The sequence below is a fragment of the Corythoichthys intestinalis genome, chromosome 13 (assembly GCF_030265065.1).
Source record: "Corythoichthys intestinalis isolate RoL2023-P3 chromosome 13, ASM3026506v1, whole genome shotgun sequence".
NCBI classification, from domain to species: Eukaryota; Metazoa; Chordata; class Actinopteri; order Syngnathiformes; family Syngnathidae; genus Corythoichthys; species Corythoichthys intestinalis.
The window spans coordinates 14,894,414-16,047,846 of NC_080407.1; the positions used below are offsets into that span (position 1 = coordinate 14,894,414).

A 1,153,433-nucleotide genomic window follows, 5' to 3' on the forward strand; every position below is an offset into this window, starting at 1 on the left:
GTCTAGAGTCGTTTCTACAAGTTCCAAAAAAGCAATGCGTGATCGGCATGTTCGTTTTTGAAAGATTACCGGAGAAAAGTAGCACTTCTTACGTTGTGTCCATGCGAGGGCGGGTCCATAATGTCCCACTTCGGCTTTACTTCCGCTTTACGATGCGATGTCACGGTCTAAAAATAGCCTGCGTGCGGTACGCCATTGTGGCTAGGCGGGTCAACCTCCTGTTTGTCCCCAATAGTAAATGGAAATACTGTAGTGTACCAACGAGATGTTTACTGAGCTAAACCTACCAATTCTGTGTGAAAATGATGTCCCTGGTGCCAAATTCACTGGTAAAGATGTGGAAGAACATAGAAATGTTCAGTTAAAGAGATGGCTTGAGTGTCAAGGGCTGAAAAAGACAAGCTGACCTGATCCAGAATTAGCTTTTTTTATCGCCACCTTTTTCTTCTTTGCCTTGCCTTACGCCACTGTCAATGACAATGACATTCTCCTATTTCAACACTCGATCCTTTACCACCATATGCCCTGTCTTTGTTATATATTATATCCTCTGGTTGTTATACGTCTCTGACTATTCTTGGGGGCAAGTTACATTGCTAATTTTGTGTAGCGATCATAAATGCTACTCAGTGACAGCCAACGAACACTTTTAATTTTTTCATGAATAACAAATCTTAATTCTATAATTTATTTACACTTACCCCTTATTAAAGTTGAAAAGAAACAACATAGAAGGTAAAAGTGGCAGTCAGATACCTTTTTTTTTTTTTCAGGTCATTAATTGTCAGACAGAAGCAACACGGCAAAACGCCACGCTAAAAAATAAGTTAAAAAATATCAAAATGGCTTACCTTCTCGAGGAGAGGACCATGACCCCCAACAAAATGTTTACTGCATATGAAATGTGAATGGCTTCACCTTGTTGATCAATTCTTCACATTTTTTCCTCCGAGTTTTTGGTTTCGGGAAACGTATGAAGAAAACATACTTTATATGTGGTAATGTCTAAAGTCGTTTCTACAAGTTCCATCGCAGCAGTGTTTGATCGGCAAGTTCTTTTTTGAAAGATTACCGGAGAAAACAAGCAGAAATAACGGATTGTATGCGAATGCGTGTCTATAACGACCCAGTTCCATGTTACGATGGTGACGTCACCGCCTAAAAATAGCATTCGTGCGGTATGCTATTCAATAAAGATCATTCAAAACGTGTACTTTCTCTAAAACAAAAACAGAAGTACAGTATATGTATTTTTTTCAGTTTGAAATTATAGTGCCACACTTGCCAAGTCACTTTATTTTTCAACCAATCAGCACTTGTCACTCCTCTGGTGTCTTGTCCTGCCTCTTGTGTCTCAGCCAATCAGTCTGCAAGGATAGAAAATTAATCATTTAAAAAATGTTTTCGTAGTTAAGATAATACCTCAAATATTTCTTAAATCACCTGTTTAATAAAATTCAATTATATGAATAACAAAGTACTTTGATTATCTTGAAAGATAACAACATTGAGCAGCCATCAATCATTTTTCATGTTGCTCTGGTTCATAGTACAAAAAGTTTTTATAAGAGTTTTTATACAACCACCATGCTGGGGTGGGGACTTTACAGTGGCATGAAAAAGTATCTGAACCTTTTGGAATTTCTCACGTTTCTGCATAAAATCACAATCAAATCTGATCTGATCTTTGTCAAAATCACACAGATGAAAAAACTGTCTGCTTTAACTAAACCACCCAAACATTTATGTTTTCATATTTTAATTGGGGTTGCATGCAAACAATGACAAAAGGGGGGAAAAATAAGTGAACCCTCCGCCGAAGGAGACATAAAGGGCAATTGAAACCAATTTTCACCAAACAATTTAAGTCAGGTGTGTGCCTAATCACTGGTGAGTGGTTTAAAGCTGCCCTGCCCACTATAAAACACACACCTGGTAAGAAATGTCTTGATGTGAAACATTGTCTGATGTGAATCATGGCTAAGTCAAAAGAGCTGTCTGATGACCAGCGATCAAGGATCGTTGATTTGTATGAAGCTGGGAAAGGATACAAAACCATCTCTCAAAGTCTGGATGCTCATCAATCGACAGTCAGAGAAGTGGAGAGTATTTGGCACTGTTGCTTCTCTCCCAAGGAGTCGCCATCCATCAAAGATTACGCCAAGAGTTCAGCGCAGAATACTCAGAGAGGTTAAAAACAACCCTAGAGTGTCTGCCAAAGACTTATAGAAATCCGTGGCACAATCCAATATCTCTGTTTACAAATAAAGTATATGTAAAACTATGGCCAAGAATGTTGTTCATGGGAGGACTCCACAGTTGAAGCCACTGCTGTCTAAACAAACAGTGTTGCTCGTTTAATGTTCGCAAAAAGGCACTTGGACACTCCACATAAGTTTGGGCAAAGTATTTTGTGGACTGATGAAACCAAAATTGAATTGTTTGGGAGCAACACACAACGTCATGTGTGGAGGAAAAATGGAACAGCTCACCAACATCGACACCTCATCCCCACTGTGAAGCATGGTGGAGGCAGCATCATGATTTGGGGCTGTTTGCTGCCTCAGGGCCTGGACTACTTGCAATCATACATTCAAGAATGAATTCAAAAGTTTATCAGGATGTTTGCGGGTAAATCCTGACGCCGTCTGTCAGACAGTTGAAGCTAAAAAGAGGATGGATGCTGCAACAAGACAGTAACCCAAAACATCAACACTTCATCCCCACCGTGAAGCATGGTGGAGGGGGCATCATGATTTGGGGCTGTTTTGCTACTTCAGGGCCTGGACAACTCACAATAATTAATGGAAGAATGAATTCAACCGAAGAACAAAATACACGCTCTGGAGTGGCCAAGTCAAGGTCCAAACATGAACCCCATTGTGATGCTGTGGCATGACCTAAAGACAGCGATTCATGCCAGACATCCCAGGAATTTGACTGAACAGCAGTTTTGTCGAGAACAATGGGCCAAGATTAGTCCTCATCAATGTGCCAGACTGATCTGCAGCTACAGGAAGTGCCTGGTTGAAGATATTGCTGCCAAAGGGAGGGCCACAAAATATTAAATTTGATGGTTCACTTACTAATTTTTCCCGCTTCTGTCATTGTTTGAATAGTATCCTCATTAAATGTTTGGGTGGTTTAGTTAAAGCGGACACTTTTTTCATCTGTGTCATTTTGAGAAAGATCAGATCACATTTGATGGTGATTTGATGCAGAAATGTGAGAAATTACAAAAGGTTCAGATACTTTTTCATACCACTGAATTCACATGAAAAACAGAGTAATCTGATAAAGGCTAAAACAATCAGAGCGAGGCACAAATGTTGCAAGTAAACAGCAATACTGTAAGCATGAATAAAGCTCAGACAGATGATTTATTGCACGCTTGCACATTTGGCAGTTTTTACCAAGAAACAAAGCCGTTACACTTCAATTATTCACAAGCTATAATAAGAGAGGTACAGATGAAAAGACTATTTTGTTCAAAGCGAATTTCTCACTCGGATGGAAAATGTCAGTTAAAGCATAAGTGGAATTCCGCATTATTTTCGCCTCGACTCGCTACGGGCACCCTGTTTGTAGTGCAATGTTTTTCTAGCTGCTGGATATGTGGTATTCCTCCATAGCAACAACACACACAAATAACCTTGCAGTGCTTGTGTGTGCAGAGGCAAGGCCTTCAAACAGCACATCCAACTTTTTTCTGGTCACAATGTATTCACTCAGTCATGTTCAACACCTCACCTTTTCAATATGCTGCTCACATGTTCTTCTCTCAGGAAGTATTTGATTACAGCTTCCGCCCGAGGGTCAGCGCGTTCGCTCATACGTTGATGGCGTCAGGTGAGCGACAGCTGTCTGGCTTTAAAAGCTTCTGGTGTAATAACAATACGCTGTTACATGCTGCTGTCACTGAGGAGCAATGTGACGCTAATATAGCGGTGATAAAAACAGGATGAGGACCTTTTCACGACCACTTTGAACGAAATTTAAAGGACAGCGTGCATGAAATTCCATTTTCCCCACTGGGTAATAGTTGAATTCAAGATTTTGTATCTTCACCAGAGGCGGGGCAAGTGGACAGGCAAGCCAAGCAGTTGTTTGAGGCCCCCGGCTTACAAAGGGGCCCACCGAGGGCTGCCAGAATGTACTCCACAGAAACAACAAAAATGTGGGTATAGTAGCCAAATGTTTTACTCAAGTAAGAATAGTGTTACTTCAAAAATAATATTACTCAAGTAAAAGTCATCCAAAAAATGTACTCAAGTGCAAGTAAAAAAGTATGCGGTGAAAAGAATACTCGAATATTGTAATTTTCGGCCTATAAGCCGCTACTTTCCCCCCCATCATTTTGAATCCTGTTTAGCAAATACTAAAGATGTCCCGATCGATCGGGTCCGATCACGTCATTTTCAAAGTATCAGAATCGGCAAAAAAATATCGGACATGCCTTTTTTTAAATATATATATTTTTTAATTAAATCGTTTTCTATTTGTATTTAACGTTACAGACAAAATGTCTTACACTCATCCAGAGTCTTTAGTTTTGGCTGAAAGTAGGGCTATCAAATTTATCGCATTAATGGCGGTAATTAATTTTTTTTTCATTAATCACGTTATAATATATAACGAAATTAACGCATGCGCTGCACACGAACCACTCACGCATTGTCGCGTTCAATCTATAATGGCGCCGTTATACCTAAATATAGAGCTAAAAGGCAGCGTAAAATGAGTAGAGTGAATTTTGGCAGCCTTTGTAGCCTTTTATTAATTGGCTAAAGCCTTACAATCCCTCTCTCAACAATTGGAAATATCGTGCCTAGCAATGTGGGGAAGAAAGGTAGTAGTTGATCTTTTACTTAACACCCTATGTTATTTCCCAACGCAGAGAAGATATATCAATTGGTGCCACTACGCACGGTCATGGTTGCACTTCCCATCATGCATTTGGGCAGAACAGTTAAATGGCCACAGTATTATTTACTGAAAGCTCAACAAATACACGAGATGGCAATATTTAGTCACAATATACAAAGTCACATTTATCCTTTAAGAATTACAAGTCTTTCTATCTGTGGATCCCTCTCACAGAAAGAATGTTAATAATGTAAATGCCATCTTGAGGATTTATTGTCATAATAAACAAATACAGTACTTATGTACTGTATGTTGAATGGATATATTTGTCTAAGTTTTATTCATTTTTTTTCTTAATGCATTGCCAAAATGTTTATGATCGGGAAAAATTATCGGGAATGATTGGAATTGAATCGGGAGCAAAAAAAAAAAAAAAAAAGCAATCGGATCGGGACGTATCGGGATCGGCAGATACTCAAACTAAAACTATCGTGATCGGATCGGGAGCAAAAAAACATGATCGGAACAACCCTAGCAAATACCATAACTAAAAATTAATGAAACAACTGAAACAGTAACTGAAGAAACAATGAGCACAGAACATGAATTTTGATTGTTATTTACATCTGTAGTGCTGCAATGCATGCTAAGAGGCATGTTGGATGACAACAGTGTGAACAGCAGAGGTTGACTGTCTCCCTCAAGGGAGCAGTGATGGCAAAATGAAGCTTCTTGAAGCAATGAAGCTTTTCAGCCAATGGTTCAAAGCTTCATGTGGTTCATTTGGTCTAATGACAGTCGTATGATGCCGCTGTCAAATAAAGTGTTACCGGTTAATATCTTTTGGTGTAAATACTAATAATTTGGTGGGTGGCGGATTATAGTCAGGTGTGCCTTATAGTCCGAAAATTACGGTAACTTTATAACTGCTGATAGTATGATTTTTTTTTAAACAATAGTACATTTTTCTCAGGCCAACTTCATTTGTTATTATTAGACTGTACTATATAACCTATTACTTGACTAAATTAGGCCAACCAAAACCAAAAATCACCCAATTCAAACTAGAAAAATGAAACATGACCCGTCCAAAGAGCAAGCGTGCCCTCTAGTGGAGAAAAAACATTTCCTTCCATGAATTGAAAACAAGTCAACGGTGTCAAATACATCGCTGCTAAATAGAAACTAGGAGAAAGGTTCCAACAAATCCGCAATTTCTAGTCAAGTGTACTCTATGTCAAACAGTTTTTCATGACAATTTTCATGACGTGATTGAACAGGCTGGCTTGATTATTATTATACAGTGGGGCAAATAAGTATTTAGTCAACCACTAATTGTGCAAGTTCTCCCACTTGAAAATATTAGGTAAACCTCAACCATGAGAGACAGAATGTGGGGGAAAAAAACACAAAATCACATTGTTTGATTTTTAAAGAATTTATTTGAAAATCATGGTGGAAAATTAGTATTTGTTCAATACCAAAGTTCATCTCAATACTTTGTCATGTACCCTTTGTTGGCAATAATGGAGGCCAAACGTTTTCTGTAACCTCACAAGCTTTTCACACACTGCTGCTGGTATTTTGGCCCATTCCTCCATACAGATCTCCTCTAGAGCAGTGATGTTTTGGGGCTGTCGTTGGGCAACACGGACTTTCAAACTCCCTCCACAGATTTTCAATGGGGTTGAGATCTGGAGACAGGCTAGGCCACTCCAGGACCTTGAAATTCTTCTTACGAAGTCGCTCCTTTGTTGCCCTGGCTGTGTGCTTGGGATCATTGTCATGCTGAAAGACCCAGCCATGTCTCATCTTCAATGCCCTTGCTGATGTAAGGAGATTTTCACTCAAAATCTCTCGATATAGGCTCCATTCATTCTTTCCTTTACACAGATCAGTCGTCCTGGTCCCTTTGCAGAATAACAGCCCCAAAGCATGATGTTTCCACCCCCATGCTTCACAGTGGGTATGGTGTTCTTCGGATGCAATTCAGTATTCTTTCTCCTCCACACACGAGAACCTGTTTCTACCAAAAAGTTCTATTTTGGTTTCATCTGACCATAACACATTCTCCCAGTCCTCTTCTGGATCATCCAAATGTTCTCTAGCGAACCGCAGACGGGCCTGGACGTGTACTTTCTTCAGCAGGGGGACACGTCTGGCAGTGCAGGATTTGAGTCCCTGGCGGCGCATTGTGTTACTGATTGTAGCCTTGGTTACTGTGGTCCCATTCACTGTAGGTCATTCACTACGTCCCCCCGTGTGGTTCTGGGATTTTTGCTCGCCATTGTTATCATTTTGACGCCACATGGTGAAATCTTGCATGGAGCCCCAGATCGAGGGAGATTATCAGTGGTGTTGTATATCGTCCATTTTCTAATAATTGCTCCCACAGTTGATTTCTTTACACCAAGCGTTTTACCTACTGCAGATTAAGTCTTCCCAGCCTGGTGCAGGTCTACAATTTTGTATCTGGTGTCCTTCGACAGCTCTTTGGTCTTGGCCATGGTGGAGTTTGGAGTGTGACTGACTGAGGTTGTGGACAGGTGTCTTTTGTCCCGATAATGAGTTAAAACTGGTGCCTTTAAGACAGGTAATGAGTGGAACCTCGTTAGACCTCATTTGAAGAAGTTAGACCTCTTTGACAGCCAGAAATCTTGCTTGTTTGTAGGTGAACAAATACTTATTTTCCACTCTAATTTGGAATTTTTTTTTTTTTTTAAATCAAACAATGTGATTTTCTCTTTTTCCCCCCACATTCTGTCTCTCATGGTTGACGTTTACCCATGTTGACAATTACAAATCTCTCTAATCTTTTCAAGTAGAACTTGCACAATTGGTGGTTGACTAAATACTTGATGTGGCCATTGTTTACTTATCGTGTATGTGTGCAAAAAAATTTTTTTTACAGCATGCAAAGTTGGGGTGGGGGTCTCAAAAATATCTTGCCTTGAGCCCTAAGAAACCTTGGCAACGCCACTGGTCTTAATCTTATCAAAAATAGTGAAAAAAAGTTGAAGTGAAACACAACTGAACAGTTTATTTTACCACTAGAGGGAGACTTTTCAAATCACTGCTCACAATTGATGTGCAGACGCAGTGCCCAGACCGGTGCCCTTTTTACCCGGAGTCACGGCATGAAAGATGCAGCCCGCTGTTGGATGGATCCTGCATAACCTCCGCGCACAGACGGGATACGTCTGCCAGTACGCCCGCCCGCGGCAGAATGGGTCAGAGGACAATCCTGATTACAGACACAGCCTCTTTTTCTCCATTTTTTAGTTTATATTTTTGCAAAAAGGAGGGGGGTAAAAAAGTCATGCTGAATTCATCAGGAGCGCACGGTCAGGAATCACCGTATGCTGATGCGAGGTGACGTTAAGTGAAAAGCTGGAGAGTTTACCGCGCGGAAAGGTGGAAAGAAGCGGCGGGGAGCACGCAGGCAACCTGAGCCTGAAGTGAACTTGCAGATGGACTTTATTTTTTGATGTATAAAATGAAGAAAAACATGCCTAATGATGGTCAGATTTAAGTAATTATACAGTAAAAAGGGGCAATGTGTGATTTATTATTACATTTAAAAAACATTCAAGGCTATTATAAACAGTATAAAAGATGATCATACGAAGAAAACAAAATTAATCAATTACGAATACAACCCTGTCCTCAAAAAGTTTCATTTCAATTACCGTAATTTTCGGACAATAAGCCACTACTTTTTCCCCTCAGTTTGAATTCTGTGGCTTATAGTCCAGTGCAGCTTATTTGTTGATTTATTTGGGTTAATAGGTAACGCCTTATTTGACAGTGGCGTCATAAGACTGTCATAAGACCGTCATAACTATGACATGACACTGTCATGAGCATTAATGAATGCTTATGACAGATGTCATTAAGTGTCATCTGGCAAATTATGTCACTTACTTTTACATCCATTCAAAAGTGAGAATATTTGCCAAATGACACTAAATGGCATCTGTTATAAGCATTCATTAATGCTCATGACAGTGTCATGTCATAGTTATGACGGTTTTATGACAGTCTTATGGTGCCACTCCCAAATAAAGTGTTACCAAATATCATATGAAGCAATTAATGAAACAACTGGAACAGTGATTGAAGAATTAGCACAGAACATGAATTTTGATCGCTCTTCACATCTGTAGCGCTGCAATGCATGCTAGGAGGCATGTTGGACAACAACAGTGTTGACAGCAGGCGGCAGCAGAGGTTGACTGTCTCCCCCAATCGGAGCAGTGATGGCCAAATGAAGCTTCTTGAAGCAATGAAGCTTCATGGTGGTTCATTTATAGTCAGGTGTGCCTTATAGTCCGAAAATTACGGTAATCTATCTATGTCAATTGTACCAGTAAGTTATTCTTAATTATGCAAAAACAGTAGTGACTAATTTGTTTTATGAATATGTATAATAAAAAGCCCAACTATTCAAAATGTACTCATCAAAACTTAATAAAATTGCAGGTGATCCAACTAAATAGTATTTAGTTGTATCTAGATATCTAGTATCTAGTAACTCTTAAACGTGCTTACTTTTGTCAAAACTGAGTACACAAAACTCCATGTAATAAGGCACTCCCAAACAGCAGGGCCAAGAACAAAAATTGCTATTTGGTATCTGGCAAAATGGATTTTGCCATGTGGCATTTTTTTTTTTTTTCGGTATGTGGCAAAATGGATTTTGGCCTTTTGGCATGTTTTGGGGGGTATATGGTATTTTGGGGGGGGTGAGGCATAATTGATTTTGCCATGTGGCATTTTTTTATGTAGCAAAACGGATTTTGGCATGTGGCTTTTTTGGGGGGAGTATGTGGCATTTTTATTTTATTGTTTTTGGTATGTGGCAAAATGGATTTTGGCCTTCTGGCATTTTTGGGGGTATGTGGCATTTTTTGGGGATGTGGCAAAATTGATTATGTCATGTGGCTTTTTTTTTTCCATGTGGGATTTTTTTTTTGTATTTGGCAAAATGAAATGTGGATGTGGCATTTTTTTCGTATGTGACAAAATGGATTTTGGTATGTGGCTTTTTTTTTTTTTTTTTTTTTTTTTTTTTGGTATGTGGCAAAATGGATTTTGGCCTTTTGGAATTTTTGGGGGGGGATGTGGTATTTTTTGGTGGGGATGAGGCATAATTGATTTTGACATGTGGAATTTTTTTTTTGTGCCATGTGGCATTTTTTTATGTAGCAAAATGGATTTTGGCATGTGGCTTTTTTGTGGGTTTACGTGGCATTTTTTTTTTTTTTTTTTTGGTATGTGGCAAAATGGAATTTGGCCTTCTGGCATTTGGGGGGGGGGGTGGCATTTTTTGGGGATGTGGCAAAATTGATTATGTCATGTGGCTTTTTTTCCCATGTGGGTTTTTTGTATTTGGCAAAATGAAATTATGATGTGGCATTTTTTTCGTATGTGACAAAATGGATTTTGGTATGTCGCTTTCTTTTTTTTTTTTATATGTGGCATTTTTGCAGGCCATCCACGTCCATGCCATTGTTGGCTATGCACCTTCAAATTTTCCATTCATTTTAAATGGCCGAAAAAGCTGTGATAATTGACTATACACTGACCATTACAGAGCATTGACATTCAACAGGCATCCAAACCAGGCTATGCCATTGACAGCTATGAATGTCCACGTGGCAAAAAATGCCACAAGGCAAAAAAACAAAAATGCCATATGACAAAATACATTTTGCCACATGCAAAAAAAAAAAAAAAGCCAAATGACAAAATCCATTCCAGTTACAAAATGATATGCCGAAAACAAGTCATATGTCAGAGTTACTAAAAACACCATTACAAATTATGCCTCCAACTCCCAATTTTAGATCATGTTCTCATCAAAACAAACAAAGAAAATAAACAATTCACCTCAATGGAACTTCCTCCCCTTCTGGAGCATGTCAGTCCCTATAAATAGCATCCTAGTGATTTTAGTGCAGGGTAAAAAAAAAAAAAAAAAAAAAAAAACGAGGTAAGAGTGCCCTCTATGTGCAGCAACTTCCTTCAAAAAAAAAAAAAAAAAACGCACCTCCAATTAAAAAACCTAGGTCTAAGTAACATTTTATGTGCAAAAAAAAAAGACGCTAAGTCTTTAGAAGGCACCAGATCAAAGCCGGAGTGCGAATCTACACTGTCGAACTCCATCCAAGCCTTTTTTTCCTGTTCCTAATTCCCTTCCAAACAGCAGTCACGCTTACCCGGGCCAAATGAGAAGTGTTCCGTTTGAAGTCCTGTTCAGTTAATAAGACCATTACAGAGCATAAAAACCACAATTAGATGGAAAATTTGCAGTTAAGAGTCCAAAAAAAAGGGGGAAAAAATCCCTGATGATTTGCCATGCGAAACAATATTAGTCTATCACCTGCACTGAAGTAATTAAGAGTCAAAATGAAATGATGCTGTGTACGCGCCGCCGACACCAGCATGTGTAATTATGTCGGGTGTAAATGAGATTAAGCAGGCTCATTAGGTTATCGGTGGCATGACCGTGTAGAAATGGATGACAGGTGGAACAACACATATTCGGAGGATCTTTTGCTTGTGATTCTTATTACCTTAATTTTTGCACCACTGTCATTAGACCAAATGAACCACCATGGAGCTTTGAACCAATTGGCTGCAAAGCTTCATTGTAGGGCTGCACCTATCGATTATTTTAGTTGTCGATTAATCGATGAACTAGTTAGTTCGATTAATCGAGGAACCGGATAAGGAACATGAAAAATTAAAATACCTGAGCTGAGCCTCAAATGGTATTAAGAAAATGAGGATGTATGTACAACAAAAGAGCAATTGGCTAACTTAAATAGCAAAAGTCCGCTAGCCTAAATGCTATAAAATGCTAAGTTTTATTAAACAATGCTCTTAACAAATGGTTCAGACACATATTCGCACAAAAATATGCCTATGAACTAAATTATGAATGCATAAACAAACATTAACTCAAACAAAAGCTTATGTTGGTCTTAAGAGGGAGCAGTTGGATTCAGCCATGTTAAATGAAGCAGACCAGAGGGCAGGGTGACCAAAGCACACGGTCCCAGTTGAACCTTGGAACCATGTGTATTGAGCTTTTTGGCAACAAACACTCTAAGTGGGTCTGGCGTGCAACGAAAGATGGGCATGCTGAAAAGCACCTCATACCCACTGTGAAGTATGGGGGTGGGTCAGTGATGCTGTGGGGCTGTTTCGCTTCCAAAGGCCCTGGGAACCCTGTGAGGGTGCATGGCATCATGAATGCTTTGAAATACCAGGACATTTTAAATCAAAATCTGTTGCACTCTGCCCGAAAGCTGAAGATGGGTCGTCACTGGGTCTTTCAGCAAGACAATGACCCTAAACATATGGCCAAATCTACACAGAAATGGTTCATCAGACACAAAATCAAGCTCCTCCCATGGCCATCTCAGTCCCCAGACCTTGTTTTGTTGGCAAAAGGGGGTTGTACAAAGTATTAACACCAGGGGTGCTAATAATTGTGACACACATTATTTGATGTCAAATAATTATTTCTTTATGTGGGGTTTTCCCCCACTGAATACATGCACTTGTATTGAAGGTAGGATTTTTCTTTTTTTCCCATTAAGGTCCCATATTATTTGATTTTTTTTTTTTTAATTATTAGAAGCTAAAAAACACATCTTAACCAGGGGTGCCAATAATTATGGAGGGCATTTTGTTATTTAAAAAAACTACCAAAAAGTAAATGTTTACATTAACTTCAACTTTAATATACATCCTGTGTTCTTAAGTAGCTAAAATTGAGATTTGGCATTTAGTATGTGAGGAAATGAGGGGAAATAAAAATTAAGAGCTGGAGGTTTGGGTTATTTTCATTTTTTTTTTTTTTAAATACAATTTTGAATGAAAATCAGTTTTTGTATGTGTTATAGAAATAACTAGGGTTGTTCCGATAATGTTTTTTTGCTCCCGATCAGATCCTGATCGTTTTAGTTTGAGTATCTGCCGATCCCGATATTTCCCGTTCCGATTGCTTTTTTTTTTTTGCTCCCGATTCAATTCCAATCATTCCCGATAATTTTTCCCGATCATATACATTTTGGCAATGCATTAAGAAAAAAATGAATAAAAATCGGACGAATATATACATTCAACAAACAGTACGTCAGGAGTGTATTTGTTTATGACAATAAATCCTCAAGATGGCATTTACATTATTAACATTCTTTCTGTGAGAAGGATCCACGGATAGAAAGACTTGACTTTGTAAATTGTGACTAAATATTGCCATCTAGTGTATTTGTTGCGCTTTCAGTAAATGATACTGTAGCCATGCCCAAATGCATGATGGGAAGTGGAACCATGACTGTGCGTAGTGCTACCAATTGATATATCTTCTCTGCGTTGGGAAATAACATAAGGTATTAAGAAAAAAGATATCTTGCTACCTTCGTATCTTCGTAGGGGAGAGGGATTGTAAGGCTTTAGCCAATTAAAAAAAGGCTCCAAAGGCTGCCAAAATTCACTCGACTCATTTTACGCTGCCTTTTATCTCTCTATATAGGTAAAACGGATCCATTACAGATTGAGCGCCACAATGCGTGAGTGGGTCGTGCAGTGCATGCATTAATTGCGTTAAATATTTTAACGTGATACATTTTTTTTAAAATTAATTACCGCCGTTATCGGGATAAATTTGATAGCCCTACCTTAAGCCTAAAGACGCTGAATGAGTGTAACGTATTATGTCTGTAATGTTAAATACAATTAGAAAACGATTTAATTAAAAAATATATATTAAAAAAAGGCATGGGTGATATTTTTTTGCCGATTCCGATACTTTGAAAATGACGTGATCGGACCCGATCGATCGGCATAGAAATAACTGCTAAAACAGTTTTCTTTGCATTTCAGTAGTGTAAGAGGTTTGACCCCCCCCCCCCCCCCAAATAAAAAGAAAAAATATTAAAAAATACAATTTCTGGCTCCGTGGCAACCTTCGCGTCGGGGAGTTCCGGCAAGAAATTCTAGCCACTTTCACCCCTGGTAATGACTGAAACGCTACAAGATTTCGACAGCTAAAACTCTTCTAATTCACTAGAATTCAAGGCCTTACCCAATCATCCGACTTGTTGCTTCGTCTTTTTCCCTCCGATGCAGCAGAGCGTCGTCGGAAGAACAAACCTGGCCACGGCGCTCGACAGACAGATGTGCTGATATGCCATCTATAGCCGCGGGCCTTTTGCTGACTTCTAAAGGCTTCGGCTGTCAGAACGGCCCACTCGGGAGCGCATGACACAAAAGTTAAATGAAGGTTAAATGGAGGCACTTCAAAGTGGACGATCTTCGCAGGAGGAGAAGAAAAAAAATAACGGAGGAAAGGTTAATGTGTGTCTTGTTGCGACGCCGCAGCAGCTTGTAGCTTTTGGGCATAACAGTCTAAGGTCCACTTTGGGTCAGAACACCTCGGGGCCGAACGTTTATTAGCTCGCACGGAGAAACGCGCGACCATCACGGGGATGTGAAGGGATGCTTAGTGAGCATTTTTCCTTTCTCTATTATACTCGATGCGTGTCAGCTACAAGCTCAGTGGAAAGATTCAGTTCTTATCCTCGGAATTAGATTCGACACTGGAGTAGAAAAGGGAAAATCAGACTGGTTTGCATTGGTGAGCTCACAGTAGGACTGCCACAAATGAATTAAAAATAAAGTAGAGTTGGGAACCTTTCAGTACCGTATTGGCCCGAATATAAGACGGCCCTGATTATAAGACGACGCCCTCTTTTTCAAGACTCAAGTTTGGAAAAAAGACTTTTTGAACACCAAATTTTTTCATACAGAAAATAATTACAGTACATTTGAAACAAATGATTATAACAATATATTTGAGAGAAAATGCTGTTATTTTGCCTCATTCAAATCTTAATATCTAACATTTAAATACCTAAAGTGCAATGACATTCGTAAATGAATGGCTTCTGGTTTTTGAAATGTAAATAAACCAATTTATTGTGATAAAACAACAAAATTGCAATAACTGTATTAACCATTAAAGTGAAGTCTAACTAACTGTAGTCTTGAAACAAATCTGAATAAGGAAAAACATTGCAATAAAATAAGCAAACTGGTTAAACTTGAGAGTAGCTGAGATCTGTCATGACAGAACATCGCTTCCATGATATCTGGCGCCATCTTGCGTCATGAATGGGTATAATGTCTAGACCGCAAATAGAAGACGACCCGCTCTTTTTCAGTATTATTTCAATGAAAAAAAAACACTGTCTTATATTCGGGCCAATACAGTACTTCATTATACGATACAAGGAAAATATATGAACAGCTAACACATTATTTGACGGCAGTAGCATCATACAACTGTCATAAGACCAAATGAACCACCAAGCTTTGAACCAATTGGCTGTAATGCTTCATTGCTTCAAGAAGCTTCATTTGGCAATCACTTGGGGGAAACAGTCAACCTCTGTTGCCACCTGCTGTCAACACTTGTATCTTCCAAAATGCCTCCTAGCATGCATTGGAGCACTATAGATGTAAATAACAATCAAAATTCATGTTCTGTGCTAATTATGTCTTCAGTTATTGTTCTAGTTGTTTCATTAGTTGCTAGTTATTAAGAGCTGGGAATCTTTCTTCCCCACATTGCTTCCCATGATATTTCTAATCGTAGTGAGAGGGATTGTAAGGCTTTAGCCAATTAAAAGAGGCTCCAAAGGCTGCCAAAAATCACTCTACTCATTTAACGCTGCCTTTTATCTCTCTATATACAGAGGCATTGGCAGTATTTGATACACTGCCAATGGGTTTTCCCATTGACTGTGTATCAAATACTTGTTCTCCCCACTGTAGGTAAAACGGCGCCATTACAGATTGAGCGCGACAATGCGTGAGTGGGTCGTGCAACGCATACATTAATTGCGTTAAATATTTTAAAGTGATACATTTTTTAAAAAATTAACTACCGCTGTTATCGGGATAAATTTGATAACCCTACCTAAAGCCTAAACTAAAGACTGAGTGTAACATTTTATGTCTGTAATGTTAAATACAATTAGAAAAGGTTTTAATTAATATATATATATATATATTAAAAAAAGGCATGGCTGATATTTTTTTGCCGATTCTGATACTTTGAAAATGACCTGATCGGACCCGATTGATCGGGACGCCGATCGATCAGGACATCTCTACCCGTAATATATCCCTTGTCTTGTATTAGAAATATAATCACTAATTTTGCTAGTTAATTAAATTTGATCTGTAAATTAACTTGACCTGAAATTATGAAATCGAAATTGTTTTCGGGTCAAGATTGACCCATTTTCAAGATTTTTGCATATGAATATAGGGTTAATTCTGACCCCAACACAATAAGAGGGTGAAAGTACAGTGTATCACAAAAGTGAGTACACCCCTCACATATCTCAAAACTCAAAATATAGCGATTATTAGCTAAGCCCCTGGCAACAAAAGTGAGCACATCCCTTAGAAACTACGTACATCCCTAAATGTCCAAATTGAGTACTGCTTGCACACCAATTTGATGTAGAGTGCGGCATATGGTCTGAGCACTAACAGGCGGACGCCCCACCTCTTCATTCTCTGCAGCAATGCTGGCAGCACTCCTGCAACGAGTCACATGACATTTTGGAGGGAAAATGACAAGCAGTACTCGATTTGCACATTTAAGGATGTACATAGTTTCTAAGGGGTGTACTCACTTTTGTTGCCAGGGGTTTAGATATTAATAAGATAGATATTATAAGCTGCACACAGACTACTTTTCATTGTGTCAAAGTGTCACTTTAGCAGTGTTGTCCCATGAAAATTTGTGATACACTGAAGATGAAAATAAAAATAGTCGGCTCACATCAAATTCAATACATTTTCGTTAAAAAATCTGACAAAGATTAGTTTTTTTATGCTCCCTTGATTAATGTGGCTCAGTCAGTATGCCCACCAAAAGACAAACAACATGGTGAGGTGTGTTTACATTGTTTTTCCATAATCCATATTTCAACATTCTCCTAGGCTCTGTTGTAAGTTGATTAGCCCTGTTATTATAATCGCTGCCTCGCGGGGAAGAGATGCTGTTTTGAAGGTCATATTTATGCACCCCAAGCCCCCCGAGGGTCGGTGGTCCGGCCGATCACATAACCCTGCAGAGGCTTATTGTTCTCTCCTCCCCGGTTGACCCTTACTGTCCTATTAAAATCTAGCCTCCAACTCCGCCTGAGGGTCTCCAGCCATCATCGCCGCGCCCGGGCAGCGCATACAGATGAGGAAAGAAAAGAGGTGGGATTTTTATTCTTGGCGTCTTTTAAAATGTTAACTGTGGCTCACGGAGGTGAGGGGTGGTCACCGGGCAGAATTACCGACAGACTCGCGCTTGATTATTCGCCAGTTTAATGCAGCCAAAGAGCAAGAGGAGTCACACTTTGAGCCTAATGAGCGACGCGAGTGACATCCCGATGAGCGTGTGCGCCGACTATTGATAGAGATCTACAGCCACATGTTAGGACTAACAGTGGTGACTTACCCTTTCACCACTGACTTCAGTGTGATGGCAAAAAAACGACATTTTGGTGAAATTTCAAGTCAAAAGACTTAAGAATATATACAGACATGACTGACTGGACACATACTTTATTGAATTGTGATGATATGAGACTTACAAAAAAAAAAACACACAAGAAAACTGTCGACACGTTGGCTACATATTTTCATCCCCAGAGGTAGTGGAACGATACAATCCGAATAAAGTTTTCGATGCTATACAGAAAAAATGCTTTGTTGCCTATTTACGCACGTTGTGAAACTGATGAGATTTCCATAAGGCACCAAAGAGTCAAGTGAGAGCTAATTTGTTCACAATCATCCTTAAAATCTGGGCTCTTCGTGATCCTGCTAATTCAACCCAGGAAAATGAAAACATCAAAAAAATAACACACTAAGTAAGCTTCTAGTTACATATTCTACCATCTGTTTGGTTCGGAGAATAAATATGTGAGCTCAAACATCAAGAAATGTCTGACTTACTTCATCGTACAACATGGAATAAGATGAGAGTCATCTCCAGCAGCAACATTTTTGTTTTGTTTTTTTCCCAAGCGCATCTCAGCATCAACAACTCTTTTCGAACTACTTAGTAACCTAAAACGACAGCAGGGGGCAGTGTTACGAGGTGAACGTGTGATTGCACAGTTTATTTTTGATCCCCCCTCTTTGAAAATCAGCATGGAAAAATTAGCAGCAGGGCCGAGAACGAAAAGTGGTATTTGCCATGTGGCAAAATGGATTTTGCCATGTGGCTTTTTTTTTTTTGCCATGTGGCAAAATGTAGTTTGGTCTGTGGCATTTTGGGGGGGGGTACGTAGCATTTTTGGGGGGTAAATAACATTTTTTGCAGGCCATACGCGTCCATGCCATTGACGGCTATGTCCAGATTTTCCATTCAAAATGGATTTTGCCATGGGGCATTTTTTTGTTATGTAGCAAAAATGATTTTGCCATGTGTTTTTTTTTTTTTTTTTTTTTTTTTTTTTTGCCATGTGGCAAAATTTATTTGGACACGTTGCATTTTTTGGGCGATGACATTTTTGCAGGCCATACACGTGCACGTCCAAATTTTCCATTCATAGCCGTCAATGGCTTAGTCTTACTAGGGTACCAGTTGAACGTCAATGTGCTGTAATGTAAAGTGTATGGTCAAAAATAACACCCACACATTCTGCCATTTAAAATGAATGGAAAATTTGAATGTGCATGGCCCGCAAAAATGCCATACAGACCCAAAAAAGGCCAAATGGCAAAAAAAAAAAAGAAAAATGCCACATGGCAAAATCCATTTTGCCACGTGGCAAAAAATACCACACGGCCAAAAAAAAAAAAAAAAAAAAAAAAAAAAAAAAAAGGCCACACGGCAAAAAATGCCACATGGCCAAAAGAAGCCACATGGCAATATCCATTTTGCCACATGGCAAAAAAACTTCACATTTCCAAAATAATGTCACATGGCAAAATCCATTTTGCCACATGGCAAAAAAATGTCACATGGCAAAATCCATTTTGCAACATGGCAAAAAAATGCAACATGGCAAAATCCATTTTGCAACATGGCAAAAAAATGCAACATGGCAAAATCCATTTTGCCACATGGCAAAAAAAATGACACATGACAAAATCCATTTTGCCACCTGGCCAAAAAAAAAAGGCCACATGGCAAAAAAAAATGCCACATGGCAAAATCCATTTTGCCACATGGCAAAAAAATTCACATGTCAAAAATAATGCCACATGGCAAAAAAATGCCACAAGACAAAATCAATTTTGCCACATGGCAAAAAAAAAAAAAAAAAACAATGCCACATGGCAAAATCCATTTTGCCACATGGCAAAAAAAAAAAAAAAAAAAAACAATGCCACGTGGCAAAATCCATTTTGCCACATGGCAAAAAAAAAAAAAAAAAAAACAATGCCACATGGCAAAATCCATTTTGCCACATGGCAAAAAAAATTCACATGTCAAAAATAATGCCACATGGCAAAATCTATTTTGCCACATGGCAAAAAAAATTCACATGTCAAAAATAATGCCACATGGCAAAATCCATTTTTCCACATGACAAATAAAAGCCACATGGCAAAAAAATGCCACATAGCAAAACCAATTTTGCCACATGGCAAATACCACTTTTGGTTCTCGTTGTCTCTCAAAATTAGTTTGCATAGTGAATTTCATAGATTGAGTGAGAAAACATTCAAAGTCATACAAACCACAGTGATGGTGGATTTGGCTAAGGTATAAAAAATACAGTTGAAAACTGAAAAAAATGTCAAAAATTTAACACTATATATTTAAATATATATATATTTTTTAAATATAGGAAGTAACTTGACATAAAAGCTTAATTTTATTATTAATTTTGGGTGGGGGGTACGACATTAATACATGGACATTTTGGTCAACATTAGCGTGATTCCTTCAATTATATTTAAGGCAAAAAAAGACTAAATAAATATTATCTGCTGATGATTTTGGTCATTATTGCCTTAATATTAAGGCTGGTATAGTAGAGTACATTCAGTTTTGCTTTTTTGGAATAATTACAGCTTGTACAGTGAAAGCAGTAATGCCCGAGGGGTCTCTGGAGGGCACCAGAGGGGGACGTGGAGGCTGCCAATGAGGAGCTGGCATTTCTTTTTCCTGCTCGGCGACATTTTAAAATGACGCCGTTGACACGGACAACTAGTTGGAGCCGTTTGAAAGCTGAAGCCGTCGTCCACGCCTTTCTGCGTGAGCGACTTCGAGACAAAATCAAGGACAGGCGGACTTTGCAACACTGTTTAACACCTTTGAGGGGAAAAAAGTGCAACACAAAAGTTAGTTTACATCGGAAGACGTGTTAATAGCTACACTGGCATGTTCGGTTTGGGGAGATATTTGTGGAAAGCTTTTTTTTTAATTCATATTTACAGTTAATTCAATGTGAGTCAAGTATCTTACACTTTTGTTCTGCACGTTTGTTGCTTTGGCAGTTTTGAAGAGTTGCAGAGGACCCTGAATGGAGCCAGGTGGAACACCGCGAGGCACTCTCTCGGCTTGAAGCTCAGTTTGTTAGAAGACAAAAAAACTCTTACATATTGGTTTCTCGTTGCATGGGCTCCTGGGCTTTCTCTTCGTCCGGTTGTTTCGCATCACCGGCCTCGGGTGCAGCCCGTTTTTGCACCGCGTCTGGGTCCTCTGAACCGGCGGGCTTATACTGCTCTAGTTTACGCTCACGGTCTAGAAGTCTGTAATTGATGAAGTTACCGATGAATAGCCACAAGGCAGCCAAGATTACTACGGCGCCGCAGCAGAAATACATGATCTTGTAATTCCCGCTCACGTCGACCAGTTTTCCTGAAAAAAACAACAACAAAATGCGTAAGTGTTTGAATAAAACAGTAAACCTGATAGATTCACGAGTCCATTGTGAGAAGATACCCATGCTCAAGTTGTATGTTGGAATGAGGGATGGGCGTATTGGTGCTTTTGAAAGCTAAGCAATTATTTCCAACTTCATTCCAAGGTCATATATCAGAAAACTGACACCTGGAGGAGTTACAGTAAAGTGAATGATGTGGTTTTGTTTCCCATAGCTCAGCCTGTCAATATACTTGATGATATAATCAAGGGCTGATTGATTGCTATGACCATCTCTCATTAGTGTTTATATGAAACACTAACAAGACAAACAATCTACCATAATTTTCGGACGATAACCCACACCTGGCTATAAGCCGCCACCCACCAAATTTGACACAAAAACAGCATTTGTTCATAAATAAGTTGCACTGTACCATAAGACGCAGCTGTCCTCACTGTGTTATGGCATATTTACACAAAAATATATTAACCGGTAAAACTTTATTTGACAGCGGCATCATACAACTGTCCTAAGACCAAATAAACCACCATGAAGCTTTCAACCAATTGGCTGCGAAGCTTCATTGCTTCAAGAAGCTTCATCTTGTCATCACTGCTCCCTTGGGGGAGACAGTCAATCTCTGCTGCCACCTTCTGTCAACAGTGTTGTAATGCAACATGCATTGCAGCACTACAGATGTAAATTGCAATCAAATTCATGTTTTGTGCTAATTATTTCTTCAGTTACTGTTTCAGTTGTTTCATTAATTGCTACTTATGATATTTGGTAACATTTGAAAGCAGCGTCATAAGACTGTCATAAGACCATCATAATTATGAAATGACACTGCCGTAAGCATTATTGAATGCTTATGACATGTCAATTTGTGCAATCCGGCAAATTATCTCGCTTTTTGAATACATGTAAACCATCCGAGCTGGACGTCAGTGACATAATTTGCCAGATGAAACTTCATGACATCTGTCTTAAGAATTCATAATGCCAATGATAGTGTCATGTCATTATTATGACGGTCTTATTGCAATGTTATGATGCCGCTGTCAAATAAATTGTAACCAAATACCATAACTACACATTCATGAAACAATTGGAAAGGCTACTGAAGAAATAATTAGCACAGAACATGAATTTGATTGTTATTTACATCTGTAGCACTGCAGTGCATGCTAGGAGGCATGTTGGACGACAACAGTGTTTACAGCAGGTGGCAGCAGAAGCTGAACGTCTCCTGTCTCTCAAAATTTGCCGGATGACACTTAATGACATCTGTCATAAGAACTCATAATGCCCATGATAGTGTCATGTCATAATTATGATGGTCTTATGGCAGTATTACGATGCCGCTGTCAAATAAAGTGTTATCAAATACCATAACTACCAATTCATGAAACAATTGGACCAGCAACTGAAGAAATAATTAGCACAGAACATGAATTTGATTGTTATTTACATCTGTAGCACTGCAGTGCATGCTAGGACGGATGTTTGATGACAACAGTGTTTACAGCAGGTGGCAGCCAAGGTTGACTGTCTCCTGTCTCTCATAATTTACCGGATGACACTTACTGACATCTGTTATAAGCATTCATAATGCCCATGATAATGTCATGTCACAATTATGATGGTTTTATGGGAGTCTAATGATGCCTCTGTCAAATAAAGTTACCAAATACCATAACTACCAATTCATGAAACAATTGGAACAGCAACTGAAGAAATAATTAGCACAGAACATGAATTTTGATTGTTATTTAACATGAATTTTGATTGTTATTTAAATCTGTAGCGCTGCAATGCATGCTAGGAGGCATGTTGGATGACAACAGTGTTTGCAGCAGAGGTTGACTGTCTCCTGTCTCTCATAATTTGCCGGATGACACTGAATGACATTTGTTATAAGCATTCATAATGCCCATGATGGTGTCATGTCATAATTATGACGGTTTTATGGTAGTCTAATGATGCCTCTGTCAAATAAAGTTTCAAAATACCATAACTTCCAATTCATGAAACAATTGGAACAGCAACTGAAGAAATATTAAGCACAGAACATGAATTTTATATTGTTATTTACATCTGTAGCGCTGTAATGCATGCTAGGAGGCATGTTGGATGACAACAGTGTTTACAGTAGGGGGCAGCAGAAGTTGAACGTCTCCTGTCTCTCATAATTTGCCGGATGACACTTAATGACATCTGTTATAAGCATTCATAATGCCCATGATAATGTCATGTCATAAATATGACGGTCTTATGGTAGTCTAATGACGGCTCTGTCAAATAAAGTGTGTCCTATTAAACTAAATGAATCAACAAATTAACTGGACTATAAGCCGCAGGATTCGAAATGAGGGGAAAACAATCCTTGCTTCTAATCTGAAAATTACGGAACTTTATGATATTGTCAAGGGCTGACTGATTGCTATGACCATCTCTCATTAGCGTTATTATGAAACTAGGGCTGTCAAACGATTAAAATTTTTAATCAAGTTAATTACAGCTTAAAAATTAATTAATCGTAATAATCACAATTCAAACCCTCTATAAAATATGCCATATTTTTCTGTAAATTATTGTTGGAATGGAAAGATAAGACACAAGACGGATATATACATTCAACATACGGTACATAAGTACTGTATTTGTTTATATATTAACATTCAGTTAAAGCGATCTATGGATAGAATGACTTGTAGTTCTTAAAAGATAAATGTTAACACAAGTGATAGAAATTTTATATTAAAATCCCTCTTAATGTTTTCGTTTTAATGAAATTTGTAAAATTTTCAATCAAAAATAAACTAGTAGCTCGCCATTGTTGATGTCAATAATTACGCCATGCTCGTTCATAGTGCCGAAACCCACAGTCGCACCCAAGCGCCAGCAGAGGGCGACAAAACGCCCAAAAACACAAATAACAAGTGCACATTACACTGTTTTGTCATTTTCATCTGTTTGAGCGGGGCATGTGAGTTAATTGCGTCAAATATTTTAACGTGATTAAAAAATTAATTAACGCCCGTTAACGCGATAATTTCGACAGCCATATATGAAACACTAAAAAGACTAAATATAATCTACCGTATGTTTCGGACTATAAGTCCCACCTGAGTATAAGTCGCACCAGCTATAAATGCCCAATGAAGAGGAAAAAAAACATATATAAGTCGCACCGGAGTATAAGTCGCATTTTGGGGGGAAATTTACCTGATAAAATCCAGCACATAGAACAGATATGTCATCTTGAAAGGCAATTTAAAATAAAAAATACAATATAGAACAACATGCTGAATAAGTGTACAGTATGATAATGTTACATGATGCATGAACAACAAAATGCGAACGTGGCCGGTATGTTAACGTAACATCGCTATTAAGAGTTATTCAGATAACTATAGCATAAAGAACGTGCTAATAAGTCGGGTTGTTGTTTTTTTGTTGTTGTTTTTTTGCTCCCGATCCGATCCAGATCATTCCCGACAATACTTCCTGATCATATACATTTTGGCAATGCATTAAGAAAAAAATGAATAAAACTCGGACCGATATATACATTCAACATACAGTACATAAGTACTGTATTTTTTTTATTATGACAATAAATCCTCAAGATGGCATTTAAATTATTACTATTCTTTCTGTGAGAGGGATCTACGGATAGAAAGACTTGTAATTCTTAAAGGATAAATGTGACTTTGTATATTATGACTAAATATTACCATGTAGTGTATTTGTTGAGCTTTCAGTAAATGATACTGTAGCCATTTAACTGTTCTGCCCAAATGCATGATGGGAAATGCAACCATGACTGTGCGTAGTGGCACCAATTGATATATCTTCTCTGCGTTGGGAAATAACATAGGGTGTTAAGAAAAAATCAACTACTACCTTTCTTCCCAAAATTGCTTCCCACGATAATTCTAATTGTTGAGAGAGGGTTTGTAAGGCTTTAGTCAATTAAAAAAAGGCTCCAAAGGCTGCCAAAATTCTCTCTACTCATTTGACGCTGTGTTTAAGCTCTATATATAGGTAAAACGGCGCTATTATAGATTGAACGCGACAATGCGTGAGTGGGTCGTGCAGCGCATGCGTTAATTGCGTTTAATATTTTAACGTGATTAATTTTTTAAAAATTAATTACCGCCGTTAACGCGTTAAATACAATTACAAAACTATTTAATTTAAAAAATATATATATTAGGGCTGTCAAAATTATCGCGTTAACGGGCGGTAATTAATTTTTTTAATGAATCACGTTAAAATATTTGACGCAATTAATGCACATGCCCCGCTCAGACAGATTTAAATGACAGTACAGTGAAAGGCCCACTTCTTAATTTTGTTTTATGGAGCTTTGCCGCCCTCTGATGGTGCTTGGGTGCGACTGATTTTATAGGCTTCAGCACCCAAGAGCATTGTGTAAGTAATTATTGACATCATCAATGGCGGGCTACTAGTTTATTTTTTTGATTGAAAATTTTACAAATTTTATTAAAACAGAAACATTAAGAGGGGTTTTAGTATAAAATTTCTATAACTTATACTAACATTTATCTTTAAAGAACTACAAGTCTTTCTATTCATGGATCGCTTTAACAGAATGTTAATAATGTTAATGCCATCTTGTTGATTTATTGTTATAATAAACAAATACAGTCCTTATGTACCATATGTTGAATGTATATATCCATCTTGTGTCTTCTCTTTCCATTCCAACAATAATTTACAGAAAAATATGGCATATTTTATAGATGGTTTGAATTGCGATTAATTGCGATTAATTAATTTTTAAGCTGTAATTAACTTGATTCATCATTTGACAGCTCTAATATATATATATATATATATATATATATATTAAAAAGGCATGTCCGATATTTTTTTTGCCGATTCCGATACTTTTAAAATGACGTGATCGGACCCGATGCCGATCGATCGGGACATCTTTAAGTTTATCAAACCATCAGTGTCAATCTTAAATACCAAAATAACATGTGAAATGATATAATAATGTGTTAATAATTTCACACATAAGTCGCTCCTGAGTATAAATCGCACCCCCAGCCAAACTATGAAAAAAACTGACTTATAGTCCGAAAAATACGGTAGACAGAAAAGTTGATGGCATCATATTGACAACATTGATTGTTATGTCCTTTCAACAACAACTTATTAAGTATAAAAAGCATCATTGCTGTCATGGTAGATGAAACCAAACATGGAAGTACCTGCTATCGGTGGTCCGAGGAGAACCGGGCAGCACTCCACAATCGTGGTGAGTCCGACTGCACTGGAGAACCTCTGAGCCCCGACCAGGTCCATGAGACTCTCAAACAACACTGAGCTGACCATGCCGAAGGCAAATCCGAAAAAGACGGCGTAGACCACCAAGCCGGTGTAGGTGCTAGCCAACGGGCAGAGGATGTGACAAACGCCGTTATAGAGCACGGCGAAGCTAAAGAAATACTGAATCTTGGGTCGAATCCAACGCGTGTTGGCTAGAAGGCCCATTGAGGGTCTGGCAAACATGTCCACAAAAGCCAGTATGGAGAGGAGGAACGCGGCGGAGTACTCATCCACGCCCATGTCTTTGGCGTAAGCGGCCAGGAAAACAATCGGCGCGAAAAAGCCCAGAAACATGATGACGTTTCCGGATAGGTAGATGAGAAAGCCGCGGTGTTTGAAGAGCGTCAAGTCCAGGTACTTGTTGACCAATTGCCACGCGGTGCGCTTTTCCTTGGCGCTTACCACTTCCTCCTTTTTCAGCTTGGACGGCGGCGGTCCGAGAGGCCGCATGAGCGAGCCGGCCACGCAGCAGTTGAGCAGCAGGCCGCCCAGGATCAGGAAGCTTCCTCTCCAGCCAAACTGGTTGAAAAGGTACTGGTTGAGCGGCGCCAACGAGCTGAGGAAAACCGGGCTCCCGGCCATGGCTAGCCCATTGGCGATCGGACGCTTCTTGTAGAAGTATTTGCCAATCATGGTAAGAGCTGGTTGCAGGTTGAATGCCAATCCAAGTCCTTTGTGGAAACAATACAAATGTTATTAGCTCATCCAGATTTTTCAAAACAAGTCTACAGGTATTAGCGGGTAAAAAATGAAAATATGGTAATATCAACTTGTTTATTGTTAAAGCAACATACATATGGAGGTAAATTTGAATGAATGAATGAATGAATTTATTGTCATTGTCATCATCATCAGAATCAGTTACAGAGTGTGGGATAGTTTGGCCAGAAAGGAGAAACATTGACACAGACTATGGAATAATTTGCCCGAAAAAGACGATGACAAAGGAAGACGGGAAAAAAGCAAATGCTTATCGATACCCAAATTTGTGTCTTTATTCAATCCAAAAAAAGTTGTGTCAATCAAAATATATATTTTCAATCGAAGAAACAGTCACTACAATAAAAAAAAATTGTGTATGAATGCAAAAATAAATTTGAAACTCAAAAAAATGTATTTGAAAACTATTTTTCTTTGAAATTTTGTTTTTTGGGATTAAAGTCAAGTTTTGTTTTGATTGAAGTCATGTAAATTTGCGTTTGGACCACATTTTGGCTAGGACATTTGTGTCTTTATTATTCAATCAAAAAATAAGTTGCTTCGAAAAATATAATATATATTTTCAAAAGAAAAATCACTTCAATCCAAAATTTAAAAAATTCAATCGTAGAAAAAAAGGTTTGAATGTGAAAAAATATTTGAGACTCAGAAATTCACATTTGAACACTTCATTTTTCATTGAAACTGTTTTCTTTGATTGAAGCAACTTTTTATTTGATTGAAGCAACTTTTTTTTTTTTTTTTTGATTGAATAATAAATACACAAATCTACCTCCATACATACTCACATTAACCTAACAGGTCAACTCTCTTCCTTCTACTTCATTTCCGCATGCTATTTAAAGGCAGAAGCTAATTAAGGCAACTTCCTTAAGTGGATTGCGCTGGACTTACCACCGATAACGCCGATGCAGAGGTAAAGCTGCACCACGCTGTTACAAAATGAAGCCAGGGTCATGCCGACAGCGCAGAGGCAGCCACCCATCATGACGATGGGCCTGCAGCCGTAGGTGTTCACCAGTATACTGCTGATGGGACCTGTGGCCAAGACATATCAGTATAAGCGGAAAAAAGTTCCCCTCATTTGCATGTGCAGCAGTGATCAGAATTCACAGGAGGCTCTGAAATGAGGAAACCCATCCGAGTCTGCATATTGGAAAAAAGCTTATCACCCCCTGTCCAGACACACTGCGGACAGAAATTTCATAAACCACCTGGAAAGCCAAACAGGGGGTGACCTGACTAAAATGTGTGTAATAGTTTATGCGCGCCACAATTTAACAGGAGGTAACTTTATAAACTGTGAATGATTGTATTTCAGTGTCATTGAATCAAAATTAGAATGCCATGTTGTAGAAGCATAAGCGGATTTTAAGGGGGGGGGGGGGGTGCAGGGGGTCCAGGCCCCCCTTGGTGGCCGAAAAATGTCATTGCATGTAATAGACGTTCCTATATACAGTATATATTAAAGTTGTAAAGCAAAAAAACTTCAACAAAAATGAACAAAAAGAACAAAAAAACATTTTTAGAATGGGTTGAAATTATTTTTCAAGCACCTTAGACAGCCATTTGCTTTGCATATAATTTAAAAAATGTATATTTTAAAAAAAAAAAAATTCTATGATTTTTTTTTTTTTTTTGATTGAAGCAACTTTTTGGGGGATTGAATGATTTAGACACAAATTTCTTAATCATAATATGGCCAAACACAAAAAGGATTGCTTCAATCAAATAAATCTTTTTCAATGAAAATTTAAGTGTTCAAATGCAAATTTTTCAATCTCAAATATTTTTCCGCATTCAAAACCTTTTTTTTATGATTTTTTTGGATTGATTTTTATTTTTGAAAATCTATGTTTTTTTGTTTTTTTTTAAGCAACTTATTTTTTGATTGAATAATAAAGAGAACTAGCACTGCGCGCAGGACTCAACGGGCCCAAGGGGGAGCGTATCGATTTCTCCAGTTTCTTTTCGGCGAACTTATCGATTTCTCCAATTTATTTTTGGTGATCTTTTTTTGGATGAATACATTTGGCTTATTCTTCAACGTAATGTCAAAAAAACAAGGGCCCTTTTCATTTGCCATGAAAAAAGAATAATACAAGGAAATAAGACATAACAACCACCCAATAATAATAATAATAATAATAATAATAATAATTAAATTAGCCATTTTCATTTGCCATGAAGAAGCCCTAAACCTAAGCCCTAACCCTAAACACCAAAAAAAGCCCAACTTTGGTACCCCGCACAGGTCAGGCCCGTAAATGAAAACTCACCATTTTGATATGTGCAAATTTTGTTGAGTTTTTATGGATGTTCAGAACTTCAAATTGGCCATTTTCATTTGCCCTGAAGAAGCCCTAACCCTAAACTCTAACCCGAAACCCTAAATAAGCCTGACTTTAGTACTTCGCCCAGGTCAGGTCCATGAATGAAAACTCACCATTTTGATAACTTAAGCTCTCATATGTCTCATGAAGAGTCTCACCAATTTTGAGGAGGATCCAACTAACTGCCTCGGCGCAATGGTCTCAAACGTGCACCCTGGTTTTCAACAAAAATGGCATGTTTTTAAACATTCAATCCAAAATACCCGATTTCCTGTTGGGTTTGGAATATGAGTGCAAGAGACTTTTTGAAGCATTTTTGCACAAGGTATCGACTCCCCAAATTTCATCGCTCTACGTTGAAAAAACCTAAATGGAGAGGCCTTTTTTCAAAAATTCCAGGGGACGCCACTGAGCCATTTTTTGACATTTTTTCACAACGTTGCCAAATTATTGAAATTTTTGAGAAGACGCATGTGTGTGCAAATTTTAGTGAGTTTTTGAGCATGTTAAGACCTCCAAATTGGCGATTTTCATTTGCGCTGAAAAAAAGAATAATCCTTTGCAGAACAATAGGGCCTTCGCACCTGTTGGTGCTCGGGCCCTAAGAATGTACTAGCCAAAATGTGGCCCAAACACAAATCAACATTACTTCAATCAAAAAGTTGCTTCAATCAAAAAAAAATTAAAAAAAAATTTTTTAATTAAAATTAATCAAAGAAAAAAAGGCTTTCACGTGTATTTTTTAGTTATAGTTTTTTTAGTTTAAAACTTATTTTTGCATTCAAACATTTCTTTTTTTGATTGAAGAGACTTTTTTGGGTTGAAAATATATATTTTGATTGAAGCAACTTTTTTTTTTTTTTTAATTGAAGCAACTTTTTTTTGATTGAATAATAAAGACACAAATCTACCTCCATATTGCTCCGCCCAGGAGATACAATTTTTGAATGGTGTAACTACATTGGAACGACACCGGCGGGCGTACCAAATTCAATGGATGACGATCTTGGCGAAAAGTATTGCCTAAGCAGCCTGATTTAGAATTCCCCTCAAGAATGATGGGAAACAAAAAACGCTCGTTGTCAACTTATTATTTTAAATATTCTTGTTAATGTTAATTTTATTGCTGACAATGTGTTTTGGGGTATTCAACATGTTGTGCCCCCCCTGCCCCAAAAGTCAAACTCCGCCTATGTGTAGAAGTACTATTTTTAACTCCCATAATTTTCGGACGCACCTGACTAAAAGCTGCGACCCACGAAATTTGGGACGAAAATGGCACTTTCTCATAAATAAGCCGAACTTGACCATAAGCCGCAGCTGTCCTCACTGTATTATGGGATATTCACACCAAAAGATATTAACCAGTAACACTATATTTGACAGTGGCATTTTAAAGCTATCACAAATGATCAAATGAACCACCATCATTGCTTCAAGAAGCTTCATGTGGCCATCACTGCTCCCTTGGGGGAGACAGTCAACCTCTGCTGCCACCTGCTGTCAACACTGTTGTCGTCCAACATGCCTCCTAACATGTATTGCAGCGCTACAGATTTAAATAACAATCAAAATTCATGTTCTGTGCTAATTAAAGCCTCAGTTATTGTTCCAGTTGTTTCATTAGTTGCTAGTTAAGGTGTTTGGTAACACTTTATTTGACAGTGGCATCACAAGACCATCATACAGTGGTATGAAAAACTATCTGAACCTTTTGGAAACTAACATTTCTGCATAAAATCACCATCAAATGTGATCTGCTCTTTGTCAAAATCACACAGATGAAAAAACACTGTCTGCTTTACCTAAAACCACCCAAACGTATATAGGTTTTCATATTCTAATGAGAATGCAAACAATGACAGAATGGGGAAAAATAAGTAAGTGAAGCCTCTGCCTAAGGAGACTTAAAGAGCAATTGAAACCAATTCTTACAAAACAATTTCAGTCAGGTGTGTGCCCAATCACTGATGAGTGGTTTAAAGCTGCCCTAGCCACTATAAAACGCACACCTGGTCAGACTTGTCTTGATGAGAAGCATTTTCTGATGTGTATCATGGCTCGGTCAAAAGAGCCGTCTGAAGACCTACAATCAAGGATTGCTGATTTGCATAAAGCTGGGAAAGGATACAAAACCATCTCTAAAAGTCAGGTTGTTCATCAATTGACAGTCAGAGAAGTCGTCTACAAATGGACATAGTTTGGCACTGTTGCTTCACTCCCAAGGAGTGGCCGTCCACCAAAGATGACTCCAAGAGTTCAGAGCAGAATACTCAGAGAGGTGAAAAAGAACCCTAGCGTGTCTGCTAAAGACTTACAAAAATCACTGACACAGTCCAATATCTATGTGCACAAACCAACTATATGTAAAACTATGGCTAAGAAAGGTGTTCATTGGAGGACTCCACAGTGGAAGCAACTGCTGTCTTAAAAAAAAAAAAAAAAAAAATGTTCGTTTAATGTTTGCAAAAAGGCACTTGGACACTCCACAGAAGTTATGGCAAAAATATTTTGTGGACTGATGAAACCAAATTTGAATTATTTGGGAGTATCACACAACATCATGTTTGGGCGGGGGGGAATGGAACAGCTCACCAACATCAACACTTAACCCCCACCGTGAAGCATAGTGGAGGGAGCATCATGATTTGGGGTGGTTTGCTACCTCAGGGCCTGGACAACTTGCAATCAAATAATGGAAGAATGATTTCAAAAGTTTAACAGGATCTTTTTCAGGAAAACCTGAGGCCGTCCGTCAGACAGTTGAAGCTAAAAAGAGGATGGATGCTTCAACAAGACAATGATCCAAAACACAGAAGTAAATCAACTTCAGAATGCTTTCAGAAGAACAAAATAGGCGTTCTGGAGTGGCCAAATCAAAGTCCGGAGTTGGACCCCGGTGAGATTCTGTGACATGACCTAAAAGACAGCGATTCATGCGAGACAGCCCAGGAATCTGACTGAAGTACAGCAGTTTTGTGGAGAAGAATGGGCCAAGATTAGTCCAAATCGATTTGCCAGATTGCTCTGCAGCTACAGGAAGCATCTGATTGAAGTTATTGCTCCCAATGAGGGGGACCACAAAATATTAAATGGGATGGTTCACTTACTTATTTTTCCCCCTTCTGTCATTGTCTGCACACCATTCTCATTAAAATAGGCAGACGCTTTTTCCTCTGTGTGATTTTGACAAAGATCAGATCACATTTGATGCTGATTTTATGTCGAAATGTGAGGAATTACAAAAAGTTCACTTTTTCATACCACATATTTTTCCCCCTTCTGTCATTGTTTGCATACTATCCTCATTAAAATAAGCAGACAGTTTTTTCATCTGTGTGATTTTGACAAAGATCAGCTAACATTTGAAGCTGATTTTAAGCAGAAATGTGAGAGATTACATAAGGTTCAGATACTTTTTCATACCACATATTTTTCCCCCTTCTGTCATTGTTTGCATACTATCCTCATGAAAATAAGCAGACACTTTTTTCATCTGTGTGATTTTGACAAAGATCAGATCACATTTAATGCTGATTTTATGCAGAAATGTGAGGAATTACAAAAGGTTCAGATACTTTTTCATATCACCGTCATTATGACATGACAGTTTGTGCCATCCGGCAAATTATCTCACTTTTAAATGGGATGTAACGATTCGAGCTGGACATAAATAAGCAGACACTTTTTCCTCTGTGTGATTTTGACAAAGATCAGATCACATTTGATGCTAATTTTATGCAGAAATGTGAGAAATTACAAAAGGTTCAGATACTTTTTCATACCACATATTTTTCCCCCTTCTGTCATTGTTTGCATACTACTCTCATTAAAATAAGCAGACACTTTTTTCATCTGTGTGATTTTGACAAAGATCAGATCACATTTGATGCTTATTTTATGCAGAAATGTGAGGAATTACAAAAGGTTCAGATACTTTTTCATACCACCGTCATTATGACATGACACTTTGTGTCATCCGGCAAATTATCTCACTTTTGAATGGGATGTAACGATCCGAGCTGGACATAAATGGAGTTAGTGCCATAATTCATCATGTCATTCATGCCCATGTCATGTCATAATTATGACGGTCTTATGGCAGTCTTATGACGCCGCTGTCAAAGAAAGTTCCCTATTAACCCAAATAAATCAACAAATAAGCTGCAGGATTCAAAATGAGGGGAAAAAAGTAGGAGTTTATAGACTGAAAATTACGGTATTTGCTTCAATTCAATGGACATTGTGCTGCTCGCTCTTGTAATCTCACATTGGCCACAAGAGGCGGTATAAACCACACTATTACAAATCCTATCCTAAATCTCACCACTTTGGCCCAAATATTTGGTTCAATGTTGCCTCACCCAAGGGCAACTCTCACTGTCTCTGTCACTCTCTCTCTGGATTAACTCGGTTGATCCCATGCAAGCGTGCAGTCTGCAGCTTGAACACGTCACTAGTGAGCAATGCTTACCTCAGAAAATTCCCACATGCAATACTAGGGAGGTATTGCATGCTGAAATGTGCCCTACCCTTTTTTTTTTCTTACTCTTTTACTACTTTCCCAAACTACCATGCTGAAACTATCAGGCTTAGGTTTATTACCTGAGTGCGCAGTCATTTATAACAACATTGATAAGAAAAGGATTGCTTTGACTAAGATATAAACAAGTTTTGTTGTGTTTTTAATCACAATCTACAATCTTATTGTTGGTATTGTACGGCAAGTCCATGTCTATCACTGCAATTTGTGCAAGCTACTTGGTACTCATTTCAGAGACAGAAGTAGGGCTGCATCTATCGATTAATCAGAATTTTTTTTTAGGAGATGTAAAGCAAAGGCTTGCTAAGATTGCACTTTCAAAAGAGAATTAAATGCAAATACAAAATACCATAATTTTTGCACAATAAGGCGCACCTGACTATAAGCCGCCACCCACCAAATTTGGCATATGAAATGGCATTTGTTCACAGATAAGCCCCACTGGACTATAAGCCACCGCTGTCCTAACTGTATTATGGGATATTTACACAGATATTAACCGGTAACACTTTATTTGACAGCGGCATCATAAGAATGTTATAAAACCAAATGAACCACCATGATTCATTGCTTCAAGAAGGTTCATTTAGCCATCATTGCTCCCTTGAAGGAGGCAGTCAACCTCTGCTGCCACCTGCTGTCAACACTGTCGTCATCCAACATGCCTCCTAGCATGCACTGCAGTGCTACAGATGTAAATAACAATCAAAATTCATATTCTGTGCTAATCATTTCTTCAGTTACTGTTCCAGGTGTTTCATTAATTGCTAATTATGGTATTTGGTAACATTTTTTTTGACAGTGGTGACATAAGACTGTAATTAGACGTATTCGTAATCATGACATGACACTGTCAAGTGCATTAATTAATGCTTATAACAGATGTCATTTAGTGTTATCCAGCAAATTATCTCACTTTTGAATGGATACACAAGATCCAAGCCGGACATAAATGGAGTTAGTGACATAATTTGCAGCATTCAGTGATGCCAATGATAGCGTCATGTCATAATTATGATGGTTTTATGACAGTCTTATGACGCCGCCTTCAAATAAAGTGTTACCTATTAACCCAAATAAATCAATAAATAAGCCGCACTGTACTATAAGTTTGAAGGATTCAAAATTAAGGAAAAAAGTAGCGGCTTGTAGTCCGAAAATTACTGTAAAATTCCCGAGTATTTCTTCAAACTGTGCAAAAATGCACTTTAATTTAAAAATAAAATACATGATCTTGGCCTCAAACGGTATAAAAAAAATAAAGTACTAAGTAAAACAAAAAGAAGAATTGGCTAACTTGCATAGCAAAAGTTCGCTAGCTTAAATGCTATAAAATGCTAACTTTTTTTTTTTTTCGGAACAATGCTCTTAACAAATCACTCAAAACATATTCCAGCAAAAAAAAACTGCTAAATATACCTATAGTTTATAGGTAAATTACGAATGCATAAAAGAAACCATTTGCTCAAAGAAAAGAACTAACCTTATATTGGTCTTAACAGGGACCAACTGGATTCAGCCATGTTAAATTTGAGTTCACTGTTGCCACTAGAGGGCAGTGTATCCCCCCAAATCAATAAAACGAATTGCAAACACTTTCAAAACAAACCATTACATGAATCCTCGAAGCAGCAATATTTGATTCTAAACTTTTTTTTCAAATTATTCGAGTTAATTGATTCATCGTTGCTTTAATGGTATTGGCTTTGCGTTGCAACTCATACATCTCGTTAGTGTCATAAAACAATGACCTCCATTTTAAAACAGTTTTACGTGACTGAGCAAACCGTAATCCATTTAGAATTCAATTCACTGATGTACCACTCTACAATTCCTTCTGTTCTTCTGATTTTGGTCAAAATATGCTTAGGGTCGGTCTTGCTCTGTTCACTTTCTCTATTTCTAACTTTGGCTGAAGGCCTGGAGCATTGTGTGAGGCACCAGCACAGCTGCCATCTGGCCACATACTAATCCTCCTGTCACTCTATCTACTGTGGTTATCAACTTATCACCATCTGTACTGATCAACAACAAGGGCCCTGAAAGACGATTCCCCCCATTGTGGATTAGCATCAGCTTCACATGTCGAGTAATAGCGTCAATGAGTGTAGCCGTCCATTTCTGACTGACCTGCGGCGTACATGACGGCGAGCATGATGGAGGAAATCCATGCAATTTCACTGTACGAGGCACCGAAGATGATCTGGATGTCCTTGAAGAAGACTGTGATCGCTTTGGGGAAGGCGTACGAGAAGCCGATGGAGATGAACGACGCCACCACCACGGCCCAGCCCCAACCGCCGTCCGGCGGGGGCACGGCTGGTGGGCCGGTGACTGGGGGTGGCATCACTGGACAGACACTGGCTCTTCACTGCAATGAGAACAAAGAAACTTGTGGAATCAACCATTGACGAAAATTCATTTTACATCACAGTATTCAAAGGACACAAATAGCTAGCTGCGACTAAGACTTTTATTGCCCTCCAGGAAACTGCCAGCCCGGTCACATACCAGCAGTTCCACATCCTGGTGGAAAGCATGTGCAAACACTGACCCACACTTTTTACAGCTCTCTTATTCACTCCTACCTGCGATTCAAGGTTGAGCCCCACCCACCATTCACCTTGAGCCCGCCCCACGAGCCCTGAGGGACGTCAATGGAAACCGGGCGGAGGCTCGGCATTCACACGTGTGCGCAGAGAACAGGATCGCAAGCTAGTGACAAAAGCTAGCAAACAAAAACAACAATTGACAGCCCCGCGTGCCATTGCGGTGAAGCACAATGAGCCGGCGTATATTTACTCCCCCCACAGCTGAACACAAAGTTCTGTAACAGCAATTTGACTAAAACGACACCGGTGTCAACCGGAATCAGATATGTTGCAGCACAAGCTAATAAGCCATAGACGGGAATCAAGTTAGCATGGTTGTCAAACTTGATCTTCAACATCCAATCATTAGAAAAGTGCGACTATTATGAGGGTGAAAATCTGAAAAAAAAATCAGAAATTTGATCTCGAAAGGAAGTTAACATTAAACAACGTTGGACTATGAAAAACAGGAACTAAAGCTTTGCATGGGTATCTTTGAGCTTATGTGTGAGAATACGGAGGAGGAGTGTTAGCAATTCCAGTTGCCAAAATTACTGTATAGCGTAGTCTACACATGGCATTTGAACCAGGACGCCGAGACTTTTCAGACAAATGACTTCTACCAGAGTATAAGAAGTACTCACAGTCTCACATTAATCTAGCATGAACCCTTTAAAAGATGGTAAGCACAATCGCCTCCCGATATTTAAGGAGCTTAAACTGATAGATTTTGCCTACGAACACATTTAGAGGCACAAATTTGGATTTTGGTTCCTGATCACACATATCCCTTAAGCACATAAGCGAACAAGGGCAGGCAATGTCAGAGTCTCCTCAGTAACAAAGTCAACACTCACATTGTGCAGTCGTCCGCTACTGACCACAAAGTCAAACCACTCGTAATCTACAAGACGGAACACAAAGATTTTGCAGAATTTATGTAAATGAATAGACCACTCTTCTGTGTTAGCTCTTGAAGGAGATAGACAGTGCCTACGGAAAAACATACTGTTTGCATTTTTCTAACACACTTAAAATAATCCAATCAGAAAATAGTATTGTTTCTTGTATTTACTGTTTGACTGTTTGTATTACTCTAACACACCCAATATAAAATAAATAGCACTTATACCATAGTTTAAGGAAAACAAGCAGAATATAGGGCATATGAAATAAAAGCCTTCTTATCACGGAAACCCAGTGAGTGTGTCATGCAACTGACACACCAACTCTCGCCATCAGTTCTCTCGGACAGTCCAGAACAAATGGCGGGACGCTCCGTCTCAACACAAGGAACACCGGAGAACTCCTGATATCCAACTGATAACACGACTGACAAGACTCCAAAAGGCCCTTTGACGCTGAGGTGGGAAAATCCACAATCCTCGTTGCCCGGACAACAGTAACTCTCGAATCCTGTCCAATCCACAGACAATAATCGTAAACACACCCTTCTTCCTGCCACAGCCCGCCCCGCAAGAGCCTTCAAAAGACTGAATGTTTCACTAAGTGTTGTTATTTTTCTTGGGAACTTTTTGCGACTTCTGATATAGTGACCCTGGAACGAGTTTGCCTCCTCGCCTTAGTCTGTGTCTGTTTTGCCTTTCTGTTGATCGCTGTCGACCCGAATAAATCAACTTGTTCTTGGTGAGCCTCCTTTAAACCTTTCAAAATGGAGTCATTACAAAGAGTTAAAACTAGGGTTGTTCTGATCATGTTTTTTCGCTCCCGATCCGATCCCGATCATTTTAGTATCTGCCGATCCCGATATTTCCCGATCTGATTGCTTTTATTTTTGCTCCTGATTCAGTTCCAATCATTCCCGATAATTTTTCCCGATCATATACATTTTGGCGATGCATTAAGAAAAAAAATGAATAAAACTCGGACAAATATATACATTCAACATACAGTACATAAGTACTGTATTTGTTTATTATGACAATAAATCCTCAAGATGGCATTTACATTATTAACATTCTTTCTGTGAGAGGGATCCACGGATAGAAAGACTTGTAATTCTTAAAGGATAAATGTGACTTTGTATATTGTGACTAAATATTGCCATCTAGTGTATTTGTTGAGCTTTCAGTAAATGATACTGTAGCCATTTAACTGTTCTGCCCAAATGCATGATGGGAAGTACAACCATGACTGTGCGTAGTGGCACCGAATTGATATATCTTCTCTAAGTTGGGGAATAACATAGGGTGTTAAGAAAAAGATCAACTATTACCTTGCTTCCCCACATTGCTTCCCATGATATTTCTAATTGTTGAGAGAGGGATTGTAAGGCTTTAGCCAATTAAAAAAAAGGCTTCAGAGACTGCCAAAATTCACTCTACTCATTTTACGCTGCCTTTTAGCTCTATTAATAGGCAAAACGGCGGCATTATAGATTGAACGCGACAATGCGTGAGTAGGTCGTGCAGCGCATGCGTTAATTGCGTTAACGTGATTAATTTTTTAAAAATTCATTACCGCCGTTAACGCGATAGATTTGATAGCCCTACTCAAAGCCAAAACTAAAGACTCTGGATGAGTGTAAGACATTTTGTCTGTAACGTTAAATACAAATAGAAAACGATTAAAAATATATATATATATTTAAAAAAAGGCATGTCCGATATTTTTTTGCCGATTCCGATAGTTTGAAAATGACGTGATCGGACCCGATCGATCATCTTTAGTTAAAACTAAGGTGAACACGTGGAGTTTGGCCTTCTGGCCCGGTTGCCGGATCCAGGGTTCGGCTGGCGCGATTCCGGCGGTCTAGCTGGAAGGTCAGATTCCTTCACTCTGCAGTAATAGACCAACTACTAAGCCTGTTGAAATATGCAATAATTAATCGCACGGTAAATAAAACTGAGGGTGGTAATTTTCCCGACTGCGTGCGTGTTTATTGAAAATGAGACTCCAGTTCCTTTCACAGATGTTTATTGGTCATCAACACAATGTATAATTAAAGTTTAGACATACAAAGTAAGGAAACACATCTACTGTATATTCAACATTTTAAACCTTACTATTGCTACATTAAGGCTAATGGAAAACAGAACGTACTAACCACTTTAGCCAGCTATAAAACTGTTAGCGACTTAGCGAGTGTACTTCCGGCGAACAACTGAAAAGCATGTAATGTTGAACATAAAATTAAAAATTTCTGGAAATCTCGCATACTTCACATTCTACACGAAGAATAAACTTAAAATGACAGGCATTATGAAAAATCTGATTCGCAATGAATAATTTGGCTTCAAATTTGCCAACATCAGGGGTTAATTTGTGCCGGATTATAAATTGTAATCTTTTATTTTTTTGCTTGTTTTACAAGTTAGACCTGTTGAGAAACTAATTGCTGACTGTGTACTGTAAGTCCCACCTGTGGTTATTTGGGCAATTGCTCGTGCTGTGCAGAGAATAGCCTAAATAATTGTAAATTGTTGTCAGAACATATACCATGGGTATTAACTGAAATTGAGGCTTGTAAATCCCACAGAATGGCAAGTGGACATTTGCGTAATGTTTTCAGTAGGCCTGTCGCCTTTACAAATTTTAGCGATATGCGCTATTATTGCACCCCCCGCCCCCATTTTTTTAAAAACAAATTTACAATAACACAGTGAGAATACAGTACGCGATATTTACTCTTAAATTCAAAAATACTTTTTAAGAGATCACAACTAAAAACAATAGACCATGCCTCTTAATTAAAAGACAACAATATTAATACCGTACAGAAACAGAATAAATAAAATGTGTTTTCCAGGAAAAAATAACTCCCCAAACTTTTCCTGTGAGGGCCACATAACTTTTTCCTTCTCTGGCGAGGGGCTGGGTCAGTTTGTAACACAAAAAGTGTGACGATTGCAGGAGTGCCTAAATGTAAAAATGTATTGTTTTTCAGAAAGCCACAATCAAATACCCCCTTTCTGAATTCTTCACGGAACATAAGTAAATAAAATAAAAATAATAATATAATATATAGGGCTGTCAAAATTATCGCATTAACAGGCGGTAATTATTTTTTTAAATTAATCACGTTAAAATATTTGACGCATTTAACGCACATGCCCCGCTCAAACAGATTAAAATGACAGCACAATGTCATGTCCATTTGTTACTTGCGTTTTTTGGAGTTTTGTCGCCCTCTGCTGGCACTTGCGTGCGACTGATTTTTATGGGATTTTATGACATCAACAATGGCGAGCTTCTGGTTTATTTTTTGTTTGAAAATTTTACAAATTTTATTAAAACAAAAAAATAAAGAGGGGTTTTAATACAAAATTTCTATAACTTGTACGAAAATTTATCTTTTAAGAACTACAAGTCTTTCTATCCGTGGATCCCTTTAACAGAATGTTAATAATGTTAATGCCATCTTGATTTATTGTTATAATAAATACAGTCCTTATGTACAATATGTTGAATGTATATATCCGTCTTGTGTCCTATCTTTTCATTCCAACAATAATTTACAGAAAAATATGGTATATTCTATAGATGTTTCAATACCGATTAATTACGATTAATTAATTTTTAAGCTGTGATCAACTAGATTAAAAATTTTCTTCACAGAAAAAAGCCAGGAAATAAATAACACTATTAAAAAAAAAAAAAAAAAATGTTCATGGGGCCGGACCAAATGTGGAGGCCTCATAGCTTCTGCTATGGTGTTCCATAGGGATGCAACGATACAGTTAAGTCACGGTTCGATACGGGGGACTCGAATGTCGTTCCGATTCAATACATTTAATGCTCTGAAAAAAACAACAATTGTATTTTTTATTATTTTTTTGTTTTTATTTTTTTATTGCCATTATATAAGCATGCATTTTAGTGCATAATATTTATGTGCTTACTTCTTACTGATCTGAAGAAATTTTGGATAAAAGTGCTGAGAACAATCTTTACTGTTTGTAAAGTGAAGTGCTGAGAACAATCTTTACTGTTTGTAAAGTGAGGCGGGGCACACTGTTGATTGCTACAGCTCTCTTAGCAGCTAGGTTTACTACATGAGCAAGAAATCCTATTTGTGGTCCGAATCCATCTGTGTCACGTACTGAATTAACAATATTTGAAGCATTATCTATAGTCACTGGTATGGATTGATTTGGCCTGCTTAACTTCCATTCATTCATGGCGGTTTATAATTAATCGATGTAGTATATGGACTACGTGTCCCATAATCACTCTGGGCTCATGTAGCCATTGGCATGGGACGTAGCACATCTAGTTGGCTATTTCATGATATCTAGTGTGTGCGCGCATTAAAAAAGTTAGCAAACGCCACAGAAGTCACGTTTGCTCATTACTGCACAACGCCAGCATATGACAATCGACTTTCATAAACAGGACCAGTTTGAAGCACAGCGCTCTTAATTTGCCACTCAATGTTCATCATGTCCATTCAGCTGTCCGTTGTCAATGCGAGGTTGTTGGTAGCAGGCAAGTCCGTAACAATGTTTTGGTGGACTTTCTTTTAAATATCTGGTGTTGTGCCGAAAAATAGCCACCCCGCGTGAAATGTCACCCCTGACGGGAGCGCCCACACGTCAACAACACCGGCACGCCGGAGATGGTCCGCAGTCAATCCGGAGCACTGACGCGAACAATAGGATAGGTTGAACAATAGGATATAAAGGGAAGGATTGGCTCTGGCGCCATTTTTTGACGGACCTAGAACGAAGATGCATTTGAGGTGATAAATCGCAGCGGAAAAATTACCGCCTTCATTTTTATTTATTGTGCGACAAATGGAATTATTGCATATTGCGACAGGCTTAGATTTCAGCACCATTTTCTACGTATGTTCCGGGACCTGTGCCAGTCTCGTCATCCCTGTGCTGTCTTATGTACTTTACGTTCTGGCAACTTATGATTTACAAATTACCGTAAGCACTGGTCTAACATGCACACTTCGCAGGACAAGATGACAGTCATTTTGGATCAAATCGACACTTTTGATGGGCTCTAATTGGCCGAGAACAAAAATTTATCACCTATTTTATATTCTGCACTTAGCTAGCTAGCTTTCAAATAGCACATCATGCATTGTTATTCATTTAAATTTTCAATATAGTTTTTGTTTTATTTAAGAATGACAGTTTATTGCAGTGAACGGGTGATTTATGAGAATGAATTGTCAGTACATTAGTGGTTGAATTGGCTAAATAAATGCAATTATATTGCATATTGACAATAATTTATGAGACGATATATCGCCTCCTAAAATTTGTGATCGCGACAAACCTACAAACTACTCGTGACTCACTGTGACTCAATAAAATGAATCATAACAGCCTCTTGAATACTAAATCACACAGAAGCCAATCTTGGGCACCAATCCAAAACAGTGCACCAGTGTTTGTCTACCTTACAAGGACATCTTTGAAGAACCGGCAGAAAGTTTAGCCTGCTGCTGCATTTTTCCTTCAAATCGTGTTGGTTAACTTTTTCACTCCAGTCTACGTAACACAGTTCGTGGGTGTTTGGCACTTCATTTACCTGACGCAATTGCGAGCAACCCAACTTTCTGGAGTAACTCGATAACCTTGAATTATGTATGTCCTTGGTTCCTCACGTGAGATACTGAACGGTTATTAAGGTTGAAATAAGGTGTATAGCTAAACAAGCGCCATGGCGACTAAATCCTAACAAAAGACACGACTTATAAAAATATTTATATACTCTTTGTGAACGGAACATATAAATGGCATCCAAACAAACAGGTGTTGTAAACCCTGTCAGAGTCTACAAAAGGAAACTCGACCTCTGACAGTGCACGCCGGTCATCATGACACTCATCAACCCTCGCATGGTGATGAAAGTTATGGCATGCTGTCTTGAAGGTAATCTCAAAGTTGCCTTGGCCCTGCGGTAGAAATAACTGACTACTAAACCTATTAGCAACTGGAGGAACTTGTATCAACATGACAGCTTAGCTTGGAAATGCAGTCGGACATAAGAAACCAAATAGGATTACTGTCCACTGTTAAAATCCCTGTGCTGAGCCTCAAACAGTATAAAAATTTAATAAATGAGGATCCAAGTACAACAAAAGAACAATTGGCTAACTTACATAGAAAAAGTCCGGTAGCTTATATGCTATAAAATGCTTTTTTTTCTCTTCTTTTTTTTTTAAACTGCTCTTAACAAATGGTTCAAACTCATATTCCCACAAAGATCTGCAATACCTGTAAACTAAATTACGAATGCATCTCCGAAAAAAACAGCTCAAACAAAAACTTAGCTTACATTGGTCTTAACAGGGAGCAGCTGGATTCAGCCATGTAAATAACTTATGTCATATCCACTGCTGCCATTAGAGGCCAGTGTATCCACCAAAATCAATGACACTAAATGCAAACACTTTCAAAACAAACCATTTCAACACCATGTTTCATGTTATGTGCTAATTATTTCTTCAGTTACTGTTGTAGTTGTTTCATTAATTGCTAGTTATGGTATTTAGTAATACGTTATTTGACAGTGGCTTCACAAGACTGTCAAAAGACACTATCATGGGCATTACTGAACGCTTACGCAGATATCATTAATTGTCATCCGGCAAATTATGTCACTAACTTCTACATCCATTCAAGTGAGATAATATGCCGGATGACATTAAATGGCATCTGTTATAAGCATTCATTCATGCTTATGACAGTGTCTTCTCATTATTATGATTGTCATGACAGTCTTATGGCACCACTGTCAAATAACGTGTTACTAAATACCATAACTAGCAATTAATGAAACAACTGGAACAGTAACTGAAGAAATTATTAGCATAGAACATGAAAAAAATTAATGAGAATCCAAGTACTAAAAAAAAGAACATTTGGCTAACTTACATAGCAAAAGTCTGCTAGCTTAAATGCTATAAAATGCTATTAAAAAAAACAAAACAAACAATTAACAATGCACTTGACAAATCGTTCAAACACATTCCCACAAAAAAACGGCTAAATATACCTATAAACTAAATTACGAATGCATTTAAAAAAAAAAACATTAGCTCAAACAAAAACTTAGCTTATGTTGGTCTTAACAGGGAGCAGCTGGATTCAGCCATGTTGAATGAGTTACGTAGCGCTTCAACGATTAATCGATTAATTCAACTATTCGATGAGAAAAAGGATTCGATTTAAATTTTGCTGGTTGGAATATTTGTTGAGTTAAAGTGGCGTTGTAATGGTTTGTTTTGAAAGTGTTTGCATTTAGTTTTACTGATTTGGGTGGATACGCTGCCTGTTTCATTTCACGAGGCTGAATCCAGCTGCTCTGTGTTAAGACCAACATAAGCTAAGTTTTTGTTTGAGCCGTTTTTTAATGCATTCGTAGTTTATAGGTATATTTGGCAGTTATTTATTATTATTGTGCAAATACGTGTCTGGACCATTTGTTAAGAGCACTGTAAAAAAAAAAGAAAAAAACATTAGCATATTATAGCATTTAAGCTAGCGGACTTTAGTCAATTGTTCTTTTGTTGTATATAAATCCTCACTTATTTATCTTTTATACTGTTTAAGACTCAGCTCAGGTATTTTAATTCTTTATGTTCCTTATCCGATGACTCGATTATTCGAACTAAGTACTTCATCAATTAATCGACTACTAAAATAATCGATAGCTGCAGCCATAGAGTAATGTCATATTCACTGTTGCCACTACAGGGCAGTCTATCCACCCAAATCAATGACACTAAATGCAAACACTTTCAAAACAAACCATACAACACGACTTTAACGGAACAAATACTCGAAAATTTAATCAAAATTCCAACAATTCAACAAAAATTCGACAAAATTTAATCCGAATCGTTTTTCTAATGGAATTACTCCAGTTAATCGATTAATCGTAACAGCACTACACACAACCCTGTTCATAAAGCTCGAAACAAAGTGACTGGACTGATTTGGATAGATGAAATCAGATGAAAACCAAAGTTCTTCTAAGACAGTAGCTAATGAGCAGTGATGTTTGTACGTAGCTGATTTGTGTTCACAACAAACTTTCCGCAGGGGACACGGAAAGGGGTCCTAACACGATAGCCTGGAGATAAACTCTGCTGACAGTCAGCTGCCTCATCAGGGAGTCAACACATAAACACAATTTACAGTAAATAACAGCGATCACGTGGCTGGAGTCTTGCGTGATCAAGGGCGTAGGTTTGCATAGGGACGGTAGTGACAAAACACTACCAACTTTTCAGGAATCTCAAATTGTCCCCACCAACTTTTAAGCAACCTTATTTGCGTTATATAATGACTTCAGTTATATAGGTCATTTAGATTGTCTTCCCATATGTTATAATTGCTGTAATTGACCCCACCATTATTAAGTTAATTATTTTCATTATGTTCAAACTTACATGTACCGCTTTCCACTTCCTGAATGTGCCGGTCCATTTAAAAAAAAATTTTTTTTTTTTACTCCTGAACACATATTTGATTGGCTGATGACTTGACCCCCCCAGCACACACACATTAGATATTATAAATATTAGGGATATAAGATGTTTGTTTTTTTTTCATCCAGCAGCAGCCACTGTAAGAAATGTAACAATACGTCAGTGTTGTGGAAGTGGGGAACACACCACTAATTTTGCTACTGAAAGTCCGACCTGCATCAGAGTTAGTATAAAACTGTGAACTTGCTAACCTGCTAAACTTGAGTAGGAAGCGGCTTAGAGAGAAGTGTCCTCCTGTATGTATTTTTTACTGTTAACGTTAAATTAACTGTGAGAAATGTAGTGAACCGAGGTTTACCCCCTTATCCCCAATTTGACTTTTTATGTTATATGTGGTCTTAACAGGAGCTTTCATTTTATTGTTAAGTTTGGATGTGCTTGTGGACAAAAGCTGAAGTGTTTTACCTGAAAGTCGGCTCCATTTTCATTTATTTTTGTTATTCCTTGTCAAAGAAGTTTTTTCAGCTATAATTTCTTTATTTAGGCAATGTTGAGGAGTCTTAAGAAATTTTTTAATTTTTTTTTTTTTTAAGTTCCTGGAGAGCTAAAAGATGATTAACAAGCTTATATTTATTGTGTATGTTAATATAATTCAAGTGATGTTCAAATAATTAAATTTAAATTTGCTCATTAAATCTGGACATTTTTTCTGGAAGTTTTCAAAATATTTCTTTAGTAGTTTTTGAAAACAAATGTTTGGATTGAACGGTGTAGGCTGAACCAATACACATAAAAGTTAGTATGCAGATTTATTTTGAATTGATCATTATGAATGTCCCGTCCCCAGCAAAAAGTGTACATGGAGGTTATGCCATATTGTCCCTACCAATATTGAGACCAAACCTACGCCCTTGTGATTGTTACATTTAAGAGAGGAATCCAGACAGAAATGACAAAAATGCATCCTCATATCAAAGCAAAGTGTCAAAGTGTTTTTTTCGGGAGAAAAAAAAAATCATCATATACCAATAAAAACAGTCAATAGTAAGCTTTACGTTGACACCACAGACAAATCTGACGTCAAAAAGATTAGTGACGTCACCATGCGATGCTGCTAGCGACTCAACCGAGGCCGAGTGGATGCAAACTCCCTTAATAGCAACATTTAATCAAGTAACCCCATAAAATGATGCGCACAGTTGGAATTTCCGACACGAGTAACACGTGAACGCCCCATCCCGTGTTCCATGATTTCCATCACACACGTACAGAGCGACACGACACTCGATCCTTCACTGTTTTGGATTCATTCCTCATCCGTGCCGACACATGTGGCCTACCGGCGAACAAAAAAACGCGAAATCCCGATTAGAACATCGCGATCCAATTTACCTTGACGTGAGAAGAAAGACTCGCTTGTGCGTGTCCGCAGACCGGACGAGGGGCCGCAGGCTCGGTGACCTTGGAGGAGAACGATGCCGCCGACAGTGCGTGCTTCTGTATATGCGTGTGTGTGGAGTGTTTGAATTTCCTGAGTGGCGTGACGTCGTGGGCTGATGGCGTTGCAGAGGGCGGTGCTGTTGCCTTCGTTGCCAAAGGACAGCCACGCCATTGAATAAGGAGTTCTGATCTACTGTACTGCGTCTAATCTCAAGTAGCGCGCATTTCTCAATATAAAGCAACTCTTACAAAAAATGAGTACTTGATGCCATTGTTTAAAAAATGCAATAAAAATCAGTTCAGCAAAAACACATAAGATCATAAAAACACTACAAGAGTATTAATATGCTAAACAAATCTGAGTACTGCATATCATAGCCAAGGGTGACCAAACGTCCTCTTTTGCCCGGACATGTCCACTTTTAACATCCTGTCCGGGGCGTCCGGCGGGGTTTTCTAAATTCATGAAAATGTCCGGTTTTTTTGGTTTGTTTGTTTTTTACTGGCGATTTGCGCAGAATACTACGGTACTGTGCTGCCTGCGACGTGTTCCCAAAGAACCTGCCCGGTCGCAAGACTTGTGTTCAATACCTATACAAGACAGTTTAATTTACATCATTTCAAAAGCCTTTTTCCGAAAACATTATTCGTTTTTTTTGTTGTTGTTGTGTTTTTTTTTTTTTTTTTTTTTTTGGCGTTATTTTAGGAATAACAAAGCCTCTTAGGCAGACATGTCCAAAGTCCGGCCCGGGGGCTAAATGCAGCCCGTGGTCAAATTTCATCCGGCCCCCAGCCTCTGTCATAAAATCAATAACGTCTGACCCGCACACAGACTTAATAAATTGGTCAGCAGTACTGCTACCAGCATATGGAGTAGCTTACACACTAAATGCTGCTCCTCATTTACCCACTAAAAGGCAGCAGCACCCTAAGCAACATTACCCCTTGTGACCTTCACTTCCAATTTTCTAAAATGGCGACAACAGAAAAAAAAGTTGACTGCGACGGCCGATGTTTCAAGAATAGGTGTAAATTGGACTATTTCTTCACTAAGATACACAACATCTGTGTCTGCCTCATTTGCAAAGCGACAGTCGCTGTTTTTAAATAGTTCAATGTGAGGCGATATTCCCAAACAAGACACGCTGACATGTACGACAAGATTAGAGGGAAGGTTGGCAGCGAGAAATTGAAGCAACTTGAAGATAGTTTAATTTCACAGCAGCAGTATTTCCCAAGAGCCTGAGAGTCGAAAGAACGTCACAAAGGCTAGTTGCGCAATTGTTGAAATTATTCATTCAAAAAAATGATAAAGCAAATGTGACACACAGAATGGCTTGCTAAAATTTGCTTAAACATATTGTTCTACGTAAAGGACGTCAGCCAAGGTCGGCCACCCACATTTTTACCACACCAAATCTGGCCCCCTTCGCAAAAAGTTTGGACACCCCTGCTCTTAGGTAACCTCTGCAAATTATATAGCTTTTTTTTTTTTAAATACCGTATTGGCCCGAATATGAGACGGCGTTTTTTGCATTGAAATAAGACTGAAAAGGTGGGGGTCGTCTTATATTCGCGGTCTAGACATTATACCCATTCACGACGCTAGATGGCACCTGGATATCATTGAAGATATGAAGATGACAGATGAAGATGACAGATCTCAGCTACTCTCAAGTTTAACCAGTTTGCATTATTTTATTGCAATGTTTTTCCTTATTCAGATTTTTTTCAAGACTACAGTTACAGTTAGACTTCACTTTGATGGTTAATGCAGTTATTGCAATTTTGTTGTTTTATCACAATAGATTGGTTTATTTACATTTCAAAAACCAGAAGCCATTTATTTAGGAATGTGATTGCACTTTACATATTTAAATGTTTAGATATTAAGATTTGAATGAGGCAAAATAACATGCTTTTTCTCTCAAATATGATGTTATAATCATTTGTCTCAGATGTATTGTAATTATTTTCTGAATAAAAATGTGGTGTTCAAAAAGTCTTTTTTCAAACTTGAGTCTTGAAAAAGAGGGGGTCGTCTTATAATCATATATTCGGGCCAATACGGTATATATAAAACAACTATACAGATGGAGGAGGCGCACTTTAAATATATTAAAGTGATAAGGCATCTTTGAGTGAACTTCAAGTCAAATTTAAGTATTTCGACGCCAGAGATCAAAATATGGTCACCCTATCATAGCCATCCTTGCATACAGTGAAAATGTGTCCCCTAGTGGCAGTGAGGAGCGCACTCACAGCACTTGCTATTAAAATGGATGAACATTTTAAAACAATTTATGTTTAACACTCAATAACTGAAATGTACCATGTTTTTCCAGACTATAAATCGCATTTTTGGTGAAAATGTATTTGATAAAATGCAATACCTAGAACAGACATGTCATCTTGAAAGACAATTTAAAGCAACACTAGGTAACTTCAACATTTATAAAATATTTTCAGAACATTTGTGATAGGGCTGTCAAAATTATCGCGTTAACGGGCGGTAATTAATTTTTTAAATTAATCACGTTAAAATATTTGACGCAATTAACGCACATGCTCCGCTCAAACAGATTAAAATGACAGCACAGTGCAATGTCCACTTGTTACTTGTGTTTTTTGGAGGTTTTGCGCCCTCTGCTGGCGCTTGGGTGCGACTGATTTTATGGGCGTCAGCACACATGAGCATTGTGTAATTATTGACATCAACAACTGCGGGCTATTAGTTTATTTTTTGATTGAAAATTTTACAAATTTTATTAAAACGAAAACATTAAGAGGGGTTTTAATATAAAATTTCTATAACTTGTACTAACATTTATCTTTTAAGAACTACAAGTCTTTCTATCCATGGATCGCTTGAACAGAATGTTAATAATGTTAATGCCATCATGTTGATTTATTGTTATAATAAACAAATACAGTACTTATGTACCGTATGTTGAATGTATATATCCGTCTTGTGTCTTATCTTTCCATTCAAACAATTTACAGAAAAATATGGCATATTTTATAGATGGTGTGAATTGCGATTAATTACGATTAATCAATTTTTAAGCTGTAATTAACTCGATTAAAATTTTTAATCGTTTGACAGCCCTAATTTGTGATGATACGTCAACTGAAGACTAGGCCTGTCGCGATAACAAATTTTAGTAGGCAATACATTTTCTCATAAATTACTTCCGATATGCGATATTGTCTTTTTTTTTTTTTTTTTAACCAATTGAACCACTAATGTAGTGTCAATACATCCGAATGAATCACCCATTAAAATGCAATAAATTGTTATTCTAAAAACACAAAGTATATTAAAAATAATAATATTAAAACACACACACACAATGCCTAACTTGTTATTTGAAAGCTAGCTAAGTGTATGTAGAATCTGAAATAAGCGTGAAACCCAATGCCATATTTGTTTTCTGGCAATTAGAGCCAATGAAAAGTGCTGATTTGATCCAAAATGGCTATCATCTTGCTGTGCAAAGTGCACTTTAGCAAATTTAAGGCCAAATTAGTTATTGCCAATCAGATTTTTCATAATGTGTGTCATTTTAAAGCTATCTTAGGGTTGAATTAGAAGTATGTGAGAATAACTTCTTTATGACATGCTTTTATTTTGAAATGTTTACCGGAAGTAAGTTCGCAAAGCCGCAACCGTAAGCTTTACACTCAGTCAAAAAAAAAAAATCACTTGTTTTCTATTTTCGTCATGCGTGTAGTCTCAGTTGTATATTTCCATATTTTTCACTTTGTTTGCAAATGCTGTAAACAAGCGAGTTTTCATGTTTGAAGTTTCACCTTTTAACTGCAAATTTGTGTTCTGTAGAAGACTTCCAATGTTTTATAGCAGGCTAATGTGGTCTTTTTTCCATTAGCCTCAATGTAGCAATGCTAACGTTTTACAATGTTTAATATAGTACAGTATAGTATATACAATATAGTATAGTATATAATACTTTAGTTCTACGGTGTGTTGATGAACAATAAACATCTGTTAAAGGAACTTGAGTCTCACAGGCAATCGACACGCACGTGTGCCGAGTGCACATCCAAAAACACCACGCGGCGATATATCGCAGCCTGGAAAATTACTGACCTCATTTTTATTTAACATTCGATTAATTGGCTTACTGCATATTGCGACAGGCTAACTGAAAACCAGTTAAATGACACCTCTTTTAGATCTTGAAGGGGTCTGTATCGCGACAAGTACTAATTAACTTTGAGGAGGGTGGCAGGAACCCTACTACAAATGTGCGGACTGCTTTACAGCATACGTCACTCTCCCCTTTCCCCATTCATGATATAGACAGAAGTCGATGCAAATGCAAAGATGGCAGAGAAAGTTTTGTCCCGGTTTGGGGGAAATAAAAGAGAAGCTACCAGGATAAAAGGATACTCACAAATAAACATTGGCCCGGCTTTCACTCGCTGGCAAAACACCCACCCCACCGAACTCATCAGCGCTGGCAACATTCTTGCTAACCGTCATATTCTATTGTATAACCACAACTGGATTCATTACCTTTCACTATTCATCCTTCATACAGTCGGTGCAAACAGTGATGTCGTCTAATCCATCTGCAGGCGACTGGGAGATGATGATTTTACAACACTGTGCGGATGTACGCTAGTCTTCATGGGAAACACTTCCTTAAGGCAAAACACCATTTTTTTTTTTTTTAACCCTGTCCTGTTCAGCTGTTTGACACGGAGAATGGAAGTCTAAGTGCCCGGTTGGTCTGAACAGTTTTAATGTTTCACATTGAGAGTATGACATACTCCCATTGTGATCATTCAACATACCTCGTTTATTACGACAAAGCAGCGAACAGGGAGGTGTTATGGGGGAACAGAAGAAACACAAGAGCAAAGAAACACAACAACAAGAAATACATTGAACGTCCACACTAACTACTAATATGTTGGTGCTATCGTCAGCTAGATGTGTGTGTGTGTGGGGGGGGGGGGCTTTTGACCAGGGAACGAGGAGGGCGGGGGTGGGGGAGTCTATAAGCTAAGTGATTGAAAGGGGTAGAGAGTACACAAATCAGCTCTGTGATCTAGAACCCAGTAATTGTGTGACTCCCTTGTAAGTGTAAGCCCGTTGGCGACCGACCCTACGCTGCCCCATCGCCAAGCTCAGCAACGGGATCCCACACCCGAGCGCGCCCTATCACATCCAGCCGCACACGAGCCTCACCAAGCGCGCGACAGCCACGTAGACGAGCGGAGACGCCACGCGAGCGTCAACCCAGGGGAGGGAGGGCAGGCGGGGGGAGGTTTGGCGCAGCCCATCCCTCCTCCCGCAGCAAAACACTACCATTTTTGTCCACCGGCATCACTAAAATCGACCAACACTGAAAAATTACCTAATGTTGCTTTAAAATAAAAATATAATAGAAAACAGCAGGCTGATAATAGTATGCTAACATGCTTACATGACGCATAAACAACAAACTGAGAACGTGCCAGGTATGTTAACGTAACATAGCTATTAAGAGCTATTCAGATAATTATAGCATAAACTGCAGTTTAGTGTGAAATTAACATGTGAAATGAGAGAATAATGTGTTAATAGTTTCCCTCATAAGTCGCACCACAGTATGGGAAAGAAAACTGCAATTTATAGTCTGAAAAATATGGTATATGGTTTTAAGTTTTTTTTTTTTTTTTTTTTAATGAATATATCCAGTCGAAATTTAGCTTTAGTTTAATGATAAAAACCACTGACAATATAATTTTTCTACAGCTATTAAGCCAAATTTAAGCCAAAAAATAGGTTTTTATCAGTAATGCCATACTGTGCATATAAAACCAAATAAAAAAATAGACCAAAAGTAGGTTAAGTATAACTTTGTGTTTGTATTTTTTAGTAGGATACTTCCTGTTTGATGCAGGATGACTTATGCGACAACAGTTGTCATTTCAAAATCTAGGACAATAGTTATATTTGTGGCCTAGACTTGTCTATTTTTGTTCTTCCTGTTCTTGGGCTCATTTTATCTCTTAACTTATTGGCTGCCATTGACTGCAATAGACTTCCAATCTATTTTCCCATTCCCAGAAGGATGATTGGGCGCCACATGATTGGACGTCTATCATCGTAAATAAAAGCAGTGTGAAGAGATAACATTTGGATTTAAATGTTGTTATCCATCATATCTTATATTTCACATTGAGAAGGCAGCTATGGATTTTTGCCCAGATTTGTTGCTCTCATTCCCCAGCATGTTCTACTGCCTTTAACCGAGATTTAAAATGACAACACGGTGGAAATGGGAATAAAAGTGGTCATTAAATAGCCACAGACGTGTTTTTATGCTTGCTGGAGACGGGTATACATTCCATTCTTGTAAAATGGATAACACAGGCGTGCCTGGAGGGATGTTCATTACAATAAAAACTCCATCTTTAAAGTTGAAAGCTCAAAAACATGTCTCGTGCGAGTTTTTCCATACGAATCCGTGATGAATAGATGGTATTTATTGTATAAAAGGTCACTCGAATTCAACCCTTTTGCGATTTCATCTTGGCAGGCGCTTTAAATCTAGTGATCCTTCCCACGCGCCTCACTGTTAACGTCACGTTTAAATATGATAGCTTTCACGCTGCGAATAAAAACACAAATGTGAGAGTTGTCGGAACCCCGCTGTTCCAAAACAGTTCAATCAGAAACATAAGAAGGGCTCTCACTGGCGGAGGTCAAATTGGGGTCTCGCTCCAGGAACACGTAATTGTTGTTTTTCTCACAGTTGAGAGAGTTAGCGTAACATAGGAAGTTAAAAAAACAGTTTTAAGTAAACATTCTAATCTGTTTCATCAAAATAGCTAAACATTCAACTTAAGGTCAGAAGACGTGTTATTTAATTTTTTTGTTCACAACAGCTATTTTAATTGCATAATCAATACAATTGAATGGTAAAAAAAAAAATACCTTACATTAATTGTGCAAATTTATGTAGTTTTGTGTTAAAACCTGAGCTCTAATGAAGTAATATTAACATTTTGAAGTAGTTATATGATGATAAAGAGAAGCAGTTTAAATACAGTGGGGCAAATAAGTATTTAGTCAACCACTAATTGTGCAACTTCTCCCACTTGAAAATATTAGAGAGGCCTGTAATTGTCAACATGGGTAAACCTCAACCATGAATGTGGGAAAAAAAAAACAGAAAATCACATTGTTTGATTTTTAAAGAAATTATTTGCAAATCATGGTGGAAAATAAGTATTTGGTCTATACCAAAAGTTCATCTCAATACTTTGTTATGTACCCTTTGTTGGCAATAACGGAGGCCAAATGTTTTCTGTAACTCTTCACAAGCTTTTCACACACTGTTGCTGGTATTTTGGCCCATTCCTCCATGCAGATCTCCTCTAGACCAGTGATGTTTTGGGGCTGTCGTTGGGCAACACGGACTTTCAACTCCCTCCTCACCCCGTGGCGTCAAAATGATAACAAGAACGGCGAGCAAAAATCCCAGAACCACACGGGGGGCCTAGTGAATGACCTACAGAGAGCTGGGACCACAGTAACAAAGGCTACTATCAGTAACACAATGCACCACCAAGGACTCAAATCCTGCACTGCCAGACGTGTCCCCCTGCTGAAGGCCCGTCTGCTGTTCGCTAGAGAGCATTTGGGTGATCCAGAAGAGGACTGGGAGAATGTGTTATGGTCAGATGAAACCAAAATAGAACTTTTGGGTAGAAACACAGGTACTCGTGTTTGGAGGAAAAAGAATACTGAATTGCATCCGAAGAACACCTTACCCACTGTGAAGCATAGAGGAGGAAACATCACGCTTTGGGGCTGTTTTTCTGCAAAGGGACCAGGACGACTGATATGTGTAAAGGAAAGAATGAATGTGGCCATGTATCGAGAGATTTTGAGTGAAAATCTCCTTCCATCAGCAAGGGCATTGAAGATGAGACGTGGCTGGGTCTTTCAGCATGGCAATGATCCAAAACACACAGCCAGGGCAACAAAAGAGTGACTTCGTAAGAAGCATTTCAAGGTCCTGGAGTGGCCTAGCCAGTCTCCAGGTCTCAACCCAATAGAAAATCTGTGGAGGGAGTTGAAAGTCTGTGTTGCCCAATGACAGCCCCAAAACATCACTGCTCTAGAAGAGATTTGCATGGAGGAATGGGCCAAAATAACAGCAACAGTCTGTGAAAAGCTTGTGAAGAGTTACAGAAAACGTTTGGCCTCCGTTATTGCCAACAAAGGGTACATAACAAAGTATTGAGATGAACTTTTGGTATTGACCAAACACTTATTTTCCACCATGATTTGCTAATAAATTCTTTAAAAATCAAACAATGTGATTTTCTGGGGGTTTTTCCACATTCTTTCTCTCATGGTTGAGGTTTACCAACTGTATGTTGACAATTACAGGCCTCTCTAATATTTTCAAGTGGGAGAATTTGCACAATTAGTGGTTGAATAAATACTTATTTGCCCCACTGTACATATACATATATATATATATATATTGATTATTGCCCATTCTACGGAGCCCCCTGGGTGGTAGAAAAAAAATATTTTTCAAAGCTAATCTATCCCCACACTTGAGTCATCTGTGAGTGCATTTCAGTATTCTGTACCCTTAGCAATCTGAGGGTACAGATTACTTAACTGTGGGTATGGTTTAGTAATCTGACAGTAGAAAGTACTAAATTTACTAAAAGTTTAGTATTCTTAACCCACAGTTTAGTAAACCTCCATAATACGGAGCTCCCCGGGAGCCAGGGTAGGAAAAAAAAATTCTGAGCTTATCTGTACCAATAGTTAAATAATTTGTGGGTACTTTATGGTGGATACAGAATACCCACCTTTTAGCAATATTAAGGTAGAGACTACTAAACAGTGTGTACAGAATCTGAGGGTAGAGAATACTGAACAGTGGGTACACATTACTATACTGTGGGTCAGGGTCGGCCCAGCCTATACGCAGACTATGCAGCTGCTTAGGGCCCCTGACCACTAGGGGGCCCCCAATCTGGCGATTGTTAATTATTATGTATGTTTATTTATTAATTTATATTCTATTTTGTTTAGTACTGTTTGCTTTATTTGACTATTGTGAGTTTTGAGACTTAATTTCAAGCTTAAAAAATAAAAGTTCTTCCTTAACTTCTTTTCCTCTTTTAGAAAAAGGTTTGGCACTATCTACTGTAAGTACTGACAATCATTTGGGGTGAGAAGTTTGACGTATGCAGTGCAACAAAATCTGATTAATATAAAAAAAATATGGACGTATGGGTTGGATTGCATGTATGGGTTTCACAGTACACTGTGACAAAATGGTGTGCCAAAAATATGGGCCCCTTGGCATTATTTTGCTTAGGGCCCCCAAATGGCCTGGGCCGGCCCTGCTGTGGGTACAATTTAGTAATTTGAGCATAGAGATTACTAAACAGTGGGTACAGAATCTGAGGGTAGAGGTTACAAAACAGTGGGCAAAAATGACTGAAATGTGGGTACAGTTTTGTAATCTGAGGGAACAGATTACTAAACGGTGGGCATAGTTTAGTAATCTGAGGGTATATATTACTAAACAGTGGGTACAGATTACCCTACTGTGGGTACAATTTAGTAACCTGAGGGTTGAGATTACTAAACAGTGGGTAGAGAATCTGAGGGCAGAGATTACAAAACAGTGGGTAAAAATTACTGAAATGTGGGTACAGTTTAGTAATCTGAGGGCAAAAAAATACTAAACAGTGGGTAAAGATTACTAAACATACCCCACAGTTTAGTAATTTCTACCCACAGTTTCATAAACCTCAGTAATACGAGCTCGCCAGGAGGCAGGGTAGGAAAAACATATTTTTCAGAGCTAATCTGTACCAACAGTTAAATAATCTGTGGGTAGTTTAGTGTGGGTACAGGATCCTCACCATTTAGTAATCTGATGGTAGAGATTACTAAACAGTGTGTACAGAATCTGAGGGTAGAGATGACCAAATTTTTGGTACACATTTATTCATCTGTACCCACTGTTTGGTGAGGTCATCTCTACCCTCAGATTACCATACTGTACCCAAAATTTAGTAATCTGTACCAATGGTTGAGTAATCTGTACCAACAATTTAGTAAACCTCTGTATTGCGGCGCTCCCAAAGTAAAAGGGTAGGAAAAAAATATTTTTCATGGATAATCTGTATCCACAGTTTAGTAATGTAATCTTAGTGTAGTTTTTGTGGGTACAGAATACTCACAGTTTAGTAATTATGAAATCTGTACCCGAAATCTTGTAATCTCTACCCTCAGATTACTAAAATGTACCCATAGTAGGTACTGATTACAAAATCTATACCCAAAATCTAGTAAAATTACTACAGATTACTAAACTGCACCCACAGTGGGTACAAATTACTAAATCTGTAACCAAAATTTAGTAATCTGTACCAATGGTTGCGTAATCTGTACCCACAGTTTAGTAGACCTCTGGAATACGAAGCTCCCCAGGTGCCAGGGAAGAAAAAAAAAAAAATTCATGGCTAATTTGTACCCAAAATTTATTAATCTAATCTGTGGGTATTTCAGTATGAGTACAGAATACTGATGTAATCTCTTCCCTCAGATTCTGTAAACACTGTTTAGTAATCTCTACCCTCAAATTACTAAACTGTACGTACATTGGGTAATACGGAGCTTCCCAGGAGCCAGGGTAGGAAAAAAATATTTTTAGAGCTAATCTGTACCAATAGTTAAGTAATCCGTGGGTGGTTTAGTGTGGGTACAGAATACCCACCATTTAGTAATCTGAGGGTAGAGATTACGAAACAGTGGGTACAGAATCTGAGGGTAGAGATTACTGAAAAATGGGTACAGATTATTAAATGTGAACCCAAAATTTGAAAAGTGGGTATATAGTATTAAATGTGTGCCCAAAATTTAGTAATCTCTACCCTCAGATTCTGTGCCCACTGTTTTGTAATCTCTACCCTCAGATTACTTAATTTTTTGGTACAGATTAGCTCTAAAAAAAAATTTTTCCAACCCTGGATTTTGGGTACACATTAATAGGGTAGAGATTACTAAATTATGGGTACACATTTAAAATTCTGTACCGACTTGTCATTAATCTCTTCCCTCAAATATTGTACCCACTGTTTCGTAATCTCTACCCTCAGATTACTAAATGGTGGGTATTCTGTACCTACACTAAACTACCCACAGATTACTTAACTATTGGGACAGAAAAGTGGATGCAGATTATTAAATGTGTCCCCAAAATTGAGTAATCTCTACTCTCAGATTCTGTACCCACTGTTTCGTAATGTCTACCCTCAGATTACTAAATGGTGGGTATTGTGTATCAAAACTAAACTATCCACATATTACCCAACTATTGGTACAGATTGGCTTTAAAAATATTTTTCCTACCCTGGATTTTTGGTACACATTTAATATGTACCACTTTTTCAGTAATTTCTACCCTCAGATTACTAAACTGTACCTACAGCGGGTACAGATGACTAAATCTGTACCCAAAATTTAGTCATCTGTACCAATGGTCGAGTAATCTGTACCCACAGTTTAGCAAACCTCCGTAATACGGTGCTAAAAAAAAAAAAATTCATAGCGAATTGGTACCCACCGTTTAGTAATCTAATCTGTGAGTAGTTTATTGTGGATTCAGAATACCCACCGTTTCGTCATTTGAGAGTAGAGATTACTGAACAGTGGGTACAGAATCTGAGGGAAGAGATTAATACATTTTGGGTACACATTTAATAATCTGTACCCACTGTTTAGTCATCTCTACCCTCAGATTACGAAATTTTACCTAGTCGGGACAGATTACTAAATCTGTACCCAAAATTTAGTAATCTGTACCAATGGTTTAGTCATCCGTACCGACAGTTTAGTAAACATCCGTAATACGGCGCTCCCGAGGTGCCAGGGTAGGAAAAAATATTTTTCATAGCTATCTATACCCACAGTTTAGTAATCTGTGAGTAGTTTAGTGTGGGTACAGAATATCCAAAAATTGATAATACGAGGGTGGCGATTACTAAACAGTGGGTACAGAAACAAAGGGTAGAGATTACTAAACAGTAGTTACAGTTTAGTAATCTGAGGGTGGAGATTACTAAACAGTGAGTACAGAGGACTAAACTGTGGGTACAGATTATCTTTGAAAAATATTTTTTGTGCCCTGGCACTGCTACCTATAAATAGCTACAAGGGCCCTTATTTACATCATAAAATGACTATCAAAAAGAGTACTAGTCAACTGGCATATCCTGACAGCAGGGGTCGCTATAAGGTCACCACTATATGAAGAAAGTTGTCCTTGAATGGAGCCACTGAGGAGTTCTCGCCCACTCTTTATTAAGGTAGTAAAAAAATTCCAAATGGACCGTAAAAACATACAATTCAATTTATGTTTAATTTTTATGTTAGGGATCTTTATGGTTTAATACCATTTGCCAATATAAATGAATAATCTTGGGGAAATGTGGTTATTGTTGCAGAATGAGGATCAATAAAGATGTCCACTATGCATCAATGACAGAATAGAAGAGGTTTTTGTTCACGTCATATATACATTTTCATTTTCCTTTCGGTGTGTTTACTACCTGTGTGTTATTTTTCTGCCTGAGTGACAAGACCACCGAAGGAAGAAGCTCTTTCCACACCTTGATGTTTACCTCTGCTGTCAGCTTGTTTCCACAAGAGCCCAGCTGCTTGCGGTCGAGGAGCGACTGCACCTCAACACCTCCAGACCTTCCAGGGTAAGCATGTCAGCACATCCTGCAAATGACAATAAAAATACAACATTCTTACAAACAAAAAAAATACTTCACATTCATTGTGGAAAAGGTGCTCACTTTTCTTCTTTTGAGTCCTTTTATGCTTTTCAGGTGGTCCCTTGACATGCAGAGATCATTGATTTAAATATGTTGATGTGTCCTCGACCACCCCTACTGTGTTCTGTCCCATTGTTTGAACAGCTGTGCTTTCTTTATCACTGCTAGGACCCACCGCTGCTCCGAGTTGGCAGGAGGGGTAAAAGCGAGGAGAGAACCAGAGGGTGCGAAGGTGGGGGGTCCCAGCGTTTTGGAGGCTCTCAGCGGGGAGAGGTGGTCCTGCCGCGGTGTGACTACCACCTTGTTTATCAGAACTCAGCTGTAGTCGAGGCAGAGAAATGCACTGTTGCCATGTGTCAGAAGATCTAGAAAAGAGTTATAGTTTAGTTGTAAAGAGCCTCCATGACATACAGTGGGGCAAACAAGTATTTAGTCAACCCCTAATTGTGCAAGTTCTCCCACTTGAAAATATTAGAGAGGCCTGTAATTGTCAACATGGGTAAACCTCAACCATGAGAAACAGAATGTGGAAAAAAAAAAAAAAAAAACGGAAAATCACATTGTTTGATTTTTAAAGAATGTATTTGCAAATCATGGTGGAAAATAAGTATTTGGTCTATCCCAAAAGTTCATCTCAATACTTTGTTATGTACCCTTTGGTGGCAATAACAGAGGCCAAACGTTTTCTGTAATGCTTCACAAGCTTTTCACACACTTTCACTGGTATTTTGGCCCATTCCTTCATGCAGATCTCCTCTGGAGCAGTGATGTTTTGGGGCTGTCGTTGGGCAACGCGGACTTGCAACTCCCTCCTCACCCCATGGCGTCAAATTGATAACAAGAACGGGGAGCAAAAATCCCAGAACCACACGGGGGGACCTAGTGAATGACCTACAGAGAGCTGGGACCACAGTAACAAAGGCTACTATCAGTAACACAATGCGCCGCCAGGGACTTAAATCCTGCACTGCCAGACGTGTCCCCCTGCTGAAGAAAGTACACGTCCAGGCCCGTCCGCGGTTCGCTAGAGAGCATTTGGATGATCCAGAAGAGGACTGAGAGAATGTGTTATGGTCAGATGAAACCAAAATAGAACTTTTTGGTAGAAACACAGGTTCTCTTGTTTGGAGGAAAAAGAATACTGAATTGCACCATACCCACTGTGAAGCATGGGGGTGGAAACATCATGCTTTGGGGCTGTTTTTCTGCAGAGGGACCAGGACGACTGATCTGTGTAAAGGAAAGAATGAATGGGGCCATTGAAGATGAGACGTCGCTGGGTCTTTCAGCATGACAATGATCCCAAACACACAGCCAGGGCAACAAAGAAGTGGCTTCATAAGACGCATTTCAAGGTCCTGGAGTGGCCTAGCCAGTCTCCAGATCTCAACCCCATAGAAAATCTGTGGAGGGAGTTGAAAGTCCGTGTTGCCCAACGACAGCCCCAAAATATCACTGCTCTCGAGAAGATCTGCATGGAGGAATGGGCCAAAATACCAGCAACAGTGTGTGAAAAGCTTGTGAAGAGTTCCAGAAAACGTTTGGCCACCGTTATTGCCAACAAAGGGTACATAACAAAGTACTGAGATGAACTTTTGGTATAGACCAAATACTTATTTTCCACCACGATTTGCAAATAAATTATTTAAAAATCAAACAATGTAATTTTCTGTTTTTTTTTTTTTCCCCACATTCTGTCTCTCATGGTTGAGGTTTACCCATGTTGACAATTACAGGCCTCTTTAATATTTTCAAGTGGGAGAACTTGCACAATTAGTGGTTGACTAAATACTTATTTGCCCCACTGTATACAGTCACATAAGTGGGGTAGGATATTCTACAAAACAACTAATAAACAGAAAAACGACCCAATTTCATCCTTCTGTGAATTGGAGTTTATCATGAGTGGATGTCCAACTCGTTTGAACTGGGAGGGTGGCAGTGAATGAAATGCCATCCCTATCACTTCAAATGGATTTGAGGCAAGGGCGTTGGTAGAGGCGATATAACAGCATAACTTGCATGTACACATTTTGCTGGGGACGGGACATTAAAAAGACGAAACAGATTGGGTGAAAGGCGGTCAGGGCTACAGTGTATCACAAAAGTGAGCACACCCCTCGCATTTCTACAGATATTTAAGTATGGGGCCTGGGGCCGCACTGACACAATGATAAGTAGTCTGTGTGCAGCTTATACAATAGAGTTAATTTATTTCCCCCTTCAAAATATAGCCATTAATATCTAAACCCTTGGCAACAAAAGTGAGTACACCCCTTAGAAACGACATCCCTAAATGTCCAAATTGAGTACTGCTTGTCATTTTCCCTCCAAAATGTCATGTAACTCAATGTTACTAGGTCCAGGTGTGCATAGGGAGCAGGTGTGTTTAAATTTGTAGCGCAGCTCTCACACTCTCTCATACTGGTCACTGAAATGGCACCACATGGCCAAGAACTCTCTGAGTATCTTAAAAGACGTATTGTTGCTCTACGTGAAGATGGCCAAGGCTACAAGAAGATAGCCGACACCTTGAAAGTGAGCTGCAGCACAGTGGCTAAGATCGTCCAGCATTTTAAAAGAGCAGGGTCCACTCAGAACAGGCCTCGGCTTGGTCGGCCAAAGAAGCTGAGCGTGCGTGCTGAGTGTCACATCAAAACGCTTTCTTTAAAAGTTCGTCGCAGGAGTGCTGTCAGCATTGCTGCAGAGATTGTAGCGGTGGGGGGTCAGCCTGTTAGTGCTCAAACCATATGCCACACTCTACATCAAATTGGTGTCGAAAGAAACCTGCAAACCAGCGCCGGATGTATAGGGGGGGCCGGGTTGGGCACGGCCCACCCAGACATGAGTCGTGCCCACCCAATCAAAATGTTGGGAATATCTATTGTAGCATCGCACTGGATATAGAGAACGCACGGAGAGTTGGTCTCACCTACTTTTTGTTATTGCAGGATTAACCGTTACTATTGGCCACAACCATGCCGAACAAGCAATCACCAAAACAAGCTGTTTTTCCAACCTCGTTTGTTATCCACGTGCTTCCTCTCTCTCCTCCAGACACATTCTCGCAGTCGGACATCCTAGCATTAATGACGTCACCAGCCACAACAAAGCGTCGACATATTGAAAACTGGGCTAAAGACGAGTCACAAGCAGTTGCTCTGTCGTGCATTGTATTCCAAACGCGTTGAACTTTTGTCTTTTTTTCCGTCGGAATGACTAAAAGTTGCTGTGTTGCGGGTTGTAACACAAGGAAGAGTTTGGAGCCGCATTTGAAGTTCTTCATTCTTCCTCGTATGAAGAAAAGGACAAGCAAATGGCTGACAGCAATCAATCGAGGAACAGTAAAAGAAGACTGTTCCGTAGACCATTCTCACCAGTGGGAACCTAAATCCAGGCACATTGACGTTTGCAGCAGACATTTTATTGCTGGTGAGTAAACTTTAATCGATTTTTTTTGCCCCAATTAGCTGCTAGGATTCAATAGACTAGGCAGTGGTTATTATTACCGTAACCGACAACTCACAAAGCGTTATTTTTCTTTTACCGTGAACTGCTCTGATCGGTGAGTCGGTATATTATTGGCCTGATGGGAAATGTTTATTTTGCCGTGGCGTTTTCACGGCTAAATAACGCTTGGAGACGAATTACCGGTTATGGCAGATATAATCACTTCGTATATACTACCAGTTTTCTTAGTTCCACACAGTAGTAGAAGTAATAAGTAGATTGATGAATGAAAAAAAACACACAAAAAAACAAATAAACCCCCCAAAAAATTAATGCAGCCTCAACGAGACACAAGCCAGTGTCCTACTTGCGCCAGTCCCAAGCCCGGAGAAATGCAGAGGGTTAAAAAAAAAAGCCTGCATTGGGGGCACCCCTCAAGATTTCTTAGTGCCCACTCAGGTGGGTAAACCTAGATCCGGGCCTGGTGTGTGTACTGCCATTGTGTACGCCTGTCTGGAGAAAAGGCGCTAGGATCCTCAGCATAAGCTTATCATTTTCCCGTCCCCCCCATAGAGCTGAAGACGCACAATCAGACATGGTACAGTTACATACATCACATGGCCACAAACTTTACAATAACACAATCAACAATCTGGGTTTACAATAACTCAGCGTCCAGTCAAGCAGCTCTCGTGCACAAGATTAGTGGTCTAAGTTTCAGGGCGTACGAGGTTATGGCTTAGTCATTGTCCCTGACATTCTAGCATCGATTTGTTGTGGGAACATTTTGTTGTGGCTATGTGTGTGAACATGGTGGCAGCAATTGCCGCACACAAAGATCACTGTAACAGTTCCATCAGACATGAATGTATGATGAAAAATCAAACAACAACATACGCCATACTCTACATCAAATTGGTGTCACCCCAGGAGGAAGCCTCTTCTGAAGACGGGATACAACAAAGCCCGCAAACAGTTTGCTGAAGACATGTCAACAAAGCACATGGATTACCGGAACCATGTCCTATGGTCTGATCATACGAAGATTAATTTGTTTGGTTCTGATGGTCTCAAGCATGTGTGGCGGCGACCACGTGAGAAAATATAACAGCATGGCAGTCCCCCCCACACACACACACACACAAAATCCCAAAAATCAAGACTTTGTGTGAACACTTTGAATACTTTTAACTTCAAACTACCATTTAATTGATGCCTGATGTCCGAATGCCACAGACGCCTTTGAGACACGAAAATGGGATTTGAGTGCGACCATATGAAAAAGGTGTAAACACTTGTGCTTTCACTTGAATGTGTCGTTCTAAACACTTTGAGACCTTCTGTTCTAAATTTGAAACCAAACAGATTCTTAAGTAAAGACGAAGTGCACTCCATGCTCTTTTAAGATGATTTATTAATGATTTGGAATAAATAAACAGTAAACGTTCCGCCTTGCCTTTTTACGACAATGAAATATTAACTGGAATGTGGTTTTTTATTATGCTTCGCGGAAAACGACGCACTCGTGTTGTTAAGTAAATGAAGGTAAAGTCCAAGAGGTTAATTGGGAAGTTAATTAGATATTGAACATAGAGTTTGGTGCGCTTATGAGTAAATAAAATGTACAATGGAGGATAATTAGCTTACAAATGAGCTCCAATTCTAGCTTGGGGTGAATGGTAATTCCAATCAATACTAACCTCAATCTAATGTCCTATATTTTCTGACCTAGACCCTCAACTAGATGCATGCATGCTGATTTTTAGTCCTATTTTTTTTCATGAACGGGTGTTTACACGGACTTGAAATTATGGGGTGAAAAGCCATATGTTGACAAATTATGGCCATCAGTCTGTCGGTCGGCCCACTCGGTGCCTAAGTCAGTCATCCCATTAATTATGAGAGGCAGACGTCCTGCGTGAGTCCCACACACTGCCTCATTTATGAGCCGTTTGCACAGCAGACATTTTGTTTCTGACTCAGGGACGCGTAATTGGCGGCGGGCGCACAATGCCTACCTTAACACGGGCCACTTTGGAGCCTCTCAGCTGCCCATCAAAAAATCAACCACACACAGGCTGAAGTTTTGACAACAGCATCACTGTTCTCTCGGGGTCAAACGCGGCCGTGACGCTCTTTTCGGTAAATGCGTATTTGCAACCCATGCAAAAAAAAGAAGAAAAATTAAATGTCTTCTAATTTCACAACCCTTAATAATATAGAACTGGACTTAAACAATATATAATTTTATGTAAAACGCATACCACTACTACTATTAACAGGGTTTCCCCAAGGATTTTTTGAAGCTCTGGTGGTGGGCTGCATCAGAGTCGAACAGCCTCACCATGTCGTGCCACGACGAAATTTTTGTTTTTTCACTTTTTTTTCCCAAGAGAACCATAACAAAGACATATTTGAAATATTTCATTAGCCAGGCTAATGTCCTAGCTCTCAGCTACCGTACATGTACATAAAACGCGTAGTCTCTTAAGGGGGCCGCGCTTAGTTACGGGCATTACATTTCGCAATGAATAGGTTGCCGCTGAACTCTTTCCACTCGGCTGGAGCTAGTTTTAAACAGCCTTAAAAGATTAAAAAACATCTCATTTGCAAGTCGTGGCGGCTTTTATTTTGGTGTCGTGGTGTGCCACAATCTTTTATATGTAGGGGAAACCCTGTAATAATACCAATTTGTTTAATATTAATGGGCAGCAAGAGTAAGAGAACGCGTGTGTATGACTCGTATCTTTATTTACACATGATACACACACCCTCTCTCAACACAGAAAGTCGCCAGAGAGAAACAACACCACAGGCTGTGTTATTTTGAACAGATGTTTACAATGGCGGAAGACTTTACAAAAGTAGGTGAATGGTAGACAAAAAACTAGTTAGCCATCTTGGCATGCTAACTAGCATGTTATCTGCATCGTTAACAAGCTTACGTTATAGTATTTCTTCTAGAATCGCTAGACACACTAAACACGCCGGAGTGAACTCTCGTAGCTAGTGAGAAATGTTCCTGTGTTTACTTACCTAAAATTTTGTGTAAAGTGATGGTCACGTGAAAGTGAAATCATTTTGGAGGTCCTCCAAGCCACGGACGTCTGTTTCTTTTCGGTAGCCGACGTACACCCATACTAGCGACTTTGTCTTTTTTGAGGGGGGGAAAGCTCAGGTGTAGTTTCGCCGACAGACATAGGACAGAGCAACAACCGGAGGAGGAGGGGTGAGCGCTGCCGCGACATGCCACGGATTTCTCGCTGCATTTTTGCGACATAAAAAAAAAGTAAAAAAAAAAAAAAAAAAAAGTAACTAATACCGTACAACAGTATGACGGAAAAAAATTGTGGTTTTGAAACAGTGAGGTTTTCATACAACGGTAAACCTTGACACCGGTAACCGGCACATGCCTATTATGAAGTACTTCTAAAATGTTTAACATGCAATATTAACAGACTTTTGTTCTGCAATGTTCATTCATGTTCATTCATTTGTTCATTTTTCAAGCAATTTACCGGTTAATACAGCATTTCTTGGATTATAAACCATACTTTTTTCCTCCATAGTTTGGCTAGTCCTGTGATTTACAGTGGTTTGAAAAAGTATCTGAACCTTTTGGAATTTCTCACATTTCTGCATCAAATCACCATCAAATGTAATCTGATCTTTGTCAAAATCACACAGATGGAAAAACAGTGGCTGCTTTAACTAAAAACAGGTTAGGTTTTAATGAGAACAGTATGCAAACAATGACAGAAGGGGGAAAATAAGTAAGTGAACCATCACATTTAATATTTTGTGCTAACCCCTTTGGCAGAAATAACTTTAACCAGACGCTTCCTGTAGCTGCAGATCAGTCTGGCACATCAATCATCAGGACTAATCTTGGCCCATTCTTCTTGAAAAAACTGCTGTAGTTCAGTCAGATTCCTAGGATGTGTGGCATGAATCGCTGTCTTTAGGTCATTCCACAGCATCTCAATGGGGTTCAAGCCTGGACTTTGACTTGGCCACTCCAGAACGTGTTCTTCTGAAACCAGTCTGAAGTTGGTTTACTTCTGTGTTTTGTATCATTGTCTTGTTGTAGCATCCATCCTCTTTTTGTCTTTAACTGTCTGACAGAGGGCCTCAAGTTTTCCTGCAAAACATCTTGTTAAACTTTTGAATTCATTCTTCTATTAATGATTGCAAGTTGCCCAGGCCCTGAGGCAGCGAAACCACCCCAAATCATTATGCTCCCTCCACCATGCTTCACGGTGGGGATGAGGTGTTGATGTTGGTGAGCTGTTCCATTTTTCCTCCACACATAACATTGTGTGTTACTCCCAAACAATTCAACTTTGGTTTTATTAGCTCACAAAATATTTTGCCAAAACTGGCGTGTCCAAGTGCCTTTTAGCGAACATTAAACAAGCATCAAGGGTTTTTTTTTAGACAGCAGTGGCTTCCTCCGTGGAATCCTCCCATGAACGCCACTCTTGGCCATAGTTTTAATGTGTGCAGAGACATTGGACTGTGCCAGTGATTTCTGTGAGTCTTTAGCAGACAATCTAAGGTTCTTTTTTATCTCTCTGAGTATTCTGCACTGAAATCTTGGCGTCATCTTTGGTGGACGGCCACTCCTTGGGAGAGAAGCACCAGTGCCAAACACTCTCCACTTCTCTGACTGTCAACTGATGAACAACCTGACTTTTAGAGATGGTTTTGTATCCTTTCGCAGCTTTATACAAATCAACAATCCTTGATCCCAGGTCTTCAGACAGCTCTTTTGACCGAGCCATGATGCACATCAGACAATGCTTCTCATCAAGACAATTCTTACCAGGTGTGTGTTTTATAGTGGGCAGGGCAGCTTTAAACCACTCATCAATGATAGGGCACACACCTGACTTAAAATGTTTGGTAAAAATTGGTTTCAATTGTTCTCGAAGTCTCCTTAGGCAGAGGGTCCACTTACTTATTTTTCCCCCTTCTGTCATTGTTTCATGCTATTTCATTAAAATATGAAAACCAATCATGTTTGGGTGGTTTTAATTAAAGCAGACACAGTTTTACATCTGTGTGATTTTGACAAAGATCAGATCACATTTGATGATTTTATACCACTGCACGTATATATTGAAATATATTATTTAACATGATCATGTAATCCTGTTTTTTCTTTTTTTTAAATTAAAATTAGGCTTTAATGTGCGATGTTACCAATATTTTCTGAACTGTTAGTGAGGTTTACACAAGCCAGAAAACACATATACACTCACGCATACCTTCCCTGACACTCCACCCCAACTCTGTATGTTTATACTGGAAGTCACCTGGAGCGAGGCATGCTGGGTAGGCATTTTTGCGCGCAGTTTCTATTCTGAGTATAATTTCTGGCAGTCGGCCACGTGCGGCATTAGTCGCCGCCGACATCTGCGTGTGTGTACGTGTGCTTCGCATAGACTGCGAAGACTCTGGCACACTTTGGAAAAGCGTTTAGGGGTGTATGGGAGGTGCTTCACAGCCAGAAAAGCATCTATCAAGTAGGCGCCGCTGTGACCAAACAAATCCGGCGGCAGTGAAGACGTAAAATTTCATCAAGAGAGCTCACGCAAAAGATCTGAACGTACCCCCTAGCTACTGTACCCCGATTTCTAATTGCAAGACTTAAAGCAGTTAAAAAAAAGCCTTACTTGAAACAGGCTGTCGTCACTCTGATCTTGCCAGGGTTGAAAGCAGCATTGGACGGGGAGGCCATGAGGAAGCAATCCGTGGGGATGTTCTCCAAAATGTTTGAAAAAAAGTCCACAGAGATCAAATCAATCACCACAAACAGGCAAAAAAAAACTCCCTCATGCAGCATTTTAAATCATTGGCTGCCATTAATGGGAGGACAGTAAAGACTAGAGTATGACAGGGAAATGCGAGTGCGACATTTTAACTCATTCGCTGCTAATTCAGCAGCTATCAAGTAGGGCAATAAACCATTCAAAAGACCCCCACCATGACAAAAGAGCAGTTTATCACTTGTTTTGTGATATCAAACAGGAGATTTTGCGGAGGTGTGAAGTCAAAATGTCGTAACAATGATGTGTGAATCTATTGTGTTTCACTAATGTGGAAAACAAGCTATTATAGGGTACACTTGGGTATTAGCATAGTGAGTAAGATGAAGGTTCTTTGAATGTTTAAAGTATTAGGTGAAATTTATTGTGTTTGATATGTAGAGTACATAATATTGTATTAGAATGATTTAAAGGCCTTAAAATGAATGGTAGCAGGTATTTTAATGATATTGTCTCATGTTATTGGTGATTTACAACTAAAACCCTTAGATATATAAGTAGGTCAAAAATGACCCGGTGAGGATGTTATCTTGAAATATCTTCGTAATGAAAAATTGTTTTCATTTTTATATTATAGGGTATTCCTCAAAAACATGTTATTGATAGAATGAATGTAGCGAGCAGCTTCCTGATGTAAACAGAGCTTTTCCGGTAAAAACGTCTTGTGAATATGGATGAAAAACAATCTCGGTTCTTGGTTAACAGCAAAAATAAAAAATACAATAAAATAAAAATTAAAAAAACGTGCAGTTAGCATTTATTTTATGTAAATATGTCAAAGTATGATGCTAGTCTGTTAGTCAATGTGGTGGCTGCCATATGTAAACATAGCTTTTCCGTTGAAAATTCTTGTGAATAAATGCTTAAACCCCCAAATTCTTTATAGATATGGACACAAAACGGTCTAAATTTTTGGTTAAACGCAAAACAAAATTAAAAAAACGTACAGTTAGTGTTTATTTTTTGTAAATATGTCGAAGTACAATGCTAGTCTGTTAGCCATTGTGGCAGCCCCCTAATCACAAGAAAGAGCTTTTCCGGTGAAAATTCTTGTGAATAAATATTTAAATGCTCGAATTCTTTACAGATATGAACGTAAAACAATCTCGGTTCTTTATTAAAACAGCAAAAAAACGGGCAGTTAAACATTTATTTTACGTAAATATGTGGAAGAATGATGCTAGTCTGTTAGTCAAGGTGGTGGCTGCCATATGTAAACAGAGCTTTTCCTGTGAAAATTCTTGTGAATCAATGCTTAAATCCTCAAATTCTTTATAGATATGTACGTAAATGGATCTTGATTCTTTCTTAAAAGAGCAAAAACCGGGTAGTTAGCATTTATTTTTAGTAAATCTGTCGAAGAGTGACGCCACTGTCATAGCGGTTAATTTCTCCCATGTATTTCTTTCACAACGTTTCAAAATGCATGCATGGTACAAAAAATACAATAATTACCTTGAATCCTCGAACAAATTACTCCTGAGACAATCCTTCCTGTTTATATGCGGTACAGCTTTCATACTTATTCAATAGAAATCCAGCGTTAGATCGCTACTTGCGTGTGTTTGTGAAAAGCTCCTCTTGATGTGGGCGGCCCCCTACTTGAATGTGAGGCGCAGTGCATGACAGATCTGAGCCGTCAATAAATTATGAAGTCTATTGTAAAAATAAATAAAACTAATTTGATATTGCATGTTCATGGACTTCGAAACTCTATTGACCTGACACTTCGTCATTCTTTGCGTCAAGCCTTTCCATAGGGGGCTGAATTTCATTTAGTCATAGTCATTCGAAGACCGCACACGCTCATGTCCAAGCCGGATTTAAGCTTGGATTTTTGAAGAAGTACGAAAGCTGTACCGCATACAAACAGGAAAGATTGTCTAAGGAGTGATTTGTTCGAGGATTCAAAGTAATTATTAGTATTTTTCGTACCATGCATGCATTTTTAAACGTTGTGAAAAAAAATCCATGGGAGAAATCAGCTGCTACTGCATTGGCATCATAGTTCACCATATTTACGTAAAATAAATGCTAACTGCACGTTTTTTTTTGTTTTCTTTTACCCTCAACCAAGAATCGAGACTGTTTTGCATCCATATCTATCAAGAATTGGAGGATTTAAGCATTTATTCACAAGAATTTTCACCGGAAAAGCTCTATTTACATCAGGCGGCCGCTCGCTACATTGACTTGACAGACTAGCATTGTACTTTGACATATTTACGTAAAATAAACGCTAACTGAACTTTTTTTTTTTTTTTTGCTTTTAACCAAGAATCGAGATTGTTTAAGTCCATATCTATAAAGAATTAAGGGATTTAAGCATTTATTCACAATAATTTTCACCAGCAAAGCTTTGTTTACATCAGGCGGCCGCTAGCTACATCCATTAACAAACTAGGAATATACTTTGACATATTTACGTAAAATAAATGCTAACTGCACTTTTTTTTTTTTTTTTTGCTTTTAACCAAGAATCGAGACTGTTTTATGTCCATATCTATAAAGAATTCAGGGATTTAAGCATTTATTCACAATAAGTTTCACCGGAAAAGCTCTGTTTACATCAGGCGGCAGCTAGCTACATCCACTAACAGACTAGGAATGTACTTAGACATATTTACGTAAAATAAACGCTAACTGCACATTTTTTTGCGTTAAACCAACAATCGTGTTTGCTTTTAACCAACAATCGAGACTGTTTTACATCCGTATCTATTAAGAATTCAGGGATTTAAGCATTTATTCACAAGAATTTTCACCGGAAAAGCTTTGTTTACATCAGGCGGCCGCTAGCTACATCCATTAACAAACTACGAATGTACTTCGACATATTTACGTAAAATAAACGCTAACTGAACGTTTTTTGGGTTGTTTTTTTTTTTTTTGCTTTTAACCAAGAATCGAGACTGTTTAAGTCCATATCTATAAAGAATTCAGGGATTTAAGCATTTATTCACAATAATTTTCACCGGAAAAGCTTTGTTTACATCAGGCGGCCGCTAGCTACATCCATTAACAAACTAGGAATGTACTTCGACATATTTACGTAAAATAAACGCTAACTGAAGGTTTTTTTTTTTTTTTGCTTTTAACCAAGGCTCAAGACTGTTTAACTCCATATCTATAAAGAATTCAGGGATTTAAGCATTTATTCACAATAATTTTCACCAGAAAAGCTTTGTTTATATCAGGCGGCTGCTAGCTACATCCATTAAAAAACGAGGAATGTACTTCGACATATTTACGAAAAATAAACGCTAACTGCACGTTTTTTTTTTTTTTTTTTTTTTTTTGCTTTTAACCTAGAATCGAGACTGTTTTACATCCATATCTATCAAGAATTCGAGGATTTAAGCATTTATTCACAAGAATTTTCACCGGAAAAGCTCTGTTTACATCAGGCGGCCGCTCGCTACATCCACTAACAGACTAGGAATGTACTCAGACATATTTACGTAAAATAAACGCTAACTGAACGTTTTTTTTTTTTTTTGCTTTTAACCTAGACTCAAGACTGTTTAACTCCATATCTATAAAGAATTCAGGGATTTAAGCATTTATTCACAATAATTTTCACCAGAAAAGCTTTGTTTATATCAGGCGGCTGCTAGCTACATCCATTAAAAAACGAGGAATGTACTTCGACATATTTACGAAAAATAAATGCTAACTGCACGTTTTTTTTTTTTTTTTTTTTTGCTTTTAACCAAGAATCGAGACTGTTTTACATCCATATCTATCAAGAATTCGAGGATTTAAGCATTTATTCACAAGAATTTTCACCGGAGAAGCTCTGTTTACATCAGGCGGCCGCTCGCTACATCCACTAACAGACTAGGAATGTACTCAGACATATTTACGTAAAATAAACGTTAACTGCATATTTTTTTGCTTTTAACCAACAATCGTGTTTGCTTTTAACCAACAATCGAGACTGTTTTACATCCATATCTATCAAGAATTCGGGGATTTAAGCATTTATTCACAAGAATTTTCACCGGAAAAGCTCTGTTTACATCAGGCGGCTGCTCGCTACAGTCGCTAACAGACTAGGAATGTACTTCGCCATATTTACGTAAAATAAACGCTAACTGCACGTTTTTTGCTTTTAACGAAACAATCGAGACTGTTTTACATCCATATCTATCAAGAATTCAGGGATTTAAGCATTTATTCACAAGAATTTTCAACGAAACGCTCTTTGTCTGTGATTCCACTTGGTCAGCTTTTACGGCCTTGCCAACAATGCAGGCCCCCTATTTATGGGCCCCGTGTCCCGTCAAAACATTATGAAGTCTATGGCCTTTGAGTTTCGCGTCCAGTCTTTTGTGCGTCTAAACCAGGGGCGTCCAAACTTTTTGCAAAGGGGGCCAGATTTGGCATGGTAAAAATGTGGGGGGCTGACGTCCTTTACGTAGAACAATATATTTAAGCAAAATTTAGCTAGCCATTCAGTGTGTCACATTTGTTTTATTATTTTTTTAATGAATAATTTCAACAATCTCCCAACTAGCCTTTGTGGCGTTCTCTTTCGACTCAGGCTCTTGCGAAATACTACTGCTGTGAAATTAAACTATCTTCAAGTTGCTTCAATTCCTCACTGCGTATCTTCCCTGTTATCTTGTCGTACATGTCAGCGTGTCTTGTTTGGTAATATCGCCTCACATTGAAATCTTTGAAAACAGCAATGTCTCTTTGAAAATGAGGCAGACACAGTTGTTGCATATTTTAGTGAAGAAATAGTCCAATTTCCACCTATCCCTGAAGCGTCGGTCGGTACAACTTTCTTTTTTTTGTTGATTTTCGCCATTTTAGAAAATGGAAGTAATGGGTCACACGGAGTAATGTTGCTTAACCCTTAAATACCCGCAACATGAAGCAATTATCAGAGAATCCCAAAATTTGAAAAATAAGGTCCTAATGAAACCTTTTTTTCAAATTTGTAAAACGAAATGTCAAAATGAATATGTGTAATAAGCGGTCTAATATCTATAACCCATGCTAAATCATGTTTTTTTTCTCATGGAACCTGCAGATGCATGTGTTGACTTGCATCCATCATTTTTTTTTTTTCATAAAGAAATGTCAAAATTCTAAATCTCAAAATCATGAAATTTTAGGTATATCAAATCTGATACATTTGGCGATAAAGGGTTAAAGTGCTGCTGCCTTTTAGTGGGTAAATGAGGAGCAGCATTTCGTGTGTAAGCTACTTCATATGCTGGTTGCAGTACTGCTGACCAATTTATTAAGTCTGTGTGCGGGCCAGACGTTATTGATTTTATGACAGAGGCTGGGGGCCGGATGAAATTTGACCACGGGCCTCATTTGGCCCCCGGACTTTGGACATGTCTGATCTAAGCGGTAATAACATTGTATATAAATTGACAATCTACTTTTAATCATCTTTCAAATTAAACATCCAAAATATCCGCTGTAAATGCAATTTTTATATGTAAGAAATAAATAAATTTGATATTGCATGTTTAATCACAAATGCATGGAATTGAATGTGTAAAAAAAATGATACGTGTTTTATTTTGTCAGCCAACAACTTTTGCACTACATTACCCACACTCCTCTGCAGGCCCGTTGCACCCCGCCCCCGCATACCTCTACTGAGCTTCGAAGCGCCCCTGTGAGTAACCTCACTCGTCCGCTCAGCGCAACAGCAAGACAAGAGGAGCGCTCACTAAAGAAAAGTTGGACCTGAGGAATGGGCAAGTGCGAGACCACCGCTTTCCTCCCAATATTCACCATCATGACCGGCAAAACAACACGAAAGAGGATTTAAAAGGATCTACTCTGGATTGTTCGCACTTTTAGAGGGATTTGTGGCACGAAAAAAAAAACTTCACGAGTGTTTCTGTATCGGAGGAAGAGCGAAAATGTATTCCCACAAGTATTCCTCTACTTTTGAGATGTTTTTCTTATTATTATGGGGCACATTTTACGGGGTTCAAGCGACCACAAGGACGTGTCCCGCTCCGTGCGCTTGTTTGGGGGATCTAGTAGATTGCAGTCGACTGAAAAGGGGACAAATGCCAAACTTTCTCCCAGAATGGACAGTCCAACTGTAAGTATATTAACTACCCTCATTTTTAATCCTTAAAACTCTTCTTTACAATACATATTTAATGAGTTTTTCACTTTTAATAAGCAGTTAAGAACGAATTTGGCACTGAGATGATCCACATTCCTCTCCCAGTGGCTTGTAAACCACATGAGGAGCATAGTATTGCAAAGACTGGGAAATTTGCCCCTTTATGTTACTCCAGCTCTTAAACTTGTGCTCTCTGCTTATATTTTTAAACCTCTCGTTAATCTATATCTAGGTTTAATAGGTTGTTATTTATGTATGTCCCTCACAGCAGTAAATGGGGCTCCTGGGGGCCCGAAGAAGTTTTTACACATCAATGTGCCTTTTGTTTAAGGGGGTAATTGTAAACTAATCCTCTCAGTGCTTAGTGGGTTGTTATTGTTATGGTTATAAAGGAGATAGTGGCAAATTTAAAGTCATACGTGTTATATTTGGGATTAAAAATCCAACATAAATCAAATGTAGTGATTTCCCAACTTGTTTCTAAAGTCTCAATGTGGAAGTAGCCAAAAATCTTTACAGATTCTTATTCCTACAGGATTTATTTTATTGATCTACATGAAGCCAGATTATTTTTATTAGTTACATTGCATCTCAGAAAAGCTTCTGCATTTGAATTCTTCACTTTAACAGACTGAGTTGTAATCAAGACCAAAGAAAATACAAAAAAATAGGAGAAGGGACAGAAAGGTTGGACATGGGGGGAAAATTCTTTGCAGTCAGGCACGCTAATTTACGAGTGGCTCTCCGGCACATCTTAAACCCCTTAAACTGGCGGGCCCTTTGTTTTCCAGCACCCCATTATTTCTGCTGAATTAGCAACACCAGAGCCATGGTACTGATTAAGGAGGGGCATGTTGGATTAGTTTGCAATACAAGGGGGGAGTAGAAAGGGAAAATCCATGGAAACGGGCTCAAGATTCCCTATTCTCGTGTTTCAGCGCCATTGACTGCGATCGACGTCCACTTAGTTTGAACTGGCGGCGATTGCTTACATATTTTTGAGCTTCATAATAGTAAATAATTTTTCGTAGATATGAAAGTTGTCCGATAAAAGCATTTTACAAAAACTGGACTGACAAGAAGGCAACGCTCAAACATGGCATATGATAAAGCAACTAGACACTCTTCGTGAATGAAAATGTCAGGCTCGAAGGACCGGATTGTTGGGACGGAAAAGCTACTGTGCTCAGTGAAATCAGTCCAAGATCTTTCATTGTTGAGACATTAAAATGATATCGGACAATATCGAAATCGGTTTTGGGCCAATATGTACGTTGCCTTCAAAGTGAATGTAGAAGCCTTCAGCCTTTGTACAAGGCCTGGTCACAGCTTAGCACAGCAGTTATGGTTACTGACCATTAGATGTCTCCAAAGATGCTTTGGGTTTATTATGTGAAAAGACCATTTGCATTCATAGTGCAAAACTTAAATGAACACTAAATTATTGAAAAATAATGACTATGTCCAGTCCACGACCACATGTATTGATATCGGTTTGATATCAGATTTGAGTTGGACAATATCGGGTAATCTATGAAAAAGTAATTATCTGTCAACTCGAGAATCATGATCGCCAACTATCGCAAATAGGTTGCAACTAAAGATTATTTTCATAATCGATTAATCGTATGATTAATTAAACGATTAATCGGATAAATGTCACTTTTTCCCAATTACCGTAATAGTCGGACTATAAGCGGCTACTTTTTTTCTCTCATTTTGAATCCTGCGGCTTATTTGTTGATTTATTTGTGTTAATAGGTAAAACTTTATTTGACAGGGGTGTCATAAGACTGTAATAAGACCGTCATAATCATGACATCACACAATCATGAGCATTAATAAATGCTTATGACATATTTTATTAAGTATCATCCGGCAAATGATGTCACTAACTCCATTTATGTCGAGCTCGGATCTTTTACATCTGTTCAAACTTGAGATAATTTGCTGGATGACACAAAATGACATCTGGCATAAGCATTCGTTAATGTTCATGACATGGTCATGTCACAATTATGATGGTCTAATGACAGTTTTATGGCGCTACTGTCAAATAAAGTGTTACCAAATCCAATAACTAGCAATTACCGTAATTTTCGCACTATAAGGTGCACCTGACTATAAGCCGCCACCCACCAAATTTGACACAAAAACGACATTTGTTCATAGATAAGACGCACTGGACTAGAGGCCGCAGCTGTCCTCACTGTATGATGGGATATTTTCACTAAAATATATTAACCGGTAACACTTTGACAGCGGCATCATACGACTGTCATAAGACCAAATGAACCACCATGAAGCCTTGAACCAAGTGGCTGCAAAGCTTCATTGCTTCAAGAAGCTTCATTTGTCCATCACTGCTACCTTGGGGGAGACAGTTAACCTCTGCTGCCACCTGATGTCAACAGTGTTGTTGTCCAACATGCCCCCTAGCATGCATTGCAGTGCTACAGATGTAAATAACAATCAAAATGCTTGTTCTGTGCTAATTATTACTTCGGTTACTGTTCCAAATGTTTCATTAATTGCTAGTTATGGTGTTTGGTAACTTTATTTGACAGTGACACCAGAAGACTGTCATTAGACAATCATTAGTATTACATGACACTGTCATGAGCATGAATGAATGCTTCTACCAGATGTCATTTAATGTTTTCTGGCAATTTATCTCACTTTTGAATGGATGTAAAAGATACGAGCTGGACATAAATAGTTACATAATTTGCTGGATGGCACCTAATGACATCTGTCTTAAGTGTTCAGTAATGCCCATGATAGTGTCATGTCATAATTATGACAGTCTTTTGATGCCGCCGTCCAATAAGGTGTTGGATGACAACAGTGTTGACAGCAGGTGGCAGCAGAGGTTGATTATCGCCCCCAAGCAGTGTTGGGAATAACGCCATTATGTAACGGCGTTATTTTTTTCAGTAACGGGGTAATTTAACTCATTATTTTTTCCGCCGTTACAATGCCGTTACCGTTACTGACGGTCAAAAGCGGTGCGTTACTTACTTTGAATAAATTGAAGAAACTACCAGCCGTAGCGAGTCTACTCTGCTCTGTTTATTTGTCATCCAAGACTTGGGGTGCGTTCACGTTCATGGCAATTAAAATAGTAAACACACATAGCCTACCTTTGCAAGAACGACGGAGTTGCTGTTTGATACGGTCATAATGTGCAGGTCCTGCACCCATCCGCAGCAAAACTGTTCGTAGCTTTGTAGGGATTTGTAATTTCGGAATCGCTGATGAGTTTAGTAACATACACCAAACAATAAATACAGCAGAATGTCCATTTCGCGTAAATGTGGAAGCCCGTCGACATGTTTACTCCATTTGTCTTCGGTTTGCTCGTAAGGGTCAACATTGTTCACATTCTTAAGTTTGATCACATATCTGTTCTTCGCCTTAGTAACGAATTTGTCTCTTTATCGAACTGCGAGTTAAAGTTTAATGTCCCGCGAGCCAGACCTGCTTCTAATATGGCTGCGTTGTTGTCAAATCTCATGTTATCCCCCCATTCTGTGACGTAAACGCTGAAGCCTAATAGCGCACGTGTATTTGTTGTTGTTGTTTATTTTTAATTTAATTGTATTTTTTTTTACAAACAAACTTCATAGCCGGTGTTTTCACACACAAACCGGAACAGCGCGTGCGGCAAACACACACACGCAAAACAGATGCAGAGGGATATGATGGCAGAGCATTCAGAGGAAAATTTGTCCTTTACGAGGTGGAGATATTAACACTATTTCAAGTTGGTCAAAATTAAAGGAAAGAACGTGCATGTAAAGTGTAATTTATGTCCCAGGGAAAAGCTTTTGTCGACATCTGTGGTACGCAATTCAAATCTGTTTATTTTTGTTGCACTTCAAATGTAGGATAAATCTGTTGCTGGTGAGGTGCAATAAATATTACAAGGTTCTATAACACAACTACCTGTCTGTTCTCTATTCAACTGACTCGCATACTGCTCAGAAAATTTCAAATTCTTTGACATACAACAACTTCTTTTTAAAGTAACGGAAATAGTTACTTTCCCTGGTAACTAGTTACTTTTACTATAGAGTAATTCAGTTACTAACTCAGTTACTTTTTGGAAGAAGTAGTGAGTAACTATAACTAATTACTTTTTTAAAGTAACGTGCCCAACACCGCCCCCAAGGAAGCAGTGATGGGCAAAGTAAGCTTCTTGAAGCAATGAACCTTGGAGCCAATTGGTTCAAAGCTTCAAAGAAGTTCATTTAGTCCTGAAATCGAAAATAATATTTTATTACACCTTCATAACTAAAACTGTAGTCTACAACAGTATCGATTATCAAATTCATTGGCAACTAATTTATTAATCGATTAGTTGTTGCAGCCTTATTAAGATGTCCGAAAATTGGCAAAAATGTGAATTGAGCAGATTTTTGTTCATGTCCAACTTTGACTTAACAAAAATACAATGAAGAAATCTGATAATATTTACAACTGGCAAGTTATATGTACGTTATAATTTCAAGAATTTAGACAAGTTTAAAGTAAACAAGGTCCTAAACGACTACTTATCGAAATAGTTGTCGATGAATTTGCTAATGGATTAGTTGTTGCACCGCTAATCGCAAGATTAATCGACTATCAAAATTAGGGTTGTTCCGGTCATGTTTTTTTGCTCCCGATCCGATCCCGATCGTTTTAGTTTGAGTATCTGCCGATCCCGATATTTCCCGATCCGATTGCTTTTCTTTTTCTCCCGATTCAATTCCAATCGTTCCCGATAATTTTTCCCGATCAGATACATTTTGGCAATGCATTAAGAAAAAAATGAATAAAACTCGGACGAATATATACATTCAACATACAGTACATACACAATTGTTTATTATGACAATAAATCCTCAAGATGGCATTTACAATATTAACATTCTTTCTGTGAGAGGGATCCACTGATAGAAAGACTTGTAATTCTTAAAGGATAAATGTGACTTTGTATATTGTGACTAAATATTGCCATCTAGTGTATTTGTTGAGGTGTTAAGAAAAAGATCAATTACTACCTATCTTCCCCACATTGCTTCCCACGATATTTCTAATTGTTGAGAGAGGGATTGTAAGGCTTTAGCCTTTTAAAAAAAGGCTCCAAAGACTGCCAAAATTCACTCTACTGATTTTACACTGCCTTTTAGCTCTATATATATAGGTAAAATGGCGCCATTATAGAATGAACGCCACAATGCGTGAGTGGGTCGTGCAGCGCATGCGTTAATTGCGTTAAATATTTAAACGTGATTAATTTTAAAAAATTAATTACCGCCATTAACGCTATAAATTTGATAGCGCTACTTCAAGCCAAATCTAAAGACTCTGGATGAGTGTAAGACATTTTGTCTGTAACGTTAAATACAATTAGAAAACGATTTAATAAAAAAATAATATATAATAAAAAAAGGCATGTCCGATATTTTTTTGCCGATTCCGATTCTTTGAAAATGATGTGATCGCCGATCTTTAATCAAAATGATGATTCACATTCAGAAGCTCATACGTGAATAATTTACAACTTGAGTGATCTCACGCTATCATAAAGTGTCCCACTGCCATGCATCAGCTGTCATCTGCACCCGCAAACATTAATGAAAGCGCTTTCAACTGATTTGTAACTCCTTCATTCACTTTTCAACTCCTGATAAGAGCGCCAAGTCGCTCGTTCTCGCATATTACGCAAGCTGCGGCCTGTTTATGCGTCGTTATCTCGCCTCGCTATGAGAGGGAAGTGGAAGTGTTGGAGCTACTCGGGGTTTATCTACACCTCGTGATAGGACACCTTGCCCATATGGCTCCCACTGCTTCTAGCCAAACAACAACAATGCACAGCTGCTTTCTTTGAAAGGAGTGCTTGGATTTAACAGCAAAACACCAAAAGCAGGCCACCTGAAATCCCAACAGAGGTGTTACAAACCTATGAAAGTCTAGCTTTTCCCGTCATTCTGAATACGTTATTAGGTTCCTCCCCTCCTCCAAGTGAAACGTGATGGATTCCAGATGAGGGAGGCAGCACAAAAGGGAGGAGGTGTCAAGAAAAAAAGCGGGTCTGGCACCGTAGCGTTGATCGTGGCGCAGCCGCGTCAATAACTTTACAGCGCACGCTTGGCAGAACGCTCGCGCCGGTTTTCAGGCGCCTCTTCAAAATAAGGCCACAAAAAAGTAAAGAAGCTAAACTCGCACTAATGAGGATGAATATCAGCTCCGAAAGAGGTTAAAGCCAAAATCTAGATTTCATAGAACGTAATTCAAGGCTGAAAACGGCGACCAGGTAGCCTGAAATTACAAGAACTTGACCTATTGTCTCCAACCTGAAACATGAGACGAGCAACCCCGGCCAGGACCAAAACCTCAACTCTAGCCTTAGTCCGAACTTATCGCCAGGTTTCGACTCCGAGTAACGGATCAGTTTGTTGGTTTTGGACAGATTTGTCGGCGCAGGACTGGAGATGAGGCGAGTTGCTTGGCGCGTGTTCTCTTTTTTTGTCACAAAGACAGAAGGAAAAACATGAACAGCGTTTACTACTTTGGGTTTAAACATAGACTTCACGATCAGTTGACGGGACACGGGGCTCGGGGCCAATCCGTAGGGGGCCTGTTTTCCAAAACCAAAGCTAGCGACCTAAAACAAAACTTAAAATGGCGATAAAATTCTCAAATTTTACGCCAGATGCAGACAAATCACCAAATGCAGAGATAATCACCTATATTTCCAGGATCAATAGCAATATTTAACATATCATTAGTTTTTGCCCAAAATAGCAACTTACTTTATTTTTTAAATTTAGTACAAGTTTTCAACAGCTAATAAATCACTCAATTTTCACATCAGAAGCATAATACTTGAGGAAAGCATGCAGAATCAACTTAAGTTTACTCAACAAAAGCAAAATTTGCATTTTTCTATGTACAATCACAACTTATTTAGGTTGAATTCCACTATTGTGTGTATATACAAAATCCAACATGGCGGCCCTCACAAAACAGATCTTTTTCAGTGGAAAATTCTTATGAATAAATGCTTAAATCACGAGATTTTGCATAGATATGGAACATTAAACAGTCTAGATTCTTGGTTAAAAGCACACAAAAAAAATAAACGGGTAGTTACCGTTCATTTTACGTAAATATTTCAAGCAAAAGTTACAGTACTGTGTAATCCAACATGGCGGCCGTCACGAAACAGAGCTTTTAAAGTTGAAATTTTTTTTTCAATAAATGCTTAAATCGTGGAATTTCTAAAGATATAAACATAAAACAGTCTAGATTCTTAGTGAAAACCCAAAAAACGAGCAGTTATCGTTCATTTTACGTCAATATTTCAAGCAAAAGTTACAGTATTGTGTAATCCAACATGGCGGCCGTCATGAAACAGAGCTTTTAAAGTTGAAAATTCTTATCAATAAATGCTCAAATCGCAGGATTTTGCATAGATATGAACGTAAAACAGTCTAGATTTTTAGTGAAAACCAAAAAAAACGGCAGTTATTGTTCATTTTACGTCAATATTTCAAGCAAAAGTTACAGTATTGTGTAATCCAACATGGCGGCCGTCACGAAACAGAGCTTTTTAAGTTGGAAATTGATGTGAATAAATGCTTAAATCGCAGTATTTTGCATTGATATGAATGTAAAACGGCCTAGATTCTTGGTTTAAAGCAAAAAACGGGCAGTTATCGTTCATTTTCGTCAATATTTCAAGCAAAAGTTACAGTATTGTGTAATCCAACATGGCGGCCGTCATGAAACAGAGCTTTTTAAGTTGAAAATTTTTGTAAATAATTACTTAAAATCGCGGAATTCCTACAAATTTGAACGTAAAACGGCCTAGATTCTTCGTTTAAAGCAAAAAACAGGCAGTTATCGTTCATTTTACGTCAATATTTCAAGCAAAAGTTACAGTATTGTGTAATCCAACATGGTGGCCGTCATGAAACAGAGCTTTTAAAGTTGAAAATTCTTATCAATAAATGCTCAAATCGCAGGATTTTGCATAGATATGAACGTAAAACAGTCTAGATTTTTAGTGCAAACCAAAAAAACTGGCAGTTATTGTTCATTTTACGTCAATATTTCAAGCAAAAGTTACAGTATTGTGTAATCCAACATGGCGGCCGTCACGAAACAGAGCTTTTTAAGTTGAAAATTATTGTAAATAAATGCTTAAATCGCAGGATTTTGCATTGATATGAATGTAAAACGGCCTAGATTCTTGGTTTAAAGCAAAAAACGGGCAGTTATCGTTCATTTTACGTAAATATTTCGAGCAAAAGTTACAGTATTGTGCAATCCATCGTGGCGCTGTCATGAAACACAGCTTTTTAAGTTGAAAATTCTTATCAATAAATGCTAAAATCGCAGGACTTTGCATAGATATGAACGTAAAACAGTCTAGATTCTTTTTGAAAACCAAAAAAAAAAACGGGCTGTGATCATTCATTTTACGTCAATATTTCAAGCAAAAGTTACAGTATCGTGTAATCCAACATGGCGGCCGTCAAATTCTTGTAAATAAATGCTTAAATCGCGGAATTTCTGGATATATGAAGATAAAACACTCCAGACGACTGTTTAAAAGCAAAAAAACGGGCAGTTATCATTGATTTTACATAAATATTTCAAGCTAAAGTTAAGCTATTTTTTTCCATTCATTTCAATGTATTTACCAGGTTTCAAAGTGCATGCATGATTCGAAAAATATCACCTTGAATCTTCGCCCAAATCACTCTTGAGACCCCCCTGCCTGCTTGTATGCAATAAAAGATTTGTCCTATTTCCACTTAAATCCGGCGTTAGAACGCAGCGTGTGTTTGAGTTGATCACTGTGAAAGCCAATTCAGCGCTTTGCCTGGGTCGGCCCCCTACAGGAAGGCGTGGCGCAATGTCTGTGGGAGCTATCTTGTCAACTGATGGTGGACTCTGGTTTAAACATAAAAATGTTTTGTTGGGGAATTAGGAAATATAGCTTTAAAAAAGCTTAAAAATCTGTTGTTCTGTCATTAGAAGGCGCCTAGTTTTACAACTGTAAACAAGACTCTTCTACATTATTCCATTCTTCACTCGTCGGCAGAAGATTGGTAGTTTTCACCAAAATGACGTGTTTTGAATAGAAAAAAACGAAATCAGGCATGAAAATGGGTCAGGGGTTAAAAAGGTGAGAAGGGTGTGGAGGAAATATGTTCCGGTACACTGTACAACTAGGACCGTCCCAAATGCCTAATTTTCTCACGATTAGTCAGCTGACTTTTTACGATTAGTTGACTAATCTAATAATTTTCTTCTTCCTTTTTTTTTTTTTACAAATTTAGCAATGAAATTCTTAATGATGCTTATTAATTCACAAAAACATTTTGGAACACTTAAATTCTTTATTAAAGTACAAATAAACACGTAAATAACAACTTGGTCAAATGCTGATAGCATTAACTAGTGCAAAAGAATGGAATGTAAACAGATTCAGAACACTGACTTCGCCTTTCCAACAGGATTCAAAACAATTCTTAAAAAAATATCTAGCATTAATATTATAGTATACTACTATATATAATAGTATTATAATCATTGCCAATCAGATTTTTCATAAAGGGTGTCATTTTAAAGCTATGTCTGAGTGCAGAATCCGAATTCTGAAGTACCGTATTGGCCCGAATATAAGACGGTGTTTTTTTGCATTGAAATAAGACTGAAAAAGTGGGGTCGTGTTATATTCGCAGTCTAGACGTTATACCCATTCACGACGCTTGATGGCGCCAGATATCATTGAAGCGATGTTCTGTCATGACAGATCTCAGCTACTCTCAAGTTTAGCCAGTTTGCATATTTTATTGCAATGTTTTTCCTTATTCAGATTCAAGACTACAGTTACAGTTAGACTTCACTTTGATGGTTAATGCAGTTATTGCAATTTTGTTTTTTTTTTCTCACAATAGATTGATTTACATTTCAAAAACCAGAACCCATTCATTTACGAATGTGATTGCACTTTACATATTTAAATGTTCAGATATTAAGATTTGAATGAGGCAAAATAACATGCTTTCTCTCTCAAATATATTGTTATAATCATTTGTTTCAAATGTACTGTAATTATTTTCTGTATAATAATTTGGTGTTCAAAAACTTTTTTCAAACTTGAGTCTTGAAAAAGAGGGGTAATAAGGTATGTGGGATTAACTGCAGAAATCGTTATTCATATGACAAACATGACATGCTTTTATTTTGAAATGTTCACCGGAAGTACGTTCGCTAAACCGCTAACAGTCAGCTTTACTCTCTGCAAAAAAAACCTCTTTTTGTCATTGCATGTGATGTCAGTCATCTTTTTTTTTCCTTTTTTTTTTGTTCGCAAATGCTGTTAACCAGTGATTTTTCATGTTTGAAGTGTCACCTTTTAACCGCAAGTTTGCGTTTTGGAGAAGACTGCCAGTGTTTCATAGCAGGCTAAAGTAGGTTGTCTTTTTTCCCCTTTAGCCTCAAAGTAGCAATGCTAAAATTGACAGTGTTTAATATAGATGTGTTTCCTTATTTTGTATGTCTGAACTTCAATTCTATGGCGTGTTGATGACCAATTAACATCTGTCAAATGAACTGGAGTCTCATATGCCATCAACACGCACGTGTACACGCACGTACGCGACGATAAAACGCAGCTGTGAAAATTACCGGCCTCATTTTTAGTTACCGTGCGATAAATGGACTCATTGAATATCACGGCAGGATTAACAAATTCAATAAAACATGTTGTCAGTTAGTTAGATGAACTTACAATCTGCCAACTTGTAATTGTCTCCTGTCATCTTCCAAAATTACAACTGGTTGACGGCGCTTTAGGTGTTCTTTCACGACTGACGTACAGCCAAGCTTGGCATTGAAAAGACAGGACACAACAGTGTGCCCTCCTTTGTTTTGTTGAAATAAGTCAATGTTTTGGCCACTCTGGTACGCTGTTTTTGCCTTTGTGCCGCTTTCCCCGCTTGTATACCAAGCGTCCGACATAAAAAATAAAAAAAAATCTCCCAACCCCCTCCCCCCCTTAAAAATGTTCTCTTCGGATCTACACAATTCACGTAGGTCACCCTTTTTGACTTCAAAACGGCGAATTTCCGTGCCTGAACAATTGTCAATGACACCAGCCCTCCCAGTCAAATTGGACTTGGATGGCATCCAATGAGTTCAAATGTCTCACTACTCACCCTGCTCTGTCATAGTCTAGTCTTTCCTATTCTCCCTTTTGGACTGAAACATGATCAACTACCATCATTTTTTTTGCCTTACTCCTTTACAATGTTTTCATTGTAAGTCCACTTACTTAATATATACTTCTCCCTTTTTGCAGAGACCTCAGCCATAACAAATTGCAAGTACTCGATGGCACTTTGTTTTCCGAACTGAAACATCTCACTGAACTGTAAGTGTGGCACATGGATTGTCTTAGAATAAACACAAAACTTCCGTCACCGTCTTCACCACGACCAGTTGTATTTTTAACCACCTCCTTTTCTCCGTTTCGCAGAAAGCTGAACCACAACGAACTGGACACGGTACCAGATTTGGGACCGTACGCGTCAAACGTCACAACGCTGGTTCTGTAAGTCAAACAGTCAAGGGGGCTTGTTCAGGGTTGTGTAAAGTAAAGTTGTTCTGGCGTGAACCATTTTTGGCTGAGTCGGTTCCCAGACTGGGCAGTGGCATACATGGCAGCTGGCCTCAGACGGGTCACGTGATCCGAAACAAATGCCAATGGAAATGTTTTGTTATGTGGCTCCTTGCTGCTAGTGTATTTTTAACCAGAAAAGATGGGAATCAGTGGTGGCGGCTATTCTGGACTCAATTATTTTCATTACGGTCCGAGTTATCACCAAGAGATACCAGTGCGTGCTTTGTCAACAACAGGCGATATTATTGCGTGAAACCTCAACAATCTGCTTTGCTTTCTTTGGCACGTCTCAGCCGACCGACCGGCGTGCAGTTATTTCTGAAGAATGTATCATTCTCCTGGCTTGATGAAGAGTGATCAAGCCCTGACAAGACAGCCGCCGTATGCCGGCGGGCGTTCACTTATCAATTTGTATTCACGTTTATGACCCGTTTTCAGTCAACATAGAAGGACAAGATACCTACAGTGGTATGAAAAAGTATCTGAACCTTTTAATATTTCTCACATTTCTGCATAAAATCACCATCAAATGTGATCTTATCTTTGTCAAAATCACACAGATGTAAAAACAGTGTCTGCTTGAACTAAAACCACCCAAACATTTAAAGGTTTTTCATATTTTAATGAGGATAACACGCAAACAATGACAGAAGGGGGAAAAATAAGTAAGTGAACCCTCTCCCTAAGGAAACGTAAAGAGCAATTGACACCAATTTTTACCAAAAATTAAGTGTGTGCCCAATCACTGATGAGTGGTTTAAAGCTGCCCCGCCCACTATAAAACACACACCCGCTAAGAATTGTCTTGATGAGAAGCATTGTCTGATGCGCATCATGGCTCAGTCAAAAGAGCTTTCTAAAGACCTGCGATCAAGGATTGTTGTTGATTTGTATAAAGCTGGGAAAGGATACAAAACCATCTCTAATAGTCTGAATGTTCGACAATCGACAGTCATAGAACTTGTCCACAAATGCAGAGAGTTTGGCACGGTTGCTTGTCTCTCAAGGAGTGGCCGTCCACCAAAGATGATGCCAAGAGTTCAGCGCAGAATACTCAGAGAGGTAAAAAAGAACCCTACAATGTCTGCTAAAGACTGACAGAAATCACTGGCACAGTCCAATATCTCTGTGCCCACATCAACTATATGTAAAACTATGGCCAAGAATGGTGTTCATGGAAAGACTCCACGGAGGAAGCCACTGCTGTCTAAAAAAAAAGTTGTTGCTCATTTAATGTTCGCTTAAAGGCACTTGGACACTCCACAGAAGTTTTGGCAAAATCTTTTGTGGACTGATGAAACCAAGTCATGGGTGGAGGAAAAATGGAACAGCTGACCAATATCAACACCTCATCCCCACCGTGAAGCATGGTGGAGGGAGCATCATGATTTGGGGCTGTTTTGCTACCTCAGTGCCTGGACAACTTGCAATCATTCATGGAAGAATGAATTCAAAAGTTTAACAAGATGTTTTGCAGGAAAATCTGAGGCCCTCTGTTAGACAGTTAAAGATAAAAAGAGGATGGATGCTAAAACAAGAAAATGATCCAAAACACAGAAGTAAATCAACTTCAGAATGGTTTCAGAAGAACAAAATACACGTTCTGGAGTGGCCAAGTCAAAGTCCAGAGTTGAAACCCCAGTGAGATTCTGTGGCATGACCTAAAGCAGGGGTGGGCAAACCGGTCCTCGAGGGCCGCGGTGGGTCCTGGTCTTTGTTCCAACTGACCCAGCACAGATAGTTTAACCAATGTGGTTTCAGCAGAAATGAGAAGCACCTGACTGGAATCGACTGATTGCACTTGTAAAACAGCAGATTGGTGAAAAAGTGTCCTCTTAATGGGTTGCAACAAAAACCCGCACCCACTGCGGCCCTTTGTGGAATAGTTTGCCCACCCCTGACCTAAAGACAGCGATTCATGCGAGACAGCCCAGGAATCTGACTGAACTACAGCAGTTTTGTAGAGAAGAATGGGCCAAGATCGATGTGCCAGACTGACCTGCAGCTACAGGAAGCGTCTGGTTGAAGTTATTGCTACCAAAGGGAGGGCCACAAAATATAAAATGTGATGGTTCACTTACTTATTTCCCCCTTTTGTCATTGTTTGCATATTATCCCCATTAAAGAAAGTGAAATTCTGCATAGTTTGAAGAAACACTCAGGAACTTTATTTAGTATTCGCATCTTCCGTAATTTTTGCACCTGACTATAAGATGCCACCAAATGTGACACAAAAACGGCATTTGTTGTAGATAAGCTGCAGCTTTCCTCACTGTCTTATGGAATATTTACACCAAAAGATATTAACCAGTAACACTTTATTTGACAGTGGCATCATACTGTACGACTGTCATAAGACCAAATGAACCACCATGAAGCGTTGAATCAATTGGCTGCAAAGCTTTATTGCTTCAAGAAGCTTCATTTGGCCACCACTGCACCCTTGTGGGAGACAGTCAAGCTCTGCTGCCACCTGCTGTCAATACTGTTGTCGTTAAACATGGCTCCTAGCATGCATTGCAGTGCTCCAGATATATATATCAATCGAAATTCATGTTATGTGCTAATTATTTATTCAGTTAGTGTTACATTTGTTTCATTAATTGCTTGTTATGGTATTTGGTAACACTTGTTGAAATTCGCCTCCCTCAGTCAAGCCGCACGGAAACAGCAACAGCGAAACAAAGTGCTGCTCTGCCGATGCTGCCTCGCGCGCGCCAACCGGGAAGGCTGAATTTCGCGCGTTCATCTCTGATGTTAACCCTTCGTACTGACTCCATGTTCCAAAAGTTTGAAACAGACTCGCCGAAAGCAGGTTGACAATTTATTCGTCGACAATTGTCAAAAACAAGGCAAAAACAGACGACGGAGGGACAATTCTATTTATTTTTATTTGAGTGGCACCCTAAGACTGTCATTAGACAATCAGAATTATGACATAATACTGTCACGAGCATTAAGCATTTAGTGTTATCCGGCAAATTATCTCGCTCTTAAATGGATATAAAAGCTCCAAACTGGATATAAATGGAGTTAGTAACATAATCTACTGGATGACACTTAATTACATCTGTCATAAGCATTCAGTAATGCCCATGATAGTGTCATGTCATAATTAATACGGTTTTATGATGCTGCTGTCAAATTAAGTGTTACCAAATCCCAAAACTAGCAATCAATGAAACAAGTGGAACAATAACTGTATAGATAATACGCACAGAACATGAATTTTGATTGATATTTTCATCTGTTGCGCTGCAACGCATATTAGGAAGCGTGTGTTCCCTATTAACCCAAATAAACCAACAAATAAGCAGCAATGGACTATTAGCCGCAGCATTGAAAATGAAGGAAAAAAGTAGTAGCTTACAGTCTGAAAATTACAGTAATATTCTTTTGAAAGTGTAATCTTAGCAAGCCAAAAAAATAAATATTTTTGCAAGCATAAAAACTTGTTTATGTGTATTACATATCCTAAAATTTATTATGCAACCCATTTAATGTTCGTAATCTAATTACGCGATTATTCAAACTGACAGATTAATCGATTACTCGATAAATCGATAGCTGTAGCCCAGACATGTCCAAAGTCCGGCCCGGGGGCCAAATGCGGCCCGCGGTCAATTTTCATCCGGCCCCCAGACTCTGTCATAAAATCAATAACGTCTGGCCCGCACACAGACTTAATAAATTGGTCAGCAGTACTGCTACTAGCATATGAGGTAGTTTACACACTAAATGCTGCTCCTCATTTACCCACTAAAAGGCAGCAGCACTCTAAGCAACATTACCCCGCGTTACCCTTTATTCCCCATTTCTAAAACAATCAACAAAAAATAGAAAGTTGACTGTGACGGCCGACGCTTCAAGGATAGGTGGAAATTGGACTACTGTATATCTTCTCCAAAATATGCAACAACTGTGTCTGCGTCATTTGCAAAGAGACAGTCTTTGTTTTTAAAAAGTTCATTGTGAGGCGATATTAACAAACAAGACACGCTGACATGTACGACAAGATTACAGGGAAGATATGTAGCGAGAAATTGAAGCAACTTGAAGCTAGTTTAATTTTACAGCAGCAGTATTTCGCAGGACCCCGAGAGTCGAAAGAGAAACAAAGGCTAGTTGAGAGATTGTTGAAATAATTAGTTTAGGGCTGTCAAACGATTAATATTTTGAATCAAGGTAATCACAGCTTAAAAATTAATTAATCATAATTAATCGCAATTCAAACCTTCTATAAAATATGCCATATTTTTCTGTAAATTATTGTTGAACTGGAAAGATAAGACACAAGACGGATATATACATTCAACATACTTTACATAAGTACTCTATTTGTTTATTGAATAACAATAAATCAACAAGATGGCATTAACATTAACATTCTGTTAAAGCGATCCATGGATAGAAAGACTTGTAGTTCTTAAAAGATAAATGTTAGTACAAGTTATATAAATTTTAGATTAAAATCCCTCTTCATGTTTTCGTTTTAATAAAATTTGTCAAATTTTGTAAAAAAATAAACTAGTAGCTCGCCATTGTTGATGTCAATAATTACCCAATGCTCATGGTGCTGAAACCCATAAGATCAGTCACACCCAAGCGCCAGCAGAGGGCGACAAAACACCAAAAACACAAGTAACAAGTGGACATGACACTGTGCTGTCATTTTAATCTGTTTGAGCAGGGCATGTGCGTTAATTGCATCAAATATTTTAACGTGATTAATTTTAAAAATTAATTACCGCCCGTTAACGCGATAATTTTGACAGCCCTAAATTAAAGAAAAAATAATAAAGCAAATATGACAGACAGAATGGCTTGCTAAAATTTGCTTAAATGTATTCTTCTACGTAAAAGCTAAGGTTGGCCCTCCACATTTTTACCACACCAAATCTGGCCCCCTTTGCAAAAAGTTTGGACACCCCTGCTGTAGCCCTAGTTGAAAGCAAAATGAAGTGCAAAAGCGGCCAAAAAAGGGGAAAAAATATCTAGCGTTCTCACAGTCTGTATTGCGTGACACCCTTTTCTCTCCAGTGGAACATTTTTCCTGAATTTTTCTCCCTCCTTCAATTTCTCTGAGCTGGGAGGGTAGTAAAGGGGGAAAAAGACCTCAGGGTATCAAATACCACCTATTCAAACAGCCAGTCAGACATAGCGGCAGCTCTCGTCGACATCCTTGACCTCGCCGCTTCGAGTAAAAACAAACGGCAATAACCTTGCAGCTGGTAGTAATTGAGTCGTGATCATCTTAATTAATTGAACCATTTCCTTGGAATTTATGGAGGGGCTCTACCCCACCGCCCCGAAATCCCCAAGACCGTGTAGCAACAAATGATCAGGAGATCTCAGGTCTGATTAAAAGTTCAGGAGGGTCCGTACTAGCATTTCTAGATTCAACCTCCGAAAACTGCAACTGTCGTGAGATACATGCCGAGAGAAACATTTCAACGGCAAGTCCTGGTTTTCATTACAGGCGCCACTGCAGCGAGAGCGAGTCGTCAGATGACTCCTCAAAACTCAGTTCTCCGTCCAATAGGAAATACCATACACGCACACACTCCACCACCACATATGCTGCTTGCGCACACACAATCATAGATGGACAGTTTTAGCAAAAGCCACCTCAGTTTGAAAGCGCTCCCAGCAACTTCTAGTTTCCCTCGTTTGGGGCGAGGACGCAGATAACCCCGAGTTCCAAACTGGAAAGACTGGTTTTCTTGAGCTTCCGTCTCTCAGCAGTCAGTCAAAGGAACATGAAAACTGAGATACAGGTGGTGTGCGGCGCTTTTGTTTAGCAGCCGGGGGCTTTGGTGTGTGCAAAGCCCTTTGCAAATCTCCCAACAATGGGACTGCCTATGTGATTTTATTGGTGACAACGATCCTATTTTGGGGGGGAGGGGGATCAGTAGATCACCTGATCTTCAGGAATCTTAGCTGGTCTCCACCGCATCTTGCCAACCAACCACTAGCTAGCTCTACGCTTCAATTCATACTCCCAGGGGAAAGACGAGGCTTGCCACCCGTCCCTTGAAATACGGAATCGTTCCGTAATTGGGAGTTAAAAGTTGCGTTCCGTATCGAACCAATACGGAACGCAGTTTATTCCGTATTTCACAATTGTCCCATGGGGCGACCCCGTGCGACCCGCGGCTCCGGCGGTGGGGAGCTGGTACTCGGGGTGTAAATCACTAATTTCGTGACAATACGAAATTGACGCTTTGGACAACGATGCAATTGCAACGATTTGAGTAATTCGATTAGAAAAGATTTGCTGCTTTGAGTATTCGTGGATTTGGGTGGATACACTGCACTAGTGGCGGCAGTGATTATGACATAACTCATTTCACATGGCTAAATCCAGCTGCTCCCTGTTAAGACCAACATGAGCTAAGTTTTTTTGAGCTAATGTTTTTAAATTCAATCGTAATTTAGTACATTGGTATATTTAGTCGTTTTTTTGTGCTAATTTGTGTTTGAACCATTTGTACCAAATTATCAGGAACGATTGGAATTGAATCGGGAGCAAAAAACAACAATCGGATTGGGAAATATCGGGATCGGCAGTTACTCAAACTAAAACAATCGGGATCGGATCAGGAGCAAAAAAACATGATCGGAACAACACTATAAAAAAGTGCTTTTAAACAAAGTATATAAACCAATACACGTCTCTCACCATCAATGAGTTAATGCACTTCTCCCACTTGTGCAAAATAGTCTATCCTGTAGGTCACTTGATTAAAATATTCCCACAATTAAACATTAACGACACCACATCCCGAATCAAACCGACATTGTAAAACTGTCCTCGCTTTAGAGAAAAGTAAAAAAACTAACAGCGCTCTGGTCAGTAAGGTGTATCTAAAGGAAGGGGGGGCCCGCAATGAATACTGAAAACGAGGACTGTCGTCTGGCGCATCTGAGGGAATTCCTGCCTCCCCCCTTTTTCGCTCGCTCTGCAGCCGAGCACGATGCACAAAGGGGGCACTGTACAGCCTCTGTTTATAACCGAGCCGTCCCTGCACTGCAATTTAGGAGGCGTGCAGCTCAGGAAATTGCTGGCCTCTGCCAAGGCATGCTTTCACTGAGGGAATGGTATTCATCAGCCAAGTAATTGGCAGGTTACTTTTTTTTTTAATACCTTGTTAGTAATGACCTATAAACAAAATAACACATCTCCAAATAGAGCGCAACGATATTGATCAAGTACTGTCAAGTTGGGTGGTAAACATCTTCATCGCCGGTGACGCTTTGTCGTTTTTGCTAATAACCGCTAGCTAATTGAGGAACTTTACTGTTTGTGTACGCGGGAACGCGAGACGGGCACACGCCGCTAGTCAAATACACAGCGATCCTGTCATTTATTGGAGCGATGGTGTCTGTGTTTTCAGAGCAAACAACAGGTTCTCCAAGATCGCCACGGAGCAGCTCAGGCCTTTCCTCGCCCTGGAAACGCTCGACCTCAGCAACAACATCATTGTGGAAATCAAGGCTAACTCCTTTCCTGCTTTGCCTCTCAAGAACTTGTGAGTCCTTACAAATCGGCAGTGATTTTTACATTTAAATACAGTGAAACTCTTAAATCTGCATCAGAGAGACTACATATCCTAACTTTTTCTACTCAGGTTCCTCAACAATAATCGCATCTCCTTACTGGAGACAGGCTGCTTCACCAACCTATCCAGCAGTCTTCAGGTTCTCCGACTCAACCGCAATCGCCTCTCATCCATTCCGGCTAAAATCTTCCAATTGCCCAACCTTCAACACCTGTGAGGGCCTTTTTTAGCTTCATATGTGACATTGGACTAAATTGAGAAACTTCTCTTACAGTGTAGCATTGAGATTGAGATGAGTCTATTTTGCTGCGTTTCAGGGAGCTAAGCAGGAACCGAGTGCGCAGAGTAGAAGGCTTGACATTCCACGGTTTGCACGCTCTCCGCTCTCTGAAGATGCAGAGGAACGGACTCAGTCGCCTCATGGACGGCGCCTTCTGGGGCCTCAGCAATATGGAAGTCTTGTAAGTGCTTAAAACTACCAAGGGTGGATCAGTTGATACAAATCACTTTTGTAACCAGAGAAGAATCATCTGACCATAATCAGCATATCTTTTGTGAGCACTATGGTCCTCATTAGTCATTCATTACTCCAATTAGCATCTTGAGTGTTTGCAGGTCAGGGGTGCCTTGGCTAATGGGGTAAGGGTAAACTGGTGTTATTCTAGCTGACCTGTTTTCCCTTTCAAGCCCAGAAGACAGGTTGTGCTGAAAAAAAAGACCATAAAATTGACCAAACTACTGACAGAATATGACTTTTCTTTTTATGTGTTTACTTGTCCCTTCAACGCTTCCAGTTTTATCCTCTGTGTAAAACAAATGAAACATACTAGTCAGGTTTTCTTTTTTTTTTTCCTCCAACTTCATGCATGGAACCATACTGTGGTCAGACTTACAGTATGTCTCACTTATACTGTATGTGTGTATAAACTGTTTGGGGACAGAAAAGTGTCATTGGATGGTTGTCTGAGGCAATGAACACCTTTAGAGTTCATTTTCTCTCCCCCTTCCGAATAGGCTTGTCCAGTTGGATAAAACAGTGGTTGCTTGTCAGACAGTGGACCGCTCAGGCAGTCAATCGGGTGGACAACCTTTGTACATCTTCCAAAAGCTGCAGTTTGCCAACTGCAAAGGACGGTGTACTAAAAATTAAAACATTTTTCATGTCGTGACATACGACACTTCGCCCTTTTCCAGGGGCTAGGTGTTGGAGGTTGTTGCTGAAGCAATTTTTCATTCTGCGCCTTCTTTGCGCCCAAATGAGAGTGAGCCAATTCCTTTGCAAGACCCACCAAGAAATGCACCCGTCTATCTCAGGGGCCGTTTACATGGTGACTGTCCGAGAAGACGAAAAATTTCAAATGTGCATTTACATGGTTTCGTTTCCATTCGAACAATGTCGCAATTCCGCATGAAAACGATGTAGTATTCAAGCCAAGCCCTTGGGGGCAGTGCAGATTTACAAGGCGACAGCGAATGATGCACTTTGACCCCACGGGGCTCCTCAGCCCGGAAGAAAACATGCCCGCCCATTCGAAGCAATGGCATTTTCCTTTTGTTCCAAAAGGCACAAAAATGGAAACATTCAACATATTTAAATTTTAAAATATTATTATAACAGTAAATTAAAGCAGACGTTCCGCCATATGCAATTTTTAATGTTAAATAGCACCGCTGCACATGCCCAATGTGACGTGTACGAGTGCTGACGTTATCGGCGCGGGTCCGGCGCGGCAGTAGCCTTTGATATGCATGCGAAGCAAGCCCCCCTCAATCCCCCGCAATCGAATTCTTCCACTTTCGAGGCAGGATTCAGAATTTTTCGTCTTCGCCGACACCATATGCACGCGAGGCAATTCCGCTACTCAGTCATTGCGTCTTTGTGTGGCAGAGTCACCATGTAAACTGCCCCTCATATTCAAGATGCTAATTGCAGCTATTCAGAGTGAACCCTCCACACCTAGGCAGTGACTCAACGGGAGTGTGTGGTGGGGGTGTGGGGCTTGAATGCTTTTTGAGTGGTCTATTGCTTGACAAAGCCCAGTAGTCAATTTGGTATGGGGGTCATTTGACGCCTTTCTGGTATTTCTTTATAGCCCCAAAAAACACACACAAAAAAAACGGGAGTTCCGGTGTTAAATGAATCGTTTTGTCTTTGCAAACGTCCGAGCAGAGTTTTGCGTGTGGTCCTGCAGGCAGCTGGACTACAACAACCTGACTGAGGTGAGCAAAGGCTGGCTGTACGGCCTGCTGACTCTGCAGCAGCTCCACCTCGGCCACAACGCCATCAGCAGGATTCGACCTGACGCCTGGGAGTTCTGCCAGAAACTCAGCGAGCTGTGAGTCCGGCCCCTCGTTTAACCCTCCCTCCCTTCCTCACTTTCCATTCACTCTCTGAACTCCCAACACTTCTCTGTGTTGGCCTCTCCTCCTCTCTCGCACCCCCGCCTGCCCTTCCTAACACTGCGCCTCCTCCCGACGCCAAGAACCGCGCGCACGCACAAATACACAAAAACAAAAGCGCTGTCTCTTCTGTTTGGTCGCTTGTTCTCCAAATTTTTAGCACTTTTAGCACGTCGCAAAAAATATTACACCACTTTTTAACCACATTGCACTCCCAAGCAAGTCCCAATTTACGACACAATGCCACCGAATTAGATTACAATTCCTTTGTTGTGACTCTTGTTTATAGCAGCAGTCTCTGGGGCTTTTTTGTTTTTTTACAGCAAGTGGTGATGGTTTTCGTGCCCCCCCCCCCTTCCTTTCTTTTCACTGTCTTATCACAAACCAACAAGTAAACAAGCCGTCAGTCGGCTGGGAACATACCCAGCTATCAGATTTGCTTTCGGCTTAACTTCGGATAAAAAAAAAAAAAAAAACTCATGAACTTTGATGTAGGGCTGCAGTTATCGATTATTTTAGCTGAGCCTCAAACGGTTTAAAAAAAATGAAAGAATGAGGATCTAATTACAACAAAAGAAGAATTGTCTAACTTACATTGGGGCAAATAAGTATTCAGTCAACCACCAATTGTGCAAGTTCTCCTACTTGAAAAGATTAGAGAGGCCTGTAATTGTCAACATGAGTAAACCTCAACCATCAGAAACAGAATGTGAAAAAAACCAGAAAATCACAGTTTGATTTTTAAAGAATTTATTTCCAAATTAGAGTGGAAAATAAGTATTTGGTCACCAACAAACAAGCAAGATTTCTGCCTGCCAAAGAGGTCTGACTTCTTCTAACGAGGTCTAACGAGGCTCCACTCGTTACCTATATTAATGGCACCTGTTTTAACTCATTACGGTATAAAAGACACCTGTCCACAATCTCAGTCAGTCACACTCCAAACTCCACTATGGCCAAGAGCTGTCGAAGGACACCAGAGACAAAATTGTACACCTGCACCAGGCTGGAAAGACTGAATCTGCAATAGATAAGACACTTGGTGTAAAGAAATCAATTGTGGGAACAATTATTAAAAAATGGAAGACACACCATTGATAATCTCCCTCGATCTGGGGCTCCATGCAAGATCTCGCTCCGTGGCTTCAAAATGATTACAAGAACGGTGAGCAAAAATCCCAGAACCACACGGGGGGACCTAGTGAATGACCTACAGAGAGCTGGGACCACAGTAACAAGGGCTACTATCAGTAACACAATGCGCCGCCAGGAACTGTAATCCAGTCCAGGCCCGTCTGCAGTTCGCTAGGGAGCATTTGGATGATCCAGAAGAGGACTGGGAGAATGTGTTATGGTCAGATGAAACCAAAATAGAATTTTTTGGTAGAAACACAGCTTCTTGTGTTTGGAGGAGAAAGAATACTGTATTGCATCCGAAGAACACCATACCCACTGTGAAGCATGGGGGTGGAAACATCATGCGTTGGGGCTGTGTCTCTGCAAAGGGACCAGGACGACTGATATGTGTAAAGGAAAGAATGAATGGGGCCATTTATCGAGAGATTTTGAGGAAAAATCTCCTTCTATCAGCAAGGTCATTGAAGATGAGACATGGCGAAGTCTTTCAGCATGACAATGATCCCAAACACACAGCCAGGGCAAAGGAGTGGCTTCGTAAGAAGCATTTCAAAGTCCTAGAGTGGCCCAGCCACTCCAGTCTCCAGATCTCAACCCCATAGAAAATCTGTGGAGGGAGTTGAAAGTCTGCGTTGCCCCAAAACATCACTGCTCTAGAGGAGATCTGCATGGAGGAATGGGCCAAAATACCAGCAACAGTGTGTGAAAAGCTTGTGAAGAGTTACAGAAAACGTTTGACCTCCGTTATTGCCAACAAAGGGTACATAACAAAGTATTGGGATGAACTTTTGGTATTGAACAAATACTTATTTTCCACCATGATTTGCAAATAAATTCTTTAAAAATCAAACAATTTGATTTTCTGGGTTTTTTTTCCCACATTCTGTCTCTCATGGTTGAGGTTTACCCATGTTGACAATGACAGGCCTCTCTAATATTTTAAAGTGGGAGAACTTGCACAATTAGTGGTTGACTAAATACTTATTTGCCCCACTGTACATAGCAAAAGTCCGCTAGCTTAAATGCTATAAATCTTTTCTTAACAAATGGTTCAAACACCTATTCCCACAAAAATGCATAAAAAAAAACAACAACAACAAAAAACATTAACGCAAACAAAAACTTAGCTAATGTTGGTCTTAACAGGGAGCAGCTGGATTCAGCCATTTATTGGTTTAAATAGTTTGTTTCAAAGCACTTTTTTATGATATGGCCTGGGTTATGCACACCTTTTTGGAGTAGAGGTTAGATATGGTGCATAGGGATCCAATCAAATCATCGTTTCATTTAAAATAATGGTTTTCATTCAAATGTCTGACATTTTAAGATCAGCAAATATCATACTGTTCAAATTAGCAATATGGTAACATCATGAACTAGGTTGAGGTACCCATTTAGTAGATAACGGTTTAGTAGAAACTAGAAGGTGTAACATTGTTATATTGTATCAAGGGCTGCAGCTCTCTATTCTTTTAGTCGTCGATTAATCGATGAACTAATTAGTTTGAATACTCTAGTAATCAGTTAAGGAACATAGAAAATTTAAAATACCTGAGCTGAACCTCAATATGTGTAAAAAAATAATAATGATAAATTAAGTACAACAAAATAACAATTGGTTAACTTGGCAAAAGTCCGCTAGCTTAAATGCTATAAACAGCTAACTTTATTTTAGGCTCTTATCAAATGGTTCGGACACGTATTTCCACAAAAATCGGCGAAATATACCTGTAAACATAAATTACGAATGCATTAAAAAAACATTAGCACAAACAAAAACTTAGCTTATGTTGGTCTTAACAGGGAGCAGCTTGATTCAGCCATGTGAAATGAGTTATGTCATATTCACTGTTGCCACTAGAGTGCAGTATATCCACCCGAATCAATTAAACTGTATGCAAACACCTTCAAAACAAACCATTACAACGCCAGTTTAATTAAACGAATACTCTAAGCAGCAAAATTTAATTTGAATCTTTTTTCTCATCGAATTACTCGAGTCAATAGATTACCGTAATTTTCGGACTATAAGCCGCTATATTTTCCCCTTATTTTGAAATCTGAGGCTTATCGTCCAGTGCAGCTTATTTGTTGATTTAGTTGGTTAATAGTCGGGCTGTCAAACGATAAAAATTTTTAATTGAGTTAATTACAGCTTAAAAATGGATTAATCAGAATTAATCGCAATTCACACCATCTATAAAATATGCCATATTTATCTGTAAATTATTGTTGGAATTGAAAGATAAGACAAAAGACAGATATATAAATTCAACATACGGTACATAAGTACTGTATTTGTTCATTATAACAATAAATCAACAAGATGGCATTACCATTATTAACATTCTGTTAAAGCGATCCATGGATAGACTTGTAGTTCTTAAACGATAAATGTGAATACAAGTTATAGAAATTTTGTATTAAAACCCCTCTTAATGTTTTCGTTTTAATACAATTTGTAAAATTTTCAATCAAAAAATAAACTAGTAGCTCGCCATTGTTGATGTCAATAATCACACAATGCTCATGGGTGCTGGAACTGATAAAATTAGACGCACCCAAGCACTAGCACAGGGCGACAAAACTCCAAAAAACACAAGTAACAAGTGGAGATTACACTGTGCTGTCATTTTAATCTGAGCGGGGCATGTGCGTTAATTGCGTCAAATATTTTAACGTGATTACTTTTAAAAAATTAATTACCGCCCGTTAACGCGATAATTTTGATAGCCCTAGTTAATAGGTAACGCTTTATTTGACAGTGGCGTCATAAGACAAGATGAGATAAGACAAGATAATTATGATATGACACTATCATGAGCATTACTGAATGCTTATGACAGTCATTAAGTCTCATTAAGTGTCATCCGGCAAATTATGTCACTAACTTTTACATTCATTCAAAAGTGAGATAATATGCCAGATGACACTCAATGGCATCTGTTAAAAGCATTCATTAATGCTAATGGCAGTGTCATGTCATAACTTTGATAGTCTTATGGCGCCACTGTCAAATAAAGTGTTCCCAAATACCATAACTAGCAATGAATGAAACAACTGGAACAGTAACTGAAGAAATAATTAGCACAGAACATGTTGGCACAGGCATGTTGAACGACAACAGTCTTGACAGCAGGTGGCAGCAGAGGTTGACCGTCTCCCCTGAGGGAGCAGTCATGCCCAAATGAAGCTTCGTGAAGCAATGAAGCTTTGCAGCCAATTGGTTTAAAGCTTCGGATTGGTTCATTTGGTCTTATGAAATTCTTATGATGCCGCTGTCAAATAACGTGTTACTGGTTAATATCTTTGATGTCCTTTCACTCGCTTGATAAAACGAAATTGCCATAACTCATTGGGAGGACAGGAAAGACTATGGTATGATAGCACAATGTGACATTTTAAATAATTGGATAAATTGATTAATCTGTCTCTTTTCTTTACAGCAACCTCTCTTCCAACCACTTGTCCCGACTGGAAGAATCCAGCTTCGTTGGACTCAGCCTGCTAGATGAGCTTCACATCGGGAATAACCGAGTTAGCTTCATCGCCGACGGAGCATTTCGAGGCCTCTCCAGCCTGCAGACCTTGTGAGTTAGCGCTTTATCTTGAAGATTTTCTTTTAATACACTACCATTCAAACTTTCTCATAACCACAAAAATGCAAGGATTGCTCTTTTGAAAGTTTCCTAGTCTTGCTAGCTTTTAAATCAGTTATGTACTGCTCCTCCCCCATTCCAACCAGCACCATCAATCCTCTGCCTGAGTGGAAATATCCTGCCTGATTTGTTTTGGGGACGTGAACTAGATTACCGTGTTGAAGTCTCTCCATATACATTTAAAAAAAACTCGAAAAGGCGCAACCCCCGACCTCAACACACTCCCACCCCCTTCTTTTCCTCTACTCAATCCCACATCCATCCACCCCTCCCCCTCCACCGCTGCCTTTCCCACAGTGGGACTTCTTAGCATTTCGCCTGGTTGAGATTTTTGAACGAGAAACAACTGTGAGCCGCGCTCCTGAGGTCAACATAGGGCAGGTGTGCATCTAGGTGGACACGCATTGCTTCAGGGCGACTCTTTGCATGAGTAAAGATGCAACTTCTCTTGAAGAAAACCAGCCGCAAAGAACGAGATTTATCATAAATTGTATTGTTTTTTAATGATATGGACATTTTTTATTTTTTTCTGGAAAGGGATCTCCAAAATAATGAAATCTCGTGGACCATAGAGGACATGAACGGGCCCTTCTCAGCACTGGACAAACTGAAGAAAATGTAAGTTGACAATAAATCTATGGTTGTACGATTTTTCAACTTAAAGGTCATGTTTTGATGAGTATCATTTTCTTGCATAGATTTCTCCAAGGAAACCAAATTCGTTCAGTTACCAAGAAGTCATTTTCTGGCCTGGATGCATTACAGCACCTGTGAGTCACTCGCTTTGTTTCCATATACAGCAAGTCTACTTCTAGTGTTTTGTATTGATTACCGACAGCTGCTTTCGATTGCTTAAAACCTCTACTCTTCTTCTCTACAGGGACTTGAGCAATAACGCCATCATGTCTATCCAAGCAAATGCTTTTTCACAGATGAAGAATCTACAAGAACTGTAAGTTTTTGTTTCTTTTTGTTCATTCCGCGCAATTTAAACTTTTTTTTTTTCAGGCGTCTGAACACCTCGAGCTTGCTGTGCGACTGCCAGCTCAAGTGGCTTCCAGTCTGGGTGGCAGAACAAACCTTCCTCCCCTGCATTAATGCCAGCTGCGCCCACCCGCAGATGCTGAAGGGCAGGAGCGTGTTCGCCGTCGGCCCCGAGGAGTTTGTGTGCGGTGAGCGACCCGTTTACACTGGAGAGCGGCATTGCCCACACGCCGTCACGCCTCAAAAACAGCCATTTATACACCCCCCTTTTCCATTTCGGAACTGACCCAGATTGTTCAATATTTTCCCCTGACTCCCGGATGAGCAAATGAGTGCTGATGGAAATATACTAACCTTTCCGCTTTGCCGGTTCCCATTTTCTCCCCCCCGAGAGGCTCATTGGCCTCGGGTTTCGTATTAAAAACCAGATTAAAACCCAGAGTTTTAATACAGCAAATTAAATCTGTCTTGTTTCTCCCGCAGATGATTTCCCCAAGCCTCAGATCACCATTCAACCGGAGACGCAGTCGGCTCTGAAAGGAGCTAACGTAACTTTCGTGTGCTCGGCCGCGAGCTCCAGCGACTCGCCAATGACGTTCTCCTGGAAGAAAGACAACGAAGTCCTAAACGATGCAGAGATCCACAACCAGGCCCACTTAAGAGTACAGGGAGGTTCCGGTGGCGAGACTGAGGTGACGGAGTATACAACCACCCTGCAGCTGCGAGATGTGCAATTCTCCAGTGAGGGAAAATACCAGTGCGTCATCTCCAACCACTTTGGATCCTCTTACTCCACCAAGGCCAGGCTGACTGTTAATAGTAAGTATGGTATGCTTAGCTAGGAATCCAAATAAAGGACACCTAGAATTGGACTTAAATATAAACTTCTGTTCCCAGTGCTTCCATCCTTCACCAAGATGCCGATGGACCTGAGTATCCGTGCCGGAGCGACGGCCAGGCTGGAGTGTGCCGCTGTGGGTCACCCGTCGCCTCAAATTGCCTGGCAGAAGGACGGCGGCACGGACTTCCCAGCCGCCCGCGAACGGCGAATGCACGTGATGCCTGAAGACGACGTGTTCTTCATAGTCGATGTCAAGACGGAGGACATTGGCGTTTACAGCTGCACCTCTCAGAACATTGCTGGGGCCATTTCTGCCAATGCTACGCTAACAGTTTTAGGTAAGACTTGACAGCAAAAAAAAAAAGTTTTCTTGTTTTAATATGGTTACTTCTTCTCTTTTGACAGAAACACCCTCTTTCCTGAGACCCCTCATGGACCGAACGGTAGCCAAGGGTGAGACCGCTGTCCTCCAATGCATAGCCGGCGGCAGCCCCGCACCGAGACTGAACTGGACCAAAGACGACAGCCCGTTGTTAGTGACCGAGCGCCATTTCTTCGCCGCCGCCAATCAGCTCCTTATCATCGTGGATGCCGCAGAGGCAGACGTTGGGAAGTACACTTGTGAAATGTCCAACGCTCTGGGCACCGAAAGGGGAAATATCAGGCTGTCCGTCATTCCGAACCCCAACTGCGACTCTGGAGGAGGCGTCGGGGTCGGGATTATTGGCGGCGCAGGCTCGGATGATGACGGCTGGACCACAGTGGGCATAGTCATTATAGCTGTGGTGTGCTGCGTAGTTGGCACCTCGTTAGTGTGGGTAGTAATCATCTACCACACCCGTAGGCGTAATGAGGACTGCAGTGTTACCAACACAGGTGCGTACCACAGTCCCTAGCTTTTTGTGAGAAGTGTAAATCGTACCAGATCATGGTGACCAAGATTGATTCACCTGTGCCACAGATGAGACGAACTTGCCAGCAGACATCCCAAGCTACCTCTCCTCTCAAGGCACGCTAGCAGACCGCCAGGACGGCTACATACCGTCTGAAACCGGGAGCAGCCATCAGTACATGGCGTCGTCCATTAGCGGCTTCTACCTGCAGTCTAAAGACATGAATGGTGGAACACCCTTCCGTTGCTTGAAATTATCTCTAGTATTTCGTGTTATTTCCCTGACGTGATAATCTTCTGTCCAGGTCTTTGTCAGCTGGATACAGGCAGTGAAGCGGAGATGGAAGCGGCATCCATTGATCCCCTGCTCTGTCATTACCAAGGTCCAATAAGCACACTGCTTCGGCGAGACCTGTACCCCGCTGAACTGTCTGAGGTCTACACAGGTCTGCTTGGCTTTTAAAATTCTAAAGAAATACCACAATATGAATCACTTCTTCACTTAGTAAAATCCAATTTCTCATTATCAGGGTGTCCTGTTGACTCGAGACCTGTTTGCACTGAGAACTACAACGGAAGCCTGACCAGGTCCAAAAGAAGGGACTGCCTCCTCTCAGAGCCCTTTGACCTTTGCTCCTCTACAATCCTGATGCAACTTCCCAATGCTGGTCTTCATCTTGGCCCCTCCCACCAACAAACTGGTCGCCGCCCATCCACGGAGGAGGCAGAAACGGCAAACTATGGCCGACCAAATGACTGCCCCCCTCCTTACAACAGCTTCATGGGTACGTCTACAACTGAAAACATCCTTTAAGGAGTTCCACAGGGTTCTTTTCTCATCCCACTGTAGAATTAATTTGTTCTCCAAACAAATTTCATTCTTTGAGTAATTATTTAGTGATCAAATTAAGCTAACTTGTTCACTTTTACCATTTAGGTACATTTGGGAAATCTCCCTGGAGACCTCAACAGGACTTGCACTTGAGATATAGCCCACCTCCAGCGACCAGTCCCCATGAGAACCCCTACACTGCTCCCGATGTGGATTCAGACGGCGAAGAGGGCAACCGCAACAAGGACTCCGACTCGGAGCAGAGTCACAGTGTTTACGAACAGCCGTTTGACAGCAACAGGACTGAAGACGTTTCTCAAAGCGGAACAAGCTGTTAGCCGAGTGACTTAGCGCCTGTTTTTTTCCATGAAGGGAGGACCAAATATTTTAAAATATTACTTCTACCTCACTGAGTCGACACCTTTGGAATGAAAGACTCCTGAAATGTGCAACAAGTGAATGTAAAAGAGGACATTCCGACAAAAAGAGTACAAGCATCTCTATGAAGGCTCGTGCTTTTAGGAAACAACTAGATGACTATAAACATTTTATATAAATATTTTATATTTTGTAAATTGTATATAAACAGATTATTTTTGCTTAACATCTTTCATATACGGGAATGTTGCAGCTCTGCCAGTTCAGTTACAAGTTTTGTTTAGTTTTTTTTTTTTTTTTATTACATGCTTTCAATGAAGCAATGTCTTGCACATATGTACACAAAATAAAAACACCTGAATGTGTGCTGCTACATTCACTGGCGAGTATTTTTTTTGTTGCTTGCAAGGTTGGTTTTGAGAGTGCTTTGGGTTCAGACCACCAAGGAAGACGGAGGTGTGTCCGCTTTTAAAACTATTTCATTGTAGGGTTGGCGTACTTTAATGGAATGTTATTTGCTGACTTACTGTTTAAGAAAGTACAAAATATCGCTTTAGCTCTTTAAAACTACGTAAAAATTTTGTTTTTGTGCGTCCAGTTTTCTAGTACGCCAATGATCATCATGTCAACCATAGCTAAGATTAGTTTCCCGTGTCATACTATTTAAAGTTAATGATGTAATTCCTACCAAGCAACATTTTTAACCATACTTACCATAATTTTCGTACTATAAGGCGCACCCGAGACCAGACTATAAGCCGCCACTCACCAAATTTGACACGAAAACGGCATTTGTTCATAGATAAGCTGCACCGGACTATAAGTCGTGGCTGTCCTCACTGTATTATAGGAAATCTACACCAAAGATATTGGACAACAGTAACTCCCGAATCCTTCAGTCCAATCCACAAAAAGCTTCATTTGGCCATCACTACTCCCTCGGGGGAGACCGTCAACCTCTGCTGCCACCTGCTGTCAACACCGCTGTCATCAAACATGCCTCCTATCATGCATTGCAGCGCTACAGATGTAAATAACCATCAAAATTCATGTTCTGTTCCAATTATGTCTTCAGTTACTGTTCCGGTTGTTTCATTAATTACTAGTTTTTTGTTGGCACCGTCTAACTGCTTGCATTACTCTAACACACTTAATATCATAAATCAGGGAATAGTAACGTTTCTCGTATTTACTGTTTGACTGTTTGTATTACTCGAACACACCCAATATAAAATAAATAGCACTTATACCATAGTTTAAACAAGCAGAATATAGGGCATAAGAGATAAGCAATGCCTTCTTATCACAGAAGCCCAGAACAAATGGCGGGACACTCTGTCCTAATACAAGGAACACCGGAGAATGCTCGATATCCAACTGATAACACGACTGACAAGACTGACTGACTCCAAGAGCCCCTTTGACGCTGAGGTGGCAAAATCCACAACCCTCATTGCCCGGACAACAGTAACTCCCCAATCCTCCTGTCCAATCCACAAACCGACAATAACCCTAAACACACACTTCTTCCTGCCCACAGCCTGCCCCGCGAGAGCCTTCAAAAGACTGAATGTTTAACTAAGCATCGTCATTTTTCTCGGGAACCTTTTTGTGGACGTGTGATAGATTGACCTTGCCTCCCCGCCTTAGTGTTTCTGTTTGGCCTTGCTGTTTTAATCTTTGTCGACCTAAATAAATTGTCAACTTGCTTTCGGTGAGCCTTCTTTAAACCTTTCAAAATTGAGTCAGTACAAAGGGTTAAGACTAAGGTGACTGCGCGGAATTTGGCCTTCTTGCCGGATTGTCGGAGTCCCGCCAGCCCGGGTCGTTGGAGCTCGCGAGAAGGTCAGATTCCTTCACTAGTTATGTTATTCTGGTAACACTTCATTTTACAGTGGTGCCATAAGACTGTCCTAAGACCATCATACTTATGACATGACACTGCCATGAGCATTAATGAATGCTGATAACAGATGTCATTTTGTGCCATCTGGCAAATTATCTCACCTTTGAATGGATGTAAACGATCCGAGCTGGACATCAGCGGTCTCAAACCGACTCCACAAAGGGCCGCAGTGGGTCCTGGTTTTTGTTCCAACAGATCCAGCACAAACAGTTCAACCAATGAGGTTTCTACTAACATAAGCAGCACCTGATTGCAATCAACTGATTACACTTGTAAGAAACCAGATTGGTGAAAAGGTATTTGTCTCGTTTGGTTGGAATGAAATCCAGTACCCCCTGCGGCCCTTTGAGGACCGGTTTGAGACCTGTGCTGGACATAAATGGAGTTGGTGACATTATTTGCCGGATGACACTTAATTACCATATTGGCCCGAATATAAGATGGTGTTTTTTGCATTGAAATAAGCCTGAAAAAGAGGGGGCCGTCTTATAATCGCGGTCTCGACATTATACCCATTCACGACACTAGATGGCGCCAGATATCATTGAAGCGATGTTCTGTCATGACAGATCTCAGCTACTGTCCCCATTCACGATGCTAGATGGCACCAGATATCATTGAAGCGATGTTCTGTCATGACAGATCTGAGCTACTCTCAAGTTTAACCAGTTTGCATTATTTTATAGCAATGCTTTTCCTTATTCAGATTTGTTTCAAGACTACAGTTCCAGTTAGACTTCACATTGATGGTTAATGCAGTTATTGCAATTTTGTTGTTTTATCACAATAGATTGGTTTATTTACATTTCAAAAACCAGAAGCCATTGATTTACGAATGTGATTGCACTTTAGTTTTCATATTTGAATGTTCAGATACCAAGATTTGAATGAGGCAAAATAACATGCTTTTTCTCTCAAATATATTGTTATAATAATTTGTTTCGGATGTACTGTAATTATTTTCTGTATAAAAATTAATTTGGTGTTTGAAAAGTCTTTTTTCAAACTTGAGTCTTGAAAAAAAGGGGGTTGTCTTATAATCAGGGCCGTCTTATATTTGGGCCAATAAGGTACACTTGTCATAAGCATTCATTAATGGCAAAGACAGTGTCATGTCACAATTATGATGGTCCTATGGCAGTGTTATGATGCCTCTGTCAAAGTGTTACCGATTAACCCAAATAACAAATAAGCCGGATCCAATAAAATGGATCCAATCTTTAAGCGCAACGAAAGAGTTGAGGAGGCCTATTTCTCATATTTAGTTTTACTTGCTCTGATGGGGAGGTTCAGAACATCTTAGCTGTCAATGTACACTTTGGACTTATATTTGTTCATTTATGTTAGGCTACTTATTCGTTTCCTTATGATTTAAAAAAGTCAATGTTTGCGCGATCTTCAAAATATATTCCATTTCACTCTGCATAATATAAGTCATTTGTACTTATTGTTCTGAAAGTATGTTACCTATATCTTTATTATTAAAAGAAAAAAAATAAGTAAATGTTTACATGAACTTCACTTTTAATTAGGGTTGTTCCGATCATGTTTTTTTGCTCCTGATCCGATCCCTATCATTTTAGTTTGAGTATCTGCCGATCCCGATATTTCCCGATCCGATTGCTTTTTTTTTTTTTTTTTTTGCTCCCGATTCAATTCCAATCATTCCCAATAATTTTTCCCGATCATATACATTTTGGCAATGCATTAAGAAAAAAATGAATAAAACGAATATATACATTCAACATACAGTACAAAAGTACTGTATTTGTTTATTATGATAATAAATCCTCAAGATGGCATTTACATTATTAACATTCTTTCTGTGAGAGGGATCCACGGATAGAAAGACTTGTAATTCTTAAAGGATAAATGTGACTTTGTATATTGTGACTAAATATTGCAATCTAGTGTATTTGTTGAGCTTTCAGTAAATGATACTGCAGCCATTTAACTTCTGCCCAAATACATGATGGGAAGTGCAACCATGACTGTGCGTAGGGGCACCAATTAATATATCTTCTCTGCGTTGGGAAATAACATACGGTGTTAAGAAAATGATCAACGACTACCTTTCTTCACCACATTGCCTCCCACGTTATTTTTAATCGCTGAGAGAGGTATTGTAAGGCTTTAGCCACGTAAAAAATGGCTCCAAAGGCTGTCAAAATTCTCTCCACTCATTATTCACTGCCTTTTAGCGCTATCTATAGGTAAAACGGCGTATTTATAGATTGAACGCGACGATGCGTGAGTGGGTCGTGCAGCGCATGCGTTAATTATCTAACGTGACTAATTTTAAAAAAATTCATTACCGCTGTTAACGCAATAAATTTGATAGCCCTACTTTAAGCCAAAACTACTCTGGATGAGTGAAAGACATTTTGTCTGTAACGTTAAATACAATTAGAAAACAATTTAAATAAAATATATATATACATATTAAAAAAGGCATGTCCGATATTTTTTTGCCGATTCCGATACTTTGAAAATGACGTGATCGGACCCGACATCTTTAATTTTAATATGTATCCTATGTTCTTAAGTAGTTAAAATTGAGATTTGGCATTTAGTATGTGAAGAAATGAGGGAAAATAAAAATTAGGAGATGGAGGTTGGGGTTATTGCTGTTTTTTGTTAACTTTTATTTTGCAAATCATTGAAAAAATACAAATTTGAATGAAAAATAAATTAATAAAATTTCTGGCTCCGTGGCGACCTTCACATCGGGGAGTTCCGGCAAGAAATTCTAGCCACTTTCACCCCTGGCTCAAACCCCCCAACTAGAACATCACGGCACCTTAGCTGAATTCAACTTTGTTTAGCCAATGACTCATCCCCTCTCACCCTCATCTGCCAGTCTCCCTCTTACTCTGTGGTTTGTTGTTTCAGGCCTCCCTCTTTTTCTAAAGGTGTGCTCGTGCGCCGTTGAAACTTGCTCTTAGAAAATATTCTTTCTCGAGTTTAAAGCTTCTTACCTATCTGAAACGTTTTGTCTTTTTGTTTTGTGTTTGGATTCAGCTAGTTTCAATGGAAATGTACACAAGAAGGGCTGCAGCACGTCTCATTTCGCTCGCCTCCTCATAGTTTGTTTAAGTCCACCTGGCTTTGCTGGCTCTTTACCCCAGTGTCAAGGAATGAGGGGAGTTTGTTGGAACTCCTGCCAGTGCTTTGGAAAGGCTCCGATTAAGGCAAGATGGTGGAGAAACACATACACCCCGACACCTGGGAAACATCTGCTGGCTGAGGAACACTCCAACACCCATCAATTTTGGGTCAAGAAACCAAATTTGGTCCAAAGTTTCAGATTCAAGACCAAACCATTCCAGAAGAAAAGGGGAACTACACCAAAAGACTGATAGGGCGGTTAATCGCGGATATCACAGTTAATAAAACAAACAACTTGCTTTCAGGGCCTAACTGAGTTATAGCGCTATTAAAAAGTCATTTGTGCGGACATGGCCTCAGTCTGGAGACTGCTAACTAAAATGGCCCCGCAATTATGTAATTAAATTGATTTTCTGCGTTTACGTACTAGCCGAATCCAAAACGCTCTTTCATACAACGCACGACTGCATTTATGTTCGCTGTTTGCGCACGACAAACTGTGCATGTTACAATTAAGAGGGCGGTTGTTATTCCGTAATAGTTTATTTACTCGTCCGGGAGACTGGAGGGTGCATCAAGTTGACGAGGTTTTCTGCACCCCGAGGGGGGAGATTGCTGAATAATTTCCCCTCTTTGATTGTGCGTCCAGACAGGAAGTTGACCAATGACTGGCAGATGACTGATGGGAGTCCCGGTCACAGATCAGTGAGCAATCTGCATGTTTCACAGCATCCAGTCCGGTCCTAAGGCTATCCTATCCCAGCCAGGACACGAATGCGGCACGCTCTCACGGCCAGACGCTGAATTTTTGCAGCTAATTTGTCTTTATTACTGCCAGATGTGGTGACACACATACAGATGTTTATGATATCAAATAGCTACAGGCCGCTCGCAGAAATGAATATTTCTCAGTTCTGACCCTCGGGAAATCGACTTAGTGTGACTTTTACGATTTCTGAACTAGTTACGACAGGTTTTTCGGTCGTGAAATACCGATTTTGAAAAAAAAAAAATTAAAAACGAGGTCACGCTCGCTTTGAGTCCGAAACGATGACAGATAAATCAGCAGGATGTTTACGATTTGGGGTTTTCGCTCATAAGCGACAAAGCATCCGAACTAGGACAGCATCGGAACATTTAATGCGTTATAGAATATATTTTAGGAGATTTAAATATTTCTTCCAACCATAAAGAATTGCTCTTTTATTTAAAAATAAATAAAAATACTTGAGCTTAGCCTCAAATGGTATTAAAAAAAAATAGATAAATGAGGATCTAACAAAAGAATAATTGGCTAACTTGCATGGCAAAAGTCAGCTAGCTTAAATGTTTTTTTTTTACAAAGCTCTTAACAAATCATTCAAACTAATTCCCACAAAAACAGCTAAATATACATCCAAACTAAATTGCAAATGCATAAAATAAAATTAGCTCAAACAAAAACTTACAACCTTATGTTGGTCTTAACAGGGAGCAGCTGGATTCAGCCATGTTACATTAGTTTAATCACATTCAGTGTTGCCACTAAAGGGCAGTGATTTTCTGACTGTAAGGTGCATCTGACTATAAACCACCACTCACAAAATTTGACATGAACACTGCATTTGTTCATAGGTAAGGTGCACTGGAGTATAAATCGCAGTTGTCTTCATTGTATCATAGGATATTTACACCAAAAGATATTAACCGGTAACAATTTATTTGACAGCGGCATCATAAAACAGTCATAAGACCAAATGAACCAATATAAAATAAAATAGTACTTATACCATACTTTAAACAACCAGAATATAGGGCGTAAGAGATAAACAATGCCTTCTTATCACGGAAGCGTCATGCAACTGACGCACCGACTCTTGCAATCAGTTCTCCCGGACAGTCCAGAACAAATGGCGGGACGCTCTGTCCCAATACAAGGAACACCGGAGAATGCCCGATATCCAACCGATAACATAACTGATAAGACTCCAAGAGCCCTTTTGACGCTGAGGTGGTAAAATCCACAACCCTCGTTGCCCGGACAACAGTAACTCCCGAATCCTCCAGTCCAATCCACAAAAAGCTTCATTTGGCCATCACTAATCCCTCGGGGGAGACAGTCAACCTCTGCTGCCACCTGCTGTCAACACAGTTGTCGTCCAACAAGCCTCTTAGCATGCATTGCAGCGCTACAGATGTAAATAACAATCATAATTCATGTTCTGTGCTAATTATTTCTTCAGTTACCGTTCCAGTTGTTTCATTAATTGATAGTTATGATATTTGGTAACACTTTATTTGACAGTGGTGTCATAAGACTGTCATAAGATCATCATAATTATGACATTACACTGCCATGAGCATTAATGAATGCTTACGACAGATGTCATTTTGTGCCATCCAGCAAATGATCTCACTTTGGAATGGCTGTAAAAGATCTGAGCTGGACATAATTTGCCTGATGACACATATGACAGTCTTATGACGCCGCTGTCAAAAAGTGCTATTTTTTCACCCCAATAAATCAAGTAGCGGCTTATCGTCCGAAAATTACGTTAAATGCAAACACTTTCAAAACAAAAGCATTACAACGCCACTCCAATTAAACGAATACTTGAAACAGCAATTTTGAATCGAAGCTATTTTCTCATCGAATTACTCTAGTAACTCGATTAAATGTTGCAGCACTTATCGTAACTATTCGGAGGCAGTGTTGTCAGCAGCGCGTTAGTTAGTAACGCGTTACTGTAATCTGATTACTTTTTTCAGTAACGAGTAATCTAACGCGTTCATTTTTCTACACCAGTAACCTGATTAAAGTTAGTTTTCTTAGTGTCTCTGTGTTACTATTTTTTCATTGCCTCATAAAGTATGTAAAATGAAGATTATTGTAGTCATGTACGAAGAGCATTTTGGATAGAAAATGCTCAAATAAAAGGTTCCCGGTACGTGTTTCCATGACAACCACTTGGCTATTTCCTGTTTTGGTCTCGTGTCACATGTGTTGTGGAACTGAAAGCGTGGGCCAGGCGGGTGGACATTGGAGCCGAGTGTTGACACGTTGCGAGGGAATGTTGATCTGTGGATATCCATGAATGAAAGTGAGTATTTGTCCTTCATTCTGGAGGGTATCAGCAAAAGGTTGGACTTCCTCCATGCGTGGCCGTTTGGTAGCTTTGCTGTAGCAACGACGGGCAGTCATCGCTCCAAGTTGGCAAGCTTTGTTTACATCATATGCGTGTTGCACATTTATGCCGTGAGGTGATGTGTTCGTTTAGCATCTGTGGGATGTGTTGTAAGTCCGATTGAGTGTAAAGTGCTTAGTTGCCGCCACGTTTTGTGGCCAAATTGACCGCCTGTGTGTTGAGAGGAGTACTTCTGGGCTGTGGACGCGCATCCGCGCCCGCCACCACCTTTGCAATTTTGTGCAGTCAGTTTGCATTGTTTTTAGGGCTGTCAAACAATTAAAATTTTTAATTGAGTTAATTACAGCTTAAGAATTAATTAATCGTATTAATCGCAATTAATCGCAATTCAAACCATCTATAAAATATGCCATATTTTTCTGTAAATTATTGTTGGAATGGAAAGATAAGACACAAGATGGATATATACATTCAAAATGCGTACATAAGGACTGTATTTGCTTATTATAACAATAAATCAAGATGGCATTAACATTATTAACATTCTGTTAAAGCGATCCATGGATAGAAAGACTTGTAGTTCTTAAAAGATAAATGTTAGTACAAGTTATAGAAATTTTATATTAAAACCCCTCTTAATGTTTCCGTTTTAATAAAATTTGTAAAATTTTCAATCAGAAAATAAACTAGTAGCCCGCCATTGGTGATGTCAATAATTACTTACGCAATGCTCATGGGTGCTGAAGCCTATAAAATCAGTGGCACCCAAGCGCCAGCAGAGGGCAGCAAAACTCCATAAAACACAATTAACAAGTGGGCAGGTCACTGTACTGTCATTTAAATCTGTCTGAGCGGGGCATGTGCGTTAATTGCATCAAATATTTTAACGTGATTAATTAAAAAAATTAATTACCGCCCGTTAACGCGATAATTTTGACAGCCCTAATTGTTTTACATTGTCACTGATATGCTGTTAACCATAACCCGAAATTCAAAAGTTTTGACATTAGGCTTAATCTTAGAGTTAGCGTGGTTTAATTGGTCGGTGGAGTTGATTTCAACAAATTCCAAGCAGTTTGTCAGATATTTGTAAGTTTTAGGGCTCCGGAGTGGCTAAGCTAGCACGAAATTCTGATATTCCCCTTTAAATTCAATCATCGGAAAGTCAATTACATGTGATGACATTTTTCTGTTGTCATTCTTATGTTGAGGCAGCAAAGGGAGAAAAATGGGTAAAAAGTAACTAACAGATTACTTTTAAAGTAACTTAGTTACTTTGATAATGAAGTAATCAGTAACTAGATTACTTTTTTGAGGCGTAATCAGTAATTAAATTACTTTTTCAAGTAATCTGTGACAACACTGTTCGGAGGTTAGCGTCGACCACGGGAGACGACAGAAATAGCCTTCATTGGTTCCAAACGCCAGCTGACTTGTGAGTCCCACGGTCGTATACTACGTTCACGCAAGTTGTCATAGAAAAGATTCCGAGCGCAAACCCCATCGGACCATCTCGTTTTCAATCCCTACTCTTTGCATGATTAAAAGCACATACGAGGACTTTGCATCTTGCAGATGTTGCCATAAATCACCACTTGGCCCTGCCTCTGCAACTGGCTGCCTGACAAATGTTCCACAATAATTCCAACCCCCGCCCCGTCCTTCCAGTAAAGAGTCCGACAAGAAAGAGTACTTCTCACCGGCTGCTTGTAACTCTTAAGAACTATTGTAAAGTCTCAGTCAAGTCAGCACAGGTGGAAAACTTGGGGGCTATAAAACTGGAATAAGGGGGAGAAAACAACTTTCTCTTTTCCAATCATGTCCGAAGCTCCTTGCAGAAAGGAGGGGGGGCTCTCCACTGTGACTAATTCCACACAAATCTGAAGAGCTAAATCACTTGGGCTGCCTGTGTGTCTGCAACCGACTCCCCCCGCGGCGAAAAAAAAAAAAAAAAAAAGCGAAACATAATGGCTGCGAATGAGTCCAAGCTGTGAATCATACTCTCAAGGGCACCGAAGAAAAAACGCTGTCTGCGCTTTCAAAACTCCGCCTCACGATAACTTCGACGTTGCTAGCTAGTACCGTGAGATTTTCATGATCCAAATATCTTTGGCATTTCTGTGGTGTTTCGAATGTCGAAAAAAAGAGTGGAAAAGAGACTCCGAGTAAGTTGGAGCTCTGAATGGAACGCAGTCAGCTTTTGAGGTTTGGGGGAGGGGGGAGTGCGTATTTAGAAGGGTTGCACCGAGGTGCGAGGCCTTGAAGTGATGAGATAGGAGATTTATGAGGGAGAAGTTGACAACGAAAGGCCCGAGGCTTTGCAGTTTGACTGCACCTGGTACAATTTACATCTTTGTTTTTATCTTATCTACGTAGATTGACTTCACTTTCTTTTAAATACTTATGGGATCGGTATTCCTGCAATGCAGTCATATTTAAAATGCCAAACCGAGAAACCACAAGATTTTCCAGATGCTGCCCTTCTTAAATAGAAATTCCTTCGGAGAGATGCCAGAATATGAACAGTATACGAGTTTCAAGTTAACAACATAGCTACAGGAAAGTAAAATACAGTGAAGGAAATAAGTATTTGAACACCCTGCTATTTTGCAAGTTCTCCCACTTGGAAATCATGGAGCAGTCTGAATTTTCATCGTGGGTGCACGTCCACTGTGAGAGATATAATCTAAAAAGAAAAATCCGATATTTGCAAATAAGTATTTGAACACCTGTCTATTAGCTAGAATTCTGACCCTGAAAGACCCGTTAGTCCGCCTATTAAAAGTCCACCTCCACTCACAGTATTATCCTGAATCAGGTGCACTTGTTTGAGGTCAATGTCATCATAAAGACACCTGTCCACCCCATACAATCAGTAAGACTCAAACTTGTAACATGTTCAAGACCAAAGAGCTGTCCAAAGACACCAGAGACAAAATTGTTCACCTCCACAAGGTTGGAAAGGACTACGGAGCAATTGCCAAGCAGCTTGGTGAAAAAAGGTCCACTGTTGGAGCAATCATTAGAAAATGGAAGAAGCTAAACATGACAGTTCAATCTCAATCGGAGTTGAGGCCCATGTAAGATATCACTTTGTGGGGTCTCAATGATCCTAAGAAAGGTGAGGAATCAGTTCAGAACTACTCAAGAGTAGTTGGTCAATGACCTGTGAAGTAATCTGACCTTTTAGCCAGAGTACCGAAATCGTGCAAGACGAACCGCTGGACCCACGCTGGCGGAGCTCCAACGACCCGGGCCGGTGGGATCCCGACATCCCGACCAAAAGGCCAAACTCCACTCATTCACCTTAGTCTTAACCATTTGTATTGACTCAATTTTGAAAGGTTTAAAGAATTTATTCAGGTCGACAGCGATCAAACAGCAAGGCGAGACAGACAGACTCAGGCGAGGAGGCAGACTCATTCCAAGGTCAGTCAGTGTTGGGAATAACATAACGACATTTTTTCAGTAACAGGGTAATCTAACTAATTACTTTTTCCGTCGTAACAACGCCGTTACCGTTACTGACGGTCAAAAGCGGTGCGTTACTTACTTTGAATAAATTGAAGAAACTACCAGCCGTAGCTTGTCTACTCTGCTGTTTATTTGTCATCCAAGACTTGGGGTGCGTTCAGGTTCCCGGCAATGAAAATAGTAAACACACATAGCCTACATTTGCAAGAACAATGGAGTTGCCATTTGATACGGTCATAACGTGCAGGTCCTGCACCCATCCACAGCAAAACTGTTCGAAGCTTTGTAGAGATTTGTAATTTCGGAATCGCTGAGAGTTTAGTAACATACACCAAACAATAAATACAGCAGAATGTCCATTTCGCGTATTTGTGGGAGCCCGTCGACATGTTTACTCCATTCGTCTTCGGCTTGCTCGTAAGGGTCAACATTGTTCACATCCTTAAGTTCTATCACATATCTGTTCTTCGCCTTAGTAACGAGTTTGTCACTTTATCGAACTGGCAAGTTAAAGTTGAATGTCCCGCGAGCCAGACCTTCTTCCAATATGGCTGCGTTGTTGTCAAATCTCACGTGATCCCCATTCTGTGACGTAAACGCTCGAAAGTGTAATTTATGTCCCGGGTCAAAGCTTTTGTCGGCATCTGTGGAAAGCAATTCAAATCTGTTTATTTTTGTTGCACTTTAAGTGTAGGATAAATTTGTTGCTGGTGAGGTGCAATAAATATTACAAGGTTCTTTAACACAACTACCTGTCTGTTCTTCTCTATTCAACTGACTCGAATATTGCTCAGAAAATTTCAAATTCTTTGACATACAACTTCTTTTTAAAGTAACGGAAATAGCTACTTTCCCTGGTAACTAGTTACTTTTACTATAGAGTAATTCAGTAACTAACTAAGTAGTGAGTAACTATAACCAATTACTTTTTTTAAAGTAACGTGCCCAACACTTGTTAGGTCACCATATCACAAGTCAACAAAAGGTTCCCGGGAAAAATGACAAAGCTTAGTTAAACATTCAGTCTATTGAAAGCTCTCGCGGGGCGGGCTGTGGGCAGGAAGAAGGGTGTGTTTAGGATTTTTGTCTGTTTGTGGATTGGACAGGAGGATTCGGAGTTACTGTTGCCAGGGCAACGAGGGTTGTGGATTTTGCAACCTCAGTGTCAAAGGGGCTCTTGGAGTCTTAGCAGTCATGTTATCAGTTGGAAATTGGGTGTTCTGCGGTGTTCCTTGTGTTGGGACAGGGCGTCCCTTCATTTGTTCTGGACTCTCCGGGAGAACTGATTGCGAGAGTTGGTGGTGTAGACGTGAGCTTGTCAGCGTCAATGTTGCTCAGTCAGTTGCATGACGCACATGTTGGGCTTCAATGTGTCAATCGGTAAATACGAGAAAAGATATTATTCCCTGATTGATTATATTAAGTGTGTGAGAATAATGCAAACAGTTAGACGGGAAAAGGTACTATCTCCTTCACCTGAAAAGATCTGGGACCACCGTTTCCAAGGTAACTGTTGGGAATACACTTGACGTCACAGTTTGCATGGCACTGAAGGTTCCTCTGCTTAAAGAAGCACATGTCAAGGCCCGTCTTAAGTTTGCCTATGACCATTTGTATGATGCAGAAGAGTCAAGTGAGCATGTTTTGTGGTCAGATGAGAGTAAAACTGAACTTTTTGGTCATAATTCCACTCAACGTGGTTGGAGGAAGAAGAATAATGAGGACTATCTCAAGAACACCATCCCTACTGCGAAGCACGGGGGTGGTAGCATCATTAGTTTGGGGTGTTTTTCTGCGCGTGGGACAGGACGAGTGCACGGTAGATTTTTGGAAACAACCTCCTTCCTTCAGTCAGAGCATTGACAATGGGGTCTGCCTGGGTCTTCCAACATGACAATGACCCGTAGCATACAGCCAGGAAAACCAAGGAGTGGCTCCGTAAGAAGCATAACAAGGTTCTAGCATGGCCTAGCCGGTCTCCAGACCTAAACCCAATAGGAAACCATTGGAGGGAGCTAAAACTCTGTTTCTCAGGGTGTTCAAATACTTATTTTCTTCAATGTAGCAACAAATACAAGTAAAAGTGCACTATTATCAAAATTAGCAGTGGTTAAAATGTTTACATTGAAAAAGAATGCGTCTTTAAGTGACGCCGTCCTTGGGAATGACGGGAAAAGCCTGGTGTTGACAATATGCAAACAAACACAAAAGGTTTTTCATTTCAGGCCGACTCGCCTGTCGACAGCTCGAACAAATGAAAGCAAAGAGGAATGGGGGTGCGTTGCTGAGGTGAAACATCAACATGACATGGTGCTAATCAAGCCTCTTTAAGGAGGGAAAAAATATCTCGGGGCTTTTGTTGATGCCTGAGAGCTCTTTGTAGAGGCTCGAATCTGATAAGAGAGTATGAGTGGACCTCTTTGCCGTTTCAGTCGATCTGGAACTTAGCAAACGGAGGTCTGAAAAGATCAATTTCGTGTGAATTTTGATGATTCTGATTTGGATTTTTGCGGGGGGAAATCAATCAAAAGAGGAAACTGATATTTATTTCACTTTGCAGTCTGGATTTGATTTGCCTTGGACAATAAAATGGCAAAGACAAGATATCAGCAGAGCATATATCAAAGCACTAACATAATGGCTGATTCATCAGCCAAAAAATGTCAAATGGAAACTGCTGAGGAATACAAAAGTAATCCGTCGCAGATTTCGCATATCTGTTGCGTTTAAGGGCCCACCCAGAAGAGCAGTACCAGCCGTTTGTCTTATTGTCTCACTTCTTACACTTCGCTGCTCTCTAACAGTTGAGAATATGGAGCCATCGTTCAAAAAAAAAATTTCCACAACGGATGCCAGCATCTGCCTTGTGGTGGCTCCATCGGCGTCTCGTGTAATGTCTCGGCAGCGTTAGCGAAACATAAACAAGCTACTTCTTCAATGGGGCGCAGCTTTTTCTACATATTTGCATGCCGGTTGTTTGTTCAAATTCAATAAACAGCGTCACCGTTTCAAGCCTGAAAACGCCATATATTTTACGGCAACATGTGTGCGACGCTCATGGGGTGGGTGGGAAATACGACTGATTTATGGTTCTCATCTGGTATTTGTATGCTGACTTTGAAGGAGACCGAGTTCCGAGGGGGTTGAATTGAGCACGCAAATGCTGAATACAAAAGGTTTGAAGGTATAGTATAGTATATTAAAGGAGGAGAAGGCTTGCCGTGGCTGTGTCTATCCCAGCCAGAATTACTATCATTATTGTAATGACTCTGTAATGTTTGCTTTCCTGGCCTTGTAATTGTTAGCGAGCCTGCCGTTCAGTCGAGCAGGTGGACAAATTGCTGCCGAGGATCACTTTCCATGATCGGGGAGGGGAAACATAATCACTGCCATCGTCGAGGTGGAAAACAAGACTTAGTTGCTTGTGTTGTACATGAACACATGAAAGGACTCTTTGAAACAAGCGCGTAGGTTTGATTGGCTGATGACTTGACCCAATCACACACGCACATGCACATACACAGAGACATTTGACAATAGGGATATTAAACGTTTTTTTTCGGCCAGCAACAGCCACTGTAAGAAATGTAATAAGACGTCAATGTTGTGGAGGTGGGGAACACGCCACTAATTTTGCTACTAAAGTCCGACCTGCGTCATAGTTAGCCTAACATTAAACTGTGTGAACTTGCTAACCTGCAAAACTCGAGTAGGAAGCTGCTTAGAGATAAGTGTCCTCCTGTATGTGTGTTTTTTTTTTTTACTGTTAACGTTAATTAAACTGTGAGAAATATAGTGCACTCTACTGCAGAACCAGAAAGACGTGAGCAAGAAGCTGATTCGAGAGAGGGGTCCCCAGTCTGTGTGTGCTAGCCAATTTTCAATTATATTTATGTGGTCTGAAAGCAGCCCAAAGGAGCGTTCATTTTTTGTTGCATTTGGCTGTGCTTGTGGACAAAAGTAGGACTGTTGTACCTGAAGGAAGGTTCCATTTTTATTTATTTTATCAGTTATATTTATTTAAACGAGACATTGTTGAGTGGTCTTCAGAAAAAATATCGTTTTTGCATTCCTGGATACTTAAGAGATTATTAATAAGTTTGTATTTATTGTCTATGTTAATACAATTTACGTTGAAATATTGATATTTAAATTTCCTAATAAAATCCAGACATTATTCTGCAAGTTTTCAGAATGTTTCTTTCGAAGTTTTTGAAACGAAAGTTTGAATCGAACGGCGTACCACCTGAACCAATACACATGAAAGTTAGCGTAAGTCAATACGTACGGATTTAAATGTTGACATCCAGCTTTAACAAAGTACTGCAACACATACTGCGAACAACTGTTTATCCTTTTAATTGGAACAAGAGCTTCCTAAATTTGGCCGACTTACAACATGCCAGAATTTCTTTACTTCATAAAAATAAAAATTGAAATGTACCTGTTGTTAGACTGCTAATGCCACAACATTGTCATATGCATCTCACACAGTAATATGTTATCACCCATTTGTCTCAATCTGGGGACTGCATATGCTATAGCATTTTTTCACTGTCGCATCAATATCTACAGTGATGGCCAAAAGTATTGGCAACCCTGCAATTCTGTCAGATAATGCTCAATTTCTCCCAGAAAATGATTGCAATTACAAATGCTTTGGTAGTAATATCTTCACTTACTGTATTTTGCTTGCAATGAAAAACCACAAAAAAGAAAGGGGGAGGGGGGGAAATTAAATCATTATCGTTTTACACAAAATTTTAAAAAATGGGCCGGCTGACGATAACTAAATCACACTTGCAGCCAGTTAAAATGGATCAAAGTTGACTAGACCTCTGTCCTTGTGTGTACCACATTGAGCATGGAGAAAAGAAAAGACCAATGAACTGCCTGACGACTTGAGAAGCAAAATTGTGAGGAAGCATGGGCAATCTCAAGGCGACAAGCCCATCTCCAAAGACCTGACTGTTCCTGTGTCTTCCGTGCGCAGTGTCATCAATAAGTGTAAAGCCCTTTGCACTGTGGCTAACCTCCCTAGATGTGGACGGAAAAGAAAAATTGATGAGAGATTTCAACGAAAGATTGTGCGGATGGTGGAGAACCTCGACTAACATCCGAACAAGTTCAAGCTGTCCTGCAGTCCGAGGGTACAACACTGTCAACCTGTACTATCTGTAGGCATCTGAATGAAAAGGGACTTTATGATAGGATACCCAGGAAGTCCCCACTTCTGACCCAGAGACATAAAAAAGCCAGGCAGGAGTTTGCCAAAACTTAACTGAAAAAGCCAAAAACGTTTTGGAAGAATGTTCTCTGGTCAGATGAGACAGAAGAAGAGCTTTTTGGGGGAAAAAAGTTCAACATAGAGTTTACAGGGAAAAAAACGAGGCCTTCAAACAAAACACGGTCCCCACGGTCCAACATGACAGAGGTTCCCTGATGTTTTGGGGTTGCTTTGCTGCCTCTAGATCTGGACTGCTTGACCGTGTGCATGGCATTATGAAGTCTGAAGACTACCAACAAATTTTGCGGCATAATGTAGTGCCAGGGTGAGAAAGCTGAGTCTCCCTCAAAGGTCATGGGTCTTTCAGCAGGACAATGACCCAAAACACACTTCAAAAAGCACGAGAAAATGGTTTGAGAGAAAGTGGCCAGCAATGATTCCAAACCTGAATCCCAAGAAAACCTGTGGAGAGATCTGAAAATGGCAGTTTGGAGACGGCACCCTTCAAATCTCAGAGACCTGGAGCAGTTGGCCAAAGAAGAATGGTCTAAAATTCCAGCACAGCATTGTAAGAAACCGGAAGCGGTTCTTCGTAGTCATTTTGTCTAAAGGTTGTGCAACCAAGTATTAGGCTGAGGGTGCCAATACTTTTGTCCGGCCCATTTTTGGGGAGTTTTGTGTAAAATGATAATGATTTTTTTTTTTTTAAGTATTCTCTTTTGTGTTTTTTCATTGCAAGCAAAATAAATGAAAGCTCTTACTACCAACGCATTTGTAATTGCAATCATTTTCTGGGAGAAATAGTTATCTGACAGAATTGCAGGGGTGCCAATACTCTTGGCCAGCAGTGTACTACAATATTATGTTTTTAGTTATTTACCATTTTTTTGCCAAGTACATAATTCCACACGTTTATTCATAGTTTTATTACCTTCAGTGAGAATTTACTAGTCATGAAAATAAAAGAAAATGCACAAATGAGAAGGCGTGTCGAAACTTTTGGCCTGTGCTGTACATACACACTCATATATATACGCATATACAGACATATGATTTTTTTTGTACTATTATTTGAGTAATTTTTTTCTTAGATACTTTTACTGAAGTAATTTTTTGCCCCTATATCTGTACTTTTACTTATTAAAAGTTGTTTTTTTGCCCCAAAAAGTGCGTACTTCATCCACCACTGTTAATATTAACAACCCTCCCCTCGAATATGAATGCACACTATTTTCCACATGACATTAAAGCAGTAAAAGAATCCCTTGTTATTTCTTACCGGCTAATAAATGGCATATGGCTGAATGCAGACCTTTTCAAACATTCGCCCTTCAAATGAATGACCCGCATGAACCTACCACCCACTAACACCTGTGGCAAACTGTCCATGACTCCAGCCAGATGTTCCTTTATGTAAGTCAAAGCAACCTCACACAATACATGCAAATGAGCCCTTATGATTGCGTGTATCTACTCAATGTAAAATGATACTCCGGACGGAATCGCTGGACTGAAAAGTGGAAGAGAAAAACTTCCTGGCTGTTGCTTAACAGAACCTCTCATCGCCTCCTTTTTGGTCATACATTTCCCACAATGCTTTTCAAAGGGAAAACGCCCGGACTTGTTGCTCTCAGCAGTTTTAGAAGTAGGAGGAGAAAATGGCAACCATCCCGCAAGACAAAACCGTTCCGTCAGATTTATGGCTGCAGCTGCGCGCTCAGTCCTCACTAGCGAAAAACTGAGTTTTCATCACCCTTTGTTTTCGTTAGCTTATATTACATTTCCCTCTCATTTCTCACTGAATAATGCATCTCATTCCCAGTGGGTGAAAATCGAAGATTATTTGGCACTCTCCTGAATGTCACAGACATCAAAGTTCCAATACTGGGCCTCGCTAGACACATCCCCAGGCACACTTTCACCCCATTAACATAGCTCCAGCCCGGGTATGTCATCTATATGGTAAACGGCTTGTTTACCGACATGTCAGTTCATCAATACGAAGCCAAGTTATTACCCTACATTCCTCCAATAGACTTTTAATGGAGCACGACTGGATGAAATAGGCCATCAAAACGAATTACAGCAAGTTTTAAGCACTGAAAGACTCCCAATCAAAGTCAAAGTGAAACGAAACAACACATTTCCGGCCATATTCATGTAAAACTATTCAATTCTGCTATACCTGACGCACAACACGCACCCGTTGTAGCGTTATTGAGTCAATATTGTGACAAGTTTCATTGGCGCTAAGATTTCTAGCCCAGATGGAGCTTGGATGACTTCCTAAAACGCCTTTGAAAAGCAGAAAATTCCACGTCTTTGACTGTGCAGTAATTACTAACATGAAAGCAGCACAACATATGTGGCGCATACACACGACATCCATCATATGCCCAATTTGGATCATGTGACGACCAGAAAAAAAAAAAAAAAAACTCATTGGCTGCCATTAACAACGATAAACGCTCATTTAATTGGAATTTGGTTGGCAGTGATCAAATTAACTGTGAGGCATCTCTATAGGTTTCCGGTCAGGTTTTTTTTTAACATGGCAAATTCACCAACCTCATCTAACCTACTCATGCAAACCCACAATTAATGTATATATGGTGGAAAACACAGACAAGGCTGCGAAAAACAGTTTCAGCTCTTGCACCCCTCTTTAAAATAAACTGCTGTATTTTAAGCCAAAAGAACTGTTGTGTTTAATCGAACAATACGTCTGTATGCTGCCATAGCAGTTTCATGGTGCAATAAGCCCCCGAACTATTTTTAATTTGACCTTACCCCGGAAACCCCCGTTTACAGACACCAGCGCAACCACTTTTGTTTCAACCCAGCCATAAAAAGAATTATATTTATTACAGATTGTCTATCATTTTTAGCTTAGAATCATTAATTGATGTCAAATATTTCATAACAAAAAAAGACTTTAAAAAATTATTCACTCACATATTTTAAACTTTTAAAATATATTAGGGCTGTCAAACGATTAAAATTTTTAATCGAGTTAATTACAGCTTAAAAATTAATTAATCGTAATTAATCGCAATTAATCGCAATTCAAACCATCTATAAAGTATGCCATATTTTTCTGTAAATTATATATATATTCTGTAAAATGTTGGAATGGAAAGATAAGACACAAGATGGATATATACATTCAACATACGGTACATAAGAACTGTAGTGGGCATTTCACTCTACTGTCATTTAAATCTGTCTATGCTGTCCTCACTCCGAATCGTCTACTTTTTCCAAAGCTAGACAGCTAGTGAACGACGCCTTAATAATTAGACTTCTTCCTTTTTCATCTGATTTATTAATAAAATGGCCTCAAACCATTGTCCTCTTTAGACCGTCGTAAAACTACAAAAAAAAGTACACAAGCATTGCATTAGCAACAATGTTAGCTTAGCACGCTATACAGGTTCACTAAACATAAACAAAAAGCGTCTCATACAAAAAATATAACATTTCGCTTACTAACATAATATGTACATTCTTTACAACAACCATACTTACGGACAAATCTTGTCCAAGGATCATATAAGCACAACATTATCAGCCTGAGACGTCGTGCAGCCATATTGAACTGGACTGAAAACAATAAACCATGTCGCAAAGCGACCACAAGAGTTCGCTGTTGGACAGCACAAAAAGCCTTACTGCAAAACTTACCAAAAGGCAGAATACTTTCTGAGCGGGACATGTGCGTTAATTGCGTCAAATATTTTAACGTGATTAATTTAAAAAATTCATTAGCACGCGTTAACGCGATAATTTTGACAGCCCTAAAATATATACGTCACAATGAAATAAATACTGGTTGTAAATAGGTCACCGAAATCTACCTCATAACTGTCGCTTAATTGTAATTTTATGTTACTGTCACATTTTCCCCGATATTTTAGATGATAATCGATCCAAACAAAGAAAAATTGGAAGAAAAAAAAAACGTTTAAAAGGGTAAATATTTGAAAAAGAAAATCTTGACCACTCCTTGATGTCTGCGATTTCTGCATTGCGACCCTTGTTATATTACCGTGTTTCACCCATAAAATCCACACAAAGTCTGGCTGTGGCCAATCACAGCTGTGTCTTGACACTCGGAAAGACATGCTACACCGAGTTTTTGGATCGAAAGAGGATGGCATGCAAACAATGACAGAAGGGGGAAAAATAAGTAAGTGAACCATGGCATTTAATATTTTGTGACCCCCTTTGGCAGCATTAACTTCAACCAGACACTTCCCGTAGTTGCAGATCAGTCTGGCACATCGATCAGGACTAATCTTGGCCCATTCTTCTCTACAAAACTGCTGTAGTTCATTCAGATTCCTGGGATGTCTGGCATGAATCGCTGTCTTTAGGTCATGCCACAGCATCTCAATGGGGTTCAAGTCATGACTTTGACTTGGCTACTCCAGAACGTGTATTTTGGTCTTCTGAAACCATTCTGAGGTTGATTTACTTCTGTGTTTTGGATCATTGTCTTGTTGCAGCAACCATTCTCTTTTTAGCTTCAACTATCTGACACATGGCCTCAGGTTTTCCAGCAAAACATCCTGATAAACCTTTGAATTCATTCTTCCATGAATAAATGCAAGTTGTCCAGGCCCTGAGAAAGCAAAACAGCCCCAAATCACCATGCTTCAAGGTGGGGATGAGGTGTTGATGTTAGTGAGATGTTCCATTTTTCCTACACACATGACATTGTGTGTTACTCCCAAACAATTCAACTTTGGTTTCATCAGTCCAAAAAATATTTTGCCAAAACTACTGTGGAGTGTCCAAATGCCTTTTTGCGAACATTAAACAAGCAAAAATGGTTTTTTTTAGACAGCAGTGGCTTCCTCCGTGGAGTCCTCCCATGAACACCATTCTTGGCCATAGTTTTACAGATAGCTGATGTGTGCCAGTGATTTCTGTCAGTCTTTAGCAGACACTCTAGGGTTGTTTTTGACCTCTCTGAGTATTCCGCGCTGAACTCTTGGCGTCTTCTTTGGTGGACAGCCACTCCTTGGGGGAGAAGCAACAGTGCCAAACCCTCTCCATTTGTCGACAACTTAACTGACTGTTGATTGATGAACATCCAGACTTTTAGAGATGTTTGTATCCGTTCCCAGCATTATACAAATCAACAATCCAAGATAGCAGGTCTTCAGACAGCTCTTTTGAACGAGCGATGATGCACATCAGGCAATGCTACTCATTAAGAAATTTCTTACCAGGTTTGTTACCAGGTTGTTTTATAGTGGGCAGGGTAGCTTGAAACCACTCATTCGTGATTGGGCACACACCTGACCTAAAATGTTTGGTAAAAACTGGTTTCAATGTCTCTTTAAATCCCCTTAGGCAGAGGATTCACTTAATTATTTCTCCCCCTTCTGTCATTGTTTGCATGCTATCCTCATTAAAATATGAAAACCTATCAATGTTCGGGTGGTTTTAGATCAAGCAGACACTGTATTTTCATCTGTGTGTATTTGACAAAAATCTGATCATATTTGATAGTTATTTTATGCAGAAATGTGAGAAATTCTAAAAGGTTCAGATACTTTTTCATAGCACTGCATATTTATACATATACACACCAATTGTGCAAGTTCTCCTACTTGAAAAGATTAGAGAGGCCCGTAATTGTCAACATGGGTAAACCTCAACCATGACAGATAGAATGTGGGGGGACAAAAAAACAGAAAAATCACATTGTTTGATTTTTAAAGAATTTATTTCCAAGATTTCTGGCTGTCAAAGAGGTATAACTTCTTCTAAAGAGGTCTAACGAGGCTCCACTCGTTACCTGTATTAATGGCACCGGTTTTAACTCATTATCGGTACAAAAGATACCTGTCTACAACCTCAGTCAGTCACATTCCAAACTCCACTATGGCCAAGACCAAAGAGCTGTCGAAGGACACCACAGACAAAATTGTAGACCTGCACCAGGCTGGGAAGACTGAATCTGCAATCAGTAAAATGCTTGGTGTAAAGAAATCAACTGTGGGAGCAATTATTAGAAAATGGAAGACATACAAGACCACTGATAATCTCCCTTGATCTGGGGCTCCATCCAAGGTCTCCCTCCGTGGCATCATAATGATAACAAGAACGGTGAGCAAAAATCCCAGAACCACACGGGGGGACCTAGTGAATGACCTACAGAGGGCTGGGACCACTGTAACAAAAGCTGCTATCAATAACACAATGCGCTGCCAGGGACTCAAATCCTGCACTGCCAGACGTGTTCCCCTGCTGAAGCCAGTACACGTCCAGGCCCGTCTGCAGTTCGCCAGAGAGCATTTGGATGATCCAGAAGAGGACTGGGAGAATGTGTTATGGTCAGATGAAACAAAAATAGAACTTTTTAGTAGAAACACAGGTTCTCGTGTTTGGAGGAGAAAGAATACTGAATTGCAGCCGAAGAACACCATACCCACTGTGAAGCATAGGGTAGGAAACATCATGCTTTGGGGCTGTTTTTCTGCAAAGGGACCAGGACGACTGATCTGTGTAAAGGAAAGAATGAATGGGACCATGCATCGAGAGATTTCGAGTTAAAATCTCCTTCCATCAGCAAGGGCATTGAAGATGAGATGTGGCTGGGTCTTTCAGCATGACAATGATCCCAAACACACAGCCAGGGCAACAATGGAGTGGCTTCGTAAGAGGCATTTCAAGGTCCTGGAGTGGCCTAGCCAGTCTCCAGATCTCAACCCCATAGAAAATCTGTGGAGGGAGTTGAAAGTCCGTGTTGTCCAACGGCAGCCCCAAAACATCACTGCTCTAGAGGAGATCTGCATGGAGGAATGGGCCAAAATACCAGCAACAGTGAATGAAAAGCTTGTCAAGAATTCCATAAAACGTTTGGCCTCTGTTATTGCCAACAAAGGGTACATAACAAAGTATTGAGATGAACTTTTGGTATTGACCAAATACTTATTTTCCACTATGATTTGCAAATAAATTCTTTAAAAATCAAACGATGTGATTTTCTGTTTTTTTCCCCAACATTCTGTCTCTCATGGTTGAGGTTTACCCATGTTGACAATTACAGGCCTCTCTAATATTTTCAAGTGGGAGAAGTTGCACAATTAGTGGTTGACTAAATACTTATTTGCCCCACTGTACATATACACACAAAAATGACGTTCAGACATTTTTATAACATGTTTAGTAGGCACAAATGCAAGCAGTTCACATTAATAACTGAACATAGTTTTGTGGTTTGAGGTTCGTGACCAATTCACACCATGAAAATGCATTTGAAGTAGCACTAGTGATCTCTAGTGGTCAAAACATGTAAAACAAGTTGGAATCTGCGACCAATTTGGTTTTACAAATATACTTTTTATGACTGTGCGCTCAAGGTCATACTGACTATTCCATAAATCAATTTTGTGACCTTGTAACCTCTGGAGATCAGGCCCTATTTCTCCAACCACTGCGCCACTATGCCGCATCATCTCTCATCCACAGTGGTTGGCGTTAGGGACAAACCATGCCGATTGCTCCGACACTAATCTGGATTTGCAAACACAGGAGGGTTCGAGTTGGAGTGACTCACCTCCGGGCGAGCGATGGCTCCTCCCCTCGGTGGGCAGGTAGTCCCAGCAGCTGCCAGTTTGGGCCACACAAAATGGGGCATCAGTGAAGGGAAATGTCTCTGGCGTCCTTGGAATTAGAGAAAGGTGACATTTTAATATTTTTTTGGTTCAGTCCCCAGATCCCTAATCGGCTACTTTTGCAATATTTTGATCATTTTATCACTTAGTGAATGATGTGACGTATGAAATTACTTGACCGTGCACAAATTATGGCAATTATACATTTTTTTCTTATTGGAAAGTCCTTGAAAAAGGAATGTTTTTATCTACTAGGTAACTTTGAGTACTGGTATGAGCATTCTTCTTTAAAAGAGTCATTTCCGGCAATTTTGCGGCAACTGGTTCCATGGTGTAATGGTTAGCACTCTGGACTCTGAATCCAGCGATCCGAGTTCAAATCTCGGTGGAACCTGATTTTTTTTTTCCCCCCGATTGCCCTTCCTACTTCCTAAATGAATCTTATTTCAACAAAAAATCATATAAAATATTTCCACCCAGAGGCGCTGGGAGACACTACCAGCAGGGGGAGCTGAGGATCCTAGTGCCATACAGGCGTGCACAACGGCAGTACACACACATGCTGAACAGTTTACGAACTATTACTAGGCTACCACAAAGACAGCGTTCTATTTCACCTACAGCGTGTGTTGGAGTTTTTGTCTTGGAAATCAAAGCGCCCATATATTTTAATACAAATCACCGCAGCTAGACAACGCAATGACACAAAAACAAATTTGACAACTAAAAGGTCCAATGAGCCTCAGTTGAAAACTCCCTTTTCACAACACTAAAATTGCACACGAATATTCAACAGCGCTCTGCACCGCGGCAGCTCAACAGCAACAACAAACAATAATATGGCTACAATGCAAGTATCATAATCATCTTAATTTTCAACCTCGAATTGAATTTTAGAAAATTGTAGTGCTGCAACGATTAACTAACTCGAGTAATTCCATTACTAAAAGATCCTAAATTTTGCTGCTTCGAGTATTCTTTTAACAAAAGTGGCGTTGTAATGTTTTGTTTGTAAAGCGTTTGCATTTCGTGTCATTGATTTGGGTGGATACACTGCCCTCTAATGGCAACAGGGAATATGACAACTCATTTCACATGGTTGAGTCCAGCTGTTCCCTGTTAAGAGCAACATAAGCCAAGTTTTTGTTTGCGCTAATGTTTTTTTTAATGCATTCGTAATTGCGTTTATAGGTATATTTAGCCGTTTTTTGCGGGAATATGTGTTTGAACCATTTGTTAAGAGCAATGTAAAAAAAAATCTTTAAATTTTTTTAAAAAGTTGCCATTTTATAGCATTTAAGCTAGCGGACTTTTGCTATGTAAGTTAGCCAATTGTTCTTTTGTTGCACTTATATGCTCATTTATTTATTTTTATATCGTTTGAGGCTCAGCTCAGGCAAGGGCGTAGGTTTGGTCTCAACATTGGTAGGGACAATTTAACAGCATAACCTGCATGTACGCTTTTTGCTCAGGATGGAACATTAATAAGATCAAACAGATTGGTTGAACGGGGGGCAGGGCTACCTTTTTCACGAATATGAACCTAATTAATTGATATGCTAAATCAGGGGTCGTCATTACGTTCATCTCGATCGACCAGTCGATCGCAATGCTAGTGTGGGTAGCTCGCCTGAAAACATGAGGTTATGCAGGACCCATATCTCTGTAAGCAGCTTCTCTGTAAGCAACTTCTTGCTCACGTTTTTTTGGTTATATAGTTTACAGCAGAGTTCACTACATTTCTCACAGTTTAATTAATGTTAACAGTAGAAAACACAAACAGTATGACAGATTACTCTAAGCAGCTTCCTACTCGAGTTTTGCAGGTTAGCAAGTTCACACAGTTTAAAGTTATGCTAACTCTGATACAGGTTGGACTTTCAGTAGCAAAATTAGTAGTGTGTTTCCTACCTCCACAGCATCGCTGTCTTTTTAAATTAACAGTGGATGCTGCCGGCCAAAAAAAACTTTGAATATCCCTCCTGTTGTCGACATGTATTTCTGTCGGGGCTGTGTGAGTGTGCATGTGTGTGTCGTGGGTGGGCCAAGTCATCAGCCAATTAAACGTGTGCCAGCAAGTGAAATGGGTAAATGTAAGTTTGAACATAATCAAAATAATTCACCTAATAATTGTAGGGTCGATTTTATCCTTACGACATATGGGAATACGATTTAAATTATCTATATAACTTAACATATTATATAATGCATGTAAGGTTGCTTAAAAGTTGGGGACAATTTGAGCATCCTGAAAAGTTGGTAATGGTATGTCCCTACCGTCCCCATGCAAACCTACACCCTTGAACTCAGGTATCTTAATTTTTTATGTTCCTTACCAGATTACTCGAACATTCAAACGAAGTAGTTCGTCGATTAATCGACTACTAAAATAATCGATAGCTGCAGCCCGAGAAAATTTTGCCGTTTTTGTCAAGAAAAAAAAAAACACAAATTCGTTTTTGCACCATGTTAACACCTCCTCTGTCAAGAGTTAACTTTTCCAATTGCGACTTATTCAACGTAACCCGGTAGCAAGTAAGGTGGTGGTTTTTCACCAAAAACATTTAACAAATGTATCTAATCCCCAAAGATATATACTCTATCGTTTCAATGTTTACTTGTTTTTTAACAACAACAACAAATAAAATCTACCAAAACACTTTTTCCCCCAGACACCAGGGGGTGCTGCAGTACTCTCACCCCACTGTTTCTGCCTCCTGAATATTTTGTCCTTGCGAGCGTTTTATGTTTGCTGGTGTCTGTACCAGTACAACCAGTACAGTAGTTTTTTAAACAAACGTTTTGATATTGGTTTGTGTCTGTACAGAAACCAGCAAATGCTGGATTTCTTGGCGGAAAGCTTTTTCTGTTATTTTAAGTTAGCTGCAAAATATGCTCTCGGGGACTTACTAATGATCCCAAAAAACTCTGCTGCTCCCTTTAGACATTGTCCAGCAGCAGTTGTTATGCTAATCACATTGCCTCTAATTAATACCATGCATATTATTAGCAGAAATAAGAGTCAAATGCCAATGTACTTTCAATCAACGCACTTTAAAAGTCATCTACTGCTATTTTGTTCTAGCAGAGTTCTACCAATCTTCAAAAAAATACTTACTTGGGAAGTGGTATGATTTAATGACTTAAAAACACCATTTAAAATTCGTCGTGTTATTTATATACATATATATACATACATATATATATATATATATGTATATAAACGCCAGAATAGTTTGCAAGACGCTCATCAATGCACGTTTGGCCACAACACTGTTAAAACAACTTAAAGTACACATGACATGTCACTAAATTCCTCCAATAAACGCGAAATAATTTTTAAAAACAATATCAGATCGTTTTTCCTTACCTTCTTGGTGTTTTTTTGGCGTTAAATCCAAGAAAACAACGAACTCGTCCACAGCTGTTTTGCGTTACTCATTATCATTAGGTTGCCATCTTGTGGCCATATTGAGGTACTACAATACAGCACATTGACCTTTCGGACACTGCTGAAACGTGATTTAAAAAAGAATCAAATAATAAACAGTGAACTTATGTTTAAAGTTGTATTCGTGTATTTCATATTAAATTGGACATATAAAACAAGAAAACTTGACTGTGTTTCACTACCATTGACAATGACAGACGTCCAATCATGCTGATATTTTTCATGATTCTGCAGCCAATGAGTTACAGCTGTTTCCAAAAATTACACACAAACCTCTCAAAGCCACTCTGTGCCAACTTTCAACGCCTCCTTAATTAATCCTCAACTGGCACTCATAATTACCTCATTTGCATGCCCGGCCCTCCGACGGCGGGGCCTCACGATCTCCCCTGCCGCGGAAGTTAATTGTCAGGTTCGATGGCTGATTTGGGGCATGCAAATCAAATCCCCCTCTGGAGAATTAGCGCTGTGAATTCTAATGATTTCCATTTTTTGGGGGAAGAGCAGTCTAATGAATTAGATCACTTTACTTAATTGTTATACTTGCCTATACAGTATACATGTTTGCATTATTTAACTGTTGTATCTAATTTCATACCATCTCTGTGCAATAATTGCTAGGATATGTTTAAATCATGACTGTAAAATAAATTAGGCAGATTCATAAACGGTAATTCGAAAAGAAAAGGGGCTTAGATCTGTGCCTTGTGGGACTCCTTCATCTGCTTCTTTAACTGAAGGCACTTTATAAATTATGCAAATGCAATTTTAAGGGTCAGAGCAGGGGTTAATTTGTGCCGGATCCTGCCGGAACAAGATACGGCACCTCTTGATTTTGGCCTCTCTGTGTTCCGGGACTTATTTGGGCAGATCCAGCACCTCTCGTGTATAGAAACTAACAATAATAATTAGGGCTGTCAAACAATTAAAAATTTTAATCGAGTTAATTACAGCTTAAAAATTAATTAATCGTAATTAATCGTAATTAATCGCAATTCAAACCATCTATAAAATATGCCATATTTTTCTTTAAATTATTGTTGGAATGGAAAGATACAAAATGGATATATACATTCAAAATACAGTACATAAGGACTATTTGTTTATCATAATAATAAATCAACAAGATGGCATTAACATTATTAAAATTCTGTTAAAGCGATCCATGGATAGAAAGACTTGTAGTTCTTCAAAGAAAAATGTTAGTACAAGTTATAGAAATTTTATATTAAAACCCCTTTTAATGTTTTCGTTTTAATAAAATTTGTAAAAATTTCAATCAAAAAAAAAAACTAGTAGCCCGCCATTGTTGATGTCAATAATTACTTACACAATGCTCATGGGTGCTGAAGCCTATAAAATCAGTTGCACCGAAGCGCCAGCAGAGGGCGGCAAAACTCCATAAAACACAATTAACAAGCAGTTCACTGTACTGTCATTTAAACCTGTCTGAGCGGGGGGAGTGCGTTAATTGCGCCAAATATTTTAACGTGATTAATTATAAAAAATAATTAACGCCCGTTAACGCGATAATTTTGACAGCCCTAATAATAATTAAATATGTCCCGATCGATCAGGATGCCGATCGATCGGGTCCGATCATGTCATTTTCAAAGTATCGGAATCGGCAAAAAAATATCGGCCATGCCTTTTTTTAATATATATATATTTTTTAATTATATCGTTTTCTAATTTAATGTTACAGACAAAATGTCTTACACTCATCCAGAATCTTTAGTTTTGGCTTAAAGTCGGGCTATCAAATTTATCGCGTTAACGGTGGTAATTAATTTTTTTTTAATTAATCATGTTAAAATATTTAAAACAATTAACGCATGCGTTGCACAACCCACTCACGCATTGTCACGTTCAATCTATAATGGCACCGTTTTATCTATGTATAGAGCTAAAAGGCAGCGTAAAATGAGTAGAGTGAATTTTGGCAGCCTTTGGAGCTTTTTTTTAAATGGCTAAAGCCTTACTATCCCTCTCTCAACAATTAGAAATATCGTGGGAAGCAATGTGGGGAAGAAAGGTAGTAGTTGTTCTTTTTCTCAACACCGTATGTTATCTCCCAACGCAGAGAAGATATGTCAATTGGTGCCGCTACGCACAGTCATGGTTGCACTTCCCATCATGCATTTGGGCAGAACAGTTAAATGGCTACAGTATCATTTACTGAAAGCTCAACAAATACATTAGATGGCAATATTTAGTCACAATATACAAAGTCACATTAATCCTTTAAGAATTACAAGTCTTTCTATCCGTGGATCCCTCTCACAGAAGGAATGTTAATAATGTAAATGCCATCTTGAGGATTTATTGTCATAATAAACAAATACAGTACTTATGTACTGTATGTTGAATGTATATATTCGTCCGAGTTTTATTCATTTTTTTCTTAATGCATTGCCAAAATGTATATAATCGGGAAAAATTATCGGGAATGATTGGAATTGAATCGGGAGCAAAAAAAAAAAAGTAATCGGATTGGGAAATATCGGGATCGGCAGATACTCAAACTAAAACGATCCGGATCGGATCGGGAGCAAAAAAACATGATCGGAACAACCCTAATAATAATGTAAAAACATTTTCTTTAAAAATGTAATAGCCCCGAATGGGGAGAAAGATGGAGATGAGTCTTTGATGGTTTTCTCCACCTTGTTGTGGCAACAAAAAGAACACAATAAACAAAATAACAGTGGACTGCCGCCACATTCGACCGCTAACTTTTGCTTCTTGCCAGTCTCCCCCTTGCTTCCTACTAGCTCACAGCTCTCCAGTCCCAGCGTCTCTTAAACGGACCATGAATAGTTACGGACATTACAGTATAAAACAAAATTACAAAACATAATTGCCAAGAATTGCCTGTTGTGAATAAACATTTTAATTAATTTTAAAGATTTTTGGAGATTTGTTGATGAACTGAAAAGTTGGACCAACAAATCACGCCTCTGACAAAAAAAAAAAAAAAAACAACTTTGCTGCATCTGTGGAGCAAGCAGCCAGGATCAAACAGTATTTCAACATGCCATAAAGACAGTTGCATTTACTGTCGTTTTTCAAAATGAAGATGGTTCAAAACGATTCAGAAAAGCAACACGATGAGGGCAGCTGCAGCGATTATGCTAACGGGCAGGACCGGGTGCAGCAGGAGGCTGGCGCCGCAGCAGCTAGCCAGGTTCACGGATAGCCAGCATAGCCGGGGCAGGAGGCTGCTACCGTGGCAGCAGCTGGTGAGGTTCAGCGCCACCTGGAGTGGGGACGAGCTACATACAGCGTCAGCAGTCAGCCAGATGGACCACCAACAACCGGTGCAACAGGCCAGTACTCTTATGGGAAATTCGGGTTTTGGCTGCACAATTTGTAAGGCGGTGGGAACTTTTGGGCCAGAGGAAATGGAGGGAATGAAACTCGCAAAATAATGGGTTTGTGTTATTTATTGTAATCTCAGATTTTTTTTGTTTGTAGTTTTACAAGTTAGACTGTACCTTACTGTAAGTCCCACCTGTGGTGATGTGGGCAATTGCCCGTGCTGTGCAGAGTATAGCCTAAATAATTCTAAATTGTCATTAACATTTATACCACGGATATTATCTGAAATTGAGGCTTGTAAGTCCCACAGCATGTGGATATTTGTGTGTTGTTTTCAGCACCATTTTCTGCGTATGTTCCGGGACCTGTGCCAGTCTCGTCATCCCTGCGCTGTCATATCTGCTTTGCGTTACAGCACCTTATGATTTACAAATTAAGCACTCGGTCAGAGTAATAAAAAAAAAAAACAACAACAAAAGAAACATCAGGACACGAAAAATAAGAGACCGTGAAAATCCTCCATTGACACAACACAAAAAAAGCTTCCAAGCTTTAAAAAGTGAACAAAAGAGACAAAATGACATGAATCAGTACTAAATAACATAGGAATCGACTTCAACACTTGTAAATAACGCTACTTCAATGTGACGCGACGGTCCCAAAGCTTTAAAAAACAAAACAAAACAATGCCTAACAAGACATACGAATAAAACGAATGTAATTAATAGCAAGCATTCGAGTTGTAAATCTGTTGTTTAGTCAACTAATCCAAATGCATGGGAAGAGCTTGTCGTCATCTTCTAAGTTCCCCAAAATAAAAATGATTTGTTTTTTTCTAACGAGAGCACCATTTGGAATCCTCCCACAAGTGACATTGCAATTAGAATGCGGAGAATGTCGTCTTTGAGATAGAAGGATCACGGCGGAGGATTATGAGGCTAATACCGCCAGATAACTTTTTTTTTTAGTCTGCTCGGAAGGATATGGGATTTTTCAATGACATTTACAGCATGATTGGACCAAGACATTTACAGCATGATTGGACCAAGAACATTAGTGGCGAGCAAAAACAAGGCTCGTTCTAGACTTTGGAAAACTTTCGTCTTGAAATCCAAGAATTGGGACTTAAATTCATATGGTGTGGCTTTAATAAAAGTGCTGAACCTATTCAACAGAGTGATAATTTGCTTCCAAAATCACTATTGATGATCCCTTTATAGAGAATTAATGTCCAAAATGTGACAGAAAACGTTCCAAGGACAAGTCCCATCCTTTCAAAGGGATAAAAAAATCGGCATCGACAAAATCCATCAGAACGACTAAAGATTTGGTTAATACCGATTTCCGTTCTCATAATCCCTGTAGGCGAACTTGGCGTCCTTCTTCCCGTGCGGGATTCGTCCGAACGGCGCGTGGTCGTTGAAACACGAGTCGAACACCTCGTCGACGATTTTCTCCGCCTCCTCGCGGCTGATTTTTCTCACCGCTAGGATTGAGCGGAGGGCGCGACCTCGGACGCATTCCTGTTTGAAGAGAAACAAATTAGAGAGGGAACGCGGTCGAGTTATAAAATTATACCTGTTGGTGTCGCTTCACGCCGAAGTGGAATCTGGCCAGTTCGTTAGAGAAGGAGCAATCGCCGCTGAGGTTGGCGGCACGAATCTGCCACGGTGAGAAACAATTAGGTTATAAACAACACATTGACTGCAATAGCGCTCACCTCTGAACACGCTAAATGCCGAAAGTTGTTAAACCAGTCCACGTGGGCTCGACAGTGGTCAAAAGCATGTATGAGCTCGTGCGTGACCACTCGGTTCATGTGGGACTGCTGGTGGATGTTGTTCTGACATAGGACAATCTGGAAAATTAATAAAAAAATATTTAGATTTTTTTTGACGGGTTAGAATTACAAATAATAGGGGTCGTCTTACTTGGGACGTCGCTGCGTCAAAGCCGCCGCTGACGGTTCCGTCGCAATCTTCGCAGGCAAAATGGCGGTCTTTAAATACTTGACTGGATCAAATTGTATAGTCACATTAATAATAGTTTTTTTTTTTTTTTTTTAAAGCAAACTCATAGACTTCATAATATATTGACATGACACGGGGCGCAGGGCCAATCCGTAGGGGGCCTATTTTCAAAAACAAATAATCAAATAATTTCAGAACCAAAGCTGCTACCGACCTAAAACCAAAACAGGCACCTACCTTAGCCATATATGAGTCTCCATGAGTGGCGGCATCAAAAAATTCAAAGTCGTTCCCTTATAAAATCCCGATTAATTATTTTTTTTATAGGTACAACAAAACTTGAAAAAAATGTCTATAAAATTCTCAGATTTTACACGAGATACACAAAAATCACCAGATGAAGAGATAATCACCTATATTTTCAGGATCAGTAGCAATATTTAACATATCATAAAGTTTTGCCCAAAATAGCGACTTAAATTTTTTTCAACAGCTAATAAATCACTCAATTTTCACATCAGAAACTTAATACCTGAGGAAAACACGCAGAATCTATTATAAATAATTTATAAATACATAATTAATAAATTCTATATGCAATCACAACTTATTATAGAATAGAATAGGCCTTGTCATTATCTAGTTGTATAGTTAGTTATATAGGTGTAGTGAATGAGGCTAGGGGCCGCCTGACGTAAACAGAGCTTTTCTGGTGAAAATGCTTGTGAATAAATGCCTAAATCCCCGAATTATTCACAGATATGGACATAAAACAGTCTCGATTGTTGGTTAAAAGCAAAGAAACTGTGCAGTTAGCATTTATTTTACGCATATATGTCGAAGTACAATGCTACTCTGTTAGCGAATGAGGCTAGTGGCTGCCTGAAGTCAACAGAGCTTTTCTGGTGAAAATTCTGGACGCAAAGGAGTTGATTCTTGGTTAAAAGCAAAAAAAAAAACGTGCAGTTAGCGTTTATTTTACGTAAATATGTCGAAGTACAATGCTACTCTTATCGAATGAGGATAGCGGCCTCCTGACGTAAACAGAGCTTGTCTGGTGAAAATTCTTGTGAATAAATGCTTAAATCCCCAAATTCCTCATAGATATGGGCGTAAAAGAGTTGATTCTTGGTTAAAAGCCAAAAAAAAAAAAAAAAAAAAAACGTGCAGTTAGCGTTTATTTTACGTAAATATGTCGACGTACAATGCTACTCTGTTAGCGACTGAGGCTAGCGTCCGCCTGAAGTAAACAGAGCTTTTCTGGTGAAAATTCTTGTGAATAAATGCTTAAATCCCCGAATTCCTCATAGATATGGACGTAAAAGTTGATTCTTGGTTAAAAGCACACACACACAAAAAAAAGTGCAGTTAGCGTTTATTTTACGTAAATATGTCGAAGTACAATGCTACTCTGTTAGTGAATGAGGCTAGCGGCCGGCTGACGTAAACAGAGCTTTTCTGATGAAAATTCTTGTGAATAAATGCTTAAATCCCCAAATTCTTCATAGATATGGACATAAAACAGTCTCGATTCTTGGTTAAAAACAAAGAAAACGTGCAGTTAGCGTTTATTTTACGTAAATATGTCGAAGTGCAATGCTACTCTGTTAGTGAATGAGGCTAGCGGCCGGCTAGTGAATGAGGCTAGTGGCCGGCTGACGTAAACAGTGCTTTTCTGGTGAAAATTCTTGTGAATAAATGCTTAAATCCCCAAATTCTTCATAGATATGGACATAAAACAGTCTGGATTATTGGTTAAAAACAAAGAAACCGTGCAGTTAGCGTTTATTTTACATACACCTGTCAAAGTCCAATGCTACTGTGTTAGCGAATGAAACTAGCAGCCACCTGACGTAAACAGAGCTTTTCTGGTGAAAATTCTTATAAATAGATGCTTAAATCCTCCAAATTCTTCATAGTTATTTTATGTAAATATTGCTAACTACAATGCTAGTCAGTAAATGTAGCGGCCGCCTTATGAAAACAAAGAGCTTCTCTGGTGAAAATTCTTGTGAATAAATGCTTAAATCCCCAAATTCTTCATAGATATGGACGTAAAACTCTCAATTCTTGGTTAGACGCAAAAAAAAAAAAAAAAACTGCAATTCGTGTATATTTTAAGTAAATATGGCGAACTATGATGCCAATGCAGTAGTGGCTAATTTCTCCCATTGATTTTTTTTTTTTTCACGTTTAAAAATGCATGCATGGTACGAAAAATATACTAATTACCTTGAATCCTCGAACGAATTACCCCTGAGACAATCCTTCCTGTTTGTATGAGGTACAGCTTTTGTACTTCTTAAAAAATCCAAGCTTGGACATGAGCATGTGCTGTCTTCGAATGACTATTACTAAACGAAGCTCGGCCCCTTATGGTAAGGCGTGAGGCAAAGAATGACGAAGTGTCAGGTCAATAGTTTTGAAGTATATGGCAACCTGGTGACACATATTGGGTGTACTATGTTTTGTGCTGTTAAAATTTGCGCGTACTATTGTATTACACTTTGCTGCTATGGTCAATTTCTAATTAACATTGCGGTTTTATTTTCAAGTGAAAAATACTTATAAAAGCAACTTACCATCCAGAATTTTTCATGGCACTCAGGAGTAGTTTGGCATATGGACCTAAGTAAAATACATCGAGCTGTAAGGACAACAAACTTCAAATTCGCCTGTTTTTATATTAACGTCATGCGAAATTGAAACGTCCCCGTTGATTCAAATGAGTAAAAATATTGACGAAAGTGCTACTCACTGGTTTCCACGGCTAACTGTAACATAACCTGACACTTGTGGTTGAAAGTGAACAGACTCTCTCCGACGGATCCCTTCTTGTATTTTCCCGTGTTTCTTTCGGGGAATAAGTCATATCCGTAGCCTTCCTCTTGTTTCGTTTGCCCCATTGTTGAAATTTAGCTGGCTTCGTTAAGAAATGATGTAGTTTATCCCGGTTAGCCAGCGTTAGCTAGCAGGAGAGGTCATTGCGGGGTTGTGACATCACGTGACGGCGTCGGTTGACAGGTTAAAAGCTATCATTAAAAAAAATTATAAAACGTTATTTAATGGCTTAATAAATATTTATAAATGTATTTGAAGCATAAAATGATACTCACAAACCATAACTACATTAAAACAATATTTATTTATCAGGTTTGTGACAACAAAGATCGTTGTAATGAGGTTCGGTGCTAGTTTCCTTCACATTAATCACAATGTGTAACCGTAAATAAATATAACCCCGTATTAATTATCTTTATTTTATATATATTCAACTATTATTGGACACGAAAACACACAAAATATATCCGAAGAATGTGACAGTTTTCGCGCTCTTCACACACTAAACGATCTTTGACTCTTTATTTTCGCAAAGCACGTCGGGATTCCGCTGTCATGGCTCCAAATAACAACATGAACACATGAACTTACGACTACTTAATAACCACATCTTTATTTGAATCGCGGTTGTACGCCGGAAAAAGAAAAAGAAGGTACTTTTACAACATTTTATTTCGTTCGATCCCATTATTTAAAGAGACAGTCGGAAGTGAGCATCACTCCAAACTCGTGTTTTCTCGGGAAATGAAACGAAATTCTCATCCGCAGTGAGGAAATAATGGCCGGACCGAACAAAGCACTCGAATTACAGATGCAAATGCGGCAGAATGCAGAAGACCTGCAAAGCTTCATGAAGGATCTGGAGACCTGGGAGAGTGACATGAAGACCAAAGATGAGCAATTGAGGCGAGGAATCCAAGGGGACACACGGGTTGGTCCCGAAACTGGAAATCCCATGCGCAATCATTTCGATTTTAGATGAGAATATTTACAAAATTGCTCGTTTTGTAGGCAAACCTTCCTCCTGTGCGAAACAAGGACTACAAAGCAAAAATGAAGGCGAAGAAGATGAAGATGGCCAACGGTGACTCCAAAGCAGATGAGACAGATGCCACTAAACCGCCGAGGATCAAATCGAGTGATTATCACTCATGGGACAAGTTTGATGTGGTCAGTTATGCATTATGAGTGATAAAAGCAGCCATGATGACAAAAACTAATTGGACTTTTGCATTTTAGGACAAGGCTTTGGAGGAGGTGGATAAGGAAGAAAGTCCTGATTCAGACTCAGAAGAAGCTGATGTAGAGCGTGCTTTAGCAGAGAAGGAGAAGGTAACAGCCAAGTTAAGCAATTAAGAATTCCTGCAAAAATAACACAATTTTATCATCAGGGTAATGCGTTTTTCAAAGAAGGCAAATACGACGATGCCATTGAATGTTACTCCAGAGGAATGGCCGCCGATCCTTACAATCCTGTTCTTCCTACGAACCGAGCCACTGCTTTTTACAGACTCAAGAAGTAAGCATTCACATTAATAGTACTTTGGCCAAAAGTATTGGCACTAGGGTTGTTCCGATCATGTTTTTTGCTCCCGATCCAATCCCGATCGTTTTAGTTTGAGTATCTGCCGATCCCGATATTTCCCGATCCGATTGCTTTTTTTTTTGCTCCCGATTCAATTCCAATCATTCCCGATCATATACATTTTTGGCAATGCATTAAGAAAAAATAAATAAAACTCGGACGAATATATACATTCAACATACAGTACATAAGTACTGTATTTGTTTATTATGACAATAAATCCTCAAGATGGCATTTACATTATTAACATTCTTTCTGTGAGAGGGATCCACGGATAGAAAGACTTGTAATTCTTAAAGGATAAATGTGACTTTGTATATTGTGACTAAATATTACCATCTAGTGTATTTGTTGAGCTTTCAGTAAATGATACTGTAGCCATTTACCTTCTGCCCAAATGCATGATGGGAAGTACAACCATGACTGTGCGTTGTGGTACCAATTGATATATCTTCTCTGCGTTGGGAAATAACATAGCGTGTTCAGAAAAAGATCATCTACTACCTTCTCCCCCACAATTCTTCCCACGATTATTCTAATAGTTGGGAGAGGGATTGTAAGGTTTTAGCCATTTAAAAAAAGGCTCCAAAGGCTGCTAAAATTCAAACTACTCATTTTACGCTGCGTTTTAGCTCTATATACTGTATGGGTAAAACGGCACCATTATTGAATGAACGCAACAATGCGTGAGTGGGTCGTGTAGCGCATGCGTTAATTGCGTTAAACATTGTAACATGATAAATGTAAAAAATACTAATTCTCGCTGTTAACACGATAAATTTGATAACACTGCCTTAAGCTTAAATTAAAGACTCTGGAAGAGTGTAACACATTATGTTTGTGACGTTAAATACAATTAGAAAACGATATAATTAAAAAATCTACTGTATATATATTAAAAAAAGGCATGTCTGATATTTTTTTGCCGATTCCGATACTTGGAAAATGACGTGATCGGACCCGATCGATCTGCATTTCTAATTGGCACCCCTACAATTCTGTCAGATAATGCGCAATTTCTCCCAGAAAATGATTGCAATCACAAATACTTTGGTAGTAATCTCTCCATGTATTTTGCCCGCAATGAAAAAACACAAAAGAGAATGAAAAAAAAAAAAAAGAATGAAAAAAAAAAAAAAAAAATCATGATCATTTTACAAAAAACTACAAATGGGCTGGAAAAAAATATCAGCAACCTTTTGAAAAATCATGTTATTCTTCTCTAATTTGTGTAATTAACAGCACCTGTTGCTAACCTGTGGCACATAACAAGTGGTGGCAATAACTAAATCACGCTTGCAGCCAGTTAAAATGGATTAAAGTTGGCTCAACCTCTGTCCTGTGTCCTTGTGTGTACCACATTGAGCATGGAGAAAAGAAAGAAGACCAAAGAACTGTCTGAGGACTTGAGAAGAAAAATTCAGAGAAAGCATGGGCAATCTCAAGGCTACAAGTCCATCTCCAAAGACCTGAATGTTCCTGTGTCTACCATATGGCACTGTGGCTAACCTCCCTAGATGAAGACTGAAAAGAAAAATGGACGAGAGATTTCAACGAACGATTGTGTGGATGGTGCATAAAGAACCTCGACTAATATCCAAACAAGTTCAAGATGTCCCGCAGTCCAAGGGTACAACAGTGTCAACCCGTACTATCCGTCGGCGTCTGAATGAAAAGAGACTCTATGGTAGGATACCCAGGAACACCCCACTTCTGACACAGAGACAAAAAAAAAAAAAAAAGAGTCTGGAGTTTGACCTGAGAAAGCTAAAAACATTTTGGAAGAATGTTATCTGGTCAGATGAGACAAAAGTAGAGCTTTTGGGAAAAGGCATCAACATCGTGTTTACAGGGGGAAAAAACTAGGCCTTCAAAGAAAAGAATACGGTCCCACAGTCAAACATGGCGGAGGTTCCCTAATGTTTTGGGGTTGTTTTGCTGCCTCTGGCACTGGACTGCTTGACTGTGTGCATGGCAATATGAAGTCTGAAGACTACCAACAAATTTTGCAGCATAATGTAGGGCCCAATGTGAGAAAGCTGGGTCTCCCTCAGAAGTCATGGGTCTTCCAGCAGGACAATGACCCAAAACACACTTCAAGAAGCACTAGAAAATGGTTTGGGAAAAAGCACTAGAGACTTCTAAAGTGTCCAGACCTGAATCCCATTGAACACCTGTGGAGAAATCTGAAAATGGCAGTGGAGAAGGCACCCTTGATATCTCAGAGACCTGGAGCAATTGGCCAAAGAATAATGGTCTACAATTCCAGTAGAGCATTGTAAGAAACTCATTGATGGATACCAGAAGCGTTTGTTCGCAGTTATTTTGTCTAAAGGTTTTGCTACAAAGTATTCGGCTGAGGGTGCCAATACTTTTGTCCGGCCCATTTTTGGAGTTTTGTGTAAAATGATCATGATTTATTATTATTTTTTTTTCATTCTCTATTATAAATGAAGATATTACTACCAAATCATTTGTAATTACAATCATTTTCTGGGAGAAATAAAGCATTATCTGTTTTGGCCAGCACTGTATAACATTTGATTTGGATGCATTTAAAAAGGACTAAAAACGTAACTTTTTGAAAAAGCTGACTCTGGCTAATCAGATTATCTTACTTTTATCTGATTTGTATCCGATTTTATCTGTGTTTCTGACTGTTTTTGCTTTTACTCCTTTATTTCTAGTCTTTTTATTATTATTATTATTTTTTTTAACACGATAATGTGCACTTTGAGATTTGTTTTTCAAATGTAAAGTGTGTTATAAATAAAATGTATTATTGTTATCATTATTAACATTTTAAATGACCATATTAGGCCAAAAACATGACACAAAACCCATCGAATTGACACCAGAACAACACTATCAAACGTCACTCGTCCAAAAAGCATGAGTGCCCTCTAGTGGAGAAAAAACATTGTTACCTCTGATTGGTATCATGGAGTCATGTGGTTATTGTTGCGACGTCTCATTGGTGAAACTGAGCAGCCACTATCGGCATCTTTGGCAAAACTAATATGTAGAATAAAGAGGAAACATGTAACGACTCTAGCGTAGCCCCAAAAAAAAACTACCCTCAAAAGTACATTTTTCTCAGAAAGTTACTCAAGTAAATATAACTGAGTAAATGTACCGTGTTACTGCCCACCTCTGTGTATCAAATGGGAGTTTGATATATTATGCTACCTACAGTGGGGAGAACAAGTATTTGATACACTGCCAATGGGAAAACACATTGGCAGTGTATCAAATACTTGTTCTCCCCACTGTATGAAAATAGTGGTGCTACTGTTAGCTAATTAAATTGACTTCCTATTCTATGCTACGTGATCGCTAATCCTGGCACCAACAATCTCTCTCCGAGTGTGTCTAATAGCATACCGCAAGCAACACGTCACTTTTGCTCATTAATATTCATGACGTAAGCAATTAGTGCTAGGCGGGTAAACCTCCCGTTTGTCCCTACTAGTAAATGAATGGAAATAGTGTACGAACGAGATATTTACTGAGCTAAACCTACCAATTCTGGCAAAACGCCACGCTAAAAAATAAGTAAAAATATCAAAATGGCTTACCTCTTCGTCCTCTGTAGAACCATGACCCCCAATAAAATGTTTATTGCATATGAAATGTGAATGGCTTCACCTTGCTGGCGTTAAACTGGTCTTTTGGACGTCCAGTTGATCCATTCTTCACATTTTTTGGTTTCGGGAAACGAATGAAGAAAGCATCCGTCATATGTCGTAATGTCTAGAGTCGTTTCTACAAGTTCCAAAGCAGCAGTGTTTGATCGGCACGTTCTTTTTTGAAAGATTACCGGAGAAAAAAACCTGAAATAACATGGATTGTATGCAAGGGCGTGTATATAATGTACCACGTCCGCGTTACGATGGCGACGTCACCCTATTGCACCGTTTTCCACTTTCTTTAGGTTCGCCGTGGCCGAATCCGACTGCAACCTAGCCATCGCTTTGGACGGCAACTACTTCAAAGCATACGCGCGACGAGGAGCCGCCCGATTCGCGCTGAAGAACTACGACGCAGCTTTAGAAGGTGGAATTTTTGTACACATCAAAACTGATCCGGAGATGTAAAAACGCACATTTTTGCGCAGATTACCAAACTGTTCTCAAGCTCGACCCGGGCAACCTCGAAGCACAAAATGAAGAGCGGAAAATCAAGGAGGTGCGAGCTCGTTCAGAGTTTAGATTTCAGGGAAGATGTACTAGCGAAATCACTTTGACAGATACTTGGACTCCGAGAACCGAGGGACGAAACGCCGCCTCGGTCAGATTCCGTCATTGAATGTGAGCGGCGAAGAGTGACGGAGGAGCAGCAACAACGACAGGAAGCAGTCGTGCAAAAAGACAGAGTAAGATTCCTCGCCGAGTTTAATTTTAAAGCAAAAACTACATGCATCGTCTTACAGGGGAATGCGTACTTCAAAGAAGGCAAATACGAAGCAGCCGTGGAATGTTACAGTCGAGGCGTGGAAGCGGACCGTACCAACGTGCTGCTTCCCGCCAACAGAGCCATGGCCTATCTCAAGCTGGAAAGGTAAGAACGTTCGTAGTTTTGTTGTTTGATGACGAAAAAAAATGCGTCCGTGTATCAGATTCAAAGAAGCGGAAGAAGACTGCACAACGGCGATATCTTTAGACGACACGTACTCCAAGGCGTTCGCAAGACGAGCTACTGCTAGAGTGGCGTTGGGGAAACTGGAGGAAGCCCGAAAAGGTAATAGAGAGAGACAGCGAGAACCAAAAGTGGTATTTGCCATGTGGCAAAATGGATTTTGCCATGTAGCATTTTTTTTTGCCATGTGGTAAAATAAATTTTGCCATGGGGCATTTTTTTGCCATATGGCAAAATAGATTTTGCCATGCAGCTTTTGCCATGTGGCATTTTTTTTGCCATGTGGCAAAATTGATTTTGCCATGTTGCATTTTTTTGCCATGTGGCAAATGGATTTTGCCACGTGGCAAAATTAATTTTGCCATGTAGCAAAATGGATTTTGCCCTGTGTGGTTTTTTTTTGCCATGTGGCATTTTTTTCCCATGTGGCATTTTTTCTTTGCTATGTGGCAAAATGGATTTTGCGATGTAGCATTTTTTTTGCCATGTGGCAAAATTGATTTTGCCATGTTGCATTTTTTTGCCATGTGGCAAAATGAATTGTGCCATGTACCATTTTTTTTGCCATGTGGCAAAACTGATTTTGCAATGTGGCTTTTTTTTTTTTTTTTTGCCATGTGCTTTTTTTTTGTCATGTGGCAAAACTGATTTTGCCATGTGGCATTTTTTCTTTGCCGTGTGGCAAAATTGATTTTGCCATGTGGGATTTTTTTTTTGCCATGTGGCATTTTTTGGGTATGTGGCAAAATTGATTTTGCCATGTAGGATTTTTTTTCCATGTGGCAAAATGGATTTTTGACATGTGGCATTTTTTTTCGTATGTGGCAAAATGGACTTTGGTTTGTGTCATTTTTTGGGGGGAGAATATGGCAGTTTTGCAGGCCATTAACGTCCGTGCTATTGACGGCCATGCACATCCAAATTTTCCATTCATTTTAAATGGCAGAAAAACATGTTTAGCTGTGAATTTTGACCATACACTTTACATTAGAGCGCACTGACATTCAACTGGCGACCAAGTTAGGGCCAGTGGTGTCCAAACATTTCCACATAGGGCCGCAGTGGGTGCTGGATTTCATTCCTACAAAACAAGAAGTCATCTTTTCACCAATTTGATGTCTCACAAGTGTAATCAGTTGATTGCAGTCAGATACTGCTTGTTTTAGCACAAACTTCATTGGTTAAACCCTCTGTGCTCGATTGGTAGGAACAAAAACCAGGACCCACAGCGGCCCTTGCGGACAGGTTTGGACACCCATGGGCTATGCCATTCACGGCTATGCACGTACAAAAAAAAAAAATGCCACATGGCAAATACATTTTGTCACATTGATTAATTGAACTGAAACAAATTAACCTGATGTGTTAATAGCGCCATCTTGTGGCCTTTATTGTTAATCACACTAGGCAACAATTAGAAAGTTTTTATTACACAATTTTGATAAGTTTTGCTGTATTTTTAATGATTTTTGACAAATTTGCCCTCAAAATTTAGATTTCCAAGAAGTTTTGAAGCTCGAACCAGGGAACAAGCAGGCCCAGACTGAGCTCCAGAAACTTCCAAAAGTACATTTTCACTTTCATTGATATTTTTGACGTACTTGCAAGTCTTGTATTTCGCTAAATCCAGTTGTTTGAACGCTCAGGACGTCGTCCTCCAAATATCCGACAGCTCCCAAAGGCGAACGGTGCAACCTGTGGACAAACCGGCTCACCTGCGCTCCACTGTAAGTACGCTCATTTCTGATAAATTCGCAGTATTGACTTGTTTCCACGTTGCTTAGAAACCCATGAAGAGAATCGACATCGAGGAAGTGAGCGGGAAAGCGCCGTCCCCTAATGTGAAGATGATTGAAATCGAGGAAATAACAGACCCACCACCCGAAAACACCACCGTAACAAATCTCCCACCTCCACCAAGCAAAGCTTTCCAACTGGAAGCCGACCTGCGCGCGATCGGAAACCAGCCGGAAGTGCTTTACGCGTACCTCAAGCAGATCAAACCTGAGTCGTACGCGCTCATTTTCCAGAGCTCCCTCGAACCTAACATCCTCAGTCAGATCCTGCAGACAATCCGGGATTTTTACACCAAGTAAGTTGCTTAAATCACTTCAAAATAAGAGCAACGCTAACACCTCGCTCGCGTAGGAACGAATCTGCAACCGTCACTGTGGACATCCTCGAGAGTCTTTCAAGCGTCAGGCGCTTCGACACGGCCGTCATGTTTATGTCTGCCTCGGAAAAGAAAGGTGGGTTTGGGTTAATAGAACAAATGAACCATCATGAAGCTTCGAACCAATTGGCTGCAAAGCTGCATTGCTTCAAGAAGCTTCATTTGGCCATTACTGCTCCCTTGGGGGAGACAGTCAACCTTTGCTGCCACCTGCTGTCAACAATGTTGTCATCCAACATGCCTCCTAGCATGCATTGCAACCCTACGGATGTAAATAACAATCAAAATTTATGTTCTGTGCTTATTATTTCTTCAGTTACTGTTCCAGTTGTTTCATTAATTGCTAGTTTTCGTATTTGGAAACACTTTGGGCCAATAGAACAAATGAACCACCTTGAAGCTTTGAACCAATTGGCTGCAAAGCTTCATTGCTTCAAGAAGCTTCATTTGGCCATTACCGTTTCCTTGAGGGAGACAGTCAACCTCTGCTGTCAACACTGTTGTCACCCAACATGCCTTCTAGCATGCATTGCAACGCTACAGATGTAAATAACAATTAAAATTCATGTTCCGTGCTAATTATTTCTTCAGTTACTGTTTCAGTTGTTTCATCAATTGCTAGTTATGGTATTTGGTAACACTTAGGGTTACTCAAACAAATGAGCCACCATTCATTGCTTTAATAAGCTTCATTTGGCCATCACTTCTCCCATGAGGGAGACAACTTCTGCTGTCAACACTGTTGTCATCCAACATGCCTCCTAGCATTCATTGCAACGCCACAGATGTAAATAACATTCCGTGCTAATTATTTCTTCAGTTACTGTTCCAGTTGTTTCATTAATTGCTAGTAACACTTTATTTGACAGCGGCATTATAATACTGCCATCAGACTGTCATAATTATGACATTACACTGTCATGGGCATAAATAAATGCTTATGACAGATATCATGAAGTGTCACTAACTCCATTTTTATCCAGGTCGAATCTTTTACATTCATTCAAAAGTGAGATAATTTGCCGGATGGTACAAAATGACATTTGTCATAAGCATTCATTGCATTGGATGAAGCATTGAACATTTAATTCATTGATTCATTCATTATATGTCTCCTGAACAGTCTCACCAATTTTGAAGATGATCCAACTGACTCCCTCGGCGAAAAGGTCTCAAATGTGCACCCTGTAAATCGATAAAAATTAATCCAAAATACCAGATTTTCTGTTGGATTTGGAAAATGGGTGCAAGAGACTTTTTGGAGCAGTTTTGCTTCAGGTATTGACTCCCCAAATTTCATTGCTCAAAGGCCTTTTTTAAAACTCCAATGACACCGATGATGATGACAATAAATATTTCATTCATTCATTAATGCTCATGACAGCGTCATAAGTATGATGGTCTTATGACAGTCTTATGTTACCACTGTCAAATAAAGTGTTACCAAATACCATAAGGAGCAATTCATGAAACAACTAGAACAGTAACTGAAGAAATAATTAGCACAGAACATGAATTTTGATTGTTATTTACATCTGTAGCGTTGCAATTCATGCTAGGAGGCATGTTGGATGACAACAGTGTTGACAGCACGTGGCAGCAGAGTTTGATGAAGCTTTTTTAAGCAATGAAGCTTTGCAGCCAATTGGTTCAAAGCTTCATGGTGGTTCATTTGGTTGTATGATGCCGCTGTCAAATAAAGTGTTCACGGTTAATATCTTTAGGTGTAAATATCCCATAATGCAATGAGGACAGATGCGGCTTAAACTCCAGTGCCGCTTATCTATGAACATATGCCGTTTTCATGTCACATTTGTTGGGTGGCGGCTTATAGTCCGAAAATTACCGTATCTCTCTTTTTTCCTTCACTCAGTGCTTAGAGACGTGTTCGACTTCCTCCACCAAGCGGACGTGGACGCATCATCTGTTGCTACGTTACAGAAGAAGTACGGCGTGTGATCCGGAATGCTGTTATACATATGAATAATGTCAAACATGAATAAAAGTGAATTTTGCAGCTTACTTACTAATGAAAACCACTCACTCTGTTCTGTTATGATATAAAATGACATTTATTCTGAATCAGCATACTAACATGTTCCTATCTCTGCTTTGTAACTTGCCTCGATGTGTTAAAGTGATGTTTCCTTGGAAGGTCTGAAGGTCAGAATCTCGGTGACTGTGTGTCCTGTGTAAAAGGAAAGTTAACCATTTGGGTTTCAGAGCACAAACAAAACAGTCTTGCCGACGTACGTTTCCACTGATCGAGCGTCAAGTCTGTGTTGTCTATGGTTTGGTCGTACGGTTGCGCCTCGGTTTCTTCTTCCGTGTCGCGGAAGTCGGCGAAGAAGGGCGAGTCGAGGGATTCCGAGGCGCTGACCCGCTCCTCGGGGTCGAGGAGGAGCATTTTTTCTAACACTGACACCGCTGCGAAGACGTCATAAAGGATTAATGCAGGAATACTGACTGTCCAGAAGAGTGCTTCTTCGTACCGTGTGAGCTTGTTTTGGAGAAGATGGAGTGCAGATCCTTTTTAGGGACTTTGGACAAACCCTTGAGGTAGTTTTTAGCCTGGTGGGATAGGAAATGTTCGTGTCAGTCAGGTTATAATTTGCAAATTATCTTCTAAACTTACATCTTGGCTTTGGAGCTTCATTACAAAGTCTGCAGCTGGCGTTCCTGTGATTTTCATGATTTCCCGGAGCTGGTCCAGGTCTGGCACGAACTCTAGTCAAGGTTCACATTCTTCTCACTTTGCATTCCGTTTTATAGGTATAAAAGAAACCTAAAAAGCACTTGGATACGATCGTTGCCCTTGAAGAGCGGCTTCCCCAGCAGCATCTCTGCCATTATACAACCGGCGGACCAGATATCCACTAAAAAAAAGAACAGAAAATTGTATCACAAACCAGGGGCGGAACAAATGTGAACAGGCCCAGGGTGCAATGAGCTTCTAGGGGCCCCCCAAGTTTGACATGTGGTGTTCGTGGTACTTAATTCAGTTCAGATATATCAACCTATTTTCGTTAATTCTACATTTATAATAAAGTTCTCAGTGTCAATGTACAGTGGGGTTCTCAAGTTCTCCCACTTGAAAATACTAGAGAGGCCTGTAATTGTCAACATGGGTAAGCCTCAACTATGAGAGAAAGAATGTGGAGAAAAAAAACAGAAAACCAGATTGTTTGATACTTTGTTATGTACCCTGTGTTGGCAATAACGGAGGCCAAACATTTTCTGTAACTCTTCACAAGCTTTTCATACACTGTTGCTTGTATTTTGGCCCGTGCTTCCATGCAGATCTCCTCTAGAGCAGTGATGTTTTGGGGCTGTCGTTGGGCAACACGGACTTTCAACTCCCTCCACAGAATTTCTATGGGGTTGCGATCTGGAGACTGGCTAGGCCACTCCAGGACCTTGAAATGCTTCTTACGAAGCCACTCCTTTGTTGCCCTGGCTATGTGTTTGGGATCATTGTCATGCTGAAAGGTCCAGCCACGTCTCATCTTCAATGATTTTCACTCAAGATCTCTCGATACATGGCCCCATTCATTCTTTCCTTTACACAGATCAGTCATCCTGGACCCTTTGCAGCAAAACAGCTCCAAAGCATGATGTTTCCACCCCCATGCTTCACAGTGGGTATGGTGTTCTTCGGATGCAATTCAGTATTCTTTCTCCTCCAAACACGAGAAGCTGTGTTTCTACCAAAAAGTTCGATTTTGGTTTCATCTGACCATAACACATTCTCCCAGTCCTCTTCTGGATCATCCAAATGCTCTCTAGCGAACCGCAGATAGGCCTGGGCGTGTACTTTCTTCAGCAGGGGGACACGTCTGGCAGCTCTCTGTAGGTCATTCACTAGGTCCCCCCGTGTGGTTCTGGGATTTTTGCTCACCGTTATTGTTATCATTTTGACGCCACGGGGTGAGATCTTGCATGGAGCCCCAGATCGAGGGAGATTATCAGTGGTCTTGTATGTCTTCCATTTTCTAATAATTGCTCCCACAGTTGATTTCTTTACACCAAGCGTTTTACCTATTGCAGATTCAGTCTTCCCAGCCTTGTGCAGGTCTACAATTTTGTCTCTGGTGTTCTTCGACAGCTGTGGTCTTGGCCATAGTGGAGTTTGGAGTGAGACTGACTGAAGTGGTGGACAGGTGTCTTTTATACCGATAATGAGTTAAAAGAGGTGCCATTAGGGCAGGTAACGAGTGGAGCCTCGTTAGACCTCGTTAGAAGAAATTAGACCTCTGACAGCCAGAAATCTTGCTTGTTTGTAGGTGACCAAATAGTTATTTTCCACTCTAATTTGGAAATAAATTCTTTAAAAATCAAACAATGTGACTGTTTTTTTTTCCACATTCTGTCTCTCATGGTTGAGGTTTACCCATGTTGACAATTACAAGCCTCTCTAATCTTTTCAAGTAGGAGAACTTGCACAATTGGTGGTTGACTAAATACTTATTTGCCCCACTGTATTTCAATCACAATACAATACAACAATAACAGTAATAAACAAAAAAATGTGCTTTTGCAGACCAGTTGCATTACTTGAATGATCACCTTCAGCCTCAAATTTGGAAGTTATCATCACGTTCCCCAACTTTTTGAGGTGGACCAGAACCTTCCTTCATGACTATTACAACCCGCATCATTTTTCTGAATCGGTGAAAATGCCCGAAAAGAATTTATAAAAGAAGTCAGAATCTAGCCCCTCTCAAAAATAAGAACCTAATTAATTAAGATAAATTAGAAGCTAAAACCCAGCAAAGGGCTGTAATAGCACAACCATAGACTTCATAATGTATTGACGGGACACGGGGCCGATTCATAGGGGGCCTATCTCTGTCAAAACCCACACAAAGAGCTTTTTCCGTTGAAAATTATTGTGAATAAATGCTTAAATCCCTGAACTCTTGATCAACATGGGCGTAAAACAGTCCCGATTCTTGGTTAAAAGCAAAAAAAAAAAACTTGCAGGTCGCATTTTACGTAAATATTGCGAAGTATAATGCCAATGCTGTAGCGGCTAATTTCTCCCATTGATTTTTTTCTTTTCAAAATGCATGCATGGTACGAAAAATATAAGCATTACCTTGAATCCTCGAACAGATCACTCCTGAGACAATCCTTCCTGTTTGTATGCAGTACAGCTTTCGTACTTTTTCAACATAAATCCGGCGTTAAGATCGCTGCATGTGACTGATTGCTAATAAATGAAGCGGAGTGTTGGAAGGCGTGATGCAGTGAATGGGGAATGTGTCATGCCAATACATTATGAAGTCTTTGGCGAAACATACCTAAAATACAAAAAAGGATTCAAAACCAACTGTAATACTTGTAAAAGGCCTCTCTTACACCCCCTGTTGACAGATTTCTGTCACTACAACATAGAACTTTCCTCATTAAAAGTGCGAGTCAACCTTCCACTGAGCAAACCAGTTTCTCCTCCCATTAGATAGAGGGCTAGCAGTTAAAAAATTTAATAAAGCCTGTAAATTGGGGGCAAATGAGTCCAAAACATTGTCTTTAGTAAGCGTATGCTAAGCTCCGCCCCTGTCTCAAACTATTGCACATTGTTTTTGACGACTATCCTACCTGCTTGCGTGTAGCGCATCCAGTTCAGAATAACCTCAGGTGCCCGGTACCAACGGGTCACCACGTAGCCAGTCATTTCCGCGTCGGCCTGCCTTGCTAGGCCAAAATCGAGAATCTAAAATTGACAAAATAATCGTTCATTCCACAAAAAGTCCACTTGACGTGTGTACGTACCTTTAATTCACAGTCTGGATTGATGGCTAGATTTCCTGGTTTTAGGTCCTGAAATGATTTCAATCACAAATTAGATGCTGTTTTAACAAATTTAACATGATAATCCACCAAGGAATTTAACCCCGCCCCTTAAAAGTGCCGAAAGTGAAAGGTCACGCACCCTGTGGATGATCCCTGCGGAGTGGATGTACTGAAAAGAGGCAAGGATAAGACGTTAAATGTATTTTCGAAGTGATATTATGATTGAAATCATCTTACTTTGAGTCCTTTCATCATCTGGTAGACAAGAAACTGAACTCTGTCTTCTGTCAGTCTCTCCAGTTTCATTAGTTTGCCAAGGTCGGTACCCATGAAGGGCATAACCAAATAGCTGTGAGTGTTAAAATTCATTAATATAGCATTTTTAGAAAAAGAGAAGGACGAAATGAATGCTTACAAGTCTCGAAGACGGTCCACGGAAATTTCCGCTGTGAAAACATCAAGTAAGCCGATCACCTATTTAGAGAAGGTGACATTTAATAAAAGCACCTTGTTTTGGGTATTCAAGTGATGGAATTCATCTCACGTTTTCATGCTTCATGTGTTTGAGAAGGCGGAGCTCCCGGTAGGCCCGCTTGGCGAAAAGTTTGGACTGAAACGGTCGGTGGAGCTTTTTAATGGCAACTTGCGAGTTCGTCCGACGATCCCACGCTGAACTGAAACAATATTTTTTAGAGTAAACTACATTTTACGTTTACTTGGGCGATGTTTATAACATTTTTTTCATCCTGTCAAACCAAGAAACTAACTAAAGTGTTAGTAATGTTGTTAATTAAAGCTTTACCCTCCCTGCGGTTAAGTGTGAAAGTCAGCTGGGGGGAAAACTTGTTTGACTTTTAACAACAATGAGACTGGGGGTGCTTTTCTTTGTGGACCACCTCATCCACACAATGCAAAGTGGGGGTCCGTGACGCCAGCTGTGGGGGTGTAAATGATCCCAAATATCTCAAAAAGTTCCAAAAAAAGCTATGCAATAAACCAACAAATGCTGCTTTAATCCCTTTGTGCAGACATACAATGAAAATTTTCATCAGTGAATATGAAAAGCAGTTCTCACCAGACACTTCCATAAGCTCCAGTTCCAACCTGCCTCAGTTCTCTGTACCTTTCCGGCACTTCCCACACGGTTCTGTTGATATCCTGCCGGTAAAATCCTGTCCTGGACCCTCGCAGAGCCATCCCCGAGAAGTTAGAGGCCAGGACATTGATCCGCTTGGGTTCTGGTGCGTCGGGGATGCTCATGTTTGATGAAAACTCCCAAGAGAAGAAGTGCCGTCTGTCCTGCAGGGAAGTTTGGGGTCTCGCAGCTTGACCCCACCCGCCCCCCACACACACAAACGCGTCTATTGTGGTTGTCGGTCGCCCCGGGCAGTCTATGGGTGGGTCTGTAATGTGGGACAAACATCTGTCCTGTCTATTCTGCTAGAAATCAGTGATAATCAACTTCACAACATAGTACTACACAATGTAGTATAGCATGCTTTAGATAACTGTAGTTTAACGTGACATATCATAGAATAATACGATGTCATAATATATGAGTATACCAAAGTGTAGTATTACAGTAATTGTTATACTAGTATAATAAAGTGAAGCCGGCAAAAACTATGACTTGACCGCCATCTAGTGGCTTTGTAATATTGAGGAAGTATGCTTAAGGGAGGAGAGACAGTGAGAACCAAAAAGTGGTAAAATGGATTTTCCCATGTGGTATTTTTTACGGGCCATGTGGCAAAAAGAGGCAAAGTGAATCTTGGCATGTGGAAATTTTTATTTTTTTTTGTATGTGGCAAAATGGATTTGGATTTCGAAAATCTGGATGTGCAAAGCCGTCAATGGCATAACCTGACTTGGTTGCCAGTTGAATGTCAATGCGACGTAATGCTAAGTGTATGGTCAAAAATCACAGCCACGCATGTTTTTCTGCCATTTAAAATGAATGGAAAATTTGGACGTTCATAGTCGTCAATGGCATGGACGTGCATGGCCTTCAAAACTGTCATATACCCCCCCAAAAGGCCACCCCCCACCCCCCCAAAAATGCAACAAACCAAAATCCATTTTGCCACATACCCCCAAAAAATGTCACATGGAAAAATCCATTTTGCCACATGGCAAAAAAAATGCCACATGGCAAAATCCATTTTGCCACATGGCAAAAAAAAATGCCACATGGGTAAATCAATTTTGCCACATGGCAAATACCACTTTTGGTTCTCAGCCCTGCTGTAAGGGAGTGACTTGCTGCAAATCTTTTTTCATAATAAAACAATGTTATCATGTATTGTTTTTAAAGATGTCCCGATCAGTCGGCATCCCAATCGAACGGGTCCGATCACGTCATTTTCAAAGTATCGGAATCGGCAAAAAAATATCGGACATGCCTTTTTTTAATATATATATATATTTTTTTAATCTAAATTGTTTTTTAATTGCATTTAAAATGACTGACAAAATGTCTTACACTCATCCAGAGTAGTTTTGGCTTAAAGTAGGGCTATCAAATTTATAGCGTTAACGGCGGTAATTAATTTTTTTAAATTCATCACATTTAATAATTCACGCATGCGCTGCACGACCCACTTACGCATTGTCGCGTTCAATCTATAAAGACACGTTTAATCTATAAAGACGCCGTTTTACCTATAGATAGCTCTAAAAGGCAGCGTATAATGAGGAGAGAGAATTTTGACAGCCTTTGGAGCCATTTTTTATGTGGTTAAAGCCTTACAATACCTCTCTCAGCGATTAAAAATAACGTGGGAGGCAATGTGGGGAAGACAGGTAGTAGTTGATCATTTTCTTAACACCCTATGTTCTTTACCAACGCAGAGAAGATATATCAATTGGTACCACTACGCACAGTCATGGTTGCACTTCCCATCATGCATTTGGGCTGAAGTTAAATGGCTGCAGTATCATTTACTGAAAGCTCAACAAATACACTAGATGGCAATATTTAGTCACAATATACAAGGTCACATTTATCCTTTAAGAATTACAAGTCTTTTTATCCGTGGATCCCTCTCACAGAAAGAATGTTAATAATCTAAATGCCATCTTGAGGATTTATTGTCATAATAAACAAATACAGTACTTATGTACTGTATGTTGAATGTATATATTCGTCCGAGTTTTATTCATTTTTTTCTTAATGCATTGCCAAAATGTATATGATCAGGAAAAATTATTGGGAATGATTGGAATTGAATCGGGAGCAAAAAAAAAAGCAATCGGATCGGGAAATATCGGGATCGGCAGATACTCAAACTAAAACGATCTGGATTCGATCGGGAGCAAAAAAACATGATCGGAATAACCCCAGTTATCATGTATTGTTTTAATGTAGAATGAAGGGTATTGCATCCTTTCTCGTATTTACTGTTTGTAGTACTCTAACCCAATATAAAATAAATAGCATTTAAGTCATAGTTTCAGAAAAAACAAGCAGAATATATTTGATAATATGAACAGTTGGACTTGAAATGATTAGAATTTGCAGCGCCAAGTGTCAGGGAAGCTCAAATTTGAACTCCAAGACAAGTGTTACCTCGATAGCTCAATTAGAGAAAGGAATTCGACCCCAACCATGGATTGCTTTTCTTCGAAGACTTTATGAACAAGAGCTCTCGGGTACAAAATGATGTGACCCAAGACAAAGGGCAGATAAGGGCAGAACAGATACAGGGCGACTCCTGACTACAAAAGCTGACTGAGCAAGATTGGCGCTGACATGCAGGTGATAGGAAAGACATCTACAAGCCCACGTCTGCACCACCAAATCCCGGAATCTGCTCTTCTGGACAGTCCAGAACAAATGGCGGTACATCCTGACTAGCCACAAGGAATATCTGATAACGAGGAACCCACGACTGAGAAGTTGACACCCAGCAATCACGTGGCGCTGAGGTAGCAAAATCCTCAACTCTTGTTGTCCTGACAACAGTAACCCCCAAAACCCCTCCTGCCTAATCTACACAGAGAATAATCCTAAACAACGCCCAAACAAACCTTTCTTTCGGACCACGCCTCACCAGAGCCTTTAAAAGACTAAATGTCTAACTAATCGTTGTCATTTTTATCGGGAATCTTTTTTTGACTTGTGATATGGTGACCCCGGATCCAGTTTGCTTCCTCGCCTGGGTCTCTCTGTGGTGAATGATTGCTGCTGACTTGGAATAAATATTCAATTTGTGGAGTCAGTACAAGGGGTTAAGACTAAGGTGAACGTATGGAGTTTGGCCTTTTGGCCAGGTTGCCGGTTTACCGCCGGCCTGGGTCGTTGGAATTGCGCTGGCGCCGTTCCAGCGGTTTGGCTGGCGTGATTCCGGCAATCTGGGTAAAAGGCCAGATTCCATCAAGTATTATATCTATCTGATTACAGTATATCTCACTTTATACTATAAACTAAACGGAACTTTGACTGTGTGTTTGATTCCTATGGACTCTGACACGGCTGGACGGATTTTGACGAAATTTTACACAGTTGTACTTAGTTTCTATTCTTAGATGCGTTTGATCTTTGTAGGTCTCCATCTTGTGCGGAAAATTAATTCGAAACTCCAGAAATTAACACAGAAAATCCATGATTGTGGAGGTAACAGCGCCGTCTTTTGGGCAAAAGACGCGTTTCTTGCGATTGCAATCTTGCATTTGGCTTTCGAACTTTATGGTATGTGCTGTGATGACAACAAATGTACAATTTTCCAGAATATTACAGGGATTCATTTCGGCTGTATGTGCATACTGTTGAGACTGTTATTTATTGTGTGTTACGCCCACAGTGGTTCATGGGTAGTTGTGGCAACCATGACTGAGAGCGGTGGTTGCCGTTGTTATGTTCTTGTGTTTTCTGTTCATTACTGGTGCACGACAATTATTGGTCCGACAATAGGAATTATGACGTCGTCCCAATAATTCCAATAACATTTATAATAGGACCTTTAATATGTACTGTTCTGGCTTTACAGTTTACACACTTGTATGGGAATCGGTTAACCATTTGCGGGGAATTGCTCCCACCTGCTGGTCAGAATAATTCACTGTATCTATTTTTTGTTACAGTAGTTTGGTTCAATCACTTACACATTGCGGTGTCTAGCGGTAGCATTGACAGTCGTGAATGCTTTGTTACGTTTCCACCTCGGAAATATATCTCAGTATTTTAAGTTTACTATAATATATGGATGTGCAATATATGTTTACTTCTGTGGTGAAGGGTCATATGTACAGAACTTCATAAGTTGTGTTATAGAAACCAGCCAATGCTTTAGTAGCTCAAGCTAGTGTGCAATGGTATACATATAATAGTTGTGTATATAAGTGTATTTTGCAGTTTGTTGTATATTGAGTATTGAATATGTGTATTTTTCTGTTGTACCTTAACAATATTAAGACGAGTGTCTTCCCATAAAAGCAAAAAAAGACCAAGCCTTGTGGTTTATGGAAGTGCATTCATTCTTAGCTGGCTGTCGGGCAGTGCAGAAGTGAAACGCACTGTTTCGTTCATGTCATTATAAAAAATCTGGTGAGCTCAAAGGCAAATCTATGTTGAATCAACCACTAGTTGTTGTTTTTTTAAAACCTCCAGGTGTTCAAAAACTCAAAAAATTATATATTTATTATTGGTTATCGATATCGGTATCGGCTCTGAGGAGCAGGAAGTTATCGATATCGTTTTTTTAAAAAATGGATATCGTGCACCCCCACTGTTCATAAAGGCGCCGTCTCTTGAGGTCGTGTGGTATATGGGGCACAAGAGCAGCAAGTGTGAAACATAAAATCTCATTCTTCTCTGCGATGCTCAAACAATAGTGAGTACACACGTGGTGTCATTTTACTATTATAGCTGCATCTCTAAGGAAAGTGTTTTATCTGCCATTCGGTTGTATTGCATTCATGTTACACAAACCTGAGCAAAGCTAGGCCATACTGCTAGTTATTGTTATAAATATGGTGCATTTTTCTTTAAAATCCCATGAAATATCACTATATTCATAGACTTCATAAGGTAATTAAGTCTATGCTATATTATAAGTCATGATAGTACTTTGCTACAACATTGTGGTTGCGCTCATGATCAGAAAAACACACTAAGGAGATGATAACAACCTTCATTGCTGATGATGTCATCAAATGAAAATAGCGTGGCATAACTTTGGTCATACAAAGAACAGAAATACAGAATAAAAAGAAGAACAAATATAAAATAGTACATTACGCTACCTTTGTCATCACGGCTCTTCCATATTTTATCACGTCATCGATCCTGAAAACACTGCTCAATCACGACAGCACTTATATACAATTTTACATTCACTTTTGTGGCAAGACATTCACCCATTACAACCTTCACCTTGAAAATGGAAGGTCTCGCTCTTTGCATTTCTCAAAAACTGATAAAAGACAGAACCCGGTGAAGAATGGCAATTACTGTAAATCATAGCAAGGATATCTGTAAACACAGACCATTTGGCATATACAGTGGGGCAAATAAGTATTTAGTCAACCACTAATTGTGCAAGTTCTCCCACCCGAAAATATTAGAGAGGCCTATGATTGTCAACATGGGTAAACCTCAACCATGAGAGACGGAATGTGGAAAAAAAAAAAAAACAGAAAATCATATTGTTTGATTTTTAAAGAATTTATTTGCAAATCATGGTGGAAAATAAGTATTTGGTCAATACCAAAAGTTCATCTCAATACTTTGTTATGTACCCTTTGTTGGCAATAACGGAGGCCAAACGTTTTCTGTAACTCTTCACAAGCTTTTCACACACTGTTGCTGGTATTTTGGCCCATTCCTCCATGCAGATCTCCTCTAGAGCAGTGATGTTTTGGGGCTGTTGTTGGGCGACACGGACTTTCAACTCCCTCCACAGATTTTCTATGGGGTTGAGGCCTGGAGACTGGCTAGACCACTCCAGGACCTTGAAATGCTTCTTACGAAGCCACTCCTTTGTTGCCCTGGCTGTGTTTTTGGGATCATTGTCATGCTGAAAGACCCAGCCACGTCTCATCTTCAATGCCCTTGCTGATGGAAGGAAATTTTCACTCAAGATCTCTCGATACATCGGCCCATTCATTCTTTCCTTTACACAGATCAGTCGTCCTGGTCCCTTTGCCGGAAAACAGCCCCGAAGCATGATGTTTCCACCCCTATGCTTCACAGTGGGTATGGTGTTCTTCGGATGCAATTCAGTATTATCTCTCCTCGAAACACGAGAGCCTGTGTTTCAACCAAAAAGTTCTATTCTGGTTTCATCTGACCATAACACATTCTCCCAGTCCTCTTCTGGATCATCCAAATGCTCTCTAGCGAACCGCAGACGGGCCTGGACGTGTACTTCAGCAGGGGGACACGTCTGGCAGTCCCTGGCGGCGCATTGTGTTACTGATAGTAGCCTTTGTTACTGTGGTCCAAGCTCTCTGTAGGTCATTCACTAGGTCCCCCCGCGTGGTTCTGGGATTTTTGCTCACCGTTCTTGTTACCATTTTGACGCCACAGGGTTAGATATTGCATGGAGCCCCAGATCGAGGGAGATTATCAGTGGTCTTGTATGTCTTCCATTTTCTAATAATTGCTCCCACAGTTGATTTCCTTACAATAAGCGTTTTACCTATTGCAGATTTAGTCTTCCCAACCTCGTGCAGGTCTACAATTTTGTCTGCTCTTTGGTCTTGCCCATCGTGGAGTTTGGAGTGTGACTGACTGAGGTTATGGACAGGTGTCTTTTATACCGATAATGAGTTAAAACAGGTGCCATTAATACAGGTAACGAGTGGACCCTCGTTACACCTCGTTAGATGAAGTTAGACCTCTTTGACAGCCAGAAATCTTGCTTGTTTGTAGGTGACCAAATACTTATTTTCTACTCTAATTTGGAAATAAATTCTTTGAAAAACAATAAGATTTTCTGCTTTTTTTCCCACATTCTGTCTCTCATGGTTGAGGTTTACCCATGTTGACAATTACAGGCCTCTCTAATCTTTTCAAGTAGGAGAACTTTCACAATTGGTGGTTGACTAAATACTTATTTGACTACTATATGTAACACAATTAAAAGCACAGTTGGTGTTTACGTCTCTGTAAACTGTAGATTATTTTCAGTTTCTATGATTTAATATGGTTACAATTTCCCTTTAATGTATTATATGGTACCGTTTGAATACGCTGATAAGGTACACTCATGCAGTATGCAGGCTAAGTACTAAACTGCAGTCAGGCATTTAAACATGAATGGAAAAGGGCGCAATCGTGAGGAACCAGATGGTGTCGTATTCTTACTTTGGAAATCCTAGCGTGCGTTTTGTCTTTGTGTGTAGTCCGTAAACACTGATGGAAAGTTGCTTTCTTGTATGAATCACCAGCGGGAGTTCCTCTTTTCAGTCTCGCAGAAGGGAATCATAAGAGGAAGCAACTTTCGGATTGAACCTTAAATTTTGTAAAATGTGCCGACTTGTGCATTCCGTCACTGCTCCACTTGAAGGCTATCAGTCTTGCCGGCGGCGCCTTTGAAGCTGTTTGCTTCTGTAAACACCAACTCTGTTGAAAGTGATGACAAATATATGAAGAAATGTGGTACAATGCGTGTACGCTCACTCGGAAATCTCACCTTTCCATTCCTCTAAAGTACGGTCTTTACTCTCCAGGGTTTGGTCGTAAGGCGGCGCTTCGGGCTCATCATCCGGGTCGTGATACTGCGAGAAGTAAGGGTGGGCCAGAGCCTCACTAGCTGAGATTCTCCCATCGCAGTCGAGCACTAGCATACGCTTCAAAAGGTCGACGGCTGTTTTGACAATAAAGACAAGCTACTTTTGCGAATGATAGGTATACACTATCATACAAAGTAACGTAACGAAGTCCTGACCTAGTGGATTTGCTCCCCGGAAAATCTTTTCGAGATCTTGCTGAGGCATAAAAGGCAGAGACTGGATGTACTTCTGTGCCTGTGAATAGAAAGTCAAGTTTAGTTGCATGTGATTTTATATTGAAACAAGTGTCGCCTTGTCTCACATGCTCGGAGCAGATTTTCTCCAGCAGGTCCGGGGTTGGAGTTCCGACCATTTCCATGATTCTCTTCAGCTGGTCGATATCTTTTTTTTCCCCATAGGTTAAAGACAAAAGAAAAGCTCCTAACATTCATTGATTATTATTTTTATAGGGTGCCATTTGGACGTGACAGAGTGGACACTAACAGAGGGACATTTTGTGCTAAAGTTAGCCCACAGCATAGCATAAAAGAAACATGCCTTTAGATACTTGACGAGAAATCTATAAATTTACCAATAAACCTTTTTAAATGATTCAATTCAATTCAATTCAATTAACAGATGACAGAGTGGACACCTTAGGATTAAACACACTGAACGTATGTCATAAAACATAAAAATTGGATTTTTAAAGGAGTTGAAAAATAAAATTGTTTACCACAGTGGAATTTCCGCCACTGATTGAATTCAATAAATTAAAAAATGGCAAAGTGGACACGTTAGGATTAAACACACTGAACGTATGTCATAAAACTGCAAAATTGGATTTTTAAAGGAGTTGAAAAATAAAATTGCTTACCACAGTGGAATTTCCCGCCACTGATTGAATTCAATTAAATAAAAGATGGCAGAGTGGACACGTTAGCCTTAAACATAAAAATAAAAAATAAAATTCCTTCCCGGAGTGGAATTTCCTGCTACTGGTGTGACGTTATCGCGGAAGAGTGAGCTCATTAATAAATGGGGAATTTTCTTAAAGGGACACTAACACAACTGAACAGAGTGGACACTGATACTGGAGACTAATAGAAAACTTTTTTTTTTTTTTTTTTTTAAACAACACAGGATTAAAGATAGTTTACCCAGGACAATAACATCATAACAATTATCTTAGACATAACAGAGTGGACACTAACAGAGGGAACATTTTGTGCTAAAGTTAGCCCTCAGCATAGCATAAAAGCTAACATGACTTTAGATACTTGATGAGAATTCTATACTTTTACCAATAAACCTTTTAAAATAATTCAATTCAATTAATTAACAGATGACAGAGTGGACACATTAGGCTTAAACACACTGAACGTACGTCATAAACTGAAAAATTGGATTTTTAAAGGAGCTGAAAAATAAAATTGTTTACCACAGAGGAATTTCCCGCCATTAGTGTGATGTTATCGCGGAAGAGTGATGTCAATAATAAATGGGGAATTTTCTTAAAGGGGTACTAACACAACCGAACAGAGTGGACAGTGACACTGGAGACAAATAGAAAACTTTTTTTTTAAACAACACAGGATTAAAGATCGTTTATCCAGGACAATAACATCATAACAATTATCTTAGACGTAACAGAGTGGACACTAACAGAGGGGACATTTTGTGCTAAAGTTAGCCCTCAGCATAGCATAAAAGCTAACATGACTTTAGATACTTAATTAGAATTCTATACACTTACCAATAAACCTTTTTTAAATGATTCAATTCAATTAATTAACAGATGATAGAGTGGACATGTTAGGCTTAAACACACTGAACGTACGTCATAAAACTAAAAAATTGGATTTTTAAAGGAGGTGAAAAATAAAATTGCTTACTACGATGGAATTTTCAGCCAATGGTGTGATGTTATCGCAGAACAGTGATGACATTAATAAATGGGGAATTTTCCTAAAGGGACACGAACATAACTGAACAGAGTGGACATAGACATTTTTTTTAACATAATACATTTGATTTTAAAAACAACACATGATCAAAGATACTCTAGTGAAAATACAGCTTCATTTAGACCTAGGACACAAATGGCACCCTATTAAAAAATGACCCGCATACCCTAGTCTTTCCTGTCCTCCCTCACGGAGCCAAAGAGTTAATCAAATGGCTTTTAGTCCCGCTCCCCGACACCAAAACAACAAGTTGGGATCATTCCAGCCCTTTGTGGCGGCTCCTATTCATTCCCTGCGTCTTTTCTGTGCTCGAAAGAAATTGTCATGCTAATCCAAAAGACCGCTGTAGATCACGTTGCCAAGATAATGGAGGCTGGAAAAAAAAAAAAACGCTGAGGGCTCTTCCGACAGTGATAAAGGATACAATCAGTGCCGGGAAAAAGGACTTTTCCCTTCAGCAGCTCTCCCATAATGCATCCCACTGACCAAATATCAACTGGAAGACAAACCCACAAATCAATCGATCAATACACATTGTAACAGATACTTTAGAATGAAAAGGCAACTCACCATTTTGATTGTAGTGCATCCAGTTCAGCATGATTTCCGGCGCCCGATACCAGCGGGTCGCCACGTACCCTGTCATCTCGTCGTCAGTTTGCCGGGCCAACCCGAAGTCAAGAATCTATCGTGATGCAAATTTACAAAAAAATGCTGAAAATTAGCATTTAGCATTTTATAAGCTAGGACTTACCCTCAGCTCGCAGTCCTCATTTACTGCCACATTACTAGGCTTCAGGTCCTGGAGAGGAAAAATAAAATTGTGTGAAACTGAGAATCGTAGACAAGTACTTTGATAGTCAAATTAAGAGGAAGTGGAGATACTCACTCTGTGAATCAATCCGGCTGAATGGATGTACTGTTCGTCGCCATGCAAGACAGGATAAATAATGAGACAGGGGTCAACAGTGCAGTTCACTGCACACCCATGCCATATATCCTTGCATCGGGGAGGCTGCTTTTGGCAGTTTCTGTGGTAACGCGCTAGACTGAACAGCTGGAGTATCTATTTCTAGCACGCCTCGGACACAAATCGGTTAGTTGAACAATCATTTTGGCGATAGGGACCACTAAAGGATTTGGTTTTTCATTTTTCTTCAAGGAATGCATTTCAAATGCATTTTAAGTACACTATTTTTTGTAAACGATTCAAGTACAATCCTTTTACATTGTGTTAGCTATTTTATAAATAGCGTAAGAGCCTGATTGTATTGTACTGTAATTACTGCTGCAACGATTAATCGATGAACTCGAGTAATTCGATTAGAAAATTATATTTTGCTGCCTCGCGTTTTCGTTTAATTAAAGTCGCATTGTAATGGTTTGTTTTGAAAGTGTTTGTATTTAGTTTTATTGATTTGGGCCCATACACTGCTCTCTAGTGGCAACAGGGAACATGACGTAACTCATTTCACATGGCTGAATCCAGCTGCTCCCTGTTAAGACCAACATAAGCAAAGTTTTTGCTTGAGCGAATGTTTTTTTAATGCATTCGTAATTTAGTTTATATTTATATTGAGAGGTTTTTTGAGGGAATATGTGTTTGAACCCTTTGTTAAAAGCATTGTAAAATGCTTCCATGCTTTCCATGCTGCGGTCCCACTGCCCCAAGCCAAGATCTCCTATTTTAATGCATACATAGTACTACCCTTCCCTCACAATCCCATCACGGTGCTGGGTTATGGCTGCCAGCCGGGAACCTGGCACCCACAGTAATAGGGTGGTCGGTGGGTCCCACACGTTTTTCAATGGCATGGCTCCCGAGGCGTGGCCTCCTCTTTGCCTGGGCTGCCGGCAGCGGGAGTGGGGGGAGGTCGGGGGTCCAGTCTGGCGTCGCCCCACGGCGGCTCCTCGGCGTTCTCCTGCCTCCGCCTTCCCCTCTCCTCTCTAACTGGGTATCCGCCCTGTGCTCCGGCGTGGATCGCTGGCTGGGCGGCAGAGTATCGGCTGGATGTTGCCTGCTACGGCGAGGGACCCTGCCCTGGGCTTTGTGGGCCGCTGGGGGTCCCGTGGCATGCCGTATCGGCTGGGGGGCTGCGGCGGTGGCTCATGGCCTGGGTGGGCGGACAGGGTTGGGGACGGGTGTGGGGTCGGTAGTGCGTCCCCTCTTGCCATACCCGAGGGCCGGTGGACGGGCGCGCGGGTGGCCCAGGCGACCACCCTGAATTCCGGGGGGGGGGGGGGGGGGGCGAGTGCTCCTTTGCTGGGCTGCGGGAGGAGGGATGGGCTGTGCTGCCCCCCCCTAGGGCCGGCCCTCCCTCCCCGGGCTGGCTGGGTGGGGGCCGTGGCCCTGTGTCAGCGTCCGCGTGGCGTCTCCACTCGTCTGCGTGGCTGCTGCGTTCCCGGCGGAGCTCACGTGCAGCTGGATGTTGTTGGGCGCACTCGGGAGGGGGGTCCCAGTGCAGGGATTGGCGATGGGGCGGCGTAGGGTCGGTCGCCAACGGGCTTACACTCACAAGGGATTCACACGATTACTGGGTTCTAAATCACAGAGATGATTTGTGTACACTCTAACACTTTCCATCATTTAGCTTATAGACTCCCCCACCTTCTTTCCCCTCTTTCCCTGGTCAACAGGCCCCCCACATAGTGTCAACCGGAAATACATTTAGCTGACAATAGCACCAACATATTGGTAGTTAGTGTAGTTAGGCGTTCAATGTATTTCTTGTTGTTCTTTGTGTTTCTTCTCTTTCTTCTCTTGTGTTTCTTTTTTTCTGTTCCCCCAAAACCCTTTCCTGTTCGCTCTTTTGTCATAATCATAATAAATGAGGTATGCTGAATGATCACAAAGGGAGTATGTCACACTTTCAATGTGAAACATTAAAACTGTTCAGACTATCCGTGCACTTAGGCTTCCATTCTCCAAAAAAAAAAAAAAAAAAGCATTGGAAAATAAAAAAATAAAAAGTAAAAGAGTTAGCATTTTAGCATTTAAGCTAGCAGACGTTTTCTATAAAAGTTAGCCAATTGTCATTTTGTTGTACTTAGATCCTCATTTATCTATTCATTCATACCGTTTGAGGCTCAGCTCAGGTATTTGTTTATATTCCTTATCCAATTACTCGATGATTCGAACTAACTAGTTCATCGATTAATCGACTAAAATGTTTAAATTTTTCATATGCAATGGACTTCACAGCAGGGGCGGAACATAGGGGGTTGCTGGAGGTGGGGCGGCGCCCAAGCCCAGGCCTCTAAGGCAGTGTTTTTCAATCACTGTGCCGCGGCATACGATTGCGGCGTGGAAAATCATGCACTTTCACCTAATTGCTGTAAAGGGAAGTAATATCTATCTTATTTTTTACTTTAGTTTATCAATGTGACATTTAATACATGTTTTTTGGATGGTTATTTTGAGGTTTAGCGGGAATTTGGGGGTACTGAAAGGGATAATTCTGACTTAGGCGGAAATTCGGGTGACGTCGCCAGCGTTCGAACAGAAACTCGCTCGTAACCCAGGGACTACTTGTAGTGCGATGATGCGCGGAGTTATAATATAGTATTTAAGTGTTAAAATATATCAATTATTAGCATTGCCTGACACAACAAAATAATAATCATTCCCTACCTAGCAGACGTTCCGCCTCGGGGGGCCTGTTTTCATGTATTGCACAAGGGCCCTTGTGACATTTGTTCCGCCACTGCCTCACAGGCACATCATCCCCCCAATTCAATTTCCAATGGGTACCAATTACATGCAAATATTGAATGTCCACTGTACATGTTAACGTGGAACATTAAGATCAACATTTCTGGCAAAAGAACCCACCTTGAGGCCACGTAGTAGCTGGTAAATCAGAAACTGCACGTGCTCATCTGACAACCTCTGGAATTTCACAATGTTATTAAGGTCCGCGCCCATCAGGTTTGTCACCAGGTAGCTGAAGAAAATTGAATCATTACTAAATACATACAGTGCTGGCCAAAAGTATTGGCACCCCTGCAATTCTGTCAGATCATGCTCAATTTCTCCCAGAAAATGATTGCAATTACAAATGCTTTGGTAGTAATATATTCATTTATTTTGCTTGTAATGAAGAAACACAAAAGAGAATGGGAAAAAAAAACATAATTATTTTACACAAAACTCCGGAAAAAAGTATTGGCACCCTTTGAAAAATCATGTTATTCTTCTCTCGTTTGTGTGATTAACAGCATCTGTTACTTACCTGTGGCACATAACAGGTGGCGGCAAGAACTAAATCACACTTGCAGCCAGTTAAAATGGATTCAAGTTGACTCAACCTCTGTTCTGAGTCCATGTGTGGACCACATTGAGCATGGAGAAAAGAAAGAAGACCGAAGAACTGTCTGAGGATTTGAGAAGCAAAATTGAGAGGAAAGGTGGGACATCTCAAGGCTACAAGTCCATCTCCAAAGACCTGAATGTTCGTGTGTCTAGCGTGAGCAGTGACATCAATAAATGCAAAGCCCACGGCACTGTGGCTAATCTCCTTAGATGTGGACGGGAAAAAAAAAATTGACAAAAGATTTCAAGGTAAGATTGTGCGGATGGTGGATAAAGAACCTCGAGTAACATCCAAACAAGTTCAAGCTGTCCTGCAATCCGAGGGCACAATAGTGTCAACCCGTACTATCCGTCGACGTCTGAATGAAAAGGGACTCTATGGTAGGATACCCAGGAAGACCCCACTTCTGACCCAGAGACATAAAAAGCCAGGTTGGAGTTTGCCAAAAACTACCTGAGAAAGCCAAAAACATTTTGGAAGAATGATCTGTGGTCAGATGAGACAAAAGTAGAGCTTCAACATAGAGTTTGCAGGAAAAAAAAAACGAGGCCTTCAAAGAAAAAAACACGGTCCCCACAGTCAAACATGGCGAAGGTTCCCTGATGTTTTGGGGTTGCTTTGCTGCCTCTGGCACTGGGCTGCTTGATCGTGTGAATGGCATTATGAAGTGAGACGACCAACAAATTTTGCAGCACAACGTAAGGCCCAGTGTGAGAAAGCTGGGTCTCCCTAATAGGTCATGGGTCTTCCAGCAGGACAAAGACCCAAAACACACTTCACAAAGCACTAGAAAATGGTTTGAAAGAAAGCACAGGAGACGTCTAATGAGTCCAGACCTGAATCCCATAGAACACCTGTGGAGAGATCTGAAAATGGCAGTTTGAAGAACGCACCCTTTAAATCTCGGAGACTTGGAGCAGTTGGCCAAAAAAGAATGGTCTAAAATTCCAGCAGAGCATTGTAAGAAACTCACTGATGGATACCGAAAGCGGTTGTTCGCCGTTATTTTGTCTAAAGGTTGTGCTACCAAGTAAATTTTTCCGGCCCGTTGTTGGAGTTTAGTGTAAAAATGATAATGATTTTTTTTTTTCCCCCCATTCATTTTTGTGTTTTTTCATTGCAAGCAAAATAAATGGAGATATTAGTACCAAAGCTTTTGTAATGGCGTACCGCACGCAGGCTATTTTTAGACCGTATCGTCGCATCGTAAAGCGGAAGTAAAGACGAAGTGGGACATTATAGATCCGCCCTCGCATAGACACAACGTAATTTGTGCTACTTTTCGCCGGTAATCTTTCAAAAACGAACATGCCGATCATGCATTGCTTTTTTGGAACTTGTAGAAACGACTCTAGACATTACGAGTTTACGACACATGAAGGATGTTTTCTTCATACGTTTCCAGAAACCAAAAAGTCGGGAGTTACAAATGTGAAGACTGAATCAACTTGCGCGGACTTAAACACCAGCTTGGTGAATCCATTCACATTTCATATGCAGTAAATATTATCTTGGGTTGGCATGGTCTTTCAGAGGACAAAGAGGTAAGCCATTTTTATATTTTTAACTTATTTTTTAGCGTAACGTATCAAGTTTAGCGTAACGTTGTGCCGTACTGCTTCAGTCTGACAATGAATGACCTGAAAAGAATTACTGTACAATGGTATCTGACTGCCACTGTTACCGTTTCTGTTATATATATATATATATATATATATATATACATATTAGGGCTGTCAAAATTATCGCGTTAACGCGCGGTAATTAATTTTTTAAATTAATCACGTTAAAATATTTGACGCAATTAACGCACATGTCCCGCTCAGACAGTATTCTACCTTTTGGTAAGTTTTACAACAAGGTTTTTTTGTGCTGTCTAACAGCGAACTCTTGTGGTCGCTTTGCGACATGGTTTATTGCTTTCTTGCCAGTTCAATATGGCTGCACGATGTCTCGGGCTGACGCCTACGTGGTAATGTTGTGCTTATATGATCCTTGGACAAGATTTGTCCGTAAGTATGGTTGTTGTAAAGAATGTACATATTATGTTAGTAAGCGAAATGTTATATTTTTTGTATGAGATGCTTTTTGTTTATGTTTAGTGAACCTGTATAGTGAACCTGTATATAATTTATTTTACAGAATATATATATAATTTACAGAAAAATATGGCATATTTTATAGATGGTTTGAATTGCGATTAATTGCGATTAATTACGATTAATTAATTTTTAAGCTGTAATTAACTCGATTAAAATTTTTTATCATTTGACAGCCCTAATATACATATATATATATATATATATATATATATATATATATATATATATATATATATATATAAACAACATTAGTAAACGGGAAGTGTAAATACATTATAGGATTAGGATGTGTTATCATGAAAAAATTAAAAGTGTTCGTTGGCTGTCACCGAGTAGCATTTGCGATCGCAACACAAAGCTAACTAAATTACCCCCAAGAACGGTAAGAGACGTAGGACAACCAGAGGTTATATAAGAAAGACAAGGCTGATGGTAAAGGACAGCTTGTTGAAACAGGAGAATGTCATTGTCAGTTGCGTCGATAAAATAGCTAAAGCTAAGCTCAGGTCGGCTAGTTTTTTTCATCTTTTTCAGTCTTCGACACTAAAGCCATCTCTTAAACTGAACATTTTTATGTTCTTCCACATCTTTGCCAGTCAATTTGGCACCAGGCACATCATTTTCGGAGAGAATTGGTAGGTTTAGCTTCGTAAACATCTCCTTCGTACACGATTTCCATTTATTTCCTATTAGGGACAAACGGTTGCCTGTCCCTACTTAGCAACAGTAGCTAATGTCATGAATATTAATGAGCGGAAGTGACGTGTTGCTTGCAGTACGCCATTGCAATCATTTTCTGGGAGAAATTGAGCATTATCTGACAGAATTGCAGGGGTGCCAATACTTTTGGCCAGCATTGTAGCATATTCAATTAAAATACTTACAGTTCATTGAATTCTTCCAGTGTAGCAGCAGGTGTGAATACATCCAGCAGCCCTATTACCTAAAGGAAATATGGATCAATACAGTGCAGGCAAGCAGATTGCTGAGCTGCTTATTTCACATTAAGATGCACTAACATTCTCATGTTTCATGTGCTTGAGTAGCCGGAGTTCCCGGTACGAACGACGACTGTGGATGAGCGACTGGAACGGACGCGACAACTTCTTCACCGCAACTTTCTGTCGCAGGATGACGTCGTAGGCGGAACTGGAGGGGAAAAGAAAAAAAATAATAATGTTTGAGTAAAGTAAATACTTGGATGGCTGACTGCACTTGAACTCGTACGTTCCAGAGGCTTCAAGTGACACTCCAGATGCCCCGCCATCAGATTTCAGCCAACCATCCGACATGACGTCCGCACATGCCATGTTTCTACCATGATGCCATTTTCCACACACAGAGCATTAAGCTCTTTGCAGTCATCATCTAGCGATTCTTCACATTCAATATGCATTCATTTTTGATCTGCTGCATTTTTCAATCGCTATAATAAAGCATACTATTAACCCCCGTCAAGTTAAAGGCACTCAACAGCAAATATGACAAATGGAACTTTCAGAGCGGAGATGACAAAATGTTTTATGCAGAGTCGTCTAAATGAGAAGCATATAATGCATATTCCTCGGTTCTAAAGTGGCCCTGCGGTAAAACGAGATGAAATCCAAACGGGAAAATAACAATCAAGGGTGTTAATACAGTGGTATGAAAAAGTATCTGAACTTTTGGAATTTCTCACTTTTCTCCTTAAAATCATCATCAAATGTGATCTGATCTTTGTCAAAATCACACAGATGAAAAAACTGCCTGCTTTAACTAAAACCACCCAAACATTTTTAGGTTTACGTGTTTTAATGAGGATAGTATGCAAACAATGACAGAAGGGGGAAAAATAAGTAAGTGAAACATCACATTGAATATTTTGTGGCCCGCCTTTGGCTGAAATGACTTCAACCAGACGCTTCCCGTAGCTGCAGATCAGTCTGCCACATCGATCAGGACTAATCTTGGCCCATTCTGCTGTAGTTCTGTCAGATTCCTGGGATTTCTGGCATCAGTCACTGTCTTTCGGTCATGCCACAGCATCTCAATAGGGTTCAAGTTTGAACTTTGACTTGGCCCTTCCAGAACGTGTACTTTGTTCTTCTTAAACCATTCTGAAGTTGATTTACTTCTGTGTTTTGGATCATTGTCTTGTTGCAGCATCCATCCTCTTTTTAGCTTCAACGGTCTGACAGACGGCCTCAGGTTTTCCTGCAAAACATCCTGATGAACTTTTGAACTCATTTTTCCATTAATGATTGCAAGTTGTCCAGGCCCTGAGGTAGCAAAACAGCCCCAAATCATGATGCTCCTTCCACCATGCTTCACAGTGGGGATGAGGTGTTGATGTTGGTGAGCTGTTCCATTTTTCCTCCACACATGACGTTGTGTTACTCCCAAACAATTCAACTTTGGTTTCATCAGTCCACATAATATTTTGCCAAAACTTCTTTGGAGTGTCCAAGTGCCTTTTTGCAAACATTAAACGAGCAACAATGTTTTTTAGATAGCAGTGGCTTCCTCCATGGAGTCCTCCCATGAATACCATTCTTGGCCATAGTTTTACATATAGTTGATGTGTGCACAGAGATATTGGACTGTGCCAGTAATTTCTGTAAGTCTTTAGCAGACACTCTAGGGTTCTTTTTTACCTCTCTGAGTATTCTGCGCTGAACTCTTGGCATCATCTTTGGTGGACGGCCACTTATTGGGAGAGAAGCAACAGTGCCAACTTCAGACAACTTCTCTTGACTGTTGATCGATAAACATCCAGACTTTAAGAGATGGTTTTGTATCCTTTCCCAGTTTTATACAAATCAATAATCCTTGATCGCAGGTCTTCAGACAGCTCTTTTGACCGAGCCATGATGCACATCAGACAATGCTTCTCATCAAGACAATTCTGACCAGGTGTGTGTTTTATAGTGGGGAGGGCAGCTTTAAACCACTAACAGTGATTGGGCACACACCTGACTTAAAATGTTTGGTAAAAATTGGTTTCAACTGCTCTTTAAGTCTCTTTTGGCTGAGGGTTCACTTACTTATCTGCCCCCTTCTGTCATTGTTTGCTTGCTATCCTAATTAAAGTATGATCCTATAAACGTTTGGGTGGTTTTAGTTAAAGCAGACCCCTGTATTTTCTTCTGTGTGATTTTGACAAAGATCAGATCACATTTGATGGTGATTTCATGCAGAAATGTGAGAAATTCCAAAAGTTTCAGATACTTTTTCATTTCACTGTATCTCGACAGTGCTGCTAATTTCCCATGAAAACCAATGAAGGAAAACGCAAAACCTATTGTAAAGAACTAGGGCCGCAGCTATCGATTGTTTTAGTAGTTGATTAATCGATAAACGAAGTAGTTCGAATGATTGAGTAAATGGATATGGAACAGAAAAAAATTAAAATACTTGAGCTTTGCCTCAAACTGAATACAAAATAAATGAGGATTGAAGCGCAACAAAAGAACAATTGGCTAACTGACAAAGCAAAATTTTGCTAGCTTAAATGCTACAAAATGTCAACTTTTTTTTTTAACAATGCTCTTAACAAATGGTTTTCAGACATTCTCACAAAAAATGGCTGAATATACTGTACCTATAAACTAAATGACAAATGCATTAAAAAAAATAGCTCAAACAAAAGCTTATGTTGGCGTTAACAGGGAGCAGCTGGATTCAGCCACGTGAAATGAGTTATGTCATATTCACGGTCACCACTAGAGACAGTGTATCCGCCCAAATTAATAAAACTAAATGCAAACACTTTCAAAACGCCACTTTAATCAAACGAATACTCAAAGCAGCAAAATTGAATTTGAATTACTCGAATTCATCGATTAATTGTTGAAGCACTATGAAGTACAAAAATACACTAAATTAAACAGCTTTTAAAGATAAATTATAATACAGCAAGAACAGACACTAACACCAGTGGGTCAAATAAGTATTTAGTCCACCACCAAAGTACAAGTTCTCCTACTTGAAAAGATTAGGGAAGCCTGTAATTGTCAACATGGGTAAACCTCAACCATGAGAGACAGAATGTGGGAAAAATAATTTAAATCACATTGTTTGATATTTAAAGAATTTATTTCCAAATGAGAGTGGAAAATAAGTATTTGGTCACCAACAAACAAGCAAGATTTCTAGCTGTCAAAGAGGTCTAACTTCTTCTAACGAGGTCTAACGAGGCTCCACTCGTTACCTGTATTAATGGCACCTGTTTTAACTCATTATCGGTATAAAAGACGCCTGTCCACAACCACAGTCAGTCACACTCCAAACTCCACTATGGCCAAGACCAAAGAGCTGTCGAAGGACACCATAGACAAAATTGTAGACCTGCACCAGGCTGGGAAGACTGAATCTGCAAGAGGTAAAACGCTTGGTGTAAAGAAATCAACTGTGGGAGCAATTATTAGAAAATGGAAGACATACAAGACCACTGATTATCTCGATCTGGGGCTCCATGCAATATCTCACCCCGTGGCGTCAAAATGATAACAAGAACGGTGAACAAAAATCCCAGAACCACACGGGGGGACCTTGTGAATGACCTACAGAGAGCTGGGACCACAGTAACAAAGGCTACTATCAGTAACACAATGCGCCGCCAGGGACTCAAATCCTGCCGGGCCAGACGTGTCCCCCTGCTGAAGCCAGTACACGTCCAGGCCCATCTGCGGTTAGCTAGAGAGCATTTGGATGATCCAGAAGAGGACTGGGAGAATGTGTTATGGTCAGATGAAACCAAAATAGAACTTTTTGGTAGAAACACAGGTTCTCGTGTTTGGAGGAGAAAGAATACTGAATTGCATCCGAAGAACACCGTACCAACTGTGAAACATGGGGGTGGAAACATCATGCTTTGGGGCTGTTTTTCTGCAAAGGGACCAGGACGACTGATCTGTGTAAAAGAATGAATGGGGCCATGTATCGAGCGATTTAGAGTGAAAATCTCCTTCCATCAGCAAGGGCATTTAAGATGAGACGTGGCTGGGTCTTTCAGCATGACAATGATCCCAAAAAAAACAGCCAGGGCAACAAAGGAGTGGCTTCGTAAGAAGCATTTCAAGGTCCTGGAGTGGCCTAGCCAGTCTCCAGATCTCAACCCCAGAGAAAATCTGTGGAGGGAGTTGAAAGTCTGTGTTGCCCAACGACAGCCCCAAAACATCACTGCTCTAGAGGAGATCTGCATGGAGGAACGGGCCAAAATACCAGCAACAGTGTGTGAAAAGCTTGTGAAGAGTTACAGAAAACATTTGGCCTCCGTTATTGCCAACAAAGGGAATATAACAAAGTATTGAGATTAACTTTTGGTATTGACCAAATACTTATTTTCCACCATGATTAGCAAATAACTTCTTTAAAAATCAAACAATGTGATTTTCTGTTTTTTGTTTTTTTTCCACATTCTGTCTCTCATGGTTGAGGTTTACCCATGTTGACAATTATAGGCCTCTCTAATATTTTGAAGGGGGAGAAATTGCAAAATTAGTGGTTGACTAAATACTTATTCGCCCCACTGTACATTGCTGTAAAATGTTCAAGGTGAGCAAACAGTCTTGCGAAAGAGTCGAAATCGTGAGTCAAATGCCTTTCGCAACAATTTAAGAGGAAGTCTAATCGTGTCACCCAATCGCGAGCACCGGATTTGCACTTTGAAGAAAATAACAAACGGGGAAATTACACATTATGAGGACACGGCATGAAAATAAAAAGTCTGTAGCGTTATTAACCGTAAAAAATGGCTCATACTGTAAAAATCCCAGTTTTGTCCCTAGGCTACAATACGCCTAGAATGGAATCTGCCATTATGTCTTCATCTGTTTTAATTGATGCTGTCAGGGCTGGGTATCACCATAGCAACCATTAGATCGAACTAGCACATACATGCACCATTGGTGAGGAATGCAAAGATGACTTTTATGATTGAACGCAATCTTGATCATTAATTTTGTATGAAAAACATGGCCAATACAGCTTGAGTTTTGATGATGCAGGCATCTTTTGGCTGCAGCCTCGCCCCTTTCGCACAAACACTCCCAAAAACTCACCACACTGAACCGTAGGCTCCGGAGCCGACCGGCGTCAGGTTCTGGTACCGTTCGGGCACCTCCCAAACCGTCTTATTCAGCTCCTGTCGATAGAACCCGGGCCTGGCTGACATCTTTTGTGGCTGACAAGGCAACTAAATAAAAGAGGGGAAGGAAAAAGGAGAACGGAAAATGAGAACAGTAGTGCGGGCTGTCGTTGGCTGGCTCGCCGAGCAGCAGTGATCATGCGCCGGCCACTGGCAGCCTGTCTCCCCGCCCCTCTGCTACCCTTTGTTTGTCATTCTGTATTGCGTCTCTTTGGCGCCATCTCGCGGCGTAAAAGAGTAAACACACACAAGCAACAACCAAAACTTCAGAAAAATCACTCTAGCGCCATCTAAAGTCGTTTTGCGGTAATAGCAGGCAACAAACGGAGCCCCCCGCCTCTATAATTAACTACTGACACACCCCCAATCCCACGTTCAACACTGCATCTTTCGGCCTCCTCTCACTCCTTGACGCAATCAGACAACGAGTTGATGAACTTTAGCCATGTTTGACTTGAAGAAGAGAAACAGTTTGACCCTGAATAACAGCAGCCGGGAGGTGGAAGAGTTTAGACGTGTGGCGGTCCGAAGGAAAGCCAAAGGTGCTGCACCGGATTCCCACACAGGTGAGCTCCACAAACTGGAAAAAAATGCGGATAACTCGCTAGAACTCGAAAAAATACAAAATGCTTATCTGCCTTTTACAATCACTGAGTCAATTAACAACTCTGAGTAGGCGTTAATTAACAACTGATGTCACAATCCGTAGAACCCATTAAATTTTTAAATAGCCTCAAATTGCTGCTGTTCTGTCAATTTCCAAACACAATGACATCATGTGTTCTCGGCGCCGACATGCATTGTAAATGGTGTTAATTGGTGCCTGTTGGATTATTGAGACAAATCCCTTTCCCCTGATTCAGCCTGGACTTCGCTCTTTTGCTGCTTTTTGTTTGACAATCACACTCACAGCGACACACATACTCTCACAAAGGCCCAGTGTTCCTCTGCTGAAGAGTTCGTGTTACTGCCTAATGTCTAATTCTTGCTCTGATGGTACTGATAGACTTAAGTCAACAATGCCAACTATGACTTGGATCTACACAAGAGAAAATAAATGGAGCTTTCCTCCATAATGTGTTATTTTTCTGGAAATTGATTTTTAAATGTAATTTGCAGTGGAAAATGTCACCCTTTCAGATGCTGACATGGTCAATAACAACGTGAGGCAACACAGAAGTGAGAAAGCAGAAGTGTGACATAGTTGAGGCACCGATGTATTCAGTAAAGCCTTTGGGAGCGAGTAGCATTAGCCTTTACTAATGTAATCTTTACCCATGTACGTTAAGAATATTATAGATGACGTCATAGGAAAATGATCGCAACAAACGAGGTCAGTAAATTTGTTTGCCTGTTAATCATATTGCTGATTTGAAGTTTTGTCTCGAGGTTTTAAACGCAACATCGAATTGATTCAAAAACATCAATAAGTTCTCAAAATGTTCTGAAGCAAAGGGTCAAAGTCAGTTTCACTGTTTTCTTAACAAGTTTAACCCGACACAGCGTAATGGTTAGCATGTGCATTTCATTAGGGAAATGTGGCTGTGAAGGCTCTTGCGACAAGACCTGCGGATCGGCGTCTAAATCCAAACATGAAGTCAGCAAGACCAGCCCAACCAAGAGAAGCCCTTACAAGCCACAAGGTGAGCTCAAGTCCGCTTAGATGTCAAATTAGTACTAGTAATTTTGATTTGAATTCTCGTAGTGCCTCCCAAACCTGCGCATCTCCAGAGTCCAATGACGACAGGATCGTCGTCTTCATCCAGGTTACTCCCACCACGTCAATTGAATGAAGATAAGACTCAAATCACAGTGACTTGCTGTTACACGTCCCCGAGTTTTCCAAATGAGGCGTGTGTAAGCCCCGCCAGGCTGTCACCTTCTCAGAAGATCCCAAAATTGGCAAGCAGTCCAACGTTGGGGTCCCCGAGTCCGGGCAAGAGAGGCATACACAATTGTAGCCCCTTAAAGGAGGGAGGCCACAGCCCTGCCAAGTTGTCCCCGAGAAACCGAAGCCCTCTCTTGGGACTACTGAAGACTCCTAGCCCTATTCAGGGTAAGATGGGCAGCTACAGCCCTGCGAGTACCTCCAAATCCTGGCTCGGTTTGCACAAGATCCCAAGTGAGAAAAATTTAGTGCAAGAGAAGCATGCAGGGAAATCTTTAAGTGTTCCCAACTTGATTGTGTACTTAGACGAAAGGTTAGTGTTAGTCCGCCGTGATTTAGTCCAACTTAGAATTACAAGTAACTCAGTGTGTTCTTGCAGAACGCCGTCGGATAAACCAGAACGTAGTAGGTCCCCTGTCAAGGCGCCAGTGGACCTCGGAATGAACTGCACCGTGGAGGAAGTCTCTCCTCGACGGGAAACCGATCCAATCCCAGGGGCCAAGATCCGTGCAGGATCTAGGTTCTCCTGCAAATGGGCCGAGGCTGCTCATGAGGACAAACGAGAGGAGCGAGTTGAGAAGATTACAGAGAAAGTAAAGGAGGAGAACACTGAGCAGAAGTTGTTCAAAATAGCCAATGAACTTCTACACACAGAGAGGGCCTACGTGGCTCGCCTCCACCTCTTAGACCAGGTCAGTGTTGGTACGGTTTGGACCACGCCGTTAAGATATTTAAACAAATCCCGTTTCAGATTTTCTGTCAGCGCCTAACTGACGAAGCTGGACGTGGCTCCTTTCCAGCCGAAGTGGTGCGAAACATCTTCTCCAACATCTCATCCATCTACTCCTTCCACAGCCAGTTCCTGCTGCCTGATCTTGAGGACTGCATTGCACACTGGTCAGTCTTGTGATGTAACCTTCTTGATACTCGTGGTTTGGCACTGATGATTCTAGATTGTCATCATCTGTGTCAATCTCATCCAGGCATGAGCGCCCAGGTTTGGGCAATGTCCTCCTGCAGCACGCCCCTTTCCTTAGGATGTACGCCGACTACGTCAGGAACTTTGACCAGGCCATGGAGCTGGTGAGAATATGGACTGAGCGCTCTTCTGCTTTCCGAAACATCATTGAGGACATCCAGGTAGGATCAGAAAAATGTCGGCAGTGGAATACCAAGTTTCAAGTAATCCATTTTCCATGTAGAGTCAGGAAGTGTGTGGCAGCCTGACTCTGCAGCATCACATGCTGGAACCGGTCCAGAGAATTCCTCGCTACGAGTTGCTGCTTAGGGATTACGTAAAGAAATTACCACCCACTTACCCAGACTTTGAGTTTGCTCATAGTGAGTATCGCGACTACATATTCAGTAGATCTGTTTGGACAATCATTGTTTATCTCTGCACAGAATCCCTGCAGACAATTTCCATGGCTGCCAACCACTCAAACAGTGCCGTCCACCAAGCTGTATGTCACTTTATAGACATTTTTAGATGCCGAACGAGGCACAATGACTTTGTCTCACGTAGGAGAGCATCAAGAGGTTGCTGGAGATCTACGAAATGGTCGGCGAGGAAGAAGTGGTGAATCCCACCAACGAATTTCTCAGAGAGGGTCGTCTGGTCAAGCTGGCCGCGAGGAACACTTCGGCAATGGAGCGCCACCTTTTTCTGGTACTACAAAACTAGGAATCCAGTCTGAGAATGGCTTGGTCACTAGGGTTGCCCATGAACTCCTTGCCAGTCACGTTGGTCTTTTGTCTTTCAGTTCAACAACTTTCTTCTGTGCTGTACGCCAAAGTTCAGCCTGGTTGGCCAGCGCTTTACGGTGCGCTGCCGTATAGGAGTGGACGGCATGCAGGTGCAGGAGACTGCAAATGAGGACCACCCGTACGCCTTCCAGGTGTCGGGAAAGGAGAAAACCCTTGAGCTGCAAGCCAGGTATATCTTTAAAAACTACTTTGGTGTGGTATTTATATATGTAAAAACATAATTATCTGCTGTGTCTACCGAGCTCCTGATTCAAATGTCTAGTTTACTGAGTATATGGAAAAGATACTGTATAAAACGAATAATCAGCATGTTTTCGTTGTGGAGACATTCATCTTGGGATAAAATATGTACAGCATGTTGTTTGATTTTATACATTAATGTCTAATGAAACTGTTACAGTGACCTTTGTGTGCGCCAATTGTTACAAGAAAACCATTTTCAGTCGCTACTCACACCAGCTGTGATAAGAAATAATCACTTTTGCAACACACATAGCCACAACAAAATGTTCCACAGCAAACAGATGCAAAAATGTCAGGGACATGACAAAGCCCTAACCTTGTACGCCCTGAAATTAATCGAGCTGCTTGACAGGACGCTATGTTACTAAACCCAGATTGTTGATTGTGTTATTGTACAGTTTTGATGTATGTTCCATGCCTGAATGTGCGTCTTTAGTTGTATGGGGGACGGGAAACTGATAAAGCATATGCTTCATCCCGTCCGCCTTGGTCTTCGGTTCCTTCGGGCAAATCATATCACATTTTGTAATTGTCAATGATTGTCAATGATCCCGATGATAATAAAATTCCATTCCAAATTCAATTTAATGCTTAAATGTATTTTTTAACTCTTTCTAGCTCTGAACAGGACCGAGATGACTGGATCAAGGTATTGACATTTTATTTTTTTGCGATTCTTACCTGGAGAAATGATACGCTTCTTGTTCTCCAGGTTATCCAGGACGCCATCGACGTATTCCAAAAGAAAAATGAGACGTTCAAGTCCGCGTCAAAGGAGCTAAATGTAGAGGAACCGGTAAGTACGAGAGTACCTGTATATAATGGAAGATCACTTGGTTGAGGATCTGGTCTACTAGGCAGAAGAACTTGGTCGACGTGCCCCTCGCTGGATCCGTGACAACGAAGTGACCTTATGCATGAAGTGCCAGGAGCCTTTCAACGCATTGACCAGACGGCGACATCACTGTCGGGCTTGTGGCTGCGTGAGTGTCAAACGCGCACTCCGCGTCAGGTAAACTCCACGTCAGTTCGTTCTAACGTGGGGCGTCCCCACTAGGTGGTGTGCCATAAGTGCTCCGACAACAAGGTGGCACTGGCATACGACGGAAACAAGCTGAACAAGGTGTGCAAATCCTGCTACTCCATTCTAACGGGACAGAGAGCGGGGAGCACCAAGAGGCCGACATCTGAGGTGGAACAATCTACAGTAAATCTACATATACAGTACATGTCTGTTAAAATTCAAACTGTTTCTCAGTTGGAGTCTTATCCATCTTCCTGTGTCATCAACGGATTCCTGCAATATGGCGACAATCCTAAAACATGGCAGCGGGTCTGGGCTGTCCTTACCAAAACAGAACCTCAGCTTCTCTCTTTGTATGCTGCTCCACAGGTAATTATTAAACACATGAACAAACAAAACAATGACTTGAAGTTGACTCCATCAAACTCTCCAGGATATGAAGCCCCTCTCAAGTATTCCTCTGCTGGGCTACACCATCAACGATCCCTCTAAGGACCATTCCTACTTCAATTTAAGACAATCCAAAATCAACCATACCTTTACCTGTGACGACACGGACACCAAACAAGCCTGGTTGGCTGCTCTCAAACTAGCCGTGACGGGCTCTGATGACTGCACCAGCGAATCCAGCGGGGAAGAATTAATTGTTCTTTAGAAATAGGCAACGTGTATTTTCTCACAGGAAGTGGAGTACTTTATTTCTGAAATGGTTTACAGTAAAATAAATAAAAGGTTTTAACATGAGATGGAATGACTTTAAAAAAAACACATTCATTTTGTCATTCAAAATCTACACGAAAACACTGGACTTAAACCTGATGACATCACATTTGGGGGGTCACACTTGGACACCAAATGTTATTTTTGTGGCCTGCATGACGCCAAATCTGATGTTAAGGCTACGTTCAGACTGCAGGCATATCTGTTTTTTAGGACTGACTGTTCACACTACTTTTACCAAGTGTCCAAATCGGATCTGGACAACATTATAGACACATTGTTGTGGCAGCAGAGTACTGTCGCTGACAGTAAAAAATCAGATTTCTGTGCTTTGTGACTACAAAAAAAGCTATCCAGTTTCAATAGGGATGGGATAAAAATTAGATTTTAGCTGCCAGTCTGAACAAGCAAAAAAATGACTTAGCTTCCTCCCTGCAGGCATGTGCTTGTCTGGATTAGCGTTCAACCCCCAACTGGACATTGTATGCAGAGGCTCAGCTGGCAGCGTGCAAATAAGTCCGCACGGACGCCACTTTAGAAAAGATTGCAATTTGGTCTCAGCTCCGGCTAAAAAAACCCCAAATAGGATCCATCCTTTGAATACAGTTAAAACGACAGTTCACATGAAGAGGTGATTTGTACATAAATGCTTCAAATAGGCTTTCACCTGAAAAACAATAGTATTTACAGGAGGCTACTTTTACCAGGCTGTTTACTGGTTATGTCACAAAGCCTCCAGTCTCCGCTGTGGGGGATTTTGCTGACCCACTGGCACCGGAGAGAGACTCTAAAACGAAAATCAAGCGGATATTTCTGGACTGGAAGCAAGTGTCTCAGCTGCAGCAAAGCTGGTCGGACACCAGCAGTGTGTCGAAACCATAAATTTCCAGCAAGTGGAGGAGAAAGAGACGGTCGCCATGCGGGTCCAGACCCATTGCTCGAACGCTTTCGGCGGTCAGCGTCGGGTCAGGACTGGCCGCCACCTCGCTCAGGGTCTGGAAAATTCGGTTGTTCTGCTCTAGAAAAAACCTTGAAGACAAATCATCGGGTCCATTTAGCAGTAAAGAGGGGGCTTGAGATATAAATTTCGAGTGATGACGCTGGGATCGAAGGGTCAGTGACTGATCAATTCCTGGCTATGACTGCCCACTGTCGAAGTGCCCTTAGGCAAGGCACTGAACCCTAATTTGCCCCCAATGGGTTGGCATGTAGAGCACTTCGGGCATGGTAACCATGTAGATAAATGCGCTATATAAATACTCTTCATTTACCAGAACTAGGGTTGTTCCGATCGTTTTAGTTTGAGTATCTGCTGATCCCGATATTTCCCGATCCAATTGCTTTTTTTTTTTTTTTTTTGCTCCCTATTCAATTCCAGTCATTCCCGATAATTTTTCCCGATCATATATATTTTGGCAATGCATTAAGAAAAAAATGAATAAAACTCTGATGGATATATACATTCAACATACAGTACATAAGTACTGTATTTGCTTATTATGACAATAAATCTTCAAGATGGCATTTACATTATTAACATTCTTTCTGTGAGAGGGATCCACGGATAGAAAGGCTTGTGACTTTGTATATTGTGACTAAATATTGCCATCTAGTGTATTTGTTGAGCTTTCAGTAAATGATACTGTAGCCAAGCCCAAATGCATGATGGGAAGTGGAACCATGACTGTGCGTAGTGCTACCAATTGATATATCTTCTTTGCGCTGGGAAATAACAAGGTGTTAAGAAAAAGATCAATTGCTACCTTGCTTCCCATGATATTTCTAATTGGAGGGAGAGGGATTGTAAGGCTTTAGCCAATTAAAAAAAGGCTCCAAAGGCTGCCAAAATTCACTCTACTCATTTTACGCTGCATGACGTCATCAGTTTAAATTAATGTCTAAATGAATATGGTGGAAAACACTCAATTGACTTGAAGTTCTGCTCTGAGACCCCCAATTTGGCCAAATTTCAAAATTGTCCTATATGAATATGTGAGATATCATTGGAAATCAGTGTTGTTAATGAAGTAGTGGGGAGGAGGCAAGGGAGTGTGACACCGTTGCAAATGCGATGCTACTATGCTAGGTGGCTCCAATAATACCTGGCTGTCGCCGATAGCCTACAAACTACGCCCACGTGATGTTTCAGTAGATATCACATATATACAGAACTAGATGCAAATGACAGACACGGCCGCATGAGCAACATGTATAATAAAGAACTAGATGCGTTAGTAACAGCCGCCATCTTAAAGCAGTAGACTTCTCTGGAAGGCTCTGTTGTAGAGAACCTTCCTAGCGAACCTAAGTAACTTTTTATCTAAAATGCTCCTAAATTGGCAAAACTTAACTTAAATCTTTAAATGATAAAACAGTTTTGAAACTTACACATGTCGAAAATAGACAGAAGGGAACTAATGCAATAGCGGGAGCAATTTTAACAACTTTAACGGCTGATTCACAACATTAAATGACTTCCACACATAGCAAAGGTTACTATCTAGTTTTCGCAATATCCGCAATACCCCTGTGTCTAGTTAAGTTAATTGCGCTGGGCCAATTGTCCCAAAAACCCTTTAAACTTCACATTGTGTGACCCGTTCTTATTTTTATTTTTTTTTTAGAAAAAACATGAAAATTATCACCAGTTACTTTGCCAAGTAACTCATTACTCTTACATTCAGGTAACTGAGTTACTAACGCGATTACTTTTTGGGAGAAGTCATTTGTAACTGTAATTAATTACTTTTTTAAAGTAAGATTAACAACACTGTTGGAAAGCTTAAAATCTCAATTTTCTGGGGGAAGAAAAATTTTGAACAGGAGTTTTTTTTTTTTTTTTTTTAAATGTTTTTTAAACACCAAAACCTTATCTGGAGGTGAGAGCACGCGAGAGCAGAATTACAGACACCACGACTTTAATGAGATATTATCGCGTACTTACCTTGTTTCGATCCAAAAACTCCATGTAGCATGTATCACTGAGTGTCAAGACACAGCTGTGAATGGCCACAGCTGGATTTTGGGGGGGATTTTATGGGTGAAACATGGTAATATAACAAGGGTCGTGATGCAGAAATGGCAGACATCAAGGAGTGGTCGAGACTTTCTTTTTCATATATTTACCCTTTTAAATTTTTTTTTTTTTCAATTTTTCTTTGTTTGGATCGATTATCATCTAAATATCGGAGAAAAATGCGACAGCAACAAAAAAAAATACAATTAAGCGATAGTTATGAGGTAGATATCCTGGACTTTTTTTTACAGACGCCAATTTTTTCATTGTGATGTAATTTGTTTAAAAGTTTAAAATAAGGAGTGACTAATTTTTTAAAGTCGTTTTTTCATCAATTAATGATTCTAAGCAAAAAATGACATTTCGAATAATAAATACGATTACTTACCTTCTTTTTATGGCTAGGTTGAAACAAAAGCGATTGCGCCGACATCTGTAAACGGGGGTTTACAGGGTAAAACGGACAAATTAAAAATAGTTCGGGGGCTTATTGCACCATTAATCTGCTATGAAAGCATCTAGACATATTGTTCTATCAAACACAATAGTTCTTTTGGCTTAAAATACAGCAGTTTATTTTTAAGAGGGGTGCAAGAGCAGAAACTGCTTTTGTAGCCTTGTCTGTGTTTTCCGCCATATATTAAAAACGATAGCAGCGCAAACGATTGACACCATTCTTAGTCATCAAAATGGTGGGCTGGTTGACCTCAGACTGACCTATAAAAGAATTGTAAATATCTCAAAAACGATGACAGCACAAACATGCACAAACGAGTGACATTTTTATATACATTTGCGTCTAATGGGGGGCCAACTTTGACATAAAATATTAGGGCTGCAACGATTAATCAATTAACTCGAGTAATTCGAATCAAATTTTGCTGCTTCGATTATTTGTTTAATTAGATTTGCGTTGCAATTAAAGAGGTCCCGATCGATCGGGTCCGATCACGTCATTTTCAAAGTATCGGAATCGGCAAAAAAATATCGGACATGCCTTTTTTTAATGTATTTATATTTTTTATTTAAATCGTTTTCTAATTGTATTTAACGTGACAGACAAAATGTCTTACACTCATCCAGAGTAGTTTTAGCTTAAAGTAGGGCTATCAAATTTATTGCGTTAACGGCGGTAATTAATATTTTTTAATTAATCACGTTAAATAATTAACGCATGCGCTGCATGACCCACTCACGCATTGTCGCGTTCAATCTATAAAAATGCCGTTTTACCTATAGATAGCGATAAAAGGCAGTGTATAATGAGTAGAGAGAATTTTGACAGCCTTTGGAGCCATTTTTTATGTGGTTAAAGCCTTACAATACCTCTCTCAGCAATTAAAAATAACGTGGGAGGCAATGTGGGGAAGAAAAGTAGTAGTTGACCATTTTCTTAACACCCTCTGTTATTTCCCAACGCAGAGAAGATATATCAATTGGTACCACTACGCACAGTCATGGTTGCACTTCCCATCATGCATTTGGGCAGAAGTTAAATGGCTGCAGTATCATTAACTGAAAGCTCAACAAATACACTAGATGGCAATATTTAGTCACAATATACAAAGTCACATTTATCCTTTAAGAATTACAAGTCTTTCTATTCGTGGATCCCTCTCACAGAAAGAATGTTAATAATCTAAATGCCATCTTGAGGATTTATTGTCATAATAAACAAATACAGTACTTATGTACTGTATGTTCAATGTATATATTCGTCCGAGTTTTATTCATTTTTTTCTTAATGCATTGCCAAAATGTATATGATCGGGAAAAATTATCGGGAATGATTGGAATTGAATCGGGAGCAAAAAAAAAGCAATCGGATCGTGAAATATCGGGATCGGCAGATAATCAAACTAAAACGATAGAGATCGGATCGGGAGCAAAAAAACATGATCGGAACAACCCTAGTTGCAATGGTTTGTTTTGAAAGTGTTTGTATTTAGTTTTATTGATTTGGCTGGATTCACTGCCCTCTAGTGGCAACAGTGAATATGCCATAACTTGTCTAACATGGCGGAATTCAGCCGCTCCCTGTTAAGACCAACTTGTGTTTTTAATGCATTCGTAATTTAGAGATATATTTAACAGTTTTTTATGTGAATATGTGGATGAACGACTTGTTAAGAGAATTGTAAAAAAATAAAATAAAAAACGTCAGCATTTTATAGCATTTAAGCTAGCGGACTTTTGCTATGCAAGTTAGCTAATTGTTCTTTTGTTGTACTTAAATCCTTTTTTATAGCGTTTGAGGCTAAGCTCAGGTATTTTAATTTATTTTTAAATGAAACTTTAATCCTGCATGGTTTGATGAAATACAGTAACTTTATTATAATCAATACTTTGTATTCACATTTAACGTTGAAATTTCAATCTTAGCAAGTCTATGTTTTGGATCTCCTCAAATTTATTCTGCAACACATTAAATGTAAACTAATCCAATTACTCGATTATTCGAACTAACTAGTTGATAGATTAGTCGACCACTAAAATAATCGATAGATGCAGCCCTAAGTAAACGTGTGCTAATGTAAAGTGCTTTGGACATGGTAACTAGATAAATACACTATATAGGTACTCTTCATTTGCCATTTAACATAAACGAATGGGACCATTTTGCAATAAATGTGGGGATCCGTGACGTCATCACTCAAAATTACTATCTCAATAGTGTACATAAAAAAACGACAGCACATACGAAGCGTAAATGATTAAATTTTTTGCCAACAATATGGTGGGCTGGTTGATCTCAGATTGACCTATGAAAGAATTGTAAATATCTCAAACAATAGCAGCAGGAACGATTGATGGTGGGGCCAAATTCACGGAGGTGAATATTTGACAAATATATACAATAATTCCAAATATTTGGAAAATAAGCCTGTAAAACTCACAGAATGAAGAGATCTTCTTCACTGGATACACAGTCACCATTCTCCTCTTGAGAGTACAGCAGCATCTTCCTGTTTCAATGCAAACAACACAATCAAAATCTGTCAACTCCGTCTATTTCTTCCCAACGTACCTCTGCTCCGTCAGCTTGCGATACTTCTCGCGGTCGGCGTTGCTTATGCGCAGCAGCGGTTTCAAACCCTCCCTGTAGGTCTTGACGTTCTGATTGTCCACATAGACGTCATACAGGTCGCGCTTCTCCTCGAAGATCTTCTCGGTCGTGCCTGCGTATCCGCAATTAAATCGGCTAATTCACAAGACGGCGTCAAACGTTAAGATTGCGCGCTTACACGCGACGTAAGACAGCTCGTTCTCCAAAGCGCCGATGTCGGCCACGTTGACGTAAAAGAAAGGCCTGAACTCGGGCACGGCCGCGCCCACCCCCGGGATGGAGATGTTTGCCAGGCAACAGCAGCAGTATACTAAGAAATAGGAGGAATGGGAGTCATAAAACACGAGCCGTAAAAGCCCAGATGTTTTCCCCCGCACCTCTGTAGCAGACGACGCCCACGGGCGGCGGGGAGAAGATGAGGATTCTCCGCCGGAGCAGCGCGAGCTTCCATAGCACCATGATCTGCTCGCCGAAGAAGCGGATGAACTGGGACATGCAACCCGCCGGGTGGGTAATCTACATCCCAGACATATAAATGTACCATTTATTTGACACAAAAATCTGATTAAATAACCGAACCTTCATTTCCGGGTGCATGCTGTGGTTGATGGCAGCCCCCCAGACATTTATGGGGCAAACTGAGACCACGTCATCCCCGCTAGGAAGCAGCAGTGCCCTCTTGTCCTCGTAGAAGGCCTCCAAGGGAGAGTAGTGACCAGGGGATTGAAGCTGAAGCCTGGGTCAAAAAACAGCACATTCAGGGGAAAAAAAATGACATCCCTACCGCAGTGTAACACAAACAGGGTGGAGATGCGTGTCAATTTGATGTGCTGAAATTGACCTCTGGTTTCATCATATGCAAATGTTTTGAGAGAGAGCGAGAACGAAAAGTGGAATTTGGTATATGGAAAAATGGCTTTTGGCATATGGCATTTTTTGGGGTAATTGGCAAAAATGGCTTGTGGTATGTGGCATTTTTTGGTATGTGGATTTTTTAGGTATATGGCAAAATGGATTTTGGAATGTGGCATTTTTTTGGGTATGCAACAAAACGGCTTTTGACATCGGCCAAAAAAGGTACAGTATAAGGCCCTTTTTGGTATGTGGCTTTTTTGTATATGGCAAAATGGATTTTGGAATGAGGATTTTTTAGGTAAATAGAAAAATGGATTTTGGAATGTGGCATTTTTTTGGGTATGCAACAAAATCGCTTTTGGTATCAGCCAAAAAAGGTACAGTATGAGGCATTTTTTGGTATGTGGCTTTTTTGTATATGGCAAAATGGATTTTGGTATGTTGCATTTTTTGGGTGTGTGGACTTTTTTGGGTATATGGTGAAATGGATTTCGGTAAGTGGTATTTTTTTGGTAAGTGGAAAAATGGATTTTGGTTCGTGGCATTTTTTTGTATGTAGCAAAATGGCTTTTGGTAAATGGCTTTTGGTACGTTTATTTTTTTGGTATATGGCAAAATTGATTTTGGAATGTGGCATTTTTTGGGTATGTATGAAAGTGGCTTTTGGCATAAGGCTTAAAAGGCATAAAGCATTTTTTTTTGTATGTGCCTTTTTTGTATATGGCAAAATGGATTTTGGTATGTGGCATTTTTTTGGTATGTGGATTTTTTGGGGTTTACGGCAAAATTGATTTTGGTAGGTGGTACTTTTTTTGCTATGTGGCAAAATGGATTTTGGTATGTGGCATTTTTTATGGTATGTGGTGAAATGGCTTTTGGTATGTGGCATTTTTTTGGGTATGCAACAAAATGGCTTTTGGTATCGGCCAAAAAAGGTACAGTATAAGGCATTTTTTTGGTATTTGGCTTTTTTGTATGTGGCAAAATGGATTTTGGTATGTGGCATTTTTTGGGTAAGTGGATTTTTTTGGGTATATGGCGAAATGGATTTCGGTAAGTGTTATTTTTTTTGGTATGTGGCAAAATGGATTTTGGTATGTGGCATTTTTTTGTATGTAGCAAAATGGCTTTTGGTATATGGCATGTGGCAAAATGACTTTTGGAATGTGGATTTCTTTGGTATATGGCAAAATTGATTTTGGAATGTGGCATTTTTTTGGGTACGTAGCAAAATGACTTTTGGTATAAGGCGAAAAAAGGTATAAGGCATTTTTGGTATGTGGCTTTTTTGTATATGGCAAAATTGATTTTGGTATGTGGGATTTTTTTTTTGGTATGTTGATTTTTGGGTATATTTCAAAATGGATTTTGGTATGTGTTATATATTGGAATGTGGTATAATGGATTTTGGAATGTGGCCTATTTTGGGGTATGTCGCAAAATGGCTTTTAGTATAAAGCAAAAAGGTATAACGAATTTTTTTGGTATGTGGCTTTTTTGTATATGGCAAAATGGATTTTGGCATGTTCTTTTTTTTTTTTTTATGTGGCAAAATTGACTTTTGTATGTGGCATTTTTTTGGCATATGGCAAAATGGATTTTGGAATGTGGCATTTTTTGGGTATGTAGGAAAATGGCTTTTGGCATAAGGCAAAAAGGCATAAAGCATTTTCTTTTTTGGTATGTGGCATTTTTTTGGTATGTGGATTTTTTGGGGTATACGGCAAAATTGATTTTGGTAGGTGGTACTTTTTTTTCCAAGTGGCAAAATGGATTTCTGTATGTGGTATTTTTTATGGTATGTGGCGAAATGGCTTTTGGTATGTGGCATTTTTTTGGGTATGCAACAAAATGGCTTTTGGTATAGGGCAAAAAAGGTACAGTATACGGCATTTTTTGGTATGTGGCTTTTGTTTATACTGCAATATGGATTTTGGTATGTGGCATTTTTTGGGTATGTGGATTTTTTTGGGTATATGGCGAAATGGATTTCGGTAAGTGGTATTTTTTTGGTATGTGAGAAAATGGCTTTTGGTATATGGCATGTGGCAAAATGACTTTGGGTATGTGGATTTTTTTGGTATATGGCAAAATGGATTTTGGAATGTGGCATTTTTTTTGGGTGCGTAGCAAAATGGCTTTTGGTATAAGGCGAAAAAAAGGTATAAGGCATTTTTGGTATGTGCCTTTTTTGTATATGGCAAAATTGATTTTGGGATGTTGATTTTTTTGGTATGTGGCAAAATGGATTTTGGTATGTGGCATTTTTTTGGCATATGGCGAAATGGAATTTGGAATGTGGCATTTTTTGGGTATGTAGGAAAATGGCTTTTGGCATAAGGCAAAAAAGGCATAAAGCATTTTTTTGGAATGCTTTTTTTTTTTTTTTTTTTTTTTGTAAATAGCATTTTTGGGACGTGCATAGCTGTCAATGGCATGGACGTGCATGGCTTACAAAAAATGCCACATACCAAAATACATTTTAACACATACAAAAAAAGAAGCCGCTTGCCAAAATCCATTTTGCCATATACCACTTTTCATTCTCGGCCCTGCTGAATGTTTTAGACTGACGTTCAGTGCTTATCAAGCTATTATCATTATTATTGAAGCGAGTCCTGCCTTATTTAAACGGCCACAGATAATTGTCTGGAGGCCAGTTGGGTTAGTGCATGTTATTGTTAAGTCGACCTCTTTTGAGCCGGGCAGAAGAACTTTTGTTAAACTTCTTTTTTGTGACTTTATTAAATTGATTTTTTTCCTCTTAAATTGAAACACCAATATGGTCAACTACAAGTATTGATGACTTCATTTTTTTAAAAAAATGTAAGAATTGTACCCCAAAATTTGAAATTGTCTTGATATCCACAAGATGTCAAAACACTACTCATGTCTAAAAGAAACTCCTCATTTCACTTCCATATACTGCAGTTTAGATCATATTATTGCTTTGGAATCTCTACCTAAGCCGTGTGACAGCAGAGTGAACCGTCACCGGCAGTCAAAGTAGCTTGGCATTCACGAGATGTAAACTATCTTGTGACCCACAGGGAGCTCTTTGTGAAAACAGCAGTAGAAGTTGATGAGTAAAGCGCATGAGTTTAGGAATCAGACTACTCCAAATGGTGTTTTGTGGAAAAATAAGGAAACTAATGAGTTCAGCTACCTGACTTGGTGCTCCAGGAAGCTCATGTAGCGGTAGAGCAAAGTGTAGGACGGCGACAGGATGCCCACAGACTTCATCCGGGCACCGCGCTCCGCCGTGCTTTCCACAGCCATGTTGGCGAAGCAAGCCAGCCCAAAGTAGGAGCCTTTCCGGAAGTATCTGGGCATGCCGTGGAAGGGAGGGGGCAAAGGAGAGGCAGATAAAGCCTTTGAAACATGGAAGTGATGGCACGGACAGATGGCTGAGCTGCTTTTTTATTTATTTATTTGTCTTTTTTTTTCCTGGACTGGCGGCATATTTTGCCAAGAGGAACAAACAGCAATACGAATTGCACTTAGTCAATAGATATTATGATGTACATTGTACAAAAGGGATAAGTAATCAAATATAAATGAACTGTTAATAAAATATTAACACTAAAAAATTGTTAATGAAATGGACAACCACTTACATGAAATCTGTGGTAACTCTGTGGGAGCCGCTGGCTATGGCTTTGAACTCCACACCTTCCAGGTCCATATCCTTGGGCAGACACCACTCCAGCATGTTGCCTATCATAAATTGAACAGCATAATTATTGGTTTTCATCCCTCACTCATTTCCTTTGGACAATAATTGGGCTTTAAATGAGCTGAGATTTGCCGTAACTACATTGTGGAAAATTCTATTACGCCCACTGTCCTCTGCCAAAATGGGGTCCGAGCCCATCAGCCAAGTGTCCCTGCTGTCCTTTGCATGAGCTGCTGATTTATTCATTATTTCTGTGGATCAGTGAGCTAACTTGGCGATACTGTTTCACAAGAAGCCATAGAATACTACAAGACAGCGTTGAAGTCACAAAACATCACCGGTTTTGTATATTCAAGGCCAGGTCATAAAACAGGGCCACACCTGTTTGAGACATGGATGCAGGCAGATTGTCGTCTCAATGCAGTCATTTTGTGGAAATAGAAGTGATTTGATTAGGTTATATGAAATAAAATAAAAGTGAGCATTAAAGCAGTTTTCTATATATATTTGGTGTACAAAATGAAGTGTCTGCTAGTTGTGTGTCGCATATTTGATGTCCCACCTGTTCTAGTGTTGAAGGTAACCACGAAAACAGACACGATTTGGTCCTTCTCCTCCCACGTCACCATCCGGTCTTCCAGCGGCACATCCCCGGGTCCTGAATCCGAGGGATGCTCCACCGCGTCGGGGCGCAGTGTTCCGTCCGCTCCCGACTGGGTGATGGAGGTCGCGGGCGGGGCGCCGCAGCCGTCTGGAACCCCAAGACCGCAGCTCCACCCAAGCACCGGCGATGTTCCGAGGCTGTTGGACGGACTCGAAAGCCGGTCCTTGGAGTCCGCACCGGTGGGCTTCTCCGCGGACGGAATCTCCTCCCAGTCCAGCAGAGGGGCTCGGTCCGACCGCTCCCCCATCCCGTCTGCGTCTCGCCGGGGAATGCAACTGATGTCTCAGGCGATAGGCACCACCAGACCCATCCGTGGAGGATTAGCCAGGGCCTCACAAACGCATGGTCAACTTGTTCAGAAGGACTCAAAACGTGTTCATTTTGTTCGAAAATTCACATACCGAATATTCCTCCCAGAGAGATCATAAATTTGATGCTGTTGCGAGAGGGGCAACTCCTTCGCAACAGCTCGAGTTGCGTTCACAAGCATTCGGTTGAGTCCCGTTTAGGTCAAATTGGATATTTTTATACAAATACACAGGCCATTAATATTTTTTAAAAAGTATTTATTTCATGTGATACTGTCTTTAATTTGTAATACAGATAATTGCGTGGATATAAATAAAACAAAATTGTTTTAACGCACAAATCTTGTCAAACGTTCGTAAACGCCTCGGTTGCTTGAATGCGCACCAAAAGCGCAACTTTTGCTAACCAGCCGCAGTTTCGACGAAAAAAAAAATCTTATCTTTAAACACTTTATACTAATGTAAATATCATAAATTAAATACTTTTAATTTTTATGTTATTTGACATTTTACGTCGCATTAAATCGTGTCAGGAAGCCAACGAGGGGGCGGCTGACGTCATCCAGCGACACGTCATCTCACGGAAGCTTTCAGACAACCTGCGAGGCGTCCAGCTTCATTTAATCAAAAATGGGTGATTATTCTCTTAAATATCACCTCATTCATATTTATTGAAAAATCCTAGAGCGATACCATGTTGGAAATCCTTAAAACCTACGTTCGTTTGTGTTTTGTCCTGCTTGTCTACTTCTAAATCGCCTTCGAACAGTGATTTAGCCAAACTAGCTAAAGCTAAATCTCTTCGTACAGTGTTTTGATGCGGAGTATAGTTAAAATATAATAGGTCTAGCCTTGTAATGTTAAAAAAACGTATGTTAATGTTCTGGAATTTAGCAAGACAATGTCATTTTGTAGTTTTAAACTCCCATAATGCATGGCTACCGTTGCTAAGCTACCTGTAGCTAACCAGTCGAGCTATCTTAGTTTCCTGTATATGACTCATGTTGACTTGGTCAAAAATGTCTTCCATTTCCTTTGCATTGGATATAAGCAGTTAAAGTAGGATTGTGATTATTGCCATTTTTAAAAGAAAAAAAAACCTGCAAATGTTCATGTACTTCCAGGTGGCTTCTTCTCCAGCCTCTTCTCAGGCCTGTTTGGAACCAGGGAGATGAGGATTTTGATCCTGGGTTTGGATGGTGCTGGAAAAACGACTATTTTGTACCGTCTGCAGGTTGGGGAAGTGGTCACCACAATTCCAAGTGAGAATTACAATAGTGACTCTTCAGAAAAATCCTATTTTCTGTACTAAATGTAATTTCCACTTGTGCAGCAATTGGCTTTAATGTGGAAACGGTCACATACAAGAACTTGAAATTCCAAGTGTGGGATCTAGGAGGCCAAACAAGTATCCGGTAGGTATATTGCATTGCTTTAATAAACATGTGTAGCATTTTATAATATCTCGGTCTTTTCATAGACCTTACTGGCGGTGCTACTACTCCAACACTGACGCAGTCATCTACGTGGTCGACAGCAGCGACCGCGACCGGATGGGTATCTCCAAGTCTGAGCTCGTGGCCATGTTGGAGGCGAGTCCATTCGTCAGGTTGTGTAAAATTAACCGCACGCCAGTCTAATCTTTTATTTTTTGATGAAGGAGGAGGAGCTGAAGAAAGCCATCCTGGTGGTGTTTGCAAACAAGCAAGACATGGACCAAGCAATGACGCCAGCCGAGGTGGCCAACGCTCTGGGCCTACCTGCTCTCAAAGACAGGAAGTGGCAGATCTTCAAGACTTCGGCGACCAAAGGGACTGGCTTGGATGAAGCAATGGAGTGGTACGTTTTGTTTGTTTGAAAACAAAGACTTAATTGCATCATTCATAATTGTTTTTCCTTTGCAGGCTGGTGGATTCACTCAAGAGTCGACAGTAAAATAACAAGAAAAACACTCAACTCTTTGTAAATACGAAGCCTTGTGACTGACCTCGCTTCCCGTCTATTCCGGCCAAACCTGGGACTGAAAAGCCGAGGCCTCGTTTCTCCTCTGATGGACAAGGTTACTACTTTAAAATAAAACAAAGTAACCTCGAATGACATTCAACCTGGGTGCCTTTGGTTGGCTTAATCACTCCTCCCGCCCAGAAAGTTGCAAGAAACTCAGTCCCACAGCCAATTGTTGAGGCCACCAAGTGTTAATGCAGTCTCTTTTTGTACTTCATTAAAATGAATCCTCCCTGCACTAATCATTTGTATTGCATATGGTAATTTTCTCTTTCATTCATGGAACGCTCTTGCTATAAATTGTATGGTTGCATATTTATATCTGCTTGTACAGTGAATCAGTAAAGAATTTTGGTGATTGTAATTTTGTGTTGATAGTTCTTTTTATAGGAGTTAAAAAAATGCTATACAAACAACAAAAATAGCAGGGAAATCTTGATCCGTTGACATGATAATGGATGAACTTATTCGCTCCAATTGAATGGCAGAGAATGAGTTAATCCTTGATCCACTCACTGCACCATGGCCAGGTCTTTGAGTGCGTGGCTGCGGTGTTTCTTAGCTTTATAGCCAGGCCGAAGCAGCTCGATCTTGCGTTTTCTGGCCTCGATTTTATTGAGGTGCTTCTTTAGTTTCTTCTTAGCCGCAATGTCGGGATTTGTCACCGCCTGTAAAACCGTTACGGTGAATCTCAACTTTTCTAAACCTGAATTAATGTGTTAATCTACAATTTACAGACCTGCGTGGCTCGGTGTCGCTTGCGCGCCGCCCGCCTTGTCGCGAACTGCTTCTGTACTGCCGAGAACGCAAGCGAGAACTTTTCCAGTCCTACTTGTTTCTTCATCAGCTCTATTAACTCCTGAGCGAGGTTCTTCAGGGTCGGATCTGAGGACGAGAACTTCTTAGTTTTTTCTTCATGGGTTAAGATCATTTTGTGGTCTTACCTTGCTCCGCGTAGGTACTGTCCAGTTCTCTGTAGAGCGGAGCGATGATGGTGGTCAAATAGGGGCCGAGTCGCTCCTTGCCGAGATCCATGGCGATGGCACCGAGGAATTTAAATACGCAAGTTCTCTGGAAGATTAAAAAATCAGCTTGTATACAACAGTTTGTCACTAGGAAACCCAGAGGTTCACACTCCTAGTAAAATAACGCAAAAATACCTTGAGAGGAATTTTAGGACTGTTTGCCGCCTCCCTTTTCGCCATCAGTGACAGCTTGTTTATCAGCCACAGCAACGATGGTGGTTTCTCATCCTCTTTTTCCTCCTCAACTGCATTCTCCTCCTCCTCCTCCGCCATTTCCTCATCAGCGTCGGCGACGTCCGACTCCGGGGAAAGGAGGTAAATGACCTTCCCGACAAATAGGAGGTTTTTGATCACCTGCTCGCCGGACGCCGTGTCCAAGAATTTGGACTGGAGTTGATGGCAGAATGATAACGCCAGCTCTCTCATCTGCAGACGAGAACGTTCCGTTAGAATGTTACGACTTTTCTCTTGCCGAACTCAAACTTGTATTACCTTTTTGTCCAAATTGCTGGCAATAAAAGCAACAGCCACTCGCGATTTCCCGCCTTCATCTCCTCTCCACGCCGCTACGAGCTCATCTGGCTGGTGGGCCGCGAAAAGCTGGCCGAACAGCTGCGACGCGGTCAGCCACACCCAGCAGTGAGGGTAACGTAGATGCTCCTCGACGTGTCCTGAACAATGACGGATTAATGCGATTCATACAGTGGGGAAAAATAAGTATTTAGTCAAACACCAATTGTGCAAGTTCTCCTACTTGAAAAGATTAGAGAGGCCTGTAATTGTCAACATGGGTAAACCTCAACCACAAGAGACAGAATGTGGAAAAAAAAACTAAAAATCACACTTTGATTTTTATATTATTTCCAAATTAGCGTGGAAAATAAGATTTAGTCACCTACAAACAAGCAAGATTTCTGGCTGTCAAAGAGGTCTAACTTCTTCGAACGAGGCTCCACTCGTTACCTGTATGAATGGCACCTGTTTTAACTCATTATCGGTATAAAAGACACCTGTCCACAACCTCAGTCAGTCACACTCCAAACTCCACTATGGCCAAGACCAAAGAGCTGTCGAAGGACACCAGAGACAAAATTGTAAACCTGCACCAGGCTGGGAAGACTGAATCTGCAATAGGTAAAACGCTTGGTGTAAAGAAATCAACTGTTGGAGCAATTATTAGAAAATGGAAGACATACAAGACCACTGATAATCACCCTCGATCTGGGGCTCCATGCAAGATCTCCCCCCGTGGCGTAAAAATGATAAAAAGAACGGTGCGCAAAAATCCCAGAACCACACGGGGTAGTGAATGACCTACAGAGAGCTAGGACCACAGTAACAGGCTACTATCAGTAACACAATGCGCCGCCGTGTCCCCCTTCTGAAGCCAGTACATGTCCAGGCCCGTCTGCGGTTCGCTAGAGAGAATTTGGATGATCCAGAAGAGGACTGGGAGAATGTGTTATGGTTAGATGAAACCAAAATAGAACTTTTTGGTAGAAACACAGGTTCTCGTGTTTGGAGGAGAAAGAATACTGAATTGCATCCGAAGAACACCATACCCACTGTGAAGCATGGGGTGGAAACATCATGCTTTGGGGCTGTTTTTCTGCAAAGGGACCAGAACGACTGATTTGTGTAAAGGAAAGAATGAATGGGGCCATGTATCGAGAGATTTTGAGTGAAAATCTCCTTCCATCACCAAGGACCACCAATAGTACATAACAAAGTATTGAGATGAACTTTTGGTAGTGACCAAATACTTATTTTCCACCATGATTTGCAAATAAATTCTTTTAAAATCAAACAATGGGATTTTCTGGGGGGTTTTTCACATTCTGTCTCTCATGGTTGAGGTTAACCCATGTTGACAATTATAGGCCTCGCTAATATTTTCATGTGGGAGAACTTCCACAATTAGTGGTTGACTAAATACTTATTTGCCCCACTGTATATAGACGCCGTCAAAACAGTGTTTTTACCCCAAATTTGCTCCAGAGTCTCATGAGGTTTCGTGAGCTCAAGTAGTCTGCAGTGTTGGATTAATTTGCTGATTAGCATAAGGTACGTGAACAATAATCTGTCTGCCGCGCGCTCGTCTTCTTCTTCTTCAATCTGTCGTGACAAAACAATATTCAGTTTTACTTTCAAAAATATTACTCAACAAAAATCTTACGTCTTCGTAATTGTCCGGGTTGAGCTCCTTCTCCAACAGTGGCAAAAGATCGTCAAGTCGCTTCCCAAAGTTCTCCTCTTCGACTTCCACGAATAAACCGCACAACTGAGCGCCGAGACGCCTCAGGCTCACCTGCGCGACATTGGATTAAATGACATCCTGAATTTTTAACTAACTGAATTCTGAACGCTACCTTCTCTTCAGTCAACCAACTGCTAACTAGAGAAAACAGGGAGTTCTGCTCGTCCGTGTCCAGCTTAGCCACGAGCTCCTTGATCGCCATGGCGGCCATTTTCCTGCAGCGCGCAGAGTCGTCGTTGACCACTGCTAACGCCAGCGGGGCGAAGAAGAGCTTACTGTACTTTTTCAGTAAATTCTGAGGATTAAAAACACATTTTTGAGAACGGGTAGCACAAGAACAATTGGCTAACTTGCATCGCAAACGTCCGCTAGCTTAAATGCTAACGTTTTGTTACAAAGCTTTGAAATCGATCAAACACATATTTCAACAAAAAAACCTGCTAAATATACCTCTAAACTAAATTACAAATCCCTAAACAAAAACTTACAACCTTACATTGAAAAAGTATCTGAACCTTTTGGAATTTCTCACATTTCTGCATAAATTCACCATCAAATGTTATCTGACCGTTGTCAGAATCACACAGATGAAAATGCAGTGTCTGCTTTAACTAAAACCACCCAAACATTTATAGGCTTTCATAAAATGAGCAATGAATAAAATGAGCAATTGAAACCAAACATTTTAAGTAATCTCTAAAAGTCTGGATATTCATCAAACGACAGTCAGAGAAGTTGTCTATAAATGGACAGTTTGGCACTGTTGCTTCTCTCCCAAGGAGTGGTCGTCCACCAAAGATGATGTTCAGCACAGAATACTCAGAGAGGTAAAAAAGAACCCTAGAGTGTATACTAAAGACTTACAGAAATCACTGGCACAGTCCACTATCTCTCTGCACACATCAACTATATGTAAAACAATGGCCAAGAATGGTGTTCATGAAAGGACTCCACGGAGGAAGCCACTGCTGTCGAAAAAAAAAAACATTGTTGCTCGTTTAATGGACGCAAAAAAGGCACTTGGACAGTCCAAAGAAGTTGTGGGAAAATATTTGGTGGACTGATGAAACCAAAGTTTAATTGTGTGGGAATAACACACATCGTGTGTGGAAAAATGGAACAGCTCACCAACATCAACACCTCATCCCTACTGTGAAGCAAGGTTGGAGGGAGCATCATGATTTGGGGCTGTTTTGCTTCCTCAGGACCTGGACAACTAGCAGTCATTCATGGAAGAATGAATAAAAGTTTATCAGGATGTTTTTCGAGAAAACCTATGGCTGTCTGTCAGACAGTTGAAGCTAAAAAGAGGATGGATGCTGCAACAAGACAATGATCCAAAACACAGAAGTACATCAACTTCAGAAGGGTTTCAGAAAATACACGTTCTGGAGTGGCCAAGTATAAGTCTATACTTGAACCCCATTCAGATGCAGTGGCATGATTTAAAGACAGCGATTTCTGCCAGACATCTTAGGAATCTGACTGAACTACAGCAGTTTTGTGGAGAAGAATGGGCCAAGATTAGTCCTGATCGCTGTGCCAGACTGATCTGCAGCAACAGGAAGCGTCTAGTTTAAGTTGTTGCTGCCAAAGGTGGGGCAAAAATATTAAATGTGATGGTCCACTTACTTATTTTTTCCCCTTCTGTCACTGTTTGCATACTATCCTCATTAAAATATGAAAACCTATAAATTTTTGGGTGGTTTTAATTAAAGCAGACATTGTTTTCCATCTGTGTGATTTTGACAAAGATCAGCTCACACTTGGTGATTTTATGCAGAAATGTGAGAAATTCCAAAAGGTTCAAATATTCAAAGTTTTTTTTCTAATCGAATTACTCCAGTTATTCGATTCGTTGCAGCACTAATCACGAGTAGACGTCCAACCAGTTTGACGTGGGAGGGGTGGCAGCCAATGAACAAGTGTTCATTGGCTGCCATTCTTCCCTCTAAAAAAAACAATTGAACGTCTATCAGGGTCAATGGCAATCAATGAGTTTAGTTTTGGGGGCATTTCAGGTCAAATGCTGTTTATTTTCAGTCACTTTATGTTCATTTGGGGGCATTTGTAGGCCCCCTCCTGTTGATTTGGGGTCACAGAACAGGATGTGACCCCGGAATCTCCCCAAATGAATAGGCAGTGACCTGTAAATGCCCTAAAATGACCAGAAAATGACCTATAAACGCCGTGAAAACCGGAAAGATTGGCTATGGATGCTCTGGCCCCTCCCAGTCTAAATGCATTGGACGTCTAGCGTTGTCAATGGCAGCTAATGAGTTAACATCAACACTTTTGGAGTGGAACATTTCTGTAGCAACCTCTTGGTTCCTTTTAAAACAATATATCAATTCTTGGTGCGAGGATATCGAAAACTGTATTTGATTGTCACACCCCTATTGTTGAGAAGCTTGAATGAATAAGTACCTGAGGGAAAGTCTGGAAGATGCAGGCGAGCATCTCCAACGCGGACTCCCTGCCTGTATCGTGTTCGTATGTTAGCTGCGCGACAATAAAGTCCAAGTGCTGCTGCAGCTTCTTCCCCAAAGGATAGTCCAGCAGGTACTTCAGATAGATCTGGAATAAACACAAGCTTTAGCAAAAAGTCATCATTACCTTCCAGGTTTTGACGAATACCTGTCTACAATGAACTCGGATCATGGAGTTACTCCCGTTGATTGACAGCTTGGCTACTTTCCCCATAAGCGGTTTCATCTCAGGAACGATGAGCTTCCGAGATAAAATTGCCTGCGACGAATTCAAGGGGTTGTAACTTTGGAGGAATGTTGGGGGAAGGTTGCAACTGAGTTATGTCATATTCACTGTCGCCACTAGAAGGCAGTATATCCACCCAAATCAATAAAACAACGCAAACACTTTCCAAACAATTACAATGCCAGTTTAATTAAATGAATACTCGATACAGCAAAATTTAATACTAATCACTCGAATTAACCGTGTAATCGTTGCAGCACTAGTTCTAATTCGCTGTAGATAGGGATTTCGTGACGTCATCACCACAAATTAAAAGCAAAACATCTCTGTTTGACCTTGGATTGATTTATAAAAGAATTGTAAATTACTCAAAAATGATAGCAGTACGAATGAAGCCTTTTATAGTACAAGCTGGCTGAAACGATTGACATTTTGATATAAATTTGCGTTTGATGGTGTAGCAACTTCACGGAGGTTATACCTTTAGGAGGCCGAAAGCAGTCGCTTGTCGAGACTGGTCGTAAATGTCCTCCTCTGCGTATCCGAGCAACACCTGAAGCTGGATCTCAGATATTTTGCTGTTCTTGACATTTTTCACAAGTATCGTGATAGTCTGCCAGAGAAAAAAGTATGATGATAACAACAGTCGATTTTGTTTCTGGTGTAACGACTGAAAATAGTTCAATTTCCGACCTTGAAGCAATTCTGGACTAAGTGGTAGTTCTCCCCACGAGCCGCTCCAGCTTTGGAGTAATCCTTCAACAGGACGAAAAGCTGCTTGGTCAGGTTACTGATATTCTTCTGTACGCTTGGTAGAGGGAACTTCAGCACCCACGTGAATGCCAACAGAGCTTCTGTGATCACCTGAGAGGAGCGATGAAGAGAATTCGAGAGGATTCTACGAGTTTCTATCAGATTCTCTTACCTTGACATGCATGGAGGAGAGACATTCAAGTAGGAGCGCCACAAAAGGGTCCAACATCTGAAGCGCAGACTCTTCAGATGACGTCACTTTGCCTTTCTTTAGACTCAAATGGAGTAGCTGTAAAAGATTAATTGATTAGAATAGCAAGCAAACTCTTACAGCACAGTATTACAAACAGGAATCTTACCTTAAGACCTGCATCCACTAGGATGTGCATGTTGGTTCTTCTGCTAACCTGAGCTTTAACGCCACCCCTCTTGGGAGTCGGTGGTAGGAGAAGGCAGCTAGGAGGGGGTAGTCGAGGGTCCGGCGGTGGTTGTGCTAAAGCTAAAGCCCTGCAAACATGCGTAGTCATGTAAAAAAAATCAAAATAAAACGTAGTTGTCATGCATTTTCATGCATACCTGTCATTTTTAGTAAGCAGAGGCAAGCTCTGACTGATGAGACCATGACTCAGCAGCAGAATATCAGACGAGCGCATTCCCGTGTTAACCAGCAAACCCAGAACGAGTCGCCGCAGAATTGCGGTGACCCGATTGCACACTTTAAGACTTGACGAGTTCTCCAGAATCTGAAATGAAACGATTAATTAACCATAAACTTTGCATTGCGGAAAAATATCACATTTTCTGGACTCTTCTCACCTCCTTCAACGGCAGAACTAGCTTAGTAATGCTTTCCTTGCTGCAGAACTGAGCCAAGAGCTGATAGGAATCCATACTCTTGCTATGCCGCGCCTCCATCAATTTGGACACGATGCCCTTCACCTCCTTCTCCTCGGCGATGGCGCCAAACAGCTCGTTGTTGAAAATCTGAATGGAGTAAAACGCAGAGAATAAAACTACATTCAAAAATGCTAAATGAAACGCAACGTCTTACATCTATGAGCATGCTCATGCATGGGTCGAGGTCACCGCTTTTTAGAGTAGGACTGAGAGCCGACAGCAGCTGGTAGACTGTAAATGTCAGAACGTGGACCTGCATGACAAATATACAAATTTTGTTTAACGCTTGGCGAACTGATGTCAAACCTGCTGGAATTAGCTTTTACCTGATAGCCTTTAACAAGCACGCCTTGCATTTCTTTTAGCAAGTACTGAAGGTAACGGAAGCCCAACGTCTCGATGATCTTCACCAGCGTTCCCCGCGCGACGTCGCGGACCTCCTGGAATCGGTTCCTCAGTATAATGCACACTTTAATCAAGATCCTGGAAAGTGAATTAAGTTGAACGTTTTTGAAGACTAGACAAACAGCACAAATTGTGAGAGACAGCGAGAACAAAAAGTGGAATTTGCCACGTGGCAAAATGAATTTTGCCATGTGGCATTTTTTTTGGGTGTGTGCCAAAATGGATTTGGATTTCGGAAAATTTGGACGTTCATAACCTGACTTGGCAGCCATATGAATGTCAATGCGCTGTAATGCTAAGTGTATGGTAAAAAAAAAAAAAAAAATCATAGCCACACGTTTTTCTGCCATTTAAAACAAATATAATTTGGACGTGCATAGCTGTCAATGGCACAGCCTTACTTCGGTGCCAGTTAAATGTCAATGCGCTCTAATGCTAAGTGTACAGTGGGGCAAATAAGTATTTAGTCAACCACTAATTGTGCAAGTTCTCTCACTTGAAAATATTAGAGATGCCGGTAATTGTCAACAAGGGTAAACCTCAACCATGAGAGAACGTGGAAAAACCCCCAGAAAATTACAGTGTTTGATTTTTTAAAGAATTTATTTCATGGTGGAAAATAAGTATTTGGTCAATACCAAAAGTTCATCTCAATACCTTGTTATGTACCCTTGACAATAACAAAGGCCAAACGTTTTCTGTAACTCTTCACAAGCTTTTCACACACTGTTGCTGGTATTTTGGCCCATTCCTCCATGCAGCTCTCCTCTAGAGCAGTGATGTTATGCGGCTGTCGTTGGGCAACACGGACTTTCAACTCCCTCCTCACCCCGTGGCGTCAAAATGATAACAAGAACGGTGAGCAAAAATCTCAGAACCACACGAGGGGACCTAGTGAATGACCTACAGAGAGTTGGGACCCAAGTAACACAGGCTACTATCAGTAACACAATGCGCCGCCAGGGATTCAAATCCTGCACTGCCAGACGTGTCCCCCTGCTGAAGAAAGTACACGTCCAGGCCCGTCTGTGGTTCACTAGAGAGCATTTGGATGATCCAGAAGAGGACTGAGAGAATGTGTTATGGTCAGATGAAACCAAAATAGAACTTTCTGGTAGAAACACAGGCTCACGTATTTGGAGGAAAAAGAATACTGAATTGCACCATACCCACTGTGAAGCATGGGGGTGGAAACATCATGCTCTGGGGCTGTTTTTCTGCAAAGGGACCAGGACGACTGATCTGTGTAAAGGAAAGAATGAATGGGGCCATGTATTGAGAGATTTTGAGTGAAAATCTCCTTCCATCCGTGAGGCCATTGAAGATAAAATGTGGCTGGGTCTTTCAGCATGACAATAATCCCAAACACACAACCAGGGCATCTAAGGAGTGGCTTCTTAAGAAGCATTTCAAGGTCCTGGAGTGGCCTAGCCAGTTTCCAGATCTCAACCCCATAGAAAATCTGTGGAGGGAGTGTAAAGTCCGCGTTGCCCAATGACAGCCCCAAAACATCACTGCTGTAGAGGAGATCTGCATGGAGGAATGGGCCAAAATACCAGCAACAGTGTGTGAAAAGCTTGTGAAGAGTTAAAGAGTTACGAGAAAACATTTGGCCTCCGTTATTGCCAACAAAGGGTACAAAACAAAGTATTGAGAGGAACTGTTGGTATTGACCAAATATTTATTTTCCACCATGATTTGCAAATAAATTCTTTAAAAATCAAACAATGTTGATTTTATGTTTTTTTTTTTCACATTCTGTCTCTCATGGTTGAGTTTTACCCATGTTGACAATTACAGGCCTCTCTAATATTTTTAAGTGGGAGAACTCGCACAATTAGTGGTTCACTAAATACTTATTTACCCCACTGTTCAAAAATCACAGCCACACGTTTTTTTGACATCTAATATGAATGGAAAATTTGGACGTGCATAGCCATCAATGGCATGGACGTGCATGGCCTTCAAAACTGCCATACACCCCCCCCCTAAAAAAAAAATATGGCTAAACTAAATCCATTTTGCCACATACCCAAAAATATGCCACATGTCTAAATCCTTTTGCCACATGGCAAAAAAAATGCCACATGGCAGAATCCATTTTGCCACATGGCAAATACCACTTTTGGCTCTCGGCCCTGCTGCAAATTGTCATACCCGGGAAGGTTTGCCTCCATGACGTTCGGTGGAAGAGTCTGCATGAGTTTGACCATGGCGAAGGCTATCGGTATGCGTGCTACTTCTTCTTCTTTGACTTCCTTGGATTTCACAGCTTTGTGCTCGTCATCACGTTTCACCTGAAAACAAACAAAAACATTTTGACACCATTCACAATGCTTTCCAAATGCTTCTCAATCACACCTTTGCATTGAGACATTTATGAAGCCGAGGCAAAACGGCGCCAGTGACGCTCTCCTGAATGGTGCTGATGAGCAACTCTAGCTCTTCCCTGCTTTGCGGTAACCCACGGGAAACCGGGGTGGGCTTGGGAGCGGGCGCTTTTTTCGCTTTCTTGACTTTTTCATCAGACGTTTCAGCTTTTGAGGGAAGCTCTCCGTCGATCTCCATGGCCTCGTCGTCGTCGCTTGCTTCGGATTCTTCAGCCGCTTCTTCCTGCTCCATATCCGTTACTGTGCTCGCAGCTTCACAAAAATTGAATCGTGAACTTTAATACAGAATAGCGGGACCAAAAATACATCTAGAACTAAAAGGTACACTCTTAATTGCCTCTAATAAATGTGTTTACATGGACACTTTTATTCGGATTATAAACCTGGTCGGAATAAAAATGCTTCATGTAAAAACCCCGTTCGGAATATTTTAACCCGTATAACACCAAGAAGAAAGCACGTGCGCACACACATTAGCTAACAGCTGCAAGCCTGCGGGCACATTTATTGCTTGTGAAGCCTCCACAGAGGCAACGCCTGTATTCATTTAATTAAAGTGGCGTTGTAATTTAGTTATATTGATTTGGGTGAGGCGGCACGGTGGCTGAGTGGTTAGCACGTCTGCCTCACAGTTCTGAGATCAAGGGTTCAATCCCGGGCTTCGGCCTTCCTGTGTGGAGTTTGCATGTTCTCCCCGTGCCTGCGTGGGTTTCCTCCGGGAACTCCGGTTTCCTCCCACATCCCAAAAACATGCATGGTAGGCTGATTGAACACTCTAAATTGTCCATAGGTGTGAGTGTGTGCGTGAATGGTTGTGTGTCTCCTTGTGCCCTGCGATTGGCTGGCAACCAATTCAGGGTGTCCCCTGCCTACTGCCCGAAGTTAGCTGGGATAGGCTCCAGCACCTCCGCGACCCTCGTGAGGAATAAGCGGCATGGAAAATGAATGAATGAATGAATGATTTGGGTGAATACATTGCCCTCTAGTGGCAAGAGTGAATATGACAACTCATTTCACATGGCTGAATCCAGCTGCTCCCTGTTCAGACCAACATAAGCCAGTTTTTTTTAGCTATTTTTTTGATGCATTCGGAATTTAGTTTATAGGTATATTTAGCTGCTTTTTGTAGGAATATGTGTCTGAACTATTTGTTAAGAGCATTGTAACACAAAAAAAACTTTAGTATTTTATAGCATTTAAGCTAGCGACTTTTGCAATGTAAGTTAGCCAATTGCTCTTTTGTTGTCGCCTACTTAGATCTTCATTTATTTGTTTGAGGCTCAGCTCAGGTATTTTAATTTTTTATGTTCCTTATCTAATAACTCAATTGTTTGAACGAACTAGTTCATCGATTAATCGACTACTAAAATAATCGATAGCTGCAGCCCCACTGTGTAAAACACCTTTGTATTGTTTATTGTGCATTTTCAATCGTGGTTGAATATTTGCGGCGAGTTTATGTGATTGTTTTTGATGATGTAGTGACGCTAACGGATACATGCTAATTGTTTGTGTGGATTGTATCAGCAGCTAGTTCTAGACGCAAATTTGAATTGCTGTTATTGAAGATGAAACGAATTTCATTTTTATTGTAGTTTCATTCTGCAAGTGTTGACGTCACGAGCAGCTGAAACAAGTCAGCAAAGCAAACGGCCGTCTGACATCGTTATTTGGAAGCTTAGCTCCCTGTTTAGCTAGGACTCAACTCCAACGTCTTGCCAAAGACAGTGCAATGACGTATAATACAAGTTTTTGGATACTTATTTTGAGATTTAGGGGTACTTAAAGGGTTAGTTCCGACTAACGTGGAAATTCGAGCTACGTCGCCAGCGTAGAAACGGAACTCGTTCGTAACCCAGGGAATACCTGTATTTGGTGATGCTGCCTTCAAATGCATTGGGAATGATGAACCTTCAGACATTGGTAATTACAAGTACGTCCTGTTTGTTGCGTGGGGTAGGGGGAACTGTTTTAAACATATGAATTCATCTACAACAACGGGAAGAGAATTAATCGAAATACAAACGTTTTTTGTTCTTAACGGAACATTTTAGCGAACGCTTGGTTCAAAAATCAGATTTTATACATGTGTACAGTACGTTATCATGATGGAGTAAAAAAAACATGCGACATGCGAGACCTAATTGGATCAATATTTTTCGTGTTCACAGTGTATCCAATCCAATCATAATTTTAATCCAAAAGCTGAAGAAATTTTGTCCATGTAAACATACCCAACGTGGCAACTTTCACTTTACACTTTTACCTTCTCGTGCTTTAGCCGCTTCCATCTCCTTGGTGAGAGTCTCGTGATCGAAATGGAACGCGTCTAGAACTTTGACCAGCAAACTGGAAACGACAATATAACCGAATGTCAATCTGAATGCTGACTAGATTTCACCTCATTTCCGTTTACCTCACGGCCAGTTTCTGCTCAGCCTGCGAGGTCTGCAGGATGTGAATGAAATGCTTCAGGTAGAACAAGTACTTGGACCAGGTCAGGCGGAGACATACAGCGCCCACAATGTCCACGCACGCCGTCGTCATGTTCTCATGCTGCGATAGGCGAAAAATAAGTTTAGTAAAGCATTGTATCTTGAGCGCGAAAACGCGAGCCTCACCTTCAGCAATTTGTCATCCATCAGGGCCGTCAAGGCGTACGGCATGATGTAATTCTGCAGCGAACGTGGCGACATCACCACGGTGCCCTCGGTTAGCTGTTTGGCTAACTTCCTGAGAGCTCGCCCTCGACGGTGGATCTAAAGATAAGCGCGTCAAGCGAGTATTCGAACTGAAAGTGGTCGTTGCGAAAATGCAAAACCGCCATACTTGGATGTGCTTCATGTGCTGGAAAAAGTCCGACTCGGGGTCATTGTAGTCGGTGAGTTGCACCATGTCTCGGAACTCTTTCTTGGAGGGGAAGACCTTCACCAGCTGGGCGAGTACGTTGGTGTATTCGTGTTGCACACTCTAGAAAGCGTTTATCAACATTCAAAAGTTGTATTCAATACCGATCATGACCATGGTAATATGTACCTCCTTCTTGCTTCGAAGCCCTCTGTGTACAGCAGCCAAGATGGTGTGTTGGATGACCTCTTTGTAGACCTTCTCTCCGGCGCCGACCGCCGCCAGCTGCTCGATTATTGCCGCCAGACACAAGGTGGCGTTGTCACCTAGCGACATATCGCCAATCTGCCAGGATTAAAAGCATTGTTAATCCTACTGATTAAAACAGTCAAAGATGTTAACGATGTAAAATGAGTTGGTAAACAATGGCAACCATTGAGCTCAAATAACTAGACAGCGTCACCTCGTAAGTATGGAAGCAGTTATGGATGACTGTTCCGATGTAGTCCAGGTCCAAGGACTCCATCTCCCTCACGCGCTTGCTGGCGTCCTGGAAAGCCGTCAGGCGAACGTCGAAGTAAATCTCGTCCAGGTGGCGACTGTCAAAGGCGTTGAGCTGGGGAGGCGTGGTTATAAATTGCAATTAAGTTGGTTGATGTTGAGATATCAAAGCGTTACCTTTGTGGCCATATTGGTGATGTACGTGAGGGAAGGATCAAGGTCTGACAGTGTCTAAAATGACAAAAAATTCATTGACATTAATATTCAACAGACATGTTGAAAATGTGAACTGCATCAAGTAAAAGTGAGGCACCACATGTTTGTGAAGTATGGTGATTTATCACACATATACCGTAATTTTCGGACTATAACACGCTACTTTTTCCCTCACTTTGAATTATGCAGCTTATTTGTTGATTTACGGGGTTAATAGGTAACACTTTATTTGACCGCGGCGTCATAAGACTGCCATAAGATAGTCATAATTATGACATGACACTATCATTGGCATGAATGAATGCATATAACAGATAGTGGTGTCAACAATAAACGATGCGGCGATGCATCCCGATGCGGGGCATGGCGGATTCGATTCGATGCGTGCAACAAGCTGAATCGATTCAGCGCATTTTGAAATATACAAGTACGTTCAAAAATCTTCCCTGCGCAATTCCGGTGATGCAACGGATTTGGTTTCCCCATTTGTATTATTATTCTCATGTTTCATTTTTTACACCCCGCATAACTCTGGTCAAGTTTCCCACCAACCTCGTCTAAGCCAAAATGTCTCCAGATGTCTGCTTTCAATGTCTTAGGTGCATCAATAATCTTTCTCGCTCCCTCTTTCTCCGCTTCAGCCATTGTTATTTCTGTCCTATCTCTTAGAGGTTAGATCTTGTGCCCGAACCCGATTAACATTTTGGGCCCGACCCGACCCGAAATGTTAAGCATTCACGTTCGGGTCGGGTTGGGCCGCTGCGCCAGATAATAAATTATTTTAAAAATAAATAAAAATGGGATAAAACCAAGAGCAGGCTCTCTGTATTGTGCATTTGCTTGTGCACGCACATGAATGCCGTGGCCCGCATGTTTTTTTTTTTTTTTATATTAAACTTTCCCAGTGTTATTTCACTGTGTAAATGCTTTTATAATGATCATAAAAATATGTAGACTATTTAAACATGAAGAAAACCTGCGTTTTTTCTGCCAACTGAGAATTCGTTACGAAGGACACTTTTATTTATGCACACAAAGGCAACAGAAATGTGATCCTTTTGAATCTTCTCTCGTTTTTTTTATTTTTTTTTTTTTATATAAAACTTTCCCAGTGTTATTTCGCTGTGTAAATGCTTTTATAATGATCATAAAAATATGTAGACTATTTAAACATGAAGAAAACCTGCGTTTTTTCTGCCAACTGAGAATTCGTTACGAAGGACACTTTTATTTATGCACACAAAGGCAACAGAAATGTGATCCTTTTGAATCTTCTCTTTTTTTTTTTTTTTTTTTTTATATAAAATTTTCCCAGTGTTATTTCGCTGTGTAAATGCTTTATAATGATCATAAAAATATGTAGACTATTTAAACATGAAGAAAACTTGCGTTTTTTCTGCCAACTTGAAGAAATGAAAAATTGCTGCTGCTGCTGCGGGTTTTTTTTTTTGGCGTCACTAAAAAAAAATTTTTTTTTAAATTCGGGTTTTTCAGGCTGGGCCTGCAAATCTACTTAACTGATCGGGCTTGGGCCGGGTCGGGTCGGGCTGGATTTTTTAGGCCCGATCTAACCTGTATTGCACATATATTGTGGGCTAGGCCTACATTTTACTTTTGTTCTACATTGCAATTTAGTTGATGTTTTGCTTGCAACTGAACTGATCCCTGGATTGATATTGCGATAAAGATGCTGCTGCACTCCAATATTTTCTTTGTCGTTTTCTTTAATATTTAATTGAATATTTTTATTGATGGGCCATTGTGACTAAAATACAGTGACTGTTATTACTGATTTTGCACAGGAGTTCAGATGTTGCACTGTGTGAAAGGCTGCTACTGTGTGTGTAAAAAAAAAAAAGAGAAAGCCCGGGTCTCATTCAAAGCACTAATTAAATGCTGTGATCTGTTTTTTTTTTAAAAATACATATATCTGAAAGTATTTTCATTTGACTTCAACCAGGAGTGACAGAAGAGCCAATAAAATGTTGTTTAATGTCTGACCGCTTGTGGTGCCTCATGATTCACGAAAAATATGCTTTCCTTTAGAATTTTAATGCATCCCAGGCTTTAATGCATCGCGATGCATTGCCGAATCGAACCGAATCGAATCGTGACCCTCTGAATCGAATCGAATCGTGGCCCTCCGAATCGTAATCGAATTGAATCGTGAGGGCAGTGCCGATGCACACCTCTAATAACAGATATCATTAAGTGTCATCCGGCAAATTATGTCACTAACGCCATATTATGTCCAGCTCGGATCTTTTAAATCCATTCAAAAGTGAGACCATTTGCCAGATGACACAAAATGATATACGTCATAAGCATTGATTAATGCTCATGGCAGTGTCATGTCATGATGGTCTTATGACAGTCTTATTACGCCACTGTCAAATAAAGTGTTCCCAAATACCATAACTAGCAATGAATGAAACAACCGGAACAGTAACTGAAGAAATAATTAGCAAAGAACATGTATTTTCATTGTTATTAATATATGTAGCGCTGCATTGCATGCTAGGAGGCATGTTGGATGACAAAACTGTTGACAGCAGGTGGCAGCAGAGATAGACTGTCTTCCTCAAGGGAGAAGTTATGACCAAATTAAGCTTTGCAGCCAATTGATTCAAAGCTTCATTTGGTCTTAATACAGTCTTATGATGCCACTGTCAAATAAAGTGTTACCGGTTAATGTCTTTTGGTGTAAATATCCTATAATACAGTGAGGACGATTGTGGCTTATAGTCCAGTGCGGCTTACCTATGAACAGAGGCCGTTTTTTTGGTCAAATTTAGTGGGTTGCAGCTTATAGTCAGGTGTGCCTTATAGTCCGAAAATTACGGTAGTTTGCTGCTAAAGCGATATCTAGTGGTCGATTAGACTATCCAATTGTATTTTCCAGATGACAAGTTGCACTTATTTTCATAGTTTGGCTGGACCAGCGACTTATACTCAGGTGCGAGTTATACATTGATACTTATGCCTGAGGCGTTCCCTCCACTTCAAGTTAGTGCAGTGCTTCAAAAGTGATGCTGAAGATGAAGACTTCAATAGATTTGTCAGTGATTTGGAGAGAGATCGAGAGTTTGTTAGCTTATCGTTATCTGAATGACTGTATTATTTTGTATGAATGTATGTAATAAATGTATGAATAACACTAACTAGGGCTGCAGCTATCGATTATTTTAGTCGTTGATTAATCGAGGAACTAGTTAGTTTGAATAATCGAGTCATTGGATAAGGAACAGAAAAAAATTAAAATCCCTGAGCTTAGCCTCAAACCGTATATAAAAAAAATAGATATATGAGAATCTAAGTCCGACAAAAGAACAGTTGGCTAACTTGCATAGCAAAAGTCCGCGAGCTTAAATGTTGTAAAAAAGTTTTTTTTTTTTTTTTTTTTTTTTTACACAATGCTCTTAAAAAAGGGTTCAATCACATTCCAACAAAAAATGGCCAAATATACCCATATAATAAATTACAAATGCATTAAAAAAAACATTAGCGCAAACAAAAACTTTGCTTATGTTGGTCTTAACAGGGAGCAGCTAGATTCAGCCATGGGAAATGAGTTGGATCATATTCACTGTTGCCGCTAGAGGGCAGTGTATCCACCCAAATCAGTATAACTAAATGCAAACACGTTCAAAACAAACCATTACAACGCCACTTTAATTAAACGAATACTTGAAGCAGCAAAATTGAATTTGAATCTTTTTTCTAATCGAATTACTCGATTAATCTTTGCAGCACTAATATTAACATATGTCAACAGATAGCTATTTAGCTGTTTGTTCTCAATTTTATTACTACTATGTTAGTTCTCCGATTAAGTAAAATGACCTCCCCAAAATTCCAGTGAGACTTACAGTTCGAAAAATACGGTGAATTTTAGGAGACTGTGCACCTGAAAAACATTCGTGAGGGCCTGCCTAGGCAGCTTGTTGTGGATAATGCTGAATAGTTTGCTGAGTGGCTGCAGGAAAGCTGAGGGCTGCACACATTGTTGGAGTAAATTCTGCACGGTGGCTAGAATGTCGAGTTCAGTCTCCTGCAAAAAAAAAAAAAAGTTATTAACTGATGAAGGAGATAGTACCTTTTCTTACCATAGTTTAAGGAAAGGAGATAAACAACGCCTTCTTATCAGGGAAGCCCAACGTGTGCGTCATGAGCAAGATTAAAGCACCAACTCTCGCAATCAGTTCTCCCGGACAGTGCAAAACAAATGGCAAGACGCTCTGTCCTAACACAAGGAGCACCGGAGAACGCCCAATATCCAACTGATAACATGACTGAAAAGACTCCAAGAGCCCCTTTGACAGTGAGTTGTCAAAATCCACAACCCTCGTTCCCCGGACAGCAGTAACTCCCAAATCCTGTCCAATCCACAAACAAACAATGATCCTAAACACATCCTGTCCACAGCCCGCCCTGCAAGAGCCTTTAAAAGACAAATTTTAACCACCGTAATTTCCCGAATATAACGTGCACTTTTTTCTCCCCAAAATCAACTTGTAAAATCATGGTGCGCATTATAAACGGGTACATGGATGGAGACAGAAATATATATATATATATATATATATAAACCTTTTTTTTTTTTATTGACACGGCCACGTTGTGTTGAAAAAAACGTATGCGGCGACCGGTTGCCGACCATTACGGTACGCGACGTCACCATTTTGTTTCAGTAATACTTCACTCTAATCGGCCGAATGATTTTGTCTGTGTTAAATTCTGCTTTTTTCACTCTTCATAAAGCACAGAATTTAGTGTCTTGAACTCATTTGAGTCGACGTTTATTGCAGCTCCGCAACTCGGACCATAACAAACGTAAGCATACACACTTCCTGTGTCCGTCAACTAAATTGGTCCGTCGGGAAACTCAAAACCCAAATAATAATAGTTCCTATTGTTACTGTCGTGTTGACAGCAATGAGCTCTCACGGGTTTCCGACTTACATTCTCACTTTCATTTTTCCGTATCAATCCATGGAAGAAACATTTATTCATCATGATGAAACGAGCAAGTTATACCGTAGCCTTTAAAAGAAATTCACATCTGTTTTGTTTTCTCCTAGATTCTGGTAAGTTGAAGAAGTTGTCAAAATATTATTACCGTAAATATTGTCAGTTTATGGTAATGTTTTGAACTACCAATGTGCGATGCTTGTGCTGTGTTTCACCAGTCAGTAAAATGACATTTCTGTATCTGTACTCGAGCTCTGTTTTCTTGTATTCTTCTATCTATTGGTGCTAAAATTAGGATGCGCGTTATAAACGGGTACGATAATTTCCCCTAGATTTTACAAGTAAATTTGGGGTGCGCATTATACCCGGGTGCGCCTTATATTGGGGAAATTATGGTAATCGTGGTCAATTTTTCTCAGGAACCTTTTGTTGACTTCTGATATGGTGACCTTGAAATGAATTTGCTTCCTCGCCTGAGTTTGGGTCTGTTTCGCCTTTCTGTTTGATCGCTGACAACCTGAATAAATTGTGAATTTGTTCTCGTGAGCCTTCTTTAAACCTTTCAAAATGGAGTCAGTACAAAGGGTTAAGACTAAGGTGACCGCGCGCAGTTTGCCCTTCTGGCTGGATTGCCGGGAGCCCGCTGGCTTGGGCCGCTGGAGCTGCGCCAGCGTGGGTCCGGCGGTTTGGCTACTGCGATTCCGGCAGTCTGGCTAGAAGGTCAGATTCCTTCACAGAGATAAAACAATTCAATGAGCTTAAATAAAGCTTTACCTGAGGGTTTTTGCCTTTCAACAAGTAAGGCAGCAACAGCTTGATGAGAGTGGAACTCTGTTCTTTGTCACTCACGAATCGACTAATTCTGTTAAGATTAATTTGAAAAATAAATAATCTCAGATGCCGTGCAAAAAAAGTGGAAATGAAGGGCCAGGCGATAACTTGCTTGGAGAGGATGTTTAACTCCTTTGACACCTGCTGGCGGAATTTCTTCTTTTTCAGCCTGTCGGTGTTGCGGACAATGTTGCTGAGGTAGTGCAGCAAAGTAGTGATGTGAGGAAGCAACAGCCTGGATCCTTGTGTTAATGATTCTGGGAAATAATGTGTATGTTATTTTTTAACGTTCATGTTTCTGTCAAAAACAGATGCCTGAATAGTCTTCTAACCTGCATCGAGTGTGCTTTCCACAGGCTGCGGGAACACACTGCCGCCCACGCTCAACTCTGCCTCTGTCTCCGTGGCGACAAAATCCTGCGTGGTCGCCAAGGACTCGGCGATGTCCATGACCATGGCGGTGGTAGCGACGGAGATGTTTTTATTGGAGAGTAAGGCGAAGACGTTCAAGAGTATATCACACTCCGGGTGGTCGGGTCGCTGCTTGGACAAAAGCGGGAAGTACCTGGGATATAAAGTGACAAAAGTCAATTCAGGAACTAGGCTAGGTAGATTGAAAACAATCGACTAGAACCTGGCATGTTTGCACCACACGTGGATGAGCTTCAGTAGCGGAGTTGGCGAATACGGACTCTCAGTTGGAAGGCGTTGCACCTAAACGAATTAAGCACATGAATAAGCCTTCTCATTTTAAATAAAGCTATGTTTTCAATACACACCTGAGGCCAGACAGCTGCCATAAAAACACCATCTAGCTGATCAGGGCTAAAGCTAAAGCTCTCAAAGTTGTCAAAAAAGTCCTGAATCCTCAAGATGCCAAGACGTCTGAGGTTCTTTAGAGGATTGAGGCAACCTGGACGCAGCTGTCGACGAAAAATGGAGTTACAGTCGAGTCAAAAACGCACAAAAAATGAGAAAATCATACCTGTTCCCGGATATCAAGCACAGCAGACACAGACGCCGTGACGCACAGCAGAATCTGCAGCACTTTAGGTAGATAGCCTTCAATAAGATGACCAAGTTTTTGGAGAACCACATTAATGATGTTCAAAAGGCTGTGCTGACGCCCGAGCGGCAGCACGGCGCCTGCGTCTGTTTCGGCGACAGCTCGTTCCACCGCTTCCCGGCAGAAACCTAAGGCGTAAATTTCTCAAATAAATAAACACTATAAATCAGCATGTTTTTTTCCATTTTTAAGCTGAATCACCTTTGCTGTGGTGGCAAACAGGCTCCAATAGAAGATCTATGAACATTCCAAGCTCCGCCTCCTGACATCCAGCCAGGAAACGCAAAATAATGGAAGAACGCGTGGAAGCGCTAGCTTTGCTCTGGAAGCGACTGTTGCCTTTACTGCGCATTCGGCCGAAAAGGATCCTTTTTCAGAAAATAAATAAATAATAAATGTCAGTTTTGTTGTCCCGTTATCATAGGCGCCCGTTAAAAAAATATAAATACTGTAATTTTCTGACTATAAGCTACTTTTTTCCTTCATTTTGAATCCTGTGGCTTACAGTTCAGTGCAGCTTATTTGTTGTTTTTACATCTGTATGATTTTGACGAAAATCAGATCACATTTGATGTTTTTATGCAGAAATGTGAGAAATTCCAAAAGTTCAGATAGTTTTTCATACCACTGTACCAGTTCAGAAACACTGATTACATAACAGTCACAGAGATATACGGTATATCCCCATTTTTGCCCAAAGTAGAGCTGCAGAGTGTAAGAAGAGATGAAGGAGATGGAAGTTGATGAGCATGAGCAGAGGTGAATTGACTATCAACACGGAATGTTCCAGTTTTGATTTTGAAAAACCTTTTTTACAGAAACATGTATTTTGGTTTGATTAAATATAAATTAAAGCGAATTTTCATGATAGATAAGTGCTAAAAAAATTTTTGGGCATCCTCGCCAGAGCCCCAGAATTGTATTGGGTCTAGTGACACCACTCTGCATTATAACAAAAAAATGGTACAATATGACCAACAACAAAAAAAGACACCTCATGAGTAATGGAATTAGTCCATCTCTGTGCGACGCATCCACGACTCCAGTCTCCTCAGAGATGTTAAAATGGACAATTTCTTCTTTGAAATGCTTGTCATCTAACAGCTTCTCCAGATTCTCCCTAAGACATAGAGACATGTTATTTTTCTCACGTAAACATGTCCTTTACAGTGGGACAAATAAGCATTTAGTCAACCACTAATTGTGCAAGTTCTCCCACTTGAAAATATTAGAGAGGCCTGTAACTGTCAACATGGGTAAACCTCAAACATGAGAGACAGAATGTGGGAAAAGAAAACAGAAAATCACATTGTTTGATTTTTAAAGAATTTATTTGCAAATCATGGTGGAAAATAAGTATTTGGTCAATACCAAAAGTTCATCTCAATACTTTGTTATGTACCATTTGTTGCCAATAACGGAGGCCAAACGTTTTCTCTTAACAAGCTTTTCACACACCTTTGCTGGTATTTTGGCCCATTCCTCAATGCAGATCTCCTCTAGGGCAGTGATGTTTTGGGGCTGTTGTTGGGCAACACGGACTTTCAACTCCCTCCACAGATTTTCTATGGGGTTGAGATCTGGAGACTGGCTAGGCCACTCCAGGACCTTGAAATGCTTCTTACGAAGCCACTCCTTTGTTGCCCTGGCTGTGTGTTTGGGATCAGTGTCATGCTGAAAGACCCAGCAACGTCTCAACTTTAATGCCCTTGCTGATGGAAGGAGATTTTCACTCAAAATCTCTCGATACATGGCCCCATTCATTATTTCCTTTAAACAGATCAGTCGTCCGGGTCCTTTTGCAGAAAAACAGCCCCAAAAGCATGATGTTTCCACTTCCATGCTTCACAGTGGGTATGGTGTTCTTCAGATGCAATTCAGAATTCTTTCTCCTCCAAACACGAGTGCCTGTGTTTCTACCAAAAAGTTCTATTTTCGTTTCATCTGACCATAACACATTCTCCCAACCCTCTTCTGGATCATCCAAATGCTCTCTAGCGAACCGCAGATGGGCCTGAACGTGCACTGGCTTCAGCAGAGGGACACGTCTGGCAGTGCAGGATTTGAGTCCCTGGCGGCGCATTGTGTTACTGATAGTAGCCTTTTTTACTGAGGTCCCACTTCTCTGTAGGTCATTCACTAGGTCCCCCCGTGTGGTTCTGGGATTTTTGCTCACCGTTCTTGTTATCATTTTGATGCCACGGGGTGAGATCTTGCATGGAGCCCCAGATCAAGGGAGATTATCAGTGGTCTTGTATGGCTTCCATTTTCTAAAAATTGCTCCCACAGTTGATATCTTTACACCAAGTGTTTTATCTCTTGCAGATTGAGTCTTCCCAGCCTGGTGCAGGTCTACAATTTTGTCTCTGGTGTCCTTCGACAGCTCTTTGGTCTTGGCCGTAGTGGAGTTTGGAGTGTGACTGACTGAGGTTGTGGACAGGTGTCTTTTATACCGATAATGAGTTAAAACACGTGCCATTAATACAGGTAAGGAATGGAGCCTCATTAGACCTCGTTAGAAGAAGTTAGACCTCTTTGACAGCCAAAAATCTTGCTTGTTTGTAGGTGACCAAATACTTTTTTTCCACTCTAATTTGGAAATTCTTTAAAAATCAAACAACGTGACTTTCTGGGTTTTTTTTCCACATTCGGTCTCTCAAGGTTGAGGTTTACCCATGTTGACAATTACAAGCCTCTCTAATATTTATAATATTTTCAAGTAGCAGAACTTGCACAATTGGTGGTTGACTAAATACTTATTTGCCCCACTGTATCGGGTTCAAAAACAGCCAGCTTACTTGTAGGGGACGATGTAGAGATCTTTATATGTAAGAATACACTGGAGTGCCACTTGTTGGATTTGTGGGTCCTGATGGCAGAGAAGCTGAGAAGCCAAACAGAAGGATGTTAGCGTGAAATATGGCTAACGGATGAATGAGGATGAATTTTAGCATTACTTGGTTGTAAAGCTCTCTCAGGTTGCTCTCCAGGTAGAGCGAGCGAGGGTTGGCGAATTTGGCGAAAACGTTGAGGTGAGCAATGAGTTGCCTGCAAAAAAAAAAAGAGGGACGTTTTTGTTTTTTGTCAAAAGACAAAATTAAAAAAAAAAAGGTAAATATATGAAAAAAAAAATCAAAATTTAAAATATATACAGTAAGTGACACTGAGATAGCCCAAAATGTTTAAAAATTACGTAATAACTAAGTGAAATTCAAACACTATACAGTGATCCCTCCCTACTTGGCTGCTCATAGTGCATCGCGGATTCAAAAAATATATATATAAAAGTTGTGAAAACATTTATATACACTTTACTTCCATCTACGTACATACTTACACACGTATCATATGAGAGTGAGAGAATGTTGAAGGGAGAGAGAATGTTGAAGGGAATAATATCTTTTCTGGTATTTACCGATCAACTGTATTACTCTAACGCAGGGGTTTTCAACCCAGTCCTCAAGGCACACTGTGGGTCCTGGTTTTTGTTCCAGCCGATCCAGCAGAGACAGTTGAACCAATGAGGCTTCTGCTAAAACAAGCCACACCTGACTGCAATCAACTGATTGCACTTGTAAAACACCAGATTGGGGAAAAAGTGTTGTCATCTTGTTTGGTAAGAATGAAATCCTGCACCCACAGTGTGCCTTAGTGGAATAGGTTGGGAACCCCTGCTCTAACGCACTTAATATAATCAATCAGGGAATAGTATCGTTTCTCAGATTTACTGTTTGGTTGTATTACTCTAACACATCCAATATAAATTAAATAGCACTTACACCATAATTTAAGGAAAACAAGCAGAATATAGGGTTTAAGGGATACAGGTACATGACGCCTTCTTATCATGGAAGCCGCAACGTGTGCGTCATGCAACTGACTGAGCAAGATTGGCCCTAGCAAGCCCACGTCTACACCACCAACTCTCGCAATCAGTTCTCCCGGACAGTACAGAACAAATGGCGAGACGTCCTGTCCCACCACAAGGAACACCGGAGAATGCCCAATATCCAACTGAGAACACAACTGACAAGACTCCAAGAGCCCCTTTGATGCTGAGGTGGCAAAGTCCACAACCTTCGTTGCCATTACAACAATAACTCCCGAATCCTCCTGTCCAATCCATGAACATACAATAATCCTTAACAACCCCCAAGCACACCCTTCTTCTGCACAGTGAGAGCCTTCAAAAAGACTGAATGCCTAACTAATTGTTGTCATTTTTCTCAGAAACCTTTTGTTGACTTGTGATATGGTTACCTGGGAACGAGTCTGCCTCATCGCCTGAGTCTGTTTCGCCTTGCTGATTGATCGCTGTCGACCCAAATAAATTATTAAGTTGTGTTTCAAAGCCTTCTTCCAGTTTTCAAAATGTAGTCAGAACAAAGTTTAAGAATAAGGTGATGGCGCAAAGTTTGGACTTTTGGCCGGGTTGTCAGGATTTCGCCGGCCGGGCCAGCCGTTGGAGCTGCGCTTTGCGCTCACTTTGTCCAATGCAGATTCTTGACTCTTTACACCTTGTCAAATACATATTCTTGACTCTTGACAAGGTGATGATGAGGGAACTTTGGTTAGATGCTGGAACTTTGGTTTGGTCCTGTTCCAGTGAGATTTACAAAGATGACAGCCTGAAAAAGTCATCAAAATTCCCTTAGTCCTTGACTATATGGGGCTGCATGTCAGGCAAAAGCACTGGGGAGATGGCTGTGGTTAAATCTTTAATAAATGCACAAATTTACATTAAAATTTTAGACCGCTTTCTTATCCCTTCAATTGTAAATATGTCATTTTCCAAGATGACAATGCCTCATGCCACAGAGCTCAAACTGTTAAAGCATTCCTTAGAGAAAGCCTCATCCATACAATGTCATGGCCTGCAAATAGCCCAGATCTCATCCCTATTGATAACCTGTGGTGGAAATTGAAAAAAAAAAAGGTCCACAGAAAGGCTCCGACCTGCAAGGATGATCTGGCAACTGCAATCAAAGAGAGTTGGCACCAAATTGATGAAGAATACTCATCAAGTCCATGCCTCAGACACTGCAAGCTGTCATAAAAAAACAGAGGTGGTGCTGCTAAATACGAGAGATGTGTTTTGTTATTTCTTTGTTTGTTTCTCATGATTCCATATATATTTATCCTCAGAATGGAGTGATTCCATACATTTTCCCTGCACTTGCTCTATAAATTAAACATTTACTGACCACCACAATGTTTTTATTCATTTCTTTTAGTGTTTCCGAATGCTAAAGAGTTGCACTCTTGAACTAATTCATTATTTTTTTCAAGCTTTTTATCCGAGTTTGTTCTACATGATAAAATGCCCGAGACTGCTGATTCCATACTTTTTGCTAGGGGTTGTAAAGACTCAGTAGGAAAACAGTACATTATTTTCAATTAATTAAACCCGCCTGTATGCCATCCACTGTATGTTAAAAAATTCTTTCTGAGAGTGTAAGAGGATGCTCGCCGTTAGCATTAGCCTATTGCTAACGCGAATAGTACGCTAATGCTACAAGTTACATTGAAGCGTGTGTCCGATCACTCAGCACAGACCTTTAAAGTCTAAAGCAACATTGCATATTCTCTCTTACCAAGAAAACAAATCCTACCGCATGTAGATTGGAAATGACACATTTGTGATTCGAATTCCATTTGAAGCGAGCGGTTCTAACAGTTCATTCGCTAACATCCGTCATATTTCAAATGGATTGGACATCTACTAGTGATAAATACTTTAGTTTTAGTAATAAATGACAAAAAAACGTATTATGATCAGCATTATTACTTTGCTGCCGCTCTCCGTGGTGGTCCCTTCATCTGCGGTTTGCTCTCATCTTCTTCTTTATCCTCATCTTCCGCTTCCTCCTCTTCCTCATCTTGAACAGCATCGTTCTTTTTCCTCAAGTCTTGAGTCGGAGCTACCAGCAGGTCAGCTGGGTAAAACTCATTCCTGGGAACGAGACATCCGAAAGTGAGGTTATTTGTGGGGAAGTTGAACCAACATAGTCCGCTAAACACTTACCGGATAAACCTTAGAAGCAGCGGGCTGAGTTCTCGACTACGGGGTTCGACTCGATCTGGAAACCGGGCCATGGCGCGCCACATCAAGCTACGAAAGTTGGAAAAGTCTGTCCTTTCGGCGAGATCCGACGTCGCTTTGAGTCGATTTAGGAACAGCGACCCGACGTCGCCGCTTTCTACGACGTCGCACCCTGGCTCGACGCGGACGTCGTCGCAATCGTCGTCGTTGTCCTCGTGTAGCTCATTTTCTACGATGTTCAGAAAAAGTAGGCAATCACTACTCAACGTAATTTGAAACTTTCCTTGGGAAAGAGACCTCTGGCACCACCTGCTGTCAACACTGTTGTCGTACAACATGCCTCATGCCTCCAAGCATGCATTGCAGCACTACAGATGTAAATATTTAAACTTCATGTTCTGTGCTAATTATTTATTGTTCCAGTTGTTTCACTAATTGCTAGCTATGCTATTTAGTTTGTTGTCATGTGATAATTTTTGATTCGTTTTGAAACTGCGCGTTTCAATGACCTTTGATTTGTCATTTTTCATGATGTGAAAATGCTTGCCTACTGTAAACATGGACTATTACTCCCTGCCTCATATGTACCACAAAATAGCAGGTGCCTAATGCAACCCAAGTTATAAACAGCTAATATTTTTTAAATGTAGCCTCTTTAAATTTACTTGATATGTTAGAAAACGTTCTGGAAGTGTAGCGAAAAACTTTCCCAGGGTATTTTTTTTTTCCACAAAGCAATTTGCCAACCCCGCCACTAGATGGCGCCCTAGGCAGCGGATGCATCCCTCCCACTTCGAACATATATTATGTCAATGAGTTAATTTTGGGACATTTTAGGCAATTTCATTTTGTTTTTTGGTCGATTTTTGTTGATTTTTTGATTAATTTAAAGGTCACTACCAGTTGATTTTAGGATATTTGTGAGTCCACTGAACAGGAGGCGAGCCGGGAACGGCCAAAATAAATATTAAGAGACTCAAAATGAACAGGAAAAGACCTATAAATGCCCCCAAAACCAGGTTTCAGTGCCATTGACGGCGCTAGACGTCCAATACATTTTGATTGCGAGTCCCGAGCGCTTTCAATACCACCAATGAGTTACAGACACTATTCTCATCGGAATTTTTTACGAGCACCAAATTCTCTGAAACACACCTACTAATCCTGCCACCTTCTCCAGATGTTCATAATACACAACCCAGAATTCTTTGTTGTCCATCTCCCTTGCGTGGCTCCTGCACAACATAAACACTCAATGTGGATTTTTTTATTTTTATTTTTTTTAATTTTCATATTGACACTTTTACTCACCCAAGTAGTTCAATCACAACATCCCACAGTAGCTTAAAGTTGACAAACAGCATTGCTAGGAGGTAACGAAGCGCCACCTGGGGAGAGATTTCGTGTGGAGAACCAATTTCCAAGTGAAATTTCATCATTTCAACATCAATTTATAATCGTTTCTTCCATACCTCATGAAAGGCGCCATGCTGCGGCAAGCAGTTCTGCACCAAGTCGTAGCGTAGCTTGCGCAAGTGTAGCAGTTTTTCTCTGTAGTTCTGAACCGTGGCGGGCACCAGCTCAGCTTGCAGGCACACTGCAAAAACAGGCTGCGTCTCCATGTTCTCGTCGGACTACGACAAAAAAACAACAACTCTTAAATCACTTTGATTGCATACAGTGGGGCAAATAAGTATTTAGTCAACCACTAATTGTGCATGTTCTCCCACTTGAAAAAATTAGAGAGGCCTGTAATTGTCAACATGGATAAACCTCAACCATGAGGGACAGAATGTGGAAAAAAAAAAAAAATCACATTGTTTTATTTTATAGAATTTATTTGCAAATCATGGTGGAAAATAAGTATTTGGTCAATTCAAAAAATTCATCTCAATACTTTGTTTTGTACACTTTGTTGGCAATAACGGAGGCCAAACGTTTTCTGTAACTCTTCACAAGCTTTTCACACACTGTTGATGGTATTTTGGCACATTCCTCCATGCAGATCTCCTCTAGAGCAGTAATGTTTTGGGGCTGTCGTTGGGCAACACGGACTTTCAACTCCCTCCACAGATTTTCTATGGGGTTGAGATCTGGAGACTGGCTAGGCCATTCCAGGACCTTGAAATGCTTCTTACGAAGCCACTCCTTTGTTGCCCTGGCTGTGTGTTTGGGATAATTGTCATGCTGAAAGACCCAGCCACGTATCATCTTCAATGCCCTTGCTGATGGGCATTTCCACCCCCATGCTTCACAGTGTGTATGGTGGTCTTCGGATGCAATTCAATATTCTTTCTCCTCCAAACACGAGAACCTGTGTCTCTACCAAAAAGTTCTATCCTGGTTTCATCTGACCATAACACATTCTCCCAGTCCTCTCCTGGATAATCCAAATGCTCTCTAGCGAACCGCAGACGGGCAGACATGTACTGGCTTCAGCAGGCGGACACGTCTGGCAGTGCAGGATTTGAGTCCCTGGCGGCGCATTGTGTTGCTGATAGTAGCCTTTGTTACTGTGGTCCCAGCTCTCTGTAGGTCATTCACTAGGTCCCCTCGTGTGGTTCTGGGATTTTCGCTCACCGTTCTTGTTTAATTTTGACGCCACCGGGTGAGATATTGCATGGAGCCCCAGATCGAGATAATCAGTGGTCTTTTATGTCTTCCATTTTCTAATAATTGCTCCCACAGTTGATTTCTTTACACCAAGCATTTTACCTATTGCAGATTGTCTTCCCAGCCTGGTGCAGGTCTACAATTTTGTCTCTGGTGTCCTTCGACAGCTCTTTGGTCTTGGCCATAGTGGAGTTTGGAGTGTGACTGACTGAGGTTATGGACAGGTGTCTTTTATACCAATAATGAGTTAAAACAGATTCCATTAATACAGCTAACGAGTGGAGCCTCGTTAGACCTCGTTAGAACTTAGACCTCTTTGACAGCCAGAAATCTTGCTTGTTTGTAGGTGACCAAATACTTATTTTCCACTATCATTTGGAAATAAATTCTTTAAAAATCAAACAACGTGATTTTCTGTTTTTTTTTTCCCGCATTCTGTCTCTCATGCTTGAGGTTTACTCATGTTGACAATTACAGGCCTCTCTAATCTTTTCAAGAAGGAGAACATGCACAATCGGTGGCTGACTAAATACTTATTTGCCCCACTCTATTTGAAATCTACTCAACTGATTGTACCTTCGGCAAAGGAAGTTTTGGTTCAAAGTGCGAAAGGATCCTCAAAGTCAGCAGGCGCATCTAGAAAAAAGATCAAGTCATGCTAGACATAATAACGCATCAAAGGCTAAAAACTAAAAACACACCTTGGATATGTTGGAAGACAGGTTAGCGTGCAGGATTTGGTAAATATCCACAAGCGCGTCATGCGATAAGTGCTCGGAAGCGCCGTTTAAGGACAGGCGGGTGTAGTAGAGGTCTCCTAAAAGTAGGGCCGATAAATCTGTAGGGAATTTCCTAAAGGCGCATAATGTAAAAACCTGGTTATTTGTGGCTGAGTTTCCAGATTCATTTTTTCCTTTTCCACAAATACCTTAAAACGTTGATGATTTTGTCTACAGGGACTAGCGAGTAGAGCTGGGCAGAACCGTCCAAAGTCAGGAGACAGCTGAGGGCTTGCGTGGCGACAAACAAACCAGCTGCGTTGAAAGAAATAGCAAGAGTTAGTTTTCATTTTCAAACATTTAACTTTGTACTTCTACTCCAAAAAAAAAAAAACCTTTTCCCAATTTTTCCTTCTCAATTTCACATAGAAGATGGTTGAAAAAGGACGTCACAATGGGGATGACGTTAGCTGGAACTTGAGGCCTGCAAAACAAAACACGCAATGTTGCTCTAGTTCTTTCTAGTTGTTCTACATGTGTCGAGTGTGTTTACCTGAGGTGTGGTAGAAGCACCAGCGCGCTCCAAGGAAGCGACAAGTCTGCGATGGGCTCGTTCTGTTGCTCAGGAATTGTAGTAAGAGACAAAACAAGCTCCGGCACTGCTCTTTGTTCTGCTTCTCCTTTATTACTGAACACACTGGTGAGGAACACAATATTTTAAAATACTGAAGCTATGCAAGCTCGGACTGTTTTAGCTTACCCGGTGGTTTGTCCCGTAAAGAGCAGCGGGTAGGTTTCCAAAGCCATGGCGCCGTCGGTCGGAGGCGGGGCTTTAGCTAGGATGAGGTTGACGAGAACCTCCAAGGCGCACTGGCGGGACACGGGGTCGCCGCATGCGAACAAGCCGGCGGTGAAGCGAAGGAGGGTTGGTAAGAAGAGCTGGAGGTGAAAATAGAGAGGAGTTAACCAACGCAAGACAGTCAAAATAAATGAATAAAAGTGTAGTGTAAAACTCACCTGCTCAAACTGCTTCATTGTGAACATCTCTTTAGTAAACTCAAGGATAAGATCTTCTCCCACAGAGCTGCTAAACACCTGAATGAGAATGGGAATTTCTAAATCTGAGCACCAACCAGGAAGTCAAATCAACTCGCAAGCAAACCTTCTGGACTATTTCCTGGATGAGCGTGTTTGGAAGTTTGACGTTCTCTCCGAGGAGCAGAGAGGAGATGATTTGAAGGAGCAGTCGCGAACAGGAGTTGGGAAGCGTCGAGCTTTGAATGAGGCGCAACACGGTCTACGAGATAAAAACACATAGTGACAACTTGGAACTACCTTATTTTTCGGACTATAAGTCCCAGTTTTTTTTCATAGTTTGGCTGGGGGTGCGACTTGAAATTATTAACACATTACTACTGTTGTGGTCAAAAGTTTACATCCACTTGTGAAGAACATAATGTCATGGCTCTCTTGAGTTTCCAGTTATTTCTACAACTCTGATTTTTCTCCGATAGAGTGATTGGAACAGATACTTCTTTGTCACAAAAAACATTCATCAAGTTTGGTTCTTTTATGACTTTATTATGGGTTAACAGACAAAGTGATCAAATCTGCTGGGTCAAAAATATACATACATGGATCTGAAAAAGTGAATCATTGACTTGAACAAGTCAGGAAAGTCACTTGAAGCCATTTCAAAGCAGCTGCAGGTCCCAAGAGCAACAGTGCAAACAATTGTTTGTAAGTATAAAGTGCATGGCACTGTTTTGTCACTGCCACGATCAGGAAGAAAACGAAAGCTATCACCTGCTGCTGAGAGAAAATTGGTCAGGAGGGTGAAGATTCAACCGAGAATCACCAAAAAGCAAATCTGCCAAGAATTAGAAGCTGCTGGAACACAGGTGTCAGTGTCCACAGTCAAGCGTGTTTTGCATCTCCATGGACTGAGAGGCTGCCGTGCTAGAAGGAAGCCCTTGCTCCAAAAGCGGCACCTTACGGCTCGACTGAAGTTTGCTGTTGATCACATGGACAAAGATAAGACCTTCTGGAGGAAAGTTCTGTGGTCAGACGAAACAAAAATCGAGCTGTTTGGCCACAATGCCCAGCAATATGTTTGGAGGAGAAAAGGTGAGGCCTTTAACCCCAAGTACAACATGCCTACCGTCAAGCACGGTGGTGGTAGTATTATGCTGTGGGGCTGTTTTGCTACCAATGGAACTGGTGCTTTACAGAGAGTAAATGGGATAATGAAGAAGGAGGATTACCTTCAAATTCTTCAAGATAACCTAACGTCATCAGCCCGAAGATTGGGTCTTGGGTGCAGTCGGGTGTTCCAACAGGACAATGACCCCAAAAACACATCAAAAGTGGTAATGGAATGGCTAAATCAGGCTAGAATTAAGGTTTTCGAATGGCCTTCCCAAAGTCCTGACTTAAACCCCATTGAGAACTTGTGGACAATGCTGAAGAAACAAGTCCATGTCAGAAAGCCATCAAATTTAACTGAACTGCACCAATTCTGTCAAGAGGAGTGGTCAAAGATTCAACCAGAAGCTTGCCAGAAGCTTGTGGATGGCTACCAAAAGCGCCTAATTGAAGTGAAAATGGCCAATGGACATGTTACCAAATATTAGCGCTGCTGTATGTATATTTTTGACCCAGCAGATTTGATCACTTTTTTCTGTTCACCCATAATAAAGTCATAAAAGAACCAAACTTCATGAATGTTTTTTGTGACAAAGAAGTATCTGTTCCAATCACTCTATCAGAGAAAAATCACAGTTGTAGAAATAACTGGAAACTCAAGAGAGCCATGACATTATGTTCTTCACAAGTGTATGTAAACTTTTGACCACAACTGTATATCATTTCACATATTATTTTGGTGTTTTTGAGTGACACTGATGGTTTGGTAAATTTGTTATGTTATTTATGCTATAGTTATCTGAATAACTCTTAATAGCTATGTTACGTTAACATACCAGCCACGTTCGCATTTCGTTGTTCATGCATCATGTAACATTATCATAATGTACACTTATTCAGCACGTTGTTCTCTATTGTATTTTTATTTTAAATTGCCTTTCCAGATGACATATCTGTTCTATGTGTTGGATTTTATCAAGTAAATTTCCCCCAAAAATGTGACTTATACTCTGGTGCGACTGATGGAGAAAATATTATGTGACCCGAAGTGAATTAGCACTTTATGCCTTATGATAATTCAATCCGGGTCAAAGGGCTGAATGATGGGGGAAAATATTACATTAGGCCTTCGTGATGTATGATTGCTTCTGTGACATAGATTGTAACAACTTCTTTTGTTTTTCATCTTGTTCCCATAGTTCGGAGAAGCGCCTGAGTAGGGAATCTCACGAGATAACTTGTTTTGCACCATAGTACGCGCTTGAGTCCCATAAGTTAGGAGGGAATCTCACGAGATAACTTGTTTTGCGGTAAATATTTACCGTGGGAACACAACATCTGCTAACGGACAGCACAACCTGGGAACCACGCAAGGAAAAGCCCCTTTTTCGAGGGGCTGAACCAAAAGTAGCTTTGTCATTGGACAGGGCCGTGCCGCCTGGGAGCGGAGGTTGGCCCCCGTGTGGCGCGTCCCTACAAACACCGGACATTTCCGGGCGACCCGTGAAGTCCGCCAGCGGGTCACGTACGGATCGCCTGGCTTTGTTCCTTCGCCGCCTTACCGGAGCGTTGGCTCCCGCTCATTTGTCACAGTAAGCGATTTTCATTGCTAAAGGAACACCTGGTTGTGATGTAACGGTTTTGCGGGGATTCTGGGATTGACAAACTCGATCTTGCGTCATCGTTACCCTTGTTATGCTTGTTTTTGATACTTGTTTGCTTGCCTTTGTGAGATTGTAATCAATAAATCTCATTTATTCTGCATTTTCTAATCAATAAACATTGTCTATTTTGAAAAAGTGTGCCTGTTACTGATTCACCGCGAACCCGTAACTTTTCGTAAAACAGCGACTTATATGTCTTTTTTTTTCCCTCTTCATTGCACATTTTTGGGCTGGTGCGACTTATAGTCCAAAAAATACAGTACTTTTTAAAACTAGTGTATTTTCAGATTATACTGCAAGTCACACCAGCCAAAAAATGCTTTATGAAGAGGAAAAAAAAAGTGGCATTTTTGGGTTTCAATAAAACTATATGTTCTTATGAGGCCCATACATCTAAAAGTTGGCCATTTTTCACCTTCATCAAGAAAAAATTGCTGACAAATAATGATTTGCACAATAGCTATTTTTGAATTAAGAACATTTCTGACCTTTCAAAGCTTTTTAAAGATTAAATTATATACTAATTTATTGCTTAAAATAAGCATTTTAAGCTTATTTTCATTAATTCGTTCATTTCCCGAGCCGCTTAGGGGTTCAGCTAGCTATTTTTGTTCAAGAAATCTGAGTAAAAATTACTTGAAGCACTGGCAGATAATTTCACTTTTTTCTAGTAGATTTACCGATACACTGAAAACAAGGGAATTTAACTAGTTTTAAGGAGGTGTTTTTTTGCAGTGTAGCTGCTCAGACAGAGAACAGTTTTAATGTAGGAGTTTGACATACTGTACTCCCATTGTGGTTGTTCATTTTGTTTTATTCATTAACTCACCCATGCCACAACTGGACCTTACCCAGGCCAAAGCAGGACTCTTGCTATGGTGAAAGCAGGACTCTCACGTATAACAAAGTACACATCTCCTGAACGAGATTTTGGTCTTTTTCATTTTAAGTGGGCCAAATCAATTATATTCAAAGTAAAATCATGAAAATTGCATCAATCAATCAAGGGAACATTGGTCGCACGCCCTGGCAAAACTATGAAAAAATACCTTGCAACTTAGAGCCCGCAAAATACGTTAGTACTTTCCACTTACCTGGCAGACAGTCTCAGGCTTTGTGATTTTCACGCCGTTTTTGTACGACACCAAAGTGTGGAGGACAAACAAAAGCCTTTCAAGCTGCTCCCCTGCAGGTACAGACTCTTTTTCATTGGACTCCAGAAAAGTGAACACCTCGGTAACGCTAGCCTGTGAACCAGAACTCGATTAACGAGTTGTATTATTTCAAAATTAGAGCTATTTTCAAAAACTTTTTTTTTTTTACCAGTATGGACTCCCAAAAAACTAAAAAGTGTTCTTTTTCCACATGACTGGTCGCGGCCTGGGCAGTGTGATCTAAAGCATCCCGCACCAGGTCGAATGGCAAAATGGCTCCGGGGTTGGTTATCGGTCCAATCTTCCGCAGAACTGTAGGCAGAGCCTAAAGAAAGACGATTTTTTTAAACTTATATGTTAAAAGCAGTGTTGTTTTTGGCAGCCTTTTTAATTTTCATTTGAATCTTTTAGACAAAAATACTTATTACTCTTCGTCATATTTTAGTCATTTCGAAATGTGTTCGTCTTAGTCTAGTTTTAGTCAACGAAAACTCAAAATGTTTTCGCCTGAAAACTTCAAATGTTTTAGCTCATGATTAAATAAATGAATAGATGATTTCCAACAATTTCAAATGAACATTGACAGACGAGCACATAATTGTGGAGTCTACAAGGACATTATCATCTTCAGGACGATATTGCACATTTAGCAGGAAAATACAGTGGTATGAAAAGTATCTGAACCTTTTGGAATTTCTCACATTTCTGCATCAAATCACGATTAAATGTGATCTGATCTTTGTCAAAATTATTATAAAATAATAAATGTATTGGTTCACTCACTCTTTTTTCCCCTTCCGTCATTGTTTGCATACTATCCTCATTAAAATATGAAACCTATAAATGTTTGGGTGGTTTGCGTTGAAGCAGACACTGTTTTTTCATCTGTGTGATTCTGACAAAAATCAGATCACATTTGATGGTGATTTAATGCAGAAATGTGAGAAATTCCAAAAGGTTCAGATACTTTGCCATACCACTGTAGTACATTATTTCCAATTAATTAAACTCCTCTAGAGACCACAAACTGTATGTAAAAAGTTTCCCAAGAGTTTAAGATGATACTCACCATGCTAAATGCGAATGCTTAAATTAACGCAATGCTAATGCTACAAGTTACATTGAGTGTGTGATGATGACTCAGTTCAGTCACAGACTTTTAAAGGCTAAAGCAACATGGCGTATCTCACCAAGATTAGAATACTAAACTTACCAATCAGCACCTGACATGTGTTTCATAAAATGCCAGTCTGGAGCAGCACATCACATGAGTGACACAACTAAACAATGCTTCGACGCGTGCTAATTACACATAACAGTAAAACAATTTCACACATTGTGAACTTATGACGGAAACTGGCGAATTTCCATCTCGTGTTCATCTTTTAGTCTCCCAAGACACATTTTTAGCTCGTCATCATCACGTCCAAGGCTGCAACTATCGATTATTTTAGTTGTCGATTAATCGAAGATCTAGTTAGTTCAAATCATCGAGTAATTGGATCAGGAACATACAAAAATTAAACACACGAGCCTTGAATGGTATTTAAAAAAAACAAATAAAAGAGGATCTAAGTACAACAAAAGAACCATTGGCATAGCAAAAGTCCGCTAGCTAAAATGCTAAAGTTTTTTTTTTTTTTAAACTTTCCTAACAAATGGTTCAGACTCATATTCCCACAAAAAAAAAAAAAACGGCTGAATATACCAATAAACTAAATAACGAATGCATTACAATAACATTCTCTCAAACAAAAACGTATCTTATGTTGGTCTTAACAAGGAGCAGCTGGATTCAGCCATGTGAAATGAGTTGTATCGTATTCACTGTCGCCACAAGAGGGCAGTGTATCCACCCAACTCAATAAAACTAAACGCAAATACTTTCAAAACAAACCATTACAACGCCACTTTAATTAAACGAATACTCGAAGCAGAAAAATTTAATTTGAATCTTTTTACAAATCAAATTACTCGTGCTAATCGATTAATTGCTGCGGTACTAGTCACGTCGTCATGAAAAAATTGTCAACGAAACATTTTCATTATTGTCATCCTTGCCGAAAACAACACTGGTTAAAAGCCATTCAAAAATGTATAGACTTACAGTCGCAGCACATGAGTGAAACATGTGCCTGACTCCTTTACACATCTCAAAAATCAGCTGCCCGATTCCTTCCGCCTTATCGGGGTGCTGTTGCAGATCGGAAAACACAAGAGACAGTAGTGCATCCAGATCCGGAACCTACAAAATGAAGGTTCAGGCACTCATATATAATAAAAGAACACTTAAAATATCATGTCACGTACCTTTCTCATCAAAAACGCAAAGCTTTCAGCTGCAAACCTTCGGATGTGTTCCTTTTTGTGTTCTAAAAGTGTGCTGTACAAGCTAGCAGGACGAAATACAGATATTAAAATACACTGATAGTAATACTTTTTATCAGCAATACCAAACTTACTTGTAAATGTTGTCCATGTCTTTCACCATGAGCCGCCATAGATACTTATACAAGTAGGAAAGGCACGTGAAAGCCCACTCTAGCACCTCTGTGTCCTTAGTGTCCAGCATGGAGGTGATAAGCGTGAAAAAGTCAGAGAAGTGAGGGTAGAAGTCAGTCTGCAGGTCTCGGGCCAACTGCACCACCAGGCTGGAAATGAAGTATTAGGTTAGGGATGTTTCAAGAAATAAAAGCTGCAGCTCAGTCGTAAGAAGCTATTAATAATTTTACTCCAGAAGGGGTTGGTAAGCTAGACTGCTCTCGTCCGCCAAGTGTGTTTTCAGACTCTCCACGATGGACTTTTGATGGAAAACTAGCATGTTGAATGATTGACACTTGTTGGAGACCTCCTTCACAAATGTCGCTGAAAAATAGGAGAAAAGATGGTAAGGTAGTGCAAAATGAATGAAAATGGCAATGTATCACTCATATTAATGCGTACTGAAGTTTTCCGTCAAGTTGAGGTCTCTCCATTTTGTCAGGCCTTCATAGAAATAAGTTTCGACTTCCTAGATTTAAAAAAACAACACTTTAGCAGGAATATGCACATGAAACAATATTTTGTTCGTCTATAACAACATACCTCTGCATAGGATCCAGTTCGGTCAATCCGGTGAATGACGTTAATGTTGACATTTGAAAGTCTCTCGGCAAAAGTGAGAAACTGCAAATATAAAATAAGCCTATAACTCTCGGTCTTTAGGTATTTAAACACGTGGGCAGTGTTTTTAATTGTAAAAACATATCAGTTTACTTGTCTAATTGTCCCTGCTTAGGAGAGTAATAATGAATTAACTTGAAAACAATGACATATAAAAACAAAGACAGTTTTAAAATGTTTGCACGTGCATAAACTGCTTATAATTGTGTTCTTACCCTGTAGGTGTTCTCAGATCTATGATAAGAAGACTTGGATTTGACCTTCATCTTTGTTTCGTAGCTCGTCTTCAAGTCAGATGTAAACGGAAGACGCTGCGGGTGTAAAATATTGCATTTTACACTTTTATTTCATTAATTTTTTAAGAGAAGTTGTTCAGTGTTTACAAGCACGCCGGATAGTACAGCGCGGCCATGATGAACACAAGGAATCATGGGGGATAAAATACAAAGAGTACTAATGCATAACAGTGTATTTTCGCTTAGTTCCGCTGTCGTGTGTTCACTCACTCGAACTTGTTTCCGGTTTCGTTTGTAAAAAATAAATGCTGGATTCTTCGTATCCATAAATTATTTACTAGTTGTAGCAATAAATAATTAAATAAAAAAACAAAGATTAATTAATTAAACGTTTACAGTTATTGGCTCAAGCTGTTAGCTTGTGCTGCTGTTTTAAATGTTTAACCCAGCTGACTTTTACGAACAATTTAGAGTATGCAATGAATTTTAAAAACTTGTATCATGGTGAAAAGTAGAATAAGGTTTGTGTACTTTTCAGCCATTCGTTATTTCTTCAAATTTTCGGGAAAAAAACAAAAAAACCCGCGCCGTTTCTTTTGTTTTCAATGGGTGTCAAAAAAAAAAAAAAAAAAAAAAAAAAAAAAGAGAGAAATGAATTGTTGCCCGGTTAAAAACAGAGAATTAAATCCCTGAAAACGAGAATTTTTCGGTTTTTTATTTACTACTTGACGCAATAATATTAATAATAAATATCAGTAATGAATTAAACGTTTACAGTTATTAGCTCAAGCTGTTAGCTTGTGCTGCTATTCATCCTATATCATCCTAGCTGACTTTTATGAACAATTTAGAGTCTGAAATGAATTAAAAAAAAACATTTTTAAGTGTTTTATGGTGAAAAGTAGAATATGGTTTATGTACTTTTCAGCCATTCATTATTTCTTATATTTATTTTGGGGGGGGGGGGGGGGGGGGGGGGGGGCGAGCCGTTTTTTCATTGTTTTCAATGGGTGGCAACAAAAACGAGAAATAACGTTTCCCGTTCAAAAACTGGGAATTCAATACTTGAAAATGAAAAATAAATTTCTCGTTTCTTTTTACACACACATTAAAAACAAAAACCGGAAGGTGTCTTTGTTGTTTGTTTTTTTAGAAATTAGAAGGGGAAAAAAACGTGGTAAAAGTGGACAGGTCACGTGCTGAGCCTGTCGTCGATTCCGTCATTGACAGCGACGACTTGACGACAATTGTTTGAGTGATAGAGATTTTAAAAACAAAATGGAGTGGGTGGCCTCTCAAGACTTCACAATCGAAATCGGAAAAGAACAAATCGTCGAGTTTATCCGAACATGGCAGTTAAATCCCTCTTGGATTTATAGTTTGAACTTTCTATACTGCACTGAAAAGGAGGAAAAGACATCCTACCATTACCTGGCGAACTTTAGCACTCCGTCGCCGCAACAGCCCATTCCTACTGCGGCTGGCGTTTACTTCGTGATGGACGTCTCCAAAATTGAACCGCAAACCGATCCAATTAATGTGCACTTTTTCGTCGAATCCAACAGGCTAAGGCACACACCTGGAAGGACACAATTCACCGAAAAGTGGCTGTTGGACATTATTGAATGCAAGATTGCGGCGAGTGAAGCCATGCGTAAATTATGATGGACCCTGAAATTTTGCATCAGTGCAAAAATACCTGATCAAGTGTCTGAGTACTGCAAAAATCAACACTACTGTGTAACGTGAACTATGTTGTCTATATTAACTTTCAAGATGGATGTCAAGTAAAGTTGTATTACTTTATTGTACTCTATCACATAAATCATTGTGACTCACTTGCATATAATTAAAACATTCATTCGACAGAATGGCGTTTTTCTTGTCATAACATCACATTTAACCAAATAATCGATACCAGAGGTGGGTAGAGTCGCCAAATATTTTACTCAAGAGCAGGGGCGGACTGGTAATCTGTGGGTTCTGGAGGATCACAGAACGGCCGGTGCCCTGGACGGCCGGCGGCCGCCATTCATTATGCATCACTGTTTTTATCCCCCCTATCCTCTGATTATCTACAGTTCGCATCCAATCCGACAGGTGGCAGCAATGCGCCTGGCTTTTCACCGCCAATCTGATAGACTAGGAACGACGAAAGCACAGAGTAGCCTTCATTGGTTCCTTCCTTGTGGAAGCAAAATAGCGACGAGTGTTAATGCACAATATGGATGGTGGTGGCAAAAAAACTGAAAAGAGCAGGGTGGCGCGGAGAAGGTTAGAGAGAAAAAATTAAAGAAACTGGAGAGTGAAGCATTAAAATGTCATAAATCGACAAATATTTTCGCAAGCAGCAGTCTGGCTGCAACGGCCACGTCGGGTAACAACAGCTCAGCTCCCGGCGATGGTGAGAGGGAGCTGCAGCCGCTCTGACGTGCAGACGGTGCTGGGAGAGAGAAAAGAAGAGGGAGGGGGCAACGATAAACTGTTGGAAGTTCCCCAGACAAGCGCAGGGCAAGTAAATTGGGATGAAGAGGGTTACTTGCTCTGTAAACTGGCAATTGTTATCCATCAGGTAGCTACATTTTAAATCAAATAAATGACAATTAAAGGGTTAGTGCCAGCTAGTCGATGTACCCGTTTGCAATCGTGTCAAGTTACAGTATGCTAGTCCTACTATCCCTCTCCTAAGAAAAAATATTTTAGCCGTAAAACAATGTATGCACACGCAGCATAGCAATATTAATTCAGAAGAAATATAACAAAATATTAATAAAATGAATGGTTTTACTTTAAAGTTTAGGTAGTTAAATTGATGTTATATACATTATTAATCATTTATATATCGTTTTGTTTTCTGGTTAATACTTTCCAATGAAGTTTATGTATACAGGATTTGTCTTGAAATGTGTATTGTATTTTCATTGAAATTTATTATTTGTATGGCAAGATTAATTATGGCAGGGGTCTCCAAACCGGTCCTCAAGGGCCGCTGTGGGGCCTGGTTTTTGTTTTAACCGATCGAGTACCGACAGTTTAACCAATGAAGTTTCTGCTAAAACAAGCAGCACCTGACTGCAATCAACTGATTACACTTGTAAGACACCAGATTGGTGCAGAGGTTTTGTCTTGTTTTGTTGGAATGAAATCCTGCGCCCGCCGCAGCCCTATGTGGAATAGTTTGGAGACCACTGAATTATGGCATAAACAATGAAGTCATTTTATAGACAGAGATCTATAGAGATATATTATAATTAATTGGATACGTAAAACTTGCTTTGAAAAATAAATTCTTTCATTTGTTTATTCAGGTTGATCATAGAGCTAGTACAGAAAATGAATCCAACTCCAGTTCAGCCTTGCAGTACTTTGAGCGCCCGTAGTCAGACAGTCACAGTCTCGACACATTTTCTTCATTTTTCTCTCAAAGTGCACGAAATTGGTGCATTTTACAATAAAATGTAAAAAAAAAAAAAAAAAAATTCTCCCGGGAGGGGCATTTTCCCGGACCCCCCTATGGGGTCTGTGTTTCCCTTCGTATAGCGATTCTTATGGGCTGGGCTGAGTCAAAGTCCAGGGCTGCTTTTTAGTCCCAGTCCGCCCCTGCTCAAGAGTAGTCATCCAAACATTTACTAAAGTACAAGTAAAAAAGTATTCATTGAAAAGTATACTCAAGTTTTGAGTAACAGTGTGAGTAGCTGCAAACGATGTTTGATTTTTAAAAAAAGTTGTTTTTCTTCCTCAGCACAATTTCACCGATATGAACTGTTAACTTATTACATGACATTAGGCCAAAATGACACAAAAATCATCGAATTCAGACCAGAACAACAATATGAAACATCACCTGCCCAAAGAGCATGAGTGCCCTCTTGTCGAGAAAAAACATTATTAACTCTCATTGGTATAATGGAGTCATGTGGTTATTGTTTTGACATCTCATTGGTGAAACTGGGACGGCAACTGTCGGCAATTATAAAGTCAATATGTAGAATAAACACGAAAAATGTAACAACATTAGTGTAGCCCAAAGCAGTAATAGTGTTTCTTCACAAATCTATTCAAGTCAAAGTAAAAACTAAGTGCGTGGTAAAACTACCCCAAGAGGTAAATTTTTTTCTAAAAGTTACTCAAGTAAATGTAACGTTACTACCCACTTCTCATCGATACAAGAGAGACAAAATGTTATTTGCAGATAAACATGAGTTGCTGGGGCTATTAATATAAATCACAAGGGTGTAGGTTTGCATAGGGACGGTAGGGACATAACACTACCAAGTTTTCAGGGTGGCCAAATTATCCCCACCAACGTTTAAGCAAACTTATATGCATTATATAATGGATTCAGTTATATAAGTCATTTAGATTGTATTCCCATATGTTGCAAGAAAAGCATTGACCCTATCATTATTAAGTGAATTATTTTCATTGTTAAAACTTACATTTACCCCTTTTCACTTGCTGAGTGCGCCAGTCCACTTTTCCCCACCTCAAACACACGTTTGATTGGCTGATGACTTCACCCGCCCCCGACACACATGCACGCTCGCACTTGGACAGCCCCTATGTCGACGACATGCCACTTCCTCCACCCCCTTCGTAGAGGAGGGGAATTAGAAGGTTTTTTTTCGGCCAGCAGCAGCCACTGTAAGTAATTTCAAACGATGCCAATGTTGTGAAGGTGGGAAACACACCACTATTTTTGCTACTGAAAGTCTTTACCTTCATCAGAGTTAGCCCAACATTAACCCTTTAACACCGAACGCGTTTGCGCATGTCGTCTTTGAAGCTTCGTCACGCTGTAATTACGTCACCCACGTGCCGCTGGTTGGTCTCATTTGAAAGTGCGGAAGTTGATGTCCACACCAGTTTTTATATGAAGTCAATCGACCAAGAAAAACGGGACATAATGTCATTTGAGTTTTATAGTTTTTTTGCACTCATGAATATGCATTAAAACGCTGCATGGACCATGTCTCTATCTCCATATTTCCATCATTTGTCCTTTTTCAAAATCGAAAGTAGCACAAAAGACTACATATCCCAAGAGCCGTTGTGATGTCAAGAAGGACGAACCGAATTTGGACATTTTTAATAAATTTCCGAGCGAGACGCCAAATAAGGAAAAGGAGGCATGCGAAGCAAGCAACGGCCGGTTGGATTGAGCGAGCGACTTGAAACGTGCAGAATGAATCTAAAACTAAATTTAGCGCAAGCTAATGCATTATTTCATTAACTCAAGGAAGAAGACAAGCCGTATTTGTCGTTGTTTTCCTGGGATGAGTCGGCGTCTCGGCGAGTAGAAGTGACAGCAGCGCGCAAACGGCGAAAGAGTAGGCTGTGTGACGTTCTGTGTGATGCAGCTCCGTGACCTGTTCATGCAGAAGCTTAATTGAGTGCGCAAAAAAAAAAAAAAAAAACTTTATTGGCTCGTATGCCAGAAAAATTTGAATTGAACTACTTGTCAATATTTTTTGAAAACACTTTTTTTAATGTTATATATATTTTTTCTTCACTGTAATCTTCAATTTTTATAAAGATGAGTGTTTGAGAAGCTTGATTGCATGTACTTATATACTTTAGATAAGGTGATGGGTATAATACCTAACTTCACAAAGAGATATCCTCCAAACCCTTTTTGTGTTAGATGATATATATTATTTTTTTTCTCACTATTTTGCACTGTATATAACCTGTTTTGACCATAGTATGTGTAAAGGCCAAAAACGCCTATGATCATACTTGTTGTTTGTGTTGAATTGTCAAACATAAAACTATTCAATCTTATTTTTTTCTATTCAATGTTTATCCTAACAAGTTGAATAAATATTATCAAGCTTCAAAACGGTTGGTCGAGCATGTTTGTTTGTCAATGGGACATCAACATTACAAATTTTGAAAAAATATTTTGGAATTTTTTTTGTCTTTTTGGGTCCAAAATGTGGATTATAATTGGTCAGTGAAGAAAACAACAGTTTGGCCATTAAGTTCAAGGTGTCCTTCAAAAAGGGACCCAACTTGGCCATTGTGAACATTTTTTTCTTTGAAATATAAAGGCAACATCAAATGCACGCAAATTCGGCCAAAATAGGTTTAGGTGTTAAAGGGTTAAACTGTGTGAACTTACTAACCTGCAAAATTCGAGTAGGAAGCTGCTTAGAGAGAAGTGTCCTTCTGTTTGTTTTCTACTGTTAACGTTACTTAAACTGTGAGAAATGTAGCAAACTCTGCTGGAAACTATCCAACCAGAAAAACGTGAGCAAGAAGCTGCTTAGAGAGAGAGGAGTGCTGCATAAACTCATACATTGCTCACACAACATAATTATAATTAACACAAAAAAAAAAAAACTAAAAAATCCTGGGATGCCGCAAGTTACCCATACTAGCATTGTGATCGATTGGTCGATCGTGATCGACGTAATGAGCACCCCTGATTTAGCCTATCAATTAATTAGGTTCATATTCATGAGAAATCAATTCATCCGATCTGTTTGGTCTTATTTATGTCCCAACCTGAACAAAAAGTGAATATGCAGGTTATGCCGTTACGTCGTCCCTACCAATGTTGAGATCAAACCTACGCCTTTGATAATCCGGTTTATTAGTCTGCAAAAATATTGAAAATAGACGAGCTAATGAAAACTTTGATCGTTTATTCCCAAATATTGATGAATATGGATCAGGAAAACATTAAAATATCAATTGTTTTTCCATTTTGATTGACTGGTCACAATTTCTTTTCAATTCCAACCATTTAAAGCTATTATTTCCCTGATTGCTTTTGAGTTTTTGTGTTAAAACGTTCAACTTGTAATGTGTGCACATACGTATAAATGTGCATAAAGTATAAACCACGTATTTTTCGAAGAGAAAAAAATAGAATTTAAGACGAAAACAGAAGTGCGCAACTCTAATCCTCTTGAGTCAATCGTGTATAACGCTACGTGGACTATTTCAGCCAATCACAGGGCTCTGTGTCATTGCTTACGGGGAATGGACCAATGGCGTTGCGAGTCGTGGTGCTCGGCCTCAGGAATGCGTTTCGTCAACAAACGTTAGCTTGCGGTTTCGTATCAGCTGGACCTGTCAGCGGAGCCACCGGCTTCTTTGTTGATCCAGGTAAGTCTCCTTTTACTAGATCTATTCCTTAATTTTCTCTCTAGTGTTAGATTTAAATGAAGACGATAGGTGAAGGCGTTTATCAGCTCTTTCTAGCCAAAATGGCTACTCACAATACAATGTTAAGTAAGGCTTCTTGCATGTCAGTACTATGTGAGTACTGCCTTCATTATTTACTTCCTTTTACCTCTTCTAAGTCGTCCATCCATCCAGTTTGTCCCGCTTATCCGAGGTGTTATTAAAGAATGAACATTTTTAACATCCCCTAAAGGTGCCCAAAAGAAGCCCCAGGAGTCATGGCAACGGTGCAGTGCGTGTTGCTGCTCGCCCTTCATATTTTGCTGATTTCCGAGTTCATACTGGCCAAGAGGGACTACTACGACATCCTCGGGGTCCCCAAAGACGCCTCGGAACGTCAGATCAAGAAGGCGTTCCACAAGCTGGCCCTCAAGTACCACCCGGACCGGAACAGAGGCCCGGACGCCGAGGCCAAGTTTAGAGAAATCGCTGAGGGTAAGAACTGAGGAATGCAAAACATTCCTGAGAGGATAAGGATTGTTGTAGTCTCTCAAAGTATTTTAGGGATAATAATAAAATTTCATATACAAGAGATACAAATTAAACACAGATTAAAAGTGAAGTAGATAAAAGGTGCCTAGAAGTGTAGTAGGAATGTTCATGCAACATTGCAGCTATGCTTATGTTTGGGTCTTGACATTATGAATGCTCATAAATATGAATACACATATCAATGTTAATATGCTAATCTAGTAATCAGTTAATTCCTTGACTGACCTCTGACCTCATTACCTGAAATGTAATTACCTTTCGTTGAATGTTGCAAACATCAAACTTTATGAGGGAATTCCTTTACTGACCTCTGACCTTATTACCGAAAATGTAATTATCTTCCGTTTTATGTTATTAGGAAATTCCTTTACTGACCTTTGACGTCATTACTTGAATGTAATTATCTTCCGTTTTATGTTGCAAACATAAAACTTTATTCAATATGTATGTTCATAACTATGAATACACATAAAATATTCATCTTAATAAGCGAATCTAAAATCAAGTTACCGGGAAGTTCCTTTACTAACCTCTGACCTTATGACCTAAAATGTAATTATCTCTTGTTGTATCTTGCAAACATCAAACTATCAAATATAAATAAGTATTTATACACATGAATATCGATTTTAATATGCTCATCAATTATCAGGAAATTCCTTTACTGACCTTTGACCTCATTACCTAAAATGTAATTATCTCCCGTTTTATACTGAAAAAAACATCAAACTAATCTTAATATGCTCATCAATATCCGGAAATTCCTTTACTGACCTTTGACGTCTTTACCTAAAATGTAATTATCTTCTGTTTTATGCTGCAAACATCGAACTTTGTTCAATATATATGTTTATAACTATGAATACACTTAAAATATTCATCTCAATATGCTATTCTATCATCAACTTACCAGTAAATTCCTTGACTGACCTCTGACCTAATATGTAATTATCTCTTCTGTTGTATATTGCAAACCTCAAACTATGAAATATATAGTAATTCATTTACTGACCTTTGACCTTATTACCTAAAATGTACTTTTCTTCCGTTTTGTATTGCAAACTTTAGTATAATATAAATTATAAGTATGAATACAAATACAGATTTTAATATGCTTATCTATTATCAAGTCCTTTACTGACCTCTGACCTTATTACATAAATTGTTATTATCTCTTCTGTCATATCGCAAACATCTCTCACAAGTTTGACAATCATTTTATTCATTCTTTAGTTATCTTGGTAAGCGCGTCCGTTTTTAACATTTCCATTTCGTCTTACCTCAGCGTACGAGACGTTATCAGACGAGAAGAGACGGCGAGAGTACGACCAGTTCGGCCACGGCCCGTCATCCGGCGGCAGAGGAGGAAACTCCGACTTCAACTTCAGGCAGCGCTACCAGTCGTTTAACTTTGAAGACATCTTCAAAGACTTTGACCTTTTCGGTCAGCAGCAACACTTCCAAAGCCATCATCACGCCCACCAAAAGAGGTTCTTTCGGGAGCCGGCGGGGAAGCAGCAGAGGCGGCCGTTTGGAGGAGGAGGACTGTTTGACGACATGATCGAGGACTTGGAGAAGATGTTCTCCTTTAACCCTCACAATTCCCGGAGCGAAAGCAGATTCCAGGGCTCGCCCAAGCTTCACTGCAGGACAGTGACGCAAAGGAGGGGCAACATGGTAAACACCTTCACCGACTGCTCCTAAGCTGAAGGACAAACTCAACGGACAAAGGCTGGGTTTAGTTTTGACGTCGAATGCTAATTTATCGAGGCTTTCGGTGACTTTCGCGACGAGAATGATCAAGGAACAAAGTTGGGTTTAGGTCAGCTCAGGAATTGCTCTCAAAAAAGCTGCTCGAGCGTGTTATTTTTTGAAAACAAGTCTCATTTGAATACAAAAACAAGCACTTAAGTTATATTTTCTGGAGATTTGGAGTTGAACATTTTCATGTTAGAAACAAAAACCTCAAGCTGATCACGTGCAATATTCAGCACCTTTCTCCTCTTCATGTTGCCTATTTCTCAAAGACAGTGCTTTTGAATAATCATTGTCTAAACGTCTGCACTTTGTTTGAATGAGCGTGTTTTTTTTTGACTGCGGGATGTTTGAAATTAGAATAAAAATGTTGCAATACAGTGTGTTAATTCAAGTCATACAGAGTTCATTTCAACACTTTAAAACATTTATACAATTCAACATGTTAGCACTGACAGTCGGAAAAATGCTGTGAATAATTGAAATTGAACACTTGTCAGTGTTGGATTTACACTACGCTTGTGTGAAGCATTAACTATCAATACTCGGAGTGTAGTTTTTAACATGAAATAAGATTAAAATTACATCGAGAAACGAAAAAGCTGATAGCTCCCGCCGCTAGTGTGCTAACTTGAAGGCATCGGTATTGTATTATAAAAAAAAAAAAAAAAAAAAAGCTAGCAGCTAGCGCGGTGGGAGACCATGCTAAGACCGCAAGCTAGCAGCTCTGCCTGCTAGCGTGCACTCTTAAAAAAAGGAATGTTTCTTGCATCCGTTACATATGCACGCTATAAGGCGAGGTTGGGAAATGCTTAAGGGCGCAGCAGCGTCCAAAAGGGCGTCAAGAAAAATATTCAAATTATATTTGATGATAGCAGTATTTAAAAATTATACAAAACAAAAGAACAGAACCGTAATAAGTCGTTAAATCATAATAAAATTGGGGCTGTCAAACGATTACAATTTTTAATCGAGTTAATTACAGCTTAAAAATTAATCGTAATTAATCGCAATTCAAACCATCTCTAAAATATGCCATATTTTTCTGTAAATTGTTGGAATGGAAAGATAAGACACAAAATGGATATATACATTCAACATACGGTACATAAGTACTGTATTTGTTTATTATAACAATAAATCAACAAGATGGCATTAACATTAACATTCTGTTAAAGCGATCCATGGATAGAAAGACTTGTAGTTTTTAAAAGATAAATGTTAGTACACGTTATAGAAATTTTTTAATGTTTTCGTTTTGATAAAATTAGTAAAATTTTCAATCAAAAAATAAACTAGTAGCCCGCCATTGTTGAAGTCAATAATTTCACAATGCTCATGGGTGCTGAAGCCCATAAAATCAGTCGCACCCAAGCGCCAGCAGAGGGCGACAAAACTCCAAAAAACACAAGTAACAAGTGGACATTGCACTTTGCTGTCATTTTAATCTGTTTGAGCGGGGCATGTGCGTTAATTGTGTCAAATATTTTAACATGATTAATTAAAAAAAATTAATTACCGCCCGTTCACGCGATAATTTTGACAGCCCTAAATAAAATCATTTTTCTAATGTGCCTTCTGCCCGTTTCACTTTTTCCTGTGATGCGATAATTTCACCACAGACCCTAGTCTCACCAACCAGCAGACCAGCGAGCTACCTGAACGTGCTATTTTTAGCCTCCGCAATTGAGCGACGTTACGGTGACAAGTCAACTTCATGAAAAGACAAAAGCCCTTCGGGTCAGAAGAAAAAGAAAAGAGCATGAACAAGAAGTATTTTTTGTGATGATTTTTTCAACAGCATAAGCATGTACAGTATACTTAGCGCAACTGCAAGCTAGCGGTTATTTACATAGTTTATATGATTTACTGCTAAAGCAAAATTATACTGTATCATTAGCCAGGCTGTTGTTTTAAAAATATTTTCAGTATTCAGCCAGCTGTGGATTAGTTTCAGTTAAATCTACTCCCCATCCCATTTTAGGGAAATTTGGACAAGGTGTATGGGGGACCAAAATTGTATTATTTTCATGTGATGTTAACCACTTTTACCTTGTGTTAAATTGTGCTTTTCAAATAAATTTGCCTTGCCTAAAAGTGCCAAGGTTAATTAAATAAATACACTATTAAATATGCGATTAATAATTTCAAAGTTCTGTGGAATGGGGGACTAAAAGTGCCACGGATTTAAATGTAAACATTTGTTATTAAATGTGTCATTAATTCATTAAAATGGCGATCACGTTCATGTAAAAAAAAAAAAAAATTCAATTTATTTTTTGGTATCATATATTATTTCATTCATTATTGTTGGATAATCCTGTGTCGTTGCAGTGCTTCAAGAATTAATTTTCTTTTAACTACGCCCATCAAAGATAGTGGCTGGATCAAATAGACAGGTACAGTAGGCTGCAAGAATTTAGGCGCTATTCTGGTTATGTCATGCTGGTTTCACAATCAATAGCTATTTGACTAATATAATGTAAAATTCCACTTTCTACTCTTTGTAGATGCTCTTCTGAAATATTTTCCTTCTACCACTGTACATCCTGGGCCATCTTTTACAGCGAACTTATCCACATCAGCACCAAGTCCAAGCCCATCAAGCCCAGGAAAGAAGTGCACCTTCCAAAACAACTGTCATATGAAAGTGCAATAGATGCTTTTACATCAGTGAAGACAATGTGAGTAAGGTTATAGGTTAAGGTGGGAAAAAAATTGCATTTTAAAGTGTTCTGTGTGTCTTTATATAGGTTTGTGTGGGTGGGTGTTAATCATATTGTAATAACAATTCTAATTTATTCATTTGTTTTTTAAGTGTTTTTTTTTTGTTGGTTGAACAGTTATTACAGCATTTTTCTTTTAATTTCTGCACTTGTTTGTTGTTGTCTTTTTTTATATAATAGATTACAAAGAGATAATGTGCTTTTTCAGTGTGTTTAATATACAGTGAGGCAAATAAGTATTTAGTCAACCATTAATTGTGCATGTTCTCCCACTTGAAAATATTAGAGAAGCCTGTAATTGCCAACATGGGTAAACCTAAACCATGAGAGACAGAACGTGGGGAAAAAAACAGAAAATCACATTGTTTGTTTTTTAAAGAATTTATTTGCAAATCATGGTGGAATATAAGTATTTGGTCAATACCAAAAGTTCATCTCAATACTTCGTTATGTACCCTTTTTTGGCAATAACGGAGGCCAAACGTTTTATGTAACTCTTCACAAGCTTTTCACACACTGTTCCTGGTATTTTGGCCCATTCCTCCATGCAGATCTCCTCTAGAGCAGTGACGTTTTGGGGCTGTCGTTGGGCAACACGGACTTTCAACTCCCTCCTCACCCCGTGGCGTCAAAATGATAACAAGAACGGTGTGCAAAAATCCCAGAACCACACAGGTGGGACCTAGTGAATGACCTATGGAGAGTTGGGACCACAGTAACAAAGGCTACTATCAGTAATGCAATGCGCCGCCAAGGACTCAAATCCTGCACTGCCAGACGTGTCCCCCTGCTGAAGAAAGTACACGTCCCGACCCGTCTGCGGTTCGCTAGAGAGCATTTGGATGATCCAGAAGAGGACTGGGAGAATGTGTTATGGTCAGATGAAACCAAAATAGAACTTTTTGGTAGAAACACAGGTTCTCGTGTTTGCAGGAGAAAGAACAGTGAATTGACTCCGAAGAACACCATACCCACTGTGAAGCATGGGGGTGGAAACATCATGCTTTGGGGCTATTTTTCTGCAAAGGGACCAGGACGACTGATCTGTGTAATGGAAAATATGAATGGGGCCATGTATTGAGAGATTTTGAGAGAAAATCTCCTTCCATCAGCAAGGGCATTGAAGATGAGACGTGGCTGGGTCTTTCAGCATGACAATGATCCCAAACACACAGCCAGGGCAACAAAGGAGTGGCTTCGTAAGAAGCATTTCAAGGTCCTGGAGTGGCCTAGCCAGTCTCCAGATCTCAACCCCATAGAAAATCTGTGGAGGGAGTTGAAAGTTCGTGTTGCCCAACGACAGCCCCAAAACATCACTGCTCTAGAGGAGATCTGCATGGAGGAATGGGTCAAAATTCCAGCAACAGTGTGTGAAAAGCTTGTGAAGAGTGACAGAAAATGTTTGGCCTCTGTTATTGCCAACAAAGGGTACATAACAAAGTATTGAGATGAACTTTTGGTATTGACCAAATACTTCTTTTCCACCATGATTTGCAAATAAATTCTTTAAAAATCAAACAATGTGATTTTGTGTTTTTTTTTTTTTTTTTTCACATGGTCTCTCATGGTTGAAGTTTACCCATATTGACAATTACAGGCCTCTCTAATATTTTCAAGTGGGAAACCTTGCACAATTAGTGGTTGACTAAATACTTTTTTGCCCCACTGAAAATCTGACGTTAGTGGATTGTTCGTATTGGAGATGCGCGTGTGGCGTGGCTGGGTTTTGTTCAAACATGGGGTTTTGACAGTTCCGCCTGAAAAGTTTATCCCGGCCGGTACGCCGTCTGGTTGAGGGTGAGCCTAAGACAAGGCTTTATAGTTTATGGATTAAAAACAATTTCGGTGGGTTTCATTCGCTGTCACTGCTGTAAATGTATACGACAATAGATCTATTGTTACCCTACAATGGTAGGGTCAAAACAATGACTTTGCTATATTGGTTGAAATCAGTCAGACGCAGAACTGACTCAAATTAAAATACTCCACGTACTCCTTTGACCTTGTTAATCTGCGATGTGTCATTCTTTTGTCTTAGTACATTCACCCTGTCAAATTGCCATGAACATCAATGCACTGACCGTGTGCTGCTGGTTTGGAATTTGAATTGCAAGTGGATTGTCAATATAATGGATTGCTAATATAATGTAATGTCGTGAAAATTCTTTGCGCACGTGTAAGGTTCCACGGTTTCGTCCCTCAATCTCTGGGTTGAAGGGTTTGTCATGGGCAGGGTTCAGATAGAAATTTCAACAAATTAGTGGCATTTAGAAAAAAAAATGTCATTCATTTTGTATCTTAAAATGAGACCCAGGATAAATAAGTTTTGTTTTTCAAAAATACTTTTCAGCATTTTTTTTGTGCATTTTCCATACAAAGTTCAGAAATAAATTTCTTTTGAGACTGGTGATTCCATCATTTTTGCTGGGGTGGAATCAACATTAGTCTGAAACTACAGCAAAGTTTCATGCGCATAATGCACCGTTTAAATGACTAAAATCTCCGCCTCTGGGTCAGCAGCCCTTCTCTGGCGGATATATAGAGCCACACATGATGAGTATATTATGGAATCCTTCCTTCCAGATATTTTGGCCACAGAAATGAAGGGGAAGAAGATCGAGATTCCTGCTATTACGCTCAACAATGGAGCTAAGATGCCTTTTGTTGGACTTGGGACATGGAGGGTAAGTCTGGAAATTTGGGTACTAAACTATTAAAGCCTCCAAAATGTATGAACGGTTGTTTTTTTTTAAGATAGAAGGTAATTTGTAGGCTTTTTAAATTCAATAGCTTAGTGAGGAAACGAGATGTTTATATTATTGTAACTGAGCAGACAATGAACGATTTAAGCGTTGAAACCTGTAAAAATGTTTCCAGTGGTGGAAAAAGTTTATTAGGGAACCTAGAATTGTTGGGGTTAATGTACAGTATCAAAAAATAGACATTAGCATACTGACAAAAACAAGTTATTTGTCAAGTCAGTCCCCAAACTTAAACCCTACAGACGAAACGAGTACCGTCATTCTAGTAAATGTGGAGTTTTAGATTGTCCAGAATTAAACCCCGTAAAACATACATTCTACCTGCTAAAACTAGATAGTAAGCCGACCAAAACAGTAGTTTTGGATAAGAGTACAATCAAAATGTTACTTTGGCTACTATTCTAATAAAAACTTCCGAAATGTACAGTCATGTGAAAAAAAATTGTTACTTTGTGTAAAAGTTAATTTTAAATCAATGCAATGACATGGCTAAAATCACACACAGGTGTATCATATCAGTTGCACATGATTAGAACATCATTACCCAGTGTTTTGAAGGAGGCTTGCCTTATTTCAACCTCACATTTGGTTTGGTGTGACCCTGACTGTTGAAGTGAGAGAAAACACCATGTTGAGATCATAGTTTGGTGCGCCCCTGACTGTTGAAGTGAGAGAAAACACCATAGTGAGATCAAAAGAGCTGTCTGAGGCCTTCAGAAAGAAGATTGTCGACGCTTATGAGTCTGGTAAGGGATTTCAAAAGAATATAAAATCAGCCTTTCTACTGTCTGTAGAAAATAGTTTACAAGTGGAGGGCATGCCCCAGGTCTAGCCGTCCAAGCACGTTCAACCCAGAGCAGACCGCAAGATGCTAAAAGAAGTCTCCAAAACCCCTAAAATGTCATCACGGGACCTACAGTCGGCTCTTGCAACCTTCATGAGAGGTGTGCAAGGAGGAAACCTTTGCTCTCCAAGAACAACATAAAGGCCAGACTGAAGTTTGCCAGAGTGAATGTAGAAAAAGACCAGGACTTCTGGATTAATGTTCTTCGGACAGATGAATCTAAAATTGAAATATTTGGACACCAGAACAGAGGACATGTTTGGCGTAAACCCAATACATTATTTCAGGAAAAGAACCTCATACCAACTGTGAAGCATGGAGGTGGAAAGTGTCATGGTTTGGGGATGCTTTGCTTCAACAGGACCTGGCCAGCTCCCCATCATAGAATCCACAATGAATTCTATCGTGTATCAGAGGGTGCTTGAGGAAGATGTGTGATCATCTGTGAAAAAATTAAAGCTCAAGCGAGACTGGACACAGCAACATGACAATGACCCAAAACATACCTGAAATCCACCAACGACTGGCTGAAAAGGAAGAAATGGAGAGTCCTGGAATGGCGTCAAAGCCCAGATCTTAATCCAATTGCTGTGGAGTGAAACGGGCTGTACATGCAAGAAACCCCTCAAACGTCTCACAGCTGAAAGTATTCTGCGTTGAGGAGTGGGGCAAACTTTCTTCAGACCGATGTCAAAGACTGGTAGTTATTTCAGCCAAAGGGGGGTAACACTAGCTGTTAGGTGGTAGGGTGCTCTAACTTTTTCCTCAGTTAGAATATACATTTTTGTTGCTGTATTGTATGGTTTAATGAGTAAAACAATGTTAATTTTTGTTGTTTACCTGCAATTAAATCACTTTCTTTTCCAGGGATAAAGAAAAACAAGAACAGGCATTGCTATGTGAAGATTTCTTAATAAAGAACTGAATATGTCATGGAGTGTCCTAGATCTATTTTTAAAGATACACATTTATAGGCATTTTAAATTAAGATAATATGCAGTATAGCCAAATAGACATTAGCATGTTGACAAAAAAAAAAAGATATTTGACAAGACACTCCTCGAACTTAAACCCTAGAGAGCACACGAGTACCCTAATTTTGGTGAAAGTGTATTTTTAGATCGTCCAGAATTAAACCCTGTAAAACATTCTACCTGCAAAAAACAAACACTACCAAAACAGTACTTTTGGATGAGAGTAGCGTGAAAATGTTACCTGCTTTAACATCCTCTGACAACAGGCTGACGCAGGAACAGTCATCGAGGCGGTGAAAGTGGCAATTGGCGCTGGCTACCGCCACATTGACGCTGCACATGTGTACCAGAACGAGGACGAAGTCGGTGCTGGAATTCAAACCGTAGTTGAGAACGGCGAGGTGGAGAGGGAGGAGCTGTTCATTGTCAGTAAGGTATACCATATATGACCAACCAGGGTTTGAATTCACATTTTTGAGTTTTAGGTTTTTGTGTTATGGCTGATTGTTTTCTGCAGTTATGGTGCACCTTCCATCTACCGTCTTTGGTGAGGAAAGCCTGTGAAAAGACTCTACAAAACCTTAGATTGGATTACTTGGACCTCTACCTCATGCACTTCCCAATGGGTGCCAAGGTTATCCCTCTTTTCTCAAAATAAATCAGGAAAATATTCCAGCAAAATTGTTTAATTTTGCAGGCTGGGGACGAGCTTTTTCCATTGGATGAGCACGAGCAAGTCATCCCTGATGGTAGCAGTTTCCTTGACACTTGGGAGGTAATCGGAGCAGCTGGTAGCAAAGAATAGAACCAGAAATTATGCACGATACGGTACTAATGTTCATTGTACAGGCCATGGAGGAGCTTGTGGACTCCGGTTTGGTCAAGGCTATCGGTGTGTCCAACTTCAACAAGGACCAAATCGATGCCATTCTCAAAAAGCCGGGCCTCAAGTACAAGCCGGCCATCAATCAGGTAATCAAAGGAATGTGGAAATACCGCTAATCTCAGCAGTTCATTTAAATTCGTATGTTTATAGATCGAGTGCCACCCGTTCCTGATCCAGGAGAAGTTGATCAATTACTGCCACTTGAGGGGCATCTTCGTTACAGCTTATAGTCCGCTGGGATCGCCTGAGAGACCCTGGTAAGACAAAATGTCACAGACAAAATAAAGAGCGTAGGTTTGTTCTTAATATTATAGGGACAATATAACAGCATAACCTGCATGTCCACTTCTTGCTTGGTGAATGGGGGTCAGGGCTACATTTCTCACCTATATGAACCGAAATAATTGATAGGCTAAGTGATCAATGCAAAATAAATCTGCATTGACCCATACCAACCTTTACACTGCAAATTTATATAATAATTTAATAAAACCTAATCAAATAATTTTCTGCCATCTTTTTTTTTGAGTGTTAAAGGCTAGTTAACAGATTAATGCGTCAGATTCTTCCACTTACTATAACTAAATATTACTATTTGTTCGTATTGAGCCCATACATCTAAAAGTTGGCCATTTTTCACTTAAATCAAGAAAAAAAATTCTTTCAAATAATGTTTTGAACAATATTCTTGAATTAAGAACATTTCTGACGAACAAGTTTTTCTTTTAAGACTAAATATGCCAACTTTTTTGCTTAAAATAAGTCTTAAGCTTATTTTCAGCTAGCTGTTTTTATTTCAAGAAATCTAAGCGAGTAAAATCGACTTGAAGCACCGTAGCAGAAGCAAAATTAGTTGTGTGTTCCCACCTCCACAACATTGACGTCTTTTTACACTACTTACAGTGGCTGCTGCTGGTGGAAAAAACTTCTAATATCCCTTGTCTTCGAAGGGGGCGGGGGAGGCGGCATGTTGTATTTCTGTCGGGCTGTGAATGCCTGTGTGTGTGGGTGGGTGGGGGTTCAAGTCATCAGCCAATTAAACGTGCGTTTGATTGAAAAAAATGGACTGGCACATTCAGCGAGTGAAAAGGGGTCAGTGTAAGTCTGAACATAATGAAAGTACTGCAATTCACTTAATAATGGTAGGGTCAATTCTATCCCTACAGCATATAGGAAGACAATCTAAATGACCTATATAACTGAAGTCATGATAAATGCAAATAAGGTTGCTTAAAAGTTGGTGGGGATCATTTGAGCATCCTGAAAAGTTGGTAGTGTTATGTCCCTACCGTCCCTATGCAAACCTACTGTACGCCCTTGGACAAAATAATCCTGAAATCCAAACAGCTTCAAATCTAAAAAAAGCACCACAGCAGCTTGAAACAAACACATTTAGCATTGATTTTCCAGAAAATTGTCTTGTGACTACACATTCCACGTGTGACAATCGATTTTTTCTACTTGTGAAGGGCATTTTCTGGTGAACCTTCGCTCATGGCTGAGCCAAAAGTCAAAGAAATTTCTAGAAAGTACGGCAAGACGGCAGCACAGGTAACACACTGCAGTGCAATTTAAAGAGCATTCGCTTCCATAACGCCGTATCGTATCACCAGGTTCTCATCAGGTTCCACATTCAGAGGAACGTGACGGTTGTTGCCAAATCGGTGACTCCCCATCGGATCAGGGAGAATCTGCAGGTATTCAAAACAGCAAGACAACAGCAAAAAAAAAAAAAAAAAAAAGCGATGTGACAACTACCCGATTGATTTACCTGGATAGCCCGGTGGTCAATACATAGACATGGCTAATATTCCGTTGCGACTTATAAAGGTTTTCATATTTTAATGAGGATAACATGCAAAAATGACAGAAGGGGAAAAATAAGTGAACCTTCTGCCTAATTTTTACCAAACAATTTAAGTCAGGTGTGTGCCCAATCACTGATAAGTAGTTTAAAACTAACCTGCCCACTATCAACCACAGACCTGGTAAGAATTGTCTTGATGAGAAGCATTGTCTGATGTGCAATATGGCTCAGTCAAAAGAGCTGCCTGAAGACCTGCGATCAAGGATTTTAAATTTGTATTGATCTGGGAGAGGATACAAAACCATCTCTAAAAGTCAGGATGTTCATCAATCGACAGTCAAAGAAGTTGTCTACAAATGGAGAGTTTGGAACTGGTGCTTCTCTCCCAAGGAGTGGCCGTCCACCAAAGATGACGCCAAGAGTTGAGCGCAGAATACTCAGAGAGGTAAAAAAAAGAACCCTAGAGTGTCTGCTAAAGACTTGGCACAGTCCAATATTTCTGTGCACACATCAAGTACATGTAAAACTTTGGCCAAGAATGGTGTTCATGGGAGGACTCCACAGAGGAAGTCAGTGCTGTCTTAAAAAACATTGTTGCTCGTTTAATGTTCGCGAAAAGACACTCGGACACTCCACAGTAGTTTTGGCAAAATATTGAGCATCATGATTTTGGGCTGTTTTGTTGCCTCAAGGCCTGGACAACTTGCAATCATTCATGGAAGCATGAATTCAGAAGTTTATCAGAATGTTTTGCAGGAAAACCTGAAGCCGTCTGTCAGACAGTTGAAGCTAAAAAGAGGATGCTGCAACAAAAAAATGATCCTAAACACAGAGGTCATCAACTTCAGAATGGTTTCAGAAGAACAAAATTCTGCAATGGCAAAGCCAAAGTCCAGACTTGTACCCCATTGAGATGCTGTAGCATGACCTAAAAACAGCGATTCATGCCAGACATCTCCGGAATCTGACTGTTTTACAGCAGTTTTGTCGAGAATAATGGGCCAAGATTAGTCCTGATCGTTGTGCCAGACTGATCTGCATCTACAGGAAGCATCTGGTTGAAGTTATTACTGCCAAAAGGGGGGCCACAAAATATTAAATGTGATTGTTTGCATACTATCCTCATTAAAATATGAAAACCTATCAATGTTTGGGTGGTGTTAGTTAATGCAGACACTGTTTTTTCATCTGTGTGATTTTGACGAAGATCAGATCAAATTTGCTGGTAATTTCATGCAGAAATGTGAGAAATTCTAAAAGGTTCAGATACTTTTTCATACAACTATATTTTTTCTTTCCCCTTAATTGCACATTTTTTTTGGCTGGAGCGACTTATAGCCTGAAAAATACAGTACTTTTAAAGTACAAACAGTAAAAAAATCAATATGCAATAGTGGACTTACTTTTCTTTTGAGTGTGGCAGCAATAAATTCTGCATGTCAAACTGGACAATATTTACTGGTACGTCTCCGCAGCATTGCTTTTCTGTCAAATATCACTTCCATTTTACTCCTGTAGGTGTTTGATTTTGCTCTTGATGATGACGACATGAAGATCCTGCTCGGTTTGAACAAGAATTTTAGAGGTTTCCCTATTTTATGGTAAGTATAATGTACCTGTCATCGGATTATGTTCTTGTTAAGTTAACCTGCTCTTTTTTCAAACAGGGCATCTAAACACAAAGATTACCCGCTCAACACTGAATATTAACTCATCATCTGGAATGGAATTCTTCATTGTAAGAAACTTTCATGTATTAATAATAAAAATTCTCCACAATGTTATCATTTCAGCAGTTTACTACTTTATTGTAACAGTCGTTCCATTTGTAGTTGGGTAATACTGAACTCTAGTGTTCATCAGTGCACTAACAACGCTCAATCCCAGAGTAGTAAGGTTTTGGCACACAACTGCACACGGGAGAAGTGAAAACAAAGGAAAACGGATCACAAGTGACACACATGACGGGTCACAAGCGCCGCGTATGACTTGTCAATAAGAGGAAATGCTATTAATGTTACACAAAAAGAGAACATTTTTACAGCTACATGTTGATTTGTTGACCTTGCCAAAGTGATACACACAGAACATATAATACGAGTGCTTTATGAAACAAAAAGTGACCGCTCTTTCCGCGATTAATCAGAATTCAGCGTGGAAAGGGTAGTCCTTGTGCTTGATGCTCCTAGAGAAACATAACAGATGCTGTCAACCAAAGCAAATCGAAACATAATTTCTCTTCACTCACCACTGCATCGCACAGACTCTCCAATTCCGATTAAATCCCAAAATAGTTTTCATATCCTCATCGCTGAGTTGGAAGTCAAACACCTACAAGTATTTGAATCAAGCAAACGTCAGAACAATTTGAAGGATTGAATCAAGCGAATGTCAAAAACAAAAAAAACAACAACTTTACAAGCTTTTCAATCAACATTGTTTGTAAAGATTCAAGACTGTTTTTAGCTCATTACCTTGAAATTCTGCTGGATGCGGACAGGCGTGACCGATTTTGGAATGACAATCACATTCCTCTGGATTTGGAAGCGGATCAGGACCTGATTTTACACTGGGAGTTAATGCCATTTATCTACAGTGCAGGTTTTAAAATGGCTGCCCGAAGTGCCAGATCCGGACCGGCATGTCGTTCTGTTCGGCCCGCGAAAGTGAGTCTTGTGTATCGATTTCGTGTTTTGTTTTTTTGTCTCAAAAAATCTTTAAAAAACAAAACAAAACAGCCCTTCTCAGTTGTTTTTATCAGTTACCGCCAATGTTAAAACACAGGCCTTGAGCACCCTCTTGCGTTTTCAAGTGAAAATAACGTGAAATGACATACCGTAATTTTCAGACTATAGGCAGCTACTTCCCTCATTCCCTCATTTTGAATCCTGCAGATTATAGTCCAGTGTTGCTTATTTGATTTCTTTGGTTTAATAGGTAACACTTTATTTGACATTGGCGTCACAAGACAAATGACAGATGTCACTAATTGTCATCCGGCAAATGATGTCACTAACTCCATTTATGTGCAGCTCGGATCTTTTAAATCCGTTCAAAAGGGAGATAATTTGCCGGATAACACAAAATGACATCTGTCATTTAGCATTCATTAATGCTCAGGGCAGTGCAATGTCATATTTATGACGGTCTTATGACATGACTGTCAAATAAAGTGTGACAAATTCCATAACTAGCAATTACTGAACCAACTGGAACAGTAACTGAAGAAATAATTAGCACAGAACATGAATTTTGATTGTTATTTACATCTGTAGCACGGCAATGCATGCTAGGAGGCATGTTGGATGACAACAGTGTTGACAGCAGAGGTTGACTGTCTCCCCCAAGGGAGCAGTGATGGCCAAATGAAGCTTCTTGAAGCAATGGAGCTTTGCAGCCAATTGGTTAAAAGCTTCATAGTGGTTCATTTGGTTATATGACAGTCTTATGATGCTGCTGTCAAATAAAGTGTTACCGGTTAATATCTTTTGGTGTAAATGTCCCATAATACAGTGAGGACAGCTGCTGCTCATAGTCCACTCAGGCTTATCCCTTGACTTCATCATATATTGACATGACATGGGGCGCAGGGCCGATCCTTCGGGGGCCTATTTTCAAAAACTTCAAGTTCTAAAATTTTTTAAAACCAAAGCTGCTTCCAACCTAAAACAAAAACAGGCACCGACCTTAGCCATATATGAGTCTCCATGAGCAGCGGCATCAAAAAAATTCGAAGTCGTTCCCTTATAAAATCCCGATTAATTATTTTTTTTATAAGTATAACAAAACTTAAAATGGCTATAAAATTCTCAGATTTTACACTAGGTACACAAAAATCACCAAATGAAGATATAATCACCTATATTTTCAGGATCAATAGCAATATTTTACGTATCATATAAGTTTTTGCCCAAAATAGCAACTTAATATTTTTCAACAGCTAATAAATAACTCAATTTTCACATCAGAAACTTAATACTTGAGGAAAACGCGCAGATTCAATTCTAAATAATTTATAAATAGATTACTAATAAATTCTCTATGCAATCACAACTTATTATGGAATATAATAGCCCTTTATTATCATTATACAGTTGTATAGTTAATTATTTAGTTGTAATCAATGAGGCTAGCGGCCGCCTGACGTAAACAGAGCTTTTCTGATGAAAATTCTTGTGAATAAATGCTTAAATCCCCAAATTCATCATGGATATGGACTTAAAACAGTCTCGATTCTTGGTTACATAAAAAAAAAAAAAACAAAAAAAAAAAAAACGTGCAGTTAGCGTTTATTATACGTAAATATGTCGAAGTACAATGCTACTCTGTTAGCGAATGAGGCTAGAGGCCGCCTGACGTAAACAGAGCTTTTCTGGTGAAAATTCTTAGGAATAAATGCTTAATCCCCGAATTCTTCACAGATATGGACGTAAAACAGTCTCGATTCTTGGTTAAAAGCAAAAGAAACCGTGCAGTTAGTGTTTATTTTACGTATTTATGTCAAAGTACCATGCTACTCTGTTAGCGGATGAGGCTAGCGGCCACCAGATTTAAACAGAGCGTTTATTTTACGAAAATATGGCGAACTATGATGCCGTGGCATGCAGTAGCGGCTGATTTCTCCCATTGATTTTTTTCACAACGTTTAAAAATACATGTATGGTACGAAAATCGGATGCCGATATGGGCAAAAAAACGCATCGGTATCGGATCGATTGATGTCCGGTCCGGGTCCAGCGCACCGATTTACATAATCCATTCCAGTTTTTGCTTCGGTTTCCCTAAAATCCGGTCCGCATTTTACGGCACACCTTCAACACACTACATTTACATTACCGTCTCCCAATTTACCGAGAGACTTTATCGGTAAAAATTTCAGCTGTGTGGGATCATTTCACCTTAAAGGACAATAAAGACGAAGAGCATATGCCACAATAAAGTCAAGCGTGGTGGTAAAGCTGTAAGAAGTTTTAATACAACCAACCTAATCAAGCATTTAGCGAAATACCACCACAAACAATATAAGAAGTATGTTAAGAAAACCGAAGACAAAAAGAAAGGTCCTACGCAACGAACACTGGCAGAAACTTTTGCTATGCGTGACAAACTGGCACTCGACAGTCCCAAAGCCCAGGGAATAACAAGAGTCATTGCCGAAGAATTCATTCTGGATGACGAGCCATTATCTCTCGTGAGTAAAGACGCACCATCCAACACTTAGAACCACGGTACAACATGCCCAGCCGTCATTACATCCTTAAGCGATTCGGCCGTGGAAGATTCGAGAACGGTTCTCAAACATCCAAATTCCGATTATTGAAATATGTCAAGTAAAGCGGAACTAATACACAGCGCGGTCTTCGGGATACAAAGAGAAATGGACCACATTGCGTCCCGAGAGTAAACATCATGCTTGTCATAGACCCGGGTAATGCCAATGCTCAACTCACGACTTTAGCTCAACTCATGCCGCTGGATAAAAAAACACAAGAATACCTGACTGCTGCTGACAGCCGCTACAAACTACGTCAACATCGTTTTACTGTAGATAATAGATATCATACAGTAGGGAGAACAAGTATTTGATACACTGCCAATGGGAAAACCCATTGGCAGTGTATCAAATACTTGTTCTCCCCACTGTATGTATTTAGAACTAGATGCAAAATGACAGACTCGACGGCGTTAGCAACATTGAAGTATTGGAAACTAGTTGCGTTAGTAAACAGCCGCCATCTTAAAGCAGGAGACTTCCATAGTAGGCTGTTGTGAACCTTCCAAGCGAACCTAATTAACTTTTTATCTAAAATACTCCTAAATCGGCAAAATCATGACTTGAATCTATCTTCAAAACAGTTTTAAAACTTTCACACATGTCGAAAGTAGACAGAAGGGAAATTATGGAATAACGGGAGCTGTTTTAACAACAGTTGATTCGCAAAATTAAATGAATTGAATGTAGTTTAAAGCTGCTAATACAGAATGAGGACTTGAGTATTTTATTTACTGTTTTAAACTGTTAACTTGATACTGAAATAATCGTTTATTTAAACCTAAGAGGCTTTTTATACAATTTTTGTAACTAATGCACGAAACATTAAAAACATCTAATAGCTTGGGGGGTTTGTGGGATTTTCCACTGAGTTTGTTCGTGTGTTTTGCTTTTTTAAGACAGTTTACATTATTATTTGCACGTTTTACTGACTGACTATGCCATTTCTGTTTGTTATTTATAATGTTTTGTGTTTGTCACTGAATAAACCGGTCAGTTTCTTGTTACCAACCGTTGTGTGTTATTCAAACTCACCTAATTCAGCTGGCGAGTTGTTATCAAGAGTACTAAAACCTTTTTCAACATGAGTCTGACAACTAAGTAAGGAGGCTAAATAACTTTAAACTTTAACACATGCTCAGATAGGCCGGTATCGGCCAGTATCGGTATCGGATCGGAAGTGCAAAACAATAGCGGTATCGGATCGGAAGTGCAAAAACCTGGATCGGGACATCCCTACTAATTACCATGAATCCTCGAACAAATCACTCCTGAGGCAATTCTTCCTGTTTGTATGCGGTACAGCTTTCGTGCTTCTTCAAAAATCCAAGCTTAAATCCAGCTTGGACATGAAAGTGTGCCGTCTTCAAATGACTATTACTAAATGAAGCTCAGCCCCTTATAGTAAGGCGTGACGCAAAGAATGACGACATGTCAGGTCAATAGAGTTTTGAAGTCTATGGCTTATCTATGAGCAAATGAAGTTTTCGTGTCAAATTTGGTCAGTGGCGGCTTATAGTCAGGTGCGCCTGATAGTGCGAAAATGACGGTAATCATGTTTAAATAATTTCACACACAAATCGCACTCTCGGCCAAACTATGAAAAAAACTAACAAAAAAACAACAACTTATAGTCCGAAAAATACGGTATATAAGATTTCTATCATCCTCAGTTATAGAAATACATACATTTAGATTTAAAATAAATGGCTCAACAAGCATTAAACATTTCCTTCAAGCATATTTACATTGTTTTCCTTCTTCCCTGTCAATGGCTTAACTTCTACTGTACCTGCGCTGAAGTTTTATTGTATTTCTCAGCTATGGCCTTGATATCAGGATGTTCCAAAAGTGACGGGTCGTCCGGTTTTGCCCTGCAATATACAGTCATTCTCACAAGACTACAGTACAAGCAATCTGCCTTTGAACATACGCAAACCCACCAGGGTCTGTCAGGTGAGCCAAGCGGGCTGTATGCTGTCATGGTGATGCCCTTGGAATGGCAGTAGTTGATCAGATTCTCCTGGCACAGGAACGGATGGCACTCAACCTTCAGGCAGAAATGTACATTGATTTTATAAACCTGGCGGGCTCGAATGGTTGAGCTCAAACCGCATAACCTTTCTGAAATGTATCATTAGTTTTCTTTCTCGAATGAACAACTCAAAATGGTGGATGTTTGACATTTATGCTGCCTGCTTTTTTGCACTATAGCTGCAGGGCGGAAGGGAGAATGGCAGTTTAATCTAATATGTTAGCAAGATTAAGCCAAAACAGAGCGATGGTAAACAACAGGCTAAACATATTAGCCTGGCCTGAAGGAGATTCAAGAAAACATTTACAGACATATCCTTTAAGGCATACCTGGTTATTTGCCGGCTTGTATTTGAGGCCCGGCTTGTTCAAGATAAGCTCAGTTTGATCCCGATTGAAATTGGAAATGCCTATGGCTTTGACCAGACCGGCATCTACTAGTTCCTCCATCCCCTGGAACAGAAAAATATATTTTCCCCCCAAGATTTTTTCAGGGTTTCGGCAACTGGCATTTCTGAACTCACCTCCCACGTCTGAAGGAAGTCAGACTTATCAGGAATTGTTTCTCCGTTGCTGTCTAAAGGAAATGTTTCGTCACCAGCCTATTAAATTCCAAACAGACAATTTTTAAAACCTACCAGAAAAATACGGAATAAACTACAGCAATTACCATGAATCCCATAGGCCAGTGCACCAGATACAGGTCGAGATAGGACAGTTTTAGATCGCTGAGGGTCTTCTCACAAGCTTGCCTAACCATGGACTTGGCATGGAAGGTGCACCACAGCTAAGGGAGGAACAGTTTTGCCTCTGTACTCACTTTTGTAGCAAGCAAGTGCGTAATACCAAATTTTTACATCACGGCGGCATACCTTACTAACGATAAAAAGGTCCTCTCGCTTGACCACTCCATCGTTGATCATGTCATGGATTCCCTCGCCCACCTCCACCTCGTTCATGTAGATGAACGCCCCATCGATGTGCCTGTAGCCTGCCGCGATGGCTGCTTTCACTGCTTCTTTCACTTTTCCAGGCTCAGACTAAAAAGGGATATTTACACCAGAAGATATTAACCGGTAATACTTTATTTGACAGCGGGATCACAAGATTTTCATAAGACCAAATGAACCACCATGAACCTTTGAACCAATTGGCTACAAAGTTTCATTGCTTCAAGAAGCTTCATTTGGCCATCACTGCTCCCTTGGGGGAGACAGTCAACCTCTGCTGTCAACACGGTTGTCATCCAACATGCCTCCAAGCATGCATTGCAGTGCTACAGATGTAAATAACAATCAAAATTCATGTTCTGTACTGATTATTTCAGTTTAGTGCTGCAACAATTAATCAATTAACACGAGTATTTGATTGGAGAAAAATATTCAAATTCAATTTTGTTACTTCAAGCTTTCGTTTAATTAAAGTGGCTTGTAATGGTTTATTTTGAATCATTTAGTTTTAATGATTAGGGAGGATACACTGCCCTCTTGTCTGCTTCTTATCACATGGCTGAATCCAACTGCTCCCTGTTAAGACCAACGTAAGCTAAGTTTTTGTTAGAGCTAATGTTTTTTTTAATGCATTCATAATTTAATTTAGAGGTACATTTAGCCGTTTTTGTGGGAATATGTGTCTGAACCATTTGTTAAGAGCATGATAACAAACTTCAGCATTTTTTTAGAATTTAAGCTCGCGGACTTTTTCTATGTAAGTTAGCTAATTGTTCTTTTGCTGTACATAGATCCAAAAAAAAAAAAAAAAAAAAAAAGAATTATAACGTTTGAGGCTCAGCTCAGGTATTTTAATTTTTCATGTTCCTTATCCGATTACTCGATTATTCAAACTAACTAGTCCGTCGATTAATCGACTACTAAAATATTCGATAGCTGCAGCCCTACTTCAGTTACTGTTCCAGTTGTTTCATGAATTGCTAGTTATGGTATTTGGTAACACTTTATTGGACAGTGGCGCCATAAGAATGTCATTAGACAATCATAATCAATGCGTGTCATTGTCATGAACATTTATGAATGCTTATAACATCTCATTTAGTGTTAGCCGACAAATTATCTCACTTTTGAATGGACGTAAAAGATCCGAGCTGCACAGAAATGGAATTAGTGACATAATTTGCCGGATGACACTGAATGACATCTGTCGTAAACATTCAGTAATGCCTATGATAGTGTCATGGCATATGTATGACTGTTTTATGACAGTGTTATGACGCCACTGTCTAATAAAGCAGTACCTATCAACCCAAATAAATCAACAAATAAGCCGCACTGGACTATAAACCGCAGAGTTCAAAATGAAGGAAAAAAGCGTTTTTATAGTTTATAGTTTTATAATTACGGTAATTCTACTTTTTTTATTATTTTTTTTAACAAACTTTATTTACACAAAAACAAATACACATAATAGGCGAACAATTCACATAAAATCAACAGATTTACAACAACAACAAAATAATAAATAAAATGGTCGGGGTCATTTTTAACACAAGCCGTACTGTTTGCAAAGTCTTTTGGTCCTTATAGCTTTGGGATTCAAAAAGGAACTCAAACCGTCCAAATATAAAGAAAACATTTTCCCCAAAACATGAAAATTTGGTCTTTGATGAGCATATTTTACACAGTGAATGTGAAATTTTGCCAATATTAAAATAAGATTTACAACATATCTTTTATCCATTTCTGGTTCTTCAATGTTGGATAGGCCAAACAAAATATGTCTAAAAACAATTTTCAATGATGGCACAACTTTGGAATTAATATAATTGTTCAGGTCAACCCAAAAGATGTGGGAGTAAATTCCCAAAACAAATGGTAAATAGTTTCCTCTGCATTTGCACAAAAAGAACATAATGTCTCAATACTAATTTTAAATTTAACCATTGTCGTCTTTACAGGATAACACCTGTGAAGTAATTTGAGTGTGATTTCTTTTACTTTATTTCTTAATAAATATTTTCGAGGCAAGAGCCAAGTATGTTTCCATTCAATATTTTCGTATAAATTATTCCAATCGGTAATTCTTCTAGTTTCTCGTTTGTCCTGACAATAAACGTCAGTTGAGAATGGCATTAAAAAACTTGAAGACTCTTAAACTGTCCAGAAAATACATAAAATAGAATCATTTCATTTGAAGTTTTAGTATTTTGCAATACTGAACTGAAAGGTTTTATTTGTACGCTAGTCTGCATTAGTAAATGAAGTAAACCCTTATCACTTTAACAGAAAAGTTCAGCAGTTAAATTATGTAAATTTAAAAAAATAATATAATAATCGTCGTGTTATGAGCATCCATAAATGCATATAAGCCTCATATCTATTTATTCATTATTTTATGTATAATGTAGCGAGACCCGCACGAATCTGCGAATCTTAATCTAAATGTACTTTTATCTCGAAGGTGGACTAGCATTAGCCACGGTTAGCTCCAAATACCAAAACGATGAATTCACACTCACTCAAGTGAATTAAATTACAACACGTTATGCAACTCGCTGGTGTCTAAATTTAATTTCAGAATGGAGCGCCTCTGACTTGACTCCCGCTCATAGAAATAAACCGTTATTTTCTATCGACGAGAAAATAAGGAATCGAACACTCACTTTCCATGTCCCTAGCCCGATTATAGGCATTTCTGCACCTGTGTAGAGCTTCACGGACGTTGCCATTTCTTGCTAAAGACGAGCGAACCCTTCACTTTGACTGGAGTGAGCAACAAGTGGGGAAAAAACGGGTCCAAGCCAAGAGGAGGTTTCTAAAAAAATAAAAAAAAATCTAGTCGGCATCGATTAGTCATGCCTGCAGGTGGCTGTGAGCGTGAAAACAAACAGAGCAATGATTTCATTCAGGGGGAAAAAAAGAAACACGTTTAGACTATAATCATATAGGTGATATAATGATTAATAATGACACAAATTCTTCTTAAATTATTATCAAATACGTCAAGATGATGCGACGATTTCTCACGCCTGAAACACTTGTGCTGGATTTCTTTCTTTCGCCACGAGAGGGAAACGGTACACCGTCCTTGCTTTGCAGTCGCTAATTATATCACTGTATTTTAAGTACATTGGGGCTGAAAAAGCCTTTTTATTTGATACAGGCAGAGTAGCCAAATATTTTACTCAAGTAAGAGTAGCGTTACTTCAAAATAATAAAACTCAAGTGAAAGTAAAAGTAGTCATCCAAAAAATGTACTCAAGTACAAGTAAAAAAGTCGTGAAAAGAATGAGGAAGTTGGCGTGATGTCACGATGACGTCACCTCGCTTAGCAACGTGTCGCCATTTTGTGAAGGGGGAACGCACAGCTAAACATTCCATAGACAAACGTCTGAAATTAATATATTTCAGGTGTGTTTTGCGTCTTTTTTCCTAAAAACGTATTAAAAGTGGCTTACTATTATCACGAGTCACTGCCGACAGACGATGCAAGGACGGAGGCGATGCAATTTAAAATTAGCGTTTATAGCTTCCTGTTCGCTGCTTTGTCATAATAAAAAGGTATTTTGAATGATCACAATGGGAGTATATCAGACCCTCAATGTGAAACATTAAAACTGTTTAGACAACCCGGGTACTTAGACTTCCATTCTCTGTGTCAAACAGCTGAACAGGACAGGTTAAAAAAATAAAAAGATAAAAAATAAAATTAGCGTTTATTGGCTTACAAAACTGCCGATACAAAGTCGCAGCTGATAGCTGGATAAACAAAGGAATGGCCTGCAGTGGAGTTCGGAAACTTCTACAACTACCTCATAAAGTCACCCAGTAAGTTTACCTTTATCAGTTACGTGGAATATGTACTGTGTGGAACTCAGAAAATTGGTAGTATATACGAAGTGATTATTTCTGCCGTAACCGGTAATTGGCCTCCAAGCGTTATTTAGCCGTGAGCACGTCACGGCAAAATAACCAATTCCCACCAGCTAATTGGGGCAAAAATTAAAGTTTACTCACCAGTAATAAAATGTCGGCTGCAAACGTAAATGTGCTTGGATTTAGGTTCCCACAAGCGAAAATAGTCCACAGAACCGTCTTCTTTTACTGTTCCTCGATTAATTGCTCTCAGCCATTTGTTTCTCCTTTTCTTCTCACGGGGAAGAATGAAGAACTGCAAATGCGGCTCCGAACTCTTCCTTGTGTGACAACCCGCAACACAGCAACTTTTGGTCATTCCGACGGAAAAAAGACCGCAACTAAAATGAAAGTTGAACGCGTTTGTACTTCAATGCACGGCAGAGAAACTGCTTGTGACTCGTCTTTTGCCCCAACGTCAATATGGCGATGCTCTGTTGTGGCTGGTGACGTCATTAAATGCCCGGATGTCCGACTTCCCCTATACTCAAGTAATTAGAAGTCTTTTTTTTTTTTTCTCAGCACAAAGTTGTCAGTATGAAATGTTATTTGAAGGAGATAGTAACTTTTCTCGTAGGCACCGTCTAACTGTTTGTATTACTCTAACACACACAATATAAAATAGCACTTATCCCATAGTTTAAGGAAAATAAGCAGACTATAGAGCATAAAAGATACACAACGCCTTCTTATCACAGAAGCCCAACGTGTGCGTCATGAGCATGAATGACGCACCAACTCTCGCAATCAGTTCTCTCTGACAGTCCACAACAAATGGCGGGAGGTTCTGTCCCAACACAAGGAGCACCGGAGAACGCCCGATATCCAACTGATAACATGACTGACAAGACTCCAAGAGCCCCTTTGACGCTGAGGTGGCAAAATCAACAACCCTCGTTGCCCTGTCAACAGTAACTCCCGAATCCTCCTGTCCAATCCACAAACAGACAATAATCCCAAACACACCCTTTTTCCTACCCACGGCCCGCCCCGCGAGAGCCTTCAAAATAAGTTTAACTAAGCGTTGTCATTTTTCTCTGGAACCGTTTGTTGACTTCTGATATAGTGACCTTGGAACGAGATTTCCTCTTCGCCTGAATCCGTGTCTGTTTCGCCTTTCTGTTGATCGCTGTCGACCCGAATAAATTGTCAACTTGTTCTCGGTGAGCCTTCTTTAAACCTTTCAAAATGGAGTCAGTACAAAGGGTTAAGACTAAGGTGAACGCGCGGAGTTTGCCCTTCTGGCCGGATTGCCGGGGTCTTGCCAGCCTGGATCGTTGGATCTGCGCCGGTCTGGGTAGAAGGTCAGATTCCTTCAATTCATTATACTGTACTATAACACATTACATAACCACATTAAGTCAAAGAAATACAACAACAAAAAAACATTGAATACCAGCGAGAGAAAAAAAGTCGAAAGAAATTAAGCATTATTCGTCCAAAGAGCATGAGTGCCCTCTAGTGGAGAAAACATTTTCTATTATGAAATTAAAAAGATCATATCTCCAGTTTTCCGTTGTCAGCCGGTACCAAATAAAAACGTGGAGAGAGATTAAAATCTGCGCTTCCGTGTCATGTTGATGTCAAATACTTTCAAAAAAATTTTTTTACAGTGCTTTAACAGAAAAAGTCGCTAGATTTGTCGCAAGTCGCTTTTGACCAAAATGTCACCAGACTTAGCGAGAAAGTCACTGCGTTCACTGCACTTCATCTCCTGCTCTTTGCAGTGTGCTCTTGTTTGGTTAAAAAATACCGAGCACACTCTAAAAATTACAGCGCCACTGCCACCCAGTGAGGAGATGTGCAATTACACTTTGTTCTAGTACGGCAAAAAAACAGTATGTTCACCGAGGTCACATGCGCCCACCCCTGGCATCGCTTTGCGACCCCCAATATTTGAGAAGGACTGGTTTAGACAAATGTTTAAGCCAGGGGTCCCCAAACTTTTTCCTGTGAGGGCCACATAACTTTTTCCTTCTCTGATGAAAAAGTGTGACGACTGCAGGAGTGCCTAAATGTAAAAATGTATTGTTTTTCAGAAAGCCACAATCTAATAACCCTTCCTGAATTTTTCACGGAACAAAAGTAAATAAAATAAAAATAATATAATATAATATAATATAATATAGTATAATATAATATAATATAATATATAGGGCTGTCAAAATTATCACGTTAACGAGCGGTAATTAATTTTTTAAATCAATCACGTTAAAATATTTCACGCAATTAACGCACATGCCCCGCTCAAACAGATTAAAATGACAGCACAGTGTCATGTCCACTTGTTACTTGTGTTTTTTTGGTGTTTTGTCACCCTCTGCTGGCGCTTGGGTGCCACTGATTTTATGGGTTTCAGCACCATGAGCATCGTGTGATTATTGACATCAACAATGGCGAGCTACTAGTTTATTTTTTGATTGAAAATTTTACAAATTTTATTAAAACGAAAACATTAAGAGGGGTTTTAATATAAAATTTCTATAACTTGTACTAACATTTATCTTTTAAGAACTACAAGTCTTTCTATCCATTGATCCCTTTCACAGAAAGAATGTTAATAATGATAATGCCATCTTGTTGATTTATTGTTATAATAAACAAATACAGTATTTATGTACAGTATGTTGAATGTATATAGCCGTCTTGTGTCTTATCTTTGCATTCCAACAATAATTTACAGAAAAATATGGCATATTTTATAGATGGTTTGAATTGCGATTAATTAATTTTTAAGCTGTGATTAACTCGATAAAAAATAGTAGTTGTTTGACAGCCCAATACGATACGATACGATACGATACAATACAATATCATATAATATCATATAACATAATATAATATAATATAATATAATATAATATAATATAATATAATATAATATAATATAATATAATATAATATATAATTAGGGCTGTCAAAATTATCGCGTTAACGGGCGGTAATTAATTTTTCAAATTAATCACGTTAAAATATTTGACGCAATTAACGCACATGCCCCGGTCAAACAGATTAAAATGACAGCACGGTGCAATGCCAACTTGTTAATTGTGTTTTTGGGAGTTTTGTCGCCCTCTGCTGGCGCTTGGGTGCGACTGATTTTATGGGCTTAAGCACCCATGAGCATTGTGTAATAATTGACATCAACAATGGCGGGCTACTAGTTTATTTTTTGATTGAAAATTTTACAAATTTTATTAAAACTAAAACATTATGAGGGGTTTTAATATAAAATTTCTATAACTTGTACTAACATTTATCTTTTAAGAACTACAAGTCTTTCTATCCATGGATCGCTTTAACAGAATGTTAATAATGTTAATGCCATCTTGTTGATTTGTTGTTATAATAAACAAATACAGTACTTATGTACCGTATGTTGAATGTATATATCCATCTTGTGTCTTATCTTTCCATTCCAACAATAATTTACAGAAAAATATGGCATATTATAGATATCATATTTTATAGACGGTTTGAATTGCGATTAATTACAATTAATTAATTTTTAAGCTGTAATTAACTCAATTAAATTTTTTATCCGTTTGACAGCCATAAATAAATATAATATAATATAATATAATATAATATAATATAATATAATATAATATAATATAATATAATATAATATAATAACACTATTAATTAAATAGATAATAACCAAATAACCCTCTCTGGGTTCTTCACAGAAAAAAGCCAGGAAAGAAATAACACTATTGGAATAAATAAATAAATAAATGAATAAATAAATAAAATGTTCAGGGGGCCAGACCAAATGCGGGCGCGGGCCGTAGTTTGGGGACCCCTGGTTCAAGCCAATGTCAAGTATAACACATTGCTGCACATTGTTGCAAAAAAATATATAAAATATTCATATTAAATTTGATGTACATTGTCGAGTGATTTGACTTCAATGTGTTAAAGATGAGCTGTATATTCATTTTGAGCTTCCTCTTTTGGTGTCACTTGCTCTCTCTTCACCAACACACCAACTGGCTTTCAATCAGATAAACCCTCAAAGCTCTTAAAAAGAGCCTTGAGGACAAGATAAGCGCTGTAGAGAAAACTCCAGTACATATATTTGACAAAAAACACACAAAGGGAAAAGTTGCAGGAGCCACTAGTGCTGTGTACCTCACAATGTCTCCTGTGATCTTCTCTCCCGGCTGGACGTCTGCTTCTCCGGGCCCTCTTGCGCCTCTGATCTCACTTCAGACGGCCTCCGAGCTGTCAAAGTGGCTCCGGAATCAAACGTTGTCGCACGCTGCCTTCATCAAAAGACTGAGACGCGACAGTTTTTGTGCCATCTATTAGACAAAAAGGCAGAGGGGAGAATGACCACATATTTGAACATGGTGTGTGAAATAAAGTGGCTCTTCGAAAGAGTTTGAGCAGAAGTCACATCACCTTTCAAACATAACCCTTATAGCCCTTTTTGGGACTGTAACAACAGGAAAGTTGTAAATTTATTTACTTACTGTTACTGTTTGGTCAAAGTATAAAAAAAAAAAAAAAAGTTAATTATTCGAGCACCTCTGCTTCTTCAGCCAATAAGTTAATGACATCAAACCTATTTTGTTGGACTATTAACGTCTACTATAGTCAAATGATTCATATTATTGCAGTTTACAGAGTTACAGTATTTATTTATCCATAAAACAATTTACAATTACCGTAATTTTCGGACTATAAGCCGCTACTTTTTTCCCTCATTTGTAATTCTGCGACATATAATCCAGTGCGGCTTATTTGTTGATTTATTTGGGTTAATAGGTACTGCTTTATTAGACAGTGGCATCATTACACTGTCATAAAACAGTCATAATTATGACATGACACTATCATGGGCATTACTGAATGCTTATAACAGATGTCATGAAGTGTTATCCGGCAAATTATGTCACTAACACTATTTATTATTATTATTTAATACCATTTACTTTTACATACATTCAAAAGTGAGATAATTTGCCAGATAACACCAAAGAACATCTGTTATAAGCATTCATTAAAGCTCATAACAGTGTCATGTCATAATTATGATTGTCTCACGGCGCCACTGTCTAATAAAGTGTTACCAAATACCATAACTAGCAATTAAAGAAACAACTGGAACAGCAACCGAAGTAATAATTAGCACAGAACATGAATTTTGATTGTTCTTTACATCTGTAGCGCAGCAATGCATCCTAGGAGGCATGTTGGGCGACAACAACAGTGTTGACAGCATGTGGCAGCAGAGGTTGACTGTCTCCCCCAAGGGAGCAGTGATGGTCAAATGAAGCTTCTTGAAGCAATGAAGCTTTGCAGCCAATTGGTTCAAAGCTTCATTGTGGTTCATTTGGTCTTATAATGCCGTTGCCAAAGTGTTTTTGGTGTAAATATACCATAACATAGTAAAGACAGTTGCGGCTTATAGTCTAGTCTGGCCTGTCTATGAACAAAGGCCGTTTTCGTGTCAAATTAGGTGGGTGGCAGCTTATAGTCAGGTATGCCTTATAGTCCGAAAATTACGGTATATTATCATAACTGAGTAGACGATGAGCGATTTAAGCGTTGAAATCTGTAGAAAATGTTTCCAGTGGCGGGAAAAAGCCATTTTTCCCCTTAAGGGTTAATCAAATTTGCATTAACAGCAATGCATGCTAGGAGGCAGGTGGCAACAGGTGGCAGCAGAGGCTGACTGTCTCCCCCAAGGGAGTAATGATGGCCAAATGAAGCTTCTTGAAGGAATGAAGCTTTGCAGCCAATTGGTTCAAAGCTTCATGGTGGTTCATTTGGTCTAATGACATTCTAATGATGAGGCTTTAAAATAAAGTGTTACCAGCTCATGTATTTTGGTGTAAATATCCCATAATACAGAGACAACAGTGGCAGCCTATAGTCCAGTGCGGCTTATCTATGAACAAACTTTGTTTTTGTGCCAAATTTGGTGGGTGTCGGCTTATAGTCAGGTGCACCTTATAGTCCGTAAATTACGGTAGTTTAGAGTAGTAGTACTCAGAAGTGTGTAGTAATATGTTACAATTACTTGAGAAACCTTTTGAGAAAAATGTACTTCTTATAGTAGTTTTACAACCCAATTCTTTTGACTTCTACTTGAGTAGATTTGTGAAGAAGAGAAAATACACTTACTCCGCTTCTTTGGGTTGCACTAGAGTTGTTATATTTTTCCTCTTTATTCTATATAGTGGCTGTCTCAGTTTCACTAATGAAGGAGATAGTACCTTTTCTTGTAGGCACCGTCTCACTGTTATATATTATATATGTGTATCACAAAAATGAGTACACCCCTCGCATTTCTGCAGATATTTAAGTATATCTTTTCATGGGACAACACTGACAAAATGACACCCTGACACAATGAAAAGTAGTCCGTGTGCAGCTTATATAGTAGTTAAAAATTTTCCCCCTCAAAATAAATCAAAATATAGCCATTAATATCCAAACCCATGGCAACAAAAGTGAGTACATCCCTATGAAAAAAACATACATCCCTAAATGTCAGGCATGAAATGTCAGGGGTTAAAAAGGTGAGAAGGGTGTGGCGGAAATATGTTCCGGTAGGGCTGTCCCAAATGACTAATTTTCTCCTGATTCATCAGCCGACTATTTTTACAATTAGTCGACTATTACTAATACTAACTTAGAAATGAAATTTTTGTTGATTTATTCCTTCACAAAAACATTTTGGAACACTTAAATTCTTTATTAAAGTACAAATAAACATGTAAATAACAATAATTATTCACACAAACAATGAGGTCAAATGTTGATAGTAGTGCTGCAACGATTAATCGATTATTTCGAGTATTCGATTAGAAAAAAAATATTTGAATTAAATTTTGCTGAGTCGAGTATTCATTTATTTAAAGTGATGTTGTAATGGTTTATTTTTAAAGTGTTTGCATTTAGTTTTATTGATTTGGGTGGATACAGTGCCTTCTAGTCTGCCTCAATTCACATGGCTGAATCCAGGTGCTCCCTGTTAAGACCAACATAAGCTAAATTTTGTTTAAGCTAATGTTTTTTTTGCATTTGCATTTTTATGCATTTGTAATTAAGTTTATAGGTAGCCTATATATAGCATATTTTTGTGGGAATATGTGTCTGAACCATTTGTTAAAAGCATTGTAAAAAAGTTAGCATTAGCAAGTTAGCACCAATTTTTCTTTTGCTGTACATCGATCCTCATTTATTTATCTTTTTATACCATTTGAGGCTCAGCTCAGGTAATTTAATTTTTCATGTTCCTTATCCGATTGCTCGATTATTCGAACTAATGGTTTATCGATTAATCGACAACTAAAATAATCGATAGCTGCAGCCCTAGTTGATAGCATTTACTACTGCAAATGAATGGAATGTAAACAGATTCAGAACACTGACTTCGCCTTTCCAACATGATTCAAAACAATTCTTAGAAAAAATATCTAGCATTATTTTTATAGTTTACTACTATATATAATAGTATTATAATAATATTTCAAAAAGCGTCATTTTAAAGCTATTCTTAATGTAGAATTTGAACTCTGTAGTATTATAGTATTTACATATTATAGTATTAATTCTGAAGTATCTGGGATTAACTCCAGAAATCGTTATTTATATGAACGCTACGTGTTATTATTTTGAAATGTACACTGGAAGTACGTTCCGTACACCGCTAACAGCTTTGCACTCTGCAAAAAAAGGACTTTTCTTATTGCTTGTGGTGTCACTTACAGATTTTTTTTTTTGCAAATGCTGTTAACCAGCTATTTCTAATGTTTGAAGTGTAACCTTTTAACTGCAAGTTTGCATTTTGGAGAAGACTGCCAATGTTTAATAGCAGGCTAAAGTAGGTTGTCTTTTTCCCCCATTAGTCTCAGTGTAGCAATGCTAACGTTTACAGTGTTTAATATACATGTGTTTCCTTATTTTGTATGTCTGCACTGTAATTCTAAGGTGTGTTGATTACCAATAAACATCTGTGAAATGAACTGGAGTCTCACATGTCATTTAGACGCATGCACAAATGTATGCATGCACGCGGTGATAAAACGCAGCCGTAAAAATGATCGCCCTCATTTTTATTTACCTTGCGACAAATTAACTCATTGCATATCGCAACAGGCTGAGCAACGTCAATAAAACATATCGTTAGTAGTTAGATGGAATTATGACCCCCCCCTTAAAATTTTTCTCCTTGGATCTACACAATTCACCTAGGTCACCCTTTTTGACTTCAAAACGGCGAATGAAAGGTGAGTGATTTTCATGTCTCAAATGTCCAAATTGAGTACTGCTCGTAATTTTTCCTCCAAAATGTCATGTGACTCGTGACAGGAGTGTTGTCAGCATTGCTGCAGAGATTGAAGAAGTGGGGGGGTCAGCCTGTTAGTGCTCAGATCATACGCCGCACTCTACATCAAATTGTTGTGCATGGCTGTCACCCCAAGAGGAAGCCTCTTCTGAAGACGGTACACAAGAAAGCACGCCCGTCTCATCAGACCATAGGACATGGTTCCATCCATGTGCTTTGTTGACATGTCATCAGCAAACCGTTTGTGGGCTTTCTTGTCAAGGGCGTAGGTTTGTTCTCAACATTGGTAGGGACGCTATGAAACAAGTTACAATAAAATTATTTTCATGGGAAAAAGTAATTTTACAAAATGCTAGCTTCATATAAAGGAAATTCACAGTAGTTGTGTTTTTTTTCGGTGGGGGGTTTAAAAAAAATTGTGAATCGGCTGCAAATAGAAATATATTTTTTAATGAAAAAGAAAATACATATGTTTTAATTAGGGAATAAATGCACAAAATGCAGTTGGATTAACATTAAAAGTAGAAAAAGTACAGTAAGACACATCTCTAAGCAGCTTTCTACTCAAGTTTTACAGGTTAGGAAGTTCACACAGATTAATGTTATGCCAACTCTGATGCAGGTCGGACTTTCAGTTGCAAAATTAGTTGTGTTGCTGCTGGCCGAAAAAAACGTCTAATATCCCTCCTATTCAAAAGGGGCGGAGGAGGCGACATGTCGACATGTATTTCTGTCGGGATTGTGTGAATGTGGGGCGTCATCAGCTAATCAAACGTGCATTTAAAGGGGAAAAAAATGGACCAGCACATTCAGCAAGTGAAAAGGGGTAAACGTAAGTCTGAACATAATGTAGGCTAAATTCTAGGGGTGTGACAAAATGTCGAAATGGTGATATATCGTGATACTTTGTATCCCAAAAGGTTATCGATACGCTCCTGTCAAGAATCGAGATATCGTTTTGAAAAGGTGTCAATTAAAAACAAAACAAAAAACAATTAAAAAAAAAAAAAAAGGCTGCCATTGACAATGCTCGACGCCCAATCCATTTAGACTGGGAACGTTCGTTCATTCAAAACCAGAGCATTCACAGTCATTCGGTCCGATTTTCGGGGCATTGACAGGTCACTTGCTTTTCATTTTAGGGCATTTACAGGTCATTTCAGGTTGAGTTTGAGTCACTGCCTATTCATTTGGGTGATACCCAGGTCACTTCCTGTTCTGTAACGCAAAATAAACAGCAAGTGACCCATAAAATACCCCAAAATCAACATGAAGTAACTGAAAATCAACAGGTAAATGACCTTAAATGGCCCAAAATTATTCATTGCCTGGCATAGACGTTCAATCTGTTTGAAGTGGGAGGGATGGCAGCGAATGAACATCGTTCACCATCCCACTTCAAATGGATTGGACGTCTACTAATGATAAACTCATTCCAATTCAAAGCAGAAGCTTGTTTTTCTGTTCATTAGTTCTTTGTAGAAAATCCTAGAATTATTTCCTGACCAATGTATCGAAAATCGTTTTATCGCTATTTTGTCAGATCAGCGTTATCGTGAGCTTTGTATCGCAAATCGTATCGTATTGTGAGGTACCAAGAGGTTCCCACTCTTAGTCATACCTACAAAACTGAATTCATTATATAATGCAAATAAGGTTGCTTAAAAGTTGGTGGGGACAATTTGAGCATCCTTAAAAGTTGGTGGTGTTCCGTCCCTACCGTCCCTATGCCAACCTACGCCCTTGTTTCTTTAGTATAATTTATCAACCATTCTATCTGCTTTGGTGGACCAAAAAATGTTGTCGTTTTCTTTAATACCACAAGAGGGCGACAGAACATAGTGAAAGACGCGTTGAGGCCTTTTCTCTCCACAAAGACTCTTTACATTGACAATTTTTAACATCATTAACATTTTACTGACTGTGATGAAATGAATTAGGATATTTAGTCTCTGTTTAAATTCAATATCGACTTAAATTTCATGAATAATAAAGAATAAATAATGTGGGTGTTATTAGTGCTTCTGTTTTAAAATAATTCCAAAGCGAGGCTCTTCAAATCAGTTTTGCTCTTCATGGAGCACTTCGCTCTTTCGAACACTGTTTGAAGAAAACAACTCACGGAGTGCTTTTGAATTTGCATGCGGACACGCCTGTTGCACTTTTGGTCCATCCGGCTTTTTCCATTTGACACCCTCATCAACCTTAACTGCTGTGAACAAACATCATGGCGCCTATTATGCAGATGACGGTGCCCTCGTGCACAAAGACGTCACCCGAAACACAAGTTGAACAGCTCTAATCAGCCGAATTGAGAGTCAAGTTGTTATTTTTTGTCACAACAGTACTAGTGTGATCCTTTTAAAGTAGCGTCACACTGTCAAAACGTGGTGGGAGGAAAGTTTATCAATAAATGGCCTCAAAAATAGCTAGCCACAGGATTCAAAAGTAGCATCTTACATAATTTTACAAATACTATAAAAACAAAAACATAAAGAGAGGTTTTATTATCAAATTATAACTGATACGTACAAATTCCTTTCACAAATATACTGTAGAAATATCAGTGCTGAACATTGCAGTGTCATATACGCGAGCCCTTCTGCTAGTACTGTGCAGACGACGCGCCCACGATGACTTGCCAAATTGACAGCGATTTGGTCAGGAATATGGGTCAGTTGACGCAATCGTTCGTCTTTGCACCCAGCTCCAAAAGATGCCCAAAAAGAGGAAATTCACATTGCTTTAAATCTCCATGCCCTTTCACTTGCCCATACGTCTAGGAATCAGCAAACGTAAACAGTAGGGCTTTAAGAAAGATCGGAAAGGAGCACACACGGAAAAACGACAGGTAACTCATTTTTATTCTTTAATGGAATGATGCTAATATTAGCTAATAATATAATTTTTCATCGTTTTGCTGTGAATTGGAATGAGTTTATCACTAGTAGACGTCCAATCAATTTGAACTGGGAGGCTGGTGTCTAGCGCCAACGATGGCAAAAAAAAAAAAAAAAAAAAAAAAAAAAGACATCACTGACAGTACTTGAATTTTAAACAGACTGTAATCTTAAATCTTATTCGGAAAAGTTGAAATCATTCGAAAAAAAATAAAAAAAATAATGAGGCATGAGTCGACGCGAGGTGATTTGACGGACTTTAAAATAAGCAGGAAACCAAAGAAAAAACTAGTAAGAAACCAAGAAACCAATAAAAGATGAAAATCAGCAAGATAATTATTGAAGATAAACAGGAATAAAATCTTGGTTTAATTTATTTTTTGAATTTAATTCTTTAAATTAAAAAAAAGGAAATTATGTATATCTCATCGCGATAATTTGGACATTTTTTAAAAATGTGTTTACTTCTAATTAATAGTTTTCATTTACACTTTAAACTAAAAATACTTTTTAAAATTTTTGTATTAGTTACACATTTTAAAACTAATATATATTTAATGAAAAAAAATCCTATAAAATACTTGATTTTTGAACTGCATTAATTACACATTTAATACTACATTATTACATATTTAAATATTTACAGTGGGGCAAATAAGTATTTAGTCAACTGCCAAAGTTCTCCTACTTGAAAAGATTAGAGAGGCCTGTAATTGTCAACATTGGTAAACCTCAACCATGAGAGACAGAATGTGGAAAAAAAAAACAGAAAATCACATAGTTTGATTTTTAAATAATTTATTTCTAAATTAGAGTGGAAAAGAAGTATTTGGTCACCTAAAAACAAGCAAGATTTCTGGCTGTCAAAGAGGTCTAACTTCTACTAACGAGGTCTAACGAGGCTCCACTCGTTACCTGTATTAATGGCACCTGTTTTAACTCAGTATCAGTATAAAAGACACCTGTCCACAATCTCAGTCAGCCACACTCCAAACTCCACTATGGCCAAGACCAAAGAGCTGTCGAAGGACACCAGAGACAAAATTGTAGACCTGCACCAGGCTGGAAAGACTTAATCTGCAGTAGGTAAAACGCTTGGTGTAAAGAAATCAACTGTGGGAGCAATTATGAGAAAATGGAAGACATACAAGAGCACTGATGATCTTCCTCGATCTGGGGCTCCATGCAAAATCTCACCCCCTGGCGTCAAAATGATAACAAGAACGGTGAGCAAAAATCCCAGAACCACACGGGTGGACCTAATGGATGACCTACAGAGAGCTGGGACCACAGTAACAAAGGCTACTATCAGTAACACAATGTGCCGCCAGGGACTCAAACCCTGCACTGCCAGACGTGTCCCCCTGCTGAAGAATGTACACGTCCAGTCCCGTCTGCGGTTCGCTAGAGAGCATTTGGATGATCCAGACTGTGAGAATGTGTTATGGTCAGATGAAACCAAAATAGAACTTTTTGGTAGAAACACAGGTTCTCGTGTTTGGAGGAGAAAGAATACTGAATTGCATCCGAAGAACACCATACCCACTGTGAAGCATGGGGTGGAAACATCATGCTTTGGGGCTGTTTTTCTGCAAAGGGACCAGGACGACTGATCTGTGGAAAGGAAAGAATGAATGGGGCCATGTATCAAAATATTTTGAGTGAAAAAAATCCTTCTATCAGCAAGGGCATTGAAGATGAGACTTGGCTGGGTCTTTCAGCATTACAATGATCCCAAACACACAGCCAGGGCAAGTAAGGAGTGGCTTCGTAAGAAGCATTTCAAGGTCCTGGAGTGGCCTAGCCAGTCTCCAGATATCAACCCCATAGAAAATCTGCGGAGGGAGTTGGAAGTCCATGTTGCCCAACGACAGCCCCAAAACATCACTGCTCTAGAGGAGATCTGCATGAAGAAATGGGCTAAAATACCAGCAACAGTGTGTGAAAAGCTTGTGAAGAGTTAGAGAAAATGTTTGGCCTCCGTTATTGTCAACAAAGGGTACATAACAAACTATTGGAATGAACTTTTGGTATTGACCAAATACTTATTTTCCACCATGATTTGCAAATAAATTCTTTAAAAATCAATGTCATTTTCTGTTTTTTTTTCTTCTACATTCTGTCTCTCATGGTTGCGGTTTACCCATGTTGACAATTACAGGCCTAATATTTTCAAGTGGGAGAACTTGACTAAATACTTATTTGCCCCACTGTACATGTTCTAATATATCATTATTATGTACTATTAATTCATGATCACTTCACGGAACACTTGTGCAACCATTAGAATATCCAATACACGCGAACGCCAGTTTGTTTTTGTTTGCCTTTCTCAAGTCGTGGAAGGTCAGGATGACACGGCAAGAAAATCCTCCCCCGCAAAGTTCCTCATGTGCCACTTCCTCATATTGAGTCACCTGATTGGATACAATTTCGCTCCTGAACTTCTCCATTAGGGGCATCCACAAAGACATTTCATCAGTGATTGGGTATTGCGTGAACGTGTGCATGTGACTTTGCATACATGCATGCAATGTATGTGCACGGGGCGCACGCACGGGTGTTTTGAAATCTGGCTTGATCACTCGTGTCTGAGTCAGAGCTTTTTTGCCAAGTCACACAGGGAAGCAGAGCATGCGGCACTTGAAGCGTACGGAGGACTGAGAGTGACAAATTTAATCGTGAAAATAAAGACGATGCTTGAATTGACATTTTGCAAATACAGTGGTATGGTATGAAACCTATTACAATTTCTCACATTTCTGCATAAAATCACCATCAAATGTGACCTGCTCTTTCTCAAAATCGCACAGATGAAAAAAAGGTGTCTGCTTTAACTAAAACCACCCAAATATTTATAGGTTTTTATACTTTAATGAGGATAGTATACAAACAATGAGAGCTGGGGGAAAATAAGCGAACCATCACATTTAATATTTTGTGCCCCCCCCCCCAACAATAACGTTAACCAGACGCTTCCTGTAGCAGCAGATCAGTCTGGCACATCGATCAGGAGTAATCTTGGGCCATTCTTCGCTACAAAACTGATGTAGTTCAGTCAGATTCCTGGGATGCCTAGCATGAATCACTGTCTTTAGCATCTCAACGGGGTTCAAGTCTGGACTTTGACTTGGCCACTCAAGAACATGTATTTTGTTCTTCTGAAACCATTCTGAAGTTGATTTACTTCTGTGTTTTGGATAGTTGTCTTGTTTATCCTCTTTTTAGCTTCAACTGTGTGACAGACAGCCTCTGGTATTCCTGCAAAACATCCTGATAAACCTTTGAATTCATTCTTCCATTAATGATTGCAAGTTGTCCAGGCTCCGAGGCAGCAAAACAGCCGCAAATCATAATGCTCCATCCACCATGCTTCAAGGTTGGGATGAGGTGTTTGGTGTGTTGGTGTTGCCTGGTATACCAGACTCACCGCTGTTCCAGCGATTGAGTCTGGCGACCGTCCGGTGGATCAAATTCCGAGGGCGGAGCAAGCCACAGCAAACAGACAGCGGAGTGGACCAATCAGCGAGGGGCAGACGTGACGTTGTTAAAGCGACAAGTATTTAGCGTGAGCATAGAATGGAGAAGTTTATTCAACATGGCTAGCATGAGCCATGTTGACTGTTGTCAGTGACTTGTTTCGATGTGTTTTTGGTAATTTAAAACTGGTGTTTACCGCGGATTGGAACATATTCTCGGCTCTCCCGTTCGCCATCTGTGTTGTTGGCGAGACGACTTGCGGCGCAAGAGTGACGTTACTCGTTAAGAACACGTCAAGCAAATAAACGAATCTGATTGGCCGGTTGATTTTGTACCTTGCTCGAGAGGCCGTTAATGGGCTGGGTCCCAGACTATTTCTCACAGTGTTTGAAAAATACAGGGAAAATAGTGTGGCTGTGTTGGCAAGCGTTGGTGAGTTGTTTCAATTTTCTCCACACATGACGTTATGTATTACTCCAAAATGATTCCACTTTGGTTTCATCAGTCCACAAAAAAATTGCCAAAACATCTGTAAAGCGTCCAAGTGCCTCTTTGTGAACAATAAACGAGCAGCAGTGGCTTCCTCCTCTGTCCTTCCATGAACACCATTCTTGGCCATAGTTTTACATATAGTTGATGTGTGCACAGAGATATTGGACCGTGCCAGAGATTTCTGTTTGTCTTTAGCAGACACTCTAGGGGTTCTTTTTTACCTCTCTGAGTATTCTGCACTGAACTCTTGGCGTCATCTTTGGTGGAGGGCCTTTCCTTGGGAGAGAAGCAACAGTGCCAAACTCTCCATTTGTAGACATCGATACTTTTAGAAATGGTTTTGTATCCTTTCCCAGCTTTATACCAATTAACAATCCTTGATCGCAGGTCTTCAGACAGCTCTTTTGACCGAGCCATGATGCACATCAGACAATGCTTCTCATCAAGACAATTCTTACCAGGTGTGTGTTTTATATTGGGCAGGGCAGCTTTAAACCACTCATCAGTGATTGGGCACACACCTGACTTAAATTGTTTGGTAAAAATCTGTTTCAATTGTTTCAAAAGTCTCATTAGGCAGAAGGTTCACTTATTTTTCCCCCTTTTGTCATTGTTTGCATACTATCCACATTAAAATATGAAAACCTACAAATGTGTGGGTGGTTTCAGTTAAAGCATACACTGTATTTTCATCTGTGTGATTTTGACATGGATCAGATCACATTTGATGGTGATGTTATGCAGAAATGTGAGAAATTCCAAAAGGTTCAGATACTTTTTTCATACCACTGTATATAGAATTTATTAGGGCTGTCAAATGATTAAAATTTTTAATCGAGTTAATCACAGCTACAACTAATTAATCGTAATTAATCGCAATTCAAACCAACTACAAAATATGCCATATTTTTCTGTAAATTATTGTTGGAATGGAAAGATAAGACACAAGACGGATATATACATTCAACATACTGTACATAAGTACTGTATTTGTTTGTTATAACAATAAATCAACAAGATGGCATTAACATTATTAACATTCTGTTAAAACAATCCATGAACAGAAAGACTTGTAGTTCTTCAAAGACAAATGTTAGTACAAGTTATAGAAATTTTATATTAAAACCCCTCAATGTTTTCGTTTTAATCAAGTTTGTAAAATTTTCAATCAAAAAATAAACTAGTAGCTCGCCATTGTTGATGTCAATAATAATTATGGTGCTAAAACCCATAAAATCAGTCGCACTCAAGCGCCAGCAGAGGGCGACAGAACACCAGAAAAACACAAGTAACAAGTGGAAATGACACTTTGCATGTGCGTTAAATGCGTCAAATATTTTAACGTTATTAATTAAAAACATTACCGCCCGTTAACGTGATAATTTAGTCCTAGAATTTATACACAGTTTTTGGAGCAATACATAATACTAAATATTGAGAATTAAATGGGGAAATTACAGCAAAAATCCTAAAATAAAATAAGGTAAAATAAATCATAAAAATGATCAAAAGTATATTGAAAATTAAAAATAATATAGACTCTAAAATAAGTGCATTTAAAAATATATTGTTTATCAAAATAAAATTTACTTAAATTAAAAAATATATATTTTTCATGGATTTTCTATATTTTCTTCGACTTCAACTTAGTTTTAAATGATTTCTTTTTGTTTTCTTTAATTCAGGATTTTTTTAGTTGTATTTTTCCGATTTAATTTTTTTATAATTAGATTTTCATTTTCATGCCTTAACTGAGATACAAAATGGAAATAAATTTACAAATGTTGAATTGTTGAAATAATAAAAACAAAAATAAATAAACGCTGAAACAATATTTTAATGAAATATTTGTTTGACTGTTCAAGATATGGTTGGCTATAGCACCATCTGGTGGTCAATGTTGATATTGCATTCACTGCTAAAATTACAAAAATCTTCATAACAGTTCCACTATCAACTCCAACCATAACTATGAATAAATGTTTATGAGCATTATCATTGGAATTCCTAACCCTACAACACGTCTGAAAACCATGCATAAAAGTTTAGTTTAGACAGGAGCATATCGACAGGGCGTTCAGGAGCAAAAGCGATGCTCGGGAAGAATGTCAACATTGTCTGCTCGGAGGCACGGCTTCAAAGGTGGGGAGCGCTAACCTCCTCTCAGCGGTGGGGTGCACTCTTGACCGATGCAAAGTGAAAACGAATGCTCATCCACGGTCTGGAGCTTCTTTCAAGTCCCAAAATGGAGCCAAATGACTGGCGATGAATGCTCTGTTTCAGTTCCATTGACGGCGCTAGACATCCAATTCATTTTAGCTAGGAGGGTCGAAGATACATTGGACATCTAGCGCAGTCAATGGCACTGAAACAGAGCTCGTTATTGACGAAGGAACTAAATCTCATTCTAATCACATTCTGCTTTGTCTGCAATATTCCAAAAATATATTCCAATTTTTTCGAATTAGTGGGAAAAAGCATGAGACACCAATTAATTAGTTTAACCGAACGGCAGCACAGTTGACTACGATTCACAGACAAAAATAAATCCCATGTTTGCAAAAATAGACATCGTCCGGAATACAATTTTTGATGAAAGGATTTGGGTTCAATCGCCTCCTGTTTGTCGGTATTTTTTTATCCAATTTATATAATCAAACTCGTTCATCCACAGAGATGCAATTAAGCTAATTGGACTAATGGAGATTGGCTGAGTTGACTTCAGGTAAATCATAGTTGAGCAAAGAATCCCAAAGAGTCACAATTAGCCATAATGGTTACATCTGAAGACCAGGATCAGGAGGCTCCTGACCATTTATGATGGATTAAAAGATAATAATGGGTTTCTGTTGCATTGAATTCAACGTTCCTTTTCAGAAATGTTCCCATCCAGCCTAGATGACCAGTGGATGATCAGTCGGCGTGACGCCAGTCGAGCTTTGCGGAACTCTGGAGCGCAACCACATAGCTTACTGCAGTTCTGCACCACATGGCCCGGCGGCCGAGCTCATTTTCCCTATGATGGTGCCTACAGAAGCGTACCCTCATCTGCTTTGTACCACTCGCAAAACACATGGAAGGTAGGCTGGTTGATTTACAGCTTAAAGAACCTCCTGTCATGACCATGCTAGCATTCTCCTACCCATCGTTGTGTACTGTTCCACCAACACCAACAGGAACAAACGGAACAAAATAACACACACCAAGATCATTAACCACTCCACATACATACAACCTCACAGAGCTCATCACAGACCAGTCACACATCTTGCACTGTCAATAACCAAGGGCCTGGACAGTCCTCTCACCTCACACTGCTGCCCTCTAGTTGCAGATACCAGACCCTGAAATGGAGACGAGCCTGTTTTCGTAAAAGTTTTGTCACATCCGTCATCTCAGCACTCAATATCCTCCCACGATAACACTGTAGGGGCCAGTTTTCTGAGTGTCCTCGCCTATCTTTCTTAAATGTTGGCGATTATGAAGTGAATGTTCGTGATTACAGTCAAAATGAATTTCCCTATGAGACAATCAAGGCTATCTGTCTATAGTACCTATAGTTATCTATCTATCTATAGTATCTGTAGTTATGTATCTATAGTTATCTACTGTATAGTATCTACAGTTATCTATTGTATCAATAGTGTTGTTGGCGACGACAGTCACAATGAATTTCCCTATGAGACAATCAAGGACATCCATTTATATTATCCATTAGAGGTGTGCGAAATTTCTGATTTAGATTATTCGCGATTCGGCCGTGGAAGATTCGAGAAAGATTCACAAACATCCAAATTCCGATTATTGAAATATGTCAAGTAAAGCGGAAGTGAACCACACTCGTCGCGCCGCGCGGTCTTCAGGACGCAATGAGGAACGGGGCGAGAGTAGCTAAACATCATGCTTGTCATTACCCGGCCCCTCGGGTAATGCCAACGCTCAACTCACGGCTCTAGCTCAACTCATGCCGCGAGATAAGAAAACAACAACATACCTGACTGCTGCCGACAGCTTCTACAAAGTACGTCCACATAATGGTATGGTAGATATCTTATTTATGTAGGACTAGATGCATTTATAGACTCGGTGGCGTTAAAGGCACATGGACAAAAAGCTAGATGCGGGCGTCAGTAAACGGCCGCCATCTTAAAGCAGTAGACTTCCCTGCAAGGCTGTTGTAGCGAACCTTCCAAGCGAACCTAATTAACTTTTTATCTAAAATACTCCTAAATCTGTAAAATATTGACTTGAATCTATCTTTAAAATAGTTTTAAAACTTTCACATGTCAAAAGTAGACAAAAGGGAAATTATGGAATAATGGGAGCAATTTCAACAACTTTAACGGTTGATTCACATCATTAAATTCATTGAATGTAATTTAAAGCTGCTGATACAGAATGGGGATTTGAGTATATTATTTATTGTTTTTAACTGTTAACGTGATACTGAAATAGTCGTTTATTTAAGCCTGTGAGGCTTTTTTTTTTTTTTTTTCCCAGTTTTTGTAATAACTAATGTACAAAACATTAAAAACAGCTAATAGCGGGAGGGTGGGGGGTCATCAATAATCGATTTATAATCGAATCGTAGCCTCTGAATCGTAATTGTAATCGAATCGTTAGGTGCCCAAAGATTCCCACCTCTGGTATCCATAGTTATCTATCTATAGCAGGGGTCCCCAAACTACGGCCAGACTACCTCCACATTTGGTCCGGCCCCCTGAACAATAACAGAGAGCATTTTGAATTTTTTTTTTTTTTTCTCAATAGTGTTATTTATTTCCTGGCCTCTTTCTGTGAAGAACTCAGAGAGGATTATTTGGTTATTATCTATTTAATTAATAGTGTTATAATTATTTATTATTATTATATTATGTCATATTATTATTTTTATTTTATTTACTTTTGTTCCGTGAAGAATCCAGAAAGGGTTATTTGATTGTGGCTTTTTGAAAAACAATACCTTTTTACATCTAGGCACTCCTGCAATCGTCACACTTTTTCTGTTACAAACTGACCCCGGCCCGTCATCAGAGAAGGGAAAGGTTATGTGGCCCTCACAGGAAAAAGTTTGGGGACCCCTGATCTATAGTATCTGTAGTTATCTATCTGTAGTATTTATAGTTATCCATCTATAGTTATCAATCTAATCTATCCATCCATCCATCCATCCATCCATCCATCCATCCATCCATCCATCCATCCATCCATCCATCCATCCATCCATCCATCCATCCATCCATCCATCCATCCATCCATCCATCCATCCATCCATCCATCCATCCATCCATCCATCCATCCATCCATCCATCCATCCATCCATCCATCCATCCATCCATTATCTGTAGTTATCTATAGCTATCTATCTATGGTATCTAGTTATCTATCTATAGTATCTATATAGTATGTGTAGTATCTACAGTGGGGCAAATATGTATTTAGTGAACCACTAATTGTGAAAGTTCTCCCACTTGAAAATATTAGAGAGGCCTGTAATTGTCAACATGGATAAACCTCGACCATGAGAGACAATGTTGAAACCCCCCCCAGAAAATAACATTGTTTGATTTTTAAAGAATTTATTTGCGAATCATGGTGAAAAATAAGTATTTGGTCAATACCAAAAGTTAACCTCAATATTTTGTTATGTACCCTTTGTTGGCAATAACAGAGCCCAAACGGTTTCTGTAACTCTTCACAAGCTTTTTACACACTGTTGCTGGTATTTTGGCCCATTCCTCCATGCAGATCTCCTCTAGAGCAGTGATGTTTTGGGGCTGTCGTTGGGCAACACGGACTTTCAACTCCCTCCACAGATTTTCTATGGGGTTAGGGAACTTTTGGTATTGACCAAATACTTATTTTCCACCATGATTTGCAAATACATTCTTTAAAAATCAAACAATGTGATTTTCTGTTTTTTTTTTTTTCTCTCCACATTCTGTCTCTCATGGTTGAGGTTTACCCATGTTGACAATAACAGGCCCCTCAAATATTTTCAAGTGGGAGAACTTGCACAATTAGTGGTTGACTAAATACTTATTTGCCCCACTGTATCTATAATATCTATGGTTTCTACCTATCTACCTACAGTATCTACCTAAATTATCTACCTATCTACCTACGGGATTTAAAGGGCTTGGAATAATGGAAACAACATAATCATCATAATGGCATCATAATCATTGAACATAATAGTTAAACAATGAAATGAGGATCTTGTAAGGGCGGCATAATCCCCAGACCTCAACATCATTGAGCATTTATGGTTAGTTTTAAAGATTCAATTGAGACGTCGATTTCCACTGCCATCCTCTCTAAAAGAGTTAGAGGGTTTTCTAACTGAAGAATGGCTTAAATTTCCTTTGGAAACAATTCACAAGTTGTATGAATCAATACCTCGGAGAATTGAGACTGTAATTGCCGCAAAAGGTGGACCTACACCATATTAAGTTGATTTTTTTAGGTGTTTCCATTGTTTTGTGCAATGCCTTTACCTATGTATGAGTCAATGCACATGATTTACTTTCGAGGGACACGAAAAATTACGTGGCGGGCTGGATCTGACCCCCGGGCCTTGAGTTTTACACCTGCGGTGTCAACTGTAACTTCCCGAGTATCACCGCAGGTATATAATTACTAAACTAGTCTACTCAAATGTTGTCACATGTGTAATTATAGAGTGGCAAACAAATGCATAAGCTACCGTCAACATGCGTCGTAAACACAGCAGGCCCTCAACAATTACGTTACCATGACGCATTGTCCCTTGTCTCAAGGGATTAAAAACGCTAATAAAGACATATAAGGGTCATTTTTTAAAATAGGGTGCCATTTATTTCCCCTGTATAAATGAAGCTGTATTTTCACTAAAGTTGAGACAAATATTTTACTTTAATACAGAAAAAAGGTTTTCTGTTTGTCCCTACTGTCACTGTCCACTCTGTTAAGTTCGTGTTAGTGTCCCTTTAAGAAAATTCTTTTTTTAAAATTTTTTTTATGACATCACTCCAGTGGCGGGAAATTCAACTGCAAAATTCAACTGCAAAAGCATTTTATTTTTAACCTCCATTAAAAATCTAATTTTGCAATTTTATGAAGTACGCTGAGTGCGGTTGATCGCAATGTGTCCACTCTGCTAAAGCTGTACAAGCTATACAACAAAGAAATTAATTGAGTTGAAAAATTTCAAAATATTTATTTGTAAAATTTAGGGGTGTCAAACGATTAAACATTTTAATCGAGTTAATTACAGCTTAAAAATTAATTAATCGTAATTAATCGCAATTCAAACCATCTATAAAATATGCCCTTTTTTCTGTAAATTATTGTTGGAATGGAAAGATAAGACACAAGATGGATATATACATTCAACATATGGTACATAAGTACTGTATTTGTTTATCATAACAATAAATCAACAAGATGGCATTAACATTATTAACATTCTGTTAAAGCAATTCATGGATAGAAAGACTTGTAGTTCTTAAAAGATAAATGTTAGTACAAGTTATAGAAATTTTACATTAAAACTCCTCTTAATGTTTTCGTTTTAATAAAATTTGTAAAATTTTCAATCAAAAAATAAACTAGTAGCCCGCCATTGTTGATGTCAATAATTACTTACACAATGCTCATGGGTGCTGAAGCCTATAAAATCAGTCGCACCCAAGCGCCAGCGGAGGGCGACAAAACTCCAAAAAACACAATTAAAAAGATGACATTTCACTGTGCTGTCATTTTAATCTGTTTGAGCGGGGCATGTGCGTTAATTGCATCAAATATTTTAACGTGATTAATTCAAAAAATTAATTACCGCCCGTTAACGCGATACTTTTGACAGCCCTAGTAAAATTATATTATTTCTTAGTTTCTCAAGTCATGTTACGCTATTATGCTTACAAAGGTAGGCTGAGAACGAACATTAGCACAAAATGTCCACTCTGTTACGTCCAAATAGCACCCTATAAAACTAAAAATGAGTCATAATAATCGTCCAAATTAGAAATCCTGCCCTCTACTTATCAAATAAAGGATCTGCAAATAAACTCTCACCCCAGAAACTTTCTCTTCAAGTTTTGCATAAAGTTGTGTACCTCTCCACTGAGCCACAACTATAGCCGCAAGCCATTTTCCACATGTATTGATGATGAATGTAGGCAAATGTACACCATTGGAGACGAAAACAGAGAATTTCCTGCTTTGATGCAAAATTCAAGCAGAATTCCACAAGCTCTAGTTGAAAAAAAAAGCACCAAATGACTCCCAGACTGACCACGGCAAGAAGGGAATAGAAGATGAAGATCCACATGGCCGATATGAATCAGATTTGTAAAGGAGGAGGAAGAGAAAACATCCCGATGTTAGACGGGTGACTGATAGACTTCAAAGCATTGTTACGTGATGCGTTACGCTTCTGTAGGAGGTCTTTCATGTGGTAAAGTCGCTCTGGTGAGGGTGAGCGTGTGTTTGTATCAGCCTCGAGGTACAAGCGAGGAGCTTTCAAGAGGAGGAGAGGATGGGCAGGACTCGTGAGAATTTGCTCAGGTGCAAACGTCCTGGAGAAAGCTATGAAGAATTCATTTGACATTTTTTTTCACCCCTTTACTATAGAAATCCCCGTAGATCTTGCCGGCTACGGTGGGAAATGTGGCCACTCGACAAAATGGCCAACAAAAAAAATCATATGTCGATATTAGGGGTGTAACGGTACATACATGTCACGGTGTGTTTATTGTTCTGACATTCTATAACTCCTGAGATCCTGCATACTTATATTAGGACATTAGCTTTCTGCCTCTAGATCCATAAACTCATTTGCTCCCAAAAACGTATAAATACGTTCTATTTTCAATTGTTTCAGTGTCCCAAAGACGTTACGTATTTTACTTTTTTTTTCAAAAGAGACATCTCTGGGTTCTGATTCAGTTTAGCTCCAAAGCACAAAGCTGAAAATCCATTTTAAAGCAATAAAGCTGGCCACTGGAGGGCAGTAGCGCATTTGGTAATACCCACAACCCGATTCAACGGCAACGAATTGCCAAGCCGCAAGGCTGGGTCGCTGGCGGAAGACGACCGAAAGGATGCCAGGCGGCAGACGACCGAACAGAACAACCGGGACCACTAGTGCAGCTGACGATGCCTTTGAGTCTGTGCTGCTTGCGAGAATAGCCCGCAGAGACTCAAAAAAATTCATCTTTATGAGACAAGCGGCGATGAGGGAAAAGTTTAACCGGCTATCGCGGCCGGAACAGCATCATCTTTCAGTTAAGTTATGTGTAAATAAATAGTTACTTTGCGATCAAAAGCTGTATTTGTCTTGTTGTTTATCTTATTTTGAAAAAGGAAAACATTATTTAGATGTTTGGGATGTAACTAAAGCAAAAAATAGCTGTGTTAAAGTCAAAGTTATGTTTGAAGTGTATGCTTTCACTTGCTCCGGTGAAAATGGCTGGGAGTGAAGGAGTTAAATGTCATTTTTTTTAAACCTTTGACCAGTTGGGCGCATTCTGGGATGTTGTCAGCACCCTCTTGTGGTATCTACACGACTTCACACCTATTTAAATGAATGAAGAAATGGCGTCAAAATCCCAGAAGGCTTCTCCAGTTGCTCACCAATGAAAACTCGAACCTTTACACAGTGGAAAGTGAGGTGCTTCAGCACCCCCTGGTGTTGGGGGGAAAAAGGTGTTTTGGTAGATTTTTTGGGAGGTAGAAATTAATAAAACGTATTGAAACTATCGCATATCTAAGCACACTCTCTTGTATGACAATTTAAAGTTTGAATGGGAGTTTTGCGTTGAAAAGAGACTTATTTGAATGGGTTTATGTGTGTGATTTCTTTATAAAGAGAAATGAGACAACTTTACGATCTAAGAAATATGCTTCTCCAAAACACAATACAAACGGACACTTAAGAACCTGATTAGCATGGTCTCTAACCAGCTTCGGCTCCATGCTACGTAGTATCATCTCGTCGACAAAGAATACAATTGGCTTCATTTACTCACCTCTGACGACAATCTAACGCTCGCGTTATAGTCATTCTGAAATTGACGCTGTATTTTTTTATTTCTCAAAATCAAATCGTGGCAAAGTGTACGATCGGAAAATATTGTATTGTATGTAAAGATGTCCCGATCGATCGGCGTCCGATCATGTCATTTTCAAAGTGTCGGAATCGGCAAAAAAATATCGGACATGCCTTTTTTAAATATATATACAGTATATTTTTTATTTAAATCGTTTTCTAATTGTATTTAACGTGACAGACAAAATGTCTTACACTCATCCAGAGTAGTTTTGGCTTAAAGTAGGGCTATCAAATTTATTGTGTTAACGGCGGTAATTAATTTTTTTTAATTAACCATGTTAAATAATTAAAGCATGCGCTGCACGACCCATTCACGCATTGTCGCGTTCAATCTATAAAGACGCCGTTTTACCTATAGATAGCGCTAAAAGGCAGCGTATAATGAGTAGAGAGAATTTTGACAGCCTTTGCAGCCATTTTTTATGTGGCTAAAGCCTTACAATACCTCTCTCAGCAATTAATAATAACGTGGGAGGCAATGTGCGGAAGAAAGGTAGTAGTTGATCATTTTCTTAACACCCTATGTTCTTTCCCAACGCAGAGAAGATATATCAATTGGTGCCCCTACACACAGTCATGGTTGCACTTCCCATCATGCATTTGGGCTGAAGTTAAATGGCTGCAGTATCATTTACTGAAAGCTCAACAAATACACTAGATGGCAATATTTAGTCACAATATACAAAGTTACATTTATCCTTTAAGAATTACAATTCTTTCTATCTGTGGATCCCTCTCACAGAAAGAATGTTAATAATGTAAATGCCATCTTGAGGATTTATTGTCATAATAAACAAATACAGTACTTATGTACTGTATGTTGAATGTATATATTCGTCGAGTTTTATTCATTTTTTTCTTAATGCATTGCCAAAATGTATATGATCGGGAAAAATTATCAGCAATGATTGGAATTGAATCGGGAGCAAAAAAAAAAAAGCAATCGGATTGGGAAATATCGGGATCGGCAGATACGCAAACTAAAACGATCGGGATCGGATCGGGAGCAAAAAAACATGATCGGAACAACCCTAATTGTATGAGCCCTCACCACAATGTGGTGTCCACGGGTAAATCATAATTTGCTAACGGTAGCACCAACTATGTTCACAGATAGCATAGGCTTATCATAATGTATTTCTTTTTGTTTGTTCTTCTCCTCTTTTGTTTGATTCCTTCCTTTCCGTCCCCTCATAAGGTAAATATTGTATTATATCATCATGTAATTGTTGATACATTTTATACTGTATATATGTTATACATATATAAATGTATATACAGTGGTATGAAAAAATATCTAAATAATAATAACATCAAATAAATAAAATCACCATGAAATGTGATCTGATCTTTGTCAAAATCACACAGATCCAAAAACAGTGTCTGCTTGAACTAAAATCACCCGAACATTTATAGGTTTTCATATTTTAATGAGGATAGCATGCAAACAATGACAGAAGGCGGTAAAATAAGTAAGTGAACCCTCTGCCTAAGGAGACTTAAAGAGCAATTGAAACCCATTTTGACCAAACATTTTAAGTTAGGTGTGTGCCCAATCACTGATCAGTGGTTTAAAGCTGCCCTGCCCACTATAAAACACACACCTGGTAAGAAATGTCTTGAAGAAGAAGTATTGTCTGCTGTGCAAAAGAGCTGTCTGAAGACCTGTGATCAAGGATTGTTGATTTGAATAAAGCTGAGAAGGGATACAAAACCATCGAAATCAAGTTTGGATGTTGATCAATTGACAGTCAGAGAGTTGTCTACAAATGGAGAGAGTTTGGCACTGTTGCTTCACTCCCAGGGAGTGGCCGTCCACCAAAGATGACGTCAAGAGTTCAGTGCAGAATACTCAGAGGTAAAAAAGAACCCTAGTGTGTCTGCTGAGGACTTACAGAAATCACTGGCACAGTGCAATATCTGTGCACACATCAACTACTGTATATGTAAAACTATGGGGAAGATTTGTGTTCATTGGAGGACTCCACGGAGGAAGCCACTCCCGTCTTAAAAGAAAACATTGTTGCTCATTTAATGTTAGCAATAAGGCACTTGGACACTCCACAGAGGTTTTGGCAAAATATTTTGTGGACTGATGAAACCAAAGTTGAATTGTTTGGGAGATGTGTGGAGGAAAAGTGGAACAGCTCACCAACATCAACACCTCATCCCCACCGTGAAGCATGGTGGAGGGAGCATCATGATTTGGGGCTGTTTTTCTGCCTCAGGGCCTGGACAACTTGCAATGATTAATGGAAGAATGAATTCAAAAGTTTATCAGGATGTTTTGCAGGAAAACCTGAGGCCGTCTGTCAGACAGTTGCAGCTAAAAAGAGAATGGATGCTGCAACAAAAAAATAATCCAAAACACAGAAGTAACTCAACTTCAGAATGGTTTCAGAAGAAGAAAATACGCGTTCTGGAGTGGCCAAGTCAAAGTCCAGACTTGAACCCCATTGAGATGCTATGGCATGACCTAAACACAGCGATTCATGTCATCCCAGGAACCTGACTGAACTACAGCAGTTTTTTAGAGAAGAATGGGCCAAGATTAGTCCTGATCGATGTGCCAGACTGAGTTATTGCTGCCAAAGGGGTGGACCACAAAATATTAAATGTGATGGTTCACTTACTTATTTTTACCCCTATGTCATTGTTTGCATACTATCCTTATTAAAATATGAAAACCTATAAATGTTTGGGTGGTTTTAGTTAAAGCAGACACTGTTTTTTCATCTGTGTGATTTTGAAAAAGGTACTTTTTCATACCACTGTATATATATATATATATATATATATATATATATATACAGTGCCTTGCAAAAGTATTCGGCCCCCTTGAATCTTGCAACCTTTCGCCACATTTCAGGCTTCAAACAGAAAGATATGAAATTTAATTTTTTTGTCAAGAATCAACAACAAGTGGGACACAATCGTGAAGTGGAACAACATTTATTGGATAATTTAAACTTTTTTAACAAATAAAAAACTGAAAAGTGGGGCGTGCAATATTATTCGGCCCCTTTACTTTCAGTGCAGCAAACTAACTCCAGAAGTTCAGTGAGGATCTCTGAATGATCCAATGTTGTCCTAAATGACCGATGATGATAAATAGAATGTGTGTAATCAAGTCTCCGTATAAATGCACCTGCTCTGTGATAGTCTCAGGGTTCTGTTTAAAGTGCAGAGAGCATTATGAAAACCAAGGAACACACCAGGCAGGTCTGAGATACTGTTGTGGAGAAGTTTAAAGCCGGATTTGGATACAAAAAGATTTCCCAAGCTTTAAACATCTCAAGGAGCACTGTGCAAGCCATCATATTGAAATGGAAGGAGCATCAGACCACTGCAAATCTACCAAGACCCGGCCGTCCTTCCAAACTTTCTTCTCAAACAAGGAGAAAACTGATCAGAGATGCAGCCAAGAGGCCCATGATCACTTTGGATGAACTGCAGAGATCTACAGCTGAGGTGGGAGAGTCTGTCCATAGGACAACAATCAGTCGTACACTGCACAAATCTGGCTTTTATGGAAGAGTGGCAAGAAGAAAGCCATTTCTCAAAGATATCCATAAAAAGTCACGTTTAAAGTTTGCCACAAGCCACCTGGGAGACACACCAAACATGTGGAAGAAGGTGCTCTGGTCAGATGAAACCAAAATTGAACTTTTTGGCCACAATGCAAAACGATATGTTTGGCGTAAAAGCAACACAGCTCATCACCCTGAACACACCATCCCCACTGTCAAACATGGTGGTGGCAGCATCATGGTTTGGGCCTGCTTTTCTTCAGCAGGGACAGGGAAGATGGTTAAAATTGACGGGAAGATGGATGCAGACAAATACAGGAACATTCTGGAAGAAAACCTGTTGGTATCTGCACAAGACCTGAGACTGGGACGGAGATTTATCTTCCAACAGGACAATGATCCAAAACATAAAGCCAAATCTACAATGGAATGGTTCAAAAATAAACGTATCCAGGTGTTAGAATGGCCAAGTCAAAGTCCAGACCTGAATCCAATCGAGAATCTGTGGAAAGAGCTGAAGACTGCTGTTCACAAACACTCTCCATCCAACCTCACTGAGCTGGAGCTGTTTTGCAAGGAAGAATAGGCAAGAATGTCAGTCTCTCGATGTGCAAAACTGATAGAAACATACCCCAAGCGACTTGCAGCTGTAATTGGAGCAAAAGGTGGCGCTACAAAGTATTAACGCAAGGGGGCCGAATAATATTGCACGCCCCACTTTTCAGTTTTTTATTTGTTAAAAAAGTTTAAATTATCCAATAAATTTTGATCCACTTCACGATTGTGTCCCACTTGTTGTTGAGTCTTGACAAAAAATTACTTTTGCATGGCACTGTATATACATATATGTATATATATATGACGATATAAACAATAGAATACAATAATAGATTTGGATAACGATACGATACTACTACGATACTATCTAATAGAAATCATTCAAAGGCTCTAAGTAGCTTCCTTGGAGTGTCGCTTCCACACATTTGATTGTATATACTTGTCTGTATACACATTTTTTTGTATTTCTCATGATTAGCCTTCCAAAATTGTCTCTTAAAATACAAATATTTATTCTTTGTACTCCTGTAATACCGTTGCGTCACTCAGTGTACTAAATCCTTCTCGTGAGAACCATCTCTGTCAGTTTCACGCTGCCAAGTGCAAAAATCGGTTTGAAAACAGTATATATCTTCTTGCCTGGCATGCTGGGCTGCCACTTTGAGGTATAAAAACCACAAGTAAATGGCGCTGCTATGCTGGGGACAAGTCCGAGTTTGTTGCGTTGAGATGCGTGGCCGAGCTTGTGAGTCACGGTGGGAAGTCGGCGTGTCATCGGGTGCCGTGGGACAAACCGAGGTTTTTCAACAGATTTAACAGTGTCTTAACATACTCAATGTATCAGCAGATAGTATGAGATGGGCCTTTAGAAAATCTTTGAAAGCCTGTTTTAACTCATTTTTACCATATTTGACGGTTTACGCAATACAAAAATCTGTTTTAGCTCAGAATGATTAAGTTTTCGCACTTTTTAGGCTAGAGCACGACCTGTTCAGACCACCCATCTGGACTGGCTGAGCGCCTGAGCAACTGGACGGTCTGAACCAGAACGGATGAATGGAGGCGCTAGCACCGTGCAGGAATCCTGCGCAGTGACTCAGATAGAGCAAAGCTTAAATATAGGAATTCAAAAAAAAGGAACAAGAACAAATAGACATTTTGTTTCACAAACTCACACACAAACAACAGACTTGTGCAACCGTCCAAGTCCACAATAAAGGCTCTACAGTAAGTTTACTAGTCAGATTGTTGTATCAAATTAAATCAGTATCAGAACAAATCCTTCTCATGGTTTCTGACCCACAAGTATCTGGCATGCACTGCATACTGTCAATTTAATTAGACAATTAAATCAGGCTTCCAGCTTAAATTGTCTTGTCTGCTGCTGACCTTAGGTATCCAAGGGACAAACGGCTATTCTGTTTGCTCATCTCTATAAAAAGAAACAACTAAATGTAGCAACGTGCTAAAATTAGTTCGCTTGATGAGTATCTTCCTTTTTCGTCCTGGTTGTAAAAACATATATTTTCTTTTCCGCTAAATGCAATTGGCAAGCCCACGATTAAAATGTTTTAAAAACACTAACTGGATTAGTTAGAAAACGGTGCCTTACATAGTTCACCCTTTCTAAAGTTGAGGCCAACCAAACGGGGGAAAAAAACACAGCACTTCTGGATAAAACATATTATAATCCCTCATAGTTGCGGTGCTTGGAATGGGGCGATGCAAGGCCACCAAGATAGCTATTCACAGTGGCCAGACACACGGAGAGACCTCCGGGGAGGAGGGATGTTGTGAGGTGTTGGTATGAGACCCCGTATGACACCCATGGGAAGAATGGTGATTAGCAACAAGGAGGACGGATGATAGCGTTTTAAAGCCTTCGTGAATGGTCTTGATCTTGGTGTGGAATCCCAACAGGCTTGATCTTGGCACTAGTGCTAACGTAAGCTTCCCTGTTATGCTTTTGCTTCGGGGCGCCATACACAGTGTACTCTGCTTAGACCCTACGCCGTGTGGTTGGTACACACAAAACGTCATTTCCGGGATTGCTATGCTGTGTTGAATTCTACGAAGAAGACAGTCAAATTTGCCCTATAACATCCAAAAATATCAGAGTGCATCCGTTTGTCCATGCCACTCAGTGGGTGAACAAGTGTGGCAAAGTCACCCGTTCTCTGCCTTGTGAAGCCCAGCACAAGCCCACGAAACCACACAAACACCAAGGGTGACCCAGGGTTTCCCCTACAGGTAAAAGATTGTGGCGTACCGCCACACCAAAATAAGAGTGACAGCCATGTGGCAAAATGGATTTTGCCATGTGGCATTTTTTTTGCCATGTGGCAAAATTGATTATCCCATGCGGCATTTTCTTTTTGCCATGTGGCATTTTCTTTTTGCCATGTTACAAAATTGACTTTGCCATGTGGCATTTTCTTTTTGCCATGTTACAAAATTGATTTTGCCATGTGGCAAAAAGGATTTTCCCATGTGGCAGTTTTTTCCCATGTGGCAAAACTGATATTGCCAAGTGGCAAAATTGATTTTGCCATGTGGCATTTTTTTTTTTGCCATGTGGCAAAATGGATTATCCCATGTGGCATTTTCTTTTTGCCATGTGCCATTTTCTTTGCCATGTGGCATTTTCTTTTTGCCATGTTACAAATTTGATTTTGCCATGTGGCATTGTTTTTGCCATGTGGCATTTTTTTTGCCATGTGGCAAAATGGATTTTGCCATGTGCCATTTTTTTTGCCATGTTACAAAATTGACTTTGCCATGTGGCATTTTCTTTTTGCCATGTTACAAAATTGATTTTGCCATGTGGCATTTTTTGTCATGTGGCAAAAAGGATTTTGCCATGTGGCATTTTTTTTTTTTTTTTGCAATGTGGCAAAATGGATTATCCCATGTGGCATTTTCTTTTTGCCATGTGCCATTTTTTTTTGCCATGTTACAAAATTGACTTTGCCATGTGGCATTTTCTTTTTGCCATGTTACAAAATTGATTTTCCCATGTGGCATTTTTCTTGTCTGGTGGCAAGAAGGATTTTGCCATGTGGCTTTTTTTTTTTTTTTGCAATGTGGCAAAATGGATTTTGCCATGTGGCATTTTTTTTTTTTGCAATGTGGCAAAATGGATTATCCCATGTGGCATTTTCTTTTTGCCATGTGCCATTTTTTTTGCCATGTTACAAAATTGACTTTGCCATGTGGCATTTTCTTTTTGCCATGTTACAAAATTGATTTTCCCATGTGGCATTTTTCTTGTCTGGTGGCAAGAAGGATTTTGCCATGTGGCAGTTTTTTCCCAGGTGGCAAAATTGATATTACCATGTGGCAAAATGGATTTTGCCATGTGCCATTTTTTTGCCATGTGGCAAAATGGATTATCCCATGTGGCATTTTCTTTTTGCCATGTTACAAAATTGACTTTGCCATGTGGCATTTTCTTTTTGCCATGTTACAAAATTTATTTTGCCATGTGGCAGTTTTTTCCCATGTGGCAAAATTGATATTGCCATGAGGCAAAATTGATTTTGCCATGTGGCATTTTTTTTGCCATGTGGCAAAATGGATTATCCCATGTGGCATTTTCTTTTTGCCATGTGCCATTTTTTTTGCCATGTTACAAAATTGACTTTGCCATGTGGCATTTTCTTTTTGCCATGTTACAAAATTGATTTTCCCATGTGGCATTTTTCTTGTCTGGTGGCAAGAAGGATTTTGCCATGTGGCAGTTTTTTCCCAGGTGGCAAAATTGATATTACCATGTGGCAAAATGGATTTTGCCATGTGCCATTTTTTTGCCATGTGGCAAAATGGATTATCCCATGTGGCATTTTATTTTTGCCATGCGCCATTTTCTTTTTGCCATGTTACAAAATTGACTTTGCCATGTGGCATTTTCTTTTTGCCATGTTACAAAATTTATTTTGCCATGTGGCAGTTTTTTCCCATGTGGCAAAATTGATATTGCCATGAGGCAAAATTGATTTTGCCATGTGGCATTTTTTTTGCCATGTGGCAAAATGGATTATCCCATGTGGCATTTTCTTTTTGCCATGTTACAAAATTGAGTTTGCCATGTGGCATTTATTTTTTGCCATGTTACAAAATTGATTTTGCCATGTGGCAAAAAGGAGATTGCCATGTGGCAGTTTTTTCCCATATGGCAAAATTGATACTGCCATGTGGCATTTTTTTTTTTTTACGTATGTGGCAAATGGATATGTATTTTGGAAAATTTTGACGTGCATAGCCGTCAATGGCATAGCCATACTTGGCTGCCAGTTGAATGTCACTGCGCTGTCATGCTATGTGTATGGTCAAAAATCACTGCCACACATGTTTTTCTGCCATTTAACATGAATTGAAAATTTGGATGTGCATACCCTTCAATGGCATAGCCTGACTTGGGTGTCAGCTGAATGTCAATGTGTTGTAATATGAAGTGTATGGTCAAAAATCATAGCCACACGTTTTTCTGCCATTTAAAAATGAATGGAAAATTTAGACTGCCATAAACCCCCCCCAAAATGCACCCCCCCAAAGTGCGACAAACCAAAATCCAATCCAAAATTTTGCCACATACCAAAAAAAATAAAAAAAAAATAAATGCCACATGGCAAAATCAATTTTGAGTGGTGGAGTGGAAACACAGACAAAGAGCGTTATACCTTGAAATTTTTGGGAATAAATGCTTAAATTCCTGAATTCTTAATAGATATGGACGTCTTGATTCTTGGTTAAAAGCAAAAAGAATAACCGGGCACTTAGCATTTATGTTACGTAAATATGTCGAATGTGCTGCTAGTCTTTAAGCCACTGTGGCGCCGACTTACCACCACAAAGAGCTTTTTACGTTGAAATTTTTGTGAATTCCTTAAATCTCTTCATTCTTAATAGATGTGGACGGAAAACAGTCGTGATTCTTGGTTTAAGCAAAAAAAAAAAAAAACCAAACAAAAAGAACAAAAAATGGGCAGTTAGCATTTATTTTACTTAAATATGTCGAAGTACAATGCTAGTCTTTAAGCCACTGTGGCGCCACCTTATCACCAAAAAGAGGTTTTTACGTAGAAATCTTTGGGAATAAATGCTTAAACCCCTGAATTATTTATAGATATGGACGTAAAACTGTCCCGATTCTTGGTTAAAAGCAAAAAAACAGCGCAGCTAGCATTTATTTTATGAAAATATTGCGAAGTATAATGCCAATACTGTAGCGGCTATTTTCTCACATTGATTTTTTTCACAACGTTTCAAAATGCATGCATGGTACCAAAAATATAATTATTACCTGGAATCCTCGAACAAATCACCCTTGAGACAATCCTTCCTGTTTGTATGCGGTACAGCATTCGTACTTTTACAACCTAAATCCGGCGTTGCAGAATAACTGCGACCGACTTCGACCGACTGAAGAGGAGTGTAGGACGGCCCCGCAGTGTCTGATGAATGTGACCCGTCAATATCATTATGAAGTCTATGGTTAAATATTGCTATTGATCCTTAAAATATAGGTGATTATCTCTGCATTTAGTGATTTTTGTGCATGTAGTGTAAAATCTGAGAATTTTACAGCCATTTTAAGTTTTGTAACACATAACTAATGAAAACTAATGAATCAGGATTTTATTCCAGAACGACTTTGACGTTTTTGATGCTGCTGCTCATGGAGACTCATATACAGTGGGGCAAATAAGTACTTAGTAAACCACTAATTGTGCAAGTTCTCCCACTTGAAAATCTTAGAGAGGCCTGTAATTGTCAACATGGGTAAACCTCAACCATGAGAGACAGAATGTGGCAAAAAAAAAAACAGAAAATCAAATTGTTTGATTTTTAAAGAATTTGCAAATCATGGTGGAATAAGTATTTGGTCAATACCAAAAGTTCATCTCAATACTTTGTTTTGTACCCTTTGTTGGCAATAACGGAGCCCAAATGTTTTCTGTAACTCTTCACAAGCTTTTCACACACTGTTGCTGGTATTTTGGCCCATTCCTCCATGCAGATCTCCTCTAGAGCAGTGATGTTTTGGGGCTGTCGTTGGGCAACATCTGCCTCCACAGATTTTCTATGGGGTTGAGATCTGGAGACTGGCTAGGCCACTCCAGGACCTTGAAATGCTCCACTCCTTTATTGCCCTGGCTTTGTGTTTGGGATCATTGTCATGTTGAAAGACCCAGCCACGTCTCATCTTCAATGCCCTTGCTGATGGAAGGAGATTTTCACTCAAAATCTCTCGATACATGGCCCCATTCATTCTTTCCTTAAGACTAGGGGTGTCCAAACTTTTTGCAAAGGGGGCCAGATTTGGTGTGGTGAAAATGTGGGGGACCGACCTTGGCTGACGTCCTTTACGGAGAACAATATATTTAAGCAAATTTTAGCAAGCCATTCTGTGTGTCACATTTGCTTGATTTTTTTTAAATTAATAATTTCAACAATCTCGCAACTAGCCTTTGTGGCGTTCTCTTTCGACTCCCGGGCTCTTGTGAAATACTGCTGCTGTGAAATTAAACTAGCTTCAAGTTGCTTCAATTTCTCGCTGCGTATCTACCCTGTAATCTTGTCTTATATGTCAGCTTGTCTTGTTTGATAATATCGGCTCACATTGAAGTCTTTAAAAACAGCGACTGTCTTTTTGCAAATGAGGCAGACACAGTTGCATATTTTAGTGAAGAAATGGTCCGATTTCCACCTATCCTTGAAGCATTGGCCGTCGCAGTCAACTTTTTGTTGTTGTTGATTGTCGCCATTTTAGAAAATTGGAAGTAAAGGGTCACATGGGGTAATGTTGCTTAGAGTGCTGCTGCCTTTTAGTGGGTAAATGAGAAGCAGCGTTTAGTGTGTAAGGTACTTCATATGCTGGCAGCAGTACTGCTTACCAATTTATTTAGTCTGTGTGCGGGCCAGATGTTATTGATTTTATGACAAAGGCTGGGGGCCCGATGAAATTTGACCACGGGCCGCATTTGGCCCCCGGGCCAGACTTTGGACATGTCTGCTTTACACAGATCAGTCGTCCTGGTCCCTTTGCAGAAAAACAGCCCCAAAGCTTCATGTTTCCACCCCCATGCCTCACAGTGGGTATGGTGTTCTTCGGATACAATTCAGTATTTTTTCTCCTCCAAACACGACAACCTGTGTTTCTACCAAAAAGTTCTATTTTGGTTTCATCTGACCATAACACATTCTCCCAGTCCTCTTCTGGATTATCCAAATGCTCTCTAGCAAACCGCAGATGGGTCTGGACGTGTGTTTTCTTCAGCAGGGGGACATGTCTGGCAGTGCAGGATTTGAGTCCCTGGTGGCGCATTGTGTTACTGATAGTAGCCTTTGTTACTGTGGTCCCAGCTCTCTGTAGGTCATTCACTAGGTCCCCCCGTGTGGTTCTGAGATTTTTGCTCACCGCTCTTGTTATCATTTTGACGCCACGGGGTGAGATCTTACATGGAGCCCCAGATTGCGGGAGATTATCAGTGGTCTTGTATGTCTTCCATTTTCTAATAATTGCTCCCACAGTAGATTTCTTTACACCAGCGTTTTACCTATTGCAGATTCAGTCTTCCCAGCCTGTTGCAGGTCTACAACTTTTTCTCTGGTGTCCTTTACAGCTCTTTGGTCTTGGCCATAGTGGAGTTTAGAGTGTGACTGACAGAGGTTGTGGACAGGTGTCTTTTATACCGATAATGAGTCAAAACAAGTGCCATTAATACAGGTAACGAGTGGAGCCTCGTTAGACGATGTTAGATCTCTTTGACAGCCAGAAATTTTGCTTGTTTGTAGGTGACCAAATACTTATTTTCCACTCTAAATTGGAAATAAATTCTTTAAAAATCAAACAATGTGATTTTCTGTTTTTTTTTTCCACATTCTGTCTCTCATGGTTGAGATTTACCCATGTTGACAATTACAGGCCTCTTTTCAAGGAGGAGAACTTGCACAATTGGTGGTTGACTAAATACTTATTTGCCCCACTGTATGCCTAATGGAGGTACCTGTTTTTGTTTTTTTAAAATAGGCCCCTATGGATCGCTCCTGAGCCCCGTGTCTTGTCAACTGATAGTGAAGCATAAACCATGCGTTACAGCACTTCAAATTTCATCGTCTTTCACTCGCAGTTTTGCCATACACTCAGCTCGTCGACTGTCCCGTTAGCTTAGCTTAATGAAAGTAGTTTTGCCTACATCGCGTTAGCTTTGAATTTGATGACAACCCTTTTTCTAGCCCATTGATTTGCTCAAACACAACTAGCCTCTTCAGCAATGACCTTTCTGTAACAACCCGACTTAAAGTAGTCCGAAAATAAACATTGATTTGAACTTTGAACTCAGCTACCTTTAATAGTCCAGCTTGACGTAATGCAAAAAAAAAAAAAAAGGTATGGATTTGACTTTTTGACCTAAATGAAATCTTGAAACTTCATCTGCACCTTGACCGTGCTGTCCATTTCACAGCTTTTTTTTTGTCTAGTTATTAATTCTCTTATCTGTCCTGATCCAGTTCCATTCACAGTTTAGCTTTCTGTCTTCCACCACTGTCTCAAATGTTATCAGATTGAATATGATCCCTGTATCGCCCACAGTTCTCGGTCGCTTTTGCGCGCTTTTCAGCACGACAATAAAACCATGGATGATAATTGTCATTTCACCCATCTGACCCCAAGCCCTGCAAATCAGACATATTAAAAAAATAAATAAATAAGTAAATAAACATGCATCTTTTGTGAAATTAAGTTACATGCACACAGACTGTTTTGTTCGACCGGATATTAAGAATGGAATGTTAAGATTTGAGATGGTCATAACCTCGTGGAAAAAAAATATGATCTGATCTTGGACCAGATGTGCAGAGGCAACGGGACAACAATAACTTTAAGAAATTGGAGATTAAAAAAAAACCTCAAAAGACAATTTGGTGAGATTATTGCCGCAAATGGAGCAGGTGTCTGCAAAAAAAAAATTCCATTGCCATTTGAAAAACTCCCGGCCCATACTGGCATCCTTTAATCCTATTATGCCTAATTGAGTGAAGTCGACAGTCTTTTGCAGTTAAACTATGTTCACAGACTAATAGGATTCAAAGGAAACGGGGTGGGTGGGTGGTAGGTTAAGGGACAGAAAGGTACAATGCGTGGAGAGTAGTAAATGGTGGCGCTGGTGAAGTGGACCGTGCGCGGCAGAGGCCATGCTGATTCGGGGGTTCTGTGTTTACCAAGGGCTGTGGGTAGTGGGCCGGAGGTCTCCCTGGAGGCTAGATAAGCTTAGACTGAAGTGGGAGGGTAACAAGATGCACATAATTGGTATTCAGGGGACCCCTGCAGTGTTTGTGTAGGTTTATGTGTATTACAAAATGATTGAATGGGGAAACATATACCGTAATTTTCCGACTATAAGTCGCTACTTTTTTCCTTCATTTTGAATCCTAATCGTCCAGTGCGACTTATTTGTTGATTTGTTTGGGTTAATAGGGAGCACTTTATTTGACAGCGACGTCATAAGACTGTCACAAGACCTTCATAATTATGACATGACATTATCATATGCATTAATTAATCCATATGATAGATGGCATTAAGTGTCATCCGGACAATTATGTCACTAACTCATTTCTTATCACTCAAGTGAGATAATTTGCTGTAAAGCACACAAATGACAGAACATGAATTTTGATTCTTGTCTGCAGCGCTGCAATGCATGCTAGGAGGCATGTTGGAAGACAACAGTGTTGACAGCAGAGGTTGACTGTCTCTCCCAAGGGAGCAGTGATGGCCTATTGAAGCTTCGTGAAGCAATGAAGCTTAGCAGCCAATTGGTTAAAAAATTCATCGTGGTTCATTTTTTCTTATGAGAGTCTTATAGCGTCACTGTCAAATAAAGTGTTACCAAATACCATAACTCGCAACTAATGAAACAACTGATTTGTTAAGAGTATTGTTTAAAAAAAAAAATCATAGCATTTAAGCTAGTGGACTTTTGCTATGCAAGTTAGCCAACTGCTCTTTTGTTGTTGCCTACTTAGATCCTCATTTATTTGTCATGGTTTGTTTGGAAAGTATTTGCATTTAGGTTTATTAATTTGTGTGGATACACTGCCCCTCTAGTGGAAACCTGGAATGTGACACATCCCATTTAACATGGCTGAATCCAGCAGCACCCAGTTAAGACCAAAATCAATTAAGTTTTTGTTTGAGCTAAAAAAAAAAAAAAAATCTGCATTCATAATTTAATTTACAGGTATGTTCAGTTATTTTTTGTGGGAATATGTGTTTGAACGATTTGTTAAGAATATTGTTGTAAAATTTCTTTAGAATTTTATAGTATTTAAGCAAGCAGACTTTTGCTAAAATTTGCCTTGCCTTGCCTTGCCTATGCAAGTTAGCAAATTGCTCTTTTCTTGTCGCCTACTTAGATCCTCATTTATATGGAATGGTTTGTTTGCAAAGTTTTTGCATTTATTTTTATTGATCTGTGTGGATACACTGCCCTCTAGTGGCAAAAGTGAATATTACATAACATAACCAATTGGTTCAAAGCTTCATCGTGGTTCATTTAGTCTTATGACAGTCTTATAGCGCCACTGTCAAATAAAGTGTTACCAAATACCATAACTAGCAACTAATGAAACAACTGGAATAGTAACTGAAGAAATAATTAGGACATTAATTTTGGTTGTTATTTACATCTGTAGTGCTGCAATGCATGCTAGGAGGCATGTTGGATGACAACAGTACTGACAGCAGGAGGTTGACTGTCTGCCCCCAAGGGAGCAGTGATGGCAAAATGAAGCTTCTTCAAGCAATGAAGCTTCGCAGCCAATTGGTTCAAAGCTTCATTTGGTTCATTTGGTTTTATGATACCGCTGTCAAATAAATGTTACCAGTTAATATCTTCTGGTGTAAATACAGTGAAGCAAATAAGTATTTATAGTCAACCACTAATTGTGCAAGTTCTCCCACTTAAAAATATAAGAGAGGCCTCTAATTGTCAACATGGGTAAACCTCAACCATGAAAGACAGAATGTGGGGAACCCCCCCCCCCCAGAAAATAACATTGTTGGATTTTTAAAGAATTTATTTGCAAATCATGGTGGAAAATAAGTATTTGGTCAATACCAAAAGTTCATCTCAATACTTATTTATGTACCCTTTGTTGGCAATAACGGAGGCCAAACGTTTTCTGTAACTCTTCACAAGCTTTTCGCACACGGTTGCTGGTATTTTGGCCCATTCCTCCATGCAGATCTCCTCTAGAGTGTGATGTTTTGGGGCTGTCGTTGGGCAACACGGACTTTCAACTCCCTCCACAGATTTTCTATGGGGTTGAGATTTGGAGACTGGCTAGCCACTCCTTTGTTGCCCTGGCTGTGTGTTTGGGATCATTGTCATGCTGAAAGACCAAGCCACGTCTGATCTTCAATGCCCTTGCTGATGGAAGGAGATTTTCACTCAAAATCTCTCGATACATGGCCCCATTCATTCTTTCTTTTACACAGATCAGTCGTGCTGGTCCCTTTGCAGAAAAAACAGCCCCAAAGCATGACGTTTCCACCCCCATGCTTCACAGTGGGTATGGTGTTCTTTGGATGCAATTCAGTATTCTTTTTCCTTCAAACAGAAGAACCTGTGTTTCAACCAAAAAGTTCTATTTTGGTTTCATCTGACCATAACACATTCTCCCAGTCCTCTTCTGGATCATCCAAATGCTCTCTAGCGAACCGCAGACAGGCCTGGATGTGTACTTTCTTCAGCAGGGGGACACATCTGGCAGTGCAGGATTTGAGTCTCTGGCGGCGCATTGTGTCACTGATAGTAGCCTTTGTTACAGTGGTCCCAGCTCTCTGTAAGTCATTCACTAGGTCCCCCCGTGTGGTTCTTCTAATCATTTTGATGCTACGGGGTGAGATTTTGCATGGAGCCCAAGATCGGGGGAGATTATCAGTGGTCTTGTATGTCTTCCATTTTCTAATAATTGCTCCCACAGTTGATTTCTTTACACCAAGTGTTTTACCAGTTGCAGATTCAGTCTTCCCAGCCTGGTGCAGGTCTACAATTTTGTCTCTGCTGTTCTTCGACAGCTCTTTGGTCTTGGCCATTGTGGAGTTTGGAGTGTGACTGACTGAGATTGTGGACAGGTGTCTTTTATACCCATAATGAGTTAAAACAGGTGCCATTAAGACAGGTAAGGATTGGAGCCTCATTAGACCTCCTTAGAAAAAGTTAGACCTCTTTGACAGCCAGAAATCTTGCTTGTTTGTAGGTGACCAAATACTTATTTTCCACTCTAATTTAGAAATAAATTCTTCAAAAATCAAACAAGGTGATTTTCTGTTTTTTTCCCCCCACATTCTGTCTCTCATGGTTGAGGTTTACCCATGTTGACAATTCCAGGCCTCTCTAATCTTTTCAAGTAGGAGAACTTGCACAATTGGTCGTTGACTAAATACTTATTTGCCCCACTGTATCTCCTAATTCAGTGAGGACAGCTGTGGCTTATAGTCCAGTGCAGGTTATCTATGAACAAATGCTGTTTTCGTGCCAAATTTGGTGGGTGGCGGCTTATAGTCAGGTGCGCCTTATACTGCAAAAATGATGGTACAAAACAAAACAAATAAAAAAAAAACAATCTACGTAAAAAAACAATTGTGTGTTTCATCATGTACAGTAACTTAACTGGAGTCGATGATCAGTTAAGCGTGGCAAGCACAAAAAAAAAAAAAAAAAACAGGAAATGGAAACTTATGTGGATTAAATGCATCAGGAAGTGGAACAATGTATTTGTTCCTCTGCTAAAAACAGATAGCAGTTTGAAAGGTTTTAGTGGGTCAAACAACAAGATCTACATGGACAAGATCCTTGAACTACCTCTAATCGGAACTCTGCTTGTGGCCTTGTGCTGATGACTTGACTCTATTAGGTCTAGTCTTGAACATTAATTGAGATTCCACGCTTGTTTAGAGGCTTGTGATCCCGATGCGACTATCAGGCCTCTTTGTTCCTGCTTGTGGGATGAGACGCAAGGCCGGCAGGGTTTTCACGCATGGTTAAGGGAGGTCAGAATGACACAGACGTGGCCCTGGGCACTAACCTTACTGGGTTGTCCATGGCCAGGGGTGCTTGGCAGGGTATCGCTTTGAAGAAAACAGGTTCGGCGAGACAAAAGGGAAGGAATAGTGTCGGCTTGTGACCTTATTTGGCCTTCCTTATTGATGTGACACCAGCCTCAAATGACACCCAGTAAGTCTAGCTATTAATTCATTTATAGTAATTGGAGCTCCACGACCATAAGTGGTGTTGTTTCTGAAAACAGACAGTACATACAGTGATATGAAAAAGAACTTTTCGGAATTTCTCACATTTCTGCATAAAATCACCATCCAATGTGATGTTTGTCAAAATCACACAGATGAAAAAAACAGTCTATCACTAAAACCATCCAAACATTTACAGGTTTTTATATATTTTAATGAGGATAGTATGCAAACAATGACAGAAGGGGGAAAATACAAAAGTGAACCATCACATTTAGTATTTTTTGCCCCCCTTTGGCAGCAATAACTTCAACCAGACGCTTCTTGGAGCTTCAGATCAGTCTAGCACATCGATCAGGACTAATCTTGGCCCATTCTCCTCTACAAAACTGCTGTAGTTTAGTAAGATTCCTGGGATGGCTGGCATGAATCACTGTCTTTAGGTCATGCCACAGCATCTCAATGGGGTTCAAGTCATGACGTTGACTTGGCTACTCCAGAACATGTATTTTGGTCTTTTGAAACCATTCTGAAGTTGATTTATATTTGTGTTTTGTATCATTGTCTTGTTGCAGCATCCATCCTATTTTTAGCTTCGAGTGTCTTACAGACGGCCTGAGGTTTTCCTGCAAAATATCCTGATAAACTTTTGCATTCATTCTTCCATTAATGATTGCAAGTTGTCCAGGCCCTGAGGTAGCAAAACAGCCCCAAATCATGATGCTCCTTCCACCATGCTTCACGGTGGGGATGAAGTGTTGATATTGGTGAGTTGTTCCTTTTTTCCTCCACACATGACGGTGTGTGTCACTCCCAAAACAATTCAACTTTGGCTTCATCAGTCCACAAACTATTTTGCCCAAACTTCTGTGGAGTGTCCAAGGGCCTTTTTGCAAACATTAAACGAGCAGCAATGTTTTTTTTAGACAGCAGTGGTTTCCTCCGTGGAGTCCTCCAATGAACACCATTCTTGGCCATATAATTGATGTGTGCACAGAGATATTAGACTGTGCCAGTGATTTCTGTAAGTCTTTAGCAGACACTCTCGGGTTCTTTTTTACATCTCTGAGTATTCTGCGCTGAACTCTTGGCGTCATCTTAATGGACGGCCACTCCTTGGGAGAGAAGCAATAGTGCCAAACTCTCTTCATTTGTAGACAACTTCTATGACTGTCGATTGATAAACATCCAGACTTTTAGAGATGGTTTTGTGTCCTTTCCCAGCTTTATACAAATCAACAATCCTTGATCGCAGCTCTTCTGACAGCTTTTTTGACCGAGCCATGATGCACATCAGACAATGCTTCTCTTCAAGACAATTCTTACCAGGTGTGTGTTTTATAGTGGGGCAGGGCAGCTTTAAACCACTCATCAGTGATGGGCGCGCACCTGACTTAAAATGTTTGGTAAAAATGGGTTTAAATTGCTCTTTAAGTCTCCTGAGGCAGAGGAATCACTTACTTATTTTTCCACCTTCTGTCATTGTTTGTATGCTATCTAGTGCTGCAACGATTAATCGATTAACTCGAGTATTCTATTACAATAAAATATTCGAATTACGTTTTGTTGCTTCGAGTATTCGTTTAATTAAAGTGGCGTTGTAATGGTTTATTTTGAAAGTGTTTGCATTTAGTTTTATTGATTAGGGTGGACAAACTGCCCTCTGGGCTGTCTCATTTCACCTGGCTGAATCCAACTGCTCCCTGTTAAGAACAACATAAGCTAAGTTTATGTTTGAGCTCATGTTTTTTTAATGAATTTGTCATATAAGTCATTGGTATATTTGGCCGTTTTTTGTGGGAATATGAGTTTGAACGATTTGTAAAGAATATTGTTAAAAAAAGTTAGCATTTTTTAGCATTTAAGCTTGTGGAGTTTTGCTTTGTAAACTAGCCAATTTCTTTTTTGCTGTCGCCTACTTAGATCCTCATTTATTTGTATTGGTTTGTTCGGAAAGTGTTTGCATCTAGTTTTATTGATTTGTGTCGATGAACTGCCCTCTAGTGGCAACAGTGAATATGACATAATTCATTTCACATGCCTGAATCCAGCTGCTCCCTGTTAAGACCAACATAAGCTAAGTTTATGTTTGAGCGAATGTTTTTTTTTAACAAATTCGTGATATAATTTATTGGTATATTCTGCTGTTTTTGTGGGAATATATGTTTGAACGATTTGTTAAGAGAATTGTTTAAAAAAAAAAAAAATCATAGCATTTAAGCTAGCTGACTTTTGCTATGCATGTTAGCCAATGCTCTTTTGTTGTCACCTACTTTCATGTAGTTTTACTTGCATTTAGTTTTATTGATTTGTGTGGATACACTGCCCTCTAGTGGCAACAGTGACACAACTTATTTAATATGGCTGATTCCAGCTGCACCCTGTTAAGACCAACCTAAGGTAAGTTTTTGTTTGAGCTAATGTTTTATGATGCATTCGTAATTTAGTATATAGATATATCAAGTCATTTTTTGTGGCAATAGGTGTTTGAACGATTTGTTAAATGTTAGCATTCTGTATCCTTTAAGCTAGCGGACTTTTGCTATGCAAGTTAGCCAACTGCTCTTTTGTTGTTGCCTACTTAGATCCTCATTTATTTGTAATGGTTTGTTTGGAAAGTATTTGCATTTAGGTTTATTAATTTGTGTGGATACACTGCCCCTCTAGTGGAAACCTGGAATGTGACACATCTCATTTAACATGGCTGAATCCAGCAGCACCCGGTTAAGACCAACATGAGTTAAGTTTTTGTTTGAGCTAAAAAAAAATTCTGCATTCATAATTTAGTTTACAGGTATGTTTAGTTATTTTTTGTGGGAACATGTGTTTGTGTGTTAACGATTTGTTAAGAATATTGTTTTAAAAAATGTTAGAATTTTATAGTATTTAAGCTAGCAGACTTTCGTTATGCAAGTTAGCAAATTGCTCTTTTCTTATCGCCTACTTAGATCCTCATTTATATGGAATGGTTTGTTTGCAAAGTTTTTACATTTAGTTTTATTGATTTGTGTGGATACACTGCCCTCTAGTGGCAACAGTGAATATTACATAACTTATTTCACATGACTGAATCCAGCTGCTCCCTGTTAAGCCCAACGTAAGCTAGGTTTTTGTTTGAGTTAATGTTTTTTTAATGCATTCGTAAATTAGTTTAAAAATATATTTAGCCTTTTTTTGTGGGAATATGTGTCTGAACAATTTGTTAAGAACAATGTAAAAAAAAAAGTTAGCATTTTACAGCATTTAAGCTAGCAAACTTTTGCTATGCAAGTTAGCCAATTGTTTTTTGTTGTACATAGATCCTCATTTATTTTTCTGTACTGTTTGAGGCTCAGCTCAGGTATTTTAATTTTTCATGTTACTTATCTGATTACTTGATTATTCGAACTAACTAGTTCATCGATTAATCGACTACTAAAATAATCGATAGCTGCAGCCCTAATGCTATCCTCATTAAAATCTGAAAACCTAGAAATATTTGGGTGGTGTTAGTTAAAGTAGACAGTTTTTTCATCAGTGTGATTTTGACAAAGGTTCAGATACTTTTCATACCACTGTAGACAACAATGTAGGGAGTAGATATATACACGTTGTTGAGCGGGGTATTATCACATTTTAATGCGACACGCTAACATGCTACTCACAATTAGTAAGGTGTCATTTTCATGCGTTATTATGACAAAACCTGACTATTAATAAATAAGACATAGAACCATGGATGAGATGAAAAGATTAAAAGAGTCTAATGGATAATTAAACACTAATATGCCGTCTTTCCTATAATCGCATTAGAGAGAAATTGACATCACAGACATCTTTTCCTAATGTGATTACGCCGTTATCGCTCGGAGAAATTGAATTTCCTTTTGTTTCCTGCTCATCCTGTTTGAATGTCACTCTTTATGAAATACACCAAGGACATATCACAGTTAAAATGTCACCGACGCGACTCCTCTTCCTGTGTGAGACAATGTGACCAATAGTCTTCCACGTTGACCCTAAACTCAGCAATGCGTTGCCAATGGCCCGTTAAAACTGGGCCAGACTGTGAAAAATCCTCAGGCACGAACTCGCCTCTGTAGTTCTGGGAACCTGACTAGCTTGATGTGCGAAAATAAGCTTCTAGTACTTCAAATCCAAAAAATGTGAACCGAAATTGATCAAACGGTTGGCGAAGATGAGCAGAGCCTCATTAAAACATGCACAGAGTATGCGTACAACTGCGAAGATCTGACAGGAGGCCTTCGCCATCCCGGTTCCACCCGACATTCGTGGAATCGTCTTGAAACGTGACGTCAACGACAGGTTTAGGGGGGATTTTCCGATGCGATCGAAGGTGGCGCGGAAGGGGCATTCGAGTGCCATCCTGGTAAAAAAGACACGGAGACGGTTTGCGCAATTAGCCACGCGACCCCCGACCCTGCTCGGAATAATTAATGAATAACAGAGGGGATAAAGACAAAAGGCGCAAAGTGGTCTGCCTGAGCGGCGGGCTTGGCGTAATACATCCAAGAATGCTGTTAATTGGCCCTGCGGCTTTCATTCCTTGCCCTATTTCTTTCAATTCATTGACTCAAAATAATGGGTTCAGGTTCATTATCAACAGGTCAGAAGCTCTGGGAGTGCCCAAATTCGACGGCAAGTCTTGCCAATCAGAGCTCGCCGGTGCATGTGGACATGCGTGAGCCCCAATACTTCACCCCCCCCGAACTATTCTGCAACTTGGCCGTGTTTATTCCCATATCTTCTTCCAAGTGGAGGCGCATGTTTCGGTGAACTGACACGATGTTGGAATATCACTGGTATGGGCAGGTACGTCACCATCACGCACTTACTACTCTATTCTTTCGCTTACCATGAAGAACATACAACACCCAGCGAAATAATCATGTTGGCGCCCTGGTTTGTTTTTACGATTCCATCTCAGAATGTCAAACTTTACGAGTTTGTCATGTGGCTGTTCCAGATAAAGATTAGGATTGTGATATATGGTGCTGTTTTGTTTACTGCTCATGGTTTAACATATTGGAATTGAATAGAATTTGATGCAAAGTCATATAGAATTTATTTCTGCGCCGAGGTTTTTGTACAATTAGATAACAGTCACACGCAGTGGAATAGTTTATGATTTATTGACTGTTTAAGATTACACTAATCTACAATTAAGATTAGGCATGATCATTTCGTGCGTATTTACACGCTGGAAATTGAACACTACAATTCAATAATTATGCTATTGGTATAGGCTTACTCAAAATGTTTTTGTCTGTAAAATCAAAAAATTAAAATTTCCAACTATTTCAGATGAACATTGACAGACGAGCATATATTATAGCGTCTACAATGCCAATTTCCTGGTGATAATTAGGGCTGCAGCTATCGATTATTTTAGTAGTCGATTAATCGATGAACTAGTTAGTTCGAATAATCGTGTAGTCCGAGAAGGAACATAAAAGAATACAATACCTGAGCTGAGCCTCAAACGGTGAGGATCTAAGTACAACAAAACAATAAATTGGCTTAAATACAACTTACATAGTAAAAATCAGCTAGCTTAAATGCTATAAAATGCTAACTTTTTTTTTTTTTTTTTTTTAACAACGCTGGTTCCAACACATTCTCACAAAAAACGGCTGAATGAATGAATGCATTGCAAAAACAAAACATAAAAAAAAAAACATCAGCTAAAACAAAAAAGCTTATGTTGGTCTTAACATTGAGCAGCTGGATTCAGCCATGTGAAATGAGTTATGTCATATTCACTGTTGCTACTAGAGGGCAATGTATTCGCCTCCAAAGGTATAAAAATGGGGATCTAAGTACAACAAAAAAACAATTGGCTAACTTACATAGTAAAAGTCCGCTAGCGTAAATGCTATAAAATGCTAACATTTTTTTTTGTGTTACAATGCTCTTAAAAAATGGTTCAAACACACATTCCCACAAAAAACGGCTAAATATAACTATAAACTAAATTACGAATGCATTAAAAAAAACATTAACTCAAACAAAAACGTACCTTATGTTGGTCTTAACAGAGAGCAGCTGGATTCAGCCATGTGAAATGAGTTATGTCATATTCACTGTTGCTACTAGAGGTTAATTTATCCGCCTCAAACAGTATAAAAAATGAGGATCTACACTAAGTACAACAAAAGAACAATTGGCTAACTTACACAGCATAAGTCCGCTAGTTTAAATGTTCTAAAATGCTAACGTTTTTTTTCTTTGTTCAACAATTCTCCTAACAAATGGTTCAAACACATATTCTCAAAAAAAAAACGGCTAAATATACCATTAAACTAAATTCAGAATGCATTAAAAAAACATTAGTTCAAACAAAAACGTACCTTATGTTGGTCTTAACAGAGAGCAGCTGGATTCAGACATGTAAAATGAGTTATGTCATATTCACTGTTGCCACTAGCCTCAAACGGTATTAAAAAATGAGGCTCTAACTACAACAAAAGAACATTTGGCCAACTTACACAGCAAAAGTCCACTAGCTTAAATACTATAAAATGCTAACTTTTTTTGGTTTTTGTTTTACAATGTTCTTAACAAATGGTTCAAACACATTCCCACAGAAATGGCTAAATATACCTATAAACTAACTTACGAATGCATTAAAATAAACAGCTCAAACAAAAACGTAGCTTATGTTGGTCTTAACAGGGAGCAGCTGGATTCAGCAATGTGAAATGAATTCATTCATATTCACTGTTGCCACTAGTGGGCAATGTATTCACTTCAAACGGGATATTAAAAAATGAGGCTCAAAGTACATCAAATGAACAATTGGCCAACTTCACACCAAAAGTCAGCTCGCTTAAATGCTATAAAATGCGAACGTTTTTGTTTTACAATGCTCTAAACAAATGGTTCAAGTGCTTATTCCCACAAAAAAACGGCTAAACATACCTATAAACGAAATTACGTATGGATTAAAAAAAACATTAGCTCAAACAAAAAAATTTGCTTATGTTGGTCTTAACAGTGAGCTGCTGGATTCAGCCATGTGAAATGAGTTAGGCCATATTGACTATTGCCACTAGAGGGCAATGTATCAGCATCAAACGGTACTACAAAAATGAGGATCTCAGTCCAAAAAAAGAACAAGTGGCCAATTTACACAGCAAAAATCCGCTAGCTTAAATGCCATATAATGTAAACTTTTTTTTTGTTTTGTTTTACAATGCTCTTAACAAATGGTTTAAACACATATTCCCATAAAAAACGGCTAAATATAGCTATAAACTAAAGTATGAATGCACGAAAAAACCATTAGCTTAAACGAAAACGTAGCTTATGTTGGTCTTAACAGGGAGCAGCTGGATTCAGCCATGTGAAATGAGTTATGTCATATTAACATTTGCCACTAGAGGGCAATGTATCCACCTCAAACGGTATTAAAAAAAAATGAGGCTCTAACTACAACAAAAGAATAATTGGCCAACTTACAGAAGCAAAAGTCCAATAGCTTTAAATGCTATAAAATGCTAACGTTTTTTTTGTTTGTTTTTGTTTTACAATGCTCTTAACAAATGGTTCAAACACACATCCCCACACCCCCCCCCAAAAAAAACGGCTAAATATACCTATAAACTAAATTCCAAATGCATTAAAAAAAAAAAAAAAAAAAAAAAAAACATTAGCTCAAACTAAAATGTACCTTATGTTGGTCTTAACAGGGAGCAGCTGGATTCAGCCATGTGAAATGAGTTATGTCATATTCACTGTTGCCACTAGAGGGCAATTTATCCGCCTCAAATAGTATAAAAAAATGAGGATCTAAGTCCAACAAAAGAACAATTAGCCAACTAACACAGCAAACGTCCACCAGCTTAAATGCTATAAAATGCTAACACTTTTTTTGTTTTTGTTTTACATTGCTCTTAACAAATGGTTCAAACACACATTCCCACAAAAAACAGCAAAATGTACCAATAAACTAAATTATGAATGCATTAAAAAAAAAAACCCAGCTCAAACAAAAACGTACCTTATGTTGGTCTTAACAGGGAGCAGCTGGATTCAGCCATGTGAAATGAGTTATGTCATATTCACTGTTGCCACTAGAGGGCAGTGTATCCACCCTAATCAATAAAACTAAATGCACACACTTTCAAAACAAACCATTCCAACGCCACTTTAGTGAAACGAATACTCGAAGGAGCAAAATTTAATTTGAATCTTTTTTCAAATCGAATTACTCGAGGTAATCGATTAATCATTGCAGCACTACTAGTAATAATACACACTCAGAAGCAAAACAGTACATTATTTTCAATGAACTGGACGCCACATACTTGCTGTAAAAAAAACGTTGTCCGAGAGTTTTAGATAACGTTCATCGTTAGCACTAGCCTGATGCTAACGCTACAAGTTACATTTAGTGTGATGGTCACTCAAAACTGACTAGCAGTATTTGAACACTCACTTTTTTTCAAATGTATACGCAAAACTTTACCGTAGACGCAACTATTGTGATGTTACGTTATGTATTATTAATTTCTCTTTGAGTTATATCTTTTACTTGCGTACAGTACTTGTCACTTCTGTTAACTTAGCGTAACTTCGTATGCCCCCGACACGTGATTCGTGCAGACGTTGAAGTATTTCAACTATCCACACCCCTCGCCCCCACCAAGTCTGTTTAATTGCCGCACATGCAAGGTTTCCCATACCTGGGTGAGCCATGTCAAGCAATTAATACCCTGAAACACGCCTTTTAAGTGAGTCTTTTGGTCTCTCGGGCTCCCCATTGTGATGAAAAAGATTGGTGTCGTCTCACGTTAGCCTCGCGCAGGTGTCCGCGCAGATGAAGAGATAGACGGAGGCGAAGCCGATCAAGAGAGCGACGGAGACAAACATCAAGGCAGTGGAGATGAGAAGGAGACGGAGTAAAGTGTGCAAATATGTAAATGGAGATGTATTTTTAAGAAATGACTGATGAGAGGGAAAGTTTGAGGTTAGTTGAGGTTGTTTTTTTGAGCTTAGCTGAGCTTTGGAAAAAAAAGTGCTTACTGTTTTAATGTCAATTTTCCAAACATCAGACAAGAAAATTAGGAGAAACTGGGATTTAACTATTGTCGGCAGAAATTGAACTCAGGCACAGTTCGTTATTCACTTAACCCCACTGACAGACTGACTAGTGGATGTGAGAGTACATTATTTACATGCATTGTCCTTCTTTGGTAACATCAGTTAAGTATACTTTGTTTTCAGTACAAAAATAGATCGACAATTTGGAAAATAATCTATACTAATTTATTTTCCCCTTAAAATATAATCATTAGTATCTAAACCTCTGGCAACAAAAGTGAGTACACCCATTAGAAACTACGTACAACCCTAAATGTCCAAATTGAGTACTGCTTGTCATTTTTCCTCCAAAATGCCATGTGACTCATTACAGGAGTGCTGTCAGCATTCCTGCAGCGATTGAAGAGGTGGGGGGGTCAGCCTGTTAGTGCTCAGACCATACGCCGCACTCTACATCAAATTGGTGTGCATGGCTGTCACCCCAGGAGGAGCATCTTCTGAAAATGATACACAAGGAAGCCCGCCAGTCTCATCAGACCATAGGACTTGGTTCCAGTAAATCATGTGCTTTGTTGACATGTCTTCAGCAAACTGTTTGCATGCTTTCTTGTGTACCGTCTTCAGAAGAGGCTTCCTCCTGGGGTGACAGCCATGCACACCAATTGGATGTAGAGTGCAGCGTATGGTCAGAGCACTAACAGGCCAACCCCCCACCTCTTCAATCTCTGCAGCAATACCGACAGCACTCCTGTTACGAGTCACATGACATTTTGGAGGAAAAACAGTTTGCATGTGGTGTACTCACTTTTGTTGCCAGAGGTTTAGATATTAATGGCTATATTTTGAGTCATTTTGAGGGGAAAATAAATGAACTCTATTATATAAGCTACACACAGACTACTTTTCATTGTGTCAAAGTGTCATTTTGTCAGTGTTCTCATGAAAAGATATACTTAAATATCTGCAGACATGCGAGGGGTGTACTCACTTTTGTGATAGATTGTAGATGTGAACTTTTGAGCTGTAGTACTTAGTGGCCTAAGATTGATCAATATTGCAGTAATCGGAATGAGGAAATGAACCACCATGGTTCATGGTTCCAAATGAAGCTTCAAGAAGCTTCATCACTGCTCCCTTGGAGGAGACAGTAAACCTCTGCTGTTAACACAGTTGTTACCCAACATGCCTCCCTTGGGGGAGACAGTCAACCTCTGCTATCAACACTGCTGTCATCCAACATGCCTTCTAGCATGCATTGCAGCACTACAGATGTAAATAACAATCAAAATTCATGTTCTGTGCGAATTTCTTCAGTTACTGTTCCAGTTGTTTCATTAATTTATAGTTATGGTATTTGGTAACACTTTATTTGACAGTGGCGCCATAAGATTCGCATAAGACCAAATGAACCACCATGAAGCTTTGAACCAACTGGCTGTAAAGCTTCTTTGCTTCAAGAAGCTTCATTTGGTCATCACTGCTCCCTTGGGGGAGACAGTCAACCTCTTCTGTCACCTGCTGTCAACACCGTTGTCATCCAAAATGCCTCCTAGCATGCGTTGCAGCACTACAGATGTAAATAACAATAAAAATTCATGTTCTAATTATTTTTCCAGTTACTGTTCCAGTTGTTTCATTAATTGCTAATTATGGTATTTGGTAACACTTTATTTGACAGTGGCGCCATAAGATTGTCATAAAACCATCACAATTATGAAATGACTCCATGAGTTTTAATAAATGCTGATCACAGATGTCATTTTGTGTCATCCAGCAAATGATCTCACTTTTGAATATGTGTAAAAGATCCAAGCTGGGCATAATTTGACATAATATCCCGGATGACACGTAATGACATCTCTCATAAGCCTTCATTAATGCCCATGATAGTGTAATGTCAAAATTATGACGGTCTTATAGCAGTTTTATGACGTCGCTGTCAAAAAAAGTGTTACCTATTCACCCAAATAAATTAACAAATAAGCTGCACTGCACTATAAACCGCAGGATACAAAATGAGGGTAAAAAGTAGTGACTAAGAGTCCGAAAATTACAGTATTTATTTTATTTATTTATTTTCAGTCATGACGGATTTGATCAAAGTTGGAACTCGCTAATGGATGCTGGCTTGTTTGCGGATACGAACTTGTATGAGTAGGAATGTTTTCCACTACTACTTTGTTATATAAAACTAATATATCCTGTCAATTCTGCCTTGTTTCCGAGTAACAATGGGTGTGTGGGGAGCATTTATTTGGTGCTAAATGGGATTTTGTGGCCTTTTACAAATATCCACCAGACAGTTATGGTGTTAGAAGGTTGTGGAAAAAAATGTTCTGAGAGTTTAATGCGAATACTGTAGCAACACCACCCAAGAATGACCCCCCCCCCCCCGCCCCCCCCTTGTCCTATATCCATTTTATGAGGTGTTGTAATTGGTCCGTCATACTTTTGTGTAGATCACTAATTCACAGCTTTCTTATTCTTGGAATAGAAATTTATGATTGCAGCTGTTTAATGTGGGTTTAAATGCAGTAAGTGCGAGTACGCATACCTTTGAGGTCGTGAGCTTCATTTGAATAATGGTTCATCACGTTGTAGTATGGAAACCGGCTTGATAGGGACATGTAATCTGTGTAGAAAAAAAAAGATTACCAATATTATTAACATTATTAATCGATGCGTGGGTCAGGAAATCATTATACAATATACAACATATTGATTTTTGGTCAGTGCATGTTGATTTCGGGGCATATCTGGGTCATTTTCAGTTCATTATGGGGCATTTACAGAACATTTCCTATTTATTTTGGGTTACTGAACAGCAAGTGACCCGGGTATGTCCCCAAATGAATAGGAAGTGACTCAAAATCAATAGGAGATGACCTGTAAATGAACACAAAGTTACCTGTAAATGTCAAAATGGATTGGATGTCTAGTGTCGTCAATAGCAGCCAATTAGCTAACACAAACACTATGCTAATAGAAGATAATCTTTTACAATACAAAGTATCGTGATACATCACCATTTCGATATATTGCCACATCCCTATTAAATTAAGTTTGTCAATGCTAGCTAAATAGCTAGCTTCTACTCCTGAGATAAAGCTAACATTAGTATCGAAAAGCTAATTTTTAAGCTAATTCTAGCCAAAAACACATTCCACGAACAGTTTAACAGCTTGTATTCCTGAGAAGCTAACGTTAGCACGTTGTTGTCATTGTAAATATCGAAATATTCATTAAGCTAGGTAGCAGAAGACCACACAATTAGAGAATTCCGAAGCTGAAATGTTCTTAATTCAGGAATTTACCCTTGACATTTTTGATTCATGTTGGTCTTTTGGAACTCTCACGCTTGTTCATCATCTGCTGGGAAGAGACGTACTGGCCCGCTCGCGTTCAAGGAGGACTAAGATAGCCGAGCGGAGCCAAACACAAGACGCTCTTTGTATCCACTGCACAAAACCGTATAATATTAGTTCGGGTAAGGTCAAAGCTTGATCTAATTTTCTGCTTAGTTCTCATTAAAAAGCTATTGCATTATTTCATTTTCCACAATTAAGTTAAAAGCGGAGTAACGGGGAGGGGTAATCAACATATGCCCACCAAAAAGCTTTTGAACAGTGCTTCACAAATGCGGTTAGGTTGAGTAGGATGCCCTTTTTGATGCCACATTAAACTTCAAAGTTTCCACTTTCAACATTCATTGAAGTGAATTTTTCTGTTTCAAATGATTCAAAGCTGGCATAGCCCAGAAATGAACCAGTATTGATGTCCTCCCCTACATTTTGGCTCTTCCTTCAAATTCTTCCTTTGCTCTCATTGCTTGTTGGCAAATATTACAACAAACACTTCCGTGTGGTATCGTTAGATCTTCTCAGGTTCTCACATCTCTTATTATCTAATCTGATTTTTCTACTCTTCTACTTTCTCACACCGGACGATTGCATATTCTGGGTGGCCAGGGTGGGCCATGGCCCCCCTGAAAATTTGACTGACCACTCCACCGGATAGGACTGTATCTTGATGTGATACATTATATCATTAGTAACATTGAATATCACACAATCAACCAAATTATACCAGTAGGCCTTTCTTTAAAGGGTCAAGAATCCATATATCGTTTTAATCAGTTTTACTCAAATTTTATCGTATCTTGAGTTATCCAGCGGTTCTCACCCCAACTGGTGTGACAGATTTGCTTCTACTTGGAACACCAATTGCAATCGAAATACATTTCCCAGAATGCACTTTGGAATCGGCTCTGGAATATAGACCCTACCCACGTGACGTCACAACTCCTTCCTCCTGACTGGTGCCGCCCAATTGTCCGTCAACACATGATGTTTCCCTGTTACGGCTACGTACATTCCTCCTATTTATGACGTGTTTTTCTGCTCGTTAACATTAATAATCAAAATGGTGAAGGCGTGTGTGGTGGTCGGTTGCAATAACAGAGAAGATAGACGGAGAAGACGGAGAGACTTGAAGTTCTACCGGATTCCGAGAGACCCGGAGAGAAGAGAGCGAGATGGGCTGCTGCAATTCGACGAGAAAACTGGGCTCCAAACGATTACCACAGATTATGTAGTAGTCATTTTATATCTGGTAAGATGCATTTAATATATATTTAGAGGGTTTTGGGCTGACAACCACAATTAAGATCATTGCTAGGCTAATCGCCGACAACATACACGTATGTATGTAGTGAGAGTGCTATCGCTAAACCATATAAACATTAAAAGCCCGAACTCCATTGACAAACGACATGAAATACATTAGACTTGACAGTGGATGTTAGCAATAACAAAAGATTTTGAATTGAAAATTTCGTAACTCACCTTTCCAAGCACAAGGTAGATTCCTGCCGAATTTTCGTGGACCTGTTTCACCCAACCAGCAACTAAGTATTTATAAGCCTCCAAGCTCTTAAAGTTTTTCAAACTTTCGTGAGAATAGGCTGATTTTGTGTGGACAAGATAGTTGTACAGTTCAGGGTAGCTAGCAGATGTCAGGCAAATACGGCGGAGACAGCGGGTCGAAAAACATCGATTTAGGCATCAAATATGGATCTGGCGAATGGATAAACTGAAGCTTTTCCACATAACGCCTTTTATGCAACGCATCAAGTGAGTTTACGGCATCCAAAAGCACCGGGTCTTCCATGAAATGCATTATAAATTGCTCGAACAATTGAGACCATTGATAATACAGACACAAAATGACGGACAAGTGGGCGGAACCATACAGCGAGCACGTGATTTTGTGACGTCGGTGGGTAGGGTCTATACCGCCAAAGTTGTACTTGTAAAGTACCATCATTTTCGCACTATAAGTCACACCTGACTACAGCCGCCACCCACTAAATGTGACACGAAAACGGCATTTATTCATAGATAAGCCGCACCGGACTAGAAGCCGCAACTCTCCTCACTGTATTATGGGACGTTTACACCTAAAGAGAAACACATTAGTGACAGCGGGATAACATCAAATGAACCACCATGAAGCTTTGAACCAATTGGCTTCAAGCTTCATTGCTTCAAGATGCTTCATTTGGCTATCACTGCTCCCTTGGGGGAGACAGTCAACCTCTTCTACCACGTGCTGTCAACACTGTTGTTGTCCAACATGCCTCCTAGCATGCATGGCAGCACTACAGATGTAAATACCGTATTTTTCGGACTATAAGTCGCGGTTTTTTTTATATTTTGGCTGGGGGTGCGACTTATACTCAGGAGCGACTTATGTGTGGAATTATTAACACATTATGATATAATTTCACATATTATTTTGGTGTTTTGCAGTGACACTGATGGTTTTGTAAAGTTGTTAGCATGTTCTTATGCTATAGTTATCTGAATAACTCTGTATAGCTATGGCCACGTTCGCGTTCTGCCTTTGGCAGTGTATGTTCAATTGTATTATTGACTTTTTTATCTTGAAATGGATGTATTTAGTTTGTGGCGCTTTCACGCCCACGTGAGGGCGCTCTCGCACTTGTTTACGTGACACGCCAGAAGAAGACGGACAGCTACGTAGCTCTGAGTGAGTGAGGGGCGAGTTAGCGAGAGAGAATAGACGGCTGCGAACCTACTTTCATTGTTTATGCTTTTAAATCATCTCTACAGAGGCAACGCCTGCGTGTATCATCTTTTCTGTTGTTGTTGTGTGTTTTCCACCCGCGATCGGACACTTAGAGCCAGTTGTGTGGTTGTTTGAACGATGTGCTAATGATAGCGAACGCATGCTAACCTGTTACTTATAATATAGTACCTAATTATCATTTATTTACGTTGATGCGAACCTGTTTTCTATCGAGGACCAAATTGATTCAGCAAATTATACGGACGTCCAGCATTGTCTTTTGGGAGTTCGCTGTATAGCCAGGACAGGCCGTAGCGTAGGACAGTATATTCACATTTCGTTGTTCATGCATTGTACACTGCACATTTATTTAGCATGTTGTTCTCTATTGTATTTTTATATTAAATTGCCTTTCAAGATGACATGTCTGTTCTATGTGTTGGATTTTATCAAGTAAATCTCCCCCAAAAATTCGACTTATACTCCGGTGCGACTTGTATATGTTTTTTTTCTCTTCGTTGGGCGTTTTATGGCTGGATCGACTTATACTCAGGAGCGACTTGTCGTCCGAAAAATACGGTAATCAAAATTCATGTTCTATGCTAATTAGTTCTTCAGTTACTGTTCCAGTTGTTTCATTAATTGCTAGTTATGGTATTTGGTAACACTTTATTTGACAGTGGCGCCATAAGACTGTCAAAAGACCAAATGAAACACCATTGCTTCAAGATGCTTCACTTGGCTATCACTGCTCCCTTTGGGGAGACAGTCAACCTCTTCTGTCACCTGCTGTCAACACTGTTGTTGTACAATATGCCTCCTAGCATGCATGGCAGCACTACTGATTTAAATAACAGTCAAATTTCATGTTCTGTGCTAATTATTTCTTCATTTATTGTTCTAGTTGTTTCATCAACTGCTAGTTTTGGTATTTGGTAACACTTTATTTGACAGTGGCGCAATAAGACTGTCATAGGACCGTCATAATTATGACATGACACTGCCATGAGCATTAATGAATGCTTTTAACAGATTTCATTTTGTGTCATCCGACGGTCACTGTTCGAACATCAAAATGACTGGAATTTTCAAGCGAAACGGAGTTTTTCAAAATCTCAAATTCAACCCCGCAAAAATGTCAGTTTGCCTGTAAACGCGGGCTGTTTTAAAAATTAAAAATAAACAAATTCAAAAGGTTACTTTCCTACAATTTTTGACCAAATCACATAATTTACTCATCAAAAATTCCAGGACGGTAAGGGGCATAAAAGTTGTATACAGACTTTGGCAAAACTTTAAGGTTTCCCCAAAATTCGCCAAAAACTGTCCCATTCATTTCTAATGGGATGCCATTGACAGCCATGTACATCCAAATTTCCCATTCATTTTCAATAGAAAACATAGGTCCTCGTGATTTTTAACCATTTACCATTACCGCCCATTGACATTCAACTGGCGCCCAAGTATGTCAATGTCATTGACAGCCATGAGCGTCCATGCCATTGACGGCCGTGTACGTCCAAATTTCCCATTCCTCTCCAATGGCTTTTACATTGCATTGACACCCATGTACACAGATGCCAATGAGGGCCATGCCATTGACGGCCATGTATGTCCATTCTATTGATGCCAATGTACTTGGACTACATTGACGTATATGGAAGTCAATGCCATTGACGTCCAAATTTCGATAGAAATTCATGTTCTGTGCTAATTATTTCTTTAGTTACTGTTTCAATTGTTTCATTTTTGCTAGTTATGGTATTTGGTAACAAATTATTTGACAGTGGTGCCATAAGACTGTCATAAGACCAAATGAACCACCATGAAGCTTTAAACTAATTGGTTTCAAAGCTTCATTGCTTGAAGATGCTTCATTTGGCCATCACTGCTCCCTTTGGGGAGACAGTCAACCTCTTCTGTCACCTGGTGTCAACACTGTTGTTGAAAAACATGCCTCCTAGCATGAATGACAGCACTACAGATGTAAATAACAATAAAAATTCATGTTCTGTGCTAATTATTTCTTTAGTTACTGCCCCAGTTGTTTCATTAATTGCTAGTTATGGTATCTGGTAACAAATTTGACAATGGCGCCATAAGACTGTCAAAAGACCAAATGAACCACTATGACGCTTTGAACCAACTGGCTTTAAGGCTTTATTGCTTCAAAATGCTTCATTTGGCTATCACTGCTCCCTTGGGGGAGACAGTCAACCTCTTCTGTCACCTGCTGTCAACACTGTTGTTGTCCAACATGCCTCTTAGCATGCATTGCAGCACTACAGATGTACATAACAATCAAAATTCATGTTCTATGCTAATTGTTGCTTCAGTTATTGTTCCAGTTGTTTCATTAATTGCTGGTTATGGTATTTGGTAACACTTTATTTGACAGTAGCGCCATAAGACTATCATCAGAACAAATAAACCACCATGAAGCTTTCAACCAACTGGCTGCAAAGCTTCTTTGCTTCAATAAGATTCATTTGGCCATCACTGCTCCCTTGGGGGTGACACTCAACCTTTGCTGTCAACACTGAGGTCATCTAACATGCCTCCTAGCATGCATGGTAGCACTACAGACAAAAATAACAATCAAAATTCATGTTCTATGCAAATTATTTATTCAGTTATTGTTCCAGTTGTTTCTGGACTGCCATGAATGCTTTTGACAGATGTCATTTCGTGTCATCCGGCAAATTATCTCACTTTTGAATGGATGTAAAAGATCTGAGCTGGACATAAATGGAATTAGAAACGTAATTTGCCAAATGTCACTTAATGACATCCATCATAAGCATTCAGTAATGCCCTTGATAGTGTCATGTCATAATTATGACGGTCTTATGACAGTCGTATGACGCCGCTGTCAAATAAAGTGTTACCAAATTCCATAACTCGCAATTAATGAAACAGCTGGAACAGTAACTGAAGAAATAATTAGCACAGAACATGAACCTGAAAACCTGAAAAAAATGAACAAATAAGCCGCACTGGACTAAAAGCCCACAATAGTTCTAACCGTTTCGAAGAAGTTTCGAAGATCTCCCATAATCCTTATCAGCAAATTAGCATTGTTAGCATTATTGGTAGTCAATGTAGCATGTACCGAGAAATAGTTATAAATTACTTGTTTTTTCATAACAATTAGACATACAGTAAATTAACAGCATACTTCAAAATAATTACACATATATTTTCCCAACATCCACCCTGAATCGTCGCCTTGTAAATTCAGCTTATCCTAAAAACCAATCTATGTCGAAATGCATCTAATATGTACGGTTTCAATGGCATTTATTATTATGAAAAAAATAGCATCTTTTTGTTTTTTATTTTTGCATTTTCTTGATAATCTGAAAAACGGAACCGCAGACCGTGCAGGTGTATCAATAAAATGCGTGCGTGTGCACGTGCAAGCAGCACAGTGTGAGAATGCAGACTGAGGCACGTGTGCGTCGTTGACAATTCCAACACAGGGCTCTTGTGAACAGGCCTAACCGATTTAGCTGCAAAAATTGTATTATTCCATTTGACTAATCGCATCTGCTCGGCACTGACAGAAGACTGGCCGCACGAATCCTCATCCACTTTTTTACTCTCGGTTGGCACAAATTGTACAACGGGAGGTGTACTACGACGACAATCCTTAAAACGTGAAATCCTGGCTGCGTACTTGGAACAAATAGCACACACTATTCCTCTTGTCACATTGCGGTGTGATTTGTGATGAGGAAATGACATTAGGAGACGGACAAAGACACTTATGTTTCCTTAGCCAGCAGCGGAGTTTAAAGTTTATTTTAAACATCAATGGTTTGTGTTGAATCCACTTGGATTCACTGCAAAATCAGATACTGTAGGTATTCAGGTTGATTTTGTTGTCACAGGGATTTAATCGGAAATAGTAGGTAAGTATGCTTGTGATTAGCCTGAATTTGTTATAAATTTAGATGATCTTTAAAGCTTAGTATGGAAAAATAAGTTTTAGCATTCAAAACATGTCACTTTTTTTGCACTGTAATTAATGGTAAAATGAGTTTTAGCATATTACAGTGGTATGAAAAAGTATCTGAACCTTTTGGAATTTCTCACATTTCTGCATAAAATCACCATCAAATGTGATCTGATCTTTGTCAAAATCACACAGATGAAAAACCTGTTTGAACCAAAACCACCTACACATTTATGGGTTTTCATATTTTAATGAGGATAGTATGCAAACAATGACAGAAGGGGGAAAATATATGTTAACATCACATTTAATCCTTTGTGCCCCCCCACCCCCCGCCCCCTTTTGGCTGCAATAACTTCAACCAGACGCTTCCTGTAGCTGCAGATCAGTTTGGCACATCGATCAGGACTACTCTTGGCCTATTAATCTCTACAAAACTGCTGTATTTATGTCAAATTACTGGTATGTCTGGCATGAATCGCTGTCTCAATGGGTTCAAGTCCAGACTTTGACTTGGCCACTCCAGAACGTGTATTTTGTTCTTTTGAAATCATTCTGAAATTGATTTACTTTTGTGTTTTGGATCATTTTCTTGTTGCAGCATCCATCCTCTTTTTAGCTTTAACTGTCTGACAGCCTGCCTCAGGTAATCCTGCAAAACGGATAAACTTTTAAATTCATTCTTCCATTAATGATTGCAAGTCGTCCAGGCCCTGAGGGAGCAAAACAGCCCCAAATCATGATGCTTCCTCCACCATGCTTCACTGTGGGGATGAGGTGTTGTTGTTGGTGAGCTGTTCCATTTTTCCTCCACACATGACGTTGTTGCTCCCAAAGAGTTCAACTTTGGTTTCATCAGTCCACAAAAGTTTTTGCCAAAACTTCTGTGGAGTGTCCATGTGCCTTTTTGCGAACATTAAACAATCAACAATGTTTTTTTTAGACAGCAGTGGCTTCCTCCGTGGAGCCCTCGCATGAACACCTTTCTTAGCCATAGTTTTACATGTAGTTGATGTGTGCACAGTGTTAGTCTTTAGCAGACATGCAAGGGTTCTTTGTTACCTCTCTGAGTATTCTGCGTAAACTCTTGGCGTAATCTTTGGTGGACAGCCACTCCTTGGGAGAGACGCAACAGTGCCAAACTCTCTCCACTTCTCTGACTGTCGATTGTTGAACATCCAGACTTATAGAGATGGTTTTGTATCCTTTCCCAGCTTTATACAAATTAACAATCCTTGATCGCAGGTCTTCAGACACCTCTTTTGACTGAGCCATGATGCACATCAGACAATGCTTCTGATCAAGACATTTCTTACCAGGTGTGTGTTTTATAGTGGGCAGGGCAGCTTCAAACCACTAAGCAGTGACTGGGCACACACCTGACTTAAATTGTTTGGTAAAAATTGGTTTCAATTGCTCTTTAAGTCTCCTTAATCAGAGGTTTCACTTAATTATTTTCGTCCCTTCTGTCATGGTTTGCATGCTATCCTCATTAAAGTATGAAAACCTATAAATGTTTGGTTGGTTTTAGTTAAAGCAGACACTGTATTTTCATCTGTGTGATTTTGACAAAGATCAGATCACATTTGATGGTGATTATATTCAGAAATATGAGAAATTTCAAAAGTTTGAGATACTTTTTCATACCACTGTAAAATGAAGACGTGACCCCAAAATGCCCCCAAAATCAATTGGTAGCATCTTAGGTGTTCACAGACCATCACAACAAAGTTACCAACGCATGTTCTCCAGAAATTGAATTTTCTAGTAATTATTATGATATAAATATTATTTTTACATGAAACACATTTCTGAAGAATGAATACAAGGATCATCAAACTTGCGGGATAACTTTGCAAAATAAAACGGAAGAGGTGATGACAATTTGAGGTCAAAGGTCATACAGGTCCTAAAACGGAATTTCATTATGATATAATTATTTATTCGTACATAAAACACATTTTTAAAGAATGAATACAAGGATCATCAAACTTGCGGGATAACTTTGCAATATAAAACAAAAGAGGTGATGACAATTTGAGGTCAAAGGTCATACAGGTCCTAAAACGGAATTTCATTATGATATAAGTATTAGTCGTACATAAAACACATTTCTAGAGAATGAATACAAGGACCGTCAAACTTGCGGGATAACTTTGCAATATAAAACAAAAGAGGTGATGACAATTTGAGGTCAAAGGTCATACAGGTTCTAAAAAGGAATTTCACGATAACTCAAAATGAATATTTGTAAGTATATCAGTCTACCTCATGCAACCATGTTAAACATAGAGTGGTACCTCTACTTATGAAATGAATTGGTTCTGGAAGTAGTTTTTTAACTTGAAAATTTTGGATTTAGAGAGATGTTTTCTATGTAAATGCCCTAATCCGTTCCAAGCCCTTCAAAATTCTGACATAAATCTGCATCTGTATTGCAAAATAAACATTAAATCTGAGTTGTGCATGATGCAAAAAAACAAGAATAAAGCATAAAAGTAAAAATAAAACACTAATTTAAAGCAGTCAGAACACAAGGGGTGAATGAAGAGGATGCTGGGATACACAAACACACATACAGTAGAGGTCCCTCTTAGCCAATTGGATGCCAGGAATGCTCGGCAATAGCCAGTGGCAGAGCAGCTAGACGTTACGTTCAGTTAACTCTGGGAGCTGTGAATACTAACCACACTGTATTTTTGCCTTTCTTATCTAGAAATTTCAGGCGCTATTTTCCCATTGATGCATGTCTTAACCTGAAAATTCTGTATGTAGAGACGTTCTTAAGTAGAGGTACCACTGTTTTTTCATATGTTTATGTTCAGCTAATTCCTTAACCTGAGAAAAAGCGATCATTCGTACAGATTTGAAATGAAGAATCAACAGAAAGTGACCTGATATCATATTGCTGACGCTACTGAACTATTATTACTTTGTCTGTTCTTGCCCCCTTTGCATCAGTCCGGCCATATTAATTAGAACATAAACAATAAACAGTTAGTTTACGGCGCAATTCAATTAAAATGGCAGCAATATTTAATTCATACGTGGATCATTAAAAGTGCAGTGCTTCCACGTGTCTATTATACATTCCTTTTCTAGCAGGATAAAACAGTCCTCAGATGTGCGAGGCGCACTTTGATGCGTGGCCTCAGAAGCTGGGCCGGCTGTTACAAGAAGTCCCTGATGTTTAAAACATTGCACGTGCGGCGGGCGACTACCAAAGGTGAGCACTTGTGGCTCCCTATCACTCCTGAAAAATTGAATTTTCACTCACAGCGCTTCGAATGACGGCGCAACAGCGGAAAGAAAATGCACATTCGATGTCAACATGTGATCCAGCGTCACGAAGATCGATCAAATGCGATTTACAGTAAGAGGCGCTAATTGCGAGTCACGTGGACGCGCGAGTCCAACGTGAGCCTCAGATGTTGGCGTGAAATCTCTTTGGTTCTGTTGGCTAAAATAATGTTGCGCGTTTAGCCTTTAATGAGAACCTCAGTCAGTGGAACATGTGGAGCAAATGCTGACAGACATTTCAGCTCGCTTTGTATTAAACGCTAAAATCTTTAAAAAGCAGCAACTGTTCAACTGGACTTAGATTCATTTTTAAGATTTCATTTGCTTTATTAAGTTTTGCATTGATTATTACAGACGTTAAAATCCAAATGTTATTAGGTGGAACTGCTTTACTGAATATTTACAGTAGCAGTGGCAGAACAAATGTGGCAAGATGAGCACCGGGCCCCTCCAGACCAGGCGGCTAGTTGATATCAGGTCACTTCCTGTTGATTTGAGCACAGTTTTTTTTTCCCATTGAAAATGAATGGGAAATTTGGACGTACATTGCCGTCAATGGCATTGACTTACATATACGTCAATGGAATCCAAGTACATTGGCATCAATAGAATGGACATACATGGCTGGTAATGGCAAGGACGTGCATAGCCCTCATTCGCATCTGTTTACATGGGTGTCAATGCAATGTAAAAGCCATTGTAAATGAATGGGAAATTTGGACGTACATGGCCGTCAATGGAACGCAAGTACATTGCCATCAATAGAATGGACATACATGGCCGTCAATGGCATGGACGTGGACAGCCCTCATTGACATCCGTGTACTGTACATTGGCTTCAATGCAATCTAAAAGCCATTGGAGATGAATGGGAAATTTGGACGTACACGGCTGTCAATGGCATTGACTCACATATACGTCAATGGAATGCAAGTACATTGGCATCAATAGAATGGACATACATGGCCGTCAATGGCATGGACGTGCATAGCCTTCATTGGCATCTGTGTACATAGGTGTCAATGCAATGTAAAAGTCATTGGAGAGGAACGGAAAATTTGGACGTACATGGCCGTCAATGGCATGGACGCTCATGGCTGTCAATGACATTGACATACTTGGGCGCCAGTTGAATGTCAATGGGCGGTAATGGTAAATGGTTAAAAATCACAAGGACCTATGTTTTCAATTGAAAATGAATGGGAAATTTGGACGTACGTGGCTGTCAATGGCATCCCATTAGAAAGGAATGGGACAGTTTTTGGCGAATTTTTGCCAAATTCTGTAAACAACTGACTGGGTCAAAACTTGTAGGAAAGTGGCCTTTTGAATTTGTTTATTTTTAAAACAGCCCGCGTTTACAGGCAAACAAATTTTGGGGGGGTTGAATTTGAGATTTTGAAAAATTCCCTGTTTCGCTTGAAAATTCCAGTCATTTTGATATTTGACCGGTGACCGTCAGTCAAACGGTTTGCGTCGTGCAGCAAATTTTGTCACGAACACTTTTACATCTATTCAAAAGTGAGATAAATTGCCGGATGACACAAAATGACATCTGTCATAAGCATTCATTAATGCTCATGGCAGTGTCATGTCGTAATTATGACCGTCCTATGACAGTCTTATAAAGTGAATAAATAAATAAAGTGATACCAAATATCACAACTAGCAATTGATGAAACAACTAGAACAGTAACTGAAGAAATAATCAGCACAGAACATGAATTTTGATTGTTATTCCCATCCGTAGTGTTGCAATACATGCTAGAAGGCATGTTGGATGACAACAGTGTTGACAGAAGGTGGCAGCAGAGCTTGACTGTCTCATTCCAAGGGAACAGTGATGGCTAAATGAAGCTTCCTGAAGCAATTAAGCTTTGCAGCCAATTGGTTCAAAGCTTCATCGTGGTTCATTTGGTCTAATGACATTCTGATGGCGCCACTGTCAAATTAACTGTTTCCAAACACCATAACTAGCAACTAATGAAACAATTGGAACAGTAAATGAAGAAATAATTAGCACAGAACATGAATTTTGATTGTTATTTACATCTGTAGTGCTGCAATGCATGCTAGGAGGCATGTTGGATGACAACAGTGTTGACAGCAGGTGGCAGAAGCAGTTGACTGTCTCATTCCAAGCGAGCAGTGATGGCCAAATGAAGCTTCGTGAAGCAATGAAGCTTTGCAGCCAATTGGTTCAAAGCTTCATTGTGTTCATTTGGTCTTATGATGCCGCCATCAAATAAAGTGTTACCGGTGAATATCTTTTGGTGTAAATATCCCATAATACAGTGAGGAGAACACACTAAATCCTGTGCTGTAATCTGAGCAAAGGCCTTACCGCTAATCACAAGCATGTAAGATTCAAGTAGTGCTTTGGAAAAAAAAAAGGCCTAACAAGGGAAGCGACTGTCATAGAGATAACCTGGCAGAATGTGCTGAATTTTCTGCAGGAAGGAAAAGTGCGGCGATGTGCATGCAGAAGCAACTTATTGCCTGTTTCTCTTTCACCCACGCGAGCAGACCTAACCGCCGTCTGTGTTTCTGCTTCTGTCAGGTTTTTCCCTCTCGGCCGGGTGCACACACACACACATAAACAGACAGAGGAAGCGGCCCGTGTTGCTCCCCAAATAAGCTGATGTGTCATGCCTTCCTTTCCTCACTGATATTTCTCGTCCTTCCTCTTCTCTCGTCTCCTACGGTGAGACACAAAGCTCCGAGAGATCGGCTCCCAATTTGGCGCTTTCCCCTGCGATGGGAGAGGCCGCGGGCGCCATGAGTCGGTGTTGCGTGGTCAAATTGGTCACTCTGACGGAGATCCAGCTGCTGCAGGTAGGGGACGAGGAGGTGGGGATGCTGGGAAACGTCAATAAATAACGGGGGGTACTATTAGGTTCTCAATGTATTCCCATTTTGAATTTTCGCTACGAAACATTCGATTGGTTATCGCGCGAAACATAATTATACCACATTTAGCTGTGCGTCTATGCAATATTGTTGTATTTTTCTGCCCTTAAGCCGCATCTTTTTTCTCCACCTATATTTCATTGATACTTAGCTATGACTTATATCCTGAAAAGTATGGAAAACTCTTATGATTACAAACGCACTATTAATCGTATCACAGTTTTATTATAAGCGGCCCTCGTTGGACACCTGTCCGACTGGGGTTTGTCCATTGTGTGCTCATGTTAACCAGTCTTTCATAAGCAGCTGGATTTTTCTGAAGTGAAAGGAGAACTTGAGCAAGACTGAAACTTTGTTGCGCAACTTTGTCTTTTAAAGGGACTTCAAAATTGAATAGAAGTTACACCAACTTAAAGATTTTTTTTAAAATGAAACCTCAAACCAACTCAGAAGCCAATAAAATTTGGGAAGAAAGACTCAACTCATCCCAGCTGTGAAATAGGGGCAGGTAGCATCATGTTATGGGGTGTTTTGCTTCTCAAGGGACTAGTGCACTGCACAAAACTGTTTGGGTGCTATGACCAAACTGGTTACAAAGTGACTGAAGGAGAACAAAACCGGATTTCATGTCAGATATTAAAGTATCTGGTTTATACTGCAGATGAATACAAGGGATATTCACTTAGCAATTAGCAGAGGAATGCACTGAATTGCCCTCCCATGCATGATACGGGTGTTTTCTGGAAAACTTGGCGTTATATGCTTTATGCATAGTCAGTATCTGCTAGCACGACTCACATTTTTAAAAACTGCAGATGCGGCTGAGGGGGGGGGGGGGGGGGGTTATGTCACTGACGACTACTCAGGATGTTTTGCAAGATCACTGTCAATATTATGAGTAAGGTTTTAGTTTAAACCTGCTGTAAAATCCAAGGATTTAATAGTTTGGGATTTTTTAAATTATGTGTATTATGTACTTTCCTATGTACATACAGTGGTATGAAAAAGTATCTGGACCTATTAGAATTTATCACATTTCTGCATAAAAACACCAAATGTAATCTGATCTTTGTCAAAATCACACAGATGAAAAAACAGTGTCCGCTTTAACTAAAACCACCCAAACATTGAGTGGTTTTAGTATTTTAATGAGGATAGCATGCAAACAATGACAGAAGAGGGGAAAAATAAGTAAGTGAACTATCGTATTTAATATTTTGTGCCCCCCCTTTGGCAGCAATAACTTCAACCAGACGCTTCTACTAGTTGCATATCACTCTGGCACATTGATCAGGACTAATCTTGGCCCACTCTTCTCTACAAAACTGCTGTAGTTCAGTCAGATTCCTGGGATGTCTGGCATGAATCGCTGTCTTTAGGTCATGCCACAGCATCTCAATGGGGTTCAAGTTCGGATTTTGACTTGGCCACTCCAGAACGTGTATTTTGTACTTTTGAAACCATTCTGAAGCTGATTTACTTCTGTGTTTTGGATCATTGTCTTGTTGCAGCATCCATCCTCTTTTTAGCTTCAACTGTCTGACAGACGGCTTTAGGTTTTCCATCGAAACTATAAGCTGCCACCCACCAAATTTGATACGAAAATGGGATTTGTTCATAGATAAGATGCACTGGACTATAAACCGCAGTGGCTCTCACTGTAGAATGGAATATTTACACCAAAAGATATTAACCGGAAACACTCTATTTGACAGCGGCATCATAAGACTGTCATAAGATCAAATTAACCACCATGAAGCTTTGAACCATTCGGCTGCAAAGCTTAATTGCTTCAAATAGCTTCATTTGGCCATCACTGCTCCCTTGGGGTTGACAGTCAACCTCTGCTGCCACCTGCTGTCAACACTCGTTATCCAACATGCTTCCTAGCATGCATGGCAGCGCTACAGATGTAAATAACAATCAAAATTCATATTCTGTGCTTATTTTTTCTTCAGTTACTCTTCCAATTGTTTCATTAATTGCTAACTGTGATATTCTGTAACACTTTATTTGACAGTGGCTCCATAAGACTGTCATAACACCATCATAATTATGACATGACACTGCCATGAGCATTAATGAATGCTTATGACAGATGTCATTTTGTGTCATCTGGCAAATTATCTCACTTTTGAATCGAAGTAAAAGATCCGAGCTGGACATAGATGGAGTAAGTGAAATAATTTGCCGGATGATACTAAATGACATCTGTCATAAGCATTCAATGAAGCCCATGATAGTGTCATGTCACAATTATGACGGTCTTATGACAGTCAAATAAAGTGCTACCTATTAACCCAAAGAAATCAACGTTCAAGCCGCACTATAAACCACTGGATTCAAAATAAGGGCAAAAAAGTCGCGGCTTACAGTCCGAAGATTACGGTATGTGTTTTTCTGTACTCCAACCCCGAGCAAAAAGTATGGAATCACCAGTCTTGGACGAGCACACACTCAGACATTTTATCATGTTGAACAAACTCAGATAAAAAGCTTGAAAAAATAATGAATGAGTTCAAAAGTGCAACTCTTTAGCATTCAGAAAAACTAAAAGAAATGAATAAAAAACATTGTGGTGGTCAGTAAATGTTACTTTTAAAGAGCACGTGCAGGGAAATATATATGGAATCATTCCGTTCTGAGAAAAAAAAATGGAATAATCAGAAACAAACAAAGAAATAACAATCAAAACAGTCTCTGAGGCATGGACTTGATGAGTATTCTTCATCAATTTGGTGCCAACTCTCTTTGATTGCAGTTGCCAGATCATCCTTGCAGCACAGCCTTGCTGTGGACCATTTTTTTCAATTTCCACAACAGGTTTTCAATAGGGTTGAGATCTGGGCTATTTGCAGACCATGACATTGACTGGATGAGTCCTTCTCCAAGGAATGCCTTAACAGTTTTAGCTCTGTGGCATGATGCATAGTCATCTTGGAAAATGACAAACATAATTTCAATTGAAGAGATAAGAAAGCTGTCTAAAATTTCAATGTAAACTTGTGCATTTATTTGAAGATTTAACCACAGCCATCTCCCCAGTGCCTTCCCTGAAATGCAGCCCCATATCATCAAGGATTGAGGGAATTTTCATGTTTTCTTCAGGCAGTTATCTTTGTAAATCTCACTGGAACCGCACCAAACAAAAGTTCCAGCATCATCACCTTGTCCAATGCAGATTCTTGACTCAGGACACCTTGTCAGATGCAGATTCTTGACTCTTGACAAGTTGATGATGCTGGAACTTTTGTTTCGTGCTGTTCCAGTGAGATTTACAAAGATGACTGCCTGAAGAAAACATAATAAATATGTTTTAAATATGAAAATATGTCATTTTCCAAGAAGACAATGCTAAAACTGATAAAACTGTTAAAGCATTCCTTGGAGAAAGACCCATCCAGCCTGCAAACAGCCCAGATCTCAACCCTATTGAAAACCTGTGGTGGAAATTGCAAAAAATGGTCCACAGCAAGGCTCCGACCTGCAAGGATGATCTGGCAACTGCAATCAAAGAGAGTTGGCACCAAATTGATGAAGAATACTTTGAAGAATACTAATTTTGTCATGTAGAACAAACTCAGATAAAAAGCTTGAAAAAAAATAAAAATAAAATAAAATTAGTTCAAAAGTGCAACTCTTTAGCATTCAGAAACACTAAAAGAAATGAATTAAAAACATTGTGGTGGTCAGGAAAGGTTACTTTTATAGAGCAAGTGCAGGGAAATATATATGGAATCACTCCATTCTGAGGAGAAAAAAAAATTGGAATCATTAGAAACAAACAGAGAAATAATCAAAACACATCTCTAGTATTTAGTAGCAATTTGGTGCCAACTCTCTTTGATTGCAGAAAAGTCCAACGTTCCAGCATCCTCACCTTGTCAAGAGTCAATAATCTGCATTGGGCAAGGTGATGATGCTGGAAATTGTGTTTGGTGCTGTTCCAGTGAGATTTACAAAGATGACTGCCTGAAGAAAACATCAAAATTCCCTCAGTCCTTGATGATATGGGGCCGCATATCAGGCAAAGGCACTGGGGAGATGGCTGTGGTTAAACTTCAATAAATGCATTGAAATTTTCGACACCTTTCTTATCCCTTCAATTGAAAATATGTCATTTTCCAAGATGACAATGCATCATGCCACGGAGCTAAAACTGTTATAGCATTCTTTGGAGAAAGACTCATCCAGTCAATGTCATGGCCTGCAAATAGACCAGATCTCAGCCCTACTGAAATCAAAGAGAGTTGGCACCAAATTGATGAAGAATACTCATCAAGTCCATGCCTCAGAGACTGAAAGCTGTCATAAAAGCCAGAGGTGGTGCTACTAAATACTAGAGATGTGTTTTGATTGTTATTTCATTGTTTGTTTCTGATGATCATTGGCGGATCTACTATTCAGGCGAAGTAGCCGATTGCCTTAGGCCCCCAACCAGTAAGGGGCCCCCAACCAGCTGCCCTTACCCCAACGAGCAAGGGCTTGGGCCACCGGAGCCAGCAACACGCCCAACTATTGGTCATGTATAACTATGTCAGCATACCAAACAAACAAATAACAAAACAAAAAAGAAAGCAATTCGAATGCTGCATTTATATTATCTCTCCCCCACACACACGCACTACAATGGACTGTTCCACGTCGACGGACTGAGTATTAGTCGCTGAGCTTCATTTAGCGCCGTTTAGCTTCGCTTAGCTCCGTTTAGCATTGCTTAGCTATTCGTTAGCTTCACTGAGCTCTCTATTTTTGCAGCATACTTGCTACTTTGCACGTCGGCTATCATTTATTTCGAACACATGATCGAAAGTGCTCTCCATGAGAGCCAAAGTGCAGTGAGTGAGGGAGAAGTTGAGAACAGGCCGCTAATGCCTCTTTTAACTTTTTTCTTCTTCACACCAAACATAAAATACACGACAGCACACCCTGTGGCGAAAGAATGCTCCATTCAGTCATACAATAACACTCAACAGCTGGCTAAAAAAATCTATTAGTGACACCACAAGCAATGACGAAGAATGTTTTTTACGGAGTGAAAAGCTTTCGGTTAGCGGTCATATAAATAACGATTTCTGAAGAAAATCCCACATACCTCAGAATTAATATTATAATATGTAGAGTAAATACAGGGCAGGCCCAGGCCATTTGGGGGCCCTAAGCAAAATAATGCAAAGGGGTTCATATTTTTGGCCCACCATTTCGTCACAGTGTACTGTGAAACCCGTACATGCAATCCAACCCATACATCCATATTTTGTATGTTAATCAGATTTTGTTGCACTGCATACTTCAAACTTCTCACCCCAAATGATTGTCAGTACTTACAGTAGATAGCGCCAAACCTTTTTCTAAAAGAGGAAAGAAAGAAGTTAAGGAAGAACTTTTATTTTTTTAAGCTTGTAATCAAGTATCAAAACTCACAAAATTCAAATAAAGTAAACTGTAGTAAACAAAATAGAATATAAGTTAAACAAATGCCAGATTGGGGGCCCCTTAGTGGTCAGGGGCCCTATGCAGCTGCATAGTCTGCGTATAGGCTGGGCCGGCCCTGAGTAAATACAACAGAATGCAGATTCTACACTAAGAATAGCTTTCAAATGACACTTTATGACAAATATGATTGGCAATTAATAATTATTATAATTATTATACTACTATTACACATAGTAGTATACTATGATAATAATGCTAGATTTTTTTTAAAGAATTGTTTTGAATAATGTTGGAAAAGCAAAGTCAGTGGTCTGAATCTGTTTACTTTCCATTCTTTTGCAGTAGTAAATGCTATCAGCATTTAACCTTGTTGTTTATTTGTGATTAATTATTGTTATTTACATGGTTATTTGTACTTTAATAAAAAAATTAAGTGTTCCAAAATGGTTTTGTGTATCAATAAGCGGCAACAAAAATGTCATTGCTAAGTTAGCAAAAAAAAAATAAATTAAAATAAAATAAAATTCGTAGATTAGTCGACTAATCGTAAAACTAGTCGGCTTACTAATCAGGAGAAAGTATGTCGTTTAGGACAGCCCTAGTGTACCGGAACATATTTCCTCCACAGCCTTCTCACCTTTTTAACCCCTGACCCATGAAGAGGGCCCCTGGAAATGTCCGCCTAAGGCCCCAAAATTGCCAAGTCCGCCACTGCTGATGATTCCATACATTTTTCCTCAGAATGGAGTGATTTATTTCCCTGCACTTGCTGTATAAAAATAACATTTACTGACCACCACAATGTTTTTTATTCATTTCTTTTAGTGTTTCTGAATCCTATAGAATTGCACTTTTGAACTAATTCAAAATTTTTCATTGGAATTTGTTCTTCATGATAAAATGTCTGAATGAGTGCTCGTCCGAGACTGGTGATTCCATACTTTTTGCCCCGGGTTGTATTATACTCAATCCAAGATTTGCTTTCACGATGCAGCATCCATCACTGTTGTTGTTGTTGCTGAACGGGATATTTGAGGCGATACTACACTGCCTCGATTGTTGCGGCAGGTGCCAGCACAGCTCAGCATCCCCAAACAGAAACGCTCAAGTGTCTCAAACTAAACAATCAAGACGGAGGGGAAAAAAAAAAAATCCCAAACTTGACTCTGGATTGATCGGAATCTTCTCCCATTCCTGTGCATGCGTGTGTAGGGCCATTGATAATCCCCCAGCATGTCCTCTTCACACATGCACAGACGCACCATTGTAGAGTCCAGCTTTAGTGACTGAAGCAGCGTAACCTCTCCAATCTAATCAGATTCCTTTAAGTGGATAACAAGCGCGTCTCCGTCATTTACAGTAGCGAAAATGGCAAAGTGAAACCAGAACAGGGAGCTATCACACACAAAATCGACCGCTGTGCGAGTATCTTGGCTCGCCCGTCGGAAAAACAAAATTGATTGACTAACAACTGGCATCTTGTTGAGGGAGATAAGAGGTCTCAGTGACGACTGACAAGATGAGTATTGTGGCGAGATAGGTGAATACGAACTCCACTTACTAACTGTCTATTACCGCTTGCTCATGTTTTTGTTTTATTTTCAAAATGCATGCCAAAATCCCAAAGTTCTGAAAACTGAAACGTGGTGTGATGATTTAAGGAAGTCCGTTTGGGCTCCAGTGAGGAAGCTCTAAAAACGAAGAGTACTTTATGCAGGAGTGTCAAACTCCTCATAGTTTCGATTCATTGACAACTATCAAATATGAAATGAATTTTTGTGTCATGAAGGCATATGTGAAACAAAGACAGTGCCACCACAAAGCAATAACAGGTAAAAATATCATCAACTTGACTATAATTCTGTGTGTTGCGTCACAACTAAGACATCATTAGCTTTGCGTTAGTTTAAACCAGTGCTTCTCAATTATTTTCTGTCACGCCCCCCCAAGGAAGACGTAAATGTTTCGCGCCCCCCCCAAACTCTCTGCCGCCACTGTAAATAGTATCATTTGTCTATAAAATTACTATTATAAATACGCATCTGCCTAACATTGTGTCCTTTTTTTTCTAATAAAGAGAAAAAGTAACAGATCAACTTATAATAAAGTATAACTTTATTAACATTGTTTTGTTTGTAACAGAGAAGACTTGACGTGCATCAATTTGCCTGAATTAAAAAAAAAAGTCACATCCAAACTGTAAAAAATACACTCAAGGTACATTTTTGACCATACAGAAAAATAAAATGTAATAAAATCAGTAAATAATAACAAATTATAAAATTGATTAGAAACATTCACTCATGAGGACAATATGCCAAAAAATTTGACCGAAAAAACAAAACTGAATAAAAGAAGAAAAAAAAAGTGTCCTTGGACAGGACAGCTTTTATTTTTGCGGCTCACAGTATTGACCTCCTTTGCATTGGTGTGGAGTTATTCTGCAATTAGCATGCTAACAATGCTCACTGGATTACTGATTGATATAACACTGACAAAGCAGGACGATTGTTGGCAATATTCGGCACGTTTTCACTGAAAAACAATCAAGCGTCTTATCAATGAGATTGGGGTCTAATGTCTTTAAGTGGCGTCTTAATTGATTTGGCTTCTGGCTGTCCGCTATAATTATTTTTAGACACAGTAAACAGTGGTCTTTCCTCATCACCCACTATATTAAAAGTCAAAGCTAAAAGGCAAACGGCACGAAAAAAGCGCATTCTCGGCGGCCGAGGTAGAACCGTAGGTGAGGGCGGTCGTCGTGACGATCCCAAGCCGAAAATGGCACTTTTCGGGCGGCGACGTGAGAACCGGACAAGACAGCGGGTCGCTGCGTGAGTGAGTCCGGTCGGAAAACGGCTTTCGAAAACGGCGGTGGCACACTGCTCTTCATATCTGTTGTCTGTGTGTGCTGAGTGCTCTTCCTTAGTTCAAAAATACTGCGCGCACTCTGAAAATGAGAGCGCCACTACCACCTACTGAGTGGATGTGCAAGTACACGTTATTCCAGTACGGCAAAAAAACAAAAAATGCATGTTCCCCGAGGTCACATGCGCCCCCCCTGGTATCGCTCTGCGCCCCCCCAGGGGGGCGCGCCCCACTATTTGAGAAGTACTGGTTTAAACTATAAAGAAATTGAAAACAAACACTCATCCACCACAAGTCAGACACGGGCTTTTTACGCTTAATGCATAAAATTCAAGTGTTGCACGTTTTTTGGTCATTTGTTAACAGGTGGAAAACGCTGTTAGGCAAGGGAAGACAAATTGATGTGCCTCACAACAACACTTACAGTGGTATGAAAATGTACCTGAACCTTTTGGAATTTCTCACATTTCTGCATCAAATCACCATCAAATGTGATCTGATCTTTGTCAAAATCACACAGATGAAAATACAGTGTCTGCTTTAACTAAAACCACCCAAACATCTATAGGTTTTCGTATTTTAATGAGGATAGCATGCAAACAATGACAGATGAGGGAAAAATAAGTAAGTGAATCCTCTGCCTGAGGAGACTTAAAGAGCAATTGACAGCAATTTTTACCAAACATTTTAAGTCAGGTGTGTGCCCAATCACTGATGAGTGGTTTAAAGCTCTGCCCACTACAAAACACACACCTGGTAAGAATTGTCATGATGAGAAACAGTGTCTAATGTGCGTCATGGCTCGGTCAGAAGAGCTGTCTGAAGACCTGTGATCAAGGATTGTTGATTTGTATAAAGCTGGGAAAGGATACAAAACCATCTCTAAAAGTCTGGATGTTCATCGATAAACAGTCAAGTAGGGATGGGAATCGAAATCCGATTCCAATTCCGAACCGGTTCCTAGTGTTTCGACGCCTCGACATCACAATGAAAAAGCCTTAACGATCCCTTTAAGGATTCCTAAAGACGCATATTGCGTCGTGACGTGTCTTGTTGTCCAGACGCATCAAACTAGCATGGCGCCAAGAACCACTCGCTCCAAAGTTTGGCTACTCTTCACCAGGAAAGAGGGTGAAAATGAAAGGTTACGATGGTGTAGCACGAGCATTGCAGCCGTAAACATAACAACGACAGCACGTTGGTTCAAAAACTTCAATCGCTCGAAAGTGTGTCTTCACTTCACGAGAAAAAAATCCTGTCCTCACCGAGACGCTAAGGCTCAGTCCTGGCTATACAGCTAGCTAAACTCCCAAATGACAATACAGAAGACGTTGGTATAACTTGCTGACTTTATTCAACCATCACTTGAAGAGTGAAACTAAAAATAGGAATGAAACAAATCAATTTCGTCCCTAATAACAAACAGGTTTGCATCAACGTAAATCAGCGATGATTAGCTGCTAATACATTAATAACACAAACTGTTAGCATGCGTTCGCTAGCATTAGCACATAGTTCAAACCACTACACAACTGGATTTAAGTGTCCGATCGCGAGTGGAAACACACAACCACAACACAAAAGATGATGCATACAGGCATTGCCTCTGTAGATATTTTACAAACATTAACAAACAACGTAGGCTCGTAGCAGTGTTTCCCTCTCTCACTAACTCGGTCACTTGCTTGGATGCGCCACTTCTTTATTTATTTCCTGGCCTTTTTCTGTAAAGAACTCATAATTAATAGTGCTTCTATTATTTATTTATTATTATTATATTATATTATACTATATTATCATTTTTATTTCATTTACTTTTGTTACGTGAGGAATCCAGAAAGGGTTATTTGATTGTGGCTTTCTGAAAAACAATCATTTTTTTTACATTTAGGCACTCCTGCAATCGTCACACTTTTTCTGTTACAACAGACAAGGGAAAAGTTATGTGGCCCTCACAGGAAAACGTTTGGGGACCCTTGCTTTAACACATATTGCCAAAGGCAGAACAACGACCTATATGCCAATATATACCAATATTTTTTATTTCTGTCAGAAAAATGTTTCAGTAAAATGTTACACATTCTTGTGCATTTGCCACTTATTGCCACAGTTAACACTGAGGCATTGGGCCTCTTTTGACCTCGTTGTGAGTTTGTAAGGTTGTGACTTTTGATTAAACAAACTCGATGCCAATCAAAATGTTTGTTCTTCTTTTTCCCCAAATTAGAATCGATAAAGAATCGAATCGTTAAGCAATATCTATAATGGAATCAGAATCGTAAAAATCGTATCAATTCCCATCCCTAAGTCAGACCAGATGTCTACAAATGGAGAGTGTGGTGGCACTGTTGCTTCTCTCCCAAGGAGTGGCGGTCCACTAAAGATGAGGCCAAGAGTTCAGCGCAGAATACTCAGAGAGGTAAAAAAAGAACCCTAGCATGTCTGCTAAAGACTTACAGAAATCACTGACACAGTCCAATATCTCTGTGCACACATCAACTAGATGTAAAACTATGACCAAGAGCAACTGCTGTCTTAAAAAAAAAACAAAAAAAAAAACCATTGTTACTTGTTTATGTTCGCAAAAAGACACATGGGCACTTCACAGACGTTTTGGCAAAATATTTTGAGGACTGATGAAACCAAAGTTGAATTATTTGGGAGTAACACACAACGTCATGTGTGGAGGAAAAATTGAACAGCTCACTAACATCAACACCTCATCCCCAACGTGAAGCATGGTGGAGGGAGCATCATGATTTGGGCTGTTTTGCTGCCTCAGGGCCTGGAAAACTTGCAATCATTTATGGAATAATGAATTCAAACGTTGGTCAGGATGTTTTGCAGGAAAACCCGAGGCCGTCTGTCTGACAGTTGAAGCTAAAAAGAGGATGGATGCTGCAACAAGACAATGATTCAAATCACAGAAGTAAATCAACTTCAGATTGGTTTCGGAAGAACAAAATACACATTCTGAAGTGGCCAAGTCAAAGTCCAGGCTTGAGCCCCATTGACCTTAAGACAGAGATTCATGTCGGACATCCCAGGAAGCTGACTGAACTACAGCAGTTTTGTAGAGAAGAATGGGCCAAGATTAGTTGTGATCGATGAGCCAGGGTGATCTGCTGCTACAAGAAGTGTCTGGTTGAAGTTATTGCTGCCAAGGGGGGGGGGGGGGGGGGTACAAAGTATTAAATGTGATGGTTCACTTACTTATTTTTCCCCCTTCTGTCACTGTTTGCATACTAGCCTCATTAAAACATGAAAACCTATAAATTATTGAGTGGTTTTAGTTAAAGCAGACATTTTTTTCATCTGTGTGATTTTGACAAAGATCAGCTCACATTTGATGGTGATTTCATGCACAAATGTGAGAAATTCTAAAAGGTTCAGATACTTTTTCATACCACTGTACGTTGATAGACATACATCGAGACTATGTGCCTTCTACCTTGATGATGGAAGGCTGGATTTATGCGCCACTGTCGTTAAAATTTTATAAATTTTGATTTATTGACCTGTTTTGCACATGCACCAATTGTTTTAAATCAAACAAGAAACTGAATCATGCTGTCCAAAAGCTTTATTGCGATCAATATCTGCAATAAAAAAAGAATATAACATACTATTTGTGTTTATATGTACATGTGCAATGACCTCATAATACCATAACTATATAATCTAACCAGATGAAAATTACTTTATATTATATCCTTGTAACAACGCAATCCATGTCAGCCCTTCTGCATTCGGCAACTGTAATATTATTTGTAATTTCGCCTTATTTTGGTCACTCATGTTGCCGGCGTATCAATCCACCTCCTATGTTAAGACAGGCTGCACAGATTGGTGGAATTCCATCCACGAACGATCAACGAAGTAATAAGAACAAACATGCAATCTTTTGGGTGTATCCTTTAGCTTTAAAGCTCGATTTAAGCCGTATGGCAAGATACAGTGGGGCAAATAAGTATTTAGTCAACCACTAATTGTGCAAGTTCTCCCACTTGAAAATGGGTAAACCTCAACCATGAGAGACAGAATGTGGAAAACCCCCCAGAAAACCACATTGTTTGATTTTTAAAGAATTTGTTTGCAAATCATGGTGGAGAAATAAGTATTTGGTCAATATTAAAAGTTCATCTCAATACTTTGTTATGTACACTTTGTTGCCAATAACGGAGGCTAAACGTTTTCTGTCACTCTTCACAAGCTTTTCACAAACTGTTGCTGGCATTTTGGCCCATTCCTCCATGCAGATCTCCTCTAGAGCTGTGATGTTTTGGGGCTGTCGTTGGGCAACACGGACTTTCAACTCCCTCCAACGATTTTCTATGGGGTTGAGATCTGGAGACTGGCTAGGCTACTCCAGGACCTTGAAATACTTCTTACGAAGCCACTCCTTTGTTGCCTTGGCTGTGTGTTTGGGATCATTGTCATGCTGAAAGACCCAGCCACGTCTCATCTTCAATGCCCTTGCTGATGGAAGGAGATTTTCACTCAAAATATCTCGATACATGGCCCCATTCATTCCTTCCTTTACACAGATCAGTCGTCCTGGTTCCTATGCAGAAAAACAGCCCCAAAGCAGGATGTTTACACCCCCATGCTTCACAGTGGGTATGGTGTTCTTCGGATGCAATTCAGTATTCTTTCTCCTCCAAACACGAGAACCTGTGTTTCTACCAAAAAGTTCTATTTTGGTTTCATCTGACCATAACACATTATCCCAGTCCTCTTCTGGATCATCCAAATGCCCTCTAGCGAACCGCAGACGGGCCTGGACGTGTACTTTCTTCAGCAGGGGGACACGTCTAGCAGTGCGGGATTTGAGTCCCCAGCGGTGCATTGTGTTACTGATAGTAGCCTTTGTTACTGTGGTCCCAGCTCTCTGTAGGTCATTCACAAGGTCCCCCCGTGTGGTTCTGGGATTTTTGCTCACCGTTCTTGTAATCATTTTGACGCCAGGGGGTGAGATCTTGCATGGAGCCCCAGATCGAGGGAGATTATCAGTGGTCTTTTATGTCTTCCATTTTCTAATAATTGCTCCCACAGTTGCAGATTTAGTCTTCCCAGCCTGGTGAAGGTCTACAATTTTGTCTCTGGTGTCCTTCGACAGGTCTTGGCCATAGTGGAGATTGGAGTGTGACTGACTGAGGTCATGGACAGGTGTCTTTTATACTGATAATGAGTTAAAACAGGTGCCATTAATACAGGTAACAATCAAACAATGTGATTTTCTGTTTTTTTTTTTCTCACATTCTGTCTCTCATGGTTGATGTTTACCCATGTTGACAATCACAGGCACAAAACTTGCACAATTGGTGACTGACTAAATACTAATTTGCCCCACTGTAAATCCACACTGGCGCTTTGAAACTGGACGCTGTTCAAAACATTTTACTTCCAAGCATATACAGTATACTGGCACTTCCAGGAGTTCACGCACAGCACAGAAAGTCTTGGAGTCTCATCTACGTCGTGCTGAATCCATTTTTGGAATTTCCGAGGGTTCCTCTAGTTTGATTTGCCACTTTAAAACTTTGTCTGCATCAACCGCAATTCATGGTGTTCTGCCTGTAGCAGAGAATGTCAAAGATGGTGCCGCCTAATTTTGGCTGGGGAAACTTTTTCAGGCAATACTTAAAAAAAAGACTTTTCATATGATATTTGCTATTATTAATCTCGGAATTTCTTACGCTACTCCCAACATTTCCGACTCCCCGGAACAAAAGTCGCATTGATTACCCCTACGAAATATGGCGACATCAATGCAATGGCTGGACAAAATTGAATTCGTCTGAAATATTGGTGCTCCACCCTTGGAACATAAGGTCAAGCGGCAACTAAATAGTTCTACTTATAATTGATTAGCTCGGTTCGGTCAAGGAGAATTATCCGAACAGAGATAAAGAAGTTCAGAAAAGTTCATTTCATGCGTTTTTTTTCCTCCATTCCACCTTTGAATAGAGCTCTAAATATGTTAAGGACAATGTTTTCCAAATTTGCTTACACTATACACATTATTGAATTGTCTCAAAATAGTTACTACAAGCTACTAATTGACAACAAAGAGCGTCCTTGTCAGCTCAACAGACGTTTTGTGTGAAATATGGAAATGATTGTCACTGTATTGTAGCTTCAGACTTCTAAATAGCGTTATTGACGCCATTGTTGGCGTAACCGATCGTTTTAATCGGTCTGCATTGACGGCGGCCAGTGAAGAGAAGTGAGAAAGGCCGGTTAAAAACGGCATTAGTTGAGTTATTTAAAACCGCGATTGGAGAACAAGGGTCATTTGTGCAGACGCAAACCCTAGAGCAGGCAGAAGTGGACCTTGGGAGCTGCGCGCCAATTGGTGGTTGAGACAGAAAGGGGCGGTCCCAGTGAATTAGTGATAGACGGTAAAGGCAGACGTCCTGCAGTGATCAAACCCTGGGTGATCTGACAGGCAGCTGTTTGAAGTGATTGTCTTGCTATGCAACATGAAGGCTTACCCCCAGCTTTGGGCCTAATTAGTTCACTTAAGGGCCCTTTATAAAGACACTACTTGGACAGCGCAAGGGACACCAACTCAATAAGGAGTCAGAAGAACAACAGGAGCGCTCTGGCAGCAGATTCGGACCCTAAACAAAGCTAAACTGAGAATGCCACACTTATCCGACTGCGGCTACTACACAATGCGGGATGCGACCAGAGCTTCGAACGTAAGACCGGGTTGACCGTTTGTAAGCAATTTCGAGAAAACGCTGTGCGACTGTTAGCTCTGACTCACCAGTTCTGCATCCTGAGTGAGATCATCTTCTCGCAATAGCTTCCACACCTGCGGTGCGTTACTCAGAAACTGTCCGCGCTCATGTCTTTCTTGTCCCTCTCGCAGGTACAGAACCAACTGGAGAACTCAAAGTTCCACCTCCATCAGAGCCAGAGCCAGCAAGTCAAGCAGTACCTGACGCTAGGCTCCAAGTTGGCCTCGTCGACCGCGCAGGGACACGCGGTGCCTCACCCCCACGCACCCGGTCAACCGCTGGCCACCGTCCCCATCATGAGGAACGGACACATGGCTTCAGTCAACGACGGTAGCAACCCTGAAAGTCCCGTCACCCTGATGACAATGGCTAACCACGAAAACGAGGTGAGTGCCTTACAGAGAAACGCTCTTTCGTTTTCCTGATTGTAAGGAAGTGAAATTCAAAACAAAAACCATGACTGGGGAAAAGTTGCAAGACACCGTCCGGGAATAACTCCCGATGACACGCTTTCTCGTCACATTCTGATCCACGGTTATTTCCAAACGGTTGTCATTCCTCCCACATTCTTTTATTCAGATAAGGACTCTCAACGTTTACTGTATCTCTTCTTCCGGATGCGCCTCATCAATACCTTTAGACTTTGTCACGTCCGATGAAACCTTCTTGCAGGACTTTTATATTTCCCACAACAAACCACGCACTAACTTAGAACTTTTGCGTTATTAGATTAGTTGTTTGGGACTCGGTATCTTCAGTCTGTCCTTGATCCACTCAATGTCTTTCTGTCTTTTAGTTTCCGATGGATGAAGTGATCGATGACCTCATCAGCCTCGAATCGGGCTTCAAAGATGGAGGCCTGGATTGCATGGAGTCTAACATCCTAATGCAAAACAATGTAAGTGTACTTTCTCTAACCATGATTGAATTTGCTCAGTTCACATTACAGACTTCTCCCACTTTTTTGGAACATGAATAGGAACGTCAGAAGCATAATGTGGCAGCTTGGGAGAAAAAAAACGTAGGAAGGTTGTGGAAGGGCCCTATCTTTGAGGTCAGCTTAAGTCGAGAGATGAGTCAAAGTTCACCAGGGCTTAAGAACAGTTCTCACATCAGTCAAGAAGCTCCCAAACTTGATTCCGACACCGATCACAAAACCTTTCTGTCAAAAAAGGCATCATACTCATTAGGGGTGTAACCGTACATGTATTTGTATTGAAACCGTTTCGGTACGTGGTGCTCGGTTCGGAACGGAGGCGTACTGAACGAGTTTCTGACGTAATATAACCCTTACTTTTTGAGGCTGTGAGTCGATCGGGTTACAGTTTTTTTATGTAGATTATATTTACTCCGTCTTCTCTACGATAATGAGGATCAACACGGTAGGACAGTATATAACCCAGAAACGTCAACGGCGCGACAACGTGGCCTTAAAGTCGTCAAAGTCAATCAGCCAATGCACAACAGTCGCAGTGCGGCCGCGTGTTAGACGCGTCCCAGAACCGGCTCAACACGACGCACGCGAAAAGAACGGCAGAGCTTATTATTTGACGCGAGACGCGACCATCCTGCGTCAATACTACTACCGGTAGCTAGGATCGGGCAGACCAGAAGTCACTCGTGTAAAAATTTCGATTTTCAAACTAATATGCAATTGTAACCCACTTTTTGAGTCCATCAGATCTCTTGAGTGGTAGATCGGGGCACAGTTGACTTGTCTTTGTTGATTTACTGCTGTCTTCTCTGCTATAATAATAACCAACATGGCCCCGTGTTCAATACAAAACTCTCGTACCACAACAAAACAAGTAGGAACTAATATTCACATAGGAACTAAAGTTATACAAAATAAAATATACAATATAAATGAATACTATATCACATTTGTAAAATATAAACACATAATAAAATAAACTAGCCCGGCAAGCAGGACTCAACGGGCCTGAGGGCGAGCGTATCGATTTCTCCAAATTCTTGTCAGGGAACCTATCGATTTCTCCAATTTGTTTTCGGTGATTTTTGTGGGGGGATGCTAAATACATTTGGCCTATGCTTCGACATAATGTCAAAAAAGCAAGGGTCCTTTTCATTTGCCATGAAAAAAGAATAATACAAGAAACCTAAACCTAACCCTAACCCTAACACACACACACACACAAAAAAAAACGCCCCGTAAAGGTCAGGCCCGAGAATGAAAAGTCACCATTTTGATATGTGCAAATATTAGTGAGTTTTCGAGCATGTTCAGAACTTCAATTTGGCCATTTTCATTTGCCCTGAAGAAGCCCTAACTCTAAACCAGACATGTCCAAAGTTCAGCCCGGGGGCCAAATGTGGCCCGTGGTCAAATTTCATCCGGCCCCCAGCCTCTGTCATAAAATCAATAACGTCTGGCCCGCACACAGACTTAATACATTGGTCAGCGGTACTGCTACTAGCATATGAGGTAGCTTACACACTAAATGCTGCTCCTCATTTACCCACTAAAAAGCAACATTACTCGAAGCAATATTACCCCGTGTGACCTTTTACTCACAATTTTCTAAAATGGCGACAATCAACAAAAAAAAGTTGACTGTGACGGCCGACGCTTCGAGGATAGGTGGAAATTAGACTTTTTCTTCACTAAAATACGCAACAACTGTGTTTGCTTCATTTGCAAAGAGAGAGTTGCTGATTTAAAAGCGTTCAATGAATGGCGATTTTACCAAACAAGACACGCTGACATGTATGACAAGATTACAGGGAAGATACGTAGCGTGAAATTGAAGCTAGTTCAATGTTACAGCAGCAGTGTTTCACAAGAGTCGAAAGCTTAGCCACAAAGGCTAGTTGCGAGATTGTTGAAATTATTAATTAAAAAAAAAATAACGAAGCAAATGTGACACACATAATGGCTCGCTAAAATTTGCTTAAATATATTGTTCAACTTAAAGGACGTCAGCCAAAGTTGGCCCCCCACATGTTTACCACAGCAAATCTGGCCCCCTTTGCAAAAGGTTTGGACACCCCTTCCCTAAACTCTAACCCTAAACCCTAACCCTAATCCCCAAATAAGCCCGACTTTGGTACTCCGCCCAGGTCAGGCCCGTGAATGAAAACTCACAATTTTGATAACTTAACATCTCATATGTCTCATGAAAAGTCTCACCAATTTTGAGGAGGATCCAACTAACTGCCTCGGTGCAATGGTCTCAAAAGTGCACCCTGGTTTTCGACAAAAATGGCATGTTTTTCAATATTCAATCCAAAATACCCGATTTCCTGTTGGGTTTGGAATATGGGTGCAAGAGACTTTTTGAAGCATTTTAGCCCAAGGTATCGACTCCCCAAATTTACGTTGAAAAAAACCTAAATGGAGAAGCCTTTTTTAAACGTTCCCAGCGTTGCCAAATTATCGAAATTTTCACGAATCGGCATGTTTTTGCAAATTTTGGTGGGTTTTTGAGCTTGTTAATTCCTCCAAATGGGCCATTTTCATTTGCAAAGAAGAAAGAATAATAATAATCCTTTGCAGAACAATAGGGCCTTCGCACCATGTTGGTGCTCGGGGCCTAATAATAGCCCATTTAAATAAAATAAATTGAAATGAGCTAAAAGACCTGTAATTAAATAATAAGAATAATACAGTTCCTGCTTACACAATTAAAATTTATTAATTTCTGTGTGGCGCGTTAACTTGAGAAAATCCACCAATAAAGCTTTTGAAAACTGTTCATAAGAAAAAAAAAAAATCATTGAGGTATTTCATTTGTAAAATACATGTTAAAATCTTTGTCATTGGGATTGCTTTTCTCTTTAGAACTGAGATTTTTGTGTACCGTTACACCCCTAATACTCATTGATAAAGTGACACGAACTAACCCCAAAAGCATGGGAGGCGGAGATAAGACCTTCAAACCAAGATTGTTTTGTCGTGTTCTTGCTCCTAATGGAATTGCTTCGGAATGACACCGTGCCTAAATATATTAGCTCAGCCAAGTTAGCGTCGATGACTTTGTGAACACATTCAGGAATGCATACAAAAGTAGGAGGAAGGAGGAGTCATTACGAATTGTTGGAATCTTCTTTGATAAGCTCTCCTCTTAGATAACCGAGAAAAAAAACAGCACTTCTGTTTTGTTTCTTCTTACAACGCACACACACGAATTGTCTCCAAACCCTAAGGGAGGGTCTTGCCGGATGTTCCCACACGTCCCCAAATGGGAATTGGACACACGTGGTGGGCTAGCACGCTACATCTTGACATCCATCACGATTGAATGGCGCGCACGCTTTCTCGAACAAAAACGACAACTCGTATGAAAACAGTTTTGTCTCTGTTTCAAGCGTTTGACCTAGCGTGGCCTTTTCATCTAGAAGGATGCTATTTCCAACACAGAGACAGTCTCTGTTTGGGGTGAAAGGGTTTTTGAAAAGGTCGGATGAATATTGGTGTTAAGCGTGTCTTGGTTACTACTAAAAATGTGCGATCATCTGACAAGTTTCGTTATCCCTGTTCCCAACAGGTGTCCCTCAGTAGCAGCATGCTGGACGTGTATGGGGGTGAACAAGGTACGAACCCTCCTAATGGTGGACTGAGTCCCACATCTAACCCCACAAAGCTCACAGTAAAAAGGGAATACACAGGTATGCACCCATACCATTGTGTTAACAAGATTAGAAAATACCTTAAATAAAGAGGACTAAAATCACAGTATACCACCAAAATGATGTTCTAAATATTGCGGGAATAAACGTAGTGGGGTCAAATTATTGTTATTTTTAAAAAAAAATGTAAAAAGGTATCTGTTGACTTAAAAAAACAAAACAAAAAAAGAACTGTTTTGAGCCTTGTGGTAGCAAATATTCACTTTATTTTTCATTTGAAAAAATTCAATTAAAAAGACAAAACAACAACAAAATATATTCTCATTAAATTAATTAATTTTAAGACAAATACGAAAAACATTTTAATATTTAGTATTTATTTTTATATAGTTTTAGTTTTCTAATTTTTTTAAACTAAAAAAATGAAAGAAAAAACAGTAAATATTCAGTTTTTGTTTAAACATTAAAATACGTTTAAAAAAATATGTAAACATTTTATTTGCATTATTTTTTATTTCGAAATACATTAATAAAAAAGAAAAGGAAAAAAACATTCAATATAGTCCTATTTTAATTAATTATCAAAATCTCTTATTCACTTAAAAAAAAAAAATACAAACAATGAATAAAATGAAACATTCTCCTCTATTTTTGGTTAATAAACAGTAATTATTCTCTTCATATATATTTTTTTGAATTTATATTCATTTTTTCAATTATTTATTATTCCCCAAAATCACACAAAGAGGAAAAACTTTTTTTTTTTTAAACCGGGTTTTATGTATTTTAAAAAAAAATTAAAAACAAGACAGAAAAAACAGTAAATATTCATTTTTTAAAAATACATTTAATAAATTCAGTTTTGAGCTTTGTGATAGCAAATATTCACTTTATTTACATTATTTTTTTAAATATCAATATACTTTAATAAAAAAGAAAAAAAAAACATTAAATATACTCTTATTTTAATTAATTATTTAAAATCTCATTCACATTTGAAAAAATACAATGAATAAAAACGAAACATTCTCTTTATTTTTTGGTTAATAAACAGTAAATATTCTCTTTATATATATTTTTGAATTTATATTCATTTTTTAAATAATTTATTATTCCACAAAATCACACAAATAGGAAAAACATTTTTTTTACCGAGCTTTTTATATATATATATATATATATATATATATATATATATGTATTTTATTTAATTAAAAAAAGAAAAAGAAAAATAAGCAAATATTCATGTTTAAACTTTAAAATATATTTAATAAATTCTGTTTTGAGCTTTGTGATTGCAAATATTCAATTTATTTGCATTATTTTTTATTTCAATACATTAAATATAGTGTTATTATTTTATTTATTTAATTTTTTAAATTATTAGTCACATTTAAAAACAAACAAATAAAATACATGGAATGAAAAACTATTTATTCTCTTTATTTTTGGTTAATCAACAGTAATTATTCTCTTAATATATATATTTTTGAAATTTATATTCATTTTTAAAAAATAATTAATTATTCCCCAAAATAACACAAATAAGAAAAACATTTTTAAAAATTCTTTACAGTTTTATATATTTTTTTAATAAAAAAAAAAAAAAAGAAAAACAGTAAATATTCAGTTTTGTTTAAACTTTAAAATATGTTTGATAAATTCTGTTTTGAGCTTTGTGATAGCAAATAGTTACTTTATTTGCATTATTTTTATTTCAATATATATTCAATTAAAAAAAAGAAAAAAAAACATTAAAGATACTCTTATTATTTTAATTAATTATCTAAAATATCTTATTCACATTAAAAAATAATAAATACAAACAATGAATAAAAACGAAATATTCTCTTTATTTTTTGGTTAATAAACAGGAATTATTCTCTTAATATTTTTTCATTTATATTCATTTTTATTATTATTTATTATTGCACAAAGTAACACAATTGGAAAAACTAAAGTTTTTTTTATTTTTTAAATTATTATTTTTTCAAATTAAAAAAATAAAAGATGAAAGAACAGAACCACAAAATATTCTGTTTTTGTTTTAACACTAAAATACGTTTGGCCAATTTTTTTAAGCAACACTAGGTAACTTTTCAACCTATAAAATATTTTCATAACATTTGTGATATGTCGACTGTCAACTAGTTGTCACCTCTTTTATATCTTAATGGCGTCTGTATCACTTTCACCGGCTCTAACTTTGAGGAGCCACACTAACCCACAGGGTTGCTAACTGTCAAATGCTATTGTTTAGCCACAACTTAAGTCATTCCCTTTAGTGCTGCAACGATTAATCGATTAACTCGAGTAATTCGATTTGAAAAACGATTCAAATTAAATTTTGCTGCTTTGAATATTCATTTAATTAAAGTGGCATTCTCGTGGTTTGTTTTGAAAATGTTTGCATTTAGTTGCATTGATTTGGGTGGATACACTGCCCTCTAGTGACAACAGTGAATATGACATAAATCACCTAACATGGCTGAATCCAGCTGCTCCCTGTCAAGACCAACATAGGCATAAGTTTTTGTTTGAGCTAATGTTTTTTTTTTTTTTTTAATGCATTCATAATTTAGTTAACATTTAGTCATTTTTTGTGGGAATATGTGTTGAACCATTTGGTAAGAGCATTGTTAAAAAAAAAATAGCATTTTATAGCATTTAAGCTAGCAGACTTTTGCTGTTGTAAGCTGGCCAATTGTTCTTTTGTTGTACTTAGATCCTCTTTTTTTAAATATTGTTTGAAGCGGATACAATGCCCTCTAGTGGGAACCGTGAATATGACATATTTTAAATGGCTGAATCCAGCTGCTCCCTGTTAAGACCAATATAAGCCAAGTTTTTGTTAGAAAAAAAAGTTAGCATTTAATAGCATTTAAGCTAGCGGACTTTTGATATGCAAGTTAGCCAATTGTTCTTTTGTTGTACTTAGATACTCATTTATTATTTTTTTTTATACCATTTGAAGCTCAGTTCAGATATATATATTTTTTAATGTTCCTTATCCACTTACTCGTTTATTCGAATTATTTCATCGATTAATCGACTACTAAAATAATCAACAACTGCAACCCTAATTACCTTATTACTATTCATCCTTCACACATCCGCTGGAAACAAATGTTGTTTAATCCATCTGCAGTCGACCGGGAGATTATGATTTTACGACACTATGCATATGTGCGCTAGTCCTCATGGGTAACAGTCTTCCTTAAGGCAAAACACTACCGCTTTTGTCCACCGGCGTCGCTAAAATCGACCCAAACTGAAAAGTTATCTAGTGTTGCTTTAATTGAAAAAAATAAAGAAATAAAAAGGAAAAATAGTAAATATACTCAATACAGTGGGCAAATAAGTATTAAGTCAACCACTAATTGTGCAAGTTCTCCCACTTGAAAATATTAAAGAGGCCTGTAATTGTCAACATGCGTAAACCTCAACCATGAGAGACAGAATGTGGGAAAAAAGCCAGAAAATCACATTTTTTGATTTTGAAAGAATTTATTTGCAAATCATGGTGGAAAATAAGTATTTGGTCAATACCAAAAGTTCATCTCAATACTTTGTTATGTACCCTTTGTTGGCAATAACGGAGGCCAAACATTTTCTGGAACTCTTCAGAAGCTTTTCACACACTGTTGCTGGTATTTTGGCCCATTCCTCCATGCAGATCTCCTCTAGAGCAGTAATGTTTTGGGGCTGTCGTTGGGCAACACGGACTTTCAACTCCCTCCACAGATTTTCTATGGGGGTGAGATCTGAAGACTGGCTAGGCCCCCCCAGGACCTTGAAATGCTTCTCACGAAGCCACTCCTTTGTTGCAACTGGCTGTGTGTTTCTCGAAAGACCAAGCCACGTCTCATCTTCAATGCCCTTGCTGATGGAAGGAGATTTTCACTCAAAATCTCTCGATACATGGCCGCATTCATTCTTTCCTTTACACAGATCAGTCGTCCTGGTCCCTTTGCAGAAAAACAGCCCCAAAGCATGATGTTTACCCCCCCCCCATACTTCACAGTGGTTATGGTGTTCTTCGGATGCAATTCAGTATTCTTTCTCCTCCAAACACGAGAACCTGTGTTTCTACCAAAAAGTTCAATTTTGGTTTCATCTGACCATAACACATTCTCCCAGTCCTTTTCTGGATCATCCAAATGCTCTCTAGCGAACCGCAGACGGGCCTGGACGTGTACTTTCTTCAGCAGGGGGACACGTCTGGCAGTGCAGGATTTGCGCATTGTGTGACTGATAGTAGCCTTTGTTACTTTGGTCCCAGCTCTCTGTAGGTCATTCACTAGGTCCCCCCGTGTGGTTCTGGGATTTTTGCTCACCGTTCTTGTTATCATTTTGACGCCACGGGGTGAGATCTTGCATGGAGCCCCAGATCGAGGGAGATTATCAATGGTCTTGTATGTCTTCTATTTTCTAATAACGGATTTCTTTACACCAAGCGTTTTACCTATTGCAGATTCAGTCTTCCCAGCCTGGTGCCAGTCTACAATTTTGTCTCTGGTGTCCTTCGACAGCTCTTTGGTCTTGGCCATAGTGGAGTTTGGAGTGTGACTGACTGAGGTTGTGGACAGGTGTCTTTCATACCGATAATGAGTTTAAACAGATGTCATTAATACAGGTTACGAGTGGAGCCTTGTTAGAAGAAGTTAGACCTCTTTGAAAGCCAGAAATCTTGCTTTTTTGTAATTGACCAAATACTTATTTTCCACTCTAATTTAGAAATAAATTCTTTAAAAATCAAACAATCTGATTTTCTGTTTTTTATTTCCACATTCTGTCTCTCATAGTTGAGCTTTACCCATGTTGACAATTACAGGCCTCTCTAATCTTTTCAAGTCGGAGAACTTGCACAATTGTAGGTTGACTAAATACTTATTTGCCCCCACTGTATATCCTTATTTTTTATTGTTTATTTAAATTAAAAAAAAAATAGTAATAAATATTTATTTTCGGTGTCCGTGATTAACTTGAGTTTGACCCCCGTGTTATAACTAGTCAAGACAGGGAGATTTCAGAAAATTATTCCTTAGTATAGTTGCTTTTTTGTGAACTTTGTGAACTGATTACGCTCGTTTTGCTTCCAAATAAATAAACATTAGGACCGTCTGAGACATCTTATTAATAGCGAGGCCTAAATGATTCAGGAAACGGAACGTATCGCCTGCGTTCTCAGTGAAGCGCGGGCACGGCGAGGACAATGTGCACCTCGGCAGACTCCAAATTGTCTTGATTGAATCAACAGAGACAAATTGGCAAATTCAATTTCGACTTAATGATGTAATTTGGAAGAATGCGAATACAAATATAAATGCAGTGGCATTTTCTTGCCCCTCTCCAAGGCCGCTCGCTAAATCCGCTTAATTACGGAGTACGCCGCTCGAAAAAAGCCAGCGCTTTTTTGGCCACAATGAGCTGTAGACGTGCGGCGGGAGATAAACTGGGCTCTCTTTCATTCTGCGTGCCTGCGAGAGGTCAAGCTGGTTGAGGCGAATGCACGGATGGAAACGGGACAATCACGCTGACCTCGCCGTCTTCCCCTGACTGGACCTTTTTGTCTCAATCGGACTGCGTTGCTAATCAATTTGTAATATCGTTTTTTTCTTTCCCACCTCTCTCCTGAACAGAACACGACACACGAGTCATGGCCAAGGAAAGACAGAAAAAAGACAACCATAATTTGAGTGAGTAACCAATAAACCAACAAAGTTTTGCTAGCAACTCGGAGCTTAATTTGGACTTTTTGGTGCTTTTCAGTCGAAAGACGACGACGATACAACATCAACTATCGGATTAAAGAGCTTGGGACGCTCATACCCAAGTCAAATGACCCGTAAGTTGCTCATCTTGGTCTTTACGATGTCGTAAATTTTTTTTGATGTGACGTGAGCAGAAATGCACTGGTTTTTAGTGCTGTCAACTCTGGAAATAAAAGTTCAAGCTTGAGCCGCCACCCACCAAATTTGACACGAAAACGACATTTTTTCATAGATAACCTGCACTGGACTGTAAACAGCAGCTGTCCTCACTGTATTATGGGATATTTACACCAAAAGATATTAACCAGTAACTCTTTATTTGATAGCGGCATCATACAACTGTCTTAAGACCAAATGAACCACCATGAAGCTTTGAACCAAATGGCTGCAAAGCTTCATTGCTTCAAGGAGCTTCATTTGGGGGAGACAGTCAACCTCTGCTGCCACCTGTTGTCAACACTGTTGTTTGTTGTCCAACATGCCTCCTTGCATGCATTGCAGCGCTACATATGTAAATAACAATCAAAAATCATGTTCTGTGCTAATTGTTTCTTCAGTTACTGTTCCAGTTGTTTCATTAATTGCTAGTTATGGTATTCGGTAACACTTTATTTGACAGTGGCGCCATAAGACGGTCATCTGTTTTTGTTTTTTTTGCCATGTGGCATTTTTTTGGTAAGTGGCAAAATGGATTTTGCCATGTAGCTTTTTTTTTCATGTGGCAAAATCGATTTTGGCGTGTGGCATTTTTTTCATGGTGCAAAACTGATTTTGCCATGTAGCATTTTTTTTTGGTATGTGGCAAAATAGATTTTGCCAGATGTGGCAAAACTCATTTTGCCATGTGGCTTTTTTTTGGAGGTATGTGGAAAACGGATTTCAGCAAGTGGCATTTTTTGTTCATGTTGCAAAATTCATTTTGCCATGTGGCATGTTTTTTTGCCATGTGGCAAAATAGATTTTGCCATGTGACATTTTTTTTGCCATGTGGCAAAATTGATTTTGCCATGTGGCTTTTTTTGGAGGTATGTGGAAAATGGATTTCAGCATGTTGCATTTTTTTGTTGATGTGGAAAAATTCATTTTGCCATGTGGCATGTATTTTTTGCCATGTGGCATGTTTTTTTTTGTCATGTGGCAAAATTGATTTTGCAATGTGGCATTTTCTTTGCCATGTAGCAAAATTGACTTTGTCGTGTAGCATTTTTGGGAGGGCTGTGGAAAATGGACTTCGGCATGTGGCATTTTTTTTTGGCATGTGGCAAAAATCGATTTTGGTGTGTGGCATTTTTTTCATATGGCAAAATAGATTTTGCCATGTGGCAAAACTCATTTTTCCATGTGGCTTTTTTTGGAGGTATGTGGAAAATGGATTTCAGCACGTGGCATTTTTCTGTTCATGTGGCAAATTTCATTTTGCCATGTGGCATTTTTTTTTTTGCCATGTGGCATGTTTTTTTGTCATGTGGCAAAATTGATTTTGCAATGTGGCATTTTTTTTTGCCATGTGGCAAAACTCATTTCGCCATGTAGCCTTTTTTTTGCCATGTGGCAAAATTGATTTTGCCATGTGGCTTTTTTGGAGGTATGTGGAAAATGGATTTCAGCAGGTTGCATTTTTTTGTTGATGTGGCAAAATTCATTTTGCCATGTGGCATGTATTTTTTGCCATGTGGCATGTTCTTTTTGTCATGTGGCAAAATTGATTTTGCAATGTGGCATTTTCTTTGCCATGTAGCAAAATTGACTTTGCCATGCAGCATTTTTGGGAGGGATGTGGAAAATGGACTTCGGCATGTGGCATTTTTTGTTCATGTGGAAAAATTGATTTTGCCATGTAGCATTTTTTTTGTTTTGGTTTGTGGCAAAATCGATTTGGCCATGTAACATTTTTTTTTGTTTTGGTACGTGGCAACATTGATTTTGCCGTGTAGCAATTTTTTTTTTTTTGGTGTGTGGCAAAATAGATTTTGCCATGTAGCAATTTTTTTTTTTTTGGTGTGTGGCAAAATAGATTTTGCCATGTGGCATTTTTTTGCGATGTGGCAAAATTGATTTTGGTATGGAGCATTTGTTGTTTTTTGGGCATTTTTGCAGGCCATGCACGTCCATGCCATTGACAGCTATGCAAGTCCAAATTTTCCATTCATATTAAATGGCACAAAAACGTCTTGCTGTGATTTCTGACCAAATACTTACCATTACAGCAGTCAATGGCATAGCCTGACTTGGGTGCCAGTTGAATGTCAATGCGCTGTAATGGTAAGTGCGTGGTCAAAAATCACACCCCCATACTTACTCACAACATACTTTTCGTTCTCGGCCCTGCTGGTATTTTGAGTGAACAACTGGTGGACGGGGTTAAATTCAAATTCACTGGCCATCTCCTGCAATCGAACCTTGACGTACATTTAAAAGCAAGGTCGGCCTTGTCCCGGCGGTGCCATTAATGCGGGATAAAGGAGATTATTAGCTTGATCCAACGTTAAAAAAAAAAAAAGACCATTTCACTACCTTGCCTTTAAAAAAGGAGGTAATCTCGCACCTTGAGTTCCCAATTCAGCTCATTTCCCTCCACCTTTTTTTCCTTTGGATTAATTTTAGACACCGAGGAAGTCCGAGAATGGACTTCCCACTTAATTATTCTATTAAAATCCCCTTTCAGAATTCCGTGTAACGTCTGAGGATGAATAATTGCCTTGTGTGAAATCGCCAAAGTAGAGGACACTCATGTTCGACGAGTATCCTGAACATTTGTGTATGTGTGTGCAGCGACATGCGCTGGAACAAAGGAACCATCCTGAAGGCCTCGGTGGAGTACATCAGGTGGCTGCAGAAGGAACAGCAGCACGCTCGCGAGTTGGAAAGTCGCCAGAAGAAGCTGGAGCAGGCCAACAGGCGGCTGATACTCAGAATTCAGGTAATGCCGAAGATGGGTGTACGTAAAGATGGAGAACTTTTGCAAACTAGCCCTCTTTTCCACCAGAATCGGAGTCATCTCCCGTAAATTTCATTTTGAATCCTGTGGCTTATACTCCAGTGTGGCTTATTTGTTGATTTATTTGGGTTAAAAGGTCACACTTTCTTTGACAGCGGTGTCATAACACTGTCATAAGACCGTCATAATTATGACGTGGCGCTATCATGGGCCTTACTGAATGCTTATGTCACTAACACTCTTTATGTCCAGCTTGGATCTTTTACATCCATTCAAAAGTGACATAATTTGCAGGATAACACGAAATGACATCTGTTACAAGAATTCATAAATGCTCATGACAGTGTCCTGTCATAATTATGATTGTCTAATGACAGTCTTATGGTGCCACTGTCAAATAAAGTGTCACCAAATACCATAACTAGCAATTAATGAAACAACTGGAACAGCAAATGAAGAAATAATTAGCACAGAACATGAATTTGGATTGTTATTTACATCTTTAGCGCTGCAACGCATGCTAGGAGGCATGTTGGACAATGTTGACAGCAGGTGGCAGCAGAGGTTGACTGTCTCCCCCAGTGATGGCCAAACGAAGCTTCTTGAAGCAATAAAGCTTTGCAGCCAATTGGTTCAAAGCTTCATGGTGGTTTATTTCGTCTTATGACAGTCGTATTATGCCGCTGTCAATTTTTTTTTACCGGTTATGTATATAAATTACATAAATTATGTGAAATGCCCCCAAATTAACATATATGTGACTCGTAAATACTCCGAAATCAACAGAAAGTGACCCGCAAATGCCCTCCAAATCATCAGAAAGTAAATCGGAAATAGTGCTGCAGCTATCGATTATTTTAGTAGTCAATTAATTGATGAACTGGTTAGTTCGAATAATCGAGTAATTGGATGAGGAACATAAAAAATGAATACATGAGCTGAGCCTCAAACGGCATAAAAGATAAATAAATGAGGATCTAAGTACAACAAAAGAACAATTCACTAACTTACAAAAGTCCGCTAGCTTAAATGCTAACATTTTTTTTACAATGCTTTTAACATTATATAAATATTAGGGCTGTCAAAATTATCGCGTTAACGGGCGGGAATTAATTTTTAAAATTAATCACATTAAAATATTTGACGCAATTAACGCACATGCCCCGATCAGACAGATTTAAATGACAGTGCAGTGAAACTTGTTAATTGTGTTTTATGGAGTTTTGCCGCCCTCTGCTGGCGCTTGGATGCGACTGATTTTATAGGCTTCAGCACCCATGGCCATTGTGTAAGTAATTATTGACATCAACAATGGCGGGCTACTAGTTAATTTTCTGATTGAAAATTTTACAAATTTTATCAAAACGAAAACATTAAGAGGGGTTTGAATATAAAATTTCTATAACTTGTACTAACATTTATCTTTTAAGAACTACGAGTCTTTCTATTTATGGATCGCTTTAACAGAATGTTAATAATGTTAATGCCATCTTGTTGATTTATTGGTATAATAAACAAATACAGTTTTATGTACCGTATGTTGAATGTATATATCCAACTTGTGTCTTATCTTTCCATTCCAACAATAATTTACAGAAAAATATGGCATATTTTATAGATGGTTTGAATTGCGATTAATTGCGATTAATTACGATAAATTCATTTTTAAGCTGTAATTAACTCGATTAAAATTTTTAATCGTTTGACAGCCCTAATAAATATACCTATAAACTAAATTACCAATGCATTAAGAAACATTAGCTCAAACAAAAAAATAGCTTATGTTGGTCTTAGCAGGGAGCAGCTGGATTCAGCCATGTGAAATGAGTTATATTATATTCACCGTTGCCACTCGAGGGCAGTGTATCCACCCAAATCAATAAAACAATGCAAACACTTACAACACAAACCATTACAACGCCACTTTAATTAAACGAATACTCGAAGCGGCAAAATTTGAATCTTTTTTTTTCTCATCTAATTACTCAAGTTAATCGATTAATCTTTGCAGCACTAATCGGAAATTACGTGTAAATACCCCGAAATCAACAGGAAGTGACCAATGCCCAAAATCAACAGGAAATGACATGAAACTGCCTGGGATTGGCTGCCACTGATGGCCATAGACGTCCAATCTGTTTGAAGTGGGAGGGATGGTAGCTGGTTCCTACCCCTAGCTAGAATAACTGTACTTTGGAAAGCTTTGTTAGTTAACATTTTGGTTTTTTTTCGACAGGAACTTGAGATCCAGGCTCGAGCACACGGCCTCCCTAACATGGCGACCTCTTTGGGGACAACAGATCTGTCCTCACACCTCCTCAAACAACAGCAAACATCCCCTCAACCCCAGCAGCCCCCTCTCTACCAGGAAGACCCCAACGGTGATTACTTACCCAGGATCACGGTGGTCACCGGTGTCCAGTCTATCCCGGCGTCGTCCGTCCCGCAGGACCACATGGCGGGCGCCGACGGCTGCACCACCTTCTCCGACCCATTGTCTCACTTCACCGAGATTTTCAGCGCCACGCTCAAGGGAGAGCACCGACTGGACGAGATCCTGATGGACGACGCGCTGTCCCCATTCGGGGCCGACCCGCTGCTGTCGTCCGGCTCGCCGCAAGCCGCGTCCAAGGACAGCAGCCGCCGCAGCAGCTTCAGCTCAGGGGAAGGCGACGACCTATAATGCAAAAAGCGTACAGGGTTAAAAGGGGCTTGAGACATTTCAAAAGACTGACCGAGCCCCCTTTTTTGTAAATATTGTACAGTTTGAGGAGCTCCCAGACTTTCCAGAAAAAGAGCAAAAACAGACTCGTATGAAAAAAAGGGAGAAACTTTCATTTGGTCTTTTGTTTTTTTGCTAACACTGTAGTCGCTGTACACTGAATTCTACTCCAAACAACTGCTGAAACCTGACGACACACTGTAAAAACTTTTTATTTGATAAATTGTTTGAACTTGGCATTAACCTTACTCTCAATGCCTTCAAAAGAGCATGCTAGCATCTGGGCAGTTAGCTAAGGTGTTTAGCTCAGGTGTTTGTGCACTCCGCTACCACTGATGTCCAGTTTACTAAAAATGTTGCGTTCAAACTACAGTTTACTTAGAATGTTAAACCGCTAACTTGTTTTTATAACGTTTTCCAGAAAAACTAGCTAACCAGCACCACGCTAGCACCTGTGTATTCAGCTGGGGTGTTTAGCTCAAGTGCCTCCTTGCAACTTTACTACTGAAGTCCAGTTTTCTTCAAATGTTGAGTTCAAACTTCTTAACTAAGGAATGTTATGGCCTTATTTTTTGGAGTTGACCATCAAAACTAGCTAACCTGCAGCATGCTAGCACCTGTGTATTCAACCGGGGTGTTGAGCTCAACTGCCTGCTTGCCCCTTTACTACTGAAGTCCAGTTTTCTACAAATGTTGAGTTCAAACTACTTAACTGAAGAATGTCATTGCCTTATTTTTTGGAGTTGTCTATCAAAACTAGCTAACCAGTAGCACACTAGCATCTGTGTATTCAGCCGGGGTGTTGAGCTCAAGTGTCTCCGTGCGGCTTTACCACTGAAATCCAGTTTACCTCAAATGTTGAGTTCAAACTGCTTAACTGATGAATTTTACTGTCTTATTTTTCGCAGTTGTCCATCAAAACTAACTAACCTGCAGCATGCTAGCACCTGTGTATTCAACCGGGATGTTGAGTTCAAGTGCCTGCTTGCCCCTTTACTACTGAAGTCCAGTTTTCTTCAAATGTTGAGTTCAAACTCCTTAACTGAAGAATGTTATGGCCTTATTTTTTTTTAGTTGTCCATCAAAACTAGCTAACCAGCAGCACGCTAGCACCTGTATATTCAGCCGGGGTGTTGAGCTCACGGGTCTCCATGCCCCTTTACTACATAAATCCAGTTTACTTCAAATGTTGAGTTCAAACTACTTAACAGATGAATGTTACCGTCTTATTTTTCGCAGTTGTCCATCAAAACTAGCTAACCAGCAGCACGTTAGCATCTGGGCAGTTAGCCACGATGTTTAGCTCAGGTGTCTGCTCACTCCGCTGCCACTGAAGTCCATTTATCTTAGAATGTTATCGTGTTAAATTATTTTTAGGCAGTTTTCAAACAAAACTGGCTAGCTGCATGCCACCATCTGGATAGTCAGCAAGGGTGTTTAGCTCAGGTGTCTGTGCACTCCGCTACCAACTCCAGTTTACTTAAGATGTTGAGTTTTAACTCAATACTTGTTTTTTTGAGTTTTCCATAATTTTTTAACTTAAAACTTCAAGTTCAGCCAATGTTTTTGTTTATTTTAAACAGTGCACTGTTTTGTTTTTTATACCCGATGTGCCTTATTCAGTTTAATTCAAGTCTACATCGCTAACACTGTGCCTTTTCCATGTTTTTTGTATTTATACTTGCTTAATCCATGTAATCATAAAGTATATACAGTATATATGATCTAACATGATACTTTTTTATTCTAAGTAGGGGTGGGGAAGACTATAATAAACCCCTTTTTTGATATGATTGGCTTCCTGTCGTTATCTGATGCGCAAATCGGTCTGCAAAATTGGACGGGAAGTTTCACGGTAAAAAGTAAAGGTGGCTGATTGGAAAGGAGAAAAGAGTAGAGTGGACAATAATGATAAGTAGTACGAACACTGATGAGTACTAAGAGCTGATGAGCCCTCGAGTGTGTATAATGACGAGGAAAAATGAGCGTGATCAGCGCTGGAGAGTTTGCTGTGAGGTGTGTTGCTAATAAAGTTGGCAGAAGTACGAATGATTGTAAATTGCCACAAAAGATGAGGGTACCACCATTATTAGCTTGTTTTCTGTTGTTTAGTTATGTACAACATAATTGTTAGTATATGACACTACACTACTATGTATAAGAGTATAGTAGTGTGTGTCAGAGACAATACTAATATCTGTGGGGGACTGTACATATGTGTTTGAGAGACTATATTCGTGTGTGTCAGAACAGTATAGTACAGTAGTACATCTACTTACGAAATAATTGGTTCTGGAGTAGTTTCGTAAAGTGAAAATCCCCTAAGTAGAGACACATTGACACATGAAAATGCCCTAATCCGTTCCAAATCCCACGAAATTCGGACAAATTGTTAAGTATCAATACATGTAACAAATACGTTACGATTAGATTATTGCACAATAACGATAAAATGAGGGTTGCGCATAATGTAAAAAAAAAAGATAAAGAATAAAAATTAATACATTCACGTGAAACTGACAGAAGACGAGGGACGAATGAAAAGGATGCTGGGATACACATACAGTAGAGGTCCCTTTTAGTCAATTGGAATGCTAGGAATGCTAGGCAATTGCCAATGGCAGATCAGCTATAAGTATGTTACACTCAGTAAACTCTAAGCTGTGAGTAGCAGCCCATACTGTATTTTTGCCTTTCGTATACTGAAATTTCTTCCGTAACAAGAGGCAATATTTTCCCGTTGGGGCGTGTCTTTCCCTGAAAATTCTGTATGTAGAGACGTTCGTAAGTAGAGGTACCACTGCAGTGTGTGTAATAGACGATACTACTACGAGTGTATAGTAGTATGTGTGAGAGAGAGAGAAAGTAGTGTACGTGAAAGTGTACTACAAAGTGTGAGAGTATTGTAGTGTGTGTGAGGGTATACTATTACATGTGAGAAACAATAGTAGTGTGTGTGAGAGTATAATATCAAATGTGAGAAACAATAGTAGTGTATGTGAAAGTATACTAAGTGTGAGAGAGTGTACTACTGTGAGAGAGAATAGTAGTGTGTGTGAGAATATACTACGAATTGTGAGAAAGCATACTAGTAGGTGTGAGTGAGAATAGTACTGTGTGAAAGTATACTGCTAAGTGCAAGAGAGTGTCGTCGTGTTTGTGAGAGACTGTACTACTGTGAGTGAGTGTATACCACTAAGCGTGAGAGATTATACTACTAAGTGTGAGACAATAGTGTGTGTTTGAGATTATACTACTAAGTGAGAGAGAATATACTGTGTGTGTGAGATAGTATACTGTTAAGTGTGTGAGAGAATAGTGCCTATGAGAGTGTATTACTGAGTGAGAATTGTAGTGTGTGCGAGTCTACTACTAAATGTGAGAGAATATAGTGTTGCGTGAGAGTATACTACTAACAGCAAGAGAGTATACTACTTGGTGTGAAGAATAGTCCTGTGTCAGGGAGTATACTAATACGTGTGAGAGAGAATAGTAATGTGGAAGAGTATACTACTAAGTGTAAGGGAGAATAGTAGAGTGTGAGAGTATACGACCAAGAGTGAGAGTATACTAGTAGGTATGAGAGGCAATAGTTCTGTGTGTGAGAGAGCATACTAGTGTGTGTTAGTCTGTACTGCTATGTGTGAGAATATACTGTGTGTGAGAGAACATACTGTGTGTGAGTCTGAGAGAGAAAAGTAATGTGTAAGAGTATACCACTAAATGTGAGTATAGCAGTGTGTAAGAGACAATAGTACTATGTGTGAGATAGTATACTGCTAAGTGTGAGAGAATATACTGTGTGTGTGAGATAGTATACTGTTAAGTGTGTGAGAGAATAGTGTCTATGAGAGTGTATTACTGAGTGAGAATTGTAGTGTGTGCGAGTCTACTACTAAATGTGAGACAATATAGTAGTGCGTGAGAGTATACTACTAACAGCAAGAGAGTATACTACTTGGTGTGAAGAATAGTCCTGTGTCAGGGAGTATACTAATAAGTGTGAGAGAGAATAGTAATGTGGAAGAGTATACTACTAAGTGTAAGGGAGAATAGTAGAGTGTGAGAGTATACGACCAAGAGTGAGAGTATACTAGTAGGTATGAGAGGCAATAGTCCTGTGTGTGAGAGAGCATACTAGTGTGTGTTAGTCTGTACTGCTATGTGTGAGAATATACTGCGTGTGAGAGAACATACTGTGTGTGTGAGTCTGAGAGAGAAAAGTAATGTGTAAGAGTATACCACTAAATGTGAGTATAGCAGTGTGTAAGAGACAATAGTACTATGTGTGAGATAGTATACTGCTAAGTGTGAGAGAGTATAGTAGTGTGTGTGTGAGTCTGTACTATGTGTGAGAGAATTTACTGAGTGAGAGTGAGAGAGTATACTATTAAGTGTGAGAGAGACTAGTAGTGCCTCTGAGAGTGAATTACTAAGTTAGAGAGAATAGTAATGAGTGAGAGCATACCACTAAATGTTAGAGAGTAAAGCAGTGTGTGAGAGTATACTCTGAGGTATGAGAGAATAGTCCTGTGCATGAGAGAGTATACTACTAAGTGTGAGAGGGAACAGTACTGCATGTGAGAGAGTATACTACTGAGTGTGAGAGAGAATAGTAGTGTGGAAGAGTATACTACTAAGTGTAAGAGACAATAGTAGTGTGTGAGCGTATACGACCAAGTGTGAGAGTATAGGTGTGAGAGACAATAGTACTGTGTGTGAGAGAGTATACTGGTAAGTGCGCGAGAGTATAGTAGTGTAAGAGTCTGTACTACTATGTGTGAGAGAATGTACTGTGATGTGTGAGAGAGCATACTATTTAGAGTGAATACTAGTGTGTGAAAGTATACTACTAAATGTGAGACAGTATCGTAGTGAGAGTATAGCGGGCGTATACTACTTGGTGTGAGAATAGTACAGTGTGTGAGAGAGTATACTACTAACTGTGAGAGGGAATAATTCAATTCAATTCAATTTTATTTGTATAGCCCTGGATCACAACAACGTTGTCTCAAAGGGCTTTGCAGAGGCAATATGATACACAATCAGAAACAGCAAATGAAGCAACAAAGATGAATAAATAAATTCAAGTCCTGGGTTTCCCTCATCCTTAGACCCTCCATGTCGGCAAGAAAAAACTCCAAAAACTCCAGAGTCTTCGGGAGTATAGAATAGAAGTGTGTGAGAGAGTATATGACTAAGTTTGTGAGAGTATAGTAGTGTGTGTAAGAGTCTGTACTACTATGTGGGAGAGAATGTACTGCGTGTGTGAGAGAGCATTCTATTTAGAGTGAGAGAGAATAGTAGTTCCTGTGTGAGTCAATTATTATTCATTCATTCATTAGTCATTATTATTATAGTATACTACTATATATAATAGTAGTATAATAATTATAATAATTATTCATTGCCAATCATACTTGTCATAAAGAGTGTCATTTGAAAGCTATTCTTAATGTAGAATCTGTATTCTGTAGTATTTACTCTACATATTATAATATTAATTCTGAAGTATGTGAGATTAACTCCAGAAATTGTTATTTATATGACCAACATGACGTGCTTTTATTTTGAAATGTTCATCGGAGGTACGTTCGCTAAACCGCTAACCGAAAGCTTTACACTCCGTAAAAAAACATTCTTCGTCATTGCTTGTGGTGTCACTCATAGATTTAATTTTTTTTTTTCGTTAGCAAATGCTGTTAACCAGCTGTTGAGTGTTAATGTATGACTGATTGGAACTGTACTGCATTGTTTCGCCACAGGGTGTGCTGTCGTGTATTTTATGTTCAGTGTGAAGAAGAAGAAAGTTAAAAGAGGCATTTGCGGCCTGTTCTCAACCTGTCCCTCACTGCACTTTGGCTCTCATGGAGAGCACGTTCGCTCATGTGTTCGAAATAAACAATAGCCGACGTGCAAAGTAGCAAGTAAGCTGTAAAAATAGCGAGCTTAGTGGCGTGAAAAACGCTGGAGACGTAAGTGAAGCTAACTAACAGCTAAGCGGAGTTACAGTGCCTTGCAAAAGTATTCGGCCCCCTTGAACCTTGCAACCTTTCGCCACATTTCAGGCTTCAAACATAATGATATAAAATTTTAATTTTTTGTCAAGAATCAACAACAAGTGGGACACAATCGTGAAGTGGAACAAAATTTATTGGATAATTTCAACTTTTTTAACAAAAAACTGAAAAGTGGGGCGTGCAATATTATTCGGCCCCCTTGCGTTAATACTTTGTAGCGCCACCTTTTGCTCCAATTACAGATGCAAGTCGCTTGGGGTATGTTTCTATCAGTTTTGCACATCGAGAGACTGACATTCTTGCCCATTCTTCCTTGCAAAACAGCTCAAGCTCAGTGAGGTTGGATGGAGAGTGTTTGTGAACAGCAGTCTTCAGCTCTTTCCACAGATTCTCGATTGGATTCAGGTCTGGACTTTGACTTGGCCATTCTAACACCTGGATACGTTTATTTTTGAACCATTCCATTGTAGATTTGGCTTTATGTTTTGGATCATTGTCCTGTTGGAAGATAAATCTCCATCCCAGTCTCAGGTCTTGTGCAGATACCAACAGGTTTTCTTCCAGAATGTTCCTGTATTTGGCTGCATCCATCTTCCCGTCAATTTTAACTATCTTTCCTGTCCCTACTGAAGAAAAGCAGGCCCAAACCATGATGCTGCCACCACCATGTTTGAGAGTGGGGATGGTGTGTTCAGGGTGATGAGCTGTGTTGCTTTTACGCCAAACATATCGTTTTGCATTGTGGCCAAAAAGTTCAATTTTGGTTTCATCTGACCAGAGCACCTTCTTCCACATGTTTGGTGTGTCTCCCAGGTGGCTTGTGGCAAACTTTAAACGAGACTTTTTATGGATATCTTTGAGAAATGGCTTTCTTCTTGCCACTCTTCCATAAAGGCCAGATTTGTGCAGTGTACGACTGATTGTTGTCCTATAGACAGACTCTCCCACCTCAGCTGTAGATCTCTGCAGTTCATCCAGAGTGATCATGGGCCTCTTGGCTGCATCTCTGATCAGTTTTCTCCTTGTTTGAGAAGAAAGTTTGGAGGGACGGCCCGGTCTTGGTAGATTTGCAGTGGTCTGATGCTCCTTCCATTTCAATATGATGGCTTGCACAGTGCTCCTTGAGATGTTTAAAGCTTGGGAAATCTTTTGGTATCCAAATCCGGCTTTAAACTTCTCCACAACAGTATCTCGGACCTGCCTGGTGTGTTCCTTGGTTTTCATAATGCTCTCTGCACTTTAAACAGAACCCTGAGACTATCACAGAGCAGGTGCATTTATACGGAGACTTGATTACACACCGGTGGATTCTATTTATCATCATCGGTCATTTAGGACAACAGTGGATCATTCAGAGATCCTCACTGAACTTCTGGAGTGAGTTTGCTGCACTGAAAGTAAAGGGGCCGAATAATATTGCACGCCCCACTTTTCAGTTTTTTATTTGTTAAAAAAGTTTAAATTATCCAATAAATGTGTTTCCACGTCACGATTGTGTCCCACTTGTTGCTGATTCTTGACAAAAAAATTAAATTTAATATCTTTATGTTTGAAGCCTGAAATGTGGCGAAAGGTTGCAAGATTCAAGGGGGCCGAATACTTTTGCAAGGCACTGTAAGTGATGCTAAACAGAGCTAAGCGAAGCTAAACGGTGCAAAATGAAGCTAAGCGACTGATACTCAGTTCGTCGTCGTGGAACAGTCCATTGTAGTGCTGGTGTGTGGGGGAGAGATAATACAAATGCAGCATTCAAATGGCTTTCTTTTTTGTTTTGTTATTTGTTTGTTTGGTATGCTGACATAATTATACATGACGAATAGTTGGGGGTGCTGCTGGCTCCGGTGGCCCAAGCCCTTGCTCGTTGGGGCAAGGGCAGCTGGTTGGGGGCCCCCTACTGGTTGGGGGCCTAGGGCGACCGCCTACTTCGCCTGAATAGTAGATCCGCCTATGCCCATAGATGACGTTCAAACAAAGCAGAAACGAGCTTTTAAAAAATGATTATTATTTTTTTGCAATGTAATCATTCGGCGACGTGAGGATATCATCATATTTAGTAGCCCCCTCCGAAAATATTGAAGTCCTTTTTTTCAAAGCGTTCTTATTATCATTACGCAATTGTTGCCACATAATATTCTCGTGTCAACTTTGACTCCAGTGCTCAAATCAACTTCTCACATATTTGAATAATACTCCGCAGACAAAAGCATATCCTAACTTCGTCCTGTATATCAAAGGCGACGCCTGGACAAAGTTCAAGGCTCGTTACTCGCAGGGGCTTCAAACAGGAATTGTGGTCGGATGAGGCAACGCTGACATCACAACGAAGCGCTTTTTATTTGGAATATCACACATCATCAAGCGCACGTCTAATGAGAAAGCAGCACAAATAGCACGTCAGCCTTTAAAAAACACTTGGGAGACTTTGTGGTCTTATGAGAAAGTACGTTTCAATCAAAAAATATGCTATGTGTCAATTCATTTTTGAATCAAATGCTTTATATTGTGCAGAAAATATTAGTTGCAGCATAATGTTCAACAGCAGGTGGCAGCAATGTACTGTGTTGTACACAAAGTCAAGTGGGTGCGGTTTAAATGTCTCATCCAAAATGGATTGTTGTTAAACAACTATGCTAAAGCTAAAGAAAATATCTTTTTAAAAATGAGTGTACTAATGAGAAAGCATAAGCATTTTATACCAAAACAACCTGAAAATAGTAGATATTTGGCTGCTTTTCGCCTATACTGATGCTTGAACTTGTTTACAAAAATGTCATGCTTTAATACAATACTGTATATACGTAAACAAAAAAAAATCCTATTGAAACTAAATGTGTGGAGTTACGTGTATGTACAAAAATATACATAAATATGTATGAATAATCATGTATACACTTACATATCGAATGTATTGTTGAAGCTATTTAAAAAATCAGTACACAAAGTCTGTCAAAAAGTTTGAAATAACTATTTATAAAAGCGTTTTAAACCACTAAAAGGATTTTATAAAAATAAAGCACCTTAATTTAAACCAAAAACAAAAAAAAAAAGAGCATTGAATCCCCCAGCGGAGGGGTGTCCTGTCACTGAAACGACGTTGTCAGAGCCCCCGTGCCGCCCCTGTGCTACCATGCTCTCACCTGTCGAGCCTGCCATCGCTTCCACTTAATCACCTTGCGCATATGCACGTGTACGCGCGCGCGTGTCAATGCGTGTCAACACACGAAAGCAACCTAAAAGGCCCTCGTCTGGATTTCCAATGACACGTCTTATGCGCAAATTAGGTGCAGCACGAGTGGAAATAATGATATAGAGAGGCACTAAGCAGCACGTGTCATATCTATTTCCAGGCACGAGTCAGAGATTGGTGACAAACAACAATATCCTGCCTCTCAATTGGCCTATTAAATGTGGAAATGTGAAAAATCATGACGCAAAGGTCATTAAAAGCTTTATAAGTGACTATTTTTAGATAAATAAACTTTATCCATTGATATTTATGTTACTTTCTGTTCTTTTGGGGTTATTTTCTGTTGTTTTCAGGGAGATTTTTAAGTTTGGGTCACTATTTAATTTTGAGGAATTTTTGAGCCACTTCCTCGTTTTCTCGGGAAATGACTCTGTTTATGACCCTCAATAACAAATTGAATATTTTCAAAGATATTTTTCGTTGTATAAGTCGCACCCGAGCAGTGTTGTTTTTGGCAGCCTATTTAATTTTTGTCTTATACTTATTAGTCTTAGTCCTATTTTAGTCATTATATGGGGCTTAGCAAAAGGCCCAGATAACAAAATTCCTCAACTTTATTCGTTTTCTTAGTGACATCATCTTATTTGCCGCGTTTTTTCAGCGTGCCGCACAGCCCGAACCCGTTCGAATATCAAAACGACTGGAATTTTTGCGTGAGGCAGGAATTTTTTTCGTTTGCCCGTAAACGTACGTTAAAAACAAAGTTTAAAAATATATCTAGTCCTAGATTTTTTTTAACCTAATCACATAATTTGGACATAAAAAACTCCGGGGTGGTGAGGGGCATAAAAGGTGTATACAGAATTTGGAATGAACTTACGGTTCCCCCTAAAATTTGCCAAAAGCTGTACCATTCATTTCTAATGGGATGCCACTGACAGCCATGTAAGTCCAAATTTCCCATTCATTTTCAATGGCATTTACATTGCATTGACGCCCATGTACACAGATGCCATTGACGGCCATGTATTTCAATTCTATTGATGCCAATGTACTTGAATTCCATTGACGCATATGTAAGTCAATGGCACTGACGGCTATGTAAGTCCAAATTTCCCATTCATTTTCAATGGCATTTACATTGCATTGACGCCCATGTACACAGATGCCATTGACGGCCATGTATGTCAATTCTATTGATGCCAATGTACTTGAATTCCATTGACGCATATGTAAGTCAATGCCACTGACGGCTATGTACGTCCAAATTTCCCATTAATTTTCAATGGCAAAAAAACGGTGTATCCCCCCACAGCAAAGCCCCATAGTAATTTCTCCAGAAATTGCAGTTTCTAGTTTGAAAATGTGTTTGTCTTCGTCTAATTTTAGTTGACGAAAACTCAATATATTTGCATGTAAAACTTAAACGTTTCACTCCAAAAATAGATAAATATAAAAAGGTTTCCAATTATTTTCAATGAACATTGTCAGAAAAGCACATATTGCAGCGTCTACATATCTATCATGTGATGATACACATTAAGCAGGATAACAGTGTTATTTTCAACTAGAAACTGCAATTTCAGGAGAAATTACGATCGGGCTTCGATGTGATGGATACAGATCTATCAGGTCACTTCCTGTTGATTTGGGGACATTTCTGGGACGCGTCCTGTTGATATCAGATAGTTCCCTGTTCATTTGGGGGCATTTCCGGGACATGTCCTGTTGCATGGCGGTCAATGGCATCGACTAACTTGGGCGCCAGTTCAATGTCAATGGGCTGTAGAGGTAAGGTTTTGGTAAAAAATGACAAGCACATACGTTTTTCCGCCATTGAAAATGAATGGAAAATTTAGACGTATATGGCTGTCAATGGCATGGACGTGCACAGTTGTCAATAGCATCTAAGTACTTGGGTGCCATGAATGAACTGTCATGGTAAATGATCCAAAATCATAAGAATCTATAGTATGTCTTCCTGCCGTTGAAAATGAATGGGAAATTTGGACGTAAATAACTGTCAATGGCATCCCATTGTAAATGAATGGGACAGTTTTGGGGGAATTTTTGGGGGAACCCTAAGTTTTTGCCCAATTCTGTGTATAACTGTTATGCCCCTTACTCCTGGAATTTTTTATTGGCAAATTATGAGATTTGGTCAAAAATTGTAGGACTAGATAGTTTGAAAAAATATTTTTTTTCAATAAACCCACATTTGCGGGAAAACAAAAACTTGGGAGGGGGGGGGGCAATCGAAAAATTCCCTGCGTCGCGCCAATATTCCAGTCATTTCGATATTGATACAGTGACGGTCGTTCAAACGGTTTGGGCTGTGCAGCAAGCTGAAGAAACGCCATTCAAAAAAAAAAAAAAAATCAATAAATAAATAAAAGGAATTTTACTATCCGGGCCTTTGCTTTGCAAAGCCCCATCGAGTTAATTATACACACCTGGACGCCACCAACTGTATGGAAAAAAAAAAAAAAAAAAAAAAAAAAAAGAGTTGTAGAGTTTAAGAGGACGCGGGCCGTTAGCAATAGCCTAATTCTAATGCGAACATGAATGCAATGCTAAAGCTACGAGTTATATGCGTGGTTATCATTTAAAACAGACCTTTTAATGCTAAAGCAACATTGCATATTCTCTCTTGCCAAGCAATGAGGAGACTGGAGAGGATACTAGTGGATGAGCTGGGGGTGCACAGCACGTCACATGAGTGACACAAGCAAACACTGCTACGATGCAGGCTAACTACACATAAATGTCACATGTGATGCATTTTTGTCCAGTTCTGGTCTTGTCAGACGAAAACTGGTATTTGTTTTCTTGCTATGTTTTAGTTTTAGTCTCCCAAGACACGTTTTTGGCTCATTATTGTTCTCAAAAATGGAGAAAATAATGATATCAAGCGGTACTAAACAGCAACCGTCCTATCTATTTCCAACCATGACACAAAGAGTAGGGTCACTAAAGGCCTTTCAAGGTAAGTGACTTTTTTGGTAAGATAAATAAACTTTATCAATCGTTATTTTGTTTTTCAAATATATATATGTATATATCAATTTTCTATTTATTTTTTGGTCATTTTCTGTTGTTTTCAGGGCGATTTTTAGGACACTCCCTATTGAGTTTAGGTCACGTGTTGATATTGGGGCATTTTCATACAAAATAAACCCCCAACAACGAATGAAATGTTTTTTAAACGTATTTTTCGTTGTATAAGTCGCACCTGTGTATGATTTGCACCAGCCAAATAATGCACAATGAAGAGAGAAGGAGAAAAACAACATTTATAAGTCGCACTTGTGTATAAGTTGCGTTTCTTGGGGGTTAAGAACTAAGTACCATATTGGCCCGAATATAAGACGGCCCTGATTATAAGACGACCCCCTCTTTTTCGGACTCAAGTTTGACAAAACTTTTTGAACACCAAATTAATTTTTATACAGAAAATAATTACAGTACATCTGAAACAAATGATTAAAACAATATATTTGAAAGAAAAAGAATGTTATTTCGCCTCACTCAAATCTTAATATCTGAACATTTAAATATGGAAACTAAAGTGCAATCACATTCATTAAAGAATGGCTTCTGGTTTTTGAAATATAAATAAACTAGGGCTGTCAAAATTATCGCGTTAACGGGCGGTAATTAATTTTTTAAATTAACCACGTAAAAATATTTGACGCATTTAACGCACATGCCCCGCTCAAACAGATTAAAATGACAGCACAGTGTCATGTGCACATGTTACTTGTGGTTTTTTTGTGTTTTGTCGCCCTCTGCTGGCGCTTGGGTGCGACGGATTTTATGGGTTTCAGCACCATTATGTAATTATTGACATCAACAACGGCGAGCTACTAGTTTATTTTTTGATTCAAAGTTTTACAAATTTTATTAAAACGAAAACATTAAGAGGGGTTTTAATAAAAAAAAAATTCTATAACTTACATTTATCTTTTAAGAACTACAAGTCTTTCTATCCATGGATCGCGTTAACAGAATGTTAATAATGTTAATGCTGTCTTGTTGATTTATTGTTATAATAAACAAATACATTACTTATGTACAGTATGTTGAATGTATATATCCGTCTTGTGTCCTATCTTTCCATTCCAACAATAATTTACAGAAAAATAGGGCATATTTTAAAGATGGTTTGAATTGCGATTAATTACGATTAATTAATTTTTAAGCTGTGATTAACTCGATTAAAAATTTTAATCGTTTGACAGCCCTAAAATAAACCAATCTATTGTGATAAAACAACAAAATTGCAATAACTGTATTAACCATCAAAGTGAAGTCTAACTGTAACTAGTCTTGAAACAAATCTGATTATGGAAAAACACTGCAATAAAATAATGCAAACTGGTTAAACTTGAGAGTAGCTGAGATCTGTCATGACAGAACATCGCTTCAATGATATCTGGCGCCATCTAGCGTCGTGAATGGGGAGAGTAGCAGAGATCTGTCATGACAGAACATCGCCTCAATGATATCTGGCGCCATCTAGCGTCGTGAATGGGTTTAATGTCTAGACCGTGAATATAAGACAACTCCCTCTTTTTCAGTCTTATTTCAATGCAAAAAACACCGTCTTATATTCGGGCCAATACGGTAATAACTAAAGATGTCCCGATCGATCGGGTCCGATCACGTCATTTTCAAAGTATCGGAATCGGCAAAAAAATATCGGACATGCCTTTTTTTAATATATATACTGTATATTTTTTAATTAAATCGTTTTCTAATTGTATTTAACTTTACAAACAAAATCTCTTACAATCATCCAGAGTCTTTAGTTTTGGCTTAAAATAGGGCTATCCTATTACTGCGTAAACGGCTGACATTAATTTTTTAAAAATCAATCACGTTAAAATATTTAATGCAATTAACGCATGCGCTGCACGAACCACTCACGCACTGTCGTGTTCAATCTATAATGGCGCCGTTTTACCGTTTTATATAGAGCTAACAGGCAGCATAAAATGAGTAGAGAGAATTTTGGCAGCCTTTGGAGCCTCTTTTTAATTGACTTTAGCCTTGAAATACCTCTCCCAACAATTAGAAATGTCGTGGGAAGCAATGTGGGGAAGAACGGTAGTGGCTGATCTTTTCCTTAACACCCTATGTTACTTTCCAACGCAGAGAAGATATATCAATTGGTGCCACTACACACAGTCATGGTTGCACTTCCCATCATCCATTTGGGCAGAACAGTTAAATGGCTACAGTATCATTTACTGAAAGCTCAACAAATACACTAGATGGCAATATTTAGTCACAATATACAAAGTCACATTTATCCTTTAAGAATTACAAGTCTTTCTATCCGTGGATCCCTCTCACAGAAAGAATGTTAATAATGTGAATGCCATCTTGAGGATTTATTGTCATAATAAACAAATACCGTACTTATGTACTGTATGTTTAATGTATATATTCGTCCGAGTTTTATTCATTTTTTCTGAATGCATTGCCAAAATGTATATGATCGGGAAAAATTATCAGCAATGATTGGAATTAAATCGGGAGCAAAAAAAAAAAGCAATCGGATCGGGAAATATCGGGATCGGCAGATTCTCAAACTAAAACGATCGGAATCAGATCAGGAGCAAAAAACAAGATTGGAACAACCCTAAAAGTAACATGTTAGCATGTTAGCATGACCTATTAACATGTTTAACTATGGCCGAAACAACTACAACAAAAAAACATAATTTTCATCCGAGTGGCAGGCCCAGGCAAACTAAAAAAAAGTGCGACTTAAAGACCAGAAAATACGGTATTTAAATTTCACAGAGTTTAAATGTGTTCCCTTGTCCCCTGATGTATCCAGGGAAGCTACAGTAAATGAAAAAAAAAGACCATTCCAAAAGAATTAAAAACAAAGAGGTGGGCCGGGCCTTTCCCAAATGCTATAAAATTAATGCGATTTCCAGAGTTTTTTATGAATCGCGCCAGATGCCAAATCCATAACTTCAAACAAATTGACTTCCAATTATTGGTCGTGGCGCACCACTTCCAGATGTGCAACAGATGGGGCCGGGGCGACCCAAGGTGTCTCGCCCTGCGTTTTGTGTTATTGTGCAGTAAAACAGCGGTGTGTGCGAGTGTTTTTAATCACCGTGTGGGCTGGAGGTGAAGGGAAGGACAGCGGACAAAAAAAGTCCCAAGAAATGGCCATCATTAACTAAATCTACACAGCAGAGACAATGTAAGCAGTAATAGAGGCAGGAATTATGTAAAGACAGATGAGAAATGGAAATCTGCTCGGTTTTATAGTGTTGGGATTAAATAGGAGGGAAGTAGGGTTGCCAACTGTCCCTTGAAAAATGGAATCGCCCAATATTGAGCTTTCAAGGAATGTTCTTTTGTTCCATATTATCATGATACTTTAAAAAAGTGTCTTATTCGTAGAATGAAAAAATGATGGTATGGTCATTTACAAGAGGGAAACGTATAGAGGCTTCATTTGGCCATCTCTGCTCCCTTGGTGGAGACAGTCAACCTCTGCTGCCACCTGCTGTCAACACTGTTGTCATCCAACATGCCTCCTAGCATGCATTGCAGCACTACAGATGAAAATACAAATCAAAATTCATTTGCTGTGCTGATTATTTCTTCAGTTACTGTTCCAGTTGTTTCATTAATTGCAAGTTATGGTGCTTGGTAACATTTTATTTGACAGCGGCACCATAAGACTGTCATAAGGCCAAATGAACCACCGTGAAGCTTTGAACCAATTGGCTGCAAAACTTCATTGCTTCAAGAAGCTTAACCCTTTAACACCGAACGTGTCGGATGCGACACGTTTACGCATATCATCTTTGAAGCCTCGTAACGCTGTAATTACGTCACCCACGTGCCCCTGGTTGCTCTCGTTTGAAAGTACGGAAGTTGATGTCCACACGAGTTTTTATTTGAAGTCAATCGACCAAGTAAAACGGGAGATAATGTCATTTGAGTTTTATAGTTTTATTGCACTCATAAATATGCATTAAAACGCTGCATGGACCATGTGTCAATCTCCATATTTCCATCATTTCTTGTCCTTTTTTCAAAACCGAAAGCAGCACAAAAGACTACATATCCCAAGAGCCGTTGTGATGTCAAGAAGGACGAACCTAATGTGAACATTTTTAATAAACTGACGAGCAAGGCGCCAACTAAGGGAAAGGAGACACGCGTAGCAAGCAACGGCCGGTTGGATTGAGCTAGCGACTTTGAAACGTGCAGAATGAATCGAAAACTAAATTTAGCGCAAGTTAATGCATTATTTCATTAACTCAAGGAATAGGATGAGCTGTATTTGTCATTGTTTTCCTCGGATCAGTCGGCGTCTCGGCGAGTTGAAATGACAGCAGCGCGAAAACGGCGGATGAGTCGGCTGTGTGACGTATGTGACGCAACTTAGTGACATGTTCAAAAACAAACTTTATTGAGCGCGCGCGCGCAAAAAAAAAAAAAAAAAAAAAGCTTTATTGGGTCGCATGCCTAAAAAAAAATTGAATTGAACTGAACTACTTGTCATTATTTTTGAAAATACTTTTTTTTTCAATGTTTGTTATTTTTTCTTCACGATGAATCTTTTCAATTTTATATTGATGTGTTTGAGAAGCTTGATTGCATGTACATACATACCTTTGATAAGGTGATGTGTACAATACCTAACTTCACAAAGAGATATCCTCCAAACCCTTTTTGTGTTGGATAATATATATAATTTTTTTTCTCACTATTTTGCACTGTATATAACATGTTTTGACCATAGTATGTGTGAAGGCCAAAAACGCCTATGACCATAGCTGCTTTTTGTGCTGAATTGTCAAACATAAAACTATTCAATCTTATTTTTTTCTATTGAATGTTTATCCTAGCAAGTTAAATAAATATTATCAAGCTTCAAAACGGTTGGTCGAGCATGTTTGGTTGTCAATGGGACTTCAACATTACAAATTTTGAAAAAAGATTTTGGGATTTTTTTGTCTTTTTGGGTCCAAAATGTGGATTAAAGTTGGTCAGTGAAGAAATCAACAGTTTGGACATGAAGTTCAAGGTATCCTGAAAAAAGGGACCCAACTTGGCCATTGTGAACAGTTTTTTCTTTGAAATATAAAGGCAACATCAGAGGCATGCAAATTCGGCCAAAATAGGCTTAGGTGTTAAAGGGTTAATTTGGCCGTCACTGCTGTCTTGGAGGAGACAGTCAACCTTTGCTGTCAACACTGTTGTCATCCAACATGACTCCTAGCATGCATTGCAGCACTACAGATGTAAATAGCAATCAAAATTCATGTTCTATGCTAATTATTTCTTCAGTTACTGTTCCAGTTGTTTCATTTATTGCTATTTATGGTGTTTGGTAACACTTTACTGGACAGTGTTACCATAAGACTGTCATAAGACCAAATGAACCACCGTGAAGCTTTGAACCAATTGGCTGCAACGCTTAATTGCTTCAAGAAGCTTTATTTGGCCAATACTGCTGCCTTGGGGTAGACAGTCAACCTCTGCTGTCAACACTGTTGTCATCCAATATGACTGCTAGCATGCATTGCAGCACTACAGATGTAAATAGCAATCAAAATTCATGTTCTGTGCTAATTACTTCTTCAGTTACTGCTCCAGTTGTTTCATTAATTGCTAGGTATGGTGTTTGGTAACACTTTATTTGATAGTGGCACCATAAGACTGTCATAAGACCAAATGAACGACCATGAAGCTTTGAACGAATTGGCTGCAAAACTTCTTTGCTTCAAGAAGCTTCATTTAGCCATCACTGCTCCCTTGGGGGGGGGCAGTCAACCTCTGCTGTCAACACTGCTGTCATCCAACATGCCTCCTAGCATGCATTGCAGCACTACAGATGTAAATAACAATCAAAATTGATGTTCTGTGATAATAATTTCTTCAGTTACTGTTCCAGTTGTTTCATTTATTGCTAGTTATGGTGTTTGGTAACACTTTATTTGAAAGTGGCACCATCAGACTGTCATAAGTCCAAATGAACCACCATGAAGCTTTGAACCAATTGGCTGCATAGCTTCATTGCTTCAAGAGGCTTCAGTTGGCCATCACTGCTGCATTGGGGAGACAGTCAACCTTTGCTGTCAACACTTGTCATCCAACATGCCTCCTAGCATGCATTGGAGCACTACAGATGTAAATAGCAATCAAAATTCATGTTCTGTGCTAATTACTTCTTCAGTTACTGTTCCAGTTGTTTCATTAATTGCTAGTTATGGTGTTTGGTAACACTTTATTTGATAGTGGGACCATAAGACTGTCATAAGACCAAATGAACCACCAAGCACCAACATTGCTTTAAGAAGCTTCATTTGGCCATCACTGCTCCTTTGGGGGAGACAATCAACCTCTGCTGTCAACACTGTTGTCATCCAACATGCCTCCTAGCATACATTGGAGCAGTTCAGATGAGTGCAAGGAACAAATATAGTACTTTTTTTTCAAATGTTAGAAACTGTGATTTTACATCAAATTTAATGTACTCAATATGAATATCATTTCTCGATATGAAGGTCATTTTGAGGCATTTTTTCTTGACTGCGCTACATCAAAATTCAAGTGCTTTAAAAATTTTACAGCTTTAAACTTGAGTCGTGTGTCTTTTTGTACCACTAAAAATGTTTCCTGACCCCCGCACACATACCAAAACACACACAGAGTAGTTAAGAGGTGGTCTTTTACTAGCATAGCCCCCGGCTGGTGTCGCACACACACCCTCACACATATTTTACTCCTGCGTTATCTGCTTGACCTTGGACTATCAGCTCAGACGACGACCCTGATGGAATTATTTCCTTGAGTTTGTTTTTCATCCCTCAAGTTCGCTGGTGTTCATTAGCCGAGTTAGCTAACGATACCCCCGACCGCTGCATTTAGGTGCTCTGATGGCCATCTCTCCTGCATTATTCATTCACCACTGCTGTAACTCTGCCGTGTTACACTCTGGCGACCCGCTTGGAGCTTGCGTTCATCTATTATAGATGGGTAATTGTTTATTAAATGCAGGCCTGACCCTATTATGCCTATTACCGCAGCGCCTGGCACGTGGTTGTCCTCCATATTCCCCTGTCAATCCTGTTACGCGAGTGCGGAAAACGCTGAAAGAAAAAAAAACTCTTAATCTACCTCTGCCCTTCGCGGGCCAATCCCCGCTTCAGGCGTCGGGATGGCTAAAGCTTCCCAACTCCAGAAGCGGATTTATCACCTCAGATAGGAACTAAAAAAGCATTGAAATGTCTCTTTTTCCAAACTCGGTTTGACACTAGAGGTCAGTGTCGTAACAGAGTTGTGACTGGAGCGGCTTCGGGCTACAAAATGAATTGAAATGGGATGATTAAGTTCACTTAATTACTCGCTGGCTTAGGCAAATCAGCTTGGTTTATATCAAAATCTGAGTCAAAATAAAATGCATTAAGGTGAGGTGAGAGCAGTGCTTGCTGGGATAGGAGTTTTGTGGTGGTCAGGGTGATAACCTGTCACTTGTTACTGACCAGATTGGAGTGAAATGGAGATTTTATAGATATAATAGTTGCATTTAAAAAAAAAACAACACAATATTGCCAAATGATTGATTATTATTTGTAGTATTTAAAAAAAAAACAACAACCTTACAAAGACCTGGAGTTTAGATCACGTAATAGTCGCACGCACATTTCAATGATAATAATGTAGATTGTTATTATCATTTTTGTAATAAAATGAAAACATAAAAACATAAAAAACACTGTTATATTGATAAATAACAAATAGCATTACAAATAATTAAACATTTAAAACTCCCTTTTTTGTTTTTAATACCATAAAATGAATAAATACTTTCAATAAATAAAGACAATAACTGTAGTGTTATCCATTTTATTTAACATGCATAATAGGGTTGCAGCTATCAATTATTTTAGTAGTCGATTAATCGATGAACTACTTAGTTCGAATAATCCGAGTAATCGGATTAGGAACAGAAAAAATGAATTACCTGAGCTGAGCCTCAAACAGTATATATATATAAAAAAAATGAGGATCAACGTACAACAATAGAACAATTGGCTAACTTACATAGCAAAAGTCTGCTAGCTTAAATACTATAAAATGCTAATGTTTTTTGTTTTTACAATGCTCTTAATGGTTTAAACACATATTCCCACAAAAGAATAAACTAAATTATGAATGCATAAAAAAAAACAACAAAAAATATTAGCTCAAACAAAAAAGCTTAACAATTGGCTAACTAACATAGCAAAAGTCTGCTAGCTTAAATGCTATAAAACACAAACTTTTTTCTATTCCCGCAAAAAACGGCTAAATATAAACAAAATTGCGAATGTATAAAAAAAAACAAAAAACAAAACAAAACAACATTAGCTCAAACAAAACTTAGCTTATGTTGGTCTTAACAGGGAGCAGCTGGAGTTACGTCATATTCACTGTTGCAACTAGAAGGGCAGTGTATCCACCCAAATCAATAAAACTGAATGCAAATACTTTCAAAACAAACTATTACAACGCAACTTGAACAACCGAATACTCGAAGCAGTATCATTTTATTTGAATATTTTTCCTAATTGAGTATTAATATTATAATAAATAAAAAAATAAAAATAAGGAGGACTTAAGTACAACAAAAGAACAACTGGCTACCTTGCATAGCGTAAGTCCGCTAGCTTAAATCCGATAAAATGCTAGTGGTTTTTTTTGTTTTTACAATGCTCTTAATGGTTCAAACACATATTCCTACAAACAACGGCTAAATATACATATAAACGAAATTACGAATGCATAAAAAAAAAAAACATTAGCTCAAACAAATACTTAGCTTATGTTGGTCTTAACAGGGAGCAGCTGGATGAAATGAGTTATGTCATATTCACTGTTGCAACTAGAGGGTGGTGCATCCACCCAAATCAATAAAACTAAATGCGAAAACTTCCAAAACAAACCATTACAATGCCAGTTTAATTAATCGAACACTTGAAGCAGCAAAATTTTACTTGAATATTTTGTAAAATCAAAAGAAATCTCATAATAAATATTTAAAAAAACATGAATGAGGACCTATGTACAACAAAAGAACAACTGGCTAACTTGCATAGCAAAAGTCCGCTAGCTTAAATGCTATAAAATGCCTTTTTTTTTTTTTTTTTTTTTTTAATGGTGCTCTTAACAAATCGTTCAAACACATATTCCCACAAAAACAGCTAAATATACCCACAAAATTAAATTATGAATGCATTATAAAAGCATACTGACTCAAACAAAAAACTGCCTTATGTTGGTCTTAACAGGGAGCAGCCATGTTAAATGAGTTTTGTCATATTCACTGTTGCCACGAGAGGGTACTGTATCCACCCAATCAATAAAAATAAACACAAACACTTTTAAAACAAGCCGTTTCAACGCCAGTTTAAGCAAGCAAAATTTAATTCAAAGCATTTTTCGAATCAAATTACTCGAGTTAATCGACTAATCGTTGAAGCATATATATATTATATATATATATTATATATGGCGGAAAAAACCGACAAGGCTAAAAAAGCAGTTTCTGCTCTTGCACCCCTCTTGAAAATAAACTGCTGTATTTTAAGCCAAAAGAACTGTTGTGTTTGATACAACAATATGTTTATATGCTGCCATAGCAGTTTCATGGCACATGAAGCCCCCGAACTATTTCTGATTTGTCTGTTTTACCCTGGAGACCCCCGTTTACACACAACCACTTTTGTTTCAACCCAGCCATACAAAAAAGGTAAGTAATTATATTTATTATTCAAATTGTCAATCATTTTTAGCTTTGAATAATTGATGTCTCATATTTCTTTCAAAAAACAAAAAACGATTTCATAAAATTATTCACTCACATATTTTAAACTTTTAAACAAATTACGTCACAATGAAAAAAATAGTGTCTGTAAATAGGTCATGGATATCTACCTCCTAACTATTGCTTGATTGCATTTTTTTTGTTACTGTCGCATTTTCTCTGATATTTTAGATGATAATCAATCCAAATAAAGGAAAATTGACAAAAAAAAGTTTAAAAGGGTAAATATTTGAAAAAGAAAATCTCAACCACTCCTTGATGTCTGTGCTTTCTGCATTATGACCCTTGTTATATTACCGTGTTCAACCCATATAATACCTCAAAAGTCCAGCTGTGGTGTTTTTGGATCGAAACAAGGTAAGTACGCGATAATATGTCTTTAAAATTATGGTGTCTTTAATTATGCTCTCACCGCGAGTTCAGGTTTAGGGGTTTATTAAAAAAAAAAATTTTTTTAAATGCACTGCTGTTCAAAATTTTTCGTCCCCCAGAAAATTGAGATTTTAAGCTTTCTAATTATATATTACACATGAATTTAGGACAATTTTGAAATTTGGCCAAGTTGGAGCAGAACTTCAGAGAGGAACTTCAAGTCACCTAAGTGTTTTCCGCCACAGATATTTTTGAATAAAAGAAATTAAAAATGAATAAAACTTTTTCCGTATTTTCCCCCCTTTGTTTTTGTAATTCAAAGAAGATGCAAAAAAAAAAAAAAAAAAAAAAAAAAAAAAAAAAAAAAAAAAACCTTTATTAAATATTTAAAAAAATAAAAAATAAAATGAAATATTTACGATTAAGTCATTGCCTGCCATTGACAACGATAAACATCCAATTCATTTAAACTGACTGCCGAACCACCAAATCCAAAGGGATTGGCCCTAAAAAAGGTGATGCTCATTGATACCCGACCCTTTTCGATCTAATGCAGTGGTCTCCAAACTATTCCACATAGGACCGCAGTGGGTGCAGGATTTCATTCCAACAAAACAAAACCACACCTTTTCACCAATCTGGTGTTTTATAAGTGTCATCAGTTGATTGCAGTCAGGTACTACTTGTTTTAGTAGAAACCACATTGGTTAAAAGGTCTGTGCTTGATCGGTATGAACAAAAATCAGGACCCATAGCGGCCCTCGAGGACTGGTTTGGAGACCCCTGATCGAAGGAGTTATTTTCATATCAAATCATGGTAACGCTTCATCTTACTTGGCGTTATAAGACTGTCATAAGACCATCGCAATTATGACATGACACTGTCATGAGCATTAATGAATGCTTATGACTGGTGTCATAATTATGATTGTCTAATGAGTCTTATGATGCCACTGTCAAACAAAGTGTTACCAAATACTATTACTAGCAATTAATGAAACAACTAGAACAGTAACTGAAGAAATAATTAGCACAAACCATGAATTTCTATTGTTATCGATACCAGTAGTGCTGCAAAGCATGCTTGGAGGCATGTTGGAAAGCAACAGTGTTGATAGCAGATGGCAGCAGAGGTTGACTGTCTCCCCCAAGGGAGCAGTGAGGTCCAAATTAAGCTTCTTGAAGCTTTGCAGCCAATTTGTTCAAAGCTTCATGGTGATTCATTTAATCTTATGACAGTCTTATGATGCCGCTGTCAATTATAGTGTTACCGGTTAATATCTTTTGGTGTAAATATCCCATAATACAGGGAGGGCAGCTGCAGTTTATTGTCCACTTTTGCTTATCTATCAACGTCGTTTTCATGTCAAATTTGGTGGGTGGTGGCTTATAGTCAGGTGCGCCTTATAGTGCGAAAATTACGGTATTCATTCATGCTCATGACAGTGTCATGTCATAATTATGATTGTCTATTGACAGTCTAATGGCGCCACTGTCAAATAAAGTGTTTCCAAATACCATAACTAGCAATTAATGAAACAACTAGAACAGTAACTAAAGAAATAACTAGCACAGAATATGAATTTTAATTGTAATTTAAATCTGTTGTGCTGCAAAGCATGCTAGGAGGCATGTTGGACAACAGTGTTGACAGCAGAGGTTGACTGTCTCCCTCAAGGGAGCAGTGATGGGCAAATGAAGCTTCTTGAAGCAATTAAGCTTTGCAGCCAATTGGTTCAAAGCTTCATGGTGGTTCATTTGGTCTTATGACAGTCGTATGATGCAGCTGTCAAATAAAGTGTTACCGGTTACTATCTTTTGGTGTAAATATCCCATAACACAGTGCTGGAGCTTATAGTCCAGTGTGGCTTATCTACGAAAACGTCGTTTTCGTCTCAAATTAGGTGAGTGGCGACTGATAGTGCAAATATTACGGTATTCATTCATGCTCATGACAGTGTCATGTCATAATTATGACAGTCTTATGTCGCCACTATCAAATCAAGAGTTCAAATCATTAACGTGAAATATGGCCGGTCTTAGATGAACAAAAAAAAGTAAATATTCTGTTGCATTTCAAATAGAAAGAGGTAATTTTTATCTACATAGCATAGAAAACCACATTTTCCACCATTCATTTTAGGTCAATGGCATAAATAGATCAACAACAAAAAATATTTGTAATTGTAGTTAATTTAAAAAAAAAAAAAAATGCAGATTTCTGCCTTAGCAGCCAAATTCAAAGCATCACATTTCTGACCTCTGTCACCTTTGACCTCTTGACCCCAAAATTGAATCACCACTTCCATTTCGTATTAGAAAACATCCTAAAAGTTTGCTAATCGTCCCTTGTCAAACAACACACAAACTCACATTTCTGACCTCAGTCACCTTTGACCTCTTGACCCCAAAATTGAATCACCACTTCCATTTCGTATTAAAAACATCCTAGAAGTTTGCTAATCGTCCCTTGTCAAACGAACGACACACACAAACTAAAATGCAAATATTGTCTCGTAGATCCAAACGCTAGCTATTTCTGCACATTACGGAATTTGTCATGTTCAGCCGGAGCTGTCATTGCTAGAACAGTGTGCGCTAATGTGTGTAATCTGCTTTGCAACACATCAATTATGATGGATATTGCTCTAGTGCCACGCTTCCAGGTTTTTTTCCTCCCCTACACCAGCCTGCAGGGGAATCAGTCTTCTCTTGTTAGGCAACCTGTTTAGTAAATAATGATCCACTTTGAGCCCGGCTGATGCCGTATAATGGGATGTGTGTGTATGTGTGTGTTTGTGGCGCTCCAGTGCACACGGATCATGCCGACTCCATCAAAAATAACGCTTAACGTGAAACCTGGAATTCAATCACGCCACCGCCGCGAACGCCGCGACACCTTCAGAGACGAGGCCATATGTAAAAAGTATAAATATTATCTGTGGCTTGTTCAAGTATTTCCCGAGCTGTCTGAGCTAACAGAGACATTGCAAGTTAAATATTTAGATCTTGCACTTTGTCAAGGAAAATTGATATGCTGTTCTGCCCAACTCAAGACTTTATAGGATGTCTGCAAGCTTTTCAGTCAGCACAGTGTGATTAGTTGTCTTTTTTTGTTGTCGCTGAGATCATCAAGGATATGTATTGAACCGTTTCGGTTTTGTTTTATGCGTATTTTTTCCTCATAAAATTTATTATAAGTGTGGAACCAAAGTCCTGTTGGGGTTTCCGCATCGAGAAAAATATGAGATTGCGAGAGGGTGCTTTTTTAGAGTGCCAAATATTTCATGATGGTATAATACAGTACTTCTTAAATAGTGGGGCGCACGTGACTTCGGGGAACATATCATAATTTTCACACTATACAGTGGTATGAAAAAGTATCAACCTTTTGGAATTTCTCACATTTCTGCATATAATCATCATCAAATGTGATCTGATCTTTGTCAAAATCACACAGATGAAAATACAGTTTTTGCTTTCACTAAAACCACCCAAACATTTCTAGGTTTTCATATTTTAATGAGGATAGCATGTGAACATGATAGAAGAGGGAAAAATAATTAAGTGAATCCTCTGCCAAAGGAGACTTAAAGAGCAATTAAAACTAGGGTTGTTCCGATCATGTTTTTTTTGCTCCCAATCGTTTTAGTTTGAGTATCTGCCAATCCCGATATTTCCCGATCCGATTGCTTTTTTTTTTTTTTTTTTTTGCGCCCGATTCAATTCAGATCATTCCCGATAATTTTCCCCGATCATACACATTTTGGCAATGCATTAAGAAAAAAATGAATAAAACTCGGACGAATATATATATTCAACATACAGTACATAAGTACTGTATTTGTTTATTATGACAATAAATCCTCAAGATGGCATTTACATTATTAACATTCTTTCTGTGAGAAGGAGCCACGGATAGAAAGACTTGTGACTTTGTAAATTGTGACTAAATATTGCCATCTAGTATATTTGTTGAGCTTTCAGTAAATGATACTGTAGCCTGACCAAATGCATGATGGGGAGTGGAACCATCACTGTGCGTCGTGCTACCAATTGATACAGTATATCTTCTCTGCGTTGGGAAATAACATAAGGTGTTAAGAAAAAGATCAATTGCTACCTTGCTTCCCCACATTGCTTCCCATGATATTTCTAATCGTAGGAGAGGGATTGTAAGGCTTTAGCCAATTAAAAAAAGGCCCCAAAGGCTGCCAAAATTCACTCTACTCATTTTACGCTGCCTTTTATCTTCCTGTAAAGGTTAAACGGCGCCATTACAGATTGAGTGCGACAATGCGTGAGTGGGTTGTGCAGCGCATGCATTAATTGCGTTAAATATTTTAACGTGATACATTTTTAAAAAATTAATTACCGCCGTTATTGGGATAAATTTGATAACCCTACCTTAAGCCTAAACTAAAGACTCTAGATGAGTGTAACATTTTATGTTTGTAACGTTAAATACAATTAGAAAACGATTTAATTAAAAAATAAAAATAAAAAATTTAAAAAAGGCATGGCCGATATTTTCTGCCGATTCCGATACTTTGAAAATGACATGATCGGACCTGATCGATCGGCATCCCGATCTGCTTGCTTGCTTTTTAAGCACTTCAAATGTAATAATTATGATCAGTTTTAAACATAACTGTCCCACTGAATCATTTTGAAACGAGAATAAAGTCCTGTAGGAGAAAAATTCTTGGCTTTATTAAATGCTTCTATTTACCTAACATGGCTGTGACTCTTGGAGTGACATGTAGAAATCACAAACTCCTCATAATCACTTCTGCCGTTTATTTTATATGTCTCGAACGTCTCCATATCCTCCCTCCCCCACAGACACACACATTCATTCCTGTCCGCGCTTCCTTGCAGAAACTGTTTAACAAGTTAAACGATGATTGACAGGTTGCTGCCCGGCTTCTTTGGCCAGATCAAAGCCATCGTTAACTTTAATAAGCAAGTGCCGCAGTGACTGAGAGCTGGGAAAGGGGCTGAGAGAGGCTGTGCAAGCGAATGAAGGAGAACAAAGGTTTGTGGATTGGAAAAAACAAAACAAAAACTATCGCACGTCCTTGCGATGGGACTATCGCGCATGCGCACATCGCGATGGCGGTGTTTAAACGATATATCGTTCAGGCTTAATTTTGATTGTTATTTACATCTGTAGCGCTGCAAAGCATGCTAGGAGGCATGTTGGACAGCAACAGTGTTGACAGCAGATGTTGACTGTCTCCCTCAAGGGAGCAGTGATGGCCAAATGAAGCTTCTTGAAGCAATGAAGCTTTGCAACCAATTGGTTCAAAACTTCATGGTAGTTCATTTGGTCTTATGACAGTCGTACAATGCAGCTTAGACCTAAAACTTAGACCTTTTCCCGAACCCTCTAAAACACCTTCCAGGCTTGACAAGTGACAGCAAGTAGGTCTGCCAAATAGAGTAGAAGCTCTAAAAGTAGAAGCGGTGTAATATTTCTATAGGCGGGATGGCCAAGTGTTTTTTTTTAAATTTCTTTTATGATCTTGTTTTTTTAACATACTGCACTTTTGAAAAAGCCCAGGCCTTTTCAAACAATCCCAACATTTAGCTTGGCTCGGATTCCTCCACATCCTGAATTGCGCGCAGGCCCGGAATAAAAGACAGGCGTTCAATTAACACACACAACCTCCGATGAAGCCAACTCACACATTGCAGCAGCATATTGACTAAACATCCAAGTTCTTACGAATTTCTCTTGAAAAAGCGAGTCTCCCTGGGCCTCAGAGGCCACCATGTAAGCTGGAGAAAGACTGGCTTCGGGCCCCTTCGGGAGCCGATCACATGGAGATCCTTGTCAGATCTCCACTCCATTTCGCTTCAGTCGGTAAGTCGCTCCATCAGCATAGCAGCTGGGCAGGTAACACAGAAAAAGCTTGAGAGAGAAGTAGGCCCCTTTAGTCCAAACATTTTTTTCGCGTCAGCATAAAACCCCTGAGCTTCCTTGAGACCTGCTTCCTCCTATGTGTGTGTGTATTTTCTTGTTTGCCTGTCAGACACACCGAAACTGAGATTTCGCCGGCTTTGTGTCAGATTGGGACAGACACCGATGGGTATTCTATTTACTCCTCGCAAGCTGCTCCCCAATGTCCCATAAAGCCCCTTTGCCTCGAAACTAAGCCGACCAGGGTTAAAGCTCCCCAGCAGCCAGCAAGACTGAATAACTGCAGACTGTGTGTGTGTGCGTGTTTACACCACCTCCCTCCAATGTAATGGCTTTATTTATGAAGTGGCGGCAGCAGTAACAGCCAGGCGATAAAAGGAGGACGTAACGCCAAAAGCTGGCCATGTTAGCGTTGCGGCTTTGCTAAGATTGATACCAGTTGACCGCATAAACCGATTCCAGAGAGACAATGGTGGTATATCAATCATATAAAAGTCTGACAGAACCTAAAGTAACCACAATATCAGTAATAGCACTTCCGTAGTCAAATACAGTGGGGCAAATAAGTATTTAGTCAACCACTAATTGTGCAAGTTCTCCGACTTGAAAAGATTAGAGAGGCCTGTAATTGTCAACATGGGTAAACCTCAACCATGAGAGACAGAATGTGGGAAAAAAAAAAGAAAATCACATTGTTTGATTTTTAAAGAATTTATTTCAAATTAGAGTGGAAAATAAGTATCTGGTCACCTACAAAGAAAAGCAAGATTTCTGGCTGTCAAAAAGGTCTAACTTCTTCTAACGAGGCTCCACTTGTTACCTGTGTTAATGGTACCTGTTTTAACTCATTATTGGTATAAAAGACACCTGTCCACAACATCAGTCAGTCACACTCCAAACTCCACTATGGCCAAGACTAAAGAGCTGTCGAAGGACACCAGAGACAAAATTGTAGACATGCACCAGGCTGGGAAGACTGAATCTGCAATAGGTAAAACGCTTGGTGTAAAGAAATCAACTGTGGGAGCAATTATTCGAAAATGGAAGACATACAAGACCACTGATAATCTCCCTCGAACTGGGGCTCCATGCAAGATCTCACCCCGTGGCATCAAAATGAGAACAAGAACGGTAAGCAAAAATCCCAGAACCACACGGGGGGACCAAGTGAATGACCTAGAGAGAGCTGGGACCACAGTAACAAAGACTACTATCAGGAACACAAAGTGCCGCCAGGGACTCAAATCCTGCACTGCCAGACGTGTGCCCCTGCTGAAGAAAGTACATGTCCAGGACCGTCTGCGGTTCGCTAGAGAGCATTTGGATGATCCAGAAGAGGACTGGGAGAATGTGTTAAGGTCAGATGAAACCAAAATAGAACTTTTTGGTAGAAACACAGGTTCTCGTGTTTGGAGGAGAAAGAATACTGAATTGCATCCGAAGAATACCATACCCACTGTGAAGCATGGGGTGGAAACGTCATGATTTGGGGCCGTTTTTCTGCAAAGGGACCAGGACGACTGATCTGTATAAAGGAAAGAATGAATGGGACCATGTATTGAGAGATTTTGAGTGAAACTCTCCTTCCACCAGCAAGGGCATTCAAGATGAGACGTGGCTGGGTCTTTCAGCTTAACAATGATCCCAAACACACAGCCAGGGCAACATCGGAGTGGCTTCGTAAGAAGCTTTTCAAGGACCTGGAGTGGCCGAGCCATTCTCCAGATCTCAACCCCATAGAAAATCTGTGAAGGGAGTTGAAAGTCAGTGTTGCCCAACGACAGCCCCAAAACATCACTGCTCTAGAGGAGATCTGCATGGAGGAATGGGCCAAAATACCAGCAACAGTGTGTGAAAAGCTTGTGAAGAATTACAGAAAACGTTTGGCCTCCGTCATTGCCAACAAAGGGTACCTAACAAAGTATTGAGATGAACTTTTGGTCTTGACCAAATACTTATTTTCCACCATGATTTGCAAATAAATTCTTTAAAAATCAAACAATGTGATTTTCATTTTTTTTTTTCTTCCACAGTCTGGCTCTCATGGTTGAGGTTTACCCATGTTGACAATTACAGGCCTCTCTAATATTTCTAAGTGGGATAACTTGCACAATTAGTGGTAGACTAAATACTTATTTGCCCCACTGTATGTTGAAATATTTTCGTGTATGTTACATTTATGAGTGTTGGAACGATTAATGGATTAACTACAGGCTTGAAAATGGGTCAGGGGTTAAAAAGGTGTGAAGGATGTGGAGGAAATATATTCCGTTAGGGCTGTCCAAATGACGCCTTATTTTCTCCCGATCAGTCAGCCGACTCTTGTTACAATTACTCGACGAATACAGTGCCCTCCATAAATATTGGCACCCCTGGTTAAGATGTGTTTTTTAGCTTCTAATATTTTTTTTTGAATTCAAATAATATGGGACCTTAATGGAAAAAAGAGAAAAATCCAACCTTCAATACAAGTGCATTTATTCAGTGGGGGAAAAAATCCCACATAAAGAAATAATTATTTGACATCAAATAATGTGTGTCACAATTGTTAGCACCCCTGGAGTTAATACTTTGTACAACCCCCTTTTGCCGACAAAACAAGGTCTGGGGACTGAGATGGCCATGGGAGGAGCTTGATTTTGTGTCTGGTGAACCATTTCTGTGTAGATTTGGCCATATATTTAGGGTCATTGTCTTGCTGAAAGACCCAGTGACGACCCATCTTCAGCTTTCGGGCAGAGGGCAACAGATTTTGATTTAAAATGTCCTGGTATTTCAAAGCATTCATGATGCCATGCACCCTAACAAGGTTTCCAGGGCCTTTGGAAGTGAAACAGTCCCACAGCATCATTGACCCACCCCCATACTTCACGGTGGGTATGAGGTGCTGTCTACACGCTAACAAGCTGTTTGGGAGACATGCACGGAGAAAACCTTTCCTCACTCACAATCATAAACGCAAACGTCTGGAGTTCGCCAAGCGGTATTGGGGTTCAACTGGGACCGTGAGCTTTGGTCAGATGAGACCAAGAGTGAGCTTTTTGGCAACAAACACTCTAAGTGGGTCTGGCGTGCCACGAAAGATGTGCATGCTGAAAAGCACCTCATACCCACTGTGAAGTATGGGGGTGGGTCAGTGATGTTGTGGGGCTGTTTCGCTTCCAAAGGCCCTGGAAACCTTATTAGGGTGCATGGCATCATGAATGCTTTGAAATACCAGGACATTTTAAATCAAAATCTGTCGCCCTCTACCCGAAAGCTGAAAGATAGGTCGTCACTGGGTCTTTCAGCAAGACAATGACCCAAAACATATGGGCAAATCTAAACAGAAATTGTTCACCAGACACAAATTCAAGTTCCTCCCATGGTCATCTAAGTCCCCAGACCTTGTTTTGTTGGCAAAAGGGGGTTGTACAAAGTATTAACACCAGGGGTGCTAATAATTGTGACACACATTATTTGATGTCAAATAATTATTTCTTTATGTGAGATGAAAGTTGGATTTTTCTCTTTTTTTCCATTAAGGTCCCATATTATTTGAATTAAAAAAAAAAAATTAGAAGCTAAAAAACACATCTTAACCAGGCGTGCCGATAATTATGGAGGGCACTGTATATATTTATATATATATATTTTTTAACTAATTTAGCAATGAACTTTTTGTTGACGCTTATCAATTCACAAAAACATTTTGGAACACTCAAATTCTTTATTTAAGTACAAATAAACATGTAAATAACAATAATTAATCACACATGAACACTGAGGTCAAATGCTGATAGTAGGCCTGAACGATATTGGAAAAAATCGATCATTGCAATTTTTGGGGAGTTTGCGTTATTATATTGCGATATTAAAACGACAAAATTTTAACCAAATAACTTGAACAGCTCCGTTCGGGACAGGTGCACTGTTGACGAAGAAAAACAGTTTGGTCGCGCTGCCTAGCAGGAGGGAGAGTGTAAGATATGCTTGATTGTATGACCATTATACTCTGCGGGTTATACAAGTTTTCTCTCCCACAGCTATTATACGCGCTCTCCCAAGCTATTATCAAGAATATAGTTATAGCCCATAATCATGTGCCTACATTTTTATTATCGGCAATTGCTCACATTCTGCTGATAAATAGATACACACACATATGTTGATTCATCACGCAACGTCTCAGTACTTTTCCACCAAGCTACTTCGAGAGCAAATGTGTGTTCAAAACAAAGTTGTCTTGCTCGCTCAAGAGTGTGACTGTTAATTTAATCAATGAGTGTGACTGTTAATTTAATCAATGACTAGAATAAGGAACTTTCCTGATCGAAACTGCCACGTTGGACAACAGTGTTGTAACTTTATTCTGCCCAGCAACAAGCCCTCAATAAGTCAGCAGCGCGGGGAGCTCTGAGAGAGACTTCGATGAGACGCTCTTAGTCACGTTGCCCGATCTCAGAACTCTCCCCAAACTGCAGTTGGTAAAACTCTACTCTCTGACTCCTGCCTCCTTGTGTCCTGCCTTTGTCACCTCGCTCTGGGTCAACAGCTAAATTGAAGAAGGTGTTTTAGACCAGGGGTTCCCAACCTATTCCACTAAGGCACACTGTGGGTGCAGGATTTCATTCTTACCAAACAAGATGACAACACTTTTTCCCCAATCTGGTGTTTTACAAGTGCAATCAGTTGATTGCAGTCAGGTGTGGCTTGTTTTAGCAGAAGCCTCATTGGTTCAACTGTCTCTGCTGGATCGGCTGGAACAAAAACCAGGACCCACAGTGTGCCTTGAGGACTGGGTTGAAAACCCCTGTTTTAGACCCAACAGAGAGTGAGACACTGTATGAGCATGAAGCAGAAAAACATGAATGTATGTTGTATGTATGAAAGTATGGTATTATTTCACGTAAACGTACCTCATAAGTATTACTTAATCTTAATTAACCATTACTGAATGTTTTTGGGACCCTTATTGTAAAGTGTAGCACATGTGTCCCTTAACTAAGAAATTATAAATGCTAAGTTAACAAACCCTAACCCAAAACCCTAACCCTCATCCTATGTCGGCCTATATATGTTTTTAATTTTACCAAACAATTAGTGACTGTCTGGTTATGAATTAACGAATGCATTAGCTAATGTTTTAACTCATGTTAATTAATATATTAATAAATGTTAGATAAGCAATCATATTAATGATTGTAATGTTACTTAAACATTAGTTATTGTCTAAAAATGCATTAACTAATGTTAATTAAGAGACCCTTATGTTATGACAATGTTACTCATTGCTTGAGTATTCTTTTCACCAAATACATTTTACCTGTACTTGAGTACATTTTTTGGATGACTACTTTTACTTGAGTACATTTTGAAGTCACGCGACTGATTTGAAGAATTTTGGCTGCACCACCTACCACTGGATGTAGCACATAGCACAAAGAGAATCTTTTGAAATCCTTAAGACTGTTAAACTAGCCTGTCAAAGGCAATACTAAACAACCTCCGTGCAAAGGAGTACGGCAAAGCCCAGCTGTCATCGTCATCACAGAATGCGTAAAAAGAAGAGAAGGTAAAAACTCCTCGAGTATAAATAGCGTCTGGCTTTCGTGGCCTCTGCTAGATGCCATATTTCAGTCTGACCCCGATCCCCGCCAACCTGAATTTACAGCTAAAACAACAAAACCGGTCAGATGCATCATCTGCGTAACCTGCTCATTTGTTAGCCGCCTCGTTATAATCACCATCGCGACGAGGTTCCCGTCATGTTTTGCCAGGTGGACGCGCTCGATACGACTGCTCTGATCTGAAGCAGCTGCCGTATTCGTCTGAGAAATCAGCCTGTGCAAACAAACACCCATCCCTGCACAGGATGGCGCATCTGCCGGCCATTAGAAGCTTGTATCTGTCTTGAATCAGTCTCAAAATAAGCGGGAGTGAATAAACAAAACAGACCCGGGGCATCATTATTCATTATTACGCAAAAAAAAAAGACATCTGCAATACTTTAAACCCCTGAAAACAATCACATCCCATGGGTCACGCTAAGGTAATGCTTCAACTCACTGGGAGGTTAATATGTCATTGAACTGTACATCATATTTTCATTCAAACGTTCAGCCTGACTGCAAAGTTTTTCGAAAGTTCTGACCTATGTTTTAAATTCATCCCACTCAAAATAATACCGTGCATTTTTGTGCTTGTCAGTATTTCTGTGGTCGAGATGACTCAAGAACCAATAAAAGGCTCATTATATAGAATTTTCAGGGTGTGTTTTTAATGATTCGAAAAAGGTGGTTAAATTTGGGGGTCATGAGGTCAAAGGTCACAGAGGGCTGTTTGTCTCTATCTTCAAGATAACTTATGAATGAACAAAGGGTTCATGATCAATGAAATGACAGAGGATGAAAATTTGAGGGTTTACAAGGTCAAAGGTCACTACAGCTCAGAAAAAGAATTTGCTGGTAACTTGAGAATATTAAGTGAATATTTACTGTTTGTCCTTTTTATGAAATACCATTTTGTATATTATAAATATCTTTGACCATTTTCCTGAACTTTGCCATCTACTAGCGTGATGCGTAACCTACGGGCAACAATAATTCCGCAACTAATTACAGTGATTTTCGGATTATAAAATGCTACATTTTTCATTCATTTTGAATTCTTATTCGTTGATTTCTTTGGGTTAATAGGGAACACTTTATTTGAGAGTGGCGTCATAAGACCGTCATAATTATGACATGGCACTATCATGGGCATGACCGAATGATTATGACAGATGTCACATAGGCTACGTTCATACTACAGGTCTTAATGCACGAATCCGATTTTTTCGTGTTTTTCCGACTCGAGTGAGGCATTTACTTGACGGTCTGAACGTGACAAGTCGCATAGAACGGGACCATTTCAAATCCGATCTGGGTCACTTTCGTATGTGGTCTAAATCCGATCTGGGCCACATTTTTCCAGACTGTCGCGGCGGTCTGTACTGTCCAGTCCCGCAAATCGGATTTAATGCAGCATTTACGTCATCAAATAGCGAGAGAGTCGTTACCGTAGCGATGCACCTGTGCGTTATTAGCGCCTAGCTTGCAGTGAACACGGCTTTTGAGGAAGGGCTGAGCTTGACAACAGTCATAAAAAATAAAAATGGGTTGAGGATAAGCCTGAGAATGCTCAGTTTTCTCTCTGTTCCAAGTGAGCAATATTTCAACATTGCCTCCACGGCCGAGAGTCGGGACAAACTGCCCGTATGTGTGTGTGACGTGCACGGACCGTTCGTGCATGCTATCGATCCATATAAACTTTGAATATAAGCCTAAACGGGGATTATTTATGTCTGTTATTTGTGTCCACCTTTTGAAAAGCAAAATATGATATCCCTGGAATGACGGATGACGTCTGTCATTTGTTTTGATGCTTCTGCGCATGCGGGTCTTCTTGCTTAGCGCGTGTCGGACTGCGAATTAGTGCGCATGCGTAATACTTGAACGGTCTCAATGGATAAAGGCAGTCTGAACGGGCACGCCAAAAAAACGGATATGACAAAAAATCGGATTCGTGCATTAAGACCTGTAGTATGAACGTAGCCTAAGTGTCATCTGGAAATTTATGTCACTAACTCCATTTATGTCCAGCTCAGATCTTTTACATTCATAGAGATAATTTGCCAGATAACACTAAATGACATCTGTTAGACACATTCACAAATGCTCATGGCAGTCTCATGTCATAATTATGATAGCGTTATGACATTATTATGGCACGACTGTCAAATAAAGTGTTACCTAATACCATAACTACCAATTAATGAAACAACTGGAACAGTAACTGAAGAAATAATTAGCACAGAACATGATTTTTGATTGTTATCTACATCTCTAGCACTGCAATGCATGCTAGGAGGCATGTTGGACAACAACTGTGTTGACAGCAGTGGCAAATTATGTCACTAACTCCATTTATGTCCAGCTCAGATCTTTTACATTCAATAGTGAGATAATTTGCCAGATAACACTAAATGACATCTGTTATAAGCATTCACAAATGATCATTAGTCTCATGTCATAATTATGATTGTGTTCTGACAGTCTTATGGCACCACTGTCAAATAAAGTGTTACCAAATATCATAACTACCAATTAATGCAACAACTGGAACAGTAACTGAAGAAATAATTAGCACAGAACATGATTTTTGATTGTTATCTACATCTGTAGCACTGCAATGCATGCTAGGAGGCATGTTGGACAACAACTGTGCTGACTGCAGGTGGCAAATTATGTCACCAACTCCATTTATGTCCAGCTCAGATCTTTTACATCCATTCAAAAGTGAGCTAATTTGCCAAATAACACTAAATGACATCTGTTATAAGCATTTATGAATGCTCATGACAGTGTAATGTCATAATTATGATAGTGTTATGACATTCTTATGGCACCACTGCCAAATAAAGTGTTACCAAATACCATAACTACCAACTAATGAAACAACTGGGACAGAAACTGAAGAAATAATTGGCACAGAACATGAATATTGATTGTTTTTTGCATCTCTAGCGCTGCAATGCATGCTAAGGGGCATGTTGGACAACAACTGTGTTGACAGCAGTGGCAAATTATGTCACTAACTCCATTCATGTCCAGCTCAGATCTTTTACGTCCATTCAAAAGTGAGATAATTTGCCGAATAACACTAAATGACATCTGTTATAAGCATTCACAAATGCTCATGACAGTCTCATGTCATAATTATGATTGTGTTATGACAGTCTTATGGCACCACAGTCAAATAAAGTGTTACCAAATACCATAACTACCTATTAATGAAACAACTGGGACAGTAACTATAGAAGCAATTAGCACAGAACATGAATTTTGATTGTTAATTGCATCTCTAGCGCTGCAATGCATGCTAGAAGGCATGTTGGACAACAACTGTGTTGACAGCAGTGGCAAATTATGTCACCAACTCCATTCATGTCCAGCTCAGATCTTTTACATTCATAGAGATAATTTGCCGAATAACACTAAATGACGTTATAAGCATTCACAAATGCTCATGACAGTGTCATGTCATAATTATGATAGTGTTATGACAGTCTTATGGCACCACTGTCAAATAAAGTATTACCAAATACCATAACTACCAATTAATTAAACAACTGGAACAGAAACTGAAGAAATAATTAGCACAGAACATGATTTTGATTGTTATCTACATCTCTAGTGCTGCAATGCATGCTAGGAGGCATGTTGGACAACAATTGTGTAGACAACAGATGGCAAATTATGTCACCAACTCCATTCATGTCCAGCTCAGATCTTTTACATCCATTCAAAAGTGAGCTCATTTGCCGGATAACACTAAATGTCATCGGTTATAAGCATTTATAAATGCTCATGACGGTGTCATGGCATAATCATGATAGTGTTATGACAGTATTATGACACCACTGTCAAATAAAGTGTTACCAAATACCATAACTACCAATTAATGAAACAACTGGGACAGTAACTGAAGAAATAATTAGCACAGAACCTGAATTTTGATTGTTTTTTGCATCTCTAGCGCTGCAATGCATGCTAGAAGGCATGTTGGACAACAATTGTGTAGACAGCAGATGGCAAATTATGTCACCAACTCCATTCATGTCCAGCTCAGATATTTTACATCCATTCAAAAGTGAGCTCATTGACCGGATGACACTAAATGTCATCGGTTATAAGCATTTATAAATGCTCATGACGGTGTCATGGCATAATCATGATAGTGTTTTGACAGTATTATGACACCACTGTCAAATAAAGTGTTACCAAATACCATAACTACCAATTAATGAAACAACTGGGACAGTAACTGAAGAAATAATTAGCACAGAACATGAATTTTGATTGTTTTTTGCATCTCTAGCGCTGCAATGCATGCTAGGAGGCATGTTGGACAACAGCAGTGTTGACAGCAGGTGAAAGCAGAGATTGACTGTCTCCCCCAAGAGAGCAGTGATGGCCAAATGAAGCTTCTTGAAGCAATAATGCTTTGCAGCTAATTGGTTCAAAGCTTCATGCCGCTGTCAAATAAAGTGTTCCCGGTTACTATCTTTTGGTGTATCTATCCCATAATTCAGTGAGGACAGCTGCGGCTTATAGTCCAGTGCGGCTTATCTCTGAACAAATGCCGTTTTCGTGTCAAATTTGGTGGGTTGCGGCTAAATAGTGCGAAAATTACGGTAATCAGTTCATAAAATACACAAATCGGGCTCTGAGGATCAATAAAAACTGACTTTTTAGTGCCTATGTAAGCTTGCGTACTACTTCTACTTCAAGTCTAGACCAGTGGTACTTAACCTGGGTTCGATCAAACCACAGGGGTTTGTATGGAATCACCAGTCTTGGATGAGCACTCACTCAGACATTTTATCGTGTAGAACAAACTCAGAAGGCTTGAAAAATAATGAAGTAGTTCAAAAGTGCAACTCTCTAGCATTTAGAAACACTAAAAGAAATGGATAAAAAAATATTGGCTAACACTTTATAATAACTATCCGTTTTACTAGTTAATACATAATTAGTAAACTGCTGATAAATGATTTATTGTTGATTTGTGAAGTATTTGTTTACAGTTTGCTAAGCATTTACAGGGTGTTCCAATATGGTTGACCCCATTCTAAATGCCCATGCTAGTTGATGGATCTTAATAAAACTATATACACTTTATGTTGAAGGACATAAGTTTTACTGGTTAAATATACAAAGAAAAGTACAAATATTTGTTGGTTCTAGGGTAGATTTTCATAAATGCGCAACATGAGCGCTGCCTACAAAATGCCCTATCAACATGCCTTTTCAAGTGAACGGCATTTCTTAACCTGAAAAGATAGAAATGCCAAACGTTACACACAAAAAACTTGAAACGTTTCTACACAAACTGTGTTTCAGGTTAGGAACACCCTGTTAATGCTTAACAAACTGTTAACAAATACTTCACAAATCAACAATAAATCATTTATCAACAGTTTACTAATGATCTATTAACTACTAAAACGGATAGTTATTATAGTGTTACCAAATATTGTGGTGGTCAGTAAATGTTACTTTTAGAGAGCAAGTGCAGGGAAATATAAATGAAATCATTCTGAGGAAAAAAATATGGAATCATGAGAAACAAACAAAGAGATAACAGTTTTAGCTCTATGGCATGATGCATCTTGGAAAATGACATGTTTTGAAATGAAGGGATAAGAAAGCTGTCTAAAATTTCAATATAAACTTGTGCATTTATTGAAGATTTAACCACAGCCATCTCCCCAGTGCCTTTGCCTGACATGCGGCCCCATATCATCAAGGACTGAGGGAATTTTGATGTTTTCTTCAGGCAGTCATCTTTGTAAATCTCACTGGAACAGCACCAAACAAAAGTTCCAGCATCATCACCTTGTCCAATGCAGATTCTTGTCTCTTGACATCATCACCTTGTCCAATGCAGATTCTTGTCTCTTGACAAGGTGATGATGCTGGAACTTTTGTTTGGTGCTGTTCCAGTGAGGTTTACAAAGATGACTGCCTGAAGAAAACATAATACATATGTTTTAAATATGAAAATATGTCATTTTCCAAGAAGACAATGCATCATGTCACAGAGCTAAAACTGTTAAAGCATTCCTTGGAGAAAGACTCATCCAGTCAATGTCATGGCCTGCAAACAGCCCAGATCTCAACCCTATTGAAAACCTGTGGTGGAAATGGCAAAAAATGGTCCACAACAAGGCTCCGACCTGCAGGGATGATCTAGCAACTGCAATCAAAGAGAGTTGGCATCAAATTGATGAAGAATACTTTGAAGAATACTAATTTTGTCATGTAGAACAAACTCAGATAAAAAGCTTGAAAAGAATAATGAATTAGTCCAAAAGTGCAACTCTTTAGCATTCAGAAACACTAAAAGAAATGAATAAAAAACATCGTGGTGGTCAGGAAATTTTACTTTTATCGTGCAAGTGCAGGGAAATAGATATGGAATCACACCATTCTGAGGAAAAAAATATGGAATTGTTAGAAACAAACAGAAAAATAATCAAAACACATCTCTAGTATTTAGTAGCACCACCTCTGTTTTTTATGACAGCTTGCAGTCTCTGAGGCATGGACTTGATGAGTATTCTTCATCAATTTGGTGTCAACTCTCTTTGATAGCAGAAAAGTCCAACGTTCCAGCATCCTCACCTTGTCAAGAGTCAAGAATCTGCATTGGGCAAGGTGATGATGCTGGAACTTGTGTTTGGTGCTGTTCCAGTGAGATTTACAAAGATGACTGCCTGAAGAAAACATCAAAATTCCCGCAGTCCTTGATGATATGGGGCCGCATGTCAGGCAAAGGCACTGGGGAGATGGCAGTGGTTAAACTTCCATAAATGCATAAGTTTACATTGAAATTTTAGACAGCTTTCTTATTCCTTCAATGAATGATGACAATGTATCATGCCACAGAGCTAAAACTTGAAGATTCAACCACAGCCGTCTCCCCAGTACCTTTGCCTGACATGCAGCCCCATATCATCTAGGACTGAGGGAATTCTGATGTTTTCTTCAGGCAGTCATCGCTGTAAATCTCACTGGAACAGCACCAAACAAAAGTTCCAGCATCATCTTTTCCAATGCAGATTCTTGACTTTTGACAAGGCGATGTAGCTTAGACATCAGTTTTTGAATTAGCAAGAAATTGCTTTATTATCAATTTCGAAGGGTTTGATGAATCCACAATTAAAACTTCGGTACGTAACCACTGGTCTCGATCCTGATAGCGATCCGTCCATCACATCTGGACAATAACACAGTCCTAACGTCTCCCCCTTGTTCAACATTGTTTGCGAGAGACATTGGCTCACCACTCAGCGTGTGAAAGTGCGCTCAGATGATCATCATGAGCCCCTTCGCATGAGTGCTGCCTTCAATCCCCCCGCAAATTAATCTTCATCACCCCCAACACGCCCGCACGCACTGCTGATGATAAATAATGATGTCGGGAGACGCAGTAAATAATATATTTACAGGCCAGTGCGAATGGGTGTCCCCGGCACCTTTCTATCCCAGTGGCTTTACAGTTCAAACCATCATTCAAGGCTTAATTGTACCCAATCACCACTGAAGGTCACTCTGTAATACACCCCTATACTTTATCTACCCTGACCAGTGATAGATGCCCCCTTAGCACTCCTCTTTGCTCATCATTAATAAGAAAAAAACTGAATGAGCCAAAGGAATGCTTGTTATTCAAAGGCGAGCTGCTGCCTCCCACGTAAGAGAGATGGACAGACACAAAGAGATACGGCAAAAATGTGACCCCAGAAATCAGAAGTGATAATCCCGTGCGCGTGTGCGAGTGAGTGTTAAAGATGGCTGAAGGTCATGCAGACATTGAAGCAATCACCCTAATGAAAACAAACGAGGGATTCGGTCAGAAGAAAGGGGGCACGGAAGCCACGCAGGAAGAGAAAAGTCCACATATCTGTCAAACGCGGAGAAAGGACAGACGCCGGGAAATTCCCGAAGTCTGCCTTGTACTGATCTTTTATTTACACGGCCTCCTAACCTGACGTCTGGCTGGAAGGATGCACGCGTGCAGAGCGCTGTACACAAGCAAACACGCATGGCAGTCGCAATATGTGAAGGTTATTCCTGCAGAGGGATGACAGTGTTTATTCAGGGCGAGCAGGCACACTCCGTGACATTCAGCACGGGGAGCATGATTAATGCGACCGTATGCATACTGTAGAAGAAGAAAAAGAACCTTCCATGAAAGCATGGTAGGGAACATGACACTAATCTGCAAAACATATCTAAAACCGGACATTTTCTATGACAAAAAAGTGAAAAAAAAAAGTGAATAAAATCAGAGCTTTATAAGCCTCATGGGCCACCAGCAGTGTTGTCACAGATTACTTAAAAAAGTAATTACTGATTACTCCTCAAAAAAGTAATCTAGTTACTTTACTGATTACTTTATTATCAAAGTAACTAAGTTACTTTAAAAGTAACTGATAAGCTACTTTTACCCAGGCATGAAAATGGGTCAGGGGTCAAAAAGGTGAGTAGGGTGTGGAGGAAATATGTTCCGGCGTCCTGCCAAAATGTCCTCCGTCAGCGAAACGTCCTACATGAGGCGAATTTGAAAATTTAAATTTTTCACATAAGGCTTAATATTCGAGTTAGCAGGGGTTTATTAATTGAAGGAGTTGATTTCAACCACCATTGACTCGCGCTAGCTTAGCCACTCCGAAGCCCTGAAACTAACAAATAACATGCAAACTGCACAGAATTTGTTCAAATCAACTCCAACGACTAATTAAACCCCGGCTAACTCAAAGATTAGGCCTAATGTAAAAAATTCTGAACTTCCCCTTTAAAATAAAGACCATTGAATATGGCCATTAAAGTGTTGTCTATAAAAGTTTTAGAGCAATAAAACAAACAACAAAAATGAATGAAATGAACAAGAATAGTTCAAAGTATTTCATAATGGGTCCAAATTATTTTTCGAACAGATCATGTGACTAAAGCAACTTAGAGACAGCCGTTTGCTTTGCTTAGCCAAAACTACAGCTGAAGAGGCAAGATGGATATTTAGAATTTCTTCAAACCTAAACTTTCAAAACCTTCAACAACAACTGAGCTTGAACTGAGGATTGAGCACGAGCAGTATCAAAAAGTCCTGGCTGTCTTGTTACCTGTTGTGCTGTCATTCCAAGTGGTGCTTGAATAGGATGCTTTTAGCGGTCGACAGTCTTTTTGAGCCAGCGCAAAGTTTGCAGCGCACAGAGATATTTTTGTCATCTTTACTGGACAAAAATGTGAAGTAATGGCTGTGTTTCCAGTGTGCAAATGCAGCCATTTGGAGTATATCTCCTGCCTATTTCATTGCATCCCGGCGAGGTAGCAAGGCTATGTTGTTTTGGCCACAAACTCCCAGCGCTCACGGCTCATGCATCATGGTAATACACGTGACCCGTTTTTTTTCCATCCCCGATTAGAAAATGTGGCATGTGATGTCACTCCCATGACTACAGTATTCTTCTTTCTACATACATTATGGGGCAATAACAAAATAGTAACGCACAGGCATCAAGGAAAGTAACTTTAATCAGATAACTGATTTAGAAAAATGAATGCGTTAGATTGCTCTTTACTGAAAGAAAGTAATCAGATTACAGTTACGCATTACTCACATAACGCGTTACTGACAACACTGCTTTTATATTGCCGTTAAATACACAAGCTTGACGCTAACTTAATGGGAGCTATTTTTTCACCGGAGATTTGGCTAGCTCTGGCAGTGATCAACGCAAGCTGCAACGAATGGCAGTCATTTTGTCATACCGCAAAATATGAAAACGATTGAAACCATTACTCATAAAATTCAATATGCTGGCAAATGCATTCATCTAAAAAAAATTGCGAGTAAGACCTCTTCTCGTCCAGCGAACGTGAATTTGTGCTTAGGACAAGATCATCTGTCGCAATTAGCGATTTTTGACGCTCTCTTTTTTCCCCCCTGCATTCAAACTTGTTTCTCTCTCAGCGGCTGTGATTAACCTCAATGAAGTTGCTCTCCTATCTAAGCCTTGCCTATCATTCGTCTTTGTAAGTTTTTAGTAACTTTGTGTTTTGAATTTGAAAGGAAAATGTGTGTTTTGTTTTTGGCGAACTTTTTCATGAAGCTAAACTGTTGAAGCTACTCACACGTGGAAAAATACGATTGTACAACGTTTTAAATGTATTCATTTGGTATATTTCAGTTACCACGATTTGAGAGCTCAATAAATTGAAGAAAAGTACGCCTTGTGTTTGGAGTGTTTGTTTTTGGGTTTGCTGGAATAGTGTCACTGACACACGCAGCATCAAACATGGGAAGGTGTAAGCGCTGCTGCGCCAAGCCACTTCTGGCTGCATTTTAGAGACATGACAAATAACGGATACGTACGTATGACAGAAACTTTTAGTGGTTTTGTAACCGCGACGTTTTCATAGCATGGTAAACCGTGAAGGTAACCGGCACCTGACCCCCTCCTTAAAAATGTTCTCCTCGGATCTACACGATTCACGTAGGTCATCCTTTTTCACTTCAAAACGGCGAATTTTGCCGAAAGATGAGAGATTTTCATGCCTGTAAACATTTTTCTGCTTTGTTGCCTCAACATAAAAATAACAGACAAATGTCATCGCGTGTAATTGAGTTTTTCACATAAGGCTTAATCTTTGAGTTAGCGGGGGTTTAATTAGTCGATGGAGTTGATTTCAACCACCATTGACTTGCCCTAGCTTAGCCATTCCGGAGCTCTAAAACTAACAAATAACTGACAAACTGCACGAAATTTGTTTAAATCAACTCCAACGACTAATTAAACCCCCGCTAACTCCAAGATTAAGCCTAATGTAAAAAATTCTGAACTTCCCCTTTGAAATAAAGACCTAGCCGTTAAAATGTTCTCTATAAAAGTTGTAAAGCAATAAAACAAACAACAAAAATTAATGAAATGAACAAAAATCCTACAACGTAAAGTTTTCATAATGGGTCAAAATGAATGAATGAAATATTTATTGTCATCATCATCGGTATTATTGACAATCATTGACAATTACAAAATGTGATATGATTTGGATCCGAAGAAGGAGACAAAGGCAGACGGGAGGAAGCATATGCTTATCAGTTTCTCGTCCCCCAACACAACTAAAGACGCACATTCAGACATGATACATACATCAGATGGCCACAAACTGTACAATAACAAATCAACAATCTGGGTTTACAATGACTCAGCGTCCAGTCAAGCAACTCGATTAATTTCAGGGCGTACAAGGTTATGGCTTTGTCATGTCCCTGACATTTTTGCATCTGTTTGCTGTGGGAACATTTTGTTGTGGCAATGTGTGTGGCAAAAGTGATTATGTGTTATCAGAGCTGGTGTGAGTAGCGACTCAGCTTTTCTTATAAGTCTCTTAAAATGATACATTCCTAAGGTGCACATGGTGGCAACAATTGGCGCACACAAAGATCACTGTAACAGTTTCATCAGACATGAATGTATGAGAAATCAAACAACATGTTGTACATACAGTGCCTTGCAAAAGTATTCGGCCCCCTTGAATCTTGCAACCTTTCGCCACATTTCAGGCTTCAAACAAAGATATGAAATTTCTTTTTTTTTCAATAATCAACAAGTGGGACACAATCGTGAAGTGGAACAACATTTATTGGATAATTTAAACTTTTTTAACAAATAAAAAACTGAAAAGTGGGGCGTGCAATATTATTCGGCCCCTTTACTTTCAGTGCAGCAAACTCACTCCAGAAGTTCAGTGAGGATCTCTGAATGATCCAATGTTATCCTAAATGACCGATGATGATAAATAGAATCCACCTGTGTGTAATCAAGTCTCCGTATAAATGCACCTGCTCTGTGATAGTCTCAGGGTTCTGTTTAAAGTGCAGAGAGCATTATGAAAACCAAGGAACACACCAGGCAGGTCCGAGATACTGTTGTGGAGAAGTTTAAAGCCGGATTTGGATACAAAAAGATTTCCCAAGCTTTAAACATCTCAAGGAGCACTGTGCAAGCCATCATATTGAAATGGAAGGAGCATCAGACCACTGCAAATCTACCAAGACCCGGCCGTCCTTCCAAACTTTCTTCTCAAACAAGGAGAAAACTGATCAGAGATGCAGCCAAGAGGCCCATGATCACTCTGGATGAACTGCAGAGATCTACAGCTGAGGTGGGAGAGTCTGTCCATAGGACAACAATCAGTCGTACACTGCACAAATCTGGCCTTTATGGAAGAGTGGCAAGAAGAAAGCCATTTCTCAAAGATATTCATAAAAAGTCTCGTTTAAAGTTTGCCACAAGCCACCTGGGAGACACACCAAACATGTGGAAGAAGGTGCTCTGGTCAGATGAAACCAAAATTGAACATTTTGGCCACAATGCAAAACGATATGTTTGGCGTAAAAGCAACACAGCTCATCACCCTGAACACACCATCCCCTCTGTCAAACATGGTGGTGGCAGCATCATGGTTTGGGCCTGCTTCAGCAGGGACAGGGAAGATGGTTAAAATTGACGGGAAGATGGATGCAGCCAAATACAGGAACATTCTGGAAGAAAACTTGTTGGTATCTGCACAAGACCTGAGACTGGGACAAAGATTTATCTTCCAACAGGACAATGATCCAAAACATGAAGCCAAATCTACAATGGAATGGTTAAAAAATAAACGTATCCAGGTGTTAGAATGGCCAAGTCAAAGTCCAGACCTGAATCCAATCGAGAATCTGTGGAAAGAGCTGAAGACTGCTGTTCACAAACACTCTCCATCCAACCTCACTGAGCTTGAGCTGTTTTGCAAGGAAGAATGGGCAAGAATGTCAGTCTCTCGATGTGCAAAACTGATAGAAACATACCCCAAGCGACTTGCAGCTGTAATTGGAGCAAAAGGTGGCGCTACAAAGTATTAACGCAAGGGGGCCGAATAATATTGCACGCCCCACTTTTCAGTTTTTTATTTGTTAAAAAAGTTTAAATTGTCCAATAAATTTTGTTCCACTTCACGATTGTGTCCCACTTGTTGTTGATTCTTGACAAAAAATTAAAATTTGATATCTTTATGTTTGAAGCCTGAAATGTGGCGAAAGGTTGCAAGATTCAAGGGGGCCGAATACTTTTGCAAGGCACTGTATTTTATCCCAAGATTAATGTCTCCAAAACAAAAAACATGCTTATTATTCATTTTATACAGTATCTTTTCCATATACTCAGTAAACTGGACATTTGGAGCCTTTGTTATCTTTAGTAGATAATCCTTACTGTGTTCAAGATTCTTGTAGAGACTCCTGCTGTTGATAAGTTTAAGCTTACTGTCCACATCCACGAGTTGTTATACTGGTCCGCTGTGTAGTATTTACAGTTATCCAGCTATTGGAGAAGTTGTGGTCCAGAAGTGTGGTTTAAGATGTCATCATTAATTTTCAAGTGAGGTCAGCTGGTCAAGACTCCTAATCGCTATAATCTTCTTATCTTGCATCTTGACAAGGATCCTGCAATCCGAGACCTAGGTGTTGACTATTTTCCCAGCTTTCTTGAGTTGACGTGCTTTTCTTGCAATTTCGGCGAGTCAAGTTGTCATTCAAAAAAATCTTCGACCCTTTCAGGTGGCGGCGCTGGTTAAGCAGGGCAGTCTTGGTCTTGTGGTCTGCCAGCTTCATGAGCACTGTCGCCGGTCCTCTCGCCCCAGATGGGAGCAGAAAGCAGCGACGGATGTCCAGCGGTTCCATGTTTATTCCATACTCTTTAAGCTTAGCAATTGCCAGTTGCCCCACTGTATCACCTGGGCTAGGCGTCAGTTGTAATCCAGAAATAATGAGCTCATTTGCGCGTCGGCACTGGTCGAGATCGTCAGCCAAAATTTCCAGCCTCTTGATGCGGACATCTCTCTCCTCGACCGCCTGCTTGAGTTTCTCGTTTTCAGCGCGAATTATCTGGAGATCTCTGACGATTTCTTGATTCTGGTTTTGAATCAAGCCAGTCAAGGAGACCTCCAACTTCTGTAAGGAGGATTTTATTTCATCCAAGTCTCCAGGTTTCTAATTCTTTGGAGCCATACTGGGAGTCAAGCTTGCTGGCCCTGAGCGCTTATCGGTTAAGATAAGAGAGTGCTTCAGGAGCTCAGAGAGTGCGTCTGTACACGGTGAAGGCTGGAGCAAGAATTTTATATCAGGTATGGCAAGACAAGTTGGTTTTCAGTCTAAACACCTCAGATGGGATATGGCTGTCCGTGACGTCATTCTATGTGCCCAGTCTGAACAGTCCCAGATCTGATTTGAGGAAGTATCCGATTGGAATCTGAACAGTCTCAGACACTTCAAGGATTTCCTTTTTAAAAAATTGCTTTATTTTCTACTGTATAACATTTTCACTCAGTATAAGAAACCAACCCGCCCCAAAACAAGTCTAACAGCACAATCTACAAATAAACACTTTTCCACCTTCAACTGCAGAGATGCTGACACAGCTATTCGAATGATTTCCTCGAAAATCAGTCACTTCGTAGGCTAAACGCAAGCTTAACGCGGCTGATGAGCCAAGTCAAACAAACAAACCACCCAAACAGCGGAAAAAAACCCAGAGTCAGCGCCTCTCTCTGACAGCCCGAGTGCTTCAGAGGAAGCCCTCCAGTTTATTTTTCATATGGAGGGGATTTGGCAGCTATCAAGTGGTGGCAGGCCAGTATCAAACACATGTCTGGCTTGTAAACAGACTGCTGGCGCTTCTCCAAGCTCCCCGCGGCGTCTCGCGCCAAGTGACACTGATCCCGCCCCAATAGTAAAGGGGCTAATGGAGCCTTTAAACATCCTCGCCGCTATCTATATTGTATGTAAAACGTGCCATGTTGTGTTTGTGTTGGCACGCGTGCGCGTCCCTGACTTGTTGTTGACACGGAGCCTTTTAGCCCCTAACAGGCGGGAAAGCGCTAAGCTGCTTCACACACATACACAAACGCTACTTCACCAGTCAAAAAGCATTATTCAGCAGGTCAACAAGCACTTTCCCTGCTCGCGGAGGCACAGCGAGCGCTTCAGGCTACGCTACTCCCAGAGAAATGATGTTCTCAGACTCGCTCCGTGTTGCCCTCTTTATCCTGACAGGCCACAAATAAATAAGCAGCTCTCTTGCTCCCCCGCAGACGTGACCGCCATGCCTTACGAGAAGCGTGAAGAAAACACAATTGCATTTTACCGCGCAGGCGGCGGGGGACGCCGAGGCGATAAGCACGGTGCGTTTGTTGTATTTGTGCCACCGTGGGAACTGCTCAAAGGCCATGTGAGGACACAACATGCATTCTCAAAGCCGATTTATGCCTACGCGCAGCGGTGACGGCGGACCTACGGCGTTAACGAACACCTGATTTCGGAACAGACGCTGAACATTGCTGCCCAAATAATGTCCGATAATGCTCAATTTCTCCCAGAAAATGATTGCAATTACAAATGCGTTGGTAGTAGGGTTGTTCCGATCATGTTTTTTTGCTCCCGATCCGATCGTTTTAGTTTGAGTATCTGCCGACCCCGATATTTCCCGATCCGTTTGCTTTTTTTTTTTTTTGCTCCCGATTCAATTCCAATCATTCCCGATAATTTTTCCCAATCATACACATTTTGGCAATGCATTAAGAAAATAAAATGAATAAAACTCGGACGAATATATACATTCAACATACATACATAAGTACTGTATCTGTTTATTATGACAATAAATCCTCAAGATGGCATTTACATTATTAACATTCTTTCTGTGAGAGGGATCCACGGGTAGAAAGACTTGTAATTCTTAAAGGATAAATGTGACTTTGTATATTGTGACTAAATATTGACATCTAGTGTATTTGTTGAGCTTTCAGTAAATGATACTGTAGCCATTTAACTGTTCTGCCCAAATGCATGATGGAAAGTGCAACCATGACTGTGCGTAGTGGCACCAATTGATATATCTTGTCTGCGTTGGGAAATAACATAGGGTGTTAAGAAAAAGATCAACTACTACTTTCCTTCCCCACGTTGCATCCCATGATAATTCTAATTGTTGAGAGAGGGAATGTAAGGTTTTAGCCAATTAAAAAAGGCTCCAAAGACTGCCAAAATCCACTCTTCTCATTTTACGCTGCCTTTTAGGTCTATATATAGGTAAGACGGCGCCATTACAAATTGCACGCGACAGTGCGTGAGTAGGTCGTGCAGCGCATGCGTTAAAATATTTTAATTACCAAGCCCTACTTTAAGCCAAAACTAAAGACTCTGGATGAGTGTAAGACATTTTGTCTGTAACGTGAAATACAATTAGAAAACGATTTAATTAAAAAAAATATGTATACTAAAAAAAGGCATATCTGATATTTTTTTGCCGATTCCGATACTTTGAAAATGACGTGATCGGGACATCTTTAGTTGGTAGTAATATATTCATTGATTTTTCTTGCAATGCAATGCAAAAAAGAATTAAATCATTATCATTTTACACAAAACTCCAATAATCGGACAAAAGTATTGGCACCCTTACAAAAATCATGTGATGCTTCTCTAATATGTGTAATTAACAGCACCTGTTACTTACCTGTGGCACATAACAGGTGATAGCGATAACTAAATCCCACTTGCAGCAAGTTAAAATGGATTAAAGTTGACTCAACCTCTGTCCTGTGACATTGTGTGGACCACGTTGAGCATGGAGAAAAGAGAGAAGACCAAAGAATTCTCTGAGGACTTGAGAAGCAAAATTGTGAGGAAGCATGGGCTCTCAAGGCTACAAGTCCATCTCCAAAGACCTGGATGTTCCCGTGTCTACTGTGCGCAGTTTTATCAATAAGTGTAAAGTCCATGGCACTGTGGCTAACCTCCCTAGATGTGGACAGAGAAGAAAAATTGAAACTTCAACGAAAGATTATGCGGATGGTGGAGAAAGAACCTCGACTAAAATCCAAACAAGTTCAAGCTGTCCTGTAGTCCGAGGGTACAGGAGTGTCAACCTGTACTATTTGGCGGCGCCTGAATGAAAACGGACTCTATGGTAGGATACTGATGGAGAAAATATTATGTGACCCGAAGTGAATTAGCACATTATGCCTTATGATAAATTCAATCCGGGTCAAAGGGCGGAATGATGGGGTAAAATATTACATTATGTTTTTGTGATGTATGATTGCTTCTGTGACATAGATTGTAACAACTTCTATTGTTTTTATGTCTGTGTAACTACTTATGTACTGTTTGTTGTGTGTTTTCAATTGCGGTCGAATACTTGAAGCGAGTTGATGTGATTGGTTTTGATGATGTGCGGATGCTAACTGATACGTGCTAATTGTTGGTTATTGCTGTATCAGCAGCTACTTGTAAACGCAAAATGGAATTGCTGTTATTGAAGATGAGACTGATTTAATTTCATTTTATTTTAGTTTCATTTTTCAAGTGTTGATGTCATGAGCAGCTGAATAAAGTCAGCAAACCACACAGACAGTACAATGACGTACTGTATAATACATGTTTTTGGATAGTTTTTTTTTTTTTTTTTTTAATTTAGGGGGTGTTTTGAGGTATTTAAAGGGTCATTCTGATTTACGCGGAAATCTGAAATCAGGGTTACATCTCCAGCGTAGGAAGGGAACTCGTTCGTAAACCGTGGACTACCTGTATTTAAGTCATTATTCGTGATGTTGATGAAGGTTTTATTCAAAGGTTTCGAAGCAACGAAACGGAGTAAAATAGGGGCTGTTTAAATTACGGCTGATGACAAAGAAACCCCTCCCATGCATGAGACTTGCGGAAAGACATCTTTGAAGGTTCTCCTTCAAAAACCCGCTGTGCCCCAGCTGCCGCATCAGGGGATTTCGGTTATTAATTGAAGTTAATTTTCTGGGATATCAGTTTGCCGGGCACGTGGGGGAAGATTGATAGCCCCCACGCGGTTCCAAAGAGGAGTGATGGGGGTGGCAAGCCACTGTTCCCTCACCCATCCCACACGCCTGCTTTCACTTTTATCCTAGCCCAAATCAAATTACAAACATTGGAGGCCGACGTTTGGCTGGAGGAGATTTCCATAAGATTAATTAGGCCAAAGACAGAGTGGGCAGGGCAAATATAAAATAATAAATACGGAAGGTGATGGTGGTGACAGGGATGGTAGGGGGGTTGGTAGAGTCATCAAGAAAAAGGGGGGGGGGGGGGTGGATGAAACATGAAGTCAATTGGACAATGGGTAATTAGTGCAAGCAGAAGCATTCTCAAAGGCACGGGGAGGACAGCAGCAGCCAGGCGAGGGCTTCTCAGTTGGCCCCGGTGATGCGGAGGGCCGTACGGCGGGGCCCGCATTTAATTAGCACCACTTTGATACCCGCAGGAGTGCCAGGGGCCCTGAGGGCAACTGAAACAGTGACTGACAAGCGCACACCTCCGGACAGCTCCCTCCTCTCCAATTATAGATGCACCAAGCTGCGAGGACGCTGCGTTAAATCCAAATCTATATTTAAAATAAAACAAGCTTCTTCCTATTTGCGCGCTCTAAATTGGCATTCGGATTAAATGGAGCTTGAGATGCCCCGAAGGCGGCGAGAGACGACAATCTCTCACCTGGCTTGAAAATGAGGAGAAACATCACATGAGCGCGTACACACACAAAAAGACAGCAGGGCCGAGAATGAAAGGTGGTATTTGGTATGTGGCAAAATTGATTTTGCATTTTGGCATTTTTTTCATAGGTGGCAAAATGTATTTTGGCATGTGGCATTTTTTCTTGCCATGTGGCATTTTTTTGTGGTATGTGGCATTTTTTTTTTCCAATAGCAAAATTTTGTCACATACCCCCCAAAAATGCCACATGCCAAAATACATTTTGCAACATGGCAAAAAAATGCCACATGCCAAAATACATTTTGCCAAATACTCAAAAAAAAATGCAAAATGCCACATGGCAAAAAATTTTTAAAAAAAAATGGCACAGGTCAAAATCCATTTTGCCACATTACAAAAAAATGCAACATACCCCAATAAATTCCACATGCCAAAATCCATTTTGCCACATGGCAAAAAAATGCCACATGCCAAAATACATTTTGCCACATGGCAAAAAGAAAAAAAATGCCACATGCCAAAATACATTTTGCCATATGGCAAAAAATGCCACATGACAAAATCCATTTTGCTACATACCCCCCAAAAATGCCACATGCCAAAATCCATTTTGCCACATACACAAAATCCATTTTGCAACATACACACAAACAAAATGCCACATGGCAAAAAAATGCCTCATGTCAAATCCATTTTGCCAGATACCAAAATCCATTTTGCCACATACACAAAAAAAAAATGCCACATGGCAAAAAAATGCCTCATGTCAAATCCATTTTGCCACATGGCAAAAAAAATGCCAAATGCCAAAATCCATTTAGACACATGCCCAAAAAAATGCCACATGGCATAAGAAATGTCAGATGCCAAAATACATTTTGCCACACAGCAAAAAAATGCCACATGCCAAAATACATTTTGCCACACAGCAAAAAAAATGCCACATGCCAAAATCAGTTTTGCCACATGGCAAAAAATGCCACATGCCAAAATCCATTTAGCCACATACCAAAGAAAATGGCACATGGCAAAATACATTTTGTCACATGGCAAAAATATGTCAGATGCCAAAATCCAGCTTGCCACATACAAAAAAAAAAAAGCCGCAAGGCAAAAAAACGCAAGGCAAAAAACATACCAAAATTCATTTTGTCACATGGCAAAAAAAATAAAAATGCCGCATGGCAAAAAAAATGTCACATGCCAAAATCCATTTTGTCACATGGCAAAAAAAAAAATGCCACATGCAAAAATCCATTTTGCCACTTACCAAAACAATGGCCAATGGCAAAAAAAATGGCATCTGGCAAAATCAATTTTGCCACATACAGAACACCACTTTTTGTTCTTGCTGTCTCTCCAAAAAGACGCGCCGGAGCACGATGTGCAAAATTGATGAGCGCTGGTTTTATTTTTAATGCGGCGGGGATGCGCTTACCAACCGGCGCGTTTTGCGGCGAACAAACAAACGCGAGCGGCGCGTGAATTATGCAAGCGCTGCGTTTTCATCCGGGCCCTAACACATGTTTAGTAAACAAACTGCTTACTCTATAGCTAACAGCCTGTTTGTGTAAATAATAGATATTCAAAATGTTTTCTGTTTGTTATTTGTTGTATTATTTAGCGCTTTATCGCTTCTCTGATGCCTTGCGAACAAATAAATGAAAAGGAATAAGACTCCAGCACTGTAGTCCGATTCCCAACTGTATTTTTCCATGTGCTTTTGTGACTCTTTTGGATACAAACATAAAAAAGGGTACCAATCAATTTCGACTGAGTTTTGACTGGGGTAAACGGTTAGCATCTCCTTGGCTAGTTGGGTGGCATTACCCAGGCTGAGAAGACCTACGAGTTGTTGCTGTTTCTTCTCAACAATCTATAACTAAAATGTTAATTACCTTCACCAAAAACTGCTATTGTCTCAGCTTGGATTGTTCAAATCAAACCGAATCAATAAGACAAATATCCCGCGTAACAATATGGCAACTAATCATATGTCTCTTGTTTGTGCTGCCAAAGGATAATCCCTGTTCCCGTTCTTGACAATTTGGCGTGCGTGTGGTTGTGTTGTTTGCATCGTTAAAGTCTGTTTGACTGCGGCTCTCCGTGAAATCGAATGCCGGGGGATGAGACGAGCACAGACTGCTAATGGCTGCTAATCTGTGACAAGGGGCTCAGTACAGAACGCTTGATCCACTCCACAACTGGTAAGACACATGCGCAAATACTGTACGTTAGGCTTTAACGCGAGGAACTGACATGCTAAAAAAAAAAGCTTGAACAGGTTACGAATGGTTCCAGACCTTGTTATGAATTTCATACTTGCATTACATTCCAATAAAGCTGAGACGGGAGCATCAAAGGACTGAGAGAGTTGACAGGTTAATTGAAACAAATGAGTCATAATTGGAGCATCGCCAAAAGACTGAGTGTTGTGAGGTTCCCCATTTTGCGAGCAACTGTGTGAGCTGATAGTCCAATTGCAATTAGGGTTGTGACAAAATATCGAAATGGTGATACAGTGGGGCAAATAAGTATTTAGTCAACCACCAATTGTGCAATTTCTCCGACTTGAAAAGAGTGGAATTAGAGTGGAAAATAAGTATTGGTCACCTACAAAGATTTCTGGCTGTCAAAGAGGTCTAACTTCTTCTAACTAGGTCTAACGAGGCTCCACTTGTTACCTGTATTAATGGCACCTGTTTTAACTCATTATAGGTATAAAAGACACCTGTCCACAACCTCAGTCAGTCACACTCGAAACTCCACTATGGCCAAGACCAAAGAGCTGTCGAAGGACACCAGAGACAAAATTGTAGACCTGCACTACGCTGGGAAGACTTGGTGTCAAGATATCAACTGTGGGAGCAATTATTAGAAAATAGAAGACAAACAAGATCTCCCTCGAGATGAGGCTCCATGCTAGATCTCACCCCGTGGCGTCAAAATGATAACAAGAACGGTAAGCAAAATTCCCAGAACCACATGGGGGGACTTGGTGAATGACCTACAGAGAGCTGGGACCACAGTAACAAAGGCTACTATCAGTAACACAATGCACCGCCAGGGACTCAAATCCTGCACTGCCAGACGTGTCCCCCTGCACAAGAAAGTACACATCCAGGCCCGCCTGCGGTTCACTAGAAAGCATTTGGATGATCCAGAAGAGGACTGGGAGAATGTGTTATGGTCAGATGAAACCAAAATAGAACTTTTTGGGAGAAACACAGGTTCCCGTGTTTGGAGGATAAAGAATACTGAATTGCATCCGAAGAACACCATACCCACTGTGAAGCATGGGGGTGAAAACATCATGCTTTGGGGCTATTTTTCTGCAAAGGGACCAGGATGACTGATCTGTGTAAAGGAAAGAATGAATGGGGCCATGTATCGAGGGATTTTGAGTGAAAATCTCCTTCCATCAGCAAGGGCATTGAAGATGAGACGTGGCTGGGTCTTTCAGCATGACAATGATCCCGAACACACAGCCAAGGCAACAAAGGAGTGGCTTCGTAAGAAGCATTTCAAGGTCCTGGAGTGGCCTAGCCAGTCTCCAGATCTCAACCCCATAGAAAATCTGTGGGAGTTGAAAGTCCGTGTTGCCTAACGACAGCCCCAAAACATCACTGCTCTAGAGGAGATCTGCATGAAGTAATGGGCCAAAATACCAGCAGCAGTGTGTGAAAATCTTGTGAAGAGTTACAGAAAACCTTTGGCCTCCGTTATTGCCAACAAAGGGTACATAACAAAGTATTGCGATTGGTATTGACCAAATACTTATTTTCCACCATGATGTGCAAATAAATTCTTTAAAAATCAAACAATGTGATTTTCTGTTTTTTTTTTTTTCCACATTCTGTCTTTCGTGGTTGAGGTTTACCCATGTTGACAATTACAGGCCTCTCTAATATTCTGAAGAAGGAGAACTTGCACAATCAGTGGTTGACTACTCATGCACGACGCCCAATCCTTTTAGACTGGGGGTTTTCAGGGCATTTACAGGTCATTTCCTGTTGAGTTTGAGTCACTGCCTATTCATTTGGGTCACTTCCTGTTCTGTAACTCAAAATCAACAGGAAGTGACCCATAAAATACCCCAAAATCAACAGGAAGTAACTGAAGATCAACAGGCAAATTACCTAAAATAGCCCAAAATGACCTGATTGCCTGGCATTGGCTGCCACTGACGGCCATAGACGTTCAATCCGTTTGAAGTGGGAGGGATGGCAGCGAATGAACGAATGTTCATTCGCTGCCACCCTCCCACTTCAAATGGATTGGACGTCTACTAGTGAGTACGTAGATTCATCGAATGTATGAAATTTATTCATACATACATTCATGTACTCTGTGTTTCGTTTCATTTGTGTTCCCACTCCTAATTGCAATTGCAAGGAATTTAGGTGCAAGTTGCAAACGTTTGGAGTAAAAATTCAAGTACAATCAAATAGTTCTCTTGAAAAAGAAACACAACACAGCAGGGAAACACTCCACCACTACAGGCCCTCCCAAGTTGACCACAACCACATTAGCCCACTTGTCACACACTGCCTAGCCCCGAAGGGAGAGCAAAAACCTCCTGACCCAGACGCTACACACTAGCTGGAGGTGCCCCCTCCCACATGACCGCCACCACCCTTCCCCAACCACTTCACACAAGGCCTCGGGAACCGAAAGCAACGCCAGATGGGCCCACCGACCCTATTCCTTTTCATCACAAAACTCAGCGACGCGTTTATTCGCCTTCTCTCGCCTCTTAGATGTACCCGTATTGACGTGTGCAAACTTTTGCACAAGTTGACCAAATACGTGCGTCCGCTCCCGACAGCTGTCAGACATTAAATCCAATCAGTTTGGCTCTCGAGCGGCCGTTGGGCAACGTGCCCAGGCCTCTGAGCGTCGATGGCCTTTATTGGAGATGACAAATTGGAGCCTCTCAAAATACTCGGCCATTTGCAGCGTAATGCAATTTGTCAGAGCTACGCTTGCATTCCGGAGAGGAGATCACCTTTCCTTGAGCGCGCTGGAGAGCTGTCAAAGTTACCCTTTTTACCCCAAATCACGTCACCGGACTTCTTTCAAACTCTTGAGTCCCTCGGGAGAAAAATACATCATTTTAAACTCAAGAGGGGTCTTCCTTTGATCTGCTGAAATCTTACCTACACATTTAAAAGAGACTTTAGATGAACTCAATAGTGTTCTTTGTTTACGTTGAATAATCAAGATTAGGGCTGCAGCTATTGATTATTTTAGTAGTCGATTAATCGATGAACTAGTTAGTTTGAATAATCGAGTAATCGGATAAGGACCATGAAAAATTAAAATACCTGAGCTAAGCCTCAAACGGTATAAAAAAAATAAATAAACAAGGATCTATGTGCAACAAAAGAAAATGGAAAAAAGTTTTTTTTTTTTTTTTTAAACCGAGACATGATAGATGAGATAAATCAGCAATTCTCAAAGTGTGGTAAACGTACCGCAGCTGTGCATGGGCGCCCTCTTGTGGTACGTGAAAGACTACAACAGCCAAATACGATATTTTATTATTATTATTTCATCAAGTCATCCACTAACAGACACCTTATTTATCCCACAGCTGCAAGGCATTATCATTTGTTACCGATTCTGTATACCGACCAGAAAAACATGACATAAAAGCTTCCATATGCTTTTTTTGAAATTCCATTCGGAGTGTTGGACGCTAAATGCTTCGGAGTCATTTAGCATGACAGCGATTCCCGAAACCCCCGCTGACTCTACACCGCCGTCACTCCCAACAAAAGCCAGAGGAGCATGTGGTGCTGATACATGCCAGTGGAATAACGTTTACTCTGCAAATCACAACCATATTGGCCTGCATTGTATCAGGTATGCTGACAAATTAGGACCCAATGAGCAAATCAAGTAATAATACACATGTTGGTCTGTAATTGATAAATACTTCCAACAACAGGGGCAGGACAGGCGCTCCTGCGATGCTACATTAAGGCTTTAATGGCTTTCTGCTCATCATTTAGCGGTTGTAAACACACTGTTGGTGAGCTGTGAGCAGCATATTGTTGGTAAATTAATGAGGAAGAGGAGGAGGAAGTGTTTTCCCACACTCTTGACTTGGCTCTCGGCCAAGTTTAGACTGTGTGAAGTAACAGGTTGTTGTACATATGCCAAATCTAATGAATTGGGTGTTGTGTTAAATGCAAATAACAACGTACAGTTGAAATTCAATTAAATCCACTTCAGATTATGAGTTTTTATTGGAGCTCAGAGACATCGTAACGCTGCGGTAAAGAGGAAAAGGACCATCCAGGTTGTTATCAGTGACAACTGAAAAAAAAAAAACTGCATCTGTAATGGTATGGAAGGGCATTAATTCCCTCGGCATGGCGATATATATAAATGTCTGACGGCTGTATCTAATGTAGGGCTGCAGCTATCGATTATTTTAGTAGTTGATTAATCGATGAACTAGTGAGTTCAAATAATCGAATAATCGAATACGGAACATGAAAAATTAAAATACCCGAGCTGAGCCTGAAACTGTATTAAAATAAATAAATAAGGATTTATGTACAAAAATAGAACAAGCACAAACCCTTACACAGCAAGTCTGCTAGCTTAAATGCTATAAAACGCAAACTTTTTTTTTTTTTTTTTTTTACAATGCTCTTTACTAGGGCTGTCAAAATTATCGCGTTAACGGGCGGTTAAATAATTTTTCTAATTAATCACGTTAAAATATTTGACGCAATTAACGCACATGCCCCGCTCAAACAGATTAAAATGACAGTGTCATGTCCATTTGTTACTTATGTTTTTTGGTGTTTTTTTCGCCCTCTGCTGGCGCTTGGGTGCAACTGATTTTATGGGGTTCAGCACCATCCATGAGCATTGTGTAATTATTGACATCAACAATGGCGAGCTGCGAGTTTATTTTTTGTTTGAGAATTTTGCAAATTTTTTGAAAACGAAAACATTAAGAGGGGTTTTTCATCTAACATTTCTATTACTTGAACCAACATATATTTTTAAGAACTACAAGTTTTTCTATCCATGGATCGCTCTAACAGAATGTTAATAATCTTAATTCCACCTTGTTGATTTTTTGTTATAATAAACAAATACAGTACTTATGTACAGTATGTTGAATGTATATATCCATCTTGTGTTTTATCTTTCCATTCCAACAATAATTTACAGAAAAATATGGCATATTTTATAGATGGCTTGATTTGAGATTAATTGCGATTAATTAATTTTTAAGATGTGATTAACTCAATAAAAATTTTAATCGTTTGACAGCCCTACTCTTAAATGGTTCAGACACATATTGCCACAGAAAATGGCTAAATATAACTATAAACTAAATTACAAATGCATTAAAAACATTAGCTCAAACAAAAACTTAGCTTATGTTGGTCTTAACATGGAGCAGCTGGATTCAGCCCTTTGAAATGAGGTAGACTACAGGGCAGTGGAGCCGCCCAAATCAACAAAACTAAATGCAAACACTTTCAAAATAAACCATTACAACCCCACTTTAACTAAACGAATACTCGAGGCAGCAAAATTTAATTTGAATCTTTTTTTCTAATCGAATACTCAAGTTAATCGATTAATCGTTGCAGCAGTAATCTAATGATAGCTATTACCGTATTTTTCATACGATAAAGCGCATTGGATTATAAGGCGCACCTTCAATGAATGGCTTATTTTAAAACTGTTTTTGATAGATACGGCACACCACATTATAAGGCATAGTAGTAGTAGTAGTAGTAGTAGTAGGGAATGTCATGCCATAATTAACCAATATTGATCCATATAGTGGTGCAAATAAGTATTTAGTCAACCACTAATTGTGCAAGTTCTCCCACTTGAAAATATTAGAGAGGCCTGATTACACCTCAACCACGAGAGACAGAATGTGGGGAAAAAAAAAAGAAAATCACATTGTTTGATTTTTAAAGATTGTATTTGCAAATCATGGTGGAAAATAAGTATTTGGTCAATACCAAAAGTTAATCTCAATACTTTGTTATGTACCCTTTATTGGCAATAACGGAGGCCATACGTTTTCTGTAACTCTTCACAAACTTTTCACACACTATTTATGGTATTTTGGCCCATTCCTCCATGCAGATCTCCTCTATAGCAGTGATGTTTTGGGGCTGTTGTTGGGCAACGCGGACTTTCAACTCCCTCTACAGATTTTTTATGGGTTGAGATCTGGAGACTGGCTAGGTTACTCCAGGACCTTGAAATGCTTCTTACGAAGCCACTCCTTTGTTGCCCTGGCTGTGTGTTTGGGATCATTGACATGCTGAAAGACCCAGCCACGTCTCATCTTCAAAGCCCTTGCTGATGGAAGGAGATTTTCACTCAAAATCTCTCTATACATGGCCCCATTCATTCTTTCCTTTACACAGATCAGTTGTCCTGGTCCCTTTGCAGAAAAACAGCCCCAAACCATGATGTTTCCACCTCCATGCTTCACAGTGGGTATGGTGCAATTCAGTATTATTTTTCCTCCAAACACGAGAACCTGTGTTTCTACCAAAAAGTTCTATTTTGGTTTCATCTGACCATAACACATTCTCCCAGTCCTCTACTGGATCATCCAAATGCTCTCTAGCGAACCGCAGGTGGGCCTGGACGTGTACTTTCTTCGGCAGGTGGACACGTTTGGCAGTGCAGGATTTGAGTCCCTGGCGGCGCATTGCGTTACTGATAGTAGGCTTTGTTACTGTGGTCCCAGCTCTCTGTAGGTCATTCACTAGGTCCCCCCGTGTGGTTCTGGGATTTTTGCTCACCGTTCTTGTTTTCATTTTGACGCCACGGGGTGAGGAGGGAGTTGAAAGTCTGTGTTGCCCAACGGCAGCGCCATTGCATCACTGCTCTAGAGGAGATCTGCATGGAGGAATGGGCCAAAATACCAGCAACAGTGTGTGAAAAGCTTGTGAAGGGTTACAAAAAACGTTTGGCCTCCGTTATTGCCAACAAAGGGTACATAACAAAGTACTGAGATGAACTTTTGGTATTGACCAAATACTTATTTTCCACCACGATTTGCAAATAAATTCTTTAAAAATCAAACAATGTGATTTTCTGTTGTTTTTTTTACCACATTCTGTCTCTTGTGGTTGAGGTTTACCCATGTTGACAATTACAGGCCTTTCTAATATTTTCAAGTGGGAGAACTTGCAATCAGTGGTTGACTAAATATTTATTTGCCCCACTGTAATTTACAGGATGACACTTAATGACATCCATCATAAGCAATCAGTAATACCCATGGTAGTGTCATATCATAATAATGACGGTCTTATGACACCGTTGTCAAAGTGTGACCTATTAACTCAAATAAATCAACAAATAACCTGCACTGGACTATTAGTGGTTGACTAAATACTTATTTGCCCCACTGTATGTTTTCCTGCAAATAGTATAAGTATAAGGCACATTGGATTATAAGGGGCACTATCGGCTTTTGAGAAAATTGAAGACTTTTTGGTGCGCCTTACCGTGCAGAAAATACGGTACTTTTATTTTTTTTGCCCACAGCAAAATATGTGTGGGCATCACCAATACAACATTTGGAGGTCAAATGGGGGCTGCAATTGGTCCCTGGGCCGCAAATTTTGAGTCCCCTGTCCTATATGAATGAAATTAAAAAAAAAAAAAAAAAACACGCTTTTACTACTGTGTGTGTATTTCAGTAGTCAGTCACTACACTAGGCAGAGAGCTAAGAGGCATTTTAACAGTTGAAAATGCTTACATTTTAAGTGTTTCATTTTCTTGAAAGCAAAATAAAGGCAGTGTTTTGGAAAGTCGGACTTGTTTTTTTTTTTTTTTTAATTTTATATGCAAAACGCAAACCAAATCGAAACAGTGATCCCAAAACCGAGGTTCAAACCGAACCGTGGGCTAACCGAACCGTTGCACCCCTAACCGAAACAAGCATTATCGAAACAAAATGGTGACGTCATGTACCGTAAATGGTCGGCAACGGATCGCCGCATACGTTTTCTTCAACAAAACATGGCCCTGTCAATAAAAAAAAAATCTGTCTTTAGATATATAAATAATATATATATTTTAGGGCTGTCAAAATTATCGCATTAACGGGCATTAATTCATTTTTTAAATTAATCACGTTAAAATATTTGATCCAATTAACGCATGCAATGAATGACCCGCTGGCATATTGCCTCAAACAGATTACAATGAGGCCGTTTATGGACATTAAGAGTGAAGAGAATGCCACCGGCCGCTTGGGGGCAGCGCCGTTCCATACTCATGTTATTTCTTCTAAACGTGGGAGAATTATTAGTTGTGAGACGTTTATGCTGTATTCACAATGCAATGCAAATTGCTATTTGTGCTCCACACATATTCCGGTAAGTTTTCTTTCTTTTAGTGGCAATTATGTGTCTCTTGTTGTATTTTGGGTATGTTATGTACAGATACAATATTTGATACACTGCCAATGGGTTTTCCCATTGGCAGTGTATCAAATACTTGTTCTCCCCACTGTATATGTTATACAGTAAAGGCAAGTGGACACAGGCGTTCTTTGGACAGCGCCGTTTATCGGCATAAGCTTCGGCAACTCCTTCACAACAAACATAAGTATCGTTCAGTGAAAGCACAACAAAAATAATATTCCTATCTCTCAAAAAAAAAATAATGTTCACAAAAATAAAAGCACTTCAGTCTATAGTAATGAGGCCCTATTCTGACACAGTTAAACAACAATGCAAAATGAACTGGCATTCCATATCAAAATAGCTATGCAAAATACACATAAAACTTTTCACTCTATTTTTATTATTGTTATTTTTATTCTTCTTCTTATTATATTAACTCTACTTTTGATTGAAAATTTTACAAATTTTATTAAAACGAAAACATGAAGAGGGGTTTTAATATAAAATTACTATAACTTGTAACTATAACATTTATCGTTTAAGAACTACAAGTCTTTCTATCCGTGGATCACTTTAACAGAAAGAATGTTAATAATGCCATTTGTGGATTTATTGTTACAATAAACAAATACAGTACTGATATACAGTTATGTTGTATGTATATATCCGTCGTGTGTCTTATCTTTCCATTCCAACAATAATTTACATAAAAATATGGCATATTTTAGAGATGGTTTGAATTGCGATTAATTGCGATTAATTACGATTAATTAATTTTTAAGCTGTAATTAACTCGATTAAAAATTTTAATCGTTTGACAGCCCTAATATATTTCTGTCTCCATCCATGTACCCATGTATAATGCGCAGCCATGATTTTACATGTTGATTTTGGGAATAAGAAGTGTGCGTTATAATCGGAAAATTACGGTCGTAATTTCCACCACCTGTTATGCTCCACAGGTAAGTAACGTGCTGTTAATTACACAAATTAGAAAAGCATCACATGATTTTTCAAAGGGTGCCAATACTTTTCTCCGGTCCGTTTTTGGAGTTTTGTGGAAAATGATAATGATTTATTTTTTTTTTCCATTCTCTTTTGTGTTTCTTCATAACAAGCAACATAAATGAGGATATTACTACCAAAGCATTTGTAATTGCAATCATTTTTTGAGAGAAATTGAGCATTATCTGACACAATTGCAGGGGTGCAAATATGTGAATTCAGTCAATCCCAAAGCTAGACATACGCATCAATTTCAATGACACGTATATCAATTAATATCAATTAGGGCTGCAGCTATCAAATATTTTAGTAATCGAGTAATCGACTGAAAATTCTATCGATTAATCGAGCAATCGGATAAAACAAATATATGTTTAGGTGAAGAGCAATTATAAATATACATGAGAAAACAAGGCATTTCATCTAATCTTGAACCATTTTCAGCCAATCAATGTCTTTATTTTCCATGTATATTGTTGAAAACAGCCAACAATTGCATCTCAGATGTAACTAGAATAAAAAAAAAAAAAAAAGGCTAATTCACTGTTTTCACTCAAAAAACGTTTAGATCTTATTAAAAAAAAAAAAAAATATATATATATATATATATATATATATATCTTACCTGAAAATGTCGTTACGCTTGATTACACACATCACTTCAAAGTTAGGATTTTTCCCACGTGTTTCAATTAAATTTCTATTTGTGTCAAGCCATTTTTAAGTTCTTGTTAAGTTTTAAGTTAGTCTAAACTAAGTCCTGATAGGATTTTGAGTTTTTGCAGTGTTCAAAATAAATGTACGATACAGGCTGTATTGGAGCACATTAGGGACCAGTGCTACTTGGTGTTTTATCCAGCAGTGACTACTGAGCTAAAATTGATAGTTAGCATTATTAAGTTTTTATTTTACACCCTCATCACTCCACAATGCTACGTTAAAGCCTGTATGTAAGACACGTTAGCCACGCATGGACAGTGGTCATAATTAATAGAAACCTAGCCCTCCGCAGGGCTAACGTTACGTGAGCTAGTAGTGACAGTCACGTTAATCTGATTTATTAGCGCTTAGCGCTCTTTATTAGCACTTAGCGCTCTACTGCTTTAAGATGGCGGCTGTTTACTAACGCTGCCCACACGCGGCCGAGTCTGTCATTTTGCATCTCGTTCAACATACATGTGATCTCTATGAGACGCATCAAACGCTACCTGCTACCAACGTAGCATCGTGAGGGCTAGTATTTAGCAACGTCGGCGTCGTTTGTAGCGGCTGTCGGCTGCAGTAAGTTTTTTTTTTTTTTTCCCCTCCTTCCTCTCCGCACGTGACATCAGCGCGTTGTCCCGCATTAAAAGTAGTCCGAGCAAAACATGATGCTTAGCGCTGTCAAAATACCCTAATTCGGACTATAAGCCGCTACTTTTTTTCCTCATTTTGAATCCTGCGGCTTGTAGTCCAGTGTGGCTTATTTGTTGATTTATTTGGGTTAATAGTTAACATTTTATTTGACAGTGGCATCATAAGACTGTCATAAGAACATCATAATTATGACATGACACTATCACGGGCATTACTGAATGCTTATGACAAATGTCAATATGTGACATGTGGCATATTATGTCACTAAATCCATTTATGTCCAGCTCAGATCTTTTACGTCCAGAGTGAGATAATTTGCTGGATAACACTAACTGACATCTATTATAAACATTCATTAATGCTTATGACAGTGTCATGTAATAATTATGACTGTCTTATGACAGTATTATGGCACATCTATCCAAGAAAATGTTACCAAATACCATAACTAGCAATTAATGAAACAACTGTAACAGTAACTGAAGAAATAATTAGCACAGAACATGACTGTTATTTACATCTGTAGCGCCGCCATGCATGCTAGGAGGAATGTTGGATGACAAAAGTGTTGAGAGCAGGTGGCAGCAGAGGTTGACTGTCTACCCCAAGGGTGCAGTGATGGCCAAATGAAGCTTTTAGTGACAATAAGGCTTTGCACCCAATTGGTTCAAAGCTTAATGGTGGGTTATTTGGTCTCATGACAGTCTTACGGTGCCATTGTCAAATGAAGTGTTACCAGTTAATATCTTTTGGTGTAAATATCCCATAATACAATGAGGACAACTGTGGCTTATAGTCCAGTGCGGCTTATCAATGAACACATGCCGTTTTCATGTCAAATTTGGTGGCTGGCGGCTTATAGTCAGGTGCGCCTTATAGTCCAGAAATTACGGTAAACGATTACTCAAGGTGAATAAGATTACTCGGATCAGTTTTTTAAACTCGAGTTACTCGAGTTGCTCGAGTATTCGTTTCAGCTCTAATATCAATGCTGGCATATCCGTCGATTACAATGATAGATCAAAGCTTCCTCACGACTAACATTTTAATAGAACAAAATTCATTTTTTTACTAACTAATAAACTGAAGGTGCAAATTAAAAATAATTAAATACGCCCTAAAGTAAGCATCCAACACGGCGCCGTGATGGATGAGTGTGCTAACTACCCCACTTTGAGAATGGCGTCGGTACTCATTTCCTCAATAGTCTGTGTGAACAACCCCTGGCCCCACTCCAAAGTAACTTTATTAGGGTGCGAAAGTGGAGCCCACTTAACCCCTAATGACGCATTTATTTGATAGTTTCAGTATGAAGAGGGCGGGAGGATGAAGGATGACAGCGCTGGCTGCATAAAGCAGGCCCGCTCCGCCTCTTCCTCCTCCTCTTCTCGGATGATGTACAGCTGTTTCCTCTCTATCTCTTTTGTCTCGAGCATCCTCTTTTTCCTCGCTATAAGAAAAAATAGGGCAAGGTAACCCCCCCTTCTTCACGTCCCTCCGCCTCTCCCTCCCCAGGGTCTTACGTGATATTTAACTACGGCTACAGTGGCATTTACTAATTTTATATGTGCAGAATTTATGTCAGATTCTTATTCGGCGAGAACAGGGGAGAGGAGCAAAGGTGGCTGCCTGCGTGTCCGCTGTGTATACACTGGTATTATGTGAACTATTCACAACACGTCGGCTGACACGGGCGCCACTGTTTTGTCTCGCGTTCCCAGCTCGATGCCACAATTAAAGCCTAACCTCAGCATTTGGAGAGGCAGACGAGATGGGGCCAATTTGTTGTCCGGAGCGCCTGCAAGAGTGGGCAGATAAAGGTGAGCTTCACTTGAGAGAGCTGCTTAGGCATGAAAGGTGACGTCTAGTCATTACTAGGGTTGTGAAAATATATCGAAAAGGTGACGTATCATGATACTTAACCCTTTAACACCTAAGCCTATTTTGGCCGAATTTGCATGCATTTGATGTTGCCTTTATATTTCAAAGAAAAAATTGTTTACAATTGCCAAGTCGGGTCCCTTTTTTCAGGACACCTTGAACTTCATGTCCAAACTGTTGTTTTCTTCACTGATCAATTTTAATCCACATTTTGGACCCAAAAAGACAAAAAAATCCCCAAATCTTTTTTTCAAAATTTGTAATGTTGACGTCCCACTGACAACCAAACATGCTCGACCAACCGTTTTGAAGCTTGATCATATTTATTCAACTTGTTAGGATAAACATTCAATAGAGAAAAATAAGATTGAATAGTTTTATGTTTGACAATTCAACACGAACAGCAGGTATGTTCATAGGCGTTTTTGGCCTTTACACATACTATGGTCAAAACAGGTTATATACAGTGCAAAATATTGAGAAAAAAAATTATAAATATCATCTAACACAAAAAGGGTTTGGAGGATATCTCTTTGTGAAGTTAGGTGTTGTACCTAACACCTTATCAAAAGTATATACCTACATGCAATCAAGCTTCTCGAACACACATCTACATAAAAATTGAAAAGATTATAGTAAAGAAAAAACATATATAACATTGAAAAATAGTATTTTAAAAAATATTGACAAGTAGTTCAGTTCAATTCAAAATTTTCAGGCTGGGACCTAATAAAGTTTTTTTTTTTTTTTGCGCACTCAATAAAGCTTGAACAGGTCACGGAGCTGCGTCACACACAACAGCCTACTCTTTCGCCGTTTGCGCGCTGCCATCACTTCTATTCGCCGAGACGCCGACTCATGCAAAGAAAAAGACGACAAATACGGCTCATCTTCCTCCTTGAGTTCGTGAAATAATGCATTAGCATGCGCTAAATGTAGTTTTATATTCATTCTGCACGTTTCAAAGTCGCTCGCTCAAACCAAACGCCGGCTTGCGTCGCATGCCTCCCATTCATTAGTTGGTTCCTCGTTCGGAAATTTATTAAAAATGATTACATTCGGTTCGTCCTTCTTGACATCAGAACGGATCTTGGGATATGTAATCTTTTGTGCTGCTTTTAGTTTTGAAAAAGGACAAGAAATGATGGAAATATGGCGATAGATAGATGGTACATGCAGCGTTTGAATGCATATTTATGAGTGCAATAAAACTATAAAACTCATATGACAGTATCTCCCGTTTTTCTTGGTCGATTGACTTCAAATAAAAACTGCTGTGGACATCAACTTCCGCACTTTCAAATGAGCCCAACCAGCGGCACGTGGGTGATGTAATTACAGCGTGACGAAGCTTCAAAGACGATATGCGCAAAAGCGTCGCTGCCGACACGTTCGGTGTTAAAGGGTAAATCCCAAAAGCATAGGCGGAGTTTATATGTTGATGACCCCAAAACGCAGTGTCAGCAATAAAATTAACTTACAAAAATATTTAAAATATTAAGTTGACAATTAGCGTTTTTTGTTTCCCATCATTCTTGAAGGGAATTCTAAATCAGGTGGCTGAGGCAATACTTTTCGTCAAGATCGTCATCCATTGAATTTGGTACGCCCGCCGGTGTCGTGCCAATGTAGTTACCCCAGTCAAAAATTGTATCCCCAGGGCGGAGTAGTATGGAGGTGGATTTGTGTCTTTCTTATTCAATCAGTTGCTTCAATTAAAAAAAAAAAAAGTTGCTTCAATCAAAATATATATTTTCTAGTGCTGCGATGATTAATCGATTAACTTGAGGATTCGAATTTATTTGAATTAAATTTTGTTGCTTCGAGTATTCGCCTAATTAAAGTGGCGTTGTAATGGTTTATTTTGAAAGTGTTTGCATTTAGTTTAATTGATTAGGGTGGATACACTGCCCTCTGGTCTGCCTCTTTTCACATGGCTGAATCCAACTGCTTCCTGTTAAGGCCAACATAAGCAAAGTTTTTTAATGCATTGATAATTTAATTAATTGGTATATTTAGCCATTTTTTGTGGGAATATGTGTCTGAAACATTTGTCAAGAGCATTGTGAAAAACTTTAGCATTTTAAGGCATTCAAGCTTGCAGACTTTTCCTACGTACGTTGTTCTTTTGTTGTACATAGATCATTAAAAAAAAAAAAAAAAAAAATTATACCGTTTGAGGCTCAGCTCAGGTATTTTAATTTTTCATGTTCCTTATCCGATTACTTGATTATACGAACTAACAAGTGCATCGATTAATCGACTACTAAAATATTCGATAGCTGCAGCCCTAATATTTTCAACCAAAAAAATGTCGCTTCAATAAAATAAATGTGTTTGAAGGCAAAAATAAATTTCAAACTCAAAAAAATGCACGTGAAAGCTATTTTTCTTTGATTTTTTTCATTCATTTCTTTGATTGAAGTCGTTTTTTTTTTTTTTTTTTTTTTTTTTTTTTTTATTGAAGCAACTTTTTGATTGAAGTAATGTTAATTTGTGTTTTGGCCACATTTTGGGTTGGACATTTTTCTCTTGATTATTCAATCAAAAAAAATAACTTGCTTCAAAAAAATATTAATTTTCAAAAAGAAAAATCACTTAAATCAAGAAAAGAAAAAATTCAATCATAGAAAAAGTTTTTGAATGCAAAAAAATTTTGGAGATTGAAAATTTTGCATTTGCTCCCACCCTGCTGGGAAGACTGAATCTGCAACTTGGTGTAAGGAAATCAACTGTGGGAGCAATCATTTGAAAATGGAGGACATACAAGACCACTGATAATCTCCCTTGTACACTGAATTTTTCATTGAAAAAGTTTTCTTTGATTGAAGCAATCCTTTTTGTGTTTGGGCCATATTATGATTAGGACATTTGTGTCTAAAATCGATCAATCACCCAAAAGGTTGCTTCAATTAAAAAACACATTTTCAATCAAAGAAAAAAAAAAACATCTTTAAAAATATTGTTTTCCTCATATACATATATATATTAAATTATATGCAAAGCAAATGACAAAGCTGCTCGAAAAATAATTTCGACCAATTATAAAAAAATTTTTTTTTTGTTAATTTCATTCATTTTTGTTGCAGTTTTATTGCTATATATATGTAGAAATATATAGGAAAGTCTATTACATGCAATGACAATTTTCGGCCACTGGGGGGGGGCTGCCTCCCCTGGCCTCCCCTTAAAATCCGCTTGTGCCCAAAAGGTAATCAATATGCTCCCATCAAGAAAAAAAAAGACCAATAGGTTGCTACTAAGCTTGAGAACGATAAACCGATACAACCGGATATCCGGTTTTACAGGTGAGAGATACAGCTGTATCAATAGTAAAGTTACCATTCGACAGTAATTAGCCATTAAATATTCAATGAACCGATAGTAGAGAAAGAATTCGGCTATCGCGAGCACAAAAATCAGCTTCTAATGCCCAGTTCAATGCGTTGCTTAATATGATAATAATTTAGCTTTAACCTCACATGCTGCGCTTGAGTCATTCACCACACAGCGCACTTACAGTGGGGCAAATAAATATTTAGTCAACCACTAATTGTGCAAGTTCTCCCTGGCCTGGAATTGTCAACATGGGTAAACCTCAACCATGAGAGACAGAATGTTGAAACCCCCCCAGAAAATCACAATGTTTGATTTTTAAAGAATTTATTCGCAAATCATGGTGGAAAATAAGCATTTGGTCAATACCAAAAGTTCATCTCAATACTTTGTTATGTACCCTTTGTTGGCAATAACGGAGGCCAAACGTGTTCTGTAACTCTTCACAAGCTTTTCACACACTGTTGCTGGTATTTTGGCCAATTCCTCCATGCAGATCTCCTCTAGAGCAGTGATGTTTTGGGGCTGTCGTTGGGCAACGCGGACTTTCAACTCCCTCCGCATATTTTCTATGGGGTTGAGCTCTGGAGACTGGCTAGGCCACTCCAGGACCTTGAAATGCTTCTTACGAAGCCATCCCTTTGTTGCCCTGGCTGTGTGTTTGGGATCATTGTCATGCTGAAAGACCCAGCCACGTCTTCAATGCCCTCGATACATGGCCCCGTTCATTCTTTCCTTTACACAGATCAGTCGTCTAGGTCCCTTTGCAGAAAAACAGCCCCAAAGCATGATGTTTCCACCCCCATGCTTCGCAGTGAGTATGGTGCAATTCAGTATTCTTTTCCCTCCAAACACGAGAACCTGCTGAAGAAAGTAAACGTCCAGGCTCGTCTGCGGTTTGCTAGAGAGCATTTGGATGATCCAGAAGAGAACTGGGAGAATGTGTTATGGTCAGATGAAACCAAAATAGAACTTTTTGGGTAGAAACACAGGTTCTCTTGTTTGGAGGAGAAAGAATACTGAATTGCATCCGAAGAACACCATACCCACTGTGAAGCATGGGGGTGGAAACATCATGCTTTGGGGCTGTTTTTCTGCAAAGGGACCCGGACGACTGATCTGTGTAAAGGAAAGAATGAATGGGGCCATGTATCGAGAGATTTTGAGTGAAAATCTCCTTCCATCAGCTAGGGCATTGAAGATGAGACGTGGCTGGGTCTTTCAGCATGACAATGATCCCAAGCACACAGCCAGGGCAACAAAGGAGTGGCTTCGTAAGAAGCATTTCAAGGTCCTGGAGTGGCCTAGCCAGTCTCCAGATCTCAACCCCATAGAAAATCTGCGGAGGGAGTTGAAAGTCAGTGTAGCCCAACGACAGCCCTAAAATATCACTGTACCAATAGCAGCAACAGTGTGTGAAAAGCTTGTGAACAGTTACAGAAAACGTTTGGCCTCCGTTATTGCCAACAAAGGGTACATAACAAAGTATTGAGATGAACTTTTGGTATTGACCAAATACTTATTTTCCACCGTGATTTGCAAATAAATTCTTTAAAAATCAAACAATGTGATTTTCTGTTGTTTTCTTCCACATTTTGTCTCTCATGGTTGAGGTTTACCCATGTTGACAATTACAGGCCTCTCTAATATTTTCATGCGGGAGAACTTGCACAGTTAGTGGTTAACTAAATATTTATTTGCCACACTGTAATTTACCGGGTGACACTTAATGACATCCATCATAAGCAATCAGTAATGCCCATGGTAGTGTCATATCATAATAATGACGGTCTTATGACACCGTTGTCAAATAAAGTGTGACCTATTAACTCAAATCAACAAATAACCAGCACTGGACTATAAGCTACAGGATTCAAAATGGAGAAAAGTAGTGGCTTATAGTCGGAAAATTACGGTACATAGATGGTATACAAAATACAAAAATTGGTAAAATTCTTCATTTTTAAGGCTTGAATCACAGTAGGTATGAAGTGGTAGTGATAGACGGAAAATACTTCATGACTAGAAGAAGAAAAAAAAGCAAGTTGAAGGTTGAGTAGAAGGGGAATAGTGATAATAGTGTTGAAAAAAAAAAAAGCATTTGAACAGATTGACCTGTGGGGGCTTAAAAAGAAGACGAATGGGGGAAAAAAAAAATCAAATTTCGACAGCATTGTATTCCCTCCCATTTCCAGTATGACTATTAAGCTGCTTATTGATAGATGGGAGATGAGACCACCCATACCTGGGGCTCATCCTGGAATGGGCACCGAGGGGGAGGGAGTGCACATCATACACGCCGGGGGACCCTTTTTTAGTATTTTGCAGCCAAAGCCAAATCCCCCCGGGTGGGATCCCGCCTCGTCGCCCTGCTCAATAAAATAATTAGCTTCTGCTCGGCCCGGCCGTTAATCAAGTTGCTCAACATATGCAAAGGCGAAAAGAAAGAGGCGGAGTGACTAGAGAGGATATATTCCTTTTTTATCCGCCTTTTCACACGCACTTTTATCTGGGAAAGTCGCTGATGCCAGTTCTTTTTTTCCTCTTCCTCTTTTCTTTGCCAGATTACTATAAAACATACAGAACAGCCTTTTTAATTTTGTGTTTAGTCTACAGGAAGCCAGATTAGAGTGGGAGACGGGGGAAGGAATCGGCACAAACGGTTTAAATAAATCTCGAGGTGATAGAGAAGGCACTCATCACATTCAGCTTATTTTAAATAAACTTTCACTGCATGTAGTGGGGAGGTGAAACAGCTGGTGAAAAGCAGAGTTTGAGTTTCGAGGATTGGAGGATATTTCGTTTTTCTTGAAAAATAAGCATTCACAATAAGACTGCAACAACTAGCTTAATTTTCAGACTTTTAGCTGGTACTTTTTTTCCTTGATTTTGATACCTGTGGCTTTTCGTCCAGTGCAGCTTATTTGTTAAATTAGTTGGGTAATAGGTAACACTCTATCTGAAAGCTGCGTCATAAAACCGTCATAATTATTACATGACATTATCATGGGCATCTGACATCTGTTATAAGCATTTATAAATGCTCATGACAATGTGATTTCATAATTATGATTGTCTAATGACAGTCTTATGGAGCCACTGTCAAATAAAGTGTTACCAAATCCCATAACTAGCAATTAAAGAAATAACTGGAACAGTAACTGAAGAAATAATTAGCACAGAACATGAATTTTGATTGTTATTTACATCTGTAGTGCTGCAATGCATGCTAGGAGGCTCAAACACAGACAGAAAATATCATATGATAAAACAACTAGATGCTTGACACGAAACGGGGCGCGGGCCAATAAATAGGGGGCCTGAATTGTTGGCGAGGCCGTCAAAGCTGACAAAGTGGAATCACAGACAAAGAGCTTTTCCGTTGAAAATTCATCTGAATAAATGCTTAAATCCCCAAATTCTTGATATGGGTGTAAAACAGTCTCGATTCTTGGTTAAAAGCAAAAAAACGTGCAGCTAGTGTTTATGTTACGTAAATATGTCGAAGTACAATGCTAGTCTGTTAGTGAATGTAGCTAGCAGTCGCCTGATGTAAACAGAGCTTTTCTGGTGAAAATTCTTGTGGATAAATGCTTAAATCTCCGAATTCTTTAGAGATATGGACGTAAAACAGTCTCGATTCTTGGTTAAAAGCAAAAAAAAAAAAAAAAAAAAAAACTGCAGTTGGCGTTTATTTTCCATAAATATGTACAATGCTAGTCTGTTAGTGAATGTAGCTAGCAGCCACCTGATGTAAACAGAGCTTTTCCGGTGAAAATTCTTGAGAATAAATGCTTAAATCCCCAAATTCTTTGTAGAGATGGACGTAAAACAGACTCGATTCTTGGTTAAAAAAAAAAAAAAAAAAAAACATGCAGTTATCGTTTATTTTCCGTAAATAAGTCGAAGTACAATGCGAGTCTGTTAGTGAATGTAGCGAGCAGCCGCCTGATGTAAACAGAGCTTTTCCGGTAAAAACTCTTGTGAATAAATGCTTAAATCCCCGAATTCTTTATAGATATGAAAAAAATTTGAAAACTACGGTCATCATTTAATAAATTAGTTGCTCACGAATTTGATAAATGATTTTTGCCTGAAGCTACGACCAGTCGTGTTCGAGTCATTGTTTGTGTGTAATGTTAGGCTGCGCGCACACACGCTAGTGATTAGGGCAAGAGAGAGAGAGTTCACTGCTACCCTCAGGTTGGGTTGCTGAATCAATAATATTACGAAGTGTCAAGAGTTATAGACTGCTTTTTTTGTTGTTAGATGCAGTGTGGCCCCGTCAGCTATGATTAAATGAATGTTTGCAGTCTTTGTTGATGAGATCTTACGACTTAGCACGGCACGCTAAGCTACAGTGCCTTGCAAAAGTATTCAGCCCCCTTGAATCTTGCAACCTTTCGCCACATTTCAGGCTTCAAACATAAAGATATAAAATTTTAATTTTTTGTCAAGAATCAACAACAAGTGGGACACAATCGTGAAGTGGAACAAAATTTATTGGATAATTTAAACTTTTTTAACAAATAAAAAACAAAAGTGGGGCGTGCAATATTATTCGGCCCCCTTGCGTTAATACTTTGTAGTGCCACCTTTTGCTCCAATTACAGCTGCAAGTCGCTTGGGGTATGTTTCTATCAGTTTTGCACATCGAGAGACTGACATTCTTGCCCATTCTTCCTTGCAAAACAGCTCGAGCTCAGTGAGGTTGGATGGAGAGTGTTTGTGAACAGCAGTCTTCAGCTCTTTCAACAGATTCTCGATTGGATTCAGGTCTGGACTTTGACTTGGCCATTCTAACACCTGGATACGTTTATTTTTGAACCATTCCATTGTATATTTGGCTTTATGTTTTGGATCATTGTCCTGTTGGAAGATAAATCTCCGTCCCAGTCTCAGGTCTTGTGCAGATACCAACAGGTTTTCTTCCAGAATGTTCCTGTATTTGGTTGCATCCATCTTCCCATCAATTTTAACCATCTTCCCTGTCCCTGCTGAAGAAAAGCAGGCCCAAACCATGATGCTGCCACCTCCATGTTTGACAGTGGGGATGGTGTGTTCAGGGTGATGAGCTGTGTTGCTTTTACGCCAAACATATCGTTTTGCATTGTGGCCAAAAAGTTCAATTTTGGTTTCGTCTGACCAGAGCACCTTCTTCCACATGTTTGGTGTGTCTCCCAGGTGGCTTGTGGCAAACTTTAAACGAGACTTTTTATGGATATCTTTGAGAAATGGCTTTCTTCTTGCCACTCTTCCATAAAGGCCAGATTTGTGCAGTGTACGACTGATTGTTGTCCTATGGACAGACTCTCCCACCTCAGCTGTAGATCTCTGCAGTTCATCCAGAGTGATCATGTGCCTCTTGGCTGCATCTCTGATCAGTTTTCTCCTTGTTTGAGAAGAAAGTTTGGAAGGACGGCCGGGTCTTGGTAGATTTGCAGAGGTCTGAGGCTTTTTCCATTTCAATATGATGGCTTGCACAGTGCTCCTTGAGATGTTTAAAGCTTGGGAAATCTTTTTGTATCCAAATCCGGCTTTAAACTTCTCCACAACAGTATCTCGGACCTGCCTGGTGTGTTCCTTGGTTTTCATAATGCTCTCTGCACTTTAAACAGAACCCTGAGACTATCACAGAGCAGGTGCATTTATACGGAGACTTGATTACACACAGGTGGATTCTATTTATCATCATCGGTCATTTAGGACAACATTGGATCATTCAGAGATCCTCACTGAACTTCTGGAGTGAGTTTGCTGCACTGAAAGTAAAGGGGCCGAATAATATTGCACGCCCCACTTTTCAGTTTTTTATTTGTTAAAAAAGTTTAAATTATCCAATAAATGTTGTTCCACTTCACGATTGTGTCCCACTTGTAGTTGATTCTTGACAAAAAAATAAAATTTCATATCTTTATGTTTGAAGCCTGAAATGTGGCGAAAGGTTGCAAGATTCAAGGGGGCCGAATACTTTTGCAAGGCACTGTAGTTAGCGATGATGCTAATCAGTGTCTTAAGTGTCCATTTGTATTGTGCTTTGGAGAAGCTTACAAGCACTTGAGTTATTATTAGATTGTCAAGTTATCTAATTTCTTTCCATAAAGAAAACACACGCACATAAATTCATTCATATAACAGCTTAGTCTCCTCTCAAAACAAACTCCCATTCAAACTGTAAAGTGTCTTACAAGAGCGTGTGCTTTGGACAACTGCTTGATAAAGAAAACATTCATTATAGTCTGCCTCCTCCATATTCGATTTTGTAAATTATTTTTTATGTTTTACACTCAGAACCTTTATTTAAAAAAATTATGTCCTTAAACAGTATAGTTGGAGACAACAGTTAAGTCAGGAGGCTGCAATAAAATATTATTTTTGAAGGAAGTAGTCATCCATTTTGTCGTCTTACTTACAACATGCCTAAAACAACTTCAAGTTAAATTGTGAAGGAAATTGAAAAAAACAACATTTATCCGATGATAGAAATAATGGTTAGTTGCAGCCCTAATCCACAAGTAATTCCACCTTTAAAAATAAAGGCATACACCTCCGCTCTGATGCAAATGCGCGAGAGGTGTAGCAAAGGTGAGATGCCACACGTCTTGCCTCAGCACTAAAATATGGAGCGCTAATTTAACGGCCGACACGCATTCGGTGTGTCATTTTCATATTGCAACGTGTAACAGCTAGAGGGTGTTTTATTGTCTCCCCTTTTGGGGGTTAATCAGTATTTTCACACCGGCGTACACAAAGGGCAAATGGCATTCGATACATATAAAAAGAAATGAAACCTTTATACATTTTAGTTCTAGGATAAAGGTCATAGATGAGTCATAAAGTTAGCTCAGTAAAGCTATGAAGTGCAGACTTCGACTAATTTGGACCTCCGTATCAGACAAAAATTTACTGTATGTTTTTGTTGCAGTGATTGCAAATTTTTTTTTTTAAGGGTCCTCAAAAAGTTAACTAACACCCCCTTTCACTCCTACTTAGAGGTGCAACAATTTATCGATTAATCAACAACGAGAGAATTAATTTTGATAACCAATTCTTCACCTTAAACATGTCTAAATTATTGAAATTATAACATACATATATATTCTCAGTTTATCGGATTTCTTCATGATACTTTTGTTAAGTTAAAGTAGAGCATGAAAAAAAACTGATTTTACTTTGGGAAACTGCAATTCACATTTTTGCCAATTTTCTGACATCTGTCCAAACTAGTTTCTTGATAAGGCTGCAACAACTACTGCATTGGCCCGAATATAAGACGGCCCTGATTAAAAGACGACCCCCTCTTTTTCAAGACTCAAGTTTTGAAAAAAAGACTTTTTAAACACCAAATTAATTGTTATACAGAAAATAATTAAAGTACATCCGAAACAAATTATAACAATAAATTTGAGAGAAAAAGCATGTTATTTTGCCTCATTCAAATCTTAATATCTGAACATTTAAATATGTAACCTAAAGTGCAATCACATTCGTAAATGAATGGCTTCTGGTTTTTGAAATGTAAATAAACCGATCTATTGCGATAAAACAACAAAATTGCAATAATTGCATTAACCATAAAAGTGAAGTCGAACTAACTGTAGTCTTGAAACAAATCTGCGTAAGGAAAAACATTGCAATAAAATCATACAAACTGGTTAAACTAAAAAGAGTGAGATTTTTCATGACAGAACATCGCTTCAATGATATCTGGCGCCATCTAGCGTCGTGAATGGGTATAATGTCTAGACCGCGAAAATAAGACGACCCCCTCTTTTTCAATCTTATTTCAATGCAAAAAACACCGTCTTATATTCGGGCCAATACGGTAATTGATTAAATCAATTCATAAATTAGTTTCCAACGAATTTGATAATCGATACAGTTGTACACTACTATTAAGTCAGGAAGCTGTAATAAAATATTACCGTAATTTTCAAACTACAAGCCGCTACTTATTTCCTTCATTTTGAACCTGCGGCTTATTTGTTGATTTATTAGGGTAATGGGTAAAACTTTATTTGACAGCGGCGTCATAAGACCGTCATAATTATGACATGACACTATCATGGGCATTACTGAACACTTATGACAGATGTCATTAGGTGTCATCCTGCGAATTACAGTGGGGCAAATAAGTATTTAGTCAACCACTAATTGTGCAAGTTCTCCCACTTGAAAATATTAGAGGCCTTTAATTGTCAACATGGTTAAACCTCAACAATGAGACAGAATGTGGGGAAAAAACCCCCAGAAAACCACATTGTTTGATTTTAAAATAATTTATTTGCAAATCACAGTGGAAAATAAGTATTTGGTCAATACCAAAAGTTCATCTCAATACTTTGTTATGTACCCTTTGTGGGCATTAACGGTGGCCAAACGTTTTCTGGAACTCTTACACTGTTGTTGGTATTTTGGCCCATTCCTCCATGCAGATCTCCTCTAGAGCAGTGATGTTTTGGGACTGTCGGTGGGCAACACGGACTTTCAACTCCCTCCTCACCCCGTGCCGATCATCCCTCACCCCGATCATTGTCATGCTGAAAGACCCAGCCACGTCTCATCTTCAATACCCTTGCTGATGGAAGGAGATTTTCACTCAAAATCTCTCGATACATGGCCCCATTCATTCTTTCCTTTACACAGATCAGTCGTCCTGGTCCCTTTGCAGAAAAACAGCCCCAAAGCATGATGTTTCCACCCCCATGCTTCACAGTGGGTATTAGAGGTGTGCGTAATTTCCGATTCTTAGATTATTCGCGATTCGGCCAAGGAAGATTCGAGAACGATTCACAAACATCCAAATTCCGATTATTGAAATATGTCAAGTATAGCGGAAGTAAGACACACTCAGCGCGCCACGCGGTCTTCGGGACCCAATGAGGAACGGATCGAGAGTAGCTAAACATCATGCTTGTCATTACCCAGTCCCTCGGGTAATGCCAATGCTCAATTCACGGCTCTAGCTCAACTCATGCCGCGAGATAAAAAAACAACAACATACCTGACTGCTGCAGACAGCTGCTACAAAGTACGTCCACATACTGGCCCTGTAGATATCATATTTATATAGGACTAGAGGCAATGGACAGAAAGCTAGATGTGGGCGTTAGTAAACAGCCGCCATCTTAAAGCAGTAGACTTCCCTGCAAGGCTGTTGTAGCGAACCTTCCAAGCCAACCTAATTGACTTTTTATCTAAAATACTCCTAAATCGGTAAAATATTGACTTGAATCTATCTTTAAAATAGTTTTAAAACTTTCACATGTCGAAAGTAGACAAAAGGGAAATTATAGAATTCAATTTTAACAACTTAAACGGTTGATTCACAACATTAAAGTAATTGAATGTAGTTTAAAGCTGCTGATACAGAATGGGGATTTGAGTATATTATTTGTTTTTAACTGTTAACTTGATACTGAAATAGTCGTTTATTTAAGCCTGCGAGGCTTTTTAAAAAAAAAAAAATTTTTTATTTTTTTTTTATTTTTTTTTTACAGTTTTTGTAACTAATGTACAAAACATTAAAAGCAGCTAATAGCGGGGGTGGGGGGCGGGGGTCAGCAATAATCGATTTATAATCGAATCGTAGCCTCTGAATTGTAATCGTAATCGAATCGTTAGGTGCCCAAAGATTCCCACCTCTAGTGAGCATGGTGTTCTTCGGATGCAATTCAGTATTCTTTCTCCTCCAAACACGAGAACCTGTGTTTCTACCAAAAAGTTCTATTTTGGTTTCATCTGACCATAACACATTCTCCCAGTCCTCTTCTGTATCATCCAAATGCTCTCTAGCGAACCGCAGACGGGCCTGGATGTGTACTTTCTTCAGCAGGGGGACATGTCTGGCAGTGCAGGATTTGAGTCCCTGGCTGCGCATTGTGTTACTGATAGTACCCTTTGTTACTGTGGTCCCAGCTCTCTGTAGGTCATTCACTAGGTCCCCCCGTGTGGTTCTAGGATTTTTGCTCCCTGTTCTTGTTATCATTTTGACGCCATGGGGTGAGGAGGGAGTTGAGAGTCCATGTTGCCCAACGACAGCCCCAAAACAGCACTGCTCTAGAGGAGATCTGCATGGAGGAAAGGGCCAAAATACCAGCAACAGTGTGTGAAAAGCTTGTCAAGAGTTACAGAAAACGTTTGGCCTCCGTTATTGCCAACAAAGGGTACATAACAAAGTATTGAGATGAACTTATGCTATAGACCAAATACTTATTTTCCACCATGATTTACAAATACATTTTTTAAAAATCAAACCATGTGATTTTCTGTTTTTTCTCCACATTCTGTCACTCATGGTTGAGGTTTACCCATGTTGACAATTACAGGCCTCTCTAATATTTTCAAGTGGGAGAACTTGCACAATTAGTGGTTGACTAAAGACTTATTTGCCCCACTGTACATCGAAACACGAAAATGACATCCGTTATAAGCATTAATTTATGCTCATGACAGTGTCATGTCATAATTATGATTGTCTAATGAGTCTTAAGGCACCACTGTCAAATAAAGTGTTACCAAATACAATAACTAGCAATTAATGAAACAAATGGAACAGTAACTGAAGACATAATTAGCACAAAACCTTGAATTTTGATTTGGTATTTACATATTTAGCGCTGCAATGCATGCTAGGAGGCATGTTGGACGACAACAGTGTTGACACCAGGTGGCAGCAGAGGTTGATTGTCTCACCCAAGGGAGCAGTGATGGCCAAATGAAGCTTCTTGAAGCAATGAAGCTTTGCAGCCAATGGGTTCAAAGCTTCATGGTGGTTCGTTTGGTCTCATAACAGTCGTATGATGCCTCTGTCAAATAAAGTGTTACCTGTTTTGTTGTAAATATCCCACAATACTGTGAGTACAGCTGGGTCTTATAGTCAGGTGCGCCTTATAGTGTGAAAATTACAGTATGTACAGTATTTCTTTTATAGAGACTTTTTTTCCCACTAATTGTGGCAAGCGACCCTGATCTCCACTATCTGTTTCAGGCCATATTGGCCGAATAATCCCACATTAGAGTGCACACGCTTCTGTGGGATGTTGAGACAATAAGATAGAGCAGTGTGTCTGCAGATCATCATGTATCACAATTACCCTGAGCAGAAATTAGGACTAAAGGGGGGTTAGGCGTGTTGAAATTTCCATCATGAGTGTTTTTCTTGGACCCGTGCACATCTAATCACCTCCAAACGGAACACCCCTGTCAATCATCCGGCAACTCCTGTCATCGATCCAGAATTCTGGAACCCCCCCGGACGAGCGCGGACAACAAGCGCACAACCGGTATGCACAATTAAACCCGCACCAAATGGATAAATAAAAGAAATACGGCACTCTCATCCATTTTAGATGAAAGGCCTCTATTGATTGGGGTGTGTTTGAAACTAAACAAGCTATATCCACGGCCCAGAGCACTGAACATGAGCTTGCTAATAATTATTTATGATCGATTTGGAGAAGCGCTGTTTTGGCATAACAAGATACCTTCAGACTCCTGAAAACCAAGAAATTGAACTTTCCTTGCGCATAAATTTGCAGAATATCCTCACACGTCACGCAATAATATGTGTTTGATCGGCTTATTTGAACGTCGACCGGATCCTCAGTCGCTAACGTGTTCAAACGCTAACGGCCATCATCACATCGCAGGGAAAATGCATGGCGCTAATCTAATCAAGTGCGGGACAAATACGCCTTCGCATTTAACCAGCTTACACTTCAGTGTGTCGGTACATAAAAACAGTCCTTAAGCAGCTTGGAAATCAATGACCAGGCTCACTACTCACCAACTCCTATAAAAAACCATAGAAGCTGCTAATCTATGTTTCATATCACGGCAAGACCGCTGTCAGATTTCCAATCAGAATCAAATAAAAAATTGAAGAGTCATGTAACACTAATCAGGAGCTGTTGTTTATATGGCCTTGAACTCTGACCTCCTTGAATAGAGGGGGGATGTTTTCCCAAGATGCCTTCCCGACGTGTACTTCTACTGTATGTCTATGATTAGATGACACTCAGCTGCCTTTGCAATTGCTAAATTTATATTAACTAGAATACGTATTTGCATAGGTCACAGGTAGCGTATAAATTAACAAATATTTTTCGGACTATAGGCCGCTGTTTATGTTTTTTCCATCGTCTGCCGCGGGTGCGACTTACGCTCTGGAGTATGCATGTGCTGGTATGAGATTTTGATGGTATTCAATTCAATACAATAAACTCAGCAACGAAGAGAAACAAGCTTCTGCTGTGAATTGGAATGAGTTTATCACTTGTAGACGTCCAATCCATTTGAATGTCTAAGGCCGGTAGTGGCAGCCAATGAGGTAATTTTGGGCCATTTAAGGTCATTTACCTGTTGCTTTTCAGTTATTTCCTGTTGATTTCGGGGTAATTCATTGGTCACTTTGTTTATTTTGAGTTACAGAACAGGAAGTGACCTGGGAATCACCCAAATGAACAGGCAGTCACTCAAACTTAACCTGTAAATGCCCTAAAATAAACAACAAGCGACCTGTAAATACCCTGAAAATCGGACAGAATGACTGTGAATGCTCTGGTTTTGAAAGAACAAACGTTCCCAGTCTAAATGGATTGGGCGTCGAACACCGTCAATGCAGCCTTAGAGTTAACCGAGACACAATTATGGAGGAAGATTTTGGTAGCAACTTGTTGGCTAATTCTTATTTATTTTTTGAGACATTGCCACCTTTTTAAAACGATATCTCGATCCTTGGCAGGACCATATCGATAACCTTTTGGGATACAAAGTATCACGATATATCACCATTTCGATATTTTGTCACACCCCTAGTTGAGATTGCCCATGATTCCTCACAATTTTGTTTCTCAAGTCCTCAGACAGTTCTTTGGACTTCTTTCTTTTCTCCAAGCTCAATGTGGTACACACAAGGACACAGGACTGAGTTCAAGTCGACTTTAATCCATTTTAACTGGCTGCACGTGTGATTTAGTTATTGCCGCCAGCTGTTATGTGCCACAGGTAAGTAACAGGTGCTGTTCATTACACAAATTAGAGAAGCATTACCTGACTTTTCAAAGGGGGCCAATACTTTTGTCCAAACCATTTTTGGAGTTTTGTGTAAAATGATCATGATTTGTTTTTTTTTTCCCATTCTCTTTTGTATTTTTTCATTGCAAGCAAAACAAATGAAGATATTACTACCAAAGCATTTGTAATTGCAATCATTTTCTGGGAGAAATTGAGCATTATCTGACAGAATTGCAGCGGTGCCAATACTTTTGGCCAGCATTGTATGTGTCTTTTCATCATCATAGCGCATTTTTCTGGCTGGTGCGACTTAAAAGTCTGAACAATACGGTCAGTATTGTTTTAAAAACCCAATATATGTGCGCTGTACTATTTGTATTTATATCTGCATTTTGGCAGCAGAACCATGGCTAGCATGAAGTAAAACCCAGTTCTAAATTAGCCAAGGTATTTATCTTCCGCGGTGTTATCTGCTCTCCACGCCGACGACAATAGAAGCGCTCGCTCAAATGCAACTTTCCGACGTTTTTACTACGCCATTAGCGCCATTAATATTGGGCAGACAAAAGACACAAAGCCCCAACCAAGACAAATGAAAGCGGGAACAGAGAGTGCTACAACAAATGTGCCCTTTTCGCCGCCACCAGGCAAGACAGTCGTGACAGTCGACAGGAAGAATGGAGCAGATGCACTGGGAACGCTCGATCCTGGGATCTTATACTTCATTATACAGTATTTTCACCAACGCAATCAATAATCAGACGCTTATTCTAGCTTGTCCTTCAGACTCTTCTGCTACTACTGTCTGGGAGTACATGAATAATAGAAACGCATCACAGAATTAATTTTTTGAAGGTAGCAGATCTTAAACCTGTGAAGGCCATTAGTTTGAGAGAAGCTAGCACTTCCTTTTGGCCTTCGTCACCCTTGCCTGAGTGAGGACTGTCCGACGGTCTGGTTAAATATCAGCTCGGCTCCTACTTGGTGGACGCCTTTGTATTATTAATCTAGGGAAAAATAAGAAGCCAGAGGTGATTCCGAAGAGGCTGGCCATTGGAGAGGAACCAGGCGAGGTTTTGGAATAATTTGGAAGCCACAAATGGATGAATAGCGAGTAGGACAGGGACATTGTAGCGCAACTTAAAACCAGGACAGGTTCCTATATAATGCCCATATAGTAAAATTTGCAGGAAAACATACAGTGGGGCAAAAAAATATTTAGTCAACCACCAATTGTGCAAGTTCTCCTACTTAAAAAATATCAGAGAGGCCTGTAATTGCCAACATGGGTAAACCTCAACCATGAGAGACAGAATGTGGGGAAAAAAAACAGTAAATCACATTGTTTGATTTTTATTGAATTTATTCACAAATTAGAGTGGAAAATAAGTATTTGGTCACCTACAAACAAGCAAGATTTTTGGCTGTCAAAGAGGACAAACCTCTTCTAACGAGGTCTAACGAGGCTCCACTCGTTACCTGTATTAATGGCACCCGTTTTAACTCATTATTGGAATAAAAGACACCTGTCCAAAATCTCAGTCAGTCGCACTCCAAACTCCACGATGGCCAAGACCAAAGAGCTGTCGAAGGATACCAGAGACAAAATTGTAGACCTGCACCAGGTTGGGAAGACTGAATCTGCAATAGGTAAAATGCTTGGTATAAAGAAATCAAATTGTGGGAGCAATTATTAGAAAATGGAAGACATACAAGACCACTGATAATCTCCCTCGATCTGGGGCTCCTTGCAAGATCTCACCCTGTGGCGTCAAAATGATAACAAGAACGGTGAGCAAAAATCCCAGAACCACACGGGGGGACCTAGTGAATGACCTACAGAGAAGTGGGACCTCAGTAAAAAAGGCTACTATCAGTAACACAATGCGCCGCCAGGGACTCAAATCCTGCACTGCCAGACGTGTCCCCCTGCTGAAGCCAGTACACGTCCAGGCTCGTCTGCGGTTCGCAAGAGAGCATTTGGATGATCCAGAAGAGGACTGGGAGAATGTGTTATGGTCAGATGAAACCAAAATAGAACTTTTTGGTAGAAACACAGGTTGTCGTGTTTGGAGGAGAAAGAATACTGAATTGCATCCGAAGAACACCATACCCACTGTGAAGCATGGGGGTGGAAACATCATGCTTTGGGGGTGTTTTTCTGCAAAGAGACCAGGATGACTGATCGATGTAAAGGAAAGAATGAATGGGGCCATGTATTGAGAGATTTTGGGTGAAAATCTTCCATCAGCAAGGGCATTGAATATGAGACGTGGCTGGGTCTTTCAGCATGACGATGATCCCAAACACACAGCCAGGGCAACAAACGAGTGGCTTCGTCGGAAGCATTTCAAGGTCCTGGAGTGGCCTAGCCAGCCTCCAGATCTCAAACCCCATAGAAAATCTGTGGAGGGAGTTGAAAGTCCGTGTTGCCCAATGACAGCCCCAAAACATCACTGCTCTAGAGGAGATCTGCATGGAGGAATGGGCCAAAATACCAGCAACAGTGTGTGAAGAGTTCCAGAAAACTTACGGCCTCCGTTATTGCCAACAAAGGGTACATAACAAAGTATTTAGATGAACTTCTTTTATTGACCAAATACTTAATTTCCACCATGATTTGCAAATAAATTCTTTAAAAATCAAACAATGTGTCCCCCCTCCCCCACATTCGGTCTTTCGTGGTTGAGGTTTACCCATGTTGACAATTACAGGCCTCTCAATTTCACACATGTCATTTGATGCCACTGACAGCCATGTAAGTCCAAATTTCCCATTCATTTTCAATGGCATTAAAATGTGTTGTTTTGATTTTTGGCCATAAACATACCATTACATTCCACTGACATTCAACTGGCGCCCAAGTAAGTCAATGCCACTGACAGCCATGCATGTCCATGCCATTGAAGGTGAAGGAGATAGTACCTTTTCTCGTAGGCACCGTCTAACTGTTTGCATTATTTTAACACACTTAATATAATCAATCAGGGAATCGTATCTTTTCTCATATTTACCGATCGACTGTTTTTATTACTCTAACACACTTAATATAATCAATCAGGGAATAGTATCATTTCTCGTATTTACTGTTTGTATTACTCTAACACAACCAATATAAAATAAATAGCACTATTTCCATAGTTTAAGGAAACAAGCAGAATAACGGGCATAAGAGATACATGACACCTTCTTATCACAGAAGCCCAACGTGTGCGTCATGCGACTTACTGAGCAAGATTGACGCTGACATCTACAAGGCCACGTCTGCACTACCAACTCTCGCAATCAGTTCTCTCAGTCCAGAACAAATGGCGGGACGTCCTGGCCCAACACAAGGAACACCGGAGAACGCATGATATCCAACTGATAACACAACTGACAAGACTCCAAGAGCCTTTTTGACGCTGAGGTGGCAAAATCCACAACCTTCGTTGCCCGGACGACAGTAACTCCCGAATCCTCCTGTCCAATCCACAAACACACAATAATCCCAAACACAATTTTCTTCCTGGCCACGGGCCGCCCCGCGAGAGCCTTCAAAAGACTTTTTCTCGGGAACCTTTTGTTGACTTGTGATATAGTGACCTTGGATCCTCGCCTGGGTCCCTCTGTGCTGTATGATTGCTGTTAACTCAGAATAAATTGTGAACTTGTGTTTCGAAGCCTTTTTTCCAGCTTTCAAAATGGAGTCAGTACAAGGGGTTGAGACTAAGGTGAACGCGCAGGGTTTGGCCTTTTGCCTGGGTTGTTGGTGTCGCGCTGGCCCGGGTCATTTGGGCTGAGCCCATCCTAATTTCTTCAGAAATAGCATTTCTGTGTATTTTTGTTTGTTTTTTTCCCCCCAGACTGTTGTATAATGAAGCTTACTTTGGGCCTTTAATATATTGTATGTTTTCAGTCATTGATTCCCAACCTAGGGGGTCACCAAAGAGCCACTAAGGGATTGCTAAGCCATCTTTATTTTAAGGGTTTTAATTTTATTATATGGACACATCAATTCAGATTGATCGGAATTAAAATGCTTTGGAGAATATTCTGTTCCAATCAGTGTTGTTTTTGACAGCCCTTTTCATTTTTGTCCTAGTCTTTTGGACGAAAATAGTCATTTCAAAATGTGTTCGTCTTCGTCAAGTTTTGCTCAACTGAATCTCATACACATTTTGTCTAGTATGTTTTAATGCGAATTTTGAAGGACGATAACAAGAAGAATTTCAGAAAAAAATCAGCGAGACTTCAGCGTGTTTCCATGCCGTTTTTCAAATTCACTGCTGTGAATTCACAAAAACAGATAGGTCCAAATACTCATTGTGGGCAGGTCTGGAACGCAACTGTACACTGAGCGAGTTGTGAGAGACAATTTATCGTGTTAGATTACCGTATAACTTCTCTTTATACAAAGCCTTGAATTAGACTATTTATAGAAGTGCTTTGGGAGATTTTCTTTGTAAATGCAAATAGCATACTCGATACGAGGGTGAAGTCATGAAAGAGCCTTGCAATAATGAACCAGTAGGACACGTTCACCATGATCTCGTAGAACAATGGCTTTGGTTCGTAGACAATTACAACAAAGACCAAAGGGGGGTGTTGGGGAGGGTCTATGGCATAAATGTCCTTTATGGCGCGTGCAAATTGTCCCACTTTTACTGCGCTCGGGCACCCTCGACCTTAAGGGTGACAGACGCCCCTCCGTCGTGCTCATTAGCGACGGATGCCCATATGCGTGACACCTTTTATCCACCTTGCCATAACGAAAGCTAACTAAAAATTATTAAGACACGAAGAAGTGATGTATTTCTAGTGAATACGAATGTAAACATTAGCTAGAAATGCAGTGTGTTCTCCTTTAGCTAGCTCAACGAATATGAACGAGATACCATAATTTTCGCACTATAAGGCGCACCTAACTAAAAACAGCCACCGACAAAATTTGGCACGAAAACGGCATTTTTTCATAGATAACCACACTGGACTATAAGCCGCAGCTGTCCTCACTGTATTATGGGATATTTACACCAAGAGAAATGAACTGGTATCACTTTAAGATCAAATGAACCCTCATGGCCGGTTCATTGCTTTGAGAAGCTTTATTTTAGCCATCACTGCTTCCTTGGGGAAGATAGTCAACCTCTGCTGCCACCTACTGTCAACACTGTTGTTGTCCAACATGCCCCCTAGCATGCATTGGAGCATTATAGATGAAAATAACAATCAAAATTTATGTTTTGTGCTCATTACTGTAATTTACCGAATATAACGCACACAAACCCCCCCCCCCCCAAATCAACTTGTAAAATCATGGTGCGCATTATAAACGGGTACATGGATGGAGACAGAAATATACTGTATAACAGTGGGGAGAACAAGTATTTGATATACGGTCAATGGGGAAACCCATTGGCAGTGTATCAAATACTTGTTCTCCCCACTGTATAATATATATATAAACTGATTTTTTTTTATTGACACGGCCATGTTGTGTTGAAGAAACGTATGCGGCAATACATTGCCGACCATTACGGTATGTGACGTCACCATTTTGTTTCGGTAATACTTCACTGATCGGCCGAATGATTTCGTCTGTGTTAAATTCTGCTTTTTTCACTCTTCATAAAGCACAGAATTTAGTTTCTTGAGCTCATTTGAGTCAACGTGTATTGCAGCTCCGCAACTCGGACCATAACAAACGTAACACATCACAGACTTCCTGTGTCCGTCAACTATATCTGTCCCTCGGGAAACTCAAACCCAAATAACAATAGTTCCTATTGTTGCCGTCGTGTCGACAGCAATGAGCTCTCTCGGATTTCCGACTTACGTCTCACTTTCATTTTACCGTATCAATCCATGGAGGAAACATTTATTCATCATGATAAAACGAGCAAGTTCTACAGCAGCCTTTAAAAGAAAAGTCACATCTGTTTTGTTTTCTCCTAGATTCTGGTAAGTTGGATAAGTTGTCAGATCATATTATTACCGTAAATATTGTCAGTTTACGGTAATGTTTTGAAAAACCAATATGCTATGCTTGTGCTGTGTTTCACCAGTCAGTAAAATGACATTTCCGTATCTGTACACGAGCTCTGTTTTTTTTGTATTCTTCGATTTATTGGTGCTAAAATTAGTGTGCGCATTATAAACGGGTACAATTATTTCCCCTAGATTTTACGAGTAAATTTGGGGTGCACATTATACACGGGTGCGCCTTATATTCGGGAAATTATGGTATTTCTTCAGTTACTGTTCTAGTTGTTTCATTAATTGCTAAATTTGGTAACACTTCATTTGACAGTGGCGCCATAAGATTGTCATTAGACAATTATAATTATTAGAGATGTCCCGATCGATCAGCATCACGTCATTTTCAAAGTATCGGAATGGGCAAAAAAATATCGGACATGCCTTTTTTTAATATAAATATAAATTGTTTAATTAAATCGTTTTCTAATTGTATTTAACGTTACAGACATAATGTGACTCTTCCAGAGTCTTTAGTTTAAGCTTAAGGTAGGGTTATCAAATTTATCGTGTTAACGGCGAGAATTAATATTTTTTACATTTATCACGTTACAATATTTAACGCAATTAACGCATGCGCTACACAACCTACTCACGCATTGTCGCGTTCAATCTATAATGGCGCCGTTTTACCCATACAGTATATAGAGCTAAAAGGCAGCATAAAATGAGTAGAGTGAATTTTGGCAGCCTTTGGAGCCTTTTTTCAAATGGCCAATGCCTTACAATCCCTCTGCCAACGATTAGAATAATCATGGAAAGCAATGTGGGGCAGAAAGGTTGGAGTGGTTGATCTTTTTCTTAACAACCTATTTTATTTCCTGACGCAGAGAAGATATATCAATTGTTATTACGACACACAGTCATGGTTGCACTTCCCATCATGCATTTGGGCAGAAGTTTACTGAAAGCTCAACAAATACACTAGATGGCAATATTTAGTCACAATATACAAAGTCACATTTATCCTTTTAAAATCACAAGTCTTTCTATCCGTGGATCCCTCTCACAGAAAGAATGTTAATGAATGCCATCTTGAGGATTTCTTGTCATAATAAACAAATACAGTACTTATGTACTGTATGCTGAATGTATATATTTGTCCGAGTTTTATTCGATTTTTTCTTAATGCATTGCCAAAATGTATATGATTGGGAAAAATTATCGGGAATGATTGGAATTGAATCGGGAGCAAAAAAAAAAGCAATCGGATCGGGAAATATCGGGATCGGCAGATACTCAAACTAAAACGATCGGGAGCAAAAAAAACATGATCGGAACAACCCTATATATTATGATATGACACTGTCATGAGCATTAATAAATGCTTAGAACGGCTATCATTTCGTGTTATGTAGCAAATTATCTCACTTTTGCATGGATGTAAAAGATCCAAGCTGGACATAAATGGAGGTAGTGACATAATTTGCCGGATGACACTTAATGACAGCTGTCATAAGCATTCAGTAATGCCCATGATAGTGTCATGTCATAATTATGACGGTCTTATGACAGTGTTATGACTGTGTCAAATGAAGTGTTACCTATTAACACAAATAAATGAACAAATAAGTCACATTGGACTATAAGCCCCAGGATTCAAAATGAAGGAAAAAAGTAGCAGCTTATGGTCCGAAAATTACGGTTAGTGTTAATACATCCTATGTTTCACTTATTATCAAATCAAGAGAAACAATTGTGGGAGTCAGTAACTTTTAATGACCGAGCAGAGGGGATAAAATTATGGAATCACTCAATTCATCGGGAAAAATATAACTTTTATAGCAGCTTGCTGTCTCTGAGGCATCGAATTAATGAGTGCTCTTCATCAATTGGGCTCCAACCCTCTCTGATTGCTGTTGCCAGATTAGCTTCGCATGTTGGACCTTTGTCGTGGACGATTTTCTTCAAATTCTTCATTTGCCTTGAGATCTGGGCTATGCACATACTGACCATACATTCATTTCTTTCCGTATACAAGAAGACGAAATGTATCTGAGGAGGGTGACATCTGCGTGTACTTCCTGTCACATTCGGCCGAAAAACGTGACCCAAAAAGGTGCCTCGCAGTCACTCTCGAAAGCCGCTTAATTAAGGACGACGCAGTTTAAGGCCTCGCTAAAGAGCCTCGGTATTAGAAATCAAACCGAGGGGATCTGACAGGCCGCGATACAAGCGACTAAGCAGAAGCTGTTGGTTGGGGAGAAATAATTGTGCTCGGCGTGGCTTATACAGGGTGTGTTGTAAAGAGATGACTTTTTGCCAGACAATAGGACATCTAATAGTCACTATGATCCAAGTCTCTTTCCTGTTGTGGGTAAGTCCAGTCGAGACATAAGGTTAGGTCGAGTCTAGGACTGAAGCTATCAATTATTTTAGTAGTCGATTAATAAACCTATTTGAATAATCAAGTATCCAGATTAAGAACATTTATTTTAGTAGATGGAAAACAAAGGCTTGCTAAAATTGCACTTTCAAAAGAGCATTAAATGCAAATAAAAAAATAATAATTCCTGAGTGTTTCTTCAAACTATACAGCATTGCACTTTCATGTGAAAATTAGGGCTGTCAAATTTATCGCGTTAATGGCGGTATTTTTTAAATTAATCACGTTAAAATATTTGACGCAATTAACGCATTGTCGGAATGACCCGTTCATGCATTGCCTCAAACTGTTTACAATGAGACCGTTCTAGCACATTGAGACCGAAAAGACAGAGAAATGTGAGTGGACACAGGCGTTCATCGGACTGCGCCTTTTATTGGCTTATATATATTATTGCCACCACTGACAGTCATGGTTGCCTAACTTCCCATCATGCATTTGGGCAGAGCAGGAGACGTTCTTTTTCTTAACAAGTCTAGTTGAACCCAACACAGAACATACTGTATACCATTTGCAGCCATCACTGACTGTCATGGTTGCCAACTTCCCATCATGCATTTGGGCCAAACAGTTTAAGTCGCTACAGTATCATTTCGTGAAAGCTCAACAAAAATAATAATCCTATCCCTCAAAAAAAAATAATGTTCACAAAAATAAAAGCGCTCAATGCAAAGAGAACTGCCATTCCCAATCAAATAGCGATACAAAATACACATGTTAATCATGTTAATGCCATATTGTGGATTTATTGTTATAATAAACAAATACAGTACTTATGTACAGTATGTTGAATGTCCGTCTTGTGCCTTATCTTTCCATTCCAACAATAATTTACAGAAAAATATGGCATATTTTAGAAATGGTTTGAATTGCGATTAATTATGATTATTTTTAAGCTGTGATGAACGCGATTAAAAATTTTAATCGTTTGACAGCCCTAGTAAAAATAAAATACCTGAGCTTAGCCTCAAACCGTATTAAAAAAATAATGAATGATAATCTAAGTACAACAAACGAACAATTGGCTAACTTGGATAGCAAAGGTCCGCTAGCATGAATGCAATAAAAAAAAAATTTTTTTTACAAGGCTCTTAACAAATCGTTCAAACACATATTCCCACCAAAAAATGGCTAAATATACCTCTAAACTAAATTACGAATACATTTTTAAAAAATTACCTCAAACAAAAACTTACCTTACGTTGGTCTTAACAGGGAGCAGCTGGATTCAGCCATGTGAAATCAGTTATGTCATATTCACTGTTGCCAATAAAGAGCAGTGTCTCCACCCAAATCAATAAAACTAAATACCAACATTTTCAAAACAAACCATGACAACGCCACTCTAATTAAACGAATACTCGAGCAAGCAAAATTTGATTCGAAGCTTTTATCTAATCAAATTACTCAAGTTAATCGATTAATTGTTGCAGCACTAGTCGAGTCGAGTCGAGTCTCGAGGTCATGTCAAGTTGAGCTGAGTCACAAGGTTGTACAGATAAGTCGTGTTAAGACAAAAGGTTGTCGAGTCAAGTCACCAGGAGTTAATTTGTGCCGGATCTTTTGGCCTCCCTGTGTTCCAGGACTTATTTGGGCAGATCCGGCACCTCTCGTGTGAAGTCAAAAAAAAAAAAAAAAAACTTTCATCTTTCAAAGAAAGTGGTTTCTTTGCCTCGAATGTTACACTAAACCATCTTGTCCTAGCAACCGTAAACAAGCTGCGGTCTTCACACTTATTTTCGATTTATTTGCTTACATGGGCCTATACTATAATTACATCTGTGTTATTGGAAAAATTATAGAAGTATAATGAATTGACAGATAAATATGTTTGTAAACCACAGACTCAAGTCACAGATTTAACGGTGTAGTGATACATTTGGTGATGAGGCCCTAGCCATGTTATATCGTGATTAATACACGGCGACGGACCAGTCAGAGAGCTTCCTCAAACCCATCCGTTATTATAATATTGAAGGAATTCACCCCCCCCCCCGGCCAAGCTGCACGGAAACGGCGACAGTCGAACGGAAATGGTGCTCAGCTGCTCAGTGCTTCCGCGAATCAACCGGGAGGGTTGAAACTCCGTGCGTTCACCTCTTGTGTTAACCCTTTGTACTGACTCCATGTTCCAAAAGTTTGAAGAAGGCTCACCGAAAACAGGTTGACAATTTATTCGTCGACAATGGTCAAAAAACAAAGCAGAAACAGACAACGGAGGAACAATGTTGGATCCAAAACAAGGCAACATAGAAAAGTTTCCGAGCAGCGAATCTGTTTGTTATCCAAGTGTTCATTGTTTTTGAAGGCTGCTGTGGAGTGGGATGGGCCGAAGGGAGTTGTTTCGGGATCATCCCTCTGTGGCCGGTTTTGGGCAGTTAGGTTCGTGCGTGGATGGGACGTGGTTGCCACAGCGACCGACGCTGGTCTCGACGTCCAAGCGCCCGCTATCAACTTTGTTATCCTTGCCGGGCGAGACGCTACTTGTTTTAGGACAGAGCGCCCTGCTCTTTGTCCTTGGAGTGGCCAGAAGAACTGATTGTGATAGGTGGTGCGTCAATCTTGTTCGTGAGGCAGACGTTGGGCTTGATAAGATGGCCTTGTGTATCTATTCTGCTTCTTTTCATTAAACTATGGTGTGCTTTTTATTTAAGTGTTTTAGAGTAGTACAAACAATTCTACAGTACATATGAGAAATGATACTATTTCCTGATTGATTGTATTACGTGTGTTAGAGTAATACAAACAGACGGTGCCTACGAAAAACAGTACCGTTTTTCTATTTCCCCCTCATATGCCCCGATAAGGTGATTCACTTTACTGTGTCCAAGGGCATGGAGTGAAGTCTGCCTAAACTATAGTTAGAAGAATGTGTTAGACTAATGCAAACAATTATATGGTGTGTGCGAGAACGGTACCTATTCCCTTCATTCCCCCTCACGAGCCCCAACAGGGGATTGTAAAAACATGGATGTGGCCTTAGAACTTAGCCTTGATGAACAGGTTAAACAGGGATGGGTGAAATTTGCAAGTCCCCCTCAGGACTCCTATTAAATACTCTTAAAAACAATTTAATTTAATAATGGGAGATTTGTTTTAGTTATTGTAATCTCAGATATTTTTATGTTTTACAAGTTAGACATGTTGAGAAACTCATTGCTGACTGTGTACTGTAAGTCCCACCTCTGGTTATGTGGGCAGTTGCCTGTGCTGTGCAGAGTATAGCCTAAATAATTGCAAATTGCTGTCATAACATTTATACCATGGATATTATCAGAAATTGAGGCTTGTTCGTCCCACAGCATGGCAAGTGGGCATTTGCATGTTGTTTTCAGCACCATTTTCTGCATATGTTCCGGGACCTGTGCCCGTCTCGTCATCCCTGCGCTGTCATATGTACTTTGCGTTCCAGCACCTTATGATTTACAAATTACGCACTAGTATTTGGTAACACTTTATTTGACAGTGACGCCATAAGACTGTCATTAGGCAATCATAATTATGACATGGCACTGTCATGAGCATTTATGAATGCTTATAACAGTTGTCATTTTGAGTTATCCGGCAAATTATTTTGCTTTTGAATGGATCTAAAAGATCGAAGCTGGACATAAATGGAGTTTGTGACATAATTTGCCAGATGACACTTGATGACAAAAGCATTCAGTAATGCCCATGTCATAATTACGACGGTCTTATGAAGTCTTATGACGCCGCTGTCAATAAAGTGTTACCTATTTACCCAAATAAATCAAATTAATTAAGGCTTGTAATTCCCACGGGATGGCAAGTGGGCATTTGCGTGTTGTTTTCAGCACCATTTTCTGCGTACGTTCCGGGACCTGTGCCCGTCTTGTCATCCCTGTGCTGTCATATTTACTTTGCGTTCCGGCACCTGAAGATTTACAAATTAAGCACTGCGAGTCACAGATTGTTCGGTGAAGGCATGGCGAGAGTGGCCAAGGCGACCAAGCCAAGTTTTTTGAGTCAGCTTAAGTCATTGTCTCACAAGTCAAGTCGAGTCTCGAGCATAAGCGGATTTTGCCAGGCCCCCCCCCTGGTGGCCAAAAAGTGTCATTGCATGTAATTGACTTTCCTATATCTATATATAAAAGCTGTAAAGCAATAAAACTGCAACAAAAATGAATGAAATGTTAACTTTTTTTTTTTTATCATGGGTCAAAATAATTTTTCGAACAGATCATGTGACTAGTAACTTAGACTGTCATTTGCTTTGCTAATAATTAAAAGAAAAAAAATTAGAGGAGGGCAATTTTATTTTTCAAATGATTTTTTTCTTTGATTGAAAATATTTTTTTTGGGATTGAAGCAACTTTTTTTTGGGACACAAATGTTCTACCCAAAATACGGCCAAAACACAGAAAGGATTGCTTCAATCAAAGAAAAGTGCAAATTTTTCAATCTCAAATATTTTCTCGCATTCAAAAACTTTTTCCTTAATTGATTTTTTTTCTTTTTTTGATTGAAGCGATTTTCTTTTCGAAAATTAATATATATATATATATATATATATATATATTTTTTTTTTAAGCAACTTATTTTTTGATTGAAAAATAAAGACAAAAAAATGTCCGAGCCAAAAGGTGGCCCAAACACAAATCAATATTACTTCAATCAAAAAACAAACAAACAAACAAAAAAATCAAATAAAAATAGCTTTCTCATGCATTTTCTGGAGTTTTAAATTTATTTTTGCATTCAAACACTTTTTTTTTTTTTTTTTTTTTGATTGAAGGGACTTTTTTTTTGGGTTGAAAATATATATTTTGATTGGAGCAACTTTTTTTTAATTGAAGCAACTTTTTTTTGATTGAATAATAAAGACACAAATCTACCTCCATATGGTGCCGCCCAGGGGATACAATTTTTGACTGGGGTAACTACATTGGCACGACACCAGCGGGCATACCATATTCAATGGATGACGATTTTGCCGAAAAGTATTGCCTAAGCAGCCTGATTTAGAATTGACGGGAAACAAAAAACGCTGATTGTCAATTTATTATTATAAATATTCTTGTAAGTAAATTTTATTGCTGAAACTGCGTTTTGGGGTCATCAATATGTTGTGCACCCCCTGCCCCAAAAGTCAAACTCCGCCTATGGTCTCGAGTCTTGGGCACCCCTGCTCAAGTGAGTCAAGTCCAAGTCTGCGTTTTTTTTGTTAAAGTTGCGAGTCATTAAATTTGCAACTTGAGTCCGAGTCCCTGTGACTCGAGTCCAATTGTCTGCTTTTTGGCACCCATCACTGGTTTATCGTTATCTACCTATGTAGGACGTATTTACAAAGAATGACCCCCCCCCTCCCAAAAAAATCCCATTTTGAAACACCCTACTACATTGCTTGGTTGAATTGTGCCTTTGTAGACATGAAAAGGTTACTTCAGAAATCCGATTCAACCGCATTAATATCACCCCCACAGAGCAGAATAAGAAAATGAATGCTCCAAATATATATATAAATATATAATACGACAATTTAGCAAAGTAATTACAGCGTTTTACTGTGAACCCGCCCGCACCTCCGTCACTAGAAAAAGCAAATAATTCAGGCTCTCTGTGGCAGTAATTGTCAGCGGTGTGCACCAAAAGGTCATATCAGTCAGCTTGAGAGAAAGGGAAGGAGAACAAAAAAGGAGAGCGCACCATGACAGAATCGCATGAGAGCAATTTAACATGAGAGCTAATGGGATGAGAGCACATGGGGAGCGTCAAGAGATGTTTACATGCTGAGAAGTCAGGAAAGTATTTGTTTCTAATAGAATGTTCAAAGTCAAATTCTCAAAGAGGGGGGGTAAAATAATAAAATCTGTTCTTTTCACGATATTTTTCTCTATGCAAAAACACAGTAAAAATGAAAATAGCTGAGAAAATAACGACGGCAAATGCAGTGGAAGCCAACGAGAGGGCACCCGAGCCTTTGAGGTAATTGACTAATACAGTAGCGGGTATTAAAGTCATTGAGTGCCAACAGGGAGCAGGCAGACGCTTGACCCTGAGCCACTTTGGACTAATCTAGCATTCAATCCAGCGTGTAATGACTGCCAGAGCTGTCAATCCTCCAGGCACTCTCTCACACACACCAACGTACGCACACATGCAACGGGATTGCGATTCACTGCGCTCTCCAGTGACAGGCGGGAGTGACCTGACGGATCAAGTCGAGGATCACGCACCATCCAGGCCATCGGAGAGAATCATTCTCCCTTTTTCGTGGTGCCACCCACGATAAAGAGTCCGTAGCTGGCTATAAGGAAAAGTTTGGGACGAGAAAGAAGGCTATTTGTGAGCCAAACTAAAATTTTGGTGTGTAATTGTTATGCTTTTTGATGATCTTTTCAAAACTGCAAATATATGTGAATAACTAAAAAAGTTGTCCGCCCGATTGCCTGCCTGAGCGGTCCACTGTCCAACAAAGCCAAGGCAGCCCACCTCCACAAACACTCAAGATGCTAATTGGAGCAAGCCAACCATGTGGTTTTACGAGTGTTAATGGGAATGACTAATGAGGACCATAGTGCTCAAAAAAGAAATGCTGATTAGGGTCAGATGATCCTTCTCTGGTTACAAAAGTGATTTTTATCAACTGATTCACCCTTGGTCGTTCTAGTGTTAAAAACTACTGCCTCAAAAGCATGCTCAAATTCAACTTCAGAATGCAAAACTTGAAGTGAAACTTTCTGGTGTAGGTGGGTTTATACATATATGTTTTCGGAAAGGTGAACAGAAATTCTGATCTGATTTCTGTTAAAAATTATATTTAGTGTTATAATTACCTATCCATTTTAGAACTTTGTCGTCATTTTTCGGCACCCAATACTTTACTGTGCAGTATCGGCCAAAGCCGATACTATACTAATACCACAGTATCGGCCAAAGCCGATACTATACCGATACCACGAAATAGTAAGAAGAGAGTAAAATTTTCATTTTTTTCTTGCAATTTTTTTGAGAAACAGATCCAGATTCCAATATCTGTTCAGTATCCTATACCACTTAATTTGAATATTATTTTTGTGTCTCTCGGTATTAAATAACTCGATATTTGTTGCATCAGTGTCGATATATTATATAAGCATGCTATTTGCAGGTAATCGTCAATACAGATGCCAGCATTTTAATGCTGTATCGTATAAAACTACTGTGATTTTAGAAGACTAGAAGCCGCCATGCACCAAATTTGACACGAAAACGACATTTGTTCATAGATAAGCTGCACCGGACTATAAGCCGCAGCTGTCCTCACTGTATTATGGGATATTTACACCAAAAGATATTAACCAGTAACACGTTATTTGACAGCGCCATCATACGACTGTCGCAAGATCAAATGATCCACTACAAAGCTTTGAACCAATTGGCTGCAAAGCTTCATTGCTTCAAGAAGCTTCATTTGGCCATCACTGCTCCCTTGGTGGAGACAGTCAACCTCTGCTGCCACGTGCTGTCAACACTGTTGTCATCCAACATGCCTCCTAGCATGCATTGCAGCTAGGAGGCACTCATGTAGTGATATATTTCTAGTGAATATGACTGTAAACATTCGCTAGAAATGCAGGGTGTTCCACTTTAGCTAGCTCAACGAAAATGAACAATATACCGTATATTTTCGCACTGTAAGGTGCGCCTGACAAAAAGCCGCCACCCACCAAAATTGACACGAAAACAACATATTTTTATTTACATCAAAAGATAACAACCGTTAACACTTTAAGACCAAATGACCCACTATGAAGCTTTAAACCAATTGGGTGAAAAAGCTTTTTTGCTTCAAGAAGCTTCATTTGGCCATCACTACTCGCTTGGAGGAGACAGTCAACCTCTGCTGCCGCCTCCTGTCATCCAACATGCCTCCTAGCATGCATTGCAGATGTAAATTACAATCAAAATTCATGTTCTGTGCTAGTTATTTCTTCAGTTCCTGTTCCAGTTGTTTAATTAATTGCTAGTTATGGTATTTGGTAACACTTCATTTTACAGTGGCGTCATGAGACTGTCATTAGACAATCATAATTATGACATGACACTGTCATGAGCATTAATGAATGCTTATAACAGATATAATTTAGTGATATCCGGCAAATTATCTCACTTTTGAATGGATGTAAAAGATCCGCCCTGGACATAAATGGAGTTAGTAACATAATTTGCCAGATGACAGTTAAATACATCTGTCATAAGGATTCAGTAATGCCCATGATAGTGCCATGTCATAATTATGACGGTCTTGTGACGCCGCTGTCAAATAAAGTGTTACCTATTCACCCAAATAAATCACCAAATAAGCTGCACTGGACTATAAGCCACAGGATTGAAAATGAAGGAAAAATGTAGCGTCTTATAGTCCGAAGATTACAGTACTTGTCAAGTGGACCGATAACAAAACAACTTTGTACTCATTTTCGGTACCGAAACGTACTGCAGTTTAGTCAACGAAACAATACCATCATTGAAAATGACAATGGCTAACGTAGCACATGGTGTGTGACACATTAGCGTAGCGGCGGTGCTTCACAACACTGTCATTGCCATTCATAATACACATCGGCGTATAAAGAGGGCCCATTAGGCCCCCCGACCTGGGAGCCATTAAATCGTTTCGAAGCAATGTAACATCCTATTAACGTCAGTTCTAGGACCATACTACTGTGTATTAAAGAGATAACCGCTAGAAACGTCCTGCTTTCCAACCATCACCTCTGTTCCCGGCGACTGAGGGGTCACTAGTGTCTACATAAGGGAGCGGAGTATTGGGGGTGGGAGGTTGCCGCTGCTTTGAATCAGGAGGCGGCTGCTGAATAAGGAGATGCGCAGAGATAGCGGGCCGATGAATTAGGCATGATGCAGGTAGCCTGTAATAGGCCCATTATGCTGCCTTTAGCAGTGTCAAAAGGAGACATGGGAATTAAACTTTGGTCTGCTGTGTCTACAGGGAGCAAATCAGCATCCCTTTTTGCAGCGTGTGTACTATATATCTGTGCTCTAATACGGCGAGTCCATGCGAGAAAACGCCAACCCGGGTACGGAAGAGAGGCACTCATAAATAAATGCAGGTGGATACTTCCGTTAACTCCCTCTGCCGTGCAAGGACACCGAACGAGGGCACATGTTCTGGAAGGAAATAACTCTTGAGAAGGGCTGATGAAATCAGCTTAAGGTCGTCAATCGCAGGGGGGAGGGTGCAGCTTGGCCAGCAGGTGTACGACTTTGTATCACCCGGTATTGTTTTCGTCAATAATGACGATATATTATACAAATATTTCGTGGACGAACAATTTTTTTCATAACGATGACAAGCCAAAAACGAGACCAATGCAAGTTTTCGTCGGATGAGACGACGAGACGAAAATGTGACATCGTAACTCATCTCGTTAGCATTAGCATCAACTTTAGCATGGGGAGCATCCTCTTCAACACTCAGACAACTTTTATACGTGCAGTTCTTTAGTCTTCTAAGTGGGTTGAATTGAAAATAATTATCATTTATTAATTATCAACACAAAGTTGGCATATAGTAGGGCTGCAGCTATGATTAAGTAACAGATTAATCCATCAATTAGTGCATTCCAATAATCAAGTCATCAGATCAGGAACATTTAATGCGTTGCAGAATGAATTTTAGGAGATGTAAAACAAATGCTTGCTAAGACTGCACTTTCAAAAGAGCATTGAACGCAAATACAAAATAAAATTCCTGAGTGTTTTTTTTCAAACTATGCAGAATTGCACTTACATTTCACAAGGGCAATAACTGAATTTAAAAATAGATGAAAATACCTGAGCTAAGCCTCAAACAGTATAATTAAATAATAATAATAATAAAAATGATCTTAAATGCTATAAAATATTAACATTTTTCATAATGCTCTTAACAAATCGTTCAAACACATATCACCACAAAAAAATGCTAAATATACCTCTAAACTAAATTACAAATGCATAAACAATCACATGAGCTCATACAAAAACTCACAACCTTATGTTAGTCTTTACAGGGAGCAACTAGATCCAGTCATGTTAGATGAGGTATGTCATATTAATTGTTGCCACTCGGGGCTGTGTATCCACCAAAATCAATAAAACTAAATGGAAACACTTTCAGAACAAACCATTACAACACCCCTCTAATTAAATGAATCCTCGAAGCAGCAAAATTTGATTCTAAGCGTTTTTCTAATCGAATTACTCGGGTTAATCGATTCATCATTGCAGCACTACAATATATGCTCGTCCGTCTATGATCATTCAAAACAAACCTTTATTTGTGGACGAAAACGTTCGAATTTTACGTACGATCGCAATTTGAGTAACTGTCGACTAAAACAGACAGCGAAAACGAAAAGTGTTATTTGGTATGTGGCAAAATGGATTTTGCCATGTACGTTTTTTTTTGCAATGTGGCGAAATGGATTTGGGCATGTGGCATTTTTTTTCCCATGTGGCAAAATGGATTTGGGCATGTGGCATTTTTTTTTGGCCATGTGCCATTTTCTTTGGTGTGTGGCAAAATGGATTTTGGTATGTGGCATTTTTTTTGCCATGGTGTAATTTTTTTTGTCATGTAGCAAAATTGATTTTGGCATGTGGCATTTTGTTGCCATGTGGCGAAATGGATTTTGGCATGTGGCATTTTTTTTTGCCATGTGGCGAAATGGATTTTGGCATATGGCATTTTTTTGCCATGTGGCAAAATAGATTATAGCGTGTGACATTTTTTTTGCCATGTGGCAAAATGGATGATGGCATGTGGCATTTTTTTTTTTTTTTTGCCGTGTGGCAAATTGGATTATGGCATGTGGCAATTTTTTGTCATGTGGCAAAATGGATTTTGGCATGAGGCATTTTTTTGCCACATTTCAAAATGTAGTTTTGCATGCTGCATTTTTTTGCCATGTGGCTTTTTTTTTTTTTTTTGGTATGTGCCAAATGTATTTTGGCATGTGGCTCTTTTTTTTTTGGCATGTGGCAAAATGGATTTTGGCATGAGGCATTTTTAAAAAAATGGATTTTGCCATGTGGCATTTTTTTTGCCATGTGGCATTTTTGGGTATATGGAAAAATAGATTTTTGGCATGCTGCATTCTTTTTGCCATGTGGCATGTTTTTTGCAATGTGGCAAAATGGATTATGGCATGAGGCATTTTTTTTGCCATGTGGCAAAATGGATTTTGGCATGCTGCATTTTTTTTGCCATTTGGCATGTTTTCTTGCAATGTGGCAAAATGGATTATGGCATGAGGCATTTTTTTTGCCATGTGGCAAAATGGATTTTGGCATGTGGCATTTTTTTGGTATATGGAAAAATGGATTTTGGCATGCTGCATTTTTTTGTCATGTGGCTTTTTTTTTTTTTTTTTTGCCGTGTAGCTTTTTGTTTTTTTGTTTTTTGTGTATGTGGCCACACTTTTCGTTCTCGGCCCAGCAGCTAAAACTTTTTTTTTGCTATTTTTTTTTTAAAAAAGACTTAAATATGACTAAGACTAAAAAGTATTTTCGTCTAAAAGACCAAGACAAAAATGAAAAGAGCTGCCAAAAACAAAACTGATATTATCACCTACATAAAATCTCCAGAACCTCGCAGACTATGCGTACTCTCCTGAACCTGAAAAAGGTTTTGTATATTACATGCCAGTAATTTATTATATGCTTTAAATAACATTATAGATGTATGATAGTGTACATGATCTTTCATTTTTAATAGTTTTGAGTGAGCAAATAGATGATGACTATGATCCGTACCGCTCGTTTCTGCAATATGACTAATGAATTATTGGTAGATTGGGAGGCAACTCGCGCTTCATTCAACCAAATTGTAGTAACACGGCCCTTCACATCTAATGGTAAAGGCGTTGCGAAGATGGGAAAGTAATTTATTCGTTTACTCAGTACTTTACTGATTACTCATCAACGACATTAAAGAGTTTATGGACAAAAAGCTTGTGGCTTAATGTCCAAAAACAGACATCAATCGGAACCAAAACCACATATGGCTACTGCAAACTCTGAAAGTATCACAACCATCACCCACGAAACGAGAAGGAGGATAAATAAAATTCAGATGAATCGTGCGAATATTGGAAAGTGAGTGACACAATAAATACGTGTCCAGTAACTGAAAGAGGCTCATTGAAGCTCGACATGATGACTGCTTGTGGATTTCTCTCTTGGGAGTCATGGTAACAATACAAACTTGAACATGTGTCAGACTATTGTGAGCTGGGAGGGGTGAAAGTGTGCGTGAAATATGCATCTCTTCATTTCTTAGCAATTTTTCTCCGCCGGATGATGAATAGCTTATTCTGCAGACCCTCTGCGTGCCCTAGCGGTTCTTAAAGGAACAAAGCCATGATGAATGGATCAATGCCAGCAGTCCGGGAAAACAGCTCTTCCGGCCGATAAAAAGGATTTGCCAATGACAATTGGGGGACAGCGCTGACCCGGAGAGTGGGTCTTTGGGGTACGGCCCCCCCAAGAGGGCCCCCGGTGATGGAGCTGGGATCACCATTAGAGGGAAGATTAAGTGGCCCCGGCTTCCTCTCTCACTTAATTATACATGCAAGTCCTTTGCGTTGGCCCGCTGCAGCACCTCGGAAAGAGGCAGGGCTCCTTTGTCTCAGCCGCCGGCCGCCACTTTGATTGCTTATTGGCTGTCTCTCCTGACAACCGCCAGGCGCACGCACGCATCTCCCGTTGGCCAAGGTGTCAGGGAAGTAAGAAAAGGAAAGGGACAGAGAAGAGAAGGCGAGACGTGCGTATTTAGTTTGAATTACAGCACAGGGAGGGGGGAAAAAATGTCCTTGTCAGGAAAGGAGTCTTGGGAGGCGCACTCGTGCCATCCGTTGACACTCGCTGACAAATATGGGAGGCTTCAAAATGAAACTGGAAAACAATGGCTTATGAATAAACAAAACGGCTGCGTGATAATAAACAAAGTGATAGCATTTGAGATTGAAAAGGGGCAGGAGAGGAGTGACGGTCTTTGTTATGTTTAAAAATCTGCTCAACAAATCAGCTCTGTGATCTAGAACCCAGTAATCATGTGAATCCCTTGTGAGTGTAAGCCCGTTGGCGACTGACCCTACGCCGCCCCCTATAGACTATAGACTCTTTCCCTGGTCAACAGGCCCCTCACATGGTGTCAACCGGAAATACATTTAGCTGACGATAACACCAACATATTAGTAGTTAGTGTAGACGTTCAATGTATTTCTTGTTGTTGTGTTTCTTTTCTTTCTTCTCTTGTGTTTCTCTTCTTCTGTTCGCTTCTTTGTCATAATAAACGAGGTATGTTAAAAAACAAAAAATCTGCTCAACACATTTTGGGTCAAATTTGATGAAAACATGAACGTTCTGAAGATTTTTAAGCTTGTTCAACAGTTGAACCACCACAAATGAACCACATGAAGCTTTGAACCAATTGGCTGCAATGCTTCAAGAAGCTTCATTTGGCCATCACTGCTCCCTTAGGGGAGATAGTCAACCTCTCCTGACACCTGCTGTCAACACTGTTGTTGTCTAACATGCCTCCTATCATGCATTGCAGCCAGGAGGCACTCAGTAGTGATATATTTCCAGTGAATATGACTGTAAACATTAGCTAGAAATGCAGGGTGTTTTACTTTAGGTAGCTCAACGAAAATGAACAATATACTGTAATTTTCGCACTCTAAGGCGGACCTGACTATGAGCTGTCACCCACTAAATTTGGCACAAAACGGCATTTGTTAATAGATAAAACTTTCTCAAGTTTCTAGTTTTTGAGCCATCAGTATTCAAAATCAAAATTGGGACATCACTTGCTATTTGTCAATTCACCTCTACTCATGCTCATCAACTTCCATCTCTTCTTCACCTCTCCCTACACTCTGCTGCTCTACTTTGTCTGGACAAAAATTGGGATATATCACTGTTACTTTTACGCAATTAATCAGTGTTTGTCAACTAGTAGGTTGTGACCTAAAAGTGGTTTATGTTGCCTGGGTGGGTTACCTAGCTTACCTCTCTCATACACCTGCTTGCTGCGGGTCAAATAGAAATAAAAATAATACATCTTGATACAGATTACGAGGATTGCAGTAACAAATAAAATGCTTGAAAAACAGCTGGAAATTATGATGAGCAGACATACAAAATTGTTAGAGGTTATATCCCCAAAAATTAATTCCTACATTCTATTAATTTTGGTCACATAAACAAATAGTAATAAATAGACAGAGCTCTTGAGAGAGAGCCTCTCACGCCAGAGACGCCAACAGTGGCTCCAACAGTTTCACCAATAAGACGTCGCAAAAATAATCACATGACACTATTATCCCAATCAGACTCAGGCTTGCTGTTCTATGATCACGCCGGCCCGTTCAATCATGTGGTGTCTTTAAGGAACCGTAAAAAGATATTTGACACAGAGCGCCGCCATCAAATTGACTCAAAAGTGCGAATTTTAATCTCTCTCCCAGTTTTTATTTAGCACCGGAGATATGATCCTTTTAGTTTTATAACATGAAATATGTTTTCTCCAGTAGAGGGCACTCATTCTCTTTGGAAGAATGATGCGTCATTTCTGTAGATATTTTTTTCTCTTGCTAGAATTCAATGATTTCCTTTATATTTCATTGGCTTAAAGTGGTTATGTAATAGGTTATAGTACAGTATAATATTAACAGTTTAAATAGATAACTTTGTGCCAAGAAAAAAAAATGAAACAGCATCAGTATTTACTCACAATGTTACCCATTACTTGTGTATTCTTTGATGAAATACATTTTTACTTGAAATAGGGTACATTTCTTGGATGACTACTTTTACTAATATTATTTTGAAGTAACACTACTCTTACTTGAATAAACGTTTTGGCCACTTTACCCACCTCTGTCTAGCACTAACCTGTCAAGCAGGTGGGAAGATGTCATTTGCACCGTCGACTGCATGATTGGCACACGCACCGTAAGATTGATGATGCATTCACCTGTTGGAGAAATCGAAAAAAAATAATTCTCAATTAAATGGTGACTATAAAAAGCGGCAAACAGTCACTTAACTTGTTATGTATTGCTGGAGCAGTAAAATAGGCTACACGTTTTAATAGGTGCATGTGTCCCAGTGAAATATTTCAAATTGGGATGACTACACTATGCCGTTTTTCACTTTATGCGGTTGGTTCTGGTCCCCAATAACAGTGATAAGTGAGGAATCACTGTACCATAATTTTCTGACGATAAGGCGAACCTGACTATAAGCCACCACCCACAAACTTTGACACGAAAACGGCATTTGTTCATAGATAAGCCGCACTGAACTATAAGTCGCACCTGTCCTCACGCTATTATATTACAGTGATCCCTCGCTACATGCGCTTCGAATTTCGCGGTTTCAGTCTATCGCTGATTTTTTTTTCAGTCAAAAAAATATATACAGTGAGAAAAGTAAGTATTTAGTAAACCACTAATTGTGCAAGTTCTCCCACTTGAAAATATTAGAGGCCTGTAATTGTCAACATGGGTAAACCTCAACCATGAGAGACAGAATTGTCTGAATCTTCAATAGGTTAAATGCTTGGTGTAAAGAAATCAACTGTGGGAGCAATTATAAGAAAATGGAAGACATACAAAACCACTGATAATCTCCCTCGATCTGGGGCTCCATGCAAGATCTCACCCCGTGGCGTCAAAATGATAACAAGAACGGTGAGCAAAAATCCCAGAACCACACGGGGGGACCTAGTGAATGACCTACACAGAGCTGGGACCACAGTAACAAAGGCTACTATCAGTAACACAATGCGCCGCCAGGGACTCAAATCCTGCAATGCCAGACGTGTCCCCCTGCTGAAGAAAGTACACATCCAGGCCCGTCTGCGGTTCGCTAGAGAGCATTTGGATGATACAGAAGAGGACTGGGAGAATGTGTTATGGTCAGATGAAACCAAAATAGAACTTTTTGGTAGAAACACAGGTTCTCTTGTTTGGAGGAAAAATAATACTGAATTGCACCATACCCACAGTGAAGCATGGAGGTGGATACATCATGCTTTGGGACTGTTTTTCTGCAACGGGACCAGGACGACTGATCTGTGTAAAGGAAAGAATGAATGGGGCCATATATCGAGAGATTTTGAGTGAAAATCTCCTTCCATCAGCAAGGGCATTGAATATGAGACGTGACTGGGTCTTTCAGCATGACAATGATCCCAAACAAAGCCAGGGCGACAAAGGAGTGTCTTCGTAAGAAGCATTTCAAAGTCCTGGTGTGGCCTAGCCAGTCTCCAGGTCTCAACCCCATAGAAAATTTGCGGAGGGAGTTGAAAGTCCGTGTTGCCCAACGACAGCCCCAAAACATCACTGCTGTAGAGAAGATCTGCATGGAGGAATGGGCTAAAATACCAGCAACAGTGTGTGAAAATCTTGTGAAGAGTTAAAAATGAGTTACAAAATGACATTTATGTCATCTGGCAAATTATCTCACTTTTGAATGGATGTAAATGTTCTGAGCTGGACATAAATGGAGTTTTTAATATATATATATATATATATATATATACACAGTGGGGAGAACAAGTATTTGATACACAGTCAATGGGAAAACCCATTGGCAGTGTATCAAATACTTGTTCTCCCCACTGTATATATATATTTTTTTAATAAAACAAGGCATCGTAACACTTTTAAAGATCGGGTTGCGCAAAGGACACTGTCAATAATTCATCTGGCAGGCAACTTCGACTTCAGTGTACTCATCATGTTTTCAGAAGATAAGCGGAGATGTTGTTAATATGTAATGGCGCTGTCTCGATGCTTCCCCCTGCCGCGTAGAAATCAACATTTATGTCCTGAGGCAACCTCAAATCAAACGTCGGGCGGCGCTGTCCAACGTGTCGGCCGGCTCATTTAGCGGGTTAAACGCAAATCAATAGGTGATGTCTCTATTGGCCAATCCACTCTAATGATAACCAGAGCTAAACCTCTCTGTCTCTCTACATTGCATGTAAGAAAACAAATACATTTTAAACCAGGAAATCTAATTCCTCCTAAATGGATGTCGAACGAACGCTTCGCTCGTCACCTCGTGATAAGATCTGACGTGAGCGCGGGCCCTTTTCACGAAGCTCGCATGTTAGTTCAGCCGCGTTTCCTCCGATGTCGCTTTTAAGGAGTTAAATCAATAATCAAACCAACTGTTTGCCGTCCTCGCACTGTTTGGTTTCGGGCTAAAAGGAAAGTTTTTGGGAGAAAGTTATAGGAAGATTTTGGGTATCTGCGTGGAAGCTCTGGAGCTGTTAACTACGGCATGTCGCTTTCAGGATGTACTGTAAAACTCCATGCAGTTCTGCATTAACATTGATGGCCAAAAGCCATCTATTATTAACTATAATTTGGGAAATGATGAGCTCAAAGTGACATTAATGGCAGACACAAGATTGATATATTTGGACTCAAACACACGCAAATGCATCACACACGCGCAGCAATAACTGAGTGCTCTTTAGTCATATGTGTGTAAATGTGTTAAGGTAAATAGGAAATGCTATTTATTGAGAATTTTGTTAAGGGGTGCTTTCATGCTGTTTGGTAAACTGTTATATGTTGCCTTTTGTTGTTTTTGGGGCATTTACAGGGTCACTTTCAATTGATTTGGGAGCATTTCCAGGTCGTCTTATGTTTATTTGGAGTCACTTGTTAATTTTGGAGCAATTCCAGGTTACTTTAGTTTGATTCTGGGTCATTTCATGCTAGTTTTAGGCATTTCCAGGTGACATCCTGTTGATTTCAGGGCATTTTTGTGGCAATTCCACATCACTTCCTATCGATTTTGGAAACATTTCCAGGTCACCTTCTGTTTATTTTGGGTGACTTGTTCATTTTGGAGCATTTCCAGGTCAATTAGTTTGATTCTGGGTCATTTCATCTTAATTTGAGGCATTTACAGGTTACGCCCTGTTGATTTCAGGGCATTTCTGTGACAATTCCACATCACTTCATATTGGTTTTGGAACATTCCCAGGTCACCTTCTGTTTATTTTGAGTTTCTTGTTAATTTTGGAGCATTTGCAGGCTTCTAGTTTGATTCTGGGTCGTTTCATGTTAGTTTTGGGCATTTTGAGTTCACGTCCTGTTCATTTCAGGGGCAATTACACATCCCTTCCTATCGATTTTGGAGCATTTCCAGGTCACCCTTTGTTTATTTTGGGTCACTTTTTAGTTTTGGAGCATTTTCCGGCCACTTTTGTTGCAAATCTGGGTCATTTAATGTTAATTTTGGGCATTTCTAGTTCACGTCCTGTATATTTCAGGGCATTTTTGGGGCAATTTCACATCACTTCTTCTCAATTTTAGAGCATTTTCAGGTCGCCTTCTGTTTATTTTCGGTCTCTTGCTAGTTTTGGAGCATTTCCAGGTCACTTTCGTTTTGATTTTGGGTCATTTTATGTTTGTTTTGGGCATTTCCAGTTGACGTCTTGTTGATTTCAGGGCATTTTTGGGCATAAGCTGAGTTTAAGGGGGGACCACGTCCTCCCTAATGGCCAAAAAGTGTCATTGCATGTAATTGACTTTCCTATATCTATATATAGAAGTTGTAAAGCATTAAAGGAGACAACAAAAATAGTAAATGAACAAAAAAGATTATTTTATCATGGGTCAAAATAATTTTTCCAAAACGTCATGTGACTAGCAGCTTAGACGGTCATTTGCTTAGCATATTATTTAAAAAAAAAAAAAAAAAAATTTCAGGGAGGGCAATTTTATTTTTCAAATGATTTTTACTTTTGTTTGAAAAAGTACATATTTTTCTGATTGAAGAGACTTTTGGGGGGATTTAATGACCTAAACACCAATGTCCTAACCATAATATGGCCCCTACACAAAAAGGATTGCTAAGATCAAAGAAAACTTTTTTAATTAAAAAATAAATGTGTTGAAATGCAAATATTTGAGCAGGTCACGGCCTGTTGATTTTGAGGCATTTTTGGGGCAATTTCACATCCCTTTCTATTGATTTTGGAGCATTTCTAGGTCAATTTATGATTCTGGGCAAGGGCGCAGGTTTGCATTGGGACAGAAGGGACAAAACACAACTTTTCAGGATGCTCAAATTGTCTCCACCAACTTTTAAGCAACTTTATTTGCGTTATATCATGACTTCAGTTATATTGGTCATTAGATTGTCTTTCCATATGTTTTAATTGTTGTAATTGACCCCACCATTATTAGGTGAATTATTTTTATAATGTTCAGACTTAAATGTACCTCTTTTCACTTGCTAAATGTGCCAGTCCATTTTTTCCTCCTAAATGCACATTTGATTGGCTGACAACTTATCACCCCCACCCCCCACACATAAACACCCACAAACAGACATTAGATATTAGGGATATTAGACGTTTTTTGGTTTTTTTTTTTCCAGGTAGCAGCAGCCACTGTAAGAAATGCAAAATGACATCAATTTTGTGGAAGTAGGGAACACACCACTAATTTTGCTACTGAAAGTCCAACTGGCATCAGAGTTAGCATAACATTAAACTGTGTGAACTTTCTAACCTGCAAAACTTAAGTAGGTGGCTGCTTAGCGAGAAGTGTCCTCCTGTATGCGTTTTCGACTGTTAACGTTAATTAAACTGGGAGAAATGTAGTGAGTTTTATCCCCTTTTATTTCTGTGGTCAGCCCACTGGAGCTTTCATTTTTTTGTTGAGTCTGCTGTGCTTGTGGACAAAAGCAGTAATTTTTTACCTGAAGGACGGCTCAATTTTTTATTTGTATTTTTTTGTTATTCCTTGACAAAGAAGTTTTTTCAGTTATATTGTTAGGAGATGATTAAAAAGCTTGCATTTATTGTGTATGTTAAAATAATTTATGTTCAAATAATGCAATTGAAATTTGCTCATAAAATCCAGAAATTTTGCCTAGTTTTCAAAATGTTTCTTTTACTAATTTTTGAAAACAAAGGTTTGAAGTGAACTGTGTAGCCTGAACCGTTACACAAAAAAGTTAGTATAAGTCAATACTGGGGTTGTTCCGATCATGTTTTTTTGCTCCCGATTCGATCCCGATCGTTTTAGTTTGAGTATCTGCCGATCCCGATGTTCCCCGATCCGATTGCTTTTTTTTTTGCTCCCGATTAAATTCCAATCATTCCCGATAATTTTTCCCGATCATATACATTTTGGCAATGCCTTAAGAAAAAAATGAATAAAATTCGGACGAATATATACATTCAACATACAGTACATAAGTACTGTATTTGTTTATTATGACAATAAATCCTCAAGATGGCATTTAAATTATTAACATTCTTTCTGTGAGAGGGATCCACGGATAGAAAGACTTGTGACTTTGTATATTGTGACTAAATATTGCCATCTAGTCTATTTGTTGAGCTTTCAGTAAATGATACTGTAGTCATGCCTAAATGCATGATGGGAAGTGGAACCATGACTGTGCGTAGTGCTATCAATTGATATATCTTCTCTTCGTTGGCAAATAACATAAGGTGTTAAGATAAAGATCAATTGCTACCTTGCTTCCCCACATTGCTTCCCATGATATTTCTAATCGTAGGGAGAGGGATTGTAAGGTTTTAGCCAATTGAAAAAAGGTTCCAACGGCTGCCAAAATTCACTCTACTCATTTTACGCTGCCTTTTACCGCTCTATATAGGTAAAACGGCGCCATTACAGTTTGAGTGCGACAATGCGTGAGTGGGTCGTGCAGCGCATGTATTAATTGGGTTAAATATTTTAACATGATACATTTAAAAAAAATAATTAATTACCGCCGTTATTAGGATAAATTTGAAAACCCTACCTTAAGCCTAAACTAAACACTCTGGAAGAGTGAAACATATTATGTCTGTAATGTTAAATACAATTAGAAAACGATTTAATTAAATAAATATATATATATATTAAAAAAAGGCATGGCCGATATTTTTTTGCCGATTCCGATACTTTGAAAATGACGTGATCGGACCCGATCGATCAGGATGCCAATCGATGCACAATGCATTAAGAAAAAAATGAATAAAACTCGGACGATTATATACATTCAATATACAGTACATAAGTACTGTATTTGTTTATTATGACAATAAATCCTCAAGATGGCATTTACATTCTTAACATTCTTTCTGTGAGAGGGATCCACGGATTTAAAGACTTGTAATTCCTAAAGGATAAATGTGACTTTGTATATTGTGACTAAATATTGCCATCTAGTGTATTTGTTGAGCTTTCAGTAAATGATACGGTAGCCATTTAACTTCTGCCCAAATGCATGATGGGAAGTGCAACCATGACTGTGCGTCGTGTAACCAATTGATATATCTTCTCTAAGTTGGGAAATAACATAGGGTGTTAAGAAAAAGATCAACTACTACCTTTCTTCCCCACATTGCTTCCCACAATTATTCTAATCGTCGGGAGAGCGATTGTAAGGCTTTAGCCATATAAAAAAAAGGCTCCAAAGGCTGCCAAAATTCACTCTACTCATTTTAGGCTGCCTTTTAGCTCTATATACTGTATGGGCAAAACGGCGCCATTACACATTTGAACGCGGCAATGCGTGAGTGGGTCGTGCAGCGCATGTGTTAATTGCGTTAAATATTGTAACGTGATAAATGTAAAAAATATTAATTCTCGCTCTTAACGCGATAAATTTGATAACCCTACCTTAAGCTTAAACTAAAGACTCTGAAAGAGTGTAACACATTATGTCTGTAACGTTAAATACAATTAGAAAACAATTTAATTAAATAAATATATATATATTAAAAAAAGGCATGGCCGATATTTTTTTGCCGATTCCGATACTTTGAAAATGACGTGATCGGACCCGATCGGCGATCGATCGGGACATCTCTAGTCAATACAGATTTATTTTGCATTGATCTTTAAGAATGTCCCGTCCAAAGTAAAAAGTGTACATGCAGGTTATGCCATATCGTCCCTACCAATGTTGAGACCAAACCTACGCCCTTGATTCTGGGTCATTTCATGGTAACCTTAGGCATTTTTAATGTTTTCGGATTTTATCTGTTTTATTGTTTTGTTTGCTGTCTGACTAATCGTGATGCGATGTTTCGTTTCTTTTTTTCTTTTCTTTTCTTCCTAATGTCATTGTATAATACTTTCCTGCCTTTTATTTACTATGTGCCATGTTTGTCTTTGTTGTAAAGCACTTTGGGGACCTTTCGGGTTTTGTAAAGGGCTATATAAATAAATTTGATTTGATTTGATTTGATTTACAGGTTTACGTTCTGTTGATTTCAGGGCATTTTTGGGACAATTCCACATCATTTCCGATATATTTTGGAAGCATTTCCAGGTTGCCCTCTGTTTATTTTAGGTGACCTGGTAATTTTGGAGCATTTGCAGGTCACTTTCGTTTTGATTTTTGGTCATTTGATGTTAGTTTTGGGCATTTTTAGTTTACGTGGGGTAGCATGGCTCAGTGGTTGGAGTAGTTGTGCCCCAACCCAGAGGTTGGGGGTTCGATTCTCTGCCCTGATGAACTTGCCTAAGTATCCTTGAGCAAGTTACTGAACCCCACGATGCTCCTGGTGCTGCGTCACCAGTAGGTGGATGGCGATGTAGTGTAAAGCGCTTTGAGGGCCTTGAAAGGTGGAAAAGCGCTATACAAGTATAACACCATTTACGTCCTGTTCATTTCAGGGCATTTTGGGTGCAATTCCACATCACTTCCTATCGATTATGGAGCATTTCCAGTAGGCCTGAATGATATTGGAAAAAACTATTGCTGCAATTTTTTTGGGGTTTGCGATATTATATTGCGATATTAAAAAAAACAAAAAAAATAAATAAAAAAATTTCACTATATGACTTAAATAGCTTTTTGGAAAGACTTTGGATGACTCAATATGACCACAGCGTACAGTGATCCCTCATTTTTCGCGGTTAATGGGGACCAGAACCCACCGCGATACGTGAAAAAAAGTTGCGCACCCCGCCCACCCAATTTTTTGTGTGAGTGCTCAATGTATTTATTCAGATTTAGCATTGGAAAGAGATACATGTAAGGCATGTTTTTTCTCACTTTTCCCCCAAAGTCCATCCATCCATCCATTATCTTCCGCTTGTTCCGGGGTCGGGTCGCGGGGGCAGCAGCTTTAACAGGGAAGCCCAGACTTCCCTCTCCCCAGCCACTTCAACCAGCTCCTCCGGCGGGATCCCAAGGCGTTCCCAGGCCAGCCGAGAGACATAGTCTCTCCAGCGTGTCCTGGGTCGTCCCCGGGGCCTCCCGCCGGTGGGACATGCCCGGAACACCTCTCCAGGGAGGCGTCCGGGAGGCATCCGAACCAGATGCCCGAGCCACCTCAGCTGGCTCCTCTCTACGCGGAGGAGTAGCGGCTCGACGCCGAGTCCCTCCCGGATGACCGAGCTTCTCACCCTATCTCTAAGGGAGAGCCCGGACACCCTGCGGAGGAAACTCATTTCGGCCGCTTGTATCCGGGATCTTGTTCTTTCGGTCACAACCCAAAGCTCGTGACCATAGGTGAGGGCAGGAACGTAGATCGACTGGTAAATCGAGAGCTTTGCCTTTCGGCTCAGCTCCTTCTTCACCACTACGGACCGGTGCAGCGTCCGCATTACTGCAGACGCCGCACCGATTCGCCTGTCGATCTCCCGCTCCCTCCTACCGTCACTCGTGAACAAGACCCCAAGATACTTGAACTCCTCCACTTGGGGCAGGATCTCATCCCCGACCCGGAGAGGGCACTCCACCCTTTTCCGACTGAGGACCATGGTCTCGGATTTGGAGGTGCTGATCTTCATCCCAACCGCTTCACACTCAGCTGCGAACCGCTCCAGTGAGAGTTGGAGGTCACGGCTTGATGAAGCCAACAGCACTAAATCATCTGCAAAAAGCAGAGATTCAATGCTGAGGTCACCAAACCGGACCCCCTCAACGCTTCGGCTGCGCCTAGAAATTCTGTCCATAAAAGTTATGAACAAAATCGGTGACAAAGGGCAGCCTTGGCGGAGTCCAACCCTCACTGGGAACGAATTCGACTTACTGCCGGCAATGCGGACCAGACTCTGACACCGGTCGTACAGGGACCGAACAGCCCTTACCAAGGGGCTCGGTACCCCGTACTCCCGGAGCACCCTCCACAGGATTCCCCTAGGCACACGGTCGAACGCCTTCTCCAAATCCACAAAACACATGTAGACTGGTTGGGCGAACTCCCATGCACCCTCGAGGACCCTGCTGAGGGTGTAGAGCTGGTCCACTGTTCCACGGCCGGGACGAAAACCACACTGCTCCTCCTGAATCCGAGATTCGACTTCCCGACGGACCCTCCTCTCCAGCACCCCTGAATAGACTTTACCGGGGAGGCTGAGGAGTGTGATTCCTCTATAATTGGAACACACCCTCCGGTCCCCCTTTTTAAAAAGGGGGACCACCACCCCGGTCTGCCAATCCAGAGGCACTGTCCCCGATGTCCACGCGATGTTGTAGAGGCGTGTCAGCCATGACAGCCCTACAACATCCAGAGCCTTTAGGAACTCCGGGCGGATCTCATCCACCCCCGGGGCCTTGCCACAGAGGAGCTTACCAACCGCCTCAGTGACTTCAACCCCAGAGATCGAAGAGCCCACCTCAGAGTCCCCAGACTCTGCTTCCTCAAAGGAAGGCGTGTCGGTGGAATTGAGGAGGGCTTCGAAGTATTCTCTCCACCGACTCACGACGCCCCGAGTCGAGGTCAGCAGTACACCATCTTCACTATACACAGTGTTAATAGTGCACTGCTTTCCTCTCCTCAGACGCCGGATGGTGGACCAGAATTTCCTCGAAGCCATCCGGAAGTCGTTTTCCATGGCCTCACCGAACTCCTCCCATGTCCGAGTTTTTGCCTCGGCGACCGCAGAGGCCGCAGTCCGCTTGGCCAGCCGGTACCTGTCAGCTGCCTCCGGAGTCCCACAGGCCAAAAAGGCCCGATAGGCCTCCTTCTTCAGCTTGACGGCATCCCTTACCGCTGGTGTCCACCAGCGGGTTCGGGGATTGCCGCCACGACAGGCACCAACCACCTTACGGCCACAGCTCTGATCGGCCGCCTCAACAATGGAGGTGCGGAACATGGCCCACTCGGACTCAATGTCCCCCACCTCCCCCGGGACAAGGGAGAAGTTCTGCCGGAGGTGGGTGTTGAAACTCTTTCTGACAGGGGATTCTGCCAGACGTTCCCAGCAGACCCTCACAATACGTTTGGGCCTGCCAGGTCTGGCCAGCATCTTCCCCCGCCATCGGAGCCAACACACCACCAGGTGGTGATCGGTTGACAGCTCCGCCCCTCTCTTCACCCGAGTGTCCAAAACATGCGGCCGCAAGTCCGATGACACGATTACGAAGTCGATCATCGAACTGCGGCCTAGGGTGTCCTGGTGCCAAGTGCACATATGGACACCCCTATGTTTGAACATGGTGTTCGTTATAGACAAACCGTGACGAGCACAGAAGTCCAATAACAGAACACCACTCGGGTTCTGATCAGGGGGGCCGTTCCTCCCAATCACGCCCCTCCAGGTCTCACTGTCATTGCCCACGTGAGCGTTGAAGTCCCCCAGTAGAACGAGGGAGTCCCCAGAGGGGGCGCTCTCTAGCACACCCTCCAAGGACTCCAAAAAGGGTGGGTATTCTGAACTGCTGTTCGGTGCATAAGCACAAACAACAGTTAGAACCCGTCCCCCCACCCGAAGGCGGAGGGAGGCTACCCTCTCGTCTACCGGGGTAAACCCCAACGTACAGGCGCCAAGCCGGGGGGCAATAAGTATGCCCACACCTGCCCGGCGCCTCTCACCATGGGCAACTCCAGAGTGGAAGAGAGTCCAACCCCTCTCGAGAGGATTGGTACCAGAACCCAAGCTGTGTGTGGAGGAGAGTCCGACTATATCTAGTCGGAACTTCTCTGCCTCACACACCAGCTCAGGCTCCTTCCCTGCCAGAGAGGTGACATTCCATGTCCCAAGAGTTAGCTTCAGCAGCTGGGGGTCGGACCGCCAAGGCCCCCGCCTTTGGCTGCCGCCCAACTCCCTACGCACCCGACCCCTTTGGCCCCTCCCACAGGTGGTGAGCCCATGGGAAGTTTCCCCCAAAGTATGAAAAAAAAATCATACTTTCCCCCAAAGTATGATTTTTAAAAATGTAAATGTATATATATATATATATATATATATATATATATATATATATATATATATATATATATATGTTAATAAATGGTTTTAAGCACTTCAAATGGAATAATTATGATCAGTTTAAAAAAAATAAATGTCCAACCAAATCATTTTTGAACAAGAATAAAGTACTATAGTAGAAAAATGCTTGGCTTTATTAAATACTTCTCTTTATCTACCTTAGCTGTGACTCTTGGTGAACATGTAGAAATTACAAACTCCTCATGATAACTTCTGGCATTTAATTTATATGTCTCAAACGTCTCCACACACACATTCATTCCAAAGTGGCTTCCTTGCAGAAACTGTTTAACAAGTTAAACGATGATGGACAGCTGCTGCGCTGTGATGTCTTCTTTGGGAAGATTAAAGATACCAGCATCGTGAACTTTAATAAGCAAGTGCTGCAGTGACTGTGAGGTTCAAAGAGCTGGGAAAGGGAGGGTGTGAGGCCTTGCGCAGAGCAGAAAGCAGGGCGCATGTGGATTAAAAAAAATAAAAACTATCGCACGTCCTTGCGATGGGACTATCGCGCACGCACACATCGTGATGGCGATGTTTAAATGATATATCGTTCAGGCTTAATTTCCAGGTCACTTTAGTTTGATTCCGGGTCATTTCAGGTTAGTTTTAGGCATTTCCAGTTCACGTCCTGTTGATTTCAAGGCATTTGTGGGGCAATTCCACATCACTTCCTACTGATTTTGGAGTGTTGGAAATGAACGAACAATGTTTCGGCGCAACTTTTTAATTGAACGGAATTTTTAGAACGCGTCAGAGTTGGAACAATGCGAATCAGTCAAAAGTGGCGAGAAGTCGTTAACTGAATCACAATAATAAAGACTACGAATATCATATCCCCAAATGTGAACGCGACTCGTGATTTATGGTCGGAATTGTTTCAATAATTCACCAGCGGATGAGCAAATGATGCCGTATAATGGAGGCTTCTTTAATCAGTCTTTTGCTCTCGGCCCCGAGGTGACTTTAATATTTATTGTAATTAAAAAATCAAAGTTGGCGAAGCTGCTTTGGAAATGCTGCGAGGACTAATCAGTGTCCGACTCCCACCATCAAACGCAAATATTGTTCTCGCCTTAAACCAGAAGCCGCGGAGAGGCCGGGCGGAATCAATAGGAGAAAATCAATTAGAATAGTGTTTGCATGTATGGATTGACATCTTGAATCATCACTTCTATTGATCCTTGCCGCTGTGATCTTCATAAAACCCATTTGTTCCAACTCGTTTGCGCACGCGGCCGATATGTTGTTCTTTATCCGCGAACGCAGGTTTGTGTCATCAACGAGAGTACAGAAAGACGTTACAATACGACGCGGTCCCAAACAAAAGCCCGGAGAACACGCCACCGACTGAACTGATTGCAGTTAATTATAAATTATGCAGTCATTGTGGACCCACAAAAGAAGACATCTCCCATTCCGCAGTCAGATGTAATTACTAAAGTCAGGCGTGCTCTGCTGTCTGTGATGCGTCGCTGACAGCCAATCGCTGACTGATGACCTTCGCGGGTAAAGTCGCCGAGCACTTGACACGCCCACAGACGTGCACATCTTCCAATGGCAGTCTGGTTTATATTGTAGTACGGGTTTGCTTCTTTACGTGACAATATGGAGCGATCTAATTCGGGATTGTATAGTAAGACCATTTTTTGACAGGGAGTTTTCTTTTCAACTTCAACGTCAAAGACCAATATTTCGTTACAGTGGTATGAAAAAGTATCTGAATCTTTTGGAATTTCTCACATTCCTGCATAAAATCACTATCGAATGTGATTTGATTTTTGTCAAAATCACACAGATGTAAAAACTAAAGATGTCCCGATTGATCGGATCTGATCACGTCATTTTCAAAGTATCAGAATCGGCAAAAAAAATATCGGGCATGCCTTTTTTAAAATTATATATATTTTTTAATTAAATCGTTTTCTAATTGTACTTAACGTTACAGACAAAACGTCTTACATTCATCCAGAGTCTTTAGTGTTGGCTTAAAGTAGGGCTATCAAATTTATCGCGTAAACGGCCTTAATTAAAATTTTTTAAATGAATCACGTTAAAATATTTAATGCAATTAACAGATGCGCTGCACGACCCACTCACGCATTGTCGTGTTCAACCTCTAATGGCGCCGTTTTACCTATATATAGAGCTAACAGGCAGCGTAAAATGAGTAGAGAGAATTTTGGCAGTCTTTGGAGCCTCTTTTTAATTGGCTAAAACCTTAAAATCCCTCTCTCAACAATTAGAAATATCGTGGGAAGCAATGTGGGGAAGAACGGTAGTGGTTGATCTTTTCCTTAATACCCTATGTTTCTTCCCAACGCAGCGAAGATATATGAATTGGTGCCACTTCGCACAGTCATGGTTGCACTTCCCATCATGCATTTGGGCAGAACAGTTGAATGGCTACAGTATCATTTACTCAAAGCTCAACAAATAGACTAGATGGCAATATTTAGTCACAATATACAAAGTCACATTTATCCTTTAAGAATTACAAGTTAATAATGTAAATGCCATCTTGAGGATTTATTGTCATAATAAACAAATACAGTACTTATGTACTGTATTTTGAATGTTGAAGGAAAAGGAACCATTTCTAGTCGGCACCGTCTAACTGTTTGCATTACTCGAACACACGTAATATAATTAACCAGGGAATAACATAATTTCTCATATGCACTGTAGGACTGCACTACTCTAACACACATAATGTAAAATAAATAGCACACCATAGTTTAAAGAAACAGAATAGATACACAACGACATCTTATCATCGAAGCCCAACATATGCGTCATGAGCAAGATTGACGCACCAAAACTTGCAAATCAGTTCTACAAGGACAAAGCGCTCTTTGTCCTAAAACAAGTAGAGCCAGCCCGATAACAAAGTTGATTGCGGGCACTTGTGACATCAAGACCAGCGTCGGTCGCTGTGGCAACCACATCCTATCCACGCACGAACCTAAACAGCCCGAAACCAGCCAGAGAGGGATGATCCCAAAGCAACGCCCGGACACACCTTCGGCCGGCCCTAGGACTTAAAAACACTGGACACTGAGATAACACAGATTTTTTGCTGCTCGGAAACATGTAGCCTTGTTTTGGATCCAGAACTGTCCCTACGTCGTCTGTTTTTGCCTTGTTTTTTACCATTGTCGACGAATAAATTGCCAACCTGCTTTCGGGGAGTCTTTTTCAAACTTTTGGAACATGGAGTCAGTACAAAGGGTTAATGTCAGAGAGAAAGCGCGGAGTTCCGCCTTCCCGGTTGGCACGCGCGGAGGCAGCATCGGCAGAGTGGCACTTTGTTCGGCCGTCGCTGTTTCTGTGCGCCTTGGCCTGGGGGGCGAATTCCAACAATGTATATATTCGTCCGAGTTTTATTCATTTTTTTTCTTAATGCATTGACAAAAAGTATATGATCGGGAAAAATTATCGGGAATGATTGGAATTGAATCGGGAGCAAAAAAAAAAAAAGCAATCGGATCGGGAAATATCGGGATCGGCAGATACTCAAACTAAAACGATCGGATCGGGAGCAAAAAAACATGATTGGAACAACCCTAGTAAAAACAGTATCTGCTTTAACTAAAACCACCCAAACATTCATAGGTCTTCATATTTTAATAAGGATAGCATGCAAACAATGACAGAAGGGGGAAAAATAAGTAAGTGAACCCTCAGACTTAAAGAGTAATTGAAAATTTTCCCAAACAATTTAAGTCAGGTGTGTGCACAATCACTAATGAGTGGTTTAAAGCTGCCCCGCCCACTAAAAAACACACACATGGTAAAAATTGTCTTGATGAGAAGCATTGTCTGATGTGCATCAAGGCTCGGTCAAAAGAGCTGTCTCAAAACCTGCAATCAAGGATTGTTGATTTGTATAAAGCTGGGAAAGGATACAAAACCATCTCTAAAAGTCTGGTTATTCATCAATCGGCAGTCATAGAAGTTGTCTACAAATGGAGAGAGTTTGGCACTGTTGCTTCACTCCCAAGGAGTGGCCGTCCACCAAAGATGACACCAAGAGTTCAACGCAGAATACTCAGAGGTGAAAAAGAACCCTAGAGTGTCTGCTAAAGACTTTCAGAAATCACTGGCACAGTCCAATATCTCTGTGCACACATCAACTATATGTAAAACTATGGCCCAGAATTGTGTTCATGGGAGGACTCCACGGAGGAAGCCACTGCTGTCTAACAAAAAAACATTTAATGTTCGCATAAAGGCACTTGGACACTCCACAGAAGTTCTGGCAAAATATTTTGTGGACTGATGAAACCAAAGTTGAATTGTTTGAGAGTAACACACAACGTCATGAGTGGAGGAAAAATGGAATAGTTCACCAACATCAACACCCTATCCCCACCGTGAAGTGTGGTGGAGGGAGCATCATGATTTGTGGCTGTTTTGCTGACTCAGGGCCTGGACAACTTGCAATCATTAATGGGAAAATGAATTCAAAAGTTTATCAGGATGTTTTGCAGGAAAACCTGAGTCCGTCTGTCAGACATTTGAAGCTAAAAAGAGGATGGATGCTGCAACAAGACAATGATCCAAAACACAGAAGTAACTCAACTTCAAAATGGTTTCAGAAGAACAAAATACACGTCCAGACTTGAACCCCATTGAGATGCTGTACAATGACCTAAAGACAGCGATTCATGCAAGTCATCCCAGGAATCTGACTGAACGACAGCAGTTTTGCAGAGAAGAATGGGCCAAGATTAGTCCTGAACGATGTGCCAGACTGATCTGCTGCTACGGGAAGCGTCCGGTTGAAATTATTGCAGCCAAAGGAGGGCCGCAAAATATTAAATGTGATGGTTCACTAACTTATTCTTCCCCCTTCTCCCATTGTTTGCATACTATGCTCATTTAAATATGAAAATGTATAAATGTTTGGGTGGTTTTAGTTAAAGCAGACAGTTTTTTTCATCTGTGTGATTTTGACAAAGATCAGATCACATTTGATGGTGACTTTATGTGAGAAATTCCAAAAGGTTCAGATACTTTTTCATACCACTGTATATCGCCAAGGCTTACTTTTTGCATTGGTTGCACCTAACTTTTTTCTTAAGGTGCACCAGCAGAAAATGTCGGCGCACCAACATTTTTCATTGCATCACCTTTAACGCCATACTTTTAATCACTTCATAAAATTCACATGAGGGATTCCACTCAAATTCACCAACGTATTTGACACCCACGCTGCCGACAACAGCCTCTCAATTACACAATGAATGAGTTAGCATTAAGCCTGTCGCAATATGCAATAATTCCATTTATTGCGCGATAAATAAAAATGAAGGCGGTAATTTTTCCGCTGCGATTTATCGCCTCGCGTGCACGTGCGTGTACGCGTGCGGCAGACGTGCTGTTAAAAGTTCGGATTGCTCGTTACCAACTGCGCAAAATGCATCTTCGTTCCAGGTCCGGCAAAAAGTAGCGCCGGAGCCAATCGTTCCCATTATATCCTATTGTTCAACGTATACCGGCCGCGTCAGTGCTCCGGAGTGACTGTGGACCATCTATGGCGCGCTGGTGTTGTAGACTTGTGGGCGCTCCCGTCAGGAGTGACATTTCACGCGGGGCGGCTATTTTTCGGCACAACGTCGGATATTTACAACCAAGTCCACCAAAACATTGTTACCGATTTGGCTGCTACGAACAACCTCGCTTTGACAACGGACAGCTGAATGAAAGAGCGCTGTGTTTCAAACTCGTCCTGTTTATGAAAGGCGATTGTCATATGCTGGTGTTGTGTAGTAATTAGCAGACGTGACTTCAGCGGCACTTGCTAACTCTTTTAATGCCCGGACACACTAGATATCATGAAATGGCAAACTAGATGTGCCATTCCCCATGCCATTGGCTACGTGAGCCCAGAGTGATTATGGGACACGTAGTCCACATACTACATCGATGAATTCTAAACTGTCATGACTGAATGGAAGTTAAGGCCAAATCAATCCATACCAGTGACTATAGATAATGTTGCAAATATTGTTAATTCAGTACGTGACACAGATGGATTATGACCACAAATAGGATGTCTTGCTCATGTAGTAAACCTAGCTGCTAAGAGCTGTAGCAATCAACAGTGTGCCCTGCCTCACTTTACAAACAGTAAAGATTGTTCTCACCACTTTTATACAAATTTTTTTCAGATCAGTAAGAAGTAAGCACATAAATATTATGCACTAAAATGCATGTTTATATGATGGCAATTTAATTTTTGCTCATTAGCAAAAAAAACAACAAAACAAAACAAAAAAACAAACAAACAAAAAAAACAAACGAAAAATGTTTTTTTTTTTTTTTTTTTTTACAGAGCATTAAATGTATTGAATCGGATCGAAAATCGTGTCCCCCGTATCAAAAATCGTTCCAAACCATGACTTAACTGTATCGTTGCATCCCTATGGAACACAATTGCAGAAGCTATGACGGGAAACGTTTTCATTTGCCTTAATACTTAAGTTATTAAGTGCATTTTTAAACACATTTTATTTATTCTGTGTTTCTGTGCGGTATCAATATTGTTGTTTTTTACTTAAGAGGCATGGTCTATTGCTTTTAGTTGTAATTTCTTAAAAAGTATTTTTGAATTTAAGAGTAAATATTTATCGTGTTTAAATGGGTCTACTTGATCTATTAATATATACTGTATTCTCACTGTGTTATTGTAAGTTGGTTAAAAAAAAAAGGAGGGGCGCAATAATAGCGCAATAATTTATGAGAATAATTATCGCACACTAAAATTTATCGCGACAGGCCTAGTTAGCATATCACACTTCAGACTGGACTCCACGTTTGATGATGATTAACACATTTGTACCTTTGATCGCAGAGCTCCCGAGGCTTCTCAGGCCAGATCAAAGCTACAAACCTGTCAATCATTGTTAACGCTAAGTACCAAACGACAGCTGCACTGGTGACCAAGAAAAATGTGTAATGTTAAGTCCACGACTGCACTTATCTGCATTGGATTTTTGGAGTTGGACAATATCAGCATACTGTTTTAAAAGTCATTATCGGACAACTCTACATAGTAGACAACTTAACACAGTACCAAATAAGTCGTAAAGAGCTCAGTTTTTTATCAGTCTGATGGAAGAAGGCACAAAGCTGGACATGGCTCTCTTATACATATCCTGCAAATTTGGTAATCCCTTAATTCGTTCCTTAGGTATTTTGAGCACAACCATACAAACAGATATTTGGAACTAAATAGCTTTCACCTACTGGCGTAGTAAATACATTATTTACATGATCTTTTTTTCTGAGATATTGCCTGATGAAAATTATCATTCATTCATTTCACCCCATGATTGAATTGTCAAGAAAAAAACTGGGCCCGAGGCCATATTTGGCTGCCGACCATTGCATTCCTACACTCTTGAGTCGTAATTTATTTTTTTAATGCATCATACTAATTACAATTTCTCGAGGGGGAAATCCAACAACTGATGAACGACAATAATTATAAGTGGCAGAAACAGACGACACCAGACATGAAGAATCCGCATGACAAATTTAATTCATGTTAAAACTGCAAGAGGGCGCTCAAGGCCTGTGTTTCAACATTGGTGGTAACTTATAAAAACAACTGAGAAGGGTTGAACAAAATTGGATTGAAAAGAAAATGCAACATTAGCACACTCTACACTTATTCAGCCTGTTGTTCTCTAGTCTATTTTTATTTTAAATTGCCTTTCAAGTTGGCAAGTCTTTTCTTGTCATATTTTTAAATAAACAGCCCCCAAAAATGTGACATATATTATTTTTCATTGCGCATTTGGGGGGGGGGGGGGGGGGTGACTCATAGTCCGAAAAATATCGCAGTAACTTGCCATAAGACCGTCATAAGACTGTCATAATTATGAAATGACATTATCATAGCAATTAAAGAATGCTTATGACAGATGTCATTAAGTGTCATCCGTCAAATTATGTCACCAACTCCATTTATGTCCAGCTCGGATCTTTTACATCAATTCAAAAGGAAGATAATTTGACAGATAACGCTAAATGACATCTGTTATAAGCATTCATTAATGCTCATGGCAGGGTCATGTCATAATTATGATGGTCTTGTGACAGTCTGATGGCGCCACTGTCAAATAAAGTGTTACCAAATTCCATAACTAGCATTTAATGAAAGCACTAGAACAGTAACTTAAAGGAATCCGACCTTTTATCCAGACTGACGGAATCGCGCCAGCGCAGATCAAACAACCTGTGCCGGCGAGACCCCGACAATCCGGCCAGAAGGGCCAAACTCCGCGCGTTCACCTTAGTCTTAACCCTATGTACTGACTCCATTTTGAAAGGTTTAAAGAAGGCTCACCGAAAACAAGTTGACAATTTATTCAGGCCGACAGTGATCAAAATGGCAAGGCGAAACGGAAACACTCAGGCGTGGAGGAAAGGTCACCCTATCACACATCAACCAAAGGTTCCTGAGAAAAATGACAATGCTTAGTTAAACATTCAGTCTTTTGAAGGCTTTCGAGGGGTGGGCCGTGGGCAGGAAGAAGGGTGTGTTTGGGATTATTGTCTGTTTGTGGATTGGTCAGGAGGATGCAGGAGTTACTGTTGTCCGGGCAACGAAGGTTGTGGATTACTTTATTTTATGTTGGGTGTGTTAGAGTAATACAAACAGTCAAACAGTAAATACGAGAAATTATATTCACTGATTGAATACATTAAAGGGTATTAAAACACCAAGGGGCTGTGAGTTATCAATAGAACCGTTATGTGGCAAGATAACACATATTAATAAAGTTAACAAAAAATAAATAAATCGCATTCATGAGCAATTATCGAAAATAGATCGAAAATTACGAACATTTCCGAAAGTATTCCAGAAACAGCCGAATGGGGCGGAGACGTCATAACAAGGAAACGGAAGGTCGAGGCAGGTGCAATCGTTGTTTATCGACGAGAGAGTTGCGTTCGTGTTTTACCAAAAAAAATCGCTAAAATGGTTAAAACCTGTCATGCTATGTGGTCTACAAATACCCATTTGTCGCAATGTAGTACCCATGAGTTCCCAAACGCGAGAAAAAGAGCTGGACTATGCAGACAATGAGTAAAGTTCGTCCGTGCTAAGAGGGCTAATTTTGCAGACCCAGCCTCCGGCACGGTTTTGTGTGGTGCGCATTTTACACCTGAAAACTATTCGAACTATGGACAAATGAAATCAGGTTTTGCTAAGAAATTGCTGATGAAAGCAGCCACCATACACGCGCAGCCACCTAAATGTCCCGCGATATCAAGAAAGAGGACGACTGGCTCTGATGAGACCACCCCAGGCTAACCAAAGGAGCGGAGCAGTCAAGCTCGAAATGGCCAGAGTGAGTACTCTTTTATAATAAAAACATATCACGCATTGGATATAGGACTGGACACGTGTATAAATTATTGCTCGTAAAATATATATAGAAAAAATCCTCCAATCCCATTCATATTTGTGTCTGTTGGCAGAGCGAAAACCTATGATAGCACTATAAATGATAATTATTCTATACATTACATTATTTTGCGGTCACGGTGTATCAGCTTCACAAAAAGAAATGCAAAACAAACCATTCGATGTTTCCCAGCCGATGTTGCCGGTGTTTCATCAGTGTGATTGCTCCTCTCAATGATCCTTTCATTTGGCTGCATTGGCTTTCGTTTGGGTTGAAATTGATAACCCAAAACACCAAAGAAAGGTCCATAACTCTCCTCGTCACCATTAGAAGAATGTTCGTTGTGTCGGATTCGTCGCTGCAACTCGAAACAAAATTGTCCGCTATCATCGCCGCCATTCAGTACTAAGCACTGAGCCGGTTGTTTCCTCGTAGTGACGTCACGCACACAATATGCGAGATTTCCGGGATCTCGTGGGCGGGTCCTTTTAGCTTGACAATCGATCCAAATTTCTATCATTTTCTTGGTGTTGTGATATGTGTAATTACACGAAGTGGCATGATATGAATCCAAAAGGCATGCGTTTATGGATAAAGGATGGAATATTAGCATTTCCCCAGGTGTTGTCATACCCTTTAAGAGTGTTAGAATAATGCAAACCGTTAGACGGTGCCTATGAGAAAACGTACTATGCCCTTCATTCCCCCTCAACGAATATAATACAGTATACATAATATCAGGGGTCGCGTTAACCGGATATTTTCCGTCGTTGACCGGTTTTTTAAAACGGTGACGGAAAAAACTGAAGTCCGTCCGTCATTTTGACAGGTTGCAATTCACACCCCAGACCACAGGGTGGCGAGTTAGCATATTAATTAGCTATTGTCTCTCTTAATGCATGACGTCGTTGGCTCTTCTGTCAGAACATTACAGCGTCACCTGGGTCTGACGGCGGCACCGTGATTGACACATCAACGCGAGGTTCTTATTGGTGCACCCGGTGTGCCAGCGTCACATGACGTCACAACTCCGCCCCCCTGACTGGAGCCGCCATATTGTGTGTCAGCTCGTCATGTTCACACATTACCGCTACGTACATGCCTCCTATTACAGCGGGTTTTTCTCCTCGTTAATATTAATAATCAAAATGGAGAAGGCGTGTGTGGCGGTTGGTTGCTGTAACAGAGAAGATAGACGGAGAGACTTGAAGTTCTACCGTATTCTGAGAGACCCGAAGATGAGAGCGAGATGGACTGCTGTAATTCGACAAGAAATCTGGGCACCAAATGATCCCCACAGACTATGTAGTAGTCATTTTATATCTGGTAAGATGCATTTAATATATATTTAGAAGATTTTGGGGCTGACAACCACAATTAAGATCATTGTGTGACGTTGGTGATTGGGGTCTATATCGTTGCCTCTTTTTCTTTGGGGGCGGAGTTGTTGGCGGTAAGCAGAGTAAAAAGGGAGAAAAATACCACGACTTCCGTGTCTAATTTTTTTGCCGCCAAGCAAGCGTTACAATATTAATTAAAAATGAATGAAAACTAAATACTATTGAATATGTCATCATTATCATTTTAAAAATTTAAGTGACGGGTAAAAATAGACTATGACCGGATTTTTATGACCGTCAGTCAAAATGACAGACAACGAAAATGTCTAGCGCAACCTCTGCATAATATAATCCAGTATAATCCATCTCCTTCAAACTGAAGAAATAATTAGCATAGAACATGAATTTTGATTTGTTATTTACATCTGTAGTGCATGCTAGGAGGCATGTTGGATGACAACAGTGTCGACAGCAGGCGGCAGCAGAGGTTGACTGTCGCCCCTATGGGAGCAGTGATGGACAAATGAAGATTCTTGAAGCAATGTGTGTTCATGGTGGTCTGATGACAGTCTTATGATGCAGCTGTCAAATAAACTGATATCTTTTGGTGTGAATATCCCAGAATACTGTGAGGACAGCTGCGGCTTATAGTCTGTTGCGGTCTATCTATGAAAAAATGCCGTTTTCGTGTCAAATTTGGTGGGTGGCAACTTATAGTCAGATGTGCCTTCTAGTGCGAAAATTGCACTAATTACGTTTAGCTCACTTGTCTGCACATTAGCTGCCTCTGTGGCCAAATTATTAATTCCTCAAACTCTAGTTCACTTAAAATGTTAGTTTTGACTTCCTGCAGGTACAATAGATCTGGCAGTCCACTGCCCCCTACAGGTTGACATCATGACAAGCTCAACCGGCGTGCAAATGGCTCTTCTAAATATCACCCGCGCGACCCCTGGCTCGCCGTTGACAATTTGAATCATCACGTCGCCACGGCCAGTCGTGCCTATCATTCACCATAAAGGCTTTATAACTCCAACATAGCTTGCCAGGGCAAAGAAATATGACTACCCCGTCAGCGGATAGCGAAGGGGGGGTTGGCCTGGGAGGAAGAAGAAACAGGGGAAGGGGGGTAGCAGCGGGCTAATTTGACACAGCTCACTTGGCTTGCCATAATTGCTCCGTCACTGTCAGTCCTTGAAAGGCCTTCTCGCCGCACAATTTGGACACAATTACCGTCCGTTTACCGGCGGCCGTTAAGCCCATCACACCCTTCCACCTATACAACACCCCCCAGCCCCCCGGCAGCCCTTAAAAAACTCCCGCCTGCTTGCCCGGTGGCTTGGATGTGCCACGGCTCATCAAACGCGGATGCGGCCCATTAATGAACACTGTTAGCATTTCTCTTAAACTTCTCCTGCCTCTAATAAACATGCAGTGTTCCATGAAGGAGCATTGCCATCCTCGTGACATGATATTTATTGCTGGTGCAGGCGGGAGGGAGGGAGGCGAGATATATCACTGATGAGTGGAGAGAGGAGGACCAAGGCGAGAAGCTACGTCTCTTTTAGCTAAGGCGTTGCTAATTCCAACTACATAATTAGTATAGGGTTTTTCTTCAAAATTCATGTTAAATAAACCTCAATCTCAATAATTACAATAATAATAACAGTTTTCTCCAGATAAGAAGCTAACTGCTTAGCATTCATTGCTTAGCTTTATTAGCTTTACTCTCAGTACATTTACTCAAAAACTGCATGTTTTTGTATTTTCTTCCTTAAAAATTTGAATGGGCAGGACATAAAATGTCCTCCAATTCTGGAACGACCCATATGCATTCACTTTGTGGCTGCCGATGTACTCTATACACAGAAACACAGAGGGCTGCGGTGTCAGCAGTGTGTTAATGATGCTATGTTTTGGGGGAAATTGCATGACAAAGGTATTCAAATCAATACTTGGTATTTCGAGGGCACAGGAAACAAGGTATAATATCTCCATTTCAAAGTAAAAGCCTTAAGAGGAGGGAAATGCAGACACAAATGCAGCTTTGTGTATATGGCGTAACCTTTGGCACCTGTTTTGTGAGATAAACAGGAGACGGTTGCCTGTGGTGAATTGATGTCATCTGCCAAGAGCCTCATTAGGGGGGCCCCGGGGTGGCCTCATGGGGCCCGGCGAGGGTCATCATTACCCTATGTTTTTTAAAAAAATATCCTCTATCATTGTCACTGCTGCCCATCTTTCATATACAAATCATGTCAGAAAAATGTTAAACGACGTGGGTGCGGCAATGCCCCACCCTTGTTAGCTTTCTATTAGCCCGCTAGCTTATTGAGCAGCGTTCGTTTTCCCCACTGGACCTGTGCACAAATAGCTGCCATTTTCCTTGTTGAATTGCCCAAGATTTGCACCTTATTTCCCTCAGTAGTATTGTGCAGCCATTGAGGTCAGTTTTTGTCAGCAAATATGTCTCTATTGATTTATATTATGGCATTATTGTTAGGTTTTTGTCATTATTGTATTGTGTTGTATTTTCTAAAGGTGTCTTCATAATTTGGCGGTGACCAATTGATAAATGTCAGTTGTAAGAAGAACTATGGTGTCATCAATGTTTCCAACGAGGGAGTTATCTAGCCATTCATCTGATTTTTTACTTAATTTAACATAAAACACATGTTTTCAGCAGGGCCGAGAACGAAAAGTGGTATTTGGTATGTGGCAAAATTAATTTTGCCATGTGGCATTTTTTTGGGCATGGGGCAACATTGATTTTGCCATGTGACATTTTTTGAGCATGTGGCATATTTTTATATGTGGCAAAATGGATTTTGGCACATAGCATTTTTTTTTGGTACTACGTATATGGCAAAATGGATTTTGGCATGTGGCATGTTTTTGGTATGTGGCAAAATGGATTTTGGCATGTGGCATTTTTTTGGGGGTATGTGGCAAAATTGATTTTGCCATGTGGCAAAATTGATTTTTGCATGTGGCATTTTTTGGGGTACGTGGCAAAAATGGATTTTGCCATGTGGCATTTCTTTTGGCATGTGGCATTGTTTTTTGGTCTGTGGCAAAATGGATTTTGGCACATGGCAAAATTGATTTTGCCGTGTGGCATTTTTTTTGGTCTGTGGCTAAATTGATTTTGCCATGTGGAATTTTGTTTTTGGCATGTGGCATGTTTTTTTTTTTTTATATGTGGCAAAATGGATTTTGGCACGTGGTATTTTTTTGGGTATGTGGCAAAATTAATTTTGGCATGTGGCATTATTGATTTTACCATGTATCATTTCTTTTGGTATTTGGCATTTTGTTTTTGGCATGTGGCATTTATGGGGGGGGGGGGGGGCATGTGGCAAAATAGATTTTGCCATGTGGCATTTTTTTGCATGTGGCAAAATGGATTTTGGCACGCAGCATTTATTTTGGAAAGTAGCAAAATTGATTTTGCCATGTGGCATTTTTTTTTGCATGTGGCATTTTTTTCCATATGTGGAAAAATGAATTTTGGCACGTGGCAACATTGATTTTGCCATGTGGCATTTTTTTGGCATGTGGCAAAATTGATTTTGCCATGTGGCATTTATGGGCGGGGGTACTTGGCAAAATGGATTTTGCCATGTGGCATTTTTTGGGGGTACTTGGCAAAATGGATTTTGCCATGTGGCATTTTTTTGCCAGTTGGCATTTTTTTCATATGTGGCTAAATTGATTTTGCCATGTGGCAAAATGGATTTTGACATGTGGCATTTTTTTTTTTGGTATGTGGCAAAATGGATTTTGGCATGTGGCATTTTTTTTGGGGTGGTGGGCAGGTGTGGCAATTTTTTTTTGGACATGTGGCAAACCTGATTTTGCCATGTGCCATTTTTTTTGTATGTGGCAAAATGGTTTTTGGCATGTGGCAATTTGTTTTTTGCATGTGACATTTTCTGGGGGCGCATGTGGCATTGTTTTCGGTTTGTGGCAAAATGGATTTTAGTATGTGGCATTTTTATTTGGTATGTTTTTGGGTAGTTATTTTGAGATGTAGGGGTTATTTAGGGGTACTTAAAGGGTTAGTTCTAACTTACGTGGAAATTCCGGTTACGTTGCCAGCGTAGGAACGGAACTCGTTCGTAACGTCTATAATGTTTGCTCTTGTTTATGATAAATGTGAAGCTTGCCTCCCAAAAATGCGATTTACTCCACTGCGACATATTTATTTTTTTCCCTTTTCATTGTGCATTTTGTGGCTAGTGCGAATGAAACTCGGGTGCGACTTATAGTCCGAAAAATATGGTAATTATTAAAATGTTTTGAATTCTAGCTCATTTTTAAATCATGTGACTTCTGTTAGTAACTCCCAATTAATCTAACTACATACAAAAACATACTTTTTGTGATCGATACTTTTGTCAACATTTGAGTGGACAAATGCTTACCTTACACATAACTGATAAATGTTCTGTTTTGACTCACAAAAGCAATAAAGACAATCTACATGAATGTATAGTTTTCGCATATTCTAAGTGTGTGTTGTGTTTCCCCCTAAGATAAATAGAAATTTACAGTACAATTAAACATGACAAAGTATGCAAAAAAAAACACGTCAACTAAAGGATGATCAAGCATGCAGACTGTCGACTGTAGGGTCCCCGGGGGTCCGTACCGTAACGCTATGCCCCCCACCCCCACTTGCCTCACCTCTCAGACCTGTAGGAATTAATGAAGCCCAGTGCAACTGCAGTCAAAGGGACAAAATGGCGGCTCATTAATAGCCTGCTGTCAGAGGGACCATTGTGACGCCGCAGGGTATTAACGCAGAATTAAACCGTGGAGGAAATATTTCCAGACCCCACCGATTGTAAACAGACTTGGTAGCGCTATTCCGACTCTATTTGCTTTTCTTCAAATCAGCATGAAAACAGCGCAACGCCTTTCTAATGCAAAGACACAAACCCTGCCAACAAAGTCCGACTTTTCATGTCTCTGAGGAGATAGGCGCCGCCGTCCTACAAAGCGTTTGGTTGCTCGCCGAACAAACTCATTAATTTGCTTAATTATGAAACTCCCTATCAATTCTCCCCTCCCTGGGAATTGTTTAGCGAGGTCACGTAACAACAGAACACATTTGGAAGCGATGTTTTCCCTATCACATAATAGACAAACAGGAAATACACCAGGGCCTGATTAAAGGCCTTTACACAACAGAGGGTGTTTGTTTCGAGACACGCAGATGAAATTGTTGCCACTGCTTTTTGACAGCTACAGCTATTAAAAAGGGGGAGGAGGATGTAATAATTAAAGCGCAACAGAAACCGGAATAAATTACGTCCATCCGCAATTGCGCGAAAGACTTTGTTCCTCCCGATTACGTTTTTTTTTCTTAACGTATGATAAAAGTTTAGGCGTGCAGTGGCTTATCTAACGAAAACAAAGCCACTCGCTGGGGTAGAAATGTGTAAGAGAAGATACATTATATTGAATTTTAAGTCTTAAAAAATGCCAGTTTTGGGTCTGAGAGTTGTATTCAGCTATTTTTTAGTTTGGAATACATAAAGTTTTTTCCGTATTTCATTGTATAACAATAGCACCGTAATTTTCGGACGATAAGCCGCTACTTTTTCCATTCATTTTGAATGCTGCTGCTTATCATCCAGTGTGGCTTATTTGTTGATGTACAGTGAGGCAAATAAGTATTTAGTCAACCACCAATTGTGCAAGTTCTCCTACTTGAAAAGATTAGAGAGGCTTGTAATTGTCAACATGGGTAAACCTCAACCATGAGAGACAGAATGTGGAAAAAACAGAAAATCACATTGTTTGATTTTTGAAGAATTTATTTCCAAATTAGAGTGGAAAATAAGTATTTGGTCACCTACAAACAAGCAAGATTTCTGGCTGTCAAAGAGGTCTAACTTCTAAGGAGGTCTAACGAGGCTCCACTCATTACCTGTATTAATGGCACCTGTTTTAACTCATTATCGTTATAAAAGACACCTGTCCACAACCTCAGTCAGTCACACTCCAAACTCCACTATGGCCAAGACCAAAGAGCTGTCGAAGGACACCAGACACAAAATTGTAGACCTGCACCAGGCTGGGAAGACTGAATCTGCAATAGGAAAAACGCTTGGTGTAAAGAAATCAACTGTGGGAGCAATTATTAGAAAATGGAAGACCTACAAGACCACTTATAATCTCCCTCGATCTGGGGCTCCATGCAAGATCTCACCCCGTGGCGTCAAAATGATAACAGGAACGGTGAGCAAAAATCCCAGAACCACATGGGAGGACCTAGTGAATGACCTACAGAGAGCTGGGACCACAGTAACAAAGGCTACTGTCAGTAATACAATGCGCCGCCAGGGACTCAAATCCTGCACTGCCAGACGTGTCCCCCTGCTGAAGAAAGTACACATCCAGGCCCGTCAGCAGTTCGATAGAGAGCATTTGGATGATACAGAAGAGGACTGGGAAAATGTATTATGGTCAGATGACACCAAAATAGAACTTTTTGGTATAAACACAGGTTCTTGTGTTTGGAGGAGAAAGAATACTGAATTGCATCCGAAGAACACCATACCCACTGTGAAGCACGGGGGTGGAAACATCATGCTTTGGGGCTGTTTTTCTGCAAAGGGACCAGGATGACTGATCTGTGTAAAGGAAAGAATGAATGGGGCCATGTATCCAGAGATTTTGGTGAAAATCTCCTTCCATCAGCAAGGGCATTGAAGATGAGATGTGGCTGGTTCTTTCAGCATGACAATGATCCCAAACACACAGCCAGGGCAACAAAGGAGTGGCTTCGTAAGAAGCATTACAAGGTCCTGGAGTGGCCTAGCCAGTCTCCAGATCTCAACCCCATAGAAAATCTGTGGAGGGAGTTGAAAGTCCATGTTGCCCAACGACAGCCCCAAAACACCACTGCTCTAGAGGAGATCTGCATGGAGGAATGGGCCAAAATACCAGCAACAGTGTGTGAAAAGCTTTTGAAGAGTTACAGAAAACGTTTGGCCTCCGTTATTGCCAACAAAGGGTACATAACAAAGTATTGAGATGAACTTTTGGTACTGACCAAATACTTATTTTACCATGATTTGCAAATAAATTCTTGAAAAATCAAACAATGTGATTTTCTTTTTTTTTTATTATTTTTTTTTATTTCCACATTCCATCTCTCATGGTTGAGGTTTACCCATGTTGACAATTACAGGCCTCTCTAATATTTTGAAGTGGGAGAACTTTTTGCCCCACTGTATTTGGTTAATAGGTAGCACTTCATTTGACAGTGGCGTCATAAGACTGTCAGAAGACAAAAATTACTTAAAAACCGCTGTCAGACATAAAACAACAACATCAAATTTCTCAAGATTATGAAATAGTTCACGTTTTTCTTCCTTGACTACGATCAGATGTTTTTTTCTGACGTGAGAGCTGATTTTTGTGTGTTTGGATTAAACGCAAAGATACTGAATGGGCGACACCAGAAATTTAGAAAATATTTACGTCCGAGAGGCTGAAATTCAGATTATTTGGACAATTTACGTTGAAAACGGACGCAAATTTTTTTTTTTGTGGCTCTAGTTAACTCATCTGCTCCCAAAAACGTACGGCCGGGTGGAGGCGGAAGACGACCAAATGGATGCCAGGCGGCGGACGACTGAGCAGAACAACCGGTAGGACGCCCGGGATGCCAGGTGCTGGATGACCGAGCAGAACGACCGGGACGACTAGTGCAGCGGACGATGCCTTTGCGTCCGTGCTGCTTGCGAGCAGAGCCCGCAGAGAGATTAATTTTAATGAGACAGACAGCGATTAGGGAAATGTTTAACCAGCTGTCGTGGCCAGAATAGCGTCATCTTTCAATTAGTTATGTGTAAATAAATTGTTACTTTGCCATCCAAATTTCTATTTGTCTTGTTGTTTATCTTATTTTGTAAAAGGAAAACAATATTCAGATGTTTGTGATGTAACTAAAGCAAAAAATAGCTGTGTATAAGTCAAAGTTATGTTTGAAATGTATGCTTTCACAAAAAGCTCAATTTCTCAGTTTTTTCATCAGAAATTGGAAAATTGCTCTAAGCTATTTTCTAATGCTGATTTCTAAAAAATGGAAAATGAACTCTTTTTCTTCTAATGAAAGAAGAGAGTCTAATCTTTCTTTTGGTGGGTTCCATGTTTATATAGCAATAGAACAGAATTTTCTGTGTGCCTTGCAAAATCAGTCAAAATCCAGTAAAATGCCCGGGAGCGAAGGGCCTTGCTCCAGTGAAAATGGCTGGGAGTGAATGAGTTAAGAATGTGAAAAAATAGAACATTAATATTGATTCATGCCACACAGTATATACATACATAAACAAGGGTGTTTCTGTCCGAAAAAAAAAAAAAAAGAAATCATAGACTTGACCCTACAAGCATCAAAATATGCTTTAAAATGACCTATTAAAATAAATAATGAAGCTTAAAGTATACCAATTACATTGTAGTGGCCTAGATAATGACTTCAACGTTCGTATGACTCGAACAGCCGTGTAAATCTTTAAAACAAAGATGCCTTCTATGGATTTTCGTTCTTTAAAATTGCCTCCCTGCTATTACACTCGAGGCCATTTCCTACCATCTCGTGCTTTTCACCCGCAAAAAAACTGCACTTGACAACAGCAGCCAAACTAGCAGAACTGGTGAAACAAATTCGCATATATGCATGCAATGTGCCAAAACACACACACGTATTGGGCTTGCAGCAGCACAACCTGGTAATTATTTATTATATGTATGAGACACCCACATTGAAGCGCACTCGCAAATACAGGGGGCGGCGCGCTCTCGTCCGACAGGCTAAATCCCATTATTTGGCCCTCATCCCAGACAGTGAATTGAGAGTCAAGTAGGATGCATGTGGTAACCACAATGAAATTACAGCGGCGGTGAGTGCGGGCGCTGCTAATGCACCCCTATTGTGTGCTCGAGTGCATCTAAATAAGCAGGGGGTAAAAAGACGGCCCTCGCAATGTGTGTATGTGTGCTCGTGGAAAAGGAAATGGAGGCCTGGCTATGATGGAGGGTTGTATTTAGGTTTGATGCTGAGGCACCATCCGTGTCAGATTTCCCCTAAATCCTGTAAGGGTCAGAAATTGATCATTTGTTAAATTTTCATGTTTCGTTTCCCTACTCGAGTCATACAATGGAAGATTCAAGGTAATTATTATATTTTTTGCACCGTGCGCAGAAAACATGAATGGAAAAAATTAGCTTGAATGTACATAAAATGAACGATAACTGCCTGTTTTTTGCTTTTAACCAAGTATCTGGACTGTTTTACGTTCATGTCTGTAGAAATTCCACGATTTAAACATTTATAAAAAAATTGAACTTAAAAAGCTTTTTGTTTCGTGATGACCACCATGTTGGATTTTGTATTTCTACACCAGGGGTGCCCAAGTCCGGTCCTCGAGAGCCCCCATCCAGCTTGTTTTCCATGTTTCCCTCCTTGAACACACCTGAATCAAATGATCAGCTCATCAGCAAGCTCTGCAGGAACCTTATAATGATCCTGATTATTTGAGTCAGGTGTGTTGGAGGAGGGAGAAATGGAAAACAAGCTGGATAGGGGCTCTCGAGGACTGGACTTGGGCACCCCTGCTCTAGACAATAGAATTCTAGCTAAATGAGTTGTTAAAAATCAAACAAATTGATTTTCTGCCCCCCCCCCCCCCCCCCCCCCCCATTCTGTCTCTCGTGGTTGAGGTTTACCCAAGTTGACAATTACAGGCCTCTCTAATATTTTCAAGTGGAAGAACTTGCACAATTAGTGGTTGACTAAATACTTATTTGCCCTTCTGTATTTACCCCCCCCCCCCCCCCCCACACACACACACACACACACATACAGTTGTGGTCAAAAGTTTACATACACTTGTGCAGAACATAATGTCATGCCTCTCTTGAGTTTCCAGTTATTACTACAACTATTTTTCTCCGATAGAGTGATTGGAACAGATACTTCTTTGTCACAAAAAACATTAATGTAGTTTGGTTCTTTTATGACTTTATTATGGGTTTACAGAAAAAGTGATCAAATCTGCTGGGTCAAAAATATACATACAGCAACACGAATTAGCAATTTAGACTTCTCTGAGGCCATTTAAAAGGGCTCATTGGATGCAAACGCCCACAAACGCTACAATGGGAAAGTCAAAGGAGCTCAGCATGGATCTGAAAAAGCGAATCATTGACTTGAACAAGTCAGGAAAGTCACTTGGAGCCATTTCAAAGCAGCCGCAGGTCCCAACAGCAACAGTGCAAACAATTGTTTGTAAGTATAAAGTGCATAGCACTGTTTTGTCACTGCCACGATTAGGAAGAAAACGCAAGCTATCACCTGCTGCTGAGAGAAAATTGGTCAGGAGGGTGAAGATTCAACCGAGAATCACCAAAAAGCAGATCTGCCAAGAATTAGAAGCTGCTGGAACACAGGTGTCAGTGTCCACAGTCAAGCGTGTTTTGCATCTCCATGGACTGAGAGGCTGCCGTGCAAGAAGGAAGCCCTTGCTCCAAAAGCGGCACCCTAAGTCTCAACTGAAGTTTGCTGCTGATCACATGGACAAAGAAAAGACCTTCTGGAGGAAAGTTCTGTGGTAAGACGGAACAAAAATCGAGCTGTTTGGCCACAATGCCCAGCAATATGTTTGGAGGAGAAAAGGTGAGGCCTTTAACCCCAAGTACACTATGCCTACCGTCAAGCACGGTGGTGGTAGTATTATGCTGTGGGGCTGTTTTGCTGCCAATGGAACTGGTGCTTTACAGAGAGTAAATGGGATAATGAAGAAGGAGGATTACCTTCAAATTCTTCAAGATAACCTAAAGTCATCAGCCCGAAGATTGGGTCTTGCGCGCAGTTGGGTGTTCCAACAGGACAATGACCCCAAACACACATCAAAAAGTGGTAATGGAATGGCTAAATCAGACTAGATTTAAGGTTTTCGAATGGCCTTCCCAAAGTCCTGACTTAAACCCCATTGAGAACTTGTGGACAATGCTAAAGAAACAAGTCCATGTCAGAAAGCCATCAAATTTAACTGAACTGCACCAATTCTGTCAAGAGGAGTGGTCAATGATTCAACCAGAAGCTTGCCAGAAGCTTGTGGATGGCTACCAAACGCGCCTAATTGAAGTGAAAATGGCCAAGGGACATGTTGCCAAATATTAGCGCTGCTGTATGTATATTTTTGATACAGTATTTACCCCCCCCCCCCCCCCCCCCCCAGCAGGAGCTTCCATGATCCTAATAAACGCAATATAAATGCCGTGCACAGAGATGTTAAGAGATTCGAGACCTACAGCTTTCGGGAGCAGCAGCAGAGGAGATAAATATGGGAAGCAAGTAAACTAAATGATGCACGTTGATACGATGCACATAAAGGCAACTTAAAAAACAAAAAGGTGTTTTTTATATGGACTTACGATCTGCCAGCTTGTTGTTTTTTTTCATCTTCCAAAATTACACCTGGGTGACAGCGTTCCAAGTGTTCTGGTCCGCTTTTTTAGCTTTATGCCGCTTTCAATGCTTGCATCCCGAGCGTCCGCCATTCTCAACTTTATCTGCATGTACTTTGTCTTTTCACCCATCATTACCCATTTATTTGCATTTACAGTATGTCATCGATGACGTCGCCTGGACAGCTCTACTTTCTATTAGGGCTGCAGCTATCGAATATTTTAGTAATCGAGTAATCGACTGAAAATTCTATCGATTAATCGAGTAATCGGATAAAACAAATATATTTTTAGGTGAAGAGCAATTATAAATATACATGAGAAAACAAGACATTTCATCTAATCTTGAACCATTTTCAGTCAATCAGTCTTTATTTTTTAATGTATATTGTTGAAAACAGCCAACAATTGCATCTCAGATGTAACTAGAATAAAAAAAAGACTAATTCACTGCTTTCACTCAAAAAACTTTTAGATCTTATAAAAAAAAAAAATATATATATATATATATGATAGGATTTTGAGTTTTTGCAGTGTTCAAAATAAATGTATAATACAGGCTGTATTGGAGCACATTAGGGACCAGTGCTACTTGGCGTTTTATCCAGCAATGACTACTGAGCTAAAATTGATAGTTAGCATTATTGGGTTTTTATTTTACACCCTCATCATGCCACAACGCTATGTTATGTTAAAGCCTGTATGTAAGACACGTTAGCCACGCATCGACAGTGGTCATAATTAATAGAAACCCAGCCCTCCGCATGGCTAACGTTACGTGAGCTTGTGACAGTAACGTTAATCTTATTTATTAGCACTTAGCTCTCTACTGCTTTAAGATGGCGGCGGTTTACTAACGCTGCCCAGACGCGGCCGAGTCTGTCATTTTGCATCTAGTTCAACATACATGTGATCTCTATGAGACGCATCAGACGCTACCTGCTACCAACTAGCATCAGTGCAGGCAAGTATTTAGCAACGTCGGCATCGTGTATAGCGGCTGTCTGCTGCAGTAAGTTTTTTTTTTTTTTTTTTTTTTTTTTTGCTTCGTCCTCTACGCTTCGTCCTCTAACATCAGCGTGTTGTCCCGCAGTAAAAGTAGTCTTAGCAAAACGTGATGCTTAGAGCTATCAAAATAAACGAATACTCGAGGTGAATAAAATTACTCGGATCAGTTTTTAAACTCGAGTTACTCGAGTTGCTCGAGTATTCGTTTCAGCTCTACTTTCTATGTTGTTGTTGGCGTTTACTACGGCGGACAGTCGCCGTGTTGTGTAGCAGAAGTTCTAAAATAAAGGAATGTTAGCGGATAGTTGGCGGCGCGGAACGCCTGTAGCCGATGCTCACTTATCGAACGCAATGTCGTTGACATCTGTGAAAGCCGGTGTCAATGACTAATAAAGATCCGATCTACCTATCCAAAAACCTGACGAAGCTGGCGACTTCCATGTTGCAGTACTCAAGAAACAAATGCCTGGGCTCCCATTTATTTTTTTTGCGCCTCTTCAACAAGTCATTTGTAAGTGTTGCTGCAAGGTAGCTCCCCCAAATGGACCCTGGTCCTTTTCGTTTAATGTGAAAGTAGCCTAAAAATACTTGACAGTACGTTACAGTAAATTACAAACAAACTGTGAAGCATTTTCATGATAGCGATTGTGATGTAGCCACTATGCTACAAGCTAGTCTTGCCCTCTATGTGCTCACCACTTCATCAACAAACAGCCTTTGTCCAGTCAACAGTGCTATTTTTCTGCCTCCTCAGAGCTGTCCGTCAGATTCAGAGGGGGGACGGCAGATCTAAAACAGAGTTGTGCGCTTCTGACAGGAGGATAGAGCTGTAACTCCGCCATCCTAACCTCGGCTGTTTGGAAGCCCGCAGAGTGAGCGAGGGAGGGTGCCAAGAGACAGATACACATCCTAATGACAAGTACAAACACGGGCGAGCCTTTGTTGCGGCGCCACAAAACACTTCAGCGGGACTGATTTCGCCTCCCAATCAAACACTTCAAACGCGGCCTCCGTAGAGAGAGACAGGGAGCCAGATAGGTGCGCGTCTCCTGCTAATAGCTGCTAGCGCCGGCGAGTTAAGCTGCTTATTTCTGACATAAATAATGCATCCAGGCAGATGCGCTCGACTTTGGCTGAATGCGAATCGTCGGCGTGATTGACGCTGGGGTTTGCCGAGCGCCGACTCCGTTCCGCCGCCTCACCTTTGCAACAAGGCCTGTCTCATTTAATATCCCTTATGTTAACATAATTATGACAACCCGCACTGATTCATGCGTGCGACTGTGTAATATCCGTGACAAAATTAGGCTACAACTTTTCGAGGTGGGGTGGAGGGTATTTTTTTCCCAGCGTATCAAAGGCAACTTAGCGCGTCTGCCTGTTCACCAGCTAAAGCAAATAAGAAATAAGAGGATATGACTTTAATTCAGGATGCCTTGACAAGACTCCTGCCCCCACTTACCTTCCCTTTTCATTGATTCCAATCAATCAAACCTAATTAGACAGGCTCCTATACACGTATATGTCACATGTTAATAGGGTAATGATATGGGCATTTAGTTGCTTCTTTAATCTTGCTACTTGCAGCTAATGACACCCTTTCACCCAGCCATGGGGATATTTATAAGCGGGGCGCCGAGAGAATGTGCACAAATTGCCACTTCGCACTGCACGGCCGCGTTAAACCTTATTTACAAGGCAACAGCTGCAAATGTTACTGATTTGCCGGCGAAACCGCATTAAGGTTCAATGGGCCGACGACGTGTAATCCGATACAATGAAATTCAAATTTATGTCAATCTAAAAGGACGCACGCGTAGCTCATCTGCAAACAGATGAATATCGTTCCTCCACCTCACGATTCAGACCTCCATGAATCAAGGAATGTTGCTCATTTCATTTTAATCCACCCCCTTCCAGTGTTAAAGTGCTCGGAGGGGGGGAAATATATTCCAGACTTCTTCCTGAGCTAATGTGTGCACGCATTAACTTAATGATTATTCAATGCGATGCGGAATCATTTCACTATTTGTCATAAGACGTAAACGTCACTTGCATTTAAACCTCTGAGAATTATTCTGCCTGACCAACAGTAAAGACGCAAGGAGAAAAGGTAAAGCCCCAGAAGGTTCTACAGTTCTCGAACATTCCTCTGGTGACCCATCAGGCCCAGGCGCTTTTTAGTATTATTCATTTTATTTTCATTCCATGACAACATTGTGTAGCGGTTCTGGAGGGAAAAGTGCAGGCCTGGATGTGTTCCAGCAGGAAGCACTTGACTGACTTGGCTGAGTTGTTATGACGGACCGCGGCCGTGTCCGTGCCACAAAGTTTTGACGGACAAGATTTAGATCTACGCTGCTTGCTGTGCTCAAAATTAGGGAACTTGGAATTCCTGGGAGAATTAAAGCATCACTAAGTAACTTTTCAGTTTCGGGATTAAAAGCGGTAGTGTTTTGCCTCTAAGGGAACGTCGGACTTAACTATACAATTGTTCTCTTTGACTAAAATATGTTAGTAGTAACATAAAATATTGCCATTGCCTTAAAAATCTATAATATTTAGGACATGTCTTGACCTACGGAGGGCGCCATGTTTTATCTGCGAAATGGACGCTCGGGGTGATGATGTCGTTGGCCTGGACTGGGAGAATAGCTGAGCTAGCTAGCAAGCGAAACTAGTATGACGACTGGCCTGATTTTGTCTCATTCTGCAGCTGGTCAGATTGTTTTGTGACAGAGCTGTGGGATGAGTACCCAACGTCATACCTGCATCCAATTCCTGCTCATCAGCAGTGTCTTTTAATCGATCCTCGGCGGCTTGCCAAGAATTCACTTGCTGCCATTTGACAGTTTGTATTCTCGGTCCTTTCGTTGCTTGCCTTTGTTTTTTACGCGGCGAGACGTCTAACACATGCGCACATCATTTAAAAGTGGTGAGTACTGAAGGAATCTGACATTCAAGCCAGACTGCCGGAATCGCGGCAGCCGAACCGCCTGACACGCACAAGCGCAGCTCCAATGGCCCGGGCCGGCGGGATGCCGAAAATCCAGCCAGAAAGCCATACTGCGCGCGTTCACCTTAGTCTTAAGTCTTAGTTCTCACCAAGAACAATTTGACGATTTATTTGGATCGACAGCGATCAAACAAAAAGGAGAAACAGACAGAGAGTCAGGCGAGGAGGCAAAGTTGTTCCAAGGTCACCATATCAGAAGTCAACAAAAGGTTTCCCGAAAAAATTAACAAGGCTTAGTTAAACATTCAGTCTTTTAAAGGCTCTCGTGGCGCTGGCCGTGGGCAGGAAGAAGGGTGTCTTTGGGATTATTGTCCGTTTGTGGATTGGACAGGAGGATTTGGGAGTTGTGGACACCTCAGCGTCAAAGGGGCTCTTGGTGTCCGTCAGTCGTGTTATCAGTTGGATATCGGGCGTTCTCCGGTGTTCCTTGTGTTGGGACAGAGCGTCCCGCCATTTGTTCTGGACTGTCCAGCAGAACTGATTGCGAGAGTTGATGCGTCAATCTTGCTCATGACGCACCTGTTGGGTTTCCGTGATAAGGAGGCCTCATGTATCTTTTATGCCCTATATTCTGCTTGTTTTCCTTCAACTATCGTATAAGATAGTATATATAACATAGTACTTTGGGTGTCAAATTCGCCTCTTGTAGGATGCTTCGCTGGTGTAGCACATTTTGGCAGAACACCGGTTTCATTCTACTCCCTTCTCATCCCGTCTTTCCTGTTCCATTTGCTTTCACTGCTCATTTTGTGAAATATCTATAGTGCTGTCCTGCTCGTTAATGTTCCTCTCAAGTTCAAATTGAAAGGGCTGAAGAGATGACATGTTTATGTCGCTAGAGTCATACTATGGAAGCCAGTGACGTCACCACCCTGCGATGTCAACAACAATGGCGACCCATTAGTTAAACTAATTTTACAAATTGTATAAAAACAAAAACATTAAGATGAGTTTTGATAATAAATTATTCTGACTCATACTAATGTTGATCTTTTAAGAACTACAAGTCTTTCTATCCGTGGGTTCCCTTCAGGAAGACTGTTTCCCATGAGGACCAGCACACAGTGTCGTAAAAACCTGATCTCCCGGTTGCCGGCAGATGGATTAAACGACATTTTCGTTTCCTGAGGCTGTTTAAAGGATGAATAGTAATGAGGTAATGAATCCAGTTGTGGCTAAACAATAGTCTATGATTTTGAAAATAGAAAAATAGCCTCCCTTTTTCATTTTTTTTGGTCTCCACCGGCAAAACTTTTTGTCTCTTTTGTTGCTCTGCCACCTTTGCAGAATTAGCGCGAAAGTGTTCGCATTGACTCAAATTCTTTATAAAGAATGGGGGAAAGCGGGAAGTGACGTATGCCGTAATGCAGGCAGCACATTTGTGTTTTTTTTTTTTTTTTTTGTTTGTTTTTTTTTTTTGATGAGGGTGGCAGGAACCCTGCCCCTCTCATCAAAGTTAATTTGTGCCGGTAAAAGCGATACAGACCCTCTCAATATATAAAACATTTGTTATTTAACTAGTTGTCAGTTGACATATATAGAATGTTGTGAAAATATTTTCTAACGGTTGAAACTTTACCTCGTGTTGCTTTAACTGTGTAAAAAGCAGAAGAAAAAGAAGGAGGTCTACGTTTTGGCGACGGGTAGACCGTTGATCGTTGCATTTTTTAGCTGGTGCGACTTATAGTCTGAAAATGCAGTGCGGATGATGAGATAATTATTAGGATGTTAATTATATATTTGCTTTAATCAATTGCTGCTCGCAATGAAGAGATGTTTGGGCTTATTATTGCTCACAATGAAGGAATGCTTTGTACTGAAGAAGTCTTGAAGACTCTTGCCTGCTCATGGACAGAGACAGCCTTGATTTGCTGGAATGTGCTGACTGACACATGTGTATCAATCCCATCGACATGCATACACATAGCCAAACAAATTCACAGAGGTGCCGCCCACTCGGCTCCCCATCCTTTTAAGGTTGACACTCTCTCTTGTTGCTCGGGCTATAAAAAGAAAGGTGAAGGAGGGCTTAGTTTCAAAATGAATGGGGAGACTTTATTTTGTAGCCTTCTCCTTGCAAGCTTTTCAACTAAATCAAGTGCCTTCTCTCCTTATTTTTGTCATATTTATAAATGTCCTCCTTATGATTTTTATTTGAGTTTGGCATTTAAATGGTCCTTCGAGCCGGATTTCAACCAGCGACCTAAAGAGGGCTGGCTTTTCAACTAAATCGAGTGCCTTCTCTCCTTATTTTTGTCAAGTTTAGAAATGTCCTCCTAAGGATTTGTATTAGAACTTTACAGCGGATATAAAAATACACAGTGGGGCAAATAAGTATTTACTCAACCACTAATTGTGCAAGTTCTCCCACTTGAAAATACACGTCTGGCAGTGCAGGATTTGAGTCCCTGGCGGCGCATTGTGTTACTGATAGTAGCCTTTGTTACTGTGGTCCCAGTTCTCTGTAGGTTATTCACTAGGTCCCCCCCGTGTGGTTCTGGGATTTTTGCTCACCGTTCTTGTTATCATTTTGACGCTACGGGGTGAGATTTTGCATGGAGCCCCAGACCGAGGGAGATTATCAGTGGTCTTGTATGTCTTCCATTTTCTAATAATTGCTCCCACCGTTGATTTCTTTACACCAAGCGTTTTACCTATTGCAGATTCAGTCTTCCCAGCCTGGTGCAGGTCTACAATTTTGTCTCTGGTGTCCTTCTGCTGCTGTTTGGTCTTGGCCATAGTGGAGTTTGGAGTGTGACTGACTGAGGTTGTGGACCGGTGTCTTTTATACCGATATTGAGTTAAAACAGGTGCCATTAATACAAGTGACGAGTGGAGCCTCGTTAGAAGAAGTTAGACGTCTTTGACAGCCATAACTATTGCTTGTTTGTAGGTGACCAAATAGTTATTTTCCACTCTAATTTGGAAATAAATTCTTTAAAAATCAAACAATGTGATTTTCTGTTTTTTTTCCACATTCTGTCTCTCATGGTTGAGGTTTACCCATGTTGACAATTACAGGCCTCTCTAATCTTTTCAAGAAGGAGAACTTGCACAATTGGTGGTTGACTAAATACTTATTTGCGCCACTGTATGTATATGATGTCAAAAACGACCACAAAGCAGCCATTTATAAAGTTTTCCAACTTCCAAACTCATCCTCCGTCCTTGCAAGCCCTTCCCTCTTTGTTACCAACAACCTGCCTTCGTCCCCTGCGTTGCCGTGTTGTGCCGAAAGAATCTAAGGTAAACTCGGTGCTGTTTGTAAGCCTCTCTCTGCCTCGCTCGCTCCCTTCGTGACTCCCAAGTGATAATTATTTGATCTTGTTTGCTTCATTATTCATCTTGAGGGAGCCGTGCTTGTGACTTGTGGATAAATGCCATATGAAAGGCATTGTGCATCCTCGCTTTTATCCCAGCTCCCACAACAGATCAATTAGTCAAACTAAACAGTAAATTATTAATCACATTGCTTTGTGTCCCCGTTCCATCACCGGAAGCAAACAGTTCATTAGAGAGGGGGAGAGCATAGCAGGTGGGGATGAAGGGCTGCATGATTGAGAGGGGCTTTAAAGCGAACTGATGCTATGTGAACATTCGGAGAAGAATTATCAAGTGTGTCCATCATTCCAGGTAACTTCCTATCCCCTCCCCTCGAGCCCCTCTTCCAAAATGACATAAAATGAGGTCAAGCAGTAGACGAGTTCAATGTCAGCGGCGTCGTGCGCGCTGCCCGTCGGGATAACTGTGTGTGTGTGTGATTAAAATAACATTTCATGTCGTGGCGAGCAATCAGACCATATTTGCAAAAAATATTCAGATCAGATGAATTTTAATGAGGCGTACACTCGAGGGGGATAGAAGGTGCGCATGGGGGTCGGGGGGTGAGCCTGTCACCTTATTTGCCAGAAGATACAAGCTACATAATGTTAAAAAAAAATCCACAGCGTGTTCAGATTGCTCTGCTGTTCTGAGTTGGGCAATTTGAATAAATTAGCGAAAGATGTGAAAAAAAGTCAGTGGAATGATATTTTTCGCGGGAAAGGTTAATTTTGAAGGGAGCTGGGATGGTTGGGACGCATCCAGAGATGGGAGGAACGGAGGGATGGTGTGGCAGTTATTAAAAGCGATTGCATTGCCTCCCGGATGTCTCGGGAGAGCCGAATCAGTGGAGATGTTAAACCTTGCTTGACACCCCAGTTGGATAATTGTGGGTGTGGGAGCTAATCAGCGGAAGATGTCTCCTCAATTTATATCTTGTCAGTTAGCGAAGATTAGGCCCCCCCTGTCCTGGCCACCATTAGCTTTGTTGCATGTCAATGCGCCGGTGAGTGTCCGCACTGCTAAGGAATAATAAAAAGGGGGGGAAAAATGGAGGTTTGGGGGGGAGCCTGATGGAAACCGGCACAATTTTTCCTAGCTCAAGCCAAGTATGGCATTTTCATGAAAACCCATATGAGAGGTAGAGCAAGCAGCCTTTTTGAAAATGCATTTGTTACTTGTGACCTAACAGGGTGACTCTGTGGAATAAGAAATGCAGCGCTGGGATGTGCTCCACATTTTTTTGTTAAATATGATGCAAGGTCCAAGCCTGGCAAGCCAATGAATGAGTGGTTGATTTAAAAAAAACAACATGAATTTACGGGAAATTATTCTGTTGTATTAGGTCACAGAGGAAATGGCCTTAATAGCTTCCATTCATCTGGGAAGTGTTTAAGATTTTTCGGTGACAAACAACAATCTGGAAGGGGCGTAGTATGGTTTCGGTCACATTTTTCCGCACCAAACTTTTCCAGTGATATAGGATATACCCGAATTGGAGGACATTTTCGCTTCAAAGTCCTTGAAAAATGATTTTTTGCTCCATATTCATCTATATTGGTTTCTAAAAGAAAACTTCAGACCTAAAGACTTGTAGGCACTAATAAGCCACAATCATAGACTTCATAACCTATTGACATGACACAGGAAACGGGGCAGATTTGTAGGGGGCCTATTTTCAAAAACTTCAAACACTTACCGCTACCGAACTAAAACCAAAACAGGCACCTACCTTAGCCATATATGAGCCTCCATGAGCAGCGGCATAAAAAAATTCAAAGTCGTTCCCTTATAAAATCCTGATTATTTATTTCTATATTAGAATAACGCAACTTAAAGTCTCACATTTTACACTAGAAGCACAAATATCACCAAATGCAGAGATATTCACCTATATTTTCAGAATCAATAGCAATATTTACCATATCAAATAAGTTTTTGACGAAAATAGCAACTTAATTTTTTTCTATTTAGTTTTCAACAGCTAATAAATTACTAAATTTAACATCAGAATCTTAATACTTGAGGAAAACATGCAGAATGAATTATAAATAACATGTAAATAGATTATTAATAAATTCTATATACAATCACAACTTATTATAGAATAGAATAGCCCTTTATAATCATTATACACTATATACTGTTAGCGAATGAGGCTAGCGGCCGCATGAAGTAAACAGAGCTTTTCTGGCGAAAATCTTGTGAATAAATTCTTAAATCCCCAAATTCTTCATAAATATGGACGTAAAACAGTCTCGATTCTTGGTTAAAAGCAAAGAAACAGTGCAGTTAGCGTTTATTTTACGTAAACATGTCGAAGTACAATGCTACTCTGTTAGTGAATGAGGCTAGCGGCCGCCTGCCGTAAACAAAGCGTTTCTGGCGAAAATGCTTGTGAATTAATGCTTAAATGCCCGAATTCATCATAGATATGGACGTAAAACAGTCACGATTCTTGGTTAAAAGCAAAAAAACTTGCAGGTAGCATTTATTTCGCGTAAATATTGCCAACTCTGAGGCTAGTCAGTTACGAAAACTAGCCGGCTCCATGCGAATAAATGCTTCAATCACGCATGCATGGTACGAAAAATATAATATTTACATTGAATCCTCAAACAAATCACTCCTGAGACGATCCTTCCTGTTTGTATGCGGTACAGCTTTCGTAGTTCTTCAAAAATCCAAGCTTAAATCCGGCGTGGACATGAGCATTTGCTGCCTTCGGCTATTACTCAGTGAAGCTCAGCCCCCTCTGAAAAGGCGTTACGCAAAGAATGACAAAGTGTCACGTCAATAGGTAATGAAGTCTATGCCACAACTGTTCTCTTTTCATAAAATATGTTGTTGGAAACACATATATTATTGCCATTGATTTAAAAATCCATACAATATTTAGTTCATGTTTTGACATATGGAGGGCGTGGTTTTTTACGTGCGCAACGCACGCTGGGGGAGATGACGCTGTTAGGCTTTAATGGGAGAATAGCTGTGCTAGCTAGCGAGGGAAGCTAGGACGATGACTGGCATGATTTCGTCACATTCTGCTGCTGGTCAGATTGTTTTGTTACAGAGCTGTGGTTTGAGTTCCCAACGTCGTACCTGCATCTAATTCCAGCTCATTGGCAGTGTCTTAAACCGATCTTAGGCGGCTTGCCGAGAATTGATTTGCTGCCATTTGACAGTTGGTATATTGGACCGGGAGAACAGCTGTGCTAGCTAGCATGCAAATCTAGTAGGAACGTAGACTAGTAGTGACCCTACAGCTGATCTTGTCCCCCCCTCAAAAAGTCTCTATTATGGGAGTACTTCAGCTCCTGAAAAGAAACAGAAGGCTGCGGCTTAGAGAAGGAAGGACTGCAGGACCTCCAATATGATTTCACATTTATGTGACGACCATCCGTCACTTTATACAAGATGTAAGTAAACGCTGTCGTGAACGTTTCCCACCAGCTACGAGATTTCAATCCAGCGTGTTTCGTGTGTCTAGCGATGGTAAACAAATACGATAACGTAAGTTTGTTGACGAGGCAGATAACGTTGCTAGTTAGCATGCCAAGACGGCGAACTAGTTCCCTCTCTTCCATTAGCTTATATTTGTAAAGTATTCCCTCATTGTAAACATCTGTTCAGAATAACATTTTTATAATCCAGTGTGGTGTTTATTCTCTCTGGCGAGTTTCTGAGTTGTGAGAGATTATGTGTGTGTGTGTTTATCATGTGTAAATAATGATACGAGTCATACACACGCACTCTGTCTCTTGCTCTCGCTCTTCATTAATATTCAAGTAATTTATATTAACAGTATTAGTTGTATGTGTTTTCCATACAATCATTTTGATCATATATTGTTTACATCCAGTTCTTTGATTTTTTCTTGTTCGAATGTTGCGCAACTTGATCTGTGGCTGTGGGTTTAGTTGAATTTATTTAAATTTTCTTTAAAACATTTCAGTTATTTATTTTTCGTTATTTTATTTACATTATACTCATGTTGGTGTTCCAATTTGCAAATATGTGGTGATTTTTTTTTTTAACCCACACATCTCAAGATAACACATTGTAGGGCTATAATTGCAATACCGTGATACCGCGGTATTTTTGCTTAAGGTTATCATGCCGTCAAAATCTCAAACCTAGTTCACTGTATTATTTGTGTTTTCATTTTGTCTTTGGGAGGGGGATCGAAAAGGGAAACATTTTAGAAGGTATGCTAAACTTACGGTATTGACCCGAATATAAGACGATGTTTGTTGCATTGAAATAAGACTGAAAAAGTGGTATATTCGCGGTCTAGACATTATACCCATTCACGACGCTAGATGGCGCCAGATATCATTGAAGCGATGTTCTATCATGACAGATCTCAGCTACTCTCAAGTTTAACCAGTTTGCATTATTTTATTACAATGTTTTTCCTTATTCAGATTTGTTTCAAGACTACAGTTACAGTTAGACCTCACTTTGATGGTTAATGCAGTTATTGCAATTTTGTTGTTTTATCACAATAGTTTGGTTTATTTACATTTCAAAAACCAGAAGCCATTCATTTACGATTGTGATTGCACTTTAGTTTACATATTTAAATGTTCAGATATTAAGATTTGAATGAGGCAAAATAACATGATTTTTCTCTCAAATATATTGTTATAATTATTTGTTTCAGATGTACTGTAAATATTTTCTGTATGAAAATTAATTTAGTGTTCAAAAAGTTTTTTCAAACTTGAAAAAGAGGGGGTCGTCTTATAATCAGGGCCGTCTTATATTCGGGCCAATACGGTATTTGGTAGGGATGAAACGTTACACAAAAATCTCGGTTCGGTACAATAGGAACATTAGTCTATACAAAGCTAGAATTCTGCCTAAAAAGTAGCCGGTATTTAAAGATAATCCAACAACAATTTGCCTTTCAGACCCCGCGTATTGGTCAGTTTTCTTTCTAAAAGAAAGAATAAAAAAGAAGTCCTGTGCTAAAGAGAAAAGCAATCACAATGACAAAGATTTTAACATGTATTTTACAAATGAAATGCCTCAATTTATCATTTTTTTTTTCTTATGAACGGTTTTCAAAAGCTTTATTGGTGGATTTTCTCAAGTTAACGCGCCACACACAAATTAATAAATGTAATTGTGTAAGCAGGATCTGTGTATTATTCTTATTATTATTTAATTACATTTGTTTTAGCTAATTTCAATTATTTTATTTAAATGGGCAATTATTTATTTTGTTATGTGTTTATATTTTACTAATGTGATGTAGTATTCATTTATATTGTATATTTTATCTTGTATAACTTTAGTTTCTATGTGAATATTAGTTCCTACTTGTTTTGTTGTGGTAGGAGGGTTTTGTATTGAACACGGGGCCGTGTTGGTTATTATTATAGCAGAGAAGACAGCAGTAAATCAACAAAGACAAGTCAACTGTGCACTGATCTACCACTCAAGAGATCTGATGGACTCAAAAAGTGGGTTACGATTGCATATTAGTTTGAAAATCGACCAGATCCACCGTATTTTTACACGAGGGATTTCCGGTCTGCCCGATCTTAGCGACCAGTAGTAGTATTGACGCGTGTCGCTTCAAATAATAAACTCTGCCGTTCTTTTCACGTGCGTTGTGTTGAGCCGCGTCTAACACGCGGCCGCACTGGGACTGGTATGCATTGGCTGATTGACTTTAACGCCCGCGTTTCACTGCGTTCTTGCACCGTTGAAGTTTCTGGGTTATACTGTCCTACCGTGTTGGTCCTCATTATAGTAGAGAAGACGGAGTAAATATAATCTACACAAAGAAACTGTAACCCGATCGAATCACAGCCACGAAAAGTAAGGGTTACATTACGTCAGAAACTCGTTCGGTATGCCTCCCTTCCGAACCAGAGCCCCACGTACCGAAACGGTTCAATACAAATACATGTACCGTTACACCCTTAGTATTTGGTATTTAAAACATTTTTCCAAGCATTCCGTTCTCTTAGTTTTTTTTTTTTTTGGCTAAGTACCAGTAAATTTACTTTGAAACTGCATGTTTTAGTATTTTGCATGGTGATCACTCGCTGGCAACCTCTCCCAGTCAAAATGGAATAGACGTCTAGCGCTGTCAATGGCAGCCAATGTTTTAAATAAGTTAACTACTAATAATCTGTCAAAGTGCGGTATCATTAATAAAAGTTCAATTCAATCGGTTAAGAAGCGCCTCATATTCCGTCCCCCTCGCGGTAAATATTCGCACATTCGCTGGCTAGCACAAAGGCTCCTTTCAGTAAGCGCTCAGGGCGTGTATAACCTCATACGGCGAATGCGAGGTCAGGGCAAATAAACAAGGCGTTCATGCCAATGCGAGCGCTGCTCGGGGAGACCCCTGCCTGCATAGCGGGCCTCCCACTACTCCCCCTCCTGAGTGTTGACAGATGTTTCAAGCCCTCCCTGCAGCAAAGGAGTTCTTACCTCAAGTCTGAGGGCAGCTCCGCACGCAGCCTCCCACACACCTTTCAGAACCTGCAACAACAAAAAAAAAGAATCATGAAAGGAAAGGAAATCACGATCAAGCGGTTGAGATTCTTCACGTGTAGAAACTGTGATCTCGGCTACATAATAAGCAGTGTGAAGGCCTTCAATTTGTGGTCAACATGCTATGATTGATCGGTTAATGAGGCTAATAAAAGGTCATTCAAGAGTTTGAACTGGAAGGATACATTGAGATGTCATTGGGGTGATAGCATATACAGTGCTGGCCAAAGGTATTGGGACCCCTGCAGTTCTGTCAGATAATGCTCAATTTCTCCCAGAAAATGATTGCAATTACAAATGCTTTGGTAGTAATATCTTCATTTATTTTGCTTGCAATGAAAAAACACAAAAGAGAACGGGAAAAAAATTAAATGATTATCATTTTACACAAAACTCCGAAAATGGGCCAGACAAAAATATTGGCACGCTTTGAAAAATCATGTGAAGCTTCTCTAATTTGTGTAATTAACAGCACCTGTCACTTACATGTGGCACATAACAGGAGGTGGCAATAACTAAATTACACTTTCAGCCAGTTAAAATGGATTAAAGTTGACTCAACCTCTGTCCTGTGTCCTTGTGTGTACCACATTCAGCATGGACAAAAGAAAGAAGACCAAAGAACTGTCTGAGGACTTGAGAAGTAACATTTTGAGGAAGCATGGGCAATCTCAAGGCGAAAAGTCCATCTCCAAAGACCTGAATGTTCCCGTGTCTACCGTGTGCAGTGTTATCAATAAGTGTAAAGCCCATGGCACCGTGGCTAACCTCCCTAGATGTGGACTGAAAAGAAAAATTGACGAGAGATTTCAATGAAAGATTGTGAGAATGGCGGATAAAGAATCTCCACTAACATCCAAACAAGCTGTCCTGCAGTCCGAGGGTACAACAGTGTCAACCCGTACTATCCTTTGGCGTCTGAATGAAAAGGGACTCAACAGTAGGATACCCAGGAAGACCCCGCTTCTGACCCAGAGACATAAAAAAGCCAGGCTGGACTTTGCCAAAACTTAACTGAGAAAGACAAAAAAAAAATTGGAAGAATGTTCTCTGGCCAGATGAGACAAAAGTAGAGATTTTTTGGGAAAAGGGATCAACATAAGAGTTTACAGAAAAGGCCTTCAAAGAAAAGAAAACAGTTCCCAAAGTCAAACATCGCGGAGATTCCCTGATGTTTTAGGGTTGCTTTGTTGGCTCTGGCACTGGACTGCTTGACCGTGTGCATGGCATTATGAAGTCTGAAGACTACCAACAAATTTTGCAGCATAATGTACGGTCCAGTGTGACAAAAGCAGAGTCTCCCTCAGAGGTCAGGGGTCTTCCAGCAGGACAATGACCCAAAACACACTTCAGAAAGCACGAGAAAATGGTTTGAGAGAAAGCACTGGAGACTTCTAAAGTGGCCAGCAATGAGTCCAGACCTGAAACCCATAGAACACACGTGGAGAGATCTGAAAATGGCAGTTTGGAGAAGGCACCCTTCAAATCTCAGAGACCTGGAGCATTTGGCCAAAGGAGAGGTCTAAAATTCCAGCAGAGCATTGTAGGAAGCTTATTGATAGATACCGGAAGCGGTTGTTCGCAGTTATTTTGTCTAAAGGTTGTGCTACCAAGAATTAGGCTGAGGGTGCCAATACTTTTGTCCGGCCCATTTTTGGAGTTTTGTGTAAAATTATATATATTTTTTCATTGTCTTCTGTGTTTTTTCATTGCAAGAAAATAAATGCAGATATTACTACCAAAGCATTTTTAATTGCAATCATTTTCTGGGAGAAACTAAGCATTATTTGACAGAATTGCCAATACTTTTGGCCAGCAATGTATACATACGTATATAGGGTGCACCACATGATAAGGCGCAGTAGTAGAAGTAGTAGTAGTAGTAATACAAGTGGTTGGGGTTGCATTATGCCTCCTCTAGATGGAGCCATGCTAAAGGGAATGTCATGCCATGATTAACCAATATTGAACCATATATAAGGCCCATTGGAATATAAGGCCCTCATTCGGCATTTGAGAAAATTGAAGGATTTTAGGTGAGCCTTATAGTGCAGAAAATAGGGTAATCATGAAGGTTCCTTATGTATTTGCAGCCATATTAGTAGGCTAAGATAGCTAATATAGATACAGTATATACAACGTGTACTGCCTTCAGTATAAGGCTTTTAATTTTTTTGCGGCTTCTGACATATTTGTTTTTTGTTTTTTTGTTTTTTGTGTTTTAGTCCAACTTGGCATTTTCAACATTTTAGGTTGCCGACCCGTCTCTTAATGGAAGCTTGTTTTTTTTTTTCAAATTTGTAAAAAAAAGAAAAACAAAAAGAAAAAAAATATATATGTGTAATAAGCGCTCTAATATCTATAACCTCTGCTAAATCCATTTTTTTTCTCATGGAATCCTGAAGGAGATAGTACCTTTTCTTGTAGGCACTGTCTAACTGTTTGCATTATTCCAACACACTTAATTTAATAAATCAGGGAATAGTATTGTTTCTTGTATTTACCATTTGTTTGCATTACTCTAACACCCCCAAAATAAAATAAATAACACTTATATCCTAGATTAAGGAACACAAGCAGAAAATAGGTCATAAGAGATACATGACACCTCCTTATCATGGAAGCCCAACGTGTGCGTCAAGCAACTGATTGTTCAAGACTGACGCTGACTAGCCCATGTCTGCACCACCAACTCTCGCAATCATTTCTCCCGGATAGTCAAGAACAAATGGTGGGACGCCCTGTCCCAACACAAGGAACACCGGCAAACACCCGGTATCCAACTGATAACACGACTGACAAGACTTCAAGAGCCCCTTTGACGCTGAGGTGGCAAAATCCAAGCCCTCGTTGCCCTGACAACAGTAACTCCCGAATCCTCCTGTCCAATCCACAAACAGACAATAATCCTAAACACTGCCCAAGCACACCCTTCTTCTGCCCACAACCCGCACCGCGAGAGCCTTCAAAAGACTGAATGTTTAAGTAGGCATTGCTATTTTTTTCCAGAACCTTTTGTTGACTTGTGATATGGTGACCTTGGACCCTCGCCTGGGTCCGTTGCTAGTTTGGCTTGCTGTTTGATCATTGTTGACCTGAATAAACAGTCAACCTGTGTTTCGAAGCCTTTTCCAGCTCTCAAAATGGAGTCAGTACAAGGGGTTAACACTGAGGTGAAAACGCAGAGTTTGGCCTTTTGGCCGGGATGTCGGTTTAAAACAGATGTGACTTTTCTTTTAAAGGCTTCTGTATAACTTGCTCGTTTGAATGAATGAATGAAATTTTTATTGTCATCATCATCGGTATCATTGACAGTAACAAAATGTGATATGATTTGCCTGAAGAAAGAAAAGACTGAAGACAGAAAAAGGGAGATGGGAGAAGCATATGCTTATCAATACCCGTCCCCCTACAGCCAAGGACGCACAGTCTAACATGGTAGGGTTGCATACATCACATTACATGAGCTTTTCTTTTTTGTTTTTTGTTTTTTTTCTTTTTCACTTATATTATCTTCCCAAAAGTTATTGATTGCCATGGCACTTGCCATGTTGTCGATTTGAGTAGGTTCATTGAATAGGTTGATTTTCAAGTTTGTGTAGGGAGGGATGGCCGAGGGTGTCATGGAGGCCCACGTCCGCTGCAATCAGCTCAGGAGGGTTAGTCGTTATCCGCCCTAGCCCGGTTCACGCGAGCGAGCCTTTCTTGATCCCAGATCTACGTAATGATTTTCGTCACCATTTGAGCGGCGGCATCACTAAATGCTGCTTGTTCCTTCTTCACCTGGGACAATTCATCGCCGATGTTACGAGCAATCGCCATTGCCTGTTTGTATTGCCGCATCACTCTCACCGAGAATCGGTGTATCCAGAGGGCACCAATAAGCAGCGGGAGGGCGAATCCCAGCAGTGAGCCGAAAAATGATGAGATCATTTGCGTGTCTACCTTGGTCGAGAGCGTCAACTAAAATTTCCAGCCTTTTGATGCGAACATCCCTCTCCTCGACCGCCTGCTTGAGTTTCTCGTTTTCAGCACGCATTAGCTGAAGCTCTTTCACGACTTCTTGATTCTGGCTTTGGATCAGGTCAGTCAAAGAGACCTCCAATTTCTGGATGGAGGATTTTATTTCACCCAAGTCATCCGATTTCAGATTTTTTCGAGCCATACTGGAGTTGTGCTTCAGGCTGACCCTGACCGCTTATCGGCTGAGATAAGTTGTTCGTGGGAGAGAGCTCAGGAGGGTGCATCTGTACACAGCAGGAGCTGAAGCAAGAATTTCATAATGATTAATAAATGTTTCCTCCATGGATTAATACGGTAAAATGAAAGTGAGAACGTCAGTCGGAAATCCGAGAGAGCTCATTGCTGTCGACACGACAGTAACAATAGGATCTATTGTTATTTGGGTTTGAGTTTCCCGAGGGACAGATATACAGTAGTTGACGGACACTGTGATGTGTTACGTTTGTTACGGTCCGAGTTGCGGAGCTACAATACACGTTGACTCAAATGAGTTCAAGAAACTAAATTCTGTGCTTTATGAAGAGTGAAAAAAAGTAGAATTTAACACAGACGAAATCATTCGACCGATCAGAGTGAAGTATTACCGAAACAAAATGGTGACGTCACGTGCCGTAACGGTCGGCAACGGATCGCCGCATACGTTTCTTCAACACAACATGGCCGTGTCAATAAAAAAAAAAAAAAAAATTGGTTTATATATATATAGATATATTAGGGCTGTCAAACGATTAAAATTTTTAATCGAGTTAATTACAGCTTAAAAATTGATTAATCGTAATTGATCGCAATTAATCGCAATTCAAACCATCTCTAAAATATGCCATTTTTTTCTGTAAATTATTGTTGGAATGGAAAGATAAGACACACGACGGATATATGCATACAACATACTGTACATAAGTACTGTATTTGTTTATTGTAACAATAAATCCACAAATGGCATTAACATTCTTTCTGTTAAAGTGATCCACGGATAGAAAGACTTGTAGTTCTTAAACGATAAATGTTATAGTTACAAGGTATAGTAATTTTATATTAAAACCCCGCTTCATGTTTTCATTTGAATAAAATTTGTAAAATTTTCAATCAAAAGTAGAGTTAATATAATAAGAAGAATAAAAATAACAATAATAAAAATAGAGTGACCAAAGTCTAAGTTTTACGTGTATTTTGCATAGCTATTTTGATATGGAATGCCAGTTCATTTTGCATGGTTGTTTAACTGTGTGTCAGAATAGGGCCTCATTACTATAGACTGAAGTGCTTTTCTTTTTGTGAAAATTATTTTTTTTGGGAGAGATAGGAATATTATTTTTGTTGTGCTTTCACTAAACAATACTTACAGTGGGGAGAACAAGTATTTGATACACTGCCAATGGGTTTTCCCATTGGCAGTGTATCAAATACTTGTTCTCCCCACTGTATGTTTGTTGTGAAGGAGTTGCCAATAAACGGCGCGGTCCAAAGAACGCCTTTGTCCACTCGCCTCTACTGTATAACATATATCTGTACATATCTTACCCAAAATACAACAAGAGACACATAATTGCCACTAAAAGAAAGAAAACTTACCGAAATATGTGTGGCGCACAAATAGCAATTTGCATTGCATTGTGAATACAGCATAAACGTCTCACAACTACTAATTCTCCCACGTTTAGAAGAAATAACATGAGTATGGAACGGCGCTGCCCCCAAGCGGCCAGTGGCATTCTCTTCACTCTTAATGTCCATAAACGGCCTCATTGTAATCTGTTTGAGGCAATATGAGAGATGGTCATTCACCCAAGCGCCAGCAGAGGGCGGCAAAATAACAAGTGAGCGTTTCAGTCTACTGTCATTTAAATCTGTCTGAGCGGGACATCTGCATTAATTGCGTCAAATACTTTAACGTGATTGATTTAAAAAATTAATTAACGCCCGTTAACGCGATAATTAAACACAGCCCTAATATATATATATATATATATATATATATATATATATATATATATTTCTGTCTCCAACCCTGTTCCCGTGTATAATGCTCACCATGATTTTACAAGTTGATTTTGGGGGAAAAAAGTGCGCGTTATATTCGGGAAATTACGGGAATTCAAATTTCATTTAAGCAAAATAACACAAATGCCATTCAAATGATTTATTTTCGTGGACTATACAAATGACGTGGCGGACCAAATTTAGCCCACGGGCCACGGGTTTGTCACCTGGTTGCAAATTTGACAATTAAAAAAATATTTACACATATAATTAACTTTATTAATTTAGTTAGAGTGGGAAGTGCTGCAAAAACGACTAAAAACTAAATACCAACACATATTACACAATGAAACAATTGGAACATGCAATGTCGGAGGTGTTTCAAGCACAAGCAAACTGCTCTTACACTAGCATATTTCACACGCTAAAATGAATTCCTTAAACTGCCAAGCAGTATTGAGTTGATGAATAAAAATAAACGTATAAATTAAAGTACTCATTAAAGTGCAGAGCCCAGTTTAAAGTATCAAAGAGGGAAGACGAGAGACTGGCATTCCATCTAATCTACGCTGTAATACTTGGAGGGACATTAATTATTGATAAGGCCGGCAATTGATTGGTTAATAAGATAATGTAATTGAGAAATGAAAATTGTCAGAGTGTGCTCGCACGCGTTTGTGTGTCGAAGTGGGGTCTTAGGGGATCACCCCTACATAGGCTTCCATCACGAGTGCCACACTATGAAAGCAGAGTGGTGATTAAAAGGACTTGATTGATTTGACTCTCATTGGGATACGTTGTCCTCATTCCGTCACTGCGCATGGAAAAAAAAATTTTAGAACCGTATTTTCGGACTAGAAGGTGCACAATCAGTGACTCTAGATGTTTATTACACTCCGGTTGAGGTCAACTGCAGCATTAAACACACTTAAGAATTAAGCATAACATGCAAGTGAGATTGAACACAATAAGGTTTTAAACAAGGTTTTTGACGGCAATGAGGTCCAGAAATTGATTGTATCAAATTTGATACATTTAGCAATATAGGGTTATTACTATTATATTTTTTAAATCTAATTCGTGCTTCAAACTTCACGCCCTCAGTCATCGCGGATTTTTCTTAATTAAAAGAAAAAGAAAAAAAAAACAGCAACAAAAAAACAGTATTTTAATTCAAAATATTAAGCGATATTTAATTAAGATATAATTATGACAGTGCTTAAAAACCATATATAAATGGATACATATCCATACACATTTTAAAATTATATTTTACAACAACAACAAATTTCATGTAAATAAGCTCCGAGGGTCCTGATAACCAGAAAAAACGAGGGATCACTGTACAGTAGAATATTGCATTAAAGCGCAAACAAAAATTCATCTATTCGCCTTAAAAAAAAATACACAAACACCATCAGATTGCTTGTCATAGACAAGAAATACTTTACAATATTTTTGTGACAGTGTCGTGCGATGAAAATTTGATTAATCAAGATTCATAAATTATAAGCACACAAATCAATTAGAGCATATTTTTAATTAAGTCCCACCAAGAGTTTAAACTAAATTACTAATGACAACTAAACTATACCATGAATAATATTAGTTACTTTACTATGGCAGAAAAATGCTCCAACAAAAAATCATGTCATGGAAAGCACAATTTTACGTGCCCCTTCCAGCAGGGCCGGGAACCAAAAGTGGTATTTGCCATGTGGCATTTTTTTGCAATGTGCCAAAATGGATTTTGCCATCTGGCATTTTTATGCCATGTGGCAAAATGGATTTTGCCATGTGGCAAAATGTTTTTGTCATGTGGCAAAATGGATTTTGTTCCGTGGCATTTTTTTCCCCATGTGGCAAAATGTCAGTGCGCTCTTATAAAAAGTGTATTTTCAAAAATCACAGCTACCATGTTTTTCTGCCATTTAGAATGAATGGAAAATTTGGACGTGCGTAGCTGTCAATGGCATAGCCCTACTTGGGTGCAAGTTCAATGTCAATGCGCTCTAATGTAAAGTGCATACTCAAAAATCACAGCCAGACATGTTTTTCTGCCATTTAAAATGAATGGAAAATTTGGAAGTGCATAGTCGTCAATGGCGTGGACATGCATGGCCTGCCAAACTGTCATAAAGTCCCAAAAAATGCCATATATCACCCCAAAAATGCCACAAACCAAAATCCATTTTGCCACATACCCCTCAAAAAATGCCACATGTCAAAATTCATTTTGCCAAATGGCAAAAAAATGCCACATGGCGAAATCCTCTTTGCCTTATTGCAAAAAAAATGCCACATGGCAAAATCGATTTTGCTACATGGCAAAAAAAATGCCACATGGCAATATTCTTTTTGCCACATGGCAAAAAAATGGCACATGGCAAAAAAAATGCCACGTGGCAAAAAAAATGCCATATGGCAAAAAAAAAGCCACATTGCAAAATCCATTATGCCACATGGCAAAACGAAAAAAAGCCAAATGGCAAAGAAAAATTCCACATGGCAAAATCCATTTTGCCACATGGCAAAAAAAGGCCACAGGGCAAAATCCATTTTGCCACTTGGCAAAAAAAAAAAAAAATGCCGCATGGCAAAAAAAATGCCACATGGCAAAATTCATTTTGCCACTTGGCAAAAAAAAAAATGCCGCATGGCAAAAAAATGCCACACAGCAAAAAAAATGCCACGTGGCTAAATCCATTTTGCCACATGGCAAAATCAATTTTGCCACATGGCAAAAAAAGTGCCACATGGCAAAATCCATTTTGCCACATGGCAAAATCAATTTTACCACATGGCAAAAAAAAAAAAAAAAATGCCACATGGCAAAAAAAAATGCCACATGGCAAAATCAATTTTTCCACATGGCAAAAAAAATGCCGCAGGGCAAAAATATGCCACATGGCAAAAAAAAATGCCACATGCCAAAATACATTTTGCCACATGGCAAAAAAACGCCACATGCCAAAATCAATTTTACTACATAGCAAAATGCATTTTGCCACATGGCAAACACCACTTTTAGTCCTCGCTGTCTCTCTCTTAATAGTCCAAAAAAATACGGTGAACTGTTAAAATTTTTAATAACTATTTTGTAGAGCAAAAACATGCCAAATGGCAAAAAAAAAAAAAAAAAAAAAAAAAAAAATGCTGCATGGCAAAAAAAAATTGCCACATGTCAAAATACATTTTTCCACATGTCAAAATCAATTTTACTACATGGCAAAATCCATATTGCCACATGGCAAACACCACTTTTGGTTCTCGCTGTCTCTCCCTTATAGTCCAAAAAAATACGGTATACTCTGTTAACATTTTTAAGAACTATTTTAACGCAGATTGATTTTTGCTAGAAATATAAACAGATACAATGAAACTAATAGCACTTCAATTTTGTTTATGTGACGCAGTCAGCAAATTAAACACATTTATCGTCCGCGGGGGCTCTGGAAATGAAACCTGTGTGTCTCGGCGTATGTGTGTGAGTGTGTATCCATGTCGTCAAGAGGTGGCCCCACTCCCTCAGTTTTCACTCGCCTTTTGTCTGCACTGTACTCCAACCCACCCAGAGAGACCGCCTCTGCTGCCCTAACACAAAAGCTATTGATTTTACCATCAGCTGCAACGAATGATCTTCCTGAGCCAATTTTGGAATTTAGAAATGAGTTCAATACTAATAATGATATTGGAAAAGGGGGGAAGGGTGTCTTTAAACTGTTGGAGGAGGAGGGGGGAGTAGATTGAATAAGAAATACGTTTGAATTTTGTTTTAAAAATATGTCCAAACCAATCAGTTGATTTGCTAAAAAACAACATAGAAATCTAAATCATGCTGCTCTCAGAATACGATCCTTTTATTCCCTTTCTATTTTTTTCCTATCTACATTTTAACAACTCCGCCCAACTTTTACGCAGGCTATTTTGCAGCGCCGCTCTTGTGCTTTTAACGACGCCGTTTTGCAGCATGCAGCATACCCGCTCACTTTATTCATATGACATGCGCCATAAATGCACAAGGATATCTGTTTCTGTTGTGCATCTCACAAAACGTCCATAAAATACAGTTTTGCAGAGGGGAAAAAAAAGTGCTTTGTTTTGAGGATGGAATGTGGAAAATGGATTTTTGGGGGGGGAGTAGAAATATTTGATGCGGGTGCGGGAGTGTTTTATTCGACCCCGCCGAGGTGTTAATTCAAAGCCTTGTTACAGCGAGGTGAAGATTAACAGATAAGGGAGGTCTGAGCGAGGGTCAGCTCCGCCTGTGTCGGCCTCGCTTGTCAGACACCTGCCTGAGATTAAGCCGCCTCTGGCTAGCCCCCTCCCTCGCTTTTTCTCTGTTGTGCACAGGTGAGAGGTCAAGCACTTACCCAGTTCATCGGGCGCGGTCTACTTCTGCATGAAAGGGACGGGCATATGCACGCTGCGGTGTGGGAGGTCGAGGGGGTGACTTCTTCAAGACGGAAGAATATACTGTAAGGAAAGATGTGGAGAACATGTTTATATATATTTTTTAAAATCTTACATGTACACTTGATTTACATTTATATATGTACATACACTTACACACACACACGTATAATATGAGAGTGAGAGAGAATGAATGTACAGTATGGGTAATTTATACTATTTATATATGTTATTTATATTATCTTAGATGTTACAAATTATTATTTAATGTTCTAATGATAACGTACGCATTTATAGGGTTTTACATCCATTTATTTATATTTTTATATATATATATATAAAGAAAGAAATTGGCAACTTGTAGTTGTGCAAAATAAATTTGTCGACCAGACAAAATAATTGCGCAAAATGAATTAGTTGTTTGAGCAGAAATCATTTGTGGTAGCAAAAATTAATTATATTTGCAACAACGACTGTGTTTGTAGTGAGAATTGTGCAACAGGGCCGAGAACAAAAAGTGGTATTTACCATGTGGCAAAACGGATTTTGCCATTTTTATTTGCTGTGTGGCAAAATTGATTTTGCCATTGGCATTTTTTTGACCATGTGGCAAAATGGATTTTGCCATGTGACATTTTTTTCACCGTGTGTCATTTTTTCTTTGGAATGTGGCAAAATTGATTTTGCCATGTGGCAGTTTTTTGCCTTGGGTCATTTTTTTTGCCATGTGGCAAAATTGATTTTGTCATGTGGCATTTTTTTTGCCGTGTCGCAAAATTGATTTTGACATGTGGCATTTATTTTTAGGTATGTGGCAAAAATGGATGCGCTGTCATGTAAAGCGTATGGTCAAAAATCACAACCACACGTTTGTCTGCAATTCAAAATGAATGGAAAATTTTGACGTGCAAAGTTGCAAATGGCATAGCCTGACTTGGGTGACAGATGAATGTCAATGCGCTGTAATGGTAAGTGTATGGTCAAAAATCACAGCCACACGTTTTTCTGCCATTTCAAATGAATGGAAAATTTGGACGTGTACAGCCATCAATGGTATGGACGCGCGAATGGAAAATTTGGACGTGCATAGCCATCAATGGCATGGACGTGCATGGCCTGCAAAATGCCATATACCCCCAAAAAAGGCCACATACGAAAAAAAAAAAAAAAAAAATGCCACAAACCAACATCAGTTTTGCCACATATCAATAAAAAATGCCACTTGTCAAAATACATTTTGCCACATGGCAAAAAAATGCCACATGGCAAAATTAATTTTGACACATGGCAAAGAAAAAATGCCACATGGCAAAATCGATTTTGCCACATACCAATAAAAAATGCCACATGTATAAATACATTTTGCCACATGGCAAAAAAATGCCACATAGCAAAATCAATTTTGCCACATGGCAAAGAAATGCCACATGGCAAAAAAAAAAATGCCACATGGCAAAATCCTTTTTGCCACATGGCAAATACCACTTTTGGTTCTCGCCGTCTCTCCAATTGTGTGGTTGTAGTTGTACAAAAAATGTCTAGTGTGTGTAGTTCTAGCCAAAATTTTGTATTTGCAGCAAATATATATACATAACTTGTCGTAAACTTTGCACAAACAAAGCAACAAATGTATATTTACTGCTGCAAATTGCTTTTATAAGTCCATGTTTTGATCCAACTACAAGTTAGATGTGCATCAAACGACAAGATTTTTTTTTAAGAGCTATATTTGTCTCGCTACTTCGCGGCTCAAATTTTGCGCCGTCAGTTTTCAAAAAACATTACATAAAAGTTCTAAAAACATTTATATCTGCGTATGTATGTACGGTTTACACACGTATCATATGAGTGAGAGTGAATGTACAGCATGTATTTATTATTATTAATATTTCATTTAAAATAGGGCTGTCAAACGATTAAAATTTTTAATCGAGTTAATCACAGCTTAAAAATTAATCGTAATTAATCCCAATTTAAACCATCTCTAAAATATGCCATACCTTTCTGTAAATTATTGTTGGAATGGAAAGCTAAGACACAAGACGGATATACAGTGGGGAGAACAAGTATTTGATACACTGCCAATGGGTTTTCCCATTGGCAGTGTATCAAATACTTGTTCTCCCCACTATACATTCAACATAATGTACATAAGTACTGTATTTGTTTATTATAACAATAAATCAACAAGATGGCATTAACATTAACATTCTGTTAACGCGATCCATGAATAGAAAGACATGTAGTTCTTAAAACATAAATGTTAGTACTATAGAAATTTTATATTAAAACCCCTCTTAATGTTTTCGTTTTAATAAAATTTGTAAAATTTTCAATCAAAAGATAAACTAGTAGGTCACCATTGTTGATGTCAATAATTACACAATTCTCATGGTCATAAAGTCAGTCGCACCCAAGCGCCAGCAGAGGGCGAAAAAACTCCCAAAAAATTGCAAATGACCCTGTGCTGTCATTTTAATCTGTTTGAGTGGGGTATGTGCGTTATTTGCGTCAAATATTTTAACGTGATTAATTTAAAAAATTAATTACCGCCCGTTAACGCGATAATTTTGACAGCCCTAATTTAAACGTTTCAAACTATTCCTTAATGTTCTAATGATAACATATGCATTCATACGGCAGTTTTTCACTTTACACGGTCAGTTTTGGTCCCCATTAACAGCGATAAGTGAGGGATCACTGTATAAGACTATAAAGACACATACACACGCATATGCAGTGTATTATTATTATTATTATACACACACAGGCACACAATGTACTGTATATACAGGATGGGCCAAACATGTTTCCCCTGAACAAGTAGGTTTTAAATATAAAAGGTGGATATTTTGACAATTTGAGAGATTAAATACTCAGAGGAAAAAGTAACATTTATATATGACGAAAAAAACAGACAAGGCTGAAAAAGCAGTTTCTGCTCTTGCACCCTTCTTTAAAATAAACTGCTGTATTTTAAGTCAAAAGAACTGTTGTGGCTCATAGAACAATATGTCTATATGCTGCCATCGCAGATTCATGGCGCAATAAGCCCCCAAATTATTTTTAATTTGTCCGTTTTACCCTGAAAACCCTCGTTTACAGACATCGTGCAACCGATTTTGTTTAAACCTAGCCATGAAAAGAATAAAATGTCGTTTTTAGCTTAGAATCTTTAATTGATGGATCAATTTTAGTTCAGGAAAAAAAAAAAAACGACTTAAAAAAATTATTCACCCGCACTTTTAAACTAATTACGTCACAATGAAAATTTTGGCGTCTGTAAAAAAGTCACGGGATATCTACCTCATAACTATCACTTAATTGTATTTTTTTTTTCCTGTCGCATTTTCCCGTATATGTTACATGATTAATAATCGATCCAAACAAAAAAAAAATTGAAAAATAACATTTAAAATTGTAACTATATGGAAAAGAAAATCTCAACCACTCCTTTTTGTCTGTGATTTCTGCAACGCGACCCTTGTTTTATCACCATTATTCACCCATAAAATCCCCCCAAAATCCGGCTGTGGCCATTCAGAGCTGTGTCTTGACACTCAGTGATACATGCGACATGGAGTTTTTGGATCGAAACAAGGTAAGTACGCGATAATATCTCGTTAATGTCATGGCTAGGGTTGTTCCGATCATGTTTTTTTGCTCCCGATCCGATCGTTTTAGTTTGAGTATCTGCCGATCCCGATATTTCCCGATCCGATTGCTTTTTTTTTTGTGCTCCCGATTCAATGCCAATCATTCCCGATAATTTTTCCCGATCATATACATTTTGGCAATGCATTAAGAAAAAAATGAATAAAACTCGGACGAATATATAGATTCAACATACGGTACATAAGTACTTTATTTGTTTATTATGGCAATAAATCCTCAAGATGGCATTTACATTATTAACATTCTTTCTGTTAGAGGGATCCACGGATAGAAAGACTTGTAATTCTTAAATAAATGTGATAACTAAATGTGACTTTGTATATTGTGACTAAATATTGCCATCTAGTGTATTTGTTGAGCTTCCAGTAAATTATGCCGAAGCCATTTAACTGTTCTGCCCAAATGCATGATGGGAAGTGCAACCATGACTGTGCAAAGTGGCACCAATTGATATATCTTCTCTGCGTTGGGAAGTAACATAGGGTGTTAAGGAAAAGATCAACCACTGCTGTTCTTCCCCACATTGCTTCCCACAATATTTCTAATTGTTGAGAGATGGAAGTTTAAGGCTTTAGCCAAATAAAAAGAGGCTCCAAAGACTGCCAAAATTCTCTCTACTCATTTTACACTGCCTGTTAGCGCTATATATAGGTAAAACGACGGCATTACAGATTGAACGCGACAATGCGTGAGTGGGTCGTGCAGCGCATGCGTTAATTGCATTAAATATTTTAACGTGATTAATTTTTAAAAAATTAATTACCGCCGTTTACGCGATAAATTTGATAGCCCTACTTTAAGCCAAAACTAAAGACTGGATGAATGTAAGACATTTTGTCTGTAACGTTAAAAACAATTAGAAAACAATTTAATTAAAAAAATATATATTAAAAAAAGGCGTGTCCGATATTTTTTTGTCGATTCCGATACTTTGAAAATGACATGATCGGACCCAATCCATCTTTAGTCATGGCGTCTGGAATTCTGCTCTTGCGTGCTCTCCACCTCCATATAGGGTTTTGCTGTTTAATTTTTTTCATTTTTTATTTTTTTAAATGCCCTCCTGTCCAAAATTTTCCTTTTCTTCCCACAAAACATTGAGATTTTAAGCTTTCCAATGATGTATCACACATGCATATAGGACAATTTTGAAATTTGGCCAAATTGGGGGTCTCACAGTGAACTTCAAGTCACCTGAGTGTTTTCCGCTATACATATTTATTTTACTAGGGATGTCAAACAATTAAAAATTTTTAATCGAGTAAATTACAGCTTAAAAATTAATTAATTGTAATTAATCGCAATTAAAAGCAATTCAAACCATCTATAACATATGCCATATTTTTCTGTAAATTATTGTTGGAATGGAAAGATAAGACACAAGATGGATACATATATTCAACATACGGTACATAAGTACTGTATTTGTTTATTATAACAATAAATCAAATATGGCATTACCATTATTAACATTCTGTTAAAGCAATCCATGGATAGAAAGACTTATAGTTCTTAAAAGATAAATGTTAGTACAAGTTATAGAAATTTTATATTAAACCCCTCTTAATGTTTTCGTTTTAATAAAATTTGTAAAATTTTCAATCAAAGAATAAACTAGTCGCCCGCCATTCTTGATGTCAATAATTACTTACAAAATGCTCATGGGTGCTGAAGCCTATAAAATCAGTCGCACCCAAGCGCCAACAGAGGGCGACAAAACTAAAAAAAAAACACAGCAAGTACACATTTCACTGTGCTGTCATTTTCATCTGTTTGAGCGGGGCATTTGTGCGTTAATTGCGTCAAATATTTTAACGTGATTAATTTAAAAAATTACCGCCCGTTAACGCGATAATTTTGACAGCCCTAATTTTTACTTATGTCTAATAAATGTCTTGAGTGTTAACTGCAATTCTATTTAAGGCCTACTTGCTTAGACACACACACGATAAATATATAGTTTTTTTGTTGTTTTTTTTTTTATTAATGATAAACTGCGATTGTAAAAGCATTTCCACATCTGCACATTTTGAATTTGACTCCATCTTTTTTCTCCAAAAGGGAAAACGGCGGGAAAGAAGCAAGTGGTGCGGGAGGCTGGAAGCACAGAAGATGAAACTCTGCAAATTTGACTTCTAACAAGCAAAATTACACCCCGCTGTCATTTAAATTATGGCTGCCCTCTATAAAGGTGTCTTTTAGGCGCATTAATTGAATTCGGCACTATTTCCCCAATAATCGTCTCCAAAGTTCAGCCGTCCATCCTTCACGAGATCCCCGCCGCGCGGCCCACCGGTGTCTATTTCAGTGGCTTAATTTATTTCCATGATTCGCCCCATAATGACGGCCATGCAGGCTGTACATCAGAATTAACCTTCATGCCGGTGAGGTATATTACGATGACAGTCGCCGACACATTTCACCTACACAAAGGGCATTCTCTGCCGCGTCCCTCCCCCTTTTCTCCGTATAATCATCCCGAGCAGGGTGAGATTGTTTGATAGCCGATTAATTTTCATAGGAAATCAAGTGGCCGCCTTTTTCTCCAAAACCACGCGAGCTCGCCCTCGACAACAATGCTGATTTTTCCCGTCAATTAGGTGTTTTATTTAATCTCATCTTTTTAATAAATCGCAACCCTTCCCCCTGTTTCTGATATCTCCACCGTGGTTAATTTATTTTTTTAGGGATGTAACAAAAGTGCTGTAAATTAATCAGGGGACATCAAGCGAAAGAGAGGAAGGCGTGATGAGGGGGTGGGAGGTTGTGTGTCATTTCTATGCAAAGCATTAAGTGTCAGATATAGATTCCACCATTTGCTATGGTCGCACTCAAAAGATTTCATTAGCGACCTGACGTCACGTTTATGAAGGCAGCGCCGGATCATTTCTGTCCTATTTTCTCCCTCATGAGCTCTTTTGTTCTTCCCGCGCCCCCTTGCCCACTCCCCCCTTGCAGCGGCCATGCAAATGACAATAATAGATTTCGCCGAGCGCCGCCGCCAAACCATGATAGCCTATTTAGGGGAGAAACCGGAGAAACATTCAATTTGTGGACACAACTAGGCTGAGAAAAAGTAATTAAGAAATTACAGAATTGGTCCTCCCATCTTGAAGTTTGCCCCCCGTCCCTCCTCCTCTCGATTTCTCTCTCTCCGTAATGAGGAGGGCTGGTAATTAGAATATTCTGGAGAGGTGAGCCCTGCTGGAGCTGGCAGCTAAAAGAATGATCTTTTTTTGGTCCTTTTTTACTCTCCGACTATTATTTTTTTTGCCTTTGTCATAAGCTTGGACAGCTGTCTACTTGACAGTTGGTGTGGGTGTATATGTGTGTGTGCAGGGACTGCAACTAAGACTTTTTTTTTTTACAATCGATTAGGGCTGCAGTGATCGATTATATTAGAAGTCGATTAAGAACTAGTGAGTTCGAATAATCAAGTAATCAGATAAGGGACATGAAAAAAAAAAAACCTGAGCTGAACCTGAAATGCAAGGGCGTAGGTTTGCATAGGGACGGTAGGGACATAACAATACCAACATTTCAGGATGCTCAAATTGATCCCAACAACTTTTAAGCAACCTTATTTGCATTATATATTGACTGAAGTTATATAAGTAATTCAGGATGTCTTCCCAAATGTTGAAAGGATAGAATTGACCCTACCATTATTAAGTGATTTGAATTATGTTCAGACTTACGTTTACATCTTTTGACTTTCTGAATGTGCCAGTCCATTTTTTCCCCCTCAAATTGACGTTTCAAATTCACTAACTCCATTTATGTCCAGCTTGATCTTTTGCATCCATTCAAAAGTGAGATAATTTGAAACAAAATGACATCAGTCATAAGCATTCATTCATCCTCATGACAGTGTCATGTCATAATTAAGAGTCTTTTGACAGTCTTATGGCACCAATGTCAAATAAAGTGTGGCTGAACAGTCACTGAAGATATAATTAGCATAGAACATGACTTCTGATTGTTATTTACGTCTATCGTGCTGCAATGCATGCTAGGAGGCATGTTGGATGACAACAGTGTTGACAGCAGGTGGCAGCAAAGGTTGACTGTCAACCCCAAGGGGGCAGCGATGGCCAAATGAAGATTTTGAAGCAATGAAGCTTTGCAGCCAATTGGTTCAAAGCTTCATAGTGGTTCATTTCGTCTTATGATGCTGCTGTCAAAGAAAGTGTTACCAAATACCATAAGTACCAAGTAATTAAACAACTAGAGTAGTAACTGAAGATAAAATTCATGTTCTTAGCTAATTATGATTGTTATTTACATCTGTAGTGCTGCAATGCATGCTAGGAGGCATGTTTGATGACAACAGTGTTGACAGCAGAGGTTGACTGTCTCCCCCAAGGAAGCAACGATGGCCAAATTAAGCATTTTGAAGCAATGAAGCTTTGAACCAATTGGCTGCACAGCTTCATAGTGGTTCATTTTATCTTATGATACTCTTATGATATTGCTGTCAAATAAAGTGTTACCAAATACCATAACTACCAAGTAATTAAACAACTAGAGTAGTAACTGAAGATAAAATTCATGTTCTTTGCTAATTATGACCGTAATTTACATCTGTAGTGCTGCAATGCATGCTAGGAGGCATGTTGGACAACAACAGTGTTGACAGCAGATGTTGACTGTCTCCCCCAAGGACGCAGCGATGGTCAAATGAAGATTTTTTAAGCAATGAAGCTTTGCAGCCAATTGGTTCAAAGCTTCATAGTGGTTAATTTCATTTTATGACAGTCTTATGATGCTGCTGTCAAATAAAGTGTTACCAAATACCATAACTAGCAATTAATGAAACAGGTTGAACAGTAACTGAAGATATAATGAGCACAGAACATGAATTTTTGAATTTTATTTACAGCTGTAGCTAGGAGGCATGTTGGACAACAACAGTGTTGACAGCAGGTGGCAGCAGAGGTTGACTGTCTCCCCCAAATGAAGCATCTTGAAGCAAAGAAGCTTTTCAGCCAATTGGTTCAAAGCTTCAAAGTGGTTCATTTGGTCTTATGACAGTTTTATGATGCCGTTGTCAAATAAAGTGTAATCCGTTAATATCTTTTAGTGTGTAAATATCCCATTATACAGCTGCGGTTTATAGTACAGTGTGGTTTATCTATGAACAACTGCCGTTTTCGTGTCAAATTTGGTGGGTGGTAGCTTATATTCAGTTGTGCATTAGTGTCCGAAAGTAACAATGAAGACAAAAATGGATGACTATTACCTTCAAAAATAATATTTGACGACAACGTCCTGACTTTACTGTAGCTTACAGCCTACAACTGTATTGTTTTAAGGACATAAAACCTGTTAAAGTTTTAAAATAAAGGGTCTGATTATAAAACAAAAATAATTTCTCATTACACAAATCAGACAAAAGTCCTGTCCATTCAAATAAAACAAAGTGCTGCTGATTAGACATGTGCCAATTCCTGGTTTCAAGGTATACCAGGGTATGAAAGTGTCAAGGTTTCAAAACCGCAAAAAAATTCCAGTTATACAGTCCCTACGGTAAAATTGTATTTTTTATTTTTTATGCCCCAAAAATGCATAGAGAAATCCCTCGCTTGAAGCTGCAAGGCTCAACCCTCCCCCACTGGTTGTTGCTCAGTGTCAGTGAGTCAGGGCTGGAGGAGGTGAAACCCCATCGAAGAAAACGAAATCGCTGGTATGGGAATACTTCGGCTACAGAAAAGTTACAGATGGCCACAGCTAAGAGAGGGGCAACCGAAATGTAAAGCATGATGGCTGCCGATGAGTCAATACCTCCAAAATGACTTCGCATAAATACAAAATTAAAGGTTAGTAAACACTGTCATGAACATTTTCCACCAGCTACAACTCCAGCGTGTTTAGTGTGTCTAGCGATGGTGTTATTTTTCTCTCTGGCAACTGCCTGTGTTGAGGAAGAGCGTGTGTATAATCTAAACATAATTTGAGTAATACACAATTATTTTTTTCTGATGGTAATCATCTTGAGCTGTTGCAGTAGGTTTCGGCTCACGTTAAGGTCTGCATTTATTTTAATTTATTTATTTCAGTTTTTTTTTTTTGTCACTTTTTTTTATTATTTTAAATGAACATTATACTTATGTTCCAATTTGCTCATGTTTTAAAAAAAATTCTGCTCAATGGAAAAAAAGTTGTTTTTTTAACCCAGATATCTCACAGTAACACATTTTAGAGCTGTAATTGCAATACCGTGATACAGTGAAACCGTGGTTTTTTTCTGGGTTTCAGATTATCATACTGTCAGAATCTCATACCGGCACATGCCTACTGTTGTTACACATATTGTTCTTGCTAGCAAAGTGCAGATATAATCTGTGTCAATGACTCATTTATTTCCTTTAAACAAACCAAACAACAAAATCCAATTAGTAGGAGGCACACTGCAATGAATTAGTTTTCTTTACCAAACAGTTGTTCACAAATCCAATCCAAAACCACCAGTTTCAAAGCACACTCTCTTGTATGACAATGTACAGTTTGTGTTGAAAGGGGCTCTACGCTGTCATATGAATGGGTTTATATGTTTATTTTCTTTTTATTAAAAATAAATTTACTTTATTTAAACTTTACTATCTAACAATCATTTACATTCACTTACTATCATTTAAACTTTACTATCTAACAATAACTCAAGTGCTAAAATGTCTTTTAAAAACACAATACATATGGACACTTAGAGCAATGCTCGGTAACTTTTCAGTTTTGGGCGATTTTAGCGACGCAGGTGGACAAAAGCGGTAGTGTTTCCCATGAGGACCAGTGCACAGTGTTGTAAAATCCTGATCTACTTGTCGCCCTTAAACGAGATTTCTGTTTCCAGCTGCTGTGTGAAGGATGAATCTGATGAGGTAATGAATCCAGTTGTGGCGAAACAATAGCATATGACGATGTTGAAAATAAAACTTTTGATTTTGTACCATTTTGATAATTTGGCAACACCCGTATTTCCAAAGACATTAAAAAAACTAAAATTTGAAATCCGTATATTGCAAATGCCGTCCATCTCTGCGTGTGTGAATGTGTGAGTCACTCACAAATCCTCCGCCAGCAAATAAATATAATCAATCTTCCATTTACATACAAATAGGCTTCCCCTTTCAACCTAATAATCGAGCAAAGATCCTCCGAGAGGGGAAATAATATTCACTCCACACACCAATTTCATATTTATCATTAGATGCCTTTATTGATTGTTGTTTTTTTTCCCCTTTCGTCTTCCTTAGATCATTATTTTCCCCCCACTTCATTTTATGAGAGGATATTGAAGGCTTGTAGGGTTGACATGACGCGCACGCTTCATTATTTCCCCTGCCGAGGGACGATTACCGTCGCGGCGGCTCGTCTTCCATCGAGATACGGAGGAGACGATCGGGACGCTATCACCGATGCTTAATGGCTGTTGCGCGTGTTGCTAATGTGGCTCATTCGACACGGTGTCATTTAGGCAGTGTTGGTGTCAATCCTACTTTAGACAAATAAGACATTTTGTCGGCGGGAATACCAATGGTCATCCGTGACGAGAAGAAACCAGACTTAATACAGCTCGTACTGTATTGTGTAAATTTGAACTGGACATGAGGATCTAAGTACAACAAAATAACAATTGGCTAACTTGCATAGCAAAAGTCCGCTAGCTTAAATGCTATAAAATACTAACTTTTTTTTTGTTTTTTTTTGTTTTTTTTACAATGCTCTTGATAAGTCGTTAAAACACATGTTCCCACAAAAAAACTGTGGAATGTACCTATAAACTAAATCACAAATGCATTAAAAAAACATTAGCTCAAGCAAAAACTCAGCTGATGTTGGTCTTAACAGGGAGTAGCTGGATTCTGCCATGTTAAATAATCACTTTTGCCCCTAGAGGGCAGTGAATCCACCCAAATCAATAAAACTAAATGCAAACACGTTAAAAACAAACCATTCTAATGCCACTCTTATTAAAAAGAATCTTCGAAGCAGCAAAATTAGATTCAAAGCTTTTGTCGAATCGAATTACTCGAGTTAATCGATTATTTGTTGAAGAACCAATCGTGTGGCATATATTCAGGTTTTATACTCAGTGCCTTATAAGCCTGGCTGGTCACCAGGCTAAACTAGCGCGACAAAAGAAAATATAAAAAGAGAACTGCATTTTAACGACATCTGGTTTAACAGTTAAAAGTGGAGTTGTCTGATAATGACTTTTTAACCGATATTGTCCAACTCCAAAAATTCGATACTGATATCAAACCGATAAATGCAGTCGTGGACTTGACTAATGACTAATTGTATTGTGATGCCCCACTGGATGCTTTAATAATGATAAATGTAACAACTTAAACATACTCTGAAAAATAAGAAAACTTCACTGTGTCAAACTGTGCAGCTTACAGTATAGAGTTAAATTAATTTCCCCTCAAAATAACCCAAAATAAAGCCATTAATATCAAAACCCCTGGCAACAAAACTGAGTACACCCCATAGAAACTACATACTGTACATCCCTAAATGTCCAAATTGAGTACTGCTTGTCATTTTCCCTCCAAAAAGTCATGTGACTCGTTGGTTATGCTAGTTATGGTATTTGGTAACACTTTATTTCAAAGTGGTGCCATAAGACTGTCATAAGACCAAATGAACCACCATGAAGCTTTGAACTAATTGGCTGCAAGCTTCATTGCTTCAAGAAGCTTCATTTGAACATCAATGTACACTTGGTGGAGACAGTCAACCTTCTGCTGCTATCACGGTAGTCATCCAACATGCCTCCTAGCATGCATTGCAGCACTACAGATGTAAATACCAATCAAAATTCATGTTATGTGCCATTTTTTTCTTCAGTTACTGTTCCAGTTGTTTCATTAATTGCTAGTTATGGTATTTGGTAACACTTTATTTGACAGTGGTGCCATATGACTGTAATAAGACCAAATTGACCACCATGATTGCTTCTAGAAGCTTCATTTGGCCATCACAGTTCTCTGGGGGGAGACAGTCAACCTCCTGCTGTTATCACTGTTATCGTACAACATGCTTCCTAGCATGCATTGCAGGGCTAATGATGTAAATAACAATCAAAATTCATGTTCTGTGCGTATTATTTTTTTCAGTTACTGTTCCAGTGATTTCATTAATTGCTAGATACGGTATTTGGTAAACCTTTATTTGACGGTGGCGCCATAAGACTGTCATAAGACCAAATGAACCACCATGAAGCTTTGAACTATTTGGCTGCAAAGCTTCATTGCTTCAAGAAGCTTCATTTGGACATCAATGTTCACTTGGGCAAGACAGTAGACCTCCTGCTGTCATCACTGTTGTTGTCCAACATGCCTCCTGGCATGCATGGCAGCGCTACAGATATAAATCAAAATTCATGTTCTGTGCTAATTATTTTTTCTCTTCCTGTTCCAGATGTTTCATTAATTGCTATATATGGTATTTGGTAACACTTTATTTGACAGTGGCGCCATAAGACGGTCATAAGACCAAATGAACCACCATGAAGCTTTGAACCAATTGACTGCAAAGCGTCATTGATCTAGAAGCTTTATTTGGCCATCACTGTTCTCTGGGGGAAGACAGTCAACCTTTGCTGCCACTTGCTGTCAACACTGTTGTCGTCCAACATGCCTCCTAGCATGCATTGCAGCGCTACAGATATAAATTACAAAAAATCATGTTCTGTGCTAATTATTTTTTCAGTTACTGTTCCAGTTATTTCATTATTTGCTAGTTATGGAATTTGGTAACACTTTATTTGACAGTGGTGCCATAAGACTGTCATAAGACGAAATGAACCACCATGCTTCATTGCTTTGGCCATCAATGTTGCCTGGGGGGAGACAGTCAACCTCTGCTGCCACCTGCTGTCGACACTGCTGTCGTTCAACATGCCTCCTAGCATGCATTGCAGTGCAACAGATGTAAATAACAATCAAAATTACAAAAAATCATGTTCTGTGCTAATTATGTTTTCAATTACTGTTTCATTTGTATCAATAATTGCTAGTTATGGTATTTGGTAACACTTTATTTGACAGTGGCTCCGTAATACCAAATGAACCACCATGAAGCTTTGAACCAATTGGCTGCAAAGCTTAATTGCTTCAAGAGGCTTCATTTGGCCATCACTGTTCTCTGAGGGGGAGACAGTCAACCCTTTTGCTGCCACCTTCTGTCAACACTGTTGTCATCCAATATGCCTCCTAGCATGCATTGCAGCACAACAGATGTAAATAACAGTCAAAATTCATTTTCTGTTCTAATTATTTTTTTCAGTTACTGTTCCAGTTGTTTCATTATTTGCTAGTTGTAGTATTTGGTAAATCTTTATTTGACAGTGGTAACATAAGACTGGCATAAGACCATCATACTTATGACACTGTCATGAGCATTAATAAATGCTTATGACATTTTGTGTCAATTATCCCGCTTTGGAATGGATTTAAAAGATCCGAGCTGGACATAAATGGAGTTGGTGACATACAGTGCCCTCCATAATTATTGGCACCCCTGAAAAAGAAGTGTTTTTTAGCTTCTTATATATATTTTTTAAATTCAAATAATATGGGACCTTAATGGGAAAAAAAGAGAAAAATCCAACCTTCAGTACAAGTGCATTCATTCAGTGGGGAAAAAATCCCACATAAAGAAAAAAATTATTTGACATTAGATTATGTGTGTCACAATTATTTTTGCCCCTGGTGTTAATAATTTGTACAACCCCCTTTTGCCAACAAAACAAGGTCTGGGGACTGAGATGGCCATGGGAGGAGCTTGATTTTGTGTCTGGTCAACCATTTCTGTGTAGAATTGGCCATATGTTTAGGGTCATTGTCTTGCTGAAAGACCCAGTGACGACCCATCTTCAGCTTTCGGGCAAAGGGGAACAGATTTTGATTTAAAATGTCCTGGTATTTCAAAGCATGATGTCATGCACCCTAACAGCGTTCCCAGGGCTTTTGGAAGCGAAACAGCCCCACAGCATCACTGACCTACCCCCATACTTCACAGTGGGTATGAGGTGCTTTTCAGCATGCGCATCTTTCGTGGCACGCCAGACCCACTTAGAGTGTTTGTTGCCAAAAAGCTCAATCTTGGTCTCATCTGACAAAAGTATTTTTGTGTGAGACCAAGATTGAGCTTTTTGGCAACAAACAACAAGTGGGATTTTTTCCCCACTGAATGAATGCACTTGTATTGAAGGTTGGATTTTTCCTCTTTTTTTCCATTAAGGTCCCATATTATTTGAATTAAAAAAATATATTAGAAGCTAAAAAACACATCTTTTTCAGGGGTGCCAATGATTATTGAGGGCACTGTAATTTGCCGGATGACATTTAATGACATTGTCATAAGCATTCATTAATACCCAATACTTTCTTATGGCAGTCTTATGATGCCACTGTCAAATAAAGTGTTAGCTATTAACCCAAGTCGTGGAATACCCAGATGTTTCCGCCCCAATTTGAAGATTGTGCTTTTTTGTAAGACTCTTCAATAAAAAGGATCAGCTTTATCAGTAAATCAAAACATTCTTTGAATTAACCAATTAATCTTCACACCTTTATCAACATCCTCGCATATAAATCAGAACCACAACCGAGAATCACTTGCGCGTGGAGTGTTTTTGTGTCATCTCGCTAACGAACGAAGCAACACCAACGTTTCGCCTTCACACTTTTACGCTCTCTCGAAACCTTTTAGGATTTGACGAAAGCATAAAAAACGAACCAGATTGCTATCAGCGAGTGAAAGTTTCCAGAAAAAAAAAAAAAAAAAAAAAGACACACATTGACCCCTATTTCTTTGCCTTGCTCAAGTTTGTTTGACTGGAAGGCAAAAATATTCACCCTGGAAAATATAGCATCTCTGTGCATGTGTGAATTAGCATTTCCTTTGAAAACTTTGCATGATTAATCACCTTTTTTTCTTTCACCCTGCACATAGCTCATTAAGCAGCAAACAACAGGTAGCAGGTATGAAATATTAAGCAGGAGACATAGTGTTTCATGTGCTCCTCTTGGACTTTGCTGTTAGCCTCTCGCGCAACATCCGCTTTGCCTTTGATCACCATTAAGATCATTTGCTTAAACTTTTCAAATATGCTTTTCGTGTGTTTGATTAACATCTTTGGGAATTATTCAGTAAAATACAGATTAGCGGAGACCGGTGGACGGCTAATGATGGAATTGTGATTGCCCGACGCGTCACTCGGGAGCCAATGAGAATCAGGAGAATAATATTTCATTTGATCTGGAATATTACTGTTGTGCATATTGGACAGTTCATGAAACTCCGTGTATTAACTTGCCCCGTGCATTCAAATATGCGCTTATAAGCCCTGGGTATTAATATTCACATTGGGTATATTTTAGCGTACGTTTCAGAGCGCTGCGTGCCCGACATTGTAATTTCTTAGCTTATCTAATCAATTCTGCAAGCTCCACGGGCCTCATGAAAGAAATCAGCTCGGTAGCACCTTCAGAACACTTATAAATAATGAAAAACAGCATTTAAAAAAAGAAAGAAGCGCTTGAGGAGAAGAAATGTTGATTAGAAAAGTGCCTTTTATCCGGGCCTTCAAATCTTTCACATTTTTCGAAGATGCAGAAGACTCGGGGCAAACTGCGACGCGGAAAAGTAGCCATATCTGACCAGGGAAATAGGAAAAGAAAAAAAGTAGTAATTTTATTTTTTTTTTTAAAGATAAAAAGTGCTGACAGCACAGAATTAACCAGGTACTTTTTTTGGATACGAGCGAGAGATGAAAAATGAAGAGATCACTTTTATCTTGTGCGTGGGGTTGTCCTTGAAAACTTATTGCCCAAAAAGTACGAGCATACGAGAACTTAATTTGACTGGTAAAATGTTCACATGACATCAACATTCATTGACCATATTGCAACAAACATTGGCTAAATCAGGAATGAAATTTATCTTTGGTTTGAATAAACACGATTTAAAATCATACTAGGCCTTTTAAACAGATTTCCGGAATCACGCCAGCCGAAGCGCTGGACCCATGATGGCGCAGACCCAACGACCCGGGCCGGCGAGATTCCGAGAACCTGCCCAAAAGGCCAAACTCTGCGTGTTCATTTTAGTTTTAACCCCTTGTACTGACACCATTTTGAAACCTGGAAAAAGGCTTCGAAACAAGTTGACAATTTATTCTGAGTCGACTCATAGAGGTGGGGGATCTTTGGGCACCTAACGATTCGATTACAATTACGATTCAGAGGCTCTGATTCGATTATAAAACGATTATTGATGCACCCCCTATTTTTTTTTTTTTTTTTGCTCTGGTCAGATGAAGCCAAAATTGAACTTTTTGGCCACAATGCAAAACGATATGTTTGGCGTAAAAGCAACACAGCTCATCACCCTGAACACACCATCCCCACTGTCAAACATGGTGGTGGCAGCATCATGGTTTGGGCCTGCTTTTCTTCAGCAGGGACAGGGAACATGGTTAAAATTGACGGGAAGATGGATGCAGCCAAATACAGGAACATTCTGGAAGAAAACCTGTTGGTATCTGCACAAGACCTGAGACTGGGACGGAGATTTATCTTCCAACACGACAATGATCCAAAACATAAAGCCAAATCTACAATGGAATGGTTCAAAAATAAACGTATCCAGGTGTTAGAATGGCCAAGTCAAAGTCCAGACCTGAATCCAATCGAGAATCTGTGGAAAGAGCTGAAGACTGCTGTTCACAAACACTCTCCATCCAACCTCACTGAGCTCAAGCTGTTTTGCAAGGAAGAATGGGCAAGAATGTCAGTCTCTTGATGTGCAAAACTGATAGAAACATACCCCAAGCGACTTGCAGCTGTAATTGGAGCAAAAGGTGGCGCTACAAAGTATTAACGCAAGGGGGCCGAATAATATTGCACGCCCCACTTTTCAGTTTTTTATTTGTTAAAAAAGTTGAAATTATCCAATAAATTTTGTTCCACTTCACGATTGTGTCCCACTTGTTGTTGATTCTTGACAAAAAATTAAAATTTTATATCTTTATGTTTGAAGCCTGAAATGTGGCGAAAGGTTGCAAGGTTCAAGGGGGCCGAATACTTTTGCAAGGCACTGTATGTATATATATATATATATATGTATACATATATATTTTTAATTAAATCGTTTTCTAATTGTATTTAACGTTACAGACAAAATGTCTTACATTCATCCAGAGTCTTTAGTTTTGGCTTAAAGTAGGGCTATCGAATTTATCGCGTAAACGGCGATAATTACTTTTGTTTAAATTAATCACGTTAAAATATTTATTGCAATTAACGCATGCGCTGCACGACCCACTGACACATTGTCGCGTTCAATCTATAACCGCACCGTTTTACCTATATATAGAGCTAACAGGCAGCGTAAAATGAGTAGAGAGAATTTTGGCAGCCTGTGGAGACTCTTTTTAATTGGCTAAAGCCTTAAAATCTCTCTCTCAACAATTAGTAATATCGTGAGAAGCAATGTGGGGAAGAACGGTAGTGGTCGATCTTTTCCTTAACACCCTATGTTACTTCCCAACGCAGAGAAGATTTATCAATTGGTCCCACTACGCACGGTCATGGTTGCACTTCCCATCATGCATTTGGGCAGACCAGTGAAATGGCTACAGTATCATTTAGTGGAAGCTCAACAAATACACTAGATGGCAATATTTAGTCACAATATACAAAGTCACATTCTTTAAGAATTACAAGTCTTTCTATCCGTGGATCCCTCTCACAGAAAGAATGTGAATAATGTAAATGCCATCTTGAGGATTTATTGTCATAATAAACAAATACAGTACTTATGTACTGTATGTTGAATGTATATATTCGTCCGAGTTTTATTCATTTTTTTCTTAATGCATTGCCAGAATGTATATGATTGGGAAAAATTATCGGGAATGATTGGAATTGAATCGGGAGCAAAACAAAAAGCAATCAGGAAATATCGGGATCGGCAGATACTCAAACTAAAACGATCGGGATCGGATCGGGAGCAAAAAAACATGATCGGAACAACCCTAATAATCATAAAAAAACATTTTCAATAGGACTCTCGCACCACCTCGTGCTCTGGCCCTCATAATCTTCTCCGTATGTCTGTTTTTATGTTTGTGTTCAAGATAATTTACTTTATTCGTTCTTGAGTTATCAAACTCGCAGGATATGTTTATAATATGAAATAGAAGCAATTTTACCTCCTTGTATTTCAGTATCAACGCCCGGAATTCAAGCATTTTCTCCCCGAGCTGCAGCAACGTGAACAACCTAGCACGGTTAACAGCTTGTGACTTATTTTGTGGCGGTGGTGCGACGCAGGCGGAGGCAAGAGGAGAAAAAAAATAAAGGTATTTTTATGCCCATCTATAAATTAGGGCTGGTGGGTTGATGAGCAGTGAAGGAGAGTCGCGTCTTCGCCCAGAGACAAAGGGGCAGCGCTACATTTCACATACCTTCTTGTGATGCATCAAGGTAGTGATGGGCTTTTATAGCGAACACACACGCATACATACTCAAATGGTCAGGATTTGCATTATGCTCCTGGCAGGTGGAGTGACAAATTACCCGAGCGTCCACAGGAGGCTCAAAAATTAAACCTCAGAGGCATGATTGGTGAGGTGAGACGTTTTCAGAAACCGGAAGGGTTTTGGCGAAGGGCCAGGGCTAGACCTTTCCTCCCCAAGGGCCAGCGACCGTCTCTGAGGCCAGCGTCCTGGCGCGAGCCCGCCTCAGGCCGTCAGCCCTGAGGCGATCGTTCACGAATCAGCCCCAATCAAAGACTCTAACTGGGAGGAAGAGAAGTGGCCCAAAGTGCTCCTTAGCGTCTTGAATAATTCACCCAACTGGATGATACAAGGAAAGCAACTATAAGTCGTACCTGGGTATTAATCAACCAAATCCAAACCCAAACCATGAAAAAAGTGCCACTTATAATCTGTAATATGTTAACTCTTCGCACAAAAATGTACCCCGCTGACTTACAAAAGAAGATGTGAGCAGATACAGAAGTGCAAGCAAGACGAAAGTGTGATGATCAAAGTTCTAATTTCTATATTTTTACACCATTAATGATTGAGGAATGTTCCTCAGCGCTGTTAAGCGGCTGGAGAAAGATGTTGAAACTGGTCGTAATTTGGCTGAATCTCAGAGACGTGCTTAATCATCATTTCTAAATACGAGTTAACTTGGTTTGGAGGAAACTTATCCAATCCCAAATGGCCAATTTATCAGTTCCACAACAATGTCAATGGCCTGCAAGCAAACCTGGCCGACGGGCCCACTTGGGGTTAAGAATAGGTGCGGGAAGAGATAAAACCTGCTTCATCAGTGCCACTTCCAGACGTTCCACCGTCATTTTAATGGATGTGTGTGTTCAATAGATAGAGAACGAACATCCCAAGCGCCCTCGAACCCCCCTTGTGTTTGTTGCCACGCTGCCCTCCGCGGCTCCTCTTAATGAGGTTGGACGCGTGGCTGCCTCAGCACCTGCCGTGGGTGGCCACAGGGTTAATCCCACCTGGCTCGGCTGCGCTCTGCCTCTGGGCTGCTGACGGCAGCAGAGACGGAGGGAGGGGAAGGTGACAGGATGCGCGCATACCCCGAGGTTTCATACACATGCACTGTACTCCTTCCATTTGCAACCCTCCAGCAAGGCGGAATGAGTTATATCAGACGCCACTGGATACCTGACAAGTGGACACCTGCATAAATTATCGAAGGGAGATTGATAGTGGAGCCCCCTCAACATTTTGGCAGTGACGTACAGTGAGGAAAACAAGTATTTGAACACCCTGTGATTTTGCAAGTTCTCTCACTTTGAAATTATACTGCTGTAAATAAGGGGCTATTGGCAAGCAGATTTTCACTTAAAATCTCTCGATACATGGCCCCATTCATTCCTTCCTTTAGACAGATCAGTCGTCCTGGTTCCTATGCAGAAAAACAGCCCCAAAGCAGGATGTTTACACCCCCATGCTTCACAGTGGGTATGGTGTTCTTCGGATGCAATTCAGTATTCTTTCTCCTCCAAACACGAGAACCTGTGTTTCAACCAAAAAGTTCTATTTTGGTTTCATCAGATCTTAACACATTCTCCCAGTCCTCTTCTGGATAATCCAAATGCTCTCTAGCGAACTGCAGATGGGCCTGGACGTGTACTTTCTTCAGCGGGGGGACATGTCTGGCAGTGCAGGATTTGAGTCACTGGCGACGCTTTGTGTTAGTGATAGTAGCCTTTGTAACTGTGGTCCCAGCTCTCTGTAGGTCATTCACTAGGTCCCCCCGTGTGGTTCTGGGATTTTTGCTCACCGTTCTTGATATCATTTTGATGCCACGGGGTGAGATCTTGCATGGAGCCCCAAATCGAGGGAGATTATCAGTGGTCTTGTATGTCTTCCATTTTCTAATAATTGCTCCCACAGTTGATTTCTTTACACCAAGCCTTTTACCTATTGCAGATTCAGTCTTCTCCAGCCTGGTGCAGGTCTACAATTTTGTCTCTGGTGTCCTTCGACAGCTCTTTGGTCTTGGCCATAGTGGGATTTGGAGTGTGACTGACTGAGATTGTGGACAAGTGTCTTTTATACCGATAATGGGTTAAAACAGGCGCCATTAATACAGGTAAGGAGTGAAGCCTCGTTAGACCTCGTCAGAAGAAGTTAGACCTCTTTGACAGCCAGAAATCTTGCTTGTTTGTAGGTGACCAAATATTTATTTTCCACTCTAGTTTGGAAATAAATTCTTTAAAAATCAATGTGATTTTCTGTTTTTTTTTTTTCCACATTCTGTCTCTCATGGTTGAGGTTTACCCATGTTGACAATTACAGACCTCTCTAATCTTTTCAAGGAGGAGAACTTGCACAATTGGTGGTTGACTAAATACTTATTTGCCCCACTGTAAGAGCAGCCATTGGAGCAATTATTAGAAAGAAGCCAAACATGACTGTCAATCTCCCTCGAACTGGGGCTCCATGCCAGATTGTTTTCCCGAAATTTCCAGGTTCGTGGTGAATCAGTAACAGGCACATTTTTGAAAAATAGACAATGTTTATTGATTAGAAAATGCAGAATAAATGAGATTTATTGATTACAATCCCACAAGAGCAAGCAAACAAGTATCAACAAATGTCAACAATGACGCTAGACTTGAGTTTGTCAACCCCAGAATCCCCGCATTACCGTTACAGCAAAACGAAATGTCCCTTCGCAATGAAAATCGCTTACCGTGAAGTCCGCTAGCGGGTCACGTACGGATCACATGGCTTTGTTCCTTCGCCGCCTTACCGGAGTGTGTTGGCTCCCCGCTCATTTGTCACGGTAAGCGATTTTCATTTCTAAGGGACATTTCGTTTTGCTGTAACGGTAACACAGGGATTCTGGGGTTGACAAACTCAAGTCTAGCGTTATCGTTGACATTTGTTCATACTTGTTTGCTTGCTCTAGTGGGATTATAATCAATAAATCTCATTTATTCTACATTTTCTAATCAATAAACACTGTCTATTTTGCAAAAGTGTGCCTGTTACTGATTCACTGCGAACCTGGAAATTTCGGAAAACACAGATCTACCTCGTAGAGTCTCAATGATCCTAAGAATGGTGAGGAATCAGCCAAGAACTACACAGGAGGAGCTGGTCAATGACCTGAAAGGAGCTGGGACCACCATTTCCAATGTTACTGTTGGTAATACACTAAGACGACATGGTTTAAAATCATGCATGGAACGGAAGTTTCCCCTGCTTAAACCAGCACATGTCATGTCCCATTTTAAGTTTTCCAGTGACCTTTTGGATGATCCAGAGGAGTCATGGGAGAAAGTAAAATACGAGATAAAAATGGAGGGTATTGGTCTTAATTCCACTTATAGTGTTTGGAGGAACAAAAATGAACATCCCAAGAACACCATCCCTACTGTGAAGCATAGTGTGGTAGCATCATGCTTTGGGCGTGTTTTTCTGCACATGGGACTGGACGACTGCACGTTATTAAGGAGAGGATGACCAGGGCCATGTATTGTGAGATTTTGTGGAATAACCTCCATCCCTTAGGTAGAGCATTGAAAATGGGTCGTGACTGGGTCTTCCAACATTACAATGGCCGGAAGCAGACAGCCAGAATGACCAAGGAGTGGCTTTGTAAAAAGCATATCAAGATTCTGGAGGGGCCAAGCCAGTCCATACCCAAACCTGAAAAGTTCAAACCCGCCCATTCAGTCAGTCAAGTGGTCAGACTGAAGGATGGGTGGAACGTTGAGAAAACTACACACAGAGACACGAACAAAGACGCACAAGCTAATAAACTTGTTAAATCCCAATCAGAACCTTGTCGCACACACCAAGGGGACAGCAGCCCGGCCTTGTAAGTTGCTTACTCAACAGACCTTGTTACGGTGCGAGCACTTTACTGCCGCAATGGTAAAGGTCAATTCTGTCGCAGCCGATCTACTTCCGACAGCAGGTGCGGAGGGTGGGGTTCTGCTCCTTTTATGAGGCGGCCCATTTTCATAAGCTGATTCACAAAGTGGTGCAGTAAAGGATGATGGGACGGGGCCAAAAGGTGCAAAAGTAGAGTGGGAAACAGCTTTGGTCATCTCCTGTCTGCAGAACCTCTTCATGGACCGCGCCGCCAAATTGGCAGATAGACAGCGAGAACTCCCTCCTTAAAGGAGCATTTCTAACATGTGTAGACACACTAGAATGACTTGAGGGGCTGTCAGCAAGAGCAGAGAAGAAGAGGCTAGGAAAGTCAAATAAATCTGACTGATGCCCTCTCCCATCGGTGGGGTAAAATGCCAGATGAAGTGTAAATCACGACGCTCCGGCAGTCCATCTCAGCCCGACTGACATTACCCTAGCAGCTTGTCTCCGCTTGGCTATTTGGCCAGTCATCTGGTGCACGGGCGCAGACGTAGATTGATGTTTATTCAGAAGCGGCGGACATATTTCAGCAGTACGAGGCCCTCAAACATTAGTTAGGCCCTCTGAACTCAACCCAGACTAATTGAATATGTCGACGGATGTCAATGGATTCTTTCATAGCAAAAAAAAAAGTTAAGAGAAGGGCAAGTTTATGCGCTCTAAAGCCTTTACATGCCCTAAAGGGAACCTCGGACCTAAAGACTTGTAGGCGCTAATAAGCCACAATTGTTCTCTTACTAAAATATGTTATTAGAAACAGATATATTATTGCCATTAGTTAAAAATCTAATATTTAGTACATGTTTTGACCTACAGAGGGCGCCATGTTTTACGAGCGCAATGGACACTCGGGGTGATGACGCGGTTGGGCTGGACTTGGAGAATAGCTGTGCTAGCTAGCAAGCGAAGCTAGTGGGACGACTGTCATGATTTTGTCACATTCTGCTGTTGGTCAGATTGTTTTGTTACAGAACTGTGGAATGAGTTCTCAATGTCGTACCTGCATCCAATTCCAGCTCATCAGCAGTGTCTGTAAACCGATCCTAGGAGGCTTGCCGAGAATTGACTTGCTGCCATTCGACAGTTTGTATATTGGACTGGGAGAATAGCTGAGCTAGCTAGCAAGCGAAACTAGTAGGAAGACTGGGATGATTTTGTCACAATCTGCTGCTGGTCAGATTGTTTTGTTACAGAGCTGTGGGATGAGTCGCTAACGTCGTACCTGCATCTGATTCCAACTCATCAGCAGTGTCTTTAAACCCATCCTATGCGGCTTGCCGAGAATTGACTTGCTGCCATTTGACAAATTGTATATTGAACTGGGAGGAATAGCTGTGCTAGCTAGCAAGCGAAGCTAGTAGGACGACTGGCATGATTTTGTCACATTCTGCTGCTGGTCAGATTGTTTTGTTACAGTGCTGTGGGATGAGTGTCTAACATCGTACCTGCATCTGATTCCAACTCATTAGCAGTGTCTTTAAACCGATCCTAGGCGGCTTGCCAAGAATTAACTTGCTGCCATTTGACAGTTTGGATATCCCTTCCTTGCTAGTTTTATCATCACCTTGTTTTTTCCGTTTGTCTGCCTCTCTCTGCGGTTTTCCCTCTGGGTTTTAAAAAAAATTATTAATCCGACCTACTATCACGGACCCTTTTCGTGACTGTGTGTTTTTTTTTGTGTGTTCAATGAACCCTTTAACGCAATCCCGATGTTATTGCTGTCTGAATTTAGTAGCGTTTTCCAATTCGGTGGTCAAGCCAGCCACACTTTTTCAGTTGAGTTTCCCTTTTAGGTTTTACCCTTTAAAACCCTTTAATATTAATACTGTTTCATTACTGTAAAATAGCACTCATTAAGACCGCTCTGGTTCTTTGTATGTGTGAGCTCTACCTTCAGAAATCATACATTTGCCGATCTTAAACACAGTTTTTATTACAAATACAAAACAATTGTCATTAACCCAGTTTTAATTGCCCTTTAATTGCCTATACAAGGTTATCATCAATAAAAAACAACATTTTTGTTTGTCCAAAAAATTAACACATTTTATGAAAGTTAGCAGACTGGATTACACGTACTGTACGTAAAGTTGTGCGTATTGAAAAATACTTGCCCAAGTCCTCATAAGCGTCCGTTTTAAATAATAGCGAGCGCGCAACTCGGCCAATAAATTCCCGCGCAGAGGTTAATTTAGTGAGGGGAAACCTCAGCGCAATTACCTTGTTCGATGCCTCCCCTCCGCATGCCCTCAGGGCCTCGTCGCAAATGTCACCCAGGAGGAGGCGTGAGGGGCTGAAGGTTTGGCAGGATGGAGAGCCACCATGAAAAACAAGGTAATCAGGGTAGGCTAAACGCTAACAACAATGGAGGCCTATTAGTGTCCATCATTGGAGTGGGTAATAATCAACCGCTCCCTTGTAATTTCCATCAGATTTTCTGTATAAATTAGCAAAAAGGACAGAGACATGATGCAAATAAGTCCAGACGGTTGTAAAATCGCTCTCTTTTATTGGTTTTAAAGCTACGGCTGCAATCATAATGTGATTAAGTACTGCTGTCGTATATTTTTGTGGCACGGCAGAAGTCGCGCACCGCGTGACTCACCTCGGCTCCTGTTTCATGTGATTTTTTTTTTTTTTGAGCGCATCGGTGTCAAAACGACTCGCCGCTCCCTTCATCATCCGACTTTATCGCCTCCCACAACGCCGCCGAACTGGACGCTCGCTCTATCTGCGGCGGTGATCTGGGATGTCTGTAATTACCGCTCCGTCCTCATCTACTCAAATCATCCCGATCCAAATCTTTTATTTCCCCCGAGGCACCCCAGCCCGGCTCGTAGCCGTACATAGCGTACCTCCCAGGAAGAGGCGGCCCCAGTGTTTGTGCTTTTTAATCAGGCCTCGACTCAAGCTGTTCCAGCAGAGCGGGAGGAAAAAGACCGGTCAAGCTGTGCCGGCGCCTTTTAGAAGGTGTAATGTTCCAAGCAAAGTTGCGGCCAAACACAAACATTGGCGGGCTTTTAATTCAAACGTGGCGCAGTGTGTGAGGCGGCTTGGGCAGCGGGGAGGGAAATGGCTAATTTGAATTAGCTCCTGACACACAGTGGTCAAACTCCAACACTTTGCAGTTAGTCTGCCAGTCATTAGTGGACTAACCTTCTCTTAGTATATTACTCACTACACATGAAGGAATTACACCATCATCTATGTGAATTGCTAATATCAACTGAAATAAACATCTCAACCAACATAATCTTAAAGCAAGAACGGAAGCAGCTCATTTGCACATCAGAGCTTCACATTTAATAATCTCTGCAGGCTTTTGCTTATTTGCCCCCATTACCCCCCGCCCTCTCCGGCATGAAATGCTAACAAACCTCAAACTGCAGGAGTCCAAAGGCGGCCGCATTAGACTTTATAAACAGTTTAAACAGACACACAAGCATTTACACAAACACCATCAATATTTCACATTTGCTAACATTCAGCGTCTCATGTACATTTAAACCCTCGTCGGGAAGTAAATGGTGCTTAAAATGAGCTGCTTAGCTAATTGATTGTGACTGTAAAGTGCGAGGACTCCCCCTCCTCGTCCTCCTAGAGAGAGAAAACATTTCTACTCAGCCTTTTTTGCAATTGCCGCGCATATGTACTAACAAAAAAATAATCACGCTCCTCTCGTCAACTAGCTAAATATGAGATCAATTACAGACATTGAGGGGGCTTGATGCAAAAATTAGGACACTTTCACATTAGACCAAGAGGACCAATGACTTGTTGAGAAGGTTCAGAATTCACAGTGCACCAACTGAACTATCCCCCTACCCTCGGGTGACCATATTTTGATTTCCAAAAAAGAGGACCGTCGGCCCGGCCTTGAGATACTTGAATTTTACTCGGAGAACACTCAAAGACGCCTATATCACCCACTTTTTTTTTTTTAACTCAACTGGTTACTCAACAGGCTTTATTCTTCGTAAAAAAAAATAATAAAACAATAAAAAAAAAAAATTTTTTTAAATATATATATGAAATAACGCTCAACATTCTTTAAAATTACTATCATCATACTATCGTTGACAAATCATTATTCCCACTCAATTTTTATTCTCATTCAATGTTCTAGATTGTACGCAAACAATAACCGAAATGAACTGACAAGCAATTCAACCAGCATGTTTCCAAACACAGCAGTTCAAAACTACATTGCCCATAATGCCTAGCGCGGCTGAGCTCACTGACTGCTACCCTATTAGCGCGTATTGGAGCCGAGGCAAAATCAGACTTTGCTATAAAAGTTTACAATCATTAGCAGCGCAAGGAAGCGGCACCAAACGGGATTTTACAGATTACACCAGTACAAATCTCCGACAGAAGTCAACAGTTACCATTATATACAAATTTATAGTAAAAAAAAAAACTCATAAGAAACACAGCTATTTAGAATATAATAATAGCATTCAACCAAACAAACTAACGCAGAACACTTACAAGACTCATACAATAACCCAATATACAACAGAAGTCACGTGATCGACATTAACAAGAGATAAACTTAAAGAAAGATGTATGGAGCCACGTCTTTTCGACCTCCTTATTCAACTCCTTACTCCACTGCAGTCTGATCTCTCGCCAAACCGTCAGTAGATGGTGGTAATTCCCCATGAAACAAAGGGTAAACTGCCAACAAAAAAGAAGAAGATCTACTCCTTCTCCCGCCCCTACGAGAAGGAGTCACATCAACTCAGGCAGGCGCTGCCCCCTAGCGGCCAGAGGGATTCTCTTTAAATTGGTCCCGTGAAAAATCATAAAAACCAGACATTTTCATTAATTTATGAAACCCCGCCGGACCCTCCAGAGGGCACATAATAAGAGGACTTGTCCGGGCAAAAGAGGACGTTTGGTCACCCTACCCTACCCCATCTCTCATTTGTTTCCTTAATAATGAAACAATGATAAGGATGGCTAGTTTCGTCAGGTTTTCAATCCTATATTGAAGAACCTGTGCAACACAACATGGCTACATTCTGCCTTAGCGAAGCCCAGAACAACAGAACATAGAATGAAAGTATCCCGCACCTCTCCCAACTCTCACACGGAGTGTTCAAGAACAGCATGCAAAACACAATCGCCACATTAGAATCCGATTCTGTGTATCCAGTACAACTGCTGAGTGCAGCACATTTGGCCATGGTTAATCGTCTGACCTCTTGCCATTGTTGATTTCAAATAGCGTGCACGCAGTACTTCCGCAGTGTTGTTAATCCTACTTTAAAAAATGAGTTACTTCGTTAGTTACGGTATTTGATAGTATTACCGTAATCTGAAAAGAGTGTCATAAGACTGTCATAACTATGACATGACACTTTCACGGGCATTACTGAATGCTTATGACAGATGAAACTAAATTACATCTGTTATAAGCATTTATTAATGCTCATGATAGTGTCATGTCATAATTATGATTGTCTTATGACAGTCTTATGGCGCCACTGTCAATTAAAGTGTTACCAAATACCATAACTAGCAAGTAATGAAACCACTGGAACAGTAACTGGAGAAATAATTATCACAGAACATGAAATTTTATTGTTATGTACATCTCTAGTGCTGCAAATTACACTAGGAGTGTACACAAGTTGACGGTCTCCCCAAAGGAAGCAGTAGTGGCCAAATGAAGCCTTTTGAAGCAATGAACCAATTGGCTGCAAAGCTTCATGGTGGTTCATTTGGTCTGATGACAGTCTTAAGGCGCCAATGTCAAATAAAGTGTTGCCAAATACCGTGACTAGCAATTAATGAAAACACTGGAACAGTAACTGAAGAAAAATTAGCACAGTACATGAATTTTAATTGTTATCTACAACGGTAGCGCTGCAATGCGTACTAGGAGGCATGTTGGACGACAACAGTGTTGACAGCAGGTTGCAGCCACATGAAGCTTTTTGAGGAATTGAACCAAATGGCTGCAAAGATTCATGGTGGTTCATTTGGTCTGATGACAGTCTTATAGCGCCACTGTCAAATAAAGTGTGACCAAATACCGTAACTAGCAATTCATGAAACCACTGGAACAGTACCTGGAGAAATAATTCATGCAGAGTATGAATTTTCATTGTTATTTTATCTGTAGCGCTGGAATGCATACTAGGGGGCATGTTGGACGACGACAGCGGGTGGCAGCGGAGGATGACCGTCTCCCCCAAGGGAGCAGTCTCCCAAATGAAGCTCTTTGAAGCAATGAACCAATTGGCTGCAAAGCTTCATGGTGGTTCATTTAGTCTAATTACAATCTAGTGGCGCCACTGTCAAATTAAGTGTTCCCAAATACCATAACGAGTAATTAATGAAACCAATGGAACAGTAACTGAAGAAATAATTAGCACAGAACATGATTAGGGCCCGAGCACCAACAGGTGTGAAGGCCCTATTGTTCTGCAAAGGATTATTATTATTCTTTTTTCATGGCAAATGAAAATGGCCCATTTGGAGGTCTTAACATGCTCAAAAACTCACCAAAATTTGCACAAGCATGCGTCTTCGCGAAAATTTTGATAATTTGGCAACGTTGTGAAAAAATGTTAAAAAAAAAAAAAAAAAAAAAAAAAAAAAAAAAAAAGGCTCAGTGGCGCCCTCTGGAATTTTTAAAAAATGCCTCTCCATTCTTTTTCAACGCAGAGCGATGAAATTTGGGGAGTAGATATCTTGTGCAAAAATGCTTCAAAAAGTCTCTTGCACCCATATTCCAAAACCAGGGTGCACTTTTGAGACCATTGCGCCGACACAGTTAGTTGGATCCTCCTCAAAATTGGTGAGACTCTTCATGAGACATATGAGATGTTAAGTTATGAGAATGGTGAGTTTTCATTCATGGGCCTGACCTGGGCGGAGTTTGCTGTCCATGCGATTGAGTCTGGCGACCGTCGGGCGGTTCAAATTCCGAGGGCGGAGCAAGCCACAGCAAACAGACAGCGGAGTCGACCAATCAGCGACGGGCAGACGTGACGTTGTTAAACCGACAAGTAATTAGCATGAGCGGAGAATGGAGATGTTTATTCAACATGGCTAGCGCGAGCCATGTTGACTGTTGTCAACGACTTGTGTCGATGTGTTTTTGGTAATTCAAAACTGGTTTTACCGCGTTTTGGAACGTATTCTCGGCTCTCCCGTTCGCCATCTGTGTTGTTGTAGAGACGAATTTCGGCGCACAAGAGTGACGTTACTCGTTAAGAACACGTCACGCAAATAAACGAACCTCATTGAACGGTTGATTTTGTACTTGTTCGAGAGGCCGTTAATGGGCTGGGTCCCAGACTATTTCTCACAGTGTTTGAAAAATACAGGGAGAATAGTCTGGCGGTGCCAGGCAAGGGTGGAGTACCGAATTCTTAATTGGGGATTAGGGTTAAGGTTTGGGTTTAGGGCTTCTTCAGGGCAAATGAAATGAAATGAAAATGACCAATTTGAAGTTCGGAACATGCTCGAAAACTCACCAAAATTTGCACATATCAAAATGGTGAGTTTTCATTCACGGGCCTGAGCTGTGCGGGGCGTTTTTTTTTTTTGTGTTAGGGTTTAGGGTTAGGGTTTAGGGTTCACACTCTGCTACTTCTGTGGGAGAAAAAAATACTGTGTACTTTTCAATGAAATATATTAGGGATAAATTGGTTCATCTGATGACAGCAGTGAAGAACTGCTTTGACTCATGAAGGCTATTGCTTCACACTCTGGTAGTTCATTTGGTCTTATGATGGCGCTGTCAAAGTGTTACTGGCTAATATTCTTTGGTGTAAATATCCTGGCTTACAGTCCAGTGCGGCTTATCTATGAACAAATTTTGTTTTCGTGTCAAATTTGATGGGTGCGGCTTATAGTCAGGTGCGCCTTCTTGTCCGAAAATTTTGAAAAAAAAAGTCCTTCTAGTTAATAGCACAACTCTATAAAAATGAATAGAATTCTTTCAATGACAAGGAAAAACAGCCTTTGTGAAAAAAGTATATATTTGTTTGACAGGATACTGTGTGTGTATGTGTGTGTCCGAACGCGGCATGTAATGCGTACCTCCACCTTTTGTGAACATATTTTGTTCCTATTCCCAGTGTGTCTACCATGTGATTGCATTGCTCATCAAAGCCAAAAATGCTTGAGCCAAGAAATAAGGCCTTCACATCTCCCAACACAGGTGGTGGTGTTAGTGTTAGAAAAAAAATAAAAATATCAAGAAGCATGAAATGCTTCCTCTGCTCCTCGGGCCGCCGCTTCTTTCAGGTGGAACGCTCATTAAAAGACGGCTGTACAGCAGGTGTTTGGTCGCACAGCAAGAAGAGGCTGCTTCAAGAGCGGGAATCAGAAAAGTGTTTGAATAGCGGAATATACACAGGCTACTAAGGCCCTAATACGAAGGGATGAGGAAAACTATAGTGGCCTAACAGCTTGCAAATGACTTTTCAGTGGGGTTTAGGTCAGGGTGGAGTAACATTCTAATGCAAAACACGTTCAAGTATGCCTTTTATTCACCTTTAGATTTTTTTTTAAATTAAAAACTCTCTAAAAAGTCTACAAATTATGAAAAAGTCTCAACAAACGATATTTTCAGGTTACGACATGCCTAAACGGGGAAAAATGCATCTCGTTTTGAGTGAAATTAAAGGTTGCGAAAGGCAAAAATACAGCACAGTATGGGAAGCTGCGTGTATGGGAAGCTACTTGCAGATCCAAGAGTTTACTGAAAGGGACATACTGATGGATGCTCTGCCATTTGCTACGGCCGATCAGTTTCCTCACATTCAATTGGCTAAAATTGTACAATGTAACTAGGACTGCAGCTATCAAATATTGTAGTAATCGAGTATTTGACTGAAAATTCTATCGATTAATCGAGTAATCGGATAAAACTTTTATTTTTTATTTTTTTAGGGAGAGAGCAATTATAAATATACATGAAAAAACAAGACATTTCATCTAATATTGAACCATTGTCAGTCAATGTCTTTATTTTCGATGTTTAAATTGTTGTAACCAGGGCTGCAGCTATCGATTATTTTAATAGTCGATTAATCGATGAACTAGTTAGTTCGAGTAATCGGGTAAGGAACATGAAAAATTAAAATACCTGAGCTGAGCCTCAAATGGTATGAAAAAAATAAATAAGGATCAATGTACAACAAAAGAACAATGGCTAACTTACATAACAAAAGTCCACTAGCTTAAATGCTATAAAACGCTTTTTTTTTTTTTTTTTGCAATGTTCTTAACAAATGGTTCAGACACATATTCCCACAAAAAAATGGCTAAATATACCAATAATCTAAATTACGAATGCATTACAAAAAACATTAGTTTAAACAAAAACTTGGCTTATGTTGCTCTTAACATGGAGCAGCTGGATTCAGCCATATGAAATGGGGCAGACCAGAGGGCAGTGTATCCACCCAAATCAATAAAACTACAGTAAATGCAAACACTTTTGAAAATGAACCATTACAACACCACTTTAATTAAACGAATACTCGAAGCAGGAAAATTTAATTTGAATCTTTTTTTCGAATCGAATACTCGAGTTAATTGATTAATCGTTGTAGCACTAAATGTAACACCTGGGGTTTTAGGCATCGAGACCACTGAAATTTCGCTCTGTTGTTCGGCATGGTGAGGCAAGTAACGCCGACCACAAGAGAGAAAAAATGACAACGCTTAGTTAAACATTCAGTCTTTTGAAGGCTCTCGCGGGACGGGCCGTGGGCAGAAAGAAGGGTGTGTTTAGGATTATTGTCTTTTTATGGATTGGACAGGAGGATTCGGGAGTTACTGTTGTCCGGGCAACGAGGGTTGTGGATTTTGCCACCTCAGCATCAAAGGGGCTCTTGGAGTCGGTCGTGTTTTTAGTTGGATATCGGGCATTCTCTGGTGTTCCTTGTGTTGGGATAGGGCGTCCCGCCATTTGTACTGGACTGCCCAGGAGAACTGATTGCGAGAGTTTGTGCGTAAATCTTGTTCATATTGCACACGTTGGGCTTCCGTGATAAGATTTATGCCCTATATTCTGCTTGTTTTCCTTAAACTATGGTATAAGTGCTATTTATTTTATATTGGGTGTGTTAGAGTAATCAAACAGTAAAATAGTAAATACGAGAAACGATACTATTCCCTGATTAATTATATTAAGTGTGTTAGAGTAATGCAAACAATTACAGGCATGCAAACTGGTTAGAGGTGAAGAAGGTGACAAAGTAACATGGACACACGGCATGCACAGAAAAGTGCATTTCATATTGCAACCAGAGACATCTCGAATTAAACACAGTACATAATCATTTAACATATACAAGTCTAAATCTCTCATCCTGAAATCAGAACATATAAGACGCATTAAGTAGCAAATTATACAAAATCTAAATGATAAAATATACAGTATGTACCATTTGCATTAAGCAGGGAACAGCTGTACTCCCGTCTCTCACTATTGTCAGTCATATGTTGTCACGAGAAGAGAGTGGCGGTGATAGGTCTAGGACTAGGTCATCGGACTAGAGCAGGGGTCCCCAACCTTTTTTGCACCACGGACCGGTGTTATTTGGGTCTTTTTTTCACGGACCGGTGTTCTGACAAATTTTGCAACCCATCAAAAATTGCAACGATGTGGTTCTGCGCATGCGCGTAACGTTAAACATAGCCGCAAAATACGCAAATGCAGCGATTCCAAAGTAAACACTCCACAAACTTTCTTGACAGAAAGGAATATTAACTTACGTTTGATCATGGAAAGAAAGAAAGAAGAGTTCTCCACAGATACATCCTGCCATGTTAGCTGCACACAAAAACTGCACACTGCTCTCACCGTTAAAGACTTCGCCTTGTCGTTAAGCATTAATTAAGAAGCCCGCTTCACAAAGATACAATGTTGGAAATTGCAGCAAGGTTTTCAATGCTCTCGTACAATGTCAGGATATTCCGGAATGCCTTTAATTCAGAACCTCGGTAGAGTTGTTGTCTCAAATGTACATTTAATAAGGTCGCCGTCATTTGCGATATCTACAAGTTGATCCTCCTGTTGCACAGACATGCTCGAATCACTCGGTTTATTCACAAATGGGTCACGAATCCACTCCTTCGCCGTTCGTGGGTCTTCGAGGTTGTAGGCTCGTCAGGTGCCCTTTTCGCCGTAAAAATATCTCCAAAGACGTCTGTTTTCCACTCATCTTCGCTCATGTGGGGGCTAATTATTTCCGGGAACAAATGTGCTGCGCCCGCGGCCTAGTAATACGTTATTATCGAGGACAAGTGCACATAGACATATTATATACACAAACAAGATGTACTGCTAGCAGTCCAATCAATGGATTTCTATGACGACATTCTAATCCATCCTGTAGTATTATATCTAGAGTAGACAGGGATATTGGTGTGTTAAGCAGGGGCACAGGGTTAATTCGGCCAGAATGCGGCCGTTATTAAATTATTATTTCTGTGCGGCCCGGTAGCAAATGCGCACCGGAACCGGTCCGCGGCCCCAGCAGATGGGGACCCCTGGACTAGAGTGTAGTTGTCAGCATGGACTTCGGTTTTGAAGTTCACGGTTTCACTCGCTCGTTGACAGACAACGCCCCCCGCCCCATTTTTTTCTCGGCGGATCTACGTGATTCAGAAGAATGACCCATTTTGATTTTAAAACGGCGAAATTTTGCCGAAAGGTGGCAAGTTTGCATGCCTGCAATTAGACGGTGACTACGAAAAAAGGTGCCATCGACTTCATGGCTGACAAATTTGTGAAAAAAATTCAAACAACTGGTGATTGATTAGGGCAAAAGGCGATGAGGACCGCAGTGTAAAGGTAAATGACCATCATTTTTATTCTTTATTTTTTGTTTTTTACATGATGCTTAACATTTTGTTTATCGTGCAATAATCTAATTGTAACATATTTATTACGTTTTGATGGATTTTTATGCTTTATTTAAAGATTTGTGTCTGAATTTTGGGGGGGGCTTGGAATAGATTAGGGCATTTGCATGTAAAACACGTTTGTACAAACAGAATTTTCAGGTTAAACACTTTACAATTGCAATTAGAAATGCTTTGGTAGTAATATCTTCATTTATTTTGCTTGCAATAAAAAACACAAAAGAATATGGAAAAATAAATTATTATCATTTTACACAAAACAAAAAATGGGCCGGACAAAAGTATTGGCACCCTTTGAAAAATCATGATGCTTCTCTAATTTGTGTAATTAACAGTGGCACGTAACAGGTTGTGGCAATAACTAAATTACCCGTGCAGCCAGTTAAAACGGATTAAAGTCGACTCAACCTCTGTCCTGTGTCCTTGTGTGTACCACATTAAGCATGGAGAAAATAAAGAAGACTAAAGAACAGTCTGAGGACTTGAGAAACAAAATTGTGAGGAAGAATGGGCAATCTCAAGGCTCCAAGTCCATTCCCAAAGACCTGAATGTTCCTGTGTCTACCGTGCGCAGTGTCATCAATAAGTTTAAAGCCCATGGTACCTCCTAACCTCCCTAGATGTGGACAGAAAAGAAAAAAAGAAAGGTTGCGTGGATGGTGGATAAAGGACCTCGACTAACATCCAAATAAGTTCAAGCTGTCCTGCAGTCCGAGGGTACAACAGTGTCAACCCGTACTATCCGTCGGCGTCTGAATGAAAAGGGACTCCATGGTAGGATTCGCAGGAAGACCCCACTTCTCACCCAGAGACATAAAAAAAGTCAGTCTGGAGTTTTCCAAAACATACCTGAGAAAGCCAAAAATGTTTTGAAAGAATGTTCTCTGGTCAGATGACACAAATAGCTTTTTGGGAAAAGTCATCAACATAGAGTTTATAGGGAAAAAAATGAGGCCTTTAAAGAAAACAACACGGTCCCCACAGTCAAACATATTTTGGGGTTGCTTTGCTAACTCTGGCACTGGACTGCTTGACCGTGTGCATGTGATTATGAAGTCTGAAGACTACCAACAAATTTTGCAGCATAATGTAGGCCCCTGTGTGGAAAAAGCTGGGTCTCCCTCAGAGGTCATGGGTCTTTCAGCTGGACAATGACCCAAAACACACTTAAAAAAGCACTAGAAAATAATTTGAGGGAAAGCACTGGAGACTTCTACTGTAAAGTGGCCAGCAATCAGTCCAGACCTGAATCCCACAGAATACCTGTGTAGAGATCTGAAAATGGCAGTTTGGAGAAGAAGAACGGTCTACAATTCCAGCAGAGCATTGTAAGAAACTCATTGATGGCTACCGGAAGTGGTTGTTCGCAGTTATTTTGTCTAAAGGTGCCAATACTTTTGTCCGGCCCATTTTTGGAGTTTTCTGTAAAATTATAATGATTTTTATATTTTTTTTCATTCGCATTTGTGTTTTCTCATTGCAAGCAAAATACATGAAGATATTACTAAAGATACACGATAATATCGGTCACCGATAATTATCGGCCGATAATGGCATTTATGACGTCACACAGATAGTCCAGATAATAAAAAAATTCAACCGATAATGCAATCCGATAATTATATACTTGATTTAGCCTCCAAATGTGCGCAACCGAAGAATTCAGCACGCCGCCTCCTCAACCCCTCCCCTCTCTGAAGCCCCTGAGGGGGGAGGGGTTGAGGAGGCGGAGTTACACGACAAGAAGCAGTTGTATATTATGGCGGCTGTTACTAAAAAAGCGACGCTCTCGCCATCTGCGAAACATGCACCGCAGAAGTTCCACGAGGCGGAAAGAAAGCGTTCTCATTCAAAACCACTAACCCAGCAGCCATCTAAAACTGCACCACAAAGATTTTTGGAACAAATACGAGGCTGTTGCTAGCGGGAATGCTAAAGCTATTGTAAACACAAACTAAGTTAAACTACGGGGCTTGTGACGATACAGAGTCGGGTTGTTTGGGAATGCAGCCCAAGGCGGGTGGTAAACTCACATCTAAGGCTAAACACCGGCACGACTAGAGACCAATAGTCGGCAAGTAGCCGTCTTCCGATGGAGCCCGCCGCTCTGGCCGGTCTGGCAGGCCGCCGCCGCTGCGCCCTAGGCGGGGCGGGCCGAGCCCGGTTCCCCGGCTTCGGGACCTCCCGGAACACCCCGGTTGCACGAGCGTTCCCCCACGGCGTGGGGGCAGAGCCAGGCCCCGAATACGCCGCGGCGAACCGGCAGGGGCGGGGCGGATTATCCGGTACGAACGTAGCTGCCACCGCCGAGACGAGACACGATTTTTTTATCGAAATGACCCGAGAGCCAAAGCCCAAGATAAAAAAATAAATAAATGCAGTTTATACGACCACCATTCTTCATGAAAAACATGCCAATCACATCATTTTCACCACGGACATTTGGACAAGTAATGTCCAGTAAGCAAGCTTATCATGACGGCAAATCACTGTGCCGACATGATAATTTGATGATAATTTGATTATGATTATTATTATTATGATTATGATAATGATAATTTAAAAAATGCAGAAAACGAAGTCAGCCAGTCAATAATGCATTCAGTATGTAAAACGACGAGCGGTCAGATGACTTTGTAACGCTGCCTTTATTTTCGGCTTAACAAAACTCAGGCACAAAACAACACGCACGGGGATGCGAGCTCCAACTCCGTCCAAATAGTACTACCGTGTATCAGTTTAGCTGCTGTAAAGCAAATGTCGTGAGTGCCGCAAATGTAAACAAAGCGCTGCAGAATGAGTACATGACATCTCGCTCTTTTGAGTTAATCATTTTCACAGTGTGGAACAAAGCATATAACATTAGCAATCACTTTTCAAATTATTTAACTTATTTGTCTGTTCAATTACAGTCACAGTAGATAATGAAAACTTATTGGCACTTATTAACACTTATCAATTTAAATATGCACATTCCTGTTGTCATGAAATAACAATAATATCCTGTAGCCACAAATATTTTCAAAATCTTTCCTTCTTCCAAAGTTTTTCTTTTTTTTTAGGATTAAGTATAATAATGTATTGCTTAAAATAAGGCTGTTAAGATTATTTTCAGCTAGCGAGTTTTCTTCCTAGAAATCAGAGAAATACACTTGAAGCGCTGGCAGATAATTTCACTGATTTCCAATATTTACACTTTACACTTAAAACTGACTAGTTTTAAGGAGGTGTGTTTTGCAGTGTAGTAATGTTATATATGTTAGGAATGGCTTACTTTTAAAGGCATTTTTGTGCAACTTAGGTCTTTACTCTGTAAGTAATTGTTGTCAAAGGTTTACCATTACACACTGTCAGACAATCTAAGTCATTATTTAGATACTGGAATTGACTACTTGTTCATATTTTATGTTGAAAAAAAAAAGAGCAATAAATTGAATTTTTGCACAGTAATATTTTCTTTTGTGTATACTTTAAAATTTTACATGAATCTTTGAACAGAATTATCGGCTTGACATTATCGGTTGGAATGAGGAGGAAATTATCGGTTGAAAAATGTATTCTCGTGCATCACTAGATATTACGACTAGGGCTGTCAAAATTATCGCGTTAACGAGCGGTAATTAATTTTTTAAATTAATCCCGTTAAAATGTTTGACGCAATTAACGCACAAATGCCCCGCTCAAACAGATTAAAATGAGAGCACAGTGAAAGGCGTACTTGTTGTGTTTTTCGGAGTTTTGCCGCCCTCTGCTGGCGCTTGGGTGCGACTGATTTTATAGGCTTCAGCACCCATGAGCATTGTGTAAGTAATTATTGACATCAACAGTGGCGGGCTACTAGTTTATTTTTTGTTTGAAAATTTTACAAATGTTATTAAAACGAAAATATGAAGAGGGGTTTTGATATAAAATTTCTATAACTTGTCTTTTAAGAACTACAAGTCTTTCTATCCATGGATCGCTTTAACAGAATGTTAATAATGGGAATGCCATCTTGTTGATGTATTGTTATGATAAAGAAATACAGTACTTATGTACCGTATGTTGAATGTATATATCCATCTTGTGTCTTATCTTTCCATTGCAACAATAATTTACAGAAAAATATGGCATTTTTTATAGATGGTTTGAATTGCGATTAATTACGATTAATTGATTTTTAAGCTGTAATTAACTCGTTTGACACCACTAATTACGACCAAAGCATTTGTAATTGCAATCATCTTCTGGGAGAAATTGAGCATTATCCGACAGAATTGCAGGGTTGCCAATACTTTGGGCTAGCACTGTATATGACAAACATTTGCTAAAGTTAGCAATGTAAAAGACAAGAAGGTAAAAGTGTCCAAGAATGACCATCGGATAAATACTCAAGGAAAGCAATGGCTCGCCTTCATGCTGCCTCGCTACATTATGATAATGCAATAAAACTAGTGGAAAGTCACAATAGTTGTCATTTCCTCTTCCATACTCCAACTTCATGCTAATCCATACGGGGGGAGCAGGCGCCTGCGCTCATATAATAGCAAATGTGTTTGCAGGGGACGCTATTTTTACCCAGGGATGCTACGTCCCGTTTCCTTGGGCACATTCAATTTCTTTTCCGCTCTCGACTTTTTTTTTTACCTGATTATTCCCTCGGCCGCCGTCGCTGGCGTTCCATCCAAACCCACCTGATTCAATTAATATTCAGGAAAAGTACAAAAATCAATTTATCATGCGGCGGAACGCAGTCGGACGCTCTTTTTGGTGGTTTACATGATCGGAGTCCCGTCGAGTTTGTCGTTGCTGTGTCAGCGCACTGACACGCCAAGCCAGTGCTTGTGAGCAGGGACCACTTGTTATTCCCCGGGTTAGAGCTCACTGAGACCTGCATCTTTGTGTGTTTACAGCTCTTGGGGCTTGTTGCCTTCCGACTACAAGGGAGGCTGATGAATAAATAACATCTCTGCAGCTCTCTTTCACTCCCTCCAAAGGCCTTGAAGTTGGTGGGTTGAGTTACCAAGGTGTGGGTGTGTTGTTTGCGTGGCTTCTGTTTGTGACCGCAATAGGAGTGTGTTTGTGTCTCCGGCATCTCTCAGCGGACCGGGACGAGCCTTCATCTGGCGGATTCCCAGCCCCTGTTGGCAGGAAGCCGTCAGAGAGTACTGCGAGGACGAACACACCGACGGAGGGGAAGCGTCCTCTTTATCTTCCACATCAGTGGGAATATGCTGGGGGACTACGTGGGGATGTGTGTACCAAACTCTACAAACAAATGGGATACCGAGAGGAGGGATTACTAAAAAGTAGGGGTGGAAAACCAATTTTCATGACGATATCATATCGAATCTTTGAAGAACTACCCGTAATTATTGGAGTATAAACCGCTACTTTTTAAAATCCTGCGGTTTATAGTCCAGTGCGGCTTATTTGTTGATTTTTTGGGTTAAAAGTAGGGTTGTTCCGATCATGTTTTTTTGCTCCCGATCCGATCCCGATCGTTTTAGTTTGAGTATCTGCCGATCCCGATATTTCCCCATCCGATTGCTTTTTTTTTTGCTCCTGATTCAATTCCAATCATTCCTGATAATTTTTCCCGATCATATACATTTTGGCAATGTGTTAAGAATAAAATGAATAAAACTAATATATACATTCAACATACAGTACATAAGTACTCTATTTGTTTATTATGACAATAAATCCTCAAGATGGCATTTACATTATTAACATTCTTTCTGTGAGAGGGATCCACGGATAGAAAGACTAGTAATTCTTAAAGGATAAATGTGACTTTGTATATTGTGACTAAATATTGCCATCTAGTGTATTTGTTGAGCTTTCAGTAAATGATACTGTAGCCAATTAACTGTTCTGCCCAAATGCATGATGGGAAGTGCAACCATGACTGTGCGTAGCGGCACCAATTGATATATCTTCTTCAACCACTACCGTTCTTCCCCACTTTGCTTCCCACGATATTTCCAATCGTTGAGAGATGGATTTTAAGGCTTTAGCCAATTAAAAAGAGGCTTCAAAGACTGCCAAAATTCTCTCTACTCATTTTACACTGCCTGTTAGCTCTATATATAGGTAAAACGGCGCCATTATAGATTGAACGCGACAATGCGTGAGTGGGTCGTGCAGCGCATGTGTTAATTGCATTAAATATTTTAATGTCATTAATTAAAAAAAAAATCATTACCGCCGTTTACGCGATAAATTTGATAGCCCTACTTTAAGCCAAAACTAAAGACTCTGGATGAATGTAAGACATTTTGTCTGTAACGTTAAATACAATTAGAATATCAGAATTCTGCATGTCCGATATTTTTTTGCCGATTCCGATTCTTTGAAAATGACGTGATCGGACCCGATCTATCGGCATCCTGATCGAGCGGGACATCTTTAGTTAAAAGGTAACACTTTATTTGACGGCAGCGTCATAAGACTGCCGTAAGACCGTCATAGTTATGACATGACACTATCATTGACATAAATGAATGGTTATGACAGATGTCAGTAAGTATTATCCGGCAAATAATGTCTCTGAACCAATTGGCTGCAAAGCTTCATTGCGTCAAGAAGCTTCCTTTGGCCATCACTGCTTCCTTGGGGGCAACAGTCAACCTCTGCTGCCACCTGCTGTCTACACTGTTGTCTTCCAACATGCCTCCGAGCATGCATTGTAGTACTACAAATGTAAATATCAATCATAATAATTCATGTTTTTTGGTAATTATTTCTTCAGTTACTGTTCCAGTTGTTTCATTAATTGCTAGTTATGGTATTTGGTAACACTGTATTTGACATTGGGGCCATAAAACTGTCATAAGACCATCATAACTATGACATGCCACTAGCATGGGCATTAATGAATGCTTAAGACAGATGTCACTCAGTATCATCCGGCAAATGATATCACTAACTCCATTTATGTTCAGCTCGGATCCATTCAAAAGTGGGATAATTAATGATAATGAAAGTCTTGTGACATTTTAACACTAGAAAACCCAGCAAAGGCCAACTTGGCCTTTCCCAAGACAAACACTCCTAATATTCCCTAGCAATGGCCGATTTGGCCTCTCCTCCATGACTCATGTGATAGCTTGTGTCAGTTCAAGTCAAACTACATTTAATTTATTCATGAAGTTTGACACTTTTTACACATTTTTTAATTCACTTCTCCTATACTCCACACATAACGACAGAAAGAATGCCCCAAATGTGTACATTGTTTTGAAGAAGAAAAAAAAAGCGTTTTAGAACTGCAATTTGAGTGTAAAGCAGGAATTGTGTCTATAGTTTAGAAGGACTGAATCAGGGGCATGGAGTATGGATTGTGGTCATTGTGTCTGAAGTTAATGTATGTCTAGTGGTTGCATTTCCATATGAACGGCTGTTGTCTGTCTGACAACAACTTGCCAATTCAAAAGCACTTGGGTCATTTTTGCCACCTCTGGGTTTTCCGGGGGAGAGGCCATATCGGTCATTGTTTGGGACTAGTAGGAGTACCAGAATTCTCTGGGACTTCTAGTGTTAATGGCGCCACTGTCAGATAAAGTGTTACCAAATATCATAGCTAGCAATTAATGAAACAACTGGTACAGTAACGGTCCCTGTACATCCGGTGTCAGAGTTTGGCCCACATTGCCGGCAGTAAGTCGAATTCGTTTCCAGTCAGGGTTCGACTCCGCCAAGGCTGCCCTTTGTCACTGATTCTGTTCATAATTTTTAGGAACAGAATTTCTAGGGCAGCCGAAGCGTTGAGTGGGTCTGGTTTGGTGACTTCAGCATTGCATTTGTGCTTTTTGCAGATGATGTGGTGCTGTTGGCTTCATCAAGCCACGACCTACAACTCTCACTGGAGCGGTTCACAGCAGAGTGTGAAGCGGTTTGGATGAAGATCAGCACCTCCAAATCAGAGATCATGGTCCTCAGTCGGAAAAGGGTGGAGTGCCCTCTCAGGCCAGGAGATGAGATCCTGCCCCAAGTGGAGGAGTTCAAGTACAGTGCCTTGCAAAAGTATTCGGCCCCCTTGAATCTTGCAACCTTTCGCCACATTTCAGGCTTCAAACATAAAGATATGAAATTTAATTTTTTTGTCAAGAATCAACAACAAGCGGGACACAATCATGAAGTGGAACAACATTTATCGGATAATTTAAACTTTTTTAACAAATAAAAAACTGAAAAGTGGGGCGTGAAATATTATTCGGCCCCTTTACTTTCAGTGCAGCAAACTCACTCCAGAAGTTCAGTGAGGATCTCTGAATGATACAATGTTGTCCTAAATGACCGATGATGATAAATAGAATCCACCTGTGTGTAATCAAGTCTCCGTATAAATGCACCTGCTCTGTGATAGTCTCAGGGTTCTGTTTAAAGTGCAGAGAGCATTATGAAAACCAAGGAACACACCAGGCAGGTCCGAGATACTGTTGTGGAGAAGTTTAAAGCCTGATTTGGATACAAAAAGATTTCCAAGCTTTAAACATCTCAAGGAGCACTGTGCAAGCCATCATATTGAAATGGAAGGAGCATCAGACCACTGCAAATCTACCAAGACCTGGCCGTCCTTCCAAACTTTCTTCTCAAACAAGGAGAAAACTGATCAGAGATGCAGCCAAGAGGCCCATGATCACTCTGGATGAACTACAGAGATCTACAGCTGAGGTGGGAGAGTCTGTCCATAGGACAACAATCAGTCGTACACTGCACAAATCTGGCCTTTATGGAAGAGTGGCAAGAAGAAAGCCATTTCTCAAAGATATCCATAAAAAGTCTCGTTTAAAGTTTGCCACAAGCCACCTGGGAGACACACCAAACATGTGGAAGAAGGTGCTCTGATCAGATGAAACCAAAATTGAACTTTTTGGCCACAATGCAAAACGATATGTTTGGCGTAAAAGCAACACAGCTCATCACCCTGAATACACCATCCCCACTGTCAAACATGGTGGTGGCAGCATCATGGTTTGGGCCTGCTTTTCTTCAGCAGGGACAGGGAAGATGGTTAAAATTGACGGGAAGATGGATGCAGCCAAATACAGGAACATTCTGGAAGAAAATCTGTTGGTATCTGCACAAGACCTGAGACTGGGACGGAGATTTATCTTCCAACAGGACAATGATCCAAAACATAAAGCCAAATCTACAATGGAATGGTTCAAAAATAAACGTATCCAGGTGTTAGAATAGCCAAGTCAAAGTCCAGACCTGAATCCAATCGAGAATCTGTGGAAAGAGCTGACGACTGCTGTTCACAAACACTCTCCATCCAACCTCACTGAGCTCGAGCTGTTTTGCAAGGAAGAATGGGCAAGAATGTCAGTCTCTCGATGTGCAAAACTGATAGAAACATACCCCAAGCGACTTGCAGCTGTAATTGGAGCAAAAGGTGGCGCTACAAAGTATTAACGCAAGGGGGCCGAATAATATTGCACGCCCCACTTTTCAGTTTTTTATTTGTTAAAAAAGTTTAAATTATGCAATAAATTTTGTTCCACTTCACGATTGTGTCCCACTTGTTGTTGATTCTTGACAAAAAATTAAAATTTTATATCTTTATGTTTGAAGCCTGAAATGTGGCGAAAGGTTGCAAGGTTCAAGGGGGCCGAATACTTTTGCAAGGCACTGTATCGTGGGGTCTTGTTCACGAGTGAGGGTAGGAGGCAGCGGGAGATCCACAGGCGGATCGGTGCAGCGTCTGCAGTGATGCGGACTCTGCGACAATCCGTAGTGGTGGAGAAGGAGCTGAACCGGAAGGCGAAGCTCTCGATTTACCAGTCGATCTCCATTCCTACACTCACAGATCATCACGAGCTGTGGGTCGTGACCGAAAGAACAAGATCCAGGATACAAGCGGCAAAAATGAGTTTCTTCCGCAGAGTGTCCGGGCTCTCCCTAAGAGATAGGGTGAGAAGCTCGGTCATCTGGGAGGGACTCAGCGTCGAGCCGGTACTCCTCCGCGTTCAGAGGAGCCAGCTGAGGTGGCTTGGGCATCTGGTTCGGATGCCTCCCGGAGAGGTGTTCCCGGCATGTCGGCGGGAGGCCCCAGGGACGACCCACGACACTCTGGAGAGATGTCTCTCGGCTGGCCTGGGAACGCCTTGGAATCCCACCAGAGGAGCTGGTTAAAGTATCAGAGGTGAGGGAAGTCTGGGCTTTCCTGTTAAAGCTGCTGCCCCCACGACCTGAAGCTGAAGGTGATGGATGGATGGAACAGTAACTGGAGTAATAATTAGCACAGAACATGAATTATGATTGGTATTTACATCTGTAGAACTGCAATACAAGCTAGGAGGCATGTTGGACGACAACAGTGTTGGCAGCAGAGGTTTACCGTCTCCTCCAAGAGAACAGTGATGGCCAAATGAAGCTTCTTGAAGGAATGAAGCTTTACAGCCAGTTGATACAAAGCTTCATGGTGGTTCATTTGGTCTTATGATGCAACTGTCAAAGTTTTATCAATATCTTTTGGTGTAAATATCCCATAAAAACAGTGAGGACAGCTGCGGCTTATAGTCCAGTGTGTTTCATCTATGAACAAATGCTATTTCCGTGTCAAATTTGGCTGGTGGCGCTTTATAGTCAGGTGAGGCCTCATAGTCCAAAAAATAACGTTATACGAAATTTTGCTAGGATTACAAAGTCTGCCATGGTTAATCGATTTTTCATTTTGATCAATTTTGATTCGATTGTTCCACCCGTACTTAAAAGCTAGGATGCGTTTGAGTACCGTTTTCCCATGAGGGATCTTGATTAACCTTCAGCCTATTAATTAAACAGCGCAAAGTACCCTTAATAGGCTATTGGCAACATTGCAACAAGCAGCAAATAAAATGATTTCTGCATTAGCAATGAACGAGTCTCCAGTTGGCACTATAGCGAGATATTCATTTGTCTCTTGCGGCTGCTTCGGCGGTGTGGTAAAGGGGGTGGTGCGGTTTTATTTACACAGCATTATGCTCCATCAAGTGGTTGTGCTCAATTAAGGAAGCTGCCTCCATAGTTTTAAGTCTACTAATTCAGCCCGCTGAAAGGGACCGTGACTTGCTAATGGGGTGTAATTCCTTTTGTATCTGTAGCCATGTGCAGCGGTAGGGAGGAACCAGAGGAGGGGGCAAATCCGTATCATCAGTAAAAACAATGCATCAATTAAGCAATTAGCGAGGAACAAACTGGGCAGTGTTCCAAGCCTGCCAACGAGGCACCGTGCCAAGGGGGCTTGTCGCGTTCATTATAGCCACATCACAGACGCCGGCACGCCGCGAGAGGGGCGCTTCGTCTTTTATTTGTGAAGTGGAGGCATTTGACTGCCAGCATGGAGACGTTTTGTTGGGCCAGATGTGCTTTTTAGTGAGGCCACATGTTCGGTCAGGGCGGCGGAGGAGGCGGTGCGCGCGAGTGCCAGCTGCCGTTAGCAAGCGGGGGCGGGTTGTCGGGGGCATCGAACGGCCTCTTCGCTGCCATCTGATTAATTAAGACTTGAAAGGGGCCCAGTGGCAGCAGGGTTTTAATTGTGGTAATTGGGGTTAATAAGGTGCCATTACACGCGTTGATCACAAGTATTGTTTCATCCAGACGGGCAAATTGAGCGAGGTTAAACACTGCGGATGGGAGGAAAAGGGGGGGCGCAAGACTTGGCAGTCGTATGTGCCACTTGTTTCTGCATGTTAACACCATGTTCGCCCTGGTGGGACCTAGATGTGATAAATAACAGAAGGGTCGTTAAGAACTGGACCCCCTAAAAGATGCAAAAAAAGCAGCTACTTAGTCTTAGGGGCCAAAAGACATTCTTGGGAAAGTCAATGGACACCATATGTAACATTGGGGGCCATTTTGATTTATGCATCTAAAATAAACAGTACAAACATGGAGGAAATCCCTGCTATTCTTCTAAACTTTGTGTACATAGATATACGTGTATACTTGTGCCGCTGATTTATAGTTACTTCTTCCTGTTGAAGCACTTGAATTAAGAGCTAAATCAACCAGAGTTCCAAGAAACAGAGGGGACATTGTACAGGAAATTACACGGGGATGCAAGAAAAAGGACCCGTTTTCCAAGCTCGAGTGTTTTAATGTTTCCTTAATTTTCGGACAATAAGTCCAATGCGGTTTATATGTTGATTTATTTGGGTTAAAAGGTAACACTTTTAGGACTGCAGCTATTGATTATTTTAGTAGTTGATAAATCTATGAACTAGTTAGCTCGAATGACCGAGTAATCTAATTAGGAACATAAAAAAATAAAAACCGGAGTTTAGCCTCCAACTGTATAAAATAAATACATAAATGAGGATCTGATTACAACAAAAGAACAATTGGCTAACTTGCATAGCAAAGGTCAGCTAGCTTAAATGCTGTAAAATGCTAACTTTTTTTTTTTTTTTTTTATAATGCTCGTAAATTGTTCAAACACATTCCCCCCAAAAGAAAAAAAAAGAAACGCAAAATATACCTATGCACTAAGTTCCAAATCCATGAAAAAACATGAGCTCAAACAAAAACTTATGTTAGTCTTAACAGGGAGCAGTTGGATTCAGCCAAGTGAAATGATTCATATCATATCCACTGTTGCCGCTAGAGGGCAGTGTATCCACCCAAATCAATAAAACTGCAAACACTTTCAAAACAGACCATTAGAACACCACTTTAATTAAACAAATACTAGAAACAGCAACATTTAATTCGATTTTTTTTTCTGATCGAATTACTCGAGTTAATCGATTAATCGTTGCAGCATTAAACACTTTATTTGACAGAGGCGCATTGTTTTTGACAGCCCATATAATTTTCGTTATAGTCTTTTAATACGAAAATACTTATTAGTCTAAGTAATATTTTAGTCATCTCAAAATGTGATGGTCTTTGTCTGGTTTTTGTTGACGAAAACTTAAGACTAATTTCGCCTAGTTTTAGTTGACGTTTACTAAAAATATTTTCGTCTGTACATTTTTTTTCCCATAAATAATGGTTTCTACCTATTTTGAATGAACATTGACTTATTGTAGAGTCTACAATGACAATTAATTCAATTAATTATACCCAGGTGAACGCCACAAAATGTATGTAAAAAAAGTTGTCCGAGAGTTTAAAAAGACACTTGCCATCAGCATTAGCCGAATGCTAATGCAAACACGACTGCTATGCTAATGCTACGAGTTACATTTAGTGTATGATGATCACTCAGCACAGACCGCAGACAGCAACATTGCATATTCTCTCTGTTCAAGAAAACAAATCTTACTGTGTCTGCAAGCCTGGTGACTGGAAAGCAGCAGCACGTCACGAGTGACACAACCAGACGCTGCTACGATGCAGGCTAACAACACATGAGTAGAGTGGAGCATTTCTTTAATTTGCTAAAGCCTTAAAATCGTTTTCTAATTGTATTTAATGTTACAGACAAATTTTGTTACACTCATCCAGAGTAGTTTTGCCTTAAAGTAAGGCTATCAATTTTATTGCGTTAACGGCTGTAATTAATTTTTTTAAATCAATCACGTTAATTAACGCATGCGCTGCACGACCCACTCACGCATTGTCACGTTCAATCTATAAAGATGCCGTTTTACCTATAGATAGCGCTAAAATGCAGCGTATAATGAGTAGAGAGAATTTTGACAGCCTTTGGAGCCATTTTTATGTGGCTAAAGCCTTACAAAACCTTTCTCAGCAATTAAAAAAAAAACGTGGGAGGCAATGTTGGGAAGAAAGGTCGAAATTGATCATTTTCTTAACACCCTATGTTCTTTCCCAACGCAGAGAAGATATATCAATTGGTGCCACTACGCACAGTCATGGTTGCACTTCCCATCATGCATTTGGGCAGAACAGTTAAATGGCTACAGTATCATTTACTGAAAGCTCAACAAATACACTAGATGGCAATATTTAGTCACAATATACAAAGTCACATTTATCGAATTTTATAGAATTACAAGTCTTTCTATCCGTGGATCCCTCTCACAGAATGAATGTTAATAATGTAAATGCCATATTGAGGATTTATTGTCATTATAAACAAATAAAGTACTTATGTACTGTATGTTGAATGTATATATTCGTCCGAGTTTTATTCATTTTTTTTCTTAATGCATTGCCAAAATGTATATCATCGGGAAAAATTATCGGGAATGATTGGAATTGTATCGGGAGCAAAAAAAAAAAAAAAGCAATCGGATCGGGAAATATCGGGATCGGCAGATACTCAAACTAAAACGATCGGGAGCAAAAAAACATGATCGGAACAACCCTAATGAATATTATTGTCGAAAAACTTTTGGTGGAACTGCACTGGGACTGATAAAAACTGTGTCACATGAACATTTTGGAGTTGAATGTGGTAGGAAGTACCAGCCAAAGTTTTTGCGACTGATAAAGCCGCAATAATGTGGGATACTTTTCCTAAAGTCAAAGCATAGTCGCAATGAATGCAACTAATTCCACATAAGTTGCTGCACGGAAAACAATGCGCGATCCATCATTCTGACAGTGCTTGAGTGATTTGAGCAGACCTGGCAAAGCTCTGTGGAGTGTGTCTTCTTCACCTGCTGACAGTCAGCATGGAAGTAGATAGGGAGGGGCGAGAGACAGGGATGGAAACGGGAAGGGAAAAAAAAACAGACAAAAAAGACAGTCCTAAAAAAAAAAAAAAAAAAAAAAAAAAAAAAAAAAAGGCTCATTCCTCGTGATGTCCTACGGTCTAGCTTCCTGTCAAGTCACCCGATGGTGAGACGGAGGGATGCCTGGCCAATTAATCAAAGTCAGATATGGATGGATGCCTAGAGTCTCTCATGACATAGACACAGACCCGTTGAGTACACACCCGACACTACCGATCACACACAAGTATTCCACAATCCCTTTTTAGGAACTTTATTTGCCCACTGCAACTGACTATAAAGCCTAGCATTAACCCCTGAATAGCCTCTACATACAGTAGATGTGGAGAGTACTCCACACGAGGGAAACGTATTCCTATTCTTTAATGCAAACGTGCCCTCAAAACGCACAGATCATCTCCCTTGCTTCTCCTTAAATCTGTCAAAGTGGCACTTTTGCTCAAAAGGAGAATTTAAAGCTGTCCCAGGCATCTTGTCGCATCTTGATATATTGCCAGAACGAGTTGCTCACCTCCACACTTTTTGCCCATTTGACTCTCATTTACACTACTGGGGACAGACTAAGGCTTCAGTCATCGGAGAAATCCTTCAGAACAATAATTGTGTCTTGTCAGCCATAAGGTAAGAAATGGAGAGGTTCTTTTTCAGTACAGCACAATTTGTACAGATGTATGAATCATGAACTGACAAGATGATCATTTTTTTCCAATTAAAAGCAATAAGTGCAGACAAAATACTTTCAGTTGTCATGTCCATATCGACTGTTTTAGATTTTTCAAACATAAAACGAACACAAAATCACTATTTAATCCCGACAATGGCAAAATGAAGCTCTCAGAACACAAAAAGGTTCATTTGGTTCTAACATCACTTTGTACTTTAGCACTAAAACATTAAGAAAGAAGAATGTACTCAAGACCAAGACTTGTCCCAAACCAGAAATTAATGAGCTTAAGTCTTTCGGTGTCAATAAAAAGACTAAAACTGCCAAAACCAAGACCTTCAAAATGAGATCTAATACCAAGTCTGTGGTTGCATGTACAACAATAGAAAATTGAACACACACAAAACACACAATTTTAAATAAGTATTTGAACACCTGAGAAAATGGATGTTAATAACTGCTACAGTAGCCTTTGTTTGCAATTAAAACATTTCCTGTAGTTTTTCACCAGGTTTGCAACCACTGCAGGAGGGATCTTAGCCCACTTCTCCACACAGATCTTCTCTAGATCAGTCAGGTTTCTGGGCTGTCGCTGAGTTTGAGCTCCCTCCAAAGGTTTTCTATTGGGTTTAGGTCTGGGGACTGGCTAGGCTATACTAGAACCTTGATAATCTTACAGAGCCACTCCTTGGTTTTCGTGGATGTGTGCTTCGGGTCATTGTCATGTTGGAAGACCCAGTCACGACCCATCTTCAGTGTTCTGACTGAGGGAAGGAGGTTGTTCTCCAAAATCTCTCAATACAGGGCCCCAGTCATCCTCTCTTGAATATAGTGCACTCGTCCTGTCCCATGCGCAGAAAAACATCCCAAAGCATGATGTTACCACCCCCATGCTCCACAGTAAGGATTAGGAGTGGGAACCTCAGGTCACCTCACGATACGATTCGCGATACAAGGCTCACAATAACGATTACCTCACGATACAGCGATTATCGATATATTGGTCAGAAATTTGATACAGGAAATTTTACGATACAACTGTTGAAATGGAAACAAAGATGTTTAAAAATAGAAAAAAATACTGTTTAAGTCATTTATTAAACAGTGACACCTTTTCAGTGCAACATCGCTGTAAAATATAAATTTACTGCAAATTGTATACCTGCACTTATAGAGGAAACAAACCACAACCACTGATATTTCTTTGAGAGATAATGATGAATGGCAACTTTAATTTCTTTAAAGTTTTAAATCTTTTGAAAAAATGTTAACAGTGCTGTAGGTGTCAGTCATCAGTTGAGCTTGGAGTGGGGCAATGATAAAATTGGTGGGTCTTTTCTTCGTATATGACCTTTGTTGCCAAAAGCATTGGTTTGAGCACTTCCATCTGCTTCAGCATTTGAGATGACGGACTCGGTCAGTCACACTCTTCCTCACCTTAAAAACAACAAAAGAAATAAAAAAAACTATTAGCCACTTAATATCATTTGAGTTGAATTCCTGATTTCTTTTGTGTTGGAAGTATTGAGTGAATTAAAAAAATATGAATTGAATGTATAGAAATTAAAAATGCAATAATTACCTATTTTTAATATGTAGGCTACATTAATTATCATGCACAACTAGGGTTGTTCCGATCATGTTTTTTTGCTCCTGATCCGATCCCGATCGTTTTAGTTTGAGTATCTGCTGATCCCGATATTTCCCGATTCGATCGCTTTTTTTTGCTTCCGATTCAATTCCAATCATTCCCGATAATTTTTCCCGATCATATACATTTTGGCAACGTATTAAGAAAAAAATGAATAAAACTCGGACGAATACATACATTCAACATACAGTGCATAAGTACTGTATTTGTTTATTATGACAATAAATCCTCAAGATGGCATTTACATTATTAACATTCTTTCTGTGAGAGGGATCCACGGATAGAAAGACTTGTGACTTTGTATAATGTGACTAAATATTGCCATCTAGTGTATTTGTTGAGCTTTCAGTAAATGATACTGTAGCCATGCCCAAATGCATGATGGGAAGTGAAACCATGACTGTGCGTAGTGCTACCAATTGATATATGTTCTCTGCGTTGGGAAATAACATAAGGTGTGAAGAAAAACATCAATTGCTACATTGCTTCCCATGATATTTCTAATCGTAGGGAGAGGGATTGTAAGGCTTTAGCCAATTAAAAAAAGGCTCCAAAGGCTGCCAAAATTCACTCTACTCATTTTAAGCTGCCTTTTATCTCTCTATATAGGTAAAACGGCGCCATTACAGATTGAGCGCGACAATGTGTGAGTGGGTTGTGCAGTGCATGCATTAATTGCGTTAAATATTTTAACGTGATATATATATTTTTTAAATTAATTACTGCCGTTATCGGGATAAATTTGATAACCCTACCTTAAGCCTAAACTAAAGACTCTGGATGAGTGTAACATATTATGTCTGTAACGTTAAATACAGTTAGAAAACGATTTAATTAAAAAATATATATATATATTAAAAAAAGGCATGGCCGATATTTTTTTGCATATCCGATACTTTGAAAATGACGTGATCGGACCCAATTGATCGGGATGCCGATCGATCGGGACTCTCTATGCACAACACCTTATATAACTTGGAAGCTATTCAAGCCATTTTTACAGCTTATTGTATCAAAATGGCAGTAATAACAGTTTGTGTCGTAAACTGGATGGAAAGTGGTTTCCAAATAATATCAAATAAATCAGTAAATTCATGTAGGGTTGTTCGATATTCATTTTCATCCAGTTTAGGGTGCTGGTTTATTTTATATCATTCAACACCAAATGTCATCAAAATAATTTATGTAAATTAAAAAATCAATTACAAGTACATGGCAAAACTTTCTTACCTCAAGTGATGAAAGTAAAGCAGTGAAGAAATTCGTGTCCACTTCGTCACCAGCTGCCAGTGAACCTTATTTTTGTTAGACAATTCTTGAATACAGCAAAGGCCTTGTTCACCTTACTTCTTTTCTTGTTGGTGTAAAATGTAAAGTGTGTCCACATGTGTGATTTGTAGCAATATTTTTCTCACTTTTTCCTCCACCGTTCTCACGAAGCTTTTTTATTTTTTTCAACCCACTTGGAGCTTCCTCTCTTTTTCTCTCGACGACTTGTGGGCACTTTACCTTCACCGCCACTCTCGAGCGCCCCTATTGGACCGCCAAGGAATTGGTCAACAAACATTGAGCAGCATACAGCATCCAATTGCCAATATGTCAAATAAAAGTATCGATACTTGGCGGGAGCATATCGATAACCGCTCGGGTTGCAAAATATTGGGATATATCGCTGTATCGAGATATTGTCACACTCATAGCAGGGATGGTGTTCTTGGGATAGTACTCATCATTCTTCTTCCTCCAAACACGGTTAGTGGAATTATGACCAAAAAGTTCGATTTTTCTCTCATTTGACCACAAAACATACTCCCCTGACTCCTATGCATCATCCAAATGGTCATAGGCAAACTTAAGACGAGGCTTGAAATTTTGAAAGTTTAAGCAAGGGAACCTTCCGTGCCATGCATGATTTTAAACCATGACGTCTTAGTGTATTACCAACAGTAACCTTGAAAACGGTGGTCCCACCTCTTTTCAGGTCATTGACCAACTCCTGCCGTGTCGTTCTGGTCTGATTCCTCACCTACTGTATCTTAGGATCATTGAGACACCACGAGGCGATTGCTCCGTAGCCCATTCCAGCCTTGTGGAGGTGTACCATTTTCTCCCTGGTGACCTTGGACAGCTCTTTGGTCTCGGCCATGTTACAAGTTTGTCTTACAGATTGTATGGGGTGGACAGGTATCTTTAAGCATCTATCGACCTCAAACAGGTGAATCTGATTCAGGATCAAACGTAGAGGAGATAGACTTTTAATAGGTGGACTAACCGGTCTTTCAGGGTCAGACCGCTAGCTGATAGACAGGTGTTCAAATACTTATTTGCAGCTGTATCACACAAATAAATTGTTTTAAAAAAAACATGCATTGTGATTTCTGGAATTTTCTAGATTATCTCTCTCACAGTGGACATGCACCTACAGTGAAAAATGCCGACTCCTCCATGATTTCTAAGTGGGAGAGCTAGCAAAATAGCAGGGTGGTGGTCAAATACTTCATTTCTTCACTGTAACTACCCCAGCTACCTGATAAATATGCTTCCAAATGGCTTTAAGCAATACAAGTGTAGCATTGGAGCAATTTGATTGGACGCCTGTCACTTGGCCAAAAAGATCTGCAAAGTAAACTGAGGTATAACAATCTTTGAAAGGTCAAAAAGATATTTAGTGGCTTAAAAGACTGCCAAGAATACGCTGCCATCAATTCTCCCTTCTGCCCACTATTTTGCTCTATGGCGCCCCCTATCTTCTCTAATGCAGGAGAACCAGAGGAGGCTTTCATGGAGTAGAGATGTGTGCATCTCATGCCCACGCAAGGACGTAGGTATGGTCGCAACATTGGTAGGGACAATTTAACAGCATAACCTGCATGTACACTTTTTGCTCGGGATGGGACATTAAAGGGGAACTTTTAAGTAAGGTTGGCCAACCATGTTTTTGAATAATATCAATGGCTAAACAATTATAAGCATATTTTCATTATTTTTTTTAACGCAACCCTTCCAGATTCTTTGTTTAACCCGTAGCAACGCCCTTGACAACGAAAATGCTTTTCTTCGGCAATCTTCGGAAATTACGTCACACCTAGACGTGCGAGGGAAGTCCACCATAGAACAGTATTGTTTGTGGCATTGCTTCTCGGTAAGATGCCACAGCGGTGTGTGGCGATGTTTTGTTCTCGCTCAAACGAAAAGTTGTATGAGTGGCCAAAGGATAGCAGGGCACGTAAATGGACATCTTTCGTTCGCACGAAGCGAATGAATTTCACGCCATCATCGAGTAGTGTTTTCTGCTGCAAACACTTCGAAGATGCCTGCTTCCTTAACCGGTCTGCTTATGATCAAGGATTTGCCAAAAAGTAAGTGTGATTTTTGGATAGATGACTGATGACTTTGTCAAAGCATAGCTGCCTACTGTTGTGGAATTGAACAGTACAAGCTCTGAGAGCCGCTGACAGGTGACAGCTGAAAAATAGCGTGTTGGTTTAGCGTAGCCATTGAGTCAATCTCGCAGCGAATCAGCGAGCGCGCAGGTCACGCAGTGAATCATGGGAAATGTAGTCTCGGGACAACACTGAAGTGGTGCTTTGTAATCTGTTCGCTTGTGTGAAAAAACTACATTTCCTCACGCCATTAGACGCCAATTCCTGCCGAGAGCTGTGCCGAGCTGTGTTCTAACTTTTCCATAAGAACTGCTCCATGTGTTAATAAAGAGAAAAAGTTGTCAGCGCGTCGTGTGTTCCATACATTTGTAAACAAAAAGCTCATAACAAGACACTATGCACAATCCGTTTAAGAGACGCTGGAGTGGGAGGCGAGGAGGAAATCAGCGAGAAGCAAAACTTCGCGGTCGAATGTGGCGGCAGTCCGCTATTATTTTGTTTTCTTATTGTTGCCACAATAAAGTGGAAAAAGCCATCGAAGACTCATCTCCTTCTTTCCCCCCAACGTTTTTATATTATTATTTTATATGCACGAGATTTGCCGGATCTGCCAAAATGAACATGAAGTCTGATTTTTTTTTTTTTTAACAATGTCATCAGATAGACAAAAACATAAAATTATGTGCAAATGCCTGCATCTTCAAATCATAAAAATAATAACAGCTTATATCTTACCAATGTTGTAATCTCGATGGGTCTTGTATCCATTCCATGTCAGGTAGTCTAGGTACATTGTTTGCATTCTGATTAGCGTCTGGCTAATACATGTTAGATCCAACATAAAATTCCAAGCTCCTCCTCTTCCTCCAACTCTTCAAAAACTTGGATCTCCTCCCTTGCGCTCGGTCTATCGCTTATATCGCTGTTTGAATCATTGTTTGAAGGGCTTTGTTTGGCGGCCGTATGTATGGAGCTGCCAACGCTGTTTCCGGTGTGATGTATCACTTCCGGGTTCGTCCCCTTTCAGGCTCGAACTTCGGAAACGCGATTATTTTGTCAAATATACAACATATAAATTATGTTTTCATGCTTTATTTGGTGACAATGTTTAATTACTTTACTTGTGACCCTATTTGGCATGTGAAGAAATTAGTTCACACTACAGTTTTAATAAGACCAAACAGATTGGGTGAACGGGGGGCAGGGCTACATTTCTCATGAATATGAACCTAATTAATTGATATGCTAAATCAGGGGTCCTCATGACGTCGATCACGATCGACCGGTCGATCGCAACGCTAGTGTGGGTAGTTCGCCTGACCAACATATGAGATTATGCAGCACTCGTGTCTGTAAGCAGCTTCTTGCTAACGTTTTTCTGGTTCTATAGTTTCCAGCAGAGTTCACTACATTTCTCACAGTTTAATTAACGTTAACTCATTTGCTCCCAAAAACGTATGAATACGTTCTATTTTTAATAGTTTCAGTGTCCCAAAGACTTTAAAAAAATAAAAATAAAAAAAAAGACATCTCTGGCTTCTGATTCAATTGAGGTCCAAAGCACAAAGCTGAAAATCCATTTTAAAGCAATAAAACTGGCCACTGGAGGGCAGTAGCGCATTTGGTAGGACTTGCAACTAGAGCTGAAATGAATACTCGAGTTTAAAAACTGATCCGAGTAATTTTATTCACCTCGAGTAATCGTTTATTTTGACAGCTCTAAGCATCACGTTTTGCTCGGACTACTTTTAATGCGGGACAACGCGCTGATGTCACGTGCGTAGAGGAAGAAGCAAAAAAAAAAAAACTTACATCAGCCGACAGCCGCTATAAACGACGCCGACGTTGCTAAATACTAGCCCGCACGATGCTACGTTGATAGCAGGTAGCGTCTGATGAGTCTCAGAGAGATCACATGTATGTTGAACGAGATGCGAAATGACAGACTCGGCCGCGTCTGGGCAGCGTTAGTAAACAGCCGCCATCTTAAAGCAGTAGAGCGCTAAGCGCTAATAAAGAGCGCCAAGCGCTAATAAACAAGATTAACGTTACTGTCACTAGCTCACGTAATGTTAGCCCTGCGGAGGGCTAGGTTTCTATTAATTATGACCACTGTCGATGCGTGGCTAACGTGTTTTACATACAGGCTTTAACATAACATAGCGTTGTGGAGTGATGAGGGTGTAAAATAAAAACTCAATAATGCTAACTATCAATTTTAGCTCAGTAGTCATTGCTGAATAAAACACCAAGTGGCACTGGTCCCTAATGTGCTCCAATACAGCCTGTATCACACATTTATTTTGAACACTGCAAAAACTCAAAATCCTATCAGGACTTACAGTTTAGACTAACTTAAAACTTAACTAGAACTTAAAAATGGCTTGACACAGATAGAAATTCAATTGAAACACGTGGGAAAAAAATCCTAACTTTTAAGTGATGTGTGTTATCAAGCGTAACGGCATTTTTAGGTGTATATATATATATATATATATATATATATATATATATATATATAATAAGATCCAAAAGTTTTTGAGTGAAAGCAGTGAATTTGTCTTTTTTTTTTATTTTAGTTACATCTGAGATGCAATTGTTGGCTGTTTTCAACAATATACATCGAAAATAAAGACATTGAGTGACTGAAAATGCTTCAAGATTTGATGAAATGTCTTGTTTTCTCATGTATATTTATAATTGCTCGTCACCTAAAAATATATTTGTTTTATCCGATTACTCAATTAATCGATAGAATTTTCAGTCGATTACTCGATTACTAAAATATTCGATAGCTGCAGCCCTACTCGCAACCCTATTCAACGGCAACGAGAGGCCAAGCTGCAAAGCCGGGGCGCTGGCGGAAGACGACCGAATGGATGCCAGGCGGCGGACGACCGAGCAGAATAACCGGTAGGACGCCCGGGATGCCAGCCGCTGGACGACCGAGCAGAACGACCGGGACCACTAGATGCCGTTGAGCCAATTCTGCTCGCGAGCAGAGCCCACAGAGACTCAAAAAAATTCATCTTTTAGAGACAGGCAACGATGAGGGAATAGTTTAACCGGTGGCCGCGGCCACAATAGCGTCATCTTTCAGTTAGTTATGTGTAAATAAATTGTTACTTTGCTGTAAAAAGCTCTATTTGTCTTGTTGTTTGTGATATTTTGTAAAAGAAAAACATTATTCAGACGTTTGGGATGTAACCAATGTAAAAAATAGCTGTGTTAAAGTGCTTTCAAAAAAAGCTCAATTTCTCCATTTTTTCATCAGAAATTGGAAAATTGCTCAAACTAAGCTATTTTCTAATGCTGATTTCTAAAGAATGGAAAAGATATGAACTTACTTTTTTCCTGCTGAAAGACGAGAGTCTAATCTTTCTTTAGGTGGGTTCCATGTTTATATAGCAATAGAACAGAATTTTCTGTGGGCCTTGCAAAATCAGTCAAAATCCAGTAAAACGGCCGGGAGCGAAGGGCCTTGCTCCAGGGAAAATGGCTGGGAGTGAATGAGTTAACAGTAAAAAAAAAATAAAAAAAATAGTAGGACACATAACTCTAAGCAGCTACCTACTCGAGTTTTGCAGGTTAGCAAGTTCACACAGTTTAATGTTATGCTAACTCTGATACTCTGAAAAAATTCACTCAGACACTCGAAGGTGAAGGACGCATTTACTGGATCTAATCAACATAACGAGCACATTGCCACGATCGACAATGGACTATTGGGAAAATGAACAATCAGAGGGGATGGTTATCATAAAAAAAACGTAATAATTACGAAATCTGAATGTCAAAAATTGATATTCGATATTTTCTGCATCCAATATGGTATACTGGGGACTAGGGCTGGGCGATATGGCCTGAAGTGCGTATCATGATAAATTGAGCAGATTTACCTCGATAACGATAAATGACGATAAATTTGCCCAAGCGGACTGTTATATAATTTGAAAATTTGAATCAATGCATGGAATACAAATTAACCGTTTCTCGTTAAATTTATTTACCAGCTTTCAATTTAACAATTGCACATGCAGTCTAAACATTAAGTATTAAAAAAAATCTTGTAAACAATAAAAATTCTAGAGTGAACATTTATAACAGCTTGTATGACTTGAAAAATGTACAACATTATAAAAATCAATATGACGACTGTGCAAACATGTCATTCTAACACAAATGACTTGCAGCTTTAACAGTACACTTCAGACAAATTATTGGTAATGGCTGCTGTGACATAATTATTCAACACAAGTGTTTACGTCAAGGTTTCAGGTATTTTTTTCCAGAACACTTTTTAATACATGCACCCCCCCCCCACAGACACAACCAGATTAAAGCTGTATTGCTCTGATGCCAATGAAACATTTAAGATTTTATGATGGCAGAATAAAGCAAACACATACAGAAAAATAGCTGTGGCCATTAAACTGTCATATTATATATAGGCTTCACTGTTGGATTATACTTTATGCTGAGTGCTTTGCCATCATGAAAGCTTTCAGAGAAATCACACAGAGATACCAAATAACGCGACATAACGATTGCTACATGAAGTCCGTGCCCAGTCCACTCATTAATTTCAGCCGTTTCGACAAGGTTAGAGCCGCTATCCGACTCCATCACGTTCATTTGTACCGTTAGCCGCTAGCGTTAGCCTGTGGCTTGGCTAACAGAAGAAAGCACTGAAAGCATCCTCTCCTGAAATCGTGACAACCAGGGAGGACAGCGGGTGAAAGCCCGTCTGGAACCCGCCAAGAGTTTACTTAATGTCGGGTGAAAGTTTGGCGAAGCTAAATTAAGCCCGACTCCATCCCGTTTACTTGTAGCGTTAGCCGCTAGCGTTAGCCTACCGGGCTTCTGTTTGTTTGGCTTCCTGAAAACCACGTGACTCCATACGTAAGCACACTGTCTGCTTTCTTAAAGGGGAATGAACATAGCCGAACAACACAGAGTCAAAGCGGGATGAAAAGACTATATTTTCTTGTTTTATTAAATTACCGAATTTACCGACATGGTCAAAATTATGTCGGTCATCGTGAAGAATTTTGGTAATGGTAAATTTTCGGTTTACCGCCCTGCTCTACTGGGGACGGGTTTCAATAAGCTTCGGCTTCTACCGTCAGCCCTTTTCTTTTCGGGTTGAATTCATGCCTGAAAATCAATCAATCAATCAAATGAATAAATACATGTTGGATTTTCAGTAGCAAAATTAGTGGTGTGTTTCCCACCTCCACAACATTGGTGTCTTTTTACATTAACAGTGGCTACTGCCGGCCGAAAAAAAAACTTCTAATATCCCTGCTCTGCGGAGGAGGCGGCATGTTTTCAACATGTATTTCTGTCGGGGCGGTGTGAGTGTGCATGTGTCAGGGGTGGGTCAAGTCATCCGCCAATCAAACGTGCGTTCCTATGCAAACCTACGTCCTTGTGCCCACCTAACAAGGGAAAAACTCTCGATGGACACACTGCTCTGTTGACGCACCTCCTGTTGCATCATGGGTGGTAAGAAGGCACAACTATTCTTCATCCTCCTTGTTCCTCTTCCTCCCCTTGAGCTCAAGCAGCGGAACAATAGCGAGCGATTCCGACTGCGACCTACTCTAGATGGAGTGGGGTCGTGCAAAACAGACAATGACCTTTAAAAGACAATATGCTAATAAATAGCTGTGGCGAGGGCCGAGGCACTCCACACAAAGGGACCTTGGGAAACCGGCAGGGTTTTAATCAGGTGCGGCTCTTTTTAAAAAGAGCCCGTGGCCACATAATTGATCCCAAAAGGTAGGTCCTCCCGCAGAACCTTGGGATGGCGTTCCGTTACTATAAAGAACTAATGGTGTTCTTTGTTTTGCTCTCTAGGAGGATGGAAGAGGGGGCGAGGGGATTTAAATCTACTATAGGTTCCCATTCTCCAAAGGCCACAAATGGTGAGCATTTTAATGATGTAAATGTTTTGATGTCTGACACCTACTGAATATGGAAAAAAAGGGGGTTAGTGTGTATTTAGCCCCTCCAGTGACGATGCATAGGCAAACAGCCCGGACAAGATAAAAAGACAAAGGGGGGGGGGGGGGGGTCATTGAATCAGTGTTAATACGGACACGCTTGGAAATAATTTTATGTAAGTGAGCATGTGCTTTCATTGGTTAAATCTGCCTTGAGATGTCAGGAAAAACTCCCATGTGTTAGAATTATATTATACTCAGTCCCTCTAATTATTAGTCGTGGGCCCACTTGTTGGAGAAACCAAATGGGAGGATCATTCCAGAATTGCAATAACTAATCATCATTCGTGAAACGTGTGTCCCACAACATGGACGCAACCCGGTTACCGTAACTCTTTTAGCACAGGAGAAGAAAGCAATAAATCACATCATACGCGTTGATATCATCAGGTAGAATTCTAAAAGAATGGATCAAATTAATGTCGAGCTAAGAAGCTAGCTTCTATTGACAAAATGCTGACATTAGTTTGGATTTGCAACCTTGTTACTGTGGCTATGCTACATATTGTCAATAGCAAATAAATCATAGCATGAAAATGACACCATTTGGACAAATACAGTGGGGGATATAAGTATTTAGTCAACCACCAATTGTGCAAGTTCTCCTACTTGAAAAGATTAGAGAGGCCTGTAATTGCCAACATGGGTAAACTTCAACCATGAGAGAAAGAATGTGGGAAAAAAAACCTGAAAATCACATTGTTTGATTTTTAAAGAATTTCTTTCCAAATTAGAGAGGAGAATAATTATTTGGTCACCTACGAACAAGCAAGATTTCTGGCTGTCAAAGAGGTCTAACGCGATCTAGCGAGGCTCCACTCGTTACTTGAATTAATGGCACCTGTTTTAACTCATTATCGGTATAAAAGACACCTGTCCACAACCTCAGTCAGCCACACTCCAAACTCAACCAGACGCTTTCTGTGGCTGCAGATCACTCTGGCACATCGATCAGAACTAATCTTGGCCCATTCTTCTCTACAAAACTGCTGTAGTTCAGTCAGATTCCTGGGATGTGTGGCATGAATCTTCAGGTCAATCCACAGCATCTCAATGGGCATCAAGTCTGGATTTTGACTTGGCCACTCCAAAACGTGTCTTTTGTTCTTCAGAAACCATTCTGAAGTTGATTTACTTCTGTGTTTTGGATCATTGTCGTGTTGCAGCATCCATCCTATTTTTAGCTTCAACTGTCTGACAGACGGCCTCAGGTTTTCCTGCAAAACATCCTGATAAACTTTTGAATTCATTCTTTCATGAATGATTGCAAGTTGTCCAGGCCCTGAGGTAGCAAAACAGCCCCAAATCATGATGCTCCCTCCACCATGCTTAACGGTGTTGATGTTGTGAGCTGTTCCATTTTTTCTCAACACATGACGCTGTGTGTCATTCCCAAACAATTCAACTTTGGTTCATCAGTCCAAAAAATGTTTTTGCCAAAACTTCGTTGGAGTGTCCAATTGCTTTTTTGCGAACATTAAACGAGCAACAGTTTAGTTTTTTTAGACAGCAGTCGCTTCCTCCGTGTAGTCCTCTCATGAACACCATTCTCGCGCCATAGTTTTACATATAGTTGATGTGTGAGATATTGGACTGTGCCAGTGATTTCTGTATGTCTTGAGCAGAAACTCTACTCTAGTGGTGGACAGCCACTCCTTGGGAGAGAAGCAACAGTGCCAAACTCTCTCCATTTGTAGAAAATTTCTCTGACTGTCGATTGATGAACATCCACTTTTAGAGATGGTTTTGTATCCTTTCCCAGCTTTATATAAATTAGCTTGATCGCAGGTCTTCAGACAGACTTTTGACCGAGCCATGATGTAAGTCAAACAATGCTTCTCATCAGGACATTTCTTACCAGGTGTGTGTTTTATAGTTGGGACGGCAGCTTCAAAACCACTCATCAGTGATTGGGAACACACCTAACTTAAAATATTGGGTAAAAATTGGTTTACATTGCTCTTTAAGTCTCCTGAGGCAGAGGGTTCACTTACTCATCCTGTCATTGTTTGCATGCTATCCTCATTAAAACGTGAAAACCTTTAAATGTTTGGGTGGTTTTAGTTAAAGCAGACACTGTATTTTCATCTGTTTGATTTTGAAAAAGATCAGATCACATTTGATTGTAATTTTATGCAGAAATGTGACAAGTTCCAAAAGGTTCAGATACTATTTTATACCACTGTAATAATGTGTAAATAATTTCATAAGTCGCACTCCCGACCTAACTGTGCAAAAAAACTTACTTATAGTCCGAAAAATACGGTAATAATTTTCCTTTCCAGCACTACCATTGATTCCGAGATGGGCATGTGATAAACGAGTAAGGCGCTCTCGGACGGGCGCGACGGCTGCCAACGATCTGGACGGCGGTTGTCAAAGCGACCACAACGTAAACACACGTGAACCTTTTGGCAAGGAGAAAACACGTCTTGGCTAAACTGTGGTCTACGCTGATTACAGGTCTGTAAATGCTGCCGATTCCATCAGAGCAAAACATGACAAGTAGGCAGGATCATCTGACTCGCAGCTGTCAGGTGAAACCGCAAAAGACCGCTCCTGGCGCACTGGCCTATTTCGAAGTCGGTCTGCTTTCCAGTATTTAGCTTCAAAGTCCAAACAAAAGAGCTTCTCGAGTTCCCGACTCTGATACAAGCGCCTCATGCAACTGACTTCGGTAAACTTGGAAGGGGGGAAAAAACAATTATGTACTGTGGTTTTAAATGCCTTGAACAGAGGGAGTGGAAAATAAATCAAGTAATTGCGTTACACTTTCCAACGCTGCACGGAGATCATCTTTCCCAGCTGGGTAAACACATCACACGCGGCGCAAACATCACGTTAAATTTGAAATATAACACCGACTGAAGCGAGATAGTTACATTTACTCCTAAGTAGCAACAACACAAACAAAGCAAGATGAAGGACACTTGAGAAGTTCAGAACTGATAAATGTTCAGGTTTCTACAAGTATTGGCAAATCTCATTTCATGCTTTTTAATGCCCATGCCCAACTGCAGATAGTTTCACACACACAAACTAAGTACAGTTGTTCGATAACTCCAGAAATCTAATAAAATAATGGACTTAACATATTATGGCTAACTGCATTGTGGTTCCCCACTGCATACTTTAATAATGATAAATGTAACAACTTCAATGTTTTCGAAGTTTGTATATACCGTAATTTTCGGACTATAAGCCGCTACTTTTTTCCTTCATTTTGATACCAGTGGCTTATAATCCAGTGCGGCTTATATGTTGATTTATTTGAGTTAATAGGTAACACTTTATGTGACAGCGGCATCATAAGACTGTCATAAGACAGTCATAATTATGACATGATACTATCATGAGCATTACTGAATGCTTATGTAATTAAGTGTCATCCGGGAAATTATGTCATTAGCTTCATTTATTTCCAGCTTGAATTTTTACAGCCATTCAAAAGTGAAATCTTTTGCCGGATAACACTAAATGACATGTTATAAGCCTTTATTAATGCTCAGGACAGTGTCATGTCAATAATTATGATTGTCTAATGACAGTCTTATGTCGCCACTGTCAAATAAAGTGTTAGCAAATACCATCACTAACAATTGATGAAAAAACTGGAACAGTAACTGATGAAATAATTAGCACAGAACATGAATTTTGATTAAAATATACATCTGTACAATGCAATGCATGCTAGGAGGCATGTTGGATGACAACAGTGTTTACAGCAGGTGGCAGCAGAGGTTGCCTGTCTCCACCAAGGGAGCAGTGATGGCCAAATGAAGCTTCTTGAAGGAATGAAGCTTTGCAGCCAATTGGTTCAAAGATTCATGGTGGTTCATTTCGTCTTATGACAGTCGTATGATGCCGCCGTCAAATAAAGTGTGACCGGTTAATATTTCTTGGTGTAAATATCGCATAAATTAGTGAGGATAGCTGCGGCTTATAGTCCATTGCGGCTTATCTATGGACAAATGCCATTTTCGGGCCAACTTTCGTGGGCTGCGGCTTATAGTCGGGTGCGCCTTATAGTGCGAAAATTAGGGTATATATATATATATATATATATATATATATATATATATATATATATATATATATATATTTACAGATATGCAAGAAAAGCGCTATATAAGTATAACACCATTTACCATCTGTAAAAAAATAAGAGAACAACTTCAACTAAGTTATGGAAAAAGTGCCGATATTGTACCACTATATTTTTTGTTGAAATCAAAATGTTGTTATTATTCGATATCATTTTAAAATGTGTTTATTGGCCAATATTATCGAGTAGCAGATGGTATTGGCTCTCTCATCCCGTAAAGATCTTATGTTCTCTTATCCCAGCTACCCAATAATATAGGGCAACTCAAATAATGTAAAAAAAAAAATAAATAAATAATCCATTTAATGACCCATTCTGTGCATCATTTTGTATGAAATCCTATTAAATGGTTCACATCTTATCTACATGATAGGGATTTTTCTTTTTTTGTGTGTGTCTATCGGAAACCATGAGTCGGAACGAACCAAAATCACATCTGGGGTTCCTCAAGGGTCCGTTCTCCGCCCACTTTTATTTAACTCAGATCATAGAAAAATATGACATCTCCTATCAAACTAATGCAGATGACACCCAACTCTACAATTCTGTGAAACACTTTATTTGACAGTGGCGCCATAAGACTGTCATTAGACAATCATAATTATGACATGACACTGCCATGAGCATTAATGAATGCTTATCACAGACGTCATTGAGTGTGATCTGGCAAATTATCTTACTTGTGAATGGATGTAAAACATCCAAGCTGGACATAAATGTAGTTCCTGACATTATTTGCCGGATGACACTTAATGACATCTGTCATCAGCATTCAGTAATACCCATGATAGTGTCATGCCAAAATTATGACGGTCCTATGACAGTTTTATGACGCCGCTGTCAAAAAAAGTGTTACCAAATCCCATAACTAGCAAATTAATGAAACAACTGGCACAGTAACTGAAGAAATAATTCACACAGAACATTAATTTTGATTGTTGTTTACATCTGTAGCACAGCAATGCAAGCTAGGAGGCATGTTGGATGAAAACAGTATCTATTAACCCAAACAAATAAACAAATAAGCTGCACTGGACTATAAGCTGCAGGATTCAAAACGAAGACAAAATGTAGCGACTTATTGTCCGAAAATTACGGTAATGGGTTTGCACCAAAATTGACTTGTTTGACCCTTATGAAGCATCTCAACCCCTGAGGTCGTCTGGAACCGCTACTAGAGATGTCCCGATCCGATATTTGGATCGGATTGGACGCCGATATGGGCAAAAAAATGCGCATCGGTATCGGATCGGCCAACACGGAAAACTCCAGACTTCCGATCCAGTTTTCTTGAAAGTCCGGTCCGGGTTTTCCAGTGCACCGATTTACATAATCCATTCCAGTTTTTGCTTCGGTTTCCCTAAAATCCGGTCCGCATTTTACGGCACACCTTCAACAAACTACATTACCGTCTCCCAGTTTACCGAGAGACTTTATCGGTAAAAATGTCAGCTGTGTGGGATCATTTCACCTTATAGGACGACAAAGACGAAGAGGCGATGTGCAACATATGCCACAATAAAGTCAAGCGTAGTGGTAAAGCTGTAAGAAGTTTTAATACAACCAACCTAATCAAGCATTTAGCGAAATACCACCACAAACAATATAAGGAGTATGTTCAGAAAACCGAAGACAAAAAGAAAGGTCCTACGCAACTAACACTGGCAGAAACTTTTGCTATGCGTGACAAACTGGCACTCGACAGTCCCAAAGCCCAGGGAATAACAAGAGTCATTGCCGAAGAATTCATTCTGGATGACGAGCCATTATCTCTCGTGAGTAAAGACGCACCATCCAACACTTAGAACCACGGTACAACATGCCCAGCCGTCATTACATCCTTGAGCGATTCGGCCATGGAAGATTCGAGAACGATTCACAAACATCCAAATTCCTATTATTGAAATATGTCAAGTAAAGCGGAACTAATACACAGCGCGGTCTTCGGGACGCAATGAGAAACTGACCGCATTGCGTCCCGAGAGTAAACATCATGCTTGTCATAGACCCGGGTAATACCAATGCTCAACTCACGGCTTTAGCTCAACTCATGCCGCTGGATAAAAAACACAAGAATACCTGACTGCTGCTGACAGCCGCTACAAACTACGTCAACGTCGTTTTACTGGAGATAATAGATATCATATGTATATAGAACGAGATGCTAGATGCGTTTGTAAACAGCCGCCATCTTAAAGCAGAAGACTTCCCTGGTAGGCTGTTGTGAACCTTCCATGCGAACCTAATTAACTTTTTATCTAAAGGCAAGGCAAGGCAAATTTATTTATATAGCACAATTCAACACAAGGCAATTCAAAGTGCTTTACTCCTAAATCGGCAAAATCTTGACTTGAATCTATCTTCAAAACAGTTGTAAAACTTTCACATGTCGAAAGTAGACAGAAGGGAAATTATGGAATAACGGGAGCAATTTTAACAACTTTAACAGTTGATTCGCAAAATTAAATGAATTGAATGTAGTTTAAAGCTGCTGATACAGAATGGGGACTTGAGTATTTTATTTACTGTTTTAAAATGTTAACTTGATACTGAAATAGTCGTTAATTTAAACCTGAGAGGCTTTTTATACAATTTTTGTAACTAATGCACGAAACATTAAAAGCATCTAATAGTTTGGGGGGTTTGTGGGATTTTCCACTGAGGTTGTTGGTGTGTTTTACTTTTTTAAGACAGTTTATAATATTATTTGCACGTTTTACTGACTGACTATGCCATTTCTGTTTGATATTTATAATGTTTTGTGTTTGTCACTGAACAAACAGGTCAGTTTCTTGTTACCAACCGTTGTGTGTTATTCAAACTCACCTAATTCAGCTGGCTAGTTGTTATCAAGAGTACAAAACCCTTTTCAAAATGAGTCTGACAACTAAGTAAGGATGCTAAATAACTTTAATACATGCTCAGATAGGCCGGTATCGGCCAGTATCGGTATCGGATCGGAAGTGCAAAACAATTTCGGTATCGGATCGTAAGTGCAAAAACCTGAATCGGGAAATCCCTAACCTCTACTATGCTCCTCAACTCTGGAACAAGTTACCTGAAGGTCTGAAGTGTGCTCATACTGTTAGCTCCTTTACATCAAGGCTAAAAATGCGATTGTTTGTGAAACTTGTGATGTAAAGCACTTTGGATTACCTTGTGTTGAATTGTGCCATACAAATAAATTAGCCTTGCTTTGCCCAATTCAATGCAACCAATACTTGTCAATACAACTGCAAACAACGATTACGTTCCAGGTTAAAATATAAACACGTGATTAATTATCACGACAGTATCTCTGTCAGATTACTCGTGTTGCCTTTAATTGTCAAATTGAAAATCCAAGGACAGAGCCCGCTTCCATCATGCTAACCTTCCCTCCAAACCGCCCTATCAAATCCCATCACTAAACTTAATTGTTCAATATGAAGCCAAAGCATCGGAGGTAATTCAAATGTCTTTCTGCGATGGATATGTGCAATTGTTCTCTTTCCCCCATTCTAATTTAATGCCACGCGGGGAAGGTGATTGGCTCTGTGTTGCCACTGCCGTCAAGCGGGGTCAGAAGCGCCATCAAGCGCTGTAATTGAGTAGTTAGCAGCAATTTTCTCCCCTAATTTCCATCTGCGGAATCCGGGGCCGGCATGGCAAATAGCACATTACACCGCCGCGATTGTGGCAAAGTGTAATAACATTGTTTCCACAGTTTGAAAACTTCTCCTGAACAAATTAGAATCACACACGCACACCCAAAAAGAAAAAAAACATCTCGCATCTTTGATCGCACACACGAACCGCATAGAATTTAGAACGCGGTGTCGCGCTATTAACATATAGATAATTAGCTGCTGCCATCCTGCCCCGCCCTAATCTCCCTGACAAAGCCCTTTGACGAGCGCTATCACAAACAGCATGTTGACGCCGCCGCTCTTTGGAGGCCATCTTGTTTGGCTTATTCGCCGTGACACGCTTCTATCGGAGGAAGATGAAGGAGGCAGAGGATTTATGAGGGCGTAATCCACGAGCGGCGCCGCTCGTTGTGTATGTTCTGGGAGAGGAGGCCCAGGCGGAGCAGTAAACTAATGGAGCGGGCGGCGCGCTAACTCCGACTGGGAGAATTATGACCATCTTAAAGCAGTTTCAGGGACAAAGATGAATATAAAATTAGGATTCGGACCACTAATGGCTGCTTTATTGCACGACAGGAGCTCATATGTCAAAGCAACTCTCTTCCAAATTAAAAAAAAAAAGCATGCTTTTATGAAAATAGGAGTTTCCTCTAACATCATGTCCCCCCTACCACCTTATTCTATTTTTTAATTACTCGCAAGCACTACATCAAAAATTGAAGTAATAATACTTGTAATTTAATCACTTTTCCCCACCTCTCGTATCTTAATGTGTGTTTCATTCATTATTGATCAGATGCTGCTGATGTGCTCATGACAAGCATCAGAGCAGGCTCGGTGATTCAAGGTTTTCATTTCTGAGCGTCCAAACAAAAGATAATTAACATGTTCGCAGCCCCCCAGCCTGACGTCACTTCCATCCGCTCAAGGTTCAGCGCATCCCCGCTTCACGCCGTGTTGCTCGCCGCTGGTCAAACAACATAATTACTCAGGACCGGCAGAAGACGCCGAGGAGGAGGAGGGGACTTAATTTATCCACCTATGTCTCAGTTCTCATCTTTCAAACTATCTGCTCATCTCAGGCTTCATGTCGTCTGTCTTGAGATGAATACCCATACAAAAAAAAAGAAAAACCCTGCAGGTTGAAGGTTCTTTAAATGAAAGGGAAAACATGACAAAATGCTTTAGCTGTGTATAACCAATCAACTACATCTGACGAAGACATAACATCAGGTTCACTAGTCAAAATGAGAAGGATATTTATGACTCGATGAACACAATTCTACAACAAATTGATGATTGGGTTTCATGCACATGCGTGGAGACAAAGAGAGAGCAAGGCAGCACGAAAGTAATCTTTGGCTATTTTATGTATCAGATGATAAAGTGGGGCAAATAAGTATTTAGTCAACCACCAATTGTGCAAGTTCTCCTACTTGAAAAGATTAGAGAGGTCTGTAATTGTCAACATGGGTAAACCTCAACCATGAAAAAAAAAAAAAAAAAAAAACAGAAAATCACATTGTTTGATTATAAAGAATTTATTTCCAAATTAGAGTGGAAAATAAGTATTTGGTCACCTACAAACAAGCAAGATTTCTGGCTGTCAAAGAGGTCTAACTTCTTCTAACGAGGTCTAATGAGGCTCCACTCGTTACAGTGGGGATAACAAGTATTTCATACACTCCAATTAGGGTTGTTCTGATCATGTTTTTTGCTCCTGATCGTTTTAGTTTGAGTATCTGCCGATCCTGATATTTCCCGATCCGATTGCTTTTTTTTTTGCTCCCGATTCAATTCCAATCATTTCCGATAATTTTTCCCGATCATATACATTTTGGCAATGCATTAAGAAAAAAATGAATACATGAGTACATAAGTACTGTATTTGTTTATTATGACAATAAATCCTCAAGATGGCATTTACATGACTAACATTCTTTCTGTGAGGGAGATCCACGGATAGAAAGACTTGTGACTTTGTATATTGTGACTAAATATTGCCATCTAGTGTATTTGTTGAGCTTTCAGTAAATGATACTGAAGGCCATGCCCAATGCATGATGGGAAGTGGAACCATGACAAGTGAAACCACGACCGTGCGTAGTGCTACCAATTCATATATCTTCTCTGCGATGAGATATAATTCAAGGTGTTAAGAAAAAGCTCAATTGTTACCTTGCTTCCCCACATTGCTTCCCATGATATTTCTAATCATAGGGAGAGCCAATTAAAATAAGGCTCTAAAGGCTGCCAAAATCCACTCTACTCATTATACGCTGCCGTTTAGCTCTCTATATTGGCAAAATGGCGCCATTACAGATGGAGCGTGACAATGCGTGAGTGGGTCGTGCAGCGCATGCGTTAATTGCGTTGAATATTTTAACGTGATACATTTTTTAAAAAATTAATTTCTGCCGTTATTGGGATAAATTTGAAAACCCTTCCTTAAGACTAAACTAAAGACTCTGGATAAGTGTAACATATTATGTCTGTAACGTTAAATACTATTAGGAAACGATTTAATTAAAAAAAAATATATATATATTAAAAAAAAGCATGGCCGATATTTTTTTGCTGATTCCGATACTTTGAAAATGACGTGATCGGACCCGATCGATCGGGACGTCTCTATTGCCAATGGGAAAACCCCATATCCCCACTGTACCTGTATTAATGACACCTGTTTTAACTCATTATCGGGATAAAAGACACCTGTCCACAACCTCAGTCAGTCACAATCCAAACTCCACTATGGCCAAGACCAAAGAGCTGTCGAAGGACACCAGAGACAAAATTGTAGACCTGCACCAGGCTGGGAAGACTGAATCTGCAATAGGTAAAACGCTTGGTGTAAAGAAATCAACTGTGGGAGCAATTAAGAGAAAATGGAAGACATACAAGACAACTGATAATCTCCCTCGATCTGGGGCTCCATGCAAGATCTCACCCTGTGGCGTCAAAATGATAACAAGAACGGTGATCCCAGAACCGCACGGTGCGACCTAGTGAATGACCTACATAGAGCTGGGACCACAGTAACAAAAGCGACTATCAGTAACACGATGTGCTGCCAGGGACTCAAATCCTGCACTGCCAGACGTGTCCCCTTGCTGAAGAAAGTACACGTCCAGGCCCGTCTGCGGTTCGCTAGAGAGCATTTGGATGATCCGTAAGAGGACTGGGAGAATGTGTTATGGTTAGATGAAACCAAAATAGAACTTTTTGATAGAGACACAGGTTCTCGTGTTTGGAGGCGAAAGAATACTGAATTGCATCCGAAGAACACCATACCCACTGTGAAGCATGGGGGTGGAAACATCATGCTTTGGGGCTGTTTTTCTGCAAAGGGACCAGGACGACTGATCTGTGTAAAGGAAAGGATGAATGGGGCCATGTATCGAGAGATTTTGAGAAAATTTCCTTCAATCAGCAAGGGCATTGAAGATGAGACGTGGCTGGGTCTTTCAGCATGACAATGATCCCAAACAAAGCCAGGGCGACAAAGGAGTGGCTTCGTTAGAAGCATTTCAAGGTTCTGGAGTGGCCTAGCCAGTCTCCAGATCTCAACCCCACTGAAAATCTGTGGAGGGAGTTGAAAGTCCATGTTCCAACAACAGCCCCAAAACATCATTGCTCAAGAGGAGATCTGCATGGAGGAATGGGCCAAAATACCAGCAACAGTGTGTGAAAATCTTGTGAAGAGTTACAGAAAACGTTTGATGTGATTTTCTGTTTGGTTTTTTTCCCACATTCTGTCTCTCATGGTTGAGGTTTACCCATGTTGACAATTACAGGTCCCTCTAATATTTTCAAGTAGGAGAACTTGCACAATAAGTGGTTGACTAAATACTTATTTGCCCCACTGTATGTAGGAATATTAAAAAACAACTGTTCGCCATTTAAATTTATATTTATTTTTTTAAACCTGTCCACATAGTCTGAACAGTTTTAATGCATCACATGGGAGTTTGATATTCTTCCATTTAGGGCTGCAGCTACAGTGCCTTGCAAAAGTATTCGGCCCCCTTGAACCTTGCAACCTTTCGCCACATTTCAGGCTTCAAACATAAAGATATAAAATTTTAATTTTTTGTCAAGAATCAACAACAAGTGGGACACAATCGTGAAGTGGAACAAAATTTATTGGATAATTTAAACTTTTTTAACAAATAAAAATCTGAAAAGTGGGGCGTGCAATATTATTCGGCCCCCTTGCGTTAATACTTTGTAGCGCCACCTTTTGCTCCAATTACAGCTGCAAGTCGCTTGGGGTATGTTTCTATCAGTTTTGCACATCGAGAGACTGACATTCTTGCCCATTCTTCCTTGCAAAACAGCTCGAGCTCAGTGAGGTTGGATAGAGAGTGTTTGTGAACAGCAGTCTTCAGCTCTTTCCACAGATTCTCCATTGGATTCAGGTCTGATCTTTGACTTGGCCATTCTAACACCTGGATACGTTTATTTTTGAACCATTCCATTGTAGATTTGGCTTTATGTTTTGGATCATTGTCCTGTTGGAAGATAAATCTCCGTCCCAGTCTCAGGTCTTGTGCAGATACCAACAGGTTTTCTTCCAGAATGTTCCTGTATTTGGCTGCATCCATCTTCCCGTCAATTTTAACCATCTTCCCTGTCCCTGCTGAAGAAAAGCAGGCCCAAACCATGATGCTGCCACCGCCATATTCGACAGTGGGGATGGTGTGTTCAGGGTGATGAGCTGTGTTGCTTTTACGCCAAACATATCGTTTTGCATTATGGCCAAAAAGTTCAATTTTGGTTTCATCTGACCAGAGCACCTTCTTCCACATGTTTGGTGTGTCTCCCAGGTGGCTTGTGGCAAACTTTAAACGAGACTTTTTATGGATATCTTTGAGAAATGGCTTTCTTCTTGCCACTCTTCCATAAAGGCCAGATTTGTGCAGTGTACGACTGATTGTTGTCCTATGGACAGACTCTCCCACCTCAGCTGTAGATCTCTGCAGTTCATCCAGAGTGATCATGGGCCTCTTGGCTGCATCTCTAATCAGTTTTCTTCTTGTTTGAGAAGAAAGTTTGGGAGGACGGCCGGGTCTTGGTAGATTTGCAGTGGTCTGATGCTCCTTCCATTTCAATATGATGGCTTGCACAGTGCTCCTTGAGATGTTTAAAGCTTGGGAAATCTTTTTGTATCCAAATCCGGCTTTAAACTTCTCCACAACAGTATCTCGGACCTGCCTGGTGTGTTCCTTGGTTTTCATAATGCTCTTTGCACTTTAAACAGAACCCTGAGCCTATCACAGAGCAGGTGCATTTATACGGAGACTTGATTACACACAGGTGGATTCTATTTATCATCATCGGTCATTTAGGACAACATTGGATCATTCAGAGATCCTCACTGAACTTCTGGAGTGAGTTTGCTGCACTGAAAGTAAAGGGGCCGAATAATATTGCACGCCCCACTTTTCAGTTTTTTATTTGTTAAAAAAGTTCAAATTATCCAATAAATGTTGTTCCACTTCACGATTGTGTCCCACTTGTTGTTGATTCTTGACAAAAAAATTAAATTTCATATCTTTATATTTGACGCCTGAAATGTGGCGAAAGGTTGCAAGATTCAAGTGGGCTGAATACTTTTGCAAGGCACTGTATATATTATTGAAGTAATCGATGAATCTAGCAATTAGCTGGTTCGAATGATCGAGTAATCGGATAAGGAACATTTTGATGCGTTGCAGAATTAATTTTAGGAGATGTAAAACTAAGGCTTACGAAGATCACACTTTCAAAAGAGCATTAAATGTGAATACAAATAAAATTACCATTTTTTTTTTTTTTTTAAGTATGCAGAATAGCACTTTCATTTCACAAGTGAAATAAATAAATTTAAAAATAAAATTCTTGAGCCAGTGCTAAGCTTGAAATGGTATTAAAAAAAAAATAATAATAATAACGATTAGTTTGAATGCTATAAAATGGTAACTCTTTCTGCGATGCTCTTAAACCGATCAAACACATATTCCCACAAAAAAACTATAAATATAACTCTAAACTAAATCACAAATGCATAAACAATCATCATAGCGCAAACAAAAACTTATAAACTATAACTTGCCATTATAATAAACAAATACAGTACTTATGTACAGTATGTTGAATGTGTATATCCGTCTTGTCTTATCTTTCCATTCCAACAATAATTTAAAGAAAAATATGGCATATTTTAGAGATGGTTTGAATTGCGATTAATTACGATTAATTAATTTTTAAGCTGTGATTAACTCGATTAAAAATTTTAATCGTTTGACAGCCCTAGTCATGACAGATCTCAGCTACTCTCAAGTTTAACCAGTTTGCATTATTTTATTGCAATGTTTTTCCTTATTCAGATTTGGTACAAGACTACAGTTACAGTTAGACTTCACTTTGATGGTTAATGCAGTTATTGCAATTTTGTTGTTTTATCACAATAGATTGGTTTATTTACATTTCAAAAACCGGAAGCCATTCATTTACGAATGTGATTGCACTTTAGTTTACATATTTAAATGTTCAGATATTAAGATTTGAATGAGGCAAAATAACATGCTTTTTCTCTCAAATTTTTTGTTATAATCATTTTTTTTTTCAGATGTCCTGTAATTATTTTCTGGATAAAAATTAATTTGGTGTTCAAAAAGTCTTTTTTCAAATTTGAGTCTTGAAAAAAAGGGGGTCGTCTTATAATAAGGGCCGTCTTATATTCGGGCCAATACGGTATTTGAAGTGTCCCCTTTTAACCGCAAGTTTGCGTTTTGGAGAAGACTGCCGATGTTTTATAGCAGGCTAAAGTAGGTTGTCTTTTTTTTCCCCATTAGTCTCAATGTAGCAATGTTAACGTTTACTGTGTTTAATATACATGTGTCTCCTTATTTTGTATCTCTAAACTGTAACTACGGCGTGCTGATGACCAATAAACATCTGTGAAATGAACTAGAGTCTCATTTGTCATCTCCGCGCATGCACGCGGTGATAAAACGCAGCCGTGAAAATTATCACCCTCATTTTTATTTACCTTGCGACAAATGGACTCATTGCATATAGCGACAGGCTTAGCAACTTCAATTAAACGTTGTTCGTCAGATGGAATAAGCCCCCACCACCTGAAAACATTTCTCCTCGGATCTACACAATTCACTTTTTTTTTTACTTTAAAGTGATTTTCATGCCTGGTAGATGCTCGTCGACGATATAATATGTGCTCGTCTGTCAATGTTCATTCGAAATACCGTAATTTCCCGAATATAACGCGCACTTTTTTCCCCAAAATTTACTCGTGAAATCATGGGTGCGCGTTATTCACGGGTACATGGACGGAGACAGAAAAAATTAATCACTATTCATGTTCCATTGTAAGCATGGACCAGCACAATATTACCTAATCTGAACGACAGTGATATGATAATCAAGTTTCATGTGTTAAATAATTGTTTTTATAATATTTTTCACATCTAATAAAATTAAAAATTTTTTTTTGTACTTTTAGTTTATTATTTACCGGTTCATATGGCGATGTTGTCTTGAAGAGAATGTATATGGCGATAAATCTATCTATCCATCTATATATATATATATATATATATATATATATATATATTAGGGCTGTTAATTACAGCTTAAAAATTAATTAATCGTAATTAATTGCAATTCAAACCATCTATAAAATATGCCATATTTTTCTGTAGATTATTTTTGGAATGGAAAGACAAGACAAGATGGATATATACATTCAACATACGGTACATAAGGACTGTATTTGTTTATTATAACAATAAATCAACAAGATGGCATTAACATTATTAACATTGTTAAAGCGATCCATGGATAGAAAGACTTGTAGTTCTTAAAAGAAAAAAATTAGTACAATTTATTGAAACTTTATATTAAAACCCCTCTCAATGTTTTCGTTTTAATGAAATTTGTAAAATTTTCAATCAAAAAATAAACTAGTAGCCCGCCATTGTTGATATCAATAATTACTTACACAATGCTCATGGGTGGCTGAAGCCTATAAAATCAGTCGCACCCAAACGCCAGCAGAGGGCGGCAAAACTCCATAAAACATAATTAACAAGTGGTGTTTCACTGTACCGTCATTTAAATCTGTCTGACCGGGTAATCTGCGTTAATTGCGTCAAATATTTTAACGTGATTAATTAACGCGCTAATTTTGACAGCCCTAACATATATATATATATATATATATACATATATGTATATATGTTAGGGCTGTCAAAATTATTGCGTTAACGGGCGGTAACTAATTTTCTAAATTAATCACGTTAAAATATTTGATGTAATTAACGCACATGCCCCGCTCAAACAGACTAAAATAACAGTACAGAGTAATGTCCGCTTGTTGCTTGTTTTTTGGTGTTTGGCTCCCTCTGCTGGCGCTTGGGTCCAACTGATTTTATGGGTTAGTACCATGAGTGAGAATGGTGTAATTATTGACATCAACAATGGCGATCTACTAGTTTATTTTTTGATTGAAATTTTTACAAATTTTAATGAAATGAAAACATTAAGAGGGGTTTTAATATAAAATATCTATAACTTGTACTAACATTTATCTTTTAAGAACTACAAGTCTTTCTATCCATGGATCGCTTTAAAAGAATGTTAATAATGTTAATGCCATCTTGTTGATTTATTGTTATAATAAACAAATACAGTACTTATGTACAGTATGTTGAATGTATATCTCCGTCTTGTGTCTTATCTTTCCAATCCAACAATAATTTACAGAAGAATATGGCATATTTTATAGATGGTTTGAATTGCTATTACGATTAATTAATTTTTAAGCTCTAATTAACTCGATTACAAATTTTAATCGTTTGACAGCCCTTATATATAATATAAATATATTTGACACGAGACTCATATCTATTTGGTGCTAAAATTGGGGGGCGCTTTATACACGGGTACAAGAATTTTCCACAGATTTTACAGGTAAAGTCGGGGTACGCATTATACACGGGTGCACCTTATATTCTGGAAAGTACGGTAGTTAGCAACCGTTTTTTATTTATTTTTGGAGTGAGTAAACATCGACTAAACCCAGACGAAATTAGTCTGTTTTTGTCAACAATAACTTGACGAAGACGATGACTAAAATATGATTGAGACTAATCAATATTATCATTTAAAAGACTAAGACGGAAATGAAAAGGCAGAGAAAAACAACACTGGTCACCATTGATTGTATCTATTCAGAGCCCGATCAGACCGTCAGTTGTCGTCTCCTCACCAGTGAAAGCCAAGTATTTTTATTAAGGAGTGGGGACAGCATTCATTTTTAAAAACCTCGTCAATAAAATATCATACGGTCGCTCCACATTCCTCAGAATTATAATGACATGAATATTTAAATTTAAATGCATTCCGAGCACGCCGGTTTTCTCTTCTTCATGACGGCATCAGATCTCATTTTCTACTTAAGCTCCTCCATCATGTTTATGCATATCCACATGCATGATACATATCTCTTTTTTATATATATATATATAAAGCTTTTTAATGCGGACCAGATAATTTTGCTTGACTTTAATGGGGAATGACTCTTCATTGGCACGCTTTTCTCTTTACGACAAAAATAAAAAATATATGATCAAATGACCCTTTCATGTGGAGCAGAGGCTGTTTTTGAAACTTCACGCTTCTTGCGAGTAAATAGATCAAAAAAATGAGCCGCAACTTCACTTTTGAAGCGTTCGGTAATTGGACGCATTTAATTGATATGGCTCAATTATAAAGAGGGGGAAGGGGAACAAAGACTTTTCTGGTGCAAATGCCAGCTCACCTTTTAAATGAATGAACAGTTGATAAAATACGCAGTGAATTAAGAGTTCGCGGTGCATTTGGACTTGATAATTTCAGCGTAAAATCGTGTTCGATCCTTGTGAGGCTGCGACGGACCCTTGTGAGTGCGCTGCTACTCTGTGATCCTGACAAGGAGTTATCTATATCTATCACTTCCTTCCCTCACGGAGAGGAGACGCTCGGCAGACGAGACTGCCGCGTGTCATCGGTGCCGCGTCTCCTCTCTCGCTTGGACTTCCAGGAGGAAGCTAATCAAGGCGGACGTGAAAAACTCACGGCTGTCAGTCCAAATCTATGATTTGTGCAGATTGGATTTCTTTTTTCAGATCTCACGACGGGTACTGGTGATGCACATGGAAGAAGAAGTGTGAGTATTTGAAGAGAGACTTAATTTTATGCACTGATATAATCAAATGACAAATACTGTCATAGTAAATTGTAATCAGATGCTAAGTTTAGGACTAATATCCTCTGTTTTATATGCCAGGATGATTGATGCACGTGTTAACGTGCATATAAATAAATGTAATTCTTGCGTATTACTTTCTAGACACCTGTTGCTTCATAGTGGCTTCTAAGAACTGGAACCACCCACAAAGAAAACTGATTCCAGCCTGCTTTTCATCTTTAAAATTGGAACAATGCAGAGCTAGATTTTTGACTCCGCCTATTTTCACTGCACTTGTTTTCATTTATGATCGTATTTTTCGAACTATAAGTCGCACTAGCCCCGCCCTCTCAAAAAAAAAAAAAGCACAGTGAAGAGGAAAATACCATGTATAAGTCACAGTGAAGTCTAAATTTTGGAAGTCAAATTTACTACTGTAATTTTCGGACTACAAGCCGCTCCTTCATTTTGACTCCTGCGGCTTATAGTCCGGTGCTCATTTGCAGCTCCAACAGCCCAAGCCGGCGGGATTCCGACAATCCGTCCAGAAGGCCAAACTCCGCGCGTTCACCTTGGTCTTAACCCTTTGTAGTGACTCCATTTCGAAAGGTTTGAAGAAGGCTCACCAAAAACAAGTTGATTTTATTCAGAACGACAGCAATCAAAACGGCAAGGCGAAACAGAAACACTCAGGCGGGGAGGCAAGGTCACCCTATGACACTTCAACAAAAGGTTCCTGACAAAAAACAGCGCTTAGTTAAATATTCAGTCATCTGAAGGCTCTCGCGAGGCGGGCTGTGGGCAAGAAGAAGGTTGTGCTTGGGATTATTGTCTGTTTGTGGATTGGACAGGAGGATGGGTTATGGTTGTCCGGGCAACGAGGGTTTTGGATTTTGCCACCTCAGCGTCAAAGGGGCTCTTGGAGTCTTATCAGTCATGTTATCAGTTGGAAATCGAGCGTTCTCCGGTGTTCCTTACGTTGGGACAGAGCGTTCCGCCATTTGTTCTGGACTGTCCGGGAGAACTGATTGCGAGAGTTGGTGCGTCAATCTTGCTCATGACGCACACGTTGGGCTTCCGTGATAAGAAGGCGTTGTGTATCTTTTATTCCCGATATTTTGCTTGTTTTCCTTAAACTATGGTATAAGTGCTATTTATTTTATAGAGGGTGTGTTCGAGTAATACAAACAGTCAAACAGCAAATATGAGAAAGGATACTATTCCCTGATTGATTATATCAAATGTGTTAAAATAATGCAAACCGTTAGACGGTGCCTACGAGAAAAGGTACGATCTCCTTCAACGTCGATATCTATAAAGAATTCGGGGATTTAAGCATTTTTCACAAAATTTTTAACATAAAAAGCTTGTTGTTTTTTCACTTGGTCAGCTTTGATGGAGATAGGCCCCCAATTAATCGGCCTCGTGCCCCGTGTTCTGTCAATATATTATTAAGTTTATACCTTTATTTTTGGAGTCAATTAGACACATTTTGAGATCACTAAAATACGACTACGACTCATAAGTATTACCGTACTGGCCCGAATATAAGACGGCCCGGAAGACGACCCCCTCTTTTTCAAGACTTGAACGCCAAATTCATTTTTATCCAAAAAATAATTACAGTATATCTGAATCAAATGATTGCAACAATATATTTGAGAGAACAAGCATGTTATTTTGCCTCATTCAAATCTTCATATTTGAACATTTAAATATGTTAACTAAAGTGCAATCACATTTGTAAATGAATGGCTTCTGGTTTTTGAAATGTAAATAAACTACGGCTGTCAAACGATTAAAATTTTTAATTGAGTTAATTACAGCTTAAAAATTAATTAATCGTAATTAATCGCAATTCAAACCATGTATAAAATATGCCATATTTTTCTGTAAATTATTGTTGGAATGAAAAGATTAGACACAAGACGGATATATACATTCAACATACGGTACATCAGTACTGTATTTGTTGATTGTAACAATAAATCAACAATATGGCATTAACATTACTAACATTCTCTTAAGGCGATCCATGGATGGAAAGACTTGTAGTTCGTAAAAGATAAATGTTAGTACAAGTTATAGAAATTTTATATTAAAACCCCCTCTTAATGTTTTCGTTTTATTAAAATTTTTAAACTAGTAGCTCGCCATTGTTGATGTCAATAATTACACCATGCTCACTCATGGTACTAATCCATAGAATCAGTTGGTCCCAAGCGCCAGCAGAGGGCGCCAAACACCAAAAAACAAGTAACAAGCGGACATTACATTGTACTGTCATTTTAATCTGTTTGAGCGGGGCATGTGCGTTAATTGCGTCAAATGTTTTCACGTGATTAATTAAAAAAATTAATTACCGCCTGTTAATGCGATAATTTTGACAGCCCTAAAATAAACCAATCTATAGTGATAAAACATCAAAATTGCAATAAGATGCATTAAAGTGAAGTCTAACTAACTGTAGTCTTGAAACAAATCTGAATAAGGAAAAACACTGCAATAAAATAGGGCAAACTGGTTAAACTTGAGAGTAGCTGAGATCTGTCATGACAAAACATCGCTTCAATGATGTCTGGCGCCATCTAGCGTCGTGAATGGGTATAACGTCTAGACCGCGAATATAAGACGACGCCCACTTTTTCAGTCTTATTTTAATGCAAAAAACACCGTCTTATATTCGGGCCAATACGGTATCGTGATGAAAAGCAAGACTAAGACAAAAATGGCTGCCAAAAACAACAATGTTACACAATAATTTTTCTATTTCAGTTTAACATATCAACAGCTTCTGCATCTTGATAAGTCAAAACCATCTAAAGTCTCAGCTTGCCTTGCAGGTGTCGTGAAAGCAGGCTTCTACGGGGAACTGAACGCGACAACAAGAGGCTAAAGAGGGCCGACCGGCAGCAAAGAGACGAGATCAATTCCGATCTCCTTGATCCCGTGACCCCCGGAGTCCTGAGAGAGAGGCTCCGAGGGAGTTCCGGCTGAGTACGCGTGGCTTTGAAGTTGGGTCAGAGGAGGTTGCTACCTCAAGATTCATTGAGTGTGTTTATGTGTATACCTCCTGGTGTGTGTTTGTGGTTGTGGAGAGGAGTGGGAGTATTCCGGGTAAATGACAGCAACACATCCTCGGATGAAACGAGGGACTGAGGAAGCACTTGGCATTTCCTTGCTTGTTTGTTGCCTGCCTAACGAGCTCTCGGACTGGATTAATGAGAGGACTGAATTTATTATAATCGTTTCAAAAGGAGGCGCCGTTTCTAAACAGCTCCCCCACGCGCCATTTGATAAGCACAAGCAGCGGCGGGGTTCCACAGAGGTCCACGCATAAACCCTTTGTGTTGCACTCCTCGTGTTTACATTTACGGAACATGACAACCGAAGCCTAAGGAACGGATTTCGTAAATTCTACGATAACACCAGTTTTCATCCTTGCTCCGTGGATGAGGATGCTGATTAAAAGAATAACACGAAGGGGCAAAAGGATGGAGAGAAAAGGCTGGTAGCATGAAAAGAAAATGCATAATGGGCGACAGCGTCCATTTTCATTGCCTTCGACACCTTTTGCGACGCCATCAAAGGACCAATTACGGTGCCACTGAAGCTGCAGTCAAGGTTGCACGGGAGGTCCTGTCGGCGTGTACGTCTGCCCCCAGTGCTGTCGTATCAGCCTCATAATGCTGACATCAGGGGCGACCTCTTGTCGTCTTACTGATAATATCTCACCACCACAATATGCTTTCGCACTCGTCGTACTTCCCATTTTTAGATCGTTTCCCACCTTTAAAGATAGATTTAGTTAGCATTAAATACAGATTAGCAGGACAAAAATAAGTAAATAAGAAAAAATCCTTTAAAAACTGTTATTCTGATCATATGAATAACATAACTTACAGGGCATCCACTTTCAGTACTGCAAGATATTGTGAATATCGTCTCTGCTCTCATAAGTACATGTACACCACGGTTTCCCCTACAAGTAAAAAATTGTGGCGCACCGCCACACCAAAATAAAAGCCGGCCTTGCAACTGAGATGTTTATTTTTTTTATTTTATTTTTTTAAAGTGCATATGACACCAAAAAGCATGTTTAGTTCATATTTTACTGCTCTCTGTTTATGTCTTTGCCGTGAAGTAAAGCATTATTTTACATCATATTAGTGGTGACCATGTGGCAGCTACGTGCTCCTCCGACATCGGCCGGTTTGTCCGGTGGTACTCTCCAGCTGCTTCCCCGGCGAGCTCTCCTGTCCGTAGCAGGGCAACGAGCTGTAACTTGCTCGCCGCCGTGTGACAAGTTCCCGAGTAGTTTTGAGTGATTTTTTGCTTCGAAAAGCGAGACTAAGACTTTGACACGTCACTCGGTTCGGGTTAGCATGTCGGTTAGCTGTCACGCCTATTGGTTTGTTTACATTCTCCGAAGCCGGGGCAAGGAAATGGCAAAAGCCTGATTAACTAAAGTGGCATAAAATATCATCTGGGGCAACAGTAAGTCGACAGTTTTGACCATTATGGAGTAATTTTGCCATAATGTACTAAATAAATGCATTTTTATTATTTCACATTCCCATTAGCACAAGACTGTTATTTGTCATGACCATACAATTTATTTAGCAATTGGGGAAAAAAAACACTTCGATAAAAAGAATATCCTGTAAAAATATTGGAGTAGAGAGACTGAAACAATGACATCGTTGCTTGTTTAATGTTCGCAAAAAGGCACTTGGACACTCCACAAAAGTTTTGGCAAAATATTTTGTGGACTGATGAAACCAAAGTTGAATTGTTTGTGAGTCATGTGTGGAGGAAATGTTAACAGCTCACTAACATCAACAACTCATCCCCACCATGAAGCATGGTGGAGGGAGCATCATGATTTGGGGCCGTTTTGCTGCCTCAGAGCCTGGACAACATGCATGAATTCAAAACGTTATCATGATGTTTTTCAGGAAAACCTGTTGCCGTCTGTCAGACAGTTGAAGCTAAAAAGAGGATGGATGCTGCAACAAGGTAGTTTCAGAAGGACAAAATCCACTTTCTGGGGTGGCGAAGTCATAGTCCAGACTTGAACCCCATTGAGAGGCTGCGGCATGGCCTAAAGACAGTGATTCATGCCAGACATCCCAGGAATTTGACTGAACTACAGCAATATTGTAGAGAAGAATAGTCCTGATCGATGTGCCAGAATGATCTGCAGCTACAGAAAGCTTCCGGTTGAAGTTATTGCTGCCAAGCGGGGAGGGGGGTGGGGGTGGGGGGGGGCACAAAATATTCAATATCACTTACTTATTTTTCTCCATTCTGTCATTGCTTGCATACTATCCTCAGTTAAATAGAAAGCCTATAAATGTTTGGGTGGTTTTAGTTAAAGCAGACACTTTTTTTCATCTGTGTGATTTTGACAAAGATCAGATCGCATTTGATGGTGATTTTATGCAGAAATGTGACAAATTCCAAAAGGTTCAGATACTTTTCATACCACTGTTTGTGCTCGTCAGTCAATGTTCATTCGAAATAGTTGGAAACTTTTATTTGAGTAAATTTTTTAAAATTACTATACGTTAACAAAAGCTAGATGAAGACAAACACATTTTGAGATGACTAAAATATGACTAAGAGTAGTCAGTATTAAAGTTCAAACCACTGAAACGAAGATTAAAAGGGCTTCCAAACACAACACTGCTGCCATCCTTCCCAGATCAAGTGGTTTGGATTCAACTAGTGACAACTTAATTTATCTCCAAAGCAGAAAGATAAAAACAACCACATGATTGGACATCCATCATCGTCAATGGCACTGAAAGACTTGAAGTGCCCTTTTGCATATGTACCGTATTTTTCGGACGACAAGTCGCACCTGAATAGAAGTCGCACCAGCCATAAAATGCCCAACGAAGAGAAAAAAATGATATACAAGTCGCACCGGATTAAGTCACATTTTGGGGGGAATCTACTAGATAAAATCCAATACATAGAACAGACATGTCATCTTGAAAGGCAAATTAATATAAAAATACAATAGAGAACAACATGCTGAATAAGTGGACAGTGTACAGTGCATGAACAACGAAATGCGAATATACTGTCCTCACCAGGACGCTACGGCTCGGTCCTGGCTATTCAGCAGGCGAAACTCCCAAATGACGGCGCTAGACGTCCGGATAATTTGCTGAATCAATTTCATCCTCGATACCAAACAGGTTCGCATCGACGTAAATAAATGAAAATTAGGTGCTTTTACAGCAATGACATGACACAAAAGGTTAGCATGCATTCGTTAGCATTAGCGCATCGTTCAAACAACCACACAACTGGCTTTAAGTGTCCGACTGCGGGTGGAAAACTCTGTAGAGATATTTTACAAGCATAAACAATGAACGTAGGTTCGCGGCCGTGTTTCTCTCTCGCTAACTAGCCCACTCACTCAGCTACGTAGCTGTTGGTCTTCTTCGGGCGTGTGAGCGCTCTTCTTCACGTAAACAAGTGCATGTGCGCCCCCACGTGGGCGTGAAAGCGCCACAAACTAAAATCATGCATTTCAATATAAAAAAGTCAAAAATACAATTGAACACACATTGCCAAAGGCAGAACGCGAACGTGGCCATAGCTATTCAGATAAAAATAGCATGAAGAACATGCTAACAAGTAGAGGCGTGCAAAATTTCTGATTCTTAGATTATTCGCGATTCGGCGATTCACAAACATCCAAATTCTGATTATTGAATTATACCAGGTAAAACAGAAGTAAAACACAGTCAGCGCAGTCTTTGGGACGCAATGAGGAACGGACCGAGAGTAAATATCATGTTCAACTCATGCCGCTAGATAAAAAAACAATCATACCTGACTGCGGCCAACAGCCGCAACAAACAACGCCCAGTTGCTAGTTGATACAAACATACGGCTACAGTAGATATCATATATATGTAGAACTAGATGCAAAATGACAGACGACGGCGTTGTTAGAACACGTATTATTGAACAGAGATGCGAAACGACAGACTTTCCGGCGTTCGTAAACTGCCGCCATCTTAAAGCAGTACTCAAGCAGTGACTTCTCTAGAAGGATCTGTTGTAGCGAACCTAATTAACTTTTTATCTAAAATACTCCTAAATCGGCAGAATCTTGTCTTGAATCTATCTTTAAATGATGAAATAGTTTTAAAACTTTGACTAAAGTAGACACAAGGGAAATTATGGAATAACGGGAGCAATTTTAACAACTGTAACAGTTGATTCACAACATTAAATTAATTGAATGTAGTTTAAAGCTGCTGATACAAAATGGGGACTGGAGTATTTTATTTACTGTTATTTTTGTATATTTGTTTACTGTTATATGTTAACTTGATACTGAAAGAGTAGTTTGGTTTAGCCTGAGAGGAATTTTGAACAATTTTCGAACTAATATACAAAACATTAAAAAAAAAAAAAAAAAAAGGAGGGGTTGCATCAATCATCGTTTTATAATCAAATCGGGGCCTCTGAATCGTAATCGTATCGAATTGTTAGGTGCCCAAAGATTCCCAGCTCTACTAACAAGTTTACCAAACCATTAGTGTCACTCCAAAACACCAAAATAACATGAGAAATTATATCATAATGTGTTAATAATTTCACACATACAGTGCCTTGCAAAAGTATTCGGCCCCCTTGAATCTTGCAACCTTTCACCACATTTCAGGCTTCAAACAAAAAAGATATGAAATTTAATTTTTTTGTCAAGAATCAACAACAAGTGGGACACAATCCTGAAGTGGAACAACATTTATTGGATAATTTAAACTTTTTTAACAAATAAAAAACTGAAAAGTGGGGCGTGCAATATTATTCGGCCCCTTTACTTTCAGTGCAGCAAACTCACTCCAGAAGTTCAGTGAGGATCTCCGAATGATCCAATGTTGTCCGAAATGACCGATGATGATAAATAGAATCCACCTGTGTGTAATCAAGTCTCCGTATAAATGCACCTGCTCTGTGATAGTCTCAGGGTTCTGTTTAAAGTGCAGAGAGCATTATGAAAACCAAGGAACACACCAGGCAGGTCCGAGATACTGTTGTGGAGAAGTTTAAAGCCGGATTTGGATACAAAAAGATTTCCCAAGCTTTAAACATCTCAAGGAGCACTGTGCAAGCCATCATATTGAAATGGAAGGAGCATCAGACCACTGCAAATCTACCAAGACCCGGCCGTCCTTCCAAACTTTCTTCTCAAACAAGGAGAAAACTGATCAGAGATACAGCCAAGAGGCCCATGATCACTCTGGATGAACTGCAGAGATCTACAGCTGAGGTGGGAGAGTCTGTCCATAGGACAACAATCAGTCGTACACTGCACAAATCTGGCCTTTATGGAAGAGTGGCAAGAAGAAAGCCATTTCTCAAAGATATCCATAAAACGTCTTGTTTAAAGTTTGCCACAAGCCACCTGGGAGACACACCAAACATGTGGAAGAAGGTGCTCTGGTCAGATGAAACCAAAATTGAACTTTTTGGCCACAATGCAAAACAATATGTTTGGCGTAAAAGCAACACAGCTCATCACCCTGAACACACCATCCCCACTGTCAAACATGGTGGTGGCAGCATCATGGTTTGGGCCTGCTTTTCTTCAGCAGGGACAGGGAAGATGGTTAAAATTGACGGGAAGATGGATGCAGCCAAATACAGGAACATTCTGGAAGAAAACCTGTTGGTATCTGCACAAGACCTGAGACTGGGACGGAGATTTATCTTCCAACAGGACAATGATCCAAAACATAAAGCCAAATCTACAATGGAATGGTTCAAAAATAAACGTATCCAGGTGTTAGAATGGCCAAGTCAAAGTCCAGACCTGAATCCAATCGAGAATCTGTGGAAAGAGCTGAAGACTGCTGTTCACAAACACTCTCCATCCAACCTCACTGAGCTCGAGCTGTTTTGCAAGGAAGAATGGGCAAGAATGTCAGTCTCTCGATGTGCAAAACTGATAGAAACATCCCCCAAGCGACTTGCACCTGTAATTGGAGTAAAAGGTGGCGCTACAAAGTATTAACGCAAGGGGGCCGAATAATATTGCACGCCCCACTTTTCAGTTTTTTATTTGTTAAAAAAGTTTAAATTATCCAATAAATTTTGTTCCACTTCACGATTGTGTCCCACTTGTTGTTGATTCTTGCCAAAAAATTAAAATTTTATATCTTTATGTTTGAAGCCTGAAATGTCGCGAAAGGTTGCAAGGTTCAAGGGGGCCGAATACTTTTGCAAGGCACTGTAAGTTGCTCCTGAGTATAAGTCGCACCCCTAGCCAAACTATGAAAAAAACTGCGACTTATAGTCCGAAAAATATGGTAGTACATCTTTCCCAATTCATAAAAAAAAGCAACAGTCCTCTTCATCGGCCAACTCCTTGCTTGCACCGCTCCACCTGGCATGCCCCCCCAATTCCTCGCGCATCATAGGAATTACTGAAATGTTAACGTGCCTTCACTGCCTTTGATATTTAAGAAAAGGGTACAGATGTGCGAGGCTGCACGCGCTCAGACGTCGCAGTCCGACAAAAAAGGCGCTTTAATCTTATTCTTTGTCAAGCTCCAAAGACTCACGGTGTATTTTTTCGGGGGGAGTTCATCCGTTTGGTTCGGCAGACTGCATGCCCTTTTCTTCCTCCATTTTTAATGGCACAAGGTGGCAACAATTAAAGAGCAGCTGCTTCCTGTTCACTCGTGTTGACATTGTTCTTTACAACATATCGTATTTCCCCAGACTACAAGTCTTTTTTTTTTTTTCCCCACCCTTAGTTTCATACGACTTATATTCAGGTGTTTCGAAAATTTAAAAATGTATCTAGATGTACTATAGTCATTCACATCCTAAATAATTTGGGGAAATCAAGGCCAAAAATGTTCTGTATGACCAAAATTCGACAAAAATGTTGCAATGGCACATTCAACACACCTGCTAATTTTTCCCATTCATTCTTATTGTCAATCTGGACATGCAAAAATTCTCCATTGGAGGACTAACAAAAAACCCTCCATTAACTGTGTCAACTTTAAACTGTTTTTGCTAGCACAAGACAATTACTTGTGGAAAATTTCACCCAAGAGAACCCGTGATCAACATTAGTGGACACTCAGCCCCAATTCATATTTCACGCCTGGGTCTATTTTGTCTGAATTTGCATGCCTTTATTGTTGCCTTCATATTTCAAACAAAACATTGTTCACAATGGCCTGGTTGGGTCCCTTTTTTCAGGAAACCATATCCTTCATGTCCAAACTGTTGTTTTCTTCACTGACCAATTTTAAAAAGTTGGGGGGAAAAAATCCCTAAGTTTTTTTGTAAAAATTTGTAATATTGATGTCCCATTGACTACCAAACATGTGCAACAAAATGTTTTGAAGCTTGATATTATTATTCGACCTATTAGGATAAACATTCAAACAAGAAGAAATATCTATATTTTTCTTTTTTTTTTTTTTAATCTGTAGATAAAATATAAATATTAGGGCTGTCAAACGACTAAAACTTTTAATCGAGTTAATTACAGCTTAAAAATTAAGTAATCGTAATTAATCGCAATTAATCGCAATTCAAACCATCATTGAAATGTCATATTTTTCTGTAAATTATTGTTGGAATGGAAAGATAAGACACAAGATGGATATATACATTGAAAATATGGTACATAAGGACTGTATTTGTTTATCATAACAAAAAATCAACAAGATGGCATAAACATTATTAACATTCTGTTAAAGCGATCCATGGATAGAAAGACGTGTAGTTCTTAAAAGATAAATGTTAGTACAAGTTATATAAATTTTATATTAAAACCCCTCTCAATGTTTTCGTTTTAATAAAATTTGTAAAATTTTCAATCAAAAAATAAACTAGTAGCCCGCCATTGTTGATGTCAATAATTACTTACGCAATGCCCATGGGTGCTGAAGCCTATAAAATCAGTCGCACCCAAGCGCCAGCAGAGGGCAGCAAAACTCCAACTCCATAAAACACAATTAACAAGTGGGCATTTTCACTGGACTGTCATCTAAATCTGTCTGAGCGCGCGTTAATTGCGTCAAATATTTTAACGTGATTAATTTAAAAAATTAATTACCGCCCGTTTACGCGATAATTTTGACAGCCCTAATAAATATTAGACATCAATTAATGATTCGAAGCTAAAAATGATCGACATTTCGAATAATATAATTAGTTACCTTTTTATGGCTGGGTTGAAACAAAAGCGCGGTGTCTGTAAACGGGGGTCTCCAGGGTAAAACGGACAAATTAAAAATAGATTGGGGGCTTAATGCGCCATGAAACTGCTATAGCAGCATATAGTCATATCCTATGAAACACAACAGTTCCTTTTAATGGCGTGCAAAACTTCCGATTCTTAGATTAGTCGCGATTCGGCCGTGGAAGATTCGAGAACGATTCACAAACATCCACATTCCGATTATTGAATTATACCAGGTAAAGCGGAACTAAAACACAGTCAGCGCAGTCTTTGGGACGCAATGAGGAACGGACAGAGAGCAAATATCATGTTCAACTCATGCCGCTAAATAAAAAAAACAATCATACCTGACTGCAGCCAACAGCCGCTACAAACAAAGCCCAGTTGCTAGTTGCTACAAACATACGGCCACATACGGCTATTGTAGATATCACCTATATGTAAAACTAGATGCAAAATGACGGACAGCCGCGGTGTTAGAACATGTATTAGAGAACTAGATGCGAAATGACGGACTCGGCCGGCGTTAGTAAACAGCCGCCATCTTAGAGCAGTAGACCTCTCTTAAAGGCTCTGTTGTAGCGAACCTAATTAACTTGTTATCTAAAAAAAACTCCTAAATCGGCAAAATATTGACTAGAATCTATCTTTAAATGATGAAAAAGTTTTAAAAGTTTGATGTGAAAAAAGTAGAAGGGAAATTATGGAAGAACGGGAGCAATTTGAACAACTTTAACGGTTGATTTACAACACTGAATTCATTGAATGTAGTTTAAAGCTGCTGATACAGAATGGGGACTTGAGTATTTTATTTACTGTTTTTAACTGTTAACTTGATACTAAAATAGTAGTTTGGTTTAACCAGAGAGGATTTTTTAACAATTTTGGAACTAATGTACAAAACATTAAAAGAGGGGAGGGTGGGGCATCAATAATCGATTTATAATCGAATCGAAGCCTCTGAATCGTAATCGAATTGTTAGGTGCCCAAAGATTCCTCCCTCTAGTTCCTTTTTAGAGGGGTGCAAGAGCAGAAACTGCTTTTTCAGCCTTGTCTGTGTTTTCCGCTATATAATATATACTTTGATATAGGGGTGTAACAGTACACAAAAATCTCGGTTCGGTACGTACCTCGTTTTTGAGCAGTGGCGCCACCAGAGGGTGGCCAGGGGTGGCAACGGCCACCCCTATAAATTGGTTGGCCACCCCACTGGCCACCCCGCTTGCCAGTATATCGTTAGATTGTTGTAGCATCAGTTAGGGATCTCATCCCAAATGAATGCATTTATTTTGTTTTGTTAAATGTAGGGCTGTCAAATTTATTACGTTAACGGGCGATAATTAAAATTTTAAAACGAATCACGTGAAAATATTTATCGCAATTAACGCATTTGCGGTACGACTCGTTCACGCATTGCCGCAAACAGCCTACAATGGCGCCGTTTTACTTATATGCAGAGATAAGAGGCAGAGTGGAGTAGATACAAGCATTCATTGGGGCCGTGCTTTTAATTGGCAAAAGCTTTGTCATCTCTCCCACAGCAACTATAAATATTTTGGGAAGTGACGTGGGGAAGAATTACAGGAGTTGATCTTTTTCTTAACACCCTGTAGTGTACCCAACGCAGAGAAAATATTTGCAGCCACCACACACAGTCATGGTTGCACCACTTCCCATCATGGATTTGGGCAAAATAGGTAAGTCGCTACAGTATAATTTACTGAAAGCTCAACAAATACACTAAATGGTAAACGGTGTTATACTTATATTGCGCTTTTCCACCTTTCAAGGCACTCAACACTATCTCGCCATCCACCTACTGGTGACGCGGCACCAGGAGCAACGTGGGGTTCAGTATCTTGCTCAAGGACACTTAGACGAGTTCATCAGGGCGAAGAATCAAACCCACAACCTCTGGGTTGGGGCACAACTACTCTACCACTGAGCCACGCCACCCCCGCTAGATGGCAATATTTAATCACAATATACAAACTCACATTTATCCTTTAAGATGTATCCTTTAAGAATTACAAGTCTTTCCATGGATCGTTTTCACAGAAAGAATGTTAATGAAGTTAATGCCATCTTGTAGATTTATTGTTATAATAAACAAATACAGTACTTATGTACAGTATGTTGAATGCATATATCCGTCTTGTCTTATCTTTCCATTCCAACAATAATTTACAGAAAAATATGGCATATTTTAGAGATGGTTTGAATTGCGATTAATTACGATTAATTAATTTTTAAGCTGTGATTAACTCGATTAAAAATTTTAATCGTTTGACAGCCCTAGTTAAATGTACACCTTATGCCTAATATATACATAACACAATAAAACAGAATTGTTGTGGAACTCAAAATGTTGACTGGACAGTTATGGACTATGCACATTAAATCTTTAGTAACATCAAATATTACACAATGCACCAAAGTATATCAGTAGCCGTGTCCTTAGGTCTTTCTGATAGTTTTCCCCTGACCTTTTTACAGCAATAATATAATGAAAACCTGAATTTATGGCTTTTAGTTTTGGCCACCCCAAGATTTTAAGTGTCCCCATCTGGCCACCCCTATGAAAAATTTCTGGAGGCGCCACTGGTTTTGAGGTCACGGTTCAGTTCATTTTCGGTACAGTAAGAAAACAAAATGCAAAATATAAATGTGCTAGTTGTTTATTACACACTTTTGTGCTTTCAACAATCGGAACATTAGCCTATACAAAGCTAGAATTCTGCTCAAAAAGTAGCGGGTATTTAAAGATAATCCAACAACAATTTGCCTTTCAGACCCCGCGTATTGGTCAGCTTTCTTTCTGAAAGAAAGAAGAAAAAAGAAGTCCTGTGCTAGAGAGAAAAGCAATCCCAATGACAAAGATTTTAACATGTATTTTACAAATGAAATGCCTCAATTAAACATTTTTCTTTCTTATGAACCGTTTTCAAAAGCTTTATTGGTGGATTTTCTCAAGTTAAAGCGCCACACAGAAATTAATAAATTTAATTGTGTAAGCAGGATCTGTGTATTTTTCTTATTATTTAATTACAGGTGTTTTAGCTCATTTCAATGTATTTTATAATGTGTTTATATTTTACAAATGTGATGAAGTATTCATTTATATTGTATATTTTATGTTGTATAACTTTAGTTCCTATGTGAATATTAGTTCAAACTTGCTTTGTAGTGGTAGGAGGGTTTTGTATTGAACACGGGGCCGTGTTGGTTATTACCGTAATTTCCCGAATATTTTCCCCAAAATCACCTTGTAAAATCATTGTGCGCATTATAAACGGGTACATGGATGGAGACAGAAATATATATATATATTACATATATATATAAACCGATTGTTTTTATTGACACGGCCATGTTGTGTTGAAGAAACGTATGCGGCGACCCGTTGCCGACCATTACGGTACGTGACGGCACCATTTTGTGTTGGTAATACTTCACTCTAATCGGCCGAAAGATTTTGTATGTGTTAAATTCTGCTTTTTTCCACTCTTCATAAAGCACAGAATTTAGTTTTTTGAACTCATTTGAGTCAACGTTTATTGCAGCTCCGCAACTCGGACCATAATAAACATAAGCACACACACTTCCTGTGTCCGTCAACTATATCTGTCCCTCGGGAAACTCAAACCCAAATAACAATAGTTCCTATTGTTACTGTCGTGTTGACAGCGATGAGCTCTCACGGATTTCCGACTTACGATCTTACTTTCATTTTACTGTATCAATCCATGGAAGAAACATTGATTTATCATGATGAAACGAGCAAGTTATACAGCAGCCTTTAAAAGAAAAGTCACATCTGTTTTGTTTTCTCCTAGATTCTGGTAAGTTGGAGAAGTTGTCAAATCATATTATTACCGTAAATATTGTCAGTTTATGGTAATGTTTTGAACTACCAATGTGCTATGCTTGTGCTGTGTTTCACCAGTCAGTAAAATGACATTTCTGTATCTGTACACGAGCTTTGTTTTCTTGTATTCTTCTATTTATTGGTGCTAAAATTAGGGTGCGCGTTATAAACGGGTGCGCCTTATGATCAGGAAATTACAGTATTTTAGCAGAGAAGACAACTGTAAATTAACAAAGACAAGTCAAGTGCGCCCCGATCTACCACTCAAGAGATCTGATGGACTCAAAAACTGGGTTACGATTGCTTATTAGTTTGAAAATCGACCGGATCCACCGTATTTTTACACGAGTGACTTCCGGTCTGCCCGATCCTAGCTACCGGTAGTAGTATTGACGCAGGAGGGCCGCGTCTCGCGTCAAATAATAAACGCTGCCGTTCTTTTCGAGTGCGTTACGTTGAGCCGCTTCTGGGACGCATCTAACACGCGGGCGCACTGCGACTGGTGTGCATTGGCTTATTGACTCTAACGCCCGCGTTTCACTGTGTTCTCGCGGCGGCTACGTTGTCGCGCCGTTGACGTTTCTGGGTTATACTGTCCTACTGTGTTGGTCCTCATTATAGTAGAAATGACTGAGTAAATATAATCTACACAAAGAAACTGTAACCCGATCGACTCACAGCCTCGAAAAGTAAGGGTTATATTACGTCAGAAACTCGTTTGGTACGCGTCCGTTCCGAATCGAGCACCACGTACGGAAACGGTTCAATACTATTACATTTACCGTCACACCCTTACTTTGATATGATCGAACACAAAAAGGGTTTGGATGATATATCTTTGTGAGACTAAGTATTGCACCCATCACCTTATCAAAACTATATACATACAATCAAGCTTCTCGAACACATATCTTTTTACAAATTGAAAATATTCATAGTAAAAAAACAAAAACAAAACTCAAATATTGGAAAAAAAAAAAAAAGGGGGGGGGGGGGAACTGAAGCCCACAAATCCCCTATTGAGTCACATTGGCTCTCAACTATCACCCACAAAATAAACACCCATTACCCATTGATTCTTGGACACCCCAAAATATTCTCCATTGTTGGTCTTCATTTTGAACCAAAAACAACCTAGAAATGCCCCAAACTCAACAGGAGGTCCCCCAAGAAATCAGTTAGTACACCAAAATCCACTATTATTACTATGAAGTATCATATTGTTCTTTTATCTCTGATAAAATCAAATTCCACCCAAAAACACGACAAATAAACAAGTTTTTCCTCTGTATGGTCCAATTTTTGGCTTGCGTCTTATACTCAGGTGCATCTTGTAGTCTGAAATAGGGCTGCAGTAGTAGTAGATTATTACAGTAGTCCATTAATCCCAAAACCCATTGGCAGTGTATCAAATACTTGTTCTCCCCACTGTATATATATTCTTAATTAAATCGTTTTCTAATTGTATTTAACGTTACAGACAAAATGTCTTACATTCAGCCAGAGTCTTTAGTTTCGGTTTAAAGTAGGGCTATCAAATTTGTTGCGTAAATGGCAGTTATTAATTTTTTAAAAAATTAATCACGTCAAAATATTGAATGCAATTAACGCATGCGCTGCACGACCCACTCACGTATTGTCACGTTCAATCTATAACGACGCCGTTTTACCTATATATAGAGCTAACAGACAGCGTAAAATGAGTAGAGAGAATTTTGGCAGTCTTTGGAGCCTTTTTTTAATTGGCTAAAGCCTTAAAATCCCTCTCTCAACGATTAGACATATCGTGGGAAGAAATGTGGGTAAGAACGGTAGTAGTTGATCTTTTCCTTAACACCCTATGTTACTTCCCAACGCAGAGAAGATATATCAATTGGTGCCACTACGCACAGTAATGGTTGCACTTCCCATCATGCATTTGAGCAGAACAGTTAAATGGCTACAGTATCATTTACTGAAAGCTCAACAAATACACTAGATGGCAATATTTAGTCACAATATACAAAGTCACATTTATCCTTTAAGAATTACAAGTCTTTCTATCCATGGATCCCTCTCACAGAAAGAATGTTAATAATGTAAATGCCATCGGATCGATGGGGATCGGGATCGGATCGAAAGCATAAAAAGCATGATAGGAACAACCCTAGTTCCAATACATATTTCCCAAAAAAACGGCTAAATATACCTTTAAGCTATATTACGAATGCATAAAAATGCATATTAACTCAAACAATAACTGGATTCAGCCATGTTAAATGAGGTGTGTCATATTCACTGCTGCCACAAGAGGGCAGTGTATCCACCCAAATCAGTCAAGCTAAATGCAAACACTTTCAAAACAAACCATTACAACACCACTCTAATTACACGAATACTCGAAGCAGCAAAATTGGATTCAAAGCTTTTTTCTGATCGAATTAATCAAGTTAACGTTGCAGCATTAGTCTGAAAACAAACACACTGGATTTTCCGTAACTGACACCGCTATGTATCGGTGCCACACGCCTGGCACACTTGCACCCAAAGGACCAGAATGATAGCATGGCACAAAGACAGCCGGGGATATATTTTCTTGTCCTATCTAGCCCCCCCCCACCTTACCGCCAACTCCCTCCCGCCTGGTATCTTTCTAGTGCACTGGCCTCCGTTTACCACCATAACCCAAATTAGCAGGGCAGGCGTTATCCTTTCCATCGTGCCGTGCTCTTAGTGAAAAAGGGGGGATTGTGGTGTCTGTGGGGGGCGCAAATGTGGCAGAATTTCCTTTCTGCCTCTGTGACAGCGCTATCTGACAGCATTTTACATCTCCCCTGCTCTCCCTCACTCCACTCCGCTGTCAGACAAAGAAATTAATACCCCCAGTGACTATGTTTTAATTAAGCAATTTCATGCAAATTACACATTTTAGATTGTCAAATAATATACTGCGCAAAATTGTAGGCAGGCTGATCTGATATGCATGGAGTGTTATTCTTCCAGGCACTGTGCATACATAGAAAATGAACAAAAATGCTAATTTCTAATCTATTATGCAAACAGTAGCGATACTTACATAGATTTTCACGCCGTGTAAATGCAGCTCTTAAATTCTATGTAGGTAATGACTCGATTTCTCAAACGTTCTATTTTGTGTCGAGTTTAGACTGTTTAAATCGGCCTTTTATTGCAATTATATTCATCTTTCCGTGCATGTTCACACTATAGGATTTAAAAAAAAAAAAAAAATGAATACAAATAGATCTGGAACACATCTGCTAGGTGTAGCATATAGCTATAACACTTTTGCAATCTTATTGTCAATGAATAATTAAGAATCTTGACACCTAAAAGAAAAAAAAAACTGTTTAAATACTCTCCGTTCTAATGAAACACAGAAGCCCTAACTAATATTAGTCATCCACACATCTAGTCCCATTAGCACAATGAACTTATTTGGAACTCATTATATTCCACAAGCCTTTTAGCGCACTCCAATCGGTAATGATGACAAAATGAATATAACATTATACTTTATTATAGCCGACTTGATTTAATCTCAGGTTGCCAGTGCAAGAGTGTTCAGAAATGCCCCTCCTGGAAACGGCGGGTGTCAAAAGTCAGCGTGCGCACGTATTGATTTAAAAAAGAAAACCTTATTAACTGAAATCTCCAGGAGGGGGTCTAGCCCTTTCTTTGTGATTCAAATCCATTTAATCAAAGGTTTGTTGCTAGCGCCGCCACTTAATGGTGTATATTACAGCATACAATTGCGAGCAATCGAAAAGGAGTTCCACTTTTCTTCTCGAGGAGGAACAAAAAAAAAAAGAAACAGCGAGATAAGAGGGGAAGAAGGCGAAACTAATAGCAGGGTATGGAAGGTTGTTGACGTGCCTTTCTTTTCCTGGCATGCATACAATAACTCAACCATTCCTACGCTCTTTTGTATTATACATTTCAAATCTAATCGGTAGGGAAAAAAAAGTTTCCTACTTTTTGTGCTTTATTTTAAAAAATATAAATCCATACACGATTAGAAATTAAGATACAGTGCTGGCCAAAAGTATTGGCACCCCAGCAATTCTGTCATATAATGCTCAATTTCTCCCAGAAAATGATTGCAATTACAAATGCTTTGGTAGTCATATCATCTTTTATTTTGCTTGCAATGAAAAAACACAAAAGAGAATGGGAAAAAAACAAAAAACAAAAAAAAAAACAATTTTTCACAAAACTCCAAAAAACGGGCCAGGCAAAAGTATTGGCACCCTTTAAAAAAGCATTTGATGCTTTTCTAAATTTGTGTATTTAACAGCATCTGTTACTTACCCGTGGCACATTACAGGTGGTGGCAAGAAATAAATCACACTTGCAGCCAGTTATAATGGATTAAAGTTGACTCAACCTCTGTCCTGTAGCCTTGTGTGTACCACATTGAGCATGGACAAAAGAAAGAAGACCAAACAACTGTCTGAGGACTTGAAAAGCAAAATTGTGAGGAAGCACGGGCAATCTCAAGGCTCCAAGTCCATCTCCAAAGACCTGAAAGTTTCTGTGTCTACATTGCACATTGTCGTCAATAACCTAACTTCCCTAGATGCGGATGGAAAAGAGAAATTGACCAGAGATTTCAACGAAAGATTGCGCGAATGGTGGATAAAGAACCTCGACTAATATCCAAACACGTTCAAGCTGTCCAGGTTACAACAATGTGAACTAAGGGTGTGACGGTACATGTAATAGTATTGAACCGTTTTGGTACATGGTAGTCGGTTCGGAACGGACGCGTACCGAACGAGTTTCTGACATAACATAACCCTTACTTTTAGAGGCTGTGAGTCGATCGGGTTACAGTTTATTTGTGGAGATTATATTTATTCCGTCTTCTCTACCATAATGAGGACCAACACGGTAGGACAGTCCAGAAACGTCAACGGCGCGACAACGTGGCCGCTGCGAGAACGCAGTGAAACGCGGGTGTTATAGTCAATCAGCCAATGCACACCAATCGCAGTGCGACCGAGTGTTAGATGCGTCCCAGAAGCGGCTCAACGCGACGCACGCGAAAAGAACGGCAGAGTTTATTATTTGACGCGAGACGCGACCCTCCTGCGTCAATACTACTACCGGTAGCTAGGATCGGGCAGACCGGAAGTCACTCGTGTAAAAATACGGTGGATCCGGTCGATTTTCAAACTAATATGCAATCGTAACCCACTTTTTGAGTCCATCAGATCTCTTGAGCGGTAGATTGGGGCGCAGTTGACTTGTCTTTGTTGATTTATTGATGTCTTCTCTGCTATAATAACCAACACGGCTCCGTGTTCAATACAAAACCCTCCTACCACAACAAAACAAGTAGAAACTAATATTCACATAGGAACTGAAGTTATACAACATAAAATATACAATGTAAATTAATACTATATCACATTTGTAAAATATAAACACATAATAAAATAAATAATAGCTCATTTAAATAAAATAAAATAAATTGAAATGAGCCAAAACACCTGTAAATAAATAATAAGAATAATACACACATCCTTCTTACACAATTAAATTTATTAATTTCTGTGTGGCGCTTTAACTTGAGAAAATCCACCAATAAAGCTTTTGAAAACCGTTCATAAGAAAAAAAAATGTTTCATTGAGGCATTTCATTTGTAAAATACACGTTAAAATCTTTGTCATTGGGATTGCTTTTCTCTTTAGCATAGGACTTCTTTTTTCTTCTTTCTTTCAGAAAGAAAGCTGACCAATACGCTGGGTCTGAAAGGCAAATTGTTGCTGGATTTTCTTTAAATACCTGCTACTTTTTGAGCAGAATTCTAGCTTTGTATAGGCTAATGCTCCTATTGTTGAAAGCACAAAAGTGTGTAATAAACAACTAGCACATTTATATTTTGCATTTTGTTTTTTTAATGTACCGAAAATGAACCGAACCGTGACCTCATAACCGAGGTACGTACCGAACCGAGATATGTGTTTACCGTTACACCCCTAATGTGAACCCGTACTATCTGTCGGCGTCTGAGTGAAATGGTGGACTCTATGGTAGGATACCCAGGAAGACCCCACTTTTGACCCAGAGACATAAAAAAAGCCAGGTTGGAGTTTGCCAAAACCTACATGAGAAAGCCAAAATGTTTTGGAAGAATGTTCTCTGGTCAGATGAGACAAAAGTAGAGCTTTTGGGGAAAAATTGAGGCCTTCAAAGAAAAGAACACAGTCCCCACAGTCAACATGGCGGAGGTTCGCTAATGTTTTGGGGTTGCTTTGCTACCTCTGGCACTGGACTGCTTGACCGTGTGCATGGCATTATGAAATCTGAAGACTACCAGCAAATTTTGCAGCATAATGTAGGGCCCAGTGTGAGAAAGCTGGGTCTCGCTCGGAGGTGATGGATCTTCCAGCAGGACAATGACCCAAAACAGACTTTAAAAAGCACTAGAAAATGGTTTGAGAAAGCACTGGAGACTTCTAAAGTAGCCAGCAATGAGTCCAGACTTGAATCCCATAGAACACCTGTGGAGAGATCTGAAAATGGCAGGAGAAGGCACCCTTCAAATCTAAGAGACGTAGAACAGTTGGCCAAAGAAGAATGGTCTAAAATTCCAGCAGAACATTGTAAGAAACTTACGGAAGCGGTTGTTCGCAGTTATTTTGTCTAAAGGTGCTGCCAAGTATTAGGCTGAGGGTGCCAATACTGCAATCCTGCCCATTTTTGGAGTTTTGTGTAAACTGATTATGATTTCATTTTTTTCCCCATTCTCGTTTTTTTCCTTCTGAGCAAAATAAATGAAGATATTACGACCAAAGCATTTGTAATTGCGATCATTTTCTGGGAGAAATTGATCATTTTCTGACAGAATTGCAGGGTGCCAATACTTTTTGGCCAGCAATGTATACAAATTGAAAAGATAGTGGGGGGGAAAAAAGTATTTTCAAAAATATTGACAATTAAGTAGTTCAGTTCAATTTTTTCCAGAAATGCCACTCAGTTTCCCCTTGAAAAAGACACAGTGCTTCATCATACACACAGCCTCCTCGTCCGTAGTTTGCGCACTGCTGTCAGCCTGCCTCTCTTCTCATTCGCCGACATCCGAAGAAAATAAAGACAAATCTGGCCCCTCCTCTTCCTCGAGTTGATGAAAAAATGCATTAGCTTGCGCTAAATTTATTTTCCGATGCATTCTGCAAGAAAAATGTTCACATTACGTCCGTCCTTCGTGAAATCACAATGGCTCCTGGGATATGTAGCTTTTCGTGGTGCTTTCGGTTTTGAAAAACGACTAGAAATTATGGAAATATGGACAGAAACGCAGCGTTTTAATGTTTATTTATGAGGTTTAAAATGGATTGCTTGGATTGACCATGTTCACAGTATAACAGTTAAACAGTACAAATCAGAATATTATTATTTAAAAAAAAAAAAAAGATTGTTTCGTATAGGGGAAAAAATTAGACACAAAACAGTTCGCACCCGTTGCGCTACAAAATGCAAAACCAGACAAACTGAAAAACATTCCAAGACGCAATTACCATTCAATCCCCTGCCATTAAAACCCCGAAAACAAAATCCTAGCGACAACACGCGGGCTTCGTCGCTGCGCGCTCTCATTAAATTTGGCCGGAAGGTAAGCCAATTGATCTGCAATTCATTCTCAGCAGCGTTCAATCGATGGCGAGCGACATGAAAAGCCCCGGCTTTTTACGACTTCAGTCAAAGATTCATGAAACGCTTTGTAACGCCGCATAATGGTAATCTGCCTTGTTTGTGACTGGGGCCGAGCAATCAATGGCGGGAAATAAATAAATAAACGCCACGCAAGCCTGAGAGGAAGTTCATTTAAATAAAGACAATGGAGTGTTTCTTTTATGCCGTCTATACCTGTTTGGTTCAAGTCGCCCTCTTTCTTCTTGGCTGCTTTTATGGGCCGCGCCGAGCCACTCGCAATTCTAAAGCAATCCACTCCAAGATAAATGACGGTGCTCGTAAACCTCATCCACTTAAATGCTGCGCACTAACACACTAATTATAGCGATTCTTTACCGGTACCGCCGTCACACACCGCAAACAAACCGAGGCTATTGCTATGAAGACAGTGTGTCACACCTAAGCGATCCATTACGGCTCGTATTGATTGACAAAGCAGCAACATAAAGTAATTATAATTGATTCCAGATGAGGCTTATGGCGTGCCATACACAGATCCTCCCTCGTCCGCCTCCTCATCATCCTCCTCTTACCGTATTGGAATAGGGAGCTCGGGTAATTAGGTCACGCTGTTAAATTTTTAATGATCTCTGAAATCATATTCATGCTCACAGTGTGTCAGGTACACGTACAGCCCGCCTGGAGTGATACATCACCATCCCTATGACACCGACAGAAGGCCTGAGCCATTTAATTGTGTGACCTTTTCAACCGAGAGAAGCGACCAAGAGGGTGGGCTATTTAGCGGCGGGATGAGTGATTGGGCATCGGCGAGGTGTACAAGCGCGTCATAATAAAACAGACATTCCTCAATATTCGCGGCTCCGCCACGCTATTAGGGTGGCGCCTCAGTCACGGTCAAGTCTGAGGGCTGACAGGTGGAAAAGGTCAGACACTGAGACAAACGCAGGGAATGAGCGACGATAATTTGCTGTGACGGGTGATCATCTTCTTTGTGATGGAAGAGAGTACTCCGCATATGTAAACAGATCGGAGAAAACACAGGCTAATGACCATCATTTTCGAAATAGATCTCATTTTTATCAATCCTTTGCAGGCCTGTACGCTAAGCTTTTTCATTAGGATCACAGGTGCTCGTAAATTTAAAACAAAAATCCACAATTGTGGATTTACAGTACCACAAAAATAAGAACTGAACGGATTAAAGTTCACATGCAGGACTTTGCATTCATTTTTCCAAAGTCTGATCCAGTAAAAATGCAGTTTTAAGGATGAAAGTAGTCAAAGAGGTCAGCTAGTAAGATTCACCAACCTTGGCCAGTACTCGTTCAGATTTGTGGATTTTCAGTACCACAAAAATGAGAACTGTAACCCAATTAAAGTTCACATGCAGGACTTAGAATTCATTTTCCCAAATATTGGTACAGTACAAAATGCAGTTTTGAGTTTGGGAGTAGTCAGAGAGGTCTACTACTAATAATCACCAACCGTGGCCAGAACTTATTCAGATTTGTGGATTTACAGTACCTCAAAAATGAGAACTGTAAACTGTTTAAAGTATACATGTAGGACTTTTAATTATTTTTTCTAAATATCGGTACAGTAAAAATGCAAAGTTTTGAGTACGGGAGAAGCCAGACAGGTCAACTACTAGGATTCACCAACCTTGGCCAGTACTTATTCAGATTCGTGGATTTACAGTACCACAAAAATGAGAACTGTAACCTGATTAAAGTTCACATGCAGGACTTTTAATTCATTTTTCCCCCCCAAATATTGGTATAGTAAGAATGCATAGTTTTGAGAATGGGAGTAGTCAGAGAGGTCTGCTGCTTAAATTTACCAACCCTGGCCAGTACTGATTCCGATTTATGGATTTACAGTACCACAAAAATGAGAATTGTAAACTGTTTAAAGTGCACATGTAGGACTTTTAATTCATTTTTCTAAATATCGGTGCAGTAAAAATGCAAAGTTTTGAGTATGGGAGTAGCCAGACAGGTCCACTACTATGATTCACCAACCTTGGCCAGTACTTATTAAGTTTTGTGGATTTACAGTACCACAAAAATGAGAACTGTAACTTGATTAAAGTTCACATGCAGGACTTTTAATTCATTTTTTCCCAAATATTGGTACAGTAAGAATGCATAGTTTTGAGAATGGGAGTAGTCAGAGAGGTCTGCTACTAAGATTTACCAACCTTGGTCAGTACTTATTCAGATTTGTGGATTTACAGTTCCACAAAAATGAGAACTGTAAACTGATTAAAGTATAAATGTAGGACTTTTAATTCCCTGAATATTGGTGCAGCAAAAATGCAAAGTTTTGAGTATGGGAGTAGCCAGACAGGTACAATACTAAGATTCAACCAGCCTTGGCCAGTCCTCATTGAGATTTGTGGATTTACAGTGCCACAAAAATGAGAACTGTAACCTACCATCTACTAAAACGACATGTTGCTAAGAGATATCACATAATATTGTACTGATGTGGCAGTGCACTTAACGTACATGTAGACGGAGCCGTTTTATGATCAAGCGACTTTATTTCATTTCTAAATGATGACAATGGTGGCGTTATATATTTTAGAGTGTTGAGGGTGTTTTTCACACGGAAATGAACTGCCTTGCCAATCGGTCAGAAAGTATTTACTGTGATGCATGGATTTTGCGGGTGAGCTAATTTTAAGGTTCGTTCATTTGACCACGAGAACAAGAAACGGCTGCTTGCTTGACCCCAATTTGTGTCAGTCATTTGCAATATTTACAAAATATAACATTGTCTTCTAGCGTTAGCCAAGGCAAGAATTTCGGAATTTGTAAATCTTGCTAGCAGTGTCGCTGCTAACACTGGCTGTCGGCTTATATTCGGACTAGATACTTTCAGACGCAGAAAGCATCCCCTGCTGCATTTCACTTGCCAATTTCCTCTCAAAACTCTTATTTTACAGGAGCAAAATGCGAATTAAAGGAGTAAAATCATTATTATTTTTTTTTTAATTCTCTAAACGCACTGTACAGCACTGCTTTGACTCTTCTGAAAAAAGGATACTATTTCAAGTATTATCTCCGCCATTAGCTGAAACCTACAAAAGATGGTGGTTATGCACAGGTAGTCACCAGGTTACGAACGGTACGTTGGCGACGTAACCCGTATTTTCGCGTCAGTTGGAACTAACCCTTTAAGTACCCCTAAATACACCGTAATTCTCAAAATAACTATCCAAAAACATGTACATTTTATATGTCATTTTAATAAAATAAAGTAAAAAATGAGATACTGTTCTTACCATCAATGCTAGTAGATGGTGAAAAGGGTACAAAGAGTATGCCAGCTTGTTCACAACTGTGTTCTTGTTTCACTGATTTTTACTGTAGTTTTACTTTTAAACTGCAGACACACCGTAGAACACTTTGGCCTGATAGTGAGCAAACAGGTAAGTCGATGTGACTTATGAAGCTTATTTAGAGCTTGATTTCAGCTATTTAGACGAGGTCGAGCTGCTTAAGCTATACCGTTGCTTGCTGCATCGGGCTTTACTTCCTTAGCAGAAAACAAAGCGATCCGATTGGGTGTGCGCTCACCGTAATTTAACTTGTAAATTTCACCATTGTAATTTAACTAGCAAACAAATTATTATTAACAATACAGTCCCGAGATTTGTACAATGACAAAAACAATGGACAAAAAAAAAAAATCATTTTCAATTCAAACAACAGCTCATCTTAATGGTGAAACAAGTACACACACTGTACACTGTTACGCGACAACAACAACAACAAAAATGGCGGAGGAAACAGGCATCGTAAAGTCGAAATCACGTAAATCGAGTACGTCGTTAACCGAGGACAATCTGTATTTGGTTCTGTATGTCTATTTGTACGTTTGTGGTCAAGATAACTTAAGAATGAATAAAGGGATCATCAAACTTGCAGGATGTTTGTACGATGAAACGTAAGAGGTAATTCAATTTGGTAAATGGACTTACATTTGCACAGAATAGCACCTTTCCACCATTAAACAGCGTCAGGAGCAACGTAGAGCACAATAACTTGCTCATGGATACTTCGACAAGTGCCACCGGGGTGGGGAATTGAACCTGCGTTGGAGTACGACTACCCCAATTTTGGTGTGATAACAAGTTTATTTTACCTGGAGTTAAAACAAACAAATGTAGGGCTGAAGCTATCGATTATTTTAATAGTCGAGTAATCGGTGAACTAGATAGTTCGAAAAATCGAGTAATCGGATGAGGAACATGAAAAATTAAAATACCCTCAAACGATATAAAAATAAAATAAGTAAGGATCTATGTACAACAAAAGAATAATCGGCTAAATTACATAGCAAATGTCTGTTAGCTTAAATGCTATAAATGCTAATTTTTTTTTTTTTTCACAACGCTATTAACAAATGGTTCAGACACATATTCCCACAAAAAATGGCTAAATATACCTATAACTAAATTACAAATGCATTAAAAAAAAACATTTGCGCAAAAAAAATCTTGTCTTATGTTGCTCTTAACATGGAGCAGCTGGATTCAGCCATGTGAAATGAGGCAGACTAGAGGGCAATGTATCCACCCAAATCAATAAAAATGAAAGCAAACACTTTCAAAATAAACCACTATAACGCCACTTTAATGAAACGAATACTCGAAGCAAAATTTAATTCGAATATTTTTTTCTAATCAAATACTCGAGTTAATTGATTAACACTAGAAAACCCAGCAGATGCCGACTCGGCCTTTCTCAAGACAAATACCCCTAATATTCCCAAGCAATGGCCGATTTGGCCTCTCCTCCGGAAAAACCCAGAGGTGGACAAAATGACCCAAGTGCTTTTGAATTAGCAAGTCGTTGTCCGACAGACAGCAACCATTCATATGTAAATGCAACCACTAGACATATATTGTGCTAGTATGCAGCTCAAACGGAAGGGAACAAACCACGGTTGCACTATTCATGTGATAGTTTGTGTCAGTTCAAGTGAAGCTACATTTATTAATGGAGTTATACACTTTTTAAACATTTTTTAACTCACTTTTCCAGTACTCCACGCACAAAAACAGAAAAAAATGGCCTAAATGTGTACATTGTTTTGAAAAAAAAAAAAAAAAAAGTGTTTTAGAACTGCAATTTGAATGTAAAGCAGGAGTTGTGTCTATAGTTTAGAAGGACTGAATCAGGGGCATGGATTATGAATTTAAAATAACCATTTGGGCCATTTTTTCTGTTTTTTTTTGTGTGGAGTATAGGAGAAGTGAGTTAAAAAAATGTTTAAAAAGTAAGTCTCCATAAGCAAATATAGCTTGACTTGACACAAACTATCACATGAATAGTTCAACCGTAGTGTGTTCCCCTACGTTTGGGCCGCATACCAACACAATAGTGGTTGCATTTCTATATGAACGGCTGTTATCTGTTGGACAATGACTTACCGATTCAAAAGCACTTGGGTGATTTTGGCCACCTCTGGGTTTTTCCGGGGAAGAGGCCATAGAATTCTCCGGGACTTCTATTAATCGTTACGGCGCTAAACAAATGCAAAGTCTACAAAATCAAAGTACGACACAACAACAGCAAAAAGCCGAATGAGTTAGCGCGTAGCCGAGTTGAGAGGGAGCACCTTGCTAACCTCGTACATGTAAAAACCCTTCATTACTGAGCGATTGTCTCATCCCGCGCCAGAATCTGACAGCAACGTGGGCTTTATCCCTCCATAATTACCCTTCTGCTGGGAATGATCGCATCTGGAGTTTCCAAACTGACAAGTCTATTTGGACACAAGTAATCCGCTTTCTGCGGCAGCGGCTGATACCTGAGCATAATCTGCCAAGTCGAGCGGCGAGAATGCCAGCACACCAAACGCCAGCAGAGCCTCTTCGTGTAATTAAGCACATCCCAAAAGTCTGTTTTTGCCCCTTAAATTTCTTCCTTCATCACTAGGGCTGACGTAGTGTCGCTGCTAGTTTGTCTAAATACCTCTGCGGTGTGCACTGTGATCTGCAGATTAGCCTGCTCAGACTAATTTCACTAAAAAGTGCTGACTGGATTAGAGACTTTTTCAAACTGTGTCAGAAGTAAGGGTGCGAGAGGAGTCCATTTTCAGCCTACATGCTATAATGTATAGTCATGATTCTCATTGGACTAGCTATATTTGTTAGGATCTGGGTTGTATGGGGATATATTATCACATCGATATAGTCAGTTACTAGTCACAACTAACTTTTGTTTGCACATCATTGACCTAGTGGGTAAAACGTGTTGAAATTCGCCTCCCCAGACAAGCCGCACGGAAACAGCGACAGCTGACCAAAGTGCCGCTCAACCAATGCTGCCTCCACGCGCGCCAACCGGGAAGGCAGAACTTCGCACGTTCATCTCTGATATTAACCCTATGTACTGACTCCATGTTCCAAAAGTTTGAAAAAGACTCGCCGAAAACAGGTTGACAATTTATTCATCGACAACGGTCGAAAACAAGGCAAAAACAGAAGACGGAGGGACAATTCTGGATCCAAAACAAGGCTACATGTTTCCGAGCAGCAAAATCTGTCTTATCTCAGTGTCCAGTGTTTTTTATGTCCGTGGGCCGGCCGAAGGTGTGTCCAGGCGTTGCTTTGGGATCATCCCTCTCTGGCCGGTTTCGGGCTGTTTAGGTTCGTGCGTGGATGGGATGTGGTTGCCACAGAGACCGACGCTGGTCTTGACGTCACAAGCGCCTGCTATCAACTTTGTTATCCGGGCTGGCACTATTTGATCGTTTGTTGGGAGGACTGATTGCCAGAGTTGGTGCGTCAAACTTGCTCGTGGAGCACACGTTTTGGGCTTCAGTGATAAGATGGCGTTGTGTATCTATTCTGTTTCTTTAAACTATGGTGTGCTATTTCTTTTACATTAGTGTGTTAGAGTAGTGCAGTCCTACAGTGAATATGAGAAATGATACTATCCCCTGATTGATTATATTACGTGTGTTCGAGTAATGCAAACAGACGGTGCCTACGAGAAACGGTACAATTTTTCCTTTTCCCCCTCATGAGCGCCGATAAGGTGATTCACTTTACTGTGTTAAAGGCCACCGAGTGGAGTCTGGAGTCTATAGTTAAATGAATGTGTTATACTAATGCAAACAATTATATGGTGTGTGCGAGAATGGTACCTTTTCCCTTCAAAAGTGATTCCAGCAAATTGATTTACACTAGATCTGAAGCGGTTACTCGAATAATTCGAGTAACTCGATATTAAAAATTGCAGGGTTTCCCCTGCACATTAAATTATTGTGGCGCAACGCCACAACAAAATAAAAGCCGCCACGCCGTGCAAGGGAGATGTTTTATTATTTTTTTTTTTTTAAGGCCGTTTCAAACTAACGGCAGCCTAATGTGAAGGGTTCAGCGGCACCTATTCATTGTGGATTATAATGTCCGTAACTATATGGGGCCACCGTAAAAAGATACGATCGGACGGGGAGCTGTGACGTAGAGGAAAGCGAGGAGGAGATAGCGGTCGCATGTCGCGGAAGCCCGCCGTTATTTTGTTATTCATTTTCTTTATTATTGTTGCCACAATAAAGTGGCTAAGCCAATACAGACTCCTGTCCTTCTTCCCCCCATCCGGGGCATTACTGTATTTTGGATCGGTCTTTTCGGCGAAAGTGTGGACGGCCGTCTTGGACGGAAAGGCAAGTTTGAATGAATTTGCGCCGAGATGCGGGTAAGAGTTCCGCCGCGCTAATGTGTCAACAACGCATTCAATAGCAGAAAATGCAGGGCTGTTACTGCGGATATATGCAATCACGGCTGATGAACCCTTGATAAATGCGCTTTTTTTCCCCCAAGTTTCACGAGCTCTGGGACACTCGAAAAATGTCTCTCATACCTCTCTTTGCTAAGCGAAATGGTACCTCAATGTGCGTTTGTGTGGAAAAGTAGTTCACAAACAACAACAAAAAAAACCTATCCACCTTCTCACCGAAACTCGTAAAACTCTTTTCACGGCAATTAGAATTTCCCCCTACACCTTGAAATGGCTCAATTACAAGGACGTAGGTTTGGTCTCAATATTGGTGGGGACGCTATAACAGCATAACCTGCATGTACACTTTTTGCTTGGACCAGGACATTAATAAAACCAAACTGATTAGGTGAACAGGGAGCAGGGCTTAATTTCTCACCAATATGAACCTAATTAATTGATAGGCTAAATGATCAATGCATAAATAAATCTGTATTGACTTGTACTAACTTTCACACTGCAAATTTATAACGTTTCAATCTGAGGATTTTTCTTAAATCTATTCGAATATTTTTTTTTCCATCTTGTTTTGAGTGTTAAAGACTAGTTTACAGATTAATGGGTCAGATTATTCCATTTACTTTAGGTAAATATTACCATTTGTTCTTATTAAGCCCATACATCTTAAGGTTGGTCATTTTTCACCAAAATCAAGGGGGAAAATGATTTCAAATAATGTTTTGAACAATATCACTTCTTGAAAGAAGAACATTTCGGACGAAAAAAAGCTTTTTTAAAGATAGCTTAAAATAAGAGTGTTAAGATTATTTTCAGATAGCTGTTTTTTTATTTTTTTTTATTTCAAGAAATCTGAGTAAAATTTATTTGAAGCACTGGCAGATAATTTCACTTATTCCTAGTAGATTTACACTGAAAACAAGGGAATTTAACTAGTCATCGGCCAATCAAACGTGCGTTTGAGGGGGAAAAAATGGTGTCATTGTAAGTCTGAACATAATGAAAGTAATTCACTTAATAATGGTAGGGTCAATTCTTTCCTTACAAAATATGTGAAGACAATTTAAATGACCTCTATAACTGAACTCATTATATAATGCAAATAAGGTTGCCTAAAAGTTGGTGGGGACAATTTGAGCATCCTGATAAGTTCCTAGTGTTATGTTCCTAACGTCCCTATGCAAACCTACGCCATTTGTCCATTAACAGAAGGACTAGTATTGTTGTGTTAATGTAGTACATTAAGGACTACGAGATGTTAGTAATACTATTGCTACGAGAGAAAAAAAGTCATATTATTACGTAGGGTAATGTAGCTGTAATCAGTTACGTATTTTACGTACATGTACTGTAGCTGAGAGCTACGACATTAGCCTGGCTAGTGAAATATTTCAAATAGATATTTGTTATGGTTCTTCTTAGGTAACAAAATGTGAAAAAAAAATTAATTTGTCATGATATAACGCAATTTTGCCGTGGCACAACATGGTGAGGCGGTCCGACTCCGATGCAGCCCACCACCGCAGCTTCGAAAAATTCTATGGGAAACCCTGCATTAATCGGGGAATTTTCTCCGCCTCGAGGAATCGTTCAATTTTGCCAGCTCAGCTAATCATGACATTTTGCCCAGACGACTTTTAATGTGGCACAACGCGCTGACGTCACACACGTGAAGGAAGACGACAGAGGCGGCGGATATATTTGATTCCAACCATTAATGAATATAGAGGTAACAACGAAGAAGCCGACGAAAACGAAGAGCAAGGCACCGAGAAAAAGCAGAAAATGTCAAAAGTGTGGGAGCATCTCAAGCTGGACACCATGATGTACACTGTTTCCTGTATTCGCTAGCACTTGCATGCTACAACAGCACGTCTTCAATGCTGCAGCTCTACCGAAAGCACCCCGTTTGCTCCGAGAGTGGAGGAGCACCACGCGAGACAAGGTAAAATTAAGTTAACGTACCGCTAATAAATAAAATTAACGTTTCTGTACCTTGCCAACGTAACGCTAGCCCTGCGGAGGGCTAGGTTTCTATAAATTATGATGACTGTCAATGCATGGCTAACGCGTCTTTCATACAGGCTTTATTTTGTAAAAATACAGCGCTGTAAAGTGATGAGGGTGAAATAAAAATATAATAAAGCTAACTGTCAATTTAAGCTCAGTAGTCATTGATGGATTAAACACCAAGTAACACTGGTGCCTAATGAGCTCCAATACAGCAGGTATCATACATTTATTTTGAACACCGCAAAAACTCAAAATCTTATCAGGACTTAGAATAACTAAATAATAACAATTTAGAATAGTCGTACTTTCGGACTATAAGCCGCTACTTTTTCCTTCATTTTGAATCCTGCGGCTTATAGTCCAGTGCGCCTTATTTGTTGATTGATTTGGGTCAATAGGTAAAACTTTATTTGACAGTGACGTCATAAAACCGCCATAATTATAACATGACCCAGTCATGGGCATTACTGAATGCTTATGACAGCTATCATGAAGTGTCATCCGGCAAATTATGTCAACAGCTCCATTTATTTTGTGGGATAATTTGCCAGATAACACTAAATGACACCTGTTATAAGCAATTATGTCATGTCATAATTGTGATAGTCTAATGACAGTCTTATGGTGCCAATGTCAAAGAAAGGGTTAGCAAGTACTATAACTAGCAATTAATAAAACAACTGTAGCAGTAAGTGAAGAAATAATAAGCACAGCACATCAATTTCGATTGTTATTTACAGCTGTAGTGCTGCAGTGCATGCTAGGAGGCATGTTGGACGACAACAGTGTTGACAGTAGGTAGCAGCAGAGGTTCACACTCTCCCCTAAGGGAGCAGTGATGGCCAAATGAAGCTTTTTTTCAGCCAATTGGTTCAAAGGTTCATGGCTTCAATGGCTGCAAAAAACAACACTGCTCACTACATATCACTAACATTGCTTGCACATTTACCCTGCTTTTCCAAACACTAATCTGACCTATCTTCCCTCTTTTTTTCTAGTTTACAAACTATCCTTTCCCACTTGTTGTCTCTTTGCTACGGGTAGCCGTTAAAAAGCGTGCGACATGACTCACAGCAAGGAAATATAAATATTCCATTTTATTTTGGTTACATTATTCCCTCTGATGATGTAAAAACATTGACGGTGCAAGTACAAGAGAAAAAAAATTACCATAATTTTCGCACTATAAGGCACACCTGACTATAAGCCGCCACCCACCAAATTTGACATGAAAACGTCATTTTTTCACAGATAAGCCGCACTGGACGATAAACCGCACCTTTCCCCACTGTATCATGGGATATATACACCAAAAGATATAAACCGGTAACACTTATTTGACAGTGGAATCATACGACTGTCATAAGACCAAATGAACCACCATTTGGTTCAAAGCTTCATTGCTTCAAGAAGCTTCATTTGGCCATCACTGCTCCCTTGGGGGAAACAATCAACCACTGTTGTTGTCCAACATGCCTCCTAGCATGCCTTGCAGCGCTACAGATATATATAACAATCAAAATTCTGTGCTCATTATTTCTTCAGTTCCAGTTGTTTCATTAATTGCAAGTTATAGTATTTGGTAACACTTTATTTGACAGTGGCACCATAAGACTGTCATAAGACCATCATAATTATGACGACACGGCCATGACCATTAATGAATGCTTATGGCAGATGTCATTTTGTGTCATCCGGCAAATTATCTCACTTTTGAATGGATGTAAAACATACAAGATGGACATAAATGGAGTTAGTGACATAATACCATATGCCAAACGCCCTTGAGGCACATTAGAACTGCTCGTTCATTAGCTAAAGCAGTGGTTCTTGGGGTTTGGTGAAGGTTAGGAAACGCAGAATCCTATTCTAAACGCTGACTAAATCAAGGCAAAGTTGCGTTTTACACCAGGTTTTGGACTGGTTTGCCCTCAATTTACAGAATTTTTTCCATTTATTTCAACTGCTAGCCATTCATCTAATGGGTGGAGAAATTGGTTTGCTCAAAAAAACTTAAAATTCAAATATTTTCAAAACCAAAGCCATGAGCAACTTTTAAGAAGCTTCATTTGGCCATCACTGCTCCCTTGGTGGAGGACAGTCAACCTCTGCTGCCACCCGCTGTCAACACTGTTGTTGTCCAACCTGCCTCCTAGCATGCATTGCAGCGCTACAGATGTAAATAAAAATCAAAATTCATGTTCTATGCAAATTCTTTCTTCAGTTACTGTTCTAGTTGTTTCATTCATTGCTAGTTATGGTATTTGGTCACACTTTATTTAACAGTGGCGTCATAGACTATCATATTTATGACATGACACTGTCATGATGATTATTAGCATCAATGAATGCTTATGACAGATGTCATTTTGTGTCATCCAGGAAATTATCTCACTTTTGAATGGATGTAAAACATCAGAACTGGACATAAATGGAGTTAGTTACATAATTTGCCGGATGACACTTAACGGCATCTGTCATAAGCATTCAGTCACGCCCATGAAAGTGTCATGTCACAGTTATGACGGTCTTATGACGTCACTGTCAAAGTGTTACCCATTACCTACTCAAATAAATTAACAAATAAGCCGCACTTGGACTATAAGCCACAGGATTCAAAATGAATGGAAAAAAGTAGTGCTTAAAGTCCAAAAAGTACGGTAATAGCACCTCAAAAGAAGTCGATACGTTCCACTGATGAGAGATTTACAAGGAGGAAAGTGAAGAAGGATGAAATGAGGTTAAAAAAAAAATCAAAAGATGAGGGGGTAGCTGAGGCGAAAGATAAATAACAGCGCATGCTTCTTATTATATAAGAGTTTACAGGCCCATTAGCCGCACCGCAGGCAACATGACAAGGCAATGATGGCGGGTAAATACAGTGTAACCATTTAAATCTCTTTCAGCCGCCTGCTGCCGGAGCCATAAACAATTTGCGTTCTCATTTGCAGTGGGAAAATAACATTTCACGCAAGACCCTTGAAGCGGCACTTGGCGGCGAGAGCGTTTTATTCTCATCCGCGGGGATTTCTGGGTATCAACAGGGACTAAAGCGAACAGCTTTGCCTGTTTATGTATTTATGTATTTATCTATTTACACCGCCCAGGGAGTTGCGGCCGTCGTGTTTGCCGGATATCCATTCGCTAATAAGGCTATAAGCTGCTTCGTACGAGCCCGGAGCTTAGCGCCTGTGCTCCGCGGCATCAAAAGGAAATCAATTGACTAATAAGAACGAGAGTGTCACACTGTCAATATCTGCTTTTTATTGGATTAAGACGGGCTATAGAGGCGAGGAAATGCGCCCGACAGGTCTATTGAGACACATTCCCGAGATCTTTTGACTCGACTCTCAGTGGAATGAGTCCCGTGAATTCCTGGTGTAAAGGCCATGACGGACTCTAGATGTTTTTCACATATCCAGCTACAGTGGGGCAAATAAGTATTTAGTCAACCACTAATTGTGCAAGTTCTCCCACTTGAAAATATTAGAGAGGCCTGTAATTGTCAACATGGGTAAACCTCAACCATGAAAGAAAGAATGTGGACAAAAAAAACCAGAAAATCACATTGTTTGATTTCTAAAGAATTTATTTGCAAATCATGGTGGAAAATAAGTATTTGGTCAATACCAAAAGTTCATCTCAATACTTTTTTATGTACCCTTTGTTGGCAATAACGGAGGCCAAACGTTTTCTGTAACTCTTCACAAGTTTTTCACACACAGTTGCCGGTATTATGACCCATTCCTCCATGCAGATCTCCTCTAGAGCAGTGATGTTTTGAGGCTGTCGTTGGGTAACACACACTTTCAACTCCCTCCACAGATTTTCTATGGGGTTGAGATCTGGGGACTGGCTAGGCCACTCCAGGACCTTAAAAAGCTTCTTAAGAAGCCACTCCTTTGTTGTCCTGGCTGTGTGTTTGGGATCATTGTCATGCTGAAAGACCCAGCCACGTCTCATCTTCAATGCCCATGCTGATGGAAGGAGATTTTCACTCAAAATCTCTCGATACATGGCCCCATTCATTCTTTCCTTGACACAGATCAGTCGTCCTAGTCCCTTTGCAGAAAAACAACCCCAAAGCATGACGTTTCCACCCCCATGCTTCACAGTGGGTATGGTGTTCTTCGGATTCAATTCAGTATTGTTTCTCCTCCAACACGAGAACCTGTGCTTCTACCAAAAAGTTATATTTTGGTTTCATCTGACCATAACACATTCTCCCAGTCCTCTTCTGGATCATCCAAATGCTCTCTAGCGAACCGCAGACGGGCCTGGACGTGGACTGGCTTCAGCAGAGGGATACGTCTGGCAGTGCAGGATTTGAGTCCCTGGCGGGGCATTGTGTTACTGATAGTAGCCTTTGTTACTGTTGTCCCAGCTCTCTGTTCACCGTTCTTGGTATCATTTTGATGCCACGGGGTGAGATCTTGCAAGGAGCCCCAGATCGAGGGAGATTATCAGTGGTCTTGTATGTCTTCCATTTTCTAATAATTGCTCCCACAGTTGATTTCTTTACACCAAGAGTTTTACCAATTGCAGATTCAGTCTTCCCAGCCTGGTGCAGGTCTACAATTTTGTCTCTGGAGTCCTTCGACAGCTCTTTGATCTTGGCCACAGTGGAGTTTGGAGTGTGACTGACTGAGATTGTGGACAGGTGTCTTTTATACCGATAATGAGTTAAAACAGGTGCCATTAATACAGGTAACGAGTGGAGCCTCGTTAGAAGTTAGACCTCTTTGACAGCCAGAAATCTTGCTTGTTTGTAGGTGACCAAATACTTATTTTCCACTCTAATTTGGAAAGAAATTCTTTAAAAATCACACAATGTGATTTCTTTTTTTTTTTCCACATTCTGTCTCTCATGGTTGAGGTTTACCCATGTTGACAATTACAGGCCTCTCTAATCTTTTCAAGTAGGAGAACTTGCACAATTGGTGGTTGATTAAATACTCATTTGCCCCACTGTAGTGTAACTTTTAGGCTATAATATCTCAGGGCAGCCAAGGTCACTAATAAGAATATGTTGATGCAGAGTGTGTGCAGAGTATCTTCCCTGCGTCCCTCTCTTTCCCCTTTTTTTCCACTTTTTAATTATTTACATTATTGAGGGTGGGTGGAGGAGAGAAATAAGTAGTCAAGCTTTTGGACATTCTTGATGCTATGCTGCACTTTCCCGTCAGAAAAATCATGCATATTTAAACTTAATAAAGCATATTCCTTACCTTTTATCCAAGGCTTTTTAATGGGGGGCATAAAGTATACTAGTGTGTGTCTCTGTGTGTGTGCAATCCGTTATCTTCTATACTGCTGGAAGGACATTCCTCAGCAAGCATTAGTCATTTATACATTTATAATCATTTATCATTTATCTTGTACGCGGGAGGAAATACAATAACACATTTACAGTGGGCAGTTACCAGCGTTGTTGATTTTACGTTAAAAAAGTAGTTACTTCAACTCGAGTAATCCTTTTAGGAAAAAAGCTTCGAATAAAATTTTGCTGCTTCGAGTATTCGTTAAATTAGTGACATTGTAATGGTTTTGAAAGAGTTGTATTTAGTTTTATTGATTTGAAGGGGATACACCCTCTAGCAGCAACATTTATGTATTAATGGCACCTGTTTTAACTTATTATCGGTATAAAAGACACCTGTCCACAATGTCAGTCAGTCACACTCCAAACTCCACTATGGCCAAGACCAAAGAGCTGTCGAAGGACACCAGAGACAAAATTGTAGACCTGCACCAGGCTGGGCAGACTGAATCTGCAATCGGTAAAACGCTTGGTGTAAAGAAATCCACTGTGGGAGCAATTATTAGAAAATGGAAGACATATAAGACCACTGATAATCTCCCTCGATCTGGGACTCCATGCAATATCTCACCCCGTGGCGTCAAAATGATAACAAGAACGGTGAAGGAAGAATCCCAGAACCACATGGGGGGGACCTAGTGAATGACGTATAGAGAGCTGGGACCACAATAAGAAAGGCTACTATCTGTAACGCAATGCGCTACCAGGGATTCAAAGCCTGCACTGCCAGACGTGTCCCACTGCTGAAGAAAGTACACATCCAGGCATGTCTGCGGTTCGCTAAAGAGCATTTGGATGATTCAGAAGAGGACTGGGAGAATGTGTTATGGTCAGATGAAACCAAAATAGAACTTTTTGGTCGAAACACAGGTTCTCGTGTTTGAAGGGGAAAGAATACTGAATTGCATCCGAAGAACACCATACCCACTGTGAAGCATGGGGTGGAATCATCATGCTTTGGATCTGTTTTTCTGCAAAGGGACCAGGACGACTGATCTGGTGTAAAGGAAAGAATGAATGGGGCCATGTATCGAGAGATTTTCAGTGAAAATCTCCTTCCATCAGCAAGGGCATTAAAGATGAGACGTGGCTGGGTCTTTCAGCATGACGATGATCCCAAACACACAGCCAGAGCAACAAAGGAGTGGCTTCGTAAGAAGCATTTTAAGGTCCTGGAGTGGCCTAGCCAGTCTCCAGATCTCAACCCCTTAGAAAATCTGTGGAGGGAGTTGAAAGTCCGTGTTGCCCAACGACAGCCCCAAAACATCACTGCTCTAGAGGAGAGCTGCATGGAGGGCTGGGCCAAAATACTAGCAACAGTGTGTGAAAAGCTTGTGAAGAGTTAAAGAAAACATTTGGCCTCCGTTATTGCCAACAAAGGGTACATCACAAAATATTGAGATGAACTTTTGGTATTGACCAAATACTTGCACAATTGATGGTTGACTAAATACTTATTTGCCCCACTGTATATTTTTCAATATGCAGGTGAAGGTCGGAATCTCTTGCCTTCGATCTAGTTGTTTTGTAGCATCTACAAGTACAATACCAACTTGGTGATGATAATGCAAACTCAGCAGCAAAACAGTACATTATTTTCAATGAACTGTACCCACCTGGATGCTACGAACTGTATGTTAAAAAAATATGTATGGAGCGTTTAAGATGACTAACGGCACGCTAAATGCTAAAAAGAATGCAAAGTTTATGCTAACGTTCAGAGTCACCTAGCCAAACATCATTCCGCCTCCTGCTCTGCACTTTCCATGGCAGGCTAGCAGGCAGGCAGATGCGTGACAAAATCAGCCAACTTGCGCTTCATTCAACCAAATTGTAGTAATGCGCCCCTTCCTCAGTAACGGTAACGGTAAGCCTGTCGCAATATGCAATAATTCAATTTATCGCGCGATAAATAAAAATGAAGGCTGTAATTTTCCCGCTGTGATTTATCGCCTCGCGTGCACGCACGGCAGACGTGCTGTTAAAAGTTCGGATTCCTCGTCACCAACTGCGCAAAATGCATCTTCGTTCCAGGTCCGACAAAAACTAGCGCCGGAGCCAATCGTTCCCATTATATCCTATTGTTCAACGTATACCGGCCGTGTCAGTCCTCCGGAGTGACTGTGGACCATCTATGGCGCGCCGTTGTTGTTGACGTGTGGACGCTCCCGTCAGGAGTGACATTTCACACGGGGCGGCTATTTTTCGGCACAACGCCGGATATTTACAACGAAGTCCGCCAAAACATTGTTACCGACTTGGCTGCTACAAACAACCTCACTTTGACAACGAACAGCTGCTTTAAACTCATCCTGTTTATGAAAGTCGATTGTCATATGTTGGTGTTGTGTAGTAATGAGCAGACGTGACTTCAGCGGCGCTTGCTAACTTTTTTAATGCGCGCACACACTAGATATCATGAAATGGCAAACTAGATGTGCTACGTCCAATGCCATTGGTTACGTGAGCCCAGAGTGATTATGGGACACGTAGTCCATATACTACATCGATGAATTCTAAACGGTCATGACTGAATGGAAGTTAAGAAGGCCAAATCAATCCATTCCAGTGACTATAGATAATGTTGCAAATATTGTTAAGTCAATACGTGACACAGATGGATTCGGACCACAAATGTCTTGCTCATGTAGTAAACCTAGCTGCTAGGAGAGCTGTAGCAATCAACAGTGTGCCCTGCCTCACATTACAAACAGTTAAGATTTTTCTCAGCATTTTTATACAATATTTTTTCAGATCAGTAAGAAGTAAGCACATAAATATTATGCACTAAAATGCATGTTTATATGATGGCAATTTAATTTTTGCTCGTTAGCAAAAAAAAAAAAAAAATATATATATATATATATATATACAATTGTTATTTTTTTTACAGAGCATTAAATGTATTGAATCGGATCGAAAATCGTGTTCCCCGTATCAAAACTCATACCGAACCTTGACTTAACTGTAACGTCGCAGCCCTATGGAACACCATTGCAGAAGCTATGACGGGAAAAGTTTTCATTTGCCTAAATGCTTAAGTGATTAAGTGCATTTTTTTTTTAAACACATTTTATTTATACTGTGTTTCTGTGCGGTATCAATATTGTTGATTTTTACTTAAGAGGCATGGTCTATTGTTTTTAGTTGTGATTTCTTAAAAAGTATTTTTGAATTTAAGAGTAAATATTTATCGCGTTTAAATAGGTGTATTTGATCTAGTAATATACTGTGTTATTGTAAATTGGTTAAAAAAAAAAGGGGGGGTGCAATAATATCGCATATCGCAATAATTTATGAGAATAATTATCGCACACAAAAATTTGTTATCGCGACAGGCCCAGGCAACGGCGTTGCAAAGATGGGAAAATTTATTAGATAACGCACTACTGAAAAAAAACCCCATTATACTCTCACGTTGTTACTAACAGCACTGGCAGTTCTAAATGTTGGATAAAGAGTTCCAAATGAAAAGACTGTGAACATAAGAAAAAACAAGGTATGTGGTGCAACATACGTGTTAGGTTCTGGAGGTCAGGTCAAACTAAGGCAATGTGCGGGGGGCTTCTCGATAGGATGGAGGATTTGGAAGGAAGTCTTAAGTGGGGGATCCTCATAAATCACAGACCAAGCTGCTGGATTCTGACAAGTCTTGTGTAGCTTTATCTGTCTCCACTGTTCGCTCATCTCCTGTTTATGCATATCCACTGGATATACTCCACCGCCTCATCTCAAGCTCTATTTAGAATATCCTTCTGCCTTTTCACTCGCTCGCTAACTTCATCACCAGCTCGCCAAGTATTGGCGCAACCATCCCGGCGCTTTTCCTCACTCCTGCTGACTGAGCTCCAATAGATATTCCCAAATCAGAGGGTCAGTGCTTTCCTCCTTTGCACACTTAATTGATTCTACTGGGGCAAAAAGACGAAGAGATATATCCCTCATCACTTATTTACGCTGCCCTTTGATATGCGTGATATTTAAGAAGGGTTAATATGTACAGGGTTAATCCTGGAGGAGTGAACTGGGTGAAATTTTCATGAAGTACTGACCAAAGAGGCAGTGAAGAAAATGAAGTTTTTTTCCCCCCCCACCCCCTGTGGTACATTGCTGTATTCGCATACTAAACACTTGAATTGAGTAGTGCGGACTTTGTGGAATCGCTAAACTTTACGGATCGCCCCGAAGCAGAAGAGAAAATGAAAATAAAAAGGAAATATAACCAGCCAATATGAAGGAGTAAGGCATTATTCTTATCCCAGTCTGGAGCAGGTGTAGGCTCTATATGTATGTAAACGCCCACGCAACACATATGTATAGTCTCGGGTGCTGACAGAGGGAGGGGAGACGGCGCTCCGAGGACAGAGTGTGGAGGCTCGCGGGCCTTCGGCTCCAGCATATTCATAAATCAGGCCTTTCAGGGAGCTGTCAGAGGCTCCATAATGAGGGTCATTACTCAGGCAGGGTGTCAAAGCAACTATCACAGGGACGTGTCCCTGGAAATCACACTCACTCTGCTCCTTGTTAAATAAACAGCGCCGTATACAAAATGGCAAACAAGCTGAGGGTCAATCTGATGCAGCGCCGGGCCAGGCAGGCCTCCAGAGTAATTTACCCAAGGGGAATACCTCTCAGCTGGGGAGATGGATTATAGAGAACCCTTCCGACAAAAAAAAAGATGAAGGGAAATAAAATCATAGTGAGAAGTAAAGCTGGACTGACAGTCTGTGAGTGACACTTCCTCTATTTATCTGCTTCGTGCAATTCTTTGCTCCCGGAAATGTGACCGCCGTTGAAGTTTCGACGCACTACATCCCATAATTGTCAGAAGTGGTTTTGCTGACATGAAGAAGTGGCGTCTGTCTCGAGTCTGAGCTCACAGCGCTGATGTAACGGCCTAGTAATAACAGAGTGTTATCAAATATTCATCCGTTTATTGCCTTGCTAATATATAACATGTAGTTTTATTAATTTTAGAAGGGGGGTGGCCTAGTGAATAATGACATTAGAGATTCACCTCGAATACCAAAATCTCTCCGTGATTGTTAATTGTTCATTTTAGTGTCAGGTTGTCATGTATATTTTTGCACTATAAGTCGCACCAGCCATAAAATACAAAACAGTTTTCAGCTCCTTCCAAAGGTTTTCTCTAGGGTTTAGGTCTGGAGAATGGCTAGGCCATGCTAGTACCTTGTTATTCTTCATAGGGAGCAACTCCTTGGTTTTCCTGGCTGTGTGCTTCAGGTCATTGTCATGTTGGAAGACCCAGGCACAACCCATCATCAATGCTCTGATTGAAGGAAAGAGTTTGTTCCCCAAAATCTCACAAACATGGCGTCGTCATCGGCTCTTTCATACAGTCTCATGCTCAGAAACACACTCCCAAAGCATGATGCTACCACCCCCATGCTTCAAAGTAAGGATGGTGTTCTTGGGATTACTCAGCCTACTTTTTCCTCCACAAACGACGAGTCAAGTTTGCACCAAAAAGCTCTACTTTGGTCTTATCTGACCACAAAACGTACTCCCATGACTCCTCTGCATCATCCAAATGGTCATAGGCAAACTTAAGACGGGCCTGGACATGTGCTGGTTTAAGCAGGGGAACCTTTCATGCCATGCATTATTTCAAACCATGCCGTCTTCAAGCCGAGTTATGCTTCTGCAGCAGACCTACGCCATCAAGGCAGACCCGATTTTTCTGTGAGTGTGACTTATTCAATTTTTACACTTCAAGTACAGGAAAAATAAAGCACAGGTATGGGATCAAAAGAGTTGTTTTGATGTTTAATTTTCAACTACAGACAGTTCACACACTTGATACATCATCACTGATTGAGAGTGCCTTGGTGCTTTTATGATAATGTGTTTACCATCAAGGCTTCCAACGCAGTTTGGAAAGTTCCATAGCTGCCAGAAATCTGCTATGGCTTACCAGTGGCTGGTTGTCGGACACGGCAAAGAAATCGGACAGACCACCTCCGCAACAGTCTTCTGCGCCGCCTGGGCCTCAATATTTGTATCGTAATGGCCCCAGATAGGGGGGAAGAAGGAGATGAGTCGATGATGGGCTTTCCCCACTTTATTGTGGCAACAATAAAATAGATAAAATAATAGCGGGCTGCCGCAACATGTGACCACTAACTTTCACTTTCTCCCGTTCTTTCGACTAGCTTTTGTCTCTGGTGTGTTTGGACAGCTCTTTGGTCCCGACCATGTTACAAGTTTGAGTCTTACTGATTGTATGGGGTGGACAGGTGTCTTTATTAGGGGTGTGCCATCTTAGCAACCCCACAATTCGATTCAATTACAATTCAGGGTTCTACGATTCGATTATTGAACGGTGATCACGGTATTGGCGATGATCAGGATTATCATGATTATAGATGCATCGTGCATTACTAATGAATAAAGTAGCCTAACAGATTTATGTCCATTACTTATTTAATATATCCTAATGATTCAACAGGAATGATGGAAATCTCAACGTGCCTATACAACACACAGCGGACCTTCACAAGAAGGTGCAAAAACATGAGCTGTTTAAAAGGCAGTACTTATTTCTCTCAACAATCCAATATAATTTACACTGGTGGAATGAATTCCACATTTTATGGAAACAAACAAAGTGTCTTTATAAATAAGACTTTTAACCAACTTGGTTTTCACAAATTTCTGTACTATTTCGCATGTTTGTAGTGTTACCGCTGTACCTAATCCTGGTTTAAAACGTTCTGCATCTGGATTACCTTTTGTACACCACTAAACAACGCCAAATACATGCTAGCGAAGTTGCTAATTAGCATAGCGCTAGGCGCTAACTAGTAACATCTCAAAATCAACAACAGTAAAAGCTAAACAGTACAAGTGGGTTTGTGTACTCACCTCTGATAGACGGACACGGGACTTAGCAAAACACTACGGACTTTTTCCAATTAACATGACTTGAACCTACTATTGGACAACTGAAAGACAAGGCGCAACGAACTATCTCTCTTCCCCTCTCGCTCTAAAAAATAACGTGCGCACAGAAGAGGACACAAAGCGCGACTGCCGGGTCCCTGCCTGTCTCATACACAAATTTATTTCTGAGTCTTTTGAAGAGTAGGAGAAGAAGTACATCTCTCGTTCAGTAACCAGCAACATCCATCATAACGTTGTGCGTGCGTCCGTTAAAGGTGTCCGGGCGCCAGACGTGTCTTGAATATCGTTCCGCTTCTAGCGGCTGTCATGAAGTTATTAGGGAAAATCATCGTTTTTGAACATTTATGAATTCTAATCGAATCGTCACGTGTCGAATCGCGATGCAGTTAATAATTATTTTTTTTTGCACTCCCTTAGTCTTTATGTTGCCATCGACATCAAACAAGTGCATCTGATTCAGGATAATCCATGGAGTGGAAGTACTTGAGCACGATAATTATTAGTCCGATAATTATCGGTCCGATAATAGGAATCATGACGTCATCCGAATAAATCCAATAAGATTATTAATAGGACTGATAATATATACTGCGCTGGCTTTACAGTTCACACACTAGTATGAAAAATCAGTTGAACATTTGCGGGGTATTGCTGCCACCTGCTGGTCAGAATAATTCGCTGCATCTATTTTTTTGTTACAGTAGTTTGGTTCATTCACTTACACATTGCGGTGTCTAGCGGTAGCATTGACAAACGTGAATGCTTTCTGTTACGTTACCGCCTCGGAAATATATGTAAGTATTTGATGTTTACTATAACATATGGATGTGCAATATATGTTTACTTCTGTGGTGAAGGGTCATATGTACAGAACTTCATAAGTTGTTGTGTTATAGAAGCCAGCCAATGCTTTAGTAGCTCAAGCTAGTGTGCTATGCTATACATATAATAGTTGTTTATATACGTGTATTGTGCAGTTAGTTGTATGTTGAGTATTGGATATGTGAATTTTTTCTGTTGTACTTTCACAATATTAAGACGAGTGTCTTCCCATAAAAGCAAGAAAAGACCAAGCCTTGTGGTTTATGGAAGTGCATTCATTCTTAGCTGGCTGTCGGGCAGTGCAGAAGTGAAACGCACAGTTTTGTTCATGTCATCATGAAAAATCTGGTGAGATCAAATGCAAATCTATGTTGAATCCACCACGTTTTTTTTTTTGTTTTTGTTTTTTAAACCTCCAGGTGTTCAAAAACTCAGGTTATACATTTTAAAAAGTATATATTTATTAGGGGTGTCAAACGATTAAAATTTTTAATCGAGTTAATTACAGCTTAAAAATTAATTAATTGTAATTAATCGCAATTAATCGCAATTCAAACCACCTACAAAATATGCCATATTTTTCTGTAAATTATTGATGGAATGGAAAGATGAGACAAGATGAATATATACATTCAACATACGGTACATAAGTACTGTATTTGTTTATTATAACAATAAATTAACAAGATGGCATGACCATTACTAACATTTTGTTAAAGCGATCCATGGATAGAAAGACTTGTAGTTCTTAAAAGATAAATGTTAGTACAAGTTATAGAAATTTTATATTAAGACCCCTCTTAATGTTTTCGTTTTAATAAAATTTGTAAAATTTTCAATCAAAAAATAAACTAGTAGCCCGCCACTGTTGATGCCAATAATTACTTACACAACGCTCATGGGTGCTGAAGCCTGAGCCCACCCAAGCGCCAGCAGAGGGCGACAAAACTCCGAAAAACACAACAAGTACACGTCTCACTGTGCTGTCATTTTAATGTTTGACTGGGGCATGTGCGTTAATTGCGTCAAATATTTTAACGTGATTAATTTAAAAAATTAATTAGCGCCCGTTAACGCGATAATTTTGACAGCCCTAATATTTTTTATCGGTTAGGCTTTGAGGAGCAGGAAGTTATCGATATCGATTTTTAAAAAAATGGATATCGTGCACCCCTAAGTGGAAGTGGACTTTTAATAGGCGGACGACCAGGTCTTTCAGGGTCAGAATTAAAGCTGAAGCGAATACTCGAGCAACTAGAGTAACTCGAGTTTAAAAACTGATCCGAGTAATTTTATTCACTTTGAGGAATCGTTTAATTTTGCCAGCTCTAAGCATCACATTTTGCCCAGACTACTTTTAATGCGGGACAACGCGCTGACGTCACGTGCGTAGAGGAAGACGCTATAAAAAAAACCAAAAAAACTTACCGCAGCCGACAGGCCCGACAGCCGCTACAAACTACGCCGACGTTGCTAAAAACTACGCCCGCATGATGCTAGTTTGGTAGTAGCTAGTGTCCGACTGATGCGTCTCATAGATATCGCATGCGTTTAGGACTAGATGCGAAATGACAGACTCTGCCGTGTCTGGGCAGCGTTAGTAAACAGCCGCCATCTTTAAGCAGTAGACTTCTCATGGCTAATAAAGATAACGTTACTGTCAGTCGTTCACGTAACGTTAGCCCTTCGGAGGGCTAGGTTTCTATTGATTATGACCACTGTCGATGCGTGGCTAACGTGTCTTACATACAGGCTTTATTTAATCTGTAAAAACACAGCGCTGTAGAGTGATGAGGGTGTAAAATTAAAACATAATAAAGCTAACTGTCAGTTTTAACTCAGTAGTCATTGCTGAATAAAACACCGAGTAGCACTGGTCCCTAATGTGCTCCAATACAGCAGGTATCATACATTTATTTTGAACACTGCAAAAACTCAAAATCCTATCAGTACTTACAGTTTAGACTAACTTATAACTTAACTAGAACTTAAAAATAGCTCGACACAAATGGAAATTAAATTGAAACACGTGGGAAAACCACGTAGCTTTCAAGTGATGTATGTTATCAAGCGTAATTACATTTTGAGGTAAGAAATATGTTTATTTTTATAAGACCTATAAGTTTTTTGAGTGAAAGCAGTGAATTTTTTTTCTAGTCACATCTTAGATGCAAATGTTGGCTGTTTTCAACAATGTACATCGAAAATAAAGACAATGATTGACTGAAAATGGTTCGATATTGGATTAAATGTCTTTTTTTCATGTATATTTATAATTGCTCTTTATCTCAAAAAAATGTTTTATCCGATTACTCGATTAATCAATAGAATTTTCAGTCGATTACTCTTTTACTAAAATATTCGATAGCTGTAGCCCTAGTCAGAATTCTAGCTGATAGACAGATGTTGAAATACTTATTTGCAGCTCTATCACACAAATAAATTGTTAAAAAATCAGGCATTGTGATTCCCGGATTTTTCTTTTTATATCATCTCTCTCATGGTGAACTTGCACTGGCGATGCCAATTTCAGACTCCTCCATGATTTCTAAGTGGGAGAACTTGGAAAATAGCATGGTGTTCAAATACTTTCTTCACTGTACGTCGCATGCACAGCCAAACTATGCCTTATGTGACTTATAGCCTGGAAAATACGGTAAACACACTCACAAGGAGTTCGTGATAACACTTTTATCCACACACGCATTAGTATGCAGGAAAAACTACCAAGTATGGAATATTTACTGATTAATATTCTGGCGACTTCCTTGCTCTGCACTACAAGAACACTTCCTATCTGAGCGAGGATGTGCCCTTTTCTCTCTGTTCTCCCCGCTAACCAAACAGCTAAGGGGTGCGGGTGCTTTTTTTTTTTTTTTCCCCTCTTCCTTCACCCACTGATTTCCAGCTCACCTACCTGAAGGCAAAAAGATTAATCTTTTACATGTGTGAGTTTTAGACGGGCACTCATGCTGTGCGAGACAATGCTCCAAAGCGGACAACCTTTATGCAATACCAATTAATGATTTTGTCATTATCGTGAAGGGTTTTTTTTTTTTTTGAGAAAAAAATTACCATTCGGGCCATCTGTTTCAAGCAAGAGAAACAAGTGATATTTTTTCTGTGTGTGTGGAGAGTAGCGTAGTTGTTGGAGACACGCAGAGGGAACATATGTTGTCTTAGAGCCCCAGGGCTGACATTGAAGATGAGGAAGGACAGGACTTGAAGGCAAACTGACATCAGGCTTCCAACACCTATACTGTGGTGATGATTATTGACAAGTCTCCAGTGTAACGCCCCAAAACAATGTAAGACAGGGCAGACAAAATGCTTTACCGACTTGACTGGAAAGAGAATGGAATACGTGCCCCCAAAAAGGGGGGGTAAAAGGGGGATCATTTAATCAGATTAGCCTGGAGGAGATACATAATCGCACATGTTACTCCACATGCACCTGCGGCTGTGCTCGTAGCGCAAGCTGCACTCTGCCTTGGTACCGCTGTGCGCAGTTTATGAGGTCACATAATGCAAAAGTCGACATATTTCCTTGCAAGTATAGATGCTTGAGTTAATTAGTTCAACTGAAAGTGGTTCAGTAGCAACAGCTAGCAAAAGCTAGCTTCTACTCCCGAGAAAATAAACTAATTACAGTGGTAACTCTACATAGGAGTTTAATTCGTTCCAGGACCTGGTTTGTAAGTCGAGATGATCGTTATGTTTAGCGGAATTTTCATAAGAATACATTATAATTCGATGAATTCGTTCCACACCACAAAAACCGATGCTAAATCTAGGGTTGCCACCTTTCAGAAATAGGAATAAGGGACGCCCCCTCGCGCCCAAAGCCTTACGGCAAAAAATGGGGGCTACCCCAAAACTAAAATGGATAGAAATGTATCTATTTTTAGATGCGAAAACTGTATTGTGCACTTTGTGGGCACGGCAGTTTCCTTGCAACAGACTGTTTTGTTTTTTCTGCAGATTAGTGAGAATGAAGCTATGAATATCGTAATTAACATTTGTGTTGTCGGCACTGAATCCGGTCACGTGATCCATTGACAAGCCAAATTTCTTAACGGAATGTTCCAGGAGAGCTACAATTCCAGCAGCTGACTCGTCTGCATTCTCTATGAAGTCCACCATTTTGTTGGTGACCCCAGACTCTGGACTGAAGTACTGGACAGCAAGGGGAAACATCTTCCTGCTCAATTTATTCGCGGCATCGGTCTGTATGTAGAATGGGATGGGTGACGTTAAGATCTTGAGCCCAGAACTTGTTTCAACAATGCCTCTTGCTTTGTTCTCCCCAAAGTCATTTTCTTCACCATTTTGGAATCGCATAAAAATCTTCTGATTGAGCCTGTGTCCACAGTCAGCACTATTGTAGCTCTGGCCACATTTTACTGTGTGGTATACCTGTGTCACCTCAGCTGCAGTAATTTAGAGGGTAGGCGTGCGATGATGTCAAATTATTGCTTTAATTTTGGTATCACTATTAATCAATCAAGAGATAGTATATATCTGCAGTAGGACTATTTATTCAGTGTTTATTTGCTGTTAATCTATTAAGAATAATTCCAAATGAGGAGCATTAGTTAGCATAACAAAATAAGATCTTCTTTATGGGTACATAAATGGAAAAAAAGAGAAAAATCCAACCTTCAATACAAGTGCATTTATTCAGTGGGGAAAAAATCCCACATAAAGAAATAATTATTTGACATCAAATAATGTGTGTCACAATTATTAGCACCCCTGGTGTTAATACTTTGTACAACCCCCTTTTGCCAACAAAACAAGGTCTGGGGAATGAGATGGCCATGGGAGGAGCTTGATTTTGTGTCTGGTGAACCATTTCTGTGTAGATTTGGCCATATGTTTAGGGTCATTGTCTTGCTGAATGACCCAGTGATGACCCATCTTCACCTTTCGGGCAGAGGGCAACAGATTTTGATCTAAAATGTCCTGGTATTTGCCCCCTAACAAGGTTCCCAGGGCTTTTGGAAGCGAAACATCCCCACAGCATCACTGACCCACCCCCATACTTCACAGTGGGTATGAGGTGCTTTTCAGCATGTGCAATTGAAGCCTGGGACGGTGTGCTTTGGTCAGATGAGACCAAGATTGAGCTTTTTGGCGACAAACACTCTTAGTGGGTCTGGCGTGCCACGAAAGATGGAAAGAACAACAACCGGAAGGGGATGGGTGAGTACTACCGCTCCAAGCCACGGATTTCTTGCTACATTTTTGGCACTTCAAAAATGGCAAATACCGTAACTACGTTATGACGGAAAATTTTAGTAGTTTAGAAACCGTGAAGTTTTCATGCCACGGTAAACTTTGAAACCGGTAACCAGAACATGCCTACTGACGACAGAGTGAAAGAGGTGCGTAAGAGTTTTTACTTGTTGCCGTCGTTGTTGTGTTGCGCAACCCGGGACCCATTTTGGAAAACAATGAAATTGCGTCGCAAATCGTCGTATTTCAAGCATGTCGTCATTATTCGAGACAAATGACAAGTCAAATTTTACGTCGGATGTCGAAAGGATCGTACGTCGAGGTATCACTGTATATGAATCTGCTACCCTGTTACTGTGTTATTTTTTACCCTGTAGAAGTGACGGCTTATTTTTCAAGAAAGTTGCAGACAAAATGTCCTCCAATTCTGGGATGACCGTTGTAATAATGTTCAGCAGTGTTTTTAATTTTTTGGCACTCAGTACCAATCAAAACTGAACATTAGTAAATGTAGGGGGTTATTAAACTCATTAGATTGTCTGCAGTCTTCATTACTGTCCACTTTCTCTTTAACAGAACATGCATGGATTAAATGGATCCATCTCGTGTGAGTCTAATGAATTATACGGAAAGCTGACTTGTAAGTAAATGCTACATTCCTTAGATAACTAAAAGCGCAAGGAAAGTTCTGCTCCCACTTTTAAAAGCACTTATGCACTATTTCTCTAAGTGATTGTGAGTTGGACTTTATACCCTCCTCCACTCAAATGGAGGACCCGCACCTTGATGGCTGGCTGAGAGCGACATGCTAATTGACCCAACTTAATATCGCTGAGGTGTTTGTACGAGAACGCCAGCGAGGCCCTAATGAAGCCAGCTCTCTGGTGTTCTTGGGTCTAAGTGTCTCACTCGTCTTATCTAGCTCTTAGCCGCGATGGAGCCAATGATGAATGGTAGAAGAGATGGACTGCTGCCGAGGGGGAGCGCCTGATGGGCCCGGGCAAAGCCTTGGATGATGAATAATGACTCGGTAGCTGCGTTCCCCACAGGATGCCCTCAGACTGCTTCGACAATGGAAACTCAGTTGACAAGTGCTTCTTAACCATGGACCGAACGTATCACAGTAAGGTGTGGCTAGGGACGGGAGACAGCACCTGCTTAACCAATTTGTTCTTATGATTTTCTCAAAAATTCAGGAGCAAATCCTCAATCCTCTTTGGCTACGTTCAAACTGCAAGTCATAAGAAACAAATATGATTTTTTGGGGTTATATTCGTTCCTTTCTGCAACTGGTCAGACTGCCATTTATTAGAATGAGCCGAAAGGGTCGCGCATGCATAGAAGAGTGAAGGGAAAAGGTACCGTTCTCGCACACACCATACATTTGTTTGCATTAGTATAACACATTCATTTAACTATAGTTTAGGCAGACTCCACTCAGTGGCCTTGAACACAGTAAAGTGAATCACCTTATCGGCGCTCATGAGGGGGAAAAGGAAAAATGGTACCGTAAGCACCGTCTAGCTGTTTGCATTACTCGAACACACGTAATATAATCAATCAGGGAATAGTATCATTTCTCATATTCACTGTAGGACTGCACTACTCTAACACACCTAATGTAAAATAAATAGCACACCATAGTTTAAAGAAACAGAATAGATACATAATGCCATCTGATCACAGAACCCCAGAACGTGTGCGGCACGAGCAAGATTGACGCACCAAACTCTGGCAATCAGTCCTCCCAACAAACGAACAAGGACAAAGACCAGCGCGCTTTGTCCTAAAACAAATAGTGCCAGCCCGGATAACAAAGTTGATAGCAGGCGCTTGTGACGTCAAGACCAGCGCCGGTCGCTGTGGCAACCACATCCCATCCACGCACGAACCTAAACAGCCCGAAACCGGCCAGAGAGGGATGATCCCAAAGCAACGCCTGGACACACCTTCGGCCGGCCCACGGACATAAAAAACACTGGACACTGAGATAAGACAGATTTTGCTGCTCGGAAACATGTAGCCTTGTTTTGGATCCAGAATTGTCCCTCCGTCGTCTGTTTTTGCCTTGTTTTTGACCACTGTCGACGAATAAATTGTCAACCTGTTTTCGGTGAGTGTTCTTCAAACTTTTGAAACGTGGAGTCAGTACAAAGGGTTAAAATAAGAAGAAAACGCGCGAAGTTCCGCCTTCCCGGTTGGCGCGCGCGGAGGCAGCATCGGCAGAGCGGCACTTTGTTCGGCTGTCGCTGTTTCCGTGCGTCTAGGCCAGAGGGGGCGAATTTCAACAAGAGCAATAATAAGGCACGTCACAACAATGTGCAGATGTAGGAAAATACGCCTCAATGAAGTTGGCCTCCCATCAGACGCAAATTTATAGAAACTCATGTCATTCGTTTTTGCTGCTCTCGTTTTTGAGATGCTAATAATACTTTTATAGGTCAATCTGAGGTCAACCAGTCCCCCATTTTGACTAAAATTGGCGGAAAATTGTGTAAATCGTTTATGCTACAGTACATTTGTGTTGTTAAAATGTTCGTTTGTGCAGCTAACGTTTTTTAGATATTGAGATACAGCGGTACCTTTACTTAGGAACGTCTCTACATGGAGAATTTTCAGGTTAAGACACGCCTCAATGGCAAATTTGCCTCTTGTGACGAAAGAAATTTCAGGTTACGAAAGGCAAAAATCAGGTACGGCTGGTACTCGCAGCTCCCAAAGTTGACTGAACGTAACATACTTATAGCTGCTCTGCCATTGGCTGTTGCCTAGCATTCCAGGTATCTAATTGGCTAAGAGGACCTCCACTGTATGTGTATGTGTGCATCCCAGCGTCCTCTTCATTCGCCCCTCGCGTTCCGACAGCTTTACATGAGTATTAACTTTCATTCTTGAGTCTATTCTTGTTTTTTTTTACATTTTACAACTCTGATTTTGTTTATTGTGCAAAAACCTAATCGCAACATGTATTTGTTACAGGTTTTGATGCATTTGTATGCATTATAAAAGATTTACAGTGGGCCAAATAAATATTTAGTCAACCACTAATTGTGCAAGTTCTCCCACTTGAAAATATTAGAGGCCTGTAATTGTCAACATGGGTAAACCTCAACCATGAGAGACAATGTGGGAAAAAAAAGCAGAAAATCACATTGATTTTTAAAGAATTTATTTGCAAATCATGGTGGAAAATAAGTATTTGGTCAATACCAAAAGTTCATCTCAATACTTTGTTATGTACCCTTACGCAAGCCAAATGTTTTCTTTAACTCTTCACAAGCTTTTCACACACTGTTGCTGGTATTTTGGCCCATTCCTCCATGCAGATCTCCTCTAGAGCAGTGATGTTTTGGGGCTGTCGTTGGGCAACACGGACTTTCAACTCCCTCCACAGATTTTTTTGGGGTTGAGATTTGGAGACTGGCTAGGTCACTCCAGGACCTTGAAATGCTTCTTTCGAAGCCACTCCTTTGTTGCCCTGGCTGTGTGTTTGGGATCATTGTTATGCTGAAAAACCCAGCCACGTCTCATCTTCAATGCCTTTGCTGATGGAAGGAGATTTTCACTCAAAATCTCTCAATACATGGCCCCATTCATTCTTTCCTTTGCACAGATCAGTCGTCCTGATCCTTTTGCAGAAAAACGGCCCCAAAGCATGATGTTTCCACCCCCATGCTTCACAGTGGGTATGATGTTTTTCGGATGCAATTCAGTATTCTTCCTCCTCCAAACACGAGAACCTGTGTTTCTACCAAAAAGTTCTATTTTGGTTTCATCTGACCATAACACATTCTCCCAGTCCTCCTCTGGATCATCCAAATGCTCTCTAGCGAACCGCAGACGGGTCTGGACGTGTACTTTCTTCAGAAGGGGGACACGTCTGGCAGTGCAGGATTTGACTCCCTGGCGGCGCATTGTGTTACTGATGGTAGCCTTTGTTACTGTGGTCCCGGCTCTCTGTAGGTCATTCACTAGGTTCTGGGATTTTTGCTCACCGTTCTTGTTATCATTTTGACGCCACGGGTTGAGATCTTGCATGGAGCCCCAGATCGAGGGAGATTATCAGTGGTCTTGTATGTCTTCAATTTTCTAATAATTGCTCCCACAGTTGATTTCTTTACACCAAGCGAAGAGTGAAAAGTTACAGAAAACGTTTGGCCTCCGTTATTGCCAACAAATGGTACATAACAGGGTATTGAGATGAACTTTTGGTATTGACCAAATACTTATTTTCCACCATGATTTGCAAATAAATTCTTTAAAAATCAAACAATTTTGGGTTTCTTTTCCACATTCTGTCTCTCATGGTTGAGGTTTACCCATGTTGAAAATTACAGGCCTCTCTAATCTGTTCAAGTAGGAGAACTTGCACAATTGGTGGTTGACTAAATACTTATTTGCCCCACTGTATATCCCTGGTGTCAACTCTGGAGATTCAAGATTTCACTGCCAGCGCTATTAATTACATGGAAATCAAACAAGCACAAACAGCTAACAGCGGAAAGAAGACTCTTGACAATAACGCTTACGCTTTGACGATAAGCCGCATTGCTATTCGATGCCGCCGCCTGTCAAGCCACCATGTTGACTGTTTCAGCAGAGGTGCTTGTTGAGACACATTTACCGTTCCCGACTGTCATCGGTTCCTTCACGAAGAGTCGTGAACGCCTTGTGAGGCACATGAAAGTGATGGATGAAAGTTTGTCGCTCCCATGGCGCGAGGCTGAATTAAATTGAAAGCTGCTGTTTATTCCCATTGTGTCTCTTAGCAGAATCACATTTGTTTGCAATTCATTTAAGATGGGGGGGGGGGGGGGGGGCGATACTCTTGTGCAGGAAAGGCTTCGATTTTCCTCATGATTTAATTTGTTTTGCCTCGCGTGCCTCTCCGCGTGTCACTAAATCAGATCATCGCCATTCTCTGTCAACTGTGTGCGCTCCTTGTTGAGAAGTCAAAGTTAATTTGACAATGTGCTCCCTATTTTCTTCTCAGAGTTTATTCTTCACTTTTTGTTTATCTTGAAAGTTCATTAGTTGTTACTGTGTACAGTGTCCGTGCGTCAATCTCGTCTTTACCTCTAATAAGGTTGGTTTTGTCATTTTATTTACACAATACGGTCGCTATCGCTTGAATTTTTAAGTTGTGATGGATGACTGATCGTTTTATTTTTTTACAGTGAACAAACCCTTAAACTACTTTTGACTAACACCTAATCTAGAGAAGCACCTTTGCAGGAGTCTATGCAGAAACCTGTCTCCATGTATTGTCTTAAAGAGACGGTGGTCTGTGCAGTACCTTGCCTGCATAGCTGAGCACTAATCTGTGCTGACTGATGATGAGCATTAGCATACAGCACATGGACTAAAATGTGCCATTTTGACGTGTTTGCACGGCCAACTTGTGTATGCATGCACAATGCATGAGTGCAACTTTTACACCCCCCCGCCTCCTTCATCACTCACTTCCTGTCATTAGGACACACTCAGCCTTCCGCTTCTTCAGTTTTTTGTCAATCCAGTAATAATTGAATTGAGCAGAACTGGTCAGGTTGAGACTGCCATTAGTTTGGAGGAGCTGATTTAAGATTGATGACTTGTGTCCCCTGAGAGCGGAGTTCGGCTCCGCAATGTGTGTGTGTGCGGGCCCGGCAACGTCCGGGGCTTTTGGGCTGCGCGAGTCGTCGGGCGAATTAAGGTTCTGAATTGATTTCCTCCAAATTTGAGCTGACTAATGTGACAAGTGGCAGCTGCGAGCGCCCCCGCTGCCACGCGGCCTCAGCTGTCTCCTCCGGGCTCCTCACTGTGACACCGTGTCGAGGTGGAGGCGGCGGCAGCGAGGGGCGGCGCGGTTCCTTCTCGCAGGTGCACGCACGCACACACACACGAGGTTTACGCGGGCACATACGGTGGATCCCGCTGGAGACAAAGTCATGCAGAGGGTGTGCGTTTATGTGTGTACTGCCACTCCACCCCTGTGACACAGTGTTGCAAGAAACTGCTCACCCATCAAACTCAAGTCAGTGACACAAATTACAGCCGAAGACTGGATGAGGGGAGCGCTGCTTGGCCTTGACACACACATACACACCTAAGCGCGCGCACGCACATTGCTACAGTACTGACAAGGAACAGGTCAACATGATGACACTCGTGAATAATTCAAGAGAAAACAGGGTGAAAGGGAGCCCGTAGAATTCCTAAGAACTGCAAGACAGTTGATATACGATATGTGTGTCTCTGTGTATATAAAATAAAGTGAAGAAGGGAAGGCATCACTCACATGTATACTGTACAAGATGGGTCCTTTATAAATCATACACCTGTCACGGCAGTCCAACAGATGAGTTTTACTACACACGGACTCGTTTATCCATGACTTTAAAAATCTATTTACAGTGGTATAAATAAGTATTTGAACATTTTAGAATTCTTCACATTTCTGCATTAAATCACCAACAAATGTGATCTGAACTTTGTCAAAATCACACAGATGAAAAAAACTGTCTGCTTGAACTCAAACCACCCAAAAATTTATAGATTTTCATATTTGGATGAGGATAGTACCAGAGCCGGCCCAGGCCATTTGGGGGCCCTAAGCAAAATAATGCCAAGGGGCCCATATTTTTGGGCCACCATTTCGTCACAGTGTACTGTGAAACCCATACATACAATCCAACCTACAGTGCCTTGCAAAAGTATTCGGCCCCCTTGAACCTTGCAACCTTTCGCCACATTTCAGGCTTCAAACAAAGATATAAAATTTTAATTTTTTGTCAAGAATCAACAAGTGGGACACAATCGTGAAGTGGAACAAAATTTATTGGATAATTTAAACTTTTTTAACAAATAAAAAACTGAAAAGTGGGGCGTGCAATATTATTCGGCCCCCTTGCGTGAATACTTTGTAGCGCCACCTTTTGCTCCAATTACAGCTTCAAGTCGCTTGGGGTATGTTTCTATCAGTTTTGCACATCGAGAGACTGACATTCTTGCCCATTCTTCCTTGCAAAACAGCTCGAGCTCAGTGAGGTTGGATGGAGAGTGTTTGTGAACAGCAGTCTTCAGCTCTTTCCACAGATTCTCGATTGGATTCAGGTCTGGACTTTGACTTGGCCATTCTAACACTGGATACGTTTATTTTTGAACCATTCCATTGTAGATTTGGTTTTATATTTTGGATCATTGTCCTGTTGGAAGATATATCTCCGTTCCAGTCACAGGTCTTGTGCAGATACCAACAGGTTTTCTTCCAGAATGTTCCTGTATTTGGCTGCATCCATCTTCCCGTCAATTTTAACCATCTTCCCTGTCCCTGCTGAAGAAAAGCAGGCCCAAAACATGATGCTGCCACCACCACGTTTGACAGTGGGGATGGTGTGTTCAGGGTGATGAGCTGTGTTGCTTTTACGCCAAATATATCGTTTTGCATTGTGGCCAAAAAGTTCAATTTTGGTTTCATCTGACCAGAGCACCTTCTTCCACATGTTTGGTGTGTCTCCCAGGTGGCTTGTGGCAAACTTTAAACGAGACTTTTTATGGATATCTTTGAGAAATGGCTTTCTTCTTGCCACTCTTCCATAAAGGCCAGATTTGTGCAGTGTACGACTGATTGTTGTCCTATGGACAGACTCTCCCACCTCAGCTGTAGATCTCTGCAGTTCATCCAGAGTGATCATGGGCCTCTTGGCTGCATCTCTGATCAGTTTTCTCCTTGTTTGAGAAGAAAGTTTGGAAGGACGGCCGGATCTTGGTAGATTTGCAGTGGTCTGATGCTCCTTCCATTTCAATATGATGGCTTGCACAGTGCTCCTTGAGATGTTTAAAGCTTGGGAAATCTTTTTGTATCCAAATCCGGCTTTAAACTTCTCCACAACAGTATCTCGGACCTGCCTGGTGTGTTCCTTGGTTTTCATAATGCTCTCTGCACTTTAAACAGAACCCTGAGACTATCACAGAGCAGGTGCATTTACACACAGGTGGATTCTATTTATCATCATCGGTCATTTAGGACAACATTGGATCATTCAAAGATCCTCACTGAACTTCTGGAGTGAGTTTGCTGCACTGAAAGTAAAGGGGCCGAATAATATTGCACGCCCCACTTTTCAGTTTTTTATTTGTTAAAAAAGTTTAAATTATCCAATAAATGTTGTTCCACTTCACGATTGTGTCCCACTTGTTGTTGATTCTTGACAAAAAAATTACATTTCATATCTTTATGTTTGAAGCCTGAAATGTGGCGAAAGTTTGCAAGATTCAAGGGGGTCGAATACTTTTGCAAGGCACTGTATATGTCCATATTTTGTATATTAATCAGATTTTGTTGCACTGCATTCTAACCCCAAACGATCTCACCTAACGATTCGATTACGATTACGATTCAGAGGCTCCGATTCGATTATGAAACGATTATTGATGCACCCCCCTCCTTTTTTTTTTAAATTTTGTATTTTTTAAATGTTTTGTACATTAGTTCCAAAATTGTTCAAAAATACTCTCAGGTTAAACCAAACTACTATTTCAGTATCAAGTTAACATATAACAGTAAACAAATATACAAAAATAACAGTAAATAAAAAACTCCAGTCCCCATTCTGCATCAGCAGCTTTAAACTACATTCACTTAATTTAATGTTGTGAATCAACCGTTAAAGTTGTTAAAATTGCTCCCGTAAAGATAGATTCACGTCAATATTTTACAGATTTAGGAGTATTTTAGACAAAAAGTTAATTAGGTTTGCTTGGAAGGTTCGCTACAACAGCCTTGCAGGGAAGTGTACTGCTTTAAGATGGCGGCTGTTTACTAACGCCCGCATCTAGCTTTTTGTAGGTGTGCTGGTAACGCTACCGAATCTTTTTGCATCTAGTCCTATATAAATGATATAAACGTAACATTATGTGGATGTACTTTGTAGCAGCTTTTTGGCAGCAGTCAGGTATGTTGTGTTTTTTTATCTCGAGGCATGAGTTGAGCTAGAGCCGTGAGTTGAGCATTGGCATTACCCGAGGGGTCGGGTAATGAGAAGCTTGATGTTTAGCTACTCTCGCTCCGTTGCTCATTGACCGCGCAGCGCGCTGAGTGTGTTGTACTTCAGCTTTACTTGGCATATTTCAATAATCGGAATTTGGATGTTTGTGAACCGTTCTAGAATCTTCCACGGCCGAATCGCGAATAATCTAAGAATCGGAATTTTTGCACACCTCTGGTACTTACAGTAGATAACACCAAACCTTTTTCTAAAAGAGGAAAGAATTTTTTAAGCTTGAAATCAAGTATCAAAACTCACAAAAGTCAAATAAAGCAAACTGTAGTAAACAAAATAGAATATAAATTAAACAATTGCCAGATTGCCCCCTAGTGGTCAGGGGCCCTAAGTAGCTGCATAGTCTGCATATAGGCTGGGCCGGCCCTGATAGTACGCGGACAATGACAGAAGGGGTAAAAATAGGTAAATGAACCATCACATTAAAACTGCTGTAGTTCAGTCAGATTTCCAGGATATTTGGCATGAATCGCTGTCTTTAGGTCATGCCACAGCATCTCAAAGGGGTTCAAGTATCGACTTCTACTTGGCCACTCCAGAACTTGTATTTTCTTCTTCTGAAACCATTTTGAAGTTGATTTACTTCTGTGTTTTGGATCATTGTCGGATAGACGGGCTCAGGTTTTCCTGCAAAATATCCTGATAAACTTTTGGTAACACTTTATAATAACTATCCGTTTTACTAGTTAATAGATCATTAGTAAACTGTTGATAAATGATTTATTGTTGATTTGTGAAGTATTTGTTAACAGTTTGTTAAGGATTTACACGGTGTTCCAATATGGTTGACCCCATTCTAAATGCCCATGCTAGTTGATGGATCTTAATAAAACTACACTTTATGTTGAAGGTCATAAGTTTTTACTGGTTAAATACAGTATACAAAGAAAAGTACAAATATTTGTTGGTTTTATGGCAGATTTTCATAAATGTGCAACATGAGCGCTGCCCGCAAAATGCCTTATCCAAATGCCTTTTCTTTTGAAGTGAACGGCATTTCTTAACCTGAAAAGATAGAAATGCCAAACATTACCCACAAAAACTTGAAACGTTTCTACACAAACTTTGTTTCAGGTGAAGAACACCCTGTAAATGCTTAACAAACTGTTAACAAATACTTCACAAATCAACAATAAATCATTTATCAACAGTTTACGAATTATCGATTAACTCGTAAAACAGATAGTTATTATAAAGTGTTACCAAACTTTTGAATTCATTCTTCCATTAATAACTGCAAGTTGGCCAGGCCCTGTGGTAGCAAAACAGCCCCAAATCATGATGCTCCCTCCACCATGCTTCACGGTGGGGATGAGGTGTCGATGTTGGTGAGCTGTTCCATTTTTCCTCCACACGACGTTTTGTGTTACTCCCTAATAATTCAACTTTGGTTTCATCAGTCTACAAAATATATTGCCAAAACTTCAGTGGAGTTTCCAAGTGCCCTTTTGCAAACATTAAACGAGCAACAGTTGTTTATTTTTTTAGACAGCAGTGGCTTCCTCCTTGGAGTCCTCCCATGAACACCATTCTTGGCCATAGTTTTACATACAGTTGATACATGCAAAGAGATACAGAAAACACTGGCACAGTCCACTAAGTCTTTAGCAGACACTCTATGGTTCTTTTTTACCCTTCTGAGTATTCTGCACTGAACTCTTGGCGTCATCTTTGGTGGACGGCCACTCCTTAGGAGAGAAGCAACAGTGCCAAACTCTCTCCAACTTCTCTGACTGTCGATTGATAAACATCTAGACTTTTAGAGATGCTTTTGTATCCTTTCCCAGCTTTATACAAATCAACAATCCTTGATCGCAGACAGTTCTTTTGACCGAGCCATGATGCACATCAGACAATGCTTCTCATCAAGACAATTCTTACCAGGTGTGTTTTTTTAATGGGCAGGGCATCTTTAAACCACTCATCATCGATTGGACACGCACCTGACTTAAAATGTTTGGTAAAAATTGGTTTCAATTGCTCTTTAAGTCTCCTTAGGCAGAGGGTTCACTTATTTTTCTCCCTTACTGTCATTGTTTTTGCATGCTACCCTCATTAAAATATGAAAACCAATATTTGGGTGGTTTTAGTTAAAGCAGGGACTGTATTTTCACCTGTGTGATTTTAACAATGATCAGATCACTATTGATGGTGATTCTATGCTAAAATGTGAGAAATTCCAAAAGCTTCAGATACTTTTTCATACCACTGTAGAGCAGCAGAGTGCCAATACATCGAGTATTAGATTGGCCGAGATTCGACACATGATGATTTGATTATGATTCATAAATTTTCAAAACAATGATTTTCCTTAATATCAATGACAGCCGCTGCTAGCGGAACGAAATTCAAGACACGAAGGCAGCAGCGAAAGTTACTGAGCGAGAGATTTACTCCTGTACAAAAGAATGGAAAATAAATTTGTGGATGAGACAGGCAAGAACTGGTTGGTCCCGCTTTGGGTAATCTTCAAGTTATTTTTTTTAAAGCGAGAGGGGAAGAGAGATAGTTCGCTCCTCCTTGCCTTTCAGTTGTCCAGTAGTAGTAGATTCAAGTGTTAATTGGAAAATGTCCCGAGTGTGTTGCTAACTCCCGTGTGCGTCGATAAGAGGTGAGTTCACGAACCCTCGTGTACAGTTTAACCTTTATTGTTGTTGTTTTTGAGATGTTACTAGTTAGTGCTGAGCACTATACTAATTAGCGAATTCGCTAACGTGTATGTCCATGTTCATTTGTGCGTTGTTTGGTAGTGTACAAACATTACTCCATATGCAGAACATGTACAGGGTGACCCAAAAAAAGTTTACACTGCCATAATACAACTTAAATGCCATGTTTATTCATCTTAGAATAAGCATTTAATCACAAATTATACATTATTGTAAAGAACATGTACAGTACACTCTATTTTTCAATGTGTCCTCCCTTAAGTGTCACAACAGCGTCCAGGCGCCTGCGGAACGCTTGACAGGTCTTCTTTATGTAGGATGCTGTCATCTTTTCCCAAGATCTAACAATTGGACCTCTCCAAGGCTGCCACAGAAGTTTGTGGCTTCTTACAGGCACTGTCCTCCACAGTTGCCCATATGCTATAATCCAGGGGATTGAGATCTGGACTCTGGGGTGGCCACATATCACCTTGTCAATCAACTTTTTGGTCCGCACAGATCGGCACTTCCAGACCCAGGTTTTCGTGAGGCTGTTCCAGTATCTTTCAGCTTCTTTTTAACTTTGTAGACTGCACATCTGGATATTCTCAGATTTGCTGCAATCTCAGTAGGTGTCAGACTGGCACGCAGCAATTCAGGTACAGCTAAAGTTTTCTTCATTTTCAGCAGAAGCACAGGAATTGTAGAGACGAGACATTACCAGCTGCATTGAGTGACCTTAATGAATCACTTAAGCATGACAACCTATTTAGATATGTTTCAATGGCTTTTAAACAAGCAGTCAACTGAGTGTAAACTTTTTTTTGGGTCACCCTGTAGAACCAGGATTAAGTACAGCAGTAACACTACAAACATGCGAAATAGTACAGAAATCTGTGAAAACAAAGTATATTGGTGAAAAGAAATCTTATTTTTAAAGGCACTTTAAGTTTGTTCCCAGAAAATCTGGAGATAATTCCACCAGTGTAGATGTTATTGTATTGTTGAGAGAAATAAGTACTGCATTTCCAACAGCAAATGCTTTGCGAAAAAGAGTAGCTTAAGGTCAGCTTTGTGTTGTACAGGCATGTTTCCATTGTTCCTGCAGGATCATTAGCTGATTTAATAGCCAATCTTACAGGCCAATGGTGACATTTTTATGACATAATTTGATATTTAATAGTGGTGTCAACAATAATCCATGCGGCGATGCCTCCTGATGCGGGGCATGGACGATTCGAATCGATGCGGGCAACAAGCCCAATCAATTCAGCGCATTTAAAAATATATAAGTACATTCAAAAATCTTCCCTGCACAATTCCGGTGATGCAACGGATTTGGTTTCCCCATTTGTATAATTATTCTCATGTTTCATTTTTTAAACACCGCATAACTCTGGTCAAGTTTCCCACCAACCTCGAATAAGCCAAAATGTCTCCAGATGTCTGCTTTCAATGTCTTAGGTGCATCAATAATCTTTCTCGCTCCCTCTTTCTCCGCTTCAACCATTGTTATGTTATGTCCTATCTCTTAGAGGTTAGATCTTGTGCCCGAACGGGTCGGGCCCAAAATGTTAAGCATTCACTTTCGGGTTGGGTCGGGTCGGGCCGCCGCGCCGGACTAATAAGTTTTTTTAAAATTTTTTTAAATGGGATAAAACCGAGATCAGGCTCTGTGTATTGTGCATTTGCTTGTGCACGCACATGAACGAAGCTGTGCCGCTTCCGATTCGTTATGAAAGACACTTTTATTTATGCACACAAAGGCAACACAAATGTGATCCTTTTGAATCTTCTCCTCTGTGTGTCTGCAAAATGGCATGTTTTTTTTTTTTTTTTTTAATATTAAACTTTCCCAGCGTTATTTCATTGTGCAAATGCTTTTATAATGATCATAAAAATATGTAGACTAGGGATGGGAATTGATACGATTTTTACGATTCTGATTCCATTATCGATATTGCTTAACGATTCGATTCTTTATCGATTCTCTTATCGATTTTAATTTCGGGAAAAAGAAGAACAAACATTTTGATTGGCATCAAGTTTGTATAATCAGAAGTCACAACCTTACAAACTCACAACGAGGTCAAAAGAGGCCCAAAGCCTCAATGTTAACTGTGGCAATAAGTGGCAAATGCACAAGAATGTGTAACATTTTACTGAAACATTTTTCTAATAGAAATAAAAAATATTGGTATATTTTGGCATATAGGTCGTTGTTCTGCCTTTGGCAATGTCCCCAAACTTTTTCCTGTGAGGGCCAAATAACTTTTCCCTTCTCTGATGAGAGGCCGGGGTCAGTTTGTAACAGAAAAAGTGTGACGATTGCAGGAGTGCGTAAATGTAAAAAAATTATTCTTTTTCAGAAAGCCACAATCAAATAACCCTCCGTGGATTCTTCACGGAACAAAAGTAAATAAAATAAAAATAATAATATAATATAATAATAATAAATAATAATAGCACTATTAATTAAATAGATAATAACCAAATAACCCTCTCTGAGTTATTTACTGAAAAAGGCCAGGAAATAAATAACACTACTGAGGGAGAAAAAAACAAAAAAATTTCAAAATGCTCTCTGGAATTGTTCAGGGGGCCGGACCAAATATGGAGCCGCGGGCCGTAGTTTGGGGACCCTTTATTTTATTTGCCAGTATATTGAAATGCATGCCTTTTAGTTTTTATGGCGCTTTCACGCTCAAGTGGTGGCGCCCTTGCACTTCCTCACGCGAAGAAAAGCGCGCTCACGTGAAGAAGAGCACGTTTACGCGCGAAGAAGAAGAAATGCCGCATCCAAGCGAGTGAGCGAGTTAGTGAGAAAGGGAAACACTGCCATGAGCCTACGTTCTTTGTTAATGTTTGTAAAACATCTACAGAGCCAACGCCTGTATGTATCATCTTCTGTGTTGTTGTTGTGTGTTTCCACTCATGATCGGACACTTAAATCCAGTTGTGTAGTGGTTTAAACGATGTGCTAATGCTAGCAAACGCATGCTAACTGTTTGTTATTACTGTGTTAGCAGCTAATCATCGCTGATTTACGTTGATGCAAACCTGTTGTTATTGGGGACGAAATTGATTTGTTTCATTTCTATTTTTAGTTTCAAGTGATGGTTGAATAAAGTCAGCAAATTATTATACCGACGTCTTCTGCATCGTCATTTGGGAGTTCAGCTAGCTGTATAGCCAGGACTGAGTCTTAGCGTCTCGGTGAGGACAGTGCAGTCTATTCCCTCCCGATGCAGTTATTTCCATCTCGCAATGACTGCAAGTCGCTTTGTTGTAATTTTTCCTCGTGAAGTGAAGACACACTTTCGAGCGTTCGAACCTACGTGCTGTCATTGTTATGTTTACGGCGGCAATGCTCGTGCTAAACTATCGTAACCTTTCATTTTCACCCTTTTTCCTGGTGAAGTGTAGCCAAACTTTGAAGCGAGTGGTTCTTGGCGCCATGCTAGTTTGATGCGTCTGGACAACAAGACACGTCACGACGCAATATGGGTCTTTAGGGATCGTTAAAGGGATCGTTAAGGCTTTTTCATTGCGATGTCGAGGCCTCGAAACACTCGGAACCGGTTCCGAATTGGAATCGGATTTCGATTCCCATCCCTAATGTAGACTATTTAAACATTAAGAAAACTTGCGTTTTTTTTCTGCCAACTGAGAATTGGTGACGAAAGACACTTTTTTTATGCACACAAAGGCAACACAAATGTGATCCTTTTGAATCTTCTCCTCTTTGTGTCTGCAAAATCGCATGGGTTTTTTTATATTAAACATTCCCAGCGTTATTTCGTTGTGTAAATGCTTTTATAGTGATCATAAAAATCTGCCAACTCGAAGAAATGAAAATAAATTGCTGCTGCTGAGTTTTTTTTTCGCGTCACTCCAACAAATAAAAAAATAATTCTGTTTTTTCGGGCTAGGCCTGCAAATCTAGTTAATTGATCGGGCTCGGGCCGGGTCGGGCTTCAATACCAGCGGGCTGTGTCGGGTCGGGCTGGATTTTTTAGGCCCGATCTAACCTCTACTATCTCTCTGCTTTTTCTATTTTTATGTGGTAGTTACTGATTGCATTTCTAAGTTGATTGCACATATATAGTGGGCGAGGCCTACATTTTACTTTTGTTCTACATTGCAATTTAGTTGATGTTTTGTTTGCAACTGACCTGATCCCTGGATTGATATTGTGATAAAGATGCCGCTGCACTACAATATTTTCTTTGTCGTTTTCTTTAATATTTACTTGAATATTTTTATTGATGGGTCGTTGTGACTAAAATACAGTGACTGATATTACTGATTTTGCACAGGAGTTCAGATGTTGCACTGTGTGAAAGGCTGCTACTGTGTGTAAAAAAAAAAGAGAAAGCCCTGGTCTCATTCAAAGCACTAATTAAATGCTGTGATCTGTTTATTTTTTTTTAATTTTTTTTAATATATATATCTGAAAGTATTTTCATTTGACTTCAACCAGGAGTGACACAAGAGCCAATAAAAAGTTGTTTAATGTCTGACCGCTTGTGTTGCCTCATGATTCACGAAAAATATGCTTTGCTTTGGAATTTTAATGCATCCCAGGCTTTAATGCATCGCGATGCATTGCCGAATCGAATCGTGACCCTCCGAATCGTAATCGAATCGAATCGTGAGGGCAGTGCCGATGCATATCTCTAATATTTAATAAGGTTGTAAAAATTCTGTGATTTATGACGATTTCCTTTATTGACTCGCAAATGATCGAGTATATGAAACAATAGTAAAGTGTCCAGAGGCTTTGCACACTCACTGGAACGGAAGTCTAAATTGTCGTTTTATTCCTCAAGTTAAAAAAGAAAAAAACTGCCTTTGACGAGTCGGAATTGGTTTCACGCATGAACAGAGCCTTTAAGACAAAAGCACCTCAGGAGTTAATTACAGTGTCAAGCATATCCTCCTGCCAAGTGCCTGACGATTGGCCAATATTTAGTTTTAATTAAATCAAAGTAAAAATGCAATTTATTCGCATTAAACTCTACTACACAATGCCTGCCACATTGAAAAGTCTATACAGTGTTAAATAGGGGAACACAAATGCCATTACGAGACGAATAAAGTTTGTTATTGCAGGCAAATCAGTGCTTCTCCCATTAATTTCGGGTTCACACTTTTTCGAGGCCCTGATCGGGCTTAGCTGGACGCTCGACAGCCTCCCACTGACCTGCCTCAATTTCCAAGCGTCAATCTAAAATAGGAGGCCCTTATCTCCTCCCGCTCTTTGTACATGTGCACATCTTCTTATTCTAAAGCCAGTGATGATTGTTCCTCTCCACTGGCCAGAAGGAAAAGCCCCGCTCAGGCTGAAGAGTTAATTGAGCGGATCCCTTCCAAGCTCGCGTGGCGACTCCGCCGTCTGGCTTTCTGCTCGACGTGTTCGCTCAGATTGCCCACGTAAGAGCTCGCCGAGAACGTCCCGTGGACCGGACTTACGTATTCGTGTCCGTGGAAGCGATCGCTCATTACAGCGGGAAAAGTGTCAGAAGAGAAGACAGCTAAGGCTCCTCTAATGTAATCTGGACATTGAACTTTTTCCTCCTTAATGATTGGAACGGCCGAGCGGCTTGAAGACCAGTGAAGACCCGGAATTGTGGATAGGAGTCTTTGGCCAACCTGCCTATCTAAGCAAGCAAAAGTTCACACTCTCAAACCTTGCTAAAGGTACCGAACCCCACAAGTTTCACAGGTGCATTCACCGAACCCTTCGTAATTTCATAAAAAAGCCATTTTTTTACGAATTCATAAACCGAGCACGCTAATATCTAAGGCTAGGTTCATACCGCAGGTCTTTAACGCTTTTTTGGCGTGCGAGTTCGGACTGCCTTTGTCCATTGAGCCCGTTCAAGTATTACGCATGCGCACTAATTCGCAGTCTGAGATGCGTTGTGCAAGCTGACCCGCATCCGGAGGAGCATCAAAACAAATGCTGGCTCAACATTATTCTAGGGCAGTGGTTCTTAACCTGGGTTCGATCGAATCCCTGTGAGTAAGTCCAAGGGGTTGAGCAAAGGTAAAGAAACGTAAAGTCCTATTTTTGTACGCTGATTAAATCGAGGTAAAGTGGCTTTTTAGTAAAGATGCACCAATACCGATACTAGTATCGGCAGGGGGCGCCGATCCGGCCCGAAAGGGTAGTATCGGTGAATACCAACAAAGACGGCGCCGATACCATTTACCGGTCCATTATTATAACATTTGACCGCAGCCTTTTTTTCCTCCTGGCGCTCACTACACTCTGTCTCTGTGTTGTGTGATGACACGTGAACACCAAGCAGCTATCGCTATTGACCTGCTCCAGACCAATGAGAGCGGGCCAATAGCCACTCCTGACCAATCACAAGGGGGCTTTTTCATATGGAGGAAAAACAAACCAGGAGAAATGGCGGCGGTCCGGAAATATTTCCAAATAGAAATCCTGTCGATTAAAATCAATGGCTGCATGCAAGATTTGCGGCCTGAAAGTTTGGAGATGTGGAGTTAAATCGGCCAGTTTCAATACCTCGAACCTGATCAAATATTTGAAGACGAAACGTGAACGAACACAACGAGTTTGAGCCTGCAAGAGCAGGACTGCTATCCAGAGGAAGAAGGCCGCTGGACCGGAGCAACAATCTCTGGTCAGTTCACTTCGTCTATTTTACTCTTATTGTCTTTTACTGAAAGAAATGCCGCAGTAATTTGGGAAGTGTTTCCAAAGTAGGGTTGCCACCTTTCAGAAATAGAAATAAGGGACTCCCACCTCCCGAAAAAAAGGAGAGACAGGATGCTGTGGTCAATTATTATTACTTATAATTGTTAGCGTCCGCAAATGCGGAAACAAGGTTGAACCTCGAGGCAGACAGCAAGCGGGGGATACGTACAAGGGTTTAATGATCGCAAACAAAAAAATAACACGCGATCGCGGGATAGTAGAAATAACAAAAGGAGTCCGTGACAGCAGGTCGACGGACAAACTCGAAGGTTAACTAAGACGACAGGCAGCGGTTACAAACGAGAGCAGCACACGAACACAAAAACCCAATGCAGGGGCGTAACAAGCAAATGTAGCGAGACTATTGTGCCAGATGTCAAATGGCGATCAGCAAGGCAAATATCTCGGCAGCCTTCTCTGAGATCACCCGTGCTTAAATGCCGCGTTGATGAGCCTGCATTGGATTCAAGTGCGACGTCAGGAACGCCCCCACTAACAGCCCAGCAACAAAACACAATCTAACCAGCAGCAGAATGTGACAATTATTTCATGAAAGCTGTTTGGACTTTGAGAGGTTTGAAAAAGTTTATTCAGTTCATTCAGAGTTTATTATTATGAATTTATTTTTACTTTCTTACTGTTGGGCTAGTATTATACGTGTTTTATTTATTTCACAAGATTAGCACTATTTTGGCCTTTGAGAGCCAAAGGTTTATTTACTATTGTCTACTAGGGTTTAGTGTACTTTTTCCTATTTTGCAAAAGTAAGCAACAGCCTGACAGAGCCTGACAAAGCAATGATTTCACATCCAACTATGTAGCTCTTTGGAGGAAAAAACGGGTGGTATCGGTATGGTATGGGTATCGGCCGATACTGCACAGCCAGGTATCGGGGCCAAAAAATGGTATCGGTGCAACACTACTTTTTAGACCAGGTTTTGAACTGGTTTGCTCCCATTTTACAGGCTTAATCAATTTCTTTTAATTGCCAGTCCTCATTCTGATGGGAGGAGGAACTGGTTTGCTCAGTGGAAGGTTGACCCGCACTTGGTATGAGGAAATACGACAAATGGGCAGCGTGGTCTCAAATTTTGACCTCTTTATAAAATGTGCTGTCAAAATGAGAAGAATTTTGAACGGGAATTTGTTGTCTGCAGCGCTGCAATGCATGCTAGGAGGCAGGTTGGATGACAACAGTGTTGACAGCAGGTGACAGCAGATCTTGACCTCCTCCAAGGGAGCAGTGATAGCCAAATGAAGCTTCACGAAGCAATGAACCTTGGTTCAAAACTTCATAGTGGTTCATTTGGTCTTATGACAGTCGTATGATGCCGCTGTCAAAGAAAGTGTTACCGGTTGACATCTTTTGGTGTAAATATCACATAATACAGTGAGGACAGCTTCGGCTTATCTCTGAACAAATACCGTTTCCGTGTCAAATTTGGTGGGTGACGGCTTAGCATCTGGTATAGTCCGAAAATTATGGTACTACTTTTGTGGTTGTTTGTTCAGAAAACATTGCCGTTGATGTTGAGGGGATAATTCGGGTCACTTCCTGGTGGTCAGATTAGGGTGTGACAGTGCAAGTGAAGGACTCATTGTTCAGACAAATCACCTGTGAGTGTTAGTGAGTCGATATCCTACTTTTGAATGATATTCAAACAATTCAATACACTGCACAGGCTGACACACCTCAGGAAGATTTAAAGCCTAATCTGAGATGTTTCCTCCTCCTAGGGGGGAACTAAAGGTGAAGTCAGTTATCTGCCATTATTTGGTTTAAAACATTCCCAGCAGTATCCGACATCGCCGTCTATTTGATTCACTTTGAGCATGTCTCTCTCCTGGATGCATTCATCCTCCCTAAACTCCTGAGTTGGAGTGGTTCGCCTCAGGCAGAGGAAGCAATAATGTGAACCCTGGAGAGCTATTCAGAGTGAAGAGGAGTGTGGAGAGGAGCCTCCTCCACTGTTCTCCTCCAGCGGGCCGTTTGGGAGGCTAAATGGAGCCGATATCCCTTATTAAACCATCTGGCTGATGCTAATTAGATTATCAGAGATAAAGAGAAGGAGTTTTCTTTGTACATTTTAATGAGATAACGTGGCAGGCAATTGCACGGAGAAGTGCAAAGACTCTTCAGGTGAAAGAGTGAACGGATAGAGGGGGATGATAAATGCTTATCTGGAAGCATCTTGCCTACGTCAGGAAGTAAGATTTGAAAAGTTTATAATAATTGAGTTTCAAAAAAAAACTTCAAGGAAACTTGTCGTGAAAACTTGTCGCTAAATTGGACCAGCTAAGCTGTCCGTCCGTGCAGGCGGATGCGCACGCGGGCTCTCGGCCCTAATGAGGGCGGTGGTGTGGCTATTGATTAGCCTTGTCACCAGAGAGGAACATAAAAGTACACATTCAATAAGGGACTTCATATCCCGTTCGGCTAGTGTAAAGGTTAAGTGCTGGAGAATATCACTGGGATCAATAAATGTCTGCAACTTCACTTATGTGATCCGGCACTGCTGCCTTGAACATTTTGGAGCGTTTTTAAACTTTGGGTGTTCCGATTAAGTCTCGGAAAAGCCTTTTGGCAAACTGTTTACGGACTGCGTGTGAAGGGAAAACCATCAGCAAGTCCTCAACACATTGTTAAGACTCCAAATTGGAGCCTATTAAAATTTGATGTCCTAAGTACGTTACAGCTGCGTATGACCCTATTACGATAAATAAATTTCCCTGTGGTAATAGACAGAGAGAATGAGCAAGAGAGACTCTTTAAGCAAGACAAATGGAGGGTTTGAAGCATTAAGTAACAACATTAACTGGCTAATTAAACAACAACGCAGGATGCAGCTGCTCTCTGCCATAATTACGTGTGGTTTGATGAAAAAGGCTAACTGCGTAGAAAAGAACGAGCAAAAATTCAGATTATTGGTGAATCTGGGGCTATTTTGGGTTACTTTGTTTTAATTTCGGGACACTTCGGTAAAAACTTTTGGACAGGTTTCATCGTAAACAACCTGGATGTAACACCTGGTGGTAAAGCTAACATGCTAATCGATAATCATTGTCATGCCTGCTTGTCTTGTTTTAGTACATAATAAAAAATATTTATATTAAAATCAGAGTGTTACCAACAATAAAATACATCTAAAATATGAGTGCATGAGAATGTGTTGGCGGGAAAAACATCCTGATAAACCTTTAAATTAATTCTTCCATGATTGCAAGTTGTCCAGGCCCTGAGGAAGCAAAACAGCCCCAATGAGGTGTTGATGTTAGATAGCTGTTCCATTTTTCCTACACTCCCAAACAATTCAACTTAGGTTTCATCAGTCCACAAAATATTTTGCAAAAAAATTCTGTGGTGTGTCCAAGTGCCTTTTTGCAAACATTAAACGAGCAACAATGTTTTTTTTTTTTTTCAGACATCAGTGGCTTCCTCCGTGAGGTCCTCCCATGAACACCATTCTTGGCCATAATTTTACATATAGTTGGTGTGTGCACAGAGAAATTGGACTGTGCCAGTGATTTCTGTAAGTCTTTAGCAGACACAGGAGGGTTCTTTTTTTACCTCTCCGAGTATTCTGCGCTGAACTCTTGGCGTAATCTTTGGTGGACAGCCACACCTTGGGAGAGAAGCAACAGGGCCAAACTCTCTCCATTTGCAGACAGCTTCTCTGACTGTCAATTGATGAACACCCAGACTTTTAGAGATGGTTTTGTATACTTTCCCAGCTTTATACAAATCAACATCCTTGATTGCAGGTCTTCAGACAGCTCTTTTGACCGAACCATGATGCATATCAAATAATGCTTTTCATCTAGACAATTCTTACCAGGTGTGTGTTTCATAGTGGGCGGGGCACACACCCGACTGAAATTGTTTGGTAAAAAATTGTTTCAATTACTTTTTAAGTCTCCTTAGGCAGAAGTTTCACTTACCTATTGTTCCCCCTTCTTTTCCCCCCACCCTGTCATTGTTTGCATACTATATTTAATAAAATATGAAAATCAATACATGTTTGAGTGGTTTCAGTTAAAGCAGACAATGTTTTTTCATCTACAGTGGGGCAAATAAGGATTTTTTTTTCAACCACTAATTGTGCTAGTTCTCCCACTTGAAAATATTAGCGAGGCCTGTATTTGTCAACATGGGTAAACCTCTGCCATGAGAGACAGAATGTGGAAGAAAAAACCCAGAAAATCACATTGTATGATTTTTAAAGAATTTATTAGAAAATCATGGTGGAAAATAAGTATTTGGTCTATACCAAAAGTTCATCTCAATACTTTGTTATGTACGCTTTGTTGGCAATAACGGCGGTCAAACGTTTTCTGTAACTCTTCACAAGCTTTTCACACACTGTTGCTGGTATTTTGGCCCATTCCTCAATGCAGATGTCCTTTAAAGCAGTGATGTTTTGGGGCTGTCATTGGGCAACACGGACTTTCAACTACCTCCTCACCCCGTGGCGTCAAAATGATAACAAGAACGGTGAGCAAAAATCCCAGTTACAAAGGCTACTATCAGTAACACAATGCGCCGCCAGGGACTCAAATCCTGCACTGCCAGACGTGTCCCCCTGCTGAAGAAAGTACACGTCCAGGCCCGTCTGCGGTTCGCTAGAGACCATTTGGATGATCCAGAAGAGGACTGGGAGAATGTCTTACAGTCAGATGAAATCAAAATAGAACTTTTTGGTAGAAAGACAGGTTCTCTTGTTTGGAGGAAAAAGAATAGTGAATTGCACCATACCCACTGTGAAGCGCGGGGGTGGACACATCATGCTTTGGGGCTGTTTTTCTGCAAATGGACCAGGACGACTGATCTGTGTAAATCAGGGGTGTCCAAACTTTTTGCAAAGGGGGCCAGATTTGGTGTGGTAAAAATGTGGGGGGGCCAACCTTGGCTGACGTCCTTTACGTAGAACAATATATTTAAGCAAATTTTAGCAGGCCATTCTGTGTGTCAAATTTGCTTTATTTATTCATTCATTTTAATTAATAATTTCAACAATCACGCAACTAGCCTTTGTGGTGTTCTCTTTAAACTCTCGGGTTCTTGTGAAATACTGCTGCTGTGAATTTAAACTAGCTTCAAGTTTTTTCAATTTCTCGCTTGCTATCTTCCCGGTAATCTTGTCGTACATATCATCGTGTCTTGTTTGGTAATATCGCCTCACATTGAACTCTTTAAAAACAGCGACTGTCTCTTTGCAAATGAGGCAGACACAGTTGTTGCGTATTTTAGTGAAGAAATAGTCCAATTTCCACCTATCCTTGAAGCGTCGGACGTCGCAGTCAACTTTCTTTTTTTTTTTGTTGATTGTCGCCATTTTAGAAAATTGGGAGTAAAGGGTCACACGGGGTAATGTTGCTTAGGGTGCTACTGCCATTGAGTGGGTAAATGAGGAGCAGCATTTAGTGTGTAAGCTACTTCATATGCTGGTAGCAGTACTGCTGACCAATTCATTAAGTCTGTGTGCGGGCCAGACGTTATTGATTTTATGACAGAGGCTGGGGGCCGGATGAAATTCGACCAAGGGCCGCATTTGGCCCTTGGGCCAGACTTTGGACATGTCTTGTGTAAAGCAAAGAATGAATGGGGACATGTATCGAGAGATTTTGAGAGAAAATCTCCTTCCATCAGCAAGGGCATTGAAGATGAGACGTGGCTGGGTCTTTCAGCATGACATTGATCGCAAACACACACAGCCAGGGCAACAAAGGAGTGGCTTCGTAAGAAGGATTTCAAGGCCCTGGAGCGCCAAGCCAGTCTCCAGGTCTCAACCCCATAGAAAATCTGTGGAGGGAGTTGAAAGTCCGTGTTGCCCAATGACAGCCCCAAAACATCACTGCTCTGGAGATCTGCATGGAGGAATGGGCCAAAATACCAGAAACAGTGTGTGAAAAGCTTGTGAAGAGTTACAGAAAACGTTTGGCCTCCATTATTGCCAACAAAGGGTACGTAAAGTATTGAGATGAACTTTTGTTATTGACCAAATACTTATTTTCCACCATGATTTGCAAATAAATTATTTAAAAATCAAACAATGTTGATTTTCTGTTTTTTTTCCACATTCTGTCTCTCATGGTTGAGATTTAACCATGTTGACAGTTACAGGCCTCTCTAATATTAATTTTCAAGTGGGAGAACTTGCACAATTAGTGGTTGACTAAATACTTATTTGCCACACTGTATGTGATTTTGACAAATATCAGATTATATCTGATGGTGATTTTATGCAAAAACGTGAGAAATTCCAAAAGGTTCAGACACTTTTTCATACCACTATATATTAATTTTGGGTGCACTATATTATAAGGTGCAGTAGTAGTAGTAGTAGTAATAATACTAGTGGTTGGGGTTGCGTTACACATCCTCTAGATGGAGCTACGCTAAAGGGAATGTCATGCTACGATTAACCAATATTGATCCATATATAAGGCGCATTGGATTATAAGGCGCACATTCAGCATTTGAGAAAATTGAAGGTATTTAGGTGAGCCTTATAGTGCAGAAAATACGATAATCATGAAGGCTCCTTATGTATTTGTAGCATACTTAGTCATTTTGGTAGTAGGCTAAGATAGATGACTTATATACAACGTGTACTGCCTTCATTATAAGGCTTTTAATTTTTTTGCGGCTCCAGACATTTTTTTTTTTTCTCAACATTTTGGGTTGCCGACCCCTGGACTAAGATGTCAAACGCCAACAGCGGTAACGCATCTGATTAAAACTTTTTACCAGGATGATGTCATAACTAAACAACGTATATGGACCGTATCCTGTTCGTGACTAACAGAAGCGGATTTTAAAAACAAATGTTCTGATCAATAATATAATTCGTTGACGGCGCGTGTTGTGCACGTGTTAATTATTCACTAAACAAAGTGACAAAAATCCATTAGCAGCTAAAAGCGTGGGACCAATCACAAGAACGTTGTCGTCGCTGTGTTGCTTTAATAAATGCATGAAACAAAATATTTATCTTTGGTTTCCAAAAGGCTCGGGATGCAAATCTCTGATGATGAGCCCTAAATGGATGCCGTCTTTTAAAAAATGTATACGGCGCACAAAGCCTTCTCCCAGCATGCGAGCTTGAGAGGCTTTTTTCATGAATTTGTGATGAAATGTTGGTTGACAAATAGGAAAACATGAATATTGAACGCATTTACAGCATTTCGGTTCATGACTTGACACATCTAATATGCTGACTAAAAGCGCAATGTTCTAAATGACAGCTTGTGTTGTTTGTCTTGAGCAGCTCACTTAGGAAACACTTCAATTTGCCTTGCAACATGCGTCCATTAAAACTGGAGTTTTGCATACCTCAAACAGCTGTCCTTGAAATGCTTCAATACAATCACATGCTCGAATATGGGGATTTGGGAAATTGCCTTTTGCGTTGGGAGATACAACCAGGCAGAACAAAGGATGAGTCACAGATGACATCCCAGCGAACAAAAAAAAAAAAAAAGTATTTTTTTGAAGGAGAGCTACAGTAATTTGGAATGTTCGCCACTTTTTAGAGGGTAACAACACCTCACAGCGGGGAATTCCACTTCATACTTTTTGACTCTTTAATATTCAGTGTTTGACATTAACCCAAAAAAAAGAAAAAAAGTGCACCGCTTTACTCCCCCCCCCCCAAAAAAACTGATAGATTGTCAGAGAAGAAAACGATAAATAGCACTACAACTAGTGTGATTGAACCTTGTTGTGTGAAGATCACAGTCCCAAAATCGCACCTGACAATTCAAACACTAAAAGTTATACACACACTCACACACACACACGTGTGCACTCTTCATGTCTCCCCTGTCTGTCTCTCACGGGTACTGCTTTATTAATGAGTTCGACACATAAAAAGCATCCGGGGGACGGGAAGTGTCACTCATCAAAAAAGGCTGTTTTTGAACAGTCTTGGCGCATGTTAAAGAATTATTCTCTTTCATGAGGACAAGAGACAATCACTGATTGCCATTTTTTTTAACTGATGACCATACCGTGAAACCTCATGCTCAGACAAGGCATGAATATTGCATGGAAAGTGTGCAAAGTTGGCTTGGCAGGTAGGAAAGAGAGATCTGTACCCTTTAGGTGCTGCTCGTGTTCATCATGACTATTTGCAATGCTGGGAGCGTTTGATTAAATTCTTTGAGTTAATGCCATGTTTTGGGTAAATAAAGGTAGGTGCAAACCACAAATGAATAAAACTAATCAATGGACATTGATTTCGCTCTTTTTTTTTTTTAAAGACCAAATGTGAAGTAAGGTTGGCCAACCATGTTTTTGAATAATATCGATGGCTAAACAATTATAAGCATATTTTCGTTTTTTTTTTTTTTTTTTATGTAACCCTTCCAGATTCTTTGTTTAACCCAGTGGTGGGCAAACCGGTCCTCAAGGGCCGCAGTGGGTCCTGATCTTTGTTCCAACTGACCCAGTACAGATAGCATAACCAATGACATTTCAGCAGAAATGAGAAGCACCTGACTGCAATCGACTGATTGCACTTGTAAAACAGCAGATTGGTGAAAATGTGTCCTCTTAATGGGTTGCAACAAAAACCCGTACCCACTGCGGCCCTTTGTGGAATAGTTTGCCCAGCTCTGGTTTAACCTATAGCAACGCCCTTGACAACGAAAATGCTTTTCTTCGACAATCTTCGGAAATGACGTCACACAGAGAACTGCGAGGGAAGTCCGCCATAGAACAGTATTGTTGCATTGCTTCTCGGTTAGATGCCACGGCGGTGTGTGGCGATGTATTGTTTTCAATTTAAAGAGGGTTGTATGAGTGGCCAGAGGATAGCAGGGCACGTAAAGTGACATCTTTCGTTCGCACAAAGTGAATGAATTTCACTAGAGATGTCCCGATCCAATATTTGGATCAGATCGAACGCCGATATGGGCAAAAAAATCCGTATCTGTATCGGATCGGCCGACACGGAAAAATTCTGATCCAGACTCCGGTCCGGGTTTTCCAGCGCACCGATTTACATAATCCATTCCAGTTTTTGCTTCGGTTTCCCAAAAATCCGGTCCGCATTTTACGGCACACCTCCAACAAACTACATTCCCGTCTCCCAATTTACCGAGAGACTATCGGTAAAAATGTCAGCTGTGTGGGATCATTTCACCTTAAAGGACAACAAAGACGAAGATGCAGAGTGCAACATATGCCACAATAAAGTCAAGCGTGGTGGTAAAGCTGTAAGAAGTTTTAATACAACCAACCTAATCAAGCATTTAGCGAAATACCACCACAAACAATTTAAGGAGTATGTTAAAAAAACCGAAGACAAAAAGAAAGGTCCTACGCAACAAACACTGGCAGAAACTTTTGCTATGCGTGACAAACTGGCACTCGACAGTCCCAAAGCCCAGGGAATAACAAGAGTCATTGCCGAAGAATTTATTCTGGATGATGAGCCATTATCTCTCGTGAGTAAAGACGCACCATCAAACACTTAGAACCACGGTATAACATGCCCAGCCGCCATTACATCCTTGAGCGATTCGGCCGTGGAAGATTTGAGAACGATTCACAAACATCCAAATTCCGATTAGTGAAATATGTCAAGTAAAGCGGAATTAATACACAGCGCGGTCTTCGGGACGCAATGAGAAACGGACCGCATTGCGTCCCGAGAGTAAACATCATGCTTGTCATAGACCCGGGTAATACCAATGCTCAACTCACGGCTTTAGCTCAACTCATGCCGCTGGATAAAAAACACAAGAATACCTGACTGCTGCTGACAGCCGCTACAAACTACGTCAATGTCGTTTTACTGGAGATAATAGATATCATATGTATATAGAACTAGATGCAAAACGACAGACTCGACTGCGTTAGTAACATTGAAGTATTGAAAACTAGATGCGTTAGTAAACAGCCGCCATCTTCTTGCAGAAGGCTTCCCTAGTAGGCTGTTGTGAACTTTCCAAGCGAACCTAATTAACTTTTTATCTATAATACTCCTAAAACGGCAAAATCTTGACTTGGAATCTATCTTCAAAACAGTTTTAAAACTTTCACACTAAAACTTTCAGGGAAATTATGGAATAACAGTAGTAGTTATAGTTTAACGCTGCTGATGCAGAATGGGGACTTGAGTTTTTTATTTTCTGTTTTAAAATGTTAACTTGATACTGAAATAGTCGTATATTTAAACCTGAGACGCTTTTTATACAATTATTGTAACTAATGCACGAAACATTAAAAGCATCTAATAGCTTGGGGGGTTTGTGGGATTTTCCACTGAGGTTGTTTGTGTGTTTTGCTTTTTTAAGACTGTTTAAAATATTATTTGCACGTTTTACTGACTGACTATGCCATTTATTATTTATAATGTTTTGTGTTTGTCACTGAATAAACAGGTCAGTTTCTTGTTACCAACCGTTGTGTGTTATTCAAACTCACCTAATTGAGCTGGCTAGTTGTTATCAAGAGAACTAAAACCCTTTTCAAAATGAGTCTGACAACTAAGTAAGGAAGCTAAATAACTTTCAACTTTAATACACGCTCAGATAGGCCTGTATCGGTATCGGCCAGTATCGGTATCGGATCGGAAGTGCAAAAACCTGGATAGGGACATCCCTAAATGTCATGCCATCATCGAGTAGTGTTCTCTGCTACAAACACTAAAAGTAAGTGTGATTTTTGGGTAGATGACTGATGACTTTGTCAAAGCAGAGCTGCCAACAGTTGTGGAATGAACAGTAGAAGGGAGCGACATTAGCTGAAAGGTAACTCCAGGCAAAACCCCGATCGTGTTGTGGAATGAACAGTAGAAGCTAACTCGTGGCAATCCCCGATCATGCTTGTATTGAGGTCATTTTGCCTACACTTATAAATTCGTCAAAACTTTTCTTTTATCCGAGGCAATAGTAGGTGGTTCATTTACCTGACATGTTTCGGCGAACACTTCCGCCTTCGTCAGAGGGTCCGAAGGCGGAAGTGTTCGGCGAAACATGTCCGGTAAATAAAAGCTAACATCGCAAGCTTCTACTGTTCATTCCACAACATGATCTGGGATTCGTCAAAACTTTTCTTTTATCCCAGGCAATATTAGGTGGTTTAGTTACCTGACATGCTTCAAATCATAAAAATAATAACAGCCTATATCTTACCAATCTTGTAATCTCGATGAGTCTTGTCTCCATTCCATGTCAGGTAGTCTGGGCACATTGTTTGCATCCTGATTAGCGGCTGGCTAATACATGTACGGTCCGACATAAAACTCTAACCTCCTCCTCTTCCTCCAACTTTTCAAAAACTTGGATCTCCTCACTTGCGCTCGATCTATTGCTTATATCGCTGTTTGAATCATTGAAGAGCTTTGTATGGCGGCCGTATGGAGCGCTGCCATCGCTGTTCTCTGTGTGACGTGTCACTTCCGGGTTCGTCCCCTTTAAGGCTCAAACTTCGGGAACGCGATTATTTTGTCAAATATACAACATATACATTATTTTTTCATGCTTTATTTGTTGGACAATGTTTAATTACTTTAATTGTGACCCTATTTGGCATGTTATGAAATTACTTCACATTTGGTCTTTCAGGCACGTAAGTAAACTTTCGGTCTCGCTCAATATGGCGCTTATTTCTTCTTCTTTCCGATAACAATCCGCCACGTAGTTACAAGTATAGTGCTACAACGATTAATCGATTAACTCGAGTAATTTGATCAGAAAAAAAGCTTTGAATCAAATTTTGTTGCTTCCAGTATTCGTTTAATCAGTGATGTTATAGTGGTTTGTTTTGAAAGTGTTAGTTTTATTGAGTTTGGTGGATACACTACCTTCTAGTGGCGACAGTCAATATGACATAACTTATTTCACATGGCTGAATCCATCTGCTCCATGTTAAGACCAACAAAAGCTAAGTTTTTGTTTGAGCTAATGTTTTTTTATGCATTCATAATTTAGGTTAATTGTATATTTTGCTGTTTTTTGTGGGATTATGTGTTTGAACCATTTGTCAAGAGCATTGTTAAAAAAAAAAGTTAGCATTCAATAGCATTTAAGCTAGCAGGTGTTTGCTATCTAAGTTAGCCAATTGTTCTTTTGTTTGTACTTTGATCCTTAGATGTGTGGATATACTGCCCTCTATTCGCAACAATGAATGTAACTCATTGATCATGGCTTAATCTAGCTGCTCCCTGTTATGACCAACATAAGCTAATATGTTTTTTAATGCATTCGTAATTTCGTCTATAGGTATATTTAGCTATTTTTCTGGGAATGTGAATGACTTAAGAATATTGCTAAAGAACAAAAAAAAGTTAGCATTTTACAGCATTTTGAGCTATCGGACTTTTGCTTTGCAAGTTAGCATAATTGTTGTAGTTAGATTCTCAATTTTTTATTTTTTGTAATACCATTTGGGGCTAAACTCGGGTATTTTGATTTTTAAATGAAAGTGCCATTCTGCACAGTTTGAAGAAACACTCAGGAATTTTATTTTATGAAAGTGCAATCTTAGCAAACATCTCAAATTTATTCTGCAACGCATTTAAATGTTCCTAATCTGATTTCTCGATTATTAGAACGAACTAGTCGATAAATTAATCGACTACGAAAATAATCGATAGCTGCAGCGCGAGACAAGTGTAAACAATGCAAAAAATATCACTACAATTTGGATGTCGACATGTGCACCGCTAGGCATGGGGTTCACTCCAGAATTGCTGGACATTTTACATCAAACTATTGACATTTTAAATACACATTTAAAGTCGTGCAACGAGTGTACTTTATTATTAAGAAAGTGTGTCACGGTATGTGTATTTGTCCCGTACCAAGTTTCCAAAATGAGTCAACAAGTCGCTCCAATTCTGAAATGACCCGTAAGTTTGAAAGTTGTTCTTCTGGTACTCGAGTTTGCAAGTTGCAAACTTTTAGTTGGAGATCCTGCAAAATGCTTACGGGCCAAGGTCACAAATACGTCCACCCATAGGAGTATTATACATTCATATCGAATTTGTTGGCCCAGTCCACACAGACATCCAAATGCCAAGCAGTGACACACATACGAACAAGCACTACACCTGTGTGATCTCGCCAGTGTCTGGAACAAATAATGGGGGCAAAGTCGACCGTGGGGGTTTTGAAGCGCTTCCTGTCAGTGACACTGTGTCAGCCTTGCTATCTTCCTCTCCCAAACACACACACCTTTGCTCCCCCTTACTGAAACAGCATAGGAAACAAGGCCTTTGAATAATAAATACGCCCAAAGTTTCCACATCGCGCCCGGACAGAGATGCCCGTCCAGCAAACAATGTTGATGTTGTAGCAAGAGTGGAGCCATAGAGGCAAGCCCGGATGAATACAGGATACATGATCACACACAACACAGGACCAGAGCAGGTGAGGGGGGGGGGCGAATTTTTCAGAAGTGAGAGCTACCTACCTCAAACTTCCGTCTCTGTGTACACAAAGACATCTAACATGTCTTTGGAGGGCAGACTGCAAGGGTAAGCAAAAAAAAAAAAAAAAAAGTTGAGAAAAATCCCAATAGAAATTTCAGGAAAAAGAACCAAAAAAATGGGCAAACTTCTCACATCAATCAGTCTCAATCCCCTAAAACGGGGCCCGCTATGGCCTGATGATTGCCTTTACCAGCTATGATTATCACAAAGATCCTTCACGCGGGTTGCCTGATGAACGGCGGCCATTGTGTATAGTTGATGTGTTCCGTCGTCAGCTGGTATTTAATCCCGGGGTTCCGCGGCGCCAACCGGAACATGACAGGAAATCATTACCCGCCGTAGGGCCGTTAACTATCACATGAGCGATTGAATAGGCAGTGAGCCGTGGACGTTTGTATGGCAGTTTAACGTCGCCCCCTCAGAGGTCTTGCAGAGGTGCCAGACCGCCCGACTGGGGTCAATGATGAAGTGGACGGACTCTCCTTAATGGTGTGCAACTGAGGTTGGAAGAAGTTCAAGTTTTGAGGGTTCTTGATTTCATTTCTTGTATATTTTGGCATTTGACTGCCATGACTTGACATGTGGTTAACACGATGACAGCTAATAGTGGGTATTTAGAACAGGCTAAACAGGCTGTTTTTGTTAACATATTAATTTTAAAAACTGAAACGTTTAATTCAGTGGTACCTCTACTTACAAACGACTCTACAAACAGAAATTTCCTCGTTACGAAATAAATTTCAGGGGAAACGAGACGTTTACTTAACACAGCATACTAACTGCTGCCGTGCCATTGGCTATTGCCAAGCATGTTCTTGGCATCCAATTGGCTAAGAGGAACCTCTACTGTATGTGTATGTTTGCATCCAAGCGTCCTCTTCATTTGCTCTTCGTGCCATGAGGTCTTCCGACAGCTTTACGTGGGTGTATGAACTTTATTCTTTGTTTTTTACATTATGCACAACTCTTTTTTAATGTTTATATTGCAGTAATCTAATTGTAACGTAATGTAATTTTCAGACGAAAACCCATCTTTTTTGTCTATTTATTTGGGTTAATAGATAACACTTTATTTGACAGTAGCGTCATAAAACTGTCATAAGACCGTCATAATTATGACATGACACTGTCATGGGCATGAATGAACGCTTATGACAGATGTCATTAATTGTCATCTGGCAAATTTTGTCACCAACCAGCTCGGGTCTTTTACATCCATTCAAAAGTGAGATAATTTGCCAGATAACATTACATGATATCTGTTTGAGCATTCATTAATGCTCATGACTGTGTCATGCCATAATTATGATTGTCTTATGACAGTCCTATGGCCCCACTGTGTAATCAAGTGTTATCAAATACCATAAGTAGCAATTAATGAAACAACTGGAACAGTAACTGAAGAAATAATTAGCACAGAACATGAATTTTTGATTGTTATTTACATCTGTATTGCGGCAATGAATGCTAGGAGGCATGTTGGACGACAACAATGTTAACAGCAAGTGGCAACAGAGCTTGACCGTCTCCACCAAGAGAGCAGTGATGGCCAAATGAAGCTTCTTGAAGCAATGAAGCTTTACAGCCAATTGGTTCAAAGCTTCATCGTGGTTCATTTGGTTTTATGACAGTCGTATGATGCCGGTGTCAAATAAAGTGTTACCAGGTAATACCTTTTCGTGTAAGTATCCCATAAAACAGTTGCAGCTTATAGTCCGGTGCGGCTTAACTACGAATAAATGCTGTTTTCGTGTCAAATTTGATAGGTGTTGGCTTATAGTTGGGTATTCCCTATAGCCCGAAAATTACGAACAAGAAGTCCCCAGGTTACGACGTAACTGATTTACATGATGTCAACTTTATGACGCCGGAGTTTCGGGTTTTTTTTTTTTTTTTTTTTAACAATGGTGACTTTTTTGTATGACACATGCTTTTATCTTGACTAAGGAAGCGTAGAGCAGGTCGTACTAATGGCAAGCAGTGTTGGGCACCTTACTTTAAAAAAGTAATTAGTTATAGTTACTCACTACTTCTTCCAAAAAATAACTGAGCTAGGAACTGAATGACTCTATAGTATAAGTAACTAGTTACCAGGGAAAGTAACTATTTCCGTTACTTTAAAAAGAAGCTGTGTGTCAGAGAATTTGAAATTTTCTGAGCAGTATTCGAGTCAGTTGAATAGAGAAGAACAGACAGGTACGTAGTTGTGTTATAGAACCTTGTAATATTTATTGCACCTCACCAGCAACAGATTTATCCTACACTTGAAGTGCAACAAAAACAAACAGATTGGACTTGCTTACCGCAGATTTTGACAAAAGCTTTGCCCCGGGACATAAATTACACTTTACATGCACGTTCTCTACTTTAATTTCGACCAACTTGAAATAGTGTTTATATCTCCACCTCGTAAAGGACAATTTTTCCTCTGAATGCTCTGCCATCATATCCCTCTGCATCTGTTTTGCGTGTGTTTTTGCCGCACGCGCTGTTCCCGTTTGTGTGTGAAAACACCGGCTCTGAAGCTTGTTAAAATTTTTTTTTTTTTTTTTTAAACTATCAACAACAAATACACATATACAAACATAGGGCAAGACGATTCACATACAAACAACCGGCTCCGAAGTACGTGCGCTATTAGGCTCGAGCGTTTACGTCACAGAATGGGGGATCACGTGAGATTTGACAACAACGCAGCCATATTGGAAGCAGGTCTGGCTCGCGGGACTTTAAACTTTATCTTGCCAGTTCGATAAAGAGACAAACTCATTACTAAGGCGAAGTCTACAGATATGTGATCAAACTTAAGGATGTGAACAATGTTGACCATTACGAGCAAGCTGAAGACAAATGGAGTAAAGATGTCGACGGGCTTCCACAATTACGCGAATTGGACATTCTGCTGTATTCATTGTTTGGTTGATGTTACTAAACTCATCAGCATTCCGAAATTACAAATCGCTACAAAGCTACGAACAGCTTTGCTGCGGATGGGTGCAGGACCTGCACATTATGACCGTATCAAACGGCAACGCCATCGTTCTTGCAAAGGTAGGCTATGTGTGTTTACTATTTTCATTGCCATGAACATGAACGCACCCAAAGTCTTGGATGACAAATAAACAGAGCCTGCACACCTGCACGCACATTTGTTGCTTGTGAAGCATACACAGAGGCAACACCTGTATATAACACCTTTTTGACAGTTTATTGTGCGTTTTCAATTGTGGTCGAATACTTGGGGCGAGTTAATGTGATCGTTTTTGATGATGTGCGGTTGCGAACTGATACATGCTAATCCTTTGCGTTGATTGTTATTGCTCTATCAGCAGCTAATTATAAATGTAAATTTGAATTGCTGTTATTGAAGATGAAATTGATTTCATTTCATTTTTATTTTAGTTCCATTCTGCCAGTGTTGATGTCATGAGCAGCTGAATAAAGTCAGCAAACCACACAGATGTCTGTCATCGTCATTCCGGAGCTTAGCTCGCTGTCTAGCTCGGACTTAGCTCCAACGTCTTAGCGAGGTCAGTACAATGACGCATAATACAAGTTTTTGGAAAGTTATTTTGAGATTCGGGGGTTATTTAGGGGTACTTCAATGGCTAAATCTGACTTAAGCGGAAATTCGGGTTAAGTCGCCAGTGTAGTAACGGAACTCGTTTGTAAATCGTAACACGGGGACAAGCTGTGATTCATTTTATGTTTTTATAAAGATTCATGTCTGAACTTGGGGCGACTTGGAACGGATTCAGGCATTTACACGGAAAATGTGTTTCCACAACCATTTCATAATTAGAGGTGCCACTGTACATTAAATTGCATTAATGTAATTGACACATGATGTACAAAATATAATAATAATAATACAATAATACAAAATATTAGATGTGATGGTTCACTTATTTTTCCCCCTTCTTTCATTGTTTGCATACTGTCCTCAATAAAATATGAAAACCTATGTAAAGGTTTGGGTGGTTTTAGTGAAAGCAGACACTGTTTTTTCATCTGTGTGATTTTGGCAAAGATCAGATCACATTTAATCGTGATTTGATTCAGAAATGTGGGAAATTCCAAAAGGTTCAGATACTTTTTCATGCCACTGTCATATCTGGGATGCTCATTCAAATAATGCAGCAAGGACAGCCATAAAATATTTGTTTCCCCTCGTTTTTCAAAATGGTCAACAGTAAAATAAATGCATCATATTTTAAATAACATTTTAGGGTTTTTATGAATATTTTTGGGGATGGCGGATATCCGTCAATACACTGGAGAAGCTTATGAGACCCTGATTTGGGTGGGATTTACTCCCTGGTGCGGCACAGTTCTGTTCAAAGCTATGAAACACAGCGCACACAATTAATAGCGTTAATTCCGCCTCTTACTTTTCATCGTGTTCATTAAACCGCTCGTTATTAAATGCGTTTCCCTCCTTTTATGAAAGAAACACATGAAAGAGGTGCAAAATGGCGAAATTAGAAAATAAGCCTTCGCTTCAATCATGTGCTTGCTTTGATAATAACATGTGGTTAATTTTTGAACGAGGTTAATTACACCGGGGTTAATGACATTCGAATAAAACCCGAGGACTCGTCACGTTTTGCCGTCTAAATTACACCAAATATTTTAATACGTAATTGTTCATAAATATGTGACAATTCATCTACGGAGTGGGTGGGTGGGGGAGGGGGCTGACATTTTTTTCACAGCTCCTCGACGTATTTCACGAACAATAATTGCGAGTGCTGACTTCTCGCCGGACGTAATCTGATTCGCACCGTCTTCAGGTGGGTGGCCAATTTATTTCGTGAAGTGGGCCAGATATTGCACTGTTGTCAAGCACGCGGAGGAACGAGCGGGGAAGGGGAGGGACAAACACCGTCGCAGGTTGGTGTGATCGCTCATTCGCGCCGCGGCCGCTTGACGTGGAGCCCCTGGAGGGCGTGATTACAAGGCCCCGGGTGATCCTTCAGTTCTCAGTCTGACACACGCCGCCTGCCCTCTGTGTCTTCTTCAATCTCCTGGCTATAAGTTATTATTTTTTATATGCTACATTGTAAATCCAATAAATAAAGATGTTTATCTCTTTATGGAGCCCGGGTCGAGCTGTTTATCAGACCTCAGACATGTATTTACTATGTGTGGGAGAGGGAGTCCCCTGCGGTAAATTTCAACAAGCCTGTTACATTTTGATGTACAGAAGACTAGCTAATGTCAAGATAAGGAGTTGTTTGATAAAAAAAATGTCAATGGATCTGCAAAACCGATGATGGAAGTTGCTGTTCATCACTTACCTTTCCGAAGCGTCGTTAACTACGTCTTATCACTTTCATTATACTTCAGTCGCAAATTGCATCATGTGGTGCTAACTGTCAAGTCTTAGCTGATATCAATTTTTTTGTAGGTGTTTCATAGAAAGTATGGCAATGTACTTGAACAAATATAAATATACCGTATTGGTAAGACGGTGTTTTTTTGCATTGAAATAAGACTGAAAAAGTGGGGGCCGTCTTATAATCGCGGTCTATACATTATACCCATTCACGACGCTAGAGGGCGCCAGATATTATTGAAGAGATGTTCTGTCATGACAGATCTCAGCTACTCTGAAGTTTAACCAGTTTGTATTATTTTATTGCAATATTTTTCCTTATTCAGATTTGTTTCAAGACTACAGTTACAGTTAGACTTCACTTTGATGGCTAATGCAGTTATTGCAATTTTGTTGTTTTATCACAATAGATTGGTTTATTTACATTTCAAAAACCAGAAGCCATTCATTTACGAATGTGATTGCACTTTAGTTTACATATTTAAATGTTCAGATATTAAGATTTGAATGAGGCAAAATAACATGCTTTTTCTCTCAAATATATTGTAATAATAATTTTTCAGATGTATTGTAATTATTTTCAGTATAAAAATTTGGTGTTAAAAAAGTTTTTTTCAAACTTGAGCCTTGAAAAAGAGGGGCTCGTCTTACAATCAGGGCCGTCTTATATTCCAGCCAATACAGTACTAAAACAAAATAGGTGGAATAGTATTGTATTTAGGGCTGTCAAACGATTAAAATTTTTAATCGAGTTAATTACAGCTTAAAAATTAATTAAACGTAATTAATCGTAATCAATCGCAATTCAAACCATCAATAAAATATGCCATATTTTTCTGTAATTATTGTTGGAATGGAAAGATAAGACACAAGATGGATATATACATTCAACATACGGTACATAAGTACTGTATTCGTTTATTTTAATAAATCAACAAGATGGCATTAAAATTATTAACATTCCCTTAAAGCGATCCATGGATAGAAAGACTTGTAGTTCTTAAAAGATAAATGTTATTATAGTTATAGAAATTTTATATTAAAACCCCTCTTAATGTTTTCGTTTTAATAAAATTTGTAAAATTTTCAATCAAAAATAAACTAGTAGCCCGCCATTGTTGATGTCAATAATTACACAATGCTCATGGGTGATTAAGCCCATAAAATCAGTTGCACCCAAGCGCCAGCAGAGGGTGACAAAACTCCAAAAACACAAGTAACAAGTTGGCATTGCACTGTGCTGTCATTTCAATCTGTGCGTGTGTATGTGCGTTAGTTACGTCAAATATTTTAACGTGATTAATTAAAAAAATTAATTAATTTTGATAGCCCTAATTGTATTGTATAAAAGTTTTGTACTTTCTGGACTAAGTCGCACTTTTTACATAGTTTGACTGGGCCTGCGACTGATAGGCCTATGACCCCCCCCCCCCCCCACCCCACCCACACACTCAGCCTGTTATCTTTTTTAGGCTATAGTTAACTGAAAAACTTAATATATTACGTATACAGAGGCCTATTTAGCTTGTTGTTCTCCATTTTATTGTTACTACTTTAAAGTATGTTTGTTATTGTTTCTTTGATCAATTAAAAAATAACCCCCCCCTTCGTGTCCTCAGTCCATCGCGGATTTCTTTTGGAGTTGCTTATTAAAGTTAACATAACCATCGCAATATGTAACATTTGATGGGTGTAAATCAACGACACGTCAAATCACATATGGCGTGCCCCAAGGACCTGACCTGACAAGTCTCACGAAGCAAATAAATGCTGAACTAGCAAAAGTGCAGCAATGGTTCGACGCTAATAAATTATCTCTGAATCTCGAAAAAACTAAATACATGCTATTTGGCAGAAAAGGTCTCAAGGAGCACTTAAACTTACAAATAAACAATGTGATGATACAAAGAGTAAGGCAGCACAAAGTCTTAGGTGTAGTACTAGACGATTTACTAACATGGAAGGCCCATGTGGACCAGCTGCGTAATAAGCTTGCCAGAAGCATTTCTATTCTCTTTAGAGCCCAAAATATGCTAGATGAGAAGGCTCTCCAAACTCTCTACAGTGCACTTATCTTGCCGCATCTTAGTTATTGTTCGGAAATTTGGGGACATACACGTAAGGTTCACCTCTATCCTCTTTTGATCTTGCAAAAGAAAGCAATTCGGATCATTCACAAAGCACCGTTCAGAGCACACACAAATGAGCTCTACATCAAATCCAAACTATTAAAACTTAATAACCTGATAGACTTCAAAACTGTTCAAATGATGTACAAGGCCCACTCAAACTGTCCCCCCGTCTAACCTACAAGTTCGCTTCCAACTGAGGGAATCAAATTACGACCTATTAGGAACCAGATTGTTCTCTTATCGGAAAGTCAGAACAACCCTAAAATCGTTTTCAGTTACAAACATTAGCGCCTATGGAATACCAGTGATCCAGCACTTACAAGTATAGAATCATTTGGTTACTTCAAAAAGACTTATAAGGAAAGCTACTTGAACACCCGTTGTAATAATACATAACACTATTGCCACACACACAGCCACAACAAAATGTTCCCACAACAAATAGATGATGGAATACCAGGAACAGAGACAAAGCCATAACTTTGTACGCCCTGAAAATATGCCCTGTTGCAAACTCAGACCACTAATCTGCTTGTGCACGAGCCTGCTGTGTGATCTCAACAACCGTACAATGCAGCTGCTTGACTGGACGCTGAGTTCACTGGACACCCTAATCAATGAACTCACATGAATCGACAACATTGCTTAAGTGCCATAGCAATTAATAACTTTTGGGAAGATAATTCATGTGAAAAAGAAAAAAAATTAAAAAATTAAATTAAAAAAAATGCTCATGTAATGTGATGTATGCAACTCTACCATGTTTGATTGTGCGTCCTTGGCTGTAGGGGGACGGGTAATGATCAGGTTCCCCCGTCTGCCCTTGTCTTTCTTTGGTTCGTTCTTTCTTCGGGCAAATCATATCACATTTTGTAATTGTCAATGATACCGATGATGATGACAATAAACATTTCATTCAACAGTGATTGACAGACTATTAATAGTCGTTTAGCTCGTGAAAAAAAATTGATCATAATCATTACATTTGAAATGCTTAAAACTATCTATTAAAATATACTGTATATACGTGAATGGCCACAGCTGAACTTTTTGGGGATTTTATGGGTGAAACACGGTAATATAACAAGGGTCGCAATTCAGAAATCGCATCCATCAAGGAGTGGTTGAAATTTTCTTTTTCAAATATTTACCCTTTTAAATATTTTTAATTTTTTTTCAATTTTTCTTTGTTTGGATCAATTACTTATCTAAAATATAAGGGAAAATTTGACTGTAACAAAAATAAAAATACATTTAATAATACAACTAAGCAATAGTTATGAGGTAGATATTCGTGACCTATTTACAGACACTTTTTTTCATTGTGACGTAATTTGTTTTTTAAAATATGCGAGAATCATTTTATAAAGTCTTATTTTTGTTTAACAAATATTAGACATCAATTAATGATTCTAAGCAAAAAATGCTACACATTTCGAATAATAAATATAATTACTTCTTTTTATGGCTGGGTTGAAACAAAAGCGGCTGCGGGGTGTCTGTAAACAGGGGTTTCCAGGGTAAAATGGACAATTTAAAAATAGTTTGGGGGCTTAATGCGCCATGAAACTGCTATGGCAGCATATAGACATATTGTTCTATTAAACACAACAGTTCTTTTGGCTTAAAATATAGCATTTTAAAGAGGGGTTCAAAAGCAGAAACTGCCTTTTCTGCCTTGTCTGTGTTTTCCGCCTTTACAAAAGTTTTTTTGATTATACTTTGGGGGAAAAACATGTTTTATAAGTATCGTTTTCCAATGCAAACATTTTTTTTAAGGGTGCAAAAAACAAGGGATCACTGTACATGGGTGCACCTTATAGTCCGAAAAATACGCTAAGTTAGTTAAGTACGCTAAAAAGTAAACCCGACAAAACATTTTATAGAAAGTATGTCTATGTGAAAATGCTTTCAACAAACCGGTCAAGCGGAAACTTACTTTTCTGAAGCATCTTCGTGATGTGAACCACATTTCATCTCTTCCAGTGTATCTGTCTCAATTTGCGGCATATCGTGGTACTTCTGTGAAGATTTGTTCTTGCTTCTATACTGTAAAAAAACAAAAAGAAATATTAACGTTAACATGTCATTTGATTATACATACCTTAATTTTCGCACTATAAGGCGCACCTGACTATAGGCCGCCACCCACCAAATTTGACACGAAAACGGCATTTGTTCATAGAAGAGCCGTACTGGACTATAAACCAAAGCTGTGCTCACTGTATTATGGGATATTTACAACAAAAGATATTAATCGGTAACACTTTATGTGACAGCGGCATCATACGACTGTCATAAGATCAAATAAACCAGCATGAAGCTTTTACCAACCAATTGGCTGCAAAGCTTGATTGCTTCAAGAAGCTTCATTTGGCCATCACTGCTCCCTTGAGGGAGGCAGTCAACCTTTGCTGCCACCTGCTGTCAACACTGTTGTCATCCAACATGCCTCCTAGCATGCACTGCAGTGCTACAGATGTAAATAACAATCAAAATTCATGTTCTGTGCCAATTATTCCTTCAGTTACTGTTCTAGTTGTTTCATTAATTGCTAGTTATGGAATTTGGTAACACTTTATTTAACAGTGGCGCCATCAAACTGTCATAAGACAATGCCATGAGCATTAATGAATGCTTATAACATATGTCATTTAGTGTTATATGACAAATTATCTCCCTTTTGAACGGATGTAAAAGACCCGAGCTGGACATAAACGGAGTTCGTGACATAATTTGCCGGATAACACTTAACAACATCTGTCAGAGGCATTCAGTAATGCCCATGATGATGTCATGTCATAATTATGATGGTCTTATGTAGGGATGTCCCGATCCAGGTTTTTGCACTTCCGATCCGATACCGATATTGTTTTGTACTTCCGATCCGATACTGGCCGATACCGATACCGGCCTATCCGAGCATGTATTAAAGTTTAAAGTTATTTAGCCTACTTAGTTGTCAGACTCATGTTGAAAAGGGGTTTTAGTACTCTTGATAACAACTAGCCAGCTGAATTAGGAGAGTTTGAATAACACACAATGTTTGGTAACAAGAAACTGACCTGTTTATAAACACAAAACATTATAAATAACAAACAGAAATGGTGTATTCAGTAAGTAAAACGTGCAAATAATATTGTAAACTGTCTTAAAAAAGCAAAACACACAAACAACCCCCATGGAAAATGAACTATTAACTCAGCATCAGTTCTGCTCTTGAACAACAGTACCAAGGCTTTAAAAAAAAAAAAATCAGTGCAAATAATACTATTTTAAACCAAAAATGACTTCTACTCCCCAATCTTCTCCACACTTTGTTGCTCCATCTCCATCTATTCTACACACTCCCTTCAGCTGTTTGCCCTGGATGCAGTCCCAGCATGATGGGGAGATTTTTTTTTTTGACTAAGAAACATTTCAAGATGCTCAGGTGACAGCTGACATTTTTACCAATTAACTTTAAATTTACACTGCAGTCATAATGTTGGATATGCCACAGAGGTAAATTGGGAGATGGTAATGCGAGTGTGCTGAAGGTGTGCCGTAAAATGCAGACCGGGTTTTAGGGAAAACAAAACAAAAACTGGAATGGATTATGCAAATCGGTGTGCCGGACCGGAGTATCACTAAAACTGGATCGGAAGTCAGGATCGGAATTTTTCCATGTTGGCCGATCCGATACCGATGCGAATTTTTTTGCGCATATCGACGGTCGATCCGATCCAAATATCGGATCAGGACAACCCTAGTCTTATGGCAGTCTTATGACACTGCTGACAAATAAATTGTTGCATATTAACCCAAATAAATCAAAAAATAAACCACTCTGGACTATAAGCCGCAGAATTCAAAATGAATGAAAAAAGTAGCAGCTTATAGTCCCAAAATTACGGTAAGAGTTGAGCAGAAACTGTTAAAAACACCCCCGTAAAAACAATGCCATGGACTGCAAATAGCCTGGATTTCAATCTAATTGAAAATCGGTTTTGGAATTTAAAGACAATTGTCCATGACAACTATGTTTTTGTCATTAAATTCATTGAAGGGACACATTAAAGCTAACAAAAGCACATGCTGAATTACCAATGTTCAGCTTTGGTAAAACATCCATGGGGAAGGCTTAATGGCTGACAAAACTGCTTGAATTTGAGCTCATAGTCTGCAGAGGCTTTATCTCCCCTTGTTAGGAGGACACAAGGGAGTATTTTTAGGGGGCGAAAATATCACCATGATGGGCACGCAAGCACCTTTCATGCTCTATCCAACAGAGCTCATCCAAGGAAAGCACCTTATTAACAAAAAAAAAGGGGGAAGTGAACGGTTGTAGGCATCCTAACACTTCAACAGCACTTGAATGTTCCGATCGCTCGTCTTTAACATAACAGACGTGCGTCGGCTGTGATGTAGCTCAAGCAGCAGGTAGGGTCTCGCTCGCTCGGCATTTGAAGCGATCGCTCGACGGCGGGGATCTGTGTTGTTCCCGCATCAAAAACCAGGCAGACGCGCGGCGGCATCACCTGCCGAGCTCTCCAAAGGGATGAAGCGAAACGGCTTCAAATCGCTTGTCCAAGACATTTCCCCCTATTAAGGCGGCCTCGGCGCCGGCTTGTTAAATAAAGCTAAGCGGGCTAACCGGCTGTTACAGCTGGAAGATCACACGGCGCTCTTCTATCATAGAACTTCTGCACAATGGAATGCAGTTTCTTCGGGGGGAAAAAAAAGTTGAGTGAGGCGTTAAAATCTGGATTAATTTAAGTTTTTTCCTAGTTGTTACGCCTGAGGACAAACTTGTTTAATTCAGTAAAAAAGGTTGACTGAATGAGATTTTCAATCAAAGCTAGCGAGGACATAAATTTGTTCGAGATATTCTTTTGCTAAAACCATGATTTTAACAAGATATTATCACGTTCTTACCTTGTTTCGATCCAAAAACTCCATGTAGCATGTATCATCGAGTGTCAGTACACGGATGTGAATGGCCACAGCAGGATTTGGGGGGGATTTTATGGGTGAAATATGGTAATATAACAAGGGTCGTGATGCAGAAATCGCAGACATCAAGGAGTGGTCGAGATGTTCTTTTTCATATATTTACCCTTTTAAAAGTTATTTTTTTCATTTTTTCTTTGTTTGGATCGATTATTTATCATGTAACATATCGGGGAAAATGCTAAAGTAACAAAAAAAATAAAATTAAGCGATAGTTATGAGGCAGATATCCGTGACTTTTTTTAGAGACGCCAATTTTTTCATTCTGACGTCATTTGTTTAAAAGTTTAAAATATGCGAGTGAATAATTTTTTAAAGTTTTTTTTTTTATAATGAAATATTGGACATCGAAAAATGATACTAAGCTAAAAATGACAGACATTTTGAATAATAAATTGCTTACCTTCTTTTTATGGCTGGTTGAAACAAAAGCGGTTGCGCGGCGTCTGTAAACGGGGGTTTCCAGGGTAAAAGGGACAAATTAAAAATACTTCGGTGGCTTAATGGGCCATGTATCTGCTATGGCAGCATATAGATATATTGTTCTATCGAACAACAGTTCTTTTGGCTAAAAATACAGCAGTTTATTTTATAGAGGGTTGCAAGAGCAGAAACTGCTTTTTCAGTCTTGTCCGTGTTTTCCGCCATATACTGTATAAATCGCACTGGAGTATAAATCTTATTTTTCGGGGACAAGTGTTTAATTTATCGGAAACCTAGAACAAACAGTACAAAGTAACAACAGAAAAATTGAGAACAATAGGCTAACTATGCATCTGTGAACATATTACCAGTTTTATACATAAGTACCTCTACTTATGGAATTAACTGGTTCTGGAAGAAGTTTCAGAACTTGAAAATTCTATAAGTAGAGACGCCTTTTCCATGTAAATGCCCTAATCTGTTCCAAGCACCCCAAAATTGAGACATACATTTTTTTACAATGCATAAAAATGCATCAAAACATGTAACAAATATTTGTTACATTTAGATCATTGCACAATAAACATAATCTGAGCTGTACAAAATGTAAAAAAACAAGAATAAAGAAAGTTAATACACTCGTGTAAAGCTGTACACACATACACAAATATACTCTTAGCCAATTGGGTGCCAGGAATGGTGGGCAATAGCCAATCGCAGAGCAGCTATAAGTATGTTACGTTCAGTCAACTCTGGGAGTTACGACAACCAGCCATACTGTATTTTTACCTTTCATATACTGAAATTTCTTTCCCTAAGAGGCAATATTTCCTCATTGAGGCACATCTTAACCTGAAAATTCTGTATGTAGAGACGTTTGTAAGTAGAGGTACCAATCTAAATTAAAATACCTGAGCTTAGTCTCAAATGATGTAAAAATAAATTAAAAAATGAGGATCTAATTACAACAAAATAACACTTGGCTTACTTGCATAGCCAAAGCCCACTAGCCTACATGCTGTAATATGCTGATTTTTTTAATTAATTTTTTTACAAAGCTCTTAGCAAATCGTCCAAACACATATTCGCACACGCACAAAAAAAGAAGCATCTAGATATTTCTATGTACTAAATTACCAATGCATAAAAAAAAAAAATATATATATATATATATCAGCTCAAACCAAAACCTTACGCTGATCTTAACAGTTAGCAGCTGGATTCCGCCATGTTAAATGACTTATGTCATATTCTCTGTTGCCACGAGAGGGCAGTGTATCCACCCAAATCAATAAATCTAAGTGCAAACACTTTCAAAACAAATCACTACAAGGCTATCCTAATTAAGCGAATACTCGAAGAAGCAAAATTTGATCCGAAGCTTTTTTTTCTCATCGAATTGAATTAATCCATTAATCGTTGCAGCTCTACACTGTAGTTTAAAAAGACAAGCCAACAGGCTGTCGGTGGTCAGCGTGTATAAATATCTATAAATGTTGAAACCAATTTTTACCAAACTTTAAGTCAGGTGTGTGTCTGAAGACCAGTGATCAAGGATTGTTGATTTGTATAAAGCTGAGAAAGAACACAAAACGATCTCCAAAAGTTTGGATGCTCATCAATCGACAGTCAGAGAAGTTGTCTACAAGTGGAGAGAGTTTGGCCCTGTTGCTTCTCTCCCAAGGGGTGGCCGTCCACCAAAGATGACGCCAAGAGTTCAGTACAGAATACTCAGAGAGGTAAAAAGGAACCGTAGAGTGTCTGCTAAAGACTTACAGAAAATCACTGGCACAGTCCAATATCTCTGTGCACACACCAACTATATGTAAAACTATCGCCAAGAATTGTGTTCAGGCGAGGACTCCACCAAAGGAAGCCACTGCTGTATAAAACAAAACATTGTTACTCGTTTAATTTTCGCAGAAAGGCACTTTGACACTCCACAGAAGTTTTGGCAAAGTGTTTTGTGGACTGAAGAAACCAAAGTTCAATTGTTTGGGAGTAACACACAACGACATGTGTGGAAGAAACATGGAACAGCTCACCAACATCAACACCTCATACCCGCCGTAAAGCATGGTGGAGGGAGCATCACGATTAGGGGTTGTTTTGCTACCTCGGGGCCTGGACAACTTGCAATCATTAATTGAAGAATGAATTTGAAAGTTTATCAGGATGTTCTGCAGGAAAACCTGAGGCCATCTGTCAGACAGTAGAAGCTAAAAAGAGGATGGATGCTGCAACAAGACAAACATCCAAAACACAGAAGTAAATCAATTTCAGAATGGTTTCAGAAGAACAAAATACATGTTCTGGAGTCGCCAAGTCAAAGTCCAGACTTCAACTCCATTGAAATGCTGTGGCATGACCTAAGGGCAGTGATTCATGCCAGACATCCCAGGAATCTGACTGAACTACAGCAGTTTTGTAGAGAAGATTAGGCCAAGATTAGTCCTGATCAATCTGCCAGACTGATCTGCAGCTACAGGAAGCGTCTGGTTGAAGTTATTGCTACCAAATATTAAATGTGATGGTTCACGCTCTTATTTTTCCCCTTCTGTCATTGTTTGCATACTATCCTCATTAAAATATAAAAACATATAAATGTTTGGGTGGTTTGAGTTAAAGCAGACACTGTTTTTTCATATGTGTGATTTTGACATTTGATGGTGATTTTACGAAAAAATGTGAGTAATTCCAAAAGGTTCAGATACTTTTTCCATACCACTGTATATTTACTCAGAAACACATTGTTTCTCACTATTTCATCTCTGGATGATTTAAAATAGGAATTTTGACCATTCACGGTTCATTCGCGAGGTTGCATTTGCTTCACTTCATCAATATCATCAACTGACTTTTTTCAGCTTATTTTGTCTGTATGCACATTCCTGTGAACCCTCCCAACGCGACCGTGGGCGCGCGTGCGTTGCTGTGTTGTAATCTCAGCAGCAGATCATGTTTTCCAGGCCTCAGATGAGGCAAAGCAGCTTTGGCAGCGGCCCGTTTCATCTCAGGCACTGGGGCCCAAAACAAAGAGAAAATGATTGATTGGATGATGAATTATTTAGAGGTGGAGGGCCGAGGACGAAGCCGCCACATTGGAAAGAGAAAAAAAAAAAAGGTTCACCATCTCTTTTAAAAGATAGGAATCCGGGCAAAAACTTGCCCTAATTGTACTAACGCATGTCACTGCAAATTTGCCCGGATAAAATATTGATGCAGACGCGGTGACGGGGCTGCACAGAGTTAAAGGCTGATTGGTGAGGAGAGGTGTTTGCACAGGGATCTATAAAGCGTTTGAACCTACATGGAACACGACACCAAAGACGCCAATCATCTGTAGCAAAATAAAACAAAAACAACAAAAAAAACACTTCAATTTGAATTGACCACAATTTTTCGTGAAGATTTTCACGTGGCAATGCCCGAATGGACCACAGGGGGCACTGATGTGATATGCAGTGTTAGACAGAGAAAAAGGGATGAGAGGAGGGGTGAAGATGGATGCAATGAGGCAAGGCTACAAGCATCTCACTCCCTCCATTTTTTCAATATCCCCTCCTCATGAAATTTCATTTGGATTGTAAATGTTCAGTAATTTACCATCATAAATGTGTAATGGGCCCCTGAATCCAATGACATTGTGCTGGCTAATCAACTCATTTGAAAATGAATATGGATCTATTAAAGGGAAACGCCACATTTCCCATTCGTTAAGACTGGCATGCTGTCAAACATAGGAACGCTTCCTCCCTCAAAGGCTTTTTTTGGGAGGGGAGAAAGGGATCCTCTTTGATAATAATCTACTCATCCTGATGTTAAATAGAGATGATGAATGAGATTAAGTGCCTGCGCTGCTTTCTGATTTGTTTTGTCACTGGAAAATGTGACGGCGCAATTGACTTAAGAGAAAAGGAGCTCATTTTCAAATCTAATTCGGGCGACGGCGAGTTAATGACACTTCATTTTCAGCGAGGGGAAATTAAATTCTCGCATTTTCAACCGTTTCTCGGCCCCCGCGGCGTGCGGATGCGGGAAAAACTTACAGAAAGAATACAATAACGCACGTTCGTGCACGCTAGGATTACCTTATCTGTGAGAGACAGGGCCTAAGGCGGTACCTACAAACATTTAATCAAAAACCGAGTTCAACTTGAAGCAGTCGGTGACTCTCAGAAGCGGGGAGAGACGCGGAATGCAAATTGTAAAAGGTCTGAGGAAATAACGATAGAATGTCTTCCCGCTGATTAATGCGCTTTTTTAAGTTGAATGCACATTCCACGGTGCCAAAAACTCGATTATACTTGTTATGCGTTGAAAAGTGAAATTCTGAGTTTATCCTGTCAGGTAAGTTGGGCAACTGTGTTTGTTTAAAACCATAAAAGTAGCTGCAGATCAGTCTGACACTTCGATCACGATTAACTGCTGTAGTTGAGTCAGTTTCCTGGATGTCTGGCATGAATCGCTGTCTTTAGGTCACGCCACAGCATCTCATTAGGGTTCAAGTCTGGACTGACTGGGCCACTCCAGAACATGTATTTTGTTCTTCTGAAACCATTCTGAAGTTGATTTTCTTCTGTGTTTTGGATCATTGTCTTGTTGTAGCATCCATCCTCTTTTTAGATTTATCTGACAGACATCCTGATAAACTTTTGAAATCATTCTTCCATTAAAGATTTAAAGCTGTCCAGGCCCTGAAGGAGCAAAACAGCCCCAAAACATGATGCTCCTTCCACCATACTTCACAGTGGGGATGAGGCGTTGATGTCGGTGAGCTGTTCCATTTTTCCTCCACACATGATGTCGTGTGTTACTCCCAAACAATTAAACTTTGGTTTCATCAGTCAACAAAATATTTTGCCGAAACTTCTGTGGAGTGTCCAAGTGCCTTTTTGCATTAAACGAGCAACAATGTTGTTGTTGTTGTTGTTTTTTTTTAAACAGTAGTGGCTTCCTCCGTGGAGTCCTCCCATGAAAACCATTCTTGGCCATAGTTTTACAAAATGTTGATGTGTGCAGAAATATTGGACTGTGCTCGTGATTTCTGTAAGTCTTTAGCAGACACTCTAGGGTCTTTTTTTACCTCTCTGAGTATTCTGTGCTGAACTCTTGGCGCCATCTTTGGTGGACAGCCACTCCTTGGGAGAGGAGAGCAGTAACAGTGCCAAACTCTCTCCATTTGTTGAAAACCTCTCTGACTGTTGATTGATGAGCATCCAGACTTTTAAGAGATGGTTTTGTATCTTTTCCCAGCTTTATAAAAATCAACAATCCTTGATCGCAGGTCTCCAGACAGCTCTTTTGACCAAGCCACATCAGACAATGCTTCTCATCAAGACAATTCTTACCAGGTGTGTCTTTTATAGTGGGCAGGGCAGCTTTAAACCACTTATCAGTGATTGAGCACACACCTGACTTAAATTGTTTGGTAAACATTGGTTTCAATTGCTCTTTAAGTCTCCTTAGGCAGTGGGTTCACTTATTTTTCCCCTTCTGTCATTGTTTGCATGCTATCCTCATTAAAATATGAAAAACCTATAAATGTTTGGATGGCTTTAGTTAAAGCAGACAATGTTTTTCATCTGTGCTATTTTGACAAAGATCAGATTACATTTGATGGTGATTTTATGCAGAAATGTAAGAAATTCCAAAAGGTTCAGATACTTTTTCATACCACTGTATAAGTTGGGTACCTGTGTTTTTGTTCAACCATAAAAGGGCACTTCACAGTCAACACTGAGGTACTCCTGTTGATATCCAACTTATCCAAGCTCTTGTTTTTAGGTAAAAAACAAAATATGTATACAGTGGGGCAAATAAGTATTTAGTCAACCACTAATTGTGCAAGTTCTCCCACTTGAAAATATTGGAGAGGCCTGTAATTGTCAACATGGGTAAACCTCAACCATGAGAGACAGAATGTGGAAAAAAAAAAAAAAAAAAAGAGAAAATCACATTGTTTGATTTTTAAAGATTTTCTTTGCAAATCATGGTGGAAGATAAGTATTTGGTCAATACCAAAAGTTTATCTCACTACTTTGTTATGCACCCTTTGTTCGCAATAACTGAGGCCAAACCTTCTCTGTAACTCTTTACAAGCTTTTCACACACTGTTGCTGGTATTTTGGCTCATTCCGCCACGCATATCTCCTATAGAGCAGTGATGTTTTGGGGCTGTCGTTGAGCAACACGGACTTCCAACTCCCTCCACAGATTTTCTATGGGGTTGAGATCTGGAGACTGGCTAGGCCACTCCAGGACCTTGAAATATTACAAAGCCACTCCTTTGTTGCCCTGGCTGTGTGTTTGGGAACACTGTCATGCTGAAAGACCCAGCCACGTCTCATCTTCAATGCCCTTGCTGATGGAAGAAGATTTTCACTCAAAATCTTTCGATACATGGCCCCATTCATTCTTTCCTTTACACAGATCAGTCGTCCAGGTCACTTTGCAGAAAAACAGCCCCAAAGCATGATGTTTCCACCCCCATGCTTCACAGTGGGTATGGTGTTCTTCGGATGCAATTCAGTATTCTTTCTCCTCCAAACACGAGAACCTGTGTTTCTACCAAAAAGTTCTATTTTGGTTTCATCTGACCATAACACATTCTCCCAGTCCTCTTCTGGATCATCCAAATGGTCTCTGGCGAACCGCAGACGGGCCTGGACATGTACTGGCTTCAGCAGGGGGACACGTCTGGCAGTGCAGGATTTGAGTCCCTGGCGGCGCATTGCGTTACTGTTAGTAGCCTTTGTTACTGTGGTCCCAGCTCTCTGTAGGTCATTCACTAGGTCCCCCCTGTGGTTCTGGGATTTTTGCTCACCGTTCTTGTTATCATTTTGACGCCACGGGGTGAGATCTTGCATGGAGCCCCAGATCGAGGGAGATTATCAGTGGTCTTGAATGTCTTCCATTTTCTAATCATTGCTTCCACAGTTGATTACTTTACACCAAGCGTTTTACCTATTGCAGATTCAGTCTTCCCACCCTGGTGCAGGTCTACAATTTTGTCTCTCGTGTCCTTCGACAGCTCTTTCGTCTTGGCCAAAGTGGAGTTTGGAGTGTGACTGACTGAGGTTTTGGACAGGTGTCTTTTATACCGATAATGAGTTAAAACAGGTGCTATTAATACAGGTAACGAGTGGAGCCTCGTTAGAAGAAGTTAGACCTCTTTGACATTCAGAAATCTTGCTTGTTTGTAGGTGACCAAATACTTATTTTCCACTCTAATTTGGAAATAAATTATTTAAAAATCAAACAATGTGATTTTCTGTTTTTTTTCCACATTCTGTCTCTCATGGTTGAGGTTTACCCATGTTGCCAATTACAGACCTCTCTAATCTTTTCATGTAGGAGAACTTGCAAAATTGGCGGTTGACGAAATACTTATTTGCCCCACTGTATATGTCCATTTTTCAAAAAAGATTTTTTCCTCTGTGATGCACATGATAAATGTGTTCTTTGTCCTTTCTAAGTAAAATTCATCCAGTACATAAAACGTAAAAATTGTACTGTCATCTAAAACAAATGATAAACACTATATGATGAATACAAGTTGTATTCTAGTATGTTTAATCATATATTTCACATATTAAATTCGAGTGAAACGAGTTTGCAGCTGTAGTCAATTAAAGTGGAAGTCGACTTCAGACTTCTTAAACACTGAGGTCATTCAGGTCATGTGACAATGCCTGCAGAGTTACCGCAGCAACCTCTAACACTGGCGCATTTTAACACATTACACTTGCTCTGTCTTGGTCACTTTGGCTCCCTCCAACCGCCTGATGTTCCAATCAGGTCGTCAGAGCCGGTTGTGTGGCCTGACGGCAGCAGAGGATGTATTACGCTCTGGCGGGGGGTACACGGTTCCCCCGGCCGCGTGGCTTTAGGCTATCGCCCTGTTGTAAGGTCGTCGTAATTAAGTCTTGCCTCACAGCGGCAGACCGTGCCTTTGAGGTTCAAATGTCTTTCTCCCTTATCCTCATCCAGTTCACTTCCTTCACTATTTGCTGAGGAGGTCTCGCACACAAAGTCACTAATGTTAAGCTCATTCTGTGAATATTGATTCGTCTGGGCAGTCAGATGACTTGGAATGAGTTTGATTCCCCCAAACTTTGATGGCTGATTGCTTTGTGGAAATGGAATATTAGAGTTTCTGTGATTGCCAGAGATGGGAAAAGTTGATTAAACACTTGGGATGGAGGATGCTAAACTTGCTGTGACCTTAAAAGGAGACTATCACTGGAAGAATGGTATTCCAGCTCATTAGGATCTCAATGGCAGTCACTATTTGAATATGACTGTCAAAGACATTGATCGGTTTTCTTATTGCTATCGATGAAGTGTCTCAAGCAGGCCCTAATTTAGTGATGCCGTGCAAGTAGTGCGCTGAAATGAGCAATCAACATCCACTTATCAATAACCGGGGCTCAGTCATGTGACATTATGACAATAACCACAAAGTCTCAGATGAATTTAAGACAAATTATCTATAAGAGAAGGGATTTCTAATAAATTGTTGATTTATTGTTCCGTTATCCTTCCCAAACTTTCTATCAAAAATCAGCTTTCCTATCTTTGTGACACAATGAACACAGGCATCCACCAATATCCCACTTACATAACATTGGGGGATTATAGTCATTTTTTTCCCCCTTCGGCTTCAAAAATGCTCCTCACACGTTTGACAGCGAGCCGCGCTTGCATTTCAACTAGCGGTGTACTGTGGCGTATCTTTGAACAAGCAAACAAGTCAAGTGAAGTGCCTGCAGTACTCTAAGCACTTTATCCTCAGAGCTTCATTGGGCAACAGACAGGCAAGAGAAAAAGAAACAAGTAAAAAAAAAAAAAAATGCAAATCCACTCACTCAAAAAAACAAAACAAAAAAAAATACAATGGAGAATGCTTTAGAATGCTAGTCTCCCCCAACATTCTGCACTGAAGCTCCTTGACATCACCGGGGATTCCATGTGTCTCATCATCATGTTTAGAGTGCATTAGCAGCCAATGACACAGCCTCTCGTTCTCTTCATCGCTCCAGTTTTCTTGTTGTCAGGGAGAGTGTCCTGAGGCAATAAACCCAACCATCCGCCCGCCTCCTCCTCTTCCTACACCTCCTCTTCATGCCGAGAAGCCTAATTTTCCATCAGCAAAGCATGAAATCAAAATCAAGGGAGGACGCCACACAACAAGCACTCTTAAGGAGGAGGACACTTTAGCATCTCGCCCGCCCACGCGCCTACTCTAGCATACAAACACTGACGCGTGCGCCTGTAACTGTAGATTTTGCAATAAATTAGAAAGTGGAGTCAACGCTTAGCTAAAATGACAATCGGAACGTTTTTGATCGGCGCTCAATGTGACTTTGGAGATGATTTGCACATTTTGTGCAGCCAATTTTAGCACAAACATGATCATTTCTCAAGTATACGCTCTGTAACTTAGCATTAGCGCCACTCTTGATGCCTTAAAGTGCATACGACAAGATTTAAAAAAAAGTCTTAAAGGGTATTAAAACACTAAGGGGCTGTGAGATATCAATAGAACCGTTATGTGGCAAGATAACAAATATTAATAAAGTTAACAAAAAAATTAATTGCATTCATGAGCAATTATCGAAAATAGATCGAAAATTACGAACATTTCTGAAAGTATTCCGGAAACAGCCGAATGGGGCGGAGACGTCATAACAAGGAAACAAAAGGTCGAGGCAGGTGCCATCATTGTTTATCAACGAGAGAGTTGCGTTCGTGTTTCATCAAAAAATAGCTAAAATGGTTCAAACCTGTCATGCTACGTGGTTTACAAATAGCCATTTGTCGCAATGTAGTACCCATGAGTTCCCGAACGCGAGAAAAAGACGCAGCCACCTAAATGGTGTTAAACTTGTATATAAATGTCCCGAGATATCAAGAAAGAGGACGATGACTGGCTCTGATGAGACCACCCCAGGCAAAGCAAAGGAGGGAAATGGCCAGAGTGAGTACTCTTTTATAATTAAAAACATATCACGCATTGGATATAGGACTGGACACATGTATAAATTATCGCTCGTAAAATATATAGAACAAATCCTCTAATCCCATTCATATTTGTGTCGGTTGGCAGAGCGAAAACCGATGATAGCACAATAAATGATAATTATTATATACATTACTTTATTTTGCGATCATGGTGTATCAGCTTCACAAGAAGAAATGCAAAACAAACCATTCGGTGTTTCTGTTGCCGCCGGTGTTTCATCAGTGTGATTGCTCCCCTCAATGATCCTTTCATTAGGCTGCATTGGCTTTTGTTTGGGCTCAAATTGATAACCCAAAACACCAAAGAAAGGTTCATAACTCTCCTCGTCACCATTAAAAGAATGTTCGTTTCGGCGGATTCGTCGCTGCAACTAGAAACAAAATTGTCCGCCATTATCGCCGCCATTCAGTACGAAGCACTGAGCCGGCTGTTTCCTTATAGTGACGTCACGCACACAATATGCTAGATTTCCGGCATCTCGGGGGCGGGTCGTTTTAGCTTAACAATCGACCTAATTTCTATCATTTTCTTGGTTTTGCGATGTGAGTAATTACACGAAGTGGTGTGATATGAATTCAAAAGGCATGCGTTTATGGATAAATGATGGAATATTAGCATTTCCCCAGGTGTTTTCATACCCTTTACATAGCATTGTCAATTAGAATCATTTTGAGACGATTCGACAATATACAACAATTTGGCAAAGCGCAGATGACGAGAAATTAGTCTTTTAATCCGCCGTTTAGCCACGCCTACCATTATAGACCCTACTCACCTACGTCACAAAATGACGTGTTGCTGTATCCGGCCGCCATATTGTCCGTATTTTTTAGACCTATTTTCATTGTTTTTAATTAGTCGTGCAAGTTATAGAGCAATTCATGGAAGCCCCGGTGTTATCTGATGCCGTAAACTCATTGGATGCGTTGCATAAAAGGTGTTATGTGGAAAAGCTTCAGTTTATCCATTCGCCAGATCCATATTTGATGCCTAAATCGATGTTTTTCGACCCGCTGTTTTCGCCGTCTTTGCCTGACCCTGATATTTACAACTATCTTGTCCACAACAAATCAGCCTATTCTCACGAAAGTTTGAAAAACTTTTAAGAGCTTGGAGGCTTATAAATGCCACGTTGCTGGTTGGGTGAAACAGGTCCTCGTACACGAAAATTCGGCAGGAATCTTGTGCTCGGGAAGGTGAGTTACGAAATTTTCAATTCAAAATCTTTTGTTCTTGCTAACATCCACTGTCAAGTCTAATGTATTTCATGTCATTTGTCAATGGAGCTAAGGCTTTTAATGTTTATATGGTTTAGCGATAGCACTCTCACTACATACATATATAATAAGTAATAAATATAAAGTGCGATAGCACTACTCCAGATTGTCCCTAGTTGAATTTATTTTTTGGCTTTTGACCTCAATAGTGAAATTGTAAATTAATTGTAAGACAACTGTCTTATTATCCCCTTATAATTATATATTTTCAGGTAGTTCATTCACAACGTCTGAGTGTATGTTGTCGATTAGCCTAGCAATGATCTTAATTGTGGTTGTCAGCCCAAAACCCTCTAAATATATATTAAATGCATCTTACCAGATATAAAATGACTACTACATAATCTGTGGTAAACGTTTGGAGCGCAGTTTTCTCATCGAATTGCAGCAGTCAATCTCGCTCTCCTCTCCGGGTCTCTCGGAATACGGTAAAACTTCAAGTCTCTCAGTCTATCTTCTCTGTTTTTGCAACCGACCGCCACACACGACTTCACCATTTTGATTATTAATGTTAACGAGCAGAAAAACACGCCATAATAGGAGGAATTTACGAAGCGCTAATGCATTAACATGACGAGTATACGGACAACATGGTGCGGGGGCGTGGCTGTGACGTCACGTGAGTAGGGTCTATAGGGCTCAAGCGTTCCCAAAAGGAGGATGACGTCGGCAGGTTCGTGGTTTCATCTGATTTAGATTTCAACCTACTGAGGGGGAATTATTCAGAACGAGGAAAATACGACAAAAAGAGCTGCAAAATGTAATCGTTTCAATCTCTCTACGCCAATACTTTTACAGGATATTCATTTTATCGAAGTATTTTTTTTCCCCAATTGCTAAATACAGGCATGCAAACTGGTTAGGGGTGAAAAAGGTGACAAAGTAACATGGACACACGGCATGCGCGGAAAAGTGCATTTCATAGTGCAACCAGAGACATCTCGAATTAAACACAGTACATAATAATTTAACATATACAAGTCTAAATCTCTCATCTTGAAATCAGAACATATAAGACGCATTAAGTAGCAAATTATACAAAATCTAAATTATAAAATATACAGTATGTCCCATTTGCATTAAACAGAACAGCTGTACTCCCGTCTCTCACATTTGTTGTCAAGCGAAGAGAGTGGCGGTGATAGGTCTAGGTCATCGGACCAGAGCAGGGGTCCCCAACCTTTTTTGCACCACGGACCAGTGTTATTTGGGTCTTTTTTTCACGGACCGGTGTTCTGACAAATTTTACAACCCATCAAAAATTCCAACGATGTGGTTCTGCGCATGTGCGTAACGTTAAACAGCCGCAAAATGCGCAAATGCAGCGATTCCAAAGTAAACACGACACAAACTTTCTTGAAAGAAAAGAATATTAACTTACAAAGACTTGTAGAAAAGTTCTCCACAGAAACATCCTGCCATGTTAGCTGCATACAAAAACTGCACACTGCTCTCACCGTTAACGACTTCGCCTTGTCGTTGAGCATTAACTCAGAAGCCCGCTTCACAAAGATACGATGTTGGAAATTGCAGCAAGGTTTTCAATGCTCTCATAGCAATGTCAGGATATTCCGGAATTCCTTTAATCCAGAACCTCGGTAGAGTTGTTGTCTCAAATGTACGTTTAATAAGGTCGCCGTCAGTTGCGATATCTACAAGTTGATCCTCCTGTTGCACAGACATGTTCGAATCACTCGGTTTATTCACAAACGGGTCACGAATCCACTCCTTCGCCGTTCGTGGGTCTTCGAGGTTTTAGGCTCGTCAGGTGCCCTTTTCGCCGTAAAAATATCTCCAAAGACGTCTGTTTTCCAGTCATCTTCGCTTGTGTGGGGGCTAATTATTTCCGGGAACAAATGTGCTACGCCCGCTGCCTAGTAATACGTTATTATCGAGGACAAGCGCATATAGATATATTATATACATAAAACAAGATGTACTGCTAGCTGTCCAATCAATGGATTTCTATGACGACATTCTAATCCATCCCGTAGTATTATATCTAGAGTAGACAGGGATAGTGGTGTGTTAAGCAGGGGCACAGGGTTAATTCGGCCAGAATGCGGTCGTTATTAAATTATTATTTCTGTGCGGCCCGGGAGAAAATGCGCACCGGAACCGGTCCACGGCCCGGCAGATGGGGACCCCTGGACTAGAGTGTAGTTTTGAGCATGGATTACAGTTTTGAAGTTAACAGTTTCACTCGCTCGTTGACAGACCACCACCACCCCCCGCCCCAATTTTTTATCCTCGGATCTACGTGATTCAGAAGAATGACCCATTTTGATTTCAAAACGGCGAAATTTCGAAGTTTATATGCCTGTAAATAAATGGTATGGTCATGAAAAATAACAGTCATGTGCTAAATGGAATATGAAATAGTAAAAATGGTCAAAACTGTCGACTTCACCTTTACTGTCGTACCTCCCAAACGATATTTCATGCCACCGTAGTTAGTCAGGCTTTTGTCATTTCCCTGCCCGGCTTCGGAGAATGTAAGCAAACCAAGAGGCGTGACAGCTAGCCGACATGCTAACCCATACCGAGTGATGTCTCAAACTTATTTTCGCTTTTCTCAGCAAAAAAAAAAATCACACAAAACTAGCCCGGACCATTTCACACGGCGGCGGGGTTGTCTTCACCGATCGGCAACCTGCCCGGCGGCAAGCAAGTGCTACGGACAGGAGAGCTCGCCAGAGAAGCAGCTGGAGAGTACCGCTGGACAAACCGGCCGATGTCGGAGGAGCGCGTAGCTGCCACATAGTCAACACGAATGGCATAAAATAATGCTTGACTACACGGCGAAGACGTAAACAGATAACTGAGTGCAGTTGTTGTGCAGCTAAAATGGCAGGATGTGTCTGAGGAGAACTTTTCTCTACATGTCCGTCCATGATCAAACGTAAGTAAATAATCCTTCATTTTAAGAAAGTTTGTAGTGTTTACTTTGTTATCGCTGTATTCGTGGCCATTTTTAACACAAAGTTGCCATTTCTGATGGGGTTGAAAATTTGACTGAAAACTGGGCACACGAAGAGGCCAATAAGCCGAGTATAGCACTCTCCCAGAGAGGGGGATCGATTTAAAGACAATAAGCTCGAATTGGATGCAGGTACGACGTCGGGAACTCATAACAGAGCTCTGTAACGAAACAATCTGACCAGCAGCAGAATGTGACAAAATCATGTCAGTCGTCATTCTAGCTTCGCTTGCTAGCTAACACAGCTATTCTCCCAGTTTGGCCTGCAGCTATCGATAATTTTAGTAGTCGATTAACCGACTAATTTGTCGAATAATCGGATAAGGAACATGAAAAATTAAAATACCTGAGCTGAGCCTCAAACGGTATAAAAAAAATAAATAAGGATTTATGTACAACAAAAGAACAATTCGCTAACTTACATAGCAAAAGTCCACTCGCTTAAATATCTATAAAACGCTTTTTTTTTTACAATGCTCTTAAGAAATTGTTCAGACACATATTCCCACAAAAAACGGCTAATCATACCCATAAACTAAATAACGAATGCATTAAAAAAACATTAGCTCAAACAAAGTCTTAGCTTATGTTGGTTTTAACATGGAGCAGCTGGATTGAGCCATGTGAAATAGTGACAGGATCTGTCGTTCACTTGAGGAAACGAATCCATTCCAGTTGGTTCAGTAAAAAGACTTGTTCAAACAAATCGTTCAACGAATCATTCGCCCCCCTCATTCCCCTCCCCGCCCAAATGAATCGTTCGGTTAGTGAACAGGAAGTGACGATGCCAAACGAATCACCAAAGACCGCTTCGCAGTATAACTGAACGGGAAGTGACATTGCTTGGTCCCTCCCTCTCTTGCACACAGGCTCGTCATTGACCGCTCGTCGTAGTTTCAGAAATGAGTGACAGACGATATCATTCTGCTTTCCCAGCCTCGTCTCTCTCCTGCTGCTGCAAAAGCAAGGGAGAACTTCCGCGTCGTCTGTCGTATTTCTATGGGATCAAAGTCATGGCTCATGCTTGCATTTCAATTTAGGACATGGTTAAACATTTTCCTTTTGTGGGGGGAAGTGGGGGTTTGCGGTCAGGGGCGCAGGGACTTTCTTTAGCATGATCTTGATCACATATACAATGCTGCTGCTATCAGCCAACGCGGCATGCTTGCTGTCATGAAAATAAAAATAAATCGAAAGTTTAATTTCTAAATGTGGAACGACCAACATGTCATATTTACCTCACGCTCTGTTGTGTTTTTATAGTCATCATTATTATTTTTGGTAGGGTTGTTCCGATCATGTTTTTTTGCTGCCGATCCGATCCTGATCGTTTTAGTTTGAGTATCTGCCGATCCCGATATTTCCCGATCCGATTGCTTTTTTTTTTTTTTTTTTTTGCTCGCGATTCAATTCCAATCATTCCCGATAATTTTTCCCGATCATATACATTTTGGCAATGCATTAAGAAAAAAATCAATCAAACTCGGACGAATATATACATTCAACCTACAGTACATAAGTACTGTATTTGTTTATTATGACAATACATCCTCAAGATGGCATTTACATGATTAACATTCTTTCTGTGAGGGATCCACAGATAGAAAGAGTTGTAATTCTTAAAGGATAAATGGGACTTTGTATATTGTGACTTAATATTGCCATCTAGTGTATTTGTTGAGCTTGCAGTAAAAGATACTGTAGCCATTTAACTGTTCTGCCCAAATGCATGATGGGAAGTGCAACCATGACTGTGCGTAGTGGCACCAATTAATATATCTTCTCTGTGTTGTGAAATAACATAGTGTGTTAAGAAAAATATCAACTACTATCGTTCTTCACCACATTGCTTCCCACGATATTTGTAATTGTTGAGGGAGGGAGGTTTAGCCAATTAAAAAAAGGCTCCAAAGACTGCCAAAATTCGCTCTACTCATTTTACGCTGCCTTTTAGCTCCATCTATAGGTAAAACAGCGCCATTATAGATTGAACGCTACAATGCGTGAGTGGGTCGTGCAGCGCATGCGTTAATTGCGTTAAATATTTTTAACGTGATTAATTTTTTAAAAATTACCGCTGTTAACGCAATAAATTTGAAAGCCCTACTTTAAGCTAAAACTAAAGACTCTGGATGAGTGTAAGACATTTTGTCTGTAACGTTATATGCAATTAGAAAACGATTTAATCAAAAAATATATAAATATATTAAAAAAAGGCATGTCCGATATTTTTTTGCCGATTCCGATATTTTGAAAATGACGTGATCGGACCCGATCAACATCTTTACTAAATATTATAGATTTTAAAATCAATGGCAATATTCTTTATGTGTTTCACATAACATTTTAGTAAAAGAGAACAGTCGTGGCTGATTAGAGCCTACAAGTCTAAGTCCGTTCCCTTTAAACTTGTTTTAAGCCAGCTTTGAACAAATGTTCATTCGCTAGCACCCCCCCACAGTTCAAATGAATTGGACGTCTCTCGCCGTCACTGGCATCCGATGAGTTAAGAGGCTCCAAAACGACGACAATATGTCACGAAAAAATTTTCCCCTCCCTCATTTTTGAGGTCATCCAGCCAAACAGACCAAGCTTCCGCGCGGCGTCAAAGAGGAGGAAGTGGAGTAGTGCATCGCTGAAAAACAAGGCAGCCAAGTTATTAGGACAGCAACACTGACAAACACTACAGAGAGTGGAGAACTCTTTCCGAGTGCTTCACACAGAAGCGCATCCACAAACACAAAAGAGAAGAAAAAGATCTCTCAGTGCTGACTGACAAAGATGCCCTGCAATATAGATGACGAGAACAAAGCCCCTCATAACAAACTCCAGTCATATTGAGACGATTTCCTTTTCAATAATGAATCGCCATCAGCATCGGGCGTCAATACCGCCTCGTCTGTTTCTGAGTGAGAGTGTGGGGCGAGGGGAAGGGAGGGGGATAAAAACATCTATCCTCAACGAGAACAAAACTTCTATATTTAATCTACGCCGAGAACAAGCAGGCCGGCAAAGTCAAAAACAAAACTGGGATGGCAAGCGGAGGTTTTTCTGTGGCATGCAAATCACATGCGGACCAACCGGCTTGCAGGGAGCTTATCCCCCCACGCTTGTGTTGATTGACAGGATTTTTAAAATGTGTAGATTATAAATATTTATAATTGACTTAATATTGACTGTATTCTCTCTTTTTGCTTGAAAAATAAGGGGAAAAAGGAGGGGGGGGGGGATGTATTTTTTCACAAAAGGAAAACAGTACAATCCGGTTCATCTTGAGCTCCCTCTTCACATAAATAATCCTTCTCCCTGAGCGCACACATTGTGTCTGCATCCAACATAATGCTCGGTATTGCTTTTTCTTCACTGAGCAATAGTTGCATGGAATTTTTAGCACTTGTCATAAAGGGATTCGTTGATATGATGGTACCAGAAGACATAGAACCCTTAGATTAAAGGTGCCAAACTCAAGGCCGTAGGCCCGAACATTATGTTGTGTTTTGGATTGAAATGTAGCAGCCTCAGACTGCTTTTGGACATTTGTTTCCAATCAGATTCCTCCTCAAATCCGATTTTTAGGGCTGACTGTTCACACTCTTTTTAGCAAGTGTCCAAATCAGATCTGGGCCTGTTCCGACTCGGCCACGGGTTTTTGTTGCCACGGAAGCATCAGGCAGCATAGAGTGACGTCACTGACCGTCAAAACCCATTTGGGCTGAGAAGCATCTTGTCCATCTCGGATTTTAAACTACCTCCTGGATGTGGTTTCAAGGCCTTGTTCAGACTGGCAGCCAAAATATGGTTAGCCCATCTAGATTGAAACTGGATAGTTCTTTTGTAGTCAGAACTGTCACAAAGCACAAAAATATTTTGCGAGATGGATTCAAACCACAAACAGGACGTAGTTTCATATCACATAAGGACAAAATGCTTAACAGTCAGAAAAGCTCAGATGGGTTTTGACTGTCTGTGACATTACTCTATGCTAGATGATGCCTTCGTTGCATCACCAACCTGCCAGGTATGTCAATAATGTAACCCAGTCTGAAGAGGCCCACATCCGATTTGACCACAGTGCTAAAAATCAGCCCTAAAAAAATCAGACTTATGGAATAATCCAATTGAAATCAGATATAACGACAGTCTGAATGCAGTCTTAAGCCCCTTTTAGACATACACTGAACTCCGGTTAAATCCCATGGTTTTAAACGAGTAGCCCCGATGTCTGAAAGCAATTTCCCGGGTCGACTGACTATGAGATGACACAGACATTTAACGGGTCGCGTCCTAGTATAATGTCCAGGACTTACTCTGGACGCTGCATGTGTGTAGCTGGCGATTAATTCCCAGGTCACAGCGCGAAGGCTGATGATCATGATCTGATCTGATATCATGACGGGTCAGTCGTCATTTCCTCTTTTTTTGCAGTAAGATGAAAAGCGGTAAACAGGCATTGCAATTATCAACATATCAAACTGGAAATAGCTAAATTCAACTGAAAACATAACGAAATTAAATTGCTACTGGATCGTAGAGCCGAGGAACAGAATGTCCATTGTTCATCTTTGAAAATGTGTGGTTTATTTTGTTGCCGATGCCCACAAAAAATTCCGTTATGTGCAGGTTATAAAATCCCACTAGCCCCCCTTCCCGCACAAAGAGCATCGAGTCGCCATCACGGGACAAATCTGAAAGTGTCCAACCTGGGTTATTCCCGGGACATCTCTCCATGTCTGAAAGCCATGACACGTATAACTTCTGCGTGACCTTACACGGGAATTTACCGGTCTGAAAGGGGGTTTAGTTGGCAGACTCTGAATGAAACTATAACTACTGCAGGGAATAGCATCTTTTCTGATATTTACCGTTTGACTGTTTGTATTGTCCGAACACACTCTTATAATAAAAAGGCATTAAATCATAGTGTAGGAAAACAAATAGACTATATCCGGAGTATAAACGATGTGAGAGTGTGAACAAAAGAGCCCGAATGTGAAATGAAATGGACTGAGAGTGCATGGTCAGCACAGCCTTATCATATAATATCCGGAGAAGACAAAATTCAAGAACGTCACGCTGACCGAGGGGCTTCATGCAGCTGACTGAGTGAGGCAAGCAGGGGATGGCCAAGACAACTGTACCACCGAATCCCGCCATCATCTCTCTGGAGGCCAACAATGGACAGTCCAGAAAAATGACGGGACATTTTGTCTTGCCACCAGGAACATCTGATAACTTGCCTGGTACACCAGACTCAACGCTGTTCCAGCTATTGAGTCTGGCCACCATTCCCACGGATACAATTTCCAGGGCGGAGCAAGCCACAGCAAACAGACAGCGGAGTGGACCAATCAGCGACGGGCAGACGTGACGTTATTAACTGACGACGGAAGCACGAGGGACTTGCGCGCGGAAGTAAACATACGAAGAGAGCGGAGTTTATTCAACATGGCTAGCGCGAGACAGACTATTGTCAATGACTCGTGTCGATGTGTTTTTGGTAATTTAAAACAGAATTTACCGCGGATTGGAACATGTTCTCGGTTATCCCGTTGACCATCTGTGTTGTGGAGACGACTTTCGACGAGCAAGAGTGACGTTGCTCGTTAAGAACAAGTCACGCAAATAAACGAATCTGATTTGTCGATTGATTTTGTACTTGCTCGAAAAGGCCGTTAATGGGATGGTTCCCAGACTATTTCTCTCAGTGTTTGAAAAATACAGGGAGAATAGTTTGGCAGAGCCAGGCAATCTGATAACGAGGAACCCGCGACTGAGACGTTGACACTCAGTACTCACATGGTGCCGAGGTGGCAAAATCCTCAACTCTCATTGCCCGGAAAGGAGTAACGCCCGAAACCCTCCTGCCCAATCCACACAGAGAACAATCCTAAACAACGCCCAAACACACCCTTCTTCTGGACCAAAGCCCACCTCACCAGAGATTTTAAAAGACTGAATGTTTAACTAATAATTGTCTTTTTTTTCGAGAATCTTTCGTTGACTTGTGATATGGTGACCCTGGATCCAGTTTGCCTCCTCACCTAGGTCTCTCTGTGCTGTATGATTGCCTCAGACTTCATAAATTGTCAACTTGTGTTTGAAGCCTTTTTCTAGCTTTTAAAGTGGAATCAATATAACGGGCTAAGATTGAGGTGAACTCGCAGAGTTTGGCATTTTGGCCTAGTTGTCTCAGTCCCGCCAACCCGGGTTTTGCGCTTGCAGGAGTCCAGCGGTTCGGCTGACGTGATTCCGGCAATCTGTCTGAAAGGTCAGATTCCTTGACTACAATAAGGCCCGCGACAAAGATGACTTTGACAAACCTGCTTTAAGGATACCAAAAAGGTCCTAGCAATGAAATGAAAAAGGAGGATATAGTCTGGATCTATGAAAGAAGCTCAGCCTGGGTTGAGGAAACACATTCTCGAGTAGAGAACAGGGTGGGGTTTACCTCTAAGAAATTTCAAATGGCCTTTGATTGAGTATGACCATGTGAACTACACTCCACTGCTTCTGTTTTCCTCTTTCAGGTCCACATCAAAAAGGTCATGTGCAGTTGCGCCTGCTCCCATCTCGAACAGTTTCCTTTTTCATCAATGTTCCCCTTTGACTTCACAAAAAAAAATCTTTGTGCATGGGAAAAGCAAAAGTTTCCTACTATTAAAAAAAAAAAAAAAAGCCAAACACGTGGATTTTACAGTCCCAATAATATAAACTGCTTTCAATCCCACAGAGCATTAGGATTTAAAGTGAGCATGAAACACAACCCCTTCAAGCAGATTAAATTTCAAATCAAGCAGGCCATGTAAATGATGTGGTGACAGGGGGCCTCGTGCAATTAGCATGCCGGGCTAGTGTTAAAGCAATTAGGCAAAACAGACAGCTAGAGCGTCGGGTCTGAGGGAGGAAGGACAAATATTTCCATATTGTTCGCATGTATGCGTGTGTGGTGCTTGTTGTGCACCGTTTGTGTATTTCTCAGAGGGAATCAGAGGTTAATGGGAACAGGACTTTGTTTACTGACAGCCGGTGCAGCCTTTTTAGAAAGCTGCCAGAAAAACTAAATAAATGCCGTGCTCTCTGTCGGAGAATTAAAAAAAAAAAGACAGCGTCTCTCAAATTGCTTAGGGGAAATGACAAAAAAACACTGAGTGGTAAACAAGCCCAGAGCAGAAACTCTGGGAAGCACTTTGGGGAAAAAGCAGACGCATTTGGGCAAATCTCTCCGGCGGAGCCATCAAAAAGCTGCGGCTTGTACACAGAGACGTGATCACCTGGAGACGAGGACTGACGTTCGTTTGAGCGTAAATTACTCAAACAAGCATGCAGGGGGGGGGGGGGGGGGGTGGCATTTAATACTTGATGGTTCCCAGCGGGAACGCCAGCACGCGCTTCTAATTCAAACAAAGAGTTATGATTTACAAATGCGATGAGGAACAAACACGGTGCGCCTTGAATTTAGCATGCGAGACAACCAACGGGGACGCAAAGTAGGACGGTGACTCGGCTGTCTTTGATGGGAATCCTCAAAATTGAACATTTGCAAAGGTTGCCGTAAACATATTTTGGTAGTTGACGAATTCGCTTATCCGTAAGCCTATTCTAGCGAGCTACAAGTAGCGTTTCAAACTCACTAATCCTGATAGGACAAGATGACAGGACAGATTGGGGAATGACAGAGCAGGATGAGTGCTGGAGATGTTTTCAATACAACAAACAGTTGTTCTTGCGAGAACTACAAAATGTATATTTTTTTATACCTCAGCAATTGCTAGCTTTATATCGGTAACACACAACAAGCACAATGAAGAAAAAGGATAACAATAAGACTCTTTAATATACAGCCTACTGCAATGTTGTATTCATACTCTTCTCGATTATTACGCCCCAAAGAATCCTCAAAACTGAACATTTTGTTGTTGTTGCTAGGTTTGCCACAAACATTTTGGTCGTCAACTAAATAGTTCATATGTTAGCTTATGCTAACGAGCTACAAGTAGCATTTCAAACTCCTTTTAAGACCGTACAGAGGAAAAAAAACTAATAACTGACGGGAAGCGGGAAGACAGGACAGATTGGGGTGTGACAGGGCAGGATGAGTGCTTGAGATGTTTTCGATAAAACTAACACTTTCTCTTGCGAGAACTACAAAATATGTACTTTTTACAACGAAAAAAATAATTTACCTCAGCAATTACCTTAATTTTTGGACTATAATGCGCACCTGACTATAAACCGCCACCCACCAAATTTGACAAGAAAACGGCATTTGTTCGGATATAAGCCGCAGCTGTCCTTATAGTATTATGGGATATTTATAACACTTTATTTGACAGTGGCATAATAACACTGTCATAAGACCAAATGAACCCCCATCTTCCAGCTTCAAAAAGCTTCATTTAGGCATCACTGCTCCCTTGGTGGAGACAATCAAGCCCTGCTGCCACCTGCTGTCAACACTGTTGTCCAACATGCCTCCTAGCATGCATTGCAGGGCTAGAGATGTAAATAACAATCAAAATTCTGTGCTAATTATTTCTTCAGTTACTGTTCCAGTTGTTTCATTAATTGCTAGTTATGGTATTGAGTAAAATTTTAACGGCGTACCGCAAGCAACACGTCACTTTTGCTCATTAATATTCATGACGTTAGCAATTGTGGCTAAGCGGGTCAACCTCCCGTTTGTCGCCAATAGTAAATGAATGGAAACAGTGTCCGAACAAGATGTTTACCGAGCTAAACCAACCAATTCTGTCTGAAAATGTCCCTGGTGCCAAATTCACTGGTAAAAATGTGGAAGAACATACAAATGTTCAGTTAACGAGATGGCTTGAGTGTCGAGGGCTGAAAAAGACGGGAAAAAGAGCTGAACCAACCTGAGCCATCTAGAGTTAGCTTTTTTATCGACACCTTTTTCTTGTGTGCATTGCCTTATACCACTGACAATGACATTCTCCTGTTTCAACCTTCGATCCTTTGCCACCATATGCCCTGTCTTTCTTATGTATTATATCCTCTGGTGTCTTACGTCCCTGACCGTTCTTGGGGGCAATTTACATTGCTATTTTTGTGTAGCGATCGCAAATGCTATTCAGTGACAGTCAACAAACTTAATATTTTCATTAATAACAAATCTTAATTCAAAAATTTATTTACATTTCCCCCTCACTAAAGTTAATTTTTTTCATAACAGAAAAGGTAACAGTGGCAGTCAGATACCATTTTAATTTTTTTCAGGTCATTCAATGTCAGACAGAGGCAGCACGGCAAAACGCCACGCTAAAAAATAAATAAAAATATCAAAATGGCTTACCTCTTCGTCCTCTGAAGGACTATGGCCCCCAACAAAATGTTTACAGCATATGAAATGTGAATGACTTCACCTTGTTGGCGTTAAACTGGTCTTTTGGACGTCCGCGCAAGTTTATCCATTCTTCAAGTATTTATTTATTTTTTTTGGCTTCGTGAAACGTACATATGAAGAAAACAACCTTCATATGTCGGAATGTCTGGAGTTGTTTCTACAAATTCCATAGCAGCAGTGATTGATCGGCATGTTGTTTTTTGAAAGATCACCGGAGAAAACAAGCAGAAAAAACACGGCATGCCTATAATGTCCCACTTCCGGGTTACGATGTTGAGGTCTAAAAATAGCATTCGTGCGGTACGCTATTGACAGTGGCACCATAAGACTGTCACAAAACTATCATAATTATGACATGACACTGCCATGAATGCTTATGACCGATGTCATTTTGTGTCATCTGGGAAATTATCTCACTTTTTGAATGGATGTAAAAGACCCGAGCTGGACATAAATGGAGTAAGGGACATAATTTGCCGGATGACACTTAACTCATTTGCTCCCAAACACGTATAAATAGGTCTAATTTTTAATTGTTTCAGTGTCCCAAAGATGTATATATACGTCTCACCTTTTTTTTTTTTTTTTTTTTTTACAAGAGACATCTCTGGGTTCTGATTGAATTTAGTTCCAAAGCACAAAGCTGAAAATCCATTTTAAAGCAATAAAACTGGCCATTGGAGGGCAGTAACGCATTTGGTAAGACCCGCAACCCGATTCAACGGCCGGGCCGCACGGCCAGGGCGCCGGCGGAAAACGACCGAATGGCATCCAGGATGCCAGGCGGCGGACGACGAAGCAGAACAACCTAGAGGACGCCCGGGATGCCAGGCGCTGGACGACCGAGCAGAACAACCGGGACCACCAGTGCAGCCGATGATGCTGTTGACCCCGCAGAAACTCAAAAAAATCCATCTTTATGAGACAGGCAGCGATGAGGGAAAATTTGTGAATGTGAATGAGTTAATGACATCTGTCATAAGCGTTCATTTTTATTCAGGCTTATGGCAGTGTGATGACGCCGCTGTCAAAGTGTTGCCTATCAACCCAAATAGACAAACAATCTGCACTGAGATTTAAGTGGCAGAATTCAAAATGAGGGAAAAAAGTAGCGGCTTATAGACCGAAAATTACGGTACTAGCTCCAAATTGGTAACACACAACAGGCAGTGAAGAAAAAGTACAAGAATAAGGCTCTTCAATATACAGCCTCATGCTATCTTACATTCATACTCTATTCAATGATTATTACACCCCAAAGTGAGTGAGTTTCTTTCCAACACTCCTAATTTACACAAGTCCATTAATTCTAATTTAAATGAAGCTGACTTACCAGAGACTGTACTAATTAGTTCCTGTTCAAGTCATTGCCATGAATGTACGCTATGTTATACAAGCTATCAGGACTACGCAGCGCCATATGGTCGACATGGCCTTTGGGCTTTGAGCGAATTGCTTCTTCGCGACGGTCCAAGGCAAGCAGGTGAAGCAATGTTTTGCTTGTGGTGCACAAATGGGCGTTTATAGACAGAGAGGGACACACAAAGTTCAATCAACCAGATGGGGGAGAAAAAAAAATCAGTTCACAAAAGAGACATTGTACTTAAAAATGGTAAAACGTTCTTTCCAAACTGGCGACTTTCAATGAAAACTGATCTAGGTGACTAAAGTCTCACTTTACAGCCAAATGAAAACAATAGTTTCTGCATTACTAAAAGGAAAAAAAAAATCATGACGGTGTCAGTCACCTGTCAAAAAGCGGGTGTCATCTTTCACCTGCCAATTACCGACATCTCCTAATTTCCAGACTATCATGAACAAGGCGCAAGGCTTAGAAACAAAGGGCCCTCTAACAAAGCTTTCCATAGAGAATTGACTGCGGCCTTGCTTGCTATTTACATACAGATGCACTAGCAGCATTTGCATAATGTTTTTTTTTTAGGGGGGGTAGCTGCGTGCTCAGGGGAGTAGCATAGTAACATATTGGTGCCTAATGAACTCTGAAAAAAATTGATTTTCCAGCGAGTAAATTAAGAAATACATTATAGCTGTTAAGGCAATCTTGGGGGAAATCGGAGGCATTTCTCTGCTAAACTACGCTTGATAAGTAATAAATGACATGATACACAAATTAGTTTTCATCCATGCTAATTTTGTCAAATGAATGCATCGCTGTAGTTGCGAGGGCAGCCACTGGAGATTAAATTATCAGGTTTTGCTATGTGTATGTGATCCATGCATAAATAAGTGTTTGGATCGTGTCGCTGGGTCTGCGTTTGAAATTGTTTGCGAGTGTCCATCAACGCCAATGTCCAATCAGCTCAATGTATGCCAGGACTTCCTGACAAAAGCCTGGTTGTCAACAGAAGCGGACCCATCAAGGCTCTTTTTTGGCAAGCTTCCTCCCTTTCCGCCGCTGTGCAGGGTGACTCATTGTTTATAAGCTATTCACTCGGCCGTCCTATCACCCAGGCGCTGACTCTACTTTTCCATTTAATCATAGAGCCGGCGTGCAGTGGTCACATGACACCGGTCTGGTGTTGCTCCTTGCTAGCCCCTGCATTTGTCATCAGTGTAATCAGTTTTGATTGCAACTTTTAGTTACAGTGCCCTCCATAATTATTAGCACCCCTGAAAAAGGGGTGCTAATAATTATGTGGAAATTGGACTATTTCTTCACTAAAATATGCAACAACTGTGTCTTGCCTCATTTGCAAAGAGACAGTCGCTGTTTTTAAAGATTTCAATGTGAGGTGATATTACCAAACAAGACACGCTGACGTGTACGACAAGATTACAGGGAAGATAAGCAGCGAGAAATTGAAGCAACTTGAAGATAGTTTAATTTCACAGCAGTAGTATTTCGCAAGAGCCTGAGAGTCGAAAGAGAACGCCGCAAAGGCTAGTTGCAAGATTGTTGAAATTATTCATTAAAAAAAATAATAAAGCAAATGTGACACACTGAATGGCTTGCTAAATTTTGCTTAAATATATTGTTCTACGTAGAGGGACGTCAGCCAAGGTCGGCCCCCCACATTTTTACCACGCCAAATCTGGCCCCCTTTGCAAAAAGTTTGGACACCCCTGGTTTAGGGTCATTGTCTTGCTGAAAGACCCAGTGACGACCAGTCTTCAGCTTTCGGGCAGAGGCCCCACAGCATCACTGACCCGTCCCAGTTGAAGCCTGGGACCGTGTGCTTTGGTCAGATGAGACCAAGATTGAGCTTTTTGGCAACAAACACTCGAAGTGGGTCTGGCGTGCCACGAAAGATATGCGTGCTGAAAAGCACCTCATACCCACTGTGAAGTATGGGGGTGGGTCAGTGATACTGTGGGGCTGTTTCGCTTCCAAAGGCCCTGGGAACCTTGTTAGGGTGCATTGCATCATGAATGCTTTGAAATACCAGGACATTTTAAATCAAAATCTGTTGCCCTCTGCCGGAACGCTGAAGATGGGTCGTCACTGGGTCTTTCAGCAAGACAATGACCCTAAACATATGGCCAAATCTACACAGAAATGGTTCACCAGACACAAAATCAAGCTCTTCCCATGGCCATCTCAGTCCCCAGACCTTGTTTTGTTGGCAAAAGGGGGTTGTACAAAGTATTAACACCAGGGGTGCTAATAATTGTGACACACATTATTTAATGTCAAATATTTTTTTCTTTATGTGGGATTTTTTCCCCACTGAATGAATGCACTTGTATTGAAGGTTGGATTTTTCTCTTTTTTTCCATTAACGTCCCATATTATTTGAATAATAAAAAAAAATTTTAGAAGCTAAAAAACACATCTTTTTCAGGGGTGCCAATAACTATGGAGGGCACTGTACCTCGCCAGTCGGTGAAAGTTTGTATTTTTGTGCCCAAAATAACCCAAGAACGAATAACGGGATTTTTAGCAAGCTTGCAGGGTATGTTTGTCATATGAAACGGGTAATGAAGTCAGAAAACTAAATTTGTGATAGCTTCTTTATGCGTCACCGCATAATCAACATCTGAACAAATATTCGAGTTTGGAATCTGAATGCGACAGACAGATCTCATTTAGCTGACTTCTCAAGAGAAAATCCGCATTTTAATATTTCAACATTCCCCTTCTTTCTATTAGTGTCTACAAAAGGAAACAATTAAAACAAGATAGGATCGACTGACTAACTGGTGAGCAGCTGATGTGCTTCCGTTTTCCCCCTTGATCCAACAGCTGGAGGCCTTTCTCTAATAACCAGAGGAATTCATGCAACCACATTTACTCCACACAAAGTGAATAAAACTGCTCATTAGATTCGCAAGCATACCTGGAAAAACATTTCAACAAGAGTGACACGAAGGCCTCGTTAGCCATTAGCCTCTTCTGTCACGCTGAGTAGGAATTAGAGGGAGTTAGCGCTACTTTGAAGCATCCGCCGTGTCTCCTTCCCTATCACGGCAATATTAAAAAGCTCAGCCGGTGATGGTTTTTCCAAGTAAATCAGAGAAAACAAAATCTTTCAGATTAGCCAATTAAGTGGCACATTAGCCCGGGACTTAATTAAAAGATAGCGGCGGCCAAGCCGTCTTTAAGGATACAAAGAGGCGATGGGAATGTTTAAACAGCAGATTGAACAAATGGCACTTATTAAAAACTTTACAGCGAGTCACTTGACACCTCTCACATCCCCCTGCACCTTGAACTACATAAACAGACTGTCAGCTCCCTGGGTTCCTGCTATGCAAATCTTAGGGAGGAACGTTCCGCACATGGAACGCCAAGATGGTGGCTTAGACATCTCACACGTCAGCCCAAATTTTACTTCATAATTAGCGGGGGAAATCTGGTCCAAAAGTAATCTTTACTTCCAAAAAGTGCTAAAACTTGTACTTGTTTACAAGTAATTTTCCTAGAACCGCACATATTGTACATTGTATAATGACAAGCAGTGTTAGTTTTGTCAAATCCAAGACAAATGTCATTAACTAAAAATGTTTCAGTCTATGAAACAAAAAAAAAAAACAAAAAAAATAAAAAATAAATACAGGTTAAGGTTTCCAACTATTTCGAATAAACATTGACAGACGAGCACATATTGTAGCTTCTACAAGGACAGCGTAAACTTGGTTATAAGACACACTCACCAGGAAAACAGTACATTATTTTCAATTAATTATACACACCTGGACGCCACAAACCGAGGTAAACCAAAAGTTGTCCAAGCGTTTAAAAGGCCGCGTGCCATTAGCATTAGCCTAATGCTATGCTAACGCTATGAGTTACATTTAGTGTGTGATGATCACTCAGCACAGACCGTAAAGGCTAAAGTAACATTACATATTCTCTTTGGCCAAGATAAGAAATCAAACCTTAGGCCATGTTTACATGCAGATTTAAAGCTGCCTGCCCACTATAAAACACACCTGGTTAGAATTGTCTTGATGAGAAGCATTGTCTAATGTGCATCATGGCTCGATCAAAAGAGCTGTCTGAAGACCTGCTATCAAGGATTTGTGATTTGTATAGAGCTGGGAAAGGATAAAAAACCATGTCGAAAAGTCTGGATGTTAAACAACAGTCAGAGAAGTTGTCTAAAAATGGAGATAGTTCGGCACTGTTGCTTGTCTCCCAAAGAGTGGCCGTCTACCAAGAGTTCAGCGCACAATACTCAGAGAGGTAAAAAAGAACTCGAGTGTCTGCTAAAGACTTACAGAAATCACTGGCACAGTCCAATATCTCTTTGCACACATCAACTATACGTAAAACTATGGCCAAGAATGATGTTCCCGGGAGGAAGCCACTGTTGTCTAAAAAAAAAAAAAAAAATACATTGTTGCTTGTTTAATGTTTGAAAAAAGGCCCTTGGACACTCCACAGAGGTTTCGGCAATTGCGGACTGATGAAACCAAAGTTGGATTGTTTAACACAACGTCATGTGTGGAGGAAAAATGGAACAGCTCACATCAACACTTCATCCCCACCATGAAGCATGGTGGATGGAGCATCATGATTTGGTGCTGTTTTGCTGCCTCAGGTGGCCTGGGCAACTTGCAATCATTAATGGAAGAATTAATTCAAAAGTTAATCAGGGTGTTTTGCAGGAAAACCTGAGGCTGTCTGTCAGACAGTTGAACCCAAAAAGAGGATGGATGCTTCAACAAGACAATGATCCAAAACACTGAAGTAAATCAACTTCACAATGGTTTCAGAAGAACAAAATAAAAGACAGTGATTCATGTCAGTCATCCCAGGATTTTGACTGAACTACAGCAGTTTTGTGGAGGAAAATGGGCCAAGATTAGTCCTGATCGATGTGCCAGACTGAGCTGCAGCTACAGGAAGTGTCTGGTTGAAGTTATTGCTGCCAAGGGGGGGGGGCACAAAATATGAAATGTGATGGTTCACTTTCTTATTTGTCCCCTCTTCTCTCATTGTTTGCATACGATCCTCCTTAATATATGAAAACCTATAAATGTTTGGGTGGTTTTAGATAGTGCAGACACTTTTTCATCTGTGTGATTTTGACAAAGAGCAGATCACACTTGATAATTTTATGCAGAAATGTGAGAAATTCCAAAAGGATTAGATACTTTCTCATACAGTCCACTGTAAACAAGGGTTCGTAAAAAGTGCGTCCAAAGTGAAGATGTTCGAATTACGTGTTTGTGGCGCCATCATATGGACACTGATAACCGAAGATTTAACTGTTGAAACGCCACCGACTGCGACAAACTTCCCTACGTCACACATGAGACCAATGTTTACATTTGGAGTTACAGTATGTATGGACGTATTACGGTAGGATCCTCGGTTTTAAAAAACCCGGCTAGGTGTAGACATGGCCTTACCATTTGTGCAAGCTGCGACACAACCAGACTCTGCTATGATGCATGCTAACTACACATAAAATGTCACGCATTGTGAACATACGGAAACTATTGCGCTTTTGTCTCGTTCTCGTCTCTTCACAGGAAAACTAGCATTTGTATCATTATGTTTTAGCTCCCAAAACACAGTTTTAGCTCATTATCGTGTCATCATTTTCATGACAAAAGTGTTGCTTGACGAATTATTTTTGTTAAGTTTCATTTGCATCAAATGAATCTGTACATTCACAAGTTTTGTAATGAGTACTTCTTGTTTTCCTACAACTCCAAGTTACTAACGCCAAAGTCACTTGCCGACAAAGAACATCACGTTCCACAAAAATTAACAAAACGTGTGCAAGCTTAATATTAAAGCAATCATGGCGGGGCACCCTTAATTAAACCTTTTGTTCTTCCAAAATGACACAAAATGAGAAGCAGGCTGTTATTGTGTCATGGTGGCAAGGCTGGAAGAGCAAGGAACGCTAAAACATCACAGTTCACTGCCCGTGTTGCCATCTCGGCGTCACATTGGATCCAGAACAATGCGACAGCTGACAGCTCGCACCTAACAATTATCACGCTAAACTGAATTATTCCTGCCACGTGTTAATTTATTAACAACCTGTGCACGCTCTAATGTCGCCCGCATTTGCATATACATTTTTAACCTGCGATCGTCTTGAATATTCTTTCAGGGAGGTAGTGTCGGGAGGGGCGGGCAGAGGAAATTTCAAACTGCCGCATGCTTGAATTTTGAAGAATGTAGTTTGGAGGGGGAATAAATCTCGCACATGACCGCGGGACACATCTTTAAGGGCACCTCGCAACATACGAACGCTGGCATCTCCAATTTGAAACCTCCTCCTCACTGCTATTCCTCAAAGAGGCACCGACGGGATGACTGCGTTCAAAAACGAGCTCCTTGTTTAGATGGCACCCAAGGAATTTTGTGTTGAAGAAGCGCAAACATACAGTATTCATAAGTGCCAATGAACTATTCATATTTGGCTTGCATGCACAAGATGGAATATAACATGTTCAAAGAGCTGTTTGGAATGTGGATGTTATGCACGCTTGCTTTAAAAAAAAAAAAAAAGTCATTGTTTAGCCATCAAATGAGGGAAAGGTTCAGATCCTGACCAGATTTAACCAGAGTACTTGCAGAAAACCTCATAGTATGTGAAGGAATCTGACTTTGCCAGATTGCCGGAATCACGCCAGTCTAACTGCCAGACCCGCGCTGGCGCAGCTCCAACGACCCAGGCTGGCAAAATTCCGACCACCCGGCCAAAAGGTCAATCTCCACGCGTTCACCTTAGTCTTAACGCCTTGTCCTGACTCAGTTTTTAATTAAATGAAGGGAATAGTATCTTTTCTCGTATTTACCAATCGACTGAATGTATTACTCTAACACGCTTGATATAATCATTAAGGGAATAGCATCTCTTCTCGTATTTACGGTTTGACTGTATAACTCCAACACACCCAATATAAAATAAATAGCACTTATACCATAGCTTAAGGAAAACAAGCAGAATATAGGGCATAAGAGATACATTACATGACGCCTTCTTATCACGGAAGCCCAACATGTCCGTCATGCAACTGACTGAGCAAGATTGACGCTGATGAGGCAAGACCTCTACAAGCCCACGCCTGTACCACAACTCTCGCAATCAGTTCTTCCGGACAGTCCAGAACAAATGGCGGGATGTCCTGCCCCAACACAAGGAACACCGGAGAACGCCCGATATCCAACTGATAACACGATATCCAACTGATAAGACTCCAACAGCCCCTTTGACGCTGAATTGGCAAAATCCACAACCGTCCTTGCCCTGACAACAGTATCTCCGGAATCCTCCTGTCCAATCCACAAACAGACAATAATCTTAAACAACGCCCAAGCACACCCTTCTTCTGCCCACAGCCCGCCCTGCGAGAGCCTTCAAAAAGACAATGTTTAAGTGATTATTAACTAATAATTCTCAGGAACCTTTTGCTGACTTGTGATATGGTGACCCTGATGTCTCGCCTGTGCTGTATGATCGCTGTCGACCTGTATAAATTGTCAAATTGTGCTTCGAAGACTTTTCCCAGCTTTCAAAATGGAGTCAGTACAAGGGGTTAAGACTAAGGTGAACGCGCAGAGTTTGGCCTTTTGGTAGGAGTCTCGCATGCCCGTGTCGCTGGAGCTGCGCCAGAACGGGTCCGGTGGTTCGGCTGGCGTGATTTCGGCAGATTGCAACAGATGTAACAATGATGCTCGGTCGAACTCAGAGGCGATTGCAGCAAAACGAGACAAGTCAATGGCTTATGGCTGGTATTATCCTGCCCATCGGACGCACTACGTCTCTCGGGGTCTATGGGCAGTGGGCGGGGCTTGGCTAGCCCTTACGCTCAAGTTCTCTGCAGTGCTGCAATGATTAATCAATTAACTCGAATAATTCAATTAGAAAAAAAAAAGCTTTGAATCAAATTTTGCTGCTTCGAGGATTCATTTAATTAGAGTGATGTTGTAATGGTTTGTTTTGAAAGTGTCGGATTTAGTTTGATTTTGGTGCATATATTCCCCTCTCGTGGCAACAGTGAATATGCCATAACTCGTCTAACATGGCTGAATCCAGCTGCTCCCTGTTAAGACCAACAGAAGTTTTTTTGTTTTTTGTTTTTTTTAGCTAATATGTTTATGTATTCTTCATTTAGTTTAGAAGTACATTTAGCAGTTTTTTTGTGGGAATATATGTTTGAACGATTTGTTAAAAGAATTGTTTAAAAAAAAACAAAAAACATGAGAATTTTAGAGAATTTAAGCTAGCAGAATTTTGCTATGCAAGTTATCCAATTGTTCTTAAGTTGTACTTAGATCCTTATTCATTAATCTTTTACAGTGTTTCAGGCAAAGCTCAGGTATTTTATTTTTTAAATGATTTTATTGCTCTTGTGAAATGAAAGTGCAATTCTGTATAGTTTGAAGAAACTCAGGAATTTTATTTTGTATTCGCATTTAATGCTCTTTTAGCAAGCCATAATAAATGTTATTGCAAGCATAAACACTTGTTTATTTGATTAAAATATCCTAAAATTTATTGTGCAATACATTAAATGTTTGAAATCTAACTACTCAGTGATTCAAACTGAGTAATTGATAGATTAATCGATTACCTAAATAATCGGTAGCTGCAGCCCTAGTTCTCAGCATGATGACTGGTGGATTTGTCTGAGACTGAATTCTTTTTTGAGTGACAGCAAAATTAGCGAATCAGTGATCTTCTTGTCTTAACGTACGCGGGTGGCGTTTTTTTTTTATGTTCATCCTAGCGACACTTGCGAAAAATCGAGCTAATTTCTGCCAGGTTTTTTTCTATTGTATTTGCTGTGTTTGAAGACTTCACTTCTGGCACCAGTGTTGTTTTTGGCAGCCATTTTAATTTTCATTTTAGTCTTAGTCTTTTGGACAAAATTACTTTTTAGTCTTAGTCATGTTTCAGGCATTTCAAAATGTGTGCGTCTTCGACTAATTTTAGTCAACGAAAAAGAAATTTTGTCTAGTTTTAGTCGACAATTCTCAAAATGTTTTCGTCTATAAGCCTCAAAAGTTTTAGTCCGTGAATAAATAAAAGGTTTCCAACAAGTTTCAATTAACATGACAGACGAGTCTCCAAGGATATCACAATTTTCATGATGATTATACACACTAAGCAGGAAAACAGCACATTATTTGGAATTAAACTCATCTGGAGGCCACGAACTGTATGTAAAATGTTTTCCAAGAGTTTATGAAGACAGAGTCACCGCGCTAAATGCGATTGTTATGCTAATGCTACAAGTTAGTGTGTGATGATCACTCAGCACAGACCTCTAAGGGCTAAAGCAACATGGCATATCTAGCCAAGATAAGAAAGCATAACCCACCAAGCAGTACCTGACTCAGGGGCCGTTTACATGGTGACACTCTGAGAATACGGAAAAATCTCAAATTTGCATTTGCATTTGCGTCTCCATTAGAACAATGTCGCAATTCCGCATGAAAACGATGTAGTATTCATGCCAGGCCCTAGGGGGCAGTGCAGATTTACAGGGCAACTGAGAATGATGCACTTTGACCCCACCAAGCTCCCTCAGCCCGGAAAAAAAACTGCCCGCCCACTCGAAGCAATGGCATTTTTCTTTCGTTCAAAAAGGCACAAAAATGGAAACATTTAACATATTTAATTTAAAAATATTATTCAAACAGTAAATTAAAGCCAACATTCCACCATATTTGCTGTTTTTAATGTTTAGTAGCAACGCTGCGCACGCCCGATGTGAGGTGTACGAGTGCTGACGTTATCAGCGCGGTCTCGCGCCGCGGGAGCCTTTGATATGCATGCCGAGGAAGACCCCTCAATCCCCCGCAATTGGATTCTTCCACTTTGGAGGCAGGATTCAGAATTTTTCGTCTTCGCCTTCCGTCTTTGCCGACACCATATGCACGCGAGGCCACTCCTCAACACAGTCATTGCGTCTTCGTGTCGTAGAGTCGCCATGTAAACTGCCCCTCATATGTTTCAGTGAGTTAGTGTGTGGGGCGGGAGAGTCGGGGGGGGGGGGGGGGGGGGTCACAGCACGACACATTAGTGACATGACCAAACACTGCTAAATGCGTGCTAACTAAACATACAATCGGAAATGATGGCAAATTTTCATCTCGTTCTCGTGTCGTCAAATGACAGCTGGCATCCATCTACTTATGTTTTAGTTTCTCAAGACACTTTTTCAGCAGGTCATAATGAGGTCATCGTCATGAAAAAAAGTGTTGACGAAATATTTTCGTTATCCTCATCGTTGACGGAAACAACACTGTCTGGCACTCTCGTTCCTTTCCTTATTGAGCAGCTGGTGCCGCCGAGACCCTCCACTGTCACAAAGCCCTCACAGATGGACACAATTTAAGCTTCCCCTCATTGTAAGATCAGCATCCGCCACTGGTGGAATTGTATGATGGGAAAACAAACAAATAAATAGATCTGACAAGTAACTGATGCTCAGCTTCTTAAAAAACGCTCACAACTGAGACCGCTGAAGTATTTATATGAAAAAATAGTGAGCGCGCTTGTATTTGTGCGCTTGTTGTTTGTGCTTGTGCGTGAGGCTGAGCCTGTCACTCATGTTAACTCAATGTGAAGAGGCCGTTTCAAGCGGAAGGTTGAGTCCTAGATTTTTGCCACAATGGCTGGTGTTATTAAGACCTTGTTCTTGTGTTGCCTTTCTGCATGGAAGGAGGCTAAAGCGATTCGCCGGGTGGGACGGTTTAAGAAACAAGGGGGAGGCACAAACACGCAAAGCAGTAAACAAATTTACAGTGGTATGAAAAAGTATCTGAATCTTTTGGAATTTCTCACATTTCTGCACAAAATCACCATTAAATGTGATCTGATCTTTGTCAAAATCACACAGATGAAAAAACAGTGTCTGCTTTAACTTAAACCGCCCAAACATTTATAGGTTTTCATATTTTAATGAGGATAGCATGCAAACAATGAGAGAAGAGGGAAAAATAAGTAAGAAAACCCCTCTGCCTAAGTAGATTTAAAGAGCAATTGAAAGAAATGTTTACCAAACATTTTAAGCCAGGTGTGTGCCCAATCTCTGGTGAGTGGTTTAAAGATGCCCTGCCCACTATAAAACACACACCTGGTAAGAAATGTCTTGACGAGAACCATTGTCTGATGTGCAACATGGCTCAGTCAAACGAGCTGTCTGAACACCTGCGATCAAGGATTGTTGATTTGTATAAAGCTGGGAGAGGATACAAAACCATCTCTAAAAGTATGGATGTTCATTAATCGACAGTCAGTCAGTCCAAATGGCGATAGTTTGGCACTGTTGCTTCTTCCCAAGGAGTGGCCGTCCACCAAAGATGATGCCAAGAGTTCAGCACAGAATACTCAGAGAGGTAAAAAAGAACCCTAGAGTGTCTGCTAAAGACTTACAGAAATCACTGGCACAGTCCAATATCTCTGCACACATCAACTAGATGTAAAACTATGGCCAACATTGGTGTTCATTGGAGGACTCCACGGAGTAAGCCATTGTTGTTTAAAAAACATTGCTGCTTGTTTAATATTCGCAAAAAGGCACTGGGACACTCCACAGAAGTTTTGGTAAAATATTTTGTGGACTGATGAAACCAAAGTTGAATTGTTTGGGAATAACACACAAGGTCGTGTGGAGGAAAAATGGAACAGCTCACCAACATCAACACCTCCCCAGCATGAAGCATGGTGGATGGAGCATCATGATTTTTGGCGGATTTGCTGCTTCGGGGCGTGACAACTTGCAATCATTAATGGAAGAATGAATTCAAAAGTTTATCAGGATGTTTGGCAGGAAAACTTGATTCCGTCTGTCAGACAGTTGAAGCTAAAAACAGGATGGAGGCTGCAACAAGACAATGATCCAAAACAGAAGTAAATAAACTTCAGAATGGTTTCAGAAGAAAAAAATACACGTTGTGGAGTAGCCAAGTCAAAGTCCAGACTTGAACCCCATTGAGATGCTGTGGCATGATCTAAAGACAGCGATTCATGCCAGACATACCAGGAATCTCACTGAACTACAGCAGTTTTGGAGAGAAGAATGGGCCAAAATTAGTCGTGATCGGTGTGCCGGACTGATCTGCAGAGTACAGGAGACGACGTTATTGCCATCAAATGTGGGGCCACAAAATATTGAATGGGATGGTTCACTGACTTATTTTTCCCTCTTCTGTCATTGTTTGCATACTATCAATAAAATATGAAAACCTATAAATGTTTGGGTGGTTTTACTTAAAGCACTTTTTTCATCTGTGTGATTTTGACAAAAATCAGGTCACATTTGATGATTTTATGCAGAAATGTGAGAAATTCCAAAAGGTTCACTTTTTCATACCACTGTACAAAGTACAACAGAGTTTTTGATGTTCAGTAAATATCTTAATTTTTTAATTGCTTACAAACATTTTCAAAACTTCTCCACATCAACTTTATAATGCAACTCCTCGCCTAATTATCCTCCCCACTCTACATGCGACAGTAAACGCTCAAGTAAACAATAATGAAGCACGCACGCACGCCCTGCTAAACAACCTGCCAATCACCCGTGAGATGCAAATGACTGGAGGCCATTGGGAGGCCCGCTTCATTTAAGTGATGTTAAGAACAAACAATCAAAAGTGCTGCTCGGGAGACGGCGACACATCCAAATCAGCCCGTGACATGTAACAATGCTGACATCTAATTTATAGCTCAAGGAGCGTGTACAAGCAAATAAACAGGCATCCCTGGTCGCCACGTCCTCCTCAATTTGCCTCTCCTACGGTACACTGCCTTTCAGACGGCAGGGTTGGGAGGAAAGTGGGAAAAAGTTGAAAGAGATGATGACTTATTTAAGAAAGCCAAGGCTTCTGTTACTCTATCTGTGGCGCCGAGGCTCAACAAAAACACCACCGACACGTGGGAGGAAGTGAAATGTTTTCTGCAAAGTTGGACGAAAACGGGGGGGAGAATGATTTGTTTCCCCTTTTATATCTCTTTCGTTTCGGCAGATGTTTGTGCTCCTCATCTCTCAACCCCGCCGTGCCCCTCATCCTATTTTTCTCCGCTGTGGCGACGCCTCCAGGTATCAAGGAGATTAGAAGCAGTCAGAGGCCCTTGTACCGTAGCAAAGCTTGAGCAAAAGGGGGTCTTTAAATATTTAAGGTGTGAGCACCATCAAGCATTGTTACTCTAAGAAGAGAGGAACAAAGAATACAAGGCTTTCGCTTGGAAAATCATTGACGTTTCAACGCATCCCGTATATTAAAATACATCGCGTGAATATCGTCAAGAAAGAAAATAAACAAATCTGTCACTACGGATGATAATCTACGCTCATTTATTGTCAGTTTCCATGCGCCGGAAATAAATATATAAGCAAATAAACAAGCCTCGTGTCAAAATCAATTAGATGTGTCAGGTAATGATCTTATTTGCGTGGTAAACCGTGTGAGACGGCTAATGGGGCCAATACCTGATGAGTGTAATTGAAAGAGACCATAGGCGGAGTTTGACTCCTAGGGCAGGGGGGGCACAACATGTTGATGACCCCGAAACACAGTGTCAGCAATAAAATTAAATTACAAGAATATTTATAATAATAAGTTGACACTGAGCGTTTTTTGTTTCCCATCATTCTTGAGGGGAATTCTAAATCAGGCTGCTTAGGCAATACTTTTCGCCAAGATCGTCATCCACTGAATATGGTACGCCCGCCGGTGTCGTGCTAATGTAGTTACCCCTGTCAAAAATTGTATCCCCTGCGTGGAGCCATATGGAGGTAGATTTGTGTCTTCATTATTCAATCAAAAAAAGTTGCTTCAATCAAAACATATATTTTCAACAACAAAAAAAAAGTCGCTTCAATCAAAAGAAAAAAGAAAAAAAATGTGTTTGAATTCAAAAATATTTTTGAAACTAAAAAAAAAAAAAAAAAAAATGCATGTGAAAGCTATTTTCCTTTGATTTTTTGTTTTTGTTTTTTTCCTTTTTTTTTTTTTTCTTTTTTTTGATTAAAACAAGTTTTTTGATTGAAGTAATGTTAATTTGTGTTTGGGCCACATTTTGGTTAGGATATTTTTGTCTTTATTATTCAAATCTAAAAATAAGTTGCTTCAAAAAAATATATGCTTTCAAAAAAAAAATCATTTTAATCAAAAAAATATTTGCAATTTAAAAATTTGCATTTGAACATTTAATTTTTCATTGAAAAACATTCCTTTTTGTCTTTGGGCCATATTATGAAGAAATTTGTGTCTAAATCATTTAATCCCAAAAAAAGTTGCTTCAATCAAATAAAAAATATTTTTAATCAAAGAAAAAAATCATTTGAAAAGTAAAATTGCTTTCCCCTAATTTTTTTTTTTTGTTGTTGTTGAAAATTATATGCAAAGCAAATGACCGTCCAAGTTGCTAGTCACATGATCTGTTCGTAAAATAATTTTGACCCATTATAAAAACATTTTTTTGTTCATTTCGTTCATTTTTGTTGCTTAACAACTTAGGAACGTCAATTACATGCAATGACACTTTTCGGCCTCCGGGAGGGCCTGGCCCCCTGGCCCCCCCTTAAAATCCGCTGATGAAAGAGACTGCTTCTTTTATTCTTATTCAAGGTATTTATTTTATTTTGAAGTCAAAAACGCAATTTCTGGAGAGAACAAAAATGCTAACAAGCAGGTAATGATGGCCATTACGCCTTCGCAGATGGACTGTATTTGTTCCATCGGGAAACACAAAAATTAGTCCCAATTAGTCATTTAATGTGTCATCATAAAAAGCAACAGCTATTGGTTTTCATATCCAAAAGCAGCAGGTTCATTCTCTTGAATGAGAAAGGATAGATGGATGGTCATTTATTCAACATTGTAGAAAGAGAAATGACTTTGTCATCAGGCAGGTGATGATTTAGTCACCCGCTGACAGCAAACAGAAACAAAGGGGTCCATTGTAATTGTCGCATTAGAGGTAGGATTGATTGCGGGGAGTGAAAAGGTGGGTGACTTTGCGAAAAGGTCACAGCATGCCCACACACCTGATTTTTTTTTTTTTTTTTTACGCGCTCAACTTTGGACTGATTGTGAAAGGACAAGAAAAACTCTTGGGTGATTATGAAGCTTCCATTTTTTATTAATGATCATTTCCAGTGGGCTGATTGAATCTATTCTTCAAACTCCTTTAGAAAGGGAACACCAACTCCATACGCGTCGCAACTTTGCACATTTGTGGTTACAAAAATCATTTGGAGGACAATATTGAACATTGCAAACAAAAAATGTGTTCAGTCATAAAAAAGGAACGTCTAAACGTAAACAAAAATACATTGACACAAAATTGCAAATCTTGAGAATTGGAGCAGTAAATTGTAAAAAGAGTTAATTATATTATGGAAAAAACAGGACCTTCACATTCACATAATTTTACGTGTAAATTAAATCTCATAATACAGTGATCCCTCGTTTTGCGCAGGTAATATGCAAAGCAGAGGCGGAGTCTATTAAGGGAGTCCCCCCCCCCAAAAAAATCGATTGTTAGATGCATCGCAATTCAATTACGATTCATAAAGGTTAAAAAACGCTGATTTTTCCTAATAACTTTATGACAGCCGCTCGTAGCGGAACGAAATTCAAGAAACGTCTGCCGCCCGGACACCTTTAACGGACGCACGCACAAAGTTATGATGGATGCTGCCGGTTACTGAGCGAGAGATTGACTCCTTTTCGAATGACTGGAAAATAAATTTGTGTATGAGACGGGCAGGGACCCGGCGGTCGCGCTTCTGTGTGCAGGTTAATTTTTAGAGCGAGAGGGGAAGAGAGTTTTTTTGTCTTTGTCTTTCAGTTGTCCAGCAGCAGTTTCAAGTCATGTTAATTTAAAAATGTCCTGAGTGTGTTGGTCAGCCCCATGTGCGTCTATAAGAGGTGAGTACACGAACCCTCTTGTACTGTTTAGCCTTTGTTATTATTTTTTAGATGTTAACACTTAGCGCCGAGCGCTAAGCTAAATAGCCAATTCGCTAACGTGTGTTAGTTGTTGTACAAAAGTGACTCCACACGCAGAACGCGTAAAACCATGATTAAGTACAGTGGTAACACAACAAACATGCGAAATTGTACAGAAATCTGTGAAAACATATTGGTTTAAAAAAAAAAAAAAAGTTATTTCTAAAGACACTTTGTTTACAGAAAATGTGGAATTAATTTTCACCCTTTTAAATTTTATTGTATTGTTGAGAGAAATAAGTACTTCCTTTAAAATTAATGTTTTTTGCATTTTCTTGTAAAACAAAAAGCAGTTTAAGGGCAGCTTTTTGTTGTATGGGCATGTTTGCATCATTCTAGTGATAACTGACATCCTCGTCAATACAGTGTTCGCTTAATAATCAAATCGTAGCACCCTAAATTGCAATCGAATCGAATTGTGGGGTGGCTAAGATGGCAAACCCCTACTATTTACGTATATAGGTAGTCTCCGGGTTACTGCGTACCCGGCTCATTCACGAGTACAGCCCGAATAGTCATGGAATATAACGGCATTTAACACAACGTACCTCACTGCATCTTATTTTTTACTTTTATTTAGATGACGTATAAAATGTTTTTGATTATTTTGAGATTTAGGGGGTATTTAGGGGTACTTAACCCTTTATTGCCAAATGTATCACATTTGATTTGATACACCTAAAGTTTCATGATCTTGAGAGTAATTCAGAATTTTGACATTTTTGAAAAAAAAAAAAAAAGATGGATGCAAGTCAATACATGCATCTGCAGGTTCCATGAGAAAAAAAAACAGGATTTAGCTAGGATTATAGATATTAGAGCGCTTAGTACAAATTTTCATTTCATTTTTACAAATACGTAAAAAAGGTTTCATTAGGACCTTATTTTTCAAATTTTGGGATTCTCTGATAGTTGCATTATGTTGCAGGTCTTTAAGGGTTAAAGGGTTAATTCCAAACTGAACTGGGGACACCCTGTATGTATATTTTTAAAAAGGGTTTTTAAGCACTGCAAATGTAATAATTATGATATGAGATATGGATGAAATAATTTTTTAAATAACACATTAGACTCGAGAAGCTCCTTCCTTGACTGATGATGATGAAAATAAATGAATAAACACGTTTGCACTGCGATGAAAATGACACAATACGCAGGTGTCAAGGGAGCCCTATACTGTGCCTCAAAAATCTGCGAATTACAAACTGCAAATTTTAAAGCGCAAATTGGCGAGGGATCTCCGTAGTACAAAATGGTGAACAAAGTTCAACAAACTTGACAATAAGAATCAGTTTGGCAAATAGCAATACAGTGGGGCAAATCAGTATTTAGTCAACCACCAATTGTGCAAGTTCTCCTACTTGAAAAGATTAGAGAGGCCTGTAATTGTCAACATGGGTAAACCTAAACTATAAGAGACAGAATGTGGAAAAAGAAAACAGAAAATCACATTGTTTGATTTTTAATAAATTTATTTCGAAATTAGTGGAAAATAAGTATTTGGTCACCTACAAACAAGCCAGATTTCTGGCTGTCAAAGATGTCTAACTTCTAACGAGGTCTAATGAGGCTCCACTCGTTATCTGTCTTAATGGCTCTTGTTTTAACTCCTGATCGGTATAAAAGACTTGTCCACAACCTCAGTCAGTCACACGCCAAACTCCACTACGGCCAAGACCAAAGAGCTGTCGAAGGACACCAGACACAAAATTGTAGATCTGCACCAGGCTGGGAAGACTGTATCTGCAATTGGTAAAATGCTTGGTGTAAAGAAATCAACTGTGGGAGCAATTATTAGAAAATGGAAGACATACAAGACCACTGATAATCTCCCTCGATCTGGGGCTCCATGCAACATCTCACCCCGTGGCGTCAAAATGATAAGAACGGTGAGCAAAAATCCCAGAACCAGATGGTGGGACCTAGTGAATGACCTACAGAGAGCTGGGACCACAGTAACGTAGGCTACTATCAGTAACGCAATGCGCCGCCAGGGACTCAAATCCTGAACTGCCCGACGTGTTCCCCTCCTGAAGCCAGTACACGTATAGTCCTGTCTGCGGTTTGCTGCAGAGTATTTGGATGATCCAGAAGAGGACTGGGACAATGTGTTATGGTAAGATGAAACCAAAATAGAACTTTTTGGTAGAAACAGGCTCTCCCGTTTGGAGGAGAAAGGGAAGGAGGAAGAATACTGAATTGCATCCGAAGAACACCATACCCACTGTGAAGCATGGGGGTGGAAACATCATGCTTTGGGGCTGTTTTTCTGCAAAGGGACCAGGACGACTGATCTGTGTAAAGGAAAGAATAAATGGGGCCATGTATCGAGAGATTTTGATTGAAAATCTCCTTCCATCAGAAAGGGCATTGAAGATGAGACGTTGGGTCTTTCAGCATGACAATGATCCCAAACACACAGCCAGGGCAACAAAGGAGTGGCTTCGTAAGAAGCATTTCAAGGTCCTGGAGTGGCCTAGCCAGTCTCCAGATCTCAACCCCATAGAAAATCTGTGGAGGGAGTTGAAAGTCCGTGTTGTCCAATGACAGCCCCAAAACATCACTGCTCTAGAGGAGATCTGCATGGAGGAATGGGCCAAAATACCAGCAACAGTGTGTGAAAAGCTTGTAAAGAGTTACAGAAAACGTTGGCCTCCGTTGTTGCCAAAAAGGGTACATAACAAAGTATTGAGATGAACTTTTGATATTGACCAAATACTTATTTTCCACCATGATTTGCAATTTTTAAAAAAAATCAAACTATGTGATTTTCTGTTTTTTTTTCCCACATTGTCTCTCATGGTTGAGGTTTACCCATGTTGACAATTACAGGCCTCTCTAATATTTTCAAGTGGGAGAACTTGCACAATTAGCGGTCGACTAAATACTTATTTGCCCCACTGTACATCACTGTGAATTTCAAACGACGACAGATTTTCCTAGTGAGATTGGACTATAGGCTGCAGCTCTCCTCACTGTATTGTGGGATATTTGAACCAAAAGATATTACCCAAAAATACTTTATTTGACAGCGGCATCATGCAACTGTCATAAGACAAAATGAACCACCATGAATCATTGCTTCAAGAAGCTTCATTTGGCCATCACTGCTCCCTTGGGGGAGACAGTCAACCTCTGGTGCCACCTGCTGTCAACACTTGTCCAACATGCCTCCTAGCATGCATAGCAGCGCTACAAATAAGAGTAATTATTAACAATTATTAACAAGTAGTTAACAATCAAAATTCATGTTCTGTGCTAAATATTTCTTCAGTTACTGTTCCAGTTTCATGAATTGCTAGTTATGGTATTTGGTAACACTTTATTTGACATTGGCACCATAAGACTGTCATCAGACAATCATAATTATGACATGACACTGTCATGAGCATTAATGAATGCGAATAAAAGATGTCACAGTGTCATCTGGCAAATCATCTCACTTTCGAATGGATGTGAAAGATCCGAGCTGGACATAATAGGAGTTAGTGACATAATATGCCCGATGACTCTTAATGTCATCTTTCATAAGCAGTAAGTAATGCTCATGATACTGTCATTTCATAATTAGACTGTGTTATGACAGTCTTATGATGCCACTGTCAAATAAAGTGTTACCTATGAACCCCCATCTTATGATCCCACTGTCAAATAAAGAGTTACCTATTAACCCAAATAAATCAACAAATAATCCTCAGTGGATTATAAGCCGCATGAGTCAAAATGTGGGAAAAATAGCGGCTGATAGTCCGAAAATTACAGTAACGAACAATGCCAAACAGATAAATGCACGACGGTATATTTTTGCACTCTTCTAACTTGCACAATATCGTCATTGACTTTAGCAGGTGACAACTAGCAATTGGTGCGAATGAAAGCCAGTAAAAAGCCAGCGCTTGTAACTCACGAGATGCGTAGTTTTACATTCCTCGACAAAGGTAAAAACGGACTCGGGCCTCATTAGTTTACAAAAGCAATATGACTTACCAATTGGCCCTTCCTGAAATTCCTTCCTGTGACAACAGTAGATGTGTACGTAAAACTGAGATGTTATCTAGGTGTTGTCTGTTTATAATATACGAAAAGTCAGTGTTGAAAGTTTATCTGAAGTCATTTCTACTTTTCTAGGAGCCCAGTGTCAGTAAGCATCTTAAGAACACAATCGCACCAAACATTCAGGAGGTAACGCACATTAAAAAAAAATCAAAAACAGTTTTCCCCATTACTGAACCAGTCATCCATCCAGGTTCCAGTTTCCGTCACTACGAAGGGAAGCAGATGCCGCAGCACTCCATGCAGATTTCCAAGCAGTCCGACGACTCACAGCAGGCGTCCATGATGCCGCAGTCCATGTCGCAGGGGCAGTTGCAGTCGTCGCCCATGTCTTCGCCACAGCAGCAACAGCAACAGGACACGGACGCGCAAGGCCCGCATGCCGCCGGCGCCACCACCATGTTGCATAGGGTCAGAAACTCGCAGAAGAGGCACGCCAAGATGCACTGGACGCAGCAGTCTGGGTGCCAAATTTTGCGAAATGAAATCCACATTTTTTTGGGAGGAATGACAATTTCAACCGTGGATCGGGTTAGTTTAATTCGGAAATTAGTACGCGGGTGAGTTTTTGCATGCATGGGAAATACACAGCAACGAATTCCTCGCCATCTGTTCTAATTAACGGACTGCTAAATAATTGAAGCATTATCATGCACGCTGCTAGCTCGAGCGCTCTGATTATTAGTAACGTCTCATCGTTTCCTGGCAAGCGGGCCGATTAGCGTTAGCCATGCCGTAAACCTCTGATTAACATTTAACCTCTTCAGACCCTTTTGATGAGGGCGCCAGCAAGTTTGGCAGAATCTACCATCACAAATGACTCATTAGCCACCCCAAATGTGTTTATAGATTAGGTTGAATTAGTCACGCTGCATTAAAATGGCAAGGCTGGAATTATAAATGACAAAAATTTACTTGAGCGACTTTTTAAAGTGCTGGAAATTATGGTTAGAGCCAACAATAAAGCAGCAGCAAGTGGTTAGCACTTGGAAAGTTCTGTGTTAATTGGTCAGGTTATATACTAGTACTATGTTGTTTCAAGAACTAGACAATTACCTAATATAATTTTTGCTTGTATTAATGACAGGGTTTCCCTCGTGCTTTAAGAAACCTGGCAGGCCACTATCTTCTCTGTAAAAAAAATAAAATAAATGACAACTGTATAAAAACCTTTTTTGTTGTGAAATTCCTGCTCTGACTTTTGTTGTGCACGCACATAGTAATCTGAAAGAAAAAAAAATACAAAAACTGCGGTTGAGGATTAAAGTTCATACTCCACCGCTTATTGTTGTGCCTGCATTTGCACAGACAACAGTGTGCGTCTGTGACAGATACACAAAACACACAAGTTCTGATATACAAATGCATTCAAACTAAGCCTGAACGATATGTCGTTTAAACATCGCCATCGCGATGTGCACTTGCGCGATAGTCCCATCGCAAGCACTTGCGTTTTTTTTTTGTTTTTGTTTTTTATCCATATACGCCTTGCTTTCTACTCTATGCGCAGCATCACACCCTCCCTCTCCCAGCCCTTTGTTCCTCTCAGTCACTGCCGCACTTGCTTATTAAAGTTAACGATGGCTTTGATCTGCCCAAAGATGCAGACTTCACAATGGCATCTGTCAATCATCGTTTAACTTGTTAAACAGTTTCTGCAAGGAAGCCGCGCTGGAATGAATGTGTGTGTGTGTGGAGACGTTGGAGACATATAAATGCCAGAAGTGATCATGAGGAGTTTGAAATTTCTACATGTCACTCCAGCGCTCACGGCTAAGGTAGATAAACAGAAGCATTTAATAAAGCCAAGCATTTATCTACTACAGTACTTTATTCTTGTTCAAAAATGATTTGGTTGGACAGTTATGTTTAAAACTGATCATAATTTTGACATATGAAGTGCTTAAAAACCATTTTATATACATTTTTTAAATCACTTTGCGGGAAAAAGTGAGAAAAAACATGTCTTCTATGTATCTCTTTCCAATGCTAAATCTGAATAAATACATTGAGCACAAAAAACACATACAAAAAAAAAAATTATATCGCAAACCCCAAAAAAATCGCAACAATAGTTTTTTCCAATATCGTTCAGGCCTAATTCAAACTGCAAATTGATGACAACTGGAATTAAAATTCCATTACACTTGGGCTCCAATTGGCGATTATTTTTATTTTTCAGATAAATTTGACTTATCTTCAGTTACTTTCACAATTTACCTTGAGGTTTTAGGCATGTTGTCAGTAACAATGAAGTTGACTAATTCCTTAAAAATAATATTTTATGACAGTTTGACTAAACTGCACTGTAGTCAACAACTGTGCTGTTTTAAGTACCTAAAACTTGCTTAAGTTTTAATAAAGGCTCCAAGCAATGTTTCCTCTAAGCTGCGCGCTTGCGCAATCGCACACTGCCTGCAAATACTCAGTGCACAAGACAATCTATGCAACGCTCAAAGTAAAATTCAATGGAAACGTATTGTAGCAATGCAAAAAATAAACGAATTAATCCGCAAAATCCACTGAATCCGCAGTCCATCTGCATGCGATACATCAATGCTGTATTGTGAGATGCTGACCCGGGTGACGTCACATTCGTATTTGTCCTAAACCAGAGACTGAAGCCGGAAGTCACTCATTTTCATGGCGCTGAATTCAAAAATTGAATATAGTGATGCACGATAATGCATTTTTCAACCGATACCGATAACCGATAATTTCCTCCTCATTCCAACAGATAACCGATAATGTCAAGCCGATAATTCTATGAAAAGATTTATGAAAATTTTTTAAAGTATACACAAGAGAAAATATTACCGTGCAAAAACAATAATTTATTGCTCTCTTTTCACCATCAAATGTGAACAAGCAGTAAATTCAACATCTAAATAATGACAGATTGTATGACATTGTGTAATGGTAAACTTTTGGCAATAATTACTTGCAGAGTAAATACCTAAGTTGCACAAAAATGCCCTTTGAAAGTAAGCCATTCCTAACATATATAACATTACTAAACTGCAAAAACACACCTCCTTAAAACTAGTCAATTTCAAGTGTGAATCTACTGGAAATAAGTGAAATTATCTGCCAGCGCTTCAAGTGTATTTCACTCAAGATTTCTTGGAAGAAAAATAGCTAGCTGAAAATAAGCTTAACAGCCTTATTTTAAGCAATAAATTATTACACTTAATCCTAAAAAAGCGTGTTTGTCAGAAATGTTCTTTATTCAAGAATAGGTATGGTTCAAAACATTATTTAAAAGCAATTTTTAAATGGAGAAGTGTTAATGAGTGCCAATAAGTTTTGATTATCTAATGTGACTAACTGAGCAGACAAATAAGTTAAATAATTTGAAAAGTGGTTGCTAATGTTATATGCTTTGTTGCACACTGTGAAAATGATTAACTCAAAAGAAGGAGATGTCATGTATCCATTGTATAGCGCTTTGTTTACATTTGCGGCACTCACGACACTTGCTTTATGGCAGCTCAGCTGATATACTGCAGTATTATTAGGCCGGAGTTATAGCTCACATCTCCGTGCGTGTGCCTAAATTTTGTTAGGCCGAAAATAACGGCAACATGTATGAATTTATCCTTGTGTAAAAACATTTTTAAAAAATCTCCTCCCGCCTGTGCCCTTCAGTCTGTCCGGCTGCCAAATTGGCTCCCGCGCCAGGCCTCTGTCTGGCTCGATGAGTGGAAACCGGACTGGCGGCGACAGCTACGTTCGTAACGGATATCCGCCCGCCCCGGCCGGCTCGCCGCGGCATATTCGGGGCCTGGCTCTGCCGGACGGAGGCGCACGGCGTGGGGGAATGCTCGAGAAACCCGCCTCGCCCGCGGCCTTCAAGGCCAGAGCAGCAGGCTCCGTCGGAAGACGGCTACTTGTTGACTATCGGTTTCGTGCCGGTGTTTCGCATTAGAGGGAGTTTACTACCCGCTTTGGGCTAAATGAGGACGCTTTTTTTCCACCTCGTGAAACTTCTGCAGTGCATGTTCTGCAGATGGCGAGAGCGTCGTTTTTTATTCTTTTTTTTTTTTTTTTTTACACAAATCCAGCCACGCCAGTGACCGCTGCCATTATCTCAAACTGCTTCTGTTGTGTAACTCCGCCTCCTCAACCCCTCCTCCCCCAGGGGCTTCAGAGAGGGGAGGGGTTGAGGAGGCAGCGGTGCTGAATTCTTCGGTTGCGCACATTTGGAGGCGAAATAAAGTATATAATTATCGGATTGCATTATCGGTTGAATTTTTTAAAATCTGGATTATCGGCCGATAATTATCGGTAACCGATATTATCATGTATCTTTAATTGAATATATAAAACGATCACTTCCACACACATCTAAGCGGTCCATTTCATTCAGGAGCATAAAACACCGTGTGAAATATGAAAAAAACATGCTTTTTGGTGTCATACGCACTTTAAGTCCAGTTCTATATTACCAAGGGTTGTTCTAAGGTTGAGCAACTTGAGCTGTGGCTTTGGGTTTAGTCGCGAATTTCTATTTATTTCAATGTTATTTAAAATATTTCAGGCATTTATTCTTTTTTATTTTATTGATCTATTTTAACATTATATTCACATTGATGTTCCAAATTGCAAATATGTTTTGAAAAATAAAAACAACCCTGTTGAATGGAAAAAAGTTTTTTTTTTTTTTTTAAACTCATACATCTCAAAATAAGGCATTTTATAGCTATAATTGCAATACCGGGATACCGTGAAACCACAGTATTTTTGTTTTAGGGTATCATACTGTCAAAATCTCATCCCGGCACAAAAATCGAAATAATCGTTTATGGCATCCGAGCTATCAACAATCGAACAACTGCAGTCGCAAATACAGAGGTCACCAAGTCCTCTGTGTGGGTCTCTACAATGTAGTTTGAAAACTGCTTTGGAGTGCTAAAATGCCCCCAAAAAATGTGGGGAGAAAAAAAAAATATTACAAACAGGCCACATTTGCATAACTTTCATCATCCCGTCTTGAGCTGTCGGAGAGGACTGTTGCTGATTGGGTTAGAGGCGAAGGGGAAAGCAGGAGAGTATGGAGGACGGCATGGGAAGGCAAGCAGAGGACTGCTGGATGCTCATGTTTGATTAATCAAAGTCAATTTTTTTCCCCTTTTATTTTTTTATGCTCAGAGGGGGTGCCGAGCTGACCAGGAGCACAGGCTTGCTGTGATATAAGCAAGATGCGTGAAGTGTGTACTGAACTTTTAATGCATCTTATTATGCTGATCTGAAGACATAAGAAGTGCGGGGATGGGGCTCCTTTACTATTAAACATATGGCTCTGCCGCAAGGTGCCGAAGAAAGGGCTAAACTCCCGCCTGGGCCACAACTACTTCATGGGGAAAAAAAAGGAGAAAAAAAACCTCAAAGCTCAGCCTAACAAACTTTGAAGGACCCAGAGGGCAGAGCCACGAGCCACGCGAGTGTTCGGAATCTAAAGAGCAGAGTGTAAAAATGATAAATAAAAAACACGGTACACAATCATTAAGCGGCGCTCGGCCTTCTCAGCCATTCACTTGGATGTATAATTGAAGAGCGGCGATTAGTGGGGATCCAGTGAAAAGGAGGAAGACTGCACACAAAAGAACTGGACACTAACAACAAACCCAAATTGTAAAGACTGACAAAATTAATATCCAAAGAAATAGATTACATCACGTCCTGGGGAGTATAAATTCGAAAACATCCCTGGAGAACTGCCTTTTATTTCTTGTGTTTAGAGGCCTGTTAAAGAGGCTAATTTCACAGGCAAACAGATTATGTTAATCCATGTAAACACTCAAACACAACAGCTTGGCTTTTCTTCAGTTTTTTTCCGCGGGGAAATAAACACTCGAGAGCTCGCGTATTGGCGCCGACCGCTCGCATCTGCAAAACGGTCAACACAAAAGCCGTAATAAGAACGACTTGTTGAGCACAGAGGTGGGTAGTTACCATTGTTGTTAATCTTACTTGAAAAAATAGTTACAAATTACTTCTCCCAAAATTTAAATGAGTTCGTAACTCCGTTACCTCAACCCAACTGAACACCACGAACTGTATGTAAAAATTTTCCCAAGCGTTTAACATGTCGTTCGCAACGCTGAATGCTAATGCTAGCGAGAACGCGAATGCTATGCTAACGCTTCAAGCCACCCAGCATCGCATTGCAACGGCTTTATTACGCCCTTCCCTTCTCCTGCTCTCTTCATGTCTCTCAGACATTTCTCGCGTCATTCAACCAACGTAGTAACGCATAGTAACGCACGCCTTGACATCATCAGTAACGGTAACAGCGTTGCAAAGATAGGAAAATTAAATTACTCAGTGCTGACAAAAATAACGCCGTTAGTAATGCCGTTATACTCTCACACAGTTATTAACGACACTGGTGTTAACGCGTTATATTTACTCCTTTACATTTACGTGAGTAACTGAGAAAAACGTACTTCTAAGAGTAGTTTTACAAAGCCATACTTTTTACTTGAGTAGATTTGTGAAGACAAAACCCTACTCTTATTCAGCTACTTTGGGCTACACTACTCGTTACATTTTTCCTCTTTATTGTAGAGTGGTATGAAAAAGTATCTGAACCTTTTGGAATTTCTCACATTTCTGCTTAAAATCCCCATCGAATGTGATCTGATCGTTGTCAAAATCACACAGATGAAAAAACAGTGTCTGCTTTAACCAAAACCACCCAAAAATTTATAGGTTTTCATATTTTAATGAGGATAGGATGCAAACAATGACAGAAGGGGGAAAAATAAGTCTGTGAACCATCACATTTAATATTTTGTGGCACCCCCTTTGGCAGCAATAACTTCAACCAGACGCTTCCTGTAGCTGCAGATCAGTCTGGCACATCGATCAGGACTAATGTTGGCCCATTCTTCTCGACAAAACTGCTGTGGTTCAGTCAGATTCCTGGGATGTCTGGCATGAATCGCTGTCTTTAGGTCATGTCACAGCATCACAATGGGGTTCAAGTCTGGACTATGACTTGGCCATCTAGAACGTGTATTTTGTTCTTCTGAAACCATTCTGAAGTTGATTTACTTCTGTGTTTTGGATCACTGTCTTGTTGCAGCATCCATCCTCTTTTTAGTTTAAACTGTCTGACAGAGGGCCTCAGGTTTTCCTGCACAACATCCTGATAAACATTTGAATTCATTCTTCCCATTGATGATTGCAAGTTGTCCAGGCAGCAATACAGCTCCAAATCATGGTGCTCCCTCCACCATACTTCACGGTGGGGATGAGATAACCATACTTCACGGTGGGGATGAGATGTTGATGTTGGTGAGCTGTTCCATTTTTCCTCCACACATGATTTTGTGTGTTACTTCCAAACCATTCAACTGTGGTTTCATCAGTCCACAAAATATTTTGCCAAAACTTCTGTGAGTGTCCAAATGCCTATTTGGGAACATTAAACGAGCAACAATGCTTATTTTTTTAGACAGCAGTGGCTTCCACCTTGGAGTCCTCCCACGAACACCATTCTTGGCCATTGTTTTACATATAGTTGATGTGTGCACAGATATATTGGACTGCGCCAGTGATTTCTGTGAGTCTGATGCATATCAGACAATGCTTCTCATCAAGACAATTCTTACTCGGTGTGTGTTTTATAGTGGGCAGGGCAGCTTTAAATCACCCATCAGTGATTGGGAACACACCTGACATGAAATGTTTGGTAAAAATTGGTTTCAATTGCTCTTTAAGTCTCCTTAGGCAAAGGATTCACTTACATATTTTTCCCCCTGTTTGCATGCTATCCTCATTAAAATATGAAAACCTATAAATGTTTGGAAGCAGACGATGTATTTTCATCTGTGTGATTTTGACAAAGATCAGATCACATTTGATGATTATTTTATGCAGAAATGTGGAAAAATTCCAAAAAGATACTTTTCATACCCCTGGCATATTAGATTTTACTTCATTTTTTTTTTACCAGCCAAGAGTCGCTCTACCAGTTTTACCAATGAGATGCAACAATAATCAAATGACTCTTTCATACCAATCAGACTCAAGCTTGATGTTTTATGATCAAAGCGGCCTGTTTAATCACGTGGCGTCTTTAAAGCACTGTAAAAAAATTAAGCATTTGGCATAGAATGCTCGAAAGCACGGATTTTAACCTCTCTCCCAGTTTTTGTTTAGCCCCGACTTACCACAGAAAACCAGAGATAAGATCCTTTTCATTTCAAAATAGGAACTATGAAAGAACTATTCACCATTCAACTATTCAAACTAGAAATATATTCTCCGCTTGAGGGCCCTCTTGCTCTTTGAACGAAAGATGCTTCATTTCTGTATTTTTTTTTGTCTAGCCAGAATTCAATACATTTTTTGGATTTATTTGGTTTACGGCAGTTATGTAATGGGTTATTGTACAGCATAATAACTATTAAAATAGATAACTTTGTGCTGAGAAAAATACCGTTCATAAAGAAAAAAATCTAACATCGTAAGCAGTTACTGACGAGGTTACTCATGACGAGTTATTTTCACCAAATTCTTTTATTTTTACTTGAGGACATTTTTTCGATAACTACTTTACTTTTACTTGAGCAACATTATTTTTAAGTAATGCGACGCTTACTTGTGTAAAATTTTTGGCTACTCTACCCACCCTTTGGTTGAGCTGCTATTGTTTATTTCATTTCCACCATCGTCACACTCTAACACTTACAGCCTCGCTACAAGATGCCCTACTGCGTGCGGTTCTCTGTGTTGTTCAACCAGTACTCCACCTGATGCATAATTTAAGTGCAGCAAATCATCAAATAAAGCTGAATCCGCCTACTTTTCTCCTTGATGTAAATCACACCTCAAACGGACTGTTGTAAATCAATGTCCTGAGGATGGATGTGCGCGCTAATGCTTCATAAAATCATGTGACAAGCGAGGGACGATCCAGATAATGAGGGCCCTGCATGCCCAGATGCGAGATGGGTAAAGAGAGTAGGCCCTGAGAGGTGTGAGGGGCCCCGGCCAAGACTGGTCATGACTTTTAATGGGCACCCCGCGCTCTCGGCCCTTGTTAGGCGGTCACACCTACTCCGTATTTGTGCTGACAGGAACAGGACTAGTCATTACTGGACGCACCTCAACTACACCTGACAGTGTGACAAACCAACGCTGTGGTGTGCAACGACAATCATATTATATGCTCGGCAACACACAATCATATTTGAATTAATAATACAACATTTGGAATTTTACACAATGGATTGTACATTCAATATACTGCAAAACCATATTTTGTTGACTGATGTAATTATGATCATTTATATGAAAACTTCCATTTTATGTATTTTTTTTAGAAATGTACTGTTCGCTGAACAGGCATTTTTATTCAATGATTTTTGGTGGTATTTTGATTGTGACTAGCATTACTTTGTTTTCAAAAACATTGATATACAGTATTTTTTATGCAGAAACGGTGGTAACTCTACTTATGAAATTATGTTAATTGAGTACTTGGCAATACCCAATGGCAGAGCAGCTATAAGTATGTTACATTCAGTAAACTCGAAGCCTTACCGTATTTTTGCCTTTCGTACTATGATATTTCTAAACAAGAGGCAATATTTTCCCATTGAAAAGTGTCTTAACCTGAAAATTCTGCATGTAGAGACGTTCGTAAGCAGAGGTACTACTGAATACTGTATGTGTAATTCTCAGTACGCTTAAACAATGAAGGAAAGAATCTACTTTTTTCCGTTCATGTGTCAGTTTCCCCTTTTGATTTGAGCCGGGCGAGTTGTTTTTTTTTTTAATTGTTAAAATTGGCTCTTTATAAGACTCTACGTTCAAGTAATGTTAATAAATGACGAATAATAGTCATTTGAAAATACCTCTCAATTCAAAAGTTTTATTTATTGGCGGAAAACACAGACAAGGCTGAAAAAGCAGTTTCTGCTCTTGCACCCCTCTTTAAAATACACTGCTGTATTTTAAGCCAAAAGAACTGTTGTGTTTGACAGAACAATACGTCTATATGCTGCAATAGCAGTTTCATGGCGCATTAAGCCCCCGAACTAATCCTTTTTACCCTGGAGACCACCGTTTACGGACACCTCGCAACCGCTTTTGTTAACCCAGGCATTAAAAGAAAATAAGTAATTATACTTATTTTTCAAAATGTGTATCATTTTTTAGTTTGGAATCATTCATTGATGTCTAATATTTAGTTAAAAAAAAAAACGACTTTATAAAATCATTCACTCGCATATTTTAATCAAATTACATGACAATGAAAAAAATAGTGTCTGGAAATAGCTCATGCATATCTACTGCATAACTATCGCTTAATTTTTTTTTTTCATTTACTGTTGCATTTTCCCCGATATTTTAGATGATAATCGATCCAAACAAATTAAAAAAAAAAAAAGTTTAAAAAGGTATATATTTCAAAATATCGACCACTTCTTCATGTCTGCGATTTCTGCATTGTGACCCTTGTTATATTACCGTGTTTCACCCACCCTGTTGAAAATGTCTTCCCTCAGAAAATTGAGATTTGAAGCTTTCCAATGATGTATTACACATGCATTTAGGACAATTTTGAAATTTGGCCACATTGGGGGGGTCTCAGAGCGCAACTTCAAGTCACCTGAGTGTATTCCGCCATATTTATTTATTCTCTACCAACAGGCTTTGCATGTTTTCTGGGAAACACCCCGCGTGTGATTAGTAAAAAGCAGCATGCGTTAAGTTTAACTGTTAGTGATTAGTAAGTTTTAGTCCCGTATGAGTTTTTGCCTGATGAACGAAAACTCACCTTCTGGCAAAGGCGGTTTTGGCGTCTCGGTGGAGCTTCCTTTGCTTCTCCGGCTGCCATCGCTGTTGACCGACAGGCTAGATTTCAACTTCCGCTGCATCTTCTGCGAAACCAGCGTGGACGGCTCTCTGGTAATCGGCGACGTTCCCGGGGATCCCGTGGCGCCGTTAGCGCACGAACATTTACAAGTTGCACGTGCACCACGGGGTTCGCTGGCGTTGGGTTCGAAGGGGGTGTTGGGGTCAGCAAGGCAAATGCCATTTTGCTCTTTATCAATCTGAGGTTGATCTAAAGCAAACGGGAAAACAAAATCAAGTCAGGGGAGCTAACTAGGTAACTACCTACACAATTTCTGCCAAAAGAACTTTCCTTTCACCCCATCGGCGCTAAATGCTTGACGATCGCATAACTTTATTTAAACGAGAGCGAGAACCTTGTCAGCACTCTGCCGTCAGGCTTGCTATAAAAACTTTACTCGTCCCGTCGGTTCCTAGCAAATCTTCCGCGCGATATTGATCACATGGCAAACATTTCCGCGGCAGGATGACAGAAAGATGTAGAGACCTCACATGTGACACCATCACAAGAGCCGCCGCTGTAGGCAAGACTGGAGCAGTACCCAGGTGAGTTATGCGAGGGAACGTGAGATTAATACGGGCGAAATAAAAGCGCTTGTGATAGAGAAGCTTATACAAAATAGCTGCTGTCTGCAACCGTAATGATCTCCTTTACTCGAACGCTCAGGTGGCCTCAGCAAGTCTGCGAGTCAGAAGACGACGACCTGATAAGGCGGCGAAGGATGAGAGTGAGCGAAGTACCTGCGCATTCAGCTCTACTGGGACTTCTACCCGTAAACATCAGAGCCCGCCGGTGCACCGTTAACTTCAGATTGGGTGAATTATTCACCCCCCGTTTGCCATTCGACACTTCCTTTACCTCCGGTCTTTCTTAACGGCCCTAATTGAGCGGTTTTACAGAGCATCCCTCAAGTGTTTCTGCAGTTTCAAAAAAGAATATCATTCCAGGCCTTTATTTCCATCCCAACCAACCCGAAATTACAGTGCATCGCCCAGGGAGAGGCCGGATGTGAACGCGGACGTAAAACAAAGCAATTAAACGCACTCCTCGAGCTGCTTCAATAAACAAATAGGGACTTTAGGGATGAGGAGACAACTGGGTAGCAGGCGGAAAGCTTTGTATGCAGTGATTTACGACATACTTGATGGACTTTCCCGCCAGACAAAGGCCATCCATGACGGCGTATTAACGAGAGGATGCTGAGGAGGCTACAGCTGTTGTGGTTTCGCACTTAGGCGGACCAGACGCTGCTCGTCTTCGGCATTCTCTTCCCATCGCTCTTACGCCCAGCAATCCTTCATTATAAAATGCGGGCTTGTTCGAAGGCGACCGCAACAGCTCAGCTAAATAGGACGCAGTTCAACTCCACAAGGACGAATACTCGGCGCAATTCGATTTCTGAAGAACCGCAAACCATAAAACAAAGAGTTCAACTGTCGTAGCGACAGGTTCCTCAACTTCTCCTCGCAAACTTTTCTATTTTCATCCTAGTGAAGATGAATGGACATGATGCATAATAAAATATGCATATCCATTGATCACGCTAATGACGATACTGTCAGAGATGGCAAAGACAGACGTGTTCAGTCGCGGCTCAACAAATGAAAAAATAATGAGAGAAAAAAATGAAAACGTGTAGGGAGGTCTGGAGTAACTTTTGGTGGGAAGTGATTTTTGATTATTTTTAAAATTTTCTGGGATGGGAGTTAACTCAAAATTAATTGGGAACTATAAATTGACACACAAACCTCTTTGAGTGTCTGTGGAATCAAAACCGATTGTTTACTATTTATTTTGTGTAATGCTGCCGCAACCAGACGCTTCCTGTAGCTGCAGATCAATCTGGCTCATCGATCAGGACTAATCTTGGCCCATTCTTCTCTACAAAACTGCTGTAGTTCAGTCAGATTCCAGGGATATCTGGCATTAATCACTGTCTTTAGGTCATGCCGCAGCCTCTCAATGGGGTTCAAGTCATGACTTTGATTTGGCTCCTCCAGAACATGTATTTTGGTCTTCTGAAACCATTCTGAAGTTTATTTATGGACACGATGCATAATAAAATAAGCATATCCATTGATCACGCTAATGACGATACTGTCAGAGATGGCAAAGACAGACGTGTTCGGTCGCTGCTCAACAAATGAAAAAATAATGAGAGAAAAAAATGGAAACGTGTAGGGAGGTCTGGAGTAAAACTTTTGGTAGGAAGTGATTTTTGACTATTTTTTAAATTTTCTGGGATGGGAGTTACCGTTTTCACTTTCATTTTACCGTATCAATCCATGGAGGAAACATTTATTAATGATGATGAAACGAGAAAGTTATACAGCAGCCTTTAAAAGAAAAGTCACATCTGTTTTGTTTTCTCCTGGATTCTGGTAAGTTAAAAGAAGTTATCAGATTTTATTACTGTGCATATTGTCAGTTTACGGTAATGTTTTGAACTACCAATGTGCTATGCTTGTGCCGTGTTTCACCAGTCAGTAAAATGACATTTATCTGTACACGAGCTCTGTTTTCTTGTATTCTTCTATGTATTGGTGCTAAAATTAGGGTGTGCGTTATACACGGGTACAATACTTTTCCCTAGATTTTACAAGTAAATTTGAGGTGCTCATTATACATGGGTGCGCCGGGAAATTACGGTAACTCAAAATTAATTGGGAACTATAAATTGACACACAAACCTCTTCAAGTGTCTGTGGAATCAAAACCGATTGTTTACCATTTATTTTGTGTAATGCTGACGCAACCAGACGCTTCCTGGAGCTGCTGATCAGTCTAGCACATCGATCAGGAATAATCTTGGCCCATTCTTCTCTAAAAACCTGCTGTAGTTCAGTCAGATTCCTGGGATATCTGGCATTAATCACTGTCTTTAGGTCATGCCAGGGCATCTAAATGGGGTTCAAGTCTGGACTTGGCCACTCTAGAACCTGTATTTTGTTCTTCTGAAACCATTCTGAGGTTGATTTACTTCTGTGTTTTGGATCATATTCTTGTTGAAGCATCCATCCTTTTTTGGCTTCAACTGTCTGACAGACGGCCTCATGGTTTTCTTGCAAAACATCCCGATATAATTCTGAATTAATTTCACCATTAATGATTGCAAGTTGTCCAGGCCCTGAGGTAGCAAAACAGCCCCAAATCATGATGCTCCCTCCACCATGCTGCACGGTGAAGATGAGGCGTTGATGTTGGTGAGCTGTTCCATTTTTCTTCCACACATGATCTTGTTTGTTACTCCCAAATAATCCAACTTTGGTTTCATCAGTCCACAAAATATTTTGCCAAAACTGATTTTTTGCCAACATTAAATGAGAAAATGTTTTTTTGAGACAGCAGTGGCTTCCTCCGCGGAGTCCTCCCATGAACACCATTCTTTGCCATAGTTTTACGTATAGCTGATGTCTGCACAGAGATATTGGACTGAGCCAGTGATTTCTGTAAGTCTTTAGCAGACACTCTAGGGTTCTTTTTTACCTCTCTGCGTATTCATGCGCAGAACTCTTGGCATCATCTTTGGTAGACGGCCACTCCTTGAGAGAGAAGCAACAGTGCTAAACTCTCTCCATTTGTAGACAACTTCTCTGATTGTCGATTGATGAACAGCCAGACTTTTAGAGATGGTTATATCCTTCCCCAGCTTTATACAAATCAACAATCCTTGATAGCAGGTCTTCAGTCAGCTCTTTTGACCGAGCCACGATGCACATCAGACAATGCTTCTCATCAAGACAATTCTTACCAGGTGTGTGTTTTATAGTGGGCAGAGCAGCTTTAAACCACTCATCAGTGATTCGGCACACACCTGACTTAAATTGTTCAGTAAAAATTGGTTTCAATAGCTCTTTAAGTGTTCTTAGGTAGAGGGTTCACTTGCTTGTTTTTCCCCCTTCTGTCACTGCATGCTGTCCTCATTAAAATATGAAAACCGATAAATGTTTGGGTGGTTTTAGTTAAAGCAGACACTGTTTTTTTAGTCTGTGGGATTTTGACAAAGATCAGATCACATTTGATGGTGATTTTATGCAGAAATGTGAGAAATTCCAAAAGGTTCAGATACTTTCTCATAGCACTGTTTTTTGACCATTTTTGACCATTAGGACCAAAAAAATAACTAAACAAACCAATTTAGATCAGCATTTTATTAAAAAAAGAAAAAAAAACATGAAAAAACTGTTGTTGTTACAACACTGCAGAGATAACTGAATGTACCAAACCTGACAGGATGCATTAAACTCCCATGTATCCTTCCCTGGCGCACACACAAACACACGTACACAGCGCACCAAATTGGACTTGTAACCACCCTATTTCCAGCACATCAACAACTGTTGAGAGTGTACATTTGTAGTTGAATAAAACATGGTATTCCCCTGCACACGCTGTCACACACATCACAGGGGAAACTGCGGGGTGAGTGCTTCTTGACTGTCTAAGCAGCATCCCAATTTGGTCGCCGCTACCAGTAGCTGACAGGCTGGGATATCTGGGGAGCATTTTTAAAAGGCCAGTGTTTGATGGATTCATGAAGAACACACAAATATAATTGCCATTTGTCACAGAGTCTTCAGCAACGTCGCCACACAGGGATCGAGCGCCGGAGCCTAGAGGGGGGGCGGGGTTGCGTTTGGATCGCTCTGTATGTAAAAGCCAGTCTATAAACATCTCGGTTTTTGTCACAGAAAATAGGTCCTACCGGAGAAAGTTGAAAATTGCACCCAAAAGACACAGGACGCGGCACATATGTGTATATATAGACACACATATGCATGTGGTTAGGAACGCAGCTGTACAAACATCAATTCTGAAAAAAAGGCAAGACCAAGGAAGTCTAACAAGGAGGTCACACGGGTCAGTGTGAAAATTGTGTGGCACGGAACCCAATAACAAACGCCGAGCATTTTTAATATTAATGCCCAGAAGGGAGCGGGTGATGAAAGTTGTTTGCCCAGCGTTATTAGAACACCCAACATGGAGTTACTCAAATGTCAACCAAATAAACACACCGATCCCGCACCGGTATTCATCTGCTAATAGCCATTAGCCAAAAGAAACAAACAGCAGGTAGCTCGGAAATGCTAATTCCCCGCACCGGTATTTTGTTTATCTTTTGTGCGGTGGCATTAGGAGAGCGTGTATATTTTCCGCTTGGCTGCGCATGTACCTGCATGATTGAAATGCTAATTTGTAAAATGTGCAATGACCTAGCCAGAGTCCTCCCTAGCACCATCACTGCCAAAACAGCCTGAGGTATCATCTCTCCTCCTAACAAATAGCGGTGTGTGGAGCAGCCCCTGCCTTTCAATCCAAAGGGATATATTTTCTCATTAGAAATTATACATCTTCCCCGTCCATATTTATAGACGCAAAACCAGGGGAATTATACGACAGAGAGAGTGAGGAATATATAGTACAATGAATGTTATTACAAAAGGGCTCTGATTGAAATGTTCCTTGGGCGTATCAAAGCCATGTTTACCATTTGACCTTCCAAACTTGAAGACAAGGACTTTCTTTGAAATATGCAAAAGATGCGCTGGCTGGCAAACAAGCCATTCTAAAGGCCTTTCACAATAAATGTTTTTTTGGCGTGCTAAAATATTGACATGCTAAGGACCTGGAATTATAACTGTCAATGCCACATTCCTAAATGGCCTAATCTAGTTTTGCAATGTAAATTTAGACCTAAATTAGTGCTGCAACAATTAATCGATTAACTCAAGTAATTCGATTAGCTTAATTACAGTGGCGTTGTAATGATTTGTTTTAAAAAGTGTTTGCATTTAGTTTTTATTTGGGTGGATACACTGCTCTCTAGTGGCAACAGTATATATGACAACTCATTTAACATGGCTGAATCCAGCTGCTCCCTGTTGAGACCAACATAAGCTATTTTTTTTGTTTGTTTGAGCCAATGCTTTTTTAATGCATTCGTAATTTAGTGTATTGGTATATTAGCCATTTTTTTGTGGAAATACGTGTTTGAACAATTTGCTAGGAGCATTGTAAAAAATAAAAAGTTATCATTTTATAGCTTATAAGCTCGCGGATTTGTTAAGAGCATTGTAAAAATAAATTTAATTTTTTTTTTTTTTTTTTAGCATATAAGCTAGCGGACTTTTGCTATGCAAGTAAGCCAATTGTTCTTTTGTTGTATTTAGATCCTCGGGCAATGGTTTGTTTTGAAAGTGTTTGCATTTTGTTTTATTGATTTGGGTGGATATACTACCCTGTAGTGGCAACAGTGAATATGACAACTTGTTGAACCTGGCTGAATCCAGCTGCTCCATGTTAAGACCAACATAAGCTAAGTTTTTGTTTGAGCTAATGTTTTTTTAGGCATTCATAATTTAGTTTATTGGTATATTTAGCCATTTTTTGTGGGAATATGTGCTTGAACCATTTGTTAAGAGCATTAAAAAAAAAAAAAAAGTTAACATTTTACAGCATTTAAGCTAGTAGACTTTTGCTATGTAAATTAGATAATTGTTTTGTTGTACTTAGGTCCTCTGGTAATGGTTTGTTTTGAAAGTATTTGCATTTGGTTTTCTTGATTAGGGTGAATATACTACCCTCTAGTGGCAACAGTGAATATGACATCACTTATTTAACATGGCTGAATCCAGCTGCTCCCTGTTAAGACCAACATAAGCTAGTTTTGTTGGAGCCAATGCTTTTTTAATGCATTCGTAATTTAGTTTATTCATATAGTTAGCAGTTTTTTGTGGGAAAATGTGTTTGAACCATTTATTAAGAGCATTGTAAAAAAATAAAAATAAAAATAAAAAAACTAGAATTTTATAGCATATAAGCCAGCGGACTTTTGCTATGTAAGTTAGCCAATTTTTCTTTTGTTGTACTTAGATCCTCTGGCAATGGTTGGTTTTGAAAGTGTTTGCATTTAAATTTATTGATTTCAGTGGATATACTACCCTCTAGTGGCAACAGTGAATATGACATAACTCATTTAACATGACTGAATGCTGCTGCTCCATGTTAAGACCAACTTAAACTAGGTTTTTGTTTGAGTAATGTTTTTTTAGGCATTCGTAATTTACTTCATAGGTGTATTTAGCCGTTTTATTTTCTGGTAATATATGTTTTAATAATTTGTTAAGAGCATTGCAAATATATATATATATTTTTTTTTAACTAACATTTTATAGCATTTAACATCAGGTATTTTAATGTATTTTTAAATGAAAGGGCAATTCTGCAAAGTTTGAAGAAACACTCAGGAATTTTATTTTGAATTCACATTTAATGTTTTTTTGAAAGTGCAATCTTAGCAAGCCTTTGTTTTACATCTACATTAATAAAGTTGAAAAATTGCAGATCAGTGCTGGTCCTTACAAAATTTCATCGATCCAGCGAGCATATGACGGAAACAACAAGATCGTCCAGACCAAAGTCCCAAATTTCAGCTCCATGCAATCAAAACTCCTTCTTTCGGTAATCTGTCCAGCACAAGACAGAAAAAGGAACAAGATACATGGATTGGACAAACAACTTGAAAACCAACAAAAACTACCGTAATTTTTTTATGGACGACAAGCCGCTACTTTTTCCCTCAATTTGAAACCTGCGGCTTACAGTCCAGTGCGGCTTATTTGTTCATTTATTTGGGTTAATAGGTATAACTTTATTCGACAGCGGTGTCTTAAGACTGCCATAAGACCGTCATTGTTATTTACATCTGTAGCACTGCAACGCATGCTAGGGGGCATGCTGGATGATAACAGTGTTGGCAGCAGGTAGCAGGAGAGATTGACTGTTGCCCCTAAGGCAGCAGTTATGGTCAAATGAAGCTTCTTGAAGCAATTAAACTTTGCAGCTATTTGGTTCAAAGCTTCATGGTGGTTCATCATCTCATGACAGTTTAATGATGCCATGGTAAAAATAAAGTTACCGGTTCATGTAATTATTCCAAAATACAATGAGAACAGCTGCGGCTTATGGTCTGGCGCAGCTTATCTATGAACAAATGTTTTCGTGTCAAATTTGGTGGGTCAGGGTTTATAATCAAGTGCGCCTTATAGTCTGAATGATATATGATATGATATGATAGGATATGATATGATAATGATGATAATATGGTGTAGGTCCGCCTTTTGCGGCAATTACAGCCTCAATTCTCCCAGGTACTGATTCATACAACTTGTGAATTATTTCCGAAGGAATTGTAAGCCATTCTTCGGTCAGAATACCCTCTAACCCTTTTAGAGACGATGGCGGTGGAACTCGACGTCCTAATTGAATCTTTACAACTACAATTTACCATAAACACTCAATAATGTTGAGGTCTGGGGATTGCGCCGACCATACGAGATGCTCAACTTCATTAAAATGTTCCTCATGCCATTCTTTCACAATTATGTTCAATGATTATGATGCCAAAATGTAGGTGCTTCCATTATTTTGTCCAATCCCTGTATCTGGTTGCCCAGACCGTAGTCCAGTCTTAAATTCCGACCTACGCCATCAGAACTCCTCCTTTCGGGAATCTTGGCTAAGCGCATTTTTGCTAGTCCTACTCCCATATCTGATGTTTCACCACTGTTATGTGGAATTTGGCAGTGTGCTAATTTAAGCACCCTTAGCAAAAACACTTGTGATGTGTTTTCATGGCTTTTTTGTCCCTCTTTGAGTAATTTCCTGTTTCTCGCCTTTGCGCACAGTCATAAACAGTCAGCACCAAACAAAATACGAAGCAACAACACCGCAGGAGAGACCGGGAAGAGAAGTTGCTGAGGGAGGGCATTCTGTGCTTCGGTGTTTGAGCCATGACTCAAATATTCCACCGGCTCCAGTTCCATAGGAAGTTCAGCTAGCATGCGCGTGGGCACAACAGGGCTGGCGCTACAAAGCAGTTCATCTATGTGCCCTACTAACCGATTTACGGTCCCTAAAAGGCCAAACACATCTGAGGTGTGACTGCGGGTCACAGAGAGGATTGGCAGTCTATCAAAACAGCCCCACGCAGAGTTCCTTTATTTGCTCGCTAGCAATCTCAGCATTAACCCTCCGCTAATGGGACAGCTGTGGGTCAACGCCTCGCATCTTTGGGACGCCAATCAAAGCCCTAAGCTGAGTGAATCAGCCTTCTGGACGGAGGTGCTCGTCCGCCTCTGAGTGGCTTCTTAAACACGGAGACGCCGGTATCGATTTTAGCTCCAGTCTGAAAGAGGGAAATGGAGAAGGGGGGCTGGGTGGATTGCTTGGACGGCAGCCATCCCTCCCGGTCCCTGGTCACCCTCTACTGCTCAGGGGGCGCCTGACAGAATGACCTCGCTGAGAGGCATTGAACCTACAAACACGACGGGCCAGAGAGCGGCAAGCTCAGGGGCTGGCGAGGGCAACACCAGCACAGATCTCTGTAATAGAAAAGGGTTTTAACCTTAATGTTGGAGCCAAAACCCTGTTAGAGGCCAAGTAATCCCCCTGTGCAGCTCTCATTTTAACCCGCCCAAGTCATTTTATGACCCCCCCCCTTTCCCTCTCTATGAGCTTCTCTGGAAAAGATGCCGTCTTGTGTGGCACATTTGGTAAACAGCTGAGGTAAATACAAGTTTTATTTTCGTGCTTCACAAGGCTAACACATGAACAAGCTCAAGTGATATTAAAAATGTAAAACAGGTTTTGAAATAAAATTCGAAACTTGTGCTTTATAAGTGACCTTTAGATACTAAAGTTATTTGACCTAAGTAAGAGTACTTTTAACAGCCATAATGAAGCAACACTTTTAATCCACAATCAGAATCTATACACTTTCTTGACAATCAGGGCGTGCATAACTAATCGTGTGGCTTGAGTATGTTGAATAGTTAAAAAAAAAAAAAAAAAAACTCACGAGCCGGGCACTTGGGGTAAAATATGCTAATCAACACACTTGAAATTTCCCATATGAAATCTATCTGCTGCGAGACAATGAAAAAAATAATTACAACAGAGGTAGAATTACAATGGCCGTTTTAATCAACCCCTGCGCTAGCATTTCACCCTATTTATACCATTTTGGATTACGTGACCTACTGCTAAGTAATCACTTGAAAATAACGCTGGAGTTTATAATGGCTCTGTACTTTAGACACATTGTTTCTGCACAGACAGGGCCCGGAGGACTACAAAGATATGTATCTTGCATAAAAACAATCACACAGTTCCTATAGCTGAAACTTGATGTACTTTGACAACTTTGAGAATGTTGATTTAGTTCCACGCAACCGCGGTTCTTTTATTTCTACTCCATTTTGTATGTAAATCACAAAATGACAATCTTCCATTCGGAAATCTATTTCACGACCGTTATTAGAGGTCACAAATTCGCTTCAGAAGAGGTCAATTGAGCGCACAGGTAATAACCTTGAAGGTGTGCTGCTGAAGTCCAATCAGAGCCTCACACAAAAGACAAGCTTTCTTTAAAACAGAGTCGTGTTATACGACAGGCCTTTTGCGCGCCTGATAAAAGAAGCAACTAAGGTCATCTTTATCGGGCATTAAAAAGTATTTGACAATCCAGAGAATAATGTGACGATTAAACTCTTCAAACCGGTTGCAATTTATTCAGGGGTGAACCCAAAGGAGCTACGGTCCTGTGTGCAAGAGATATGGGCTACTGGAAAACCCTGAAGCGTCTCTTGAGGACTGTCTGTCGCCAAGCCGAAAGCCCTCCGGGGTGGAGAAGCCACTGGGCGAGTGTTCCCTGGTGACAACCTCACTTGAGATTTGTACTTTTCTGCGATTTAAAAAAAAAACCTTGGTTGTTTGACGATCCCCACATCAGCTGCACTGAGTAAGTTTTCAAGTGAGTTTTCAAAATCGGTTAGCAAAGTATATTTCAGATAGGTCAGATAAGGGTGTGTCAGGGCAATTCCAAAATATGAACACGAATGGTAGGAAACTGACTTGTAGACATATTAACTCAGAGTTTAACGGTATTTGTATTCGTCCTGTAACGGCGAATATGTTTCAGTAAAAAAAGTTTGTTTGCAAGCGCAATTAGTTGATCGCAGTCAGGTGCTTCTTGTTTCAGCAGAAACCTCATTGGTTAAACCAGGGGTAAGCAACGTTAATCACTCAAAGAGCCATTTCAACCATGTTTCCACAGAAACAACACTGGGAACCGTACACAAATATTGACACTTAAAATGATTATGTCAGCTTAACTGTATATATTGGTGCTGCAACAATCGATTAACTCGAGTAATTCAATTAGAAAAAGATTCTAATTAAATGTTGCTGCTTCAAGGATTTGTTTAATTAACTCATTCACTCCCAGCCATTTTTACCAGAGCAAGGCCCTTTGCTCCTGGCCGTTTTACTGGATTTTGGCTGATTTTGCAAGGCCCACAGAAAATTCTGTTCTATTGCTATATAAATATGGAACCCACTAAAAGAAAGATTAGACTCTCTTCTTTCAGCAGAAAAAAAAGTTCATATCTTTTTCCATTCTTTAGAAATCAGCACTAGAAAATAGCTTTGTTTTGAAAGTGTTTGCATTTAGTTTTATTGATTTGAGTGGATACAATGCCCTCTAGTGGTGACAGTGAATATGACATAACTCATTTCACATGGCTGAATCCAGCTGTTCCCTGTTAAGACCAACTATAAGCCAAGTTTTTGTTTGAGATGGGGTTTTTTAGGCATTCGTAATTGACTTTATAGGTGTATCTAGCCATTTTTCGTGGGAATATGTATTTGACCCGTTTGTTTAGAGCATTACATCAGAAAAAAAAAAAAAAAAAAAAAAAAAAGAGTTAGCCAATTCTTCTTAGATCCTCGTTTATTCATTCTTTTATACCGTTTGAGGCTCAGCTCAGGTACAGTATTTTAATTTTCTATGTTCCTTACCCGATTGATTATTCGAACTAACTGGTTCATCGATTGTTTGACTACTAAAATAATCCATAGCTGCAGCCCTAAAATATATATATATATATATATATATATATATATATGTATATATATATACAGTGTATCACAAAAGTGAGTACACCCTTCGCATTTCTGCAGATATTTAAGTATATCTTTTCATGGGACAACACTGACAAAATTACACTTCGGCACAATGAAAAGTAGTCTGTGTGCAGCTGATATAATCGAGTTAATTAATTTTCCCCTCAAAATATAGCCATTAATATGAAAACCACTGGCAACAAAAGTGAGTACACCCCGAAAAAACGTACATCCCTAAATGTCCAAATTGAGTACTGCTGTCATTTTCCCTCCAAAATGTAATGTGACTCGTTCCTGGAGTGCAGTCAGCATTGCTGCAGAGATTGAAGAGGTAGGGGGTCAGCCTGTTCGTGCTCAGACCACACACCGCACTCTACATCAAATTGGTGTGCATGGCTGTCACCCAAGGAGGAAGCCTCTTCTGAAGACTGTAAACAAGAACGCCCGCGAACAATTTGCTGAAGACATGTCAACAAAGCACATGGATTACTAAAACCATATCCTATGGTCTGATGACACAGGTGGGCTTTCTTGTGTATCGTCTTTAGAAGAGGCTTCCTCCTGGGGTGACAGCCATGCACACCAATTTGATGTAGAGTGCGGTGTATGGTCTGAGCATGAACAGGCTGACCCCCCCCACCTCTTCAATGTTTGAAAATGGGAAAACATGGAGGAAAATATATTCTTAGTTTTAATATGGTTTATGTAGGAGGAAAAACATGACACAAACATTTAAGAGTGTGACAATATCTCGATACAGCGATATATCGCGATATTTTGAGACCCGATCGGTTATCGATATGCTCCCGCCAAGTATCGATACTTTTATTTGACATATTGGATGCTGTAAACTGCTCAATGTTTGTTGAGCAATTCGTTGGTGGCCCACTAGGGGCGCTCAAGAGCGGTGGTGAAGGTAACGTGCGCACAACACGTCTAGAGAAGAAGAGACGAAGCTCCAAGTGGGTTAAAAAAATTTTTTTAAAAAGCTTCGTGGGAACGGTGGAGGAAAAAGTAACAAAAAATATTGCTACAAATCATCATTTGGACACACTTTAGATTTTACACCAACAAGAAAGGAAGTAAGGTGAACAAGGACTTTGCTGTATGCAAGAATTGTCTACCAAAAATAAGGTTCACTGGCAGCTGGTGACGAAGTGGGCACGGATTTCTTCACTGCTCCGCTTTCATCACCTGAGGTAAGAAAGTTTTGCAATGTAATTGATTTTTTCATTAACATGTATTATTTTGATGACATTTGGTGTTGAGTGATATAAAATAAACCAGGACCCTAAACTGGATGAAAATGAATTTCGAACAAGCCTACTTGAATTTACTGATTTATTTCATATTATTTGAGAACCACTTTTCATCTAGTTTACTACACAAACTGTTATTACTGCCATTTTAATCCAATAAGCTATAAAAATTGTTTGAATAGCTTCCAAGATATATAAGGTGATGTGCATGATGATTAATGTGGCCTACATATTAAAAATAGGTAATTATTGCATTTTTAATTTCTATACATTCAATTCATATTTTTTTAATTCACTCAATACTTCCAACACAAAAAAAAATCAGGATTTCAACTCAAAAGCTATTAAGTAACTAATATTTTTTGTTTTATTTTGTTGTTTTTAAAGTGAGGAAAATTGTGACTCAATCCGACATCTCAAATGCTGAAGCAGAAGGTGGAAGTGCTCAAACCAATTCTTTTGGCAACAAAGGTCATATAAGAAGAAAAGACCCACCAATTTTATCATTGCCCCACTCCAAGCTCAACTGCTGACTGACACCTACAAATTATGGGTGCTATTCATCATGTTCTCTCCAAGAGATATCAGTGGTTGTGGTTTGTTTCCTCTATATGTGTAAACACAATTTGCAGTAGATTCATATTTGACAGCAATGTTGCAAGAAAAGGTGTGACTGTTTAATAAATGACTTAAACAGTACTTTTTCTATTTTGAAATATATATTTTTTTCATTTCAACAGTTATATCATAGAATATCATGTATCAAATTTCTGACTAATGTATCGATAATCGCTGGATCGTGATATCGTGAGAGAATCGTTATCGTGACCCTTGTATCGTGAATCGTATCGTATCGTGAGGTGCCCTGAGGTTGCCACTCCTACAAACATTCTTCCAATTCATTAATATTGAAATAAACGAGGCGACATCATACAACGGAGTAGTCACGTAATGCGTCATTCTCTATGGGGTGAACTGCAGAGAAAATAAACATTTACCGTATTTGCCGCACTATAAGGCACATCGGAGTATCAGGTGGATCTTCAATGAATGGCCCATTTTAAAACCGTTTTAATGTATAAGGCGCACTTCATTATGAGGCGAGGTAGTAATAGTAGTAGTGGTGGTGGTTGGCCTTGCATTATGCATCCACAAGATGGAGCTGAGCTAAACGGAATGTCATGCAATGATTAACTAGTATTGATCCATATGTCGGCTTTTGAGAAAATTGAAGGCTTTCAGGTGAGCCTTATAATGCGGAAACTATGGTAATAATGAAGGCTGTATTTGTAGCCAATTTAGTCATTTTCATAGTAGGCTAATATACAGTAGCTACTATAGATACATACAGCATGTGATGCCTTCATTATAAGCCTTTCAATTTGTTGCAGCTCTAGACATTTAGTTTGTTTTTTGCTCCAGTATGGCTCTTTCAACATTTTGGATAGCCAACCCCTGGTTTAACCTTACATTACAAAAACTGGCAGTTACTTTCAATAAATGATTCAATTTTCAAGCAATCTAAAAATAAAAAGTTTCAAAATCTATGCTCTTTGCTCTCATAAAGACACAGTCGGCGACAAAAATACACTCTTGTTTACCTTCCCGTTTGTAAATCAGGGCCTTTTATATTGCCGAAAAAGGATACGTGCCGTCAAGACAACAATGTAGCTGACTTCCTTTTACTGCGCGAAGGCACGGCCGACGTATCGTCCGCAAGCTTTAAATCAGACGGCGAGGGAGCGCTCAGGGGCAGGATGCAGCCAAGCAGATGATCTCTTATTGATTTCCTGTTCCTGGAGCCGATGAGGGCTCTCAATTAGGCCCGAGTACACACGGGAAGACATTCCAGAAGAAATGTCCAACTTTTCATTTGCAAACTATGAGTGGTTGAGTCATATCTCCAACACACCCATCAGACTCATTATATGTAACAGAGCGGGGGTGCTGCAAGATCAATTCCGAGGCAAAACTGTTGTCACATGGGCTTATTTTGCGAGAACAACACTCACACCTGCCAAGATTAGAAGACCTCTTGACAGTACTTTTTTTCCTCCTCCCTGTTTTTTGCATCCAAATCATTCCCTCGCCACTCGGGTAAACAAGCCCCTGGCAAGTCATTAAACTAAACACTAAAAAAAGGAAACCTGGAAAAGTTAACAAGATCGAAACAAAAGGACCGTTGTGTCAAATTCAAACACGGTTCTTATTATAGCTCGCGCACTGTCATGGAAGCAATCAGCTGCGATTAGCCTGTCCTGACACGTTTTTCCTATTCTTTTTGTAAACAGCTACAAAGAACTCACAGGGTAAAAAATGATGAATACCATTTTCAAAATGCAATTACAGTTGAATACCATTTCTTGAGGTTCACTACGCAATAATTCCCGAGCAGGATTTCCTCCTAGATAGGAAGCAAAGACAATGGAAACACGAGGTCAAGATTAGACGGAATGAGCCAGCAAACATGTGGGGCTCTTCGCTTGCCAAATTTTCAAACAAAACGGACCTCAAAGTGCCATCTTGGTATTATTTCAACTGGAAACGCTAGCGCTTTTATTTCAGTTGGCTCGCAAACTCGAGGCCTCGCGATCACATGCAGTGGAACTGTCATAACATCCATTCTTGACAGCTTCTTTTAGTTGTTAGGTAAGATATTACTCAACCGTAATGGAAGTTTAGGGGTTTTTTGCTTCTGTACTGAATTCCTACTCAAGTGGCTCAAGATTAGGAATGTGCCGGTATGAGATTCTGACGGTATGATAACCTTTATGCAAAAATATCACAGTTTCACGGTATTGCAATTACAGCTCTAAAATGTGTTAGATATCTGGGTAAGAGAAGAAGAAAAAAAACTTTCTTCCATTAAACATTTTGTTTTTCAAAAAATATTAGCAAATTGGAACATACGTATAATGTTAAGTTAAAATAAATTAAAAAAAATATATCCTAAATAAAATTAAAATAAATGCAGTCCTTTAGATGAGCCTATACACACACACAGACTCTTTCTCAACACAGTTGCCACAGAGAAAAAAAAAAAAAAAACTAGGGGTACACGATATCCATTTTTTGAAACCGATACCGATATTGATAACTTCCTGCTCCTCAAGGCCGATACCAATACGATAACCGATAATATATATGTAGTTTCTCAATGTATATTCACCTGAGTTTTTGAACACCTGTAGGTCAAAAGTACTAGTGGTTAAATCAGCATAGATTTGTCTTTGACCGAACCAGAATTTTCATGATGACATGAACATTATTATAATGAGCAACACAAAGACAGTAACAAAACTTTGCATACTGGAAAAACAGGAGTCGAAACAAACGCACACATCCCAATCCGACACCGTGTCAAAAATATTATTAATAGGCCCGATAATATATAATGTTATCAGATTTATTGGGATGACGTCATAATTCCTATTACCAGACCGATATTTATCGTGCATGCCTAAAAAAAAAAAAAAAACACTTGTTTTACCACAGCTAGAAACACTAAACATGCTGGAGTTCACTTTCGTAGCTGGTAGAAACGTTCATGACAGTGTTTACTAACCTGTAATTTTGTGTAAATGCGAAATCATATTGGAGGTATTGCCTCCTTGGCAGCCACCCTCCGCAAACATGTTTAACATGTCGGTTGACCCTCCTCCTCTAGGCTGCGGCCATCTGTAAATTTTCTGCAGCCAAAGTATTCCCATACCAGGGATTTAATTTTCTTCGATGGGGGAAAAGGTTCAGGAGTTTCACCTCCTCCAGCCATTGTGTAGCACAGCTGACTCACTGACACTGAGCAACAACCGGTGGAGGAGGGTTGAGTCTGATCGCAGCAAGCGAAGGATTTCTCCATGCATTTTTGGGAAATAAAAAGACTGCTAATACCTTTGGGACGGTATGACGGAATAATTTTGCGGTTTCGAAAGTTTTCATAACACGGTATTCCTTGAACCGGTTATCGGCACATGTCCACTCACGATATGGCGATACAACAATTATCGATACATGGGTAAGGAAATCATTCTAGGATATTCTACAAAACGATATACAGTGATCCCTCACTACTTCGCGCCCTCGATCCATCACATTTTTTTTTTTATTTAAAAATTAATAAATACAGATGAGCCGTCCTGAGCCGATCACATAGTCTCACTCTCCCTCCTGCTGCTCTTTTTTGGTCAGAAGTTAACGATGATTGACAGACGGTTAATGTTGGATCTTGCCACAGATGCTTGGAAGCCGAAGCTTCAAAGTGCCGCATGCGTCAATCATCGTTTAACTTAAACAGTTGCTGTGGTAACCCATTGTAAGTGAGCAGATTGAGCAGATTTGAGTGGACTCTCTCAATTAAGCCTTTAATGAAGATTTCTCTACTTTTTTCTTGTTTAAAAATATTCGGTGGCACAGTAAAATGTTTAAAACATAATTATTACATTTAACGTGCTTAAAAAACATTATTAAAAATCTGTGTATATATACAGTGCTGCTCGAAAGTTTGTGAACCCCACAGCGATGGTCAGATTTTTTGTAAAAAAAACTAAAATAACCTTATTAAATGTTAAGCTATACCCAAATCCACAATACTGACATTCCAAATAATGGACTGAAACAAAAGAAATAGTTATATTGTCATTCTTTATTTAACAAAAGTCGTTGATTTAAGAAAAACTCAGATATCATGTGTGCAAAAGTATGTGAACCCCTTCAGTTAATAGGATATTGCGCCTCCTTTTGCAGAGATTACCTCAACCAAACGGTTTCTGTAGTGACTAATCAGCCTCTCACATCTACTTTGGGGGATTTTTGCCCATTCTTCCTTGCAGAACGCAGTCAGTTGAGAGAGGCATGAACTGCTCGCTTCAGGTCCCGCCACAGCATTTCAATGGGATTTAGGTCAGGACTTTGACTGGGCCATTCCAGAACACGAATCTTCTTCTTTTTCAGCCATTCCTTGGTTGTATTGCTGGAATGCTTTGGATCATTATCATGTTGCATGATCCACCTTCTGCCAAGCTTTAACTTCAAAACAGATGGCGTCAGGTTATGTTCTAGGATTTGACAATATTCCTCAGAATTCATGATTCCCTGGACTATGTGGAGTTGTCCAGGTCCTGAGGATGAAAAGCAAGCCAAGATCTTGACATTCCCACCTCCATGCTTCACTGTTGGGAGAAGGTTCTTTTGGTGGTATGCAGTGTTGACTTTTCGCCAGACATGGCGGTTTTGGTTGTGACCAAACAGTTCAATTTTGCACCTACATCAGTTGATGAAAACTCTTTTTAATTTAGTCTCGACAACACAACTGTTAAAAAAACAAAAAAAAACTACTGAATTGATTGATTAGGAAATCAGGTTGAAATAATAGAAAATTCCAAAATGTTGAGGGGGTTCACAAATTTTTGAGCAGCACTGTATATATATATATATCACAGCAGGTACTGGTCCCCATTAACCGCGAAAAACAGCCCTACTTCTTTTTTGTTCATACATACTTCTTATTGGCTTGACGTCGTCTTCCTGGGTCCGGTCACTTGAGGACGGTGCTGAAGCTTCGAAGTCATGGGAATCTGTGGTAAGAAAAAAAAATGTTTAGTGTTAGTGAAAAAAAAACACTTAATAGACTGCAAACCACAAGTGTCAAACTCAAGGCCTGGAGGTCAAATCATTTTGTGCGACCAGCGAAAGAAAATCATATGCATCGATGTTTTTCTCAGTAAAGTAAAATTGTCGTCACTTCGTGGCGCTTTGAGGTTTTTCAGAATTTGACCTTTTAGCCAGATTGCCGGAACCACGCAAGCCACATCGCCAGAACAGCACTAGCGCAATTCCAACAACCCAGCCAAAAGGCCAAACTCAACGCATTCACCTTAGTTTTAACACCTTGTACTGACTACATTTTAATAGCGGGGGAAAAAGGCTCCGAAACGTTGACAATTTATTCCAAGGCAACATCAATCAGACAGCAAGGCAACACGGCATATAGACCCAGGCGAGGAGGAAGGCTGGATTCAGGGGTCACCAAATCACAGTCAACAAAAAATTCCAGAGGAAAGGCAACGCTAGCTAAAGAATACAGTCTTTTGAAGGCTCTGCTGAGGTGGGCTGTGGTTCGGAAGAAGGGTGTGTTTGGATGTTGTTTGTCTGTTTGCAGTTTTGGCTGCGGAGATTGTACGTCACTGTTGCCGAGGCATCTAGAGTTGGACAGTTTTTCGGCCTCGGCGCCAAAGGACCGCTGAGTGTTCAAATTCTGGTCGTGGAGTCTTCTGGTTATCACACGTTCCTTGTGGCAAGCCAGGATGTCCCACCATTGTTCTAGACTCTCTATTGTTGGCCCCCAGAAGAGCCGATAGCGGGATTTGGTGGTCCAGACGTGGGCTTGCAGATGCCCTGGCTATCACATGCTTGTCTCGCCCCATCAGAGTCAATCTCGCTCAGTCAACTGCATGACACCCACTCTGGCTTCCGCAGTCACCAGATTCCGTAGCCATCAAGTTCGAATCACTTCAACTTAACTCATATTTTAGATATATTCTACTGGTTTTCTTAAACAATTATTTAAATGCTATTTGTTTTAAAGTGGGTGTGTTAGAGTAATACAAACAAACAGCAAATATGGGAGAGGATACTATTCCCTTCCGGTTTATTTGTGAATAAATCATTTTAATTAATCACAGACATTTTGGCCAATTTATTTCTCTTTTATATGTATTTATTTACAAACGTGATGCAGCCAAATGCAACATTTAAATAATTATAGTGGAAAACCTTAAAGTTGTTACATTTACCATGATTAAAGCATCCAGTGGGGATTCACAATACAGTTACCCATAATGTGTTAAGTCTATGACCGCATATATTTGTATCGTATTTTTGGAGTTGGACAATATCGGGATATCAGTTCAAAAGTCATGATCGGATTTAATGTTTTTTTTTCAAATGTAAAATGAGCATTAATAAAAGGAATATTTACAGTTTTTATGAAAGCACACGCACACAAAAAAGTAACTCCTTGACTCCATTTTGCTCTGCTGTCTAAAATTCTCATACTACAAAACAAATGTGAACCTATGGAACGAAGCAGTGTCAGAATTTAGAAGGGGGGGAAAAAAAACGTCTAATATTCTTCAAGCAAATGGTTGTGGTTGGTTCAGGTGAAGGCCTCTCCAAGAGTTCTGGATCTCATTTGCAAACGCTTGTGAGCTCTACCTGCCATGAAAGCCGCATTCATGTTAAAGTGGAAAAAAGTACGCAAGCGTCAACAGCTTCTCTCGTCCACTCTTTTGACTTCTCATCTTGGGAGGAGGGGAGACAAAAACAACCCCGCAATTGCTCTTCTCGTTGGGGTGGTGCTCACACGGACTCAGTACGGAGATGATGTATGGCGGTGACGTTGCCGTTAGCGGCGCTACTGCGTGATGCATCGCAGTATTTAGTGATCACGGTTAGAAACGAATTGGCCTACTCCCGCTACATCCCCGCTCCCCTGGGAGGGAAAATCCAGTCTTAAGCGCAGGCGCCTTTGAAGGGGCCGGCGAAAATCCATTCGCAATCCGCCAGCCTGACTGATTGCTTACTTTGTCCTACTTTGCTATTTTTTGACAGTGCCATAATGATGCTTGGTATAAATAGGATGGTTAACGCTTCATTGCTTGTTTGAAGAAAAATGAAAAAAAAGAAAAAAAAAAAGGGAGGGTGTAGTGGGGCGGGTGGATTATTTTATATGCGATAATCTAACCAGAAAGTTAATTAAAAACTATAATTGGGCTGTGGTTTTCTGTTCATAGTCACCAGGGCGTTTCTTGTGAGGAAATACAAAGACAAAACATAACCAAGGCGCATCACTTAACAACACAAGACCAGGGAAAGGGCTTCACAAAATGGTAAAAAGTGAAGAATGCATTCTTTAAGAATGACAATTATTTGCAACATGTTATTGTCCAGTTAAATTGAACACAAAAGGTGAATGTTCGAGAAGAGCATGGCCTTCAAGTTGACTTTACTACCTCTTCCTGTCACGCCAGACCGGACACAGGCGACATGCATTCTTAATGAATGATGTCAATGTTACAGCTCAGCTTCAAGGGACTGTGAACATGCACCTCAATCATATTAGCACATATTCCTGAGGTATACAAAGTAAATAATAATTCCCACATCTTTCTCCCTAAAAACTTTTACAATTGTATGAAAAAGTATCTGAACCTTTTGGAATAGCTTGCATTTCTGCATAAAATCACCATCAAATGTGATCTGATCTTTTTCAAAATTACACAGATGAAGAAACAGTGTCTGCTGTAACTAAAACCACCCAAACATTTATAGGTTTTCATATTTTAATGAGTATAAAATGCAAACAATGACAGACGGGGGGATCACATTTAATATTTTGTGGCACCCCATTTGGCAGCAATAACTACAACCAGACGCTTCCTGTAGCTGCAGATCAGTCTAGCACATCAATAAGGACTCATCTTGGCCCATTCTTCTCTACAAAACCACTGTAGTTCCGTGAGATTTCTGGGATGGTCGGCATGAATCGTTGTGTTTAGGTCATGCCACAGCATCTCAATGGAGTTCAAGTCTGGACTTTGAGTTGGCCACTTCAGAACATATATTTTGTTCTTCTGAAACCATTTTGAAGTTTATTTACTTCTGTGTTTTGGATCATTGTCTTGTTGCAGCATCCATCCTCTTTTTAGCTTCAACAGTCCGACAGACAGCCTCAGGTTTTCCTGTAAAATTTCCCAATAAAATTTTGAATTCATTCTTCCATTAATGATTGCAAGTTGTCCAGGCCCTGAGGGAGCAAAACAGCCCCAAATCATAACGTTCCCTCCACCATGCTTCGCGGTGGGGATGAGGCGTTGATGTTGGTGAGCTGTTCCATTTTTTCTCCACACATAACATTGTGTTTTACTCCCAAAAAATTCAACTTTGGTTTCATCAGTCTACAAAATATTTTGCCAAAACTTCTGTCGAGTGTCCAAGTGCCGTTTTGACAACATTAAACGAGCAACAATGTTTTTTTTGTTTGTTTTGTTTTTAGACAGCAGTGGGTTTCTCCGTAGTCTTCCCATGAACCCCATTCTTGGCCATAGTTTTACATATAGTTGATGTGTGCTTGGGATGATTGTGATATGGCACTGTGCCAGTGATTTCTGCAAGTCTTTAACAGACACTCTAGGGTTCTTTTTTACCTCTCTGAGTATTCTGCGCTGAATTCTTGACATCATCTTTGGTGGACGGCCACTCCTTGGGAGAGAAGCAACAGCGCCAAACTCTCTCCATTTGTAGACAATTTCTCTCGATTGATGAACATCCAGACTTTTAGAGATGGTTATATCCATCTCTAAAATTCCAAAAGGTTCAGATACCGTTTCATACGACTGTACCTTTTATTTTAAGTTATATATTAACAATGGAGCTGTCCCGATCGCATATTTTTGGACCAGAGTTTGAGTCAGAGACCCCTGCTTTTGAGGATCTGCCAATTACCGATTCGATACCCACATACAGTGCCTTGCAAAAGTATTCGGCCCCCTTGAACCTTGCAACCTTTCGCCACATTTCAGGCTTCAAACAAAGATATAACATTTTAATTTTTTGTCAAGAATCAACAACAAGTGGGACACAATCGTGAAGTGGAACAAAATTTATTGGATAATTTAAACTTTTTTAACAAATAAAAAACTGAAAAGTGGGGCGTGCAATATTATTCGGCCCCCTTGCGTTAATACTTTGTAGCGCCACCTTTTGCTCCAATTACAGCTGCAAGTCGCTTGGGGTATGTTTCTATCAGTTTTGCACATCGAGAGACTGACATTCTTGCCCATTCTTCCTTGCAAAACAGCTCGAGCTCAGTGAGGTTGGATGGAGAGTGTTTGTGAACAGCAGTCTTCAGCTCTTTCCACAGATTCTCGATTGGATTCAGGTCTGGACTTTGACTTGGCCATTCTAACACCTGGATACGTTTATTTTTGAACCATTCCATTGTAGATTTGGCTTTATGTTTTGGATCATTGTCCTGTTGGAAGATAAATCTCCGTCCCAGTCTCAGGTCTTGTGCAGATACCAACAGGTTTTCTTCCAGAATGTTCCTGTATTTGGCTGCATCCATCTTCCCGTCAATTTTAACCATCTTCCCTGTCCCTGCTGAAGAAAAGCAGGCCCAAACCATGATGCTGCCACCACCATGTTTGACAGTGGGGATGGTGTGTTCAGGGTGATGAGCTGTGTTGCTTTTACGCCAAACATATCGTTTTGCATTGTGGCCAAAAAGTTCAATTTTGGTTTCATCTGACCAGAGCACCTTCTTCCACATGTTTGGTGAGTCTCTCAGGTGGCTTGTGGCAAACTTTAAACGAGACTTTTTATGGATATCTTTGAGAAATGGCTTTCTTCTTGCCACTCTTCCATAAAGGCCAGATTTGTGCAGTGTACGACTGATTGTTGTCCTATGGACAGACTCTCCCACCTCAGCTGTAGATCTCTGCAGTTCATCCAGAGTGATCATGGGCCTCTTGGCTGCATCTCTGATCAGTTTTCTCCTTGTTTGAGAAGAAAGTTTGGGAGGACGGCCGGGTCTTGGTAGATTTGCAGTGGTCTGATGCTCCTTCCATTTCAATATGATGGCTTGCACAGTGCTACTTGAGATGTTTAAAGCTTGGGACATCTTTTGTATCCAAATCCGGCTTTAAACTTCTCCACAACAGTATCTCGGACCTGCCTGGTGTGTTCCTTGGTTTTCATAATGCTCTCTGCACTTTAAACAGAACCCTGAGACTATCACAGAGCAGGTGCATTTATACGGAGACTTGATTACACAGATTTGGATTCTATTTATCATCATCGGTCATTTAGGACAACATTGGATCATTCAGAGATCCTCACTGAACTTCTGGAGTGGGTTTGCTGCACTGAAAGTAAAGGGGCCGAATAATATTGCACGCCCAACTTTTCAGTTTTTTATTTGTTAAAAAAGTTTAAATTATCCAATAAATGTTGTTCCACTTCACGATTGTGTCCCACTTGTTGTTGATTCTTGACAAAAAAATTAAATTTCATATCTTTATGTTGGAAGCCTGAAATGTGGCGAAAGGTTGCAAGATTCAAGGGGGCCGAATACTTTTGCAAGGCACTGTATATTTTTTTGTTTCTTTTAACACTATCCTTCTCCGTCTTTTTCAACACCATTCCAATCTTCTAAAAATGTTGCATAATAGAAAATAATATTTTTGGGATATCTTTGGATGATATCCTTGTACATTTTGTTGCTTTGTAGCCCTTAAAAAAAATACTTTAGAACTGGATCTCCCTCACCCAATTCACAATCACGTGACCGGTTCGGGACATAACTAATCGTTATACATCCGGAGTATTTTGTTGCTTGTAGCTCTCAACTGCCATTGACAATGATAGATGTCAAATTATTTGAACTGGCAAGGTTGGCATTGGGTGATCATGTTTCACAGATCGCCATCAGCCCTCCCAGTCGAAATGGATTTGACGTCTATCGCCGTCAATGGCAGCCAATGTGTAAGTACTTAATGAACAATACTTAAATGTAGAGTGACAAAAAAGGCACTATCAACACAATTCAGTACAATGGCTTAGTGCTGGGACAGACCATAAAGTGTATGGCAGTTGTTAGGCCTGTCGCGATAACAAATTTTCTTAGGCGGTATATTGTCTCATAAATTATCGCTGATATGCATTATCATCAGTTTTTTTCAAACGAGTTCAACCACAAATGTGGTGACAATACATCCTGATAAATAACCCATTCAAATGGAATAAATTGTGATTCTAATATTCTCATCATTAGTGTTATTTTAAAGCTAGTGTGAAATGTGATGTGAGATTAACTCTAGAAATCTTTATTCACATTTTGAACATGATGTGCTTTTATTTTGAAATGTTCAAAGTACATTCGCTAAGCCGCTAATCGTAAGCTTTACACTTAGCTTTTATTTAAAAAAATTTTTTTAAAAGTGCACTTATCTTCAATTTTTGTCATGCATATGGTGTCAGTAATAGATTTTTTTTTCTCGCATCATTTGCAAATGCTGTAAACCTGCGAGTTTTCATGCTTGAAATGTCACCTCTTAACCGCAAGTTTGCATTTTGGAGAAGACAATGGATTAGGGCAAGATAAAGTGGTTACTACATTGTCTTTTTTCCATTAGCCTCAATGTAGCAAAGCTTTTTTGCACATCTGAACTTTAATTGTCCGGTGTATTGATGACCAAGAAACATCTGTGAAATGAACTGGAGTCTCATATGCAGCCAACACGCCCATGTGCAGAGTGCATGCAGCACACACAAACATGCACAAATGTATGCACACAGCAATAAATCACAGCTGGGAAAATTTCCGACCTCATTTTTATTTACCCTACGATAAATTGACTTACTGCATACCGCCACAGGCTTACTTATTGTACTATTTAACAACATTTCAGGATTTAACCAAGAAAACTTAAGCTAAATAGACTTTTATGTGTTGCTTTAAGTCGTGTATTAAGAATGTTACAAAAAGTTACTTTCTTTAAACAGTTCAAAAAATAATAATACTCTGCTATTCAGTACAGTGTCTAAGTGCTAAGACAGATTTATTTACATATTGACTATTTTAGTAGTTAATTAATCGATAAACTAGTTAGTTCGAGTAATCGGATAAGGAACGTAGAAAATTAAAATACATGAGCTGAGCCTCAAATGGTGTAAAAAAATGAGGCTCTAAGTACAACTAACTTACATAGCAAAACTCCGCTTGCTTAAATGCTATAAAATGACAATGACTTTTTTTTGACAATGCTCTTAACAAATGGTTCAAACACATTCCCACAAAAACGGTGAAATACACAATTAAACTAAATTAGGAATGCATTAAAAAAACATGAGCTCAAAAAAAAAAAACTTACCTGATGTTGGTCTTAAGAGGGAGCAGCTGAATTCAGCCATGTGAAATGAATTATGTCATTTAATGCCGCCACTAGAGGGCAGTGTATCCACCCAACTCAATAAAACTAAATGCAAACTTTTAAAAACAAATCATTACAACGCCACTTTAATTAAACGAATACTCGAAGCAGCAAAGTTTAATCTTTTTTCTAATCGAATTACTTGAGTTAATCGATTAATCGTTTCAACACTAATATTGACCATTAGATGTCGCCATTGCATGACAAGCCTGGTTGCCCACCAGGCTTATAAAGCATTGATGACGAGATTAGAATAGAAATACATTCATGAACATGCTATTTGACACTATCCCATCCTTACCGTGAATGAGGGGTGGCAAAAGGGAGCTTTTCTCCGGCTGGGGGCGGTTATCTGGCCCGGCGAGCCTAAGCGGAGGGTGCCCGGTCTCCGTTGACATGAGACCGGCAAATTGCAATGCGTCTACCCGATGTGCAACGCTCCTTAGCCGGGAAAAACGTCACCTCATTTGGCTTGAGGACACAAAACAATGACGTTTAGTTAGTAAGTTAGCAACAGTAGAATGGAGGAAATGTCCAATTTCGCCTCTTTTCTGGCAAACTTGTTGAAAACCCGCGGGCAAACATTGTTTAGAAAGACGCCGCTTACCTTTCACAACATGTCAACTCCTTCCCTTCAAGTCTGACGTACTCACAGTAAGGAGGCGAAAATAACGACGAGTAAAACTGTAAACTGTGCGAGACAAGTTTTAGGGCTGCTGTGTCCAAAAGTTTGACTTCGCGCAGATGTGTCTGACGTCTCAAACTTACTGTTTTTTTCTCGTGAACAGAGAGCCGAAAACTTTTCATCATATCCGGATTCCTTGGGAGCTTCTTTCCTGCCTGAAGCCACCTAAAATAAATGAAATCTACAGTATTTCCAAACAAAAACATGTCAGAATAAAAAAAGAAATGCAAAATACGCACGTTTGTGGCAGAATACGGAAGTAATCAACGTGAATAGATTTCAGACTTGTCATACTGTTGATTTCTTTTACCCCGTTTTTTTTTTGTTTTTTTTTTTTAAATATAAATATATTTAACAATTTCCTGAAAACATGTTTTTATGGCCAGAAATTAAATACATTTAGGTTTTGTTTGTTTGTTTTGTTTTTAATATTTGGAAAACAGGTGATCTGACTTCCTGTTTAGGTTGTGATACCATAACGACGGGTAGATATGATGGTTCGTTGTGTAAATGTTTATATTAAACGCATAAAAGTGGTCAACAAAGTTTAAAGAAAGTTGTAGTACACTCACAACTTTCCTTCCTGCCATCAAATACATTCAATACAGCAACACAAATATTTTAAAGTGCCTGTGACACCATAAGAAATCAAATAGCATTATGATGCGAATTAAAATCATATTTTGAGACGATTCGACTATATACAACAATTTGGAAAAGTGCAGATGACGAGAAATTAGTCTTAAAGTGCCTGTGACAGCGTAAAAAAATCTTAAATAGCATTATTATGTGAATTAAAATCATATTTTGAGACGATTTGACTATATACAACAATTTGGCAAAGCAGAGATGACGAGAAATTACCATAATTTTTGGACCCTTAGCCAATACTTTTTTCCCCTAATTTTGAATCCTGCGTCTTGTAGTCCAGTGCAGCTTATTTGTTGATTTATTTGGGTTATTAGGAACCACTTTATTTTACAGCGGCGTCATAAGACTGCCGTAAGACCGTCATAATTATGACATGACACTATCATGGGCATTAATGAATGCATATGACAGATGGCATTAAGTGTCATCTGGCAAAGTATTTCACTATTTCCATTTATGTCTTGCTTGGATCTTTTACATCCATCCAAAAGTGAGCTAATTTGCCTGATGACACAAAATGGCATCTGTCAAAACCATTCATTAATGCCCGTGGCCAGTGTCATGTTATAATTATGATGGTTTTACGACTGCTTTATAGCGCCACTGTCAAACAAAGTGTTACCAGATACCACAAATAGCAATTCATGAAACAACTAGAACAGTAACTGAAGACATAATTAGCACAGAACATGAATTTTGATTGTTATTTACATCTGTAGTGCTGTAGTGCATGCTAGGAGGCATGTTGGACAAAAACAATTTTTGACAATAGGTGGCAGCAGAGGTTGACTGTCTCCCCCAAGGGAGTAGTGATGGCAAAATGAAGCTTCTTAAAGCAATGAAGCTTTGCATGGTGGTTCATTTGGTCTTAAGGGTAGGGTATTTATTATATGGGTTTTGCACTTTACCAACTTAGTTGTATGGATGCTCCAAACAAAGTTTCATTGTGCTTTTTGCAACAATGACAATAAATATTCTGAATCTGAATCTGAATCTTATGACAGTTTGATGCTGCCGCAGTCAAATAAATACCGATTAATATCTTTTGGTGTAAATATCCACGAATACAGTGCAGACAGCTGCGGCTTATAGTCCGGTGCGGCTTATCCATGAACAAATGCCGTTTTCGTGTCAAATTTCGCGGGTATCGGCTTATAGTCAGGTGTGCCTAATAGTCTGAAAATTACGGTAGTTTTTTAATCTGCCGTTTAGCCCTGCCTGTCATTATAGAGCTCTAGCGTCCACATCTGGTCGATGACGTCGGCAGGGTAACAATTTCAGCTGATTCAGAATTCAGCCCATTGAGAGGGAAGATTTGGAACGAGGGAAATGCAACAGAGAGCAGCAAAATTTCATCAGTGTTTTAATCTCTCCACTCCAGTATTTTTACTGGATATTCTTTTTATCGTAGTATTTTTCCTCAATTGCTAAATAAATGGTATGGTCATGATAAATAACATTCTTATGCTAAATGGAATAGGAAATGTTAAAAATGCATTTATTCAGTACGACAGGGCAAAATTACTGCATAACGGCTCTTCCAAGTCTCTTCCTCGCCTTTCGAAAACAAAAACAAACAAAAAAAATCACACAAAACTATCCCTGACTCATGTCACACACGGCGACGGGGGTGATTGTCTTCACCGATCAGCCAGCCATTTTATTCAGGAGCATAAAATACCGCGTGTAATATGAAATAAGCATGCATTTTTGTGTCACAGGCAATTTAATAACTGCATGTAAACACATATTTCACAGTGTGATTACCTCAGAATTGGGTAACGTCCGATTAAAACCTTTGTTTTCAAAATCTCCTGAAGAAACATTTTGATGTGCAAGCCCCTTAATTGGAAAAACGGGGAGCTATCCAAAATGGGTCCACTTCTGGCGGACACAAGAACACCCCTAGACTCAAAGTTAAGTATTGTAATACAAAAGTGGTTTGGGAAAAAAGAAATTAATGGAAAAAAATCTGAGTTACCCAAGGACCAATCCACATCTGAGGCATACTACTACCCCAGGACTCGAACCAAAGTACTCTCATTAAAATATGTGTGCAATTTCAATTCACAGCACATAATGCAAACAATGATCCAAATGAGGGACGGCTAGTTTGACTCTGTTGTTCCTTGTGGAGGCTGGTATGACTGCAGTGGTTTTGCAGGTTAGCAAGTTCACACAGTTTAATGTTATGCTAACTCTGATGCAGGTCGGACTTTCAGCAGCAAAATTAGCGACGTTTCCCTCACCTCCACAACATTGATGTCTTTTGACATTACCCACTGTAAGATAAGTTGTGTGCCAAATATATTGTGCCTGTTTGCTCTCCCACAGCTTTTATACGCGCACTCTCAAGCTATTTTAGCCCATAATTATGTGGTTACCGGCGATTGCTCACATTCTGCTGATAAATAGATACACACACATATGTTGATTCATCACACAACGGCTCAGTACTTTTCCACCAACCGACAGTACTTTGAGTGCAAATGTGTGTTCAAAACAAAGATATCTTGCCTGCTCAAGAGTGTGACTGTTAATTCAATCAAGAGTGTGACTGTTCAATCAATGACTAGAATACTGCCACGTTGGACAACAGTGTTGTAACTGTATTCGGCCCAGCAACAAGCACTCAATAAAAGTTAGCAGCGTGGGGGAGTTCAGAGAGAGACTCTAATGAGACAGCATTGATCGCGGAACTCTGTCTCCTGGGTCTCCCAACCTGCAGGTTGAAAAACGTCAACTCTTTGACTCTGTCTCCCTTTATGCCCTGCATGTTGTCAGCTTGCCTTGGGTAAATAACTAAGTTAAAGAACGCGTTTTAGACCCAACACCCACAGTGGCTGCTGCTGGCCAAAAAAAATAAAAAAATGTAATATCCTTCCTCTTCGAAGGGGGCGGGAAGGCAGCTTGTTGTCAACATGGATGTGTCGAGGCGGTCAAGTCATAAGCCAATCAAACATCAGTTTGAGGAGAAAAAAAATGGACCGACATATTCAGCAATTGAAAAAGGATAAATGTAAGTCTGAACATAATGAAAATAATTCGCTTATTAATGGTAGGGTCTATTCTATCCTGACAACATATGGGAAGACAATATAATTGACCTATTTACCTAAAGTCACTATATAATGCAAATAAGGTTGCTTAAAAGTTGGTGGGGACAATTCGAGCATCCTGAAAAGTCTGTAATGTTATGTCCCTACTGTCCCAATGCAAACCTGCGCTCTTGGTAATCTAACTTTAAGTGAGCAGAAAAAAAAAAAAAAAGTAAAATAGCTCGATATATGAACGGATTTGTTCGCTGTAGCGTAATGTAGACCTTACTCGGACGTATTTAAGGGAACATTGGCTAGCAATAATACGAAATGACTACAGCAAGTAGGCGAAGACCTTCTGCCAGAGGTCAACTCGAAAAGTTGGCCGACTCAATTTCAAACTTTCCCAGCAAACTACAATCCAAACATCCAATATGAGCGCTTAATTCCGTCCGATTCATTCCCCGTATAATTCACTTGAAATAAATGTCCTCTGCGGAGTCAGTGGGGTATTGTTAGTGCAGTCAGTGTCTTGCTGATTGCCATCATAGCCATTGAACCCTACTGGTAACAGTGTAAGTGAGATTTAAGCCTCGGTAACATGAGAGTGTGGAGGTGATTGATGTGAAATATGCCCTCCCTCATTGACTGGCTGAACTCCATTTTCTGCTCCTAATGCAGAAATCACTCCAGGTCCCCAGCATAATGATTTACGATGAATCTGTGTCAATGTTGAACTCGGCAAACCCCACGTAATCCATCTTGCAGATGTACCTACCAACCCCGCCCCGCCTCGTCTGCTCCCGCCAAGCTGCCATCCCTCGCCTTGGTCGCGGGAAGCCAAGGCACGCCACGCTATCCCTCCGTTATAAAAGTGTTGAATCCATTACAGGCCTGATGTGTAATCACAGAGGACCCCCTATACCCCCTTAGACTGTAATTACCAGGATACAGATACTCCCTCACTCCATTCCCTTGAGCTGCATGAATCCAAGAACTCACTTAACCAGCATGCAGTGCTGCCTATGCAGGTGGCCATACATTCGTGGGAACAATTCAATTGAACTAATATGATTTTGACCTTGCCGTGTGCAGTTTAACTCCATTTTGAATCGACTTCCTACATCTCGATCGACTGAGCGTGACAATGGTGGGAAATCAACCCCACTTGTCTGTTTTTCGCCCCCGGTTCACGGTGACAGCGCTGTTGCTGCTGACAAACATTATCTCGTGTGTGTGATCATGCGCTCACGACGGTGTCCCCGAAAACACACACACATTCGCTTTGCAGGCTGTCACACTTTGTCAAGCGGCGGCGTCACCGTTGCATATGTTGGCAGTCACATCTGGGAAGACACGACAAGGAAGCGTCGCTCATCGCTCACTGTTTGTTTGGCACGCCACCTGATTGCTGGAGTGTGTGAGCGTAGACGTCGAGGTGACAAGTTTGCCCCGCCTTTACAAGACGAAATAGACAGACGTGGCCGTGTTTAGGCAGGATTTGTCACCTGTTGAGCCCTGAAACAAAAATGCGCCAGTATGAACAATGACCTTTAGCTATACAGCAGCCTGTGATTGCGCAAAATCAAAAGGTCTTTTTGTTGCGGTGTTGTGTATTGACAGTGGGGCAATGAAGTATTTGGTCAACCACTAATTGTGCAAGTTCTCCCACTTGAAAATATTAGAGAGGCCTGTAATTGTCAACATTGGTAAACCTCAACCATGAGAGACAGAATGTGGAAAAAAAAAACAGAAAATCACATTGTTTGATTTTTAAAGAATTTATTTGCAAATCATGGTGGAAAACAAGTATTTGGTCAATACCAAAGGTTCATCTCAATACTCTGTTATGTACCCTTTGTTGGCAATAACGGAGGCCAAACGTTTTCTGTAACTCTTCACAAGCTTTTTCACACAGTGTTGCTGGTATTTCGGCTCATTCCTCCATGCAGATCTTCTCTAGAGCAGTGATGTTTTGGGGCTGTCGTTGGGCAACACGGACTTTCAACTCCCTCCACAGATTTTCTATGGGGTTGAAATCTGGAGACTGGCTAGGCCACTCCAGGACCTTGAAATGCTTCCTACGAAGCCACCCCTTTGTTGCCCTGGCTGTATGCTTGGGATCATTGTCGTGCTGAAAGACCCATCCACGTCTCATCTTTAATGCCCTTGCTGATGGAAGGAGATTTTCGCTCAAAATCTCTCGATACATGGCCCCATTCATTCTTTCCTTTACACAGATCAGTCGTCCTGGTCCCTTTGCAGAAAACAGCCCCAAAGTATGATGTTTCCACCACCACGCTTCACAGTGGGTATGGTGTTTTTCGGATGCAATTCAGTATTCTTTCTCCTCCAAACACGAGAACCTGTGTTTCTTCCAGAAAGTTCTGTTTTGGTTTCATCTGACCATAACACATTCTCCCAGTCCTCTTCTGGATCATCCAAATGCTCTCTAGCGAACCGCAGACTGGCCTGGACGTGTACTTTCTTCAGCAGGGGGACACGTCTGGCAGTGCAGGATTTGAGTCCCTGGCGGCACATTGCGTTACTGACAGTAGCCTTTGTTACTGTGGTCCCAGCTCTCTGTAGGTCATTCACTAGGTCCCCCCGTGTGGTTCTGGGATTTTTGCTCACCGTTCTTGTTATCCTTTTGACGCCACGGGGTGAGATCTTGCATGGAGCCCCAGATCGAGGGAGATTATCAGTGGTCTTGTATGTCTTCCATTTTCTAATAATTGCTCCCACAGTTGATTTCTTTAAACCAAGCGTTCTACCTATTGCAGATTCAGTCTTCCCAGCCTGGTGCAGGTCTACATTTTGCCTCTGGTTTCCTTTGACAGCTCTTTGGTCTTGGCCATAGTGGAGTTTGGAGTGTGACTGACTGAGTTGTGGACAGGTGTCTTTTATACCGATAATTAGTTAAAACAGGTGCCATTAATACAGGTAACGAATGGAGCCTCGTTAGACCTCGTTAGAACAAGTTAGCCCTCTTTGACAGCCAGAAATCTTGCTTGTTTGTAGGTGACCAAATACTTATTTTCCACCATGGTTTGCAAATAATTTCTTTAAAAATCAAACAATGTGATTTTTCTGTTTTTTCCACATTCTGTCGCTCATGGTTGAGGTTGACCCATGTTGACAATTACAGGCCTCTCTAATCTTTTCAAGTAGGAGAACTTGCACAATTGATGGTTGACTAAATGCTTATTTGCCCCACTGTATCTGTACAGTTATTTAAAATCAACAACTTTCTCTTCTTTGAAAATGGGCTTAAATATGGTGACTTTTCTGAAACAAAACAATAAACTGAAAATCTCCCCCTGACACACCCTAATCTGTCATATCTTCCAATTATCCTATGCGATGCTCTTAACTCAGTATATCTCAAATAGTGGGGCTACGTGACCTCGGAGAACATACTTTTTTGCCTTACTAGAATAAAGTGTAATTGCTCATCCACTCAGTGGGTGGCAGTGGCGCTCTTATTTTCAAAGTGTGCATAGTATTTTTGAACCAAACAAAAGCACACAGCAAAGAGCACTAGGGATATAAAGAGCTAAGACAAGGAAATATGACAAAGCGTATGTAGCGGTCGGCTTTTGGCTTTGACTTTTAATACAGCGGGAGACAAGGACAGACCAGTCTGTTTATGGTGTTTAAAAATGTTTGCAGCGGATAGTTGGAAGACAAATCAATTAAGACGTCACTTAAAGACATTAGACCCCAATCACATTGATCAGCCGCTTGATTGTTTTCCAGCGAAAACGTGCCGAATACTGCCAACAATTTTCCCGCTTTGTCAATGTTACATAAGTAAGCCAGCGAGCACTGTTAGCATCATATAAGGTGGCATACAAAGTTGCTCAGTGCAAAATAACTGTCCCTCTGTCCAATGGCGCTGTCGTTTATGTTTGATTAAGTTTTGTTTTTTAGTCAAATTGTTGGGCATATTGTCCTCATGAGTTATTGTTGCTAATCAATTTGATTAAAAAAAATATATATATTGATTTATTTTTCAGGATCAAATGGTCAAAAAATGTACCATGAGTGTATTTTTACAGTTTGGATGTGACAAAATCATCTCGAAAAGTCTGGATGTTCATCTATCGACAGTCAGAGAAGTTGTCTACAAAACAAATGGAGAGTTTGGCACTGTTGCTTCTCTCCCAAGGAGTGGCCCTCCACCAAAGATGACGCCAAGAGTTCAGCGCAGAACACTCAGAGAGGTAAAAAAGAACCCGAGAGTGTCTGCTAAAGAAATCACTGGCACAGTCCAATATCTAGGTGCACGGATTAACTATACTGTATGTAAAACAATGGCCAAGAATGGTGTTAATTGGAGGACTCCACGGAGGAAGCCACTGCTGTCTAAAAAAAAAATATTGTTGCTCGTTTAATATTCGCATAAAGGCACTTGGACACTCCACAGATGTTTTGGCAAAAAAAATTTGGGGACTGATAAAACCAAAGTTGAACTGTTTGGGAGTAACACACAAGGTCACATGTGGAGGAAAAATGGAACAGCTCACCAACATCAACACCACATCCCCACCGTGAAGCAAGGTAGAGGGAGCATCATGATTTGGGGCTGTTTTGCTGCCTCAGGGCCTGAATAGCTTGCAATCATTAATGGAAGAATGAATTCAAAAGTTTATCAGGACGTTTGTCAGGAAAATCTAAGGCCGTCTGTCGGACAGTTGAAGCTAAAAAGAGGATGGATGCAAGACAACAAGACAATGATCCAAAAAACGGAGGAAGAAGAACAAAATACATGTTCTGGAGTGCCCAAGTCTAAGTCCAGACTTCAACTCCATTGAGATGCTGTGGCATGACAAAGACTGAACTACAGCAGTTTTGTAGAGAAGAATGGGCCAAGATTAATCCTGATCGATGTGCCAGACTGATCTGCAGCTACAGGAAGTGTCTGGTTGAAGTTATTGCTGCCAAGGGGGGGGAGGCCACAAAATATTACATGTGATGGTTCACTTACTGAGTTTTCCCCCTCTGTCATTGTTTGCATACTATTCTCATTAAAATATGAAAACCTATAAATGTTTGGTAGGTTTTAGTAAAAGCCGACACTGTTTTTTCATCTGTGTGATTTTGACAAAGATCAGATCACATTTGATGGAGATTTTATGCAGGAATGTGAGAAATTCCAAAAGGTTGATACTTTTTCATACCACTGTAGTTAACAGGACAAGCTATTTATCAAGTTTCTGATAACAGCCTCATATTTGTTTCCAAGAGAAAACTTCATCAAACCTAAGCAAAGTCCTTCAATAAGCCTTCGCTTAATGATCCTATTTTCCGTTCTACGGACAGAAATATGAGCGCCGTCGCTCGTGTCGAGTGGAGGTGACGCTTTGAACGGAAAAGTGACACCTGTACCCTGATCTTCAAAGTTGTTTCGAAGTCTGAGCAGAATGAGCAGAACTTAATGAGCAAGGATTTTTGAAGCTGACCATGACACCGGGTGAACCGCGGCACCCTCACGTTATTAATGGCGCCATCTTAAATCCTTTGTGTTGCAAGTAAGATGTCCATTTGAGGTTGCCTGATTAAAATCAGAGATTTTGCGTTAGGCCATTTGCGGTTGCAAAAGGAATAAATAGTGTAAATTGATTGATTCAATGAAAGACTAATGCAAATAAACAGACTATTTTTCGCCAGGACTGAATAATGACTTTAGACTCGCACATCTGGAGCGCTAGCGCAGGTAATCGGTAGCAAATGGTCGCAGAAAAGCTCCACGCTTCATGAATATGTATCCCGCAGGGAAACAATAGCTGTGGTGGATGATTAATAGTGACGTTAAAAAAAGCAAAAACGTTCACTGGGAAGGTTATCGCAATAACTCGAGCCAGACGCCGCTACAGTTACCGGCTGGGGGACGGCGCCTGATTTGAACCGGTGTTCGCCAAGGTGTCAGATTGAAGTTGACACCCATCTGTTAGCTATCCAAACTTATTGATGTTGACCATGGAAAGGGGGTTCTGTCCAGAATCCTATCCACATGTTGACAACAACAATTTCAGGAAAGAACGCTTCGGCTGAGACGTTCTTGCCTTTCTGTTGGCATCATAGCACGTCAGAAAGTGTGACATTTCGCACAGCGTAAGAGACGACTTGCTGCTTTACGTTACAAACATGTCAGCCGGGCTAACAAATATGACTGTTTATTGCGACATAATGCGACAATGTGTGAACTGTAAGAAGCTTAGAGAAGCAACCGCAAATTTGGAGGTGACATTTTGCATGAAAACTGTGACATTCTGAGGAAAAATATATGGAATCATGAGAAAAAACCACAGAAATAACATTCAAAAAACATCTGTAGTAGTATTTAGTTGCACCACCTCTGGCTTTTATGACAGCTTGCGGTCTCTGAGGCATGGGCTTGATGAGTGACAAATGGTATTCTTCATCAATTTGGTGCCAGCTCTCTTTGATTGCAGTTGCCAGATCATCCTTGCAGGTGGGAGCCTTGCTGTGGACCGTTTATTTCAGTAGAGTTGAGATCTGGGCTATTTGCAGGCCATGACATTGACTGGATGAATCTTTCTCCAAGGAATGCTTTAACAGTTTTAGCTCTGTGGCATGATGCATTGTCATCTTGGGAAATGAAAATATGTTTGGGGAAAATTAAATCAATTGAATGGATGAGAAAGTTGTCTAAAATTTCAATGTAAACTTGTGGATTTATTGATTATTTAAACACAGCCATCTCCCCAGTGACTTTGCCTGACATGCGGCCCCATATCATCAAGGACTGAGCGAATTTTGAGGTTTTCTTCAGGCAGTCATCTTTGTAAATCTCACTGGAACGGCACCAAACAAAAGTTCCAGCATCATCACCTTTTCCAATGCAGATTCTTGACTCATCACTGAAAATAACCTTCATCCAGTCATTTACAGTCCATGATTGCCTCTCCTTAGCCCATTGCAGTCTTGTTCTTTTCTGTTTATCTGTCAATGATGGTTTTCTTTTCGCTTTCCTGGATGAAAATCCCATTTCCATTCGGTGATTTTGCACAGTTCTGTCACATACCTTGACTCCAGCTTCCTCCCATTTCGTCTTCATTTGTCTTGCTGTACATCTTCTCTTTTCAAGACATATGGCCTTTAGTTGTTTGTCATGGCGTTTGGATGTCTTCCTCGGTCTACCAGTACGCTTAACTTTAACAACCTTGCCATGCTGTTTGTACTTGGTCCAGATTTTTGAAACAGCTGTTTAGCGTTACCTTCTTCAAGAAGTTTGATAATCCTCTCCTTGGTCTCAAGAGACTTTTTATCAGAGTTTGTTCTACATGATAAAAATTCTGAGTGATTGCTCATCCAACACTGGCGATTCCATACTTTTTGCTAGGGGTTGTAGACCTATAAACATGCCTATTTGATTCGTGCTAAAACTTCGTCTTCTTTGTCCTTTTGTTGCCTTTGCTTTCCGACGCGGAATGCTAATCAAAAAAACGTCAGGCTGTTTGGATTTCTATGATCCTCGGCAGATTTGCGATTAACATAAACCATAAGCCAAGCTAAAGCGACACTGGCTAAAGTCACAGTGGGATCCTTATTTGTTAATGCGTGCCGCCTCATCACATGCGTGTCCTTTCTCCCCGTGGCACCAGCATGTACCCCGGAGTCTTGTTAGACACCCCCTGGGTTGAGGAAGATCAAATTCAAAATTCGTCTAAAATCAACATCGAAAAACGCTAATCCCGCGCAAACAAGTCTGCCAATGCGGTATATCATGCACACCTTGATTAATTGGAAGCCCGGCCTGTAAAATTCCCAGATTAGGCTTCGACACGGCTAATAATTAAATCAGGAAGTGTTTGAAATCCCTCATTTCCCAAGCAGAAATGTGAGTTTTAATTTACCTCATGCAGAGATGAGCGCCGGTCACCTGCGGAGAGCCGATTCGTGGAGCGCGTTGTGTCTGAATCGGACAAGGCGAATCGTTAAAATAGTCATACTCCTCCTCAATGCCAATTTATGGAACAGCAGTCAAATATTTATTCAATTGATGAGCTAGCCTAAGCGTTTCTCCCAGATAATAATTAAAGAAAATCTCAAAGCTAAAGGTGAGGAGCAGTCGTGACATCACGACAGTGGTGACCTGAAGTTCATCAACATTTTGTTCCACCACAGCCCCACCTGTTGGCTCCAGTAGGGCACTGTTCCACATGCCCCCAATGCAAAATTGATCCTGACAGCGAGACTCGCTCCCCGACGAGACGTGAGCGTGACTTGAAGCACCTGTTGTGAGAGCGAAACGTTCCCAGGCAGGGATCACAGCCTCGGGTGGCGCTCATGTCCAATGAACAGCGCTCAGCACGCTGGGATAACAATAAGAGCAGTGCAGTCGGGAAAATCAATAAAATCACTGCTGGAGCTCTTGGCAGAGAAATAACAGTCTGCCAGAGTCTATCAGCATCTGGCGAGGATCTCTCTCTTCACGCTTCAGTGGGTACTCATTGAAATTATTAAATAAACTTTGGATTTAATGGGGGCAGAATATTAATTATAATTTGAAATCAATAAAGAGTGACTACAACTAAATAAAAACTAAGGCTCTGCAAGTTAACACCAAACTCATAAATGAAGTTAAACCACCATATTTCTTTAATATGACAGTACATTTAAAATAAAAATTCGCTGATAGCAACTTAATCTCAAACGATTAATCGCACGGCCAAGGGTGTAGGTTTGCATAGGGACGGTAGGATCATAACACGACCAGCTTTTTAGGACGCTCAAATTGTCCCCAACAACTTTTAAGCAACCTTATACCGTATTTTTCGGACTATAGGTCGCACCTGAGTATAAGTCGCACCAGCCATAAAATGCCCAATGAAGAGGAAAAAAACATAGAACTCACACCGGAGTATAAGTCGCATTTTGGGGGGAAATTTACTTGATCAGATCTCACCCCGTGGTGTCGAAATGATAACAAGAACGGTGAGCAAAAATTCCAGAACCATGTGGGGGGACATAGTGAATGACCTAGAGAGAGCTGGGACCACGGTAACAAAGGCTACTATCAGTACCCAATGCGCCGCCAGAGACTCAAATCCTGCACTGCCAGATGTGTCCCCCTGCTGGAGAAAGTACACGTCCAGGCCAGTCTGAGGTTCACTATAGAAACCAAAATGGAACTTTTTGGGGGAAACACAGGTTCTCGTGTTTGGAGGAGAAAGAACACTGAATTGCATCCGAAGAACACCATACCCACTGTGAAGCATGAGGGTGGAAACATCATGCTTTAGGGCTGTTTTTCTGCAAAGGGACAAGGACGACCGATCTGTGTAAAGGAAAGAATGAATGGGGCCTTGTATCGAGAAATTTTGGGTGAAAATCTCCTTCCATCAGCAAGGGCATTGAAGATGAGACGTGGCTGGGTTTTTCAGCATGACAATGATCCCAAACACACAGCCAGGGCAACAAAAGAGTGGCTTTGTTAGAAGCATTTCAAGGTCCTGGAGTGGCCTAGCCAGTCTCCAGATCTCTACCCCATAGAAAATCTGTGGAGGGAGTTGAAAGTCTGTGTTGCCCAACGACAGCCCAAAACATCACTGCTCTAGAGGAGATCTTCATGGAGGAATCGGCCAAAATACCAACAACAATACAAACAAAACGTTTGGCCTCCAACAAAGGGTACATAACAAAGTATTGAGATGAACTTTTGGTATTGACCAAATACTTATTTTCCACCATGATTTGCAAAGAAATTCTTTAAAAATCAACAATGTGATTTTCTGTTTTGTTTTTTTTTCCACATTCTGTCTCTCATGGTTGATGTTTACCCATGTTGACAATTACAGGCCTCTCGAATATTTTCAAATGGGAGAACTTGCACAATTAGTGGTTGACTAAATACTTATTTGCCCCCCTGTATGTCATCTTGAAAAGCAATTTAAAATAAAAATACAATAGAGAACAACATGCTGAATAAGTGTACAGTATGGTAATGTTACACGATGCATGAACAACCAAATGCGAAAGTGGCCGGTATGTTAACGTAACATAGCTATTAAGAGTTATTCAGATAACTACAGCATGAAGAACATGCTAACAAGATTACCAAACCATCAGCGTCACTCCAAAACACCAAAATAACATGTGAAATTAGATAATAATTCGTTAATAATTTCACACATAAGTCACTCCTGAGTATAAGGAGCACCCCCAGCCAAACTATGAAAAAAAACTTCCCGAAAAATACGGTATGCATTATCTGTTTACATAAGGCAGCCGCTAGCTACATTCACGAACAGACTAGAATTCTACTTTAGAATATTTATGTAAAATAAATGCGAACTGCACGGGTTTTTTTGCTTTTAACCAGGAATTAAGACGGTTTACATCCATATCTTTAAAGAATTTGGGGATTGAAGCATTTATTCCCAAGAATTTTCAACGGAAAAGCTCTGTTTACATAAGGCGGCCACTAGCTACATTCACTAACAGACTAGCATTAGACTTCGACATATTTACGTAAAATAAATGCGAACTGCGTGTGTTTTTTTTGTTTTTGTTTTGTTTTTAACCAGGAATCGCGATTGTTTTATGTCGATATCTAGAAAGAATTCAGGGATTTAAGCATTTATTCCCTAGAGTTTTCAGCTCTGTTTACGTAGGGCTAGCTACATTTACTAACAGACATCATTGTACTTCGACATATTTACGTGAAATAAATGCTAACTGCACGTTTTTTTTGTGTGGTTTTTTTTTGCTTTTAACCAAGAATCGAGACTGTTTTACATCTATAAATAATTTGGGGATTTAAGAATTTATTCACAAAACGTTTCACTGGAAAAGCTCTGTTTACATAAGGCTAGCTACATTTATTAACAGACTAGCATTGTACTTCGACATATTTACGTAAAATAAATGCCAACTGCATGTTTTATTTTTTTCTTTTAACCAAGAATCAAGACTGTTTTACATCCATATCTATGAAGAATTCGGTGTTTTAAGCATTTATTCACAAGAATTTTCACTGGAAAAGCTCTGTTTACATTAAGTGGCCGCTAGCTACATTCACGAACAGACTATTATTGGACTTTAGCATATTTATGTAAAATAAATGCAAACTGCACATTTGTTGTTGTTGTTGCTTTTAACCAAGAATCGAGACCGTTTTACGTCCATATCTTTAAAGAATTTGGGGATTTAAGCATTTATTCTGTAGAGTTTTCACCGGAAAAGCTCTGTCTACATAGGGCTAGCCACATTTACTAACAGGCTAGCATTGTGCTTTAACATATTTACGTAAAATAAATGCTAAATGCATGTCTTTTTTTGCTTTCAAGCAAGAATCAAGACTGTTTTACGTCCATATCTATAAAGAATTCGGGAATTTAAGCATTTATTCACAAGAATCTTCACTGGAAAAGCTCTGTTTACATTAAGTGGCCGCTAGCTACATTCACGAACAGACTATTATTGGACTTTAGCATATTTAAGTAAAATAAATGCAAACTGCACATTTGTTGTTGTTGTTGCTTTTAACCAAGAATCGAGACCGTTTTACGTCCATATCTTTAAAGAATTTGGGGATTTAAGCATTTATTCTGTAGAGTTTTCACCGGAAAAGCTCTGTCTACATAGGGCTAGCCACATTTACTAACAGGCTAGCATTGTGCTTTGACATATTTACGTAAAAGAGTTTTCACCGGAAAACTATTTACATAAGACAGCCGCAATATTTTCTGACTAGTGTCATAGTTTGCAATTTTTACGTAAAATAAATGATAACTGCATGTTTTTTTGTGCTTTTTACCAAGAGTTTATACCATTTTATGTCCATATCTATAAAGAATTCAGGGATGTAAGCATTTATTCAAAAAAAAATTTGTTTACAGAAGGCGACTGATAACTACATTCACTAACAGACAAGCATTGTACTGCGACATACGTATTTACGTAAAATAAATGTAGTCAATAAATCAATTTTTTTTTTTGCTTTTAACACAGAATCGAGACGGTTTTACGCCCATATTTATAAAGAATTCGGAGATTTAAGCATTTTTTTCAAAGAATTTTCAACGAAAAAAGCTCTTTGTCTGCGATTCCACTTGTTCAGCTTTTTTTTTTTTTTTTTTTTTTTTTTTAATAGAATTTATGATCAAATATTGCAATTTAAATTTGCTAATAAAATCCAGACTTTTATTCTGGAAGTTTTCAAAATGTTTCTTTAGTAGTTTTTAAAAACAATGGTTTGAATTAAACTGTATCACCTGAACAAATACATACGGAAGTTAGTATAGGTCAGTACAGATTTATTTTGCATTGATAATTTAGCTTATCAATTAATTCGGTTCATATTTGTAAGACATGCAGCCTCAACCCCCGTTACCCAATCTGTATTTTTGTCACCCAAGTGGTATTAATAATGTCCTTTCCCTAGCAAAAACTGTACATGCAGGTTTTGCTGTTTTATCGTCCCTACCAATGTTGAGACTAAACCTCCGCCCTTGTGCACGGCCATGTTTTTTATTAAACCATTTTTAACACCAAGCTCAATTAAGGCCGCGTCCAATGATAGTTCCACTCAAATTGAGAAATGACAAAAACAATAACAATAACACATCTTATTTGCTGTGCAACTTGTGGTTAAAAGCGCCCTTAGAAATGTCACGTTTAATCCTCACCGAATTAGCTCGCCGGAGAGACGCGTGCAGAAACAAGAAAAGGAGGCTTTGGCAAATCTCCCATCAAAGTTGTCTAATTATGTTAATCAAAGAATTCTCCAAATGTCAGAGTTGCTGGAGAAAGGAGGAGATTTGGAGAGAGAGCACATTAAATGATGATGATGGACCCCCCCTCCTCGCGTCACGACCTCAATAGTGATGATATTAATTAATTAAAGTTGGACACGCAAGAGAGAGTGGCTTAAATCTCACTCCAAAGGGCGATTATCAAGAATCAATTTGTTGCTGGATAAATATTTTCTTACACTCATTCATCACACAGACGCACCCTACTCCCATTTTTTTAACTGTTAAATTCAGAAATCACTTCAATAGAACGCATGACGAAATCAAGTAAATTTCCCAGGAGTGGATGGCCCATAAAAACGACAGCAAAACTCATTCTGGAGGTCATAAAGTACTCAAAATACCCTCAAAAAGGGATTCCCAAGTAAATGAGAACATTGAATGGCAGGGGTCTCAAATAACAACTGTAGCCCACAGGCCAATATTAACCAGCCCCTTTTTTGACGTCAAATCAAGTGGGGTTTTTTTTGTTTGTTTTTTGGCGGTGGTAGTGGTAGACACGACAATATACCTAGACAGGACAGAACCCTCACCCCAGTGTGGCAGACATATGAATTCTTGTATGTTTATATATTTATTTTCTGGCATTTCAGAAAAAAGAATATCATACCAACAGTCAAGCACCATGGTGTTAGCATGATTGTCTGAGGCTGCTTTGCTGCTAGATGACCTGGACGACTATCTAGAACAGGGGTGTCCAAACTTTTTGCAAAGGGGGCCAGATTTGGTGTGGTAAAAATGTGGGGGGCTGACCTTGGCTGACGTCTTTTACGTAGAACAATATATTAAGCAAATTTTAGCAACCCATTCTGTGTGTCACATTTACTTTATTTTTTTTTTTTCAATTCATAATTTCAACAATCTTGCAACTAGCCTTTGTGGGGTTCTCTTTCGACTCTTGGGCTCTTGCAAAATACTGCTGCTGTGTACTACTGTTGTGAAATCGAACTAGCTTCAAGTTGCTTCAATTTCTCGCTGCATATCTTCCCTGTAATCTGGTCGTGCATGTCAGCGTGTCTCGTTTGGTAATATCGCCTCACATTTTGAACCCTTTAAAAACAGCGACTGTCTCTTTGCAAATGAGGCAGACACAGTTGTTGTGTATTTTAGTGAAGAAATAGTCCAATTTCCACCCATCCTTGAAGCGTCGGCCGTCGCAGTCAACTTTTTTTGTTGACTGTCGCTATTTTAAAAAATTGGAGGTAAAGGATCACACGGGGTAATGTTGCTTAGAGTGCTGCTGCCTTTTAGTGGGTCAATGAGGAGCAGCATTTAGTGTGTAAGCTACTTCATATGCTGGTAGCTGTACTGCTGACCAATTTATGAAGTGTGTGCGGGCCAGACGTTATTGATTTTATGACAGAGGTTGGGGGCCGGAGGAAATTTGACCACGGGCCGCATTTGGCCCCCGGGCCGGACTTTGAACATGTCTGCTCTAGAACTAACAGAACAGAGAAATTTGAATGAATAAAAAGAATTCTGAATGAATAAAAAGTTGTCAGTCGCCAGAACTTATTCAGAATTGTGGATTTACAGTACCACAAAATGTAGAAATTAACCTGATTAAAGTTCACATGCAGGGATTTTAAACCATTTTTCCAAATATCTTACAGTTGGGTTTGGGAGTAGTCTGAGAGGTCCACTACGAATATTCACTAACTTTGATCAGAATTCATTCAGAACTGTTGATTTACAGTACCATGAAAATGAGAACTGTAACCTGATTAAAGTTCTCATGCAGGACTTTTAATTCAATTTTGCCAGATATTGGTCCAGTAAAAATGCATTGTTATGAGTATGGGAGTAGTCCAAGAGGTCCATTACAAATATTCACCAACTTTGATCAGAACTTATTCAGAATTGTGGATTTACAGTACTACAAAAATGAGAACTGTAACCTGATTATAGTTCACATGCAGGGCTTTTAATTAATTTTTCAAAATATTGGTCCAGTTAAAATGCATTGTTTTGAGGAGGAGTCAGAGAGGTCCACGGCTAATATTCACCAACCTTAGCTAGTACATATTCAGAATTGTGGATTTACAGTACCACAAAAATTAGAACTGTAACCTGGTTAAAGTTCACATGCAGGACTTTTCATTCATTTTTCAAAATGTTTGGACTGTTAAAAATGCATTGTTTGTGTATGGCAGTAGTCAGAGAGGTCCACAACTAATATTCACCAAATTTGGTCAGAATTTATTCAGAATTGTGGATTTGCAGTTCCACAAAAAGTACAACTGTAACCTGATTAAAGTTCACATGGAGGACTATTGATTCATTTTCCCAAATATTGGTACAGTAAAAATGCATTGTTTTGAGTATGGGAGTAATCAGAGTGGTCCATTGATAATATTCACCAACTTTGGTCAGAAGTTATTCAGATTTGTGGATTTACAGTACCACAAAAATGAGAACTGTAACCTGATTAAAGTTCACATGCAGGACTTTTCATTCATTTTCCCAAATATTGGTACAGTAAAAAAGCATTGTTTTGAGCAGGGGTGGGCAATTAATTCCACAAAGGGCCGCAGTGGGTGCGGGTTTTTTTTTTTCATACCCATCATGAGGACAGCCTTTCACCAATCTGGTTTCTTACAAGTGCAATCAGTTGATTGCAGTCAGGTGCTCCTTGTTTCCACTGAAACCTCATTGGTTATGCTGTGTGTGTGCTGAATCAGTTGGAACAAAGACCAGGACCCACTGCGGCCCTCGAGGACCGGTTTGCCCACCCCTGGTTTTGAGTATGGGAGTAGTCAGATCGGTCCACTACTAATATTCACCAACCTTACCCAGTACTTATTCAGATTTGTGGATTTACATTGCCACAAAAAGTTGAACTGTAACCTGATTAAAATTCACATACAGGACTTTTCATTCATTTTCCCAAATATTGGTCTAGTAAAAATGCTTTGTTTTGAGCATGGGAGTAGTCAGAGAGGTCCACCACTACCAGTCACCAACTTTGTTTAGAACATATTCAGAATTGTGGATTTACAGTACCACAAAAATGAGAACTGTAACCTGGTCAAAGTTCACATGCAGGAATTTTAATTCATTTCCCCAAATATTGGGACAGTAAAAATGCATTGTTTTGAGCATGGGAGTAGTCAGAGAGGTCCACTACTAATATTCACCAACTTTGGTCAGAGCTTATCCAGAATTGTGGATTTACAGTACCACAAAAATGAGAACTGTAACCTGACTAAAGTTCACATGCAGGACTTTTCATTCATTTTTCCCAAATATTGGTACAGTAAAAATGCATTGTTTTGAGTATGTGAGTAGTCAGAGAGGTCCACTACTAATATTCACCAACCCTAGCCAGTACTTATTCAGATTTGTGGATTTATAGTGCCGCAAAAAGTTGAACTGTAACCAGATTAAAGTTCACATGCAGGAATTTTAATTCATTTCTCCAAATATTGGTACAGTACAAAATGCATTGTTTTGAGTTTGGGAGTAGTCAGAGAGGTCCATGAATAATATTCACCAACTTTGGTCAGAAGTTAGTCAGAATTTTGTATTTACAGTACCACAAAAATGAGAACTGTAACCTGACTAAAGTTCTCATGCAGGACCTTTCATTCATTTATCCAAATATTAGGACAGTAAAAATGCATTGTTTTGAGTATGGGGGTAGTCAGAGAGGTTCACTAGTAATAGTCACCAATTTTGGTTAGAACGTATTCAGAATTGTGGATTTACAGTGCCACAAAAATGAGAACTGTAACCTACCATCGACTAAAATTACCCGTTGCTCAGGGGAATCGCATAATACTGTATTGTACTGACATGACAGCGCACGTAACGCACACGGTTTTAAGATCAGGTGACGTTATTTCATTTTTAAATGATGAGTTCGGAACAATGCAAGCACACGGAAATCACGGAAAACTATCTCGCCAGTCGGTTAGAATGCATTTACCGTAATGCTTGGATTATGCGTGTACGCTAATTTTAGGGTCCGCTCATTTGACCACAATGCCACTGGTGAAATCCCCGGTATCCCTGTATGCCAGTCCGCCCCTGGTAACAAGTGCTCATAAGAAAGTGCTTTTTATATTTGTTGATTATTTTAGACATTGAAGTAAAAAACCTACCAAAAAAAAAGAGAATTTGAGCTAGTTTACAATATAATATAGCACTATGTAATAATTTGATGAAGCGCCGGGTGGGTGCGGGGGTCTCACTACAGTGGATGCTATTAAAAACAATCAAGCTGTTTATTGTGTTTGTAATAATTAGATCTTTAACAGTGGGAGCCTTCGCTGCCTCTGATTCTTTAATTTGATACAGTGCAGTCTGCGACGCGCGTTTAGCCTCATGGGGAGGAAGCGTCTATCTATCTAATCTAATTCTAACACTTAATTCAAAACTCTAGGGGACCTCTCGCTAAGTGTTGACTATTAAATTAATGTTTTTGTTTGTTTCTAGATGAGCGCTTCAACAACTCGGCGCTGCAGAAGTGTGAGCCATTGAAAACGTGGTGCCGTTCTTAACATATTTACCGTATTTTCTGTACTATAAGTCACTTTTTAAAAAAATTTTATTTGTACATAGTTTGATTAGCCCTGTAATTGTCATTATCACTTCCTATAGTTATTTGAATAATTGTTCAAATGTTCCTTATTTTTTCCACTTCATAGCGCACGTTTTGGGCTAGTGCAACTTTAGCTTATGAAGTGTTTTGCACACTTTGCAGTTTTATTTTTTATTGGTCTAAGCACAAAAAAATAAACTTTTTTTCCCCTCAAACATTTCCTTGGTCTATGACTTGTGACCTCATCATATCCAGACATGATTAATTCTCCAAACAGAACAGCTAACTCATTAGGAATGGGCTTGGGAGAGAACAAAACATTACAACCAATTTGCATGTCATTAGTAAAAATGTAAAGCCACGCGTACCCCTCCTTAGGGTTTCGTGCCTTATAAATATATTTAAATATATAAATATCATGAATATGTTAATCAGCATGGCCGCCATGACACGAAAAAGCAAATCTCCTGGGAGGGGTTAAAGAGTGCACACCTGGACGCTGAAAACTAAAGCCAACTTGGCAATATGACTTCTTGTATTAAAAAAAAATATCCCGCCGACAGCCCACTAACATTTGCATTACAAAAACGTTTGAAAGTGCACAAGTCGTCTTTGCTCATGTGTCAAAAAGCTTCCAGCAACACCAAATAAAAGCACTCCTGATTCAAATACGGCTAATAGAATGTAAATCACTTTCAAAGTTACTGGTGAGTGACGTGATGACAGCGAGACAAAACGGGAATAAGAGAGCGTGTGGGATAAATGGAAAGGAGTTGGGGTCGTGAGGCTGGAGGACCTGACCTTCGACCTGTGTCTGATCTTTCGGGAGAGCTCAGAAACACACGCGGACGCCAGCTGACTTGGATTTCCATTCTATTAGAACAGCTGACTCGTTGCGGTGGTTAGTTTGGAGTACAAGTATTTACTAGAGTTGTCTGATATTATTGGCAAATATCGGCCGATCAAAGCATTTTAAAAATAGTATCACACAATATCAACTTTGGATTTTCATGATCATTAATTTTGCTTTCAAAGTTAATTTAGCTTTACCTTTGTCCAAGGTTGGTCACAGCTACGCACAGCAGTTATGCATGATGGCTACTAGATGTCTCCACACAAGATGCTTTGGATTTGTGATGTGAGCACACCATTTGCATTCATGGTGCAAAAAAATAAATGAACAACAAATGATTGAAAAATAATGAATTATAAAGTTATTACATATCACTACTGCAATACCAGGAAGAAATAGTCACTAAGAAAAGTAATAAAATACAAAAATCTGTGCAAAAACCCAGCAAAATGCATTTTGGGAATTGTCATCGCATGAGCATGTCGGATTATTGCTTGCCTGCATTTGTGATGCGTCAGTCGCTCCCCAGTGGCTCGTTGGGGTACCTACTGTAAATGTGATTTATTTGTAAGTGATTCATTTTATTTGATTATGGACATTTTGACTAATTTCAATTTATATTATTTACATTGGACATTTATTTTCAATAACTTCAGTTGAAGTTGATCTCATAATTTTCACAGAATGTTTCTTTTATTTGGAAAACCTTAAAATACATATGACAGGATGAAAAATAGTCTTAAATGGCATTATTATGTGAATTAAAATCATATTTTGAGACGATTCGACAATATACAACAATTTGGCAAAGCGCAAATGACGAGAAATTAGTCTTTTAATCCGCCGTTTAGCCACGCCTACCACTATAGGGCTCTAGCGTCCCCAACAGGAGGATGACGTCGGCAGGGTCATGGTTTCATCTGATTTATAATTCAGCCCATTGAGGGGGAATTATTCAGAACGAAGAAAATGCGACGAAGAGAGCAGAAAAATGTTGTTGTTTCAATCTCTCTCCTCCAATATTTTTCCAGGATATTTTTTTTTAACAAGTATTTTTCCCCAATTGCTAAATAAACGGTATGGTCATGACAAATAAAGGTCTTGTGCTAGATGGAATATGAAATATTCAAAATGTATTTATTCGGTACGACATGGCAAAATTACTCCCTCATGGTCAAAACTGTTGACTTCACCTTTAATGTCGAACCTCCTAAGCGATATTTTATGCCACCGTAGTTAGCCCGGCTTTTGTCATTTCCCTGCCCCGGCTTTGGAGAACGTAAACAAACCAAGACAGCTAGCCGACATGCTAACCCAAACCGAGTGACGTCTCAAAGTTTTATTTTCGCATTTCGAAATGAAAAATCACACAAAACTAGCCCGGATCATGTCACGCGGTGGCGGGGTTGTTGATTGTTGAGCAAGTCAGAGCTCGTCGTTCCTCTGCTGCGGGCAGAAGCAGCTGGACAATGACCAACGGACAAACCGGCCGACGTCGGAGGAGCGCGAGCTGCCATATTGTCAACACGAATATGGCGTAAAATAATGCTTTACTACACGGCGAAGACGTAAACAGTGAGAGAGAGCGGCGTGCAGTTGTTGTGTGCAGCTTACATGTCAGGATGTGTATGAGCAGAACTTTTCCTCATCTCCGTCCATGATCAAACGTGAGTTAATAGTCCTTTATTTAAAGAAAGTTTGTAGTGTTTACTTTGTATTCGCGGCCATTTTAACACAAAGTTGATATTTTTCATTGGGTGGAGAATTTGAGGGAACAACAGGCATACGAAGAGGGCATTAACCCGAGTATAGCGCTCAATCAGCGGTAGTGTTGGGGGGGTGCTTAGTTGACTATCAGCTTTCGACCTCGGGGTGAACGGGAACTTTCTGAAAGCCAAAAAGGCTAACACGCCTCTCCCTGGTGCAGATACAAAAGCCTGCAGCCCTTTGGCTGGTGTGATACGAAAAATAAACAAATTAATCCACAAAATCAGCTGCATCCGCAGTCCATCTGCATGCTATAAAGCAATTCTGTATTGTGAGATGCTGACCCGGGTGATGACACCTTTGCATTCCTCCTCAAAACAGGAAGTTATTCATTTTCATGGCGTGGGATTCAAAAAATTGAAGAAATAAAACCATCGCTTCAACATACATCCAAGCGGTCCATCTCTTTGAGGAGCATAAAATACCACGTGAAATAAACATGCTTTTTGGTGTCATACGGAGTTTAAAGTTGTTACATTTATCATTATTATTGGGGCACCACAATACAATTAGCAATAACACGTTAAGTGCCCGGACTGCATATATTGGTATTGGATTTTTGGAGTTGGACAATCTCGGGATATTGGTTTTTGCTTAAAAATTCATTATCGGACAACTCTAGTAATTACAATAGAAAATCTGATGCACATTGACGCAAGAATGCGTGAAACATGTTACTGTGAAACTTAACCTCTGTGACCTTTAGCTTAATAACCCCAAAATTCAACCACCTCTTCCATTTCATATTACAAACATGGAATCATCATGAAATCATGGAAATTTAACATAAAAACCCTTAATTCGTTCTTGAGGTATCTTGAATACAAACAGCGCAGCAGTTTGCGCTTCTAACCAACTTGTTGTCGCTTCACGCCTGCTGCGCCGCCGCTCCTAGCCAATTAACAGCCAAATCAACCCAAACAGATTTCCGATTGATAAATCTTTCATGATACGAGGGATTTTACACAACGCGCACGCTCGACGGTGCTAATTCAAAGCAAATAGCGGGCCTTGATTAAAAATTCCCCAGGCACGACACGAGAGTAGATAAATGTTTGAATAATTGATCGTATTTAATTGACACGACTTGGATGTTGTAAACAGAAATGTTTTGATGTTCATAATGCAATTTGACATGAGATTTTGGGGGGGAATTGTAGATTTCGAGGGGGGTCTTTTGTCTTTTAATCTTCTTTTCACAACATCCCATTGAGTTAAAATGGGGTTTAAGTCAGGGGAGTGGGGCGTTTATAGCCAATGTCCAGTATTAGTCTGTATGTGTCAGTAGTTAGACACCCTGGAGAGAAAAAAATACCGTAATTTTCGGACTATAAACAGCTACTTTTTCACCCTAATTTTGAATCCTGCGGCTTATTTGTTGATTTATTTGGGTTACTTGGTAACACTTTATTTGACAGCGGCGTCACAAGACTTCCATAAGACCGTTATAATTATGACATGACATTATCATGGGTATTAATGAATGCTTATGACAGATGCCATGAGGTGTCATCCGGCAAATGATGTCACAAACTCCTTTTATGTCCAGCTCGGATCTTTTACAACCATTCAAAAGTGAGATAATTTGCCGGATGACACAAAATGACATCTGTCATAAGCATTCATTAATGCTCATGGCAGTGTCATGTCATAATTATGAACATCTCAGCCTTATGGCGCCACTGTCAAATAAAGTGTTACCAAATTCTATATCTAGCAATTAATGAAACAAGTAGAACAGTATCTCAAGAAATAATTAGCACAGTACATAAATTTTGATTTGTCATTTATATCCGTAGCACTGCAATGCATGCAAGGGGGCATGTTGGACGACAACAGAACTGACAGCAGGTGGCAGCAGAGAACAGTGATGGACAAATGTAACTTCTTGAAGGTGGTTCATTTGCTCTTATGACATTCTTATGATTCCACTGTCAAATAAAGTGTTATCGGTTAATATATTTTGGTGTAAATACCCCATAATACAGTGAGGACAGCTGTGGCTTATGGTCCAGTGCTGCTTATTTATGAATAAATGCCGTTTTCGTGTGAAATTTGGTGGGTGGCAGCTTATAGTCAGGTGCGCCTTATAGTGCGAAAATTACGGTATTTCAAGTATATTAAAAAATTTAGTAATAAATTAAAAATGTACCTTAATAAATGTACCTTAATAAATTTTACTGTTTCAAAAATACATTAAAATATTCTAAAATAATTCATTTGTCCTGATACTTTTAACACACTTGAAAATAGTTGTTAATAATACATTAAATATATTATACTAAAATATGCTTAAAATGGAAATTACGAGTCATTTCTAAAATGTACTTTTTTTTTAAATTTACATTTACAATTATTTTTTGAGTTTTTAAAATCTATACATTTCATATTACACACGATATTTTATTTTCTTGAATGCTCCTGTCACAAGACAGCCATTACCATATAGCACGTAGAAGGACTGGGGATTCAGCTGATTTTGCGGATTACTTCGTTTATTTTTTTGCGTCACGCCAGCCCAATGCGCTGCAGGCTTTTGTTGCTACACCAGGGAGAGTGGTGTGAGGCTTTTTGGATTTCCGAAAGACCCTTGTTCACCGCGATGGCCAAAACAAGTCCGACAACCAAGGAACCATTGGACGGACAAGGAAGTGAATAAGCTTCGTGTTTTATATTATGTCAAATACTGGGATCATGGTAAACGTTATAATAAGGAGGTGACTTGAATTTTGTGGGAGATAATACTACTCCTGTTTTGTTTACATTTTCGGCTGGGGCGCTGCAGAACGACGAGCAGTAACTTGCTCGCTGCCGTGGGCTGGCCGATCGGTGAAGACAATCAACCCTGCCGCCGCGTGTGACATGAGTCAGGGTAGTTTTGTGTGATTTTTCGTTTTCGAAACGCGGGAAAAAGACTTGGAAACGCCGCTCGGTTTGGGTTAGCATGTCGGCTAGCTGTCACACCTCCTGTTTTGTTTAGGCTTTTCCTTCCGTCACCGAACCTGGGCAGGGAAATGACAAAAGCCGGACTAACTTCGGTGGCATAAAATACCGTTCGTTGCTCTCTGTGGCATTTTTCTCATTCTAAATCTTCCCCCTCAATGGGCTGAATTCTAAATCAGCCGAAAACGTGACCCTGCCGACATCATCCTCCAGCTGGGCACGCTAGAGCGCTATGATGACAGGCGGGGCTAAACGGCCGATTAAAACACTAATTTCCCGTCATCTGCGCTTTGCCAAATTGCTGTATATAGTCGAATCGTCTCAAAATACGATTTTAATTCACACAATAATGCTATTTAAGACGTTTTTTATCCTGTTACAGGAACTTTAAAGAACACAGTGGATTAGTGCGGCTTCAATTTTTGGTATATTTAACACATTTATTTTTTACCAGTGAGCACCTATAGCTTAGCAACGTGACTGACAGCGGGTTTCTGGGGCAATTCTCTCTGATGTCTGTCCGGCTGACACCTGGTTAACACTACGGCCGTCAGCAAACAAACAGAATGTACCCGCTCAGCCTGGGAATGAATACATTACTCTAGATGCAACAACGACCTTGTTGCACTTCATTCTTTACTGCGATACAAAGTAGAGCTGAATACATGAATAGCCAATGATGGTTTCACTGGATGGCTGAATTTTGAAGATGTTATTGCCTCTGCCTGAAAGGGAGCGCTAACGTTATGACCGCTAGTTGTTGTCTTTTGTTAAATGATTCAGGCAGTCCCGCCACCTAAATATCACCATCTTCAGTTATATAAATAAATGTAGGATGTTAGAGTGAGTGAGTGGGGGGAGGCGTTAAGTTGTCACATGCAAGCGTGACAGGCTCGCAGTGACATGAAAGCGTAAATATGTAAAGAAAAGCAGTACACAAGGAGACGTCAGCATAACTCACGGAAACACAAAGTTGTCTAGACAGCCAGGAGCGGAGTAATTGCCGTCATTTGTTTTCTGCTAACACTTGTTTCCTTTATACACAGCCCCAATAAGGCTCAAAGTGTGGAAAGCCAAAGTAATGATAGGCTAACATTGCAACGTAAGCGTGGTTGTTGCCTGACGATGCATGGCTAGCACATCAAAAGAAGTCGGGAGAATATATTCCGGCATCTCTGGCTTGATTAACTCGCAATCAATAAACACGCAGCAGGGAAGCGAGGTAATCAGGAAGTGGCGCCGTATTGGCCTGACAACATATCAAAGCCCGCGCTCCGAGGCAACTACGCTAACGCTAACAAGCATTTTGTTAGCAGGTTAGTGGGAGGATTAGTGTAAGTTTGTGCTTTCTACTGGAAAGCTGATAGAGAATTAGGAGTTTGGTAGCTGGGTTGCAACAGTGGTGGACGTTATCTTTTCGGTTCCTAATGCGTGTATGTTTTTGTCCTAGATAACTGAAGAACGAATAACGGGACTATCATTATCAAACAAAAGATATGCTTGTACGACAGAGGATTCTCGTTGACGTATTTTGTTTGTACTATAATTTGGAAGAGGTGATCAAATTTGGGGCTGATTAGATCAAAGGTCACAGAGGTCAGAAAATGAATATATCACTGTTTTCGTCAACAATGACGATAACGAAAATATTTCGTCACGGAACAATTTATTCATGGCGATGAGGGTGCAATGACAACCTAAAAATGTGGCTTTGGAGTGAAGCCTTTTCTCATAGGCACCGTCTAACTGTATTCCTCCAACACACCCAACATAAAATAATAGCACTTATACCATAGTTTAAGGAAAACAAGCAGAATATAGGGAATAACACATACGCGACGCCTTGTTATCTTGGAAGCCCAACGTGTGCGTCATGAGCTAGATTAACGCAGTAAGTCTTGCAATCAGTTCACAACAAATGGCGGGACAGTCTGTCCTAACACAAGGAACACAGGAGAACACACGATATCCAACTGATAACACAACTGACAAGACTTCAAGAGCCCTTTGGAGGTTGCAAAATCCACGACCCTTGTTGCCCGGACAACATTAACCCCCGATTCCTCCTGTCCAATCCACAAACAGACAATAATCCCAAACACACCCGTCTTCCCGCCCACAGCCTGCCCCGCGAGAGCCTTCAAAAGACAATGTTTAACTAAGTGTTGTTATTTTTCTCTGGAACTTTTTGCTGACGTATGATTGGGTGACCTTGCCTCCTCGCCTGAGTGCTTCTGTTTCGCCTTGCCGTTTTGATCTCTGTCGACCTAAATACATTATTAACTTGTTCTCGGTGAGCTTTCTTTAAAGCTTTCAAAATGGAGTCAGTACAAAGAGTTAAGACTAAGGTGAACGCGTGGAGTTTGCCCATCTGGCCGGAATGCTGGGGTCACGCCGGCCCGGTCCATTGGAGCTGCGCCAGCGCGGGTCGGGCGGTTCGGCTGGCGCGATTCTGGTGGTCTGGGTATAAGGTCAGATTCCTTCAGGAGATTACAACATACCGAGACGAATGCCAGTTTTTGTCTGATGAGAGACGGAAATGCGACATTGTTTCTGTCATGTGTTCACAATGGGTGACATTTTCATATTGTACATAGAGTACGTCAGCTTGCATTGTGGCAGTGGCACTCATGTTATATGTGGTGCACTGCTCCCTCACTCTCCTCACCGGAGTTAGTTTAGGCTGTATCTCAAGCGAGGCTGCGCTCCATCTTGCTTGTTTGGAAACACAGTGAGAAACTAGACGAAGACGAAAACATTTTGGAATGCTTAAAATATGACTACGACTAAAAAGTATTTTCGTCCAAAAGACAGACAAAAATTCCAACAATACATATATAGACCAATATGGGATTTTCAAATGCGACACTATTGCTACGAGTGGGAGTGTAAGAATCATTCAGTAAACAGGCTAAAGCAAAATTTCGGATTTACTCATGCAAGATACAAAAGAAATCCTACACTATTTACAGAACACGCAAGCCTGAAACAATCTGTCTTCAAGCTGCTGCGCTGTCCTTCCTGGGTCCTACTGTGGGTCTGCAGTGCCCACAGTTGCCCACGCAGATGCCTGATCAAAATACTTAACACTAGTGTTGACAGCAGGTGGCAACAGAGGTTGATTTTCTCCCCCAAGAGAGCAGTGATTGCCAAATAAACCTTCTTGAAGCAATGAATGATGGTTTATTTGGTCTAATGACAGTCGTATGATGCCTCTGTCAAATAAAGTGTTACCAAATCCCATAACTCCCAATTAATGAAACAAATGGAACAGTAACTGAAGAAATAATTCGCACAGAACATGAATTTTGATTGTTATTTACATTTGTAGCGCTGTAATGCATGCTCGGAGGCATGTTGGGTAACACCAGTGTTGACAGCAGGTGGCAACAGAGGTTGATTTTCTCCCCCAAGAGAGCAGTGATTGCCAAATAAACCTTCTTGAAGCAATGAATGATGGTTTATTTGGTCTAATGACAGTCGTATGATGCCGCTGTCAAATAAAGTGTTACCCAACACAACTTAGTAATTACTTGCAGGGCTGATATTGAAAGAAGAGTTCACCAGGTATCAGGTATGCGGAGTAAAGGACAAGAGTAGCGAAAAAAAAAAATGAAGTAAAAAAAATCTCATCCACATAATTTCCAGCCTGCAGGCGCAGAAATGCAAATGACAGATCAAAGAGGTTGGGAATGGAAAGGATGGAGATTGAGGACGTGTGTATGTGTGTAGGGTGGGGGTGGATGATCAAACTCGGGTTATATATGTATGTTCAGGATGCGGGGGGCACGTGTTGGAGGCAGGTAATGGAGCTGACCTGGAAGTGAACACAATCGACATCATTTCCTCCGCCATGTTTGTGGAGTGGCATGTCCATCATATTTGCGGAATGTTTGGAAGCGATTATTTATTCACCACTAGGGAGAGGGTTGAGATGCACTTAAAAAGTGAGCGTGGAAGGTGAAGCCTCTCATTAATGCCTAATTAATGTCTGTCTGCCCATTATTGTCAAATTAATCATTCATGTCGCCCTACTACTCCACCTGCATCTGTCACACACCGACAGACCATTCCTGGCAATATTTGTTGTTTCCCGTCTTGTATTTCTCACCGTTTTGGAACTTCGCACCTGCTTTGTAATCCGATTTCTCCATGGCAGAATTAGCATGTATATTTAATGCGCCGCCTTTTCTTCTTTTCCTTCTTTCTGTCTTTGCTACTTTTTAAATGTTGATGAGTGACGAGGGGAGGAAGACGAGGAGGTGGGCTGGTTTCTCCTTGCATGTCTGGCGGATATGCCACGGCGCCGCTAATAAATGACAGCTGATTTATGCGTCTGTATTCTTTTATTTATTACAAAAAAAAAAAAAAAAATAGCAAGCGGGCTGATTTCTGATATTAATAATACAAGTGGATCCACTTTGATTAGGCTCGCGAGGGGAACTGTGCATATTCAGCATTACAATTAAAGCCTCTGATGTGAAATAAGAATGACACGCTAATGAAGCGAGCTAGCGAGCCTGAACCGCGACTGTCCGACAGCATTACGGCCCATCTCGGATGAAGAGTAATTATACGAGGAACACTGAAACGTCATTAAAAATCTTCAGTAAGTGATTTAACCCAGCGTTCCCGGCTAATGCTACATTCCGATTTTCTTCGTCGCTAACCCCCGCCAAGATCAACTCCTGAGGTTTGGAAATTTTTGGGGAGGGAAATGAAAAGCAAACTTCCCCTTTAAGAAGTTCCGCAACACTTGACTCCTTGAAAACAAACATACTGAGATTTGAGACAAAGAGCTGATTTAATTGGCGCCAGTGCAGGTAATTGAAATTATGCCATTAAGAAATTCCATTATGAATTGGTGATGAGGAGAACCCGTGATTACCGTGGATTTTCAAAATAATGATGATTTTGTCGAAGGAACAAATTGCGTTTGTGTGATGAAAAAGCACGTGAAAATTCAATGCGGTTTTGTTTTAGTTAATCCATGTCACTCTTGTCAACAGTTATATTCAGAAATATGCAGGAAATTTGTGAACCGATTGTTTAAAATGTGATATTATCCAGAAAAATCACAAAAATACCGTCATTTTTGGACTATAAACCGCTACTTTTTACCTTAATTATGAATCTTGCGGCTTACAGTCCAGTCATAATCATGACATAACACTCTCATGGGCATTACGGAATGCTTATGACAGATATCTTGAAGTGTCATCCGGCAAATTATGTCACTAACCCCATTTATGTCCAGCTCAGATCTTTTACATCCAATGAAAAGTGAGATAATTTGCCAAATAACACTAATAGACATCTCTTATAAGCATTCATTAATGCTCATGACTGTGTCATGTCATAATTACGATTGTCTAAAAACAGTCTTATGGCGCCACTGTCAAATAAAGTGTTACCTAATACCATATTTAGCAACTAATGAAACAAATGGAACAGTAACTGAAGAAATAATTAGCACAAAACATGAATTTTGATTATTATTTACATCTGTAGTGCTGCAATGCATGCTAGGAGGCATGTTGGACGACAACAGTGTTGACAGCAGGAGGTTCACTGTTTCCCCCAAGGGAGCAGTGATGACAGTCTTATTGCGCTACTATCAAATAAATTGTTACCAAATACCATAGCTACCAATTAATGAAACAATTGGAACAGTAACTGAAGAAATTAGCATAGAACATGAAATTTGACTGTTATTTTCATCAGTAACACTGCAATGCATACGAGGAGGCATGTTGGAACACAACAGTGTTGACAGCAGGAGGTTGACTGTCTCCTTTAAGGGAGCAATGATGGCCAAATGAAGCTTCTTGAAGCAATTAAGCTTTGCAGCCAATTGATTTAAGCTTCATGGTGGTTCATTTGGTCTTATGACGGTCGTCAGATGTCGCATAAAGTGTTACCGGTTAATATATTTTGGTGTGAATATCCCATAATACAGTGAGGACAGCTGAGGCTTATAGTCCAGTGCGGCTTATCTCTAAACAAATGTCATTTTCGTGTCAAATTTGGTGGGTAGCGGCTTATAGTCAGGTGCGCCTAATAGTCCAAAAATTACGGTATTTTAAAACTGTGGCTTGATGTACGCTCGCTTGCTATCTATCCCTAGCAAAGCTCCACGTGCTCTAAAGAAGCCAACTGGACGCTTAGTGTCGCACTTTTTAAGCCATTAATTAATCATTTCTTGATCTATCCACGCTTTCCAATTCATGACGACTGATGGGGATTGGATTTTTGGCATGGTTTTTCATTTGGAAAAGACCATTGGTGGATATTTTGATCCATCTCTAGAACATGCTAGCACCATTGTCAAATTATATTTCGATAATACACAATACCATAGCTAGCAATTAATGAAACAACTGGAACAGTAACTGAAGAAATAATTAGCACAGAACATGAATTTTGATTGTTATTTTCATCAGTAGCGCAGCAAGGCATGTTAGGAGGCATGTTGGACAACAATAGTGTTGACAGCAGATGGGAGCAGAATTTGACTGTCCCCCTCAAGGGAACAGTGATGGCCAAATGAAGCTTCTTGTAGCAATGAAGCTTTGAACCAATTGGCTGCAAAGCTTCATGGTGGTTCATTTGGTCTTACGAAAGTCGTATGATGCCGCCGTCACATAAAAAGTGACTGGTTAATATCTTTTTGTGTAAATATCCCAGAATACAGTGAGGACAGCCGCGGCTGATTGTCCAGTGCGGCTTATCTATAAACAAATGTCGTTTTCGTGTCAAATTTGGTGGGCGGCGCCTAATAGTCAGGTGTGCCTTATAGTGCGAAAAACATTTTTTCCTAAACACACACAGCCACAACACCTGGACAATGATTTTTAAAAATGAATCATGATTAATCGCCTTGTTATACATACAAAACTAGCTTGTAATGCTACTAATAGCGAGGTAGCATTCACAGATAATCCCCAGGTTATGAACGAGTTCCGTTCCTATGCTGCCGACGTAACCCGAATTTACACTAAATTGGAATTATCCTTTAGGTACCCCTAAAAAAAAAAAACCTTAATTCTCAAAATAACTTTATTTGAAAGTATTGTATTGTATTTTGTTCAATGATGGAGGATACACTGCCCTCTGGTGGCAGCGTTGGGTTTGGCTGGACTCTCGCTTTGTATCGACTGAGGAGCAGACTCGTTCTGCTTTCTGGTTCGGCCCACATAAGGCTGTAAGTTGTTTCAGCTAATATATGTTGTTTTATGCATTTGTAATTCAGTCTATAGATACAGTTTGTGGAGTGATAAGCGATTTGCTATGTCATTGCAACTATGAGAAACGTAAACACGTTCACATTCGTAGCATTTAGATTTAAGATAGCGGACTTTTGTTTGGCCAATGAGGCCAATTTAATCTAATAATTTTACATATTGATCAGATTAGTTCGAAGCTTGAACACCAATTGTTTTGTGTCAAGTGTTAAAATGTTAAAATGTGTGTCGTTTTAAACAAAAGTGGACATATGTGTGCTGTAGCTTTACAAATTATCAAAGTGAAGTAAGTAAAAAGCTTCAAAAAGCACAATTGTCTTGTTTGCTGTCTGTCAAACTGAACAACGTCGCATTTAGTGAGGACAGAACACCTGTATAGTAGTATAAACAGTAGCAAACTCAGAGTGAGCCTATATAACTAGTTCAACTTTAACTTCTAGTTAAAATAACATGAAGAACTCACATTTTTAGCATCAAGCTAACATGACTTAGCGTTAGCATCAACTGAATTTGATCATTTCGATTAACATACATGACATTGGACTTGAATACTTAACATGTTGTGTCGAACATAGGTGCTGCCTTAGAAGCGGACATCTTGTATGCAAAGCATCATGGGATTTGTCAACATGGGTCAAAAGCAGCATGCATCTCGGCATTATTTTACTCAAAACAACACAAAGACAACACAACAAGCTTATTGGTGGAAAAACAAGGACAACAGGTTGAAAAAAAAGGGCAATCACTCAGTTCAGAGAAGTCGGGGTGTGACAATATATGGAAAAGGTGATAGAGTGGGGCAAATAAGTATTTAGTCAACCATGAATTGTGCAAGTTCTCTGACTTGAAAATATTAGAGAGGCCTGTAACTGTCAACATGGGTAAACCTCAACCATGAGAGACAGAATTTGGAAAAAAAAATAACAGAAAATGACATTGTTTGCTTTTTAAAGACTTTATTTACAAATCAAGGTGGAAAATAAGTATTTGGTCAACACCAAAAGCTCATCTCAGTACTTTGTTATGTACCCTTTGTTGGCAATAACGGAGGCCAAACGTTTTCTGTAACTCTTCACAAGCTTTTCACACACATTGTTGCTAGTGTTTTGGCCCATTCCTCCATGCAGATCTCCTCTAGAGCAGTGATGTTTTGGGGCTGTCGTTGGGCAACACAGACTTTCAACTCCTTCCACAGATTTTCTGTGGGGTTGAGATCTGGAGACTGGCGAGGCCACTCCAGGACCTTGAAATGCTTCTTACGAAGCCACTCCTTTGTTGCCCTGGCTGTGTGTTTAGGATCATTGTCATGCTGAAAGACCAAGCCACGTCTCATCTTCAATGCCCTTGCTGATGGAAGGAAAATTTTACTCAAAATCTCTCGATACATGGCCCCATTCATTCTTTCCTTTACACAGATCAGTCGTCCTGGTCCCTTTGCAGAAAAACAGCCCCAAAGCATGATGTTTCCACCCCCATGCTTCACAGGGGGTATGGTGTTCTTTGGATGCAATTCAGTATTCTTTCTCATCCAAACACGAGAACCTGTGTTTCTACCAAAAATGTCTATTTTGGTTTCATCTGACCATAACACATTCTCCCAGTCCTCTTCTGGATCATCCAAATGCTCTCTAGCGAACTGCAGACGGGCCTGGATGTGTACTTTCTTCAGCAGGGGGACACGTCTGGCAGTGCAGGATTTGAGTCCCTGGCGGCGCATTGTGTTACCGATAGTAGCCTTTGTTACTGTGGTCCCAGCTCTCTGTAGATCATTCACTAGGTCCCCCGTGTGGTTCTGGGATTTTTGCTCACCATTCTTGTTATCATTTTGACGCCACGGGGTGAGATCTTGCATGGAATCCCAGATCGAGGAAGATTATCAGTGGTCTTGTATGTCTTCCATTTTCCAATAATTGATCCCACAGTTGATTTTTTTACACCAAGCGTTTTACCTATTGCAGATTCAGTCTTCCCAGCCTGGTGCAGGTCTACAATTTTGTCTCTGGTGTCCTTCGACAGCTCATTGGTCTTGGTCATAGTGGAGTTTGGAGTGTGATTGACTGAAGTTGTGGACAGGTGTCTTTTATACCGATAATGAGTTCAAACAGGTGCCATTAATACAGGTAACGAGTGGAGCCTCGTTAGACCTCGTTAGAAGTTAAGACCTCTTTGAGCGCCAGAAATCTTGCTTGCTTGTAGGTGACCAAATACTTATTTTCCACTCTAATTTGGAAATAAATTCTTTAAAAATCAAACAATGTGATTTTCAATTTTTTTCCCCACATTCTGTCTCTCACGGTTGAGGTTTACCCATGTTGACAATTACAGGCCTCTCTAATCTTTTCAAGTAGGAGAACTTGCACAATTGGTGGTTGACCAAATACTTATTTGCCCCACTGTATGTTTATGATGATATGATGATATTTTGTAGCCCGAAAGGTTATCGATAATCTCCCGCCAAGATTTGATTTATTGTTTTAAAAAAGGAGCCAACAGGTTGTGACCAAAAACCCACTGGCTGCCATTGACGGCGCTCGACATCCATTTCATTTGGACCGGATTGGATATTAGCGCCATCGATGGCACTGAAACCAGAGCATTCACAGTCAATCCTAAGTAGGCATTTACAGATCGCTTCCTGTTCATTTTAGGGCAGTTACAGTTTAATTCCTGTTGATTTTGAGTCACTCACACTGCTAGCCGAAAGTATTGGCACCCCTGCAATTCTGTCAGGTAATGCTCAATTTCTCCCAGAAAATGACTGAAATTACAAATGCTTTGGTAGTAATATCGTCATTGATTTTGCTTGCAATGAAAAAACACAAAAGAGAATGGAAAAACATTTTAAATCATTATCATTTTCCACAAAACTCCAAAAATGGGCCGGACAAAAGTGTTGGCGCCCTTTGAAAAATCATGTGATGCTTCTCTAATTTGTGGAATTAACAAGCACCTGTTACTTACCTGTGGCACATACCATGTGGTGGCATTAACTCAATCACCCTTACCAGCCAGTTAAAATGGATTAAAGTTAACTCAACCTCTGTCCTGTGTCCTTGGGTGTACCACATTGGGCATGGAGAAAAGAAAGAATACCAAATAACTGTCTGAGGACTTGAGAAGCAAAATTGTGAGGAAGCATGGGCAATCTCAAGGCTACAAGTCCATCTCCAAAGACCTGAATGTTCCTCTGTCTACCGTGCGCAGGGTCATCAATAAGTGTAAAGCCCATGGCTCTGTGGCTAACCTCCCTAGATGTGGACAGAAAAGAAAAATTGATGAGAGATTTCAACGAAAGCTTGTTCGAATGGTGGATAAGGAACCTCGACTAACATCCAAACAAGTTCAAGCTGTCCTGCAGTGCGAGGGTACAACAGTGTCAAAACGAACATAAAAAAGCCAGGCTGGACTTTGCCAGAACTTACCTGAGAAAGCCACAAATGTTTTGGAAGAATGTTCTCTGGTTAGATGGGACAAAAGTAGATATTTTTGGGGAAAGGCATCAACATAGAGTTTACAGGGAAAAAATGAGGCCTTCAAAGAAAAGAACACGGTTGCCTGGTACACCAGACTCACCGCTGTTCCAGCTATTGAGTCTGGCTACCATTCAGCGGATACAATTTCCAGGGCGGAGCAAGCCACAGCAAACAGACAGCGGAGTGGACCAATCAGCGACGGGCAGACGTGACATTAGTAAAACGACGAGGGCAGGACGAGGGACTTGCGCGCGGAAGTAAACATACGAGGAGAGCGGAGTTTATTCAACATGGCTAGCGCGAGACAGACTGTTGTCAATGACTCGTGTCGATGTGTTTTTGGTAATTTAAAACTGATTTTACCGTGGATTGGAACATATTCTCGGCTATCCCGTTCGCCATCCGTGTTGTTGTGGAGACGACAAGAGTGACGTTGCTCGTGAAGAACACGTCACGCAAATAAACGAATCTGATTTGTCGATTGATTTTGTACCTGCTCGAGAGGTCGTTAATAGGATGGTTCCCAGACCTTTCTCTCAGTGTTTTAAAAATACAGGGAGAACAGTCTGGCCGTGCCAGGCAAGAACACGGTCCCCATGTCAAACATGGCTGAGGTTCCCTGTTGTTTTGGGGTTGCTTTGCTAACTCTGGCACTGGACTGCTTGACCGTGTGCATGGAATTATGAAATCTGAAGACTACCAACACAGTGTGAGAAACCTGGGTCTCCCTCAGAGGTCATGGGTCTTCCAGCAGGACAATGACCAAAAACACACTTCAAAAGCACTAGCACTTTGAAAAAAAGCACTGGAGACTTCTAAAGTGGCGAGAAATGAGTCCAGACCTGAATCCCATAGAACACCTGTGGAGAGATCTGAAAATGGCACCTTTCGAAAATCAGAGACCTGGAGCAGTTGGCCAAGGAATAATCGTCTAAAATTCAACCAGAGCATTGTAAGTAACTAATTGATGGATACCGGAAGTGGTTGTTCGCAGTTATTTTGTCTCAAGGTTGTGCTAGCAAGTGTTAGGCTGAGGGTGCCAATACTTTTGACTGGCCCATATTTTGAGTTTTTTGTAAAATGATTATGATTTAATTTTTTTGTATTCGCTTTTGCTTTTTTTTCATTGCAAGCAAAATAAATGAAGATATTACTGTTTTATGTATTTTGTATATATGTAATTGCAATCATTTTCTGGTTGAAACTGAGCAGTATCTGACAGAATTGCATGGGTGCCAATACTTTTGGCCAGCAGTGTAAGTAACCCAAAAATCAATAGAAAGTGACCTGTACATGCCCCAAAATCAACAGAAAATGAGCTGAAATGCTCCAAAATTAACTCAATGCCTGGCAATGGCTGCCACTGACGGCCATAGACGTCCAATCTGTTTGAAGTGGCAGCAAGATTAAAAAAAGGAAACTCCCTTCATAAATGACAATGCGAGGATCGAAGGACCAGATTGTTGGGACAGAAAAGCTCCAGTGCTCAATGAAATCAGCCCAAGATCTTTCATTGTTGAGACAAAGGTTGGACCATCCCTCCTACTTCAAACGGATTGGACGTCTACTAGTGATGCCATTCACATTTGTTCCAATTCACAGCAGAAAATGAGATTTTTATTGTAAGCAACCTAAAGTTTCCCACCCTAGAAGGCGTGTTGTTGGGGAGGTCAACTGACACGAGACTCCAACGAACTCAAGCGGCAGTGCCTCGGAGCTATGCAATTATTTTTTTGCTCCGTGTCCAAAATCAACTCGAGAGTAATGAAAATTATTTAAGACGCGCTTCTCAGGCACCGCAATTATAGTAATGATGATCTCAATTAGCGTTGCCATTGCCGCCGGTCTATTTAGCGGGCAATTTGGCAGCCCGGGGGCGAGGACGAGAAGCCGCCACGCATCATTGCGTCAGAATTGGGCAAAAAAAAAAAAAAAAACTGCACTTTTTAATCAATAAAGTAGGAGATGAGCGGCGTCCTGCCAAGAAACGACTGGCGCGTTGACACAATTGGTCTTCATTAGAGGATGTGCAGACTAATATCAGGTGGAAGTTGAGAAATCAACACGAAGCGACCTGGAATTGCTTTAAAATCTACAGGAAGTGATCAGGAAAATTTGTTTGTTATCTAATAAAGAGGCAATTTTACATGTAAATAGAGTAAGAATAGCCTCCTTCTCAGTGCATTCTTTATTCTGTGCAGCGTCTCGTAGTATACTCGACTGCCACAGTACATTACAAGCTCCTTTTTCCACCCGTGTCATTCATGTGGAAAAGGCCTGCCTCACCAACTACCCTTTCTTTTATTCATCGCACTGTAAATAACTCCACTTTATGAAAAGCAGCCAGTGTGACTCACAGATACCTCTCTAACCACAAGCCATTATTATTTCATGCTCTCTGAGAGGCGGGCCAGGAGCCGTTGGCGCGCTTTCATGCCTCTGATGTTGCGTCGTACACAGGCGGCGGCCCTTGTTGCGCTCCGTATGCCATCCCTCACTTGAATTCACAAACACTTGCCGCCGCATAAATAGCGCGAGGAGACGGGAGGCGCCGCTAACGCCGCGGAACGCCGTTGCTGAGGGGATAACGGGCCGAAAGCGGTGTTTTCGGACATCTCTAGGGACGTGGCGTGGGCCAGTTACGATGTTCCTGAGCACTCTTTGGAACGCCTGCTAATGGGCGACCCTATTGGTCATGGTAGGTTCCTGTTTGAATTGCAATCCATGACCGACAAGGTCCAGTTAGCACCTTTGACCTCACTACAGCCAATTGGATTGGAAGTGTCAAAAACAATGGGGGAAAAAAAATCCTGGAACGAATAAATCTAAAGTGTTTTTTGGAGTTGATTTCTTGTTTTTGTTCATTTGCAATTCAACAATCAAAAAGAAATGATGTAGAAGTGCCGCAAAAGCAACAGGAAGTGATCCAAAATGGCGGCAAATCAACACAGAGTGACCCAAAATGTGTGTTCATGGGGTTAGTTTTTTTTTTTATTCATACCAAAAACACAGGCAAGCAAAGCAGTTGCCTAGGGCGCTAAATTCCTTTGGGCAGAAGTCAAAAAAAATTCTCACGCTACGCTTCCAGAACGTTTTCGAATATATCAACTACATTTAAATAGGCTACATAACAAAAATATTTACAGTTTCCAACCTTGATTGTATTAGCCACCTGCTATTTTGTGGCAGGGAGGAATAGTCTGCGCCCAATGGCAGGTGATGAAATCAAAGAAAAACAACAAACTAGGGTTGTTCCGATCATGTTTTTTTTTGCTCCCAATCCCGATCGTTTTAGTTTGAGTATCTGCCGATCCTGATATTTCCCGATCCGATTGCTTTTTTTTTTTGCTCCCGATTAAATTCCAATCATTCCCGATAATTTTTCCCGATCACATACATTTTGGCAATGCATTAAGAAAAAAATGAATAAAACTCGGACGAATATATACATGCAACATACAATATTTGTTTATTATGACAATAAATCCTCAAGATGGCATTTACATTAACATTCCTTCTGTGAGAGGGATCCATGGATATAAAGACTTGTGACTTTGTATATTGTGACTAAATATTGCCATCTAGTGACGAATATATACATTCAACATACAGTACATAAGTACTGTATTTGTTTATAATGACAATAAATCCTACATTATGAACATTCTTTCTGTGAGAGGGATCCACGGATAGAAAGACTTAAAGGATAAATGTGACTTTGTATATTGTGACTAAATATTGCCATCTAGTGTATTTGTTGAGCTTTCAGTAAATGCTACTGGAGCCATTTAACTTCTACCCAAATGCATGACGGGAAGTGCAACCATAACTGTGCGTAGTTGTACCAATTGATATATCTTCTCTGCGTTGAGAAATAACATAGGGTGTTAAGGAAAAGATCAACTACGACCTTTCTTCCCCACATTGTTCCCACGATATTTCGAATTGTTGAGAGAGGGATTGTAAGGTTTAGGCCAATTAAAAAAGAGGCTCCAAAGGCTGCCAAAATTCTCTCTACTCATATTACGTTGCTTTTTAGCTCTATGTGTACGTAAATCGGTGCCATTATAGATTGAACGCGGCAATGCGCGAGTGAGTAGCGCAGCGCATGCGTTAAATATTTTAATGTTATTGCCGCTGTTTACGCGATAAATTTGATAGCCCTACTTTAAGCCAAAACTAAAGACTCTGGATGAGTGTAAGACATTTTGTCTGTAACGTTAAATACAATTAGAAAACGATTTCATAAAAAAATATATATAATAAAAAAAGCATGTCCGATATTTTTTTACCGATTCCGATACTTTAAAAATGACGTGATCTGACCCGATCGATCGGCATCCCGATCGAACGGGACATCTTTACAACAAACTAAATAGCATAGCTAGCAATCATTCAAACAACTGGAACACTTAATCAATAATTAGCACAGAACATGACGTTTCAATGTTATTTACATCTGTAATGCTGCAATGCATGCTAGGAGGCATGAGTCACGGGCAAAAGAAGCTTCTTGAAGCAATGAAGTTAATTGATACAAAGCTTCATGGTGGTTCATTTAATCTATGGCGCCATCAAGTGGTTATGGAGCCCAAGAGGCAAACAGTGTTGAGAATTCTATTTGCTTAAGAATATTTACTGTTATTTTGTTTTTATTAAAACAAATTAAAATTAAGTCGTAACGTGCCACATGGGAGTTTGGTGTACTACCATGAAGTTTGTATTAGCCACCTGCTATTTTGTGGCAGGGATGAACAGACCACGTTCAATGGCAAGTGGTAAAATCAAGCATCATTCAAATGATCACATAAAAACAAACGAAATAGCATATAGCTAGTAATTATTGAAACAACTGGAACACTAAATTAATAGCACAGAACGAAGTTCAAATGTTATTTACCTCTGCAGTGCTGCAATGCATGCTGGGAGGCATGCATCGGACTATAAGCCGCTAATGTTTTCTCTCATTTTAAATCCTGCGTCTTATAGTCCAGTGCAGCTTATTTGTTGATTTAGTTGGGTTAATAGGTAACACTTTATTTGACAGCGGTGTATTTAGACTGTCATAAAACAGATAATTATGGCAAGACACTGTCATGGGCATTAATGAATGCTTATGACAGATGTCATAAAGTTTCATCCAGGAAATTATGTCAGTAACTCCATTTATATCCAGCTCAGAATTTTTACATTCATTCAAAAGTGAGATGATTTGCCGCATGACACAAAATGACAGCTGTCATAAGCATTCATTGGTCATAATGTCATAATCAAGATGGTCTACAATCTTATTGCGCCACTGTCAAATAAAGTGTTCCCAAATACCATAACCACCAATTAATGAAACAATTGGAACAGTAACTTAAGAAATAATTAGCACAAAACACGAATTTTGATTATTATTTACATCTGTAGTGCTGCATTGCATGCTAGGAGGGATGTTGGAAAACAACAAGTCTTGACAGCAGGTGGCAGCAGAGGTTTACTGTCTCTTCCAAGGGGTCAGTGATGGCCAAATGAAGCTTCTTGAAGCAATGAATGACTGTCATGAGACCAAATGAGCCACCATGAAGCTTTGAACCAATTGGCTGTCAAGATTCATGGTGGTTTATTTGGTCTTATGGCAGTCTTATGGCGCCACTGTCAAATAAAGTGTTACCAAATAGCATAACCACCAATTAATGAAACAATTGGAACAGTAACTGAAGAAATAATTAGTATAGAACATGAATTTTGACTTTTTTTCATGTGTAGCGCTGGAATGCATGCTAGGAGGCATGTTGGACAAAAACAAGTGTTGACAGCAGGTGGCAGCAGAGGTTGACTGTCTCCCCCAAGGAGCAGTGATGGCCAAATTAAGCTTCTTGAAGCAATGAAGCGTTGCAGCCAATTGGTTCAAAGCTTCATGGTGGTTCATTTGGTCTTAGAAAGTCACATGATGCCGCTGATAAATAAAGTGTTACTGGAGTAAAGTGTAAAGTGTTACTACTTATATCTTTTTGAAAAATTCAAGGGGGCGCCACTGAGCCATTTTGTTACGGGTTTTCGTAATGTCGCAAGATTATCCAAATTTACACAAAGCCATATGTACGTGCAAAATTTGATCAGGTTTCGTGCATGTCCAGGCCTCCAAATATAAACTGTACAATAAATCGATAAATTTTCACATTCGATCCAAAATAACAACAGCAACAGACTTTTTGGAGCAATTTGGCATAAATTATCGACTCCCCAAATTTCATTGCTCTATGTTGGAAAAAACCTAATAGGAGAGGCCTTTTTTAAAATTCCTTTCTGTCACCACTAGTTGGCGTTGTAGGGTTGATGCAAATGACCCCTTCAGGACCCGTCAGAGTATGACTCTCAACAAGCACGGGAAGTTTGGCGCAGATATGTTGTATATCTGTCGAGTTATGACTGTTCAAAATTTTTGGCTAGACAAAATGTTGACATTCATTTTCACTTTCCCGTTGGACCCTGCTGCTTCAACCAAACCTCAATATTTTTCAACAGGCACCTGAACACATTTCTTAAGGCTCCCCTGATGCAGGTTTGAGGTCAACAGATTTTTTTTTTCCCTTGGAGGATGAGCCTGTCTCATAAAAAAAGGCATTTCCTGTTCCCTACTCGGGGGCGCTAGGCCTAATGGGTAATATTTCATTGCACTCTTGTTAAGACTGGGATACCATACCTACATGGCAGATATGAAAAAGATTGAACATTGTGTGAAGGAGCTATTAGTCATTTACTGAATTTGTCATTTTGCCGGAAAAATGGCCGACTTTGGCACCACACCCAGGTCAGACCCATGAATGTAAACGCACCGTTTTAAAAACTTAAGATCTCATATGTCTCCTGAACAGTCTCACCAATTTTGAAGACCGACAAACAAACTCCCTCGGTGAAAAGGTCTCAAATGTGCACCCTGTGAATCGATAAAAAATCGATCCAAAATAACCGATTTCCTGTTGGGTTTGGAATATCAGTGCCAATGCTTTTTTTTGGAGCCGTTTTGGACAAGATATAGACTCCCCAAATTTCATCGCTCTACGCTGGCAAACCCTAATGTTATGGGCCAATTTTAAAATTTCAAGGGGGCGTCACTGAGACATTTTGTTGCATTTTTTGCAACGTGGCAAATTGATCGAAATTTAAATTTTGCCACATCTATGTGCAAATTTTGGTGACATTTCGTGCATGTTTAGGCTCCAAATTGGCTGTTTTCATTTGCCCTGAAAAACAAACAAACAAAAAAAATAATAATAACAAGGCCTGCAAGCAGGACTGAACGGGCCCTCGCAATTTGGCGCAACTCGGACGTCACGCAACTCGGACAGTGTGCAGGTCAGGGTGGTGGCAGATCGTCCTCTCTAATCATCTCATGAGGACCCAACATGCTCGAAAGTCACCTCTTCACATTCACACACCTAAGAGATAAAAACCCTTATTGGAGAGAGTACTACAAAAAAGGAGGCGCTACTGAGATGTGCAGCCAAGCCCTTTTTCAAAAGCAAAATGAATCTTCTAACTGGGCCAATTCGACTAAGTGTGCCAAATTCTGTGGCTCTATAAGCTGCCTGAGTCTCTGAAAAAATTAATTTCCTTTTTATGGCGAACAAAGGGTCGTCACCGCAACAGACAGAAACATGTGGACATGGGCCATAAAATAAGTATTACAAAAGGTCTTGAAACTACAATGACCAACCTGAAAAGAACTGGACATGTATTAGAAAAATTAGTGACTTTCTATTGCCACTAGTTGGCGCTGTAGGGTTGCTCAAATGACCCCTAGAGGACCCTTCAGAGTATGACTCTCAACAAGCACGAGAAGTTTGGCGCAGATATGTTGTATCCATAGGCGGAGTTTGACTTTTGGGGCTGTGAGGGCACAATATGTTGATGACCCCAAAACGCAATGTCAGCAATAAAATTCACTGACAAGAATATTTAAAATAAGTTGACAATGAGGGTTTTTTGTTTCTCATCATTCTTGAGGGGAATTCTAAATCAGGCTACTTCGGCAATACTTTTCGCCAAGATTGTCATCCATTGAATTTGGTACGCCCGCCGGTGCCGTGCCAATGTAGTAACCCCAGTCAAAAATTGTATCCCCTGGGCGGAGCCATATCGTGGTAGATCTGTGTCTTTATTATTCAATCAAAAACAAGTTGCTTCAGTTAAAAAAAAAAAAAAAAAAAAGTTGCTTCAATCAAAATATGTATTTTCAACCAAAAAAAAGTCGCTTCAATTAAAAAAAAAAAAAAAAAGTGATTTAATATAAAAATAAATTTGAAACTCAGTTAAAAAAAAAAAATGCATGTGAAAACCATTTTTCTTTGATTATTTATTTATTTATTTTGATTGAAGTTTTTTGATTGAAGGGCCACATTTTGGCCAAGAATTTTTTCTCTATTATTCAACCCAAAAAATAGGTTGCTTCAAAAAAATATAGATTTTCATAAAGAAAATCACTTCAATCAAAAACAGAAAAATTTCAATCATAGAAAAAAAGTTTTCGAATGCGAAAAAATATTTGAGATTGAAAAATTTGCATTTCAACACAAAAAGTTTTCTTCGATTGAAGCAATCCTTTTTGTGTTTGGGCCATATTATGATTAGGACATTTGTGTCTAATTCATTCAATCCCCCAAAAAGTTGCTTCAATCCAAAAAAAAATCAATCAGAAAAAAATGTTTTTTAAAATATTTTTTTTCTCTAATATATATATATATATATTAAATTATAGGCAATGCACTTGACTAAGGTGCTCGAAAAAAAATATAATTTCGACCCATTATAAATTCTGTCATTTTTGTTGCAGTTTTTTTGCTTTACAACTTATAGATATATAGGAAAATTCAATTACATGCAATGACAATTTTCGGCCACGGGGGAGGGGCTGGCCCCCCTTTAAAATCCGCTTATGTTTGGCACCCCGCCCAGGTAAGATCAATGAATGAAAAGCACCATTTTGAAAATTTAAGATCCCCTATGTCTCCTGAATAGTCTCACCAATTTTGAAGATGATCCAACTAACTCCCTCTGTGACAAGGTATCAAATATGCACCCTGTTAATCGATAAAAATGTCACATTTGATCCAAAATATCCGATTTCCTCTTGGGTTTGGAATATGGGTGCCAATGCTTTTTTGGGAGCCGTTTTGGACAAGGTATAGACTCCCCAAATTTATTTGTATCACCCCAAAAAAAATAAAGATCTGCTTTTTAAATTCCAAGTTTTGGTCCTTTATTTTAATTCAGCAGTGAAATGCCATGAAATACAGAAAATAATGACGTTACAATTCTCAACCATAACCTTCTAACGTCAGAGAACCTTTTTATATGAACACAGTACACAGTCATGAAAAGTATCAAAAAAGTCGCTGAACCTTGTCCAAACCAAACCAAAAAAAAAAACAAAAAACAAACAAAAAAAAAGGTTTTCTCACCAATGACATAAACATGTTTGCTACAGTCCCAATTTACCTTATACATAGGCGGATCTGCCGGACATAATGCTTCATAAAGTATGCACAGAGGTACAAGCAATAAATACACACATTAGGTTTAAAGCCTTACAGCTATGCAAAGCAGATGCAGAAAAAAGCAGGTTTTTGCTACTCTTAGCCATGAGAGTGAAAGGGTAAAAATTCCGGTCAAAGAAACGCAGATTGGATTTTTCCTCTTTAGAAAAAAAGTCAATGAATGGCTCCACCGACGTGAGTTTTTTTCTTTACATAAGTATGCACAGTTATCAAAATACGGACAAAATGAACCCCAGAAAATCCAGACGATCCTAAAATCTAGTGGAGGAGCAATTTCTGGAGGTCTTTCTGGTATTATGTGCAAGCAACTATTTTAGACATTTTTTTTTTCATGAATTTATACAAAAAAAAAAAACAAAAAAACCCATGCAAATCTACAGGTAATATGCATTCTGTGGCTGACCCTCCCCAAACTCTGAGGTAATGCATTTCTATGCATTTTTATATGTATCGCTCGGCCATCCTCTCCGATTCTCGCTATTAGTTCTGTCCACCAAATGATTTTTTTTGTTTTTTTTTGTTTGACATGCATGTTTAAAACACAATATTCCCTTACAGGTAATCTATACATCAGCACTCTACAAATGTTTGAGGACAACCTATTACAATGCAAATCTTCAGTAAACGTGTGGTGGGGGAAAGTGTAACAGCGTCGTAATCCGTTATGAGCAGAGGTAGAAGATTTTTTTCTTTCCAAAGCCTTAGGAACAAGTGGGAGAACCCTTTTTTTGTTGGTTTTTCTTTATTTGGCGTGGTAAGATTTTTGAAGAAAGTCCTTCTTGTTGACTCAAGTTAGCAGGTCTGGTGCGTTCTCAAAGCTAAATGCTAAGTCGGTTGGTTTGTAGCTCGTCCGCTTTGGTCGTGGCAGGCTGACAAGTTGCCGTCGCGCCGGTTCTTTGACGGGATTGGCCCCGAGATTTGTTTCGTTTCCGTGGTTTAAGCTAGCAGATCGCAGTTCTGTGTTGACGTAGCGTCGTCTCATGAGAACTTTTGGAGAAAGGTGGATATTTGACGACAATTCGAACAGAAAGGGAGCACGAATCTGTGAACGTTTGAGGATTTTAGTACCACGTTTTGGCACAAAATGTGGCTAAAATGTTTTTTCGTGAGGAAAACGTTAAAATTGCTTCTAGTTTTGAAATGGATACATCAGGAGTGTCAAAGCCATTCAATAGTCAAAAAAATCGCTGGATAACACTATATGACAGCTGTTGTAAGCATTCCTTAATGCTCATGACTGTGTCATGTCATAATTATGACGATCTTGTGACGCCACTGTCAAATAAAGTGTTGCCAAATACCATAACTAGGAATTAATGAAACAAATAGAAGAGTATCTGAAGATATATATAGCACAAAACATGAATTTTGATTGTTATTTACATCTGAAGCGCTGCAATGCATGCTAGGAGGCATGATGGACAACAACAGCGTTGACAGCAGAGGTTGACTGTCTCCCTCAAGGGAGCAGCGATGGCCAAATGAAGCTTCTTGAAACAATGAAGCTTTGCAGCCAATTGGTTCGAAGCTTCATGGTGGTTCATTTGGTCTTATGACAGTCGTATGATGACGCTGTCACATAAAGTGTTACCGGTTAATACCTTTTGGTTTAAATATCCCATTAGACAGTGTGGCTATCTATGAACAAATGTCGTTTTCGTGTCAAATTTGGTGGGTGGCGGCTTATAGTCAAGTGCATCTAATAGTGCGAAAATTAGTTGTTTTTTTGAACGCCAATGTCAAGCGCCGTCAAGGGAACAGGAAGATGAGCATTCACACCCGATTCTTCCAGTTTTAGTGAAAAGGATGTCTATCGTTGTCAATGGCGGGAAAATATGTAATTTAACCTTAATTCCTCTAATTTTACAATAATTACCGTTTAGACATATGTGGACATCACCTTGTAGTGGTTGCCGCCATTAATGGGGTGTTTACACACCTCAGGAGCAGCCCAGCGTCAGTCAATGTAAACAGTAACGTTAGCTGCTGGCTGTGTACTGAAGGCGGCACACCTCAGCAATGGCGGACGGGTTAGTTAGCAGATATAATATTAAAACTGGATAAAATGTCGTCATAGAAATCAATTGGAGCTAGCATCTTCATTTATTTATTTATTTTTTATATTAATGTGCGCTTTTCCTCGATAATGGACGTCGTAGGTGCATCAGATGTGTTCCCGGAAATAATAAGCCAAGATGCTAGCGAAGATAATTGGAAAACAGACATCTTTGGACAGATTTTTACTGGGAAAATCCCACCTGACGAATCAGAAGAGGACCCTACGCCAAGTCCACGCTGCATAATATGTACTTTTTTTCCCTCATTTTGAATCCTGTGGCTTCTAGTCCAGTGCAGCTTATTTGTTTTGATTTGAATTAATAGGCAACACTTTGATAGCGGTGTCATAACACTGCCATAAGACTATAATAAATATGGCATGATGCTATCATGGGCATTAATGAATGCTTATGACAGATGTCTTTAAGTGTCATTCGGTAAATTATGTCACTAACTCCATTTATGTCGATTCAAAAGTGAAACAATGCTCATGGCAGTGTCAACTCATAATTATGATGGTCTTATGGCGCGAAAGTGTTACCAAATACAATAACTAGCACTTAATGAAACAACTAGAACAGTAACTGAAGATAAAATTAGCACAGAACATGAATTTTGATTGTTATTTACATATAAAGCGCTGCCATGCATGCTAGGAGGCATGTTGGATGACAACAGTGTTGACACCAGGTGGCAGCAGAGGTTGACTGATTCCCCCAAGAGAACAATGATGGCAAAATGAAGCTTCTTGAAGCAACGAATGACTGTCAGAAGACCAAATGAACCACCATGAAGCTTTGAACCAACTGGCTGCAAAGCTTCTTGAAGTAATGAATGACTATCATAAGACCAAATGAACCACCATGAAACGTTGAACTAATTGGTAGCAAAGCTTCTTGAAGCAATGAATGACTGTCATAAGACCAGATGAACCACCATGAAGCTTTGCAGTCAATTGGAAGACCAAATGAACCACCATGAAGCTTTGAACCAACTGACTGCAAAGCTTCATGGTGGTTCATGAACCAATTGACTGCAATTGACTGTTGCAAGACCAAATGAGCCACCATGAAGCTTTGAACCAACTGACTGTAAAGCTTCATGGTGGTTCATTTGGTCTTATGACAGCTTTGCAGCCAATTGGTTCAAAGCTTCATTGTGGTTCATTTGGTCTTATGACAGTCATTCATTGCTTCAAGAAGCTTCATTTGGCCATCACTGCTCCCTTGAGGGAGACGGTCAACCTCTATTGCCACCTGCTGTCATCACTGTTATCATCCAACATGCCTCCTAGTATGCATTGCAGCACTTCAGATGTAAATAACAATCAAAATTCATGTTCTGTGCTAATTATTTCTCCAGTTACTGTTCCAGTTGTTTTATTAATTGCTTGTTATGGTATTTGGTGACACTTTGGCACCATAGGAGTATCACCAGACCATCATAATTTTGAGATGACACTGCCATGAGCATTATCTCACTTTTGAATAGACATAAATGACTTGGTGACTTATTTGCCGCATGTCAGACAGCATTCACCAATGCTTATGATAGCGTCATGCCATATTTATTACAGTCTTATGGCAGTGTTATGACGCTGCTATTGAAGTGTTGCCCATTAATTCAAATCAACAAATAAGCTGCCCGTGGGGGACACAGTCAACCGCCTGCTTTCAACACTGTTTTCGTCCAACATGCCTCCAAGCATGCATTGCAGTGCTATAAATGTAAATAACAATCAAAACTTACCGTAATTTTCGGAATGTAAGCCGCCACCCACCAAATTTGTTACAAAAACGGTATTTGTTTATAGATTAGCCGCACTGGACTGGACTGGACGCATCTGTCCTCAATGTGACCAGATGACCAATTTTTCATACTTAACAAGTTTTGATTGTTATTTACATTTATAGCGCTGCAATGCATGCTTGGAGGCATGTTAGACGAAAACAGTGTTAACAGCAGGCGGTTCAAAGCTTCATAGTGGTTCATTTGGTCTTATGACAGTTTTATGGCACCACTATCAAATAAAGTGTTACCAAATACCATAACTACCAATTAATGAAACAATTGGAACAGTAACTGAAGAAATAATTGGCATAGAACATGAAAATTGACTGTTATTTTCATTAGTAACACTGCAATGCATACTAGGAGGCATGTTGGAACCCAACAGTGTTTACAGCAGGTGGCAGAAGAGGTTGACTGATTCCCCCAAGAGAACAATGGTGGCAAAATGAAGCTTCTTGAAGCAACGAATGACTGTCAGAAGACCAAATGAACCACCATGAAGCTTTGCAGCCAAATGGTTCAAAGCTTCATGGTGGTTCATTTGCTTCTTGAAGCAATGAATGACTGTCAGAGGACCAAATGAACCACCATGAAGCTTTGCAGCCAATTGGTTCAAAGCTTCATGGTGGTTCATTTGGTCTTTTCACAGTCATTCATTCCTTAAGGAAGCTTCATTTTGCCATCACTGCTCCCTTGAGGGAGACAGTCAACCTCTTCTGCCACCTGGTGCAAACACTGTTATCATCCAACATGCCTCCAAGCATGCATTGCAGCGCTACAGTTGTAAATAACAATCAAAATTCATGATCTGTGCTTATTATTTCTTGGATGAAATCTTTCATGGAGGTTCAGCCAATTGGCTGCAAAGCTTCATGCTGGTTCAACAAATTGGTTCAAAGCTTCATGGTGGTTCATTTGGTCTTATGGCAGTCTTTTGATGCCTCTGTCAAGTAAAGTGTTATTGGTTACTATCTTTGGTGTGAATATCCCATAACACAGTTGCGGCTTATAGTCCAGTGCGGCTATCTATGAACAAATGGCGTTTTCGTAAAAAAAATTAGTGGGTGGCGGCTTATAGTCTGAAAATTATGGCAATATTGTCCACAAAAAAAAAAAACCTATCAAAAGCTTTCCAAGTTGTTCTATATTTGATCCAATTCGTTGACGACTAGCAAAAAGCGCTTGCTATTTTCAGAACTTCAGTTAAAATGCAACATTCTCCTAAAGTTCTCATGAGATCCGTTTTTTTTGGAGACAGAATTTGTCCAACTTTGGTTTCCTGACCCCAGAAACGTAGGTTGGACTTAAAGCAACAACACTTTTGTAAGCGCATCCATCCATCCAGATACAGTAGATAAAGAACGTGACATGGCTATTAAGTCGTAATATTTGCTCTTCAGTTGGTAACCAAGCCACATCCATTTCCACTTGAATACTATTTGGCTTTGCTAGATATTTCGTCTAGTTTGGTTCGTCGGTGGTTCAGTGGTGACGTGACAGTGCCGTTTAGAACAATATATATTCACCAGCTTGTTGAACTTAAAAACATTTCAAAAAGAAAATGACTCTACACTCTACACAAATGTTTTGGTCATGATCCACTTTGATATTGAACTCCTCTCTGGCCTGCAGCTTTTTTTTTGTTTAGAAATCTGCGGTACTAGAAGATCCGGTCTTTGAGGAGCAATCCCAGAGGTTAGTCGAAGGTAGTTTTTGAAAGCTTCATCTTGGTCAAAGTAGCTGAGTTTGGCGTCTTCTGTCAATACGCTCGCGTGGGCTTTGGTTTCTAGCTATTGCCTGTGACTGCTTGCAGGTAGACAAAGCTTTCAGAAGGTTGCTGCTTTCCAGAGTGGCTTTTTAATTTGCGTCCTAACTGTACCGCAGTTTTGGTTGCGATCGAGGGAATGGCATTTACAGTCGGTGTCTACGATGAGAAAAGCTGGGGGGGAAAAAATAGTCGCGACGTACAAGCGGTGACACAACAGACTGAGTTGAATCAGCAATCGTCTCTAGACATCAACAACTAATGTGGCTCGGCTTATTCACAAACAAAATGGTCCTTTTTTTTTTTTTTTTTTTTCATTTTTGGCAGAATTTTTGTGTTGTCCCTCCTTAGTGGCCACGCCATCTTGAATTTTTTTTTTTTCCACGCGGGCATCTCATGCCTGACGTGTTCCGAGTTCGGGATCCCAAAGGGCTGCAGCTGAGAGTTCCTTTGGATGCATGCGCAATAAATAGTCCCAGTGGTGCGAAAGAGAAATAGAGGGAGAAACCAAAAGTTAAGAGTGGGGCGGCAGTTTGCGTGAACTTTGTGGAGTGGTTCTTTTTCCGAGTCCGGAAAGGAACAAAAAAAAAAAAAAAAAAAAAAAACACCTTTAGAAAAAGGAAAATCACTCTAAGTCTTCTGATAAGTTCCCTTCCTCCAGCTCCCGGTCGTCGTCCAGCTCTGGACTGTGATTGGCTGTCGTCACCAGAGACATGGGACAGTCGTCGTCGTCCATGTTTGGAGGTTCCTCCTTGACGTGGACGGGCAGCCTATGAGACAAATAAAATTCCCAAGTGTTTTTTTCCAAACTATGCAAAATTTCATTTCACAAGAGCAATAAATGCATTTTAAAATGAATTAGGGCTGTCAAAATTATTGCGTTAACGGGCAGTAATTTTTTAAATCAATCACGTTCAAATATTTGACGCAATTAACGCACATGCCCCCGTTCAAACTGTTAGTCCACTTATTACTTGTGTTTTTTTTTTGGAGTTTTGTCGCCCTCTGCTGGCGCTTGGGTGCGACTGATTTTATGGGCTTAAGCACCCATGAGCATTGTGTCATTATTGACATCAACAAAATTTTACAAATTTTATTAAAACAAAAATATTAAGAGGGGTTTTAATATAACATTTCTATAACTTGTACTAACATTTATCTTTTAAGAACTATAAGTCTTTCTATCCATGGATCGCTTTAACAGAATTTTACTAATGTTAATGCCATCTTGTTGATTTATTGTTATAATAAACAAATACAGTACTTATGTACCGTATGTTGAATAAATATATCCATCGTGTGTCTTATCTTTCCATTCCAACAATAATTTACAGAAAAATATGGCATATTTTATAGATGGTTTGAATTGCGATTAATTACAATTTTTAAGCTGTAATTAACTCGATTAAAATTTTAATCGTTTGACAGCCCTAAAATGAATTAAAATACCTGAGCTCAACTTTAAATGGTGTAAAACAATTATAATAACAATAATTAGCTTAAATGCTATAAAATGCAAACTTTTTTTTAAACAATGCTCTTAAAAAAATCCTTCAAACAAATGTTCCCACAAAAAAACTGCTAAATAAACCTTAAAACTAAATTACTAATGCATAACAGCTTTTCTATCCCAACAATCTGGTCCTTCGATCCTTACATTGTCATTTTTGAAGAGAGGTTCCAAGCATCTAGTTGTTTTATCATATGCCATTTTCTGTTTGTCTTTGAGCTTTTTCTTCTTGACAGTCCAGTTTTTAGTTTCACGCACATTTGGTATTTGTGGAAGTGCGATGCGCAATTTACAACCCATGATTTAGTATCCCATGAAATAAGGATGCTGGATGACGACATGAGGGGTGGGATTAAATCAGTTTTTCCTTCTTCCCACTCCCGTTTGAGTGCAAATAATTATTTGACTCTATTTCTGTTTCTTTGTGCATGCTCAAAATAAAAAAGCATCATCATCATATTAGCTCAAACAAAAACTTAAAACCTTATGTTGGTCTTAACAGGGAGCAGCTAGATCCAGCTATGTTCGAGGAGTTATGTCCAATGGAGCAACAATTAATCGTTTAATCGACAACTAATCGATTAGCAAATTAGTAGCACTAACCGCGAGGCGTAGTAGGGATTAATGGGAGGTGCACATCAGGCTACAGCATAGGGTCTGAAGGACATAGTACCTTTTCTCGTAGGCACCGTCTAACTGTTTCCAATATTTTCACACATTTAATATAATCAGTCAGGGAATAGTATCGTTTCTCGTATTTACTGTTTGACTGTTTGTCTTACTTGAACACACCGAATACAAAATCAATAGCACTCATATCATAGTTTAAGGAGAACAAGCAGAATATAGGGCATAAGAGATACATGACGCCTTGCATGACATCTGCACCACCAACTCGCAATCAGTTCTTCCGGACAGTCCAGAACAGATGGCGGGACATCTTGTTTTGACAAGGAACATCCAATAAGGAGTAACCCTCGACCGATAAACAGTCTCGATTCTTGGTTAAAAGCAAAAAAAACGTGCAGTTAGCATTTATTTTACGTAAATATGTCGACGTCCAATGCTAGTCTGTTGGTAAATGTAGCTAGCGGCCGCCTGATATACACAGAGCTTTTCTGGTTAAAATTCTCGTAAATAACTGCTTAAATCTCCAAATTCTTTCTAGATATGGACGTAAAACAGTCTCACTTCTTAGTTAAAAGCAAAAAAAATCATGCAGTAAGAATTAATTTTACATAAATATGTCAAATGCTAGTGTGTGTGTGGGCGGCGCCCTACTTGAATGTGAGGCGCAGTGCATGACCGATCTGACCCGTCAATACATGATGGAAGTCTATGCCATAACTTAACATTACGACATCATCTTAACGCCATCTAGTGTTGTTTGAATGCTTCAAAACAAACTTTCAAAAACAGGTCATATATTATCCACTTCACCTTGCCTTCTAAACCTCTCCTCTTGAAAACAGCTAACAGCTAACGCTAGCCCTTAAATAGCAGCTTTGTTCTAGCATACTGTGGCTATAAAATCCTTTCGAGTGTCAACGGCTAATCAACGCTAGCATCGCGTTCTCTCGTCGTAGCAAATAGTGGATGTCCAACCATTTAAAATAGTTCTTTTGTAGTGAAGGAGATGGTACCTTTTCTCGTATGCACCGTCTAACTGTTTGCATTATTCTAACACACTTAATATAGTCAATCAGGGAATAGTATCTTTTCTTGTATTTACTGTTTGACTGTTTGTATTACTCTAACACATCCAACATAAAATAAATAGCACTTATACCATAGTTTAAGGAAAACAATCAGGACATAGGGCATAAGAGATACATAACGCCTTCTTATCATGGAAGCCCAACATGTGCGTCATGCAACTGACTGAGCAAAATTGACGCTGACAAGCACACAACTGCACCACCAACTCTTGCAATCATTTCTCCCGGACAGTCCAGAACAAATGGCGGGACACCCTGTCCCAACACAAGGAACACCGGAGAACGCCCTATATCCAATTGATAACACGACTGAAAAGACTCCAGGAGCCCTTTTGAGGTGGCAAAATCCTGCCTGAGGAGGCAAAATCCACAACCCTTGTTGCTCTGACAACAGTAACTCCCGAATCCACCTGTGAAATCCAAACAATAGTTCTAAACAACGCCCAAGCACACCCTTCTTCTGCCCACAGCCCACCTTGCGAGAGCCTTCAAACGACTGAATGTTTAACTAAGCATTGTCATTTTTTTTTTCCCGGGAACCTTTTGTTGACATGTGATATAGTGACCTTGGATCCTTGCCTGGGCCCCTCTGTGCTGTATGATTGCTGTCGACTCAGATTAAATTGTCAACTTGTATTTCGAAGCTTTTTTCAAGCTTTCAAGATGGACTCAGAAAAAAGAGTAAAGACTAAGGTGAACGCGTGGAGTTTGGCCTTTTGGCCGGGTTGTCAGATTTCGCCGGCCCGGGTCGTTGGCGTGATTCCGGCAGTCTGGCTAAAAGGTCAAACTGCTTCAGGTCCAAGCAGGGTACGTTGTCGACGGCGTAGCTATGGCATCACTCCGACGCAGATGCATTACAACTTCTTTAGACGAACACATTTTGAAATGACGAAAATAGGACTAAGACGAAAATTAAAAGGTCTGCCCAAAACAACACTGGTGGGGACTTGATAATAGATCCTATAAGGGCAATGGTTCTTAACCTGAGTTCAATCGAACCCCAGGGGTTCGATGAGTAAGTCTAAGGGGTTTGGCGAAGGTAAAGAAACGCAGAGCCCTATTTTCGTATACTGATTAAATCTCGGCAATGTGGCTTTTTGGACCAGGTTTTGGACCAGTTTGCCCCCAATTTTCTGGCTTAATCCATTCCTTTTAACTGTTATTACTCGATCTGATGGGAGTAAGAACTGGTTTGCTCAGTGGAAGGTTGACTCTCACTTGGTATGAGGGAATACAAAAAAAACATTGGGCAGCGTGGTCTCAAATTTTGACCTGTTTGTAAAACATGCTCTCAAAAGAATTTTGAACGGGAATTTGCTAAATTATTAGCTTGCTGCTAGCTTAGACATACAGTGGGGCAAATAAGTATTTAGTCAACCACTAATTGTGCAAGTTCTCCCACTTGAAAATATTAGAGAGGCCTGTAATTGTCAACATGGGTAAACCTCAACCACGAGAGACAGAATGTGGAAAAAAAAAAACAGAAAATCACATTGTTTGATTTTTAAAGAATTTATTTGCAAATCATGGTGGAAAATAAGTATTTGGACAATACCAAAAGTTAATTTCAATACTTTGTTATGTACCCTTTGTTGGCAATAACGGAGGCCAAACGTTTTCTGTAACTCTTCAGAAGCTTTTCACACACTGTTGCTAGTATTTAGGCCCATTCCTCCATGCAGATCTCCTCTAGAGCAGTGATGTTTTGGGGCTGTTGTTGGGCAACTCCCTCCACAGATTTTCTATGGGTTGAGATCTGGAGACTGGCAAGGCCATTCCAGGACCTTGAAATGCTTCTTACGAAGCCACTCCTTTGTTGCCCTGGCTGTGTGTTTGGGATCATTGTCATGCTGAAAGACCAAGCCACGTCTCATCTTCAATACTTTTGCTGATGGAAGGAGATTTTCCACTCAAAATCTCTCGATACATGGCCCCATTCATTCTTTCCTTTACACAGTTCAGTCGTCCTGGTCCCTTTGCAAAAAAACAGCCCCAAAGCATGATGTTTCCACCCCATGCTTCACAGTGGGTATGGTGTTCTTCGGATGCAATTCAGTATTCTTTCTCCTCCAAACACGAGAACTTGTGTTTCTACCAAAAAGTTCTATTTTGGTTTCATCTGACCATAACACATTCTCCCAGTCCTCTTCTGGATCATCCAAATGCTCTCTAGCGAACCGCAGACAGGCCTGGACGTGTACTGGCTTCAGCAAGGGGACACGTCTGGCAGTGCAGGATTTAAGTCCCTGGCAGCGCATTGTGTTACTGATAGTAACCTTTGTTACTGTGGTCCCAGCTCTCTGTAGGTCATTCACTAGGTCACCCGTGTGGTTCTGGGATTTTTGCTCACCGTTCTTGTTACCATTTTGACGCCACGGGGTGAGATCTTGCATGGAGCCCCAGATCGAGGGAGATTATCAGTGGTCTTGTATGTCTTCCATTTTCAAATAATTGCTCCCACAGTTGATTTCTTTAAACCAAGTCTTCCCAGCCTGATGCAGGCCTTCGACAGCTCTTCGGTCCCGGCCATAGTGGAGTTTGCAGTGTAACTGACTGAAGTTGTGGACAGGTGTCTTTTATATTGATAATGAGTTAAAACGGGTGCCATTAACACAGGTAACGAGTGGAGCCTCGTTAGACCTCGTTAGAAGTTAGACCTCTTTGACAGCCAGAAATCTCTTTTGTAGGTGACCAAGTACTTATTTCCCACTCTAATTTGGAAGTAAATTCTTTAAAAATTAAACAATGTCATTTTCTATTGTTTTTTTCCACATTCTGTCTGTCATGGTTGAGGTTTACCCATGTTGACAATTACAGGCCTCTCTAATCTTTTCAAGTAGGACAACTTGCACAATTGGTGGTTGATTAAACTCTTATTTGCCCCACTGTATCTGTTTTGAATTTGGAAAAAAAAAATCTTAATTCCGAAGGCTTCCGTGAATCCACATGTGAAACTTGTAGTGTTCGGTACCTTTAGCAAGGTAAAGAACCACTTTATTTGGGTACCCGATAGGTGAGATTAGGGTGTGACAGTGCGCAAGCAGTATTTCTCTGTAAACATGTCACGGCCTTGACATGCATGTTGTTTTCGCCAGACGTTAATATGACACGATGCCCCGCGCCGATTGGAAGGGAGAACATCGATGGGCCGCGACGCCTCAGACATGTTTGGCATTTAAAAGTTTACTGATGACACCAGGTTGAAATACATGAAAAGGGAGGAGTGGAAAGGAGGGGGAGTGAGGGAGAAGAAAAAAAAAACATAGGCCACATGATAAATAATGGAGAATTTCTCATCCCTAAGCCCCCCGGAGCAAAGGCAGAGGAGAGTTTTTTTTTATCTAGTTAATAGAAAGCGCAGCCGCTCGTTAATATGCAGGGGGCTGCGCGTGTCGCTCCTCAAGAGGCGGAATAAAAAAAAAAAACGCGTCGGCGAGGTTCTGCCATTAATCAACTTCAGCCCTGGCAGTTGGCTCGGACGCCATGATACATGTTTTTAACTCCAAACGGACGAACATCTCGGCTCGATAAGCGGCGGCGGCGGGGGCTCGAGGAGTTGTTGCCGGCCTAACAAGAATAATAATGCTGTCACGCACAAACAAGGCAGAACATGATCTGAGGCCTGAGTCGGGGAGAGGCGTTTGCGCCACCATGATAAATCTGACAAAAGCTAATTATTTCTGACACATCGGATGCATCAGAAAATCCCTCCAGACGCTAACGGAGGAGGAAGAGAGGACGGGGGGGCTTATCAAGCAGGAGTACATTAGGACTGGTCTCATAGCCTCTCGCCACTGCTCAGGAGGGGCTAAAAACAGGGATTGCTGGTTTAATTTGCAAAGAGTTGAGGGGAAAAGGAGAGAAGTGGAGAACCAAAAGTCGTATTTGCCATGTGGCATTTTTTATTGCCATGTGGCATTTTTTTGCCATGTGGGAAAATGGATTTTGCCATGTGGCTTTTTTTTGCCACACATGGCAAAATAAAATGTCACATGGCAAAATCCATTTTGACATATAGCAAAAAAAAAAAAAAAAAAAAAAAAAAAAAAATACCACATGGCAAAATCAATTTTGCCACAAGGAAAAAAAATGCCACATGGCAAAATACATGGCAAAAAAAATGCCACATGGCAAAATCCATTTTGCCACATGGCAAATTAAAATGCCACATGGCAAAATCCATTTTGCCACATGGCAAAATCGATTTTGACGCCTAGCAAAAAAAAAATGCCACATGGCAAAACCCATTTTGCCACATGGCTAAATAAAATGCCACATAGAAAAATCCATTTTGACACATGGCAAAAAAATACCACATGGCAAAATCCATTTTGATGCCTAGCAAAAAAAAAAAAAAAAAAAAAATGCCACATGGCAAAACCCATTTTGACACATGGCTAAATAAAATGCCACATAGAAAAATCCATTTTGCCACATGACAAAAAAAGACACATGGCAAAATCCATTTTGACACATGGCAAAAAAATGCCATATGGCTTAATCCATTTTGCCCCATGGCTATATAAAATACCACATGGCAAAATCCATTTTAACACATGGCAAAAACAAAAACCCACGTGGCAAAATCCATTTTGATGCATAGCAAAAAACAACAACAACAAAAAAAGCCACATGGCAAAATCCATTTTGCCACATGGCTAAATAAAATGCCACATAGAAAAATCCATTTTGACACATGGCAAAAAAAGACACATGGCAAAATCCATTTGACACATGGCAAAAAAAAATGCCACATGGCTTAATCCATTTTGCCACATGGCGATATAAAATGCCACATGGCAAAATCCATTTTGTCACTTGGCAAAAAATGTCACATGGCAAAAAAAAAAAAAAAAAAAAAAGCCACATGGTAAAATCCATTTTGCCACATGGCTCAATAAAATGCCACATAGAAAAATCCATTTTGACACATGGCAAAAAAATGCCACATGGCAAAATCCATTTTGCCACATGGCAAAAAAAATGCCATATGGCAAAATCCATTTTGACGCATTGCAAAAAAAAACTGCCCCATGGCAAAATCCATTTTGTCACATGGCGAAAAAAATGCCACATGGCAAAATCCATTTTGCCACATGGCGAAATAAAATGCCACATAGCAAAATCCATTTTGACATATGGCAAAAAAAAATGCTTCATGGCAAAATCCATTTTGACACTTGGAAAAAAATGCCACATGGCAAAATCCATTTTGTTACATGGCAAAAAAATGCTACATGGCAAATAAAACGCCACATGGCAAAATCCATTTTGCCACATGGCAAATACCACTTTTTGTTCTCGGCCCTGCTGAAAGGTAGTAGCGTTGCTAATCAAGTGGATCCGTCGTCAACATTTTGTTGTTTACAGCGTTAGCTTGCAAATCAGAACCCTTAGGGTGTACGTAACTATTGCTCCAGCAGGCATGTCCGCGGGCTATCTGGTTTGCGGTCGAGTCGATAGCGTGAACCTTTAAGCGCACAAGGGGAAGCAGAGGTTAGTCTAATTGTCAGACCACTGTGTCTTCTCCAGAGAAAGGCCTTTAAGAGGTTATGTCCTATTTAGTTTAGCGCGACGGGGCACTCTATTATTTAAAAACGATGCGGGAAAAACACATTTCTTCCATTTTGAGGTTCTCGTGGCAGTATATACCGAGGCGTCTCATGTCGGTGTCGAGGTAGCCGGAGCGAGAGGGGGGAAAAAAATGCTGTTATTAAAAGTTAAATGACCTTAGGGAGTGGGCAACGGCGGAGGATTTGGCCCACTTAACACCCACGTTTTAGCGCGGGGTAGTAAACACGCCCGGACAGATTCATGTATGGACGTCTAAAGGGACGAAACAAGCGCTTCCCTCTTAGATATATTTGCTAAGTGCATCTTTTGTCCATTACATGCTAAGGGGATGTCATGTGACTTTGCCAGTGAGCACTGATGGACATTGCGTGTGCATTATTATGGCTCATTCCAGAATTGGAGGACATTTGAAGTCCCGGCCTTCGAATTTTAAATAGTACAACTTTCTTGCTCGTTGCTAGCTAAACCACTACCGGTGTTGCATTCAAACGTGAACATTTATGGACGATACGCACGTATGCGAGCTGTGATGAGTGAGGAATGATAAATGTAACCTTGCCCGAGGGTCATGACATCATAAAAAAAGCAGTGGTAGCGTGGGTTAAATATCAGGCAATTAAACTAACAAAGGGCACAAGGACACAAGGTGGGTGGTTGAACACGTCTTACGTTCCCAGACAGTCTCTCAAACTCATAAAAATGTGCAAATTCTACAATAATTGGACCATTAAAAGCGCGAGCTCTCCTCGATGGCTGTCAGTCTACCCGGTTACGGATCATTTTATCGCGTGTGCAAAACCTACATGTGTCCCGGCGGGGAGTACCCGGGGCTGCCGTGTCCGTTGGTGTCCAGGTGGTCCAAAGCGCCGTTGATGTCGTCGTGGGCCGACTGCAGGAGGGTAGGTGGGCTACAGCTCAGCGTGCCAGGCGGGCTGATGCCGAGGAGCCCCGGCGGGCTGCCGCCTAGCAGCCCGGGAGGACTTCCGCCCATCAGGCCGGACGGGTCGCCACCCAGGAGGCCGTGGCAGCCGCCGCCCATGGAACCGCTGTTAATTAGGCCCGGGGTCCCCAGTAGGGGGAGGGTGGTCTCTGCCAAGGCAGCCTGTAGAGCATTAGAGAACTGTTAACAGCTTTATTATGTTGCAAGAAAAACACCAAATTTTAACCTTACTCCTTTCAAAATAAAATCACCTGAGAACGAGGAATTGACACAGACCCTTGGCGCAAGCTGACCTAAAAATGGTATAATGATAACTCGAAAACAGCTTTGCTGTGATGGCCATCAATGGCACGGACGTACCTGGGCGTCAATGGCAACTAGGGTCCTAATTAGCGTTGTTAATGTAAGGTTTTGGTCAACAATCACAATTGCCAATAGAGATGTTCAAGTTTTTGTGCCATTGGAATGAATGGCAAATTATTGGAACGATTGGAAATGAATGGGAAATTTTGCCCATTAGAAATAAATGGGTATGTTTTTGGCAAATTGTTGCCGAACCATACGTTTTTGGCAAAAACTGAATACAGGTAGTCCCCGGGTTACGAACAAGTTCCGTTTCTGCGCTGGTGACTTAACCTGAATTTCCGCCTAAGTCGGAATTAGCCCTTTAAGTACACCAAAATAACCCTAAATCTCAAAAATAACTATTTAAAAACGTATTATACGTCATTGGACTATCCTCGCCTAGGTGTTGGAGAAGTCTAGGCCTAGCTAGACAGCGAGCTAAGCGTCCGTGTGGTTTGCTGACTTTATTCAGCTGCTCGTGACATAAACACCAAAATAAAAATGAAATCAAATCCGTTTCATCTTCAATAACAGCAATTCAAATCTGCATTCATAACTAGCTGCTGATACAGCAATAACAATCCACAGAAACGATCAGCATGTATCGGTTAGCGTCCACGCAACAACAATCGCATCATTTCGCCCCAAATATTTGACCACAGTCGAAAACGCACAATAAACAGTACCGAAAAGGTGTTATGGATTGCAGTTCTCTCTTTGTGCGAGCTAATGGCTCTTCTTCGTGTGTGCAAATACGTTCTTCTTTGTGTTACATGCGCTCTTACTCCCGTGCGGAACTACTGCCTGCCTTATGCTTCCTGCGCCAAAATAAAAGCATGCATCACAAAACAAAAGTCAACATTATTAAAAAAATGACTAGACAGTAAGGCGTCGTGGAGTCGAAATCAAGTCGGGTACGTTCTAACTTGGGGATTACCTGTACAAATTTTGTTCCCCTTGTGATTGATAATGTGATTGATGGCGTAGTTCAATAATATTAAACAAAGTAGTACCGCAATTTTTTGGACAATAAGGGGCTACTTCAAAATCAAAAATTCATGTTCTGTGCTAATTATTTCTTCAGTTACCGTTCCACTTGTTTCATTAACTGCTAGTTATGGTATTTGGTCACACTATATTTGTCAGCGGCATCATAAGACCGTCAGAACTGTGGCATGACACTACCATTGGCATTACTGAATGCGTAAGACAGATGTCATTAAGTGTCATCCAGCAAAATTATGTGACAACCTCCATTTCTGTCCAGCTTGGATGCTTTACATCCATTCAAAACTGAGGTAATTTGCGGGAAGACACAAAATGACAACCCTAATAAAAATTCATTCACGCTCATGACAATGTCATGTCATAATTTTGATAGTCTTATGGCGCTACTGTCAAATAAAGTGTTACCAAATACCATAACTAGCAATCAATGAAACAACTGGAACAGTAACGGAAGAAAAAATTAGCACGTAACATGAATTTTGATTGGTATTTACGTCTGCAGCGCTGCAATGCATGCTAGGAGGCATGTTGGACAACAACAGTGTTGACAACAAGTGGCAGCAGAGGTTGACTGTCTCTTCCAATGGAGCAGTGATGGTCATATGAAGCTTCTTGAAGCAATGAATTACTGTCATAAGACCAAATGAACCACCATGAAGCTTTGAACCAACTGGCTGCAAAGATTCATTGTGGTTTATTGGTCTTATGACAGTCTTATGGAGCCACTGTCAAATAAAGTGTTACCAAATACCATAACTAGCAATTAATGAAAAAATGAACAGTAACTGAAGAAAAAATTAGCACATAACTATAATTTTGATTGGTATTTACATCTGTAGCGCTGCAATGCATGCTAGGAGGCATGTTGGACGACAACAGTGTTGACAGCATGTGGCAGCAGAGCTTGACTGTCTCCCCCAAGGGAGCAGTGATGGCCAAATGAAGCTTTGGGCGTATGACAAATAAGCCAAATAAACCACCATGAATCTTTTGGTCTTATGACAAATAAGCCAAATGAACCACCATGAAGATTTGAACCAATTGGCTGCAAAGATTCATGGTGGTTCATTTGGTCTTATGACAGTCTTATGACGCCACTGTCAAATCAAGTGTTACCAAATACCATAACAAGCAACTGATGAAACAACTGGAACAGTAACTGAAGAAATAATTAGTACAGAATATGAATTTTGATTGGTATTTACATCTGTAATGCATTCTAGGAAGAACATTCGATGACAACAGCGTTGACAGCAGGTGGCAGCAGAGGTTGATTGTCTCCCCAAAGGAAGCAGTGATGGCCAAATGAAGCTTCTTGAAGCAATGAAGCTTTGCAGCCAATTGGTTCAAAGCTTCATGGTGGTTCATTTAGTCTTTTAACATTCATGTCATGCCGGGGTCAAATAAAGTGCAACCGGTTAATATGTTTTGGTGTAAAATATCCCATAATCCAGCTAAGACTTATAGTCCATTGCAGTTTAACTATGAACAAATATTGTTTTCGTGTCAAATTTGGTGGGTGGCAACTTATAGTCAGGTGCGCCATATAGCGTGTAAATTACAGTATAAGATTGAAGTTGCTCAGATCGCAGCAGCAAGTGACAAGTAAACTTCCAGTCAGACGCCCAAGTCCCCTTGAAAACTTTGCCTCCAAATAATAAAAACTCCCTGACACTTGCCTGCCGAGCATTAAAGTTATATGCCGCGATTAAAATTTTAAAGTTTTTTTTTTTTTTTTGCCGTGAGAACCTTGCCGACGTACACAATGAACCCAAATCATTTATGACAGCCCGGATAAATATTAATGCGTACGCCCTTGCGTTTGCGCACGGACTCGATGAATCACAGGTGACTGCAGGGAGGATGGTGGACACGCGGGGGTGTTGCTAAGGTGGTCGGACGGTGAGGTTCATACCTGTAGGCTGGCGTTTAGTGCAGAGCCGTATCCCAGACTGGAGGGAAGGTTCTTGACGAGTGATGGGCTTCTGGAGAAACAGAATTTGGTCAAAAGAATATCTAGTCACGTTTATATTCGATTCTAATGGTTAAACGCATGAAATCATTCCCAACCGCATTTCCTTTACTTACCCTGTGATCTTCTGCGACCGACGTTTCTGGTATTCCACCTCGTCCACCGTCCACACGGCGCCTTTCACGTTCTCCACGCGCACAAAGCACTTGTGCAGGCTCAGGTTGTGACGCACGGCGTTCTGCGGGTCAGACAGCGAGGAAGCGCCATCGCTCATTAGCCCGACGTGCGTTTTTCAAGGAATTATGAACATTTATGCTCCGTTGATTTCATTAGCAATAAAAAAAGGGAGAAATGAGTGAAAGCGAATGCTCTTACAAGTCCGCCACATAGTACATATCAATCAGAGTAAGTAGGCTAAAAGGAGGTAATCAGCATAGCGAATGGCTTATGGTGCTGACAGAAGTGCTAATGCCGCCCTTGATAATGGCGATGCCAGTAACCCTCTTTTGCAGTTAATGGACACGCAGTTTTGAAATACGACAGCAAAAGAAGGTCACTGGACGAGTATCGACGCCATATTGTCAACGACTACACCAGCTGATTGATTGAATTCCAAAGTACATGGAAAAATCTAAATAAATGATGACCTAAGTACAACAAGAACAATTAGCTAACGTACATAGCAAATGTCTGCCAGCTTAAATGCTATAAAATGCTTTTTCCAATGCTTTTAGCAAATGGTTCAAACACATATTCCCACAAAAAAACAGCTAAATATACCTATAAACTAAATTACGAATGCATTAAAAAAAACATTAGCTCAGACAAAAAATTAGCTTACGTCGGTCTTAACAGGGAGCAGCTGGATTCAGCCATGGGAAATGAGTTGTGTAATATTCACTGTCGTGACTAGAGGGCAGTGTATTCACCCAAATCAATCAAACTAAATGCGAACACTTTCAAAAAGAAACCATTACAATGCCACTTAAATTCAACGAATACTTGAAGCAGCAAAAATGAATTTGAAGCTTTTTTCTAATCGAATTACTCAAGTTAATCGGTTAATCGTTTCAGCACTAAACCTAATTAAATCCATATTGCGCACTTGTTTAAATTTTATAATAAAATACTAAATAGTTCGGTTGGGGTGTGGGTACAAACGTTTCTGATATTCAACATAGTCATATGCTATTGTTTATCCACAACAGGATTTATTACCCCATTACTAGGGTTGTTCCGATCATGTTTTTTTTTTGGTCCCGGTCCGATCCCGATCGTTTTAGTTTGAGTATCTGCCGATCCCGATATTTCCCGATCCGATTCCTTTTTTTAACTCCCGATTCAATTCCAATCATTCCCGATAATTTTTCCCAATCATATACATTTTGGCAATGCATTAAGAAAAAAATGAAGAAAACTCGGACGAATATATACATGCAACATACAATATTTGTTTATTATGACAATAAATCCTCAAGATGGCATTTACATTATTAACATTCCTTCTGTGAGAGGGATCCATGGATATAAAGACTTGTGACTTTGTATATTGTGACTAAATATTGCCATCTAGTGTATTTGTTGAGCGTTCAGTAAATGATACTGTAGCCATGCCCAAATGCAGGATGGGAAGTGGAACCATGACCGTGCGTAGTGCTACCAATTGATTTATCTTCTCTGGGAAATAACATACAGTGTTAAGAAAAAGATCAATTGCTACCTTGCTTCCCCACATTGCTTCCCATGATATTTCTAATCGTAGGGAGAGGGATTGTAAGGCTTTAGCCAATTAAAAAAAGGCTCCAAAGGCTGCCAAAATACACTCTACTCATTTTACGCTGCCTTTTATCTCTCTATGTAGGTAAAACGGCGCCACTGCAGATTGAGCGCGACAATGCGTGAGTGGGTCGTGCAACGCATGCATTGATTGCGTTAAATATTTTAACGTGATACATTTTTTAAAAAATTAATTACTGCCGTTATCGGGATAAATTTGATAACTCTACCTTAAGCCTAAATTAAAGACTCTGGATGAGTGTAACATATTGTGTCTGTAACGTTAAATACAATTAGAAAACAATTTAATTAAAAAAAAATATATATTTAAAAAAAAGGCATGGCCGATATTTTTTTGCCGATTCTGATCGGGATGCCGATCGATCGGGACATCTCTACCCATTACTATTCATCCTTCACACAGGAAACAGAAATTTCATTTAATCCATCTGCAGGCGACCGGTAGATCAAAATTTTACAACACTGTGCGCTTAAGGCAAAACACTACCACTTTTGTCCACCTGTGTCGCTCAAATCAACCAAAACTGAAACGTTACCTCGTATTCTTTTAAGGAATGCTCATCAAATACCTGTTTGGAGCAAGTGAACAAGCTAATTGGATGCCATGATTGAGTCTAAAGGGAGCTCAGTCACTCACAAGACAGGGTGAGGTTCACTTCTTTGTGAACATGTGCGTGAGAAAATAGTAGGAAGTGTTTATTAACAATTTATTTATGTATTTATTTGATGAAAACACCACTAAATAAGCTGTACGTCTTTAGTAGGGTTGTCAAAAGTGTCGAAAATAAAGTACAGGTAGTCCCTGGGTTAAGAACAATTCCGTTCCTACGCTACGTAACCAGAATGTTTACGTACATCAGAATTAACCCCTAAAAATGTCAAAATTACCACCCAAAAAGTCCAAAAGTATTGTATTTTGTTTAATGATGGAGGATATACGGTCCTCTGGTGGCAGCGTTGGAGGCTGCTTGGACTGATTGTATTACTGAGGAGCAGATGAGACTTATCTTGGTTTAGCCTACATAAGGCTGTAAGTTGTTTCAGCTAATGTAGGTTTGTGTATGCATTTGTAATTAAAGTCAGAGCTTCAGTTTGTGGAGTAACGTGCGAGTCATTTGCTATGAGAAATGTAAATAAGTTAGCATTTGTAGCATTTAAGCTAGCGGACTTTTGTTAGGCAAGTTAGGCTAATTTAATCTACTAAATTAATATATTGATCAGACTAGATGGACGTTTGAACACCAATTATTTTGTGTGAAGTGTTTTATTATTAAAATGTGTGTCATTTTTCATAACGTAAGTGGACGTATGTGTGTTACAACTTTACAAATTGTCAAAAGTGTAGGAAGTAAAATGCTTCAAAAAACAAATTTGCCTTGTTTGCCGTCTGTCAAGCTAAACGATTTCACGTTTAGTGAGGACAGAACATCAAAATAATACCATTAAGTATGAAATAAGATGCAGTGAGGTACAATAAGTTATGTTTATGTGCCTTAAAAAAAAAAAAAAACTTCGGCATGAAGTCGAAATCACGTAAGTCGCCTATGTCGTAACTACCTGTAGTGATACTGAAATGTCTTATCCGAATACAATATTGGATCAATACAAAGTTATTTGTTTTTGCACGACAATAGCCCACCAGTATTTTGGCAAATTAGATTTTGCATTACTCCTGATCGTAATGGAGGATATTTTTGTATTCTCCTTGTTAATCATTGGCTGCCATTGACAATGAAAAGGCTAATTGGATGCAATGATTGGGTGGAAAAGGAGCTCAGTCACTTATAAGGAAAGATGGAGCAAAGTATGACTCTTTGTCCATGAGAAAATAGTAGGATGTGATCAGCCAACGCCCCTAAATTAATAGTGTTTATTAACAATTTTATTCATGTATTTATTTAATGAAAAAAGCTTTGTGTCTTCATCAGGATTATCAAAATTGATCAAACTTACCGTAATTTTTGGACTATAAGCTACATTTTTCCTTCATTTTGAATCTTGCAGCTTATAGTGCAGTGCGCCTTATATGTTGATTTATTTGGGTTAATAGGTAACACTTTATTTGACAGAGGCGTCATAAAACTGTCATAAGTATGTCATAATTATGACATGACACTATCATGGGCATTACTGATTGCTAATAACAGATGTCATTAAGTGTAATCTAGCAAATTGTGTCGTTAACTCCATTTATGTCCAGCTCGGATCTTATACATCCATTCAAAAGTGAGATCATTTGACGGATAACACTAAATGACATGTGTTATAAGTATTCATTAATGCTCATGACAGTGTCATGTCGTAATTATGACGGTCTTGTGGCACCACTGTCAAATAAAGTTTCACAAAATACCATAACTAGCCATTAATGAAACAACTGGAACATTAACTGAAAAAATAATTTGCATGGAACATGAATTTTGATTGTTATTCATATCTGTAGAGCTGCAATGCATGCTAAGAGGCATGTTGGGCGACAACAGTGTTCACACAAGGCGGAAGCAGAGGTTGACTGTCTCCCTCAAGGGAGCAGTGATGGCCAAATGAAGCTTCTTCAAGCAATGAATGACTGTCATAAGACCAAATGAACCACCTTGAAGCTTTAAACCAATTGGCTGCAAAGGTTCATGGTGGTTCATTTGGTCTTATGACAGTCTTATGATGCCGCTGTCAAATAAAGTGTTAATGGTTCATATGATTTTGTGTAAATAGCCCATATCGCACTGAGGACAGGTGTGTCTTGTAGTCCAGCGCGGCTTATCTAGTATGAACAAATGGTGTTTTTGTATAAAATGGTGGATGGCGGGTTTTACATCCATTCAAAAGTGACATAATTTGGCGAATATGACGTCTGTTATACGCATATATTAATGCCCATGACAGTGTCATGTCATAATTATGATTGTCTAATGAAAGTAGGGTGACCAAATACCATAACTAGCAATTCATGAAACAACTAGCACAGTAACTGAAGAAATAAATAGCACAGAACTAGAACTACAGAGGTAGATTTTTTTCTTTCCAAAGCCTTAGGAACAAGTGGGAGAACCCTTTTTTTGTTGGGTTTTCTTTATTTGGCGTGGTAAGATTTTTGGAAAAAAGTCCTTGTTGACTCTAGTTAGCAGGTCTGCTGCGTTCTCAAAGCTAAATGCTAAGTTGTTTGGTTTGTAGCTCGTATCCGCTTTGGTCGTGGCAGGCTGACAGGTTCTTCCCGGGATTCGCCCCGAGATTTGTTTCATTTCTGTGGTTTAAGCTAGTAGATCGCAGTTCAATGTTGACATAACGTTGTCTCATGAGAACTTTGGAGAAACCTGGATATTTGCCAACAATTCGAACAGAAACGCAGCATGAATCATTGAGTGTTTGGGGGATTTTAGTGCTATGTTTTGGCACAAAATTTAGCCAAACTTTTTTTTCGCTAGCAAAAACGTCAAAATTGTTTGGAATTTTGACGTTTATAAATGAATACATCAGGGGTGTCAAAGTCACTTTGGTTCGCTGGCCAGTTCGGATCATTTACATCCATTCAATAGTCAGATAATTTGCTGGATAACACTGAATCACATCTAAGCGTTCAATAATGCTCATAACAGTGTCATGTCATAATTATGACGATCTTGTGGCGCCCCTGTCAAATAAAGATACCATAACTAGATATTAATGGAACAAATAGAACAGTATCTGAAGAAATACATGGCACAGAACATGAATTTTGATTGATATTTATATCTGTAGCGTTGCAATGCATGCTAGGAGGCATGTTGGACAAAAACAGTATTGACAGTAGGTGGCAGCTGAGGTTTACGGTCTCTCCCAAGGGAGCAGTGATGGCCAAATGAAGCTTCGTGATGCAATGAAGCTTTGCAGCCAATTGGTTCAAAGCTTCATAGTGGTTCATTTGGTCTCATGACACACTTCTGGTACAGTGAGGACAGCTGAGGCTTATCTATGAACAAATGCCGTTTTCGGGTCAAATTTGGTGGGTGTCGCCTTATAGTGCGAAAATTACAGTATCCAGATATTGGATCAATACTCTTTTATTTGTTTTTGCCAAAAGTTATATATATATAAATGGAGATTGCATTTTCCTTGTTAACTCAATGGCCGCCATTGTCGGAGTAGACGTCCAATCCATTTGAAGTGGAAGGGTTGGCAGCGAATGAACGTTCCCACTTCAAATGGATTGGACGTCTTCTAGAGATAAACAAGGAATTCAGAGTCAGAACAAATTTGATTTTTAAAATAGTTTTTCAGCATCTGATTCGAACAAAAAGCTTTAATATCCTCGTAATATTTATCATCTTTCTCATAAGCAAATCTCGCATCTGACCTGAAAATCCCTGGATTTGATTGATCTTAATGCCCATGGCTCTGAATATGATAATTTTAATATTAATGAGCAAATGAGCAGTTTTATTATGCATGCTATATAGTTAGAACTAATAAGCTTCTGGATGAGAGAAGAAAGAAGAGCATGTGTGCGTGCGGCACGGGGGAGCAAAAAAAATAAAAAAGGCTGATATTAAACTACCTTTCATTCCTTTCTTTTCTCCTAAACAAATTCTCTCCATTAATCAAAGGAAAGGCCATCACGCTAACGCTTAGGAAAAAAAAATGGATGACCTTAGTTATAAAGCGGGAAATAGTCGTAATGACGCCGTGATGTCAGCGCTATTGTCCGTCGGGAGGCGGCCTTCCCTCGCACGTGCTCATTTGCATGCCGAATCCAAATGAATTCACTTCTTGAGCCGTGACGCCACGTCCTGAATGTTGATGCCGGATGAATTTGCGATACAACGACAATCTCACAATAATGCGATGCAATTTCTCACAATTTTGTATGAAATCATCAAATGTGATCTGATCTCAGTCAAAATCACACAGATGAAACAACTGTCTGCTTTAATTAAAACCGCCCATACATTTATAGGTTTTCGTATTTTAATGAGGATCGTATGCAAACAAGGAAAGAAGGGGGGGGGGGGGGGGGGGAATAAGTAACTGAACCATCACATTTAATATTTTGTGGCCCCAACTTTGCCAGCATTAACTTCAACCAGGCGCTTCCTGCAGCTTCATTATCAGTCACATCGATCAGGACTAATCTTGGCCCATTCTTCTCTTCAAAACTGCTGTAGTTCAGCCAGATTCCTGGGATGTCTGGCATGAATCGCTGTCTTTAGGTCATGGCACAGCATCTCAATGGGGTTCTGAAGTCTGTACTTTGCCACTCCAGAAGGTGTATGTTGTTCTTCTGAAATGATTCAGAAGTGAATTTAATTCTGTGTTTTGAATCATTGTCTTGTTGCTGCATCCATCTTCTTTTTAGCTTCAACTGTCTGACAGACGGCCTCAGGTTTTCTAGCAAAACTTCAACTTCAACTTCAATTCATTCTTGCAATAAGTGGAAGTTGTCCAGGCCCCAAGGCAGCAAAACAGCCCCAAATTAAGATGCTTCACGGTGGGGATGAGGTGTTGATGCTGGTGAGCTGATCCATTTTTCCTCCACACATGATGTTGTGTGTTACTCCCAAACAATTCAACTTCAATGTTTTTTTAGACAGCAAGTGGCTTCCTCCGTGGAGTCCTGCCATGAACACCATACATATAGCTGATGGGTGGACAGAGATATTGGACTGCACCAGTGATTTCTTTAGCAGACACTCCTAAGGTTCTTTTTGACTCTCTGAGTATTCTGCGCTGAACTCTTTGCGTCATCTTTGGTGGACGGCCACTCCCTGGTAGAGAAGCAACAGTGCCAAACTCTCTCCAATTGTAGCTAACTTCTCTGACTGACGATTGATGAACATCCAGACTTTTCGAGATGGTTTTGTATCCTTTCCCAGCTTTAGACAAATCAAGAACCCTTGATCGCAGGTCTTCAGACAGCTCTTTTGACCGAGCCATGATGCACATCAGACAATGCTTCTCATTAAGACAATTCTTACCAGGTGTGTGTTTTATAGTGGGCAGGGCTGCTTTGAACCACTCATCAGTGATTGGGTACACACCTGACTTAAATTGTTAGGTAAAAATTGGTTTTAATTGCTCTTTAAGTCTCCTTAGGCCGAGGGTTTACTTACTTATTTTTCCCCCTTTAGTCATTGTTTGCATGCTATCCTCATTAAAATATGAAAACCTATAAATGTTTGGGTGGTTTTACTTAAAGCAGACACTGTATTTTCGTTGGTGTGATTTTGACAAAGATCAGACCACATCACATTTAATGGAGATTTTATGCAGAAATGTAAGAAATTCTACCACTGTATATCACTAGCTATAACGTTTGTTACTTTGGCATGCATTCAAATTGACTGCAGCCAAAGGCAAGGTGTATGTTTTTATATCTGTGTGATTTTGATAAAGATCAGTTCACGTATCTGGTATTTACTGATCGACTGTTTGGATTACTCTAACACACTTAATACAATCAATCTGGCAAGAGTATCTTTTCTCGTATTTTACTGTTTGACTGTTTGTATTACTCTAACACATCCAATATAAAAAAAAAAAATAGCACTTATACCATAGTTCAAGGAAAACAAGCAGCATATAGGGCATAAGAGATACATGACGCCTTCTTATCATGGAAGCCCAACGTGTGCGTCATGCGACTGACTGAGCAAGATTGACGCTGACGAGGCAAGAAATCTACAAGCCCACGTCTGCACCACCAACTCTCGCAATCGTTTCTTTGGGACAGTCCAGAACAGATGGCGGGACATCTTGTCTTGACAAGAAACATCCAATTAGGAGGAACCCGCGACCGACAAGTGAGCTCTCAGCACTCACATTGCTCTGAGTTGGCAAAATCCACAATCCTTGTTGCCCTGACAACAGTAACTCCAGAATCCTCCTGTCCAATCCACAAACTAAGGTGGCCGAGAGGTGTCAGGCGAAATGCAAAGTCCAAACACTTTGCAAATCAAAAAAGCACGAACCCCAATTGCAAACGCTTTGCAAAAGAAAAAAAGCACGAATGCAAACTGCCACAACACGATCCCCAATTCCTAAAGCGCGATCACAAATTGGCAAAAGCACGAACCCCAATTGCCACAACACGACAGCAAATGGCTCGCAGCACGAATGCAAATTGCCCCAACACAATCCCCAATTCCTAAAGCGCGATTGCAAATTGGCAAAAGCACGAACGCCAATCGCCACAACAAGACAGCAAATGGCTCTCAGCACGACTGCAAAAGGCTCGCAAGACAATTGCAAAGATGATGACCCGGAAGTTAAAAATAATAAATAAATAATTAAAAAAAAAGACGACACTTTGTATATTGCTATATGTGCTTTGTGACCATCTCTCCGGGCCTCCGTAAAGTTAGAGGGAGGCTTAGAGGGATGTTATCACTCGAAAATTAATATCTCAAGCACCCTAATTTACAGCAAAATGGACCCGAATTTGTTTGGGCTATGTTCGTGCTAGCCTTGTTAGCACACCCCTGTTATTGAGAGAGTTGGTACGCTCCATTAGCTGCAGTAGCTAAGCTAAGAAAAAGGTACAAGTGACGTCCTCACTCGTAATTAATTTAGAGGGATGTCATCACTCGAAATTAGTATCTCAAGCACCCCAATTTATTGCAAAATGGACCCGAATTTGTTTGCGCTACGTTCGTACTAGCCTTGTTAGGACACCCCTCTGTGATTGAGAGAGTTGGTACACTCCATTAGCTGCGGGAGCTAAGCTAAGAAAAAGCTACGCGTGACGTCCCTACTCGTAATTAATATCTCAATAAAAGCTTAATACTGTATCTACAAAACCGTTGCAGCACAAACAATTAATATCATTTTTATATAAATTTGCGTCTGATGGGGGTGGGGGGGGGGGAATTTACGGAGGCCAGTAGAGATGGTCACAAAGCACATATAGCAATATACGAAGTGTCTTTTTTATTTATTTATTTTTTTTTAAACTTCTGGGTCATCGTCTTTGCAATTGTCTTGCGAGCCTTTTGCGGTCGTGCTGCGAGCCATTTGCTGTCGTGTTGTGGCAATTGGCGTTCGTGCTTTTGCCAATTTACAATCGCGCTTTCGGAATTGGAGATCGTGTTGTGTCAGTTTGCATTCGTGCTTTTTATCTTTGACAAAGCGTTTGCAATTGGGGTTCGTGCTTTTTCTATTTGCAAAGTGTTTGGACTTTGCATTTTGCCTGACACCTCTCGGCCACCGTAACAAACGGACAGTAATCCTAAACAACGCCCAAACACACCCTTCTCCTGCCCAAGGCCCGCCCCGCGAGAGCCTTAAAAAAAGACAACGTTTAACTAATCGTTGTCATTATTCTCAGGAACCTTTTGTTGATTTGTGATATGGTGACCTTGGAACGCGTCTGCCTCTTCGCCCGAGTCTGTTTCGCCTTGCTGTTTGATCGCCGTCGACCCGAATAAATTGTCAACTTGTGTTTCGAAGCTTTCTTCCAGCTTTCAAAATGGGAGTCAGTACAAGGGGTTAAGACTAAGGTTACCGCGCGGAGTTTGGCCTTTTGGCCGGGTTGTAGGTATTTTCGCCAGCCCGGGGTGTTGGAGCTGCGCCAGCGCGGGTCCGGCGGTTCGGCTAGTGTGATTCTGGATATCTGGCTAAAAATGTAAGATTGCTTCACTACACTGGTGACTTAACCCTTTCATTACACCAAAATAACCCGAAATCTAAAAAACAGTCAAATAAATACAGAAATTTTTGGGCAGATTCTCTTCAACCATTGGCTGTTTATGAGCGTTGATTCCTCGCTGGAAAAAAAATGTTGATGACTCGACCACTGAAACAATCATCTAGTCTGCCTGTTTGACCTCCACTTTGCCCACCCCTCATGCTCGACGGCCATCTTTCTTCTTAATTAATCAATGATATGCAGAGAGAAGGACGCTTGAGGAGTAGGTGGGAAGGCAAGGAGGGGGTGGAGTGGGTGTCTCGCTCAACAAAAGGTGCTGATGATGGAGTGGCTGCTGTATAATTAGTGCGTCGGCGCCCTCTCCACGCCAAGTATTTTGCTTTTAATTGCACCAAACGTGAATTTAAAGAAAAGATAAAAAAAATCCGAACGTATACGGTAGTGGAAAAAGTCCTACCTTCCAAGTGGCGGCATTGCGTCTGAAGTAGGCAAACGTGCGCGTGAACCAGCTGTAGATTTCATTAAGCGTTAACTGCATGTCGGACGAGTCCATGATCGCCTGCGACGAGACATCAAATCACAATTAATTTCAATCTAATCAAACCCCGCTGAATTTTATCCCCACTCACCTGTCTTATAAGGGTTGCATAAGTAAACGGTGGTCTGACATCTGCATTCTTATAAAACTCGTAGTTTGGGGCAATCTCTGGAAAAATAAATACTGTGTCACCACCTGAAATAATTGGTACATTTTTATTCCTCCAGGTATTGCTTCACGCACACTTTCATCAAATTAAAAGGAGGGGGCGGGGAGGTGAAAAAAAGGGCGAGGGGCACATCAAATCAGCATTTTCCATGACTAACAAAATGCATTTTTAATTAATGTCTCTCACGAGAGATCTTAAACACTAATAAATCCATAAAATGAGATCCGTGCAGTTAGTTAGCCGCGCGCTGAATAATTGATGGGACTTGGCGCTAAACACGGCGAGTAAATACAAACATCAAAGCGCCGGGCATTTAAAATGCAAAAGTACGAAACGTCCTAATGCAATAAATGTTGTATTTACTTGGCCGTTATTTGAACTTAATTAACAGTTGTGTAATATTTATGCGCAGACTAGGCTTTGTGTCTATTTACATTTAAAGTGATTAATCATGCAGGCTAGCATGAGCTTGTGTGTGTTTCTTCACGATGGCAGCTGAAAATTTAATGGTATTGAGTATAATGAAAATTACAGTTTTAGAGGGTTTAGCATTCTTGCGACCCATTAAAATAAGATTTTCAGAAATGTTCAGATTTACAAGTTCTATTGGGTTTGGGTCTAGGGATTGAGCCGACCAATCCATGACTGAAATCGTCACAGTAAAAATTAAGCGATTTCAGTTGAATTTCAGTTTTGATGGCTAGCTATCGACTTCAGTTCGGTAGTTTGAATTCAACATTTCGAATAATCTGGACTTCATTTTCAGTAAATATGTATAAAATGTTTGATTTGAATGAATCAAACCACAATACTAGTTGCGTAGCGCACGGACAAATGAGCTAAACACTTTGGCTAAATTGAATTTACTCTTGATCAAGTTCACAATATTGATAAAATACTTAAGTCTACCTAAAATCTGAAGTTAGCATGATAGAGTGGTACGAAAAAGTATCTGAACCTTTTCGAATTTCTCACATTTCTCCATAATGTCACCATCAAATGTGATCTGAACTTTGTCAAAATCACACAGATGTAAAAACAGTGTCTGCTTTAATTAAAACCACCCAAACATTTATAGGATTCCATATTTTAATAAGGATAGAATGCAAACAATGACAAAAGGGGGAAAAATAAGTCAGTGAACCCTCTGCCTAAGGAGACTTAAAGAGCAATTGAAACCAATTTTTACTAAACAATCTACGTCAGGTGTGTGCTCAATCACTGAGGAGTAGTTTAAAGCTGCTCTGTCCACTATAAAACACACACCTGGTAAGAAGTGTATTGATGAGAAGCATTGTTTGATGTGCATCATGGCTCTGTTAAAAGAGCTGTCTGAACACCTGCGATCAAGGATTGTTGACTTTGATAAAGCTGGGAAAGCATACAAAAGCATCTCGAAAAAGTCTGGATGTTCATCATTCGACAGTTAGAGAAGTGTCGACAAATGGAGAGTTTGGCTCTGTTGCTTCTCTCTCAAGAAGAGGCCGTCTACCAAAGATGACGCCAAGAGTTCACCGCGGAATACTCAGAGGTAAAAAAAAGAACCCTAGAGTGTCTGCTAAAGACTTACAGAAACCACTGGCACAGTCCAATATCTCTGTGCACACATCCGCTATATGTAAATCTATGGCCAAGAATGGTGTTCATGGGAGGACCCCACGGAGGAAGCCACTGCTGTCAAAAAAAAAAAAAAATGTTGCTCGTTTAATTGTTGCAAAAAGGACTTGGACACTCCACAGAAGTTTTGGCAAAATATTTTTTGGACTGATGAAACCAAAGTTGAATTGCTTGGGAGTAACACACAACGTCATGTGTGGAGGAAAAATGGAACAGCTACATCAATACCTCACCCCCACCGTGAAGCATGGTGGAGGGAGCATCATGATTTGGGGCTGTTTTGCTACCTCAGGGCCTGGACAACTTGCAATCATTAATAGAAGAATAAATTCAAAAGTTTCTGGATGTTTCTTAGGACAACCTGGGGCAGTCTTTCAGACAGTTGAAGCTAAAAAGAGGATGGATGCTGCAACAAGACAATGACCCAAAGCCCAGAAGTAAATCAACTTAAGAATGGTTTCAGAAGAGCAAAATAAACATTTTGGAGTGGCCAAGTCAAAGTCCAGACTTAAACCCCATTGAGATGCTGTGGCATGACCTAAAGACAGCGATTCATGCCAGACATCCCAGGAATCTGACTGAACTCCAGCGGTTTTGTAGAGAAGAATGGGCCAAGATTAGTCCTGATCAATGTGCCAGACTGTTCTGCAGCGACAGGCATCTGGTTGAAGTTTTGCTGCCTAAGGGGGGCCACAAAATATTAAATGTGATGGTTCACTTACTTATTTCCCCCCTTCTGTCATTGTTTGCATACTATCCTCATTAAAATATGAAAACCTATAAATGTTTGGTTGGCTTTAGTAAAAGCACTTTTTTCATCTGTGTGCTTTTGCCAAAAATCACATTTGATGGTGATTTTATGCCTAAATGGGAGAAATTCCAAAAGGTTCAGATACTTTTTCATACCACTGTAAACACTTTGGCTAAATTGATAAATATTGATAAAATACTAAAGTCTACTTAAAATCTGGAATTACCATGAGAAATATATTTTTTTATGCTGTGTAGTTGGACCTACCCGACGACAGAGGCATGGAGTATTTGTCCGAGTGGCGTCGGCGCATGGCTCCCATGCTGGGCACGTTGGCGCCGCCGAGCACCGAAGGGACCTGGGGCATGGCCGCCATGGGGGTGATGGGTGCTGTGGGTGTGGTGGGCGTCTGTGGTAAGTTAGGGGGCGACGCTGACGGCAAGTTCTTGGACATGGTGACGCTGGAGACCAAGTTGAGCTGTGGGGAAGATAGGGCGTCAGTGAATTTGTTTTCAAGTTAAGCTACATTTATTTCTTTACATTTATGTATATGGAGTTTTACACGTTTTACAATTTTTTTTAAAACTCACTTCTATACGCCACACACGACAACAGAAAAAAAAAAAAAAATCGCTCACATGTGGACATTGTTTTGAAGAAAAAAAAAAGCATTTTAGAACTGCACTTTGTGTGTAAAGCAGGAATTGTATCTATAGTTTAGAAGGACTGAATCAGGGGCAAGGAGCATGAATTGCGGTCATTGCGTCTTAAGTTGGTGCAAGAAAATATGTGAAAACAGTAACAGACTGAATTTGTGTCGTGAGGCTAGGGAAGGGACCGGCCCTGAACAGTTGCTTTAAACAAACTGAAACGCTGAACATACAATTCATCAGCCTGTAAAAATCCATCCAAAAAGTTGAGCGGTTTATAGTAAATTACAAATTACGCTATCAGTGTTGTTAATCTTATTTTTAAAATAGTAATTAGTTACAGTTACAAACTACTTCTCTCAAAAAGTAACTGATCAACGTAAGAGTAATTAGTTACCTGACAAAGTAACTGACATTACTTTTCATGTTCTACATCTTATTACATGATCCATTCTACTAACATATTTCACATCAAATATGTTTATAGTCAGAGTTCAAGAAAAGTTTCGCTCCAGTGACTATTTATGGAAATAAAACACAAATTATTAACATATTGTAGCATCTACAAGGTGAAGATGATGATGATAATGCATACCGAACAGGAAAAAAGTCCATTATTTTCAAATATTTGTACTCACCTGAACGTCACGAACTGTACGGAAAAACATAAATGTGCCCAAGACTTTAAGATGACGCTCGCCACGCTAAATGGTAATGCTAGCGAGAACGTGAATGCTATGCTAACGGTCCGAGCCACCTCCTATCGTGTTTGAATCGGCATCACACACCCCTTCCCTCCTTCCCCCTTCAGGGAGTAACAAAGTAAACTAGAAAATGCAATTTCTGCAGAAATTGCTGTTATAGTCGATATATCAGGGTCCCTTCAGTTCCTGTTGATTTGGGGTATCTCGGGGAGTAGGTTTTTAGCAAAATTGTGGCCAAACCGTACTTGTAACTGTACACAACTCTTACACCCTGAAGGGAAAAGGTACCGTTCTCGCATACACCATATAATTGTTTGCATTAGTATAACACATTAGTATAACACATTCATTTAACTATAGTTTGGGCAGACTCCACTCAGTGGCCTTGAACACAGTAAAGTGAATCACCTTATCGGCGTTGATGAGCGGGAAAAGGAAAAATGGTACCATTTCTCGTAGGCACCGTCTAACTGTTTGCATTACTCGCACACACGTACTATAATCAATCAGGGAATAGTATCATTTCTCATATCCACTGTAGGACTGCACTACTCTAACACACCTAATGTAAAATAAATAGCACACCATAGTTTAAAGAAACAGAATTGATACACAACGCCATCTTATCACAGAAGCCCAAAACGTGTGCGCCACGAGCAAGATTGACGCACCAAACTCTGGCAATCAGTCCTCCCGACAAACGAACAAGAACAAAGACCAGCGCGCTTTGTCCTAAAACAAGTAGTGCCAGCCCGGATAACAAAGTTGATAGCAGGCGCTTGTGACGTCAAGACCAACGTCGGTCGCTGTGGCAACCACATCCCATCCACGCACGAACCTAAACAGCCCGAAACCGGCCAAAGAGGGATGATCCCAAAGCAACGCCTGGACACGCCTCCGGCCGGCCCACGGACTTAAAAAACCCCTGGACACTGAGATAAGACAGATTTTGCTGCTCGGAAACATGTAGCCTTGTTTTGGATCCAGAATTGTCCCTCCGTCGTCTGTTTTTGCCTTGTTTTTTACCATTGTCGACGAATAAATTGTCAACCTGCTTTCGGCGAGTCTTTTTCAAACTTTTGGAACATGGAGTCAGTACAAAGGGTTAATATCAGAGATGAACGCACGAAGTTCCGCCTTCCCGGTTGGCGTGCGCGGTGGCAGCATCGGCAGAGCGGCACTTTGTTCAGCTGTCGCTGTTTCCGTGCGGCTTGTCTGGGGAGGCGAATTTCAACAACCCCTTAACTTTCTGGTTGTTTTGATGTGTAAATGATGTGATTTGGACAAAACTGTAGTACAAGTAGTGTTTTAAAATGTCACTTTTTTTCCAAAAAACCCCCTGCGTTTTTGGGCAAACGGTAATTTTTTTGAGAGCCTGCGTCATGAGAGAATTCCAATCGATGATTGATGGGTCAAACGACATAGATGGTAGCTTTTGGTAGCGTGGTAGCGTCGCATTCCCACAATTACTCCGCTCTTCTCCCTCCCGTCCCTGACACAGCTGTGTGTTTCCTCTAACAAGACTCGTGGAGAGGAGCCAACCCATCTCGGCTAATTACAACGGCAAATTGTATCATGCGATTTCTAATTAGAGCACGCTGTTCGAGATTAGCCAACGATCAGCCTCCGTGTTATCGGTCCCCATCTCGCTTTATCTCTATTTATCGCTCCCTCCCTTTCGAAGTACAGTGAGAAAGATCCTGTTTATGTCATCCTCAAATTCCGTCGCATTAACAAAGAATGACTCAGTTACTTAACGTGTCACTCACGGAAAAGCGTGAAGGCACTCCACGTCTTGGCTCATAGTCCATCTTTCGTCTCCAAATCTCATGTGAGAGGCTCCAGCCGAGTGGAAAAACGGCAAAGTGACCTTTCAGTGGTAATGACGTCGTTACATATTCAAACCAAATTGCCTTAATTGTGAGTCGACAAGTGGGGATGCAGCGAGAAGGTATCAGCGGGGCCCACTGGTGTTGATAAATAGACGGAAATGTCAAGTTGGAAATACTCTGGGCCTGCTCAGATAATTAAATGTCCACTTGGCTGTAATGAGCATGAAGGGTAGAAGTTAAGGAGAGGTTAAAAAAGGATATTGCTGGATCTTTATTGATTCAGAACTCACAATTATCGAGAAAGCCAGCAAAACTTTTGGATGCAGAAATAATCTTTTTTACTTAGAGCAGGGGCGTCAAATGTACAGCCCATGTGTGGCACTTTTTTGTTCTGTCATTGGAGATGATACAGGAAGCTCAGGTGGGTGTGTGTCACTTTGGTTTTCAGCTCCAGCATCCTTAGAATGACTTTCTCTAGCCATATGAGACTTTAGCAGACTCCTATTTCATCTTAAGCACAGCAGCTTTTCTGTCCCAACAATCCGGTCCTTCGATCCTTACATTGTCATTCATGAAGAGAGGTTCCAAGTGTCTAGTTTTATCATATGTCATTTTGTTCATTCCCCCCTCCCAGGTCAAAACGAATGACGTCTAGCTCAGTCAATGGCAGCCAATAATAAAATAATGAAGTGACCCAAAAATGGCCTAAAACCAACAGGAAGCGACACAAAATTAACAGGCAGTAACCTGGAAATCAATCGGAGGCAGCTTGTAAATGCCCGGAAAATCAACAGGAAATGATGCAAAATTTACAGAAAGTGACCTGTAACGATCTAAAAATTACATGAAAGTGATGTAAAACTCATTGCCTGCCACTGACAATGCCAGACGTCCAATTCACTGACACTGAATTGGACCTATTGCAAAACCACGCCCCCAAATCACAAAAGTTGGTCACCTAGCTGTAGACTTGCATCGGAATACCATAAAAAACATCTTTTTTTCTAACATTAAAATGACAAAAACCTGATGGTTTAAAGCAACACTACGTAACTTTTCAACCTTCATCATATTTTCATAACATTTGTGATACTACGTCATCTAACAACTAGTTGAATGATCTTGAGGGGCTCTTTATCGCTTTCAGCGGCACTAATGAAATTTGAGGAGGGTGGCAAGAATCCTAGACACACTCAGCCACAAGGTTGCTAACCATCATATGCTATTGTTTAGCCACAACTGGATTCCATCGCTGGAAACAGAAATGTTGTCGAGTGATTTTTGATTGATGATTTTACGACACTGTGTGGGTGTGCGCTGGCCCTCATGGGAAACGCAGTCTTCCTTAAGGCAAAACATTACCAATTTTACCAAAGCGTCGCTAAAATCGACCAAAACTGGAAAGTTACCAAGTGTTGCTTTAATTCTGTGCATGGGGTATCTGTAATTCTGACACCTGGTACCCTGAAAGATTGGGGGAAGGAATTTTTGTGTGCCTTTTTCAAACCCTAAAAGCAGGCTTGAAAAGTTTGCGCTATGGAAAAGGCTGTCATCGACCACATAAACAACTGAATGTCAGGACAGTCGTCCAAGAACACTTACTCAAAGGTATGTTAATGACTTATTTGTAAAAAAAAATATATATGTATTTGTATATATATTTGATAGCACGCTAACGCTAGTTTGCTAACATTCGACTGCCTAATTGTTTACTAGCCTGTCACGACACAAATACAATAAAATATTAACTAACCTAAGCTGTCAAGACCCCAGCACTGAAAGTCCAAAGTAAACCCCACAAACCTTCTGTAAAAAGGGAAGATGTACTTACGTTTGGTCACGGACGCACACAAAGGAAAGTTCTCCTTACACACACACCTTGCCTTTGGCTGCAGCAAATTTGAATGCCCGCCAAAGTTACAAACGTTATAGCTAGTGAGATACAGTGGTATAATTTCTTACATTTCCTCATAAAATCACCATTAAATGTGATCTGATCTTTGTCAAAATCACACCGACGAAAATACAGTGTTTGCTTTAACTAAAACCACCCAGACATTTATAGCTTTTCATCCCTTAATGAGGATAGCATGCAAACAATGACAGAAGGGGGGAATATAAGTAAGTGAACCCTCGGCCTAAAGAGACTTAAAAAGCAATTAAAACCAATTTTTACCAAACAATCTAAGTCAGGTGAGTGCCCAATAACTGATGTGTGGTTAAAAGCTGCACTGCCCACTATAAAAAACACACCTGGTAAGAATTGTCTAGATGAGAAGCATTGCCAGATGTGCATCATGGCTCGGTCAAAAGAGCTGTCTTAAGACCTGCGATCAAGTATTGTTGATTGGAAAAAGCTAGGAAAGGATACAAAGCCATCTCTAAAAGTCTGGATGTTGAGAGAGTTTGGCATTCTTTCCCTAGGAGTGGCCGTCCACCAAAGATGACGTAAAGATTTCAGCGCGGAATACTCAGAGAGGTAAAAAAATAACCCCAAAGTGTCTGCTAAAGACTTACAGAAATCACTGGCACAGTCCAACATTGGTGTTCATGGGAGCACTCCACGGAGGAAGCCACTTGATGTCTAAAAAACATTGCTGCTCGTTTCATGTTCACAAAAAGGCACTTGGACACTCCATGGAAGTTTTGGCAAAAATTTTGTGGACTGATGAAACCAAAGTTGAATTTTTTGGGAGTAACACGCAACGTCATGTGTGGAGGAAAAATTGAACAGCTCACCAACATCAACACCTCATCCCTACCGTGAAGCATGGTGGACGGAGCATCATGATTTGGGGCTGTTTTGCTATCTAAGGACCTGGACAACTTGCAATCATTAATGGAAGAATGAATACAAATGTTTATCTGGATATTTTGCAGGAAAACCTGAGCACGTCTTTCAGACAGTTGAAGCTAAAAAGAGGATGGATGCTGCGACAAGACAATGATCCAAAGCACAAAAGTCAATCAACTTCAGAATGGTTTTAGAAGAACAAAAATACACATTTTGTAGTGGCCAAGTCAAAGTCCAGACTTGAACCCCATTGAGATGCTAAAGACAGCGATTCATGCCAGACATCCCAGGAATTTGACTGAACTACAGCAGTTTTGTAGAGAAGAATGGGCCAAGATTAGTCCTGATCGATGTGCCAGACTGATCTGCAGCTACAGGACGCGTCTGGTTGAAGTTATTGCTGCCAAAGGGGAGGGCCACAAAATATTAAAAGTAATGTTTCACTTACTTATGTTCCCCCTTCTGTCTTTGTTTGCATACTATCCTCATTAAACTATGAAAACCTATACATTTCTAGGTGATTTTAGTTAAAGCAGACTGTTTTTTTATCTGTGTGATTTTGACAAAGACCACATCACATTTGATGGTGATTTTATGCAGAAATGTGAGAATTTCCAAAAGGTTCAGATACTTTTTCAAACCACTGTATTTATGCTGTATTCATGTTGCACATGTATGTTTATGATGTAAGTTGTTGGGCGGGGCTTTGGTCCATTGGACGAGTTTGTTTTTATTTCGTTAAGAAGCCTGAAAATGAGTTCATTTAGGAATTCTGTTGGAATGAACCCCCCACCACCCACTCCCTTTCTTCCCCACCATCAAATGTAATTAGCCTTTCTTTCAAGTGCGCTTTTTGTAACGCAATACTTCATTAGCATCATTCATTCATATCCAGGCGTGGATTAGCAGCTGGATGACATGGAACCGTTCGGTTGCCGTTTTGAGGAATGAACGAGCGCAATTGTGTTTATATCGAGATTCGACAACAATCTTAAGCTATCATTTGCTGCTGTTTGTGGCTAAAATGACATTGTCTGAGTGGCTCAATCATCCGGCCGACGGGTTGTTTTGGTGATTATATCTATCATCTAGAAATAGACTTCCAAACTTGCAGGCGATCCAAATCCCATTACATCTTCATCTGTGTCGCTCAAAACAGGTAGCGTGTTTACGACGCAATATGCACTCACTGGTTTGGGAGATGACTTGGGTTCGGAGGGCCGCATGTGCAAGTGGGTCATCATGGCCTGAAGACGCTCGCGCTCTTTCGAAAGCTGTGGAGGACAGAGACCAAGAGGGGATTTAGTTGAAAAGTAAAGAAACAAATAGCATCTCATCTTTTAGTCAATGGCGGAATTTAGGTCAGCGAAGCCCTGACGGTAACCAGGCGGCTGGGCGAGTAATGAGGTAGTCCCGTTAAGGGGATGGAGGTGCAGCTATGCAGCTGGCGAGAGGTGAACGGGGGTCTTTCGATACGTGGGGCGAGATACGCCCGCCTCTTTGGATCCAGTAAGTGGCCTCGAGCTTTTATGGGCTATCATCAATCTGACGCATGTGTAGGACTGACAGGGGTCAAAAATACAAGACTTGCATACAAAAAATAGAGAGTCAGGGTAAATAACAGCGAGATGAGCAGAATAAAGACAAGAAGTACAGTATTTTCCAGAATATAAATCTCCCTTTTCATAATTTTGGCTAGCTAATCGGTTTGCAGTAGCTCAGCAGTCAGCATGCTCGACTGCCGAGATGGTGTGAGTTCAAATCCCAGTTGAGAGGGGTTAAAGGAGGAAAGTAGCGCGGTAAAGTATTCATTTCTGTTTCAATTGAAGTCTATTTTTGCGGAAATAAAGTTCAACCGATTCAGGATGTACCACTCTTACTGCCTATAGTAAGCTGGGATAGGCTCCAGCACCCCTGCAACCCTAGTGATAATAAGCAAAAAAAAAAACATTTGAGAACGGAAAAACGTTACGTTTTACGCATTCCAAGAAGTAACTTCTGCTAGCTCCACTGGTTCAACAATATCATACTGTACAGTGGAGAAAATAAGATCTCCTCTAGAGTAGTGATGTTTTGGGGCTGTCGTTGGGCAACACGGACTTCCAACTCCCTCCACAGATTTTCTATGGGGTTGAGATCTGAAGACTGGCTATGCCACTCCAGGACCTTGAAATGCTTCTTACGAAGCCTCTACTTTATTGCCCTGGCTGTGTGTTTGGGATCATCGTCATGCTGAAAGACCCAGCCACATCTCATCTTTAATGCCCTTGCTGATGGAAGGAGATTTCCACTCAAAATCTCTCGATACATGGTGCCATTCATTCTTTCCTTTACACAGATCAGTCGTCCTGGTCCCTTAGCAGAAAAACAGCCCCAAAGCATGATGTTTCCACCCACATGCTTCACATTGGGTAAGGTGTTCTTCGGATGCAATTCAGTATTCTTTCTCCTCCAAACACGAGAACCTGTGTTTCTACCCAAAAATTCTATTTTGGTTTCATCTGACCATAACATATTCTCCCAGTCCTCTCCTGGATCATCCAAATGCTCTCTAGCAAACCGGAGACGGGCCTGGACGTGTACGTTCTTCAGCAGGGTGACAAATCTGGCAGTGCAGGATTTAAATCCCTGGCGGCGCATTGTGTGATTGATAGCAGCCTTTGTTACTGTGGTCCCATCTCTCTGTAGGTCATTCACTAGGTCCCCTCGTGTGGTTCTGGGATTTTTGCTCATTCTGGGATTTTTGCTCACCGTTCTTGTTATCATTTTGACACCACGAGTGAGATCTTGAATGGAGCCCCAGATCGAGGGAGATTATCAGTGGTCTTGTATGTCTTCCATTTTCTAATAATTGCTCCCACAGTTGATTTCTTTACACCAAGCGTTTTACCTATTGCAGATTCAGTCTTCCCAGCCTGGTGCAGGTCTACAATTTTGTCTCTGGTGTCCTTCGACAGCTCTTTGGTCTAGGCCATAGTGGAGTTTGGAGTGTGACTGACTGATGTTGTGGACAGGTGTCTTTTATACCGATAATGAGTTAAAACAGGTGCCATTTATACAGGTAACGAGTGGAGCCTCGTTAGACCTCGTTAGAAGAAGTTAGACAACTTTGACAGCCAGAAATCTTGGTTGTTTGTAGGTGACCAAATACTTATTTTCCACTCTAATTTGGAAATACATTCTTTAAAAATCAAACAATGTGATTTTCTGTTTTTTTCCCCCCACATTCTGTCTCTCATGGTTGAGGTTTACCCATGTTGACAATTGCAGGCCTCTCTAACCTTTTCAAGTAGGAGAACTTGCACAATTGGTGGTTGAATAAATACTTATTTGCCCCACTGTACATGTTCAATCGGGTTGAGATCCGGGTAAGGAACTGAAGCTCGAGCTAAAACGAAACAGTACCGGCAATTAAAGTGTCGCATGCATTTGAATATCCCCACTTAGACGAGCAGATGTCAGCGGCGCCGAGCAATAATGTCGCTCAATCAGCGCTCTCATTATCTAGCCAGCATGACTTCTTAATAAGGTCACGCTCCACCTACTGAAAATAGTTCCCTCCTTTTGAGCGTTCTTCAGGTGCAAAGTGCAGTTAATTAACACGGCAGACTGGGAGAGACGCGCTTCGCTATTAATTGGAAAGAAAAAAAAAGCAAAGCTGGGGAAAATAAAGCGCGCGCTTAATTCAATTAAAAGCGCCATAATGGCTTTCGCTGCGAGGCCTGAGGAGCTCATTGTTTGCTGGCTTTGTTTAATTCAGCAGGTCCTGCTTTTGTCGGGGGGACCTCGCCGTGGCCTCGTTTGACAAATCGCGAGTGGTGACGGCGTAATTAGTCGACAAAAAAAGTGACAGGGAGTTTCTCGCGGAGAACTTACTTGGATTTCCAGCTGCTGTACAACTTGCATCTGCACCCGACACTGGGCCGTGCTTCGGTCGTCCAGGGCGTGTTCGTTGTTTAGGTGCCTGCGAGTCAACACATTCTTTTAATTAGTGGGTGTGGAACACACTGAATCACGTGCACTAACTTCATGGTTTTCTTGGGTAATGTAAATTGGGAATGTAATTCTGAAAAGAATAAAATAGATATATTTTCAGACTATAATACTCACCTGAGTCGCATCAGCCAAAAAAATGGGCATTAATTAATGCTTATGACAGAGGCTATTCAGTGTCATCCGGCAAATTTTGTCACTAACTCCATTATGTCCAGCTCGGATCTTTTAAATCCATTCAAAAGTCATTTGCCGGATGACACAAAATGACACCTGTCATAAGCATTTAATAATCTTCATGGCAGTGTCATGTCATAATTATGATGGACTTATGACACCGCTGCCAAATAAAGTGTTGCCAAATACCATAACTAGCAATTAATGAAACAAATGGAACAGTAACTGAAGAAATAATTAACATAAAACATGAATTTTGATTGTTATTTACATCTGTAGCACTGCAATGCATGCTAGGAGGCATGTTGGATGACAACAGTGTTCACAGCAGAGGTTGACTGTCTCCCCAATGTGAGCAATGATGGCCAAATGAAGCTTTATGAAGCAATAAAGCTTTGCAGCCAAATGGTTCAAAGCTTCATGGTGGTTCATTTGCTCTCATTACAGTCTTATGATGCTGCTGTCAAAAAAAGTATTACCAAATACCATAATTATCAATTAGTGAAACAACTGGACCAGTAACTGAAGAAATAATTAGCACTGAACTTCAGTTTTGATTGTTATTTACATCTGTAGCGCTGCAATGCATGCTAGGAGGCATGTTGGATGACAACAGTGTTCACAGCAGAGGTTGACTGTCTCCCCAACGTGAGCAGTGATGGCCAAATGAAGCTTTATGAAGCAATAAAGATTTGCAGCCAAATGGTTCAAAGCTTCATGGTGGTTCATTTGGTCTCATTACAGTCTTATGATGCCACTGTCACATAAAGCGTTACCAAATACCATAATTATCAATTAATGAAACAACTGGAACAGTAACTGAAGAAATAATTAGCACAGGACATGGATTTTGATTGTTATTTACATCTGTAGCGCATGCTACGAGGCATGTTGGATGACAATAATGTTAACAGCAGGGGTTGACTGTCTCCCCCAAGGAAGCAGTGATGGACAAATGAAGCTTCTTGAAGCAATGAAGCTTTTCAGCCAATTGGTTCAAAACGTTATGGTGGTTTATTTCGTCTCAATACAGTCTTATGATGCCGCTGTCACATAAAGCGTTACCAAATACCATAACTATCAATTAGTGAAACAACTAGAACAGTAACCGAAGAAATAATTAGCACAGAACTAGTGCTACAACGATTAATTAATTAACTCGAGTATTCGATTAGAAAAAAAAATTCGAATAAAATTGTGTTGCCTCGAGTATTCGTTTAATTAAAGTGGTGTTGCAATGGTTAATTTTGAAAGTGTTTGCATTTAGTTTTATTGATTAGGGTGGATACACTGCCCTCTGGTCTGCCTCTTTTCACATGGCTGAATCCAACTGCTCCCTGTTAAGACCAACATAAGCTTTTTGTTTGAGCTAATGTTTTTTAATGCATTCATGATTTAGTTTATAGGTATATTTAGCCTTTTTTGTGGGAATATGTGTCTGAACCATTTGTTAAGAGCATTGTAAAAAAAAAACATTAGCATTTTATAGCATTTAAGCTAGCGGACTTTTTCTATGTAAGTTAGCCAATTGCTCTTTTGTTGTACATCGACCCTCATTTTAAAAAACATTTTTATACAGTTTTGAGGCTCAGCTCAGGTATTTTAATTTTTAATGTTTCTTATCCGATTATTCGAACTAACTAGTCCATCGATTAATCGACTACTAAAATATTCGATAGCTGCAGCCCTACACAGAACATGAGTTTTGATTATTGTTTACATCTGTTGCGCTGCAATGCATGCTAGGAGGCATGTTGGATGACAAAATTGTTGACAGCAGGGGTTGACTGTATCCCCCAAGGGAGCAGTGATGGCCAAATGAAGCTTTATGAAGCAATGAAGCTTTGCAGCCAATTGGTTCAAAGCTTCGAAAAAACAACATTTTAGTCGCACCGGAATATAAGTCGCTCTCTGGCCAAACTATGGAAAAAAAAAACTGACTTATAGTCCGAAAAATTTGGTACTCATTTATCTATATCAAATAAAACAAAATATAAGAAAATTACAGTATTACCGTTTTTTAATTGATAAAATCCTGTTTAAGTGCCGTTGTTCCTTACTGAATGAAATATTTAAAAGCAACATGACAGCATGCGGCGCGCTTAACATGACAATGGTTGAGAATGCTAACTTCATCCTGCAAAAAGAGCTAACTCAGCATGTCGCCTTTGTCTCCTCGTCGATGCAAAACAATACGCGCACTTTAACGGTACCATTTGGATGCACAAAAGCGTTAAAGTGAGCGCGAGGTGGGAAGAGGCGGCCTCTTTCTACAACCCGGCGCCTAATTGCAGTTTCAGGATGGGCATGCAGAAGAGGGGGCATTTCATTAATCATTTAATCACGTCCCTCGCAGGATGAGGGAACTAATGTTGCAAATACCCTTTTCATTTCACTACCCATAATGCTATCTTATGCACTTGATGTATGGCGCGTGTCATGAATTACAGCTGCTTCAAAAGCACCGTCCCCGAAGATACTTTGTTACAAAAAAGAAAGGGATGCAGAGGGGGAGGGTATCCAAGTTTTTTTTTTTTTTTTTTTTTTTTTTACAATCGGCTTGTACGCATGTTTGGCCATGATTCCAAACACACACCTTCTGCTGGCCGGTTAGTGAGGCGATTACAAGGAAGATTACTACATTTATGAAATATTCAAATGGCAGCATGTCCTACTGTGCATTAATAATTCCACAAGATGGAGAGAATAATGACAGGGAGGGGCGGCGCTGACGGGAAGCTAGTCATTTAAGATTACAGTGGGCTCTGAAAAAAAATAATCAAATTAGGTATTTTTTTTATGTCAAAAATATAGAGAGAGGCATACGTACGTGATGATGAGGGGCTGCATGATGTCATTACTTCAAATTAAAAGCAAATTAAAATCTGTCTAGTACTAACAACAATCACAATTACCATAATTTTCGGGCTATAAGGCACACCTGACTATTAGCCGCCAACCACCAAATTTGACACGAAAACGGCATTTGTTCATATACAGTGCCCTCCATAATTATTGGCAGCCCTGAAAAAGATGTGTTTTTTAGCTTCTAAAATATATATATATTTTAATTCAAATAATATGGGACCTTAATGGAAAAAAAGAGAAAAATCCAACCTTCAATACAAGTGCATTTATTCAGTGGGGTTTAAAAAAATCCCACATAAAGAAAAAATTATTTGACATCAAATAATGTGTGTCACAATTATTAGCACCCCTGGTGTTAATACTTTGTACAACCCCCTTTTGCCAACAAAACAAGGTCTGGGGACTGAGACGGCCATAGGAGGAGATTGATTTTGTGTCTGGTGAACCATTTCTGTGTAGATTTGGCCATATGTTTAGGTTCATTGTCTTGCTGAAAGACCCAGTGACGACCCATCTTCAGCTTTCGGGCAGAGGGCAACAGATTTTGATTTAAAATATCCTGGTATTTCAAAGCATTAATGCTGCCACACACAAAGTACTAATGATTAGACAGACTGTGTGCAACTCCGGATTAACAAATGTTACACTAAATGCCTCCCAACATGTCCCCCACGTCAATCTTAGACAGTTTAGCCTCTTGGACTATGCCACTTTAACAGAAATTGTGTCGAAACTAAAGCCCACAACATGCTGCCTTGACATCCTTCCTTCAAACTTTTTCAAAACTGTTTTTCATTGCATAGCCCCAGACATACTTCAGATTATAAATACTTCCCTCCAAACAGGAGAGTTTCCTCAGACTTTAAAAACTTCAGTAATAAAACCTCTCCTAAAAAAACCTAATCTGGATGCCTCAACCATTAGTAATTACAGGCCAATATCAAATCTGACATTCCTGGGGAAAATTATCGAAAGGGTTGTGTTTGAACAGATCCAGACTTTTATGATCCAAAACAATCTTTTTGACTCATTTCAGTCTGGATTTCGGCCACAACACAGCACCGAGACCGTGCTTATCAAAGTCCTAAATGATATTCGTCAGAATACCGATGCAGGCAAATCATCTGTTCTGCTACTATTGGATCTCAGCGCCGCATTTGACACGGTTGATCACAACATACTACTCAGCAGATTGGAACAGTGGGTAGGGCTTACTGACACTATTCTTCAGTGGTTCACATCCTATTTACATGATAGGGATTTCTTTGTGTCAATCGGAAATTATCAGTCAGAACGAACCAAATTCACGTGTGGAGTCCCTCAAGGGTCAATTCTTGGACCACTCTTATTTAACATCTATATGCTTCCGTTAGCTCAGATAATGGAACAGTATGACATCTCCTATCACGCCTATGCAGATGACACACAACTGTACATTTCTGTGTCCCCACATGATTATAGTCCCTTAGTCTCCCTGAGTAAATGCATTCATCAAATCAATGAATGGATGTGCCAGAATTTTCTCCAGTTAAATGTGGAGAAAACAGAGGTGATCATTTTTGGGCCAAAAAAGGAAAGGTCAAAGATAAGCAGCCAACTTAGCACAATGTCACTTACAGCTACAAATCAAGTCAGAAACCTTGGCGTAATTATTGACTCAGACCTAAAATTTGATAGCCATCTAAAGTCCGTCACTAAATCCGCTTATTACCACCTAAAAAATATAACCAGAATTAAGGGGCTTCTGACTCAACAAGACATGGAAAAACTTATGCATGCATTCGTTTTCAGCAGATTGGACTACTGCAACGGTATATTTACAGGTCTTGATAAAAAATCAGTCAGGAAGCTGCAGCTAGTACAGAATGCTGCAGCCAGAGTCCTCACAAATACAAGGAAGCTGGACCACATTACACCGGTTTTGAAATCGCTACACTGGCTTCCAGTGAGTCAAAGGATAGACTATAAAATACTACTGCTCGTCTACAAAACACTTAATGGCCTTGGACCAAAATACATGCTTGACTTGTTAGATTCCTATGAGACATCTAGACCCCTAAGGTCGTCTGGAACGGGTCTTCTGCATGTTCCAAGAACCAGAACCAAGCAGGGTGAGGCAGCATTTAGTTATTATGCTCCTCACCTCTGGAACAAGTTACCCGAACGTCTGAAGTATGCTCAAACCGTTAGCTCCTTTAAATCAGGGCTAAAAACGCTTTTGTTTAGCACTGCATATCCATAACTGTCTATATATTTCAATCTACCTGCCTTCTATTCCTCTTGTGCATATCTCCATTGCTGATTTCAATGATTATTATTAGTAGTAGTTTTGGCTTTATTTCTATTTTTGTTTTATTTTCATTTATTTATTTTTATTCTGTGATTAAATGCGATCTTTTGTCTTGGTTTTTACGTTGTGTTGATTTAAATGTGATTTTTATGGTTTTCATGTGATGTAAAGCACTTTGAATTGCCTTGTGTTGAATTGTGCTATATAAATAAATTTGCCTTGCCTTGCCTTGCCATGCACCCTAAAAAGGTTCCCAGGGCCTTTGGATGCGAAACAGCCCCACAGCCTCACTGATCCACCCCCATACTTCACAGTGGGTATGAGGTGCTTTTCAGCATGCGCATCTTTCGTGGCACGCCAGACCCACTTAGAGTGTCACACAAAAATACACACGGTCCCAGGCTTCAACTGGGACCGTGCGCTTTGGTCAGATGAGACCAAGATTGAGCTTTGTGGCAACAAACACTTTTCAGGGGTGCCAATAATTATGGACGGCACTGTATCAGCTGCACTGTACTATAAGCCAGAGCTGTCCTGACTGTATTATGGAATATTTACATCAAAAGATATTAACTGGTAACCAGTGTTGTTAATCTTACTGAAAAAAAGTAATTAATTTTAGTTACAAATTACTTCTCCCAAAAAGTAATTGCGTTAGGAACTCAGTTACCTGAATGTAAGAGTAATTAGTTACTTGGCAAAGTAATTGGTGATAATTACTTTTTTTTTTCCCCTCAAAAAAAAAAAAAAAACATTGGCCACACTATGTGAAGTTTTTTGTGAAGGTTTTCGGTACAATTGGCCCGAGCCCAATTCTTTACCCTAATTTACCCTTTACCCTGAATCAACTGTTAAAAGTTGTTAGAATTGCTCCCATTATTGCATTAGTTCCCTTCTCTCTACTTTCGACATATGGAAGTTTTAAAACTGTTCCATCATTTAAAGATAGATTCAAGTCAAGATTTTGCCGATTTAGAAGTAAGTATTTTAGATAAAAAGTTACTTAGGTTCGCTAGGAAGGTTCTCTACAACAGAGCCGTCCTAAAAAGTCTACTGCTTTAAGATGGCGGCTGTCTACTAACGCATTTAGTGCCATGTCTGTCATTTTGCATCTAGTTATATCTATATACAGTACATGTGATATCTACCATGTCTACAATATCTACCATAACATGCGGGCATAGTTTGTAGGCTATCGGCTACAACATGTATTATTGGAGCTACCTAGCATCGCGTTTGCTCGGCGTCACAACTTTCTTGCCTCCTCCCCACTCCTGCTCTGCTCTGTCGTCTCGGTGAGTCCGTCTCCCTCAGACTTTTCAACCAATATAGTAACACATAGTAACGCATGCCTTTCCGTCCTCAGTAACGGTAACGGCGTTGCCAAGATGAGAAAAGTAATTAATTAGATTACCCACTACTGAAAAAAATAGCGCCGTTAGTCACGCCGTTATATTGTAACGCCGTTATTAACAACACTGCTGGTAACACCCTATTTGAAAGTGGCATCATAAACTGTGATAAGACCAAATGAACCACCGTGAACCACGATTCATTGCTTCAAGAAGCTTCATTTAGCTTAATCTCTTCGGAGGAGACAGTCAACCTCTGCTGCCACCTGCTGTCAACACTGTTGTCGCCCAACATGCTTCCTAGCATACATTGCAGCGCTACAGATGCAAATAACAATCAAAGTTCATGTTTTGTGCTAATTTTTTCTTCAGTTACTGTTCCAGTTGTTTCATTAATTGCTAGTTATGGTATTTGGCAACACTTTATTTGACGGTGGCACCGTATTCTCTTTCTCCTTATAGTTACGAGTTATATAAATACCGTTTTTTTCCATCGTTTGGCTGGGGGTATGACATATACCTGAAACACTTTTGATCAGTTAGCCAAATGCTAATGCTAAAGTGTAATGAAAACAATTAGGCACTTGAATATTATTACAAGACATTGTTTCCATAACTGTCAAGCGAACAATGAATGAAAAATCCTATTGATATTATAGCATGAGCACTTAACAGAGAGTTTAATACTTTAACAGGATAAGGACATTGAGATAATTGCAACTTCTGAATTTAAACAAATACATATCTTCGCCTTTTAATCAGTTACCGTAATTTTCACACAATACGGCGCACCTGACTATAAGCCGCAACCCACCAAATTTGGCACAAAAAGGCATTTATTCATAGAAAAGCCGCACTGGACTGTGAGCCGCAGCTGTCCTCACATATATGTCCTCAGAAATTAACCGGAAACACTTTTGACTATACAGTGGGGCAAATAAGTACAGTATTTAGTCAACCACTTGTTGTGCAAGTTCTGCCACTTGAAAATATTAGAGAGGCCTGTAATTGTCCACATGGGTAAACCTCAACCATGAGAGACAGAATGCGGAAAAAAAAAAAAACAGAAAATCACATTGTTTGATTTTTAAAGAATTTATTAGCAAAAAAGAAAAAAAGAAAAAAAAAAAAAAAAAAAAGAATTTATTAGCAAATCATGGTGGAAAATTAGTATTTGATCAATACCAAAAGTTCATCTCAATACTTTGTTGGCAATAACGGAGGCCAAACGTTTTCTGTAACTCTTCACAAGCTTTTCACACACTGTTGCTGGTATTTTGGCCCATTCCTCCATGCAGATCTTCTCTAGAGCAGTGATGTTTTGGGGCTGTCGTGGGGCAACACGGACTTTCAACTCCCTCCGCAGATTTTCTATGGGGTTGAGATCTGGAGACTGGCTAGGCCACTCCAGGACCTTGAAATGCTTCTTACGAAGCCACTCCTTTGTTGCCCTGGCTGTGTATTTGCTGAAAGACCCAGCCACGTCTCATCTTCAATGCCCTTGCTGATGGAAGGACATTTTAACTCAAAATCTGTCGAAACATGGCCCCATTCATTCTTTCCTTTACACAGATCAGTCGTCCTGGTCCCTTTGCAGAAAAACAGCCCCAAAGCATGACGTTTCCACCCCCATGCTTCACAGTGGTTATGGCGTTCTTCGGATGCAATTCAGTATTCTTTCTCCTCCAAACACGAGAACCTGTGTTTCTACCAAAAAGTTCTACTTTGGTTTCATCTGACCATAACACATCTCCCAGTCCTCTTCTGGATCATCCAAATGCTCTCTAGCAAACCGCAGACGGGCCTGGACGAGTACTGGCTTCAGCAGGGGGACACGTCTGGCAGTGCAGGATTTGAGTACGTGGCGGCGCATTGTGTTACTGATAGTAGCCTTTGTTACTGTGGTGCCAGCTCTCTGTAGGTCATTCACTGGGTCCCCTCCGTGTGGTTCAGGGAGTTTTGCTCACCGTTCTTTTTATCATTTTGACGCCTCGGGGTGAGATCTTGCATGGAGCCCCAGATCGAGGGAGATTATTAGTGGCCCTTTATGTCTTCCATTTTCTAATAATTGCTCCCACCGTTGATTTCTTTACACCAAGCATTTCACCTATTGCAGATTCAGTCTTCCCAGCCTGGTGCAGGTCTACAATTTTGTATCTGGTGCCCTTTGACAGCTCTTTGGTCTTGGCCATAGTGGAGTTTGGAGTGTCACTGACTGAGATTGTGGACAGGTGTCTTTTATACCGATAATGAGTTAAAACAGGTGCCATTAATACAGGTAACGAGTGGAGCCTCGTAAGACCTCGTTAGAAGAAGTTAGACCTCTTTGACAGCCAGAAATCTTGCTTGTTTGTATGTGACCAAATACTTACTTTCCACTCTTATTTGGAAATAAATTCTTTAAAAATCAAACAATGTGATTTTCTGTTGGTTTTTTCCACATTCTGTCTCTCATGGTTGAGGTTTACCCATGTTGACAATTACAGGCCTCTCTAATATTTTCCAGTGGGAGAACTTGCACAATTAGTGGTTGACAAAATACTTATTTGCCCCACTGTAAATATGCACAGTAACAGTGGCATCCATTCAGGTCCTAGACATAAATCTGCATGGATGCCATTGTTGCGCTAATTGTCACAAGCTACAAGTTTGCCGAAAACACCCGAGTAGAACACGTACACTCGTATGCATGCGCACATACGCAGAAACTCTCCCCGTGGAGGTGATGCATAAGTAATGCCCTCCATTTTAAAGGTCTTGTCACAGTGCGGCAGACATGTGGAAGGGTAGAGGGGAAGCTCAACTATCAAGGGGCGACGGGGGAGGGAGAGTGTGCGCGCGCATTTGATGGAGACACTTGGCTAAAGCCTTGTGGGTTTAATTAGCAGCGGGTTACAGACGCCAGGTTAGCAGGCCGCGTCAGCGCCGGAATCACGAGTGGACGAGTTAGGTGAATGAATAACACGTCAACACAACACAACCCCGAGGATACGATCTTATTTTGCACTTCAGAGAGCCGATTCAGCTACCTTTTCCAGGTGAGAGCGCTTAAAAGAACACAGAGGAGCTATTAAACGCTGATGGCGACAAGTTTCCCTAGCGCAACACAACAAAAGACGACTAAACGTGTCGCGGAGCGATTCCACCCCCTCCGCCTCACACCCGTAACCCGCACCCGAGCTCGCGACATGGAAACTGTCATCTAAATCTGACACCCGCTTTATGTAACCCTGTTTAAACGCCGCTTGTGTGTAGTCAACCGGCATCTCCGGCAACATGAAAGGCATCCCCGTGACACCGACAATCACCGCTCCGAGGCACGCCGCCGAGCAGCCATCTTTGTTCCGGTGACGAGCCCCGACTCCTTTGTCGGCGTCTGTTTTCATGTGTCGGCTGGGTTACAGTAGAAGAGCCTCCGACTCGCGAGTGTGTTGGTTGGCGAAGCGAGACGCTGTTCTGTTTTGTTGGAGGCGATGTTGTGGAAAGCAATCGTACAAAAAAACTGTCAGCCAACCTTTCAACTTCCTGCCAGGCCCCCCCCCTCTCCAGCAACACCCTCTCGCATCACTTTCCCAGCTTATTCCAGTGTCTGACCTGTCGTTTTTTTCACACCGTGTCTCCTAAATAACCCGCTAAGCTACCTCCGCAATATCCTTAGAGCATACAGGCCGCCTTTAAGTAAGCATACCGAGGTGTTTGGAAGTGATAATCCGAGACTAGCTTGCCTCCTCATGCGTGTGTCCCTTTCCCAAGCTGGAACGCAAACTCCTCTACCTACACTGGACCTCACAAACGGGATGAAGTGATAAACGAGGCCTATGTTTTTGATTCCACAGAACATCTACAACACCTAGCAAAAAGTATGGAATCACCAGTCTTGGACGAGCACTCACTCAGACATTTTATTGTGTAGAACAAAGTCAGATAAAAAGCTTGAAGAAATAATGAATTAGTTCAAAAGCGCAACTCCTTGGCATTCAGAAACATTAAAAGAAATGAATAAAAAACATTGTGGTGGTGAGTAAATGTTACTTTTATAGAGCAAGTGGAGGGAAATATAGAATCACTCCATTCTTAAGAAAAAAATATGGAATCACTCCATTTTGAGTAGAAAATACAGACACACCCAGTCAATTTCCTTTCCTTAATTGGGCCCCTGCCTCAGATTAGATATGCTCATTAGTCAGCAGTTAAAAAAAGTGCAGTGATCACACCTTGTAAGGCTGCTGGACCAAGTGGATTCAAAAGAATCATGGCTCCAACAAGAGAGATGTCCCTTGACCAAGACCAAGGAGAGGTTTATTAAACTTCTTGAAGAAGGTAACGCGACACGTATGGTTGCCAAAGATGTGGGCTGTTCACAGTCATCTGTATCAAAATTCTGGACCAAGCACAAACAGCTTGGCAAGGTTGTTAAAGTTAAGCGTACTGGGAGACCAAGGAAGAAATCCAAACGCCATGATGAAGGGAATAGTTATCTTTCTTGCAGACACCATATAATTGTTTTCATTAAACTAACACATTCATTATAGTTAAGCATTTAACCATAGTTTGAGGGACGTCACTCCATGCCCTTTGACACAGTAAAGTGGATCACCTTATCAGCCATCGCCTGATAAGCGAAGGAAAGGACGTCAACAGCTCTTCGGTGGGTCAGGACACTCTCGCCCTACCAAGGCAACAAACTGATAGCGCGGTGCCTTAGACGTCAAGACATGCCTCAGTTGCCGTGGCAACCACATCCCAGCCATGAAAGATGACGCATGAACTTGACCGCCCCAACCCGCCACAGAGGGATGATCCCAAGAAAACGCCCAGGCACGCCTTCCGCCAGGCCCACTCCACCGCAGCTTTCAAAAGACTGAACATTTCAATAACAGCTGTCGCTTCTCGGGGACATTTCGATGTATACGTTGTTTTGCTGACCCTGGATCTAGCATTGCCTCTCCGTCGTCTGTTTTGCATTGTTTTTTGACCATAGTCGACAAATAAATTGTCAACCTGTTTTCGGTGAGCATTCTTTAAACCGTTCAAAATGGAGTCAGGATAAAGGGTTAACACCGGAGTGGACGTGCGGAGTTTAGCCTCGCTGGCCGACTTGCTGGAGCTGCGCCAGCGGAACGCCATCTGGTTCGGCTGTAGCTGATTCCTTCAATGACAAACAACTAAAGGCCATATGTCTTGAAAACAGAAGACGTACAACAAGACAAATAAAGGAGAAATGGGAGGAAGCTGGAGACAAGGTATGTGACAGATGTGGGCAAAATTGCCTAAAGGAAATGGGATTTTCATACAGGAAAGCTAAAAGGAAACCATCATTGAGACTTAAACAGAAAAGAACAAGACTGCAATGGGCTAAGGAGAGGCAATCATGGACTGTGAATGACTGGATGAAGGTAATTTTCAGTGATGAGTCAAGAATCTGCATGGGACAAGGTGAAGATGCTGGAACTTTTGTTTGGTGCCGTTCCAGTGAGATTTACAAAGATGACTGCCTGAAGATAACATCAAATTCCCTCAGTCCTTGATGATATAGGGCTGCATGTCAGGCTCAGGCACTGGGGAGATGGCTGTTGTTAAATGTTCAATAAATGTACAAGTTTACATTACAATTTTAGACAGCTTTCTTATCCTTTCAATTGAAAATATGTTTGGGGATAATGAAATCATTTTCCAAGGTGACAATGCATCATGCCACAGAGCTAAAACTGTTCAAGACTCATCCAGTCAATGTCATGGCCTGCAAAACAGTTCAGATCTCAACCCTATTGAAAACCTGTGGTCGAAATTGAAAAAAAAAAAGGTCCACAGCAAGGCTCCGATCTGCAAGGATGATCTGTCAACTGCATTCAGAGAGAGTTGGCACTAAATTGATGAAGAATACTGTTCGTCACTCATCAAGTCCATGGCTCAGAGATTTCAAGCTGTCAGCCAGAGTTGGTGCAACTAAATACTGTAGATGTGTTTTGATAGTTATTTCTTTGTTTGTTTCTCATGATTCCATATATTTTTCCTCAGAATGGAGTGATTCTATATTTATTTCCCAGCACTTGCGCTATACAAGTAACATTTACTGACCACCACACTGTTTTGGGTGTTTCTGAATGCTAAACAGTCGCACCTTTGGACTAATTCATTATTTTTTTCTAGCTTTTTATCTTGAGTTTGTTCTACATAGTAAAATGTCTAAGTGAGTGCTCGTCCGAGACTGGTGATTCCGTACATTTTGCTAGGAGTTGTATTTTTCAGAAACAAGCCAAGAACTGAACAACAACATCTTGTCCTGTCTGAAACACTGTTAAAACACAATAAAAATCCTGTGAACTGTTACTCTTGTTTTAGGCTAAAAGCGAAACCAACAGCTAGCTAGCATAAGCGGATTTTAAGGGGGGGGGGCTGGTGGCCGAAAAGTGTCATTGCATGTAATTGATTTTTCCTATATATATGTACATACATACATACATACATACATACATACATACATACATACATACATACATACATATATATATATATATATATAAGTTGTAAAGCAAAAAAAAAAACTGAAACAAAAATGAATGAATTAATAATGGGTCGATATTATTTTTTCGAGCACCTTCGATAGTCAGGTGCTTTGCATAAAATTTAATATGTATATATAAATATTAGAGAAAAAAATATATTTAAAAAACATTTTTTTTTCTTTGATTGAAAAAGTTTTTTTTTTTTTTTTTTTTTGATTGAAGCAACTTTTTGGGGGATTGAATGATTTAGACACAAATGTCCTAATTATTATATGGCCCAAACACAAAAAGGATTGCTTCAATCAAAGAAAACTTTTTCAATGAAAAATTAAGTGTTCAAATGCACATTTTTCAATCTCAAATATTTTTTCGCATTCAAAAACTTTTTCTATGATTGAATTTTTTTTTTTTTTTTTGATTGAAGTGATTTTCTTTTTGAAATCTATATTTTTTTGAAGCAACTTATTTTTTGATTAAATAGTAAAGAGAAAAATTTCTTAGCCAAAGTGTGGCCCAAACACAAATCAACATGACTTCAAAAATCAAAATATTAAAATTAATTAAAAAAAAAAACTTCAATCAAAAAAAAAAATTATAATAAAATAAATAATAATCAAAGAAAAATAGCTTTCACATGCATTTTTTTTTTTTTAGTTTTTTGAGTTTCAAATTTATTCTTATATTCAAACACTTTTTTTTTTTTTTTTTTTTTGATTGAAGTGACTTTTTTTTGGTTGAAAATACATATTTTGATTGAAGCAACTTTTTTTGATTGAATAATAAACACACAAATCTACTTCCATATGGCTCCGCCCAGGGGATACAATTTTTGACTGGGATAACTACATTGGCACGACACCGGCGGGCGTACCAAATTCAATGGATGACGATCTTGGCGAAAAGTATTGCCTAAGCAGCCTGATTTCGAATTCTCCTCAAGAATGATGAGAAACAAAAAACCCTCATTGTCAACTTATTTTAAATATTCTTGTTAATTTTATTGCTGACACCGCGTCAACATATTGTGCCCCCCAGCCCCAAAAGTCAAACTCCGCCTATGCTAGCTAGCTATAAAACGACAATCAACGCTAGCTTGTGACGCAATCGTCAGGCGATTGCTGTCATTTACATTCACCTCTGATTCATTCCCATGCGATGGTGTCAATTAAGGTTCACAATACGAGTTGATAGTGCGTGAAAATGCGGCTTAATATACTGTCTGGCTGTTTCGCCCAATAAACACTGGCTTTATTACGGCTAATTCACAAGCCAGATTAGTTTTTGAGCTTTCCGCCACCGGAAAAAACAAGTCGCAACAATCTCAGGACTCTATCCGCGTGGACGTTTATAGCCCATCGGAAAATACACGGCAGATCGTTATTTCACAGTTAATTACAAATCTAATTAGAATATTCAAATGAAAGCCTTCCCCGGCTTTTCTTCTCCGAGTGGGAGAGAGCGGGTGAGTGGCGGCGTGATAACCTGTAATCGTCGGCGCCGCAAACACCTTCCCGCTTTTGATGTCCCCTCACTGACATCCTGGCAACAAAGCCGGCCAATTACAAATGAGCTAATTAACTAAATTGTTGATGGAGCATGAAGAGTTCATTCGCTCCGGTGCCGTGCGCCTTGACAACAACTGAATGGCGGGCCTTTGTTGTGGAGGCGAGTGTGCGGCCGTGCGAGTTGCCATTAGCCTTTTGACGACTTCCTCCACAAGCCTATCAGGCGCCTCCACGCCGCGTAGGAGATTTGTTATGGATCACGACTGGCTGAGTCCGGAGCTGCTCGAGCTGAACCCTGTCAATGAGCTGTCGGCAAGGTCAAAGTGGCGAGATAGAAAAGTAGAAGAATAAAGTCGCAATCGAATTTCATTCATAAAACTTGTTTTTGTCTTATTACGAAGAAAATTATTGTTTTACTACTTGTATGTGCCACCACAGTTAAGTAGAAAGCCCTCTTTTAAGTACTCATGCTAATGCCAATGCTAACCAATTATAGAGTAAGTATTGTTATTCTATATAAGTGTCTAATTGTTTTCGTTGAAATTTAGCGCTAGCATTTGACTAACTGATTACCGTAATTTTCGGACATAATCTGCTACTTTTTTCCCCTCATTTTGAAACCTGCGATTTTCATCCAGTGCGGCTTATTTATTGATTTATTTGGGTTAATAGGGATCACTTTATTAGAAGGCGGAGTCATAAAACTGTCATAAGACCCTCATAATTATGACTGAATGCTTATATCATTAAGTGTCATCCGGCAAATTATGTGACTAACTCAATTTATGTCCAGTCTGGATCCCTTACATCCACTTAAAAGTGAGATAATTTGCCAAACGACATGAAATGACATCTGTTATAAGCATTCATTAATGCTCATGACAGTGTCATGTCATAATTATGATGGACTAATGACAGTTTTATGGCACCACAGTAAAAAATTGCGAGCAAATTCTATAATTGGAAATTAATGAAACAACTGGAACAGTAACTGAAGAAATAATTAGCACAGAAAATGAATTTTGATTGCAATTTACATCTGTTGCGCTGCAATGCATGCAGGGAGGCATGTTGGATGACAACAGTGTTGACAGCAGGTGGCAGCAGAGGTTGACTGTCTCCCCCAAGGGAGCAGTGATGGCCAAATGAAGCTTCTTGAAGCAATGAATCACCATGAATCATCATGGTGGTTCACTTGGTCTTATGACAGTCGTATGATGCTGCTGTCAAATAAAGTGTTACCGGTTAATATCTTTTGGTGTAAATACCCCATAATACAGTGAGGACAGCTGCAGCTTATTGTCAAAGTGCGGCTTATCTATGGGCAAATGCCGTTTTTGTGCCAAATTTGGTAGGTGGCGGCTTATAGTCGGGTGTGCCTTATAGTGCGAAAATTATCGTATGGTTTGTTTAAATTCAAAAGTTGTTATTTGCATCTGTAGCGATGCAATGCATGCTAGGAGGCATGTTGGGCGACAACAGTGTTGACAGCAGGTGGCAGCAGAGGTTGAATGTCTCCCCCAAGGGAGCAGTGATGGCCAAATGAAGCTTCATGAAGCTTCATGGTGCTTCATTTGGTCTTATGACAGTCGTATGATATTGCTTACATTTTTCTTTTAAGAACTACAAGTCTTTCTATCCATGGATCGCTTAAAAGAAAATGTTAATAATGTTAATGCCATCTTGTTGATTTATTGTTATAATAAACAAATACAGTCCTTATGTACCATATGTTGAATGTATATATCCATCTTGTGTCTTATCTTTCCATTCCAACAATAATTTACAGAAAAATATGGCATATTTTTTAGATGGTTTGGAATTTTGATGAATTGCGATTAATTACGATTATTTTTAAGCTGTAATTAACTCGATTAAAATTTTTTATCGTTTGACAGCCCTAGTATTTGTTTAAATTCAGAAGTTGCAATTATCTCAATGTCCTTATCCTGTTAAAGTATGAAAACCCTCTTTTAAATGCTAATGCTAGCACGTCAACAGGATTTTTCATTGATTGTTAGCATGACGGCTACGAAAACAATGTCTTGTAATAATATACAAGTGCCTAATTGTTTTCGTTGCACTTTAGCATTTGGCTAACTGATTAAAAGAAAAAAGATGTGATTGTTTAAATTCATAAGTTGCAATTATCTCAAGCTCCTTATACTACTAAAATAAAAATATCGATTTGATGCATTGTCTTAATCTTACTTTAAAAACTGTCCGAAGTCCTCGCAGATGCTCTCGCAACCGGGCCACTTGCACACGCCGTGGCCGTACAAGGGATGGGAGCCGCCATTTTCTTCATGCTGTGAGCTGCATGGAAAAAAAAAAACTAAAATGAATATTTACAGGCCTAGGTCAAAGCCATTTAAAAACAAATAAACCTGACAAAATTTCACCAGAAAATGTGTTTTATTCCTTCGAATGATACCAAAATAAATTACAACCCCGCTTAGAGAGCACATCCTATTAAAGATGACGGTTTAACCTTTAGGCCGCACGTGTGTGTGCTTTGCTCATATGTGACTGTGTGGCGCCACGCTCACGCTGGCTTTTTCACAGGGGCTTACCCCGCATCGATCGGCGGCGTGTTGGTAAGCAGCGCTCCTGACAATACTCCTCGTTCGATCATTACCAGGCGCCTGACGCGCGCAACCCTCGGGACACGGTCGGATAAAGTGTTTTTTCTTCTTTCTTCCAAGCTAGATATCCATTTTCCCGCCTTTTAGATAGCATCAACTGTAAACCAATTACACAGCACTTCCACCGCTACCGTATTATAATATCGCCCAAGTCAAGCCTTTGAATAATGCATGGCCCGATATGTGAACAGTCAGTGTTTTGGTGCAGGGGTGCATTCATAAAACACGCCATCACACGGATAAACATCCTGGAAACGCCACTCAAGGCATCATGTATTCTGTTTACATGACAAGCAAGCAAGGAAGGTAATTTTCAAAAGCGGAGGGGGGGAAAAAAAGCTAGAAAGCACTAAATACTTAATGTACGAGGGGGTTATCTTGTCTCGTCTGTTGTGTGCGCGTCTTGCGTTCCTCGCGTTCCTCGCGTTTGATATCCGCGAGCAGGCTAAGTGTGTTCTCCTCTGGGAGAACAAATCTCTTGTTTGGTGCACATGACTGAGAAAGTGATCAACTATTAAACAAATAAACAAAACATCTTGTTTTCCCTGTAGTTAGCGCCGCCGCCGTGGCTTTGAATAGGAACAAATAACGCGGGTGGGAGTGCAGAGTTGTGAGGCTTGAGTTGTTGTTTTATCGAGTCGTTTTACCTCTCTCGCTCCCTTTCCCGCTCTCTTTCTCGTCTGTGGTTGAGCACAGGGGACTGTCCGTTGGCGATGGAATGGTGCGAGATGGGCGGGGACGCTTTGGGCGGGTTGGAGGAGGTAGTCGACGAAGAGTTGCTGTTGTTGCTGATGTGGTTGTTGGTGGAGAGGTCGAGGCCGCTGGTGACACCATTGTTGTTGACACCAACGCTGCTGTGTTTCATACCGTTGTCTTCCATAGCATGGCCGCCGCCACCTCCGCCGCCTCCGGTCACGTCTTTCCATAGCTGCTGGAGCTCTGCCGGGCTCAGGCCGGCTGGAGAGGGAGACAAACATCCGAATTTTTAATTTGGGTTACACACGGTTGTGTAACGTGAATGCAATACAACCGAATAGCTGATGAAAAATATATTCCTTTTACAAATAGTAAAACGACACTATAAAGGGGTTAATGCGCAATCGCTTTCCCATCACTTAGACGAAGTTTTTATGTTGCACGACCCCAAGAAACTCTCATTCATGGTTGCCACAACTACCCATGAACCATTGCGGAGTAACACAGTATGAATACCTATATATTCTGGGAAATAGTACTTTAAAAAAAAAAAAAATCCAGTGTCTTGTTGTGGAGTACTCTAAGGTACGACATATCATCACAGCACTTTCAAATTTGTACATTAAGCATAACGTTTGAAAGCGAACTGCGACACTGCAACCGCAAGAGACGCGTGTTTTGCCCAAATCATCTTATTTTTGGAGTTTGCAATGAATTCTAAGAACACTCCCGGAAACAAAGTGCAACTGTGTAAAATTTCATCAAAATCCGCCCAGTGGTTTTGGGGTCCATCATGAACGAACACACAAAGCTCCATTTACAGTGGGGCGAATAGGTATTTCTCACTTGAAGTTAGTTCTCTCACTTGAAAATATTAGAGAGGCCTGTAATTGTCAACATGGGTGAACCTCAACCATGAGAGACAGAAAGTCGATTTTTTAAAAAAAAAATAATTTATTTGCAAATCATGGTGGAAAATAAGTATTTGGTCAATACCAAAAGTTCATCTAAATACTTTGTTATGTACCCTTTGTTGGCAATAACGAAGGCCAAACATTTTCTGTAACTCTTCACAAGCTTTTCACATACTGTTGCTGGTATTTTGGCCCGTTTCCTCCATGCAAATCTCCTCTAGAGCAGTGATGTTTTGGGGCTGTCGTTGGGCAACACGGACTTTCAACTCCCTCTCCAGATTTGCTATGGGGTTGGGATCTGGAGACTCGCTAGGCCACTCCAGGACCTTGAAATGCTTCTTACGAAGCCACTCCTTTGTTGCTCTGGCTGTGTGTTTGGAATTATTGTCATGCTGAAAGACCCAGCCACGTCTCATCTTCAATGCCCTTGCTGATGGAAGGATATTTCCACTCAAAATCTCTCGATACATGGCCTCATTCATTCTTTCCTTTACACACATCAGTCGTCCTGGTCCCTTTACAGAAAAACAGCCCCAAAGGATGATGTTTCCACCCCCATGCTTCACAGTCGGTATGGTGTTCTTCGGATGCAATTCAGTATTCTTTCTCTTCCAAACACGAGAACCTGTGTTTCTACCAGAAAGTTCTATTTTGGTTTCATCTGACCATAACACATTCTCCTAGTCCTCTTCTGGATAATCCAAATGCTCTCTAGCGAACCGCAGACGGGCCTGGACGTGTACTTACTTCAGCAGGGGGACACGTCTGGCAGTGCAGGATTTAAGTCCCTAAGGCGCATTGTGTTCCTGATAGTAGCCTTTGTTACTGTGGTCCCAGCTCTCTGTAGGTCATTCCCTAGGTCCCCCTGTGTGGTTCTGGGATTTTTGCTCACGGTTCTTGTTATCATTTTGACGCCACGGGGTGAGATCTTGCATGGAGCCCCAGATCGAGGGAGATTATCAGTGGTCTTGTAATGATTGCTCCCACAGTTGATTTCTTTACACCAAGCGTTTTACCTATTGCAGATTCAGTCCTCCCAGCCTGGTGCAGGTCTACAATTTTGTCTCTGGTGTCCTTCGACAGCTCTTTGGTCTTGGCCATGGTGGAGTTTGGAGTGTGACTGTCGCTCATGGTTGAGGTTTACCCATGTTGACAATTACAGGCCTCTCTAATCTTTTCAAGTAGGATAACTTGCACAATTGTTGGTTAACTAAATACTTATTTGCCCCACTGTACTGTATATGTAATTATCAATACTGATTTTATATTGTCATTATCTTTAGCAAGAAACAAAACCCATGCACGTGATATTCTCTTTTTGGACCCCACAAAATGATGCATCGGACCCAATCTGGCCCACGGACCTCAAGTTTGACCCCTGAATTCTCTTCTATCTCCCAGCTTGCATTTGTGCAACGACAAACAAGGTTGTTTATTTTGTTCTGGGGAATAAAACGGAGCCTTCCTCTCTTCCTTGTCGGCAAAAGAGGTAAACAAGAATCGGGAGGTGATGGAGACAAACAGCAAATACGGACACGAAATGAGGTAAAGAAGGTTTAAACACGATCATGTGGCAAGTTAAGGCCTCGGCGGAGGAGCATACCAATGAGGGCAATGCAAACATACGGAGAGATAACACGAGAGGGGGCATACTGATGCATACGGAACATCTCACCTGGCGGAGGCAGAGTTTGCCCGGGCAGGGCGGCTTGGCCGGGGGCGGGCCCGGGCAGGGAGAGCAGGCCTTGCCGCTGCATGTTGAGCAGGTGTTGCTGCTGCTGGAGCTGCTGCATCTGGAGGAGCTGCTGCTGGAAGACGAGCTGCTGGGCAGCCAGCTGCTGCTGCTGCTGCTGTTGCTATAGTCGAGGAGGTGGAGAGATTGCTCGCTAGAATCACGTGCTAAAAGTATGACGAAAATTTTTCACCTAAGCATAGCCAAATTTCTGACCTCTGTGACCCTTGACCTATCCTTCGACCTGAACATTCGTTCATTCGCTGCCACCCTCCCATTTCAAATAGACTGGGCATCTATAGGTGTGTATGGAAGTTAATTTTGATCTATTTCAGGTCCAGCCAAACTCAACAACAAAAATGAAAACTCATTTGGACTGCTTTAAGACCACATAAACAAAATAAAAAGTAAAATTGGGGAGAAGGGGGTAAAACTCGGTTCACGACATTTCTCACAGTTTAACGTTAACAGTAGAAAAGACATACAGGAGGACACTTGCCTTTAAGCAGCTACCTACTCGGGTTTTGCAGGTTAGCAAGTTCACACAGTTAAATGTTATGCTAACTCTGATGCAGGTCGGACTTTCAGTTGCAAGGTTAGTGGTGTGTTCCCCACTTCCACAACATTGACGTCTTTTTACATTTTTGCAGTGGCTGCTGCTGACTGAAAAAAAACTAATATCTCTAGTATCTGATGTCTGTGTGTGTGTGTGTGGATGGGTGGGGGGGGGGTGGGTCAAGTCATCAGCCAATCGAATGTGCATTTAGGATGGAAAAAAATGGACCGACACATCGAACAAGTGAAAAGACGTGCATTCACTTAATTCACTTAATAATGGTTGGGTCAATTATGACAATTAAAACATACGGAGAGACGATCTAAATGACCTATATACTATCATGATACAGTGGTATGAAAAAGTGATCTGAACCTTTGGAATTTCTCACATCTCTGCATAAAAATCACCATCAAATGTGATCTTTGTCAAAATCACACAGATGTAAAACAGTGCTTTAACTAAAACCACCCAAACATTTATACGTTTTCATATTTTAATGAGGATAGCATACAATGACAGAAGGGGGAAAAAAATAAGCCAGTGAACCCTCTGTCTAAGACAACTCACACCGAGTAAGAATTGTCTTGATGAGAAGCATTGTCTGCATCATAGCTCGGTCAAAAGAGCTGTTTGAAGACCTGCGATCAAGGATTGTTGATTTTTATTAAAGCTGGGAAAGGATGCAAAACCATCTCTAAAAGTCTGGATGTTCATCAATCGACAGTCAGATAAGTTGTCTACAAATGGAGAGAGTTAGGCACTGTTGCTTCTCTCCCAAGGAGTGGCCGTCCACCAAAAATGACGCCAAGAGTTTAGAGCAGAATACTCAGAGAGGTAAAAAAAGAACCTTAGAGTATATGCTAAAGACAGAAATCACTGGCACAGTCCAATATCTCTCTGCACACATCAACTATATGTAAAACTATGGCCAAGAATGGTGTTCACTCCACAGTGGACGCCAATACTGTCGAAAAAAAAACAGTGTTGCTCGTTGAATGTTCGCAAAAAGGCACTTGGACACTCCACAGACGTGATGGCAAAATATTTTGTGAACTGATGAAACCAAAGTTGAATTGTTTGGGAGTAACACACAACGTCATTTGTAGAGGAAAAATGGAACAGCTCACCAACATCAACACCTCATCCCCACTGTGAAGCATGGTGGAGGAAGCATAATGATTTGGGGCTGTTTTCCTGCCTCAGGGCCTGGACAACTTGCAATTTTTAATGGAAGAATGAATTCAAAAGTTTATCAGGATGTTTTGCAGGAAATCCTGAGGCCGTCTGACCCTAAATAGAGGATGGATGCTGCAACAAGACGATGATCCAAAACACAGAAGTAAATCAACCTCAGAATGTTTTCAGAAGAACAAAATACCTATTCTGGAGTGGCCAAGTCAAAGTCCAGACCTGAAAACCATTGAGATTCATTCCAGACATCCCAGGAATCTGACTGGACAACTTGCAATCATTAATGGACGAATGAATTCAAACATTTATCAAGATATTTTGCAGGAAAACCTGAGCCCGACTGTAAGATATTTGAAGCTTAAAAGAGAATGAATGCTGCAACAAGACAATGATCCAAAACACAGAAGTAAATCAACCTCAGAATGGTTTCAGAAGAACAAAATAAACGTTGTGGAGTGGCAAAGTCAAAGTCCAGACTTGAGCCCCATTGAGATGCTAAAGACAGCGATTTATGCCAGAAATCCCAGGAATTTGACTGAATTCCAGCAGTTTTGGAGAGAAGAATGGGCCAAGATCAATGTGCCAGACTGACCTGCATCTACAGAAGTGTCTGGTTGAAGTTATTGTCACAAAATATTAAATGTGGTTCACTTACTTATTTTCCCCCTTCTGTCATTGTTTGCATACTATCCTCATTAAAATAAGAAAACCTATAAATGTTTGGGTGATTTTAGTCAAAGCAGACACTGTTTTTTCATCTGTGTGATTTTGACAAAGATCAGATCACATTTGATGGTGATTTTATGCAGAAACGTGAGAAATTCCAAGGTTCAGATACTTTTTCATACCACATTTCGACTTACAAACCAGGCCCTGGAACGAATTAAATTCGTATGTAGAGGCAGCACTGTATCATGATATATCATCTTTTCGATATAATGTCACACCTCTACTGTGAATATACTGTCGCAGTCCAAGAAGTACTAGAAAAGAGTACCGTGACTTCTCCTATGTGCACAACGCATATCGCGCTCATGTATTTCAATGTGTTTGTATCGAAACTTAGCGATGCGCTCACTGGAACACAACCCTGCCGCCATCCCGTCGCACCTCCTCTGGAGAAATAAGGGAGCAATCTCTATTCCATATTCCACGGCAGGCAAAATAAAACAATTTACAAATCCAAACAGAAACAAAGCCGCCGGGGAGGTCGCGCGGCGCTTCCCGCCGAGGGCGACGTAATGGGCTGCTTGCTCTGAAAAAGTGCCGCTATGTCTATTTTTCACACTTCTGCTCCTTCTCCTATGATAGTCACTTGATGAGACGCTGCCTGTCAATGTCATTTACGAGTGCCAAACACAATTTTGCAAGTTCATGTGTGCGTCGAAAAAAATTCACTAATGAGTCGCACCCAGTCGCCTTTTGGTCTCTTTTCTATAAATTGTTGTTGTTGCAAGAAACACTTCATTAACTGAGCGAGTCGCGGCATCCTCTGCATTAAGTAGCCGGAATTGATGAATGGTGGAGGACGTCTAATAGAAGAGCTGTGTACCTCTTTTGCCTGCTTGCCGGGGTGTTGCTGCTGGAGAAGCTGAAGGTGAAGCTGCTCCTGCTGTTTCTTATAAAACTCCTGCAGGTGTTGCTGCACGGAAACAAACGTAAACACGTTAATGCAAAGAAACATTTGCTTTTATTTAACAAGAGATGTTAAGTAGCCTTCCCGAGATTTTCCACCAAATATACAAGCTTCAAGTCATGCATTGATTATGCAAAAACCGCTACACATTATCAGTAATGTGTTTGCCAGTTTTTGGAATTTACATTCGCGCTGTCATTCACAGCGTTCCACATATGGGTTTAAATAAACAGAGTTTTGTAAAGTGTACTAGCGATGTACTCGCAGTATTCTATTTCTCCTTGTAGTTACGAGGTATATACAGTGGGGCAAATAAGTATTTAGTCAACCACCAACTGTGCAAGTTCTCCTACTTGAAAAGATTAGAGATGCCATGTAAAGAGGTCTAACTTCTTCTAACGATACCTGCACCAGGCTGGGAAGACTGAATCTGCAATAGGTAAAACATTTGGTGCAAAGAAATCAACTCTGGGAGCAATTATTTAAAAAATGGAAGACATAAAAGACCACTGATAATCTCCCTCGATCTGGGGCTCCATGCAAGATCTTACCCCGTGGCGTCAAAATGATAACAAGAACGCTGAGCAAAAATCCCAGAACCACACGGGGGGTCCTAGTGAATGACCTACAGAGAGCTGGGACCACAGTAACAAAGGTTACTATCAGTAACACAATGCGCCGCCAGCGACTCAAATTCTGCACTGCCAGACGTGTCTCCCTGCTGAAGCCAGTACACGTCCAGGCCCGTCTGCGGTTCGCTAGAGAGCATTTGGATGATCCAGAAGAGGACTGGGAGAATGTATTATGGTGAGATGAAACCAAAATAGAACTTTTTGGTAGAAACACAAGTTCTCGTGTTTGGAGGAGAAAGAATACTGAATTGCATCCGAAGAACACCATACCCACTGTGAAGCATGGGGGTGGAAACACCATGCTTTGGGGCTGTTTTTCTGCAAAGGGACAAGGACGACTGATCGGTGTAAAGGAAAGAATGAATGGGGCCATGTATCGAGAGATTTTGAGTGAAAGTCTCCTTCCATCAGCAAGGGCATTGAAGATGAGACGTGGCTGGGTCTTTCAACATGACAATGATCCCAAACAAACAGCCAGGGCAACATAGGAGTGGCTTCGTAAAAAGCATTTTAGGGTACTGGAGTGGCCTACCCAGTCTCCAGATCTCAACCCCATAGAAAATCTGTGGCGGGAGTTGAAAGTCCGTGTCGCCCAACGACAGCCCCAAAACATCACTGCTCTAGAGGAGATCTGCATGGAGGATTGGGCCAAAATACCAGCAACAGTGTGTGAAAAGCTTGTGAAGAGTTACAGAAAACGTTTGGCCTCCGTTATTGCCAACAATGGGCAGATAATATCCAGATGAACTTTTGGTATTGACCAAATACTTATTTTTCATCATGATTTGCAAATATGCTCTTTAAAAATCAAACAATATGATTTTCTTTTTTTTTTCTCCATTCTTTTTTCCATTCTGTCTCTCATGGTTGAGGTTTACCAATGTTGACAATTACAGGCCTCTCTAATATTTTCAAGTGGGAGAACTTGCACAATTAGTGGTCGCCTAAATACCTATTTGCCCCACTGTAAAAACTGCATTTTTCTGAGATTGGTCACAGTTTTTTTTTCATACTTTGGCCGGGGGTGCGACTTATACGTGAAGATTTTAACACATTACTAACACAATTTTAATCAGGTAGCCAAATGCTCATGCTAAAGTGCAACAACAACAAAAAAACAGGCACTTGTATGTTGTTACAAGACATTGTTTTCGTAACAGTCAAAAAAAAAAAAAAAAAAAAAAAAAGGCACTTGTATGTTGTTACATGACATTGTTTTCATCACCGTCAAGGTAACACTGAATGAAAAATCCTGTTGACGTGATAGCATTAGCACTTAAAAGAGGATATTACTACTTTAACATTAAGAACGTTTGAATCTAAGCAAAAACATATCTTCCCCTATTAATCAGTTACCCTAATTTTCACACCATAGGGCACATCTGACTATAAGCCACCACCCACCAAATTTGACACGAAAACGGCATTGGTTTATAGGTAAGCCGCACTGGACTATAAGCCGCATGTCCTCAAATATTAACCGGTAACACTTTATTTGACAGCAGCATCATACGACTGTCATGAGACCAAATGAACCACCATGACAGACAGTTGGTTCACGAAGCTTCATTTGGCCGTCAACCTCTGCTGCCACCTGCTGTCAACAATTGTTGTCCATTGTGCCTCCTAGCATGCATTGCAGCGCAACAGATGTAGATAACAAACAAAATTCATGTTCTGTGCAAATTATTTCTTCAGTTACTGTTCCAGTTGTTTCATTAATTGCTCGTTATAGTATTTGGTAACACTTTATTTGACAGTGGTGTCATAAGACTGTCATTAGACAATCATAATTATGACATGACATGGACATCATGGTCATGATCATTAATGAATGCTTATAACAAATGTCATTTAGTGTTCTCCGGCAAATTATTTCTCTTTTGAATGGATGTAAAAGATCCGAGCTGGACATAAATGGTGTTAGTGACATAATTTGCCAGATTACACTGAGTGAAATCTGTCATAAGCATTCGGTAATGCCCAGGATAGTGCCTTGTCATAATGATGACGGACGGTCTTATGACAGTCTTATTACAGCGCTGTCAAATAAAGTTACATATTAACCCAAATAAATTAAAAAATAAGCCGCACGGAATACTAATTCCTTTTTTTTTATTTTATTTATTTATTTTTTAAAGTAACCGTCATGTGAACACTGAATTAAATATCCTTATAATATGCTAGTGTTCGCATGATGACTTAAAAGAGAGCTATAATACTTTAATGGTAGTGAAACCTTGAGGTAATTGTTTGTGAATTTAAACAATCACATATCGTATCTTCGCCTTTTGATCAGTTAGCCAGATGCTAGCGATAAATTGAATCGAAAAGAATTCCAAACTTATACGGGACATACCTTGTTTGAGTAACCGTCTTGCTAACACTGAATGAAAAATCCTGTTAACGTGCTAGCATTAGCATTATTAACACCTTATCATATAATTTCATTGGATTTTGTGATTTGTAGTCACACTGATGGTTTGGTAAACTTGTTAGCATGTTCTTTATTCTATAGTTATCTGAATAACTTTAAATAGTTATGTTACGTTAACATACCGGGAATGTTCTCAGTGCGTTGTTTCCACATCTTTCAACGTTAGCATATCATACACTTATTCAGCCTGAAGTTCTCTTTTGTATTCTTATCTTAAATTGCCTTTCAGGCTGACATGTCTGTTTTTGTTTGAATTTTATCAAGCAGTAGGGCTGCAGCTATCAATTATTTAGGTCATTGATTAACGCAGGGGTTTTCAACCCAGTCCTCAAGGCACACTGTGGGTCCTGGTTTTTGTTCCAGCCGATCCAGCAGAGACAGTTGAACCAATGAGGCTTCTGCTAAAACAAGCCACACCTGACTGCAATCAACTGATTGCACTTGTAAAACACCAGATTGGGGAAAAAGTGTTGTCATCTTGTTTGGTAAGAATGAAATCCTGCACCCACAGTGTGCCTTAGTGGAATAGGTTGGGGACCCCTGGATTAACGTATCGATTAATTAGTTCGAATAATCGAGTAATCAAACTAACTAAACTAACTAACTAACTAAACTAATGTGTAGAAGAATAAACCTTAGGAGGTGTAAAACGAACAAACAAGTGTTTATGCCAGCATAACACTTACTGTATTTATTCTCAATCAAAAACATACCTTATGTTGGTCTTAACAGGGAGCAGCTGGTATTAACCACGTCACATGGCATATTAACTGTTGCCACTAGAGAGCAGTGTATCCACCCAAATTAATAAAACTAAATGCAACACTTTCAAAACAAACCATGACGACGTCACTAAACGAATCCTTGAAGCGGCAAAATTTAATTCAATGCTTTTTTTCTAATCGGATTACTCAAGTTAATCGATTAATCGTTGAAGCACGATCAAACAGATTTCCCCTAAAATGCGACTGACACTCCTGTGTGACTTGTTTTTTTGTTGACTTTCTCTGTTGCTTATATTTGATACAACAAGATGAACAACATTGTGCCAAGGCCACTTGCGTATCTCGTGAATTATCCAAATCTAATCCTCCTGATTAATAATTGAACATTTAAGTGCCTTTATGTTGCCATGCCAAGCCTACTGCGCAAAGTTATGTCTCGTAATCAAGAAGGACAATTGTGACAAGTGACAATCTTAATTAAACAACTGTCCTTGCCTTAATCAAATTCGCAAATGAGAAACGTACTTCAACTCTGACACCGCCGCGTTCCTAAATGTTACATCATCCGTCACCTACGGTATCGCTCGGCTCTGCGCGGTGGCCCGCCGTCCCCGATGGGGGAATTGAACCCACGGCACGTGGGAAATGCTTAATTAGAGGGAATTTCAGATTCCGCTCGGTAAAAGCGTGTCAAGGACATACAGAGCGGTTAGCGCCTTTGCTATAGTTATGAAATCTCAAATGAATGTATTTTTTTCGCATCAGCCAAAAACTAAAACGTGACTTATAGTCCAGAGAATGTGATACGTAAGGTTTCTAATGAATAGAAATCTTTGTATATCAGTGCGTTTACCTGCTGCAGCATGACCGCCTGCTGTTGCTGGAGGAGGGCCTGAAGCTGCTGGGGGGAGAGCACCTGCTGCTGAAGGATCTGCTGCATCTGTTGTGGCGTGATCACCTGGGGACTCATCATGGCCACTGAGACTGGAACCTGATGCATAGGAGAGGAATGAAGAGAACATTCAGGATGTGAGCTTTCGCCAAAATGTTTACAGACTTGTCATGATGATGATGTTGAAGGACAGGTGTGTGTTCCTCTTATTTTTCCTTCCTCCTCATTCCCGTTGGGAAAAGAAAGGGATTTAAAATAGACATGGACCTTAATTAGCAGGTCCCTTGAACTCCCCTACTTTAGCTTTTCCTATCAGTGAAACTAATGTGAAACAGCCTGGATTAAAAGTGTACTGTGGCATGACGTGGACCGACTTCAGCACAAATGAACTCCACTTGAAGCAGGTTTCCTACACTGTAAAAGTGTATATGTATGAATCAAATTTACAAAAAAAAATCCATCCGTGGTTGTCTGAATTGTACGGCGATTGGTCGTTCACGACAAACATATGGCCTGTTGTTAGTGAATGCTCACATTTGGCTCACATTCAAACTGTTCCAGCATTAAAAGGTGCTGTTATTGTGGGAAAAACATCTACATTGGCAAAAATCATAGTTCAGCAGATGTATATGTGTAGCTGTGGCCGTCGAGCGTCCTGCCTAATGAGCTAATAGCGATAGCCTCCAAACGTTAGCAATGTAATTCTTGCAAATGTACCTTTTCAACAAAAGACTTCCGCTGCGCAACCAATTAAAATATCATGCAAGAAGTGGATTGACTTCTACACAACACAGGTTTCATACACTGTAAAAAAAAGTATGTATGAATCAAATATATGAAAAAATATGCGCATCTGTGGTTGTCGGAAATGTATGGCGATTGGTCTTTCACTTTCACAACTGTTCTAGCTTTCAAAGGTGCTGTTATTGCGGGGGTTCAGCAGATGTATGTGTAGCGGTGGCAGTCGAGCGTCCTGACTAATGAGCTAATAGCGATAGGCTCCAAACACGAGCAATGTAATTCTTGCAAATGTACCTTTTCAACAAAAGACTTCCGCTGCGCAACCAATTAAAATATACATGACGTGGATTGAGTTCAACAAAAATAAAGTCCACTTGAGGCAGGTTTCCTAAACTGTAATAATATATATATGTAAATCAAATTTACGAAAAACAAAAAACAACAACAACAGCATCTGTTGTTGTCGGAAATGTATTCCGATTGGTCTTTCACTCAAAACAAACGTTTTACAGTCGCGAGATGGCTTGTTGTTAGTGAATGCTCACATTTGGCTCAAATTCCAACTGTTCCACCATTTAAAGGTGCTATTATTGTGTGAAAAAAAACGAATTGGCAAAATTGTACAGCAGATGTACAGTGTATCACAAAATTGAGTACACCCCTGGCATTTTTGCAGATATTTAAGTATATCTTTTCATGGGACAACACTGACAAAATGACACTTTGACACAATGAAAAGTAGTCTGCGTGCAGCTTATATAATAGAGTTAATTATTTTCCCCTCAAAATATCTCATAATATTGTCATTAATATCTAAACCCCTGGCAACAAAAATGAGTACACCCCTTAGAAACTACGTACATTCCTAAATGTCCAAATTGAGTACTGCTTGTCATTTTCTCTCCAAAATGTCATGTGACTCCTTACAGGAGTGCTGTCAGCATTGCTGCAGAGATTGAAGAGGTGGGGGGTCTACCTGTTAGTGCTCAGACCATACGCCGCACTCTCCATCAAATTAGTGTGCATTGCTGTCACCCCAGGAGGAAGCCTCTTCTAAAGACAGTGCACAAGAAAGGCCGCCCGTCTCATCAAACCATAGGACATGGTTCCAGTAATCCATGTGCTTTGTTGACATGTCTTCAGCATACTGTTTGCGGGCTTTTCTTTCTGATCTTGCCGTTTGTATTTGTTTTGCTGACACGAGATGGCCTGTTGTTAGGGAATGCTCATATTTGGCTCACATTCAAACTGTTCCAGCATTCAAACGTGCTGTTATTGTGGCAGTTCAGCAGATGTATATGTAGCTGTGGCAGTCGGGCGTCCTGACAAATGAGCTAAAAGCGTTAGCCTCCAAACGTTAGGAATGTAATTCTTGCAAAATACCTTTTCAACAAAAGACTTCCGCCGCGCAACCAATTAAAATACCACGCAAGACTAGGATTGACTTCAACACAACACAGGTTTCCTAGACTATAAAAATACATATGGCGGAAAACACTCAGGTGACTTGAAGTTCCGCTCTGAGACCCCCAATTTGGCCAAACTCCGAATTGTTCTAAATGCATGAGTGATACATCATTGGAAAGCTTAAAATCTCAATTTTGAATGGCCACAGCTGGATTTTTTGGCGATTTTATGGGTGAAACATGGTAATATAACAAAGGTTGGGATGCAGAAATCGCACACATCAAGGAGTGGTCGACATTTTCTTTTTCATATATTTACCCTTTTAAAAGTTTTTTTCAATTTTTCTTTGTTTGGATCCATCATTTATCATCTAAAATATCGGAGAAAATGCGACAGTAACAAAAAAAATATAATTAAGCAATAGTTATGAGGTAGATATCCGTGACTTTTTTATAGACGCCATTTTTTTCATTGCGACGTAATTTGTTTAAAAGTTAAAAATATTCCAGTGACAGACATTTTGAATAATAAATATAATTAATTACATTCATTTTATGGCTGGGTTGAAACAAAAGCGGGTGCGCGACCTCCGTAAACGGGGGTTTCCAGGGTAAAACGGACAAATTAAAAATAGAATAATAAACTGCTTTTTCAGTCTTGTCTGTGTTTTCCACCATATATTTATAAATCAAATTTACGAAACATTACCTGCATCTGTGGTGATCGGAAATGTGCGGCAATTGGTCTTTCACGAAAAACAGATCTTGTCGTATTTGTTTTGCAGTCGCGAGATGGCCTGTTGCTAGTGAATGTTCACATTTGGCTCAAATTCAAACTGTTCCAGCATTAAAGTATGCTGTTGTCGAGGGGATTTTTTTTCACTAGATCAAGCTGTATACCTAGTTTTCTCACAAAAAATATGCTGTAGCAGCTGAACGTCCTGACTATTGAGCTAATAGCTTTAGCCTCCAAACACTTTCTCGCAAATGTACTTTGTCAACAAAGGACTTCCGCCGCGCAACCAATTAAAATATCAACACAAAGTCAGACACTAATTGTAGCGGTGTTTGTCGTCCGGGCGACCGTGACAGTAGTCAAGGGGCCAATAAGACATCCCCGTCCTCATCGCCGGCTAATCAAGGCGCCTTGATTACTTTCCACGCGTGTCTCTCCTCCCTCCTTCCCCGCCACCTTCCTTGCTAGCTGTCAGGCCTTGACACGTCCTTGTTTAGCTCCTCTCACCAGGTTCTCCCCCCTCTTTGATTAGCTGAGACATTTGCATGGTCACTACACATTTTTCATTTTAGAAGTCATTATGCATTAGTGGCTCCTGATCGCCCGCCTTGACTAATCCTGATGAACTGAAAATCACAGCTGAAGGTCAACTCGCAAGCCGGCCCCTGCTGCACATTCATATTCATATTCAAACAAATCCAGCCTCCATTGTTCATTAGGGTCGAAGACAGAAGAGACTCCGACATCTTTCCTCTCTATCTGGACAAAAAAACGGCAAAAAGTTGGAACGTTAAACATCCCGTGTGTAATTATGCTAATTCCCCGCTTGCGCCTTTAACGGTATTAACCCTTAAAGGTACATTTGCAAGGTAAGTAATCAGCCCGCAGTCACAACAGCAGAGAAAAAACATTAAAGATGCACTCATTAAGACTATTAATTGGACGCCGGCTCAAAGATGTTTTGCAGACAAAGCTTGGGATTTAACATAAATGTATGCGCATGCATATATAAAGTGTAATTGCATTTAAATTCCGTGCTGTACTTCAAAGTGCTTCGCTGTTGTCTAAAGTGGGGGAAATAAAGGCATTCATGGTCAAATACCTATAAGATGAATAATGCAGGGAATTTGGGGGAGAAAAAAATGCATTTTAACAAGGAACGAGTGAAGCAGAATGACAATCCTGAACGAAAAACTAGTTGAGGGCACCTGAAAGTTGCTCAAATATTAAAAAAAGGGATGAAAACAAGGGCGAAAAAAATGCTAATTCCCGCTTTTCTGCTTGACGTATCAGAGGCTAGCAGATAAAAGCGGCTAAGTAATTGCTCTCCTGGTTCGCATTCTTCACTGACAACCCATAAATTTAATTTTACACACACGTTCATTTACATTTTCGAGTATATGACATGATAATTGCGGGAATATAACACCTTCCGTTCGCCGGGATGACGCGCCGGGGCTTGATTGACGGGAGCGGCGAATTGAAAGAAACAGCGGGCTGAATTGCTTCGCCCAGAAATGATTTTGCCACACGAGGGGTGAAATTAATGAGCATTTACTCGTTGATAATTGCAGCGGTGCAAACAGCAGAAGAAGGGACACGATATCCGATCGGAGTCGAAAGGAATTGACAGAATTTACGATTTCGGACAAACGGTAACGCAGGATTTAAGTTAACTTTGAGAGCTGCCGTAAACAATTAGTTTGACGGTGGACGAATTAAATGTTGCGTTTAGTCCTTGAATTGGTTCATTCATTTTTTTTTTTTTTTTTTTTTTGCTTTTTGAATTTAAAAATTTATTTATACCGTATTTTTCGGACTATAAGTCGCGTTTTTTTTCATATTTTGGCTGGGGGTGCGACTTATGTGTGGAATTATTAACACATTATGATATAATTTCACATGTTATTTTGGTGTTTTGCAGTGACACTGATGGTTTTGTAAAGTTGTTAGCATGTTCTTATGCTATAGTTATCTGAATAACTCTTTATAGCTATGGCCACGTTCGCGTTCTGCCTTTGGCAGTGTATGTTCAATTGTATTATTGACTTTTTTATCTTGAAATGGATGCATTTAGTTTGTGGCGCTTTCACGCCCACGTGAGGGCGCACTCGCACTTGTTTACGTGAAGAAGAGTGCTCACACGCCAGAAGAAGACGGACAGCTACGTAGCTCTGAGTGAGTGAGTGGGCGAGTTACAGCGAGAGAGAATAGACGGCTGCGAACCTACTTTCATTGTTTATGCTTTTAAATCATCTCTACAGAGGCAACGCCTGCGTGTATCATCTTTTCTGTTGTTGTTGTGTGTTTTCCACCCGCGATCGGACACTTAGAGCCAGTTGTGTGGTTGTTTGGACGATGTGCTAATGATAGCGAACGCATGCTAACCTGTTACTTATTACTAATAGTACCTAATTATCATTTATTTACCTTGATGCGAACCTGTTTTCTATCGAGGACCAAATTGATTCAGCAAATTATACGGACGTCCAGCATTGTCTTTTGGGAGTTCGCTGTATAGCCAGGACCGAGCCGTAGCGTAGGACAGTATATTCACATTTCGTTGTTCATGCACTGTACACTGTACATTTATTTAGCATGTTGTTCTCTATTGTATTTTTATATTAAATTGCCTTTCAAGATGACATGTCTGTTCTATGTGTTGGATTTTATCAAGTAAATTTCCCCTAAAAATTCAACTTATACTCCGGTGCGACTTGTATATGTTTTTTTTCTCTTCGTTGGGCATTTTATGGCTGGATCGACTTATACTCAGGAGCGACTTGTAGTCCGAAAAATACGGTAATTGATTTTAATTCATTAGAAATTAGTTAAATATATTTCTTATTTTCCCCATTTTTTCACATGTTCAATTATTTTTTTTTAAATTAATAGATCATAATAGATCATACTTACTGTTTCTGGTTGGGGAAAAAAGTAAAATGTAATGCTTGTTTTAACTTAAAAATAAGTTGAAAATTCAAAATCATGAATGTAATTTTATTTTAAGTATTTTTTAAAATTCAGATAAAAAAAAGGTTGAAAAATATCATAATTACTTTTTAAAAATAAATAAAAAGATTATATTTACCTTTTTAACGTAAAAATTAATTTAAAAAGAAAAAATATAATATATATATATATATATATATGGGAATACATATTCTCATTTACTGTATTTTTTTTCATTAAAAAATTAAAATAATAAATGAGAGAATTTTGAATATTACCAATCCTATCAGACCCTCCCACTTAAAATGGATTGGACGTCTATCACCGTCAATGGCAGCTAATGAGTTATAAGGCTAGAAAAAAAAAAGTATTTGAAGAAGTCACATTAACTGTATGTTTTGGTTTTGTGATTTAAAAGGGAAATTTAAACTTTTTAAAAACTTTAAAATACATATTTTTAAATTAATTAGCTAACTAACTAAAAGTAAAAATTTGTTAGTTATTTATTAAATTTAAAAAATAATTTAAAATTTGAAAAAAGTAAAAATATATAAAAATAATCAAATGATATTTACTCGTAAAAAAAATTACATTTTGACAATCAAAAATAAACAGATTTTTTAAAAAAAAATAAAAAGGACAATTTTTTGCTTAAGTAATTGTATGAATGAGAACGTTTATTCTTTTCCTTTTTTTCCCCAATAACGAAAAAAATACTTATAAAAATAATCATATTAAATGAGAGAATACTTAACATAACAGATCTTCCCATTCCCTCACACTTATATGAAATTGACGTCTATCACCGTCAATGGCAGCCAAATCGTTAAAGAGGCTTAAAAAAAACAACAAAAAAACGTAGACCGTGTCCCATAAGTTCCGTTGCAATTACAGCTATAAAATGTGTTTGCGATATCTAGGTTAAACATTTCTTTTTTTTGAGTGAACAGAATTTTTTATTTTTGAAAACATATTAGCAAATTGGAACATGAGAAAAAGTTAAAATAAATTTAAAGAAAATAACAAACAAATAATTGAAATATTCTAGATTTAAATAAATGGAGTCCTTTAGGTGAGCCTAAATCCACAATCACAGCTCAACATTATTACCACCAGAACAAAAAAACAAAGAATTATTTTCCATAAAAAGCACGTGTGTATGACTCGTATCATGTTTGCATTATGCACACACGCTTTCTCAAAAATAACACGTTTTACCACTGCTAGACACACTAAAAACACTGGAGTTAACTCTCGTATCTGGTGGGAAACTTTCATGACAGTCTTTAGTCACCTCTAATTTTGTATAAATGCGAAATCATATTGGAGCTACTGCCTCCTCCGCAGTCACCATCCGCAAACATGTTTTAGATGTGGTTGGCCCTCCTCTTCTAAGCCGTAACCGTCCGTAACTTTTCTGTAGTCGAAGTATTGCCATACCAACGATTTTGTTTTCTTCAATGGGGGAAAAAGTTCAGGAGTTTCACCTCCGTTCCATCATAACAGACCGTCATAATTAGGACATCACAAGCCGAAAGGAAAAGAATAACAAGAAGAAGAGACTATCATGGGCATTAATGAATGCTTATGACAGATGTCATTAAGTTTCATTCGGCAAAGTATGTCACTAACTCCATTTATGTCGGGCTCTGATCTTTTACATCCATTCAAAAGTGGATGACCCAAAATGACATCTGTCATAAGCATTCAATAATGATCATGGCGATGTCATGTCATAATTATGATGGTCTAATGACAGTTTTAGGGCACCAATGTCAAATAAAGTGTTACCAAATACCATAACTAGCAATTAATGAAACAACTGGAACAGTAACTGAAGAAATAATTTGCACAGAACATGAATTTTGATTGTTATTTACATCTGTAGCGCTGCAATGCATGCTAGGAAGTATGTTGGACGACAACAGTGTTTACAGCAGGTGGCAGCAGAGGTTGACTGTCTCTCTCAATGGAGCAGTGTTGACCAAATTAAGCTTCCCTATAACTACCAAGGGTGGATCAGTTGATACAAATCATTTTTGTAATCAGAGAACGATCATCTGACCCTAATCAGTATTTCTTCTGTGAGCACTATCGTCCTCATTAGTCATTCCCATTCACACTCGCAAAACCACAGGGTTGGATTGCTGCAATTAGCATCTTGAGTGTTTGTGGGGGAGGGCTGCCTTGGCTTTGTTGGACAGTGGACCGCTCAGGCAGGCAATCGGGCGGACAACTTTTTACATATTCCAAAAGCTGCATTATGCCTTCAGTACAAGTGATGGTGTCATAAAAAACAAAACATTTTTCATGTGGTGACATAAAGCACTGAAGCTTTGCAGCCAATTGGTTCAATGCTTCATGGTGGTTCATGTGGTCTTTTGACAGTGATATCGTCATACCTGAGTTCAACAATTAGTGAACAATTCGCTCTGTGTGGGAGGCAGCGGTGATTAGATGTCAGCCGTAAACAGGGAGGTGTGGGATGCTTATCAAGGGTGAGAGCTCGGTCCTGCAGTGCCGGACAGGCTGAGTCGCGACACGCTGAGAAACGGACGGCTCGGAGCTGGTAATTACTGAGGATCCTTGGCGGGGAGAGCCACCGCTAATTAAACCAAGAGCTTGTACACACGGAAAAAAAGAAAAACAATGAAAAGGACTCGCACCCACATTCCCGATTTGAAAACTGAAGCGACCTATCGGCTCCCTTGCTCATTTACTATCCAATTACTGCCAAATGTGGCAACGCGATTATTGACGGCCGGCGCGAGGCCATGCCTTGGATCGAGCCCTACCCGCGAACTTGGCGGCATATCGGAAGATCGATACTGTAGATTGTCAGGACTCCGGCTAAGTAGATTACCGAATGTTTTCCTTAATCAATTTCCATAAGCGCTCGGCTGCTCCATAAAGAAGCATCGTGTAAAAGCTTCTAATAAAAAGGGCCCGAGGAGATCGCGGATTCATCTCGACACGCAGATAGACATTGATTAAGCCTTTTGAACGCGACCCCGCTTGTTTGTGACGCTATCAGTACAAATAGCGGCGGCCTTATCGCTAAAGTGGCACGCTTTCGCTCCCGACGGATGGCGCCTTGCGGGGGTTTGGGCGAAATGCTGAAGATGCGGGAATAGAGTGCGGAGGGCGGGGAGTTGACAGCCACGCTTTCCTCTGATGTTGCAGGTAATACGGCCTTCTACTGGATCATCCTCTTCATCAGTGACACACAGTAAATTACAAGTGCTTCAAGCAGCTCGCCGAATTACAGTTCATCACTCGGAAAGGCTTCCGACAACCCCCTCCACGCACCGGCGGGGCCCGGGCGTATCAGATCTGGCGGTTAGGATCCAATTAACACCCTGGCCAGAATCATCTGATTGCATGTGTAAGTGCTGGTATAACTCGTTTATTGCGGCCATGTATCTTCTGTCACAAGGTAAATTTGTTGCCGCTACATCAAAGGTCTGAGATACTTGCTTTTAGCCCCCCTTATTCCTCCCTCTCTCCAAACTCGGCGATACAACGCCTCGGGGTTGCATTTCAACTCCTTTTGCATCACAATGACGAACCCGCTCTGTCCTCGCAATTTGCCGAGCTTGTCCCGTAGGTAAGAAAATCTTGTTTTCTAGTTATAAAAGCAGTTGTGTTTGACTTAAAATGTGCTGACGCTTACCCCCCCCTTCGCCGCTCTTAGAGTCAACACAAGTTTTCCTCATGAATACATCATATTTTCCTCACTTTTCTTCATGGCCCTTAGCTGCGATCACTATTTCGAGACGCAACCAGGGGCTATTCATACATGTAAATGGGAGATAACAGCTTTTTTTCGCCACGAGACGCTGATGTTAGCTAACCTGCTATCATCTGCACTTTTTATTTCATTTTTTTCTGCGTCTCGGCTGTAACTTTTTTCGTGGCGATTTCCGATTAAATAGTTAGTTCGAGGCTCATCGAGTAATCGGCTAAGGAACATAAAAAACTAAAATACCTGACTTGAGCCTCAAACCATATAAAAAGAATAAATAAATGAGGCTTTAAGTACAATGCATGAACAATTGGCTAACTTACATTGCAAAAGTCAGCTAGCTTAAATGCTATAAAAAAAAAAAAAGATGTCCGATCACGTCATTTTCAAAGTATCGGAATCGGCAAAAAAATATCGGACATGCCTTTTTTAAATATATATTTTTTTTTATTTAAATCATTTTCTAATTGTCTCTAACGTTACAGACAAAATGTCTTACACTCATCCAGAGTAGTTTTGGCTTAAAGTAGGGCTATCAAATTTATTGCGTTAACGGCGGTAATTAATTTTTTTGTATTAATCACGTTAAATAATTAACGCATGCGCTGCACGGCGCACTCACGCATTGTCGCGTTCACTCTATAAAAACGCCATTTTACCTATAGATAGCGCTAAAAGGCAGCGTCAAATGAGTAGAGAGAATTTTGACATCCTTTGGAGCCATTTTTTATGTGGCTAAAGCCTTACATTACCTCTCTCAGCAATTAAAAATTACGTGGGAGGCAATGTGGGCAAGAAAGGTAGTAGTTGATCATTTTTTTAACACCCTATGTTCTTTACCCTATGTTCTTTCCCAACGCAGAGAAGATATATCAATTGGTGCCCCTACGCACAGTCATGGTTGCACTTCCCATCATGCATTTGGGCAGAAGTTAAATGGCTACAGTATCATATACTGAAAGCTCAACAAATACACTAGATGGCAATATTTAGTCACAATATACAAAGTCACATTTATCCTTTAAGAATTACAAGTCTTTCTATCCGTGGATCCCTCTCACAGAAAGAATGTTAATAATGTAAATGCCATCTTGAGGATTGATTGTCATAATAAACAAATACAGTACTTATGTACTGTATGTTGAATGTATATATTCGTCCGAGTTTTATTCATTTTTTTCTTAATGCATTGCCAAAATGTAGATGATCGGGAAAAATTATCTGGAATGATTGGAATTGAATTGGGAGCAAAAAAAAAAGCAATCGGATCGGGAAATATCAGGATCGCCAGATACTCAAACTAAAACGATCGGGATTGGATCTGGAGCAAAAAAACATGATCGGAACAACCCTACTATAAAATGCTAACGTTTTTCTACTATGCTCTCAACACATGGTTCTAACACATAGTCTCACAAATCACTCCAATATACCAATGACACCTAAAAATAAAACTTGCATTTGAAAGTCCTATGATCACGCTGGTGTGCTCATTTTTTTATTATTATGATTATTTTTTTAAACATATTCCCACATAAACGCCTAAATATACAGTGGGGCAAATAAGTATTTAGTCCCAACCACCAATTGTGTTTGTTCTCCTACTTGGAAATATTAGAGAGGCCTGTAATTGTCAACATGGGTAAACCTCAACCATGAGAGACGGAATGTGGAAAAAAAAAAAAGAAAATCACATTGTTTGATTTTTAAAGAATTTATTTCCAAATCAGAGTGGAATATAAGTATTTGGTCACCTACAAACAAGCAAGATTTCTGGCTGTCAAAGAGGTTTAACTTCTTCTAACGAGGTCTAACGAGGCTCCACTCGTTACCTGTATTAATGGCATCTGTTTTTACTCATTATCGGTATAAATGACACCGGTCCACAATCTCAGTCAGTCACACTCCAAACTCCACTATGGCCAAGACCAAAGAGCTGTCGAAGGACACCAGAGAAAAAAATTGTAGACCTGCAACAGGCTGGGAAGACTGAATCTGCAATAGGTAAAACACTCGGTGTAAAGAAATCAACTATGGGAGCAATTTTTAGAAAATGAAAGACATACAAGACCACTGATAATCTCCCTTGATCTGGAGCTCCATGCAAGATCTCACCCCGTGGGGTCAAAAATGATAACAAAAATGGTGAGCAAAAATCCCAGAACCACACAGAGGGACCTAGTGAATGACCTACAGAGAACTGGGACCACAGTAGCAAATGCTACTATCAGTAACACAATGCGCCGCCAGGGACTCAAATCCTGCACTGCAAGACATGTCCCCCTGCTGAAGAAAGTACACGTCCAGGACCGTCAGCGGTTCGCTAGAGAGCATTTGGATGATCCAGAAGAGGACTGGGAGAATGTGTTATAGTCAGATGAAACCAAAATAGAACTTTTTGGTAGAAACACAGGTTCTCGTGTTTGGAGGAGAAAGAATAATGAAGAACACCATACCCACTGTGAAGCATGGGGGTGGAAACATCATGCTTTGGGGCTGTTTTTCTGCAAAGGGACCAGGACGACTGATGTGTGTAAAGGAAAGAATGAATGGGGCCATTTATCGAGAGATTTTGAGTTAAAATCTCCTTCCATCAGTAAGGGCATTGAAGATGAGACGTGGCTGGGTCTTTCAGCATGACAATGATCCCAAACACACAGCCAGGGCAACAAAGGAGTGGCTTTGTAAGAAGCATTTCAAGGTCGTGGAGTGTCCTAGCCAGTCTCCAGATCTCAACCCCATTGAAAATCTGTGAAGGGAGTTGAAAGTCCGTGTTGCCCAAAAACGGCCCGAAAACATCACTGCGTTAGAGGAGATCTGCATGGAGGAATGGGTCAAAATACCAGGAACAGGGTGTGAAAAGCTTGTGAAGAGTTACAGAATACGTTTGGCCTCCGTTATTGCCAACAAAGGGTACATCAAGTATTGAGATGAAGTTTTGGTATTGACCAAATAATTTTTTCCCACCTTGATTTGCAAATTAATTCTTTAAAAATCAAACAATGTGATTTTCTGTTTTTTTCCCCCCCCAGATTCTGTCTCTCATGGTTGAGGTTTACCCACGTTGACAATTACAGGCCTCTCTAATACTTTGAAGTGGGAGAACTTGCACAATTAGTGGTTGACTAAATACTTATTTGCCCCACTGTATGGAACTCGAAACAGAATGCTTTTACTTCAACTTATTTATACTCCCTTATACACAAGGATTATAAATCGACGACGTGTTCGACAGCACAATATTTTATTAGCTTCAACCACGCACACTGATCCCCGTGTATGATTAACAACACAGAAAACGGAAAAGGATTACGAATACCGTGACATCTCGCTTTACTGATAAATCCTCTGCCGTCTTGCCTCCTTCTCGCTGGCCAATCTTTGGTATTTAAAAGCGAGAAATGATCCATAGATCGTGGCATGTAAATTATTTAGTACACAAGCATCTAAGTGCCTCGCCTCGCCGTTTTAATTACCCGTATTAGCGGCTGAAGTCGCTCTCGCTTGACTAATTCTATCCGAGTTGATGTTGCGCAGGCAGGCGTCGCTGGCATTCGCACACAAAGAAACAAGTCGCAAACACACAAACCTTTGCTTCTGCACATTTGCGTAATGTGACAGGTCTATTATTACTCCGTAAGCCCACGGGAGCGCTCAATAAACACCTATTTCTCCTTGTAAATCCCCATAGCCGCCATGCTACTTTCAACAGCCCGCTCTTCTTCGTTTTCTCGGCCCGTTGCGAACGCCGTTTATACACTGACATTTGAAACACAAATATAGAAACGCCGACAACCAGAGGCGGGGAGGATTACCGATGCGACAGTTTCATCGACCTTGACATAATGCATCCTCACGCGGCACGGAACCCACCCCATAGATGAGTTTCGCCGTTCCTTGGGGTGCAACGGTACGCACTGGTCACTGTTCGGTACAACGGGAAAAAGTTTGCTCTGTTGAAGCAGCTCTTATCAAAATGCAAAATAAATAGAAAACACCAAACGATAACACTTTAAAGTAACTATCATGACAGTTAACAAGTCATTTACAGTGGTATGAAAAAGTATCTGAACCTTTGAGTTTCTCACATTTCTGCATAAAATCAACATCAAATGTGATCTGATCTTTGTTAAAATCACACAGATGAAAAAACTGTTTTAATAAAACCACCCAAACATTTATAGGTTTTCATATTTTAATGAGGATAGCATGCAAACAATGACAGAAGATGGAGAATAAGTAAGTGAACCCTCTGCCTAAGGAGACTTAAAGAGCAATTGAAACCAATTTTTAGCAAACAATTCAAGTCAGGTGTGTGCCCAATCACTGATGAGTGGTTTAAAGCTGCCCTGCCCACGATTAAACACACACTTAGAAAGAATTGTCATGATGAGAAGCATTGTCTGATGTGCATCATGGCTCGGTCAAAAGAGCTGTCTGAAGACCTGCGATCAAGGATTGTTGATTTGTATAAAGCTGGGAAAGGATACAAAACCATCTCTAAAAGTCTGGATGTTCATCAATCGACAGCCAGAGAAGTTGTCTACAAATGGAGAGAGTTTGGCACTGTTGTTTCTCTCCCAAGGAGTGGCCGTCCACCAAAGATGACACCAAGAGTTCAGCGCAGAATACTCAGAGAGGAAAAAAAGAACCCTAGAGTGTGTGCTAAAGACTTACAGAAATCAATGGCACAGTCCAATATCTATGTGCACACATCAACTATATGTAAAACTGTGGCCAAGAATGGTGTTATTTGGAGGACTCCCAGAGGAAGCCACTGCTGTCTAAAAAAAACCTTGTTGCTCGTTTAATGTTTGCAAAAAGACACTTGGACACTCCACAGAAGTTTTGGCAAAATATTTTGTGGACTGATGAAACCTAATTTGAATTGTTTGGGAGTAACGCACAACGTCATGTATGGAAGACAAATGGAACAGCTTCCCATCATCAACACCTCATCCCCACTGTGAAGCACGGAGAAGGGAGCATCATGATTTGGGGCTGTTTCGCTGCCTCAGGGCCTGGAAAACTTGCACTCATTAATAAAAGAATCAATTCAAAAGTTTAACAGGATGTCTTGCATGAAAACGTGGCCGTCTGTCAGACAGTTGAAGCTACAAAGAGGATGGATTTTGCAATAAGACAATGATCCAAAACAGAAGTAAATCAACTTCAGAATGGTTTCAGAAGAACAAAACACACGTTCTGGAGTTGTCAAGTCAAAGTCCAGACTTGAACCCCATTGAGATGCTATGGCATGACCTAAAGACAGCAATTCATGCCAGACATCCCAGGAATCAGCCAAAACGAGGGGGGGGGGGGCGCAAAAAATGTGATGGTTCACTTAATTTTCCCCTTTCTGTCATTGTTTGCATGCTATCCTCATTAAAATATGAAAACCTATAAATGTTTGGGTGGTTTTAGTTAAAGCAGACACTTTTTTCATCTGTGTGATTTTGACAAAGATCAGATCACATTTGATGGTGATTTCCTGCAGAAATGAGAGAAATTCCGATAGGTTCAGATACTTTTACATACCACTGTATTCCATTAGGCATCTTTATAAATGCTTCACAAACACGCAAAATTCAAGCATTTTTCAAACCTTGAAAAAAGTTGATTTTCCATCAATTCCTATTCATTTGAGGACATTCTTGAGTCACTTCCTTTGAAGTCACCCAAAATCAACAGGAAGTGACCCGTAAATGCCCCAAAAGGAAAAGGACATTATGTGAACTGCCGGAAAATGAACTCATTACCTACCCTGGCGGTCATAGACGTCCAATCTGTTTGAGCTGGGAGGGATGGCAGCGAATGTTAAGGACTACAGATAACAGATGCAGTTTTTTTTTTTTTTTTTTAAATTTTACTAGAAACTGCAATTTCTGGAGAAATTATGATGGGGCTTTGGTGTGGTAGATACAGATCTATTTGGTCCCTTCCTGTTGATTTGTGGACATTTCTGGGACACTGTTGATATAAGGTCACTTCCTGTTGATATTTTGACATACATGGCCGTCAATAGCATTGACATGCATGGCTGTCAATGGCATCAACTTACTTGGGCGACAGTTGAATGTCAGTGGGCTGTAATGTTAAGTTTATGGCCAAAAATCAAAACCACACATTTCACCACCATTGAAAATAAATGGGAAATTTGGACATGCATGACCGTCAATGTCATGGATATGCGTGGCTGTCAGTGGCATCAAATTACTTGGGCACCAGTTGAATATCAATGGGCTGTAATGGTAAGTGTATATTCAAAAATCAAAATCATACATGTTTTTCTGTCATTGAAAATGAACGGGAAATTTGGACGTGCATGCTCGTCAATGCCATGGATGTGTATGTTGACTGTCAATGGCCTGTAATGGTACGTTTTTGGTCAAAAATCACAACCACCTATGTTTTCATGCCATTGAAAAATAGATATAAAGAGAAATTTTTGCCATAAGAAACAAGTGGAACGGCGGAGATGGCCGTCAATAGCATTCCAATTAGAAACTAGGCCTGCAAGCAGGACTGAACGGGCCCTCGCGATCTAGCGCAACTCGGACGTCACGCAACTCGGACTGTGTGCAGGTCAGGGCGGTGGCAGATCCTCCTCTCTAATCATCTCATTAGAACCTAACATGCTCGAAAGTCGCCTATTTACATTCCCACACCCAAGAGATAAAAACCCCTATTGGAGAAAGTACTACAAAAAAGGAGCCACTACTGAGCTGTGCAGCCAAGCCCTTATTCAAAACTAAAATTAATCTTCTAACTGGGCCAATTCGACCAAGTGTGCCAACTATTGTGGCTCTATAAGCTGCCTGAGTCTCTGAAAAAAAATATTTCCTTTAAATGGCGAACAAAGGGTCGTCACGGCAACAGACAGAGACACGTGGACATGGGCCGTAAATAAGTATTTTAATAGGTCTTGAAACTACAATGACCAACCTGAAAAGAACTGGACATGTATTGGAAAAACGAGTGACTTTCTATTGCCACTAGTTGGCGCTGTAGGGTTGATGCAAATGACCCCTACAAGGCCCTTCAGGGTATGACTCTCAACAAGCACGGGAAGTTTGGCGCAGATATGTTGTATATCTGCCGAGTTATGACTGTTCAAAGTTTTTGGAGAGAAAAATTGTTGACAGTCATTTTCACTTTCCTGTTTGGACCCCTCCGCTTCAACGAAACTTCAATATTTTTCATCAGGCACCTGAACACAGGTCTTAAGGCTTCCCTTTTGCAGGTTTGAGGTAGATTGATTTTTTCCCTTTAGAGGAGGAGTGTGTCCCGTAAAAAAGGGCATTTCCTGTTCCCACTAGGAGGCGCCAGGCACAAATGGTAAATTTTCAATCCAGTCCTGCTCAGGCTAGTATACCTCACACACATGCCAGATTTAAAATAGATTGAACGTTGTATGAGGGAGTTATCAGTCATTTTCCGAATTCGGTGTTTTGGCGAAAAAATGGCCGACTTTGGCACCCCGCCCAGGTCAGGCCCGTGAATGAAAACACACCATTTTTATAACTTAAGATTTCATATGCCTCATGAACAGGCTCGCCAATTTTGAGAATGATCAAACTAATTCCCTAGGTGCCAAGGTGTAAAATGTGCACACTGTAAATCGATAAAAATTTCACATTCAATCCAAAATACCCGATTTCCTGTAGGATTTGGAATGTGTGTGCAAGAGACTTTTTGGAGCAGTTTTGCACAAAGTTTTGACTCTCCAAATTTCATCACTCTATGTTAGAAAAACCTAAATGGAGAGGCCTTTTTGAAAATTTCAAGGGGGCGCCACTGAGCCATTTTGTTAAATTTTTTCGTAACGTTGCAAGATTATCGAACGTTATCCAAAGCCGCATGTATGTGCAAATTTTGGTGAGTTTTTATGCATATTCAAGCCTCCAAATGTAAACTCTTACTGTGAACCCATGAAAATTTCACATTCGATCCAAAATACCCAATTTCCTGTTGGATTTGGAATATGGGTGCAAGAGACTTTTTGGAGCAGTTTTGCATAAGGTATCTACTCCCCAAATTTCCTTGCTCTATGTTGAAAAAACCCAATAGGAAAGGCCTTTTTTAAAACTTCTTTCTTTCGCCACTAGTTGGCACTGTAGAGTTGATGCAAATGACCCCTACAAGAACCTTCAGGGTATGACTCTCAACAAACACGGAAAGTTTGGCGCAGATATGTTGCATATCTGCCGAGTTATGACTGTTCAAAATTTTTGGCGAGACAAATTGTTGACGGTCATTTTCACTTCCAGTTTGGACCTCTCCGCTTCAACGAAACCTCAATATTTTTTATCAGGGACCTGAACACATGTCTTGAGGCTCCCCTGAAACAGGTTTGAGGTCAATAGATTTTTTTCCCTTGGAGGAGGAGCCTGTCTCGTAAAGAAGGCCATTTCCTGTTCCCACTAGGGGGCGCCAGGCCTAATGGGTAATATTTCAATGCAGTCGTGTTCAGGCTGGGATATCTCATATACATGCTAGAAATGAAAAAGATTGAACGTTGTATCACGGAGTTTTTAATCATTTTCTGAATTTGGTATTTTGCCCAAAAATGGCCGACTTTGGGACCACGCCCAGGCCCGACCCTTGAGTGAAAACACACCATTTTGAAAACTTAAGATCTCATATGTCTCCTGAATACTCTGACCAATTTTGAAGACGATCCAACTATTTTCTTCAGCGACAAGGTCTCAAATGTAAATCGATAAAATTTCACATTTGATCCAAAATTTCCGACTTCCTGTTGGATTTGGAATATGGGTGCAAGAGACTTTTTGGAGCAGGTTTGCACAATGTATCGACTCGCCAAATTTCATCGTTCTACGTTGAAAAAACCTAATAGGAAAGGCCTTTTTGAAAATTTCAAGGGGGCGCCACTGAGCGATTTTGTTAAATTTTTTTGTAGATTATCAAAATTTACGCAAAGTTGCATGTATGTGCAAATTTTGGTGAGTTTTCGTGCATGTTCAGGCCTCCAAATGTAAACCCCAACTGTGAACCGATAAAAATTTCACATTTGATCCAAAATATCCGATTTCCTGTTGGATTTGGAATATGGGTGCAAGAGGCTTTTTTGAACAGTTAGGCATAAGGTATCTACTCCCCAAATTTCATTGCTCTACGTTGAAAACCTGAGAGGAGAGGCCTTTTTGAAAATTTTAAGGGTAAAGGGGGCGCCACTGAGCCATTTTTTGACATTTTTTCAAAACGACACAAGATTATCGAAATTTACGCGAAGCGGCACGTATGTGCAAATTTTGGTGACTTTTCGTGCATGTTCAGGCCTCCAAATTGGCCATTTTCATTTGCCCTGAAAAAAGAATAATAATAATAATAATAATAATAATAATAATAATAATAATAATAATAATCCTTTGCAAAACAATAGGGCCTTCGCACGTCTAGTGCTCGGGCCCTAATGAATAGGCAAGTTTTTGGCGAATTTTGAGGGAAGTGAAAATTTTGGGGCAAAATCTTTATACAACTTTTATGGCCCTTACCTGGAATTTTTGATGTGTAAATTATGTGATTAGGTAAAAAATTTTAGGATTTTGGAAAAAAAAAATCTCATAAAATTTTGGGGGGGTCATTTGAAAAATTCCCTGCATCGCGGGAAAATTCCGGTCATTTTTATATTCGAATGGTGACGGTAGGGAATTTTACTATATGAAAATGTCCTATTTGAGCCACTACTGCCACAATATTCTTCACCGAAACTTTTTGGAGGCGGGGGGTGTTAATAAAGGCCGGATCAACAGTTGGATTAGCGACGGCCGAGGACAAGCCCGCGATTCATATTGATTCTTATCGCCAACACCAGGCAAGGATGGAGTAAGCAAATGTAAATATTCAATATTTACCTTCCCGGGCTGTTATTAGAAGCTTGGACATGGGCTGACTCTTATCACGTACCCACAATGCTCCCTTTCAATATTGTCTCTTTACTATGTGTGCATTTGTAGACCAGGATCCCACTTGTGTCAATGTATTCAAGAAAGAAGATAAACTGCAACAATAAGACATCTGTTTCCAAATACCGAATGGATCTTATTAGCACTCATGAACTTTGCCGAGCGTATTTTTTTCGCAATTAAGCACGCGGGGCGCGGTACCAATTGAAGGTGTTGCTACTGGAAGACGTTGTGAAAACAATCGAGTGAGGTTAGCACCAATTTTACTCTCATTAATGAGGGTAAAGTCATCGCTCCCACTGTTTTTTAAGACCGAAAAGGGAGAACAGGGTTGGTCATCGCACAGGTTGTTGTTATCATTCCACAACCAGAGGGCGGTGTTGCGCGACATTGCTGCAATATTCGTTTTCCTTCTGCACAATGGGAAGTGTGTTCACACTAGCTAGTACACGACACGAGGTGTCGGTGTGACTTGTTAATTTGTACATAGGTGTGACTGAAGTCGAGGCAAATTCGCAAGTGTGACCTTTTCCAAATCACTAACGGGAATAGACAGCTCTATAAGGTAAATTAGCCTTGACAAGTGGAAATGGCGCACAGGTGAAATCAGCAGTCTGCAATTTCCTATGATGCTGTCAACAATACTTTTAATGGAAAAACTAAGTATCAACTTTGCGTGTACTTCAAAGTCGCGTTTAAAATGATATCTGATAATATCGACATCGTTTTGGCCCAATTTGCTATGTTAACTTCAAAGTGAATATAGACGCATTTGTACACGGGCTAGTCACAGCTTAGCACAGCAGTTATGCTTAGTGACCATTAGATGTCTCCAAACTAAGATGTTTGCTATGTGAGCAGACCATTTGCATTCATGTGCAACAATTAAATGAATATTGAATATCGAATATTTTAGTAGTCGATTAATCGATGGACTAGTTAGTTCGAATAATCGAGTAATCGGATAAGGAACGTGAAAATTAAAATACCTGAGCTGAGCCTCAAATGGTATCAATGTTTTTTTTTTTTTTTTAAATGAGGATCTATGCACAACAAAAGAACAATTGGCTAACTTACATAGAAAAAGTCCGCTAGCTTAAATGCTATAAAATGCAAGTTTTTTTTTTTTTTTTACAATGCTCTTAACAAATGGTTCAGACACATATTCCTACAAAAAACGGCTAAATATACCTATAAACTAAATAATGAATGCATTAAAAACCATGAGCTCAAACAAAAACTTAGCTTACGTTGGTCTTAACAGGGAGCAGTTGGATTCAGCCATGTGAAAAGACGCACACCAGAGGGCCGTGTATCCACCCTAATCAATAAAACTAAATGCAAACACTTTCAAAATAAACATTACAACGCCACTTTAATTAAACGAATACTCGAAGCAACAAAAGTTAATATTCGTTGCAGCACTAGAATAAATAATTGAAAATTGGTTTGATTTCGGTATCGCGATTTTTGGAGTTAAAAAGTAATTATCGGACAACTCTACTTCATAGCATCCATTCTGAACGAATGGTAGAGTCGTGGATTTTTGGGGGGAGATTTCAGAACTCTTTAATTCTTTTTGATCGGACATCTAGTGCTGTCTTTAAAGTGTTTAACTAGTTTTAAGCTTTTATTATAATTGTCTCCTTAATTCTCCCATCAGAAAATTGAGAGATCTATTATCTTTTATCGCACCCTTATCTGCCTATCTTCCCTCTTTCCCTTTTCATGCCACAATTGGACATGAATCACATTCCTATGCAGGGGTGGATCTAGGTGAATATTTATCGGGTGGCCAGAGAAGGAGGGCAGGGAATTTACATTTAATTTTTAATTTACATTATTCTGCCATGATTCGTTTCAAAGGCCTTTGATCGATTCAAAACAAAGTACTGAAAACATTTAATTAGGGCTGCAGCTATCAAATATTTTAGTAGTCGATTAATCGATGGACTAGTTAGTTCGAATAATCGAGTAATCGGATAAGGAACATGAAAAATTAAAATACCTGAGCTGAGCCTCAAACGGTATAAGTTTATTTTAAAAAATGAGGATCTATGTAAGACAAAAGAACAATTGGCTAACTTACATAGAAAAAGTCCGCTAGTTTAAATGCTACAAAATGCTAAAGTTTTTTTTTTTACAATGCTCTAAACAAATGGATCGGACACATATTCCCACAAAAAAAAAAAAAAAAAAAAAACGGCTAAATATACCTATAAACTAAATTACGAATGCATTAAAAAACATTAGCTCAAACAAAAACTTAACTTACGTTGGTCTTAACAGGGAGCAGTTGGATTCAGCCATGTAAAAAGAGGCAGACCAGAGGGCAGTGTATCCAGCCTAATCAATAAAACTAAATGCAAACACTTTCGAAATAAACCATTCAAACGCCACTTTAATTAAACGAATACTCGAGGCAACAAAATTTAATTTGAATATTTTTTTCTAATCGAATACTCGAGTTAATCAATTAATCGTTGCAGCTCTACATTTAATACAATCAGTTTCAATTTATATACAGCAATAAAATATACAAATCAGTTTTAAAGTGTGTGGCAATTTTGTAGATTTTTGTTCCCCACTTTTTTGATCGAATTACTGTATTTTCACGACCACAATGTCACATTCTGCTGCTGGTTAGATTTGGTTTTGTTCCGGATGTGTGGGGGTTCCCGACCTTGCACCTACAGCTAATTCCAGCTATTCAACATTAGCTTATAACGCCGGTGCATAGACTTCATAATATATTGACAGGGCACGGGGCGCTGACACTGCGCCACGCCTATGGGTAGGGGGCTTGCCCACACCTAGCATTATTCTCATATACACACACGCAGCGATCTAACGCCAGATTTAGGTTGAAAAAGTACGAAAGCTGTACCGCATACAAACAGGAAGGATTGTCTCTGGAGTGATTTGTTCGAGGATTCAAGTTAATTTTAATATTTTTCGTTCCATGCATGCATTTTGAAACATTGTGAAAAAAATCAATGGGCGAAATTAGCCGCTACAGCATTGGCGTCCTGCTTCACAATATTTACGTAAAATAAATGCTAACTGCCCGGTTTTTTACTTTTAACCAAGGATCGAGACTGTTTGACGCTCATATCTATCAAGAATTCTGGGATTTAAGTATTTATTCACAAGAATTTTCATCATAAAAAGCTCTTTGTGGTGCTAAGTCGGTGCCACATTGGTTAAAAGACTAGCATCACATTCGACATATTTATGTAAAATAAATGCTAACTGCCCGTTTTTTTGCTTTTAACCAAGAATCAAGACTCTTTTAAGAATTCAGGGATTTAAGCATTTATTCACAAGAATTTTCAACGTAAAAAGCTCTTTCTCTGTGTTTTCACTCGGTCAGCTTTGACAGAGAGAGGCCCCCTATGAATCGGCCCCGCGCCCCGTCAATATATTATGAAGTCTATGGCCAGCGATCCAAGACAACGGTGCCCAGATAATTACTTGCTGATAGCCATTTGACACTTGTGCTTTCGAAGCTTCTTGGATTTCCTAGCTTGTTCGTCAGCTGTTTTTAGTTTTGTGAGTCCTCTACCTTTTTGTAGGTATTGCGTGTGTTTATTTTTGTTGTCTTATTGGGTCTTTGCCCATTGTTTAGTTTGGTGTTATTTGATCCCCGTCGACGTCTTGTCACGGACCCATTTTGTATCTGAGAGCCGCATGAGAACCTTAAAGGGAGAAGGTTGCCTGTGAAAGGGGCCGTGGCTCCAGGAGCTGTAAGGTTTTTCAAAAGCTCATGGAGAAAACATTTACACATATTCATTTGCCTATGTTTTAGAGTGTCGTATGCTACATGCATTTATTGTATTGCATCATTTGTTTTAGGTGGTATTTCTCCAAGTTAGTTAAGGGCTGACATCTTATGTTGACTACATTTTAAGTTTGATTTCTTTCTAAACTGATATATTGTTCATCAGCCCACAAGATGTCACTATTGTAACTCCGGACTCTACACTTTTTCTTAGGTTTTGCCATTTTTCTTAGGTTTTGCCATGTGTGCTTGGCTTCCCCTAGTGGTGACTTACTGGAAGCAGCAGGCAAAAAGAACATTACTCGAGTTGGAAAAGAATCCTAGAGGTGTGCAAATGCTTCACACCTCCTCTATATTACACATCGTTGGGAACCCTTGATAAAACAAAATCTGTAAGTTTGCACGTTTTAACAGAGGTTTTCATATCATTTCGGTGTGCTTATTCTGTTACTTTGTTGTCAGTTACGTGAAGCAAAGCAAGATGTTTCTGTGCTAAGCTAAATTAGCCACATCATATGATTTGCTCATAACGGAGCTAGTCATCATGTGGCTTCTTCTTCGTTGTGTTCGGCAGCTATTTTTCCGGTCGGCGGTCAGGGCATCAAAACAAAAAAATTCGAACTGTTCCGGAAGAACCGGAGTGTTAGTCCCGGATCCCCATCGATGCTCGACGCCCAACCCTACTGAACAACATTGGTTTGGTCAACTGCGAGGAGACATGCTTATGAAGCCCAGTTTAAACTCAAGGCTATCACCTACGCGAAGCAAAAAGAAACTGCCATCTATTGTGATTTTTAAGAGGAAGACGCTGCCTAAAGAATAGCTGAGCTGCCAAGTTTGATGAAGACCAAGCCCAGCTGTTCAATTCGGACACAGAAGATCGGGACCTTGATGGATTTGTGGATTGATGTGAGTACTTTGTTAAATTCTTTAATAAAGTACAATAATAAAGTACAATTGAACTGGTATAAAACTACCATGGGTGGATCAGTTGATACAAATTACTTTTGTAACCAGAGAAGGATCATCTGACCCTAATCAGCATATCTTTTGTGGGCACTATGGTCCTGATTAGTCATTTCCATTCAAACTGGCGAAACCACAGGTATGGATTTCTCCAATTAGCATCTTGAGTGTTTTTGGGGGAGGGCTGCCTTGGCTTTGTTGAACAGTGGACCGCTCAAGCAGGCAATCGGGCGGACAACCTTTTTACATATTCCAAAAGCTGCAGTTTGCCTACAGTACAAGTACAAATATTTTTTATGTGGTGACATATGACATTTCGCCCTTTTCCCGGGGTTAGGTGTTGGAGGTTGTTGCCAAAGCAATTTTTCCTTCTGCGCCGTCTTTGCGCCCATATGAGAGTGAGCCAATTCCTTTGCGAAACCCACCAAGAAGTCCACCAGTCCCTCTTAAATTCAAGATGCTAACTGCAGCTATCCAGAGTGAAACCCCTCCTTCAAACCTAGGCGGCGACTCCACTCGAGTGTGCAGGAGGGGTGGCCTGCTTGATTGCTCATTTGAGTGGTCCATTGTTTGACAAAGCCCAGTAGTCAGTTTGTGTCGGGGTCATTTGACGCCTTTCTGGTATTTCTTTATAGCCAAAACAAACAAAAAACGGGACTTCCAGTGTTAAAAAAAAAAAAAAAAAACACTCGCGCACATGCTAGCATATGGTTTTCATGTGCCTTTAAATATGGTGCGTCCTAAGGTCGCGAAAATATAGTCCATTCAATCGTGCTTAACAAATCGATACATTAATCCACATATGGCAGATGTGTACACATATTAAATCAATTTGCTAAGAAATCATATGTACACGCTACAAAAAGGCAAATTTACAAACTGATATGTTTTAAGATTATAATGATAGGGATCCTAATACCACCATGACTTAATTGATGCCAGTTTTCATTGGTGTCGAGTAGGGCTGCAGCTATCGAATATTTTAGTAATCGAGTAATCGACTGAAAATTCTATCGATTAATCGAGTAATCGGATAAAACAAATATAATTTTAGGTGAAGAACAATTATAAATATACATGAGAAAACAAGACATTTCATCTAATCTTGAACCATTTTCAGTCAATCTCTTTATTCTCGATGTATATTGTTGAAAACAGCCAACAATTGCATCTCAGATATAACTAGAATAAAAAAAGACTAATTCACTGCTTTCACTCAAAAAACATTTAGATCTTATTAAAAAAAATATATATATATATATACTGTATATACTGTATGTATACCAAAAAATGCCGTTACGCTTGATAACACACATCACTTAAAAGTTAGGATTTTTTCCCACGTGTTTCAATTGAATTTCTATTTGTGTCAAGCCATTTTTAAGTTCTAGTTAAGTTTTAAGTTGGTCTAAACTGTAAGTCCTGGTAGGATTTTGAGTTTTTACAGCGTTCAAAATAAATGTATGATACAGGCTGTATTGGAGCACATTAGGGACCAGTGCTAATTGGTGTTTTATCCAGCAATGACTACTGAGCTAAAATTGATAGTTAGCATTATTGAGTTTTTATTTTACACCCTCATCACTCCACAACGCTATGTTATGTTAAAGCCTGTATGTAAGACACGTTAGCCACGCATCGAAAGTGGTAATAATTAATAGAAACCTAGCCCTCCGCAGGGCTAACGTTACTTGAGCGAGTGACAGTAACGTTAATCTTATTTATTGGCGCTTAGCGCTCTTTATTGGCGCTTAGCGCTCTTTATTAGCGCTTTACTGCTTTAAGATGGCGGCTGTTTACGAACGCTGCCCAGACGCGACCAAGTCTGTCAGTGAGCTTCGAGTTCAACATACATGTGATCTCTATGAGACTCATCAGACGCTACCTGCTACCAACGTAGCATCGTGCCGGCTAGTATTTAGCAACGTCGGCGTCGTTTGTAGAGGCTGTCGGCTGCAGTGTTTTTTTTTTTTTTTTTTGCTTCTTCCTTGACGCACGTGACATCAGCGCGTTGTCCCGCATTAAAAGTAGTCCGAGCAAGACGTGACGCTTAGAGCTGTCAAAATAAACGATTACTCGAGGTGAATAAAATTACTCGGATCAGTTTTTAAACTCAAGTTACTCGAGTTGCTCGAGGATTCGTTTCAGCTCTAGTGTCGAGTGAGGTGGCAGTTGCCCCCCATACCATCCCGGTGTATCCGCCCCTGCTCGGATATCTCTTCAGCTTGTTTTTCACATGCCAACGCTTAGCTTACTGCGAAATAGCGCTCGTCCGGCTTTAGGATTCCGTGACATATCCGAGGGATTGCGCGGTTCAAATCAAACACACTTGCGAAACGGAGGGAATCTTTTGGGAAGGGGTGCATGTATTATGGATGGACTTAAGGAGATTAGACAGGGAGCTGCTTTACCTGCAGTGGACGCTGCTTGTCCTGACTCTTTGGAGATTTCAGGCCACAGCCTGGCTGCTGCAAGAGTAATTGCCTCGCCGCTTGTAGGGCCTGCGAAGAAAGACACAAAGAAGCTGTGAAAAACGGACAGAGAAATCTGTTTTTCTGACAACTCGCAAATATCATGTGTCGAGAGCGCCTCTGAAGAACAGAGAGGAGGGGTGGCGGTTTTAAAAAAAAACAAGGCGGCATCAGGAAAATTGACCTGTCTAGTGTGTGCTCAACTGAAATACCCACTTCTCTCGGTGCACATTACCGCCGCATTTGCATATTCATAATATCAATTGGAAGGAGAAGTAGCGCCGTGTGAAGTGTCCCCGGGAGCTGTAATTAAAGTTGACAAAAATCAACATCAGATTACATTGGGAATGAATTAACGAGCAGGCGAAGGTTTTACACTATGTGCATTAAAGATGCAGAAGAAGACGGAGAGGCGAGCTGATCAAATAAAGAGTTTACAGCTGTTTACACGGGGTGCGAATGGAGATTTCATCTCAGAAATGAGCAAATGCAGAATTTCTATGAACTATGACGAAAACGAATTGTTGTAAAATGTCCATTTTCATTAATAAACGGACCCTTTTCCAAAACTTTCAAAATAAAACGAATGCTATGAAGATAAATGCATATTCAAAATATTAAATCGGTTGAAATTGAAAACTTAAAACCAGACTAATATATTTATTAGGGCTGTCAAAATTATCGCGTTAACGGGCGGTCATTAATTTTTTAAATTAATCATGTTAAAATATTTGATGCAATTAACGCACATGCCCCGCTCAAACAGATTAAAATGACAGTAAAGTGTCATTTCCACTTGTTACTTGTGTTTTTTGGTGTTTTGTCGCCCTCTGCTGGCGCTTGGGTGCGACTGATTTTATGGGTTTCAGCACCATAATTATTATTGACATCAACAATGGCGAGCTACTAGTTTATTTTTTGATTGAAAATTTTACAAATTTTATTAAAACGAAAACGTTAAGAGGGGTTTTAATGTAAAATTTTTATCACTTGTACTAACATTTATCTTTTAAGAACTACAAGTCTTTCTATCCATGGATCGCTTTAACATAATGTTAATAATGTTAATGCCATCTTGTTGATTAATTGTTATAATAAACAAATACAGTATTTATGTACCGTATGTTGAATGTATATATCCGTCTTGTGTTATCTTTCCATTCCAACAATAATTTACAGAAAAATATGGCATATTTTATAGATGGTTTGAATTGCGGTTAATTACGATTAATTCATTTTTAAGCTGCAATTAACTCGATTACATTTTTTAATCGTTTGACAGCCCTAATATTTAGACATTACTAAAATATGACTAGAACTAAATTACCGTAATTTTTGGACCGCTACTTTTTCCCCTCATTTTAAATCCTGCGGCTTATTTTCTGATTTGTTTGGGTTAATCGGTTACAACTTTATTTGACAGCGGCATCATAAAACTGTCATAAGACCACCATGAAGCTTTGCGGCCAATTGGTTCAAAGCTTCATTGCTTCAAGATGCTTCATTTGGTCATCACACCTCCCTTAGGGCAAGACAGTCAACCTCTGCTGCCACCTGCTATCAACACTGTTGTTGTCCAACATGCCTCCTAGCATGCATTGCAGCGCTACAGATGTAAATAACAATCAAAATTCATGTTCTGTGCTAATTATTTATTCAGTTATTGTTCCAGTTGTTTCATTATTGCTAGCTATGGTATTCAGTAACACTTTATTTGACAGTGGTGCCTAAAGACTGTCATTAGACAATCATAATTATGACATGACACTGTCACGGGCATTAATTAATGTTTATGACAAATCTCATTTAGTGTCATCCAGCAAATTTATGTCAAGCTCAGATCTTTTACATCCATTCAAAAGTGAGATAATTTGCCGGATGACACGAAATGACAAACGCTCATGAAAGTTTCATGTCATAATCATGACGGTCTAGTGACAGTGTTATGGTGCCACTGTCAAATAAAGTGTTACCATATAACATAACTAGCAATTAATGAAAAAACTGGAACAGCAACTGAAGAAATAATTACTACAGAAAATGAATTTTGATTATTTACATCTGTGGCATTGCAATGCATACCAGGAGACATGATGGACGACCACAGTGTTGACAGCAGGTGGCAGTAGAAGGTGACTGTCTCCCACAAGGGAGCAGTGATGGTCAAATGAAGCTTTGCAGCAAATTGGTACAAAGCTTCATTGTGGTTCATTTGTTGTAATGACAGTGTTATGATACCTCTGTCAAATAAAGTGCTACCGGTTAATATCTTTTGGTGTAAATATCCCCTAAGACAGTTGCGGCTTATAGTCCGGTGTGGCTTATCTATGAACAAATGCCGTTTTCGGGTCAAATTTGATAGGTGGCGGCTTATAGTCCGAAAAAATATTTCCGTTTGTTAGGTCTCCCCAGACCGGGGCCTCTTGCGGGCGACTAAAACGAAAAATTATGAGCATCGTGTACCGGGGGAAAACAACTTCCCAGCTTGTAAGGCTAAGAATTGTCAACTTCTTTACGAATATACAAAGCCGCGTGCCGGTATCCATGACGACAGTGACATTACTCCGCCAACAATGTTTGAACAAGTACATTGAGATCCCGGGCAAACATGCCGAGGAGAGCAAGAGGCTGTAAAAAAAAAAAAAAAAAAAAAAAAAAAAAAAAAATGAGATCGAGACGGCATGGGAAAAAAAAAAGTTGCCATGCTTAAGCCCCCCGAGGGAATGTAGCCACCCTGATCAATTATGGAAGGACAGAGTTTGGTGATGGAGCGGGGGGTGTTGGGTGTATGTGCTCTGCACAGGAGGAGCCAGACTCAAGTAAACACTTTACTCAGGGACTGGGTCCTAAATGTATTGATCTGTCTTCTTGCCAAGAGGAGCCCAATGGCCACTGCTTTATATGCATAGGCGTGAGCGAAATTTGGACCGTCCTAAAAAAAAAAAAAACATCATTGCCCTCTAAATGGCAATACATTAATGTTAATACAAAAATAATATAATTACTAGATTCACTTATTGTGGGTTAGCCTATTCAAGTATTTTCAAATCTGTTAGGCATTTTTACCATACTGGCGACTCACCTATTGACAGAATTTTGTTCTTAAAAATTTTCATTGGATAGAAGGACAGTTATTTTGCACTTAGCAATTTGGAACCACCTTACATGATGCTAACAGTGCTTGCTGTTTTACGAATGAAGTGGGACGATTGCGGCAATATTCAGCACGTTTTTGCAGAAAAAAAAATCAAGCGGCTTATCAATGTGATTCGTGTCCAATGTCTTTTCGTGAACTCTTAATTGATTTGGCTTCCTGCTGTCCCCTACAACCATTTTTAAACACAGTCTCCAAATGTATTAAAAGTCAAAAGCAAAACGCTACATACGCTTCAACATATTTCCTCGTCTTAGCTCTGCATATCTCCAGTGCTCTTTGCTGTGTGCTCTTGTTTTGGTTCAAAAATACTGCGAACATTCTTGAAAATGAGAGCGCTACTTAATTACACTTTATTCTAGTACGGCAAAAAAGCCGATTTGATCACGGGATCAGAAAATGGGTCGATCAGGCAATTTTTCAGATGATCAGAATCCAGTGAAAAGGATCAGATTTTTATTTATTTATTTATTTATTCATTTTTTTATTATCTACTTTTTATTTTTTAAGGCCTAAGAAGTAACAAAATAATCCACAAATAAGCAATGGAATTGCCAAAAGAAACAAAAATAAATACGTTTTATACTCTGCAACACTCCCGGAAAAAGCGGAAGAGGAAGTACTGTAAGCAGTACAGTACTATAACATGTTTGGAACTTTGGTTCAAATTAAAGACTAAAAATATATACCATAATTTTCGGACTTTACGCCACGACTTTACCCCTTCATTTTGAGTCCTGCGGCATATAGTCCAGCGCGGCTTATTTGTTGATTTATTTGGGTTAATTATTTGACAGCTGCGTCATAAAACTGCCATAAGACGGTCACAATTATGTCGTGACACTATCATGGGCATTAATAAATGCTTATGACAGATGTCATCAAGTGTCCCCTGGCAAATTATGTAAGCAACTCCATTTATGTCCAGCTTGGATCTTTTACTTCTATTCCAAAGTGAGATGATTTGCCAGATGACACAAAATATCATCTGTTTTAAGCATTCATTAATGCTCAAGGCCGTGTCATTTCATAATTATGATGGTCTTATGAAAGACTTTTTGCGCTATTGTCAAATAAAGTGGTACCAAATACCATAACGAGCAATTAATGAAACAACTGCAACAGTAACTGAAGAAATAATTAGCACAGAAGATGAATTTTGAAAATCATTTACATCTGTAGCGCTGAAATGCATGCTAGGAGGCATGTTGGACAAGAACAAGTGTTGACAGCAGGTGGCAGCAGAGTTTGAGTGTCTCCCCCAAGGAGTAGTGATGGCTAAATGAAGCTCCTTGAAGCAATGAAGCTTTGCAGGCGATTGGTTCAAAGCTTCATGGTGTTCATTTGGTCTTATGACAGTTTTACGATGCCGCTGTCAAATAAAGTGTTAAGGTTTGTATCTTTTGGTGTGAATATCCCGTAACACAGTGAAGACAGCTGCGGTTTATAGTCCAGTGCGGCTTACCTATTAACAAATGCCGTTTCCGTTGCAAATTTGGTAGGTAGCGGCTTATAGTCAAGTGCGCCTTATAGTCCCAAAATTACGGTATACATTTTTTTGGGGTATCGAATCGGGACTCGGTATCGGCAGAGTCTCAAAAAAGGCTGGAGGGCAAGAAGTACTGCTGTAGCCAAAAAGACGCTATTTAACATGTTAGCTTTGTAGCTGTTGGTACATAAAGAAGAATGAAAACAGCTTTCAGGGTGACAGAAGAAATTCTCTTGGAACCTTGCACGTAAGTTCTGGGGCATTTCCGGGTCACTTCCTGTCAATTTAAAACATAGAAAAAACAAATAAATCTGGTTATGTCCCTGAATAACCCTCTAAAGTTGTTAACGAGTGCCCTGTAAAGGTTACCACCCTTTACTGTCACTCCAACGCATGCTTTTACAGTAGAAGGAACCCTTTCTCCCCCACCTTGCATCCACGAAAAAAAAAATCACAAAACAGCACAAACTGTCGTGAAAGAAGTCATCAAAAAGTTTGCTGAAAAGCAGCAGAAGTCGACAAAAACATGGCGTATGCCTGCCATCTATTTCAACCGGGTTGCTATGCACAAAAAAAGTTGACATCCGCGGTCTATTAATGCACACATTGTATAAACAGCACAATGTGACACATTCTTGGGAATGAGAAGTTGAGCGAGACAGAGACAAGGAGGGAGCGAGAGAGAGGGAGAGGCTGCTATATAAATAACAAAGCACTCAGAGGCATATTTGATGTTGATATCTATCACTGAGGTTGGAAAAGAGGGGGAAAAAATAAATAAGAGGAGGGAAAATAACAGGGCGACTGAGACCGTGACACGGGGATCCTAATGAAAATAAGATTCAGCCCAAATGGAACTGGTGTAATTGGTTTCAGATAGTGAGGTCAGGAGAAAGGCGATACATTATGCGAAAAAAGGGACAGAGAAACAAGAATGTTTACACAGGCATTCCTGGGCTACATTAATAGGCATGCACAGAAAATGGGGAGAGTGAAGAGCAAACTGACACAAAAAAAAGAAAATAATACATCATCCCGCCATAGAGGCAAGATAATAAGGAACAGCTATCACAATGCACCTTTGTAAAGGAGCATGCAAAGACTTTAAACAAGCATGAAGCATATTAGCAAAGGAGGCAGGACGAGGCCAAAAAGCATTACAAATCTCCAGATTGCTTTGCTTATTGTGTGTGGAGGATCAGCCGGGCGTGTGTGCGCGTGGAGGTGTTTGCGCGTGTGTACACAAGGAATAAGCCATCCGCTAAGAATGTCACTCTTTCAAATCCACCTGGAGACTTGGCGCGTTATGCGGCCGTGACATCCGAATTGGATACGTCTGAAAAGCTGTGACATTGTGTTTGGACAGCATAGATCACTTCTCGCCTAGTGTCGGGAGCCGTTGTTATGAGCGGGATGCGGCGGATATTGCAGGTGGGCGCCGAGGGTGGGACCGCGATCTGGAAAAGTAGCCGTAAAGGCGGCCGCAGTGAGCAGAACAGATGTTTTGCGAGCATGCGTGACTGTTTGTTGGAGGGAGTAAAAGAGCTGCTGTTTCGACACAACGGGCCGTCGGCCAGAACAACTGCACGCCGACGGCCTTGACAAGTGCTGCACACATGGATGGCTGCGTAAACGAGACACAAAAGTTTGTATATGCAGTCAGCGTAATGCAAAACAAGACGCAAACACTTGAAAGATGAAAAAATAAACACGACTTGTTTGGCTAAATATTAGCACCAGATCTACAGTGCTGGCCAAAAGTACTGGCATCCCTGCAATTCTATCAGTTAATGCTCAATTTCTCCCAGAAAATGATTGCAATTACAAACGCTTTGGGAGTATTATTTTCATTTATTTAGAATGCAATGAAAAATCACAAAAGAGAATGAAAAAAAAAAAAAGATCATTTCACGCAAAACTCTAAATTTGTGCCAGGAAAAAAGTATTGCCACCCTTTGAAAAATCATTTAATGCTACTTTAATTTTTGTAATTAACAGCCTGTTACTTACCTGTGGCACGTAACAGGTGGTGGCAATAACTAAATAACACTTGCAGCCAGTTAAAATGGATTAAAGTTGACTCAACCTCTGTCCTGTGTCCTTGTGTGTACCACATTGAGCATTGAGAAAAGAAAGAAGACCAAAGAGCTGTCTAAGGACTTGAGAAGCAAAATTGTGAGGAAGCATAGGCAATCTCAAGGCTATATCTCCAAAGATCTGAAGGTTCCTGTATCTACCGTGCGCAGTGTCATCAATAAGTGTAAAGCCCATGGCAGTCTGGCTAACCTCCCTAGATGTGGACGTAAAATTAAAATTGCGATTTCAATGAAAGATTGTGCGGATGGTGGATAAAGGACCTCGACTAACATCCACACAAGTTCAAGCAGTCCGACGGTACAACAGTGTCAACCCGTACTATCCGCCGACGTTTGAATGAAAAGGGACTCTATTGTAGGATACCCAGGAAGACCCCACTTCTGACCCAGAGACTTAAAAAAAGTCAGGCTGGAGTTTGCCAAAACTTACCTGGGAAAGCCAAAAAACATTTTGGAAGAATGTTCTCTGGTCAGATGAGACAAAAGTAGAGCTTTTTGGGAAAGGGCATTAAAATAGAGTTTACGGGATAAAACAAAGCCTTCAAAGAAAAGAATACGGTCCCCATAGTCAAACATGGCGGAGGTTTCCTGATGTTTTAGGGTTGCTTTGCTACCTCTGGCACAGAACTGCTTGACCGTGTGCATGGCATTAGAAAGTCTGAAGACTACCAACAAATTTTGCAGCATATAGGGCCCAGTGTGAGAAACCTGGGTCTCCCTCATATGTCATGGGTCTTCTAGCAGGACAATGACCCAAAACACACTTCAAAAAGCACTAGAAAATGGTTTGAGAGAAAGCACTGGAGACTTCTAAAATGGCCAACAATGAGTCAAGACCTGAATCCCATAGAACACCTGTGGAGAAATCTGAAAATGGCACCTTTCAGAGACCTGGAGCAGTTGGTCAAAGAAGAATGGTCAAAAATTCCAGCAGAGCATTTTATAATCTTATTGATGCATACCGGAAGCGGTTGTTCACAGTTATTTTGTCTAAAGGTTGTGCTATCAAGTATTAGGCTGAGGGTGCCAATACTACTGTCCGGCCCATTTTTGGAGTTTTGTGTAAAATGATAATGATTTCATTTTTCTTTTTCATTCTACTTTGTGTTTTCTCCTTGCAAGCAAAATAAATGAAGATATTACTACCAAAGCATTTGTAATTGCAGTCATTTTCTGGGAGAAATTGAGCAGTATCTGACAGAATTGCAAGGATGCCAATACTTTTGACCAGCACTGTCATTCAGGGCAAGATTAATGGATGGAGAGGGTGAGATGGAAAATATTGGGCATATTGGCAAACATTTCATAAAAATTCTTTGATCAACTTGGCTACTAATCCAGGATGATTCAGAAGGAATTTTGTAAAACACCCGGGCTTGATGGGTTTCTTGGCGATTTTTTTTTTTTTTTTACCCAAAGGACACATGCAAATGAAAGCTGCTCTACTTGAAAATAAACATATCATATGTCAGCGGGTAACGTGTCTTTCCACAGCCTCACGATTGCACTTTAAATCCGCAACTTCTTCCCTACTAACCTCCCCCTTATATCCACATATTACCTTATTCATTTCTTCCTCTCATCTCCTCTGCCACTCTCTGCCGCTGCTTGTTTATTGATTCTCTAGATTACGAATTCCTTGGGTGGAGGATTGTAACACACAAGCATCAAATTATTTTGGGCTGTGCTTATTTGCCTTTGCCTTGCATCTATTTGGCCTGCGTCTGTAGACAATTATGCCTACCCAGGCCCCAGACTCAGGTGCTAATAATGAAGGACAAATAGAATCATATGTGTAAACTTCCCCCACTGATGAAAATTTATATTAACTTTCTGCCACAGTAAACAGAGCCGCATAGCTACACCCTCCCGGGAGGATTGACAAGATGAATTTGCTCGCTCCAAACACCGGGAAGAAAGCAAAGGACTGTATAGGCGGAGGAGAACGGCGGGGCGGAGCGCAGACGTGAAATAGCACACTTCATTTTTCACCACAAAACTAGGATCTACTTTGTCCAACATACATACCCTAAAACTTGCGACATTCAAGTTTGCAGTTCTTCATCATTCTTGAGAAATTCTTTATTTCACTTTTTGGTTAAAAGTCTTTACTTTCACCTGCGCTCTATCGCTACACTTCCAGATAAGGTGACAGCAAGCCCTTTCAGCGGCGGGCTTTATCTACAGTTGCTCTCAGGGAAAGTCCTTTAGAAGGCCCCGACAGCTGAGAGCTTCCACAATGTGCTATCACAAAGAGACAGGCAGGAAGTAAAAAAGACCAAGGGAGAATAGAGCTGTTCGCGGTCTGTGTGCGTCTATGTGAGTGACGTGTGCGTGGAAGGTCAAGTGTTGCTCTCTTTTGTACAAATGTTTCTCTTTTGGAAGCCAAATTTGAGATGTTGCAGTGCAGAGAAGCAGAGAAACTGGTAAACTTTAAACCACACTGGACAGGCTTGTACTAGCATGCTAATATTGCCAAAAACTCCAGAACCATCTTGTATCTTTGGAAGACACAAATTGCTTTTAGCATGCGCCAAGGACTACTCGCAAGTCAATAGTACGTGTCTGTCTGGTCCTGCAGAGCTCGGGTTAAGTGGCGGGTGTAAAGTGTCACCCAATTCGAGGGTCGATTAGAGAGTTGTCTGACCTTAAACTGAGAACGACCTCGCTTTAGCTGCTGCGTGGCAGACTGAATTAAGCTGAGCGGTGACGGTGTTGTGTTTATTTTCCAAGAAAGCAGAAGGACCGTATTCATTCTCCTGCAGGCTAATCTAATTTCTAATCCTTTCCCAATCTTCTTCTTCTCTTTATACCTGCCTGGTCGTCTCGTGGATATTCCAATTACGACGGCGTGCGTTTGACCTTTAAGTGAGCTGGCGAAGATACAGTTATCTGCCTTGCACTCTGACGCCTAACATCTATCCATCATCTGTGCGTGCATGTGTTAAAGGTGGGATGGAGACGGAGAACGGGAGATGTCGTGGGTACAGACTGTGACGAGGAGACTCAGTGATGGAAATGTAACAATGCATAGGTGTGGGAATACATCAAACTATAGCACAAACGCTTTAATGTGCCGCCAGACTGACTGAGTCATAAACAGAGCCGTTCCCAAAAGCCTGCTAGATCACGCTTGCAAGAACAAGCAACAGTGAGCGCAGTCCCACTTCTCTTGTTCCATTCCCCCGCCCTTTTCCAAAGGGCTAATCTACATCTTTCATTGAATCAAGAATGGAAATTTGCAAGAAATACTTCTTTTTCAATTTCATGCTGAAGTAGCTCAAGTTAGTGGATGTAATTTCTCCTAACAAGAAAATGTATCACTCGGTTGCACACTGTGCGAGGAACGGGGCTTCTTTTCAGATTTTTTTTTTTTTTTATCCCCACTCCTTGAGCTTTGATGAATGTGCCAAAAGCATGATCGCTCCATCATAGCCCCCCATGCAAGGACAGAACAATTACATTAAAAAGTAAAACCACTGGTTGAAAGTTGTATGAAAAATACTTTACTCAGAAGACTGGTAATCATTTTTAGTCCAGAAAATGAGCTCACTTTTGTGCTGAAATTCAGAGTGGGAGAAAAAAAGTACATTGCATTTTTCAAATAGTATTATCGTTAAGCCTGTCGCAATTTGCAATAAGTCAATTATTCGCACGGTAAATAAAAACGAGGTCGGTAATTTTCCTGGTTGTGATATATCGCCGTGTTGTGTGTTTGCATGTGCACTCAACACATGCGTGTGTTGATTGCATATGAGACTCCAGTTCCTTTCACAGATGGTCATCAAACCACTGTAAAACTAAAGTTCAGACATATAAAATAGGGAAACTCATCGATATTAAACATTGTAAAACGTTAGCATTGCTACATTGAGGCTAATGGGAAAAAAAGACAATGTACTAACCACTTAGCCTGCTATAAGACATTGGCAGTCTTCTCCAAAACGCAAACTTGCATTAAAAAAAAAAAAAAACTCGCTTGTTTACAGCATTTGCAAATGAAGTGAAAAATAGAGAAACCTAGAACTGAAACCACAAGCATGACGAAAATAGAAGAATTCTTTTTTACTAAATATAAAGCTTACTACTTAGCTAACATTTCAAAGTGTCACAAAGATGTCTGGAGTTACTCTCACATACTTCGAACTCAACACTAAGAATAATCTGGTTCTGCATCTGGTTCCACACTTATTTCATATTCTACATACATACATACATGGCTTTCAAATGGCAAGTTATATCTGACAATGTCTCAATGTCAATGCGACAGCCCTAATTATCATCATTTGAAAACCATATTAACTTTTGTCAACTGTGCAAACAAAATGATCACAGACCTCTGACATTAATAGCGTTGCAACAATTCATCGGTCAACTCGAGAAATTTGATTAGAAAAATGTTTCAAATTAAATTTTGCGGCTTCGAGTATTCGTTTAATTAAAGTTGCGTTGCAATGGTTTGTTTTGAAAGTGTTTGCATTTTCTTAATTGATTGGGTGGATAAACTCCCCTCCAGTGGCAACAGTGAATATGAAATAAGTCATTTAACATGGGTGAATCCAGCTGCTCCCTGTTAAGACCAACATAAGGTAAGTTTTTGTGCGCATTCGTAATTTAGTTTATAGGTATATTTAGCTGTATTTTGTGGGAACATGCGTTTGAACGATTTGTTAAGAGCATTGTAAAAAAATAAAAAAAATAAAAAATAACACGCCGGCGTGATCTTAGGACTTCCAAATGCAAGTTTGTATTTTTAGGTGTGATTGGTATTTTGGAGTTTTTTTTGTGGGAATACAGTGCTGCTCAAAAGTTTGTGAACCCCCTCAACATTTTGGAATTTTCTATTATTTCAACCTGATTTCCTAATCAATCAATTCAGTAGTTTTTTTGTTTGTTTTTTTAACAGTTGTGTTGTCGAGACTAAATTAAAAAGTTTTCATCAACTGATGTAGGTGCAAAATTGAACTGTTTGGTCACAACCAAAACCGCCATGTCTGGCGAAAAGTCAACACTGCATACCACCAAAAGAACCTTCTCCCAACAGTGAAGCATGGAGGTGGGAATGTCAAGATCTGGGCTTGCTTTTCATCCTCAGGACCTGGACAACTCCACATAGTCCAGGGAATCATGAATTCTGAGGAATATTGTCAAATCCTAGAACATAACCTGACACCATCTGTTTTGAAGTTAAAGCTTGGCAGAAGGTGGATCATGCAACATGATAATGATCCAAAGCATTCCAGCAATACAACCAAGGAATGGCTGAAAAAGAAGAAGATTCGTGTTCTGGACTGGCCCAGTCAAAGTCCTGACCTAAATCCCATTGAAATGCTGTGGCGGGACCTGAAGCGAGCAGTTCATGCCAGACGCCCATCAAACCTCTCTCAACTGACTGCGTTCTGCAAGGAAGAATGGGCAAAAATCCCCCAAAGTAGATGTGAGAGGCTGATTAGTCACTACAGAAACCGTTTGGTTGAGGTAATCTCTGCAAAAGGAGGCGCAATATCCTATTAACTGAAGGGGTTCACATACTTTTGCACACATGATATCTGAGTTTTTCTTAAATCAACCACTTTCGTTAAATAAAGAATGACAATATAACTATTTCTTTTGTTTCAGTCCATTATTTGGAATGTCAGTATTGTGGATTTGGGTATAACTTAACATTTAATAAGGTTATTTTAGTTTTTTTTACAAAAAATCTGACCATCGCTGTGGGGTTCACAAACTTTCGAGCAGCACTGTATGTGTTCAAACCATTTGTTAAGACCATTTTTAAGACTATTGTAGAAAAAAAATAGCATTTTATAGCAACTAAGCTAACAGACTTTTGCTATGCAAGTTAGCTAATTGTTCTTTCGTTGTACTTAGATCATTATTCATTCATTAATTTTTCGATTACTCGATTATTCCAGCTAGCTAGTCCATAGATTAATCGACTACTCGACTACTAAAATAATCGGTAGCTGCCCCCCTAGACATTAGTGTCACATAGACAAATCCCACTCTTACAAGCATATTCCTTCCCTTTGTAGAGATTCAGGTGAATGCATTTTCTGTTTCATCAATATCATATTTTAACCCATTATGAGGCTAAATATCTAGTTCCTGTGCTGGCCAACAAGCGCCCAGCGACTTTGTCGCCTCATGATGAAGCCGGACAGACAGAATCTTGCTAATTATAATGAACGGTATCACCCAACCAACAGCATCCATGGAGCTAATGTATATTTATCCTGTAAACCTCTGATAACAATGCACATGCAGAGACAATCAAAGCTCGGAGGATTCGGCAGCACAAGCCTGGTATCAGCTTAGTGTCTAGTCAAGCTTGAAGTGCGGGGCCCGAGCCCCCACAAAGCGTCTTTCTGCATACGCTGGCTTTAATCGGGATGGAACAAGCAAGCCTTGCGCTGGCATTCCAGATCAATTTAGTGTTCCTACGCGGGTAAATAAGCAGCAGTTAAGACTTGATGAGGAACGGAGGGAAACATCAGGCACCCATTTTCTTGGATCATCTTGCGATTGAAACAGAGATGAGGATAGATCTTATTATACTTCACTGCAGACGCAGATAAAAATGTTCAGCTATTATTACAACCTTAGCCCACACAGGCCCTGAAATTGGGCCCACAGTGTGAGGAGCCAAAGCCGACGCTAAGTAACAACCATACCTGGAATTTTTGAGACGAGATCCTGGGCGCGTTAGATAAAGAGCACACCGATATCATTAACGATGCTCCCACTCCTTGCAAGTCGCCTTCTTAGCCAGATTTGAAGTCATTTTAATATTTGTCGGAGGAGCAAGAGTCGAGAGGTGGGAGGGTTGCAGGGGTATACACAACAAACCGTCGGGCAAGCGTTTCGGAGACTGATTTGTTACTATTCATGGCTAAAGCGGAGAGGAACTGTAATACTAGACATGCTTGTTAAATTCACAACACTCCAAAGCTGCCTTCTAGCAAATCCTGTCTTTTGCTTGTCAGCTTAAGACACCCCGCCATATGCATATGTAGGATTTTTTAAGCTCTGTTAAATGGATAGTGGTGCCGTGGCCTATCAAATGACTGTAAGCCACTTGGGGTTCGATGGGGAGGGGGGTTCGAGGGAAGGAATCGTTCAGGGAAAAGCAGGCAGTGCATCGTGTGTTTTTTTTGCTCGACAATAACACTCCATCCTACCGTATTAACGACCGGTACTGACTTTAAGCCAACAAGAGGGGAGTGGCAACAAACAATGACAGAATGCCTGTTTTCGATTGCCGCGCCACTAAAGATGATGCTCCTTTCACCGCCCAGGCAAATAAATTACGTGGAGGGTATTGAGCTCAAACTATTGGCTCAGTCTCTTCAGACTATGCGGGTGTGCACGTAATTGTTGTGTGAGTGGCCTTATAGATCCAGTAGCCATTTATTTCACGGCGCTAAAGCAGGGCAGTTAGGGAGGCGTAAAAGGAAATGAGTTGTGAAGTGACCATTGATCCCGCCTGGCGTGCGGGTTGCCAGCAGACTGAGGGACTATCGGGCCACAGTGTGTGACCACTGGATGGCTGCCTTTTATTTACACTGACTGTGGTTAACCCTGGTCAAGTTCATTTGTCAGCAGCCTAACGCGGGTGTTGAAAATGCTCATTTTACTGTCAAAGATGGAGGAAAATATTGTGTTTTGTTGTCGTGTCTTGACATTTTCAGTACCGGTACAGTTGCTTTATAATGTGAGGTTCTCAAAGAAAATGGTGGCCTGTGTTTCGCATACAAAACCGTCTATGCAGTAGACGCAGACTAATGACTATAAGTCTAATGTATCCTGCTGGGAATCAATTACTGCATTTGCTATTGTCTTTGGAAACACAGGTTGGTTCACTTGGGCTTCCTTAGGGTTAAAAAGCGCTACTGCTTAGCATTTGTAGCCAGATGTCCTGCACCTAAACGCTTTGTTTTATTGGTAAGCACGCCATACTTTTAAAATTCAACAGTACGCGATTGTAGTGCTGCTATAAGCCGCAGCTGTCCTCACTGAATTATGGGATATTTGCACCATAAGATATTAACCGGTCACACTTTATTTGACAGCAGCATTATACAACTGTCTTAAGACCAAATGAACCACCATGAAACTTTGAACCGATTGGCTGCAAAGCTTCATTGCTTCAAGAAGCTTCATTTTTCCATCACTGCTCTGTTGGGGGAGACAGTCAACCTCTGCTGCCACCTGCTGTCAACACTGTTGTTGTCCAACATGCCTCCTAGCATGCATTGCAGTGCTACAGATGTAAACAACAATCAAAATTCATGTTCTGTGCTAATTAGTTCTTCAGTTACTGTTCCCGTTGTTTCATTAATTGCTAGTTATTGAATTTGGCAACACTTTATTTGACAGTGGTGCCTTAAGACTGTCATTAGACAATCATAATTATGATATGGCCTTGTCATGAGCATTTATTAATGCTTATAAAAGACGTCATTTAGTGTTATCAAGTAAAAGATCTCACTTTTGAATGGATATAAAACATCTGAGCTGGACATAAATGGAGTGAGCGACATAATTTGCCGGATGACACTGAATGACGTATGTCATAAGCGTTCAGTAATCACTATGACCGTGTCATGTCATATTTATGACGGTCTTATGACGCTGTAGTGAAATAAAGTGTTACTTATTAACGCAAATAAAAAAAAATTAAAGCACACTGGAAAATAATTTGCAGGATTCAAAATAAAGGAAAAAAGTAGCGGCTTATAGTCGGAAAATTACAGAACTAGTGATTCGATGAGAAGAAAAGCTTCTCATCAAATTTTGTTTTTTCGAAGATTCGTTTAATTAGAGTGATGATGTTGTGGTTTCATTTGAAAGTGTTGCATTTAGTTTTATAAACTGCCCTCTAGTGGCAACAGTCAATATGTCTTACGTCGTCTCACAAGGCTGAATCCAGCTGCTCTCTGTTAAGACCAACATGAGGTGTTTTTGTTTGAGCTAATATGTTTGTTTATGCATTTGTTATTCAGTTTAGAAGTATATTTAGCAGTTTTTGTGGAAATACGTGTTTGAACGATTTGTGAAGTGCTTTGAAATTTTTTTTTTAGCATTTTATAGCATTTGAGCTAGCAATATTTATTGTTCTTTTGTACTTAGATCCTCATGTTCATATATTTTTCTATACCGTTTCAGGCTAAGATCAAGTATTCTAATTTATTTTTAAATGAAAATACAATTCTACTTATTTTGAAGAAACACTAAGGAATTTTATTTTGGTATTCGTATTTAATGCTCTTTTGAAATTGTATTCTTAGCATTGCAGGCATAAACACTTGTTTCTTTGTTTTACATCTCCTAAAATTCATTCTGCAACGCATTAACTGTTCGTAATCCAATTACTCTATTATTCGAACTAATCGATAGATTAATTAAATAATCGAAATGTGCAGCCCTTCACGATTGAGTGGGGAACGGTCCCAAAAACCTGATCTTGCGTTACACTACAACAATCCATTCCGGAAAGTGATAAGGCACCTCTACCTGTACTCGTCTTTGCGGCGTCCCCTGACCGCTTGAGCATAAAAAGCCCGTAAGTGTTCATTTCCAGCAGATTTCACTCCGTCTCTCCCAATTTTAATGCCCTCTTCTCCATTCCTCCGTCGCTATCCCTCTCTCCCTTTTCTCCTCGTCTCCCTTTCAAGCCTCGGCGGCTGACATTTCGCCGCGCTCTCGAGGGACTCCTGCGCGAAATGGAGTTACTGGGAGAGCGCCACTGTAAATTTCAGGAGGCCACGTGTAATGTGCCTTAAACAGAGATGGACAGGCCAGGTTTGTCGGAAAGAGAAGGCGGTACAGGAGGAGGAAGCGGAGAATAATACTGTGTTTTGTCTGGGGAAGCGAGCGCAAACAGTAGCCCTGCTGTCATTCACACGCCATATCTTTAGTGTCATCGCAGAGGGGGAAACTACAGGCGTATATGTCACCGGCCTGTATGTTCTATCCTGTGGGGACCGTCTGCCGATAGCTCGCCACGGAAGAGAAAGAAGGATGGCTTCCATTGTAAATAAGTCAGGACACAGAAGCTCTACAAAGACGTACGCTGCTTCCTTTTCAGCGCTTCTTAAGCCACGCGTTTATGAAACGGAGCATATTTCAGGTGGAGGTCTTTCTCCTGTCCTGAGAGGTGATTGATGCACCAAAGCCAGGGCCGACGGTGTCTTATTTACACAGTCGAGTGAGGCAATCTCAGGCCTTAAAGATAAACCTAATGAGCTTCTTTGTGTAAGGGTGCAAATGAGACGCCAGCCTTCCCCCTCCAGTTCCTTCAGCATCCAAAGGGGACAGTCTGGGTGATTAGGCCTTTAAATTATGCTCAAGGGCAAAGCATAGATTTGCATCTTGTGTGGGTGTTCTGGGTAAAAGGAGAAAGGGAAAGAAAGGCAGGTGAAGGACAGAAAGAGGAAAGATTCTTGAGACTTATTTGTAAGAGGTGACAATGGTTGAACAATGCACGTCAGCAGTTTTACGAAAAAGAAAAACCAGAGAGTCTGTACTGCTAGATCAAGTACTCGGCCTACGATATATAGGACAAGGCCTAAATATGTTAATCAATTCCGAGGATTACTAGAGTACTAATACCTAACGGACTCATCAATTCTGATTAAGAAGCTAATCAACTAACAGCCTCTTCATCTCGATCTCAAAATTCGAAGATCAATACTCGCATATTCACGCAGAGCCGCGTTATGACAACGCGAATCCATCAGAGTTCAGATGACGTTATTGCCCTTCGTTTTGCCGCTTTTACAGCGACCGCTACACATAGCCATTAGCGCCTAGCGACATTTATCATTTTTCCGCGGCTGGCAAATTGCAATCAGATAAGGCAGGAATCTAATCGCCGATCTGAAATCAAATTAGCTCTATTTAGGCAACCTTTGGGGGATGCGGGTGGTGAAACCCCGGCAGAAATTAGGGGCGGGAAATTCGATTGCGGACATAGTGCTTATTATTCAGATCCATAGATAGCAAGGCCTTTTTTGGGGGGTAATATAGACTGGATGACTAGATTAGCGCAGACCATGCTCAAAAGCGGAGCTGGAATTCGAATGATAAATATTCCGAAATCATTTGCAATCTGTGTCCTAAAAGCCGTTCGGTCCAATCTAAGGCGAGAGACCTTAAGATGCTTTTTCTAATTATAGCTGCAGGTGGTATTTGGGAAGCTGCTAGGTAATGGCACAACCCAGAGGGACAGGGGAGGGGAGAATTCATCAGTGCTTATTATTAATCATCCCTCCAGCAGCGTGATGAGAGACTGCAGCTTCCTATACCCACCGGACCACTCAATGTCATAGCAAATATGGGAGGAAAATTAGAGCCAACAGCCTTCCTTTAAACACGATTCGTGGATTGTGGATTTTGCCTGTCATTCATTCGCATGTGAACTCCTTCCAATTCAGGCAAATACGCTAGGACGCTTCTATCTTTTGTCTGGAGCGCTGGACCTCATTGAGCGGAGTGCACGTATGTGTGTGTGCTACAGTGGTTGAAGATTTTTAAAAAGCCTCCAGAGACCTGTTAGTTGGACTGCTCATTTCAATGTGTCTGTTTCTGGCCTCTGTTTTTTTCCCTTCTCCACTGTCACACATCTTAACTAGACATTTAAAACCTTTTGTTCTATGAGTGTTTATTCATGACGTTTGTTTTTCCGGAATTTGCCGGACCCCGATCAGGTGTGTGGTGATGAATGAAGCACGCCGGTTGGGGTTAGGGAATGTCACGGGCCTGCAGGATATACTTCATGTTGCTAGACTGATCCCGGTACACCACCGTGGGGCTTCAGCTGCTACCAACAACACACGCGTGGAGATATTTACGCGCAAGCAGCACACCAAAAGAGGACACACGACAACTAAACCCGCGGCGACTGAACCCAGGGCGTTTTCCACCCTCTAACCTCATCCCCCGCTGCTCTTTTGGCTAACTGTCAAAGCCATCATTCACCATGAAAAGACACAAGAGGCACTTGACTCTTTTAGTCCGCCGCCGGTGCCTGACTTCCACTACGCGCTGGTAGACAGGCAGGGGTGGATCCACCAACTACCACCCTAAAAGATAGGCTTACCACTCCAGGTGGCACCAAAGGAAAAAAAAAACTTCCATTTGACACTTACTGCCATCAATAAAGTAGCGGTGTTGTTTTTGTTAGCATTTTTTCGATGATAAAAACATGTCTCGGGTAACTAAAACATAACGAGACGAATGCCAGTGTTTGTCTGATGAGAACGAGATGAAAATTTGCCAAGGTTTCCATGAAAAGTTTCACAATGTGTGACATTTACTTTAGTGTTGCAGTTATTACTCAAGTAACTTGAGTAATTCGATTAGAATTCGAATCCAATTTTGCTGCTACGAGTATCCGTGTAATTAGAGTGGCGTTGTAATGGTCTGTTTTGAAAGCGTTCGCATTTAGTTTTATTGAGTTGGGTGGATACACTGCCCTCTAGTGGTACACAGTGAATATGACCTAACATTTAACATGGCGGAGATTTTGTGAGAGATAATGAGTTTTATGCATTCGTAATTTAGCTTAGAGGTATATTTAGCCGTTTTTGTGGGAATATGTGTTTGAACAATTTGTTAAGAGCATTTTAATTAGAAAAAAAAAAAAATGAACACGCCTGCGTGATCATAGGACTTCCAAATGCAAGTTTGTATTTTAAGGTGTGATTAGTATATTGGAGTCGTGTGAATATTGTTGCCACGTCTCATTGGTAAGCTAACTTCATGTTAAAGCTAATGTTTTTTTAATGCATTCCTAATTTAGTTTATAGGTATATTTAGGCGTTTTTGCGGGAATATTTGCTTGAAGCATTTGTTAAGAGCAAAAAAAAACAAAAAACAAAAACGTGAGCATTTTATAGCATTTAAGCTAACGGACTTTGGCTATGCAAGTTAGCCAATTGTTCTTTTGTACTTAGATCCTCATGTTTTTTTTTTTTTTTTTTTTTTTTTTAATAACGTTTGAAGCTAAGCTCAAGTATTTTAATTTATTTTGAAAGAAGAAACATCTGCATCACATTAAATGTTCCTAATCCGATGACTCGATTATTCGAACTACCTAGCTGATAGATTAGTGTAGTTAGCACACATTGTAGCAGTGTTCGGTCGTGTCACTCATGTGATGTTCTGCACAAACATACACTTACTCACTGGTGTCTTCTCCAAGCTCCAGACTTGCCTTTTTGCGAAACACAAGTCAGGTGCTGCTTGATAAGCTTTGTTTTCTCATCTTGGTTAGATATGCTATGTTGCTTTAGCCTTTAAAGGTCTAAACTGAGTGTGAGATACATCACACACTAAATGTAACTTGTAGCGTTAGCATTAGCATTTAGCGTGTTGAGTGCCGCTTGGAAAACTTTTTACATACTGTTTGTGGCATCCAGGTGAGTTAAAAATAATTGGAAATAATCTGTTTTCCTGGAGAGTGTGTATTATCATCACGAAGATGGTGATGTCATTGTAGACTATGTAGACAATGTTCATTCGAATTGTTGAAAACCTTTATTATGTTTATTCACGGACTAAAACTTTTGAAGTTTCAAGACGAAAGCATTTTGAGTAAATGTCAAATAAAACTAGACAAAATATGTCTCGGTTTTAATTGACTAAAACTTGATGAAGATGAACACGTTTTGAAATGACTAAGACTAATAAGGGTTTTCATCCAAAATAAAGACGAAAATTAAGAGGGCTGCCAAAAACAACACTTGTGAGGATCTTTATACTTATCATAATAATAAAAAAAAAAATAATAATAAGCTGGATTTCTCCATATCAGTTTGTAAATCACTCGTGCTTTTTTGTAGTGGCAACATACGATTTCTGAGCTAACTATACATATACACATCTGCCATATGTTGACACAAGGGGTGCAACAATTAATCTCCCCCAAAAAACAACACCAAAATTGTCTTACACATCAAAACTGACAGTGTGAAATGTCTTCATGATTTTGTCGTAAATTGATCGAAGGCCTTTGAATCGAATCGTCGCAGGATATCGTATAATTGTCCAAAGAATACCATCAAGAAATATTTGCTACCATCAAACAGTTCCTGCCCCTGTCTAGGCACCCCATAAATGTTTTTCTAGCTCCGCCCCTGTGCATATGTGTCAAACTCGAGGGCCACGAGCTCAATTGGGCCCGCTGCATCATTTGGTGTGGTCGGCGAAAGTGAATTATGTGTTCATAAATTATGACTGAAAAAAATAATGAGATGATATCTTTTTTTTTTTTTTTTTTAATGAAAATAGAAAATGTCAAAATGTAAAACAATTAAATTAACATTCCAAAAATTTTAATTAATAATTTTTTGTGTTTTTTTAATTTATTTTTTTTTAATTAAAAATACATTTTAAAAAAGTAAAATTACACATTTCCTGATTTTTGTCAGTTAAATGAAAAATTCAATCAATAAATCAATCAAATATGGGCTATTATACTTGATATTTGACATAGAATTGTATTCTTGTGTATTTTTCCCCAAAACATATCCAGCCATAAAATGATTTGAAATGCAATTAAATAATTGAAAGATGAAAAAAATATGTAAAAAGGAAACAAACACATTTAAATTACATTTTTAAAAATTAAAGAACATGAAAAAAAAAAAAAAAAACTGTCAGGATATTATTTCTTTTTAAAAATTACTTACTACTGACTGATTTACCAGCTTAACACTAGCTAATAATAAATTTAAGGAGCATTTTCCCCCAGCTAGTTACTCATACTGAGTGAGCAACATTAGTCGAATTAGAACTAACTTTATGAAATGCTTAAAATGTCACACTCCATCTTTATTTTCATGCAAAAAAAAAAACAAAGCTCAACGTCTTATATGCTGATTCTTTGAATAACGCTAATACTTAGCATCAACTCCAATGTAAATGTTAGAATTGTCCATAGTTAATTATATATCTGCGTACGTGTATGTTCTCCACATTTATAAAAATGACCAATATTTACTAAAAGCTTTAAATCGCTTCCTTTAAGAGCCATCTAATTGCATATAAATATACTGTATCTGTTTGTACATGCCATGTGTTGTATACTTGAAACTAGACCCCTGTTCAAAACAATTCATCAGTTATCAAAGCTGCTTCATCGTCGAAAACTAAAACGCCCTCGGAAAAAATCATCACTACAATGTTTACTCCTGCTCTAGGACTTCATAACTGAAGCAAACTTCCATTTTGAACACTGAAAACCATCTGAAATAAGAAGCAGTACACAAAGTATGGCATGTCACTGCTTCTTGCTGTCTAACACCGAGGCTTGAGGCCCTCTAGTGGAGCAACCTAACACTCTCATTCAACAAAACCCAATCAAACTAACAAGAGCTCATCACGCAACGCGTCCGAAAAGCCTGGTTGAGGACCGAGATGAAAAGAAGAGCGTTGGAGGAGGGTTGGGGTTGAAAACACAACTTACCTGCTGTTGTTGCAGATGCAGCAGCTCGACTGTGCTTACTTCGCTGGCGCTCGTGTCACCAGCGCTTGATCTCCCATCTCTACTGCCAGCCTCTAATTGGCTGCTGCTTAGGGTGCTCATTCCATTTTGACTCATTGAACTGTTGCTTATTGTCTCTGTGGCCGACTCCTGCATCATCATGATTTAAAACCTAGAAGTGATTAAGAAGCACCGGTTAGGGCTCTTCTTCTTCTTACAATTCGACCCCCCCCCCACCTCCTTTTTGCCGTCCTATATATTTTTTAATGCAGCCATTATCCTCGCGCCCCCCCTCCCCTTCTCTGCAAATTAAAGCATTTAAAGAAGAAGGAGAACAGAGGGGGATGCAGGAGGAGCAATTATGCATTCATTGTGTAAATGAAGCAGTACAAAGAGATGCTTTTTGACAACTAAATGTGCTTTATATCCACTAAAAATCCAGCCGTGAATTAAAGATTCAAGACGTTAATACCGATGAATAAAAAAGCAAACGATTAAAACATACATCATTTTTTTTTTCTAAACGACAGGCATATTTTCCATCTTGACCCCCCTTTTTATATGTATAAAATGTTTAGTCCGTGGAACACAGGCGCGAATCCATTTTGAAATTACGAATTTTTAAGGAAAATGAATTTATCGCAAGTATCGTTAATGATTGTGCTTAAAAACGGCATAAATTATGTATATTAGCCGCTCTCCCTCTCTCTCGGAATAAATGTTTTATCATTTTTTTTCACCCCCCCTTTGCATTTAATGCTCTGGCTGAAAGGACATCACTCAAAAACGGCATAATTACCAACCCCAAAAATTTGAATGGAGCCGAGAATGAAAACAAAGGATTGCCGCCGTGTCGTGATCTCCTCTGCCCTAGTAAATTCCGTTTTAATGGCATTGAGCAAATGTCTTTTAGCGTCGTGTTTGATAGAGGACAGGTCTTAAAGGATGTCCACAGCCAGGATAAACAGGATCCCGGCGGAAAAGAACAAACAGGGCTGAGCGGGGCGACAGCTGCCTGGGACACAAGCAAACAGGGAAGAGGCCTGCTTGTGAACAAACAGGCCCCTGTTTAACACCGAGGGAAGAAAGAGCCAACGGTGGGAGGGTGGGGGGTGCGCGCGCACGCTCAAGACTGGCACAATGTGACACCCAATCCGAATCTCGGACTAAGAAACCGCAGCCCGAGATCAGCCGGCTAATAAGTATTCAAATTAGGCATAAATTTTACATGGCCTGATGTTTAAAATATTCAGATTCAAGACCGTCTGATTGCCTTTACTGCAATTTTACGAACATTCGAACGCAGCCCGTCGAAAGCAGACAAAGAAACACGAATCCTCGCGCCAAAACGGAGAGACAGCGAGAACCAAAAGTGGTATTTGGCATGTGGCAAAATGGATTTTGGCATGTGGCCTTTTTTCTGCCACGTGGCAATTAATTTTGCCATGTGGCTTTTATTTTTTGCCATGTGGCATTTTTTCCATGTGGCAAAATGGATTTTGCCATGTGGCATTTTTTTGTTTTGTTTTGCCATGTGGCATTTTTTCCTTTGCCATGTGGCAAAATTGATTTTGCAATGTGGCATTTTTTTGCCATGTGGCAAAATGGATTTTGCCATGTGGCATTTTTTTTTTGCCATGTGGTATTTTTTCCTTGCTATGTGGCAAAATGGATTTTGCGATGTGGCATTTTTTTGCCATGTGGCATTTTTTTGCCATGTGCCATTCTTTTGCCATCTGGCATTTTTTGCCATGTGGCAAAATTATTTTTGCCACATGGCGAAATCAATTTTGTACATGGCAAAATAAATTTCGCCACATGGCAAAATCCATTTCGCGACATGGCAAAAAAATGCCACATGGCAGCATTCATTTTGCCACATGGCTAGAAAATGCCACATGGCTAAAAAATGCCACAATGCAAAAAAAAAAAGCCACATAGCAAAATCAATTTTGCCATGTGGCTTTTTTTTGCATGTGGCATTTTTTTCCATGTGGCAAAATGGATTTTGCCATGTGGCATTTTTTTTTTTTTTTTTTTTTTTTTTTTTGCCACATGGCATTTTTTCTTTGCCATGTGGCAAAATCTATTTTGCGATGTGGCATTTTTTGCCAAGTGGCATTTTTTTGCCATGTGGCAAAATGGATTTTGCCATGTGGCATTTTTTGCCATGTGCCATTCTTTTGCCATCTGGCATTGTTTTGCCATGTGTCAAAATTATTTTTGCCATGGTGAAATCAATTTTGTACATGGCAAAATAAATTTTGCCACATGTCAAAAATCCATTTGGCCACATGGCAAAAAAATGCAACATGGCAGCATTCATTTTGCCACAAGCCAAAAAAAAAAGCCACATAGTAAAAATCCATTTTGCCATGTGGGATTTTTTTTGCCATGTGGCCAAACGGATTTTTGCCAGGTGCCATTTTTATTTTTTGCCATGTGCCATTTATTTTTTTGGTATGTGGCAAAACGGACTTCGGTTTGTGTCATTTTTGGCACGTCCAAATTTTCCATTCATTTTAAATGGCGGAAAAACGTGTGGCTGTTATTTTTGGCCATCCACTTACCATTATGGCGCATTGACATTCAAAGGACACCCAACTCAGGCTATGCCATTGATGGCTATGCACGTCCAAATTTTCCATTCATTTTAAATGACAGAAAAGCATGTTTAGCTGTGAATTTTGACCATACACTTTACATTAGAGCGCATTGACATTCAACAGTTAACCAAGTCAGGCTATGCCATTGACGGCTATGCACATACAAAAAGGCCACATGACAAAATTGATTTTGCCACATGGCAAAAAAAATGGCACATGGCAAGTACCATTTTTGGTTCTCGGCCCTGCTGCCAAAACAAAGTGAACGACGCCTATATATCTTTTTTTTTTTTTAAGTGAGATTTGATGTATGCAAAGTGTATTCGTGGAGATCAGATGCTGCTTTAACCTTAATGACGGCGGTGAGATAAATTAATTAGCCGCGTTCAAACCTGCCAATTAAAGTGTCAATTAGAAGCTGCAAAGGAGCTGGAGTCGTCGTGGCGCTGTCACACACGCAGATAATACTCGAGAGGGTGTGTGAGAATTTGAAAGTCGAAGCAAAATACGGCTGGGGGGGCCTAATCTGGCCCGCTTAATGTCGCTAACCGATCCTCGCAAAAAACAAATGTCAAATATGTAGCAAGTGTTTACGGAATTTTACGGAATGGTTTGTTATTACATCGAAAGGAATGGTTATTTCACAATTTGTGGTCAGTGGCACTGAAAGATTAGCATTAAAAGTCAGTATTACCAATATTTTTAAATGAATATAATGGGAATAATATACATAAAACTGGGAACTAGTTTATGTATTTTTTTTTTTTTTACGTTAGCTTGTAGGCTGCCAGTGCAACAAATAAAAGCATCTTAAAAGTATACTTTATATTTGGAGGCTGACAGGCAGGGGCGGATCCACCAGGGTGGTATAAGGGGGCGACTACCACCCTAAAAGCAAACCAATTGCCACCCAAGTCGGCACCGATGAAAACTTAAATTTGATATTTACTGCCACATATTAAGTAGTCGTGTTAGTGAGCATCCTTACAATAATAATAACTACATAAAAAAAGTATATATACTATATAGTGTGTATATATATAAGTAAGTATGAGGGCTGCAGCTATCGATTATTTAAGTAATTGAGGAATCAGTTCGAATAATCGAGTCATCGGATTAGGAACATTTGATGCGTTGCATAATAAATTTTAGGAGATATAAAACTTGCTGAGAGCATTAAATGCAAATACAAAATACAATTCTTGACTTTTTTTTTTCAAACTAGAATTGCACTTTCATTTCACAAGAGAAATAAATGCATTTCAAAATAAATTGAAATATCTGAGTTTAGCCTCATTCATTCAGTACGACAAAAGAACAATTGGCTAACTTGCATAGCAAAAGTCTGCTAGCTTAAATGCTATAAATGCTAACTTTTTTTTTTAACAATGCTCTTAACAAATCGTTCAAACATATATTCCCTAAAAAAAAAAAAAAAAAAAAAAAAAAAACTGCTAAATACACCTCTAAATTGCGAATGCATAATTAATCCAACTAGCTCAAACAAAATCTTGAAAACCCTTATGTTGGTCTAAACAGGGAGCAGCAAATGTTCACTAGCTTAAACACTATAAAATGCTATCATTATTTTAATTTTTTTTTACAATGATATTAACAAATGGTTCAACCACATATTCCCACGAAAAACGGCTAAATATACCTATAAACTAAACTACGAATGCATGAAAAAAACATTAGCTCAGACAAAAACTTGAACTACCTTATGTTGGTCTTAACAGGGGGCAGCAGAAGTTCACTAACTTAAATGCTATAAAATGCTATTTTTTTAAATTTTTTTATTTTTTACAATGTTCTTAATAAATCGTTCAAACACATATTCCCACAAAAACAGCTAAATATCCCTCTAAGCTAAATTACTTATGTTGGTCTTAACAGGGAGCAGCTGGATCCAGCCATGTTAGATGAGTAATGTCATATTCACTGTTACCACTAAAGGGAAGTGTATCCACCCAATGCATGAAAAAAACATTAGCTCAGGCAAAAACTTAAACTACCTTATGTTGGTCTTAACAGGGAGCAGCTGGATCCAGCCATGTTAGATGAGTAATGTCATATTCACTGTTGCCACTAGAGGGAAGTGTATCCACCCAAATTAATAAAACTAAATGCAAACACTTTCAAAACAAACCATTACAACACCATTCTAATGAAAAAAAAATCCTTGATTCGAAGCTTTTCTAATTGAAGTTAATCGATTAATCATTGCAGCACTAGTAAGTATCTATACAGTATGAGTATATATTATAGAATTAGTATACAAACTATACAGTATATGTAATATAAAAAAATATATTTAAAAAAAAATACGAAGCAAATTTTATCGGTTCGTAAATGTCACTTTTTGTAGTGTCTACATATGATTTGTTAGCAAACTTATTTAATATGAATTAACATTTGCCATATGTTGACACTCTAGGTGCAACAATTAATCGATGTGGATTTATATCTCGATTTGTTAAGCACAATTCAATGCAATTTGATCAATATGCAAAATGATTCGACAAATTGTCACACACATTCAAACTAATTAGCATTTTTTATAGCTTTAGGTAAATTGGGTAAATTTTGGTCTTAAATCAATCGAATCGCTGCAGAATATCGTATCGTTGTCCACTGTCATGAAATATTTGCCACCCTCAAAAAGTTGCTCCCTCTCTCTTGCCACCCCATAAATATTTTTTCTAGATCCGCCCCTGCTGACAGCGCAAATAGGGCGAGAGAAAACGATTATTATTATTATTATTTAACAATGTTCAAAACTTCTTCTTAGCTTTCTTTTATTGTGATTGGAGGAGAAAAAAACAATTATAAAACACATTTTTGGGTGGAAAAAAAATCTGATTATAATATTGGGACAGCCCAAGAATCTGGCCCACCTCGTGTCATTACCACAAAAGCAGTCCTCCATCTTTGTTTGTAAGCTCTAAAAGTTATGTCGTCTCATTACCTGGCCTGTCTGACCCTCTGTCATGTGCCTAATTCCCAAGAGGGTGTGTGAGAATTTGCATCAAACCTCGAGTGAAGCAAAACACGGCCAAATCTGGCCCACTAAACGTCACTAAACTGCCCTCAAACAGTTATTACAATGAAAGTAATGGCTAGTTAGTCCTCTCAATTTTTCAAAATAAATATATTGTGAATACTGTACATAAAACTGGACAATTTTTTTTTTCCCCATCAGAATGTGAAATAATGACAAAACAACTGTTTTGGTGAATCAGGTCGCTTGTTGAAATCACCGCCAAGTCAGCAGTGCAATTTTCTCAATTGCCTTCTATGGTGAAATTATAATTTTTCAGGATTTTCCGCAGTGCTTTATAAGCTTTTTGTCGCAGTTTTTTTTCATTGTTTGGCCGGGAGTGCAATTTATACGTGAAATTATTAACACGTTATTATTTCATTTTCACATGTTATTTTCACACTAAACCGAAAGAGGGTGCTCAGGGCCTGTGTTTCAACATTTTCAGAACTTATGAAAACAAATAAAATCTGAATAACTCTTAATAGCTAATTTACGTGAACACACCGGCCATGTTCTCAGTTCGTTGTTTTAGCGTCACATAACGTTAGCATACCGTACACTTATTCAGCATGTAGCTCTCGATTATATATATTTTTTAATTGCCTTTTAAGATGTCTGTTCTTGGTGTTTTAATCAAATAAATTTCCCCTCAAAAATCCGACATGTTTTTTCCCTCTTCTTTTGGCTGGTGTGACTTATACTCAGGTGCGATTTATAGTCCGAAAAATACGGTCATGCTTATTTAACTCATTGGCTGCCATTGGTGGTCAATGGCATTGAAAGATGAGCATTAAAAGTGAGTCTTATTTTTTTTTTTAAATGAATATACAGTGAATAATATATATAAAACTGGGCAGTAAATCATATTTTTTGTCATTAGAATGTGAAATAATGACCCAACAACTCTATTGGTAAAGCAAATCGCTTGTTCTAATCACCACTAGGTCAGCATTGTGACTTTTATCAACTGTTTTATGCCAGTGTGACAAATAAAAGTATATATCGGGGGTAGACATGTGCCGATTACCGGTTTCAAGGTATCCCGTGGGATGAAAACATCAAGGTTTCAAAACCGCAAAAATTTTCCGTCATTCCGTTTGTAAGGTATTAGCTACTTTTTATGTCCAGAAAAATGCTTGAAGAAATCCCTCACTTGCTCGGTTGTTGCTCAGTGTCAGTGAGTCAGCTGTGCTACATGATGGCTGGAGGAGGTGAAATTTTTTCCTCCATCGAAAAAAAAAAAGAAATCGCTGGTGTGGGAATACTTCGGCTACAGACAAGTTACAGACAGCCGCTGCTTAAAAGGGTGGGTGCCGAGGAGGCAGTACCTCCAATATGATTTCGCATTTATGCAAAATTAAAGGTTCCCACCAGTTACGAGAGGTAACTCCAGCATGTTTAGTGTGTCTAGCGGTGGTAAAATGATACGAGTCATACACACAAATATTTTTTGTTCTGATGGTACTAATGTTGAGCTGTGGCTGTTGGTTTAGGCTCACTTAATTTATTTATTTTTTAAAATTTATTTTAACTTAACATTACACATATGCTCTAATTTGGTCATATGTTTTGAAAAATAAAAATCCAGTTCAATGGGAAAAAAGTTTTGTTTTGTTTTTAAACCCAGATATCTCTTAACACATTTTAGAGATTGTAATTGCAGTACCGTGATACCATGAAACCGTGATATTTTAGCGTAAGGTTATCATACCGTCAGAGTATCATACCGGCACATGCCTAGTCTAGAATATATGGTATGTGCTACACGATAGCTGGAGGAGGTGAAACTCCTGAACTTTTTTTTCCCCCCAACCAAGAAAACAAACTCCCTGGTGTGGGAATACTTGGGCTACAGACAGCCATGTAAAACATGTTTGCGGAGGTTGCTGCCGAGGAGGCAGTATCTCCAATATGATTTCGCATTTATACAAAATTAAAGGTTAGTCAACACAGTCATGAACGTTTCCCACCAGCTGCGAGAGTTAACTCCAGTGTGCTTAGTGTGTCTAGCGGTGGTAAAATGTGTTTTTTTCTTTTTGGCAACTGTCTGTTGAGAATGAGTGTGTGTGTATAATGTAAGCACGATACGAGTCATACACACATGCTTTTTATGGAAAATGATTCAATTATTTTTGTTCTGATGGTAATAATGTTGAGCTGTGGCTGTGGATTTAGGCTCCTCTAAAAGGAGTTTTGAGCTTGTATCGGTATTTTGATATTATTAGGTGAGAAAAAAAATTAGACATAACGTTTTTTTTGGGTGGAAAAAAAAACTGATTCAAATATTAGGCCACCCCTAGAATCTACCGTGTCCGGCCCACCTCGCGTCACGACAAAGAAGCAGTCCTCCATCTTTGTTTGCGAGCTCTAAAAGCCCTTAATGTAGCCTCATTACCTGGCCTGTCTGCCGCTCTATCATGTGCGGTAAACACACACTATGACACCGGCCATCCATCCAGCAGGCGCGCACAGCTGTCTGCTGTCGACTGCTGAATTGCACACACGCGGCCAATACACAACATACGCACGGCGAATTTGACACCTCTTCAGTCGGATATTCCTCTTCCTTTCCAGCCTGAACAATAAAGAAAAAAATCTCTAACGGCTCCTCATCAAGCCGCAGATTCTGAATTCATCATTGCCATAAGTACTAAGGTCTATTTTCGATACTTTAAGATTGCCTCATAAATCAAAACGCCGAAATATGGTATTAAATACATCTTTTCAACAAATCCTACATATTAATCTTATGTAGTTTTGTGTTATTCCAACCCCAGATTAAGTCAGACACTCCAAAATCTTCCTTTTTCGGCCCACCGTAAAAGAGCGTGAACGCTACTTACAAACCTGTGTACGTTAATGGCTTCTGCTCTCCGATAGCGGAATTTCAAAAGATTTGTTTGAGCGGCGAGGAAATCATATTTACAAAATCAGAAAAGAGACGAATAATGGACTTTTTTCCCCGGGATTAACGTTTATTCAAAGCCGGCGGAATCAAATGCGCTTATCTGACGTCGACAAAACCCGTTTCAATTCTTCGTTTCATAAATTGGGAGCTCTGTGATAGCGCGCATTCAGTGGAGTGTCCCCAACTTAATTCTCTTCTATTTACAATAAGATAAAAAGGCCGACTTCTTCTTCTTCAAAAAAAAAAAAACTATTGTACACTAGCTATCCAATTACAGTTTAAATTCAAAAGAGCAGTGTTTAGGTTTTCGTCTCATTTCCAGACAAGTGACGAAAGCCCGTCCGTCAGCTCTCATTTGCATATTTGCCAATTGCGTTAATTAACTCGGCCCACCTAATCAGGGCTAATTGACCTATAAAAAGGGGGGTTGCTCGCGAGAAGAGGGGGGGGGCTCATTGTCTGGTCCAATCATCTTTACCAAGAGGAGGTGCACCAGAGAGAGCAGTTTAAAAGTCCTGCACGCTTGGAAGTACTCCACTGAAGCGGACTTTTTACCAAAGAGACGACGCGTGTATTTTCCAAACATATCTCATTGTGACGTTTCCCAGTTATTTCGGCTTGATTAGGACCATTACGCCCCCCTCCCCCGGTCTCTGATTTATGTTGTCATTCCCTCTCAGCAGTCCTGCATCGATAGATCTTAATGAATTGGTAAATAAGGGCGAAGATTGCGCTTGACAACGCCGCGACACTCCTCGTTCATAGCAGATAAGATTTATGTAACCAATTAGGAGCGGGGGTTCGTGATTTTTCTGTGGCAAAAGTCACATCCGAGCGGGCATTCCTCGAGTTAACGCTGGCTTAGTCACACTTCTTTCATGCTCGGCTGGGGACTTTTGAACTGCTCAGGGGAGACTATCGGATTAAGAAATTGATTTTAACGACAAAAAAAATATTAAAACAAACGTCCGGGGCTAACCAGATTGGAAAATGAACGCGGGAGCCATCCGGCACCCCCGCCCGGTCTCCCGACGAGCACATGCAAATGAGGCCCCGGCGCCGCTTAACTGCATCATTTATGTGGATAATAGCGGCATCATCATTACGGCGACTCAAATTAAATTACATCACAATTAGCATAACAAAGTGATCGGCTCGACTTTCACAACAAATAAGGCAGCCCGGCTAATGAGCGGTGTTAATTTACGCATGTAAATAAACACGCGCTCTGGTTAAAATCGTTTCAAAATATATATATTTGGAAGCAAACCATGAAGGGGAAAGTGAATATCGCCGAGGGGATTTGCCACGTTTAATTTTATTGCGCTGGAGAAGCTATTACAGGCGAGACTCTGGAGAACAATGTAAATTATCTGCCTTCAAAATAGAGTTTGGCCAATTCTCCATGTGAACTAATCACATAGCTCATTATGCATTAGGGTATTAAATTATGAAGAGGAGCCCCTTTCACATTCCTGCACAAAGCGCTATGAAATCTTAATAGCGTGCCCACGTTGGCCCGGTAGCGTGCCTCGGCGCGGCCTCATCAATATTTAAGTAAACAAACCGTCCCGCGCTGGTCTTTGATGACAATAATTAGCGCGTGGCCGATCGGTGGAGTGACCTCTTCAGACTGAACATCTGCTCTTTGAGAGTTTGTTTATTTCCTCTCGAATTAAAAGTAGCGGGCGACACATCTGGATGTGACCCCGCCCACTCCCAGAATTAGCGCAATTATAACATCCAAGGTGCAATTCAACTAAGCAGCAGCGGATGAGAAGTTGATGGCGAATGACAGTGGATTGATGGATGGATGAGTGAGGGATGGATGGATTTTTTGGGTGTTTTTTTTTTTTACCTTCAAAGTGAGGAGCGCAGAGGTCTCGCCTCGGCCGCCGAGGGCTCAAAAGCAAGTCGAGCGGTGTCACCGCGTGCTGAGAGGCAACACTATCTGTGTCATCACTCCAGCCGTGTTTATGGGGGGAGATGGCATCATAAACAAGCCGGCTCCGAACCCCCCCCTGCCAACTCCCCCCAGCACAACCACCCAGCCCCCGCCCCAACTCCCGCCACTCTCTCTCTCTTTTGCCGATCATGCAAATCACCCAAAAAGCACCCGAACAAACCCCTCTCCCGGCCTCCGACGCCGAGCAAGTGTTCAACCGAGATGTGTGTGTGTGTGAGCTACAAGAAGGAAATTTACGACGCTGGCTTCTTTCTCTCGCCTCACTTGGAAATAATTAAACTTGATGAAATATATGACATTGACAATAGTGGAAAACTAGCACGAGAACTACTAGTCTGCTGATTTATGACTAAATTAACTCCGTTTCTAATTCCAGCCACCGCATTTTCCGGACTATAAGTCGCACTTACGCTCAGGTGAGACTTATTTCACGCTGACAGGCATCTATTTCCAAAGTTAGCACAGATAAAAAAAAAATTCTCAACTTATTTTTCCTCTTTTGCTTTGAACAGGTGCGACTTATACACCAGAAAGCTTTTTAAAAATACGGTAAAACTACTCAGTCGCTCCCCGCTTCTCTACCCTTCGCCAGCCGGCGCTCTCCCCTCTCCCGGCGCTCTCTCGCTCTAACCTCACTCTCTCACCGCGGCTCCGACACCATCGCACACACGCGTCCGCGCGAGGACCGGCGCGCAGCTCGCCTGTCTAAAACCCAGCTGGAGGACACCGCGAAAGCCGCTTTTTTTTCATTCCCGGGTCTTAGAGGTATGTCTTCTTAACGCTACCGTGTGTTTCACGCGAACGTAAAGAAAGGGACGAGCTCTGGAAACAATTAGCCGAGCCGCGCTCCGGCGACTGACATCCCGCGACCGCAAAGCGCCGCTTGCTGTGACACATCCTGCACAAGATCACACATGAGCGCTGAAAGATAGAGAGGCTGTGACCTTACCTTTTAAGACAAGAGGGCGAGAGAAATCCACTCCCCCTGGTAGGGAAACATTTGACGCTCAGCATCAAAAAAAAAAAAAAAAAAAAAAAAGCGTCGAAAGGAAAATGCCACCAGGAAAAAAGTAGGAATATTCAAGAAAAAGTAGCAAAGTAGCGAGCGGAGCACCTCTCGGAGAGACGGTTGCCGTTTGAGTGCCGTCTAATTAAAACAAGTCAGGCAGCCCCGCCGGATTGTTTTGACGCCCGAGGACCAATAGTACACAAAAACCAGCGGCTTGATCGTGCGGCGGGGGGGTTGACGGGGGAGGCGTAGCGAGGAGGGGGCGGAGGGTGATGGGACTTGGCAGAGGAATTGTGTATGTTTGGGACCAAGGGGAGTGGGTCTATAGCTCGGCTCATTGATGGCTCTTTTACTTTCCCCCTCACAATGAACCCTGACACTGATAGGCTATCAGCACCCGAAAAAGCGCAAAACAAAACCTCGACTACTTTGATGGGATCCAGACACTTGAACGCTAAGCTGACCTAAGTAACTACCGTAAATGATAAGATGGAACATTTCAGGCTAATGGTATTTACATTGTCTTTTCTCCTGCTGTTTTTCTGTCTGTCTTTCGAGCCCTCGCATGCCACAGATGTTTTTCTCAGTTGCTGCGAAAGACAGGAATCCACTGGAAAAGGAGAAAGGCTCGGTCTCCCCCGAGAGAGATGAGTACAAAGCCCCCAGTCTGCTCGCAGCAGATGCGGAAAGACTGTCCATCTGCCACCAGCTCGCCGAGAGATTTCCTACGTCTTTTTTTGTTTTGTTTTTACAACAAAAGCATTTTTTTCTTGTATTTCAAAAATAAAAAAAATGTAAAAAAAAACAGCCAGACGGGTCAATCTTGACTGATCGATTTCGACGACGTAGCTTAAAGACCGCTTGAACCCTGCCGCTCGGAACGTGATTTAACGGGCATTATCTCGCCGGCCGTATGATATCATTATTACGAGCCTGGCGAAAAGACTGAGGGCTGAAGGAAGACGCGGGACACGTGAAACAATTACGGTAATTGCCGGCAATTTCTCCATCTGTACCCAGGCTCCTTCGGCCGCTTTTAAATAAATCTACCCAGAGTGCCTCGCTGCGAAAAGACAAACAAGAGGCCCCTGGCCTGAGAAAGGACTACTTCACTAGGGGAATGCTATGCTTATTTCTACAGATCTGTGACAATTGTGCCTCCTCCCTGCAGTTATTTATTCCCTTTGTCTCGTCTTCCAGCGCTTTTCTGCTGCCAAGGTCAACACAGACAAACAGGCCCAACAGCGTCTTGATGTGGCAGCGGAATAGAGAGAGGAGAAAGAGGGGGGCAATGCATGGCGTTGGCGGGTGCAGACATGTGTAAGTGGGTATAAAAAGGGGGGGTCTTGGCAGCAGCTGGCGATAAAGGCCGCCAAGAGCAACATTGACTGCTTCCTATGGTTTCCATAGTACAGAAAAGTGCGTGTAATACTTAGTTGGAACCAGCAGGGCACTGTTGGTTGGTAATAGGGATGTCCCAATTAGTAAGGGTGTAACAGTATATGTGTTTGTATTGAACAGTTTCGGTACGTGGTGCTCGGTTCGGAATGGAGGCGTACCAAACAAGTTTCTGACGTAATATAACCCTTACTTTTCGAGGCTGTGAGTCAATCAGGTTACAGTTTCTTTGTGTAGATTATATTTACTCCGTCTTCTCTACTATAATGAGGATCAACACGGTAGGACAGTATAACCCAGAAACGTCAACGCCGCGACAACGTGGCCGGCGCGAGAAAGTCAATCAGCCAATGCATACCAGTCCCAGTGCGGCCGCGTGTTAGACGCGGCTCAACACGACGCACGTGAAAAAAACGGCAGAGTTTATTATTTGACGCGAGACGCGACCCTCCTGCGTCAATACTACTAACGGTAGCTAGTCACTCGTGTAAAAATACCGTGGATCCGGTCAATTTTCATACTAATATGCAATCGTAACCCACTTTTTGAGTCCATCAGATCTCTTGAGTGGAAGATCTGGGCACAGTTGACTTGTCTTTGTTGATTTACTGCTGTCTTCTCTGCTATAATAATAACCAACACGGCCCCATGTTCAATAAAAAACCCTCCTACCACAACAAAACAAGTAGGAACTAATATTCACATAGGAACTAAAGTTATACAACATAAAATATACAATATAAATGAATAATACATCACGTTTGTAAAACACATAACACAAACACATAATAAATAATAGGCCATTTAAATAAAATAAATTGAAATTAGCTAAAACACCTGTAATTAAATAATAAGAATAATACACAGCTCCTGCTTACACAGTTAAATTTATTAATTTCTGTGTGGCGCTTTAACTTGAGAAAATCCACCAATAAAGCTTTTGAAAACCGTTCATAAGAAAAAAAAAAAAGATTCATTGAGGCATTTAATTTGAAAAATACATGTTAAAATCTTTGTCATTGGGAGTGCTTTTCTCTCTAGCACAGGACTTCTTTTTTCTTCTTTCTTTCAGAAAGAAAGCTGACCGATACGCGGGGTCTGAAAAGCAAATTGTTGTTGGATTATCTTTAAATACCCGCTACTTTTTAAGTAGAATTCTAGCTTTGTATAGGCTAATGATCCTGTTGTTGAAAGCACAAAGGTGTGTAATAAACTAGCACATTTATATTTTGCATTTTGTTTTCTTACTGTACCGAAAATAAACTGAACCGTGACCTCAAAACCGAGGTACGTACCGAGATTTTTGTGTACCGTTACACCCCCACCAATTAGGGTTACAACTAACAATTATTTTTATTATTCATTAAACGATTAATCAGACAAATGTCCCTTTTTTCCAATTACCTTCACAGTTCACTGTACGTTTTGCACCACAAGCCGCCACCCACCAAATTTGACACCAAAATGACATTTGTTCATAGAAAAGCCGCACTGGACTATATGCCGCAGCTGTCCTCACTGTATTATGGGATATCTACACCAATAGATATTAACCGGGAACACTTTATTTGACAGTGTCAACATACGACTGTCATAAGACCAAATGAACCACCATGGTGCCTCCTAGTTGCAATGCATGCTAGGAGGCATGTTGGACAACAACAGTGTTGACAGCAGGTGGCAGCAGAGGTTGACCGTCTCCCCAAAGGGAGCAGTGATGGCCAAATGAAGCTTCTTGAAAGAATTAAGTTTTGAACCAATTGGCTGCAAAGCTTCACCGCTTCATGAAGCTTCATTTGGTCACTGTTGTTGTCCAACATGCCTCCCAGTCAACCGGTTGACTGTCTCTAATGGCCAAATGAAGCTTCTTGAAGCAATGAAGCTTTGTACTAATTGGCTGCAAAGCTTCATTGCTTCAAGAAGCTTCGTTGACTAGGAGGCATGTTGGGCAAGAACAGTGTTGACAGCAGGTGGCAGCAGAGCTTGACTGAATTAAACTAATTGGCTGCAAAGCTTCATTGCTTCAAGAAGCTTCATTTGGCCATCACTGCTCCCTTGGAGGAGACAGTGTGACAGCAGGTGGCAGCAGAGGTCGACTGTCTCCCGCAAGGGAGCAGTGATGTCCAAATGAAGCTTTTTGAAGCAATGAAGCTTTTAACCAATTTGTTTAATTCAGTCAACCTCTGCTGCCACCTGCTGTCAACACTGTTCTTGCCCAACATGCCTCCTAGTCGACATGAAGCTTCTTGAACCAATGAAGTTTTGCAGCCAATTGGTTCAAAGCTTCGTTGCTTCAAGAAGCGCTAGGTTCACTGTCTCCTCCAAGGGAGCAGTGATGGCCAAATGAAGCTTCTTGAAGCAATGAAGCTTTGCAGCCAATTCGTTCAAAGCTTGGCTTGGAGGATACAGTGTTGACAGCAGGTGGCAGCAGAGGTCGACTGTCTCCCGCAAGGGAGCACTGATGGCAAAATAAAGATTCTTGAAGCAATGAAGCTTTAAACCAATTCGTTTAATTCTGTCAACCTCTGCTGCCACCTGCTGTCAACGCTGTTCTTGCCCAACATGCCTCCTAGTCAATGTGAAGCTTCTTGAAGCAATAAAGTTTTGCAGCCAACTGGTTCAAAGTGTCGTTGCTTCAAGAAGCGCTAGGTTGACCGTTTCCCCCAAGGGAGAAGTGATGGCCGAATGAAGCTTCTTGAAGCAATGAAGCTGTGAACCAATTGGCTGCAAATCTTTTTTAAGCAATGAAGCTTTGCAGCCAATGAAGCTTCTTGAAGCAATGAAGCTTTGCGGCCAATTGGTTAAAAGCTTTATTGCTTCAAGAAGCTTCATTTGGTTATCACTGCTCCCTTGGAGGAGACAGTCAACCTCTGCTGCCACCTACTGTCAACAATGTTGTTGTCCAAGATGCCTCCTAGCATGCATTGCAGCGCAACAGATGTAAATAACAATCAAAATTCATTTTCTGTGCTAATTATTTCTTCAGTTACTGTTCCAGTTGTTTCATTAATTGCTAGTTTTGGTATTTGGTAGCACGTTATTCGACAGTGACGCCATGAGACAATCATAATTATGACACGACACTGTCATGAGCATTATACATACAGATGTTATGTAGTGTTACCCGATAATTTAATGTCACTTTTGACTAAATGATCGCATATTTTTGCACCCGAGTTCGAGTCCTGATCAGATAAAAGAGAAAAAAAAGTCTCAAACATGTAACAGTACTGTACTGTTTACAGTACTTCATCTTCTGCTTTTTCTGGGAGTATTGCAGAGTATAAAACATATTTTTGTGTGTGTTTTTTTTTTTGCAATGCCTTTGTATTTCTGGATTATTTTGTTACTTTTTAGCCCTTAAAAGATAAAAAAATATATAGATTTTTTAGTTTTTTATTTTTAAAAAATTCCCATCCTCTCAAAAACATCCCTAATCGGTACAGTGAAAGGGTTTCCCCTGCGCTTTATGAGCCTGGCATGCCACCTTACTGTTTCTTTCTAAATATTTCTGAACTTTTGCAAGTAATACTATAGTCGCCAACAAACAAATCCTTGAATAAACCAAAGAAATTACCATGGAGAGGAGGTAGGGGGTGTCCATTTGACTTGTCTCTTCCCTCACATTAAAAAAAGTGTTTAGGTGGTCTGTTCAAACATGCTGAACAGCTCCTTGGCAACTCGCATCAAAAAAACAGTACGCACACATCAGCCATGTTCCTTGGTTGTCACATGAATGTACCACCAAGCACAATTCAGGGGCCACTTAGTCCTGAGCCAAATAATGCATAATAAGGGGGTGCTGCTATTTAAGACCTGATCACATGATATGTTGCTTATGACCAGAGAGCACAGACCATTAAGGAGCGATGATTATATAAGTGCTCGGCAGGCAGCGCCGTTTTAATTTACTGTACTTACAACGGCGAGGTATCCATGGCAACGTGCTTTGGCCTATTCAGAAATCCCCTAATGAAATGCCTATTAAGTGGCTGATAATGACAGCATCCAAATATATTTGCATATGCATTTCACAGGGGAGGGTAAAAAAAAACAAAAAAAACAGAAAGAGCAATGGAGTGAAGAAAGCTGGGCGTGATTTTGACTGATTCTCCACTGTTTTGTTTACTGCAAAAGCAGTTATTATTGGCCTCGAGTGAAGTTGACATGAATGGCCACACTCAAAACAAGTGTTCGGGATTCATTTTGAAAAGAAATGTGGTGATTATGCGAGGAGAAGCGATGGGCGAGCATTAAGGGCTCACAGCTTTTCTCTGAGAGCCTCCACACGTGACTTCCATTTGCAACTTTGGCCCGCAGCCCAACAGGACATCCCCGAGAGACAGTTTTTTGACTCAATATCAACAGCCCGAGTAAGCCGCTCGAGGGAGACTACTCCTTGATTGAGAGTCCTCCAGTTCCTATTGAAAATAAACTGGGCTTTTATTGCGTCAAAAAGGATGGTAATGTTAGCTTCATGCGATCAATTTGTTTACTCATATCAGCCAACTTAAACCACCCAAAATGTAACTAATGTTAGCAGGGCATAAACGGATTGTAAACGTCTTTTCAACGTTAGCTTAAAGGTATCATTATATTTACTCATATTAGCTAACTTAAACTTCCGAACATTTACCTCACGTTAGCAGGGTTTAAATGTACTGTGAATGTCTTTTCAATGTTAGCTTAATGCTATCAATTTGTTGACTCATATTCATTAACTTAAACTTCCACAAATTTACCTAACATTAGCAGGGCATAAAGGTATTATGAACGTCTTTTCAATGTTAGCTTAATGCTATCAATTTGTTGACTCAATTTCCTTAACTTAAACTTCCGAAAATTTACCTAACATTAACAGGGCATAAATGTATTGTGAATGTTTTTTCAACGTTAGCTTAATGCTGTCAATTTCTTTACTCATATTCGCTAACTTAAACGACGAAAAATTTACCAAATGTTAGCAGTGCATAAACGTATTTTCAACGTTAACTTAATGCTATCAATTTGTTGACTCATATTAGCTTACTTAAACTACTGAAAATTCACCTAACGTTAGCAGAGCATAAACTTATTGAAAATGTCTTTTTAACGTTAGCGTAGTGCTATCAATTTCTTTGCTCATTTTTGCAAACTTAAAATTACAAAAATGTACCTAACGTTAGCAGAGCATAAACATTTTGCGAACGTCTTCTCAACGTTAACTTAATGCTATCAATTTGTTGACTCATATTAGCTTACTTAAACTACCGAAAATTTACCTCACGTTAGCAGAGCATAAACTTTTTCTGAACGTCTTTTCAACGTTAGTGTAGTGCTATTAATTTCTTTGCTCATTTTTGCTGACTTAAAATTCCAAAAATTTACCTAACGCTAGCAGGGCATAAACGTATTGTGAACCTCTTTTCAACATTAGCTTAATTCTATCAATTTGTTGACTCATATTCGCTGACTTAAACGACCTAAAATTTACCTAACGTTAAACTGGCATAATCGTACTGAGAACGTCTTTTCAGGTTTAACCGCGCGGAAATAAGACGTTAGCATGTCTAGCTAGCACACGTTTATACAAACGTGCGGCTTGTCAACACCGATATACTTCCAGACTAAAGGGGACAGTAAAAACGTCTACCGAATACGAACAAAACCACGTCTGAAAAATCTAAAAACCCTCTCGAAAAAGCGTAAAATCCTTTTCACGATATTTTAGTTATTTTTTTCGGAATTAAGGTGTTGTAATTACCAAATTTAAGTTTTACGACTTGCGCAATGGAAACGCAGCAACTAACACTACCAATAAATTAAAAGTTAGCAGGGTATCAACGTATTGTGAAACCTCTTTTCAAGTTTAACCCTGCGGAAATATGACGTTAGCATGTCCAGCTAGCATACATTTTGCAGCATTTACCCACCGTTTGGTTTGTTTTGCTACTTGTGTAATGCAAACGCAGCAACTAACACTGTGCGGGCCTTGGGCTCGTCAACCTGCGCCTCCACTCCAGCTCCTTCTGCAGACGGCTGCCGGGCGGGAATTAAGTCTGCGTTACAGCCAAAAAATAAATGAAAAAATAGAGATTGAAACCACGCAAGTCAGACAAGTTCGAGCTGACCGCTCTCTTGAAAAGGCGACAGACACTTGAGGTTAAATTGGATCTACACAAAGCATCCCTTGAAACGCGTATTTGAATTCAAAAGAACTCCAGAAATCAAAGGCACCGCCTAGCTAGGAGAATTTACATAAGCGCGAGAGGCTCACAGCAGTTTACCTGCTAGACAGCGCAATGGAATTAGATGAAAGGTAGACAACATCCCGCCCTTTTTCCCGCTGTAATAGATATTATCATAAATGAGATCCCCGCGCAGAGATGACTTCCGACTCTGTTTTGTTTCGGTTCCAATCGTCCCGTCGAGGAATCTGAGAGTCATTTGTGATGTGTAGTGTCTGAGGAAGCCACAGCAAAAGAGGCCTCCGCTGACGGGATGATCATTCCCAGAAGGACACGCCGCGCAGCTGAATGGAAGCCAGATACGCTCCAGTGGCGGTGAAAGGAGCGCAACACCTGCGGATTCCACCGAAAACCTGTTCTCACAAGACCTCGGTCCGAGAAGTAGCGCGCTTCCGAAGCACCGGCGAATGAAATCAAGTCGTGCCGTCGACGTATAATCAACACGTTTGAGAGTAGCTAACCGACTCCATGCGTGAGGCATTAAAATAACGTTAATAAATCAACAGGCACTAAATAACAGAATGAAGCCTGGGAGAGGAGTCGTTTTGCTGACAGTGGCAGTTCATTCAAAACCAAAATATTACAATAAAATCATTATTCGGATGTTTTAAACACTCCGTTTTCGACGTCCGTGGCTAATTCGAAACTAATTTTGACAGGATTTCCATCTGGAGGTAATTCATTGGCGTGGAAGCGAGCCCACTGGAGACCGTGATAACCCTCTAAACTCCACTTTTTTAGGACTTCCGCTGAAATGACACACATAAAAAATGTTTTCGTTGTGCTGTCACCAGACACGAGGAGAAGATATAAGTGCGGCAGACGGAGCGATGGCGATAAATAAGCCGGCACAGCTGCACCGCTTTGGGATTTGGTGCGCGGAGAAAGATGTGGAATTAGAGAAAAGGGGTGCGCGGGTTAATTCTCGACACTGGAGTTGGGTGCGCGTGGGAGTTTATGGGCAGCTCTCAAGTGACCAGCTACATCTGGACAGTCTAAGTGGGCTGTCTCATAAATGGCACACTTTCCCCATGATCCACTGTTTCAAAGTACAAAGTCAGTTTTGTCCAGATGTAGGAGTTTACACGTTGTTTGACGATTTAGAGAATGGAACAAGGACTAGAAACGTTTCCTTACGTGGAATTTGTTATTATTATTATTATCAAGAGAGAAGACAATACAGTGACACAATGTGAGTAGTTGCGTGCTGTAATTGCTGTATTTACGAACAAATTTTACTTTCAATAAAATCATAGATTTCTACACTACCTTAAATTATGTTTGATTCGGATATGGTTGGAGTATGAAACGGAAGCGGTGATTAGATGTTGAGGTAATGAGGTCAGAGGTCACAAAGGTCAGAAAATGAATTTCGTGATAACTTGATAACAGATTAATTTAACTCGGATATGTTTGTAATAGGAAACGGAAGAGGTCATTAAATTTTCAGGTAATGAGGTCAAAAGGTCACAAAGGTCAGAAAAGGAATTTCTTGATAACTTGACCACAGATTAATTTTAACTCGGATATGTTAGTATGATGAAACGGAAGAGGTGATAAAATTTTGAGGTAATGAGGCCAAAGGTCAGAAAAGGAATTTCGTGATAACTTGATAACAGATTAACTCGGATATGTTTGTAATATGAAACGGAAGAGGTCATTAAATTTTGACATGATGATGTCAAAGGTCACAAAGGTCAGAAAAGGAATTTCGTGATATCTTGATAACAGATTAATTTAACTCGGATATGTTTCTAATATGAAATGGAAGATGTGATTCAAGTTTGAGGTCATGAGGTCAAAGGTCACAAAGGTCAGAAAAGGAATTTCGTGATAACTTGATAACAGATCAACTCGGATATGTTTGTAATACGAAATGGAAGAGGTGATTACATTTTGAGGTAATGAGGTCAAAGGTCACAAAGGTCAGAAAAGGAATTTCGTGATAACTTGGAAACTGATTAATTCAAATTTGCAGGGTAGATGACATGACGATTACGACAATAATGTAATTCATATCATGATAACAATTATCTCATTTTATGGTGAGACAACAATTATTGATAAGGGTCAGGCAATTATTATTATTGGCCACTTCCTGTTGATTTTGAGGCATTTCTGGGTTCAGTACCCAATGTCAACACTCAATGTATGTCACACCTCCAGTTTATATATTAGTTGTATAGTTAGCTATAGTTTATTTAATACTATGCCTTGAAATCCAAAATACCTGCTAGTTTCATGCTAATGCACTGTACAATGCAAGACACCATTCACACGCCATTGAAAATGAGCACTGATTTACCTTACTGTGAAATACAATGCGCATTTAGTTTTTCCGAACACCTGCTAGCTTGATGCTAACGTACAATGTAAGATATCATTCACACGCTAATGACAATTTGCATTGATTCACCTTACCGTGCGTTAAAATACAAAATGCATTTACTTTTTCAAACACCTGCGAGCCTGATGCAAACACACAATGGCAAATACCATTCACACGTTAATGAAAATTAGCATCAATTCTTCAATAATTAACTCTTGATATTTAAAGCTATAACCACAATACAGTTTACATAGTTTGCAGTTTATTTCGGTGAACAAACAACAAAATTCTCGCTTAATATTAAAGTTAACATTTTGTTGCCATTTCTAGCAATAAATAACTTGTTAGCTTAATGCTTTCAATTTGTTGACTCATATTAGCAAATTTAAACTACCGAAAATTTACCTAATGCTGGCAGGGCATAAAGGTAATGTGAATGTCTTTTCAATGTTAGCTTAATGCTATCAATTTGTTTACTCATATTTGCTAACTTAAACTTCTGAAAATTTACCTAAAGTTAGCAGGGCATAAACATATTGTGTCTTTTTAATGTTAGCTTAATGCTATCAATTTGTTTACTCAAACTGGCTAACTTAAACTTCCAAAAATTTACCAAGCGTTAGCTGGGCATAAACATATTGTGAAAGTCTTTTCAACATTAGCTTAATGCTATAATTTGTCTACGCATATTCGCTAACTTTTGAAAATTTACCAAACGTTAGCAGGGCATTAACGAATTGTGAACATCTTTTCAATTTTAGCTGAATGCTATCAATTTGTTGACTCATATTAGCGAGTTTAAACTATCGAAAATTTACCTAATGCTGGCAGGGGATAAAGGTAATGTGAACGTCTTTTCAATGTTAACTTAATGCTATCAATTTGTTTACTCATATTTGCTAACTTCCAAAAATTTACCAAGCGTTAGCAGGGCATAAATGTATTGGGAACGTCTTTTCAACATTAGCTTCATGCTATAAATTTGTCTATGCATATTCGCTAACTTTGAAAATTTACCAAACGTTAGCAGGGCATAAACGAATTGTGAACATCTTTTCAATGTTAGCTTAATGCTTTCAATTTGTTTACTCATATTTGATTACTTAAACTTCCGAAAAATTTGCCTCATGTAAGCAGGGCATAAATGTATTGTGAATGTCTTTTAAACATTAGCTTAATGCTATAATTTGTCTACGCATATTCGCTAACTTTTGAAAATTTACCAAACGTTAGCAGGGCATTAACGAATTGTGAACATCTTTTCAATTTTAGCTGAATGCTATCAATTTGTTGACTCATATTAGCGAGTTTAAACTATCGAAAATTTACCTAATGCTGGCAGGGGATAAAGGTAATGTGAACGTCTTTTCAATGTTAACTTAATGCTATCAATTTGTTTACTCATATTTGCTAACTTCCAAAAATTTACCAAGCGTTAGCAGGGCATAAATGTATTGGGAACGTCTTTTCAACATTAGCTTCATGCTATAAATTTGTCTATGCATATTCGCTAACTTTGAAAATTTACCAAACGTTAGCAGGGCATAAACGAATTGTGAACATCTTTTCAATGTTAGCTTAATGCTTTCAATTTGTTTACTCATATTTGATTACTTAAACTTCCGAAAAAATTGCCTCATGTAAGCAGGGCATAAATGTATTGTGAATGTCTTTTAAACATTAGCTTAATGCTATCAATTTGTTTACGTCTATTCACTAACTCCTGAAAATTTACCAAACGTTAGCAGGTCATAAACTTATTGTGAACGTCTTTTCAATGTTAGCGTAATGCTATCAATTTGTTTACTCATATTCGCTAACTTAAACTTCCGAAAATTTACCGAGCGTTAGCTGGGCATAAACATATATTGTGACTGTTTTTTTTTCAACATTAGCTTAATGCTATTAATTTGTTGACTCAAATTAGCTAACAAACTACCGAAACAAACAATATTCTCACTTAGTTCGAATGAATATTAATGTTAACATTTTAAAGAAATTGTCTTTTATTGCCATTTCTAGCAATAAATAACTATTTTTCATTTTCAATCCAAAACCACTTGTGGAGACTTACAAAGCTTCTAAATTGAACACATTTTCAAGGCCGAGATTCAGCTATACAAAGTCGAGCCAAAATTCCCGGCAGGACAACACAGACAAACTCGCCCCTCGTCCCCCCCGCTCGCTCCACACTTCTCGCCGAACTCTAAATGTATTTTCCAAATGAAAATAAACGGACTCCAACCGGTCTGAGGCAGTCATACTCCGGAATATGAGATCAAATAAAGGCTTCCGTGGAGGCTGAAAGGAGAAATGAAATGGCTTGTGAGGAGAGATGTAGCGAGTAATAAAATTACTCCTTTATATCTTCCTAAACAGCATGTTCCCCTCGGAGTGGGCGAGGGGGCTTCACTTTGGTCAAAGACAAGTACGCAAGTGGCAATTTCTCCTTCGGGCGAGATTCCCCGATACAATTGTCCGCTGCAATTTTCCTCCCGAAAACGAGAAACTATTTCGGCAACAAGTTAAGCGAAAGTTTCACTTTGATGACGTCTGTTGAAAAGGTACACTTAAAGTGGAACAGGGAAAATGATTTATAAGCGTCATTGCTTTTTCAATGAGGCTCAGTTGACCATGATGTGCCACAAACAGCCCGCCATCTTCGGGACTTGCAAATTGCTTTGCCATTGAGGCTATACAAGCGCTCTTCCATTTAGCGTAAGGGAGGTATTTACAACCAAAGTCCCTTTCGCATTAATTCAAGTAGTTGATTTGTATTCCTAAATAGCTGGTCACAACAGTACTCTATTGGACTGAATACATTATAATTCATTTTACCGTGGTTATTAAACCTTCAGAAAAAAAAAAAAAGCTTTGCAACAAAGATTGAGCCACTTATCAGAGCGGCTCGCAGCCTTTAAAAGCTGTCCATGATCAGTGCGCCGAGTGGCAAAAAAGCAATCGCTGATGACTTTGAAAATAGGACTAAATGTACAATTTATCAAAACGGTTAAGGCTAGCGGAGATTTCCGCGAATCAAAAGGTTTGGGGTTGATCAAAAGACGCGCCCGGAAGGCAGGCTTCAAATTGGGGAATTAAAAAAGAAATGTTACATATCAATCCAACGGTTTCGGCTTAAGTGTCTGACTGGCAAACTTTCTTCAATGGCGTGCGTTTTTGAAATCACAACAATTTCCTACACATTTTTTTCAAGCTAAAAACTCCCTTTGCTGAATCCAGGTATGAAGCATTTGCCCGCTCCCTCCGGTGGCCAAAAAGTGTCACTGCATGCAATTGATTTTCCTATATGATTTTAAAATTAAGAATTTTCCGGTAAAATATTGTCTATAAAAGGTGTAAAGTAGAGATGTCCCGATCGATCGGCATCCCGATCGGGTCCGATCACGTCATTTTCAAAGTATTGGAATCGGCAAAAAAATATCGGACATGGCTTTTTTTAATATATATATATATTTTTAAATAAATCGTTCTCCAATTGTATTTAACGTTACAGACATAATGTGTTACACTCTTCCAGAGTTTTTAGTTTAAGCTTAAGGTAGGGTTATCAAATTTATCCCGTTAACAACGGTAATTATTATTATTTTATTTTTTATCACGTTAAAATATTTAACGCAATTAATGCATGCGCTGCACGGCCCACTCACGCATTGTTGCGTTCAATCTGTAATGGCGCTGTTTTACCTATATATAGAGCTAAAAGAGTGAATTTTAGTAGCCTTTGGAGCCTATTTTTAATTGGCTAAAGACCTACAGTCCCTCTCCCTACGATTAGAAATATCGTGGGAAGCAATGTGTGGAAGAAAGGTAGTAATTGATCTTTATCTTAACACCCTATGATATTTCCCAACGCAGAGAAGATATATCAATTGGTACCACTACGCACAGTCATAGGTGCACTTCCCATCAAGCATTGGCTACAGTATCATTTACTGAAAGCTCAACAAATACACTAGATGGTAATATTTAGTCACAATATACAAAGTCACATTTATCCTTCAAGAATTACAAGTCTTTCTATCCGTGGATCCCTCTCACAGAAAGAATGTTAATAATGTAAATGCCATCTTGAGGATTTATTGTCATGATAAAAAAAAAAAAAAAAACAGTACTTATGTACTGTATGTTGAATGTATATATTCGTCCGAGTTTTATTCATTTTTTTCTTAATGCATTGCCAAAATGTATATGATCGGGAAAAATTATCGGGAATGATTGGAATTGAATCATGAGCAAAAAAAAAAAAGCAATCGGATCGGGAAATATCGGGATCGCAGATACTCAAACTAAAATGATCGGGATCGGATTGGGAGCAAAAAAACATGGTCGGAACAACCCTAGTGTAAAGCAATAAAACAAACAACAAAAATGAAAAAAAAAAAAAAAATTATAATGGGTCAACATTATTTTTCGAACAGATCATGTGACTAGCACCTAAGACGGTCATTTGCTTTGCTTAGCCAAAACCCTCCGAGGACCGAAGAGGCAAGATGGATATACGAATTTTTTTCAAACCTACGCTTTCAAAAGCGACAACATCGCATTAGTATGACACCACACACAGGTCACGTGAAGGGATTTTTTTGTACGAAAAAAAGGAGCACTATCAACCATGCCTGAAGGAAGGGGGGTGGGGTCAGTGATCGTAAGAAAAAGGTGGTGGTGGACTGAAGGGGGAGAGGTTGTGTGTGAGTGTGTGTATGCGCAAGTGTATCTGTATTTGTACGTGTCTGTATACAAAATAAGAACCGCAGGGCCCTGTGACCGGCCTTGCGAAGAGATCAAGGGTAAGAGATAGGACCATCTGCGCGGCTCTCTCCAGGAGAAGGGAGGGGTGGGGTAAGGGTGTTCGGGAAAGGAAAGGAAAAGTATAATCACATTAACTCATTTACTCCCAAAAACTTATACATTTGTTCTATTTTTAATTGTTTCAGTGTCCCAAAGACGTATTTATACGTCTTTTACGTTCTTTTTTCCATAAGAGACATCTCTGGGTTATGATTCAACTGAGCTCCAAAGCACAAAGATGAAAATCCATTTTAAAGCAATAAAACTGGCCACTGGAGGACTGTAGCGCATTTGGTAAGACCCGCAACCCGATTCAACGGCAACGAACGGCTGGGCCACACGGCAGGGGTGCCGGCGGAGGGATGCCAGGCGGCGGACGACCGAGCAGAACAACCGAGAGGACGCCCGGGATGCCAGGCGCTGGACGACCAAGCAGAATGACCGGGACCAACCGTGCAGCGGACGATGTCGTTGAGTCCGTGCTGCTTGCCGAGCAGACCCAGCAGAGGCTCAAAAAAATCCATCTTTATGAGACAGGCGGCGATGAGGGAGGATTTGGCCATAACGCCTGCCCAGTTGTAAAGTTTTTTTATGATAAATACGTATATAATGACAACTGTTGACGTCTGTCGGAGCTTTGACTGTACAATCCAGTTTGGTGTCGCATCGTTTCGCTGCCGATGATTGTAAACTTTTATCGCAATGTTTGATTTTTGCCTCAGCTAGCCATCAGTAAGCTAAACCACGCTAGGCATTATGGGAAACATAGTTTTGAACTGCCACATTTGGAAACATGCTTGTTGAACAGTTTGTCAGTTTATTTCGGTTATTGTTTGTGTGCAATCTAGAACATTGAATGAGAATATCAATTGAATGGGAATAACAATTCATCAGGGACAGTTGTCATGATAGTAATTTATAAAAATGTTTAGTTGGCACATCGCCTACTACGTATATGTGTATTGACTGGACTACATTTCCATGGGTCTGCATTCTATATATATATATATATATATATATATATATATATATATATATATATATATATATATATATATATATATATATATATATTTATTTATTTATATATTTATTTATATATATTATTATTATTTATTTTTATTCATTTTTTTCAAACTGCATTTTTCCATCCAGAGTGAGGGGGCACACTTTAAATATATTAAAGTGATATAGGCATCTTTGAGTCAACTTCGAGTAAAATTATCTTAAGTATCTTGAGGCCGGGCTGAGTGTCCTCTTTTTTGGAAATCAAAATATGGTCACCCTATCTAACAATAACTTAAGTGCTAATAAGCTTCTCAAAACCAAGATACAAACAGAGACTTAACCCCTTCTGACCAGAGCATGCTGCATAAGGACATGACGTGTTTGCGTCTCTAAATCAATAAATACACTGAATTTAGTTGCGATTGCCCCTTCTGGGAGATGATTGGACGAAAATTTACCCATCGAAATCAAATCATGAGGTTTAGCAGGCCCCCTTTGCTATTTTTGGCTGTTTGAAAATGGCTGAGGGAAAACGCAACTTCAAAAAGGCAAACGCAAGTGCTTATTTCTCATTAAAAAACATGTAAAATTAACATTAAAAATAAACAATAAAAGCATCCCCGACCATTGGTATTTGAGGAGAGTAAAAATTAGCGAAGATTTTTTTTTTTTTGCTCAGCAGAAAAAATGCGGGTCCGAAAGGGTTAAGACACTGATTAGCATCATCGCTAACTAGCTTAGCATTCCATGCTAAGTAATAACATCTAATCAACAAAGAATACAAATTGGCTTTATTTATTCACCTCTGACAAAGGCACACTTAATCTAACGACACAAAAGAAGATCTAACTCTCGACACATTGTAAAATTTAGCAGCAGTTGCAGCAGTGAACTCCCTCTCTTGCTCGAATCACTGTCCCGTGCGCAGCCTCACATTACACACAAACGAGAACCCAAACTGGGCTGCTCATAGCTGCCGGTAAAAATCGATTATTAAATTAGTTGGCAACTACTTTATTAATCAATTTCGAAAATCGATTAGTTGCTGCAGCCTTACACCTGAGCAGAGCTGGGTAGAGTAGCCAAAAATTGTCCACAAGTAAGAGTAGCGTTACTTCAAAATTATATTACTCAATTAAAAGTAGTGAAGCATTATTCGTCCAAAGAGCAAGAGTGCCCTCTAATGGAGAAAATAGTTCCTAGTTTGAATAGTGAATAATGTAGTTCCTGCATAGTTACTTTTATAAAATTAAAAGGATCATATCTCCGGTTTTCCGTGGTCAATCGGTGACAAATAAAACTTGGGAGAGAGGTTTAAATGAGAGAGGTTTAAATACGCGCTCAAACCACGCCCACGCCTCTGAAAGGCCTGGGCCCTGTCGCACCCCTCTAAATTCTGCCCCTGACTAAGTATATATATTTTTTAATTTTGTTTTGAGCCATTGAAGGTAAAACATCAGAGTCTATGTGTTTATTTTAATCTCTCTAATCCAGGCTGCAACATTTCTCATCCTACGAATCACACTCCTATGAACTTTTTTTAGTAAACATGGTTCCTTTACACCCAAAGAAACGCTCTAAATCTTTCATGAGCAAACTACCAAACTCACTTTAATAAATACGCATAACCGCATGCAGTTATGCTTTGCAGGAAACAACTTCAAAAAGTTACGAGCTACATGGCAACGTCATTAACTTTCCCTCCGCGCTGGCTTTTGCCCCCATCAAAGCACGTTGCCATGTATACAGGAAGACAGATGGCAAAGGGGATGTTTCTGGCAGCTTAAAAGTACCCATCAGCCGCCTGAGAGACATCTCACTGCACCAAGAGAAAGCAAGAAAGCGCGCCTGCAGATACATAGCACAACTCTTAGGTAATCTCTTCCTTTGTACACTTTCTTTGAGTCCTGGTGACTTGCTTCTATCTCCCCGTTTCACCTTAAGTTTTAGAGACGGCAACGCGTCATCGAATGAAGAAGATTTAGGTGTTGCCATTAAAAAGTATGATGACAGATATAAAGTTTTGATTCCTGTTCAAAAGTAAGACTGGGACGGTATTTGTATTTTTAATTTAAGAGTTAGTCCTCCTCCAATCTAGGGGGCAGTACAGGTAATGCACCTAAACCAACAACCGACATTTAAATGCAGAAAGAAGGAAGTACATGCCTTACTTTGTCTAACATGGCTTGATCCAGCTGCTCCCTGTTAAGACCAACATAAAATATGTTTTTTGTTTGAGCTAATGTGACTGTTAGAATCCGTAAATTAGTTTAGAGGTATATTTAGCAGGTTTTTTTTTGTGGGAATCGGTGTTTGAACGATTTGTTAAGAGCACTGTAAAAATATGTGTGCGTTTTATAGCATTTTAGCTAGCGGACATTTGCTATGCAAGTTAGCCAATTGTTTTTTTGTTGTAGTTGATCCTTATTAATTTATTTTTTGTATACCGTTTAAGGCTATTTTAATTTATTTTTAAATGCATTTATTGCACGCCCATGTAGCCAATGTATGTCAATTGACGTCAATGTACATGGATTCCATTGACGTCCAAATTTCCCATTCATTTCCATCGGCATTTACATTGCGTTGAAGCCCATGAACACGGATGCCATTGACGGCCAGGTATGTCCATTCTATTGATGCCAATGTACATAGATTCCATTGACGCAAATGTAAGTTTATGCCATTGACGACCATGAATGTCCAAATTTCCCATTCATTACCAATGGTATTTACATTGCATTGACGCCGATGTACACGGATGCCACTGACGGCCATGTATGTCAATTCTATTGATGTATGTCAATTCTATTGCTGTATGTCAATTCTATTGATGTCAATATACTTGGATTCCATTGACGCATATGTAAGTCAATGCCATTGACGGCCATTCACGTCCCAATTTCCCCATTCATTTTCAATGGCCAAAAACCTGTGTCCCACGTATGTCTATTCTATTGATGACAATGTACTTGGATTCCATTGACGCATATGTTAGTCGATGCCATTGACGGCCATGAATGTCCAAATCTCCCATTCATTTCCAGTGGCATTTACATTGCACCCATTGCCCATGACTACTGATGCCATTGACGGCCATGTACGTCCAAATTTCCCATTCATTTTCAATGGAATTTACATTGCATTGAAGCCCATGTACATGGATTTCATTGACGGCCATGTATGTCAATTCTATTGATGCCATTGTACTTGGATTCCACTGACGCATATGTAAGTCAATGCCAATGACGGCTATGCACGTCCAAATTTCCGATTCATTTTCAATGGCAAAAAACCTGTGTCCCATGAATGTTGATTCTATTGATGACAATGTACTTGGATTCCACTGACGCATATGTAAGTCGATGCCATTGACAGCCATGAACGTTCAAATTTCCCATTCATTTCCAATGGCATTTACATACTGATGCCATTGACGGCCATGTACGTCCAATTTTCTCATTCATTTCCAATAGCATTTACATTGCATTGACGCCCATGTACACGGATGCCATTGACGGCCATGTATGTCAATTCTATTGATACAAATGTACTTGGATTCCATTGACGCATATGTAAGTCAATGCCAATGACGGCCATGCACGTCCAAATTTCCGATTCATTTTCAATGGCAAAAAACCTGTGTCCCATGAATGTCGATTCTATTGATGACAATGTACTTGGATTCCACTGACGCATATGTAAGTCGATGCCATTGACAGCCTTGAACGTCCAAATTTCCCATTCATTTCCAATGGCATTTACAAACTGATGCCAATAACGGCCATGAACGTCCAAATTTCCCATTCCTTTCCAATGGCAGTTACATTGCATCGACTTGATATCACCAGGACATGTCCCCGAAATGTCCCCAAATCAACAGGAAGTGACTCGATATCAACTGGATGTGTCCCCGAAATGTCCCCAAATCAACCTGGATGGGGCTAAGATCTGAATCTCCCCACAGCAGAGCCCTGTAGTAATTTCTTCAGAAATTGCAGTTTCTAGTTAATCAATTATAACGCTCAATTTTTACACAATAACCTGAAAAATAGTTGCATGTTGCTGTTAGCCTGTTCTAATTGAACAGTAATGTTAAAATGTTAGATTATATTGAATAGATTGTCAAGACGTGTTATTGGGAAGACATTTATAAGAGAGTATTTCAATGTATTTGTTTATTGACGTATGATGACAGTAGCAGGTTGGTATGAAAGCATTACAGAGAAGTACGGGGAGAATCGCGGCAGCACAAGGGTTCTTTGTCTTGGGACAAATCTGAGGTTTCCTTTTGGATATTCAATATCCAGCAAGGTACCCAACAGAGTTACAGTAGTCTAGTGTCTGGATTTCATATGAGGGGAGGGGCAAATCCTTGCTATGTGTAGCATGTAGTCAATTGCTGTGTAGCTCGCGTGAGGCGCTCCCAACAAAGGCTGGGGAATCAATCAATCTGTAGAGAAAATACCTCCCGTGCCAGATGTGTCGGCTTGAAAAACATCTTTCAGAAGACTTTAGCCTGCTTTCCAAAACATCGTTAGAGTATGTTGAAAATAAACACTCATTAAACGTGAAACGCTTGTTATATACGGTGGCTTCTTTCGAGCGTGGCGTGTCAAATGCATTCCAGTCCAAATCTCCCGCAAAAAGGAGAATGAAAGACAAATGTTTCATTAGCAGGTGATTTTTTTTTTTGGGTCGTCTTTTACAAGTCTTCGGTAGTTCCTACGCTTGACACATATGTGCGCGCGTGCGTAATTATAAACGCGAGGCTTGCTAAAGGGAGCTGAACTTTTCACACCTTCCAAAAGCCACAAAATTGGATGATTTTGTGGTTGTGCAGCTGCCGCGCCACGCTAATGCAAGGCGGTGTCATATGAAAAATATTCCTCTCCCCAAACCACAGGGCTGGTCATTAATGAAACACAGGCGGCGCAGTGAGGTCATACAGAGTCTAGATTTCAGCAGCCACACTTAAAAAACGCTCATAGAGAATAGAGGAACATGAACACAAATCAGATTCCAGCTCCAAGGACGGGGGGAAAAATAAATAAATAGAGAAAGGCACTGGCCCCTCTCACATTTTCCCCCAGCGCTCTGCAAACAACCGTCAACTGCAGCTCAGAAACAGCTCACAATGCGAGCAGACTAAACAATCTGGTGCGGGCCAAGGAAAATGCTAAGCAACTCCGCACACAGGATGTCTCACCCTAATTGCCAAACGATCCAATCGCACAATGGAATCCGTCCATTTGGCAACATCTTCAAACTTGGCGCTACGCTCGCACCTTTAAAGCTGTCAGTTTTTTTGTGACGAGTTGTAGATGAAAAACATTTTGGGATTTTCGCGAGGGTTTATGGAGTTTACGGGAAAACTCCAGCATGTGGTAGAAGGGGGAGCTCGTAAACCGGCGATTACAATGCGGCGCATTCAAGCTGAACGTGGCGGACGAATGATGTAATGTCAAAATCGATCGTTACTATCATCAATTTGAAGATGCCACCCAAATATAAACGGAAGTGACCCGGAAACAGCACAAAATCGACCCAAAACTAACCTATGCATGCCCCTAAGTTAAAAGTTGACCCAAAATAGATTAGAAGTGAAGTGCAAAATGCCTCGAAGTTTGTCGGAAGTAACGCAAAATCAACATCTGAGAACCTCTAAATGCCTCCAAATTAACTAGAAGTCACCCAAATCCAACAGGAAGTAATTTGAACACGGCCCTGAATCAACAGGTGACTCAAAATCAACAGGGAATGCCCTGAAAATGCCCCAAACTCAACATCAAGTCACTCAAAATCAATCAGAAGTGATCGTAACTACCTCCAAATCAATAGGAAGTGACCCAAAAACCAGACAGAAGTGACCCATAAATACCCCGAAGTTAAAATGTGACCTGTAAATACACCCAAATTAATAGGAAGTGACGCAAACCCGACAGTAAATCAGTTGTAAATGCCCCAAATCAACAGGAAATGACCCAAAACTAGCAGGAATTACACCAAGTTAAAAGGTAACCCGAAATCAACAAGAAATGACCTGAAAATGCCCCAAAATCAACAGTAAGTCCCTCAAAATCAATGGGAAGTGATCAGTAACTACCCCTAAATCAACAGGAAGTGACCCAAAACTAGCTGGTATTGACCCAAAAATGCCCCAGAAGTTAAAAGGTGACCCAAAATCAACAGGAAGTGATTCGTAACTACGCCCAACTTAATAGGAAGTGACCCAAACCCGACAGCAAAACACTTGAAAATGCCCCAGATCAACAGGAAGTAACTCAAAACTGGCAGGAAGCATGATGTACACGCCCCTAGATCAACAGGGGACTCAAAATCAAAAGGAAATGACCCAAAAATGTCCACAAATCAACATTGTCACTCAAAATCAATAGGAAGTGACACAGACCCGACAGGAACTGACTTGTAAATGCCCCAAGTCAACCCGAAATGACCCAAAACTAGCCAGAAGTGACCCATCAATGCCCCAAAGTTAAAAGGTGCCCAAAAATGTACACGAAGTAATCAGTAAATACTCCCAGATTAATAGGAAGTGACCCAAACCCCACAGTAAATGACTTGAAAATACCCCAAATCAACAGAAGTGACCCGCAAATGCCCCGATGTTAAAAGGTTCCCCAAAATCAAAATGAAATCTCGTGTAAAACGCTTCAGTCAATAAGAAGTGACGGAAAATCAACACGCGGTAATCTCTAAATGCCCCAAAATTAACAGGAAGTCACCCCAAAACAACACGAAGTAAGGGATAAACGCCCCTAAATCAACAGCCTACCCAAAATCAACAGGAAGTGACCAAAAAATGCCCCCAAATCAACTGTAAGGCACCCAAAATCAGTAGAAAGTAATCTGTAAATGCCCCAAATCAACAGGAAGTGACCAAAAAATAGCAGGAATTATCCCTAAGTTCAAATGTAACCCAATATCAATAGTAAGTGATCTATAAATACCCTAAAAAATTAACAGAAAGTGACCCACATTCAACAGGAAATGACACGCAAATGCCCCAAATAAACAGGAAGTTACCATTCAAAGTTACTGAAGAATATTCCATGTACTTCATATTTGTTGCACATTACAAAAATACACGACTAGAGTGCCGATGTATCTAAAATCAATGATGCGGAATGGCCACTAGATGTCCCTTTACCAGGAAACCAGGGCTGTGATAAATGACCACACAGCACAAACATATGGTGCATTAATATATCAGTTACACTGGTATGAAAAAGTATCTGAACCTTTTGGAATTTCTCACATTTCTGCATAAAATCACCATCAAATGTGATCTGATCTTTGTCAAAATCACACAAATATAAAAACAGTGTCCGCTTTAACTTAAACCACCCAAACATGTGTAGGTTTTCATATTTTAATGAGGATAGCAAACAAACAATGACAGAAGGGAGAACAATAGGTATGTGAACCCTCTGCCTGAGGAGACTTAAAAACCAATTGAAACCAATTTTTACCAAACAATTCAAGTCAAGTGTGTATTCAATCAAGGACGAGTGGTTTAAAGCTGCCCTGCCCACTATAAAATACACAGCTGGTAAGAATTGTCTTGATGAGAAACATTGTCTGATGTGCATCATGGCTCAGTCCAAACAGCTGTCCGAAGGCCTGTGGATTGTTGATTTGTATGAAGCTGTGAAAGGATGCCAAACCATCTCTAAAAGTCTGGATGTTCACCAATCAACAGTCAGAGAAGTTGTCTAAAAATGGAGAGAGTTTGGCACTGACGCCACGAGTTCAGCGCAGAATACTCAGAGAGGTAAAAAGAAACCCTAGCATGTGTGTTAAAGAATTACAGAAATCACTGGCACAATCCACATCAACTATATGTAAAACTATGACCAAGAATGGTGTGGGAATGGGAGGACTCCACGGAGGAAGCCACTGCTGTCTAAAAAAAAAACATTGTTGCTCGTTTAATGATCGCAAAAAGGCACTTGGACACTCCGCAGAAGTTTTGGCAAAATATTTTGTGGACTGATGAAACCAAAGTTGAATTGTTTGGGAGTAACACACAACGTCATGTGTGTAGAAAAAAATGGAACAGCTCACCAACATCAACACCTCATCCCCACTGTGAAGCACGGTTTAGGGAACATCAGGATTTGGGGCTGTTTTGCTACCGCAGGGCCTGGACAACTTGCAATCATTAATGGAAGAATGAATTCAAACGTTTTGCTGGAAAACCTGAGGCCGTGTGTCAGCCAGTTGAAGCTAAAAAGAGGATGGATGCTGCAACAAGACAATGATCCAAAACACAGAAGTAAATCAACTTCAAAATGGTTTCAGAAGAACAAAATACACGTACAGACTTGAACCCCATTGAGATGCTGTGGCATGACCTAAAGACAGCGATTCATGCCAAACATCCCAGGAATCTGACTGAACTACAGCATTTTGTAGAGAAGACTGGGCCAGGATTAGTGTGGCAGACTGATCTGCAACTACAATAAGCATCTGGTTGGAGTTATTGCTGCCTAATGGGGGGTCACAAAATATTAAATGTGATGGATGACTTACTTATTTCTCCCCCCTTCTGTCATTGTTTGCATACTAACCTCATTAAAATATGAAAACCTATAAATATTTGGGTGGTTTTAGTTCAAGCAGACAGTTTTTTCATCTGTGTGATTTTGACAAAGATCAGATCACATTTGGCGATTTTACGCGGAAATGTGAGAAATCCCATAAGGTTCAGACACTTTTTCATACCACTGTATCTCATTTGCTGCCAATGACGGTGATAGACGCCTAATCTATTTTCAATAGTCTTCAGGATGACTCGCTTTAGTTTAGAAACACTGAAATGGAAGCAAGGAACTATCGGGACACCCCGTGCTATGTGGCGTCGCGTTTTACAGCCACGCTAGCCCGCGACTTCAAACAGCCAAAATAGCAGCACATTGACGAAACACAACACAACTACTGAGGGATTAAAGAAGGCAGGGTGGGGAGAAGGGAACGCGCACAAGGTAGCAGGCCTCGACAGCAGATGGTAAAATTAACATTTCAACAGTTCCTTCCTTTCATGTAAGGTTTTTTTTCCTTGCAAGAAAGGGCTTTTGGTTAGATACAGCGGTGCAGAAGGCATCTGGAAAAAAAGGGGAAGAGGGATATCGGTTTATTGCTCCTCGCGGTCCACCTCTATGAAAAATTAAACAGGCCTGTTTTGCAGGTTTCCCTTCCCTGGTGTGTCTCTAGCTGCGTTTGGGAATTATCATTCTCATCATTATATGGCCCCCGAAAAAAAACACACATGGTAATCAGGGATGCCACGACTAATCGACAACAAATCTAATACCAAATTAAACAAGTTTAATTTTCTATCGTTTCGAGACATTGTTAACTGAAAAAAATGTTTAAAGACTCTTTTTTGGCTCACAACGTGTTGGCTGCCATTGACAGCTAGAGGCGTCTAATTCGTAGTGTGTAAATATAAATGGCAGCCAATGAATTAATAGTATATTTATTTTAATAATTTGACTTACTTTATTTACTTTCTTAAATTAAAAAAAATGCGGAAAAAAATAATAAAAATTAAATTTACTATTTTTTTATGCGTAAAGTATTGAAAATAACTGTCAAAAAAGGGCGAAAAAATGTAAATTTGCACTTTTATCCCTTTCAAAAAAACTAAATAGTATTGATATAGGATAATAATCATACAGTATACAGTGGGGCAAATAAGTATTTAGTCAACCATCAATGATGCAAGTTCTTCTATTTGAAAATATTGGAGAGGCCTGGAATTGTCAACATGGGTAAACCTCAACCACGAGAGACAGAATGTGGAAAAAAAAACTGAAAATCACATTGGTTGATTTTTAAAGAATTTCCAAATTAGAGTGAAAAACAAGTATTTTGTCACCTACAAACAAGCAATATTTCTGGCTGTCAAAGAGGTCTAACTTCTTCTAACGAGGTCTAACGAGGCTCCACTCGTTACCTGTATTAATGGCACCTGTTTTAGCTCATTATCGGTATAAAAGACACCTGTCCACAATCTCAGTCAGTCACACTCCAAACTCCACCATGGCCAAGACCAAAGAGCTGTCGAGGGACTCCAGAGACAAAATTGTAGACCTGCACCAGGCTGGGAAGACTGAATCTGCAATAGGTAAAACGCTTGGTGTAAAGAAATCAACTGTGGGAGCAATTATTAGAAAATGGAAGACATACAAGACCACTGATAATCTCCCTCGATCTGGGTCTCTATGCAAGATCTCACCCCGTGGCGTCAAAATGATAACAAGAACCGTGAGCAAAAATCCCAGAACCACAAGGGGAACCTAGTGAATGACCTACAGAGAGCTGGGACCACAGTAACAAAGGCTACTATCAGTAACACAATGTGCCGCCAGGGACTCAATTCCTGCACTGCCAGACGTGTCCCCCTGCTGAAGCCAGTACACGTCCAGGCCCGTCTGCGGTTCGCTAGAGAGCATTTGGACGATCCAGAAGAGGACTGGGACAATGTGTTATGGTCAGATGAAACCAAAATAGAACTTTTTGGTAGAAACACAGGTTCTCATGTTTGGAGGAGAAAGAATACTGAATTGCATCTGAAGAACACCATACCCAATGTGAAGCACTGGGGTGGAAACATCATGCTTTGGGGCTGTTTTTCTGCAAAGGGACTAGGACGACTGATCTGTGTAAAGGAAAGAATGAATGAGGCCATGTATAGAGAGATTTTGAGTGAAAATCTCCTTCCGTCAGCAAGGGCATTGAAGATGAGACGTGGCTGGGTATTTCAGCATGACAATGATCCCAAACACACAGCCAGGGCAACAAAGGAGTGGCTTCGTGAGAAGCATTTCAAGGTCCTGGAGTGGCCTAGCCAGTCTCCAGATCTCAACCCCATAGAAAATATGTGGAGGGAGTTGAAAGTCCGTGTTGCCCAATGACAGCCTCAAAACATCACTGCTCTCGAGGAGATCTGCATGGAGGAATGGGCCAAAATACCAGCAACAGTGTGTGAAAAGGCTTGTGAAGAGTTACAGAAAATGTTTGGCCTCTGTTATTGCAAACAAAGGGTACATAACAAAGAAACTTTTGGCATTGACCAAATACTTATTTTCCACCATGATTTGCAAATAAATTCTTTAAAAATCAAACAATGTGCTTTTCTGTTTTTTTTCCCACATTCTGTCTCTCATAGGAGAGGTTTACCCATGTTGACAATTACAGGCCTCTCTAATACTTTCAATTGGGAGGACTTGCACAATTAGTGGTTGACTAAATACTTATTTGCCCCACTGTAGTATAGTATAGTATAGTATAGTATAAAGTGCAGTACATTGAAAAGCCTCAAAGAGTATTAGTATATCATTAGGATAGTGATAGAAAATAGTACAGGTAGTCTGCGGGTTACGAATGAGTTCCGTTCCAACGCTGGTGACGTAACCCGAATTTCTGCCTAAGTCGGAACCCTTTAAGTACTCCTAAATCTTAAAATAACTATCCAAAAACATGCATTATAGGTCAATGTACCGTCCTCGCCAAGACATTGGAGCTAAGTCCTAGCTAGACAGCAAGCTAAGCTCCGAAATGACAGTTACAGACGTCCGTGTGGTTTGCCGACTTCATTCAGCTGCTCACGACAACAACACTTGCAGAGTGAAGCTAAAATAAAAAGGAAATGAAATCAGTTTCATCTTCCATAACAGCAACTCAAATTTGCATCCATAACAAGCTATTGATTCAGCAATGACAATACACGCAAACGATTAGCATGTATCAGTTAGCCTCCGCACATCATCAAAAACAATCGGATAAACCCGTTCGACGAAGCTTTATTACAACAAAAACAGAACACAAGAAGGAGTGTGAGGTGGAGAGAGCAATAAGACAAGCAAGGGCAATAAAAAAACAAGCACAACAAGAACACCACAAGTCAGCTGTCACAGATGACTGCAAAAGGGAAAACCACAGTTGTGTATGTCGAAACCCAGGGACTACCTGTATATTATTTGTTATTACATTAATTTTTAAAAGAATATGCATTAAATAACAAATAAAAATGTAAATATTCTTTAGGCTATTTTTCCCCCCCAAAGTTTCTTATATTTAAAAAAAACTAAAAAGTTAATGAATTTCCATAGTCCCCAGATGAAAGCTGATAATTATCTTTCATTTATTCAATGTTTTATTTTTAAAATAATGTATTAAAACAACAAAATATAATTCGGTTTAAGAGTCCTTTTTCCCGTCACAAAGATTTTTTTATTGAAAAAAAAAAAAAAAATCAAATATTATTTGATTTCTGTAGTCTTTCATAAAAACTTATTTTTATAGCCTTCAGAACGTTTTTAAATTGCATTTATTTTTAAAAGAAAGCATATAGTAAAAAAAAAAAAAAAAAGGGGCGGGGAGAATATTCTTCATGTTTTTTTTGTCTAAAAACTACAAAATATCATATAGTCCTTGATAAAAGCTGATGATTATTTTTCATTTTTGTCGTCCTTCATGAAAACGGACTTATTTTATTATTATTTAGAATCATTTTAATTGTCTAAATCTATTTCTAAAAGATTAAACAACAACAAAAATAGAAGGGGAAATGATTCTTCTAGTGTTTCTTGTCCAAATATGCAACAAAATAGTCTGATTTATGTCATCCTTAAATAAAGCTGATCATTAGCCTTTTTTTTTTCATGTATTTTTAGATGATCTAGTCTGATCCCGCCCCGCCCCCCCAACGATTTTTATTCATAAATAAAAACATGAAATATTATTTGATTTCTGTAGTCCTTCATGAAAACAGACTATTATTGTTACAATTTTAAAAACTATATTCACTCAAAAGAGAATAAACCATTCAGGAAAGGGGAAAAAAATGAATATTCTCGTCTTTTTCAACTAAAGAATATTAAACAGATGATTATCTCCAAACCGATATTCAAGACATTCTCCCTACCTGAAACTGCTTACTTGATCTAAACAATAGAGCTCCTCCATTAATTTGGACACAGTCCTGGCTAAATTACATGTGTTCCACCTCTGTGACATTTTAAATGCAATTAAAAGCTGGTTATGGAAGTGTGCGCCGCCGACTCGCCTGTGATGAAGGCAAATCACCGACGTGATTAACATGCAAACGAGCTCACGCTGGCAGTGGAGATTGGGGTTTGAAAACCTCAATTACTTTTGTGTGATTATCTATTTACCAGTACACAGATTTCCATTTCTCATCTCCAGCCGAGGTTCTCCACACCAGAGCCTCAATTACGAGCGTCGCACCTTTTATTTATGATGCGCTTAATGCTGTAGTACAAGCGCGGGGGTTTTTCACTCTGATGCATTGCGTCTTTACTGGCACTGCCACCGGACCGACACTTCCTCCACTTATTAAAGCGTCCATCCGAGCCTAATTTACACTCGCTTTAATCCTTTAGCTTCTCTCTCTTTCAGTCATGGATGGAGGAAAACATGTTTCCTTGAATAAAACTGTTTTCTAGTTAGGCCTTAAAATATCTCATTGAGATGTATTTGGCAGCGAACAATTGCAAGTTGAGAGGAAGGTGAGCGAGAACACGGTCAGGGTGCCATCCTGTTGACGCCAGACTTGGCAGCAGAGGAAAAAAAACAAAACTGTTTTCAAATTTGGCCTTCGAAAGTGTTTATCAGTAATACCGCATAGTGAAAATGAGTTATATACAGTGGTATGAAAAATCTGAACATTTTGGAATTTCTCACATTTCTGCATAAAATCCCTATCAAATGTGATCTTTGTCAAAATCACACAGACGAAAAAAGTGTCTGCTTTAACTAAAACCACTCAAACATTTATAGGTTTTCATATTTTAATGAGGATAGCGTGCAAACAATGACAGAGGGGTTAATCGAGTTAATTACAGCTTAAAAATTAATTAATCGTAATTAATCGCAATTCAAACCATCTATAAAACATGCCATATTTTTCTGTAAATTATTGTTGGAATGGAAAGACAAGAAACAAGACGGATATATACATTCAACATACGGTACTGTATTAGTTTATTTTAACAATAAATCAACAAGATGGCATTAACATTATTAACATTCTGTTAAAGCGATCCATGGATAGAAAGACTTGTAGTTCTTAAAAGATAAAGGTTAGTACAAGTTATAGAAATTTTATATTAAAACCCCTCCTAATGTTTTCGTTTTATTAAAATTTGTAAAATTTTCAATCAAAAAATAAACTAATAGCTCGCCATTGTTGATGTCAATAATTACACCATGCTCACTCATGGTGCTGAAAGCCATAAAATCAGTTGGACCCAAGCGCCAGCAGAGGGCGCCAAACACCAAAAAACAAGTAACAAGCGGACATTACACTCTGCTGTCATTTTAATCTGTTTGAGCGGGGCATGTGCGTTAATTGCGTCAAATATTTTAACGTGATTAATTAAAAAAAATTAATTACCGCCCGTTAACGTGATATTTTTGACAGCCCTAGTTGAAACCAATTTTTACCAAACATTTTAACCCTTTCTTGCCAAATGTATCATATTTGATACACTTAGAATTTCATGATTTTGAGACTAATTCAGAATTTTGAAATATCTTTCCTAAAAAAAAAAAAAAATTATTGATGCAAGTCAACTCATGCATCTGCAGGTTCCATGAGAAAAAAAAAAAAAAAAAAAAAAAGGATTTAGCAATGGTTATAGATATTAGAGCACTTATTACACATATATTTTTTTTCTTTTTTACAAATTTGAAAAAAAGGTTCCATTAAGACCTTATTTTTCAAATGTTGTGATTCTCTGACAATTGGTTCATATTGCAGGCATTAAAGGGGTTAAGTTAGGTGTGTGTGCCCAATCACTGATGAGTGGTTTAAAGCTGCCCTGCCCACTATAAAACATACACCTGGTAAGAATTGTCTTGATGAGAAGCACTATCTGATGTGCATCATGGCTCGGTCAAAAGAGCTGCGATCAAGGATTTTGATTTGTATGAATCTGGGTTTTATTGTACGACTGATTGGAACTGTAATGCATTGTTTCGCCACAGGGTGTGCTGTCGTGTATTTCATGTTCGGTGTGAAGAAGAAGAAAGTTAAAAGAGGCATTAGCGGCCTGTTCTCAACTTCTCCCTCACAGCACTTTGGCTCTCATGGAGAGCACGTATGCTCATGTGTTCGAAATAAACGATAGCCGACGTGCAAAGTAGCAAGTAAGCCGTAAAAATAGCGAGCTTAGTGGCGTGAAAAACGCGGGAGAGCTAAGCGAAGCTAACGAACAGCTAAGCTGAGCTAAGCGAAGCTAAATGGCGCTAAATGACGCTAAGCGACTGCTACTCAGTCCGTCGTCGTGGAACAGTCCATTGTAGTGCTGGTGTGTGGGGGAGAGATAATATAAATCCAGCAAGCCAAATGGCTTTCTTTTTTGTTTGGTATGCTGACATAATTATACATGACGAATAGTTGGGGGTGCTGATGGCTCCCAAGCCGTTGCTCGTTGGGGCAAGTACAGCTGGTTGGGGGCCCCCTACTGGTTGGGGGCCTGAGGGGATCGCCTACTTTGCCTGAATAGTAGATCCGCCTATGCATATACACCTAGGGGAGGTAACCGTTTTAGTTTTAGGTCGCAAGCAGCTTTGGTTCTGAAAATGTTTGAATTTTAAGTTTTTGAAAATAGGCTCCCAATGGATCAGCCCCGAGCCCAGTGGCCAGTCAACTGATATTGAAGTCTATGGGGGAATTTTCTTAAAGGGACACTAACGCAATTTAACAGAGTGGACAGTGACACCCGGGATGGAGAGAAAACCTTTGATTTTCTTTCAAATAAATAATATATTTTAATTTAGAACAACATATAAATTTATAATTCATAATAGATGGTAATTGATTGATTGACTAAAAAATTGAATGAGTATTTATCCAACTTTAGTGAAAATACAGTTTAATTTATACTGGGGACTCAAATGGCACCCTACATGTAAAAATAAAAAATTAAACTGTGCGCCCCTAAATTTCCCACTCTAAAATTTGCACTGTGCTCCTAATCAAAATGAAAAATTGCAAAAATACAAAATAAAAGCACTTTTTTTTTTTCAAAAACTAAGAAAATGGGAATAATAAATGATGATAAAATAAAGATGACACGCTTCAACGACGAGGCCCCTTTCTGCCTGTGTAGCACTGGCACGTATGCCTCGGCGTGTGCCAGGCATCCATAAAACATGGCCCTGTTGCTCCAGTGAAGCAAAAAGGAAAACAGTGCCATCAAGTGAAATTTCCGAGGATTCCTCAAACGCCTCAGAAGATTGCTGTGGAATGGCTTAAAAACAAGGGCGTAGGTTTGGTCTCAATATTGCTAGGGACGGGACATTAATAAGTCCGAAGGCTAAATTTCTCACCAATATGAACCTAATTCATTGACAGGCTGAATGATTAATGCTCAAAAAATCTGTATCGACTTAAACTAACTTTCACACTGCAAAATTAAATTGTAAAATTTACTTGAAGCACTGGCTGATCATTTTACTTATTTCTCATAGATTTACACTGAAAACAAGGGAATTTAACTAGTTTTAAGGAGGTGTGTTTTTAAGGTGACACACCGTTCGATTCCCACCTTTGTTTTCAAAAACTCAAAAAAGAAATACTTTGAAAACTTCCAGCCAATAGAAATTGCAATATTTGAACACAGATTATATGAACAAACATAAGAAATACAAACTTGTTCATCATCTCTTAACTATCCAGGAATGCAAAAAAAAAAAAAATATATATATATATATATATATATATATATATATATTCATATATTTGTCTTTATACCAATCAAAACTGTCTAAATAAATTAAATATCACAAAAAAACTTCTTAGTCAGGGAATAACAAAAATAAATAAAAAATGGAGCCTCCCTTCAGAGAAAACACACCTGTTTTTGTCCACAAGCACAGCCAAACTCCACACAAAATGAAAGCTCCTTTGGGCTGCTTAAAGACCACAAAAATAAAATAAAAATGAAAACTGGCTAGAAGGTGGTAAACCTCAGTTCACTCCATTTTTTACAGTTTAATTAACGTTAACAGTAGAAAACATACAGGAGGATATTTCTCTCAACGCAGCTTCCTCCTCGCACAGATTAATGCTATGCTAACTCTGATGCAGGTCGGACTTTCAGTAGCAAAATTAGTGGTGAGTTCCCCACCTCCACTTTACATTACTTACAGTGGCTGCTGCTGGCGGGAAAAAAATCGTCTAAGATCCCCCGTCTTCGAAGGTATTTGTATTTCTGTCGGGCTGTAAATGCGTGTGTATGCCAATCAAACGTGCGTTTGAGGGGGGAAAAAAATGGACTGTCACATTTTTTGGCGGGGGACAATTTGAGCATCCTGAAAAGTTATGTTATGTTATGTGCCTACCATCCCTATGCAAACTTTGGCATGAATGTTGGGAAAGTTGCTTGTGTTGAAACCAAAATGGGCGTATATCTTTGATATCATCTTTAAAAATATACACTTATTTAAAAAAAAAAAAAAAAAAAAAAAAATCTAAATAACTTGTGACTTTTTTGATGAATTCATCTTGATTAATCTAATTTTAATCGCACAATTCCTAATTCCAATTTATCAATCCTTAATAAATACTGCTGGTACTACAAATAGCAATTACACAGAGCAAAACAAATTATGACTCAAAATAGGAATAATAGTACATTTAATAGCAGTAACAATAAGAATTACCATACCTGTAATAATGTTATGATTTGGGTTCTAATGTGGCGATTGTGTTTTGCATGTTGTACCTGAACGCACCGCGTGGCTGACGTGCCAGAGTGAGAGAGGACTTTTTACTTTCCCTTCTCAGCTGCGGCGGACAGTCGGGATGTTGTGTTGCACAAGTTCTGAAATAAATGATTAAAAAAACTGACAAAGCTGGCCATTTTTTGGGCGATGTTACAATCATAATAATTGTCAGCTTATTTTATAAAGACTGGCGAACGGAGTTCGGAGGAGGATCGTCGAGATTGTAGACATTCTACGGCCGTGCTGTCGAGCCATTTCAGGGACGCGCTCATATTTTTCTATCATTTCCCTCTTTATTTCAATGGTAAGCTTAAACTTTTTACCTTTTTCCACCACCTGCGAGTGGTTAATTTTCTTGATTTTGGCCTCAATGTGTTCCGGGGCTTATTTGGGCAGATCCGGGACCTCTCGTGTATAAAAAATAACTAAAAACTAGGGCTGTCAAACGATTAAAATTTTTAATCGAGTTAATTACAGCTTATCAATTAATTAATCGTAATTAATCGCAATTCAAACCATCTATAAAATATGCCATATTTTTCTGTAAATTATTGTTAGAATGGAAAGATAAGACACAAGATGGATATATACATTCAACATACGGTACATAAGTACTGTATTGGTTTATTATAACAATAACTCAACAAGATGGCATTAACATTATTAACATTCTGTTAAAGCGATCCATGGATAGGAAGACTTGTAGTTTTTAAAAGATAAATGTTAGTCCAAGTTATAGAAATTTTATATTAAAACCCCTCTTAATGTTTTCGCTTTAATAAAATTTGTAAAATTTTCAATCAAAAAATAAACTAGTAGCCCACCATTGCTGATGTCAATAATTACACAATGCTCATGGGTGCTTAAACCCATAAAATCAGTCGCACCAAAGCGCCAGCAGAGGGCGACAAAACTCCAAAAAACACAATTAATAAGTTGGCATTGCACTGTGCTGTCATTTTAATCTGTTTGAGCGGGGCATGTGCGTTAATTGAGTCAAATGTTTTAACGTGATTAATTTAAAAAATTTAATTACCACCCGTTAACGCGATAATTTTGACAGCCCTAATAAAAACGTTTTTAAAAAATGTATAAAATAATAATAAATTGTTGTCATAACATTTACACCAAGGATATTATCTGAAATTGAGGATTGTAAGCATGGCAAGTGGGCATTTGCGTGTTGTTTTCAGCACCATTTCCTGCGTATGCTCTGGGACCTGTGCCCGTCTCGTCATCCCTTCGCTGTCATATGTACTTTCCGTTCCGGCACTTTATGATTTACAAATTGAGGACTGCCACCTGCACTAATGTTCTTGGAACCCATGTTGAGCTCTCTCGCAAGAAAATTCGCCGTGTGGCGCTGTCATAGATCGTCGTGCATGTCGTCGGATGTAGAAACAAACGCCGATTCAAATTTTACGTCGGAATTCGAAAAGATCGTGTGTCGAAGCGATTGTATGTCGAGTACGAACAAAGACAATCTTTCTGATTTGAACTCTGGTCGCTAGGGCCTAACTCCGGCATTTTTTAAAGCAGCGGCTCCAACGTGGATTGAATGAGACTGTCGTGATGGCGAGAATCACCAGTGAGAGCGAATAAAAGACAGGAGCGAGGGAGAGAGCTCCGATAATGGCAGATAATGGACAATTAACTCTGGCTAGTAGCGCCCGGCTGCAGTGAATAGCGGCTTGGTGGTGCAGCAAGTCCCCAATCACCACTCAACCATATTCACATTGGGAATACGGGCAATATCAAGCTGCGGGCTCGCGGGCCTCCGAGGTGTACACGCTGCATTAGCAATCTCCACAATGCCTTCAAACAATGCTCCGAAGCAACAAAGTGTCCCAAAGTGCCAACGCAAGCACTCTGCCGCTGGGAAGTGTGTGGTGTCCTAACCTTGTCTATTGTTTCATGTCCTTTCACCATCCAAATAAACCCGAGCGGCGTAAATCCATTAAAAAAAAAACAGCATCAAGGCGTAGATATAAATTTAATCTAATTGCATAAGTAAATGAGTAGGGGGAGGGGCTTAGGAAGCATCAGAACTGGCCACCCAGCCCGCCGCCACCTTCAAGCTTCATCTAAATCTATTGATCTGTGAAACACGGAGGCCCAAGGGAGCCCATTCACTTAATATCATACATCTAATGATGAGATGAATCACGATAACGCCGCTTGGTAATTAAACGTCTTACAAACCATTTAACTGACTGTGCGTCAGGAGGGTTCACCGGGGGTCGCCGCGTTTGTTTTTCATTTCTCGCTCGCCCACCAAAACAGGAGGCATGACGGGGAAAACAGCGCATGACACAATAGTGAAAACACACTAATGATTGTTAGCAGCTATGGCACTAATCCCGAACGCTGTCAAGACTTTGAAGGGAAAACAATTCGGAGGGGGGGCCGCGTAAAAGCAAGCAAGACAAACATCTTGGCTTCCGTGCTTTTTTTTCCCCTCACTGCAAATCTCTTTGGCACACATTTGCATCTGTTGACATTATGAGATCATATGAACTGTAAATACGTGGAATGAAGGGTGAAGTGTAAGCAAAAGGTGCAGCCTTCTGTCTCACTAAGAATGTGTCTTACATGTAAAGGTGTATTTAACATACACGCTGAGAGCTAATTTACTGTCAACATCGAAAACGCTAATCCCTGTAAACCATTTATAATTACCCAACAGTGACATGCTGAGTTGTACCTGATTTTTCGGTGTATAGGTCGCACCAGCCAAAAAAAGCAAAATGAATAGCTGAAAAACATATGTTGCATTTTTCATGGGATTTTATTTGATCATAGTTTTTTTTTTTTTAATGTTACCGGGTGAACTGCCCCATAATAAATAGTAAAAGCTGCCTGCGCATAAAACGTAGCACTGTCACTTTAAAGTAGGGCTGTCAAACGATGAAAATTTTTAATCGAGTTAATTACAGCTTAAAAATTAATTAATCGCAATTCAAACCATCTATAAAATATGCCACATTTTTCCGTAAATTATTGTTGGAATGGAAAGATAAGACACAAGATGGATATATACATTCAACATACTGTACATAAGTACTGTATTTGTTTATTATAACAATAAATCAACAAGATGGCATTAACATTATTAACATTCTGTTAAAGCGATCCATGGATAGAAAGACTTGTAGTTCTTAAAAGATAAATGTTAGTACAAGTTATAGAAATTATATATTAAAACCCTTCTTAATGTTTTCGTTTTAATAAAATGTGTAAAATTTTCAACCAAAAAAATAAATTAGTAGCTCGCCATTGTTGATGTCAATAATTACACAACGCTCACCCACTAAATCAGTCGCACCCAAGTGCCAGCAAAGGGTGACAAAACTCCAAAAAACACAAGTAACAAGTGAGTATTGCACTGTGCTGTCATTTTAATCTGTTTTAGTGGGGCATGTGCGTTAATTGTGTCAAATATTTTAACATGATTAATTTAAAAAATTTAATTACGCCCGTTAACGCGATAATTTTGACAGCCCTACTTTAAAACAAATCTTGGTAACTTTTCAACCTTTATAAAATATTTTCCTAACATTTGTGATTATATGTCGACTGACAATTAGTTGAATGACATCTCTTTTATATGTTGAAGGGGTCTGCATTGCTTTCACCGACTTTTCAACTTTGAAGAAGGTGGCAGGAACCCCGCCAGCGATAGCAACACAAGGCTACAGGTTGCTAACAGTCATATGCTATTGTTCAGCCATCACTGGATCATTACCGTATTACTAAAGTGGCATGAAAAAGTATGTGAACCTTTTGGAATTTCTTATATATTTGCATAAAATCCCCATCAAATGAGATCTGATCTTTATCAAAATCACACAGATGAAAAAACAGTGTCAGCTTTAACTAAAAATACCAAAACATTTACAGGTTTTTATATTTTAATGAGGATATCATGCAAACAATGACAGAAGGGGGGATATAAGTAAGCCTCAGGACACTTAAAGAGCAATTGAAGCCAATTTTTACTAAAAAATGTAAGTCAAGTGTGTGCCCAATCACTGATGAGTGGTTAAAAGCTGCCCTGCCTACTATAAAATACACACTTGGTAAGAATTGTCTTGATGAGAAACATTGTCTGATGTGCATCATGGCTCGGTCAAAAGAGCTGTCTGAAGACCTGTGATCAAGGATTGTGGAAAGGATATAAAACCATCTCCAAAAGTCTGGATGTTCATCAACCGACAGTCAGAGAAGTTGTCTACAAATGGAGGGTTTGGCACTTTTTCCTTATCTCCCAAGGAGTGGCCGTCCACCAAAGATGACACCAAGAGTTCAGCACAGAATACTCACAGAGGTAGGAAAAAAAAAGAACCATAGAGTGTCTGCTAAAGATTTACAGGAATCACTGGCACAGTCCCAAAAAAATCCTCGTTGCTCGTTTAATGCTCGCAAAAAGGCACTTGGACACTCCACAGACGTTTTGGCAAAATATTTTGTGGACTGATGAAACCAAAGTTGAATTATTTGGGAGTAAAACACACAGTCATGCATGCAGGAAAAATGGAACAGCTCACCAACATCAACCTCATCCTCACCATGTAGCATGGTGGAGGAAGCATCATGATTTGGGGCTGTTTTGCTAGCTCAGGGCATGGACAACTTGCAATCATTAATGGAAGAATTATTTCAAAAGTTCATCAGGATGTTTTGCAGGAAAACCTGATGTTGTCTGACAGTTGAAGCTAAAAAACAAAACACAGAAGTAAATCAGCTTCTGAATGGTTCACAAAATACACGTTCTGGAGTGACCAAGTCAAAGTCCAGACTTGAACCCCATTGAGATGCTGTGGCATGACCTAAATACAGCGATTCATGCCAGACATACCAGGAATCTGACTGAACTACGGCAGTTTGATTGAGAAGAATGGGCCAAGATTGGTCCTGATCGATGTGCCAGACTCATCTGCAGCTACAGGACGCGTCTGATTGAAGTTATTCCTGTCAAATGGGGCCCACAAAATATTAAATGAGATAGATAGTTCACTTACTTATTTTCCCCCCTCTGTCATTGTTTGCGTACTATCCGCATTAAAATATGACAACCTATAAATATTTGGGTTGTTTTAGTTAAAGCAGACACTGTTTTTTTTATCTGTGTGATTTTGACAAAGATTACATTTGACGGTTATTTCATGCAGAAATGTGAAAAATTCCAAAAGGTTCAGATACTTTTTCAAAGCACTGTAACTGAACTTATCCTCTACAGTAATGCAAATAAGGTTGCTTAAAAGTTGGTCGGGACAGCTTACGCATCCTGAAAAGTTTGTAGTGTTATGTCCCTGCCGTCCCTATGCAAACCTACCTAGATTTGTTACCCTGACATATGAACAGATATATAAAAATTATAGTTTTGTCAGAGTGGGGGGGGGGGGGGGGACCGAAGTTGTACCTGACTATAATACAGTGGGGAAAGTAAGTATTTATTCAACCACTAATTGTGCAAGTTCTCCCACTTGAAAATATTAGAGGCCTGTAATTGTCAACATGGGTAAACCTCAACCATGAAAGACAGAATGCGGGAAAAAAAACTGAACATCACATTGTTTGATTTTTAAAGAATTTATTTGCAAATCATGGTGGAAAATAGGTATTTGGTCGATAACACAAGTTCATCTCAATACTTTGTTAAGAACCCTTTGCTGGCAATAACGGAGGCCTAACATTTTCTGTAACTCTTCACAAGCTTTTCAAACACTGTTGCTGGTATTTTGGCCCATTCCTCCATGCAGATCTCCTCTAGAGCAGTGATGTTTTGGGGCTGGTGTTGGGCAACACGGACTTTCAACTCCCTCCACAGATTTCCTACGGGGTTGAGATCTGGAGACTGGCTAGGCCACTCCAGGACCTTGAAATACTTCTTACGAAGCCACTCCTTTGTTGCCCTGCCTGTGTGTTTGGGATCATTGTCATGCTGAAAGACCCAGCCACGTCTCATCTTCAATGCCCTGGCTGATGGAAGGAGATTTTCACTCAAAAGCTCTCTATACATGGCCCCATTCATTCTTTCTTTTACACAGATCAGTCGTTCCGTCCCTTTGCAGAAAAACAGCCCCAAAGCATGATGTTTCCACCCCCATGCTTCACAGTGGGTATGGTGTTCTTCAGATGCAATTCAGTATTCTTTCTCCTCCAAACACGAGAACCTGTGACTCTACCAAAAAGTTGTATTTTACTAAACACATTCTCCTAGTCCTCTTCTGGATCATCCAAATGCTCTCTCGTGAACCACAGACGGGCCTGGACGTGTACTGGCTTCAGCAGGGGGACACGTCTGGCAGTGCAGGATTTGAGTCCCTGGCGGCGCATTGTGTTACTGATAGTAGCCTTTGTTACTGTGGTCCCAGCTCTCTGTAGGTCATTCACTAGGTCCCCCCTTGTGGTTCTGGGATTTTTGCACACCATTTTTATCATTTTGATGCCACGGGGCGAGATCTTGCATGGAGCCCCAGATCGAGGGAGATTATCAGTGGTCTTGTATGTCTACCATTTTCTAATAATTTCTCCCACAGTTGATTTCTTTACACCAAGCGTTTTACCTATTGCAGATTCAGTCTTCCCAGCCTGGTGCAGGTCTACAATTTTGTCTCTGGTGTCCTTCGACAGCTCTTTGGTCTTGGCCATAGTGAAGTTTGGAGTGTAACTAACTGAAGTTGTGGACAGGTGTCTTTTATACCGATAATGAGTTAAAACAAGTTCCATTAATACAGGTAACGAGTAGAGCTTCGTTAGACCTCTTCATAAGACGTTAGACCTCTTTGACAGTCAGAAATCTTGCTTGTTTGTAGGTGACCAAATACTTATTTTCCACTCTAATTTAAAAATAAATGCTTTAAAAATCAAACAATGTGATTTTCTATTTTTTTCTTTCCACATTCTGTCTCTCATGGTTGAGGTTTACCCATGTTGACAGTTACAGGCCTCTCTAATCTTTTCAAGAAGGAGATTTTGCACAATTGGTGGTTGACTAAATACTTATTTGCCCCACTGTACCTAGGCGTAGCCAAACTATGAAAAAAGTGCGACTTATACGCCGAAAATATGCTTTTTTTTGTATGCTAAGTAAAAGGCAGACAAGCAATGACAACGAAGCTGCATAACTATAGTTTCTTTTACGTTCCTTGTGAAAGAAACGATGGTAAACATGATCATTTCTTGAAAAAGAACAAAAAATAAAAGATAGGATTCATGCAAGCGGTCTATTGAAAGAACTGGGAACAAAGTATCACAAAGGTCCAATGTCTGCCGTGCTGAATACGTGCAAGATTATAACCCGTGTCATCATTTCCATAATGTAAAACACTCTCTTCTTCTTCTTCGCCCGCTGACTATTCACTAAATAAATGGGGAAAAACTATCACCGGCGCAAAAAATATTGGACAAAAGACGGGAGTTTTGAATGACCTCTTTTCACAATAAAAAAGGCTGTCCAAACACATTGGGAAGCAGCCGAGTGGGAAAGAAGCACTTGAGTATTTATCAGCGGGTACAAAGCAAACGTATTACCATGTCACCTGTACCACTTAACTGTACGGACCGAAGCGAAGCTTTGCATAATGCCAGGTGAAAATATCAAAGCGTACCAGTCCGGCGAGAGGATCATTCCATGGATGTTAGTCTTTCTGAACAAAAACGGCTTGAATGGAAAAGGTTTGAAAGAAACGTGCATTAGTAGCATTTAACAGTCAGACGTGGCTTTTAGCGCAAAAGCTAAACACCCCGACGTTGGCGTAAACCAACGTAAGTGGCCGTTTGACTGCGAGACCTTGAAGGCAAGTGTTACTTTTCTAGAGAGATGCTGAAAAAAAAACATTTAAGTTGTGAAATTCCAGACCTGCGGACAACATTTCAGGCTTTGCTCTCTGTTCGCATTGATTTGATTCACGGGCGATGGTGACTGTAACCCCCTTTATTTACCTTATCTGCAATATAACGCTTCAGCGAGCATTCGCAACTTTGCGACACGAGTTTCAATCAGCCGTTGCGTGCTCGTGTGTGTGCTCAGCCAGGTGGGGAGATGAGATGAACGTGGCTTTCAGGAGAATCGCTAACAAAGAGGTCGCAGAGCCTCAAAATAAAAGCAGACAGATGGAGAAAAGATTCCTAAATAATACAAATTGAGGCAGCTCTGCTTTAGGGGCAAAATGGGGGACAGATGGTGCCCTTTTCCTCCATTTAAATGTGTTTTAGATTTAATACAGAGCAGAGATTCAACTGTAAAAATCATATTTTACCATCAAATACTTTATTTTTTGCAGTCGAGTCATTTTTTAATAGGGTGCCATTTGGACAGAGTGGACACTGACAGAGGGGACATTGTTTGCTCAAGTTAGCCCTTAGCCTAGCTTTGCGAGCATAACAGCTAACATGATTTTCGATACTTGAGGAGAATTTATAATTTTACAAATAAACCTTTTGAAAGGATTCAATTCAATTTACTTCTTCGATATAGAATCTCGAGCTATTCAATTCGCAAATTAATCGACAACTATTTTGATTACCGATTAATCGTTTAATTTGTTTAAATTCTTGAAATTATAACTTATGTATAACTTCTCAATTGTAAATATAACATTTCTTCATTGTATTTTTGTTAAATCAAAGCAGCACATGAAAAATATCTGCTTTTACTGTGGAAAACACTTCAAATTTTGGCCAATTTTCAGACATCTTATTATGTATAACATCTATAACAACTAATCGACAGCTATCAGTAGTTCTGTTTGGGTCCCTATTTGTGTGTAATGTAAGGCTGTGCTCGCGTGGCAGTAATTAGAGCAAGATAGAGAGAGAGAGTTCACTGCTACATTACTGCTACTCAGGCTGGGTTGCTGAATCAATATTATTACGAAATGTCGAGAGTTCGATTGTCTTTTGTGTTGTTAGCAAATGAAACCAATTGCATTGTTTGTTTTCTTTGTTGATGAGGGCTAAGCTAGTTAGCGATTACGCAAATCAGTGTCCTAAGCATCCGATGGTATTGTGTTTTGGAGAAGCATATTAGCACTTGAGTTATTGTTAGATAGTAAAGTTGATGGTAAATTTATTTTTATTAAACAAAAAAAAAAACACACATAAACCCATTCATATAACAGCTTAGTCTCAACACAAACTGCCATTCAAACTGTAAATTGTCATACAAGAGAGTGTGCTTCGAAATTAGATTTTGTCTGCATTGTTACTTACAACATGCCTCAAGTTAAACTGTGAAGGTAATTTAAAAAAGTGACATTTATACGACTAATCGATTAATCGTTTAATTAATTGGCCGATTAATCGTTAAAAAAAATAACTTAGTTGCAGACCTAATATGAGAGAGTGGACAAGTGTTGATCATACACTAACACAACTTCGTGGACAGTGACAGAGGGGACAAACAGAAAACTTTTTTTTTTTTAAATGAAAAAATGTGTTTTAATTTATTATCAATATATTATTAAAGATGATTTATCAAAGACAATAAAATCATAACAGTCATTTTGGATTTTTTTTCTACTTATATTATTTATTTTATAGACTGAATTTGAATGAAACACACTCGGGACATAGAAAAATTCCAAAACAACCTTTTACAAGAAGTTAATTGAATTTTAAAAAAAACAGAATTTAGGGGCCTGTACACTTTAATTTATTACAGATGGTAATTAATAATGCACCAAAAAATTAATTGAATGAGTATTTGTCCAACTTAAGTAAAAAAATACAGCTTAATTTATGCTGGGGAAACAAATGACACCCTATTAAAAAATATCCAAGGAACACTTTGAATCCCCAGTTCAAAACTAATAACTAATCAACACAATATCAAATTAATTGATAACCCAAAAATTTTCTGACCTCTGTGACCTTAGACATTAACAAAAAAATTAGTAACCTTGCATTACAAACATCCTGCAAATTTGATAATAATCCCTTTTTTCGTTCTTGAGTTATCTTGAACACTAACAGATAAATAGACATAATCAACATAACCATAACCGGAACCAATATTAATATGTACCTAGTTCAAAGACGATGTTTACCCAAAATTGGAGAGACGGCGAGAACCAAAAGGGGTATTTGCCATGTTTTTAGATTTTTTTGGGGATGTGGCAAAATTGATTTTGGTTTGTGGCATTTTTGGTGGGTAATATGGCAGTTTTGCAGGCCATGCCATTGATGGCCACGTAGGTCCAAATTTTCCATTCATTTTAAATGGCAGAAAAACATTCGTGGCTGTGATTTTATGGCCATCCACTTACCATTACAGCACATTGACACTCAACGGACACCCATGTCAGGCTATGCCATTGACGGCTATGCACGTCCAAATGTTCCATTCATTTTAAATGGCAGAAAAAACGTGTGTGGCTGTGATTTTTGACCTTGCGCTTTACATTAGAGCGCATTGACATTCAACTGACACCAAAGTTAGGCTATGCCATTGACTGCTATGCACGTCCAAATTTTCCATTCATTTTAAATGGCAGAAAAACATGTGTGACTCTGATTTTTGACCATGACTGGAAAATTTGGACGTGAATGGCCTGTAAAACTGCCATCTACCCCCCCCAAAAATGCCACATGCCAAAATCAATTTTGCCACATAGCAAAAAAATGCTACATGGCAAAAAAAATTGCCACATGGCAGAAAAAATGCCACATAGCAAATTCCATTTTGCCCATGGCAAATACCACTTTTGGTTCCTGGCCCTGCTGCAAAATTGTCCAAATTGCTAACGTGCTAATCATAGAGTAATATCACAGAAAATAACGTGATTTCTATATGCGTTGATTAGTCGACTAATCGTAAAATTTTTCTGAGATTTTCGCTATGCTGATGTGCAATTGCTAGCAGTGGTTATGAGTGGACAAGCTAGTTTTAGTGATTGGTTGGTGCACCAGGCGAAAACTGTGAAGGTTCATTTCTGGCAAAGTGAAAGTGAATGAAAAGTAAGTGGGGTGCTTTTTGTTGCCCCTCGAGTAGTGCAGAGCGGGTCTTGTCCAATAAACACAGGTGAGCAGCTCGACAGTGCAGGACCAGCGGGCTGACTGACAAGCGAGCGTTCTCACTGACCTCCATGCTTTTGTGTTACATGACAAGAGAAGAGCTCGCCCGGACTGACAAAGAAGAAAGCGTGCGCGCGTTTGGCAAGCTGGCCAAGAGTTTGGCTGTTCAAAAGCCGCGTGTGCGCACGTCGGCCGCCGAGTTTCCTTCACAGGTGAGCAGCGGGAGGGAACACCCGTGTGTGTCGGCTACATGGGGAGAAAGTGAAGAGCTGCGAGGGGGCTGCAATATATGCAGTGCGCCGACTGAATCTTTTCCACATGACGGGCCTCGGGCTGTTTTTGTCAACTGCACTCTTGAGTAGCAAGGAGTCAGGTAGTGTGACCACATGATTGCCCAAGAGGCACTACAGTGGGAGATGGAGAAATGGGGAGAGAGAGGTGAGGGAGAAGAGAGAATGATGGGAGAGTGAGAGGGGTCCGAGGGGGGGCTTTGCAGGGACAGGGCCCATGCAGCAAGCATGATGAGGTGTAATCACAAACCCCATTCAGAGTGCAGTGGAGTTTGTCAACATACACACATTCACATTCCACTGTCTGTCAGCTCCGTGACCCAAATCAAGCGTGCTCTGTGTTTCCACACCCACACATACACACACTTCCTGCGCATTCCGCTTCCGAGCAGGTAGTAGCGATCCTTTTTCAAGCTGTGATCAAATGATCATTACGAACAAAGGATTTGGAGTAGAATCCTTTTGCAGTGGTTGTAAATGTGTTGTTTGATTTCACTCTAGCAGAAAAACTGTGGCTTGCCAGATTATTATTATTAAAAAACAGGTTCAAACGGAGTACGATCTCCCGATACCCATCTTTTGTTCGTAATTGATCAATTTGCAGTTAACTCATTCACTCCCAGCCATTTTCACTGGCTTCGCTCCCGGCCGTTTTACTGGATTTTGACATATTTTCCAAGGCCCACTGAAAATCCTGTTCTAATACTATATAAACATGGAACCCAATAAAAGTAAGATTAGACTCTCTTCTTTCAGCAGGGAAAAAAAGTAAGTTCTTATCTTTTTCCATTCTTTAGATATCAGCATTAGAGAATAGCTTAGTTTGAGCAATTTTTCAATTTCTAATGAAAAAAACAGAGAAATCAAGCTTTTTGTAAAAGCATACATTTAAAACATAACTTTGACTTTAACACAGCTATTTTTTGCTTTTGTGACATCCCAAACATCTGAATAATGTTTTCCTTCTACAAAATAACATAAACAACAAGACAAATAGAGGTTTGATAGCAAAGTAACAATTTATTTACACATAACTAAACTATTGAACTGAGAGATGACGCTGTTGTGGCCGCAGCTGTATCGCAGCGGTAAATTTTTCCCTCATCACCGCCTGTCTGTCTCATCAAGATAGATATTTTTTTTAATCTTTGTTTTGTAGTGACCACTACCTCATAACAGAATTCACCTAGGGAACTTGTGTGGGGCATGTGCCTTGTGTTTACATCGTTCTCCACATTTTTCTCACGCTTCTTCCGTTTACTGTCTATTTCTCTTCATTCATTTCCTTTCATGGTCGGATATGAGTTCTTCCCAAATGCTCTACTACCCTTCAGTGGCCAGTTTTATTGCTTTAAAAATGATTTTGAGTGTTGTGCTTTGGAGCGAACTTACATCAGAACCTAGAGATGTCTCTTGTGAAAAAAAAACAAAAAACGTAAAAGACGTTATATATATAAATACGTTTTTGGGACACTGAAACAATTAAAAATAGAAAATATACGTTTTTGGGAGGAAATGAGTTAATTAATCAGCCCTGAGACAAAAAAAATATGGCTATTTTTCTAGCAAAGCTAAGCTACGGGCTAACTTTAGCAGAAAATGTCCACTCTGTTAGTGTCCACTCTGTTACATTCAAATGGCTCGCTATAAAAAGAAAATGGCTGAGTAGCCATTTTAGTTAGAAAATGGAGAAAATGTTCGTGTAGAGCGTTAGAAAACTTGACTCTCTGGGAACTTAAACTAGCATGGGCTGCAGTGTTGTTTTCGTCAACGATGACTATAACAGAAATATTGCGCCAACATACAATTTTTTCATGACGACAACCAGCTCAAAATGTGTTTTGGGAGACGGAAACATAACCAGACAAATACCAGTTTTCGTCTGACGAGACGAAAATGCGCAATAATTTCCGTCGCATGTTCACAATGTGTGACATTTTATGTGTAGTTAGCCTGCATCGTAGCATTGTTTGGTTGTCTCACTTATATGACGTGCTGCGGCCCCCCGCCCCGACTCACCAGTGTGTCCTCTCCAGTCTCCAGGCTTGCACACATGCACACACGGTAAGATTTGTTTTTTTTATCTTGGTCAGAGAGTATATCCAATGTTGCTTAAGCCTTTAAAAGGTCTGTGCTGAGTGATTAACACATACTAAATGTAACTCGTAGTGTTAGCATTAGGCTAACGCTAATGACGAGTGTCCTCTTAAACTCTTAAACAACTTTTTTTTTTTACGTACAGTTTGTGGTGTCCAAGTGGGTATAGTTAATGAATGTACCGTATCTTTCGGACTATAAGTCGCAGTTTTTGTCATAGCTTGGCTGGGGGTGCGACTTACACTCAGGAGCGACTTATGTGTGAAATTATTAACACATTATTATATAATTTCACAAGTTATTTTGGTGTTTTGGAGTGACAATGATGCTTTGGTAAACTTGTTAGCATGTTCTTTATGCTATAGTAATCTGAATAACTCTTCGTAGCTATGTTACGTTAACATACCAGCCATGTTCGCATTTCGTTGTCCGTGCATCATGCAACATTATCATACTGTACACTTATTCAGCCTGTTGTATTCGATTGTATTTTTATTTAAAATTGCCTTTCACGATGACATATCTGTTCTATGTGTTGTATTTTATCAAGTAAATTTCCCCGCAAAAATGCGACTTATATGTTTTTTCTCCTCTTCGTTTGGCATTTTATGGCTGGTGCGACTTATACTCAGGTGCAACTTATAGTCCGAAAAATATGGTTATGGACTTTTTTCCTGCTGAGTGTGTGTTATCACCAAATTGGTGTTGTCCCTGTAGATGCAAAATATGTGTTTGTCTGCCAATGTTAATTCTAAATAGTTGGAAACATAGTTTGAGATGACTAAAATATAACTAAGATTAATAAGTATTATCGTTCAAGAGTAAGATTAAGAGGAAAATTAAAAGGGCTGCCATAAACAACACTGATAGACTGTTCGCTCGGTAGTAAGCACGCTGAACTGCCACAGTAACACTGTATATTCAAATCCTGAAGCGCGCTTTAGCGTTAAAATGTAGCACTTTTAACCGCAATTTGTTCTTTAGATGACGGTAAACAGTTTGTTAAAGCGTACAATTCAGTTTAATGTACTTACCCTGAATCAAGGAATGAAAACCGTGCCTCACAAGCAAATTTCTTCAGATACCGTAACATAGAATCTGAACTAACTCCGAGTCATCATCAGGTAAAAATAGTACGCGTTTAAGTTAAGGTCACGCTGACGTCCCGGTGGAACACTGGACTGTGAAGGGCTTACATAAAGTGTGCGTGCAGGCTGAAAAATGAGGTGGCGTGACAGTTTGGTGATAACACAGCAGTTCAATCTGTCAGGACAATCAGCATTTAGACCTTGGGAGAAGAATGTGCGACTGTGTGCGACCGATTCATTGGACACGATCGGCGGGCGAGTGAAGCCACTCGTAATTCTTCCCACCTGAAATGGCGGGTTCAAACCAATGTCAGGCAACTCTGATGTCATGCCTGTCTCGGGTTGAGTTTCACAATAATCTCGGGCTCCGAAAGCCGGCTTTCGCGCCCCAAAATTTCTCCAATTAAGTTGTGTGGAAAGAATAACATGGGAAAGATGAGCCCCTGCGTTCATTTGAAGAAATTATCGGACGGGTGCTCTCCATGCAACGTACTTGCGTCAGAGCTATAAAAAGATAAATACTGCGCAGAAATAAACTCTATAGACAAGTGAAAAATAACAGAGGTTCATGTGGACGAGTAGGAAATCGGCAATCAATTCCTAATACTCTGATTGCTTACATATGATCCTGGTACTCAGGTGCGACTTATATACCGCAATATATGGTATTTCCTCTAAGAAAATAATTTCTCCCATTTTGAAACAGGACATCCTTCAATCTTGAGATCTGTCTGGGACAGGACGTCATCGTTCCACCAACTCTTGCTCGTGCAATCAGTAGGGTTGGGCATCGAGCTTCAATGGGACCCGGGACTAACACTTGAGTTTTCCTGGAATCGTTTCAAATTGTTTTATTTCGATTCCAAGTTTCGATGCCCTGACCGCCGACTGGAAAAAATAGCTGCCGAACAAGGGGCTAATTTAGCTTAGCACGAAAACGCGTTGCTTTGCTTTTGCGCTGCAACGATTAATCGATTAACTCGAGAAATTCGATTAGAAAAAGATTTGAATTAAAATTTGCTGCTTAATTAAAGTGGTGTTGCAATGGTTTGTTTTGAAAGTGTTTGCATTTAGTTTTATTGATTTGGGTGGATGCACTGCCCTCTAGTGGTGACAGTGAATATGGCAGAACTCATTTCACATGGCTGAATCCAGCTGCTCCCTGTTAAGACCAACATAAGCTAAGCTTTTGTTTGAGCTTTCACATTTCATAGCATTTAAGCTAGCGGACTTTTGCTATTTAAGTTAGCCAATTGTTCTTTTTTTGTACTTAGATCCCCGTTTGAGTAATAAGTTCCACTAGGGAAAGCCAAGCGCACATACAAAAACCAAAGAAAAACGGTATAGTCCAGACATACAATGCTGAGATCTTGTGGAGGTATAAACAATATATCAATGTAGAAAGAAATCAAACTTAAAAAGCAGTCAACTTAAGATCAAGGGACCAAACACTCCCCGCCTGATATCTTCGAGAACTAACTTGTTGAAATATCACCTAAAACAAACAACGCAATACAATAAATAACTGCACCATAAGATACTCTAAAACTATAGGCAAAAGAATGTGTAAATATTTTCTCTGTGAGCTTTTGAAAAATATACATTTTTGTGAAAGTGCACTCCTATGGAAAGAAACTTCATACACAACATGATATTCAAGTTCAAACACTGATTTTTATATCCAAGTTAAAAATATCCCTGTGATTCATAGCAAAGTTAATTGAAAGTTCATATAATTAAAAAAAAAATTGAGAAGTTAAGAAATTAATATAAACTATGCATTTTTTTTACCCTGCCTATTAAAAGTATCTGAATCGAGAATAGTTTGGAACCGGAATCGAAATGTGGAATCAGAATCGGAACCGTTCAAATTCAAATGATGCCCAACCTCAGCTATCTGATCCAAAAACCTCATTAACACTAGAACGACCAAGGGTGGATCAGTTGATACAAATCACTTTTGTAACCAGAGAAGGATCATCTGATCCTAATTAGCATATCATTTGTGAGCACTATGGTCCTCATTAGTCATTCCCATTCACACTCGCAAAACCACAGGGTTGGATTGCTCCAGTTAGCATCTTGAATGTTTGTAGGGGAGGGTTACCTTGGCTTTGTTGGACAGTGGACCGCTCAGGCAGGCAACCGGGCGGACAACCTTTTTACATATGCCAAAAGCTGCAGTTTGCCTACAGTACAAGGGCGCCTTCTGTGCCTTCTTTGCGCCCATATGAAAGTGAGCCAATTCCTTTGCAAGAACTACCAAGAAGTCCATACGTCTCTGTTATGCCCACTGAAACTATTGGGTAAACGCGCGTTTTTTCCAAGCCGAGGCAACCCATTGGCAATTGGCACCTTTCCCATTGACAAAAAAGCCGTGTCTTTTTTTTTTTTTTTTTCACCCGTCTAACCCCCCACCCCTCCTCAGCCGTGCGTAAGGTTTCGAGACGTCACCACGCTAAGATGCGCGTCGACACAAGTGCGATCGAATTCATTCAGTTCAAGGAAGTAAACAATGCAGAGCAACATGGAAGCCTCTTTTCCGTTTGTGTTCTCTGTTTTCATGCTTTTTACTGCCCTCAAAATGGTCGAAATTGTTATGACGCATCACGTAAGAGCCTACGTCACCACGTAGATTAGGGTGTTGACTGTTGACCCGGGGTTTTGCTTTCACACTGGATGACGATCAGAGCCGAGGTGATTTTAACGCGAGTCGCATGGCGGGTTCATTGACATGGGTCGAGGCGGGTCACTGCACCTTTCCCACTGCCACCAAATGCCACCAAAAGCCGATTGTTAGTGGGCTGACATGGTTTTTTTGGCCAGTGGGAAAGGGGTATTATATTCAAGATGCTAATTGCAGTTATCCAGAGTGAAACTCCCCGTTCACACCTAGGCAGCGACTCCACAGGAGTGTGCAGGGGGGTGGCCTGCTCGATTGCTTGTTTGATGGGTCTATTGTTTGACAAAGCCCAGTAGTCAGTTTGGAATTCGGCTCATTTGACGCCTTTCTGGTATTTCTTTATAGCCAAAATAAAACCCGGGACTTCTAGTGTAACAACCCCACATGATAAGTTTTGGAACTTCCAAAAGTTGACTTCGAAAAGTGTGAAGACAAAACAGCAGACCGTAGAGAAGAGGCAGGAGATCCTTGGGACTGAGCAAACCTTTGATGAGTAAGACTTTTTTGTTAAGCGAGGGAGCTTAACTTTAAAATATTCCATGTGGCAGTGAATAGGGGGTGACCAGTGGTCCTGATCTGAGCCACACACTGGGGGCACTGGGGTTAATGGTGGATAAAGATAAAAAAGGGAGGTTGCTTAGCCTGATCTCCATCCTCCCCCACACGTTACCCTTCAAGTTTCACCTCCTGCACCAATCCCAAATCAGCTAGACAATAGAGACTGCCAATGGGGAATCATCGGAGTCCTTTTGATTTCTCCCTCTACCTCCTCGACGGGTATGAGTGGCCGGTGTAAAGATCCGCGGTGGTTCGCCCACTGAGAGGGCCGACACTTAGCGGGCTGAGAGAAACCGTTTGAGGATTGGAAATGAAATGACAAGAGCTCTCTGATCTATGACAAGAAATCAATTTTGGACTGGAAATGTGAGCGGAGGGCTTCTCGGTCTGAACTTCGGTTACTTTAAAGCAGCCGAGATATACTTAATTGCTGGAGATTTTGCTATATCGCTCTAAGTACAGCAATTGGAAATTTTTTTTTTTTTTTTGCAATGATTAAAAGGAGTTTTCAGGCCAGTCGGTGTGTATCTGCTGGCCAAAAAAAGTAAGAGTTCATCTTTGAAGATTTAACTGAGGACTTGACAAATTAAGAACTGGTTTTCAAATCTGTTTAAAGCAAAAAGATACCACTGACGAGGAAAGTGAACCTGGCAGGAGCAACGTCAAAAGCACTGATATGAGATGTTACCTAAATCTAAACCTCATTAAATTGGACACGATAATACACAACACACCTTGGCATGCAAAGTCTTTCACTTACCACTTTGGTCTTTAAAGCATACGTCTTCTCAGGTTGCTTCTACAGACGCACAGTAGACATCGTTCAACCTAAAAACACAAGACGTTTGGATTAAACGCAAAAACGCAGTGCATCGAACAAGAATAATCTCTTGCACGCTAGCTTCAAAGCGACACTGCTATCTATAGGTGTCATTTCCCGAGTTTTCCCAACTCACGACTAAGGCCTTCCACCTTTGTCCCTTGCGTCAGCCTTCTGATTTAACTCTAATATCACTTAAAGATCGTAAAACCCTGTTCCGCTACAAATCTCAATCCAGACGTCAACAAAATAAATAAAAAGACACCAAAGCGTGCTCACATTTGTCCGCGTATCATAACTTCTGAGCAGGAGTAGATTGAAAAGCCTTGGGGTGTGAAACAGGCACAACTGGAGGGGCAATTCTATCAAGGTGGACAAGATTTGTTACATTTCAGCGAGGGTAATAATAGGCTCCTCTTGACCTCAACTAGCCACTACAATCACTCTACAGGGCTTATAGAACTGCATCAGAGTAGACAGAAAACCCTGGATGAGAAAGTTTTACGTTAATTTGAACACTAATAGACATCAAATGATACTTACGCTTAAGGGATAGAAGTCGTGTTGACCGTCAGAAGGGTGGAGGACGTCCCACAGTGGCAGCAATCTGTAACATGAAGTGGATCATTAGTATTGGAGTTGTCCTGATGCAACCGCTCTACATGGAATAGAGATGCACGACGCGATCCGTCAGCCTAATACTTGGTAGCACAACCTTTGGACGAAATAACTGCGAACAACCGCTTCCGGTATCCGTCAATGAGTTTCTTACAATGCTCTGCTGAAATTTTAGATCATTCTTCTTTGGCTAACTGCTCCAGGTCTCTGAGATTTGAAGGGTGCCTTCTCCAAACTGCCATTAACAGATCTCTCCACAGGTGTTTCATGGGATTCAGGTCTGGACTCATTGCTGGCCAGTATTTTCACCATTTTCTAGTACTTTTTGAAGTATGTTTTGGGTCATTGTCCTGCTGGAAGACCCACGACCTCTGAGGGAGAGCTTTCTCACACTGGGCCCTACATTATGCTGCAAAATTTGTTGGTAGTCTACAGACCTTATAATGCCATGCGCACGGTCAAGCAGTCCAGTGCCAGATGTAGCAAAGCAACCCCAAAACATCAGGGGACCTCTGCCATGTTTGACTGTGGGGACCGTGTTCTTTTCTTTGAAGGCCTTGTTTTTTTCCCCCTGTAAACTATCTCTTTTCCCATAAAGCTCTACTTTTGTCTCATCTGACCACAGAACATTCTTCCAAAACGTTTTTGGCTTTCTCAGGTAAGTTTTGGCAAACTCCAGCCTGGCTTTTGTATGTCTCTGGGTCAGAAGTGGGGTCTTCCTACAGAGTCCCTTTTCATTCAGACACCGACGGATAGTACGGGTTGACACTGTTGTACCCTCGGACTGCAGGACAGCTTGAACTTGTTTGGATGAAAGTTGAGGTTCTTTATACACCGTCCACACAATCTTTCGTTGAAAGCTCTTGTCAATTTTTCTGTTCCGTCCATATCTAGTGAGGTTAGCCTCAGTGCCGTGGGCTTTACACTTATTGATGACACTGTGCTCGGTATACACAGGAACATTCAGGTCTTTGGAGATGGACTTGTAGCCTTGAGATTGCCCATGCTTCCTCACAATTTTGCTTCTCAAGTCCTCAGAGAGTTCTGTGGTCTTTTCTCCATGCTCAATGTGGTACACACAAGGACACAGGGCATCGTTGAGTCAACTTGAATCCATTTTAAATGGCCATAAAGGTGATTTAGTTATTCCCACAGGTAAGTTACAGGTGCTGTTAGTAATAAAATTAGAGAAGCATCACATGATTCTTCAAAGGGTGTCAATTCTTTTGTCTGGCCCATTTTTCAGAGTTTTGTGTAAAATGATAATGATTTAAGTTGTTTCCCCCATTCTCTTTAGTGTTTTTTCATAGCAAGCACAATAAATGAAGATATTACTACCAAAGCATTTGTAATTGTAATCATTTTCTGGGAGAAATTGAGCATTATCTGAAAGAATTGCAGGGATGCCAATACTTTTGGCCAGCAGTGTAACTCTTTTTGTTAGATGGGGCTTTGCAAAGCAAAGGCCCAGATCGTAAAATTCCTTTTTTTTTTGAATGGCGTTCCTTCGGCGCGCCGCACAGCCCAAACCATTTGACCGACCAGCAAAGTTCGGATATCAAAATGACCGTAATTTTCGCGTGACGCAGGGAATTTTTCAAATGACCCTCAAAGATTTTCTGTTTGCCCGTCAATGTGGGTTTTTGAAAAAAAATAATAAATAAATAATAATAATAAATGTATCTCGTCTGAGAATTTTTGACCAAATGGCATAATTTACACTTTAAAAAATTCCAGGACGGTAAAGGGCATAAAAGTTTTCTACAGAAATTACCAAAAACGTACAGTTCCCCCCAAATTGGCCAAAAACTGTCCCATCCATTTCTAATGGGACGCCATTGACAGCCATGTACGTCCAAATTTCCCATTCATTTTAAATAGCAGGAAAACATGTAATTTTTTCACCATGACAGTCCATTGACATTCAACTGGTGCCCAAGTAAGTCGATGTCATTAACAGCCATGCACGTCCATGCCATCGACGGCCATGTACGTCCAAGTTTCCCATTCATTTTCAACGACAGAATAACCCGTATGGTTGTGATTTTTGACCAAAAACTCACCATAACAGCCTATTGATATTCAACTGACGCCCAAGTAAGCCTATGCAACAGGACATGTCCCCAAAATGTCCCAAATCAACAGGAAGTGACCTTATAGATCTTTATCTACCACATTAAAGCCCATCATAATTTTTCTTGAAATTGCAGTTTCTAGTTTCCCAAAAATGTTCACTTTTTCAGAAGGAGAAATCGTCTTGTTTACTTCAATTCGATTTAATTGTTGTTTTCAGCCCCAATTTCCTCATTTTTAAAGGGAACCTCGGACGTAAAGACTTGTAGGCTTTAATATACCACTATTGTTCTCTTTTGCTAAAATATGTTCATAGAAACACCTAAAATATTGCCATTGATTTAAAAATCTGTAATATTTAGAAATGTTTTGACTTACGGAGGGCGCCATGTTTTATGCGCGCAATGGACGCTCGGTGTGATGATGCGGTTTGTCACTGTCACTGGACGAATGCTACTGGTGTTCTGCAATTCCTTCCTACCCGGCGAGACGTCCAACACAGATGCACATCGGTTAAAAGCAGCGAGTGCTTACTGTTTGTATTTTTAGTGAGTCTTTTATTAACTTTTCATTGCCTCAAAATACTTTTTTGCATGTCTTTTCCTCTGATACTTTTAAGCATTGTGTTTTCTTGTGGTAGCTTTAAAGCAGATTGTTGATCTGTGGACCACATTAGTCATGTAGCGTATTTAAACCACCCTTATTTGAAGTTATTACGTTTAAGTATTTTCTTCAGGCATCTTTAGTGGGTTCTGTCTGTATGCATCTAAACAAAACAAGCTGAAAGTGCACGGTGGTACTTTGGGTGTCAAATTTTCCTCTTGTAGACGTTTCACAGGTTTAGCACATTTTGGCAGAACACTGGTTTTGTCCTACTTTCGTCTTGTCTTTCCTGTTCATTTTGCTTTTGCTGCTCGTTTTGTGAAATATCGACAGTGCTGTAATGCTCAATTGTGTTCCTCTTGGGTTCAAATTCAAAGGGTTGAACAGATGACATGTTCATGTCGCTAAAGTTATACTCTGGAAGTAACCCAGTGAAGTCACCGCCCTGCGACGTCAACAAAAATGGCGACCTACTAGTAAAACTAATTTCGCAAATTGTATTACAACGAAAACATCAAGAAGGGTTTTATTAGGGCTGCAGCTATCGATTATTTTGGTAGTCGATTAATCCATCAACTAGTTAGTTCGAATAATCGAGTAATCGGATTAGGAACATTTAATGTGCTACATAATACATTTTAGAAGATGTAACAACAAAAGTCCAAAGATTGCACTTTGAAAAGAGTATTAAAAGCGAATACAAACTAAAATTCCCAAGTGTTTTTCAAACATTGCAGAATTGCACTTTCATTTTAAACTACGAGTAAATTAAAATACCTGAGTTTAGCCTCAAATGGTACAGAACAATAAATAAGTTCAACAAAAGAATTGGCTAACTTGCATAGCAAAAGTCTGCTAGCTTAAATGCTATAAAATACTAACGTTGCTTTACAATGCTCTTAAGAAATCGTTCAATTACATATTCCCTCAAATACCAATAAACTAAATTCTGAATGCATTGAAAAAAATATTAGCTCAAACAAAAACTTACCTTATGTTGGTCTTAACAGGGAGCAGCTGGATTCAGCCATGTTAAATGAGTTACGTCATATTCACTGTAGCCACTAGAGGGCAGTGTATCTGCCTAAATTAATAAAACAAAATGTAAACACTTTCAAAACAAACCATTACAACTAGAGATGTCGTCGATCACGTCATTTTCAAAGTAATCGGAATCGGCAAAAAAATATTGGCCATGCCTTTTTTAAATATATATATATATATATATATATATATATATATATATATATATATATATATATTTTATAATTAAATCGTTTTCTAATTGTATATAACGTTACAGACATAATATGTTACACTTATCCAGAGTCTTTAGTTTAGGCTTAAGTTAGGGTTCTCAAATTTCTCCCAATAACGGTGGTAATTATTTTTTTTTTAAATGTGTCACGTTAAAATATTTAACGCAATTAATGCAGCCACTCACGCATTGTCGCGCTCTATCTGTAATGGCGCCGTTTTGCCAATATAGAGAGCTAAAAGGCAGCGTAAAATGAGTAGAGTGAATTTTGGCAGCCTTTGGAGCCTTTTTTTAATTGGTTCAAGCCTTACAATCCCTCTCCCTACGATTCGAAATATCAAGGGAAGCAATGTGGGGAAGCCAGGTAGCACCTGATCTTATTCTTAACACCTTGAATTATATTCCATCGCAGAGAAGATATATGAATTGGTCGCACTACGCACAGTCGTGGTTTCACTTGTCATGATTCCACTTCCCATCATGCATTGGGCATGGCCTTCAGTATCATTTACTGAAAGCTCAACAAATACACTAGATGGCAATATTTAGTCACAATATACAAAGTCACAAGTCTTTCTATCCGTGAATCCCTCTCACAGAAAGAATGTTAATAATGTAAATGCCATCTTGAGGATTTATTGTCATAATAAACAAATACAGTACTTATGTACTGTATGTTGAATGTATATAGAGTTTTATTCATTTTTTTCTTAATGCATTGCCAAAATGTATATGATCGGGAAAAATTATCAGGAATGATTGGAATTGAATTGGGAGGAAAAGAAAGCAATCAGATCGGGAAATATCCGGATCGGCAGATACTCAAACTAAAACGATCAGGAACGGATCGGGAGCAAAAAAACATGATCGGAACAACCCTAATTACAACACCACTCTAATTAAACGAATACTTGAAACGGCAAAATTTGATTCTAAGCTTTTTTCTTATCAAATTAAATCGAATAATCGTTACAGTCCTAGTTTTAATATCAAATTATTCTAACTCATGATGACTATTTTTTAAGAAATACAAGTCTTTCTATCCGTAGTTCCCTTTTACTCCCATTTGATCCAAAATGTTGTCATTTCTGTGCATTCCTAATTAGTACGCGTATATTTGACATGTCTTTTCTTAATGCTTTCAAGGTGCATTCTGAAGTGCGGGTGCCGGCATGTGCAGGCTGGATTGGGTCTTGCATAACTATTTTCATTCTGTATGACACGTAGGTGAAAGCAATAAACTGGGGAACAACAAAGCGCACCTGGATTTTGCTGTGAAACAGGAGAACGCGTGTGTGTGCTTTTAGTCAGACACACACATGCAGACGCATTACTCTCTGTTAAGTTAAAAGGTACAACGCCTCAAGGCGCACGATCTTAACACCGGATAAATCACTGCGTTACTCTGACAGACGATTGATTCCTCATACATTTCCTTTCAGTTTACGATACAGCTTGTTCTAAAAACTCAATACAGAGTGCTACTCCACCTAAAAAAGAAATCCATTGGTAAATTCATGAAGGCCTAATACTGCTATAGGCTGATATTTACATAGTTCTTGGACAAGAAGTGGAGATAAACTATTTCAGAACGGGCCAAAAATACCTCCGCCGTGCATAGAAAAGGAGGGTCCGTTGATGAAAGACGACATTATGCTAACAAATAAGATTACAGTACACAATAAGTTTATCTTAAAAGTAAATACGGTGTTGGAAGAGGAAAAGGAGGGGCATCGGTGGGCATTATGGAAAGTCGGCTCCGATATTTCTACGGGGACCAAATGCTCCTTATCAGTGCTCGTGGAGCAATTCAGGGCCGCTCAAGGAAAGATGAGTCGGGAACTGATTCTATTCATGGTCAGACGTGTAATTACCCTCAGCTCACAGTCTAGACGCGGTCCGCTTTCAGTATTTAAGACCCTCCGTGCAACGTGCCCACTTGGGCCGAGCGCCGAGATGGTGCGTTAAATCTGCGGGCAGATAAATTAGTAAAGAATGCAATAAAATGGACACAATGAGAGGAACTTTATCCGCCCAGCTCCTAAATGAGATTTCTTTGAAATGCAGATCAGCGGCTCCAGATTAGCGAATTTTAGCTGCTGTCAACATCATAACAAAATACAAATGCGATTGTTCGCCGGGCGCCTTATCTCCTTGCTTCCATCTGCTGGCTGGTTATTTACTCCCCCCTGATTTAGTATGCAGATCTAAATAAGTCGCATCAAAAGGAGGGCTTACTGCACAATGGCTTCTTAAGCTTCTACATCAAGGTATTTGAGGAACCGGTAGTCACATGAAAAGGCTGCCCATCAAAGGCCCATCTCTAATGAACTCTCCCCGTATCAGAGGGGGCTTGTGGGGGCCGGGCTTTAATGCCTGTGCGGTGGGGAGAGTACAAATCACCAAGCCATGGCGGGAAGGCTGGAGGGAGGGGGGCTAGCGGCGGTCCTCGATTATCAAATGAGATCACCTCAGCGAGCGTAAGCAAAGATGAGAACGCCACTCGTGAAGAGTTCTTGACAATGCGAGACGACCGATTGTACAAAAAGCCACGCTACATGCTAGCAACAAACTAGCTAACCGGATACTAAAAATAGGCCAAAACGCGCAAGGATACAAGTAACGCTACTTATAATGTGTCCAGAAATGCCATGTGCCGATTACCGGTTTCAAGATATACCGTGGTATGAAAATGTCAAGGTTTCAAAGCCGCAAAAAAGTCCCGTCACACCGTCCCTAGGGTATTAGCTATTTTTTTACGTCCCAGCAAGGCTCAACCCTCCCTACCGGTTGTTGCTCAGTGTCAGTGAGTCAGCTGTGCTACACAATGGCTGTAGAAGGTGGAACTCCTTAAGTTTTTTCCCCCATGGAAGAAAACGAAATCGTTGGTATGGGAATACTGCGGCTACAGAAAGGTTACAGACAGCTATGTAAAACAAGATTTGCGGATGGTACAGTGGGGAAAATAAGTATTTAATCAACCACTAATTGTGCAAGTTCTTCCATTTGAAAATATTAGAGAGGCCTGTAATTGTCAACATGGATAAACCTCAACCATGAGAGACAGAATGTGGGAAAAAAAAAACAGAAAATCACATTGTTTGATTTAAAAGAATTTATTTGCAAATCATGGTGGAAAATAAGTATTTGGTCAATACCAAAAGTTCATCTCAATACTTTGTTATGTACCCTTTGATGGCAATAACGGAGGCCAAACGTTTTCTGTAACTCTTCACAAGCTTTTTACTTACTGTTGCTGGTATTTTGGCCCATTCCTCCATGCAGATCTCCTCTAAAGCAGCGATGTTTTGGGGCTGTTGCTGGGCAACATGGACTTCCAACTCCCTCCACAGATTTTCTATGGGGTTGAGATCTGGAGACTGGCTAGGCCACTCCGGGACCTTGAAATGCTTCTTGCGAAGCCACTGCTTTGTTGCCCTGGCTGTGTGTTTGGGATCAATGTCATGATGCAAGACCCAGCCATGTCTCATCTTCAATGCCCTTGCTGAGGGAAGAAGATTTTCACTCAAAATCTCTCGATACATGGCCCCATTCATTCTTTCCTTTACACAGATCAGTCGTCCTGGTCCCTTTGCAGAAAAACAGCCCCAAAGCATGATGTTTCCACCCCCATGCTTCACAGTGGGTATGGTGTTCTTCGGATGCAATTCAATATTCTTTCTCCTCCAAACACGAGAACCTGTGTTTCTACCAAAAAGTTCTATTTTGGTTTCATCTGACCATAACACATTCTCCCAGTCCTCTTCTAAATCATCCAAATGCTTTCTAGCGAACCGCAGACGGGCCTGGACGTGTACTTTCTTCAGCAGGGGGACACGTCTGGCAGTGCAGAATTTGAGTCCCTGGCGGCGCATTGTGTTACTGATAGTAGCCTTTGTTACTGTGGTCCCAGCTCTCTGTAGGTCATTCACTAGGTTTCCCGTGTGGTTCTGAGATTTTTGCTCACCGTTCTTGTTACCATTTTGACGCCACGGGGTGAGATCTTGCATGGAGCCCCAAATCGAGGGAGATTATCAGTTGTCTTGTATGTCTTCCATTTTCTAATAATTGCTCCCACAGTTGATTTCTTTACACCAAGCGTTTTACCTATTGCAGATTCAGTCTTCCCAGCCTGGTGCAGGTCTACAATTTTGTCTCTGGTGTCCTTCGACAGCTCTTTGATCTTGGCCATAGTGGAGTTTGGAGTGTGACTGACTGAAATTGTGGACAGGTGTCTTTTATACCGATAATGAGTTAAAACAGGTGCCATTAATACAGGTAACAAGTGGAGCCTCATTAGACCTCATTAGAAGAAGTTAGACCTCTTTGACAGCCAGAAATTTTGCTTGTTTGTAGGTGACCAAATACTTATTTTCACTCTAATTTGGAAATAAATCAAACAACGTGATTTTCTGTTTTTTTCCCACATTCTGTCTCTCATGGTTGAGGTTTACCCATGTTGACAATTACAGGCCTCTCTATTCTTTTCAAGTAGGAGAACTTGCACAATTGCTAGTTGACTAAATACTTCTTTGCCCCACTGTAGCTGCCGAGGACGCAATACCTCCAATATGATTTTGCATTAATACATTTATACATTAACGTTTCCCACCAGCTATGAGAGTTAACTCCAGCGTGTTTAGTGTGTCTAGCAATGGTAAAACATGTTTTTATTTTACTCTCTGGAAACTGTCTGTGTTGAGAAAGCGAGTGTGTATAGTGTAAACATGATACAAGTCATACACATGAGCTTTTAATGGAAAATATTTTTTTTTGTTCGGATGGCAATAATGTCAGCTGTAGCTGTGGGTTTAGGCTCACCTAACGGACTGAATTTATTTGAATTTTATTTAGAATATATAAATATATACTGTATATATATTTTTAACATACTTATGTTACAATTGGCTAATGTTTTCTTAAGTTATTCGTAAGTAACAAAGATTATTTTGCTACCGAAAGCTATTCTGACTGCTGTTGTAGCTGCTTTTCGGAATGAAACCGCTGATCAAATGATAAAAGGTCTCAGGAAAGCAAAAAATATTTCGATCAAAGTCATGATACATTTATCACGCTGCTTATTTTCTCCAGTTTTTGTGAGGAGCTGTCACAAAACCTCATAATTTACCTAAACTCTCCTGCTGCTTACTAAAGGACAGGAAAAATCAGAGTTTGTAATTTGTATGCAACGGGGTAGGTTTGGTCTCAACATTAGTTCACTACATTTCTTACAGTTTAACGTCAACACTAGTAAATATGTTATACTAACTTTGATGCAGGTTGGACTTTCTGTAGCAAAATTAGTGGTGTGTTCCCCACCTCCACAATATTGAGGTCTTTTTACATTATTTATAGTGGCTGCCGCTGGGGGGGAAAAAAACTTGTACTATCCCTCGTCTTCGAAGGGGGCGGAGGAGGCAGCATGTAATATTTGTCGGCTGTGAATGTGTGTGTGTGCACAAAAACAAAAATGTTTGAAAAAAATTAATTAAAAAAAAAACTAGTTTTCAAATGCATTTTTTTTGTTTCAAATTTTGCATTCAAACACATTTTTTCTTTTTTATTGAGGCAACTTTTTTTTTTGACTGAAAATATATATTTCGATTGAACCAACTTTTTTTTAATTGAAGCCAACTTGTTTTGACATATTAATAAAGAAATCCTGTTTGAAAAAAAATCAATCAAAGAAAACTAGTTATTACGATGACTATATAGTGATAGTTAGGCTCACTCTGATGCAGGTCGGACTTCCTGTAGCATAATTAGTGGTGTGTTCCCCACCTCCACAACATTGAGGTCTTTTTACAGTACTTACAGTGGCTGCCGCTGGCTGGAAAAAACCTTCCCTCCTCTTCGAAGTGTGCGGAGGAGGCAGCTTGTTGTATTTCTGTCAGGCTTTGAATGTGTGTGTTAAAAAAAAAATGTGTTTGAAAAAAATCAAAGAAAACTAGTTTTCAAATGCATTTTTTTTTTAACACACAGTGTTGAGTTTCACATTTAATTTTGCATTCAAACATTTTTTTTTTTTTATTGAGGCAACTTTTTTAAATAGATAATATATATATTCTGATTGAAGCAACTTTTTTTAAATTGAAGCCAACTTGTTTTGACTGAATAATAAAGACACAAATCGTGTTTGAAAAAAAATCAAAGAAAACTAGTTATATTATTATTAATTTATAGTTATAGTTAGGTTTACTCTGATGCAGGTCGGACTTTCTGTAGCATAATTAGTGGTGTGTTCCCCACCTCCACAACATTGAGGTCTTTTTACATTAACTACTTTTTACATTAATTACTGGAGAAAAAAAAACTTCTCTCGTCTTCGAAATGCGTGGAGGGGGCAGCATGTCGTATTTCTGTCGGGCTGTGAATGCGTGTGGAAAAAACAATGTGTTTGAAAAAAATCTAAGAAACTAGTTTTTAATTAGTTTCAAACTAGTTTCAAATTTATGTTTGCATTAAAACACATTTTTTAAATTGAAGCCAGCTTTTTTTGATTGAATAATAAAGACATAAATCGACCTCCATGGGGCAGCTGGGCGGGGGGAGGGGGGGGGGTCCTGTCATTAGCCAATCAAACGTGTCTTTGAGGGAAAAAAATGGACTGGCACATTCAGCGACTGAAAAGGGGTCAATGTAAGTCTGAACATAATGGAAGTACAGTACTGTAATTCACTTAATAATGGTCAGGTCAATTCTATCCTTACAACATATATGTGGGAAGACAATCTTAATGACCTATATAACTGAAGTTGTTATTTCATGCAAATAAAGTTGCTTAAAAGTTGGTGGTGACAATTTTCAAATCTTCAAAGTTGGTCGTGTTATGTCCCTACCGTCCCTATGCAAACCTACGCCCTTGTTTGTATGTACTAGTACTTGATATAGTAGTACAGTAGCATATGCAGTACTAAGTACTGTATATGCTACCTTGCTATAAGTAGCATTACATGCTCATTACAGCTTTTACACAGAATGATAGGACAGAAAAACGGAAGTTAGGGCAGATTTGGGTATGACTGTCCGTTGAAGCTTGTTTTGCAGTAACCCTTAATTTCATGGTGTATTTGCTGTATTCAGCACACAGGCCGGATTACAAGTGACAATCTCCAGATTTAGAAGTGGGGAACTGCACGGTGAGACTGCGCAATCCGTTCCCCGTTTTCTTCATCATGGTCGCCGACACCATCCAGCTTTGTGTGCACGAGGCTCCCACCAACAAGCCCCGGCGTTTACCAGCGAACAATTAGCCCCGGAGCAAAAGCAGGGCCCCGGTGCTGGCACATGTGGTTAAGAGGCGAGCGCTGCGGGAGAGCGCCAGATGATGAAGGGATGAGGATGGGAGGAGCAGCAGGAGGAGGGAGAAGGTCGTGTGCCAGACACGCGTGTGCCACTTTTTTTTTCCCGGGACGACTTCCTTTAACACTCAAAGAGCGAAGATGCTCATCACGTGCGTGTTCATAATTAGCTACATTTTAGGAAACCGGCCAGATTGAACCACGAGGGCAATCTCCTGGCTGAGTCACTCCCGACGCACCCCGCCCACCCTTCCGCAACCCCGCCTCCGGCGTCTCGTGTGCGGCATGCCAACTGGGCTCGGTGCCAGTCGCGTTGGCATCCACGAGGGACGCTTGTCGTGGCGCCTTGTTTAATGAAATGACAAAACAACAGATTTGCATATGCAGAAACAGGTGTTGTAACAGGTTTGACTTGAAAATAGGAAGACTGAAAAAGTTTTTGTGCTGCAACAGCTGCCTGGAGCTTTTTTAGGCTCTGATGGGCACTCAAGACGGCACCATCTGCCCTGCTGCTCACCAGAAGTGACCGTCTAGAAGCGCTGCACACCAACATCAATGGTGTGACACCGACCCAAACTTTTTGGCTAAAAGCTAAATGAACACCTCACAAGCAAATTGTTAGCTTGACAAAGTGAATCAAAAACTGCAGCTATTGTCTTAGCTGTGATCTACTGGTATCCTGGTTGCTTTCAAACCAGAGCCGTGCGTCATCTTAAACTTTATAAACTCCCCGCATGGTCGACGCCAAACCCCAGCCAAGCCGCTGTGGTGGAAACCCAGCCATTGTTTAGAGTAGGATTAGCTCTCGTCGTCCAACGGCACAAGATCCCTTCAGATGGTGAAAGAAGATCAAATCCCTCTACTACGGTGGCTAAAAAAGAACATTTGTGAGAATGTCAAACGTTCCCTTCGTTCAAAATCTTGGCCAAAAGCTAGGGCAAACTTCAAACATCCCCTTTTGTCCTTTCACGAAAGACACTGTACGGCACTCGGGACCAACAAATAGCCTCATCATCGCGCCGGCTGCCCATCCCCCGGCTTTCATTCATTTTATTTGGCCGAATGAGACAGAAGGAACAAACCTGAGACAGTCGTGACCCTGCGCGAGCGTTGTAGTTCGGTCTAGAGCGACGCCGGCAGAAGGCAGCACCATATGCCCTCAGCCCCGAGCTGGATGCTCTTTCTGCGGCCTAATGTGCCTGTCAAAAAGTGTTACTGTCACAAACCAGCCTCCGTACACCCTCTACCACTGCTTTATTTGCTTCTCTCACAACATACTTTCCATTTCCGTCCCGAGTGAAAAGCTACCAGTAAATACCGTTCGTTTACTACTCTTCTAAAATGCCTTTCGACAAACGTCCTATTCTGGTCTAAGCGACTCGCGCAAAACGGTTAGCCTGGAGCGCCGACTACGAGTGACAGGCTAGCCGTCACATTTGGTTAGGCGCTCTGAGATGACCTTGCCTTTTACCACGAGTGACCTCTTATCTTTAATTCGGAACAAACACCCCAAAACCAACTCTTGTTGTCATCGTTCATCACACCGTGACCACGGCACGTATACAAGTGACTGTCAAATGAACAGAGGGGAAGCTAAAAGCATTAAAAAAAGAAAAAGCACAGTGTGAAGTCATTTATAAACGCTAGCGTTTATTTCCCGAGCAAGGCTACAAAAATCTATCCTTTTGAAACATTGAATTTTGTTTAGATAGCATGACAACACCAGGGTTAATTTGTGCCAGATCTTGTTCCGGCAGGATCCGGCACATCTTGATTTTGGCCTCCTTGTGTTCCGGGACTTATTTGGACAGATCCGGCACCTCTCGTGTATAATAAATAAAAATATGTAGACTGGCGGATCGCTCATACGTTCGTGTTGTCATAACATTTATACCATGGATATTATCTGAAATTGAGGCTTGTAAGTCCCACAGCATGGCAAGTGGGCATTTGCGTGTTGTTTTCAACACCATTTTCTGCGTATGTTTCGGGACATGTGCCCGTCTCGTCATCCCTGCGCATTATGATTTACAAATTCAGCACTGGACAACACTATAAATTAGCTTGCAATCACATGCTAACGTTTGTTCTTACCACATCAGACTATAAAAAAACACACTTTTGACACGTTAGTTTTAGTTTCAACAGTGTAACAACACTACAAACCTTTGGTCTTTCCAAATCATACTATAAATCTTTTGAAACGTTAGCGTCAGAAAACCTATAACGCCACATTTTCCTTCCTAATCCTCGTACCGTGACCCTCCCAACTGACAAACCGTGGCTCGAATTTAGCTTAAGTGACCCGGAGCAGAAGTAAAAAAGTCTGAGCTGTCCCAAGACCCTTAGCAACTGGGCACACAAAACATCATTACAGTGATGTGGGTAATTACGGTGCAAAAAGGGTGGCCCCTTAAGCGCGTAATACACTCTTTTATCACCGCAAGTAAATCTTTCCGAGGCTGACAGCTTGCAGCGTATGATCGCGGTAAACAAATACTTTTGTGCGGCACAAAAGTGCCATTAAAGGCCAAAACTGTCAACACAAATTCCATTCTTACTTTAAGGGGTTAGCGGGGGGAAGGGGGGGGGCTCGACGTGATCACTTCTGGTTGCCTTAACATGCATGGAGGTTGTCATGGAAACATTGCCGGGAAGTTAAAAGGGATAAAACCTGAAGATTTTTTCATTTAATTGCCTTTTTAACTCAGCGACAGGGTTGACTTTGCATTATTAGTATTTTTGTCCATTTCATCACGTATGGTCTTCATTTGAATTGTCATTTGAAAAAAAATTAGACAAGAATTCTACCTCAACTTAGTTGCTAAGCATTCATTTCCAAATGTTAATATTAAAAAAAACAACAAAACGCATATACGGCAAAGCTCGCCCAGCTGCAAACGGAGTCTTGATGTTGATAAATGATTGAAACTCATGACAGGTTACACACATTAATCCAGTAGAGGACATTCATTTTCCTATTACCATAATGTAGAGCACGACCGCCCGATGATGAATGCAGCAATCAAAAAAATGGATGCCGAGCGGGGTGAGTGCTTTTAATAAGTGCACCCAACATTTTTTTTTTAATACACACATACAAAAAAAAAATTAGATGACCTTTCTTATCCCACAACACAGCATAATAAACAAGAACTGTTCTAAACCTGCTCCGAGAAATGATTACAGGCCTTTTTCCGACAAAGGGGCCGATTGTGCGGTGTCACAGACATATTTCACGAGGGCCGTTTATTGCAGTCTGCACCTTTGAAGCGCCGGAGCTGCTGAGTGAGGCGGGAACGCCATGGTGCACACCTGCATAACTCGGGAGGGAACACCTGTGCACCCTGCGGCTCCCACGAGGAGGGTCGCTGTTGATAATCTCAAAGTGGCCGGCTCATCAAAGACGTTTATCGATTTGCGAGGTGGGAGTGTCGATACCGTACAGATGCTAAATTATCGACACATCTGTAATATACACACACATTCCGTAAATAATTGTATTAATTTTGGAATTACACCCACAAATTTACGCATCATTTAAGACAGTTTTATATCTAGTCGATAATTTGAAATAAGTGCTAGTAATAAAAAATAAAAATCTCAATTTTCACAGGTGTGTTTAGCACACACTTATCATTAAAGTTTTACATTAGCATGAAATCAGCTAGTAATAAATTTTTCCCTCATCAATGTAATATTGCAAATTTCAAATGATGATTTACAAGAATTATGATAATTTCTCATTGTGGATAATTACAAAACAATTTAATACCTTTTGATTTGTTTTGTCACTATTCGTGCGGTTTAATTATCACACAACAATAAGCATTATTTGTGTTTACCTAACATAGCAAAATACGTCAATTATTTTTTTGTGTGATGGAGACTTTAGATTTCGTCATTCAACGAATAAAATTACAAAAACGTCAACTTTTAAAAACATTTAAATGACATTTTAATCCCCGAACCAACTCCGACATGACGTATTTGTTTGTAAACAATCACTCAAGCCGGACGCGAGTTAGGCCCACTTCCAAACTCAAAAATACATGACGAAAAAGTGTTACAACTTACCAAAAAAATTATTCTCAGGTTTATTTTCCTCTCGGAGAAGTTAAGAAAAAGGCAGGTGGGGAAAAAAGTCCTCTTTTGTAGCCCGGCGCTTCACGTGTCAGTCCGCGCTGACCATGACGAAAATCAACAATAAGTACACAAAAAGAACAAAATATTCCTCCGCTGGTCTCACACACTCTCTCCCGTCAACGCCGCTGTTATTAGGCTTACGAGTGCAAGCTAGTACACTCGAGTCCCGTTTGAATGACGAGCAATGCGGGGTGAAAAAAAAAAACTAAGAGGCTGCTTGTGTGTGCGTGTTTTCTTGGCGTTTCCATTCAAACACACATCAAGATGTATCCACGCCACGCAATTTGGGACTACACACATACATACACTACCCTCCTCCTCCACATCTTCCTCCCTCGGCGCGGAGGTGCATGTTGTTATTTTTGGGTGTACTGCGACACCGTGTGACGTCACGGCTCACCTGCGACAATTTAAAAAGTCATTAAACGCTCACTGGTCAGGTGTTTTATTTTCGTGTGAATTGAAAATGGAAGTTGTATACTGAAGGAAAATAATTAATAATTAATTTAAAAACATTACACAAAATATTTCAAGATTTTTTGTTTTTAAATCGATTTTATATTTTATTTACTTATTTTTCTTGACACAACACGGTGTGTATGAACGAATTCACTTGGTTTGAAAATTGCCCGCTGTAAAATAAGAATGTCCTGTTAATATTCGTCACATATGCAGCTAAATCTTCCATAAAAGGTAGAAAAACGATGAAATTCATTTTTTTTTTTAAACATGTAATACGGCTTGTTAAATAATTAAAAGCAGGCACAAAAAATATATATATACAAGAAAATAACAGTTCTTATGTCCGTTTTATTATACAAATGATTATGATTGCCCCCCCCAAAAAACTGAAATTACATGCAACATTTCTTTAAATAAATGCGTGTTTGAGTGTGATAAATCGGCTTTATCAATAAATATCCATCAATATCAGGTTTTATCCGAAATTCTGTCTTAAAATAATCACTCAGATAAATCAAAATGGAAATGTGTGAATGCATTTAACTGATCTGCACAGATGTGTCCTGAATATTATTCATAAATGATCATAAACATGTTTATAAATATATCAGAATTAACCTATTTTGTTTTTAATAATGCAAACATGCACAAGTATTACCATTTTGCAGACCATATTAATTAAAAAGCGGCTTGCACACCGTTATTAAAACATGGTGATTTGCTGCCACCAGGCGGTCATATATCGAATAGCGGTGAGAAAACGCTTGGAATTTTGTATTGTTTCATTTGTTTCCCGTTATTGTGATCCCGTAGCGCCACCTGTTGTTCAAACTCTACAATTACAAGACTTCTATTTTCAATCAGATAACAGCAAACATCATTTCCAATATGAAAATGACAATTTTCACTTGCATTAGTGAACATTTGTGGCTCTGTTATCCCATACGCGAGGAAAGGAATGACGCCTAAAAATAGCTGAAAGTCAAATAGCCCATTAAAAGTCATTAGAGGGAAATACTTGGCTGAAGAACAAAGTCCTCTTTGTGGACAGAGGCCACCTGTGAGTGATTGTGCGACTCGCATTGAAGTCTACTGACAAGATTTACTGTAACCGTAAGGGGATGATGGTCGCACTGCATATCGCGGATTAGTCGAATTAAACTTCACATGGTTGAACGCATTCAGGGTTTAATCTGCGACACAAAGAACAGAATAATCTCCCCCTTTGGTACTAAAATGAGGTGAAACACCATCACTAGAGAGACTGAAAATGAGTTTGAGCTGTCAGCTAACAATGCATCATGGGAAATGTAGTATCATATGGTTTAGGGGTGTGACAATATCAGTGGTGGATGAAGTACTCCCTTTTTTCTTTTTTTTTTTTTTTTTTTTTAAATTTAAGTAAAAGTAAAGATACAGGTGTGAAAAATGACTTCGATAAAAGTACAAGTATATCAGAAAAAAATGCTCAAGTAAAAGTACATGCTTTAAAATTTACTGTACAAATATTTTTCTCCCGATGCAAAAACTTATATACATATATATATATATATATATATATATATATATATATATATATATATATATATATATATATATATATATATATATATATATACCGTAATTTTCGGATATTTGACATGACATGGCACTATCATGGGCATTACTGAATGCTTATGACAGATGTCATTAAGCAAATTAAGGCACTAACTCCATTTATGTTCAGCTCAGATCTTTTACATCCATTCAAAAGTGTGATCATTTGCCGGATATCACTAAATGACGTCTGTTATAAGCATTCCTTGATGCTCATGACAGTGTCATGTAATAATTATGATTGTCTAATGAAAGTCTATGGCGCCACTGTCAAATAAAGTGTTGCCAAATAACATAACTAGCTATTAATGAAACAACTGGAACAGTAACTGAAGAAATAGTTAGCACAGTACATGAATGTTGATTGTTATTTACATCTGTAGCGATGCAATGCATACTAGGAGGCATGTTGGATGACAACCGTGTTGAAAGCAGGTGGCAGCAGAGGTTGACTGTCTTCCCCAAGGGAGCAGTGATGGCCAAATGAAACTTCATCAAGTAATGGACCAATTGGCTGCAAAGCTTCATGATGGTTCATTTATTCTTATGACAGTCGTATGATGCCGCTGTCAAATAAAGTGTTACCAGTTAATATTTGAGGACATATATGTGAGGACAACTGCGGCTTATAGTTTTATTTTATTTTATTTATTTATTTTGCCATGTGGCATTTTTCTGCCATGTGGCAAAATTGATTCTGCCATGTGGCAATTCAAATGGATTTTGGTTTGTGGAATTTTTTTTTTTTTATGTGGCATTTTTTGGGGTATATGGCAGTTTTGCAGGCCACGCACGGCCATGCACGTCCATGCAATTGATGGCTATGTGCTTCCAAATTTTCCATTCATTTCAAACGGCAGACAAACATGTGGCTGTGATTTTGGCCATCCACTTACCATGACAGCACATTGACATTCGACTGACACCCAACTCAGGCTTTGCCATTGACGGATATGCACGTCGAAATTTTCCATTAATTTGAAATGGCAGAAAAACATGTGTGGCTATGATTTTTGGCCATCCACTTACCATTGCAGCGCATTGACATTCAACTGAAACCCAAGTCATGTTGTGCCATTGATGGCTATGCAGGCATGCAAAAAAAAAAATGCCACATGGCAAAAAAAAAAAAACACTTGGCCAAAAAAATGCCACATGGCAAAAAAAAAAAAAAAAAAGCCACATGGCAAATACCACTTTTGGTTCTCGGGCCTGCTGTAGTCAGGTGCGCCCTATAGTGCGAAAATTAAACTGTATATACTGTAAATTCAGTACGTCTAGAGATCTGAGTCAATATTCAAAGAAAGAACCAGAAGTTTCATTGACTGCTCAGTTTTATTTAAAACTGTCCAGGCTGGAAAAACAAGCAATATTGGCTGCACTGTAAACAGAGGCTTAACAAGATGAAAAATTCCAAAATTTAGCTTAATGGCAGATTGCAAGCAACTATCAGGTGCATATGGCCACCTACTGTACAAGAGTGTGCAGCACCCATTTGAATTGGTTAATATCTTGTTCACCTGCCTAATCTTGCTTGTATTCGTGTTACTGCCTCTAGTGCGCAATTACAGAATAGTTTCAAGGGGCTTGTCGATTGTGCCAGAGGCATGAAAACGAAACTTTTACTTCACAATGAGAAAAAAGGAAAACAGACAAAACTAAAGTGTAACGGAGGCGACAAATTGATGAGTAGTGGAGTCAAAGTACAGATACGTGTTGTAAAATGTATTGAAGTCAAAGGTACCACCTTATATTTGCACTCAAGTAACTTTCAGATTCACAAATAATGTACTCAAGTACAGTAACTATGTACTTTTACTGTGTTACATTACACCACTGGACAAGTGGATACATTTCCCTTTTGTGGCAGCAGTGACTATGACATATAACGTATTAAACATGGCTGAATCCAGCTGCTCCCTGTTAAGGCCAACATAAGGTTGTAAGTTTTTCTTTGATCTAATACGATTGTTTATGAATTCGTAATTTAGTTCAGAGGTATATTTAGCAGTTTTTTGTGGGAGCGCTACTTCTAGATAATATTACTCAAGTAAAAGTGGTCAAAAAAAGTTTTCGTAGAAAAGAATACTCAAGTAATGAGTAACATTATGAGTAACTGCTTACAAGGTCTGATTTTTTTATTTAAAAAATAATGGTATATTTTTTTCTCAGCACAACTTCATCTGTATGAGCTTTGATAATTATACTGTATTATAGCCTATTACATGACAGTATTATACCAATAGGACACAAAAATCATGAAATTCAGACCAGAACAACACTATGACCCGTTAACCGTCCAAAGAGCAAGAGTGCCCTCTAGTGGAGAAAAACATTGTTACCTCTGAATGGTATAATGGAGTCATGTCTTCATTGTTGCGACATCTCATTGGTGAAACTGATAGAACTACAGTAGGCATCTCTGCAAAAATAAAGTCACTATGTAGAATAAAGACGAAACATTTAACGACTCTAATGTAGCCCAAAGTACTGGACTAAGAGTAGTCTTTCTTCTTCACAAATCTACTCAAGTAAAAGTAAATTGTATTGAGTGGTAAAACTACTCTAAAATCGTAATTTTCGGACTATACGGCGCATCTGACTATAAGCCTCCACCCACCAAATTCGACAAAAACGGAATTTGTTTATAGGTAAGCAGTGGAATATAAGCCACAGCTGTCCTCACTGTATCATGTGTTACTTACACTAAAAGATATTAACCGGTAAGTTGTAACACTTTATTATAAGACCAAATGAACCCCATGAAGCTTTGAACCATATTGCTTCAAGAAGCTTCATTTGGCCCTTACTGCTCCCTTGGGCGGGCAGTCAACCTTTGCTGCCACCTGCTGTCAACACTGTTGTAGTACACCATGCCTCCTAGCATGCACTGCATCGCTACAGATGTAAATTACATGTTTTGTGCTAATTATTTCTTCAGTTACTGTTCTAGTTGTTTCATTGATTGCTAGTTATAGTATTTGGTCACACTTTATTTGACAGTGGCACCATAAGACACAATCATAATTAATGAATGCTTATTCCAGATGTTATTTAGCGTTATCCGATAAATTATCTCACTTTTGAATGGATGTAAAAGATCCGAGCTGGATATAAATGGAATTAGTGACATAATTTGCCGGATGACACTTAATGACATCCGTCATAAGCATTCAGTCATGCCCATGGTAGTGTGATGTCATAATTATGACGGTCTTATGATGCCTCTGTCAAACAAGTTGTTACCTATTAACCCAAATAAATAAAGAAATAAACCTCACAGGACTATGAGATGCACGATTAAAAATGAAGGAAAAAAGTAGTGGCTTATAGTCCGAATATTACGGTATTTACAGTGCCCTCCATAATTATTGGCACCCCTGAAAAAGATGTGTTTTTTAGCTTCTAATATATATATTTTTTTCCAAATAATATGGGACCTTAATGGAAAAAACGAGAAAAATCAAACCTTCAGTACAAGTGCATTCATTCAGAGGGGAAAAAAATCCCACATAAAGAAAAAAATGTTTGACATCAAATAATGTGTGTCACAATTATTAGCACCCCTGGTGTTAATACTTTGTACAACCCCCTTTTGCCAACAAAACAAGGTCTGAGGACTGAGATGGCCATGGGAGGAGCTTGATTTTGTGTCTGGTGAACCATTTCTGTGTAGATTTGGCGATATGTTTTGATTTAAAATGTCCTGGTATTTCAAAGCATTCATGATGCCATGCACCCTAACAAGGTTCCCAGGGCCTTTGGAAGCGAAACAGCCCCACAGCATCACTGACCCACCCCCATACTTCACAGTGGGTATGAGGTGCTTTTCAGCATGTGCATCTTTCGTGGCACGCCAGACCTACTTAGAGTGTTTGTAGCCAAAAAGCTCAAAGTTGGTCTCACACAAAAATACACACGGTCCCAGGCTTCAACTGGGACCGTGTGCTTTTGGTCAGATGAGATTTGATGTCAAATATTTTTTTCTTTATGTGGGATTTTTTTCCCCACTGAATGAATGCACTTGTATCGAAGGTTGGATTTTTCTCTTTTTTTCCATTAAGGTTCCATATTATTTGAAAAAATATATATATATTAGAAGCTAAAAAACACATCTTTTTCAGGGGTGCCAATAATTATGGAGGGCACTGTATGTACAGTATATATATATATATATATATATATATATATATACATACATACACGATAAGCCACCCCCTCCAATTTTACACAAAAAGGCATTTGTCCATAGATAAGCCGCACTGGACTATAAGCCGCAGCTGTTCTCATCCTATTATGGGATATATACACCAAAAGATATTATTTGGTCACACTTTTTGACATCTAAAGACTGTGATTAGACCAAATGAACCATCATGAAGCTTCTTGAAGCAATGAAGCTTTGAACCCATTGCCTGCAAAGCTTCATTGCTTTGAACCCATTGCCTGCAAAGCTTCATTGCTTCAAGAAGCTTTATTTGGCCACCACTGCTCCCTTGGGGGAGACAGTCGACCTCTGCTGCCATCTGCTGTCAACACTGTTGTCGTCCAACATGCCTCCTAGCATGCATTGTAATGCTACAGATGTAAATAACAAACCAAAATTCCTGTTTTGTGCTAATTATTTCTTCAGTTACTGTAGTTGTTTCATTGATTGCTAGTTATGGTATTTGGTAACACTTTATTTGACAGTGGCACCATAAGACTGTCATAAGACCATCATAACTATGACATGACATGGCCATCAGCATTAATGAATGCTTATGACACATGTCATTTTGTGTAATCCAGCAAATTATCCCACTTTTGAATGGATGTAAACATCCAAGCTGGACATAAATTGAATTAGTGACAAAATTTTATCGAATAAATATCGGAGCTAGCAAGAGGATAGTTAGCTTGGGTGTGTAGCTCAGTTGTTTCAGCACTCCACTATCATTCAGTTCATTTTACTACTAATGTTGAGTTCAAACAACTTGATCTCGGTGGATCTAAGCAATGGGCTTTGTAATGTCCAGAGTGGTGTTACATAAGCAGTGCTTGGATTTATTTATTTTTGTAGCCAGCAACACACAATGTGACGGGATAAACCGAGGGATAACCGATGCGGGGTCTGCTGCAGCTGCATGTGTCCTATTAATAGGCCTGGCCCGGACTCAGCTGCAACCAAACTCCTTCTGTCCAGTCACGTCCCCTCTCCCTTGCTCACCCCTTCTCCAGTGTCCCTGCGGCCAGGCTGAGGGCACTGTGCTCCACGGCCACCCTCCGAGGCAGACAGCTGGCTGCTGGACCCTCACACACCATGGAGGCTCTGTCCATCCAACTCTTAAAGGACGACAGGGTGTCTTTAGGAAGGCAGGAACAAGAAAACACCAGGATTGAGGGCCTTTATCCTTGGGGTGAAGAAGAACATGAATGGGAACCTCCACCTTCAGTCCGGAGGAAGGTGTCATTCGCGGATGCCTTTGGTCTGGACCTGGTGTCCATCAAGGAGTATGATGAAGTCAACGCTGCTCAGGACCCGGGGCTCACAGAAAAGGAGACGGCGCCACCAGATGAGTTCTACCTTTCCTGCCTCTTCACAGCACCCTCATCCGAGGAAGAGCTGGTGCGGCGGTTAGAGTCGCAGATGGTGGAGCTGGAAAAAGTGGAGCTTCTCCCGGGAACCACCACATTCCGAGGCAGCGTCCGGGTTCTAAACCTCTGCTTCAGCAAGTCTGTCTACGCCCGAATAACCCTGGACTGTTGGAAGAGCTACTTCGACCTGCTGGCAGACTACGTTCCGGGATCTAGTGATAGGAAAACAGATCGGTTCACGTTCCAGTACACGGTGGTTCCCCCGCTGGACAAAGGGGGGACCAGAGTGGAGTTTTGCCTGCGCTACGAGACGTCGGCGGGGACTTTTTGGGCTAACAACCAGGAGATGAACTATGTCATGTTCTGCCACCAGAAAAGTGCGGCCAAGCAGCAAGTGCAGGAGGACACTGCTGGATTGAAGATGAAGAGGAGTTGCCTCAGAGCCAACAGGTAAGATTGAGTGTTTTGGGATGAACTTTGTCAACCCTAACCAAGGCAAGAATTTTATTTACAGTACCTTGCCATTTTGAGCCTTCAGAAGATGTAAAAATACAACTTGTTAGTCGTCATTTATGGGGGAAAAAGTTAAAGATAAAAAAAATTAAAATAAATTAAGCTTCCCTGTAGAGGTTATAGTGTACCATAACTCGCACTATAACGCGCACCTGACAATTCGCGGCCACCTAACAAATTTAGCATTATTTGACAGCCGCATTATACGACTGTCATAAGAACCACCATTCATTGCTTCAAGAAGCTTCATTTGGCTTTCACAGCTCCCTTGGAGAAGAAAGCCAACCTCTGCTGCCCCCGCTGTAAACACTTTAGTTGTACAACATGCTTCCTAGCATGCATTGCAGCGATAGAGAAGTAAATAACAATTCAAATTCATGTTCTGTACTAATTATTTCTTCAGTTAATGTTCCAGTTGTTTCATTAATTGCTAGTTATGGTATTTGGTATGACTTTATTTGACAGTGGGAACATTAGACTGTCATTAGACACCACCAGAGGGAAGTGTATCCTCCATCATTAAACAAAATACAATAGTTTCAAACTGTTATTTTCAAAACATAATTATGACATGTGCATTAATTAATGCTTATAACAGATGTTATTTGGTGTTATCTGGCAAATTATCTCAATTTTGAATGCATGTAAAAGATCCGAGCTGGACATAACCTATACTATACCTGTCAAGGTTATCATGTACCGTGGCATAAAAAGTGTCATATGAGCAAATGAACCACCATGAAGCTTTGAACCAATTGGCTGCAAAGCTTCATTGCTTCAAGAAGCTTCATTTGGCTATCACTGCTAACCAACCTCTGCTGCCCCCGCTGTAAACACGTTTGTTGTCCAACATGCTTTCTAGCATGCATTGCAGCCATACAGAAGTAAATAACAATTCAAATTCATGTTCTGTACTAATTATTTCTTCAGTTACTGTTACAGTTGTTTCATTAATTGCTATTTATGGCATTTGGTATGACTATTTGACAGTGGCGCCATTAGACTCATTAGACACCACCAGAGGGCAGTGTATCCTCCATCAAACAAAATAACAATACTTTCAAACTGTTATTTTCATAACATAATTATGACATGACACTGCCATGGGCATTAACTTCTGCTTATAACAGATGTCCTTTCGTGTTATCCAGTAAATTATCTCACTTTTGAATGCATTTAAAAGATCCTAGGTGGACATAACCTATACTATACCTGTAAAGGTTATAGTGTACCATAACACAAAAAGACTGTCATATGAGCAAATGCACCACGATGAACCTTTGAATCAATTGCCTGCAAAGCTTCATTGCTTCAAGAAGCTTCATTTGGCCATCACAGCTCCCTTGGAGGAGAAAGCCAAACTCTGCTGCCACCTGCTGTCAACACTGTTGTTGTCCAACATGCCTCCTAGCATGCATTGCAGTGATACAGATATAAATAACAATTAACATTAATGTTCTGTGCTAATTATTTCTTCAGTTACTGTTCCATTTGTTTCATTAATTGCTAGTTATGGGATATGGTAAGACTTCATTTGACAGTGGCGCCATTAGACTGTCACAACACAATCATACTTATGACATGACACTGTCATGCGCATTAATGAATGCTTATAACAGATGTCATTTAGTGTTATTCGGCAAATTATCTCACATTTGAATGCATGTAAAAGATCCAAGCTGAACATAAATGGAGTTAGTGACATTAAGCTTCCCTGTAAAGGTTATAGAGTCCCGTAACATAAAAAGACGTGTCATATGAGCAAATGAACCACCATGAAGCTTTGAACCAATTGGCTGCAAAGCTTCATTGCTTCAAGAAGCTTCATTTGTCCATCGCTGCTACCTTGAGGAAGACAGTCAACCTCCTGATGTCAACAGTGTTGTTGTCCAACATTGCCCCCTAGCATGCATTGCAGTGCTATGGATGTAAATAACAATCAAAATGCTTGTTCTGTGCTAATTATTACTTGAGTTACTGTTCCAGTTGTTTCATTAATTGCTAGTTATGGTATATAGTAAAACTTTATTTGACAGTGGCGCCATTTGACTATCATAAGACAATCATAATTATGACATGACACTGTCATGCGCATTAATGAATGCTTATAACAGATGTCATTTTGTGTTTTCCGGCAAATTATCTCACTTTTGAATGCATGTAAAACATCCGAGCAGGAAATAAATGGAGTTAGTGACATCAAGCTTCCCTGTAAAGATTATAGTAGTACTGCAACAATTAATCGATAAACAAAAGTATTCGATTAGAAAAAAATTCTTCGAATTAAACTTCGTTTAACAAAAGTGGTGTTGTAATGGTATATTTTTTGAAAGTGTTTGCATTTAGTTTTATAGATTAGGGTGGAAACACTGTCCTCTGGTCTGCCTTTCTTCACATGGCTGAATCCAACTGCTCCCTGTTAAGACCAACGTATGCCAAGTTTTTGTTTGAGCTAATATTTTTAATGCATTCATAATTTAGTTTATAGGTATATTTAGCCGTTTTTTTGTGGGAATATTTGTCTGAACCATTTGTTAAGAGCATTATTTAAAAAAAGCTTTAGCATTTTATAGCATTTAAGCTAGCGGACATTTTCTATGTAAGTTAGCCAATTGTTCTTTTGTTGTACATAGATCCTCATTTAAAAAAAAAATTATACCGTTTGAGGCTCAGCTAAGGTATTTTAATTTTTCATGTTCCTTATCCGATTACTCGATTATTAGAACTAACTAGTCCATCGATTAATCGACTTCTAAAATATTCGATAGCTGCGGCCCTATATTATAGTGTACCGTAACTTTCGCACTCTAAGGCGCATGTGACTGTAAGCGGCCACCCAATAAATTTGGCACGGAAACGGCATTTCTTCATCGATAAGCCGCACTGGACAATAAGCCGCTGCTGTCCTCACAGTATGGGATAGTTACACTAAAAGATATTTCCCGGTAATACTTTCTGTGACAGCGACGACGTAAGACATAAGAGCAAATGAACCACCATGAAGTGTCATTGCTTCAAGAAGCTTCATTTGGCCATCACTGCTCCCTTAGAGGAGACAGCCAACCTCTGCTGCCACCTGCTGTAAACACTGTTGTCGTCCAACATGCCTCGTAGCATGCATTGCAGCGCTACAGATGTAAATAACAAATCAAAATTTGTGTTCTGTGCTAATTATTTCTACAGTTACTGTTCTAGTTGTTTAATTGATTGCTAGCTATGGAATTTGTTAACACTTTATTTGACAGTGGCGCCATCAGACTGTCTTTAGACAATCATAATTATGACATGACAGTGACATGCGCATAAATAAATGCTTCTAACAGATAGTTACTTACGAGCTATCTATGTCTTTCTTTGACCCTTTGCTTGTGTTTAAACACGCACCGCTTTTGGGGCTAAAGTAGACTCTCACTCAAGTTATGTAACTTTGCAGCGATGGGTTATTTTGCCCATATATGGAGTTGTTGTCTTAACCCTCCTGACTTTGGAGGGAGAAGGACATGCATTTCCTTTGTGTACGTGCTAATGTGAACATACGCGATAAATGCAAGTAATACAAATGTGATTGCATGACTCAACACGTTGTGGGATTGTCTCATAATCCCAGCCAGATTATTCATGTCATGAAATCTCATTGCTGCTCCTCTTAGAGGTCAGAAATAGCAGACTGACACGTGTTCATGTTTGTGGCTTTACAGGAGGGCGAGCACACAGGAAAAGGAGGGTATTGACACAGTGACACTTGTTGCAGGTGCGTTGGCACGTGTTCCATTTATTTTGCATTTTTCAAAGACCCCCATTAAACTGACCCTCGTCGCCATGCAGATGTTGAGGCCCCATGTGACGCTGAGAAGAGGGAAGAGAGTCCATCGTTATTCTCCCCTGCCGAACGCAAACCATTGGTGAGGTTGATTTTTTTGTGTGTTTGGTTCAGTTTACCGTAATTCTCGCACTATAAGGCACACCTGACTATAACGACATTTGTTCATAGATAAGCCGCGCTGGACTATAACCCGCAGCTGTCCTCACTGAATTATGAGATATTTACACCAAAAGATATTAACCAGTAATACTTTATTTGACAGCAGCATCATAAGACTGTCATAAGACCAAATGAACCACTATGGCTGCAAAGCTTCATTGCTTCAAGAAGCTTCATTTGGTCATCACTGCTCTCCTGGGGGAGACAGTCAAGCTCTGCTGCCACCTGCTGTCAACACTGTTGTCGTCCAACATGCCTCCTAGCATGCATTGCAGCGCTACAGACGTAAATAACAATAACAATTCATGTTCTGTGCTAATTCTTTCTTCAGTTACTGTTCTAGTTGTTTCATGAATTGCTAGTTTTGGTATTTGGTAACACTTTATTTGATAATGGTTCCTTCCATAAGACTGTCATAAGACAATCATAATTATGATATGACACTGTCATGAGCATTAATGAATGCTTAAAACAGATGTCATTTAGAGTCATCTGGCAAATTATCTCACTTTTGTATGGATGTAAAAGATCCAAGCTAGACATAAATGGAGTTAGTGACGTAATTTGCCGGATGACACATAATGACATCTGTCATAAGCATTCGATAATGCCAATGTCATAATTATGATCGTCTTACGACAGTCTTACTACGCCACTGTAAAAATAAATCGTTACCCATTAACTCACATAAATCAAAAAATAAAACACACTGCATTATAAACCGGAGGATTCAAAATGGGGGAATAAAGTAGCAGTCTATCGTCTGAAAATTACAGTTGCTAGTCTTGTGATTAACAAATTAGTTCCACCCAGTTCCTTGACTTCACTCAATCAGTCTGTCTTGTCTAGGTTTTACTTTGTTCCTATGTAGTTCCTTAGCTGCTAACGCTATCATCCAGTATGGATAATTGTATGATGTTAGCTGCTAATTCTAGCTAGTCAGACATTAGTGTGTGCTTATTTTTGTTGTAAATCTGATTTACGGCTCACAACGTTATGAGTCATAGATCAGACTTAGAATGGAAGTGAGCATTTGAGTCTGACTGGCTAACGTTAGCAGCTAATGTCATACAACGATCTCTCCTAGATGACTACATATGAAAAGCCTAAGGTAGAGACAATGAATAGTGGGGCAAATAAGTATTTAGTTAACCATCAATTGTGCAAGTTCTCCTACTTGAAAAGATTAGAGAGGCCTGTAATTGTCAACATGGGTAAACCTCAACCATTAGAGAAAGAATGTGAAAAAAACAACAACAGAAAATCACATTGTTTGATTTTTAAATAATTTATTTCCAAATTAGAGTGGAAAATAAGTATTTGGTCACCTACAGTACAAACAAGCAAGATTTCTGGCTGTCAAAGAGGTCTAACTTCTAACGATGTCTAATGAGGTCTAACAAGTCACCACTCGTTACCTGTATTAATGGCACCTGTTTTAACTCATTAGCGGTATAAAAGACACCTGTCCACAACCTTAGTCAGTCACACTCCAAACTCCACTATGGCCAAGACCAAAGAGCTGTTGAAGGACACCAGAGACAAAATTGTAGACATGCACCAGGCTGGGAAGAATGAATCTGCAATAGGTATAACGCTTGGTGTAAAGAAATCAACTGTGGGAGCAATTATGAGAAAATGGAAGACATACAAGACCACTGATAATCTCCCTCGATCTGGGGCTCCATGCAAGATCTCACCCCGTGGCATCAAAATGATAGAAATGGTGTGCAAAAATCCCAGAACCACAAGGGGGGACCTAGTGAATGACCTACAGAGAGCTGGGACCACAGTAACAAAGGCTACTATCAGTAACACAATGCGCCGCCAGGGACTCAAATCCTACACTGCCAGATGTGTCACCCTGCTGAAGCCAGTACATGTCCAGGCCTGTCTGCGGTTCGCTAGAGAGCATTTGGATGATCCAGAAGAGGACTGGGAGAATGTGTTATGGTCAGAATAAACCAAAATAGAACTTTTTGATAGAAACACAGGTTCTCGTGTTTGGAGGAGAAAGAATACCGAATTGCATCCGAAGAACACCATACCTACTGTGAAGCATGTGGGTGCAAACATCATGCTTTGGGGCTGTTTTTCTGCAAAGGATGACTGATCTGTGTAAAGGAAAGAATAAATGGGGCCATGTATCGAGAGATTTTGAGTGAAAATCTTCCATCAGCAAGGGCATTGAAGATGAGACGTGGCTGCGTCTTTCAGCATGACAATGATCCCAAAGACAGCCAGGGCAACAAAGGTCATTTCAAGGTCCTGGAGTGGCCTAGCCAATCTCCAGATCTCAACCTCATAGAAAATCTGTGGAAGGAGTTGAAAGTCCGTGTTGTCCAACGACAGCCCCAAAACATCACTGCTCTAGAGAAGATCTGCATGGAGGAATGGGCCAAAATACTAGCAACAGTGTGTGAAAAGCTTGTGAAGAGTTACAGAAAACGTTTGGCCTCCGTTATTGCCAACAAAAGCGTACATAACAAAGTATTGAGATGAACTTTTGGTATTGACCAAATACTTATTTTCCAACATGATTTGCAAATAAATTCTTTAAAAATCAAACAATGTGATTTTCTGGGTTTTTTTTCCCACATTGTCTCTCATGGTTGAGGTTTACCCATGTTGACAATTACAGGCCTCTCGAATATTTTCAAGTGGGAGAACTTGCATAATTAGTGGTTGACTAAATACTAGAGATTTTCAAAGTATCGGAATCGGCAAAAAAATATCGACCATGCCTTTTTTAATATACTGGTATATATATATATTTTTTTTTTTTGGTATTAAATCGTGATCTAATTGTATTTAACGTTACAGACATAATATGTTACACTCACCCAGAGTCTTTAGTTTAGGCTTAAGGTAGGGTTATCAAATTTATCCTAATAACGGCAGTAATTAATTTTTTAAAAAATGTATCACGTGAAAATATTTAACGCAATTAATGCATGCGCTGCACGACCCACTCACGCATTGTCGCGCTCAATCTGTAATGGCGCCGTTTTACCTATGTAGAGTGATAAAAGGCAACGTAAAAAGAGTCGAGTGAAATTTGGCAGCCTTTTTTTAATTGGCTAAAGCCTTACAATCCCTCTCCCAACGATAAGAAATATCATGGGAAGCAATGTGGGGAAGCAAGGTAGCACTTGATCTTTTTCTTAATACCTTATGTTATTTGCCAACGCAGAGAAGATATATCAATTGGTAGCACTACGCACAGTCATGATTCCACTTCCCATCATGCATTTGGCCATGGCTACAGTATCATTTCCTGAAAGCTCAACAAATACACTAGATGGCAATATTTAGTCACAATATACAAAGTCACAAGTCTTTCTATCAGTGGATCCCTCTTACAGAAAGAATGTTAATAATGTAAATGCCATCTCGAGGATTTATTGTCATGATAAACAAATACAGTACTTATGTACTGTATGTGCAATGTATATATTCGTCCGAGTTTTATTCATTTTTTTTCTTAATGCATTGCCAAAATGTATATGATCGGGAAAAATTATCGGGAATGATTGGAATTGAATCGGGAGCAATCGGATCGGGAAATATCGGGATCGGCAGATACTCAAACTAAAACGATCGGGATCGGATCGGGGGCAAAAAACCATGATCGGAACAACCCTACTAAATACTTATTTGCCCCACTGTATGGTTAGTAAGTAGAACAGTCCAAGTGCATAATTTTGAACTTATGGCCTCTTCAACAGGTGGCGAGCCTTAAAAGCCGACAGAGAGCAGCACGCTTGGCGCACGTAAAGGAAATCTTCTCCCAGAGGTGGGGGCAAGCTTCCTCTCGCGACCCCACCGGAACCCTTCAGCCCTCGGGGGAATTCTTGCTTAAACGCCAAAGGAAACAAGTACTGACCTATCATCAAATCCCCTTAATTACACTGGACTGGGACAATGATAAGCAGCAGCAGTGGGTGAGCTCGAACGTGAACAACATCTGGACCGGAAGAACTAAAGTGAAGGAAAATGCGAAAGGTGGATTGTCTGTTAATGATATTTGGGGGACCTTTCTTAACGGGAAAGGTCCTAGCCCAGATAATGAAAGTTCTGAATGTGATGTATGGCAGGCGTTTATAAACGGGCCTCGCTATGAAGACAACTGCAGCGTTCCTGAGTCCGAATGGCTGCAGACCGCGGCCTCGGTTCCTTCGACAAGTGAGATCCGGAATGTAAGGTTAGCCACCTTGGCAGCCTCAGCTGTCGGTCAGGCGCTCTCACATGCCTTGCCGGCTCACGTTTCCTCAAACTGTGAGGACAGCAAGCCCTCAGAGACACGTGGGGGTGCTGGCGGAGGCTCGAGAGGTGAAAACACGGTCGCGGTCGGGTCGCACACCCAGCCCGATGCTACCACCCTCCGGGAATGCAGCTCTGCGGGGACAAAACTCGTCTCCTGTGGCTCTGTTGACAGCTTAAGAGAGTGTCGCAAGCGTGAAGAAGAGCGGATAAAAGGAGGACTACTTGGAGACGAAGTCGCCAAACCGCACACTGCTGCCGTAGCAACAAGCTTGAAGGAATGGACGACAACAGACATGACAGCAGAGGCTCAGAATCCCGGTCACGAGGGTGATAGGATCTTGCGCCGCGAAAACCCGAAATTGGAAGACACAGGTGGCGAGCACGATACGATGAATGAAACAGTGGCATTTCAGGACGGAATTACAATTAACATTACAACGAAAGAACATCGAGAATTTGAAAAAAACCTAGCATCTGGCGCACTGGGTGACTCTGAAAGTCAGGATAGATCAAATGGACAGCAAGAAACAGGCTACAGCCCAACAATAGAGAACATCTCACGGAGAGAGATAGCAATAAAGCAACAGAGAGGTCAAGACATTGAGAACTTGAAGTACAGCATGGAGGACACTTACGTAAAAAGCACTGAATCAGAGCCTTTTGTGTCTGAAACCGTTGAAGCAATTGAGTCTAGACTGGAGGGAGGAGAAATACAAGATGATTCGGTCAGGAAAAGAAGCAACACTAATATCGACGTATTAGCTAAAAGCAGCAATGATCCATCAGGATGCATTAAGATCTCCTCAGAAGAAACTGAAGAGTCCACCCATAGTCTCTCAAGGGGGTCCGGCGGTTTCATGTGGTGGAGCATGTTGTACATCCTTAGCCACATCACCAGAATCGTCACTTACGGTCTTGTCGTTGCTGGGTTTTTCATCGTTATTGTTCTCTACGACTTTCCAGCTTTCTTTGTGCTCTACATGTTTTCTATGGCCTGGTGGTTTTACAAGTGGAGGGGCCGTCAGGGGCCAACAAACAAGGCGATTGTAAGCTAGGTTGGCGTAGCGACAGAAAAAATAGCATGTGGGAAGTGCTTGAAATTGTAAGCCATTCCACAGAAACCTTCCTTAAAGTGATACCGTAATTCTTGGACTATCAGGTGCACCTGACTATGACTATGTTCATAGATAAGCCGCACTGGACTACAAGCCGCAACTGTCCTCACTGAATTATGAGATATTTACACCAAAAGATATTAACCGGCAACACTTGATTTGACAGCAGCATCATAAGACTGTCATAAGACCAAATGAACCACCATGAAGCTTTGAACCCATTGGCTGCAAAGCTTCATTGCTTCAAGAAGCTTCATTTGGCCATCACTGCTCCCTTGGGGGAGACGGTCAAACTCTGCTGCCACCTGCTGTCAACGCTGTTGTTGTCCAACATGCCTCTTAGCCAGGGGTGAAAGTGGGCCAGAACGGTCAGGAACACAGTTCTAGTATAAGATTCAGGGCCAGAACGCGGTTCCAGTATAAGATTCAGGACCGGAATCATAAGGGGAGTTCAAGGGGGGGACAGGCCCCCGCTGGTGGCTGAAAAGTGTCAATGCATGTAATTAACTTTTCTATAAATATATATATATATTAGGGCTGTCAAAATTATCGCGTTAACGGGCGTTAATTAATTTTTTAAATTAATCACGTTAAAATATTTGACGCAATTAATGCAGATGCCCCGCTCAGAGAGATTTAAATGACAGTACACAGTGAAACGTTCACTTGTTGTGTTTTATGGAGTTTTGCCGCCCTCTGCTGGTGCTTGGGTGCGACTGATTTTATAGGCGTCAGCATCCATGAGCATTGTGTAAGTAATTATTGACATCAACAATGGCGGGCTACTAGTTTATTTTTTGATTGAAAATTTTACAAATTTTATTAAAACGAAAACATTAAGAGAGGTTATAATATAAAATTTCTATTACTTGTACTAACATATTTCTTTCTATCCATGCATCGCTTTAACAGAATGTTAATTATGTTAAAGCCATCTTGTTTATTTATTGTTATAATAAACAAATAGTCCTTATGTACCGTATGTTGAATTTATATATCTTGTGTCTTATCTTTCCATTCCAAGAATAATTTACGGAAAAATATGGCATATTTTATAGATAGTTTGAATTGCGATTAATTGCGATTAATTCATTTTTAAGCTGTAATTAACTCGATTATAAAATGTTAATCGTTTGACAGCCCTAATATATTTTATTTATATATATATATATACATATATATATATATATATATATATATATATATATATAGTGGGGAGAACAACTTAGACGGTTATTTGCTTTGCATATTATTTAAAAAAAAAAAATTAGGGGAGGGCAATTTTATTTTTCAAATGATTTTTTTTTTGTTTGATTTTTTTTTTTTTTTTTTTTTTTTTTTTTATTGTTGAAGCAACTTTTTGGGGAGATTTAATGATTTAGACACAAATGTCCTACCCATAATATAGCCCAAACACAAAAAGGATGGCTAAAATCAAAGAAAACTTTTTAAATTAAAAATTAAGTGTTCAAATGCAAATATTTGAGTCTCAAATATTGTTTCGTATTCAAAAACTTTTTCTATGATTGGATTTTTTTTTTTTTTTTTAATTGAAGTGAGTTTTTGTGGGAAAATATATATTTTTTGTTTGAAGCAACTTATTTTTTGATTGAATAATAAAGACACAAATGTCCAGCCAAAATGTGGCCCAAATGCAAAACAACATTACTTCAATCAAAAAAGCTTCAATCAACAACAAAAAAAAAAAAGACTTCAATCAAGAAACAAATTCAAAGAAAAATAGCTTTCAAATGCATTATTTTGAGTTTCAAATTTATTTTTGCATTCACATTTTTTTTTTTGGGATCGAATAATGAAGACACAAATCTACCTCCATATGGCTCCGCCCGTGGGATACAATTTTTGACTGCGGTATCTACATTGGCACGACACCGGCGGGCCTAACATATTCAATGGATGATTGAACTCATTTATCCGTTCAATTGGCTGACATACCGACATGTGATCAGCAGAGTTAGTTTGCTCTGATAGGTTCAAATGTGCATGTTTTCCCGAAACGCAAAAAAGAAAAGGTTGTTGAATTAATGCGACAAAAAAGGGCAATGCACCATAAAATTGGGCAAATCTTTAAGCGCAACAAAAGAGTTGAGGAGGCTTATTTATCATATTTAGTTTTATTTGCTTTGATTGGGAGGTTCAGAACATTTCACTCAGCATAATATAAGTCATTTGAACTTATTTTTCTGAATGTATGTTACTTATATCTTTATTATTGAAAAAAAAAAAAAAAGTAAATGTTTACATTAACTTCAATTTTAATATACATCCTATGTTCTTAAAGGGTATGTAGTGCCCTGGGAAAATTTTAATATTCCATCATTTATCCATAAACGCATGCCTTTTGTATTCATATCATGCCACTTCGTGTAATTACACACAAGAAAATGAGAGAAATTTGGCTCGATGGTCAAGCTAAAACGACCGGCGCCCGAGATCTGGCAGATTGTGTGCGTGACGTCACGACAAGTGAAGAGAGAGCCACCGGCCACCAGGGGGGCAGCGCCTGTCTGCATCAATATAATTCCTTCTAGTGAGGGGAGAATTAAGGGTGTTTTGAGCTGTTTATGCTGATGCATTGTGTTCGTCCTGCACATATTCCAGGTTCCCTCATGAAGAAACACCCCTCATTGTCAATAAAAGAGAATTCAGAATTAACAGTGAGGGGTGTTTCTTCAACAAGAAAAAGGCTCAGTGCTTTAATACTGAATGGCGGCGATGATGGCAGACAATTTTGTTTCTAGTTTCAGCGACGAATCCGACGTAGAAGGACGTAACGAATGTTCATCTAATGGTGACGAGGAGAGTTACGAAGCTTTAATCGGTGTTTTAGGTTACCAATTTGAGCCCAAACGAACGCCAATGCAGCTTAATGAAACGGTCATTGAGGGGAGCAATGACACTGATGAAACATCGGCAGCAGATCGTGTGGGAAACACCAATGATTTGTTTTGCATTTCTTTTTGTGAAGCTGATACACCGTGACTGCAAAATAAAGGAATGCATAGAATAATTATCATTTATTGCGCTAGCATAGCTTTTCACTCTGCCAACAGACACAAATATGAATGGGATCAGAGGATTTGTTCTATATATTTTACGAACGATAATTTATACATGTGTCCAGTCCTGTATCCAATGCGTGACATTTTTTTTTATTATAAAAGAGTACTCACTCTGGCCATTTCGAGCTTGGCTGCTCCCCTCCTTTGCTTAGCTTTAGCCTCCTTTACCAGTCATTGTCCTCTTTCTTGATATCTCGGGACATTTAGGTGGCTGCGCCTGTATGGTCGGCACCGCATCTCCTTTGAGCAGCAATCTTTTAGCAAAACCCGATTTCTCTTGTCCATAGTTCGAGAAGCTTTCAGGTGGAAAATGCGCACCACAGAAAAGCGTGCCGGAGGCTGTGTCTAGAAAATTAGCCCTCTTTGCACGGACGAACTTTACCCATTGTCTGTGTAGTCCAGCTTTTTTTTTTCGCGTTCAGGAACTCATGGATACTATATTCCGATAAATAACTATTTGTACACCACATAGAACAGCAGTTTTGAACCATTTTTGTAATGTTTTGGTCAAACAAACCCCAACGCAACTCTCTCGTCGTTAAAAAACAATGGCACCTGGCTCCGCCTTTTTGTTAACTTTATCAATATTTGTTATCTTGGCACATAACGGTTCTATTGATGTCTCACACCCCCTTTGCCGCTACATACCCTTTAAGGAGTTAAAATTGAGATTTGGCATTTAGTATGTGAGGAAATGCGGGAGAATAAAAATTAGGAGATGGAGGTTGGGGTTATTGCGGTTTTTGTTAACTTTTATTTTGCAAATCAATGAAAAAATACAATTTTGAATGAAAATCAGTTTTTGTATGTGTTATAGAAATAACTGTGCTAAAACAGTTTTCTTTGCATTTCAGTAGTTTAAGAGGTTTGAACCCCCCGACCCCCCAAGAAATGAAAGAAAATAAATAAATACATAGATAAATAAATAAAATTTCTGGCTCCGTGGCAACCTTCATGTTGGGGAGTTCCGGCAAGAAAATCTAGCCACTTTCACCCCTCTTCTTAGCATGCACTGCAGCGCTTCAGATGTAAATAACAATCAAAATTCATGTTTTGTGGTTTATATATCTTCAGATACTGTTCTATTTGTTTCAATAATTCCTAGTTATAGTATTTGGGAACACTTTATTTGACAGTGGCGCCACAAGATCGTTATAATTATGACATGACACTGTCATTAGTATTAATGAATGCTTATAACAGATGTCATTTCGCGTCATCTGGGAAATATCTCATTTTTGAATGGATGTAAAAGATCCGAGCTGGACATAAATGGAGTTGCGACATAATTTGCCGGATGACACATCTTGGCATCTGTCATAAACATTCAGTATTTGCCCATGATAGTGTCATGTAATAGTTATGATTGTCTAAAGACAGTCTGATGGCGCCACTGTCAAATAAAGTGTTACCAAATTCCATAGCTAGCAATTAATGAAACAACTAGAACAGTAACTGTAGAAATAATTAGCACAGAACACGAATTTTGATTTGTTATTTACATCTGTAGCGCTGCAATGCATGCTCGGAGGCATGTCGGACAACAACAGTTTTGACAGCAGGTGGCAGCAGAGTTCGACTGTCTCCTCCAAGGGAGAAGCGATGGCCAAATGTAGCTTCTTGAAGCAATTAAGCTGATAAAGTGTTACCTATTAACCCAAATAAATCAACAAATAGGGAAACTTACGGTATTTAAAACCCGATTAGCAATCGTGACATAATCACATTAATTAGCATTAGGCATCTGTAATATTGCAAACGCTTCGAAAAAAACTTGTAACTTGGGTTTTTTTTCTCCGCTGATTTCTAATGCTCACAATGAGGTAGGTACTCGCAAACACAATTTTACTAAATGGTCGTTGAAGTGAAAGTCTCTGGGGTGAGAGAAATCATTTATAACTCAACTAGTTGAATGACACCTCTTTTATATCTTGAGGGGGTCTGTATTGCTTTCACCAGCACTAATTCTCTTTGAGGAGGGTGCCACACACAAAAAAAAAAACCTAGGCACATGGTTGCTAACCATCATATGCTGTTGTTTAGCCACAACTGGATTCTTTACCTGATTACTAGTCATCCTTCACACAGCCGCTGGAAACAGAAATGTTGTTTTAATCTATTTGCAGGCGACAGGGATGTCATGATTTTACGACACTGTGCGGGTGTGCACTGGTCTTCATTGGAAACGCAGTCTTCCTTAACACTAGAAAACCCAGCAGAGGCCGACTTCCCAAGACAAACACTCCCAATATTCCCTAGCAATGGCCGATTTGGCCTCTCCTCCGTGACTCGTGATCGTTTGTGTCAGTTCAAGTCAAGCTTCTTTTATTTAATTACATTTATTTATGATGTTTGACACGTTTTACACATTTTTTAATTAACTTCGCCTATACTCCACACATAACGACAGAAAGCATGGCCCAAATGTATACATTGTGTTGAAGAAGGGGGGAAAAAAAGCGTTTTAGAACTGCAATATGAGTGTAAAGCAGGAATTGTGTCTATAGTTTAGAAGGACTGAATCAGGGGCATGGTGTATGGATTGTGGTCATTGTGTCTGAAGTCAATGTATGTCTAGTGGTTGCATTTCCATATGAACGGCTGTTGTCTGTCCGACAACGACTTGCCAGTTCAAAAGCACTTGGGTCATTTTTGCCACCTCTGGGTTTACCGGGGCCATATCGGCCATTGTTTGGGACTAGTAGGAGTACCTGGGACTTCTAGTGTTAAGGAAAAACACAACCACTTTTGTCCACCGGCGTCGCTAAAATCGACCAAAACTGAAAAGTTTGTGTTCTTGTTGCTTGAACATTGTAAGAAGCGTCTGGTTTCCGCGGAATGGTTTACATGTGTTACTAAAAAAATGTATGGCCACAGTTAAAACATTTGTAACATTTGATTTTTATATCTGTATTTGTGTCTTTCCTATTATAAAGTTAGTCTGGGCAATAGTTGTCTTTATGAATAAAATAAGTAATTCTTCACATCATTGCTTGAGTTCATTTTAGTCACAACAAACTGAACACCATCTTTGCCAGGTTTGCTGATTGACACTTACCCCGCAATTAAATTTCCCTAGCAACAAGAAAGGAACGACTTGTTCGCCATGTTGCTGTTTTCCCTCCTGCCATTTACATGAACAAACTCCCTGAACCTCAGTGGCTCAGAATGAGAAAGCCGCTTTCCCTTCTCGCCTCCGTCTCTGCGGAGCCATCCATCGCTTAGCTTTAAGTGCCTGTCGACCAGACTTGGAAGGAAGTCAAATTCGGCCGGCAAACAGCAGACCGTTTTATCGCGGCCTCTCATGGGGGCCAGTGAAGGCAAGACATCAACAGGGCTTAATGATAAAATCACTTAAAAGTTGCACTTTCGGAAGAAAATACTTAGTGTAGGATGTCAAACAAATGTCTTACTGTAATCGAGCAACCTACAGTGGTGTGAAAAAGTATCTGAACCTTTTGGAATTTCTCACATTTCTGCATAAAATCACCATCAAATGTGATCTGTTCTTTGTCAAAATCACACAGATGAAAAAACAGTGTCTGCTTTAACGAAAACCACCTAAATATTTTTAGGTTTTCATATTTTAATGAGGATAGCATGGAAACAATGACAGAAGGGGGAAAAATAAGTCAGTGAACATCCACTTTTAGTATTTTGTTGCCCCACCTTTGGCAGCAATAACTTCAATTAGACGCTTCCTGGAGCTTCAGATCGGTCTGGCACATCGAACAGGACTAATCTCGGCCCATTCTTCTCTACAAAACTGCTGTAGTTCAGTCAGATTCCTGGAATGTCTGGCATAAATCGCTGTCTTCGATCTTTGTCAAAATCACACAGATGAAAAAAACAGTGTCTGCTTTCACTAAAACCACCCAAAAATGCACAGGTTTATAGGTTTTCATATTTTAATGAGGATAACATGCATACAATGACAGAAGGAGGAAAAATAAGCCAGTGAACCCTCTGCCTAAGGAGACTTAAAGAGCAATTGAAACCAATTTTTACCAAACAATATAAATCAGGTGTGTGCCCAATCACTGATGAGTGGTTTAAAGCTGCCCTGCCCACTTTAAAACACACCTGGTAAGAATTGTCTTGATAAGAAGCAATGTCTTACGTCATTGCATCATGGCTCGGTTAAAAGAGCTATCTGAACACCTGCGATCAAGGATTGTCGATTTATATAAAGCTGGGAAAGGATACAAAACCAATCTCTAAATGTCTGGATGTTCATCAGTCGACAGTCAGAGAAGTTGTTTACAAATGGAGCGAGTTTGGCACTGTTACTGCTCTCGCAAGTAGTGGCCGTCCACCAAAGATGACGCCAAGAGTTCAGCGCAGAATACTCAGAGAGGTAAAAAAGAACCCTAGAGTGTCTGCTAAAGACTTACAGAAATCACTGGCACAGTCCAATATCTAGGTGCACGCATTAACTATATGTAAAACTATGCCCAAGAATGGTGTTCATGGGAGGACTCCACGGAGGAAGCCACTGCTGTCTAAGAAAAAACATTGTTGCTCGTTTAATGTTCGCAAAAAGGCACTTGGACCGTCCATGGAAGTTTTGGCAAAATATTTTGTGGATTGATGAAACCAAAGTTGAATTGTTTGGGAGTAATGCACAACGTCATGTGTGGAGGAAAAATGGAACAACTCACCAACATCAACACCTCATCCCCACCGTGAAACATGGTGGAGTAAGCATCATGATTTGGGGCTGTTATGCTGCTTTAGGACCAGGACAACTTGCAATCATTAATGGAAGAATGAATTCAAAGGTTTATCAGGATGTTTTGGAGGAAAACCTGAAGCTGTCTGCCAGACAATTGAAGCTGGATGCTGCAACAAGACAATGATCCAAAACACAGAAGTAAATCAACTTCAGAATGGTTTCAAAAGAGCAAAATGCACCTTCTGGAGTAGCCAAGTCAAAGTCCAGACTTGAGCCCCGTTGTGGCATGACCTAAAGACAGCAATTCATGCCAGACATCCAGGAATCTGACTGAACTACAGCAGTTTTGCAGAGAAGCATGGGCCAAGATTAGTCCTGATCGATGTGCCAGACTGATCTGCAGCTACAGGAAGCGTCTGGTTGAAGGTATTGTTGGCAAATAGGGGGCCACAAAGTATGAAATGTCATGGTTCACTTACTTATTTCCCCCCCTTCTGTCATTGTTTACATACTGTCCTCATTAAAATATGAAAACTCACAAATGTTTGAGTGGTTTTAGTTAAAGCAGATGCTCTTTTTTCATCTGTGTGATTTTGACAAAGATCATTTGATGGTGATTTTATGCAGATATGTAAGAAATTCCAAAAGGTTCAGATACTTTTTCATACCACTGTACAGTATACCATCCATCCATGTCTTGTTATGACATCACACACTCAAAAAGGGCTCATATTCCAACTCGTGCGTCATTACGCGACACTGTGGGAGGTAAAGCAGTTCAGCAAGAGTCACTTGATCCAATCTGGGGTATGGCGACCTTTTGTAAAACGGGCGCCAATCCCACGCTGGCAGCCTCAAAGCAGATGGCAGCTCTCCAGCGTTGGCATAGCAGAAAGCCCTTCCTGAAGCCACCCGCTGCTGTTTTTCACAGATCACACAGAAAGATCCAGTACAAGTGGATGTGACACGGTCCACCACAAGCACCCATGGATTTGTCAGTATTCATAACTGATTGATGTCATGATGAATATTGAGATTATCGGGAGCAAAGTGAAGTGTGGCAACACGAACAAGAGTGTTTTGGGATGCCTTTGGTGTTAAAATAGAGGAACAGCATCTCAAGAATCATGTGGTTATGTTCTCAGATTCTATCAGTAAATGCACTGGCAATAAAATCCAGAATAGAATTTAATTCTTCTTATCATACGGGAAATGTTTTATGGTACATTTATGATTTGTTAAGTTTTCTGGAACTGCAAAGTCGCACAAGCCCCCCCAAAATGGACAAAAGCAATATACAGTAAATCACAACTGTTAAGTGAACAGACGCCTGGGACATGTTTGTTCTCATATCGACCAGAAGATGTCGCTATTACACTTTCAACTATATCAGTTAACCCTTTAATGCCAGCAATATGAAGCGATTCTCAGAGAATCCCAAAATTTGAAAAATAAGGTCCTAATGAAACCTTTTTTTCAAATTTGTATAAAGAAAAGTCAAAATGTATATGTGTAATAAGCGCTTAGATATCTATTACCCTTGCTAAATCCTGTTTGTTTTTTCATGGAACCTGCAGATGTATGCGTTGACTTCTTTTTTTTTTCCCAAAAGAAATGTCAAAATTCGGAATTAGTCTCAAAATCATGAAATTTTAGGTGTATAAAATGTGATGCATTTGGCAAAAGAGGGTTAAAATTAGGGTTGTTCCGATCATGTTTTCTTGCTCCCGATCCGATCCCGATCGTTTTAGTTTGAGTATCTGCCGATCCCGATGTTTCCCGATCCGATTGCTTTTTTTTTGCTCCCGATTCAATTCCAATCATTCCCGATAATTCTTCCCGATCATATACATTTTGGCAATGCATTAAGAAAAAAATGAATAAAACTCGCACCAATATATATACGTTCAACATACAGTACATAAGTACTGTATTTGTTTATTATGACAAAAAATCCTCAAGATGGCATTTACATTATTAACATTCTTTCTGTGAGAGGGATCCACCGATAGAAAGACTTGTGACTTTGTATATTGTGACTAAATATTGCCATCTAGTGTATTTGTTGAGCTTTCAGTAAATGAGACTGTAGCCATGCCCAAATGCATGATGGGAAGTGGAATCATGACCGTGCGTAGTGCTACCAATTGATATATCTTCTCTGCGTTGGGAAACAACATAAGATGTTAAGATAAAGATCAGTTGCTACCTTGCTTCCCCGCATTGCTTCCCATGATATTTCTAATCGTAGGGAGAGGGATTGTAAGGCTTTAGCCAATTAAACAAAGGCTCCAAAGGCTGCCAAAATTTACTCTACTCATTTTACGCTGCCTTTTATCTCTCTATATAGGTAAAACGGCGCCATTACAGATTGAGCGCGACAATGCGTTATTGGGTCGTGCAGTGCATGCATTAATTGCGTTAAATATTTTAACTAGGGCTGTCAAACGATTAAAATTTTTAATCGAGTTAATTACACCTTAAAAATTAATTAATCGTAATTAATCACAATTAATCGCAATTCAAACCATCTATAAAATATGCCATATTTTTCTGTAAATTATTGTTGGAATGGAAAGATAAGACACAAGATGGATACATACATTCAACATATGGTACATAAGGACTATTTGTTTATTATAACAATAAATCAACCAGATGGCATTAACATTATTAACATTCTGTTAAAGCGATCCATGGATAGAAAGACTTCTAGTTCTTAAAAGAAAAATGTTAGTACAAGTTAGAGAAATTTTATATTAAAACCCCTCTTAATGTTTTCGTTTTAATGAAATTTGTAAAATTTTCAATCAAAAAATAAACTAGTAGCCTGCCATTGTTGATGTCAATAATTACTTACACAATGCTCATGGATGCTGAAGCCTATAAAATCAGTCGCACCCAAGCGCCAGCAGAGGGCGGCAAAACTCCATAAAACACAACAAGTTAGCGTTTCACTGTGTGCTGTCATTTAAATCTCTCTGAGCGGAGCATCTGCGTTAATTGCGTCAAATATTTTAACGTGATTAATTTAAAAAATTAATTAACGCCCGTTAACGCGATAATTTTGACAGCCCTAATTTTAACGTGATACATTTTTTTTTTTTAATTAATTACCGCCGTTATCAGGATAAATGTGATAACCCTACCTTAAGCCTAAAGACTCTGGATGAGTGTAACATATTATGTCTGTAACGTAAAATACAATTAGAAAACGATTTAATTAAAAAATGCATATATATTAAAAAAAGGCATGCCCGATATTTTTTTGCCGATTCCGATACTTTGAAAATGACGTGATCAGACCTCTCTAGTTAAAATGTTTTTTTCACGTCAGTTCTCGTACTCTATTGAAATAAAATTCCTGCAAAATGCCTTATATATACATACGTGGAAATTAAGCCCCCCCAGTGGCCGAAAATGTCATTGCATGTAATTGACTTTCCTATATATGAACTTAAAATGAAGACTTTGCTGGTAAAATGTTGTCTATAAAAACAATCAAACAAACAACAAAAATGAATGCAATGAACAAAAAAATATTTTTATGATGGATCAAAATTATTTCTCCAACAGCTCATGTGACTAGAACCTTAGAGACGGTCATTTGCTTTGCTTAGCCAAAAGCACCTGAGGACAAAAGATCCAAGATGGATACGTAATGTTTTCAAACTGACTTAGTGACTAAACACCTGGATAAAAACAATCTTTTAAATTAAATCACTGATTTGTTCGGTTAAACTTGCAACGCCACTACCATCCTGCAGATGTCCCCACATCCTAACTTTTCACCCAGCACACAAGCGTCTCGATGTTTTTGTGTAATCACAACAACAACAAAAACACCTCAAGCAAATATTTGGTACCATCTGCATAATCCTGGACTTCACATGTCATTCTTAATAATAAGCAGTCATGTGACGTGAAGAGCGACAAAGATAAACATTCTAGTCGACCCTCCCCCTCTCTTTGCCTGTGGCAACAAAATAGATGAATAAAAAAAAATCAGTGTGCAATGAAGTGCACTGCCGGGGACAAGAGGGTGAATGAGGACATGGTGCGTGAGTGGATGAGAGCTCCAATGGAGGCTGGGCCTTGCTGCGAGGCCCTAAGGGACCACAGCTACTGGGCTGACAGATCGCAAACCTGACAAGACTGCATTGTCCAACACCACTATGCATCCATCCATCCATTTTGTACCTTACCTATATCATAACCCCTTACTTTTGAACCTACGCAATCCTCCCCACAACCGACTGCAAAAACTCATCCACCCGACATTCCCAGATGTCCTCTTGTTCTTCCGTCAGGCGAGCATCCAGCTGCCTGACACTTGGCATTTGGAGTGTGATACGTCGGAGGGACACGACACCTCCCAAGCAACACTAATTGCAGCCTGTTTTGGGAATCGCAAGCCTCCACCATATGTCTCAAATGGCACTACTATGACGTATACATATAAGCTAAAACATTAGGCACACACCAAGTAGCCACTTACAGATATGCAAAACAACCACTAGATGTCCCTATACTAGCAAAACAGGGTTGTGTTACATCAACACACAGCATAAACATATGGTGCATAAATAAAACAAACAGTTCATTAAAATTTAAATCATATGGAAGTGGTGAACGCACAGAGCCACTATGATTACATTGAGAAAGAATTAGCTCATTACAAAATGCATGCTCAACATGAACGATGCTTTCAAAACAATTATAAATACCGTAATTTTCGGACTATAAGCATGTGTCATGTTATAATTATGATTGTGTCTTCTGGCACCACTGTCAAATAAAGTGTTACCAAATACCATAACTAGCAATTAATGAAACAACTGGAACAGTAACTGAAGAAATAAATAGCACAGAAGATGAATTTTGATTGTTATTTACATTTATAGCACTGCAATGCATGCTCGGAGGCATGTTGGACAATAACAGGTTTGACAGCAGGTGGCAGCAGATACCATCGACTCCAAGGGAGCAGTTATGGCCAAATGAAGCGAATTGAAGCAATGAAGCTTTGCAGCTAAAGATGTCCCGATCGATCAGGTCCGATTACATCATTTTCAAAGTATCGGAATCGGCAAAAAAATATCGGACATGCCTTTTTTTAATATACAGTATATATATATTTTTTTTATTTAAATCGTTTTCTAATTGTATTTAACGTTACAGACAAAATGTCTTACACTCATCCAGAGTAGTTTTGGCTTAACGTAGGGCTATCAAATTTATTGCGTTAACGGCGGTAATCAATTTTTTTAAATTAATCACGTTAAATAATTAAAGCATGCGCTGCACGACCCACTCACGCATTGTCGCGTACAATCTATAAAGACGCCGTTTTACCTATAGATAGCGCTAAAAGGCAGCGTACAATGAGTAGAGAGAATTTTGGAGCCATTTTTTATGTGGCTAAAGCCTTCCAATACCTCTCTCAGCAATTAAAAATAACATGGGAGGCAATGTGGGGAAGAAAGGTAGTAGTTGATCTTTTTCTTAACACCCTATGTTCTTTCCCAACGCAGAGAAGATATATCAATTGGTGCCCCTACGCACAGTCATGGTTGCACTTCCCATCATGCATTTGGGCAGAAGTTAAATGGCTGCAGTCTCATTTACTGAAAGCTCAACAAATACACTAGACAGCAATATCTAGTCACAATATACAAAGCCACATTTATCCTTTAAGAATTACAAGTCTTTCTATCTGTGGATCCCTCTCACAGAAAGAATGTTAATAATGTAAATGCCATCTTGAGGATTTATTGTCATAATAAATAAATACAGTACTTATGTACTGTATGTTGAATGTATATATTCGTCCGAGTTTTATTCATTTTTTTCTTAATGCATTGCCAAAATGTATATGATCGGGAAAAATTATCGGGAATGATTGAAATTGAATCGGGAGCAAAAAAAAAAAAAAAAAAGCAATCGGATCGGGAAATATCGAGATTGGCAGATACTCAAACTAAAATGATCGGGATCGGATCGGGAGCAAAAAAACATGATCGGAACAACCCTATTTGCAGCCAATTGGTTCAAAGCTTCATGGTGGTTCATTTGGTCTTATTACAGTCGTTTGAAACCACTGTCAAATAAAGTGTTACCAAATACAATAACCTAGCAATTAATGAAACAACTGGAACAGTAACTGAATATATAAATAGCACAGAAGACAAATTTTGATTGTTATTTACATCTATAGCGCTGCAATGCATGCTCAGAGGCATGTTGGACAACAACAGGTTTGATAGCAGATGACAGCAGAGGTTGACTGTCTCCCCCTAGGGAGCAGTGATGGCCAAATGAAGCATCTTGAAGCAATGAAACTTTGCAGCCAATTGGTCCGAAGCTTCATGGTGGTTCATTTGGTCTTATGACAGTCGTTTGATGCTACTGTCAAAGAAAGTGTTACCAAATACCATAACTAGCAATTAATGAAACAACTGGACAAGTAACTGAGGAAATAATTAGAACAGAACATGAATTTTTTTTGTTATTTATATTTGTAGCGCTGCGATGCATGCTCGGAGGCATGTTGGACAACAACAGGTTTGGCAGCAGATGGCAGCAGAGGTTGACTGTTGCCCCCAAGGGAGCAGTAATGGCCAAATGAAGCTTCTAGAAGCAATGAAGCTTTGCAGCCAATTGGTCCGAAGCTTCATTGTGGTTCATTTGGTCTTATGACAGTTGTTTGATGCTACTGTCAAAGAAAGTGTTACCAAATACCATAACTAGCAATTAATGAAACAACTGGAACAGTAACTGAAGAAATAATTAGCAGAGAACATGATTTTTTATTGTTATTTACATCTATAGCGCTGCAATGCATGCTAGGAGGCATGTTGGACGACAACTGTGTTGACAGCAGGTGGCAGCAGAGGTTGACTGTCTCCCCCAAGGGAGCAGTGATGGCCAAATGAAGCTACTTTAAGTAACGAAGCTTTGCAGCCAATTGGGTCAAAGCTTTATGGTGGTTCATTTGGTCTTATGACAGTCGTTTGATGCCACTGTCAAAGAAAGTGTTACCAAATACCATAACTAGCAATTAATGAAACAACTGGAAAAGTAACTGAAGAAATAATTAGCAGAGAACATGATTTTTTATTGTTATTTACATCTATAGTGCTGCAATGCATGCTAGGAGGCATGTTGGACGACAACTGTGTTGACAGCAGGTGGCAGCAGAGGTTGACTGTCTCCCCCTAGGGAGCAGTGATGGCCAAATGAAGCTACTTTAAGTAACGAAGCTTTGCAGCCAATTGGGTCAAAGCTTCATGGTGGTTCATTTGGTCTTATTACAGTCCTTTGAAACCACTGTCAAATAAAGTGTTACCAAATACCATAACCTAGAAATTAATGAAACAACTGGAACAGTAACTGAATTTACAATTACCACAGAAGACAAATGTTATTGTTATTTTCATCTATCGCGCTGCAATGCATGCTCAGAGGCATGTCGGACAACAACTGTGTTGACAGCAGGAGGTTGACTGTCTTCCCCAAGGGAGCAGTAATGGCCAAATGAAGCTTCTTGAAGCAATGAACCTTTGCAGCCAATTGGTTCAAAGCTTCATTGTGGTTCATTTGGTCCTTTGACAGTCGTTTGATTCCGCTGTCAAATAAAGTCTTACCAGTTAATATCTTTTGGTGTAAATATCCCATAATACAGTGAGGACAGTTGCGACTTATAGTCCAGCACATCCTATCTATGAACAAATGCCGTTTTCATGTCAAATTTGGTGGGTGGCGGCTTATAGTCAGGTGCGTCTTAAAATTACGGTAATTATCGTAATTTCCGCATTATAAGGCAGACCTAAAATCCTTCAATTTTCTCAAAAGCAGACAGTGCGCCTTATAATCCGATGGGCCTTATATATGGATCAATATTGGTTAATCATGGCATGACATTCTCTTTCGCGCAGCACCATCTAGTGGATGAATAACGCAACCCCAACCACTACTACTACTACTACTGCGCCTTATAACGCAGTGCGTCCAATACAGGTACTTGACTTACGCAATTTCGACGTAACGGCGCTGGAGTCTCGTCAGCAACTTTTGTCTCCAGCCATTTTTTAGTCGCGTAAACAGTACCTTATTGTACCTCACAGTATCTTATTTTTTACTTTCCGTGATTAATAGGACATGTTCTGTCCTCACTAAACATGAAGTTGTTCCGCTTTACAAACAGCAGACAAGTTTTTTTACTTCCTTCATTTTTGACAATTTGTTAAGCTGTATCACACATATGTTCACTTATGTTCAAAACACGCCTTTTACCAATAACAGTAACACTTGACACAAAACGGTTGATGTTTAAACGTCCATCTAGTCTGATCAATCTGTAAATGTTGTAGATTAAATTAGCCTAGTTTGCATGACAAAAGTCTGCTAGCTTAAATGCTACAAATGCTTATGTATTTACAATTCTCACAGCAAATCGCTGACACATAACTCCACAAACTGTAGCTGTAAATTTAATTACAAACATATAATAGCTGAAACAACTTACAGCCTGATGTGGGTCAAACCAGAGGGCAGCTATCCTTTATCCATGTCAGACAAGGCGGCAGTCCAGCCAGATCCAACGCTGCCACTAGAGGCCATCATCAAAATACAATACTTATGACTTTTTGGATAGTTATTATGTAGGGGAACTTAAAGGGTTAATTCCGACTTACACGGAAATTCGGGTTACGTCGCCAGCGTAGGAATAGAACTCGTTCGTAACCCGTGGATTACCTGTCTATGAAAACAGTTTTAAAATAAGCAATTCGTCGAAGGGGCGCCTTATAGTACGGAAAATACGGTAAACAATTCACCCACAATTGGATTCAATTTAATGGCCTTCAATTGATTTAATACAATATTTACCACAATTTGCTACATTTCTCTTAAAAATAAACATTAATATAAAGCAATTACGACGTTTTTGACAATTTGGTGGCTAAAAATGTTTATATTTGGCGAGTGTGACCAAAATTAACAATCGCGAGTGGTTGCTAGGCAGAATCTGTGACCTGCCAACAACACTTTTATAATAAATGAAGGCGACATTATCCTATAATTATCACGCTCGCTTTCCACAGTGTTCTTTTTAGACATAAGGCACAGATTTATTAATTTTAGATTTCGGGGGTGGGTGGCTCATCGGTTTGCTGCCAAGTAACCGTGTCATGATTTGGGCACCATATGCACGTGTGTGTTTGTGACGCCTCAATTCACATGTTGTGAAGCGTAACAAGGCCACATGGGGGAGGGTTGTGTGTATGGATGTACACTGCGTTTGGATATGGAACATATTTGATAAGTCGAGGAGTGTAACTGCCTTGTAATTTTACACTGTAAACAAACACAGTGTTGCTAAGACTACATACATACTGCATAATTCACTGTTTCTCAATTATCTTATGTTACGCCCCCAGGAAGACGTAAATGTTTTTATTTTTACTGCAGGCGGTATCAGCTCTTTGCTATGGTGTGGGGTTATTTTGCACTGAACCACCTGGTATGCCACTTTATATGATGCTAATAGTGCTCGCTGATTTACTGTTTGAGACGGTTAGCTGCATATAAACACCTGTCCACCCCACACAATCAAGAACAATCCAATTCCGAACATGGTCAAGACCAAATAGCTGTCCAAAGGCACCAGAGACAGAATTCTAGAGCTCTACAAGGCTGGACAAGGTTACGGGGCAATAAGATCCACCGTTGGAGCAATTATTAGAAAATGCAAGAAGCTAAAAATGACTGTCAATCTCCCTCAGACTGGGGCTCCATGCAAGATCTACCTCGTAGGGGCTCAGTGATCCTAAGCATGGTGAGGAATAAGCCAAGAACCACACAGGAGGAGCTGGTCAATGACCTGAAAGGAGCTGGAACCAGCTTCCAAGGTTACTGTTGGTAATACACTAAGACGTCATTGTTTAGAATCATGCATGGCACGGAAGGTTCCCCTGCTTAAACCAGCACAGGCCTGTTTTAAGTTTGCCATTGACCATTTGGATGATCTGAACTTTTTGGTCTTAACATTAGAACTACCAAGGGCGGATCAGTTGATACAAATCACTTTTGTAACCAGAGAAGGGCCATCTGACCCTAATCAGCATATCTTTTGTGAGCACTGAGGTCCTCATTTGTCATTCCCACCCACACTCGCAAAACCACAGGGTTGAATTACTTCAATTTGCATTGTGAGTGTTTGCAGGGCAGGGCTACCTTAGCTTTTTTGGACAGTGGACCGCTCAGGCAGGCAGTCGGGCCGACAACTTTTTTACATATTCCAAACGCTGCAGTTTGCCTACAGTATGTACTGTATATTGAAGCTTGTGTTTGCTGTGACAAAACAGCTGTTTGAACTGCTGTGGAAAGTTATTTGGTCATTGTGTGCTTACACAAAATAAACTGTGAACCTTGATTACTGAATGTCGGACTTTTCAAGACAAACTAAAGGTGCTTGATGGGATTTGTCCCAGATGTTCTAACACTCAATTTTCTAAAATGTAGACAGTCTGGTTTAGCTACAATTCTGGATACTAGTCGTAGTTTCATGCCACATGGCCCTATCATCATTTTTACACTAATCCAGGAATTAGCAAATCTGGATTTGCAAATATTCAAGATGCTAATTGCAGCTATCCAGAGTGAAACCCCCACGTCGCACCTAGGCTGCTTGATTGCTTGTTTGAGTGATTTGACAAAGCCAAGAAGTCAGTTTGGCATCGGGGTCATTTGACTTATTGCTTGAATTTCTTTATAGCAAAAAAAAAACAAACAAAAAAAACTGAAACTTCCAGTGGTAATTCCACTCATAGTGTTTGGAGGAAGAAGAATGATGAGTACCATCCCAAGAACACCATCCCTACTTTGCATCATGGGGGTGTTTTCTGCATATGGGACTGGACGACTGCCAAGAGAGGCCTATAATTGTCAACATGGGTAAACCTCAGACAGAATGTGAGAAAAAAACAGAAAATCACTTTGTTTGATTTTTAAAGAATTTATTTCCAAATTAGAGTGGAAAATAAGTATTTGTGTCACCTACAAACAAGCAACATTTCTGGCTGTCAAAGAAGTCTAACTTATTCTCACGAGGTCTAACGAGGCTCCACTCGTTACCTGTATTAATAGCACCTGTTTTAACTCATTATCGGTATTAAAGACACCTGTCCACAAACTCGGTCAGTCACACTCCAAACTCCACTATGGCCAAGACCAAAGAGCTGTTGAAGGACACCAGAGACAAAATTTTAGACCTGCACCAGGCATGGAAGACTGAATCTGCAAAAGGTAAAACGCTTGGTGTAAAGAAATCAACTGTGGGCGCAATTGTTAGAAAATGGAAGACATACAAGACCACTGATAATCTCCCTCGATCTGGGGCTCCATGCAAGATCTCACCCCGTGGCGTCAAAGTGATAACAAGAACGGTGAGCAAAAATCCCAGAACCACACGGGGGGACCTAGTGAATGACATACAGAGAGCTGGGAGCACAGAACGCAAGGCTAATATCATTAACACAATGCGCTGCCATGGACTCCAATCCTGCACTGCCAGACATGTCCCCCTGCAGAAGAAAGTACACATCCAGGCCCGTCTGCGGTTCGCTCGAGAGCATTTGGATGATCCAGAAGAGGACTGGGAGAATGTGTTATGGTCAGATGAAACCAAAATAGAACTTTTTGGTAGAAACAGAGGTTCTCGTGTTTGGAGGAGAAAGAATACTGAATTGCATCCGAAGAACACCATACCCACTGTGAAGCATGGGGGTGGAAACATCATGCTTTGGGGCTGTTTTTTCTGCGAAGGGACCAGGACGACTGATCTGTGTAAAGGAAAGAATGAATGGGGCCATGTACCGAGAGATTTTGAGTGAAAATCTCCTTCCATCACCAAGGGCATTGAAGATGAGATGTGGCTGGGTCTTTCAGCATGACAATGATCCCAAACATACAGCCACGGCAACAAAGGAGTGGCTTCGTAAGAACCATTTCAAGGTCCTGGAGTGGCCAAGCCAGTCTCCAGATCTCAACCCCATAGAAAATCTGTGGAGGGAGTTGAAAGTCCGTTTTGCCCAACGACAGCCCTAAAACATCACTGCTCCAGAGGAAATCTGCATGGAGGAATGGGCCAAAATACCAGCAACAGTGTGTGAAAAGCTTGTGAAGAGTTACAGAAAATGTTTGGCCTCCGTGATTGCCAACAAAGGGTACATAACAAAGTATTGAGATGAACTTTTGGTAGAGACCAAATACTTATTTTCCACCACGATTTGCAAATAAATTCTTTAAAAATCAATCAATGTGATTTTCTGGGGGGTTTTTTTGTCCACATTCCGACTCTCATGGTTGAGGTTTACCCATGTTGACAATTACAGGCCTCTCTAATATTTTCAAGTGGGAGAACTTGCACAATTAGTGGTTGACTAAATACTTATTTGCCCCACTGTATTGTGAGATTGTGGGGAATAACCTTCTTCCCTCAGTTAGAGCATTGAGAATGGGTCGTGACTGGGTCTTCCAACATGACAAAGGCCCCAAGCTGGCAGCCAGAATAACCAAGGAGTGGCTTTGTAAAAACCATATCAAGGTCCTGGAGGGACCAAAAACTGACTTAGTCACAGTCAGAAAGTGTTGATGACAGTGTTGATTTCTATTCACTGTTAAAGTCTGTCATAGTCAAAGCCAATTATATTGTAAAGCTGGTTAAACTGGAAGTTATGTTGTTATAAGGTGTATTAAATTCTTGTTCATGTGCCCCTTTTGATCGGTGTCTGCAAGGCCCTGGAAAAGCACTTACAATGAAAATTACAAACCTGCCCATTATTTCTAATTTGGAGAACTTGCAAAATCGCAGTGTGTCGCAGGGTACAATTATTCATGATATCCACCATATTGCAAAAACCTTCCTCTCCCCTGCTGTCTGTTTTGCAAGACTATCACATCTGATTCTACTTTCATCTTCATTATTTTATTTTATTTTTCGCTTCGCGTTAACCTGCCTTTTGGAGGCGTCAAAACAAATCAAAACCCGTTTTAATCAGGCACGGACGGTGCTCTCACCTCTGATGGAGAACATCAGTCAGACACAGTCAGTCAGCATTTTAATTAGGAGATGGAGTCTCCCGTGTGAACTTAATTCAACTTTTAAAGAGCGTGCGCTTCTTTTCGCGCTGTGTTTGCCCAACTCGCTACAGATCATGGACGAGTGGTTATAAAAGGAGGCAAATGGGTGAATGAAAAGGACAAAAGTGCTCGGGGAGCAGATGGATGTCTGCAAAAGGCAATGTAAAGAAAAGAAGGAAGAGACAGATGAGATAGCAACGCCGCGTCCCAGTGTGCGAGGGTGACCTGAATTCAATCGATTTTTACAGCGACGCCCCTGTAAATCAACACAAGTTTCTTTCGGCGTGTGTGTCCCTTTGTATGACAACGAGAACACACACGCATTCTCTGCTACTTCAATCTATCAAAGCTCCGAGCAACTCTAATGACCTTCATACAAAGCTCTCGCCATCCCATCTTTGGAGGGGAAAAAAAACAACATTCTTATTACCCTGATATGAATTGAATAGCTGCATTGTCAATGCTAGCCGAGCGACATCACGCTATACATCTACGTTAAAATGGATTCTGCGCAGGCTATCGTAGCAGTGATTTGTTTGAAAGCTTTTTGCTGCCAGCCAAACAAAAAATAATAATAATAATAATCTACTCAAGCAAAAATAAATGTAGTCATCCACGTAAAAGTTAAAAAGTATCCGGTGAAAAGAATACTCAAGTAATGAGTAACTACAGTGTGACATTTTTTGATTTTTTTGTTTTTCTCAGCACGACATGTTTATCATACTGTACTACAGTAGTGTGATAAAGTATCTGAACCATTTGGAATTCCTCACATTTCTGCATAAAATCACCATCAAATGTGATCTGATCTTTGTCAAAACCACACAGATGAAAAAACTGCTTTAACTAAAACCACCCAAACATTTATACAGTGGCGCCACCTATAATTTGGTTGGCCACCCCGCTTGCCAGTATATTGTTAGATTGTTGTAGCATCAGTTATGCATTTCATCTAGGGTTGTTCCGATCATGTTTTTTTGCTCCCGTTCCGATCCCGATCGTTTTAGTTTGAGTATCTGCCGATCCTGATATTTCCCGATCGATTGCTTTTTATCGCTCCCGATTCAATTCCAATCATTCCCGATAACTTTTCCCGATCATATACATTTTGGCAATGCATTCAGAAAAAAATGAATACAACTCGTACGAATATATACATTCAACATACAGTACATAAGTACTGTATTTGTTTATTATGACAATCAATCCTCAAGATGGCATTTACATTATTAACATTCTTTCTGTGAGAGGGATCCACGGATAGAAAGACTTGTGACTTTGTATATTGTGACTAAATATTGCCATCTAGTGTATTTGTTGAGCTTTCAGTAAATGATACTGTAGCCATGCCCAAATGCATGATGGGAATTAGAACCATGACTGCGCGTAGTGCTACCAATTGATATATCTTCTCTGCGTTGGGAAACAACATAAGGTGTTAAGAAAAAGATCAATTGCTACCTTGCTTCCCCACATTGCTTCCCATGACATTTCTAATCGTAGGGAGGGGGATTGTAAGGCTTTAGCCAATTAAAAAAAAGGCACCAAAGGCTGCCAAAATTCACTCTACTCATATTACGCTGCCTTTTATCTCTCTATACAGGTAAAACGGCGCCAATACAGATTGAGCGCGACAATGCGTGGGTGGGTCGTGCAGCGCATGCATCAATTGCGTTAAATATTTCAACGTGATACTTTTTTTGTAAAATTAATTACTGCGTTATCGGGATAAATTTGATAACCCTACCTTAAGCCTAAACTAAAGACTCTGGAGGAGTGTAACATATTATGTTTGTAACGTTAAATACAATTACAAAACGATTTAATTAAAAAATATATATATATATTAAAAAATGGCATGACCGATATTTTTTTGCCGATTCCGATACTTTGAACATGACGTGATCGGCATCTCTAATTTCATCCCAAACGAATGCATTTATTTTGTTTTGTTAAATGTAGGGCTGTCAAATGTATCACGTTAACGGGCGGTAATTAAATTTTTTTTTTAATTAATCACGTGAAAATATTTATCGCAATAAAAGCATTCACGGTACGACTCATTCACGCATTGCCGCAAACAGCCTACAATGGCGCCGTTTTACTTACAGTGCCCTCCATAATTATTGGCACCCCTGAAAAAAATGTGTTTTTAGCTTCTAATATGTATATGTTTTTATTCAAATAATATGGGACCTTAATGGAAAAAAAGAGAAAAATCCAACCTTCAATACAACTGCATTCAATCAGTAGGGATAAAATCCCACATAAAGAAAAATTATTTGACATCAAATAATGTGTGTCATAATTATTAGCACCCCTGGTGTTAATACTTTGTACAACCCCCTTTTGCCAACAAAACAAGGTCTGGGGACTGAGATGGCCATGGGAGGAGCTTGATTTTGTGTCTGGTGAACCATTTCTGTGTAGATTTGGCCATATGTTTAGGGTCTCACACAAAAATACACACAGTCCCAGGCTTCAACTGGGACCGTGTGCTTTGGTCAGATGAGACCAAGATTGAGCTTTTTGGCAACAAAAACTCTAATTGGGTCTGACGTGCCACGAAAGATGCGCATGCTGAAAAGCACCTCATACCCATTGCGAAGTATGGTGGTGGGTCAGTGATGCTGTGGGGCTGTTTTGCTTCCAAAGGCCCTGGGAACCTTGTTATGGTGCATGGCATCATGAATGCTTTGAAATACCAGGACATTTTAAATCAAAATCTGTTGCCCTCTGCCCGAAAGCTGAAGATGGGTCGTCAGTGGGTCTTTCAGCAAGACAATGATCCTAACTGGGGGTGGAAACATCATGCTTTGGGGCTGTTTTTCTGCAAAGGGACCAGGACGACTGATCTGTGTAAAGGAAAGAATGAATGGGGCCATGTATCGAGAGATTTTGAGTGAAAATCTCCTTCCATCAGCAAGGGCATTGAAGATGAGACATGGCTGGGCCTTTCAGCATGACAATGATCCCAAACACACAGCCAGGGCAACAAAGGAGTGGCTTTGTAAAAAGCATTTCAATGTCCTGGAGTGGCCTAGCCAGTCTCCAGATCTCAACCCCATAGAAAATCTGTGGAGGGAGTTGAAAGTCCGTGTTGCCCGACGCCAGCCCCAAAACATCACTGCTCTAGAGGAGATCTGCATGGAGGAATGGTCCAAAATACCTGCAACAATGTGTGAAAAGCTTGTGAAGAGTTACAGAAAACGTAAGGCCTACGTTATTGCCAACAAAGGGTACATAACAAAGTATTGAGATGAACTTTTAATATTGACCAAATACTTATTTTCCACCATGATTTGCAAATATATTCCTTAAAAATCAAACAATGTGATTCTCTGGGTTTTTATTTTCCACATTCTGTCTCTCATGGTTGAGGTTTACCTATGTTGACAATTACCGGCCTCTCTAGTATTTTCAAGTTGGAGAACTTGCACAATTAGTGGTTGACTAAATACTTATTTGCCCCACTCTACATGATAGTTATCACATTTTTACATGATAATTATTGGATTTCTGAACGATAGTTATGACAATTTTATATCATACTCTCATGGCAAACGTGATGCTGGACTTACTATTACAATACTTACAACTCTATACTATTTTTGGGGGGGAATGGCTGCAATACACTTCCGTAGATTGTGAGGACTGCTTAAATGTTTGTGTGAAATTAAAAATTTCTACTGTACACGAGCTATTTTCTCTCTCTCTCTGCGCTAACAAGGAGAGCATCAGCGGAGACAGTCTTGCTATGGTTCACTGCTCGCAAGGCTGGTGAAATGTGAAGACCAGTGTGTGATGTACTCTAATTGTGTGTGTATGCGTGACAGTAAGTCAGCCTGTGCGTGAGATAGACAGAGCAAGCCTACAGTAAGTCCACTGGCTTGACTTTGAGTGACAGGTGAGTGGAAACAGCACCTCAGCCTGCTGTTGTCAGCTTATGGGAATAAGTGCTTCTCTACTCGAGTTGACTTTTTCCTACTAATCTTTTTTAAACACGTCGCACTCCAGATGAACTCCCAACACCCTTACATATGCTTCCTTTGGTTCATTAAGGAGATTAGAATGATTAAAATGACTGGAGATGAAGAGGTGTGTAATTTAAAAAAAAAAAAAAAAAAAGCTCCAAAGTCAGGTAAACTTAGAAAAAATAGTCATAACTGAGTGTCGGGATGTCTCTATACCTTGTTGGCAAGCAGAGCAGCAAAAAGAAGGCGCCTACAGTGGGACTGCTGTGTTGCCATGGCGACTGTCTTTGCATCGCAACCGTAGAGAGATTGTTTTTTCATGTCCTCTCTTTTTTTTCTATCTTTCCACTTCCTTCCCTGTTTTGCCGCTCGGCCCCGTCCGTCTGTCAAATGTATACAAACAAAAACACACACAACTGGGAAGCTGGGAAATAAATCCGTCGCGCCTATCCGGGCAGAATGCTGATGAAGGCACAGCAAGGTGGTGATGATTATTCAACATCTCGCATCGGAATCATCAAAGACCGCCCGTTCCCTTTCATTTAGCGTTTCCGAGAGGAGATAATAAAAGTCTCCAAAGATGTGTCAGTCAGTCCAGTTACCCTGTAATCAAATGTACCTGGGAGACACAATTGGAGTGAATAGATCCGACGAGAACGATGAGAGCTCCGTCGGACCAAGATGTTTTATGTGTTTTGAGCAGCACCGTGAGAACCATCTCCTATCACTTTCAGCGTGTCTTAGTTAAGTAGTAGCCTTCACCATGGCAACAGATGATTCCAAGTATTTACCTGTATGGCTATTTCCATGGCAACATTAAGATATAGCATTGTCAATCTGACAACATCTCAAATATGTTTAACTAATTGAAGCCCATGGGATGAACAACACAGACTTTCAACTCCCTCCTCACCCCGTGGCGTCAAAATGTTAACAAGAACAGTGAGCAAAAATCCCAGAACCACACGGGGGGACCTAGTGAATGACCTACAGAGAGCTGGGACCACAGTAACAAAGGCTACTATCAGTAACACAATGCGCCGCCAGGGACTGAAATCCTGCACTGCCAGACGTGTCCCCCTGCTGAAGAAAGTACATGTCCAGGCCCGTCTGCGGTTAACTGGAGAGCATTTGGATGATCCAGAAGAGGACTGGGAGAATGTGTTATGGTCAGATGAAACCAAAATAGAACTTTTTAGTAGAAACACAGGTTCTCGTGTTTGGAGGAAAAAGAATACTGAATTGCACCATACCCACTGTGAAGCATGGGGGTGGAAACATCATGTTTTGGGGCTGTTTTTCTGCAAAGGGACCAGGACGACTGATCTGTGTAAAGAAAAGAATGAATGGGGCCATGTATGGAGAGATTTTGAGTGAAAATCTCCTTCCATCATGAAGGGCATTGAAGATGAGACATGGCTGGGTCTTTCAGCATGACAATGATCCCAAACACACAGCCAGGGCAACAAAGGAGTGGCTTCGTAAGAAGCATTTCAAGGTCCTGGAGTGGCCTAGCCAGTCTCCAGATCTCAACCCCATAGAAAATCTGTGGAGGGAGTTGAAAGTCCATGTTGCCCAACGACAGCCCCAAAAAATCACTGCTCTAGAGGAGATCTGCATGGAGGAATGGGCCAAAATACCAGCAACGGTGTGTGAAAAACTTGTGAAGAGTTATAGAAAACGTTTGGCCTTCGTTATTGCCAACAATGGGTACATAACAAAGTATTGAGATGAACTTTTGGTATTGACCAAATACTTATTTTCCACCATGATTTGCAAATAAATTCTTTAAAACCAAACAGTGTGATTTTCTGTTTTTTTTTCCACAATCTGTCTCTCATGGTTGAGGTTTAGCCATGTTGACAATTACAGGCCTCTCTAATATTTTCAAGTCGGAGAACTTGCACAATTAGTGGTTGACTAAATACTTATTTTCCCCACTGAAACTGTTTGCATTACTCTAAAACAAATAAAATAATCAATCAGGGAATAGTATCACTATTTACTGTAGGACTGTTTGTATTACTCTAACACACCTAATATAAAATAAATAGCACTTACACCATAGTTTAATGAAAAGAAGCAAAATACAGGGCATAAAAGATACACAATGCCATCTTATCACAGAAGCCCAACATGTCATGAGCAAGATTGACGCACCAACTCTTGCAATCAGTTCTCCCGGGCACTTCAGGACAAAGAGCAGGGCGCTCTGTCCTAAAACTAGTAGCATCGGAGAACACCCTCGCCCAACCAGGATAACAAGATGATAGCGCGGGAGCCTTAGACGTCAAGACCTGCGTCGGTCGCCTTGGCAACCATGTTCCAGCCACGAAGGATGACGCACGAACCTGGCCTGCCACAGAGGGATGATCCCAAGACAACACCCAGCCACGCCTTCGGCCCGGTCCACTCCACCGCAGCTTTCAAAAAGAACTGAACATTTAGATAACATTACATTTCTATGTAGCCTTGTTTTGCCGACCCTGGATCCAGCAGGGTCTCTCCATCGTCTGTTTTTGCCTTGTTTTTGACCATTGTCGACGAATAAATTGCTGCTTTCGGTGAGCCTTCATCAAACTTATGGAACATGGAGTCAGTACAAAGGGGAGTGAACACACGGAATCTTGGACCCCACCGGTTGGCTTGCGGGAGCGGTGGCAGCGGAACACTATTTCGTTCGGCTGGCACTGTTTCCGTGGCTTGCCGGGGGGCGGAATTCCTTCACTTTAATACAGTGCACCCGTCCTGTCGCAAAAAACAACAACCCGAAAGCATGATGCTACCACCCCCATGCTTCACAGTAGGGATGGTGTTCTTGAGATAGTACTCATCATTCTTCTTCCTCCAAACACGGTTAGTGGAATTATGACCACAAAAGCATGCTCTCATGACTCCTCTGCATCAGCCAAATGGTCATAGGCAAATTTATGACGGTCCATGACATGTGCTGGTTTAAGCAGGGGAACCTTCCGTGTAATGCATGATTTCAAACCATGACGTCTAGTGTACAACAGTCACCTTGGAAACGGTGGTCCAAGCTTTTTTCTGGTCATTGACCAACTCCTGTCATTTAGTTCTGGGCTGATTTCTCACCTTTCATGGAATCATACATGGGGCTCCACTATAATTGAGATTGACCATCATGTTTAGCTTCTTCCATTTTTCTAATGATTGCCCCAAAAGTGGACCTTTTTTCACCAAGCTGCTTGCCAATTGCTCCGTAGCCCTTCCCAGCTTTGTGGATGTGGACAATTTTGTCTCTGGTGTCTTTAGACAGCTCTTTTGTCTTGACCATGTTACGAGTTTTGAGTTTTACTGATTGTATGGGGTGGACAGGTGTTTTTATGCTGCCATCGACCTCAAACAAGTGCATCTGATTCAGGATAATGTATGTAGTGGAGGGGTGGGGGGGGCGTTTAATAGACTATCAGGTCTTTCAGGGTCAGGATTCTAGCTGATAGACAGGTGTTCAGATAAATCGTGAAAAAAATAATGCATCGTGCTTTCAGGATTTTCAGATTATCACAGGGATCTTGCACCTACGATGAAAACTTCCGACTCAATGATTTCTAAGTGGGAGAACTAGCAAAATAGTAGGGTGTTCAAATGCTTATTTTCTTCACTGAAGTGGGCATTAGATTTCGGGGTGCTGAGGTCAAAGGTCACAGAGGTCAGTAACTACGGTTGAGCCTGTTTAACTCCAATAATATGAATAATATTCATTAACACTGAAAGTCCCAGGGTTTTTTTGGGGCGATAAAGAAATATCAGAAAGCCGTCAAATGACCCCGATACCAAACTGTCTACTGGGCTTTGTCAAAGAATTGACCACTCAAACATTCAAGCAGGACACCCCCCTGCACACTCCTGTGGAGTCGCTGCCTAGGTGTGAAGGGGGGTTTCAATCTGGATAGCTGCAAGTAGCATCTTGAATATAAGAGAGACGGGTGGACTTCTTGGTGCGTCTTGCAAAGGAATTAGTTCACTCTAATGTTGGCGCAAAGAAGGCGCAGAACGAAAAATTTCTTCGGCAACAACCTCCAACGCCTAGCCCCGGGAAAAGAGCGAAGTGTCAGACGTCACCACATAAAAAAATGTTTTGTTTTTTTATGACACGGTCCCTTGTACTGTAGGCAAACTGCAGCTTTTGGAATACGTAAAAAGGTTGTCCACCCGATTGCCTGCCTGGGCGGTCCACTGTCAAACAAAGCCAAGGCAGCGCTACCCAACAAACAAGATGCTAATTGGAGCAATCCAACCCTGTGGTTTTGCAAGTGTTGATGGGAATGCCGTGAACTGCCGTGGCGGAAAACAAACTAAAAAACTAAATTTTTGGGGTAGGACAGAACAATGAATACTATGAATTGTGGCATTATATTTGTGTCTTTCCAATTTTTATTGTTGAATAAATACATTTGGCGGATGTATAAGGAAATGTCTTACTATCTCTGTCAAAAAAGGACCATGACTGTACAACCGTGGTTCAGTTTTGACATAAGTGGGTTCAAATCAGCGCGCTCAGATGTAAGCTGAAATTCCCATTTACTCTCACCACACAGACAAAATGAAATATATTAATACCCCGAATCTGTTCCTCCCTCCTCTTTCTGTATGCCCTCATTTCCGAAAAGCGTGGAGGGGGTGAGGGAGAGACAGCGGGGGGATGGGGATTCCATTTGAGTGAAAGAACATGTGAGGTGTCTTCCGCGCACCAGATGATGAAATCCTCAGCAAGAACACGGCCAACCAATAGGGTCCACGCACACCGTTCACTGCTACCCCAAACCTTCCTACCTCTCTCATTCTTGTATATAAATGTCAAATGGTTAATGAGCGCCACGGTGGATCAATTTGTTAGCATTTGCCACACAGCGGTGAAAAGAAAATAGCCAATCATTGAAGTAACAATGGCTGAATAATAATGAAAGACATGCACTATTTGGTACAAATGTGGAGCAGCGCGAATTACAAATTGTGCTGAAAAGGTCCTTTAAATGTCATTCAAGTGAGTTACGCCGCGTTATGTCAGACTGACCTGCTGCTCTGTTGGACTCCCCCACACACTACGTCTCTGTCCATGGTGCTGAATTTCAGCTTGTTCTAATGTAGAAGCACAAAGCGTGACAGACATGAAACATCATGTAGACATATGTAAGCTATTACACAGAAGCTACATATTCTCACATAAAACACGATATTTTGAAAATGTATTATGAATAAACATGTACTTTTCTGTCAGGTTTTGTATCCTAAAGTTGTGCATTTCGTATATTAGTCATTTTTATGTTCAAATAGAAGGGAATTTTAACTTTTCTCTTATTTACTGTTTGACTATTTGTATTACTCTAACACACCCAATGTAAAATAAATAGCATTTATATCATAGTTTAAGAAAAACAAGCAGAATATATTTGATATTTAAAACAGTTGGAGTTGAAATTATTAGAATTTGCAGCGCCATGACAACGGGCATATAAGGGCAGAACAGATACAGGACGCCTTCTAACCAAGGAAGCCCAACGCGGCGCGTCCTGCAGCTGACTGACGCTGACAAGCAGGTGATAGGCAAGACATCTACAAGCCCACGTCTGCACCATCAAATCCCGCATTCAGCTTTTCTGGACAGTCCAGAACAAATGGCGGGACATCTTGTCTTTCCACAAGGAACATCTGATACGGAGGAACCCGCGACCGAGAAGTGAATACTCAGCAGTCACGTGGCGCTGAGGATGGCAAAATCCTTAACTGTAGTAGCCCTGAAAACACCAACGCCCGAATTTTCAATACTACTAAACAACGCCAGAACACACCCTTCTTCCAGCCTCACCCAGCCTTAAAAAGACGAAAAAAGTTTAACGAATCGTTGTCATTTTCTCGGGAATCTTTTGTTGACTTGTGATATGGTTTTTCCAGCTTTTAAAATGGAGTCTGTACAAGGTGAACGCACAGAGTTTGGCCTCTTGGCCAGGTTTTCAGGTTCTGCTGCCCGGGTCGTTGGATTTAAGCTGGCGCGGTTCCAGCGAGTTGGCTGGCGTGACTCCGGCAATCTGGCTAAAAGGTCAGATTCATTCAAAATGTTTGTCTTCGTCTAGTTCGCGTTGACGAAAACGCGGACTAATTTCGGGACCCTTCACATCGTGACGCTCCAAGAATTTGGCAAATTTCATGTTTGCATTTCTATGATTCAGTCTTAGTTCCGTCCCTATTTGAACGATGTTGCCATTTTGTGTGAAAACAATGTAGTATTCATGCCAGGCCTTAGGGGGCAGTGCAGTTTTACAAGGCGACAGCCAATGATGGACTTCCTTGACAACAAAAACATGAACCGAAAATATATTTGAATGAAAAATGTGATAAAGACAGTAAATTAAAGCTGACGTTCCACCACGTTTGGTGTTTTGAATGTTTACCAGCAACAACTGCACATACCCAAAGTGATGTGTGCGAGTGCTGATGTCACCGGAGCGAGAGCGTTCTGTTCATTTGGTTGCGGAGCCCAAAGTGCTACTGTGCACTTTCAGCTTGTTTTGTTTAGATGCATGCAGGCAGAACGTACTCAAGATGCCTTAAGAAAATACTTAAACATATTAAACTATCATATCTAAAAACTATAGTATAGTAAACAGTTAAATGGCAGCAAGTCAATATCTTGGCAACAAGTCTCGGATCGGTTTAAAGACACTGCTGATGAGCTGGATTGGATGCAGGTACGATGTCGGGAACTCATCCCACAGCTCTGTAACAAAACAATCTGACCAGCAGCAGAATATGACAAAATCATCCCAGTCGTCATACTAGCTTCGCTTGCTAGCTAGCACAGCTATTCTCCCAGTCCAGCCCAACTACGTCATCACCCCGAGTGTCCATTGCGCGCATAAAACATGGTGCCCTTCGTAGGTCAAAACATGTACTAAATATTATAGATTTTTATATCAAAGGCATTTTTAATGCGTTTTAATAACATGCAGTGGGGCAAATAAGTATTTAGTCAACCACCAATTGTGCAAGTTCTCCTACTTGAAACAATTAGAGAGGCTTTTAATTGTCAACTTGGGTAAACTTCAACCATGAGAGACATAATGTGGAAAAAAAAAACAGATAATCACATTGATTGAAGAATTTATTTCCAAATTAGAGGGGAAAATCAGTATTTGGTCACCTACAAACAAGCAATATTTCTGGCTGTCAAAGAGGTCTAACTTCTTCTAACGAGGCGCCACTCATTACATGTATTAATGGCACCTGCTTTAACTCATTATCCATATAAAAGACACCTGTCCACAACCTCAGTCAGTCAGACTCCAAACTCCACTATGGCCAAGACCAAAAAGCAGTCGAAGGACACCAGAGACAAAATTGTAGACCTGCACCAGGCTGGGAAGACAGAATCTGCAATAGGTAAAACGCTTGGTGTAAAGAAATCAACCGTGGGAGCATTTATTAGAAAATGGAAGACATACAAGACCACTGATAATCTCCCTCGATCTGGGGCTCCATGCAAGATATTTACCATTTACCATCTCACCCCGTGGCGTCAAAATGATAACAAGAACGGTGAGCAAAAATCCCAGAACCACACGGGGGGACCTAGTGAATGACCTACAGAGAGCTGGGACCACAGTAACAAAGGCTACTATCAGTAACACAATGCGCCACAAGGGACTGAAATCCTGCACTGCCAGACATGTCCCCCTGCTGAAGCCAGTACACGTCCAGGCCCGTCTGCGGTTCGCTAAAGAGCATTTGGATGATCCAGAAGAGGACTGGGAGAATGTGTTATGGTCAGATGAAACCAAAATAGAGCCTTTTGGTAGAAACACAGGTTCTCGTTTTTGGAGGAGAAAGAATACTGAATTGCATCCGAAGAACACCATACCCACTGTGAAGCATTGGGGTGGAAACATCATGCTTTGGGGCTGCTTTTGTGCAAAGGGACCAGGATGACTGATCTGTGTAAAGGAAAGAATGAATGGGGCCATGTATCGAGAGATTTTGAGTGAAAATCTCCTTCCATCAGCAAGGGCATTGAAGATGAGACGTGGCTGGGTCAGCATGACAATGATCCCAACCACACAGCCAGGGCAACAAAGGAGTGGCTTCGTAAAAAGCATTTCAACGTCCTGGAGTGGCCAAGCCAGTCTCCAGATCTCAACACCATAGAAAATCTGTGGCGGGAGTTGAAAGTCCGTGTTGCCCAACGACAGCCCCAAAACATCACTGCTTTAGAGGAGATATGCATGGAGGAATGGGCCAAAATACCAGCAACAGTGTGGGAAAAGCTTGTGAAGAGTTACAGAAAACGTTTGGCCTCTGTTATTGCCAACAAACGGTACATAACAAAATATTGAGATGAACTTTTGGTATTGTCCAAATACTTAGTTGACAATTACAGGCCTCTCTAATATCTTCAAGTGGGAAAACTTGCACAATTAGTGGTTGACTAAATACTTATTTGCCCCACTGTATTTTAGTAAAACAGAACAACTGTGGCTTATTAGAGCCTACAAGTCTTTAAGTCGGAGGTTCCCTTTAAAGAAGACGCTCGCTGTTAGCACTAGCCTAATGCTATTCTAATGCTTCAAGTTACATTTAGTGTGTGATAATCACTCAACACAGACCTTTAAAGGCTAAAGCAACATTGCATATTCTCTCTTGCCAAGATAAGAAAACAAATATTACTGTGTGTTGCAAACCAAGCCACAAAAAAGTGACATCGTGAGCAGGAGTTTGACACCTGTATTCTAGGAATACCAAGAATATCAGATTTCCATTGGTGTTATTTATCAACAAAGCACAACACTTTGTTGCATTTTTTTTTCTTTCAGTCTGAGGCAAATTGAGATTTTTACCTTAATGTTAGCGCAGGCAGGCGGCCCACTCGGCTGCCACGAGTGTTGCGCTCAGATCATTAATCAGGCTCGACGGCACAGCGGGTAACGGGCGAGCCACAGGAGAGCGCTAATGCATGCAAATGTATACTCGTTTTGGGGGCAGGTTGAGCCAAGGACAGAACCTAGCCGGCAACACAGAGTGAAAGCATATCACATCCTGCCACGGTCCAATACACCTGAAGCAGGAGTTGGCTCTACATCAACGTGACAATGGAGAAAAAAATTGCAGGATGTGCGAAAAAATCCACGTATGCTATATCATCCACTGGGGAGTGCTCCATTTTCTTGATCAGATGTCCTACTTTAAGGGAGGATTGTCAAACAAGCTTCTTAAGCGGCAGCAAATGTGGGAGTCGGAGCTGATTTGCTGCCAAACGAGGGTTCATCTTAAGCACGCCACCCCTTTTTATTTGGAGTCTCATTACGGCGAGGATCGCAGCTCACCAGCGATAACCTCGTATGACTTTTCGAGAGCTTAAAGAGGTGATGCTGTTGCTGGTAGGCATCGAAATCATCGAGCTAATAGCAGTGCTGTTTAATCCTTTTCACGTAAGCCTTACTTCTAGGGGTGGGTACGTCACGATACGATGCAATTTGCGATACAAGGCTCATAATAACGATGATCTCACGATATGGCGATTCAACAACAAGAACAAGCAAAGTGATCTCTCCCAATTGAAATTGATTGGACGTCTATGGCCGTCAGTGGGGCATTTACACTAGGGGTGCACGATATCCCTTTTTTGAAACCGATACCGATATCAATAACTTCCTGCTCCTCAAAGCCGATACCGATATCAATAACCGATAATTTTTTTTTTTTAATGTATAACCTGAGTTTTTGAACACCTGGAGGTTTCAAAAAAAAAAAAAAAACTAGTGGTGGATTCAAGATAGATTTTCCTTCACCAGATCTCACCAGATTTTTCATGCACTGTCCGACAGCCAGCAAAAAATGAATGCACTTCCATAAACCACAAGGCTTGGTCTTTTCTTGCTTTTATGGGAAGACACTTGTCTTAATAATGTGAAAGTACAACAGAAACATACACATATTCAACACTCAATATACAACTAACTGCACAATACACTTACGTTATATACACAACTATTTTATGTTTAGCATAGCACACTAGCTTGAGCTACTAAAGCATTGGCTGGCTTCTATAATACAACAACTTATTAAGTTCTGTACATATGACCCTTCACCACAGAAGTAAACATATGGTGCACATCCATATGTTATAGTAAACATAAAATACTTACAGACATACGTCCAAACCGGAAACGTAACAGAAAGCATTCACGATTGTCAATGCGACTGCTAGACACCGTAATGTGTATGTTAATGAGCTTGTAATGTAAACAAAACTACTGTGACAAAAAATAGATGCAACGAATTATTCTGACCAGCAGGTGGGAGCAATGCCCCGCAAATGGTCAACTGCTTTCCTATACTCGTGTGTAAAGTCACTGTAAACTGTAAAGCCAGCACAATACATATTCTCGGTCCTATTAATAATGTTATTGGATATTTCCTATTATTGGACCGATAATTATCGGACTAATAATTATCGTGCACCAGTAATTTACACTGCACTTTCTGCTGATTTTGGGTTACTGAAAAGCAAGTGACTCAAGAATCTCCCTAAATGAATAGGAGTTGACTCAAAATCATCAAAATTGTTTTCGTAAACGATGACAATAACGAAAATATGTCGTTAACAACCAATTTTTTTCATGACGATAACGAGCTAAAAATGGGTTTTGGGAGACTAAAACATAACTAATGCCAGTTTTTGTCTGACGAGACGACAACGAGACGAAAATGCACAATAATTTCCGTCACACGTTCACAATATGTGACATTTCATGTATTGTTAGCCTGCATCACAGCCGCAGCTGGTTGTGTCACTCATGTGATGTGCTGCTGGTTTCCAGTCTCCAGGCTAGCACACACGGTAACATTTGTTTTCTCCTCTTGGCCAGACTATGCAATGTTGCTTTAGCCTTTAAAGGTCCGTGCTGAGTGATCATCACACACTAAATATAACTTGTAGCGTGAGCATAGCATTCATGTTTGGGTTAGCATTCCGCAAATGCTTACATCTTGCGTCCTCTTAAACTCTCTGACAACTTTTTTTTACATCTAAAAAAACGTGGCGTCAACTTGGACAGAAGTAATTGAAAATAATGTACTGTTTTCCTGGCAAGTGTGTATTAACAGGAATTTGGTGTTGTCCTTGTAGACGTAACAATATGTGCTTGCCTGTCAATGTTCATTCGAAATACAGTGGTATGAAAAAGTATCGAAACCTTTTGGAATTTCTTATATTTCTCATAAAACGACCATCAAATGTGATCTGATCTTTGTCAAAATCACACAGATGTAAAAACAGTGTCTGCTTTAACTAAAACCACCCTTGACATTAATAGGTTTTCATATTTTAATCAGGATAGCATGCAAACAATGAGAAAAGGGGGGGGGGGGAATAAATCAGTGAACCCTCTGCCTAAGGACAATTAAAGAGCAATTGAAGCCAATTTTTACTAAACAATTTAAGTCAGGTGTGTGCCCAATCACTGCTGAGTGGTTTAAAGCTGCCCTGCCCACTATAAAACACACACCTGGTAAGAAATGTCTTGATGAGAAGCATTGTCTGATGTGCATCATGGCTCGGTCAAAAAAGCTGTCTGCAATAAAGGATTGTTGATTTGTATAACGCTGGGAAAGGATACAAAACCATCTCTAAAAGTCTGGATGTTCATCAATCGACAGTAAGAAAAGTGTCTACAAATGGAAAGAGTTTGGCACTGTTGCTTCTGTCCCAAGGAGTGGCCGTCCACCAAAGATGACACCAAGAGTTCAGCGCAGAATACTCAGAGAGGTAAAAAAAGAACCCTAGATTGTCTGCCAAAGACTAACAGAAATCCCTGGCACAGTCCAATATCTCTGTGCACACATCAACTGTATGTAAAACTATGACCAAGAATGGTGTTCATGGCAGGACTCCACGGAGGAAGCCACTGCTGTCTTAAAAAAAAGAAAGAAAAAAAACACACACAAAAAACATTGTTGCTTGTTTAATGTTCGCAAAAAGGTGCTTGGACACGACACAGAAGTTTTGGCAAAATATTTTGTACTCTGATGAAACCAAAGTTTCATGTTGGGGAGTAACACACAACGTCATGTTTGGAAGAAAAATGGAACAGCTCACCAACATCTACACCTCATCCCCACTGTGAAGCATGGTGGAGGGAGCATCATGATTTGGGGCTGTTTTGCTACCTTAGGGACTGGATAACTTGCAATCATTAATGGAAGAATGAATTCAAAAGTTTTACAGGAAAACCTGAGGCCGTCTGACAGACAGTTGAAGATAAATAGAGGACGGATGCTGCAACAACACAATGACACAAAATATAGAAGTATATCAACTTCAGAAAGGTTTCAGAAGAACAAAATACACATTCTGGAGTGGCCAAGTCAATGTCCAGACTTGAACCCCATTGAGATGCTGTGGCATGACCTAAAAACAGCAATTCATTCCAGACATCCCAGGAATTTGAATGAACTAGCTTTGAAGAGATGAATTGGTCAATATTAGTCCTGATCGATGTGCAATACTGATCTGCAGCTACAGGAAGCGTCTGGTTGAATTTATTGCTGCCAAAGGGGGCGGGGGGCACAAAATACTAAATGTGATGGTTCACTGACTTATTTTTCCCCCTTCTGTCATTGTTTGCAGACTATCCTCATTAAAATATGAACGCCTATAAATTTTTGGGTGGTTTTAGTTAAAGCTGACACTGTTTTTTTCATCTGTGTGATTCTGACAAAGATCATATCACATTTGATGGTGATTTCATGCAGAAATGTGAGAAATTCCAAAAGGTTCAGATTCTTTTTCATACCACTGTAGCTGGAAACCTTCATTTATTTACTCATCTTAGGAGTACATTTTTTTAATTTTACTGACGAAAACATTTTTCAGTTTCCTGTTCTTAGCTGAAAGGAGTGGCACCCGGCGGGGTCTTCTGCTGCTGTAGCCCATCTGCCTCAAAGTTCGACGTACTGTGCGTTCAGAGATGCTCTTCTGCCTACCTTGGTTGTAACGGGTGGTTATTTGAGTCAGTGTTGCCTTTCTATCAGCTCAAACCAGTCTGGCCATTCTCCTCTGACCTCTGGCATCAACAAGGCATTTCCGCCCACAGAACTGCCGCTCACTGGATATTTTTTCTTTTTCGGACCATTCTCTATAAACCCTAGAGATGGTTGTGCGTGAAAATCCCAGTAGATCAGCAGTTTCTGAAATACTCAGACCAGCCCTTCTGGCACCAACAACCATGTTCAAGGTCTCTCAAATCACCTTTTTCCCCATACTGATGCTCGGTTTGAACTGCAGGAGATTGTCTTAAACCATGTCTACATGCTTAAATGCGCTCAGTTGCCGCCATGTGATTGGCTGATTAGAAATTAAGTGTTAACAAGCAGTTGGACAGGTGTACCTAATAAAGTGGCCAGTGAGTATATATTCAGATTGTAAAAGATGGCCTTCAGTACATTTCTTATAGATGATATCAGTCTAATCATTATTGCTCTATACGCTGCATGTTTACATAAATATATTTTCATCTTAAATTAATGCAGAAAATGCACAAATTAGTGTGTAAAGATTCACCAGAATGCAGGAAATTACGTAGTTGATACTCTAAATGTGTGTGTGTGTGTCGGCACTGGTTGTGGGGCCCAAAATCCCTGGATTATCGATAACCTTTTGGGCTATGATCTGTTTTTTGATATATTGTCACATCCCTACAAAAAATACACTCACGTATAAAATCAAATGTACTATTAATTTGCAGGTCTTCACAAAAAATCAATCAGGATGCGGCGGCTAATCCTGAATGCTGTCTGAAAAAATGCTGTTTTTTCCCCTTACAAAGAGAAAGCAATGAGTGAATGAACAGGCCATTTAGGGAAACCCCGCAGGGTGATCGTGGGGGTTTTCAAGGTTGAGTCCTCCTACAATGCGTACGTGTGTATGTCGTCCTCTGGGTCTCAGTAACATTCAAGCAGGCTGATATCTCCGCTCACACTGGGAATAAAAAAAAGCAAAACACGCTAGCGTGTGCGCGTGAGGGTGCGTGTGCTGACACTGCCCGAGCGCCGGCGGCCATCACAAGTCTCTCGGGTCAGATGGGAGGGAATGAATGGGGGGGGTTAACAGCTGTTGGTGAAGAACATTCTCTGCATAGTAAGCATGCAAGCCCAGAGTAGGAATTATCATTGCTTTTATTGGACAGAAATAAAAAGCTGGTAATTTGACGCAAACATCCCAAGGTTGTATGCATTCACGCTGTCGCATAACCAAACGAGCTAAGGCTGCTTTTCCACTATAACTCACTGAAGCTCAGCCGCGTTTAATAACTTCTCTTCCCGTTCCCTTTCAATCTTCACCACGCACTTTTCCAATTACAAATCTCTAGTGCTCTAGTATCAATTGGGCTTAAAGCAATTTTCCGCCAACGAATTGCAATCATTTTCAGAGCAGCAGTGAAAAAAACAACAATGTTGTAATAAAAGATTGTTATGACAAATAATTTAGGTAGAACGCTGAGGACCTGTTTAAAGTCCTCTTCTGTTGTTGACATCTTGAGCCAGATCTCAAAATGTCCACACATCCCCAAGCGAGGGCAATAGCTCGCACATGATCTTAACACAAAAACACACACCCAGACGACTGCACAAAACCGGCGCATCCAACGGAGTAAAAGATTATGTAATCTCTCAGTGAGACTTTTTAAAGCAAGACAGTGTCCCTCAGCCAATGGCTTTGATTCGAGGAAACAGCACTCAAATTGCTGCAGTCAGCTTTGTCTCCTGCCACAACTTGTTTGGAGCAAGGTTGACAATCATTACATGGATTGCAAGGGTACTTCAGAATGTTGTGTACATTCAAATAGCAATGTCAACTAATTTGTTTCTAATCTAAATAGCTAAAACTCCCCCTGGACCAGAGATGAGACTATGTCAACAGTCAAGAATCTGCATTGGGCAAGGTGATGATGCTGGAACTTTAGTTTGGTGCTGATCCAGTGAGATTTACAAAGATGACTGTCTGAAGAAGACATCAAAATTCCCTCAGTCCTTGATGAAATGGGGCTGCATGTCAGGCAAAGGCACTGGGGAGATGGCTGTGGTTAAATCGTCAATAAAGGCACAAGTTTAAATTGACATTTTAGACAGTTTTCTTATCCCTTCAATCGCCTTAGATCTGCTCGTTAGTCAGCAGTTAAAAAAAGTGCAGTTATCACTAGAGATGTCCCGATCGATCGGGTCCGATCACGTCATTTTCAAAGTATCGGAATTGGCAAAAAATATCGGCCATACCTTTTTTTAATATATATATATTTTTTAATTAAATTGTTTTCTAATTGTATTTAACGTTACAGACATATTGTGTTACACTCTTCCAGAGTCTTTAGTTTAAGCTTAAGGTAGGGTTATCAAATTTATCGCATTAACGGCGAGAATTAATATTTTTTTTATATTTATCACGTGACAAAACTTAACGCAATTAACGCATGCGCTTTTACTTATACAGTATATAGAGCTAAAAGGCAGCGTATAATGAGTAGAGTGAATTTTGGCAGCCTTTGGAGCCTTTTTTTTTAAATGGCTTAAGCCTTACAATCCCTCTCCCAACGATTAGAATAATCGTGGGAAGCAATGTGGGGAAGAAAGGTAGTAGCTGATCTTTTTCTTAACACCCTATGTTACTGCCCAACGCAGAGATGATATATCACGACGCACAGCCATGGTTGCACTTCCCATCATGCATTTGGGCAGAAGTTAAATGGCTACAGTATCATTTACTGAAAGCTCAACAAATACACTAGATGGCAATATTTAGTCACAATATACAAAGTCACATTTATCCGTTAAGAATTACTAGTCTTTCTATCCGTGGATCCCTCTCACAGAAAGAATGTTAATAATGTAAATGCCATCTTGAGGATTTATTGTCATAATAAACAAATACAGTACTTATGGACTGTATGTTGAATGTATATATTCGAGTTTTATACATTTTTTTCTTAATGCATTGCCAAAATGTATATGATCGGGAAAAATTATCGGGAATGATTGGAAGTGAATCGGGAGCAAAAAAAAAAGCAATCGGATCGGGAAATATCGGGATCGGCAGGTACTCAAACTAAAACGTTTGGGATCGGATCGGGAGCAAAAAAACATGATCGGAACAATCCTATTTATCACACCTTGGAGGGCTGCTGGACCAAGTGGATTCACAAGAATCACGGCTCCAACAAGAGAGATGTCTCTTGAGACCAAGGAGAGGATTATCAAACTTCTTGAAGAAGGTAACGGTACACATATTGGTTGCCAAAGACGTGGGCTGTTCACAGTCAGCTGTATCAAAAAACTGGACCAAGTACAAACAGAAACAGCATGGCAAGGTTGTTAAAGTTAAGCAAACTGGTAGACCGAGGAAGACATCCAAACGTCATGACGAACAACTGAAATCCATATGTCTTGGGAGGAAGCCGGAGTCAAGGTATGTGACAGAACTGTGCAAAATGGCTGACAACCGGCGGCGTGTCGCAAACCTCCCTTGGTCCTCTTCGCGTGCCCGCCCACATAGCGTTTTCCTCAGCTTGGCCCCCGCTCCGATGTCGGCCGGTTTGTCCACCGAGAATGCCCTATTTTCGGCGTTCATTACCCTCTCTCCGTAACTTGCTCGCCACCGGAGGATGGCTGATCGCTGAGGCCATAACTCCACCGCCGTTTGTGACATGAGTCGGGGTAGTTTTGTGTGATTTTTCGTTTTCGAAAAGCAAGAAAAAGGCTTGGAAAAGCCACTCGGTTCGGGTTAGCATGACGGCTAGCTGTCACGCCTCCTGTTTTCTTTACATTGTCAGTTTACATTGTCTTTACAGTTTCCCCTTTTATCCCCGGCGACGAGCACTGCCTGTCCGCCGGGGCAGCAGCAGAACGACAAGCTAGAACTCGCTCACCTCCAGGGGCTGGCCGATCGGTGAAGACAATCAACTCCACCGCCGTGTGTGACATGGGTCGGGGTAGTTTCGCTTTCATGTCGGCTAGCTTTCACACCTCCTGTTTTGTTTACGCTCTTTCCTCTGTCACCTAACCCAGGGCAGGGAAATGATAAAAGCCGGACTAACTCCGGTGGCATAAAATACTGTTCGGTAGGTGCTAGGAGTCGGCGGTTTTGACCATTATGCAGTAATTTTGCCCTGTCGTAAAAATACTGAGATAAAAAGAATATCCCGTAAAAATATTGGATTAGATTTTTAAACAATGGTGACATTTTGCTGCTCTCTGTCGCATTTTCCTAATTCTGACTCTTCCCTCTCAACGGGCTGAATTCTAAATCAGCTGAAATCTTTACCCTGCCGAAGTCATCATCCAGCTGTGGACGCTAGAGCGCTATAATGACAGGCAGGGCTAAATGGCAGATTAAAAGACTCATTTCTGGTCATCTGCGCTTTGCCAAATTGGTGTATATAGTCGAATCATCTCAAAATATGATTTTAATTCACATTATAATGCTATTTAAGATTTTTTATGCTGTCATGGGCACTTTAAATTTGAGGTACAGGCATGTTAGATGGTTAGGTTCGGTCAAAAGATTCCTGAAAAACTGTGTCAGGACGATCATTCTATTTCTGGTTTTGAGACGAGGATTGATTGACTTTTCAGTTCAGTTCCCACAACCCTAAGGCAAAGGTTCACTTTAGGTCTAGTCTCAAGCATCACAGTAATCAATGTATAAAACATTGTGAAGGAAATTCAAGTTAAAGAGGAATTAAGATCAGTTTTCATCGGAGTTCAATTTGAGTTCAAAATCAAATTCGGAAGGTATTCGTCGTGATCTCAGAGTCGACTTTCAAAAACTCTGTCTTGATCTGGAGCTTGTTTTGTTCACGTTCTTGGTCTTGACTTCAAAAGGTATAGATCTTGAAAGCACAACACTACCGCGGATTGTTAAATTATGGATAAGCAGACCAAAAACTCAAAGGTCTGGCCAGTCTGAGACAAGACCAAAACCTTCAAAATCTGGAGACCAAGGGACCGAGTGTCATTTTAAAAATTGAATAGAGCATAAGCGGATTTTAAGGGGGGGCCAGGGGGGGCCAGCCCAGGTGGCCGAAAAGTGCCATTGCATGAAACTGACTTTCCTGTATATAGAAAAGTTGTACAGCAATAAAACTGCAACAAAAATGAATGAAATGAACAAAAAATATATATTTTTATAGAAGGTCAGAATTATTTTTCGAACAGATTATGTGGCTAGCACCCTAGACGGTCATTTGCTTTCCATATAATTTAAAAAGAATTAGGGGAGGGCAATTTTTTTTTCAAATGATTATTTTCTTTGATTGAAAACGTTTTTTTTTTTTTTTATTGAAGCAACTTTTTGGGGGGATTGAATGATTTAGACACAAATGTTCTACCCATAAATGGGCCAAACACAAAAAGGATTGCTGCAATCAAAGAAAACTTTCTCAATGAAAAATTAAGTGTTCAAATGCAAATTTTTCAATCTCAATTTTTTTTTTTTACATTCAAAAACGTTTTCTAAGATTTAAATTTTTCTTTTTCTGAATGAAGTGATTTTTCTTTTTTAAAGTATATATTTTTTTAAGCAACTTAGTTTTTGATTGAATAATGAAGACAAAAACGTCCTAGTCAAAATGTGGCCCAAACACAAATCAACATTACTTCAATCAAAAAAGTTGCTTCAATCAAAAAAAAAAAAAAAAAAATTGACTCTAAGCCCCAAAAAAATTCAATTAAAAAAAACAAACAAACAAACAAACGTTCACATGCATTTTTTTTTAGTTTCAAATTTATTTTTGCATTCAAACAAATTTTTGATTGAAGCGACTTTGTTTTGAAGCAATTTTTTTTTTTTTAATTGACGCAACTTTTTTTTAATAATAAAGACACAAATCTACAGTACCTCCGTATGGCTCCGCCCAGGGGATACAATTTTCGACTAGAGTAACTGCATTGGCACAACACCGGAGGGGGCAATGATCACAACATACTACTCAGCAGATTGGAACAGTGGGTAGGGCTTACTGAAACTATTCTTCAGTGGTTCACATCCTATTTACATGATAGGGATTTCTTTATGTCAATCGGAAACCATCAGTCAGAACGAACCAAATTCACGTGTGGAGTGCCTCAAGGGTCAATTCTTGGACCACTCTTGTTTAACCTCTCTATGCTTCCCTTAGCTCAGATTATGGAACAGTATGACGTCTCCTATCACACCTATGCCAATGACACACAACTGTACATTTCTGTCTCCCTACATGATAGTCCCTTAGTCTCCCTGAGTAAATGCATTCATCAAATCAATGAATGGATGTGCCAGAATTTTCTCCAGTTAAATGTGGAGAAGACAGAAGTGATCATTTTTGGGCCAAAAAAGGAAAGGTCAAAGATAAGCAGGCACCTTAGCACAATGTCACTTACAGCAACAAATCAAGTCAGGAACCTTGGCGTAATTATTGACTCAGACCTAAAATTTGATTGCCATCTAAAGTCCGTCACTAAATCTGCTTATTACCACCTAAAAAATATACCCAGAATTAAGGGGCTTATGACTCAACAAGACATGGAAAAACTTATGCATGCATTCATTTTCAGCAGATTGGACTATTGCAACAGTATATTTATAGGTCTTGATAAAAAATCAGTCAGGAAGCTGCAGCTAGTACAGAATGCTGCAGCCAGAGTCCTCACAAATACAAGGAAGCTGGACCACATTACACCGGTTTTGAAATCGCTACACTGGCTTCCAGCGAGTCAAAGGATAGACGATAAAATACTACTGCTCGTCTACAAAACACTTAATGGCCTTGGACCAAAATACATGCTTGATTTGTTAGATTCCTATGAGACATCCAGACCCCAAAGGTCGTCTGGAACCGGTCTCCTGCATGTTCCAAGAACAAGAACCAAGCAGGGTGAGGCAGCATTTAGTCATTATGCTCCTCACCTATGGAACAAGTTACCAGAACGTCTGAAGTATGCTCAAACTGTTAGCGCCTTTAAATCAGGGCTAAAAACTCTTTTGTTTAGCACTGCATATCCAGAACTGTCAATATATTTCAATCTACTTGCTTTCTATTCCTCTTGTGCTTACCTCCATTGCTGATTTCAATTATTATTAGTAGAAGGAGTTTTTGTTTTATTTCTATTTATTTTATTCTATTTGTGATTAAATTCAATTTTTATGTATGATTTTAATTACTATTTTGATTGTCTTGGTTTTTACATTGTATTGATTTAAATGCGATTTTTATGATCTTGATGTGATGGAAATCACTTTGAATTGCCTTGTGTTGAATTGTGCTATATAAATAAATTTGCCTTGCCTTGCCTTGCCTTGCCTTACCATATTCAACGGTTGACGATCTTGGCGAAATGTATCGCCTAGGCAGCCAGAAAAAACACAAAAAAATCACAAAAAACGCTCATTGTTAACTTATTAATATAAATATTCTTGTAAGTTGATTTTATTGCTGACACTGCGTTTCGGGGTCATCAACATCTTGTGCCCCCCCTGCCCCAAAAGTCAAACTCCGCCTATGGAATAGAGTTCCTAACTTTTACCTTGAAGTGTAAACCCTTGTCGGTTTTCACTTGTCATGTAAATAGTCATCTGACAAATCGAAGCGTTCTCCATCAAATGCTTGGTTTTTAGCATTAAGAAGATCAGTTGTGTTTTTATGTATGCTAGGAGAACTAGGGACTTGGCTCTCTTCCCTACACTTTCCTCTAAATTGAATTGATTGGCTTGGATGCCTCTCCAAAATGCAGGCTCATTGGTATGTGCGATTGGTCATCTGGCGGGACACGAAGCGACGCGTCTTCCCTGTGATGGCTTTACACAAATTTTAGGACAATTTGGAATTTTTGGGCGACTCTTACCAGCGTTGTCGCAGAGAATGTCCTCTGCTGAAAACCCCTTGACCTGGCTACGGGCGCAAAACATCTCCGAGGCTTGACAGCGCGACTCCTGCTGCAATCTGTAATTACCAACAGTGCAATCAGCGGCCTCGTTAATTTCCCCTGACTGGCAGCAGTTGACGGCTCAATTGCAGAGAATGCACTGGTACAACTTGATAAGTAAATGGAACTGACGTCTTGGAGAAGACGTTGCCTTCAATGACTGCACACGGAAAAGTGCATATTCTACTTATTATACTTGCTCTTCGATGCACCATCTGGCACAATCCCAATTTGAACGAGAAACTGCAATTTCTGGAGAAATTACGATGGGGCTGTGCTGTGTTAGGTACATATCTACACGACCTATTGACTTGGGGACATTTCAGGGACACTTTTGGGGACAATGTTGATTTCAGGTCACTTTGATGCACAAAGCCGTCAGTGGCATCAACTTACTTTGGAGGCAGTTTCATGTCAGTGGGCTCTAATGGTAAGTGTATGGTCAAAAATCGAAACCACAATTTTTTCTGCGATTGAAAATGAATGGGAAATTTGGACGTACATTTCTGTCAATGGCATGGACGTGCATGGCTGTCAGCGGCATCGAATTACTTGTGTGCCAGTTGAATGTCAGTGGGCTGTAATTCTGAGTGTATGGACACAAATAAAAACCATACATGTTTTTCTGCCATTAAAAATGAATGGGAAATTTGGACGTACATGGCCGTCAATGTCATGGATGTGCATGCCTGTCAATGGCATTGTCTTACTTGGGCGCAAGTTGAATGCCAATGGGCTGTAACGGTAAGTTTTTCATCAACAATCACAACCACAGAGGTAAAATGAATGGGAAATTTGGACGTACATGGCTGTCATTGGCACTGACTTACATCCCCATTAGAAATGAATGGGCACGTTTTGGGGGAATTTTGAGGGAACCGTAAATTTTTGGCAAATTCTGTATACTACTTTTATGCCGCCTACTGTCCTGTAATATTTTATGTGTAAATTATGCGATTTGGTCAAACCAGAGACTTCATAATGATATTGACAGGTCAGATTGAATCTTCAGTGCTCCACACCTTCAAGTTGGGGGCCATCCCCCAATCCGCTTCAGTTATTCGCAGTCGCAGTGACACATACAGCGATCCAACGCCGGATTTATGTTGAAAAAGTACAACAGCTGTACCGCATAAAAACAGGAAGGATTGTCTCAGTAATGATTTGTTCCAGGATTCAAGGTAATTACTATATTTTAAGAATGTTCAACGTAAAAAGCTCTTTGTTGTAAGGCTGCCGCTAAATTGTCTAACAGACTACTATCATTCTTCGACATATTTACGTAAAATAAATGCTAACTGGATGTTTTTTTTTGTTGTTGTTGCTTTTAACGAACAATCAGGACTGTTTTACGTCCGTATCTATAAAAATTTCAGAGATTTAAGCATTTATTCACAAGAATTTTCACCGGAAAAGTGCTGTTTACATATGGCGGCCGCCACATTAATAAACAGACTAGCATCATTCTTCGACATATTTACGTTAAATAAATGCAAACTTTTTTTTTTTTGTGCTTTTTACCAAGAATCGAGACTGTTTGACATGAATATCTATCAAGAATTAAGGGATTTAAGCATCTATTCACAAGAATTTTAACCAGAAAAGCTCTGTTTACATATGGCGCCCGCCACATTGACTGAAAGACTAGCATCGTATTTCAACATATTTACGTAAAATAAATACCACCTGCACGCTTCTGTTTTTTTTTTTTTTTTGCTTTAACCAAGAATCGAGACTGTTTTACGGCCATATCTATAAAGAGTTCAGGGATTTGAGGATTCATTCACAATAATTTTCACCAGAAGAAGCTCTTTGTTAACATATGGCGGCCGCTAATTTCCTTACTGATTAGCCTCATAGTTCGCAATTTTTACGAAGAGTAAATGCTCCATGCACGTTTTTTTTTTTTGCTTTAACCAAGAAACGAGACTGTTTTATGTCCATATCTATAAAGAATTCAGGGATTTGAGGATTTATTCACAAGAATTTTCACCTGAAAAAGCTCTTTGTTTACATAAGGCGGCCGCTACTTTGACTGACAGACTAGCATCGTACTTCGACATATTTACGAAAAATAAATGCTAACTGCACTTTTTTTTTTTACATTTAACCAAAAATCGTGACTGTTTTATGTCCATAACTATTAAGAATCCATGGATTTAAGCATTTATTCACAAGAATTTTCACCGGAAAAGCTCTGTTTACATATGGCGGCCCCCACTTTGACTGACAGACTAGCATCGTTCTTCGACATATTTACGTAAAATAAATGCTAAATGCATGGTTTTTATTTTTAACCAAGGACAGAGGCTGTTTTATGTCCATATCTATGAAGAATTCAGGGATTTGAGCATTTATTCACAAGAATTTTCACGGAAAAGCTCTGTTTACATATGGCAGCCGCCACTTTGTCTGACAGACTAGCATTGTACGTCGACATATTTGCATGAAATAAATGCTAACTGCACGATTTTTTCACTTTTAACCAAGTATTGAGACTGTTTTACGCCCATATCCATAAAGGATTCAGAAATTTAAGCATTTATTCACAAGAATTTTCATCAGAAAAGCTCTGTTTACGTATGGCGGCCGCCACTTTGACTGACAGACTAGCAACGTTCGACATTTTTACGTAAAATGAATGCTAATTGCACTTTTTTTTTTTTTTTTTTTTTTTTGCTTTTAACAGAGAATCAAGACTGTTTCACGTCCATATCTATAAAGAATTCAGGGATTTAAGCATTGATTCGCAAGAATTTTAACCACAAAAGCTCTGTTTACAAAAGGCGGCCGCCACATTGACCAACAGACTAGCATCGTACTTTGACATATTCACGAAAAATAAATGCTGACTGCACTTTTTTTTTTTTTTTTTTTTTTTTTTTATTTAACTAAGAATCAAGACTGTTTTACGTCCATAAATATTAAGAATTCAGGAATTTAAGCATTTATTCAAAAGAATTTTCACCGGACAAAGCTCTGTTTACGTTTGGCGGCCGCCACTTTGACTGACAGACTAGCATCGTTCTTCGACATATATACGTAAAGTAAATGCTAAATGCACGGTTTTTTTACTTTTAACCAAGAATCGAGGCTGTTTTATGTCCATAACTATAAAAAATTCAGGAATTAAAGCATTTATTCACAAGAATTTTCACCGGAAAAGCTCTGTTTACATATGGCGGCCGCCACTTTGACTGACAGACTAGCATCGTTCTTCGACATATATACGTAAAGTAAATGCTAAATGCACGGTTTTTTACTTTTAACCAAGAATCGAGGCTGTTTTATGTCCATAACTATAAAAAATTCAGGAATTAAAGCATTTATTCACAAGAATTTTCATCGGAAAAGATCTGTTTACATATGGCGGCCGCCACATTGACTGACGGACTAGCATCGCTCTTCGACATATTTACGTCAAAATAAATGCGAAATGCATGGTTTTTTTTTTTTTTTTTTTATACTTTTAACCAGGAATCGAGACTGTTTTACGTCCATATCTATAAAGAATTCGTGCATTTAAGTATTTTAAGAATTTTCAACAGAAAAAGCTCTTTGTCTGTGATTCCACTCGGTCAGTTTTGACGGCCACGCCAACAATGCAGGCCCCCTATTAATGGGCCCCGTGTCCCGTCAATACCATTATGTATGCATATTGTAGGACAAGATCATTTTTTATGGTTCTTTTTTTTCCGTAAAACCCGAATTTACGGGCGAACGGAAAATTTGGAGGGGGGGTCATTCGAAAAATACCCTGTGTCGCGTGAAAATTCCTGTCATTTTGATATTTGAATAATAACGGTCGGTCAAATGGCTCAGGCTGTGCAGCCCCATTAAAAAAATAAATAAAAATGATTTTTACTGTAAGGGCCTTTGCCTTGCAAAGCCCCATAGAATCACTTGTCTATGATGCGTCTGTTGTTGTGAATGAGCGCAAAAAATAGTCACTAAATCGGTTCTTTACATGATCAAAAGTACTTAATACTTAGTTGCCCTTCTAGAAATACATCAAATTATCTTTGGAATCGATTGATAATCCATTAGCGCTCTATTACATACCACTTCAACCAAACCACTCGAAATCCACTGTGTGTTCTCCTGTAGAAATGTTTCTCTGTATTTCTTCCCTTTAGTTTGTTCATACTCCTTATCCGATTGACAGGCCAAATAAAAAGGATGAATAGCACGCTAATGGAAAAGCACTTTAAATCACCGTACATGTGGCACGAGAGCTTTTACATCCACCGACGTAGTTACCATCCATCTTATCATATTTACGGAAACATAATAAAGTAGCCTATACACTTGCAATAAAACAATGCATATCGAGCAACTGTGTGTGTAAACACAAATCGAACGTACGCCAGCAATAAAAAATTTTAAAAAGCCGTATCACGTCACATCTTTGAAAACGCTGTCATTTCTCCTTGTGTTTCGTATTGCGTTTCTCCATCGGTGTACCCTGTGCAGGTGATAAACCAACCGCATGATTGTTTTCATCATAGCTAGGCACAAGGGTGACATTTACACTACGAAACCAAATGTGATGAGCTATCAATCCCTCTTGCATATATTGCGTGCGCATTGGGTGTGAGTCACCGAGATGGTTTTTGCCGTCAGCTAAATTTGATGCAGGGTACACATCAGAGTGCATCTGAAGAAAACTTGATCACTTTGAGTAAACGTTCGTTTCGATGGAGTCCGCAAGCGAACGTCAATTTTGGAGACGCCTCGCCGAGGGCCCAAATGAAATGAACTGCCGAATTAAAGTGGCAGAAACATCACATCTCGAGTATGTAGCATTGAGAGAGGTTATTTCGTGATGAACGGAGGTAGAGTATGAAGAATATTGAGACGTTGCTCATGCGGGGAAGATAACAGATGCACACGCTCCGCACAGGGTTACAGTCCCAGCAGACGGCCTCGTTAAATTTGGGCGATTTTAATGACGACATAGTTGCTCTTGAAGTAAACACACCCAGATGGACGGTTACTACTCTGCTGTGCAACACAATGACTTTTAGTCTGTGTGGAATTGTAAGTAGTGGAATGTAATAAAGTCAAAGTACTTTGTTACTGTACTTAGCTTTTTGTGAATCTGTACTTTACTTGAGTACATACAGTGGGCCAAATAAGTAGTTAGTCACCCAGTAATTGTGCAAGTTCTCCCACTTGAAAATATTAGAGAGGCCTGTAATTGTCAACATGGGTAAACCTCAACCATGAGAGAAAATAAGTATTTGGAAAAAAGGGTGGAATAATGGTGGAAAATAAGTATTTGGTCAACACCAAAAAGTTCATCTCAATACTTTGTTATGTACCCTTTGTTGGCAATAACGGAGGCCAAACGTTTTCTGTAACTCTTCACAAGCTTTTCACACACTGTTGCTGGTATTTTGGCCCATTCCTCCATGCAGATCTCCTCTAGAGCAGTGATGTTTTGGGGCTGTCGTTGAGAAACACTGACTTTCAACTCCTTCCACAGATTTTCTATGGGGTTTAGATCTGGAGACTGGCTAGGCCACTCCAGGACCTTAAAATGCTTCTTACGAAGCAACTCCTTTGTTGCCCTGGCTGTGTGTTTGGGATCATTGTCATGCTGAAAGATCAAGCCACGTCTCATCTTCAATGATTTTCACTCGAAATCTCTCAATACATGGCCCCATTCATTCTTTTCTTTACACAGATCAGTCGTCCTGGTCCCTTTGCAGAAAAACAACCGCATAGCATGATGTTTCCACCCCCATGCTTCAGAGTGGGCATGGTGCAATTCAGTATTCTTTTTCCTCCAAACACGAGAACCTGTGTTTCAACCAAAAAGTTCCATTTTGGTTTCATCTGACCGTAACACATTCTCCTGGTCCTCTTCTGGATCATCCAAATGCTCTCTAGCAAACCGCAGATGGGCCTGGACGTGTACTGGCTTCAGCAGGGGGGACACGTCTGGCAGTGCGGGATTTGAGTCCTTGCCGGCGCATTGTGTTAATGATAGTAGCCTTTGTTACTGTGGTCCCAACTCTCTGTAGGTCATTCACTAGGTTCCCCCGTGTGGTTTTGGGATTTTTGCTCACAGTTCTTGTTATCATTTTGACGCCACGGGGTGAGATCTTGCATGGAGCCCCAGATCGAGGGAGATTATCAGTGGTCTTGTATACCTTCCATTTTCTAATAATTGCTCCCACAGTTGATTTCTTTACACCAAGCGAAGAGTGAAGAGTTACAGAAGAAGTTCGGCCTCCGTTATTGCCAACAAAGGGTACATAACAAAGTATTGAGATTCTTTTGGTATTGACCAAATACTTATTTTCCACCATGATTTGCAAATAAATTCTTGAAAAATCAAACAATGTGATTGCTCCCACAGTTGATTTCTTTACACCAAGCGTTTTACCTATTGCAGGTTCAGTCTTCCCAGCCTGGTGCAGGTCTACAATTTCGTCTCTGGTGTCCTTCGACAGCTCTTTGGTCTTGGCCATAGTGGAGTTTGGAGTGTGACTGACTGAGGTTGTGGACAGGTGTCTTTTATACCGATCATGAGTTAAAACGGGTGCCATTAATACAGGTAACGAGTGGAGCCTCGTTAGACCTCGTTAGAAGAAGTTAGACCTCTTTGACAGCCAGAAATCTTGCTTGTTTGTAGGGTGACCAAATACTTATTTTCCACCATGATTTGCAAATAAATTATTTAAAAAATCAAACAATGTGATTTTTTTTTTTTTCCACATTCTGTCTCTCGTGGTTGAGGTTTACCCATGTTGACAAGTACAGGCCTCTCTAATCTTTTCAAGTAGGAGAACTTGCACAATTGGTGGTTGGCTAAATACTTACAGTGCCCTCCATAATTATTTGATTTATAATAATTATGTGGTTTTTAGCTTCTAATATATATTTTTTGAAATAATATGGGACCTGAATGGAAAAAATAAAAATCCAACCTTCAATACAAGTGCATTTATTCAGTGGGGGAAAATCCCACATAAAGAAATAATTATTTGACATCAAATAATGTGTGTCACAATTATTAGCACCCCTGGTGTTAATACTTTGTACAACCCCGTTTTGTCAACAAAACAGCACCTAATCTTTTCCAATAATGTTTCACAAGATGGGAAAAGACAGAAAGAGGGCTCTTCAGCCATTCCTCTTTGCAGAATCTCTCTAAATCATCCAGAGACCTGGGTCCTCTCCTCTGTACTCTCCTCTTCAGCTCACCCCACAAGTTTTCAATGGGGTTGAGGTCTGTGGACTGAGATGGCCATGGGAGGAGCTTGATTTTGTGTCTGGTTAACCATTTCTGTGTAGATTTGGCCATATGTTTAGGGTCATTGTCTTGCTGAAAGAACCAGTGACGACCCATCTTCAGCTTTTGGGCAGAGGGCAACAGATTTTGATTTAAAATGTCCTGGTATTTCAAAGCATTCATGATGGCATGCACCCTAACAAGGTTCCCAGGGCCTTTGGAAGTGAAACAGCCCCACGGCATCACTGACCCACCCCCATACTTCACAGTGGGTATGAGGTGCTTTTCAGCATGCGCATCTTTCATGGCACGCCAGACCCACTTAGAGTGTTTGTTGCCAAAAAGCTCAATCTTGGTGTCATCTGACCAAAGCACACGGTCCCAGTTGAAGCCCCAATACCGCTTGGCGAACTCCAGACGTTTGCGTTTATGATTGTGAGTGAGGAAAGGTTTTCTCCGTGCATGCCTCCCAAACAGCTTGTTGGCATGTAGACAGCATTTTTGTGCATCTAGTGTAAAATCTGAGTCGTTTATAGCCATTTTAAGTTTTGTTATACTTATATTAAAAAGAATTAATTGGGATTTTATAAGGGAAGGACTTTTTTATGCCGCTGCTCATGGAGAATCATATATGGCTAAGCTAAGGTAGGTGCCTGTTTTGGTTTTAGGTCGATAGCAGCTTTGGTTTTGAAAAGCTTTTGAAGTTTTGTGTCATGTCAATAGGTTATGAAGTCTATAGACGTTGCGTTTTATTAAATTACTAAAAATATTCACTCGCTCTATAAAGGGTTAAGTGTCCTCAATGTCATCTTTTTTTTTTTCTTTTTTTTTTGGTGACCATTGTCCCTGAAACGGTTCAAATCAGAAGGCAATAAAAACTTTTTCTTCAACAATAAAAGGTTGCATTTTTAAAATAATCAATGTTTAATCTATCATTTTCGGCATTGAGTCCAGGCGACATAAAATGACGTAGCGGGCCATAATTGGCCCCGCGGGCTTTAATTTTGAAAGCTAAGCTTTCATTGGCCGCCTACAACACGGAAGTCCCACCTCCGTAACACGTGACATAAACATCTCTGCAGTTTTACCGGAAGCAAACCGCTCAGCAACTCGAGGGCTCAAAACATGACCCCTAAACGGCAAATTCCACGCGTTTCGTTGGTTCTTGGCTGTCTAACCTTCCTCCAGACGGTCCCCCCCGCGTCGGCGTACGATGCCGGGGACGCTGTGGCTCTTCTGCTGGGAACTGTCATCGCCATGGTGGGTTTCTGCGCCTGTCTGGGCTTGTACGCGAGGAAGCGGAACAGACTGTTGTGAGGACAGAGACACTTGTTCTGCGCTTGTCTTGCCTCGTTTTCATAAAACAACATATCTTCTGGATGTACTTCATATATGTGACTTTACCTGCCCTCCTTGGTGGAAGTTTGGCTGAAACCCGCAGAAATGCTCATAACCGGAAGTACTCAACTGACAAGAAGCGGAAGTCCGAAACTTGGACTAGACAACAAGTTGCACAGCTGTTTAAAAAAAGACCAAACACTGTCGTTGCCTCTATATAAATACTTGTATTCTGCGTATGATGTTGTTTTTCTAATCTTTTGTTTCTAAACGCTTCCAGTTGTCAGAAGCAAGCTACCGCAAGTGCTGTCAAAATAAAAGTCTTTGAAAAAGTGTCATCAAATCAAAATATTCTTTTTACATCATGGGAGTTAGGAATTTGCTTCAAATGAAATAATATAGTCTATCTTGCGATTTTATGTTAGAAAAAGGTCAGAAACCGCAGCAATTTAGCTGAAAGGGGTGAAAAAAAGATATCCAGAATGCTTTAATATCCTCCAAAATAAAACTCATATATGTCATAAAATGAGAATGAAGACACTCCATTAAAAATGCCACCTCCTGCCAAGAGCAGCACGTTTCATAGCTTAGGTACAAAGAAAAAGCATATTGTCCCACACGCTAGCGACATGACGGCTGCATGCTTGAGAAAACCAATTCTATGAATTTGTCATGGCGCCCAGGACGACTGAACAACAGCGAGCAAAGTGCTTGTCAATTATGCATTTACCGTACATGGGATGCCTTCTACCTTAAGTGAACTTGTCAGACTGACTTCACTAACATAGCTATAGCTAGCAAGACCGGACTCCTTGACGGCGATAGATGTCCAATGTATTTGATGATGTTGAACTCAACATTCAAAATCTGTTTGATGAGTTTTCTCACCGTTAGCGCTTAAGGTTAGTTTATGTTTATATTATGGAACTGTAATTGCACTAATAAACGGCCAATCCAGAGGCGGAACTTAGTGGGAGGCGACCGGGCCCAGGCCCCTTTAGCGTAAATAGGGCATAGTTAGACTTGCTAAGATTGCACTTTCAAAATAGCATTAAATGCGAATACAAAATAAAGTTCCTGAGTGTTCCTTCAAACGAGGCAGAATTGCACTTTCATTTAAAATGAATCAAAAATACCTTAGCTTACCCTCAAACGGTATTAAAAAATAAATAAATGTGGATCTAAGTACAACAAAAGAACAATGGGCTAACTTACATAGCAAAACTCTACTTGCTGAAATGCTATAAAATATATATATATATATATATATTTTAATGATCTTAACTCGTTCAAACACATTCACACTAAAAAAAGCTAAATATGCCAATAAACTAAATTAGGAATTGCATATTAGCATAAATAAAACTGTGTATAGCCAAAAATCACAGCCACACATGTTTTCCTGCCATTTAAAATGAATGGAAAATTTGGACGTGCATGGCCTGCAAAACTGCCATACACCCCAAAAGAAATGCCATATATCCGCCCCAAAATGACACAAACCAAAGTCCATTTTGCCACATACCCCCAAAAAATACCACATGTCAAATCCATTTTGCAAACTCAATTTTGCCTCATGGCAAAAAAATGCCACTTGCCAAAATCCATTATGTCACTTGGCAAAAAAATGCCACATGGCAAAATCCAATTTGCCACATGGCAATACAATTCCACATGGTAAAAAAACAATGTCACATGGCAAAATCCATTTTGCCACACGGCAAAAAATGCCACATGGCAAAATCCATTTTGTCACATGGTAAAAAAATGCCACATGGCAAAAAAAAATGCCACATGGCAAAATCAATTTTCTCACATGGTAAAAAAATGCCACATGGCAAAATCCATTTTGCCACATGGCAAAAAAATGGCACATGGCAAAATCCATTTTGCCACATGGCAAAAAATGCCACATGAAAAAATCCATTTTGCCACATGGCAAAAAAATGGCACATGAAAAAATCCATTTTGCCACGTGACAAAAAATGCCACATGGAAAAATCCATTTTGCCACATGGCAAAAATGCCACATGGTAAAAAAGCCACATGGCAAAATCCATTTTCCAACATGGCAATAAAATTCCACATGGTAAAAAACAATGTCACATGGCAAAATCCATTTTGCCACACGGCAAAAAATGCCACATGGCAAAATCCATTTTGTCACATGGTAAAAAAATGCCACATGGCGAAATCCATTTTGCTACATGGCAAAAGAATGCCACATGGCAAAATCCATTTTGCCACATGGTTAAAAAAATGCCACATGGCAAAATCCATTTTACCACACGGTAAAAAAATGCCACATTGCGAAATCCATTTTGCCACATTGCAAAAAATGCCACATGGCAAAATCCATTTTGCCACATGGCAAAAAACAATGTCACATGGCATAATCCATTTTGCCACACGGCAAAAAATGCCACATGGTAAATCCATTTTGCCACATAGCAAAAAAAAATGCCACATGGCAAAATCCATACTGCCACATGGCAAAAAAATGGCACATGGCGAAATCCATTTTGCCACATGGCAAAAAAAATGGCACATGGCAAAATCCATCTCGCCACATGGCAAAAATGCCACATGGAAAAATCCATTTAGCCACATGGCAAAAAATGCCACATGGTAAAAAAAAAAAAAAAATGCCACATGGCAAAATCCATTTTCCAACATGGCAAAAAAATGCCACATGGCAAAATCAATTTTGCCACATGGCAAAAAAATGCCACATGGCAAAGAACAAATGGCACATGGCGAAATCCATTTTGCCACTTGGCAAAAAAAATGCCACATGTCAAAATCCATTTTGCCACATGGCAAAAATATTGCAACATGGCAAAAAAAATGCCACATGGCAAAAAAATGTCACATGGCGAAATCCATTTGGCCACATGGCAAAGAAAAAAGTCACATGGCGAAATCCATTTTGCCACATGGCAAAAAAAATGCCACATGTCAAAATCCATTTTGCCACATACCAAAAAATCCCACATGGCAAAAAAAAAGAAAAGAAAAGCCACATACCATCGCGGCATGGCGGCCATCTTGGGTGGGGCAACCCGCATATTGGACACTCCAAAAGTAAATACAACACAATATTATATTCAATCCATCCATTGACTTGTACAAATAAACCAAATATACCATGAATTAATGATGTGCATCCCTAATATGTACATTATATATCATAAACTGCGTTTATGTGTTCTTCCAGCTTTTTTTTGGAGTCCCATGTGTGTGCTTTTATGAAAATAAATTACATTATCAGCTGTAAAATGAAGCTCTGGCCCAGTTGAGTGGACGAGAGCCGCTGCTTCTGCTGCAACAAGAGACAGGACGCGTCTTGGATCACAAATAGGGATGCAGAGCGCATGCGCTCTGCTCCCTGTTAACTGTATGATATTCGCCGTGTTGGAAAAAAAGGGGGGCAGGCAACAATCAAGATTTTTGAAAGCAGCGACAAAACACGACGAAATAATCTCCAGGGGATGTGAAAAACGGACTCTTACCAACAGGTACGGTTTGGATCGATCACCCGATCGCGTCTTTTCTTTTTTTTTTTTCTATTTTTCTTTTTTTTTCCCCCTCTTGTGCTTAGAGGATTTTTGAGGGGGGACGTCGACGCCGCTGTGTTAAATTTAAACTGGCATTCATCGTCTGAAAAATTGCTACTTTGCTTCGTGTGACAATCGGAGGAGGCTGTTTTTTTCTCCCACTGGGAATAAAACGTAAGTACACTGACACGTATGTGGAAAGGCGAGAATTGGACGCAAACGGTGTGAAATATGTGCATGGAGGTGGTTGAAAAAACGCGATTCTTTCATGCGACTTCATACGTAGGGTGGGATCGAGAGTCGCTTATTTTTTATTTATTATTTTTGTCTTGGTCGCGTTAAGAAGCGTCGCTTTTAAAACATTTGATTGCGCATTGAAGCAAGAATTAGGAGGGAAAATGGCATCGGTGTGGCTGTTTGAAATGACAAGAGACATTGCAGTGGTTGATAGGCGGATGATTTTTTTTTCTTCTTCTTCTCCGTTTTGCTTGCTTTAGGTGTGATGAGACAAAGGAACAAAGGATGCCTTAGAGGAGAGGTTGCCTTCATGCCCGGAAAGCTCCTCAAAGCCCACCGCAGCCAAATGGATCTAACGCCTCCCCCCGCCTCCAGATCATGATACTAGGCTGAAGCTATCCCCGCTTATCTTTATGATCCCTCCTCCATCTATGGCGAACTATAGCCATGCAGGGGACCACACCATCTTGCAGAATGTCTCTCCTCTCGCCACCTTCCTAAAACTGACCTCCCTGGGCTTCATCATCGGCGTCGGCGTGGTCGGGAACCTCCTGATCTCCATCCTGCTGGTCAAAGACAAGAGCCTGCACCGAGCGCCTTACTACTTCCTGCTGGACCTTTGCGCCTCGGACATCCTGCGCTCGGCCATCTGCTTCCCGTTTGTCTTCACCTCGGTCAAGAATGGCTCGGCGTGGAGTTACGGCACGCTGACCTGCAAGGTGATCGCCTTCCTGGGCGTGCTGTCTTGTTTCCACACGGCGTTCATGCTCTTCTGTGTCAGCGTCACGCGCTACCTTGCCATCGCGCACCACCGCTTCTACACAAAGAGGTTGACCTTCTGGACCTGCCTGGCCGTCATCTGCATGGTGTGGACGTTATCGGTCGCCATGGCCTTCCCGCCGGTTCTCGACGTGGGAACGTACTCGTTCATCACCGAGGAGGACCAGTGCACCTTCCAGCACCGCTCGTTCCGCGCCAACGACTCGCTGGGGTTCATGCTCCTCTTGGCGCTTATCCTGCTAGCAACGCAGCTGGTTTACCTCAAGCTCATCTTCTTCGTCCACGACCGGCGAAAAATGAAGCCCGTCCAGTTCGTGCCCGCCGTCAGCCAGAACTGGACCTTCCACGGGCCCGGCGCCAGCGGGCAGGCGGCCGCCAACTGGTTAGCCGGATTCGGTCGGGGCCCCACCCCGCCGACCCTGCTGGGGATCCGGCAGAACGGCAACGCGGCCGGTCGCCGCCGGCTCCTGGTCTTGGACGAGTTCAAAACGGAGAAGAGGATTAGTAGGATGTTCTACATCATGACCTTTTTCTTCTTGGCGCTCTGGGGGCCTTATCTGGTGGCCTGCTACTGGCGGGTGTTCGCCAGGGGTCCCGTGGTGCCGGCGGGCTACCTGACGGCCGCCGTGTGGATGAGCTTTGCCCAGGCGGGGGTCAACCCGTTCATCTGTATCTTCTCCAACAGGGAGCTGCGGCGCTGCTTCAGCACCACGCTCCTCTACTGCCGAAAATCCAGGTTACCGAGGGAACCCTACTGCGTTATATGAAGGTTTTTACCCCCTCTTTCCCTACCTTCGACACCCTCTTGTACAGCTCTTTCTGTCTACACTGTAAAAAAAAAAAAAAAAGAATCGTAAAATTTACCGTAAAGCATCGGCAGCTGTGGTTGCCAGATTTTAAACCTTAAAATAGCGGGAAAACCATACTGATTTACTTCTTGTTAAAGCACGCTGATTATGAAAACAATTGAAACACTAATCTTATGCTACTTCATTTTATAACTGTGGCCGCTAGGTGGTGCAAAATCGTCATTAACAAAGGTCATCACCCAAAAAATAAACATCACAGTTATCATATTATATCGGCGATACTGTGTATCCTGAAAAAAAGTCCATATGTTGGCTCGATATATCAGCCGGCCGATATATCGGTTGATTGCATAAGGAATATCATCCAATAGTGAACATAACGACGATTAATCGATTAACAAAAAAGATTTGAATTAAATTTTGCTGCTTCGAATATTCGTTTCATTAATGTAGCGTTTTAATGGTTTGTTTTGAAAGTGTTTTCATTTAGTTTTATTGATTTGGGTTCATATACTGCCCTCTAGAGGCATAAGTGAAAATGATGTCACTCATTTCACATGGCTGAATCTAGCTGCTTCCTGTTAAGACCAACATAGGTTTTTGTATGAGCTAATGTTTTTTTTCAATGCAGTGAGAATTTAGTTTTTTTAGGTATATTAAGCTTTTTTTTGTCGAAATATGTGTTTGAACCATTCGTTAAGAGCAAAATAAAAAAATGTTAGCATTTTATAGCATTCAAGCTAGCGGACTTTGCTGTGTAAGTTAGCCAATTGTTCTTTTGTTTTACTTAGATCCTCTTTTTTTTTTAATCACGTTTGAGGCTTAGCTCAGGTATTTTAATTTTTTTATGTTCCTTATCTGATTAATAGATTATTCGAACAAGCAGTTCATCAATTAATCGACTACTAAAATAATTGATAGATGGAGTCCTAATAACAGTGATCCCTTGTTTTACACGGTTAATGTCGAAGCTTATATATTTTTTAAAAATATTTTTTTTAAGTTGGTTTTTTTTGTTAGGGGGGTGTTCAATGTATTAATTCAAATTTAAAAGCATTGGAAAGAGATACACAAAAGACTTATTTTTTTGCGTTTTCTCCAAAGTATAATTGAAAAAATTAAATAAAAAAGAACAAAATTTTTTTCCAAGGACTTCAAATGTAATAATTATAATAATGAGATATATGTGAAAGAAAATAAATTGTACATGCATGCATATATCTTAGCATCTTTAAATGAAATGTAAACTGTATTTATTTGTTTTTTTTTATTGAAAAAGAAAACCGCGATAGACTGAGAGCGCAAAGTTTGAAGAGCAATATAGCAAGGGATCACTGTATATCAACTATATATCATGGCCGATCTTGAAAAAAAGTCATATAACTTTCAACCTTTAACTGTGACATCTTACTGGCAATCAAGCGTGCTAACTGCTGAGCTAATAAAAACCAGTACCAGCAAATCGTATTATATAGACGATACTGTATATCGGCTGGAAAAAGTCCATATATGGGCTCACTTTATTGGCCGGCCGAAAAATTAGAGCGATATAGCAACCGGTTATATTGGCTGTCCGATATATCGTTCGATTACATATGAAAGATAATCATCAAAACAGTGAACATCGCTTTTCCTATATTGGCTATACTGTATATCGGATGTATATTTTGATTTAAAAAATGCCAAATATTTGCTCGATATATCATCCTGTCGACAAATTTGAGTAAAATAGCTCCCCGCCGACATATCGGTCGACCATTATAAGGAAGCTCATCATCCGAACAGTGAACATCACAGTGATCTGATGAAATCGGTTAAATATCATGGCCAATCTTGAAAAAAAGTCTATATATCTGTCAAACTTTAGTTGTGACGTCATATTGGTAATCAAGCGTGCTAACTGCTGAGCTAATAAAAACCATTTCGAGAAATTCCCATTATATCAGCCATACTGTATATCAGCTGAAAAAAGCCCATATATTGACTCAATTTATTGGCAGGCCGACAAATTGGAGTGATATAGCGTACTGTTATACTGGTTGACCGATATATCGGTCGATTACATATAGAAGATAATCATCCAAACAGTGAACATAACTTTTCCTATACCGGCTATACAGTATAATGGATGTATGCCTTGAAAAAAAACGCCCATATATTGGTTTGATATATCGCCGGTCGACAAATTTGAACAATATATCTATCCGATATATTGGCTGGCTGATATATCGCTTGACCTTTATAAGGAAGCTCGTCATCCGAACAGTGAACATAACAGTGATTAAATCGGTTATATATCATGGCCGATCTTGAAATTAGTCTACATATACATAGGTCAACGATTTAGTTGCAACATCACTGTCATATTGTCAGTCGAGCGTGCTGACTGCTGAGCTAATAAAAACCATTGCGAGAAATTTCTATTATATCTATGTCTATATTATCTATATTATATGTTTTACTGTATATGGACTGAAAAAAGTCCATATATTGGCTCAATGTTGGCCGGCCGACAAATTGGAGCGATATACAGTAGCGACCCGTTACATCGGCTGACCGATAAATCGGTCGATTCCGTAAGAAAGATAATCATCCAAACAGTAAACTTTTCCTATATCAGCTATAGATTATATCGGATGTATGCCTTGAAATAAAAAACGTCCTTATATTGGCTCGATATATTGCCGGTCAACAAATTTGAAGTATATATATATATATATATATATATATATATATATATATATATATATATATATATATATATATATATATATACACATGTATATCATAAGCGGATTTTAAGGGGGGGCCAGGGGGCCAGGCCCCCCCTGGTGGCCGAAAAGTGTCATTGAATGAAATTGACTTTCCTTTATCTATAAAAGTTGTAAAGCAATAAAACTGCAACAAAAAGGAATGAAATGAACAAAAAATATATATTTTCATAATGTCTCAAAATTATTTTTCGAACGATGACTTTAGACGGTCATTTGCTTTGCATATAATTTTTTTAAAAAATAGGGAGGGGGAATTTTCAATTCAATTCAATTTTCTAATGATTTTTTTCTTTGATTGAAAATATTTTTTTTTGATTGAAGCAACTTTTTGGGGGATTGAATGATTTAGACACAAATATATGGCCCAAACGCAAAAAGGATTGCTTCAATGAAAGAAAACTTTTTCAATGAAAAATTAAGTGTTCAAATGCAAATTTTTCAAAAATCTATACATTTTTTTTGCATTCAAAAAAGGTTTTCCATGATTGATTTTTTTCTTTTTTTTCCTCTTTAAGTGATGTTTCTTTTTGAAAATATATTTTTTTGAAGCAACTTCTTTTTTGATATAATAGGGACAAAAACTTCCTAGCCAAAATGTGGCCCAAACACAAATCAACATTACTTCAATCAAAAAAGTTGCTTCAATCAAAAAAAAAAAAAAAAAAAAAATTCAATCAAAGAAAAATAGTTTTCACATGCATTTTTTTTTTTTTTTTGAGTTTCAAATTTATTTTTGCTTTTAAACACATTTTTTTATTATTATTATTATTGAAGCGACTATTTTTTTATTGAAAATATATATTTTGATTGAAGCAACTTTTCCTCCCTACCTCCATATGGCTCCACCCAGGTGATACAATTTTTGACTGAGGTAACTACATTGGAACGACACCGGCGGGTATTCAATGGATGACGATCTTGGCGAAAAGTATAGCTGTCCCAAGCAGCCTGATTTAGAATTCCCCTCAAGAATGATGGGAAACAAAAAACGCTTTATAATTATAAATATTCTTGTAAGTTAATATTATGGCTGACACTGCGCTTCAAACTCCGCCTATGACATATATATGTCGGCCGGCCGATATATCGGTCGAACATAACAGTGGTGATCATAACAGTGATCCTATTATATCGAATATATATGACTGCCGATCTTGAAATTAGTCTACAAATTGGTCAACAATTTAGTTGTGATATCACTGTCGTATTGTCAGTCGAGTGTGCTGACTGCTGAGCTAATCAAAACCAGTTTGAGAAATTGCTATGAATGTAAATGTTGGTTGACAGGTTTTTCACATCCCCCGCTAGGTTAAAACAGTACTACAAAGGAATGTATAAGACCGATACAGATTTCAACCGCATTTGAACTAGTCTGCTGATCCGGTTCAAATTGCAACGACGCCATCATATGGTCACTATGTGTTTTGATATAATTTTTGAGGCGAAATCCTGCTAGGCTATTAGCTCGGCAGTCAGCACGTTCGACTGCCAAAGTGTTACTTATAATTTTATCGTTAATTTCATGATAAAAATTCTCCGTTTTTTTTTAACGATACAATTCCGGCAACCACATCCACCGCTATTTTACCGCAAATTTTTTTAAACTTTTTTTTTTTTTTTTTACAGTACATCTTTCTTTCTCTCTGCTAGCTTTTCTTCTCCTCCGCTGCCCCCCTAAAAACGGAGTACAACAGGGCGGTGTGGATCGCCCCTTGTTGTTTCGCGTGGAACGCCATGCCCGTGCAGAGAAGCAAAAATTCCCCGCCCCCTCAAAAAAAAAAAAAAAAAAAAAAAAAAAGGAACAAAAACAGACAAAGAAAACGCTTTGGATTTTTTGGGTTTTGGTTTTCAAGACGCTTTACTCCGCGAGGAAGAAATTACTAGGGGGAAAGAAATGATGCCTCTCAAGGAATCACTGGAAATGTTTTACATTTTTTCCCCCCGAGTTGCACTACTAAAAAGAAGATGTAAAGAATTTTCCTCCAAACTTAAAGATGAATGCTTTAATTTGCAACAGACTACACACAAAAATCGCTGTAAGTAAGGCAAAAAGTGTTGGAATGACACCATCACCAGAGGATAAAACGGTTTAAATGTAAGTTTTTTTTTTTCTTCATTTAGAAGCGGGAAGGGGGCATTTTATTGACGTGTGGTTTTTTCAAGTTTCAACTAGAATGGATTTCTCGTAGTTTTTCGCCATATGTCCCTAATAGTGTCCGCCATTGTTATTTTCTTATCAACAGAGGGAAGAAAATGATCGTTTTTCTTTGAAAAGAGGCTTTTGGGAACAAACTTGTGCTTAAAAAAAAGACATTTGAAGATAAATGTGTCATCATATCCATGTACCCTTAACACTATCATTGTTACTACCACTCCGGTTGTTCTTGCCTTAATGGTTACAATGCTATTGTCATTTTAGTTCATTCAACGCACTCCTATGAAGTCATTCCTTGGATGCAAAGGGGATTTCTTGCTTTTTTTTCTTCACATGAAGTGCATGTCCATTTTTCTTCTCCATACTCAGATGATCAGTCACTTCAAGACCAGAGCCTTAGTATGATATCTTGCACAATTTGTACAAAAAAAAAAAAAAAAGAAAAAGTCAAAAGACAAAAAAAGGGGACATTTTAAGGCACACGATCTTGTTTCTACTCTCCCTACATTTGCTCTCTACTGATTGTTTTCAATTATTTCTCTCTCATGGCCATTTTTTTAAACAATTACTGTTTCTTTTTTGTAAATTATAGATGGCGTGTAAGTACGTGAGTCATTTATTTACTTTTTTGGAGTCCCGAGTGTGAGTACAGTTTCAGTTAGGATTGCATTTTGCTGAAAGTTAACTGTGTAACCTGTTGCTTTTTTTTTTCTTTTTTCCAAAAATAATAATAAAAAAAGAACGTTTCCATTTGCAACATGGTTCATTTGATTCTTAATACATGTCCTGAGGTATTTAAGTTAGTAAGACATTTGACGTTCAAGGTTCAATGCTGTATGATGGTGGTCTAATAACATTTTTTTTGTGGCAGTTTGTGTGAAATTGTCCTGAATTAAGTGGTATTTTAAGTATAAATTATATAAAGTATAACTCAAAGAGGTAAAATCAAATGGTGTAGTTGGACTAAATAAATTTGTGGATGAAGCAAAATGATTTTGCAAAATGAAAAATTGCAAAATTTGTGGAAGCAAAATTCAGGGTGACCCCCAAAAAACTTTATTATCTACATTTACGGATGTATTTACACTGACACACACTTGATAGAGTGTATACTGTACAACAATGCGTGTATGTATTGCATATATTATAAATATATATATATATATATATATATATATATATATATATATATTTATATAAACCGTAATTTTTGCACTATAAGGCACACCTGACTATAAGCCCCCACCCACCATATTTGACAAGAAAACAACATTTTTTCAGAAATATGCCGCACTGGCCGATAAGCCGCAGCTGTCCTCGTGTATTATGGGATATTCACACCAAAAGTTAAAATTAACCGTTAACACTTTATTTGACAGCGGCATCATATGACTGTCATAAGACCAAATGAACCACCATGAAGCTTTGAACCCATTGGCTGCAAAGCTTGAATGCTTCAAGAAGCTTCATTTGGCCATCACTGCTCCCTTGGGGTCAACACTGTCAACATGCCTCCAAGCATGCATTGCAGTGCTACAGATGTAAATAACAATCAAAATTCATGTTCTGTGCTAGTTCTTCAGTTACTGTTCCAGTTGTTTCATTATTTGCTAGTTATGGTATTTGGTAACACTCAGACTGCCATTAGACAATCTTAATTATGACATGACACTGTCTATAAAACGCAGGATTAAAAATGAAGGAAAAAAGTAGCGGCTTATAGTCCGAATATTACGATATATATATATACATATATATATATATTACTGTATATATTATGGCTGTCAAACGATTCAAATTTTTAACCAAGTTAATTACAGCTTAAAAGCCATATTTTTCTGTAAATTATTGTTGGAATAGAAAGATGAGACACAAGATGGATATATACATTCAACATACTGTACATAAGTACTGTATTTGTTTATTATAACAATAAATCAACAAGATGGCATGACAATTATTAACATTCTGTTAAAGCGATCCATGGATAGAAAGACTTGTAGTTCTTAAAACATAAATGTTAGTACAAGTAATATAAATTTTATATTAAAACCCCTCTTAATGTTTTCGTTTTAATAAAATTTGTAAAATTTTCAATCCAAAAATAAACTAGTAGCATGCTATTGTTGATGCCAATAATTACTTACACAATGCTCATGGGTGCTGAAGCCTATAAAATCAGTCGCACACAAGCACCAGCAGAGGGCTACAAAACTCCGAAAAACACAACAAGTACACATTTCACTGTGCTGTCATTTTAATGTTTGAGCAGGGCATGTGCGTTAATTGCGTCAAATATTTTAACGTGATTAATTTAAAAAAACGTAATTACCGTCTGTTAACGCGATAATTTTGACAGCCCTAATATATATATATATATATATATATATATATATATATACAGTGCCTTGCAAAAGTATTCGGCCCCCTTGAATCTTGCAACCTTTCGCTACATTTCAGGCTTCAAACATAAAGATATGAAATGTAATTTTTTTGTCAAGAATCAACAACAAGTGGGACACAATCGTGAAGTGGAACAACATTTATTGGATAATTTAAACTTTTTTAACAAATAAAAAACTGAAAAGTGGGGCGTGCAATATTATTTGGCCCCTTTACTTTCAGTGCAGCAAACTCACTCCAGAAGTTCAGTGAGGATCTCTGAATGATCCAATGTTGTCCTAAATGACCGATGATGATAAATAGAATCCACCTGTGTGTAATCAAGTCTCCGTATAAATGCACCTGCTCTGTGATAGTCTCAGGGTTCTGTTTAAAGTGCAGAGAACATTATGAAAACCAAGGAACACACCAGGCAGGTCCGAGATACTGTTGTGGAGAAGTTTAAAGCCGGATTTGGATACAAAAAGATTTCCCAAGCTTTAAACATCTCAAGGAGCACTGTGCAAGCCATCATATTGAAATGGAAGGAGCATCAGACCACTGCAAATCTACCAAGACCTGGCCGTCCTTCCAAACTTTTTTCTCAAACAAGGAGAAAACTGATCAGAGATGCAGCCAAGAGGCCCATGATCACTTTGGATGAACTGCAGAGATCTACAGCTGAGGTGGGAGAGTCTGTCCATAGGACAACAATCAGTCGTACACTGCACAAATCTGGCCTTTATGGAAGAGTGGCAAGAAGAAAGCCATTTCTCAAAGATATCCATAAAAAGTCTCGTTTAAAGTTTGCCACAAGCCACCTGGGAGACACACCAAACATGTGGAAGAAAGTGCTCTGGTCAGATAAAACCAAAATTGAACTTTTTGGCCACAATGCAAAACGATATGTTTGGCGTAAAAGCAACACAGCTCATCACCCTGAACACACCATCCCCACTGTCAAACATGGTGGTGGCAGCATCATGGTTTGGGCCTGCTTTTCTTCAGCAGGGACTGGGAAGATGTTTAAAATTGACGGGACGATGGATGCAGCCAAATACAGGAACATTCTGGAAGAAAACCTGTTGGTATCTGCACAAGACCTGAGACTGGGACGGAGATTTATCTTCCAACAGGACAATGATCCAAAACATAAAGCCAAATCTACAATGGAATGGTTAAAAAATAAACGTATCCAGGTGTTAGAATGGCCAAGTCAAAGTCCAGACCTGAATCCAATCGAGAATCTGTGGAAAGAGCTGAAGACTGCTGTTCACAAACACTCTCCATCCAACCTCACTGAGCTCGAGCTGTTTTCCAAGGAAGAATGGGCAAGAATGTCAGTCTCTCGATGTACAAAACTGATAGAAACATACCCCAAGCGACTTGCAGCTGTAATTGGAGCAAAAGGTGGCGCTACAAAGTATTAACGCAAGGGGGCCGAATAATATTGCACGCCCCACTTTTCAGTTTTTTATTTGTTAAAAAAGTTTAAATTATCCAATAAATTTTTTCCACTTCACGATTGTGTCCCACTTGTTGTTGATTCTTGACAAAAAATTAAAATTTTATATCTTTATGTTTGAAGCCTGAAATGTGGCGAAAGGTTGCAAGGTTCAAGGGGGCCGAATACTTTTGCAAGGCACTGTATATGTATACACACATACACACATATATAAGATAAGCCACCTCCTCCCAAATTTTACACGAAAATCACTGCTCCCTTGGGGGAGACACTCGACCTCTGCTGCCATCTGCTGTCAACACTTTTTTCATCCAACATGCCCCCTAGCATGCATTTTAGCGCTACAGATGTAAATAACAAACCAAAATTCATGTTTTGTGCTAATTATTTCTTCAGTTACTGTTCTAGTTGTTTCATGAATTGCTAGTTATGTAATGTGGTTACACTTTATTTGACAGTGGCACCATAAAACTGTCATACGGCCATAATAATTGTGACATGACACTCCCATGAGCATTAATGAATGCATATGACAGATGTCATTATGTGTCATCCGGCAAATTACGTCACAAACTCCATTTATGTAAAGCTCGGATCTTTTACATCCATTCAAAAGTGAGATAATTTGTCCGATGACACAAAATGACATTTGACATAAGCATTCATTAATGCTCATGGGATTGGCATGTCACAATTATGATGGCCTTATGACAGTTTTATGGTGCCACTGTCAAATAAAGTGTAACCAAATTCCATAACTAGCAATTCATGAAACAACTAGAACAGTAAATGAAGAAACAATGAGCACAAAACATGAAATTTGGTTTGTTATTTACACCTGTAGCGCTACAATGCATGCTAGGGGGCATGTTGGACGACAAAAGTGTTGACAGCAGATGGCAGCAGAGGTCGAGTCTCCAAAGGGAGCAGTGATGGCCAAATGAAGCTTCTTGAAGCAATCAAGCTTTTAACCCATTGCCTGCAAAGCTTGATTGCTTCAAGAAGCTTCATGGTGGTTCATTTGGTCTAATGACAGTCTTATGATGTCAAATAAAGTGTGAACAAATCATATCTTTTGCTGTATATATCCCATAATAGGGTGAGGACAGCTGCTAGTCCAGTGCAGCTTATGTATGAACAAATGCCGTTTGTGAATGTATATGTATATGAATATATATATGAATATATATATATATATATATATATATATATATATATATATATATATATAAGTGCTGCAACGATTAATCAATTAACTCGAATATTGAATTAGAAAAAAATATTCGATTTAAATTTTATTGCTTCGAGTATTCGTTTAATTCGAGTCGCGTTGTTATGGTTTATTTTAATCATGTGTTTGCATTTAGTTTTATTGATTAGGGTGGATACACTGCCCTCTGGTCTGCCTAATTTCACAGGGCTGAATCCAACTGCTCCCTGTTAAGACCAACATAAGCTAAGTTTTTGTTTGAGATGTTTTTTATGCATTCATAATTTAGTTTATAGGCATATTTAGCCGTTTTTTGTGGGAATGTGTGAACCATTTGTTAAGAGCGTTGTAAAAAAAAGTTAGCATTTAATAGCATTTAAGCTAGCGGACTTTTGCTATGTAAGTTAGCCAATTGTTCTTTTGTTGTACTTAGATCCGCATTTATTTTTTTATGCAGTTTAAGGCTCAGCTCAGGTATTTTAATTTTCCTTATCCGATTACTCGATTATTCGAACTAACCAGTTCATCGATTAATGGCCTACTAAAATAATCGATAGCCCTAATATATTATATATATATATATACATATACATATATACACATATATGTATGTATGTATATTAGGGCTGTCAAACGATTGAAATTTTTAATTGAGTTAATTACAGCTTAAAAATTAATTAATCGCAATTCAAACCATCTATAAAATATGCCATATTTTTCTGTAAATTATTGTTGAAATAGTAAGATAAGACACAAGATGGATATATACATTCAACATACGGTATATCAGTACTGTATTTGTTTATTATAACAATAAATCATTGACATTATTAACATTCTTTTAAAGCGATCCATGGATAGAAAGACTTGTAGTTCTTAAAAGATAAATGTTAGTACAAGTTATAGAAATTTTATTTTAAAACCCCTCTTAATGTTTTCGTTTTAATAAAATTCGTAAAATTTTCAATCAAAAAATAAACTAGTAGCCCGCCATTGTTGTTGTCAATAATTACACAATGCGCATGGGTGCTGAAGCCCATAAAATCAGTCGCACCCAAGCGCCAGCAGAGGGCGACAAAACTCCAAAAAACATAAGTTGCATTGCACTGTGCTGTCATTTTAATCTGTTTGAGTGGGGCATGTGCGTTAATTGCGTCAAATATTTTAACGTGATTAATTTAAAAAATTAAAATTAATTACCACCCATTAATGCGATAATTTTGACAGCCCTAATATATCATATATATATATATACATATATATATATATATATATATATACATACTATATACTGGATATATATAAATATATACATAGGGTTTTATATACACTTACAGTACAGTACAGTTTTATATACACTTACAGATATTATATATACACACACAATAACTTTACGTGGTCAGTTCTGGTCCCCCATATAAGTAAAAATTGAGGGATCACTCTCCATATACTGTATTCCTCCATTTAAAAGTTAGCTTTGTCAGCGCATTATTTTTCCACAACGAGCAAGAATAATTTGTCAACTGTTTGACTGCCACAAAAAAAAAACACAGCCTGCTGCTCAATACAGGAAGCACAAGAAAATACTGCATTATGGTAAAAGGGCTTTTAAACACTCCAGGTTCCACCATTTTCATGATGAGCTCTGCAATTACTGTTTTGTTTTGGGCATTGATCATTGGACGGCTGCACGCGGATGATGTGCGAGTCTTTTATTGCCGTTTAAGTGAGCGCCCAGATTGCTTATGCTGGGGTTTTGAATCTCTTGGCACGACATGGAAGGACATTTGTTTGAGTCTTGCCTAGGTTCTGAGGATTAGCATTCTACTCACCAGCATCACCTTCCCCCGAGGAGATGACGGGAAGAGCAACGTACAGCATATTGTTGCTAATCAAACCAATTTGCATTGCTATGTATGAACCATGGAACAAGGGAATTTTCAGAGAAAGAAAACAACGCTTTTATTCATGTATAATTTGAGATAATTGTGTAGCTAGCTAACATCTAATTCTGTACATGCATCATGGAAGTACTCTGCTATTATTTCTCATGACTAACTATGTACAGTGGTATGGAAAAGTACCTGAACCTTTTGGAATTTCTCATATTTCTTCATAAAATCACCATCAAATGTGATCTGATCTTTGTCAAAATCACATAGATGAAAAATCAGTGTCTGTTTTAACTAAAACCACCCAAACATTTATAGGTTTTCATTATTTAATGAGGATATCATGCAAACAATGACAGAAGGGGGGGAAATAAGTCAGTGAACCCTCTGCCAAAGGAGAATTAAAGAGCAATTGAGAGTTTTTACCAAACAATTTAAGTCAGGTGTGTGCCCAATCACTGATGAGTGATTTAAAGCAGTCCTGCCTACTATAAAACACACACCTGGTCAGAAATGTCTTGATGAGAAGCATTGTCTGATGTGCATCATGGCTCGGTCAAAAGAGCTGTCTGATGGCCTGAGATCAAGAATTGTTGATTTTCTATATAGCTGGGAAAGGATACAAAACCATCTCTAAAAGTCTGGATGTTCATCAATCGACAGTCAGAGAAGTTGTCTACAAATGGAGAGAGTTTGGCAAAATTGCTTCTCTCCCAAGAAGTGGCCGTCCACCAAAGATGATGCCAAGAGTTCACCGCAGAATACTCAGAGAGGTAAAAAAGCAACCCTAGAGAGTCTGCTAAAGACTTACAGAAATCACTGGCACAGTCCAATGTCTCTGTGCACACATCAACTACTATATGTAAAACTACGGCCAAGAACGGTGTTCATGGGAGGACAAAAAAGCATTGTTGCTCGCAAAAATGCACTTGAACACTCCACAGAAGTTTTGGCAAAATATTTTGTGGACTGATGAAACCAAAGTTAAATTGTTTGGGAGTAACACACAACGTCATGAGTGGAGGAAAAATGGAAAAGCTCACCAACATCTCCATATCCTCCCCACCGTGAAGCGTGGTGGAAGGGAGCATCATGATTTGGGGCTGTTTTGCTTTCTCAGGGCCTGGAAAACTTGCAATCATTAATGAAAGAATACATTCAAAATGTCTGTCAGACAGTTGAAGCTAAAAAGAGGATGGATGCTGCAACAAGACAATGATCCAAAACACAGAAGTACATAAACTTATGAATGGTTTCAGAAGAACAAAATATACGTTCTGGAGTTGCCAAGTCAAAGTCCAGACTTGAACCCAATTGAGATGCTGTGGCATGATCTAAAGACAGCAATTCATGGCATACATCCCAGGAATCTGACTGAACTACAGCAGTTTTGTTGAGAAAAATGGGCCAAGATTAGTCCTGATCGATGTGTCAGACTGATCTGCAGCGACAGGACGCATCTGGTTGAAGCTATTGCTGCAAAAAGGCGGGGGTTGGGGGGTCACAAAATATTAAATATGATGGTTCACTTCCTAACTTTTCCCCCTTCTGTCATTGTTTGCATACTATCCTCAATAAAATATGAAAACCAATAAATGTTTGGGTGGTTTTAGATAAAGCAGACAGTTTTTTCATCTGTGTGATTTTGACAAAGATCAGCTCACATTTGATGGTAATTTTATGCAGAAATGTGAGAAATTCCAAACGGTTCAGATACTTTTTCATACCACTGTGGGTTTTTTTGTTGTTGTTTGTTTTTGCGAATCATTAAGGTACTGCTGCAGATTAATAGCTAAATGCTAAATAATAGCGATTATTAGGTACTTTTTACTGCTAGTAAAAACACGAGTTGGGGTTACTTGTCATTAGTAGTGTTGCATGTACTAAACCATTTGTTAGCTACTGGTACTGATCACTTCAATGTAAAGTAATTCACTGTTGGCAAGTAACAGAGTTTAAATCCATACTGCTAGCTTTCAAAGCAGTCGCTAGATGTTTAGCTAACTGTTACTACTCAATGAGAAGCACACTGAGTTTGCGTTTAAAATATGTTTATTACACTTACAAGTCGGGGTGTGACAATATATGAAAAAGGTGATATATCGCGATAATTTGTTGCCCAAAAATCCCACTAAACATATATTGATATATCGGTTTAAAAATGTGTCATTGTTTAAAAAAAAGAAAAAAGGTTGCTACTGAAATCTTCCATTAGAATTGTGTCTACGTTAGCCCACTAGCTGCCATTGATGGCGATAGACATCAAATTCATTTTGATTGAATTGGACGCTGAGAGCATCCACAAGCTCGTGTTTTTTGGACATTCACAGGTCTCTTCTTGTTCATTTTAGGGCAATTACATCTTTATTTCCTGTTCAGATTGAGCCACGTCCTATTTATTTGGGGACATGACTGAGTCACTTCCTGTTCAGTAACCCCAAATCAACAGGAAATGACCTGTAAATGCCCCAAAATCAACAGAAAGTGACGTGAAATGCCCCCAAAATTAACTCGTTGGCTACCACTGATGGCCCTTGACGTTCATTAAAACTTCCAATGGATAGGATGTTAACAAGCGATAAACTCATAGGTGCATCTTGGCTAACATTGACATTGTTAAATTACAATAAAATATACCAACAAGTAATCCCACCATTTCAGCTCAATCCGTTACTCTCAACACATTTTTTTTTTGTTCAGCTACAGTGGGGCAAATAAGTATTTAGTCAACCACCAGTTGTGCAAGTTGTCCTACTTGAAAATATTAGAGAGGCCTGTAATTGTCAACATGGGTAAATATCAACCATGAGAGACAGAATGTGGGGGAAAAAAGCCAGAAATTTGCAAATTTATTTGCAAATCATGGTGGAAAATAAGTATTTGCTCAATACCAAAAGTTCATCTCAATACTTTGTTATGTACCCTTTGTTGGCAATAACGGAGGCCAAACTTTTTCTGTAACTCTTCACTTTTCGCTTGGTGTAAAGAAATCAACTGTGGGAGCAATTATTAGAAAATGGAAGACATACAAGACCACTGATAATCTCCCTCGATCTGGGGCTCCATGCAAGATCTCACCCCTTGGCGTCAAAATGATAAGAACGGTGAGCAAAAATCCCAGAACCACACAGGAGGACGTAGTGAATGACCTACAGAGAGCTAGGACCACAGTAACAAAGGCTACTATCAGTAACACAATGCGCCGCCAGGGACTCAAATCCTGCACTGCCAAACGTGTCCCCCTGCTGAAGCCAGTACATGTCCAGGCCGGTCTGCGGTTCGCTAGAGAGCATTTGGATGATCCAGAAGAGGACTGGGAGAATGTGTCATGGTCAGATGAAACCAAAATAGAACTTTTTGGTAGAAACACAGGTTCTTGTGTTTGGAAGAGAAAGAATACTGAATTGCATCCGAAGAACACCATACCCACTGTGAAGCATGGGGGTGGAAACATCATGCTTTGGGGCTGTTTTCCTGCAAAGGGACCAGGACTACTGATCTGTGTCAAGGAAAGACTGAATGGGGCCATGTATTGAGAGATTTTGAGTGTGTGAGTGCTTCCACCAGCAAGGGCATTGAAGATTAAACGTGGCTGGGTCTTTTAGCATGACAATGATCCCAAACACACAGCCAGGGCAACAAAGGAGTGGCTTCGTAAGAAGCATTTCAAGGTCCTGGAGTGGCCTAACCAGTCTCCGGATCTCAACCCCATAGAAAATCTGTGGAGGGAGTCGAAAGTCAATGTTGCCCAACGACAGCCCCAGAACAGAGGAGATCTGCATGGAGGAATGGGCCAAAATACCAGCAACAGTCTGTGAAAAGCTTGTGAAGAGTTACAGAAAACGTTTGGCTTCCGTTATTGCCAACAAAGGGTACATATTAAAATATTAAGATGAACTTTTGGTATTGACCAAATACTTATTTTCCACCATGATTTGCAAATAAATTCTTTAAAAATCAAATAATGTGATTTTCTGGCTTTTTTCCCCCACATTCTGTATCTCATGGTTGATATTTACCCATGTTGACAATTACAGGCCTCTCTAATATTTTCAAGTGGGAGAACATGCACAATTAGTGGTTGACTAAATACTTTTTTGCCCCACTGTAAATGCAATCACCGTAATGAAGAACAACATCACATTTTGTAAAGATGCACAACGACAGAAGGTCCAATAAAAAAGATTGTAATAATCATTTGGCGGTTTGATCGCATCTGGGAAGAAAGCTGGAGAAGCGAAAGCAAAAAAAAAAAAAAAAACGCTGCATCATTTATTGTGAGACAAGCTATTACAGCCCGAACAGGCTTTGGAATACAAATGACTTCCTCCTTCCTCTGCTAATAGAAAGGAACAGCCGTTCTGAAAATGATTCAACAATTGGTGCTGCTTTTAAAGATAGCAGTGGGTCGGCTGCTCCATTTTTAAGGCGGTGATGACATTTATGTTTAGTCTTGGTTCTGCTCGGTCAAATATGTACACAAATTATTAGAATTTGCGATATTTGTTCTGGTGTTGCCGTGGTAACCAAAAGAAATGTCATTGATTGTTTAGTTAATCAGTGGTGTGTGTGTGGACAACTTGAACGCAAACAGAAAATTCCACTAACTTGTCCTAGCAAAAGTTGAATTTCATGTTGTTCTTCCATAAAATTAAGCTTTAAATTGTTGTCAGAAAATTAAGCTTTAACCCATCCTGCCAGAAAATTGAAGCTCTTAATTGTCCTTTCCATTAAATGAGATTTAACTTAGTATGTAAACCGTAACTTGTTCATAAAATGTCAAAACTTACCCCGCCAAAAATTGAACTCTAATTGTCCTCTAATTGAGCTCTAACTTGTCCTGCCAGAAAATTGAAGCTCTAAATGGTCATTTTCATTAAATGAGCTTTAGCCTGATCTGCAAAAAGCAACATTGAAGTAAAAAATACTGTCATAAAATTGAGCTCTAAATATGGAAAGGACAAAATTAGGACTCTTATGTTGTCCTCCCATCAAATGAAGCTCTAAATTGTTGTCAAAAAATTTAGCTTTAACCCGTCCTGCGAGAAAATTGACGCTCTAAATTGTCCTTTCCATTGAATGACCTTTAACTTGGTCTGTAAAAAAAGAAAAAAGGAACTCTAAAATACTGTCATAAAATTGAGTTCTAACTTTCCCTGCCAAAAACTGAACTCTGTACTCTAATTGAGCTCTAACTTGTCCTGTCAGAAAATTAAAGCTCTAAAAAGTCCTTTTCATTAAATGAGCTTTAGCCTGGTCTGTAAAAAGCCAAATTGAACTCAAAAATACTGTCATAAAATTGAGCTCTAACTAGTCATAGTAAAATTAGGACTATATAAAAATTAAAATTGAACTCTAAATTACGGTCTAATTGTGCTCTAATGTGCTCTAATTGTCCTAGCAGAAAATTAAAGCCCTAATTTGTACTTTACATGAAATAAGCTTTCACTTGGTCGGGTAAAAATAATAATAATAATAATAACTCTAAATTATTGTCATAAAACTGAGCTTTAATTTGTCCTTGCACAATTTGGACTCTATTTTGTCCTTTAATAAAGTTCTAAATTGTTCTGTCAGAAAATTTAGCTTTCTACCATCCCTCCATAAAATTAAGCTCTAAATTGTTGTCAGAAACTTGAGCTTCTACCCGTCCAGCCAGAAAATTGAAGCTCTAAATTGCCCTTTCCATTGAATGACCTTTAACTTGGTTTGTAAAAACAATAATAAATTTGAACTCTAAATTATCGTAATAAAATTGAGCTCTAACTTGTTCTAGCATAAGTTGGACTCGATGTTGTCTTTCCATAAATTTAAGCTCTAAATTGTTGTCACAAAATTGAGCTTTAACCAGTCCTGCAAAAAAATTGAAGCTCTAAATTGTCTTTTTCAATCAATGACCTTTAACTTGGTTTGTGTGAAGGAAAAATTATCTCTAAAATATTGTCATAGAATTGAGCTGTAACTTGCCCTGCCAAAATTTGAGCTCTAATTGCCCTCTAATTGAGCTCTAACATGTCCTGTCAGAAAATTGAAGCTCAAAAATTGTCCTTTCCATAAAATAAGCTTTAACTTGGTCGGCAAAAAAGAAAAATTTAACTCTAAATTATTGTCATAAAACTGAGCGATAATTTGTCCTTGCAAAATTTGGACTCTATGTTGTCCTTCCATAAAGTTAAGTTCTAAATTGTTATGTCAAAAAATTTAGCTTTCTACCATCCTGCCATAAAATTGAGCTCTAACTAGTCATAGCAAATATAGGACTCTATGTTGTTCTTAAATAAAATTAAGTTCTAAATTGTTGTCAGAAACTTGAGCTTCTATCCGTCCAGCCAGAAAATTAAAGCACTAAATTGCCCTTTCCATTGAATGACCTTTAACTTGGTTTGTAAAAACAATAATAAATTTGAACTCTAAATTATCGTAATAAAATTGAGCTCTAACTGCTTCTAGCATAAGTTGGACTCGATGTTGTCTTTCCATAAATTTAAGCTCTAAATTGTTGTCACAAAATTGAGCTTTAACCAGTCCTGCAAAAAAATTGAAGCTCTAAATTGTCTTTTTCAATTAATGACCTTTAACTTGGTTTGTGTAAAGGAAAGTTTATCTCTAAAATATTGTCATAAAACTGATCTCTAACTCAAATTGTCCTCTCATTGAGTTCTAACTTGTCCTGTCAAAAAATTGAAGCTCTAAATTGTCCTTTCCATAAAATGAGCTTTAACTTGGTCGGTAAGAAAGAAAAAATGTGCTCTAACTTGTCCTCGCAAAAGTTGGACTCTATGTGTTGTCCTTCCATAAAGTTAAGCTCTAAATTGTTGTCAGAAAATTGAGCTTCTACCCGTCCAGCCAGAAAATTGAAGCTCTAAATTGACCTTTCAATTGAATGACCTTTAACTTGGTTTGTAAAAACAATTAATAATAAATTTCAACTCTAAATTATCTTAATAAAATTGAGCTCTAACTTGTTCTAGCATAAGTTGGACTCTATGTTGTCTTTCCATAAAATTCCAAATTCTGGTGACAGAATCTTTAACCCGTCCTGCCAGAAAATTGAAGCTCTAAATTGTCTTTTTCAATGAATGACCTTTAACTTGGTTTGTGTATAGGAAAAATTATCTCGAAAATATTGTCGTAAAACCAAGCTGTAATTTGCCCAGCCAAAATTTGAGCTCTTATTGTCCTCTAATTGAGTTCTAACTTGTCCTGTCAAAAAATTGAAGCTCTAAATTGTCCTTTCCATAAAATGAGCTTTAACATGGTTGGTAAGAAAGAAAAATTGAGCTCTAAATTATTGTCATAAAATTGAGCTCTAATTTGTCCTCGCAAAAGTTGGACTCTGTGTTGTCTGTCCATAAAATTAAGCTCTAAATTCTTATGTCAGAAAATTGAGCTTTCTACCATCCTGCCATAAAATTGAGCTCTAACTAGTCATGGCAAAATTAGGATTCTATGTTGTCCTTCCATAAAATTAAGCTCTAAATTGCTGTCAGAAAATTAAAGCTCTAAAATGTCCTTTTCATTAAATGAGCTTTAATTTTGTCAAGATTTTTTTTGTAAAGTGAACCCTAAATTACTGTCGTAAAATTGAGCTCTAACATGTTCTAGCAAAAGTTGGACTCTATGTTGTCTTTCCGTAGAGTTAAAACTCTAAATTGTTGTCACAAAATTGAGCTTTAACCTGTCCCGCCAGAAAATTGAAACTCTAAATTGTCTTTTCCACTGAATGACCTTTAACATGGTTTGTAAAAAAGGAAAAAAATATCTCTAAAATATTGTCATAAAATTGAGCTGTAACTTGCCCTGCCAAAATATGAGCTCTAATTGTCCTCTAATTGAGCTCTAACTTGTCCTGTCAGAAAATTGAAGCTCTAAAATTGTCCTTTTCATAAAATGAGCTTTAACTTGGTCGGCAAAAAAGAAAAATTGATCTCTAAATTATTGTCATAAAATTGAGCTCTAATTTGTCCTCGCAAAAGTTGGACTCTGTGTTGTCTGTCCATAAAATTAAGCTCTAAATTCTCATGTCAGAAAATTGAGCTTTCTACCATCCTGCCATAAAATTGAGCTCTAACTAGTCATGGCAAAATTAGGATTCTATGTTGTCCTTCCATAAAATTAAGCTCTAAATTGCTGTCAGAAAATTAAAGCTCTAAAATGTCCTTTTCATTAAATGAGCTTTAACTTTGTCTGTCAAGATTTTTTTTGTAAAGTGAACCCTAAATTACTGTCGTAAAATTGAGCTCTAACATGTTCTAGCAAAAGTTGGACTCTATGTTGTCTTTCCGTAGAATTAAAACTCTAAATTGTTGTCACAAAATTGAGCTTTAACCTGTCCCGCCAGAAAATTGAAACTCTAAATTGTCTTTTCCATTGAATGACCTTTAACATGGTTTGTAAAAAAGGAAAACACATCTCTAAAATATTGTCATAAAATTAAGCTGTAACTTGCCCTGCCAAAATTTGAACTCTAATTGTCCTCTAATTAAGCTCTAACTTGTCCTGTCAGAAAATTGAAGCTCTAAAATTGTCCTTTTCATAAAATGAGCTTTAACTTGGTCGGCAAAAAAGAAAAATTTTACTCTAAATTATTGTCATAAAATTGAGCTCTAATTTGTCCTCGCAAAAGTTTGACTCTATGTTGTCCTTCCATAAAATTAAGCTCTGAATTCTTATTTCAGAAAATTGAGCTTTCAAACATCCAGACAGAAAATTGAAGCTCTAAATTATTGTCATAAAACTGAATACTAACTTGTCCTTGCAAAAGTTGGACTCTATGTTGTCCGTCCATAAAATTAAGCTCTGAATTGTTGCTAGAAAACTGAGCTTTCACCCGTTTTGCCAGAAAATTTAAGCTTCAAATTGTCCATTCCATTAAATGAGCTTTAATGTGGTCTGCAAAATAGGAAAAAAAAGATTTTTTTTTCTATTGAGCTCTAACTTGTTCTGCCAGAAAAATAAGCTCAAATCTGCCCTTTCAGGAAATTGAGCTCTAATTTGTCCACGACACTTACAGTGGGGAAAATAAGGATTTAGTCAACCACTAATTGTGCAAGTTCTCCCACTTGAAAATATTAGAGAGGCCTGTAATCGTCAACATTGGTAAACCTCAACCATGAGAGACGGAACGTGGAAGGAAAAAAAAACAGAAAATCACATTGTTTGATTTTTAAAGAATTTATTTGCCAATCATGGTGGAAAATAAGTATTTGGTCAATACCAAAAGTTCATCTCAATACTTTGTTATGTACCCTTTGTTGGCAATAACGGAGGCCAAACGTTTTCTCTCACTCTTCACAAGTTTTTCACACACTGTTGCTGGTATTTTGGCCCATTCCTCCATGCAGATCTCCTCTAGAGCAGTGATGTTTTGGGGCTGCCGTTGGGCGCACGGACTTTCAACTCCCTCTACAGATTTTCTATGGGGTTGAGATCTGGAGACTGGTTAGGCCACTCCAGGACCTTGAAATGCTTCTTACAAAGCCACTCCTTTGTTGACCTGGCTGTGTGTTTGGGTTCATTGTCATACTGAAAGACCCAGCCACGTCTCATCTTCATTGCCCTTGCTGATTGAAGGATATTTTCACTCAAAATCTCTCCATACATGGCCCCATTCATTCTTTCCTTTACACAGATCAGTCATCCTGGTCCTTTTGCAGAAAAACAGCCCCAAAGCATGATGTTTCCACCCCCATGCTTCACAGTAGGTATGGTGCAATTCGGTATTCTTTTTCCCTCAAACACGAGAACCTGTGTTTTTACCAAAAAGTTCTATTTTGGTTTCATCTGACCATAACACATTCTCCCAATCTTCTTCTGGATCATCCAAATGCTCTCTTGCGAACCGCAGACGGGCCTGGACGTGTACTGGCTTTAGCAGGGGAACACGTCTGGCAGTGCAGGATTTGAGTCCCTGGCGGCGCATTGTGTTACTGATAGTAGCCTTTGTTACTGTGGTCCCAGCTCTCTGTAGCATTCACTAGTTCCCCCCATGTTGTTCTGGGATTTTTGCTCACCGTTCTTGTTATCATTTTGACGCCACGGGGTGAGATCTTGCATGGAGCCCCAGATCCAGGGAGATTATCAGTGGTCTTGTATGTCTTCCATTTCGTAATAATTGCTCCCACAGTTGATTTCTTGACACCAAGCGTTTTACCTATTGCAGATTCAGTCTTCCCAGCCTGGTGCAGGTCTACAATTTTGTCTCTGGTGTCCTTCGACAGCTCTTTAGTCTTGGCAATAGTGGAGTTTGGAGTGTGACTGAGGTTGTGGACAGGTGTCTTTTATACCGATACTGAGTTAAGACAGGTGCCATTAATACAGGTAACGAGTGGAGCCTCGTTAGACCTCGTTAGAAGAAGTTAGACCTCTTTGACAGCCAGAAATCTTGCCTTTTTGTCGGTGACCAAACACTTATTTTCCACTCTAATTTGGAAATAAATTCTTTAAAAATCAACCAATCAGATTTTCTGTTTTTTTCCCACATTCTGTCTCTTATGGTTGAGGTTTACCCATTTTGACAATTACAGGCCTCTCTAATCTTTTCAAGTCGGAGAACTTGCACAATTGGTGGTTGACTAAATACTTATTTGCTCCACTGTCTCGATTTCGGTGGCGTTTCCATGTTATCATGCGGTGGTCATTGAGTATTGTGGTCAATTGCGTCACTCTAACCACACTGTAGGAACAAAATATGATTGATTTTGGATGAAAACCCCTGGATTAACTGCACAAAATTCCCGCTCATCCAAGTAGCTGTTTGCAAAACGCTGCAAGCTTGGGATGAATCCTCACATGTTTGCTTATTTCTCAGCAGGGATCAAGACCGGTGCTATATGTTTAGACAGTTGGTGCAGTAGCTTTACACCAACCTTCCAGGAGTGTGTGTTTTGTGTTTATTTTTTGTTTTTCATTGTCAACACAATTACATAACTATAGAAATACACACCGCGGGCTGTTCTTTAAGGAGTTGGTCGCAGCATACGCTGACATAGGTTCGGGTAAATCCTCACATTGCTAGCTGGGGAGTAAACATGTCCTTGATGCGGCTAAGTCTCAGGATAAAATGTGATTGGTGGCCAGGCGAGTACTTAAGCACATGTATGCCAAAGTTGGAATATGTGAGGAGACACAACTGGTCAAATGTAATCCCCTCCCCTCCACCGCCAATGAGGATTACCCCTGCTAGATTAAAGCATCCCATGATACCCAAGTGTCCTGATGCACAATCAATGCTGTGGATGATTTGGGTTTTTTATTTTTTGCATGTCAGAATCTTTTGTCATCTCTAATCTGGGATTTAGGTATAAAAACCAATCCTGGCAGTGTGAGGTGATGCAAAAATAATACAGGGGAAGACGAATTGTCCAACGTTGACATCCAGTTTAAACTCATGGTGAACTCTACGTTATCATAAAACTAAACTGCGATTAAACTTTTCAACATTTTGGAATTATTTCCAGTGATTTTAGTCAAATATTTCCTTACCTTTAGTTCAAAGTCCTTGTTTTTGATCGGGAAGAAGCCCCTTCCAACATGGCCGTCATGTTCGCTAAAGCGATTCGTCGGAGCTACACTGTAAAAATAAGACTTCCTTTTAGTCGTGCTGATTTCATATTTTGCATTACGAACTGATTTTAATCAAATTTCTGAGTAAACTGAATTTAGCCAGGGTGTTTACAATGTTAGGGTGTTTACAGTGTTATGAAAAAGTATCTGAACCTTATGGAATTTGTCACATTTCTGCATAAAATTGCCATCAAATGTGATCTGATCTTTGTCAAAATCACACAGATGAAAAAACAGTGTCTGCTTGAACTAAAACCTCCCAAACAGTTATAGGTTTTCATATTTTAATGAGGATACTATGCAAACAATGACAGAAGTGGGAAAAATAAGTAAGTGAACCATCACATTTAATAATTTGTGCCCCTCACCCCCCTTTGGCAGCAATAACTAACAACCAAAGATCACGCCAGAATCACGCCAGCCAAATCGCAGGAGCCGTGCTGGCCGGCGAGGCCCTGACAACCCGGCCAAAAGGCCAAACTCCACTCATTCACCTGAGTTGTAACCCCTTGTACTGACTCTATTTTAAAAGCTGGAAAAAGCTTCGAAACACAAGTTGACAATTTATTCAGGTCGACAATGATCAAACGGCAAGCAAAAACAGTGACAGACCCAGGCGAGGAGGCAGACTTGTTCCAAGGTCACCATATCACAAGTCAACAAAAGGGTCGGTTGCCAACGGGTTTACACTCACAAGGAATTCACACGATTATTGGGTTTTAGATCACAGAGCTGATTTGTGTACACTCTACCCCTCCCAATCACTTAGCTCATAGACCCCCCCCCCCCTTTCTCTCCCGGGTCAACAGACCTCCTACATGGTGTCAACCGGAAATACATCTAGCTGACGATAGCACCAACATATTAACAGTTAGTGTAGGCGTTCAATGTATTTCTTGTTGTTGTTTGTGTTTCTCTTCATTCTTTTCTTGTTTTTCTTTTCTTATGTCCACCCATAACCCCTTCCTGTTCGCTGTTCTGTCATAATAAACGAGATATGTTGAATGATCACAATGGGAGTAAGTCATATTCTCAATGTGAAACGTTAAAACTGTTCAGAACAACTGGACACTAAGCTTCCATTCTCCGTGTCAGCAGGTTAAAAAAAAAAAAGTCAACAAAAGGCTCCCAAGAAAAATGACAACTATTAGTTAAACATTCAGTCTTTTAGAAGGCTTTCGTGGGGAGGGCTGTGAGCAGAAGAAGGGTATGCTTGGGCATTGTTTAGGAATATTGTCTGTTTGTGGATTGGACAGGACAGTTGTCAGGGCAATGAGAGTTGTGGATTTTGCCACCTCAGCGTCAATGGGGCTCTTGAAATCTTATCAGTCAGGTCATCAGTTGGATATAGAGCGTTCTCCGGTTTTCCTTGTGTTGGGACAGGAAGTCCCGCCTTTTGTTCTGGACTGTCCAGGAGAATTGATTGCGGGAGTTGGTGGTGCAGACGTGGGCTTGTAGATGTCTTACCTCATCAGCATCAATCTTGCTCAGTCAGTTGCATGACCCACGCGTGGGGCTTCCATGATAAAACGGTGTCATGGATCTCTTATGCCCTGTATTGTGCTTGTTTTCCTTAAACTATGATATAAATGCTACTTATTTTATCTTAAGTGTGTTAGAGTAATACAAACAATTTATCAGTCAATCCGAGAAAAGATAATTGACTTTATAACATCAGAAAATATCGTATCATTGCCCAATGTTGCCTGTATCGTGAAGTACTATAACGCATTTTCCCAGCATGTTCAAATATTTAAAAGATTCTATCTGCCTTATAATGGGAGGTGCTTTAAAAGCATGATACTGCAGCAAGGAAGCGTGCTCTCATCGTACATGCTACATTTACAGAGGGCAAACTGTCATGGATGGAAAGGCTAAACGTGTACAAGACAGAGTTTATTCACAACACGCAGCCAGAGGCTGAATTCCCTTCGCCGTCCTGATGTCTTATTGACTTATTATTGCGTCATTACTTGATTATTTATCCCATATTCGCATCATTACAGCTGGGGAAGTTGTTTATACGGGTGATTTGTTCGCACTAATTCGGCTTGTTTTGATGAATCCGAGGGCTTTCGGAAGAAGGGGGAAGGGGGGAAGGAGTTAATCCACTTGTTTCTTGTGTTCCAGCCTATTCAGCACTCCCACCCCCCGTTTCATCCTGGCTTTATTTTTGGAAACATCTCATTCTTGTGAGTCAGGCCTCATCTCCTGCAGCTCCTCGCGAACGTTTGTATTCCGAGAACTGAGGAAAGCGTGCCCTCTCCCGCGTTTGGAATAATTAATGGTTCGTGACTGTTAATGTTACGGATAGACGGCAGGTAATAGATTGATGCGCTGCTTCGGAAAGGTGACAAGGCGCAATTTCTCACACGAATTGTGCAAAACGTGGGTTGCAAACACATTTTTGCATTGATCAGTCAGTCATGCTATCACAATTCCGGACAGCAATGGTGATTGATGACTTCTGGATTCATTTTTGATTCAAGGGGATGATGCTAATTGTTGTGTTTGCATCGCAAAGGCGGTTTTTGAAAGTGTTGCTGATGAATAATGCAGGAATTCGCCGCCATTGATGTAAAAAGATGTGAAATATAACTACAACTGCAAAAAATAACTTTTGATTTAAGGGTTATTCCAGAATTGGAGGATATTTAGACTTCAAAATTCTTGAAAAATGAGCTGTCAGGTCAATATATAATAGATAATTTATCAAACGCTTGATTAGCTTAGCTTACAGATCAATGTTAATATTTTTATTACAAGATTTATTTGATATTTGCAAGATTTGGCATCGTAACAGTAACAGGGTTAGCAAGTAACATGGGTAAAATCCGTAATGCTAACTTTTTAGACCTTTTTAAAGGAGCAGCGAGCTGTTTAGCTAGCTGAAACTACTGCTCAACTATCAAACGCGTGATTAGCTTAGCTTACAGAACAATGTTAACATTTTTATTACAAGATTTATTTGATATTCACAAGATTTGGCATCGTAAAAGTAACAGGGTTAGCAGGTAACATGGGTAAAATCCGTAAAGCTAACTTTTTAGACCTTTTTAAAGGAGCAGCGAGCTGTTTAGCTAGCTGAAACTACTGCTCAACTATCAAATGCTTGATTAGATTAGCTTACAGATCAAATGTTAATATTTTTATGACAAGATTTATTTGATATTTGCATGATCTGGCAAAATAACAGGAACAGGGTTAGCAAGTAACGTGGTTAAAATCCATACTGCTAACTTCTTAGACCTTTTTAAAGGAGTAGCTAGCTGTTTAGCTAGCTTAAACTACTGATCAATTATGAAATGCTTGATTAGCTTAGCTTACAGATCAATGTTAATATTTTTCTTACAAGATTTGATATTTACGAGATTTGGTAAAATAACAGTAACAGGGTTAGCAAGTAATATGGTTAAAATCCGTACTGATAACTTCTTAGACCTTTTTAAAGGAGTAGCTAGCTGTTTAGCTAGCTTAAACTACTGATCAATTATCAAATGCTTGATTATGTTAGCTTACAGATCAATGTTAATATTTTTATTACAAGATTTGATATTCACAAGATTTGGCATCGTAAAAGTAACAGGGTTAGCAAGTAACATTGTTAAAATCTGTACGGCTAACTTCTTAGACCTTTTTAAAGGAGTAGCTAGCTAAACAGCTAGCTGAAACTGCTGATCAACTATAAAACGCTTGATTAGCTTAGCTTACAGATCAATGTTAATATTTTTCTTCCAAGATTTATTTCACAATCACAAGATTTGACATCGTAACAGCAACAGGGTTAGCAAGTAACATGGTTAAAATCCATACTGCTAACTTTTTAGACCTTTTCAAAGGAGTAGTTAGTTCTTTAGCTAACTGAAACTACTGATCAACTATCAAACACTTGATTAGCTTAGCTTACAGATGAATGTTAGTATTTTTATTACAAGATTCATTTGACATTCACAAAATTTGGCATTGTACCACAGTATCAGGGTTAGCAAGTAAATTGGGTAAAATCCGTACTGCTATTTTTTTTTTTTAGACCTTTTTAAAGGAGTAGCTAGCTGTTTAGCTAGCTGAAACTACTGATCAACTATCAAATGCTTGATTAGCTTAGCTTACAGATCAATGTTAATATTTTTATGACAAGATTTATTTGATTTTTTAAGATTTGGCATAAGATTTGGCTTAATTTTTTTTTTTGATAAAATTTGGTTTCAATTACTCTTTATGTCTCCTTAGGCAGAGGGTTCACTTACTTATTTTTCCTCCTTCCGTCATTGTTTGCATGCTATACTCATTAAAATATGAAAACCTATCAATGTTTGGGTGGTTTTGGTTAAAGCAGACACTGTTTTTTCATCTGTGTGATTTTGACAAAGATCAGATCACCATTCAGTTTAAATCTAAATGTGAACTGAAAAAGGCCGTGCTTTGTAATGAAGCATTTATGGCACCGTAAGTGCCAATTATCCGCTTAGTATTCCATCCACATTGGATCACAGACTCCTGACCTCAAAATTGCACATAGAAGAGACACCTCTCCACCTCTAATTTGCGATTTAAGCAACGTGGAGAAATTTGTGCCATTTCTAAGAGTCGTGGGAAGCTTCCAGGAACGGGAAGGGAATTGCCCTTGGCCTAGATGACAGCGCTATCGATCACTGCCTTACTCCTTGCCACTGTTTTTTCTCCAAATTCTCATTTTCATTTCCCAAATGTACTTCTTGTTTGAACTGATTGATGAGCTTTGTCTAAAGCGTACATGGAGGGCTTCAAGATGAGCAGAGCCGTTATATCTTGACACTCGGTTCTGCCGACAAATTCCATAATGTGGACAATGAGGTGGTACATATGCATGAAATCAGTTCGGGAACAGTTCGTAAAATCCGCTAGAGGACAAAGTGTTTTTATGATAACCTCCATTGCCTGGCTGCTAAAGGCTATGGCGTGTCACTGATATAGTTACAGGGTCTTATTGTTCCCTAATACTGACAGTACGTTTCCCTCCGTATTTTTCTTTGAAAGTTAACTCCGCCAAATAGGGGCAATGCCGCGCTTTGCTCGTGTTGTTGCCTAGCAACAACCAGAAAGGCAGTTTGATGAAGCCTGCCATTTTTTTTTCCAGTTTTGCAGAAATGTGAAATATTTTTATCTTCAAAGCCCGCTCAAACGTCCATAGGGAAATGCGCGACGGCAACCCTTTTATATCGCGAAAAAAAAGAGGTCAACGCGGCGGATTCCTCGTTTGACGCGCCGAACGCAGACTGTTATTAAAGCGCGTTTGATGAATACTAGTAAGAAATTTGGGAATATTGTAGCATTTGGAAAGTCGGAATTGGTGGATGATTTTTGAGGAGAACGAACTACACTGGTCATGAGTGATATAGTTTTCACGATACGATTTGCGGTACGACTGCATCGTAGCAGTATGTGGTTGTGTCACTCATGTGATGTGCTGCTGCCAGAGAGAATATACAATGTTGCTTTAGCATTCAAAGGTCTGTGCTGAGTAATCATCACACACGAAATGTAACTTGTAGCATAGCATTCACATTAAGCTACTGCTAACGACAAGCATCCTCTTAAAGAACTACCAAGCGTGGATCAGTTGATATAAATCCCTTTTGTAACCAGAGAAGGATCATCTGACCTTAATCAGCATATCTTCTGTGAGCACTATGGTCGTCATTAGTCATTCCCATTCACACTCGCAAAACAACAGGGTTGGATTGCTCCAATTCGCGTTTTATTTGTGGGGTAGAGTTGCCTTGGCTTTGTTGGACAGTGGACCGCTCAGGCAGGCAATCGGGCAGACAACCTTTTTATATATTACAAAAGCTGCAGTTTGCCTACAGTACAAGGGACGGTGTCTGCTGCTGAGTGTGTATTATCACCAAATTGGCATTGTCTTTGTAGTTAGACGCTAGAATATGTGCTCGTCTGTCAATGTTCTTTCAAAATTGTTGGAAACCTTTGTTTAATTTATTTTTGAAGTAATTTTGGGGGAAAAAATTACAGGCAAAAAACAATTTAGTAAACATCAACTAAAACCAGACGAAATTAGTTTGTGTTTTCGTCGACAAAAACGTGACGAAGACAAACACATTTTGAGATAACTAAAATATGACTAAAACTAATAAGTATTATAAGACTAAGAGGAAAATTAAAAGGCCTGTCACAAACAAAACTGAATGGCATACCGCACGCAACACATGACTTTTGCTCATTAATATTCATGACGTTAGCAATTGTTGCGAGGCGGGTCAACCTCCTGTTTGTCCTGAATAGTAAATGAATGGAAATAATGTATGAACTAGATGTTTACTGAGCTAAACCTACCAATTCTGTCCAAAAATGATGTCCCTGGTGCCAAATTCATTGGTAAAGATGTGGAAGAACATACAAATGTTTAGTTAAAGAGATGATCCAGAGTTAGCTTTTTTATCGACACCTTTTTCTTGTGTGCATTGCCTTACGCCACTGACAATGACATTCTCCTGATTCAACAATCTATCCTTCACCACCATATGCCCTGTCTTTCTTATATATTATATCCTCTGGTTGTCCTACGTTTCTGACCGTTCTTGGGGGATATTTACATTGCTATTTTTGTGTGGCAATCGGAATGCTACTCAGTGACAGCCAACGAACTTTTTTAATTTTTTCATTAATAACAAATCTTAAATCTAGAATTTATTTACACTTCCCCCTGACTAAAGTTGTTTTTTTACAACAGAAAAGGTAACAGTGACAGTCAGTTACCATTTTAATTTTTTTCAGGTCATTCATTGTCAGACAGAAGCAGCACGGCAAAACGCCACGCTAAAAAATAAGTAAAAATATCAAAATGGCTAACCTCTTCGTCCTCTGTAGGACCATGATCCCGAACAAAATGTTTACTGCATATGAAATGTGAATGGCTTCAACTTGCTGGCGTTAAACTGGTCTTTTGGACGTCCGCGCAAGTTAATCCGAGTTTTTGGTTTGAGGAAACGTATGAAGAAAACATCCTTCATTTGTCGTAATGTTTAGAGTCGTTTCTACAAGTTCCATAGCAGCAGTGTTTGATCGACATGTTCTTTTTTGAGATATTACCGGAGATAACAGGATGAAATAACATGGATTGTATGAGAGGGTGTGTCTATAATGTCCCACTTCCGCATATGATGGTGACATCGCTGTCTAATAATAGCATTCGTGCAGTACGCTATTGGACGTATAGCACCATCAATGGCAGACTTTGAGCTAACATAAACACTATTCTAATGGAAGAGTTTGGTTTTTTTTCAACAGTGACACCTTTTTAAAACAATATATCGGTTCTTGGTGGGAGCATATCAATAAGATATGTGATATATCACTGTTCCGATATATTCTCACACCCCTACTCATACCCCCCAGTATAAAAATTATCAAACAATGTTCACCGTAATTCTCGGACTGTAAGGCCCACCTGACTATCAACCACTACACATTAAATTTGAGACGAAAATGACTTTTGTTCATCGATAAGCCGCACTGGACTATAGGCCGCAGCTGTCCTCACCATATTATGGGATATTTACACCAAAATACATTAACCGGTAACACTTTATTTGACAGCGGAATCATATGACTGTCTTAAGACCAAATGAACCACCATGAATTGCTTCAAGAAGCTTCATTTGGCCATCATTGCTTCCTTGGGGGAGACAGTCAACCTCTGCTGCCACCTACTGACAACACTGTTGTCATCCAACATGCCTCCTAGCATGCAATGCAGCGTTACAGATGTAAATAACAATCAAAATTCATGCTCTGTGCTAATTATTACTTCAGTTACTGTTCTAGTTGTTTCATTAATTGCTAGTTATGATATTTGGTAACACTTTATTTGACAGTGGCGCCATAAGACTGTCATAAGACAATCATAATTATGACATGACACCGTCATGATCATTACATACAATCCTCCTTATTTCATTTCCGTATGTAAATCAATTGTTCAATCAGAGCACAATTTGAAGCCAATCAACAAGTCATTGTTTAATTAAAATGGCAAGTACGTTAACTCGGCTTGTTAAATTAGCCAATTTGGGATTTCAGTTTTTTATTTGACTCAAATAATTTGCTGTAACATAATTTGGCTGTAATTTCATCAAACGAAGCCAGTACAAAACAAAGCAAGACAACAGTGCGTTTCCCTGGATACTGGCACACAAAGAAGATTAAATAGCAAGGACATTCTTCCCTTAGGCGGTCTGGGCTCGCTTGTTTCTGAGGTGTCAGCATTGTCATTGCCTTGGATCATTTTTAGATTGGATGATTGGAATATGGCTTTTTTTAAGAAAGAATCTTTGTGGACTTGTTGTCTTGTCTTCACCCCGAATGAAGCTGCTATCACTCGAATCCAAACCAATAAACGTTGGACGATATCATGTAACACATTCGCGAACTAGTGCAACTATTACATAAAAAAATAAGGTATTTATATAGTTTAATTGATCTAATTTTTTTGTCACAGAATATGGTCATATCTACAAATAAGGCTCGTAGCATTGCATAGGAAATATATGGCGGAAAACACTCAAGTGACTTGAAGTTCCGCTCTGAGACCCCCAATCTGGCCAAATTTCAAAATTGTTCGATATGCATGTGTGATTCATCATTGGATAGCTTAAAATCTCAGTTTTCTGGGGGAAGAAAATTTTTAAGAGAGGAGGGCATTTTTAAAAAACTTTTTTTTTTTTTTAAACAGCAAAACCCTATCAGGACGTGAGACCACGTAAGAGCAGAATTACAGACGCCATGACTTCAACGAGATATAATGGCGTACTTACCTTGTTTCGATCCAAAAAGTCAATGTAGCATGTATCACTGAGTGTCAATACACAGCTGTGAATGGCTACAGCTGGATTTTGGGGGATTTTATGGGTGAAACATGGTAATATAACAAGGGTCACGGTGCAGAAATCGCAGACATCAAATAGTGGTCGAGAGTTTATTTTTCAGATATTTACCCTTTTCAACATTTTTTTTTTCAATTTTTCTTTTTTTGGATCCATTATTTATCATCTAACATATCGGAGAAACTGCAACAGTAACAAAAAATTAGGGCTGTCAAACGATTAAAATTTTTAATCGGGTTAATTACAGCTTTAAAATTAATTCATCGTAATTAATCGCAATTAATCGCAATTCAAACCATCTATAAAATATGCCATATTTTTCTGTAAATTATTGTTGGAATGGAAAGATAAGACACAAGATGGGTATATACATTCAACATACGGTACATAAGCAACATTTGTTTATTATAGCAATAAATCAACAAGATGGCATTAACATTATTAAGATTCTGTTAAAGCGATCCATGGATAGAAAGACTTGTAGTTCTTAAAAGAAAAATGTTAGTACAAGTTATAGAAATTTTATATTAAAACCGCTCTTAATGTTTTCGTTTTTATGAAATTCGTAAAATTTTCAATAAAAAAAAATAAACTAGTAGCCCGCCATTGTTGATGTCAATAATTACTGACACAATGCTCATGGGTGCTGAAGCCTATAAAATCAGTCGCACCCAAGCGCCAGCAGAGTGGCGGCAAAACTCCATAAAACACAATTAACAAGTGAGCGTTTCACTGTACCGTCATTTAAATCTGTCTGAGCGGGGCATCTGCGTTAATTGCGTCAAATATTTTAACGTGATTAATTTTCAAAAATTAATTAACGCCCGTTAACACGATAATTTTGACAGCCCTAAAAAAAATACAATTAAGTACTGCTGCAACAATTTATCGATTAACTCGAGTATTCGATTAGAAAAAAAGATTCAATTATATTTTCCTACTTAGAGTATTCGTTTAATTAAAGTTTTGTAATGGTTTGTTTTGAAAGTGTTTGCATTTAGTTTTATTGATTTGGGTGGATACACTGCTCTCTAGTCTGCCTCATTTCAAGTGGCTAAATCCAGCTGTTCCCTGTTAAGACCAACATAAGCTAAGTTTTTGTTTAAGCTTATGTTTTTAATGCATTCATAATTCAGTTTAAAGGTATATTCAGCTGTTTTTTGTGGTAATATGTGACTCTGAACCCTTTTTTTTAGAGCTTTGTAAAAAACATGTTAGCATTTTATAGCATTTAAGCTAAGAAACATTTGCTACGTAGTTGGCCAATTGTTCCTTTGTTGTACATACATGTTGTTTATTTATTTATTTATTTATTTATTTATACCGTTTGAGGCTCGGCCCAGGTATTTACATTTTTTATGTTCCTTATCCGATTACTCGATTATTCGAACTAACTAGTTCATCGATTAATCGAGTATTAAAATAATCGATAGCTGCAGCCCTACAATTAAGCGATAGTTATGAGGTCGATATCCGTGACTTTTTTACAGACACCATTTTCATTGTGATGTCATTTGTTTAAAAGTTTAAAACATCCGAGTGAATAATTTTTTAAAGTTGTTTTTTTTTTTTTTAACGAAATATTAGACATCAATTAATGATTCTAAACTAAAAATGACAGACATTTTGAATAATAAATATGATTAATTACCTTCGTTTTATGGCTGGTTTGAAACAAAAGCGGTTGCGTGACGTCTGTAAACGGGATTTCCAGGGTAAAACGGACAAATTAAAAATACTTTGTGGGCTAAATGCGCAATGAATCTGCGATTGCAGTATATAGAGATATTCTTCTGTCAAACACAACAGTTCTTTTGGCTTAAAATAAAGCAGTTTCTTTTAAAGAGGAGTGCAAGAGCAGAGACTGCTTTTTCAGCCTTGTCTGTGTTTTCCGCCAGATACACTGGGGCAAATAAGTATTTAGTTAACCACTAAATGTGCAAGTTCTCCCACTTGAAAATATTAGAGAGGCCTGTAATCGTCAACATGGGTAAACCTCGACCATGAGAGGCAGAATGTAGAAGAAAAAAACAGAAAATCAATTGAAAAAAATTTTTTTTAAAGAATTTATTTGCAAATCATTGTTGAAAATAAGTATTTGGTCAATACCAAAAGTTCATCTCAATACTTTGTTATGTACCCTTTGTTGGCAATAACAGAGGCCAAATGTTTTCTGTAACTCTTCACAAGCTTTTCACACACTGTTGCTGGTAGTTTGGCCCATTCCTCCATGCAGATCTCCTCTAGAGCAGTAATGTTTTGGTGCTGTCGTTGGGCAACACAGACTTTCAACTCCCGCCACAGATTTTGTATGGGGTTGAGATCTGGAGACTGGCTAGGCCACTCCAGGACCTTGAAATGCTTCTTACAACGTCACTGCTTTGTTGTCCTGGCTGTGTGTTTGGGATCATTGTCATGCTGAAAGACCCAGCCACGTCTCATCTTCCATGCCCTTGCTGATGGAAGGAGATTTTCACTCAAAATCTCTCGATACATGGCCCCATTCATTCTTTCCTTGACACGGATCAGTCATCCTGGTCCCTTTGCAGAAAAACAGCCCCAAAGCATGATGTTTCCACTCCCATGCTTCACAGTGGGTATGGTGTTCTTCGGATGCAATTCAGTATTCTTTCTCCTCCAAACAAGAGAACCTGTGTTTCTACCAAAAAGTTCTATTTTGGTTTCATCTGACCATAACACATTCTCCCAGTCCTCTTCTGGATCATCCAAATGCTCTCTAGCGAACCGCAGAAGGGCCTGGATGTGTACTTTCTTCAGCAGGGGGACACGTCTGGCAGTGCAGGATTTGAGTCCCTGGCAGCGCATTGTGTTACTGATAGTAGCCTTTGTTACTGTGGTCCCAGCTCTCTATAGGTCATTTACTAGGTCCCCCCGTGTGGTTCTGGGATTTTTGCTCACAGTTCTTGTATCATTTTGACGCCACGGGGTAAGATCTTGCATGGAGCCCCAGATTGCGGGAAATTATCAGTGGTCTTGTATGTCTTCTATTTTGTAATAATTGATTGATTGATTGATTGATTGATTGATTGATTGATTGATTGATTGATTGATTTTTATTTGGAGCAATAACAACAAAAAACAACAAGTCGATAAGGAGTGGGAAGAAGCCGAGCTTTTTTGTGTCCCACCCCCATTTCACTCATAATGATTCCATCGATAATAATCATAATAGTTGCAGTCATCATAAGAACACCTATATACTGTGTATATATATATATATATATATATATATATATATATATATATATATATATATATATATGTATGTATGTATACACACATCACTAATAATACATATGAGTAACTATTACATATGTACTAAATATTATACATAAAACATGTCATATTTCTACATATACCCAAGACATTGAAAGACCTCTTTCTGTATATCGTGATTTGAATTTCTGGATACTTTGACAATGCTTATAATGTAATCCCAAACTGTTCCAGAGTTTTACCCCACATACAGACACGCAGAATCCTTTAAGAGTCGTACGAAATTTTGGTCGTGAAAAGTTGGCAAATCTTCTCAAATTATGAGATTGCTCTTGCACTGTAAAAAGACATTGTAAATTGAGGGGTGCTTTAAATAAAAATATTGATGTGTTGTATTTTACAAGATCATTATATTTTAACAGTTTTGATTGAGTAAATAAATAATGAGTGTGATCTAAAAAACCCACTTTGTGTATTATCCGAATTGCTCGCTTCTGTAATGTAACTAATGGATGTAATGCACTTTGGTAAGTGTTCCCCCATACTTCGACACAATATGAAAAGTATGGGAGTACCAAAGTACAGTATAAAATCCGAAGTGCATTTACATCAAGGTATTGTTTTGCCTTATTTATGATTGACAGACATTTGGAGATTTTGTTTTTCATGTATCTGATATGGGGTCTCCATGACAGCTTGTTATCAACGGTAACACCGAGAAATTTAGCTTCATTTACATTTTCAATTGATAAACCTTCAATTGTTATTTTCAACTCAGAATTAGCTATTTGAATACCAAATAATATTGCCTTTGTTTTCTTAATATTTAGGGATAATTTATTTATTGCTCCCTCGCTTATTAATTGCTCCCACAGTTGATTTCTTTACACCAAGCGTTTTACCGATTGCAGATTCAGTTTTCCCAGCCTGGTGCAGGTCTACAATTTTGTCTCCGGTGTCCTTCGACAGCTCTTTGGTCTTGGCCATAGTGGAGTTTGGAGTGTGACTGACTGAATTGTGTAAAGGTGTCTTTTATACAGATAATGAGTTAAAACAGGTGCCATTAATACAGGTAACGAGTGGGGCCTCGTTAGACCTCGTTAGAAGAAGTTAGACCTCTTTGACAGCCAGAAATCTTGCTAGTTTCTAGGTGATCAAATACTTATTTTCCACTCTAATTTGGAAATAAATTCTTTAAAAATCAAATGATGTGATTTTCTGTTTTCTTTTTCCGAATACTGTCTCTCATGGTTGAGGTTTACCCATGTTGACAATTACAGGGCTCTCTAATCTTTTCAAATAGGAGAACTTGCACAATTGGTGGTTGACTAAATACTTATTTGCCCCACTGGATCAAATATTCCATAGACGTTACACAAATAATCCTGTACTTTAATGTAATTTTTGATTGATTCAGTCCAACTAAATTGATTCAATGCATCTACAAAACAAAGTCCCATGAACCCGTTGCCCTCACGTATCACAAATCGAAAGTAGACGCTACCCGCCAGAGAAACAAACAACTAGGACTCTTATTGACATTTCCAAGCGCAAAATGGAAGCCCCCATCTGTTCCCACCCTGACCGCCAACACGCAGGTTACAGTGTCCCTGTCTGCCTTATCTCCCGCAGCACCAGCTCGGCTTCAAGACCCGAAGCTGAGGCCTAGGCTCGCGTTGGAGATAAAGCCCAAAATAGAGCACTCTCACTGACAGCAAGGCAGTGCTAGATAAGACTGTTGTGTCCACAGCTTGGAGCTAGAAAAGACGAAAGTGTTGCGGTGTGAGAAGTTATGAATATCCTTGCGTGAAAATGGCTCCTCTTACACCCGCTTGCTTCTCGCAGTGAAGGCCATTGATTGCGTTCATTGACCCGTGTCGTTGATGCCCCAGCCAATTTGGTGGCCGTGGCCCGCGGCGATAAGAAAACAGAGGCGCACCTGCGTGTGTCCGTGCCTCTGAATGTCAATGAACAGCCCGCCCGTAGCACATTATTCAGCCCGTGTCACCGGGGCGTGCAGCAAAAGTGCATGTGAAAAGGTTTTTCCAGTGCTGGCATGCGGAAGCCGATCAATAAGTGTGTGTCTTTGTAAATAAGATCATGTAGACAAGAGGCGGGCGTCAGCAATGGCTTCCCGCCGTAAGCCGTCGCATGCTTAGGTCATTCTCCATTAGATGACGCCTTGTGGTAATTGAATTGGCCTGTGCAAGCTCAGGGCTCGGCCTTCTCGTTTTCGCATTTGACAGCGTACGTCAACTTAATACCCCAGAGACACCGAATGGAACATACAGACCCTCCGGACTATAAGTTGCAACTTGGTGCGATGTACAGTGGTTGGAAAAAGAATCTGAACCTTTTGGAATTTGTCACATTTTTGCATAAATCACCATTAAATGTGATCAGATCTTTGTCAAAATCACACAGATGAAAAAACAGTGTCTGTTTCAACTAAAACCACCAAAACATTTATAAGTTTTCATATTTTAATGAGGATAGTATGCAAACAATGACAGAAGGGAGGAAAATAAGTAAGTGAACCCTCTGCTTCAGGAGACTTAAAGAGCAATTGAAACCTATTTTCACCAAACAATTTAAAAAGTATGTAGCGGCAAAGGGGGTGTGAGACATCAATAGAACCGTTATGTGCCAAGATAACAAATATTGATAAAGTTAACAAAAAAATCAATCACATTAATGAGCAATTATCGAAAATAGATGGAAAATGACGAACATTTCCAAAAGTGTTCCGGAAACAGCCGAATGGGGCGGAGACGTCACGACAAGTGATTGACAGTCGAGGCGGAGCCAGGTGTCATTGTTTTTTAACGACGAGAGAGTAGCGTTGGGGTTTGTGTGACCAAAACATCACAAAAATGGTTCAAAACTGCTGTGCTATGTGGTGTACAAATAGTTATTTATCGGAATATAGTATCCATGAGTTGCTGAACGCGAAAAAAAAAGCTGGACTACACAGACAATGGGTAAAGTTCGTCCGTGCAAAGAGGGCTAATTTTCTAGACACAGCCTCCGGCACGCTTTTCTGTGGTGCGCATTTTCCACCTGAAAGCTTCTTGAACTATGGACAAAAGAAATCGGGTTTTGCTAAAAGATTGCTGCTCAAAGGAGATGCGGTGCCGACCATACAGGTGCTGCCACCTAAATGTCCCGAGATATCAAGAAAGAGGACGATGACTGGTAAAGGAGGCTAAAGCTAAGCAAAGGAGGGGAGCAGCCAAGCTCGAAATGCCCAGAGTGAGTACTCTTTTATAATAAAAAAATGTCACGCATTGGATACAGGACTGGACACATGTATAAATTATCGTTCGTAAAATATATAGAACAAATCCTCTGATCCCATTCATATTTGTGTCTGTTGGCAGAGCGAAAAGCTATGATAGCGCAATAAATGATCATTATTCTATGCATTCCTTTATTTTGTAGTCACGGTGTATCAGCTTCACAAAAAGAAATGCAAAACAAATCATTGGTGTTTCCCACACGATCTGCTGCCGATGTTTCATCAGTGTCATTGCTCCCCTCAATGACCGTTTCATTACGCTGCATTGGCGTTCGTTTGGGCTCAAATTGGTAACCTAAAACACCGATTAAAGCTTCGTAACTCTCCTTGTCACCATTAGATGAACATTCGTTACGTCCTTCTACATCGGATTCGTCGCTGAAACTAGAAACGAAATTGTCTGCCATCATCGCCGCCATTCAGTATTAAAGCAATGAGCCTTTTTCTTGTTGAAGAAACACCCCTCACTGTCAATTCTGAATTCTCTTTTATTGACAACGAGGGGTGTTTCTTCATGAGGGAACCTGGAATATGTGCAGAACGAACACAATGCATCAGCATAAACAGCTCAAAACACCCCTAATTCTCCCCTCACTAGAAGGAATTATATTGATGCAGACAGGCGCTGCCCCCCCTAGTGGCCGGTGGACCTCTCTTCACTTGTCGTGACGTCACGCACACAATCTGGCAGATCTCGGGCGCCGGTCGTTTTAGCTTGACAATCGAGCCAAATTT

General features: G+C 39.8%; 18 protein-coding genes, 1 long non-coding RNA gene and 1 other non-coding gene across 47 annotated transcripts; 10 read left to right on the forward strand and 10 right to left on the reverse strand.

Annotated features, from left to right (window-relative positions):
• Positions 1-19,379: 19,379 nt before the first annotated feature.
• On the reverse strand, positions 19,380-47,294 carry zgc:165507 (uncharacterized protein LOC561188 homolog). 3 transcript variants are annotated; one of them, XM_057856064.1, is made up of 5 exons: positions 47,139-47,294; positions 35,871-36,111; positions 27,759-27,902; positions 26,027-26,815; positions 19,380-20,770 (listed from the first exon to the last, which is right to left on the reverse strand). In XM_057856064.1, exons 2-5 carry the CDS (start codon positions 36,085-36,087, stop codon positions 20,505-20,507), a joined length of 1,416 nt encoding a protein of 471 aa, XP_057712047.1. In that variant the 5' UTR covers positions 36,088-36,111; positions 47,139-47,294; the 3' UTR covers positions 19,380-20,504. The 3 variants fall into 3 exon arrangements, with proteins under 3 accessions (XP_057712047.1, XP_057712048.1, XP_057712049.1); XM_057856065.1 differs by lacking the exon at positions 47,139-47,294 and adding an exon at positions 36,168-36,278; XM_057856066.1 differs by lacking the exon at positions 47,139-47,294 and adding an exon at positions 36,252-36,270.
• A 12,486-nt stretch (positions 47,295-59,780) lies between these two features.
• Positions 59,781-142,032, reverse strand: atp23 (ATP23 metallopeptidase and ATP synthase assembly factor homolog). 3 transcript variants are annotated; one of them, XM_057855132.1, is made up of 9 exons: positions 141,765-142,032; positions 141,589-141,634; positions 138,968-139,049; positions 138,757-138,894; positions 138,615-138,698; positions 138,375-138,559; positions 130,207-130,313; positions 60,051-60,394; positions 59,781-59,973 (listed from the first exon to the last, which is right to left on the reverse strand). In XM_057855132.1, the coding sequence occupies exons 1-8, from the start codon at positions 141,910-141,912 to the stop codon at positions 60,345-60,347; spliced, it is 840 nt and encodes a 279-aa protein (XP_057711115.1). In that variant the 5' UTR covers positions 141,913-142,032; the 3' UTR covers positions 59,781-59,973; positions 60,051-60,344. The 3 variants fall into 3 exon arrangements, with proteins under 3 accessions (XP_057711115.1, XP_057711116.1, XP_057711117.1); XM_057855133.1 differs by lacking the exons at positions 59,781-59,973; positions 60,051-60,394; positions 130,207-130,313 and adding an exon at positions 137,144-137,454 and having other exon boundaries at positions 141,765-142,031; XM_057855134.1 differs by lacking the exons at positions 59,781-59,973; positions 60,051-60,394; positions 130,207-130,313 and having other exon boundaries at positions 137,144-138,559; positions 141,765-142,031.
• On the forward strand, positions 74,984-106,867 carry lrig3 (leucine-rich repeats and immunoglobulin-like domains 3). Its single transcript, XM_057855129.1, has 19 exons — positions 74,984-75,392; positions 86,788-86,859; positions 86,965-87,039; positions 94,506-94,640; positions 94,740-94,883; positions 94,988-95,131; positions 96,863-97,006; positions 101,654-101,797; positions 102,404-102,484; positions 102,565-102,636; positions 102,747-102,818; positions 102,875-103,038; positions 103,334-103,669; positions 103,748-104,029; positions 104,097-104,567; positions 104,653-104,811; positions 104,889-105,029; positions 105,114-105,368; positions 105,521-106,867. Exons 1-19 carry the CDS (start codon positions 75,205-75,207, stop codon positions 105,751-105,753), a joined length of 3,312 nt encoding a protein of 1,103 aa, XP_057711112.1. The 5' UTR covers positions 74,984-75,204; the 3' UTR covers positions 105,754-106,867.
• Positions 130,587-130,658, forward strand: trnaq-cug (transfer RNA glutamine (anticodon CUG)). Its single transcript has one exon. It is a non-coding gene; the product is annotated as a tRNA-Gln (tRNA).
• Positions 142,033-142,349: 317 nt separating the features above from the next.
• Positions 142,350-152,265, forward strand: rpap3 (RNA polymerase II associated protein 3). 2 transcript variants are annotated; one of them, XM_057855130.1, is made up of 15 exons: positions 142,350-142,500; positions 142,616-142,778; positions 142,859-143,017; positions 143,087-143,179; positions 143,239-143,366; positions 147,367-147,488; positions 147,550-147,620; positions 147,682-147,807; positions 147,865-147,992; positions 148,051-148,172; positions 149,566-149,636; positions 149,717-149,797; positions 149,855-150,162; positions 150,219-150,319; positions 152,117-152,265. In XM_057855130.1, exons 2-15 carry the CDS (start codon positions 142,626-142,628, stop codon positions 152,200-152,202), a joined length of 1,749 nt encoding a protein of 582 aa, XP_057711113.1. In that variant the 5' UTR covers positions 142,350-142,500; positions 142,616-142,625; the 3' UTR covers positions 152,203-152,265. The 2 variants fall into 2 exon arrangements, with proteins under 2 accessions (XP_057711113.1, XP_057711114.1); XM_057855131.1 differs by lacking the exon at positions 142,350-142,500 and having other exon boundaries at positions 142,616-142,753.
• A 75-nt stretch (positions 152,266-152,340) lies between these two features.
• LOC130928483 (mitogen-activated protein kinase 12-like) lies at positions 152,341-157,333 on the reverse strand. Its single transcript, XM_057855135.1, has 12 exons — positions 157,115-157,333; positions 156,584-156,713; positions 156,455-156,513; positions 156,277-156,388; positions 156,179-156,208; positions 156,019-156,066; positions 155,845-155,959; positions 153,048-153,119; positions 152,879-152,958; positions 152,736-152,814; positions 152,497-152,670; positions 152,341-152,431 (listed from the first exon to the last, which is right to left on the reverse strand). The coding sequence occupies exons 1-12, from the start codon at positions 157,297-157,299 to the stop codon at positions 152,376-152,378; spliced, it is 1,140 nt and encodes a 379-aa protein (XP_057711118.1). The 5' UTR covers positions 157,300-157,333; the 3' UTR covers positions 152,341-152,375.
• Positions 157,334-164,082: 6,749 nt separating this feature from the next.
• On the reverse strand, positions 164,083-184,019 carry mapk11 (mitogen-activated protein kinase 11). Its single transcript, XM_057853716.1, has 13 exons — positions 183,843-184,019; positions 179,178-179,311; positions 174,156-174,285; positions 174,021-174,079; positions 170,554-170,665; positions 167,611-167,640; positions 167,476-167,523; positions 167,292-167,406; positions 167,146-167,217; positions 165,077-165,156; positions 164,931-165,009; positions 164,676-164,849; positions 164,083-164,605 (listed from the first exon to the last, which is right to left on the reverse strand). The coding sequence occupies exons 1-13, from the start codon at positions 183,888-183,890 to the stop codon at positions 164,532-164,534; spliced, it is 1,155 nt and encodes a 384-aa protein (XP_057709699.1). The 5' UTR covers positions 183,891-184,019; the 3' UTR covers positions 164,083-164,531.
• Positions 179,630-184,948, forward strand: LOC130927727 (FYVE, RhoGEF and PH domain-containing protein 4-like). 2 transcript variants are annotated; one of them, XM_057853713.1, is made up of 16 exons: positions 179,630-179,829; positions 180,796-180,906; positions 180,969-181,464; positions 181,531-181,843; positions 181,903-182,048; positions 182,135-182,291; positions 182,354-182,492; positions 182,556-182,614; positions 182,677-182,820; positions 182,915-183,087; positions 183,780-183,810; positions 183,874-183,957; positions 184,019-184,144; positions 184,219-184,353; positions 184,420-184,554; positions 184,619-184,948. In XM_057853713.1, exons 1-16 carry the CDS (start codon positions 179,709-179,711, stop codon positions 184,838-184,840), a joined length of 2,592 nt encoding a protein of 863 aa, XP_057709696.1. In that variant the 5' UTR covers positions 179,630-179,708; the 3' UTR covers positions 184,841-184,948. The 2 variants fall into 2 exon arrangements, with proteins under 2 accessions (XP_057709696.1, XP_057709697.1); XM_057853714.1 differs by lacking the exon at positions 179,630-179,829 and adding an exon at positions 180,462-180,596.
• Positions 184,603-196,655, reverse strand: LOC130927728 (DENN domain-containing protein 11-like). The gene is made up of 9 exons (XM_057853715.1): positions 196,082-196,655; positions 195,461-195,560; positions 195,010-195,168; positions 191,568-191,724; positions 191,366-191,504; positions 191,167-191,298; positions 190,950-191,100; positions 190,819-190,887; positions 184,603-185,934 (listed from the first exon to the last, which is right to left on the reverse strand). Exons 1-9 carry the CDS (start codon positions 196,428-196,430, stop codon positions 185,739-185,741), a joined length of 1,452 nt encoding a protein of 483 aa, XP_057709698.1. The 5' UTR covers positions 196,431-196,655; the 3' UTR covers positions 184,603-185,738.
• Positions 196,656-197,013: 358 nt separating this feature from the next.
• arl1 (ADP-ribosylation factor-like 1) lies at positions 197,014-198,859 on the forward strand. Its single transcript, XM_057853722.1, has 6 exons — positions 197,014-197,125; positions 197,616-197,753; positions 197,825-197,906; positions 197,972-198,083; positions 198,152-198,330; positions 198,396-198,859. Exons 1-6 carry the CDS (start codon positions 197,122-197,124, stop codon positions 198,424-198,426), a joined length of 546 nt encoding a protein of 181 aa, XP_057709705.1. The 5' UTR covers positions 197,014-197,121; the 3' UTR covers positions 198,427-198,859.
• Positions 198,304-239,447, reverse strand: utp20 (UTP20 small subunit processome component). The gene is made up of 62 exons (XM_057853712.1): positions 239,024-239,447; positions 238,531-238,684; positions 237,085-237,180; positions 236,792-236,872; positions 236,651-236,717; positions 236,440-236,572; positions 236,170-236,358; positions 236,018-236,099; positions 235,815-235,952; positions 233,877-234,032; positions 233,648-233,800; positions 229,907-230,041; positions 229,762-229,839; positions 229,505-229,683; positions 229,298-229,441; positions 229,140-229,228; positions 228,954-229,059; positions 228,727-228,877; positions 228,602-228,661; positions 226,885-227,046; positions 226,724-226,800; positions 226,568-226,647; positions 225,395-225,641; positions 225,158-225,322; positions 222,327-222,417; positions 222,168-222,253; positions 220,364-220,489; positions 219,571-219,737; positions 219,289-219,497; positions 219,083-219,226; positions 218,938-219,017; positions 218,636-218,868; positions 218,416-218,560; positions 218,247-218,334; positions 216,409-216,552; positions 212,463-212,516; positions 212,248-212,400; positions 211,974-212,129; positions 211,767-211,907; positions 211,559-211,696; positions 211,354-211,493; positions 211,204-211,286; positions 208,909-209,189; positions 208,705-208,844; positions 206,469-206,625; positions 206,297-206,395; positions 206,062-206,229; positions 205,822-205,988; positions 205,605-205,752; positions 205,418-205,534; positions 205,186-205,356; positions 204,974-205,105; positions 204,415-204,525; positions 204,205-204,354; positions 201,890-202,072; positions 201,697-201,828; positions 201,503-201,635; positions 200,013-200,191; positions 199,656-199,946; positions 199,440-199,566; positions 199,235-199,380; positions 198,304-199,163 (listed from the first exon to the last, which is right to left on the reverse strand). Exons 2-62 carry the CDS (start codon positions 238,531-238,533, stop codon positions 199,008-199,010), a joined length of 8,337 nt encoding a protein of 2,778 aa, XP_057709695.1. The 5' UTR covers positions 238,534-238,684; positions 239,024-239,447; the 3' UTR covers positions 198,304-199,007.
• A 4,632-nt stretch (positions 239,448-244,079) lies between these two features.
• LOC130927732 (dnaJ homolog subfamily B member 9-like) lies at positions 244,080-248,724 on the forward strand. Of its 2 annotated transcripts, XM_057853720.1 has the most exons (3): positions 244,080-244,221; positions 244,493-244,734; positions 246,077-246,992. In XM_057853720.1, exons 2-3 carry the CDS (start codon positions 244,518-244,520, stop codon positions 246,493-246,495), a joined length of 636 nt encoding a protein of 211 aa, XP_057709703.1. In that variant the 5' UTR covers positions 244,080-244,221; positions 244,493-244,517; the 3' UTR covers positions 246,496-246,992. The 2 variants fall into 2 exon arrangements, with proteins under 2 accessions (XP_057709703.1, XP_057709704.1); XM_057853721.1 differs by lacking the exon at positions 244,080-244,221 and having other exon boundaries at positions 244,497-244,734; positions 246,077-248,724.
• A 2,236-nt stretch (positions 248,725-250,960) lies between these two features.
• Positions 250,961-257,500, reverse strand: LOC130927734 (uncharacterized). Its single transcript, XR_009066502.1, has 4 exons — positions 254,094-257,500; positions 253,385-253,529; positions 253,182-253,320; positions 250,961-253,097 (listed from the first exon to the last, which is right to left on the reverse strand). It is a non-coding gene; the product is annotated as an uncharacterized LOC130927734 (long non-coding RNA).
• A 336-nt stretch (positions 257,501-257,836) lies between these two features.
• LOC130927730 (aldo-keto reductase family 1 member B1) lies at positions 257,837-267,864 on the reverse strand. Of its 3 annotated transcripts, XM_057853718.1 has the most exons (10): positions 267,468-267,860; positions 264,724-264,891; positions 264,522-264,638; positions 264,376-264,453; positions 264,182-264,304; positions 263,761-263,867; positions 263,610-263,691; positions 259,020-259,103; positions 258,794-258,876; positions 257,993-258,730 (listed from the first exon to the last, which is right to left on the reverse strand). In XM_057853718.1, exons 1-10 carry the CDS (start codon positions 267,531-267,533, stop codon positions 258,688-258,690), a joined length of 951 nt encoding a protein of 316 aa, XP_057709701.1. In that variant the 5' UTR covers positions 267,534-267,860; the 3' UTR covers positions 257,993-258,687. The 3 variants fall into 3 exon arrangements, with proteins under 3 accessions (XP_057709700.1, XP_057709702.1, XP_057709701.1); XM_057853717.1 differs by having other exon boundaries at positions 257,837-258,730; positions 263,610-263,867; positions 267,468-267,864; XM_057853719.1 differs by lacking the exon at positions 259,020-259,103 and having other exon boundaries at positions 257,991-258,730; positions 267,468-267,861.
• A 48,146-nt stretch (positions 267,865-316,010) lies between these two features.
• tfec (transcription factor EC) lies at positions 316,011-369,557 on the forward strand. Of its 5 annotated transcripts, none has more exons than XM_057855533.1 (8): positions 316,011-316,150; positions 351,826-352,080; positions 352,491-352,592; positions 356,203-356,323; positions 361,927-361,983; positions 362,057-362,132; positions 364,831-364,978; positions 367,233-369,557. In XM_057855533.1, the coding sequence occupies exons 1-8, from the start codon at positions 316,124-316,126 to the stop codon at positions 367,677-367,679; spliced, it is 1,233 nt and encodes a 410-aa protein (XP_057711516.1). In that variant the 5' UTR covers positions 316,011-316,123; the 3' UTR covers positions 367,680-369,557. The 5 variants fall into 5 exon arrangements, with proteins under 5 accessions (XP_057711516.1, XP_057711514.1, XP_057711517.1 ...); XM_057855531.1 differs by lacking the exon at positions 316,011-316,150 and adding an exon at positions 336,442-336,566; XM_057855534.1 differs by lacking the exon at positions 316,011-316,150 and adding an exon at positions 336,442-336,566 and having other exon boundaries at positions 356,203-356,248.
• Positions 367,412-801,775, reverse strand: mdfic (MyoD family inhibitor domain containing). Of its 4 annotated transcripts, none has more exons than XM_057855538.1 (7): positions 801,758-801,775; positions 790,269-790,350; positions 790,108-790,191; positions 789,802-789,971; positions 782,010-782,084; positions 763,211-763,498; positions 747,233-752,875 (listed from the first exon to the last, which is right to left on the reverse strand). In XM_057855538.1, the coding sequence occupies exons 4-7, from the start codon at positions 789,896-789,898 to the stop codon at positions 752,625-752,627; spliced, it is 711 nt and encodes a 236-aa protein (XP_057711521.1). In that variant the 5' UTR covers positions 789,899-789,971; positions 790,108-790,191; positions 790,269-790,350; positions 801,758-801,775; the 3' UTR covers positions 747,233-752,624. The 4 variants fall into 4 exon arrangements, with proteins under 4 accessions (XP_057711522.1, XP_057711521.1, XP_057711519.1 ...); XM_057855536.1 differs by lacking the exon at positions 801,758-801,775 and adding an exon at positions 790,425-790,445; XM_057855537.1 differs by lacking the exon at positions 801,758-801,775 and having other exon boundaries at positions 790,269-790,380.
• Positions 801,776-841,648: 39,873 nt separating this feature from the next.
• Positions 841,649-1,036,837, reverse strand: foxp2 (forkhead box P2). Of its 9 annotated transcripts, XM_057854886.1 has the most exons (20): positions 1,036,456-1,036,837; positions 1,021,069-1,021,132; positions 1,020,466-1,020,533; positions 1,001,970-1,002,068; positions 956,866-957,055; positions 934,595-934,684; positions 907,889-908,026; positions 903,158-903,247; positions 899,799-899,979; positions 897,161-897,470; positions 896,080-896,184; positions 879,054-879,141; positions 876,368-876,451; positions 869,465-869,675; positions 866,752-866,855; positions 866,580-866,681; positions 855,825-855,946; positions 855,652-855,721; positions 852,247-852,545; positions 841,649-843,411 (listed from the first exon to the last, which is right to left on the reverse strand). In XM_057854886.1, exons 5-20 carry the CDS (start codon positions 957,043-957,045, stop codon positions 843,267-843,269), a joined length of 2,319 nt encoding a protein of 772 aa, XP_057710869.1. In that variant the 5' UTR covers positions 957,046-957,055; positions 1,001,970-1,002,068; positions 1,020,466-1,020,533; positions 1,021,069-1,021,132; positions 1,036,456-1,036,837; the 3' UTR covers positions 841,649-843,266. The 9 variants fall into 9 exon arrangements, with proteins under 9 accessions (XP_057710869.1, XP_057710872.1, XP_057710871.1 ...); XM_057854890.1 differs by lacking the exon at positions 1,001,970-1,002,068 and having other exon boundaries at positions 841,650-843,411; positions 866,752-866,828; XM_057854885.1 differs by lacking the exon at positions 1,001,970-1,002,068 and having other exon boundaries at positions 841,650-843,411.
• ppp1r3aa (protein phosphatase 1, regulatory subunit 3Aa) lies at positions 1,013,076-1,055,065 on the forward strand. The gene is made up of 5 exons (XM_057854098.1): positions 1,013,076-1,013,201; positions 1,043,726-1,044,609; positions 1,048,371-1,048,423; positions 1,048,498-1,048,574; positions 1,052,383-1,055,065. The coding sequence occupies exons 1-5, from the start codon at positions 1,013,076-1,013,078 to the stop codon at positions 1,053,973-1,053,975; spliced, it is 2,733 nt and encodes a 910-aa protein (XP_057710081.1). The 3' UTR covers positions 1,053,976-1,055,065.
• Positions 1,055,066-1,108,160: 53,095 nt separating this feature from the next.
• LOC130929133 (small integral membrane protein 30-like) lies at positions 1,108,161-1,108,487 on the forward strand. The gene has a single exon (XM_057856083.1). It carries the CDS (start codon positions 1,108,246-1,108,248, stop codon positions 1,108,435-1,108,437), a length of 192 nt encoding a protein of 63 aa, XP_057712066.1. The 5' UTR covers positions 1,108,161-1,108,245; the 3' UTR covers positions 1,108,438-1,108,487.
• A 3,370-nt stretch (positions 1,108,488-1,111,857) lies between these two features.
• gpr85 (G protein-coupled receptor 85) lies at positions 1,111,858-1,119,495 on the forward strand. 4 transcript variants are annotated; one of them, XM_057856414.1, is made up of 4 exons: positions 1,111,863-1,111,976; positions 1,112,060-1,112,189; positions 1,112,513-1,113,801; positions 1,118,266-1,119,495. In XM_057856414.1, the coding sequence occupies exon 3, from the start codon at positions 1,112,666-1,112,668 to the stop codon at positions 1,113,797-1,113,799; it is 1,134 nt and encodes a 377-aa protein (XP_057712397.1). In that variant the 5' UTR covers positions 1,111,863-1,111,976; positions 1,112,060-1,112,189; positions 1,112,513-1,112,665; the 3' UTR covers positions 1,113,800-1,113,801; positions 1,118,266-1,119,495. The 4 variants fall into 4 exon arrangements, 3 of the variants coding, with proteins under 3 accessions (XP_057712398.1, XP_057712397.1, XP_057712396.1); XR_009066849.1 differs by having other exon boundaries at positions 1,111,864-1,112,189; positions 1,118,266-1,118,710; positions 1,118,859-1,119,495; XM_057856415.1 differs by lacking the exon at positions 1,112,060-1,112,189 and having other exon boundaries at positions 1,111,858-1,111,976.
• The last annotated feature ends 33,938 nt before the right edge of the window (positions 1,119,496-1,153,433 follow it).

Bases quoted from the DNA above. Each gene is read 5' to 3' on its own strand.
- zgc:165507 (XM_057856064.1), bottom strand. From the start codon at position 36,087: ATGCCACCCCCAGTCACCGGCCCACCAGCCGTGCCCCCGCCGGACGGC. The intron at 27,903-35,870 runs GTCAGTCAGAAA...TCTTGGCCACAG, and splicing joins CGCCGTCATGTACGCCGCAG to GTCCCATCAGCAGTATACTG. The intron at 20,771-26,026 runs GTACTTCCATGT...TGTTTTTTTCAG, and splicing joins CCTCGGACCACCGATAGCAG to GAAAACTGGTCGACGTGAGC.
- lrig3 (XM_057855129.1), top strand. From the start codon at position 75,205: ATGTATTCCCACAAGTATTCCTCTACTTTTGAGATGTTTTTCTTATTA. The intron at 95,132-96,862 runs GTAAGTGCTTAA...GTGGTCCTGCAG, and splicing joins CTCAGCAATATGGAAGTCTT to GCAGCTGGACTACAACAACC. The intron at 105,030-105,113 runs GTCTGCTTGGCT...TCTCATTATCAG, and splicing joins ACTGTCTGAGGTCTACACAG to GGTGTCCTGTTGACTCGAGA.
- atp23 (XM_057855132.1), bottom strand. From the start codon at position 141,912: ATGGGGCAAACGAAACAAGAGGAAGGCTACGGATATGACTTATTCCCC. The intron at 139,050-141,588 runs GTAAGTTGCTTT...AATTTGATCCAG, and splicing joins GCCATGAAAAATTCTGGATG to TCAAGTATTTAAAGACCGCC. The intron at 130,314-138,374 runs GTATTAACCAAA...TCTAATTCCAAG, and splicing joins GATTATGAGAACGGAAATCG to GACGCCAGAGACATTTCCCT.
- rpap3 (XM_057855130.1), top strand. From the start codon at position 142,626: ATGGCCGGACCGAACAAAGCACTCGAATTACAGATGCAAATGCGGCAG. The intron at 147,808-147,864 runs GTAAGATTCCTC...ATCGTCTTACAG, and splicing joins CAGTCGTGCAAAAAGACAGA to GGGAATGCGTACTTCAAAGA. The intron at 147,993-148,050 runs GTAAGAACGTTC...TCCGTGTATCAG, and splicing joins GCCTATCTCAAGCTGGAAAG to ATTCAAAGAAGCGGAAGAAG.
- LOC130928483 (XM_057855135.1), bottom strand. From the start codon at position 157,299: ATGAGCATCCCCGACGCACCAGAACCCAAGCGGATCAATGTCCTGGCC. The intron at 156,067-156,178 runs GTGCGTGACCTT...AAATCATTTCAG, and splicing joins CCGCAGGGATCATCCACAGG to GACCTAAAACCAGGAAATCT. The intron at 152,671-152,735 runs GTACGAAGAAGC...ACGTCTTCGCAG, and splicing joins CTCCAAAACAAGCTCACACG to CGGTGTCAGTGTTAGAAAAA.
- LOC130927727 (XM_057853713.1), top strand. From the start codon at position 179,709: ATGTTTGACTTGAAGAAGAGAAACAGTTTGACCCTGAATAACAGCAGC. The intron at 180,907-180,968 runs GTGAGCTCAAGT...GAATTCTCGTAG, and splicing joins AAGCCCTTACAAGCCACAAG to TGCCTCCCAAACCTGCGCAT. The intron at 184,555-184,618 runs GTAATTATTAAA...CAAACTCTCCAG, and splicing joins CTTTGTATGCTGCTCCACAG to GATATGAAGCCCCTCTCAAG.
- mapk11 (XM_057853716.1), bottom strand. From the start codon at position 183,890: ATGGCGTCCTGGATAACCTGGAGAACAAGAAGCGTATCATTTCTCCAG. The intron at 179,312-183,842 runs GTAAGAATCGCA...TCTTTTATTTAG, and splicing joins GAAGCGTATCATTTCTCCAG to TTGCCTTGTCAGCCACAAAA. The intron at 165,157-167,145 runs GTATCCTTTATC...GGGAAAAAAAAG, and splicing joins CCTTTTTCCCGGCACTGATT to ATATCGACCAGCTGAAGAGA.
- LOC130927728 (XM_057853715.1), bottom strand. From the start codon at position 196,430: ATGGGGGAGCGGTCGGACCGAGCCCCTCTGCTGGACTGGGAGGAGATT. The intron at 195,561-196,081 runs GTGGGACATCAA...AATTTATGATAG, and splicing joins TACCTTCAACACTAGAACAG to GCAACATGCTGGAGTGGTGT. The intron at 190,888-190,949 runs GTACGTTGGGAA...GCATTGAAACAG, and splicing joins CGCAAGCTGACGGAGCAGAG to GAAGATGCTGCTGTACTCTC.
- arl1 (XM_057853722.1), top strand. The intron at 197,754-197,824 runs GTGAGAATTACA...CCACTTGTGCAG, and splicing joins AGTGGTCACCACAATTCCAA to CAATTGGCTTTAATGTGGAA. The intron at 197,907-197,971 runs GTAGGTATATTG...GTCTTTTCATAG, and splicing joins GGAGGCCAAACAAGTATCCG to ACCTTACTGGCGGTGCTACT.
- utp20 (XM_057853712.1), bottom strand. The intron at 226,648-226,723 runs GTGAGTAAAAGT...TATGTTGTGCAG, and splicing joins GTTGTGATTGAACTACTTGG to GAGCCACGCAAGGGAGATGG. The intron at 206,396-206,468 runs GTAAAAGCTAAT...TTTGTCATGCAG, and splicing joins TGCTTGTTAAAGGCTATCAG to GTCCACGTTCTGACATTTAC.
- LOC130927732 (XM_057853720.1), top strand. From the start codon at position 244,518: ATGGCAACGGTGCAGTGCGTGTTGCTGCTCGCCCTTCATATTTTGCTG. The intron at 244,735-246,076 runs GTAAGAACTGAG...GTCTTACCTCAG, and splicing joins GTTTAGAGAAATCGCTGAGG to CGTACGAGACGTTATCAGAC.
- LOC130927730 (XM_057853717.1), bottom strand. From the start codon at position 267,533: ATGGCAACGTCCGTGAAGCTCTACACAGGTGCAGAAATGCCTATAATC. The intron at 264,639-264,723 runs GTATGCCGCCGT...TTCCTCCCTTAG, and splicing joins ACCTTTTTATCGTTAGTAAG to CTGTGGTGCACCTTCCATGC. The intron at 258,877-259,019 runs GTAATGAGCTAA...AAATACTTGTAG, and splicing joins GCATCCAGCAGAATTTCAAG to GTGTTTGACTTCCAACTCAG.
- tfec (XM_057855531.1), top strand. From the start codon at position 336,489: ATGGGAGAGGCCGCGGGCGCCATGAGTCGGTGTTGCGTGGTCAAATTG. The intron at 336,567-351,825 runs GTAGGGGACGAG...TCCCTCTCGCAG, and splicing joins CGGAGATCCAGCTGCTGCAG to GTACAGAACCAACTGGAGAA. The intron at 364,979-367,232 runs GTAATGCCGAAG...TTTTTTCGACAG, and splicing joins GGCTGATACTCAGAATTCAG to GAACTTGAGATCCAGGCTCG.
- mdfic (XM_057855538.1), bottom strand. From the start codon at position 789,898: ATGTCAACGGAGACCGGGCACCCTCCGCTTAGGCTCGCCGGGCCAGAT. The intron at 782,085-789,801 runs GTAAGGATGGGA...TTCTTACCACAG, and splicing joins TTTGCCACCCCTCATTCACG to ATTCCCATGACTTCGAAGCT. The intron at 763,499-782,009 runs GTATGTATGAAC...CGTTTGCTTTAG, and splicing joins CGACGTCAAGCCAATAAGAA to ATCAACCTCAGATTGATAAA.
- foxp2 (XM_057854886.1), bottom strand. From the start codon at position 957,045: ATGATGATGCAGGAGTCGGCCACAGAGACAATAAGCAACAGTTCAATG. The intron at 897,471-899,798 runs GTGAGATGTTCC...CTCCCTCTCCAG, and splicing joins GCAAACTCTGCCTCCGCCAG to CCGGCCTGAGCCCGGCAGAG. The intron at 843,412-852,246 runs GTAGGTTTTGCA...TTTGTCTCATAG, and splicing joins TACTCCCCGCCGGGACACAT to GCTGCCCGTCCACGTCAAGG.
- ppp1r3aa (XM_057854098.1), top strand. From the start codon at position 1,013,076: ATGACAAGAGAAGAGCTCGCCCGGACTGACAAAGAAGAAAGCGTGCGC. The intron at 1,013,202-1,043,725 runs GTGAGCAGCGGG...TCCTATTAATAG, and splicing joins CCGCCGAGTTTCCTTCACAG to GCCTGGCCCGGACTCAGCTG. The intron at 1,044,610-1,048,370 runs GTAAGATTGAGT...GTGGCTTTACAG, and splicing joins AGTTGCCTCAGAGCCAACAG to GAGGGCGAGCACACAGGAAA.
- LOC130929133 (XM_057856083.1), top strand. From the start codon at position 1,108,246: ATGACCCCTAAACGGCAAATTCCACGCGTTTCGTTGGTTCTTGGCTGT.
- gpr85 (XM_057856415.1), top strand. From the start codon at position 1,112,666: ATGATCCCTCCTCCATCTATGGCGAACTATAGCCATGCAGGGGACCAC.